Below are 1,153,433 nucleotides of genomic sequence, written 5' to 3' on the forward strand. Positions count from 1 at the left end.
TGGCTGTTTGGTGTCAGGATGCACACAGCATCTCTTTGGCTTGGTTTCGCGGACTAAGATTTATGGAGGGGTATGTCCACATCTGCTTTAGGCTCGTTGGTGACTGACAAGTCTGATGCGGGAGAGGTTGCAGCGGTTGCAAGGGAAAATTGGTGGGTTGGGGTTGGGTGTTGGGTTTTTCCTCTTTTGTCTTTTGTCAGTGAGGTGGGCTCTGCGGTCTTCTTCAAAGGAGGTTGCTGCCCGCCGAACTGTGAGGGGCCAAGATGCACGGTTGGAGGCACTATCAGCCCACTGGCGGTGGTCAATGTGGCAGGCGCCAAGAAATTTCTTTAAGCAGTCCTTGTACCTCTTCTTTGGTGCACCTCTGTCTCGGTGGCCAGTGGAGAGCTTGCCATAGAACACGATCTTGGGAAGGTGATGGTCCTCCATTCTGGAGACATGACCCACCCAGTGCAGCTGGGTTTTCAGCAGCGTGGATTTGATGCTTGCGGTCTCTGCCAGCTCGAGTACTTCGATGTTGGTGATGAAGTCATTCCAATGAATGTTGAGGATGGAGCGGAGACAGCGCTGATGGAAGCGTTCTAGGAGCCGTAGGTGATGCCGGTAGAGGACCCATGATTCGGAGCCGAACAGGAGGGTGGGTATGACAACAGCTCTGTACATGATGATCTTTGTGTGTTTCCTCAGGTGGTTGTTTTTCCAGACTCTTTTGTGTAGTCTTTCAAAGGCACTATTTGCCTTGGCAAGTCTGTTGTCTATCTCTTTGTCGATCCTTGCATCAGATGAAATGGTGCAGCCAAGATAGGTAAACTGGTTGACCATTTTGAGTTCAGTGTGCCTGATGGAGATGTGGGGGGGCTGGTGGTCATGGTGGGGAGCTGGCTGATGGAGGACCTCCGTTTTTTTCAGGCTGACTTCCAGGCCAAACATTCTGGCAGTTTCCGTAAAACAGGATGTCGTGTGCTGGAGAGCTGGCTCTGAATGGGCAACTAAAGCGGCATCATCTGCAAAGAGTAGTTCACGGACAAGTTACTCTTGTGTCTTGCTGTGAGCTTGCAGGCGCCTCAGATTGAAGAGACTGCCATCCATGCGGTACCGGATGTAAACACCGTCTTCATTGTTGAGGTCTTTATTGGCTTGTTTCAGCATCATGCTGAAGAAGATAGTAAAGAGTGTTGGTGCGAGGACGCAGCCTTGCTTCACACCGTTGTCAATGGAGAAGGGTTCGGAGAGCTCATTGCTGTATCTGACCCGACCTTGTAGGTTTTCGTGCAGTTGGATAACCATGTTGAGGAACTTTGGGGGGCATCCGAGGCACTCTAGTATTTGCCAAAGCCCTTTCCTGCTCATGGTGTCAAAGGCTTTGGTGAGGTCAACAAAGGTGATGTAGAGTCCTTTGTTTTGTTCTCTGCACTTTTCTTGGAGCTGTCTGAGGGCAAAGACCACGTCAGTAGTTCCTCTGTTTGCGTGAAAGCCACACTGTGATTCTGGGAGGACATTTTCGGCGACACTAGGTATTAGTCTATTAAGGAGAATCCTAGCGAAGATTTTGCCTGCAATGGAGAGCAGCGTGATTCCCCTGTAGTTTGAGCAGTCTGATTTCTCGCCTTTGTTTTTGTGCAGGGTGATGATGATGGCATCACGAAGGTCATAACATATCTTTATTTGGTCTAGCTGATGAGCAGTAAATAGATGAGAAATAGAAATGGGGTGTTAAGTGCTACAGACCTAAAAGCAGGAAGAGAACCTATTGTCAATAATTTCCTGGATTTGGTCATGAACAAGGCCAAGAGAGATCACCAGTTAGGCAATGGAGGAGAAGCATTGTAAGATGATGCTTTGGGTTGGGGTAACAGGCAGATTGAGAACATCAAGAAGAAAAAGGAATAACAGAGGGATCTGGGAATACAGATTCATAATTCCCTGAAGGTGGAATCACAGGTGGATAGGGTTGTAAAAAGAACTTTTGGCATATTGACCTTTATAAATCAAAGTACTGAGTATAGAAGATGAGTTGTACAAGACATTGGTGAGGCCAGCCCACCAACAATTTTCAAAAACAATTGCAAGCTTAATCCTGAGCTTCAGTCATTTGTCACTTTAACCCTCCATCCTGTTCACTGCAGGTTAGGCAGGGTCTGTGGAAAGGGAAACAATTAGTATTTACGGTCTGGGCCAATTCATCAGAAATGGGAAAGATTTTCCTTTGGGTACCAGGGTGGGAAGAAAAAAGGGAATAACTCTCATCAGGTGAGAATGGATGGCCAATATCACAGCTAGTTGCAATTTAAAATGAATTAAATGTCCTCATCTATCTAATGTGTTGCCAATGGTTAGGCTGTGAGACTTGTCCTACAGGATAGACTAAGGATGATAGAAATTATCATTTCAGAAACATCTAGAAAGAAAGCAGTTATCTAAAGTCAAAGAATTTAATATTGTGTCCAGAAGGTTGCCATGTGCCAAGACAGAAAACGATCTGAGGAGTTGTTCTTCAAGCTATTGTTGGCCCTAATTTCAAGTCAAGTCAAGTTTATTGTCATCTCTTTGGACAAAAACAACTCAGTCTCCGGTCCTCTGTGCAAAGCATGGAGACATACAAGCAGACAAAACTCACAGGAGTTATGCAGGAGTAAGAGTGGAAGTCACAGACAGAAAGGTCAAGAAAAGAAGTGGAATGGTGATTTAGAGTGGCAGGCATTCTGAAACTCAGAGTCACACTTACAGACTTAATGCTTGTGTTCTGCAAAGCAATCATCTAATTAGCATTTGATTTCTTCAATGCAGTAGAAACCATGTAATGAACAACAGATATTGTATATTAGATTTGAAGATGTACTAGTGAATGGCTGCTTTACCTGAAAAGACTGCTGGGTTCCTGGATGGAGGGAAGTAAAGAAGGGAAAGGACAGGTGTTGGATCACCTGAGGTCGTAGAAGTGGCATAAGATAGAATGGCAGAGAGGGAGAACAGGGAGTCACAATGGCAGCAATCCCTTTGAAATGTTCACAGAGAGAGGAGGGAAGGAGAAAAACATGTTGAGTTGGCAGAAATTGTAAAGGATGATCCATTGAATGTAGAGGATGGGCAGTGAGAACTAGAGGAATTATGCTCTTGCTCCTTGAGAAGGGCCGAGAGAAAAGGTGAAGGAGGTGAAGGACAGTCCACTCTGGTAGAGGAGAGGCTACAGTTTGGTAAGAAATTTATATTTTGGAGGTACCCGTACAGAAAACCTTACCATCATTGGAACAGTACAACAATGATAGAAGAATTTGGAGAATGGATGTCCTTATAGGATACAAGGAGACATGAAAAAAAAATCAGGATAGCTGTGGGATATCCACATTCTTAATGTCAAATACTTGTTTCCACGGACATACTGTAGTGTTTGCATTGGTTGCAATCTTCCATAGCCCTGTAAATTCTATAAAGCTCCTGGCAAATGGAGAAACACAAACATAATTCTTATACTCAAGAAAGGATGGTGATGAAAAGCAGGAAACTGTAGACCAGTTAGTCTAACATCCCTCATTGAGAAAATGGTAGAAGTAGTATTAAGAAAAAAAAATACAATCAGGTAGCATCAGGTGTGAATTTATAAAGTGATATTGTGTTTTTTGGCAAATTCATTAGATTTCTTTGAGGTTGTGACAAGCAGAGAAATAAAAGGGAACTAGCAGATGTAATGCATTGGGATTTTCAGAAGGCATTTGACTCAAGGTTGTTGCAATGACAACTCCTATCATTGGGTGTAGTTACCATAGATAGTGGAACAGACAGAAAATAGAATGTGGAGACAAATAGATCATCATAAGAACTGCTGAGGCCAGTGGCATAGCTAGGGGGCTTTTAAAATGGCACCTTTTCCTCTGCTCTGGTCCAATGCTGCTGTCACCTCCCCTCCACGCCACTCCAGTCTGATGCTGCTGTCACCCACCACCCCCCCATCCCTCCCCCTGCTCAGTGAGGCCCACCATTCAACCATTGACTCAGCATTTAGTATGTGTCATGGTGCCTTTTTTATGTCCTTGTTCCCCTAACCTTGGTGGGTGAATCAAGGACAAGAGGGGACAGTCTTAAAATTAGTTATCCATTTAAAACAGGGATGAGAAAAAGCTTCTTTAGTCAGAGGGTCATGGATTTGGGGAACTCATTGCCACATACAGGCCCGATCACTGGGAGAGTTTAAGCAGGAGATTGATAAGTATCTAATTGGCCATCAGGGAATATGGGGAAAAGGCTGGCAATTGCAACTAGGTGTGAGTATAGTTCAGCTTAGGGTAGAGAAGCGGAATAGACTCGATCAGTCAAGTGGCCTTCATCTTGTGATCTTGTGGACTTTAGAACCTGGCTACGCCCCTGGCTGGGCATCAGGTATTTACCAACAATATTATTGACCAATTACATTGTAAATTCAGACTTGCAGCCAAAATTACTGGAATTACAAGGTAGCTACCAAAGCAAGTTGTGAGGATACAGAGTTTGCAAAGGGATATAGAAAGGTGGTGAGAGGCAAACAAATTGGCAGACGGAGTGTAATATTGAGCAATATCTGAGGTTTTGCACATTTGTAGGAAGAACAGAGATGTAGAACAAAATGCTACTGTAAAGGTAATCTTGTCCTTGCACATGAAGCATAGACAGTTAACATGTAAGCAGAGCAACTAATTAGGAATATAACTGAAATTTTTGGCCTTTGTCGAAGGAGAAGCAGAATATAAAAATAGGGAAGTCTTGTTACAACTTTAAAGATCATTGGTGAATCTATATTTGGAGTGCTGTGCATAATTTTCATCTTATTAATTATGTACGATGTACATACAGTTCTGAGAAAGTTGAGTAGGTTAATTCCTGGGATGAAAAGATTGTTTTGTAAGGAGAGGCTAAGCATGTTGGGACAATATACATTGGATTTTAGAAGAGTGACAGATGATCATTTTGAAACAGATAAGATTGTAAGGAAGCTTGGCAAGGATGTTTCCTTTCAATGAGAACTCTAAAACTAGGGAACACAGTTTTAGAATAAGTATTGCCCATTTAAGATGGTGATGAAAAGTATTTTCTTTTCCCAGAGACTCGTGAATCTATGAAATTTTCTATCTCAGCCAGACATGGAGACCAAGTTATTCCACATGTTCAAGGCTGAGATAGATAATATTTGAGAAGTTATTATGCTGGCGAAGGTTAGGTCAGCCACAGTCTATGCAAATTGCAGAGAAGATTCAAGGGACAAAATGGGTGAAGAACCATCTGAAGGGCAGGAAAACAATAAATATTTATTTGAAGCTCACTGTTTGGATTGTAACTGTTTCTAATGTATATAAATTATTTTAATTCTGAAACTCAGCACAAAACAGAAAAAAAATGCAGGTGATTCCAAATCACCAGAAAGAATGGAACAAAAATAAACAGTTCAGAAATTCAAGTCAATTTAAAAAAATGTAGACATACAGCACAGTGTTACAGAGTCCAGAGGACCCCAAACACCAGCAGCCATAGATATGCACCACAACACAGGGTTACTTCAACAAAAGTAGTTTTTAATTATATTTGAACAAGAAAACAGAATTAAACTTTAACTTATTACTTAACCTACTTACTTAACCTACCTAATTTACTTAATCCCCCTCTAATACTAAGCACAGGTGTGTGTAATGTATATGTAAGATTAGAAAAATTCTTTGGATCACAGTCCAATCTCACTGGTTGCAGGCAATTCTTGTTCTGTGCACAGAAGTTAGCATTAACAAAGTTCACCAGTCTTTGGAGCTTAACAAGAAAATGGTTACCACTCAGGAAGGTTCTTGCTGGTTTTCAGAGAGAGATTCCTTTTGTTCCTGGACATCCACACCTGATTCCTTTCCAATTAGTCTTTCTGTCAAAACTTGCCCCCTCAGGTTTCTCCAGATGATCCTCTTTCTTTTGGATGACCTCAGACAGCTAGTCTTCTCCTTTGACCAGACAGCCTTCCAAAGGTTTGCCAGCTTTGTCCTTCTGGAACTGATTTCTGTGTCTCTCCTCTCCATTTCACTCCCTCCCTCTCTGAGAGCAAAGCTGTTCTGTCCCTGCCTGCAAAGATCACATGCTCTCCCAGGCCAGCTGGATTCTGCACCTTCATTGCTCTTTCTGCAAAAAGCACTCTATAAAAATCCTGCAAAAATTCTGTGTTTTGAAATATGTGTGTGCAAGCTGCTCTTGCAATTCCTTCCAAGCCACCTCAAAATACTGTCACAACAGTAACAGGCCTTTCCAGCCCAAATACCCCAATTAACTTATAACCCTTGAATTTTTTCTTTGAAGGCTGGCATGAAACTAAAGGGCCTATCTTATTGGCCTGGAGACTAGATGGCGACCTGGTGGCAACTTGAGTCTCCGCAACGTCTCAGAGACCTGCTGGAGACCAAGAAGACTGAGGAGACGTTGCGGCAACAATGCGGCGACATCTCCGCGACGCTGCTTGACTTCGAGATCACATGACTGAGCACATGCTGGCATCATGGAGACTCCTGGTCCAAGTCACAGGTACTTCCTGGTCAAGGTCTTCATTATCTAGTACTTGTTCCTGCTGCTGCTGCTCCTTGTACTGCCTTGGAAGAGGCCCCACCATCTTGACTTGCCAGGGGACAGCTCCATCTCCAGAGTAGTACTGGGTCAGGTACTCTCTCTGGTTCTTGGCAACAGATGGCATGTTATTTCCTCTTCTCTGCATCCCCTCCAACTGGTTGGGATGCTGTCTCCACTCTCCAGGGGCAACTTCATGGGTGTGTGGGTCCTCTCTGTCAGCTGAGAGTTTGATGTCTGTCATCATGTTGTGGAGTGTACAGGCAGCAAGGACCACCTTTTCAACCGTCTGTGGGTGCCTCATCATCATGGTGTGGAAGCATCTGGAAAGAAAAAAATAGAAGTAAAATTAAAGTCATTGTATTTTGCTGTGTTTACAATCTGGCAAATATGACTGTCTGTGTGGCAGGAAAAAAATAATAATAAAGTGCTGCACCCCTGTTTGCCAAGATGCCAAAGCTGTTCTCCACAATAAGCCTGGACCTGGACAGCCTGTAGTTGAGGATTCTCTCTGCATGGGTCATCTGGCGCTTGGAGTAGGGCTTCATCATCCATGTCCTCAGGGCAAATGCATTGTCACCAACCATGAAGTAGGGGACATCTTGATCTCCACCAGGAAAGGGTTCAGGAAGTGGCAGGTTGGCTTGACCTTCATCCAGTGCCTTGAACAAACTGCAGTCCCTGAAGATGTCAGCATCTGAGTCAGCCCCAGGAGTTCCCACGTTGAGGTATATGAACTTATAGTCAGCATCTACCAACGCCAGCATGATGATGGAAAAGTAGCCTTTGTAGTTGTGGTTGACACTGCCTGACCCTGGAGGTTCAAGAGTTCTGACATGCTTCCCATCCAGTGCACCACAGACATGATGGAAGTTCCACTTCTCAGAAAAAACCTTGGGCACTTCCTTCTGCTCCTCTGGTGTAGATGGACACTTGATGGCCTCCTCATGATACTCATCATAGATGGCTTGGCACACCTCTGGGACAATACTGACAATGGTGTTTGGAGCCACACGAAAGCCATAAGACAGGCTCTTGTAGGAGTTTCCTGTAGCAAGGAACCTCAGAGTGATGGCAACCTTCAAACAAGGGGGCAGGGCCTTCATGAAGTTAGTATCTTGCTTCTGGATCCTGGAAGTAAAGTGAGTCACCAGCTTCCTGAACATCTCTGGATCCATCCTCAGGAAATTCTTGAAGGACTTCACATCCCCTTCTTCCAGGTGTTTCATCAGCTTCTCGTACCAGCCATGGTGTTGCCGCTGTAGGAGTCACTCACGTACCCACACTGTCTTTGCCTTCCTGACACCCTTTTTGGCCCTATCCCTAGCCCTGGCCTTTGCCTTGTTCAAGGCCAGAGCTATCAGCACGAGGGCCAAGGCCTCCTTCTGCTCATCCTCCAGGTAGGGATCCTGCTCCAACAGCATAACAGCCTCATTGCAGATGTCCACGGTGAAAACTTTGACTGTCTGACATCTGAAAAGCGAATGATAGATAAGGTTGTAGATCTAGGTATATATAGACAGGGAGAAGTCACACATCATCACTGCAACCTTACAGAGACCCATGCGACCTATCGGAGACCTCGCGGAGACATTGCAGCAACTGCCAGAGATGTCGCGGCGATGTCCCCATGACTTCCAGGTGAATTGGTTGCCACCTTGTCTGGAGACGATGCGGAGACATCTCGGAGATGTCTCAGACATTGCCCTGGCATCACCTTGGCAAGAGCTCTAGCCATTTTTTTGTCTCCCAATTCGCCCGAGTTGCCGCGACTGATGAGTCGCGGCAGTCATGGCGACATCTTTGCCAATGAGATAGGCCATTAATCAACTGGATGAAACCCACGCAGACACAGAGAGGACATATAAACACCTTACAGACAGCGCTGTAATAGTGATGCGCTAACTGCTCAAGTTCAAGATTATTCTCACATGTGAAGGTTGAGCTTACAGCAAACAAGCCGGTGGTCAGTGTGGCATTCCACGCTGGGCATGACCCTGGTGTGGAGCACATCTCGTTTGTCTCTTTCTCGCACCAGGACGTAGTCCAGGAGGTGCCAATGTTTGGATTGGGGATGCATCCAGGTAGTCTTCAGGCTGTCCCTCTGCTAAAAAAGGGTGTTTGTAATGACAAGCTGCTGTTCTGCGCAGAGCTCCAACAGGAGGCGTCCGTTGTCGTTGCACTTGCCAACACCATGCTTGCCCAGGATTCCTGGCCAGGTTTCTGAGTCTTTGCCGACGCAAGCATTGAAGACGCCAAGGATGACAACCTTGTCGGCTGTAGGGGTGCGTTGAATGAGGTTGCGCAGATCAGTATAGAACTTGTCCTTTTCTGCTGGTTCCACCTGGAGGGTTGGAGCATAGACATTGATGAGGGTGATACGACGCTTGTTTTGAAGGACATTTTTGATGGACATGATCCGGTCCCAGTGGCCTGTCGGGAGGTTTTCGAGTTTGGAGGCAATGGAGTTCTTGACCATGAAGCCTACACCAGATAGGCGTCGTTCATCCATAGGCTTGCCAGACCAGTAGAGTGTGTAGCCCGCACCGTGTTCTTGGAGGCTGCCTACATCTGCAAGGCGGACTTCACTGAGAGCGGCTATGTCGAAGTCAAGTCTGAGGAGTTCATGTGTGATGAGGGCAGACCGACGTTCAGGTCGGTGGCTGTCAGCCTTGTCTAGCATGGTTCTAATGTTCCAGCATGCTAGCTTGAGTTTATGAGTATCTTTTGAGGGGGAGGACGTGGAGGGGGAAGACGTGGACATGTCCTCGGGCCTGCGCAAAGGAGCTTTTAGGTGGAGTGCAGTGTGCGCAGTACTGGTCCCACCCTTTACACCCATGGTTCGTGTGCTGTGGCCAAGCAAGCTGGGACGTGGCAGCGAGGTCCTTGTGTCGTAGGTTTTATATCAGAGTGGCCTTCTCCTATGCAGGTTTCTTACCCAGGCTGGAGGAGCCTGCCTCCCCTCCTAGATCGGACCATACCTGGTCGCAATCCAACCTGTTGGCCTCCGCCTGCTTGATGCAATGAGGAGTTAAGCAAAATCTGTGTGAGCATAGAACAACACTGGATGAGATTTAACACTAATAACTAAATCTAATTCCTTTATTCAAGGAAGCAGGGATCATCAAGCCAGTTAGCTTATCACATGCCCAAGGGAAAATGTGCCAGCTATTATTAAAGAAGTTATAACTATGCATTGAGAAAAAAAATCAAGGTGTTCAGACAAAATCAGCAATGTTTTGTGAAAAGGAATCACACATGATCAATTTATTGAAGTTCTTTGAAAAGTAACCTCCTGTGGATAACAGAGAACTGATGAATGGACTACACTTAGATTTCTTAAAAGCTTTTGGCACATTGCTGCATCATGAACTATTGAAGAAAGAAGTTCATGGCATAGAAGGTAGCATTTTTTAATTTTAATGATACAACATGGTAGAAAGCTTTTCTGACACATGAAACCCATGCTGCCCAATTACATCCAATTAACCTACTAACTGTACATTTTAGAGAGTGGGAAGAAACCGGAGCACCCAGAGAAAACCCATATAGGTCAGGGAAAACAAACTCCTTGCAGCGTGGATAGAAAATTGAATGGCTAAAAGGAAACAGAGAGTTGGCATAAATAGGCCTTTATCTAGTTAGATAAATGTGAACACTTAGGGTTTTTAGACCGCAGGTATGTAATGTAATGGCCAAAATGTTTGGCCTGGAAGTCAGCCTGAAGAAAACTGAGGTCCTCCATCAGCCAGCTCCCCACCATGACTACCAGCCCCCCCACATCTCCATCGGGCACACAAAACTCAAAACGGTCAACCAGTTTACCTATCTCGGCTGCACCATTTCATCAGATGCAAGGATCGACAATGAGATAGACAACAGACTCGCCAAGGCAAATAGCGCCTTTGGAAGACTACACAAAAGAGTCTGGAAAAACAACCAACTGAAAAACCTCACAAAGATAAGCGTATACAGAGCCGTTGTCATACCCACACTCCTGTTCGGCTCCGAATCATGGGTCCTCTACCGGCACCACCTACGGCTCCTAGAACGCTTCCACCAGCGTTGTCTCCGCTCCATCCTCAACATCCATTGGAGCGCTTTCATCCCTAACGTCGAAGTACTCGAGATGGCAGAGGTCGACAGCATCGAGTCCACGCTGCTGAAGATCAAGCTGCGCTGGGTGGGTCACGTCTCCAGAATGGAGGACCATCGCCTTCCCAAGATCGTGTTATATGGCGAGCTCTCCACTGGCCACCGTGACAGAGGTGCACCAAAGAAAAGGTACAAGGACTGCCTAAAGAAATCTCTTGGTGCCTGCCACATTGACCACCGCCAGTGGGCTGATAACGCCTCAAACCGTGCATCTTGGCGCCTCACAGTTTGGCGGGCAGCAACCTCCTTTGAAGAAGACCGCAGAGCCCACCTCACTGACAAAAGGCAAAGGAGGAAAAACCCAACACCCAACCCCAACCAACCAATTTTCCCCTGCAACCATGTCTGCCTGTCCCGCATCGGACTTGTCAGCCACAAACGAGCCTGCAGCTGACGTGGACTTTTTACCCCCTCCATAAATCTTCGTCCGCGAAGCCAAGCCAAAGAAAGAAGAAGGAGAATGTAATGGCACAATCAAGGAATTTTGCTGCTACGCAGGCAGTCAAAAAAGGAATGTGAAGGAATTTTGAGTCAATTCCTGCACCACAATTTATCCTGCAGGACCCCTACAACTTTTGGAGGAAGCCTGCACTATATATCGTACTGGAAAAATGTGTTGATGTCATCCAATCTACTGCATGTCCAACCACCGGGATGGTTGCCCTCAGGTACTAAAAAGACGCCCAGTGTGAACGAGCATACGGGTAGTAATTATGTTCATTTCTTTCCGTGATTTTCCCAACATTGCAGTCTAAAAAAAACCATAAATGACATGCCATATAAATCAGTGTTGAATACTGATCATGTTGCAGTTATGTAGGGCTTCGAAGAGACCATAACTGTAATACAATGTACAGCATTAGTCTCTTTATTTAAAGAAATATGTTAATGCATTGGATTCAGTTCAGAGAAGATTCACTGGACCTACATCTGAAATGTCAGGTTCTTTTATGAGGATATATGAGACAGTTAGGGACAAATCTGTTGGAGATTAGAAGAGTGAGAGGGGACCTGACTGAAATATTTTCAATCGTGCGTGATCTTGGCTGTAAAGAGGATGTTTCCTCTTGTGGGACAAACTAGAATTAGGATTAGTCTTTAAAAATAGAGTAAGGTTGTGAATCCTGGGAACTCTATTATACGAAGGCCAAGAAGCAAAGGCTTTGATTATTTTTAGGGCAAGGAAGATAGCTACTTCTTAAGCAAGGTGGTGAAAGGTTGCTGTGGCTTGGTTGGACTATGAAATTGAATACCATAATATTAATCAAATTCTTATTAGGTGATGGAGCATTCATGTTCATCCTCAATAGTGAAGTCCCACAAGCCTGTGTCTTCTGCTCCCTGCTGTACTTCCTGTAAATGCACAGCCAAACACAGCTCCAACTCCATCCATAAATTTGTGAATGACACAAGTCATAACAATGTCAAGAAAGGTTTCCCTCAAGGAGCTGTTTATAGACTTCTGGAAGAAAGGATAGAGCTCACTTCCCTGTCCTAAATGATAATGTTGAGGTGGAGATAATGATAATGAGTTTATTGTACATTGTACAATGTTAATATGCACCACATTTCTACTTGCTGCAGCTGAACAATTACTTCATAAGAAAAAAAAAATACGACAATAGCATACCTTAAATTAAATTTGTAAAAATCGTAAATGCAAAAGATAGGTCATAAATATTCTTAGTTATCATTGTGGAAGAAAAAACATAATTGTACTGTGAGCACTGCTGTGTGAATGATTCTGACGCAAAGTTCACAGACTGTACAACAGGCTTGGTATCTTTGCTGGCTCCACGTGTCTGACTGTCCCCCTAAGGGGCTAGCTCGAGTCTTTATACGGGCCAGTGATTGACAGGTGGCAGATGGGGCCAGCCTCCCAGGTTGTCTACCTGCAGGTACAGTGGTTGGCCCCTGCAGTAGGCTGGTAGGAGTGTGGCCAATGTAGTGGTTGTATCACCATATGTATAAGAGAGTAGACAGGTTTGAGTGCTAGATGTAAACATCTCCAGTGACTTATTAAGGTCCACCCTCATCCACATTATGGCCAAGAGACTGCATCAGTGCCTCTATCCCTCAGAAGCCTGAGAGAAGATTTGCCTTTCACCTTCATTCCTTAGTAATGTCTACAGATGCACCATTGACAGATTCCTATCCGAGTGCATCCTCCATGGTGTGGAGCTGCTCCATCCTAGACCTCAAGAAACTGCAGAGGATTGTTAACGTGCCTCTGGCCATCACACATAACCCTCTCCCTTCCATTGACTCTATCTATAACTCCAGCTTCCTTAGAAAAGCAGACAACATATTAAAAGACTCATCCAATCACGACCACTTTATGCCCCGCCCCATACCCATATGGAAGAAGATTCATGAGGATAATGCCATGTAAGTACTGTTTCTTTCCCACCATTAACAGACTCCTGAATGAATCTCAAAATAATAAAATTTATGTTGCCCTTGCTCCTTGCCAACTGATCTTTCTTGTAACTCTGCACTTTTGTACCATTTCCTACTTGTTGTGCAATGTATGAGATATCTAACTGGTCTCCTCTACATGTGACAATAAACTTGAGCTTGAAGTACTCTTAAGGGGTCAAGAGGCTTGCACCTGCTCCCAATTAATTTGTAACCATAAAAGGTAGACAAGAATTTCACAAATAGATTGTATTATATATTTCTGAAACCAAATCAAAGGAACAGAATCAGAATCAGAATTTATCAGAATCTGAATCAGAAATTATTTTCATGAACATGTGTCATGAAATTTGTGACAGCATTACGGATGCAAAAATTGCTATAAATTAGCTATAAAATTGCAATTTAAAAAAATGCAAAACAAGAGAAAAAGTGAGGTAATGTCTGTGGATCATTGCCCATTCAGAAATCTCATGGCAGAGGGGAGGAAGCTGTTTGTGTTCCATTGGGTGTTCACCTTCAGGCTCCTGTACCTCCTTCCTATTGGTAGCAGTGAGAAGAGGACATGGCCTGGATGGTGGGGTTCCATGATGATAGAAGCTGCTTTCTTGAGAAATCACCTCTTGTAGATGTCCTTAACAGAGTGAAGACTAATGCCCAAGTTCACAATTCTTTATAGCTTCTTCCTGTCCTGTTCATTGGCATCTCCATACTAGACAGTGATGCAAACAGTCAAAATGCTCACCACTGTACACCTTTAGAAATTTGCAAATATTTGGTGACAAACCAAGTCTCCTCAAACTCCTAATGAAGTATGGCTGCTGGTGTGCCTTCTTCACGATTGCATCGATAACATGACCTCAGTATAGATCTTCAGAGATGTTGACACCCACAAATTTAAATTTATTTATCCTTTCAACTGAAGCCCTCAATGAGGACTAGTTTACATTGTTCTGGTTTCCTGGTTTCTCCTTCTTTAAATCTACAATTAGTTCCTTAGTTTTGCTAAATTTGAGTGCAAGGTTGTGATACCACTCAACTAGCTGATTTATCTCATTCCTGTACACTTCCTCATTGCCATCTGTGATTATACCAGTGACCATGGTATCATCGGGAAATTTGTAGATGACATTTGAATTGTGCCTGGCCACTCAGTCATGGGTATAGAGTAGAGCAGTGGGCTAAGCAAGCATCCTTGAGAGGTGCTTGCATTGATTGCTGGCAAGGAGAAGACGTCACCAATTTACACTTACTATGGTATTCCAATGAGGAAGTCAAGGATCCAGTTGCAGATGGAGGTGCAGAGATCCATGTATTGAGGCTTGCTGAGGAGATGATGTTGTTGAAAGCTGAGATATAATCAACGTAAAGCAACCTGATTTACATGTTGCTGTTGTCTAGGTGATCCAGGGTTGAGTGGAGAGCCAGTGAGATTGCACCTTCGCAAGTCAAGTCACCTTTATTTATCGTTCATATCAAGCTTGCATGATAAAGACGAGATAGCGATTCTTCAGGACCACAGAGGATATTTACATAAATATGTTAGAATGGAACATTAAAATATTAAGACATATACAATAGAAATTAACAGTACACTATTTGTATATGTTCTGGGAATTCAGGAGCCTGATGGCCTGGGAGAAAAAAACTGTTGCCCAATATGGACATAAGGGCCTGAGTGCTACAGTGCCTCCTTCCAGATGGCAGAAGAGAGATCAGCCTATGTGAGGGGTGTATGGAGTCCTTCACAGTGTTTATTGCTCTTCACCTGCATCGAGTGTTGTAGATGTCCTTCTTGGTAGGACATCTTTTCCTCTGATTTTACTATCCTCTGCAGTGTCTTATTGTCCGAGCTGGTACAGCTTCCAAACCAGGAGGTGATGTAGTTGCATAGGATGCTCTCGATACATCCTCTGAGGAATGCAGTGAAGATGGAAGATGGGAGATGAACTTACCTCAGCCTTTGCAGGAAGTAGAGGTACTGCTGAGCTTTCTTGGCTATGGAGCTGGTATTAAGGGACCAGGTGAGATTCTCCACCAAGTGCACACTGAGGAATTTGATACTCTTGACGACCTCAATGTTCAAGCCGTCAATGGTCAGAGGAGCATGGCCCACCATGTCCCTCCTGAAGTCAACAACCATCTCTTTTGTTTTATTAATTTTCAGATACAGGTTATTGGCTCTGCACCAACCTGTTAACGACTGCACCTCATCTCTGTACGCTGACTCCTCATTCTTACTGATAAGGCCCACCATGGTCATGTCGTCAGTGAACTTGATGATGTGGTTTGAGCTGTGTTTAGCCCTGGGGGGCCCCCATGCTCAGTGTAATAGTCTTGGAAGAGCTGTTACTGATCTGGACTGTTTGAGGTCTCCCTGACAGGAACTGAGGTATGATTTTATTGAATGGACGAACAGCAGTCGTACGAGCCCTTATTCTCCAGGTGGGTGAGAGCTAGATGGAGGGCAGTGGCGATGGATCATCCGTAGAGAGGTTGGATTTGTATGGAAACTGAGAAATTATTATGGTGATAGGTGAATTGCAATTGGTTCAGGTCTTTGATTTGGAATGAGTTAATTCTAGCATGACCAACCTCTCAAAGCAATTCATCACAGTAGATGTGAATGCTACTGGGTGCAAGTCATTGACGCAGCTCACTCTGATCTTCTTGGGCACCACTATAATTAATGCCCATTTGAAGCAGATGGGAAACTCTTACTGCAGCAATGAGAGATTGAAGATGACTGTGAACATTCTGGCTAGCTGATTGGAGCAACTTTTCATTTCTCTGCCAGGTACGCCATCAGGGCCTGATGCCTCGTGAAGGTTCACCCTCTTGAATGATGTTCTGGCATTAGCCTCAGAGACAGATATTACAGGGTCATAAGCTTCTGCAGGTATTCTCATTGGTACCGTTGAATTCTCCTTTTCAAAATGAGCATAAAAGCTGTTCAGCTCATCGGGGAGCGAAGCATCACAGCCATTTATGAGGTTAGTCTTCGACTTTCCAGATATAATGGCCTTCAAGTCCTGCCATAGCTGGACATGGTGGTCTCACTCTTCCACCTCTCCCTCGGCCAATTCATAAACCAGCGCGTGATTTGGGGAAACATGTGACTCTTTTGGTGATGTCCCTCTGATGACATCACCCACAGCGTCTGATGCCGCTACTGCTGGGGCACTTGTAAAATGCTAGCAGGGTATTTCTGTAAGACGATCTGGTTGGGCTCATCAGTCCCGAGGTCATCTATGGCTAAAGGTTATCTTTCACAGCTAGCACTTACTTCAGCATCATGGCTGCTGCTTGTAGAAGGTCTTCCAAATACAATGTTACTTACAGGGGTTTCTGTGGCTGTGGGTTTAAGCCTCTGGCTTAAAGGTGGTCATGCTGGGTGTTGGAGGAGCTGTAGGAGGCCTTGAAGAAGCAGATGCATCCAGCAATCTTCTTGTATCCATTTCCCTTGATTTCTGTTGTGTATGTTTCTTTAACAATCAATTTGAAGAGAAGAACAGTAAACAGACTTTCTTCAGGTTTAAATGTGGGGCTGTGGTGTGATGTTACGTGTGTATGCGCATTGCATTCTTCACAGTGCAACTTCCCTTCTGTCTGCATGAGTGTAATTATTTTTCCTTTTTGTTTGTGTTTCAGTTAAATTAATTTAGAGAACTGGCAAGTTTTAATATTAAAAATATTTTTAAATGAAAATTTTGTTTTGTACTAAAGGCTTGGCCTGCGGGAGTGAGTGGGTGTGTCACCACGCATGGTTGAGGGTGGGCACAAGACCTTGGTTAGGGGGCAATGCCCACGGATGTTCTCCCCTGGCAACGACGCTGTGTAGTTTTCAGTCTCTGCTTGCATGCCAGGAGTAGAAGTGCAGCCAGGTGATCAGTCTTGACAAAGTGCAGGCATGGGGTTACTCACAGTACATGTTCTTAATGGTGATGTAGCAGTGATCCAGTATGTTGGCTCCTCTAATATGTGGTGATAGTTTGACAGAGACTTCTTCAGGTTGGCCTGGTTGAAGTCCCCTACAATTATGAGCAAGACATTAGGGTGTGCTATCTCACGCCTGCTCAGCTCCTCCAGTGCCAGCCTGATGTTAACCTGGGATGGAATGTACACAGTGACCAGGATGCTGATGGAAAACTCCCTTGGCAGAGAGAATGGATGATACTTGATCACCAGCTGTTCCTGGCTGGGGAAGCAGGACTGGGACACATACATCACCTTTGTTCACATCAATGATGAAACAAACGCAGAACAAATATTAGTGGGGGCCATTAGCATTTGGGGGGGGGGGTGCGGTGCAATGCTCAAAAACTCACTCAGTGGGGGGGGGGTGGTGCTGTTAACATCTTCTGCCCTTCCAATGCAGATGCCAAGAGCAACGCTTTTATGGCATCTCATGCCATTAGACACTAGTGAAGCTTGATGCGTCAAAATAGATGCTAGTGATGCTTCATGCACGCTAGTGACATCAGAGAGGGTGGAGGGGCGGGTCTGACGGTGAGCCGTGACCGTATTGGGGGACACAGCACCTCACTTGGGTGACAATGCCCGCAGATACCCCCCCTTTGCACCAACCCTGCGCTGCCGTCTCTGCCTTTACCTGACTGCAGTGTTTGATCCGTGCCGTTGGGCTGTCACACTGTGTCTGGAATGCTCTCATTCAGTCATGTCTCAGTGAAGCTTATCACACTGCAATCCTGACGTCCTTCTGTTGCTGTAATCTGGCTCTGAGTTCAGTTTATTTTCTAAAGATTGTATGTTGGCCAGGAAGATGGTAGGGTTTCTTAGTTTAACCTGTAGCTTCCTGTGTGCGTCAGTGTGGTAAGGTCTTCTTTAAAGGGCCTGTGCACCGGCTATTGGAATTACCCATGGTCCACTGGAGTTTACCATCCCTAACAATCACTAGGTCTTCCAAATACAATGTTACTTACAGGGGTTTCTGTGGCTGTGGGTTTGAGCTGTAGAAGTTCTATGCAAGAAAATCTGATGATCCCCATTGGAGCTGCCTGCAAAGAGTTGCTGCTGTACGGTGCCATCTTTTTCAACAATCAACAAATACCATCACCAAAAACAATAGTTTGTTGGTCCCAAACCTTATAGTTCTCTGGTCAGATGATGCCCCTAAATACTAAATCCAATACTGGGTGCAGATAAGAAAAGATACTTTCAGTTGTTGGGTGCAGTGCAAAGAAGCAGGAAGATGATTTCAGATTCTGGAATCTCGGGAACAACAAGGAAAATTTAGGTTGTCAGAAGCTTTCAGAATGTTAAGCTAATAAGCTAATAGAGTAGAGCAGGAAATAGGTTTAAATCAACAAAAAATTATGCTCAGTCTACAATCACAATATTTTCCTTTTTTGCACAAAGTGATCAGCCTGTTGTAGAGCCAAACTTTTTGGATCATTTCCAGAAGTAACTGGATAATGCCAGGACTGGAGCATTAGGGTATCTTGAAATGCATACATTAAAACGAGAAAACATCACAACTTATCATTGTTGTAATCTTGTATAACAGCTACTGCATATCGTATTCTAAATTGTAAGGTTTAAAAACTAAGGATAAGTTTTAATAAAAGATTACGTCAAAGACACTGCGCAAGGACATTGTCTTTTAATGTCATTATTAAGCTAATTTGACATTTTAAAGCAAACTGATGGTGAAGGTGTTTATTTCCCATCCACCTTATTTCCCCTCTGCTCTCAGATTTCTAAATGGACAATAAACCACAGACACTATCTCACTTTCTCTTATTTTTGCACTAATTTATTTATTTTTAAATGTAATTTTATAGCAATATTTGCACCTGTGCTGTTGCTACAAAACAAATCTTGTGACATGTTCCTGATAATGATGAAGGGGGCACCACGGTTGGCGTAGCAGTTAGCGCCACACTGTTAAGGTGCGAGCGATCGGGACCAGGGTTTGAATCCTGCGCTGTCTGTAAGTAGTTTGCACGTTCCCCCATGTCTACTTGGGTTTTCCCTGAAGGCTCTGGTTTCCTCCCACTGTTCAAAAAGTACCGGGGTTGTAGGTTAATTGGGTGTAATTTGGCGGCACGGGCTCATGGGCTGGAAGGACCTGTTACCGTGCTGTCTGTCTAAATTTTAAAAATTCCGATATTGATTCTGACTCTCTGAATGAATGTTTCCTTTCTTCTTTTACTAGCTCCACGTATGCACTATTTCATCTTGCTCACAAATAGTCTCTCAACAATCTGATGGAATAATATTTAGTTCTGATCCAAAAGATGATCCATCCCAGTGTTTAAGTGTTACCTAATCTCGATCCCAGGAAAGATCTGTCCCATATTTTAGCTGCTATCGTGTAAAAAAAAACTTATGACTTCTCATCTGAAATCCTGATTATGTTCGTTGTTGAATCCAAGTCCCAATCCTGTAAGGTATCTATTTCACATTTTGTTTGCATTCCTGGAGAAAGTCCACTTAAATGCATCTAGATTACTGGTTTGTCCACTGCAGGTACTAGTTTAGTCAAAATCAGAGTTTCCTTTCCTCAGCCCAGTCCTCCCACCCCCCCCCCCCCCCCCCCCCCCATTTAAACTATAGGCACATGCAATTTGAGTTTTGCTAAAAGACTGTATGAGTGAGACTATAAAGAGGGAGCAAGACAGAGAAAGGAGCTTTTGTTATGGGGAGCAGCTTCATTATCATGAGAACGACGAGGCTGCTGAGATACCAATACTGGCTTCACACGACCTGAGTGTTTACAGTGGGAAAAGCTCTGCTATGTGAGTGACATGAAAACCAAGTCTGACGAGGTAAGTTTTATTTAAGTTGATCTCATGGGATATCTCAGCAACAATCTCATCAATTTGGCAATTCGAACACCAACATTAGGATCCATACTCTCATGTCCTCATTCCGGGGAATGCTTCAGAACACTGTTTAATTGCCAGTCTCATCCCATGTGTTAATGTAAATACTCCCAAACAACAGTGGGAAGGACGGAGAACGAAATCAAACTCTTTACAGAGTTCGAATCGTCCTGTCACCACTCTGAGACTCGAAAGAAAGAACCGATTCGTTTGGGACAAACGTAAAATGTCCATTTCACGTTTCCCTGCCCAGTCACCAATTTAGGCAGCAAATTATATATTTTGTCCATTGAGGTTTTATTTCGAGTTCTGGTGAGAAGAGAACTCTCACAATTTACTCCTGAGGGAGAGGAAGTCGCCATACTCCGGTCTGTAGTTTAATCCTCATTGATGCAGCCACTATTTTGCTCCCCCATCCCACTATTTTGCTCCCCCATCCCACTATTTTGCTCCCCCATCCCACTATTTTGCTCCCCCATCCCACTATTTTGCTCCCCATCCCACTATTTTGCTCCCCCATCCCACTATTTTGCTCCCCCATCCCACTATTTTGCTCCCCCATCCCACTATTTTGCTCCCCCATCCCACTATTTTGCTCCCCCATCCCACTATTTTGCTCCCCCATCCCACTATTTTGCTCCCCCATCCCACTATTTTGCTCCCCCATCCCACTATTTTGCTCCCCATCCCACTATTTTGCTCCCCCATCCCACTATTTTGCTCCCCCATCCCACTATTTTGCTCCCCCATCCCACTATTTTGCTCCCCCATCCCACTATTTTGCTCCCCATCCCACTATTTTGCTCCCCCATCCCACTATTTTGCTCCCCCATCCCACTATTTTGCTCCCCCATCCCACTATTTTGCTCCCCCATTCCACTATTTTGCTCCCCATCCCACTATTTTGCCCCCATCCCACTATTTTGCTCCCCCATCCCACTATTTTGCTCCCCCATCCCACTATTTTGCTCCCCCATCCCACTATTTTGCTCCCCCATCCCACTATTTTGCCCCATCCCACTATTTTGCCCCCATCCCACTATTTTGCCCCCATCCCACTATTTTGCCCCATCCCACTATTTTGCCCCATCCCACTATTTTGCCCCATCCCACTATTTTGCCCCCATCCCACTATTTTGCCCCATCCCACTATTTTGCCCCCATCCCACTATTTTGCCCCCATCCCACTATTTTGCCCCCATCCCGCTATTTTGCCCCATCCCGCTATTTTGCCCCCATCCCGCTATTTTGCCCCCCATCCCGCTATTTTGCCCCCCATCCCGCTATTTTGCCCCCCATCCCGCTATTTTGCCCCCCATCCCGCTATTTTGCCCCCCATCCCGCTATTTTGCCCCCCATCCCGCTATTTTGCCCCCATCCCGCTATTTTGCCCCCATCCCGCTATTTTGCCCCCATCCCGCTATTTTGCCCCCCATCCCGCTATTTTGCCCCCATCCCGCTATTTTGCCCCCATCCCGCTATTTTGCCCCCCATCCCACTATTTTGCCCCCATCCCACTATTTTGCCCCCATCCCACTATTTTGCCCCCATCCCACTATTTTGCCCCCATCCCACTATTTTGACCCCCATCCCACTATTTTGACCCCCATCCCACTATTTTGCCGAGCAGCTGCCCACTTATTGATTGGAGGCTCATCCACTTCACGTCCTCGCACACTTCACTGCAGTTTTATTGTGGACCAGCCTGCGACCAGGCATCTGGATCTGACGCGGATCTGGACCATGTTTTAGCCACGATCATGGAGCGGATCCGTCACGATCCCGCGGCCATACCGTTTCGTAGTCCCAATCCACAAAAAATTCCATCGCAGGTTTTGATTGCAATCTCCAACCTGCTCCCGTCTCTGCACTCTACGATGTCGTCTCCATCCTACCAACCAACCAACCCTCCAGCACCAAACGGCATCCACTCTTTCCGCTCTGCTTCATTAAGGTGTCCAGTCTTGTTTTATCGCCAACGCAACCATCTCCAATTAAGCTTATGCTATGATGGGGGGGGGAAAGCACGAGTTTAAAGTTTTTTGGTGTGTGGGTGGGGCGGGGTGAGGGGGTTGGAGAAAGTAGCGGTCGCACATTTTTTGGTCTTGATTCCGAAGAAGAGGTTGAAATAATCTTTTAATATTGGATGTAACAAATTTTACTTTCTCACTCTTCATTTCAATCCGGTCATTTTCCCCCAAGGTGTCATTGCCCCCAAGGTGTCATTGCCCCCAAGGTGTCATTGCCCCCAAGGTGTCATTGCCCCCAAGGTGTCATTGCCCCCAAGGTGTCATTGCCCCCAAGGTGTCATTGCCCCCAATCCTGTATTTGAGTTGTTTTGTTTTGTCTCCACCTAATTGCAATCTTGACTGGTCTTTTGTTCTGTAAGTGTAGATATTTATATGTTCAAGTACTTGGAGCTGGTCCACATTTCTCCCCTAGATTTCCTTCCCTGCATGTGCTTCGTCCTGTGTTTTTTACTGGACTCCCTCCTGGGTCAGTTGTTAGTCCACATCCTTTGAATGTGCTTGTCATATTGTTCAGAGCATGCTCACATTTCCAATGATCATCATTGTGTTTTAAATACAATTGATTAGTTTGAAGTAATGTGAATGGACTTGTATAAAGATTTGCTGATTAAGGTGCATTCCTGCCCTGGAATCCAGTGCCAGTAGAAATACAATGATATAGCAAACCTGTTCGCTTTCAGGAGGTGTTCAAGCCAATATTTTAGGCCCTATCGTGTTCAGCTTGTCATGTGCTAATTCTAAAAGTAAAACAACATTAAGAGGTTGCCTGTTAGGTAGAAAGGCAGGAAAGCGATTGGCTTCTTTTCAAGAAGTGATAAAGGATCTTCTATTTGGATGTAATTTTAGTTAATGTTTCATCTGGGGCACTGAAAATTTAGGCTTTGGACCCTGGACGCTTTATTTGGTCCTGTGTGGGTTTTCTACTTGCGATTTTCAGAATCTGAAAAATAACCCTAAATAACAACTATTACTGAGTCAAGAAGACAAATTGTCAATCCATTTCACTTAGAATTGCTCCACCCCTGGTTTTAGTTTGGATCCAACGAATTGAATAGCTAAGGACTCAGGTAAAGGAAAAAAATCCTTGGCCACAAGAGGCCATAGAAGAGGCCACAAACTTTCACACCCCACCCCTTCTCAGCTCTACCCCTTCTCAACTCCACCCCTTCTCCCCTTCAACACAAACACAGATACTTAAAGTTTTGGCTATTGAAGTTATCTCTGTGTACATTTGGAATTAGATGCACGAAGCTCCGGGCTTTACTACATACCAGGCTTGCAAAATTACTGTAAGCTACAGAACACGAAAAACCAAATTTGATAGAGATCTGGAAAAAAAAAATTAAAAATGCTTGTAACATACAGCAGATCAGGCAGCATCTATTGAAAGAGAAGAGTTCATTATGATTTTTACACAGACTTTGCGGGATTCTACCGTATGAAAAGTCTCCGATATCCTGGCATTGGCTGTTCATCACCAAATCTACAAATCTCCATTTCAGTCCACCATTTTATACACCATTCCAACATTCGGCAAACAAAAGGGCAAGATGTGTAACTCAACACCATTGGCGTCTGCATCCAATGCGGGTCACTGGTATAATCCTGGTAGGACAGTGGGCCATGGGAGAAAGTAGGCTGCAGACAGTCGGGGCAGCACGGGAGAGCAGGCCATGGGAAAGAGCAGACGGTACTAAAAGAATTACAAATATACTATTCCAGTTCCAAGCTTTTTGCACAGCATGTATTCCGAGAAAATGGGAATAATTTCAAGGAATGCATCTAATGTTAGACCCACTTGTTTTTCCCAAAAAATGGTTCAGAAATATTCCCCTGGTTTTATATGCCAGGTTGAAATTATGGCGATAATGGTGAATAACCCTGACAGTAACTCTGTTATGTTGAGAAAGTGTCAGGTCCATGAGAGATGAGTCTGGACACAAGGGTTTGCTATCAAATGTTACTTTTATTAAAACACAACAATTAATAGAAGTGCATGGGAATAAAGCACAATATGGAAGAGCATAGGAAAATACTCTAAATTCGATAAAACATACACGCACGATATATAAAAGAGTGTGGGAAAATACATGGACAATTTAATAAAACATGCACACCATTTATAAAAGATTGTGGGAAAATCTACTGCAAGTATTGATCAAAAGAAGTGGATTTTAAACTTTTTCTTTTCACTCACATACCACCTTAAGTAATCCCTTACTAATCACCGTTACTATTACTGGAGGCTGGTGGCAGATTGTGGGTGGGGGGCTTCAGGCTCCTCAAAGAGGACTAACCCACAGTCCAATTTGCTCACAATCTGGCAGACCTAGTGTCAAATCTAGGGTTAGGATTAATGTTTAAATTAGTTTGTCAATATGCAGGCAACAGGATAATCATCCCTCCTTGTGTTCACTGATCTCTCTCAGAGGTCCTATCTCACTATAAACTGCCACTTTTGGTTGGCTCATGCTTTCATTATCCTGTTTCTCGCTCTTAGTGGGATCAGTGGTGCATTTTGATTTGTCTGGGATATGTTTATTGTGGGTGACCTTATATTTACATCTTCAGGATAGGGTTAGGTGTGGGATTTGGGATAGGGTTAGGGTTATGGCTATGGTTGGGGTTCTGGTTAGGGATAGGGTTAGTGTTAGGATTAGGCTTAGCAGCCTACAGCAACAGAGAGCAGGCAGAGGACCACCAGGGGGAAAGTGGGGTGTGGGAAAGAGCAGGCAGTGGACCGCTGAGACTGAGTGGGATAGCGGGCCTCAGGAGAGAGTAGGCAGTGGAGTGCCAGGACAGAACCGGACAGCGGGCCATGGGAGAGCATAGGCAGTGGACCACTGGGACAGAGCGGGACAGCGGGCCACAGGAGAGAGTAGGCAGTGGAGTGCCAGGGCAAAGAGGGACAGCGGGCCGCAGGATAAAGTAGGCAGTGGAGTGCCAGGGCAGAGTGGGACAGCGAGCCGCAGGAGAAAGTAGGCAGTGGAGTGCCAGGGCAAAGAGGGTCAACGGGCCATGGGAGAAAGTAGGCTGCAGACAGTCGGGGCAGCACGGGAGAGCAGGCCATGGGAAAGAGCAGACGGTACTAAAAGAATTACAAATATACTATTCCTGTTCCAAGCTTTTTACACAGCATGTATTCCGAGAAAATGGGAATAATTTCAAGGAATGCAGTGGCTGTGTGAATAAAAAACATTAATGTTTCACACTGGAAGCACTTTGTTAGAACCCAAAAGACAAAGCAAAGCCAGAGGAAAGGTCTGCAGTTGTCCTAACATGTAAAATAGCTGTTCAACCTGGGTACAGGTGCAAGAGACCCATCAACCCAATTACTGGCTTATTCCCTTTGAAATTTCCTTCGGAATAGCTGATACTCATTCCACACATAGTTTTTTTTTTACCTGATGAAACACATGATTTGAGACTTTGGGGGAAAATGATTTTGCCTTATGTTATAGTGGAGTGACTGACTTTTTTTGTACAACTTCACTGCATTGGTAAAACTTGTTTTAATGAAACTGAGTTTGTAATATGTATCACTTTGAGGGTGGACAATTCATATCAGATTCAGTTGACTTTTTTTTTGTTATTATTTTGTCTCCCTGTCCTATGATTGTGAGAAATTCATGCAAAAAAATTATATTTTTTCCTTCAGCCTACTTTATAGTTCATGCCATTAAAATCATCAGACCTGTACAAATTACATTTACAGTTTCAGTTCTAATTTAGTTAATTTATTCAGTGCAATTTTTGTGTTTGGTTGTGATTTTGGTCCAGCATCAGATGGATTGTGTGTTTTCCTCAGGCTTAACCCATTCTAATGTAATCATATATCTGGGCTCAGCCATAACTAGTTGGGTATTCATATTCATTCCAGACCCAGGAAGAAAATCATGCACTGCTTTGGGCTTTAATGGACTGCAGCAGTGCAACCTCCAGACCTTTTTGTTTGATCATTATCCTTCAATATGAAAGTACCAACCCAGAAGTTCTAATGACTAATTTTCATTCCTTTTTTTTGTACAGAATCTTCTGAGAATTACACCATTCACAATAATTGCGATGAATTTGGTTGCACCGTTTATCACATAAAATGCACATCAAGTGTAAATCTAATTTTTAAAATTTTTGTCCCTCATGATGAAACCCTTGGAAAAACCTGTTCCTGGTGTGTCCTGTGTTTTATTTTCTTGCAGAGTGCTCCAAGCTGTCCTGTAATTGCAATGGCATAAAGTTTAGGTTTAGTCAGATTGATCCTGATCTTTCTGCAGTCGCTGGCTCAAATTGCTCAGAAATTGAGCCATTTTTCTTGTGTTTATTTTTAAACTTCATTTTCAGATTTTGGCATCACTATCTATTATCCCAAATAGTCCCTGCCTGAGATGTTATATAACCATTTACAGCACAGAAACAGGCCAGTTTGGCCCTACTATTCCGTGCTGAACATTATCTCCCACTTAGTCCTACTGACTTCCATTTGGCCCATAACCCTCCACACCTCTCCTATCCATAAACCTATCCAACCTATTCTTGAATATTAACATCAATCTCACTTCAACCACTGGAAGTTCATTTCACACCCCAACCATCCTCTGCGTGAAGAAATTTCCCTTTATTTTTCCTTTAAACTTTTCCCTTTTTACCCTCAATCCATGCCCTCTTGTTTGAAGTTCCCTCTCAATGGGAAAAGCCTATCCAGATTGTCTCTATCTGTCCCCCTTATAATCTTGAATACCTCTATCAAATCACTCCTCAACCTTCTACTCTCCAGAGAATAAAATCCCAGCCTGCTCAACTGTTCCCTGTAACTCAAACCCTGAAACTCCAGCAACATTCTTGTAAATCTCCTCTGCATTCTCTCTATACTGTTTATATCCTTCCTGTAATGGTAATTGTAAGATGCCAAATTGAACCCAGTGTTAAGTCGAGGCCTGGGATTTAGACTGAGCAACAATGAAGGGCAAATTAAATCTTTCTGGACTAGGGTGTCGTGTGACTTATTTACAACACAGTAGAAGCCAATTTCGGCCATTAAAACCTGTGCTTCTCAATTACACCCTGTTAACTTACAACCTGTATATTTTGGAAAGTGGGAAGAAACTAAGCACCTGGCGAAAACCAAGCCAGGTCAAGGGGAGAATGTACAAACTCAGACAGCGTCGGATTCGAACCTGGATCATGGGCTCTTTATTAGCATTGTGCTAACAGTTATACTAATTGTGGAGGTATAATGCAGGAGGTAGTGTACCCCTGTGCCTGCTGTCCTTGATCTTCCTGCTGGTGGGGTTGAAAGGTACTAACAGAAGCCTTACTGAGTAGCCACAGTGCATTTTGTGCCCTTGGTGGAGGGAGTGCATCTCAAGCATTGCCCATTGCATCAATTATGTACCAGCGATGAAGGGAATGAAGATTTAGGAAGGTTCAGGGGACACCAACTAAGAAAGCTGCTTTTTCCTGAGTGGTGTCAAATTCTTTGGCTTGGCTTCGCGGACGAAGATTTATGGAGGGGGTAAATGTCCACGTCAGCTGCAGGCTCGTTTGTGGCTGACAAGTCCAATGTGGGACAGGCAGACACGGTTGCAGGGGAAAATTGGTTGGTTGGGGTTGGGTGTTGGGTTTTTCCTCCTTTGCCTTTTGTCAGTGAGGTGGGCTCTGCGGTCTTCTTCAAAGGAGGTTGCTGCCCGCCGAACTGTGAGGCGCCAAGATGCACGGTTTGAGGCGATATCAGCCCACTGGCGGTGGTCAATGTGGCAGGCACCAAGAGATTTCTTTAGGCAGTCCTTGTACCTTTTCTTTGGTGCACCTCTGTCACGGTGGCCAGTGGAGAACTCGCCATATAATACGATCTTGGGAAGGCGATGGTCCTCCATTCTGGAGACGTGACCCAACCAGCACAGCTGGATCTTCAGCAGCGTGGACTCAATGCTGTCGACCTCTGCCATCTCGAGTACTTCGACGTTAGGGATGAAAGCGCTCCAATGAATGTTGAGGATGGAGCGGAGACAACGCTGGTGGAAGCGTTCTAGGAGCCGTAGGTGATGCCGGTAGAGGACCCATGATTCGGAGCCGAACAGGAGTGTGGGTATGACAACGGCTCCGTATACGCTTATCTTTGTGAGGTTTTTCAGTTGGTTGTTTTTCCAGACTCTTTTGTGTAGTCTTCCAAAGGCGCTATTTGCCTTGGCGAGTCTGTTGTCTATCTCGTTGTCGATCCTTGCATCTGATGAAATGGTGCAGCCGAGATAGGTAAACTGGTTGACCGTTTTGAGTTTTGTGTGCCCGATGGAGATGTGGGGGGGCTGGTAGTCATGGTGGGGAGCTGGCTGATGGAGGACCTCAGTTTTCTTCAGGCTGACTTCCAGGCCAAACATTTTGGCAGTTTCCGCAAAACAGGACGTCAAGCGCTGAAGAGCTGGCTGTCAAATTACTTCAGAGTTAAATGGCAACATAGTCATCCAGACAAGTCGAGAGTATTTCATTTCACTCTAACTTGTGCTTTGCTGATGGTGGAGAGACCTAGAGGTGTCAGGAAGTGAGTTAAACAAGGAAGACTGCAAATACTGGAAAAGGACATGATTTACTCACTTTTGTACCCAATGCACTTGCATAGGTGGACCAGTTCATTTACTTGTCAATAGTGACTCCAGGATACTAGATGATGGTAATGCCATTCATTGCCAAGATTAGGTGGTTAGTCTCCATTGTGTTGGAGATGCTCATTGCCTGCCTCATTCATGGTGTGCCATGTTATAAGTTGTTTAACAGCTCATGACTCAGTGTTCTCTTTTGTTTGCTGCATGCAGTTGTATGCTGCTTTGTATGGCTTGTCATACCATTTCCTGTTTTACTCTCAATCTGTACTCTAATTTTATTCACCAACGTTTAGGCAGAATAATTTTTCATGGCTTGCCAACTAAGTATTTTGGTAACTATCTTACAATTACAAACTTTGTTCTTCCATTTCGACCCAAACATGTATCATTTATGAATTTTCTGTAGTGCTAAATAGTGTAAAGATATTTTCCTCACAATCTTGAAGTTAAGGCCAAATCTTGCAAGGCCTTATACTACAGAGTTCATTGCTTGTCCTTTATTTATCTCATAGCTCTGATTGTACTCACCAATCCTCACCCCCTCCCCCACCTTTCTCTTTACCTTTCCTAACTTCATTCACAATGGCATGCAGTTCATGACTTTATCTGAATGACTCTCAATCATCTTGATGGTAGCATTGGTGGGGATATGGATTTTGATGCAAGATTAGTTATGGAAGCAACAAACCACAAAAGATCCTCAATCAATAATTACGATCAACATTTAGTGACTTCAGCCTGTAAAGCCCACAAATGAAGTGTGTTTAAACTAAATGCAAAAAAGATATTAACTGCTAGATGGTGCACCAATTTTCTAAACTACTTGAATATTTATTAATGCTCTGCAATATAGGACCTGTAGAATGGAACATCGTTGCAGCAATCACCATTGAATTTATAAGTACTCCTGTTTTAAAATTAAATTTTAAGATAACAGGCGCTCTGATCCCCATCACTTTGAACATCAGAACATTAACTTTAACAAGGAGTGATTTTAAAGTGGCTATGGCTGATATTACAGGCATCAACACACTTCAATGAAATAAAACAAGTTTTGAGTGGAATAACTTGTCATTTCAGTTTAGAGATCCTGTGAAGAGTATGATAAAGATTTACCAGGGATTAAGGTTAGACTGAAGGCTGTATTGGCTCTCCTTGGAGCAAAAATTGAGAGATGATTGAAAGATTTGTTGGAGATCATGACCAATTTAAATAAAGAACAGTTGTTTCCATTAGTAGAAGGTTCAAAGACCAGGCGGGCAGAGATGTGAGGTTCTGGCCAAAAGATGCAAGGGGCATTTCTAGAAAAGCTCTTTACTTGGAGAAGAGTTGTTATCGAGAGCTTGCTGCCTGTAAGAACATTGGAAAGGAAGTTTTGAAAGGAAAGTTAAAACAGAAAATGTGCAAGTACCCATCGTGTTAGGCAGAATATGTGGAGAGTTTAGGATTTATGCCTAAATCAATGAAAGCATGTCAACCTAAAAATGTTAGTTCTTCTGTTCTTAGTCCAAGTTTTCCTGCTGAATATTTCCAAGTTTTATTTGGATTCCATTGTTTTACAGAGCAGGGAAATAGAACTGACAGGACCTTTTTTATTGGGAGCTGATATGACCTTTCTTTACCATTATGATTCTAACATATTATGATTATAATGGTCAAATACAGGCCCACATGAATCAGTTAAATCTACCCTACATGTTTACAAGACAGAAAGAAATAGGATAAGATTTATCATTTACTTCTATGACTGGACATCATCTTTGTTTAAAAGTTCCAAAACCTTGTTTTGCACTTATTCTCCATAAATCTTCTCCCCCTCACGACATAACTATTTTCTTTCTTTAATATTTTCATTTGTACTGACCAACAATAATCCCTCATTCATCAACAGATTTGACATGTAATAATATAAAATTTGTTAAAAGGAAAGTCACAAAACTCAAATAAAATAGTCAACAGTATCATATCTTGACCTTCCTGGATTTCTTTTCTTCAGATTTCAAATATCTCTTTTTCTTCTTTGATGCTAAACATGTTTTCCCAAGGCTCTGCCTTGAATCTTCTGCAGTGGAATTTGAATTGTGTTTTTTTTATATATATATATATATAATCTTTGAATCGTAGGAATATATCTTCTGACATTGGTGAAGGAGAAAAGAAAGTCTCACTCTAACCTGAGCTCAGCTTGCTGCTCATCAAAGTGTACAACTTATTCGAGTCAATGCATCCATGAGTATTAAATGTGTTGTATTAAACTATCTCTCAGGAACTTTTCTGTCTTTTAAAATTTTCTGTTTAAGTGTAGACATACTGCAGAGTAACAGGCCATTTTGGCCTACAAGCCTGTGCCACCCAATTAACCTACACCCCCGGTACGCTTCAAAAGGTGGGAGGAAACCAGAGCCCCTTGGAGGAAACCCACACAGACACAGGGAGAATGTACAAACTCCTTACAGATAGCATGGGATTCAAACCCCGGTCTGGTCCCGATGGCTGGTGCTGTAACAGTGTTGCGCTAATAGCTACACCATCCGTGCCATCCCAAAGTATAAGAGGAGTGGACTCCTCTAAATACTTCTGGTTCACTGAAGATAGCTCAACTGAGAGAATTAGTGAAGTGCCCAAATACAGTTATACACCCGGTGAAAAAGGCAAGTAGATCATTAAGGTATAACAATTAAAATAACCCATCTGTTGGAAGACCCAGAATTTTTCAGTTGTAACTTGCCTCTGTTCCTCAAGATGCTCAATGTGTCATCCCACATAAAACCAGAATGATTGAATCCTAATGATGATATTGATTGTAAAGAGCTAATATTTTTGTCTTCTATACATAAGAGTCAGAATTGTACATTGTGTTCTCTATTTCTCAAGTTAATTACTGCACACTGCTTTTACTGGAAGTATTTCTCTACCCTCAGAGGAAATGAAATTGCATGTAGTTTCATGAGCTCTATATACACACACCAACCAGGCAACTCGGGAAACATAAAACATGTACAAAACTGGAGTATCTGTCAGATGCAATAAAGAAATCAGTGGAGCATTTCAAATTCTTCCCAAGGAAGAACCCTGTGACAATGTTCCAGCATTGTGGTACAGTAAGAATAAGAACTTAGCTTTGCACAAAACACTCTCTGCTTGAGGAATTCAGCAAGTCAAGCAACACCAGTGGGAGGAAAAGAATGATCAACATTTTGGGCTGAAACCATAGGTGTATCCAGGCTATGGCAGCCATGGCACATGTCCTGGGTTCCACTTGAAGGGGGGACATCACTGTCCAAGCCTCGCTCACCCAATATCGAACTCCCGAGCCCAACAAAGAATCTCCACCTGACGAAAGGACTTCGAGGTATGGGTCTGTTGTTCTTTAATAGCACTGTCACATTTTGCTTTCTGATGGAAATCAAGCAAGTGTCTGTGTCAACAAATTGAATTGATTTGTAAATTGGCGATTAAGAGACTAGTCTCATTGTAAAGTTAATTCTAGCTCATGTTAATGTTAGATCACAAATCGTTATCACCGAGCTAAGTCAAACTCCCAATCAAAATTTCATACCAGGAAGTCGCACCACAGTCTTGTGTTTGCATGAATTTATACTCTGTGGTGCTCGGGACGTGGAGCTCTTTGCACAGAGAAGCTGTCCATCCAATAGCTAATCTCCGGAGCCTCTGGCCTCTCCCAAGCCCCGGAAAGGTGGTTCGCCAAGGAGCAGAGCAGCACCAGGAGAAGCAGCAACATCGCCACGGCCAGGCCAACTTCAGCACCACTTCCAAGAGAGCTGCAGCCTAATACTCCATCTGCCCCACTGATTCTGACGTCCAGTAAGTTAACTTGAAAAATTCCTTATAAAGTCGCTGAGCACCACGGTTTGGAAGGTAGGTAGGATATGTCAGGTGTCATGGTTGGTGTAGCTGTTAGCGCTACCCCAATTGTGTGTGAAAATTGCCCAACCATCAACTTATTGAGCGATTTTTTTTTATATATATAATAGGAGGGCCTTGCCATAGGCACTATTTTACCTAGATATGCCACTGGCTGAAACCCTTCCTCGAGACTGGTGAAATGGAAAAGAGAAGCTTGTGTAAAGAGTGGAAGAGATGGGCCAAGGACCCCATGTGGGATTCGTAACCAGGGAGAGGTGAAACATGATTGACAGAGGCAGTAGATTGGCAGGTACCAGACAAAGGGAGAAAGAGGCAAGAAAAACAAAGGGCTCAGGTGGAGGAAAGTGAATCATAGAGAGATGGAAAGTAAAAAGCTGACAGTGCTGGAATCTGATAAGGAAAGGTGAGCATGATGCTATAAAGAGAGACCTGATGGAACAGAACGGAAGGAAGAGGAAGTAGAATCCAGTGGAGTGATTATGGGGCTGGTAGAGGAGTTTATGGGAAAGAGGGCTGGGAAAGAGCAGATGTGTAACAAGAAGAGAGAGGGGACTCGTGACCTGACATTAGAAAATTCTGTGTTCATACCATTGGGTTGGAGACTGCCCATGCAGAATATCTCTGTTTTATGTGGGCCTCTCCCTGGCAGTGGAAAAGGCCCAAGTCAGCTCCTGGCTGCTTGCTATTTCAACTCGCCTTCCCATTCCCACATTGAATCAAGACATCTGCAGTCTCTTGTGTGGATGCAGCCTACCTAATCTTTTCATTGGGCCACAGAATAACTCTGTGATCTTGTATAAGTCAATCTCCATTTTACATCCATCAATTGATCTTTTTTCTTGTTTGCCCAGCTGAGCATATCAATTTGCAACCTTCACACAGTTTTTTAATGGCATCTGTTTCTAGGTGTTTGAAATTCAATTGAAAAACCTCTGCTTTATCTCACCATTGAAAACCAAATCCTGGGGCAGACGAACAGGAGCAGTCAACTAGCAGTCTGTTCAATAATTAAGGATTTAACCTAATTACTGACTCTACAATAAGGTTATCATCTCTAAAAAAGATTGTGATCACATGCAGGGCACATATAACAGAAGAAATTCAAGGGTTGAATATTAAGTCATATTTCATTAATAGGGCAATCTCTCTCCACCAATATTAGGTGTGTTCTCTGTATCTAGTATTTCTTTCATGGTTCTGACATCAGCTTGGAATCTTTTGACCCTCATGTATCACTCCATATGTATTCAAAGAAACATGTTATATTTGTTCCATGAAGTGAGAAAGGTGCAATACATGCAATTGAAATTTTCATAATCTTGTAAGACATTGAGGACTTAGTAACTCAAATATAATATGAAGTCTTCTTCTGGAGTTAATGACCATGCCTTCTCATATGGTTCATATCAGTGCTTTGCAAGCTGGTATCTTGAAGAGCATGTTTTCCCAGCTGGAGATGGGTCAAACACAATGAAAGGACAGCTGTTTTCTACCAGAATGTATAAGGAAGGACTGGATTGTCAGCAATGAAACCAGATAATTTGCTAATTCTTAATTAACCTATTTTCAGATCCAGATTAATGCCTTGTTTATGATGTAGGTATATGTTGGATCATGAGCAAATGGCCCAGGGTCATGTGCCTGATGGAGAGAGATGGAGCATGGCATCAGTGAGCCTAAATAGTTTGAGTAATTTTGCTTTTATAACAAAGCTTGACATCTCCAAGTGAATGCCTCTGTGATTGAATTGTGTTAATATCAATCTTTAGTTATAAAATAATTATTTTTGTGGGTTTGGACACAGGAATACATAGACACACAATTACACTCAGAGAGTGAAGCCATTTTCAGTGTCTCAAAGACTGATAGGCCACCCCAATAAAACTAGAAGCATTTGTCCATTGGAATATCTAGGACAAAGGAGTTGGTCAAGGAGGTCATCTGTTAAATAAAAGATTCTGCTTCTTTACCTATGTTGTTAGAATGGAAATTCAGAAGTATCTATTCAAACAAGCTGGACTTTTGATTAAATGGCCAGTAGTCCAGTCGGAGTCCATTGGCTCATGCTTCATACTTTTGAAGAAGGCATTATGAACTTCAAAGACAGAAATTATGTCACGTGTCATGCGATGAGGTATTTTGAGAAACATTACTGAACCAGGGGTGTTTTGAAACAAGAAGTTGACCATTCTTTGGAGAAGGCAGAATTGAAGATACAGTAGCCAGAAATGGTACTGTTACATGTTACTGCTGGTCAAAGGAGAACACAGAATAAGAGACCTTTGAAGGAAGAAGTCCACTTCTGACAGCCTCTTCAAGATAAAGCCTCATTGTGTTCATGGAAATAGTCACTTTTGATTAAGAAAGCAAATGTAATTTTGCATTTGAAACATAACCACTTTTGATGGTTACTTCGTTCAGCCCTTGCCTGGGTTTATGAAATCATCGTGGAAGAAAATAGTCAAATGACTATTTTCATGTGGAACACAGATTCTGAAAATTTCATGCAAAAGAGGGGAGTTTGTGGAAGATCAGTCATAGGGAGTTGGGTGGAAAGGTAGAAAGTTAAAAGATAGGACCTTGAGGGTGGTAATCTCCAGATCACTGCCTGTGCCACACGCTGGACAGGGTACAAATAGCTGATGAATGCGTGGCTAAGGAGTTGGTGCAGGGGGCAGGGCTTCAGATTCCTAGATCATTGGGATTGCTTCTGGGGAAGGCCAGACCTCTGTAACAAGGATGGGCTGCACCTAAACTGGAAGGGGACTAATATCCTGGCAGGAGGGTTTGCTAGAGCTGTTGGGGAGGGTTTAAACTAGTTTGGCAGGGGGAGGGAATTCAAAATGAGAGTGCAGAGAATAGGACAGTAGGGAGACAGGGAATTACAACAGGTAGAGTGAAGAGTTAATCAATCACAACAGAAAGAAAAGGCAGGTGAGCAGGCAGGAGAAAGTGCTGTTCAAAAAGAATACGGAACAAACAATATCAGTATTGGGTTTAAGGGAACTACATTTAAATCCACGTAGCATTAGAAACATAGGGGATGACCTGGTTGCTCAGATTCAGTTGAAAAAGAATGACGTTGTAGCCATTACTGAAACTTGGCTCAATGAGGGCTGTGATTGGGAGCTCGATATCCAAGGTCACACAGTCTATCGGAAAGATAGGCAGGTGGGTAGAGGAGGGGAGGCTCTAATGATAAGTAATGACATTAAATCAATAGAAAGAAGAGACATGGGGTCAAAAGAGATAGAATCATTATGGGTTTAATTAAGAAATGTCAAGGGTAAAAAGACCACATTAGCAGTTGTATACAGGCACCCAAACAATAGCCAGGAAGTGGATAATGAGCTATAGCAGGAAATACAGAGGGCATGCCACAAGGATAATAACAAAATAATTAACGTGGCAGGGGATTGGGAATGATAGGAAAAATACTGGAAGCCAGGAGAGAGAGTTTGTAGAAAACCTAAGAGATGGCTTTTTTGAACAGCTTGTTGAGAAGCCCACCAGCGGATCTGCAGTTCTGGATTGGGTCATGTGCAATGAACCCTAGGTCGTTAGGGAGTTAAAGATCATAGAACCTCTAGGAAGCAGTGATCATAACATGGTTTAATTTAATTTAAAATTTGGAAAGGAAAAAAAATATCAGATGTATCAATTTTTCAGTGAAATAAAGGAAATTACAGTGGTATGAGAAAGGAATTGGCTCAAGTAAACTGGGAAAACAAACTAACTGGAGGATCAAAGCAGGACTGGAAGATATTTTTGCAAGAAATAAAAGGCATGCAGGCTAGATTTATTCCAAGGAAAAGGAAATTTGTCCAAGGAAAGATGGTACCATTGTGGCTAACAAAAGAGGTGAAGGCTAAAATAAAAACAAAGGAGAGGGAATACAAGGAAGCTAAAATTAGTGGGAATCAGAGGACTGGGTTTCCTTTCGACACTTACAGAAAGAGACAAAGAAAGTCATTCGGAAACAAAAGATGAGCTATGAAAGGAGATTAGCTAACAATATTAAAAATGATACGGAGTTTTTTCAAATATATAAGGAATAAAAGAGAGACACATGTTGACATAGGTGTGATAGAAAACGATGCTGGGGAAATTGTAATGGGTTATAAAGAGATGGCAGAGGAACTTAATCAATATTTTACGTCTGTCTTAACCGTGTAAGGCATTAGTGATATCCCGGACAGTCAGAGGGTTCACGGAGTAGAGTTAGATTCAGTTAGGGTTACTAGAGAAATTGTGCTAGGCAAACTAAATAGATTAAAGATTGATAAATCTCCCGGGCCGGATGAGGTGCATCCGCGGGTTTTGAAAGAGGTGGCTTTGGAGATTGTGGATCCATTAGTGATGATATTCCAGAAATTCATAGTCTCTGGACAGATTTCAGAGGATTGGAAGGTCGCAAATGTGGTTCCACTGTTTAAGAAAGGTGGGAGACAGAATAAAGGAAACTATAGGCCTATTAGTCTGACGTTGGTGGTTGGGAAGATATTAGAGTCGATCGTCAAGGATGAGGTTATGAAATACCTCGGGATGTATGACAGGATAGGTCCAAGTCAGCATGGTTTCTTAAAGGGTAGATCCTGCCTCACCAACCTATTAGAGTTTTTTTGAAGAAACCTCAAGTAGGATAGACAAAGGAGAGTCTGTGGATGTTATCTATTTAGATTTTCAAAAAGCTTTTGAGAAGGTGCCACTTATTAGGCTGCTAAATAAGATGAGGGCCCATGGAATTACAGGGAAGTTATTAAACTGGATGGAAAATTGGCTGATAGGCAGGAAGCAAAGGGTTGAAATTAAGGGATCCCATTCTGGATGGCTGCCTTTAACTAGTGGTGTTCCACAGGGGTCGGTATTGGGGCCGCTGCTGTTTACAATTTATATTAATGATTTGGATTGTGGCATGAATGGTTCTGTGGCCCAATTTGCAGATGACACCAAGATAGGTGGCGGAGCAGGAAGTGTAGTTGAAACTGTAAAGCTGCAGAAGGATATAGACAGATTAGGAGATTGGGCAAAATTATGGCAGATGAGATTTAACATGGAGAAATGTACAGTTGTACATTTTGGCAGTGGAATTAAACAGGCAGAATACTATTTGGATGGGGTGAAAATTCAGACCTCGGATGTGCAAAGGGACCTAGGTGTCCTTGTGCAGGGAAACCTAAAAGTTAATGACAAGGTGAAATTGGTAGTGAAGAAAGCGAATGCTATTTTGGCATTCATTTCAAGAGGAATAGTGTACAAGAGTAAAGAGGTGCTGATGAGGCTCTATGGGGCACTGGTGAGACCTCATTTGGAGGACTGTGTGCAGTTTTGGGCCCCCTATCTTAGAAAGGATGTGATGTTGTTGGAGAGGGTGCAGAGGAGATTTATTAAGATGATTCCCGGAATGCAAGGGCTAACGTACGAGGAGTGTTTGGCATCTCTTGGGTTGTATTCATTGGAGTATAGGAGAATGAGAGGAGATCTCATAGAGGCATTTCATATTTTGAAAGGTTTAGATAGGGTGGATGCTGATAAGATGTTTCCCTTGGTGGGTGAATCGAGGACACATAGTCTGAAAATTAGAAGTTATCCATATAAAACAGAGATTAGGCAGAACTTTTTTAGCCAGAGGGTCGTGAATCTGTGGAACTCGCTGCCACATACAGCAGTGGAAGCCAGATCACTGGGAGTATTTAAACAAGAAATAGATAAATATTCCATTAGTGAGGGCGTCAAGGGATATGGGGAAGGCTAGAAATTGGAACTAGTGTAGAGTAGTTTAGTGTAGATTTACGGAACAGACTGGATGGGCCTAGTGGCCTGCTTCTGTTCCTTTGTGTTGTGAATCTTATGAATATGAAGAAACAATTCTCAGAAAATCACTCAACGAGAAATCTGAGACTGTAATGGTTTGGGTTTTAACGCGCACATGCACACACACTTGTGTGTAGTGGGGTTAATTTAGAGTTAAGTAAGAAGTGGTATGTTATTAATAATTAATAATAAAAATTATTGTTTTAAAAATACCATTGTCTTTTGTGAATTCCCATTGCTGCTGGTTTAGTGCATAACAGGTTCACTCTTGGTTGTAATTCCGGTTGACCAATCAACTGCCTGAATGTGGCCTGAGCACCACCAAGAACCAACTGCTCTTGTAATGTTGGCTTAGAAATTCTTGAAGGGAATTTCCTGATTTTGGCAAGATGCAGTTTAGTTTAATTAATATTAACTTTAATCTTCTTGCTCTTGGTTCTGAAACAGAACCTCTATAAACGGTACTGAAATAGATTTGAATTATAACCATATAACAATTACAATAAGGAAACAGGCCATCCTGGCCCCTCTCGTCCATGCCGATTTAAGTGATCTACTTTAGTCCAACTTACCTGCACCCTGCCCATAACCCTCCAATCCCCTCACATACATACCCATCCAACTTTTTCTTAAATGACAAAATTGTCCTTGCTGCAACCACCTCTTCTGGAAGGTCATTCCACTCAGCCACCACTCTTGTGAAGAAGCTCCCTCTCATGTTATTCTAAACTTTTGCCCCCAAACCCTTAATTCATGATCCATCATTCCAATCTCACTTACCCTTAAGGGGAAGAGCCTATTCACATCTACTCTATCTATCCCCCTCATAATTTTAAATGCCTCTATCAAATCCAATGAATAAAGACCCAGTCTACTCAATTTTTCTATGTATTCTAGATACTGCAATCCAGACAACATTTTAGTAAATCTTCTCTGCACCCTCTCTACCTTATTGATACCCTTCCTATAATTTGGGGCAAGCACTGCACGCAGTATTCCAAATTTGGCCTCACCAATGCCTTGAATAGTCTCAACATCACTTCCCAACTCCTATATTCTATGCTTTGATTTATAAAGGCCAGCATACCAAAAACTTTCTTTACCATTCTATTCACATGAGATTCCACTTTAAAAGAACCGTTATTCCAAGATCTCTGTTCCTCTGCATTCCTCAATGCCCTCCCCTTTACCCCATATGTCCTGTTTTGATTATTTTCTCCAAAATGAAGCACTTCACACTTATCTACATTAAACTCCATCTGCCACCTTTCAGCCCACTCTTCTAAGCAGTCCAAATCCTTCTGCAGTCTATGAAAACCATCTTCACTATCCACAACTCCCCCTATTTTTGTATCATTTGCATACTTACTAACCCAATTTACCACTCCATCATCCAAATCACTGATCCCTGAGGCACACCGCTCGTCACTGGCCTCCATCCTGACAATAATATATATACCGATGTTTATTGCTGATTATGGAGGAAGAAGCATTTGTTCAGCCTCTTCAGATCCTTCATTTATTTCTGTGGCTAATTCTGTTAAAGTTAAAGGAAGCTTTCTGACCTCAGTGGAATAATAGGCTTACTCCCTGTGAAGGACATCAATTTCTATTTGTTCATTCTTTTGTAGGTTTTTCAGCACCTGAGCAAACATTTATTGCCCATTTCTAATAGTTCTCAAAAAGGAGGTGGTGGACACATCCTCTTGAACAGATACAATTGGTTTTGTGAAGATGCTCCCCTAGTTCTCTTGGGTAGGGAATACCAGAATTTAAACCCAGAAGCAATGAAGGACCGGCAATATATTTACAAGTCAGGATAATATGCAGCTTTGGAAGGGAATTTGCAGGAGTTGCCATGTGTCTGTTGCCCTAGTCTTTTGTGGTCATAAGAAGCTGAGGGTTTGGGAGGTGCCTTCAGAGTAGCCTGGACAATAACTGTACTATGTGAAACTCGAAAGTCTGTAGGCACTGTGATTGCAGTGAAAACACATCGAAATTCTGGAGGAACTCAGCTGGTCTTTTCAGCATCCATAGAAGACAAGGACATATTGCTAACGTTTTGGGCCTAAGCCCTTCTTCAAGGAATAATCCAGAAGCAGTAAATCTCAGAAATTCAGACCAAGGTCGGCATCAGAACCAGTCTTATTTGGGGTTGTGGGGGGGGGGGGAAGAGCGGGCATGTTTGAAAACTTACTCAGTAGAAGGGTGGGGGGTATTGTTACTTACCTATATACCACCACCATCACACTTCCCCCTCCCTTCAACATAACAGACACACACTGCTTATATTGCTTGGAGACTAGTGACGCTAGTGACACTAGTTCTGTGGGTGGGGGTCACAATACCTCATTTAGGGGACAATGCCTGTGAATGCCCACCAACCCCCATTGGTCCTGGCCTGATTCAGACAATGCTGGCTGGGGGAGGAATCCAGACCAACAAAAGGGTGTTAATTGGATATGATAAGCGGCGGGGTAAGAATTTATCATATTTATACAAAAGGAGATGGAATGGAGAGACAGAGATGGAGAAAGCGATGGGAGAAGAAGGTGGGGGGTGGGTTAGTGAAAGCCAGACAAGTTGATATTAATGCCGTCAGGTTGGAGTGTGCCCATTCAGAAGATGAGATGTTCATCCAATTTGTGGGTGGTCTCAGTCTCAATGAGACCATTGAAAGACATGTCAGCAAGTGAATTGGATGGAGAATTGAAAAAGGGTCCACTGAGAGATCTATGCTATTGTGACGGACAAAGCCAAGGTATATTTGGTAGATGGAGACACTGTGCACCAGTGATGGATGGAATGATTGTCAAGGGTAGTTTCTCTCATGTCTTTGGTATTCATCCCTTTGGTCCACATTTGGAACAAATTGTCCTGCCAGACAGTGAGAAGCTTATTTGTGAGAAGGTCTTGATAACACTGTTGTCTGCTTTCCATCACTTTGCTTGAGAGTAGATTGATTGGGTAGTAACTGGCTGGATTGGAATTTTTCTTGCTTTTTTGAACAGGATGTATCTGGGCAATTTTCCTTGTTGCCAGATAGAAGCCAAGGTTGTAAGTGATCTGGAAAACTTAACTGGAGGCCAGCTAGTTCCAGAGTGAAATTCTTTATCATCAGGGCTGGGAATTTGTCTGAGCCTTTGACGTATCCAGTGCTCTCAACTATTTCTGGATATCACAGGGGTTGAACTTTGCTGAAAAATAGATTTCATGTCCTCAGTGACTTTACAGAAACTTTGAAGAGTGCCTGTGGAGGCTTCACAAATAGGTGTTAATTGGACTGATGCTGCAGAGTTAAAGCAACAGATGTCCAGGCAGAAACTAATTCTGGTGCCAGCAATTCTGGTGTCTGGTTGCAGTTTCCTGTTCTAAGAGGGGTCATGAGGTTTTGCAAATAGAGAGAGAGAGAGAGAGAGAGAGAGAGAGAGAAAACTGAATATTACAGTTCTGCAGTAGCTTTTTGGAGGCTGCAACATGGCAGGCTGGTTGAAAACCCCATTTTGAAGATGGGTTGTGAGTTCTGAGTTCAGCGTGTTCAAAACCCTTGTAGTCCTTACAAGAGAAAATGACTGGCTAGACTGTTTCTCCTGAAATAAGGGAAACAAGAGGAACTCTGTGGTGACCTGGAAGAAGAGGTTATCAATTGGAAAATTCATGATGGGGAAAGTTTCTTCAGCAAGACACTGAAGTGGCTGATTGGAGGAAATCAGTTTGTGTCTGTGTCCAACGAGCAACAGATCTCTCTCTGAAACCAACAAGAACCTTCCTGAGCAATAACCATTTATGTTTAAGCACCAGAGCCTGGTGAAAATACATGAATGTTTAATTATATGCACAATATAAGAATTGCCTGAAAACCAGTGAACTTGGAGAAGTGAGAAGTGAAACTGGACTATTAAAGCAAAGAACTTTCCTGAACATATATACATCACACACATGTGTGCTTAGAATTAGAAGGGGGTTAAGTTAATAGTAATAAGTTAAAATTTGATCCTTTTTTATGTTTAAATAAAATTAAAAGCAACTTTTGTTTGAGTAACCATTTGTCTTGGTGAATTTCTATTGCTGCTGGGTTTTGGGGTCCTCTGGATTCATAACACACCCAACGAGACATTACACGCATAACGCAAATGATACATATGCAGGGCAAGTATTTCGTCGATAAAAATAAATAAATAAGTTTTGTTTTGTGCAAATGGAAGCCTCAAATGGTTAGTGTGAGCAATTCGTTTGGTTGTTCAGCCTTCTCACTGCCCTTGGGAAGAAGCTGCTCCTCAGCCTGGTGGTTCTGGATCTGATACATCTGTATCTCTTCCCCAATAGGAGCAGCTGAAAAATGTGTGTGCAGGGTGGATGGGGTCCTCAATGTTTTTGTGCACCCTCTTAAGAGAACGATCCGGGTAGATTACATCGATTGGGGGGGAAGGGAGATTCCCATGATCTTCTCTGTCACTCTTATGGTCCAAAAGAAACTATGCCACACTGTAATGCAGTGGGCCAGGTTGATCTTGATCGAGGTCTGATAGAAAGTTTACATAACAGTGGCAGGTAGCCTTGCCCTCTTCAGTCTTCTCATGAAGTGAGGTCACTGTTGCACCTTCCTATCAAGTGAGGAGATGTTGAATGTCCATGATAGATCACTATTTAAGTGAACTCCAAGGAACTTAGTACTTATATTGGGAAGGATTGTAGCTGTCATGTGACAGCACTGCCCCCTACCTAGTCAGAGGACATACCAGCTGCCAATCAAGGTTTGGTTCTGCCCCACCCATTAGTGCACACCTTGCTGTTGGACTCTTGTAAATTACCTGGACTGCACTCTCCAGCCTGCCTGTACTTGGGCTTGGGCCATTGGCTGTTGTAATTGGATTAACCCTCCTGGCACCAAGCCATTGGCACCCTGTCAATGATCTGGGCTGGAACTTCCAGCACTATAAAGGTGCCATGTGTTCTTTGTTCTCTCTCTTTGCCAGCTTGGGGCCACCCTGCTTCACTCCAGGCCTAGAAATGTGGAAGGATGCTGGAGAAACTGTTGGTAAGATGTGCACTGTTAAAAGGGTTGCGAGCTTTTAATTAGTGTCCCTTGTAGCATCGAGCCATGCCTGCACTGAGTCAAGGGGTGGTGGGGCATCGTACTGATTTTTCTTTTTTTGTGTGCGCGCGCAAGGTGCATCAGTTACAATTTTCCCATACATTTTGTAGTAAATAAAATCCTTCACTACAAAAAAAAACTGTGTTCAGAGTCCTTGCCTTTGAGACCTACCAAACCTGTTACCTCACTCACAACAGAACTTTCTATTCTCTCCACTCCAGAGTTGATATGTAGTGGAGGGTGGTCATTCTGGTCCTCCTGAAGACCACAATTATTTCCTACATCTTGTCCACGTTGAGACTCAGGTTGTAGCTCCCGCAACATGTCATGAGATTTTCCACCTCTTCTCTGAACTGCGACTCATTGTTGTTGCTGATGAGGTCAACTATGTTGTGTCCCCTGCAAACTTAATGACATTGTTGGAGCTGGATCTAAGGATGCATTTTCTTTGGTCTTGAGCCTTCAGAGCTCAGAATTGCATTTTTGAGTACAGTTCTGTTTTGATTTATTTCTCTTGGCTTCTTTTGTCCTAATCCTGTAAAGTTTGTGATCCTCCATGTCATGCTCTACCCTGGATTAATCCTGATCTATACTTATTTGATCTTGTGCCATTTTTGTTCAAGTCCTGCAGATCCACATTATCCTGGGTGTTCATTATATTCCTCTTCAGCTGATCAATCTCATTTTATCTCAATCCTATCTTGTAAAATCAACTTTATTTGATATTTGTGTCGTCATGCTCTGCTGTGCCTGTGTATTAGAGCCTCTGTGTGGTTTGTCCTGTACTTGCAAGAATTAAGATATTCATTATGGTCATGAGCTTGTTAGAAATTTCCTGTTATCTATTCCATCCTCATTTTGGAGATGGTCCTATTGGTGTGTTTCCTCTAGTATAGTGATTGCTTGGTTAATTTTTGAAGTGTTCAAGTAATTAGCTACTTTATTCTATATTCCTGTCCAATCCTGATCATATCTTTGACATACTGTACTATTATGTAGAAATATTTGATTGTGATCAAGTGGGGAAATGTAATTACAACTTATTTTTAACTTTTGCCGAAGTTCAGATCAGTTATTTTAGCCTTGGTGAGTGATCCGGCTTCTAACCTTTTGTTGCCATGCCACCAAATCACATCCATGATATGATTCGCCTCTTTTGATTTTTATGCACTCTCCAATCTCATCTTATTCTACTTTCTTCCCCTTCAACCTCAACTACATTCCCACCAAGTCACCCATTTCCCTTCCTGGGGCTGATCTAGTTGACACCTTCGTTAATTTCCCCCCTCACCTTCAGAACATGATGATGTTTAATTTATAGGTGGGGTGCATGCGTGCGTCTATGCTTTTCCTCTGGAACTAGGTATATAACATGAGATGTGACTTTTAATGTGTTATTGTAGTAGACTGCAGCTAGATGAGTGTTCTTTGTCATCAATCAAGAATGTTTGATTCAAAGCTCTTTTTTTTAACTTATTTAAATAGATCAATGGTACTCGACCTTTTTATCACGTGCAGACCACCTTGGTTATTCCTTTACTTACATGGACGAACTATCACAGACCTTCTGATTCATGGGGAGGAGGTGTGCGTAAGGCTGATAAGCTTAAATCTCTTCCCAGATTACTGACAAGGTTTTTGTTTAGATGGGAAATGTTTTGAACTTTTTTTTGTTTTAAGTTTATGACATTAATTTTGCATATGACTTGTTTATTACACAAGTAATATTTGTGTTTGCGGCCTCGCCTGTTGACCATGTGTAACAAATCGGTTGAGAGATACTGATGTAGGAAAACCAACAGATGCTACATTGGTAGTGAGATTGCAGTAGTGTTGTTGAAGAAAGCAAGAAGCAATGATCAAAAGTAAGTGAAATAAAATAGGGTTCTCCAGATAGAGTAGTAATAATGGCAAAGACAGATGTGTTGGTGAACTGGAAAAGTATAAGTTGTCATAGTCGTTTGCTCTGTAAATGGAACAGATGGAAATGTACCTGAAAGCAGATGTGGAGATCCTAGCTGGTAGTCCCTGTGTGCCTTTGATGCGAGGGGACATGTAAAAATGTTACGCATGGAATCCGAGTGAAAGTTATGCACAGTAAATGGGATTTACTTTCCACTTGCAAAGGGAGCTATCATCAATAAATTAGTGGTCTCCTGATCAATTGAAGACATCATGACCAAGATGCTGATTGACATTCCACAAACCGGTTAGTAGCAGGTCAAGACGTGAACGCAGCTCGGACTATCACACAAACCTCCCTCCCTTCCGTCGGCTCTTTCTACACATACTAGTGGCTTGGAAAAGCAGCTAACCTATTAAAACACTCCTCCCACCCCAGCCGTACTCTCTTCACTCCCCTCCCGTCAGGAAGTAGATTCATGAGTGAGATCATCCACCACCATATTCGAGGACTGCTTCTTTTCTGCAGTTAAGACTCAGTGGAACTTTCATAATTTAAAAAAAATGTTGTCTTTTACACATGGTTTGACAAGCTACGCTGCTCACTAAACAAACATTCTCACTATACTTCAGTACATATGGCAATAAACATCGATGTGAAATTTGAAGGTGTGCAATGTAAAGTGTCTTGAGCATTTATGCTGAGCTAGAATAAACTCAAATAAGGAGGAACTCTCCATTCATTGCCAATGGACATAGATAGGCCAGAACCAAGTGGCTACAATCACAATAGGATTGTGTCTCAGATTTAGATTTGGTTGGTGTGAACACTATGGAGCCTCTAGTATTGTGGGGTGCACTGGCCCTACCTGGAGACCTTTTCTCAGGTGAGGCCAACTTCAACAAGGTGACCACAGGAAATGGGAAATCAGCAGCCACTCGTTCACCATCTGGGAAGGCAAGAGAAGATGTGCTTGGAGAACTGAAGACTCTTCCTATAGACACTGCAGTGGTGATTGTGGAACAGGCAGTGATGTCCTGTTACTGGTACAGAGTGTCAGGTTAGCCCAGTGGAAGAGGAACTGTTGGCTTGGGCAATATGGTAAGAGAAATGAACAAATGCAAAATCTCCTCCAGTGGAGGAAAGAAGTTGAGTCAATGCATTTAATGGTTGTGTACTCCAGAGATTGCAAGACGATCATTGCATTCAACAGTATTATTCCCTTAGTGCTGGTCAACAAGCTCCAAACCCTGGGCCTCTGCACCCCCCTCAGCAACTGGATGCTTGACTTCCTTTTCGTAAGATCACAGTCAGTATGAATTGGAAACAATGTCTCCTCCTCACTGATTATCAACACAAGCACACCTCCAGAATGTGTGCTTAGCCCACTGCTCTACTCACTCTACATCCATGACTACATTGCTAGGCACAATTCAAACGCTAATTGCTAATTTGTTGGTGGTACCACAGTTGTCGAAAGAATCACATATAGCAATGAGGAAGTGTATAGGAGGAAGATAGATCAACTAGTTTCATGGTGTCACCACAACAACATTCAAGTCAAGTCAAGTTTGTCATCTGATTGTACAAGTATAACCCAATGAAATGGTGTCCTCTGGTCCTCGGTGCAAAACATACAGACACACAACCAGACATAACACACGTACAAACAATACAGATTTCTGATTTATTGTCACGGCATAATTACCACTCATTGATAGTGCCAAAAAAAAAACTATACACAGCTGTATACATGTAAACAAATAAAGAACTTTGAGCAGATAATGAACATAAACAAATTGTGCAATACAGAGAGATTTTAAAAAATCAATGAAGTGCACAAATCAGAGTCCTTAATTGAATCCATGATTGAGTTTGTTGTTGAGGAGTCTGATGGTGGAGGGGTTTCAGCTGTTCCTGAACCTGGTGTTGTGAGTCTTGTAGCACCTGTACCTCTTTCCTGATGGCAACAGCGAGAACAGAGTGTGTATTGGGTGGTGTGAATCCTTGATGATTGCTGCTGCTCTCCGACGGCAGCGTTCCCAGTTGTCTTGCTCGAAAGTGGAGAGTGTTTTATATATGATGTCCTGGGCTGTGTGCACTCCTTGAGGAGGGCTTTACGCTCAGAGGCATTGTTGTCCCCCATATCGGTCAGCACACTTTCCACCACACATCTGTAGAAATTTACCAGTATTTTTTCATTACCAAACCTCCGCAAACTCCTGAGGAAGTAGAGGTGCTGATGTGATTTCTTCACGATGCCATTTGCTCATCCTCTCCACTTCTGATTCTCCCAATGATCACTGGATTGCATTCCTCTGGCTTTCCCTTCCTGAAGTCAACAATCAGCTCCTTGGTTTTGGTGACATTGAGTGCAAGGTTGTTGTTGGTGCACCATTCTGCCAAGTTTTCAATCTCCCTCCTGTATGCTGATTCATCAACCCACTACCATGCTATGATTGGCAAATTTGTAAATAGTGTTATTGTCATACTGAGCCACAGAGTCGTAGGTGTAAAGTGAGTAGCGCAGGGGGCTAATGACACAACGCTGTGGTGCTCCGGTACTGATGGAGATTGTGGAGGAGATGTTGTTACCAATATAATGTGTATTTTTTTTTAAAAATATACATGCAGGACACATTTCATTTATACAAATAATTAAATATTGTTTTGAATAAATGAAAGTCTTGGGTGGTTAGTGTGAGCAGTTCCTTTGGTTGTTCAGCATTCTCACTGCCCATGGGAAGAAGCCATTCCTCAGCCTGGTGGTGCTAGCTCTGATACTCCTGTATCTCTTTCCTGATGGGAGCAGCTGAAATTTGCCATGTGGAGGATGGAAGGGTTCCTCAATTATTTTGTATGCCCTCTTCAGACGATAATCGCAGTAGATCACGTCGATTGGGAGGGAGGGAGGGAGGGAGGGAGGGAGACTCCAGTGATCCTCTCTACCACTCTTATGTTCCTGTGGATTGACCTCTGATCCATTTCTCTGAAGAAACTATACTGCACTGTGATGCAGCCGGCAAGGGCGATCTCGATCGAGTTCTGAAAGAAGGCTTTTAAAAATATTTTATTTTAATTTTCATACACTTGTCAAACATAGTCTTTTTTAACATTCATGTAACATAGTCTGTATTTATGCCCCCACCCGCCCCCCCCAACTATTGTCCAACTGAAAGTACAGTCAATTAAATTACATCGGTACAAATTCCAGTGAGAAATAAGACCCCTACAAAAACCTAGGAAAAAAAACCTAGAAGTAAAACAATCAGAAAGGCTAAGTAACAAAGGATTTTTTTTTAAGTTAAAAATATCTTAAATTAAAAAGAAATGAAAACATTCAAAACAAAACTAAAAATCATGTCTCCTGCACCATGTCCCACTTCTTTGATCACATTCATTTCCCTGCTGGGATGGATTGCTATAGAATCTCTATATCGAAGGTGGGGGCATTCCGGTTGCCACACTCTAATGAGTGTGTCATGTTTCTTCCTTCGATTGTATGTGATTTTTCTCCAGGGGAATGCAACTCCAAATTCCATCCTGTGGCATTTAATGGGAGTCTGACTGCCACAAAACTGTTAATATTGGCTGGTAGCCTTGCCCGCTTCTGATTCTCCCAATGATCACTGGATTGCATTCCTCTGGCTTTCCCTTCCTGAAGTCAGGAAGTGAGGTCACTGTTCCACCTTCCTGACAAGGAGGAGAAGTTGAATGTCCACTTTACAAGATTTTCCACCTCTTTTCGGAAGTGCAACTCATTATTGTTGCTACAAGGCCAATTACTATTGTGTCATCTGCAAACTTGATGACACTGTTGGAGCTGGATCTGGCAATGCCGTTGTGGGTCAGTAGCGTGACCAGGAGTGTGCGCCAGTACTCAGCATGACAGAGCTTGATATTCTGCTACCGATCCGGACAGACAGGAGTTTTACCATTATGAAGGCCTGAGTTACTTTGAGTTTATTATTGTGGGGAGGAGTCACGTGATGGATTAGTGGCCGGTAGGAGAATACCAGCCCTCTCCAGAAAAGAAGAAATAAAGTAAAGAAAATACAAAATTCAAGAAACACAAAACATAAAAAATAAAAGATTAAGTTGTAGAGAAAAGAAAGAAAATAGCACCCAAGAAGGAAAAAGTAAAAACAATGGGGAAAAAAAGAAGAAAAGATGCCAGAAGAGAAAAGAGAAGGCTTTACCTGCATGAAGAAACAGGGAGCCATCGTGGAGAAGAGAGCCCATTCCCCAACGTTGGTGACAACCCACAGAGTCACGACCTCCCGACCGCAAAAATGGCTCTCTGAGCCAAACAAAAGCGTGCAGTGTGCCCACTAGGGAAAAAGAGAACATCGATGGGCGAGGGGCCCAGCTGAGGAGCGAGCAAACACAGTGCGACCAGCTGAGGGATGCCCTACACTAAGGCTCTCAGCTGGAAGAAGAGGAAAGCGACAGGAAAGGGAGTGATAGGAAAAAGGAACAGCAACAGGAGGCCCAACAGATGACTAGCCCAGAAGAAGAGGACCAACAGCAAAAAGCCAAGCAAGAAGAATCCCGTCAAAGTGAGGCAAGCAACTCAACAGGAAAGTCAGAAGAGACACAGATACAAGGAAGAGAAGTAGAAGACACAAACACAGGTGCCGACATTTTTTTACCAAGACATAAGTTTTGAACTCTTAAAGAAGAGGAAGGAGTTTAATACAGCAAAATCGATCCTATGGAAAAAAGGTTATAAATTTATGGTAAGATATCCAACTGTGCTTAAAATATTTATCCCAGGGGAACAAAACAGACTGTTCTCGGATCCGGAGGAAGCACGAAAATTTGCAGAACACCTGCAGGACAGAAGGGGAGATGAAGAGATGTAACAAGAATGAAGAATGACAATAAAATACATATAAAGATGTAAAAATAATGTATAAGTAAGAACTAAAGAAGGGAAAGAAAAGGGAAGAAAGGAAGTAAGGGGGAAAAAATAGAGATTTTAAACAGAATCATACAAGGTAAAGACTGAACAACAGGCTTTAATCCACAAAAACTTCCACAGAGCCAGGCTGACTGTGGCTGCAGCAAATCAGTGTGAGGCCTCAGGAGGCCGGCGCAGGCTTATATCCCGGAGGGCGATTGACACCCGACCGGGTGGAGCTTGATCCATTCAGGCCGACTGATTGGCAGCCGGCCAGGTGTTGTCCTGTCGCCTTATACTCCTGCAGGTACAAAGGTTTCCCCCTGCAGTAGGCCGGCGCTATACCACCACAACAATTGATGATTAAATAGATTGTTGTTGACTTTTTATTTGTAAATATTTAGCCACAAATTCACATTGTATATGCAGATAGTTATTGATGTGAAGAGTTTGTTATTCTCGAAAAGTGGGAAAAAACTGGTTTACTGGCAATCTAAAGATCTTCCAAAAACCACGTGTATCATGTGCAATGATTTCTGATGGTAGTGCAGAGTCTAGAGTCATGTGACCTCTCCGTCTGGAACCTAATCGGAAGTCACCTCACCTGCCAATCAAGGTCAAGCCTTACCCTCAGGTCAGCACACACTTAGTTATTGGCCCCTTTAATTGTTTCATCGATACCTGGGCCAGACTCTCCAGCTGATGACACTATAAAGCATGTGAGCCATCTGTCTCTTTCTCTTCTGGACAAACCCAAGCTCCGCTCCACGTTGGTAATTGTGGGCAACTCTGGAAAGTTGTTGGTAAGGTGTGCACAGACAAAGGGTTGGGAGCTGTAGTATTGTTTGACGAGAAATGACTGTCCCGAGATAAAAGTTTAGATAAGAGCTGTGCCTGCTAGAGATATCAAGGGGTGACAGGTATCATATGTTGTAACTTGATTGTATAGCTTTCTATCCGAAAATGATTGTATTTAACTGTGTGTGTGTGTGTGTGTGTGTGTGTGTGTGTTTTACCCCTGTTATGATGTCTCTATGCATGTAATTTAAAAAAAAACTACTATTCAAGCATCTATGTTCAGATTTTTTGCCCTTGGGACCTATTGAACTGGTTTCACACACATAACAATTGGCGCTGCAAGCAGTGTCCTTAGAGTTTTGACTGAACATAGCTGCAGGGGAGATGTTTTGGAATCAAGACAGGAGACCTAGTGCAGGCAGTGAGGATAGTGCAAGGTTTGGGAGCTTGGCAAGCATGCTGGTGCACCACAGCCAATTAGCAGACTGGTCCAACCCCTTGGATCCATGTGGTGAGAAAATGGGTCACCACGTCCTGTTCTTTCTCAAGAAGTCGGGGTTCCCAAAAACTAAGGGGAGTCAGAGGGGTGCCTTTTAGCTGCTAGCATCTCTCCTGAGAAACCAATGTGAGATCATAGAAAGAAAAGATGGGGAGAGTGACCAGAAAAATAAGGAAATGGAGGTGCTCCAACAGCACTGCTGTGCACTGCAGGAGGTGGCAAAGGCTGCCCAAGCCTGAGCCACTGATCTCGAGGTGAGAGGGACAGAGGTAGCCTGAAGCCTGCTTAAAATTCAGCTGATGCGTTCAGCACACCAGTCCAGCTGGCAGATAGACCCTGTTAAGGTTCGGGCCATTGTCTGGCGAGGGGACTGCCTCGACACATGGTTGGGGGAGGAGGTGTGTGGATGGCCAGTTACAAGAGTGAGGAGGATGAATCCTGCTCCATGTGTCCTTCACCAGCCACCCCCCCCCCCCCCCCCACCAGCTTTGCCCTCGAAACCCTGCAGGCTAGACCAGCGACCATGTGGTCGTGCATCCGACTCGAGGACACCCCACTGTCCCTACAGAACAGGGAAGCAGCAGAGAATTGGAGGGAGGAACCTTGAATGGACAAACCTGTGGCTGCTGTGAAACCACAGTGACACAGGAATATTCAGCAAAAGAGCAGATCGCGCTGGGAGACAGATATCACCAGTGCCCAGGAAGAAAGTACGTACCTCAGGCACCTTAATGGACCAGCAGACAATCAATAATGCCCTATGGGTACCTCTTGTAGGATCGGGTGGTGAGGCCAGTGTAAGCCCAATATCCAACTCTGTTGCAATTGGACCTACACTGCCGGCCACAGTGGAACACAATTAGCAAGGGGACAAGGATCATCAGGGAATGGGCTCTAACTATGAGCATAGGTGGGGGAGCCCCCAAATGCCATTTCTCTGAGAACATGAAGATGACTGATGCCCTAGCAGGCTATGTAGTCACCACAACGTGCCCTGACCTACAATCAGTGATCCTGCCTCTCATGAGACCTGCAACTGAGAAGACTGTCAGGAAACCCATCAGATTATTAGAAAGACCTGAACACATGGAGGGGGGGGGGCACTCAGTCAAGTCCACAAGGCCAAGGAGGGGGTAGGTGATGAGGACTTGGGGTTTACCTGCAAAGAGTTATTTATGTATTGGTGCACACTGGCGTGGAGTGTGCTCGCATTTATGGGATCCACATCTCCACTTTGTATGTTCTCTGGAAGGAACACTGCAGGGAAGACTCTGATGTCCCCACCCATGACTCAGAACAACCCTCCCTTAGCTCCTCCCCACTCACATTGGCCCCTGACTCCATTAGGGCAGAGCTGAGAACCCTGATGTGAGAGGAAGTTGCCCATATCCAGCAGCAGGAAACGTCATCCATAGGGTGGCAAACATCTGTGCCCCTCAGATAGGATAGAGGCCAGGGAACCCAAGGATATGCTCAGCTGTCCTCTCTTGGCCAGCAACCTGAGGCCATACATCCTATTAGCTGTACACAAAGAACAAAGGGAATGCAGAGTATTGAATGGCCCTAGTAGACACTGGGATCGATCACACTGTCATCCCCGGATATCCTGCGGGCCTCCATAGAGAGTTTAGGAGGCTCATAATCCTGGCCAGAAAAATTACCCTCTGCCTATCTATAGGCAATGGTACACTGCGCTCTGTCCCCATTTTGGCTGCTGACTCTTCCGAGTGTATCTTGGACATGAATTTGCTGAAGGGGCAATCCCTACACAAAAGAGGGACAGCCAAATGGGAACCCCCACCCTCCAAGGTAGTCAGCAATTGACAATACTGGGTGCCTGGGGGGCACCAAGGAGATCACAGAATCCATTGACACATTATTGCATGAAGGAGTCATCCAGCCTGCCATCTGTCCCCGTGCGAAAGATGTGTCACGTGGCACACGACCATTGATTACAGACAACTAAAATAATGTCGTACCCCCTCCTCACCGCTGGTGTCCCCGATTATAGTCACACTGGTGAAGGACTTTGGGGGATGGGAGAATAAACATTGCGAAGTCGAGAATGGGCTACCAAACACTTTCTTTTCCATCCCCCTTAGTCCCCTCTCCCAGGATCAATTTGCCTACACCTGGGGTGGGGGGGGCAGACAGTACACATTTTGCCATCTGCCCGAAGGCTACATGCACACCCCTACAATGTGCCACGGGTTAATTGCCCGGGATTTTAAAAATATCAACCTCCTCCCAGATATCTCAGTTACACACTACACTGATGATGTCCACCTCCAGGGCCCCTCAGAGGAACCAATAGCACAAACCTCTGACATGTTAGTCACCTGGCTATTGGCATGAGGATGGGCCATTAACCTGGAAGAGGTACGAGCTCCAGTCAAACAATCCTCCTATTGAGCATCCAATGACACTCCAGCAGCAGAGAAATTCCCGGAACTGCTAAAAGCAAAACCCTCAATGTGGTGGTCCCCACCAACAAAGTTGAAATGCTAATTTTCATGGGTTACTAGCACCAACATTGCTCAATTCACCATGTTCCTCCGACTCTGGCAAAAGAGGCAAGAGTCTGTTCGTAGAGTCCCACCCAGCTTCTGAACCAAGTCCCTCCCCGGAGATTCCTCCCGCTACTCTCCATTCGAGCATCAGCTGCTTGCCTGCTACCTCACACGGCTAGCCACAGAGCAGCAGATGTCTGCAGAGACAGTCACACTCCGGCTGCACCTCCTCATCATGCAATTGGTTAAATCCGCAGATGCCACCCACAAGGAGGGCCATGACCAGAGGACCTCCATAGTTAAGAAGACCGCGCAGAGACCAGTATCAAAGGGGTGAGCCACTTACATGAACAGATCATGTCCCTGACTGAAAGTGACTGTCACCCCCCCCCCACCTGAAATATCCACAGTACAGCCTTTCCCCACAGCCTGGGGCCAACTGTTCAACACCCTAGACCCCAGACAGCAGCAAGAGGCTTGGTTTATTGATGGCTTCAGTCCGTGGAAGCAGTCCACCCTGCCACGTGTAAAATACTTACACAAGAGGGGGGCAGGAGGTCCAGTACACTGGCCTAGCTGGCGGCTGTGGTGTTCAGCCTTAAAGAGACTATTGGGCCAGTCCTCATCTACATGGATTCCTGGGCTGTGACAAACAGTATGGCAGTATGGATGGCCCGGTGGAAGGAGACAGGGTGGTAGATCCATGGCCGCCGATCTGGGGATGACTCTGACAGTTCACAAGAAAGGTGGGCGCGCACATCTCCAGGGAAACCACCGAAATAGCCCACAATACAGCAGTGGACCCAACAGCACAAATGTGCTCTACCACCGTTGGCCCTGAGCAGAGTGACCTGGCCCCTTGGCATCATGGACGCATGGTAAAAGTGGGCATAAAAGGGCCAACGGGACATGTTGATGGGCAGAGGGTCCATGGGTCTCACTCTCCCATGATAAAGTCCCATTAATCGATGAGTAAAACCAAGAGAGTAGTCAACTGAGCCCCCTGGGCCAGATTCACCAGGGCACGGAAGCAGGCAAGGTAAGACAGATTAACCATATGAGGCCTCTCCCACCCCAAAATAAAAAGCAATATGTGCTCACAATGATTGACACATACTCAGGTGACCTGGTGGCAGTTGCCTGCCAGTGAGCCAAACAAGACAGCACCATTAAAAGGCTACAGTACCCCTCCACCATTTATGGAGGACTGTGAGAGGTATAGTCCGACCAGGCCTCACACTTCACGGGGGCAAAAGTACAGGAATGAACGGTGGTGCCTGGTAACTTATGGCTGCTGCAAACCCCCTACTGCCCACAGGAATCCGGGCTCACCGAATGAATGAATGGCCTGCTCAAGGATCAGATAAGCACACTGACACCCACCAAGGGTGGCTGAATGTGCCGCAGCAGGCGGTGGACAACCTCAATTCTTGTCCAACTGGCCACGGGGTCCCACTCTCATGCCATCCTGTGGTCTCCGACATTGCCAAGTCGGAGGAGATGGAAGTTCAGAACCCCGAGGAATCGGGGTAGAGTATGGGTGCAGCACCCACAAGGTCTGCCTAAAAAAAGGGGAAATTATAGAGCGCAGGCCTGGAGATGCGCAATAGATCGTAATACCAGGCAAACTTGATTTGTCATGTGTTCACATCCGAAAACTAACCAGATGAGAGTAAGTTTTGCAATTCCACCTCACCCCCCATCCCCACAGGAGAATGCTGCCGTGGAAAACACTACTGATCATTGCTGCATCACTCAGTGTTGTGCAAGCCTACAACATGTTCCTCAGGGTGGTCTGCAAACATGGCAACAGATCGAATTTCTGGGTCTGCATCTGAACTCTGGCACACACTGCTGAAGGAATTCCACTTGGGTCTATCCTAATCGATAACACAGAAATGAACTGTTTGCATGAACTGGTTAATTTCATAGGCTTCAGTTTTTTTCCCCACAATCTGGGAAACACTGAAGCCCTGACTCTGAGTAACTCCCCAACTGGTGAACAGGACTGGGGAATGTTGCTGCAGATGTTGTGATGAGCACTAGTCATACCTATCAATAGGGCACAGTGAGCATGAGCGAGAATGGTACCCAGGTACACCTGTGTTCACAGCCGAGGGCGCTGCAAGGCTGGATGCTCAATGGCACACACTGGATGTGTGGACACTGCGCCTACTCCTGGCTCCCCATGGGATGGTACGACTATTGCTTTCCAGGATATGTTGTGTCTTGTATCCACCACCTTACAACCTGGGGGAGCACCCAGCCTACCATAAACACCAGGACAGTAGGATAATAACTGAGGCAGAAAGGTTCTAGATGATCATTTTCCCCCAGCATGGCACTGCCCACCAGTCTCGTGCAGTTATCCGCATGACCAGTGTGCTGGAGACGCTGACCAATGAGGTGGCTGTGGTTCTGTGGCATTCGGAGAATTTTCTGACTCGAGTAGCAGCAGAGCTGACAGCTGTCTGCATGGTTACCTTGCAGAAGCAGATGGCCCTGGATTACCTCCTCACCCTTGTGAAGGTGGTATCTGTGCAGTGATTGGTAAAGAATGCTGCACTTACATCCCCAATGAATCGGGGAACTTCACTCATCTGGCTGAACATATCTGAGAGTTGGTGGATAAAATTGAAAATTTAAGGGTCCAGGACCTGCACCACCTCTCCTCCTGGGGCAGCTGGTGGCCCCTTGGGGCTCTGGGGAGTTGGTGGACAATTGGCATTCATTGGATCACTACTAGCACTCTTATGGTGGTAGGGTTTAGTCTTTTCTGTTCTCTTTGGAAATTTATCCAGAAGGCTCCTAGTCTTTATTGATGCATGTAATGATTGACAAGAGTCGTGACTTCCAAGGGATTGAATGTAATGTGTATGCTGGAGGGTCACCTGACCCCCTCTATTTGGAAACTGGTGGGAGTGTGTATTGCAGAAGGGCATGTGGCCTCTCTGTCTGGAACCTAATCTGAAGTCACCTCACCTGCCAATCAAAGTCAAGCCTTGCCCACAGGTCAGTGCACACCTGGTCATTGGTCCCTTTAATTGCCTCAGCGATACCTGGGCCGGATGCTTTAGCTAATGGCACTATAAAGCCCACTGCATGTGAGCCATCTGTCTCTTTCTCTTCTGGGATGAATCTGAGCTTTACTTCAGATTGGGAACTGTGGGTAATGCTAGAAAGTTGTTGGTAAGGTGTACACAGACAAAGGGTTGGGAGCTGTAGTATTGTGAATCTAGAAATTACTGTCCCTAGATAAGAGTTTAGATAAAAGCCGTGCCTGCTAGAGATATCAGGAGGTGGCGGGTATCGTATGTTGTAACTTGATTGTAGTGTGTGTGTGTGTGTGTGTGTGTGTGTGTGTGTGTGTGTGTGTGTGTGTGTGTGTGTGTGTGTGTGTGTGTGTGTGTGTGTGTGTGTGTGTGCGCGCGCGTGCGTGCACATGTATGGTGTAAATTTTTTTTAAAACTACTGTTCTAGCAGCCGTGTTCAGATTTGTTGCCCTTGCTTTCAGACACATAACACTCATACATAGTTATTTCAGCCACTTCTGTTAGTTGAATTTTGATAATTATTGCTAAAGATCTTTGAGTAGAAACTGTATCTTTATTCCTTGCATTGTTAAAGGATATCTGTAGAAAATCCACAGATGCTACAACAATTAATGAATATTTCCTATACTCTTTCTCAAAGTATTGAATTGGGTACTTTTAAAGAAAATGGACCAAATAGTAATCAGGACTTTGTGCTATTTTAAAAACCAGGGGTTCTTTCCACATTTAGCTCATCCCCCATATTTATTCAGTTTCCTAATCCTGCCCTCTGAACTCCATCCCACATTTTAATACCTATCTTTGTAAATTTATTTTCTCAAGTGCATTCATCCTAATACAGATTGGTGGCCCTGTTTTATTCCCTGCTCTGTGTTTAGTTCTAATATTGCATGTCGGGTTAAATATAGGTTTCAGACCTACATTTTGGCCTGCTGATTGCTCATCTTTCATTTATACTAGCTGTTTAGGGTATTGAGCATTTGTTGTCCATGTTTTTAGTGAATACAGTCTGTAGCCTTTTAGTCATATTTGGTATTTTCTTCCTGTTGTCTGGAATATCAGCATTTTCCCTCTGATCTCCCTAATGATTAATGCAACCTCACTTATCCTGATATCCTTTAACCCTGTCTTTGCGCTTAACTCTTGTCAATTTTTTTTTGTCTTCCTCTGCTGTGTTACACTGAAGATTCTTTTTGATTCATTGTTGTACCCTTTGGTAACACTCCTGGGCTTGTTTCAGTTTACATGTATCCATGGTATATTCTGATTTCCTAATCCCCTCCCTGCTGCATGCTCTACTTTCCCTTTGATCGTTTTGATGTAGATTGAAATCCATCCCAAGTTTTTAATCTGCCAACTATTCCCACAATATAGCAGCAACAACTAGTATTTATTTACTTATCCCTTTTAACACAGTAAAATTACATCAATCAAACAACATTTTGACATGGAGCCAAATAAGAACAGGTGAGATTTTTTTTAAATGCTTTGTGAAAGAGGAGAGTTTTAGGGAGACACTTGGAGGTTTCAGGAGGGAATTCTGGTGTCTTGGGCACAAGTACTGATGACACAACAGCCTGTGTTGGACCAATACAAATCAGGGGTGTGAAAGAGGTCAGAATCTTGTATCAGTGGACTATGTGGAGGAGGTTAAAAGAATGGGAGGTGGGGAGGAAGAACAACATGCAAACAAGGAAATGTTAAAAATCGAGAAATTGTGGTACTAGAGATCAATGAATGTTATTAAAGATATACGAATGTGACTTAGAGCAAGGTAGAATATGAGCCACTGAGTTTAGGAGAAGAACAAGTAGAAGGGTAATCTCATTTACAAATTGTGTTGCAGATACGGCTTCTTATTTGTCCCTAATATTCGCAATAACTCTCACCCTGCATGTGTATAATATTGCAGAAGAAGATGTATGGGGTACAAGATAATCATGAACTTTGCTACCTGAATGACCATGTGTATGAAACCCATGATAATGTGACAATTAGAAGCTTGGGTTGGATACCACAAATTTAATACTATTGAAGGCAGAGTTAAATACAGAAAATATGAAACTAAAAGGGTAATTAGGAAAGCAAACTGAAGGCATAGGAAATATTGGCAAGTCAAATCAAAGAAAGTCCCAAGGTATTTTATGTACATTAAGACCAAGGGGGAAGAGATAGAACATGAGAAATAAAAATAATATCTTATTCAAAAAACTTTTAATTAGGAAATATTTTTAAAAAGTGACTTAAGTATATTTGTTAGATACTATATCAAAAGACATTAAACATCCATCTATAAAAAGATCTGAAAAATAGACAGTTACTTTGCTTTTCCAGAAAGAAAATCTTGATCCATGAGACAGTGGGGGGAAAAAATAGTTGAGATAAATAATACTAGATAAACTAAAAAAATTTAAATCAAAAAATTTGCAAAATTGAAACCAAATTTATAATGTGTGGCTACGCACTACTCAAAAGAAAGACACACTCACTAGTGTAGCCAGGTTAAGCTCTCTGATTTTATTGGGGCTCAAGCCCAACTTTTATACCTCTCGCGTTCTCACCATTTGCCCCAATTGCTGATGTAACAACCTGCATAATAAAAGCGAGTTTCCCGCTCGCGGGTATCTTCTTGCATGACAATACCTTCTTCCCCGTGTGCTGTCCCTGTCTGTTGACTGCAGCGGAGGCCAGCACTATTTTGGGGTTGCTAGACCTTAAGCTGCCTTTGCCATTCGTCCACTGGTTTGCTTGTTAGGGCCAGTGCTACTGTGCGGTCTGCTGGCTTTTAGGTGAACTTGCCGCCCAGAGCACAGGTTTGAACGCTGCTGTGGCAGGCTGCCCCAGATGTATATATAAGTATTGGGTTAAAGGTATGCCTACTAATCTTAGAAATTGTAAAAGGAAGAGCAGCTCCCAATAAGGAAGCTAATGAATTCCTCTGTACAGATTTCAATTCCAAATCTGTCCAGTGAGGGCATTCAGGTTTGTCAGAATAATATACTCAGAAAATAATATATCGAATATTAACTCTCCAATAATAAAATCTAAGATTAGGTAAAGCCATACCACCATCTTTCTTTAATTTCTGCAAATGAAATTTATTCAACTTAACATTTTTATTATTCCATATATAAGAAGAACTTTCAATATTGTCAAAAATGATTTATGAATAAAAACTGGAATTGCTTGAAATACGTACAAAAATTTGGGTAAAATTATCACCTTGATAGTATTTACATGACCTATTTAAATTGGGGCAAATGGAGACCATCTAGAAAGTGCTTGTTTCACTTAGTCAATCAAAGGAAGAAAATTAAATTTGTATAAATCTTTAATTTTTTTTTGAATCCCATAAAGGTTTAATGGGTAATATTTACAATAATTTATTAAAATTGCAATTGATATCTAATGATAAAATTAGAGGAGCTTGGGAATTGGATCTTCAGTCACTTCTCCAAGAGGAACTTTGGGAAAAGATTTTTGGAATGGTTAATACCTCTTCATTATGTGCCCGACACACATTGATTCAGTTTATAGTTGTATATCGGGTTCATATGTCAAAAGATAAATTGGCCTGTATCTTTTCTATGATAGATGTAAATCACAAGTGGCCACACTAATGCGTATGTTTTGGTCTTGCTCTGCATTGGAGAATTATTGGTCAAATATTTTCAAGACTTTGTCAATTATAGTAGGTATTAGATTGCAACCTAATCCATTGACTGCTATTTTTGGAATTATAGTTCCAGAGGTGGGTCAAGTTCTCACTTCTGTACATCGGGTTGTAGCCTTTACTACATGGTTGGCCAGAAGAGCCATTTTACTGAAATGGAAAGATCCTAATTCACCTACTTTGATGCAATGGTTCTCTCAAGTTATGTCGTGTTTAAGTTTAGAAAAAATTAGAAGTTGCACTTTAGATACCTCTGTTAAGTTTGAAGAGATTTGGCATCCTTCAATAAATTATTTTTGTACGAGTTCATTTGTATTTTGACTTTACCTTCCAGACTGTTCTAGATTTCTGTCTTTTTTTTTGGCAAGGACAAGATAGTTTGTACTGATCTGTTCTAGTGAACTCTCAGTTTAAGCTGCCCAGCCTCTTTTTTTTGTTGCTGCTTTTTAAGTTTATTTTGGTAGGTTAGATGGGGTTTTAACAATATTTTGTTTTCTCTTTTATGAATATTCCAAATTGAGGAGAAAGGGTCAATATTGTTCAGTATGTTGTAATGTTATACATTGTATTATATATTGATGTTTCTGTCTTTACTATTCTGTTTTCTATTCTCCACATGTATTGTTTACTATAATGTGTTTAATAACAAGATTGAAAAAGAAAGAGAAATAAAAGTGGATTAGACCATTCAACCCCTGCTCAGCCCTTCATAGATGATGGTGATAATTCACCTCAGCATGACTTTACCATGTTATGCCAATATCTAGGGTGGCCATTCCAGAAGGAGGACATGGCTATACAGTGTGTTTTACAAGATTTAAATGGTATTACAAAAACAACAAATGCAAACACACTGGACATATATGGGAACCTATGACCATGTCCTCCTTTTGGAATGGCCACCCTATCCCTTGTTGCCCTTAATATCCACAAAGTTGAAGATTCAACACCAGTCTCCTGTGGTAGTTAATACACAAGATTAATTGCCCACTGGATGAAAATATTTCTTCTTTCTGTGCCCTGATTGACTCTGATCCCCTATTTATAGGCCTCAGCCAGGGAAACATCCACTCCTTTTCAAGGTACATAAAGAAATTTGGCCAACCCTTTTTAACCCTCTGATTCTTGGTTCCATATCTCCGCTGGGGGAAACATCCTTGCCACATAAAGCTCCTTAAGAAACTTGGGTGCTTCAATGACATAAACTCTTATCACAATAAATTTCAAGATGGTACAGTATCACAGACCAGGCATCCCAAATATCACTTTGGTGAAATCCCTCTACAGCTAGTATAGCCCCATGAAGATGGAGGCAGAATATGTAAACAGTACTTGTAAATGGGATTTTAAGTACTTGGAATAAGATGTCTCTACTCTTGTACTTGAACAGTCTTGCAATAAAGACCAGTGCACAGCATATCTTTCAATTATGAACTGCACGTTTAGCATAGCATTTAGTGCAACACTGTTACAGTGCCAGAGACCAGGACCGGGGATCGAGCCCCGTACTGTCTGTAAGGAGTTTGTTCATTCTCCCTGTGTCTGTGTGGGTTTCCTCCAGGTGCTTGGGTTTCCTTCCAGCCATCAAAAACTTAGGTCAATTGGGTTGTATTAAGAAGCACGGACTTGTGGGCCGAAAGGGCCTGTTAACGTGCTGTATGTTTAAATTTACAATTTAAATTAAATGTATTTACTAAATTGTAAAAATTAATATAAATCAAATTATTAAATTAATTAAATACATTAAAAAATTAATTACATTAAAATTATTCACAGAAAGTGCACATTGATTTTGAGAAGTTTGTATACAAAAAAAACCACCCAGGTACATCCGATTAATTTTACCTTTCAATTTCTCACCATTTAAAAGTACCTTGGCTATCTATATTTTAATTCCAAAGCTAATCATCTCATTTTTCTTCTTGCAATATTTCATCTGCCAATGCTTGCTCATTCATTTAGCCTGTCAATATCCCACTGGGTGCTCTGGTTTGCTCCCACATTTCAAAAGATGTGCAGGTTAGTAGGTTAATTGGTCACAGGGGTGCAATTGGGTGGCGTGGGCCCATGTGCCTGAAGGGCTTGTTACCTGGCTATATAACTGAATTTAAATTTAATTTAAAGCCTCGCTGCATCCTCCTCATGGCTCTAGCTTTTCATCATTATCAAATGTAGGCACATTACACTTTTCTTGTAGATCATGGGCAAGTTTCAGATCTGATTCCTAAAGCATCCCATGGGGATACAGCCTTTATCTTAAAAATGACCCCTTTATTGCAATTGTTTTTTGAGCTTGAACCAATCCTTAATTCAATGCTGGAAAAACTCAGCCTGATCTGCTGGAGTTTTCCAGGTTTTGTTTAAGGTTTCCAGCATGTGCAGTTTTTTGATTTTTCATTAATTGCTATGGGCGATGCCATAGCCTTGTCTCTTCACTCCATCCTGATCCACCTGAAGAACAATGTCTCATATGCCAAGGCACTGTTCATTGACTCAGCTTCACGTTTAAAATGATCATTCCCCAAAGGCTGGTGAAGAAGCTGCCCTTGCTGGGAACATCCCTCTCTGTTATTAGATTCTGGACTTGCTAATGGAAAGACCACAATCAGTTCAGGTTGGTAACATAACACCGAGGACTGTCATGCTGAGTGTTGGCTCACCTCAGGGTTATGCTCCTGTTCATGCTAATGACCCACGACTGCAATGCCAGATTCATCTCCAACAGCGTCATCAAGTTTGCAGATGACACAATAGTTGTTGACCTCATCAGCAACAACGATGAGCCATACTACAGAGAAGTGGTGGAAAATCTCATGAAATGGTGCGAGAATAGCAACCAAGTCTCAACGCTGATAAGACAAAGGAGATGATTATGGTCTTCAGAAGGACCAGGAATGACCACCCTCTACTACACATCAACAACTCTGTAGTATAGAGAGCGGAGAGCACCAAGTTCCTTGGAGATCACTTAATTAGTGAACTATCATGGTCACACAACATCTCCCCAGTTGCCAGGAAGGCACAACAAGAACTACACTTCCAGAGAAGAATGAAGCAGGCAAAGCTATTGGCCACCATTATCTTAACCTTCTGTCGAGAGCATCCTGGCCGGCTGCATCACCATGTCCTATGATTGCTTCAGGGAAATGGATCAGAGGTAAATCCATAGGACCATAAAAGTGACAGAGAGGATCACTGGAGTCTCCCTCCCCTCCATCAATGTGATCTACTGGATCGTTGTCTAAAGAGGTTGAGGAAAAAAAATTGAGGACCCCTTCCATCCTGTACATAGCATCTTTCAGCTGCTCCCAATGGGAAAGAGATACAGGAGTATCAGAGCTAGCACCACCAGGCTGAGGAACAGCTTCTTCCCATGGGCAGTGAGAATGCTGAACGACCAAAGGAACTACTCACACTAACCATCTGAGACATTAACTCATTCCTGGGATGGGGGGGATTTTATTTATTTATTTACATGAAATTCTTGTCCTATATATGTAATATTTGTTTGTATGTTGTTTATCAGATTGTGTGTCTGTGTATTTTGTACCGAGGACTGGCGAACACTGTTTCATCAGGTTGTACTTGTACAATCAGATTGACAATAAATTTGACTTGATTCATTCCAGTATATTTTCCCCAAATAACATGCCCTTTACTTTCACTTAATCATTTATTTTTAATTACTTGTTGATGTGCTTCTATATGTTTTGAACATAACAAAACATTTAACAAGTGTATCCCTCTCGTATATCTGCCCCACCCTATTTATCATTCTCCTAAGTGCATTGTTCCACTTTTTAATAATAAATTCCTTCACTTTCCCTAGTATTGATCAATAAATCCATATTTCCCTCTCCTTCCTCTCGAATTATGGGATTGCATTTCTACTTTTCAATCTTTGGGAACTTATCTAGAATTTATGAAAAGTTGGTAGATAACAACTGTTTTTTCTGCACCTGTCATTTTCAAAACTGCATTAAGTTGCATTTTTATTCATACTTGTGGAGGCACAGAAGTGCATAAGATTCTTAATGGATCTTTCACAGTTTCGGGCCAATGGCAATACTCTGGTTAAGGAGAAAGACCGTGAAACATTGGATGAGATAAACATAGAAAGGGAGGAAGTTCGAAAAGGTTCAGTATTTCTGGAAAAATAAAGGAAAAACTTCATTGTGCCCCTCACCAGTTTTCAGTCTATCATGGCTGCAGGAGTGATGATGACCATTGTTTAAGCTTTCGTGGCTGTGGGAATAGTTCTAGAGGATTGGAGGACCGCTAACATTGTGGCATTATTTCAAAAAGGAAGGAAACAGTTAAACAGGTGATTAAGGACCATTTTGTTTAACCAGAGGTGACAAATTATAGGAGACCTTTCTGAGGACAGTATAAAGCTTCCTTTAGAAAGGCAGAAATGAATAGAACAATTTGCATGGATTTGTTAAAGGTGTACTGACAATAACCACACCAGCAGTGCGAGTATAAGACAGCTTTAATAAACTAATATGTACACTAAGAGGTCTTGTCTCTCTGCAAGACGAACCTGGAAGGCTAGACTGTAGCTCTGGACTGCTTTATAAACAAGATAACCGGGATGACCCCTGGTGACCTAGTGATGTAATTACATCTCACCACAAAAGGATAGTTATATCTGATTAACAAATTGATTTTCTTTTGAGGTGACAAAAAGCTTTGTGGACTTGTAAAGTAACAAGATGTTTAACTAGGATTCACATGGCAGGCAGATCAAAACTGTAAAACCCCATGGAATCCAAGGGAGAATGGAGAATGGAAAGCAAGATCTAAAATAGACCTAATGGCAGGAAGCAAAGGATTATGGGTGATAGGATTCCACTGTGCTAAGTTATAGGATCCATTGTGTTTTGTTATATAATAATGATTTTGACTATATTATGCTCATATTTCAGACATACAGCATGGAAACAAGCCCATCCAGTCTATGAGTCCATGCCACTCAAATATCCCAATTAAACTACAACCCCTGCAACTTTTGAAAGGTGGAAGGAAACCGGAGCACCCAGAGGAAACTTATGCAGATGTGGGGAGAGCATACAAACTCTTTACAGACAGTGCCGGAGTTAAATCCAGGTTGCTGGCACCATAATAGCATTGCACTTACTGCTAGGCTAACCGTAGAAATTGGTATGTGGCTGACAAGCACAGAGGCAAGGTCTGCACTGCAGGAAGGTAGAGAATTTCAATCTAGAAAAGTCCGAGGAAAGCACAACAAAGTGATGGAATACTCAATACTAGCAGCATAGGGAGAAATGTGGAGGAGGAGAGAGAGAGATACTTTGGAGTGTACATTCATCAATTCTTAAAGGTGGCATGATGGGAGAATGTTTCCACTTATTGGCCAAGGCATATAATGTTCAAAACATGAGTTTCCCACTACTCTAGACACTTTGAATGCATTAGCTCAGTGGTTCTCAATGTTTTTTCTTTCCACTCATATACCACTTTAAGTAATCCCTATGCCATCGGTGCTCTGTGGGCTCTAAGGGACTGCTTATGGTGGTATGTGAGTGGGTGGGGAAGGTTGCTCTAGACCCAATTGTTACTGAAATATCTTGCTTTAGAAAAATTGTCATTGGCCCATTTCCTTTGGAGTTATGGAACTGTGCACATAACAAGTCAATTAGGTACGATTAAAACAGTGGTTTTTCAAACCTTTTCTTTCCACCCACATCCCACTTTAAGCAATCCCTTACTAATCACAGAGCACCCATGGCATAGGGAATACTTAAAGTGGGATGTGAGTGGAAAGAAGGTTGAGAACCACTGCTAGCTTTTTAGTTCGATGCTTTTTTTAAATTTCCGTAGTTATCCATGGCTGGCTACCCCTATCTTTACTAGCTTTGTTTTTAACTGGAATATATTTTTGTTGAGCATTGTGGAAACTATTTTTGAAAGTCTTCCATTGTTCCTCAACTGTTCCACCATATAGCCTGTGTTCCCACATCCCATTTTAGTTTCCTTTGTTTAGGTGTAGCACAATAATTTGGGATTTTCCTTTCTCACCCTTCATCTGTACTAACCATTCATCCATATTATGATTACTCTTTCAGAGATGATCTCCAACGAAGAGATCAATAATTTTACCTGGACCCAATATAAATAGCATTCTCCTTGTAGGTTTCATAACACACTGTTCAAGAAAACTAACCTGGATGCATTCTGTAAACTCTTCAAGGCTGCCACTATCAATTTGATTAATCAAAATATAGGTTAAAATTCCGCATGACAAATGCCATTCCATTCTTAGATTCCTTGGTTATTTCTTTATTTATTGCTTGTGTAATGTTATTCTTTGGTGGCTTGTTGAGTACTTCCACCAATGATATTTCCTCCTCACGATTCCTAATCTCTGCCCAGATTGATTCAAGATGATTTGTTTTTCCCCGAGAGGAGTGGGAGGGTTGAGGACTCGCGAGAAGAGGCAGAAACCTTCATTGTGTTTTTAAAAGTACTTGTGCGTGTACTTGAAAAGCCATTCCCTGAAGGGCTATTGACAAAGTGCTGGAATATGGGATGGTATTTGGTTACTCTTTATCTGCTCTTGTTTAAGTACCGGGCCAAATGTCCTCATTCAGTGTTGAAATCAAATAAAAATTCTGATCCTATGTCACCTCTCTTTCCTTTTATTAATAGGGCTCAGGGGCTTCTTCCTCTGTTTTATCCCTTGTATACTCTGCCACAGCATTTTAACTTGCCTTTCCATTAGGTTACTATGATCTGTTCCAGATTTTCAATCTGCCCTGAAGATTTGGAATAATTTTAATTCATCTCTGCTTTCTCTTGGAATTTCTGCCTGCCTCCTGCGGTAAGGGCACATCACATGTACCCATCTATTCTTGAATATCCATGTTTTCCCACTGGTCATCCCTTTTCCATACCTGTGGTGCACAGCAGAGATTCCCTCTGCTTTTATTATCTAATTAATCCTAATCCTTGCAGTTATCTCTGTCCCAGTGTTTGCCTTTGCTTTTGCATTGTTTTCTTACTGTTCATTCTATTTGCCTGAGCAAGGAGAGTTGATCTCTGCCCCTCATTGGGTAAACTAGTCCTGATGCTGTTTCTTTACACTGCCCCCCCAGCTTCCCTCTGATCAATGTTACTTCTTTTTGTACTCTAGTGCAGCTTTCTTCTTTTTCTTGCTAGATGAGTACTGATCCTGATTTTTGCTCATGGTTCTCTTTTATTTCACTGCCCCTAGTTCTATTTTCCATTGTTTGCTGAGGGGACAGAAGGAAAATCTTGAAAAAGCTCTGATTCCATACATAGAGTCTGTCACAGGGTTTTTATCTAACATTGCCTTACTACTGGAATCTGAAGGCCATTATCTATACTCTGTCTGGTGTTCCTGTCAATTTCTCCTGCAGTTATCCTGAGTGCAGTTGTACTCTGCACTCGTTTTGGGGGGGGGGGGGGTTTAATTACTTTATGATACCATATTCTGTTTCCTGGAACCAGGAAATTTTCTGTTTGACCCTGTGTTGATCTAATAGTCCTGTTTCTATATCATCTCTATCCCTGGGCTTCTCTCCGCCCCTTGATTTTTAACGACTCCCGATTTTCCTTAGAAAATCTATGCCAGAATTTCATCCCTCCCCTCGATTTAGTCCGTGGTTCAGATGCAGCCTTAAAATTCTGTCCCTGGATTTCTTATTGAATGTATTAGTCTTGTCTACAAATCATGAGCTCCATGCCTGGTTTTCTCTGTGATTTTGTGCTATTTGCATGAGTTGTGATTGTAGGATTTCAGAATCGATCTGTATCATTCTTCTGACCCGGAGTTTCTCTCTAACGGTGTTTTTTTTGGCACCATTCTTGATTTTTGCCTCCATCTCGTTGTTCTTTTTACCGTTCGGGTGCATTAGTCCCCCCCCCCCCATCTGAACTCTGTCCCGTTTTTTAAAAAAAATGTTGCCTCCTCTCCGCCCCCTTGTTTAAGTCCAGATCCGAAGTTGAGCGCGACTCCGTGGCGCGTGTTGCGTGCTGCCCCTGGGTCTGCTCACGGCCTCTGGCTGATGTTTACTGTGTGATTGTCCCAGATCAATGCGCTGGCATGGTGGAGGTGATGGTGGTGGCGGCGGTGGCAGGAGCAAGCAGCTGCTCGCCGTTCCGTCCGACTTTCGCGATCCCGTTGAGGGTGTTCTCCCCCATGTAAAGCGCCAGCATTTTAAGCATGAATGCCGCGGGACGTCTTCAAACGTAGATCCGCTTCTTCAAACACAGGGCAAATGTAAACAGCTTTAAAAAAAACTTTCTTTTAAAAAAACCCCAAAAAGAGAAAAGCTTGTTGCAATGATGAACGCTCATAGTCGGATCTTTCAGTGGAGTTGATGAAGAAACAGTGGAATATATATGAGAAAAAGAACGATCGCTTTACGCAGCTTAATACTGCTGAACTCTGGAAGGCGCCGGGTTGCAATGAGTTAGTTATCACCACCTTATTTCTTGTTTGTTTTTTGTTTTATTTATTTCCGAAAGCAATTGCTTGGGGGTCCTGTGCAATTTGGCTCGCCCGTGTGCGTTTCTCTTTTGCCGGCTGTTGGGTAGATCTCACATGCACTCTCGCACACCTCCAGATAAAGTTGTCCTGGATCATTGTTTTTGCAAAAGGATGGGAGATTTCGTGGCCCCCGCGGCTGCAAACGGCAGCAGCCCTGCGCTCGCCGGTAACACTGCCAGCGGTATCCCCAAGCACAGCACCGTGGTGCAGAGACTCCGGCAGCGGATCGAGGGCTTCAGGAAGCACCACAACAACTGCGAGGTGAGGCGCCAGCAAGCCCAGGCTCAACAGATTGAACTGGATCGCCAGGAGACCTTGACGCTTCACCAAAGGTGCCTGGAGCTCAAGGCGAAGAAGACGGGGAAGAACAAGCAGGACGGCGGATACAGGAGCAAACTCTGCGAGCCCGAGCCTCCGTCCACTCTGGCCGCCTTGCCGGCGGTCGCGGATCAGAGGACCAATACTCTGATCGCGGTAAGACGAAACTTTCCCCAAGTCTGCCCGCCTGTGTCTCAGCGTTTAAAGGTCCAGACAGCCTCTCTGCTGCCATTGGTCATTAGTAAGGGGGGGGGGGGGGGATTGTTGGCTGCAAAACGCCGTGGGGGGTGGGGGGTATATGGGGAAGACCTCTCTACCTGTTAGCAGGAGAAATTGTCGTTTTTTCCCCCCCAAAATGTATCTATAACATGCTGGAGCGCTAAAGTCCCAAACTTGGTTTAATGTTGCGAAAATGGTAACTTGTTGGAACGTTTGCCGTGGGCTGGAGTCAAAATCCTTCAGTCACCTGACTCTTGATTGAGGGCTACCTGACGTGGCCCTTTTATGAGAGATCGTGCAAGTCTGGCTCGGCTCTCGATTTCAGTGTAACGAAGCCACGAGATTGCCTTTCGCTTTCACCATTAAATGGTTTTACTGAGATCGCATCTCTTACAACATTGCACTGCTCTTTCAGACAGGAAACCCGAACGCATCGGCTTGTGAGGCTACAAAGTACAAAACTTCGCCCCCCCCCCCCCCCCCCGCCGGTCCTCTGCTTCACCCCATCCCTATTTTATTCCCCCCCCACAAAGAAAGCCCCTAATTCCTTGCTGCCTCCCCAGTAGAGCAATCTGTCCGAGATGTTTTTGAACGCTCCAATCTACTATAATTTCCTGCCTCAGTGAAGGGGGAGTTGATCTGCGATTTGTATTTAAAGAGGTGGGTGGGACTTGACTGATGGATGGAGGAAGCGCTGAAAGATTCATGTGTGTTGAGAGAGAATTTCAGTTGAGCGTTCACTGCTTAGAAAATATGGTTAATATTTACTTGGTCTATGTAATTTTTTAAGAAACCTATCGCAGTTTGTCTTGTTTTCGTACATTTATTAAATAAGGAGACCGGGGAGGGAAAGGACATGCACATTCGTTGTGGAGAGGCTTAAGGAAAGAATCCCAGAAAAGGAGTCGCCATATACTGAGTGAATGGAAATGTGTGTTGCGAGAATCGGGCATAAGGTGGATCCGGGAGACGACTCCAGTGCGGTGCTGGGCGACGTAGTGGTGGGGTGCAAGGAATAGATGTTGGAGCATGCCGTTTGGCAAGGACTTGAGTGATCTGAGGGCTTGAGTGACGAGGTTGGTGTTGGGCAGGATCCTGATGGCACAGAATGGCGGGGATCAGGCTGGATTGTGCCTTTCGCGTTATCAGGCAGTGGTGGCAAAGCATTTCACAACGAATGCTTTACTTTTGGAGTAGAGTTGATATTTTAAGGACAAATGTGGCAGTTAATAGTGTGGTCTTACAAACAGCAATGAGATAAATGACTTGGTAATTTGCTCTGTTGGTGCTGTTTAAAAGATAAGTGCAGAGCAAGCCACCAGAATATATCCCAGAATAGATCTATTGAGCAGGCAGACAAAATATGATTAAAATCTTGTTAAAACAATGGTAACTTTTTGACAACCTTGCTCTTAGTCCTGCATTAATTTGTTTGTCTATATTTTAGAACCCCCACCCCGTCCCCTACTCAGTGCCGGTGTGTTAAGATATGAAGGACTGTTTCAGCAATTTAGCTGATTAGGATAGAGATCGTGGTATTAAGGAAGGCTTTTGCAGAGAGATCAAGCTGGAAAATAAGGGATAATTCTTTGCAATTGTAGAGATTAACATTTAGTTTTTTTTAGATCGTCTTCTTGGAGTTGTGAGAATAAGAATCCTTAATGGAGTGCAGATGAACCGAAGGTGGGGGGGGACACAGATCTAGCAGCTGTGAACCCATTTCCAATATCTTGGTTAGGAAAGAAATATTGGAGATAGAATTTGGAGGTTTATTGAGGAAGTGATGGTCCTGGTGGGTGTGGAAGGAAGGTCAGTAGCTGATGAGAATGATCCCTTTTTGATCAAATTAAGATGGAAGGCAGAAAGTGGGCCTTGGAGATCCTGGAAAGTTGCTGCGGAAACCAGAAGTGTGGATGCGGCGTGTTTGGAGTAAATTATTAAGTGACCAATGTTTAGAACTGTTGTGTAGATGGGTCTAATGGCAAGTTTCTCTTCATAACGTAGTGCGAGCTCAACTATGAACTCTTTTATGAAAGAGCAACTCGTGGTGCTTCTTGCACTTGTTGGTAGAGGTGAAAGCGAGAGATAGGATAGGAGGTTTGTATGACTAGAGTAAAAAGAACCTATTCCTATCCCGGAGTGAGCCTTTTTTAGCTAAGGAATATTGAACATGGTAGAACTTAATGTGGCCTGATGGATGACAGCCATTTTTTTTAAGTGCCATACAAGAGGTTAATAACAGAGATGAACATTTGCTGCAATATGTGCTTCCAAGCTGGAGCTAACTAAACAAAAAGTTAAATAAAGAGTTGGAAGTTTAGAGGATGTACAATCATAGGCAATTTGAGATGGTTTTTGACCATTGAAGTGGGAAATTCATAATACCTACTGAATGCAAATAAATGCTGAAAACCTGAAACCAAGCAACTCTCATTCAAAATGCATTGTAGGTCAACAGTAAGGGACAGCAAGTTCTAGATTGAAATAGAAGTGGTGCAAGTATATTCAGTAATATGTTTCCAATTGGTCAGGTTCTACTTTCCCTTGGTTGTGAAATCAGATTTTGAATAATTTTTGTTAATTGGGTTCATTCCAGCACTAAGTTCATGATGCATGGATTTCAATTAACTTTATGGTCTTGCAGAGGATTTTCACCTTTGCAACTTTTCACACTTTGCGTGTGCTCCTCATATCGCCCACCAAGGTCTGGGTCTAGGCACTGATTTTCCCACTTTCAGTGCACATTGCCTCTCTGAATTTCATAAGGTTTGGTTAGTCAAAGATGGACACAGGAAGGGTTGCCTACTTCCATCAATATCATATTGAAAAATGTACATCCTTAAGCAAATTCCAATGTTAAATAGTTTTAACTGGACAAAAATTGGGGAGGGCAGGCAATTCTGTGGTCATATCTGATTTCCCAGCTTTATGCATCAGCTAAGTGTGTTGTTTGACCTGTGTTTCTTCCTTAGCATGACTAAGAATTGAAGGAAATAATATGATTGTTTCACTCTCCAGTGTATGTGGGATCATCAAATATTTGCAGTGGAATGGATAAGAGAAAGGATGTAAACACTAAACAAACAAAATGTATTTGGGATCATTCATGTTGATGGGATAAAAATAGAAAATGCACAAGGTGCTTGCACCTTTTTATCTTGATGTAAACCAGTTGAAGAATTGAATGTTACTTGCTGTCTTATGGAATTTGCTGACTTGGCCACAGTACATGCAATGTCCTGGAGACTGTGTGCCTAGTATGAGGGGTCTGGGAGCGGGGGAGAGAAGAAGAAAAAGGCTTTAAATAAAAAATCCATGTATGTATTTCAGTATTCTGTCCAGGTTCTGAGGAAGATTGCAGTGTTTGTCTACTGGAGGGAAGCCTCAGAATTAGCAGTGACCAGGCATTTAATTTCCACAATCTTCCACATCTGAAATAAAAGACAAATCTGCAGAATTCTTTGCTTTAAATCTTGTCCCACTGTACTTTAGATCTGTGTTTGGAGCCTCCTGCTGATTAAAAGAAGACCCAACCTCCAGCTCCTGTTCCTCTACTCTTGACGTATTACATTGGAATTTTCACCCTTGAACCTTTGTAAATGTTGTATAATCATACAGTCAGGCTTGTGGAGCTCATCTCACAAATAAGAGCCTTCTGTCATTTATCTGTTGATGTCACGTGAATATATAATCCCTCCATTGTGTGCCTGAGTGCAGGATAACTTTCAAGAGGGAATATTAAGAGTAATGGCTTCTGGCGCAGTAATCAAATCAACTCTCCTCCCAAAACCTACTGTGAGTGGCCGACCACTCTCAATAACAAGACTGCAGATGCTGGAACTGCTCCAGGAACTCTGCAGGTCAAGCAGCATCTGTGGAGGTAAAGGGACTCAACATTTCTGATCAGGTCTACAGTCTGCAAGAGGTCGTTCCTAAGCACTCCTGTTTGAGATTCTCAAGATACATCAAACATGCTGACCTACTGTGTGCCCCCGCAGCAGCACCACGTCCAGAAGCCTCTCGACCTGAGTGATGATATGCTCTTAATTGTCCTGGTGGGCTTTTTTGAGTTTGCTTGAATACTTTACATATTCAGTTCCCACATAGAGAGCCACTACTGACGTAGAAGATGCATTTGGAGGTTTCTCAGAAATGCTTTCCTAACCAAAGGGCTGAGTTTTGAGAGGAGATCCATAGAATGCTTGAATCTTCATGATCCAGCAACAGCAAGAAGCTTTTAAGATAATACTCAAATGTTCTTTTAGATCAGTGGTTTTCAAACATTTTCTTTTCACTCACATTCCACCTTAATTAATCCCTATGCCATCGGTGCTCTGTGATCAGTAAGGGATTGCTTAAGGTGGTATGTGGGTGGGAAGGGAAGGTTGAGATCTACTGCTCTAGACCCAATTGTTAGTGAAATATTTTGCTTGAGGAAAAATTGTCATTGGCACATTTCCTTTGGAGTTAGAAACCGTGCACATAACGAGTCAATTAGGTACGATTAAATTGGTGGTTTTCAAACTTTTTCTTTACACCCACATACCGCCTTAAATAATCTCTTACTAATCACAGAGTACCCATGGAATGTGAGTAGAAAGAAAAAGTTTGAAAAACCACTGTTTTAGATCATGGCTGATCTTGTTTCACAGCACATAATCCTTGTCCAAGCAATAGTTATGGATGCAGTCTGGAAGATCTTCAAGGGAAACTTCAGTTATGATTACCCACTGCTAAGTGTGGTAAGGACTTGGGTGAAATATAATGATGCAATTATAATCTTACTTTGGAACGTAAACCTCCTGGCAGCCAGAATTTAAATTGATTGCTTTTCTTTCACTGGCAATGTAAATGTTCTGACATGCTACATTTGAAAGTACTGCACAAGAAACCTTTGAATTGTCTTGGGCTATGTGTAACAGGGTACACTCTTATTATTCTATCCGCAGGGTGTGCTATGTGCAAAGAAGGCATCATTGAGAAAGGAGCTTCCTTGTCAGGAGCATGTTGTAAGGACAATTCCTGTGGCCCCATTGTGACTGGCTTTCTTTTGTATTAGTTTTATTTTTAATGTTTGTGTTTACTCCCTTTCTTTGAATATACTGGGAGTGTCCCATGAGTGAAGGAAGGAAATTAGAGTAGGAGTAGGCTATTTGCCACAAGTCTGCCCTGTCACTTAATTTGATCATTGTTGATCTGCCTTGGGCCTCAACTCCTGTACCAATTCCCTATAACCCTACATTCCCCAATCCATCACAAAATTACCAAACTCTGCTTTAAAAATGATCTAGCCTCCACAAAAAGAATTCCAGGAAGTTCTTTGGATACGAGTCTAAATAATTGGTCTTTGCAGGGCATTTAGTCGTGAAAGGCAATCTCAGTAAGCCTCACCTGATGGAAAAAGAAAATGGTTCATGTTGCAGCCCAAAACATTGGTTATATCCCTTTGCTATGTGATTTGCTGAGCTTCTCCAGCACTTTGTGTATTGCACTACAATCATAGTGTCTGCAGATTTCCAGTTTAACTTCATGCTTCAGCTTAATGCCCTGTCTCTGAAATATTGCCTTGCTCTCTCTATAGATGCGGCCTCACCTACTGAATATTTCTTGCAAATGTGGTTTTCAGTTCAGATCCAGCATTTGTAACATATTTGCTTTTGACTATTTTTTAATGTACAATTTTGGACAGTATTGCCAGGCTTGGGGTGGGCAGAGAGAAATGGAGACAGAATTACCTGCCTTGCCTGATTTTTTTTGTATGGTGTGCATGTTGTGGAATTGACACTTGCCGAGAAAGCAGGGTTTAACTGCCTGATTTGCTGGCTTCACAGGTCATCATAAAGCTACAGTTGCAATTAGAGCAAGAGATCAAGTGAATCCCTTCGGGAATTTCATATGTCATTGTTTCAAGGAAATGTAACAAAACCCAAAATTACTTTAAACTGTTGGATATGCAGTAGTCAGTGAAAACATTGTGCATGTCCAAAACTCAGGTGTTAAACAGAATAATTTAGGCCCTCCTCCTTCCTCATAAGAACATAAGAAATAGGAGCAGGTTGGTTATTTTGCCCATCCTTACTAAACAGTTGCAGAATCTCCCTGCTCTTAAATTCAATCCGTCGACCAGAGAAGGCCAACATTCCATTAGCCTTCTTGATCACCTTTTCAAGCTAACTTTGTCTGACTCGTGAACAATCATACCCAAGCCCCTCTTCATAGCATCACGCTGCAATGTTTCAGCATCTAAATGATAACCCCATCTATTTTCACTTTGCTTAAAGATGTCATGCTGCAGTTGCCCATAACGCTGGTTAGGCTGCATTTGGACTATTGTGTGCAGTTGTGGATCCTGGACTACATGAAGATGTGACGAAGCAAGAGCGGGGGCAAAAAAGATTCACAAGGATCTTGTCTATACTGGAAAGTGTTTTTTTTTTAAAGAAACATTGGATAGGTTGGGTCTCTTCCCTGGAGTAAAGGTGGCTGAGAGGAAATATGATGGGGAAATGTGACAGAAAATTATGAGAGACATGGGTGTGGTAGCAAACAAGAAAATTGGCAGATCCTGGGATCTCGTGCAGTACAGGAAAGTGCTGGAGAAATTCAGCAGGTCACACAGCATCCATAGCAACTAAAAGGCAATCAACTTCTTGATCTGTTTCTCTTTGTAGGGATGTCTAAAATTAGAGTGTGTGGGCTTAAAGTGAGAGGGAGGAGGTTTAAAGAAGATTTGAGGGATAATTTGTTCTTGCAGGGACTAGTTGGTAACTGAAATAATTTACAAGAACAGTGACCACATTTAGAAGGCATCTGGACAGGTACTTTACTGAGTAATGATTAGAGGGATAGAGAATTAATGTAAGGGTGTGGCATTAATATAGATATGTATGATGGCTGACATAGATATTGTGGGCTGAATGACCTGGTTCTCTCCTGTCCAAGTATTTATCAACTACGTGGATTCTTTATATTGGAATGAACTGATTGTGCTAATGTGGGAGGTGCTGTTTTAAGATTTTACTCCTTTAAGCTACTTTTAGTCAGCAATGGGATTTCATTCCCACTGTTTACAAGTTATTCTAACATTGCTTTACACAGGTGAGAACCATGGTTGAAGTCTGATAGCATTGGTTTCCCTTCAGTTTATTATCAATTAAGTTTTTTAAAGGAATAAAAAATGAAAATGCAAGAGTCACAGCTCCTGATTGGTTTCGAAAGCGTATGTTAATTATTGACGAAACTTGTATCTTTAAGAGATCTAAACACTATCTAAAATATTACAGCAACATTACTTTTCAAGTGCCTGTTTCATTAAAAGCAATTATTCAGTTAATTAATACCAAAAGATCAGTACTCCCTAGGGCCTGCTATTGGGTGGAGTTTTCACATGTGCTCAGAACAGAGGATACTGACCCTGCACTAATGCTATCCTTGTTCAGATTTTTTTCATATCTGGAGAGGCGGGAATTTCTTGTGATTATTTTGTTTTAGGAAGGGGGCACATGCTGTACTGGAGAAGAGAAGTGCGCAACAAAGTACGAATTTGTGACTCTCAGCTTTCCCCCAACCCACCTCGAGTCTTTATTTAACATGCGACTAATTGCAATAGGAAGCCTTTAATCTGCCCTGTTTTTAGTGCTTTCTGTTGTGATGAGTGGGTGGGGTGTAGCTGAGAGGATGGCTGGTCGGGGTGGGGAGTTTAGTTGGTGAACTATTTCAACCAGCACAAACAGGAGGTTGTTTTTGTTAATTTAGTCAACAGTTCCTGTTGCATGGAATGCTTTGGAATGTGGCTGGAGTGACCATGTTGCTCCCACCCCCACTTCCCTCACTGAATTTCAGTTGACAGTCTTTTGCTGGAACTTTTGTTGCAGACAAGTTCTGTTGTCATAGGCAATAAAAATGTGATTTTCCTTCCTTGCATTAACTGCAACTTTAAATATTTATTTATCTATCTATCCTTTTATATTTATTAGTTATTACTGATTTTCCATCTTGGAATATTGTGGTAATGTACTCTGTGTAGTTGGTGGATCCTGTGTACCTGTTTGGCTGCAGCAAGAACCTTGGTGTCTCTGTCCATGGCAATAAACTCTCATTCCTCATTAATTACTGGAAATAAAGAGTTGCAAATTTATGATCTTGAGCATATGACACAAGATCAAAAAAATAACTTGGCAAGCAAGAAATCCTATTTTAGTCACTAACCTGAGGAATTTTGGGAAGATGGACAAGATACATAATGAAAAGGGATGAGTTGCGTTCTATTCACCATACTTGGGTTATGTGTTATTCATTGTATGTTATGAAGAGCTTTGCCCTAAAGTGGGAGAACAATGATTAAATTAAAGGTGAAATTTCTTGGTTCTGTATAGGAGATTTCTGGTGACCCACAGTCACTAATCTGGATGGGACATTTCTGTTCAGGAGTATTCACTTTAGAGATTTACACATAGATATTTAGAGATAGGTGTGCGACACTGTAACAGGCTCTTCGCCCCACAAGCCCATGCAGCCCAAATATCCCAATTAAACTACAGCCCCCATACATTTTGCAAGGTGGAAGGAAACCCATGCAGACATGGGGAGAACGTACAAACTCCTTACAGACAGTGCTGGATTTGAACCCGGGGCATTGGCACCATAATAGGGTTGTGCTAACTGCAATGCTAACAGTCCCAAGTTTGCACCACTCCAAATCTGGAAACTTGTCCATAACAATCTTGCGACGTCACAGGCACCAGACTTCACTCCATCGAGGACCTCTACATGATTCAGTGTCTTAAAGAAAGCAGCCTCTATCCTCAAAGACCCCCACCACCTCCCATATAGTTGCCCTCGCCTCCCTTATTGCTTGAAGGGCAATTCTAATGAGATGAAAAGATGTTGTCCCTCCCACTCATAATCAATGGTTGTCTGATATGATGGCATGTCTGACTTTGGAGAAAATTAGATGTTCCACTATTGAAATGAATCTTAACTTGCCCTCTTCACTCTGCTACCATTGGGGGAAGAAGGTACAGGAGCCTAAAGATGAGCACTCAATGACAAGGACAGTTTCTTCCCCGCTGCCATTAGATTCCTGAATAATCAATTAACTAAAGATACTGCCGTACTTTTTATGCACTGTTGTTTTTATTATTTTTTTATATATAGAAATGTCATAAGATGGTTATAATATGTATGTTTGAACTTCGATGCTGCTGCCAAACACCAAATTTCATGACTTGTTCATGACAATAAATTCTGATTCTGATAATCTGTTCAGGTTATGAATCCAGGAATACTCCAAGCTCCTGCACCTAGTTTGGCATGAAGAGGCAGAATACTCCTACCTCTCTTCCTTTAAAAATAAACAGTAAAATCTGCCACATTAGCCAAGCTATGCCTGACTATGCTAATTGTCTTGATGTCTCATCTTACAGTATAATATCAGGTTTTGATAAGTAATGCTCCTTTAAAATGCTATGAAACAATTTATAACTGTAACTTTTACATGAATGAAAGTTGTAGTTATGTGACTGAACATAGCATTGGCAAGAGAACCACGTTAGACATTTCAAGTGCAGATGTAAGCAAAATATTTTAAACCTAAATTAACTTTCATCCAATACAATTTAAAGTACTTAATTTAGCATTGTGTTTGGTAGTAGTTGACGATATTGTGGATGATTTAATTGGGATATTGCAAACTCCTCTGATCCTGGATTCATTGCTCAGATTGAAAAGTTGCTGTTCTTCCCAGATGGAAGGAAAAGAATGGTGGTGGGAGATGTTGGAAATTTGCCTACTGCACTTGGATTGAAAATGTGCAGTATCGCTGGAGTAGGAGAATTCATTTTCAGATACTCTGTAGGGTCGTTTTTATAGAATGATTTAAGTGACCTACAGCTTGCCAAAATGTCCTGGCAATTGAAAGCTCTCTTTTAAGTCTCTCACTGCATGCTTATGGATTGTTCTTTTTAGACTATGCAATCCTACTCCATGTTATCCTATGCTCACACCCCATATTGTTTGGTTTGCCTGTTGTTCAAAGTGGGGCATTACAAAACGTTGTTGTTGCCATCTTCTTGCTAATGGAGAGTCAATGAAGTGGACTGTGATTCTGAATCCTGAAAATTGTTGCAGTTTTCCTTTGGAGATGCTTAAAGCCCTAAATGTACTCTACCCATCACATGGTTTAAAAATGTGAGAAAATAATCTCAAGAAGCAGTTAACATAGTTTTATTGTTAAAAGCTTGAATTGGAATCATAATATGCAGATGTGGGGATCAGGTGGTAAAATGGTTCTGTTTCTTTTAGATCCTGGGAAGAGTTAAACTTTGAGCTGGATGCCAGACAATGAGTCTTCATTTCTGCACTGTTGGGTGTAGTCAGTGCACTGAAGCAACAAGGCAAGATATTTCTGAGGTGTAAAGATCATATGGCATGAAGAATGATGAGAAAACTTGCAGTAATTAAACGCAAGGCAATTTGACATTTTAATTAGTGGTCCTTTCAAAAGAAGGTTACTTCCTTTTATTTTTCAATATTTTTATTGGTTCTATCAAATAGATATTCCATAGGTATACAACAACCAAAGTATCAACAAATCTTGTGTAGCAATACAAATAGCACTGAGACCTATGGCACATCAAAAAGAAAGATAAAAAGGAAAATACTATACTATCCCTTCGGAGGCTACTGACTAACACAAGCAGTCCATTACTACTAATTAAAAAAAAAGGTCAACGTTGTGTTCAAAATCCAAAAACTAGTTAATCTTACAAATTTTGAAAATAATTAAGAAAAGAACCTCATAAAGAAACAAAGTTAAGATTCATTTCAGTAGTGAAACATCTAATTTTTTCCAAAGCCAGTCATGCCATCACATCAGACAGCCATTGATTATGAGTGGGAGGGACAGCATCTTACCATCTCATTAAAATTGCTCTTCTAGCAATAAGGGAGGCGAGGGCAACTACATGGGATTGTGAAGAAGTCAGAATTAAACCAGACGGCCCACTTATTCCAAAGAGAGCAAGAAAAGGATTTGGAGTCAAATTAATATTAAGTATTAAAGACAAGGTACGAAATGCCCCTTCCCAAAAATTGAAAAGAGAAGAACATAACCAGAACATATGATACAATGTATCTTTTAGATAAGAAGTTCAGGGCATTACTTGCCCTGCAATGCCTGTAATGCCAGAGCATTACTTCTTCACATTAAGAAGAGAGATTAGAATTTAGCCAATTGGACTTTGGAATAGTGGGCCCGATGTACTACCTTAAATTGTAATAATGTCCAGCACAAAGAGAGGATGAATGCACTAGTTTCAGAATAGAATTCCATGTAGTTTCAGACATTAACTGCTGAAAATCTTGTTCCCATAGTTATTTAAATCTGTCCAGAGAACTATCCCTAGAATTTAAAAGTAATTCATACAGGCCAGATACCACCCCTTTACAATCAGGTTGAAAATTATAAATCATCCCTATCATATTAGGTTCTAAGTCTTTGGGGAGCTTCATAATTAAAGAATTTAAAAAGATCCTAACCTGTAAAAAGCAGGAAAAAAAAAACTGATGTCTAAGTATTTTAAATTTGGTGGATAATTGTTCAAAAGAAGCAAGATTTTGGTCAGGTTAAACTCTGAGTTTTAAAAGAAGCAATCATCTGAAAATGATTGGATATCTAATTGATGATAACTGCTATCTTGATCCAAAGGTTTTTTAAAAAAAAAAGTAATTACCTAAAATAAAAATCTGTGATACCCAAAATGTTTCCTCAATATGTCTTGTGGCAGGCCGCGGTGGTAAATTGAGCCAGCGCTCTGGGCGGTGACCACAACCAAAGGCCAGCAGCCCATGCAGCGGCACTGGCCCCATCAAGCGAACCGGTGGGTGAATGTTAAGGTCAGCTTAAAGGCCAGCGACCCCAAAATAGTGCAGGTCTTACTGCGCACCCAACAGAGAGGGACAGCGCGCGGGGAAGAAGATCATTGATATGAAGGAAAGTACCCGTGCTCGGGAAACCTGCTTTTGTTATGCATGTTGTGACATCAGCCAAGGGGGGCCACGGCGAGAACAGTGCAAGTATAAAAGTCAGGCCTGAGCCCTAATAAAACTCAGAGTTTAACCTGACTACACTACATGTGTGTGCCTTCTTTCAAGTAACAGGCGGCTATAATCTAACAATAAAATTATTTGTTAATTTGGAATCCAAAAAAGGTAAAGATATTCTAAGTATTGAAAGAAGAGAGTACTTTTTGGTAGATTTAATTTCTCAATTAATCCAACTTGATGCTCTTAAATTTACCTTGAGATGAATCCAAAAAATAATGTATCTAATATTAGCTCCCCGGTAATTAAATCTAAAGTTAGGTTTAAGCCCCCATTCTTATTAATATTTTGAAGGAAGACAGGGGCTTTTATTTTAAAAGGTTATTTCCAATTCACTTCAAATTGGATTTTGCCTGTTTGCACTTTTTGTGACCAAGGCTCATTCCTCGTGGCAACATTCAACAGTTGCACCACTTAAATAACCTTACCTACTGTAATGCTTGCATGCATGGTGTATTACCCAGTCTGCTCTATCCTATATTATGTTGTTGTAAGCCTCATCATTGAACTGATGTATGGTACTCCTTTTTTTGATTGAACCTATTTGCACTTGATGCTCCCAGCAATGGTGTTATTGGGAAAAGTGTCCCTCCTTGAACCTGCTCCACAATTAAGTAGTTTTTTTATGTAACTGAAACCATTCTTATCTAACAAAACTCAACATTTAAACTTCAGTGATCATCCATAACCTTATTGTGTGTTATCTTGTACTTTGGTAACGCAGTGTCATCGAGCCCATGATCCTTTGTGCAGGAAAGTTGAATGGGTGTAAAACATCACTTCGAAGAGCAGCACAAGTTGATAGCAGCAAAGGTATGGCCCAAGAGACCATGCACTGGTGCCATGAACAAGTCACTAATCCCTGGAAGTGATAGATGGAACATTTTGGAGAGTGGCAGACTCTGTTATGATACATTTCTGCCATTGCTGGGGTTTTCTGACCTGCTTTGTAAAAAGTGGAATCAGAAGGTACCTATTGCAGTTGCTGGTTGGAATGAAATAGGAAATTCAATTATTTTTGGATTCGCCACAATCAAAATTCTTTGCCTGTATTAAATGGGTATAAAGTAATGTAGTAATTGAGTTAACCTGGGAATTTCGAGCAAGATCAATATTTTTGGCCCCAAGCTCTGTGTGGGAGAGTGTATTAGTGAACTGCATGTATCTGTGTGAAGTTGGTGGTAACTTATAGTACTGCCAGGCAGCAGGTAACAGGAATTGACCTCTTAAGTAACGGTGGTCTACTTCTATGTGGTTGAGAGGGGAGAAATAAATGTTTAAAATGTGCATGGTCTGCCAGCTAAGTGAACTGCTTTTTTTCTTGATGTTGAAATACTTTAATGTTGTTCCATCTGCACTGATGCAGACAATTGAGAGGAATGGATCATTGTTTGATAAATCTTGCAGGTGGTGGAAAAGGTTTTTGTTCACTACTGGCTACACAATCCTGCTCTTATAGCCACAGTATTAAAGTAGCTTGTCCATTTGAACATAAAGACTGGATGTTGTGCCACATATAAAAGTAATATGTCAGAGAGATGGTGCTTAGAAACTGGCCCTATTGAATGAGGAAGCATACAGGAGGTATTCAACATTAGAAAAACCAAGGAGGTGATTGTGGCTTTCAGGAGGAAATCAGGAGAACACGAATCAGTCCTCATTGAGGGGTTAGCAGTGGAGAGGGTCAAGAACTTCAAATTCCTGGATGTCAATATCTCTGAGGAACGGTCCTGGGGCCTCCCACGTCACTGAAATCACAAAGAAGGCTCCCCAGCGGCTATACTTTGTGAGGAGATTTGGTGTGTCATTAAAAGCTAAACTACAACTGCACAGAGGCCAAGTTTAAAGGAGATGATCACTTTTGGCATTTATAATTCCTACAGGTGTACCAAGGAGTGCATTGTGGTTGGTTGCATCATTGTCTAGTATGAAGGTGCCAATGCACAGGACAGGAAAAATCTCCGAAGAGTTGTTAACTCTTCGTGTGGCATCACGTGCGTCAGTCTTCATTCCATTGAGGACCTTGACAAGAGGGTGGTGTCTTAAGAAAGCAGCCTCTATCCTCAAGAACCCCCAGCACCCAGGCCATGGCCTCTTCATACTCTTGCTCTCAGGAAAGGCTACAGGACCCTGAAGACGAAAATCCAGCGACACATGACAGCTTTATCCCCTCTGCCATCAGATTTCTGAATGGAGAATGATCAACAGTCACTACCTCACTTTCTCCTGTTTTCTTGTACTATTTATTTATTTTTGAAATGTAATTTATAGCAATATTTGCACAGTGCTGCTGCCGCAGAACAACAAATTTTTGTGACGTGTTCATGACGATAAATTCATATTCTGTAGTTTGTTGTATCTCAGATGCTGTCCTTGGGAATTTGTCTGGGGTGAGGTGAGGAGTCTCCAGAAACTACAGTCATTCTCCATTACAGGGATCTTGTCTGTTTGCAATAGCCTTGATGTCACATTTTATTGAATGCAGGGCTGAAGCCAAGGGAAGCATATCTCACCTCACCTCTGGAATTCATTCCTCAATTTGATGTGTTTTTAGCTTTGGGAAATTTGCCGGAGAAGAACCTTTTGAATGTGAGCAATCTTGAGGACCAGGAAAGGGGGGGATTTCATTGGTCAGCAGTTAGCAGGGATGAGATTAAGTGAGCTGGAGATGGGTTTCGTTTTTGAAGTAAACTTTCAGGGCATGCTATTGATGTGAAGAATAGAATAACATGAAAATAATATATTTTTTTTAACGAGTTTTTAAAAAAAATCTCTGGGAGCTCAATTTGGCTAGAGTCCAAACTGGTAGATGAAGGTCTTGAGTTTCTGATAGCTGTACAATTATCTGAATAAAGGTCTTGTTATGTACACTGCTCTGATTTGGCAACATTTTTTATGTGAAAGTTCAATTGTGTAATTAGAGCACCCTTGACTGTTGATCTGTAGCATCTTGTTGATGCAGATGAGAAAGGATGGTATTGTACTGCCATGGGAGTGCACAAAAATGAACAAGTTTCCAACTTCCCAATGATAACTCCCGTCACTTAAATGAGTACAACAACATTTTGGAAACAAAATAATAATGATTCAGTGCAGTGCATTATTTGTTGTGGGGAAGTGATACTACTGCTGTTTCTCCGATCACAACTATTCCCCTTCAATCAACCTTCATTCAAAATTATAAATGCCACAAGTGATCATCTCCCTTAAACTTGACCTCCATGCAGTTGTAGTTTAGGTTTTAAATTGCCCCTGGAATTTCCAATCAGTTTCTCTTGGCCCTTAGTATTTAAAAATTTGTACTTCTGAGCTTCTCACTTTTTTTTCTTTCTGGGCAGTCATATTTGGCCAAAACTTTGTTTAGTGGGAAGAATGACTTGGCAGTTCAGTTTACACCTTTGCTTTGTGATAATGACATTCCAAGTGTCTCTTGCTCTAGTGCAATGCACAGAAGTCCTGGAGAAACTCAGCTGGATAGCAGGCAGACTTTCTTGATTCTGGAATATTTAATGGTTCAAAGTCTTCTGAGCCCACAGTAATTCAAGTTCTGCTGCAACTAAAATAACATTTTTATCTATTAAACACTTACATTTTACTTAAATCCCAATTAAGCCCAAAAATGCAAATCATTCTGGATCTTTGAATTGGGTCCTCTCTCTGTATGATTCAGGTGAACTAGAAAGCCATTGGACAAGGGCTGTGATATTGGTTGCTGTAAGAGACAAATTAACACGACTTTTGTGAATGATGCAGCTATCAAATTCAGAACAGATTTTTTAACTTTTGTGTTGAAGCATGTTGGGTAATCCACGGTATTACCCTTTTACAGCTTTCTGTCAGTAGTGACAGTTTCCAACATTTTCATCCTCTTGACCTATAAGGTTTTTCCATGACATGTCTCCCTCCTTCAATGCCACCCTTATTCACTTCCATAACACCTTCCCCACCCCCCACCTACCCTAAAATCATGATACCATCCCATCATTGTTGTCCTAAATGACCTTGTGCAATCTCCTTTCTCTGTGAGAATGGGGGATAGCAGGAGAATGATTTTTTTGCCTGACTGAGTAAGGCCTATTTTACCACACAGAATATCCTGGACGTCAGGGGTGGTAGAACCCTGGCACCTCTGGCCTTTACGTGAAAACACATGTTGAAGAATTTGTAGCCTGCTGTCGTTCTATGGAACAGGGTTTCACTGTATGTCATCCACAAGCTGCAAACCTGCCTTTAAAAAAGAAGCCTTAAACCACATAGTTACACTTGCTGTACAAAGGAAATATTACCTGCTAACGAGAGTCAATGTAAATCATTCTTCAGAGCTAAAGAAGGAATCCAAATAGTGGAAGACCACATGCAATCTACAGCCATTCTAAGTGTTGTTCAATTTGATATCTTAACTTTTATCTCTCCAGAGAGGCTGAATGTTTCTAGCATATTTTGTTTGTTTTTTATTTCAGATTTCCAGCATCTGCAGTTTTTAAATTTCTGTTCAATATTAATCTGGCCTATCAGATAGAAGCTGCACAGATGGGCCTTTTAAAAATCCACAGCTTTACCATGATGTACTTCTTTACCTGCAGTTTTGCAAGTGCTTGAGAGCATGCCATCCTAAAGCAGACTTGTACATTTTTACATTTCTGTTTGGTCAATGGGGCTCTGAGTCAATTTTAACTGGACCTGACCAGAGAACCACAGAAGGAATGCCCATCAGATAAATGAGTTTGCGTGACAGGGCAGCCGGAATGCACTGTGGGGCAAGTCACGCCTCTCATCACCTTGTCAATGTGGCTGTAATCCCTCGAATGGCAGCAGGGGCATTCAATTGGGACCATGTGACCTTTGAAGATTGTGATCATGTGAGCATCTCTGTGTAGACTCACCTGCGTGGTAAGTCAGTGCCATAACATCAGTTTCAATAGAGGAGTAGTACCATTAGTTGCATCAGTGTGCACTCCTTTCATGAATTTCTCAGCAGCTGAATGCTGAAAATGCCATACTGAACCTTGAAAAGTGTTTGAGCTACCCATTTGAATTTCCCAATTGTGATTTTTTTTAAAAATTGAAATAAAGAAAAGGGTTATATTAAAACAACTATACTTTATTAGCTGAAGAACACACTCAGGACTGTGTAGAGGCATCCAACTTGAATCCAACCAAGAGCTGCAATCAGCTAGTCTCCAACTCCCTCTAGTGGTCAGGAGGATCACTTACACTCTATTACTACATCTCCCTTTCCTTGAGATGTTTAATCTAACAAGACACACTAATAAAGTATTCATTTAAATTTAAAGTTCCACACAAACTTAAATACAACGTCAACAGCACAAACTTTTTAAGTGTGCGGTTCTTTTTTTTTAGAGATTCAGCCTGTCAGGTGCTTTGATAATATGTGTGGATCTTCTAAATGCAGCTGTTTGTGTCATCTCTGCTCATCCATTACTGTCTAGAATTGGTAGTCTTTCCTCTGTTGCTGTGCAGGCTGGATCTTCTGCATTTGTTTGTTCCTGCGGTGTCTCTTGCATTTTCAGCAGGCTCTTTCGATTCCTTCTGAGTATTTGATCCTCTGCTTTGACAGTGTAGGATATTGGATTGCTTCTTCCTGAACAGTAGCCTTTTGTCTCAAATGTTGGAATCTCACTGGGTGGTGATGTGCCAGTGGTCCTAAACTTCTTGTTGACTTGTCATGGTTTGCTTTTTGTCTCCCTTGCAGACGCTTTTGTTTCAATTTAACATCTTCATCATCTCTATTCTTGTTTTGGCTGCAGAGTAGTGAGGTGTGGTCCATACTCTATGTCCTATTGGAAGCTCAGTGGATGACACTCCATGTTCAAGTGGCGAAGCTCTGTACCTCAGTAGAGGTAGATATGGATCTGAGCCACTGTTTAGTGCTTTCTTGAGCCACTGTTTAACTATATGAACTCCTTACTCTGCTTTATCATTTGACTGTGGATGCAAAGGACTTGAAGTCACATGTTGAAAAACATATTCTTCTGCAAAGTTCTGGAATTCTTTACTGCTGTAGCATGGTCCTTTGTTACTGTAGACAATTTGAGGAATTCCATGTCTTGCAAAGATCAATTTCATATATTTTTGATCACACAAGGAGCAGACGTGAAGAAGCAGCACAATCTCCGGATAGTTTGATAGATAATCAATAACCAGCAATTATTTTCATCCATGTGGAACAGATTAGTCCCAACTTTCTGCTACAGTTCCGCTGGTATGTCAGTTATGACCATGGGTTCCTTTGTCTGCTTTGCGTATCACAGCTTAAAACCATTCTGTCATTGTCAGATTTTTTAATCTCTGGCCCTCCTCTTGCATTTTTCCATTCCAAGTTGCCGATCGTGCACCCTTGAGGAATGATAATTCTGCTCTGTCTGAGTATAAGTCCAATGACAACGCTCAGCTTAGCTCTGATATTGTAGTATAGCTGAGATTCACTTCTAGGCCATCCTTCATTCAGATTCTTGATGACCTTTTGTAGAACTGTGTCCTTTTCTGTTTCATCTGCGATCTGCTTGGATTTAATATCAGTTACGGGAAGATGTTCAGTGATCAGATTCACTTGGAGATTCACATTTGTCTCTGTGGAATTCTCATTGTGTGCTTCACTCTGCGTCATTGCCCAGGATAACACATCAGATAACACAATAGTTTTCTTGGTGTGTAAACCCTCTTGACTAGGCTTAAGTTTTCACATGCTTTGAAATCGCCGAGCAGTGATTCATGTCCATCTGGGACTACTGTGAACCTGAGGTGGTGCTCTTTATCTTTAACTTTCGCCTTGAGTTTACATGTATCTTTTGTGTCGATGCTCTGCCCATTCTAGGCTTGAGCTGTAGAGGAATTGTATGGTTTTATCTTAATTGCCCTGATGTCACACACAGGTCAAATTGACCTTTGCTCCTGTGTCCAGCTTGAAAGGAATATTTGTTTCATTTGTATGTAATGACGCAGTCCACTTATCCTGCACGACTATGTTCACATTTGGCTGTTCAGTGTCTGTTGGATAATAATCTTTCTGCACTATCATGCCCTTGAAGTGTATATCACTGAGAGCAGTTTCTTCTATAGTGTGTACAGTTTCACTTTGGTTTTGTTTCCCTTTGGAAAAACATTGCTTTGCATAATGATTCTGCCCACTGCACTTATTACCGACTTTTCCATAAGATGGGCAATGTTTTGATGCATGTTCAGTGCCGCATCATTTACAATTGATTGTCTCTCCTTTTTGTTATTTCCTTTATCTCATTTTTTAAGCATATGGACACACACTGTGATTAAGGCTGTGCCTTCATTTCCACTGATTTTTGCAATCTCACCAAGCTTTCTCACGTGCTGCAGAGCAAATTCACTGGTGTGGCATATCTTCACAGCTCCAGCTAAGGTAAGTTCTGTCTCTCGCAGAACCTCCATCTCACTTTTTTAAAAATCGATGATCCCAACCACAATTTGATCACGGATCATTGAATCTTGCAGCGATCCAAAATTGCATGTTCGTGCTGCGTGTGCAAGTGAAACACATACCTCTCAAATGTTTCATTTTTCGTTGGTGAGCAATGTTCAGAAAATATCTCGATAACCTTGTTGAACTTGCCCTGGTTTTCTGTCTCAGCAAAAACAAATAAATTGGAAACCTCTTGTGCTTCAAATCCCGCCACAGTAAATAGCAGGTCAATCTTCTGTGCATCAGATTTGCAATGGACACCAATGGGTTCAGGGTCAGCATGAACCTTTTTTGAGCAACCTTCACTCGTGGCTGACATTTCCAGCCCAATTTACAGCATCAGGAACTTTTACTCTTTCAATTTCTCTGCTGCTATATTGACTGATTCTCAATCCTGGTACCATGTGATATTTCTTTTATTGTAGTAACAACATTTGAATTCTTTTAAAACAACTATACTTTATTAGCTAAAGAACTCACTAAGGACTGTGTGGAGGCATCCATCTTGAATCCAACCAAGAGGGGAAACCAACTGGGCTCCAACTCCATCTAGTGGTCAGGAGGATCACTAGAACTCTATCATTATACCAATGTCTTTAAATAGCCTTAAAAACAACAAAGCAGCACCATGAGCTCCAGGTTCGAATGTGACTGTTCAACAATGGTTGTAGGTTGAATGCTAAAGCTCCAATTTATTCTGTTAAGAGCAGATATGAGGGTTATGATGTCATTTGGTATGTCTGTGATGTATGAAAGTGCCAAGTCCAATTTTGTAACAGCTGTAGTTCTTCTGCTAGTCTCTGTATAGTTGCCTCTGTGTCTTTGCACATTTTTTAAAAAGGTGAGAATAAATCCAGTTTTTAAGTTAGTTTTTGTGTGCATTTTTCAACAGTTGGATTTACCTGCAATACAATGCTGATGAAGTTTTGTGGAGCATTAACCTTGCATTATTTCAGTCCCTAGCTCCTCAGTTTCAATTTCATCTAAACAATCTGTAATATCATTCAACTGTTCATACATGCCTGACAAGGCTTAGGGAGGAAAAACCTACCAGCTACTGATCGGGATATATTACTGTTGACTGTGATTTGTTTTCCTTTCATAAATTACCACTGGATGGACTGCTCAGAGAGTGCTTGAACTAGAAATTTTGTTTTTTGTTTTACTGTTCATGTATGCAGTATGCATACTAGCTGTTTCCAAATTTACTGTCACTTTGGAAATTTGGACATTTCCCACATGGTGTCTCTTGTAATAATTTCTGTGGAACTTTATTTTTTTGCAGTGGTGCCAAGTGAAATTCATTCACATTTTTCCAATGCTCCCCAGTCATGGGTCATTCAAAAGCCAGTCACATTTTATAATACTGTTTTCAATGCTGTTTCTATCATTCAAAAAAAAATCAGGATTAAAAGCTGACAAGTCCTTTGAACCTGCATTCTTGAGTCCTTAAGGAAGTGGTTGCAAATGTGGTGGATGTATTGGTGGTAATGTATCAAAATTATTTGAATTCTAGAGATTTTAATTTAGATATACAGCACAGTAACAGGCCATTTCAGCCCATAAGCCCAATGCCGCCAAATTTACCTACAATCCCCTGTAAGTTTTGAAAAGTGGGAGGAAACCGGAGCCGCTGAGGGAAACCCATGCAGATATAGGGAGAACGTACAAACAACACAGGATTTGAATCCAAGTCCCGATCGCTGGTGCTGTAACAGCATTGCACTAACTGCTACACTAATCATTGCAGCCCTTTATTCAAATGATTGGGTGGGGGAGGGGGTGGGGGGAGTATAGAATAACTATTTGAGAAAAGAGATGGAAAGAGAAAGCAGGAAACTATTGGGGAAAATGACGGGATCCATAATTAACGTGATTTGAAAATCATAAGTCAAATCCCTATCCTAGAGAGCTATGGAAGCTAGGTCATTGAATATATTTAATGACATGATGGACAGACAGTTCAACTCCAAGAGAGTTGGGCACAGGTATGGAGAGATGGTATGAATGTACTATCAAGACCAAGGTTGGATCAGCCATGAATTTATTGAATGGTAATGCAGAATGAAAGGGCTGAGTAGCCTCCTACCATTCCTGCTTCTTATAATATTTCATGTTGGGTAGAAGACTTGGACATGGATCATAGGGCATCAAAGGAGCCACGGGGTGGATGGGTTCTAGAGTGAAGCATTGGGGTAAGTGTGATGCAGAATGCCCAATAGTTTCAGCCACAGATCCTTCATTCTGAGTCCTCTTCAACTTGGACCAGGGATGGATGGAGGAATGGGGACCCCCCCCCATGGTGAACCAAGAAAGAAATTATGGTAGTACCATAGGCATTGTTGGCCCCTGTGTGGAAAGCATTATTGCACAAGGAGAGTGTATCTTGAGGAAGAGGAACAGAGATTTTGAGCCAAATGCACAAAATCTGGGCTTGGACATTGGCTTGTGCAATATCCAGTGAAGGAGGAAGCATTCATCAAGTCTTGAGTGCGTCTGAGCCTGAAATTGCTGTCTTCCCTGTCTGGAGCGACAGATGATCATCCCTTTTATTATTTATCCATGACCTAAGGGCCATACTTGAAAATGTGAGTCAACATTTGGTTAGGACAACACCTCTTGTATGTGCAGAGTGTATGGATCGAGCTTGTGAGAGCATGCTGTTACTCCCAATGTTGCTCCATGTTTTAGGATGCGTTGTTCCTGTCAACTCTTGCCAGGCATGTCCAACCTTTAGCTTGGATGATGAGCTCCACTTACTTGAGTAGGTTTCATCCATGGAAATTTCTTTCTTTCTTTTTAAAATACTTGTTTTTAACTAGTTTAACATATAAGCATAAATACAGAATTGACAGATAATAATTCATTTGTATACAAGTCTTTCTTTGGCTTGGCTTCGCGGACGAAGATTTATGGAGGGGTAATGTCCACGTCAGCTGCAGGCTCGTTCGTGGCTGACAAGTCCGATGCGGGACAGGCAGACAGGTATACAAGTAAGCACGCACAAAAAAAGCCAATGGAAAAAGAGTAGATAAAACTACATCAATAATTGCTTGTAATACCTCAAAAACATTTAATTGAAATGATCCATGTGACCATGTTAAACCCATTTGTTGAAATAACTTGTATTTAAAAAAAAGCAAAAAAACCTTAAAAACTAAATCTAATTATCCCCTCCCTCTAATCAAGGTTACCTTATAAATTTATTTTAAATAAAAAATGTGGAACCACTGGCAACCTGGAACAGAAAAAGAAAGCACCTGAATATAATAATTGTTAATTCTTCCGATTTAAAAAAAATTCTAAAAATGGGCCCCACAATTTCATAAATTGAAACTTTCTATCTTTAATATTATATCTAATTTTCTCCAAACTTAAATAGGACTTTACGTCATATAATCACTTTGTATGACTAGGGGATGAATCATCTTTCCAGTTCAATAAAATTGTTTGTCTGGCCATCAATGTGGTAAAAGCAAAAAAAAATTTTCCTGAGATTCCGAATATAAGTTTATCTGAATCATGAGAAAAACCAAACAGAGCAATTAACGGGCAAGGTTCAAAATTAATCTTAAGAATCGTTGATAAAGTTTGGAAAATGTCTTTCCATAATCTCTCTAAATTTGGGCACTCCTAAAACATGTGGACCAGAGAAGTTTCAAAAATGTTACAATTCTCACATAGTGGATCCTTATTTGCATAAAAATGAGATAATTTAAGTTTGGACATACGAGTTCTGTGTATCACCTTAAATTATAATATGCAGTGCCTTTCACAAAATGAGGAATCATTAATCAAGCTGAGAGTAGAGAATCAATCTTCATCTGAAAAAGTAATGTTCAAATCTTGTTCCCAATCGCTCTTGATCCCAGCCATGGAAACGGAATTTAAATCCAATAAATTATATAAATACATGATGTTAATCCACCATTAAAGTAAAACTTAAGTTTAAAAAAAAATCACGAATATTAGTGTTGCAAAATCATAATGCTTAGACTGGACAAAATGTTTAATTTGTAAATATATAAATAAGTGTCTATTGGAAAGATTAAATTTAGCTGATAATTGAAAGAGGCAAAATTATCTCAAATAAAGAGATCATTAAAACTTTGAATACATGTGACAGAGTATTTAGAGGTGGCTTGGGAGGAATTGTTAGAGCAACTTGCACACACCCATTTTAAAACAGAATATTTGCAGGACTTTTACAGAGTGCTTTTGCAAGAGGCAACTAAGTACCGACAGCCGCTTGCCTGGGAGAAGACTTTTGCTCTCAGAGAGGGAGAGTGTGAAACAGAGAGAGGAGTCACAGAAATTATTTCCAGAAGGACAAAGCTGGCCAACTGGCTGCCAGGTCAAAGGAGAAGACTGGAGGTGTGAAAGATGACCTAAAAGAAAGCGGATAATCTGGAGAAACCTGAAGGGGGCAAGTTTCGTCAGCAAGACTGATTGAGAAGGAATCAGTTGCGGATGTCCTGGAAAAGGAATCTCTCTCTGAAAACCAGCAAGAACCCTCTTGAGTGGTAACAATTTGCCTGTTAAGCACCAAAGACTGGTGAACTTTGTTAATGATAACTTGTGTGCACAAATTGCCTGCAACCAGTGAGATTGGACTGTGATCCAAAGAACTTTTCTAATCTTAAATATACATTACACACACCTGTGCTTAGTGTTAGAGGGGGATTAAGTAGTAAGGTAAGTTAATTAAGTCGGTTAAATAATAAGTTAAAGTTCAATTTTGTTTTCTTGTTCAAATATCATTAAAAACTACTTTTGTTTAAGTAACCCTGTGTTGTGGGGCATATCCATTGCTGCTGGTTTTGGGGGTCCTCTGGACGCCGTAACATTCTATTCTATGCCATTCCTTGAAACCTGAGCCTAACGAAGACGGTTGAAAAAATATAGTTATCTCTACTAGGACTAACCGGTGAAAAACCATTAATTCCAAAGGATTTCCAAAATTTAGCCCAAATTCTCAACCTATTTCTCATTAACAGATTATGTGTTAATTTGGAAAAGGAAAATGGTAAAAAAGATCCTAAAATTGCCAACATAGAAGTTTCTTTGGAGAACTGCAATTCCATTTCTACCCAAATTCCACTGAAATTTCAAGATCCCCATCTGTGAATCTGGGCGAACACTTTTCCCCTCTCTGGTTCCTTGTCCATTTTTCTTTTGTTGAAGTAATTGGTGTGGTTTGCTTGGGCTGTGTTAAGGAATGGAGTTGCAAGGGTTGAGTGATGGCAAAACTGTGGCTCAGAATTGTAGTGGATGTTTTGGTAAGGGGGCATATGTCTCTGTAGGAAACAGTGTGTGTGGAAAAATATCGTGCTTGCACAAAGATTGTGAACTTTTGCCAACTTTTAAAATAAGTTCTTAGTGTCACTCATTGAACATTAACAGAGGGCTGATTTTGTAGTAAATTAATTTCTTGGGCCTTTTGTATTGTATTTTACCAGATCCCTTTTATAATGCATTTGAGATCTGCTGGGAAAGAAATGAAGATTGAGCTGTGTTTGGAAAAGGAGATGATGTGTTGGGCCTGGGGCTCTTGCACTGGCTGGGCTCAACTATCACAATGAAACAATATTTTGTCCTAATTTTATCCTTTATTTGGACCTTAAGGATGACAATTGAAGTGTCTCTTCTTCCATTGGGACCTACCTTGCTGTTTTCGTAAATAAAATGCTGCTCTCCCATAAATCCTGCATTTGGAATAAATAAGATAACTTGAATTTATTGCACACAGTTCAGTGCAGTCACGGACTGTAGTAAAGCATCACAGTAACAGATTTTATCGGACCAGACTTGGGTTGTGCCTGCAGAGAACATTTAATGTAAAGGTAGGGCTAAGTACTGGTAGTTACAGGCCTGTTACTGGTGGTGGTAGTGGTGGAACAATCTGGTATTGAAACAAGCATGTTCACAACACGAAAGTGCAGATGCCTTATTGTTTTTTCAGTTTGTCTGTTAAAATATATCTATATCTGGGTAACAAGACTGTTTGCATGCTAGAAAATACTGTGCATGTACAGGTACACTGTGAATGTTGAGAAGATCTGTAACCTCCTCCCTTTCCTTTGGAATAAGTTTCATGTTATATATATTTTTAGCAAAGGTGGGCTAAGCAGTATGTGGGGAATCCCAGGAAGCAAACATTGCTTTACTCTAGAACATTTCCTGAGCTGTTAAGACTACAGCAGGGAGCACTTAGCTGTTCAGAACACCAGGTGGGCAAGACTGCAGGCTTACAATCTTTGTAACGATTTTTTTGTGGTGTTTAAACTGTCAATCTCAGACCTGACAATCTAAAATAGCCTCATAACAGATAGTTTAAGTCTGTTCCTTTGGGAATCATGGCCATGGTAATTGTGTGAAGGGAATGCAGTACTGCGAACTAGCCCAAACACCATAGTTGTATAAATTAGGCAGAAAGGGACAACGGATAAAAGCTTTAATGGTTTCAATATACAGCACTATCTTCTGGGAAGTTGTGCCATCAAGTCAGATGCTTTAAAAAATAAAGAATGACTTGTCAGTCTGATGATAAATGAAGTGAGAGTTTCGAAGCACGTGTTTTCTATGTGGCCGTTGACCCTATGAGAATGTTCATCCGCCCTTTGACAGGTCATTTTTTTTTTTATCCTGCAGGGTGTCTAACCACCCTCCGCACCAGGCAAGCTAGTGGGGGAGCCGGTTTAGTCGCCGACCACCTGACCATGCGACAGGTAGTACTGTATTACATAGTACCAGTAGCACTCAGACCAGTGAACCGGTGTGGACTTGAAGGGCTGACGTGGCCTGTTTCCGCACTGTAAACGGTTATATGGTTAAGTTACTTGTTTATTTCTGGGTTTCCTCACACTATAGGCAAAGTGCTGGATTTGTGCAATGCAGAGAACACCCGCACATACTGTAGCAGGGTAACAAATGCTGGGAGTTTGAATTATTTGGCCTGCCAGGCTTGTCTTCAATGTGAAGGTGGATTGGTTGCTCAGAAGAATGTAGTAGCTGTTTAATCAGAGTTACAGATTGAAAACTTCTTGTGCCATTATCAGGAGATTGAGCTAGAAATATTGTGGATGGGAGAGTTTTGCCTGTGATGCACTGAGGCTGTGTCCAATACCTTTTGCAGTGCCTTCTGTTTAAAGGTATTTCTCATCCTTATCTATGTGAGTGTTGGAACCAAGGAGTGATCTGTTGACAGTTTCCAAACAGTGAATCTCAAAATTCGGTGGACTCTAATTATGCTCTGGGATTTGTTGGCTTAAAATCAAGGCTAAAACAGTGGCGCAAAATTGAGGAAGCTCTTCATTGGTGGAAATGATGTTTTTTTAAGACAATCCACTGTCGGTTGACTCAAAGGGATGTTGAAATTTTGTGGATAATAATGCACTGTACAAAGCAGAACTTGAAATTCACCATGTGTTTTGTTTAACAATCCCCCTCCAGTTAGTAGTATTAAGATTTGGACAATTTTTATTAATCATTCGTTGTAATTGTGTATATTACATTATGCTTGACAAACTGAATAATGAATAACATCAATAATTCCTCTGGAAATTGACGCTAGACTTATTTGAGATTTCCAAAGGATAGAACAAGGGCACACCAATTTCTCAAGTGAAAAACCCTGCAAATGGTAGTGGACACAGTCCAAGTCATCACAGGCAAAATCTTCCCCACATTCAAGAACATCTACAGGGAACGCTGCCATTGGAGAGCAGCAGCAATCATCAAGGATCCACATCACCCAGCGACAGGTAGTACTGTATTACATAGTACCAGTAGCACTCAGACCAGTGAACCGGTGTGGACTTGAAGGGCCCTGTTCTTGCTGCTACCATCAGGAAAGAGGCATAGGTGCAACTCACACCACTAGGTTCAGGAACAACTGTTACCCTTCCACCATTAGACTCGTAAAGAACAAACTCAATCAATTAACGGTGTTTACTTGTGCACTTTAGTGATTTTTTTTCTTTCTCTGTATTGCACAGCCAATTTGTTTACATGTTCACATATCTTCTTGAGTACAGTTTTTTTGCACTGCCTCGCTTGTAGGAAAAAGAATCTCAGGGTCGTATGTGATCTCGTGTATATTCTCTGACAATAGATCTGAACTTTGAAGTTGTTAACACAAGATTCGTTGTTATCCTATGCATGTCCAGTCCATCTTGGGAGCTAGTGGAAGGTGAAGGGATGGAGCATTTTCACTATTGGCAGTGAGAATTGGTTCAAGCCCAGTGTTTGACATATTTTTGAGAAAATGCAGAATCAAATGGTTAAGTAATCAATTTGTTCTGGTGTCTTTATTGGAGCTTTTTATGCCTGTTTCCTTTCCCTGTGAACTTTTTGTAATTTGAAGATTCCTATTGCAGGCTAGGATACATCTGAACATTACTGGCAGAAGTCTTTAAGAAATCTTTGTGCGATTTGGCTGAGAGCAATATTGAATTGGAGACCAGGCAGTAAAACGTTTGAAGAGTTTGTTTCCTACACTAAATTTCAACAGCTTGTGGTAAGCTTCTGAATCTGGCAGCAGTTGTTGTGTCATGTGACAGGATAAGGGGTAGAGCTGCAGCTTTGTTGCATATCCCAAACCAGAAAGTCTAATGAGAATGAATTTATTTTTTAAATGCTCTGTTTTCATTTAGGATGAAATACTACGTCAGTGTTTTCAGCCTTTTATCATCTAGGCATTCATGCAACAAGGAAGCATATAGTGTAAAGCTCCTGCTCCACCTACAGAATACAGCTGAACCACAAAATCTGATGTTATTGTACCTTTCCATTTCCCACATCTGTCTTGTAAATCTATCGCCAGTTGCTTTCAAATATGGAAGTACTGTCTTTTGCATCTTTGCCCTTTATTAAGTAGCCTTAAAATAATGCATGAATATTTTTAGTGTGAATTAACCTCCCTTTTCTATACCTATCTATTTTAGATGTCATCTGAGAATTGCTAAAGAGAAGTACCCCTGAAAACTGTGGGATAAACTCCTAAAAATTCTTGTCAGTTGGCCTGAAATGTTAACTATATTTCCCCATCAACATCAGCTGGCTTGTCTGCTTGCACCCCCCCCCCCCCACCCAATGTTGCTTGCACCTCCCCCCCCCCACCCAATGTTTAACTTTTATTCTGAATTTATTTGCCTTTCTATCTGGAACAAGGATCCCGAGGAACAGAGTGACTTGCTGAAGGTTCACAAAAGTTTTCTGGTAGGATTTTGGCACTTTTTGGCTCCTCTTTAGCACTTTTCAAAACTTTTGAGGAAGATATATTTGGAGGAAGGTTCTGCAGCTGAGAAAGTAATGGGAGCTCTGTGTACTTTATGCATTTATGCATTGCACTAGACCTGAGAGAGCAGGTGTCAGTGTGTACTTGAACATTGTATCCAGAGCAGATTCAGTGATCAAAAGTAGTGTGTGGAATGTTAATGGCACTATGGTGTGGGCTTTCAGAGCCTTAATAACCCAATTTAAATATAAGAATTAATTTGACATATCTATTAGTGCACCTGTTACATTGAATGTTTTAGCATATATTATCAGTGTAAGAATGGACTTGACACAGTGCTTGACAGCTGTTCATTTTTGACAGTGAATGGTAATTTCACCAATTTGGCCATCACCAGATGTGAATATTTTTCCAGATGGCACATCTGGGACCCTGAGCACATTTCTACTTCCCCAAACCACCACCACTAATTGTAATACCTATTTGCCCACCTAAGTTCAGGTCTGCTCACTGAACTCATGCTGAGAACTGAATAGGGGATCTTGTAACCTACCTAGACAGTCCAGCATTACCTGCTTCCTTACACTGTCTCAAAGTATGTGGAATCATTCATCGGAACACACTTTGTGTCTTAATTAAAAATATTGTTCCATGGCACAGTTAGTCAACGTGGTGTTTGCCCTGTGAAGTTGTGTTTTAATATTGATTTTTCCTTAAGACTCCATTGTCGCTATTAGCTGCTGTTAGAAAATGCTAAAGACATGATGTCTCATTAATTTTCAAGTTAATTTATAGCTTTGGTTTTGTGGCTGACCGTACAGACGTGGAGATCCAGGGTCTTCGACATGTCTGTGTTTGGTTTGCCAGAGCAATGGATTTCTTTTCCTGATCACTCTTCAGCATGGATATCTGCTGAGATCTGGCCCGCTATGATTTGCCTCTTGGCTAAAGAAGAATGGATTCATGAGCAGAGAGCCAAAGTGCAAGGTTCCCTATCAGTTAACAAATAATTGGCTGGAGGAAGGAAAAGAAGAAATGAGTGAACAAAGATGAAACGATGTATAATTTCGTTCATTTCTCTTTCTATTTAGGATTCTAGAGCTGAGCCAGCAACCTTGGTTTCAGAGGGCAGTGTGGCAAATTGGAGCAATGAGGCATGATCATTTAATGAAAATGAATTGTTCCAATTGAACTGATCGTTTCATTTAGAAAGCTTGCCCAATTGAGAATAATGCCAGATAGATATGTCTTATGTGTCTAATGTCAACATTCAAATTGTGAATATGATTGTGCAGTATCTTTCTAAAATGGTATGCATACATTGGATGTGTGGGTGGGTTTCATTCCCTTTCAAAGGAAAGGGACATATAGAATGAATGCAAGTTCTCATGACTGTAATAACCAAGAACCTTTATGTTTGGTACTGAGCAGAAAGATGTGAGATCGATTTGGGGAAAATTCTGGCCTGCTTTCTTGATCCAATCTAATGCAATGGTCCTGATAGACCATGTGCCATGACTGACCAGCCTGTCAATGCTCATTATCTGGATTGGAATAAAGCATGGTAACGTGGATGAGATGCAGACAGCAATAAAGTTCATCGAAAATCTTGCTGGTTAATGATGCCTCCCAATTTACTTTTTTTTTCCTCCTTCACATAAAATGTATTATTTCTCTTCGTGAACTGTATTTATCCATTCTGCACTTGATCTAATTGTGTCATCATCACAGTATCTCTTTTAATCATATCCTGATTGTTAACAACATGGATCCCCTAAAATCAGTATTCCTCAGAGCGACTGAGGAAGTAAGTGGATATTCAAAGGTATTTATTGACTCTAGGTGGGGCTGTCCAAATTGCCCATTCACAGAGCTTGTGAGTTCTACCTAACCTAATCTGCCAGCTTTCAAAACAGTTGTCACGTCCTTTTTGACCTTTGATACTTTTCACCAACTCCAAGTTTCCCCTTCCCTGTCCAATGTTCAGGGCTCATTTTCTTGGCCACAATTCCATGCTATACCTGTCCTCCCACTGACAACTGTTACCGTTCCCTCCTCTCTTTAATGACTCTTAAGCTTCTCCACTCTTGAGCTTCTGCTTTATGTGCACCAACCCCAGATCACACCTGATTAAATGAAGCTGCTGCAAAGATAGGAGCCACAGATCTGGGAAAAGTTGGTAATTAATGCTCATCTTCTAAGTGTCCTAGGGAGATGAGATGGTGATGAATTGCTGCAGTCAGAAATGCATGGCTTTGGCTCCAGAATTTTGATCCTGGGACAATGAAGGATGGCATGACAGTTTTAGGTCAGATTGGCTAAAATATGTCCAGAATTCTAAGGTGTTCTCCTTCTTGACATTCCATAGGGATGAGGCTATGACATTGGATTGTACTGTTGAAGAGGTCCTTGATGGTAACTGCAGCTTGTAGTGCCTCAGTGGACCAACAGTGACAGAGTGCCTGCTTCAATTGGTGAATGACCCACTGATCGAGTGGGCTGCTTTGCTCTGGTTGGCATTGAGCTTCTTGACTGTGATTAGAGTTGGCACATCCACACTTGTGTCAAGTGTTTCATTAAAGTTTCTGACTGATATCATGTGGATGGCAGAAGGCTTTGAATAGTTGGGAGGTGCAGAATTTGCCACCGAGTTTCAAGTCTCTGACCTGCTTTTAAAGCCCACAGTAGTCGTGTGACTGTTTCAGTTAAGCCTCCAGTCATTGACTTCTCCCAGTGGTGAACTTGGGATATATGGTGATAAATAGAAGCTGGCACTTGATGTTCGTGTAATCATTCAGTATGCTCACTGTACTACCACCAGCACTTCGCACTATTTCAGACATGTCCTCACGATTCCACTACCCCATTCTATTGATGCCTGCTCTCATAGTATGATTGCTAATATCGAACTCTTTGTATTGATGCAGGACTATACTTGCTGTACTGTTGCTGGCAATAAGCATCAAGTATTGGGAGCTGTTCCATGTGCGTGCTTAAGGTAGAACAAGTTCCAAAAAGAGATGCTGAACACAGGCCATTATTTAGACACCTTGGACCTTTTTTATCCAGCTTCATATCCATCACTCATCCCAATTACTGGGCAGGTTTGTGTATTAGATGTAGGATAGCATAAGTAAGTAACTTCAGGAGATGATGAGACGTAAAATTTTGGGTTGGGTTCACTGGGAGAAGGTCAGGAGATTTCACTTAATTCAGTGTAGTTTTCCTGCAGTAGCTCAACTTAATGGGCATTTGCTAATTTTCATAAATACACAGAAGAAAGTTTTGCAAATGAAACCTTTCCTAATGCATCTCGTGCCTGTAGAGACTTTAGATACTTAATAGTTAGCATCTGCCATTCCACCTGACTTTTTTTCACTCTTGCTTCTCTCTCCCTTTGTCTGGCACATGCCAATCAACTGCTCCTGTCTGTCATCTTTCACCCACTGGCCCCAGTCCAACACTTCACACCCTGTCGTCCTCATATAGTTATCTCCTCTCTGCATCTTCAGTCTTGATGAAGGGTCCCAGCCTGAAACATTAACCACTGTTGCTCCTCAATTCACGGAATTCATCCAGCAGATTGTTTATTGCTACTAAATAGTTATCCTGTTAAAAGTGGGAAAGACGTCTATGAGCTGATGTTGATAATTTATCTGTTCAATATTCAATCTTTTTCTGTGGGGGGCGGGGAGAAACTTTCTCAGTATCGTATACTTGTGCGGTTTGGATGAGCAAAACACATTTTGGAAAGTCTGTGACTTAACGTTTTAAGGCGTCTATGGAGATTGGTATTCTATTAATGGTATTTTAATCCTTGGCTCTGGTTGTGAATCTGCAAAGTTATGTGCAATCTTTTTGTGCCTCTTAATCTGTGAGACCTTGAGAATAACATTTATGTCAACATTCAAAATTTGTTTGTGACTGGTAATTTAGATGTTTCTTTTTAACGTTAGCTTATTTTGGTTGCCATCGTTCTCTCCTTTCCCTGTGGACTTGGATATGCTGGGGAACACCATGCTGGCATGGCAATTACTCCCAGAAATTATTGTTCACATGTCAGCTTCAACAACACAGACATCAGTTTCATGTTCACCTTCGAGAGGATTTGCAGAATAGTAAATTAAGCTGAAACACCTCCCGATATCACTGCACAAACTGGCCACTGGGCAGATGCACACAACTTGTCTGCGTGAGCTAAATAAAGCTGCTGAGCTCCAAAACTTGCATAGCAATTTATTTCTCCTCGTGTTACATTCTGCTGTTTCTTTATTTAACCTTTCAGCTTCCCTACCTTCTTCCAGAAATTGGCTCATGACCTGCTCCCTTGGTGTCTTACCTCGTTCTTTGTAGATCAATGCCCAGAGCTGTGCATGATCACTCCGGGGTTACACACGCATCTTGCCGTCGACATTGCCATGAAGCTATTTTGACTGAGTGTTATAAATTAACCCTGTGGTGTCCTTGCATATTTACTTAGTTTGTGGTTCTGTGGGATTCTTGAGAGTTCTGGACTTGTTTGGAGTGAGCTTATCTTGGCAAGCTGAAAGAATAGAAACACCACCACAGTATTGTTTGTCAGAGAAAACTTGCATCCAATGCAATTGGATCCAAACTGTCTTTCATAGGTTTTTTTTACATATCTAAATGGTATTGTCTTTTTTTCCCATGACAATCAGGCAAACAATGGACACTGACCAAAGGTTGTGTAGCATGTATTTCAGTACGATAAAATTTTTCCAATGATTGCAATAGTTGAATAAAATGTAATTGTCATGTAGTTGGCATTGAACTCTTTATGCCATTTGATTCTCCAGATGGTGTTAATGCTTTAAAGAGAACAGATAAAAAGGAATACTATTTAGAATTCTGTTTTGCATTAATAGTGCAACTCGGGGTGAAAAAGGTCCCTTTGTGTTATTACTGCTGCAAAACAAACATAATTGATTTGAAAACTGAAATGCTGGAAATGCTTAGCAGGTCTGGTAGTAGATGCTGAAAGAGAAACTCTTCATCAGACTAAAGTTGCAGAGAAAGTGAGGGAGGAATGTTTGGGACAAGGGGAATAATTCTTGTAGGGTGAGGGTTGGATTTGCACTTTTTCAATTTTAAGTGGTGTCTGGGAACAGATGAACTCTGCAAATTCCTTGACTTGTGAATGAGTCTATTTTCATTTACAAAAATACAATGTACAGTTGCAATAAAAGTCTTGCTACAGCTTCTCATTACATAAAACACAATAATACTAAATAAGTATTGTTATGATGCCACAAAGAGGACAAAATAGAGCTCGTTTTATCGGTCAGCATAGACCAGAAGCGTCGAATAATCTGTTTTTCTGTGCTGTAACTTTCTATGGTTCTTTGATTCTAAAGGCAGATTTGGTTGGTGGAAATCAGTAATACAGATAGCTCTTTGGTGGTCTTGCATTAGTGTTATAGTTCAGGAAATATGAGGAGATTCAAAAGCCTGACCATATTTGGGGCAAATAAAAACTTCTTCTTGAACCCACTTACTGCTTTCAATTAAAAGAACCCATTTGCATTGCACACCCCAATGATCTGAGCTTCTGAACTGCTTCTCTTGAAGAATAGAATACAAATTGCCAAAGTACAAAGTTATCAGGTCTGACCATGCTTTGTGTGTGTGTTTCAGTTCAGGCCACTGCAATACAACAAGATATTTCAGAGATGTTTGACCAAAACTAGCCCTTAACTTCAGAGAAGTGACTTCAGAACATAGGGCATTTCCATCATAAAACTAAGTAGCTGAGTGAAGAGATGGACTAATTTAGATCTTCCCTAATATTCAATCCTCCAACCAGAAAGAGAGGAGTAACTTTCTGGAGTTGGCAGCTCTCTTCTCTATTTCGTTGCTACCTTTGACCTTAATCATGACTAGGAGTCAGATTCAAAGTACACTCAATTCAAATGCAATGCACATTCTGGCTGAAAATGACTCCAAGACAGTTACCATAGTTAAATTAATTCTGTTCTCTACCGAGAACCAATCAGGCAGAGGTCACATAACTAATAGACCTACTTGTATCTTCCCTCAGGTTTAAAACATGTAGGCTGCCTTGGAGTTGAGATCTATGAACTGGGTATAGATCAGGATCAACCCTGGGTTATCACCTGAAATAAAAACAGGGCTCAGAAGGGTCTGGTTCTGAGGCAGTTTCCTCGACGTGAAATTTTGACTAGTTTCTCTTTCTACATATTGTTTTCCATCAATTTGTTTTTTGTTGATATTCCAGCGTCTGCATTTTTTTTTCTTGGTGTTCATCCTTGATTGAGATCTGCACTTGCCCACACACATCTCTGAATCCAAAATTGGCGATGTTGTACGTCTGAAATAGAACACACTGCAATCGATACTCTACAGGCCAGGCAGCATCGGTGAAGGGAAACAATGGAGCTGCTTCAAGGTGAGAGGCAAGCATAAATCCTATGACAGATGCTGCCTGACCTGGTCACTATTTTTAGTAATTCATGTTTTAATTTAAAACTCTCTCAGAAAGTGGATTACCTGACTAGTTTTCCTGATCCACAGATCCTGTGTGTGATGATTACCACCAAAACGGTGTCCAATTAGGAAAAGGAGAGATGCAACAAGACCTGGGTGTCGCCGTGCTCCAGTCATTGAAAGTGGGCATGTGGGTATAGTAGGCAGTGAGGAAAGCGAATGGTATGTTGGCATTCATAGCAAAAAGATTCAAGTACAGGAGCAGAGAGGTTCTACTGCAGCTGGCTTTGGTGAGACCACACCTAGAGTACTGTGTACAGTGTTGGTTTCCTTATTGGAGGAAAAGACTTCCTGGCCATGACAAAGGTTCACTAGATTGATACCAGGGATGGCAGGACTTGCATATGAAGAAAGGCTGGATATACTAGGCTTGTACTCATTGGAATTTAGAAGATTGAGGGGGGATCTTATAGGAACGTATAAAATTCTTAAGGGATTGGACAGGCTAGATGCAGGAAGGTTGTTCCCGATGTTGGGGAAAACCAGAACCAGGGGTCACAGTTTAAGGATAAGGGGGGTAAGACTTTTAGGACTGAGATGAGGAAAAAAAAATTTCTCTCTGGTGAATCTGTGGAATTCTTTGCCACAGGAAGTAGTTGAAGCTGGTTCCTTACTGTGTACTGAGTAAATGATCCCCCATGATCAAAGTGAATGGTGGTGTAGGCTTGAAGGGCCAAAAGGCCTACTGCTACATCTATTTTCTATTTCTATGTTTCTGAGTGTGATCTCCTAATTTAGCACAGTAGGGAATGAGTCTAGGAATTATTCATTCTTAGTGGTGAGTAATGCTTCTTTGTGCATTAACTGTAGTTCCACTTAAAGTTTTAATACCAGCACATTGAAGAGGCAGTGTACACTGGGAAAGATACTAGTTAATTAATCACTTTTGGTGGAGAGTAAGCTCAAGAGAGGGAATCTTTAGGGTTGTGTTTTAATCTTGAGGTATACTGTCTTGATACTGGTATTCATTTTGATGTGAGGAGTTTGATACAGTCTCAGATTTTGCTTTGTGGACATGTCATTACATGCAGGTATAGCTAACAGGCTATAATTTTAGATGGAGAATATACTTTACAGGAACAAGTTTGTGAGTGTTGACCTTCCAAGGTGAATAATGAATGTTGGTGTATTAATTAGCTGCAGTAAAATAATAATGATATAATGCTCCATTTGTCAGAGGCAAATGTTTAAGTTTTAAACAGTGAATATGTCCATACTTAAGTTGTGTAGTGGGCATTTTTTTTTTAAAAAAGCTACGGAAATGAGTCAAATCATGGAGATCAGGTTCCATAGCTATACAATAAAATTGGATTACCATGATAAATATTCTTTGAAACTCCTAAATTTAAAGGAATCCCATCAAGATTTTTGCAACATATTTTCATTACCAGATACTTTAAGCCCCATTATGATCCTGTATACAGAATCAGTACCAATATTTCTTGTGAAGTCTCGTAAATTGAACACAGATTCCAAATGGAGTCCATCCATAACTGAAAGATCAGTTCCTTTTTTTTAATTGTATTTCAACCATTGTAAGATAACATATAATTTCATAATTATTTTTAAATTCTTTGTGAACCTACCTAGTTTTAATACTTTTTGTATGTGGACATACTGTATAAATCCTCTCAACATTAAGAAAATATTTGTTTTTGTAATAAAATGCCAGGTTTTTACTCAGTGTCGTGGAGAATTTGATTTGGTACAGATATGCCTCTTCATTTAATCTGTTCTATTATAACTTCCTGTTCCTCTCTGCACAAATTTCTGTGCCTCAAACTTAACACCATTCTTAAAATTGGGCACTCAACTGTCCATGGTTCATGGCAAAAAGGTTAATGCTTCAGTCAGATACTTGGGCTCCTCCATAGTCTCATCTTACCAATCAATGTACATTCCCTTTCTGTTAACTCTCTGCTTCCTACCTTTTTAATTAATTACCTATCTTCTGCATGATTTTTAAGCCATTTTTGCTTGGTTGGAAGCAAGCAAGTAAGTTGTTTACTGTTGTTTGATTGTACAAGTACAACCTGACGAAACAGCGTTCTCGGGTACAAGACATACAGACACAACACACATACAGACAAACATACCAATGCAGGACAAGTATTTTATCCATTCAAATAAATATTGTTTCATGACTATGAGCGTCTCAGATGGTTAGTGGAGCAGTTCCTTTGGTTGTTCAGCATTCTCACTGCCCATGGGAAGAAGCTGCTCCTCAGCCTGGTGGCGCTGCTGAAAGATGCTGTGTGCAGGGTCCTCAATGATCCTGGTAGATCACGTTGATGGGAGGGAGACTCTAGTGATCCTCTCTGCCACTCTTCTGGTCCTGTGGATTGACCTCCAATCCATTTCTCTGCAGCAACTGTACCACACTGTGATGCAGCTGGGCAGGACACTCTTGATAGAGCTCCTATAGAAGTTTGACATTATAGTGGCTGGTAGCCTTGTCCACTTCAGTCTTTTCAGGAAGCGCCATCACTGTGGCACCTTTCTGACAAGTGAGGAGATGCTGAGTATCCACGATAGGTCACTAGTTAAGTGAACTCCAAGGAACTTATTGGTGTTTTCCACTTTCTCTACTACAGAGTTTCAAACTTTTTCTTTTCACCCACATACCACCTTAAGCAAACCATTAGTAATTCAGAGCACCTATGGCATACGGAATACTTAAAGTGGTATGTGAGTGGAAAGAAAAAGGTTGAGAATCACTGGTTTAAATGATTGTGGTACACTGGCTCACACATGTAGTCCAGATTGACACTGTTTAGTTGGGTTGTGTATATATATATATATACATATATATACAATCAAATGATAATAAACTTGAACTTGAAAAACAGGAACACAGACAGTTCAGAACCTCACTGAGAATCAGAAATTGTCATTGGGTGATTTTGCCTGCTTTAGTTGTGCATGTTTTGGGTTCAGGAGCATCTTTCAAAGGTGATCATGTTTGTTCCTATTTTCAATGTGAAGTTGATGATAAACATCAAACCTTTTAACTAAAAATCATTAAAGAATGAAAAGGAACTGTCAGGGTTCTTTAATTAAGGAAGGGGAGGAAAGTTTACATTCATGGTGGCTGTCTAAATACCATTAATGCAGACAATCTCCAGAAAAATTGTAAGAGATAAATATTAGGGGCAAGAAGGTACGATTTTAACCCAACCCTCCTGTGGGCAGTTGACAAGATTGAATTAAAAATGGTTTAACACCTTGTCCTATTTAATTGTTAATTGAAGTCATTAGTGTGATATGTTGGGGTTATGTCGACCCCAACATATTCATGAATATCTTCAACATCTCATTCCAGCAGGGTATTTCCACCTGTTTCAAACAGGTGCCAATCATACTGGTGCCCAAAAAGATTGTGGTAACCTGGCTCAATGAATATCGAACAGTGGCACTCACATCAACAGTGATGAAGTGCCTTGAAAGGCTGATGTGAAGCATATCAGCTCCTGTCCAATTTTACTATCGTAACAACAGGTCTACAGTGGATGCCATCTCACTGGCTTTACACAAAGCCATGGAATACCTGGATAGCAAAGGTGCATACATCAGGATGCTCTTTATTGACTGCAGTTCAGTATTTAACACTATCATCCTCTCAAAACTGATCAGCAAACTCCAAGGCCTGGGAATCAACACCCCACTGTGTAAGTGGATACTGGATTTCCTCGCCTACAGATCACAATCTCCTCCACAATCTCCATTAGTACTGGACGGAGCACCACAGGGCTGTGTTCGTAGCCCCTGTTCTACTCACTTTGCACCTACGACTCAATACGACAATAACACTATCTACAGATTTGCCGATGATACCACGGTAGTGGGTCTTATAAAGAAAGGTGATGAGTCAGCAAACAGCAGGGAGCTTGTAAACTTGGCTGAATAGTATACAAACAATAACCTCACACTCTGTGTCCTCAAAACCAAGGAGCTAATTCATTGTTGACATCAGGAAGGGAAAACTAGAGATGTACGATCCAGTGATCATTGTGGGATCAGAGGTGGAGAGAGTGAGCAAATTTAAGTTTTTGGGAATCACTATCTCGGACAATCTTGCACACCATCAGACATCTCAATAATAAACTCAATCATGAGCCCCTTTTCCACTGGCATCCCAGTTAATTGGCTGTGCAGTGTCCTGGGTTAGGAAGCCCTTTGAGCTGTTTTCACCCTTAACTGGGACACTAATTGGTTTTCCACTGAACACACTCATCCCCGGGGATTGGAGAGTTCTACCTTCAACTGGAAACAGGTGACTTTCTGCTGTCCCTTTTCCACTGATTTTATAAGCACGCTGGCCGGCGTCAGCAAACATCGGGGATGCGAGTAGGGGTAGAGGTGGTGGCAAACACCGGGGATGTGAGTAGGGGTGGAGGTGGCGTGAAATAATGTCATTTGACGTCGACTTTTGGATAATGTTCCTTTTCCACTGGATCCTGTCCCAGTAAATTCCCAGTTAATTCCTGGCACAGGGTGCCAGTGGAAAAAGGGCTATGGACTTATTTAAGGACTCTTATTTTTGCACTTTATTGTTGGTGTTTTTCTTCCTCTCTGTTTTGCACAGTTAGTTGTTTACATTTCTTTATTTGTTTACATGTATACAATTTTTTTTGCACTACCAATAAGTGATAATTCTGCCTTGCTCACAGGAAAAAGAATCTCAGGGTTGAATGTAATGTCATGTATGTACTCTGACAATCAATCTGAAATCTGGATCGCATGTAGTGGAAGGCAGAAGGCAATTATGTGGCTTCCCGCCTATTAAGTTACATGAACAATTAATGTCTGGAGTTAAGGTAGGAATGACTTGCAGGACGACAAACATATTCCTATGCTCAATCAATTACACGAAGACTGAAGTTGCCGAAACTGAAGGGTTTTGTTTGCAAGTGATGGACAGCATCCCTGTGTTGATCACTCACACTGACCCGGACTCAAACTGGGGGCAGGCTTGTGACATGATAGTCAGAGCAGGGTCAACCAGGAAAGGTCATGTGATTTACATATGACAAATATGTATAGTAGTGCTTTCACCACATTTACCTCCTCTTTTAAAAAGAAAGTCCTGGGGGATGGTCAGCTGCCCCTCATAAGTTTAGTCTGTCTGGCATTGAGACCGACGAGTCTCCATCTGGTTGTCATCGAAGGTGGCTGCCCCCGCTTGCATTCAGCACTTCTGCAATTCAGGATTGGTTTGGACTTGCACACTTTCGTGAAGTGTCCTTTCTTCTTGCAGTTGGAGCAGGCGGCACCCTTGGCAGGGCAGCGTTGCCTCGGGTGCTTAGCCTGCCCGCAGAAGTAGCACGTCGGGTGGTCGCTAACAGCAGTGCGGTTCCCGCCTCCCAAGATGGTGGCCCCCGTGTTCCCCACAAGGCGACCGCATGCTCACTGGAGAACGATTCGGTGTCGTGATGGGTACCTCTCAAGTGTTCGCCAGTTCGATGGTTTGAGGTAGGCTCAGATGTCTCTGTTCGAGTACCCTCTGCCTCATAATCGAAGCAGACACCTGTGTAACAGGCATCTCTGATCAGCAGCTGTGTGTGCTGTTCTGCACTCGCAGCCTGGCCGTTGCAGTCCCTTGCAAGCTCCTGCAGGGCCCTGACAAAGTCGTTGAAGTTTCTGCCGGGTGCTGCCTGCATGAGTGGAATATGTACCGCGCATGAACTTTATACTACTGGTCCTTCAGGATGCCCATTGCAGCTCTGTATGTCTGGCAGTCCCGGACCATCCAGTAGACCCGACGCACGAGTATAGCAGATGGAGCTTGTCCTCATCGTCCTGGGTATCTGTGGAGGCTGTGAGGAACTTTTCGAAGCACCGGAGCGCGAACTTGTCAGCTGCCTCGGGTTCTCTTGGGTCGATTTCCAGGTAATCCAACTTCATTTACTTGTCCATGTTCTGAAAAAAAATCTTGCAAATGAAATTGATGCACAATCAATCACATAAAGACTGAAGTTGCTGAAACTGAAGGTTTTTATTTGCAAGAGATGGACCTCATCCCTGTGTTGATAGCTCACACTGACCTGGACTCAAACTGAGGCCAGGCTTGTGGCAAGATAGCCTATATAGGGAAGAAAGGGGAGGAGTCATGAGCCAGACAGTGTGAGCAGGGTCACCCAGGAAAGGTCATGACATTTACATATGACAAATATGTACAATAGTGGTTTCTCCCCAAATTGTCTTTAGGTATGTTGAGCATAACCATTTTCATTAAAATGGCTTGGATGTTTGCACAGAGCAACAGTTTTCAAGACTACTTGTGTCTCTCTCCTCCCCAAAAGGCTGGACTTCTATAAGTAGCTATCAAAGTCAAGAAAAAGTCAGTAAAACATGAAAGCCTCCAGGGACAGAAGAAACAACTATGATATTTCCAATGAGAGTTCACACATTCCTTTCAACTCTCCTGTTTACTTCTTTGCAAACAAAACCTGATGCATGACTTCAAAGTGACCTGTTTGCTTTCATTGAAGTTGAACGCTCCACACTTATTTAAAGCAGCCATTAGAACAAAGGTAAAGGTGCGATAATCTCGGACCTGAACCCCAAGAAGCTAGCCAAATGTTGCAGTGCATTTCCTAGAGGTTAATTTGTGAAAGTATGTCCTTGCTGACCAAGCATGTTAGCAGAAACATTTAAAAATAATACCGAAGCAACCCCCTCAAGAAGCCTGATAAAATAATCCTATTGTGAGAGTGAGTGGAGACGTGGTTTGTTATTTAAATTAGATGTACACCAACATCACTTGTGTTGAAGTAAAGAACAAGATCTTGGGGGAAATTATGTTAATGGAGCATAAATGATGGAGTATTTTGTAGAAGAGATCCAGGACTTGCACCCTTGGGAGAGAGAATGAACATGAGAAATTACCAATTATTCTTAAAACATTTCTGATTTAACAGTTAATGTACTTGCAATATTAAATTAAGTTAATTTGCAACATGAGAAGCTATTCTGGCGATTGAAACCCTTGCCCTTGTTTACACCTGATTAACCTACCATCTCCGTGTGTGTTTGGATAGTGGGAGGAAACCAGAGCACCTGGGAGAAACCTGTGCATATCACAGAGAGAACCTACTAACTACTTACTCACGGCATCTGGATTTGAATCTAGGTTTCTGGCGCTGTTAGAGTCGATGCTAACCACTACACTAACCGTGAATATTTGTCAGAGCAATGTGTAATCTTACAGGATGGGGAAAAAAAATCAGGAAGTCCCTTGCATCCTGTGAGTGGCCATAACCATTTTTGGTGTAAATAGAAAACTGTCCTGTGACTCACCTGGCACTGCACTAATCATCAATAGCTGGATCTGGTGAACATGTAATAATATTTCAGTAAATTTACCTTATTTTCTCAACTTTTTTCTTTTTCCTAGTAAAGATTTCTGTCATGAAATTCACCCCATTTTGTGGCAATTTAGCTGTCACACTGTAATGTTAGCATGTTGCACTGAATTTATTCCAGTGAAGTCGATGACCATATTGGATGTTTCACACTGCTGACTCAGGATGAATCTTGGTGCTATTGACCCCAGCTTGATCATCTCTCAACGCCTCAACCAAATAATAATTCTTCAACTCTAGGCTTTAAAATGATAAATGCAGCTATTGCTGCCACCATCTTGCTCCAACCTCACCATTATTTTTTGACTCGTACTATAATGGTTTAATCTAGACATGCTGGTGTGTGATTATTCATTTGAGTTTCCTCTTTTGGTTCTGCAAGATGTGGTGCTAGCTCCCACATTTTAATAGTGATATTAATGTGGAAAGAGTGAGACTCACCACTTCCTATGTCCTCAAAGTCAATGGGACATAGAACAATTTGATGGCTCGAATGACATAATTGTGCTCCTATATGCCTTTTGGTCTTGTCCAGAGGGTGGTGAATCTAGGAAATTAATTGCCACGAATGGCTGTGGAGACCCAGTCATTGGGCCTTTTTAAGACTGAGATAGATAGGTTCTTGATTAGGAAGCAAATCATGGGTTACAACAGGGAGAAGGCAAGATAATGGGATTGAAAAAGATAGTAAATCAGCATGATGGAATGGTAGAGTAGATCTGATGGGCCAAATGGCCTAATTCTGCACCTCTGACTCCTGTGTTCTTAACTTGGAAGCCATTACACTTGGTTTGATGATACACATCAATCATTCATCAACACTGGAGGAAAAGTAAATGTATTGTCATCTCTGTTCCAAGTCACTGTTTTTCCAGGGCTGGATGGAATGGATTAGATGCTGCATGTAGACTAATGGTTAGCAGATGTGAATTGCTTGTTGCATAGACTTGAATTGGGTCTATTTATATCGGGAGAATTTTCACACTCTCGTGGACTCGGGTTCCAGAGGTTGCCAGTGAACACGAGGCCGATGCAATTGCTGAGAGCAGATCTTTTGACAAGTATAGTCTAAGTGTAAACTCGCTACATGGTCCATGATGTTACAACCAATAGTTACAATTGCAACCCCAACCAATCTTACTCTTACTCAGCTGTTCTTGCATACCCTTCTGCACCATTGACCATAAACAGCTTTGTGTGGGGACAGAGGTTCCTTTATCTCCATGTGTAAACATGCTTAAGCATGCCTTGCTTCACTACATCAGTGAGCAGCTTTCTCTGTAGAGACCAGGAAATTAACATATATTTATCTGGTCTGTGACATTTGTATCTTTATTTATAATACAATCACTGATAACTTTGTTTTATGTTAAAATAATATCCTAAAAGATCTGATAGACGCTATTACTTTCTAATTTGTAGTACAACTTCCATTCACATTGCACATGCGATGCAGTGTAAATATTTCATGGTGCTGTACAAGAAGGCGATCACACAAAGGAAAACTACCCAGACAGTGAGCCAGCAAGAGTTCAGCAGTTATTTTGCAGGACTGGCCATCGCATAATCTTCACCATCCAAAGATTGTAAAAAATGTACTGCAAATTCTTATCTTCGTATTTGCCTGTTACATTCAAACAGTATCACACCCTATGTACTCCAGCACTTGGATTTAATGTCATTCGCACATGTGCCTGCAGTTCACAAATGTGCTGGAAAACTCAGCGGGTCACGCAGCATCTACAGGAAGTAAAGGATAAACATTTGCCATTTTTACACAGAAACTTTGGAATTATTCGGGAAAAAAAATAAGCATACTTACTGCTGGTACGTCCCAATATGGTCGTTTACACTGGGGCACTTTTAGGGCACTTTTACACCGCCTTCCTGTGTTGCGGAGTTTGTCGGAGGGGGAACGTCGTAGTCATTAGGCCTGTTTCTTACGGATTGGCTGTGGTCAATTTACACTGCAGCCGCTCCGTAAAAATGTGTAGGGGTACGAGTGGAAGAATTACTAGATGGAGTGTACATAAATAATTCCGTCCCAATATTTTTACATTGCCACCAGAGCAGATTTTTCATGAAATTTTCTGCTGTTCAGTGGCTGTGTAAAAGTGCTTAATGATTCAGGCCTGGGACCTTTGTCAGGATAAGCAAAAACAGGCAGGTTCCTCAGCCCCAGCATCTACAGACTTTGTTTGACAGCAAATGTATCTGTTTGGCTTACCAAGTTCTTGTGCATTTTATTATCGTCTGCCATCCTGATACTCCTGTCAATCGCTTTGAATTACCATGCAAAGTGCCAGGACTGCACAGTAATGTTATTTTCATGAATGCCAATTGTCAGCATTTCACACCAACATCAGCATCTTCTATATACTTGCAGACAGAATTTAAAAAAGTGCAGATGGTGTTCTTCTCAGTCTCGGCTTTACAAAATTGCTGCTGGGTGTACTTTGAATGGAGCGGCATCAGATTTGGAGTTGCCTTTGTGGCACTGAGGAAGGTGTGGTTTAAATATATTTTAAGTTGTGGCTTTGGCATTCATTAAATATCTCAAAGACCTCTTTTAGCCCAAGGCATTATTTTTATGCATTCTCAGTGCTTGTGCACAGCAAGATTCTGCTAATAAAGGAGATAAGACCAATTAATATCTTTTACTGATAATTCGTGGAGGGATAAATGTTGACTGAATGAACATGAAAAGGACTTTGATTTGAGAGATTGAAATATAAGATGACTAATAAAAACAGCAGATGCCAGAAACACAATAGACAGCAGGCCCTGGGAAATTCAAATTATTTACCTCTCCACAGATGCTGTCTGACATGCTGTGTATTTCCAGTGACTTTTCGGTTTTTAATAATTTTCTCCCACACAAGTTCCTGGAAATCATACCTGGGAGGATTATTCCAGGATATATTGTTCATAGCTGCTAATAAAATCTTTAATCTGAAGGGTGACTATAAGACAAATTGTGTCCTTAAATTATTCAGGGACTAATCTGGGACTTGATCTTTGTTGATTGCATGTCCTATGTTCAGATTATTTTTCATCCCTATCCAGTACAGCATATCGGCAATTACTTGGGAATAGAGTGGGAGATAGGTGAGAAATCTAGGGGGAGGCGGCAGAGGAATAGAAAGTGGGGATGTGAAAAATGGAGGAGCCATGAAAGGTGAGGAGAATGGGAAATGGAGAAAAAAAAGAAACATGGAAGAAGGTGAAAACTGAGGTGGGAAGGGAGATCAGTGGTAAAAGAACAAAAATGCATTTTTCTATCATTTAACCTTATGAATCATGCCAGGGGATTCTCAAAATTTGCATCAAGCAAGGTTTAATGGATTATGTAAAAGATGAAAAAGCTGGTTGAGAAGGAAAATAGTTTTTTTTTTAAAAAGAATGTTGATTGGAATTTGCAATTGTTTGTTTTTGCTAATATTGAAGATCCAATTTTTTTTAAATGGCTTCTTTGTTTCTCTTACTGGATTTAAATCTATATTCTTTGATCATGGCATGAGACCTTAACTGTTGGTTAGACTTTGCCATCTCCTAAAATTGCCACTTTAAACAAGTCTGCTATGCTTATTGACTCGTTCTGTGGCATTACAGACACTAGGAATTTTTTTTTTCATTTTTCTAACATTTAACATTGCAAATCATACCAGGGCATTTTGTAAAAGCATTCTCAAAAATTGCAACCGAGCAAACCTCTCCATCAGTATTTTCACCTTTTAGATCAGCGGTTTTTCAACCTTTTTCTTTCCACGTATATCACCTTAAGTTATTGCTATGTGTGATTAATAAGGGATTACTTAAGGTGGTATGTGAGTGGAAGAAAAAGTTTGAAACAAAGGTGAAAAGGCTGGTTGAGAGGGTAAAGAGTTTTTTTTAAAAGAATGTAGATTGGAATTTGTCAGTTTACGATACCAGCTACAGGAATGTGGGACAGTTATGCTCGGCAAATATCAAGGGTTGGAGCAGTGCAGGCAGCTCAAAAGTTATTGGTCTAAGGAAGATTATTGAGGAACAATGCCTTGGAGGGATTTCAAACAAGACTGAGAATTTTTAAGTTGTCTTAATGGATCAGAGTGAATTTAAGCCAATGTGTACAGGTTTATGAATGAACAGGAAAGGTGAGGCGATGGCAGCAGAGTTTTGAATATTGAGATATATGGAAGGTAGAATGAGGAACACCAGCCAGGAATATGTTGGAATGATCTGTAGGTCTCCAAGGGTATTGGTGAAGAATATGGCAACAGGTGGAAGAGATGGGTGAGAGACTGGCAAAGTTCCACAGGTGGAAACAAGCAGGTATCTAAACTAAAGTGAATGTTGGACTTCACAATAGGTGCTTTCAGACTGAGATCCCACTAAATTGGTGTGTCAGCGACCCATGTTTAAAGCCAGGTCGGGTCAGATTGGAGCGTTCACACTGTACCAAGAAAAGCCAGGTCAGTGCAACCTCTTGCATAGGGACCAGGTATTCTGGTTCAAAAGGAGTCAGGATCTGCAGTATTACAACGTTGGAGTCCCAGGAAGGCGACTAAGCTTTTTATACTGGAGCCGATGTGAAATGCATTTGTTCTGATACTACCTACCTTGGTGGGTAAGTACTGGGATGAAAATGACCCCCCCGCCCCATCCATCATTGGTTGTGTTTGCACAGGTAAGTGAAACAGTAAAAAGGTGGTTAAATACCTGCTTTTAGGGACAGTGTGATAAAATGGATGCAAACTGTATTGTTCAATTTTATACAGATAGCTGGGAGAGTGTGGAATCCATGTCCAAGGACTGGAATATCATAGAAACCCAAAACTATGGCTTTGATCTTTGCAAAATTTAGCTGGGAGGAAATGTCTGCACTTTAGTAGTGGATATCCGACAACTTAGTGGAAAGGTCAGAGGTGGTGGTGAGTTGGAACTAACTAGTTGTTGTCCGTCTTTGTGTGGAAACAGGCAGAGCATTTTACCAATGTTGTTGCCGAGCAACAGAATTCCGATTAAAAAGAGAAATGAACCAATCAAAGCTCCTTGGGGACGCTACTGGGGAAAAAAGCTATTGCTTGTGATTTTATGGCTTTTAATGACAGAAAAGACTGGAATGAGATGAATGTGATCCATTCCAGCTGAACATTGGAGGAGTACGATTATAGAAAAATGCTTGAAAAACTCAGCAGCTTCATCGAGAGAAAGCAAATGGTAAAGAAGTTCGCCTCTTGCGATCACAGTGCCAGCAGTCTGCAGACTTTCCTGCTTAACTCCATTCAACGTCGGAAGACGATAGTTTGTTGAAACTTGCTTTCAGGTGGAAAATGACATTCTCTTTTTTTATATTGATATGGGGCTTTTTTAGAGATGTTGATTGTAATCAAGTTGATACCACAGCTATATGGAAACAATGAACAAAGGATTTAGAAGAAAAGGGCTGTACATAACAATGATAGAAAAGTGGTAGAAGTTGGGTCTGTTATTTATATTTTTAATTTGGAAATAAATACGGCACAGTAACAGACCCTTCCAGTTCACGAGCCCATGCAACCCAAGTGCACCCATGTAACCAAACCACTTACTAATCCCATACATCTTTGGACCATGGGAGGAAACTGCAGCATCTGGAGGAAACTCAGGTGAGAGCGAATAATTTCCTTACAGACAACTCCGGATTTGAACCCGGGTTGCTGGTGCTGCACCGGATTAAACGCAATGCTAACCGTGCCACCCCCAAATTTGAGGGATATGAAGATGAAGGACGAAGCTGTTGGTGGCATTTTCATTGAGGGAATAAAAGAGATGACAAGATGTTAAGCGAACAGGGAAAGTAGCAGAGGAATAATGAAGACAACGTAGAGGAATGGCTTCATTTCTAAATGTAAAATCCAGTGTAAAAAGAGTTGAGAAGAGAAAAGGTCAGTTTGTTTTTTAGGACAGTTGAAGCATAGGAAGTAATGACCCTGATAAGGCTAGAATATCTGATTTCATTAGGCTATTGGACAAAATAAAGATTTTATGGAGTGACTCTGGAAAAGAAGCAGTTTGCCCTGAGGCATCAAGTAATTGACATGGCCCAAATTGTATCCTAGATGCAATATTTTGTTTTGTTAGGTGGGGTGGAGGGAGTAGAAAAATGCAACCAAATCATAATTGAAGCTCTTCAAGTAGTGCAAGAAACCTGGAACACTATTTTGTTTATTTAACCCAATTCCAAGATTTCATATAATTTATGCAAAATATTCTTGCTTGTGAACAATAAACAACCTCTTGCATTTGATGCAATGTAATTACACTGAACAATGAAGATTTTGGTTCCTGAACACTTTTGGGTATTTTTTTTGATTTGGGCTGATGCTCATGAAAATCACCTTAAAAATGTGGTATCATTTTACTTTTTTTAAGATATAGCCTATTTTTATAATTTCCTGACATTTTAAATCTACTTAAAGCATGCAAAACCGTGAAGTACAACATGTCATTGAAAATAAATTTTTCGGCTGATCTTGGTGCAGTCAGCATGGTGAAAGGTTTCGCCAGGATATTGCAACCATGGAAAAACGGTATCAGGGTAACTAGAATCCATCAATGCTGGCCGACTATTGTTGGATACAGACACGAGAGACATCAGATGCTGAGCACAGATGAAAATCAGCGGCAAAATGGTTTTTTTTAGTTGTACCAACACAATGTATCAGCATCATTTTGCAATTAAACAGGCTACATTCAATAAAGGTTATTATGTGATGAAGCAAATCTGAAATTATTTCTGTGTTCATCTTGAAGTTGTCTGTCATAATCTCCAATTTTTTTTCAGGAAAAAAACCAATAATGGGAACTTCCAATTGAAAGGATTTTGGTGGTCTGTCATTTATCTCCAAAAGTAAATTTAAAAATTGGGAGAGTGATAAAACATGTAGCTGATATTCTATCAACTGTTTTATACTATCACACAAAGTCGAATTTTAGCTCACGGAATCAGAAATGTACTCCATTAACTCTTGTCTATCAGCATAAGTTTCATGGCAGGCTATTCTGAATTTTTACAAATGACCACTCACTTACTCAGACTACCAATAATGCAAACTTGCACATATATGGAGGAATTGCCTCCCTGAAAAAAAGATTTGATGAAAAATAGTTTTTAAAAAAATGTAACAATGGAGTGACTTTGAAGTTTTTTTTCCAAATATGAATTTTGGAGCACACACATGGAAAAAATAAAAGCTCCTTTAAAAACAGAGATTGCAATTCAAAAAGCAGCTTTTGCTATAAAGGGTAAAGCAATTTTAAATTTGGTTTCAGGCCATTCTCAGGCCTGAAGTAGGTTGTAAACTGGGCCTGATGCTCACTTTAATAATGCCTCCTGAGGCACTACATCTGATGTGAAGATTCAATTAGAGCATGGAACTTTACTCCTGGTGGCAGTAGTGCTGAGTGTGGGGGATGGAGCTCTGGGTGACCACAAAACTGTGGAGATTCAAAATACAGAATATCTTTCCAAGACTTAGAGTGGGCAGTTCAGTGGAACTTTGCATTTTTCCAGTGTAATGGTTAGAGTGGCGACAAATAGTTCTGAACACCATTTCCCAAAAGTGAAGAACACAAAGTTCAGCAAACTTCGCCGCCAATTTATCTTGTACCTGGCAACAATTTTCTATTTTTCACCTCCTTGTTTGCTTCCCACACTGCAATTGCCTTAAAAGAGTTTCTTAAATTATAATTACAGCATGTATGTAGACTCTCTTAGTTAATGTGTCAGAAAGCTGGTGAAGTGTTGATTTTCTTTTTAATAATTCAAATATCCCAAAGGTTTTATTTTTCCAAATATTGTGCGACGTGTTCTGGAGATCTGAAAATGCCGTACTCCCATTTTCAGATAGCAAGGCATTGAGCCTTGTTGTATGCAGGACCTTTAGAATATTACGGTGAAGACAAAAAACACTTGTGGGAATGGATCACCCACAAGGAAGATAAGTGCATTTGCCTGTCTTTTTCAACTTCCCCACCACCATCCACAACACAAATAAACCAACTTTCCCACAATGTGTGTAAATATGTAACAAAAACCCCCAACTACTCCACTAATTTTCGAATGCATGTGATATTTTATATTTTGCAACTAGGACATAGACCATTTATGATTGCTCCAGTCCATTTCTCCCAGGCCATATTTGTAAATGGTTGGTTATTTTCAATCCAAAATCCAAACTGGATCACCCATTGCTTGCTTACATTGGAGTACCTGTTCCAGTTTAGACATGAGACCTCAAATATTCATGAGGAGAGCATTGCTGATTCCAAGTTTGGTACCAAAATCAATGCTGAATGATGCTGCTGGTTCCATTCAATATGGCAACTAATTCAGATGAATGACTTGTTAGACTATTATCTCGAGCAAATTGCCATAGGTCTGGAGTCATAGCCCAGATGTGCAAGGGAAGTTTACTTCTTTGTCCAAAAGACATGAGAAAACTATAATGGGTCATTGTGATAGTGTTGATGCCTACTGAGAGTTCCCCCCCCCCCCCCAAGATTATTTATCAAACTCATTATTAAAATCTCCAGCTGGCATTGTGGGATTTCAATGATGGTTCAATCTAGGTCGCAGGTTATTTAACTGTTCCAATGCTGTGTGCTCAGCATGCCATATCTGCCTGCATACTCATCCATGTGCCAGCTCTTCCTGGCTGGATAGTCCCAAAAACCTTTATATATTTCTTTATTAACCCAGTCTGAGAGCAGTAAGATTAATATTAGTGCTGATGTCCAAGTTGTATCAAGTAAGAGGATTGAACCTGACCTAAATGCCTTAGTTCTAACTGAGCATTTAATCGCTTAAGATATTCATAGGAGCTCTAGAATAAGTGGACTGACATTGCATCCTCTGCATCATCCTGTTCTTTGCCTTTTTCCAGCTGTACATTGACCATTGATCAGTGCATCTGTCCACAGCATCTTTTATTGTTTCACACCAAAATATGAGCCAAATTTGAAAACACTTTTCTGGCACAGCTTAGGCAAGTTGAGACAATTTGCTGACCCTGTTTGCCTGAAATTTCCTGACTAGGCAAGCTCCTTTTGTTTTGCGTCAAGCCTTCCTGCATTTGACCATAACTCAGAGGTGAGCTTGAGAACAGCTTGTGGCCATGCTCAAAGAATGAGAACAGAGTTCTTAACACCACTAGAAGCAGTAATTATCTTCATGAAGCAATCTACTGCTGTATTGAATGTAACTGCACTATCACGCTTGTAAATAAACACAAAGCTGTGACAGGGTGAAATCTCTGTAGTTGTCGGTCATCTCGTTATGTTGTGATAATTGATCAATATTTGACTGAAAGGTTGACTTCATTTTATAAACTTTGGACTGGACCCAGTGCTTCATCTGGGTTCTGTATCCAGACTGAGAATTCCTTTGTTTTGATCTTTTTAAAATTAGTCTCTTTTGGTGAAGATGAATTTTAGTTATTGCTATCTCTGTCTGAAGTATTTGTTATTTTAACAGCTGCCACTCGTAAATAGATTTCATATTTCATATATATTGTCAGAATACATGCATGATATCACATACAACCTTGAGATTCCTTTTTCCTGTGGGTGCGGCAGAATTACCATTAATTGGTAGTGCAAAAAATAAATGACATAGCTTAAACATGTAAACAAATAAAAGAACAAATAATGGATAATGAATGTAAACAAATTGTGCAATACAAAGAGAACAAAATAAAATCAATGAAGTGCACAAGTAAGAATCCTTAAATGATCTCTGAAGCCCCTTTCATACTTGAAAGTGATCCCAGCCATTCGACCTTTAAAGGGGCAAGTGTGAAAGCAAAATCAGCTCAACACCGGCGTCAAATGACATTACTTCATGCAGGGGATTGATGGCTTTGATGCCTGTACAATCCCTGGCATCTGTAGATGCTGGTGTTGCAATCAGGCAAGTGTGAAATGGGTAATTGCATTGTGGGATTGAAATGTCCCAAGTTTTTGCTTGAGTGCAGGAAGAAAAGATTAAAGTGAAGGTATAAACTTTGTCTTGGGAAAGTCTCAGTGGGGAGAGAAAGAGAGGAAATAAACAGCAATAGCGGACAATTTTTAAACAGCACAATTTATAAAGACTGGGGAAAACGCAATGGCGGACCTTACTTCCCAGAATGCTGTGCAGCAGAGAAACCCCTCTATGAATGCTCCATGTATGCAGCCGGGCATACAGTCCTTTCTCTGCTGCATGGAATTCTGAGAGGTCAGGTCCGCCATCGCTTTTTCCCCACAGTATTTATAAATTATACACGATAGCGCTACCAACTTTCCCACACTGTTTAAATATTGTCTGCTATTGCTATTTATTGCTCACACTTTCCCATGGTCCCTTATAATACATCTTTCATAATACATTGATCAAGATTTAGGGCAGGACCACCATCACTTGATGTGTCATGACATCACTGGTAGAACAGCCCTAACCCTGGGGATGGCTCCTTGCAAGTGTGAAAGTATTCAATGTCCCAGTTAGGAGTGGTCAAGTGTGAAAAACGAAACCACCATTCTATCCTAGGACACTGAACAGCCAATTTAGTGGGATGCAGGTGTGAAAGGGGCTTGAGTTTGTTGTCTAAGAGTCTGAGAGTGGAGGTGTAGCAGCTGTTCCTGAACCTGGTGGTGCGAGTCCTGTGGCACCTATACCTCTTTCCTGATGGCAGCAGTGAGAACAGAGCATATGCTGGGTGGCAAGGATCTTTGATGATTGCTGCTTCCCTCTGATGGCAGAATTCCTGGTAGATGTACTCAAAGGTAAGGTGAATTTTGCCTGTAATGTCCTGGGTTGTGTCCACTACCTTTTGTAAGGCTTTAGTATTGGTATTCCCATACCAAACTTGATGCAGCCGGTCAACACATTTTCTACCACACCTGTGTAGAAATTTACCAGGCTTTCTAGTGTCGTACCAAACATCCGCAATCTCCTAGGGAAGAAGAGGTGCCGATGTGCTTTCTTCATGATGTCATTGGTGTGTTGGGTCCAGGAAAGATCTTCTGAGATAGTGACTCCCCCTCTCCACCTCTGATCCCCAATGATCACTGGATTGTAAACTCCTGACTTTCCTGAAGGGAATAATCAGCTCCTTAGTTTTGGTGACATTGAGTGCACCATTCAGTCAAGTTTTCCATCTGCCTCCTGTATGCTGATTCATCCCCATCCTGCCTCTCACTTTCTCCTCCAAATGCTAATTTAATGCCAAGTTTTCATTTTCTTGTGAAAGTCTGAAAGAGCAACAGTTCATTGCTTTATCCTGAGTTGTTAGGTTAGTTGCCTTCTGTAAGTTTCCCAAGTGTGGGGGTGAGTGGTAGAGTCTGCAGGAGACTGATGGGAGTATGGAAAGAATAGAATGGGATTGATTTAATTGGATGCTTGATGATCAATGTGGACTCTTTGAGCCTAAGTGTCTGCTTCCAAGCTATAGGACTTTACACAAACATCATAGTTGTGTCCTGTCCCTCTCTCAATCTTCAGTCATAAAGTATTTGCAGCAAGGCTTGAAGGATGGAATTGTGGCTGGTTTTTATTTTATCCTCTCTTGGTTTCAGCCATATTTTATAGGCTAGTATTCCAATCTCATAAGGTTGTAGGTTTGCATCCTATTCCAGTACCTTGTGCATAAAAATAAGTAACCCCACTACTGAGCAAGTTCCTCATTGTTGGAGGAACTTTCTTTTGGACGAGATGATAGATCGTCTGATCTCTTAGGTAGATGTAAAAAGATCCCATGGCACCAATTGAGAAGATGAGTTATCATCTGTCCAGACCAATATTTATCTTTCAGCCAGCTGGCAATCATATTGTGTGTAGGAGCAGGCCGTGTGGAAAATAGACTGGCATGTTTCCTTCATCACACTGCTGAATGCACATTGGAACTACTTCATTAGATGTGCTGAGGTCACAAGATGCAACTCTCTTCCTCTATTGCTTCAAAACTAAAGAGCACAAGGACAGGACCTATCTCAGCACAGATAGATCAGCCAAGAGAAGGTATATAGGAGCTTTAGAGATATCACCTGAATGCATTGAAGAAACAACAGTAAATGCCATTTATTTAAAAAGTCACTGGGCTTCACCAAGTATTTTCCCAGGCATATAAAGAAAATTATGCATATCATTTGCACATTTAAAATACTCCGAATAGATGGCAGAGTTCTCCAGATGTATAAAAACAAATAAAGAAACTCGAAGACTGCAGATGCAGAGTTGTGAGCAAACAAAGAATTGCTGAAGGAGCCACGATTAAGACTTGATAAGGGGACGAAGACTTATTGGATTCAATAAATCCATTGGATTTTCACCGGGATCACAACTTTGTTCAACATCTTGTCCACAGCAGAACCCACATTTGCAATGCACATTCATTCCTTAAGTGTTTGACTTAAGTATCATCCTGAATTAAAGACATCAGTTTCAAAGTGGGCTTTAGACACAACGTGCTGATTCCAGGGCCTGGGTGCTACCTTATGAAACCATCTGATAATTGGTTTTAACATGGGAGTGGATCAAATTGAAATGAGGCCTGTGAGAAAGGAGATTGTTCTTTGCTTCATCTCTACAAATTATTACTGGACTTAACCAATAAGACACTTATGCTCGTGTCCTTTATTCTGCAAATAACACTTCTACACAATATTTTTAATTGACCGTTTGAAACTTCTTAATCGTTCCTGGATAATGAGCTTCGGTGTGAGATGGTGTGGCCAATGAATTCCGAATGATAGATGAGTGCAACAAACATTTGCTAACCAACCAGAGTAAATAGAGGCAGAGTCTGATTTCATTCATGTGCTCAGAAATGGGAAATTGTTATTTTTGGTGCTAGTTGTGCAAAATGTCATTTTACCAACCTTTGATTGCACTCAGTTATTTCTGGTTGAAATTAGATCAATGGCAAAATTGGACTTCCAATTCACATTGTTGTGCCTCAGCTTTGAACTTGATTTTTTGCATAATGTTCATTTTCACCTGCACCAACTTGAACTGAAGCTTGAAACTCATGTTCATAATGGAAATATCCCAGCAGCATTTGTTCATTGCTTTTAAAGGGTCAAGCTGCTGATATTGGAAGACTTGACTGGGCTGTTGCAGAACAGACTGCAGGCGCTAAAACAAAAAGATGAACTAAGATTCTGTATATAAATAACAGATTTTAATCCTGTTATTATGTCATTAATTAATTGAAAAGAAGCTGATCCTGCTTCACCTTCTGCAGGACAGGATCCTTCAGTTTTGATATTGTATTGATTTTTTGCTGTACCCTTTGCAACGCACTACCTGACAATTTGCACTTAAATAGACTCACTGATAATCAGATGTTCTCTTTCTTGCCCACTCACCCACCCACAGATTAACTCATAATCACTTGATCACGAATAGATGACACAATCTCAGCCCAAAACTGAGAATGTTCAACTGAGTGCTTCATGATGGTAAGGATGTCAGTCTTAGCCAGTCATATCTTGAATTTGCTCAAGGAATAAGTCAGTTGAGCAAGCATACATATGTTTATCTGTTTCTTCGCCCTCATTCACAACTTTCTAAAGCACTTATTTCCTCCTTTACTGTTCGCTTTTGCCTTTTTTAAAAAAAAGCAAATACCATATGTTTCTGTGTATAAGTTGAGTCTTGAAACCCTCAAAAAGCACTCAAAAATCAGGGGTCAACTTGTACACCAGATACAAAAATGAGACCTTAAATTCAACACAAAAAAACAACCACTCGACATAGATTCAGCGCTTAAGATGAGCCAAAGCACCTCCCCACCTCTGGCGCCACCGCTCCCCGCCACCTTCCCAACATTGCCTAACCCACTCAGACATTTTACTGTAGTAGAGCCCGAGGTCCCTGCTCCTGCCCAGGAGCCCGAGGCAACTTCTTAGAAGCAGACAGCGGCACACCTGTTGGGAATGGAGTCGCTGTCACCAACTCGATGCTGTCACCACCCGATGCAAGCCAGCTCCGTTTGGCATTCTTTTATTTGCTTCCTTAATTTACAGATTTATTACTTGGCGATTTGGGGTGTTGTAACAAAGTTTGGTTGTTGCTGGGAGGCCCAGGCACCATGCAGAATATCTGATAAAACCATGAAAATGAGGCTGAAAATGGGGACCCAACTTATCTGAAGGTCGACTTGTACATTAAATTATATGGTAATAAAAAACATTGATGAGAACTTTACAATGTTGGGTCTTAACTGGTGAGCTTTTTAACCAATTAAATAGCTTTGAAAGCAGTTATTGTTGCAGTGTAAGAGGTGCTGGAGTCATTTGTGGACTATGAAGTAACCCTATCTTATGCTGTTTTTTTCTTAGTTATTGGAATTGCTGGATAAACATTAGTATACCAATATTATATCCATCCATGTGTTAGGTAAGCCCTTGGCCATGATTTAATGCCGTATCTGAAAGACAACATCTCTGGCAGTTCAAAGTATTTGCTCCATGCTGCGCTGAAGGGGCAGGGAAAATCTAGTTCATGACTGGGAGCTCGAACCAAGAACATTCAAATGTTTTCCAAAGATGGGAAAATTCAATGAAGGAATTCACCGACTAATTGCTGTCCTGTGACCACGAGAAAGACCAGTACAGATCAAAAAAAGGTGCTCTCTTGCAATGGTTATGGCTGAATGGTCTGCTCACATTCACAGTGGTTGTTTCATTTCTTTCTTCTGAAATTTCTTCAGAAGGTGGCAGTTTGGCCCATTAGATGCTTGCTAGCTTCCAGCAGAGCAAATCTCATTATCTCTCTCCTTGTTTCCCCATGCCCAGACACCTTCCTTTGATTTTCTTTTTGTAATTGATTCGCCGAGTAGACATCCTTATGATGTGGGAGGAAACCCAGTTGGTATGGGAGACCAGGCAAAAAGCAGGCAGCACCGGAAATCAAAATGAAGCCCACAGCTCTAGAGCTGTGATGCAGCAATGCTAAATGCAACACCACCATGTCATCAAACATTTGCCTGAGGTATCCAAGGGAAGTTGGTTCTTATGAACTTTGAGAAACACTAAAACAGCAGATGTTGGGATTTTGAGCAAACACTGAGATCACAGAAGGACTCCGTGGGTCAGGCGGCATCCATAGGTAGAAGAGGTCTGTCAGTATTTTAAAGTAGGAAGGTGATATTAAGGAAAACACACACAGAAGACACAGAAAAGCTGGAGGAAATCAGATGGTCTTGCAGCATCCATAGAAGGTAAAGGTATATTACCGACATTTTGGATCTGTGCCTTTCTTCTTGGAATAAGAATAAATACAGAAGACTATCAGGGGGAGGAGTCCAGACCAACAAAAGGTGATAATTGGATATGATAAGAGGAGTGGTGAGAATTGATTTTGGTTCTGAGAAAGGAGAAAGAGTGCTGGTGGAAGACGACAGGGGAAGAAGTGGGGGGTTATTTTAACAGAAACTGTAGAAGTTAGTGTTAATGCCATCTGGTTGGAGGGTGTCCAGACAGAAGATAAGGTGTCTACAAGATTATGAGAGCCATAGAAAGGGTGGACAGCCAGCGTCTGTTTCCCAGGGCAGGAATAACAGAGGATGTGTGTAAAGTGAAGGGAGAAAACGCTTGGGGGAGACATCAGGGGTAAGTTTTTTTATGCAGAGAGTTGTGGGTGCCTGGAATGCCTTGCCAGGGTTAATGGTGGATGCTGAAACATTAGGGCATTTAAGAGACAGGCACAGAGATGGAAGAAAAATAGAGGGTTACTGGGTAAGGGAGGGTTTAGTACTTTTATTTTAAGAATTATACAGATATGGGTTGGCATGACATTGAGGCTTGAAGGGCTTGTACTGTGTTGTAGTATTCTATGTGTTGTTCCTCGAATTAGTGGGTGGTCTCAGTTTGGCAGTGCATGAGACCATGATTAGACATGTTAGCAAGGGAATGGAGCGGCTTAATTGAAATGGCTGGTCATTGAGAAATCTCCACTATTGCTGCCTGTGTACAGTCTCTCTGATGTAGAGATGGCCACAACAGGAACTCCAGATACAGAGGATGACCCCTGCAGATTCACAAGTGAAGCGTTGCTTCGTTTGGAAAGACTGTTTGGAGCCCTGAATAATGGTGAGGGAAGAGATGTGGCAGAAGTGTAGCACTTACTGTGATCACAGGGGCATGTACCAAGGGGCGATTAGTGGGAAAGGGTGAGTGGAAAAGGGAATCATGGAGGGAGCAGTCTCTGTGGAAAGCAGAGAGGGGAATGTGTGTCTGGTGAAGGGATCTCATAGTAGGTGGTGGAAATGGTGGAGGATGATAGATGAGATGTTTAGATGAGAGTGTAGGATGTAGGTATTTTTGAAAAAAGTCTGACTTAATGTAAATATCTAAGGACGAAGGTGATTAGAGAGCAAAGCACTTGCAATTCCCCATTTCCACACTGCAGATTATTATATTCCTACTCTTCCAGTTCTGTGAAGTAATCGCCAGTTGAAAACCCAAGAGAATTATAATTCATTAGAAATACTGATTCTGCTGTTATAACATCAGTCATTGTGAATCTCACATTGCATGTCTTATGGTGGCCATTAGTTAATGTTCCATTTAACAGAAAATAGCCCTGCTTGTTTTATGAGCACCTGTGTTCCAATCACCAGTAGCAAGGAAAACCGCTTCCTGTAAATCTCTGTACATTTGCTCTGTGTAGGCAAAGGCCATTATGTTTAGACATTATCCACAATCATACCTTTCACTTTCATTTTACCATCTTTTGAAATAATGAATTTCAAGTTTGATTTCTGCTGTTATGTGGTTGAACATGGTCACTGTTTGCAAATGAAATTGTATCGTACTCACAGTCATAAAATGCACACCTAATTAATCTGTTGAAAACCTGGTTGAGTGAGAGCACCAGGGTAGCCATAATGGTTCACGTGCAAATGATGCTCTCCTTCACTGTTTCTTGAACATCACTTTAGATTAAATGCAGAAGTACTGGAAAGGAAGTTGAACGCACAGTTTTAGAACTCCGAAGTGAGGGTGCAGTAGAGTAAGCGAAGCTCAGATTGTGGTGAAGAACATTGTTTGGTGCTACATAGAATCCAAATATGTAATGTAAACAAAGAAGGTTGTAAACAAAAATTTCCCCAGCTGCTTTAATGCCATTTTATTAAAATTACCAGCCCTGAATGTGTTTCATTACTTGTGTGGATTGTGATCATGCACTGAAAATAAAAAAAAAGTACCTTATTGTATCTCAATCACATTCCTGTAAAATTATTTTCAGCTATTTGGGATGGTCTTCTTGTTATGTGAGTTTAATTTGATTTTTAGTTTCTGTTTCTTGTTTTAGAAGGTCTACGTTTCAAGATTATAGTTGCCTTTCAAAATCTAAGGCACTAGTTTTGGAAACCTCCTGTATTCATTTGTAGGTTACTAACCCAGTATGGCATTTATAGATCCACAGGCAGAACTCACCTGGTCAGCCCATTTCTTTTTGCCTGCTCACACTTTGACTCAATCCTGTCTCCCTTTGTCCAGCCCCTTCCCACTGGGCACATCACACGGCCTCCAGTATTTTGACAACTTCCAATTCTGAGCCCCCATCACCTCATTTTCACCATGAGTGTCCAGACTGTATACACCCCCATCCCTATAAGGAAGGTCACTGTTATCTGGAACAAAGATCCAAGCAGCTCCAGTCATCTGCCTGGTAGAACTTGTTCTTAACTTGAACCACTTCTCTTTTGATTCTCCTCATTTAATACAAATCAAAACTGTATCTACAGGCACTTGCATGAAGACTAATTATGCCTGCCTTGTCGCTGCCTTGACGCTGATCATGTGTTATGGTCCTATTCCAAACCTTTTCTTGCAGAAATCCCTCTTTCTCCCCCACCCCCCCAACCTCCAGTACTTGGGCTGAACCCTCCCACCCCGTTTCAACCGCAAAATAATTCCTATTTCAGAGACAAGGACATGCTCCTCTTGCCGAATGTAGGTAGTCAGGGAAGCCAAGCATATCCTGGTGACTGCATCTGTGTGGATTGCAGTTCCTTACAAAGAATGTTAGGGAATTGGAGCTGGAGGGGACATCATGTGATAATGTAGGACCAGGACGGAGAATCTGGGTCCTCCGACAAAAAGTTTTTTAAAAGTGGAAAAAACTGTGAAGAGAAAAGCTTGAAATTCAACTGAATAAATTATAAATAGTCAAAGAAAAAAATGCAATGCTGCCAAAGAAAGACAAGGAAGCAGAAGAAATTGTAGAGAAGATGGAAGAAAAACAATCGGAGGAAAAAGAAAGGCCTACCTTTGAGAAGAAGCCAGGACCTGTAGTGAAGCCTACTCTTCTGACAAAGAGGGCCTCCCAGCAAGCTGCAGCATCCCTGCAACAACAGGGACGCCCGGACGAATCAGGGAGGGGAGTGGCTCGAATAAACATGTGCAAGGAGCCGTGTATGAGCAGTCGGCAACATCGAGAGGCCCTGTCAGAGTGGCTTACTAAACCCTTTAGACAAGCTCTCCGGCAGTCCGCTGAGAAGGGAAAATTATTGGAGGAGGAAGAGGAAGAAGAAGAAGCAGAACAAGGCTCAAGGAAATTGTTGGAAGAAAAGAAGGGGTAAGGAAGAAAACTAAAGTTATCCCTGTCTCAAGACCCAGTGGTTATGATTATGGAAGAGTTAAGGTTAATGAAATGTGATATTAAGAGATCAGAGGTTAAAGTTAATAAAGTATGTGAATTTGTTAAAGAGATGCAGAACAAGCTCCAGGAAGTGGAAGAAAAAATTCAAAGCATTAATTTGGAAAATCAATTTCTTCAAGAGAGAAAAAAAGTAGATAATGTGGATAAAGGATTAGAACAAGTGTTGATGATGAATAAGCAATTGTCTGAAAAAGTGGATTCATTATAAATTTTTAGTCGAAGAAATAATATTAAGATTATTGGCCTGAAAGAAGGAGAGGAAGGAGAAGATATTATTCAAATTTTTTACAGCACTGGATTCCTCAGACTTTTGGGCAAGAGCATTTTAAAAGCGAGATTGAATTGAGCAAGCTTATAGAGCCCTTAGACCTAAACCTCAGCTGGATCAAAAGTCGAGGCTTATTTTGTCAATTTCTTCATTATCAATCAATCTTTGGAACTAGCAGACAAACAAGCTAAAGAAAGAAAAGCACCATTAGATTTTGGAGGGAACAAGAGTTTCTTTTATCCCAATATAAGCTTTGAATTATTGAAGAAAAAGAAGAGTTTCAATCCAGTTAAAAATATACTGTGGAGGAAGGGCTATACTTTTATTATACGTTATCCCACAACTTTGTAAGTATTTGTTCAAGTAGGTCCAAGTAGATTTTTTTATGAATTGGGAACATGCTCAAGAATATGCAGAAAGTTTGCCAGACATGCATCAAGAATTGACCCAAAGAGTGGACACTTGAAGATGGAAAGTTATTATTGTGGTGAATGGAATCTGGAAGCAGTTTGAAATATGGCAGAGATGAGGAGGAGGAGCCAGAGATATGCTAACTGGTTCCTGCTGAACCGCGGATATTATTTTGTGATTCTAGTCGCAGCCTGAAAAATGGAGGGTGGTAGCATTGTCAGGGGTTTATGACAATGCTTGAGGAGGGCTTCAAAACCCCATAAAGAGAAAGACAGTTCTGTCATGTTTTAAAAAATGAAAGAAGATATTGCTTTTCTACAAGAAACACATTTAATTGAAATGGAAGATCAAAAATTAAAAAGGGATTGGGTTGGAATTGTAGTAGTATCACATTTTAATATAAAAGCTAGCGGAGTACCAAATTTGATAAATAAAAATCTTCTCTTCTTTTCTTTCTTTCTTCTTCTTCTTCTTTGGCTTGGCTTCGCGGACGAAGATTTATGGAGGGGGTAAAAAAGTCCACGTCAGCTGCAGGCTCGTTTGTGGCTGACCAGTCCGATGCGGGACAGGCAGACACGATTGCAGCGGTTGCAAGGGAAAATTGGTTGGTTGGGGTTGGGTGTTGGGTTTTTCCTCCTTTGCCTTTTGTCAGTGAGGTGGGCTCTGCGGTCTTCTTCAAAGGAGGCTGCTGCCCGCCAAACTGTGAGGCGCCAAGATGCACGGTTTGAGGCGTTATCAGCCCACTGGCGGTGGTCAATGTGGCAGGCACCAAGAGATTTCTTTAGGCAGTCCTTGTACCTTTTCTTTGGTGCACCTCTGTCACGGTGGCCAGTGGAGAGCTCGCCATATAATACGATCTTGGGAAGGCGATGGTCCTCCATTCTGGAGACGTGACCCATCCAGCGCAGCTGGATCTTCAGCAGCGTGGACTCGATGCTGTCGACCTCTGCCATCTCGAGTACCTCGACGTTAGGGGTGTGAGCGCTCCAATGGATGTTGAGGATGGAGCGGAGACAACGCTGGTGGAAGCGTTCTAGGAGCCGTAGGTGGTGCCGGTAGAGGACCCATGATTCGGAGCCGAACAGGAGTGTGGGTATGACAACGGCTCTGTATACGCTTATCTTTGTGAGGTTTTTCAGTTGGTTGTTTTTCCAGACTCTTTTGTGTAGTCTTCCAAAGGCGCTATTTGCCTTGGCGAGTCTGTTGTCTATCTCATTGTCGATCCTTGCATCTGATGAAATGGTGCAGCCGAGATAGGTAAACTGGTTGACCGTTTTGAGTTTTGTGTGCCCGATGGAGATGTCGGGGGGCTGGTAGTCATGGTGGGGAGCTGGCTGATGGAGGACCTCAGTTTTCTTCAGGCTGACTTCCAGGCCAAACATTTTGGCAGTTTCCGCAAAGCAGGATGTCAAGCGCTGAAGAGCTGGCTCTGAATGGGCAACTAAAGCGGCATCATCTGCAAAGAGTAGTTCACGGACAAGTTTCTCTTGTGTCTTGGTGTGAGCTTGCAGGCGCCTCAGATTGAAGAGACTGCCATCCGTGCGGTACCGGATGTAAACAGCGTCTTCATTGTTGGGGTCTTTCATGGCTTGGTTCAGCATCATGCTGAAGAAGATTGAAAAGAGGGTTGGTGCGAGAACACAGCCTTGCTTCACGCCATTGTTAATGGAGAAGGGTTCAGAGAGCTCATTGCTGTATCTGACCCGACCTTGTTGGTTTTCGTGCAGTTGGATAATCATGTTGAGGAACTTTGGGGGACATCCGATGCGCTCTAGTATTTGCCAAAGCCCTTTCCTGCTCACGGTGTCGAAGGCTTTGGTGAGGTCAACAAAGGTGATGTAAAGTCCTTTGTTTTGTTCTCTGCACTTTTCTTGAAGCTGTCTGAGGGCAAAGACCATGTCAGTGGTTCCTCTGTTTGCGCGAAAGCCGCACTGTGATTCTGGGAGAATATTCTCAGCGACACTAGGTATTATTCTATTTAGTAGAATCCTAGCGAAGATTTTGCCTGCAATGGAGAGCAACGTGATTCCCCTGTAGTTTGAGCAGTCTGATTTCTCGCCTTTGTTTTTGTACAGGGTGATGATGGTGGCATCACGAAGATCCTGAGGCAGTTTACCTTGGTCCCAACAAAGCTTGAAAAACTCATGCAGTTTGGCATGCAGAGTTTTGCCGCCAGCCTTCCAGACTTCTGGGGGGATTCCATCCATACCTGCTGCTTTGCCACTTTTCAGTTGTTCGATTGCCTTATATGTCTCATCCAGGGTGGGAACCTCATCCAGCTCTAGCCTTAGGGGCTGTTGAGGGAGCTGGAGCAGGGCGGAATCTTGGACTGAGCGGTTGGTACTGAAAAGAGATTGGAAGTGTTCTGACCATCGGTTGAGGATGGAGATCTTGTCGCTGAGGAGGACTTTGCCGTCTGAGCTGCGCAGCGGGCTTTGGACTTGGGGTGAGGGGCCGTACACAGCCTTTAGAGCCTCGTAGAAACCCCTGAAGTCGCCAATGTCCGCGCTGAGCTGTGTTCGTTTGGCGAGGCTAGTCCACCACTCATTTTGGATCTCCCGGAGTTTGCGCTGAAGATGGCTGCATGCGCGACGGAAGGCTTGTTTCTTCTCTGGACAGGACGGCTTTGTAAGGTGAGCCTGGTGGGCAGCTCGCTTCTTTGCCAGCAGCTCCTGGATTTCCTGGCTGTTTTCGTCAAACCAGTCCTTGTTTTTCCTGGAGGAGAAGCCCAGTACCTCTTCAGTGGATTGCAGTATGGTAGCCTTCAACTGATCCCAGAGGGTTTCAGGGGACGGGTCCGTGAGGCGGGTTGCAACGTCGAGCTTTGCTTTGAGGTTTGCCTGGAAGTTTCCTCTCGCTTCGTCTGACTGCAGTCTTCTAATTATCTAAAAATTATTCTAAAATTATTCTAAAAATCTTCTAATTAAAATACAAAATACAGTTTTAGACCCATTTGGTAGGTTTGTATTGATAAATTGTCAATTTTTTTCTGAACAATGGATATTAATGAATATTTATGCACCAAATGTAGATGATGGTAAATTTATACAAGAAACCTTTTTAAACATGGGGGAAGCTAATGAAAATATTTCAGTAAATGGAGATTTTAATTTTCGTCTTCACCCCTTATTGGATAGATCTACGAAGAGTGTGTTGAAATCTAATGCAGCCAAAATAACTTTGTCATTAATGCAAGACTTGAATTTGGTTGATATTTGGAGAAGAATATATCCCAGAGAAAGGGACTATTCATTTTATTCTAATAGACATGATTTATATTCTGGAATTGATATGTTTCTATTGTCATTAAGACTTCAAGGTAGGGTACAACAGGTTCAATATAAGGCAAGGCTCATATCTGATCATTCTCCTTTGTTCTTAGCATTATATTGAGACTCGAGCAGGATATGAATTTTAGATGGAGGATTAATAGCATGTTGTTGAAAAAGAAAGATATTTGTCAGTTTATTAGGAATCAGATAAAGGAATTCTTGGACATTAATGGTGATTCTATTGATAATTTGTTTTATGGGATGCAATGAAAGTGTATATACGTGGACAGATAATATGTTTTTCTTCTAAAGTTAGAGAGGAGTATATGTGTAAAATCAATAATTTAGAGGGAGAAATATTAAATCTAGAAAAGGAATTACAAAAACAGGGAAAAAAAGAATCCTTAAGAATAAAAAGTTACAGTATAATACATTACAATCTTATAGAACAGAAAAAAATGATTATGAGAACTAAGCAGAGATATTATGAATTAGGGGAACAAGCACATAAGGTTTTAGTGTGGCAATTGAAAACAGAACACGAATCAAAAATTATTATTGCAGCTTGAGATGAGACAGATCACATATCCAAAAACTCCAAGATATAAATAATTGTTTTAAGCAATTTTATATGAAATTATATAAATCAGAGTCTACTTTTAACTCAAGTAAATTTGCCTAAATTAAGTATAGAAGAACACAAAATATTTGGAACCTCTTTTACAGTTGAAGAGGTTGGAAGAGTTATAACTTCTTTACAAAATAATAAATCATCTGGTGAAGATGGATTTACATCAGAATTTTATAAAAAATTTAAAGATGTGCTGATTCCTGTATTTATGAAAGTTTTAACACAATTGGAGGAAAATGGAAATTTACCTGATGCTTTTAAGACAGCAATTATAATGGTAATTCCAAAAAAAGTTAAAGATCCATTAATGACATCATCCTATAGATTGATATCTTTATTGAATGTGGATTACAAGATAGTGGCTAAATTATTGGCAAATAGGCTGGAAATTTTTAAACCAAAATTAATTAACAAGGACCAAACAGGATTTATTAAAAAAAGATAATTGGCGGACAAAGTAACTATGGAATTGAAGCTGGAGTTGGTTGAACTCTGGATCTTTTGGGAGGCTTAGAGGGTGATAGACAGGAGTTACAGGGACATAATCACACCAAGGAGACAGGAGAGAGGAAGGGAGTAGGCAGTTAGGTACTCCTGTGGTTGTTTCCTCAATATCATGTATACTCTTTTGGATACAATTGAGCGGGACAACCTACTAAGGAAAGCCACATCAGACAGGTCTCTGGCACAGAGTCTGTCTCTGGCACAGAGTCTGACTCTGTGGCTAAGAAAGGGAGGGAGGACAAGAGTTATTCTGTAGTGATTAATGGGTTCAATAGTGAGGGGAACAGAGGTTCTGGTGCAAGAAATGGAGAATGTTCTCTCCCAGGTGCCAGGATCTGGGATATCACAGATTGAGTTTAAGGTATTCTTAAGAGGGAGGATGAGAAACCAGATGTTATGGTCTATGCAGGGACCATTGATGTGGGTAATAAAGGTGATGAGATCATGCAAAAAGAGTTCAGGGAGTTGGATGTGAAGATGAAAGCCAGGACTTCCAGAGTTGTGATCTAAGTATTGCTACCTGTGCCCCATGCTGGTGAGGTTAGAAAAAAGGAAGATAATGCATCTTAACATGTGGCTAAAGAGATGGTGGTGGAGGGAGGACTTCAGGTTTTTGGATCATTGGGCTCCCTTCCAGGGAAGGTGGGACCAGTTCTGCTGGGACAGTTTGTACCTGAACTGGAGGGGGACTAACATCATTGGGGGAAGGTTTGCTAATGCTACTCTGGAGGGTTTTAAACTAGATTTGCGGGGGATGGGAACCAGAGTGCCAGAGCACATAGTGGAATGGAGGAGGAAAAAGATGATAAGACTGCATACAAAGACATAAATCAAATGTTCGTGTATAGTGGAAATAATGTTCTCTAGTGCATCTAATGCAAGGAGAATTGCAGGAAAGGTGGAAGAGCTTAATGTGGCATTAGTGAAACTTGGTTGCAGGAAAAGCAGGGTTAGCAGCTTAGTGTTCCGTGGTTCCATTGTTTTAGATGCAGTGGAGTGGGAGGGATGAAAGGGGGAGGAGTGGCATTGTTCATCAGAGAAAATATCACATCTGTGCTCAGACAGGACAGATTAGATCTACTGAGATCTACTGAGGCTATATGGGTGGAACTGAGGAATGGGAAAGGTATAACTGCATCAATGAGATTGTATTATAGTCAGTGAGAATTAGAGGAGCAAATCAGCAGCGAGATAGCAGATAGCTGTTGGTAGATTTTAACTTTCCACATATTGACTGTGACTCTCATAATGTAAAAAGACTGGATGGCTTGGAATTTGTCAAATGCATTCAGGTATATTTTCTAACTCAATATATAGAAATACTAACGAAAGAGTGCAATACTTGATCTCCTAATAGGGAACAAGACAGTTACAGAAGTACGTGTAGGGACCACTTTGGGTCCAGTGATTATAATGCCATTAGTTTCATGATAATTATAGTTAAAGATAGGTCTGGTCCTTGGGTTCAGATTCTAAATAGGAGTAATGTCAAATTTGAGGAAATAAGAAAGGATCTTGAAAGCGTTGATTGGGTTAACCTGTTTTCTGGCAAAGATGTGCTTGTTAAGTGGAAGGCCTTCAAAGGTAAAATTTTGAGAGCACATATTTGACTGTTTCTGTCAGGATTAAAGGCATAAGGAAGATTGGTTTTTGAGGGACATTTGAGATTTGGTTAAGAGGAATAGAGAGGTGTATAGCAACAAGAAGCTAGTGAAGTACTTGAGGATTATAAAAAAAGCAGGAGAAAAACTAAAGAGGGATATCAGGAGGGCTAAAAGAAGACATGAGGTTGCTTTAGCAGACAAGGTGAAGGAAAATCCTCAGGGCAACTTCAGGTATATTAATAGGATAGTAAGGGACACAATTGGTCCCCTTGAACACCAGAGTGGTCGACTATGTATGGAGCTAGAAGAGATGAGGGAGATGTTGCATTTTTTTTTGCATCAGTATTTACTCAGGAAACTGGCACAGAGTTTATGGAAATGAAATAAGCAGTGAGGTCATAGAGACAAATACAGATTAAAGAGGAGGAGGTGCTTGCTATGTTAAAACAAATAAATGTGAATCAATCCCCAGGAACTGACAAGGTATTCTCCCAGACCTTGAACTAGGGTAGTGTAGAAAATGCAGGGGCCCTGGGAAATGTCCTTTGCTACAGATGAGGTGCTGGAGGAGCTCATGTTGTTCCATTGTTTAAAAAAAGCTCCAAAAATAACCCAGGAAATGATAGGCCTGTGAGACTGATATCAGTAGTAGGTAAGTAATTGGAAAGAGTTCCTAGAGATCAGATTTACAAGTATTTGGATAGTCATAGACTGATTAGGCAGACTCAATGTGGCTTTGTGTGTGGTAAGAGTTTTTTTGAGGAGGTTACCAGGAAAGTTGAGGAAGGAAAGACTGTGGATGTTGTCTACATGGTGTTTAATAAAGCCTTTGACAGGTCTGACTTGGGAGATTAGTCAGGAAAGTTCTGTTGCTCGATATTCATGGTGAGATAATAAACTGGATTTGATGGAATAAAATCTAAAAGTCTGCAGACACTATGGTTGAACTAAAAACACAATGCTGGAGAAACTCAGCAAGTCAAATAATGTACTTTACATAGCAAAGATAAAGATACATAATCAACATTTCAGCCTTAAGCCCTCCATCAAGGTTTTTCACATTGGCTTTGTAGAAGAAGCCAGAGATGGGTAGTGAATGATTGCCTCTCTAACTGGAGGCCTGTGACTAGTGGTGCACCCAAAGGGTCAGTGTTGGGTCCATTGTTGTTTGTCACCTATATCCATGAAATAGATGACGTGGTAAATTGAATCAGCAAGTTTGCAGATGACAAAAAGATTGGAGATACTATTGCAAAGTTGTATAAGACATTGATAAAGCCAAATTTGGAGTATTATGTGCAGAATCAGGTTTATTGTCATGAATGTATCACATTTGTTGTTTTACGGCAGCAGAATTATGCATTACAGGTGCAAGAATTGCTATAAATTATAATTTTGTAAATACAATATTTAAAAATAAATAATGCAAAAAGAGAAAAAAGTGAGGTACTGCCTATTGGTTCATTATCTGATGGCAGAGGGAACAAGCTGTTTTTGTAACATTGTGTGTGCGTCTCCTGTAACCTCCTTCCTGAGAACAGGGCATGGCCTGGGTGATGATAGAGGCCTCAGGAAAGATATCATTAAATTGAAAGAGTACAGAGATTTACTAGGATGTTGCCAAGTCTCGAGAAACTGGTTACAGTGAAAGATTAAACAGGTTAGGACTTTGTTCCCTAGAAAGTAGAAGAATGGGGGAATTTGACAGAGGCATACAAAGTTATGATGGGTATATATAGAGTAAATCTAAGTAGGCCTTTTCCACTGAGGTTAGGTGAGGTGCAAAGCAGAGGACAAGGGTTCAAGGTGAAAGGGGAGAGGTTTAACGGAACATTAGGTGGAATTTCTTCACACAGAGAGTGGTGGGTGTATCGAATGAGTTGCCAGCTGAAGTGGTAAATTTTACCATTTTAAGAACATTTTGGACAGGTGCATGGATGGGATGGGAGGGGTATGGAGGGATATGAGTTGGGTGCATGTCAGTGGGAGTAGGCAGAATAATAGTTCAACACAGGCTAGAAGGGATGAATGGATAGTATTTTGTACTATGATGTTCTATGGTTCTAATCCCCAAGTCTTTTCCCATCATGTTGACACTCCATTGGATCAGCTTCCAGCAGTTGTGTGAAACTCATCACTCTCAACAGTTCTGCTGCAAAATTCCACCGCACTTTACATTTACTTGGACCCTTTCTGACACCTCTTCCCCTTTTTTTGGATTTCTCTGTGTCCACCTATTTACTGACATTTACTGTGAACCCATTGACTCCCACAGCCATGCGGAATACAGCTGCTCCCACCCAGCCATGTGTAACATTGCTATCCCTTCCTCTCAGATTCTTGGTCTCTACCACATCTGTTCTCAAGATAAAACTTCCAACTCTTGGATCTCTGAAATGCCCTCCTTTCTCAGGAGACCTGGCTTCCCCTCCGCTGTGGTTGATGGAGCCTTTACTCACATTTCCTCCATCTCCCAGACTCTGTTTTCACCCCTCCTTCATCCAGATAGCAGGGAGATAGAGAAATACAAAAGCTGCAGATTCTGGAATCTTGAGCAAGCAAGGAATTGGTTGGGGAGCTCAGCAAGAGACAGTATTCATGGGTCAGTAATAGTCAGTTTACGTTTTGGGTGAAAACCTTTATCAAGACTAAAATAGAATAGTTGATATGTAACGGGGAAGTGAACTGGAAAAGGAGCCCAAAAGTGATAGAACAGGAAGTGTAGGTGCTGGCGAGACAGTCATGAACCGTGATTTTTCTAATTTTGGGTATCTCTACCCCCATGTGAATCTGCTATTCCCTTCTGTTCTTTATCTTACCTTGTACTTTTTCCCTTTCTCAAACTTTTCTTTTCCCCTGCCCCCCCCCCCAAACGATTTGCCTTTCAACTTGTCTCTCCAGCTCCAATGCCTCCTGAAGTTTCTTGCAATTTCACCTGTGTTTTTTTAACTTAGTCTTGATAAAGGGCTTCGACTTGAAATGTTGACTGACCATCTCTACCCACGCACATTGTCTGATTCTCCAGCAACATTGTTTGAGCAGGGTGATAGAGCACCTATCATGTCTGTGCCTTTCATTCTACCTGCCTTGGCATCCAGCACGTCATCCCTTGTAGTTTCTGCCATTTCCAGCAGGATCCCACCACCAGCCACATCATCTCTCCCCCTTTTTCTGCTTTCATAGGCACCACATTCTCTGTGTGTCCCTTGTCCATTCATCCCACCCCTCCCCATCTGCCCTGTTCCACGCAACCATAGGAGTGCAACACTTGCCTTTACAACACCAAACAGCCCTTCCAGATTAGCAATAGGTTCAAGTGCACTTGCTCCAACCTCATCTACTCATTTAGCATTCTCAATGTGGCCTCCTCTATGTTGGCAAGAAAGACTGATCTGCAGAACACTTGCACTCAGTCCACAATGGCCCATTTCAACTTCCCTTCCCATGTCCTTATTGATCTCTCTGACCTCTGCCCTCTTCTGGGTGGGGCCAAGCACAAACTAGAAGAACAGCAAGCACCTTGTATCCCTCCTGGGTAGTTTACAATTTAATGGTATGAACACTAAATTTTCTGATATCAGGTGTCCTACATTCCCTGTGGTCCATTCTCTCCTTCTGGTTCCCCACTCTTCCCTGCCCATTCACCCACTTACATTCTCCTCCTTCATTTGATTCCATCTGCCCCCTTTTTCCTCTCTTCTTATCTGACTCTATCTATCACACATGAGGCAATGAATCCCAACTTCACCCTTCTCCCTCCCCCATCTGACTTTCCCCTCCTCACCTGGATCACCTGCCAGTCTTGCCTCATCTGCCCTTTAACCATAGAAAGACTATACCTAGGGTGATGATGATCCTTCATGATGTTGGCTCTCTCCCTTCTCTGCTCTATCCTGATGCAGGGTTTCAATCCAAAATGCCAACTCTCCTTTTCCCATCACAGATGCTGCTTGACCTGCTGAATTCCATCAGCAGATTTGTTTTTGCATTGTGCCTTTATTACGTAGGCATTCAACGCCTTCTGGAAGAAACATGGAGAGACGTGAAGGGATGTAGCTTCTCATAAATCCTAGCTCCAGTTACCTGTGATTCTTAATGGATCTTTCTTGTAGCAACAGGTATAAAATATGAGAATTCATTTTACATAGGTATGTGCACAGATGTACCAAAATTCTTGCATATTGCAGCCACACAGTAAGATATACCAATTGTAATAAAATAAATTAAATTACCACAATATGCCAAAACTGAGAAAGGATAGTTAGGGTCATAAAAGGAGGTTCAAGAGACTGATAGCTGATGGGGAAAAAGTGTTCCTGAACCCAGAGGTTCTAGACTTCGGGCTTTTGTACCTTCTGCTTGAAGGGAGCAGTAAGAAGAGGTTGTGACCAGGGTAATGGGGATCCTTAATGATGTTTAGACATGACATACATACAGCATGGTAACAATCCCTTTCGGCCGACGAGCCCGTCCCACTCAATTATACTCAATTGACCTACAAACCCCAGTACATTTTTGAATGATGCAAGGATACTGCAGCCCCTGAGGAAAACCCATACAGACACGGAAAACGTTCAAACTCCTTACAGACAGCGTGGGATTCAAATCCCGGCCCTGACTGGTGGTGCTGTAATGGTGTTGCGCTACAGCTGCCTTTTTCAAGCCGTGTCTTCAATGAACAGAAGGTGGATGTGCGTGATGGATCTGGCCCAGTTTGTGCAGCCTTCGCATTCTTGGGCACTCGAGTTTCCAAATCAGACCGTAATGCAACCAGTCAGTATACAATGATAAAACAATACTATAAAACAAAAGATGGTCCAAGCATTGGCAAATATAATATGGATTCTGTATTCCTAAATGAATAGTTGCTTCTTCCTAAATCAGTTGCTGTCTTGTCAGTCTCGTCTAGTTGTAAGCAACTTGATTTTCTTCCACTAGTGTAGTGAGTTTTTAATCCCACTATTTTTTTTCCCTCACCTTTCTTTGTTGTTAGCCATGAAGAGCAGATGTGAAGGAAATTGTCAGGGATGTAGGGTCAGAGTTCAGATACAACAATTAATTTTTGGAACTGGCCTCTGAGGCAAAAGGGCCATGTTTGATGCAATGAATGAATGAAAACAATAGAGGACTGAAGCTAGAATTGTAATTTAAAATCCAGCAGGTTCTGCTGAGGAATGTCAGACTGCTAGTGACACGAGTAAGGTTTCAGTTGTTCCCCAGCAAAGGACTTGGTTTACTGTGTGTAGATACTTACAGTCCTTTGAAAGGAATAGACAATTCAATAGGCAGATGTCTAGAACAGGAAGATAATGATCAATTGTTTCTGTCTTTTTTTCCTTTTGGTTTGTGTAACTTTTGCTGATACAGCCATTATTTATTTTCCCTCTTTAATTAGCCTTGCAAATGAGCCCCTTGGAACAGTCACTGTCCCTTTTCTAGGGTTCTTCCTCAATTCTGTTGCAGAGGAAATTCCAAGATTTAGATCTGGCAGCAATGATTATATGGGATGTGGCTTAGAGGGGACTCTGCAGGTGGTGATGCTCTCATGTCCTTGTCTTTCCTGATGGCATGAGTTTTGGTGGTGCTGTGGGAGTAGTCTAGGGACTAACTGTAGTGCATCTCTGGAGTGTTGGTGATGAAAGAAAGGACTGCAGAGGATGAGGATGAACTACAGGAAAGATACCAATAAGAGTGCAGAAAAGATTTACATGGATGTTCCCCGAACTTCAGGAACTGAGCTACAGGGAAAGGTTAAACAGATTATGAGTTCATTCCCTGGAGTGTAGAAGAATGAGGGGAGATTTGATAGAGGTATTTAAAATTATGGGGGAGATAGACAGAGTAAATACAGATAGGGTTTTTCCACTGATGGTAGGCAAGATACAAATCAGAGCACATGGGTTAAGAGTGAAATGGGAAAAGTTTAGTGGGAACATGAGGGGGAACTTCTTCACACAGAGAGTGGTGGGAGAGTGGAACGAGCTGCCAGCTGAAGTGGTGAATGCGGGCTCAATTTTAACATTTAAGAAGAATTTGGACAGGTACATGGATGGGAGGGGTATGCAGGGCTATGGACTGGATGCAGGTTAGTGGGACTAGACAAAACAAAATGGTTCAGCACAGACTAGAAGGGCTGAAGCAGCCTGCTTCTGTGCTGTAGTGTTGTGTGGTTCTATTGAGTGTTGTTGAAGCTGCATTCATCTGCAAACATCATACCCTTGACTTGTCAAGTGCAGCTGGTGGATAGGATTTATCGAGTCAGAAAGCAAGTCACTGGCCCTGGCATACTCAGCATCTGATCTGTTCTGGTAGCCACAATATTGGCATGGCTGTCCCTACGCAGCTTTTAGTCACTAATGACAACAGGATATTAATTGTGAAAAACTCAGTGATTGAATAGGTGATCAATATTAGAATTCCAAGGGATAGGTAAGAATTCAGAACACGGGCCAGATGGTATCAGTTAATTCAGCAATTGTAATCAGATTTGACCCATTACCAGTATTTAGCCCCTTTCTCTGTTTGGCTGCTGCGACACCTATTTCAGCCAGACCATCGCACCTGGGGCAGTAATGTGCAAGGCTGTGATTCGTCAGTTTATAGATTGTTTATTGGAGGTTATGTGTAACATTGTCACTTCCTCATGGTCACAGCCTCATATTGGAGAGGTTCCCATTGTTTCATCGTCTGATGGTTTGTTCTAGTGGGAATTAGAGCCAGGCATAGCTCATGTTGACATTGAAGTCCTAGTAACCCAGACAGAATGAAACCATGGTAGAACCTGGTGGATTGATCAACTGTAGCAGTTGTTTTCCAACCTGCCCCCAAGCTCACATACCACCTTAAACAATCCCAATGCCATAAGTGCACTGTGATTGGTAAGGGATTGCTTAAGGTGGTAAGTGAGTGGGAAGAAAAAGTTTGAAAACCACTGTTTTAATCGTACCTAATTAACCTGTTAGGTGCATTGTTTCTTAACTCCAAAGGGAATGGGCCAATGACAATTTTTCTCAAGCAAAATATTTCAGTAACAATTGGGTCTAGAGCAGTGATTCTCAACCTTCACCACTATGATTAGTAAGGGATTGCTTAAGGTGGAATGTGAGTTTAGGGAGGCAGTTTGAAAACCACTGTATTCCAGGGAAGTGAGTGCAGACTCAAATCCCTGCCCCTGGGTGTGTTACAAATGATATTTTGTTTTGTAGCAGTGGTAAACATTAAGCACTGTGGCTGGGATCTAACCGCATAAAAGTTCTGTTATATCCTGTGGTTTAGACTGAAGACAAGAGTGAGAGAGCAAAAAAAGGGGCATGAATAGGTCACGTGGCTTCTCAAATTGGCTTTACAGTTTATTAAGATATAGCTAAATCCTCTCCCTTCAATTCACTTTTCCATCCAGTTTGTAGTTTCTAAAAATCTTTGTATTAGCCTTGTATACAGCAGCTCTTTGGGATAAATTACTCCAAAGGTTCATAACCCTTCGAGTGAAAACATTTTTCCTCATCATCCTAAATTACATTGTTCCATTACTCTCCATTTGCAGACCTCCAGCTGAGGAAACTGTCTGTCAGTATGCACTGTCGAGATGTTTTTCACGTCAGTGACATCATGCTACTCTTTTTGCAATAAAGGCCGATGTACTATTTCTCATGTTGATTGTATTTTTCTATCCACCTATTAACTTAGTGCATCTCTTGAATAACCTCATTAGGATCTCAGTGTAGACTATATTTACTTGTCACTTATTGCGATAAAAATATATTCCTCCGAGAAGAAGAATCATCTTCAGTTTCCCTCCATTATACCCATGACCTCTTGCCTCTCATTTGAAATGTCTGTTTTATATTGCAGGCTCTTGTAGTTCATGAGCCAGCACATCCAAAAATGCATGAGTGCATACAATATGAAGATTTTTTGAGGAAGATTCCTTTTGGAAGCACAGATAATCCACAGCTTCTGGCTCCCCCTTCACAATGCAGAATTTTCACATCAACTAATATCAGACGATAGGCCTCTATCTTCTGGTACTCTCTCTTGCCTTTCTCCTTTGCTATCTTCCAACTACCATTGCTTTCATAGAGTTAGCTCGTTATGCCTGGTTTATTCATGGCTTCCTCAATCTCTTAATTTTTCCCTGTGATTATATTTTAGAACATAGAACGTTGAAATCTATAGCATAGTGCAGGCCCTTTGGTTCACCATGTTGAGCCAACCTAATAACCTACTCTCACAACTGCCTAGAATTTCCCTACTGCACAAAGCTGTTCCATGTAGTTTCTTTAAAGATCCTATTGCACCTGCCTTTACCACTGCTGCTGGCAGCACATTCCATGCACCCACTCCTCTCTGTGTGGAAAAAGCTGTTTCATACACTCTCCCAAGCTGCTTAAATCTCTGCCCCCTGTTGGCCATTTCCACCCTGCTAAAAAATGCCTCTGGCCATCCACATGATCAGTGCCCCTCCTCATCTTGTACTCCTCCATCAGGTCACCCCTCATCCTCCGTCACTCTAAGGAGAAAAGATCACGTTCCCTCAACTTGTGACATTTTTCAGAGGAATGTCTATTTGTTGGGATTCATAAAATGCCACTTTAATGTTTGCTTTTTTTTTCCTCTCTGATCATATATTTTACTCTAATTCCACATTGTAGTTTGTTCATACAAATCTAATTGGCTTTATTTCATTTAAGAACTTGGTATACAACTTAAATATGTCACTCAACTTTAATTTAAAATTCTTTCACACCCTGATCACTCTTGCCTTGAAGATGAATTGTGATGAGAGTATTAATTAAACCTGTCTCATTACCTAACACTAAATCTAAAATAGTCTGTCTCTGAATTGCTTCAGGAAGCAACTATTCAGTCTAGGTGTCCATTACTTAGAAATATTAGTCATGGAGTTGTGCAGCAGGAAACAGGCTCTTGGGTCCATCCAGCAAGCACCCATCTCACATTCACACCAATTCTCCCTGGATTCCTGTACTCACCTACAAACTGAGGTCAATTTTACAGTCGGCCATTAATATGCTGACTTGCACTTTGGGATGGAGGAAACTAAAATACCTGGAGGAAACCCACAAGTTCTCAGGAAGAATGTGCAAACTCCACACAGGTGGCCCCAGAGGTCAGGACTGAACCTGGGTTTCTAGAGCTATGAGGCCCCATTATTATTGCCACTATGTAATTGTAATACATTTGCTTTACATTTCTTTTATTTCTTCATTAATATGTTAGGGTAACTTTCTCTTACAAATAGTAAACTTCTCTCTTTAGCGATTTTTGTCCCATTATAAATCCTTTTATTCACCCATTCTGATTTTTACTTCCTAATCTTTTTTCACTAGATTTCTTTTACATTATTCTGTCCCTATTCCATTTTGTGAGGGGCGCTGGACAAAGTGTTGACTCCCTGTCTGCAAAAGTTAAAGGATTTCATAGATGTTGCATTCTAAATGTAGTATTACATGGCAATAATGGAACCTTTACCTTTGTCTGTCATTTTCTAAATCTCAAGTTATCTGTGGAACTATATCTGTTGTAGCTTGTAACAAGAACACAAGAAGGAGAAATCAGCCTTTCACTCCCTCACACCAGTTCTGAAAAATGAAAGAGATCCATTTGACTTGTCTAATTAATTTGTTTGTTGTGATATAACCTCCACTTCTTTCCTAAGCAGCATTTAATTCTTGGTTCAGCCTGCTTGTGGGTCCTGCCAGGGGCACAGCTGTTCTCTACTTTCCAAGCTCTCTTTGCTCTCCTTGCCTACAGTAGGCAACACAGGCTTCAGATCTCTTGGTCATGCCCTTCCCCTCAGTATTACTTTTCCTTATCATGATCACATTCCATTTGTTTTATGTTTTATCATTTTTCTTGATTTGACCTTGTTCACTGGTGCAATTTTATCGTTAAACTTGCTGAAGTATACATTTTTCTATTGGTGACGCGCTAAACTTGTGATTTGCTACTGTTTGTATATTGTAGACTGCTTCCAAAATTTGAGTCCATTGAATTCAGTGGAGCAAGTTACAAGTGAGCCCTTGGGACTGGCTTTGCACCATTGTTGTTTCCTTTAGCAATCTGCTTATCTTTACACAATTTGTTACACTTCTGTATTGCTTAGAATTTGTATTTAAAAATTATTTTTTTCCCCTTACCTGAGCCTTAGTTGAAAACACTCTTTACATCCCGAGTTATCTGATTTCCTGGCCTTTTTTAATTGGAATTAGTCCCAACAGAACAGCTCCTTCATTTGCTTATGGTGCAAGCTTCAGTGTCTCATGAATTAAAAAAGTTAGAGAAGACCACCAAGAAGGTGATTAGAAAGGAAAAGATAAATTACGAAAGGAGGTTAGCAAGTAATATCAAAGAGGGTACTAAAAGCTTTCTTAAATATATAAAGAGTGACCAAAATAGACATAGAACCAATAGAAAATGATGCTGGAAAAATTATAATGGAGATAATGATACAGCAGAGGAACTGAATGAATATTTTGGAATATTGTGACATTCCATAATCTCTTCATGGTGGAAGACATTAGTAGCATACCTGACTCTCATGGTTCTCTCAGAAGAGAAGTAAGTATGGTCAAGATCGCAAGAGAGAAGATACTTGGGAAGTTTACTGGTCAAAGGATAGATAAATCTCCCAGACCAAATGGAATGCACCCTCTGATTCTGAGGGAGGTAGCTGTTGAGAATGTAGAAGTATTGGTAATGATCTTCCAGGAATCAATGGATTATGACATCTTTCCAGTGGACTGGACGATTGTAAATGTCACTCCGCTGTTTAAGGGAGCGAGGCAGCAAAAAGGAAATTATAGACCTATTAGCCTGATGTTAGTGGTTGGGAAGCTGTTAGAGTCAATTGTCAAAGATGATACTACAGATACCTGGATATGCATCTAGATAGGCCCAAGTCAGCATGGTTTCCTCAAAGGAAAGCCATGCCTGACAAACCTATTGGAATTTTTTGAAGAGATCACAAGTAGGATGGACAGGGGAGATGCAGTGGATGTTGTGTATTTGTACTTTCAAAAGGCCTTCGACAAGGTGTCACACATAAGGCTGCTAAACAAGACGAGAGTCCATGGAATCCCAGGAAGGATGGGTAGAGCATTGGCTGATCAACTGGAAACAGAGAGTAGGAATAAAAGGGATCCTATTCTGGTTGGCTACCGGTTACCAGTGGTGTTTCGCAGGGGTGGGTGTTGGTTGGGGCTGCTTCTTTTTATGTTGTTGTATAAATAATTTGAATTATTGGTTAGTTGGCTTTTTAGCTAAATTTGCAGATAATACCAAATCTGATGGAAGGAGAGGTGGTGCTGAGGATACGAAAAGGGTGCAGAGAGAATTGAATAGATTAGGAGAATGGGCAAATAGGTGGCAGATGAAATACAATGTTGGAAAATGTACGGTCATGCACTTTGGTAGAAGAAATAGTTGGGCAGACTATAATTTAGATGGGGAGAAAATTCAAAATTCCAAGGTGCAAAAGGACTTGGGAATCCTCATGCAGGTTAGCCTAAAGGTTAACCTACAGGTTGAGTCAGTGTTGAAGAAGGTGAATACAATATTGACATTCATTTGGAAATGAATGTCATTCACATTCACGGGTAAAAGGAACAAGAACTTAAAGATGAACATTCAGCGGCACAATGACAGCTTCTTCCCCGCTTTGAGAAAAGAGAGTTCAGGAAAGATTTACTAGAATGATATCACGAAGGAAAGATTAGCATATGAGGACAGAAGTACAGAAGGTTGAGGGGAACCTCATAGAGGCAATTAGAATGCTGAAAGGCCTGGACAGAGTGGATGTGACATGGATGTTTTTCATGGTGGGGGATTCTAAGACAAGAGGGCATAATTTAAGGATAAAAGGCCGTCAATTTAAAACAGAAATACAGAAAAAAATTATTTAGTCAGGGATGCGAGTCTGTGAAACTGGTTCCTGCAGGTGACTGTGGAAGTGAGGTCTTTGAGTGTATTTAAGGCAGAGATTGACAGGTATTTGATAAGTCAGGGATCAAAGGTTACGGGGAGAAAACCAGGGAGTGGGTGGATGAATTAGAATGGTGGAGCAGACCAGATGGGCTTACTTCTGCTCCTATATTTTGTGGTCTTATGATGAATTGAATCCTCTTCATTTTACGAATATTTCTAGGGTCACCTATCTTTTATCTGTTCAGCATTTTGAAGCTTTGTATATTACCTTTTGAACCCAACTTTACAAACTCAGTAAATTTTCATTTGCAATTTAATCAGTGCTGTTTGTTCCTAACTGAATCCTCCCTTTCTATTCAATTTCTTCTCATTAATCTTGGCACCAAGGTGGGAAACTTAGTATTAAGGATCATTGCTCAGATCGCCTGGTTCTACCATGTTCTTTTTCTTTACTGCTTCCTTCACCTGTACCAGTGTGGTGAAATTCCTTGGCCCTGTGGTCTTTGTTCTTGTCTGTTGAGGTAGCAAGCTCCTCATACCTGTTGAACAAGACCCAAGGCTGAGGCTTTCGTATTATTACATTCTTAGCCCCCGACACCTGCCTGACATTGTAATCTCCGGATTACTTCCTGTGCCACACATTAGTGAGGGTAAAAATTCAGTCAGGTGGAGACTGAATGTGTGGCTGAAGAGGTGGAGTAAAAGACAGGGTTTTAAGTTCTTGGACCACTGGGACCATTTTTGGGGGAGATGTCTGTTTTATATTGCAGGCTCTTGTAGTTCATGAGCCAGCACATCCAAAAATGCATGAGCGCATACAATATGAAGATGGATTACATCTAGATCACAGAGGTACCAGTCTCCTGGCAGGGGCATTTGCTAGGGCTTTAAACTAGTAAGGTTGGGGACAACGGTTCATGTCAGGGAGGATAACAAGAACAGTGTCTTTAGGCAAAGAAAAAAGGATCTTTCACACAATCTGGAGGTGGAACAGCAGCAGGTAATAAATAGTGGCCATAGTAACAATTGTAGAGAGGGTGAGAGGCAGAAAGTTAAAATGTGTAAGATCTCTGAGATGCATTTATTTCAATGCAAGGAGTGTGGTAAAGAAAGTGGATGAACTAATGGTGTGGACTGAAACGTGGTGTTATGATGTATAGCAATTAGTGAGACATGGTTGAAGGAAGGTTGTGATTGGCAGCTGAATATTCCAGGATTTCGCTGCTTTAGACATGACAGAGTTGGCGGGGTACGAGGGGGAGGTGTGGCGTTGCTTGTCAGGGAAGATATTGCTGAGGCAAGATAGACTGGAGGACTCATCGCGCGAGGCTCTGTGGGTTGAACTAAAAAATAAGAAAGGTGAGGCTACAAATATAGGGGTATATTGTAAGCCACCAAAAGAGGATAGGGAGCTGGAAGAGCAAATGTTCAGGGAAATAGCTGAGATGTGTAGTAGAAATAAGGTTGTGATAGTTGGGGATTTCAATTTTCCTAACGTTGATTTGGAAACACAATCAGTGAGAGGGCAGGATGGCTTAGTCTTTGTGCAATGTGTTCAGGATTGCTTTTTACAGCAGTATGTTGAAGTGCCTACTAGAGGGGAGGCAGTGTTAGATCTGTTGTTAGGGAACGGAATAGGGCAGGTGATGGAGGTATGTGTTGGTGAGAACTTTGGATCCAGTGATCATGGGTCCATTAGCTTCATCTTAAATATGTAAAGGGATAGATCATGTCTGAGGTTGAAGGTCTTCAAGTGGGGGAAGGCTAGATTTGAAGAAATGAGAAGGGATTTGCAGAAAATTATATGGACTGATCTTTTTTCTGGAAAGAATGTTGAGGAGATTTGGAGGGTATTTAAAGAAGGGATATTGAGAGTACAGGATCTTTACGTGCCAGTCAGATCGAAAGGCAAGGCTAAAAGCCTAAGGAACCGTGGTTTTCTGGAAAAATAATGAAGTTGGTTTGGGATAAGAGGGGGGCATTTACTAAATTTAAGAAGAAAAAATGGAAAAGATGTATGTTTATTACATAGATTGCAGAAAAAAACCTGAAGAAGGAAATTAGAAAGGCAAAAAGAAGGTATGAGGTGTCAATAACTGTTAAAGGTATAAGTGAATCCTAAGGGATTTTACAGATATCTGAATACTAAAAGGAGGGTCAAGGATAGAATAGGACCGCTGGAAAATGAGAGCAATGAACTATGTGAGGAACTGTATCAGATGGGAGAGATATTTTTCTCATCTGTGCTCATGAAGTAAAAGGACATTGGACTATGTGAGATAAGTGAGGCAATTGGTTTAGTTATGGAAAAGATAGGGATAAGTAAAGAGAGGGTTTTGGAGCTTCTACAGTCAGTAAAAGTGGATAAGATTCCTGGTCCTGATGGGATTTTCCCCAGGACATTAAGGGAGGTCAGGGAACAATAGCGGAGGCACTGTCAGTGATTTTTCAATGATCACTGGAGGAGGGTGTGGTGCCGTGAGATTGGAGGGTTGATAATGTAGTTCCTTTGTTTAAAAAAGGCACGAGGTGTCAGCCAACTAATTATAGGCCTGTAAGCTTGACTTTGGTGCTAGTGAAAGTTACGGAGGGTATTCTTAGAGATGGTGTGTATAAATATCTAGATAGGCAGGGATTGATCAGGAGCACCCAGCATGGGTTTGTGAAGGGGAAGTCATGTTTGACAAACCTGTTGAGTTTTTCGAAGAAATGATGAGAAAGGTGGATGAAGGTAGGGCAGTTGATGTAGTCTATCTGGATTTTAGCAAAGCTTTTGATAAGGTTCCACATGAAAGATTAGTAAGGAAGGTTCAGTCACTAGGGATTAATAGAGAAATAATAAGATGGGTTCTGAGGTGGCTGGATGAGAGACAGCAGAGGGTCATGGTGGACAAATGTCTGTCAGGATGGAAGCCTGTGATGAGCAGAGTACCTCAAGGATTGGTGCTAGGTCCCCTGTTGTTCATAATTTATGTTAATGATTTGGATGATGGGGTTGTTAACTGGGTAAGAAAATACGCAGACAATACAAAACTAGGGGGAGTGGTGGATAGTGAGGAATGTTTTCAGGGATTACAGAGGGATTTGGTTTGTCTGGAGAGTTGGGCTGAAAGATGGCAGATGGAATTTAATGTAGAAAAGTATGAGGTGCTTGATTTTAGTAAAAATAATCAAAACAGGGCATATGTAGTAAAGGAGAGGACATTGGGGAATGCACAAAAACAAAGAGATCTTGGAGTTATGGTGCAGCATTCCTTGAAGGTGGATTCCCATGTTGACAGGGTGGTTAAGAAGGCATTTGGTATGCTAGCTTTCATAAATCATAGCATAGAGTATAGGAGCTGGGAAGTGATGCTGCGACTGTTTAAAGCATTGGTGAGGCCAGGTTTAGAGTATTGTGTTCAGTTCTGGTCTCCAAATTATAGGAAGGATATAGATAAGGTGGAGAAAGTGCAGAAAAGATTTACAAGGATGTTGCCTGGCTTAAAATACATAGAGAACAGAGAAAGATTGAAAAGGTTAGGACCGTTCCCAGCCTGCTGCTCAATGATGTTACTCTGGATTATTATTTGCAGCTTGTGTCTGCTCCTTGTATCCCTATCTCTGTCAGGCAGCTTCATCTCCCGTTCTCTCTCTCATTCTTTGTCACATCCCACACATTATCTCTTTACTCTTCTTATTGTCCCATGTTGCTCTTTCTCTGCCTCTTCTTGCTTTACCACTGCCCTTAATCGCTCCTGCTCACGCACTGTCTCCTGCTGTTCCTTGTATCCCTCACAGCTTTAGATCCCTCTCATTGGTACTTGTACTCCCACTGTTCTCGACTGCAGCTGCATACTCTCACTGTTCGTTGTGTCTCCACCGGATAGGTAGATGATTCTTAACTCCTTTGACCTTTTACAATAACTCTGTCCTCTCAGATTGCTGTATGTTTTGATATTGTTCCTTTCAAAATACTAGATTCCACTATTAAATTGCTATGCATCTGTGATTTAATCGAGGTGCACAAGATCAGTGTAATTGTAATCAATAGAGTTTTGGAAAGTATTTGATTAGTGCCACATAAGAGACTTGTTGCAAACATGAAGGCATGTAGCAGTGATGGCAAAGTAGCCATGCAATAGAGATGGCTAGGTGGCAGATAACCCCTATTACAAATTAAGTCAGATGGGTTGAAATTCAAAAATATAAAAGAAAATAGGGAAAAGGCAGGAGAATGAGATTCGAATGCACAGCTATGATTTACATCAGCACAGATTTGATCAACTACTCTTAAGTTGTCATTTGCAGGATTTGATGTTCTGTGAAGCCATCAGCTTCAATGTCATTATGGAAAGAGATAAGTCAGGGCCAAGGATTGAGGTTTTTGATTGGGGAAAAGCTAGATTTGAGTAGATGTGAAGGACTTACAGGGTGTGCATTGGGACAATTTGTTTTATAGGCAGGATGTAGTAGAGAGATGAAAGTCTTTTAAAGATCAGATTTTGAGAGTGCAAAAGCTTTATGTTCCTGTTAGGTTAAAAGGAGGGGCAAAAGGTTTGAGAGAGCCGTGGTTTTCAAGGAATATTGGAAACTTGGTTTGAAGAAAAATGGAGGCGTACATTAGGTATAAGAAGCATGGAATTAAGGAGATGTTTGAAAAATACATTGAATGTAAGAGGAATCTTAAGAGAGGAATTAGGAAAGCTAAAAGAAGGAACGAGGAGACTATAGCAAGCAGGGTGAAAATTAATCCAAAAGGGTTCTACAAATATGTTAATGGTAAAAGGAAAGCGAGAGACAAAATTGGTCCCTTAGAGAATCAGAGCGGAAAACTGTGTGTGGAGCCTAGAGAAATGGGCGAGATATTGAACAGTTTCTTTTCTTCGGTATTCACCAAGGAGAAGGATATTGGGATATGTGAGATAAAAAAAGCAAATTGGGTAAATATGGAGAATATAGTGATTACGAAAGATGTAGTGTTAGGGCTTTTGAGGAATATAAAGGTGGATAAGTCTCTGGGACCAGACGGAATCTTCCCCAGGACATTGAGAGAAGTAAAGGAGGAAATAGCAGAGGCTCAAACGGTAATTTTCCAAATGTCATTAGATGTGGGGATAGTGCAGGAGAATTGGCGTATTGCGCATGTGGTTCCGTTATTTAAAAAGGGTTCAAGGAGGAAGCCTGGCAATTATCGGCCTGTAAGTTTGACGTCTGTGGTAGGTAAATTAATGGAGAAAGTTCTTAGAGATAGTACTTATAAATATCTGGATAGACAGGGTCTGATCAGGAGCACTCAACACGGATTTGTGGGCGGAAGGTCCTGTTTGACCAATCTGATTGAATTTTTTGAAGAGGTGACTAGGAATGTGGATAGGGTAGCGCGGTGGATGTTGTCTATATGGACTTCAGTAAGGCCTTCGATAAGGTACCACATGGAAGGTTAGTTAGGAAGGTTCAGTCTTTAGGTATAAATTTTGAGATAGTCAAATGGAATGAACATTGGGCTGAAGGGGAGAGGCCAGAGAGTGGTAGTGGATAATTGTCTGTCAGGTTGGAGGCCGGTGACCAGTGGTGTGCCTCAGGGATCTGTATTGGGCCCATTGTTGTTCGTTATATACATTAATGATCTAGATGATGAGGTGGTGAATTGGATTAGTAAATATGTAAACGATACTAAGATAGGTGGAATAGTGGATAATGAAGAAGGTTTTCAAGGATTGCAGAGGGATTTGGGCTGCTTAGAAAAGTGGGCTGAAAAATGGCAGATGGAATTTAATGCTGATAAGTGTGAGGTGCTTCATTTTGGTAAGAAGAATCAGAACAGGACATACATAGTAAATGGGAGAGCATTGATGAATACAGAAGAGCAGAAAGATTTAGGAGTAACGGTACATCGTTCCCTGAAGGTAGAAACTCACGTGAATAGGGTGGTGAAGAAGGATTTTAGTATGCTGGCCTTTATCAATCATTGCATGGAACATAGGAGTTGGGAAGTGATGTTGAGATTGTATAAGGCGTTGGTGCGGCCTAATTTAGAGTTCTGTGTGCAGTTCTGGTCGCATAATTATAGGAAGGATATAAACAGAGTGGAGAGAGTGCAGAGAAGATTTACCAGAATGTTACCTGGTTTTAAGCATCTAGAGTACAGGGAGAGATTGGGCAGATTAGGTCTTTATTCTTTGGAGCGTAGAAGGTTGAGAGGGGATTTGATAGAGGTATTTAAGATTATGAAAGGGATAGACAGAGTGGATGTGGATAGACTATTTACGTTAAGAGTAGGAGAGATTGAAACAAGAGGACATGAGTTAAGGAGCAGAGGTTTAGAGGTAACATGAGGGGGAACTTCTTTACTCAGAGAGTGGTAGCTGTGTGGAATGAGCTTCCGGGAGAAATAGTGGCGGCAGAGTCAATTTTATTATTTAAGAAAAAGTTAGACAGGTATATGGATGAGAAGAAGGTGGAGGGTTATGGTCATTGTGCAGGTAGGTGGGACTAGAGAGGAGTGTTTGGTTCGGTGCGGACTAGAAGGGCCTAATGGCCTGTTTCCGTGCTGTAATTCTTATATATGTTATATTATATATGTTATATTGTTTCCTTCATATAGAATTAATTTTTGATACTGTAGTCCTCTACATTCCAATACTGACTTTGGATTCAATTCATCGTAAGTTCACAAGACATAGGTGCAGAAGTAGGGATCTATAATTCAAAGCTTGTGTTTACAATACAATATAAAAATAAGCTTTGTCCAGCCCATACTGGTAGTATAGCCAATCTACAGCATATTTAAATTATATGAAGAACTCATTGGGATAAATAAGTTTGAGGCCATTAATTCAGTTATCACTGTATTTCTCAACTTATCCCTTCTCACAAACCCATCACCCCTGAGCTTTGTGTTCATGCCTTTGACTAATACCTCTCCTACCTATTTTCATGTCCTCCTGAATCTTACTTGCTCTGTCAACCATTTTCCTGCCAACTTTCCTTCCCTTGTGATGCTTGATACTGTCAATTGTTACCTATCTCCACTCACAGACTCCAAACTCTTATGGTCCTGTGGATTGACCTCTGATCCATTTCTCTGCAGCAACCAAACCATACTGTTATCTAGCCAGCCAGGTTACTCTTGATAGTGCTCCTCTTCAAGGTTGATATAATGGTAGCCGGTAGCCTTTCGCACTTCAGTATTCTCAGGAAATGCAGTCACTGTTACGCCTTCCTGACAAGTGAGGAGATGTTGCGTTTCCATGATAGGTAACTAGTTAAATGAACTCCAAGGAACTTGGTGCTTTCCACTCTCTCAGCTCAGAGTTGTTGATGTGGAATGGTGTTGGTCATTCCTGGTCCTCCTGAAGTCCATGATCATCTCCTTCGTCTTATCCATATTGAGACTCGGGTTGTTACTCTTACACCTCTTTATGACTTTTTCTACCTCTTCTGTTGCGACTCATCGTTGTTGCTGATGAAGCCAACTACTGTTGTGTCATCTGCAAACTTGATGACACTGTTGGAACTGAATCTGGCAATACAGTCGTAGGTCAATAGCGTGAAAAGGAGTGAGTGGGCTGAGCACACAGCCCTAAGGGACTCCAATGCTTAGAGTGATGGTGCTCGACGTTCTGCTACCGATCCAGCCAGACGGTGGTCTTTCTGTAAGGAAGTCCAGGATCCAGTTACAGAGAGGGGTGTTGAGTCCCAGCGAGGGCAGCTTCTCCACTAGTCTCTGGGAAATGATTGTATTAAATACGGAGTCTGAATTGGTGAAAATGCTCAGCAGTTCAGGCTGTAACAAAACTCTTCACATTTCACATCAATATCCTTTCATGACAGAAGATTTAATCAACCTGAAATGTTGATACTCTCTCACAGAATATGCTGACTAACCTGATGTTTATTTTGTCAGTTTTCTCTGTCTTAAATTATCCTTTAGTCCATGCCTTCGTTCATGTCTTTTGAAATTACTTGCTAAAAGTTCCATAAGAGCAGGTTTGTCCAATTATATCATCAGGAAAGTTTTCCTTTTTGGGAAGGTGAATTTATATCAGTGCATCCAACTTTGTGATTGAGTAGGATGCTGCATTGCTTGGCGATTTACTGATGAAATTGGGATGGCAGAAGTTCCAAACAATCATTTTGTTCAAAACAGTGAAGATTAAAATTAGAGTGACCAGTAGGGTAAATTATATTCAACAATAGTTATACAGTAAAAAATCAATAAGCTGCTTCACTCATGCAAATACTTTCCCAGCACTTCTGTTGTTAGGTCTTGACCCGAAGGATTAATAATTTCTCCCCCGCTCGCCATCCACTTGTATTTGCTGCTCGATCTGCTGAGTTCGTCCAGCAGTTTGTTTTTGCTTCTGCTGTTATCCTAGGTTCATCATTTTAAGTTCAGGAGGAAGTACAATTTTTTTTCCCACATTCTCCTGCTATATGATATTTGGCCGTCAGTTTCTTGACCATGTCTCTAGGCTGGAACATTATTCTTCACGTGGATCTTCATTCCTTACCCAGGATCATCCAGGTCAGTTCTGCACCTTTGACTCTTCAGGGCTTCTATGATCTGCCTGCAGTTCTCAGGTTAATCATCTTCTGGAAACTTCCTTGCTCTTCAAGTACAGACTGGCCAAGATTCACTCATTTGAGGTAATAACCCCAAAGTTTAGTTGACAAATGTGAAATATTTTGATGATTCTGCCCACGTAAAACAAAAATACTTTATGCTTTGGGTAGAATTTGATTGGTGATAGTATGAATGATGTGGTTACGAATTTTGTTCAGTTTTACATGTCTCTGATTTTGCAGTGATTTGAAGAGAAATAGAAACTGGAAGAGACTAAAACTTGTTGATCTTTTCATCGAAGCCTTTACCAAACTTACTTTTAGCCCAGACTTACAATGAGGCAGCAGTTTTGCTTCTCTTTCTCTGACTGCAAGGGGCACTGGCAGTTTATGCTAATGGTAAATCTTTATCTGCCTTATGGCAGACTAAAGGCAATTGTGTGTAATATTACATCTGTTTTATTTCATGCCAATAACAGAATCTTGAGTTGGAAATAAAAAGAAAATTGCAGCTGTTAGAATCCTAAAACAGGAACAGAAAATACTGGAAACGCTCAACAGATCAGTCAGCATCTGTAGAGAGAGAGAGAGATGGATGCTGCCTGACCTTCAGGTGATTGAACCTTCATCAAAGCTAGCAAAGTAAAAACAAATCAGCATGCTTTAAGTTGCTAAAGGGAGGAGGTGTGAAGAAGAAGGTACAGATTGGTTTAAAGCGAGTACAGGTAAGTGCTAGAAGATGTGGTGTTTTTTCTTCGACAGAGGCAGTCTGATAAATCAGGGAGAATCAACAAACCTGAGAAAGGGAGAAACTATAGTATTTCTATTGAAGTCAAAATCTAAGGAATGTAAGATTGAATAGAATTGGCAAAAGAAAAATAGACATGACGAATTTATATTTTACATAGCAAATGACTAGTCCTGGAATGGATTGCCAACAATGGCAATGGAAGCAGATTCAGTTAAAAAGGATATGATTAAATCAGAAAGAAAAGAAATTTTAAGGCATTGGAATGAGGGCAGGGAAGTGGGTCTTGGTAGATTGCTTTGTCTTAGAGCTGGAGCAAGATCAAATGGTCTTCCTTGTGTGCTGCAACCATTGTATCATGGGGAAAATAGCTCTTTCCTGTACTTTAATGTTCAATTACACTATACCAATATCAATAAAATAGGAAAGAGTTATTCATACTGGCTTTAATCTAACCCCCCTCACTACTTATGACAGGAATATGAATTCCCCTTCAATACAACTAAATTGTCGCATAGTTTGTCTTGTATCCAAAACTGATCAAGCAGAAATTGCTTCCAAATACACATTGAAATGATTGAAGCAATTGCCCATCATCACAAACTCCCCTAAGAACTTTGAAACTGGATCAGTCTATTTGCAAAGAGCTTGAGATGACTCTTGGGACATACATTCATCCACACCTTTGTTTTGAAGGCTAGATTGCAGCTGTATAACATTTCTTGATTCTGAGCCTGCCTTGGCATGCTATTCCTTGACAACTTCTCCAGTCCTGTCTCTCATTCGGGTCTCTGCAAATGTGGAATCACCCAAGACTCTGCTACCATCTCCAAACTCACATTGCCATGTTGATTTTCACTTTCTTTTTCATCCTTCCATGGTCCCTGTTTCTCACCCCCACCCCCTCCCCACCATGATCTCTTCCAGCCCCTTCATCCTCTAAGAAATCTATGTTCTCTAATTATAACCTCTTGCTCTTGCCTGGTAGATTGCTCCTCTATTTCATAGGCTGGCCTTCACCTAGTCAGTGGAATTTCCTCCCTATGTGTCTCAACCTTGACCTCTCTTTCCTTTCCAAAGATGATGCTCAAAACCCACCTCTTCTACAAGTTTTATTCCTTTGCACCTGTAACTTTTCATGTTGCTCCTCATGGACTACCTTTTGGCTACATTAAAGAGGAGATACAAATGTATGTTATTGAATCACCAGCTTTGGATTTGTGCATAGCATTTATGCCAAATACTATTTTCTGAATGAGATGTTAATTATGGCCCAATTAGCTAATTCTATGACATAGACTTGCTGCCTGGGCCCAACATTCCTTTCTGAACCAATACAGTAAACTCTGATAAATTGGCACCCTCAGAACTTTGGTGGCACACCAGCAAATTTTCTGGATAGTTGCATGCAATGCTGATTGATTTCATTTTATCTCACCTTTTTGCCATGTTGCATGGAGTATAGTACATTTTTCAAGTGACCTTAGTCAACTTAAAGAGGATAGGAAAAAGAACCTGGTGAGTTTAAAGAGGACAAGAAACTGGACCCTGTTGAGATTAAAAGGAGCATGGGAATCCGAACCTGTTGAGTTTAAAAGTGTACATAGGAAATGGATCCTGCTGAGTTTCTGAGGGAAGTAAGATGAAATTACAGTATAAAATAAAGGATGCCGAAGATTTGCATTCTGTGATGCAGCAAGTGGCAGTATGGACTAGAATAGGCCCATTGGATTACTGATACTAATGAGTGAGCCAAATTCCAAACTATAGGAATTCCTGAACAACTGTTGAGCAGATTCATAGGACTAAGATTGGGAAAAGTCCTGTATTGAATAGATGTTAGCAGTATCAATAAATAGTGGGTTTCCCATGTATTAGTTAGGATTTTGAAATGACGTTGGCTGAGGTGTATTGTTATCTGACAATTTTTTTCAATGAACATTGGAATCTCTTAATAAAGTCCTTGACGGGATGAATGTGTGCAAATGTATCTTTTTTGAATATAATAATCATGAACAAGCCAGCACTTTAAGTCATGATGATGTACCATACAAAGGAACCTTACTTTTCTTTCTTTAAATATTACATTGTAGTGAATTGTAGATGATGTATTAATACTTGTCGCGTGAGTAATATGGATTGATTTTCCTGCTGTCTCTTTTCTTCATCCAACTCAGTGAAGATCAGGAACTCACTGCAGAGTCCTCAATATCCTTTGCATGTGCACATCGAGGAACCAATCATTGTCTACATAAATGGGGGGGTGATCAGTTTCCACATATATGCCAAGTGGAGTTCAAAACAGACTACATCTTATTAGTGAATAAAAGCATTGACTAATAATTAATTCATACAATTTCCTTTTAGGTAATTAAACATGTTAATAGGTTTATTTATGCATGTTAATACTTTAGACTATTATATCATTTGTTTATTTGAGAGGGTGTACTGAACATAAAGAAGGCGGCTTTAATGGTATCTGTTTTTTTGTAATTTGAGGGAAGTCTGTGCCTTATCCTTGCTTGGTGTAAACAAGGAGGGGTAAAGATAGGCACAAATGTAAACCTGCATTGAACAGGCATGGGACAGACATGTCTACAAATTTGATTTTTGTTTTTTGAGGAGGAAATGGAAATGGTTAAAGGCTAGTGCAGTGGATGATGTCTTCATAGATTGTAAAGTTATAAGGGATGTGATGAGATCCCTCGTGGTCAGGCGGATACAGAAGATACAGATTGGCAATTTGAATTGGGAATTGATTGGCTTGCTCATAGGCAGAGATAATTATCCTGGCTGGAGGACCGTGAATGGTGGTGTTCCATTGAGATCAGTGTTGGGACCTCTGTTGTTTGTGGTGTATATAAATGACGGAGGAAAAATTAGGTGGGTGGGTATGTAAGTTAACAGATGACATAAAGAAGACATCAACATCTAGAGCGAGGGAGGATGAGAGGCAATTTAATGGAGGTGTTTAAGATTATGAGAGGCATAAATTGGGTGGGCACTCAGCTTTTTCCCAGGGCAGCAAAGATTGATACCAGAGGATATACATCAAGGTGATTGGAGGAAAGTTTAGGGGAAACATCAGCGGCTTTTTTTATAGAGAATGAAGGGTATTTGGAAGGCACTGCTGGGTTGGTGGTGGAGACTGGTACAATAAGGATACTTAAAAGACACAGGCACATAGAAGTAAGAAAAATGGAGGGTTATGGGTGTGAAGTTGGGAAGATTGATGGTAGAATAGGTTGTATAGGTCAGCATAGAGACTTTGCTGTGCTGTTCTATTAGAGGGAAAGGAATAATTAATAATAGTCTGTCTAGGATAACCTATTTAACAAATTGGTTTCAAAAAATCATCATGTGCGCATTCTAGGAATTCCTCCTTCACAGTAATAATTGCTAATTTGTTTTGATCAATCTCTATGTAGATTAAAGTTTTAAAGATTAAGGTCACCCATGATTCAAATTTCCTGATTAATTCATTTCTGTACATCACCATGACTGCTTGGGATCTTGCAGATAATCCTATTATGCTTCTCAGTGTTTCTTGACTGACTCCACCCATATATTTCCACATTATAATTTTATGACCATTGATTTCCTCTTTTACTGACACAACCGCTTGACCTCCTTTCACTTTCCTAGTATTGAAAGCCCCGGAGGTTCACTTCTCACTCCTGGAGCCATGTCTCTGTAATATGAACAGATAGATATAAATGGTTAACTCGCATACCTTCGTGTGAATGCTCTGTGTATTAAGGCACAATATCATTACATGTATCAGTGTCAATAGCCTTTTGCTTTTTCCACACTTGTTTATCATTTTATCCTTCTTTTCACTGGCTTCCACGTTCCCTTCTTCCTTTAATACCTCTCATTGTTTCTCCCCTTCCTATCTCTTTGCTATTCCACTTGAGCCCTTCCAGACAGCACTGGCATCACACAATAACCACATGCTCTTTACTCCAATCACTTCTTTGGAATGGGAATACCAAGATTTTTATCATTCCCAGACTCTGAGGCTAATTATAATGTTATTACTGTCACCTCAGCCGAGATCATCTAAACCTGTTCAGTTCATTGGTCAAATCTGGGGCCTCCTCAGTCTTCACGGCTCTGCAACACACCATGCAATATTTCTGCAAAACAATTGCTGGGGAGAACCTCCTGTTTCAATGGGCGGTTGAGTCACTTTGTCATCTCGTGCTGTACATTCTCTTTAGTCAGACCACAGCCAAAGAACAACTCCAAACTGAAATAGCCTTGTTCTGTGAAGGAAATCAAACCATTTATTTTCTGAAATGGTGCAAAAATGCCCCTTTAGCTCTTAAATAATTAATAAATTGTAGTTAATTAAAAATCCCTGTAAGATATTTTGAAATCAAGAATGGATCATTATAGCCTTTCTTTTGAGCAAATATCCTTTCTCTTGGGAGTGAACGCCAATGCAAAGTATTTATAAATCCTAATGAAAACACATTGCTTCGGTGGATTTGTAATCTACAGTATTTTGTTATGAACCAAAGCTGGATTCTTACCCCTTCACACAAGTTAAACTCTTATATCTGTTTAGTGGATGGGGATAAATTAGAGTGAGGTAAACCTTTTGTAGTTTTACGAGGAAAGCATTATAAATTGATTTTTTAAGATGTATATGCAATTTTGTGATGACTGTATTGTTTTTTTTACAAGGAGTGGAAGATCCAATGCATGCACCTTAAACAAGAACATAAGTGCTTCACGTGAGAGAGGGTTTTGACAAGGAAGAATGTAATTACTCTTTTCCCATTAGAACCAGTAGTCCTGGGCAGATAAGCTGTCCTGTTACGTGTGACCAAGGTCTGGGATCATGGATTGTCTTACATGGTTGTCATGGTGACAGTGATGCAGACGGCCCATAACAGCCTGACTTGTCAGATTGCATACATCAAAGCAGTACTAACGAGAGATATGCGAGTTGGACAGTGTGTTGTATCATTTGGTGATTTAGGTTAAAGATGAGCAGATTAAATGTTGTGTTAATCTAGCCTTTTTGTTAACATTGTTCAATAATCTAAGACGTTTGTGTTTTATTTGTGTCTTTTTATGAAAGGAAGGTTTGACTGTGAAACATCCTTGTCTAGCTGACAGCATTGATAAATGAGAAGCTGCCAAATTGGAAAGAAGTCTATAGTCAAATAACATTTCAGCATTTTTTTAAGGAAACGAGTTTTAACCCTATATATACTGAGCTTTCTTTTGTGTATGTTAAAATGCATCATCTTTTTGTTTTCCATCCCTGTTGTTCCCGTTCCTCCGTTTCACCATAACCACAAAAGGGAATTTTGAGCATTGTCAGATCGATTGAGTCGGTCATTAGTTACTTCAAATTCATAAGCTCAGTGAACATTTGGGTGAGGTTTTCATTTCCAGATGTGCATTTGGAACCCGAGGTTGTGGGGCGAGGTTTGAAATGGGGAAAGTGGGAAGTGCATTTAGTATCTTCGAGGCCTTTCAAACAACACATTTTATTACTATATTGTTTCCAGGTTTTCCCAGCTAGCTTGGAAAGGTGATGTCCCCCGCATGCGATAATTTCATTAATTTAAAGTGACACTGCAAACGCACAATTAAAATGGATTTTGTGGTCAGGAATATGACAGTGAGAATTAGCAGAATGGAGATGTGCTTTCAAAGGCTTTGTCTTGTTTTACTGATGCTACCTGTTGAACCCACAGGAATTTGTCTTGCCCAAAAATGAGGGGAAGACTGTTGCAAGTGAACCAAGGGTGGTGTGACTAAATTAGCAACAAGGTCATCAGCAGGAGCCATTGCCATAGAACTTAAAGCATAGAAAAATACAGCACTGTACCACCCTTCAGCCCTCAATGTTGTACTGACCCATATATTCCTTCCTTTAAAAATAGCACTAAATCCTCCCTACCTCGTAACCTTCTACTTTTCTTTCATCCATGTATCTGTCAAAGAGTCTCTTAAATGCCTCCAATGTCTCAGCCTTTACCACCATCCCCAGCAAGGCTTCCAGGAACCCACAACTCTCTGTATACCCCTGATATACCCCTGATATCTCTTCTAAACTTCACTTTGTACATATGTCCTCTGGTGTTTGCTGACCTTGCTCTGGGAAGCAGGTGCTGGCTGTCCGCCCTATCTATGCCTCTCATAACCTTGTAGACCTCTATCAAGTCTCCTCACATCCTTCTATGCTCTAAAGAGAAAAGTCCCAGCTCTGCTAACCTTGCCTCATAAGATTTGTTTTCCAATCCAGGCAACATCCAGGTAAATCTCCTCTGCACCCTCTCCATAGCTTCCACATCCTTCCTATAATGAGGTGACCAGAACTGAACACAATACTCTAAGTGTGGTCTCACCAGAGATTTGTAGAATTGTAACATGGTCTCTCTACTCCCAAATTCAATGCCTATGAGCATCTCATAGGCCTTCTTAACTATCCTGTCAACCTGTGCGGTGACCTTGAGGGATGTATGGATTTGAAATCAAAGGTCCCTCTATTTATCCACACTCTTAAGTAACTGGCTATTAACCCTGTACTAAGCCTTCTGGTTTGTCCTTCCAAAATGCCTCACCTCACACCTATCCATATTGAAATCTATCTGCCATTTTCTGCCCAACTTTGCATCCTGTCAACATCCTCTTGTAACCTTCGACAACCTTCAGCTCCATATACAGCTCTTCTAACCTTCGTGTCATCCACAAACTTACTGATCCGTCTTTCTGCCTCTTCATCCAGGTTATTTATAAAAATCACAAAGAGCAGATGTTCCCAGAACAGATCCTTGCTGCACTCTACTAGTCACTGACCTCCAGGCAGAATTGTTGTTTACATGTATTAGTTTAAATGGATCAAGAGCAATGATCACATACAAAACAATCTGCCTGTCACCCCAACCTCCCACTTTTGCCTCTCTTGGAGGATAACATCGACTCCTCAGAGGATTACCCTCTGTCTCCCAGCTACATTGTCGTAAACCGCATGCAGTCCACTGATCAACTCAGGTACCCACACTTATTTGGCAGATAAGGAGTTAGTTGCCTTCACTTGGCGATTGCCAACTACTTTGCTCACTTGTGATTTGTCAAAGTGATCACAGTGGAGAGTGCAAAATGCTCCAAGCTTTGGTTAGCTGGATGCAAACGCTGTTCTCAGGGAAAGTCAACAAACAGATAGTTTTGGAAGAATGACAACACTGTACCAGCAGGACTTAAACTCCAACATGCTTGGTTTTGGAGGGCAGTAAAACATGAAAGTCAGCACACGTTGTTAAAAACGCAATGCTGGAGAAACTCAGCAGGTCAAACGTTGTACTTTATATAGTGAAGATAAAGATACATGACCGACCTTTCGGGCTTGAGCCCTTCGTCAAGCTGAGGACAAAATGTGGGCAGGAGTCTAAAAATGGTAGGGTAGGAGGGACAGGGGGACGAACATGATCCCACAGACAGGAGGCAATAGATGGATAAGGGAAGGAGGGCACAGTAAACAAGGAGATGGGGGGATGGCTCTGTTAATGGGGTGGAGAACTAGCGGAAAGAAGAGGGATAGAGAAGGCCAGCAGAACACAGAGAAGTCGACATTAATACCATCTGAATGGTGAGTGCCCAGAGAGAAAATTAGGTGTTGCTCCTCCAGTTTATGGGTGGCCTTGGTTTGGCAGTACATGAGGCCATAGACAGACATGTCGGCAAAGGTGTGAGCTGCTAAATTGAAATGGTTGGCCACTGAGATCCGTGTCACTGAGGTGGACAGACCAAAGGGGCTCAGTGAAGCGACCTCCCAGTCTGTGTCCAGTCTCTCTGATGTAGGTTTTAGAGGGATTGGCTTGTTGCTGGATACAACTTGTTGAATTTTATCCTCTGGGTTTCATTGCATAGGTTTCTCATCACATCTTAAAGCAAACTATATTGACTTTCTTATTTGGTCATCTGCTGATATTTAGCATCCTTGATGAGGCACTTAAACTTGAAACTGACTTTATTGCTTTCCATGGATGCTATATGACTATCTGAATTCCACTAGTGTGTTGTTCCAGTTCTCCAACATCTGCAGACTGCTTGTTGAAAACGTTTTAAAAGGGGTGTTCTTTGTGTTTGTCCAGCTAGCTAATAATGAATTCCTAAAGATGCAAAGAGATCAGAGGGAAATTTAATCCCCATAATTCTCTCTCCTCCCCCCCACCCATCACTGGAATCATTCTGGTGAACTTGAAAAGATGGTGGATTTCTGCAGGATGCCATCAGTTTGCTTTTTTTTTGCAATCCCTTGAGGATTGGAAGTCATTGCAGTCTGGGTGATTCAGGGTTGTCTTAGGTGCCATATGGACACAGTCATTCATGCCTTGCTCTCAGAACTGCAGACTTTGATTTGTTTCCTCAAATTCTACCTATTTGCTGCACCCATTTTTCAGAGAACTGACAGTTAGTAATTTGCTGCTGTCTGTTATCTTGGGCTTTATCTGATGCTCAGGTAACACAACACAAGCGACAACCATGTTAAAACACGAGCATATAGAAGTAGGATTAGGCCATCTGATCCATTGAGCATATCCTGCCATTCAGTAAGATCATGGCATAATTTGGCTGTGGACTCAGCGCCTCTTACTTGCACTTCCCCCATGAGCCTTAATTTCCTCCATTGTGCAAAAAAATTTATCTCATTTAAATACATTCACTGGGGCAGCCTCCACTGCTTCCTTGGGTAGAGAAGTCCATAGGTTTTCTACTCTTCTGGAAAAGCAGATCCTCCTCATGTTCATCACAAATCTACTCCTCAAAATCTTGAGGCTGTGATCCCTAGTTCAAGTCTCACCTGTGGAAACAACTTTCCTGTCTCCACCTTGTCTGTTCCTTTCATAATGTTATATGTTTCTGGAAGATCCCTCTTGTTCTTCTAAATTCCAATTAGTATTGTCTCAAGTCAACTCCATCATAGACTAATCCTCTCATCTCCAGAATCAACTGGGTCAACCTCCTCTCCACTGCCTCCAAAGCTAGTATATCCTTCCTTGAGTAGTACTCCAGTTCAACCTCACCAGAACCCGGTACATTGGCAGCAGAACCTCCTGTTCTTCAATTCAATTTCTCTAGCAATGGAAGCCAACATTTCATTCATGATTACCTGATGTATCAAAAAAGCGACCTATTTGCAATTCATGTAATAGCACTCCCAAGTCTCCCTGCAAAACATGCTGCAATCTTTCACTATTTAATAATTTGTCTTCCCAAGTCAAAGACCTTGCATTTATTGCCATTGTACTCCATTTGCCAGACCTTTGTCTACTCATTTAATCTATCTATCTCATTTTCACTGTACATTGCAATGTTTATGGTATGAACGACAAATAAATATGACTTGACTATATCTCTCTGCAGTCTCTCTGCATCCTCTGATCTTACATATTGCTTTTTCTTGCTATTTAGTGTCATCAACAAACATGGTCCCCCTCTTCCAAATTGTTCATGCATATAATGGACCTAGCATCAATCCTTGTGGTATTTCGCTCACCGCCAATTGGCATCCAGAAAGACAGCCCTGTAACCCAACTTTCTGCCTCTCTATTGGTTAACAAATCCTCTATCCATGCTAATACACCACCCCCAACTCCATGCGTCCTTATCTTAGTGAATATCTTTTATGTAGACAGCATCTTATCAAAGGCCTTCTGGAATCAAAGTACCCAGCATCCACGTGTTCCCTTCTAAAAAAAAATTGCACCTATTACATCTTGAAAGAACCAGTAAAGTTATCAGTCATGACCTGCCCTTCCTGCTTTATCTGCCTGATGGAACAATTTCTATCCAGATGTCTTGTTATGTCATCCTTAACGTTGTGGTTCTGGAAGCTCTGCACTTCAAAGTACAGATGAGACATACACGGCTCCAAAATTGCCAAGTTGACTTCCTGATGGAAGAAGTGTGAACCAGCCTTTCCCAGAAGTCAAGAAGAAAGCAGCTGTGAGGTGTCGGGAGCCACTGGCACTATTCCCTGTCATGTACTCAGTCCCCAGCTGTTGCAATTGCACTGCTTTCAGTGGCAAGTTTATGAAGTCTAGGAAAGCTGTGGACCCAATGCTATATTGTGAAAGATTTAGATTTAGACAAATACAGCACAGTAACAGGCCATTTTGGCCCATGAGTCCGTGCCACCCAATTTACACCCAATTAACTATAACCCCAGTACATTTTGTACAGTGGGAGGAAAACCAAACCCCCCCCCCCTGGGAAAACCCATGCAGACACAGGGACAACATACAAACTCCTTAAAAGACAGCAGGATTTGAACCCCACTCCGATTGCTGGCACTGTAAAAGCGTGTACTAACTGTTATGCCAACCATGCCGCCCCTGTGCTAAGCCATGTTAATATTGGTGTAATTGAGCAATTCACCAATTGAAATTGACAAACCCATCTCCCAAAGGGATTCCTGCATTCATCCAGTGTGCTACATTCAAATGGGGAAATCAATTTTGGTGGGGGGGGGGGGGCGTGGAGGGAGGCAGCTTTACTATATCCTCTCAGCTTTGTCAATTTTAACTCTCATTGCCTTGCAATCTCACATTCAAATTAAGCTCCAAATCTATGAAGCATTTTAAAAATGAATATGTTGTTTTATTTCCAGGATTGTTAGTGTTACCTAATGGGAGAAAAGACCCTCTCTCTAACTTTGCAGTGGTGGTAATGGGTAGCTGGTTCAAGACTCGCTGCCAGGAATCATCTCAATTTTCTTGCTGAGAAGGTAGATTTTTAAAAGTTGAACCCTTTTTATAATTTATTGATACACTAGATACAATTTTGGGCATGGTTTAAAATGTTTGTGCCCATTTCCTAACCATCAGGAATTAGAGGAGCTACTCTCCAATGCAAATTACTTTTGCCAATGTCATTGGCCTATCCTAGTACATGCAGGTGATGATGTCATCAACTTTGCAACATCCATTAATGACTTGAGGAGAAATTGAATTTAAAAAGTTGCAATTCATGATCATTATAATCATCTGGCAGTTTATTGTGCTAGAAATGGTGAATCATGCACGATTTAGTGTCCCTCTGTAATTATTATGCAAGGATTAGTTGTGATGGTTTTCACTAGGTTTCTGAGAATATCTTACTGCAGTTCACTGTCCCTCAATCAGTGAGATGATGAATACTGTTGATCACAGGAACCTGGGGACGAGCAACCAGGCACAATTGGCCTGCTCCTTTTTCATGAGGTGGAAAGACTAGAAGATTTGAGCATTATTACCCAACTCTCCAATTTGTACCTCACAACCACATTTTTTTCAATTCCCTCCCATCACATTTGATCTCATGCCATTGGCAGAATGCATAGCAAGCTGCAGTATCGGTGAAGTTTTAGGGGAGGGTTCAAAAGCTACATTAAAGGAGCCATCGACAATAAAGTAGGAACGTTTGCATTTTGCAATGTTTTAATGACTTTGGATTTGGCTTTTGAGTTAAACCCAGGGTATATTTGGTACAAGAAATATGAAGGAGCTTCAATTTCTAGACATCAGAATCCTCTCTCTTTAGAACCAATTAAAAACTTTTTGGAGGCTTCTCTGAATACCTCACTTTCTCCTTCCACATCTGTGAAGCATATTGGCATGCTTAATGATGTTAATTATTTTTAATTTTTTCTCTATTACTTCTGCTAAATAAAGATAATTTCAGTAAGCATGTAGCAAAACCCTGGTAACATTCGGGTGTGGGCTAATAAGTGTTAAAAAGATATTTGTGCCACTGAAATATCAGGCAGTGATGAGTCTGACATTCAATGGCAATGCCAGCACTGAGTACACCAGAATTAGTATCCTGGTGCCATCATTAACTGGCATCTCAATTGGACCAGATACCTAATAGCCTGCTATTAGTGACCTGCTTCTTGACACCACAAAGCCTTTCCACTATCTGTAAGGCAAGAGTTAGGTGGGATACTCTTTCCACTGATCTGCTTGCATCAGACTGAACAAAGCTCGACGCTCTTCAGGCTTAACCAGCTCTCCATATACTACCCCACTGTACCCTCTCCACCAAACTATTCATTTCCTTCACCACCTGTGTACAGTGGTTATAGTGTACACAACTTGAGCCCCTTTCACACTTGCATCCCAGTAAATCGACCATTCGGTGTCGTGGGATAGGAATGGGGATTTGGCCTTTCACATTAGACCACTCCTAACTGGGACACTGAATACTTTCACACTTGCAAGGGTTTATCCCCAGCATTTTAGTCTGTTCTCCTTTAATAGGAAGTGCCTGCAATGCATTTGCCCTTTTCACACTTGCCTGATCTCAACACCGGCATCTGCCAGATGCCAGGGATTGTACTAGGGGTCGAGGCCGGCAATCCCCAGCATGTCATCTGATGCCAGCGTTGAGTAGATTTTGCTTTCACCCTTGCAACTTTTAAGGCCGATTGGCGTTTGATTCCTGGGATCATTGTCAAGTGTGAAAGGGTCTTTACAAACACACTGCGCTATTGTTTGAGTCTACACCAACACCTCCCAAATCTGCATTCTCAGCAACCCATGCAGCTTATGTAGGTTACACCCTGAATCCTACTGCCTTCAATGGACGCAGCCTGACAAGCTGAGTTCCTCCAGTATTGTGTGTATTGCACCAGTGCAGCTGGTCGATGGAAATGCCACCACCTGCAAGTTTCCTTCCAAGTCGCACACCTTGGAAAAGCGTCTCTGCTTGGAAACTTGATGATTGTGGGGTTTAAATCTTGGAATGTACCACACAACAGCACAGTGGCTGCAGCTATTCAAGGAGGGGTCAGCTTCATCTTCTCAGGGGCAATTATGCATGGGCTTGCCAGTTGCATCCAGATTGTGAAAAATTAATAAATAATGGATCCTGTGAAGTTGCATTTTGTTGGTTCATGTGGCCACAGGTTGTTTCCAACCCAAGTAGAAGTGATGCAGTTAGCAGCATGTCAAACAAAAATGAGTGTTGAATATACAGATATCCCTGTAATCTTGACATTATTTCATTGTTTTCAGTATGCAATTTAAAATTCCAAGATGACCAGTTGTCATCTCTGAGGCTGATTGAAGGTGGCTGATAACTGTAAGAGTCCTACAGATCGCTGTGTTGCGGTCTCTAGACAGTTCAGAGGTACATTCTCATGTGTAATATATCTGATGTGGACTTAGCTGTTAATTTGGAATTAACCTACAAGTCGTCTTGAATCAGCATTTAATTAAGTCAACCCCTAAATAAAACCACATCGAATTTTTATAAAATTAAATGAGATGGACATATTCACTAGTATTGTTTCTGGAACAATACTGTTATTCTTAATATTATTCTTAATATTATTATTCTGCAGAACAGAATAATGTAAAACATATTACAGGTAAAACATATTACTGCAGTCAAGGTCAGTACTTGCAGTGACCAAAACATATCTGTCAACATTTGTCAGCAGGACTAATCTTATAATATGAGATCAACAAGAGCTTTTTGACTCTAGTCCACGCTGTTGACATGTAGGAAAAAGAAATCGAGTTTGATTTGCTCTCTTAAGCACTGCTCTGCTCTCATATGCAAGATGTCATCCCTTTTCCTCACCTCTGCCACTCTGTTGTCCTGAAATATCCTCTCTATTTTTGCAAGCATGAAGGCTTTCTTTTGCTTCGCCATGTTAGCATTCATGAAAAATAAGCAATTGCCTGTTTTTTTTTAATCAGATTTTTTGAATTTTTGAATAATGTAATAAATCATCTGCTGGTGATTTTGAAAAGCAAGACCATTAGATCTGATTCCAGTGGAAGTATTGTTGCAAAAAAGACTTTAATCCAATTCCATAAAGTATAACATTATTGCTGAAACAGTTTCAACAATTGCATTTAGGTAATCTCACAGTGACATTACCTGGATAATGACCTTTGCATGAACAAAATAAGTTTATTTGCATGTAGTTTGCTAAAACTTGCTCAAATGTATGCATAGCTTCTATGGGTCCAGAATTTGTGCTTAGATTCTAATTGTTGTTTCCATCTTTTGGAAATTTTGAAGGAGATGCAAACTTGGAGCCCTTCAGGTTTTGAAACATTCCAAAATGTATAGGAATCTTCATGTTGCTAAACCAGATGCCATTTCCAGCCTCCATCAGAAATTTTACCCATTACCATTCTGATGCATCCAGTGGGAAGTGCATTTGTCACCAATTTGAGATTGATCTTAAAAAGCAATATTCCAGCAGTGATTATTAACATTGGGGTTTTTTTGGCCTGAGAAGTGAAAGAGGTAGCACACATGCAAAGCAAATAGCTTTTCCTTGAGGTCAGCTGTCCACTTCTAATAAAGTGCTAATATGCTAATTTGTCATCATTTGGGTTTCAAAGGTGGGGCTGTGGTATCTAGTGCTAAAGCCTGCCTTGCTATTTACTTTATCTGCCTCCTGGGATATGAAGCCATGATGACCACAAATAACCAGGAGGATATTTCATATTTCCACCTTTTGATTTTGTTGCATAAATTTTCAGTAGTAATTTGGTGAAATCGAGTGGTCTAGATGATTAACACTCTATCTACTGTTTTAACCATCCACTCATTTCTTTGTGGTTACAGTGCATTTTGTCTGCAGAAAACAGCACAGCAACTAGCCAGGGTTTCTGCAGTTTTCAAATATTTTCAGCAATTTTCACATTTCTGCAGCTCTCAAATGCACAATTTTTGCATTGCCATTGACAAGAACCAACACCTTCAAATTCCCATCGCATGCCTGATTGACTTGATCATTTATCTCTCTTGCTTTATGGTGGCTCTGTCAAAATCCTGGAAATCCTTATCTGAAAGTACTGTAGCTCTACATTTGTCGGAGGGACTCCAGTTTTTAAGGGGAAAGGCTTCACCATTTCTCTAGGTCATCTGGGGATGTGCAAAATATTGGCTCTGCCCTGAACCTGAGAATGTTTTTAAGGTGGTCTATCTTCTTTTACCAGCTTGAAGAAGCATAGGAGATAGTGTCACATTTCAGTGAAATGGAGGATCCTCTGCCAGCCATGATGCACAGCATACAGTGGGAGGTCATGTAACATTGGACGGTCTGGGTCTGGCAGAGAAGAACCAATTACTTCTTTGTTTAAGAGATTGAATACTCAGTAGCTAAGTGCATAATTCTCCGAACACAAAACCTTTTTACACATATCAGCATTCTTTTATGTTGCCTTCAAGTTTTGAAAGATAAGAATTTGCAAGGAAGATGGTTAACTGGTCATAGCTACTGATGAATCAAATCATTAACAACATTAAAGTGTTAGTTTTAACTAAATAGCATTTCACAAAGCATTATATACATGCATGTCTGATTTTTTAAATATATATATCTATATGTATAAAACTGATATTGTGATGTTAGCTACTTTATTTGTTGATGATTTTGGTGAGGGAAATGCCCTTTGATAATCACTTCTTTTGCGAAAGAACGGTTTCGTGGAAATTTGGACCAAAATATATATTTGGTATACATGGTGTTATTCGGAACAGTGAGAGTATATGGCAAATGGCTTGTTAAAGCAATATTTTGCTTTATTTATTTTACATCACTCCATTTTGGAGAAATTGCCTTATAAAATAGGTTTCAAATTCAAGTTCTGCCAGACCTGTGAAAATCCATCCATTTTTAACATTTGCAGAGAAAAATAGAAGTTATTAATTCTGTTCAGAATTCATGTGTATTTCATCTCTTTTAGCTGAAGCTGAACAGTCCAATAAGTCTTTTCTCTGTATAGAGCCTGGCACAGTGAGTCTCGAGGTTTTCATGGAATTCAGATTTTTTTTAAAAGCAGTTGAGAGAGAAGTGAACAGGAATCTTGTCTGTAGCTAAAAAGCAAATACTGCAGATGTTCGAACCTTGAGGAAGCAATGAACCTGCTGGAGGAGCTCAGCAGGTGAAGTCGGATCAATGGGTAGAAATGGTCAGTCAGTGTTTCTAATCAGGACCCTTCATTGATACTCCAAGGATGCTGCCTGACCCACTGAGTTCCTCCAGCAGCTCATTGTTTGCTCAGGGATCTTGTCTATGCGAAGTTAACTGACCTCAGCAGGGTTAGTCGATCCATATCTGTAAGAGCTGTCAGAATACCTGCTTCTGATCCATGCAAAAGAGCACTGGTGCACTAATGTTGAGTGAGAACATGCCCCTCTGGGAATTACTATGCTGTTAGCATTCAGTGTGTAGGGTCACACAGGAAGAGCACTCACAGGGGTCAGAGATAGTGGTACTTCAGGAATATTTGTTTTCGTGTGAGTCAAGAACTTCATTGAAAAAGCAAATATTGCCTATAATCTTTTTTCTCAGCTTGAACTAGTTTTGGCTTTTAAGTCTTGACTTTAAATGGATAGGCAATCTTATGAATAAAGACCTATGTGACCAAGAAACCCTGGCAATGTGTGCCCTTAGGTTTTAATTTCAGTACTCATCAGCACCTTCTTGGCTCAAACACTCTCCTGAACCCAGTGGCAGGGTGGGGTGTGTGGGTGGTGGGGGAAGGAGGCTTGTTGGTGGTAGCAGGAGGAACCATCCTCCAGCACTTGGGAAAGATGAGTCGGAAGCAGCTCAAGAACGTCAGAAGGCAGTGGCAAAGGGGTTGGGGTGGTGTGGATCAGGGGAGGCCCAATCTTTCATTGTGGGGCCTTGACTGGCACGCTGATTCCTCTGCCCAGTAGGTTGGCAGCAATGGCAACATCCTCCATTGGGCCACCGCTTAAAACTCCAGTGATAAGTGATAGAACACAGCCTGGGTCAATTTTAACAACCTGCCCCACCATTTTCCTCCAGGTGACTAGAGTCAGAAGTTGTTGCTTAGTAATAGTTAATCGAGGATTTTGTTTTGGTTCTGAGGTAAATCCATATTGTTTATGTGTCATTCATATGAAGATTAAATAGAGGCCACTCTTGCTCTATTTCACCACTGCTGAAATTGGATTGTTCTATTCTGCCAGTGAAATGGGGCAGACAAAAGAATCCCTCTGTTCAGATGGTTCAGTCCAAGGCCACCTCCTGTTGTCCATGTTTTTGTGTGAACAGAACAAGGGTGTTGCGGACAGTAGTAGCCTGTCCTGAGAAGGAGTCATTGGAACTGCTGTCTTCATGTGAGGAATAGTGAATGGGATGATGATTAACATGCTCCACTTGGTTCTTCAGAGATGATTACTGTTTTGAGAAATTTGGTAGTGACTTTGGTCCCCTTTACAGGGCTATCAGTTAGTCTTCACCTGCTCCTTTATCTGGAATGTGGCATGCCAGAAACCAAGGACTCTCAGGGCACCCTGATTCCATGTAAGGTCCTAATATGGGGGCACAATCAAGTGAGGGGCTAATGCCAGTTCACTTGCTCGCTCTGGAAACCCGATGCTTCAGCCTTTATTTATAGGACAGCAGTTCCATTGAAAGGAGCTTGTGCGGGGAAGCATTCCATCTGATTAGATTCTCGGCTGTCCAGTTTATGTCTGCAAATTTCAACGCTTTGTATGTTTCTCAGACTGCCCTGGCCTTGCAAAGAAATGTTTTCAGAGTGAGTTTAAAAACTGATTTTTCAACGGATGCTGACCAACCTCCAGCGTTTTGAGTGGTATCTTTTGGTGACTTGCCATTTACTTTGTTGGCATTTTTAAGCCATGACCTAACATTCCCCAGTGACTTGTTATTCTATTGTTAAGAGTCTGCCTGTGATCATAAAAACAAGTACTGTCTCCCTTAATTAGCTCCATACTTCCCTCAGTATTTTGTGTCCACTCCTGTTTCCTGAATAATGCATTGTCTTCTGCTGGAATGTTTCAACTGTAATGAAAAGCAGTGGGGATCTATGAATTTAAAATATTGGATTAATTTTACTGTGTTAATTAAAAGCTTATTTACAGATACAGGTTGAACCTCTATTATCCAGCAACTCCTGTGGTCTGGCACGTTTTGAATCTGCCGCCGTTAGTAACAAAGTCCTTACAGGCAGCGCGGGATTCAAACCCCAGTTCTGATCGCTGGCACTGTAAAGGTGTTGCGCTAACCGGGATTTGAATTCTGCTACATTTGATCCTTTTAGCTCAGAAAATGGGTCTGATCGAGGGGCACCATCCACACCTTTGATGGCTATTTTCTGTGCATTTTCTATTTTAAGGCATTTTCTGTGGTCCGGCAATGGCCAGGTCCTAACGTTTCCAGATTAAAGAGGATCAATCTGTATTCCACGTTTCCAATCATCTGTGATTTGAGGCTACAACATGGAAGTAGGTCTTTTGCCAGTTAAGCCAGCTTTGTTGCTCACCTTTCAAACAATCAGATAGACCTTGTTCACATTTGCTCACCCAGTTCTTGTACCCCCTTTTTTTCCATTTCATCACTCTGTCCCATCAATTCTCTGCTTCAGCCAGTCTAATGCTGTTGTTTACCCAAGAGATTGCTGGCATTAGCTTTGTTTTTGAACTTTGATATTGTAGAATCTAGAGTCTCATCTTAAATCAAGGCTTAAATATTGCATACTCCTTAATTTGTTCTATAGGTTGTATTTTTGCTCAGCTTGAATTCACGGTGGGGCAGTAGTTGTAAACAGGGAGGCAAGTTCCATCACAGAGATGGATACATTAAGAAGCTTTCAATTAAAGTGTACAGTGCATTCATCCTTATGGAGCCAATCTTGTTAGCTGTTTTGATGACATTGACTGACCAATGAATGCTGTCTGACCCACTGAGACGCTGTAGTTTCTTGCTGTTTGCTCAAGGTTCCAGCATCTGCAGTTTTTGTTTCTGTATCAGATGTCATATTTATTTATGTTTTATTTTTCAATTGCAATTGGGTAATTCTTGAAATTAGACCCATTAACCTCTATAATTTTTTAGAATCAGAATCAGGATTTATTGTCATGAACAAGTCATGAAATTCGGTGTTTTGTGGCAGCATCAAACTGCAAACATTCATATTATAACAATATTACGACATTACTATAAAAAATTAAAATAATAATAACAATTATAGTGGCAGCGGGGAAGAAGCTGTCCTTGTGCTGTTGAATGCTCGTCTTTAGGTTCCTGTACCTTTTCCCATTGGTAGCAGAGTGAAGAGGGCATGGCCTGGGTAGTGGGGGTCTTTGAAGATAGAGGCCAATTTTTTTATGACACTGCCTCATGTAGATGTCCACAATGAAGTGAAGTCTGGTCCCCGTGATGTCGCAAACTGAGGTAACAACCCTCTGAAATTTATTCTTGTCCTGAGAGTTGGAGCCTCCATACCAGGCAATGATGCAACCATCCAGAATACGCCTGTAGAAGTTTCCAAGAGTCTTTGGTGACATACTGAATCTCTTTAGACACCTCACAAAATAGAGCCGCTGGCGAGCCATCTTTATGAATACATCAACATGGAGGCTCCAGGACAGATCCTCGGAGATGTTGACACCCAAGAATTTGAAGTTCTTGATCCTCTCCACTACTGAGCCCTTAATGAGGACTGGGTCGAGTTCCCCTGATTTCCTCCTGACTATTTACTATACAAATACTGCATACACGTCATTTTTCCATTGGTAAACATCCCCATGTTATAATGTTCTGATGAAATCTCATCCATTGGTAAATTTGCACAATTCACCTTATTTTCAAGCATAAAACATTACAGCACATTACAGCCCACAATGTTGTGTCAACCTTTATATACCTACCACCCAAAAAATTTAAAACTCCCTACCTCACAACACTCTTTTTATTTCATCCATATTGCCTGTCTAACAATCTCTTAAATGCTCCTATATTTCCGGTCTCCATCATCACCCCGGCAATGCATTCCAGGCACCCACTATGTGTGTGTGTAAAAAAAAACACTTACACCTGATGAATCCCCAAAACATTCTTCCTTTCACTTTGTAGATATGTCCTCTGGTGTTTCCTACTCCCGCCCTTGGAAAAAGGTGCTGGCTATCTACCTTATCTATGCCACTCATAATCTTGTAGACATCTATTAAGTCACCTCTCATCATTCGCTCCAAAGAGCCCTAGCTCTGCTAACCTTGCCTGATAAGAGATACTTTCCAATCCAGGTAACATCCTGGTAAATCTCCTCTGCATCATCTCCATATTTCTTCCTGTCATAATGTGACCAGAACTGAACACAATATTCTAAGTGTTGTCTTACCAGAGATTTATAGAGCTGCAACATTACCTCATGACTCCTGAACTCAGAATCGTGACTAATGAAGCCCAACATCCCAAAGGCCTTCTTATCTTTCCTATTAACCTGTTGTTCAGCAACTTGAGATAACAATGAATTTGGATCTCAAGGTCCTCCATTCCTTCCACACTCTTAGGCATTCTACATTAACCATATACTCAGCCTTCAGATTTGACCTTCCAAAATGCATCTCCTCACATTTGTCCAGATTGAGTTCCATCTGGCACTTTTCGGCCCAACTTTGTATCCTTATCTCTATCCTGTTGTAACCTTCGACAACCTTCAACCTATCCACAGCACCTCCAACCTTATTGACCCATACCTCTGCTTCTTCCAAGTCATTTATAAAAATCACAAAGAGCAGGGGTCCCAAAGCAGATCCCTGTGGAACTCCACTAGTGACTGATTTCCAGGCAGAATGGTTTCTGTCCACTACTATTTACTTTCCACAATCAAGCCAATCCTGGATCCACATGGCCAAGGTTCCTTGAATCTCACACCTCATGACTTTCTCAATGAGTCTCCCATAGGGGACCTTATCAAATGCCTTACTAAAATCCAAATACATCACATCTACTGCTCTACCTTCATCATTTTATTTTGTTACCTCTTCAAAAAACTCAATTAGGTACGTAAGGCATGACATTTCCCTCACAAAGCCATGCTGATTGTCACTGAGAAGACAGTACTTCAATAAATGCTTGTAAATTCTGTCCTTAAAGAATCCTCTCCAGTAGTTTGCTCACTGATCTATGACTCACTTGTTTATAATTCCCAGGATTCTCCCTTTTATCTGATCTAAACAAGGAGACTATATTTTCCATTCTCCTATCCTCCAGCACCTCCCCTGTGGCCAAGGAGGGTGCAAAGACCATCAACATCCCACCAATTTGTTCCCTCCCTTCCCACAGCAGCCTGGGGTACAGAATATCTCATCTGATCCTGGGGACTTATCAATCCTATATTATTATGGTCAACAAAGTCCCAACGTTATCATGTAGCCAGTGACTTCTCAGTTCGTGTACCAGCGGAAACCGGAGTTTTTGAGGATAACATATGCTGACTGCTCACAGGTAAACTGAAAGCACTTTTCACAGGGATTGGTAATGAAATATCAGTGAAAGGACCTGCACTGGCATGTCAACATGTACGCATCATCTAACAGGGCACTCAGTGGTCAGGATAATGGAGCCTGCATCACTATTTGTCCCTTCATTAATTGCCTTTTTATAGATGTTTTGTATGTTGTGATTAGTGTCATCATTTCTGGGCATGTGACATGGGATTTGACCAGAGAACACCATGGTGTGAGGAGTATCCCACCATGAGTCTGATGTATCCATCTTCCTTTGCATTTCCCGTCACCCTGTGGTAAGTTGTTAAAGTAGCCATTCTGTGGCTGGTGGGGGAGAACAGTGCGAGTGCTGATCCATTCTCCAATAATCAGTGTAGCGATTGGGCACTTTCACGCAGTTGCTGATGGGAATGACATGGGTTCCTTTTTCTTGCGTGAGATTGGGTACAATCCACCAGAGCCTTTCTTTTGATATTTTTCTGACCAGTTTCATGAATTTTTACAGGAAATCTGATTGTGCATTACGGCTATTGCTTACATATTTAGTGCACCAGTGGAAAGTGAGATCTCATTTCTAGACATAAAAGTTTTGCATTTCCCTTTGTGTATTAAATGTGTGAAGCTAATTGTGTGTTGCCTAGTATTAACACTTTGCAATCTTCATTAATCATTGATGTACACATTATCCCAAGTACCTTGGCATGTTTTGCTCAAAGGATTACTTGCACTGTTGGCTCAGTATATGGAAATCAACAGGCAGTCGACACCTCAGGCCTGAGCCCTTCTTTAGGTGTGCCAAAAGTCAGGCAAACACTGGAATATGAAGGTAGGGGGAGGAGGCAGGAAGGAGGGGGAGGAGGCAGGAAGGAGGGGGAGGAGAGGAGTGTAGGCTAGTAGGTGATGGGTGGAGAGATATGTCTACTGCCTTTTGCTTTCTATGGCTGCTGCATGACCTGCTGAGTTTCTCCAGCACCTGTGTGCAGTGCACTAGAGCCCAGCACCTGCAGACTCTCGCCCCCCCCCCCCCCCCCATTCAATATTTGTGTAAACACAATCAGGACTGTTCAGACATGAATTTAAAACCAGAACTGACCAAGTCCAATGAGAAGCTGACCAAAATCTGATATTCTTATCCTACTAAATCATTGCTGAAGGCACTATTGTTTCAGAAAATTCTGACCAACGTTACAGGCAAGGACGGTGCTTGTTGAAATGTGGTCAGCGCATTTCAGCACTGGAAAGGAGAACTCCAGCCCAGTTCAACACAACCGCAGTTGAGGACTATATAATGCCTGGACTGGTCTCAACCCATTTCACATAAGTCGTCATCAGGTTTGCATTGGGTAGCCAAACTCCAAACACAACATCTCAAGGATCATATAAGAGTCAGTGTTCCATAGTAACGCTGCTGGCTCACAGTTTAATCCTGACATCTGATAAGTCTATGTGGAGGGTAGGGGGGAAATTGGTGAGAATGTGGCTCTCATAAAATGGGTTGCAGAAGATTAATGTAAAAATAATAGGTGTTTGATGTACAGCACAGACTCGATAGGCCACAAGGACTGTTTCTGTGCCATATCTCCTAGATCAGCCATTCTCAACCTTTTTTTTGGCTCTGGCCCCCTTAGGGCTCTGGTCAAATTTTAAGGGCCCCTTCCTCTGTGAAGTAGCCAAGTTGCTTTCTTCTATACTTCTCCCCTACTATCTACATAAAAAGTATGTTATGGTTTCAGGCCGTTGTTCCCTTTAAGTGTGCTCTGGCCCCTGTTGAGAATGGCTGTCCTCAACTATGACTGAGTGTAAATTGTGTGCACAGCATTACTAAATTTTATCCAAAATGTGATTGCTAGATTAAATGATATATAGTATGCAGAAGCCTCTGAGGTTGCTTGGTGATTACCGACTACTTGCAATAGCTGCTTGAATGTCACTTGAGCAAGATTCTTTTGTATATTGAGGCTTGTTGGATGACATTGAAGTTGGCCTTAGCTGGGGAATAGAGGCCAGCTTTGGGTCTGGTCTACTTGGCTGCTACTACTGAGTTCAGGATAGTTGTCATCACCTTGTATGTAGCTTCCTTGTTACTTGGTTCCATCTATCTGCCATCCCCATCCAAATCTTGCTATTATCCTCTGATCCCCTGAGTAAATCTGCTTCAAAACTCATCATCCAGTCACATATCTGTCCCCAGTCACTGCTCACTCAGTTAAACTACCATCTCCTTTTCACCACCTCTTCCTGCTCCTTCTGAACAGGAGTTGCTCACTTTTTCTGTCCTTTCCCAACACTGGACTATGCACTTCTTTCATTGATGCCTTCCCAATATCGGAACTCCAGGGGTGAAACTCCCAACCGCTTTGGTGCCTCTGGTTGTATATGGTTGAAGGCCTTGCACGAAGTGGCTCTTGCTTTAACATGTTTTCCTGTGGGCTGGAGAAATAGCGGTCAAAATCTTCAGTAGTGAGAAGCTTTATATTTCACTATATGCTGGTGACACATGACAATGGGAAAGGAAGTGACATTACATTCCTTGGTACTAAGTGAATACAAGAAAGTTCTGAAAACCATGATGCAGAAGGGTAGATGTAAACACCAGAAATTCTGATTATTGCCTATGTTACTTCATCCAGTTTGAAGCTTACCCGATGAATGGCAGTCTTGGTCCCACTGGAGACTCCTTTGTTTGAAGTTCCCTTTGTAGCTGGATCTTTTGTTGTGTTGTTAACTTGATTCTTGAATCTGTCTAGCTTGAAGCTATGCAATTCAGACTCTGTAGATGTTGTTGACGGCTGTTCCATATCATTGAAAGGATTAACCATACATTCTCAGGAATGGTATTTCACTTTATTGCCTGAATGTTGTGTGATCCCTGATGCACTGAGAACTCTTCTGCAAACAATGCAGTAAGGTATTCTATGGTAACTTCTCAGCTCCCAGTGTGTAATGCGTCTCCCTAATATGCCCTGAGAACAAAAATCAAAAGCTTTGCGCTTAATAGGTGTAAACATGGCTTGTGAGATATGATGAAATAAGTGATTAGCGGTGATCACATTTGTCTTTCCAAATTATTTCAATTGATTTAAGCAGGCCAGCTCGCATTCATATGTTGAATATTGCTGCATATGGGGAACTCTATCACATAGCCAATAAAGTTTAATCTCTTTTATCTTCACCACTTCAGTCATGCATTATATGGCAGTGTGACATAGAAGCCAATTTGTTCATATGATACATTTATCTTTTTGTTTTATTCATAGAGGATTCCTCCAGTACAAAATTTCCCACCGCCCACACTAACCAGCCTTTTTCAGTTTCTCTGATTATTGCTGGCTAACTGTGCATTGGGTCACAGTTTAGGTCCCTGGCAGTCTGATTTTTAATAGCTGAGTTTAATTTGAGATGTGTAGTACTGGATTAGATTCTGCTTGACTTGTGAAGTTCCCAAGAGCAATGATAACTGGAATTTTACCCCTTCTGATGCCGCAAAGGAAAGGAAATGAGGAAAGGAGTAGATAAGGCATGCTTTTGGACAGATAGGAACAGGAGTTAACTTCCACTCAACCATTAGTAGGTGGCAGATTTGTTTCCTCTTCCAAGAAATGACTAGGACATAAGAAAGGGGAACAACAATGGCCATCTGTCCCGTCGACCCTGCCCCGCTATTCAGCAAGACCTTGGCTGATCTGGCCACGGACCTAGCTTCATTAACCCGCCTTTTTCTCGTAACCCTTAATCCCCAACCATGCAAAAATCTACCTGTGTAGTAAGTGCTCTTAATGAAGCAGCCTCGACTGCTACATTGGGCAGAGAATTCCAGATATTCACTATTCTCTGAAAGAAGTAGTTCCTCCTCATCTGTGTCATAAATCTACTTCACTGAATCTTGAGGCTCTGATCCCTAGTTCTACCCACCAGTGTCAACAACCAGTGAAAACAACTATCATGTTTCTAACTATCTTATCTATCCCTTTCATGATGTTTCTGTAAGATCCTCTCCTATTGTGGTTCGTACCGAGAACGAAGGAAAGAGCTGTTGACAAATGGTTTAGTTGGCCATCCGTGGTCCCGACTGGTTTGTTTCTGCTCACACCCACACCACTGACTCCACTGTGACTTTGCCTTTACTTGGCCATGGATACATCTCACAATCGCTTTTGCTGACCCCAGATGGAAACCGTCTCAACTGAAGAAATAACAAGCTATTAATTCCCTTTGCTTTCAGAATAGTTATGTTAGTAATAGCTTGTTATTTCTTCAGTTGAGACGGTTTCCATCTGGGGTCACCAAAAGTGATTGTGAGATGTATCCATGGCTTTTTCACCGAAAGTGGTTTCAGCACCTCAAATAATTGGACTGGCTGTGATTTAATCATTACAGTAGGTCCCGATAATTGACCTTTAGATCAGTATGGTAATATCAAAATAAAGCAATGCCTTTAACCTCTGTGGCACTTCAGGAGCACCTTTTAATCTGTCTGACATATTCTCACAGAATTGGGACACAACGACACAGCCATGGGGGTAATCTAGATTTAAATTTAAGCAAAAAACGTTTTTACTTCCGGGATCTCAAAACTATTTGTGTATTTCTGTCAAATAAATAGTTTTGTTTGTAAAGAGAGTAGCAGCGTAGATCTTGCTGGACAGGCTCGTGAGTAATGTTGGAATTTTGTAGCCCCCAGGTACTGTTACTGAGAGGAAGACAATGGAGCCTAATTAAAGCTCCCAGACAGATGAACCCCTCTGCTGCACAGCCAGTTAAACGTAGTGTCCTGGACAGCAGTAGATCCATTCCTCCATGATTCGTGGAATGTTATAGTGTTGAAAGAGGACTTTTGGCCTATATTGGCTCTGCCACCTCTTTGAAAGACCTCTCTAATTATTCTGTCTTTCCCCTTAGCCCTGGAACCTTTCCCTTTTGAAGTGTGTGTCCAGTTCCCCTTTGAAGGTTACTACTGAATCTGTTTTCACCACCCCTTTAAGTGTGCATTACTCCTCATAGTCCATCACTGCACAAAGGCTGTTCTTCTCATCTCCCGTTTTGGTTTGGTGGACAATGATCTTTAATTAGTGCATTATTACACCTGATCCATTTGATGGAACCAGGTTCTTCGTGGTGGAATAAGGGAGGGGATTCCTCCAAATTGTAGATCAGTCTGTTCAGTGCTCCAAGCAGGCTTGGAAATAGTTCAAAGGCTCTGTGAATTCCTTGTTCGTAAAACAGCTCACTCCTTTACATAAGGAAAGATGTCCCTTGAACCATTTCAAACACTTAGCTGGAGGGTTGGTCTTGAACTGACTGTTTGGACATCAGTCAGTGGTGTGGCTTTCTCTGGTGCACCTCTGCTCTCTGTCATAAGTGGCCCAGAGGAAATTTTGCCTGGTACAAGCACAGGCTGGCTGATAGGAAAAAAGATAGATTTAACTTTGCCACAGTTTCTGAGTCTGCTGGAGATCACTAAACGTCTTCAGCTTGGCAGTAAAGAGAATTGACTACAGCTGTTTGAATGAGGGCAGCACTTGGATGCTTGTAATAGGAGCGGATGAGATGCAAGGCTGGTTCTGCCACGCAAAGCACTTGAGCTATCTATGTACATCTCTAAACATGCATCACCCCTCCATTGCCCAAAGTTTCATATAAATTGATGCTTGGGGATGTATTAGCAATGCAACATCAATATTTTTTAAATATTTTAAAAATGCGCTTGCTTTGATGTTGCACCTTTTTGGAACGTATAATCCAAAGCAATTCACAGCCAATTATATTATTAAAGTGTTGATGTATTAATATTCTTAACATGGTTTCAGAACTTGAAACAGGCAGGCGAAGTAACACCTGAAAATGCCAAATACTAGGAGGTGGGAAAGCAAGATTTTAATGTTCTGATATGGGCAGACCAGATGGTATTCATTTGAGGGGTGGAGGAGGCAGTAGAGAAGGGTCATTGTAGAAAGAAGAAACTTGGTTCCAGACCCAAGAAGTCAATCAGTGCCTTAAATATTCCCTCCACCCACTATGCATTGCAGACTGACTATTAGATTCACAGATGCATGTCACTGAGTCTTTTTCAATAGCATCTCCCAAACCATGTCCTGGACATTTGGACAAGGAGGTGCACGAGAATATCCCACCATCCTAGATGGCTCCTCCTCTCTCGTGATTAGGTCAATCATGGGTGGCACGGTTAGGATAACAGAACATTGCTATTAGAGTGCCAATGACTTAGGTTGGAATCAGATGCTGTCTGTAAGGAGTTCCTGACTTGTGTGTGTTTTCCCTGAGTACTCTGGTTTTCTTTCACCCTACAAAAACGTCTGGGGCTGATATGTTAATTGAGTTTAGTTGGACGACATGGGTTTCAATGGTTAGAATCTGCTTCTACTGTGTTATATTTACATATTTTTAAAATTAAAATTCCTGCAATGCCCTAATTCTATCACTGTGCATTTTATTATACAAACTATATTGATTCAAGAAGGATCAACATCACTTTCGGATGTTTTAGGAAAGAACCATTGACACAAGTTTTGTGAGCGAACCTACATCCCATGAATGAATGATTGAATAAAGACTGACTGGAAACTAGCCACGTCACACTAAATACTTTAGCACCAGGAAACATGGGACTCAGTCAAAGTGAAGCATAAGTTAAAGGGTAAAGATTGAAATGGAAAGTCTGGCTGCTGAGCAAACCTAAGAATCAGGAATGAAGAAATGGACCCTGCTACTCGCTGTTGGGGGGGGGGGGTGGGGAGAATGTCTTCTATGTTTTCCAACTCCAGGACATTGAATAAATTACTACAATATGGAATATAGAAAGGGAGAGTGTGTATCACCAAAGTGAAGAACCTTTGTGAGCCCTAATCACTCACAGGAGAGAAGCAACAATAAAGAGAGAGAGTGTCAGAGAACTATGCAGCACGAAAGCTGATATTTCAGCTCACCAAACTACCAAGAACCTATTCATACCAATTCTGTAATAATCACCATTTTTAATTTTTCCATCAACTGATCCCAGATCCAACCACTCAGCTACAGACCAGTGATAATTCACAACAGTCAATTAACTTATTATATCCCCTGAGTGGTTGGAGCTGCATGTCTATGGTATGTGGGATGAAACCAGAACACTTGGAGAAAACTCGTATGGTAACTAAGAGAACATGCAAATTCCACACAGCCAGCACCAAAGGTCATGGTTGAACCAGAGTCACTCAAACTTTAAATGTCTGAAAATAGAACATCCCAAATTTGGTGTAATTTAACTTAAATGCAAAGTAAAGCCACTTGATCTGTGGGCAAAGCTGGTAGTTATGATTGATAATCAGGCTTCAGTGCCATGCAGAAGAGAAGAATTGTCCATTGTTTGGTGTGACTGCCATGGTTAGTGCAGGCTGATTCTGTTTAACTGTGCTTTGCCTCTCTGTCTTGGGCTGCATGCTGAAAGTGGGATTACTTGCATGTGCAAGAATTTAAATTTGACAGTTTTTGTGGGATGTTGTAAATGGATGCTTGTCATACACAGATGTGTGTGCAAAATTATTACTGAGGGGGTGGAGGTGATGCTTGTTGCTAGCAACCCCCCACCCCATCCTGCATGCTGCTCTGAAACTAAGCAATCAGAACTTACCAATGCTACAAGCCAGAGCTGAGAAACTACCATCACCTCTAATAACACAGGATTTCCTTATGTCTGCACTAAAGTGTCAGCCTAGATTATGGGCTCAAGTCTCTGGAGTGGGATTTGAATCCACAACCTCATGAGTTCAAATCCTTCTCCAAAGTGATGCGGAGAGTGAACTACAAAACCAATAATGGCAGCAGCTCTACTTCACTCTATATGAAGCCAAAATCCATGAACATGCATCAGAACACAAGATTAAATATAAGAAGGAAACAAATGCAGCACTTTACCTGTAACCAGTATCATCCACCAATGCTTTAGTGGGAACTCTACTGAAAAAAAATGAAAGGAATGAATGGGAAAATGTATACAGAGACTCAAGATTGGAGAACTGCGACTGGTGAATCAAGAGTGAACCAAATAGGTGCGGCATTTTCAGTGAGCGAAGAAAGCTGGAAATGGTTATAAGCAAGGTGCAGTGAAAGTGGTGTGAGAGCTAAATAATGTTGTGTAGCCATGGATGAACTGCAGTGAGAGAGTTCCAGTTAAGGATTAATTCCATCAATGGAACTCAGAGTGACCACTGGGACACACTCCCTGAACGTTTGCTGGAACTTGAGTTGCTAGGATACAAAGCAGTGCTGAGTTGTTTTTGGCAATGTGATTTTACTTCTGTCTATCCCATCTTATTTTTAATGAATGGCTCCATTTAAATCTATCTAGTGGTGTTAAAAGGGGGTCACCCATGGCTTAGGTTATGCTCTGATAGGTATTTGCACTTGCCAAGAATTTTGACTTTGTCAGTTAATTCCATCTTAATGTGTTAAGAAATACTAAAAGACCAGGTTGAAGTGAATTTTCCCATTTTCTCTGAGACCTGCCATCCACAAATCAATCTGTACCACTGATTTTGTATATTATTGTTCATCTTTTTTTTCCATTTTCTGAGGCCCTGACTAGTGTTAGAGAAGCCAGATACCTCTTCTCTTGCATGCCTTGGTGTTGGTTGCTGGTTGGCAGATCTCTGCCAAATTGAAGAGGGAGCAGATAAGGAAGAGCAAGCATTTGGTTTGCTCTTCCTCACCTAGAGGGGAGGGAATTTGATGCACCCCTGACTTACATGGCTGAAGGTCCTCGCAATTTGTATAACTGCCAACTTGAATAATGAGAGTTTATTGTCATATATACATAAGTAAAATGTACAGCTGCAGCAAAATTCTTTCTTGCTACAACTCAACAGGTACATAAGATATGACTCTTAAGAACAAAAAGATTGAGAATGGAAATGGCTCACTTGACCCCTCAAGCCTACCCTGTCATTCAATGAGATCATGGCTGGTTTGAGTATAACATTGACTCCATATCTTTACCTTCCCTAGGTATCTTTTCACAATCTCTTATCATCTACCTTCGTCTTTAAAACATTTCTGTGATACCGTGTCCCCTGAGCAGTGTGAGTTGCCTCAATGACTATCACCCAGTAGCACTAACATGAAATGCTTTGAGAGTTTGGTCATGGCCAGAATGAACACGTACCTAAGTAAAGATCTGGTTCCGCTGCAATTCACCTATCGTCACAATTGCTCCAAAGCAGATGCAATATCACTGGCTCCACTCAGCTTTGAATCACCTTGAAAACAGCAACGTACATACAGCTGCTCTTCATCAACTACAACTCAGCCATCAATACCATTATTCCTTCAATGCTGGTCAAGAAGAAACAAACTCTAGGCCTCTTTACCCCATTTTGCAACTGGATTTCCTCATCTGGAAGACAACAGTCAGTACAATGTTTCTTCCTCACTGATTAACAACAAGGCACACCCCAAGGATGTGTGCTTAGCCCACTGCACTACTCATTATACACACATGACTTCATGACCAGGCACAATCCCAATGCTATCTACAAGTTTTCCAATGGCTCCACAGTTGTTGGCAGAATTACAAACGGCAATGAGGATGCCTACAGGAGGAAGATAGAACAGCTCATTGAGTGGTGTCACATCAACAAAACCAAGGAGATAATTGTGAACTTCAGGAGGAAGTCAGAGGACCTCATCTCGGGCTCAGTAATGGAGATGGTCAAGAACTTCAAATTCCTGGGTGTCAACATCTCGAAGGATCTGTCCTGGAGCCTCCATGTTAATGTAATCACGAAGAAGGCTCTCCAGCCACAATATTTTTTGAGGTGCTTGAGGAGTGTCACCAAAGACACTCATAAACTTCTACAGGTGTACCACGGAGAGCATTCTGGCTGGTTGCATCATTGTCTGATATGGAGGCACCAACTCTCAGGACAAGAAAAAACTCCAGAGGGTTGTTAACTCGGCCTGTGACATCACAGGCAGGACATCTACATGAGGCGATGTCTTAAAAAACCAGCCTCTATTCTCAAAGACCCCCATCATCCAGGCCATGCCTATTCACTCTGCTACCATCAGGGAAAAGGTATAGGAGCTTAAAGATGAGCACTCAATGACACATGGACAAGCCTGCTGCCATCAGATTCCTGAATGATCAATGAACCCACGACACTGCCTTACTTTTCGTGCACTGTTATTTTTATTTAAATTTTTTCGTAGTGTTGTAAGATGGTCCATAGTATGAATGTTTGGACTGTAATGCTGCCGGAAAACTCTGAATTTGGTGACTTGTGCATGACAATAAATTCTGATTCTGATCTTTAGCTAAGATAGTTCCAAAATCTTATATGAGACAGAATTTCATCTTATTGCCATCTTTAAAGGATGTTCCCTTATTTTATTTTTAACAATAACTTCTCAATGAGAAAGAATGAAGAATTTGCATTGTTGGAGATGGCAGAGTAAGTGTGGAAGTAAAGGTTTGGGAGAAGTTATGATAAATATTTCCAAATGTTTTGCCGTGTGTTCCAGTGGAAAGTTTCCATGTACCCGGTGGCAAATGCAACCATGCCATCTCAATGTGTTGTGCAATCAAGATATCACTCTTAGTCCAGCAAAATGGAATCCAGAACACTCACACATCACATTCACCTAAATCATATATGAGGGGCGAGAGATTTGAGGACTGCCTAAGTTGAGTTGGGTGATCACAAAATTTGGAATGAAGAGTTAATTTTGTAATTCTACTAAATGTTCCTGGTTTAATTCCATTAGTGTTTGCATTTTACTACATTTAATTTTAATTAAGGAGGTTGTTTGCTATAAATTATTCAGGTTGCAAATTCCCCAATCCTTTTGTTTAGGAAAGATCGAATTTACTCATCTTTTGTTACTGTAACAACCCACACCATGCAGCATCATGTTTAGACTTGGCTTCCCAAGTGTGCTTGGACCCCAGCCCCTATGTTGAATATCTCATCCTTAACCCTTAGTCTTCAGAACAAAGCTGGATCTCACACTATAACTGGCTCTGTCAGAGTTCAGTGCTTTTGCCTGAAGCTCCTTGATTATATACTGAATCTGGTTTCACTGGGAAGAAATGTATTTAACGGTTATTCCCTTTATAAAAGCTACTGAATTTAGATTGCAAGCTTAAAACTTATCAGAAATCACAAAGCTGACATTTGCTGGCTCCATCCATGATATTCCTCAGTGCTTAAGAGTTCAGAGCTACTGCTGATGCCATGCAGATGCCATTACCATGGCAACGGTTTTCTCTGGCTTGCAGTTCTTATCCACATAGTGCTAACCCCCCCCTCCTCCCACTACTACCCACCACCCCACCCCCCCCCCCCCCGCACCCGCTCACCCACCCTCGCTCACCACAAAGCTTACTGGCACAGGCGAATCGGACATGATGTCTGGTTTAAACAAAGAAATACGATTCAACGTTGTCGAACAGCAGATAGCTGATAAAATTAAACCAATACACTTACTGCAGTGTGTGCCAGAAAACAAGAGGGAAGGGAAAAAAAACCTCAGTCTTATATAACTGTAGCAGCTGATATCACAATGTTTATTTGTGCACAGATGGTTTCTCAAACGTGTTGTTTTGTTCCTGAGTTGGAGGACACCACAGCCAGAGGCCATTTACAAGCTCTGTCAATGAATAGAATTATGGGGGTAGACCTTCAATTGCACAGTAGAAGGAGAATGAGTCAAGAAGAGTATTAATATCTTATGATTAGACCAGAGCTGCTGTTGGCTTGGTTAATGTGGGCAAGCAGATCTGATGGAATGTATTATTTACCCAAGTCTGTGAGTTGATGGAAGGGAGCAGGTCCTTTTCTCTTTATTTCACCGTATAATTAAATTCCCACTTAAACAAGCTGGGTGCCCATACTGTGCCTTTGCCCACATTCTCCCACCAGCACTCGACTGAGATACTGCCTGGCTGGTGAGCTTCAAGTAAGGGCTTTCTCAGAGCTGAAGCCTGCTTCCCTTTATGTGATAGCTACTCAAGTAGTTTCATTGTCTCTTCAGTTTGTTTTAATCGCATTTACTTTTCATAATCCCTCTCATCAGTCTGGCTTAGGTTGTTTTCATTCTGAATTGAAGAATTCTTTCGCATGTCTCCTCATCACACCTCCTTCCCTGGATCTACCCCCACAAAAAAGCAAGCTACTTAGTTATTTGAGGCTGTCAATACTCTCTGAAGAAATTATATTATCAAAATCTTTTATGTAAAATTGCATACTTCAATTGGATGTGTGGATGATGTCTAAAAATGTAGACCAAGTCATGTAGAAATGCAATGCATTCCATATCCAGCAGCTTGTATTGGAGTGCAACACACAAAAGGGCAGAAGAAATTTAGCAGGTCATGAAGCATCCATAGGAAGTAAAGGGTAGTTTTCAGAGGTTTGATACGACACCAGGAACCCTGGCAAATTTCTAAAAGATGTGCGGCTGACCAGCTGCGTCACGGTCTGGTATGGGGACATCAATACCCCTGAACATAAAGCCCTCCAAAAGGTAGAGGACATTAGCCCAGGATATCACAGACAAAGCCCTCCCCACTCTCGAGGACATCTACAGGGAACGCTGCTGTCAGAGAGCAGCAGCAATCAGGGATCCACACCACCCAACACATGCTCTGTTCTTGCTGCTGCCATCAGGAAAGAGATATAGATGCCACAAGACTCGCACCATCGGGTTCAGGAACAGCTACTAATCTTCCACCATCAGAGTCTTCAACAACAAACTCAATCAGGGACTCATTTAAGGATTCTTACTTTTTTTTTGTTCTCTCTGTATTGCAAAGTCAGGTTATTTACATTTGTTTTCTGTTTACAGTTCTTTTGACTGTTTACATGTATACGCAGTATACAGTTTTTTTTTGTGCTACCAATAAGAGGTAATTCTGCCACCCCTGCAGAAAAAAGAATCTCAGGGTTGTATGTGATGTATCTGACAATAAATCTTCAATTGGAAACCAGAAATTGGAACAAATATCAAAATGTGGGAAAGGAAGGTTTCAAAGTTTGTAGAATGTATTAAACTGTGTATAGTTTCCAAACTTTTCTTACTTTTAAAACATTTTTTCCTGCTGAGTTCATGTGAAATATGAGTATTGTCATATGATATACAACCTGGTGCTCATTTATGTCAAGGCCAAAGAATTTTCAAATATAAGCCTACTTTGAAATTACGTGGCCATTGAGCAACAGGGTAAAAGGAATTTACTTAGGACAACAGTATATTTAATAATTCTACACAGAACTTTAAATAGTTCCCTTACATCAAATATTGCAAGTATAGTTTATATATCAGTGCTGTCATAATATTAAGTGCTGAATTGGTCTTCTACTATTTTTCTGTACTTCTCTCAAGCATCTGTGACTGAAGCCCAGGTTTTGGATCTTGCTGGCTGGTGACCACCCCATTGGTTACCCTGCAGAAGACTAACTGGCCAATCATATTGCCATTCTTAAGAGAAAGACTGAATTTGACATCAAAAGCAACGCCTTCCCTGGAGTCCACTGCACGGCTCCTGGCCCAGAAAGCTCTTATTGGATCCCAGGTTGCTAAGAGTTGGATGGTTCTAACTAGAGAGTACAAATACAAAGGTATTTTTTAAAGGAGATGAGAAATCAGCTCCAACTATAATGTGGAGATGTGATCTTTTCTCTTAAAGCTACTTTGGTGAGACAGAAACAAGAACACCTTCAACTTGAAAGAAAATCCCACAGTATGCCACCATATATTGTTGTTATGGAGATTTTATTTATTTAGTTTTATTGACTGCAATCTTTCTGCATTATTTAAAAATTCATGTGACATTTGATCCCTGTCTTGGATGTTGGATGAACAAACAATGTAGATGGGCAACATACCTGAGCCATTTCTAGCATTTGTGCCTGTCGATAGTGTTATGAATTATGTGCTGCATGAAATGAATGCAGGGCTGCTTGTGCCTCTGGCCTGGACCCAAGTTGAAAAACCTGTCTTTGGATGTCGGCTGTCGTCCTGCAGTGTGCAGTAAGGTTCTGTCGTGCGTTGCTAAGGCTCAGAAGGCCAGAGGGCTACCAGCAGCCTCTTCTACCAGCAGGGCAGCTTGATTCTAGAGACCAGAGGAGGAGGAGGAGGACAGGAAGGAGGAGCAGAAGTAACATGTGCTAACCTGAAGGCTCTTTGCACATTTTGTTTCAAACTGAAAATTAGAAATCTGAAACTAAATCAAAATTCCCAGCTGTACACTTGTCATCATCTGGAAGGAGAGAAGACAAGATAATATGTTTGGCTTTACAACAATAAGGAGGAATAAAGATTGATCCAAATAGGGGAAGGATGTGAATTTAAAATAGAATAAATCCTCAGGATTTATCATCAGAAAAAAGCATCAGGAAAGCTGACCCGTATTTCAGAGAGCAGCTTTTTTGGGAGTTGGTGGGTGTACAGAAATTCCTTCTAGCCACATTCATAACTGGAAAGATTGTGTGGGAGCATTAGTAGCCCTTGATGAGTCATCTCCTGAGGCAAAAACACCATGCCACACCAAGGAGTCTGTTTAAAAGGTATCAGCATGGATGATTGTGGTGAAATGGTCAAGCTCACTTTGAGATTGTTGCTCTTTAAGTGAAGTTCTGGAGCTGACTTCGCAGACCCAAATTAAAAGCAGGAAGACAGATATCGCAATGGTATACATTGATGGGAAAAGAGGCAGGAAAACGGGAACATTAGGTAAGGTCTTTTGAAGTATAAAGGCCAATCACCATTCAAATCGAAGTAGAGACCCAGAAAGTTGTGTTCTCTTCTGGAGGTTACATTGGTTTAATTACTTCTAATACAGGTACATAATCCTTTATCCGGACATCTAAAATCCGGAAAGCTCCAAAATCCAGCAAGCGGGGAGGGAGATGGCAGCACGAGTCAGGCAGGTGAGGGGGGGTAGATCGGCAGCGCGAGTCAGGCCGGCGAGAGTGGGGGAGAGATGGCAGTGCGACTGGAAGGGGGTGGGGGTCGATACGGCAGCACAATTCGGGTGGGCTTAAATCTGGCTTTCTGAATTCCCGAAAAATCCGAAATTCGGAACACACTGTCCCCCAAGGGTTCCGGATAAAGGATTGTGTACCTGTATCATGAGTTGTGTTGCATGAATTTCCAATATTTATTTCCAGCATGTAAGGCACCTTGCTGGATTTTCCAAGGTTGCGAAATTGCTCCTGAGGTTTGTGATGGTTGAGTGAGAATGGGAAGGAATTTGATTTGGAGGTTGTTAAGTGGACATGCTCAAATTGCATTTGATCTTTCCAATTTATAAATTTATAAAAACTCTTTCCAATACTTAAAAATAATCTCTTCATAATATACCAAATTGAATTGCTGAATAATTAGGTGGATGCAGAAATGTTTAGTTTTAAATATTTCTGAATAAATTCACTTTGCTACATTTAATGGTCCCCCCTCACTGGCACTAAACTTTTCTGGGCTCCTGTGTGGTAGTCATTCCACTCACCATTACTGTAGTTCCAAGCCCTAATTGATATCTTCCATCTTCTTTGGATAGAAGGTCTCTACCCAAAATATTTAAATCCTCCTATTGATGATTTGTGTTTCCAGCATTGTAATTTTTTCCTATGTTTTTATCTTGATCTTGTACTGTGTGCCATCATAACTGGAATGCAATAGATCCTTTTTTCTCTTGTAAACTGTTCAAATAATACATAAGTTGAATTGATGATCGGTTAACTAAACCTTGTCCTTTTTGCATTACACCATCTACTCCCACAGCTGGTTCTGACCAGGAGATAAGGGACAGCCTGAATGCTTCTCTCGCCGTTCCCTCGCCTCTATGCGCAGATACAAGTGGATCCTTGCTCTCTTGCTAGCACAACTCCTACCTAGAATGGCCTGAATGCAAAATTTCAGCCATTTTAAGATCACCTCTAATATAGCACCCTGAGAATATCGAACCAATCTCAAAACAGATTGCATGATGGGAAGACGTCTTGAGCTTAATGGGTCTGTTAGCTTTATTATAAGCACAAAGTTTCCATCACATGATTTTTCCATAACACTTCAGCATCTTTTCTACCTTGCACTTCTCTAATCTAATCCTGAATGTTGATGTGGTTTCTGCTATTACCTCCAACATCCCACATGGGGTCTGGTGTCTTGCAACACTCTGAAAATGTTTTTTTTTCTGTAGTGTCTTCTAAATAGAATCATAGCGTTGTGCAGCAGAGAAAATCCCTTTGGTCCACCACCCTTCATACCTATCTATTACCATCCCACTTATCTGCATTAATTTCTTATCCCTCTATCCATTGTTCATTCAAATACCTGTCCAGCTGGCCCTTTAATGTACTTATTGTTCTTTCTTCCACCACCTCCTTTGGCATCTCATTCCAGATACCAGTTACTCTTTGTGATTTGCCCCTCAGATTTCCTTAAGACCCTCCCTATCACCTTAAACCAATACAAGCTAGTTTTACTCACCCAATCCATGGGAAGCGAACGGTGATTATCCATGCCTCTCTTAATTGTTCACACTTCTCTCATTTCATTCTAGTTCCCGAGACTCCAGCGAAAACAGACCCTACATATCCACTCTCTCTTTATAACTCAAGCCTCCAATCCCTCAACTCCAACAACATCCTTGTGAATCTTTTCTGCACTCTCTCAAGGTAATTCACATCGTTCTGCAATATGGTGGGCAGAATTGCACACAGTAATCCAAGTGCAATCTAGCCAACGTGATGTATTCTTGAAATATGACAACTCAACTCTTGTAGTCAGTGCCCCATCTGATGAAAGCACCTTCCTTACCACCCTCTGCCACCTACCACCAAGCTAATTTTGTCTACAGTTGGTTCACTCGCCTTGGACTACATAAATGACAAATTAAAATGAAACATTCAATTTCATAGTGAAATCTGTGCATATTCTCTGCTTTTCCGCTTTATAATCTTAGCACTGTCTTGCGTTTTAAAAAATTGTTTAAATGATTGTTCAGAACACCAGACAAAATCTCAAAGGGCATTGCTCTTATTCAGATTTGGAAGAAATTCTGAATAGAATATTGCCATTGACACGCTTACCCTGTTTAAAATTAAAAAAACTTCGACCAGAGGTTCTCCTTAAATATTGAATATTAGTAGTAAGATTCAACATTAAACTCATCAGGCAGAAGATAAATAACTTGTGAAACCTCAGAGGGAAGAAGACATGTTCTGATTTATATTTTTGATGAGGATATCAAGATAAATATCCCAATTGCTCTTTTTTAAAAGCTCTAAAGGTCTATTTTGTTGATCCACTAGGTCTGATGTCTTCAACCATTTTAACTTCTTCCCATGGAGTCAGTAGCTCTTTCAGCTTGTCACCAGGAGGCATGAAACTATTATCCAAGCATGGCTCTTTCCTCTAGTTCTCCCCACAGGGAGATCTTACAGCTTTCATGCAAAGCCCATCTGCTCAAGTCTCATATAGAGGTGGGAAATAAATGTAAAGAAACAAATACAAGTTATGCCATTTCTTAGAAAAGATCATTGCAGTACAGGAGTGAAATGCAAAAATGGCAATATTGGCAGCAGTGTAGAATTTATAAAGTGCTATTGTATTGCTCTTTTTGTATTTCATGGCATAATTCAGTGAGTAGCTTGAACAAATGCTCACTGTCTCCTGCAGTTACTGTTAAACACATTCACCCAGGTTCACTGTCAATTTCCAAAGGTTCAAGGACAAGACTAGAAAATCTGCCCGCTCCACTTGTTCCTCTGCTCTGACAAAGATGGCATGGTTTTCGAAGGTTTGAGTGAGATGATCTGAGAGATATCAGAGACGAAGACACTTTTTTTTCACCTTCAGATGTATAGGGATCTCCATTTAGAGCTGAACAGAGACTGGTAGAATGGACCTTCAATTATCATCTTGCTTTAGGAAGAAGCTCGTTACAGAGAAGCATGTCTGATCAGGTTATTTTTGAAAGGAAAATAATGCTAAAGAATTTGATTGGTACCAGTCTAGGTAGCAAGGTTACTATTTTATTCTAGTTGCTCATTGTTGGGCATGCCTATTGGTACAATTCTAATGATATTAGATGCAGTAGGAGCAGAATTGCCTGTGGAACCCCCACTGAAAGACTCCAAATATGCTCAGGAATTAATGCAGAATGGAACACAATGGGCACAATGATTGAACATATCTACTGGAATCGATTGCCAGTAAAAATGACTGAATCGTGGAACCGGACAAAAAGATGCCAAATGCTATTTAAGAGCATCTTGTATGTCTGGTATTCTCAAAACTTAAATTGGTTGAAAGATCATCTTCCATCTGAAGATAAGCAAGAAAACATACTGGGGGTGTAGGTTAATTGGGTTTAAATTGGATGCCACGAACCTGTGGGCCAAAGAGGCCTGTAACCGTGTTGGATGTCTAAATCTAAATTTAATTTAAAACCTACAGGCACCGTGGTTGTAGTTTACACAAAAATGCAGGAGAATTCCAACAAGTCATGCATAGTTCTTTAGGTAGCAAAGATAAAGATACATAACCAATCTTTTGTGCCTGAACCCTTCATCAGGGTATTAGAAAAAAGCAGGCAAGCATCTGAATAAAATGGTGGAGGGAGGGGAAGGGAAGGACCACAGGGCCACAGGCAAGAGGTGCGTGGTGGAAATGAGTGGGAGGGCACAAGAGAAAAAAGATGAGGTGATAGAGGAGGGGATAGCTCTGTGGATGGAGAGAGAAGAGCTGGGGAAAGGAGACAGAAGGATAGGGAAGAAAGATTTTCCATCCGAAACCTATCATATCTTTATTGGTTGAGCCTGAAGTGCATTTGTATAAAAATATAAACAGCTTTGAAGCAAACCAGAACAAAGCCTGCTAGGAATTAAACAGTGAAAATGTTGAGCAAGTCAGAGAGCATTTGTGGAGAGAGTTATAACTAAGATTTCAGGGTGATGAACTTAGATCAGAACTGGAAAAGTTAGAAATTCAACATTTTAAGTGCAGGGAAAGAAGGAAAGTGTGGAAAGAACAAAGGGACTGTCTGAGATGGAGTGGCGATCAAGAGAGACAGTGTCAGTGGTACAGGTACACAATCCATTATCCAGAACCCTTGGGGAGTGGGGGGGGGGGACAGTGTCTTCCGAATTTCAGATTTTTCTGGATCTCGGAAAGCCCACCAAAATTGTGCTGCTGTATCCACCCCCAAGACCTACCAGTTGCCCGGCCGTCTTCCCCCAACCGCGATCCCTCGGCTGCCTCCCCCAACTGCCGGCCACCCGGCCACTTCCCCCAACTGCAGTCCCTCAGCTGTCTCACCAACCGTTGGTCCCTCAGCTGTCTCCCCTGACCGCCCAGCATCCTCCCCCGGCCACCGGTTCCTCGGACGCCTCCCCCGACCACCAGTCCCTCGGCCACATCCCCCGAACGCCGGTCCCCACTTGCCGGATTTTGGAGCTTTCTGGATTTTAGATGTCTGGATAAAGGATCATGTACCTGTACCAACTGAGGGACTGTGCAGAGGTTGGTTGGTCACAACTAATCTGTCTGGAGGAGACAGAAGTCAGAGGGAGTGAATTAGAATAGATGAGAGTTGAAATCTGACTATGTCTAGTCAGAGGACAAGATCCTGTCTCATGGCCTGGTGTCAGTATAACAAACTCTTTCTCAATGTCAGCAAAACGAAGGAGCTGGTTACTGATTTCAGGAATGTGGAAGAGCACGTATTGCAGAACATAGGAAACATAGGAAGTAGGAACAGGAGTAGGCCAAAAATGGCCCATCGAGCCTGCTCCGCCATTCAATAAGATCATGGCAGATCTAATTTATGACCTAATTCCACCTACCTGGCTTCTCCCCATATCCCCTAATTCCTCTATCATGTAAAAATTTATCTAACCTAATTTTAAATATGTTTAATGAAGCAGCCTCAACCACTTCCCTGGATAGAGAATTCCAAACATTCACTACTCTCTGGGAAAAATTGTTTTTCCTCATCTCTGTCCTAAATCTACTCCCCCGAATCTTGAGACTGTGTCCTCTCATTTTAGTTTCCCCGGCCAGCTCAAAAAACCTTCCTACATCTATCCTATCCATACCCTTCATAATCCTATATGTTTCTATAAGATTTCCTCTCATTCTTCTGAACTCGAGCGAATACAATCCTAGACGATTTAATCTTTCTTCATAAGTCAACCCCTTCATCCCAGGGATCAACCTAGTAAACCTCCTCTGGACTGTTTCCAAAGCCAGTATATCCTTCCTCAAATATGGAGACCAGAACTGGACAGAGTACTCCAGGTGCGGTCTCTCCAGTACCTTATACAATTGCATCATTACCTCCCTACTCCTGAATTCAATTCCTCTAGCGATGAGGGCCAACATTCCATTTGCCTTCTTAATAACCTGCTGCACCTGCAACCTTGAACATTGAACATATCAATGATGCTTTAGGTTTTTAGGAGAACTTTACAACAACAGCCTGTCTTGGAATAATAACATTGTTACAACCAGAAAAGCACCCCAAAGACTTGAGCGTCTTAGAAGCTTGTTACAGATGCACAATAAAAAATGTCCTGAACAGATGCCATCACAATCTGGTATGGAAACTGTTCTGCCTAAGTCCACAAGAAACTGTTGGGTGTGGTAAATGTAGTTTTGGCCATCATGGTGGTGTTGATGGAAGCTGGTGCAACAGGGACGTTTAAAAGACTCGAAGATAGGCTCCTTTCCCAGATGACTTTCCCAGATGTTCCCTTTGTTCTTTGCCCCCTCTCCCTTTTCTGCAAATTAAACCATGTTTGATTTCTATCTTTACCCTGAAACGTTAACTGTGTCTCTCTCAACATGTCTCTCTCAACAGATCCAACTGAACCTGTTGACAAGCTCTAGCAATTTTTGGTTTTGTTTTAGATTTCTAGCATTTGCACATTTTGATTTCTTTCCTATAATGTAGAATTATTGGCCTGTGCTTTCGGAACTAGATTTGTGCTAAATTCAGAAGCATTTTACTGTACAAATAGATGCTGAATAATCCAAAATGAATTAGAGCTCCCTCATCTTAAATTGTACGCAGGTGTTGTCAAATTACATCTTATTACAAGTCTTGATACGTTGTGTAAAATAACAGTCTGGATCTGGCAGCCCTGATAGATCTCAATCCACTTTGGAACTAGTAATTGACTGCATATGGGAGGCATTGTTTCCTTCTTGATTTATTCTATATTTTAAAGTATCGTGTTTGTTTCATCAGTTCCTCACCATCAATCCACCCATGTAAAAAACTATCAGATATTACTCCCCCCCCCCCCACCCCAACCCCCATACAGGAATTCTGATGGTTTAGAATTTACCAGGTAGTTCGCTGCACTCCAGGTCCATTCACCAGTGCGCAGTTCCAGCCCTTCCCTGTTTCTCCACTTCCTTTGAACTTACCTGATTTTGGTGGCCGCGCTTTCTTGAAACGCACCAGGTTCACTAGAATGTTATGATTTTGACAAAACACTTTAAAAGTGTGTGGTAGTATTAACAACCTAACATTCAATAGGCTGAAATATCTGCCAGCCCAGCATGCTGGATCAACTGAGTTGTGCTGTCTCCACCCAACTAACAATGCTATTAAAATGAGTTTATTGTTATACAGGTACATGATCCTTTATCCGGACACCTAAAATCCGGAAAGTTCCAAAATCCGGCAAGTGGGGGAGGTGGCCGGGCGGCCGAAGGACCGTGGTCGGGGGAGGCAGCCAAGGGACCGGTGATCAGGGGAGGCGGCCGAGGGACCGGCGGTCGGGGGAGGCGTTCAGGAGGCCGAGGGATCACGGTCAGGGTGGCGGCCGAGGGACCGGCGGTAGGAGGAGGCGTCCAGGCGGCCGAGGGACTGGCAGGCGGCCGAGGGACCGGCGGTCGGGAGGCCGAGGGATCACGGTCAGGGGAGGCGGCCGAGGGACCGGCGGTCGTAGGAGGCGTCCAGGCGGCCGAGGGACTGGCAGGCGGCTGAGGGACCGGCGGTCGGGGGAGACAGATGTTGGGGGAGACTGGAAGGGGGTGGGGGTGGATAGGCAGCACAATTCGGGTCGGCTTTCCGAAATCTGGAAAAATCCAAAATTCAGAACACACTGTCCCCCAAGGGTTCTGTCCAGATAAAGGATCGTGTACAATGTGCATATGGCTGAAATTCTTACTTGCTGCAGCTGAATAGCATTTATAAAGAAAAACTGTAACAGTAAATGAACTCAATTAAATTAGAGACAATTAACATCTAAAATATAGCCTAAACTTGTTTTGCTATAGTGCAGACAGTCCACGATTAGTGTAACAAGGGAAGTTCAAGAGTCTGACAGCTGTTGGAAAGAAACTGTTCTTGAACTTCAAAGTGTTGGTTTTCAATCTTCTGTCCCATCTTCCTAAAGATATCACTGAGAAGAGGTTGTGACCAGGGTTGTGGGGGGTCCTTTTATGATGTTAACTTATTTATTGAGGCAGTGCCTCACATAGATGTATGTAGTAGAACCAAAGAACACTGCAGCACATAAAACTGGCCATTCGTCCCTTCTAGTCTGTACCAAAATATCATTCCACTAGTCCTACTGAACTGCACCCATTCCATAACCCTCCAGACCTCTCCCATCCATGTATCTATCCAATATATTCTTAAAACCTAAGAGTAAGCCCACATTTACCACATCATTTGGCAGCTCGTTCCACACCCCCATCACTCACCGAATTAAGAAGTTCCCCATAATGTCCCCCTAAACCTTTCCCCTTTCACCCTAAAGTCATGTCCTTTTGTATTTATCTTTCCTAATCTTAGTGGAAAGAGCTTACTTGCATTTATTCTGACTATACCTCTCATGTAAATCTCTATCAAATTCCCCCTCATTCTTCTATGCTCCAAGGAATAGTGTCCTAACCTGTTTAATCTTTCCATGTAAAGACCCGGCAATATCCTAGTAAATCTTCTCTCCACTCTTTCAATCTTACTGATATCCTTCCTGTAGTTTGGCGATCAGAACTGCAAACAATACTCCACATTTGGCCTCACTAATGTCTTATACAACCTCACCATAACCTCCTAATTCCAATGATCAATACTGTGATTTATGAAGACCAAGATGCCAAAAGTTTTCTTGACAACCCCATCTACCTGTGACACCAGTTTCAGGGAATTGTATATCTGTATTCTCAGATCCCTTCATTCCTCCTCAGTGTCCTACCATTTACTGTGTATGTCCTACCTTGGTTTGTCCTTCCAAAATGCAATACCTCATACTTGTCTGCAATAAATTCCATCTGCCATTTTCTGGCCCATTTTTCTAGTTAGTCCAGATCCCTCTCTAAGGTTTGAAAGCCTTCCTCGCTGTGCACATTGCCTCCAATCTTAGTGTCATCAGCAAACTTGCTGATCCAATTTCCAACATTATCATCCAGAACATTAATATCGATGACAAACAATGGTCCCAGCACATCATTAGTCACAGGCCTCAAGTCTGAGAGCAATCATCCTCTACCAACTTCTGTCTTCTCCCATTCAACCATTTTCAAATCCTACAACTTCTCCTTGAACATCTAGTGTCTGAACCTTCTGAACTAACCTCCCAAAAACCTTTCTAAAGTCAACATCAATATCCTTTCATAACATAACAATTACAGCACGGAAACAGGCCATTAGGCCCTTCTAGTCCGCACCGAACCAAACACCCCTTTCTAATCCCACCTCCCTGCACAATGCCCATAACCCTCCATCTTCCTCTCATCCATATACCTGTCCAACCTTTTCTTAAATAATACAATTGACTCCGCCGCCACTATTTCTCCCGGAAGATCATTCCACACAGCTACCACTCTCTGAGTAAAGAAGTTCCCCCTCATGTTACCTCTAAACCTCTGCCCCTTAATTCTTAACTCATGTCCTCTTGTTTTAATCTTTCCTCCTCTTAACGGAAATAGTCTATCCACATCCACTCTGTCTATCCCTTTCATAATCTTAAATACTTCTATCAAATCCCCTCTCAACCTTCTACGCTCCAAAGAATAAAGACCCAATCTGTCCAATCTCTCCCCATACTCCAGATGCTTAAACCCAGGCAACATTCTAGTAAACCTTCTCTGCACTCTCTCCACTCTGTTTATATCCTTCCTATAATTATGCGACCAGAACTGCACACAGAACTCCAAATTAGGCCGCACCAACGTCTTATACAATCTCAACATCACCTCCCAACTCCTATATTCCATGCAATGATTGATAAAGGCCAGCATACTAAAAGCCTTCTTCACCACCCTATTCACGTGAGTTTCTACCTTCAGGGAACGATGTACCGTCACTCCTAAATCTTTCTGCTCTTCTGTATTCCTCAATGCTCTCCCATTTACCACATATGTCCTATTCTGATTCTTCTTACCAAAATGAAGCACCTCACACTTATCAGCATTAAATTCCATCTGCCATTTTTCATCCCACTTTTCTAAGCAGCCCAAATCCCTCTGCAATCCTAGAAAACCTTCTTCATTATCCACTATTCCATCTATCTTAGTATCGTCTGCATATTTACTAATCCAATTCACCACCCCATCATCTAGATCATTAATGAATATAACGAACAACAATGGGCCCAGTACAGATCCTTGAGGCACACCACTGGTCACCGGCCTCCAACCTGACAGACAATTATCCACTACCACTCTCTGGCCTCTCCCTTTCAGCCAATGTTCAATCCATTTGACTATCTCAAAATTTATACCTAAAGACTGCACCTTCCTAACTAACCTTCCATGTGGTACCTTATCGAAGGCCTTACTGAAGTCCATATAGACAACATCCACTGTGCTACCCTCATCCACATTCCTAGTCACCTCTTCAAAAAATTCAATCAGATTGGTCAAACATGACCTTCCTCCCACAAATCCATGTTGAGTGCTCCTGATCAGACCCTGTCTATCCAGATGTTTATAAGTACTATCTCTAAGAATTTTCTCCATTAATTTACCTACCACAGACGTCAAACTTACAGGCCGATAGTTGCCAGGCTTCCTCCTTGAACCCTTTTTAAATAACGGAACCACATGCGCAATGCGCCAATCCTTCGGCACTATCCCCATATCTAATGACATTTGAAAAATTACCTACTTAAATTATCTACTTTCAGTAGATGGGAGGTTAAAGCCTGTGATGGACCTGGTTTATTATATTGTACAGCCTTCTGCATTCCTGGGCACATATCACCAAATCAGGTTGTGATTTAACCAGTCCGTATATACTACATGCACCTGTAGAGGTTGGACAGAGTATCAGATAACATGCAAAATCGCCTTAGACTCCTTGGAATGTAGAGGTGTCGACATGCCTTCTTCATGTTGGCTCAATGTGCTGGCTAGAGGAAAGATCTTCTGAAATGTGGACCCCCAGGAGCTTAAAGGTTATGACTCTCCACCTCCTTCCCATCAATGCAGACAGCTGTCCCTTGGCCAACTAGGTTCTCCATTCAGTTTTCCAACATTATTTCCATTTATTGGCTAACAAGTGATGACATCAGTGAATTTGTCCATTATCTTGTCTACGCAGTCATTGCTATTCCCGTAACCTTGCTACTAGCCAGAAAATAACTTGGGATTCAGAGAATCCCAATGGGTGGACATTTTTGTGGTTTTGACTGGCGGACACAGGTTGAAAAGAAGCTGCCAAACTGGGTGTCAAGGATAATAGCTACATTGAAGAACTGGCCAGCAAAATTAGTTTGATAGGGTCTGTTGTTGCAAATGCTAGTTACTGGTTCAATTTTAGGGTATCTATTGCCTTTCTATTTTTTCCTCTTCTTCCTATTGTGTGCTACCATTTGGGTGTCTGTGGAAATGTGTTGGATGTGCTTCCTAGTCAGGTTCCCGTGTATGTTGATTGTCACATTATACCAGTTACATTGAGAAAGGTTCATTGTGCCAGCAGTTTCAGTGAGTCAACTCTCACATTCATACCAAAGTACAAAGTAGAAGAGCAAAATTTCATTACATGTGTAGGGTTTCAGTGAAAGGATTAAGTACGAAATGAATTCACTATTGTGAGGTTCATTCAAGGAGGTTGAAGGCCGTGGGGAAGAAAATCTGTTCAAACCTGTTGGTGTGCGCTTTCATACACCCTGAACTTTCTCCCTGATGGGAGGCGGGAGAAAAGAGCGTATCTTTTTTTTTTTAAATTTTTTATTTTTCACACCATAAATCACATTAGCCATGATATACACTATTTCTTTTTCACACATATACAGTGACTTTTTCTCCCCCCCCCCCTTCCTCCCAAGAAAAGAGCGTATCTGATATGTGATGGATTCCTAGGCTGCATTTCCAAGCCAATGGGAAGTGTGGATGGAGGACAGGGAGGTTTGTGCAATGTTCTCCGCTGCATCCACTGCATGCTGCAGCTTCTCCCAATATTGAGCAGAGCTGAGATGGATCACCAGCAGAAGTAGCTAAGGGATTGGGGTGGGGGTTGCTGAATGCAACCTTCTAATGAAGTGTTAGTGAGCTTTCTTGACCCTTGCTATAATGTTTAATTTCTATCTCAGATGCTACCCACCACCAACGTTTTAGACATGGATCTTGTGATCATTACTGGCAGGAGGTGACTACCAATGAACAGGCCCCATCCTTTTTAGAGGTGCAAAGCTCACTTAGAACAGCACACATTAATAAAGTTGTTCTAGCTGAGAATGGACTGCGGTGCAGAATCCTTGGCAGCTCTCTTGCACTCCTCCTCCCATCATTATAGTGTCTTTTTATTTAGTGGGGACATTGCCCAGTAGCTGGAAGAGTGTTGCTCATAATATAGTGTGTCTCTGAGTATGATACCCAAGAGACTCGATGCAGGCAGCCGGGAGAACTTGCAGCATGTTAATACAGAACATAGAGCAGAATCCCACACTGTCAATGGTGCGAACTACCTGTGCTCGGGAGATCCATAATGCGATTAATGTCATTTATTTAAAGGTGGTAAATCAATTCCTAATCTGGATCTGCAGATGCTCAGCAAGTCAAAAAACTCTGATTTTAATTCCTCTTCTTGATCCTTGTACAAAATCTAGACTGGCTAATGCAACGCAAAGATGAGGGAGTGTGATGTTGTTTATAAATTTTAAATGAAACTTAGCCATTACAGCACAGTAAACAAGCCCTTCCGGCCCATGACCCCGTGCCGCCCAAGTACACCCAATTAACCTACAATCCTGGTGTGTTTTGAAGGGTGGAAGGAAACAGGAGCACCTGGAGGAAACCCACACAGACACAGAGAGAATGTACAAACACCTTACAGGCACTGCCAGATTCCAACCTGGATCGCTGGTGCTGTAATAGTGTTGTGCTAACTGCCACACTAACCATGCCGTACTGGCATGTAACACATTTTGCACTATTCCAAAGCTCTTTATTCTCTTGGGTGGGTATAGAACAAATTCCATCAACAAATTTCTTCATGAGAGCAAGAGCTTTGGCCTTAATGTCCCAGTGAATTATTATCCTTCAATGAAGAACACTGAGAAATTAGTTATTTTCACACTGCTGTTTGTGGTTCTTTCAGTATGCAAATGGGCTGCTTGCTGTATGTGGTGATCACAGTTCCAGTATTGCTGCAGTGATGTTTTTGACCATGCCATTGTTGAGAAATTTAGAATACAAAGTCTATCTTTACTCCAGCCATTCTCAAACTTTATTTGACTATGGCTCCCCCTCAGGACTCTGTTCAAAATTTATGGGCCCCTTCCCTGTGAAGAAGTGAAGGTTTGGTTTCTTCCGTACTTCTCTCCGACCGATTATATTAACTATTTATGTTGCATGAGGTGAAACTAAAACCATGCTTTTACTTATGTGTACCCCCCCCCCCCCACCCCGGTGAGAACAGCTGCTTTACATGCAAGGGGGTTGCAGAATTAACATTGACCTTGGCGTTCTCTTGTTGGCATGTTTTCTCAAATGGGCGAAGGAGGGTAGTGCACTTTTTCCAATGGAAGAGGGAAGAAATTTGAAAATGCCATTTCGGCATTTTGTCACTTTGCTTAACCACTGTTGAAGGAGCATGGGGCACACTTTCTTCTCCCTGTTATTTCCCAGCGATTGGGGGAAGTACAAGGGAATATACAAGCTCCTGAAAAAAGACATTGCACTTTTTAAAATCTCAGGACAAGGCAAGTTCTAGACCGCCAATCAATTGCTTCTGAGGAATGGTCAGTGTTGGAATTTAGGCGGCATGGCAGTCTGGTTTGGTTATTTGGGAACCCACAAACAGCATTGTACCACTGACCAGATACTCTCTTTTTAATGATGAAGGTTTTGGGACAAATGTTGAACATGACTGTGTGGACTCCTCTCTCTGTTCTTTGAAAAGTTCTATGAAATCTGTCATCCCCATGAGAAGATGGACAGAATTTCTAGTTTAATGCTACATGGGAAAGCTAGAGCCAGATTCTCTCAGTACTCCATTAGAATAGCCACCTCTATTTTGTCCTCGACTCTCTGGAGTAGGAAATGAATCTACTATCTTCTGACTCCATAATGAACAGAACATCCATGGATTTTATTCAGTTCGAAGAGCTCTGTGGTCATCATCCACAGAGCTATGCTCTGTCTGAATTCTTTTGTAAACATTTAAGGGATTGTTCCAGTAGTATATTTAATTGACCAACTTGAGCAAGCCTAGGACAGCCAAACGTTAAATTTTAGGTTATAGCTGACATCAGCATTTCAATTAAAAGGTTAGCAGTAGTCTTTGACAACTATCAGTCTTGCCAGGATTAGTTTCTTGTGTGATTTTATAGGAACTTTGCACTTTGTCTACACGCTGTCCTTGTTCATGAGATGATGACTGTTTACACATTTGTGCTGTGCTACATTGTGCTGTGACAAGCTCTTCCGTATTACTATGCCACACTGGTTGTCAAGCAGGCCACATGCGGCCCAATCAACACACTATTGCTGCCCATATGGCATCCTGTTAATTTTAACAGTTAACGTCCTTATACTTAGTTTGCTCATTTAAAATGTATGCTTGGCAGTGTAGACATGAGAGATATTACAGACTTTTCTTCTGTACTGTATTCCTGTCAGATGAGAAGTACAAAATGTTTTTAAATGGGTGCACCGGAAATAAGTTGTGTGATTTATTGAAGGTGCCACTTTGGCCCACAATTTTGCAGACTAGTATCTTAAGCAGTCCCTTTTATCAAGGATGATTTACTTCCACTTTCAGTTTGAGGGCTGTGGTGGCAAATAAGGCCAAGTGGGAATACAATCTCTTCCACAAATGGGACACTGGCTGGGTGGGAAGGAAGGTAGTCCACACCATTCTGCATTTGCTTAGGGCTTCTCTCTGATCCTGGTCCATGGCTTTGAGGTTCTCAATATCATCCCAAAGGCTCTTTCATTAATCTATGTAGTCCGCAGCCAGAGATTTCCCAGGAGAGCAGATGTTTCATTTCTTTGAAGAAGCTTTGAATACACCGTTGAATCTTTTCCTTGGGTTTGGGACATCTTATCTGACTTGAAGAAGAATTTGCAGTGGGAGGGGAAAAATCCATGTCATAGGTACTAATAACGTAGGTAGAACAAGGAAAGAGGTTCTGCCAGAGTAACTAGGGACCAAATCAAAAAGCCAAAACAAAAAAGGTGGTAATCTCTGGATTACTCTCTGAGCCATGTGCAAATTGGCTCAGGGCCCAGAAGATTAGAGAGTTAATTGCCTGGCTCAAGGATTGGTGTGGGAGAAGTGGGTTCTAATTCATGGGAAATTCACACCTATAGTGGGAAGGAAGATTACTGCTTCCATCTGAACCTGGATCCTGGTGTATTGCATAGCTTGGATTATGGATAGGGCTTCAAACTAAATAGGAGGAGGGTGGGTTCAACAGTTTGATGAATGAAGTAAAAAGAGAAGAGTGTGGAAAAAGTAAAAACAAAAGTTTAAAAAGATAAAAGTAACAGTAGAAGGGATAAAAGTAGTGCACAATGGGTAAAATAGCACTTTACCTGAATCCCCTTAGCAAGGTAAATTAACAAGGTTAATGAACCTGTGGCACAAATCAGTACAAAGGGGTATGATTCGCTAGCCATTATAGAAATGCGGTTGCAAGGTGGAGAGGATTGGGAATTAAATTTCCAAGGATTATCAGGTGATAAGGAAGGGCAGACAGGAAAGTAAATGTAAAGTTTCCATTATTGAAATGTAATACTACATTTAGAGTGTTTCTCTTTGGCTTGGCTTCGTGGACGAAGATTTATGGAGGGGTAATGTCCACATCAGCTGCAGGCTCATTTGTGGCTGACAAGTTTGATGCAGGACAGGCAGACACGGTTGCAACGGTTGCAAGGGAAAATTGGTTGGTTGGGGTTGGGTGTTGGGTTTTTCCTCCTTTGCCTTTTGTCAGTGAGGTGGGCTCTGTGGTCTTCTTCAAAGGAGGTTGCTGCCCGCCGAACTGTGAGGCGCCAAGATGCACGGTTTGAGGCGATATCAGCCCCATGGCAGTGGTCAATGTGGCAGGCACCAAGAGATTTCTTTAGGCAATCCTTGTACCTCTTCTTTGGTGCACCTCTGTCTCGGTAGCCAGTGGAGAGCTCGCCATATAACACGATCTTGGGAAGGCGATGGTCCTCCATTCTGGAGACGTGACGTACCCAGTGCAGTTGTATCTTCAGCAAGGTGGATTCAATGCTGTCGGCCTCTGCCACCTCGAGTACTTCAATGTTGGAGATGAAGTCGCTCCAATGAATGTTGAGGATGGAGCGGAGACAACGCTGGTGGAAGCATTTTAGGAGCCGTAGGTGATGCCGGTAGAGGACCCATGATTCGGAGCCGAACAGGAGTGTGGGTATGACAACAGCTCTGTATACGCTAATCTTTGTGAGGTTTTTCAGTTGGTTGTTTTTCCAGACTCTCTTGTGTAGTCTTCCAAAGGCACTATTTGCCTTGGCGAGTGTTGTCTATCTCGTTGTCGATCCTTGCATCCGATGAAATGGTGCAGCCAAGATAGGTAAACTGGTTGACCGTTTTGAGTTTTGTGTGCCCGATGGAGATGCAGTGGGGGGGGGGGGGGCTGATGGAGGACCTCAGTTTTCTTCATACATGTAACGAAGACAGAGAGTTTCCACTTTGTCCAGTGCTCCTCACAAAAATAAGGGAGGCGGGGTAGCGCTCTTAGTTAAGCATGAGTAATGGCCATAGTGAGAAAGATAATTTAAGGTCGAATGAGCATAATTTGAGTAGAGATTAGGAACAGTAAAGGGAAAAAATTCTTTTGTGGAAGTTGTCAAAGGGCCACCCAATAACATAACAATGGCACAGGCAATAAACCAAGAAATATTGGAGGGAGTTAAGGATAGAACAGCAGTTATTGTGTGGGTCATTAACATGCACATAGACTGGGTGAATCAGGTTAGTCTAGGCAACAGAATGGCTTTCTTGAATGGCATGTTACTGAACCTACAAGGGAACGTGCTATCTGGGAAGTGGTCCTGTGAAATGAAGTAGGTAAAATTAGCGATCCTCTTGGAAAGAGTGATCACAGTATGATCGAGTTTATCATACAAATGGAGAATGCAATAGTTCAGTCTAAATGAAAGTGTGTTTGCCTGAACAAGGGATGAGGGAGGAGTTGGCTACAGTGTATAGAGTGATAGTTGAGGAATAGTGGAGGAGTGTCAAAGATATTTTTCACAGTGCTCAACAAAAGTAGATTCCAGTTAAAAGCAAGGACAGTATGAATGGAGGCAGCCAGCCTTGGATATCTTCAGTTATTCAGGTTTCTGAATCATTGGCTGTCTTCCTGGGGAGATGGGACCATTTCCTCTGGGTGGATTTAGATATGAATTGGAGGGGGACTAATATACTTGCAGGAAGGATTGATAGTGCTGCTCCAGAGGGGTTAAACAAAATTTGTACATGGATGGGAAACAGAGTGCCAGGCCAGATAGGGGAGCGGAGGAGAGAAAAGATTATGTGAAAATTGCATTTAACGGGTTGAATGTAGTGGAAATGTTCACAGGTGCATCTGTTTCATTGCAAGGAGTATTGTAGGGAAGGCAGACAAGCTTAGAGCGTGGATTGCCAAGTGGAATTATGACATTGATGTCATTAGTGAGACTTGGTTGCAGGAGGGGCAGGACTGGCAGCTCAATGTTCTGGGCTTCCGTTCTTTCAAATGCAATAGAGCGGTGAAGATGTAAGGGGGAAGAGTAGCATTGCTCCTCAGGGAAAATATCACAGCTGCGTTCAGGCAGGATAGGCCAGAGAGCTTGGCTACTGAAGCTGTATGGGTGGAGGAGGAATGGAAAAGGTATGACTACCCTCATGCCATTGTAATATAGACCAGCCAATATTCAACGAGAATTGGAGGGGCAAATCTATAGAGAGATATAAGGAGATTTTAACTTCCCACAAATTAACTGGGACTCCCATACTTTCATGGGGTTGGAAGACTTAGAATTTGTCAAATGTGTTCAGGAATATTTTCTAAATCAATATATAGAGGTACCAACTAGAGAGAGTGCAATACTGGATCTCCTATTAGGGAACGAAACAGGACAGGTAACAAACTATGTGCAGGAGAACATTTTGAGTTCAGTGATCATAATGCCATTAGTTTCAAGTTAATTATGGAGAAGGATAGGTCTGGGTCTCAGGTTCAGATTCTAAATTGGAGAAAGGCCAAATTTGAGGAAATGAGAAAGGATCTAGAATGCGTGCATTGGGATAAGTTGTTTTGGGGCATGGATGTATGAGGTAAATGGAAGACCTTCAAAGGTGAAGTTTTGGGTGTACAGAGATTGTATATTCCTGTGAGAATTAATGGGAAGTTGGCAGACATAGGGAACCTTTGTTTTCGAGGGATATTGAAGATTGGTTTGGAAGAAGGCCAAAGTGTACAGCAGGTATAGGCAAACTGGGTCAAATGAGGTACTTGAGGAGTATTAAAAAAAATGAAAGAAAATCTTCAAAAAAGAAAACAGGAAGATTAAAAGAAGACATGAGGTTGCTTTGGCAGACACTGTGAATGAAAATCTTAAGAGTTTCTACAGGTATATTAAATGCAAAAGGATAGTAAGGGACAAAATTCTCTCCTTGAAGATCAGACAAAAGAGATGGGGGGGGATCTTAAATGGTTTTCTTGCATCCATATTCACTCAGAAAACTGGCACAAGGATTTAGGGAAGTAAGGAAAACAAGCAGTGAGGTCATGGAACCCATATTAATTAAGGAGGAGGAGGATGTGCTTGCTGTCATAAAGGTGGATCATCAGGGCCTGACAAGATATATTCCCTCGGACCTTGATGGAGGTTAGTGTCCAAATTAAATTGCAGGAACTCTGGTAGAAATATGTAAAATGTCCTTTACCACATGTGTGGTGCTGAATGATTGGAAGGTAGCTCATATTGTTCCGTTGTTTAAAAAAAAACACTCCAAAAGTAACCCTGGAAATTATAGAATGGTGAGTCTGATGTCAACAATCGGTAAATTATTGGAAGGTGTTCTAAGAGATCGGATCTTGAAGAATTTGGATAGCCATGGACTGATTGGGGATAGTCAACATGGCTTTGTGTGTGATTGGTTGTGTTTAGTCAATCTGATAAAGTTTTTCGAGATTGTTACCAGGATAGTTGATGAAGGAGAGGCTGTGGATGATGTCTACACGGGCCTTAGTAAGGCCATTGACAAGGTCCCACATGGGAGGTTAGTCAGGAAGGTTCAGAAGCTCAATATTCATGGTGAGATAGTTAACTGGATTTGACATTGGCTATACAGGAGAAGCCAGAAAGTGGTAGTGGATGATGCTACTCAGATTTGAGGCCTGTGACTAGTGGTCCTGGCTTCAGTGTTGGAACCATTGTTTGTCATCTATATCAGTGAACTGAATGATAAAATGGTCAATTGAATCAGTAAGTTTGCAGATGGCACAAAAATTGGAGCCGTTGTGGAAAGCGAGGAAGGCTTTCAAAGCTTCCAGAGGGATCTGGACCAGCTGAAAAATGGCAGTGGGAATTTAATGCAGACAAGTGTGAGGTGTCACATTTTGGAAGGACAAACCAAGAAAAGTCATACATGGTAAATGGTAGGGCACTGAGAACAGAGGGGTCTGGAATACAAATACATAATTCCATGAAAGTGGTGAATAGGTTGGTAAAGAGAGCTTTTAGCATATTGGCCTTCATAATTCAAATTATTGAGTATAGGCTTGGGATGTTATGGTAAAGTTGTACAAGATATTGGAGAGGTCAAATTTGGAGCATTGTGTGCAGTTTTGGTCACCTAACTCCAGGAAAGATATCGATAAAAAAGAGAGTTCAGAGAAGATTTACTAGGATGTTGATGGGACTTCAGGATCTGAATTGGAGGGAAAGATTAAACAGGTTAAGGCTTTATTCCCTGGAGTATAGAAGAATGAGGGGAGATTTGATAGAGGTATTTAAAATTATGAGGGGGCATAGACAGAGTAAATATAGATAGGCTTTTTCCACTGAGGGTAGATGAGATACAAACCGGAAGACGTGTTAAGGGTGAAAGGTGAAAAATTTCGGGAGAACATTAGGGGGAAATTCTTTGCACAGTGAGTGGTGAGAGTGTGCTACAAGCTACCAGCTGAAGAAGTAAATGCAGACTTAATTTTATAATTTCAAAAGAATTTGGACAGGTACATGGATAGGAGAGGTATTCAGGACTATGAATTGGATGCAGGTCAGTGGGACGGCAGAAAAATTGTTCAGCACAGACTAGAAGAGCTGAAGGGGCCTGTTTCTGTGCTGTAATGTTCTATGGTTCTATCTAAGGAGTTCAAGGAAGGCATCCAACTAAAAGCTCATGCGTTCAAAGTCACTGTGGGAAACCAGAAGTTTGGGAAACTTTTAAGAAGCAAAAAGAACCATGAAGCAAGCAATAAAGAGACTATGAGACAAGATTAGCACAAAATATAAAAATGAACAGTAAAAGTTCCTATAATTTTATTAAACTCAAAAGGGTAACTCAGGTGAAGGTTGGACCCTTGGAAGATGGAAATGGCTGAGGTTTTCAATTATTCTCTTGTGTCAGTATTCACAGTGGAGGATGCATTGAACATAACAAAGACAGATGATATGGATATGATGGGAGGTGAGAACATCAATGTAATAGCTATAACTAAAGATATAGTACCGGGAGTCCTTGGCTTACAAACAAGATCCATTCCTACATCTGTCATTGTTGAATTTGTAGATAAGTCAGAACAGGCACATATGGTTCTTATTTAGCATCAGTTAGTCAAATGTTTGTCTTAGTACTGTTTTTAAAAAAATTAAAGAAACAGTTCTTAAAGCAGTTCAGATGGAAAAAATATCATGATTAAAAGTTAACACCTACTCTTGATCCATCGATGTCTTGCATACATGGGACATTTGTGAGGTAACATTATGTGCATGCGCAAATTGGAGGCCCAATTTTTCATAAGCATGAGTTGTCCATAAGTCAGATGTTTGTAACCCGGGGACTCTCTGTACTCAGAAAACTTAAGGGTCTAAAAGTAGGTAAATCCCTTGGTCCTGATGGAATACACCCCAAGGTACTGAAAGAAATGCCAAAGTTATAGTCGAGGCTTTAGTGGTGATAATTTAACAAAATTCTCTGAACTCTGGACAGGACCTGGTGGATTGGAAGAAGGCAAATATCACACCACTATTCAAAAAAAAAGATGTTGGCAAAAGGCAGGAAACTAGAGGCCAGTTAGTTTAACATCAGTAGTTGAGAAAATGCATGAAGCCATCATTAATGAAATAGCGAGGCATCCAGAGCAAAATGGATTGTGCTGGACCCACAACTGTTCACTGTATGGGGGGGGGGGGACAGAGTGAGTCTAAGTTTGCTGATGAAACTAAATTGAGTGGAAAGCAAATTGAGCAGAGGATACAGAGAGTTTGCAGAGAGATATAGATGCATTAATTGAGTGGGCAAAGGTCTGGTAGATGGAGAACAATGTTGGAAAATGTGAGGTTATCTACTCTGGGAGGAAGAATGGAAGATCACAATATTATTTAAATGGCAAGCAATTGCAGCATAATGACGTGCATGACTTGAGAGTGTGCTTATACATGAATCGCAAAAGGTTGCTTTGCAGGTGCAGCAGGCTATTGAGAAGGCAATTGGAATTTTGGCCTTCTTTGCTAGAATGATTGACTTTAAGAGCAGGGAGGTTATGCTGCAACTGTACACAGTACTGGTGAGAATGCATCTGGAAGATTGCCAACAGTTTTGATCTTCCTTTTGTTTTTGTAATATTTTATTTATCATTTTAAATATATTTAACAAATACAAAACACTAAGAGAACACCTCACTCCACACCCTCCCCTCTATGCAAGTCCTATTAAACAGAGAAAGGGCGAAGAAAAAGAAACACAAAAAAAAGAGCACCCCCATTGTCAGTGCATACGGTAAAACATATGGAGACACGATAACACCACAGTGTTAAAATCTTTACAGAGGTCTATTGGCTAGCCAGTTGCAATCGTAATCCTATATTGGCACCAGTGAGATACCTATAGGCTGTCATTTTTTAAAATATTTTTTTAATTTTTCACACTATGAACCACATCAACCAAAATATGTACAAACATTTCTCATTAAATTTACACAGTAGTCTTTTCTCCCCATTTTCCCCCCTTTCCCTCCCTCCCCTCTACCCACCCCCCTCCAAAGCCCATAAATATTCAACATATACAATACAATAAAACCATAAAACAATATTTTCACACAAACGAAAATAAACAAGAAAAATGCATCATCTGTTTATTACACACTGAATCTAGTCGTTTTGTCTTCTTCTCATTTTCATTTTCATTTTAGGGGATGGAGGTCATAGGCAAGCTCTCTCTGATATGTTCCATGTATGGTTCCCAAATTTGTTCAAACATGACTTTATTTTTTAAATTTTTTGTTATTTTTTCCAGTGGAATATTTATTCATTTCCATGTATCATTGCTGTATACTCATGCTCTCTTCCATTTTCCAAGTTGACATTATACATTTTTTTGCTATCGCTAAGGCTATCATAATGAAATTTTTTTCTGCACTTTATTCAATTTGAGGCCTAATTCTCTACTTCTTATATTACTTAAAAGAAATATCTCTGGTTTTTTTGGTTTGTTAATTTGTAATTTTATTTTGTATCTGATTTAATTCTTCCCAAAACGTATTTACATTCGTACATGCCCAAGTTGCATGTAATGTTGTTCCCATTTCCTTCTTACAGCAAAAACATCTATCTGATAATGTTGGATCCCATTTTTTTAATTTTAGAGGAGTGATATATAACCTGTGTAACAAATTATATTGTATCATGTGTAACCTTGTGTTTATTGTATTCTTCATAGTTCCAGAACATAAAGATAAAAAATGAAGTATGGGAAATTTATGTTTAGATCCTTGATCTCCCTCCTTGAGGACGGATGTCCTGGCTTTGGAGGTGGCGCAGAAGAGTTTTAGCAAGTTGATTCCAGGGATGAAGGGGTTGGTCTATGAGGAGAGATTGAGTCATCTGGGAATGTACTTGCTGGAATTTAGAATGACAGGGGATCTTATCGAAACAATAAAATTATGAAAGGCATAGATAAGATTGCAGTAGGTAAGTTGTTTCTATTGCTAGGGAAGACCAGAACTAGGGGACATAGTATCAAGATTCAGGGTAGTAAATTTAGGACAGAGATGAGGAGGAACTGGTCTTCCCAGAGGGTGGTGAATCTGCAGAATTTACTGCCCACTGAAGCAGTGGAGGTGACTTCAATAAATATATTTAAGACAAGGTTGGATAGATTTCTACATAATAGGGGAATTAGGGGATATGGGGAAAAGGTAGGAAGGTGGAAATAAGCCATCAGATCAGCCATGATCACATTGAATGGCGGAGCAGGCTCGATGAGCCAGATGGCCGACCCCTGCTCCTATTTCTTATTTTCTTATGTTCTTCTGTCTGCCAATCCTTCAAATTCACTGGAAGGGTAAGTGAACCAATTCTCAGGTCAACAATCTTCATGTCCAATTCCAGACTGTGGTCAATAATTTTGGAACCACTGCTATATTATTTGACAACTAACATGTCGCACCAGCAGTTTAAGTAAGTCAAATATAGAGTGATTAAGCTAAGTTTAATTGCACAGTGCCTGATAATTTATGCTGCTTTGAGTCCTAACCAAGCCAGTGCAGCAAAACACTGTATAGGCCAGCAATCATTACTGAGGCCAATGCCAACCAATTTACTTTTGTAATGGAATAGTCCATCAATAATTGAAACCATCACGGAATTAGTAAGACCTGAGGCTTGTTTAGCGTGACAGTGGAACATTGTTAGATATTAACTCAATTAATTAGGTGTACAAATGAATCTAGCCATTTTCTGTTGTCCTTGTTGTCGATGGCTACTGATCCAAAACTTATTTATAGGTTCTTCTCTGGGTATTAAAACAAGAATTCAACGCAGAACTTAAAATTGGTCATTTGTTTTTTCAGGTTCCAGAAAAATGGAAACTAATTTGTATTCTACAATTTGAACTATGTTTCATTTTTTGATCCAACATTTTAATTTCATTACGATGGGTCAATAATTAAAGGAAATGGAAACTTGGAAAAATTCTGGCAAAACATTGAGACTAGAGAGATAATGGGTAATCGGTGTAAACCCGTCAGCCAGAATGTAACATTGAGACTGGAGGAGATGGTTTTGTAAACCAGTCAGCCAGACTGTTTAAACCAAACTACTTTCAAGGGTTGATAGGTCTGCACCAAAGGAACATTGCAATACCTTTACCTGTCAGAAAATTGGACAGACAACACAGATATTTTCTCCATGATGGACTTGTGGGATTCTCATCTTAATCTTGTTCCTTGTGATTAAGGATGGGTTGCTTCCAATTCAATTCTGAGATAGAAGGTGATATTTGTATGGAACTGTATGACTCTGTCACAGGTGGGCAGGAGGGTGGATATGTCGGTTGTTTGGGGATTGGTGTGCTCCTTCTGTCACTTCCACTTTGATTGTATGTATGAATGGATGAGGTTCTCCTTCTCTATACTGAGCACCCATGGGCAAGGGATTTCCAAGAACCACCGGGTCTCTTACTCCTTTTCAAAGAAGCTATCAGAATATCCTTGAATAATTTATTTTCCACCTTGTAATAATCTCTTACTGTGAAGGAGCTCTGAATAAGCCCTTGTTGTTTCAGGATTCTTGTGTCATTTATGTGTCTTGTATTGCTGCTGACTATTGAGTTTAATTAGGGCCTTAGCGATGGGCAAGTTGGCCTGGGAGAGGATGGTAATACTGATTTGCATATCTGCTAACTGAGTTGGAGTATTTGTATTAGTATTTTCCTGCCATGAATTTTTGTTGGGTTTTAAGGCACAGTCTTCAAACATTCTTTTTCTCAGAAGTCCTGGTAAATTTTCTCTGCACCCTGACCATAGCTTCCACATTCTTCCTGCAATGAGGTGACCAGAACTGAATACTATTGTAATAGTGGTCTCACCAGAGATATTGGAACTCATTCCCCAAACTAATGAAGCCTGGTATACCATGGTCTTTCTTAACTACTGACCAACCTATGCAGCAACCTTGAGAGATCTATGGATTTGGACCCCAAGGTCCTTCTATTCTTCTACACTGTTAAGTACCCTACATTTAACAATGTACTCAGTCTTCAGGTTTGACCTTCCAAATTGCATCATATTGCACTTGCCTGGATTTAGCTCCATCTGCTACTTTTCCACCCAACTCTGCATCATGTCTATATCCTATTATAACCTGCAACAACTTGCAACTCTATCCACAACACCTCCAACCTTGATGTCATCTGCAAACTTACTGACCTATCCCTTTACTTCTTACTCCAGGTCATTAATAAAGTACCAGAACAGACCCCTGTAGACCTTCAATAGTAACTGACATCCAGGCAGAATACTTTCTGTCCACTACTACTCTCTGCTTTCCAAAGGCGAGCCAGTTCTGAATCCACACGGCAAAGGATCCATGGATCCCATGTGTCATTACTTTCTAATAAGTCTCCCTTGGTAGACCTTTTTTTTAATAGTTTATTTAAAATTTTTGATCATATATGCTGTAAATTACAAAATTACAAGTTATAAGTACAAATGTAAATCCAGTATTTACTCCATGATGATTATGCCCCAACCCCCACCCACCCAAGAAAAAAACCCAAAGAAAAGAATAGATATAAAGAAAAAGCAAGAAAAGGATAAAAATATTTTTTAAAAAAGAAGGAAAAGAAAGCAGAATGGGTTTCTGAAAACTGTTGCACACTCCATGGATCATAAATTGATGTTTTATTTAATTTTCTTTGGAGAAGATCAATGCAGGTCTCGAGGGTTGGGCAGAACACAATTAAAGATTTACATCTGAAAATTGTAAATATGGACACTAAACTTGTAAAAATATGTCGTACTTATTTTTTAAGTAACAGGTTATTTTCTCAAGGGGAATACAGCTATGCATTTCTGCATTCCAACATGCCATAGCTAGATGTGAACAAAACTTCCATGCAACTGCTATATATTTTTTAGCCACTTCCAATGCAATTTTAACAAATTTTATTTGATATTTATATAGTTTCAATTTAGGTTTTATCCCTGTAATATTACCCAGTAAGAATAATTCTAGGTTTTGTGGAAATTTAATTCCTGTAATCTGCTCTAAGAAATTTCCTAGATCGACCCAAACAGGTTTCACTTTAAAATAACCAGGTTGAATATAAAAAAAGTTCCTATCTCTTCACCACATCTAAAACATCGGTCTGATAAGTCTGAATTTAATTTATTTAATTTCTGTGGTGTGAGATATAATTGATGCAAAAAATTATATTGTACTTATCTATATCTTACATTAATCATGTTAGTCATACTATCCTGACAAAGTTAAGGCCAGATTCCCTCGTCTATTCTTACATTTAAGTCTGATTCTCATCTCTGCCTGGACTTATGAACACCTTATTTGGGGGGGCGGGGTTCCCATTTGAAGTAAGAGATACATTGCTGAAGTAAATTTCTTTGTATTTCCCTTTCTAATCAGAGTCTCAACATAACTATAATTTGGTAAAAACATTGTTGGGCCCAACTTATCCCCTATTTGAAAATAGCAGAAGATTGTGTTGTTAAGAATTCCATACCTATTTTTTAATTGTTCAAATGACATCAATTGTCCCCATTCATTACAATCTTCAATATATCTGATTCCTTTATGAGATGAAATTTCCAAAGTTTGACTACCCATTGTACAAGGTTTAAGCCTATTATGAGTCAGGGGAGTTTTGGGAGATTGCCGCCCACCCCCTCCCCCCCACCCCGTTCCAATATCACTATTTATACCAAATATTGATTCGTGTTTTACCAAAGGGGTTTCTCTCTCACCTGTTAATAATTTCACATCCCATTTATATATAAAGTCCTCTGCCACTCCTTCTGTTTTATCCAATTCTATTTTCACCTTTTTTCATCATGCAGGTTTACCCCATGGGAGACCTTATACATTTAGGTCCTCCCCAACCTCCTCTGCCTCCAAGTGGATATTGGCTCCTTTAACCTTTAGCAGCTCCTTTAACCTTTAGCTGCTCCACCTTCATTCTCATCATCCTTCTATTCTTCACAAATGCATAGAACCCATTGGGGTTCTCCTTAATCCTACCTGCCAAGGCCTTCTCATGCCTCCTTCGAGCTCTCCTAAGTCCTTTCTTAAGCTCCTTCCTGGCTACCATATCATTTCCATGAGTTTTTCCTGTTTTTTTTTGCTTTCTTCTTCCTTGTCAATCACAGTTCCCTTTTCCTTTCATCTTTTCCCTGTCTCAGCAGAACAAATCCATACAGAAATCTGTGCATGTGGTCCTTAAACATCGTCCACGTTAATTATCTGCTTTTTCCCGTGAACATCAGTTCCCAGTTTACTCTCCCTAGTTCTTCCCTTATCCACTATAATTAGGCTTTCCCCAATTAAACAATTTCCAACATTGTCCATAGCTATGTTAAAGCTCAGGGAGTTGTGGTCACTTTCACTGAAATGCACCCTCACTGAGAGGTCTGTCACCTGACCAGGTTACCCAATACTAGATGTAGTATGGCCTTTCTTCTAGTCATCTGGTCCACATACTTTGTCATACTCCTGACAAATTCTGCCCCATCCATCCCTCTCGCAGTAAGGAGGTGCCAGTTGATATTTGGGAAGTTGAAGTGTGCCATAACAACAACCCTATTATTTCAGCACCATTCCAAAATGTGTCTACTTACCTGTTCCTCCAAAGATTATTAGGGGGCCGATAGATTATTGGCAATACAGTTATTGCTCCCTTCCTATTTCTGACTTCCACCCACACCAACTCAGTAGACACTCCCTCCTCAACAACTTACATTTCTGAATCTCAATACTCTCCTTGGCCAGTAATGCTACTCCCCCACCTCATTTACCCCCCCTCTCCTATCCCTTTTAAATCATCAAAACCCCAGCACCAGCACCAGCCAATCCTGTCCTTGTGTCAGCCATGTATGTAACGGCCACAACATCATAATTCCACGTACTGGTCCATGTTCTAAGTTCATCTCCTTTATTCCTAATAGACACATTGAAATAGACACATTTCAAACCTCCAACTGACTACATTTATGCTTCCTCCCCTGTCTGTCTTTACTCTTAAACCCACATTTCCACCTTCTGTTCAGTTCTCTGCCCTCACATTCTGGTTACCAACTCCTTGCCATATTAGTTGTAAACTCTCCCCAACAGCCCATCCTTTTTGTACAGGTCAGGCCTTCCTCAGAAGCGATCCCAATGATCCACAAATCCGAACCCCTGCCCCCTGCACCAACTTAAATGAAAAAGTAAAGAAATGGAAATCAGAATAAAAGCCATCAGTACGAGCTTAGCCTCTGAGGGGTTGCTTTACTGTAATGATCTGGAGGCAAGATGTTGTGGGGATTTTCCTGGTGGCCATAATCGCCAGATGGGGGTGAATATTGGTAGAGCTGAAGATGTGGCATCCTCGCTCAGAAACTTGACTTTGGGTCAATAAAGAGGCCAGTTGGAAATTCCATGATGATTACACAAAATTTTTCTTTGATAATGAAGTAGGGTTTTCATTGTGTTGGTGCCTAATGAAGTTTGCTCAGCTTCTGATTGTGTGTTCATTTATCTTTCTATGGACCCATCCATTCCCCAGCCATTCTTCATTTTATCAACCTCTTCCAGCCCTACGCACCTTGTGTGCTCTGTATTTGGACTCTCAAACTCTCTTTTGATTTTTGTTTGTTCCGTCAGTTGCAGCTCTGCCTTCTGTTGCTTAGATTCGGAGGTCTAGAATTCCTATACTTATCTTGCTACTTTAAAATTTTTTCTTAAAGCCTACCTGTTTTGCTGAGCTTTTGGTTACCTGTTGAAAGTGTCCTCTTTGTGTCAAATGTTATCAAATATTTGCTGATTAATGGTTCTGTTCAATGTTTAGCTGGTTCATTATATTACAAGTCTTCTATGAAGACAAGTTATTGCTATATATTGAATCTTGCAATTTGAAGTAGATCTTTCTTTTGACCGATGATGATTGTGCACTTTTCTATTTAGTACACATCCCACTTGAGCTCAGACAAGCTCGTGTGGTGGTTAGGTTATGGAACTCAGCATGTGGAGAAGTGTGAATGTGATAACCATGCTGTGTTACTTTTTAATGCAGTGCTATTAAAGGAATAACATGTAACTCTCAACAACATCAAGAGAATGACTGAAGTCGCATTAATATATCTAAAGTAAAGATATTTTAATGTTTGGTAACTTTTTTTGCTAGAAAAAGGACTAATTGCCTTAACAAGAACTGAATAGGTCCTCTAGCCCCTCCTCCAATGCATGGAAATAAACACCAAGGACAAACACACACACATGAAGAGAAATTACTGTTTAAAAGAAGTACACCAAATATTAATGTACAATAAGCTGTGTGTTGTAACATTGCAATATTGGTACTGACAAGAACTATTGCAGTTTTGATCTTGCACTGAGGCAGAATTTTTTTCATGTAGTTCACCCTGAAAAAACTTGAAACAGTTCGACATTACAAAAATATAATGGTAATCCTGTCAGATTAAGCAGTCCATCTTTACTACTTAGTAACAAGGGGATCAGGGGCCAGTTGACAATTTGTGGTGGGTTCTTCAGTTTTGGCACAGAGTACTGCAACCCTGAACCTGATCTGTGCCATAGGTACACATATCCCAGTCTTTTTCCTCTTGCTTCTCCTCTGCCTAGCATCAGCTCCCTGTTGAATTGAAGAAACTTGGTTCTGTGGGAATTTGAATTCAGTTTCGCCAGCACTTCCATTCATGTCTTGTCTCTAGATCAGGATGTGTGCAAGACAGACAGGATCAAATTACCTGTCCACTGGAGGCTCTGCATTGTCAGCCAGAAGCAGAGACCAGTGGGGATTGCTCTCTGGCTGTCAGCAACACCTCTTGTCTGTTTGATTTGAGGATACTGTTAACTGTTTGAATTCTAAACACCTTTTCCACTTGTCAAACACCACTGGGTTCCTCGCATCTTTCAGGATATTCAAATATCTCTCAGGAGAGATCTAGACTTAATGTTTTAGTGATGTGTGTTTAACAAGACCCAAGGAACTCCTAAACTACCGATTCCCAATCCCTCCCCCTTCCCTGTTCTGGTGCGCAGTTTGAAAACAAAACTTCATTTAATCTATCATTTGTTACATGTATTGAGTTTTCTGGCACCTGTTAATATATATGATGCATTGCTCACTTCAGAAATCATTATTCCAGAAATGTGAACACTTCAAATACTCTACTATAAACACAAGTTGTGTGAGGACACTTGGCAGTATATATACAGTGTGTATACAGTATCTGGTATGCATTGTATTGGGACTAGGGTAGGAAGAGATGGTTATTATGTAAGGAGCTGGTGGTGTTTCTTATTTCTCTGTATGAGAGATGAAGTGAGAATGGAGAGCTGAGTCGCAGAGTGACTTACACATAGTCTGGTCACCATGAGTTTTAACTTGCTTTCCAACTTTCCATCCAGCTTGGGTCGGGTTGGAGATATGCACCCATTCCCCCTCTCTACTTGTGGTTAGTTTCAAGAGCTGAAGGACTGTGTGATCATTTCTTCCCTCGCCATTTGCACCCACAGCTGCTAGCTGCTAGTTGCACTTGGTGGAGTTCATCAAGTGAGGCTGCTTTTTGTGTTCATCATGGCTTTGTTCCATGCTCAATGTCATTCTTTGCAATTGTAGTTTGTGACCAATTTTCCACATTTTGTTTGTCATTATTAAGAGTGTATACCTATTTACATAATAAAGACACTGTTTGTTCATTTGTTTCACTGTCAAAGCCAAATGAAAAAGTTGTGGCCATAAAACCCTGTACCACTGAGTGCATTGTCTGTGCTGATATGGCAAGTTAATAGCGAAGGAGTGGACTCTCTCAGGTGGGATTTTCGTCACAGATCCTGTTTCCTGTTTAAGTGTAAAACACAAAAGTCTGCAGACACTGTGATTTAAGTAAAAAAAAACAATGAGAAACTCAGATGGTCAAACAGCATACTTTATATAACCAAAGGCACTTTAACAGAGCTGCTGAGAAGCAGAAAAATTACACAATTTTCTGCTCCGCCAATAGTGTAAAAATGTCCTGACAGAATTCATTTGTTAAATTCCATCCCTAATTTCTTTCACCAAGATCCCTACACACTTTCATGAGTGGCTTCAGTATAAATTGACCACAGGCACTCTGTAAGAAACAGGGCCAATGAATACGACGTTCACCCTCGGACAAATTCCACAACACAGGTAGGCAGTGTAAAAGTGCTTAGTGTGTAAATGACCACTCCGGAGGTAAATATACACATTTATTTTTACTGAATTTTTCCTTTATTTCTGTGTAAAAATCACTAAAAGATAAAAAAAAATACATAACCAATGTTTTGGGCCTGAGCCCTTCACAAAGGAGCAAAATGTAGACATGCAGCTGAATAAAATGGTGAGGGGGAGGAGCACAGCCCCACAGGCAGGAGCTAATAGGTGGATAGGGAGGGAGGGCGCTGTGATTAGAAAGAGGATGGGGTGGAGAGCTGGAAGAAAGGCGAGCAACTTAAATATCACATCAGGGTTTGAAAAAGAGTTGTGCATTCCCCCATAATTACAGCTAGCATTTTTCTCCGAAGTAACACCGCTGGGATCAGATTAAGCATTGATTTATTTCATGACTGTTCACTAAGTTATAAAATAGCCAAAGCATTTACCTCCGTAAGAACAGTGGTTTCATGAGAAAGTGTCTTGTTCCATGTGAAGGTCTTGGTGTCATGCAGTAAAGAGCATATTGTGCCTGAAAGAAGTGAGAAACAGAGACGTGGACTTCCAATCTAATTCTACCGATACGGATTTTTGCAAATTGACTCCACTTTGCCCTTGAGTGCACCAGGTCTTGCTGGGTTACAGCTCCATTGGACTTGGCAGCACTCATGCCTGTCTGTCAGATAGCCTTGACTGTCTGAAATTCTCAGTCTGAGCTTAGGCCATGTTTGAGAAGGTTACTTGTGAGTAAAGACATTGTAATGCAGATATAAGTTGAAATCTTTGACATTTAATGACCTTGCACTTTTTTGGACATTACCCTGTTGCACAGATGTTACCCCACAGCAACCCAATTTATGACAGCGCAGCAGCAAAACATCCAAGGATATTCAGGACCTTGACATCATACCAGGCGGAGACTGGATCCTTGGGTAGTGATACATACCTTCTGATTTGCTCACTGATTCCTTCAGCACAGAACCTATTTTAATTATTGACTAGCAAGGCGCAGAACATTAACTGCTTTCTGAGCTGTGAATAGACTAACAATTCGGGACTTCTGCCCTGTCATAGAAACCACACTCGTTATGCTCCTGGAAACAGAAATATAAATAAAAGGTGAAATGAGCCTTCCTTTGATATGGCAAGCTCATTAGGTTCACAGTAGGTGAAAAATGGTGGAAAGGTGGCAAAAGGTGTGGAACCAGTTAGTTCAGGAAGCCCTGAATTTGCTTTCAAGTAGCTGTAGATTGCACAGATTAGAACTTACAGCAGCTGCATAAATGATCCGTCAGTCGTAACTCATCGGCCTCCTGACTGTAGCAGATGACAGAAGCTAGTGGGTGAATTACACACAACTTGAAGTTCTGCTGTGATAAACCAAATCGTCCTCCCACGGTGGCCAACCAGTCAGCAGGCACTTGGGGATTGTATTCACCAGGCAGCTAGTAATGTGATAAAAATGCCTGCTGAATATTCAGCAAACTAGGGAATCAAGAAGTACTGTTCAGGCCAGCAGTCTCTGACACAAATGGGAGATCTGGTTTTTTTAAAAATCTAGGGAACTGCCCCGTTTGTACCCCAGCTCTAATCTTTTCAAATAATGAAATAATTTGTGCAGTGGTTAGAAAATATTTGAAATTAAACATGCAAAGGCATAAATAAATATTCATTGTTCTTTCCAGTTGTCTGCTCTCTATAGATTACAAATTATTCCTTCTAATTGTATCTTGATATGCAGGAATTAACATAAGTTAACACTATCATAACATTTGGGGGTTTAATAGACAATTTCCCTGTAAATTTTAGAAATTTAAAAAATAATGGTGTATTATACAACAGGCATCTCAACATCTGCCTGAGGGTCTCTGCACACATATTTATATTATTTTCAGCTGATATCAGAATATTTCTGTTTTCCCAGTGTTTTCTGTTTTTGTGGGAATCTACTCATGTGCTTATTAATGCTGTCAGGGAAAGTACTTCTGAAAACATGCATCCTCCATTTTTTAGTTTCCCCACCCCCCTGACCATGTGACCCTGATGCCTGTGTTGGATGGCAGGATGTTCTTCATCCTCATCCCAGCTGCTTTTCTCCCACCTACTGCAAAGCAACAAAATGGAGCAGTCCACTTTGTCATCCCATTTTTGTGAGAAGGTGCATGGCCCAAGGGTTGCTGTTTTATCACTTCTTGAGTCATAAGGTTGTACATCCAAGCCCTACTAATACAGGATCTTATCATCTGGGCTCATAAACAAGAGCGTCACTGCATTTGTTGCCTGGCTCTGGTAAACCTGGGGAGTTGATGGCCAACTGTCAGGAACTACTGCATTTCACATCCTCTACTCAATTGCTGGATGGTGTGCCTTTTGACATGTCAGAAAGTTGGGTGTTCAAGACTCCATCCAGGGCCCTGAGTACAGAATTTAGCTTCTGTGTTGCACTGTTTCAAATGTGGTATTTTGGATGAGATGCCAAACCATGGAATCATCTGCACTCATAGGTTGAGACATAGAAGACAAGGATTACTCCCTGAAGTCCAAAACAATATTCATATCACAATCTCAGTGGAGATGCAAAGTGGTGTAGTGGTTAAGTTACTGAAAAGGAACTGAAGTAACTTCTTTCATTTTCCAGGCTAGCTATGTATTTCCAGAATTTTCTGGTTTTATGTTACAATTCCAGCATCTCCAGCCATTTTGCTGTGTGATTTTTAGAAAATTGAGTTTCTGACTATTGACAGAGGCATGTTGAATTTGTTGAAAGCCAAGGTATTTAAAGTCAAATAATTAAAAATAAAATCTGATTTTCTTTTCAAGAAAGTTGGGCCCAGTGTTAGTCATTAGAATGTGGTGAGACCTGATTCTCTTGTGGAAGGAATTGTGCCATTCTTGCCCAGTCTGGTCTCCATGTGACTTAAGGGCCTCATTGTGGTTGACTCTGAATTGTCTTTCAATTCAAGTGTAATTAGGGTTGGACTATAGTGAGGGGTGGCAGCATCAAGTCAACAAATGAAATAAAAGGAAGTGGATTTAGTGGTCATCTCGCTGCAGTTTGTGTGCTCAAACTGCATTTGAGTGTATAAATTCTTCATATTACCTTTATTTTAATACTTAATACTTCAGATGCTATGAAGTGTCATGAGGTTGTGAAGGGTGGCTAAAAGTCTTCTTTTCTCTCCCTCGTGTGGTTGGGTATGAAGCAGACTAGAAGAAGGTTTTTACACAGTGGGGAAATCCAAAGTGGAATAAAGGCCAAAGGTTTTATGGAAGGTGAAGCTGTCCCTAAAGGCTTTGGACTCTTCCTGCTCCTATTTGACCTGGATGTGTGCAGCTGTGTGAGTCTAGCCATAATTATTAAGAATTAGAAAATTGTACAGCATGAAATCAGGCTATTCGGTCCAACTCATCCAAACTGACTTGTCAACACCCATGGTTTTAAGCACGTCGTTCAGCACTTGGTCTTTAGCCCTCTATGACTAAGCTGTTCAAGTGTTCATCTTGACACTTAATAAATACTGTCAGCGACCCAGTTTCACCACACTATCGGAAAGTGCATTCCAGTTACTTACCACTCTCTCCCTCATGTTTCCTTCTGAATCTCTTCCACCTCAGCTAACCCTGTGTCCTCTAATTTTATCTTCCTCTGATATGGGGCAAAGCTTCCTTCAAGTTCAAATTCATTATTATCATTCAATTGTATAGGTACAACTGGACAAAATAGTGTTCTTTGGTCCTCGATATAATACTGTATATGTAGCACATCTATTTACAAATGATTTGCATGCAGTACATATATAAAGTAAATATTGTTAAATAAATAGCAGACTCTCAGAGGGTTTTTTATGAGTAGTTCATCAGTAATTCAACAGTCTCACTGCCCGTGGGAAGAAGCTTTTTCTCAGCCTGGTGGTCCTGGCTCTGATACTTCTATATCTCTTTCTCGATGGAAAGTCTTTCCTGTATTTCTTTTCTGCAGTCAATAGCCTTCTTGATTGTATATACCTCAACGGTCTGCCCTTTTACTCTTCCAGGAAGCAAAAGGCCGAGTATCTTTCCAAGCTCCATCCCACTGAAACTATTCTCCACCACAATCACAATCTTCATATAGCATAGTGACTGGAACTAGACATGGGATTCCAACTGACTCCATATGATGAAGGTTTTATAAGGTGGGACCATAACCTTCCTTAGACTTTATTCAGTGTCCTTACTAATGAAGGTCAGTTTCCCGTCTGCTTACTAACAACATAAATGCCTGGGTTCTCACCTTCAAGGATCTCCAGACTTGTACTCTGAGGTCCCCTGTTCCTCAGTACTCGTAGTCTCATTCACCCTTCCAAAATGGATCAACTCCGATTTGTCTAGATTAAACTCCATCTGCCAATTTTAGTGCATCATCAATATCTGTAGCGTTAGACTGGCTATCTTGCCTCCCACATCCATATCCATGTCATTTATGTGTATATAATGTATGACAAGAGTCTCAGCACTGATCCTTGTTGGACACCAGTAGGCACAATCATCCTATGGCACAAACAATCCTTTGACATCACCCTTTAACCCCTATTGCAAAACTAATTCTGGATCCCATGGGCTCGCACCTTTAAAACAGTCTTGTCAAAGGCTTTACTAAAATCCATGTAAGTCACATTTCATGCTCTCCTCTCATCAAAACTCTTCGTTCCCTATTCAAAGAATTCAATCATATTGATCAGACAAGCCATGTTTGCTTCATCTCCCCTGAGAATATTTTCCAGTACCTTTTCTGCTGCTTATGTTTGACCCGAAGGTCTATAGTTGCCAGGCTTTTACCCGCCTGCCTCTGTTGAACAGCATTTTTTGTATCTTCTAGTCGTTGGAACCTCACTTGTGTCCAACAAACTTTTAAAAAAACTCAGCCAGAGCTTTATATTTCCTTGCCTCCCAAGGCAGCAGTCTGGGATTTATCCATCATTAAGACTGCCTGAGCATCAAATACCATCTCTTTATTTATAGGAGATTTGCATTATACTTTCACCTACCCCTTACTGAATTCTCCAATGGCAAAATCCATTTCCTTTTTGAATGCTGACAAAAATAATCCATTGGGGATCTCACCTCGCCCTTCATGTTGCATGCACAGGTTGCTCCTGTTGTCCTGGGTTGACTTTTCCTTGTTATTCTTTTGACCTTAATATATATATATAGATCACCTTGCAATAGACAATAGACAATAGGAGCTGGAGTAGGCCCTTCAGCCTGTCGAGCCAGCACCGCCATTTTACAGATCAAAGGAAAGGCTGGAAGTCATAGGGAGGCTTGGTTTTCGAGGAATATTGGAAATTTGGTTAGGAGAAAAAGGGAGGTGTACAAGAGGTATAAAGAGCAGGGAGCTGAGAAGTTGAAGGAGGACTTCAAGGAGTGTAGAAGGAATCTTAAGAAAGAAATTAGAAAGGCCAAAAAAAGGCATGAAGAGGCTTTGGCTGACAGAGTAGAAATAAATCCAAAGGGTTTCTATAAGTACATTAAAAGTAAAAGATTAGTGAGAGATAAAATTGGACCCCTTGTAGATAGCGAGGGTAGGCTGAGTGAGAAGTCTGAGGAAATGGGGGAAATTTTGAATGATTTCTTTGCCTCGGTATTCACTAGGGAATCCAAATTTGGCCTCACCAATGCCAGTTGAAGTAAAGAAAAATAGTGGGGAGGTCATGAAGCATATAAGGATAACCGAGGAGGTAGTGATGGCTGTGTTAAAAAAGATAAAGGTGGATAAATCTCCCGGACTGGACAAAATATTCCCTAGGACACTCAGGGAGGCTAGTGGACAGTTAGTGGGGCCATTAACAGAGATATTTAGGATGTCACTGGCCACGGGGGTGGTACCAAAGGATTGGAGGGTGGCGCATGTAGTTCCTCTGTTTAAGAAAGGGTCCAAATGCAAACCTGGGAATTATAAGCCTGTAAGTCTGACATCTGTGGTGGGCAAGTTGATGGAAAATTTTTGGAGGTACAAGGATTGATAGGGAGTAATCAGCATGGTTTTGTCAGGGGTAGATCATGCTTGACAAACCTGATTGAGTTCTTCGAGGGGGTTACAAAAAAGGTTGATGAAGGGAAAGCTGTGGATGTTGTCTATTTGGACTTTAGTAAAGCTTTTGACAAAGTTCCCCACAGGAGGTTAGGAAAAAAGGTGGAGGCATTAGGTATAAATAAGGAGGTAGTGAAATGGATTCAGCAATGGTTAGATGGAAGGTGTCAGAGAGTAGTGGTAGAAAATTGTTTGTCCAATTGGAGGCCGGTGACTAGTGGAGTTCCTCAGGGTTCGGTCCTGGGTCCACTATTATTTGTTATATATATTAACGATCTGGATGTAGGGGTAGAGAATTGGATAAGCAAGTTTGCGGATGACACAAAGATTGGTGGTGTTGTGGACAGTGAGGTAGATTACCGTAGATTAAAAGGTGATTTAGGAAGGCTGGAGGTGTGGGCTGAGAAATGGCTGATGGAATTTAATACAGATAAATGTGAGGTGCTACATTTTGGAAAGGCAAATTTAAATAGGTCATATACATTGAATGGTAGACAATTGAGGAGTGCAGAGCAACAAAGGGATTTAGGAGTTATGGTAAATAGTACCCTCAAGGCTGATACTCAGGTAGATGGTGTGGTGAAGAAGGCATTTGGAATGTTGGCCTTCATAAATCGGAGTATTGAATTCAAGAGTAGGGAGGTTATGATGAAATTGTACAAGGCATTGGTGAGGCCAAATTTGGAGTACTGTGTACAGTTTTGGTCACCAAATTATAGGAAAGATATAAACAAAATAGAGAGAGTGCAGAGAAGGTTCACGAGAATGTTGACAGGATTTCAGGGTCTGAGTTACAGGGAAAGTTTTTGCTGGGGCTTTTTTCTCTGGAGCGTAGAAGATTGAGAGGGGACTTGATAGAGGTGTTTAAGATTTTAAAAGGGACAGACAGAGTAAATGTGGATAGGCTTTTTCAGTTAAGAAAGGGGGAAATTCAAACTAGAGGACATGGTTTAAGATTGAAGGGGGAAAATTATAAGGGGAACGTGAGGGGAAATTTCTTTACGCAGAGGGTAGTGGGGATGTGGAATGAGCTTCCGGCAGACGTGGTCGAGGCGGGATCATTGGTTACATTTAAGGAAAGACTGGATCGTTACATGGATAGGAGGGGACTAGAGGGGTATGGACCGGGTGCTGGTCAGTGGGACTAGGAGGGTGGGGATTTGCTATGGCATGGACTAGTATTTATTCTTTTACCAAGAACTCTTATGCAAACATCTGCATAAAATATTTAAAAGATGTATAAAACTGAAAAATGACAAATAAGTGAACATTGGCAATAAGTGAACATTGTTTATTTAAGAAAATATTTGTCTCATGTAGAGTAGTTTGCGTTTCTTCAGTTCCAGCTCCCCCACCGGTCTTTGTCAAAGTCACCCCGCAATGCTCATCGTGTCAGGTTAGGAGGGGTTAGGGGTGAAGCTGGTCTCGGGGTTGCAGAGACGTAGAGTCAAGTGATTGTCAGATGCCTGCTCAGGATGGTGACTGCCTGCTTGGGACGGTGACCGCCTGGGACGGGGACTGCCCACTCGGGACAGGGACTGCCCGCTCAGGATGATGACTGCCTGGGGTGGGGATCGACTGCACGGGATGGGGACCAACCACATTATATCAAAACTCGCGCTATTCAAAATCATGTTATACAAGGTATGCCTGTACCCTACCAAAATAAATCAGATTTAAATGTCACCGGACACACCTGCCTCTTACGCCCTTGAATCAAGATTCCATTTATTGTATGTTCACAAATTACACAAAAAGTTGTTAATTTGTTTGTCCTGTAATATTATTTGAAGAGACATCACCAGTTCAGCACTCCTATCAAAACAAGAAAGAGAACAAAAGAGAGTCCCTTCAGTCGGTGTGTCATAGAGTTAGGAAAGATTTGAAGATAATAGTGTTGTGATGGTCCTTCTGCTCTCTTCCTCCATGGTAATTGTCACAGCACTGGTAGATCCTGTTAAAAGTGATGATTCATTGACTTTGAGGGTTTTACAGGTAGGTTTTTGTTTGGGTTGGGAAAAGTGTGGCAAAGGATGCACGTTGATTTTCCTCTCATAGACTGAAAATGAAACACCTTTATATCCATTGATTTAAAACAATATGCCATTTATTGGTATCAAGGACAAAAATGAAAATGGTTCTTTGATAGAATGTGGCCATGAGTTTGTTGTGGTAATGTTGCTTATTGGTTCTAAAAGATTGTGCTTTTAAAATTGAAAGGAGCAGTGAAACTTGTCCAATGGATTACAGACTAAAAGATTATAAAGTTTAAGGGGACTTGGGGAAAATTTCAGCTAAGGTGGAAGACCGTCAGTCACATTGTGGTGCTGCAGTAAACAATAACCTCTCTCTCAGCTGGTTGAACATGGAGTGATGAGGTTGAAACCTGTTTTGCAGATCATTCTTCATTTACACTTGGAATTTACAATTTGTGCTGTTGCAACATCTGCACGTGGCAAGTCATTTGGAGTTTGGAAGTTCTTGAACTGAAGGGGAACATGCAAACCATTGTTGCGTTAACTCAAATTGAAACTCAGAGAGTCTGTTAATGATGTAGCTTCTGTGGTTTTTTTTGTATCCGTAAATTTGTTTACCCATTAATTTATTGACTGTTATTATAAAATCGTACGAATTGGTTGAACTGATCTCAAGGTTGAAATGTGTGCAAGCTTAAGATGAACACCAGAAATTTGGAGCAAGAGAAGACCCCTAGACTCTCAACTCTACCCTACCATTCATTATCATCAGGACTGGCCTGCCCCAAGCCTCTTCTGTGCTTTTCTCCAGAGCTTTGCATTCCTCCATCATGCAGACAGACATACACATACAGCACGATAACAGACCCTTAAGGCCCACGAGCCCGTGCTCTCCAAAATTTTATCTAGCTCTGCTTTAAATAACTCCAATGATCCAGCTTCCACATCCATCTGAGGTCGAGAATTCCAGAGGTTTATTATCCTCTATGATAACATGTTCCTACACAACTTTATTTTAAACGACTGTATCTTTATATTGTAACAATATGAACCCTTAGATCTTTTGCATTTTCAATACAATCACCCCACATTCTTCTCGACTCTCAATAAACAAGACCAACTTTTAAAATGCTCATCTCAGGAATTTGCCTTCTAATGAACCGCCTCCCATGCTAGTGCACCCATTTTTAAAGAAGTGGACCAAAACTATGACCAATTCTACAAGTGTGGCTTCGCGAGCATTCTCTGAAGTTGTAACAGATCTCTCCACATTCTAAATTCCAAAGCCCGTGCAATAAAGGCTAATGTGTCGTTTACCTTCCTAACCACTTGCTGCATCTCACTTTGTTCATTCCTTGCAGGAAGATGGTTTTGCCATTGTAGCAGTGCTATAGATTGACTACAACTCCCAGAAGTCTAGCGAACCGGCATGGGACATCATAATGTCATGATGTGACCTGTGTTGTTCAGTGTTTTAAAAGAATACGCTTGTGATTCGAGTAAACGAGTTCTGATTTACCTGCAACCGTGTGTGACGTTATCTCGCGTTCATCAGCCACCACTGTGTTTTCAGTGGCTACAATTGGTGATCCTGGAGCTTTTGGACCATATGGATACTGCAGCTGTTGCTGTTAAGCTACTGCCTTCCTGTTTCGACAGGCTGATGCACAATTTCACCTCAGGAAGATCTAGGTAGACGTGACATGCTATTATTACCTCATCAGTGCCTTGGACCAAGCCATGGCCAAGCGAGTCGGTGACATCCCGCCCGATCTACCAGAGCCTGGAGAGTGCAAGTATGACACTCTAAAAGCGCTTCTGCTGTGAATTTACGGCATGCCCCACAGAGAGAGGACCGCCAGACTGTTACACATGGAGGAGTTGTCTGAACTAATGGATGACATGCTGTGCCTGGCATCCGGCCAATGGCCAGATGTGTTATTCCAACAGCTCTTCCTGGAAAGGAAGCCAGAAGACATTAGACTCTTATTATTGCAGAGTTCTTTCCAAGACCCAAGGGCAGTAGCTGCAGAAACAGACGTCCTGTGGCTGGCAAAAGAACACACCAAAAGGTCTTTGGACAATGTCACTGCGTCACAGCTGTCCACACCCATCACCTCCATTGTTGACATAACTACCTAAGCCAACGCTCTCTACACACCAACTTGTATAATGAGGCAATGTCTCAAGTCAGGCAGACAGCCTGTCAACGCTTCATTGGGGAGTAAATGCTCGTAGGTGCCTGCCACTCTGTGTTCTCAGGAAATCCCTCATTAATGGCTGCAGTGGTTGGCCAAAAATCTTCGAACCTTCTATGTGTTGGGGATCAGCTATCCCAATGTAAATTTTTGGTGGACATAGGATCGGAGGTTAGTGATTTTCCACCAACCGGTTTCGATACATGTTATCCTACCCCTAACCTCCAACTCACAGGAGTCAATAGTTTCAACATACCCATGTATGACACCCAAAAAAATATGGATGATCAGTTTGAGGGGAACATTTACACATGGCCTTTTATTATAATGGCAGTGTCACAACCACTACTCGGGGCCAATTTCCTTTGAGCTCATTTGTTCATGGTGGATTTAAAAGGGCATCAGCTGGTGGATAGTACCACCTTTCAAACTATTCGTCTGGCAGAATCGCGTGTTCCTGCACTATGCCTTAAGCCCTGCGTAAAACTGTTGATAAGTTCTCCGGATTTGTAGAAGAGTTTCCTGAAATTACAACTCTGCAGTTTTTGACCCCCACCACGAAACATGGAGTAACTTTCCATATTTCTACCAAGGGTCCTCCCATTCATATTAAGGCATGTTGCTTGCCTCTGTAGAAACTGTAATTAGCTAAACAAGAATTCCATGAAATGGAAGAGCTGGGGATAATTCACAGGTCTGACAGCCTATGGGTGTCTCCATTACATTTAGTCCAAAAACGCACCGGAGGGTGAAGACCTTGTGGAGATTATAGATGGCTCAATGATGCCACTAAGCCAATCACTACCCTATTCCCCATATTCAAGATTTTTCAGTGAATCTGCATGGGGCGAAAATCTTTTCAAAAGTTGACTTGCCAGTGGAACCTTTCGACATTTTGAAAATGGCAATAATTACCCCATTCAAACTGTTTGAATTTTTACGTATGCCTTTTGAGTTTACAAAATGCAGCTCAGACCCTTCAGCGAGTATGGACGCAATAGGGTGTGGCAAGGCCAACGTCTTCATTTATCTAGATGACATATTAATCGCTAGAAAAACTAAAGAAGAGACGTGGAACATCTGTGTACACTCTTTAGACTGACCATCAATCCAGGTAAATGTGTTTTCGGACAACAGTCCACAGAATTCCTGGGGCATACAATCACCGACAAAGGCATGGTTCTGTTGCTTTCTAAGATCAATGCTATTACTGAATATTTCAGATGAACCAAGGACAAAGGTCTGCATGAGTTCTTGGGCATGGTTAATTTTTATTGTCGATTCCTTCCAACAGCAGCTCACGTTATGAAGCCTCTGTTCACTCTGCTGTCTGGTAATGCCAAATCTATTCAGAGGACAGATCAAAGTTGAAATGCTTTCATAAAGACAAAGGAACTATTAGCTCAAGCAACCATGCTCTGTTATCCAGTCCCAAACGCAGCCACCACCCTTTCAACAGACGCATCTGAGGTGGCCATAGGGGACGCTCCACAGTAGTATGTCAATGGACAATGGAAGCCATTGGTATTCTTTAGCCTCCACATCCGTGAGGCCAAGACAAAATACAGCAGCTTTGATAAAGAGCTCCTAGCCATATATTTGTCCATCCGTCACTTCCGTTACATTTTGGAAGGCTGACACTTCACCATGTTCACAGACCATAAACCCTTGACCTTTGCGTTTTTGAAGGTGTCAGAGCCCTGATCAGCTCAACAACAGTGGCAGTTATCCTTCATTTTTGGAATTCTCTACCAGAATAATGCACATTTCTAGAAAAGACAATGTAGTGGCTGATGCACTTTCCTGCTCAGTTGTGCTCGAGGTATCAGCTATGGACCACGGTATTAACTACGTGGCTCTCGTCGCTGCCCAAGCATAAGGCAATGAGATAATCTTATCACACCTCGATAACCAACCTGCAATGGAAGGATGTGCAAATCAATGCTGATGGCAAGCTGCTCTTTTGTGATGCGTCAACAGGACATCCACGGCCAGTGGTTCCAATTTCGTGGAGACATTGCAGTTTTGATTCTGTCTGTGGTCTTTCTCATCCATCCATCAGATCGACCGTTCGTCTGATTTCAAACAGATTTGCTTGGCAAGGTCTGAAGAAAGATGTCATGCAAATGGCCAGATCTTGTATAATTTGTTAGAAAGTCAAAATCCATTGGCATACGAAAGTATGACAGAGTATTTAGAGGTGGTTTGGGAGGATTGTAGAGCAGGTTGCACACAAACATTTTAAAACACAGAATTTTTGCAGGACTTTTGCAGAGTGCTATTTTGCAAAAGGCAACAAAGTAGCAACATACAGAAGCAGCTTGCCTGGAAGAGCATATGATCTTTGCAGGCAAAAGCAGAACAACTTTGCTCTCAGAGAAGGAGGGAGTGAGAGAGAGGAGAGACAGAGACAGAGGCTTTGGTTCCAGAGGGACAAGCTGGCAAACTTTGGAAGACTGCCTGGTCAAAGGAGAAGACTGGCTGTCGGAAAGGAACTTTGTGGTGACCTGAAAGAAAGAGGATCATCTGGAGAACCCTGAAGGGGGCAAATTTCATCAGCAAGACTGATTAAAAAGGAATCAGTTGCATATGTTCTGGAACAAAAGGAATCTCTCTCTGAAAACCAACAAGAAGCCTCCTCAGTGGTAAACATTTGCTTGTTAAGAACCAAAGCCTGGTGAATTTTATTAATGCTAACTTCTGTGCACAGTACAAGAATTGCCTGCAACCTGTGAGATTGGACTGTGAGCCAAAGAACTTATCTACACTTATATACACATTACACACATGTGCGCTTAGAATTAGAGGGGGGTTAAGTAGGTTAATAAGTTGATAGTAATAAGTTAAAGTTTGATTCTGTTTTCATGTGCAAAGATAATTAAAAGCAACTTTTGTTTAAGTAACCCTTTGTCGTGGTGAATATCTATTGCTGCTGGGTTTTGGGATCCTCTGAACTCTGTAACAAAAGCACCGTTACAGCCCTTCCCACTGGTAACTCACTGCTCCGACCATGTCCATGTAGACATTGTTTGACCAATTTCAGTTTCGCGAGGCTACTGCTATCTCTTCATGGCGATCGATAGGTTTACGAGATGGCCTGAGGCAGGCCCCATGGTGGATGCTTCTACGGACTCTTGTGCATGAGCATACCTTTATTCCTGGGTGGTTCGCTTCGGCCTAGCGGCACACACCACTTCAGACAGAGGACCTCAATTCACATCTTCGTTATGGGCGGCCTTATCTTGGCTGCTCGGCTCTAGGCTTCATCATACAAGTGCCTATCACCCGCAGCCTTAAATCAGCACACGAACGGAAGGACTGTGAATACAAGTTCCTACATAGAGGGACACATGGACTGTCCATGCAGGCACCATACGAGGGACCATACAGGGTGATAAGATGAATGAGGTCAACCTGCATCTTGGAGATTGCCAGATAGCCTCTGTCATTCACAATTGAAAGGCTCAAACCTGCCCATGTGGACAAAACTGCCCCTATTCAACAGCCAGACACAGGGGTCGACCTCCCAAAAAACTACCAGGGGATAGTGCTGGTTCTGGGGGGGCACCATATAGCGGCACTAGAGATAGACTACAACTCCCAGAAGTCTTGCAAACTGGCACGGCATGAAGCCGTGACGTGGCACTCGTGGTTCTGTGTTTTGAAAGAATACGCGCGTGACTCGAGTAAATGACTTCTGATTTAACTATCGTTATTTTGTATTCAGTAGCCACCACTGCGTTTTCAGTGGCTACACCACTTTATTTTACCAGTGGTATGCACATCTTGGTCAATTTTAACACTGGTTATCTAGTTCATAGAATCAGGCTCCATCTGTACAGACCTGACAGTGTTGATGCCACCAATCTCATGCAGTGCACCATTTGACCACTTCCTTTACATCATTCAGTCACTTCGAAGTGAGGTTGAGAGTGTGGTGTGTCAAGTTCGCTCTAGCTTTCTAATATGGGCTTGTTTATGTTAGGAACCGCCATTATATGCTATTTAGGTTTCTACAGTGAAGTCCGTTGTTCAGTCTTATCTTCACACAGGCTTTTTATTGTTTCAAGACCTGCAGGTTGACATAAAAGCTGAGCCAACCAAAGCGTATCAACTGGCACTCCATACTCACTGTTAAACTAACAGTGTAAGTTGCCAAGAAAACTTTTTTTCTGGGAGTAGATTTCTGTGTCATTAGACTCTCTGTTAATGGTGTGATACAAGTAGAATATTGTTTGCTTGGATCAGAAATTCTGCTATACGTAGAGTATTGAGACGCTCCATTGCATTTTCTTTAGTCAATTCAGACTTTGGCTGCTTTGCATTGCATTGTGTGGTGTTCTGCAAGTATCAGGGGAGGGATTGCTAATATCAATTTAAAATAACTTTACAATGAAAAGTAATACATTTATTTTACTTTAAAGTTGTCAGTAGACAGACAGAACAGCTTGCATTTATATAGCATTTCGACCAAAATGCTTTATAATATATTTGATGTGTTGTTACTAATTTTAATTTTAAATTTAATCAGTGGCCTAAGGTTACATTAAACCACATGGGCCAAAATCTATGGCTGTGATTTTGGTGCCATTGTTGTCTCTTGAGCATTTATAACCAATATAATGTGTGATTTTAAATGGGATGTGTAAGGTAAAACATCATGAGATGGGAATGTGTAGGGAGTTACCCTGTACAGGGCAGTAACAAGAAGGGGAGGTGTCCTTGTACTCCTGTTAGGTAAAACATCATGAGATGGGACCGGAGAAGGAGTCACCCAGTACTAAGGAGTAACAGAATGCATCCTTGTACTTACAAGATAAGAGAGACATTGATGGATTGAGAGGCAGGAAGCTAGCAGGGAAAGGATAGCAACAGTTTTAGTCATTGGACAAGTAATGATATGATGATGTTCTAAGCATGTATCCAAGGGTATAAAAAATCACCATTTTGCTGATAACGGCAGAATGCATTCTCCGACTAACTTGGTTGGTCGCAAGTGTTACAATCCGGTAATAAAGAACAAAGAACCCTGATTTCGACTCAGCCTGGTGTTTGTCTCACTCATTCATGAACAAAGCAGACCTAACAGATGCCAATTGGACATTTGGCTTCAAGGACTGAAATTCAAACTGGTGTTGTTGGCCTACTCGTAGTCCAATGACCCCCTTTGGAATATATGAGAGCATTCAACAGTCGAAAACATGATCTGGCGGGATTGCGCCCACAATCAACACGTTCACCAACACTCACCGTCTAGACATGCGAAATGAAAACTACCCACTATGCCAAGCTTCTGGATGGATGCCAGAGGCACAGTCCAATTATTAGATTCTCGACCTCAGGAGGATGAAATTCTTGGATCACCAGGAGGACCTGGGTGGTGTCCTTTCACCCCAGGGTGGTAAGTATGTGAGTTTCCTCATATTAGTGACACACTGCAGGGACCCCTTCAGCTCATTTGGGGCTGCGCCAGAAATACTTGAGTCTCAAGGCGAAAAATAGTTTGAGTATCATCTGTTCAGCTATATTGAGCATTGTGTGTAAATACAATACAGGTGCTGAATTAAATATGAATTGGGTACAAGCATTCTTTAATTTATTAAAACGTAAAAAATTGATTACAAATGGGCAGGGTACACTTTTATTATATCACCAAACACATCATGACTTGGGTGGCCATGCTCAGCACAATGAAGGACCAGGCACCAGCAGGAAGAGGAATTAAGAAAGGGGAGGAGAGAGTAGAAAACTATTTTAAGTGGGACAGTGGTAAACTGGTGATGGTCTATTTCCTGGTCCCCAACCAGCAGTGTGGCGATAACAGCTGGGGTGACTGGTTCTGTGTTTGAGCCTCTATAAAAATTTCTTTAATATTAGGGATTGGTGGGTATTACACCTCCAACAGCGGCTCCCACATTTTTTAGTGACGCACCACCTGCCTCGCTGGCAAAACCTAGAAAGAAAGCAGTGGGATCAAAGCAAAAGTGTGGAAGAAGAGATGGTAAGGACTGAAGATAGTGAAGCATCTCTGCTCCACTCTCAGTGGGATCACATAAGCTGCTTGTTAACATTAGCCTGGAATCTGCTCTGCCTAAACAAGACATATTTCTTTGTAGGCTCCAAACACATTCAACCCACAAGTCTGTCTTAGGCAGTATTTGGGGCACCTGTCTTCAAAATGCAGCTTCTCCCACAATGGAGAATAGTGTCTGCCTCTCTATCTCTCACAGACAGATAGGACCAGTTTTTAACTCAATGATCTCAGTTGCTAATATATAAAATATAATACTGTGTTCATCTGATGAGTTTACCAACCCGTTTGTTAAATCACAACAAGCTTTTTTCAAATTGGTAAAAATACAGAGGAGGAGGAATTCCTTGAATGTTTACGGGACAGTTATCTAGACCAATATGTCGAGGAACCAACTCGGGAGCAGGCCATTTTAGATTGGGAATTATGCAATGATAAGGGGCTAATCAGCAATCTTGTTGTGCGAGGCCCTTTGGGTAGGAGCGATCACAATATGATCGAATTCTCACTCGACATGGAGAGTGATGAAATTAAAACTGAGACTAAGGTCCTGAATTTAAATAAAGAGAATTATGATGGTATGAGATGGGAGTTGAGTAAGATTGATTGGGTGGTGTTTATGGGGGAGTTGACTGTGGATAGACAATGGAAAGCATTCACAGATCTAATGGAGAAATTGCAAAAATCGTTTATACCGGTTTGGCATAAAAATAAACCAAAAAAGGTGACTCAACCGTGGATAACAAGGTAAATTAGACACAGCTTTGGGTCCAAAGAGAGAGCATATCAATTGGCCAAAAAAATTACTGCAACCGAAGACTGGGAGCAGTTCAAGAAGCAGCAAAGGAGGACAAAGGGATTAATCAAGAGAGCAAAAATAAATTACGAAAGTAAGCTTGCGGCAAATATAAAAACTGACTGCAAAAGCTTTTATAAATATGTCAAGAGGAAAAGATTGGTGAAATCCAGAGTAGGTCCTTTGCAGTCGGAATCAAGGGAATATATAATGGGGAATAAGGAAATGGCAGACCAATTTAATTCTTACTTTAGTTCTGTTTTTACAAGAGAGGATACAAATAACCTTCCAAGGATGTTGGGAAACATAGAGACTAATGCAAGGGAGGAACTGAAAGAAATCAGTATCTCAAAGGACATGGTCTTGGGGAAATTGATGAGATTGAAGGCAGATAAATCCCAAGGGCCTGATAATCTACATCCTTGGGTATTGAAGGAAGTGGCCATTCAGATAGCAGATGCTTTAAGAATTATTTTCCAGAACTCGGTAGACTCAGGATCAGTACCCATGGATTGGAGGGTAGCTAATGTTACCCCACTATTTAAAAAGGGGGGTAGAGAAAAAGCGGGGAATTATCGGCCGGTGAGCCTTACATCAGTAGTGGGCAAAATGATGGAATCCATTATTAAGGATGTAATAGCGGAGCATATGACTAGCAGAGAAGGGATCGGACAGAGTCAACATGGATTTACAAAAGGTAAATTGTGCTTGACAAATCTATTGGAATTCTTTGAGTTGGTAACAGATAAAATAGATGGGGGAGAGCCAGTGGATGTGGTGTACCTGGACTTCCAAAAGGCCTTCGATAAGGTCCCGCATAAATGACTGGCTTCCAAAATCAAGGCTCATGGGATTGGGGGCAAAGTATTGATGTGGATTGAGAACTGGCTGGCAGGTAGAAGATAGAGAGTTGGGATAAATGGCTCATTTTCTGAGTGGCAGGCGGTGACCAGTGGGGTGCCACAGGGATCTGTACTGGGACCCCAGCTGTTCACAATTTACATTAATGATCTGGATGAGGGGATTGGATGTAATATCTCCAAATTTGCAGATGACACTAAGCTAGGAGGGGTTGTATGCACGGAAGAGGGGGTCAGGAAGCTCCAGTGTGATTTGGATAAATTGAGGGACTGGGCAGATACATGGCAAATGCACTAATATGTGGATAAATGTGAGGTTATCCACTTTGGTAATACAAACCGGAGGGCAGATTACTATTTGAATGGAAATAGATTAAGAGATGGGGAAGTGCAGAGAGACCTAGGGGTACTTGTACATCAGTCTCTGAAGGCGAGCATGCAGGTACAGCAGGCAGTTAAAAAGGCAAATGGTATGTTGGCCTTCATATCAAGAGGGTTTGAGTATAGGAACAAGGATACCTTACTGCAGCTGTACAGGGCCTTGGTGAGACCCCACCTGGAGTATTGTGTGCAGTTTTGGTCACCTTATATAAGGAAGAATGTTCTTGCAATGGAGGGAGTGCAGAGGCGATTCACCAGGCTGATACCTGGAATGGCAGGAATGGCTTATGAGGAAAGATTGCGCAAATTGGGATTGTACTCGCTGGAGTTTAGATGATTGAGAGGGGATCTCATAGAGACATATAAAATTCTGGCAGGACTGGACAGAATGGATGCAGATGGGATGCTTCCAATGATGGGAAAATCCAGAACCCGGGGCCATGGTTTGAGGATAATAGGTAAACCATTTAGGACCGAGATGAGGAGGAATTTCTTTACCCAGAGGGTGGTGAATCTGTGGAATTCATTGCCACAGAGGGCAGTAGAGGCAGGTTCATTAAATATATTTAAGAGGGAATTAGATATATTTCTTCAGTATAAAGGTATTAAAGGTTACGGAGAGAAGGCGTGGACGGGGTACTGAACTTTAAGATCAGCCATGATCTCGTTGAATGGCGGAGCAGGCTCGAAGGGTCGAATGACCTACTCCTGCTCCTATCTTCTATGTTTCTATGTTTCTATGTTTTTTTTTGTTGACAAAAAAACGTTTTGAGTTTGGTCCAAGTTTAAAGCAAGCACATGAGGTGATTAATTATTTAGGAAACCAAGCAGATCATTATTGATGCTACTTTTGATTATAGAGTCACAGAAAGGGTACAACACATTATGGAGGTATTTGGTCCGTCATGTTAGAACCCAACCTAATCCTGCATTCCAACACCAGGTTGCCAACCCTGCAGGTCAGGGTTGTTCAAATGCACACCCCAGTACTTTCTCAAAGTGATGGGGCGGTTCTGCCTCTACTGCTCATTCAGTTTTTCAATGAAAAAGTCTTGTTTTTCCTTTAATCCAATTATCAATGAGTTTAATGATCCTATTTACAACATCTGTGCTTTTCACAATTCTATATACCTCAATTAAGCCTCCCTTGACCTCCAATCGTTTGGAGAGAATAACCTAAGCCTATCTGATTTTTCCTCATGTCTGAGGTATTTGTCTTGTTCTCATCCTTGTAGATCTGTTCTGCAATCCATTCACATTTTTCCTCTGTAATATGAGGCATCCAATACATTAGCTAAAATCTAACTCGTGCTCTATACATAACTCCTCCTCTCTTGTATACTGTGCATTGTCTCATAAAAGAAAACATTTCTATACCCCTTTAATCACCTTTAACAACAGACATTTCAAGATCCCACTTGGGAGGTGTGGATCCTTGATAATTGCTGATGGGAGTGTTCCATGTAGATTTTCTAAATGGTGGGGAGAGTTTTTCTGGTGATGTACTGGGCTGTGTCCACTTTCTTTTGCAGGGCTTTCCTCTCAGAGGTTTTGATGCATCACACTTTCCACTACTTGTCTGTAGAAGTTTGCCAAAGTATCCAATGTCGTACTGAACCTCTGCAAACTCCTGAGCAAGTAGAGGCGCTGACATGTTTTCTTCACAATGACATTCTTGTTTTGGTTCCAGGAAATGTTCTTCAAGTAACTCCTGCAGGGATCCATTGAAAGCCTCCTCCTATAGGCCTATATAATTGAATATAGATTATAAAATTAAAGCAAAAACATTGGTAATAGGTTGGCAAAACGTTTGCCGAAATTAACAAACCCGGATCAGGCTAGGATTGTTCAAAAGAGGCAATCAGCAGATAACGTAGCCAGATTGCTCAATATAATACACCTGGCACAGTCGGGGGAGGACCTGGGAGTGACCGTATCCTTGGAAGTGGAGAAGGCCTTTAGTAGATTGCAGTGGTTTTTCTGTTTAAGACACTGGAGAAATTTGGACTGGAACAAACATTTATCAATTGGGAAGGACATTGTATTATAATCCCCAAGCTAAAATCATCACAAAGGGTAGATGTCTCCAGTGTTTCCACTGAGTAGATCTAGCAGGCAGGGCTGCCCACTGTCCCAAGCACTGTTCATACTAGCTATTGAACCGCTGGCGGAAACATTCACCAGGATCCAGACATAAGGGGGTAAAAGGTGTGCCAGGTGGAACTCAAAATCAACCTGTTTACTGATGACGTGTTAGTGTATTTGAGAGAACGTGGGAGGTCGTTGACCAGACTGATGACCATACTGGAGGATTACGGGAAAATCTTCAGGTACAAGGTTAATATGGATAAAAGCAAAATCATTCCTTCGGAAGGCATTAAATACCTAGTGAGAAGAATGGATAAAGACCTACGCAATATATATAAATTAAATTATCTCCCTTTTCTCCCGAAGATCGAGGAGGACCTGGCTAGATGGGAAACTCTGCCCATAATGTTGGTAGGCAGAGTTAACTTTAAAAATGAAGATGATGCCATGATTACAATACCTTTTTCAGACATTGCCCATTTCATTGCCCCAGTGTTTCTTCAAAATGCTCAATTGATGTGTCAGAAACTTTTTGTGGAATAATAAAGTGCCTAGAGTCTCCATTGAAAAGTTGACATAGGAATATAAATTAGCCTTAAAACTGCCAGATTTTAAAAAATATTGGACGTCTCAGGCGAGATTCGTTGCCTCACTTTTGAGGGAGGGATCACCCCTCTTGGGCACAAATTTGAGCTAAGATAGCAGGAGAATTTATATACAAATGAGATACCAAATTAGGTTAGAAAAAATGCATAATCCCATAATAAGACATGTGCCAGACATGGCAAAGAATAAATTGATGTATTGGATTGAAGGTGGGGATATCTCCTAAAATGCCCTGTACTCAATACCCATGTCTCTGGGCAATAAGATCTTGGGCACCTGGTGCCGGAAGGGGATCAGATGTATCAAGGATTGTTACCATCAAGGATAGCTCATGCCATTTGAGCAGTTGAGGTTTAAATATGAGTTATCAAATGGAACATTCTTCTGCTTTCTGCAATTAAGGTCTTTCCTAAGGAACAAACTGGGACCAACAATGAATCTGCCTGTCTGTAGAGACATATTCGAAAGGAGATTGTGTGTAAATTTATCTCTAGGATGTATTCCATAATCCAAAATGAAGATCTGAAGCCGGTCCAGGGAAAGGGGGGAGTTGGACATGGGCATAACAATTGATGAACAATGGTGGGAAGATTTGTGTTTGAATAGCCTGGTGGGAATTGTCAATGCCAGACACGTGCTGGTGCAATATAATTTCTTGGATCAGTTATACCTCACACTGCAAAAATTACACAAGTCAAAGCCAGAAATTTTGGAAATGTGCTTCAGGTGCAGTGTGGAGGTTGGAACCTTTGTAGCCTCCACCTGGCTGTGTAAAAGGGTGAGATCCTTCTGGGAAGACCTGGGAGACACTCTGGAAAAAAAATTACAAAGGTGCATTTTCCACAAGATCTGGAGTTGTACCTTCTAGGGAACACTGGGGAAGTTTAGTTTAGCCTGTCCAAACACCAAATTCAGTTTGTGAAGGCCACCTTGTCAGTAGCCAGGAAGTGTATAGCAGTTAGGTAGAAGTCCAACTCCCAGCTAAGTATCGTTCGATGGAATATGGAAATATAGCGTTGCATTCCCCTGGAGAAAATCACCTACAATTTATGGAAGAGATAGGACACATTTGTTGAAGTGTGGCAGCTGTATCTGAGGCACATAGGAGCACAGATATAATTCACACCCCCCCCCCTCCCCAAATAAGAGAAAAGAAACAAGGACTAAGAGTATATAATGGGGAATGTGGTGCAGATGACGTGTGATTTTGCCAGTACCTGTTTTTATTAACTTCCGAGGTCCTCCAGCCTCAAGGAGGATCGTTGTCTTTGTCGGTGTTTAGGTGGTTTTTGTATGTCTGTATTTTAGTATTTTGGTATTTGTATAATTTAAGTGAGAGGCAGGGGAGGGTGAAAGGAGGGAGAAATAAGGACTCTGTAAATCCTATTATATGGAAAGAATGTAATATATTGTTTATTGGATTTACATGAGTCTTTGGAAAATCAAAAAATAAAATATTCCAAAAAAAGATAGTGATTCCCAGGAACTTAAATTTGCTCACCTTCTCCACCTCTGCTCTCCCAGTAATCACTGGATCATATACCTCTGGTTTTCCCTTCTTAAAATCCACAATCAGCACCTTGGATTTCTTAACATTGAGTGCGAGGTTGTTATTAGTACACCATTCAGCCAAGTTTTCAATCTCTCTCCTATATGCTGACTCATTGTCTCTTTTTATACAGCCCATTACTTGCAGATGGTGTTATTGTCATATCGAGCCATGCAGTTGTATGTGTAAAGCGAATAGAGCAGGGGACTAAGTACGTAGTCCTGTGGTGCTCCAATTCTGATGGAAATTGTGGAGGAGATGTTCTTGCCAATCCTCACTGATTGTGTTCTGGAGGTGAGGAAATTCACAATCCAATTACACAGTGGGATATTGAGGCCCAGATCTTGGAGTTTGTTAATCAATTTTGAGGGGACATTGGTGATTAATGCCAAACTGTAGTCAATGTGGATGTGAGTGCCACTAGTTGGTAGTCATTTAGGCAGATTACCACATTTTTCTTGGACACCAGTCTGATTGAATCCTGTTTGAAACAGATGGGTGTCTCAAGATCTTGGAGACCAGATGCTTTCCTCAGATTCATTCTTCTGGAGGCAGCCCATGTGTAATCCTCAGATATGGACAGGAGAGGATCATCAGCGGACGTGGGGGAACGCTTTGGTGGTCTTCCTTGTTCTTGTGGTCAAATTGGGTGTAGAGGCTTTGAGTTCATCTGAGAGTGAAGCTATGCTGTCTCCTACTGCATTGGATTTGGTTTTGTAGCAAGTTATATCTCTTAGGCCCTGCCACAGCTGTCCTAATTGCACCTCTAATTTCACCCTTACACTTTCTGCATTCAGCATTCTCCAATTTCTTTTGTATTGTGGTCTTAATATCTATTATGCTTCCCTCCCCCACCCCCCCTTACCTTCTCTTTACCTTCTATGCATCACACCAACCTGGCAGCTGTAGATTTGACACTCATCCTTTTCCTGTTTGAGAACTAGTTTGAGAACTTTCTTGAAAGCCTCTCATTGCTCCCACACTGATCTACCTTCAAGTAGCTGTTTCCAGTCAAGTTTTGATACATGATTGTAAGCCCTGTCAAATTGACCTTTCCCAATTTAGAACCATAATTTCTCTTATATATTTATCCTTTCGCCTGAACAATGCTAAAGTTAACTGAACTGTGATCACTATCTGGAGATTGCTCTCTCACTGGCACTGCATCCACCTACTCAGCTGTCTTCTTAAAGCCGAATCCAAAACTGCAGCCTTTCCAAACTCAAGGACACACAACTCAGATTTAAAAGGTTCCTTTGAATGCACTTCAGGGATTTTGTTGTATCTGTACCTATAACAGGGATGGTATAACTGCTAATCTCAGTTATTTAAGCCCCCCTATAATTTCTGCACTTGTCATGAACTTATCATTAGAGGGTTCCAGCAGGGTGATCATCCTGATTTTGTTTTGGAGTTTACTGTGTAGTCTCATTTTGTGTTCCTTCCGTCGTATCATCCCTTCTCTGAGCTGTAAATGTTTCTTTAACCAACATTGCAATTTCCTCTCAACCCCCTCGTTATTATGTCTAAAAAATAATAAGTTGCCATTCCTGACTCACTTTGGGCCATACTTCTATAATAGCTAAGTCATCATACCTCCAAGTGTCTCTTGTCTGTCTCTGAGTACATCTGCTTTATTCATTTCCTTCCATTTAGGTTGATGCCATTAAGCACAGCTTAGAATCACTTTTTTTGTGTATTTTCTAACCATTGTTTGCTCTACCTTCAAACCCTCAGACTAGCTTTCTTCTTTTTAATTCCATTTCTGCTGAATCAATGTCCAACTTTCCATCCACGAGTCAAGTCTGTGTCAGCCCTCTCAACAGCCTTCGCAAACTTGCCTGCGAGGGACTTGGTTCCAGTTGCTCAGACTGTACTTACATAGAACATGAATTAAAACAGTCCTTGTGTATTGACAAAATATTTTGTGAATAGGCTGTTTTTATTCTGTCTGTGTGACAGCTATGAAGGATCAAGAGAAGTCTTGTTACAGGGTATTGCCATTTTGTGATAAATGTTTTTGTTTTGTCCTTTAGAAGTTTACACAAGTTTAAAATAAAATCAGTTGAGTATAATGGAAGATTTGATTGCAAATTTTACTACCCTCATTCACGCACACCTCTCTACCCAAATGTAGGCACGTGCACAAATCTTTTGGCATTATTTTCCTGACGAATAAGGAGTCTATTGTTTTACTTTGCACCGCCTCAGCTCACCAGTGAGCTATTCCATCAAAGTCGTAAAGCAACACATAGGCCACAGCTAGAGTACTACCTTCATTTCAAGTGAACAGCAAGGATGTGTGAGCACTAGGAAGGGTACTGAAGAGATGTGAAACACAATGGTCTACAGACGCTGTAATTGTAGTAAAAACACAAAAATGCTGGAAGACCTCAGCAATTCTCATACTGTTCGTAGGAGGTAAAGATATATAACCAACATTTTGGGCCTGAACCATTCTTCATATTATGTATTCAGGAGAGTGAATCCGAGGAAAGCATCCAGCCCAGATGGGGTACCTGGCCAAGAATTAAAGATCTGCGCTGACCAACAGACCAATGTATTCATGAATATCTTCAACATCTCACTCCAGCAGGGTCTAGTACCCACCTGATTCAAACAGGTGTCAATCGTACTGATGCCCAAGAAGATCGTGGTAACCTGCCTAAATGATTATCGAGCAGTGGGACTCACATCATCGGTGATGAAGTATTTGCAAAGTCTGGTGTTGAAGCATATCAGCTTCTGTCCAAATTTCCTATCGTAACAGCAGGTCTACAGTGGATGCCATCTCACTGGCTTTACACAAATCCATGGAACACCTGAATAGCAAAGAGCATCAGGATGCTCTTTATTGGCTACAGTTCAGCACTTAATACCATCAACCCTTCAAAACTGATCAACAAACTCCAAGACCTGGGGCTTAACACTCCACTGTGTAAATTGATCATGGAATTCCTCACATCCAGAACATAATCAGTGAGGGTTGGCAAGAACATCTCTTCCACAATCTCCATTAGTACCGAAGCATCACAGGGCTGTGTTCTTAGCCCCCTGCTTTACTCATTTTACACCTACGACTGTGTAGTCCAGTTTGACAATAACACCATCTACAAATTTGCTGATACCATGTTAGTGGGTTGTATAAAGAGCATACAGGAGAGAGATTGAAAACATGGCAGAATGGTGTAACAACAACCACCTTGCACTCAATGTCACCAAAATGAAGGAGCTAATTGTTGACTTCAGGAAGGGAAAGCCAGAAGTATACAATCCAGTGATCGCTGGGGGATCAGAGGTGAGCATTTAAGTTCTTGGGAGTTACTATCTCGGAGGATCTTTCTTGGACCCAGCACACTAATGGTATAGTGAAGAAAGCACATCAGCACCTCGACGTCCTGAGGAATTTGCAGAAGTTTAGTGCAACACCTGAAAACCTGGTAAGTTACTACAGATGTATAAGGGAAAATGTGCTGACCGGCTCCATCATGATCTGGTATGGGGAGTCCATTCTAGATCATAATGCCCCTGAAAGTAAAGCCCTGCAAAAGGTAGTGGACACAGCCCATAACATCACAGGAAAAACTCTCCCCACTAGTCAAGTCAACTTTATTTATCGTTCATACCACGCTTGCACAATAGGACAAGATAATGTTTCTCCAGGATCACAGAGCGTACTTACATAGATACAAATTAGGAAAGAAGTTAACACATTAAAATATTAAGGTATTAAAACATATACACTGAAAGTCCATGTCGCACTATGAACATCTGTACTGGGAGTTCAGGAATGTGATGGCTTGGGGGAAAAGTTGTTTCCCACTCTGGATGTAATGGTCTGAGTGCTTTGGTACCTCCTGCCAGATGGCAGCAGGGAGAACAGTTTACATGTGGGATGCGTGGAGTCTTTCACAATGCTTATTGCTTTCTGCCTACATCGTGTGTAGATGTCCTTCATGTTAGGAAAAGGTTCTCCAATGGTCTTTTCTGCTGATTTCAAATCCTCTGCAAGGTCTTGCAGTCTGAGGAGGTACAGCTTCCAAACCAGGCGGTGATGCAGTTGCAGAGGATGCTCTCGATACATCCTCTGTAGAATTTGGTGAGGATGGAGGGTGGGAGATGGACTTTCCTCAGCCTTCATAGGAAGTAGAGGCGCTGCTGGGATTTCTTGGCGATGGAGCTGGTGTTAATGGATCAGGTGAGATTCTCCACTAGGTGTTCACTGAGGAACTTGATACTCTTGATGACCTCAGCAGTAGAACGGTCAATGGTCAGGGGAGTGTGATCTCCCCAGGCCCTCCTGAAGTTGACAATCATTTCTTTTGTTTTATTAATGTTCAGATACAGGTTGTTTGCTCTGCACCAGCCCGTTAGTGTCTGCAGTTTGTCTCTGTATCTTGACTCCTCATTCTTACTAATCAGGCCCACCACAGTCATATTGTCAGCGAATTTGATGATGTGGTTCCAGCTGTGTTTGGCTGCACAATTGTGGTTCAGCAGAGAGAACAGCAGTGGACTCAGCACACAGCCTTGGGTGGGGCGGTGGGGGGGGGCTAGGGGGCGTACTCAGTGTGATGGTCTTGGAAGTGCTGTTACTGATCCGAACTGCTTGAGGTCTCCCCGTCAGGAAGTTGAAAATCCAATTGCAGAGGAAGGTGTTTAGTCCCAGCAGGTCCATCTTCCTTCTCAGGTACTGAGGTATGATTGTATTGATTGTTGAACTGAAGTTAATAAACAGCATTCGAACATACAAGTCTTTATTTTCCAGGTGGGTGAGGGCTACATGGATGGCAGTGGCAATAGCATCATCCGTGGAGCAGTTGGATTATATGTGAACTGCAGGGGGTCCAGTGACGGGGGTAGCAGGAGCTTGATGTGCCCCATGATGAATCTCATTGAAGTGCCAGTTGATGAAGTATACAAAGACGATGTGGTCAAACAATAATCATGGCTTTTTTTGAAAGGGCTAATGCTACAGTCTGGAAGACTGTTAATCTTGCTTTAAAAACATATGGTTACCCTGTTACCCAGTGGCAGGAGGTGCTGCCTGATACACTACATTCTATTCGGTCTTTATTGTGTACTGCACCAAATCAGACACCTCATGAACGTATGTTTGCCTTTCCTAGCAAATCAGGAACTGTGATGGACTGGCCAGCCTGTTTATCTGAAGATTCCCCCTTTTCACAGTTGTCTTCCATTCCTGCAGCTCCAGGATGCATTTTCTTGGTGCTTCTCTTCTTCCTCTTCTTTTTATCAGTGGGAGTACTTTTCCCCTTACACGCTTTAGCTAAGTGGCCGAGTTTCCCACAATAGCTGCAGGTAGCAAATCAAGCCGGGCACTTCTGTCTGGGGTGCCAGCTCTTATCACAGAAGTAGCATTTTTCAGGAGTTCGACCTTTTCTTTCCTTCAGGGTTCCAGCACTCCTGGATGTTTCCTTTTCGGTTTCTAGCATTTCACTGGACCGCATGGCACTTCTCAGTGTTTTGGCTAGAATGACTGCCCGCTCTTAGGTTAAGGGCTCCATCTCCAGCAGCCTCTGCCAGATGTAACTGGATTCAATCCCGTTGACTAAAGCATCCAGCTTCAAGGCATTGCGGTGTTGTTGCACATTGACATCACATTCATTTGCCAGTGAGTCGAGAACCAGTGTATAGGCAGCATCACTTTCCCTGGGTTTCTGGCGTCTAGTCAGCAACTGGTGTCGATCAAGCACCACATTCCGTGGCACTGCATAGTGAGCAGTCAGACGTTCCCAGGCTATAACCAGAGTGGTAGCTCCTTGCGTTATGGCGAAAGGGACCTCACCCAGCAGAGAGTTCAGGTGGCCCCACTGTATCGCCTCATCGACCACGTTGTTTCGAGCCATGTAGTAACTGAAACAAGCAATCCAGTGGTTGAAAATTTCTCTGGCCCTCGGGGCAGACGGATCGATCATCAGCCACTCTGGCTTGAGTGCTGCATCCATTTCTGCTAATAAAATTGAAGTGCCAGTTGATGAAGTAGACAAAGACGATGTGGTCAAACAATAATCATGGCTTTTATTAGCAGAAATTCATGGTACAATAATGAAAGACAATAGGTGCATATACAATTATATCCAAGGGGAGTGTCCTTAACAGTAGAGATAATGCACAGCCAATGTTAGTACAGCAAGGCTCCCCAGAGGGGAGACAGGTAGCTTGGCAGACATTCACCACACTCTCAAAGCACTTCATGATGATGGATGTGAGTGCAACTGGGCAGTAATCATTGAGGCAGGGCACAGACGACTTCTTTGGCACAGGGACAATGGTGGCGGCTTTGAAGCACGTTGGTACCACAGCGCTACTCGAGGAGATGTTAAAGATGTCGGTGAGCATATCTACTAGAGAACTGCACAACCCCTGAGCTGGAAATTTTATCTGACTCAGCAGCTTTCCTTGGGTTGACTTTGCCTAGTTCTCTTTTAACATCAGCCATTATAAGACACAGCACCTGATCGTTTGGAGGAGGGGTGGTCTTCTCTGCTGCCACATCGTTTCTCACCTCAAACCGCACGTAGAAGTTGTTCAGTTCATCTGGGAGGGAGGCACCACCAGCACAGGCAAATGGAGTAGACTTGTGGTTAGTGATATCTTGGATCCCCTTCCACATGCGTCGCGTGTCCTTGCTGTCCAGGAAATGATTATGAATGCACTGGGTATGCGCACGCTTAGCCTCCCTGACGGGCTTAGACAGCTTGACTCTTGCCATCGCTAGGGCTGCCTTGTCGTCCACTCTGAAGGCCACGTCTCGGTTCCTGAGCAGCACACACACCTCTGCAGTCATCCATGGCTTCTGATTAGAGCTAGTAGTGATGGACTTGGGCACAGTGACGTCATCAGTACACTTAATAATATAGGTGGTCACCAGGTTGCTGCTTCCTTGAACAGTCAGTATGCTCAAAGCAATCTTGAAGTTCATGAATGGCCCCCGCTGGCCAGGTTTTAACCTGCTTCAGGACTGATCTGGTGCGTCTAGCGCAGGGGTTCCCAACCTTTTTGTTCCTCTTGGGCATTTTTATAGGTTCCCGTGTACCCCTAAAAATTAAGGATTAAAAAAAAAATGACATTGTGCAATCTGACTGCAGATTACAACACATGTATTGTACAGTAGTGGTTATTCTCTCAGACCCAATGTACCCCCTGAAAAATGCAACTGTACCACTGCGGGTACATGTACCCCAGCTTGGGAACCCCTGGTCTGGCTAGAGGTCTGTATGCTGGGATTAGCATTACAGAAATGTGGTCTAAGTATCCAAGGTGGGGTCAGGGCTCTGCCTGATACGTGTTGGGGATGTTCTTGTACACTTTAGAGAACATCTACAGGGTTCGCTGCTGTTGGATAGCAGCAGCAATCATCAAAGACCCACACCACCTAGCACAAGCTCTGTTCTCGCTGCTGCAATTCCTGCAGCAGCGTGTGTGCCACAAGACACACACCACCAAGTTCAGGAACAGCTGCTACCCCTCCACCGTCAAACTCCTCAACAACAAACTCAATCAGAGGCTCATTTAAGGACTCTTGTTCACTTTATTGATTTTCTTTTGTTCTCTCTGTATTGCACAGTCAGTTTGTTTATATTCGTTATCTGTTTACAGTTCTTTATTTTTTACATGTATACGCTGTGGACTTTTTTTTGCACTACAAATTAGTGGTAATTCTGCCTCACCTGCAGAAAATGAATCTCAGGGTTATATATGATGTCATGTATGTACTCTTACAAGAAATCTGAAATCTAAATTCTTGAGCAAAATGCATACAGGATGGCTCAAGGATGAGGGAAGAAAGGCGGAGAAGGAGCACAGGCCAACAGGCAAAGGGCTATAATTGGACATTGGTGAGAGGAAAGGTGAGTAGTATTGGGGAGGGGTTACTTTGTGAATACAGAGCTGGAGGAAAGGAGACAGGGAAAGGGAAAGAAAGGGACAGAGCTTGGAGAAAGGAGACATAGGGATAAGGGAAAGATGGGGTGGTCTAACAAAATCAGTGAAGTGGATGTTAATGGATTCTGGTTGGAGGGTGCCCAGACGGGATATGAGGTGTTTTTACTCCATTTTACGGGTGTCCACAATCCGGCAGTACATGAGACCATGGACAGACAAGTCGGCATGTGAATAGGATGGGGAATTGAAATGGATTGCCACTGGGGGATTCTGCTATTGAGATGTATGAGGATGTTAGTTAGGTCTGGAGAATTATAGTTATGAAGAGACTATCTAAAATGGGTTTGTTTCTTTAAAATACCCAATTGAGGGGAATTCTAATAGAGGAGTTTAAATAGTCTATGTATAGCAAAGAGGTTGACATAGATGTAAAGGAGGGTGGATGTTTGGGAATTTTTCGACAAAAATTAGTTGGATCTGGAACTCACTGCCGGAAAGGATGAAGAATGCAGAAACTCTTGCAAAGTACTGATGGAGCTTTAACTGCAAGATACTAGTCTGAAAGCTGGGGGTAACCTAAATAGTTTTGCTTTTCAGTAACAAGGACAGGATGGACCCTAAGACCACTTTTTTGGAGCCATTAATTTTTGTCATTCTACAATTTCTTGTTGGTTGTATTCCTGGATATTTCATATTTCAGAGTTATTGTTGGAGAACATGCATGACATCACATGCAACCCTGAGATTCTTTTTTTACCTAAAGAAATGTAAGCAATCTGTGCAATACAGAGAGGAAAAAAAATAAAGCGCAAAAGTAAAAGTCCTTAAATGAGTCCTTAAGTTACAGGGGTACTTTATTGTTAAGGAGTCTGATGGTGGAGGAGTAGCAACTGTTCCTGAACATGATGGTACCAATGTTGTGACACCTATACCACTTTCCTGATGGTAGCTGTGAGAACAGAGCATATGCTGGGTGGTGTGGGTCATTCGCACCTGATTTTGGCACCCGATTTTCCATTCAAACCACCTCATTCAGGAAAAGATTTTTTCACCCCAACTTCAGTCTTGAAATAATTAATAAACAAAACAAAGTGGAGAAGAGAACAACTTACAAAATATTTCCCCAGGGCTGCTCATTGCAATAGCCAGGATGTTAATTTGTGAGTGACTTGAGAACAATGTTGAAGATTGGCATCCGCTTTGCTCACTTACTGTGGAAGAAAATAGAGTGAGTGTCTTGCAAATCTAACAAACAAATGGAAGGCTTTCATTGTTTTTAATACGAAAACTAATTTCAACTCAATTTTTGGAGTTTCATTTGGAAATTCTGAAGTCTTTTGTTTCTGAGATGTGTGTTAAATTCACAGTTTCACAGACTGCATTAAAGCCTGTTTGTATACATGGCCAGCCTGGAGTCTGTCCTATCACAGAGCAACATCTCGCTGCTCAGCACTCGCCTGACCTTTGTCCGGCAGCTGTAAAACCAGGAGGTCTAACAGGTTTTAATCCTCCACACTGATTCATCCAACAACAGGAATGCACCCAGAGAAATGACTGGCTGAGCAAACTGGATCAAACAAGTTTTGGGCAGTGTTGTAGCTTGCGCGGATGACCGGGATTTGTGGTGCTTGGAATCTGCCAACTTGAAACCACTCCTGTAGCTGCTTCCTGAGCCAGGGTTTAACCAAAAATGCAAGTTCACTGTTCTACAAGGAAACTTTGGCCAAAAATTGTCTGACCGATCACGTGCTACAGCGCATAACCAATCATGCAAAATCTTGGCAGTGGACTCAGTACAGCGTTAATAATCATACGCCACTTAACATTTGCAAACCAGGGCAGCCTTTGGACTGTGAAGAGCTCATTGCCTGTATAAAACCCAGTATAATTGCAGCACATTGTGGCTATGTAGTTTCACGCTTTGTGCCAGAATGTTTGTAGAAAAAGAGCATTTGGACGTCTGATCAGATGAGCCCCATAAAAAGAAATTAAATATAGTAATGCATTACGCAGTTCAATTCAAGTGCTTTAGGTACAGGAAAGTAAAATTTCAATGGCTGTACATGATCTCATAGGTAGGCATGTTTCAAGATCCAAGATTCTTTTATTGTCATGTAATAAAGACTACAATATTACACAGAATTTGCTTTCGTCTGCCGTAATGCAGACAGATTCGCAATTGCCAGAAATATCTGAAGCAAAAGAGAGTCCTTTCAGAGTTCCTGCGTGTTCGTGGATTCATGTCCAATTACTTCCACGGCCACACAGAGTCCAGTCCAAATAATCAGCAATCCGAGCTCGAGATCCGAATTTCCGCCATGATCAGGAAAACTTCAACTCCCTTGGTACCCTCTTGCATCCCCATTCCAATACCTGGTACCTCTTCAGCCAGTCTCCAGCTGTCCGCTGCCTGGTGTGAATCCCTCGGCCCTAGTCGCCTGCCACCCACACTGTCAGTATGTTCTTCAACTGCAAAACCCCTCACTGGTGTGCAGCTATGGTCATCTCCTCTGCTTCTCCTTCTCAAATGGGGTGGGGGGGGGTATTCTCCCTATCTTCAGGTGCCCTGCTCCAGTCCTCTGCTCCCCCGGATTCAGCAACCCTTTGTGGATCAAAGGCATCGCCATCTTGGGCGCAGATCCCATGGTCACAGAATTTTTAAATAAAACCATGTCGGCTCCATTATCAGGCCATTTCAAGTCTGTACAGAGCTGAAGGCAATCTGACTGGACGCTGTGTCTCTGCTCCATGCTCAACACTGGTCCACACCAGCTGCAGCGCAGCCATAACAGCAGCTCCAGCAGCGTTGCCTTTTTCTCCATTTTATTCGATGCATCAAAATAAGCATGTTACTATTCTGGAAGACAGGGAATCTTTGAAATCTCTAGGCATAGATGGAAGGAAATATTATTAACAGAATCAAGGGAGAGGAGAGGGAGGCTGAAGTAAATGAGAGCATAGATTTAAGGTGAGAGGTAAAAGTTGTAAAAATGACCTGCAAGCATTTTTTCATACAGTTTATGGTGGGTATGTAGGTCAAGCTGCCAGAGGAAGTGGTGGAGGCAAGTACAACTGTATCAATTAAAAGGTACTTAAATAGGTACATGGATGGGAAAGGAAAGATATTGGCTGAATAGGTAAATAGGACTTACTTTAGCCCCTTGTGTCCCCACTAAATTGGCTGTTCGTTGTCCTGGGATAGGAATGGCGCTTTTGCTGTTCACATTTGACCACTCTTAACTGGACACTGCACGCGTTGACACTTGCAAGGAGCCATCCCTGGGGTTAGGACTGTTCTACCTTCTACCGTTGACATCATGACGCATTGAGCGATGGTGGACCTGCCATAAATCCTGATCAATGTATTATGATCTTACACTTGAACAAAGTTAATCATGCCAAATTGTAACATAATTAAGCTTTATGTACAGCACATTATGAGCCCTTCAGCCCCTGTTGTTATGCTGACCTACATAAACCTTTATAAGGGACCCTGGGAAACTGCTAGGAATAAATAGCGAAAGCAGATAATTTTTAAACAGTGTGGGAAAGTTGGTAGCGCTATCGCGCACAATTTATAAAGACTGTGGGAAAAAGCAATGGCAGACCTGACCTCCTAGAATTGCATGCGGCATAGAAAGAGCTTCTATTCACCCGTCACGTCCTTTCATAATTTCAAGTGTTACTGCTACGCCATCTTATAACTGGTATTACACTGATGAATGGGATGGGGGTGCAGTGGTGGGGGGGGAGAGGGCGAGACAAGACAAGGAGATGCACGAGGGAGAGAGGGAACTTACAAAAGGAGAACGGCTGGTGATAAAAGGGGCACGCTGTGCTGAGTTAATAAAGACAACATTATTACAAGGGAAACATGTTGTTGAGGTAAGAGGAAAAATTGAAGCACATGGAAAAAATAATTAGTTACTATAGTTGTCAGTGGATGCACGGAGCACTCATGGAGGGGTTTTTCTGCTGCATGGAATTCTGGGAGGGCAGGTCTGCCATCGCTTTTTCCCTCTGTTTATAAATTGTCCGCTATTGCTATTTATTACTAGCACTGCTCTCTCTCTCTCTCCACCACCCCGCCCCCCCCACCCCCACTGCAATTTTCCCACAGCAAAGTTTATACCGTTATTTTAATCTTCCTTCATGTTCCTGCACTCATGCAAAAACTTGGGTAGTTTTGTCCTAGAATCCATTTGCCTGTTCTACACTTGCTTGATGCAACGCCGGCAACTGCAGTCATCGGGGATTGCCCTAGGGGATGAGGCAGTCTATCCCCGGCTTGAGATGGTGCCATCCCACACCAGTTTTGAGACAATTTTCATTCCACACTAGATCCTTTTTAGGCTGACTGGCTGTTAATTCTGGGACCGCTTGCAAGTGTTAAAGTGGCTTTTGATAGACAACTTGGTCAGCATGGACAAGTTAGGTCAGATGGCTTGCCTGCATGTTGTAAATCTCGATGACCCTTTCCATCTCAAGAAAAGTGGAGTTATCTTAGTTACTGGTTGTAACACAACACTGTAGCTGTTAGGACAAACGGGGAGAGGCCCAGGTAAAGTTTAGTGGCCTCCAAAAGTAACACTCTTGAAACTCAAACGTGAATATGCAGCAACTTGCTAGAGAAAGTCACAACGTTATCCTTTTTTTTTCACACCATAAATCACAATAGCCATGATATACACTTTTTCTTTTTCACACATTTACAGTGACTTTTTCTCCCCCCCCCTCCCTCCTCCCAAGCCACCCCCCCCCCCCCCTCTCATCCATTTTAGGTATACAATCTAGGTTGCATTAAGCCAGTCAGACAATGTTGTCATTCAACAAAAATACACCAGAAATTCTACTGAGTCCATTCTTTTCTTTCCTTCTCCTTCCATCAACTTAGGTAATGTTTGTCCCCGGTAGGTTTTCGCTATTGTGTTTAATGTAAGGCTCCCATACTTGTTTGAATATTTCAATATTATTTCTTAAACTATATGTACAATATAACTGGAGATACAGCGCTGGCATATTACCAACTGAGATCCTACTTGAAGGATAAATTAGGAAGCAATCTGAGTTTACCAGAGGGAAGTAACCTTGAATATGTGATTACAGATACAATGTTAATCAAAAGATTGATAACAAATATGTATATTAAACTGCAAGAAAAGGAGAATGAGGAAACAAATGGTAAAACTAAACAAAAATGGGAACAAGATTTAAATATAAAGATAAAAAAGGAAACATGGGAGAAATTATGTTCTGGAACGATGAGAAATACAATAAATACGAGGCTACGTATGATACAATATAATTGGTTACACAGGCTATACATTACACCGCAAAAGTTAAATAAATGGGACCCAACAGTATCTGATAGATGTTTTCGATGTAAAAAAGAAATGGGAACAACAATTCATGCAATCTGGACATGTGAGAGAGTAGAAAAATTTTGGGATGATCTCAATCAGATATTAAATAAAATAACAGAAAACAATATACCAAAGAATCCAGAGATCTTTCTCCTAAGTAACATAAAAAACAAAGAATTTGGAATTGATTTGGAGGATGCACAAAAAAGATTTGTTAAGATAGCCCTAGCCGTAGCAAAAAAATGTATTATGTCAACCTGGAAATTGGAAGATAATTTGAAAATACAACAATGGTATATAGAAATGAATAAATGTATTCCATTAGAAAAAATAACATATAGTTTAAGAAACAACGTTATCCTTGAGAACAATAAAACATGGGCATTGTGGGAAGATCTGATCAGGTAATAAACTGTACTGGTGCTTATAGATCATAAAGTTTGTTGTTGAGGTTTAAAAGAAAGAAATTGGGCAATTACCATTTGTTTCCTGAACACTAACTGATAATTTTCCTGGCTGCAGTGGCCTCTCACACACAGTTGTTACTTCTCTCTTAAAGTCTTATGAATCTACAAATTATCAACCAAAGGATGGAGCGAGTTTTCCATTTTTCAGAATTTTTTTCATCATTAGAAGGTTTGGATCAACTCCAGAGAATATAATGTAGTTCCAACAGTGAGTTCTCTCTCTCTCTCTCTCTCTCTCTCTCTCTCTCTCTCTCTCTTCCCCCCCCTTCTTTCTCCCCCCCCATTTTGGAGTCATAGACAGCCCACCATGCCCTTTTTGACTCTCACAGTCCATAGTAGTCCATGTGCTGCCAATTCAAGGGCTTCTCTAGATATTTCTCCAGCATCACACAAGCATTCCACTGGGTGAAAAAAATTAATCCTCAGCTCCTCTCTGCTCATCTTGGCTTATAACTATATACTCTAGATTTAGATACCTTATCATCTCCATCTCAGTCACCGCAGTTAATGTTTGCACATAGTTGTAGATATTTGTCCTTCTAGGTGGCAGAGTTTTGCTGTGCTCCATCTTGCCTTTCTTGATCAACCGTTTGCTTTACAGTAGCATAAACATCTTAACCAGTTACCATCAGGAAATTATGAGAAAAGAACAATCAGGGAATCACCATTCTCAAAATCAAGGTGGCCGACCTGACCACTTGTTTGCGGTCCATGGCATTAGTAGAAGCTTACAGATAGTTTTCAAGATTATAAATGGATCTACTGTTGATTGACAGGATATGCTGCCCTGTAACTTGAGCCCATTAATCCCTGGTAATAATAAGCCTTTTCCTGTACCGGTGGACCATGGATATTGGTTCCACAGAGGTTTTCTTTCCTTCTTTATGGCCATCATCTCAGACAACTATAGTAACTAATTATTTTTCCATGTGCTTCAATTTTTCCTCTTACCTCAACAACATGTTTCCCTTGTAATAATGTTGTCTTTATTAACTCAGCAACAGCGTGCCCCCTTTTATCACCAGCCGTTCTCCTTTTGTGAGTTCCCTCTCTCCCTCATGTATCTCATTGTCTCGTCTCGCCCTCTCCCCCTCTTTCACCCACCACCGCACCCCCATCCCATTCATAAGTGTAATACCAGTTATAAGATGGTGTAGCAGTAACATTTGAAATGATGAAAGGATGTGACGGGTGAATAGAAGCAGATCCTTTCCATTAGTTGTTGGGACGCTGGATGCAGTTAACAATGAAATGGAAATAATTTGAAGCTCCAGAAACATCAATGCACAGGATTTGCAGGTAAAGAGTTAATTTTCAGTTAACATTTGAGGCACCAATTCCACAACCATTCAACAATTGACAAGATGTGCTCAAACAAAAGGAATTGGAGCTGGGTTAGTGTCATAAATTTTACAGCAAGAACTGGGCCCTTTGGCCCAACTTGTCCCTGCTGACCACATGGTCTACCCAAGTTCGCTCCATTTGCCTGGTTTTGGCTCCTTTCTCTAAACCATTTCTATCCATCTACCAATCTAAATGTCTTATAAAGATTGTCATCTTACTCATTGTTAACACTTCCTCTGGTGGCTCGTTCCACATACTTACCACCCTCAATGTGGAGAAAGGTGTCCCTCTCACCTTTAATCTAGTTTTAGGAAAAACATGGCATCTATTCCTCTCGTGATTGAATAAACCTTTATAAATTTAACAGTTGAAGACAAAGGGATTGAAAAGGAAAGACTCAGCAAATGCAGCTGATTGAATCGAGTTCAACAGTTGAAGGGCAATCAAGGTCAGGGATCCCAAACGTCATGATAAAATTGAGGGACTGTGCGGAGAACATTTTGGGTTCAGTGATTATAATGCTATTTGTTTCAAGTTAATTTTGAAAAAGGATAGGCCTGGGCCTCAGGTTGAGATTATAAATTGGAGAAAGACTAATTTTGAGGAAATGAGAAAGGATCGAGAATAGTTTGGGATAAGTTGTTTTCAGGCAAGGATGTGCAAGGTAAGTGGAAGACCTTCAAAGGTGAAATTTTGGGAGTACAGAGATTGTATTTTCCTGCCAGGATTAAAGATAAAGTTGGCAGGCATAGGGAACCTTGGTTTTCGAGGGATATTGGGGATCAGGTTTGGAAGGTGTATTGCAGGTATAGGCAACACAGAGGAAATGAGGTACTGGTGAAGTATAAAAAATGCAAGAAACATCTCAAGAAGGAAATCAGGGAGGAGTCACGTGATGGAGTAGTGGCCGGTCGGGTAAAACCAGCCCTCTCCAGAAAAAAAAGAAAAAAAGTCAGGAAAAGTCAAAGCTCAACAAATATAAAATACAAGAAATAGAAGATAAAGTTACAGAGAAGAGAAAGAAGATGGCACCCAAGAAGGAGAAAGTAAGAACAACCAGAAAAAAAGAAGAAAAGTCATCGGAGAAGAAAGAAGAGGCCTTACGTGCACGAAGGAACAGGGCGAGGAGCACCCGATCCCCGAGGTTGGTGCCTGTCCTGCGAAGGTGCGACCTCCTGACCAGTGGACTTCAAAAATGGCTCTCGGAGCCAAAGAAATGTACGCAACTGCGCAATCAAAGGAAAAAGAAAACACCGACAGGAGGGGGCTCAGCAGAGGAGCGAGCATCCACAGCGCAACCACCTGAGGGACGCCCGACACCAGGGCGCTCAGCTGGAGGATGAGGATGGTGGCAGGGGAGGGAGTGAGGAAACAGACGAGGGAGAAAGACGACGGGGATCAACGGCAGGAGGCCCGACAGACAGGCCGCCCAGAAGGGGAGGACCAACAGCAAGAGGCCCAGCAAGAGGAGACCTGACAAAGAGATATAAGCAACTCAACAGGGAAAACAGAAGAGACACAGACACAAAGAAGAGAAGAAGACACAAACACAGGTGCAGACACAGAAGAAGAGGAAGAAGAAGAAGACCAAGACATTCACAGAGAAATAGAAGGTAAAACAGATGGACAGAATATAGATAAAGCCTTTTTTGAAGAACAAATGAGATAATTAAAAGAACGGTTATCATTAGAATTTAGTGCAATTAAAAGAAAAATGAAAAGAGTAGAAGATAAAATACAAAGTTTAGAACTGGTCATGACAGAAATAGGGAAAAGAGTAGAGAATGTGGAAGAGTGGGAAATGGCTGTAGAAATGGAAGGAAATTACAAGAGAAAAATTGGAAGAAAGTGACAAAAAAAATTAAAGAGACACAAGAGTTGTTATCTCAGAAAATTGATATGTTGGAAAATTATAGTAGGTGAAACAACATAAAAATAGTGGGCCTGAAGGAGGCTGAAGAAGGCACAGACATGAATGAATTTTTAAAAGGATGGATCCCGAAGGTCCTGGGAATGACAGAAATGTAGGAAGAAATGGAAATAGGAAGGGCACAGAGCACTAGCTCCGAAACCACAGACACATCAAAAACAAAGATCCATCTTAGTAAAATTTTTGAGATATACGGCAAGGGAAAATATACTGGAGCGGGCAAGGAATAAAGTTAAAGATAATAAGCCATTGGAATACAAGGGTCAAAAAATATTGTTTTACACAGACATAAGTTTTGAACTCTTAAAGAGGATGAAGGAGTTTAATACAGCGAAAATGATTTTATGGAAAAAAGGTTATAAATTCATGTTAAGACATCCAGCCGTGCTTAAAATATTTATACCTGGGGAGCAAAACAGACTGCTCTCAGATCCGGAGGAAGCACAAGAATTCGCAGAACGTTTGCAGAGCAGAAGGAGAAATGAAGAGATGTAACAAGAATGAAGAATGGCGATAAAGTATATATAAAGATGCAAAAACAATGTATATGTAAAGAACTAAAGAGGGAAAAGAGAAGGGAAGGAAGGAAGTAAGGGGGGAAAAAAAAGAGCTTTGTTATATGTGTAAAAAAAAGTGTTTTATGGGGGGGTTGGGGGGGAGAGGGAATAACCATCACTGCAAAATCAGTTGACACTTGCGAGCAAGATCACAATCCAAATGGAAAGGGGAGTTGTGGTTGCCCGGCAAGGGATAAGAGGCAACTCAGAGAGGGGGGTAGCATTTGGGATTAAGGTTTTATTGGGTGTGGGAATTGTTGGAGTATTTTATGTTTTAAATGTGTTGTCGTACATTGAGTTTAAAAAGGGAAAACTAAGAGATGAAAATGGGAAAAATGGGGATGGAGATGGCGAGAAAGCAGAAAAGAGGTGTAAGCAAGATATAAGATGGCCACATTGAACTATATGACTATAAATATTAATGGAATACATAACCAAATTAAAAGGAGAAGGCTACTAAATTTACTGAAGAAAGAAAAAATAGATATTTTGTGCAGGAAATGCATCTAACTGAAGTGGAACATAACTAATTATAGAGAGTCTGGGTAGGACACATAGTGGCAGCATCCTATAATTCAAAAGCTAGAGGTGTAGCCATATCAGTTAACAAAAATGTACCAATCAAAATAGAGGAGGAAATAATAGATCCAGCAGGGAGGAATGTAATGATAAAGTGTCAAATATACTCAGAATTTTGGAATTTGCTCAATATATATGCACCTAACGTGAAGGATCCAAAGTTTATGCAGGATATTTTTTTGAAGATTGCGGACACACAAGTAAATGTATTGACAGGAGAGGATTTTAACTTTAATTTGGATCCAATGTTGGATAAAACTGGACAAAAGACTAGCAAAAAGAATTAAGTAGCCAAATTTATGGTTAAATCAATGCAGGAAATGAAACTTATGGCTATATGGAGGAGGCAACACCCAAGAGAGAAGGAATCTTCATATTATTCGAGTAGGCATAAAACATTCTCAAGGATTGATATGTTTTTGTTGTCAGCCCATATTCAAGAGAGAGTTAGGAAAACTGAGTATAAAGCAAGACTACTATCAGATCATTCACCCCTGTTATTAGCAATAGAACTTGAGGACATCCCACCAAGAACATATAGATGGAGGTTAAACTCTATGCAGGAATTCAGAGAGTTTATTGAATGCCAAATTAAAACATATTTTGAAATAAACGCAGGATCAGTGAATGACAAATTTATATTATGGGGAGCAATGAAAGCCTTCATTGGAGGACAGATAATAAGTTATGTAATTAAGATGAAAAAGGATTACAATCGGGAAATAGAGCAGTTGGAAAGGGAGATATTAAGTACAGAAAAGGAACTAGTAAAAAGGGATGATATTACGAAAAAGAGAGAATTGGCGGACAAAAAAATAAAATGCGAAACATTACAAACGTATCAGAGAGGGGGGTAGCATTTGGGATTAAGGTATTATTGGGTGTGGGAATTGTTGGAGTATTTTATGTTTTAAATGTGTTGTCGTACATTGAGTTTAAAAAGGGAAAACTAAGAGATGAAAATGGGAAGAATACAATGAAAACAAAGCAGAAGTATTAAGAACTGGGAGAAAAAACACATAAAATATTAGCCTGGCAACTTAAAACAGAGCAAGCTAAAAGAACTGTATTGGCATCAAGGAAAAAGGACAAACAAACCACATATAACCCAGCAGAGATTAATGAAAACTTTAAGGAATTTTATGAACAATTATACCAATCTGCACATGAGGGGAAAGATGATAAAATAGAGGAGTTTTTAGCTAAAATTGAACTGGTGAAATTGCAAGAAGAGGAACAAAACAAACTAATAAAACCATTTGAAATAGAGGTAGAACAGATATTAAAAAAGCTGCCAAACAATAAAACACCAGAGAGGATGGATTTCCAATAGAATTTTATAAAACATTTAAAGAGTTATTAATTTCTCCTCTCCTGGAAGTAATGAACCAGATAGAAGAAACACAAAATTTGCCAGATTCATGTAAGACAGCAATAATTACAGTATACCAAAGACAGGAAAGGACCCATTAACACCAGCATCATATAGACCAATATCTCTACTGAACTCAGATTACAAGATAATAGCGAAATTATTAGCAAACAGATTGGCTGATTGTGTACCAACAATAGTAAAATGAGATCAAACTGGATTTATTAAGAAAAGACGAACAGCGGATAATGTCTGTAAACTTATTAATCTAATTCATGCAGTTCATGGAAATAAGAAACCAACAGTGGCTGTTGCTTTAGACGCAGAAAAAGCCTTTGACAGAGTAGAGTGGAACTACTTCTTTAAAGTATTACAGAAGTTCAATCTACCAGAAAAATATATAAATTGGATTAAAGCATTGTATAATGGACCATTGGTGAAGGTAGCAGTAAATGGATATGTATCAAACCAATTTAAATTAAGTAGGTCAACTAGACAGGGATGTCCATTATCCCTCTCATTGTTCGCCTTAGCAATAGAACCTTTGGCAGAACTGATAAGAGTAGAAAATAAAATAAAAGAGATTAAAAATAAAGGAGAAGGAGTATAAAATCAGCTCTTTGCAGATGACATCATGGTATACCTAACAGAACCAGAGATATCAATAAAAGAATTACATAAGAAATTGAAGGAATATGGAGAAATATCGGGGTACAAGATCAAAGCAAAGAAAAGTGAAGTGATGCCAATGAGTAACGCAGACTATACAGATTTTGAAAAAGAATGGCCATTTAAATGGCAAGCGCAAGCAATCCGATACTTAGGAATCAGGTTAGATAATAACTTAAGCCACTTGTACAAACTAAATTATCAGCCACTAATAAAGAAATTGCAGGAAGACTTAGAACATTGGAAAGAATTACCACTAACGTTGATAAGGAGGGTAAACTGCATTAAAATGAATGTGTTCCCAAGGATACAATACTTATTTCAAACATTACCAATTCCCTTAACAGAGAAATTCTTTAAGGAACTAAAGAGAATAATAAGGAAATTCTTGTGGAAAGGACGGAAACCGAGGCTAGCATTAGATAAATTAACAGAGAGGTATAACCAAGGTGGTTTACAGTTACCAAACTTTAGAAATTATTATAGAGCTGCAAAATTAAGGTATTTATCAGATTTTTACCAGACAAGGGAAAAACCAGACTGGACTAAGATAGAACTAGATAAAATAGGGGAGAAGGTACCGGAACATATACTTTATCAGTGGGATGAAAGTTGGTGCAATATAAAAGCTCACCAGTATTGCATCATTTACTTAATATATGGAAGAAGATCCACTTAGAAAGGAAAAAAACGAATTACCAAATACCAAAATTATTATTGACGCAAAATCCACTAATCCCTTTTACAATAGATAACCTTTCCTTTAGAGAATGGGAGAGAGAAGGAATCAAAAGAATAGAAAATTGTTTTTTGGGAAATAATTTATTAACATTTGAACAGTTGAAGTACAAATATGGAATAACTCAGGGTACAATGTTTGCATATCATCAATTGAAAGCTTATTTGAAGGATAAATTGGGAAACAGATTGAGATTACCGGAAGCAGCTTTGAATATGTGACTACAGACACAATGATAATTAAAAGATTTATAACGAACATGTACATTAAGCTTCAAGATAAGGAAAACGATGAAATAAGCTATAAATCTAAACAAAAGTGGGAAAAGGATTCAAACAAAGATAAAAAATGAAGCACGGGAAAAGTTATGTTCTGGAACTATGAAGAATACAATAAACACAAGGTTACGCATGATACAGTATAATTGGTTACACAGGTTATATATCACTCCTCAAAAATTAAAAGAATGGGATCCAACATTTTCAGACAGATTTGCTGTAAGAAGGAAATGGGAACAACAGTACATGCAATTTGGGCATATACGAAAGTGAATACGTTGTGGGAAGAACTAAATCAGATATTAAATAAAATCATAAAATATAACATACCAAAAAATACAGAGATCCCTCTTCTAAGTAATATAAGAAGTCACATTGTTTGAACAAATTTGGGAACAATACATGGAGCATAACAGAGAGAGCTTGCCACGGACCTCCATCACCTAAAATGATAAGAAGACTAAATGACTTGATTCAGTGTGTAACAAATAGATGACGCATTTTTCTTGTTTATTTTCCTTTGTGTGAATATATTGTTTTATGTTTGTATTGTATATGTTGAATATTTACGGGTTTTGGAGGGGGGTGGGAAGAGGGGAGGGAGGGAAAGGGGAAAAAAGGGAGAAAATGCCACTGTGTATATTTAATGAGAAATGTTTGTACATATTTTGGTTGATATGGTTCACAGTGTGAAAAATTAAAGAATATATCAAAAAAAAGAAGGAAATCAGGAAGGCTACAAGAAGACATGGAATTGCTTTGGAAGACAATGTGAAGGCAAATCCAAAGGGTTTGTACAGGTATATTCAGAGCAAAAGGATAATGAGGGACAATATTGGTCCCCTTGAAGAGCAGAGTGGTTGGCTATGGATGGAGCCAAAAGAGATGGGGAATATCTTAAATGGTTTATTTTTATCAGTATTCATGCAGGAAACTGGAACAGAGTCAAGGAAAGAAAAGAAACAGTGAGGTAATGGAATCTATACAGATTAAAGAGGTGGAGGTGCTTGCTGTCTTAGAGCAAATAAGGGTGGATAAATTCCCAGGGCTTGACAAGATATTCCATCGGGCCTTTGCAATTTCTACACTAGTTTCCATCAAGGCCCGATGGAATATCTGGCAGAAATATTTAAATGTCATTAGCCACGTGTGTGGTGCTGGAAGATTGAAGGGTAGGTCAAGTTGTTCCATTGTTTAAAAAAGGCTCCAAAAATAATCCTGGAAATTATGGTCTGATGAGCCTGACGTCAGTAATAGGTAAATTATTGGAAGATGTTCTAAGAGATCAGATCTACAAGTATTTGGATAGCCAGGGCCTGATTAGGGATAGTCAACATAGCTTTGTGTGTGATTGGTCCTGTTTAATTAATCTTATAGAGTTTTTTGAGGAGGTTACCAAGAACGTTGATGAAGGAAAGGCTATGTATGTTGCCTTTATAGACTTTAATAATGCTTTTGACAAGGCCCCACATGGGAGGATATTCAGGAAGATTCAGATGCTCAGTATTCATTATGAAATAGTAATCTGGATTCGACAATGGCTGGATGGGAGAAAGTAGAGAATAGTGGTTGGTGGATGCTTGTTTCTCTGACTGGAGGCCTGGGACTAGTGGTGTGCCTCAGGAATCAGTGCTGGGACCATTGTTGTTTATCATCTATATCATCGATAATGTGGTAAATTGGATCAGCAAGTTTGCAGATGACACTAAGATCAGAGGCGTCATGGACAGCAAAGAAAGTTTTCAAAATTTGCAGAGAGATCTGGACTAGCTGGAAAAATGGGCTGAAATATGGCAGATGGAATTTAATGCATACAAATGTGAGGTGTTGCATTTTGAGGGGACAAACCAAGAAAGGACCTACATGGTAAATAGTAGGGCTCTGAGAATTGTAATTGAACAGAAGGATCTGGCAATACAGATACATAATTCCCTGAAAGAGGCGTCACAGGTGGATAAGAGTTGTAAAGAGTTTTTGGCATATTGGCCTTCGTAATCAGAGTATTGAGTATTGGAGTTGAGATGTTATGTTAAAGTTGTATAAGACATTGGTGAGGCCAAATTTGGAGTATTATGTGTAATTTTGGTCACCTATCTACAGAAAAGATGTTAATAAGATAGAAAGAGTGCAGAGAAGGGTTACTAGGATGTTGTCTGGACTTCAGGAATTGAGTTACAGGGAAAGGTTAAACAGGTTAGGACTTAATTCCCTGGAGCGAAGAAGAATGAGGGGAGGTTTGATGGAGGTATTTACATAGATTAAATGTAGGTGACTTCTTTCCATTGAGGGTAGGTGAGATACAAACCAGAGAACATGTGTTAAGGATGAAAGCGGAAGAGTTTAGGGGGAACTTCTTCACACAGAGAGTGGTGGGAGTGTGGAACGAGCTGCCAGCTGAAGTGGTGAATGTAGGCTGAATTTTACATTTAAGAAGTATTTGGACAGGTACATTGATGAGAAAGGTATGGAGGGCTATAGTCTGGGTGCTGGTCAGTGGGACTAGGCAAAAAGATGGTTTGGCACAGACTAGAGGGCCAAAGGGGCCTGTTTCTGTGCTGTAATGATGTCCGGTTCTAAGGTCCATCCTCAGCCTCCTACCCTCCAGGGAGAGACGTCCCAGCCTATTTATCCAGAGTAGCTCTGATTAGGCCATTTTATTTGAGTGGATTGAAATGCAGGTTCTGCTTCTTCATGTCACTTTTTTATTTCTGAGGTTCCATTTTCTTTCGGCAACAGTTCATCCACTTTGCAGTCAACCCTCACCCACCTGAACCATTCTATCGAGCCACATTTGTTTATCAATCTGCTTCTTTGCTTATATTTTTCAATATCTTGTTCTACTAACCACTTTTTCTGTATTCATGTCTAAACCCTGTATCTTCCTACCATTCTTACAACCTGAAAATGGCTCAACATTGTCTTGACTGCTATCCCTGGCTTTGTTGTTTCTTCTGGCTGCACCAATGCTTTCCTTTCTGTTCTTGACTTTATCAGATATATTTCTATTGCCAATGTATCTGACTGACTCCATGCCTTGAAATTTTGTCACATGATAAAACATTTTTAAGCAGCGTGTAATTAATCTTTAATCTACAATCTGACATTGGATTCATGTCACATGCTTCAGAGCACTCCATCCCAATCCAATTCGCTGATAACATGCTTTCACATGGAAACCACTTGGATCTAGGCATTGGACTGCTTTCATGATTACGACTTGTACAACAGTGTTGAAAATGGCACTAAATCAGACTGCAGGAGCAGTTTGTATCCAGAGGATAAAGGTCCCAAAAGATTGAATTGTTCCCACATTAACTCTTTCATTGCACTACACTTGCAATGTTCACCCTCATTCTCATGCCACGATGATCTTCTAATCATCTTGATCTCTTACTCTTGAACCTCAGCATCGTTCTGCTCCCTGGTGTTATCTTCCCTTATGGCTCACTTCCCATCTCCTCCCATTACCCTCTTCTCCAACTCTCTGTTCTGCCACAGTGGAAAATGGCAGAAGTGAGACTTGCTACAATTTGTATGCTTAAACAAAACAGGCTTGGGTCCTCCATATGTCACCTCAGTGGATTTTTTTTGCACCCAGAATAACTTCTAGATTCCTGTCTTCTGTGAAACATGATGTCATCCAGCTTCTCATCAGAAAGGACAAACCTGTCATCCTCAGCCCTGTCTGGACACTGATCTCTTGCTTTAAACTCATCTTGTTTTTCATTCAAACCAGACTATTATCTCAGTTTCCTGTTTGAGCACTGGTAAGCCAATAAACCTCACATCTGTCTACTTCAAGACCAGATCTTCAGATGCAGAGCATTACTTCCCATGCCTTAACTCATTCCATCTGCTCCTGAAGTCATTGTTCAAAGCTTTGTCACATTCAGGCTTGACTATTCCAACATCTGTTTGCTGATCTTTGATTTTTCAATCTTGATAAGCTATATCTTGTTAACAGCTACACATATCCTGTCAAGGACCAAGCCCCATTTGCACATCAGCACATTTACTCCTTCACTATTATCTGTACATTCAATGCAACAATAGCTTTTATTTGCTTAATGCATTCAGCATACTTAAATATATCAAGGCAATTCACAGTGGGAATTATCAAGCAATATTTTTCCATGTCACGTTAAGATATAACTGGGCTGCTGGTCAAAATCTTGGCTTCTAAGAAGGGGAAAAGGTTTAAGGCAGGAAATCCAGAGCATGTGGTCTAGGTAGATGATATTGAATCAGTGTAGATTAATGAATGCAGGGAGAGGGTGAACAGGAATTTTAGGTGAGATTAAGTTTGTGGAAAAGCTGCGCTGGGTGGGTCACGTCTCCAGAATGGAGGACCATCGCCTTCCCAAGATCGTGTTCTATGGCGAGCTCTCCACTGGCCACCGTGACAGAGGTGCACCAAAGAAAAGGTACAAGGACTGCCTAAAGAAATCTCTTGGTGCCTGCCACATTGACCACCGCCAGTGGGCTGATATCACCTCAATCCGGGCATCTTGGCGCCTCACAGTTCGGCGGGCAGCAACCTCCTTTGAAGAAGACCGCAGAGCCCACCTCACTGACAAAAGGCAAAGGAGGAAAAACCCAACACCCAACCCCAACCAACCAATTTTCCCCTGCAACCGCTGCAACCGTGTCTGCCTGTCCCGCATCGGACTTGTCAGCCACAAACGAGCCTGCAGCTGACGTGTACATTTGCCCCCTCCATAAATCTTCGTCCGCGAAGCCAAGCCAAAGAAGAAGATATTTGAACACCTACCCTAGACGTTACCATTCAGTTATCAAAGACCTAGATGAGGAGTTCATGAAGGGATGAGCTGAGGTGATGATTGAGATGGTTCATGTTTCAGAGTTGAAAGTGGTCTTTGTGGTGAGCAGAATGGGGACATCAGAGCTCCTCTGATTTAAAACAAACTATTGGAAAAAGTGAAAAGCTCAAACACCAATCTATGCAGAAAAAGAAGATACTTAGCCTATGGTGAAATTAAAAATGAATAAGCTTACTGAATGGTCATGACTCGTATTCACAAGACTTAGAAGTCAATTCATTACAGCCTGATGCATTAATAATGTAATTTTGTGGGTAGGTCACTGATGTTGTTTTTGTGTGTTTTAAATTGCGTATGCACCACATTTATTCCACCTAGCACCACTGCGGTCCATGTCTCTATTTCACAGAGTTGCCACATTCAAGATTTGCTGTTGGGTTTGAAGGAAGTGTAGGTGGTGATGTGCATTGGCACATTTTTGGAAGAGGAGGGAAAGAACTGAGGGAACATCATTGGATCGCAGGCAATTACAATGCTGCCCTTGTACTCCAACTGCCAAATGCAAGCATGGCAGCAACTTCGTGGGAAATGGAACAAAGAGGGAATTAAGTGGTGAAGAATCATGTATGGCAGGAAAAGACACAACTGACTAGCTTTTATATATAAAAGTATCTAGTCAGCAATTAGTGTTAGTTGCAAGTTGAAGCGTTCTCAGTGTTGTTGAATTCCATTTAATAATTCTGGTACTTGTTTGGTGTCTGGGGCACTTTCCATGTCAATACATTATTAGTTTTGGCTAAATGAGCAATTACTCTGGGATACATAATATTCTTGAATAGTAATTTGTTAATTTGATTCTGGGATAACAAATCTGTGACATGAAGGTCCAAGCCAGGTCTTTAACATTCTGCAGAGAGGATCACTCTGCTCATTTCTCTGCCCAATTCCTAGAAAAAATATAGTGAACTTGGATGATAGGAGGATGTTGTTTGACTTTGTATTTTTCATTCAACATCTTCCTGCCACAAAAGTCACAACACATTCTAAAGCTCCCAATATTGCTGATGCTGGGTTTATCAGCCATTGTCAATGGGGGTCATAAATTCCCCCCTCCCCCCGAGGGCCACAGCACATATAAAGTGGGGCATGGACTGAAAATAAAGTTAATCGCTTCTCTTTGGATCTCATCAATTCTTTGACTGGAGCTATAACAGATTTGCTGACACCTTTTCCCTGGCATCCACTGCATTCCCAGTGACACCACTGAATTACAGGATCCAGGAGTTGCGTTGGTAATTTGGTCTGTCAGCATTAGCGCAGCTCCAAAAATGTATTGCTTATCTGTTGGTGCTTGGAGAACAAGGTCGGTTATATTTTAGATCATAACTAAATCCATGTAACTGCCATTATCTTCAGATGTGCCTTTCCATTGTAAATTTTCACTTTCAATAGACAGTGGAGCTGAAATGAACAAATTGTCAAAAGACTCTATCCAAGAGTTTAGGCAATCTGCATCAGATTGTTTTAGGGACGTTAGGGAAAGATTTCCATTGATGCATATTATGTAAACATTATGTTTGCTGCCCTCGTGAACTGCCCATAATTTAAGGAAAATGTTTAAGAATTCAGCTCCAATCAGTGGGACCATATAATTGGATTGGTACATTATACACTGGCTCCTTAATTTATTCAATTGAAGTTGAGGGAATGAATTTAAGGATTGAAGAGCTCTATCGACTCGAGGCAAATTTTTAGGCAACAGTGGTTCTAAACGTCTCTGAGAATTAAATGAACCAACTGCCATAATTCCATTTATGCTCTCTCTCTGGGGGCTCTATCAGTCTCCAGCCTGAATAATGGCAGAATTTCAGGATCTTTGTCAAACAGTTGGGGAATGTTCAATGTTCATTGTGTTCTATGCAACCTGTTTAAGGTAAATGGCTTGTTAACAAGTTCAAACACAATCTGCTGAAGGAACTCAGTCCACCAAGCAGCATCAGTAGTTTTTTTTAGACAGCAATGTTGGAAAAATCTGTGAAAAGTTTAACATAAATTAACATAATTACGCACCTTGTGATCGTCTACACTGCACACCTTAAGTTCCTGTGTGTGTTAGTCCTGGTGCTTTCACATAGAGCAAAGTGGACTGAGTCATCAGCTGGACATCAAATTCATGAGGTGAGTTTTGCGGTGGGATTTAAATTGCAGGCTTTCCCTGAAAAGTAGTAGGGGTTCTGCAGGATAAATCGCGGTGCAGGAATTGACTAAAAATTCCTGCCCTTTCCTTTTTAGACTGCCCATGTAATGGCAAATTTTGTTGATTGTGCCGTTACATGCCTGCAGTCGAAAAACCCTAAGTGGATTCTTCTGCTGTATTCTTTCTCTCCCCTCTACATCGTCAGTTCCATCTGCTCTTTCTTCATAGCACCAGTCTCACGTTCTCTTCTTATTAGATGCTAGCACTGTCTGCTTTTGTCTTCTAATCGCAAACTCCGCCCTGTATGACACATTCCCCCACACATGACAACTTTACCCTTCTTGCCTCCATCTCCCTTTCTCTGACATCTGCCATTCTACTGACTCTGCCTGTCTTGTTTCACTTCCCACTTCACTAATCACCCCTCCCTCCTTACGCTAATTAATTCAACCAATGTCAATAAAGGGTGTTGGCTTGAAACTTGAACGTTGTTTTTCTCCAGCTGATGTTGCTTGACCACTGAGTTCCTCCAGTGGGTTGTGTTTGCCTTCAGATTCCAGCATCTGTGCGTCTCCTGTGTATCCACTTTTAGCAAGTTCACCTGAATTTTGCCTGGTCCTTGGGTGAGGCTCAAGAAATAATCACTTGGATAAGTTTAGCTTCACAGTGGAAGATGCGCCTGGATTTGCTATATTCCATCTTAAAACTCTACTAATCTTTGCTCTTTGGGGTTGTTATCAATCAAAGTAAATACCTTCCCATTGTGGTGATTAGGTGCACCATTCTTTTCTTTTTCTTTGGCTTGGCTTCACGGACGAAGATTTATGGAGGGGTATGTCCACGTCTGCTGCAGGCTTGTTGGTGACTGACAAGTTCGATGCGGGACAGGCAGGCACAGTTGCAGCGGTTTCAAGGGAAAATTGGTTGGTTGGGGTTGGGTGTTGGTTTTTTCCTCCTTTGTCTTTTGTCAGTGAGGTGGGCTCTGCGGTCTTCTTCAAAGGAGGTTGCTGCCCGCCGAACTGTGAGGCGCCAAGATGCACGGTTGGAGGCGATATCAGCCCACTGGCGGTGGTCAATGTGGCAGGCACCAAGAGATTTCTTTAAGCAGTCTCTGTACCTCTTCTTTGGTGCACCTCTGTCTCAGTGGCCAGTGGAGAGCTTGCCATATAACACGATCTTGGGAAGGCGATGGTCCTCCATTCTGGAGACGTGACCCACCCAGCGCAGTTGGGTCTTCAGCAGCGTGGATTCGATGCTTGCAGACTCTGCCAGCTCAAGTACTTCGATGTTGGTGATGAAGTCATTCCAATGAATGTTGAGGATGGAGCGGAGACAGCGCTGATGGAAGCGTTCTAGGAGCCGTAGGTGATGCCGGTAGAGGACCCATGATTCGGAGCCAAACAGGAGCGTGGGTATGACAACGGCTCTGTAAACGCTGATCTTTGTGTGTTTTTTCCAGACTCTTTTGTGTAGTCTTCCAAAGGCGCTATTTGCCTTGGCGAGTCTGTTGTCTATCTCTTTGTCGATCCTTGCATCAGATGAAATGGTGCAGCCGAGGTAGGTAAACTGGTTGACTGTTTTGAGTTCTGTGTGCCCGATGGAGATGTCGGGGGGCTGGTAGTCATGGTGGGGAGCTGGCTGATGGAGGACCTCAGTTTTCTTCAGGCTGACTTCCAGGCCAAACATTTTGGCAGTTTCCGCAAAACAGGATGTCATGCGCTGGAGAGCTGGCACTGAATGGGCAACTAAAGCGGCATCATCTGCTCTTTGCATTATTTATCATCCAAACCAGTCATTATCAACCTTTGTTTTTGATTATGGCCCCCTTAGGACTCTGCTAAAGTTTATGGGACCCCTTACTGACGATGTAAAAAAAGCCACCAAAAAAATGATGATATTAGTCCGTGCCCCCACCTTAAACGTTCTGTGGCCCTCAGGGATATATGGCTCACATTGAGAATGGCTGATAAACCCAGCCTCAGCCATATTGGGAACTTTAGAAAGTGTTGTGACTTTTGTTGCAGGAAGATGTCAAGCAACAACTGCTACTCTGGTTTGCTAATTAATTGTCTATAATGTAAAGCAAAAGATAAATTTTCAGTGACTTCATTGCCCAGCCTACTGTATTCTCTATGTCCTCTGCCTGTTCGGTATAAAACAAAAGGTACATTGATGCAGTTGAGGGGAGGGAAAGGAGACAGTATCTGAACTACCAGTGCTGAAAATCTGATGAGTAAGGAAGGTGATCTTGGGACAAATAGGAAAAGGGTAAGAGGTAGATGGAGCACAGATGGGGAGGGGATACAGTGGGTGAAATGTGGGGGTAGTGGCAGGATGGTACCAAGAGAGGATGAAAATGGGTGATAAGGGAACTGAATAAGGGGTATCAAGAAAGGGACAAAAATGGGAGGATGGGTAATGGATCAGAAGAAGACAGAGGGGATATTATACATGGAGAGTGGTACCTAGAATACATTGCCAGAGCAGTGGTTGAAGCTGATACATGAGGGACATTTAAAGGAATCAAAAATGGGTGTGTGAATTTAAGAAAATATAGGGTGTTACAGATTGTAAGGAAGGGAAGGGTTAGATTGTAGAATAGGTGTACAGGTAGGCATGACATTGTGGGTCAAAGGGCTTGACCTGTTCTATTTTCTAACCCAAACGGGCAAATAGTCTGCTGATATGTATGGTTTACCCTTGCCATTGAACAGTGACCATTTGGCAAGGTAAGTACCCTCAAGGCTCAGCAGAAAATGGGAGGAAAATATTTAAGAATTGGTGCACTGTCTCTTGTGAAGGTTAAAGAAACGTTTGTAAACACTTTGAAGTAGATGCTTGCTGAGCAAGTACTCAAGACAGTAGAAACAATTACAGCACCCAGAACCTTTCTTTCCAGAGGTTGGAAAAGCAGCCAGCAATTGTGCAGAAAATGTAGTTTTTATCTAACCATCAGCCTTTGGATAATCCACTCCTCCCTTTCTTGCTCTCTTGAAGTATCAAGTATAATAAAAGCTCAAGTTCTGCCAGTCCTATCATTGATGCTGAAGTGTTTATTAATCAGTTAATTTTTGACCTGTTTGATGATTTTCATTGATTTTACTGATTCAAAATTAAATAGAATTTTTCAGAATTTTCTTTGAATTTTTCTTACACTTCCTGTCTGCCTCCATTGCTCTCATCATTTCACTTTCTTATGGTTAGTGTTTGTGTCATTTTATTTGCTCCTTTTGTTATTCCTTTATTTCTTTGTTTTAAACGACTTCAAATTGTTGGGTGAAGAAGTAAATACAACTGTTTGAGCACGGAGCAAGGTACTCCATTCCTGCAATTTCTGGTCTAATATATATTTTGTCAAATTGGTCATTTTGTATAGGTAGCAAGTGTGCTTAACACAATAATTTTTCACTTAAAAACACACGAGGTTGTCGACATCCACCTGAGAGAATAGAGAAGACCTCAGATTAATGAATCACCTAAACGGTATTACATATCTTCAGTTTGAGACTACCAGCCCAGATTTTGCTTTGTGTTCCAGTTCCTGGATGGAGTCTTGGGCACATAATCTTTTGTCTTTGAAACAAGTGCAGCGTTAATGGCCACAGAAATATTTCCATCTGTTTCCATATGATGTGATTCATGTGTAATCTGATCAAACAGATCAGAATTCTTTCATGTAAGTTAGATTTGCAGAAGGTAGAATTTTCAAAGTTGTAATTATAAATGTATGGCAAACACACAGGGTGTACTTCCTCACAGAGAGGAACAATCGACTTTGAGATACATTGAACATAGAATAACATCAATGGAAAAATGTGTTGGTTCCAAGAAGTGGAATTATTTAGTGTCAATCTTCTTCCATTAACTTTCAACCCTGCCCCACCCCTTCCACTTCTCACTCCTCAGCACTTTTCTTTCTGCCTTTAAGTTCAAACTGTTATTAGTTTACAACAAAGAGGCATTCCTGCACGCAGAAATCAAAATCACAGATTCAGACAGAGGGGGAAGTTTTGAATAATAGAGCCATTTTCCATTGATGTTGTCGATTAATTAGCACACTGGCCTTTCCAATTTGAGATCTCGTCCAGTTCTGGTTGAGCGTTACGGATTGAAAGAGATTCCTCAGTTATTTTCTTCGATAACTCGGCATAGAAATTCTTTAGGAATCTATGTACAATACATCCATCTGTTCCAGCTACTACTCCTCTCTGTGATTAGCAAGCACATATTTTTTCTACTGGACTCTATAATTCTTCCCAGGCACTATGGAAGATTTGGCAGCAGAATGATAGAATTGTGCACCAGAACTTTCAACTGATAATTTGATGGATACCATCGTTATCCCACCTCAGTGGTAGATACACCAGATGGATAATTGATAGGATTCCCAGGTGGAAAGGATGTACGTATCAAGCCAAGTTTTGATTAGACAGCACCCATCCCTCTGCCCCCATCCCAGATGTGAATGCTCATACAAATATAATGGCAGCTATGCATAATCTATGATTATAATCTATGCACAGAATAGGAAAAGGAACATTTCAGGAATGATTTTCCATCTTGTTGCTATATTTGCTGATTCATTGATGCACCGTAAGTAGCAATCCTGATGTTACAGTACATATAGTGCTATTAAGTTGGTTGTTTTTCCAGACTCTTTTGTGTAGTCTTCCAAAGGCGCTATTTGCCTTGGCGAGTCTGTTGTCTATCTCATTGTCGATCCTTGCATCTGATGAAATGGTGCAGCCGAGATAGGTAAACTGGTTGACCGTTTTGAGTTTTGTGTGCCCGATGGAGATGTGGGGGGGCTGGTAGTCATGGTGGGGAGCTGGCTGATGGAGGACCTCAGTTTTCTTCAGGCTGACTTCCAGGCCAAACATTTTGGCAGTTTCCGCAAAGCAGGACGTCAAGCGCTGAAGAGCTGGCTCTGAATGGGCAACTAAAGCGGCATCATCTGCAAAGAGTAGTTCACGGACAAGTTTCTCTTGTGTCTTGGTGTGAGCTTGCAGGCGCCTCAGATTGAAGAGACTGCCATCCGTGCGGTACCGGATGTAAACAGCGTCTTCATTGTTGGGGTCTTTCATGGCTTGGTTCAGCATCATGCTGAAGAAGATTGAAAAGAGGGTTGGTGCGAGAACACAGCCTTGCTTCACGCCATTGTTAATGGAGAAGGGTTCAGAGAGCTCATTGCTGTATCTGACCCGACCTTGTTGGTTTTCGTGCAGTTGGATAATCATGTTGAGGAACTTTGGGGGACATCCGATGCGCTCTAGTATTTGCCAAAGCCCTTTCCTGCTCACGGTGTCGTATACACGGTAAGCGTATACAGAGCCGTTGTCATACCCACACTCCTGTTCGGCTCCGAATCATGGGTCCTCTACCGGCACCACCTACGGCTCCTAGAACGCTTCCACCAGCGTTGTCTCCGCTCCATCCTCAACATCCATTGGAGCGCTCACACCCCTAACGTCGAGGTACTCGAGATGGCAGAGGTCGACAGCATCGAGTCCACGCTGCTGAAGATCCAGCTGCGCTGGATGGGTCACGTCTCCAGAATGGAGGACCATCGCCTTCCCAAGATCGTATTATATGGCGAGCTCTCCACTGGCCACCGTGACAGAGGTGCACCAAAGAAAAGGTACAAGGACTGCCTAAAGAAATCTCTTGGTGCCTGCCACATTGACCACCGCCAGTGGGCTGATAACGCCTCAAACCGTGCATCTTGGCGCCTCACGGTTTGGCGGGCAGCAGCCTCCTTTGAAGAAGACCGCAGAGCCTACCTCACTGACAAAAGGCAAAGGAGGAAAAACCCAACACCCAACCCCAACCAACCAATTTTCCCTTGCAACCGCTGCAATCGTGTCTGCCTGTCCCGCATCGGACTGGTCAGCCACAAACGAGCCTGCAGCTGACGTGGACTTTTTACCCCCTCCATAAATCTTCGTCCGCGAAGCCAAGCCAAAGAAAGAGAGTGCTATTAACATAAATTTACAAAAGCTAGCAGAGGCCTAAGATTGTACTGAAGGGCTAATAGTATTATACAACTTGTAATTGAACGGATTCATTTATTTTCAGTCAAGTTAAAATTTCATTTATGGCACTCATTCAGATGGGACTTATGAAATACTAGTGGGTAAGATCAGTATCATGAAACTAGATTTACAATTATTCAGAAAAAAAGATAGTAAGATGAAGTTTACATTCCTTTCTGGTGCACATAGATATTTTGTGCATATTTCAAAACAGCACTGGTAATAAATCCTTTGGGCTTCAAATTAATTTGGACCATATTGCAATAGATGCAAGAGCAACATAGGGAGAAAAGAAATGCCTTGTTGTATCCGGTAAAGGTTATCCAAGTCCTTGAATTAAGCACTTTATCATCAGGACCCTCCATGAGTGACAGAACATTGGTGAAACTAACAGTTACTGCTAGGAGACTGAACAGGACACTTGCTGAAGGATAGACTCTACATATGAAATGAAATCAATAGCCTGGGATGAAGAGGAAAAGATGACGCTGGAAACATAAATGAGAAAGATAACCATCTTTTACTTCAACAAATAGAAAAATATTACAGGTAAATTAAACGTCATGTTCAATTTTACATTAGATTTTTAAAAAATATTTTTAGTTATCTCCTATGTAATTGTGGATATGGCATCACTAGATAAGTATAAAATATATGAATTGTCTTCCAAACAGACAAATTCTGAGCAAATAATAGAAAAATGTATTAAAGATCATCACTGGCTTAAAATTAATATTATCGATTCTAATAAGTCGCATGATCAAAGTATTAATATCTGATTGTGACTTTCTGTTTCCAGATTTTAGAACAACTGGGTATCAAACTTCGTGGATCTGTCAGTCCAAGAATCCTCCATCAGATCAATACTGTGGACAGGGAGCACCTGAGCGACTGAAGAAGATGTTTTCCTCAGAATCCTTGCTCAAAAAGGTTCTGTGGCTTTAAGCAAACCGAATAGCTTCATCTCATAGTTGAATGGAAAGAGGATTTGTTAGTTTTTCACTGGGGCGGTGAGCAGATTTGCAGGAATTAAGCACCTTGCCAATTATATAACATCTTGCAATGTGACTATGCATTGTCAATGAGCTACTTAATAGCCACCAACACTCCTTTGGTGGGGTGTAAAATTGTTTGTATCTGCTTGTAATGACTCATGTGTCCCCTCAAATTCTTGTTTCGATACTCATGAATGTTGTGGGTACGTGAAGAAGGTCTATGAAGAATCCAGCATCAGGAGATGGTTCTATTGTCAAGTCGCAGCTCATAGCAGATGCCTTTTCTCTTGCTGGCCATCAAGAACTTCATATTACTGCAGATTCTCTAGTTTTCAATGACTCATTTCTCTCTTCCTAAGTTGCTGAGATCCTCAGGACCAAAACAAAAGAGTTTGTTGAAAATTACTCATCGGTGAAAGCAAGAAGGATATCCTACAATTATTAATGATGTGTCATGAAAATACACAGCACCAGAAATTAAGAAAGACTATCAAAGTGCCAGAGAGGCACTGAATGGTATCTCCAGATCAGTCAATGCTGATTTATTTACAGAGGGCTTAAATCTTTCAAAATTGAGTCACGACAAATGTTAATATAAATGTAGCTTTAAACTATTAAATAAAATTTAAAAAGAGACTAAAGTTAGTCATTGCAGTTTTCTTTACGATACATCTTGACTGCTACTACCTTCACTCTGCATGACTTGCCAGGTTTGCTGGAAAATGATCTTCATAATATTAGTGTTGCAGTAGTCAAAAATTAAAGTTGTCTTGCTTGATTGGTGACATTTCTATATTACATATTAATATAGATTATTAACTTATGCAATGTATCCTCGAAATATCGCTATTTCTGATATATTAATCAGCTTAGCAAACTGGCCCTATAAAATATGGCAGCACACAATATCAAAAGAGCTATTTCATCAAGCTGTGCCCCAGCAACGCAGAAGCATCGGAAGGACAGCAAAAGAAATAGTACAGAGGATGAGAATAAAAGGTGCAGAAAGATGACAAACTCTCATCCGATATTATTACTAGAGAACTTAAAATATGCATGTAGCCAATGCAACCTCGATATATTGTGGCTGTCAGCGTATTATCTTGTCCCAATTACAGTGCAGGAAGCAAACCCTGTAATCTGCTCCATGTACATATTGTATGCTGTTGGATTCTCTATTTTGTTAACATTAGTAGATTTACCATAGATGGCTGTGATGCTTCATTACCTGATGAGCCGAATACCTTCTATGCCCACTTTGAGAAGAGAATTGAACAGTGCCTGAGAATCCCTAAAAAGGCTGAGAACCCTGTGATATCTGTGTCTGACACCAACCTCAGAGCATTATTCAAGAGGATGAACCTCTTGCAAGGCATCAGGTCCTGATGGCATACCTGGCAAGGTGCTGAAAATCTGTGCCAATCAACTAGCCAGAGTGTTCATGGACATTTTTAATCTCTCATGGCTCCAGTCAGAGGTTCTAACCTGCTTCAAAATGGCATCAATTATCCCGGTACCCAGAAAGAGTAGTGTGAGTTGCCTTAATGACTATCGCCCAGTAGCACTAACTTCTACTGCGATGAAAGGCTTTGAGAGACTGGTCATGGTCAGCATTACCACGTACCTAAACAAAGGACGACCCACTGCAATTTGCCTATCATTACAATCGTTCCATGGCAGACACAATATCGCTGGCTTTCCACTCACCTCTGGATCACCTAGAAAACAGCAACTCATACATACGGCTGCTCTTCATCGACTGCAGCTCAGCCTTCAACACCAATATTCTCACATTGCTGGTCAACAAGCTCCAAACCCTGGGACTTTGTAACCCACGGATCCTCATCAGGAGACCACAGTCAGTACAAATTGGAAACAGCATCTCCTCCTCACTGTCTATCAACACAGGTGCACCACAAGAATGAGTGCTTAGCCCACTGCTCTACTCACGATACACCCAGGTCCATGTGAGCAGGCACAATTCCAATGCTATCACAAATGGCAATGAGAAAGCACACAGTAGGGACATAGATCAGTTTGTTGAGTGGTGTCACAAGGTTATTATAATAACCTTGCACTCAACATTAGCAAAACCAAGGAGATAATTATGGACTTCAGGAGGAAGTCAGGAGGACACAAACCAGTCCCCATCAAGGGCTCAGCAGTGAGGAGGGTCCAGAACATCAAATTCCTGAGTGTCAGCATCTCCAAGGATCTGTTCTGGAGCCTCCATGTCAAAGCAATTATAAAGAAGAATTGCCAGTGGATATACTTGGTGAGGAGTTTGAGGAGATTTAGTATGTCACTGAAGACTCGTGAAAACTTCTACGGGTGTACCATGGAGATCATTCTGGCTGGTTGCATCACTATCTGGTATGGAGACACCAATGCTCAGGACAAGTAAACACTCCAGAGGGTTGTTAACTCAGCCTGCAACATCACAGGCACCATACCAGACTTCATTCCAGCAAGGACATCTACAAGATGCAGTGCCTTAAGAAACCAGCCTCATCCTCTAGAACCCTCACCACCCAGACCATGCCCTCTTCACTCTGCTACCATTGGGGAAAAGGTACAGGTGTCTGAAGAAGAGCCCTCAGTGGCACAAGGAGAGCTTTTTTCCCTCTGCCATCAGATTCCTGAATGAACAATGAACCAAAGACACTGCCTCACTTTGACTTTTTTTTTGCACAATTAAAAAAATTATTTTGTAAGGTAGTTTATCTAAATGTTTGCACTGTGTGATGCTCCCTCAAAATAACAAATTTTGTGACATTTTTTTTTTAAATTTTTTATTTTTCACACCATAAATCACATTAGCCAAATACACACTTTTTCCTTTTCACACATATACAGTGACATTTTCTCCCCCCACCCCCCCATCCATTTAAGGTATACAATCTAGGATACATTAAACCAGTCAGACAATGTTGTCACTCAACAAAAATACACCAGAAATTCTACTGAGTCCATTCTTTTCTTTCCTTCTCCTTCCATCAACTTAGGTAATGATTGTCCCCGGTAGGTTTTTGCTATTGTATTTAATGTAAGGCTCCCATATTTGTTCGAATATTTCAATATTATTTCTTAAACTATACGTTATTTTTTCTAATGGAATACATTTATTCATTTCTATATACCATTGTTGTATTTTCAAATTATCTTCCAATTTCCAGGTTGACATAAAACATTTTTTTGCTACGGCTAGAGCTATCTTAACAAATCTTTTTTGTGCATCCTCCAAATCAATTCCAAATTCTTTGTTTTTTATGTTACTTAGGAGAAAGATCTCTGGATTCTTTGGTATATTGTTTTCTGTTATTTTATTTAATATCTGACTGAGATCTTCCCAAAATTTTTCTACTTTCTCACATGTCCAAATTGCATGAATTGTTGTTCCCATTTCTTTTTTACATCGAAAACATCTATCAGATACTGTTGGGTCCCATTTATTTAACTTTTGAGGTGTAATGTATAGTCTGTGTATCCAGTTATATTGTATCATACGTAGCCTCGTATTTATTGTATTTCTCATCGTTCCAGAACATAATTTCTCCCATGTTTCCTTTTTTATCTTTATATTTAAATCTTGTTCCCATTTTTGTTTAGTTTTACCATTTGTTTCCTCATTCTCCTTTTCTTGCAGTTTAATATACATATTTGTTATAAATCTTTTGATTATCATTGTATCTGTAATCACATATTCAAGGTTACTTGCCTCTGGCAAACTCAAACTGCTTCCTAATTTATCCTTCAAGTAGGATCTCAATTGGTAATATGCCAGCGCTGTATCTTGAGTTATATTGTACTTATCTTTCATTTGTTCAAAGGATAAGAATCCATTTCCTGAAAAACAATTTTCTATTCTTTTAATCCCTTTTTTTTCCCATTCTCTAAAGGAAAGGTTATCTATTGTAAAAGGGAGTAACTTGTTTTGTGTCAATATTAGTTTTGGTAATTGATAATTTGTTTTATTTCTTTCTACATGAATCTTCTTCCAAATATTGAGGAGATGATGTAATACTGGAGAACTTCTATGTTGTACCAATTTTTCATCCCATTTATATAATATGTGTTCAGGTATCTTTTCCCCTATTTTATCTAATTCTAATCTCGTCGAGTCTGGTTTTTCCCTTGTTTGATAAAAATCTGATAGGTATCTTAATTGTGCGGCTCTATAATAATTTTTAAAGTTTGGCAGTTGTAAGCCTCCTTGTTTATACCATTCTGTTAATTTATCTAGTGCTATCCTCGGTTTCCCCCCTCTCCATAAAAATTTCCTTATTATTTTCTTTAGCTCCTTGAAGAATTTTTCTGTCAGTTGTATTGGCAATGCCTGAAATAAGTATAATATCCTTGGAAAAATGTTCATTTTAATACAGTTTATCCTTCCTATTAGTGTTAGTGGTAAATCTTTCCAATGCTCTAAATCGTCCTGTAATTTTTTCATTAGTGGATAATAATTGAGTTTATATAGTTGGCCGAGATTTTTGTTTATTTGTACCCCTAGGTATCTTATTGCTTGCATTTGCCATCTAAATGGAGATTCCTTCTTAAATTTTGTGAAATCCGCATTATTCATAGGCATTGCTTCACTTTTATTTACGTTTATCTTGTAACCCGACACTTCTCCATATTCCTTCAATTTCATATATAATTATTTTATTGATAGTTCTGGTTCTGTTAGGTACACTATAACATCATCCGCAAATAGACTGATTTTATATTCCTTGTCTTTTATTTTTATTCCTTTTATATTATTATCTATTCTTATCAATTCTGCTAGTGGTTCTATAGCTAACGCAAACAATAAAGGTGATAGTGGGCATCCCTGTCGTGTTGACCTGCTTAAGTTAAATTGCTTTGATACATGTCCATTTACTGTCACTTTCGCTAACGGTCCCTTATATAATGCTTTAATCCAATTAATATACTTCTCCGGTAAACTGAATTTTTGCAATACTTTGAACAAATAATTCCATTCTACTCTGTCAAAGGCCTTCTCTGCGTCTAAAGCAACTGCTACTGTAGGTGCTTTATTTCCTTCTACTGCATGAATTAAGTTAATAAATTTACAAATATTGTCTGTTGTGCGTCTTTTTTTGATAAATCCAGTTTGGTCTAAATTTACCATTTTCGGTACATGCTCTGCTAATCTGTTTGCTAATAGTTTAGCTATTATCTTATAATCTGTGTTAAGTAAAGATATTGGTCTATATGACGCTGGTGAGAGTGGATCTTTCCCTTGCTTTAGTATTACTGTAATTATTGCTGTTTTACATGAATCTGGTAAGCTTTGTGTTTCATCAATCTGGTTGATTACATCCAGGATGGGCGGAATTAATAAGTCTTTAAATGTTTTGTAGAATTCTATTGGGAATCCATCCTCTCCTGGTGTCTTATTATTTGGTAATTTTTTTATTATCTCTTGTATTTCTACTATTCCAAATGGCTCTGTTAATTTATTTTGTTCCTCTATTTGTAGTTTTGGTAGTTCAATTTTAGTCAGAAATTCATCTATTTTCCCTTCTTTCCCTTCGTTTTCAGTTCGGTATAATTGTTCATAGAATTCTCTAACGTTTTCCTTAATTTCTTTTGGATTATATGTAATTTGTTTGTCTTTTTTCCTTGATGCCAATGCCATTTTCTTAGCTTGTTCTGTCTTAAGCTGCCATGCTAGGATTTTGTGCGTTTTTTCACCCAGTTCATAATATTTCTGTTTTGTCTTTATTATATTCTTCTCCACCTTATATGTTTGTAGTGTTTCATATGTTATTTTTTTTATCCGCCAATTCTCTTCTTTTAGATGTATCTTCCTTCATTGCTAATTTTTTTTCTATATTTACTATTTCCCTTTCCTACTGCTCTGTTTCCTGATTATAGTCCTTCTTCATCTTGGTTACATAACTTATTATTTGCCCTCTAATGAATGCTTTCATTGCATCCCATAGTATAAGCTTATCTTCCACTGATTCCGTATTTATTTCAAAATATATTTTTATTTGTTTTTCAATAAATTCTCTAAAATCCTGCCTTTTAAGTAACATGGGGTTTAATCTCCATCTATACATTCTTGGAGGGATGTCCTCTAGCTTTACTGTCAATATTAAGGGTGAATGGTCGGTTAGTGTTCTAGCTTTATATTCTGTTTTTCTTACTCTATCTTGCATACTAGCTGATAACAAAAATAGGTCTATTCTTGAGTATGTTTTATGTCTAGCCGAGTAATATGAATATTCCTTTTCTTTTGGGTGTTGTTTCCTCCATATATCCAAAAGTTGCATTTCTTCCATTGATTTAATTATAAATTTAGTTACTTTGTTCTTTCTGTTAATTTTTTTCCCAGTTTTATCCATATTTGAATCCAAATTCAGGTTGAAATCCCCTCCTATTAATATGATCCCTTGCGTATTTGCTACCTTCAAAAAGATAATCTTGCATAAACTTTTGATCTTCTTCGTTAGGTGAATATACATTGAGTAGATTCCAAAACTCCGAATATATCTGACATTTTATCATTACATATCTCCCTGCTGGATCTATTATTTCCTCTTATATTTTAAATGGCACATTTTTACTAATTAATATAGCCACTCCTCTTGCTTTTGAATTATACGATGCTGCTGTTACATGTCCTGCCCAATCTCTCTTTAATTTCTTGTGCTCCAATTCAGTTAAATGTGTTTCTTGCACAAATGCTATATCAATTTTTTTCTTTTTTCAGTAAATTTAGCAGTTTCTTCCTTTTAATTTGGTTATGTATTCCATTAATATTTAAAGTCATATAGTTCAACGTAGCCACTTTATACTTTGTTTATCTTCCCTTTCCGTTTTTCCATCATTACCTTTCCTCCTTTTCCATTACTGTTTTCTTATTTTAAACCCTTTATAAGACAACATTCCTAAAACATCAAACATTTTCCTTATTCTCCTATTTAAAACTTCTTTAGCCCCAATCTCCCCTTCCCCTCCTGAGTTGTCCTTTATCCCTTGTCGGACAACCACATCTCCCCTCGCCATTTGGATTTGCGAATTCACTCGCAAGTGTCAGCTGATTTTGCAGTGACCGCAACTCCTCCCCACCCAGCCCCCCCAGAAAAGATTTCACTTTTCATATGTAACAAAGCTCACTCTTTTAGTTCCCTCCTTATTCCATCTATTCCATTTCCTTCCCTTATTAATTCTTGTCTATACTATCTATATTTTCCTCTAAATACGGATACATTCACGTATGCACATTATACATATACACACATATACCTCTTTACCCACATACATATAAATCGTGGTCATTTTTACTCTCATTACACGTCTTCATCCCTCAGTCTATTTTGTAATTGTTCTGCAAATTTTCGTGGTTCTTCTGGATCCGAGAATGGTCTGTTCTGTTGTCCTGGAATAAATATTTTCAATACCGCTGGATGCTTTAGTATAAATTTATACCCTTTCTTCCATAAAATCACCTTTGCTGTATTGAACTCCTTTCTCTTCTTCAGGAGTTTAAAACTTATATCTGGATAAATAAAGATTTTTTGCCCTTTGTACTCCAGTGGCTTGTTGCCCACTCTTACTTTTTCCATTGTCTTCTCCAGTACCTTTTCTCTTGTAGTATATCTTAGGAATTTTACTAAAATAGATCTTGGTTTTTGTTGTGGTTGTGGTTTAAAGGCCAATGTTCTATGTGCCCTTTCTATTTCCATTTTTTGCTGTAGTTCTGGACATCCTAGGATCCTAGGGATCCAATCTTTTATAAACTCTCTCATATTCTTGCCTTCTTCATCTTCCTTAAGGCCCACTATCTTTATGTTATTTCTTCTTTTATAATTTTCCATTATATCTATTTTCTGAGCTAACAGTTCTTGTGTCTCTATAACTTTTTTATTAGATTCCTCTAATTTCTTTTTTAAGTCCTCTACCTCCATTTCTACTGCTGCTTCCCGCTCTTCCATCTTGTCCATTTTCTTTCCCATTTCTGTTAAGGTCATATCTATTTTATTCATTTTCTCTTCTGTGTTGTTTATTCTTCTTCTTAAATCATTAAATTCCTGTGTTTGCCATTCTTTAAATGGCTCCATGTATTCTTTAATAAGAGAAAGTATATCCTTTATCTTGCCTTTCCCTTCTTCTTCTATTTCACTGTAGTCTTCCTCTTCCTCTTCTTCTTCCTCTGGGTTGGCCATCTGTTGTTTCTTTGTTGCCCTTTTCTTCTCTTCTTTCTTGTTTTCATTGTCTTCTGTGTTCTCTTCTTGCTGCAGGTGTTCTGCAGCTGTCGTTGCCGGCTGTGGAGATCGACTCCCCAGCTGATCACCCCTCCCGTCGGTGTGTTTTTTTTCATGCGCGGTTGCACACTTTTACTCGGCTCAACGAGCCATTTTTGTAGTCCACTTTCTACCGACCTGAGGGAGCGGGTTTCTCTCTCCACCGCGGGCCTCTTCAAACAGGAAAGGCCTTCTCCTTCTTCCTCCGTTGTCTTCTCTTCCCCTCTTCTTACCGTTGATTTCGATTTTTCTTTTTTTGTCGCCATCTTTTTTCCAACTTTATACTCACTTTTCTTTAATTGTTATTTCTGTGCCTTTGTGTTTTCCTTTGTTTTTTCTGACTTTTCTGGAGAGGGCTGGAGTTCACCGTCCGGCCACTACTCCATCACGTGACTTCCCTTAAATTTTGTGACATGTTCACGGCAATAGATTCTGATTCTGATTACAAAGACAAATTAATGGATTAAGTGTCTGGGCAGAGTTATAGCAAATTATACTAGTATAGCCAAAGATGGAGCCACGAGAATTGGTGTCTCTTGGACTCATCTCCCAGGGAGAGTTTGTGTGTAAGGGTCCCATTTCCTAAGAGAGTCTGTATGCATGGGACTGGACACCCAGGGAAAATTAGTCTGCAAGGACCCATCTCTATGGGAGGATTGGTGTGAATGGGACTCATCACTGTGGGAGAATTAATGTGCATGGGACTCATCACTATGGGAGAATTGGTGTATATAGATTCGTCACCATTGGAGAATTAGTGTGGACCCATCACCGTAGGAAAATTATTGTGCATAGGACTGGTTGGCTTGGGAGTGTAAGTGTATATGGACCGGTCACTAATGGAGAGTCAATGTGCATCCTGTTCTTGTTTAGAAGACAGAATATTACAACACAGGACAAGTCCTTCAGCCTCTGATGTTGTGTCAACCTATGTTAACCTACTCCACAACAATTTAATCTTTTCCTGCCTTACGCTATAACCCTCTATTTTTTTTATATCCATGCGCCTAAGAGTTTTAAATATTTCTATCGTGCCTGCTTCCATCACCACCTCTGGCAATGCAATCCACGCACCCATCAATCCCTAAGTAAAAAAAAACATACCCCTGGCATCTCCCATAATTTTCTTCCATTCACCTTAAACTGATGTCCTCTGGTATTTGCTACCATTGTCCATGGAAAAGGTGATGGCTGTCCACTCTATCTCTGCCCTTCACCACTTATCCTTTGTCACCCCATGTTTAGATACCTGTAACTTTATGACTCCATTGTTCTTAGTGTGTACTATATATACTATTATCAACATATGGTGTTAAAAGACGTCCCTGACACCATGATATATCATAGTTGCCCTCAGTCTGTATTTTAAATTCTCTTGTAATGATATTAGACAAGAACTTCACCCTTTCTGCCCCTTTTATTCTCATTCTGTATTCAATTGCCAATTCTGGCCCATAGGTGCTTTGTGCTGCTGGGTTTCTTTGTTTCACAGTTTGGTGAAATTACCCTTATGTACTACTGTTGTTTATAGGGCCAGTTTGTTGAGCTGCCTAGTATTTGATCATTTTGACTTGTTAAATCAGTTCCTCTCTCAGGAAAGGGTAGTTTCAGCACTGATACCAGCACTGTTGGAAACTATGGGAGATTGAATCAGTGTCTAAGAGGAAGGATGGAGGAGAGTTTTCAGAAGCAGACACTAGGAAGAAACAGGAAGAATGGAACTTGAGTAGTGAATGACTTGAGTTTCTTAGGTTTATTGAATGTTGCTGTAATTTATAATAGAGCTTTCCTCTGATTGTTGTTTTCATTACTAATCTGTTTGTATTTGTTTCAAATTTATTTATCTGAGAATTTTTAATGATCACCATTTCTTTCAATGAACCTCCCTCTCCTGACATCAGTTTCCCTCTTTGAGAGGACATGATTAACTGATGCAAGCTCCTCACTTGACAGTGTCTATATAATGATCCATGGGCAGCTTGTGGAATCTGCAATTCATTTGAGCAGGTTAATACTGCATTCTACCTACTTGGTGGATTGGCATTCAGAACTGATGAGTTGAAATGACAGGCAGGACTAGGTTTGGCAATTTATTATACTAATTCTGAGTCCATTCCACTCCCAGTATTGTTTGCAATTCCTTCAGAATTTTATGAAACTCCACTTGTATTAAAGTTTAGTTAAAATAGCTTAATTGCTGACATTCTCCTCTATTACTATGACTAAAACAAAATTTTCTCCCAATTGCAAGACATGGGTACATGGCATGTTAAGAGGCCAACAATTGATAGGCTCTGTGCTTTGCTGAAAATTTACTGTAACATGATATATGTCCATAATCCTGGAAGATCCAACAATTGGCAGTCTTATCTCTTGTGCCTGACAAACTGAGTGCTGTATGTTCACTCTTCAGAGTCCTTCAAGATATCTTGCTGATATTGCAGTACTTAAGATCTATTTCCATGACAAGCAGTAGCAATGAAGAGCTGCATGACCAATGCTGGCTAGTTAAATGCACGCTCACAGTTATCGTAATCGACTGAGGATCATTCTGCGGTATAGTTTTAGACATTATGTGGATAATGCATGACATCACAAACGACCATTTAGTTGCTTGACTTAGATTTGTAAATAGACCAGTAATGGATCCGAAAAGAAGTGTTTTTGCTGCATTTTTACTTTTCATGAAGTGGCATTTTTCCGCCACCCCCCACTCCTCCTCTTTCCCTTACAGATCTCTCCTGATTCCCTGCACTTCTGAAATTGTGGCTGTTGGCGTCAAATATTGACAATGTTATATTTTTGACAGCTGTCACCAGGTTTGGGGCATTGCTTCTCTGCAGATTTTCCCTCTAAATCCAATGCATCACAGGAAGAGGAACCTGTTGTATTCTGATCCATAATGCTTTGGTACAGCAGCATGTCCTGGAAGAGTTAGAATTACATTTGACAATCTGAGCTCTATAATAGAGTGCATAAAGCATGACTTATGAATCCCTGCACGATGTACGCGATGTAACTGGGGCAGGCAGGTCGTAATTAATTTGGCCCAAAATTCAGATTGGAAAAGTAGACATCAAAACAGAACTGGCAACGGTGACAAGTCAAAGTTCAAAATTAGCAAAAGGTCACAGGAATGTGGGTTGACCTCAGACGTGTTGATGGAGTGATAGTTCTGTGGGGTGTACAAGGATACTCTGTCGCAAAGTGTTACTCCTGAACATCTTGCTTATTTTCATATGACACAAAGTTCTAAAGGAATGTCCCATTAATATTTAGCTGTAAACAAACAATAGCTCAGAGTGTGTCAAGTACTATTGTTCCTCCTGTAATTAATGGAAGTGTGAGTGCTACAGTAGCCGACAAAGGTCAGCCCACAGGCCATAATGTTGCCACAGAAGCTACAGTGAAATAACGAAGGCATACTGGGACATATTTGTGAGACAAGCAGCTTATTAGTTCATTAGACAATGCAGCTGCCGCCAGGCCTATCTCCTACTGATATGTAAACCTTGTTCATAAAATGGAATGCAATCACTCAGCCTGATTTCAGGTGTCTATCGACACCCCAGGAGGCTCTCACTTGTGCTGCACTGAAATCCACAATAATCTAATTATACAGGCTTTCACTGAAACCTGTGCAGTGGCATTCTTCATTGACTAGTGACCTGCTGTAGGAATGGTTATTGCCAAGTTCACTCAAGCCATACTGAATTCACTTATCTTTTCTCCCCATCCACTCATACTGAAATATTTCCGCGGAGAGCTTGGTCTCAGTACACAACACCATGCGGAACAAACAGCCGCAAGCACAAGAGCAGAAACAGAACCATGTAATACTGCAATATAAGTAGTAAATCACAAAAATATGCAGACACCATGGATAAAGTAAAAGCGCAAAATGCTGGGGAAACTCAGCTGGTCAAACAGTGTCCTTTATATTAGTAAAGTTTAAAATACATAGCTGACGTTTTGGGGTTAAGCCCTTCATCAAGGTATGAGAGAGAATGTCGGCAGACATCCAAACCAAAAGATAGGAGGGGGTGGGTGGAAAAGACAGGAGATGAGAGGTGAAGAAGGGAGGGAGGGAACAGCACCACTCAGGGGGGAGGAGGGATGAATGGGTGGATGGAGGGGGAAGAGAGGGGAGAACTAGAAAGGGGGAAGGGAAGGAAAAGGTGACCAAGTTGGCAGAAAGTAGAGAAGTCAATGTTAATGCCATCTGGCCTGAGAGTGCCCAGACAGAAAATAAGGTGTTGTTCCTTCAGTCTGCAGGGGGTCAGGGTGGGATAGTGAATATGGGAGTGTGACTCAGAACAGAAATGGTTGGATATTGGGAAGTCTCTGTTGTGGCGGACTACATACTGCAATATAAAAGGATACCATTTCACTAACCATATCAGGTGAAAGAGCTATAAAAACACCAATCTTATTCCCTTTCCATTTCCCCATGCTCTTTAAATGTTTTCAAGTATATTTTTAAGAATATATATTATTTAGAGCAGTTGATTCTTATAAAGTTGCAGAAATCCTTCCAATCTTTCTTTTAAGAATTTTATTTTTTATCTCAAAATTGATGAGAATTTATTGCTATACACAGGAGTAGAATGCACAGATGCACCAAAAATCTTGCTTGATGCAGCCACACAGATTCTTAAGATACAACAATAATATATAATATACTAAAAAAAAGTATTTATATATAGCACTGGGTGCGGAAGGCTTTCTCATTGTGTTGGAGGTTTTGATGAGGACTCTGGTTGCCGATGTTTTGAACTGAACTGGAGTCTTGTGCAGGTGCGAGGCTGCTGGAACACTGGAGATGAAGCCATGGACACTCGGTGACATTGGGGAATCTCTCTTTTGCCTCTGATGTCGACTGTAAGGGGTGCAGGACCATGCTAATGTTGAATCTTTGTCTGCCTTATGGCAGACTAAAGGCAATTTTGTGTAATATGACATTTCTGTTTTATTACAAGACAATAAATAAATACTCTCTTATTACCATAATACTGTATGCCTTGAGACATAAAAACAATAAATATAAAAGAATAGATAAATAAAGATTCACATTTGCTGTTGAATGCACAAAAAGTGATGTTTCAGTAGTACAGATTGATTTTTGATGGTCCTCAAGTAATTTATGGTTAGGGTAGCTGATAGCTGTTTTTCTTTAAATTAGACAATACAGCACTATAACAGGCCAATTCTACCCTACAATTCCGTACCTTCCATTTTACACCTCATTAATTTACAAAAATGGTATGCTGTTGAAGGGTGGGAGGAAACTGGAGCCCCCAGAAAAACCTCACGCAGACACAGGGAGAACGTATATACTCCTTACAGACAGCATGGGATTCGAACCAAGGTTCAGTCCCAGTTGCTGGTGCTGTAAAGGCATTGGACTTCACCAATTGTGCTGCCCATACCTTGTTGGGGTAAAAAAATGTTCTTGAATCTAGAGGTGTTGAACTTCAGACTTCTGCACCTTCTGCCTGAAGGAAGCAGTGAGAAAAGATTGTAACTAACATGAGAGATGTCCTTTAAAATGTTGGCTGCCTTCTTAAGTCTGCACCTCAAATAGGTATCTTCAGTGGATGGAAGTTCTGTGCCTGTGATGGGCCTGGCTAGTTTTTGCACTGCCTGCAGCCTTCTGTGTACTTGGTCATTGGAGTTTTCAAACCAGTCTGTGATGCAGCCAGTCACTGTATTTCCCACTGTGCAGGTGTTGATGTTTGATAAAATACTTGACGATCTGCTGAATCTCAAAATCAGAATTTATTGTCATAAACAAGCCATGAAATTTGGTGTTTTGTGGCAGCATTACAGAGCAAACATTCATATTATAACCATCTTATGACATCACTGTCAAAAAATTAAAATAATAGTGCACAAAAAGTAAGACAGTGTCTTTGGTTCATTCAGGAATCTGATGGCAGTGGTGAAGAAGCTGTCCATGTGCCATTGAGAACTCGTCTTTAGGTTCCTGTACCTTTTTCCCGGTGGTAGTAAAGTGAAGAGGGCAGGGCGTGGGTGGTGGGGTCTTTGAGGATAGAGGCTGCTTTTTTAAGACATTGCCTCATGTAGATGTCCTCGATGGAATTAAGTCTGGTGCCTGTGATGTCACACACCAAGTTAACAACCCTTAATTCTTGTTAATTCTTGTCCTGAGAGTTGGCGCCTCCATATCAGGCAGTGATGCAACCAGCCAGAATGCTCTGTCCAGTACACTGTTTGGCCTTCTGAGAAAGTAGAGATGTTAGTTGACTCAGTGGAATGGCTTCAGGAAAGGATCTCTACTATGTGAACCCCCAGAAACCTAAAGGTGCTTTTCACTGCCGTCCCGGCAATGAGGACAGATGCCTCAGCCTCCCCTTCCTAAAGTACACAATGCACTCCCTGGTCCTAATAGACACTGAGAGCAAGATTGTTGTTCTTGCACCAGCCAAACAGAACTCAACTGGCTAGTGTTATTCAGCACTTTGATAAACTTACCATCTTGATAAATTTGATGTAATATTGATCACCCAGTAAGATTTCTTCATATCTGCCCTGCAACAATAGAAAGTTCTGCTTTTAAAAATCTAACAACTAGAGCCCTTAATCCCTAATATAATCTTTGTGAACCTTTTCCTTCCTAAAATTTAGTGGCACAGTAAATTAGGGTTAAATTTCTTTGGAAGAAAGGAAGTACAGTAAAACCCCTGTTATCCAGTATCTAGGTGGATTGGTAGAGATGCCGGATAAGTGAATTTTCTGGTTGTTTGAAGGTTGCATGTTACATGATTGTCGAACTAATGGGGAGGTGTGCCAATTTTATACCCATATTTTTTACCTATTTATTTTCCGCTTTTTTTTTCCGGTTGCTCGCATTCCGGTTAAGAGGGAGGTTTACTGTATATATTCAGATGAATGTAAATCTTCAATTTTCATACATCCTCTACTAGTGTTGAATACTCCCAGGCCAGAGCTTGAATTAAGTTCCCTCCATTTTGTTCCAAACTTAGAAGAAAATAAGTTTGATTTCAAGAGCCATGTATATTTCATTTCCTGCTTTTCTCAGAGCCCAGTTTACCTCACCCATGCTTGATGGGACCTGACTGTATTTCCAGTTTGTTTTGACTCTGGTGTGGGGAATCTCCGTGTTACAGCAGTTTTGGCAATGAAAATTCACCCGTACAGAATTCACAAATCGCGACCCACAAAACTCTAAGAAACTCAATAAAAATTTGCTCTCATTGCATTCATAAGCACAGACAAAGAAAGATTTCTTTTCTTGACGCTTACACAGATGATGTGACGTATACATGTCAGGAAGCTGCAATACTGGAGCTTTTTTGAGGAAAACAATCTGCCATAATATGGGGGTTGCCTGTAATCTTGTAAAACTTTAGGGTTTTGAGTGAAGGTGTGGTCACGGTGATGTGCTTGCATGTGTGCTCTGTTCTGATCAATATTTGGCGTTTCACTCTCAAACATATCAATGGCATGTTTGTGGTTGGAAAATTAAGTCATGGGCACAAGTTCTGTCAGGTATAGAATACATTATAATGGGTCTGGTACATTCTGATGATGGCCAGGTTAAGTTTGTATTAAGTTAATTTTATGCCTGACCTCTTAGTCTGAATAAGACCAACATTCATTGCTGTGGTATGAATAGTTTGTGCTGTCTCCTCGGGCTTGTGCATCCTAAATTGAGCCTAAACCTGTACCATTACAGTAGCAGGAAACCTTGAGTCCCACACAGGCAGCCATTAAATTCCATTCATCCTCCTTCTCACCCCTTAGTCCCTCCTTAAAAATAGTCATGTGACTGGACAGTGCAGTGGGTTATAAAAAAAAATTGACCATTTTTTTTTCAAACTAGCTCTATTTTAAGATCTGCTCCCTCTGGTGGTAGTAAGTCCCAGCGAGATCTCACATGGATTTAAATTTTTAAATAAAATTTAGACATACATCACACGTTAAGAGTAGGAGAGATTGAAACAAGAGGACATGAGTTAAGGAGCAGGGGTAACATGAGGGGGAACTTCTTTACTCAGAGAGTGGTAGAGGTGTGGGAGAAATAGTGGCGGCAGAGTCCATTTTATTATTTAAGAAAAAGTTAGACAGGTATATGGATGAGAAGAAGGTGGAAGGTTATGGTCATTGTGCAGAGAGGTGGGACTAGAGAGGAGTGTTTGGTTCGGTGCGGACTAGAAGGGCCTAATGGCCTGTTTCCGTGCTGTAATTGTTATATATGTTATATTACAATAACAGGCCATTTCGGCCCATGAGTCTGTGCCGCCCAATTTACACTCAGTTAGCCCCTGGTACGTTTTGAACGGTGGGTGGAAACCGGAGTCCCCGGGGTAAGCCCACGCAGACATGGGGAAAAAGTACAAACTGCTTACAGGCAGCGCAGGATTCAAACCCCAGTCCCGATCGCTGGCACTGTAAAGGCGTAGTACTAACCACTACACGTCAGCCGTGCCACCCCCTTATGCCACCCAGATCCAAGCATAGATTGCAAAATCATCAGCAAGTTTCAGTCAAGACGGAACTCGGGACCATGTCACGTACATTATGGGAAACCTACAATTCCAGGGCAAGGATTGGAAACAGCGGTAAAAGCATGTTGGCTCTGGAAATTGCAAGTCAAAGTATCTTGTGACCAAATGACTTTCCATTACTGATCTAGACAACAGGACATTCTGCAAATCGAATATGTTCCATGAGCTGGATTCATTCCTTTATCTTTTTTTCCCATTGGAGCCGAGAAATCAACATTCAACCTTCCTCTGGATTCCCTTCTGATAACTCAGCTCAATATTCGATTCCAGAGCCCAGACAAGATGCGAAGCTCAGCTAAGGCGCCAAGTCTCATCAGCCCACGCCTTTCGTTTCAAAGTGACCCCCAAAGCAGAAGAATTCAGTCATCAGAACCCATCATGTTCCGACATTTTTTTATGTGCTAGCCCTACAAGTCAAACGTGAGGGGTCAGGAAACATGAGGAAAATAACTGGCTAAGTTAGCTGCAGATTTTCAGGAAATCTTAGGGCCAGGATAGGCAGATCCTGGTTGGTGTTGTAGTTCATCCAGCCCACTTTAAAGTCCTCATTAGGTGGCCAAGATCCTCATCAGAAGCGTTGACTCAACAGCCAATTAGGTAAGTGGAAAATGGAATAAACATCAGATCTAACCTGTATAAATGTTAGGAACGTGATCTCAAGTAGAGGAACAAAACAATTCTAAAACAGGAGAGTTTCCTGATAAAGTCCCAGACACCAGATTCCCCAGAGCAAGACTTGGTCAGAGGAGTCTCCATAGTCAGTCCGAGATATTGAACTGCTTGGAGAAGCTCCCAGACGCAGACTTCCCCAGAGCAAGACTTGGTCAGAAGAATCTCCATAGTCAGGCCGAGATATTGAACTGCTTGGAGAAGCTCCCAGACAGCAGACTTCCCCAGAGGAACTCCTAGACAGCTGACTTCACAAGGAATCTCCTAAAGAATAGAACCCATTAATTTAGATATATTGTCAGAGAACATACAACCCTGAGATTCTTTTTCCTACCGGTCAGGCACAATTTCTACATCATGGAAGTGGGGAAAAAAACTACTCACGAAAAATGTGTATTAAAAAAGAAATGGAAACAAAGTGACAATGATAGTAGGCTTCCTAGAGAAGCCTGCAGACTCAACAAAGAAATTTGTAGACAGCAGAGCCAGATAAATAACTTGCCAAAAGCAGAATCCCAGACAGGAAAGTCCCAGACGGTAGGCATCCCAGAGTAACTCTCAAAGGATAGGTTCTCCAAATTAATTCATGGGTAGTAGAATATCTGGACAGAGTATTGGAGTTCAGGGTGTAACTTACATCGATCGACATACAAATTCTACATCCTTAGCTCTGGCACAGATAGTGGTATAATTCCCAAACTGAATTTAAAGTAAAGTAGCTGCAGTGAAATTGCATGGTTTGAGTTTATTGCTAAGTTGTTGGCTGTCATCCTGATACTTTCCTCAGCTTCATACTCACCATCGCTCCTTCCCTCCTTGGATGACATCATTAGTTGAATCATTAGACCAACAATGATAAACGCTGACGTACGATCAAGACACATTCCATTTACTTTAATGCTAGGAGTATTGTAAGGAAGGTGGACGAGCTGAAGGTGTGGATAGACACTTGGCAGTATGACGTGGTGACGATTAGTGGTTGCAGGAGGGATGTGACTGGCAGCTAAATATTCTGTGATTTCGCTGCTTTAGGTGTGATAGAATTAGAGGAGTAAGAGGGGTGGTGTGGCATTGCTTGTCAGAAAATATTACAGCGGTGCTGATGCGAGATAGATTGGAGGTCTCGTCAAGAGAGGCGGTGTGAGTGGAATTTAAAAATGGAAAGGGAGAAACTACAATTATAGGGGTGTATTATAGACCACCTCGGGGAGAGTGAGAAATAGAGGAGCAAATGTGTAAGGAAATAGCAGAGATTTGTAATAAGCACAGGGTTGTGTTAGTGGGGGATTTTAATTTTCCCAATATAGATTGGGAAGCACATTCTGTGAAGGGGCTGGATGGATTAGAATTTGTAAAATGTGTGCAGGATAGTTTTTTGCAGCAATACGTTGAGGTATCCACTAGAAGAGGGGCAATGCTGGTTCCACTGTTGGGGAATGAGATAGGGCGGGTGACTGAGGTGTGTGTTGGTGAGCACTTCTGATCCAGTGATCATGGCTTCAATATAATTATGGAAAGAGATAGGTCTGGTCCAAAGATTAAGGTTTTTGAGTGGGGAAAATTGTTATGAACAGGGACTATTTATTAAATTTGATCAAATTAGGAATAAAAAGGGAGTTTTAAATACATCTTTTTTTCTGCTATCTTCAGTTAAGATCTTATTGAAGGGACAAATTAGGTTGAGCACTAACCTTTCTGCAATGTAAGCGAAATAGAGACTCTGGTTTAAAAGGGGACACAAAAAAATTATTTCAAAAAATGTTTTCTTTACTTCAGGTGGGAACCCCTAAACGAGGGCTTGATAAATCAGGACAAAGGTGGGAATCAGATCTGGGTGTAGAAATTGGTCCATTTTGCTGGTCTGACTTATATCGGGACAGCTTGATTAATACGATTAATATAAGGTAGCAGCTGGTGCAGTATAACTTCTTGCATCAGCTATACCTTACTCCACAAGTTACATAAATTCAGATCAGAAATATCAGACCAATATTTTCAATGTGGTCAAGAAATAGTTATTTTCTTGGATTCAACCTGGTCATGCCCTAAAGTAAGGCCTTTCTGGGAAGATTTGGGTAATCTCCTGGGAAAAGAAATACTGGAGTTCAATACCCTCAGGTACCTGTATTATTTTTATTTGGAATTTAGAAGATGCAAGACCTAAAATGAGGCTTTCAAAATAGTAATTAAAATTTGTTAAGATTGCTTTAGAGTGGCCAGGAAATGCATGGCAGTTACTTGGAAATCTGATTCCCAACTAGGTTTAGTCCGCTGGAAGATAGAAATGCATAATTGTCTTCTCCTTCAGAAGATGCCCTATAATCCCAGAAACAAGTACGATGTATTTTCAAGAATATGGACTTCATACCTAAAGTACATTGGGGTAAATCTTTAACGATTCCCCCTCCTGACTCTTTTCCCCCCTGGTGCTCACAGCTCTGAGGACCCTGGATAAGTCAGGTTATTTGTCCCTTGATGGGAGTGGGGTTTATCCGAAGTGAAGCCAATCTTTTCTTTTTCTTATTCTTTCTCTTTTCTTACTTTTTCTTCCTTCTTCTTGTTTCTTGGGGGGAGAGGGTTCCTCTTATTTTGTTCTTCTTTCTTTTATCTTTTTTCTCCCTTTGGTTCAACATGGACATGGAATTTGCATTTTTGTAGTATTATTGTAATTTATCTTTATAATTGAATCATATGTTGACTCTTCTTTTTTCTCCCTTTCTTTAATATCGACATGTGGATCGATAATTGTATTATTTTGTTAATATTATGGATATGTTTTACTTCTTGATTATTATTTGTTTTGACTGCAGGTTGATTGAAAATAATCCAAATAAAATATTCAAAAAATAAGTGTTGATTTTTGATGAACTTTTCTATTTCCAGTGCTAATTTGCCCTGTAAATTGTCTGCATTTACATTTTAATTGTGCCCCTTGAAACAGTCCAGTAAAATTTATTCTAAAAACCATAAACAATCCTTCTGGCACATTTCTCAGTTGCTTCTACCTGTCTTGAATAAGCACACCTAGGCTCACAATAAGGTGTATAGTATGCAAAATGGAACAGAATGTAAAAGTTGGAATGTCACGTTACAACTTTATGTAACATTAGATCAGCCGTACCTGGAATACTGAATGTGGTTCAGGTGGCCACATTAGAGGAAGGATATGAGGGTGCAAAGGAGATACACCAGGATATTGTCTGAACTGGAACATTTCGGTTACAAGGAGAGATTGCTTAGGCTGGATTTGTTTTTCCTGGAATGAAGCTGACATTCACAAAATTATGAGGGAGATAGAAATGTTGACAGTAAGAATCTTTTTTCCTTGGTGAGGGTGTCATCTATAGTATAGGTGACAAGTGGAAATTCAGAAGGGATCTGAGAGGGATTTTTTTTTCCTTTTTTTCACACGGAGAGGACGGTTGGAATCTGGAATGCACAGCTGAGGAGTTCGTGGAAACAGGCACTCTGATAACATTCAAGGGCATCTGGGCAAGAAAACTTCAAATGGATGCAGCAGTCAATATGAACATGGGTCTGTTTCAGTACTGTGTAACTCTGTAAACCAATATTCTCTCTCATGCTCCTTACTAAGGGCATATGCATGCCTCTCTGCCCTTTCCAAGCCACTAACTTCCAATGTATTTTCTGGACTGTGGCACAAACTGAGCTCCTTTGATTAATACCTTTGAGAAGGCAGTGGTCAGTGGCAGAAAAGTTCACTTGCTTCCAAAATCCATAACTTTCTTAGAAAAATAACTTGTTATTTACAAATGCTGCAGTGATAGCTTGTGATATCATGGGAATTTGAAGAAGAAATTGCAGGAGTCCTGCCATGGATAGCTGGAGGTCAGGTATCAGAAGACTAGAGGATATTAAAATGTTTTGTCTTTATTTAAAGGGCAGCAAGGAGAAGTCTTCTCTTCCATCATCTCACCTCCAAGTCTTAGCCATACCACTTCACATGGTCCAACCTTCATGACCCCCAATTGTGCTGTTGAGGAATTTTATTTCATCAGTTACCAACACCTCCCCCACCCTTCACCCTGCTTCCTGCCACCTCCCTATGTACGTGACCTCTCTCTTGGCCACTTACCTACTCCTTGCCCCACCCTCATGTGCTCCCAGCTTCACTCCCTTTCACCTGCAACTAATCTCCTACCTTCTCTCAGACCCAGCTCCTGGCCACACCCCACTCCATCCCTGCCCCAATTCCAGATCATACTCCTGCCCCCACTCCCAGCCACACTCGAACAACAACAACATTCACAGGAGATGCTTAAACATGAAGTTAAAATGAATGTGAAAAATTATTGGGTATTTCAAAGGGCTAACCAAATCAGTGCTGCCCAGCAGATTGATCACTGGACATGTGAGACAAATTGGGAATGCCGCTGTGTCCAATTGTGTTTCTGAGTCTTGGATAATGGTAGTAGCGAGCACCATTGTTTGTGGGTGACCCCTGAGTTCATTCGCACAGTTGGTGGACTTGTCCTTTCATCTGATGTGCATTTGTTGTTAAAATGCTGTACTGCTTTGATTACTGAATGGTGGTAGATCTTAATTAAATATAAACATGTTAAATATATTTATCAATGATCTGTGAGTGTGTGTAAGTAATTAGTAGAAAATAGTGTTGCCATATAACCGCACCTGTGGTTCATCAGTAATTTCTAGTGGACCACTCTGAATTAAATTTTGGCTGTTCTCTTGGTTGATGTTAAGTGATGGGCATGGGCAAATCACAATTTTATACACATTTCTGCTCTGCATCATGAAGAGAGCCTCTGCTTCCTCAGGAATTTGCGGAGGAGCTAGTGGAGTTGTTCAAGTGAACCGGTATGGACTTGAAGGGCCGACATGGCCTGTTTCCGTGCTGTAAACGGTTATATGGTTATATGTCTATCGCCGCCCTCACAGAGGCAGTCCTGTCCTTCACTGTCCACCACATAATTCACAGAAGCATTTTGCCATTCTGAAATTCACAGTGGCAATCTCCCCTTTTTCATTTTTGCTCCCAATTCTATGTCAATCCTAGAACATCCTTGAATATTGTTGCTCTTCTGGTCAAGTTCTTTGTCCTTAAAGACCTGTAACCTCTACCTGATGTGCTGGCTCTCCCTGAACTGCAAGTACAGCAGGGAGTGAAACAGCAGGTTTAGATGTGAACCACTGTCAGTGGACCATCGCCAGTGGACAAACATCAGTGAGGATAACAGCACCAATATCATCCTCCCCTGACTCTCTGATCATCATAGCTGTAGTTCCCTGAGATTCACTCTCACTGCTCACAGCTCCTTGATTGATCTTCCTGATCCACCACTGGCCACTGGAGAAACTGGAGGTTATTTCCTTCGAAATCCAAGATCCGCTTTTCTGACTGATGGATGACACTTCACATCTAACTTACTTTCCAAATTCACTTGACACTCTTCTGAATCACAGTTAATGCCCTCACTCTGCCTGCATCTTATACACCAGATTCCAAACTTGGATGTTGGCTTTGTGCTTTGATTGCTGAGGTCAACACCAACTGACCTCACACTGTCTACCTATATCTTCAATTTGAAAGTAACATTTTCACCTCCTTGACCTCCTTGTATCTTTCCTATCCGTGAATTCTCCAAGAGCTTGAATTCCCTTGTGCTTATTTGCATGTGCATTTTGGCAGTCATTTCAGACTTGACCCCATTACTTTCACTTGCTTTTTTCTTTCCCTTTGCTGCCTCAGGGGACATTTGATATCTGGAAACACCATATCAGCTGCTGTAGTCAATTGGCTGATGCGTTATCAGAAAAGATTAAAAATTGTTCAGATCTGCATACATTACCTAAGCCGGAACCCACCCCAGATACAAAGGTGTAAGGGAGCATCTATAAATCTTTGTGTCGCTGAAGATACATTTCCAAAGTGTTAGTATTGTACATAAAGATCAGTTTTTGTGCCATCTTGCCCATTTCTTTCCTGGCAGCCTGATGCACTTCATACTTTCAAAGAATCATACTTTGAAGTACGTCAATGAGTGTAAAGTGCCATGTATGGTTCTGAAGAGAACTACACAAATGCAAGCCCTTATTTCATTCTCTTATTGCCAGGTCTTATTGAAGTAAGTGCTCTGTTATCCTGCATTAAAAGACAATTAGAAAGAAATATGTATTGAAATACCACTTCTCACAAACTGAGGATGTTCTAAAGCATGTTACGCTCTAAGAAATAATGTGTTGATAAGTTCCCAGCTGTATGATAATGACCAAATAGCAGTGGTGCAGGTTGAAGGATGTGGGTTGGCCAGGATCTGTGCTACAAGGCCTTTGTGCTTCTGAAGACCAGTGCCAATAAAAAAATTTTTTGGTCACCGAAAGGGCATTTGGAGACTTCTGTTGCATGCTACTTCTGTAGGATAGCACCTGATCCTGTATTGTAATGGAGAACCCACTGAACTAGACCTACAGTTCAGGGTCTCTACCTCAGAAGCCACTATCTGCTACCCATGTGCACAAAACCATGGCTCACAAAACCAATTATTAACCAACGCTGACTGGAATCACATTTAAAAAAAACATTTGAAAGTCTGCAAATACTATGATTGAAGTAAAAACACAATGCTGGAGAAACTCAGCTGGTCAAACAGAGCACTTTATATACCAAAGTTAAAGATCCATAACCAATGTTTTGGGCTTGATCCCTTCATCAAAGTATGGAAAAATGTCAGCAGGCGTCCATTCAAATGGTGGGGAGAGAGGACAGGGTGAGGAGCATGGTCCCAAAGGCAGGAGGCACACCAGAAAGAAGAGATGGCTCTGTGAATGGAGGTGGAAGGGGGTGGAAGCTGGAGGAAAGAAGACATAGGGAAGGGAGGAAGAATGGAGAGTGGGCTAGGAGAAACGGGAGAAGTCGATATTAATGTCATCCAGTTGAAGTTGCCCAGATGGAAAATCAAGTGCTGTTCCTCCAATTTATGGGTGGTCTTGGTGGGACATTTTGGCATATCTTGTTAACTTGGTCTTCCTGGAGGGGATTGGATTGTTGACTTTTAATGGCACTGGATCTTTATTTTCAGATGATTTTATAAACTGCATTTAAATTCTCTACTTTTTTGCATGACTTTTGAATTTGCATACTCATATCCCTCTGTGATATACAAATGACAAAAGTTAAAATAATAGCAGGAATGAGAAAACAAATAAAACAAAAATACACAAAGTGTGTCTGAGGTCTTCCCTTGACCTCTTTCATTTTTCATATAATTTCAAGTCCATTGCAAGTACCTTCATTGATTTTTTTTTGATTGCTGATAAATTTTTTAAAATATTCCTTCATTTCACTTTGCCTGCATCCAATCTATCTCCAAAACAGAAGGAGACTTTATTCAGAGATTTACAAAATGATGTCAGCGTGTCTATCAAAGGATACTTTTCTTTAGTTCCTTTTAAAAATATAATTGTTTTTTAAAACCCAAATAATCACTAAAATGTAGACCCTTCCAAACACTTATGTATGATATGGTGCTGTTTCCCAGCTGCCGCTTGTACTGGTTGGCCAAAATAGTGAATCAATGCGAATGAACTGAACACTGCAGATGGAAAAGAGGCCAAATCAGTAATGCTAATTTTCATGCTGATTTATGGTAAATCAGAACATTATGAATAATATTAACAAATCACTTTGCTGGAAGATTTCAATGAACTTCAGGAAATAGAAAACGGCTAATCTTTTATTTATGCAGTTTTATCCCCTTTATCGTGTTTTCTGCTCCTACAGTGAGAGGCGAGTCTGTTTTAAAGAATTTAATGTTCCTAGAATCACAACAGGGGCTTCATATGTTTAATATTATCCTCTTATAGTAGATTTTTTGTTATTTCAGTTTCTGGCTCCATTTCTCTGTTGTTTCTCCTCAATCTCACCCCCATTCTGGGAAGGTATTTGATCTTAACTCGAGCATGCTGGCCGTGATTTAGCTGCCCAATGCTGTCAGTTTCAACATTATGCAATTAAAAATTAACTTTACCCAGACTGAAACATTCTAAGCATTTTCGAATCATTTTGCAACACTCTGGACTGGATACTTGCTGACGTAATACATTCTGCTTCACCAAGCTATTTGAGAGTCAGACACAGATTTTAAAAAATGACCACAATTCCCAATTTAGTGGTCCTTTTGGTGTATTAAAGGAGAAGTTAGCCCAGACTGTCCTGTGAGCAACCATTAGTGGGCACAACAGGAACTGCTTGGCTTTATTAATGCAATCCTCTGTAGCAACCTACGGAGCCCAAACCAACATAATTCTCCAATATCCCAAATCTTTTGTTCCATCAAGGCTGTTGGGCCCTATCCCTCCCAACCACATGAATTTTGCTTTCCTTTCATCCTCCACCCTCATCAGATCTCACCGATTCCCCAAGCCCTCAGTTGTCAACCCATGACTTACCCTGTTTGAAGATCTCAATTCCCCATCCTCTCCTGGCAGTATCCTCCAATGGTTTGAGGGTAGAGGTGGCTAAACTGGATGGGGGAAAATAGATTAGAGAGTAAAATGGCTGATCAACAGTGACAAACATTGAAGGAAATGTATCACAAATCTCATCAGAGATATATTCCAGAGAGAAAGAGAGGCTTTAAGTGAAGGAGGCACCATTTATTGTTAACTGCAGAAGGTTAAAAATGATATCAAGTTGAAAGACACAGTGTTGCAAAGATTAGTGGTAGATTAGACAATTGTGAAATTTTTAGAAACTAGCAAAGAAGGGAAAGATAAGAGTGTGAAAGTAAATGAGTTTTGTATGCAGGTGACCTATTAGTTTATATTTCAGACCTCGAAAGATCTATCCCAGCTATGTATCTGTGTTTTATCAGTTCATCTCTGTGCCTGGATATAAATTAAACCTTCATAAAAGTGAACTTTTTTTCTAATTAATATGCAGGTCCCTATCTACACTCAAGATCCATTAAAGATCGTCAGAGATAATTTCACATACTCAGGAGTTAAAATTACTAAACGATTTAAAGATTTATATAAACTAAATTTTTCTCCTATATTCGAGTATGTGAGATTGTCTTTTTCTAGATGGTCTCCTTTATCATTATCTTTAATAGGTCATATTAATGCAGTTAAAATGACAATATTACTTAAGTTTTTTATATCTATTTCAGGTGATTCCAGTTTTCATCCCAAAGTCTTTTATTGATAATATTGACTCAAAAGTTTATTGCGTTATTGGAAAAACAAAAGCTCTAGAATTAGTAAATTTCATTTACAAAACTTGAAAAAAGATGGAGGTATGGACCTACCTAATTTTAGATGTTATTACTGGGCTGTTAATATTCATTATCTAACTTTTTGGATTTTTTTTATTCTGACAAATTGGATCGTCCATTATGGACAGGTTTAGAATTGAAATCTATTCACCAGTATTCAGTGGCCTCTTTTTTGGGTACCTCTCTTCCATTTAGTTTTTCCCAAGATCAATAAGGATATATCTAATCCAGTACTCAAGACATATATTGCAAACCTGGTTCCAATTTAGGATTTTTTTTTAAATTCAAAAAACTTTGTTTTATCTCGTGCTATCTCTCATAATAATTTTTTTCAACCATCAATAATTGATCAATCCTTTTCTGTATGGAAAATCAAAGGTATTATTTATTTTGGAAATTTATTTAAGGAAGATTGTTTAATGTCTTTTGAACGAACAGCTGGCAATAAATATGACTTACCAAATATTCATTTTTTTTAGATATTTACAGATTAGATATTTCTTAAATACCGTATTACTGGACTTTCCATTTGTCTATCCATCAGATCTAGTCGATAATATTTTTCAATTGAATCCTTTGCAGAAAAGATTAATTAGAATTATATATGATAGGTTATTGAAGTTACATCCAGTACTTCATGATAAGATTTAAAAGGCTTGGGAATTGGAACTTGCAAGACCCTTATCAGAGGATCTATGGGACAAGATTCTTAAATTGGTAAATACATCTTCAATATGTGCCCAACATTCATTAATCCAATTCAAATGTTCACATGTCCAAAAATAAGTTGGCTTGTACCTTTTCTAATATTAACACTACTTGTGACAGATACAATTCTGATTTTGTTACATTGACACATCTATTTTGGTCTTGTCCATTCTTAGAAATCTATTGGAAAGAAATTTTTAGTATCTTTTCAACTTTATTTCAGGTGGAGCTACGACCCAATCTAATAACTGTTCTTTTTAGGGTTATTGAACCAGACATAGGAAGTTTTTCTGTACCTATGCAATGGATTGTGGCCTTTTCTGCATTGTTGGCTAGAAGAGCCATTTTATTCAGATGGAAAGACTCTAGACCTTCAACAATGTTTCAATGGTTTTCTCATATTATGTCCTGTTTAAGTTTTGAAGAAAATAGATATCATGTATTTGATTCGTCGATGAAATTTGAAGAAACACGGTGATCTTTTATGTCTCATTTTCATTTGATGTAAATGTTTTTAATGTGATTAGATATTCTCACTCTTACAAATGAGATATAATCTTACCTTTGTTTTTTGATTCACGGTATGAATAAAAAGCTACAAAATATATGTAACCTTTAAATGTATTCCATTGGAAAAAATAACATATAATTTAAAAAATAAAGTCACATTATTTGAACAAATTTGGGAACCGTACATGGAACACAACAGAGAGGGCCTACCGCGGATCTCCACCCCCTAAAATGATAAAATGAGAAGAAGACAAAATGACCTGATCCAGTGTGTAAAAGTAGATGACACAATTTTCTTGTTTATTTTCATTGTGTGATGACATTGTTTAATGGTTTTATTGTATTGTATATGTTGAACTTTTAATGGGTTTGAAGGGGGGTGGGAAGGAGGGATGGAAAGTAGGGGGAAAAAAGGGGAGAAAATGCCACTGTGTATATTTAAGAAGGAAATGTTTGTGTGTATTTTGATTGATATGGTTCATAGTGTGAAAAATTTAAAAAAATTTAAAAAAATATATGTAACCCTCAGGATAAGATGCTCAGATTTTGTTTGTTTAGTTTTTTTCAATAGAGTAGGTTAGATGGGACTGAATTTATAACATAACAATTACAGCACGGAAACAGGCCATTAGGCCCTTCTAGTCCGCACCGAACCAAACACCCCTTTCTAGTCCCACCTCCCTGCACAATGCCCATAACCCTCCATCTTCTTCTCATCCATATACCTGTCCAACCTTTTCTTAAATAATACAATTGACTCCGCCGCCACTATTTCTCCCGGAAGATCACTCCACACGGCTACCACTCTCTGAGTAAAGAAGTTCCCCCTCATGTTACCTCTAAATCTCTGCCCCTTAATTCTTAACTCATGTCCTCTTGTTTTAATCTTTCCTCCTCTTAACGGAAATAGTCTATCCACATCCACTCTGTCTATCCCTTTCATAATCTTAAATACTTCTATCAAATCCCCTCTCAACCTTCTACGCTCCAAAGAATAAAGACCTAATCTGTCCAATCTCTCCCTATATTCCAGATGCTTAAACCCAGGCAACATTCTGGTAAACCTTCTCTGCACTCTCTCCACTCTGTTTATATCCTTCCTATAATTAGGCGACCAGAACTGCACACAGAACTCCAAATTAGGCCGCACCAACGTCTTATACAATCTCAACATCACCTCCCAACTCCTATATTCCATGCAATGATTGATAAAGGCCAGCATACTAAAAGCCTTCTTCACCACCCTATTCACGTGAGTTTCTACCTTCAGGGAACGATGTACCGTTACTCCTAAATCTTTCTGCTCTTCTGTATTCCTCAATGCTCTCCCATTTACCACATATGTCCTATTCTGATTCTTCTTACCAAAATAAAGCACCTCACACTTATCAGCATTAAATTCCATCTGCCATTTTTCAGCCCACTTTTCTAAGCAGCCCAAATCCCTCTGCAATCCTTGAAAACCTTCTTCATTATCCACTATTCCACCTATCTTAGTATCGTCTGCATATTTACTAATCCAATTCACCACCCCATCATCTAGATCATTAATGTATATAACGAACAACAATGGGCCCAATGCAGATCCTTGAGGCACACCACTGGTCACCGGCCTCCAACCTGACAGACAATTATCCACTACCACTCTCTGGCCTCTCCCTTTCAGCCAATGTTCAATCCATTTGACTATCTTAAAATTTATACCTAAAGACTGCACCTTCCTAACTAACCTTCCATGTGGTACCTTATCGAAGGCCTTACTGAAGTCCATATAGACAACATCCACTGCGCTACCCTCATCCACATTCCTAGTCACCTCTTCAAAAAATTCAATCAGATTGGTCAAACATGACCTTCCTCCCACAAATCCATGTTGAGTGCTCCTGATCAGACCCTGTCTATCCTGATGTTTATAAGTACTATCTCTAAGAATTTTCTCCATTAATTTACCTACCACAGACGTCAAACTTACAGGCCGATAGTTGCCAGGCTTCCTCCTTGAACCCTTTTTAAATAACGGAACCACATGCGCAATGTGCCAATCCTCCGGCACTATCCCCATATCTAATGACATTTGGAAAATTACCGCCAGGGCCTCTGCTATTTCCTCCTTCACTTCTCCCAATGTCCTGGGGAAGATCCCGTGTGGTCCCGGAGACTTATCCACCTTTATATTCTTCAAAAGCCTTAAAACTACACCTTTTGTAATCTCTATATTCCCCATATTTACCCAATTTGCTTTTTTTATCTCACATCTCCCAATATCCTTCTCCTTAGTGAATACCGAAGAAAAGAAACTGTTCAATATCTCCCCCATTTCTCTAGGCTCCACACACAGTTTTCTGCTCTGATTTCCTAAGGGACCAATTTTGTCTCTAGCTTTCCTCTTACCATTAACATATTTGTAGAACTCTTTTGGATTAGTTTTCACCCTGCTTGCCATAGTTTTCTCGTACCTTCTTTTAGCTTTCCTAATTCCTCTCTTAAGATTCCTCCTACATTCAATGTATCTTTCAAACATCTCCTTAACTCCATGCTTCTTATATCTAATGTACGCCTCCCTTTTTCTTCGAACCAAGTTTCCAATATTCCTTGAAATCCACGGCTCTCTCAAACCTTTTGCCCCTCCTTTTAACCTAACAGGAACATAAAGCTTTTGCACTCTCAAAATCTGATCTTTAAAAGACTTCCATCTCTCTACTACATCCTGCCCATAAAACAAATTGTCCCAATGCACACCCTGCAAGTCCTTTCGCATCTCCTCAAATCTAGCTTTTCCCCAATCAAAAACCTCAATCCTTGGCCCTGATTTCTCTCTTTCCATAATGACATTGAAGCTGATGGCATTATGATCACTGGACCCGAAGTGCTCGCCAACACTAACCTCCGTCACTTGACCCATCCCATTTGCCAACAGTAGATCTAACACTGCTCCTTCTCTGGTCGGCACCTCTACATATTGTTGTAAAAAACTATCTTGCACACATTTCACAAACTCTAACCCATCCAGTCCTTTCACAGAATGTGTTTCCCAATCTATATGTGGAAAATTAAAATCTCCCATAATTACAACCCTGTGCTTATCACAAATATCTACTATCTCCCTACAGATTTGCTCCTCTAGGTCTCGGTCCCCTCCGGGTGGTCTATAATACACCCTTACAAGTGTAACCTCTCCTTTCCTACTCCTCAGTTCCACCCAAATAGCCTCCGTGGATGTGCCCTCTAATCTATCCTTCCTAGGCACCGCTGTAATATTTTCCATGACAAGCAATGCAACCCCACCTCCTCTTGCCCCTCCGACTCTGTACACCTAAAACAACGAAACCCAGGGATATTCAGTTGCCAATCACATCCCTCCTGCAACCATGTCTCACTAATCGCTACCACATCATACTTCCAAGTATCAATCCACACCTTCAGCTCATCCACCTTTTTTACAATACTCCTGGCATTAAAATATATGAATTTCAGAGATTTCCCAATTTTTAATCCCTGTTTTCCCTCATCTTTAATAACAACATTATTTACTTTTCCTGCCAATTGCCCTTCATCTTCTTCCAGAGCATTTCCCTTCTCTATCACCTGCCCATCCATATTCAAATACTTACTACAAACTTTCTTTGTTTGCATTCTAACCTTCTCCTTACTGCTCTGTACTATTTTGTTCCCTCCCCCCAACCATTCTAGTTTAAAGGATCCTGAGTAGCCCTAGCAAATACCTCTGCCAGGATTCTGGTCCCCCTGGGATTTAAGTGTAACCCGTCCTTACTGTACAGGTCACATCTCCCCCAAAAAAGGTCCCAGTTATCCAGAAACTTAAAACCCTGCCCCTTACTCCACCCCTTCAGCCACGTGTTAATCCTCCACCTCATTCTATTTCTATTCACACTGTCACGTGGCACAGGGAGTAATCCAGAGATTACCTCCTTTGTGGTCCTTCTTTTTAACTCCCTACCTAACTGCCTGTATTCACATTTTAGGACCTCTTCTCTAATTCTCCCTATGTCATTGGTACCTACATGTACCATGACCTCTGGCTCCTGTCCCTCCCACTTTAGGATATCTGGGACACGAGCACCAGGGAGGCAAACCACCATCCGGTTCGAAGTTTGAAGTTTTATCTTGATATGTATACATATGTGATATTGTATTTTCATTTTTGTCCCTTCTTTATTGTTCTGTATTTATTATAAAAACCAATAAAAAAGAATGAAAAAGAAAGTAAATTAGGGAATAATCTAAAAACAGACAGTAAGAGCTTTTATGGATATGGAAATGGAAGAGAGTAACTAAAGTAAAAAATGGTCCCATTAAGAATGAGGCAGAGTAATTAGTATAGGGAAATACAGAAATTGTAGAGATTCTAAATACAGTAAAACCCTCAATTTACTCTCCAACTATTTGGAAACCCAGTGGTTGGTATCCGAATGAACAGAAGTTTGCTGCAATTTAAGCTAATGGGGTGGCAGTTCCCATGTTCCCTTTCTGATCACCAGAGGCATGGATTTTGAAATAGTACATCGACTTTTGAAATAGTACATCAACTTTCTTGAATGCTCTCAGACTCACTGAGTTCCACCAGCAGTTTGTTTTTTGCTCCAGATTCCAGCAAGTGCAGTCTCATAACTGGTTCACAGGAAGATTTATTACAATACTGTGCAACATCTAACAAAAAGTGTTTTGGGGTGTTCATAGAAATATCGTCCAATAGTCTGGAAAATCTGTAAGAACAGCACCACCATTGTCCTAAATGTAGCAGATTATCAAAACCTTACTGCAAAGGGAAAAAATTATTGGTGGGTCTTATCTATCGTCCACCAAATAACAATAGTTTAGTGGCACAGGAAATAAATAGAGACATAAGTGAGGCATGTAATAATGATATGGCAGTAGTCATGGGGGACTTTAACTTCCACATAGATTGGGAAAATCAAGTTGGTCGTGGGAGTCTGGAAGAGGACTTCATAGAATGCATCCGCGATAACTTTCTTGAGCAGCATGTTAAGGAACCAACAAGATAAAATGTTCTCCTGGATCTAGTGTTGTGCAATGAGATAGGTAGAGTAAATGATGTAATAGTCAGAGACCATCTGGGAAATAGCGATCATAGTATGATTGAATTTCTCATTCAGATGGAAGGGGAAATAGTTAGATCGAAAACTAATATATTATGCTTAAACAGGGGTGATTACCATAGGATGAGGGAGGAATTGGGCAAAGTGGACTGGGAGTACAGGCTAATTGATGAAACAGTTGAGGAACAGTGGAAGATTTTCAAAGAAATATTTTGTAATGGTCAACAAAAATATATTCCGGTCAGGAAAAAGGGCAGCAAGGGAGGGAAAAATCAACCCTGGTTAACAAAGGAAATAAAGGAGAGTATAAAATTGAAGGTGCAGATGTACAAAGCTGCAAAGAGCAGTGGGAAACTAGAAGATTGGGAAAACTTTAAGAGACAACAAGGGGTTACAAAGCGGGTAATAAGAAATGGGAAAAAGGATTATGAAAGTAAATTGGCACAAAATATAAAAACAGAAAGCAAAAAATTTTATAAATATATAAAACGGAAGAGGGTGGCCAGAGTTAACATAGGACCCTTGGAGGATGAGAAAGGAAAACTGGTAGCAAAAAATGAGGAAATGGCCGAGGCATTAAACAAATATTTTGTGTCAGTCTTCATGGTGGAAGACATGTCCAGCATGCCCAAGTGCGAAGTTAAGGAAGCGAATGTTTGGGAGGGCCTTGATAAAATAGTTGTTACAAAGGAAGTAGTGATGGAGAAACTAATGGGACTAAAGCCAGACAAATAACCTGGTGCTGATGATGCATCCAAGGGTTCTGAAGGAAATGGCAGAAGTTATAGTTGATGCATTGGTGGTCATATACCAAAATTCCTTGGATTCTGGGCAGGTCCCAGCAGACTGGAAGACAGCAAATGTCACGCCACTTTTTAAGAAGGGATGTAGGCAGAAGACTGGAAGTTATCGGCCAATTAGTTTGGCGTCTGTAGTTGGAAAAATGCTTGAAACCATAATTAAAGATGAAATAGTGAAACTTTTGGAATGTAAGGGTTCAATCAGGCAGACGCAGCATGGTTTTAGAAAGGGAAGATCTTGATTGACAAACTTGTTAGGATTCTTTGAGGATATAATGAGTGCGGTGGATAGAGGAGAACAGGTTGATGTTGTATATTTGGATTTCCAGAAAGCGTTTGATAAGGTGCCGCACAAGAGACTTATCAGTAAGTTACAGGAAAGTGGAGTCCGGGGAAGTATATTGGCCTGGATTGAAAATTGGTTGTCTGACAGGAGGCAGAGAGTCGGGATAAATGGGAGTTTTTCAGGTTGGCAGAGAGTGGTAAGTGGGGTGCCGCAGGGGTCAGTGTTAGGCCTACAACTGTTCATCATTTACATTGACGACTTGGAGGAGGGGACAAAATGTGGTGTAGCCAAGTTTGCGGATGACACTAAATTGAGTGGAAGAGCAAATTGTAATGAGGATGTGGAGAGTCTGCAGAGGGATACAGTTAAGCTGGATGAGTGGGCAAAGGTCTGGCAGATGGAGTACAATGTTAGTAAGTGTGAGGTTATCCACTTTGGCAAGAAAAAATAAAAGAGCTGAATATTATTTAAAGGGTGAAAAACTACAGCATGCTGTTGTGCAGAGGGACTTGGGAGTGCTTGTGCATGAATCGCAAAAAGTTAGGTTGCAGGTGCAGCAGGTTATTAAGAAGGCAAATGGAATGTTGGCCTTTATCACTAGAGGAATTGAATTCAGGAGTAGGGAGGTAATGTTGCAACTGTATAAGGTACTAGTGAGACCGCACCTGGAGTACTGTGTCCAGTTCTGGTCTCCATATTTACTGGCTTTGGAGACGGTCCAGAGGAGGTTTACTAGGTTGATCCCTGGGATGAAGGGGTTGACTTATGATGAAAGATTAAATCGTCTAAGATTGTATTCACTCGAGTTCAGAAGAATGAGAGGAGATCTTAGAAACATATAGGATTATGAAGGGTATGGATAGGATAGATGTAGGAAGATTTTTTGAGCTGGCTGGGGAAACTAAAACGAGAGGACACAGTCTCAAGATTCGGGGGAGTAGATTTAAGACAGAGATGAGGAAAAATAGTTTTTCCCAGAGAGTAGTGAATGTTTGGAATTCTCTGACCAGGGAAGTGGTTGAGGCTGCCTCATTAAACATATTTAAAATTCAGTTAGATAAATTTTTACATGATAGAGGAATTGGGGGATATGGGAGAAGGCAAGTAGGTGGAGTTAGGTCATAAATTAGATCAGCCATGATCGTATTGAATGGCGGAGCAGGCTCGATGGGCCATTTTTGGCCTACTCCTTTTCCTACTTCCTATGTTCCTAATTATTTTGGATCAGTCCTTACAACAGAACACATTGAAAACATTCCAAATAGTGATAGATAATTCAGGAGCTGTAAGGAAGGCAGAATTTTCAACAATCTCCAACTCGAGAGAGAGAGAGAAAATCAAACAGAGGAACTCATAGGTTCAAGGCAACAAGTACCCATGATTTGATAATCCTAGTCCTTGGGTCTTAAAGGACATGGCTGCACTAATAGTGCTTGTAAACTACAAACAAGGCCCAGATGCTCGGGACAAAAGGGAGAGAGATAAAAAGCAGAGGACTTTGTTAGCCTAACATATGACATTGGGAAATGTTGAGATCCATTATTGAGGAGGTAAGATGAAGACATCTAGAAAATCATAAGAAATCATATAGAGTTAACCTGGTTTTATGAAACACAAAAGTGTGCAGATGCTGTGATTGTAGTAAACTCTCAAAAATGCTGGAGGAACTCAGCAGGTCTCACAGTGTCCGTAGGAGGTAAAGATATATAACCAACATTTCAGGTCTGAGCCCTTCTTCAAGGTATGAGCAAAAAGCAGGCAGGTGTCTGAGTAAAAAGGCTGGGGAAGGAAGGAAGAAGGGACAGGGGAAGTGCACAGGCCACAGGAAAAGGCAATAATTGTACTTTGCTAGGACAGGAGAGGAAAGGTGCGAATTGATTGGGGGAGGGGTGGCTCTGTGAATGCAGAGCTGGGTGAAAGGAGACATAGGGATGGGGAAGGCGAGAGACATGAGAGGGGTGGGGGGTCTAATAGAAACTGGAGAACTCAATGTTAATGCCATCTGGTTGGAGGATACCCAGATGGAATACGAGGTGTTGTCCTTCCAATTTGGGGGCATGGTCTCAGGCTTGCAGTGCATGAGGCCATAGACAGGCATGTCGGTGTAGGAATGGGGAGGGGAATTGAAATGTTTTTTCATTTTTAAAAAATTTTATTGTTGTAAGATGGTTCATAATATAAATGTCTGCATTCTGACACTGCTGTAAAACACTGAATTTGGTGACTTGTTCATGATAATAAATTATGATTCTAGTATTCCATATTTTTATCTGCCATTCAATAAAAGGCCAATATTTCCTTCATAGTTACCTGTTGTACCTGCATGCACTTGAATCCCCAGACCCATTCAACTACAACATCTTCAGATTCCCTCCATCTAAATAACATTCTTACTTTCAAATATGATGATCTTTCATTTTCCTTCATGAACTGCTAATTTCTTGCCCACTCACTTAACCTTAACTTAAAATATACTTGATAATCTGCTACATTAGGACATTGGTGGTGCTGTTTTTACAGATTTTCCAGACATAGGGGTAGAGTATTTGTATTTTCAGGTGGTATTTAATAAGATGCCATATAAAATGTATTTTCACAACTGAATTGGGGTAATATATTGGCATCTGTAGGGTATTGGATAGCAGACAGGAAACAGAAAGTTGAGATAAATCAGTATCTAGTGGGATTCCAAAGGTATCAGTACTGGGGCTTCGTCTATTTACAAGGATGAAGAGACTTAGTGCCTGGAGACAAATATATTGATGTTAAAAATAGTGAGTTTTAACAACTAATGGACAGAAAATACTCCAAAAGGTCATATATAGATTAAGTGAGTGGGCAAGAAATTAGCAGTTCATGAAGGAAAATGAAAGATCATCATATTTGAAAGTAAGAATGTTATTTAGATGGAGGGAATCTGAAGATGTTGTAGTTGAATGGGTCTGGGGATTCAAGTGCATGCAGGTACAACAGGTAACTATGAAGGAAATATTGGCCTTTTATTGAATGGCAGATAAAAATATGGAATACTAGAATCATAATTTATTATCATGAACAAGTCACCAAATTCAGTGTTTTACAGCAGTGTCATAATGCAGACATTCATATTATGAACCATCTTATAACAATAAAATTAAAAAATTAAAATTATAGTGCACAAAAGTAAGGCAGTGTCTTTGGTTCATTGGTTATTCAGGAATCCTATGGCAGCGGGGAAGAAGCTGTCCTTGTGCCACTGAGGGCTCGTCTTTGTGCTCCTGTACTTTTTTCCCTGATGGTAGCAGAGTGAAGAGGGCATGGCCTGGGAGGTGGGAGTCTTTGAGGATGGAGGCTGCTTTGATAAGACCTGCCTCATGTAGATGTCCTTGATGGAGTGAAGTCTAGTGCCTATGATGTCGCAGGCTGAGTTAACAATCCTCTGGAGTTTTTCCTTATCCTGAGATATCTTTTTTTTTCTTTGGCTTGGCTTCGCGGACGAAGATTTATGGAGGGGGTAAATGTCCACGTCAGCTGCAGGCTCGTTTGTGGCTGACAAGTCCGATGCGGGACAGGCAGACACGGTTGCAGCGGTTGCAGGGGAACATTGGTTGGTTGGGGTTGGGTGTTGGGTTTTTCCTCCTTTGCCTTTTGTCAGTGAGGTGGGCTCTGCGGTCTTCTTCCAAGGAGGTTGCTGCCCGCCAAACTGTGAGGCGCCAAGATGCACGGTTTGAGGCGATATCAGCCCACGGGCGGTGGTCAATGTGGCAGGCACCAAGAGATTTCTTTAGGCAGTCCTTGTACCTTTTCTTTGGTGCACCTCTGTCACGGTGGCCAGTGGAGAGCTCGCCATAGAACACGATCTTGGGAAGGCGATGGTCCTCCATTCTGGAGACGTGACCCACCCAGCGCAGCTGGATCTTCAGCAGCGTGGACTCGATCCTGAGATATATGGTGCCACCATACCATACAGAGTTGCAACTAGCAGTATGTACCTGTAGAAGTATCCACAGTGTACCTGTAGAAGTTTTCCTGAGTCTCGATACAGCTACACTGGTGCTTGTAAGACCATATTGCATCGTTTTGCATCTATGTTTAAGGAACAATATACTTGGACTAGGGGCAGCCCAGTGAAAGTTAGTGAGGTTGATTCCTTTGATTAAACTAGTTGACGTGAAAAGAGGCTGGGCCTCGACACTTTGGCATGTAAAAAATGAGAGCATGTTGTGAGGAGGATTGACAGATGTATTTTCGGTAATTGAACTATCTAGAACAAGGTATATAGTGACATAATAAAGGGTCACCAATTTCAAATGCAGATGAGGAGGCATATCTTCTCTCAGCAAGTCCACCAAACGTCTGGTGGTGGAGCCATTCAATGCTGATATTGATCGATGTTTGAGCTGTAAAATATTGAAGGGCTTGGGTAGAGAGAGTTCACATTTCAGATTTATTGACAGAGTACATACATGACATCATGTACAACCCTGAGATTCTTTTTCCTTCAGGCCAGGCAGAATTTCTCCTTATTAGTACTGCACAAAAAAAATTATGCTCAAGAAAAGAGATGTAAACAAGAGAGAAATATTAACAAGAAGGAAGTGCAAACTGATTGCAAAACAGAAAATAAATATTTAATAATAAATTATATGTCAAATAAGGGTCCTTAAATGAATCTCTGATTGAGTTTGCTGTTTAGGAGTCTGATGGTGGAGGAGTGGCAACTTTTCCTTAACCCATACCTCTTTCCTAATGGCAGCAGCAAGAACAGAGCATGTCCTGGGAGGTGGGGTCCTTAATGATTGCCGCTGTTCTCTGATGTAGATTTTCTCAATGGTGGGGAGAGTTTTGCCTGTGATGTACTGGACTGCGTTTACCACCTTTTGCAAGGCTTTCACCATCCGTGCCACTGTGCCACTGTGAATCTTCCATTTATGGCTGGAAGTGGCCTGAAGAATTTCGGGTCAGGGGATCTACAACAAGCAAGATTGAGTTTTATGGGCAGCAAACCGGCAATCAAATGTACAAGCTATTCATTGTATAATATAGACCATAGAAATGGCTTAAAATAGCCTTTCTAAAAATGGCCACCCATTGTTTTAACCTCCCCTCATGATGGAGAAAATTTGCCTATAGTGCTTCATGTTTCTTCATTGAATTAAGAAGTGGAGTCATCATTTTTGGGTAGGCAATACCAACTCATATTTAAGAAAGGGCAGGCAGCAATGCTGTCAATTATTTCAATATTGTTGGCCAAGACATCAAAACAACTTGTCTTTCACGGTGGTGTCGTAGAAAGATTACCTGAGTGGGCAGAAATGAAGAACTTTTTATTATCCCACCCAAACTGCAGCAATTCTGCCATGCGGTGCTATACTAGTTCTGCACTGAAATGGAATTTTGGGGATGAATCCACTCTAATAGTTACTTTTGCATCCACTGGCAAGTCATCTCCATGATAGTTCTGCACTTCAGATTCTGGCCAGTGAGAATTGACTGTGAATTTGTTGAAGGGCCAGGCTTGACTGCAGCTCTTGTCAGCCATCCATGCATGCTTTCCAACAGCTATCACTGGGCAGCAATCAGACACACAAAATCAAACTGTCCTTCTTTACCCAAGGGCCACTTACAACATTCTTTACAGCAGATCAGACTTGGGGTGAGTCCGTATGGCTTTGCTATATCTCACCACTGCCAATTCGACCATTGATTTGGCTTACAGTACCTTTTAATTCAACTTACAAAGCAATTCCAAAGGATTATTGATACCAGTTGGCAATGTCTTAAGCATTAAAATCTCAAATCATACAAAATGCCTCAGGCAATGTGTTCTATTTAAACCTAAGCCAAATCCAAAGCAATTCACAGTGCGTGTGTCTAAACTGGACGACTAACCAATAAATGATGCTTAGCAGTGAGCACCTTCAATATTCCAATGACATGATGTGTTGGAAAAATTAAAATGGGACAAACCAGAAAAGCGCTGTCCTTTTAAAGTGTGACAGATTCATTTGTAATTCATTTGCACAGCAAGGGCCTTCCTTTCCCTATTCACCCAGCTATTACTCGCGACTGCAAATTTACAAAGCCCTGTCATTACTGAAATCAATCACTAAGGGGCCCACAGAGCGATCCTGCAGCCTTGCATTCACTGTGTTAAGGAGCTCATGACAACTATTGTCTTTCACTCTGTCTTTTGGTGTCTGCCTCTCACTCTGCTTCTCTTTCCTTTTCTCTCATGTACCACGCTTTCTCCCTGACTCATTCATTTCCGATTGATCTTTAATTCCCCACGTGCAGGTTTTTACTCGCTTCCTCCTTTGGGTGTATGCCTCAGCCCATCTCTCTTCTCTTCCTGGAGGGGCACTGATGCCTTTGAAAAAGGTTTACTTCACCCTGCACCAAACTCTCAGCTGTGCAAGTGTTTAAATCATAGCTGTTAAATCATAGCATTAAAATGTTTCCTGTAAATGATAAGTTACACGAGGAATATGAAAGTATAAGAATATGGAGCATTTATTTCCAGCACCCACAACATTGTAATGGTAGTAAATTCTTCAAGGTGTTCTCATTTTGCTGCAAGGTGTGAATGATTCTAGATAAATGCCTGTACTTTATTAAAGTAAACACAAGTTTATACAATACTCCATAGACGAAGCAAAATTTTCAATGCATCAGCTTCAAAATCTCTCTTGAGATGGAAAGGAAGAGCAAAAGTGATGTAAACCATTACCTCAAATGAGCAGACAGTGGTTTTGGGGGGGAGGGGGAAAGCTCTGAGAGGCAGTGCAGAATGGTGACAACGACCCAAATCACCCACTCCTCTTGATGCATTCAGGTGGAGTTGCTCAGATTCAACAGTTTAATATGCCCCTTTTATATTTGAAAATTGCTTTCCAATTGTCATGTCTGTGGCCACAATTTCTGAGTTCCCCATCTGTCACTGGACTTCCCCTTTATGTTCAGTCTTTTGGAATTTTTTTAATGAGACTTCTGAGTGAACCAGCTCTATCTAGCTTTACAATTGGAGGCCTATATATATAAAACAATCACAATTTGTCTTCTGAAGTGGTGCCAGGCAGTGGCATAGTTGAACACCAACAATTCATGTAATAAATATTTTCAGTCATGGTCCCATCTTACAATATCTTAATGCCTGGTACACACCTTGAATTAGTAGAAACCAAAGCCCTTATTTTAACTTGGTAGAAGTGCCACAGCAGAGTTGTCAAGGAGGTGCAGCTAAGGAAGGGGTCTGGGGTTCCAATACTCCAGAAATCCCTTACATGTTGGTGTCTTGAAGCGGATTGGAGTGAGGAGAGACACGTAGTCAGTGGAAGAACTTAAGAGAATCAAGAAACGAAAAACCTCAAGGTTTCCTGATGTGGCAACTGCATGAGAATAGCTGAAACAAAATTTAAAATAAGATGTGCTCTGATGTCTTCCTGTCAGGCTACAAATTATACCACTGGACAAAGTTTTGAATATTGTTTGGGAACCCATTGACCTGCAGTGGGCTCCTTCTTTATGATCTGATTAAAGACTCACCACACCTGGAAACTTACAGCATGGAGACTGTTCTTCAGCCACCTTCAGTGTGCAACTAGTTTAAGGCTGCACCTGGAGAACTGCATGCAGTTGCTATTTCCTTACCTGAGAAAGGAGGTATAGGTTTTAAAAGTAGTGCAGATGAGGTTCACCAATTTGATTCCAGAGATGAAGGCCTATAGGTGAGTTTGAGTCACCTGGGACTATACTTAACTGGAATTCAGAATCATGAGAGGGAGCTTCCTAAAATATAAAATTATGGAAGTGATAGATAAGATAGAAGCAGGAACATTGTTTCCACTGATAGGTGAGACTATAACTATGGGGATATAGCCTCAAGATAAGTGAGCATAGATTTTGGACAGAGCTGAGAGGAACTGTTTTTTTGCAGAGTAGTGAATCTGTGGAATTGTCTGCCCAAGGAAGCAGTAGATGCTGATTCATTGAATATATTTAAGGTACAGATAGATCTTTCAATAATGGAGGAATTAATGGCAATTATAGTGCCGTTAATATTTTTCCTTTCTAACAGGAAGACTGCAGAGTAGTGGGAAAAGGAGGTAAGGGAATATGAGTCCAAGGCCAGGTCAGCCATGATCTTATTAAATGGCGGAACAGTCTTGATGGGCCAGATGCCCAACTCCTGATCCAGTTACTGATGTTCTCATGCAACCATCAAACACCCATTTATAATGATCCCATATTATCCTCCCTACATCTCTATCAACTCCAGATTGTACTATTTGCTTACAGCAAGCAGAATTTACAGTGACCATTTAAGTTACCCACCCGCACGTTGATGGGATGTGGCAGGAAACTGAGCACCCAGGGGAGCCAACACAGCTGCAGAGAAAATGTACAAATTCTTCACAAACAGCACTGGAGCTCACCATTCATTCCATGGCAATGGTGTAGTTATACTGGCTGTGATAATTGTGACATTTATACCTTGTCGGCTAAGCACATGGTGTTAGAATGGGGTTTGAGTCTGAAGGAACAAACATTTTTAGAAAAATTTGTAATGTGTACAGGAATGTAGTGTTTAACAAATCAAATCTAGTTAACCCTCTCCCTGTGGCATTGTAAATTTGACCCTTTGACTCTTGTATGTGTTAAATAAAACTCAAACTCAGGGATTTCTACTTACCTGCAGCTGCCAAGAACTGCTGAGTACCACACTGGTGCAGGTGGTAGAGCTGCTGAGTACTGCACTGATGTAGGTGATAGAGCTGCTGAGTATCGCACTAGTGCAGGAGATACAACTGCTGAGTATTGCACTAGTGCAGGAGGGCCAACTGCTGAGACCACACTGGAGCACGTGTTAGTGCTACTGAGACCACACTGGAGCAGGTGTTAGAGCTACTGAGACCACACTGCTGCAGGTGGTAGAGTTGCTGAATACTGCATTTGTGCAGGAGGTAGAGCTGCTGAGATCACACTGGTGAAGGAGGTAGAACTGCTGAGACCACACTTGTGCAGGAGGTAGACCTGCTGAGTACCAGATTGGTGCAGAAGGTAGAGTTGCTGTCTCCCATCTCTGTTGACCTACGTTCAATCCTGGGTAAACTTGCACATTCTCCCTGTGAGCACATGGATTCTCTCCAAATGCTTTAGTTTCCTCCCATGTTGTAAAGATTGAAAGACATATTTGTTGCTGTAAGTGATCACTAACATATGTGGGCATTGGAAAAAATGGGTGGACTTGATGAGGGAATGGGGTTGATGGAATCCCTCAGAGAGCTGGCATGGACTTGATGGGCCAAATGTCTCCCGTGTTGTAAAGAGATGTGACAAAAATGAAATCACACACAGTCACCCCTCAGTATTGAGCCTGTAGCAGATTAAAACAAGTGTTTTTGTAGAACTCCCACAAGCCAAATTCAAACTGCTGACCAAAAGCCCACGCCACTTAACTTTGTGGAGTTAACATCTCAGAATATTCCTCACAGCCTGATGTCCATTCTGCCAATATACTCTTGTTAATTACTGATACCTTCGTTCCCTCTTTTTGACTGCAGGTCATCCCTGGAAAATGAATGAATTCCATTTTTACAGACATCCACAAGTCGATTTTTTCTGTAAGCTGGAAAATACTCAAAACTCACTCAATACAGTCACCATACCTCCACTTATTGGAGAAAAATTGAAAATAGGAGCAGGCCATTCAGTCACACTTGCCTCCTTTAGTATTCATTACAATCAAGATGTCAGTACCTTCTTTTTGCTTTCTCTCCATATCCCTTGATCCCTTTAGCCATAAGGGCAACATCTAACCCCCTTTTGAATATGTCTAATTAAATAGCCTCAACAACTTTCTGTGGTGGGGAGTTCCACAAGTTCACAACTCTGAAAGTAAGGTTCCTCTTATTTCAGTACAAAAACTCTTACCTCTTATCCTTAGACTGTGACCCCCTTGTCCTGGAGTTCCCCAACACCAGGAATATTCTTCCTACATCTAACCTACCTGGTCCTGTCAGAAGGTTATGTGTTTCAATGAGATATTCTCTCGTTCTTCTAAATGCCAGTGAGTATATCCGTATCATATCCAAACTTTCTTCATACATCACCTCAGCCTTCCCAGGAATCTGTCTGGTGAACCAACGCTGCACTCCCTCAATGGCAAGAATGTCCCTCCTCAGAACAGGAGACCACTTATGCACACAATACTCATGCTGCGGCCTCACCAAGGCCCGATGTAACTGCAATAATACCTCCCTGCATCTATAGTCAAAACCTCTCACTATAACAATAAATGTGCTTTTTTTACTACCCACTGTACCTGCATTCCAGACTTCAATGATTGATGCACCATGATACATGTCTCGTTGCACCTTCCCTTTTCCCAAGTTCTCACCATTCAGATGATTATCTGCCTTTCTATTATTGCCAAAGTGGATAGCCTCACATTTATCTACCTTATACTCCATCTGCAAAACATTTGCCCATTCTCCTGATCTATCAATGTCATCCTGCAACTACTCGGAATCTTCCTCACAGCTCACACTGCCATCTATCTTAGTGTAATCTGCAAAATTAGGGTTATTCCATTCAATTCTTTCATCTAGATCAGCCATTCTTAAATGGGGCTCTGGGGGACACAGCACATTTAATTTCAAGTTTATTTGTTATCTGCTTGTACCAGTGAAACAGCGTTCTTCGGTCCACAGTGCAAAATTCTATAGTGCAAAAACACATACAGACATAGCACACATTCTTTTTTTCTTGGCTTCGCGGACGAAGATTTATGGAGGGGTAATGTCCACGCCAGCTGCAGGCTCGTTTATGGCTGACAAGTCCGATGCGGGACAGGCAGACACGGTTGCAGCGGTTGCAGGGGAAAATTGGTTGGTTGGGATTGGGTGTTGGGTTTTTCCTCCTTTGTCTTTTGTCAGTGAGGTGGGCTCTGCGGTTTTCTTCAAAGGAGGTTGCTGCCCGCCGAACTGTGAGGCGCCAAGATGCACGGTTTGAGGCGATATCAGCCCACTGGCGGTGGTCAATGTGGCAGGCACCAAGAGATTTCTTTAGGCAGTCCTTGTACCTCTTCTTTGTGCACCTCTGTCACGGTGGCCAGTGGAGAGCTCGCCATATAACATGATCTTGGGAAGGCGATGGTTCTCCATTCTGGAGACGTGACCTACCCAGCGCAGTACCATAAGCATATATTAAATAAATAGTGGAGTATCGAAGAATTATTTTAGCAGTTCATCCATCATTCAGCAGTCTCACTGCCCGTGGGAAGAAACTGTTTCTCAGCTTCTGGCTCTGATACTTCTGTATTTTTTTCTCGATGGGAGTAGCTGGATGATGCCTTGTGCAGGTGGTAAGGGTCCTCACTGATTTTATGAGCCCATTTTTGCGCAACGATCCTGGTAAGTCATATTGATTGGGCAAAGAGAGACCTCAGTGATCCTCTCTGCTGCTTTTATCGTCCTGTGGATCAACCTCCAATCCAATTCTCTACAGCAAACGCATCACACTGTGATTCAGCTGGCCTAGACATTCTCGATGGAGCTCTTGTAGAAAGTTGATAGAATGGTGGCTGGCCTCAGCCTTCTAAGGAAATGCAGTCGCTGTTGCACCTTTCTAACAAATGAGGAGATGTGTGACCAGGATAGGTCAGTTCTTAAGTAGACTTTATGTCCCCTACTCTCTGCACTAGTGAGGTAGAGCCATTAATGTGTAGTGGAGCGAGTTCATCCCTAGTCTTCCTGAAGTTCACAGTCATCTCCTTTGTTTTAACCACATTGAAGTTATATTCACACACAATTTCACAATATTTTCCATCTCTTCTGTAGTCTGACTCTTTATTGTTGCTGATTAGGCCAACCACTGTCATTTCATCTGCAAATCTGATGACACTATTGGAGCTGGACCTGGCATTGCAGTCTGGATCAGTAGTGTGCACAGGAGCAGGTTGAGCACATAGCCCTGAGGTGTGCCAGTGCTCAGTCTGACGGTGCTCAACATTCTGCTGCCAACCTGGATAGATTATGGTCCTTCCATTAGAAAGTTCAGAATCCAGTAACAGAGAGGGGTGTTGAGTCCCAGTGAGGACAGCTTCTCCACCAGCCTCTGGGGTATGACTGCAATAAACATTGAGCTGAACTGCAGCCTGGTGTATGGGGCATCATTCTCAAGGTGGGTCAGGATGAAGTGGAGGGACAAGCCTATACCATTGTCAGTGGAACAGTTCCTTGTTTAGACGAATTGAAATGCGTCCAGTATCTCTGCGAGGTGCACTTTAATACGCTCAAAGCATTTCATAATGGTAGAGGTCAATACCGTGATCCAGTAGTCATTGAGAGCTATTATTGTCGCCTTCTTTGGTACTTTGGTGGTTGCTATGAAACCTGCTGGGTCAATGGACTGCTGTAATGAGGTGTTGAAGATCTTCGTCAGTTGATCTGCACAGTCCTTCAGTATCTGATTCCACTGCCATGTGGGGGTTCACCTTAGATAGGATTCTTCTCACCTCAGCCATGGCTATGCAAAGGGCCTGTTCTTCAGGAAGAGATGGAGTTTTCTTTGGCATCAGCCTATTCTTCTCAATGAACATGCATAGAAGATGTTCAGTCTGTCCAGAAGGCAGGCACCATTATAGGTGACTCACAAGGTTGTCTTGTGATCTGTTGTTGTTTTGATACCTTGCCACATGTGCCTTGTGTTGCTGCTGTTGCCTAGCTGTCTATGGATCTTCTGTGGGTATCCTCGCTTTGACTCTGGATTGCATAGGAGAGTTTAACCTTGGCTGATCTTTTTTTTTCCCAGTTTATACAAGTCTTTATTACTAAATCTAAAGCTGAATTCACACTACAACATGCAAGCCCTTCCCAATTATTCTCAAAAATAGGGTGACAAAGCGAGGAGACGACTGCTGACTTGTAGTAGGTTGTCTGGGCGCTGGTAGCAGCTTCTCCACCTCCCCGGACCGGGACGTCAGTTTGGAATCTTGAAGTTCTTCTTGCTGAGATTTGTTGCCACCTCTTGGAGAGGCTCAACCTTGGCTGATCTTACTGCCATCTTGTCCCCTGTCCTGAAGGCTGCATCCCGAGGTCTGAGATGTGCACTGATCTCTGCATCCAACCAATGGTTTCTGGTCAGCCCTGGTTGTGTGGCATTTGATCTCCATGGCATCCTCGATGCAGTTATTGATGTAGCCAGTGTATTCATTAATGTTTTCTTGGCCATTTTAAGTAACCATTGCCCTGAAACAGCTCCAGTCCGTGGTCTCAGAGCAATCTTGTAGTGCTGTTGTATCCCCTTCTTCCCACCCACCACCACCACCACCTCACTCTCCCAGCCCCCAGTCATGTCCTAATCTCCCAATGAGCTGGCTTAGTTTGTTTTGCAAGCAGTCTTTATGCCGGAGTTAGCAGGATGGATATGTGTTCAAAGTATCCAAGGTGGGGATGAGGGGAAGACATGTTCGCACCAAGGATGTTGGTGTACACTCACTCGATCTATCCTGATCTCTCCTCTAGTTCCAAAGTTGACATGCTGTTGAAACCGTAGAAGAACAGTTTTCAGGTTGGCATGGTTGAAGTCGTCAGTTACAATCATGATCCTGTTTGGGCTTCACAAATGACACAAAAATAAACTCCTTCATTGCTTCACCCTCATTTGACAAAGGCAGAACATAAACTGTGACCATGAATTTCACTGGGCAGGTAGAAGGATTTGCATTTCACTATCAGAAACTCCATCTCTGCAGAGTAGAAGGTCGTTACAACAGAGACATTTGTGCACCAGTTCTCACTGATGTAAATGCCCAGCCCCCTCCCCTTTCCTTGAGTCTTGTCAGAAGTAGTGCATCTCTGTCTGCCCTGAAGGGGATAATGCAGGGGGACCATGGACTGAAACATTACAATATTTTTAATTTTTTTAAATGTAATTGTTGGAGAGATGTACAGAAGAAACGAACTAAACCTGATTGCTTCACAGGGAAGGGGCCCATAAACTTTGAACAGAGTCCTAAGGGAGCCATAGCCAAAATAAAGGTTGAGAATGGCTGATTTAGATCATTAACATATATATTTAAATAGCTAGAGTCCCAGCACTTAACCTTGTGATACTTCACTAATAAATGCCTGCCAATCTGAAAGGACCCATTTATTACCACTCTCTGTTTCCTTCCTACCAACCAGTTTTTATCCACATCAGTGCATTATCTCCTGTGCCATGTCCTCTAACTTTGCAGACTAATCACTTGGGACCTTATCAAAAACCTTTTGTAAAGTTCAAATACACCACATCAACTGGTTGACCATTGTCCATTCTACTGGTTACATCCTCAAAAAAATCTGGAAGATTTGTCAAACATGATTTCTCTTCCATAAATTCATGTTGACTTGGATAAATCCTGTCACTCCTCTCCAAATTCATGGCATTGACATTTTTAATCATTGACACTAGCATTTTCCCCGCTATTGAAGTCAGGTTAGTGGTTCAAAATTTCCCTGATTTCTCTCTCTCTCCTTTGTGATGTCATATTAGTAAGCTTCTAAACCAGTGGTTCTCAACCTTTTTCTTTCCATTCACCTACCATTTTAAGTATTCCCTATGCCATAGGTGCTCTGTGATTAGTAAGGGATTGCTTAAGGTGCTATGTGAGTGGAAAGAAAAAAAGTTTGAAAACCTCTGTTTTAATCCTACCTCATTGACTTGTTATGTGCATAGTTTCATAACTCCAAAGGAAATGGGCCAATGACAATTTTTCTAAAGCAAAATATTTCAGTAAAAATTGGGTCTAGAGCAGTGGTTCTTAACCTTCCCTTCCCACTCACATACCACCTTAAGCAATCCCTGACTAATCACAGAGCACCTATGGCATAGGGATTACTTAAAGTGGTATGTGAGTAGAAAGAAAAAGGTTGAGAACTACTGCTCTAAAGCAAAGGAACTGATCCAGAGTGTAGAGAATGTAGAGAATATGTGGTGGATAATGGGTGGCATGTCTGTTGTAGGTTCTAGCTACCAGCTAGACCGTCAGGGTTAACAATGTGGCAGATGATGTTTGTGCTCATATGCCATCATGTTAAAATAACAAGACCACACCTGAAGTTGTCAGCCAGTGAAAAGAAAAGCATTTATTAGTGTTATCAGGCTTGATATAGGCACACAACATGTGACCTGGCGTCATGACATGTGAAGTGCTTACAACCTCATGACAAAGCTACATTGAGTAGGCCAGGACTTCTCAGTAGACCGACAAATGCTGCTGAGTCACTGTGCCTCGTGCCTGTAGTGGCTATTTGCCAGTAGATAGGAGACTGTTGTCTAGCTATCACAAGACAGGAGCTGGTAGTGCTGGTTCTGCCCACTCCCTCCAAGCGTACCGCTACTAAAGCATCACTGCCTCCTTAAACATTCTGGGATGCAGCTTTCAGGTCCTGGGGATTTATTGATTTTCAACATCTAATACAAGTTCATGACTTATAGCAATGTTCATCAATTCCTCCTCTATTCTAATCCTTTGGACACCTTGTATGGACGGAATACTACATGTATCTTCCTTACTGAAGACAAAGCCAACTGATTTGCCATTTCCTTGTTCTTCATTGATTGCAGGGAACCTACATTTGTTTTAATTACTCTCGTTCTCCTTGTATACCTCGTCGGTTTTGCAATTAGTTTTGATCTTCCCTGCAAGTTTCTTCTTGAATTCTAATATCCCTCTTCTAATTAGGCCTTTTGGCTCACTCTGCAAAATTCTAAATGTCTCCCAATCCTCAGTTTTCTGCTTTTCCAAGCCAATTTTTATGCCCCTTCTTTGGTTTTATTTCCCTTAGTCATAACTGAGTTGCCTTCCCCATTTTATTTTTACATTTAATAGTGATTTACAAATTTTGAAATTTCCCCCAGGCAATCTTTAAATACCTGCCATGATCTATCTTCCATCGACCTATCAAGTGTACCTTGCCAGTCTGTTCTACCCACTTCATTCCTCATTTCATCATAGTTATCCTTCTTAAAGTTCTGGATGCATGTCTCTGAATTAATGGTGTCATTTTCCATCCAAATGGAAAATTGCACCATATTCTGATCAGTCTTCCCCCTAGGGGCCTTGCACAACAAGGTTATTAATTAATCCTGACTCATAGCACAACATCCAGTCTAAGATTGCCTGCTCTCCTGTTGGTTCCTTGAGATATTGCTCAAGGAAACTCCAGGTTATCACCCTCTATTATCAGTTTGGTTCTTCCAATCTACACACATATTAAAATTTCTTATGATAGCTGCAGTGCCTATATTGCATGCTCTCTTATTTCTAGCTCGATATACTGAATGAGATGCAGCGGATAGTGGACAGAAAAAAAAACATTTAACACAGATAAGGAATGAGCAATGACTAAAAGTAGAGAGAGAGAGAGAGAGAGAGAGAGGAAACTCATGCTTTCATTCATTGGAATTGGACTTCTGAATGTAACAATAGAAGCAAAGAACACTTCAGCATAGAAACTGGCCTCTTTGGCCCTTCTATTCTATGCCAAAACTTATTTTTTGTCTAGTTCCACTGATCTGCTCCCAGTCTATAGCCCTCCATACCTCTTCCATTCATGCACCCATCCAAATTCTCTTGTGTTAAAATTGAGTCCGCACTCACTACCTCAGCTGGGCAGCTCATTCCACATTCACATCACTCTTTGTGTGTAGAAATTCCCCCTCATTGTTCCCCTAAACTTGTACCCTTTCACCCTTAACCCATGTCCTCTGGTTTATATCTTACGTACCCTTGGATGAAAAAGCCGATCTACATTTACTCTGTCTATTCTCCTCATAATTTTAAATAACTATCAAATCACCCCTCATTCTTCTATAGTCCAGGGAATAAAGTCTCAATCTGTTTAACCTTCCCTTGTAACTCAGTTCTGAACTCTGGACAACATGCTCATAAATCCTCTCTCACTCTTTCTATCTTATCGATATCTCTCTTGCAGTTAGGTGACCAAAACTGCACACAATACTCCAGATTTGGCCTCACCAATGTCTTATACAATTTTACCATAACATCCCAAATCCAAACTCATTACTTTGATTTATGAAGGGAATATGCCAAAAGCTCTCTTTACAACCCTATCCACCTGTGATGCGACTTTCAGGGAATTATGTATCTGTATCCCCAGATCCCTCTGTTCTATCACACTCCTCAGTTCCCCACCATCTACCATGTATATCCTTTCTTGGTTTGTCCTTCCAAAATTCAACACCTCACACTTGCCTGCATTAAATTCCATCTACCTTTTTTCAGCCCATTTTTCCAGCTGGTCCAGTTCCCTCTGCAAGCTTTGAAAACCTTCTTTGCTGTCCACAAACACCTCCAATCTTAGTGTCATCTGCAAACTTGCTGATCCAATTTACCATGTTACCATTTTATAAATGACAAACAAATGACCAGCACAGATTCCTGAGGCACATCACTAGTCACAGGACTCCAATCTGAGAAGGAATCATCCAATACTGCTTAGGCTTCTCCAGTCCACCTATGATCGGATCCAGTTCACTACTTCACCATGAATACCTAGTGTCTGAACCTTCCTGACTAACCTCCCATGTGGACCTTGTCAAAGGCCTTACTAAAGTCCATGTAGACAACATCCACAGCCTCTCCTTTGTCAACTATCCTGGTAACCACCTCAAAAATCTCTATAAAATGGGTTAAGCACAACTTACCACGCATAAACCCATGTTAATTATCTCTAATCAGTTTCTGGCTATCTAAATAATTGTACTGTATATGCGATCTCATAGAACACCTTCCAATAATTTTCCAACTACTGACATCAGGCTGACCAGCCTATAGTTTCCAAGGTTACTTTTGGAGCCTTTTTTAAACAACGGAACAATGTGAACTACCTTTCAATCCTCCGACACTACACCCGTGGCTAAGGACATTTTAAATATTTCTGCAAGAGCCCTTGCAATTTATACTCTAGACTCCCTCAAGGTCTGAGGAAATACCTTGACAGACCCTGGGGATTTATCCACCCTTATTTGCTTTAAGACAGCAAGCACTTCCTTCTATTAATCTGTATCAGTTTCATAACCTCACTGTTTGGTTTCCTTACTTCCCACGACTCTGTGCTCATTTCCTGAGTGAATACTGATGAAAAAAAAGCATTTAAAATCTACCCCATCTTTTTGGCTTCATACAAGACTTACCACTTTGATCTTCAGGGGGACTAATTTAGTCCTTTTACTCTTAATAAATCATATATTTTGATGTATAAGTTGAGTCTTGACATCCTCAAAAAACACTCCAAAATCAGGGGTTGACATCTGATACAAAAATGAGTCCTTAAATTCAACTTTAAAAAAAACACTCAACGTAGATTTGGCATATAGAACAACCCTTGAAACACTATAAAAGGGCCCAATCTACAATGGTTTTTCCTGCAGCAGCAGTTGCTGGATGTCATGGCCACTTTTAGTACTTTAAACTTGTTTCATACCTTCATCGATTTGCTGGAGAGGCTCCATGATAACAACCATCCTTTGGTAATGCCCACAGCTCAGTCAACACATTTTTTGGTGGGGGTTGACGTATATCACTGATATATGATAAAACCATGAAAACGAGGCTTATCTGATGGTCGACTTATATGCCAAAATATACAATGCATGTAGAAACCCTTTGGATTTTCCTTGACATTGCCTGCCAAGCAATCGCGTGTCTTCTTTTAGACTTCCCGATTAGTTTCTTGAGGTTTTTCTTGGATTTTTTAAAATATTCCTCAAACACCTCATTTGGTCCATTCTGCCTATACCTGCTGTACACCTCTCTCTTCTTCCAAACCAGATCCCCAATATCCCTCAAAAACCAAGGACTCCTATGCCTGCTAACCTTGCCTTTAATCCTGACAGGAAAATACAAACTCTGTACTCTCAGAATTGCACCTTTGAAGGTCCTTCACTTACCTCACACATGCTTGTCCAAAAACAACTTATCCCAATCCATGCATTCTAGATCCTTTCTCATTTCCTCAAAGTTGTTCTTTCTCCAATTTAGAATCTGAACCCGAGGCCCAGACCTATCCTTCTCCATAATTATCGAAACTAATGGCATTATGATCACTGGACCCAAAATGTTCCCCTACACATACTTCTGTCACCTATCCTGTCTTGTTCCCTAAAAGGGGATCCAGTATTGAATTATCTCTAGTTGGTACCTCTAGTTATTGACATAGAAAACTTTCCTTAACATATTTGACAAACTCCAAGCCACCTAGCCCTTTTACAGTATGAGAGTTGCAGTCAATATGTGGAAAATTAAAATCTCCTAATATCACAACCTTATGTTTCCTGCAGCTGTCTGCTATCTCTCTATGGATTTTCTCCTCCAATTCTCATTGACTATTGTGCAATCTATAACACAACCCTATGAATGTGGTCATACCTTTCCATTTCTTGAGTTCCATTCATATAGCCTCAGTACATGAGCCCTTTGCTCTGTCTTGCCTGAGCACAGCTGTGATATTTTCCCTGACGAGCAGTGCCATTCTTCTCCCTTTCATTTCCCCCCCATCTCCCGTTCAATCATGTCTAAAGCTATGGGAGACCGGAACGTTGAGCTGCCAGTCCTGCCCTCCTGCAATCAATTTTCACTAATGACCACAATGTCATAATTCCACATGCCAATCCATGCTTTAAGCTTGTCTGTCTTTCCTATAATACTCTTTTGCATTGTAATAGATGCAACTGAGAACATTTCCACCATGTACAACCTGTTGACTTCTAATGGTACATGCAATTTTCATATCATCTTTTCCCTCCTTCACTCCTCTATCTGCTCTGGCATTCTGGTTCCCTTCCCCCTGCAAATCTAGTTTAAACCCACTGAAGCAGCACTAGCAAACCATCCCACCAGGATATTAGTCCCCTTCCAGTTCAGTTGCATACCCTCTCATCTGAACAGGTCCCACGCACCCTGAGCCCAATGATCCAGAAGCCTGAACCCTCCCTCCTGCATCATGCCTTTAGCCACATGTTAAGCTGCATTATCTTCCTATTTCTAACCTCACTAACATATGGCATGGGTTGCAATTCTGAGATCACAACCCTGGAGGTCCTGTCCTTCAACCTAGCACCTAACTCCCTGAACTCTCCTTGCAGGACCTCCTCGACCTTTCTATCCATGTCATTGGTCCTTACATGGCCCACAACTTCTGGCTGCTCACCCTGTCTCCTGAGAATGCCGAGTGCTCGATCTGAGATATATCACACCCTGGCAGCAGGGAGGATACATACCCTCCAGGATTTTCGATCTCTTCTACCGAGTCTCTTATCTGTCCTCCTAACTATGGAATCCCCTATCACTACAGTTTGCCTCCTCCTCCATTCCTTTCTTAGCTACAAGTCCAGACTGTAGAGACCTGAATGCCTTGACTTGTAAATAAGTTCCAACCTTCCCACCCCCCGCCCTCAACATAATCAAAAATTGTATAGTTGTTTTTGAAGGGAATGGCCTCTGCACTGCCTGCCTGTTCACTTCCCTCTCCTGAATTTCACTCATCTCCTGCCTCCTAGGTGTGATAGTGTCCCTGTAATCCTGTCTATCATCCCCTCTGCCTCCTGAATGATCCGGACTTCATCCAATTTCAGCTCTAATTCCTTAACGGCTTATCAGGAGCTGCAGCTGGATGTACTTATCGCAGATGAAGTCGTCAGCAATACTGCTGGCTTTCCTAACGTCCCACCGAATTTCATATCTTGTTCATGACAATAAATCTTGATTCTGATTCTGAAAATTCCCCTGCCTTGGCTTCCCACTGTTTATAACTTCAGGAACAAAATATATGATATCTAAAACCTGACCATTTCTGTGCCTACCTGCTGAATCCTTTTTATTCCTTGAATAGGGTGGCCCTTTCATACTTCAACTCCTACTATCCCTTGCCTTTTACCTGTTATTGCTGAAGCCTCTTGAGCCAAACCCTTACCACTCTGACTCAGCCCACTCTGACCATGACTGCTCCCTCCCATTAATATGTAGCAAATGTTTTATTTGTGTGTTGGGATATCTAAAGGGTCAGGCATTTGTAACCCAGAGATGGCATGCACACCCTAGAAGGAGCCATATGATTTCCTTTTGCTCACAGCACGGCTGGCGTAGCGGTTCACGCAATTCCTTTACAATGCCAACGACCGGGTCTAGACTGGGGTTCGATTCTGGCTCTGTCTGTAAGGAGTTTGTACATTCTTCCCGTGTCTGCATGGGTTTTCTCTGGGGCCTCCAATTTCCTCCCACCTTTTGAAATGTACCGGGGCTGTAGGTTAATGTGGTGTAAATTGGGCGGTACGGACTCGTGGGACAAAATGGAGTGGCCATGCTGAATGTCTAAATTAAATTAAATTTAAAAATGAATCATTGCGCTGCCTGTAGTGCCCATTGAGTACTGGAAAGTTGACAATCATAATGTTAAGATCCAGGTGTGAGAATAATGTGAGCCATGATTTGTCTTGAATGTTCTTGATGTTATTAAATCCACACCTTTCAGGTTGTGCCTGTTCCTAGATTTTTTTTAAATGAGCTACCATTCATTTCGAACCACATTGTTGCCAGCTGAAAGTGATTGATTAAAGTGAAGCTGACTGACGGCAGAATGTAAATCACAATCCGCAGCCAGTACGTCATCTCATAGGCCACCTCCCTCTTTGCCTCTAATGTAATAAATCTTTTTGAATTCTGGAAACAGTTGATAATGAAAAGTGAAAAATTGCTTTAGATAGCCTGATGTTCCTGTTCCTGGTGTTAAAAGTCTACGGCATCAAAGTAGGAAGGAGGGAATTAATTGAAAGCTTAATACAGATTTGCGTTAACAAAAACAAGAATATTGCTTTTAGAATATAATCTCTGATGGAATGACCCAGCCACCTGTGCGCTCACTTTACTGAAGAAAAGCAAGACATTTTACTGGCTTTAATAGGTAACCTGCCTGCTTTCAACTGAATAATTATACACTGTGCACGTGTGTTCAAAGCCATCGACAATTGGTTCAAAAGCCAGACCATTTATTTCAGACTGTCCAGTTTGTGCAAACGCTGTGATGTGAATTCTAAATTCAAATCTTTGTTCAAAGGAAAAGGGGGAGACCCTTCACCTCCAATGAGAATTGAATCCTAATGTTTGTGTGTTTGCAATGGACCTAATTCAAACTAAATTCCTCCCTCGACCAATTGGAATTGAGCATATCGCTCAGCAACATGCATTCAAAAATAAAATATATCCATTTGAATAATATAAACATACATTAAAATTGTAAAATTATCGTGCTGTATTTTCCACAGTAAAATCTCCCTTTGTTTCTGTGGTTTAGTTGAATATCTCTGAAGATTGTGCTTTACAGCATTGGGAGGCAACAGCTGCAGGCTTTACTGCGCTGCTGGAGACCACATAGGAATGAATCATTTGAAGGAGCAGTATCCCTATACAGCAATTGTCTTGTCAGTTTATCAAACTCAACCTCAGCCAATGAGCAAGTGTGTGTGAGAAAATGTGTAAAGGTCTGTGTATTGCAGTTGTTTCATGAACAGGAACGTGCTTATAAACGTCTAAGTATTGCTGCATTAACAACGTGTAAAACTGATGCAGTTGTGGTCAAGTCATTTCAAAAGTTAAACCAGGGACAGTTGTGAGAGAAATGAAGGTTCTCCATTAAAGGTGAGATTGAGGGAAGGCTACCAGAGTTCCTTCAGGTGAATGTTTCAATTATGATGGGTGAGATTACATCTCCTTTGGAATTTGATGTTTAAAGGATTCCATCCTGTTTAATTGTAGAGTAGATGAGAGATTCAAAATGCAGAAAAATCCCCATTATCTGGAATTCAATCAACCAGAAACTCATACAACTGTCAAAATAAGTGAGGAAATAAATAAGTAAATAAATTTTCAGATAAATAAGACTGGGGGAATATGACACTTTGTTGGACATATGCAGGTTTGCCCCGATTAACTGGCAATGCCTCTCTTTTAAAAAAATATTTTTATTAAGTTTAATATATAAACTTACATACAAAATTTTAAGGAAAGCACATAACAAGTCATCTCATATACATACAAGCACAAAAAAATGAATGGAACAACATTCGACAGTTCCTTAATCCACATGAGAAACAAGTTATTAAATTAATCTATGATAACCATGTTAAAACCCATACTTGACAAATTAATCCAAATAAAAATTTATAAAAAGGAAAAAACAGACAAAAAAAAGCCCTAAAAACTAAATCTAATCTACCCCCTCCCTCTAATCAAGGTAGCCTTTGTAGAAGAAAAGGGAAATTGTGAATCTGTTGATGACAGAGAATCTCCAAACATTCAAAATTCTTAATTCTTCCAATCATGATTGCATTCTATGAATGAGCCCCACATCTTTATAAATTGAAGCTGTCTATCTTTAATGTTGTATCTAATTTTCTCCAAGCTTAAATAGGACATTACATCATATAACCACTGTGTATGGGAAGGTGAAGATTCATCTTTCCATTTCAATAAAATTGCTCATCTGGCTATCAACATGGTAAAGGCTAAAACTTGCTCCTGAGTTGCAGATAAAGGAATATCTGGCTCATGTGAAAAACAAAACAAAGCAATTATTGCACATGGTTCTATTTTTATCTTAAAAATTGTTGATAAAATGTGGAAAAGGTTTTTCCAAAATCTCTCTAAATTTGGGCACTCCCAAAGCATATGGATCAGTGAAACTTCAAAAAATTTACACCTCTTACGTAATGGATCAATATCAGCATAAAAACAAGATAATTTAGTATGGACATATGAGTTCTGTGTACCACCTTAAATTATAATCAGCAATGGCTTGCACAAAATGAAGAATCATGAACCAAGCTGAGAGCAGCGTACCAATCTTCATCTGAAAATGTTATGTTCAAGTCTCGTTCCCAATTGTTCTTAATCCCAGCCATAGAAACTGATCTTAAATCCAATAAATCATTATAAATATATATTAATCCACCATGAAAAAAATTACGTAAATTAAAAATTAAATCAAGGATACTAGTATTTCAAATTCAAGGAAAATCAGAAAGGATGGACTGAACAAAATATTTAACTTGTAAATGTCTAAGAAAATGTCTGCTAGAAAGATTAAATTTGGCTGATAATTGTTTAAAAGAGCCAAAGTTATCTCAAATAAAATGATCCTTATAAATTTGGATACCTAATCTATACCATCCCTTGAATGCCCCTCAATTCTTTTTGATGTTGCCACTTGCCTGGAGGCTATACGGGTTGTCAGCGCGAGGAAGGTGTGCCAAGGGCCTGATCGGAACACTTACATGAAGGTGATTTGGGTTTTGCCAAGGGTCTGACCGGGATACCAGGATGAAGAGCTAATCAATGCAGCTCGCCGCTGGGGTGACCCCCCAGAATATCTCCCTATTGCTGCTTAGTAACAGTCTTTATTTTTATTAGTATAGGAATATTAGTAAGGGTTCATCTGTAAACTTGGGGGAGGGGTTAATTATGCCAACGACCGGGGTTCAAATTTAAATTTAAATTTTCTAAGTTATGGGAATTACTCGTGTAATTGTCTGTACTGTGTAATAGTTGACCTCCCCACTTTTGGCCTCAACTGCTCACCCATCCAAGCTCCCGACGCCCTGACAGCGGAGCCTCATCCTGTCCGCCGTCCCATCAGAGCTCCAAATGCCCCAGCCACACGCCATCTGAGCTCCTCACTGCAGATCCTTGCCATGGGCTCCCACCCTTCCGAGCTCTGGATGCCCCGAATGCAGACGTATCACCTGGTCCCACCCATCCGAGCTGCCGAAGCCTTGAAAAACCACGCAGATTCTTAACGCGGTGAAAGGTTTGACCCATGTAAAAGTCCCCCACTCCCTTTATTTTGGCTAAAAAAATGGTCCGAAAAATATGATTGCACGAGTAAATACAGTACTTGATTAAAGTGAACTTTACATAAAGAAAGACTACAATGCTGATTTCTTTTCAAATTACTTTAGATTTTGTATTGTCTTTTGTCTTTTAAATAGTATATTCACAATGCAAGTATATTAGTTAGGCATTGGAAGAGTAGTTCTTAATCAAATGGAAAATTTGCATTTATCCACTGTCCCCGTAGGTTCCGGATAATGGGAATTTTACTGTCCTAGCAAACGTGAAAATAACTAACGGAAGTTGCAAATATCTTGTCTGATCCTTCCATTTTTGTGTGAGGACTGAGTGCATGATACAACCAATGCACAAGATTTTCCCAATGTGTACTTTAAATGTGAATATACAATGTGTGAATATGGGGTGGGTTGTCCTTCACTTACAGTGGAGAATTTACCATTGAAGAAATAAGCATGGAGAGCCGACCTTTGTGACTGACCCAGGCATGCACCCACCATATGTACTTTCAATGTCTCCTCCACGCAGCACTGAAGGTAGTCTAGACATTCATACCTACTGGAGACGATGAGACTTGCTTACACTATGTTATTGCCATAGTCCCACATGTCCCAGTCACTGCCACTATCACATCTCGCTTGCAATTTCTGAGCAACTTTGCCACAGCATGGCATCTCTGAGTAAAGATGTTATTTGTCTTAGAAGTTATAATCCAAACAAATCATTTTTTAGGATCCTGTTGCATAGATATAGGATTGAAGGCTTTGGCTAGCAATCTGTGAAAGAAACGTTGTCCCTGGCTAAGCACATGAGCTAGAGGGGCCCCCGAGCTTAAAGTGCGTAGGGTGTGAACATCTGCATGTAATGCACTAAAAAGCCCATTGAGATGGTGTTGCCCTAAAAAGGGAGAAGATGATTTTGAAGTGCAATTAATCTATCGTGGTTGAGGGGAATCCAGCTATCATATAAACAGTAATGATTTCTGTATGCAGCCCTGTCTCCAGCTGCTTATCCGCTGTACACATCAGCAGGAGGCACCATCTCCTCACTGCACCTGCATTGCTTAATGCTCTACTGCATCCATCCCTTAAAAGGGTTGGGTATCAGAGCAAGTGCTGGGAGTCATTCTGCTTCACTCTGGCCAAGGAAAGAGGTAGATTGGCTGTCAATATGAGAGAGTAGGTTGTTAACTTTCAAAAACAACACTAGAGTGATTGACAGAGGAAATGCAAAGAAGGAGGGGGATTTGGTGTTTACAGTGGGGCAGGAATCCTGATACTCAGTGGCAAGGTAGCAGGAAAAGAAATGATGGAGGTATTGCAAAGTGTGTAGCTCTTCTTGGTAATATGGTTCTTCTTGGTAATTGGTTATCACTCACAGAAAAGGGAGCCCTCTGTGACATCCGTTATTGAGCAATTCACTGAAAGCAGCATGTTGCCAAGATCTCCAGTGGAAACTTAAAGAGCCAATGACAGATAATGTCATAGTCACTTGGTCCTTCACAGTCATTGACAATTTGGTCTTTGCCCTCCTCTGCAGTTAATGTTGTGGCTGCAGCACTTGGGTGATGATCTCCTTTGGAGACCACATAATTGAACCTCAATTAGAAGAATCAGTCACGGAGCATCTTGGCCAAATGTGGCCTCCTGTGGAGAACTCTTCAATCACCCTCACTTTGGACTCTTCCTTTTAACTGCCTGTCCTTGTTTGCAGCCTTTGCTTCTTCTCCACTCCTTCATCTTTCTTCCCAGTGCAGCCCCATCCGTAAAGAAAAACAAAGAACTTACTTAACTGGCGATCAGATCACTTGCTATAATTGTTCACTTCCAATTTAAATAATTACAGTAGGTGCCCAAATTAAAAATGCAACAATGGATAGAAGAAACAAGCCAGCAGATAAGCTACTATGTCAGTAAATCTTTAAATACTCTGGCAAGAGTGATCTTCCTCAAACCACTTCATTTTGTGTTCCCCTGCTGCATGTTTCCTATGGACGTTTGATAAGGATGGGCGAATCCCTTTCAGATATTTCAGACTAGAATTGTGGCCATGGGCCATGATGTCATTTTGGGCCTTCAAGGGCCCTGGCAGTATCAGAAAAAAAGCATGATCCAGCAGAGTCTCACTACTTCTGAATCCAAATTAACATGGACTTTAAGCACAATGAACAACGAGGTCATGTTGGAATTATTTTGCCACACCTTATGAAATTTGTTTCGTGAGTATATTTAAATGACGCAAAGAAATAGTAGTTAAAATGAGGGCTGACGGCAATGCTTCTGTGTTATTGGCTGTTGGTTGTGACAGCTCTGACTTAGGACCAGCTCAAGTGTGGCATATCTGACTTTTCAAAGGAAATGGTAATACTTCAAAAGGCATTTGCAGTAAATAACATTCCTGTTGGATAGGCAAGGCTGCCTTTTTCTCTGCTTTAAAGAAGACAAATGAGTGAGTCATATAGCACTCTGAAGCTGTTGTTCAGATAAGCATATTGTTTCTTCCCAGAGGCAATTCAGAAGCTCAGGGTACAAATGAGCAGCTTCCTTGTGCTTTATATCGGTAGTAGATACAAGTGTCATAATGGGTTCAGCAATTATTTGAATACCCCACACATAATCAGTAATAATATCAGTGACATCATCAACAAATTAAAGGGTTGCGTCCCACTACTATTGCATCCTTTGTTCCTTGTGCTCAAGGGTTCCAGATGCTTTCCATGTGCTGGTGATGTCACCCACTCAGTAACTGAAGACGACTCAAAACAAATTTGTCTTTTACCTTTAAATTGACAAACTACATAAGTAGTAACACTGCTTCCCAATTTAAATGGGAGCCTCATTTCACATTTTGCAGGCTGAGTATTTTTTAAACATAACACAATTGAAATTCATTCAAGGTATATAGTTGGGAATTTCTGGATCAAAGGGATGAATTCCAAGCTGTCAACCAATTGTAGTTGCAGCTTTTGTTTTCTGATTTTTGGATTTCTACTTTCATTGTGTTTCCTGTATTGTGGATAAAGGTAAATCCCATTTAGGAATCATTAAAGTCCCTGCGAATAAATGGACAATGAGGCTTTGGAACATTCCACAGAGAAATAAAAATAAAAACAGTCGATAAAATTACACTGCTTGAATATTGACACTTGGCTTGCCTTCACAAAACTTTCCTCAGTCTGCATCTATCAGGTCCATTGCAGACATCAGTTGCTTTAAAAAAAAAGCTGGAGGTGGTGGTGGTGATGGTTGGGACAATAGGGACATTTAAAAGACTCTTGGGCATATGGATACAAGAAAAATAGAGATGTATGACTGTTAAGGTATGGAAGGGTTAGGTTGTTGCAGAGTAGGTTCATATAAGGCGGCATAACCTTGTGGGCCGATCTATGTGAACCTGTGTTGTGTTGTTCTATGTCTACCACCTGAATTCCTTGAAGTAAAGGCTTTTTTTAAAATCGCCTTAAAAACTCCTCTCTATCTTCCTTTAAAGAGAAAAACTGACATTTACACAGTACCTTGCACATCCTTTCAGAACATACCAAAGTAATGAAGTAGAGAGCAGAAAAGTACTTTTGGAATGTAGTCACGCTCCATCCTCAACATTAATTGGAATGACTTCATCACCAACATCGAAGTACTCGAGCTGGCAGAGTCCGCAAGCATCGAATCCATGCTGCTGAAGAACCAACTGCACTGGGTGGGTCACGTCTCCAGAATGGAGGACCATCGCCTTCCCAAGATCGTGTTCTATGGCGAGCTCTCCACTAGCAACCGAGACAGCGGTGCACCAAAGAAGAGGTACAAGGACTGCTTAAAGAAATCTCTTGGCATTGACCACTGCCAGTGGGCTGATATTGCCTCCAACCGTGCATCTTGGCGCCTCACAGTTCGGCAGGCAGCAACCTCCTTTGAAGAAGACCGCAGAGCCCACCTCACTGACAAAAGACAAAGGAGGAAAAACCTAACACCCAACCCCAACCAACCAATTTTCCCTTGCAACCGCTGCAACCGTGCCTGCCTGTCCCGCATCGGACTTGTCAGTCACCAACGAGCCTGCAGCAGACGTGGACATACCCCTCCATAAATCTTCGTCCGCGAAGCCAAGCCAAAGAAAGAAAAAGATATAAGAAACACTACAGAAAACTTGTGTACTGCAAGCTCCTGCAAGCCGTAAAATTAATGGTAAAATTATCAATTTAATCATCTTGGTTGAGGGACAAAATCAGCCCCGAACGCCATGGATAACTTAACTGTTTTTCTTGAAGTTTGTACAGGTGCTTGGTTTCATCAGCTCACCCTTAGCCATTCACTTGCAGTGGCTGTACATTTATGAAGCAAAGTGGAGCACTCCACTCCACTGCAGGGCCTTCCCTCTGGAAGGATCAGAATCGGCATCTTGGAGCCGCTACTGGAGCATTTATGAAGATAGAGTCAGCGATATGAGGGCGGAGAAGGGCTTATTTCCAAACACAGTAGAGTATTACTATGTTGCACTTGAGTCACTGAAGTTAAATTGGAACATGCCAGAGGCAAAGGTCATCTGAGCCAAATTCTGCTCTTTTGAATTTCTCTGGCACTTAATTTTCAATGGTCACTGGTGGAATTTCTGAGGGAGTGTTATTGATTATAACATCTGACTATATCTGTGAATGTTACTACACATGCTTAGCATCTAACCAATCACAGATAATATATATCAGCATGCTGCCAGCTTGAGGAAGTAAATCCACAGGATAAATGTCTCTAGACCTTTGGTTTGTGTAAACTTTCCCATTATTGCAATGAAGATTCTATTCACTGAAGATCATTTTTGCTTATTGTATGTGATTTTAGTTTATTTGGGTACAGCAAAAACTCGAGTCTGAGACACAGTAGGGTGCCGTAAAACACGCACTTTATTAGTCACGAAATGAGATAAACTCCGGGACAGTCCTGGACTACACAGTTATTAAAATAATGGTTTAAACAAGTTAACGAGATGCAGCAGTGAAACACAGTCACACGTATACACACACACACACACACACACACACACACACACACACACACACATAGAGTTAACTTGTACAGTACCACAACACTCGCAAATGGCTCGCACCCAACCTAGGGATCCCAACTGGGGGAAGGGGCTCAGTGGCATTAGAGTATGCATGGGGACTTACTATGCTCATGAGTAACGACCCGCAGGAAAGGTTCTGACTCCGGGTGAGGTGCCGTACAGGTGGTTTGGTTTAAAGGGGGGAAAAGACAGCCTCCCGGTTAGTGGAGTTCTGTGGCTGCTCTGCCGGTGACTACCCAATTGATGGTGACACCCTGGTCAGCATGGGAGAACTTACATCCCTTGCCTACATTTCCCTCCGGATGGCATCCAGCAGTTGATCACATGCAGGAGTTGATCACAAGGCAGAGAGAGTGGACAATAGGGGCTGTGGTTTAAATAACCCGCTCTGAGGAGCAGGGGATCCCATTGTACAGGGCCTGCCCAATGCTGGTGCGTGCTCTAGCTGGTGGGTGTGCATGCACTTGGTTGGCCAGGTGGAGGCTGGGTGGTGCCTGACAGTGACTGACAGATCTGTGTGGCTTCAGAACTCAGGCAGACTGCTAATGCCAGCATAACACTTATTAATGATCTCCCCATCTCTGCTCTAGGATTCTTGCATCCAAAAAATAAAGATTTTGAATTTTTTGAATTGTAATAGAAAGTCTTGGTATCTATATTTTAATTAATTGGCTTCTTCGAACTTCCCCTCTACTAGCCTTTTTTAAATGTTGGAATATTTGAATCCATTCCCATGCTGATTTTTGATGGACTGCAGGCCATCACATTGATAATTTCAAAATCTGAATTTATTGTCATGAACAAATCACATTTTTAGCTATATTTATATAAATAGCGCAAGAATATAGGATAAAGTGAAGTAGTGTCTGTGGTTAATTGTCCATTCAGAAATCTGATGGCAGAGGGGAAGATGTTGTCATGCTGCTGGGTGTTCATCTTAAGCTCCTGAACCACCATCCTGTAGCTGTGTGAAGAGGGCATGGCCTGGGGAGTGGGGGTCCTTGAGGATAGAGGCTGATTTCTTAAAATACTGCCTCTTGTAGATGTCCTGGATGAAGTGAAGACTAATGCCCATGTTGTTGCAGGGCGGGTTAACAACCCTCTGGAGTTTTTTCCTGTTCTGTTCATTGGCATCTCCACAGTGATGCAATCAGTTAGAATGCTCTCCATGGTACACCTGTAGAAGTTTTCGAGCTTTTGGTGACATACCAAATTTCATCAAACACCTCATGAAATAGAGCTGCTGGCGCAGCCATAGGGCACAATGCACAAGGATGCCTCCCTCCTCTGAGTTGGTGAGACGCACAGTGACTCTTCTTTCAAGGAGAATGAGAAGCTCATTGGAGAGTGCGCTGATTCAATACTCTGGAAGCAGACTCAAGGCAAGTCACTTGTTTGTCCCAGGAAATTAGTGGCTTTGAGGGGGGTGGAAAACAGTTATGTATATGTGTGTGCCTGTTCTTGTGCTGGGTGGGAATATAACCAAATAGTGTTGGTATTTCTTGTTTTAAGATCCACATTACTAGCAACTAAAACCTCTCCTCCCCCCCTCCCCCCCCCCCACCATCTGTGAAGAAGTGATGTATTCAATGCCAACTATGGCCCTTTGAAGCCTTGTTTGCTAATATCTTTGGAGGCCTAATTGACGATCCAGGCCACCATAGATGCTCTGCTGCAAAATCAATTACCACACAAACACAACAAGAAGCAAGGCTTGTGAAAATGGGCGGAATTTTCATGAGAAAGATTGCCATGGTATCTCCAAACTTTGAAGCCTTTGAAGTAGCAGAGGCCCACTGCTGAAGTCTAACCACACAAGAGAAATCATTGTGTTTTAGGGTGGCCATTCCAAAGGAGGACTTGGTCATAGGTTATCATATATTACCAAAGATCTACATGCACACACACAGTGTGTTTAAAAATATATTTTTTGATATAGGATTTAAATGGTATTGCAAAGACAACAAATGCAACACACACTGTATACATATATGGTAACCTATGACCATGTCCTTCTTTGGAATGGCCATAATGTGTTTTCCTTATTCAGATTCAATACAAATATCATATCTCCCTGGCCCAAGTCAACTAAGCTCCAACGCTTCAAACCTTAAATAACCTTTAATAATATCTCACTGGAGTAATGCAGAGTCTTCATTCATTGCTGCCAAAAATGTTCAGATCCTTTATTTCTTACACTTTTAGTTCAAGTTTATTATGATCTAATTGTACCAGTATCAGCGTCATGTTTGGGGGGCATTTGCGGCCGAAGCCCCCCCACCACCCCCAAAATGAGTTATTGTGCCCCTCCAACCCCCTGTCAGATGCTGCCACTACCCTCCCACTCTCAGGTCCGATGCCGCCACCATCCCCCCGCCCCTACATCCCCAGATCTGATGTTGCCATCGCCACCTTCCCCTACCCCATCCAATGGAGCTGAAAAGTAAGTGCCCTAGGGCAGTTACCCTAATGCCCCTCGATTAGATTTGTTCTGACACCGAAGCATGTTTCCAGATCATGGTGCACGCAGAGTGCACGGTATACCATTTAACTATATGTTTCTCCTAACAGTATACCCTGCACTTGTCTTTTGTGGCACTGTAGCCTGTACTTTTGTTTCATTGTAACATTATGCTTTTACTCTTGCAGTGTTTGCTGTAATATGCAGAGGTTGTCTTGCCTCAGAGGTTTTTCACTGTATGTCGATTCATTTAACAACGAACAATTCAATTCAGTTGTTGTGCTTCACCGTCCCTTAACATATCAGCAGTAAGTAATTTTAGGCCGGCTCATTGACTGAGGGACCCACCACAGCCAATCTCAGCCTCCCATACAATTCCTTCTGTTTGGTGTTGCTTTCATTCCCTTCAGCGAGGGCTGCGGGATCTGTTGCAGTACATTTGCTTCTGTTTGCCAACATCAGTTAGCTCAGCACAGACCAGAATTCAAACGTGGAGATATGTTGGTCAAGTTTTTGCCAATGTGTTTGTTTCATGAACTTTTAAAGTCTTTTCAAAAAACTGCTTCCGCACTGGTTGTGTTCCTCAGATTCTCATCCTCAGTCATCTCAACATTTCAGTAGTCTCGCTCAAGTGGAGAGAAATTCAAGTTTTCATGCATAAATATAGGTTATTTATTCCTGTTTTCAACATAGGAATGAATCTTTTTGAAAATTTGATTGGTGAGGGTATTTGACACCTTTGACATGCTGTGCTACTGGAGGATTGCATAGGGAGTGAAGCATACAAATCTGCAGTCAGTTTAGGAATTGATCCAACCCTGTTCTCAGTCAATCCAGTAACAGTTAAGCCTTGGGGCTTCTGTGACACTCAGCTGGGATCAGATTTTTGGTTTTGTCTTTTTAACCGGAATTATTTTTTCCCCTCTTTCCTTTCCCCCTTCAGCTATTAGTGCACGCATGGGACTTTGCAGTAATTGCCTCCTTACGTTGAACTGCTGTTACCTTTATTGGATTGGAGTTCAATTTCAGCAATTGTGTTTACCATGCAGCCAGCGAGACCATTGCAAATGCTGTGTGTTTAAACAACCTCCAATTAGCAAAGGAAACAAGACCAATCTGACTCAGATTAATGTAAGCAACATCTTTTGCACGCAGCCCATTCATAAACATTTGGATGAACGAGACCGAGCCCGCAGCAAGCAGCTCCTGAAACAGGCTCGACCCACTGCCTTGCCCTCAATAATGGAAGGGGAGGCTTGCATTGTCATTGAGCTTGGACACATACAGAGCTCATTATATCTCATTACATTAGTATTACAAGGACTCAGACTGATTCCTGAGGCGTGTGCTCCTACCAGGTCCTTTCTAACCCTTTGTGTGCTGCATAAATTGCATTACTATTGAACAGAATGGCAAAAACAAATGATCATAAGTAGTTCTTTGATTTTTCTATTGGTCAGTATTTTATTTAATCATTTTTGATTGCATTTTAGGAAAAAAAAATGTTTCACAAAGAGCATGTTTGAGTCTGCTGCATACAAAAACATTCCAATTTCCTTTTTCAATCACAAGGCTTAATTTTAAACATACTCGCCATGCAGTCATTTTAGGATCATTTGTTGTTATTTCCTCCCTGCGTCTTTTCTCCCTTCTGGGAGTGGAAGAAACGTCTATGTTCTTTTGTCCCTGTTCTTTCTCTCTACCTGCTCCCATTCATTCATTGACAAGATACCTTGTTTACATCTATCCCCGGTTTTAGCATGAGATACCCTCTCCACCCCCAGCCACGACAAGCTTTTTATCTCTTTGATACTTCTGAGAAAAACTTTCTTTCTCTTCCCATAGATACGACCTGACTTGCTGAAGATTTCCAGCATTTTTTGTTGCTGTTTCAAATTTCCAACATCTGCAATTTTTGTTTTTGATGTTCACATTTTTTCCTTGTATTGAGGCAGGTAACCTACTTTGACATTTCAATGGCAAAATACATTTTTTTCCATAATCTGTGTGCCAACTCCTTCCTTCTCCTCACTCTTACCCCTTTTGCACAGAAGATCGAAGCCGGGTGTTATCTGCTTTTCAAACACTTCACCTACCTGTGTGAATGTGTCGAAGATGGATTGGGGGGGGGGGGGGGGGGTCCAAATTTATCTGGTTTTTATCCGCCAAAATAGGTCATGTCAGAGGCGAAGCAGGGATGTACTAAACAACCCGCCTCTTTTGCTTTGGGAAGCCGGCTTGGTGTGTAAAAGGACTTACCAACCCTGCTTTTCTTCTGTCCTATGTGAACAAGCAAGCCAGCTTCCAGAGATGGGTCGTGTAATAGTACAGCTTTTTAGTGTAAAAAGGGTAACTATCTGTTCTCTCATCTTCTCATAAACTGCTATGTTCGATTAGCTTATCTATTTGGAACTGAAGGTGGATATTTCCATAATTTGATTTTGACGCTAGTTACAAATTTTCGGAAGAAAAATTGCCCATTATTTAACATGGAAAATTCTTCTAAGAAAGCCAAGCTCCATTTCCACATTCTTAATGTCTTATGGTATTAATTCTTATCTGCTAATTGGTGTCTTGTGGTACCAGTGGCCCCCATGAGAAATACTTTAATTTGTTTGAACAAATAACCATATTTTTTTTGTTGAATGAAAAGGATTTGAATGCTGAGCACCCCGACAGCTAAGTTTTCTTTTACTTTGTGGTCAGAGGAAGGGGATGTAGTTTTGGTTATACTTTACCTGGAAGCCCTCTATTATATCCTACCTACTCCATTGGTATTAATTAACACCAATATTAACTTCAATCAATGGGCATTATCTTTTGGTATAAAGTAGCATCAACTGTTAGTTGGCTAACAACCCTTGGGACATAGCATGGTGATAACTGTTTCCTGGACCCAGACCTGCTGGAATAGATAATTACTGACAGTCTGCATTGCAAGACACTCTTGTATGAAGTAGACTATGTTACTATGGACATGAGCTTCATTGCCTACTAGATCAGGGGTGGGCAAACATGCTTAACATAAGAGCCACATACCATAAACTTCAGATATTTGAGAGCTGTAGCAATCATGCGATCGCAAGCCACACCCACTAACACTATTGTTAGCCTCTTTCAGGTGGCCATAATACCCAAATGTAAAGCCGCCTAAAATACCAGAATGCGGCTGTCAGGAGGCCACCTGAAACCGGAGAAGCCGTCCCCGAGGTGTACTTACTCAACTTATTCTTCGCTTCCAAGCGCTCCCCCTAGGCACCTGAAAGCAGCAGCCTGAAAGCGGCAAGCTGCTTTCAGATGCCTATCAGGGGGCAGGCTGAAGACAATCAGCCAGTGACCCAACTCCCTGCACCTGACAGCCCCCCTCCCCGCTGCCTGGCGACCCAACTCCCCGCTACCTGACAGTCCCCCGGCGCGGGACATCAGGGCTGGGGCAGCCGGCGCGGGAGGTTGTTGGGGAAAGCTTTTTCCAATCCTTGTCTTGCAAATCGTCCATTTGCAAAATTCTGATAGTGAAGAATCACTGTTTCAAAGGGAGCAATTTTGCAAAAGATTTTTTTTTAATCAAGTCTACACACCAAACGCTCCCCCTACGCACCTGAAAGCAGCAAGGCAAAGTGGCTAGCAGTTTTCAGGTGCCTGGCAGAGGGCAGGCTGTGGACAGTCAGTTGGCAACCCGCTGACAGCCACCCTCCCCGCTGCCGACACCTACCCTCCCTGCACATTACATGTCAACGAGCCGTGATTTGGCCACCCCTGAACTAGATCATGAGACAAGTGTTCAATAGCAACAAATGAAAAACCCAAATCTTTTCCACAGTCTACTCAACAAAGGGCCCTGAAGCTGACTCTCTACTGTGAGTTATCAAGCCTGCTCAAGCATTGACTAAAGGAGTGTGAAGTATTTCTGCAGTATGTGACATTGCTAATAATTGGAGACACACAAGAGAATGCCAGATTCTGGAATAAATCAGACTGCTGTGGAACTCAAAGGATCATGCAGCATCAGAGGGAGAGAAAGAAAGGTCATAATTTTAGGCCAGAACCCTTCATCAAGAGTCAGAATCTTGGTGAAGAGTTCCAATCCAAAATGTCAATCATTCTTTGTTCCTCACTGATGCTACTCAACCTGCTGAATTGTTCTAGCAGTTTGTTTTTTTGTTCCTAATAACTGGACTGAATGGAATGTTTTCTCCTGCATTTGATCTGACAGCACTTTGGACATTATGAGAGAGGCACTACGTTTGTTCACAGTCACTGGGTCATACAATAGCAAGTCCAAAGTCTATAATAACACTTCATTCGGCTTTTGTAATTATGGGAATTAAACATCACCTGGTTAAAACAAGGCAACTTTTTTTTTAATGACTGTGGACCAAGCTGTCTTGTTGTGACAGTGTGTGAAATTGATTGTTTCACCTGGTGACAGTACCAGTCTGGTATAGCATGGTGGTCTGCCAGAACTCCTCAACTCAATGTATTGTAGTTTCCAGGTTAAGTTTTTTGTTCAGATTGGGATTAGTTAATTGGAAATCAATTTTGGTATAGAGCCCAGAGGTTACTGCAGTTTACAAGATACAAATGAAAATAGGTCTCTAGCACTCAGTCAATCGAGCTCAGCTGGAATAACTGTGAGATGAATTAACTCAATTCAGTTTACTGCTCTTTGTGTTTGTTTAGCAGTTGGCTGGAAGGGTGTGGGGGAGGGGCTGTAAAGATTTTGATTTGGTTCAAACATTGACATGTACACAGCACAGAGCGTGTGTGTGAGAGAGAAAAAAAGAGAGAGAGGATGACGCTGAGTGCGGCTGCTGCTTTATGTGAGCACATCTATCATCTTGAATGCCAAGTGCAAGGAACTGTGGGAGATGCTCTGTGCATTTTTTTTGCTGGAGGGTAAAAGCTGGCATGGTTCAGTCAGCAAGATGACCCAGTGTTGTCTGAGAGCCACATTTTTGCAGCAAACCTTCAGTTTTTGTGGTCCATTCGTGGAATATGTGAGTGCAGTTACCAATGCAACAGGAATGCAGGGCGCTGCTGTCAAACTATGGCAGTGGATGGCAAAACTCTGTACTTGGTAGACAAAACCAACTTCTCATTTCCTCTTGCCATCCACCAATTCAGGAGAAAAAAAACTGCTGAGAGGGAAGCAAAAGATCTTACACTTAATAAAATGTCTGGAAATGCATGTGGTTAGCAAAACAAATAATGGTATCCTTTAGTGGAATTGTGTCAAGGTGGAGTTTGCGGGCATATATTACACCTGGTTTAAAGAAGCAACTGCTTCTTGAATGATTACTGAGCCATCCATCATGTGACTGCATTGTGAAATCAAATGTTTCAGTCCCCGTCACTCAGATATTGTCAGATATTGTCTGACATCCAGTCAGTCGAGAAGCTGAAGGCCCCTACCATAAATCAGCTTGAGTTGACGCCAAGGTGCTCATGAACCCTTGCAGCAAACTGGGCACGTGCTTAAGTTAAGTGTCAAAGGTTCAAAGGTGAAGTAACATGAGTGTTTGTTCATAAAGCTGGAGTCGCTTCTTTGTAACTAAAGGAGAACAACTGTTTGAAGAGCAGGAGTCAAGCTGTTTCCCCCTCAGCTTGGTACTGTAAACCAGGCTCATTCTCGAACAAGTGTCACTTTGTTTGAGTTTTGTAGACTTCAACACAAAAAAAACAAATGTTTTGTGATGATGCAGTACTTCCATATTTCTGCTGTGATGAATGAAATCCTTTCTTTTTAAACTTTATTTATTCGTTCAAAATACAGATAATAAGTAACATATATAACAATAAACTAAACATGAACGATATATTTTATATATAAAAGAAAAAAGAAAAAAAAGAAAAAGAGAGAAAAAAGGAGAACCCCCCTTTCAGCCAACTCTCCTAAGAAGAGCCACAAAGAGAAAAAAAATAAAGAAAAATTAAGCTACATATTAAGATTTAATCAATGTAAATCAAAATGTAAATATTCTGAATATAACAACGACTTATTAATAAAAAAACTATAGTTATCATGCGAAACATATGTGATTTTTTCTATTATTAAACAATATTTCATCTCTTTATGCCATCTATTAATATCAAATCATATTTGTATCTTTCCACGTACTAGCAGTACATTTTTTCGCTTCAGATAAAGCTAAATATACAAAAGCAAGTTGAAATTTATCTAATCCCAGACCTTTCAGAGGTTGCAAACTACCCAATAAAAATACTGTCAGATCTAAAGGTATTTTAATCTTATACAGGTATTCCAGAAACAATTGTACTTCCAACAGCGTTACCACGTCTAAAATACAAATCTGATTCATGAAAACCATATTTTTTTTAGCTTTTCAGGTGTTAAGTATAATTGATGTAAAAAATTATAATTAATCATTGCATAATGTGCATTTATCAGTCTAGTTACACTATCATAACAAATATCTGACCAATCATCCTCGGAAAAAATAAAACCAATTTCCGCTTCCCATTTACCTTTAGATTTATCCCAACCCTTTTTATCCATACCATCCTGTAATATTTGATACATAACTGAAATATAACCCTTCTCTGGTACCTTCATAAGAAAAGTCTCAAATTTAGTCATTTCAAGTAAAATCATATCTCTACCAAACACATGCTTTACCAAGGATCGAATTTGATAATAAAGAAACAAAGAATTCTTATCAATACCATAACTGTCCCCCATCTGATCAAAAGATAAAAATTTACCTTCTTTAAAACAATCTCCCAAATTTTCCACACCCTTAAATCTCCAATATAATAAACTTCGATAATGTATTGAGAAAGAAATAAGTTGATTATTATACAATGGAGTCAAGGCCGACAATTCACCACTAGAACCTATCATTTTCTTTTTCTTTGTCCATAACTTCATTAAATGTTTTAATATAGGCACATTATGTTGCTGTAACAAATTTATATTCCATCTAAACAAAAATTGATGTATTTCAAATTCAAAAATATTTGCCATCTCAATTTTGGCCCAAATAGGGGGCCATTCCAAATCCATCAATGAACTAATAAATTTAAGTTGGGCTGCTTCATAATAATTTTGGAAATGTGGTAAATGTAGTCCCCCTAGGTCATATTTCCAAGTTAATTTATTCAAGGCTACTTGAAAATTTACCGCTCCATAAAAACTCCCTAACCATTTTATTCAAATCTCGAAAAAAAATATTATCAAGTAAATACGGAATAGATTGAAATAAATATTGTATACATGGAAAAATATTCATCTTAATTGTATTTATTCTACCCAATAAATTAATAGGTAAATCTTTCCATTTAATCAAATCAGTTTTAATTTTTTTTATTAACGGAACATAATTTAATTTATATAAAGATTGATAATTAACCTCCATGATTATACCCAAATACTTAATTTGATCTGTCCATTTCAAATTAAGAATGTTTTTATAAGCTGAATAATCTCCTTCACTCACCGGTAATATTTTGCTTTTTTCCCCAATTAACTTTATATCCAGAATGACATCCATATTGCATCAAACACTCCTTCAAATGCAAAAGTAATTGAGCTGGACTTGTTAGATACACCAATACATCATCAGCAAATAAATTAATTTTATATTCCTCATCTAAAACTTTCATACCCTGTATCTGTGTATTCTGTCTTATCAACTGTGTCAAAGGTTCGATCACTAAGGCAACCAAAGCTGGTGATAAAGGACAACCTTGACAAGTAGATCGGGTCAGTTTAAACGGTTCCGAAATCAAACCATTCATCAGTACTCTAGCTACCGGTTTACTATATAAAGCCTTAATCCAATGAATAAAAAAAGGACCAAACTTAAATTTCTCCAAAACTTTGAACAGAAAATTCCACTCAACTCTATCAAATGCTTTTTCGGCATCTAAAGATATCACCATCGGATGGTCTAAAGATTGTCGAAATCTATTAATCAAACTAATCACATGTAAAATATTATCCGAGGCATATCTATTCTTTATGAAACCTGTTTGATCCATATGAATCAGCTTAGGTAAAAACTTAGCCAATCTATTCGCTAAAATTTTAGCTATAATTTTATAATCTACATTCAACAACGAAATCGGTCGAATGAAGATACTTTCAAAGGATCTCTATCTTTCTTTGGAATTACAGTAATTAAAGCACTAGAACAAGACTCAGGCAATTCATAATGTTCTGCAACCTGACGTAGTACATCTCCAAACACTGTAGAGAGGTCATTGTAAAAAATTTTATAAAATTCAACCAAAAATCCATCATCACCAGGCGATTTACCGTTCGGCATTTCCATCATCACCATTTTAATTTCCGAGTCAGTAAATGGTGCTTCCAACTCCTGTATATCTACATCCTCTAACGTTGGTAAGTTCAACTGTGATTAAAAAAAAAGATCAATCGATCCATTTTCTTGTTTTCCATCAGATGTATATAACTTTTTATAAAATGAACAAAATTTATCATTAATCTCACGAGGTTTATACGTAATAAGCGAATTCCGTCTAACAGCATTAATAGTCCACGAAATCTGTGCCTTCTTTAATTGCCATGCCAATACCTTATGTGCTTTCTCTCCCCATTCATAATATCATTGTTTAGTCCTGTTAATCATATACTCAAATTGATAAGATTGCGAAGTATTTTATTCCAGTTTCAACCTAGACAATTCTATTTTCTGATCTTCTGTAGTGTCTCTCTGAAACTCCTTTTCTAATGAATGAAATCCTTGATCACTGATGTAGGTGACTATTGAGAGAAGTGAAATATCAGTTTGAGGAGAGTTGGAAAGATACAAAGATGGGCTCAAACCTTGACGGATGGTCATTCGGCCAACCAGAGATTGTGGCCAGGTTGTTATGGATGCTTTTGTTACTTTACATGTACTAACCCCTCCATTATTGGTGGTGTGCACATCCTGCATCTGGTTTAATTGGAATGGCTTGCATTTGAATTGAAGACTACACTTCCTCAATCTTTCTGGAATACCAATCTAGGATTTGACATTAGTCTAGGAATTTCTGATATATGACCAATTGATAATAACGTCTCAAGTCGAGTTGTATTTATTTGTCATTCATACCTTTACCATTGCAATGTACAGTGAAAATGAGATAGCATTTCTCCAGATCGTGGAGCTGGTTATTTACATGGATAAATTACATCAGAAACATTTTTATAAATAATGTATCACTTATAACATATCATGTTTATGCTAGCCCTGTGTCCCCAGAATTCAGAAGCTTCATGCCTTGGGAGAAAAAGCTGTCATGGCATTAACATCAACATCTCCAGTGTCTGTTAAACCCCTTCCCTCACCGCCATTCCCTTCTTATCCCCCCTGTGCTTTTCCCCCAGGGCTGTTACATCTCTCTCTCTCTCTCTCTCTCTGTCCTTTTCCCTCTGTCTCCTTTCACAGAGCCAAAATCAATTCTCACCTTTTTTCTTATCATATCCATTTAACAGATTTTGGTCTGGACTCTTCCCCTGCTATTCTTCCCCCTTTCTCTCTCCAGTCTTCAGTCAGATGCCTTCCTGTTTTTTCAGCTCAGGCCTGAAACGATGGCAATATATCTTTACCTCATATGGACGCTATGAGATGAGCTAAGTTCCTCTAGCTTTTCTACAATCATATCATCTTCTGACATTTGTGTTTCACCACATTACATTGTCAAAATGGGGAAAAACTCTTTTATGTGTAGTATGAAGTCTTCAAAAAAGAGATACAATGAGTTTGAAAACCACGCCAATAGAGGAAAAGCATAAAGGTGTTAGCTGTAGAGAAGGGAAAGAAGATTTGTCTAATGGCATTGGACAACAAAGATTTGCATCCTGAATATTTTTGCCTGTATTTCATGGATTTTGGCTGCTGATCATGAAAATCACCTTAAACTTTTCTTATCGCATACTTTTATTTAAGATATAACCTTTTTTTTGTGATTTGCTGTCATATTTTATCTACTAGTATACTGAGCACAAAGTAAGCTATTTTGGCCAGTCCAAGCACACCTGGGCATGCACACAGTGCAGGTGCTACGCAAATGTTATCTTAGGCCTGGGCATGCATGGAAGGCATTTAAAGATGAGGTTGAATTTTCTTGGCAACTACAGGACAACAAACTACATCCAGCTAACTGACATGCTTCAAGCATACTAAAACCATGAAGTGCAATATGTCACTGAAATTTCATTTTTGCATTTGCCTTTGGACTTCTTCCCTGCTGATCTTGGTGCAGTCAGTGATAAACATGGTGAAAGGTTTCACCAGGACATTGCGACCATGGAAACGTGATATAAGGACAACTGGAATCCATTGATGATAACCGACTTGTTGCACACTGATGCGAGTGGCATCAGAAATTGAGTACAAATGAAAATCAACAGCAAAACATTTTTAGGTCGACATCTTTGGCTTGGCTTCGCGGACGAAGATTTATGGAGAGGGTAAATGTCCACGTCAGCTGCAGGCTCGTTGGTGGCTGACAAGTCCGATGCGGGACAGGCAGACACGGTTGCAGCGGCTGCAGGGGAAAATTGGTTGGTTGGGGTTGGGTGTTGGGTTTTTCCTCCTTTGCCTTTTGTCAGTGAGGTGGGCTCTGCGGTCTTCTTCAAAGGCCAAACTGTGAGGTGCCAAGATGCACGGTTTGAGGCGATATCAGCCCACTGGCGGTGGTCAATGTGGCAGGCACCAAGAGATTTCTTTAGGCAGTCCTTTAATCGCATCATGATGCGATTAAACATACTAACTTCAATAAAAGTTGATTTAACGTTTCTTCAACTACGCACGTGTTATTAGCATATCTTAAAATTATTTTTGCATTCAGCTTGAAGTTGTTCATCATAATCCCCACTTTTTTGTTCAGGAGGCAAACCTTCTGAAAAACTTCTCAGTCCAGTGTTACTGCTTTTTTTATGACTGCTGAAGCATAATGGTGCTCAGCTTCTGAGCACAGTTAACTTTAGTCATGATATTTGAGTAATGAATCATCATTCATTCTGGCCAATATATTTGTACTTACTTTATTGTTTTAGAAATCCTACTATAGAGTATTGCCGCAGTATCATTGGGGGGAAAATTCTGGGATTTTGACCCATGGATAGCAGAAACAAACTTCTTTCAGTAATTGATGGAAGTCGAGTGGAAGGTACAAGATTAAATATGTTGAATTTAGGAGAGATTTTTTTTTATCCCTTTGAGCAGCTTCAATCCATTTGCCAATAAGGGGAGGCCCACAAGAGAACACTGCTTATTATTTAGTAACTTGGTGTAGGAATTAGAAAAAAAAATCCCTTCCCAGATGTTTAATAGTTGAGCGAGAGTTAATGAACTTTACTGTGCATTGTTCATTTCATGCTAAAGCCCCTGTGAATCACCAAACTAAAACTTCATTCAGCATGAGGGAAATCTTTGTTTTGCCATATGGCGTAGGTGCAGAACAAAACAGCGGAGCAAATTAAAGTTAAAAAGTTTAAGTTAGTCTTAAGCTATGTTGTCAAGTGGTGAGCAGCTCGGTCAGTTATTCTGGGTATTCATAAATGATAAAGAGAATGGTTTACATTCCACCATACCCAATAAGGAGACCTTGTGGTCTTCTAGGTGCATTTTTGTCCTATTCAGATTCGATTGAGCAACGTCCATTTCTTTCTGTTTTGGTTGTAACATCTGTGAGGATATATTTGTTTGGGACAGCTATTTCATTCCAGCTTCTTCCTCAAAAATCTAATATCCTTGCTAACATTTACTCCTTAAACAACATCGTTGATTAGGCCAAGAGCTTGAAGATGAACATCCAGCTGTTCAAAAACAGCTTCTCCCCATCTGCCATCAGATTTCTGAATGGACATTCAAAGACAGACACCTCACCTTTTCATTTATTTTTGCACTAATTTATTTATTTTTTCAAGATATAATACATAGCCATTTTTCCACTTGTAACGCTGTCGCAAAACAACAAATTTCGTGTCACATGCTCATGGTAATAAATTCCAATTCTGATTAAAATAGTTTAGTTTGTTATTTCCACATTTCTGTTTCAAGACCCCCATTGCATTTAAATGGGTTTCAATGTTTCCAAAGCTACACCTGTGCCCACTCTTCAGATTGTACTTAAATGGCCATGATGTTGACAGAATGAAAATGTTCTTATTTTCCTGTAAAAGTTAAACTCACTGGACACCTAGCTGCAATAAAAATTTTCATTTATTTAGCACATCTAGGGGGGAAAATATTGCAATCAACAAACTAAATTTAACAGGATGCCACATTTTAACTTTCTTAATTTAGATCTACAGGGTGGTAACAGGCCCTTCTAGTTCACGAGTCATGCTGCTCAGTTACATCCATGTGACCAATTAACCTGTTAACCATTTGAAGCAAGGTTGACCAAGCTAGGGCTTTTTTATTTGGAACGATGAAGGATGAGAGGTGACTTATTGGAGATATGTAAAATTATGAGGGGCTTTGGTAGCATTGACAGCCAGCACCCTTTCCCTGGGGTGACAAAATCAAATACCAGAGGACGCCTGTTTAAAAGTGAGTTGAGGAAAGTTATGGGGAGATATCAGAGGCAAGTTTTTTTATACAGAGGATGGTGGGTATCTCAAATACATTGCTGGATTGGTGGTGGAGGCTGGTACAATAGGGAAATTCAGATTGCTCTTAGGTATATGAATTCAAGAAAAAAATAAAGGTTATGTGTGTGAGGTATTGAAAAAATTAGATTGTAGTGGAGTAGGTTTATGTGGGCCGGCACTTTATCGTGGGCTGTAGGGCCTGGACTATGCTGTAATAGTCTCTGTTCTTCATCAATGGAGTATAGTAGAAAACTGGATCACCCTGAGGAAACACATGTGGTCATGAGAAGAATGTACAAACTCCCTACAGAGTGGGTCGGATTGGAACCTGGATCACTGGCACTGTTTTAGTGTTGTGCTAACCGCTACGCTATCTGTCCTGCCTTAACTGGAGATAGTAAGCTTAGACAGAGTGATACGCTGAGAAATTCGATCACACTGTGCTGCTTATTCCTGCATTGTGCAATGGAAAATCAATTCAATCCAGAATAAAATGAGTTTGCAACTATTTCTGTGTTGAATCATTCCACTGTGCACTCCATGTCATGGTCACCTCTGCTCTCAATGAGATTTTCATGTGGAGTTGTCCATGGATCCAATAGGAACAGTGCTCCTATTGCAGTGCAATAGTGCAGTCGGAATGGAGGGCCCAAAAAAATATACAATGTTTATCTTCTTGTGCACTGGAATTTTGAAACAGTAGACTTAAATGAGCATCTTAAAGGGGAAATGAGATGGAAAGGTTTGGAAGGAAACTCTGTAGCTCTGGTCTTTGCTAGAAGAAGGCATGATTACTATTTACATCCAAAGATGGTTTAAGAGACCTGAACTGGAGTAGCACCAGGTATGTTGGTGGGTTATAGAACCTGAGGCAACTATAGAGAAAAGCAAGTTTTTGAGGATTTGAGAGCAAGGAAGAGAGTTTTAAAAGTCTGGTGTGGTTTAACTGGGAGTCAGCGCAGATCAGAAAATACAAGAATATGGATGAAGGGGACTTGTCCTGAGTTAGAACAAGGTAACTAAGTTCTGAGGTGATGAGCATGCAGAGATTAGAGTGTTAGCACCCAGATAGGCGTTAATAATCAAGTGTTGAAAGAACAAAAGCATTGACAAGTGTTTTGGCAACTACTCAACTGAGCCAAAATGGTGGCCTTTGATTCTTCTTTGGCTTGGCTTCGCGGACGAAGATTTATGGAGGGGGTAAAAAAGTCCACGTCAGCTGCAGGCTCGTTTGTGGCTGACCAGTCCGATGCGGGACAGGCAGACACGATTGCAGCGGTTGCAAGGGAAAATTGGTTGGTTGGGGTTGGGTGTTGGGTTTTTCCTCCTTTGCCTTTTGTCAGTGAGGTGGGCTCTGCGGTCTTCTTCAAAGGAGGCTGCTGCCCGCCAAACTGTGAGGCGCCAAGATGCACGGTTTGAGGCGTTATCAGCCCAATGGCGGTGGTCAATGTGGCAGGCACCAAGAGATTTCTTTAGGCAGTCCTTGTACCTTTTCTTTGGTGCACCTCTGTCACGGTGGCCAGTGGAGAGCTCGCCATATAATACGATCTTGGGAAGGCGATGCTCCTCCATTCTGGAGACGTGACCCATCCAGCGCAGCTGGATCTTCAGCAGCGTGGACTCGATGCTGTCGACCTCTGCCATCTCGAGTACCTCGACGTTAGGGGTGTGAGCGCTCCAATGGATGTTGAGGATGGAGCGGAGACAACGCTGGTGGAAGCGTTCTAGGAGCCGTAGGTGGTGCCGGTAGAGGACCCATGATTCGGAGCCGAACAGGAGTGTGGGTATGACAACGGCTCTGTATACGCTTATCTTTGTGAGGTTTTTCAGTTGGTTGTTTTTCCAGACTCTTTTGTGTAGTCTTCCAAAGGCGCTATTTGCCTTGGCGAGTCTGTTGTCTATCTCATTGTCGATCCTTGCATCTGATGAAATGGTGCAGCCGAGATAGGTAAACTGGTTGACCGTTTTGAGTTTTGTGTGCCCGATGGAGATGTGGGGGGGCTGGTAATCATGGTGGGGAGCTGGCTGATGGAGGACCTCAGTTTTCTTCAGGCTGACTTCCAGGCCAAACATTTTGGCAGTTTCCGCAAAGCAGGACGTCAAGCGCTGAAGAGCTGGCTCTGAATGGGCAACTAAAGCGGCATCGTCTGCAAAGAGTAGTTCACGGACAAGTTTCTCTTGTGTCTTGGTGTGAGCTTGCAGGCGCCTCAGATTGAAGAGACTGCCATCCGTGCGGTACCGGATGTAAACAGCGTCTTCATTGTTGGGGTCTTTCATGGCTTGGTTCAGCATCATGCTGAAGAAGATTGAAAAGAGGGTTGGTGCGAGAACACAGCCTTGCTTCACGCCATTGTTAATGGAGAAGGGTTCAGAGAGCTCATTGCTGTATCTGACCCGACCTTGTTGGTTTTCGTGCAGTTGGATAATCATGTTGAGGAACTTTGGGGGACATCCGATGCGCTCTAGTATTTGCCAAAGCCCTTTCCTGCTCACGGTGTCGAAGGCTTTGGTGAGGTCAACAAAGGTGATGTAGAGTCCTTTGTTTTGTTCTCTGCACTTTTCTTGGAGCTGTCTGAGGGCAAAGACCATGTCAGTGGTTCCTCTGTTTGCGCGAAAGCCGCACTGTGATTCTGGGAGAATATTCTCAGCGACACTAGGTATTATTCTATTTAGTAGAATCCTAGCGAAGATTTTGCCTGCAATGGAGAGCAACGTGATTCCCCTGTAGTTTGAGCAGTCTGATTTCTCGCCTTTGTTTTTGTACAGGGTGATGATGGTGGCATCACGAAGATCCTGAGGCAGTTTACCTTGGTCCCAACAAAGCTTGAAAAACTCATGCAGTTTGGCATGCAGAGTTTTGCCGCCAGCCTTCCAGACTTCTGGGGGGATTCCATCCATACCTGCTGCTTTGCCACTTTTCAGTTGTTCGATTGCCTTATATGTCTCATCCAGGGTGGGAACCTCATCCAGCTCTAGCCTTAGGGGCTGTTGAGGGAGCTGGAGCAGATAATGCACAGAAATAAGACTAGGTCTCACCTCAAGTTGGCACCAAGGATATAAAATAGTTTATGTCAGATCTAGTGACTCCCTAGGACTGTGACTATATGGCGAAAGGAGTTTGTGAGGGGGACATCTTGTCAATGGTTCTATCCTTCCCAATGTTGATCTGGTGGAGGATTCTGCTTATCCAGTTGAACAATTTTGACACAGTAAAGGAGTTGGAATTGATATAAACTTGGCTGTCATCATCCTGGATGTGTAAACTGACAATATATTTTCAGATGACACTGGTGAGGGACAGGATGTAGAGGAGGTTAAACAGGAAGTCTGCAAATGCTGGAGAACTGGGACTGTACACAAGCGTGACAAAGGAACTCAGTGGGTCATTGTGATAGTACAGGAAACTATCACCAATGTATATATTTGTATATATTTACATATTTATATATTTACATATATACACCCGGCTTCACAGTTTGGCGGGCAGCAACCTCCTTTGAAGAAGACCGCAGAGCCCACCTCACTGACAAAAGGCAAAGGAGGAAAAACCCAACACCCAACCCCAACCAACCAATTTTCCCCTGCAACCGCTGCAATCGTGTCTGCCTGTCCCGCATCGGACTTGTCAGCCACAAACGAGCCTGAAGCTGACGTGGACTTTTTACCCCCTCCATAAATCTTCGTCCGCGAAGCCAAGCCAAAGAATAGTAGTAGTGATTGGCTGAGAGCCGTAGCCACACCTACTGGCAGGTCATAGAGGGCTTCTCCTAACCAGACCCAAGTCAGTCTGGACTAGTCGACCTCGATGTAATATGCTCCAGCCTTTTTGCTAATAAAAGCCATGATTTGAATCAACAAGTCTTTGAGTCATTCGACGCGCTACAATCATGCAGCTTCTATGGAAGTTATAGGCAGTCAACATTTCAGACCTGAGCCCTTCATCGGTAATGCCAAAAATCAGACAAATGCCCAAGTAAGAGGGTGGTAGGGGAAGGAGGCAGGAACACAGACCTACAGATAATAGGCGAATGCAGGTGCGAGAGGGAAGAAAAGAAAGGAGTTAAGAGATGATGAGAAGGGGGAGAGGGCTGAGAAAGATACACTCTGATAGGATGAGGCAATGGAAAGGAGTGGGGAGCTGGAAGAAAGAAGGTGTGGGCAAAGGGCAGGAGAAAGACAAGGTTGGGGTGGAAGATATGAGAGCGAGAAGGCCAGTGCTTTATCTTTGCAAACTCAAAAGGTGCTGAAAGAGAAGGCATTATTGCTGATTCACTGGATCACTAAAAAGTTGAACCCAGGGAGAGTTAGGCTCATGTAGTAGTCTTCAGTGGAGAGGTGTCAGAACTGCTTTGCTTGTGAATTGAATTTTTTCCATCTAGAATTTGCTGCCATTATTCATTTACATTTTATTAGAAGCTTAATTGACCCTAGATCAGTCCCTTTTGAACAACTAGTTTGTAGCCAAACTAAAACAGCCATCCATAGCCATTAGTTAGCAATTCAGGCAATAGAACTTCAGCAGGTTATAGGGTGGGTGGAGGACAGAGGTGGGGAGGTTTGAAAAGAGGGGAATATCGCCTTATTGTGATTACTCCACAGATGTTGACCCAGGAGAGAGAGGAGTTTATGAGCAACTCTTCTGCTTTCTCTTCATATATCCCAGAGACATTTCATGGAGTTTGTAGGGAATCTGGACCTCTCTACCAATTCTGATGTTCAACTCACTTTCACCCAGCTGATTTAATTACAATAATAAGCAGGGTTCATTTCTAATGTTTGCTCTCACAGTGTTGACCAATGCTCTCTGTTGGCACTTGAACGTGCGTTTTAATATTCATCTTTCAAATATACTATTAATGCTCTTCAAAGAAATCTACCTTCCAGTTATACTTTATCTGGAGAGTTGATCAAGAATTTTTGTGTTTGATCTGGTGATACTTAGAGAAAAGTAGGATCCATGCCAAGTCCTGCTAATGGAGTCAGCCCCTTTTCACATTTGGCTAACTGCTAAATTGGCGGTTCAATGAACTGTTTCAAAATACCAGTAGAGCCGTTAAGACTGGACCAATGTTAACTGGTTCTCTGTGCCCTTTCACATTCACCACCCGGCACCACAGAGCAAAGGGGCGCCTATTCTCCAGCAGTGACATCCTGCATACACCCTGTCCCATTCAAACTGTGCGAAACGGTACGCCGATACAAAACGAATCGGCAATGATACTACCTCCCTAGGCAGTTCATCACCAGGGTGATTTGACCCTGCGTGCTGGTTCGTGAGCATTCACATTGGCATGTGAATTGGTAGATTAGCAATTAATTACAGGGTTAAAGTGCCAGTGTGAATGGGGCTGCTAATGGGTAAATTGACAGTTCAACAAACCGGTTAAAAAGAGCGTTTTTGCCATTCACACTGGACTAATGTTAACTGGTTAAAGTGCCAATGTGAATGGGGCTAATATGAGGCAGGAGGGGAAATCATCTGTATTTCTCAGCCCCAAATGCTATCCAGTGTTCCCTGCTGACAAAGTTCATTTGTGCATGAAAGCAGCCTCATGTTTGGCTACAATGCAGCTCCCCACATTAAAGTCCTGCAGCAGTTGAATAGTTTGTGGAGCTTGCCCAGACATGAAGAATAGCCCACTTGGATGAGATAGTAAAGGATGTTGGCACCTGTGAAGCCTTCTTTCAGCATGAGTCATTGACTTCAGGGAGAGAAAAAATAAGGGAGAAAGAGAAAAGAAGTGTGATTGACAAGATAATATGTTAAGCATCTCTCAGTCAATTATATTGCCAGCAGCGGGTCTGAATGTTAAGTGCATTGCTGCTCCCCCTCCCCTCACTAACTAGATAGAGAACTGCTGTGTTCCTTTGTATTCTGAATCGTCATTGAGTTCTGATATTTTAAAGTTATGTCTTTAAAGCACATTGAGGCAAGGTGTACGTTCATATCCTAGTCAGCCTTATCCAGCATGGCCATTACACATGACAATGTCGCTTACCCAGTCAGTGTCATATTAGCATGCTGACTGATCCAAGTAGCATCTCAATAAAACAGCCACAAATCAGTTTAAATAGTTAGAGAACAATCTACAGCCAGCGCCTTAAAAGCAATTCCATGTCATTAACCTCAGAACATCCCTAACAGAAATTAAAATGTGTCATCGCAATAGCGACTGAGAATTCTAAACATTGCAACCTAAGAATTCAATAATACATTATGTTCAGAAGCTTTGTGTGATATTTTCTCTGGCTTACTGTGAACAATATCACAGGAAATCCACTTGTAAGGTGTAAACCTTTTCCTTCAGAAACTCCACTGGCTATAAGAGAGAGCTTATGATGAAACCATATGTACACATGGCAAATGCATGATCCCAGAGGACAGTCAGAAACACTGAGATACTGATTCGCGTCAAAGTGGGAAGCAGTCGTAAGACTGTTTAATGTTTAATTCCTCTCTTAAGATTATGAAAGAATTTTTTTAAAAACACAGGGATTTTAAATGGCCTGATTATGTAAGCCCTGCTGTTTTGTTTAGTCTTGAAGAGACATTTAAAATGACAGTAATTTTAGTCATTTACCTGTTTAAATACAATAGTGGAAGCTTTTCCAGCTTTCATGTAGATATGATTGTTTCTACATTTATGTGAATATTTTAACATTTACCCAGGAGACAAAATGATTTCTGATAAAATTTTGGTTGTGATCAGAGTCAGTATTATGAATTGGTCATATTCAACATGAGAACTTACTTACTTCTCCTTTATTGTATGAATTGACCTGCTAGCTTCCAAATATTTCTGAGAATAAAGATCTTCCCATTTTTTTTTATACTGGGGCCCCAGTAGGTAGTTTCTGAAAGAGAGCCAGGGATGACTTAGGAATTAACTACTACTCAAAGGAATGCCTAAAAAACTGTGGACTTTTTTGAGAATATAGTTACCCTTTTATAATTCTTTCAAAGTTTTATAATGGTAAGGAACAAAGCACTGCTGCAAAACAGTAATTTCACTGTGTGTAACATAACAAGTAGAGGCAAAAAAAATCGACAAGAATAGAGCATAACCGGTCACTTCCTCTGCATAGCTGAAATAACTGTCCTCTGAAGTCATGGTGGCAAACATTGATGGTGGGGGAGGTGCGCCATTCAGAGCTTAGTCTGCTGCCATAGTAACATCTTTTTTTGTTCTGGGGAAGGAAATGGATTGGGATCTGTGGGGCACTGAGCAGAGCAGTTTCTGTAGCCATTAGCTGATGAAAACTCTCTTGACTGCATTGCATCCTTCCCTGTCTTATGTTAGCTTCTTAAACATTATCTATATTTTTAAGGGGGGGGGGTTCCTGTTAATGGATTTCTGTGAGTGTCCTGGCTCACAGGAAAAATCATGAGATCACATGAAATAAAGATTCTTCTCAGAACTTTCATCATTTCGTGTTTGTGGGCAGTTAAATTTTTAGAAATTTACTCAGGACTGCTTCCTTGTCTGTGAATTAACTCCAGGTTAAAACACAATATTAGTTTCAGTTGTTTGATTATTATGAAAAAATGGCTTGGACAAGCTTGCAGTGAAGATCAGATTCAGATTTCAGATTGGTTGTCAGAGTACATACAATGCATCACGTACAACCCTGAGATTCTTTTTTCCTGCAGGCGCGGCAGAATTACCATTAACTGGGAGTGCCCCCTCCTGGATGTAATCAACCAGATTGATGAGACACAAAACTTACCAGATTCATGTAAAACAGCAATAATTACAGTGATACTAAAACAAGGGAAAGATCCACTCTCACCAGCGTCATATAGACCAATATCTCTGCTAAACACAGATTATAAGATAATAGCTAAACTATTAGCAAACAGATTAGCAGAACAGGTACCGAAAATGGTAAACTTAGACCAAACTGAATTTATCAAAAAAAGACGCACAACAGACAATATTTGTAAATTTATTAACTTAATTCATGCAGTAGAAGGAAATAAAGCACCGGCAGTAGCAGTTGCTTTAGACGCAGAGAAGGCCTTCGACAGAGTAGAATGGAATTACTTGTTCAAAGTATTGCAAAAATTCAGTTTACCGGAGAAGTATATTAATTGGATTAAAGCATTATATAAGGGACCGTTAGCGAAAGTAACAGTAAATGGACATGTATCAAAGCAATTTAACTTAAGCAGGTCAACGCGGCAGGGATGCCCACTATCACCATTATTGTTTGCGCTAGCTATAGAACCACTAGCAGAATCGATAAGAATAGATAATAATATAAAAGGAATAAAAATAAAAGACAGGGAATATAAAATCAGTCTATTTGCGGATGATGTGATAGTGTACTTAACAGAACCAGAACTATCAATAAAAGAACTATATAAGAAATTGAAGGAATATGGAGAAGTGTCGGGATACAAGATAAACGTAAATAAAAGTGAAGCAATGCCTATGAATAACGCGGATTTCTCAAAATTTAAGGAGGAATCCCCATTCAGATGGCAAATGCAGGCAATAAGATACCTAGGTGTGCAAATAAACAAAAATCTAGGCCAATTATATAAACTCAATTACAATCCACTAATGAAAAAATTACAGGACGATTTAGAGCATTGGAAAGAGCTACCACTAACACTGATAGGAAGGATAAACTGTATTAAAATGAACATTTTTCCAAGGATACTATACTTATTTCAGGCATTGCCAATACAACTGACAGAAAAATTCTTCAAAGAGTTAAAGAAAATAATAAGGAGATTTTTATGGAGAGGGGGGAAACCGAGGATAGCACTAGATAAATTAACAGAATGGTATAAACAAGGAGGCTTACAATTGCCAAACTTCAAAAATTATTATAGAGCCGCACAATTAAGGTACCTATCAGATTTTTATCAAACAAGGGAAAAACCAGACTGGACGAGACTAGAATTAGATAAAATAGGGGAAAAGATACCTGAACACATATTATATAAATGGGACGAAAAATTGGTACAACATAGAACTTCTCCAGTATTACACCATCTCCTCAATATATGGAAGAAGATTCATGTAGAAAGAAATAAAACAAATTATCAAATACCAAAACTAATATTGACGCAAAATAAGCTACTCCCTTTTACAATAGACAACCTTTCCTTTAGAAAATGGGAAAAAAAAAGGGATTAAAAGAATAGAAAATTGTTTTTCAGGAAGTAGATTCTTATCCTTTGAACAAATGAGAGATAAGTACAATATAACTGGAGATACAGCGCTGGCATATTACCAACTGAGATCCTACTTGAAAGATAAATTAGGAAGCAATTTGAGTTTACCAGAGGGAGGTAACCTTGAATATGTGATTACAGATACAATGTTAATCAAAAGATTTATAACAAATATGTATATTAAACTGCAAGAAAAGGAGAATGAGGAAACAAATGGTAAAACTAAACAAAAATGGGAACAAGATTTAAATATAAAGATAAAAAAGGAAACATGGGAGAAATTATGTTCTGGAACGATGAGAAATACAATAAATACGAGACTGCGTATGATACAATATAATTGGTTACACAGACTATACATTACACTGCAAAAGTTAAATAAATGGGACCCAACAGTATCTGATAGATGTTTTCGATGTAAAAAAGAAAGGGGAACAACAATTCATGCAATCTGGACATGTGAGAGAGTAGAAAAATTTTGGGATGATCTCAATCAGATATTAAATAAAATAACAGAAAACAATATACCAAAGAATCCAGAGATCTTTCTCCTAAGTAACATAAAAAATAAAGAATTTGGAATTGACTTGGAAGATGCACAAAAAAGATTTGTTAAGATAGCCCTAGCTGTAGCAAAAAAATGTATTATGTCAACCTGGAAATTGGAAGATAATTTGAAAATACAACAATGGTATATAGAAATGAATAAATGTATTCTATTAGAAAAAATAACATATAGTTTAAGAAATAATATTGAAATATTCGAACAAGTATGGGAGCCTTACATTAAATACAATAGCGAAAACCTCCCGGGAACAAACATTACCTAAGTTGATGGAAGGAGAAGAAAAGAATGGACTCAGTAGAATTTCTGGTGTATTTTTGTTGAATGACAACATTGTCTGACTGAATTAATGCAACCTAGATTGTATACCTAAAATGGATGAGAGGGGGGGGTGGGGGGGTGGCTTGGGAGGAGGGAGGGAGGGGGAGAAAAAGTCACTGTAAATGTGTGAAAAAGAAAAAGTGTATATCATGGCTATTGTGATTTATGGTGTGAAAAATAAAAAATTTTAAAAAAACTGGGAGTGCAAAAAAAACTGCACAGCATAAATTTGTAAACAAAGAACTGTGAGCAGATAACAAATTTAAACAAACTACAAAACAGAGAGAACAAAAAGAAAATCAATAAAGTGCACAAGAGTCCTTAAATGAGTCTCTGATTGAGTTTGTCGTTGAGGAGACTGATGGTAGAGGGGTAGCAGCTGTTCCTGAACCTAGTGGTTCTTGTGGCACTTATACCTCTTTCCTGATGGCAGCAGAGAGAACAGAGCATGTGCTGGGTGTTGTGGGTCTTCAATGATTGCTCTCCATCGGCAGTGTTCCCTGTAGATGTACCCAATAGTGGGTAGGGTTTTGTGATGTCCTGGGCTTGTCCACTACCTTTTGGAAGGCTTTATGCTCAGGGGTATTGGTGTTTCCATACCAGTCCACGATGCAGCCGAACAGCACACTTTCCACCACACATCTGTAGAAATTTTCCAGGGCTTCCAATTTCATAACCAAACCTCTGCAAGCTCCTGAGGAAGTAGAGGCACTGACATCCTTTCTTCACTAATCATAGACAACATAACCTAGAAACAAGTCGGAGGAGGTCTACATCTATTTTTGTTGTTGATTTGCCATTAAATTAATTGAAATAGTGGCGCTTTCTTTGAGACATCCTTTCCTTTTAATGCAAGGTGTCACTTTTATGAAACTTGGTAAAGCATTTAAATGCTTTGGCATCCTTGTACATGTTTACAAATCAATTAATTGAAAGTTTAATTGAAAACTTTTACTCAAAGTCAGTCCCCTTTTAAGATCGCTAACATAATTTGCAGGAGAACTAAACCACTAACAGGAACCATCACAAATCTCGTGAATTGAATGAAACCTAGTTCAAGTGCAATGACGAATGAATGATGGTCTAAGTTAGAGGAAGCCATGAGGCTTGCATGATTACACCAGTGGCATGACAGAGATGTGCACAGTCCCCGGAGAGCTTTCATAATTCAGTGGTCATGAGTAATGCTGTTTTGGTCCTCGAGAAATGCACATATACGCTCTGATTCTGCCAATATCCTCGGCTAGTTTATAGAATTTTCATGACAGATAACATAAAAGTAATTTTTCCTGTTGCTTGCTTTTGTTCCCCTTGAAGGTTGCAGCAGTTCTCAAATCAGTACAGTCAATCGTTCTGCTTCAGTAAAGCCGATTTATATTATAGGTTTTACTGCCTCCACCCCCTCCCCATGTGAATCTAAATAAATTTAACCAGCTGTAATGTTCCCAATGTGTATTACATCTCCAGTTTCATTATGGATAGTGCACAAGTTTATTTGTCAACCACTTGAAATATAGAGAGACAAGTCTATATACTTCCTCTGATTGAACCAAGTTTCTCGCAGCACAGATTGTAATGGTCTGGATCTTGTTGGTAAATGAAGGCATGTTCGGGACTTTGCCTCATGCACTATCAACAGTGGAAGTTCCAAACTTCCTGATAGATTCGGAACTCCTACACATCCTGCTGCTTTGCACCACAAAAGATCAGTGGCAGAGCTGAATCTTAATGAAGAATCTTCAGAGCTTGATCTAGTTACTCCAATTAATAGCAATGATAATTTAAGACCATGGCTATAAAACAAAGGGGAATGTAAACTTCATTTTAAAAATTATTTTAATTTAAATGCGTTCGACAGTTTTTAAATATTTTAAATCAATAATGTATAAAATATTGAACATATTTTTAGCAGATTATTTAGTTTTAATGCTCCTGAAGGTCAAATATTTATAAACTTAATAGCCACTCATAATTCTGATAGCTTAATAATTCTGACTGGCTGCAGGTCATGGGAGACTGCAGATTCTGAAATATGGAGCATGAACCAATCTGCTGGAGGAACTCAGCAGGTCAAGTAGCATCAATAAGAGATAAGAGGATTCAACATTTTGGGTCAGCACCCTTTTTGATGTCAAGTCTAGATGAAAGGTGCAGACCTGAAGCAGTGACAGTTCTTTTCCTTCTTTTCCCCCTACTGATGCTGCTTGACCTGGTGAGCTCCTCCATCAGATTTTTTTTTGTTGGATGGATGGGACTTACACAGTCAGCCGTGTCTTCAGTATACCGTGGGAGGGTTTGCCATTGGTCAGACCATGTAGCTGGTGTCAGAGGTGTTTCAGTGTAGCAAGGTCGGTGATTCCAGGCTCTTGGGCCCAGTCAGTAATTTTAAGTTACCATTTTAAAAAAGGTACAAAACATCTTTTAGCTTCAAAAAAAAATCTAATTAGGAGCCAACATAGAATTCTTCTTATCTTCCTCTACAAGGCACAATGTAGAGAAGAAGTTGTGCCTTTTGTGCCCACTTGAAACAACACAAATTTGCACTTTGGGAACCAGCATATTATAGCCGATATCCAAATCAGATATTTATATTTTGATCAAATGCCTAGAGTAGATATTGGGTTCCTTATTTAAATAAAAGTTATCCACATCTCTGGGCAATTTCATATAGGACCACCAAGAAAGATCCATACTGAGGAAAGATAGTTTAGACATTGACATTCAGATATGAGGAGGTGAAGTGTTCTTCCTGATCTCTCACTTCCTAGCCCTTTCCCTCTGTTCTCTTTCTCTGCCTTTCTTCACTCAGTATTTGCGACTGGCTGTTGCAGACAAGACAAGAGGTCTATTATTCACTTCCCTTGAGGTATTCCCTGTATGGCTGTTTTAATTAATTAACCATATTCCAACAATTGGCCTTCCAGTTAGACTAAAAGTGAGGTCAGAAGAATTTTGGCCTCTTTTTGTCAAAAGTGGTTTGCAAACTTTTTTGCTCTAGCCAATCACATTTCTAGATGATAACCATGTTTGTCTTTTGCCTCTGTTCACTGCACCGATCTTTGACTCGAGGAAGGAATTGTAACATGTGGGCGTGGATGGATGGGACAGAGATGCAGATGGTAGTAAAACACTCAAGACCCAGTTAAATATTTATGCCCATGCTGCTGCCACATCTTGGTGCTGATGTGTTACTGGGGGGCTGTGGAAAGTAATGGCAAATAGTTCTACAGTATCTTTGTGAAAAGAAAGACAAATAATTACCTCTTTTAGTTTCTGAAACTTTTAAGGTACCATCAGTATAAACAAACATTGAGACACCACCCCCACCCCCCCACTCATATTTCAAGATTCCAAGATTACTTTATTGTCATGTAATAGTACAGAAGAAGTAATATTACGCAAAATTTCTTCTGCCTGCTGTAAGGCAGGCAAAGAGTCACCATTAGTATTGCCTGGCTCCCCTTAGAGTAAGATAGAAAGAATAGCAAAAGTGAGTTCTTTCATGGACGCTAAGTGTCTTTCATGGATGCTGATTTTCCTCCAGTGCTCCCGCAGCCTGTGCAAATTCATTGATCCTTTGGCAACACGAGGACCCGATCCAAAGCTCCAATACAATCAGGAAGTCTTCAACTCCTGAGGCCCTTCAAGAACCCTTCTTGCCCTCAGCATCCTCACGAATCCTGGTTCCATGAATGCCTCAACCGCAGATTACTGACCTATGGGGTCCTTCAGCCGCTGAGCACCTCAATGGTCCGCTGCTGTGGTCACTGTTCTGTTGGGTCCTTAAGCTGCTGAGTCTCCTTCTGGTCATGTGTTTGAGAAAAAAAATCAGTTTTATTCACCTTGCTCTCCCAATCAAATGCATTATAAAATCAGTGCTGCATTAGATCACTTTGCACTTTGCCAACCGCTGAGTTTGGTTAACCATCCCACCTCAATTTTTGAATGCTGTGATCTCATCTGTGTCCTCTGTTGGGATATCCTAACACCATCTTCCTTTCATTACTAAGATAATTTGCTAAAGACTGCCTTTTATTGGAATTCTTCTCATCCAATCAACATTTTTCATGAGTCAAGATATATAGAAAGGCAAAAAGATGTCCCAATGCACTGAAAATTCATCCTGAGGACAGGGCTAACTCCACTATCCCTTGTCAGATGTCTATGTGAGTAAGGGATGCAAAATAAAATTAACAACAGATTGCATCCTAATTGCCAGAATTTTGCAACTTAGAGGAACAACTGAACTTCACTGTACATGACTGTATTGTGGAGAATTGTGTTTTCAATGGTCCATCAGAAAATAACCGATTCTCTTTATGTTTCATTTAAAGCTTCAAGAAACCGTAAAGAGAAAACTTGAAGGTGCCCGTTCGCCACTTAATGGAGATCTGCAAAATGGAGTTTCTGACAGCAGTTTCTCCCCTACCAGCAAACGAGTCCGAAAAGAGGGATCTGGGGTAGACCAGAGCAACAGCCTGTCCAACAATGTCCCCATACCTTCAGTCTCTCCCCTGCATCAAATTGACCTGAAGCAATCACTTCCAATATCTACAGGTGGAAATAATTCAACTGGGTTTGACGACATTAACAAAGAGGCCAGGCATCCAAGAGTGAGTTTACAGGCCAATGGCAGCAGAGAGGATGATGATTTCAACCTAATATTAGCCAAGGAGCTCAAACAAGAACCAATTGATGATCCAAGTTGTATAGACTCTTCGGATGCTTCCCTCCTCCATCAAAATAAACTGTTCTCAGATATTAACCTTAATGAGCAAGAGTGGCAGGAGTTGATTGATGAACTAACAAGCACAGTTCCAGAAGATGATATGCATGACCTATTTAATGAAGACTTTGATGAAAAGAAGGAGATGGAGGTTATCAGGCCCACATCTCAGACTCCAGTCCCACCAGATGGCACAAGCATAAAAAGTGAGATGTGCCAATCTCCTTTCAATCAGTTGTCGATGGGATCCCCACAAGTCAGACCATCTTCATCAGGCCCTCAGTTTTCCAATGTCTCTACGGTCTCCAGTGTGTCCTCTGTGTCAAGTATTTCATCGCTTTCTGCACCTGCCACTTCTCCAGTGACGTCTGCAAGCCAGCCCTCCCAGCAGGCCCCAAGTCAAAGTCAAGCACATGCAAGGTCGGGAAATGGCTTTTTAATGACTACGTCCTCTGGGTCAGGATCAGGGCAGGGTCCGGGCTCTGGGCCCGTTCCTGGACCTGGGCCGGGACCAGGATCCAGCACAGGAGCTCTACCTACCACCAGTTCTGACCTTTCTCGAGCAGAACAATTAAAGCAAATGGCTGCCCAGCAACAGCAACGGGCCATGCTGCTGCAGCAAAAGCAGCAACACCCGCAGCCGCACCAGCAGAATCAAACGCCCAGTTGGTCACCTGCAGCTCCGTCACATAGTCCCTTTGGAGGCACCTTTATTCCAGACAAACCAAATAGCCCAATGATGTACCCACAGGCCTTTAATAATCAAAAGCCTATGTTGCCTACTCTGACAAGCAACCCTCAGAAGGCCATGAATAACTACCTCTCACAAAACCACATGAACATAATGAATCAACAGCCAAATACTATGGGGCAAACCTCTGGGAACAAACAGCCTATGCTTTCATACGCTAACACTAAGCCACTGTCTCATTATAATATTGAGCCCGTGAGCCAGAGAATGACCCCGCCAATGGCTAATCAGAACAAAGGTCCCATGATGCCCTACCTGCAGCAAGAGCAGCCGCAAGTTCAACCTCAGGCTCCTCACATTAGTGAGGAACAAAAGCGCATGCTGTTAATGAAGCAGAAAGGACTCCTTCCCCAGACAATACAATTTGGAGCACTGCCAAGCCACGGTCCGGTAAGTGAGAGGAGAACATTGAACTTAGAGTGTTTACAATTAATTATTTTATTTCACTTCCACATTCTGTGGTGTGTGAGTAAGTTTGAACCTGTGGCATTCTCCCTTATTCTAATTAGCTTAACATGAAATGATATGCATATATTCTTTTAGGATTCATTGATTGGATCATCAGGAGTGCTGATAAAAACTGAATCTGTGAGCTGCACTAAGTAATTTGTTGCTTCAGGCTTTTTGCTTTGGTGGGCATTTTGTGTATGTTATGTTAAATAAGTAAATAGGCTGAGAACAATTTGCCTTTACAAACTCTCAGAGATTAAGAAGTGTAACCAGGGAACAGAATATGATTAAAGGTTTGTGGCAAAGCAAATTTGATGTTTGAACGGCTCACTTGTACTGTGCCTTCTTATTTCTCTTATGTAGTAGCTGACTATTTAATCTGCTTGTATTCTATCAATAATCGTATGTTGTTGGTTCTGTTAACTTCCTCTGTTCAAATTTAAAGCCCTTTTAGTTATTGATAACCACTGTTGTAGACTCTTGTTATAAAGGGTCAACACAAATAATGCAATGGTTGTTTATAATTCTTGTAATAAACAATATCAGGAAATTCCCTGAACCGAGAAATATCTGATGACCTTACAAGACTTTTAAAATATCTCACATATTGGGGGAACTCTTTGATAAAGCAGCAGAAAGTAAAAGACTATAGTATTCTAATTTAAAGGTCATTGTAATGAGGTCCAAGGGTGCCAGGGAAGGGAATTGAATGTAGTTACTATTTCAAGGGAGAAGGTGCTCAGAAAACTGAATGGTCTAAAGGTGGATAAGTCTACTGGCCCAGATGGATGGCACCCTCGGTTTCTGAAAGAAGTAGTGGTAGAGATTACGGAGGCATCAGTAATGATCTTTCAGAAATAATTTGATTCTGGAATGGTCCCAAAGGACTGGAAAATCACAAAAATCACACTATTCAAGAAGGGAGGGAGGAAGCAGAAATGAAATTATAGGCCGATTAGATGGACTTCAGAGGTTGGGAAGATTCTGAAATCATTTGTCATGGATGAGGTTATGGAGGACTTGGAGGCACGTGACAAAATAGGGCAAAGTCAGCATGGTTTTCTTCAGGGAGAATCTTGCTTGACAACCCTATTGGAATTTTTTGAAGTGACAAGCAGACTAGATAAAGGAAATGCCGTAAATGTTTTGTATTTGAATTTTCGGAAGGCCTTTGACAAGGTGCATGATAAGAGCCCATGGTATAAAAAGAAACATACAATGTGGGTAGAGCTTTGACTGATTGGCAGGAAGCAGAGATGTGGATTACACTGATCATATTCTACTTGGCTGCCAGATGCTAGTGGTGTTCCACAAGGGTCGCTGTTAGAGCTACTTCTTTTTATGTTGTATATCAATGATTTAGCTTTTGGAATCAATGGGATTGTGGCCAAGTTTGCAGATGATACAAAGGTAGATGGAAGAGCAGGTATTGTTGATGAAACAGGGAAGTTGCAGAAGGACTTAGACAGATTAGGAGAATCTGCAGAGAAGTGACCAATAAAATACAATATGGAAAAGATTACGGCCATGCACTTTGGTATAAAAATAAAACGTGCAGACTATTTTCAAAATGGGGAGGAAATTAAAAATTCCGAGATGCAAAGAGACCTTGGAATGCAGGATACCCTGAAAATACACTTGCAAGCTGAGTCAGTGGTTAAAAACGAAGACTGCAATGCTGGGATTAATTTCAAGAGGAATAGAATATAAGGCACTGATGAGATCTCACGGAGTATTGTGAGCAATTTTGAGCTCCTCATTTAAGAAACATTAGGGAAGGCTCAGAAGAGGTTCACAAGGATGATTCTGGAAATTAAAGGTTTATCATATGAGGAACATTTGGCAGTTCTTGGCCTGTACTTGGTGAAATTGAGGAGAATGAGGGAGATCTCACTGAAACATTTTGAATGTTCAAAGGCATGACAGAATCGATGTTGTTTCTCATGGTGGGAGAGTCTAAGACAAGAGGGCCCAAATTCTGGATTGAAGTATGTCCACATAGAACAGAGAAACGGAGGATTTTCCTCAACCAGAGGGTGGTGAATTTTGAAGTTGTTGTCACAGACTGTTGTGGAAACCACATCATTGGGTGTATTTAAGGCAGAGATTGATAGATTCTTGATTAGCCAATGCATCAAAAGGTTATGGGGAAAAGCCTGAGCAAAGAACCTAAAAGGGAAAATGGATCAGCTCATGATTAAAAGCCAGGGCACATTCGATGGCTATTATTCTGTATCTCCTCCTATGTCTTATGGTTCCATTGATAACAAATTCTCCTTTGATTCCTGATGTTAAACCCACAATAGACTAGTTACTGTGTTTTACTTTGAAGATGTTGAACTGAAGTCAATAATACCAAAGAGAATGGAGCACAGCCTCAGCTCCATTGTGTATCATTGCAGCCCACTGAGGACAGATTTCTGAGTGCATTTCTCTGCAGAAATGAATCTTAACCATCAGGAGCTCAGGGCAATGCATACAAAAGTTGGGGGCTGAGGGGGTGAAGGGGGATATTGGCGACCATTGCAGTAGATCATCACCCAAGAGCTTTCAAACCAATCCCATTTCCACACTGTCCCTCAATAGATAAATGTTCTCTTTATCTGATATTTATCTTCTCCAAAAGTCTGCACTTCAGTCACTCCCTAAAGTTGGTGACAGCAAATGAATTGTCAGAGATGCCAGGTATATAGGTGACAGAGATAGGTACATAAAGTTGAATCATGTTTGGTTTGTTGTAGCTTGAATATGGCAGGTCTTCTCCTTCCCTCAAAATCTATATGAAGACTCCAGGACAAAAGAAAGTTAAGAGAACTACCACGATGTGAACAGATCAGTTTGTATTTCTTAGAACTAGCTGTAATGCTACAATTAAAAACTTTTGAATTAAATTGATTTTCAGCCTTAAGCTTCAGCAAATGTGGTTGAGAAATCTAATGGGTACACATTCATTTTATTGATCATCATCTCTTTTTCTATTGGAAATGCCTGTCCCAAATGAAGAGAATAATGAATTGATATCTTTCTTTTTTTTACATTTTTAAAAATTTTTCACACTATGAACCATATTAACCAAAATACACACAAACATTTCCCTCTTGAATATACACAGTGTCATTTTCTCCCCTTTTTCCCCCCTCCCTACCCACTAAACGTTCAACATATACAATACAATAAACCCATTAAACAATGTCATCACACTATGAAAATAAACAAGAAAATTGTGTCATCTACTTTTACACACTGGGTCAGTTCATTTCATCTTCTCATTCTATCATTTTACGGGGTGGAGATCCGCGGTAGGCCCTCTCTGTTGTGTTCCATGTACGGTTCCCAAATTTGTTTGAATACTGTGACTTTATTTTTTAAATTATATGTTATTTTTTCCGATGGAATACATTTATTCATTTCTATGTACCATTGCTGTATTCTCAGGCTCTCTTCTGATTTCCAGGTTGACTTTATACATTTTTTTGCTACAGCTAAGGCTATCATCATAAATCTTTTTTGTGCTTCATCCAATTTGAGGCCCAATTCTTTCCTTCTTATATTACTTAGAAGAAAGATCTCTGGAATTTTTTTGGTATGTTGCTTTCTTTTATTTTATTTAATACCTGATTTAGATCTTCCCAAAATTTTCCACTTTCTCACATGCCCAAATTGCAAGTACTGTTGTTCCCGTTTCCTTCTTACAGCAAAAACATCTATCTGATACTGTTGGGTCCCATTTATTTAGCATTTGGGGCGTGGTATATAGCCTGTGTAACCATTTATATTGTATCATGCGTAACCTCATTTTTATTGTATTTCTCATAGTTCCAGAGCATAGCTTTTCCCATTTTTAATTTTTTATCTTTATGTTTAGATCTTGTTCCCACTTTTGTTTGGGTTTACAGCTTATTTCATCATTCTCTGTCTCTTGCAGCTTGATGTTTGTTATAAATCTTTTAATTATCATTATGTCTGTAATCACATATTCAAAGCTGCTTCCTTCTGGTAACCTCAGCCTGCTTCCCAATTTGTCCTTTAAGTAGGTTTTCAGTTGGTGGTATGCAAACATTGTACCGTGAGTTACACCATATTTGTACTTAATTTGTTCAAAAGATAATAAATTATTTCCCAAAAAATAATTTTCTATTCTTTTGATCCCTTTTCTCTCCAATTCTCTAAAGAAAAGGTTATCTATTGTGAAAGGGATTAGTTGATTTTGCGTCAATAATAATTTTGGTAGTTGGTAATTTGTTCTTTTTTCCTTTCTACGTGAATCTTCTTCCAAATGTTGAGCAGATGGTGCAGTACTGGTGAACTTCTATGTTGCACCAGTTTTTTCATCCCACTTAAAAAGTATATGTTCTGGTACCTTCTCCCCTGTTTTATCTAGCTCTATCCTGGTCCAATCTGGTTTTTCCCTTGTTTGATAAAAATCTGATAGATATCTCAATTGTGCTGCTCTATAATAATTCTTAAAGTTTGGTAGTTGTTTATACCATTCTGTTAATTTATCTAGCGCTATCCTCGGTTTCCCCCCTTTCCATAAGAATTTCCTTATTGTTTTCTTTAGCTCATTGAAGAATTTCTCTGTTAAGGGAATTGGTAATGATTGAAATAGGTATTGTATCCTTGGGAAGATATTCATTTTAATACAATTTACCCTTCCTGTCAGTGTTAGTGGTAAATCTTTCCAATGTTCTAAGTCATCTTGTAATTTCTTCATTAATGGCTGATAATTTAATTTGTATAGATGGCCTAGATTATTATCTAGTTGAATACCTAGGTATTGGATTGCTTGTGTTTGCCATTTAAATGGTGATTCTTTCTTAAACTTTGTGAAATCCGCATTATTCATTGGCATCGCTTCACTTTTATTTCCATTAATCTTGTACCCCGATATTTCTCCATATTCCTTCAATTTCTTATGTAATTCTTTTATTGATAATTCTGGTTCTGTTAAGTATACTATGATGTCATCTGCAAATAGACTGATTTTATATTCCTTCTCTTTTATTTTTATCCCTTTTATTTTCTGTTCTTATCAGTTGTGCCAAGGGTTCTATAGCTAAAGTGAACAGTGAGGGAGATAGTGGACATCCCTGCCTAGTTGACCTGCTTAATTTAAATTGGTTCGATATATATCCATTTACTGTCACCTTCGCCAATGGTCCCTTATATAATGCTTTAATCCAATTAATATATTTCTCTGGTAGGTTTAACCTCTGTAGTACTTTGAATAAATGATTCCATTCTACCCTGTCAAAAGCTTTCTCTGCGTCTAAAGCAACAGCCACTGTTGGCATCTTATTTCCTTGTACTGCATGGATTAAGTTCATGAACTTACAGACATTGTCCGTTGTTCGTCTTTTCTTAATAAATCCAGTTTGATCTAGTTTTACTATTTTTGGTACACAGTCGGCCAATCTGTTTGCTAATAGTTTTGCTATTATCTTATAATCTGAGTTAAGTAGAGATATTTGTCTATACAATGCTGGTGTTAGTGGATCTTTCCCTGTCTTTGGTATTACTGTAATTATTGCTGTTTTACATGAATCTGGCATGTTTTGTGTTTCTTCAATCTGGTTCATTACTTCCAAGAGAGGAGGAATTAATAAGTCTTTAAATGTTTTATAGAACTCAATTGGGAGTCCGTCCTCTCCAGGCGTTTTATTGTTCGATAGCTTTTTTAATATATCCTGTATTTCCTCTATTTCAAATGGTTTTATCAATTTGTTTTGCTCCTCTTCTTGCAATTTCAGTAGTTCAATTTTAGCTAGAAACTCATCTATTTTGTCTTCTTTCCCTTCGTTCTCAGTTCAGTATAATTGCTCATAGAATTCCTTGAAGTTTTCATTGATCTCTGTTGGGTTATATGTAATTTGTTTGTCCTTTTTCCTTGATGCCAATACTGTTCTTTTAGTTTGTTCTATTTTAAGCTGCCAAGCTAGTATTTTGTGCGTTTTTCCTCCGAGCTCGTAGTACTTCTGCTTGATCTTCATTATGTTCTTCTCCACCTTGTACATTTGTAGTGTTTCATATTTTGTTTTGGTTTTTTTTGTCCGCCAATTCTCTTCTTTTTGTTGTATCTTCCCTTGTTGCTAGTTCTTTTAATTGATATCTTTCTTCATTAACATATTGGTTTCCTAGAGAGAGTCAACATGTAGATGGTATCCAGCATTGCTAGGGCCTGCTCAGATATTTTAAAATTTAATAGCTCCATGGAGGAGTAGAGTGAATTGGTGGTGGTAGAGAGGCTGAGCTGTTGAGGCTTGGTGGTTCAGTCCATTATAACATTGCCGCTCAATGCAAGACCATGCAGAGACCGGCCACATTTTATTGGCTTGAACAAACAACCGTTTACACCAGCTATATCATTGATTTTCCACCTTTCTGCTCCAGGCATCTAACAATGGTTACTGTCTATGGTTGCTAGTTAATGATATTTTATATCCAGTTGTACCCGTTGAGACAGTTTGTGATTGCACCCCGTGTTGCCATATATATTATAACAGAAGGCTTTTTTCCTTCCAGGCCAGTAATTGATAAATTCTCAGCATCAAGGTTTTATCTAGTGTAGCAACAATGTACTTCAGACTATTGGCTTTGCCTAAGACAAGAAGTTCATCAACTCCATTGTTCTGACTTTGGATTTCTCTGTGGAACATTGGTACAATGGAAAAAGAACATTTAAACTTGCATCAGGATTATGATTATAAGTCACCAGCTGAGAATTGTGCTGGTTGTTGTCTACTTTATCAGAGACCTCTCAATGCAGTAATTCCAAAGAAAGTGTTAATTCATTCATACTTGAAAAAGAATGAAGAATAACCAAGCACAGGTTCAGAGAAGCCAAAAGAACAACCAGAATTATTATAACACATAATAACAGTAGCTTGAAGCACTCCTGAATATGTGCAGGTCTTTGCTGATCAGAATAATTACACTGTGCGGTGTGGTCCCTTATTTTTTTTCCAACAGGAAGTCTCAGAATGCACCTGGTTAGTCAGGGTGTTTAAATCCTGGAAGAGTAAGAGGCTGAAAATACCAACTAAGACCAACTGGGTAGGATGGAAGATTTGTGCACAGGGCATGATTTCTGACTTTTACAAATGTGGTACCACAATTCCATTTCTCAATGTAGTATCCAATATTTACAAGGTATCTGCTCCCAAGCCATCTTGTTCTCAAATGAATCATATGGCACTGGCTTTTATTCAAATTATATTCTCCAGTTCCTCTGAAAATATTTGCCACGAGGAAACTTGTCCACATTTGTCATTTTGAATCCTAGATTAGGTGTGCACAACTAATGCATAGACTTCCCTAGATCTAGGCAGTAGCATCCAATATGTCACAATGCATGTGTGGATTGGACTCATTCGCTCTGCAAGGGCCCAGGCATGAAACATTGGTTACCCTTGGATACCATGTGAGAACACAAGACAAATCCATTCATTCTTCACCATTTAGACATGGCTTAGTTGCTTCCATTCTCGTCAGAAGGTTTTATGAATTTCAACTCCAAATACTTGATCACAAATCCAGCCTGGTATTTGATTGCAGGATCAGAGAGGACAACATTGTTCAAGATGTTTTCCTCTCAGTGTACTCTCATGTCTCTCAGGAGGCCGGGTGCATCATGGCCTAGTATAGGGCCACCAATACATCTGAGGGAAATGTCCTGCAAAAGGGAGTGGACACAGCCCAGTACATCACAGCCAAAATTCTTCCCACCATAGAGAAAATCTGCATGGAATGCTGCTGTTGGAGAACAGCAGCAGTCATCAGGATCCACACCACCCAGGACTATTCTCTCTGCTGCCATCAGGAAAAGGGCATGGGTGCCACAAGACTCTTACCACCAGGCTCAGGAACAGTTGATACCCCTCGATCATCAGACTCCTAAACAACAAGTTCAATCAGAGACTTATTTGAGGGCCCTTACCTTGCACATAATTTATTACTGAATATATTTTTCCATATTTGCACAGTCAGTTTGTTTACAGTTACTTTGTTTACATTTCTCTCTTTTGTATATATATATATCTGCTTCATGAGTACAGTTTGCACTACCAGTAAACAGAAATTCTGCCTGGCCCACAAGAAAAAGGATCTCAGGGTTGTATGTGATGTCATGCATATACTCCGACTATAAACAAACATTGAGTGTAAAAGATCCCATGTCACTATTGTGAAGAAAAGAGGAATTACTCCTGTTGTCCCAGTCAATAAGTTGCTCTTAATTTACGTCATAAAATAGGTGTTTGTGGGAGCTTGCTGTGTATAAAATTAGCTGCCATGTTTCCTACAATGTGGCAATAACTACACAAATTCATTGACTGTATTGTGCACCAGGAAATCCTGAAAGGGATACAACAGGTACAGTTTCTATTTATTTCTAATTGCACTTCTTCTTATCATCTTTGGTACCATCAGCGAATAAAAAACTGTCTAACATAGTACTGAAACTCACCATCAACACAATGTTTAGTTATTTTTGGGGAGCAAGATCTGTATTCCAATTCCCCACTGTGTGGAAAAGTGCTTGTAACTTCATTCCTTTCAAGATATCTTTTGATCTCTGAACTTCTCACCAGAGAAAAGTTTCTTGATTTCCTGGCAAATTTGTTTATTTCTTTCCTATCTTGACTACAATCACTTTCAGCTAAATGTAAACAAAATTGAGTACAAGCCAAATTTTTCCAACCTGTCTCTAAACAAAACACTTTACATTGTGATATTACTTGTTGAATCTACCTTAGCTACAGTGCATCCAAAATTGAACATTACACTGATCTCTCATTAAGGTCTGATTGACATTTCATCCTCTCTTTTACATTAAAGCTCCTCTGGAGTAAAGGCCAAAATTCCATTTGGCTTATGGGTTGGTATTGCACCCAGGGATTAGATTTTAGTGAACTACACACATCCAAATCTTTTCATTCCCTCAGACTGACTATTTTTTCTCCATTCAGAAAATATTTATTTGGGAGCTTCCTAAGATATTAATCGGTGCCCTCACACTTAAACATATTAAACTTATCATCCCATGGTTTTGTCCACTACATTTAATTTTCTCTTCTTCCTATTCAGTAACAGAATTATTACGATTCATGCACCTTTATTCAATGGCAAAGCTGGGTAGTCCTTTATTCTGCACATTTCCATGCTTGGTTCAGAGCTAAAGTTTAATTCCAGATCTTTGAGGAACTACTTTTCACATCCCACTAAATAGAGCATGTTCTTTTTGTCCCCTATTTACCAACTATTTATCACAAGGCTACTTCCAAGTCTGCTTTGGCTCACGGAAAGCAATGCAAGTTCTTGTCGATGGAATCTAGTGTTCATCCCACTAACCTCTTCAATGCCCATTACTAATTCTTCCTTTGAGGGTTCAACGCACTTAATCAGATATGATCTGCCCTTCATAAACCCACATTAATTCTCTGCTGATATAGCACCTGATCATCTGATACTCAGTTAGTTTTTCAGACACATTGCTTTTGATAATAGTTCCGCAATAAACCCCAAAAACTGAGGTGAAAGAAACAGCTCTGCCTCTCAGTGGACAATGATCCAATCACAAAATTCACAGTGGATAACAATCCAATTCACAAAATTTACATCAATGCTTCTCAATACTTCAAGTTAGCATCTTATGGCTCATTAAATTTGTTCAGCAAGATCATGGTGGCTCATCCCCATTCTCTCCTGTATTTTTGTAAAGAAATAAGGTACCCACTTTTTCTACGATATCAGAGGGGCTGTAAACTTTAGTGAAATATTGTGAGGTTATAAATTCAAGATTGTTTCATTTTTACCTTAATGCTGTTCAATTTCCTGAAGTTCCCATGTTTTATTCTGGCATGAATTGCTTATTTCATTTTTTTTGGATGCAGCATTTTTTTATTCGAGGTTTAACGGAATTGTCCAACCTGCGTGAATCATTTTTGCTCTATTTTATTTGCAGGTTCACAAAGATATGAGGCAGTGGCAGGTCATGAGTTAATCAAGGGGATGGTGTTGGATCAGGAAAAAAACATGAACTCCACCCTTCATTGCATTTCACCTGATTAGGTCATGCATCAGACACTTTTGAAAGCTGCTGAGTTAAATTTAAATAATTCACAGATATGTTACTGCATTTGTAATGCAACAGAGGGGATCTGAATATGTCTGAAAAACCGGGGTTTCTTTTGATTGTTAAATAGCTTTCTTTGTATTGTCTAATTGAAGTAATGTGTTTATCTCTACAAGGTAATACATTGCATTACATTCTCACCCCTGCTTCCTAGCTCATCCCATGGAATCCACAATTCCCGATTTCGATTTGATTTACTTTGGCTATCTAATAATCAGCTAAAATCAGAATTTTATGAACATTCTGAGGTTAGACCTGCCTTGGCTCAAGATTCAGCTTTGCATTGAAAAATAGCCCTCTCTCTCACCTACTCTTGGATGCTTCTTATATTGTAACTGTTATAATCTGCACATCAACTTGGTCAGACGCTCGTGATATAAACATGTTACTCATCCCCATTTGTTGCATATGCAAGCTGTGCTGAAGCTGATCACACATGTCGAGGCTTGTGGAGCTGATCTATTGGCTTTTTGCATCATGATTTTGGTTGAGATTCTCCAAGGGAGCACTTTAAGGCAGCACACTTCTGTACTGCTAAATCTTTGGCTGCATTATGGGCCCAGCAACATGCAGAGCATCAGAAGCCCTCACGCTAGATTTCACATTGACATGTAAATAAGGGCGGATGATGCACCAGGAGGCTTGCTGCAGAGCCTAACGAGCACTAATAATAATGTCAGGAAGGGGAATCAATCAAACTGACATGGAATGCAATGGATAGCAACTGGATATTGAAGCAAGGTGATGCACAGGCTTAATATTCCAGGATAGAGCTTTACAATTCACACCATTTACTTCATCTCTTTCACTGTCGATATCCTGACCATTATTTTTTCTTCTATTTGGCCCCCTGAAAAAAGAATGACAGTTTTAAAGGCTTATAGATTTTATGACTCTGGATAGTTTAATTCCAGCATTTCATGGCTCTCTCTCCTTGAAGGGCGGAAAAAAGCAATTTCAATATCCATTTTGATGAATTTCTCATAACTTTTTCCTAACGGCACATTTTATTTTCATTACTTTAGAAGGTGTTGGATGTGGTCATTGTGGCGGGGGGGGGTGGGGGGGGGGAGATGGAAAGAAGCACGTGATTATTGCCACTGCACTAATGCAAAGGCTCTTGCAAATAAACAGGTCTCTTCTCAATGAAAATCACAGCCTTAAAAGAGTTGGCACCTCGCAAGTTTGATAGAAGCCACAGTTCTGCAGAAGTTACCTGTCAGCTCAATAATTCACATTTTTAGGAATTATTGCAGAAATACAGTATTAATTTAATTACATAGGTCCAAGTATCAACAAAATATATTTTCCAGGAATGAGTAATTTAAGGGCTGGTTCTACAGGTGAAAATACAACTCAAGATTGTCATGTGTGGGTTTCAGGTGAGATCTGGATCAGGTGAGTTTATGATGATACTTAAGATGGAAAAGGGTTCAAGTATTTCTGTTGTGCTCACTGTACTCATCAAAAATGGTGAGTGAGGCAACATGTCCCTGGAAGGAATGTGTGCCTTCAGCAGAAAAATAAAGCAAAGTAAGAAAGTAATCAAGAGAATGGGAGGAACAAAAAAAGTATATACTAGCTTGGAGGCCAGGAGTGTTGATATAAATGTACAGTGATAAGTTTAATGAGTATACTCAGTTTTCACTTTAGATGACTTCAGACATTAAACCTGTACCATTCATCCCACTTTTTATTCTTTTCTGCAACAAAAACCTTGAAACTCCAATCTTTTTATCAAATTTTGTCTCTTATGGATGTGGGGTCAAGACGGATGGCGAGCATATTTTCCTGCATTTAGATGCAGACCAGCAAGGGGCTCAGCGGCTGAAGGACCCACACAGACTGCAGACAGTCAGCAACTTGCAATCGAGTGGCTCAGAGATCTGGGATTTGTGAGGGTGCTGAGGGAAAGAAGGGCTCCCATAGGTCCTCGGACACTAAAGGCTTCCTGATCATGTCGAAGCTTTGGAACACAAGCTTGGGTTGCCGATGGATCGAACAGGGATCTTGGCCATTGCAGAGGCTGCAGGAGGCACTGGAGGCAAATACACAGACACTCAGTGTCTCTGAAGGGACTTTCTTTTGCATTCTTACTGTAAGAGGCAGCAGGCCATACCAGTGGCAACTCTTTGTCCTTACTGCAGACAGAAGGAAATTTCATGTAGTATTACATTTTCTATATTAAATAAGGTAAAAGAAGCTCATTAAGAGCTGCACACACATCTGCTTTCTGCTCCACCAAATCTGAAGAAAGAAAGTCGTGACAAGTGATTTTTAAAATCTGAAGATTTTCAACACCAGTTGAATTCAAGACGTGCCATGGTTTGCAGCTCACTGGCATGGTGACTTCAAATGTCATGGGTGAATATGGTTTCAGAATTAATTCTGCCATATAGTTAGAACTTTTTGGTATTGTTTTTTGGTGTACATTCTCACTGGGTTGGACTAACTTGTAAGCCTGTTTGAGATCTGGATCCCTATAATTTATAGATGTACTGCTTGCCCTCTGAATACCTATGTGCCTGGAATTTTATGTATTTTCTATACATATCGACCTCCCTACTTTTTGCTTAATTTAGATAGAAATTTGTGAATTTATGGAGCTGTCCACAGTGTTACTACTGCATATTTTGCCTAAAAATGATTAGATCTGTGCAATGTCACCCAATATTCACATTCCATTGATGCCCTATCAGTGCCACCTTAATGATCTTTGCTTTTCTCTGTTTTGTCCTTGACTTTATTTCTATCTTTTTTTGGTGCATGTCTTCTCTTCCAGTCCAGAGGCAGCAGGAACCACTGAATACACGGCCTCAATTTGTGGCCCCTGGTGATTCGAGGTGGGTGAGAAAAAATGAAGGAAGCTGGTTAGAGAGGCATGGATAGATTCAATTTATTGTCATATAATAAAAACAGTATCATAGTACACAAAATTACTTTTGTCTGCGGTAAGGCAGATAAATTCGCCGTCGGCAGAAATTGCCTGAAGCATCTCTTACAGTCAGAAAGAGAAGCAAAAGAGAATTTCCCCAGAGTCACTGAGTGTCCATGAATTCGCCACAGCACTCTCTAAGCATTTGCAGCCACATTTTCAGTCAAAACCATTGGAAAACAAGATCCAGATCCAAACCTCCAATACGATCAGGAATGCTTCACCACCCTCAGCCCTATCTTGCATCTCAGTTCCAATACCTGGTACCCCATCAGCCAATTTCGAGCCAATTTCCAGCAGTCTGTCGCCTGCTGCGAGTCCTTTGACCACAATCTCCAGCAGCCTGCGTCTTCGTCTCGAGTCTCCAACAGCCCACCTCCTGTGTGGTACCTTCAACCACAGAGCCTCTCACTGGTCCGCCACCGAGGTCACCGTCCTGTGGATTGTCTCCTCTGCTTCTCCTTCTCAAAAAGGGGAGTGTTCTCCCCATTTTCTGGTGCTCTGCGCCAGTCCTCCGCTTCCCCAGTGACTGCAACCCCTCATGGCTGCTGCCATTCCTGGACGCTGCCATCTTGGGCCCGACCCTGCGGTCGCAGGATTTTAACTAAAACTGCCGTTGATTCCTTTAACAGACGAGTCTGTACTGAGATAACAACAGTTGGACTGGGTGGTTGGACCCTTGTGTCTCCACTCCCCACTCTCTCTGGATCTGCACCAGCAGCAGGGCTGCCGTTACAGCAGCGCCGGCATTTTGTTTCAATAGCTGGAGATCAAATGAAAAGAAACAAAAGACAGTTACTAGAGCCAGAGAGAGCAAGGTGTGTAAGGAATAACAAGGAAATAATAATGAAGGAGGCACTTGAGTAGATGGGCATTGAAAGGTTGAGGCCTTTATCCAGACAATTCCAGTGGAGACCTACATTCTTCTTATCCATTTAAATTTGTTACCTTTTATACTCTTTTATTCTTGGCTTTTAGTAACCTATATGGACCTGCAGATGTTTCTTCATTCTTTCTATTTTTGCTGAACACTTATTAAGTTGCAGTATAGGATTTTTATTCCAGATCCTCTAAACGGAAGTAGAGTGCTCTATAAAATTTTAATTTGGATGCCCTTTTTGTAATAGCATTTTACTTCTACTGCATTTCTCTGGGATATCTTGTGATTTTGATTTTTCCGCCAGGCTTATCTCCGATTTTCTTTCTTTGCCACTTTACCAGGAAGTACCAGCTAGCTCTGGGGTTTAATTTCAGAGGGTTTAGATAAGTTTTCATTAACGTCTTAGAAGGGATGTCTTTCAAGAGTGATCTTGTGCAGTGAATGTCAGTTTGCTGACCAACTATGATGGCAGATGGAGAGAGCATTTTACACAGACGCGAAATCACACTGTCAATCAATGTGCATGTATGTGGGGCTTTACTTCATTTTTCAATGCTCAAGACCCCTGGCTCATTTTTCCATCCAAAACACACACACACACACACACACACACACACGCGTGCATACACAACACATGCATACATATGTACATGCACACACATACATGCACACACATGCATACATACTTACAAGTACACACACCATACACACAAAGGCACACATACATATGTGTACACACACACACACACACACACACACACACACACACACACACACACACACACACACACACACACACACACAGATTCCCCACTTTCACTCTCGCTGAGCTCTACTAACCCAGCAGAGATCAGGGATAAAGCCAGGAACATTTTGTTATCAGAGTTTACTTAGAATCCCTCTGAGCAGCTTCTTTTCAAAATTCCTCTTCATTTTAAATGTTGTACCATTCCCAGTCATGAGTGCAAATGGCACACACACTTTGTACACACATATCCACACAGCTGATGATGTTAGGAAATCTTAACTCAAACCCTGACCAGAGGTACAGTTTACAATTTACACCATTTTCCAAGTGAATGAATTGAGTGCACTCAGAATTGAATCAGTTCATCTTGTGTCCCAAAGGATATTCTGCTGCTGCAGTCAAAATTGCCAGCCACAAGGCAAGAAAGCTCCAAGTGTGAATAATGACAAAAAAATAATGCCGTCTATCAAATGCCTTAATCTCATTGGCATAATATTACTACCTGGTTGGGTTTGACTCACATTGAAGCTGTTTGTCAGTTTGAAATGTTTAATCAGCATTGCTGCAGCTATTCTTTTAAGGAGTAGGGAACTATGCAAGCCTACATGCCTCTCAATAAAACCATTAAAATGTCATAACCACATTGTTCTCCACACAAAAAGAGATACGAATTCCACCTTAAAGCAGATAGCGAGGAGCTGTGATGTTGCAGAGTGAGTGGCGAGGTAACATTACTGTAATGGTGTTTTGTAGAGGTGAAGAAAAATTGCACAAATGCAAGCGTGGGTCAAAGAGATTTACTGCTGTACCACAGTCATTGTAAAAGCAGGGTCTGGAATCAGGTATTGACCTACATGTCAAAAGGGCAGAAATTCATATTTCATAACCATCTGCGTAAGAAGTCTGCTCTTGATAAGTGTATTGGGTGGGTTTGGAAGGAAGATGGCAAGGCAGAAAAGATAAATTCAATCATACTGTTTTTCAATCTGTCAATATTTTAGTCAACCTGCACCTTCCTTTAAAATTCTGTTTTTTAACTGCAATCTTACACCACCCAGAGGTTAACAAGACTTAATATGTATTCCTTTGTAATTTTTTGAAGAATAAAAATACTCTAGCAAAACCACTCCCTCAAAGAATGTTTAAAATGGAACTGGTGTACTGGCCATGGCAATTGAATTCCCAAATTACTGTATATCATGAGCTGCTGGAAGACTTGGGTCTCCTAGTCTGCACAAGCTTATTTGGGACAAGATTTTACAATCCCCTTGTTCCTCTGAGCTGCTTACAGATATTTAGGCAGGACAGTCTGGTAATCAGTTAAGATCACTGTGTATAGGGCAACATATACAAGTAGCATATAGAATATGGCTCAATCACTTACACCAGGAGGCAAAAGAAAATACTGATTAAAATCATGTACTGTCACAGTTCTGCTTTTCATTGTGGTACAAGCTGACCTAAGTTTGTGTTAGTTCCAGATCAGATCTTAACCATAAAATCAGAGTTAACAACAGAATCAGAATTTATTGTCATGAACGTCACAAAATTCAGTGTTTTGCAGCAGTACCATATTGTAAACATTCATATACATCACCTTATGACAATAAATAAAAATAACAGTGCTCGAAAAGTAAGGCAGTGTCTTTGGTTCATTGATTATTCAGGAATCTGATGACAGCAGGGAAGCAGCTCTCCTTGTGCCGCTGAGTGCTTGTCTTTAGGTTCCTGTATCTGTTCCCCAATGGTAACAGAGTGAATAGACATGGCCTGGGTGGTGGGGGTCTTTGAGGATGGAGGCTGTTTTTTTTTAAGACACCGCCTCATGTAGATGTCCTCAATGGAGTGGAGTCTGGTGCCTGTAGTGTCACAGGCTGAGTTAACAACCCTCTGCAGTTTTTTTTCTTGTCCTGAGAGTTGACACCTCCATACCAGACAGTGATGTGACCAGCGAGAATACTGTACACCTGTAGAGGCTTTTGGGAGTCTTCAGTGACATACTGAATCTTTTCAAATGCCTCACAAAGTATAGCCACTGGTGAGCCTTCTTCATGATTGCATTAACGTGGAGGCTCCAAGACAGATCCTCCAAGATGTTGACACCCAGAAATTTGAAGTTCTTGACCCTCTCCACTACTGAGTCCTCGATGAGGACTGGATTGTGTTCCCCTGACTTCCTTCTGAAGTCCACAATCATCTCCTTGGTTTTGTTAACATTGAACGCAAGGTTGTTGGCATGACACTATTCAACAAGATAGTCTATCTCTCTCCTGTACCCTTCCTCTTTGCCATTTGTGATTCTGCCGACCACTGTGGTGTCATCGGCAAACTTGTAGATAGCATTGGAATTGTGCCTGGCCACACAGTCGTGGGTGTTTAATGAGTAGAGGAGTGGGCTAAGTACTCATCCTTGAGGTGCACCTGTGTTTATAATCAATGAGGAGAAGATGTTGTTTCCAATTTGTACTGTGGTCTTTCCGAGAGGAAGTCAAGGATCCAGTTGCAGCAGGGGGGAAGGGTGGGGGGGGGGAGCTGTCCCAAGGTCTAGAGTTTGTGACTTCTTGACCAGGAATAATGGTGTTGAAGGCTGAGCTGGAGTCGATAAAGAGCAGCCACACGTTTGAGTTGCTGTTTTCAAGGTGTTCCAGAACTGAGTGGAGACCCAGCGATACTGTGTCTGCTGTGGAGCGATTGTAACAATAGGTGAATTGCAGTGGCTCCAGATCTTTGCTTAGGTAGATGTTAATTCTGACCATCACTAGCCTCTCAAAGCATTTAATCGCAGAAGATGTTAGCAGATCTTCTGTTACTTCTGGCTGTGTTTAGGGAATATGAGAGACAATTAATAACAAAACTCAATTCATATTGCAGATCCAAATGGTACATTTCTTCTGACCTTTGTGGAGGAGTTGCATGTACACTCAATTGTGCAGCCTCAAAATCTTTTGCCAATGACATGTGCCTTGTAATAGCACCATATTATGCCAAAAGATGTCAAAATAATGAGCGAGTTAAGTAGATAATGGGTGAAAGCACCTATTAAACCTTCTCTCCTTTAAGTTCTTTTTTTTTGTACTCTATACTTTTATACTTATACTTGCCTGCAGTATACCTGCATGTAAATGGTGCCTTATATTTTTCAGTGCATGATTTTTTTTTACATTTCCTGAATCCTGGTTCCAATAGAACAAATTGCTTTTTCAAGAACGTTGAAAACTTTGAGAGGAACTTTTGTTTTGAGAGAATAGCAAAAGAGGGCCACTGGTGGGTGGGTCGGAGTGAAATTTTGTAATTTACCCTGATTGATGTAAAATGAGTAGAGCTGTTGGTGCTAAACAACCCCTGACACATGACCCTCTGAACTTGGACCAGGAATCTAAGGTAGAGGGCATCTCCGTCAGCTGCAGTGGACTTGTAAACAGATGCATTGGCAGTGAAAAGGAGAAGTGAATAACAGTGGCATGGAAGACCTTTACAGCAGCTATGACTGGCTCTCAACCTGTACAATCGGTAGTTGATGGCTGGGATTGAGGAACTGAGATGAGCTTTAAGAATCAATACAGAAATGGCAACTTCGCAACTTCACCTTAACCCGCCCCATTTATCCTTAATTGGTCTTTCAAATGAGGGGACCCCAACAATTTTGGTGGCAGCTGTTTCTGCTCAAGTTGACATTTGCTCAAAGATTGGAACTGATGGGTAACCTTCAATACTCCATTCAGTTTTGGTGTGTAGCAAGACGTAAATCATGTATCAGGAGTAAAAATTAAATCTTTCCTGGTTATCCAAAATTCTTTATTGTATGTTAGCAGACTGGAAACAGATTTCATTGGTATAAGTGTTCCTTCCCTAGTAAACCTCAGGTTGCATTAACAATGCAGTTGAACAGGACTTTGGGATTCAAGGCCCACCTACACCAAAACCTTGAGCTTATAACCTAGATAGCAGTAATGTCAGGTCCCATTCAAAGAAGTTCAAAGGTTTCTTTTTACTCTGGCCAAAGTTTATTTCTCATTCATATCACTAACTTGGATTGTTAATTAAATTTGATTTTTTTAAAATTTAAATTTAGACATACAGTGCAGTAATTGGCTCTTCCAGCCCAGGAGCCTATGTCACCCAATTACACCCAATTAACCAACAACCCTGATATGTTTTGAAGGGTGGGAAGAAACCGCAGCACCCAGAGGAAACCCATGCAGACGTGGGGAGGATGTACAAACTCTTTACAGACAGCACTGGATTTGAACCCGGGTTGCTGGTGTTGTAACATTCGTTGCACCATCTGCTATGTGACCCCCATATTTGAATTATTTCACCACTCACCACCATCGGGTGACACAAACAGCCCTTCCAATTGAGGCAGTGATTCACGAGTGCCACTTCAACCTTATCTATCCCATCCCCCTCCCCATTCTGAACCACCTCAACCCCACCCCCCTCCTCATTCTGAATCACCTCAGTCATCCAATTTTTGTTTCCTTTCCTATAGCCATCTCCAGCTGCTCCATCCCATTAACACCATCCTTACTTATTAGATTTCAACATTTGTAGCCTTTTGAGTCACTGTAACTGAGGAAGGGCTCAAGCCCAGCACATCAGTAATATAGCTTTACCTCCTATGCACTCTGTGAGACCAGCTGAGTTCCTCCAGCATTTCTGTTTTCTCTGTTTATACCAGTTCAGCTGACTTTAGCTCCATCCCCCACCCCTTCCTCCAACCTCACTCCACCTGGCTCCACCTGCCTTTTGTTTCTCTTGTCTCCTTCTACCTATCACACACCAGCTTCAGCCTTTCAACTCGACCCCTCCCCTACCTGCCCTTTATGCAGTCCACATGTCTCACCCCTCCCCCTTTCTTTATAAAGGGCTGCCTTCTGTTGGCACTCTTGGCCCTGACAAAGGAACTGGACTCAAAATAGTGGCCACGCCTCCTTTCCCCTGCACCCCCATAGATGAGTTCCTCCTGCGGCTTCTTGTTTTTGCTCCAGATTACTCCATCTGCATTCTCTTAAGTCTTTCTCACTAAGTGGCTGGCATGTTTATATCTCAGTTTGTATGGGACTCTGGTGTCTGCAAATTGGCTTCCCCACACTTCAAAAATATTTTATTGACTGAAAGCACTTTGGGACCTAGGGTTATGAAAGATGCCAAATAAATACAAGATTCCGTTGTATGCTCTAATGCATTTAGTATTACCATGTAGCTGGACAATCTGGTTATTTTAATCCCGTTTTTCTTTTGTTAAGTAAAGATGAAAGTTGGCAAACATCATGATTGAAATAAAAACACAACACTGGAGAAACTCAACCTATATATAGCAAAGATAATGAAACATAACCAACGTTTTGGGCTTGATCCCTTCATCAAGGTGTTTTTTCCTTTTTTTTAAAATTCAAAGTTCAGATTTATTGTCAGAGGACAGGAAAAACCCTGGTATCTGGCACCTGCAGGGATTGCTAGAGGCTGGATAAATGAGTTTTCTTGTTGCTTGAGACTCACTTTTGCAATGCCTAACTAAAATGTCTGCATTAAGCATAAACATTTCAAAAGACAAAAATACTATTCTGTACTTACACTGAACAAACTTCACTTCAATGAATATATAAACCTTAAAGCATTTTACTTTATTTTCAGTCACATGCTTTGAAATCATTTAACCATCACTGGATGTGCAGGTTCTTCCCCCTGCACGGAGCCACCCGAAAGATGAACAATAATATCATAATTAAATCTGCATGCACCCCCCCACCCCAAGATTACAGATAAAGCCTTATTAATATACAGTAAAATCCCCAGTATCCAGCATCTACGGGGATTGCGGATGACGGATATGCGAATTTTCCAGTTGCCTGAGACACACTCTTAAAATGCCTAATACACCCTCATTAAGAATAAAATGTTTAAAAGATAAAAGACAGTGCAAAATGTAAAGTAATTTTTAAAAATTAATATTGTAGTCCTTAATTATGTAAAGTTTACTTTAAACAGATAATTCCCGTAACTTACAAAAATGTAAATACAAACCCCAGTCGCTGGCACTGTAACAGCATTGTGCTAACCGCTGCACTAATGGTGCCAGCATAATTAACCCCCAATAAAGATAAAGACTCTTACTGGGGAGGGATAGGGAGACACCTTGGGAGAGTCACCCCAGCAGCGAGCACATTGGCTGACTCTTCATCTTGGATGCTGCCATTTTATTCAAATACAACTTTATTCAAACAGTTGCTGCTGGCAGGGCATGACCAGGGTGCTCCTCTGGCTAAATGTTTGCTCCCATCTTCACCAAAAGGTTGTGTGTTACTTCAGAGAACATTTACTTTAACAATTTTAATCTTTTATTTAAAGATTTTTTGCTGGTTGCTTGAGATTTCTGGTTTCTTGAATTCCACATAACAGGAGTTTTACTGTACATACATGTGTTACGGGCCCAGAGGACCCCAAAACCCACCAGCAATAGATATTCACCAAGACAAATGGTTACTTAAGCAAAAGTTGCTTTTAATTATCTTTAAATATGAAAACAGGATCAAACTTTAACATTACTATTATCTTAACTAAATTAACCCCCTTCTAATTCTAAGCACACATGTATGTAAGTTCAGAAAAGTTCTTTGATTTACAGTCCAATGTCATTTTTCATTCCTCCAAGTTTACTGGTTGCAGGCAATTCTTATACTGTACATAGAATTGAACATTTATGAAGTTCATCAGGCTTTGGTGCTTGAAAGATAAATGGTTACCAGTCAGGAAGGTTCTTGTCAATTTTCAGAGAGAGATTTGTTGTTCGCTGGACACCCACAACTGATTCCTTTTAATCAATCACTTCAGTGTCTCCTTTTGCATGAACCACAAGGGCTTTGACCAGGCTGAACTAAGCAGTCACAACCCGTCTTCCAAATGGGGTTTTCCACAAGGTTCCCAGCTTGTCCTGTTCCAGTCCCAGCTGCTGCTGCTAACTGCAAAAAACTGAATTTCCCCTTTCTCTCTCTCTCTCTCTCTCTCTCTCTCTCTCTCTCCTCTCTCTCTCTCTCCCTCCCTCCCTCTCTCTCTCTCTCTCTCTCTCTCTCTCTCTCTCTCTCTCTCTCTCTCTCTCTCTCTCTCTCTCTCTCTCTCTCTCTCTCTCTCTCTCTCTCTCTCTCTCTCTCTCTCTCCAAATGACTCATTTAGAACAGCAAGTTCTATTCCAGACAGCCTGCGGCTCTGGTGAGTTCTTTCATCTGTTGCCTTTTTGTAAATAACAACCCATTAGCGAAATCTCTTGGGCCCTCTCAAAATATTTTGCAAAGGCTCTTGGCTCTGGCCTATCTAGCATGAGCAGAGCTCCAGTATTTTAAATAAGATATGTTTTAAAGTGTTTTATGTGACCTACACTATAAAACCTGCCCCGATTTATCTCCCAAAAACATACCTATAATCTTTCACACGCGACATATGACATATAGCCCTGAGATTCTTTTTCATACAGACCAGACAGAATTTCTTATTGATTGTGTAAATTTTACTCATGACAAAGATACATATACAAAAGAGAGAAATTTAAGCAAAGAAAGAAATGTAAACAAACTGACTGCAGTACAGGAAACAAATAAATATTTCGTAATAAATATTGTGCAAAGTAAGAATCCTTAAATGAGTCTCTGATTGAGTCTGTTGTTTAAGAGTCTGATGATGGAGGGGAAGCAACTGTTCCTGAAACTGGTGGTCGGAGTCTTGTGGCACCTGTACCACCTCCCTGAAAATACATCTTCTTTGATTCCGTACAACTACAACATACATTTGATGGACACTACTTGATGGTATGGTTACGGAGAACATTTACTTTAACAATTTTAATCTTTTATTTAAAGATTTTTTGCTGGTTGCTTGAGATTTCTGGTTTCTTGAATTCCACATAACAGGAGTTTTACTGTACATACATGTGTTACGGGCCCAGAGGACCCCAAAACCCACCAGCAATAGATATACATTGTATATTTAAGTGCATTAGAGCATACAATGGAATTCATTTCATGAATTTATCCATTGGTAATGGCCAGCAGGACATCATCCTATCTTGGAAAGTGTTTGAAATTGAAATTTGAAATCCACTACTCAACTAGTTATCATGGAAATTGAGTAATTTAAGACAGCAGTCCCTTTAAGATGCTCTCATTAATACCACTAGAATGTAAACGCTGTCAACTGTTGTTTTCTGTGACCTACTAAAGAGGTTACAGACTCAAAGAATTATACAGCATGGAAACAGGTCCTTTGATCTATCTTGTCTGTGCTGAACAAGTTATCTATCTGAATTATGATTTTCCTGTCTTAAGTCCATTTTCATCTAAACTTTTCTTTTTGCAGCTACCTGTCTAAACGTCATTTAAATTTTGGAAGTGTACCTGCTTCTACAACTTCCTGTGGCAACTCATTGCATATACCCACCGCCCTCTGAGTGAACACATTTTCCTTCATACTTTAAAGTATTGATCCTGATGTTTTATTTAGGCTTCTGTATCCTGGGGAAAAGGCCTTGTCCATTCACCTTATTTATGCCCTTCATTGTTTTGTACACCTCTATAAGGCCACCCCTCAGTCTCCTATACTCCAGGGTAAGCAGTCACAGCCTATCTAGCCTCTTCTTATGACTTCCAGTAACATCCTTATTCATCTTTTTTACACTCTTTGCAGTTCAATGAAGTCCTTTCTATACTCAGGCAACTGGAACTGCAGATAATACTCCAGGTGTGCTCTCATTAACATCTTGTACAACTGTAATAAGATGTCCTAATTCCAATACTCATTGCACTGCCCAATGAAGACAAGCTTGCTTTCTTTATCATCCTGTCTAACCTGTGTCGATGGTTGCAGAGATCTATGTACCTGTACCTCTTGAACATCCTGTTCTACAATACTCTCCAGGCCCCTGCCACTCACCGTGCAAGTCCTTCCCTGATTTAACCTAATAAAATGCAGCATATTGCACTTGTCCAAGTTAAATTCCATCTGTATTGGCCCATTTGCCAGTTCATTTAGATCCCATTGTATTCTTAGTTAGTGTTCTTCACTGTCCACTCTACCATGAGTCATTCACATATCTACTAACCACGCTAACTGTATTGTCATCCAAATTGTTGATATAAATGTATTTTTTTCAATTTAGATGTACAGCACAGTAACAGGCCCTTTCAGTCCATGATCCTATGATGCCAAAATATCCCAATTAATGAACAACCACTGACAATTTTTGAAAGCTGGGAGGAAACCCATACAGACATGGGGAGAACATCCTTACAGGCAGTGCTGGTGTGGTAATAGTGTTGCACTATCTGCAACTGTAACCGTGTTGGCCAGTTGACAAATAAGAGTGGACCCAGTACCAATCCTTGTGGCACATCTCTGGTCACAGACCTGAAATTTGAAAAACTACCCTACGTGACTTTTCTCCAACTCTTTCCACCAAGCCAATAATGAATGTAATTGGCAAGCTAACCCTGCTCCCCATGTAATTTAACCTTCTGGAACGGTGTACCATCAAGGAATTGTCAAAGGTTTTGCTGAAGTTCATGTAGACCACATCTACCACCCTGCTCCTATCAATCTTCTTGGTCACCTTTTCAAAAAATTCAATCAAATTTGTTTATGAAATATGATTTTCCACACATAAAATCACTTTGAATGTCCCTAATCAGTCCTTGCTAGTCTGAGATACCTCAAGTTGCGAGGTAGGGAAGATTGTTGAGTTGGTTTATATAGGTTGACTCAGCATCATGGGCCAAAGGGCCTGTAGTGTGCTGTAATGTTCTCATTTTAATTTTAATTGAAATCCTGGTAGATCCTGTCCCTGAGACTTTCCTCCAGTAACTTTCCACTAGCTATGTTAAGCTCATTGGTCTGTAGTTTCTTGGCTTGCAACTCTTAAATAAAGGCACAACATTAGATACCCTCCAGTCTTCCAGTGCCTCATCATGGCTAAAGATTATGCAAATATTTTGGCAGGGTTTCAGCAATTTCTTCCCAGCTTCCCACAAAGTCCAAAAATGCACTCAGGGAATTAGTCTCCTTACTAAGTTTTAACAATAGCGGCACCTCCTCTTTTGTAACCTGGAAATGTTCCAATACATCATTATTCATTTTATTGAATTCCTTAGCTTCCACAGGCATCTCCGTGCTAAATACTAATGAGAAATGTTTAAGGCCTCTCCATCTCCTGTTTCTCCACACTTAGACAACCACATTGATTCTTGTGACCTATTCTCTCCCCAATTTACCCTTAATATACTTGTAGAATCTATTAAGATACTTCTTTTCCTTATCTGCCAAAGCAATATTATGTACTACTTTTGCCATCCTGATTCCTCCCATTCAAAGGAATTGCTTGACCCCAGCCACATATCCCTAACATATGTTTCCATTTTCTTTCCTGACCAGAGCCTCAATATCCCTCATCATCCAGGGTTCCCTAATCTTGCCAGCCTTTCCCTTCACTGCTGCACCTGAACTCTCCCTACCTCTCTTTTAAAAGCCTCACATCTGACGGACATACCTTTACTTGCAGAGGCCTCTATCAATCAACCATTGCAAGTTCCTGTCCAATGCCCTCAGAATTACCTTGCCCCAAAATTAGGACTTTAACTGGTTGACTAGTCCAATCAGAAAAAAGAGTAAAAAAAAAACATCGTAGAAGCTAATTCTGACTGTTGAGACCTCAGCCGCCCAATGATACCCAATGAACCTACCGATACTATATGTTTTTGGAACATGGGAGGAAACTGAAGCCCACAGAGGAAACCCACGCAAGTTAAGGGGAGAACGTACAAACTCCTTACAGATAGCACCACATTCGAACCTGAGTTGCTAGCTACTCTAAGCTAACTACTCTGTAAACAATGATGCTCTTTTTTATAACCATTTTAAAACTAATGATTGCTGGTCCCCTAAATGTGCCCCCACTGACACTTCAATCATTTGACCTGTCTCATTTCCCAATAGGAGGTCCAGTGTTGCACCCTCTCTAGAGAGCCATCCACACATAGCTTGAGAAAACCTTTCTGGACACAGTTGACAAATTCTGCCCCATCCAAGCACTTTGTACAATGACAGTCCCAGTCAATATGAGAAAGTTAAAGTCACCTGCTATTACAACTTATTATTCCTACACCTGTCTGTGACTTCCTCTACATATTTGATCCTCAAATTCCTGCTGAGTATTGCAGAGGGTCCTATTAAAGTGATAATCTGCTTCTTCTTTCTAAGTTCCACACATGTAGCTTCACTGGATAATTTTCCAAAGAGTATCTTCTGTAAATATTGACATAATGTCCACTCTAATCAAATATGCAGCACCTCTCCTCTTTTACTTCCACCTCTATTTCACATATGCAGTATATATGTACTGGAACATCGAGCTACCAGTCCTGCCTCTCCCTCAACTATGTTTCTATTATGACTGTAATATTTCACTTCCATTCAATGCCTTGTCAAGCTTCTTGCACTAAAATAAATGCAGTTTATTCAATCAGACTTACCTTGCTCCCTGATATGCCTCTGTCCATTCTGTCTAACAAACTTGCTCATTTTAACATTGATATCAGGCTGAACTTTTCCAACTTTGAATCTCACCTCCTGACAGGTGAGTTTAAACTCTCCTGAGTGCCATTTGCAAACCTCCCCACCAGGATATTGGGTACCAGTTCAGGTGCAACCCTTGTACAGGTCTCACCCGCCCTGGAAGAGAGCCCAATGATCCATATACCTAAAGCACTTCCTCCTGCATCAGTTCCTTAGCCACACATTTAACTGCATTCTCTTTTCTGATATCTTGCCTTGTGAGCTCATTGCATTGGAAGTAATCCTGAGATTACAATCCTAGATGTCCTGCTTTTTAACTTACTGCCTAACTCCCTAAATTCTCTTTGGAGGATATCATCTCTCTTCCTCCCAATGTCTTTGGTGCCAATGTGGACCATGACTTCTGGCTGCTCACCACCCTTCTCAAAATGTCCTGTGCAGGAATAATGGGTAAAGGAAAATGATGACATGAGCAGTAACATAACTTACATTATTTTATTTGTGATTACCTTAGATTTGGACTTCTAGTTCAAGTAGCTGCCTCCTGGGCATGACTGATAACCAAATTGAAAATGAAAACATTGAATATCGTTCATTTGAAAGTGACGGCTTTTTCAACTGTGACTCATTCAAGTCCCTGACGAAGTCCTTTGGTGAACTCCAAGATGAAATTTTTATTTCATCAAACTAATTAAAAGAATAACTTAAATTCATTAAGATAGCTAAGGATGAGCCAAAACTTTCTAATGTTTGACACTATTTAAATTATGATATTTATTGCAAATAATATTTTTCAAATATTTGGAAAGTCAAGCTCATTTGGTGCAATCTATCTTTTGTTAAATTGCATTTAATCTTCAGTGTGACATTGATGCGAGTGATTTATTCCCTTAAAGCAAATTATAATTGAACCTTTACAGTGTAGCATGTACATAAAAATTACATTACATGTTTAATAAAAATGTTGCAATTATTTCAATCTTATAATGAACTTTTTCTAAAAATTCCTCAGTCATTATCTATAGCATGAAGAGTAGATTATATTTTCGGCTTGATATTGTAATTGCTTGTTGCTAGTGCGGTCTCAGCTCAAGAAGGTATCTGATGAAAAGTATTTCTTGTGCTTCTGGAGGCTGAAGAGATGCACTGGGATTAAATAATCAATCGGGTTGGGCCAGCATTCTTTTATTTATGCCATTTATGTTTCATGAGAAATTATTTGCCTGAAAGTTAGATTGTATAGCTTCCTTCCTTTAGTACTCAACATTCCCACTTAATTATTAGTTAATAACATAAAATTTTGTGCATTACATTAGTAAAGTGAATTGTACAACTCTCTACATGCAAAGTGCATGCTAGAAACATGCAAAGTAAGCAGTTGGTAGTATTAGTCCTCGAACAGATGTAGTTTGAGAGAATATGATTAAAAACAAACCAGAATTTGCATACAATAGAGTTACTTCTGTACTCCTGTCACTGATCATGTCATTGTCCAATTGAACGTTCTGTGAGTAAAATAGCTCACCAAATCAATGTGCCAAACATACATATGCATATTTAATTGATACACAACCAAATAATCATTGACTGAACATTCTGTGTAACCGCTTCATGCCTGTCTTCAGTTGCCCATTTACTTTTGCCCAGATCTCCTTCAGATTTTTTATTAATTTAGATATACAGCACGGTAACAAGCCCTTGTGGCCCATGAGTCGAAGCTGCCCAATTCTAGCAGATTCCAGCATTTGCAGTCTCTTGTGTCAACATCTAAGTGACTCTCGTTTGCACCCACTCTAGTGCAGTTGCATCCTTCCTGAGTTTCCACTGCACCTTTCAGATACAAGTGGCTTGCATTGCGCTGAGTATCCTAGATAGTGGCTTACAGTGGGAACAGTGACATTAGCCATCAAGAGCAGCACATAATGGTTGTGTGTAAATTTCCTTTAATGTTATGTGGCTGTCAAGTGGTCTTAATACAGCACGATCTTAGTCCAGTGTTATTGGAGACACAGTGCGTATACTCACTCACACACACACACACACACACACACACACACACACACACACACACACACACACACACACACACACACACACACACACACACACACACACACACACACACACACACACACACACACACACTCAGGTGCACTCTGACCACTGACGGACTCCATCAGTTGATCTTGTACATTTTTGCTGACGACCATTCTCTTTGCATCTTCACTTGTCAACTGCAAGGACATCCCTGTGGCCAGCCTTTTCAATTCCACACCCCACTGGCACACTAATTCCTATCACAGAACACCATTCTCAGCCTTCTTCCCCACACCTAAATCACCTCAGCTCCTTTCTCTTCTTCCCCGTCCACCTGTATCCATCTATCACCTGCCAGTCTGTGCTCCTCTTACATCCCCTTTCTCCCACCTCTATATTTGGACGCTCTACTGATTTTTGGCACACCTGACGGAAGGGCTCATGCTCGAAAAGTCGACTGCCTATTGCTTTCCATGGGTGCTGCATGACCTGCTGAGTTCCTCCAGTATTTTTGTGTATTGTACAAGTTAGTCTGCACGTACAGTCTTGTTTATCTTCATGTACCTCTGTAAATGTCTTTTAAACATTGTAATTGTAGCCGTTTCTACTGTTTTCTCTAGCAGTTACCTCCCACCTACAGTGTGAAAAGATTACCTTTTAGGTCCCTTTTAAATCTTTTCCCTCTCAGTCTTTATCCTCCAGTTTTGGCTCTCCTATACTTGGAAAGAACCTGTGACTGTTTACTATGCCTTTCATGACCGTACACACCTCTGTAAAGTGACCCTCAGCCTCTTCAACTCTAGGAAGAAATGTCCCAGCCGATCCAGCCTCTTCTTAAATCACAAGTCCTCCACTCCTGGTAACATCCTTGAGAATCTTTTCTGCTTCTTGACCAGTTTAATGGCATCCTTCACATAACTTGACTGTCCACGTCCAATACAAAGCTTCAAGTGTGGTCTCATTGATGTCTCGTACAGATGTAACATGATATTCCCAATGAAGGCAAGAGTGCCAAACACATCTTTCATCATCCTGTCTACCTGTGTGGTGACCTTCAAGAAGCTATGGTCTCTCTGTTCTACAACACTCTCCTGGGCCCTGCAATTTACTGTGAAGTACTGCCCTAGTTATCCTACCAAAAGACAACACCTTGCACTTGTCTAAGGTCAATTCTGACTGGCATCCCTTGGCCCACTTTCCCATTTGATCTAGATTTTGTTGTGTTCTGAGATGACCTTATTCACTTTTCATGACACCACGAACTTGGCACCATCCATGAACTTATTAACCATCCAAGTTGATGTGTAGATAATAAGCAATAGTGCACCCAGAACAGATCCCTGCTGCACATCACTGCAAGCCACCAATCTGAAAAACAACCCTCCACTCCGACCCTCAGACTTCGACAAACAAGAAAATTCTGTGTCATCAGTCGGTAGCGGACCCCAAATATGATGCAGCTAGCCTGCATTGGACTCGTAAGCCATACGGGATCTTATCAAAACCATAATTGAAGGCTATGTAAACATGTCCACCCTCCTGCCTTCATCAAACATGTTGGGGACCTCAATTTGTGAGGCATGATTTCCTACACACAAAGGCATGTACCTCATCAGACTTTAACTTTCTAAATGCTGATATATTGTCTCATCCAGTAGCCTTCCCTGCTCGCTGACCTGTCATTTCATAGGAACATGGGAAGTAGGAACAGGAGTAGGCCAAAAATGGCCCATCGAGCCTGCTCCGCCATTCAATATGATCACGGCTGAATTTCCCAGCTTGTCCTTGCAGACCTTCTTAAATAAAACCACAATATTAACCATCCTCCAGTCTTTTGGCACCTCATTCATGGCTAAATGTGCAATGTCCTGCCAGGGTTCCTGCAACTTCTTCTTGAGCTTTGTACATTATCTCAGGATATTTCATCTACCATGATGTGCTTTAAGACCAACAGTACTTCCTCTTTTGTAATATGGATGTACATACCCACTATTATATAATCAGGATAATGTGAACTATTTTGTAACCACATAAGAATACACCCTTCTCACTGTAGTAATTGTAGTGCACCACTGTGTGGTGTATGTATATGTATATGACTGTGTGTGAACCATTACCTGAGATGGTGGAAGGCATCAGTAAGTAAACTCTCTTCTGTTATTTCAATCTTGCATCTCTAAGTTATTTAAAAAGCCTTCCAAGTAACACAGAGACATAACACCCATTTCCCTCTTGGCCCATTGCTCTTCCAATCTGACTGTAGTCCTCTCAGTCTGTCACCATCTCTGGCCTCCACTTGTTCCCTAGTTGAGGAAACAAAACCACTGTCCACTGCCCTGTGCTCTCTTCACAACCACTCTATATACTGCTCACTGTCCCACCTGATATGCCAGCCGAAGTCTGTGGCTTCGCCTGGAATCTGGACCACTCCTAGTCAATGAGAGCCACTTAATGAGGTCAATACCAATGAAAAGTCCAATAGGTTTCCCTGCTCAACTTTGAAGGCAAGTGACTTGTGTGGACACAGTTTATCCCAGATAGGGCCGAGCAATGCATTTTATCCCTTCTGTCACTCAGGAAAACACATTCATCTTTCTGCTCCTGTACCTAAAGATCTTCAGGAAGCCTGTGCAGTAAATCTAGTTGACAGTCCAGTTCATAGCTGTGGGTGTGCTGCAAAGTTGGTGGTGCATTTTTTTTGGATGAAGCTTTTAACTAAGCCATTTTAGACCCAAATAATAGAAAGGAAGATTTACATTTATATACCTTTCATAACTTCAGATTTATTGTCAAAGAGTACATATGACATCACAGACAACTCTGAGATTCCTTTTTCCTGTGGGTACGGTAGAATTACCCTAATTGATAGTGCAAAAATAAACTGTAATACAGCATAAACATGTAAACAATCAAAAGAACTGTAAACAGATAACAAATGAAAACAGACTGTGCAATACAGAGAGAGCAAAAAAAAATCAATAAAATGCACAAATAAGAGTTCTTAAATGAGTCCCTGATCAAGTTTATCCTTGAGGAGTCTGATGGTAGAGGGGCAGCAGCTGTTCCTGAACCTGGTGGTGTAAGTCTTGTGGCACCTATACCTCTTTCCTGATGGCAAAAATGAGAACAGAGTGTGTGCTGGTGGTATGGATCTTTGATGATTGCTGCTGCTCTCCAATGACAGTGTTCCCTAAGGATGTACTCAGTAGTGGGGAGAGTTTTGCCTGTGATGTCCACTATCTTTTGAAGGGCTTTACGCTCAGGGGTATTGATGTTCCGATACCAGACTGTGATGCAGCTGGAGAGCACTCTTTCCACCACACCTCTGTAGAAATTTGTCAGGGTTTCTGGTTTCCTCCGCAAACACCTGAGGAAGTAGAAGCACCGATGTGCTTTCTTCATGATGTCATTGGTGTGTTGGGTCCAGGAAATATCCTCTGAAATAGTGGTTCCCAAGAACCTAAATGTGCTTACCTTCTCCACCTTTGATCCCCCAATGATCACTGGATTATATACCTCTGGCTTCCTCTTCCTGAAGTCAACAATCAGCTCCTTAGTTTTGGTGGTCGATCTTGGTTGCCTGTTTCCCCAAGGTGTTCTTCTAAGATCAGGAGAATTCCACTCTGGGTTAAATTGTTGGTAATGTTCCATTTTATTTCTCATTTGCAATTGCCATAGTTCATTATTGAATGTGGAAATGAATTTCCTTATCTTTTTGAGCTAATCCACACTAATTTACAGGATAAAAATCTATCTATATGTTAATGATGTGATATGTCAGTTTGTATGCATTTAGATTACACATTTGAACCATACCGTGAAGTGATTTGTTGGAAAATATGGTAGCATTCTTCAAAATTATATTGCTGATGGTCTGTACCAGGTTTCATGATATCAAAGGGAAGGCAATTGTGAGGTTCATCTTTTGCTTTGACAAACAATCCATGGCTATTTCACGTCTAAACGAAACTGCAGAGAACATGAAGATAAAATGTTGGAGTAAGGTTGGATTCAAAGGGTAAGTAGAGAGAAAGAGAGGCCCAAATAGGCTCTCATGGGTAAGGTTGACAATGAAGATAGGTTCTGGAGGGGTGGGTGGAACTGTTTGATTGTCAGAGGTTTGCAGGTGGGGGTTGTTGTTAGTGATTGGAATGGAAGCTTGAGGTGGTAAGATAAGATCAGGGTAAGGGATGGGGGGGGGGGTTATGGGTTAGGCTGGCAGTCAGGATATGGGTCAACTAGACTTTTGTTAGGATTTTCAGAATAATTCACATGTTTATTTTTAAAGGTTTACTAGTTGGCAGCTCCTGCCTAGTTTAGGGTATGACTCATTTTTTTCTCATTTAATGGGCAGCATAATAAAGTCCAAGCACAAAATGCAAAAAGCCCTTCAGTTGTACAGGTCCTTGCTATGGGGGCTACTTCCTGTGGTTAGTGCAATGTCTGCAAGGAGGACAGCTCAAGAACATAAGACCTGAAGACAGAGGTGCAGAAATTCAGCCATTGAGTCTGCCTCACCATTTAATCATGAGCTGATCCATATTCCCACTCATCCTCACTGTCCACCTTCTCCCCATAACCTTTGATGTCTTAGCTAAACAAGAACACATCAATTTCTGTCTTAAATGCACCTAATGACCTGGCCTTCACAAATGTCCTATGGCAATAGACTCCACTCCACAGATTTACCACCCTCTGGCTGCAGAAATTCCTATGCATCTCTGTTCTAAGTGGACGCCTTTTAAACCTGAAGTTGTGCCCTCCGTCCTGGACTCCCCAACGTTTCAACATCCGAAATGTTTCAAAGAGATCACTCTTCATTCTCTTAGATTCCAATGAATAAAGGCCAAGAATTGTCAAAAGCTCATTCTATGATAATCTTTTTATTCCCGGAATCATCCTAGTGAACCTCCTTTGAATCCCTTACAATGTCAACACATCCTTTCTTAAATGAGGAGCCCAGAACTACTGACAATATTACATGAGGTCTCACCAAATGCACAATAAAGTCTCAACATCACATCAATGATTTTACATTCTATTCCTCTTGAAATGAACGCCAGCGTTGCATTTGCCTTCTTCACCGCCATCTCAACATGCAAGTTTACCTTAAGGCTATCCTGCACTCTCATGTCCCTTAGCATTTGGGTATTTTCAATATGGCATTTTATAGCTTGAAGTATGTTTATATTTATTATCAAGGTCATTGCTCACTCAACAGTGCAGACCACTGACCGCAAGATATGTCAGTTTATCGGCGGTGAAGCCAAAGAGAGCTATGTATGCTTGTGATTCAAGCTTGATCCTCCTGATCAGGACTGCGACATTCAGACATTTTGTAGATAAATTCAAATTCTTTGGAATAAATACCTCAGATTTTAGATTTAAGATTTATTGTCAGAGTAATTTTTTTTCCTGAGTTTTTTTTTCCTGCGGGCGAGGCAAAATTACCACTTATTGACAGTGCAAAGAAAAATTGTACAAAATGTACACATGTAAACAAATAAATGTAAACAAACTGTGTGCAATGAAGAGAGGAAAATGACCTGTCCTGGGACAAGCACATTAACATAACAGTCAAGAAAGTGCACCAATATCTCTACTTTCTTAGAAGACGAAGGAAGTTCAACAGGTCTCCCTTATCCCTCAGCAACTTCTGCAGGTGTACCATCAGATGCATACTTGGTGCATTTTCTGGATGCATTATAGTTATGGTTTGGGAGCTGCTCTGCTCAAAATATGAAAAAGCCAAAAAAGGTAGTGAATCTGGTTCAGTACATAAATAAAAACTTCCTTCCCCTCCGTGGACTCCACCTACATCTCCCGCTGACTTGGAAAGGCAGCTAATATACTGAAAGATTCATCTCACCCCAGACAAACTCTTTTCTCTTCCTTCCCGTTGGAGAGAGTCCAAAGGTGTGAAAGCATGCACCAACAAGCTGAAAGATTTAAAGACAGTTTCTTCCCTGCAGCCATCAGGCTTCTAAATGAACCCCACAATGGAGCTATCATCATAGTTATTTTCATTGAAAATCTGTATTCCCTAAATTGTGATCTTTGCACAGCAATGTGTATGTTAGAGATAGCCTGTTGGACTGTTCGCAGAAGAACCCTTCTCACTTATAGTAGGTATGATGTGACAAATAAACTTCAACATGTTCAGAATCTTTTTTAACCTCATTTATGAAAAGTAGCAATGGGTTAGGCATGGGGATATATAAAATTGTCTTGCCTAGAAACCAGATTGCCTGTGCTGTTTACAGTATTTGAGCCCGATATGATCCAGAATCAAAATAATATAAACTGATTCATGTTAGCCATCATTTCTGGGTAAAATCAAGCCAATCTCAAAATTGATGGTGATCCATATTGGTATAGTTGCGGCAAGAACTCAGTGATATCAGCCATGATCTTATCGCACAATCAAGCAGGCACAATCTGGCAGAATGGCCACTTTGCTTCTATTTCTTTGGTTCTATTTCTTATGTGAAGGTGATACTATCACGTGACTTAAATTTGACCCTAAAGCATTTTCGAGATCAAGGTCTCAAGACAGCATATTGTATTCTTCCTTCCCTCGCAATTCAAAGGCATACTCAGCTGACATCCGCAGCCCTGACTAGGAGGATTTAGAACTGACTGCTCGGTGTTCAAACACCACCCACGTTCCTTAGTGTGTGCCAAATCTAACATTGGCTTTTGAGCCACCTGTTCATGAAACGGGAAGATTGCTTGAGACACTCAGGTCAGGCAGCATCTGTGGAGAGAGAAACGCTGCTAATGTCTCAAGTCGATGATCTTTAGTCAAAACAGGTTAAGAGAAAAAAAGAAAGGTGTTTTAATTTACAGAGGAGGGAAGAGGAAAGAGAACAAAGGAACTCTATTCCTTCAATAAAAGGGTACCTCAGTGACAGGATATTATATGATACGATATGATAGAACATAAGAGTTTATTGTCATATATGTGTTCAATGTAAAGATACACTGAAATTCTTACTTGTTGCTGTCACACATATATGTAAGATACGCCAACCTCCATGGTATAAATTAAATTGCCATCATGCACTGAGACAAAGAAAGCTGCAAAAAAATGTAAAATGTATAAAAGGTGACTGCTATTAGTGTTACATTACTTCAAGCTCTTGCAAAGTTGTAGCAGTCCACTCTGGGTGGAATTGTCCATCTGTTAACCAGAATTTCTTTAGAAGCACTTGATCCTAGCTCCATCACTCCAGAAATTCAAAAAGATGTTTTATGACGTGAGCTATTTCTGCTTTATCCCCTGCACCACCATCCTGCTAGATCATTGCAGGGTAACACACCAAGTCATTCTGGTGGAACTCGTGGTCGAGCCTTTCCTGGGCAATAAACTGTTGATAATGATATAATAATGAGTTTATTGTCATACACATTGTACATTGTACATACACCAGAAATTATTACACACTGCAGCCAAAGAGGTACTTTTAAAGAAAACTATGAGTAAACAAATTAAAGAAAATTAAGAGAAATATATAAGATCGATAATAAATATTCACAGTAATCCTAGTGCAAAACATGTGACTTGCTATAGTGAGGACAGACCTTTAGTCCTATTAGGGCAGTCCATAATTATTGTAACAAAGGAAGTACAAGAGTCTGATAGCTGTTAGAAAGAAACTGTTCTTGAAACTCGAGGTGCTGATTTTCAGACTTCTGTACCTTCTACCCGAAGGCGGCAGTGAGAAGAGGTGATTAAGGTGACTGGGGGCTCCTTTCTAATGCTGGCTGCCCCCATGCATTGTCTGGCCAAGACACCTTCCAGGTAAGTAGGTTTCTTAACTATTTTGGATCCCAAACTACAACTTCACTCCTTGCCTTCATTCAGTCACCATTCCCCAATCTCCTGCCCCTTGTCCCTGTGATACTCATCATGAATTCCATGAAACCCGGCCTCTCTAAGCAGTATGGAACATCGCCTTCACAGTTATTAAGGTTCTTGAGAATTTTGAGGTTCCAGTGCCATAAATGCAAATATATCATATTAGAACAGGAATTATTCAGGCTTTTTTAAAGTGAATTGTGGAAATTTAGTTCCATATTAAAGGGTATCCATGTGAAGTTATAAACGATAACGTGGCTAAGTGTTTGAAAATAAAAAATATATAAATGCTGGGAATACTCAGATCAGATTTTTAGATTAGATTCAACTTTATTGTCATTGAGCCAAGTATAGTATCAGACCACATCTGGGAAAGGAGAAACTGAGCTAGTGTTTCAAGGTTAGGTATTTCAATGATTAACTAAAATAAAATGTTCAGGGTTTTGTTTTCCCATTTTGAGGGAGGCATCATTGATATTGGTGATTGAGATTTTTTTTTGATGCTGTTTAATTTGTTTTATGATGAGCATGTTCTTCATATTTCCTCTCCCACAATATCTTTCCCCAACTATGAGTAGATTTCGGGGTTGACTTATTTCTAGTTCCCCAATAATCTGCTCTTGGTTTTGGAACATATTTACATATAACATTCAGGAAGTTTCAATTTCTGCCACTTGCCAACTTTGACATTTGGCAGCATCAAGGGCGCATGCCTTTGTGGCATATGTCTTTATTCCAATGTATCAACGTTTCATATTTGAGGAAACTTTGTTATCGCACCCACCACCACACAACAGGTAGGCTACTTCATGAACACTCAGTTAGGGCAACCTCCCCTCTGGGAATTCTCACATCATTTACACACACACACACGCACACACACACACACACGCACACACACACACACACACACACACACACACACACACACACACACACACACACACACACACACACACACACACACACACACACACACACACACACACACACACTCTGGAATTGCTGTAACTTCTTGCATTCACCTAACCACCAGACAGGGTCTCTGGTGATATTATCACTTTACCAAGGACTTCTTATTCTGATCCTCCCCAGTACATTTTTCCATTGTGCGGGATAAGGTCTAGGATCTGGTCCCACTGCCCACCGTGAAACTCCAACATACAGGAATTTCCAGTGAGGCATTTTTCACTGCCTTCTACAAACATTACTCAAAATATTAACCCCATAAAATACTACACTAAAAATAAAATCATTATCCAGACAAAAAATTCAAAAATGATGATTTTTCAACAAACCACTGTAAGTCGTAAAAGCAAAGGCAATCACATAAGGAACCCACAAATATTCCATTATTCAGCCACAGTAACTCCCACTCCCATTCCACAACCAGAATCCAACTTATCCAGCCTTTGAATACCCTGGATTCAGGGGATTTTATCTGTGACCAAGTACACTTTCAAATCCACAGCCACAATTAGTAAATAACCAATTAACACTTTGATTAACTTTGTTTACATCAATAAAGCTGCTTAAATTATAAAAGCACTTGTTTCCTCTGTGTTGTTCTTCTCAAGATCTTAGAAATGGGGTTATGAGGGCAAATAATTACCTGTAGGGGCATTCTACCCAGGAAATACAAGAAAACAAGGACAAAAGTAGGCCCCTCAAGTCTGCCCTGCCATTTAATATAATCATGGCTCATCTGCCCCAGCCTTGAACTCCTTTCTGTCCCTCAATTCCTTATAATTTAGAAATGCATCTACCTCTTCTTCAAATACTTCCCTCTTCTACTCCCCACAACCTCTGAAACCAGTGAAGATCAGAACAGCACCCTGATATTTTAAAGAATTGGTAAAACATAATTTTCACTGGGTGTTTTCTCAAGCATCCAGAGGAAGTGATGCAAAACTCTGGGTGAAGAGGTTAAAACTAAGGCAAATGCTCTGAAAACCACAGCAAAAATGGATTCCTTGTATACTTATCCTGATTGTTTGAGATCAAGTGGATTCAAGACCCTGTCCCACACACTCCAGTTTTTGACATCATTTACAGAAACACTGGAGTGCTCTCGGGCCAGTATTCTTCTCTCAGATAACAGCCATGCAAAGAACTTTAACTGTGCACATTCATCCGATTTCCTGTTTGTGGCAATCTGCTCTATTAAAAACAAATGCCTCCCTCCTTGACTACACAGCAATAGTGTATTTCATCTTCTGTGGAACACTTTGGAACTTTTGAAAAAGATGTGATAAAGTGCTCATAAAAATGCAAGTCTCTTGTTTCCTTTGGCACCCAAGCACAGTGGCAGAAGGATATTTTAGAGCTGCCACCCATTTCCTGTTGAACTGCTTGTTGTTGAATCAGTTGGCCATAATTTACTTCTGCAAGATGGTCTCTTTCAGGAGGTAAATACTAGAAGATGCAGTGATAATTATTACCAATTTCAATTAATAATCCTTCTTTCCCCACCCTCCCCCCACCTCTCCTAACTCCTCTGCTTTAAATATCTTGCCATATGTTAGCATATGGTAAGATCTGTCCTTCCTGGGCAATACAATTTGTAAATGGCTACATAATGAAATAACAGGAATCCTGAATTTCCCTTAGCATGGGAGCTTCAGTCAGACATGCAGTCTGATTTCAGTAAATGAGTAAATTGGTCACCATCACTGTGTCTTTAATCCTTTTCATGTTACATACGGAAACAAGCAATAAAATGATGACCAATGCTATGCTTTCTGTACATTGGTTATATACTGTACATTGGAAGCAGGGAGTTGTCAGTTCACGTGAAAACTCTACTGATGTATGCTTCTTCCAACAACTTTGAATCAATTTTCAGAATAGCCTTCCAATTTGAATAAAAGCCTCCATTGTTTCTCCTTTACTCGCTCACTTTCTTGTTCTTGTACTGTAGTTTGTTTCTTGACATAACAGTACTGTTCTCAGTAATCTAAATGTTGCTCAGCTGGATCTATTGTAAGGAACTGTCTGGGCCAGTGGCAAAGAAATGTAGATTATGCTAATTTATAACTGTACTGAAAAAAACCCAGGACATGGTTTTCATGCAGCTGCCCTTTAAGATCATGTCAATTGTGAACTTGTCTGTTTTTCTATCTGTTTCATCACTTTTTCATTGTGCATACGTTTTGGGCAACAACAACCCTACACAGAGGCCAAGCTCTACAGGAACACAGTGGCACAGCTAGTTGAGTCACTGCCTTACAGCACCCGACACTTGAGTTGAGACCTGAACTCGGGGGCTGTTCCTTGTGCTCATTCTCCCTGTGACCACATGCGTTTCCTCCAGGTGCTTCCGTTTCCTCCCATATTCCAGAGGGTTGGTAAGTTAATTGGCCCATGTAATTGACCAATGTAAATTGCCTCTGGAATATAGAATCTGGGAGGAACTGAACAAAAAAATGTGGAGATAGTAAAACAATGGATTTCATGTTGAAATCAGTGTAAGTGGGAGATGATGGCAGGTTGAAGTGCCTCTTTCTGTGCTGTGCTTAACTGTAACTCCATAACCACAAAGCACCTATGGTATCTTTTTTCTTTTTTCTTTGGCTTGGCTTCGCAGACAAAGATTTATGGAGGGGTATGTCCACGTCTGCTGCAGGCTCGTTGGTGACTGACAAGTCCGATGCGGGACAGGCTGGCACGGTTGCAGCGGTTGCAAGGGAAAATTGGTGGGTTGGGGTTGGGTGTTGGGTTTTTCCTCCTTTGTCTTTTGTCAGTGAGGTGGGCTCTGCGGTCTTCTTCAAAGGAGGTTGCTGCCCGCTGAACTGTGAGGCGCCAAGATGCACAGTTGGAGGCGATATCAATCCACTGGCGGTGGTATAACGTATAAGTAACTCTAACGTATCCCACAGGTCTTCAAAAGGAGTAATAGCAAAGTGAAAGCTAGCTCTGAGCCATGTAGGGAGATATTAGGGCAAAACACCAAAAGGTTAGTCAAGATATTAGGGCAGAAGACTTAAGTTGTATGGAATGTCTGAATGGAGGAAAATAAGGGAGAAAAGACATAGAGGATGGATGGGTGTATTTCAAATTTCTTGACAACTCAAGGCCCACTGCCAAAGTGGAGCGATTAAAATGGGGAATGTTTGAGACCAGAGTTGGAGGAGCACTAGTATTATTAAGAGGAGGCAGGAAGGGCAATAATAACAATTTGACAAAGTACCATGTAATGGATGACACTTTCCTGGCTAGTGCCTAGTCTCCCTGTAAGGGGAAGGATAAATCTGTGGCTTGGCATCCTGTTAAAAGTAATCATGTTAAAGTCCCTGTGCCCACCCAATACGGTGTGGAGAAGCCATGGATGGATTTGGAAACAAAGATTACGTTTTTAAAATTTAAGTATTGGTTAACCTGATCTATGTTTGAAAGATCAGGGGATATTCAGAAGAGATGTCGTTGCAGTGGAGCTGAGTCTCATTGAAACTCATGCAGAAAATAAGATGTCAAATCAAGGGGCAGGAAGATGGAAAAATTAACATGTGGATAAAGTGTCATTCAATGATTGCAGCCTATTGTGTAGCTGTAGAGCAGTTTCAACATCAGTGGGGGTGGAAAATTAGCAGCGGCAGATTAGTCAGCCATTCTACATGCTACCAAATTTCCCACTCCTATAAAGTCATTTGGAGGGAAAGAAAAACAGGTGTCCAATCCACTAGCAATAGCTTTAATTCCATATGGGATAATTATCAATGATCCATGACAAAGGGATAGAAGCCCAGTCTAAACTTGTTATAACACATTTGAAGGCTCCTACCAGCTTTGGGGATGTGGTGCAGATTTCTCCTGGAAAGGTACAATTGATAAATTTAAACAGGCACTGTCTCCATGTAGTCTGCAATAATACCATGAACAATGAAGGAGATTGGGACTTCACCCAAGGAACAGTAGAGGGGATGGAATGGAACATGGAAAAAAGGAGTGGAAATTGCTGTGTACAGCTTGGGAGTGGGGTGGCATTGGGTGGTGATTCTCAATGGAAAAACAATAGAGAAGGCACATACCTTTAGGGGTGAGGTTAGAGGACGTGGGTAATCTGGGCAATGAAAATGAGCTGCTCCAGCAAGAAAGACTCATCTGGTGAGCAGCATCTTGATGAAGTGAGAAATGGACAAGGAATGGTAGATGAAACAGGGGGCTAGAGGTACATTAAATTGTGAGGGGCATGTATAAAGTGAATGGTCACAGCCTTTTTCCCAGGGTAGGAGAGTCTAAAACATGAGGGCATAGGTTTTAGGTGAGAGGGGAAAGATTTAAAACCTCCTTCCATGCTGTATCTCTCAAACAGGAATAATTAGTATTGCTTTGAGTATTGTTTTCTGTTTGAATTAATCCCGATGTATGTATAGTTGGATTTGCACAGAATGCAATTAAGACATTTATTTTACATATCCTGGTAAGTATATTCAACAGGGCATGCATTGCAAACCAATCTATAGTAATCAGTGGATTGTCCCGTCCACCCCCATATAACAAGGTTGATGACCACAGTAGAAAATGGATGAACTATTTACCTCTGTGGCAAGTGTTAAATGTCAATCAATCATTTTTGTACGGAACATTGAAGTGCAGAAAGCATCCATTCATCTTGTCAAATCTTTACTCGGGCTCTGAAAGAGAAATCCTGCAAGTACTAATCCCCATTTGTCGCCCATGCCTGGCAAATTCTTTTCTTTCTGATATGTACTCATTTCACTTTTGGATACTTCAGGTGAACTACCACTCCTGATGAGTACTCCAGGCAGTATAATTTTTTTTTGCCTCATATACTTTGTGTTTGTTTTGCCAATCACTTCATTCTTTGTCCTCCAGCTTTTGATTCTGCCAATGGGAATAATCTTTCTCTCTTCACAACTGCCTCTGACCCAAAAATCACCTATGCTTCTCAAGTCTTATCAACATAGCTAAAGTCCCACAGATCATTTTGGTTAATCTCATCTGAGCAGTTTCCAAAGCCTTGATGTCTTTTTCGAAGTGTGGCACCTGGACAAGGACATAAAGTTAAACAAGAAAGTCTTCAGATTCTGCAGTTGAGCACAATACACAATCGTGCTGGAGAAACTCAGCAGGTCTCGAAGCATTCGTAAGAAATAAAGGGTAACCAACATTTCAGGCTGGGCTCAGTCCCTAAATATTGGTGACCCATTACTTCCTTTGGATAATGTGACATGCTGAATTTCTCCAGCATATTTGTGTATCAGACGGTTCTCCAATTCAAGTCAAGTCACCTTTATTTATCATTCATACCATGCTCACACGGTAAAGATGAGATAGCGTTTCTTCAGGACCACGGAGCATATTCACATAAATATAAGTTAGAAATTAAACACATTGAAATATTAAAATATTAAGACATATACAGTAAAAGTCCATAGTACACTATCTACATACGTTCTGAGAATTCAAGAACTTGATGGCTTTGGGCAAAATAAAATGTTGCCCAATCTGGACGTTACAACCCAAGTGCTACGGTATCTCCTAACTGATGGCAGAAGAGACAACAGTTTACATGAGGGGTGTGTGGAGTCCTTCACAATATTTATTGCTTTTCACTTGCATTGAGTATTGTAGATGTCCTTCATGATAGGAAGAGAGTCCCCAATGATCTTTTCCACTGATTTCATTATCCTCTGCAGGGTCTTGCAGTTCAAGGAGATACAGTTTCCAAACCAGGAGGAGATGTAGTTGCACAGGATATTCCCAATACCTCCTCTGTAGAATTTAGTGAGGATGGAGGGTGGGAGATGAACTTTCCTCAGCCTTTACAGGAAATAGAGGTGCTGATGAGCTGTCTTGGCTATGGAGCTGGTTGCTACTTGGTTCGGCTGGGAGTCGGAGGAGGAGCTTGGAGAGAGTTGGGCTGTGAATCAGAGGAGGAGGAGCTTGCTGAAAGTGAGGAGAAGGTAAGCTATTAAAGTCGGGGGCTTACCGGGGCTTGGGCCTACTTGGTTCGGCTGGGAGTCAGAGGAGGTGCTTGGAGAGAGTCGGGCTGTGAATCAGAGGAGGAGGAGCTTGCTGAAAGTGACAGGGTCAATTGGTCAAGGGGCCAATAAAAGGAGTGAAAGGGGAGGGAGCGGCCAGCAAGGAATGGCTCAGTGAGTGAGTGGGGCAGTGAAGGAGTGATACTTCCTGGCTTTGGCTTATCAGGCTTCGGCGAAAGCAGGCAAGGAGACAAGGTAAGCTGAGTTATTTGCCTTCGTATTCAGAGATATGCCAATAGGGTTAGTGCTCTGTACTGGGTGTCAGATGTGGGAACAATGGGTGACCTCCACCCTCCCAAATGGCCACATCTGCACCAGGTGTACCGAGATGCAGTTACTAAGGGAGCGAATTAGGGATATGGAGTTGCAGATTGATGACCTGCGGCTTGTAAGGGAGAGTGAGGAGTTAATCAACTCAACTTTCAGGCCGATAAATAGTCCAGAACCCGTGTCAGGTCAGTGGGAAACCGTCAGGGGGGAAAAGAAAAAAGCGAGAAAAACGGAGAGCACACCAGTGACTATCCCACTCAGCAACAGTTATGTTGTGTTGGATTCTGTTGAGGGAGATGACCGGTCAGAAGATGGCCACGGGCACCAGGTCAATGGCAATGAGCCTGGCAGAGTGGTGCAAAAGAAAAGGAAAAGGAGAAATGCAGTAGTTATTGGGGACTCCATTGTCAGAGGTACAGACAGGAGGTTCTGTGAGCCAGATAAGTATACCCGCATGGTATGCTGCCTCCCTGGTGCAAGGGTACGAGATATCACAAATCGGGTCCAAAATACTCTGAGAGGAGAGGGAGAGCAGCCTGATGTCTTGGTACATGTGGGTACAAATGACATTGACAAGAAAAGGGAGGAGGTAATGAAAAGGGATTACAATGAGCTGGGACGAAAGCTGAAAGACAGGAATGCTAGGGTGGTGATCTCGGGATTACTACCTGTTCCAAATGCAAGTGATGAAAAGAATGTAAGGATAAGGAAAATGAACGTGTGGCGGAGGTGCTGGTGTACAAGGCAAGGATTTGGCTTCTTGGATCATTGGGATCTCTTTTGGGGAAGGCTTGATCTTTACAAGAGGGACAGGTTGCACCTAAATCCAAAAGGTGTCAACATTTTGGCAAGTATGTTTGGTACAGCAGTGGGGCAAGGTTTAAACTAATTTGGCAGGGGTATGGGAACCAGAGTGATAGGGAAAAGGGTAGGGAAGATAAAGTAATGGCCAGGAAAAGTAAAATAGGAAAAGTAATGTTGGGAGGAGAAAGTAAAAAATCAGATGGTGCAGTGAGTTTTCGGGTCAATGATAGTGTTAAGAAAATTACAAAGAAAAATAGTGGGCAGAAAAATCGAAAGAAAAGGTTACAGAAGTCACTAGATATTAAAAGGACAAAGAGCATAAGGGCACTTTATCTGAATGCCCGCAGTATTAGAAATAAGGTTAGTGAACTTGAGGCGCAAATCGGTACCCATGCCTATGATTTGGTAGCCATCACGGAAACATGGCTACAAGGTGACCCTAAATGGGAATTAAACTTTCAAGGGTATCAGGTGGTGCAATGAGATAGACAGGATGGTAAGGGAGGTGGAGTTGCACTCTTAATCAAAGATGAGCTCCAGGCAGTAGTGAGGAAGGATATAAGATCTAAAGAGCATAATGTTGAGTCCATTTGGGTAGAGATAAAGAATAACAAAGGGAAAAAAATTATTGGTGGGTGTTATCTATCGCCCACCAAATAACAATAGTTTAGTGGCACAGGAAATAAATAGAGAGATAAGTGAGGCATGTAATAATGATACGGCAGTCGTCATAGGGAACTTTAACTTCCACATAGATTGGGAAAATCAAGTTGGTCGTGGGAGTCTGGAAGAGAACTTCATAGAATGCATCCGCGATAGCTTTCTTGAGCAGCATGTTAAGGAACCCAGAAGAGAAAATGCTCTCCTGGATCTAGTGTTGTGCAATGAGATAAGTAGAGTAAATGATGTAATAGTTAGAGACCATCTGGGAAATAGCGATCATAGTATGATTGAATTTCTCATTCAGATGGAAGGGGAAATAGTTAGATCTAAAACTAATATATTATGCTTAAACAGGGGTGACTACCATAGGATAAGGGAGGAATTGGCAGAGTGGACTGGGAGTACAGACTAATTGATGAAACAGTTGAGGAACAGTGGAAGATTTTCAAAGAAATATTTTGTAATGCTCAACAAAAATATATTCCGGTCAGGAAAAAGGGCAGGAAGGGAGGGAAAAATCAACTGTGGTTAACAAAGGAAATAAAAGAGAGTATAAGATTGAAGGCGCAGGTGTACAAAGCTGCAAAGAACAGTGGGAAACTGGGAGATTGGGAAAACTTTAAGAGACAACAAGGGGTTAGAAAGTGGGTAATAAGAAATGGGAAAAAGGATTATTTAAATTGGCACAAAATATAAAAACAGAAAGTAAAAAATTTTATAAAGATATAAAATGGAAGAGGGTGGCCAGAGTTAACATAGGACCCTTGGAGGATGAGAAAGAAAAACTGGTAGCAAAAAAATGAGGAAATGGCCGAGGCATTAAACAAATATTTTGTGTCAGTCTTCACGGTGGAAGACATGTCCAGCATGCCCAAGTGCGGAGTAAAGGATGCTAATGTTGGGGAGGGCCTTGATAAAATAGTTGTTACAAAGGAAGTAGTGATGGAGAAACTAATGGGACTAAAGCCAGACAAATCACCTGGTCCTGATGATATGCATCCAAGGGTTCTGAAGGAAATGGCAGAAGTTAAAGTTGATGCATTGGTGGTCATATACAAAAATTCTTTGGATTCTGGGCAGGTCCCGGCAGACTGGAAGACAGAAAATGTCACGCCACTTTTTAAGAAGGGATGTAGGCAGAAGACTGGAAATTATCGGCCAATTAGCTTGATGTCTGTGGTTGGAAAAATGCTTGAAGCCATCATTAAAGATGAAATAGTGAAACTTTTGGAACGTAAGGGTTCAATCAGGCAGACGCAGCATGGTTTTAGAAGGGGAAGATCTTGTTTGACAAACTTGTTAGGATTCTTTGAGGATATAATGGGTGCGGTGGATAAAGGGGAACAGGTTGATGTATATTTGGATTTCCAGAAAGTGTTTGATAAGGTGCCACACAGGAGATTTCTCAGTAAGTTACAGGAAAGTGGAGTCCGGGGAAATATATTGGCCTGGATTGAAAATTGGTTGTCTGACAGGAGGCAGAGAGTCGGGATAAATGGGAGTTTTTCAGGTTGGCAGAGAGTGGTAAGTAGAGTGCCGCAGGGGTCAGTGTTAGGCCCACAACTGTTCATCATTTACATTGATGACTTGGAGGAGGGGACAAAATGTGATGTAGCCAAGTTTGCGGATGACACCAAATTGAGTGGAAGAGCAAATTGTAATGAGGATGTGGAGAGTCTGCAGAGGGATATAGTTAGTTAAGCTGGATGAGTGGGCAAAGGTCTGGCATATGGAGTACAATGTTAGTAAGTGTGAGGTTATCCACTTTGGCAAGAAAAATAAAAGAGATGAATATTATTTAAAGGATGAAAAACTACAGCATGCTGTTGTGCAGAGGGACTTGGGAGTGCTTGTGCATGAATCGCAAAAAGTTAGGTTGCGGGTGCAGCAGGTTATTAAGAAGGCAAATGGAATGTTGGCCTTCATCACTAGAGGAATTGAATTCAGGAGTAGGGAGGTAATGTTGCAACTGTATAAGGTACTGGTGAGACCGCACCTGGAGTACTGTGTCTCCATATTTGAGGAAGGATATACTGGCTTTGGAGACGGTCCAGAGGAGGTTTACTAGGTTGATCCCTGGGATGAAGGGGTTGACTTATGATGAAAGATTAAATCGTCTAGGATTATATTCGCTCGAATTCAGAAGAATGAGAGGAGATCTTATAGAAACATATAGGATTATGAAGGGTTTGGATAGGATAGATGTAGGAAGGTTTTTTGAGCTGGCTGGGGAAACTAAAACGAGAGGACACAGTCTCAAGATTCGGGGGAGTAGATTTAGGACAGAGATAAGGAAAAATATTTTTTCCCAGAGAGTAGTGAATGTTTGGAAGTGGTTGAGGCTGCCTCATTAAACATATTTAAAATTCGGTTAGATAAATTTTTACATGATAGAGGAATTAGGGGATATGGGGAGAAGGCAAATAGGTGTAGTTAGGTCATAAATTAGATCAGCCATGATCGTATTGAATGGCGATTTTGGCCTACTCCTGTTCCTACTTCCTATGTTCCTATGTTAGCGACCCAGTGAGATTCTCCATCAAATGCACTCCAAGGAATTTGATGCTCTTGACAACCTCAGCGGTCAAGACATCAATGGTCAGTGGAGCGTGGTCCCCCTAGGCCCTTCAGAAGTCAGATACAAATTGTTGGATCTGCACCAGTCTGTTAGCGACTCTTTTTTATATGCTGACTCCTCATTCTTACTAATCAAGTCCACCGTGGTCATGTCATCAGTGAACTTGATGATGTGGTCCGAGCTGTGTTTTGGTTCAGCAGAGTGAACAGCAGTGGATTAAGCACACAGCTCTGGAGAGGCCCCTGTGCTCAGTGTGATGGTCTTGGAAGTGTTGCTACTGATCCAGACTGCTTTTTTTTAATTTTTAAAAATTTTTTATTTTTCACACCATACATCACATTAACCATGATACACACTTTTTCCTTTTCAAACATATACAGTGCCATTTTCTCTCCCCCCCCCTCCCTCCTCCCATCCCACCCTCCCTACCTCCCCCCTCCCGTCCATTTAAAGTAAAAAATCTAGGATTCATTAAACCGGTCAAACAATGTTGTCATTTCAATAAAAATAAACAAGAAATTCCACTGAGTCAATTCTTTTCATTTCCTTCTCCTTTCGTTAATTTAAGTAGTGAATGTCCCCGGTAGGTTTTCACTATTGTGTTTCATGTAAGGCTCCCATATTTGTTCAAATATTTCAATATTATTTCTTAAACTATATGTTATTTTTTCTAATGGAATACATTTATTCATTTCTATATACCATTGTTGTATTTTCAAATTATCTTCCAATTTCCAGGTTGACATAATACATTTTTTTGCTACGGCTAGAGCTATCTTAACAAATCTTTTTTGTGCATCCTCCAAATCAATTCCAAATTCTTTGTTTTTTATGTTACTTAGGAGGAAGATCTCTGGATTCTTTGGTATATTGTTTTCTGTAATTTTATTTAATATCTGATTTAGATCTTCCCAAAATTTTTCTACTTTCTCACATGTCAAGATTGCATGAATTGTTGTTCCCATTTCTTTTTTACATCGAAAACATCTATCAGATACTGTTGGGTCCCATTTATTTAACTTTTGAGGTGTAATGTATAGCCTGCGTATCCAGTTATATTGTATCATACGTAACCTCGTATTTATTGTATTTCTCATTGTTCCAGAACATAACTTCTCCCATGTTTCCTTTTTTATCTTTATATTTAAATCTTGTTCCCATTTTTGTTTAGTTTTACCATTTGTTTCCTCATTCTCCTTTTCTTGCAGTTTAATATACATATTTGTTATAAATCTTTTGATTATCATTGTATCTGGTTGACCCTTTTGAGTTTTGTGTGCCCGATGGAGATGTGGGGGGGCTGGTAATCATGGTGGGGAGCTGGCTGATGGAGGACTTCAGTTTTCTTCAGGCTGACTTCCAGGCCAACAGGACGTCAAGCGCTGAAGAGCTGGCTCTGAATGGGCAACTAAAGCGGCATCGTCTGCAAAGAGTAGTTCACGGACAAGTTTCTCTTGTGTCTTGGTGTGAGCTTGCAGGCGCCTCAGATTGAAGAGACTGCCATCCGTGCGGTACCGGATGTAAACAGCGTCTTCATTGTTGGGGTCTTTCATGGCTTGGTTCAGCATCATGCTGAAGAAGATTGAAAAGAGGGTTGGTGCCAGAACACAGCCTTGCTTCACCCCATTGTTAATGGAGAAGGGTTCAAAGAGCTCATTGCTATATCTGACCCGACCTTGTTGGTTTTCGTGCAGTTGGATAATATGATTATGGATAATCATAATCCAATCATAATCATTGGATAATCATAGGTCAACCAGTTTACCTATCTCGGCTGCACCATTTCATCAGATGCAAGGATCGACAATGAGATAGACAACAGACTCGCCAAGGCAAATAGCGCCTTTGGAAGACTACACAAAAGAGTCTGGAAAAACAACCAACTGAAAAACCTCACAAAGATAAGCGTATACAGAGCCGTTGTCATACCCACACTCCTGTTCGGCTCCGAATCATGTGTCCTCTACCGGCACCACCTACGGCTCCTAGAACGCTTCCACCAGCGTTGTCTCCGCTCCATCCTCAACATCCATTGGAGCGCTTACATCCCTAACGTTGAAGTACTCGAGATGGCAGAGGTTGACAGCATCGAGTCCACGCTGCTGAAGATCCAGCTGCGCTGGATGGGTCACGTCTCCAGAATGGAGGACCATCGCCTTCCCAAGATCGTGTTATATGGCGAGCTCTGCACTGGCCACCGTGACAGAGGTGCACCAAAGAAAAGGTACAAGGACTGCCTAAAGAAATCTCTTGGTGCCTGCCACATTGACCACCGCCAGTGGGCTGATATCGCCTCAAACCGTGCATCTTGGCGCCTCACAGTTTGGCGGGCAGCAACCTCCTTTGAAGAAGACCGCAGAGCCTACCTCACTGACAAAAGGCAAAGGAGGAAAAACCCAACACCCAACCCCAACCAACCAATTTTCCCCTGCAACCGCTGCAATCGTGTCTGCCTGTCCCGCATCGGACTTGTCAGCCACAAACGAGCCTGCAGCTGACGTGGACTTTTTACCCCCTCCATAAATCTTCGTCCGCGAAGCCAAGCCAAAGAAAGATCATTGTATCTGTAATCACATATTCAAAGTTACTTCCCTCTGGTAAACTCAGACTGCTTACTAATTTGTCCTTCAAGTAGGATCTCAATTGGTAATATGCCAGCGCTGTATCTTGAGTTATATTGTATTTATCTTTCATTTGTTCAAAGGATAATAATTTATTTCCTGAAAAACAATTTTCTATTCTTTTAATCCCTTTTTTCTCCCATTCTCTAAAGGAAAGGTTATCTATTGTAAAAGGGAGTAACTTGTTTTGCGTCAATATTAGTTTTGGTAATTGATAATTTGTTTTATTTCTTTCTACATGAATCTTCTTCCAAATATTGAGTGGATGATGTAATACTGGAGAACTTCTTTGTTGTACCAATTTTTCATCCCATTTATATAATATGTATTCAGGTATCTTTTCCCCTATTTTATCTAATTCTAATCTGGTCCAATCTGTTTTTTCCCTTGTTTGATAAAAATCTGATAGGTATCTTAATTGTGCGGCTCTATAATAATTTTTAAAGTTTGGCAGTTGTAAGCCTCCTTGTTTATACCATTCTGTTAATTTATACCATTCTGTTAATTTCATCTTCTATTGGGAATCCATCCTCTCCTGGTGTCTTATTATTTGGTAATTTTTTTATTATCTCTTGTATTTCTACTATTCTGAATGCTTCTGTTAATTTATTTTGTTCCTCTATTTGTAGTTTTGGTAGTTCAATTTTAGTTAGAAATTCATCTATTTTCCCTCTTTCCCTTCGTTTTCAGTTTGGCATAATTGTTCATAGAATTCTCTAAAGTTTTCCTTGATCTCTTTTGGATTATATGTAATTTGTTTGTCTTTTTTCCTTGATGCCAAAACCATTTTCTTAGCTTGTTCTGTCTTAAGCTGCCATGCTAGAATTTTGTGCATTTTTTCACCTAGTTCATAATATTTCTGTTTTGTCTTCATTGTATTCTTCTCCACCTTATATGTTTGTAGTGTTTCATATTTTATTTTTTTTATCTGCCAATTCTCTTCTTTTAGTTGTATCTTCCTTCATTGCTAATTCTTTTTCTATATTTACTATTTCCCTTTCCAACTGCTCTGTTTCCTGTTTCATCTTGGTTACATAACTTATTATTTGCCCTCTAATGAATGCTTTCATTGCATCCCATAGTATAAACTTATCTTTCACTGATTTCGTATTTATTTCAAAATACATTTTAATTTGTCTTTCAATAAATTCTCTAAAATCCTGCCTTTCAAGTAACATGGGGTTTAATCTCCATCTATACATTCTTGGAGGGATGTCCTCTAACTTTATTGTCAATATTAAGGGTGAATGGTCCGATAATATTCTAGCTTTATATTCTGTTTTTCTTACTCTATCTTGCATACGAGCTAATAACAAAAATAGGTCTATTCTTGAGTATGTTTTATGTCTACCCGAGTAATATGAATATTCCTTTTCCTTTGGGTGTTGTTTCCTCCATATATCCAAAAGTTGCATTTCTTCCATCGATTTAATTATAAATTTGGTTACTTTGTTCTTTCTGTTAATTTTTTTCCCAGTTTTGTCCATATTTGAATCCAAATTCAGGTTGAAATCCCCTCCTATTAATATGTTCCCTTGCGTATCTTCTATCTTCAAAAAAATATCTTGCATAAACTTTTGATCTTCTTCGTTAGGTGAATATACATTGAGTAGATTCCAAAACTCTGAATATATCTGACATTTTATCATTACATATCTCCCTGCTGGATCTATTATTTCCTCTTCTATTTTAAATGGCACATTTTTACTAATTAATATAGCTACTCCTCTTGCTTTTGAATTATACGATGCTGCTGTTACGTGTCCTACCCAATCTTTCTTTAATTTCTTGTGCTCCAATTCAGTTAAATGTGTTTCTTGCACAAATGCTATATCAATTTTTTTCTTTTTTCAGTAAATTTAGCAGTTTCTTCCTTTTAATTTGGTTATGTATTCCATTAATATTTAAAGTCATATAGTTCAGCGTAGCCATTTTATACTTTGTTTATCTTCTCTTTCCGTTTCTCCATCATTACCTTTCCTTCTTATCCATTTCTGCTTTCTTGTCCTGGAATAAATATTTTCAATATTGCTGGATGCTTTAGTATAAATTTATACCCTTTCTTCCATAAAATCGCCTTTGCTATATTGAACTCCTTTCTCTTCTTCAGGAGTTCAAAACTTATATCTGGATAAATAAAGATTTTTCGCCCTTTGTACTCCAGTGGCTTGTTGTCCTTTCTTACTTTCTCCATTGTTTTCTCCAGTACCTTTTCTCTTGTAGTATATCTTAGGAATTTTACTAAAATAGATCTTGGCTTTTGTTGTGGTTGTGGTTTAAAGGCTAATGCTCTATGTGCTCTTTCTATTTCCATTTCTTGCTGTAGTTCTGGACATCCTAAGATCCTGGGGATCCAATCTTTTATAAACTCTCTCATATTCTTGCCTTCTTCATCTTCCTTAAGTCCCACTATCTTTATGTTATTTCTTCTGTTATAATTTTCCATTATATCTATTTTCTGAGCTAACAGCTCTTGTGTCTCTTTAACTTTTTTATTAGATTCCTCTAATTTCTTTTTTAAGTCCTCTACCTCCATTTCTACTGCTGCTTCTCGTTCTTCCATCTTGTCCATTCTTTTTCCTATTTCTGATAAGGTCATATCTATTTTATTCACTTTCTCTTCTGTACTGTTTATTCTTCTTCTTAAATCACTAAATTCTTGTGCTTGCCATTCTTTAAATGAATCCATGTATTCTTTAATAAGAGAAAGTATATCCATTGTCTTGCCTTTCCCTTCTTCTTCCATTTCACTGTACTCTTCCTCTTCCTCTTCTTCTTTCTCTGGGTTGGCCATCTGTTGTTTCTTTGTTGTCTTTTTCTTCTCTTCTTTCTTGTTTTCAATGTCTTCTATGTTCTCCTCTTGCTGCAGGTGTTCTGCAGCTGTCATTGCCAGCTGTGGAGATCGACTCCCCAGCTGGTCGCCCCTCCCGTCGGTGTGTTTTTTTGCATGCGCATCGCGTATGCGCGAGGAGTCGCGCATGCGCGATTGCGCACTTTTACTCGGCTCAGCGAGCCATTTTTGTAGTCCACTTTCTACCGACCTGAGGGAGCAGGTTTCTCTCTCCACCGTGGGCCTCTTCGAACAGGTAAGGCCTTCTCCTTCTTCTTCCGTTGTCTTCTCTTCCTCTCTTCTTACCGTTGGTTTCGATTTTGCTTTTTTCGTCGCCATCTTCTTTCCACATTTATATTCACTTTAGTTTAATTTTTATTTTTGTGCCTTTGTGCTTTCCTTTATTTTTTTCGACTTTTCTGGAGAGGGCTGGAGTTCACCGTCCGGCCACTACTCCATCACGTGACCAATGCCTGATCCAGACTGCTTGAGGTTTCCCCAACAGGAAGTCAAGAATCCAATTACAGAGGGAGGTATTTAGTCCATGCAGGCTCAACTTCCTTATCAGATACTGAGGTATGATTGTGTTGAGTGCCAAACTGAAGTCAATAAACAGCATTCCAAAATGCTATTTCTATATGGGTGAGGGCTAGATGGAGGGCAGTGGTGATCGTATCATCCATAGAGTGGTTGGATCTGTACACGAACTGCAAGGGGTCCAGTGATGGGCGCAGCAGGAGCTTAATGTGCCCCATGACAAGCCTCTCGAAGCACTTCATGATGATGGACGTGAGTCCAACAGGACGGTAATCATTGAGGCAGGACACAGATGACTTCTTTAGCACGGGGACAATGGTGGCACTTTGAAGCATGTTGGGACCACGGTGCTTCTCAGGGAGATGTTAAAGATGTCAGTGAGAACATCCGCCAGCTGAGCCGCACATCCCCTGAGCACTCTGCCGGTATCCAGTCCAGAGCTTTCCATAGACTGACCTTACCTGGCTCTCTCTTCACATCGGCCCCAGCACCTGATCATTTGGAAGAGAGGTGGTCTTCTTCACCGCCACATCATTTAGCACCTCAAAACGCGCATTGAAGTTGTTCAGTGCATCTGAGAGGGAGGCATCACCAATACAGGCAGATGGTGTAGTCTTGTGGTTGATGATATCTTGGATGCCCTTCCACATGTGTCGCGTGTCTGTACTGAATGAGGGAGTTATAACCTGTGTGCTAAAATTTATGTCAATAGTCTGTTCATTGGTGTCCACGGTCCAAAAGAGGAAACGTGAGTTGATATAAATGAGTTTCAGTCTCATGTTGGTCAATAGAGGTCTGTAAACAACTTGGTTTTCCAATTCTATTTATGAACTTGAAGAACAAGAGATATTTCACAACCTAATCAACATAGTGAGCTGAAGGACAGTGTTCGCTGCCAAAGGTATTGCTTGTGTAGTCTGTCATCATGTTTGGGAATTGTGGTAACAGGGCTATTCTCCTTGAATATCCATTTCCATACTCATCCCAATGATGTGCATTAGAGTCACTCATACAGTGTTTAACCAGGCTCATGGCCAACCATCAAACGCCTTTTTACGCTAATGGAGTTAAACAAAAAAGTCTGCAGATGCTAAGGTTGACTGCATACATAAAGGTGCTAGGGAGTTTCTCCAGCATGTTTGTGTATTGCCCGTTTACACTAAACCCACTTTTATTCTCTCCTCAGTCCTGTCAATTCCACCCAGATTTTAGCACTCACCTGCACATCAGAGTCAATTTACAACAGTGATTTAACCTAGGATCCTACATATCTTTAGGCTGAAGGAGGAAACCAGAGCAAATAGAGGAAACCCCTGCAGTCTCGGGGAGAAACTGCATATTCTACAGGTTCAAGCTGGAAGTCACATTTGAACCCAGATCCCTGGAGCAACAAACAACAACTCAGAAATTCTGTTACTTGTACTACCTCCTGAGACATACCTTCATATAAAATCTTTGCTGTTCAGTAGCCAAGATGTTAGTTTTAGACCAGCTGGTATAAGGTGTCGCAGCTTGTCTTCCATCTGTGAGAACAGATCTTCCTTTCCTGGAAGAGGCAGCAAACCTGAGGACCTTGGCCAGTCATAAAACAAGAAAGGGAACAAGTAATATTTGCTTTCTGCTTCAGGTTATGGCTAACCCAGTGAGAGCAAACACACTCCAGTGTTTTGAGGAAGAATGATTCTCCTTGATTTCAGCAGCTAATGTGGAGAAGTAGTACACCATCTCTTGATTATTATTTGATCATTACTCTATCATTACTTAATAGAAATCCCAAGCTTCATGTCATGTTGTGAAATTTACTTCAGTAAATATGTTTAATGGGCTGGCAGCCAAAAATAAAACAACGGAGCTGCAGCTTGTTTGCAAAATCACAGTTCATTCATTGCCAGGTGGATGGTGGTGGGGATGGGGGGGGGGGGGGGGGGTGCTGTCTCTTCTTATTACCCAGTTTAACAGATAGGGCTCGACTTCCACACCAAATGGCTTAGGCTTCATGCCCCTTAAAGTGCAAGTTACTTGCACTGGTAAAACAGTTATTACAAAATAGAAGGCAGTGGCTGATCACCTTTTGCTGAGCAGATGGTGCACTGGCAGGGAGAGTTAGGTAGCTGGCAACCACAGGCTGTGAGCACAGAGAAGGAGCGGTGGGGGAGAAAGGCATCAGATCCCACACAGGTGGTTGGGGAAATCTGGTGGTTGGCTGGGAATGGAAAGGACTCAGGGAGACTCTGGCACTGATGGGAGGGGGACAATGCAGTACTGTGGACCTGCAGTAATATTTGAGATCAGTGTCCAGGACTCGAAATTGTGAGAGGTAGGATTTAAGTCCTGGAATGGTTTGGCAGGATTGAGAGAGGCTGCTGTGGGATAAGTGAGAGCTTAGGGAATCTGTACAATGCCAGGAAAAGGATAGGCAGGAATGAAGAAAAGTGAATGGATTTCCGACAGATGATCTGCTATTGCCCTGGGAAGATCAGGTTGTTCTAGAGTTCTCAATGATGATGGTCAGACCAAAGATTATAATGAAGCTGTGTACTGGAGCTTGTCATATGTACTGAAGTACAGTGAGAAAGTTTATTTATGAACAGTTCGCCTTGTCAACCCATACATAGTACAACAGTTAAAAACACAGTGCAGATCAGTTAGAACAGAGCAAAAGTAACATGATTTACCAGTATAAGGTTTGTCCAGGATCTGTTAGCATCAGGAAAGAACTGTCCTTGGATCTGATGGTGCATGATCATATTCCTAATGGGAGGAGAGAGAAAAGAATGTGCTAGGGGGGGGGTGGGTGGAAACAAGTATTTCAATATGTTGGCTGCTTTCCCGAGTGGGTGGGTATTATAAATGGAATTGATGGAGGGGAAGGGTATTTATGTGATGGTCTGAGCTGAGTTCACAACTTTCTGCCATTTCTCGCGGTGTTGGGGAGAGCAGTTCCTGTACCAGACTATGATGCACCCTGACAGGATGGTGCATGTGTAGAAATTTGTTGAGAGTTGCAGGTGACGTTCCAAATTTCTTCAGGCTCCTGAAGGAGTAGAGGCGCTGGTCTCCTTTCTTGGTCTTCATGTCAAAGTGGTTGGACTAGGACTTGTTGTTAAAGATGTTTACCCCAGAGAACTTAAATCTGTCTACTGTCAGCACCTCAGTGCTGTTGATGCAGACAAAGGTGTGAGCTCCATACCTCTTGCAGAAGTCGATGGCCAAGTTCTGGGTCTTACTGACATACTGCAGAGCGAAGGTTTGCTCAAGGAACCTTGGTCAGCTGCAAGAACCTGGGTTCAGTCCTGAGCTCTGGTGTTGCATAAGTTTAACAGCAATGAGACACACCTTTGGTCCTTAAAAAGGAACTTTTCATTCAGTGCCCTGTGAAATAGATATCGTGTCAAAGCCACAGAGAGTGTCTGGTCAAATAGAAATGGTCACTGTTAACTTTCACTGTGGGGAAAGGTCAAATTTCATTTGTATAATGCTGATAGAAACAGCATTATGCAGTTGAATTTTTAGACTAAGAGGTAGATAGTGATTGAGGAAGAGCGATACTGAGAATTCTGTGGAGGGGCAATGGGTAAATTCCTGTAAAATACTTCAACAACACGGTATTCATGTATGCTAGCAAATGAGTACAACAGTCATTGTTGAAAAGGCCCATGGAAAATCTCTAGGTTTCTCATGATTGAAGGAGGTCACTTGGCCTATCAAATCTACATTGGCCTCCATTGTTTTGCCCTATAATTAATTCCACTCAAATTCCCATCAATTCTTCACTCCCTCTAGATTCTATTGCTAACCTACACACGGTGGTAATTGGTCATTTACAGTGTCCAATTAGCCCACCAGCCAGGATGTTTTTTCAATGCTGAAGGTAAGCAGTGCACCCATAGAACACCACATGGTCACAGAAGCATTGTCCACAAAGAGGTTAGGATCAAACCATGACCTAGCAGTCTACTGGCTGTGACACTGTGCTACCTAAGTCCAAAGATCTGATGCCAACCTGAAGGGCAAGTTTAACAACTGTGCATTCCCTGGACAATTCCAAGGGAGTCAATTGCAAGAGAAAGGGGACAACACTCTCAAGCTGCTCTTTCTTTGAATGACATTCTACTTAGGGAAGATGGAATTATACATTTATGACTGCCTGGCTGTGGAACAGAAGTCTCTGTCAATCCGATGCCAGCAGTAATGATGTCTGTAACAGTTGATTGCCCCTTCCACTCTCCTTCCCATTCCCTTGGGAGAAATCTTCACATATAATGCAAGACAAGCAACTTTCCATTGCTCTTATGCCTATAAAACAGTTAGTCCTGGTCAATTTCCAGAGGAAAAGAGGAGAATGTAGCATTCGCGCTAAGCGAGTGTAGAGAAGGCACGCACTCCAAAGCCTTGGAAATGAGACTGGATTATTGCTCTTATATGGGCCCCAGGTGCTGATGTCAGGGCTCTGCTTCATCGGAGTGCTGGCCTGGGATTGGCCAGCATTCGTGCCAGAGTTTCCCATCTTCCTGTTGTGCGGGAGGGAATCCCCAGATCCACGCGGTCGCTGTGTTTGTCGACCATTTTGTGGGCCTATCCACCTCTCTGTGCACAGGCCGCTACATGATCCCCTCCACCCCTGCCCCCAAGAAATGGCGATCAGGCCTTTGTCTGTTGCTTTGGATGCTATGCCCTGCGTCGCAGGGAGGAATGGAGATCGGCTCATTACAGTCCAGATCTTCCAGTTTCAGGTGGTCGACGGTAAAAGTCTCCTCCTTTCCACTGAAGTTGAGGATGAAGGTGGAGCTGTTGTTCCTGATTACCCTGTAGGGCCCCATATGATAGTTGTAGGGGCGGTCAGTGTGTGCCCCTTCTCACAAATATGTACTGACAAGTCTTTAAGTCCTTGGGGATATCATGTTTGGTTTGGTCGTGTGGTGGGGGTTGCCACGGGACCAGGGATCACAGTTTTCACTGCATGTTCTTGAGGATCACCACAAGGTCTTCTGGGCTTTGGTTGGGGGGCCAGGAACTCCCCGAGAATAATTAAGGCCGCCCCGTAGGCCACCTCTGCTGCCGAGACATTGAAGTCCTCCTTCGGCATGGTACAAATCCCCAGCAGGATGCAAGGAAGTTTTTCCATCCAGTTGGGGACCCTTGAGCCAGGCCATCAAGGCTGCCTTCAGGTACCTGTGGAACCGCTCCACCAACCCATTGGCCTAAGGGTAATACACTGTGATGTGGTGGAGCAAGCACTGCCCAAAGTTAAATTGTGCCTCCCGTCCAAGGTCAGGTGCTCTGGGACCCCGAATCTGAACACCCACGAGTCGATGAGTGCCCTGGCACAGGTTTCTGTGGTGGTATCAGCCAGCAGGACCGCCTCAGGACACATCATGGAGTGGTCAATCGTGGTCAAGAGATAACTTGCCACCATGGGACACTGGTAACAGCCCCACTATGTCGATGTGTACATGGCTGAACTTGTGCCGCGTTGGTTCAAAGGTCTCTGTGGGTGCCCTCATGTGAACCTGCACTTTGGACAACTGGCAGTTCGTACAGGTTTTGACCTACTGGCTGACCTGCTTCCGGAGGCTGTGCCAGACAAACTTGCTAGCCACTATCTTGATCGTGGCTCGGATTGCAGGATGCGCCAGGTTGTGGATGGCATTGAAAATTTGGCAGCTCCACAATGCCGGAACGATGGGGCGGGGGCTGCCAGTAGAGACATCGCACAGCAGTGTCAGGTTACCTGGGCCGATGAGGACGTCTTCTACCCTGAGGCTGGAGATGGCTGTCCTATATGTGGGGATCTCAAGGTCCTGTTGCTGTGCTTTTGTGAGGGCCACGTAGTCAACCACTTGGGACAGGGCGTGTTCTGACTCTATGGCAGGGTGTGACAGAGCGTCGGCTACGTTGCTTTTCCCCACGATATGTTGCATGTCCGTGGTAAATTAGGACACATAGAACAAGTCTACCTGTTGTTGGGCTGACCACGGGTTCGATACCTTATGGAAGGCAAAAGTCAGTGGCTTGTGATCAGTGAAGACCTTGAATTGCCGACCCTCCAAAAAGTAACAGAAATATCTTACCGCCAGGTACCAGGCACCAATAGCTCTTGGTCGAAAGCACTGTATATGAGATTTGGGGGGTGGAGGTGCCTGCTGGAAAAGGCCAGGGGTTGCCTCTGACCCTCGATAAGTTGTTCTAGAATTCCCCCAATCACTGTGCTGGAGGCATCAATTGTCAGGGCAGGTGACTTCGCTCTTAGATGGACCAGAAGGGTGGCATTGGCCAGCACATCTTTGGCATTCTGGAACACCCTTGAAGACTCATCGTCCCAAGTAATATCCTTTGACTTGCCTGCCATCAGCACAAAGAGGTAGCACATGATGCAGACCACTGCCAGTATGAACCTATGGTAAAAGTTTATTATACCGGCAAATTCCTCTAGTCCTTTTACAGTTCATGGCTTGGCAAAGTGCTGGACCACCTCAACCTTCTCAGGGAGGGGTGTAGCCCCATGTCTGTTAATCCTGTGCCCCAGGAGTCCAGGTCCAATTGGCACTTTGCTGGGTTGATCGTCAGTCAAACTCACTCAACCGGGTGCACAGTTTTCTCAGGTGGGCGGTGAGGTCTTTGTGGCTGCGGCTAGCAATAAGGATATCATCCAAATAGATGAATGCAAATGGGAGGTCCCGGCCCCCTGTGTCCATCAGTCGCTGGAAAGTTTATGTCATGTTCTTTAGACTGAAGGGCATGCAGAGAAGTAATGTTCTTGAGAAACATTACACAAGCCAAAAGGAGTTATAATTGTGGTCTTGGGGGTGAACTAGGATTTGGTGGTACCCTGGATGAGGTCCACCTTGGAAAATACCCATGCCTCATGCAGGTTGGCAGAGAAGTCTTGGATGTGGGGCATGGGATATCTGTCAGGCATGGTGGTCTCATTGAGGTGGCAGTAGTCACTGTATGGTCTCCAACCCCCCCACCACCCGGTGATTTGGGCACCATGTGGAGGGGAGGCCCAGGGACTGTTGGAATGCTGTACAATCCCCAGATCCTCCATTTTCTTAAGAGCTTTTTGGGAGGGAGTCATTGCGCCCTGGCATACAGCGGGGGGCCCTCGGTCAAAATGTGGTGCTTTATCCTGTGCCATGGAGAACTGCAGCACCACTATTGAGCGGAACTCCACCAGGATGCAGGCAAATTCATTGTCCGAAAGCATTATAGAGTCCAGATGGGGGGCAGGTAGTGTAGCTTCCCCCAGAAGCAGAGTCTGAAAAGTTCAGGCATGCACCAAGTGCCATCCCTTGAGGAAGTTGGCCTCCAGGTGCAGTTGTGCCACTGTCGCAGGGGTGAAGGTCCATGTAAAGTGGCCGTTGCAAAACTGAAGGAGAATGTGGGACCCAAAAGTCCTAATGGAGGAGCTGTTGGCTGCCCTCAGTGCTGGGCCCTGCTTGCCGTTGTGGGTGACAATGCCTGCTGGGGTGGGGAGGGTAGGATGCTTACCTTGGAGCCAGTGTTTACCAGGAGTCCCAATCGTAGAGGAGGCTATCATTTGGGCCAACCACCTCAGCCATCAATGACAGTTAGCCAGGGCGTTTCCTGGAAACCCACAGGGTGGGCAGCATCAACACCCTATCGCTGATGATGATAGCAGAATTGTCCCAGGGTTTTAACTTACCTTTCTGCTGGTCTTGGTCTCGCAGTCAGCTGTTCATAGGGCTTGCTGATGTGATCTACGACGGCACTGGTGTCCTTCACTCTCTAGGGCATGAGTGCGAGAATCACTAAAGTCCTCGTCTGTGAGCAAGAGACGAATATCCTTGGGCAGCTGCTCCAGAAAGATCTCCTCAAAGAGCAGGAAACGTTTGTGGCCCTTGGTTAGAGCAAGCATTTTGCTCATTAGTCCCCCAATCCATCCATATGCAGCAATCAGGTGGCGCATTTGCACTGGGAAAGTCCGAAAGTGTGAATTAACAGGTCTTTGAGGGCTGCGTATTTGCCTTGCTCCGGAGACTACTGTAGAAAATCTATGACCCTTGCCTCTGTGTCCTGATCGAGTGTGCTCACGACGTAGAAGTACCGGGTGTTGACGGCGATGTGTTAAAGCTGGAACTGAGCCTCAGCCTGCTCGAACCACATGTGTGACTGTGACACACAAAACGTTGGGAACCTGAGTGAGACCGTGTAGATGGTCACTGGCTCCGCTTGATCCGTCATCTTCGGGTCCAACTGGTAGTTGGATCTGTCAGGGTCAGCAATGTAGCATTCATGCTACGTGAGTGTGGAGAGGAACAACACACACACCCGTCCAAGGTCTGGTTTATTGCTCTGGCCTTCGGCCCAGGTGCTGACGTCAGGGCCCTGCGTCATTGAAGTTTGGTTTATTGCTCTGGCCATTGCCCCAGGTGCTGACGTCAGGGCCCTGCGTCATTGAAGCGCCGGCATGGGATTGGCCAGCGCTCGTGCCAGAATTCCCCATCTTCCCACCATGTGGGAGGTCACCTGGGACGACAGCCAGTGTCACTGCGTTCGTCGGCCATTCATGGGAGCCGGACTGCATTTCCATGCGCGGGCCGCTACAAGAAATTAATTTGAGATTGGAGAGAGACAGGGAATCATGGGGTCATGTTGCACAGGGGTCCTCTGATTTCTCACACTGTTATAAAATAGTCTCTGTTTAGTTCTGAGGAATGACTAATAGAAGTGTATTTTTAAATTATTATTTAAGATATTAATAGTAGTATAAAGTCAGATCAAAACTGTTAAATACTGTGTAAATTATTCACATTAACTCACTCCAATGAACGGTCTAACAACATTGTGAACTTCTAGAGCACACATGTCAAACTCAGGCCCGCGGGCCAAATTTGGCCCGTGATATAATTATATTTGGCCTGGAAGATCATATCAAATATGTATTAGAGCTGGCCCGCTGGCCGCCGAGCCAGTATAGCGCATGCACAGCTAATACTACAAACCCCAGAATGCTTTGCAAATGCATTGCAAATGCATTGTCAGCCCGCTAATCGCCCCCACCTCCTCTCTTTACTTTCATTAGTATCTGCCACCTGTCGCCCAACTTACATGTAATAAACCCCTCACGAAAAATGGCCAAATGAAAGACAGAAAACAGGACCTTTCAAGACAGGTGGGAGGCAAACTCTGACCCCAGAGTTTGATGAACTTGCATCTAAGAAGAGATGCCAAGTATCTGCTTTAGACCCAGGTGCATCAGAGTAAATCACAGTGTCGCAAGATAAGCTTGGATTAATATTTTCTTTGGTTAACTTTGGACTGTTCATAGTTGAAAGATTGGATTTACATTGAAGCAAGTTGTTATTTTTTGGACTTGTTGTCTTATGAAAAAAAATACATTTAAAAGGAGCTTAAAGGCTATAGAGAAATGTTATTTATCGAATATTTTATTTCTCATTTGTGAATGCTTCTTCTGGAAAGAGTTTAACCAAAACTATTATTAAACATTTATTTTAATAAGAAAAAGTTTAACATTACATATGTTGAAAGAAGAGAAAACATGCAGATGTTGTTGAAAATTTTCAATAAATATTTAGTTTGGCCCACGACTTAGTCCAAGTTTTTAATTTTGGCCCTCTGTGAATTTGAGTTTGACACCCCTGTTCTAGAGAAATGTCCCAATCATGTTGGTGCAGGCTTAATAAAAAATCTGCAGAGGAAGTTGCTACAAGTACTTGCACTGGAGCCTTGTTAGCTCAATTACAAGAAAGCTTTCGGGATTCGTTTCATTCATGCTTCATTTGGCACAACTTCTTCCTTTTGCAAGCACAAAATGGGGAAGCAGCGACTGACCTTAGAAGTATTTGAAGCACATTAATTCTTAGAACTATTTGCAAGTGTTTGAAGCCATCTGTAAACTGGGAGACTTACAATGGTGACTCAATAATACTTATTTTGCATTGGTTATTGGAGAGAAATTCGTCGCACATTCATCTGCTGAGGTGTTTCTCCTTTCATCTGCTTCTGTTGTGACATACACTGCAGTCTTTCCTAGCATGACTTCATTGCACCTTGTGATGGGGCAGAACTGCAGATGTAGTAGTTCACTTTCCTTTGTGAAGCTAATTTGTGAAGAAGATTGCGCAAATTGGGATTGTACTCGCTGGAGTTTAGAAGATTGAGAGGGGATCTCATAGAGACCTATAAAATTCTGGCAGGACTGGACAGAATGGATGCAGATGGGATGTTTCCAATGATGGGAAAATCCAGAACCCGGGGACATGGTTTGAGGATAATAGGCAAACCATTTAGGACCGAGATGAGGAGGAATTTCTTGACCCAGAGGGTGGTGAATCTGTGGAATTCATTGCCACAGAGGGCAGTAGAGGCAGGTTCATTAAATATATTTAAGAGGGAATTAGATATATTTCTTCAGTATAAGGGTATTTAAAGGTTACGGAGAGAAGGCGGGGACGAGGTACTGAACTTTAAGATCAGCCATGATCTCGTTGAATGGCGGTGCAGGCTCGAAGGGTCGAATGACCTACTCCTGCTCCTATCTTCTATGTTTCTATGTTTCTATGCACTGCTTGCTCCCCAGATGTTGGTGATAAGGGTGCTCACATTTGCCAATTTAAGCTGGAGAAACCAGGCATATGAGTCAGATACCAAACAAATTCCTTTTTCTCTGACACTGGGGAGCAGTTCCCATACCACCCTGCCCCATTGGTAACACAATTACCCTGTTTGGTCGGAGGTGGGGGGGCTGGTGAGGTGTTGTCATTTAATTTGACTGTGCCTTGTCCAGCATTCAGAAGGCACTAGTGTATATATTGACCCGCTTCATTAGTATGTTTTTTTAAAACATTTATTTTGTTTTTACTTATAAAATATACATAGAGTCATTGATTGTCTCATGATTGTTGAATGATGTAACCTCTGAGGGATGGATTGCATTGGGAAGGGTTGTAGCTGTCAAGTGACAGCACTGCCCCCCACCTCGTCGGAGGACACACCAGCTGCCAATCAAGGATTTGGTTCGCCCCACCCATTAGTGCACACCTTGATGTTGGTTACATGTAAATTACCTGGACTGGACTCTCCAGCCTGCCTGTACTTGGCCTTTGGCCATTGGCTGTTGTATTTGGATTAATCTTCCTGGCACTGAACCATTTTTTTCCCTGCTAATGACCTGGTCTGGAACCTCTTTGTTCTCTCTCAGTTTGGGACCACCCTGCTTCACTCCAGGCCTAAAATGTGGAAGGGCACTGAAGAAACTCGGTAAGATGTGCACTGTTAAAAGGGTTGGGAGCATTTAATTAGTGTCCCTTGTAACATAAAGTCGTGCCTGCACTGAGTCGAGGGGCATCATAATAATTTTTCCTTGTTCATTGTATGTGTGTGTTTTTGTATATTTTGTTCCCACACTATTCTCCCCACGTTCATTATTAATTGTCTAATATTTTTTTTCCCACAGCTGCTATAAAGTAAGTGTGTGTGTGTGTGTGTGTGTGTGTGTGTGTGTGTGTGTGTGTGTGTGTGTGTGTGTGTGTGTGTGCTGCATCAGTTATCATTTCCCACACGCCTTCTGTAAATAAAATCCTTCCCTACCAAAACTATGTTCAGAGTTCTTGCCTTTGAGACCTACCAAAACTGTTTCCTCATCACAATACACTCCCACCACTCTCTGTGTGAAGAAATTCCCACTCATGTTCCCCCTCAACTTTTGCCTTTTCACTCTTAACCCATGTCCTCTGGTTTGTATCTCATCGACTCTCAGATGAAAAAGCCTATCTACATTTACTCTGTCTATCCCCCTAATAATTTTAAATCCCTCAATTAAATATCCCCTCATTTTCCCATGCTAGAGGGAATAAAGTCCTAACCTATTTAACCTTTCCCTGTAGCTCAGTTCCTGATGTCCAGGCATCATCCTAGTAAATCTTCTCTGCACTCTTGCTATCTTATTGATATGTTTCCTGTAGTTTGTGACCAAAACTGCACACAATACTCCAAATTTGGCCTCACCAATGTCTTATACAACTTTAACATGACATCCCAATTCCTGTACTCAGTACTTAGATTGATGAAGGCCAATATGCCAAAAGTCTCTTTACAACCTTATCCACCTGTGACACCACTTTCAGGAATTATGTATCTGTATTCCCAGATCCCTGTGTTCTACCACACTCCTCAGTGTCCTACCATTTACTGTGTATGTCCCTTCTTGGTGTGTCTTTCCAAAATACAACAGCTCATTCTTATCTGCATTAAGTTCCATCTGCCCACTTTTCCAGCTGGTCCAGATCCCTCTGCAAGCTTTGAAAACCTTTACTGTCCACAATGCCTCCAATCTTAGTATCATCTGCATACATGCTGATCCAATTCACCACATTAGCATCCAGATAATTGATATAGATAACAAACAACAATTGTCCCAGCATTGATGCTTGAGGCACACCAATAGTCACAGGCCTCCAGTCTGAGAAGCAATCATCCACCACTACTCCCTGACTTCTCCCTTCCAGCCATTGTCAAATCCAGTTTACTACTTCATCATGAACTCCTAGTGTGTGAACCTACGTGGCTAACCTTGTCAAAGGCTTGTCATGTAGACAACATCCACAGCCTTTCCTTTGTCAATTTTCCTGGTAACCTCCTCGAAAAACTCTTTAAGATTGGTTAAACACACAAAGCCATGTTGACTATCCCTAATCAGTCCTTGGCTATCCAAATAATTGTGCATCCATCTCTTAGAAAATCTTCCAATCATTTACCTTCTACTGACATCAAGCTCACCAGCCGATAATTTCTATTATCTTTTAAACAATTTGAGCTAACCGCCAATCCTCCGGAACCACACCCGTGGCTGAGGACATTTTAAATATATTTGCCAGAGTCTGAGGGAATATCTTGACAGGCTCTGGGGATTTATCCACCCTTATTTACTTTAAGACAACAAGCACCTCCTCCTCTTTAATCTGTATAGGTTTCATGACCTCACTGCTTCTTACTTCACACGGTTCTCTATCTGTTTCCTGAATGAATACTGAAGAAAAAGAAATATTTAAAACCTGCCCCATCTCTTTTGGCTCCATACAAAGCCAGCTATTCTGATCTTCAAGAGGACCAATTTTGCTCTTAATATACCTGTAGAAACCCATAGGATTTTCCATCACATTGTCTGCCAAAGCAATCTCATGTATTCTTGTAGTCTTCTTAATTTCTTTCTTGAGGTTTCTCTTGCATATTTTATATTCCTCAAGTACCTTATTTTGTCCATGTTGCCTATACCTGCTATATATCTTACTTCTGAACCAGATCCCCAATATCCCTTGAAAACCTGCTATATATCTCGCTTCTTCTGAACCAGATCCCCAATATCCCTTGAAAACCAAGGTTCCTTATGCCTGCTAACCTTCCCTTTAATCCTGACAGGGACATACAAACTCTGTACTCTTAAAATTTCACTTTTGAAGATTCTCAATTTACCTCGCACATCCTTGCCCAAAATAAATTTATCCTAATCTACGCATTCTAGATCCTTTCTCATTTCCTCAAAATTGGCATTTCTCCAATTTAGAATCTCAACCCGAGGCCCATACCTATAATTAACTTGAAACTAATGGCATTATGATCATTGGATCCAAAATGTTCCCCTACACATACTTCTGTCACCTGTCCTGTCTCATTTCCTAATAGGAGATCCAGTATTGCTCTCTCTCTAGATAATACTTCTATATATTGATTGAGAAAATTTTCCTTTTGTTTTTGAATATTTTATTCTTGTTTTTTTCCATAAATATACATAACAACATTTTTAATTTTCAAGATATATATGACTTTTTCTTACAAAACAAAACAAAAAATTCCCACCCCCATCACACTATAAATCCATACACCATCAGGGCTTACAGTTGGTTTAAAAAAATCTTCATTGGGGAGATCACTTATATATTTATTATAATAGCATCTTTTTTATTATATTTGGACCCCTATATAACCCAAATATGGTTGCCTTATTTTTATAAATACATCATATTTGTTATTTAGATTAAAAGTGTTATTTTTTCATAGGTATACAACTGTTCATCTCTGTCTTCCTTCAGAGGGGAGTCAGATTTTTTTTTTTTAATTTTTATTTTTCACACTATGAACCATATTAACCAAAATACACACAAACATTTCCCTCTTGAATATACACAGTCTTTTCTCCCCTTTTTCCCCCTTCCCTTCCCTCCCTCCTTCCCAGCCCCCTCCCTACCCACTAAACTTTCAACATATACTTTACAATAAACCCATTAAACAATGTCATCACACAATGAAAATAAATAGTATCATCTACTTTTACACACTGGGTCAGTTCATTTCGTCTTCTTCTCATTCTATCATTTTAGGGGGTGTAGGCCCTCTCTGTTGTGTTCCATGTACGGTTCCCAAATTTGTTCGAATACTGTGATTTTATTTTTTAAATTATATGTTATTTTTTCCAATGAGAGGGGAGTCAGATTTTCAAGTAATCACAATACATTTCTTAGTCACGGCTAAAGCTATTTTAACAAAGGAAATTTGGAATTTAGTTAGTTTGTTACTTATTTCAATCAAGTTGCCCAAAGGATAAAGCTCCAGGTCATCACAAAGGCCACTCCTTTTATCCTTGTTAATATTTCAGTAATATCCTTCCAAAAAGGTCTCACCTTCACACACAACCATGTAGCATGTACAATCGTTCCTATTTCTATTCCAAATCTAAAGCATATCTCCGATATTTATGATTTTGATATATGTAACTTTTGTGGTGTGAGGTATAATTAGTGTAGGAAATTATATTGCACTAATCCATATCTTGCACTTATATTTGACATCATGCTATCCAAACATCAATCAGACCAACATTTTTCCATTATTGCAACACCTAGATCCAACTCCCATCTTTCTCTCTCTCTCTCTCTCTCTCTCTCTCTCTCTCTCTCTCTCTCTATCCCTGAAAAACTAGTTTTCCACTTTCATTTTGGAGACTAAAGTACATTTTAGATATAAATTTAAGTGTGTTCCCCAGCCAGATCATTTCACTAATTTCAGGTGGGGCCAAGTATGGTCTTGAGAAGATGTTCCTGAACACATTTGACAAACTCCCAGACTTTTACAGTATGCGAGTCCCAGTCAATATGTGGAAATTTAAAATTTCCTATCACAACTTTATGTTTCATACATAGAACATTGAACTGTGCAGCAGAATAAAGGCCCTTCAGCCCACAATGTTGTGCTGTCTTTTAGACCCTTCCTCGTACATAACCCTCCACTTTAATTCCTCCATATGCTTGTTTTAGTAGTTTCTTGACATTCACCAAGATACCTGCCTCTACTACTGACCGAGGTAGTGCATTCTACTCACCAACCATTCTCTGGGTAAAAATCCTTCCTCTAATATCTCCCCTGAACTTCCCACCCATTACCTTAAAATCATGCCCTCTTATGTTTAGCAGTGGTGCCCTGGAAGGAGGCACAGGCTGTCCACTCTATCTATTCTTTTTAGTATCTTGTATGCCTCTATCATGTTGCTTCTCATCCTCATTCTCTCCCTTAATATCTGCTCATAATGCATAATCTCTAAACCAGGTATCATCCTGGTAAATCTTCTCTGCACCCTTTCCAATGTTTCCATGTCTTTCCTATAATGAAACGACCAGAACTGGACATAGTATTCCAAGTGTGGTGTAACCAAAGTTTTACAGAGCTACATCATAACCTCACGGCTCTTAAACTCAATCTCTCGATTTATGAAAGATAACACCCCATAATATTTCTTAACTTCCCTGTATACCTGTAAGCTAACTTTCAGGGAACTGGGGACATGGACCCCCAGGTCCCTCTGCTCTTCCACACTGCCGAGAATCCAATTGTTACTGAAATATTTTGCTTGAGAAAAATTGTCCTTGGCCCATTCCTTTGGAGTTATGAAACCATGCACATAACGAGTCAATTAGGTACAATTAAAACAGTGGTTTTCAAACTTTCTCTTTCCACCCACATACCACCTTAAGCAATCCCTTACTAATCACAGAGCACCTATGGCATAGGGAATACTTAAAGTGGTATGTGAGTGGAAAGAAAAAGGTTGAGAACCACTGGTCTACACTATCCAAAACACCACCAACCTTTGTGTCATCTGCAAACTTGCCAACCCACCCTTCTACCCCCTCATCCAAGTCATTAATAAAAATCATGAAAAGCAAAGTTCCCAGAACCGCTGAGGGACTCCACTAGACACAACCCTCCAACCTCCTCTACATCCCTCTGCTTTCTACAGGCAAGCCAATTCTGAATCCACATGACCAAGCTTTCCTATATCCCATGCCTTCTGACTTTCTGAATAAACCTACCATGTGGAACCTTGTCAAATGTCTTACTAAAATCCATGAAGACCCCATCCTCCACACTACCCTCATCAATATGTCTGGTCACCTCCTTAAAGAACACTATCAGGCTTGTGAGACATGATCTTCCCTTCACAAAGCCATGTTGGCATCCCTGATCAGACCATAATTCTCTAAATGCACATAGATCCTATCACTAAGAATCCTTCCCAACAGCTTGCCCACCACAGACGTAAGGCTCACTGGTCTATAATTACCTGGACTTTTCCTACTACCTTTTTTGAACAAGGGGACAACATTTGCCACCCTCCAATCCTCTGGAACCATTCCCATGGATAATGAGGACACAAAGATCCAAGCCAGAGGCTCAGCAATCTTCTCCCTCACCTCGTGGAGCAGGTTGGGGAATATTCTGTCAGGCCCCGGGGACTTATCTATTCTAATGCAATTGTCTGCTATCTCTCTACAGATTTGCTCCTCCAATTCTCACTGACTATTGGGAAGTCTATAATACAACCCCATGAGTGTGGTCATGCATTTTCTGTTCATCAGCTCCAGCCATATAGCCTCAGTAGATGAGCCATCTGATCTGTCCTACCTGAGCACAGCTGTGATATTTTCCCTGACGAGCAATGCCACTCCTCCCCTTTCATCCCTCCCGCCCTATCACGTCTGAAACAATGGAAGCCCGGAACATTAAGCTACTGCTAGTCCTGCCCCTCCTGCAACCAAGATTTAGTAATGGCCACAATGTCATAATTCCACGTGCCAATCTGAGCTCTAAACTCATCTGCCTCTAAGCTCATCTGCATTGAAATAAATGCACCTGAGAACATTTCCACCACGTACAACCCATTGATTTCTAACAGCGTATGCAATTTTAACCATCTATTCCCTCCATTACTCCTCTATCTGCTCTGGCACTCTGGTTCCCCTCCCCTGCAAACCTAGTTTCAACCCACTGGAACAGCACTAGCAAACCTTCCCGCAAGGATATTAGTTCCCCTCCAGTTCAGATGCCAACTGTCCCATCGGAACAGGTCCCACCTTCCCTGGAAGAGAGGCCAATGATCCTGAAACCTGAAGCCCTCCCTCTTGCACCATGTCTTTTAGCCATGTGTTAAGCTGCATTGTCCTCCTATTTCTAACCTCACTAACACATGGCATGGGTAGAAATCCTGAGATCACTATCCTGGAGGTTCTGTCCTTCAATGTAGCACCTAACTTCCTGAACTCTCCTTGCAGGACCTCCTCACCTTTCCTACTCTCATCGTTGGTCACTATATGGACTATGACATCTGACTGTTCACCCTCCCTCCTGAGAATGCCGTGAAATCGATCTGCGATGTCTCGGACCCTGGCACCAGGGAGACAACAGAACATCTGGGATACCCAATCTCTTTCACAGAACCTCTTATCTGTACCCCTAACTATTGAATTCCCTATCACTACAGCTCGCCTCTTCTCCTCTCTTATCTTCTTACCCACAGGAGTATAGCTATACCTCGACTTACACCCGATCGAGTAACGTCTGATCACAGATCATCTGAGGTTATCATTAGGGCTTAATAAAAACTTATATGTTTACACCGGGACTGATGTTGGCAGTTGCTAGCGGACGTTAAGTCACTCATCATACATTCGACTCGTGGACTCAAAAGCCAAAACAAGGCGATCAACCTACCAGCCTCGAAATCTATATATAGTTATAAACCTATAACATGTATGTACTTTTTATTGTGTTATTACGTTAATGTGTGCTCTCTCTATTTACTATGATAAAAGCTCACTACTATATAACATTTTTCTCGTCTCGATAGAATAAGAGACACCAACATCTGACATCAAATCATGTTCCGCTCAGTCTCTTGTTTGCGTGTTGTCTTGTTGGCTAAATTTTATCTGAAAATATACGATGTATCTTGGCCCCTCAGCACCCCCCAAAGCAAGCCTCTGGCAGAATCAAAGAAGAAAAGGCGTGCCATCAATTTGGAAGAGAAGCTAAAGGTGATAAAGCAATATGAAAGTGGTAAAACTGTAAATGTTACAGCTCTTGACTTGGGATGGTCTCACTCAACCGTAATCACAATCTTGGACATGTGTTTGTACAATATAGCGGTTTAGGTAAATATGTACATGTGTCATTGTATCTTATGTTGTACAGTATATTTCACTATAATGATCAACAAACAAATCGATTTGCGTCCCCACTTCTAGAACATAACCCAGACGCAAGTTGATGCAAGGCTATTGAAAGATGCTGTTTAGGGGGTCCTCAACAATTTTGCACACCCTCTTCAGGTAATGATCCCTGTAGATCACATCGATTGTTGTGAGGGAGACTCCAGTGATCCTCTCTGCCACTCTTATAGTCCTTTGGATTAACCTCAATCCAATTCTCTACAGCAATCGTACCACACTGTAATGCAAGTGGCCAGGACATTCTCGACAGAGCTCGTGTAGAAGGTTGACATTGATAAATAATGTCAAAAGTAAGAATCCTTAAATGAGTCTCTGAATAAGTCTGTTTTTTAGCAGTCTGATGGTGAAGGGGTAGCAATTGTTACTGAACCTGGTACTACTAGTTTTTTTTTAATTTAAATTTAGACATATGGGCCATTTTGGCCCACAAGCCCATACAGCCCAATTTACGCCAAATTAACCTACACCCCCAGTATGGTTCGAAAGGTGGGAGGAAACTGGAGCCTCCGGGGCAAACCTCATGCAGACATGGGGAGAACTACAAACTCCTTTACAGAAAGCGCAAGATTCGAATCCTGATCCAATTGCTGGTGCTGTCAAGGCATTGCACTAACCACTATGCCAGCTGTGGCACCTATACCTCTTTTCTGATGGCAGCAGCAAGAACAGAGAATGTCCTGGGTGGTGTGGATCCTTGATGATTGCTGCTGCTCTCTGACAGCAGTGTTCCATGTAGATTTTCCTGATGGTAGGAGCATTTTACATGATGTTCTGGGCTGTGCCCCCCTACCTTTGCAGAAATTTTCACTCAGATGTATTGGTGCCCCCCATTACCAGGCCATGATGTAGCTGCACTTTCCAGCGCACACCAATTTTGCCAAGTTTTCTGATGTCATACCAAACTTCCGCAAACTCTTGAGGAAGTGGAGGTGCTCTTGTGCGTTCTTCACGATATCATTAGTATGTTGGGTCCAGGAAGGATCGTCTGAAATAGTGACTTCCAGGTATTTTAATTTGCTCTTCCTCTCCTCCTCTGATCCACCATTGATCGCTGGATTGTACATCTCTGATTTTCTCATCCTAAAGTCTACATGGTTTTTGTGACATTGAGTGAGTGGTTGTTGTTAGTACACTATTCAGCAAAGTTTTTAAACTCCTTTCTGTATACTGACTCTATACCAGAATGAGGAAAGGAGGGAAATAAATTTTAACATGTGTAGAAAAGTTCCAGCAATACCAGTTTTGAAGTACTGTAGTTTATTTTTTGAATGCGCATTTTTATCATTGGGGATCATCTGATGACTATTCGAATCATGTAAGTCTAAACACTGGAATATCCTTAATTATTATGAAACAATGCATGTACATAAACAGACACATATGCACATATGGACTGCAACACACCCAAAAAGCCACAATAATTTAAATACACGTGCATGTACAATCACACACACTAGCAACGCCCTTATTAATTTTACCCACCAATGCTTGAGGGCAGCTACAACCCAGGCTGAAAGCGCTTAGTCCATCCTAGTGGATCAATGTCATATTTACTGGAGCTTTTACCCATTCAGGGACAGTGGATCAAAAGTATTCAAATTTTAATCTTATTACTAATTGAGGTTGGTTTACAACTGGCATTCAGCTCCATAAAAGCATTGAGCATATTGATGATCGTGTTCGATATGTCTGTGCATATTAGGTGCTGACTGCTTCTCCATCAGCAGTCTGCTCTAGCAGTCAGCTTGGACTGTGCTGTGCTATAAAGTTTCTTCTGATGTGAAGTGAAGCAATCTGGCTGCCCACTCCCTGCTGATTTGCAATACTAAAGGGCTTTGTTCCAGTACCATTTTGGGCCTAGTGTCAGAAGTATTGGACCATTTTTTTGCTGTTCTGTAATTTGTGTTATGGTAATCATCATAGAAACCTAGAAAACATAACAACCATCTCAAAAATATTTCATAATAATGAAGAGTCTGCATTTTGCCATGACTATCACCCACCTCCACATTTCACGACAACAGCTGAGGTGTCCACTTATGTGCCTGTGAAAATAAATGTGATCAGTCGTGAAGTAGAACTTGTTATTGACTTAAAGATTGAATATGAGCGGGGGAGGGTAAATCTGGTCTCTGTTTAATGGGCAGCTTGTGGCAAAGCATCTCACTGCTAATAAATAGCCTTCTCCTTTCTGGCTCCAGGCAGGGAAACATTACAAGTGTGCTGACTGCAGCTCACCCTCTCCATTTGGCTTTGAAGAAATAATGTTGGATGTGGTTCAGGTTGCAGGGTTTGTGATTCAGTTAAGGGAATAACAAACGGGAACTGGTCTGATTTTCTATTTTGCTTCAAGAGAGGAATTTGCCATGTATTGAGAGACAGGCAAGCTAAATGTGTTGTTCGCAGGTCAACTGTGAGCTGAATTCCTGGCATGTGAACATGAGCCTGTAGCAGAGGTAAATGTTCCAGTTCTTGGCTGGAATTTGGGAAGAGGTTGTGAGCAAAGCTCTGAAGGGACTGCAAGTGGTTGTTTACTCTTCAAGTAAACAGCTTCCAGCTGGCAGAACAGAAGTCCAGTCCTATTACCTCAGACAATCTTTGATTGAACCCTGTTTCTCGCTGAATCAGATTTCAGATTTATTGTCAGAGTACATACATGACATCACATACAACCCTGAGATTCATTTTTCCTGCAGGTGCAGAATTAACACTAATTGGGAATAAACTGCACACAGCATAAATATGTAAACAAATAAAGAACTATAAACAGATGACGAATGTAAACAAACTGACTGTGCAATACAGAGAGAACAAAACAAAATCAATAAAGTGCACAAGTAAGAGTCCTTAAATGAGTCTCTGATTGAGTTTGTGGGTTGAGGATTCTGTTGGTAGAGGGGTAACAGCTATTCTTAAACGCCCTGACCTATCCATAAGATTATGTTCCATATCACTTTTTCCTACTTCCACTGTGAAGCTCTGTCGATTAGTCACATTTGTGTATAAGGCATCAGCTGTTTTACAGTTATTGTTATCAAAAAGCTTGTAGGTTTCTTTGGTGCAAATATCGGATTTTGGAAGTCTGAGAAAACATGGTATATGGATGTAAGGAAAACTGAAGATTATAGGTATGATGTAGGGAAAAATTAGATGGTTGTGAAGTAGGTTTACATAGGTTGGGATAACATCGTGGACTCAAGAGCCAGTATTGTGCTCTAACGTTCTATGTTTTATGTTCTAAAACATACCTTATGTGTTCCATATGTAACAAATATCACCCCTATACCTGGGGGAAACAACTGCCTGAAATTCTGCTATTATTTGAACAGAATTTGTCCCCCACAACCTAAGAAACATCATTTGATCTAGCAGAAGTGGCAGCTTTGTACATGGAGTGATTTAAAATTTAGTGGTGTCAGATCATTCTACCTCTGAGAACAGGAGAATTAGAAACAGGCGTTCGCCTTTCAGCCCCATTACACTGGCTTTGTTGCTTACGATATCACAGCTGATCTTATACAAAGTTGCCACTTCTGTGGATTAACCCCTTATTCCTTGATTCCCTTCACATTCAAAAATCTATTGATCTCAGTCTTGAACGTTCTCAACCACCAAGCTTCTGCAGCCAAGTTCCAAAGACTCACTACCCCCAATTAAAAAGAGTTCTTCTCATTTAGAACCTGTGATTTTAAACAACCCAGCACAATTACAAAGACGGAGCTGCCTTTATATCTGCACGGTCGCTGGTGCTGACCCACGGAGAGTGGGGAAGCACAGCGCTCCCACAGGACAACCGCCCAGTCCGAGCAGGCTTTAAACGGCCTGTTAATGGAACCGATGGTGGTTTTATTTGAAAATTCTGCAACTGCGGGGATGGCACCCAAGATAGAAGCACCTACGATTGGCAGCAGCCATGAGGGGTTGCACACTCTGAGAAAGCAGAGGTCTGGCGCAGGGCAGCAGAAAATGAGGAGAACACTCTCCATTTAAGGAGAAGCAGAGGAGATGACCCACGGGACGGTGACCATGGCGGCAGACCAGTGAGGGGTTCTGCAGCTGAACGAACCACACAGGCGGTGGGCTATTGGTGACTTAGGTGAAGAACCCACAGAGGCAGTGAGCTGCTGTAGACTCCGGTCAAGGGACTCCCAACAGGCTGCGGACTGTTGGAGACTGGCTTGAAATTGACTGAAGGGATACCAGGTATCAAAACTAGGACGCGAGAGGACGCCAATGGAGCTGAAACTTTCCTGATCACGTCGAAGTTCCCAATCTAGAGCTTGGGCTGTTAATGTTTTAGACTGGATTCTGTGGCTGAAAAGGCGCTTCAGGCAGTTTCTGCGAATCTGTTTGCCTTACAGTAAACTAAAGCAAATTCCGTATAATATTGGACTGTTTATATTACATGACAATAAAGGAACCTTGAACAGATGAAACATCTTGTTCCTTCATCTAATCTTTCAAGTGCCTAAGTATGTTTCACTGAGGTTGCTGCCCATTCTTCTAAATGCTGGAGAGTACTGACACAGCCTGTATAATCTTTCCACATAAGCAATTCCTGATATCAATTTAGTGAAACCTCTACTACAATTAGGGAGACCAGACCTGTACAGTGCATTTCTGCCTCAACAGGTCCCCATATAATTGCAATAAGGCCTTTTTTAACTCCTTTACTTACATCTTAGAACAAATGTCATTCCCAATTCTTGCTGTGCCTGCTTATTAACTTCCTGGGGTTTGAGTACAAAAAGATCTAGGTCCTTCCAAACCCCCCCACCCCCCACTCTTCAGTCTCGTCATTTAAAAATATTCTGTTTTTCTGTTTCTTTCAACTAGGTGGCCAACCTTGCATTTCTTCACACCACATTCCATCTGCCTTGACCTCATCCATTCTCTTCACCTGCCCATACATATCCCCTTCATCCACCTCACACTGCCACCTTGGATTATCTGATTGTCCAAGCTTTCATTGTGCCTTAAGGCAGACAAACGTTGAAGTATGCCATGTATATTACATCTTTAATGTATTATTATTTGACAATAAAAGGAACCTTTGAACCAAATCCCGTAAAGTGTTGATTTGTTCAGGTAGCCACTTCCCTTCCAGCTACACTTTACATAAAAATACAAGAATGTAAGCACTCATCATGAGTTGGAACTTCCTCCACACAATGCAACAATAATATTCATCACAGGAATGAATTTAATTCTTGATGAATCAGTGATATGTTTCCCAGAATTCATTCTGGATCCTCCATGAGTACAATGCATTTGTGCATGACAGCCACTGGTCTAGCCTGCACATGATGGCATCGCTCATCCAAAATATATCTGACATCTTCATTGGCATCAACCACAGCTTTACAAATGAGCTGAGGCCCGCTTCTGCATTAGTTCAAAGGGACTGACCTTAGTCCATGATTAGGGAGTTCATAGGTCATGTTTCCAAATCTCCTTTCCAGAACGCTGAAAATATTTATGGCCCTCAGTGCCCTGTCTGCCCCAGCAGAGCCCCCAAAATTATCATTCTCCAGCCCGCAGGTTAGTGTCACTGGATCTGCTCCCTTTGAGACATGAAAGTTCCATCCCCTTCAAAATAAATTTCACACTTAACGAATCATATGAAAAGCACAAGGCAGAAGGATTTCTAAGAATTAAAACAGTCAACTGGAAATTAAAAACACAAAGTACAAGTTGAGTCAGGCAGAGGATAGACGGTCAAACATTTTGTCAGAACAGACTTCCTCTGTGTGTGTCCATCACAGGGACCACAGCCTCTTGTGAAACAGGAAGGGTTTTGGGGGTAAAGGGAAAGGAGGCTGAAGTGAACAGATGCATGGAGCAAAGGCCTCTCTTCCTCCCCTTCCCTCCCAGTCGTTGAAGAGACCCTGCTGCAGGTGGAGGAGTTTGGGATGGTGGTTCAGTGATCAGCCTTTGGCATTGATGACATCACTTCAGATCGAATGAGCAGGGAGGATTGCTGGCAGGAGCACAGCTTGCACTGATGAGGGCTAATTTTCCCAACAGAATGAGCAATTTTCCTGGGTTTAGGTTGGGGTCTGTTTTCAGAGACAGTGCTTGAATCATCCATCACTGTCTCATTTTTAAAAGCTTTCGAGAGAATCCTTGGGCTAATGAGTGACAACAGTCTGAAGGAAATGATAACAGAATGTATACCCTGTCTAATTTGCCTATTCATTGCACTTGTGGATAGTAAGTATGGAACCTAAGTTCCTATCAGAGCCAGCAGGCAAAACCTATCAAAAGGCTATTGTTTCTTTACCAAACAGATTAAAGAAAAGGTTCTAAAAATAAGTATGATATTGGGGTTTATCAGCGAAGTGCACAGTGTTTGGATAAACTGCAGCAGACTTGAGAAAAACAACTTGACATATGGCTGAAAATGACACATCTGACTTCATGAGCTGTAAACAGGGTCTGATTAATGGAATATAAGGAGAGTTGCAGAAATACTTTTGTCCAAGCAGATGTTGACGAACTAGCTGCTAGAGAAGAAAAAAAGAGGACTTTTGTTACATAGGGTTTTAAGAACAAAGCAACAAGTGCAGTCCCCTGAGGAGGCAGGTGATTAAAATGGCATCGAGTGGTTGATGGCTTCACTTGAATGCCGATTGCAAATGAACAGCTAATTGGGAATCGCGTCGTAGTGCAGCAGCAACTGGGTAAACCTGCCAGTCGGATCCAATAGACAATCCACTGCTGCAGGCCCAAACAAGGCCCCGGCTCCTTTCTTCTAATTGTCTTTGTTTGCAATGAACCTTCCCAACCCTCATTAACACCCCACCACCCTTTTATATTGCACACCAAAGAGTGTGTTGGAATGGAATAAATTACCATCTAGGATTTTGAGTCCTTGCATCAAAATTCATTTGGCATGGTTGGAAGAGACCAGGGCCAATGGGATAAGGTTTTATTAGCAATAGTGTAGTTGTATTGCATTTGGTGAGTGGGAGCTTAGACTGCAGTGGGGAATTGTTGTAGGGGAAAGAATTATGAGGGCTATACTAGTAAAGAGGGATGAAAATTGTGCTCATTTGGTGTCAGGGTACTGACGATGGGCCCAAGAGTGGAGCCATGATATAAAGCAGTGATGGGTGGGGGGCATGGCAAGATGGCGTAAGGATCAGACATGCCTTCCAGTCCTCTCCTGACTCTATCTTATTGTTTTGTCTAGAAATGCCCGTTAAAATTCTTTAAAAGTTTAGATAATTTCAGTGCTGTTAATTTAACTTATGATGGTACAATTGGTGGAAAAGAGCAAAAAAAAAATGACAACAGATCATCAAAAAACTACATTTTTTCCAAAAGTTCAAGTTTTGGAGCCTACCTACAGGAAAGACACCGGGACTCAGCGTGAAATGGATCCCAGGAGAGAGGTACAGTGTTCGGATGTAGAGCTCTATGTTACATCGGTAGAGCCTCCTAAAGAGGGCGCCAAACAGCCTTTAGAACAAAGAGTTACTCAAAGGCATTTGTCAGCTGCAGAGGTGGCGCTGCAAACTGCATCTCTTGAGATACAAGAACCTATACAACTTGATGTACTGGGAGAATTTAATACATTATGGACTGGGGAAAACCCCGGCCAGCGTCCTCCAGTCATTGCTGGAGAGGCTGTGACTGGGGTTTCCACACGCAGTCATACTACAAGGAAGGCAACCAGAATGAAGGAAGGAATAGAAGATCCTTTGGAGAAGAAGCAGGAATCTGTTGAGCCAAAATCTCTTCCAATTGAAAAGATTTTTGTGAATCTTGAATCTAAATTATCTTATACAATGCAGGTATTATTCAAGATTATGACTGAACTTGGTACTAGGTTTAATACTTTGGTGAAAATACATTCTCAACAGATGGCTGAGTTTGGAGCTTTTAAGCTTGAAGTGAGAGATAAATTTAACTTGTGTAAAGAATATATAGACGAAATACGGGATCAAGTTTTTGATGTGACCAAAATGGTCGAAGACTTACAAACTCAAAATAAAAATTTGGTGAAAAAGATTGATTATTTGGAAAACCAATCCAGACGGAACAATATAAAGATTATTGGTTTGCCGGAAGGTATGGAGGGACCAGACCCAAGAAAATTTTTTACTGAATGGATTCCACAGGTGTTGGGTCAAGAACATTTCCCGGAAGGTATAATACTGGAACGTGCTCACAGAGCCTTGCGTAGAAGACCTATTTCAGGTCAAAGTCCAAGACCTGTTTTGGTTCATTGCTTGAATTATTACGACAGAGAAATAATTTTACGAGTGGCTATTAGAAATGCACAACTGAGAAAATCACCCTTGATGATTCAAAATAATCGAGTTTTCTTCTATACGGATTTGAGTCAACGACGGGAATTCAATTCTGCTAAAGAGTTGTTGTGGAAGAAAAGTTATAAGGCAGCCTTTAGATATCCAGCTGTTTTGAAGGTTTTTTCAAGATGGTTGCCAACCAAAGTTCTTTGATTCTCCGAAGGAAGCTATAGCATTTGCTCAAGAGCTGCCAATTACTCAGTTTCAACAGAGACATAGTCCGCCGTGATCTCTAAGGAGACAAGAGATGGAAGAAAAGAGCCGTGCTCCAAGAAGGAATGGTTGTAATGGTGACTCGGCAGTTGGAGCTGATTAAAAGAAGAGTTGTCCTTTTTTTTCTAATGTTTTTTTTAAAAAAGGGATATTAAATAATGATAATGTTAGTTTAAGATGAAGTGAGAGTTGGGGGAGAGAACTGGATAGGCACTATTTCCTGAAAGTCATCTGCTATGTGTGAGTTATCTCACACCCATTTTTTTTGGGAGTTACCGCATTGCGCGGTTTAGACGGCAGGGGGTATTTTTAACCTCCTACCTGTTTTTTTTTCCCTTTTTTTTGTATTATTAGATTAAAGAGTGAAGGGGTTTTTTTTTTTTGTTTAAATATAAAAAAAAGCATAAGAAAGTATTTGATTGTTTAAAAATCTAAAAATTGATGTGGTTTTTTTTTGTAAAGTTTATTCAGTAGATAAGGAATATCTGAAATTTAAATGTGAATGGGATGGATAAGTTTTTTTTCATATATTTTTTCTTTAACTTTAAGGTGAAAGGAGTGGTAATTCTGGTGTATATTATTTTGCTATTTTAGTTATAGAATGAAGGGAATACTGGTGAAAGTTATAAATTGAATTGTACAATTTTTCATGAGACTTGAATTTTGTTTGTGGTTTATGCTCCATTTGTTGAAGATATAGATTTCGTTGTAGATGTGTTTTTATTATTCGGATATCTGAATTTTAACGTAATGATTGGGGATATTTAAATGTGGTATTGGAGCTTTTATTGGATAACTATTTAAGAGTAAAAGGGTAAAATGGTGGAAGAGTACTAAAATTGAATTGTACAATGCTTAATGAGGTTTGAATTTTGTTTTAAGATGGTGGTTTATGTGACTAATATGATGATAGATGTGAAGTTAGTTGATATTTCTCTATAGAGAAAGTTTTTTTTTCATCTTTTTTTTCATGCTACATTTTTTTTTAAGAATTGATTATTGTTTAAGAATTTTTGATAGATAATGTTACTAACTTTACTAATTTTTTATATTAAGTTTGAGTTAAATATATGTTTCATCTTAACTCCGTTTGTTAAATATATGCATTTAAGTTTGATTTAAATATGTTTTTTAAGTCTGATATTTTAGTATTAATTACTTTTCTTTTTGTTAGTATTTTAATCGGTTATGTTTTTGTTTTTTTTGTAACTGGGTTTTTTTTCTCACATATATTATTAACTTTATTAATGAGTTGGGTTATTAATGTGTAATAATTATTGGGGAGGGTATAGTTTATTTAGATTACTGATATTGTATTGTAATTTTATTATATTATTCTTAATTTTTTTTAAATGTAATCCTATATGTTATTCATGTTATAAAATCTTAAATAAAGTTTTAAAAAAAAAGCAGTGATGGCACCAGAAGTTTCAGGAACATTGTTAGTTTTGTTATAACATGCACCCTTTGCTGTAATAGGAAATTATGGTTAGGTAAGTTACAGTCATAACATGCACCATTATTGTAAACAGAAACTTAACCCATTGTTAGCTAAGTTAAACTTGTATTAAAAAATAAACATCCTATTCTGTAATCAGCCTTTATTTTGTCAGTAACTAGATCTTTATAACTCCCATTCTGTAATCCAAAGAGTAAATCTGAGCTAATCGAGTTTCTGTAATTGTGTCTATTGAGAGTATAAAACCTGTACCAAAGTCATGCTTTGCTGGTCTCCTGATGTACATCATTTTTAATAAATCATCCATTGTTTTGAACATCAGCTCTGCGTGGTGTTTCTATTTTGCTTTTATAGGAATTGTGATTGGATAAGCAGTGAGTCAGGCATTCTGGTTGATGGATTGGAGGGAAGGGAGACTAGCCGTTGCTTGGGGGTGGCTGAAGACAGTGAGGTGGTGAATGTTTGTTGACAAAGTGCCTGGGGTGGAGAACCCAAAGACGATGTGAAGTATTTATCTTGCTGCTCTCCCAGCATGTCCAAGAACAGGTGCCCCCTGGACAAAATGGTCAGAACTCTCCTGCAGTTCTCTAAAGGCATTGGGACAGGAAACAGCATCATTGCGTAGCCTCTGTCACAATGTTCCATGCGACACAAAACAAGCAGAAGCGATGCATCCGCCACATTGCTGTAGATAGTTTCTTGGTCTTCCAGCAGAAGCCTCCAGCTGCCGAAACATGCTCCTCCGGAGGCAACAATTCCTGCTGGGGCTGAGGGGACCTGTGATAGTTTGCAGTGAAGCAATATAATACAAACATGTTGGAGAAACTCAGCAAGTCATGAGCATCCATAAGAAGTAAAAGGATTTAGGCCTGAGCCCTTCATCAGGAGGTTTCTCCAGCAGATTTTTATATTACACTCGATTGCAGCAACTGCTGATTTCCTTGTTTAAGTCTCAGTGAAGCAGTTTTTTGAATTTAAAATTTTTGTCAGTGTTTTTAAATGGCCTTCTCCCCTGCAGTCTTCTCCAGCCCTGCATTCTTCTTCTTCTGCCCTCCTAAGCATACAAAGATTTGATTGCCCCATTAATTGTGGCCATGCTTTCAGCAATGTTGGCCAAAATCCAAACCTCAACCTATACTCTTCTTTTTGTAATTCAGATGGCTCCCTAAATCCTGTCACCCTTTGACCATCTGAACTAGTGTTTTCTCATGGGGCTTATCATCCATTTTTGTGTGATGTTTTGAACAGCTTACTCCCTCAAAAACATTGCTCCAACACAGGATGTTACTAATCTTTGTCCCTTCTATGAGGTGGGAGAGGTAAAATCTCACAAAGGCACATCCCCCAGGAATCTTCTGTGTGCAGTGCACACAAACCTCACAAATTAATCCCATTAAAATCAGACTTGTATTTATTTTATTATATTCCAATATAAACATGAAAATCAGAGTTTTATATTTGTTCAGTGTATTTTTGTCTCAAGTACATTCTTGGATTGTGGGTAATGCTGGAAAGATCACATCCATTCCGATTGAGGTGGACCATTCAATGACAGATTTGAGAGAGCATTACCCTGGAAATGTCCTGTTTATCCCACAGTTAGAATTTCTTGGATATGGAAGAGGGAGTCCAAATCTGAACACATTCTATTTCCCACTCTTACTTCCAGGGGAAAGCCAGAAACAGAGCAGTGACTGCCAGCCCTTCTGCTCCCAGTTTGCACAAAATGCAGGTAGACACATACAAGTTTCTGAAAATGCTTGAAACTGGCTCGTAATGACTAATCTGCTATTGTGTGAGGGGGAGGAGGTAGCGGAGGAAGGGTTGATGCAACATCAACAGCGGCTGTTAATTGAACAACACATTCTTTGTTCAAAAAATATTTAAACAAAGATTAGCAGACAGAGAGAAATAAATGAAAGGATGTTAAAGTAAATGATGGTGGTTTATTTTTAATTAACTGCACTGAATGTGAAATTCTTCTTTAATCAGGTACCTTCTCGACTCAATGTCAAGTACAAGTGCTGGTATTTTTTTAACCACATGGTACATTTTTATTTGCAAGCAATACTTGATGTTATCATAGTTTATCTTGAATAAGTGACGGTGAGATTTATATTTAGGAAAATTTATCCCAGACTACTTTTTTTTCCTTTGGCTTGGCTTCGAGGGGTAATGTCCACGTCAGCTGAAGGCTCGTTGGTGGCTGACAAGTCCGATGTGGGACAGGCAGACACGGTTGCAAGGGAAAATTGGTGGGTTGGGGTTGGGTGTTGGGTTTTTCCTCCTTTGTCTTTTGTCAGTGAGGTGGGCTCTGCGGTCTTCTTCAAAGGAGGTTGCTGCCCACTGAACTGTGAGGCGCCAAGATGCATGGTTCAAGGCGATATCAGCCCACTGGCGGTGGTCAATGGGGCAGGCACCAAGAGATTTCTTTAGGCAGTCCTTGTACCTCTTCTTTGGTGTACCTCTGTCACGGTGGCCAGTGGAGAGCTCGCCATATAACACGATCTTGGGAAGGCGATGGTCCTCCATTCTGGAGACGTGACCTACCCAGACTACTTACTGACCGAATAACCAACTTGCTTTTTTTCTTCAATTGCTACATCAATATAAAGGACAGCAGTGAGGCAAGGGGTTAAATGCACTGAATTGAATTTGCATTGATGTTTCTTAAAGGCAAAATAGTGGGAGGCAAGAAGAATTATCTTCAAAACCAACAAAGTGTAAAGATCTTCCATAGAATAAACCTGGGGATTGCTGTCACCAATATGCATTGCTAGTGAGGATGTTAGGCCATGAACTTGCCCTTGCATTACTTGCTGTGTTGTGTTGTTAGGTATTGGCTCATTGCCCAATGCATATTTCTGAGTTTAGTCCCACAGCTCTGACATTGAAAGTTAGTTAGTTACTCAGAGCCCTTTAATTGCTTGATGCAATTGACCCTCCAGTAACCTCCCCCTCCTCCATTTGATATTTTGGATTCCATCCCATTCAACAGTCAGATACCATTTATGTACAATAGGTTTGACCCAATTAAAGTGTTATTTTGAAATATGTTGCATAATGTTTTTGGGAGCTGAGGTGGTCATGAGAAACTACAACGTCGACATTTTAAGAAGAAAAGAAACGAGTCGGCCATGAAGAACCTCAAGCCATTCGCACTGTGGCTAGTCTGATCATTGGTCTGAACTCTATATCCTCCCTTGATCATTGGTCTGAACTCCACTTCCTCCCCTGATCATTGGTCTGAACTCCACTTCCTCCCCTGATCATTGGTCTGAACTCTACATCCTCCCTTGATCATTGGTCTGAACTCCACTTCCTCCCCTGATCATTGGTCTGAACTCTACATCCTCCCTTGATCATTGGTCTGAACTCTACATCCTCCCTTGATCATTGGTCTGAACTCCACTTCCTCCCCTGATCATTGGTCTGAACTCTACATCCTCCCTTGATCATTGGTCTGAACTCCACTTCCTCCCCTGATCATTGGTCTGAACTCTACATCCTCCCTTGATCATTGGTCTGAACTCCACTTCCTCCCCTGATCATTGGTCTGAACTCTACATCCTCCCTTGATCATTGGTCTGAACTCCACTTTCTCCCCTGATTATTGGTCTGAACTCTATTTCCTTCCCTAATCCCTGTCATCACTTTCTTGCCTACCTCACAGTTTTTTGAAGTAGAAAATTCCTAGGATTCTCAATCCTCTGAGAGAAGGAATTCCTTCTCCTCTTACTGAATAGCTGAACCTGTTTAGTGAGACTTTATCCTTAAATTCTAAATTTACCCATCAGGAGAAATATTCTTGCAGTGTCACTATATAAACAATTTATTTATAATAACCTTATTTATTTCAGTTAGATCACCTCTCAGTCTTCTTAGCACCAACAGGCATAGGGCCAATTGAGACAATACTTTTGCATAATGCAACATTTTCATCATGGGAATCAATCTATTGAATGTCCTCTGCACTGCAGCCGTTAAATGTGCTCTTTATTAAAGGTTTAGGGTGAGGGCTAAGAGATCTAGAGATGTTTTTCACCCAGAGAGTGGTGAGTACTTGGACCTGACCTGCTTGAGAGTGTGCTGAAACCAGAGTAATTGACAGCATTTAAGAAGTATCTGGATGAGCATTTGGATTACCGAGGCTTAGAAGGCTACGGGCCAAATGTTAGGAGATGGGATTCATGTGGGTGCATGCCCACTGGTTTTTGTGGACAAAATGGGCCAAATGGCTTGATTCCATTCTTTAAGACTAAAACTATCTGAAGTTGGATACACATAAAACCCTTCCTTGTGCCCATACTGCATCCACAGCCAACAGTCGATTGTATTCTTAATTACTTCTAATACTTGCAAAATAAATTTCTGTTTCATGCATGAAATAACCCATATTTCTGTCAACACCAGCATTCATTAGCCTCACACCATTTAAAGAAGAATCTTTTGTACTTATCCCACCAAGTTTAATAACTTCACACTTACTGACATTGTACATGATGTCTAGTAGATTTTGGAATTGAAATGAATTCTTATGTGATAAAACAGCATGGTGGTCACTATGAAAGCCAGTTAAGGGCCATATTTTTAATCATGTGATTCACATGATAGCACTCTAAAGTTTATTTGGGTAATGCAGATCAGGGCACATTTGGGGGCGGAACTGTTAGCTTAATGGTTGTGGCAATGCTGTTACAGCATCAGTGACCAGGTTTTGAATTCAGCGCTGTCTGTAAGGAATTTGAACATTCTCCCCTTGTTAACGTGGGTTTCCTCCGGGTGCTCTGGCTTCCTCCCACCATTCAAGACCATACCATGTTGTCGGTTAATTGGGTGTACTTGGGCAGCATGGGCTCATGGGCTAAAAGTGCATGTTACTGTGCTGTATGTCTAAACTATGCACGGCACAGTTAACGTAGAAGTTAGGGCAATGTTGTTATGTCACCAGCGAACCGGGTTGAGATCCCCACACTATCTGTAAGGAGTTTGTATGTTCTCTCCATGTCTACGTGGGTTTCCTCCCACTTTACAAAAGTGTACAGGATTTGTAAGTCAATTGGGTATAATTAGGCAGTACAGGCTCAAGGGCCAGAAAGGCCATTTACTGCGCTATGTCTAAAAAAATAATTTAAAATGTACAAATTTAATTTAAAATCGTTAAATAAAATTTTTAAAATTAAAATATAAAATTTAATATTTAAATGTCTCACTGACGCTAACAGTTCTTGCAGCTACCTACACTTTGAGACAAAAGTGGGATGCCCACCCTCAGAAAGTGAACAACATTCTGCCATCTACAGAGGAGAGTGGCTACTGAATGAATTGGCCTTGCAATAAAAGTAGAGAGATGGGTGAGTGCTCTCAGGGGACCAGAGGGATAGTGTTAGGCTGGTAAAGAATATTAGGTGTCTCCTTTGCACTTTGGGTCAGTGAAGACTTAGTGCAACAATGGTGCTAATAACTCCAGTAGTCTAGGTTCACTCTTGACCATCACTGCTGCCTCTGTGGAATTAGCATGTTCTCCTTGGGAGCTCCTGATTCTGTTCACATTTCAAAGAACAAAGGTAGGTTAATTGACCACTGGAAATTTCCCCTAGTGTGCAGGTGAGGGTTAGAATTAGGGACAATTTGATGAAAATAAAATGGGTTTAGTGTAAAATTAGTGTATCTGGGTGCTTGATGCACTGCAAGGACTTGGTGAGCCAAATGATCTATTTCTATGCAATATGACTGACTCTAAACACTCTCCAAGACAACAATGAAATGCTATGGTCATAGATTTCCAGGAAAGAATCTATAAGTATTTAAGGGCAGTCTATGAATACCTACTCTTTGGAAGAACTCGCAATGCAGGCAAATGCCTGTTGCTGGTCTCTCTGCACTTGTGGCTTGACGGAACAGTAGCTGAATTCTCCTGGAATATAGAGTTCGGATGATCTAATGTTAAGAAAATGAAAGTGACTGTGAACTTGCTACCCATGGTGAAAGCCATTCAGACACAGATGGGGGTCTGTATTTGAGCTTGCAGAATGCCACAGATCTAGTGAGGAATACAGCTTACGCATTGGGCCTTCAGTGGAGTAAGTTTAGCAATATTTGGTTATTCTGTGTTCCAATGGTCAATTAACTTACCTTTATTCTTTGAAATATGATCCATCATTTTTCAGATCAATGTGGTTCATATCTCCCTGCAGAGGAATTTTGCATATTTACACCACTGGATAATCTGGAGGAGTTCAGTACCTGAGAAGAAATGTCAGATACATTAAAATACTGCTAAATAACCAAGAAATACAAAGACTCAGAAATGTGTTGCTGTGTCTATTTTCAAAGACAATGCACAATTTTCTGGAGTTATGTGAATGAATTTAACTTAACTTCACCTAAAAACAATGCTTCATGTGCAGGGGGATCTTTTGACTTCTTAAGGAAGCAATAACAAGATAATATAAGAATGCTTACAATGGAAGGAAATTACACTGAGGTCTTTCAGTGATGCCATTGAAAAGAAGCAAAGGTTTTCATGGTCAATGATAAGAGCAAATAGGGGTTCTCACTTGGTCAGCATGGATGTGTTGGGCTCAAGGCCTATTTTATGCTGTTGGACTCTATGATTAAATAAATCACCACTTAAGCCTTGTGAGACAGAATGCCAACACTTCAGAATCAGGATTTATTGTCATGAACTAGTCATGAAATTCATTGTCTTGCAGCAGCATCAGAGTGTAAACGTTCATATTATTAACCATCTTACAACATTACTATATATAAAAAAAACTAAAATAGTAGTGCACGTTTTGGTTCATTGATTATTCAGGAATCTGTGCCATTGAGTGCTCGACCTTAGGCCCCTGTACCTTTTTCTCGATGGTAGCAGAGTGAAGAGGGTATGGCCTGGGTGGTGGGGGTCCTTGAGGATAGAGTATCTTGAAGATTGCAAGAATTAAAATAAATCTCTTGGAGATTGCACCATGCAAGCAAGAGTTCAGCATTGAGGCAATGAAGAAATAAGCTTTTCTTTTCACATTTTTACGTGGACTATTTAATATCTATTAGTTAAAATTCTCACTGATGGATAAGTGGCCTTTTATTGATGGAGCAGTTGGAGACAGCTACTCCTGTAACAAAGCTTTGTCCAATCAGAGTTAAAAATATGAATCCTTGCTCAGATTCCTTTAGTCTCAGTTTCATTCATTTGTAAGGTTAGAAAGGAACATAGATTTTAATCTCATTCGAATAACAGTGCTTCCACCAATATAACACCTGAGGCATCAGCACAGATATCACACTAAAATCGTAGAGTTTTACATAACCATTTATCTGTGATAGGTTATCAACAAACACTGAAAACTATTTTCAAATAACACTATTGGCATTATTCTTATGTAGAGCGCCCATGAGTTTCTTTGTGATGGTGGAAGTATAAGCATATAGGTATGGAGTTATAAATATAATATTCTTTATTGAAGGTAGTAATTCACACTGAACTACAGTGGGTGCCACAGCAACATATAAAGGTCATATCAAATAATATACTCAATTCTTAAAATTATTGTCACTCAGACACTATCCTGCTTCCCCTTTACAAAGGAAACAAACCTTTAGAATATATTTGCACACTAAAGTTTTTTATTGATTAATTGAAGAGGTGTGGCCAATGTTGGTAATGCCAAGAATTCTTGTGCATCTTGAATTGCCCTTGATAAAATAGCTTGTGGATCCTTTTGTGGGTCTAGAACCATATCATGGACAGATTAGGTAAGGACGGCAGATTTCTTGCCTGCAGCACATTAAGTGAACAAGATGGATTTCTGTGACAACCTGAGGGTTTTTGCGGTTATTGAACAAGAGATTAACCTTGTTTAAAAAAAATTCCAAGTTCATTCAATAACTTGGTTTAAAATATAATTAATCCTTCTATTCTTTTAGTGATTTCTGAGATTTCCTCAACAGCAAAGGTGAATTTGTCAAGGTTTCGTGATGGATCCCTTGCGCCTGTAGACTGTGTCATCCACTCAGTTTCAGGTCTCCTTACCCCTACTTTCTGCACCAGCAGGATCATCTGTAACTCAGATGTAACTCATGTACCACGACTCTATTTGTGCATCCACAAAATTATCAATGTGAACCTTTCAGTTTCTGTCCATAGTTGAAATACTATTACCTAAACTTCTCACCAGTCTGCACACCATTTTAGCAATACCCAGTCTACCAAGATCTGGAAATTGCGCCATTATGCTGTGCTTTTAGGCTGAGTGTGTATTTACCAACCACTTCTCCTGGTCGTGATTGAACTCACCGAATTTGTGGCTCTCAAGAATATCGAATGATGTCAGATTTCCAATGTCCTCTCAGGATTTTCATCACACTCACATAATTGTTTATCCATAGCTGGTGGTGCTAGCAGATTTATCCATCTTTCATATACCTTTAGTTCTATCATGAGCCACAATAATGTCTTCCTCCTTGGATAAATCAGCTTTGTACTGTGTCTTCCCTAGGACCTCAGTAATACCTATATTGCACTTTATTGGAACATTGCCTTCCATAGACAGAAAGATTGACAAAGTCCCCTCCACCTGCTGAACCCCTTAAAGTGGTTGGACACATGAACATTGAACCCCATTCTCTATTTTCCTCTCACGAGGCTACTATTCTGCTACTTCCACACCATTGTAGTTTCTGTGCAGTTCTCTGTGTTGCAGCAAGAATAAGTAGACAGAATGACCTTTATTGAAGGTGGTAACGCCTCACTAAATATCAGTGTCTGGTACAACATCAATGTATCAACGTCATACTATATGTTCCATTAGGTTCTTAGAGATTCATATCCACTACACCAACAACAATTTACTTTTTTTCTTAAAGGAGCAGGCTCAGGTTTCAGAATCATATTTCATGTCATGGCCACACTTACTTATTCAGCCCTTCCTTTTACTGATGTACCTGTCAACTGAAATCCTGAAGTATATTATTAGCAACTCCAGACAAACTATCTAACTGGAGGTTCAAGCTCCATATCAATCAGTTCTTAAGTTGTAAGAAGAACTATTGCCTAGAATTTAATTATGCAACATTGTCACTTCAACGTGACTTGAAGTTGTGTCCATGAGAGCAGTATGATTATGCTGCTTTGTGAGCGTAGAGTGACAGAAATTTAACCAAGACACTTGACTATTGCAAATCATGATAACACTAATGAGTAATTGGATAGATACACAAGGATAATTGGTCCGAGAATTAAAAACAGTTCTGGGCAACATTAGTTCATTATCTTGTCAGGCCCTGGGAATTTATCCACACATATTTGCTTTAAAACAGGAAGTACCTCCTCCTCTAATATGTTTGGGTTCTATGATCTCATTGCTTGTTTACTTACTTCCCTAGACTCTGTGCCGTTTTTCTGAATAAATACTGATGCTAAAAACCATTTAAGATGTCCCCCATCTCTTCTGGCACCATACATAGTCGAGCACTCTGATCTTCAAGGGGACCAATGTTGTCCCTTACTATCCTTTTGCTCTTTAGAATCCTTAGGATTTTCCTCACATTGACTGCCAAAGCAGCCTCATATCTTCTTTTTGAGCTCCTGATTTCCTTCTTAATTTTTTTCTTACAGTTTTACATTCCACAAGTACCTCATTTGCTCCTTGTTGCCTATAACCTGCTATATACACTTCTCCCTTCAGCTCAGCCTTCAACCCTATTATTCCCTCAGTGCTGGTCAACAAGCTCCAAATTCTGGGCCTCTGCAACCCCTCTTCTGTAACTTCATCCTTGCCTTCCTCATCGGAAGACCACAGTCAGTACGAATTGGAAACAATGTCTCCTCCTCACTGACTACCATACAGGTGCACCTCAAGGATGCGTGCTTAGCCCACTGCTCTACTGTGTGGCCAGGCATAATTCCAATGCTATTTACAAATTTGTCGATGACACCACGGTTGTCGGCAGAATCAGAAACGTCAGTGAAGAAGTGTGCAGGAGGGAGATAGATCAGCCCTTTGAGTGGTGTCACACCAACAATCTTGGACTCGACGTTAGCAAAACCAAGAAGATTATTGTGGATTTCAGTAGGAAGTCAGCAGAACACAAACCACTCACCATCGAGGGATCAGTGGAGGAGGGTCAAGAACTTCAAATTCCTGGGTGTCAACATCTCCGAGGATCTGTCCTGGAGTCTCCACGTCAACGCAATCACAAAGAAGACTCGCCAATGGCTATACATTGTGAGGTGCTTGAGGAGATTCAGTATTTCTCAAAATCTTCTGCAGGTGTACTAAGGAGATCATTCTGGCTGATTTCATCACTGTCTGGTACAGAGGTGCCAACTCTCAGGACAAGAAAAAACTCCAGAGGGTTGCAACCTCATGGGCACCAGGCTTCACTCCACCGAGGACATCCACAAGAGGTAGTGTTTTAAGGTGGTTTATATAAATGTTTACACTGTGACGCTGCTGCAAAACATCAAATCTCATAACTTGTTTATGACAATAAATTATGATTCATCTTCTTAACCAGATCCCCAAATCCTTTGAAAACCAAGGTTCCCTATGCCTGCTAACCCTGCCTTTAATCCTGACAGGAACATACAAACTCTGTACTTGCAAAATTTTATCTTTGAAGGTCTTCCACTTACCTCACACATCCTTGCCCAAAAACAACTTATCCCAATCCACACAATCTAAATCCTTCATCATTTCCTCAAAATTGGCCTTTCTCCCGTTTAGAATCTCAAACCGAGGCCTAGACCTATCCTTCTCCACTATTAATTTGAAACTAATGCCATAATGATTACTGGACCCAAAATATTCTCTACACCTACTTCTGTCACCTGTCCTTCTTGTTCCCTATTAGGAGATCCAGTATTGTGCTCTCTCTATATATTGATTTAGAAAACTTTACTGAACATATTTGACAAACTCCAAGTCATTCAGCCCTTTTACAGTTTGGGAGTCCCAGTCAATATGTGGAGAATTAAAATCTTTTATTATCACAACCTTGTTTCCTGCAGTGGTCTGCTATCTCTATAGATTTGCTCCTCCAATTCTCCTTGATTATTGGGTGGTCTATAATCCAACCCCATGAGTGTGGACATACCTTTCGTGTTCCTCAGCTCCACCAATATAGCCTCAGTAGATGAGTCCTCTGGTCTGCTCTGCCTGAGTGCAGTTGTTATATTTTCCCTGACGAGCAATGCTACTCCTCCCGCTTTCATCCCTCCTATTCTATCACATCTGAAACAATGGAATCCCAGAACATTGAGCTGCCAGTCCTCCCCCTCCTGCAACCAAGTTTCACTGATGGCCACAATGTCATAATTCCATGTGCCAATCCATGCATTAAGCTCACCTGCCTTTCCTACAATACTCCTCGCATTGAAATAGATGCACTTGAGAACATTTCCACCACGTACCACACTTTGATTTTTGACTTTACATGCAGTCTTCACATCACCTTTTCCCTCCTCTACCACTACCTGCTCTGGTTCCCCTCCCCCTGCAAATCTAGTTTAAACCCACTGGAGCAGCACTAGCAAACCTTCCCTCAAGAATATTAGTCCCCGTCCAGTTGTGATGCAAGCCGTCCTGTTGGAACAGGTTCCATTTGTAGAAGTTTGCCACAGTTTCTGATGTCATACGAGAGGCATTGATGCTTTCTTCCATGATGACATTAGTGTGTTGGGTCCAGGAAAGATACCCTAGGGATCACTGAATTTCTGGTATTCACTTCCTAAAGTCTGTGCACAACCCTGTAGTTTTGCTGACATTGCAAGAGAGGTTGTTGTCAGTATACCATTCAGCCAAGTTTTCAGTCTCACTCCTGTATGCTGACTCGTCACCAAGCCACGCAGTCGTAGGTGTAAAGCGAGTAGAGCAGAAGGCCCTTTGTGGTGCCCTGGTGCTGATGGGGATTGTATAGGCGATGTTCTTACTAAGCCACACTGATTGGGGTCTGGAAATCCAGGATTAAATTGCAAGGTGGAGTATTGAGGCCCAGGTCTTAGAGTTTGTTGATCAGATTTGAGGGGATGATGGTGTTGAATGCTGAACTCGAGTCAATAAAGAGCATCCTGATGTATGGATCTTTGATGTCTAGGTGTTCTAGGGTTTTGTGTAGAGCCAGTGGGATGCCGTAGACCTACTGCTATGGTAGGCAAATTGGAATGGATCCATTTCACTGCTCAAACAGGGACTGATGTGCTTCAAACCAGCCTCTCAAAATACTTCATTACTGTGGGCGTGAGTGACACTTATCAGCAGATTATCACACTCTTCTTGATTGAGCCCTGTTTGAACAGGTGGGTACCACACCCTGATGGAGTGAGAGGTTGAGAGTCATCAGAATTTACAGCTAGTTGTGGAAAAGTGATTAAAATGCCAACTTTCTGAAAAAATTGTGCCATTACAAATATTGAAAGATTGTCTGATGAAATAGAATAGGACTATACTCAGTTGGGTTTGGAATGGTTTCTAAGAGCTCCTATCAGACAAGATGATAGATAGCCTCATTTATATCTGTTGCACATCCTCTGGTCAAGAGTTCAGCCATGTCTTTGATTGGTAACTGAGTTTCATGATGAAATGCCTTCCGGTAATATTGTGGCAGATGAGTGGCTGTAATTATCAGCTGACCTTGTTCAACACTCCTGATTGGCTGATAATGATGACCTGAGGTAAAATTAGTGAAGGTGGACTTGATGAGAGGTTAAACTGAACTGCAAAATAATTTTTAAACCATATGCATAATTATACTGTTAATAATTTCTTTGTAATTCATATGCCTTATCCCATACCAAGCAATTATATGTTTATATTTCAATACTGAATTAATTGAATACATAAAGACACTCAAATCCCTGGTATTAGATCAGGAAACATATAATTGATGAAGGTGTGATGTGAAACTTTGAAAGCTGTGGTCAGTCTGATAGTAGGTTGTTCTACAAGGAGGGAGTGTGGAAAGACAATAGCTGGGGAAAGGATAAATGATAAGTGCTTCAGCCAGCTCTTTATTTTTCAAGTACCATCTTATATTATTTACCTTCCCCCACCCGCCCCTCCATTTATGACACCATGGCAGATGAATGCCTTTCTCAGACTTGCTTGCTCTTTCCACTTAGTTCTGTGGCAAATTGGCTCCCGTTTCATCATCCCTGGCTTTTCTGGACTGCACTGCAAACATAATTGTCATGTGCTCCCTCCTTGCTTTCGATCGAGCATGTTAGGATTTTATGGTTCACTGGAGAATAAATGGTTGTCATTTCACAGACGGGCCAGGATGTAATTAGCCACAATGCTTTTAAGTAATGGAACAGATGTCTCTTTGTAAACCAAGTTTGCCGTTCCACACTCTATGTGTATGACCTGTCGAATGCTGCAGGCTATTCATCGCTCTTAGAGCCCAGCTCGTTTAATGTTTTCCGGTGCAGAAGCTGTTTCTGTTGCAGTGTTGAGACACTAAACCAGCATTTATCTGAAGAGCCAAGGCAAAGAAAGACATTCTCGGTTATTGTATCAACAGAAGGTAATTAATTATTGATAATATACAGAACTGTCAAGATTGCAGCTCCTGCAATATTTTTCCACGTTCTGTTTTTACCCTGCCAAAAAGTGATGATGTGCAAGAGGTTGGTGGTCTCCTGTTGCCTGCTAACTAACCCAGGTAGCCACTCACTTTGCAGCTGAACAGTATGGGTATACCCCACTTTACGAAACTAGAGCGTTCCTATGAAACCTTTCACAAGCCGAAATGGTGTAAAGCAAAGACCGATTCACTACTATTGGAGGCTATTTTCGTAGAAGCAAAAACACATACAAAACCCATTCAAATCCTTTTGTAAAAGCGAATACACCTTTCTTCATAAAAGCGAATTTTCGGAATTCAAGTATTCGTAAAGCAGGGTATACCTGTAACTGGGTCCAGACAGTTCGAGCACGGAAAGCCACAGAGCCCCCACATCTTCAGTTATGATTCAGATATGCACACGATCCAGTGTGGAACATTCAAACAGGTTGGGATATTTGGCTGATTACAGTGCCCATGTCATCCCCAATGACTTGGACACTTAGACTCATCCTTCACAAGTGTACACAACCCCACCCCACCTTCCCATGCCCTCCACCCACTTCAACCAGCCATCCTGGAATTGGATCAAAGTTGAAATAAAATGCTGTAGAAACTCAGCAGGTCAAACAGTGTATTTTATATAACAAAGATACAGCCCTTCATCAAGGTATGAACAAAATGTAAACAGACACCCAGACAAAATGGTGGGGAGGGGAGAGGAGGGGCCAGGGGTGGAGTATAGTCCTACAGACACACCAGCAAACCAAAGTTGGGGGAGGACGGGGACGTCTCTGTGAACGGAGAGGGAAGGGAGCGTAGAGCTGGAGGAAAGAAGACAGGGATGGAGAAGAAAGGGAGAGCGGGGAGTAGGTTAGGAGAAATGGGAGATCGATGGAGAGTGCCCAGATGGAAAATTAGGAATTGCTCCTCCAATTTACAGGTGGCCTTGGTTTAGCAGTACGTGAGACCAAGGACCAACGTGGGTGTGGTGGGCAGAATTGAAATGGTTGGTCAAACTCCAGTAACCAAGCCTGGATACCTATCCTCTGTCATTGATCCAATTAACCCAGCAAGCCTCCTGATAACTTTTTATTCCTGTTTTTAAAGTTATTAAGAAGGGCTAATTAATCTTGTTTTGATTATTGCTGGTCTGTATTACTTTGTAAGTGTGCTTACTCAATGATTAAGCTAATAGAAGCCTGGGTAGTTTTATTAAGAGAACAAGACTGAGCAGCAATACTTTAATTATTCTGGTTTGCTGTGGTGAGTTTTGTCAGATGTAAGCAAGCCAGGAGACAGAGCCCTCGAAGAAGATAATTAGCATATGTATCACTTTTATGCTTCAGGACACTTCACGGCTGTTACCTCATCTGGCATTTTAATTTTTCAGTCTATCTCTGCTCATCTATTTCTGAAGCAAACCTGAATATGATTGTCCAACCATTTTGTTATCAAAGCCCCAAAGTCTAAGTGTTTCCATTCTATCACCACTGCTCCACACAACCCCACCAAGCCTCTCTGACTCCCTACAAGCCTTTCTTAAAACCTGCCCTCTCAGTCAAATTATTGACCTTTTGATGTAACTGCAGTATCAGGACAGATAACCTTAAGCCCTGAGCACCAAAGGAAGATGAAGACCTTAGGGGTGTATCTCCTTGACTTAGGTCCTTGGCAATTGAAGTTAGAGTCAACACTGGCAAGGTGTTTGAATTGAAGGATGATCAAGTAGCCAGAATTGGAGGAATGTAGAGTTGTACAGCTGGGTGAATGAAATTATAGTCATGGGGATAAGCAACGTTACAGGGGATCTAGAAACCAGAAAGAGAAATCTATAATTGAGGTAATGCTGATGCAGAACCAGTGTAGGCCAACTAACGCAGTGTTGATAGGGGTCTGTAATGTTGTATGAGTTAGGGAATTGCTACCAAAGATTGGGATTTGACCTCATTGAAGTTAGAAGGGCAGTGTGCAAAATCAATCAAAATAGTCAAGATTAGAGTTACATTCAGACAGCTACCCTGGAACAGAATGGAAATTATGGAGACAAATACTGATAGATTTTGATGGACATCATTAGTTCTCTTCGGGAGTAAACATTTGGGAGGGTTAATCATGCCCTGCTTGAATTCCTATCGACCATTTGTTTCATGTTGTAAAGACTTTACAGTTTCTCTGATAATTTTCAATAATTTCTGCAAAGGTACCTTCACAGTAATGTTTGCAAGACATTTTTGTTGATTATGATAATTATTCATTAATTTGAAAATGTATATAAATTCAAGCGAAGATACCTGAGCAACTTTTGAACATTGTGGAATTCAATACCAGTTGCTCTGATATTATTTGGCAATTTATAAAGTAGATCATTTTGCCACAATTTGCACATTGTTATGCAACAAAGAGGCCACAAGCGCTTTGCAATGATGTCCAGCACAGCAAGTCCTCTGTGACATAAGTTTATTAAAAAAATGGCTGTGCTGCCAGAAGTGAGGACCTGAGAGAGTAGGAACAGAGGCACAGCACTGCCTATAGGGTCCTACTGTCTGATCCTGATGTCTCTTTACAGGCTTTAAGAAGCCCGTTAAAGGAGCCGACGGTGGTTTTTGTTTTAACATCCTGCAACCATGGAGGTCTCTGCCCAAGATGGTGTCGTCTGTGCTGGGTAGCGTACCACAAAAGGTTGCAGACTCCAGGGGGAAGTGGACTGGTGCAGTGCACCAGAAATGGGATGAACAACTCCACCCCCCACCCCGTAACAAGGAAAAGCATGGGAGATAAAGCTACAGGGAAGGTGAGCACAGCAAGGGGCTCAACCCCTAAATGACCCACATGGTCTGTGGGCAGTGGTCAACATGCAATCGAAAGACTTTCGCAGGCTGCTGGCAACCTGCAGTTGAAGTACCCTCGCAGGCTGGAAGCTGCTGGAGATTGCCTCATGGGAACCAGATATCAGAACTGGGAGCCTCCAGTGCTGAAGGCTTCCTGGATCATGTCAGAGGTTTGGACCTGCAGTTCAGGCTGCCAGTAGATTGAACAGAGTCTGATCTGAGGCTGCAGGAGCACTTGAGGCGAATTCATGGACACTCAGTGTCTCTGAAGGGACTTTCTTTTGCTTCTCTTTCTCTTATTGTTAGGGGTGGCGGGCAATGCTTATGGTGACTCTTTGTGGGCCTTATAGCATACAGAAGTTGAAGTATATCATGTATATTACATTTGTAGGTATTATCACATGACAGTAAAACTAACCTTGAACCTTAATAATGTTACTATCATGCCTCTCACATGACATTGCATTAAGAATACTGAATATCTATGTATTCATTGGTGCATCTTTAATACAAATCAAGTAATGAACCCTATTTGTTACCATTTTGAAATGTGTACAGAGTATGCTCTGACAGGACCTGATAACTTTGATGACAGGAGCGATACAGCATCTCTCCATCAGATTGCATGTTTCAAAAATTCCTTGTCATTTTCAGGTTAAGGTGATGTGCTTAAGACTGGAGCCTGCTGAAGTATTGCATTGCATCATGACTAACAGAGAGGAATATGTGAAGTGTGGTAGCACCAGGGCTTGGCCTGGTTTGGAGGGAAGAGATGCCCTTCCTGTCAGATCTTTCCTGCACCACTGGAGTATCGTCCCCAATACTCGTTGCCCTCGAGATGGCTGTGATGGGATGGAGGCAATCACCTTTCTCTACAGATTTGCTGAAAGTGTGTGGAGGAGGAAGGAATGATCCTTGTCACAGTTCATCCCCAGCAGCAGCGTAACAGATGGCTCTCTGATTTATGGGTTGCTTATAGGGACACATGCAGAGATAGACATCTAGAGCTTAGTGAAAAGTCCTCTTTGATCTGACGGAACCTTGTTGGTCCCGACTGGCACATTCCAGGCTGCAGAGAACATGCTGAGGGATGCACTAAGCTTGGTGTAGCCAACTCGAGAACTGTGGGGGGGAAGGACTGCAGTGTAGGATTCTTTTTCTACTGAACATTGTTCGGTAATGTTGGTGAGACAACCTCTTAAGCAGCCAGAGGAAGAACTCTGGGAGAGGCCACATTAGTGGCAATGGTGCAATAAATAGTTAATGCTGCAAGGTACAAAAGTAGAATGTACAAACGGATATGATATTATGAATGTCAGTCGACTGTTTTCCTTTGTGTATATGAACAGGACATTATGAATTTGAAAAGACGCACACTGTGGTTATTAAATTTCTGGTCCTATGGCCAGAGTTTTGTCACCACTGACCCAGAGACACAAATGAAATCGCCCAACTGAAAATGGGATATTTAAATTAAAACATTTAAAGAAATTTGGAATGAAGACAAACCTGGTTTCTGGAACAACATCCATAAATTCGATTCAATTAGATTGTTGTAAAAATACATCTGGTTCCTTAATGTCCTTTAGAAAAAAAGATCTGCTGTTCCTACAGGGCATCTGGCAATTAAGTAAAGCCTTAAGGACCTTATCATGAGGTGACATAACCACCAGGGTTTCCACATCAGATTCCCACTTCTGAACAAGCTGAAGCTACATTGCATCTGAAGCCATGACCAGTGCAAGGGCAAATTCATTCCAATGATTTTGCTGCTAGCATGTGCTTTGTGTGTGATAACATATAGAAGGGTCAGGACATGCATGTCATAACTTTCTCCTGTGCTTGTATGCCAGAAAATCATCAGGTTAGGGTATTTCTTATTTATGCATTGAAGATTTTCTAAAACACAAAGTGAAAACCTGGAAAACATAAGCATAAATCTCCCCTGTACCCTGTAGAGTGCAGACCAGAAGTGCGGCTTTACAGATGTTTTAGATAGTTCTAATATGACCTCTTTGCTCATAATTTTTTGAGTCTGTAAATATCTTAACCATCTTATATGCCTATTCTTTTAACTTCAGGAGTCTGTTGTGTGCACCCTCAGGATCCATCTGGTCCTTCATTCTACTTTTCATCCCCTCATGATCATTTAATTTCTGGACTTGCTCAGTTTTTCCAGAATGAATTTTATTTGCTGCCTTTGTATCCATCTGGTATGTCCATTGATAAATTCCTGCAGCTAAGGAATCATTAACCATTCTGTTAATTTGGTAATTGACAAACAATTTAATTAAACCATCTACATATTGCTGCGTCATTAATATAGACCAAGGAAAGTAAAAGACCTTGTACTGTGACCTGCAGGACCACACCATGCACAGCCCTCCAGTCGCTCAAATTCCTATCGACCATTTTCCTTTGTGTTCTCCCAGTTAGGCAATTTTTAATTTAATTTGTCACCTTCGCTTGGTTCCCTCGAGCTTTTACTTTCCTGATTTAAATGCCAGTCGGATTTTGTTAAATACCTTGCTAAAAATTCATTTGGGCTGCACAGAAAATACTCTCCTCTTTGGAATTAACTCTTGAAATGTCATTTACAATGCAACAGATATTGCAGCTTTAGAACTTTTCTGTTCCCAGCTAGTTATTTTTAGTCCATTTAAATGCCTGTTAAGTAATGCATCAAGAATAAGTTATCTTGCATGTAATTTAATTTGGTGGAAAAATAATGTGCAAGTGCTAGGAAATGCTCTTGGGATGCAACATTCATCAGATAAATAATGGGGAGAAATAAAAGACCAGTCAGAGGAACTACACCTCATGAAACATCACATTGAAGAGCTAATACAAAAAACTTTTCAGCTTCTGAAAACTTCAGACTCTAAAATTGAAATATTGAACATTGAGATCACTAAGCCAAACACAGCCATTGAAATCATGCATAAATTCCCAGAGTCTTGTTCCAACCTTGTAACAACAACTAGACTTTAAAAGTACTTAATTGGTAGTCAAGCAGCTAAAGACATCTTGTGGTTGCAAAATGCTTGTGTCTATTACCAGACCTGTTCTCCCTCTACAGTGAAAACATCAGGAGAACCATACATGACCTACCTGGAATAAGTATAGGAGGACACAATATTAACAACCTCTGGTATGCAAATGATACAGTACTGATAGCAAACAGTGAAGTAATTTTACAGGAATTAGTATCTACCATCAACCCAGAGAGCAAAAGACTTGGCCTAAATTTAAACAAAAAGAAAATTGAAGTAATGGTAATACCAAAGAAACCTTATATTCCAAATTGTAGGATCGTATTGGGAAATGAAATCCTGAAACAAGCTAGTTGGATCATGGGTAACATTTGATAGCAAATGCAAAACAGACAAAAGACATAAAAGCAAGAATAGCAATGGCAAGAACAGTGTTTATAGAAATGAGAAACATCCTAACGAACAAGAAAATAGCAATTGACATTCACCTTAGAACTCTACATTCTTCCTATATTGATGTACGACTGTGAGTCATCACAAATGCAATGGAAAAAAAAGAATCAATGCAGCAGAGAGATGGTTTCTCAGAAGAATGCTGTGCACATCACATACAAACAAGATAACGAACAAAGAACTTCTACAAAGAATGAAAACAAAACGTATATTACTTAAAAGAATCACAAAACAGCAATCAAAATTCTTTGGACACATCATGCGAAGAGATACAGTAGAGCATTTAGCTACAACTAGAAAGCTGGAAGGAAAAAGAAGCAGAGGCAGACAGAGAAAGAAAATGACAGATGGATTAACATCATGGTTAGAAACGCGAGGCAACAGTTACAATATGGAGGGTCAGAGACCATGATGGATGTAGAAACATGATCGCCCACGCCGAACATCAAGGCACCTGAACGATGACTATTTGCCACAGCATATTTTTGCTGACTTGTGTGAATTTGAAGAATATATAGTTTAAAACTCTTTCTCCATCCCCTTTTGATGGTGGTCATTTGCATTTGGATACAATTCAATATAACACCTTTTGGTACCTCATTAATTAGCCATTCTTTGTGGTTGGACTTTGGCAATGAGTGTTGAGAAGCTGTTATCTATTGGAGGATGTTAGCCAACTGTAGAGCAGATGAGAGACATTTTCATTAAAACGTGCAAAATTCTTTCAGTGCTTGACAGAGTTAATGCAGGGATGTTTCACGTAGCTGAAGTGTCTAAAACCAAGTGTCAGGAGTCTCAGAACAAGGGTCAATAATTCATGACTGAGTTGAAAAGAAATTTCTTTGCCCAGAGTGTGGCCACTGTTTGGAATTCTGTACCTCAGAGGACTGGATGCACCTAGCTGAAGGTATTTGAGATGGATCAATAGATTTCTGGACGTTAAGAGAACCAAGAGGCATGAGCTTGTTCAGGAATGTGGCACTGAGGTAGAAATCAATTACGATTTAAATGAATGGCAGAGCAGGTGTGATAATCATAGATGTTACTGCATAGAAACAGGTCCTTTAGCCTGCTGCATCTATGCAGACCATCACGCATATTTACACTAATCCCATTCACCTCCACTAATTCCATATCCTTCTTTGCACTACTCATTAATGTATGCTACCTGTCAAGATGCCTATTAAATGTTGATACTGTTCCTACCTCCATTCCCTCTACCAACAACTCATTCCATACACCAATTACTCTTTGTGTGAAAAATGTATCCCTCTTTAAATTTCCTCCCTCTCACTTTAAAATTATGCCCTTTAGTTTTAGACACTCTGGAAATGGGAACCAAGCTCTGGTTATCTACCCAATTTATGCCTTTTATAATTTTTACATACCTCTAGCACTTTGCCTGTTTCATGCCAGGGAAAACAGATCTTGTCCATCCAATTCCTTCTGATAACTCGAGCAGCATCCTCGTGCATCTTTTCTGCAGCCTCTCGAGTTTAAATCCGCTGTCATAGAACAAAAGACCTTCTGCTTCCAGTTTAGTTCCTTAAAATGTATTCTGATTAGTAGCACCTCCCTACATGGTAGAATTATGCCTGGGCCCTGATTTATTATAATCCCAACTTCTCTTCAGTCTGAAGTTAAAAGCTAAGATCTAACCTGACTTTCCTGAAGGAAACTTTCCCACCAGCTAAAATCAAGTTAGAAGAGTATCAGCAGTACACACGACTTTCCGAAGCAGATTTTTTCTTTCTTTCATTGGGTGCAGAGAAGCACGTTAACAAAGCCTGTCAAGAATCCTAATGCCTGTAGCAGGAAGCTCCATAGAACAATAATCCTTCATCTATCTGACTTCATTTAAGCAAACAGGGGCTCTGGAGACAGGCCGATATATTTTACGTGACCCGCGTTACTGCCAAATTTTCAATGATTTAATTGAATGCTTAGTATTGTCTTTCTATATGCATGTGTGTGCTTGTATGTTTGTGTGTATTTGTATGTGGACATGTTTGTGTGAGTGTGTGTGAAATGATGGCACTTTAGAAATGCAACTTGTGAATATAAATGCACCCTTGTCATATGAGGATTCAGTTGTAAAATCCACTTAGGCAGAGATTCTTGAGTAATCATTAATCACTGTCTTGTCAACAATCAATCAAGCATCGCTTAAAAACTCATAATGAGTTCGTAGTGACACTGGCTGCTTTTTGTTTGCTTTTTTGCTCCATTAACATTTCTTTCTCTATCATTCACTGAGAGTTTGTATGGATCTGTTGACATGACCAGATGTTGAACTCAGAGAAGTGATGGCTATCTTCTAATAAGTCCCTGACCGTGCTTATTGGCCACCAGTCAAGATGCCAGGTATTCCTCCACCAGCTCCCAATTATTAATCCTAATCCATCAAAATAGAGATCTCTATTTCTGTTAAATACAACAGAAGCTTGAGAGAATGCTTGATAAATGATTGGCCCCTTTGAGTGTGTGAAATTACAGCATACAGATCCTATTCCCATGCTTCTGTAGGGAGGATTGCAGCAAAACTGATAACAGTCAATAGTTTTTCAATCTTCCAAAAACGTAGCTTCCCCTCCACCACCATTAACTCAGCCCTTACCCACATCTGCTCCATTTCCCGCTTATCAGCTCTAGCTCCTCTGCACCCAGATGCAACAAATTCCTCTTGTCCTCACCTACCACCCCACCAGTCTCCACATTCAACACATTATCCTCTGTAATTTCTGCCAACTTCAACATGATCCCATCCCCAGGCACATCTTCCCCTCTCCGCCTTTCGTAGAAGCTGCTCCCTCCATAACTCCCTCGTCCACTAATCCCTTCCTATTAATCGCCCCCTTGGCACCTTCCCCTGTGACCATAGGAAGTGCCACACTTGTATCCAGACCTTTCCCCTCACCACCATTCGGGGCCCAAACATTCCTTTCAAGTTAAGCAACATTTCACTTGTGTGTCCATGGAAGTCATCTGCTACATTCATTGCACCCATTGTGGCCTTCTCTACATTGGAGACACTGGATGCAGACTGGGAAATTGTTTCACTGAGCACCTTCGCTCAGTCCGCATCAAGACCAACCATAAATTGGAAGAGCAGCACAATTTTTTGTTTTGGCACTCTCCAACTGGATGGCATTAGCATCAACTTTTCCAGTTTCTGCTAGCTTACTCCCCATTCTCCGTCCATTCCCAGCTTTCTCCCCCTTACCTATCCATTCACAGACCCTTGTCCCCCATCCCCCTCCCCCTGCTTGCTGGTGTGCCCCCCCTCCCTTATCCATCTATTACCTTCTGCCTGTGGGACTGTGCTCCTCCCCCTGCCCCTCCACCCCATCATTTTGTTTGGGCAACTGCCCAGATTTTGACCATACCTTAAAGAAGGGCTCAAGCCGAAACTTTGGTTATGTATCTTTATCTTTACTACATAAAGTGCACTGTTTGACCTGCTGAATTTCTCCAGCATTGTATTTTTATTTCAATCACTGTGTCGGCAGACTTTCATGTTTTACAACAGTTAATGGAACAGTTTTACTCACTACCTGCTTTCTATTCCCATTGATTGCAAAACCAACCAATTTCCTATCACACGATAAGCTGTTATAGATCTATTTCACTTCCTTCATGTTCCCAGATTTTTTAAGTGAGTTAATTAGGGCTTTTAGATGAATTAAAATGTGCTCTGTGAGCTGAACTGATCCATCAAATTATCCATAGCTCATTTGAAGGCATGCAAGTGTAACATAAGTTGTAACTGCCTCATTAGATTTTAAGTTAGCTGGAGAGTTTGACAAAACTCCCATCTCTACCATTGCAATTCAATGAGGAGCTGAGACTAAGTTGTTGTATTTTCCCCAGTTCCTATGCCGCTTCACTTGTTGGCTGTTGCCCTGCACCCTACAATTCAAAGTAGTGACCACAGAGCAAGGTTTTCAAGCCACATTTATTTGTCATAACCATTTCAGTGTAGAGTGAAAATGAGATAGCATTTCTCTGGATCATGGAGCTGGTTATTTACATGGATAAATTACAATAGAAACTTTTTTTATAAATAACATATCACTTATAAATATCATGTAACATGTGCTAACCCTGTGCCCCCAGAGTTCAAAAGCCTCACAGCTTGGGGGAAAAAATCTATCTCGTAATCTGGTCGTGAGGGCCCAAACGCTTCGGTATCTCTTCCCGAATGGCAGGAGGGAGAACAGATTGTGGGAGGGGTATGTGGAGTCCTTCACAATATTTATGGCTTTCCACAAACAACAACCATTATAAATGTCCATCGTGGCAGGGAGAGACACTCCATTAATACCCTCAGCAGTCTTTACTATCCGCTACAAGGACCTGCGTTCTGGGATGGTACAATTCTCAAAATAAAACAAGAATATTGAGCTTCTCCTTCAGAATTTTGAACTTTGATAAGTTTTCTGTTTAAATGAAAGCAAAGTTTAAAATCTCAGGACATGGAATGATTTGCTTATCTGTTTTCATTTCTGGCTTTTGTCTCGTTTGAGCAGAAAATAACAAACATTGTTCTTACCCAGAGATCAAGGTTAGGTTCTAATTACTTGCCCAGTTTGCTTCTTGCCTATAGTGACAGGTATCATGAAAATTACAGCAAATGAGAAATTGCTGCAGCATCTCAGTCCCAACATTCTGTCATCAATTTGGCTTCGGGGCACATTGGTGAATGTGTGATGCTGTCGATCCCATGGTCCCGAAGTGGAGTATTCCCTTCATATTCAGAATAATGTTAAAGCATTGCTGTACCGGGGGTTTCAATAGAATATCAAATTCTGGCCGTAATGAGCATCTGTAGACTTATTACTTGCTTAACTTACAGAAAATATAAACATTGGATCATATTATTGGGTCCTTGGTCAACCATCAGTGCAAGGTTATATCAAAGATTTGTATGCCATCTCACTCTTCTCTCCATTTTATTGATGTGCAATTCTATTTGGTGATAAGATCATCCATGTCATATGAACTCTTCCTATCTGAACATTGACCCAAATATTCCAAAGAAAGATCAACTTCTGCAGTCATGAGCCAGAGATTCCCAGAAAAAAAATACATCATTCCCATTCTCAGTGAGAATATCACATAGTTTCAAGGAGGCTTTGAGCACATCCTTGAATCTCTTCCTCTATCTGCCTGATAATCACAACTTGTGACAGAACTTGACACCACACTGTGGAACTTGGGAGAGGTATGACTAGGTTATTCATTTTCTGTGGGGATTTTCTATGTGGCTGAGGAATTGCAGGTTTTAGAAACACGTGGCCATCTGCTGCATCTGCACCTCAGAATTGGTATCTGTCCAAAAATCTTCACTACGTGACAGCACACCAAAGCTAATATAAACCTTATCATCGTCAGCTATTCTGATCCATGTCCTGACAGTTAAAAAATAGAGGAAGTCAACCTTCACTCTCTGAATGGAGCATGTAGTAAGCTATCAGTTACTGGTTTATTGGAACCTAGTATAAATTCTGCCAGAAAACTGCAGTCAGTAACTAATAGCATCAAATTTGAGACACATCCTGTCACTTTGACCTGTGACTGCATTAAAAAATACAGTCTTTCCAGTTGTTACTACGCACAATGCATGCTAAAGGCAATCCTGATCTGTTTCAAGAAACTTTATGTGACCAAGCTCCACACACTATTTCCTGTTGTCTCACTTTCATTTGTGGCCGCAACGACTGTCAGCATCTGGATCAGACTTGATCTGCAGGTGTTGTTTGTCCAAGCCATACAGCAGTAACAGCAATTGTAGTTTGGTCACCTTGACTCACATCTAAATGTTTAAAAATTATTCTTGCATGACTGAAATATATATTTCTAGCCATCATTCTATGAGGAGTGGTGGCAGAATTTATTCAAGTAGATACACCTTACACAATTACAAAATGTTGCTTTAAACGATTTAAATTAAAGCTACGAGCAGATCAATACCATTCTGCGTCGACTGATGCCGGGGTGGGGGGTTGGGGGGGGGGGGGGGCTGATGTAGCAAAACCAGGCTTTTAAATTCAAATCATTTTGGCATACTACTAAAGGTGAAAAATTGCTGGTCCGTAAAGCAAATAATAATGTGCAAGAAATTTTTTTTCACTTTGAAATGGATTATTTTTGCAAACCCAAATAGGCCCAATGTATTACTACTAGCTAAGATCTGTGATTTGTCTTTGGAATTTATACATTGATTACTTATCAATGCCAATCTCAAATAATCGTTCTCGGATTGTTTTACTTTAACATTCTGTAGTTCTCATTGAAAGCATCTAATGCCTGTGTTCCCCCAATTTGCAGCACTTTTGAACCTGCTAATTGTTCTCAAAGGGAGAAAAAAAAATAGCAATGGCATTTCTATATTATGACCTTCCTAAAAGATACACTGCCTTGGAACACTGGTTTAATATGTGTAGCTTGCTGGCTGCATAAATATGGGAACTTTATAGTAACTTTGAGACACCACATTTTCAGCAGGTGTCCTGCCAGTCTAATGTATACCTATGATCAGTGTCAGCTCCTGTATCTTGAAATCCCTTTCTTGGCAGGAACAGAATAGTGCTGAAGCTAGTAGGACCCCCTGCCTCACAGCTCCAGAGAAATGAATTCAATCCTGACCTCAGGTGTTCTCCCCCTGTGACCATGTGGACTTTCTCCAGATATTCCAATTTCATTCCACATCAGTTGCAGATCAGTTGGTGAACTGGCCACTGTAAATTATCCCTTGTGTGTGGGTGAGTGGTAGAATCTGAGAGAAGTTGATGAGAATGTAGGGAGAATTAAATGTGGGATTAATATAGGACCAGTGTGAATGGTCCATGATTGGTTCAGTGTTAGTGGTTAAAGTGTCTGTTTACATGTTGTATCAATGACTCATGGAAAAATTTCAATCTTGTATATTCAAGGAGGTCAGATGCTTTACAATTATTACATTATGGCCTCATTGTCATTTAATCCTCGGTATTAGATTTATAGTTTTAAAATTATTGGTGAGAACATTAGCAACAGGTAATGCTTTTATAAGACAATTCTCTGAGTGCAGTTGTTGAGGCTTGTTTAAACTCAAATAAAATGGAGAACAGGAAGACAAATAATTAATGGGAGAGTAATCTGCTGTCGTCATCAACGTACAGGTTCATGAAGGCTGGTAGTTGATGGGACTTCTAACCTCCTAACCAGGAAAACGGATCAGACAGAGATGGGCTTACACTGGGAGTGCGCCCTGACCATGCACATTTGAAATACCCTTCAGCAGTACTGAGTCTTTATCTTCAGTGCATAGTCTCACAGCTATGGTTTTGGTATTCAAAGGGACTTGCACGAATGAAGCTCTCCAATATTCTGTTGTCCAACAGATTACTAGGATTACTAAAACTCAGTCCTTGGTGGGTGGCAGTGGCTGCATGGAGTTCAAACTTGCTGCCCACTCTCAGGAAGACAGTGTTTGACCTACGACCTCTGTCACTCCACCTGTGTCCTTGCTATTGCCTGTCAGGTACTTAGCCCCAACTGTAATTGAGATAGTGCAATTTGCACCCATGATGTCTGGCCTAAGGTCATGTAACATTTTAAGCACTGAAAGTTATTAACTGGTCAGCAGCCTTGCTGCAAAACTGAGGCCAACATTGCATTGCAGGCAAAATGCACACACTGGATAAGAAATGGGTTAGTGATTGGTTAACCTTTTATGGACAAATTATTTCATTTGTAAGTTATGATTCAAATATATAATTTGGGGAGGCTTTAATATTTATATTGTGGTCATTGGCATGATATACATTACCCAATGTGCCAAATCTTGCAGCACTTATCCAAACCTATCCAGTCAGTGGTCATGTTGCCACAGAGGGCTATTCCACTTGATGGCATGGCCTGGCTTATGTTGTATGCATGTTGCTCCTGGTGCAAAACATTCACTTACGTTTGCCTTTTAGTGCCACAGTCCCTACAGTGTGTCATAGTGGTTCCATTGCAAATTGCACTGCACCTTGTCAGAGTGAAGGCACCATGACTGCAGCCTGGGTTGACCTGTATGATTTGCTGCCTCTAAACAAATCCTAATGTGGAACTATATCATTTTTATTTTCACTTACATGCAGCATCCGCAAAGCAATGTGTATGTAGCCAATTGCATATTTAAAATGGCAGAGCCTGCCATCACAGCAAGGTTACCTGCTTTCTCTCCCTGCTGGTCTCTGGAAAAGAGAATAAAATGAATATGAAGCTTGTCAGAAATCAACAATAAACCTTAATGTTTCAAATGTATCTATTTCCATTTTGATTGGATCTAAGTACAATAATGTTCATTGTCACGCTATCTTTACACCTACAGGCACAATGCAATCTTTGCCCAACACCGTGGTATAGTTGCAATAGCTGACTGGTTTCAATGAGGGCATTCTTAGTGAAGCGCAGGTGCATCATCTACTGTTTGGCCTGATGGTTCAGATGTAAGCATCCGCATGAAGGCCTAGGAGCCCCTTTCCACTCCGTCCTCTCAATGTTTGTGCAGCCTTTGCTTGCGCTCCCATTAATGCTTTAGTCCAGTTAGAATAATTACTAGTTCAACCATGCTTGGGAGCACTCAATTTACAGAAAGGCCATGAAGTCAACAAAATGTTCTTCAGCATCCATTTCCCTTGCAACTTGAGATCATTAGGAAAAAAGGACCAACTAGCAAAAGAAAGAAATGAGTGGCTCACCTATGGTTTCTTCTCTCTTTGAGTTTGTTCCTGCTGCACAATACCCAATCAGAGGTGTAAGGTTGGCAAAGGTAATAACTGGACCATTGAGCACCTAAATAGCAGCACTTGTGTCAAATCCGTAGTATTGGTGATGAACAGACTTTTTTTTTGCTCGAGCAATGATAATGAAATGGCTTCTGGTATTCACACGCACCATTGTTTCCATTTTGGAGGCTGAAGTGCACTAACCTTTCGAGTTTCTCCATAGAGAAATATAAAAGTGTAAATTGTTTCGGCCCTTTTTATTATGCCTTTGTGAATGACTTCTTACCACTTTTACTGATTGAACCAACCGGCATCACTTCAGTCCATTGTGATGAAATGCTTTGAGAGGTTAGTTATGCAATAAATCGCTCATGACTCAGGAGGGACCTGAACCCACTTCAATTTGCCTACTGCATCAAAGGACAACAATCTTGCTTTCTACATCAGCAAAACCAAGGAATTCACTGCGGACATTAGGAAGGGAATCAAGGGGCCAGTGACCTACCGGACAGCAATGGAGTGGGTTGATTGCATCCACATATCAGTGGACCTCTCCTAGGGATAGCAACCATATCGAAGGCACCCCAATGCCTCTAATTTTGAAAAAAATCTGAGGAGGTTTGACATGTCGTCAAATAGAATACCTACTTCTACAGGTGTGAAGTGCCAATTGATGAAATAGACAAAGATGATGTAGTCAAACAATAATCATGGCTTTTATTAGCAGAAACTTATGGTACAATAATGAAGGACAATGGGTGCATACACAGTTATACCCAAGGGGAGTATCTTTAATGGTAGAGATAATGCACAGCCAATGTTAGTAAGGCAAGGCTCGCCGAAGGGAAGACTGACAGCTCTGCAGAGATTAACCACAAGGTGCACTGTGGAAAGAATACTGACTGACTACATTACAGCCTAGTTTGGAAACCCCAGGAATGCAGAGGTGGAGAGAGTGAGCAAATATAAGTTCTTGGGAGTAACTATCTTGTAGGATCTTTCCTGGACCCAACACACTAATGCCATGTCAGCTCCTCAACTTCCTCCAGAATTTGCAGAGGTTTGGCATAACGTCAGCAAACCCTGACAAATTTCTACAGATGTGTGGTTGAAAGTGTGCTTTAGGTTGCATCACAGTCTGGCATGAGGATGCCCATACCCCTGAGCATAAAACCCTGCCAAAGATAGTAGATGCAGCCCTGGACATCACAGGCAGAACCCCTTCCTACCATCGAGAACATCTACAGGGAACACTGCCATCAGAGAGCTGCAGCAGTCATCAAGGATCCACACCACCCAGCACACACTCTGTTCTCACAGCTATCGTCAGGAAAGAGGTGTAGGTGTCACAAGACTCGCACCACCAGGTTCAGGAACAGCTGCTACCCCTCCACCATCAGACTCCTCAATGACAAACTCAATCAGGGACTCATTCCTTTTGCACTTTATTGTTTATTTTTTATCCTCTCTGTATGGCACAGTCAGTTGTTATTATTTGTTTACATGTGTACATTGAGTATATCTTTTTTTTGCACTACCAATAAGTGGTAATTCTGCTGGGCCCACAGGAAAAAGAATCTCAGGGTTGTATGTGATGTTATGTCTGTATTCTGGCAATAAATCGGAAATCTGAAGGTAACAAACACAGCCAGATCTATCACAAGGTCTGACCTCCCATCCTTTGCAGACATATGTGTGAGGATATAGAGAAGCATGGTCACAATCACTTCTTCAGGCACAATGTTCAAAATCAAAGTCAAAAATTCAAATTTATTTGCAAAGTGCATACATGACATCACACACAACACTGAGATTGTTTATTTCTGCGGGCCAAGCAGAATTTCTAATTATTGGTCATTATAAACTGTACTCAAGCGCAAAGAAATTAACACAGAAGAAAGAAATGTAAACAACTGACTTTGCAAATACAGAAAAATAAATATTTTGCAATAAATAATGATCAAAGTGAGAGTCCTTAAATGAGTCTCTGAATGAGTCCGTTGTTCAGGAGTCTGATGGTTGAGGGGCAGCGACTGACTCAGAATCAGAATGTGTTGTTTTGGAGCAGTTTTATAGCAAATAGTGCTATAAATTATGTTTTCAAAATAAATAAATTAGTGCAAAAAGAAAAGAAAGTGAGATAGCTTCTGTGACCATTCAAAAATCTGATGGCAGAGGGGAAGAAGTTGTTTTTGTACTGTTATGTGTTCATCTTCAGGCTCCAATACCTCCTTCTTGACGGAAGCAGTGCGAAGAGAGCATGACCTAGTTGGCGAGGGTCCTTGAGGACAGAGGCTGCTTTTTTGAGATACCGCATCTTATAGATGTCCTCATCAAGTGAAGACTGATGCCGATGATGTCACTGGCTGAGTTCACAACTTTCTGTCGTGTTTTCCTGTCCTGTGCATTGGCATCTCCATACCAGACAGTGAGGCAACCAGTCAGAATGCTCTCCATGGTACACCTGTAGAAATTTGCAAGAGTCTTTGCTGTATAGCCACTGGTGAGCCTTCTTTGTGAATGCATTGACATGGAGGCCCCTGGATGTTTACACCCAGGAATTTGGTTCTTAACCATTTCCACTGCTGACTCCTTGATGACGACTGGTGTGTGGTCTCCTGATTTCCCTCTCCAGAAATCCACAATAATTTCCTTACTTTTGTTAACATCGAGTGCAAGATGTTTTTTTAAATATTTTAGATTTTCAAAAATCCAAGTAACAATACATTTTTTCCAACAATGGTGAATATCATACAGGTTCTATTTTATCCCTTACCCCTCTCCCCTCCCTCCAGTATCCTAATACAAAAAGGAAAAGATTACATAAATTGAACAAATACAAAGAACAGACTAAAGTCAAAAACCTTTAAGGGAACAAGAAGAACCCAAAGAAACCTAAAATAAAAGGACAAGGACCAAAATACAAGAGCACATCGCCTATGTCATGACTCACTTCACTGATTTTGAGCATTCCACTACTGACATGGTTGGTTGTCTTCTTCTTCTTTGGCTTGGCTTCGCGGACGAAGATTTATGGAGAGGGTAAAAGTCCACGTCAGCTGCAGGCTCGTTTGTGGCTGACAAGTCCGATGCGGGACAGGCAGACACGGTTGCAGCGGCTGCAGGGGAAAATTGGTTGGTTGGGGTTGGGTGTTGGGTTTTTCCTCCTTTGCCTTTTGTCAGTGAGGTGGGCTCTGCGGTCTTCTTCAAAGGAGGTTGCTGCCCGCCAAACTGTGAGGCGCCAAGATGCACGGTTTGAGGCGATATCAGCCCACTGGCGGTGGTCAATGTGGCAGGCACCAAGAGATTTCTTTAGGCAGTCCTTGTACCTTTTCTTTGGTGCACCTCTGTCACGGTGGCCAGTGGAGAGCTCGCCATATAACACGATCTTGGGAAGGCGATGGTCCTCCATTCTGGAGACGTGACCCACCCAGCGCAGCTGGATCTTCAGCAGCGTGGATTCGATGCTGTCGACCTCTGCCATCTCGAGTACTTCGACGTTAGGGATGAAAGCGCTCCAATGGATGTTGAGGATGGAGCGGAGACAACGCTGGTGGAAGCGTTCTAGGAGCCGTAGGTGATGCCGGTAGAGGACCCATGATTCGGAGCCGAACAGGAGTGTAGGTATGACAACGGCTCTGTATACGCTTACCTTTGTGAGGTTTTTCAGTTGGTTGTTTTTCCAGACTCTTTTGTGTAGTCTTCCAAAGGCGCTATTTGCCTTGGCGAGTCTGTTGTCTATCTCATTGTCGATCCTTGCATCTGATGAAATGGTGCAGCCGAGATAGGTAAACTGGTTGACCGTTTTGAGTTTTGTGTGCCCGATGGAGATGTGGGGGAGCTGGTAGTCATGGTGGGGAGCTGGCTGATGGAGGACCTCAGTTTTCTTCAGGCTGACTTCCAGGCCAAACATTTTGACAGTTTCCGCAAAGCAGGACGTCAAGTGCTGAAGAGCTGGCTCTGAATGGGCAACTAAAGCGGCATCGTCTGCAAAGAGTAGTTCACGGACAAGTTTCTCTTGTGTCTTGGTGTGAGCTTGCAGGCGCCTCAGATTGAAGAGACTGCCATCCGTGCGGTACCGGATGTAAACAGCGTCTTCATTGTTGGGGTCTTTCATGGCTTGGTTCAGCATCATGCTGAAGAAGATTGAAAAGAGGGTTGGTGCGAGAACACAGCCTTGCTTCACTCCATTGTTAATGGAGAAGGGTTAAGAGAGCTCATTTCTGTATCTGACCCGACCTTGTTGGTTTTCGTGCAGTTGGATAATCATGTTGAGGAACTTTGGGGGACATCCGATGCGCTCTAGTATTTGCCAAAGCCCTTTCCTGCTCACGGTGTCGAAGGCTTTGGTGAGGTCAACAAAGGTGATGTAGAGTCCTTTGTTTTGTTCTCTGCACTTTTCTTGGAGCTGTCTGAGGGCAAAGACCATGTCAGTAGTTCCTCTGTTTGCGCGAAAGCCGCACTGTGATTCTGGGAGAATATTCTCGGCGACACTAGGTATTATTCTATTTAGTAGAATCCTAGCGAAGATTTTGCCTGCAATGGAGAGCAGCGTGATTCACTATCTAAAAGGAGTATAATTACATCTGCTGCAGATAGGGCTGCCACACCTAACGAATGTGCCAAATTTCTTCCTCAAATTGTGCGTGATTTTCTCGAGGGGAATAAAACTCTGCATTTCCGTATTCCATCGTGTAATATTTAATTGGGAGTCAGACTTGCGTGTGACCGCTATACATTTCCTGGCTACTGCCATGGCGACCTTTACAAACTAAATTTGGTATCTGGACAGTTTAAAACTCACATTTATAAAGTTTCCAAGAAGGTACATTCCAGATTATGTGTAAAATCCACTTTGTAATTTTTTTTCAGAATGTCCACCCTGGTCCTCTCAGAGGATCTCACAGCCAGGTTGGAGTGCAAAATTGTTGTTGTGACATCACTCAGTGAGCTAATCTATCTCACTCCTGTATGCAGTGATCGATGACCATAATATCATTGTCAAATTTGTAGATGGCATTTAAATTGTACCTATCCACAAAATCATGGGTAGAGAGAAAGCAGAACAGTGGGCGTTAACAATGAGGAGGAGACGTTGTTTCCAATTTGTACTTACAGTGGTCTTCTGATGAGGAAGTCAAGGATCCAGTTGCAAAGTGAGGTGTAGAGGCCCAGGTTTTGATACTTGTGGACCAGTACTGAGGGTATAATGGTGTTGAACGCTGGGCTATGATCGATGAAAAGTAGCCTAATATACATGTTGCTGTTGTCTAGGTGATTCAGGATTGAGTGGAGAGTCAGTGAGATTGTGCTGTAGAGCTATTCCTGAACCTAGAGCTATGATTCAGTCATAAATAATGTGCAAAGTAAATTAGTCTCTCATTGAGTTTTTTTGTTCGATGGAGTCTGATGGTGGAGGGGTAGCAACTGTTCCCAAACCTGGTGGTGCGAGTCTTGTGGCACTTATACCTCTTTCCTGATGGCAGAATGGGTCCTGGATGGTATGAACCCTTGATGATTACTGCTGCTCTCCAACAGCAGCGTTCCATGGAGATGTTCTCGATTACAGGGAGAATTTGCCTGTGATGTATTGGGCTGTGTCCACTATCTTTTGCAGGGCTTTCTGCTCAAAGGTATCAGTACACCCATACCTGAAGGTACAGAAGCCTGAAGTTTGGCACCTTAAAGTTCAAGAATAGCTTTTCTCCCACAGTTATCAGGCTCTCCATACTATTGTAACCAGAGCATCTCTTCAAAAGCACCAAAGATTTGTTGCACTGTCAGTGAATCATGAATATTTATTATTTATTTATTTCTCTTTCTTTGATTACCATTTTTTCTCTCACACGTTTATCGTACTTAAATTGTTAGAGTGTTTTATATACCTGGGAAGCAGCAACACCAAGACTTTTATTGCATCTGTATATTGCACTAAAGATGTGACAGTAAACTCTCATTCATTCATATGTCATCTAAGAAGTGATATTTTTCTAGTTTAGTCCTTTGGCAATTCTGAGGTCTTTCAAACTGATCATCCTGCGAGCTTCATTCATTGTAGAAGGCTAGAATGCCTTTGGCTGATCTACAATTAGCCATTGGACAATCATGAGAGATTTGAATCGTGAGCATCTGAACTGGACCTTTGTGCATATGTTGTCATAATATGTATTGTTCTCAGTGTGATCATCTTTCTGAGTCAAACTGATTAAAATGATTTTAGTTTTCTATATGGTGTCCTTGATGTTTATCTATCAGATACATACAACAAATATGTTATAACTATTGCTACTTTAATGCCCCTTTTACCTCAATACTTGTTATGGAGTCTGACACAAGTGCTATTGCTTGTAAGCATCACTTCACATTACCCAATGCATGTCAGGTGCTGCAGACAAAGTGTGCCTTCCATTGCTGTTACTAGGTGGCATATGTCTGGTTTATGTTCCGAAACTCAGTTATGGTCAGACACTTAGTTTACTTCAAAGTCACACAAAAAGCATATTTCAAGAAAATAGACATAGTAGCTGGGATGAGCTGGCAGCCAACTAATCTCAGTGGCAACCAAAACCTTCATCTTGTTCTCAAAGGTAAATAAAGATAACTGGCAAAGAAAATTTAGGAAACAGGTTGCTTTCCCGCATGGAAACAACTGATAACTCTGTAGAGCAGGGGTGTCAAACTCAAATTCACAGAGGGCCAAAATTAAAAACTTGGACTAAGTCGTGGGCCAAACTAAATATTTATTGAAAATTTTCAAAAACATCTGCATGTTTTCTCTTCTTTCAACATATGTAATGTTAAACTTTAGGATATAACTTTAGGAGGATAATGTTACAGGTCAGGAGTAGGTAGCTCAAGTTCACCCTTTGCTTGACCTGAGGGAAACATTTTTGGTCCCTGTGGAGATGTAGTCAGCATTCACAGGCTGTGTCCATTTTGGCCTGCATCAGGACTCAGCATTTCCTGCTCACTCCTCAGGCTCTAGGCCTCTATTCACCCTCGACTCACCTTCCCTCTACCTGACCAGTCCTTTACCCAACCTCTACTCACCCCTCACTCCACTCGCTCTGCCTCTACCCACCCCATCCTATACACGCCCCTCTACTGCCTCTCCTCTCAACCTGTTCCTCCCTCTACCCGTCTCTCACCCTCTAATCACTCCTCCCCTACTTGCCCTGCCCCTCCCCTTTTACCTCTTCCCTATCCACCCCTCCTTCTACTCATCCCTCCCTCTAACTGCCCCTCGCACTACCATAACTTCCCCTGCCCATTACTCCTCACCTACACCCTCTGCCTACCCCTGCTTACCCACCCACTCAGGCCCAGCGCGCTGCCGATCAGCCTTTGCGGACAGCCACCATCTCTCTCTTCACGTGCAGGGCCGACCAGCCGTCCCTGGGGTCCGTGCGGGTGCAAGCGCTGAAGGCCGTGGCGACCGGGAGAAGTGCGCTCGCGCTGTGGAAGGGCCGTCCGGTACCAGTCACGCAGGGCTCACGCTGCCCGGGGGCCGTGCGCAGCCTGCCATGCCCGTCGCGCCGACAGGAAATCACAGGCGCTCGCCAATCTGCCGCACCGCTCGACAGGTGGGAGAAGTGACTGGTTGTGCGGGGAGCCTTCCAACCGGCTTGCCGGCTGATGACATCGACAGACTTCTCATGTTACAATTTCTCGGGTTACAATGGGGAAGGATGTGCAATGAAGGGGGAGGATGGAGGGGGTGACATTACCAAAAAACAGCATCGGCTCTCGCTGCAGGGCGGGTCACCTCTAATACATTTTTGAAATGATCTTGCGGGCCAAATATAATTATATCGCGGGCCAAATTTGGCCCGCGGGCCAGAGTTTGACATGTGTGCTGTAGAGAAATCAATGGGTTGTACCTCTTTAATCCGGCGATGTTGCGACCTGGCCATTGCCGGACCAAAGAAAATGCCAGAAAACAGAAATTTACCCCGAAGGGAATGCTTATTAGTACTAGCACCATCTTGTACACCTCTTGGATGGGCTGAAAATACAGCTGAATATGAGAAATTAACAGGACTGTATCACCAAAACATTTGGCTGCAGTGTAAACACCGCCGCCCTGGTGGCAGATGAACAAACTAACGGCGGCAGATTCAAATCGTGCTGGACCACGAGAGCTGTCGGACCACAGAGCACCAGATTAGAAAGGTACAACCTGTACTGAGTTACTTCCGTATCCCTCAATGAACCATTATAAGCATCATCATCAAGCTGAGTGATCATCGCCAATACGTATTCTATGCAATACTCCACAGTTAGACTGCTATACAACTTCTTCAGACTGATAGTGATGCCTGATATTTTTCAAATGTGCTCCAAGAAATAACTCATGTGTCAAATGGCAATCTGGGCTCAATTTGGATGTTCCTGACTATGCTATTCAGTGGTCTTGGTTCTTCATTCTGCTATCCATCTGAAGGCAGTACCGTTTCCTTGATCCAAATTCCTGCAGGCAAAGGGTGGACATAGAAATAACCAGCCACTGAAAAAAGTGGGACTTGGGTGACATTTCTATTTGACCAACAGAGTCAGAGAGGTATTTCTGTGCCTCCATTTCCAGGTCTTCCATGCCTCATATTATCATCTATTTTTCAGATTAACTTTGTAATACAACCAGATGCAGCCAGTGTGGTTTTATTGAAGGGCGTTGTGAGATCCACAAAGGTTCAATTTTTGATCTGAATGTTCTCTAAATATTGTGTGGTAGTGAGGATCATTGCAGTTCTGCCATTTCTAAATCTACATTAGTTGTCAGACAAGTTTTTTTTGGGCACATGTTCACTGAGTTAGCAAAGCAGGGAAATTATTCCTGCCCTTGCATTTAGATAGATGGATTACTGGTACACCCCTCTACTCTTGTGGCATGATTTCATTTGTCATATGCTCAAAAAGCTCATCAAAGTTTGACAGATGGTATTTGCCAGCCTACATCTCAGTCATTATAATAAATCTGGTGCCTTGTCACCATAGATAAATTTGACAGCATAATGATTTCAGTCAATGAAAATTCTCAGGCAGTGACTGTTGTCCATAAGAGATACTGAACTTCTAAGTTGTTGGTCTATGATTTGATCTCCTCTGGTGGTCTTCCAATTTAGTACCGTCTTAAACCATTTTTTGGCAGTTTTCTTAAATTTGGATCCTTTCAAAGAGAGCCATCAAAACTGGTCAGAAACTCATCTCCAGATAGTTCATGGTCTCCATTGAAACCATTTTGTAATGTGCAAATTGGGATTCATCAAGATTTTTCTACCTTCATCAATTTTCCCCACCTAGCTGCTAATGTTATTAGAAATTTTCTGGAATGAGTAATTAAGCAATAAAGTCTGCAGATGCTGGGATCAAGGATGATTGAAAATTATCGTGATCAGAGAAAGCTCCTTGTTGCAGAGTGCAATACACAAATGCAATGGAGAAACTCAGCAGGTCACACAGCATCCTGAGGAGGGCTGGCAACAAAGGGCCTAGGCCTGAATTGTTGATTACCCTTACTTCTTTCTTATGGATACTGTGTGACCTGCTGAAGTTCTGCAGCATGTTTGTGTATTGCACTCTGGAATAAGGAGCTTTCTTTGATTGCTTTGCTTTTCAACCATACTTGGTAACATTGGTCTCTTTAGCAGAGCAGGAGCCATTCTTAATGTTTACTGAGTTTTGGTTTCTGTTCTATTTCGGAGTTTTCCAAAGCTGTGCTGTGCATCCTGCTGCTACTCTACATTAGACAATGTACAAATTGTCTTTTTGGTTCTCATTATTGCAACAATTTGCATGTGTTTCCTAACATCTTCCACATTCAACAAAGGTAAATAATGCAGTCTGAAAATGAATCGCTTAGTCCCTCAGCTCCAGTGAATGCACTGGTCCAGCGGGGAACAATCTCATACCTGAATTTCAAGATTCAGATCGATAACCATGAGTTCCAGTGACTCCTTCCCTGCTGCACAGCTCCTGACCCATTATTACTAATAATTCCAGTGTGTGAATGGGATTTGAGTCAAGGGAATTTGGTAAGGATTCTTCCCCACTCTCTTGGGTCTCTTCATCCTGGCTAGTTGAATGTTAAGGTGGCAGGAGAAGAGATTGGTTGAGATGGTTGGCTGGTAATCCTCACTCCAGCCATACCAATGACTTTAGTTATTGACGTAGATCTTCCATGGCACTCATTAAAATGGAGAAATAGTCACATCTACCACCCTCTATCCACAGTTGGCTTTGTACATTGAACATGGAGATGGCTGTTCCCCTCTCAGTGAGGATCATTCATTCAGCCAAGAGCTATGCTCTACCTATGCTGCCATCAGGACAGCTCATCCAGATTTTGATTACCACCTTGGATAAATGTTTTGTGCACCTTTGGAGATCAGACAGGTGGGACCATCTACAGAGTAGAATAAGCCAAGTTCTAAGCCTGTAATTAAACTCAGCATAATGTGTAAGTTTCAAGATGTTTATAGAGGAATCAGAGTCATGAATTCTGACTGTCCCTTAACATTTTTAAATTTATATTTGCATACTTTAAAGATGTATGTGCAGTCCAAGTGACATAAAAGATGGAGATGTGTCAAAAAACTTGGCTGAATGGTGCACCAACAACAACCTTGCACTCAATATCACCAAAACTAAGAAGCTGATTGCTGACTTCAGGATAGGAAAGGCAGAGGTGTACGATCCAGTGATCATTGGGGGATCAGAGGTGGAGAGGGTAAGCTCATTTAGGTTCTTGGGAGTCACTATTTCGGAGGATCCTTGTTGGACCCAACACACTAATGGCATCATGAAGAAAGCATGTCAGGAGTTTGCAGGGGTTTGGTATGACATCAGAAACACTGGCAGATTTCTACAGAGGTGTAGTGGAAAATGTGCTGACCAGCTGTATGACGATCTGGTATGGGAGCACCAATGCCTTTGAGTGTAAAGCCCTCCAGAAGGTAGTGGACATTACAGGCAAAACCCTCCTTATTATTGAGTACATCTATAGGGAACGCTGCCTGCGGAGGGTAACAGCAGTCATCAAAGAGCCTCACCGAGCCCAGGACATTACAGGCAAAACCTTCCTCACTATTGAGTACATCTACAGGGAACACTGCCAGCGGAGGGTAACAGCAGTCATCAAAGAGCCTCACCACCCAGCACATGCTTTTCTCGCTGCTGCCAGCAGAAAGGAGGTACAGGTGCCCCAAGACTCACACCACCAGGTTTAGGAACAGCTGCTACCCCTCCACCATCAGACTCCTCAATGACAAACTCGGGAGAGAAGTCACGTGATGGAGTAGTGGCCGGTCGGGGAACTCCAGCCCTCTTCGGAAAAGTTTAAAAAAACACAGAAAACACAAAGGCACAAACACGAAAATTAAAATAAAGTGAAAGTAAAGGTGGGAAGAAAATGGCAGCAAAGAAAGAAAAGTCGAAAGCAACGGGAAGAAGAGAAGAAGAAAAGACATCAGAAGAAGAAGGTGAAGGCCTTACCTGTCCGAGGAGAGAGAAGCCCGCTCCCTAAGGTCAGTCGAAGTTCCGAGCTTGGGACTACTAAAATGGCTCGCGGAGCCAAGCAAAAGTGCGCAACCGCGCATGAAAAAAAAAACACTGACAGGAGGGGGGACCAGCTGAGGAGTCGATCTCCACAGCTGAGAATGACAGCTGCAACACAACAACAGGAAGAGAACATAGAAAATATAGAGAACAAGAAAGAAGAGGATAAAAAGAAAACAAGGAAACAACAGATGACCAACCCAGAGGAAGAAGAATAAGAAGAACATAGAGAAATGGAAGAAGAAGGGAAAGGCAAGACAATGGATTTTTTTTTAAACAATATATAGAATCAGTAAAAGAATGGCAATTACAAGAATTTAGTGAAATAAAAAGAAGAATTAAAAGTGCAGAAGAAAAAATGAATAGATTAGAGATGGTCATGTCAGATATAGGAAAAAGAGTGGACAAGGTGGAAGAACGAGAAACAGCCATAGAAATGGAAGTAGAGGACTTAAAAAAGAAATTAGAAGAATCTGATAAAAAAGTTAAAGAGACACAAGAGCTGTTAGCTCAGAAGATAGATATAATGGAAAATTATTATAGAAGAAATAATATAAATTTAATGGGCCTTAAGGAAGATGAAGAAGGCAAGAATATGAGAGAATTTATAAAAGATTGGATCGCCAAGGTCCTAGGAAGACCAGAATTACAGGAAGAAATGGAAATAGAAAGGGCACATAGAACATTAGCCCCTAAACCACAGCCACAACAAAAACCAAGATCCATTTTAGTAAAATTCCTAAGATATACAGCAAGAGAAAATATATTGGAGAAAGCAATGAAGAAAATAAGAGAAGACAAAAAGCCACTGGAATACAAAGGTCAAAAAAATTTTTTCTATCCAGACATAAGTTTTGAACTCCTGAAGAAGAGAAAGGAGTTCAATACAGCAAAAGCAAATCTATGGAAAAAAGGATATAAATTTATGCTAAAGTACCCAGCGGTACTTAAAATAGTTATTCCAGGGCAGCAAAACAGACTATTCTCGGAACAGGAGGAAGCACGAAAATTTGCAGAACAACTACAAAACAGACAGAGAGATGAAGACATGTAAGGAGAGCAAAAATGACCACGAACTATATGTATGTGTATGTGTGTATATGGGTATATATATATATATATATATATATATATATTTGTGTGTGTGTGTGTGTGTGTATGTATATATGTGTGTACATGAGTGTATTCGTATTTAAAAGAAAATATATAGAGTATAGATAAGAATTAATAAGGGAAAGAAAGGGAAGAGAGGAAGTAAGGAGGGAATTAAGAGAGTGACCTTTGTTATATATGAAAATTAAAATCTTTTCTGGGGGGGCTGGGTGGGGAGGAGTTACGGTCACTGCGAAATCAGTTGATGCTTGCGAGTGAATTCGCAAATCCAAATGGAGAGGGGAGATGTGGTTGCCCGACAAGGGATAAAGGGCAACTCAGGAAGGGGAGGGGATAGTGGGGTTAAAGAAATTTTAGATAGGAGAATAAGGGAAATGTTTGATGTTTTAGAAATGTTGTCTTATAAAGTGTTCAAAACAAGAAAGCAGAAATGGATAAGAAGGAAAGGTGATGATGAGGAAGCGGAAAGGAAAGATAAACAAAGTATGAAATGGCTACGTTGAACTATATGACTTTAAATATTAACGGAATACATAACCAAATCAAAAGGAAGAAACTGCTAAATTTACTGAAAAAATAAAAAATTGATATAGCATTTGTGCAAGAAACACACTTAACTGAAATGGAGCACAAGAAATTAAAGAGAGATTGGATAGGACACGTAACAGCAGCGTCGTATAATTCAAAAGCCAGAGGAGTAGCTATATTAATCAGTAAAAATGTACCAATTAAAATAGAAGAGGAAATAATAGATCCAGCAGGGAGATATGTAATGATAAAATGTCAGATATATTTGGAGTTTTGGAATTTACTCAATGTATATTCACCTAACGAAGAAGATCAAAAATTTATGCAAGATTTTTTTTGAAGATAGCAGACACGCAAGGGAACATACTAATAGGAGGGGATTTCAACCTTAATTTGGATTCAAACATGGATAAAACTGGGAAAAAAAATTAACAGAAAGAACAAAGTAACCAAATTTATAATTAAATCGATGCAAGAAATGCAACTTTTGGATATATGGAGGAAACAACACCCAAAGGAAAAGGAATATTCATATTATTTGGGTAGACATAAAACATACTCAAGAATAGACCTATTCCTGTTATCAGCTCGCTTGCAAGACAGAGTTAGAAAAACAGAATATAAAGCTTGAATATTATCGGACCACTCACCCCTGATATTGACAATAGAGTTAGAGGACATCCCTCCAAGAATGTATAGATGGAGATTAAACTCCATGATACTTTAAAGGCAGGATTTTAGAGAATTAATTGAAAGACAAATTAAAATGTACTTTGAAATAAATACGGAATCAGTGAAAGATAAGTTTATACTATGGGACGCAATGAAAGCGTTCATCAGAGGGCAAATAATAAGTTATGTAACCAAGATGAAGAAGGACTACAATCAGGAAAAAGAGATAATAAAAAAGCTACCGAATAATAAAACACCAGGAGAGGATGGATTCCCAATAGAATTCTATGAAACATTTAAAGATTTATTAATTCCTCCCCTCCTGGAAATAATCAACCAGATTGATAAAGCTTAACAGATTCATGTAAAACAGCAATAATTACAATAATACCAAAGACAGGGAAAGATCCACTCGCACCAGCGTCATATAGACCAATATCTTTACTTAACACAGATTATAAGATAATAGCTAAACTATTAGCAAACAGATTAGCCGACTATGTACCAAAAATAGTAAACCTAGACCAAACTGGATTTATTAAAAAAAAGACGAACAACAGACAATATTTGTAAATTTATTAACTTAATTCATGCAGTAGAAGGAAATAAAGCTCCAACAGTAGCGGTTGCTTTAGACGCAGAGAAGGCCTTTGACAGAGTAGAATGGAATTATTTATTCAAAGTACTACAAAAATTCAGTTTACCAGAGAAATATATTAATTGGATTAAAGCATTATATAAGGGGCCATTGGTGAAAGGGACAGTAAATGGATATATATCAAAACAATTTAACTTAAGCAGATCAACAAGGCAGGGATGCCCACTATCGCCCTTATTGTTCGCGTTAGCCATAGAACCACTAGCAGAACTGATAAGACAGAAAATAAAATAAAAGGGATAAAAATAAAAGACAAGGAATATAAAATCAGTTTATTTGCAGATGACATTATAGTATACTTAACAGAACCAGAAATATCAATAAAAGAATTACATAAGAAATTTAAGAAATATGGAGAAGTGTCGGGATACAAGATTAACTCAAATAAAAGTGAAGCAATGCCAATGAATAATGCGGATTTCTCAAAATTTAAGAAAGAATCACCATTCAGATGGCAAATGCAAGCAATACGATACCTAGGTATACAAATAAATAAAAACCTCGGCCATCTATATAAACGCAATTATTATCCACTAATGAAAAAATTACAGGACGACTTAGAGCATTGGAAAGACTTGCCACTAACACTAATAGGAAGGATAAACTGTATTAAAATGAACATTTTCCCAAGGATACAATATCTATTTCAGGCATTGCCAATACACTTGACGGAGAAATTCTTCAAGGAGTTAAAGAAAATAATAAGGAAATTTTTATGGAAAGGGGGGAAATCGAGGATAGCACTAGATAAATTAACAGAATGGTATAAACAAGGAGGCTTACAACTGCCAAATTTTAAAAATTATTATAGAGCCGCACAATTAAGGTACCTATCAGATTTTTATCAAACAAGGGAAAAGCCAGATTGGACTAGATGAGAACTAGATAAAATAGGGGAGAAGATACCCGAACATATATTATATAAATGGGATGAAAAATTGGTACAACGTAGGAATTCTCCAGTATTACATCATCTGCTCAATATTTGGAAGAAGATACATGTAGAAAGGAATAAAACAAATTACCAACTACCAAAACAAATGCTGACGCAAAATCATCTAATCCCTTTTACAATAGATAACCTTTCCTTTAGAGAATGGGAGAAAAAAGGGATTAAAAGAATAGAAAATTGCTTTTCTGGAAATAAATTATTATCCTTTGAACAAATGAAGGATAAATATAATATAACTCACGATACAGTGTTGGCATACTACCAACTGAAATCCTACTTGAAGGACAAATTGGGAAGCAGTCTGAGGTTACCAGAGGGAAGTAATTTTGAATATGTGATTACAGACACAATGATAATCAAAAAATTTATAACAAACATGTATATTAAACTACAAAAAAAGGAGAACGAGGAAACAAATGGTAAAACCAAACAAAAATGGGAACAAGATCTAAGCATAAAGATAAAGAAGGAAACATGGGAGAAGCTATGCTCCGGAACCATGAGAAATACAATAAACATGAGGTTACGTATGATACAATATAACTGGATACACAGGCTATATATTACACCTCAAAAGTTAAATAAATGGGACCCAAACAGTAACTGACAGATGTTTTCACTGTAAAAAGGAAATGGGAACAACAATTCATGCAATCTGGACATGTGAGAAAGTGAAAAAATTTTGGGAAGATCTAAACCAGATATTAATTAAAATCACAAAAAGCAATATACCATAAAACCCAGAGATCTTCCTCCTAAGTATTATAAAAAACAAAGAATTTGGACTTGATTTGGATGGTGCACAAAAAAGATTTGTTAGGATACCCTAGCTGTAGCAAAAAAATGTATTATGTCAGCCTGGAAATTAGAAGATAATTTGAGAATACAACAATGGTATATTGAAATGAATAAATGTATTCCATTAGAAAAAATAACATATAATTTAAGAAATAATATTACAATATTTGAACAAATATGGGAGCCATAAATGAAACACAATAGAGAAAACCTACCGGGGACATCTACCACCTAAAATGACAGAAGGAGAAGGGAATGAAAAGAATTGACTCAGTGGAATTTCTTGTTTGTTTTTATTGAGTGACAGCATTGTTTGACGGGTTTGATGTGTCTTGGATTCTGAACTTTGAATGAATGGGAGGGGAGGTGAGGAGGGTGGGTTGGGAAGAGGGGGGGGGGAGAAAACGACACTGTATATATTTGAAAAGGAAAATATATGTATCTTGATCAATGTGTGTGAAAAATAAATTTTTTTTTAAAAATGACAAACTCGATCAGGGACTCATTTAAGGATTCTTATTTGTGGCGTTTTTTTTTTATTTTCTTTGCTCTCCCTGTATTGCACAGTCGGTCTGTTTTTATTCGTTATCTATTTACAATTCTTTTGATTGTTTACATGTTCACGCTGTGTGCAGTTAATTTTTGCTCTACCAATTAGTGCTAATTCTGCCGCACTCACAGGAAATGGGAATCTCAGAGTTGTATGTGATGTTATGTATGTACTCTGACAATAAATCTGAAATATAGTGAGAGTCAGAATGTTCAAGGACAGGTTGTTCCTCTGCTTCAGGAATATGTCTGGAATAGGCCTACACTTTTGTACTGTTCAGAGGTACATTTGATAGACTTACAGCCACTACTTTTATTGCAAAAGCTCATCACACCTGCTTGGTGAGGGGACCACTGCTGCTACATGGACTACTGATACCTTCTCTTGGCAATCCCTAGAATGGAAACAACCTGTTGCTCCAATAGTAATTGGCAGCAGGAAGAGAAGGAGCATTTGGGATTTGCAATCTGGATTGAGAGAGGTTGGAGAAGCCCCAAGAGGAACATCAAGGTCTGTGGAGGAGTAAGGTGGTGGGCCTGCCACTGGAGTGGCAACCCCAGAGACAGGATCTGAATGGTCTTGCTTCTGTGCCTTTTCACTCAGGCGATGTAGACTGACCTCTGTAGACCTCTGCAGAAATGTGAACACATCTTGACTGTGGCTTACTGAGGAGTCAAGCATTAATTACAGAATTTGTCGAAGGAGTTCCATTAATTGTGCCCAGTTTGCGGAAAATAGTTCCTGCTCCCTTTGCAGTCATTTTTGCCTGAGTCTAACTGTGTTAACACAGTAATTATTGGTCCATGCTGTGGGCTAGTTTGATTTTGTGTCTCTGTCCTCACCACCCCAATGCAGATAATATATATATTAAGCACTATTTTTAAACTATTTTTCTGTTACTTCCTCAGTGTGATAAATAAGATGAGCCCGTTTGTTCTACTGACTAATTCACGAAACCATACATCTATGCAAGCGAATTAACAATATTTTTCATCGAGTCATCACAGGGAGTAGAGATTTGCACAGTCTCAAGTGGTATTATTGTTTACAAGGATGATGTTGGTACAAGGGAAGGGGAAGGTTCTTGTGCCCCAGATACATCAAACACATATCCTCCACCATGTGCTTTTGATTTTTCCCCATGGTGATATCAGCTTCAAAATGATGCCTCTCTTAAAAAAAATGATGCCCCTTGCTCACCATGGCAACCACTATATTTTCCACCAGAGTGAACATTTTTTATATACAACCTGATCTTTTTTTTTATCCTGCTGGGATAACAATTGTAAATGTGGTTCATGAAGGGACACTAGGAATGACTGATAATTTGTATCTCTTGAGGCATTGAATTTAGCTGCACTTTGGTTTGGTTTAAATAGATCACAAGCAGGAACATATACTTTTTGTCACTGCTCATTAGCTGCTTCCTGAGAAGATGCAGTGCAGTTTTACAGTCATCTCGTATGTAAAGGAAATCATTAGTCTGTCTGTTGGAACTTTCTTGTCTTGTCAGTGGCACCATTTGCATCTGTTCTGGTGCTGTACACCCCAGGGACTTGTTTCCTGTTGTGGTTCTTAATGTTTACTCCAGATAGTTGATTTCTGTTAGTCACAGGATGTCATCTTGCTCACAGCCTGTACGGTACTGGATTACTCAATGTACGTACGGTTGTGTGTGTGGTTCAGGGATGTACTTACCAGTCAGTGCTGCCTCTATAATAGGCTTGCCCAAAGTACCTGATAACAGGGTGAGAATGCCATAATGGTCCAACGTGTGTCAGAGACATGTTGTCCTGCACATTCAATCATTTCTCAACATTATGTCCATTTAGCGCTTGAGAGAAAGGCCGATGTTAAAAAACAGATCAGATTATGCTTGTTGGTGGGGATTAAAGTTTGCAGAAGATGGGAAAGAGCAATGAATATTGCAGACACTGTAGAACAGTAGAATTAGGCAATTGAAACTAATGTCAAAGCAATGCAAGAAATGTGGGTATTATTTGCTGTTATTTGACATGAGGACTCCACAGTCAAGTTTATACAGACTAAAACAAGAAAAAATTATATCTGATATTCCGTGTTCAATTATAAAACCAATTTTTTTTTTACCAGCGGCACTACCATCAGGATGATTTTAGTAACATTTTACTTGCAGCTATTGAAAATATCTGACAATCTTCAAGCATGATTTAGGAGGGAAAGTGTGGAAGAAAGATCCCCATGAAATGGAAGGAGAGAGAAAAAAAACAGGGTGACATCCTTTGAGAAATGGGGAATATAGAGAGAGAGAGAGAGAGAGAGAGAGAGAGATGCTCTTGGCAGACGGATGTCAGAGAAAGACAAAATGGAAATCTTGTTAGAATGCGAGCAGTGTAGTGTTAGTAGGCTCATTGGGAAAGGGAATGATGAGCCATGAGTAGATCTGCACTTTAAACTGATGACTTCACAGTACCACAGGTGTGTGTTGGTGATCAAAAGTTGTTTGTACATTAAGGAATGGGAAATATTTCAGATTCTGTTATTGCCTCCAAACAAATAAAAATGTACTCATTCTATAGGTAACACCTGACTTGGCACGAACAACATAGACCTTAGATATTTCCAGGGTTCAATCCCTAGTGTGTGAACAGACAGCAGTACCTAACTAACTGTGATGAATTCAGGATGCTTTAGTTGGTGTTAGCATTTGTGACTGAAAAAACGTCCCATGATTCCAATTCTTGATCGCTGCTCAGGGAACCTGTGCTGTTTGTCAATGTCACCTGAGCATAGGATAAAGCTCAGCTGTAATCTCCCCTGGGGAGAATAGAAGTATCTAGCAGTCATTGCTTCTGATTTCATGCATTGTTTGTGATATTTGCATTATAATGAACACTATGCTGGATCTGGTGATTTAGTTGGCATTTATCAACATGACCTTGCAGGCGCCTCAGATTGAAGAGACTGCCATCCGTGCGGTACCGGATGTAAACAGCGTCTTCATTGTTGGGGTCTTTCATGGCTTGGTTCAGCATCATGCTGAAAGCCTGCAAGCTCACACCAAGACACAAGAGAAACTTGTCCGTGAACTACTCTTTGCAGACGATGCCGCTTTAGTTGCCCATTCAGAGCCAGCTCTTCAGCGCTTGACATCCTGCTTTGCGGAAACTGCCAAAATGTTTGACCTGGAAGTCAGCCTGAAGAAAACTGAGGTCCTCCATCAGCCAGCTCCCCACCATGACTACCAGCCCCCCCACATCCCCATCGGGCACACAAAACTCAAAACGGTCAACCAGTTTACCTATCTCGGCTGCACCATTTCATCAGATGCAAGGATCGACAATGAGATAGACAACAGACTCGCCAAGGCAAATAGTGCCTTTGGAAGACTACACAAAAGAGTCTGGAAAAACAACCAACTGAAAAACCTCACAAAGATAAGCGTATACAGAGCCGTTGTCATAACCACACTCCTGTTCGGCTCCGAATCATGGGTCCTCTACCGGCATCACCTACGGCTCCTAGAACGCTTCCACCAGCGTTGTCTCCGCTCCATCCTCAACATCCATTGGAGCGCTTTCATCCCTAACGTCGAAGTACTCGAGATGGCAGAGGTCGACAGCATCGAGTCCACGCTGCTGAAGATCCAGCTGCGCTGGATGGGTCACGTCTCCAGAATGGAGGACCATCGCCTTCCCAAGATCGTGTTATATGGCGAGCTCTCCACTGGCCACCGTGACAGAGGTGCACCAAAGAAAAGGTACAAGGACAGCCTAAAGAAATCTCTTGGTGCCTGCCACATTGACCACCGCCAGTGGGCTGATATCGCCTCAAACCGTGCATCTTGGCGCCTCACAGTTTGGCGGGCAGCAACCTCCTTTGAAGAAGACCGCAGAGCCCACCTCACTGACAAAAGGCAAAGGAGGAAAAACCCAACACCCAACCCCAACCAACCAATTTTCCCCTGCAGCCGCTGCAACCGTGTCTGCCTGTCCCGCATCGGACTTGTCAGCCACAAACGAGCCTGCAGCTGACGTGGACTTTCCCCCCTCCATAAATCTTCGTCGGCGAAGCCAAGCCAAAGATCAACATGACCTAAAAGTGAGATTCCAGGTTTCAATCCATGGTCTGTGCTGAAGTAACTGATCCAAGAGATTGGAACTGTTAGGAAGAAAATTACCTCTATTCAGTTCTACAGCCATCGATGGTACTGAATATACAAAGCAGAGAGTATAGCCAGCACCAAAACTCCTTCACATGTTTAACTAACGTTGGTGGCAGGCAATGAATTTCTCTCTATCTCTAGCCTAGGGAGAGAAATAGAATTAAGGAATTTTCACACAAAGAAGCCATTTTTCCCATCTTGTCTTGATTTTTTGATCTTGATTGTACTCCAATAACACAGAGCACATCGATGTCAGGAGAGAGAGCAGGATTAATTACAGTTATAGTGGACCCAAACTGAATTGATTTTACAAAGAGTGTGAAGTGATCAAGCTCTAATGACCACTGGGCTGTGTTGTTGGTAGGTTAGGACTGTAATGTTCATATGGTTCGAGAGCTTTCACACTACTGAACTATATTCAGCATGTTGTGGGTGTCTGTCTGAGTTGGCATCTTGCTTGGTGTTATACTATCTAATATAATCTGTGAGGTGGTGTTCTAAAGATCAGGTGCCCTTTGCTGAAGCAATTTGGTTTTCAGGCTCCTCCAAATACGTGTCTCAAATATGGGAACAGAAGGAAAGTTAGACTTTAAACTAAATTCTGTGACAAGAATTATTTTATTATTTCTATACCTTGATGACACAAGGTGCTGAAGCCATCATGAGTATGTCAAAGGTTTAGGTGCTGGATAAAAAGCAACCCTGCTGTAACAGCAAAGTTGCCACTAGTGCAAAAACGCAGAGACAGTGCTCCCCCTCAGGGGCCCATCCGCCCAGTCCGACTGGATTCTGGTCCGTACAAGCTTTAAACGGTTAAAGGAGCCGATGGTGGTTTATTTTAAAATCCTGCAACCACAGGAACTGGGCCCAAGATGGCGGCACCTATGATCAGCAGTGACCACAAAGGGTTGTGGACCAGGGAAGCAGAGGACTGGCGCAGGGTGCCAGAAATGGGAAGAACACCCCCCCCCCCCCCCCCCCCACCGTTTGAGAAGAGAAGCTGAGGAGATGACCCCGACAGGATGGTGACCACGGTGGTGGACCAGCAAAAGAAGACACAGGTGGCCAGTTGCTGATGACTTGAGGCAAGGAACCCTTGCAGGCTGCAAACTGCTGAAGACTGGCTCGAGACTAGCTGAAAGGGTACCAGGTATTGGAACCAAGATGCAAGAGGGTGCCAAGGGAGCTGTGGATTTCTTGATCATGTCAGAGATTTGGGTCTGGAACTCAGGTTAACAATGGTTAAGACTGAAGGTTGTGGGATTGCGAAAGTGCTGGTGGTGAATCCATGGACACTCAGTGACTCTAGGGGAACTATCTTTTGCTTTTCTTTCTTTGATTGTCAGGAGCACTGGACTATTTCTGCTGATGGTGAATCTTTGTCTGCCTTTAAAGGAAATTTTGTGTAATATTACATTTTCTATTTTATTACATGACGGCAAAAGAATCTTGAATCTTGAACTCAGCAGGTCATGCAGCATCCAAAGGATTGAAAGGTAGTCACTAGACCCCAGCATCTGCAGGCTTTCTAGTTCCAACAGACGAAGTGATTTTTCTTGTTATGTTTCTGGTCTAGATCATGCAGTTGTTAGAATTGCATGATTAACTCTGAAGATGGGTTGAGGATGGCCTGAGTTGATGAGCAGCTTGCATGGTGATAAAAAACCGTTCTTTAAAGCAGACTTGACTAGCATTTGTTTCTTTCCTGAGTACAAATCCATATGAATGGATCTGGAGTATGACGCGTGCAACTAAATTCAATGATTTATTGCCTGCCTGTTCTGGACCCTGTTTACCACAATGTTGTGCAGCATTCTAAACAGCAGGGACACTGGGTCCCTTCCTAGTTCGGGGACCCAGAGATCGATCATAATATCTCTGATGCTTGAACAGATGTCAGTGAAAAAAGCACAGTGAAATATTTTTATAAAATGTTTGAAGAGGCTCACGAGGTTATAAATAGGGATGTGAAAAAGATAGCTAAATCATTGTCGCTCCTGCATCCACACATATTCTTTATTTTCCCTGGAGCCTCCCAATACCGATGACTGCTGCAGAGTTTTGGTGAGCTGCCACCCAGGAGGAGCAATAAGAATGCTTGTGTAGCAGGCCGAGCGACCGAGAAGGAGCCTGCGCCTAGCACCACGTGCAGGCTAAGGAGTCCTCCACTTCCGTGCAGCATCACACCAGGCTGAGATGACGCAATGACATAATTTTCGGAAGCCGGTGGGTATGTCACCGGAAGTGGGCACTGGGCGGATGTCTCTTTATTCGGTAGCGCTCACACGAGAATGCAGCAACTGGCTGAATCCACAGTCGCAGCGCCTGCGACCAACGCAGTGGGCATATATCTCCCACCTTTCTGGGAAAGCCAGCCCAGGAAATGGCTACAGCTGCTGAGTCCCAGTTCCACATCAGGAATTTCAGAGGACACCAAGTTCTAGCACCAAGTTCTAGCACGTCATCAACGTCATGGACGCCGCCACAGCTGCCAAAGTAAGTGCCTTCATAGAAAACCCACGAGCATTTTCAATGTTTCCTCCTCGACACCCTAGAGCTCAGCCAGCATGAGCGGGCCAGCAGAATCCTCAACATGCAGGACCTGGGTGACAGAAACCCCTTCGAGCTGAAGCACGAGATGGTGGCGCTCTTTCCTGAAACTGGGAATCCATGCCCTGGACTAAGACAAGTACTCCTCCCTACTGGCCAAATACCTAGCTTTATTGGCACCGAACTTCCATGGCTCCAACCCGCCACATGGCATGGAGCACCACATAGATACTGCCACCACCCCCCTTTCCTCCTCCCCCCCCCCCCCCCCCGGCATGAGCCTGGCGCCTCCCGCCAGACAAACTCCAACAAGCCAAGGGCAGGTTCACCGCTATTGAGGAGTTGGGGATTGTCTGCCTTTCCAACGGCCCATGGGCCTCGCCGCTCCACATGGTGCAGAAGAGCTCTGGCGGTTGGCGTGCCTGCGGTGACTACCAACATCTAAACAAGGTGATGATCCTGGACAGGTACCCAATCCCACACATTCAGGATTTTGCCATGAGGCTACAGGGCTGTAGGGTATTCTCCGAGGTGGACCTCGTAAAGGGGTACCTCCAAATTCCAGTACACCCCAGCAACGTCCAGAAGACAGCCATTATCATGCCTTACAGACTCACAAACGCAGCCCAGACATTCCAGCGGCTAATGGGCGTGCTTGGACGTGCAGGGTTGCTTTTTATCCAGCACCTAAACCTTTACTTCCTTTTTGTCTATCTAGACAATATCCTCATCGCCAGCTCCCGCACCTCACCTGCCTGCTCGACAGACTGCAGCAGTTCGGGCTCACAATGAACCTGGCCAAGTGCCAGTTCGGCCTGCAAAAACAGTTGACTTCCTGGGGCACCGCATCACCCCGAGGCCATGCCGCTACCCGACAAGGTGGAGGCCATCCAGAATTTCCCTAAGCCGAACACGACCAAAGGACTACAGGAGTTCTTGGAGATGTTCAACTTCTACCATTGCGTCGTCCCAGGAGCAGCAACCCACACACTTCCTTCACTACACAGTACTGAGAAACAACCTGTGAAAGGTGCAAGCAATGGCATATTTTTCTTATTTTATGAAGTGACCTGAAGTTGCACAATCAATATGAAAGCACAGTTACTTTATAAGATGCTAACTCCCCATTTAATCTTTAGATTACTTGGATATTATGCTCTGGTCTGCAATAATTACTAATGTATTCCCTTTTGAAATACAGCATCCACAGATTATTTTTGAAAAGCAACTGCTTTATATCTTTTCATCTGTGTGCCTCTCTTTAATATGCTTAAATAATTCTCCAACAATCTACTAATATTTCTTTTCTTGTCCTTTATATAAAAAAATACACTTGCACGTATTCTTGGTTTTCACAATGTAACCCATGCATCTGAGAAAAGTGTTTCATTCAAGTCAATTGATCTGATCGCCTCAGTGTCATCAGAGTGGGTTAAAATATTTCCCCTAAAGTTCAGGACGAATAAAAATGCAGGCATTAATAAATTAGACATCTTCCACAGAAATGAAAAAATCAGCTCTTTCTGAGGAGTTGATACTGCTATCAGTGAAATCACTGACAGAACATCTTTATATGCTAAGGGACTTCTATTCAAGTGTTGGGGGCAGAAGAAGAGGCACAGGTTACTCGCCTGAGATGGAAAATTACAGAAAATAAAAATAAAAATAAGAGACCACTTAACCCATATTGCTGCTATGAGCTCTGCAGTAAATCATAGCTTGAATAGCTTCGAGATTGAGCTCCAAGCAAAGGTTGATGTTCATTGAAGCATGGAAGAGACAAAGGTCCTCTACCAAGCCAACTCCACTAGAAGCACTGCTCACAACAGCAAACTGTGAAAGATATAGACCAGAGGTTCTCAACCTTTTTCTTTCCACTCACATACCACATACCCTATGCCCTAGGTGGTCTGGAATTAGTAAGGGATTGCTTACGGTGGTATGTGGGTGGAAAGAAAAAGGTTGAAAACCACTGTTTTAATTGTACCTAATTGAGTTGTAATGTGCACAGTTTCATAACTCCAAAGGAAATGGGCTAATGGCAATTTTTCTCAAGCAAAATATTTCAGTAACAATTGGGTCTAGAGCAGTGATTCTCAACCTTCCCCTCCCACTCACATACTACATTAAGCAATCCTTTTCTAATCACAGAGCACCATACAAGGTGTAAAGGTTAAAACCTTGTGTTTTTGATTCTTAGTTAATTCTGTGCTTGTCTTCTTTAAGAAAAGTATTGTTTGTAGTGTTACCATAGTGACTATGACATAATATCCATGCAGACAAAGAGCTTGCATCTCATTCTTCGATGAACTATGGAGGAGTCATGAGCTCAAGATAATTTTCTTTGAATTTGTCTTATTTTGTCGTATTTCTTCTTGTATATCTCTTTGAAGTTAATTATCATTATATTTTTAAATACAAGATATACTTTGTTTATTCATCATTATGAAAATCTTAATGCAAAGTTCAGCTGCAAAATGTTTTTCAGTTTTATCAACGAATTAAAGCTACATAAACCTGCATCTACAAAGTTTGGTTTATTGGATTAATAAGATAGTAATTCAGAATATCATTCCCATGCTTTCTTGAAGATGACATGTTTTGAAATTAGGAAATGCTAGAACCTGAAAAGTGTTGTCTGTACAAAGGACCATATGAATGATTGCTGTGCACATTTCTGTCAGAATATGTATCCCTCAACACAGAAACAACCCAAATAAGCGAGAGCTGCTGCATTTTGGAATGTCAAACTTAAAGGTAGAGTACATGGTTAATGGCAGGATTCTTAACAGTGTGGAAGAGCAGAGGGAAGATCTATAGATCTCTCAAAGTTGCTATATAGGTTGATAGGGTAAGAACATATGAAATAGGAGCAGGAGTCGGCCATCTGGCCCGTTGAGCCTGCTCCACCATTCAATTAGATCATGGCTGATCTGAAGATGGGCTCTTCTCCACTTCCCCATACCCCTTAATTCCCCAAGTATGTAAAAATAGTCAAGAAGGCTTATTAAGTTCAAGCATCATGAGGTAATGTTGCAGCTATATAACATTCTGGAATATTGTGTTCAATTCTGGTCACCTCATTACAAAAAGAATGTGGAAGCTATGGAGAGGGTGTAGAGGAGATTTATCAGGATGTTGCCTGGATTGGAGACCAGTTCTTATGAGGCAAGTTTAACAGATCTGAGGCTTTTCTCCTTGGAGCGAAAAAGGATAAGAGATGACTTAATAGAGGTCTTTATATGAGAGGCCTGGCCAGCACCTGTTTTCCAGGGCAAGAGTAGCAATCAGCAGAGAACATCTGTACAAAGTGAGGAGAGGAAAGTTTAGGAGAGACAGCAGTGGTCAGCGTTTTACACCGAGAGTAGTGGGTGCCTGGAATGCATTGCTAGCATGGTGGTGGAGACTGGAATAATAGGGACATTTAAAAGACTCTTCAGCACATGCATGAAAAAAAATAGAGGGTTATAACGTAGAGAAAGTTTAGCTTTTTTAAGGTATATGTAAGTCAGCACAACATCATGGGGTGAAAGGCTTGAACTGTGCAGTAGTATTCTATTTATTGCATGTATGGTATGATTGAAAAGTCAACATCCATCAAAAAATGTACAACTTCAATTGTAATAAACAGAAGGAGAGCTAGGTGGGATACTACCTGAATAACTTTCCAGAAAAAAATATCTCTGGCCTGGTAGGGCTGTAGAAAAGATAGAGAATCTGCCTGGCAGAGAAGATTGAGACAACAAAGCACATGAGCCACTTATTTCCTTGAGGCAAAGCTCTGAGTGATGCCATTCTGCCCAAGCTCACCTGTAGTATTTCTTTGAACTTCTCAGACTCTGCTGGAGACTGCAGCCCAGGATTTGGGAAGGCAAGACTTCGTTAGAACAAGAGAGCGAGCAACAATTGTAACAACTTCCGAGGTACTGTACTTCCTGCTGAGAAATCTGAGGGAATTATTTGCCAAAGGAGCTCAGACTGGCATTCACATTCACATCTTAGTCAAACTCATTTACACAGTTAACATGATATTCTGGCTAAAGCATTGGCCAGAAATATCAACTTTTATTTCTCACCCCAAGTACTACTTAGTGTGCTGAATATTTCCAATACCCTCTGCTTTTTTGTTCCACTATTATAATATTGGACCTATAAGTACTTGAATGGGTATAACTTGCTTTGGAATGCCCTTGGGTCAAGGGAGGTTATAAAAGTGGAAGATGTTTCTTTCCCTTTATTTCTCTCATGGCTAAACAGAAGAATTCAACTGAAAATGTATGCTAATTATGTGAAATGTTGGCCACTGTCAGTAATGAGTGTGTACTTGGGTTATCCAGATCATAATTTAGAGAGGAGAAGGAATAATTTATGCAGCCATTTGCTTTGTTCATTTTTTGCTGGAAAATTCACTCTGAATTTCCTTATATTTATAGCTCTAGCGTTCTTCCACTTCTAGCGCTCCTTTTTTTTGTGCTAGTGATATCAGGTATTGACACCACTGCTTTTGCAAGATAAATGAGTGAAGGCACATATTCCACTGAATGTGTATTCCACTGAATGTGTGCGCCACTGTGTGTCCTTAATGTCTGCTATTCTTTCTGTACTTGGCTGCAGCCAGCTATCTGTAAAACTGCTACTGTTACAGGAGATGTATATGCATCAGTCAAATCAAACAAGGGTGTGCAGCCAGATGCCAAGATCAAAGTTATGTTTATGGAATTGTCAAAGTAAATTCTGGACTAATTGTGACCAAATAATTTCCCCTTTGATTTAGTGGGTACCTGCAAGTACCCATAAATCTCTGGAACTAATTTCCTAATATTTAAAAATAGTCTACTTATTATTTTGATTTATCAACCACCTTTAGGCGTATTCCATAATGCTGTGTGTGCATGTGTGTGTGTGTGTGTGTGTGTGTGTGTGTGTGGGGGGGGGGGTGTTGTCTGTTCTGGGGTGTTCTGTAAGTAAATATTATTTATCTTCCTCTCTGCCACCAATCTTTCCCATGCAGAACACAAGAGAAAAATGTAACTCCCCTGTCTCAGTGGGAACAAGATAGAACTAAAACTAAAATTGGATTGGGGAACTTGCTGCTTCATTCCAATTTGATATTGAACCATCATCAGATCATTCTGTTTTGGGGACTGGAGGGAGTAAATATATGTAAACCAGAGTCTTTTGACATCATTAATATACTTATTCAATTTTAACACATCAGAACAGAGATCTGAACCAACAGTGAAACCATTAGTAGATTGGTTTCTAAAGGCATTTGGCAGCAGTGTTTACCAAGGCTTTCACCTTCAACCATTTGGGTCTTAGCTGTGGCATTTTATTTTGATTTGAACAGGTCAATTTATTCCAGTCATCACATTTTAATGTCTAAATAAGCAGAGTGTTTAATGGGTGCCATTTCTCATATTTTTCCCACACTTTCTTATGTCTTTGAATAATGCCTTCAATTATCAAGCCGATACTGATTCTCAGAGCAATTGTTTTGGTCCATTTCCCCAACTTTTTCTCTGTAACCTATTCTCTCTTACATGCCCATCAACTGCCCCCCAATTCTCCTGCCATCCAGCCACACGAGGTGTAATTTACAGTAGCTAATAGCCTCCCAGCACATCTTTAAGAAGTACAGGTTCACACAGCTCCACATGGACAGCCATTGAAGGTCTGGATCTGTGAGGCGACAGCACTAACTCCTGCACCGTTAAAAGTAGCAGCCGAGAACAAAATGCCCTGTAACAAAAAGTTTGTGTGTGGTGGATGACAGAAGATGAAGGAGCAGAGGAGGGACAGGGGAGCCACTATTTAAGCAGAACATAACTTGCCCATTGGAGTCTCCCAGCATTCCTGGATTTTTTTTTATACCTGCAGAGTATGTCGCCTCAGGAAGCTTCTTAAAATGCCCTAAACCAAGACCTGCTCTCCCAGGTGTAATGCATATACTTCAGTGGTGAAAGTAATCAGAGCCCGGAACCTCTTTGCTTCTATATCTCTCTAGGATATCGCAGGGTCACATCTCTCAGTCAAGAACTACTTTACATGAAAAGGCTACATTTATTTCCCCATGAACATGTATAATCTAGATTCAAGGTTCCTTTGTTGTCATGCAATAAATACATAAAAATTGTCAACTTTTTCTTGCATATAGGTACACAAAGAGGCACCACTAGCCTAACCTGGAATCCCAGCAATAAGAGAAAGAGAAGCAAAAGAGGGTCCCTTCAGAGACGTGGGGTGTCTGTAGATTTGCCTCTTCCACTACCACATTCTCTGCAACTACAGAAAGGTTTCTGAAATAGGCTGGGCTCTGTGCGTGTACATGCTGATAAGTGATTACACACCATAGGACTAAGCATGTCTGTGCCCATTTTCCAAAAAGCTGCCATGATTCCTTCTTTGTACCCCTATCAAACTGTGCACTCCATTTTCATCCTCTAAGCATGTGAATGACATCCAAATATAACCCCAGTTTTCATGCATGGCCGCAGTAAGAGCTGGTAGTTTGTATGCTGCCAGTCACAATCTTGCACTTGACAGTGGCCACAATAAGAGATAAGAGGATGGTTAGTTTGGAGTACTTCATCATATAACCATATAACCGTTTACAGCACGGAAACAGGCCATGTCGGCCCTTCAAGTCCGTACCGGTTCACTTGAACAACTCCACTAGTTCCTCCGCAAATTCCTGAGGAAGTAGAGGCTCTCTTCATGATGCAGAGCAGAAATGTGTATAAAATTGTGATTTGCCCATGCCCATCACATCTGTGGATGCTCAACAGGAAATTGCCAAGAACTTCTCCATGCCATGAGATATGTCAATATCACCATATTCAAATGGTACACTATTGCAACTTAGACCTGATTCTTCAGTATCAATGAATCAGTATCAATGAATCAAGTACCAAAATTACTTGACTAAATATTCAGGTGTGCGCTTTCCAGTCAAATTACTTTATTTTCACTGGCTTGCTGCAGGGTTTGTTGTTAAAGAATGCATTGTCTGGTGTTGACAGCAGCAGTCACCATCTTGAATACAATCTGCAAAGTGATACTGAAATGAATCCTTTGCATGGGTGGGGTCACGGTTAAGGCAAGTTAGAGCCAGCTATTTCTTGGCTTGAGGAATAGTTATTGTTAAAATAAATGTTTCTATATATTCTTCACCGGCTCATCTAGAGAAGAGAATCAATAACAATACTGAATCCATTGAAACTGGTGAAAATGTTGAACCAAATTTCCCTTTCTCATTTTGTCTTTTTCATATTTTGTCTTTTCATATTTACTCTCTCTTTCCAGTTGTGTAATGATTGTGGTTTGAGAGGGAAGTCATCAGTGATCTCTCCTTCTCCGATAGATGTCTATACTTCCATATTGCAGTTGCAGTAGCAATTGTTTCAAGTTGCTATCCATATTTTTCACTCCATATCTCATGGCATGGAGGAGTTCTTGGCAATTTCCTGATGTGCATCCACAGATGATGGTGAAGTACTCCAAACTAACCATCCTCTTATCTCTTATTGTGGCCACTGTCGAATGCAAGATTGTGACTGGCAGCATATAAACCACCAGCTCTTACTGCGGCCATGCATGAAAACTGGGGTTATATTTGGATGTCATTCACATGCTTAGAGGATGGAAATGGAGTGCACAGTTTGATAGGGGTACAAAGAAGGAATCACGGCAGCTTTTGTGTACAGCTGTACACAATAGCTATAGTGTACAGCTATTGCAGTGCACTAATTTAAGGGTATCTTTAGTCTGACAAAAATGGTAACTGTATCAACAATGGGATTTGTACAGTGGCTTTAACATTGCAAAATAAATTCTCAGGCACTTCTAAAAAGTGTTACGAAACTAAATTTGATACCATCCTGCCTGAGGAAATATTAAGGCAGGTGACCAAAAGCTTGTCCAAAGAACAAAATTTAAAGAAGGGTCTTCAAAGGAAAAAGAATAATCAGAGTCAATGAGAAATGGAGATGTGAAGAGATGGGAGCTCCAGAGCTTACGGGTGGGACCACCAATTGTGGGGAAGTGAACCTGGGTCAAGAACCTAGAATGTGAAAAGCTGGAATGTTGTAGGGTTGAATGAAATTAAGGAAATACAGAGATTGAGATGATGGAGGGATTTGTAAATAAAGTCAAGAAAGTTGCATTCAATTGGAGACACTGAAGGTCATCAAGCCTAATGTGATGGTGAATGGAAATGATTGCCAATGAGAAAGCAGGTTGTAGATTATTGGATAACATTTTTTACAGAAAGCAGGAGACCAGACATGAGTGTTTCCAAAGAGTCAAAGTTAGAGGCAAGTCAGCAGCAGATGAGCTAAAGCAAGACAACGGATGAGACTCAAAATCATTCTTATTGAAAGGGATTGAAGACAATTTACTTCCACCTCATTCCAAGATGGTGAGGGGGCCACAGGGCAGGAGGTGTGTCACAGGGCAGGTGGGTGAATTGTTTCTAAGGTGGTGGTTCATTCCACCATTTGCATGGACTTGAACTTCTCAATGCCATTCTGAATTATCCATCTCCAGTTGGACTGATTGTGTTGGAGAGGCTCTCAGGAGCCAGTAAGTATTTTTGTTTTAAGGAGGATCTAAACACATCCTTGAAACTTCTCCTCTGTTTGGTAATCTCTTCCCCTGGTAGAGAAATGATGAGAGAGGCCATTTGGGGAGTCTGCTGTTGAACATGCAAATGGCACAATATCCCAACATATCCTACTTTAGTGAGTGTGGACCATTTCACTTGCTCCCTGCCAGTTGTTTAAACCAAATGTGTCATTTTTCCATTTTTTGCTGAGTCATTTTACTTTAGGCACAGTGGTCTATATTCTCCTTTTATTATGGCAGCATGGTTAGTGTGATGGTCAGCGCAAGACTGTTACAGTGCCAGCAATCCAAATCTAGTATTGTCTGTAATGAGTTTGTACAATCTCCCTTTGTCTGCATGGGTGTAACTGGACAGCACGGACTCGTGGGCCGCAAGGCCCTGTTTCTGTGTTTTATGTACAGTCCCCTCCATAATATTTGGAACAAAGACACAATTTTTCCTTTATTTGCCCCTGTGCTCCACAGTTTTAAATTAGTAATCAAACAATTCACATGTTAGTAAAATGCACATTCCAGATTTTATTAAAGGATATTTGTCTACATTTTGGTTTGACCATGTAGAAATTACAACACTTTTTAAACATAGTCCCTTAATTTCAGGGCATATCGCAATAGTATCTATATTAAAGTAGTAATGTTTAGTTCTTTGTTGCATGTCCCTTGCATGCAAGGACTGCTTGAAGGCTGTGATTCATTGAGATCACCAGGTGGTGATTATCTTCGCTGGTGATGCTCTGCCAGGCCTCTTCTGCAGCCATCTTCAGCTCCTGCTTGTTTCAGGTGGATGTCCCCTGAGGTTTTCTTGGACATTCAAGAATTTTCCAGTTTTTAGCTTTGAAAAGCTGATTTGTTCATTATCTTACTGTAGCATAAAGAGCCGTCCGTTGAGTTTGGAGGCATTTGCTTGAACTTGAGCAGATAAGATGTTTCTATATGCATCAGAATTAATTTTGCAGCTGCCTTCAACAGTTACATCATCAATGAAGATAAGTGCGCCAGTACCTGTGGCAGCCATAACACCCCTCCACCATGTTTCACAGATGAGGTTGTATGCTTTGGGAAGTTCCTTTATGCCTCCACATTTTGCTCTTGCCATCACTCTGATACAGGTTAATCTTGGTCTCATCTGTCCTCAAGACCCTTTTCCAGAATTCTGCAGGCTCTTTTAAATACTACTTGGCTAACTGTAATCTGGCCATCCTGTTTCTGTGGCTAACTAGTGATTTGCATCTTGCCCTGTAATCTCTGTATTTCTATTCTTTAAGTCTTCTGCAGCCAATAGTTATTAAGACATCCACATCTGCCTCCTGAAGAGTGTCTCTGATCTGTTGGATTTGGGGATTTTTCTTCATTATGATGAGAATTCTTCTCTCATCAACAGTGGAGGTCTTCCTTGGCCTACCATTCCCTTTGCTATTACTGAGCTCACCAGTACAGTATTTCTTCTTAATGATGTTCCAAACAGTTGATTTTGGAAATTCAAATGTTTGGGTAATGTCTCTTACTGTTTTATTCTTGTTTTTCAGCCTCATAATAGCTTCTTTAACTTTCATTGGCCCAACTCTGGTCCTCATGTTGAACAATGGCACTATAGACTATAGATCAAAAGCTTAGAAGCAGGCCTAGCTCTCTTATACCTGTACCAATGAAGCAATTAAACATACCTGAGTCCTCACAAACACCTATAAAGCCAAATGTCCCAAACATTATGGTGCCCTGAAATGAGGGGACTCTGTATAAAATGCACTGTAATTGCTACATGGTCCAAGCAAAATAAATACAAATACCTTTTAATAAAATCTGGAATGTGCAATTTAATCATGTGAATAGTTTGATTACAATTGTAATACTATGGAGCACGGGCAAATGAAGGAAGAAATGTGTCTTTTGTCAAAAACATGGAGGGCACTGTATGTCACAATTTTAAAATGTTTTAAAAATTGAAATTATCCTACAGGTTACTGGTGCCACTGGTCAAGCCCAGGGAAGCAGAGCTGGAAGTAATGGCAGGGTCCACCTGAAAACATAAAGTATGTCCTCACCAGATATGTTCCAGATTCATTGCCTCATTAGACCTGCATGATTCCACTGGCATTGGTGCTGAAGTGTCATTCACCAGCTTCTCTTCTGAAACAATCTGACATTGTAATGGCCTGTCACTGAGCTTATGTGGCATAGTGTATCTCAGTGATGCCAGAACTGAGTGCATTGTATAGAATGAGAAAAGGCTGGGGTGGAATGTGATTATTGCACATTTGCATTGCTCTTGCTTTGATTATCAGTGTCATTTTCAAGTGTGATCAAATGTGCCCTTATTTCAAACTATTCACATGATTAAATTGCACATTCCAGATTTTATTAAAGGGTATTTGTATTCATTTTGCTTGGATCATGTAGCAATTACAGTGCATTTTATACACAGTCCCCTCATTTCAGGGCACCATAATGTTTGGGACATTTGGCTTCATAGGTGTTTGTGAGCACTCAGGTATGTTTAATTGCTTCATTGGTGCAGGTATAAGAGAGCTAGGCCTGCTTCTAAGCTTTTGATCTGTAGTCTATAGTGCCATTGTTCAACATGAGGACCAGAGTTGGGCCAACTCTGTTGGGACATTACCCAAACCTTCGAATTTCCAGTGAAAGTCTTCCAAGTACATGAATGAGTGACAATCCATCTTTCTTGCTATTTCTGTATGTTTGGGTTTACCTTTTCTGACTACTAAGAACTTCCAGTTAGCCTGCAACTTACATCAGAATTTCTGGACAGACTTGGTTATATTTTCCCAGAATGGAAAGTGCAGGGTCTGGTTATTTCAGGTGTGTATTGAAGGTGGAATGGAGGATTGTTGATGCACTCACCTGGGAGATCTTCCCAAACAATTGTTTGTCAAAAAACAATCTGTACTAAAAAACAGAACTACCAATTGGAAACTATGCAACCAGTGTTAAAGAAAAGAAATAGTGAAAGGAGGAAAATAGGAGAAACCATAGAGAAATGGGAATGAAGAGAAAAAGCAGAAGCAAAGAGAGTTGAAGCAAAGCCAAGATGAGAGAGATATATACATAGTCATCAATGCAGGGAAGTTACTTTGTATAAAATATTTGGTGAAGGGTTCACACCATCCATTTCAAAGAATGACATGATGGTTGGTGATGATGGTGCTTTAGATGGTTAAGCAAAATACGATTTTAATACACATGTGATATCTTTGAAAAGATCTCAATAGTTTGTTGCCTGTAATCTATCATGGAATTGAACATTTTGCATGAAAACAGTTGGTGTATAAATATTTGCCTTTTTGTCATTTGTACCAATTGCATCCTCTTTCTGGAGACAATATCAATCCAACCAATATTAATCAATCTTCTTAAGAATTCACTTTAGATATGCTTCTAATTCCAACACCATGTCAGTAGAGGAGAATCAACAACTCATATGACACCATGCCCCTTCAAAACATCAATTTTCCCACGACCTTTAAGGAAAAAATAATAACTTTATGTAATGTATTGAAGAAAGCTAGTGGAGGAGCCCCTCAACTTAGAAATATATTAAATGGACACCTGCCTAAAAAAAAATGATGTGCACTAAAGATGTTGTGCTGGACTGTTGCAGTAGAATGCTAAGGAGAGAGACATGGCCCCTCAGCACTTGACGGCTGGCTTCGGTTGTATTTAAGGCAACTGATTGAGAGTTGTGCATTATAAATTCCATGAGGTGTTTTGAGGTACTCAGGAGGATTAAAGGGGAGTATGATGAACCACTCATACAACAGTGGTAATACAACAGAAACCGGGTTCTGGTGAGCAACCAATTAGTATACATTGATTCACTGCAACTGATTTGAAAAGCTTGATATTTATCGGTCACTACACACTTATATAAGACCACGTTAAGAATATTCTTAACACTAAGTCACTCCAGGCCTGAGTTTTGATAGTATTTTTTCAACAATGACGCCCACTGGATTAATCCATTTTGCTGCCATTGTTCACTTTAGAATTCATTGGTGAGTAACAAATAAAAGAGCCAAACAATTAAGATTATTAGATCTTATCGACATTAAAACATTTTACACAACAAAAAAGCAAGTAAATTTAATATTAGGTTGTCATCATAGCCAGTCTAGGGCACTGAACTTCAATAAACACGGCTGGTTGGATAGAATTTCCAGCAGTGGATAACCAACTAAGTTTCAAAATATCTAATGACATTACTGAAAAAAAAGGAAAGCCTAGAATTCCATGGTTAGTGCTACAGATTAAAATTGAATTGGGTTCAGTTGCTGACCCTCAGGAGTGAATTGGCAGCACCCATTTGCATGGCCTTTATTGGTCACCGCTCCATTAAAAAAAAACAGAATTGTAGTCAAGGTTCAGATTTTAAAATGTTACGATTGGATCTCAACCAAACTCACCTGTTCCTCTTTGCCAATATTCAGCTCTGTGCTTCCATTGATTTCAGATCAACATGCAACACCTATGCAATTTTACCAGTTGCACATGGGATGTTGTTATCTTCCAAGAAACCTTCTTTGTGGAGTGTTGTGAGGGAGCTTAAGTCTAAGTTAATTCTGAGAGCAACCACTTTTCATGGCCCAAGAACAACATGCTGGATTCTATATCGATATAAGTTGACTACCTCCAATCTTTCAGCAATAACCCATACTCCACCAATGTTGACAGAGGTGCCTCATCCCAATTCTCCCCTCACTCAGCCTTGCCTCCCCTATGTCTTTAGACATTTCTGATCCTCCTGACTATCCCAAAACATGTAATGGAACACATAATGTACAACTCTTGTTCAGATGCCTCAAGTACCACTGAAGCTGGAACCTGATGACAGCCACTAATGGAGCTGCTGACTTCCTGCTTGGCCCTGAGCCACAGTGGCCTCATGCCCCTCTACCAGGCGGAGATGGGTTCCCAACACTTCAGTGTGGCCCAGTGCACCATAGGGACTGTCTCAGCACAGACAATTGGCTGCACTCAGCTTACATTTTTTCATGATAATGACAGTGCGTTTATTGTCATACACATTGTACAATGTACATATGCTATAGTGACACAGGTACTTATAAAGAAAAACTGTTATAGTAAACAAATTGAATTAAATTAAAAGAGAAAATAAATCCTTAAGATAGATAATAAAAATTGACAGTGGTCCAAGAGCAAAAAAAAGGTGATTTGCAATAGTTCAGACAGTCCATGATCAGTGTACCAAGGGAAGGTTCAAGGGTCTGATAGCTGTTGGAAAGAAATGACCTTGAAACTTGAGTGGTGGCTTTCAGGCTTCTGAACCTGCTGCATGAAGGTAGCAGGGAGAAGAGGTTGTGACCAGATGAGGGTTCTTATAACGTTGGCTGCATTCTTGAGGCAGCACCTCACATAGATATCTGCAATGGATCAGAGGCCAGAGCCTGTGATGGACTTAGCTATGTTTTCTGTCTACCTTCTACACCCTTCTGGATTTCTGGGCACCTGTCTTACCAAACCAAGCTGCAAAGCAACTTGTCAGTCTACTTTCCACAGAAGTTTGATAGAGTATCCGATGACATGCCAATCCTCCTCAGAAATAGAGGCATTGGAGAGCTTTCTTCACAATTGTGGTCACATATGTCTATCTGGGTGGTGCAGGCTTAAGGGCTGGAAAAGCCTGTTACCGTGCTTTTTTCTCTAATTTAAATCAATAAAATAAATCCGGTCTTCAGTGGTTTGCAGATCTCTCGGTCCATCCATGGTTTCTGATGACCTTTGTAGGAACACATTCATCCACACCTTTCCTGATAAAATGAGTGACCACTCTAGCATGTACATTCAGATCTGCCTTGTAGGAACACATTCATCCACACCTTTCCTGATAAAGTGAGTGACCACTTTGTGACCGCTGACCACTGATAAAATGAGTGACCAGCATGTACATTCAGATCTACCACCAAGTCCCTGAATGTCACCTAGATCTGATTCTTGCTGTGGTTGGCAAACAATTCTACTTGGGGCCTTAATAAAATTTTTAAAAATTGATAAGAACATTTTGTTTTTAACATTTAAAATACTAGAACATAGCAAAAGCATTGACTTCAACTTAAGTAAATTTTAAAAGATACTCATTTTTCCAGTAGTCAGTTTCTCGCATTCACATGGGATGTGGAACCCTGCACGTTGGGCCAAATTTAACCCTCTGTAACATGGATATTTGCACTGCCCCTCCACAAGTGCATTACAAGGGCAGAATTGAAGATGACACATCAGTTTATGTCAACACTTGCATTAGAAACCAGGACTTTTCCAGGAGCACCTGCCAATATCCCAGTAAAAATGCTGGCATGAGCAGAATATCCACCTGTTGACATGACTGGAATGAACTCTGTGTTTCTGATAAGCATCCAAGACAATGCCTTTCTTAGTGGAAGGGTATGCAAAGCAAATAACTTTTTCTTGGGTATGCTTGCTAGTGGCACAAAGGAAATGTTAGAAGGAAACAAACACTTATTTCCCTCTGAACTTCAGCTCTGCAATTGTTGGCTTCGTGCTTGAAGTAGTCATCGAATAGTCACATCTTTGAGCCTTTGAAGACCATTTATTTTACTATTCATATTTTTTAATGCAACATAACAATAAGTCCTGAATATCTCCTGAGATTGAGTGCTTTTGTTTGTTTAAGAAAAGAGACAGAAGTTTCCAAACCAGACATAAATAAAACTCCTGGAGAGGGGCACTTCACTGAGCGCATAAATCAATTGTCGTAATTGTTCAGAATCTATGCATTTTATCTCAGCATCTTGCTTTGACTATGTCACTCCAGGTAGCCCATATGGTTCAGGTCATTAGCCAGCAATCCCATGAGACACCTGCACTGGGTCGAGTGTTTTGAACTGGATGAAAGAGCACAGCACATAGCAAAATAATGGATTATTATATCATCATCCTTTGTGCTACTGGTGATCAAATTGCTCTTCAGGGATTACAAGGCAGAGAGGAGGAATTGTTGAAGACAGTGTTTTGAGCATTGGTGTAAAGGTTTCAGTTGGCTAATCGCTATTTTATTGCTCCGTAAAATTATGTGTTATTGATTCCACAGCGTAGCATTTTGGAGATTGGGCAAGTTCAGTTTGGAATTTGTAAGTGTTTCAGGAAAACCTGCCCCACAGAGAGCCTAGGTGCTAAAAGGCTAGTAACTCTATTAAAGGAAAGAACTGGATCAGCAACAATAAGATAAAGAAATCAGTTTGTTTCCTCAGCCATAACACTTTGTACCTCACTACGGAGACCACAAATTCTTTGGCCTTCAATTGTTCAGTAATTATTTCCTAAAATAACGTGGTTGTTAGCCAACCACTCATTTGCTTTCAACTCCTTTTTAAAAGAAATAAAGCATCGCTCTCATCTATGTGAAGTTCTTGTTGGGCACTATTAAGGAAATAAACAACTTGCCCTTTTATGATCAGGATACCTCAAAGTGCTTCCAAATCAACAATATTGCAGTTATTGCTCTAAGGTAAGAAACCTGGCACCTAATTTGTTCATATCATGGAGCTACATGTAGGAATGAGATAAATATCTGATCAATTGTATTAGCAATGACATTAGCACCAGATATTTCTAGAATTCCAGTCATCTTTCAGATGCTGTCATAGAATATTCCATCTCCAACTACAAGGTCGGATGAGACGTTAGTTTAATGTGCCATCCAAAGGAATGGCATCTCCACCAGTGCAGTCTCTCCCTCAGTTCTGCATTGTAGTATTCACAGATTGTTGTGTTTGGGTTTCTGGATTGGACTCAAATTTACAACTTACTGAGAGGCAAGAGTCAAAAGATGAATAGTCTTATTAATATGCAAGTTTCTTTTGCCAAACAACAAGCTGCTCTGTCTTAAGAAGAAAATGCAACATAAATGTTTACTCCAGCAGTGTCTTTGAAAATTATTCTCTTGGTTTCTTCAATTTAAAAAAAATGTTCCTGAGCAGCAAAATGTTTCTTGTAAGTACACTGTATTCTTTGGCTTGGCTTCGCGGACGAAGATTTATGGAGGGGGTAAAAAGTCCACGTCAGCTGCAGGCTCGTTTGTGGCTGACAAGTCCGATGCGGGACAGGCAGACACGATTGCAGCGGTTGCAGGGGAAAATTGGTTGGTTGGGGTTGGGTGTTGGGTTTTTCCTCCTTTGCCTTTTGTCAGTGAGGTGGGCTCTGCGGTCTTCTTCAAAGGAGGTTGCTGCCCGCCGAACTGTGAGGCGCCAAGATGCACGGTTGGAGGCGAGATCAGCCCACTGGCGGTGGTCAATGGGGCAGGCACCAAGAGCTTTCTTTAGGCAGTCCTTGTACCTCTTCTTTGGTGCACCTCTGTCTCGGTGGCCAGTGGAGAGCTCGCCATAGAACACGATCTTGGGAAGGCGATGGTCCTCCATTCTGGAGACGTGACCCACCCAGCGCAGTTGGATCTTCAGCAGCGTGGATTCGATGCTGTCGGCCTCTGCCATCTCGAGTACTTCGATGTTGGTGATGAAGTCGCTCCAATGAATGTTGAGGATGGAGCGGAGACAACGCTGGTGGAAGCGTTCTAGGAGCCGTAGGTGATGCCGGTAGAGGACCCATGATTCGGAGCCGAACAGGAGTGTGGGTATGACAACGGCTCTGTATACGCTTATCTTTGTGAGGTTTTTCAGTTGGTTGTTTTTCCAGACTCTTTTGTGTAGTCTTCCAAAGGCGCTATTTGCCTTGGCGAGTCTGTTGTCTATCTCATTGTCGATCCTTGCATCTGATGAAATGGTGCAGCCGAGATAGGTAAACTGGTTGACCGTTTTGAGTTTTGTGTGCCCGATGGAGATGTGGGGGAGCTGGTAGTCATGGTGGGGAGCTGGCTGATGGAGGACCTCAGTTTTCTTCAGGCTGACTTCCAGGCCAAACATTTTGGCAGTTTCCGCAAAGCAGGACGTCAAGCGCTGAAGAGCTGGCTCTGAATGGGCAACTAAAGCGGCATCGTCTGCAAAGAGTAGTTCACGGACAAGTTTCTCTTGTGTCTTGGTGTGAGCTTGCAGGCGCCTCAGATTGAAGAGACTGCCATCCGTGCGGTACCGGATGTAAACAGCGTCTTCATTGTTGGGGTCTTTCATGGCTTGGTTCAGCATCATGCTGAAGAAGATTGAAAAGAGGGTTGGTGCCAGAACACAGCCTTGCTTCACGCCATTGTTAATGGAGAAGGGTTCAGAGAGCTCATTACTGTATCTGACCTGACCTTGTTGGTTTTCGTGCAGTTGGATAATCATGTTGAGGAACTTTGGGGGACATCCGATGCGCTCTAGTATTTGCCAAAGCCCTTTCCTGCTCACGGTGTCGAAGGCTTTGGTGAGGTCAACAAAGGTGATGTAGAGTCCTTTGTTTTGTTCTCTGCACTTTTCTTGGAGCTGTCTGAGGGCAAAGACCATGTCAGTGGTTCCTCTGTTTGCGCGAAAGCCGCACTGTGATTCTGGGAGAATATTCTCGGCGACACTAGGTATTATTCTATTTAGTAGAATCCTAGCGAAGATTTTGCCTGCAATGGAGAGCAACGTGATTCCCCTGTAGTTTGAGCAGTCTGATTTCTCACCTTTGTTTTTGTACAGGGTGATGATGGTGGCATCACGAAGATCCTGAGGCAGTTTACCTTGGTCCCAACAAAGCTTGAAAAACTCATGCAGTTTGGCATGCAGAGTTTTGCCGCCAGCCTTCCAGACTTCTGGGGGGATTCCATCCATACCTGCTGCTTTGCCACTTTTCAGTTGTTCGATTGCCTTATATGTCTCATCCAGGGTGGGAACCTCATCCAGCTCTAGCCTTAGGGGCTGTTGAGGGAGCTGGAGCAGGGCGGAATCTTGGACTGAGCGGTTGGCACTGAAAAGAGATTGGAAGTGTTCTGACCATCGGTTGAGGATGGAGATCTTGTCGCTGAGGAGGACTTTGCCATCTGAGCTGCATTACACTATGTCTTGTAATACACACATTGAACAGAGCACCAGCATCCTGGAAAAATGAACAGAGGGGGTGTACTTGATTGGCATGGTCCAATTCAGCTCAAGATCTGTAATTTTTTTTCAGACTGTGTGCCTCAGTGGAATCTAGATTTGAATCCACACCAAAGCGATGAGAAAAGAAGCCAACCTATGCAAAATGACTTGCGATATCAGCCTAGTTTTGGCTTTGCATGAATCCACAGTCAAAAACTAAATGCAAACTCCAGGCCATAAGCAGAAATGCTGCAAGAGTAGATAGTGGGAGGATCAACTTCAGTGCAGTAGGGGAGGCTTCAGATCATTGGTGTCAGAAGCACACCGAAGTATTTATGATGTCCAGAAAAAATACTTGTCACGTTCAGCACCATTGGAAACAAATCTGAACACATTAAACCATAGCTAGTAAAGAAGAGTTTAAATGGTATCATTCAGACTTTTAGGTTGGAAACTACACAATTCCTTAAAGATTCCTGCAGATTTTGATTGAACAAAACTTGATCTAAAATCTTTATTTGTTTATAAAAAAGCCATATTTTGAGGATTAATATAATAATTATATTACCATCATTAATTTTGAATAAATAAAAGTATATGTATGCTTTGCAGTGAAAATGATTGAGAAATTCCTGTTGCATTATAGGAGCTGTTGCATTGTTGATATGATTTAACTGGGAGAATCATCGATATTTGTGTATTCGACCGACAGATAGGGTATATTCCAATTTCAGATTCCAAATCAGGTTACTATTTTGAGTGAATGCAAAAATTTAAACTCCTACTACATTGAAATCTTGTTTTTAAGAAATGTGCGCTCAATCCTTCTGAGCGTGTGTGTGTGTGTGTGTGTGTGTGTGTATGTGTGTGTGTGTGTGTGTGTGTGTGTGTGTGTGTGTGTGTGTGTGTGTGTGTGTGTGTGTGTGTGACTTTTCTCACTGTTACACATCCAAAAACTGATTATTTTGTTCCCAAGAGTGAAATGCAATTATCACCATTCGCAGATCAAATCACACCTCTTCATAAGTTTGACCACAAAGCTCTGATCTTGTGTACATCTGTTGCAGTTTACTCATCAGTCATGCATCGGATCGCATCATTCTCCATGCAAGTCACCAGGACAGACAAGGGGAGTAATCAAACAGTACAGAGTTCTCCTGTCTCCTATAGCTATTCTCCTTGCTAACAGGTTTACTTCTTTAGATACTGTTTCTGGAAAATAAGCTCTCCGGGGCGAGCAGCATCAGTCAGGTCAATGGCTCTGTGCTCGTTCTGAGGGTCAAAAGGTAAGGGTGCAGGCATGTAGGACAATAGTGTCGGAAGACTTGATAGTGAGGAGAACAGACAGGAGATTCTCCGGCTGTAGGTGTATGGACAGGAGATTCTGTGGCCATGGAAGTGAAGCTAGGATCGTGTGTTGCTTCCCAGATGCCAGGGTCAAGGGTATCACTGAGCAGTTGGAGAACATTCTCAAGGGGAAAGATGAACAACCAGTCACTGTATTTGTTGGTACAAATAGCATAGATAAAAGATGAGATCCTCCAAAATGTCTTAAGTAGACTTTAAGACATAGGAGCATAAGTAGACTAATCAGCTCATCAAGTCTGTCCCACCATTCTATCATGATCCATTTTCCCAGAGATTGAGAAGCAAGGCATCAAGAACAGTGACCTTTGGAGTACTACTGGTGCCACATGCTAATGAGTTCAGAAATTGGAAGATAGGTCAGATTAATTTGTGGCTGAGGAGCTGATGCAGGGGGCAAGGATTCAGGTTTTTGAATTATTGGGATCTCTTATGGGACAGAGGCGACCAATTCTTGAGTGACGGGTTTCACTTGAACCAGAGAGGGACCAATATCCTGACAGGCAAATTCACTAGTGCTACACAGATGGGTTTCAACGAGATTAGCAGGGTGTGGGATCCTAGGATGGGCAGAGGCATGCAGAAGGTTAGAAGTTGGTATGGATACTGATGAGAGAAAGTTTAAAGGGCAGAAGAAAGTCTGGGAACGAGGAACAACCATTGAATGAAACTGTGCCTGTTTTAATGCTAGTAGCTTTACAGGAAAGGCAGGTGAATTCAGGGCATGGATAAACGCATACAGTAATGACTGGGATGTGGTAGCCATTACAGAAATCTGGATAAGGGAGGGCCAGGACTGGTACCTTAACATTGCAGGGTACAGATGCTTCTGGAAAGTCAGAGGCAGGGTAAAAGAGGAGGCAGTGTGGCATTATTGGTTAGGGAGGATATTTCAGCAGTTGTCAGAGGTGACATTACACATTCTAGTTTATTGTCATCTGATTATACAAGTACAACCCAACAAAACTGCATTCTCTGATCCTCGGGGGACAACATGCAGACACACAGCCAGACATAACACACCTACAGACAAACAATGCCTATGCAGGACAAGTGTTTCATTAATACAAATAAATAATTAAATATTGCTTTGTACAAATGAGAGTCTCAGATGGTTAGTGTGAGCAGTTTCTTTGGTCGTTCAGCCTTCTCACTGCCTGAGCCTGGTATCAGAGCCTGGTGGTGCTGGCTCTGATACACCTGTATCTCTTCCCCAATGGGAGCAGCTAAACGATGTTGTGTGCAGGGTGGAAGCAGCCCTCAATAATTTTGAACTCTCTCTTCAAAGAATAATCCCAGTAGATCACATAGATGTGGGGGATGGAGACTTCATTGATCCTCTCTGCCACTTTTCTGGTGCTGTGGATTGACCTCCAATCCATTTCTCTGCAGTAACCATATCACACTGTGATGCAGCCAGCCAGGATGCTTCATAGAGAGCTCCTCTAGAAGAATGACATAATGGTGCCCAATAGCCTTGCCCCCTTCAGTCTTCTCAGGAAGTGCAATCATTGTTGCCCCTTCCTGTCAAGTGAGGTAATGATGAGTGTCCACGACAGGTCACTGGTTAAGTAATCTCCAAGAAATTTGGTGTTTTCCACTTTTGCAACTACAAAGTTGTGATGCGTAGAGGAGGGTGGTCGTTCCTGGACCTCCTGAAGTTCACAATCATCTCCTTCATCTTGTCCACTTTGACCCTTAGGATGTTACTATCACACCATTTCACAAGATTATCCACCTCTTCCTTGTTTTGGTTGGCAAAATTGGTTGGGTAGTGAGTCTATGTGGGTGCAATTGAAGAACATGAAAGGTATGATCATCTTGAGAGAGTGTACAACAGGCCCCCAAATAGTCAACAGGAACTAGAGGAGCAAATATGCCAGGAGATTGCTGCCAGCTGTGGGTCAAATAAGGTTTTAACTTTCCAAATGCAGTAAAATTTCCATTATCCGGCACTGACAGAGATCACAGATGCCGGAAATGCAAATTTTCTGGTTGACTGGGACTCACTTTTACAATGTGTAACTAATACACCTTCATTAAAAATAGGCCATTTAAAGACAAAGGACAATTAATGACAAAAGACAGAGAAAACTGTTAAGTAATTTTTAAAAAGGATCATTATTGTAGTCTTTAATTATATAAAGTTCACTTTAATCAAGTAATTCCCATAACTTACAAAATTTAAATTCGAACCCCAGTTACTGGTGCTGTAACAGTGTTGCTCTAGCCACTACACTAATCATGCCACCGTCATAATTAAGCCCCCCTCCCCCAAGTTTACAGATCAAGCCTTTCTAATATACCCTAATACTCATATAGATATAGGCTCTTACTGGGCAGGTTTATGAAGACACCTTAAAGAGTTGCCCAATGGGCCAGCAGGATCAACTGGCTCTTCATCCTGGTGTCCAAGTCAGACTCTCGGTGCAACCTGTATCACATCCAAACAAGTATCCCGGTCAGATGCTCGGCACACCTTCATTTAAATTTGAACCTTGGTCTCTCACACTGTAACAGCGTTGCACTAGCCACTATCACACTAACCTTCCTGTCATCAAAATTAACTCCTCCCTACCCCCAAATTTACAGATAAACCCTTTCTAATATACCTAATACTAATAAAGATAAAGAGTCTTACTCGACAGCAATAGGGAGACACTTTGGAAGAGTCACGTCAGTGGCGAACAACACTGGCTGGCACTTCATCTTGGGCACCATCATTTTATATAAACACAACTTTATTAAAACTTTATTGAAACAGTTGCTGTGGACAGAGCACCAAAGAGGTTTGCTCCCAAGCAATGTTCCCTCTAATTTTTAGAAGTCAGTGTGAGCAAAATTCTTACGTTGTGCAAATATTTTTTCCTGTGACAAAAATATTAGTGCACTGAATGCTTGTGCAAATGTAAACTTGAAATTGTATTTCTCATGGCTAATAAAACTGTATTGGCATGTTTCAATATGATACAAGAATGATTGCATTGTACAATGTAATGTATTATAGTATTTCTTGCTACATTATTTTAAGTTACGCACCTTTTGTGCGCACATTAATTTTGTTTGTGTGCTGGTTACAAAATGTGTGCATGCGCACAGCTGAGAGGGAACAGTGCTCCCAAGATGTCTTGCTTCGGAGAACATTACTTTCACAATTTTAATTTTTTATTTAAACTTTCATTTAAAACTTGATGGATTTATTCTATTTATTTTTTTTAATTATTTATTTCCTCGTAATTTTTGCCGGTTGTTTGAGTTTCCAGTTGATTGAGAACCAGATAATGGTGATTTTACGATATTTACTGAGAAAGTCATTGTGCAAAAATGCTTAGATGGGGTGGAATTTGTCAAATGCGTTCAGGAAATTTTCCTCTGGCAATATGTAGCAGATCGCACGAGGGAGAGGGCAATGTATGATCTCGTCTTGGGAATTTGGGAAGGACAGATGGATGAAGTGTTTGTGAATGAGCCTTTGGGGACCAGCGACTATTGTTCTATTACGTTTAAGATAGTTATAGAGTGAGACTGGGCAGGACCATGAGTTACAATTCAGTATTGGGGCAAGGCTGACTTTGAAGGACAAAACCAGAATTAGCTCAGATTAATTGAAACAGGTTGTTTGAAGTAAGAGGAAAATGGGATGTTTTTAAAAGTGTGTGGATAAGAGTCAAGGACTTGCATGTTAATGTTAGAGTGAAGGGTCAGATATGCAAGTGCTAGGAAATTTGGATGAAGAGGGAATTCAGGCTCTAGTCAAGAGCAAGAAGGAGCCATGGGATCAAGTGTGTACCTGGAGGAGTTTCAGGTACTGAGGAGCAAGCTAAATAAAGGAAACCATGAAGGAACAGGAGATATGTCTGGCAGATAACACTGAGAATAATCCCAAGCGATTTTATAAGTACATAAATGGGAAAATGGTAGCCAGAGAAAAAATGGGATCCTTCAGGAATCTATGCAGTCAACTCTGTGTGATGACAGGAGATGGGCAGGTCTTGAATGAATACTTCTGGATCATTGCATCTTGAGTACTTTTGTTTCAACTGCGAAGAAAAACATAAGGAGTGTGAAATTTGGAATAGTCAATGGTATTGTCTTGAGAACAATCAGTGTGATTTGTTTTATTAAATATTTAGTGAATTTTGAGGTCATTTTGAAGGTCCTGATGCATATGAAGGCAGACAATTTTCCTTAGCCTAATCAACAACACTCTGGGAAGCAAGAGAAGAAATTGCATAGCTGAGACTTATGAGTTGTCATTAAGTACAGGGGGGTGCTGGAAGACTGGAGGACAGCAAATATTGTGCCTCTATTCAATGCTGCAGGAAAAAGCCTAGGAACTACAGGCCAATAAGCCAAACATTTGTGGTCAGTAAGTACTAGAGAGAATTCATTAACAATAGAAGATCTGAGAAACCACCATTTGGGACAGATGGTCCAGTACTTTTAGATCTGTCAGTGTTCTGCAGCTGCCAACATACTGTGCATCTGTTTGGGTGCACCAGTTTCAAGGGCAGGCTGTTCAACAGCAGAATAAAATATTTCCCCTTTTCCATTCATCTTGGCTTTTGATTCCTTACTCAAATTATGATGAGGAGAGTAAGTGTGAGCTATCAAACTCTCGCCATTTATTTGATCACAAGTAAACTCTTGTATGTATGTGTGTGTGTATATATATATATACACTCATATATATATATATATATATATATATATATATATGCTCAAACTACAGGGGAATCACGTTGCTCTCCATTGCAGGCAAAATCTTCGCTAGGATTCTACTAAATAGAATAATACCTAGTGTCGCCGAGAATATTCTCCCAGAATCACAGTGCGGCTTTCGCGCAAACAGAGGAACTACTGACATGGTCTTTGCCCTCAGGCAGCTCCAAGAAAAATGCAGAGAACAAAACAAAGGACTCTACATCACCTTTGTTGACCTCACCAAAGCCTTCGACACCGTGAGCAGGAAAGGGCTTTGGCAAATACTAGAGCGCATCGGATGTCCCCCAAAGTTCCACAACATGATTATCCAACTGCACGAAAACCAACAAGGTCGGGTCAGATACAGCAATGAGCTCTCTGAACCCTTCTCCATTAACAATGGCGTGAAGCAAGGCTGTGTTCTGGCACCAACCCTCTTTTCAATCTTCTTCAGCATGATGCTGAACCAAGCCATGAAAGACCCCAACAATGAAGACGCTGTTTACATCCGGTACCGCACGGATGGCAGTCTCTTCAATCTGAGGCGCCTGCAAGCTCACACCAAGACACAAGAGAAACTTGTCCGTGAACTACTCTTTGCAGACGATGCTGCTTTAGTTGCCCATTCAGAGCCAGCTCTTCAGCGCTTGACGTCCTGCTTTGCGGAAACTGCCAAAATGTTTGGCCTGGAAGTCAGCCTGAAGAAAACTGAGGTCCTCCATCAGCCAGCTCCCCACCATGATTACCAGCCCCCCCAAATCTCCATCGGGCACACAAAACTCAAAACGGTCAACCAGTTTACCTATCTCGGCTGCACCATTTCATCAGATGCAAGGATCGACAATGAGATAGACAACAGACTCGCCAAGGCAAATAGCGCCTTTGGAAGACTACACAAAAGAGTCTGGAAAAACAACCAACTGAAAAACCTCACAAAGATAAGCGTATACAGAGCCGTTGTCATACCCACACTCCTTTTCGGCTCCGAATCATGGGTTCTCTACCGGCACCACCTACGGCTCCTAGAACGCTTCCACCAGCGTTGTCTCCGCTCCATCCTCAACATCCATTGGAGCGCTTACATCCTTAACGTCGAAGTACTCGAGGTGGCAGAGGTCGACAGCATCGAGTCCACGCTGCTGAAGATCCAGCTGCGCTGGATGGGTCACGTCTCCAGAATGGAGGACCATCGCCTTCCCAAGATCGTGTTATATGGCGAGCTCTCCACTGGCCACCGTGACAGAGGTGCACCAAAGAAAAGGTACAAGGACTGCCTAAAGAAATCTCTTGGTGCCTGCCACATTGACCACCGCCAGTGGGCTGATAACGCCTCAAACCGTGCATCTTGGCGCCTCACAGTTTGGCGGGCAGCAACCTCCTTTGAAGAAGACCGCAGAGCCCACCTCACTGACAAAAGGCAAAGGAGGAAAAACCCAACACCCAACCCCAACCAACCAATTTTCCCCTGCAACCGCTGCAATCGTGTCTGCCTGTCCCGCATCGGACTTGTCAGCCACAAACGAGCCTGCAGCTGACGTGGACTTTTTACCCCCTCCATAAATCTTCGTCCACGAAGCCAAGCCAAAGAAGAAGATATATATATATATATATATATCATAGATTTAGCTGGCTGCATCACAGTGTGGTACGGTTGCTGTGGAGCATTGGATTGGAGGTCAATCCACAGGACCATAAGAGCAGCAGAGTGAATCACTGGGGTGTCCCCCCACCACCACCACTTCCCTCCCATATTGCTATTATCAACCGGGATTGTCGTATGAAGAGAAAATGTAAAATTGTTGAGGATCCCTATCATCCCGCAAACAGTATCTTTCAGCTGCTTCCATCGGGAAGAGATACAGCAGTATCACAGCTACAACCACCAGGTGGAGAAACAGATTCTTCCTACGGGTAGTGAGAATGCTGACTGGCTGAATGAAATGCTCATACTAACCTTCTGAGATTCTACTATTTATTAAATAATATTTATTTATTTTGATATATACATGTACTGTATGAAATGCATATGATTCATTTGTCTGTTTATGTGTTTTGTTTGGTTGTGTGTCTGCATGTTTTTGCACCGAGGATCGGAAAATGCTATTTCATCCTATTAAGGAACAAGACAGGTCAGATGACAGATATAACCATATATGTGTAGATGAACATTTTAGGTCCAGTGGCCATAAAGTCATTAGCTTCAAGTTAATTATGGAAAAGGATAAGTCTGGTCATCATGTTGCGATTCTAAATTGGAAGAAGGCAAATTTTGTGGAAATGAGAGAGGATCTAGGAAGAGTGGATTGGGATATATTGTTTTCTGGCAACTGTGTGTTCAGTAAGTGGATGGCCTTCAAAGGCAAAATCTTGAGAGTGCAGAATTTGCATGTTCCTGTTAGGATTAAAAGCAAAATTAACAGGCATAGGGAACCCTTGTTTTCAAGGGATATTGGCGATCTGGTTAAGATGAAGAGAGAGGTGTATAGCAGGTGTAGGCAACAAGGCACTGATGAGGTACTTGAACAGTACAGAAAATGCAAGAAAATACTCTAGAAAGGAAGGCAAAAAAGAAGACTTCCATTGCACTCACAGGAATATCTTGTAATCCACTTTGTCAACTTAGAAAATACTATAAAAATTGTTTTGAATATTATGTTACATATAACAGAAGAATCTCAAATTAGAACCAACTTGTCACAAGCATCTATTAGTAAAGAAACACGAACTGAAGAAGGACAACGTAAAAGGGAAACTTATAATGTTGTCCAGCAGCCACAAGGTGTGTACCAATCTGAACAAATTGTGGTAAGATATTGCACTGATCATTTACAAACAGCATTGTTGATCGCAGGTATAAGTGAAAGTCGTTCTCCTTACAGTGAGTACTTGACATTACAGTCAATCAGGAATACAGGTGAAAGAAAGGAAAGACCATTCCCAACAACATTTCCTGCAATGGCAAAGTGATGTACGCACAAGCTTGACAAGGCAACAAGAATTGGTTTCATCGGTAACACAGTTACACTGTTTTCTTTCCCTAAAATAGTTCAAGTATTTAGTGGTGATTTATTACAGTTTCAAATATTCATGAGATCCATTAGAGGTAAGTTCTTCACTCAGAGAGTGGTGGGAGTGTGGAATGAGCTACCATCTAATGTGGTGAATGCAGGTTAAATTTTGAGTTTAAGAATAAATTAGATACATGGATGGAAGAGGTCTGGAGAATTAGGGAATGGAAGCAGGTCAGTGGGTCTAGCGAAATAATGGTCATCATAGACTACAAGGGCCCCATGGCTTGTTTTCTGTGCTGAAGTGTTCAATGGTTCTATCAGGTTGTACTTGATAATAAACTTGAACTTGAATTGTTGAACACATGCACACTGTCTTCATGACTGCTGATCACCTTCCTTCCTTCCTTATCAGGTTCCATTCACTGCAATCCTTTGTTGTTTCACTCACCATTTCCCAACCTCTGTTGTTGTCTCCACTGTTCCTTCCTCTATCTGGCTCCATTTGCCTTGTGGTGAATATCTGCCAAGCTGCCTGTCTCCCCTCTGGCGAGCCTAGCTGTACTAACATTGGCTGTGCATTATCTCTACTGTTAAGGACACTCCCCTTGGGTATAACTGTGTATGCACCTATGTCTTTCATTATTGTACCATGAGTTTCTGCTAATAAAAGCCATGACTATTGTTTGACCACATCGTCTTTGTCTATTTCATCAACTGGCACTTCATGCCTATAAACCCCTGCTCATCCTGCATCCATGTTGCTTGCTGGCCCCTGCCTCATCCCTCCCCCTCACCTGTCTCCCGTTTACACTCTAAGCTGATGCAGGATCTTGACTCGAGACATCGGTAATCTATTTCCCATCATAGATGCTGCCTCACCCACTGAGATCTTCCAACATTTTAGAGGATTTTTTTTGCTAGTTTTGAACATCTGCAGTCTGCAGTTAAACAAGAAAGTCTTAAGATGCTGGGCTTGAGTGCAAAGCACAAATGTGCTGGAGAAACTCAGTGCAGACACGCAGCATTCACAGGGGGTACTGAATAACCAATGCTTCGGGCCCGGGCCCTTCGATGGTTACACTTTACTTCCTATGGAACTTGCATGATCTGCTGAGTTTCTCCAGCCCTTTAGTGTGTGGTATCTGCAGTCTCTTGTATATGCATCCTCAGTGAATGATTATCCAATTACATTTTCAAGTCCAAGTTTATTATCACCTGACTGTGCATATACAACCCAACAAAACAGTGCTTCTCCAGACCACAGTGCACACACAAATACACACAGTGCAAAGTGCATAATAATTACATTTATGGATAAAGGTATACCTGTAATTTAAAATAAATATATAAATGATGATTTACTTAGTTACAGGATGCTGTTCATCAATCTCACAGCCTGTGTGAAGTAACTATTTCCAAACATGGCAGTCCTGCTTTCGATGCTCTTGATGGTCGTGGGTCAAAGATACTGTGTGCTGGCTGGAAAAGGTCTATAATTCTTTGAACCCTATGTAAGTTGGTTGTTTTTCCAGACTCTTTTGTGTAGTCTTCCAAAGGTGCTATTTGCCTTGGCGAGTCTGTTCTCTATCTCGTTGTCGATCCTTGCATCCGATGAAATGGTGCAGCCGAGATAGATAAACTGGTTGACCGTTTTGAGTTCAGTGGGGGGGCTGGTAGTCATGGTGGGGAGCTGGCTGATGGAGGACCTCAGTTTTCTTCAGGCTGACTTCCAGGCCAAACATTTTGGCAGTTTCCGCAAAACAGGACGTCAAACGCTGAAGAGCTGGCTCTGAATGGGCAACTAAAGCGGCATCGTCTGCAAAGAGTAGTTCACGGACAAGTTGCTCTTGTGTCTTGGTGTGAGTTTGCAGGCGCCTCAGATTGAAGAGACTGCCATCTGTGCAGTACCGGATGTAAACAGCATCTTCATTGTTGAGGTCTTTCATGGCTTGTTTCAGCATCATGCTGAAGAAGATTGAAAAGAGGGTTGGTGCGAGAACGCAGCCTTGCTTCATGCCATTGTTAATGGAGAAGGGTTCAGAGAAATAGCGCCTTTGGAAGATGACACAAAAGAGTCTGGAAAAACAACCAACTGAAAAACCTTACAAAGATTAGCGTATACAGAGCCGTTGTCATACCCACACTCCTGTTCGGCTCCGAATCATGGGTCCTCTACCGGCATCACCTACGGCTCCTAGAACGCTTCCACCAGCGTTGTCTCCGCTCCATCCTCAACATTCATTGGAGCGACTTCATCACCAACATCGAAGTACTCGAGATGGCAGAGGCCGACAGCATCGAATCCACGCTGCTGAAGATCCAACTGCGCTGGGTGGGTCACGTCTCCAGAATGGAGGACCATCGCCTTCCCAAGATCGTGTTCTATGGCGAGCTCTCCACTGGCCACCGAGACAGAGGTGCACCAAAGAAGAGGTACAAGGACTGCCTAAAGAAAGCTCTTGGTGCCTTCCCCATTGACCACCGCCAGTGGGCTGATCTCGCCTCCAACCGTGCATCTTGGCGCCTCACAGTTCGGCGGGCAGCAACCTCCTTTGAAGAAGACCGCAGAGCCCACCTCACTGACAAAAGGCAAAGGAGGAAAAACCCAACACCCAACCCCAACCCACCAATTTTCCCTTGCAACCGCTGCAACCGTGTCTGCCTGTCCCGCATCGGACTTGTCAGCCACAAACGAGCCTCCATAAATCTTCGTCCAAGAAGCCAAGCCAAAGATATAAGTAACATTCCCAGTAAATGTCATCAACAGAGGAAAGGAAAGGGAGACCCAGATATACACTCTGCCATTTTGATGATTTTCTGTATTGACTTCCAGTCCATTGCTTTGCAGCGACCCTACCACGTAATGATGCAGCCAGACAGGATTCTCTCAATTATGCTCTTGTAAAAAGTTGTCAAGATGTGGGCTAGTAGTCTTTTCCTCCTCAATCTGCTTAGGAAGTGTAGGTGCTGCTGGGCATTCCTGACGAATGAGGAGGTGTTGAGGGGCTGGGAGAGGTTGTCCATTATATGTACACTAAGGAATTTTATGCTCTCCACGATAGAACCATTGATGTGTAGTGGACAATGGTCAACAACCTTCATCCTCCTGAAGTCCACAATCATCTCCTTTGTCTTGTCCACATTGAGGCTCAGGTTGTTGCATTATATTATGAGCCTTTCAACCTCCTCCCTATAAGCTGACTCATCACTGTTGTCAAACTTCAGATTTATCCTCAGAGTGCGTACATGACATCACATACAACGCTGAGATTCTATTTTCCTGTGGGCCGGACAAAATTTCTACAATATAAAATTTCTACATTCACAAATTTGATAGTTCTGTTAGAACTGAATCTGCCATAAGTCAGCAGCATGAACAGTAGTGGACTGAACACACAGCCCTAAGGTGCGCCAATGTTCCACATGATAGGATGATGTTTTGCTACCAACCTGGACAGACTGTGATCTTTCAGTCAAGAAGTCCAGAATTTAGTTTCAGAGTTGAGTCCCAGTGAGGACAATTTCCTCACCAGCCTCTGAGGAATGAACACCAAGCTGAAGTCAATGAACAACAGCCTGGTGTATGAGGTGGAGTGGAGTGGAGGGGCAAGGCTATAGAATAATCTGTGAACCAGTTTAGATGGTAGGCAAACTGGAACAGGCCCAGTGTCACTGAAAAGGTGTGATTTGATGCGTTCTCTCACCAATCGCTCAAAGCATTTCATGATCATAGAGCTCAGTGCCACTGGACGGTAGTCATTTTGTCCAGTTACTTGGGCACCGGGATGACTGCCTTGAATCCTGCAGTGGCTCAGTGGATTTAAAGTGATATTTACAATTGCTGTAAATCTGAAATGGCAGGAAATCAGACAACAAGAGCAGAGATTGACATTGTGGCTAAGCCAATTCACTGAAGCATTGCCACATTCATTGTGCACGAGATATTTTTGCTCTGGTGCCATTTTTATGATGGAGAATGAGATTCGGATCTAGATTACAGGATCATTTGGATCTTTAAAGCACAGGTTGTCTTTACCCAATCTTAATATAGCAAATACTTGTGAATTTGTAACTTTTTTTTTGCCCAACAGATATATTTGCATATCAATTTCCATTTTTTGATTTCGTGATCTATAAATAATGGCCTTTTTACTGTGGCCCAATGGACTTATTTTAACTCTGCACTTGCAAATAAAAATTGATAAAAATCTTGACTTATTTATAACTTCTATTAGACTGGAGGTCCATAATGAGTTTTCAAGCATGTGGAAGGAATGGCCATGGATAGGGGAGAGAGAAATTATTATAATTTTAAAATGATATTTCTTTCAGAGTGGTAGATGTACAGGAGAGATAGCTGGTGATTGCTACAATTCTAAGGTGGCCTTGTATTTGGGAGAAATGCTGTTCCTGCCCCTGTAATCTTGGCGTGCCACCTTAAATAGGGCCAGTCTCCACAGAACCAGAAGAAAAGTGCTTGCAGCAAACACGTACAAACCCATGACAGAATAAAAGTGAAACAAAATGCAGCTGCTGTAAATCTAAGTAGAAAGCACTCAGTATCTGAGGAATGAGAAACAGCTAATTTTTCAGTTGAAAGAACCTTAGTCAGAACAGACACCAGAAGGGTTTTGACCTGAAATATTAACTCTGATATATTGAGTGTTTCCAGGATTCTGTTTCTATCTCTTGCCACAGTACTCTGATGAAGATTATCCTTTAGCGTCCTCCGGACGATCCGTGGGATCATTCCACTAATGTGGGTTAGGATTGTGACATTTTTTATTTGCACTCACAATGGAGGTTTGCTTGACTCAAGAGCAGAATATCCTAGCCCCAAGCAGGAATACTGAAGTGCAGGTATTGTAGAGCTCGTCGAAAGAACCAAAGACTTGTTGATCCAAACCAAGGTTTTTATTAGCAAAAGACCGGAGCTCTTCACAGGTGGCCGACCAGTCCGGAATGATCCGACCTGGCTAGGGACACAACCCTTTAAGGCCCAAACAATAGGTGTGGCTTAGCTCTCAGCCAATCGCTGTAAGCACAGTCTAGATACAGTAACTATATACACTATGTACATTGGTGATAGATCTGTACTATCACATTCACCCCTTCTTGGAGAATTGACCCTGGAAAAAAAAAACAAAAACGAGGGAGAGAATGAAAAGGAAGGGGTAGGTCAAGGACTGTAGCGGTCAGGGGGTCTGACCATCCGGCGTGACCGCCGTGGTGCCGGGATTGGGGTCGCTGGAGTGGTGTCGCCAGCGGGCTCATCGGGTGCGACTGCTCCGTCGCTCAATTCCCCAGTCGTTTTGTCGGCAGGGTGGCCCGAGTCATTGGGGTGCTGTTGGTCCTTCTGTTGCAGCACGGGGCCTGGAGCATAAGGAGTTGGGGGGTTTGCTGGGTCTACCGCGTCCTGAGCTAGGTCCCGCACCGAAACAGTGTCCTCCCGCCCGTCTGGGAACTCCACGTATGCGTAATGTGGGTTCGCGTGGAGTAGAGTCACTCGGTCGACCAAGGGGTCGTTCTTTGAGTGCCGGACGTGGCGTCGCAAAAGGACAGGGCCAGGGACGGTGAGCCATGCTGGTACAGTGGTTCCCGATTCGGATTTCCTCGGGAAAAGGAACATCCTTTCGTGGGGGGTGGCATTTGTTGCAGTACATAGGAGGGAGCGGATGGAGTGTAAGGCACTAGTGAGAACCTCCTGCCAGTGAGAGGTGGGGAGACCTTTAGACCGGAGAGCCAGTGTAACCGCTCTCCATATGGTGGCATTCTCCCTCTCGACCTGGCCATTACCGCGTGGGTTATAGCTCGTGGTCCTGCTTGAAGCAATACCACACACCAGAAGGTACTGTTGCAGCTCTGCACTCATGAATGAGGACCCCCTATCACTGTGGATGGAATTGGGGTACCCGAAGATGGTGAAAATACTGTGAAGGGCCTGTATCACTGAGGTGGCAGTGGTGTCTGGGCAGGCCATAGCGAATGGGAAGCGGGAGTATTCGTCGATGGCCGTAAGGATGTAGGTATTACGGTTGGTCGACGGTAGGGGTCCCTTAAAGTCTACGCTAAGACACTCGAAGGGGCGGGTGGCTTTGATGACGTGGGAGTTATCCGGACGGAAGAAGTGGGGCTTGCATTCGGCGCACACCGAACAGGCTCGGGTCATGGAGCGGATCTCCTCAACTGTGTAGGGTAAGTTGCGCGCCTTGACAAAGTGAGCAAACCTAGTGACCCCTGGATGACAGAGCGCCTCATGGAGTTTCCGTAGTCTGTCCATCTGTATGCTGGCGCACGTCCCCCTGGAGAGCGCGTCAGGCGGGTCGTTGAGCTTACCAGGCCGGTACAGGATGTCATAGTTAAAGGTGGAGAGTTCGATTCTCCATCTGGCGATTTTGTCGTTTTTTATCTTACCACGCTGGGTGTTGCTGAACATGAAGGAGACCGCGCGTTGATCAGTCAACAGTGTAAAGCGCCTCCCAGCGAGGTAATGTCTCCAACGACGTACCGCTTCAACTATGGCCTGGGCCTCCTTCTCGATCGAGGAGTGTCTACTCTCCGGACCCTGGAGGGTTCTGGAGAAGAAGGCTACAGGCCGACCGGCCTGGTTCAAGGTGGCTGCCAGGGCGAAGTCGGATGCATCGCTCTCGACTTGAAACGGGACAGACTCATCGATCGCGTGCAGCGTCGCAGCAGCGATGTCAGATTTGATTCGATCGAAAGCCGCTGTGGCTTCGGTCGAGAGGGGAAAAGAGGTGGTCTTGATAAGAGGACGTGCCTTGTCGGCGTAGTTTGGAACCCATTGGGCATAATACGAGAAAAGGCCCAGGCAGCGTTTGAGAGCTTTCTGGGTATGTGGGGGGGGGGGTAAGTCCATTAAGGGACGCATGCGGTCAGGATCTGGCATGACTATCCCGTTTTCCACCACACAACCTAGAATAGCGAGTCGTGTGGTCCGGAAAACACACTTGTCCAAATTGTAAGTCAGGTTTAGCTGACGGGCAGTTTGAAGAAATTTGTCTAGGTTGGCGTCATGGTCCTGCATGTCGTGGCCGCAGATGGTGATATTGTCCAGATACGGGAAGGTAGCGGTTAGCCCGTTCTGGTCCACCATCCTGTCCATTTCCCGCTGGAAGACCGCGACACCATTTGTGACCCCGAATGGTACCCTGAGAAATTGATATAGCCGCCCATTCGCTTCAAAGGCCGTGAATGGTCGGTCCTCGCAGCGGATCGGGAGCTGGTGGTAGGCCGAACGTAGGTCAATAGTGGAGAAAATGCGGTACTGGGCGATCTGGTTCACCACATCCGTGATGCGTGGCAGGGGGTACGCATCCAGGAGTGTGAAGCGGTTAATGGTCTGGCTATAGTCGACCACCATCCGTAGTTTTTCCCCATTCTTGACAACCACCACCTGGGCTCTCCAGGGGCTTGAACTGGGTTCGATGATGCCCTCATCCAGCAATCTACGCACCTCACTCCTAATGAATTGCCTGTTTTCGTAACTATATTGCCGACTTTTGGTGGCCACAGGCTTCCAGCCAGGGGTGAGGTTTGCGAAGAGTGCTGGCGGGGCAATCCGGAGTGTGGAAAGGCCGCAGGATTGGCCCCGGGGCACGGGGGCGGGTTGCTCGGGTGCTTCGGGAGTGGGGCGATGGCAGACCGAGAGGGGGGCGTGGGGTCCCCCAAAGTGTAGGGACACCGTTTGGAACTGACACTGGAAGTCTAATCCCAGCAACACTGGGGCGCACAATTGGGGAAGGACGAATAATTTAAAGTGGGTGACCGTCACGCCCTGTACTTCCAGCGTGGCGATGCAATACCCCTTTATCCCAATCGAGTGCGACCTCGTCGCTAATGAGATCCTCTGGGTAGTGGGGATAATGTCAAGTCCCCAACGGAGGGCCAGATCTGGCTGGATAAAACTGTCAGTTGACCCAGAGTCAAATAAGCAATTGGTGTAGTGTCCATGCACTTTAATAAGTTCCATTGCTCTGGTGAGGGGATGAGAGCATTGCTGGTTTAATGTTATTGAAGCAGTTGACAGGCGAGTTTTGCGCGATGACGTCACGCAACGGGATGACGTCACGCAACGGGATGACGTAGTCAACGCTCGAGGAGCAGGTTGGAGAACCTCCCGGAAGTGCTGTTGTGGCGGGTGAATGGTAAGTAGTGGGGTTTGTAGTTGCTCGCGATCGGCGGTCGGGCCCTGGCGGTCGTCAGCGATGGACGCTAGGGTGAGCACCTGGTTGGCCGCGGGGGTGGCTGCGGCGGCGGTAGCGTCGGCCCCGGGGGTGTCTGTGGCGGCGGCAGCAGCGGCGGTAGCGTCGGCCCCGGGGGTGTCCGTGGCGGCGGCAGCAGCGGCTGTAGCGTCGGCCCCGGAGGTGTCCGTGGCAGCGGCAGCAGCGGCGGTAGCGTCGGCCCCGGGGGTGTCCGTGGCGGCGGCGGCAGCAGCGGCGGTAGCGTCGGCCCCGGGGGTGGCTGTGGCGGCGGCAGCAGTGGCGGTAGCGTCGGCCCCGGGGGTGTCCGTGGCGGCGGCAGCAGCGGCGGTAGCGTCGGCCCCGGGGGTGGCTGTGGCGGCAGCAGCAGCGGCGGTAGTGTCAAGTGTTCCGCACGGGGGCGAGAGGCAGGCCATCACCATGGTTGCGACGGTGGGTTGCCCCTTCCGGGTTCGGCGTCTCCGTGACGTCAGGCGTTGCCGTGCAGGGGAGCCCTCGCTCTCATTGGACGAGAGCTCTGGGGAAGAAGAGTTTGAATGGGATAGTGGCGGTTGAGCTTCACACGAGGCACTGTGTTTGCTGGCGGCCATTTTAGACCTACAGACTGCAGCAAAGTGGCCCTTTTTAAGGCACTTCTGGCACCTGGCTTTTCTTGCTGGGCACTGGGATCTGCTGTGCTTGTCCCTCCCGCAGAAATAACATTTCGGGTTCGCACGGGGCAGGGTAGCAGCAGCCGACAGGCCGTCAGGGGTAGGGTAGAAGGGCACTCTACTCACATCAGAACGAGGGGTCCAGTCCCTAGAGAGCTCGGTGGATTTTAAGGCTGCATCCTCCATTGTGATTGCAATCCGGGCCACGTCCTCTAGTTTTTCTACCCCTTGCTCGAGCAAACACAGCCTCACTTCGTTCGACCGGAGCCCGGCCACATAGGCATCCCGGACGAGGTCGCTAGTGATCTCGGCAGCAGTTTTGTCCACACAGTTACAGTCCTTGCCCAATGCCTTTAAAACTTGTAAATATGCCCTGCTGGACTCGCCGGGCTGTTGCTTCCTCGACGCAAGCATGAGCCGGGCATGAACTCTGTTCACCGGTTGATCATACAGTTCCTTCAGTACCTTTATGGCTGCGGTGTAAGTGGTCTCATCCTGGATGTTCTCGTAGACTCTCAAGGACACCATAGACAGCAATGCTGTTAGACGCTGGTTATCCTCCTCTACCTGAATGAATCTCAGGAAGTTTTCAAAGTTCAGCAGCCAGAACTTAAAGGCTTTGAAGGCTGTAGCTGACTGTGGGTCGATATCAAGTTTTTCTGGCCGAGTTAAACGCTCCATCCCTTTCAAAAAAAATTCTTTTTGCTAATAAAATTGTAGAGCTCGTCGAAAGAACCAAAGACTTGTTGATCCAAACCAAGGCTTTTATTAGCAAAAGACCGGAGCTCTTCACAGGTGGCCGACCAGTCCGGAATGATCCGACCTGGCTAGGGACACAACCCTTTAAGGCCCAAACAATAGGTGTGGCTTAGCTCTCAGCCAATCGCTGTAAGCACAGTCTAGATACAGTAACTATATACACTATGTACATTGGTGATAGATCTGTACTATCACACAGGTGTCTCTGAGTTAGCTTTCATTTCTCCTCAGCATAATAATCCAGTGAATCCTAGATCTCTCCCAGCATTGTGCAGGCCACCTGTGTTTAGAATCATCACATGGGCACAAGTAGTATACACCGTAATTGATTTCTGAAGTACTTACTTCATTGCGGCTCAAATTATTGATAGGGATGTTGGAACAACCAATACTTCACATGTACATTAACAGAGAAGAAGGAAAGGGATTTGCGTAGCATTTTCTTCAATGACTGCAACACTGGGTAAATTTCTTGCTAATAACATTTGTATTGATCAGTGAAGGCAGATTTCAAACAGTAGACTGGAGCTCTGGTGAAATTATTAAGGCACATTTGTTCCATACTCTGTACATTCAACAGTAAAATTCCCTCTGCAGTCCTCACAAACATCATTTGTCAGAGAGTACAGAACCAGATCCATTAGGCCCATCATGTCTGTACTAACTGTTGAGCGCCTGCCCACATTCGTCCCATTTTGCCTTTTGCATTCTCATCAATATCCCGTCCTTCCCCCACCCAGATCATCGGGCCCCCCAATTTACAGTCGGCTACTAACCCAGGAGCAAAAGTCAGGATTGAACACAAGTATCTGGAGTTTGAGACAACGGCACTAACTGCTGGACCTTCGTGCTGTAATGGTGCTGTGCCTGGACTTTTAAAACTTATCCCGCAAGTTGTTGCTGCACCTAGAGTTACTCTGGTGTCTCCTCATTGCAGGGCCAGCATATTCCTCCTTCACATGTATGTTATTTCTTGAAGAAGCCCTTACTACTGATCTTAAATCCAATTAAAATGATGATTTCTTTGGTATTATCCATGCAGTAAAAATACACTGCAGAATCAATAGTTTTTTTTAATTGAGGTGAGTGGAATATCAAACCAAATAACGACCAACATTGGAAATGGGTAAAAGGGATGGAATGATATCAGTGACTGCCAAGTAAGTTAAATACACTCCCTGGGAGAGAACAAGGGAATTACAGCTTTGAAAAAGATTGGGGCGAGACTTAGCTTCAATATGGCGATGATATAGGGAGGAGAAAGAGATGGGAGGCTCCATGGAATTATCTTGAGCTTATTCACTCTTGAAACTTGCATCCTTCCCTGTTTAAAAATCTATGGCTTTCACTTATTCACTCTCTTGAACAGTTGACACTAGCTGTAAACTGCGTGAAATGTTGCAACCGCTGTTCAGACTTTATCTGGCATAAGATAACTCAGAGCTGCTGCTTCATTTTGTGCGGTTGTGATTTTAATATAATTTGATGTTGCTATTTTCACACACATGTGTTAGCAGCTAGTAAAACTAGTCCATGCAACACACACTTTACTGATGATCCTTGACTCTGGACAAGTGCTATTGAGAGCATCAATATTGCCTAATCAGATGCTGGTTAATGGTCATTGAGCTGTTTTGGATAGTTTTCACATCACTGCCACTAGTTCTGCCATCTTCATGGTATCTGGACTACAAAGAACCTGGATTAGATCTGGGTTCTTTTTGCCTGCTAATCAAAAGCATTCCAGAGAATTACTTTTTCTCTCATACTTTGAAGAATATAAGAAAAAAGGAGCAGGAGTGAACCACCGAGCTCCTTAAAACAACACCCCCATGATTTATGCTGGCGACAACACCTCTTCTCTGCTTGGTTCCTCATAACTTCTGACCTTTCAAAAAGGTAGTGTTATCTGCCCCCCACCGTCCTTCGGGTCAGAGAATGAGAGAGATTACTGCCTTCTGAGCAGAAGATATTTATGCACCCTTTAGTTTTAAATGACTGGTCCTTCATCACTATCTCCCACCAGTAAAGTTAACACACACTCTCTCTCTATCTCTCACTTCCCCTCTACCTCTCTCTCTCATTCTTTCTCCCTCTTGCTCTCTGTGGTGCGCTGTTAGCCAGAATCAGACACACACAAGGTAAAGATTGTACAACAGACTTAATCCACAAAGACTTCCACAGAGCCAGGCTGGCTGTAGCCACAGCAACTCTGAGTGAGGCCTCAGGAGGCCGGCACAGGCTTATATCCTGGAGGGTGATTGACACCCGACTGGGTGGGGCTTGATCCCTTCAGGCTGACTGATTGACAGCCGGCTAGGTGTTGTTCATCCTCTTACACTCTGCAGGTACAGAGGTTGCCCTTTGTAGTAGGCCGGTGGTGTACCACCACACTCTCTTTCTGTATGTATTATATGTTAAAGTATTTGGGTAGCATATCTAGCCTGAATTGCCTCAAACTCATCTTATTCCCTCAGAATTGTGGCTTTTTAAAAATAACCATAGGTTCACTATAGCCATAAGTGGAAACAATGAAAAGTCCAGATGAGTGGATCGTATTCCAATGGGAATGAAACTAGCCCAGTGATCATGCATCGTAGGCAGTGGAAAACCACACCACACGGAATCTAATCAGACATCCCCACAATTCCAGGAAAATCCCAGGGTCTTGTTTTTGTTAATGAAGGTCTGCTAGGGTAGGAATAACAATATCTTAGTACACGATAGTGGTGATGTACATTCATTTCACAATCTTAAGGAATGAAGGTTATTTGTGTTCAAGACTACTGCCATTTTTCAATAGCTGTATTGGAAGGAAACAACCTGCCATTTGGAAGGTTGAAATGCCAAGGTATTTGTGTCTTGCTGGATAATGTTTCAGATGAAAACCCTGTCTGTTTGCTCAACTTTCACGTGTCTGCTGCAGGTCATGTTATCATGGTGCACAGCAGTGGCTGTCCATCTGCAACTTATTCCTGGTTCAAAGGAAGCAGACTGACCTGGTCCGGGACCCACCACTGACCTAGAACAGTTTCACTTGATTAGACTGTGTGCAGCATCACAGATTTTGGGAGAGGTTTAATTGAGAAGTTCTCACCTGGCCTCACAGCCTCCATAGGAGGTAAAGATATATTACTGATGTTTCAGGACTGAGCCCTTCCTCTTGATAAGGAGGTAGTAGAGGTGGTAGTTTATTTATATAGCTTATTTAACACAGCACATGTTGATCCAAAGCTTTGAACATTCAATTATGAATATATTGGTTACCATCTAACCGACGTCGGGCATCTTTTTACATAGAGTAAAAAACTTAGAACATTAATTACTTAAACCCTAACCCATTCCTCCCAATCGCAACAATGAACAGCTTCCCAATTTCAAATGAACAACAGTGCTACATACACCAGTCTTCAAAGAACAAGCAGTGAACACAAATAAGCCCGGTCGCAATTCCGTTTGGATGTTAAAAAGTCCAACCGCAGCCGTCTTACTGCGAGACTGGCTTGAGTTCCTCCAGCGTCTCCAAGTTTTGACTACAATCACGGCGTTGGCAGCCTTGAGTTTCACTTCATTGAGAACTTTGCCAGGATTAATTGTTTTGCCATGCTTTCAGCCGGTCTGCGAGCTGAATCTGCTCACTTCGTTACCTTCATTCTAACAGGCAGGTAATGGGGAAGATTTGCTTCCTGAATAATTAAAATATTACTGGTCTTGATGCGCCAATTTGATAGTTTGCTGCAGAATACTCAGTCATTTCATTTAAACGCGTACATATTCTTTAGTTATATGTGTTGTAACAGTAGTTAGTATTGATGGTACTCTGCAATATAAGCTGGTTATGATAATATGTATCCCTCATGTAGAGTATCGATGTGTTTCACCTGTACTTTATTTTACAGGTAGTATGGAGCTACAGATTCTGATATAAAAATCCATCTGAGTATTGTGAAGGATGTAATTGGCTCAGGATGTCAGATTTCACCTGTCAGCTGCTGATCTTGTCATCTTTATGAAGCAAGAGCTCTCTTACCTTCCTGTATATTCTCAGATGAAATGAGTTAAGCTGTAAGGGTGGGTGATGTTGGTTGCAATAGTTCAGTATTAATCTACTTGTTTGTTCTGACTGACTGTCTTAGCACCTTATTTTCACATTTAAAGTTACAATGTGTTCTGCGCATGTAGTAGAAGATTTCTTGAATTCCTTTTTCGTGCACATTTCCAATGATCATTTATTTCAATTTCTTTTCCTATGATTATGCCATGACTCAAAGTACAAGCAAACTAGGCAAAGTTCTGGCCAAGCTGATTTGAAGCGCTGGTGCTGAGCATCGCTGCCACTATTTATGAGAACATTTTGTACAATTAAGGCAGATGAAGTTTTAATTTTTTTAGACGTTCATCATGGTAACAGACCCTTTTGGCCCATGAGCCCATGCCACCCAATTACACCTAATTGACCTACAACCCCGGTATGTTTTGAAACCTGGCGGAAACTCACACAGTCACAGGAAGAACATACAAACTCCTTATAAACAGTGCTGGATTCGAACATGGGTCTCTGGCGCTGTAACAGCATTGCGCTAACCATTATGTTAACCGTGCTGTTCCTTGATGGAGGAAACACCCTTTACACCCACCTCCTCATCCCCCCCCCCCCACCAATTTCCCAGAGTTGGGCATTATGACACAGCGTGATCTTGCAATTACTTGTACATTTTTGAAAGGACAGGGGAATTGAGGGCTGTGGGAAACTGGCCCAGAGCACCGTTGGCGGGACCCGACTGCAGTTAAAATCCCACGCTGTCTGTCAGGAGTTTATATGTTCTCCCTGTGTTTGCGTGGGTTTTCCTCCCATTCTTCAAAAAAACATACCAGGGTGTTTTGGGCAGCATGGACTCATGGGGCTGAATTGGCCTGTTATGGGGCTGTATGACTAAATTACATTTTTTAAAAACTGAGACCTGGAACAGACATAATGAATAGCAAAGCAGTCTCGAGGGGCTTTGTGGCCAACTCCTGCTCATTGTTTCTTCTGTTCATGCGCATATATTCACAGCACACCTCATGGTGAACCTTGCCCCTTTGGTGAATTATGTCAGCGTTTTTCCTCCTAGGCAGTCAAAACCTTGTCTCCTTCTAGGTTACCTGCAGCAAACTTTAGGCCTTTTTATGGTGAAACCCGGCATTAAAGCCAGCTTAAGTTAAAAAAAAAAACAATTTTACATTTTATGGTGACGACCATGTTGCCTTTATGGAGAGCAGTTGGGAGCCGTCTTCCAGAGTTGAAGGAGGCAGGGCGAGTGGTGCCCACCACCATATCCTGATTCTCATATTGCCATAACAATGATTTCCACTGAATATTATTCTTAACTTAATTCACAGATGGGCCCAGCATTGTGCGTTTTCACTTTAAAAATCACGCTTGGGTCACGGGCAGACGGCGTCATCGCGATTTCACCAGTCTTCCCCTTTGGAGCCGCATTTAGCAGCATTCCTTTTGCAAAGGAGGTGGAGTGACTACACTCCACAATTAAGTGAACCCCACCCCAGGCAGATGGAAGCTAGAGCGTATTCCAGCAGTCCATTTGCCTTTGGTCCTTTTATGGAGGAAAGTACAGCAATGTAAAGATGGAGAATCTCTGTCTTTATATTAATCTTTTTTCCTCTATAAAAAAAAACCTTTTTGGCTGCGGAATAAGAAGTGGAGGAAAAAGTGACTGCATTCTTCAAGTCAGTACAGGAAGAAGCATCCAAAGAATTTACTGTTGTCCATGGTATTGAAGTTAAAGTGAGAGATAACAACAGGAAGCAATTGGGTTTTTGCAACCTTGAACTCTCCTCTCCCCCATCCCCACAACTCCAGTCTCCCCCTTCATGGAAAGAGGGATTGGCCCAGCTGTTTTATGTCAGATGTGTATACTCTGCACATGTGGGTTTTATCCCACCAAGCTTTAGCTAATCCCATCAGCATATCCTATCCCCCATGCACTTATCTAGCATCTCCTTAAATGCTGTCGACTGTTGATGCTGTGTCTTGGTCCCAAAGGACCATTAACCCAAAATCGACTTGAGAATAAAAATAAAATCAAAAATTTCAGGAGGGCCAAAAAAAATCAATATTAAGTAAATACAGCTAACAATGTGCAGACAAAGAATTGAAGTATCTGGTGCAACTCTAACCAGTCAAGACAAAGGAAATGTTGAAAAAGCATGAAATGATATCTTGCCCAAAACCAAAATCCCATTTGATGTCATTATATGGCTTGTCATGGCACGATGGTTAGCACTTTACTTGGATAGATGGAACACTTAATAATAAAAAAAATTAAACTTCAAAAGAATTAGTTATCATAATAAACTTTAAAAGAATCAAAAAAGATATTGCATCTAAAAGTGGAACCTGCAGTTCTTACCAATATTTTTGCAGCCCGTTCCTTTCAAATCAGGGCAAGCAATTGATGACTGAATCTGTCACATTTTACAGTTTTATTATGATATCCTGATTCTCATATTGCCATAACAATGATTTCCACTGAATATTATTCTTAACTTAATTAGCTTTTAATGAAGACCTAGAAAAAAATGGGAATGAATTGCAGTAAATTGAGGTTTCTATTTTTCTCTCTTGCTTTTTCCCCCACCATTCTCTCTTTATTTCCCCCCTTTTTCCCTCTCCCCCTCTGCATCACTTTCTCTCTCCCCTCCTCCCTTTCCTCTCCCGTTCCTTCTTCCCTCCTACCTCTCTCCCCTACCCCCCTGCTTCTCTCTCTCTCTCTCTCCCCTCACTCCTCTCTCTCTCCCCTCACTCCTTCTCTCCATCTCTGTCCCACTTCCTCTCTCCCACTCCCTCTCCCCTCCCCTCCTTCTCTCGTTCTCCCTCCCTTTCTCTCTCCGCCCCCTCCAGCTCCCTCTCCTTCTTCTCCCTCTTCCCCTTTCCCCTCTCTTCTTCCTCTCACTCTCTCCACTCCACCTTTCCTTTCTTTCTCTCCCCACCCTCTTCTTCCCCTCTCTTTCTCTCCTCTCTACCCTTTCCCCATCTCTCTCCTCCCTCCTTCTGCCTCTCTCACATGTTTGTAGATTGGAAAGGCTCAGCCAGCTCTGTCCTGGGGATGTTGAGAGGAGGCAGGAGCAAGGGAGACGGCAGCTGAAGTGTGCTCATTCAGAATGGGCCTCAAAGGCTCCAGGGAATTCTTAGTTTGTCTCAGGATACAGCGTTCAGTGTCCATCATGCTGTACAAACACCATCTGTTCAGCATTATGCTCCCAGTTGCCAGGCTACCTACTACACGCTGTCACAGCTCACTGGAATTGGCTGTGCATTAGCCACATTATCTAGAAGGTAAAAGCAACATGGTCATGATTAAGCCATCTGCTGGAAGGGCCCAGAGATGCCAGAGCAGCACTCTAAGCAGCTAGCCCCCCACACTGGAAAAAGCGCTTCATGTCAACACTCACTGTGCTATACCTGACTGGCTGCAGACATCTGATATCCTGTTAGCACTACGGGGCAAGTTACATCAAAACATAGAAAAACATGTTTGCAAGTTTGTACCCCTGTGTGGGCAGTCATTATATGCAACAAACCTTTTTCATAGAAATCCTGTTTACTTTTTTGTTTCTTTTCAGTTATTAACGATCATAAATAGATATAGAGAATGCCATAAAATTATGCCCAATGTTAAAAGCTGTTGAAATTCTAAAATGAAGGACTCACGACAGTGTCAAGTGGACGTGGTAAAAATGTTTCCAGCATTGAGAGAGCACAGAACCAGAGAGCACAGCCTCAGAATAAAAAGATGCCTCTTTCGAACTGATGAAAAATTTCTTCAGCCCCCAGAGGCCATTGAATCTGAGGGATTTGTTGCTGCTGACGGCAGTGGAGACCAATTCATGGTGTAGATTTAAATCAGAGGTTGATAGGTTCTTGATTAGTAAGGGTGTCAAGGGTTATGGGGAGAAGGCAGGGGAATGGGGTTGAGAAGAATATATCAGCTGAGATTTGATGGCAGAGCAGACTTGATGGGCTGACTGGCCTAATTCTGTGCGTACATTTTATGCTTTTATGGCCTCAGTCAGATGGGACATCCTTACGACTCTCAAGTGAATTACTTGTGAAATTTTGTGAGGACCACAGTGCCTTGCGTTGCCTGTTGGTTAAGGTGAGTGATTTAGTAACCTCATTTAGGTCGGTGTCCTCACTCTGATGTTGATAGCCTTGTGCACTTTGTTTTTACAAAACATCTGCAAAGTCAACAAAATGTTCTTTAAATATTAAAATTTTATATTTTATTTACAACTCATTAGAAGCTGATTCCAGCTATTGAATCCCATGCCCAATTGCACCCAATTAACCTACAATCTCATACATTTTGGAGGATGGGAGGAAACCAGAGCACCCGGGGAAAACCCATGCAGGTCTTACAAACTCTTTACGGACTGCTCCAGATTCAAACCTGCGTCGCTATCACTAACCACAATGTTTATTTTCTTCCTTCTGCAAAGGTTATCCACTCTTGCTGGTTTTTGGTAACTTCACAGTGTGGCGGGAGGGGGGGAGGGGGGGAGAATGTATGTCATTCCTGAGCCCAGCCAATGTGTGCATTGGAGGAAGGAATCATTGCAACAAGGCCTACCATAATCTGGCATCCTCGTAGCTTATCCTAGAGACTGGCAAGAAATAGGGATCTTAACTGAGATTCATTCTTTGCTTTTGTGTTAAGGAGCCAGATCTAGTTTTCTCACCTTCATTCTGAATAAGTTCTGCTAACACAGCAGAACCAAGGCTATCTGGGCAATGTTTATCAGCTGTATTTATCTAAATAAACAAGCAGATATTTTTAGAATGATCAGATAGCCAGGAAAGAACTTAAGAATGAACATAGGAGAGCTAGGACTTGAGAAGGACTTGGCAAGTAGGAATTTTTAAAAAACCCAAGCTATTCCACGCATACGTGAAGAACAGGGAGATGGCTAAAGTGAGGGTAGGATCACTCACGGACAATACTTTTTCAATCAGCACTTTGCCCAGATAGCCTTGGTTCTGCTGTGATTAAGAAAACATGGTGTGCTGGTTCAAGAGCTGTGTGGTAATGATACAGCTCTTCATAAGTTACAAGGCCAACTTATTTTAGGAAGGATCATGAGAGGAAATTTTGAAAAAGGTGCAGAGGAGATCTACCAGGATGCTGCCTAGATTAGAGAACACGAGTTATGAAGAAAGGTTGAGGGATCCAGGCCTTTTTGGAGCAGCAGAGGATGAGATGCAACTTAAACATAGAACAGAACATTAGCGCACACTACAGGCCTAAAGAAAACAAAACCCTCCCTCCCTTATTACTCTCTATTTTTCTTTCATCCATGTGCCTGCCTAAGAGTCCCTTAAATGCCCCTATTGTTCCAGCCTCCACCGCCACCACTGGCAAAGCAATTCCAGGCACTCACAACTCTCTGTGCAATAAACTTACCTCTGATGTCTCCCCTAAACTTTCCTTCTTTCATTTTGTACAGATGTTTTCAGGTGTTTGCCATTCCCACTGTAGGAAAAGTTGCTGGCTATCATCTTTGTTCCACAGAGAAAAGCCCTAGCTCTGCTAACCTTGCCTCATAAGACACATTTTCCAATCCAAGCAACATCCTGTTAAATCTCCACTGCACTTTATCCATAGCTTCAACATCGTTCCTGTAATTAGGTGACAATATTCCAAAAGAGTTGTCTCACCTGAGATTTATAGAGCTGCAACATTATCTCACGACTCCTGAACTCAACCCCCCAATAATGACTAATGTAGCCCAGCATACCTAACTATCTTAACAACCTGTGCAGCAACCTTAAGAGATCCGAGGTCCCTCTGTTTTTCCACATTGTTAAGTATCCTACATTTAACCATGTACACTGCCTTCAAGTTTCAAAATGCATCACCTCACACTTATCCAGATTGAACTCCATCTGCCACTTTTCCGCTCAACTCTGCATCATGTCTATATCCTGCTGTAGCCTATGACTACCTTTAACACTATCCAAAACAGGTCCAACCTTTGTTGCATCCGCAAACTTACTGACCCATCCCTCTACTTCTTCGTTAAAGTCATTTATAAACAAATGACAAAGAGAGGGGTGCCAGTACAGATCCACAGCACTCCACTAGTCACTGACCTCCAAGCAGAATACTTTCCTTCCACTACTACTCTGCTTTCTACCAGCAGGGCAATTTTGAATCCACACAACCAAGTTTCCTTGGATCCCATGCCTCATGACTCTATGAACGAGTCTCCCATGGGGGACCTTGTCAAATGCCATTAACACCACATTTACCACCCTAGCTTCATCAATTTCTTTTGTTACCTCCTGAAAAAACTCAATTAGGGTTGTAAGGTAAGAACTTCCCTTCACAAATCCTTGCTGACTATCCCTAAGAAGATTGTACTTATCTAAATGTTCATAAATCCTGTCCTTAAGAATCCTCTCCAGTAGTTTGCCCACTCGCTTATTTATAATTCTCAGGATTCTCCCTTTTTATCTTTTTAAACAGGGGGGTATATTTGCCATTCTCCAATCCTCCAGCACCTCCCCTGTGGCTAAAGAGGGCTCAAAGATCATTGCCAATGCCCCAGCAATCTCTTTCCTCTCTTCCCTTAGCAACCTGGGGTATATCTCGTCCGGTTCCACGGATTTATCAATCCTTTTTTTAATGTTTTATTTAATTCTTTTTCCATACATGTAGTTAATAAATGATTTATATATAACAATAGAATTTTCTTTAAAAGTTACAATCACTACATGATGGTTATAATCCCTCCACCCCCCCCCCCCACACCCTCCCTCTTAACGACCCCCACCGTCAAATAAATTAATAGAGACTTAATGATCCTAATGTTTTCAAGGAGATCCAGCACTTCTCTTTCTTAATCTCAACATGGTCCAGCACATAAGCTTGTTCTATTCTGACCTCATCTTGACCACATTTCTTTTCTCTGGTAAATACTAAAGCAGAGTATTCACTTAGTACCTCCCCAATCTCGTCCTCCTCCAGGCACATTGCCTTCTTTATCCTTAAGCAGCCCCACCTTCACTCTCATCACCCTTCTGTACTTCACGTACGCATAGAATGCAGTGAAGGGATTTCCTTCATTCTACTTGCCAAGGCCTTCTCGTGCCCCCTTCAAGCTCTCCTAAGTTATTTCTTAAGTTCCTTCCTGGCTACCATAGAATTCTCATGAGACCTTCCTGCTTTTTGCTTCTTCAATCTAATGTATGTTTCCTTCTTCCTGTTAAGTAGCTGGCTCATCAGTTTTGTTAACCACTGTTCCTTTCTCCTATCTTTTTCCTGACCCAGTGGGACAAACCTATCCTGAATCCCACACAAATGGTCCCTAAACATTCTCCACATTACTTCAGTGCTTTCTCCCAAGAACACCTATACCCAATTTGCTATGCCTAGTTCCTGCCTCATCACATCCTATTTAGCCCTTCCCAGTTAAGTACTTTACCACTTTGTCTGCTTTTATCCTTGTGCTATGCTAAAGGTCAGGGAGTTGTGGTCACTGTCACTGAAATGCTCCCCCACTGTGAGGTCTGTCACCTGACCAGATCAATTATCCAGTATAAGATCCAATATTGCTCTCTCCTAGTCGATTCATCCACATAGTGTCAGGAATCCTTCTTGGACACCCCTTTCTTTCTAACTTTCTTTCTTTTTTAAAATATTTTTTATTAAGTTTAACATATTAGCATAAATACAAAATTGACTATTACATAATAATACATTTGTATACAAGTAAGCCCACTCAAAAGAATGAAAGAAAGTATATAAAACTACATCAATAATTGCTTGTAATACCTCAAAAATATTTAATTGAAATAGTCTATGTGACCATGTTAAACCCTTTTATTAAAATAACGTATAAAATAAAGGAAAAAAATTAAAAATCACTAAAAGCCAAAGCTAAATCTAATCTAACCCTTCCCTTTAATTAAAGATACCTTTTGAATTAATAAAAGAAAAATCAATAATGTGGAACCGCTAGTGACCCCCGGAGAACAGGCAATGAACCACCAGGACTTACAATAATTGTTAATTCTTACAATTATATAAAAGAAATTCTAAGAATAGACCCCACATTTTTATAAATTGAAACTTTCTGTCTTTAATATTATATCTAATTTTCTCCAAACTTAAATAGGACATTAAATCATGTAACCACTGTGTATGAGTAGGGGAAGAGTTATCTTTCCATTTCAATAAAATTGCTCGCCTGGTCTTCACCGTGATAAAAGATAAAAACCTTTTTCCTGAGACGCCAATCTAAGTTTATCTGAATCACAAGATAAACCAAACAAAGCAGTTGATGGGCAAGGTTCCAAATTAATCTTAAAAATCATTGATAAAGTTTTTTTTTGTTGTTATTTCTTTGTTTTATGTGTTTTATCATTTATTGATTTTTGATGAGGGGTGGGGAAGGGGAGAGAGAGGAAGGGGGAAAGAAAAAATGTCATATGTATATATTGATGATGATCATTTGCGGATGTTGTTATTGATACGATTCATAGTGCAAAAAATTAAAATTAAAACAAAGTAACATTTTACCATTTACTTGAAATTGATTTCCTGATTTTTTATGTATAATATTATACTGTAATATATTAAAAATGTTGACATAAAGTTTAAAAAAATTGATAAAGTTTTGAAAATGTCTTTCCAGAATCTTGGATACAACAAACATATTCTGACGCATCTTTCCCTCTTGCAGTAACAGGGTCAGCGCCAGAACGAGTGTTAGAGGACATTAGTGTAACCTGGGTGGGGCACAGTCCGACAGACGTAAACTGGCTCAGCGGGGATAGGGGAGGTGCTGATGGCAGCCTACCTGCTCGAGTGGGGCATAGTCTGGCGGTTGTAGACTTGATCAGCAGGGTTGGAGGGTGGAGTGGGGAGGAGGGAGAGTGGTGTCCTGGTGCTGGCATAGTCTACCTGCTGAGCAGATGTACACCTCGTCCATCCCTCTAACGTAGCAGCCGAAAGTGTTGCCTTTATTGCGTGGAGTCAATGACATGCGTCAAGCTAGGTGCTAGTGACATGGGCGGGTGCAGGTCTGACGGCAAGCGATGGCCATGAGCATATGGGGAAGCAGCACCTCACGGGGGGGCCATGCCGAGCGAGCATATGTGGAAACAGCACCTCGCAACAAAGGGCCACGCCCACGAATGCTCCTCCTTGGTGCCGACCATTTGCAGTAAGGAGGTGCCAGTCAATATTTGGGAAGTCTTCCCACAACAACAACACTGTTATTTCTGCACCACTCCAAAATCTGCTTCCTTTTGGTTCCTCGTCCTGAGGACTATTTGGGGGCCTATAGACTACTCCCAGTACAGTGATAGCTCACTTCCTATTTCTGATTTCAACCCACATCAACTCAGTCCCTATCCGTAGCTGTGATACTATCCCTGACCAGTAATACTACTTCCAACACACCCCTCCCCTCTCTTTTTACCTCCCATCCATATCTCATCTAAACTTGCATCCCGCCAATCCTGTCCTTGCGTCAGCCAAGACTCTGTAATGGCCACAACATTGTAATTCCACATACTGATCCATGCTCTTAGTTCATCTTCTTTATTCCTAATACTCCTTGCATTGAAATAGACACATTTCAAACCCTGCAACTGACTGCATTTACATTTCCTTCCCTGCCTGTCCTTTCTCACAAACCCACAACACATCGCATCATCTTTTCCACCTTCTGCTGTATTCTCTGTCCTCACATTCTGGTTCCCATTCCCCTGCCAAACTAGTTTAAACTCACCCCAACTTCTCTAGCAAAGCTGCCTGCCAGGATATTTGTCCTCTCCAGTTAAGGTGCAGCCCGTCCTTTTTGTACAGGTCAGACCTTCCCCAGAAGAGATCCCAATGATCTACAAATCTGAACCCCTGCCCCATGCACCAACTCTTCAGCCACGCATTCATCTACCACAACTTCCTATTCCTACCCTCTCTGGCTCTTGGCATAGGTAACAATCCCAAAATCACCACCCTTGATTTCCTGCTTTTCAACTTCCTTCCAAACTCCCTATTTTCCCTCTTCAGGACCTCATCACTACTCCTATCTTTGTCATTGGTACCCTCCTGCTTCAGAATGCAGTATACTCGATCTGAGACGTCCTTGATCCTGGCATCTTGGCAATCTTGTTTTCAGAACCTTCTATCTATTTGCCTAACTATCAAATCTCCAATTACTATAGCTCTCCTCTTACCCCACCCCCCCCCCAACCCTTCCCTTCTGAACTGAATTGCCAGACTCTATACCAGAGACCTGACCACTATGACTTGTCGCAGGTAGATCAACCCCCTCCAAAGTATCCATACATCTATTAAGTATATGAGTACGGAAGGTATAGCCATAGGGAGGTGGACAGTCAGCACCTTTCTCCCAGGTGACAGTGGCCAATGTGAGAGGACATCTGTGTAAGGTGAGTTGAGGAACATTAAGGGGAGATGTCAGAAAAAGGGTTTGGACAGAGAATGGTGGTTTCCTGAAATGGATTGCCTGGGATTGATGGACTGTGAAAGAGGAAAGCATTATATTGATCAGTGAGTGCTTTTATACAAGTCAGCACTACATTGTGGGCTGGAAGGCCTGTGCTATACTGTTCTATGTTCCAAATCATGTCCATCAATGCTTATGACAATAAGGGCAAGGGCATGATTAGTTGCTCTGCATTCATTGACTCAACAGTTGAGCCCTCAAAAACCATGAAACCAATCCAGAAATGCCACACCTCCCTGGAGGATGTTCTTGGGCTGGTACACCACAATAGAATGAGTAATCATTTGCTTCTCATTCTCACTACTTTACCTACTCACTTTGGGGCCAACCGTGGTTAGACTCCCTGAGAACTCTCCACAGAGTAGGAGATTGAAAAGCCACTTTGGAAAAATCAAAGGCTTTCATTGCATGTCTATGGGGATGATTCTTCTTGTGAGGAATCCAAAGTTCGGGGTGCTGACAATAGTACTGTCAATTATCCAGTGAAGATTTCAGGAGAAATACCTAAATTTTGAATGTCTATGATGAGGAACCTGTTACCATGTAGACTGGTTGAAAGAAGTAGTACAGATTTACTTTAATGAGCAGCTTTGTACATAATACTAGCCCCTTTTTCATTGGCACCTTGTCCCAGGAATTGATGGCCAATTTACTGGTTAAGGGTCCAGAAGGAAGGGAAATCAATCAGCACACTGGTGTCAAATCACCCCAGGGGATTGACAGCCTCGACCCCTACTCACATCCTCAGTGTCAGCTGGTACTGGCGGGCCGATTAACCCAGTGCACGAAAGGACAAGTCACACGGGGACGTTTCCAGTTGAAGGTAGACTCTCCTATCCCCGGGGATGACTTATGGTCAATGTGAAAGCATGGAGTGTCCCGGTTAAAAGTGGCCCAGTGGGAACAGCAAAAATGGCTTCCTTAACAGGGTCACTGAGTGGCCAATTAACTGGGATGCCAGTGAAAAAGGGGCTATAGAGGATAGAGATGGAAGGTTATCATCACAGGATTGGGTGAAGCACTCCCAATGGATTGGGGAGATATTTTCCATTCAGACCATTATGATGTTAAGATCATTGAGGATATTAAAGAGGAAGATTAATTTTTGAAAGATTAGGGAATTGAAGGCTATGAGGGATTTAACACAGAGGAGAAGAGGCCTGGTCAGATCAGTGATGAGATTGAATGGTAGAGCAGTTTAGAAGCTTACTCCTGCTCCTCTTTCTGATGGTCTGTGTTCTTAAGTAAGGTAAGAGAATACCTTGTGTAGAGAACAAACACTGTTTGAAACTAGGCCTAGTGAAATTCATTCTCAGTGCTCAAATGTTGTGAACTTATACACACAGAGTGTAGCTCCATCTTGCTGGAGCAGCAGATTAGCAGTGAACACCATGTCTCCTCCCAAAGTTGATTGTGGTCAAAGTCCAAAATGTTTTTATTTCCATGCTTTCAGCAGTATATAGAAGCACTGGACAAGAAGTTTACTCAGTATCTGCTCAAAGGATGGAAAGTTGTGTAAAAAAATTAGAAAAGACAAGGTAAACTGTTTTGGTGAACACAGATTTATGCCGTTTAAAGAGCCACGTGCTCACTTCAACCCTGGCATGGACCCAACACACCAGCCACCTGTCTTGAGTAGACCTGCTCTGCACCTGGTGCTGGTGTTGCCGCAGGAGATTGGACATCAATGGCAGCACAGTAGTGCAGTGGTTAGGACTGCTGCCCCACAGCTCCAGAGACCTGGGTTCAAACAGCACATCCTCCCTGTGACTGCATGCCTGCAGCTTGTCCTGGGTACTGGTGTCTTTCCACATGGCAAAGTTAGGTGAATTGAACACTGTACATTGCCCCAAAATGGATAAGTTGCAGAAGCACAAGGTAAAAGTGATGGGGGTGTAACAGAGAAAACAGAAAGTAGGTGCCTGATGTCACATTGACCACCGCCAGTGGGCTGATATCGCCTCAAACCGTGCATCTTGGCACCTCACAGTTCGGCGGGCAGCAACCTCCTTTGAAGAAGACTGCAGAGCCCAGCTCACTGACAAAAGACAAAGGAGGAAAAACCCAACACCCAACCCCAACCCACCAATTTTCCCTTGCAACCGCTGCAACCGTGTCTGCCTGTCCCGCATCGGACTTGTCAGCCACAAACGAGCCTGCAGCTGACGTGGACATTTACCCCTCCATAAATCTTCGTCTGCGAAGCCAAGCCAAAGAAAGAAGTCTGTGGGATGAAAGGGTTGTCTCCTTGCTCTGTGGCTCTGATTGACTTTTTAAGAGTGACAGAGATTTGGAGTTAATGCGAAAAAAAAGAAGTTGAAATGGGTGCCTTCCTGGATTATGAAAAGTTTGCCTTCTGGACCTCAGGATTTTCCACAGTATGCCGTTGCAAAATGCAGAATACTGTTTAACGTGGTGTGACTTCCTGACATCAGTGGAAAAGTAAATGTGGAGGATAAACCTTTCCCTAGAGCTATAGAAAGAGACATTGGAATCCAGCTTTCTCTCTCTCTCTCTCTCTCTCTCTCTCTCTCTCTCTCTCTCTCTCACGCACTCTCCCTCTCTCTCAGGTCCAGAAGACAACATATCAAGAGTATGAAGCTGCATTCTCACTCACTCTCTGATTGAGACCAGAAGTGTTTTTTTTCCTTCTTTATAAACCAATGTTCTTTGCAAGACATCACCAGAGTTGAAAAGGCAACAAAATGTAATCCCTCACATCTCTTCCAGGCAGTAAGGGGCTAAGTGAGTGTGCAATGTAATCACCAAACCCTTCAGTGCTGATTCCATTTGAATTTATTAGCCCACATGGATGCACTTCATTGAACCGGACACTGTTGGAATACCTACTGTACCTCTTCCATGTTGTACAAATCCCTAGCCATATTGGGTGAGAAAGAATGGATCCTAATTAGGATTTCATTTCCATAAACATAAAATCTTGCTCTGATTTGCCTGGTCAAACAATACATGAGCTGATCCATATTTGTTCAAGGAAATATCTTAATTTCAGTCATCCGAGTAGCTTCCAAGGGCCGAATCCTCCAATACAGCCTAATTTCAAAGGATGTTTTGATCATTTCATTAGGACGGCTTGACGCATCTCCTCTTCTGTAAGTTAAAAAAAAAATGGAAATACCCAGGTGGCCTGGCAACACACAAATCTGAATGATAAGAAGGGGCATGGTATTGCTCTATTGACATAGTGGACAGGTAGTGGACACAGCCCAGTACATCACATGCAAAATTCTCCCCACTATCGAGAACATCTACAGGGAACGCTGCCATAGAGAGCAGCAGCAATCATCAAGGAACCACACCACCCAGCACGTGCTCTATTCTCGCTGCAGCCATCAGGAAAGGTCTAGGTGCCATAAAACTCGTACCATCAGGTTCAGGAATAGTTGTTACCCCTCCACCATCAACCACAAACTCAATGAAAAACTCGCTTAAGGATTCTTACTTTGCACATTTGTTTATATTTCTTTCTTAGTAAAAAATTGTCTCTTTTGTATTCGTATTTTTTTAGTCCAGTTTTTTTTGCACTGCATCGATAAGTGGACATTCTGCCTGGTCTGCAGGAAAAAAGAACCTCAAGGTTATAGTGCGGTGTCATGTACTCTGACAATAAAGCTGAAATTTGACTATGTGAGCTTGTGTGTTCAATTTTCAGTTTGCTCATGAACAACAGGGTGGCACAGTGACAAGGCGGTCGGTTAGTGCTGCTACCTCGCCAGCTCCAGAGACCCAAGTTCAATCCTAACCTCCAGCGCTATTAGTGTTGAATTTGCATAATCCATCTGTAACTGCATGCGGCTCCTCCAGATGTTTCAGTTTCCTCCCACATGCCAACGGCCTGCTAGTTGATAATTTAATTGCCCAAGTGCAGGTGCATGGGAGGAAAATCATCTTGCTGAAGGGAGTTGATGGGGATGTTAGAGGAAGCATAGAATTGGTGTGGATGGGTACTTGATCCTTGGTTGAGGAGCAATAAGCAAAGAGATTCACAACACGTCGCTTAGAAAGATAGCATAAGCTTGGTCAAAGAAAAAGTTTGTTTTAAGAAAATCTTAAAGCAAAAAACATGTAGGTGGGTCGAAATTTAGCAAATGAATTTCCAAACCTTGGCATCCAAAGATATGGCCACCAATGGTGGACTGATCTGAATTGGGGATAATTAAGGGTACTGAATTGAGCAAGATTTGAAGGAAGTTCTTCAGGTTCTTCTTAGACAGTTTGTCAGGATTAAGGATGACTTGTTTCCACTTAGGTTTTGTGGGTTTTATGGTGGTTGATGAATTCAGTGAGACTCTTCAGCAGGTGAGGCCTACAGGACGGATCAGTGGGTAGTTGTAAATTGGGGCACTCCTATCGTTTATGAAGACATTCTGTTAACTCAAGTTTCTGAATGCTTAATCCCCACTTTTTAAAAAATTTTTTTTATTTTTCACACTATGAACCATACTGACCAAAATACATACAGACATTTTTCTCTTGAATATATACAGTGTCATTTTCTCCCCTTTTTGCCTCCTCCCTTCCCTCCCTACCTCACCCCCCCTTCCCATTTATTCAAAGTTCAATCTATAAGATACATTAAACCCGTTAAACAATGTCGTCACTTAATAAAAATAAACAAGAAATTTTTGTCTTTTACTTTTATATACTGAGTCAGTTCATTTCGTTGTCTTCTCCTTCTGTCATTTTAGGTGGTGGAGGTTCATGGTAGGATTTCTCTATTGTATTTCATGTATGGTTCCATATTTGTTTGAATATTGTGATGTTATTTCTTAAATTATATGTTATTTTTTCTAATGGAATACAATCTATGTACCATTGTTGTATTCTCAAGTTGTCTTCTAATTTCCAGGATGACATAATACATTTTTTTGCTACAGCTAGGGCTATCATAATAAATCTTTTTTGTGCTCCATCTAAATTGAGTCCAAATTCTTTATTTCTTCTATTACTTAGAAGGAAGATCTCTGGGTTTTTTGGTATATTTTTGTGATTTTATTTAATATCTGGTTTAGATCTTACCAAATTTTTTTCACTTTCTCACATGGCCAAATTGCATGTATTGTTGTTCCTGTTTCCTTTTTACAATGAAAACATCTGTCTGATACTGTTGGGTCCCATTTATTTAAATTTTGGGGTGTGATATATAGCCTGGTTAACCAATTATATTGTATCATGCGTAACCTCGTGCTTATTGTATTTCTCATAGTTCTGGAGCATAGCTTTTCCCATGTTTCATTCTTTATCTTTATGTTTAGATCTTGTTCCCATTTTTGTTTAGGTTTACAGTTTGTTTCCTCGTTCTCCTTTTCTTGTAGTTTGATGTACAGGTTTGTTATAAATTTTTAAATTCTCATTGTGTCTGTAATCACATATTCAAAATTGCTTACTTCTAGTAACCTCAGACTGTTTCCCAATTTGTCCTTCAAGTAGGTTTTCAGTTGGTGGTATGCAAACCTTGTATCGTGAGTTATATTATATTTGTCCTTCATTTGTTCAAAAGATAATAATTTATTTCCCGAAAAACAATTTTCTATTCTTTTGATTTCTTTTCTCTCCAATTCACTGAAGGAAAGGTTATTTATTGTGAAAGAGATTAGTTGATTTTGTGTCAATATTAATTTTGGTAGTTGATAATTTATTTTATTCCTTTCTACGTGAATCTTCTTCCAAATGTTGAACAGATGGTGTAATACTGGTGAATTCCTACGTTGCACCAATTTTTCATCCCACTTATATAATATATGTTCAGGTATCTTCTCCCCTATTTTATCTAGCTCTAATCTGGTCCAATCTGGTTTTTCCCTTGTTTGATAAAAATCTGATAGGTATCTTAATTGTGCTGCTCTAATAATTCTTAAAGTTTGGTAGTTGTAAGCCTCCTTGTTTGTACCATTCTGTTAATTTATCTAGTGCTATCCTCGGTTTCCCCCCTTTCCATAAGAATTTCCTTATTATTTTCTTTAGCTCCTTGAAGAATTTCTTTGTGAGGTGAATTGGTAATGATTGAAATAGGTATTATATCCTTGGGAAGATGTTCATTTTAATACAGTTTATCCTTCCTATCAGTGTTAGTGGTAAGTCTTTCCAGTGCTCTAAGTCATCTTGTAATTTTTTCATTAATGCCTGATAATTTAGTTTATATAAATGGCCGAGATTATTATTTAGTTGTATACCTAGGTATTGAATTGCTTGTGTTTACCATCTAAATGGTGATTCTTTCTTAAACTTTGTGAAATCCACATTATTCATTGGCATTGTTTCATTTTTATTTGCGTTGATCTTGTACCCCGATACTTCTCCATATTCCTTCAATTTCTTATGTAATTCTTTTATTGATATTTCTGGTTCTGTTAAGTATATTATAACGTCATCTGCAAATAGACTGATTTTATATTCCTCCTCTTTTATTTTTATCCCTCTTATTTTATTTTCTGTTCTTATCAGTTCTGCTAGTGGTTCTATAGTTAACGCGAACAGTGAGGGAGATAGTGGACATCCTTGCCTTGTTGATCTGCTTAATTTAAATTGGTTTGATATATATCCATTTACTGTCACTTTCGCCAATGGTCCCTTATATAATGCTTTAATCCAATTAATATATTTCTCTGGAATGTTGAATTTTTGTAGTACTTTGAATAAATAATTCCATTCTACTCTGTCAAAGGCTTTCTCTGCGTCTAAAGCCACCACAACTGTTGGAGTATTGTTTCCTTGTACTGCATGGATTAAGTTAATAAATTTACAGATATTGTCCGTTGTTCATCTTTTTTTAATAAATCCAGTTTGGTCTAGTTTTACTATTTTTGGTACACAGTCGGCCAATCTGTTTGCTAATAGTTTAGCTACTATCTTATAATCTGTGTTAAGTAGAGATATTGGTCTATACGATGCTGGTGTTAATGGATCTTTCCCCATCTTTGGTATTACTGTAATTATTGCTGTTTTGCATGAATCTGGTATGTTTTGTGTTTTTTTAATCTGGTTCATTGCTTCCAGGAGAGGAGGAATTAATAAGTCTTTAAATGTTTTATAGAATTCTATTGGGAGTCCATCCTCTCCCGGTGTTTTATTGTTCCGTAGTTTTTTTAATATCTCCTGTATTTCTTCTATTTCAAATTGTTTTATTAATTTATTTTGCTCCTCTATTTGCAATTTCAGTAGTTCAATTTTAGTTAGAAATTCATCTATTTAGTTTGATATAGTTGTTCGTAGAATTCCCTGAAGTTTTCGTTGATCTCCGTTGGGTTATATGTAATTTGTTTGTCCTTTTTTCTTGATGCCAATACCGTTATTTTAGTTTGTTCCGTCTTAAGCTGCCAAGCTAGTATTTTGTGCGTTTTTTCTCCTAGCTCATAATACTTCTGTTTTGTCTTCATTATGTTCTTCTCCACCTTATATGTTTGTAGTGTTTCATAGTTTTTTTTCTTGTCTGTCAATTCTCTTCTTTTAGTTGTATCTTCCTTTATTGCTAATTCTTTTTCTGTATTTGTTATTTCCCTTTCCAACTGTTCTATTTCTCGATTGTAGTCCTTTTTCATCTTAGTTACATAACATTATCTGTCCCCTGTTGAATGCTTTCATTGCGTCCCATAGTATAAATTTATTTTTCACTGATTCCGTATTTATTTCAAAGTACATTTTAATTTGTCGCTCAATGAATTCTCTAAAATCCTGTCTTTTAAGTAGCATGGAGTTTAATCTCCATCTATACATTCTTGGTGGGATGTCCTCCAGCTCTATTGCCAATAACAGGGGTGAGTGATCCGATAACAATCTAGCTTTATATTCCGTTTTCTTAACTCTTCCTTGAATGTGGGCTGATAACAGGAATAGGTCTATCCTTGAATAATATGAATATTCCTTTTCCTTTGGGTGTTGTTTCCTCCATATATCCAAAAGTTTCATTTCCTGCATCGATTTAATTATAAATTTGGTTACTTTGTTCTTTCTGTTAGTCCTTTTCCAGTTTTATCCATGTTTGAGTCCAAATTAAGGTTAAAATCCCCTCCTATTAGTATATTCCCTTGTGTATCTGCGATCTTCAAAAAGATATCTTGCATAAATTTTTGATCTTCTTCATTAGGTGCATATACATTGAGTAAATTCCAAAATTCTGAATATATCTGACATTTTATCATTACATACCTCCCTGCTGGATCTATTATTTCCTCTTCTATTTTGATTGGTACATTTTTATTGATTAATATAGCTACTCCTCTGGCTTTTGAATTATATGATGTTGCTGTTACATGTCCTATCCAATCTCTCTTTAATTTCTTGTGTTCCACTTCAGTTAGATGTGTTTCTTGTATGAATGCTATATCATTTTTTTCTTTCTTCAGTAAATTTAACAGCTTCTTCCTTTTGATTTGGTTATGCATTCCATTAATATTTAGTCATATAGTTCAACATGGCCATTTCATACTTTGTTTATCTTTCCTTTCCATTTCTTCGTCACCACCTTCCCTTCTTATTCATTTCTGTTTTCTTTTTTTGAACACATTGTAAGACAACATTTCTGAAACATAAAATATTTCCACTATTCCCATATCTAAAATTCCTTTAACCCCAATAGTCCCTCCCCTCTCTGAGTTGCTCTTTGTCCCTTGTCGGGCAAACACATCTCCCCTCTCCATTTGGATTGCGAATCCGCTCGCAAGCGTCAACTGATTTCACAATGACTGTTATTCTTCCCCACGCAGCCCTCTCAGAAAAGATTTTAATCTTCACATGTAACAAAGCTCACTCTCTTAATTCCCTCCTTACTTCCTTTCTTCCCTTTCTTTCCCTTCTTAGTTCTTACTTATACTTTATTCTTCTTCTTTATATATAGTTTGTTGTCATTTTTGTTCTTGTTACATCTCTTCATCTCTCTGTTTCTTTTGTAGGTGCTCTGCAAATTTTCATGCTTTTTCCGGATCCGAGAGCAGTCTGCTTTGCTGCCCCGGGATAACTATTTTAAGCACCGCTGGATATTTTAACATAAATTTATAACCTTGTTTCCATAGGGTCATTTTTGCTGCGTTAAACTTCTTCTTCTTCAGGAGTTCAAAACTTATGTCTGGGTAGAAAAATGTTTTTTGACCTTTGTATTCCAGTGGTTTTTTTTGTCTTCTCTTATTTTTTTCCATTACCTTCTCCAATATATTTTCTCTTGTCGTATATCTTAGGAATTTTACTAGAATGGATCTTGGTTTTTGTTGTGGTTGTGGTTTAGGGGCTAATGTTCTGTGTGCCCTTTCTATTTCCATTCCTTCCTGTAATTCTGGTCTTCCTAGGACCCTGGGGATCCATTCTTTTATAAATTCTTTCATATTTTTGCCTTCTTCATCTTCCTTAAGGCCCACTATCTTTATATTGTTTCTCCTATTATAGTTTTCTATTATATCTATCTTCTGAGCTAACAGCTCCTGTGTTTCTTTAACTTTTTTATCAGATTCTTCCAATTTCTTTTTTAAGTCATCTACCTCCATTTCTATGGCTGTTTCTCATTCTTCCACCTTGTCTACTCTTTTTCCTATTTCTGTCATGACCATCTCTAATCTATTCACTTTTTATTCTGTACCATTTATTCTTCTTTTTATTTCACTGAATTCTTGTGTCAGCCATTCTTTTAATGTTCCCATATATTCTTGAATTTTTTTTAAAATCCATGTATTGTCCCTTCCCTTCATCTTCCATTTCTCTGTGTAGAGTTTGATGTTCTCCCTCCTCTTCTTCTGAGTCCACTCCAGGATCTGTGTCCTTTACCTCTGTCTCTTCTGATCTTCTTGTTGGGTTGTTTATTTTATTTGTTGGGTATTTTTGTTTTTATTATTTTTATTAAAGGTGTCTTGGTGTTGGTCGTCTTCCTCTGGGTTGGTCATCTGTTGTTTCTCTGATTTCCTATTTTTATTCTCTTCCTTCTTGTTCCCGTTATTTTCTATGTTTTCCTGTTGAGAGTCTTGCTGTTGTGTTATTCTTGTCTGTTTCAGCTGTGGAGATTTACTCCTCAGCTGGTCTCCCCTCCCGTCAGTGTTGTTTTTCTCATGCGCGGTTGCACACTTTTGTTTGGCTCCGTGAGCCATCTTTGTAGTCCTGAGTTCGGGGTTTCCACTGACCTCAGGGAGTGGGCTTCTCTCTCCACGGCGGGCCTCCTCGTACAAGTAAGGCCTTCACCTTTCTCTTCCGACGTCTTTCCTTCTTCTTTTCTTCCCGTGGTTTTTGGTTTTTCTTTCTTTGCTGCCATTTTCTCCACACTTTTATTTTTAATTGTTATGGTTTCTGTGTTTGTGGCTTTGCTTTTTCTTTACTTTTTTTTAACTTTTCTGGAGAGGGATGGTATTTTCTACTCCATCCCATGACTTCCCAGTCACTTTAAGTGATCATAGCTCAAAGATTCCCAGATGTTTCATTTCTTCAAGATGGCTTTCAAGCCCATCCCAAAAACTTTTCTCTGTCTCTCTGGCAATCTTTTCCTGTGACACAACTAGGAATGGAGCTTCTGCTAAGGGAATCTGATCTCAAGCATGTGAACAATGTAGCCCACTCAAGCCTTTACACTGGGACTTTGTCTGGGAGGGCACCCTGATGTTGGTTCACTTTTCCTTCCAGTGAATTTGAAGGCTTCTGCAGAGACAGCGCTGGAGATATATTTTCATTGCTGTCTATATTGGCAGTTGTTCAGGTCTCAGAAGGATATAAGAGGGCAAGGATTGCAGAAGATCAGGGAAAACAAAAAAAAGAAAATACTAGAAATTAATGTCAGAATTAGAAAATAAAGGTATCATTTTCAGGATAAGAATCACTCGAGAATGTTGACCGATTTTTAAAAAATTCATATGCTGCTTAGGTTTATGTGCTTCCAAGATGACTGTGCTATAACTTCAAATTTCCACCATTGTTAGTCCCTTATGGCCTCGGTCATTATCTAAATCTTGGTATTTGATAAAATTCCAACACTTAAAAAGGAAACATGCTATCTGTACAAGGTTGAGTTTAAAGAGGTTTTTTTTAAATTTTAAGTTTCGTCATGTAGCATGGTAACAGACCATTTCGGCTCATGTGTCTGTGCCTCCCAGTTTACACCCCATTATCCTACACCCCCTATACGTTTTGAACAGTGGGAGGAAACTGGAGCCCCCAGAGAAAACCCACACAGACATGGGGAGAATGTACAAATTCCCCCCAGACAGCGCAGGTTTCGAACCCCGGTCCAGTCCCGATCGATGACACTGTGAAAGTGTTGCCCTAACTGCTATGTCAACCTTGCTGCCCGTGTGGCTGTGATGAACTCCACTTTGCATCAGTTCTGTAAATTGTTTATCACCCATGTTCCTTAAACTATTTTTCATCCTTTGTAAAGTCACTGACTTACAAGTGAGATAAAAAAAATTAATAACATTTATCCCTTGTAGTAAAATTGCTACTGAAATCTGCTGTTGATTAAGACGAGTCTTGTGGAACTCTGCAGATACTATCCCTCCATGTTTTCGAAAGATTAGTAAAATCATCATTCAGTATATTTGGTGTATTTAGCTTTCAATGAACATTAGGTGAGGTAGTGGTTATTTAGTTTAGTTATTTCTCAGCTTGAGAAGGTGGGAGAGGAAAAGAGCAATTCTGCCTTTATAGGTAATATTAAGTGCAGACCGATGATGAAACATAGCCTTCTGTTTGGCTCAAGTCTTTACTGTAGTGAGGCCTGTTATTTATCAAGAGGTCTTACATTTGTGAACCTAGGGACTGGCTGTAAGCCAGTAATCAAGTGATGGTGAAAATCAGTCATTGCCACAAACATCTCATGTTTTGAGGTGAAACCTTGTGCTTCTTTTTCTAAAAAAAAGTCTGTTTTTTCATTGTACATTGTTTTTTCATTCCACTCCCCGATGTCAATGGAGGAGATTTACTGATCATGCTCCTCTCACCTCCGACGATCTCAATCTGTCAGAAATATAGGTGTGTGTCACAACCTATCAAGCTTTTAAAATGATGACATTAATATCAAAGCTGATGTAAGCAGTAATTCTGATAAGATACATCTGGCAGGTGAGGACTACAACTGCAAATGACCACATTCAAACTGACTTGGTCTAATTCTTCAGTTTTAAAATCACCAACAAGCATCCTGATCACTCTTGTTTTCCTTTTCTGATTTTGACTCCTTATGCAAGAATGTGGTTTGGGAACCTTGATCAATGGCCAAGTGATTGACTGCAGGCTGTTGAATACTGAGAGACATATACCAAACCTGACCCTCACCCCTCCAAATGAATTTATACCTGCAACCTTTTAGCAGCAGCTGGAGACATGCCAGTCAAAAGCTGCCCTAGATTTTATTTCATTCATGGGGTGTGGAAACTATGTCAAGCTCAGCATTTGTTGCTCATCCCAGTTGCCATGGCTTCCTGGTCCTTATCGTAGGGTATTTAAGGATCAACCAAGTTGGTGGGTCTGGATTCACACTCAATGATACTGAGGATACTTTATGTATCAGTGACCAATTATACCATTATTGGTGATAGTACTTTTTTTACTCCAGTTTTATTTAATTGAATTTAAATTCAACATCTGTCATGATGTGATTTGAACTTGTGTCTCCGGACAAATAGACCACTCTCCTAGATGGTAATGTAATGGTGCCTTTAAAGCAAATCTTGTAACTCTGACCTCTTACTTAAAGTCCTGATCATGCTTACAACCTGAACTCTCCGATAACCTGACATTAATGATATGGAAGTCAAAAGAATAGAGAGCTTCAAGTTCTGAGAAATAAGTGTCTCCAATGACCTGACCTAGGACAAAAAAGCGCAATGGTCAAGAAAGTGCAATGCCTCTACTTTCTTAGAAGACAAAGAAGGTTCGGCATGTGCCCCTTGACCCTCAACAACCTCTACAGGTGAACCATTGAAAGAAAACATGCTTACTGATGCATCACAGGGCGCTCCTCTCATCAAGATCAGAAACTACAGAAGAGAGAGACTGGAGTTCACAATGCAATGCAAACTTCCTCCCTTCCCACGATCCCATTTACATCTTCTGCTGCCTCATCTTCACTCCCCAAATACCTCTACCCTCCCATCAGAGAGAAGGTGTAAGAGTGTGATCACGCATCTCAAGTCTTAAAGACAGTTTCTTCCCTGCAGCCATCAAGCTCTTGAATGAACCCCATAAAGGGGCAATCATGCTGCTCTTGCTTGGTGCTAATCTTTTTCATTGTAATCCTATACTCTGCAAATTGTTCCCAGCTGTATGAATGTTAGAGATGATCTGTTAATCTATTTGCAGATGAACACTCCTCACAGTACTAGGTATTTTCTTACAAATAAACTTAGAATTAAAACTTTAAAATCTCTGCCCAATGCTCCAATTGTAATCTAGCACCCCACCCTCTGTCCTTGAACCTGTCCTGTTCACAGAACATCTGTCCTCGACTTGACTGCCTAGCATATCAATATCTGTCCTCGACCTGACTGCCTAGCTCACCGATAGCTGTCCATTATCCTGGGGAATTTCAACTACGTAGAATAATTAAACCAAAGAGCACACAGGTATCTTTAAGGAGAAAGTAGAAATACATCAATAAAAGGGCCAGTTCACTATGTAGGATAGAGTGAAATGCAAGGTGGTTCATGGAGCATAACATGAAGCAGTCTCCAAAAGAGTCTGAATCATCCATTGTCTGTAAGGAGTTTGTACATGTGGGTTTCCGCCAGGTGCTCCGGTTTCCACCCACCCTTCAACAACGCACCAGGGGGTTGTGGGTTAATTGTATTTGGGCCACACAGGCTCGTGAACCAGAGGATCTGTTAACATACACCATGTCTAAATAACAATCACACCTTCTAAGATGAAAATTAATATTTAATGAAATCCTTGGTATTCCATTATCCAGAGGATATTATTAATTGTAATCACTGTACTGTACTAAAGAGTTATTTTAATAAGGTTCATTGGCAAAACTAACTCTATTTAGTTCCGTAAGTTTTTGCAAGACCACAACCAAATGCCTTGCAACCTGGCAGATCATATGTGACCACTCATTTCCCCGAGGGCAAAAACTCATTTAACTTGCAAGAGGTGGGAAGTGAAATGAAGACAGCACTGTGGAATTGAAGGCCTGCACTGAGAACCAGTACCAACATGCTACAGGGAATGTCAATAATACTGTGACTTAACTGAAACACAGATCCATGATCGGATGTACCATGCCAGCTTTTAAAGGAGAAGCTCATGTATGAGATTTTTTATATTATTCCAAGCTGCCCTTAAAGAACAAATTCTGGCAGAATCAAATTTCTACCCCATTTTTACAATTGTGAAGATCCATATGAAATTGGCTGCATCAATTTTCTGTTGGAAAGTTGAGTAAAAAAAGATCCAAAGGGCCAGCCATCCATGCCCAGATGGAGATAAACAGATTCCAGATTGCCTCTGGCAATGCTGACAGGCACGACTCGCTATATGAGGCTCACATTCATCCCACCCTGTGTGCTAATGAGGTGCATTGTGCCAGTCTTGGATGGCCCTGATTAAGGCAAGTACGTTGCATCTACAGCATTCAGGACTACCTGTGTTATTCCAACTCCTGAACAAGTGATCCCTGGAAGCTGACCCCAATATGTGCTGGCCACTCCCACCCATACTCCCTTCTCCCACTCCCATCCCCGAGACATCCCTCTTGGCCTGAATCCCAGGCATCCACACTTGGCAGGTTGCCTCCGAGTTAGCAGCTGACACCCACATCTCACTCGTGACAAATGAATGAGAACAGGCCACCAAATTTGCTGTGGTGTAGCAATCCACCTCTTCCATTATGTTACACGTGGAGGTAGGAGTTGTGGAATCAAATATCTAGGCTTCCACGTAGATCTCTCTTGGATGCCACTCATCCCCTCTCCTTATTCATGATGTCACGAGAACAGAACTTTACAATATCAGAGCAGCAAGAAGTGCAGTCTAAATATCTGCTCTCAGCCTGCCTCCAGTATGCAATTTGAAAGTGGGGAATCAGAGGTCATTGAGGGAACTTGTTAAGTGTACAGATACAGTATTGCTTTTTCAAACATTTAAGGATAAAGCATTTATTCAGTAGACTGTACTTCATCCTTAAGCTGTTTAGTCTGGTGTAGCATAGAAGGTGAAATTCTAGATTTGGCTCCCTGCCTGAAACTCTGGGATTTCTCTGTGAGACCGTCTGCAAGCCAGTTGGTCTGAGTAGTGAATGCAGTAAAACTTGGTATGGATGTCTACACTTGTTGCCTATTTTAAGCCTGCCATGCAGAGAGAGCTGATTTATCTGCCAGTGTCATTTTACATTAACATAGTTTAAAGTTGCAGGGATGACGGGTCAGATGAAGAGCTGTGACATTGAGGCTCCAATTTGCTCCCTGTGTGCATGGTTGTTTCCCTGCTGGGAAATGTGGGAACACAGAATTTCCTTTTGCAGTCAATTTTTTTTTAAGTATTCTGCTCTGAGTTATTCCATGCTCTTTATTTTTCAGATATACTCTTGAGTTGTCATGTCTGCTTTAGTTTTCAGATGTTGTTTTGTATGGTTTAGGTGATGTACACTCCAAGTAAACAGGGAATGAGTCAGTATGACTGACTGGAACCAACTGGGAATGGTCACATAACGAGGATTAACTTTCTCCTGTAGGCCGACTTGAAGAAATTGTGCCTGACTAAATCTGCAAGAGAAACAAAGCTAAAGGTCATGAATATATAGTCAGACAAATGCAATAATGGATTCAGGAGAAACCTTTACCTTGAGGGAGGCTGGCTTGTGGAATTCACTACTAGAGGAGTGGTTAAGGGAAGTGTTTTGATGGAATAATTTAAGCACCTTAACCACAATAATTCATTATTGATGCGATAATAATGATTTAAGTAGAAGCTATAAATAAGCAAGAGAATAAGGAATAAAGGGATATGCCACAGATGTTAGCTGAAGAAGGTCAGGAAGAAGTTCTGTAAAGCATTACTTCTAACATGGAGTGATTGAGCAGAAAGGATGAGGCCATCCAATGAATATAATTCTGTTTTAGTCATTGAAAACTCTTGATAGTTCAAAGGCTGTAAGCTGGTCTCTAGAATAAAGTTTCTGATACCCATAGATCATGAGCTTATGTGTGCAGTGCCTAATATTGAGATCATATTACAGCCAGACACTTCCATTTGATGTAATCCTCTGACCCTGGTGACTGATACCTTTGGATGTACCTACTTTATAAAATGGGACTGAATCCATGACAGAGGAAGCAGGAGGATTGCAATCATACATTTCAAACTCCATTGACCACTTTATGCATCTGTCCCATGAAACAGTGGCCAAACAAGGAGAATGTTGGTCATCAAGTATATAACCTGCTTATAGTTTCTACTGTGGTTAGCTTGGAGAGCTGTGGCCTCAGGTGATGTGAGAGCAAGCCTCTGCTCCTCCAGGGTCTGTAAAATGTGTTCTCAGCCAGTACTTTAAGGTTACTGCAGCAAAGAAATGCATGGACCAGATAAATTTCCTAAGCATCATAGGGATGAGAGGTAGATGGGTGTGGCTCGATGCATTTGACATTATGATGTTAGATATTACAGTCACACAGTTCTTCATGTGATCATCACACTTGTCCATAGTAGTGCACCAGCTTCCTCAGTGGTATAGCTGTAATCATCTGTAAGCTAAAACTACTGTTCTGCATCCAGTCACATAAAATTAGCTCTTCTTAATGAGATTTTCTACTGGGCATGTGAAGGAAATAAAGGACAGGTCTTTTTAGGTGTGGTGGAAACAGAGAGGGAAAATCTAAAACAGTTGACACTTAATATTTTGTGTTTTTGAGAAGCATTTTAATTAGCCTTCAATATTTTCTTCTTTTGAGTCTCATTGCTCGTCATGGTAAGGCTTACTGGTCTTTAGGCTCTCAATAAAGTATTGCCATTGTAAAATTCTCAACTCATGTTTTCAAGTCCTTTCATGGCTCTTCACTCATATTACAGCCAGACCACTTCCATTTGATGTAATCCTCTTCACTCTCCTCTATTCCCACCACCTTCTTCACCACAGGAACCTCTACCACCTTCAGCTGCCAAGAGACCTAATCTCTGAAATTTGCTCCATAAACCACAGTGTTTCTTAACCCTCCTTTCTTCTTTTACAATGCACCTTAAAACCTCTTCCTTGACCAGGCTTTTGACCATCTAATGCCCCATTTTGTGGCTCAGCAGTAATGTTTGTCAGAAGTCCAATGAAGCACCTTGGAAATGTCCTTGATATTAAAAGTCTTATTAGACCATAAGATATGAGGATGAGAAGAACGCCGTTCACCCCATGAGTCTGCTCTGCCATCCCAACATGAGCTTATACATTTTCCCACACAGACCTGTAACAGTTAAAACCTTGTGTTTTTACTTCTTATTTAATTTTATGCCTATCCCTTTAAATAATTGTTGTTTGTAGTGTTACCATAGTTACTATGGCATCATAGGTCGTAATATCTGGGCATAAAGAGAGCTTGCAGTTCATTCTTCAAAGAATTATGGAGGAGACGTAAGCTCAAGATACTTTCCTTTGAATGCAACTTAATTTCATCTTAATTTGTCTTACTTTGTCTATTTCTTTTTATATATGTTTAAAGTTGAATATCGTTATGAAAATCTCAATGCAAAGTTATGCAAAATGTTTATTCATTTTATCAATGAATTAAAGCTATTTAAAGCTGCAACTACGAAGTCCGATTTATTGTATTAATAAGATAGTAATTCAGAATATCATTGCTCACGTTTCCTAGAAGATGACACGTTTTGAAATGGGTAAATATTAGAACTTGGAAAGTGCATCTACTTTTTTATTCAAAGAAAAGTATGATTGTGAAATTTGTTTGGAGGAAAGGCTCATAAAATTTGTCTGAAAGAACTCAATTTGCTTGAAGCATTTAAGCTTTAAGAAGAAGTTCCATTTTCTATGTTGTCTGTAATTGTGCAGTTTAAAATTGAAAGTACGCCTGTGACCTTGAAAAAGATAAGCTACTGCTACCAGCCAGAACCAGGCAGGAAGCCCAGAAAAATATTTTGAAAAGTTATACAAACACTTGATAAAAAAGTTTGTGTGCAGAACCTAGTAGGAAGCACAGATCCAAGACAATTCAGCCAGAGAAATCCTTTTAAAAGGACCACGCACGATACAAATATGTTTATAGTTCCCAGGAGCCAGGAGAAGAGGAGTAGACAGGCTGCACTGTGAAGAATCCAAGATGGAGAAGATGAAGTCTCATCGGGCTAAAGACCACAAGCAAACAGCTCCTCTCAAATAATTATTTGGTCATGAGTTAACCCAGCAAGATGGACTGACAATGCTTGGCAGGAGATTGGAGTCAACCACTTTTGAAGTAAGACAATCATCGACATAGAAATGATTTCTAATGATGCTTATAGCTTGAGAATTAAATTGCTTTTACTGAGAGCAAAATTTGCACAATTCAGTGACGAAGTTGCTTCAAATAAATAAACTATAATTCTGTATTCAATCATATCTTTACTGTAATCGCAATTAGACCACCATAACAATCATAGAAAATCACAATCTTCTGATGGTACTTTCCTCAATGAAACATTGTTTCACTATCTGTAGCAATTACAATAGGCTCTTTACAAAATCTTATCAGAACACCTATTAAAGTACTGGTTAAGTCTGGACGTTGGCTTATTTCCTTAGACGCTTCTTGAATATCTTTGAGACATTCAAGGAAATCAACTTTAAACTGTTGTTCCCATAGATCATTAAGTTTGACAACTGAAATTTGGTTGATATTAACATTCGGCAACTCCAGATCATTATTCATTTTTTCTACTAATGGTCCATTAATTGTCCATCCAAGCAACATTCTTATAGCATAAGATCTGTCATTTTGACTCCTTATTACCTCTAGAGGTTCGAGAGCTTTTGGTACATCTAATCCAATTAACATCTCTATCTTAGGATCAATCTTGGGTAAATAAACGTCTTTTAGATAATCCCACTGTTTGATATCATCCTGATAGGAAATATTCTCCTTATTCACAGGCATAATCTTCTAAGTATATTCATTTGGAAGATCTCAAAATTCATTGCTATTCAATCCAGCAATCTGTAAACCTGAAACTGTATTAGTTTCAATGTTCCTTTCATCATTCATTGTCTTCATCAAGATTTGTAATCTTTTACCATGAAGATTAAGATTATTAATCAATTCACCATTACAAAATGATGTGGTACTTCCTGGATCAAGAAATGTATAGGTCTTCAATATGAAGCTTCCTTTTTTAGCTTTAACCTGCACAGGAACTATTGAGAGAGCTTTGTCACCAGTCCCGTAAGACTGCTTGTCTGAACCGAAGCTGAGGCATTGCATTCTCTTTGACTGTGCCTTTAGTCTTGGATTCAGATTGTTTGACTTCTTTCTCCACTTTACTTCGTTGAGTATGCAGTAACTTGGGATGTTTTAAACTGCATATCTCACAACTGAGTCGCTTATTACAAGTTTTGCTGATGTGTCCTTTACACAGAAAACTAAAGCATTTTCCATTCTTTTTTTTAAAGTTTAATTTCTTGTCATATAACTTTTTCTCCAATTGTGAACATTTTTCTAAAGCTGCTTATTTTTGCAATACTAACAGCTTCCCTGAACAGTCTGATCTTCCTTTTCCTTTGTTTCCTTGTTCTTTCCTGAGCTTGTATCTGACACAGCAGTAACAAAGGTACTTCCCTTTGTTTCTGTTGAGACAATGACTTAGACTTTACATCTTTAGGAAATATCCTTAATATTTCCAAATACTGGTACAGTGTTAACATATACATGCCATTCCAAAAATTGTACAACATCCTCAAAAGTGGCGTACCTTCCCGAAAGCATCTTAAGCTCTGCAACTTTGGTTCTCCATAATTCCCTCATCTTATAAGGTCATTTATTGACAATAATCAACAAATTAGCAAGAAAATTCAGCTCTTGCAAATATACACTACTTCCCATTGTGTTACAACAGAAAGAGTACATATGTTTGTAAAGCTTTTGTGTCCTCTGATTTTATTGCTGACCAAGAAAGAATCTTGTCCACGTGGGCCCTTGCGATTTTATGTTCATTGTGATAATGATGATGCAATAATTATTTTTCTCCTTTTAAAACCTTGTTCTGGATCCATATATTGGCAACTTTTGACTAACTCTTTCACCTGTCCTCCAGTATACTGTTCCAGGTAATACAGACAATCTTTAGCGTTTTTAGTATTACTTTCAATGTGATGTTCTAAGAATTTCATGAATGTCAGATATTGTTATGGATCACCATTAAAAACAGGAATTTCCTTCTTAGGTCAACCATATGAACCTTGTTGCTGCGCTAACATAGCAGAAATTTCATTTTGTTTTGCTATGAGTGATATATTGTCTTGCCCACCATGGCTTGCGACTGGTTGCCTTGTTGTGAATGGAATATTTGTAACTTGAACTGGCGCCATAAGTGTAGGGCCTTGAGTTGTAAGTGATGGGCATTGATGGGGATCCTTGACTTGTCATTGGTTCTTCAGCAACACAGAGACATCAATTGTTGAATATGATCAACTCGCATGGTTGTTCCTTTTTGAAATACTCTCCTTTTGGGAAGATTCATAAATAGTGTGCTCGGAAGTGATTGAATGTCGCTAGCTCTTTCCACAGGGTTGGTCATTGACATTCAAGCACCAGCCTCGTCACCTGTAGCTCCTTGCTCGAGTAGACTAGTTTCTTGTGGCTGCAGTACCCATTGATCTGCTGGAATGTTAGGTGCTAGCCCTTCGGGGTAGCAATAGATAGATCTTGCTGAAGCCTTAGCTAATGCTTCTACTTTAGTCATATTCATAGCACCGTTGTTCCTCAAGATCTAGTTTTTATATTTTCTCTCTCCAATAATCTTTTTTGTTCTTCTTGCTGGAATTATTGTTTCTTGATTTCAGCTTCTTGCTTTAGTTGCTGATTATTCATTTTGGCTTCCATATATTCTAAAGCCTGTCTTTTCTCCAACCACTCATATTGTGTATCAATAGTAGCCAAGTCTGCTTGCGCCTTAGCATGTGTAGCTGATATACTTGAAGCACGCGAAGCTGTACTTCGCTACTATCAATACGCAACGTGAGTGGTCGGAGATGTTGACAACCAGGAATTTGAAGTTCTTGGCCATTTCCACAACTGAGCCCTCGATAAGGACTGGTTCATGTTCCCCTGACTTCTTCCTGAAGTCCACAATCATCTCCTTGGTTTTGCTGATGTTGAGTGCAACATTCTTCTAAATTCCCAGGAGTACAGTCCAAGAGCCATCAAACATTCCTTGTGTTCTAATCCCATCATTCCAGCAATAATTCTTGTAAATCTTCTCTGAACTCTCTCCAATGCCAGCACATCCTTTCTTAAATAAGGAGCCAACAACTGTACCCCGTACTCCAAGTGAGGACTTGCTATTGTTGTTGATCCAACAACAAAAAAAAATAGATTAATTTCATATTTTAGATTTTGTTATGACATAGGAGAGTTAGCTCAGACACAGTTATGGCCTCTTTCTATGTCATAACAAAATCTAAAATATGAGATTAATCTATATTTTGTTATTTTTGTTATGTGAAAACATAAGAAAAAGGCACATAATCTTGACTGATCTTCATCCTTACATTCCCCATATCATTTGATGCAAATTGATCCAGAAATCTATCAATATTTCATTTGAATCTGCTCCTCCATGACAGGGAATTATAAAGATTTACTGCCTTCTGTGTCTAGAAATTTCTCCTCCTCTCAGGCCTAAATGCCCTGAGACTGTGATCCCTATGATATGATACGGTATAGCCTTGTCGCTTCATTCTGTCCAGGCCCACATGAGGAGTGACGTCTCTTATGCCAGGCTGCTATGCATTGATGTTTAATACAGTCATTCCCCAGAGGCTGGTGGAGAAGCTGTCTTTGCTGGGACTCAACACCCCTCTCTGTCATTGGCTCCTGGACTTCCTAATGGAAAGACCACAGTCTGTCCGAGTTGGTAGCAGAATGTTGAGCATCATCATTGAGCACTAGTGCACCTCAGAGCAGGGTGCTCAGCCAACTCCTGTTCACCTGACTGACCCATGACAGCATCACCAGATCCAACTCCAACCGTGTCATCAAGTTTCCAGATGACGCAACAGTAGTTGGCCTTATCAGCAACAACGATGAGTCGCACTGCAGAGAAGAGGTGGAAAATTTTGTAAAATCGTGCAAGAGTAAGAACCTGAGTCTCAATGTGAACAAGATGAAGCATATGTTTGTGGACTTCAGGAGGATAAGAAATGACCACCCTCCACTGGACTTTGACAACGCTGAAGTAGAGAAAGTGGAGAGCACCAAATTCCTTGGAGTTCACTTAACTAGTGACCTATCGTGGACACTCAACATCTCCTCACTTGTTAGGAAGGCACAACAGCAACTGCACTTCCTGAGAAGAATGAAGCAGACAAGACTACTGGCCACCATTATGTTAACCTTATAGAGGAACTCCTTCGAGAGCGTCCTGGCCGGCTGCATCACAGTGTGGTAAGGCCACTGCAGAGAAATAGAATGGAGGTCAATCCACAGGACTATAAGAGTGGCAGAGATGATCACTGGAGTTTCCCTCCAACCTCCCCCACCACACATCGATGTGATCTATCGGGATCATTGTCTGACAAGGGTGCGCAAAATCATTGAAGACCCCTTCCACCCTGCACTCAGCATCTTTCAGCTGCTGCCATCGGGGAAGAGATACAGGAGAATCAGAGCCAGCACCACCAGGCTGAGAAACAGCTTCTTCGCACGGGCAGTGAGACTGCTGGAGGAGCAAAGGAACTGCTCAGACTAACCATCCGAGACTCTCATTTGTTTCCGAACAATATTTATTTATTTGTTAGTATAGATAAAATACTTCTCCTGCATATGTATTATTTGTCTGTATGTGTGTTGTCTGGTTGTATGTCTGCAGGTGTTGCACCGCCGAGAACTGGAGAATGCTGTTTCATCGGGTTGTACTTATACAATCAGATGACAATAAACTTGACTTGATTTAGACTTCCACTGGCTAGAGTCTAGTTATTTTTCTGAGACTCTTCAGTCAGGGGAAACCTCCTCCTTGATCCAGCTTTTCAGGATCAGGAGGGACTCTATCAAATCCAAATATCTCCTCTCATTATCCATAAAGGAATATAAGAGGCATAAGGAAGGAGCTCTACTAGCTGCACCACTATTCCTTACATCCTTTTTTTCAATAAGGAGACTAAAACTGTATGCAATAGTTCAGATGTAATCTCAGCAAGGCCTAAATATTTGGTTTCTTTATACTAATCAGATATAGAGACAAGTTGGCAGCAGTTAACTGAGATTCCACCATTCGACAATCCTGTGTTTCAATATTCTGTTCCTCAAAACAAACCGAACAGTACAATTGCCCATCAGCTTTGCAACAACCTTTGGTTGAAGAGAATGCAAAGTGATGACAACATACAAACTCAATATGAACTGCAAAAGCAGCCACGACATTAACCTGAACCAAGGTTTCATGTGAAGCTTGAAGAAATATTTGTATCTCCATTGTTATTGGGATGTTCTTCAGAGTCTTACAGTGAAGAATCTCTGCCATTCTTCTATTTTCCCCTTTGATTCTCCAGTTTCCTCCAAGGAGCCACCATTTCCTTTATCCACTCCCCTTTTCATAGATCTGTAGAACTCTTTCTGTTGATTTTTATATAATCTGTTAGTTTACTTACAGATTCTATCTTCTTTGTAATTTTTTTCAGTCATCTTTTATTGGTTTCTAAAAATTTCTCCGTCCTCTGGCCAATCACTAACCTCAGCAGTTTTCTATGACTCTTTCAAGGGAGGCATGGTTCGCACCATGCTATTACAGTGGCAGCAACCTGGGTTCAAATCCATTGCTTTCTATTTGGAGTTTGCACATTTTCCTGTGTCTGTTTGTGTTTCTCCAGATGCTCCAGTTTCCTCCCACTTACAAAGATGTATGGAGTTGGTAGGTTAATGGGCCACATGTATGTAATTGGACAGTACATCAGCCAGAAGTTGTCTGTTACCAAGCTGTATCACTAAATTTAAAATGAACCTCCTTGGCCAACAACGGATGGTGCATTCTTCTCTTTGAGCGTTCTTTCTGACCAGAATTTGTATTTGCTGAGATATATGAACTGTCTTCTTAACTGCTCTATGAAATTACTCTTTAACCTATTTTATCACTCCCTTTTAATCAATATTGTCTTTACAAGATTCTAATTGGCTTTATTTAAGTTTTAATTTAAATTTCTCACCCTCACTCAAAATGTTAAATTCTAACAACCTAGGAAACCTTTTACTATTTATTCTATGTCCTACTGTTAGGTAGCACATTTACTATTACTCCCTTTGATATCTTAGCCTTAATATTTCTTATCTTCAACTAAATTGATTTTATATCTTGAACTTCTGAGTTAATAATCTTTCCATACCTCTCTAGCAGCCTCATCGTTTGTTGACAGAATCATCCCCTTTCTGGAAATCAAAGAGCTGCAGATGCAGGAAATATCCAGCAGGTCAACAGCATCTGTGGAAAGAGAAACAGTTTCAGAACTGGGCTCCTTCATCTGAACTGTTTCTCTTTCTCACAGATGCTGACCTGACCTGCTGGGTGTTTTAGTATTTTCTGTTTTTATTCCTTTCTGTCTATCTCCCTTGAAATCCAGTTCCCATCTGTTTTGTTGAGAAAGTATCAGGTTCGGTGGGTTCACAGAGAGACGAGTCTGGACACAAAGGTTTTCAATCACACATAGCTTTTATTATCACACAACAATTTATAGGAGAGTGTGGGGAAAGTTTTTTTAAATTTTTTTAAATTTTTCACACTATGAACCATATCAATCAAACTACACACAAACATTTCCCTCTTGAATATACACTGTGGCATTTTCTCCCCTTTTTTTCCCCCTACCTTCCCTCCCTCCTTCCCACCCCCTTCCAAACCCATTAAATGTTCAACATATACAATACAATAAAACCATTAAACAATGTCGTCACAAAATGAAAATAAACAAGAAAATTGAGTCATCTACTTTTACACAATGGATCAAGTCATTTTGTCTTCTTCTCATTTTATCATTTTAGGGGGTGGAGGTCCACGGTAGGCCCTCTCTGTTGTATTCCATGTACAGTTCGAGTGTGGGGAATGTTGAGGGAATAAAACACACATGCACAATTTATAAAGGGGCGTGGGAAAATGCTACACAGTTCACAATTTACATTCACATACTATAGCATGGGTAAATACACATCCTTCCAGGTCCCCTGATCGTCAGGAGGCAGCCCTGGTACAAACAGTACCCTCAGGGTATACACACTCTCTCAGACCCCTGATCACACCCTGAGGTGTGGTTCTACTGCAAGTATCGATCTATAGCAGTTTAAGCTATAGGCCATTTCAGATAGCCCAAAAGTTGAAATGTAAAGTAGGAGAAACTCGGCCAAAACACATAATCACCTACCTTTCTGAATGTGTGGAGGCGGTCTCCGAGCCACATATTCCAACCCCTCTCTGAGGGGGTAATCTCCGCAGCGCAGCCCTCCACCGATCAATCCGAATGTACAGCTGCATTAAGCTGCTGTTCAGTGGCGGGCTGATGATGCCGTCAGCCCGCGACCCATCTCCACACTCACCCCTCTCCCTCCAAGTCAAGGACGGCAGAGAGCCCTAGGGACAGCCAGGGCAGTGGAAGCTGTCAGTGGGGACTGTCGGAGCTGTCAGAACAGTGGGGACAGTCGGGGCAGTGGGGACCGTTGGGGCTGCGGAGGTTTCGGACTTCGGGGCTGCTCTCTGCGGCTCAAAATGCGGCAGAGCAATGATCGTCTTCCCTATCCATAATCCCCCGTGCAGCTGGAATTGTTCTGGGAAACATAGAGCAGATTCAGCTATGTGGGGGGATTATTGGTAGGGAAGACAGCCTTTGCTCTGCCACACATTGATGACGGGTGATGCTACAACACCAGTCGCCCCACCTCTGTTGGATCCGGAGGGCGCTACGAGGCGCCTCTGGATATGAATGGGACGCTGGAGCAGCCTTTTAGGGCTGTTGTCTGAAAAGTAAGCTCCCGTTTTTCTATCCACTCCGTAACTGGTCTCAAGATGGAGCCCCGACATGAAATGGCCTTATAGTAATACTACAGCTCAGCTTCAGTGCAGTGCACAACTTACCCGAGACCATCCCAGTGTCATCCACAGCAGCGACCATGGCATGGAGCTGTGTCCAGGGCTATAAACTCGAGCATAGAGAGAGCAATGTTCTCTGTCCTGGTGCTAAATAGAGGGTTCTAGCCAATATTAATGCTGAGTGATTTGAATTAGCCAACAGCAAGGTGTGCAGTAATTAGTGGCTGGAGGCCAACTTTGATTGGCAGATGATGTGACTTCTGAATACATTCCAGACAAGGAGGGGACATTTAACCACCCACAATACACACGTTCCATACCGTCAGAGAGGCCACATTTCCTCCACACACACATCACCGTCCTTGCAACTGTATCTCTGCAATGATCATACCCATTATTTCTGTTTGTGATGTCGTCAACTACTTTTCTGAGTACTGTTTGCATTTAGATAAATATTACTATATTTTGTCATTTTCATCACTCTTGCCTCATTCGCGGGTGCATTCTTCTATCTCTCTGATCTGCCTCTCCCTGATACATTCAGTCTATCATTACTCCATGCACTAATGCCTTCTGCTTTCACCTGAAATCCTACTTTTTATTTCCAGTTTAGCAATTTTCCCTTCTGATGATCCTATTACTTTTCCAAGACAGCGCACATAAATGCAACAAAATAGGGTCATTTATAATTTCACAAACTTGAAGAGGCGACCCGGGTGTGTATTGATGTATGTTTATGTCATTTCTTTTAAGTGTGGTGATGGATGTATAAAATTTGCTTACTGTATCTGTCTGGACGATAGGATGTTTTCAGATCTGCCATCAATAGTGACAATGGTCAAGTGAGTCACATGCATTAAATGACATTCAGAAAGCGTACTAGCGCAATTTTAAACATATTGAATTGCATGCAAATTTCCCTGTAGTGGATTGATACCAAAGTGCTAATGGGTTGGCGTCAATGGTGTTTATTACTTGTACCATCACTGTGTTGATAGATAGCAGATGTAGACATAAGTGATAAATACAGTGTAGAGTAGAAGCACATTATTTATGTACATCATAGAGAAGGCAAACTAGGGTTACATTCCCTAGCATTTAGAGGCGATGTCTTAAAAAAGCAGTCTCTATCCTCAAAGACCCCCACCACCCAGGACATGCCCTCTTCACTCTGCTAAAAGGTACAGAAGCCTAAAGATGAGCACTCAAGTCATCACCTTTATTTGTCGTTCGTACCATGCTCACACGGTAAAGACAAGATAGTGTTTCTCTTGGACCATGGAGCATATTTATCTAAATATAAGTTAGAATAGAATAGAATAGAATAGAAGTTATTAAATTATTAAGATGCATACAGTAAACGTCCATGGTACACTATCAACATATGTTCTGGGAATTCAGGAATCTGATGGCTTGGGAGAAAAAACTTGCCCAATCTTGACGTAAGGGCCCGAGGACTATGGTACCTCCTACCAGATGGCAGAAAGGAGAACAGTTTACATGAGGGGTGTATGGAGTCCTTCCTCCTACCAGATGGCAGAAAGGAAAACAGTTTACATGAGGGGTGTATGGAGTCCTTCACAATGTTTATTACCTTTCACCTGCATCGTTTGTTGTAGATGTCCTTCATGGTAGGAAGAGAGCCCCCAATGATCATTTCTGCTGACTTCACTATCCTCTGCAGGATCTTGCGGTCCGAGGAAGTACGGCTTCCAAACCAGACAGTGATGCAGTTGCACAGGATGCTCTCAATACATCCTCTGTAGTGAGGATGGAGGGTGGGAGATGAACTTTCTTCAGCCTTCACAGGAAGTAAAGACGCTGCTGGGCTTTCTTGGCTATGGAGCTGGTGTTAAGGGACCAGGTGAGATTTTCTGCCAAGTGCAGTCCAAGGAACTTAGTACACTTGGCAATCTCAATGGTCAAGCCATCAATGGTCAGCGGAACATGGTCCCTCCAGGCCCGCATGAAGTCGACAACCATTTCTTTTGTTTTATTAATGTTAAAATACAGGTTGTTGGCTCTGCACCAGTCCGTTAGAGGCACAAGGACAGCTTCTTCCCCACTGCCATCAGATTCCTGAATAATCAATGATCTAAAGGCATCTCCTTACTTTTGGTGCACTATTCTTTTTATTTTTTTATGTATTTATTGTTGGAAGGTGGTTCATAATATGAATGTTTACACTGTGATGCTGCCGTAAAACACCGAATTTCATGACTTGTTCACAACAATAATTTCTGATTCTGATTCTGAATGTTGAGTGATTTGATTGAAGAGTCAAGAACTGACAGAGCTAAGGAGTCACGTGATGGAGTAGTGGCTGGTCGGGAAAACCAGCTCTCTCCAGGAAAATAGGAAAAAGCAAAGCATAACAAAAATAGAATATAAGAAATAGGAGATAAAGATACAGAGAAGAGAAAGAAGATGGCTTCCAAGAAGGAGAAAGTAAGAACAACTGGAAAAAAAAGTAAAAAAGTTGGCAGAGAAGAAAGAAGAAGGCCTTAACTGCATGAAGGAACAGGACACTGTGGTGACGAGGAGCGCCCGACCCTCAAGGTCAGTGCCTGCTCTGCGGAGTCGCGACCCACCAGCCAGTGCACTACAAAGATGGCTCTCGAGGCCAAACAAAAGTGCACAGTGTGAAATCAAAGGAGAAAGAGGACACCGGCGGGAGGGGGGCTCAGCAGAGGAGCGGGCTGTCACAGAGAGAGCAGCTGAGGGACGCCCGACACCATGGCTCTCAGCTGGAGGGCAAGGAACAACAGACGAGCAGCACAGGAGGGGAGGACCAGCAACAAGAGGCCCAGCAAGAAGGGACCCGACAAAGAGATACAAGCAGCTCATCAGGAAAAACAGAAGAGACATAGACACAGAAGAAGAAGACACAAACAGAGATACAGACACAGAAGAAGACCAAGATCTTCACAGAGAAATAGAAGGTAAAACTAATGGACAAAGAGAAATAAAAGGTAAAACTGATGAACAGAATATAGATAAAGTCTTTTTTGAAGAACAAATGAGATCACTAAAAGAATGGTTATCATTCGAGTTTAACGCAATTAAAAGGAAAAGAACAGAAGATAAAATGCAACAGTTAGAACTGGTAATGACAGAAATAGGGAAAAGAGTAGAGAATGTGGAAGAGCGGGAAATGGCTGTAGAAATGGAAGTAAATGACTTAAGAGAAAAATTGGAAGCAAGTGACAAAAACATTAAAGAGACACAAGACACAGAAAATTGATATGTTGGAAAATTATAGTAGGTGAAACTACATAAAAATAGTGGGCCTGAAGGAGGGTGAAGAAGGCACAGACATGAAGGAATTTATAAAAGGATGGATCCCGAAGGTCCTGGGAATAACAGAAATGCAGGAAGAAATTGAAATAGAAAGGGCACACAGAGCATTAGCTCCAAAACCACAGACACATCAAAAACCAAGATCCATCTTAGTAAAATTTTTGAGATACACGACAAGAGAAAATATACTGGAACGGGCAAGGAATAAAATTAGAGAAGATAATAAACCATTGGGGAGGTTATATTTTTCCTATTCTTAACATTTTGTTTTAACTTCAGCTGGTTGAGTGCTGGATAGAATTAGTCTCTAAATATAATTATAATCATCCTAGCACAAGGAAAATTCAGTTAGGAGTTACACCTTTGACGAATATCCAATAATCCTCTCTCGATGATTATGAAAAGTGATGGGTTTCCACATCAATATAAAAAATATTTTTTTACCCAGACATAAGTTTTGAACTCTTAAAGAGGAGGAAGGAATTTAATACAGCGAAATCAACTTTATGGAAAAAAGGTTACAAATTCATATTAAGACATCCAGCAGTGTTTAAAATATTTATACCCGGGGAGCAAAACAGGCTGTTCTCGGATCCAGAGAAAGCGTAAGAATTCGCAGAATGTTTGAAGAACAGGAGAAGAGATGAAGAGATGTAACAAGAATGAAGAATGGCAATAAAGTATATATAAAGATGTAAAAACAATGTATGTGTAAAGAACTAAAGAGGGAAAAGAGAAGGGAAGGAAGGGAGTAAGGGTGAGGGAAGAAGAGAGAAAGCTTTGTTATAAGTGTTAAAAAAAAGTGTTTTCTGGAGAGGGCTGGGTGGAGGGGGAATAACTGTCACTGCAAAATCAGTTGACTCTGCAAACAAGATCACAATCCAAATGAAAAGGGGAGTTGTGGTTCCCCGTCAAGGGATATGGGGCAACTCAGAGAGGGGTGGGGGAACTTTTGGGGTTAAGGTATTAATGGAAGTGGGAACTGCGGGGGTACTTTATGTCTTAAATGTGTTGTCGTATTTTAAGTGTAATAAGAGAAAACTAAGAGATGAAAATGGGGAAAAGGAGGTGGTGAAGAGGTGGAAAAGAGGTGTATGCAAGATATAAGATGGCCATGTTGAACTATATGACTATAAACATTAATGGAATACATAACCAAATTAAAAGGAAGAGGCTACTAAATTTATTGAAGAAGGAAAAAATAGATATAGCATTTGTGCAGGAAACACATCTAACTGAAGCGGAACATAACAAACTAAAGAGAGACTGGGTAGGAGACGTGACGGCAATATCCTATAACTCAAAGCTAGAGGTGTAGCCATACTAGTTAACAAAAATGTACCAATCAAAATAGAGGAGGAAATAATAGATCCAGCAGGCAGGTATGCAATGATAAAGTGTCAGATATATTCCGAATTTTGGAATTTGCTCAATATATATGCGTCCAATGAGGAGGATCAAAAGTTTATTAAGGATATTTTTTTTGAAGATTGCAGACACACAAGGAAATATATTAATAGGAGGGGATTTTAACCTTAATTTGGACCCAATGTTGGATAAAACTGGACAAAAGACAAGTAAAATGAATAAAGTAGCCAAATTTATGGTTAAGTCAATGCAAGAAATGAAAATGAATAAATGTATTCCATTGGAAAAAATAACATATAATTAAAAAAATAAAGTCACAATGTTTTTTTTAAACTTTATTTAAGATTTTATAACATGAATAACATATAGGATTACATTTAAAAAAAATTAAGAATAAAATAATAAAATTAAAATACAGTATCAGTAATCTAAATAAACTATACCCTCCCCAATAATTATTACACATTAATAACCCAACTCAAATTAGTCCAAGCCCCCCTTTCCCCCCCCCCCCAAAATAAAGAGTGAAGAATTAATAAAGTTAATAATAAGTCACAATGTTTGAGAAAATTTGGGAACCTTACATGGAACATATCAGAGATATGTTGCCTACAACAAAACTCTTCATTTGCCTGCAACCTCCATCCCCTAAAATGAGAATGAAAATGATAAGAAAACAAAGTGACAAGATTCAGTGTGCAATAAATAGATGAAGCATTTTTCTTGCTTATTTTCCTTTGTGTGAAAATATTGTTTTATAGTTTTATTGTATTGTATATGTTGAATATTTATGGGTTTTGGAGGGGGGTGGGTAGATGGGAGGGATGAAAAGGGGGGAAAAAAGTGGAGAAAAGAACACTGTAATTTTTTTTATTTTTCACACTATGAACCATATTAACCAAAATACACACAAACATTTCCCTCTTGAATATACACAGTGTCATTTTCTCCCCTTTTCCCCCCTCCCTCCTTCCCACCCCCCTCCAAACCCATTAAACATTCAACATATACAATACAATAAACCCATTAAACAATGTCATCACACAATGAAAATAAACAAGAAAATTGTGTCATCTACTTTTACACACTGGGTCAGTTCATTTCGTCTTCTTCTCATTCTATCATTTTAGGGGGTGGAGGTCCGTGGTAGGCCCTCTCTGTTGTGTTCCATGTACGGTTCCCAAATTTGTTCAAATAATGTGACTTTATTTTTTAAATTATATGTTATTTTTCCCAATGGAATGCATTTATTCATTTCTATGTACCATTGCTGTACTCTCAGGCTCTCTTCTGATTTCCAAGTTGACATTATACATTTTTTTGCTACAGCTAAGGCTATCATAATAAATCTTTTTTGTGCTTCATCCAAATAGAGGTCAAATTCTTTACTTCTTATATTACTTAGAAGAAAGATCTCTGGATTTTTTGGTATGTTGCTTTTTGTGATTTAGATCTTCCCAAAACTTTTTCACTTTCTCACATGCCCAAATTGCTGTACTGTTGTTCCCGTTTCCTCCTTACAGTGAAAACATTTATCTGATAATGTTGGATCCCATTTATTTAACTTTTGGGGCGCGATATATAGCCTGTGTAACCAATTATATGGTATTATGCGTAACCTCGTGTTTATTATATTTCTCATAGTACCAGAGCATAGCTTTTCCCATATTTCATTTTTAATCTTTATGTTTAGATCTTGTTCCCACTTTTGTTTGGGTTTACAGCTTATTTCGTCATTCTCTTTCTCTTGCAGCTTGACTTACATATTCGTTATAAATCTTTTAATTATAATTGTGTCTGTAATCACATATTCAAAGCTGCTTCCTTCTGGTAACCTCAGCCTGCTTCCCAATTTGTCCTTTAAGTAGGTTTTCAGTTGGTGATATGCAAACATTGTACCGTGAGTTATTCCATATTTGTACTTCATTTGTTCAAATGATAATAAATTATTTCCCAAAAAGAAATTTTCTATTCTTTTGATCCCTTTTCTCTCCCAATCGCTAAAGAAAATGTTATCTATTGTGAAAAGGATTAGTTGATTTTGCATCAATAATAATTTTGGTAGTTGGTAACTTGTTTTTTTCCTTTCTACGTGAATCTTCTTCCAAATGTTGAGCAGATGGTGCAGTACTGGTGAACTTCTAATTTGCACTAGTTTTTCATGCCACTTATAAAGTATATGTTCTGGTACCTTCTCCCCTATTTTATCTAGCTCTATCCTGGTCCAATCTGGTTTTTACCTTGTTTGATAAAAATCTGATAGGTATCTTAATTGTGCTGCTCTAATAATTCTTAAAGTTTTGTAGCTGCAAACCACCTTGTTTGTACCATTCTGTTAATTTATCTAGTGCTATCCTCGGTTTCCCCCCTTTCCATAAGAATTTCCTTATTGTTTTCTTTAGCTCATTGAAGAATTTCTCTGTTAAGGGAATTGGTAATAATTGAAATAGGTATTGTATCCTTGGGAAGATATTCATTTTAATGCAATTTATCCTTCCTATCAGTGTTAGTGGTAAATCTTTTCTAAGTCATCTTGTAATTTCTTCATTAATGCCTGATAATTTGTATAGATGGCCTAGATTATTATCTAGTCTAATACCTAGGTATCGGATTGCTTGTGTTTGCCATTTAAATAGTGATTCTTTGTTAAACTTTGTGAATTCCGCCTTATTCATTGGCATTGCTTCACTTTTATTTGCATTGATCTTGTACCCCAATATTTCTCCATATTCCTTCAATTTCTTATGTAATTCTTTTATTGATAATTCTGGTTCTGTTGTATACTATGATGTCATCTGCAAATAGACTGATTTTATATTCCTTCTCTTTTATTTTTATCCCTTTTATTTTATTTTCTGTTCTTATCAGTTCTGCCAATGGTTCTATTGCTAAAGCGAACAGTGAGGGAGATTGTGGACATCCCTGTCTAGTTGACCTGCTTAATTTAAATTGGTTCAATATATATCCATTTACTGTCACCTTCGCCATTGGACCCTTTTATAATGCTTTAATCCAATTAATATATTTCTCTGGTAGGTTGAACCTGTGTAATACTATGAATAAATAATTCCATTCTACCCTGTCAAAGGCTTTCTCTGCGTCTAAAGCAACAGCCACTGTTGGCATCTTATTTCCTTGTACTGCATGGATTAAGTTAATGAACTTACAGACATTGTCCGTTGTTCGTCTTTTCTTAATAAATCCAGTTTGTTCTAATTTTACTATTTTTGGTACACAGTCGGCCAATCTGTTTGCTAATAGTTTTGTTATTATCTTATAATCTGAGTTAAGTAGAGATATTGGTCTATACGATGCTGGTATTAATGGATCCTTCCCTGTCTTTGGTATTACTGTAATTATTGCTGTTTTACATATGAATCTGGCATGTTTTGTGTTTCTTCTATCTGGTTCATTACTTCCAGGAGAGGAGGAATTAGTAACTCTTTAAATGTTTTATAGAATTCTATTGGGAGTCCGTCCTCCCCAGGCGTTTTATTGTTCGGTAGCTTTTTTAATATATCTCTTATCTCTGGGGTTATATGTAATTTGTTTGTCCTTTTTCCTTGATACCAATACTGTTCTTTTAGCTTGTTCTGTTTTAAGCTGCCAAGCCAGTATTTTGTGTGTTTTTCTCCTAGTTCGTAATACTTCACCTTTATTTTTATTATGTTCTTCTCCACCTTGTAGGTTTGTAATGTTTCGTATTTTATTTTTTTTGTCCGCCAATTTTCTTCTTTTTGTTGTATCTTCCCTTGTTGCTAGTTCTTTTTCTGTACTTACCCTTTCCAGCTGTTCTATTTCCCGATTGTAGTCCTTTTTCATCTTAGTTACATTACTTATTATCTGCCCTCTGATGAAGGCTTTCATTGCATCCCATAATATAAATTTGTCTTTCACTGATTCCGTATTTATTTCAAAGTACATTTTAATTTGGCGCTCAATAAATTCTCTAAAATCCTGTCTTTTAAGTAGCATGGAGTTTAATGTTCATATGTTCTTGGTAGGATGTCCTCCAGTTCTATTGCTAATAACAGGGGTGAGTGATCAGATAACAATCTAGCTTTATATTCTGTTTTCCTAACTCTCCCTTGGATATGGGCTGACAACAGGAACAGGTCAATCCTTGAGTATGTTTTATGTCTACTCGAATAACATGAGAATTTCTTCTCCTTTGGGTGTTGCCTCCTCCATATATCCAAAAGTTGCTTTTCCTGCAATGATTTACCATAAATTTGGCTACTTTGTTCTTTCTGCTAGTCTTTCGTCCCGTTTTATCCATCTTTGAATCCAAATTAAGGTTAAAGTCCCCTCCTATCAATATATTCCCCTGCGTATCTACAATCTTCAAAAAGATATCTTGCATAAACTTTTGATCCTCTTCATTAGGTGCATATTAGGTGAATTGACCAAATTCCAGAGTTCTGAATATATCTGACATTTTAACATTACGTATCTCCCTGCTGGATCTATTATTGATTGGTACATTTTTATTGATTAATATAGCTACACCTCTGGCTTTTGAGTTATATGATGCTGCTGTTACGTGCCCTACCCAGTATCTCCTTAATTTCTTGTGTTCCACTTCAGTTAGATGCATTTCCTGCACAAATGCTGTATCTATTTTTTCTTTTTTCAGTAAATTTAATAGCCTCTTCCTTTTGATTTGGTTATGTATTCCGTTAATATTTATAGTCATATAGTTCACATGGCCATTTCATACTTTGTTTACATCTCATTTCCACTTCCTCACCACCACCCTTCCCCTTTTCCCCATTTCCAATTCTCAGTTTTTTTTTGAACGAACTGTATGACAACACTTCTAAAACATAAAATACTTCAACCACTCCCACATCTAAGATTCCCTTAACTCCAAGTGTTCCCCCCCCTCACCACTGTGTAAATTTAATGAGAAATGTTTGTACATATTTTGGTTGATATGGTTCATAGTGTGAAAAATTTAAAAATTATTTAAAAAAAAAGAAATGACAGAGCTGATAAGGTGAAAAGTTATTTCTGTTGATAGAGGAGGGGTGAACTAGCTTGGGTAGAGAACTTGGTGAGCATAGGCATTGTTCCAGTTCCCCACTGCTCTCAAATTTTTTGATCCTTCAAACATTTATCCATGTTAAATGATAAAGCTTCCCCAATAAGGAATTCCAGAAATATATTAATGAACTGGTGCATATTAAGTACTGGACTGCAATTATCATGTATGTTACTTGCGTATAATTTGTGTTGTTTTTATGAGCATGCCATTGATATCCACTTTCGATATATTTTACATAAACTTAGCAATTGCACTTCATCCACCATCTACAGAGTTATGTTCCTGTCAATCACAACTTCTGTTGAGTAACTCTACAAATTTTTCCTCCTCCCAAGGCATATTTATACCTAACATTGGCCTTAAATATGCAACATCAAGCTCCCCTCCCTCACCTCCAGGCCATCCAATTAGCTAACCATTCTGGAGATAGGCGAATAATGTTCATTTAATTTTTACATGTGGGCAACTCACTGGTATCTTATCTATCTGGTCATTCTTCATGAGCATAGTACATGAGTAAAAGTGTATTATTCAATCAGTGATCACTCAATCTGGCCACTGTTTCCAATGATTTATTCAGATTCCTTCAGAGGTATTGAACAGGCGCTCCACAGCCTGAAGGGCTTAGGCCTGAAATGTCGACTGTCTATTTTTTTCCATTGATGATGTCTGACCTGCTGAGTTCCTCCAGCACCTTGTGTATACAAGGACAATATGACTTTTTTGGTGGGTAGGAACTGATGGTATGACCATATTACCTGATGGATGTGGAAACCCATCACTTTTCATATAATTGAGAGAGGATTATTGGATATTCGTCAAAGGTGTAACTCCTAACTGAATTTTCCTTGTGCTAGGATGATTGTAATTATATTTAGAGACTAATTCTATCCAGCACTCAACCAGCTGAAGTTAAAACAAAATGTTAAGAAAAGGAAGTATATGTCAAAGCAGTGGACAAAAGGACATGAGAAATTGAAGCAGGAATCAGTCATTTGACCCTTTGTGCCTGCTCCACTTTTTGATAAGATCCTGGCTGATTATTTACCTCAGTGCCACTTTCCTGCATTAATGCCACATCCAAGAAAAATCTATTACTCTCTACCTTCAATTTAAACGAGGGGTAGGGAATTTCAAAGGTTTGTTACCTTCACATGGGAGAAATTTCTCCTTACTCAGAACCAAATACCTGAGTTGTGAACTCAGTTCAAGCCATTGCTCAAACCAACCTCCCCTCCATCGACATAGTCTGCACTATCTGCTGCCTCGAGAAAACACCCAACATATTAAAAGGTGGTTACACCTTCTTTTTACCCCTCCTGTCAAGCAGAAGGTACTTGAGTTTGAAAACACACACTGTCACATTGTTGTCAGACTATTGAACGAACCTTTAATGTGTACTGTTTTGACTGAACTGTTTCTTTGTCACATTTTTCGTTTATTTTGCACTGCCAGTCGTATTTGTGTGTGGGTTGATTTGCCTGAATAGAATGTAAAACAATGTTTTTCATTGTTTCTCGGTACACATGACGATGAAAAATTTAATTTAATTCAGTTCAAACTGACTTCTTATTTTGAGACTGACCCATTTTCTAGATACGACAGCCATCTCTCCATCTACCCTGTCAGGCTGTGTAAAAATACAATCAGATCACCTCTCATTCTTCTAGACATGGCAGAATTTATAGGCTCAGTTTGCTTAATCTTACTTCATAAAACAAATCTGCATTTAAAGAATCAAACTAGTTTACCTTTGCTTTAGGTTGGGTGATCAGATTCCTCTTGCTTGCCTTGAGTATTAAAGTCAGGAGTATTACTTGGTGCATTGAGTATTAAAGTCAGGAAGTCATGTTGCAGCTGTATAAAACTTTGGTTAACCCAGTGGTTCTCAACCTTTTTCTTTCCACTCACGTACCATTGTAAGTATTGCCTATGCCATCGGTGCTCTGTGATTAGTAAGGGATTGCTTATGGTGATATGTGGGTGGAAAGAAAATGTTTGAAAACCACTGTTCTAATCATACTTAAATTGACTCGTTAAGTAGACGGTTTCATAATTTCAAAGGAAATGGGCCAATTACAATTTTTCTCAAGCAAAATAGTTCAATAACAATTGGTTCTAGAGCAGTGATTCTCAACCTTCCCTTCCCACCCACATCCCACCTTAAGCAATCCCTTACTAATCACAGAGCACCTATGGCATAGGGATTACTTATAGTGGTATGTGAGTGGAAAGAAAAAGGTTGAGAACCACTGTTAGTCCATATTGGAGTATTGTATGCAGTTCTGGTCTCCAAGTTGCAGGAAGAATTGGGAGTCTTTAGAGAGATGCAGAAGAGGTTTACCAGGATGTTCAAGTCAAGTTTATTGTCATCTGATTGCACAAGTACAACCTGACGAAACAGCGTTTTCCAATCCTCAGTGTAAAACAGGCAGATATAATTCACATACATGCAAACAATACATATGCAGGACAAGTAGTCATATATGCAAATGAATAAATAAATATTGTGTCAAATATGAAAATCTTGGATGGTTAGTATGAGAAGTTCTTTTGGTTGCTCAGCATTCTCACTGCCCATGAGAAGAAACGGTTTCTCAGCATGGTGGTCTGGCTCTGATACTCCTGTATCTCTTTCCTCTTTTCTCTGAATTGGAGAGGATTAGCTATAATGAGAGCTTTCCACAAACTTGGATTGTTTTCTCTGGAGCATTGGAGGCTGAGGAGGGTCCTGATGGATGTTTATAAAATTCTGAGCAACATAGATAGCTAATTGGAGTATTTTCCCAGGGTAGAATTATCAAATACTAGAGGGCATAGCTGCAGGGTGAGAGACTAAAGTTTAAAGGAGTTAAATAGTGATGCCCATGAGACATTTACATGCAGGGAATGGAAGGATATGGACCATGTGCAGGTGGATGGCATCAGTGGAATTTGTCATCATAGTTGACAGAGACATTGCAGGCCAAAGGATCTGTACCCATGTTCTCCCTCTACTTCCAAGTGTTTCCAGTTGGGGGTGATTTTTTTTTAAACTCTCCAGTGCTCGGCAGGGGTTTTTAGATTTTAAAACTAAATTACAGGATCTTTTTTCTGATTTTTGCGACCCAATTCAAAATTTGGCACGAGTGCCAATGCTCACACCCTTGTCCGACGAGGCATTGGTGGCTGAGGGAGTTAGGAGGTAAACTTGATTATTAAATGGTTCAAGTGCGCCTCCTATTGGCCAAGCGCCAGTACAGAAGGTTAGGGCTATAGTGCAGCAGTGACTCATTTTCTCCTTGAACTTGAATAAAAATCTTCAGAAATCTTACAGTTCTGCTCCAAATGGTAACAAAAAAAATCCATTCTATCTGTATATATTTTTCAAGTGACTGCAATGAAATAATTTTAATGCTCTTTCCCCATCCCCCTCCCGTCACCTACACTACACAGACAGAATCTGAACAGCTAGTTAGAAACTGCTGGCAACCCTTGCATGGAGGAAAGCCATCACACCTGATCTTCTGTGAAGCTATCCAGTAGCCATTAGGATAATATGATGTTGCCATGGTAATTATATGGTTTCTGAGTGAATGGCTGATATCACTGATACAGTTACATCAGTGATATCCCTGCATATAGTGTTAGGGGGGGCTGGTGGTGGTGGTGAGGGGGGTGGGGGAAATAAGGTTGAGAATGAAAAGGTGTTAAAAGAGGATGATAATGTTCGAATTGACTGCAGAGCCGTTGCCAATCATTAGCTTTTTGCAGTTATTCTTCTGTTTCCAGGAGTCGCATACCTGAGCTACATGGAACTTAGAACAGCTTGAAGAATATGCCTGTTAGTATCTTGAGGCCATAACCTTCTTGCTATTGAACACCTTTACCAGCCTCTGAAGATCAGACTGCTTCTGCCTTCAGATCATAATCTCCTCATAGATCAGGTCATCTTTTTGTAATTTTCTAATAAATTTGTGCCGTTCTTTCTTTGGCTTGGCTTCGCGGACGAAGATTTATGGAGGGGGTAAATGTCCACGTCAGCTGCAGGCTCGTTTGTGGCTGACAAGTCCGATGCGGGACAGGCAGACACGGTTGCAGCGGTTGCAGGGGAAAATTGGTTGGTTGGGGTTGGGTGTTGGGTTTTTCCTCCTTTGTCTTTTGTCAGTGAGGTGGGCTCTGCGGTCTTCTTCAAAGGAGGTTGCTGCCCGCCGAACTGTGAGGCGCAAAGATGTACGGTTTGAGGCGATATCAGCCCACTGGCGGTGGTCAATGTGGCAGGCACCAAGAGATTTCTTTAGGCAGTCCTTGTACCTCTTCTTTGGTGCACCTCTGTCACGGTGGCCAGTGGAGAGCTCGCCATATAACACGATCTTGGGAAGGCGATGGTCCTCCATTCTGGAGACGTGACCCACCCAGCGCAGCTGGATCTTCAGCAGCGGGGACTCGATGCTGTTGACCTCTGCCATCTCGAGTACTTCGATGTTAGGGATGAAGTCGCAGACCTCAACAATGTTCTGTTCTTTACATAAGCTGAAAATCTGACGGTAGAAATGATACATCATACAATGAAGGAATTTTCAGGGTCCAACAAACATCCTGAGTCCTGTGGGATATCTAAAAGTCACATGGACAGTTGCACATATTCATTGAGGGAGGAGGGTGGTGATCTAATGTGTGTTGTGAGCTAGTTCTGCTAAATACATAGTAGAGCAGGAGTTATGTCTGCTCAGGAACCTTAAGCGATTGCTCCAATCTAAGCAGAACTATTTTTTTCTAAAATGAAACTTTATTCATAATAAAAAAATATGTATATATACACAAAGGAAAAATAGTAACAATTTTTTTTATTCTTGGTGCCATTTTGCCATTTATTCTGGACATTGTGTTTCTGTACCTTGCAGTGTTGGCCACCAATGTGGCCCCCTGTAGTTACATGGACTTCACTTGTTTAAGGGACTTCCATACCAGCCTCCAGCCCTCATTTCCCAGTAGTGGAATGTCCCCAGACTGTAGTTCTTCTTCACAAAGTCTTTGCGTTGGCTGTGTCAAACCTTAGTGGGCTCCCTCAGCGCATACCCCTGCAGCCTGGAATGTGCCAATCAGCATCATTTCCTCTCTGGCATCTCACTAAAGTGGAAGACCTTTTGAGCATATCTTTCACTGGGTTGATTGATGACCTTTTAGCAGTCCTGGATGTTTGCAAGGACCCTTGCATCCTTCCCCATGCATTCCATGGTTCTGCAAAGAAGTGAGCAACTGTTTCCTCTCGATCACAGTCATCTCAAGGGCATTGTGCATTGGGGATGATATTCTGGTCATACAGAAATGATCAGGTAGGCTCCTCTCACTGCCAGCCAAAGCTAGGTCTTGGTGCGTAGTGAGTTCTGACAATGAAGTATTCTGCCAGATGATCTGGACAGTCTGCTCAGGAAACCACCCCACAAAATCCATCATGTCCCTGACCTCAGCATGATGTTCCATTCTGGCCACTGACCTTTCGACTGCAGTTATAAATATCTGTCATGATAAACATTTCTACAAAGAATAGATGATGTGACAATGTCCAGGTGACTGGGACATTGAGTGGTCCCAACCTGGGACAGGTAGAACCTCAGCACATAGTGGCACCTGATGCCATTTTATTTTCATTCCTCACACAGCCTAATGCAGCCACTCAAGAAAGTGATCTTCAAAATGAGAGCCATTACTCCCATTGTCAAGAGATTTGTATATTGCCACCCATCCAACATGTTTCATCCTGGATCCCCATATGAACCAGAAAATGGTTCAAGTACCAGCAGTGCTGAGAACACCTCACATCCGATGACCAGGTCCTTTCCTGTTATTGATAAAATGAACCATTCCCACAGTCCCAATCAATCTCTGGTGGGCTTTCTCTATCCCCTCTAACCAGATTTTATGTATGAGCAGTGTGTGACCAATGATACCCAAACCTCTCACCTCACCTCTCCTGGATAAAGGGATAAAGTGACCTTTTTTTTGATAATAAAATAGGGGAACCAAAAAGCATCCACTCCTGTTTGTATTGTGATCTGCGGAAAGCATTTAGATATTATCCATTGCAGGGCATGTTCATTGTAGCCATGTTTTGTATGATATCGCATGATGAACATAGCTGCTGTGCATATAAAAAAAAGCCAAATTTACTTTGTTTACCATCAAATTGTCTGCACCTGTCATAATCAATTAACAGGAAAGTTCAGTACATGAAGAATTAACAGGTTATTGCCAAAGTGGTTGGTAAGGCGCTCACATGTGATCCAAGGTTCCAGAGACCAGGGCCTCTGTCCTTCATTACTGGGTAATTAGCCTTAAATTAAAATCCTACCTGCAGGTCCAATACTGGTTCTGCTACTTTGCAAGCTGGAGAAGACCCCTATAATTCTGAATCTATTGGAAGACTTCAGTACAAATGATGTCCGAAAATCATTCAACCGAGACAGGTCTGCTCCATGTAGAAAGGACCTAAGTTGATCAATTTTGAAGGCAAGGCTGGCCAACAGTGTAAGATAGGAAGTCTGCCTGTGGAGGATCACCACACCAGAAAGTAACAACCTATGTGATCCAGACCTTGCACCCAATTTCAGAAAGTCCTACCTTTACCCTTCCATTTGAGGCTGATGCAACTGACTTCAATTTGGCTCTGATGTGTTTATTCCCCTTACAAGCGCGCGCGCAAACACACAAGCACACACGCATGCATGCAATTCTGCCATGTGTTTTTATAGCTCCTTTCGCACTTGCAAGTGATCCCAGGAATTAACTGCCAATCAGCCTTTAAAATATCTACTGTGAAAGCAAAATCAGATCACCACCGGTTTCAGATGACGTCATCTCAATCCAGGGATTGACCCCTAGTACAATCCCTGGCATCTGTTGATGCCAGCATTGCAATCAGGCAAGTGTGAAACGGGTAATTGCATTGTGGGATTGAAATGACCCAAGTTTTTGCATGAGTGCTAGAACATAAAGGAAAAAAAGATTAAAATGAAGGTATAAACTTTGCTGTGGGAAAGGAGAGAAAATAAATAGCAATAGCAGAAAATTTTTAAATAGCGGGGGAATATTGGTAGTGCTATAGTTAACCATGGGAAAAAACCAAGTTAGGAGTGGTCAAGTGTGGCCTTCCCAGAATGCCATGAGGCAGAGAAACCCCCTGCAAGAATGCTCTATGCATGCAGCTGGGCATACAGCCCCTTCTCTGCTGCATGGAGGAGGGCAGGTCCACCATCATTGGTTCCCAGAGTATTTACAAATTATATGCGATAGTGCTACCAACTTTCCCACTCTGTTTAAAAATTGTCCACTATTGGCATTTGTTGCTAGCATTTTCCCACAATCCCTTATAAAGGCTTATATAAGTCGGCACAACAACCACAGGAGCTGAAGGACTCATACTGTGCTGTACATAAAGCTTAATTTTGTTCTAGGTAGGCATGATTAATTTTGTTCAAATATAAGATCATAATACATTGATCAGGATTTATGGCAGGTCCACCATCGCTCGATGCGTCATGATGTCAACGGAAGAAGGTAGAACAGTCCTGACCCCTGGGATGGCTCCTTGCAAGTGTGAAAGCGTTCAGTGTCCAAGTGGTCAAGTGTGAAAAGCCAAAGTTCCCATTCCCATCCCAGGTCACTGAATGGCCAATTTAGTGATGCAATTGGGAAAAGGGCTTAGGAAACATAACCAGGAATGTATGGCTAGAAATTGAATTGCATGGTGTTTTTGTTTACAGTGCCTCATGGGTGATAATTGGTTGCAGAATGCAGTCAAATCACACCCCTCCAGAAATTGACTTGGGCACTTCTGGCTGTAAAATGTACTTGCGCCAATAACATGGTTTCCTCAACAATACACACAGAATGGAGCAGTTCCCACATAACACTTGTATGGAATGTTGCCAGGAAAATTAAGTCATCTTGTGTTGCATTGTAGAAGCTGTTGGTGATTTTCAGAACAATCAAGTTCTAGTGGCACTGTCACCTGTTCAGTGGCAGGATTTGAAGAGGGTGTTGTTGGGAGTTTGATTCAAGGAGATCTCCTTTAATGTAATTCCATACTGGTGCTCTCCACCTTTCCCTGATGATGATGATGGGCAGTCTCTGTACCCCACTGGCAATCACCTAGTCCAAATATTTCCCCCTTGCTCCCAACTGATCTCATCTCAGATGCCCCTCACCAACCCCTGGCCGTATCAACCATGTCATTACACCACTGTTCATCCATCCTGTGCCCCAGGTGGACTTTGGACCACCCCCTCATTCCACTCCACAGGCTCCAACGGAATTCCAATGAAGTGGTGTGAAGCAAAAAAAGTCCCCTAGCCAAGACTCCCTATCTCTAGTGCAAGTTGCCCATGTGGTTTCCTATTCACAAATGCTCTCATCCACAGGGCCATGGTCTCTTCAACATTTTATCTGGTCTCCTCCATATAATACAGGTCTCAGTTGTTCATTAATCTGTCACTTCTCAAGTCTATCACTTCTCAGGTCTATCATAATTCTGCAATGCTACTATCTGCTATTTTGCACCACAACATAGCACAATCCAGTGGGCAAGAACAATAATAATATTTGATATTCTGTGTATACATTAAACCAACTTTATCATTGGTTTGATACATTTTTTCTCAACTATCCAAATGAAACACTTATCTCAACATTTATGGGTAAATCATGCACTCAACGTCACAGGAGATCAACTTACAGTATGTATAACACCACTTCCTCCCAACAATATTGTATAAGAGCCTAAACATTGTCTGCTGGAAGAACTCAGTGTGTCAAGAAGCATCAGTGGGAGAAAAAAAAAAATGGTTAATGTTTCAAGCTGAAATCTTCATCAAGACTGTGGATGTAGATTTGTTAAGATAGCCCTAGCTGTAGCAAAAAAATGTATTATGTCAACCTGGAAATTGGAAGATAATTTGAAAATACAACAATGGTATATAGAAATGAATAAATGTATTCCATTAGAAAAAATAACATATAGTTTAAGAAATAATATCGAAATATTCGAACAAGTATGGGAGCCTTACATTAAATACAATAGCGAAAACCTACCGGGAACAAACATTACCTAAGTTGATGGAAGGAGAAGAGAAGAAAAAAATGGACTCAGTAGAATTTCTGGTGTATTTTTGTTGAATGACAACATTGTCTAACTGAATTAATGCAACCTAGATTGTATAACTAAAATGGATGAGAGGGGGGAGGGATGGGGGGGTGGCTTGGGAGGAGGGAGGGGGGAGGGAGAAAAAGTCACTGTAAATGTGTGGAAAAGAAAAAGTGTATATCATGGCTATTGTGATTTATGGTGTGAAAAATAAAAAATTTAAAAAAAAATTTAAAAAAAAAAAAAAAAAAAAAAAAAAAAAAAAAAAGACTGTGGATGTGGAGAAGAGAAGCTAGTGAAAAGAGGACAGGGTGGGAGGTGAGAGTTAGGGGCCCCATGTGGGGAAAGGTTAAGTAAGTAGGCAAAGGTCTGGCAGATGGAGTACAATGTTGGCATATGTGAGGTTATCCACTTTGGAAGGAAGAATAAAAGATTAGAATATTTAAATGGAAAACAATTGCAGCATTCTGATGAGAAGGAAGGACTTGGGAGTGCATGTGCATGAATTGCAAAAGGTTGGCTTGCAGGTGCAGCAGGCTATGAAGAAGGCAAATGAAATATTGGCCTTCATTGCAAGAGAGATTGAATTTAAGAGCAGGGAGGTTATGCTGCAACTCTACAAGGTACTGGTGAGGCCACATCTGAAGAATTGTGTGCTGTTCTGGTCCCATTACTTGAGCAAGCATTTGCTGGCTTTGGAGGTGGTACAGAGGAGGTTCACCAGGTTAATTCCAAGGTTGAAGGGGTTGACCAGGTTAATGTCAAGATTGAAGGGGTTGACCTATGAGGAGAGATTGTGTTGTCTGGGACGGTATTCACTGGAATTTAGAGGAATGAGAGGAGATTGTAAAATTATGAAAGGCATAGATAAGATTGAGGTAGATAAGTTGTTTTCATTGGTAGGGAAGCCTAGAACTAAGGGACTACCTTCAAGATTTAGGACAGAGATGAGGAGGGTGATAAACCTGTAGAATTCGCTCCCCATTGAAGTGTGAAGGTGACCTCAGTAAATAGATTTAAGGCAAGGTTTGATAGATTTCACCATAGTATGGGAAATAAGGGATATGGGGAAAAGCCAGGTAGGTGGAGATGAGCCTATCATCAGTTCAGCCATGATCCCATTGAATGACAGAGCAGGTTCGATCGGCCAAATAGCCTACTCTTATGTTTTTGTTCTTTTGGCCCTCCAAGTTTCTTCCTTGTGTTTTCATACATTTCTTGTACTCCTCAAGTACCTTGTTTGTTCCTTGCTGTGTACACCTGCAATGTATCTCCCCCTTCTTCTTACTCAATACATTTTGAAAATCAAGTGTATTTATTCTGTAAATATTAACAACTACCTATCAGTTTTTTTTTAATAAACTCAGCTTCTAGGAGAAATTAAACAATTAAATTGAAATGGGCTTGTACAATTTGTTGAATTTTCTCTTTGTTTAAAAGCCTCATTTAGCCATGTGTGGTTTGCAATATATTTCACCATATGTTTTTTTGAATATTTTGTTTATAGCTTCTCAGGTTTAGACACGGTAAATTACAGTTTGTCAGCAATAATCATTACAAGTCAACATCAATTACCCTTGTCCATGTCATTTCTATACAAATTTACAAACAAGTCCAAACCTAATACCCCTTATCCTCTCTTCACCCCCCCCCACCCCCACCCCATTCCCTAAACCTCAAACACTCAACACACAGATGAGTGGGTAACCAAAAAAGACATTTAAAAAAACAAAACACCCAAAACATAGGGATAAAGCATATCAGGGAGTAGGTGTCGCAGCAGCCAGTCAAACAGAGAAAAGGGCTAAATATTGGTAATGGGTCAAATCTGATTACAATTGCTGAATTAACTGATAGCATCTGGCCTGTGTTCTGAATTCTTTCCTACCCCTTGACATTCTAATATTGGATCACCTTTACTTATTGTTCAATCACTGAGTTTCTCACAATTAATATCCTGTTGTCATCAGTGACTAAAAGCTGCATAGGGACAGCCATGCCAATATTGTGGCTACCAGAACAGATCAGATGCTGGGTATGCCAAGGCCAATGACTTGCTTTTTGGCACCATAAATCCTATCCACCAGCTGCACTTGACAAGTCAAGGGTATGATGGAGCACTCTCCATGTTTGCAGATGAATGCAGCTTTGACAACACTCAATAGAACCGCAGAACACTACAGCACAAAAACAGGCCCCTTCAGCTCTTCTAGTGTGCGCTGAACCATTTTGTTTTTGCCTAGTCCCACTAAAGACATCTATTTTCACCATGTAACTTAACTGGCAGTCAATGTTGCGTCTTCATCAGGGAAGGTATTGGGGTTACTCTGCCATACATTCATTACTGGGAATTGAGACTTAACTAAGAATTGAATTTGCATGTTTTGTTTTAGTACCTCAAACTCACAGTTAAAAACTGTTGCGCATTATTGTGAACTACTGGCTGACAGAAAATAATTTTGATTTGTAGAACCTATTATTTCTCTGTTTTCTGTGATTATTTATTAGATTATCCAAGAAATTATTATCAGTTTTTGTTAGTTGGCAATTCAATGGAATTCAAAAAATATCTTATCTGAATTACATTTCCTTGCTACTCAGGAAGAGACCATTTGACTGATCAATTCTTTGATGGTTTTCTGAGCATTCACACAAATCCCACTCTCCCATTTATCTCATTGTAACTCATTCTCTTGAATATGCCCATCCACGCTACTCCGCCATCCACCTACACCCAGTGTAATTTACATCACCCAGATAATGTACTGGCAAATAAGCAAATCTTGAAGTAGGGGCTCCACCTTAAAGCTCAACCTACATTATTTGCCTCCACGATGGCTGTTTGACCCACTGACTCCAAAGTAGAGGAAAGAAACAAGAACACTTGGGGGAAACAAAACTACATAGTCCCCTAGTAAGAGTCAGTGAGTTTTATGGCAAGGAACCAGGCCTTGGGCCTAACTTGTTCATGCCAATCAAGTTGTCCAGCTAAGTCAACTGATTTGCCTGTATTTGGCCCATTATCCTTCAAAGTCTTTCTTAGGGCAGAATGGTTAGCGTTGCAGTTAACAAAATGCTATTTCAGCTGGGTTCAAATTCAGCAATGTCTGTAAGGTCTGCATTCTTCCCACGCCTGCATTGGTTTCATCCAGGTACTCTGGTTTCCTCCCATATTCCAAAGGCATATGGAGTTGGTAGGTTAATTGGTCACAAGTGTATTTGGGTGGCACGTGTTTGTAGGCCGGAGGCCTACTTCAGTGTGCAAATTCATGTGCCTGGCCAGATCTGAGGTCCTGTAACTTCTGTAATTACCAATTGTTGTGAGTCTCCTTCAGGAGGTCCACCAAAGATCAGCCCAATCTTAATCCCAATCCACGCATCCGTCAAATTACTGATAACAATCTCAGTATAAAAACCTGTTTAGGAATAAACTAGTGAGATGTTAAGATTAGCTCCAGCTGACAAGATATGACGTTTGGTAACACATCAGAAATTAAATTGTTCATTAATATCTTAAGAAGAAAATAATTTGCAAAGCAATTCTCTCTCTCTCTCTCTCTTCCCCCCCAACCCCCCCTCCCCCACCATGCTCTCCCTCCTTGTCTCTCTCCTTCACCCCCCCTCCCATTCCTTCTGACGTGGGGCCTATAAGTTCAGTTTGTAACCAAACCCCCAGCACCAGCTTCTCGGGGCAATTAAGGAATAAGCAATAAGAGCAGCCTTACTAATGATGTGCACATCCCCAGAATAAAATAACCTGAGCATGCACAGAGTCAAATAGCCTGCCACTTATTATTGCCTGGACTCTCAAAGCATTGACATCTGGGCACAGTACTGTAGGGTTTTTTTTTGTCTCCATGGACCTGAGCTGAAATATGATTATGAACCGTCAGCCTCAGGAGAAGAATAATGGGAGAAAATTAGGAGTGCTGAAATAAATGTAAAAATAAATCTTTTTTTTTTAAATGTGATTTTTCCCTCCAACTGAGCTGTAGCCCTCAGAATGTTTAAAACAAATAGCTCTACGGGCTGCTGTGTGACACATGTAAATATTATTATTTGCAATACTGCTTTTGTAAATTTATGCATGCAATTGTCAAAAGTGAAGGTTGTAATTATCCTTTGAAACAAGTGCATGCTTTCTTCTGATAAAGAAATGTTCTTTGTGCTGTGTATATTTTTCAATGCTGCAACTCTTAGAATGTCAACCTTTTAATTTACCGAATAATGTCTTAATATTTAAGTGTAATAAACAAGCCAGTAAGGCTGTGGTATATTGGAAACCTGCCTGCCAATCGGTGGCACTGTACTAGTGGCAGGGGAGACATAACATTTTACTGTAACAATGCCAGGCAAAATTAATCTTCAGTTGAGAATGCAGCATCATAGTGCTTTATGTGAAGCCACTGGTTGTTTAAAAGGCTGAAATAGAACTACAACTGCTAATCCATCTGAGTTTCATCATCTATAGGAAGTCACTTGGTACACAGGTGAAATATGTGAGCCAGGTTATATAGTTTAATCTGGTTGGAGTTTGTATTACACAGTGAATACCAGCTGTTTCACATTGCTAATGAGCTACGGCATATTTCATATATTCTGGTCTCCCACTTCCCATATACTTTATTTCTCCACTTTAGTCTGGTCAGATGGAAAGTTATTGTATGAAGATGAATCTTTCTAATGAGCTGAATAACTATTTCCAGAGGCTTTGGAACCAGCTATCTCTCTCTCTTTATCATTTTAGAATTGTGCATGAGCACATCACAAATTGCTGGGTAGGGATTTTTGTTTGTCTAATTGTTAGTATGGGTTTCTTCTGTGCGTGGCATCTTGTTTGTGGCTGCGTTATGTTCTGTCTGTTCTTTGGCCACTAAGTCAGTTCTTTTGTCCACACAGGATCATAATCCGGTGGGAGCTTCTCGTCCAGCAGGATCCATACAGCCCCCTGTTCCAGGTCCTGGTACTGGGGCCCCAGTGCCAGGCTCCGTGACCGGTAACCCTGGAGGCCCTGGTTACCTTGGAAACCAGCAGCAGGCAGTCATGATGAAACAGTTGTTGATGGAGCAAGAGAGACAGAGAATGCATCAGATTCACATGATGGAGCAGCAAAAGCAGCAGCTATTCAGGGAGCAGCAGTTTCTGGCAGAGCAGGTAAATGTTTATTATTAAGCAGGATGGGCTGGATCCCTCTCAATCTTCACATCTTCAAAGGGACATTGCCATTTGGAATTCCTCAATGAAATCCAGAACCAGTCTAAAATACTGCTGAAAATTGAGAAAACTGTGATTTTGCCCTGTTCATTAATTTCTCATTACAGTTTCACATGCACTCTGTCTATACACATTTACTGAATTTTTTTTTTAAATTTGTCTCTCCTTCTTTGCACCCCTGTTTCACAGCAACATTAAAAAAAGAGCAACAGGAATTGGCCATTCAGCCCTTTGAGCCTACTCTGCCACTCAATACTATCACAGTTAATTCTCTTATCTCAATACCATATTCATGTTCTCACCAAGTCTGGAAACCTTTTGCGACGAGAAATTTAACTATCTTCTGAAATACGTGCTGCAACTTGTCCTCTGTGGTATATTCCACAGGTTCTACACCCTCTGAGTGAAAAACATTTCTCCTCATATTGGTCCTTATCCAAGATAACCCTTGTTATCGATCCATCAGCTAGGACAGACATCGTCCTTGCATACAACCAACTTTATGCTTCCTCATGCTTTCCGTCCTCTTTGGTTTTTCAAACTTAGTTACAATGGAATCCCTTTCCCTCTCCCACTCTCCTGTTCCCCATTTGTCCTGAGCAGTCATTCAGTGTTGAAGGTCTGAAATGAATCACATCCTGATGTCAGTTGCTTCCACAACCCTCACCTTGGTTCAATGTTTGATGCCGTTCCATCACATAAATTCTGTAAGTTTTTCAAGGTTTGACTTAACTGCCCTGTTGTGGATTCAGTGGGACCCTACCAGAACCAGGGAGAGGCAGTGAAATGGCCTTTCTCAGCCACATAATCAAGTCTTTCAGTTCCGTCATTTACCCTTGCCATTTGATTGAAACTTCCCTTTTCTCTCCTGCCCTTCTCTCTTCGAAGCTAGGAATTGTGCTGAGTTGTGGTTCTGTAGATGAAGGTTGCTTAGGCAGTCATTCACATGGGAATCTAGACAGTGAATGTCAATCAACCAGTTCACTTGGGAAGGATAATGGTACCTCACCCAGTCTGGGCCTAATCTCACATCATCATGCACATTTATTGGCAGGGATAACTAGTTAAAATCATGGATCTGGATTAATAGATATTTAAACCCAACTCAGGCCAAAGTCGCTTCGCACAGCCAAGGTTTGAACTTGCTCTACTCTCATACCAGCTGTACGCTGGGTCAAAGCAGCCTGATTTTTTTCCCCACAAACTGTGATCCCAAACTAATGCCAAGTGCACAGTACCGTTGTAGTGACATTAGGAGCCTTCGTACTGTGCATTTTGCAGGACCACTGAATATGAGCAGGATAGAGAACTCAACCGTGAAATCAATTGATTTCTTCCTATTTTTCTGGTAGAGCACAGTACTGGAACTTGTTTGATAGCTTTTGTTCAACTACTTTGTTCCCTGTCATGCAAATATATTTATAAACTTTTGTTCCTTCCAAAAATAAGAAGGGCACAACATCATGTGTCTCTGGGGCAGATACTGAACCATCATCATTTGCGTAGTTATGGAATCTGTCCAATGCCTTGGAGTACCCCCACTGCGCCAGAATGAAGCAGGGATTTCCGATTTTACCTGACAATCTGTAGTAGCCAACGATGTGGACAAGGACACATCCAAGATCAATTCTAAGTGAATGCAAATGTTGTTGGACTACTGAGCCTGAGTTGAAATTGTTACGAGCCCAGAGGACCCCAAAACCCAGCAGCAATAGATATTCATCAAGACAAATGGTTACTTAAACAAAAGTTGCTTTTAATTATCTTTAAACATGAAAACAGAATCACACTTTAACTTATCACTATTGACTTAAATAACATAACTTAACCCCCTTCTAATTCTAAGTTCACGTGTATGTAATGTGTGTCTAAGTTCAGAAAAGTTCTTTGATTCACAGTCCAATCTCACTTCTCATTCCTCCAAGTTCACTGGCTGCAAGCAATTCTTATACTGTGCACAGAATTTAACATTTATAAAGTTCACCAGGCTTTGGTACTTGAAAGGTAAATGGTTCTTGTCGGTTTTCAGAGAGAGATTTGTTGTACACTGGACACCCACAATTGATTCCTTTTTAATCAGCCACTTCAGTGTCTTGCTGACGAAACTTGCCCCCTCAGGGTTCTCCAGATGATAACCTCTTTCTTTCAGGTCACCACAGAGTTCCTTTTTTTTTTGTTTCTGTTATTTCAAGTGAAACATTAGACAGCCAGTTCTCTCCTCTTGCATGAACCACAAGGGCTTTGACCAGGCAGAACCAAGCACTCACAGCCCATCTGCCAAATGGGGCTTTCCACAAGCTTGCCAGCTTGTCCTGTTCCAGTCCCAGCTTCTGCTGGTGACTGTAAAACTGTAGAACTGATCTCTCTCTCCCTCTCTCAGAGAAAAACCTGTTTTACTCTCTTTGCTTTCTAAACCACATGACCCACTTAGAACTGCAAGTTCCACTGCAGACAGTCTGCAGCTCCAACAAGTTCTTTCATCTGTTGCCTTTTTGTAAACAACAATCCATTAGTGAAGTCTCTTGGCACTCTCCAAAACTCTTGCAAAGGCTGTGGGGCCAATATGTCTAGCATTAGCAGAGCTCCAGTATTTTAAATAAGATCTGTTTTAAAGTGTTTGTATGTGTCCTACTCTAAAAAACCTGCCCCAATTTATCTCCCAAAAACATATCTATATACTGTGACAAAATGTAGCAAGTGCCCATTGTCCACAATCAGCTACGTGTGCATCAGGGTTTCTGACAACCTCACATAACCCAGAAGCAGGGAAGCTGAAAGTTTCATGAGATGTGAATGGCTGCAAAGGTGATGGTCCAGTAGAAAAGTGGACGGTAGCAACCAGTTCATCTAGAAGTCACTGAACTTGCTCTTGTTGTTGGTTAGAAATCAGACTCTTATCTCCTGAGTCATTATTTCAAAAGTTCCCACCAACAATAGTAAACACAAAAGTTTGCAGTTGATGAGATTGTAGTAAAAAACACATAGAAATGCTAAAGGAACCAAGACACTCTCGCAGCATTCATACAAGGAAAGGATATACTGTTTTACTGACGTTTTGGGTCTGAGCCCTTCTTCAAGGAGTAAGTAAAGAAGAGGAAGGCACCAGAATAAAGACTGAAGACTGGCAGGGGGAGGAGTCCAGACCAACAAAAAGCCAACAATTAAGGCCTATGAATGCTGTGAGACCGGCAGAGTTCCTCCAGCATTTCTGTGTGTTTTTCCCAACTACATGGGAGAAATAGGAGATATCAGTTCAGAAGTAATGAAAATTCAGCATTTTAGTTGAAATCTGTTTAGATCAATCACTTATACTAACTAGGACACATGTTCCATATGTTCAATCAGGACCATCTTTGCACAATGATATTTAAACTATTATCAGTTCTAATGTCCAGAATTTTGCTGTGAAAACTTAAAAAAAAAACAATTTTTTTCAGGCAAAAAGAAAAGCGTTCAAAAGCATGGGTTTGACTGATCTTCGATAGGGGCGACCAAGTTTCACCATGTGTCATTTACACTAATTTTGCTTTTGATAACACCTGCTCACACTACCTCACTACTGTGGAGTTTTGATCCACTGACAGTGTTCTAACTGGCCAAGATTAAAACCCATTTGTACTGCATCGAATATGCACGTATCCAACTAAATATTTGATGGCTTCCTTGATGGCAAAACCATCTCTTTATGTGGCTAAAAGGAAATATGCCATTTAAAAATATATCTAACTGAAGCAGAGGCCATGGGGTTTGACAGCACAGGATGCCCTGTTGTTATTACAAAAGGGACTAAACTGACTCCAGAAAGTAAATTGTGGTCAACACTAATTTATTTCTGCAAATAAAAGTTTGTTTACCCCCCTCCTCAAACTGTACTGGAGCTGTTGTTTAAATTGGATAGAGAGCCACAACAACTCTTCTGATCGAATAGAGATGGGCAATCATTCTATTTCCCATGCCCAGGCTAAAGTTAATATTCTCATTATTTATTTAAGTGGCGTCCAGAATCTTTACATTGTTGTTGGTTACACTTATAACCTTATAACAGTGCTGCTTCATTTTGCTTGCATGTAAACTCAGTAACATGAATAGCCTCAGGTTCACCGCAGTGATAACAAATTGGATTTTATGAAGCACCATTCCCACAGGCAAGCATCCAAAGATCTGCAACCTGGAAAAACACTCAAAAAATTCTTGCTGAAATAAGGAAGAAATGTTCTGGCCCAACTGTTAATGGAGGAGCAAAAGAAGGAAGCATGGACAATGGGCCTTAGTTCCTGGGCATTCTGCCAGATCCCCTCAAAAGTTACAGTGGATGATTGTGTTTTCGGGGAGATTACATTGAAAAAGAAACAGAACCGTGGAGGGATGCAAAATGAAAGGAATGAAATGTTAAATTTGAAGTATGGAGAAACGGCCTGAGAAATCTGCTGGGTGAAGACGGGAAGATGCAGGATAAGCCATGTGAAAAACTTATGGATCAGAATTTATGAACAAGTCACAAAATTTGTTGTTTTGCAGCGGCATCACAGGGCAAACATTCATATAAAACACCTTGCAAGAATAAATAAAAATGTTGTACGAAAAGTCAAAGTAAGGCAGTGTCTTTGGTTCATTGATTATTCAAGAGTCTAATGGCAGCAGAGAAGAAGCTCTCCTTGTGTCGCAGTGCGCTCTTCTTTAGGCTCCTGTATCTTTTTTCCTGATGGTAGCAGAGTGAAGAGGGCATGGCCTTGGTGGTGGGGGTCTTTGAGGATAGAGGCTGCTTTCTTAAGACACCACCTCTTTTTTTTTATTAAGAGACCTGGTCTCACTGTATTGAGCAGGCTGCACTGTGAGGTCTATTCACGGGCGCGATTCGACTACTGATGGGCACGGGGGCTTTGACCTGCTCCGTTTCTGACCTGGGCTGATTCACCTCTCTTCACACAACCTAGTGACGCCCGATTCCTCAGGAGACACCATATCGATGCCCAACTTAGTGAGGACACCCGCTCAACACAGGCCCCAGCAGCCCAGAACTCCTGATCTCAAGCGATCCGACAGCCTCAGCCTCCGAGTAGCCGGATTGCAAGCACGCGCCACCGCACCCGGCTACACCACCTCTTTTTGATGTCCTCGATGGAATGAAGTTTGGAGGCCATGATGTCACAGACCGAGAAACAACTTGTCCTGAGCACTGGCACCTCCATACCAGACAGTGATGCAACCAGCCAGAATGCTCTCCATGGTACACCTGCAGAAATTTTCAAGTCTTCGGCGACATACCACATTTCCTCAAACACCTCATGAGGTTTAGCCCCTGGTGAGCCTTCTTCATGATTGCATCAACATGGAGGCTTCAGGACAGATTCTCAGAGATGTTAACACCCAGGAATTTGAAGTACTTGACCCTCTCTATTAGAACCCTCAATAAGGATTGGTTCGTGTTCTCTTGACTTCCTCCTGAAGTCCACAATCACCGTAGTTTAGTGATTCCTTTGAAGTGATCTGGTCTGGTGGCGGCAAAGCCATGAATGAAGGTTCCAGGAGGCTCATTAGAAAAAGAAGCAAATAATACTGTTGCAGAAGAGGCAAAGTGAAAATTCACCCCATTGTTATGGTGGAGATTCCAAAGTCTCTTATTAATCAAAATGTATGTCTGTTCACATCAATATATTTATTAATGTGGGGGCGACTTTTACAATGATCTGCACAATTGCCCAAATCATTTTTGAGCATGAATATAGAAAGTTGGTGATTGAATGCAGCTCAAAAAAAGGTTTTGGTGTATTTATAGTAAATTAAGCTGTGGATGCGCAATAAGCTGTGGGGAATCTCGAAGACACTGCGTTCAATCCTCAATGTGGCCTCTCTCAGCAGCTGTCAGCAAAAGAGGTTGAGTGTGATTTTAAATATGTATGTAAAGTTGTGAGAGACATTCACAGCTCAATGTTCAAAATTCAGATTTATTGTCAGGATACATACATGACATCACATGCAACCCTGAGGCAGAATGTCTACTTATTGTAGTTGAAAAAACTGTGCTCAAGAAAAGATATATATAAAAAAGTGAAAAATGTAAACCAAGAAATAAATGTAGACAAACTAACCATGCAATACAGAAAATCAATATTCAGTAATAATTACTGTGCAAAAGAAGAGTCCTTCATTGAGACTCTGATTGAGTCTGTTGTTTTAGAGTCTGATGGTGGAGGGGTAGAAATTGTTCCTAAACCAGGTGATATGAGTCTTGTGGCACCTATACCTCTGTCTTCATGGCAGGCGAGAACAGAGCATGTCCTGGGTGGTGTGGATTCTTGATGTTTGCTGCCGCTCTTCGACGGCAGCGTTCCACGTAGACTTTCCTGTGATGTATAGGGCTGTGACCTCTACTTCTGCACGGCTTTCCCCTCAGGGGTATTGGTGCCCCCATACCAGGCCTAGGTGCAGTTGATCACTGCACTTTCCACTACACATCTGTAGAAGTGTGCCAAGGTTTTCGATGTCATCCCAAACCTCCGCAAACTCCTGAGAAAGTAAAGGCGCTGACGTACTTAATTCATGATGACATTCGTGTGCTGTGTCCAGGAAAGGTCCTCCGAGATAGATTCCTAGGAATTTAAATTTTTTCTCTCTCCACCTCTGATTCCCCCAATAATTACTGGATCATACACCTCTGGTTTTCCCCTCCTAAAGTTCACAATCAGCTCCTTGGTTTTGGTGACATTGAGTGAGAGGTTGTTGTTGGTGCATCATTCAGCCAAGTTTTCAATCTCCCTCCTGCATCCTGACTCATTGCTATTTTTTATACAACCCACTCACTACGGTGGTGTCATCAGCAAATTTGTAGATGGTGCTGTTGTCCGAGCCACACAGTCACAGGTGCATAGCAGGTTGAGAAGGGGCTAAGGACACAGCCTTGTGGTGCTCCATTACTGACGGAGATTGTGGAGGAGATGCTCTTACCAATCCTCACTGATTGTGGTCTGGAGGTGATGAAATCCAGGATCCAATTACATAGTGGGGGTCCCAGGTCTTGGATCAGTTTTGAGGGGAAGATTGTGTTGAATGCTGAACTGTGGTCGATATATAAAGTGCATGATTACATGTTTTTTTTTACCCTGAGTAGAGCAATCTAAAATTAAAGGGCATAGATTATAGGTGAGAGGAAAATTTTAAAAAGGATCTGAGGGGCAACTTTTTTATGCTGAGGGCAGTGAGTATATGGAATAAGCTGCCGGAGGAAGTAGTTTAGGTTGGTACAATTACAATAATTAAAAGACATTTAGACAAGTGCATAGATAGGAAAGGTTTTGAAGGATATGATTGAAAAAATGAGATTACCTGATGTAGATAACTTGGTCGGTATGGATGAGTTGGGCTGAAGGGCTGTTTCTATGCTATATAACTCTATAATTGTGACTCGTGAAATCTACAAATATCTGAGGCACTTTGTGGTTGTGAAGAGAAAACATCTGTGAAAACTTATTGGCCTGCATTTCACAGGTGTCGTTCTGGTCTCCAGATGCAACTTGGTTCCAGTAGTCAGGAACTCTCCAAGAGGGAAGACACTTTCTGCAGGGACAATGATTACTTTAGTGCATTTCAATGCACTTTAAATTATCTGCAATAATCTACAGTTGGTAAAGATTATATGAAGTTAATTTTACTGCAAATTACTATAAATTAAGACATTTGAGGGGGTAAGTTGGTGTTAGTTTCGAGTCACACGTTCTAAAACACTGCTCTGAAAACCACCACGGTAGGAGGATACACTCAGCTTTCACAAGTAGGGCAGGTTGTACAGTAAGAACATGACTCAGAAGATTTTGGTTGACCTTTAACACTGTGGGTTAATTTCCTACATCAAAGATCTAACACTTATGTTCTCTGGCCATTATTTCAGTTGGGTCAAATGTGCAAATGATTTGGAGAAATCCAAAAAGAAGGGAAGAAAAATAAAGGTGACTTTAAATTTTAGTGGCTGATGGGAAAAGATTGTGTTTTTTTTTAAATTAAGAAAATGTATTGGAGAAGGTAGACTGAAGTTGTGCTACAACTTTTCCGGAGACTGTCAGGACTGCTCTGGCTGTTGCAGTACAGTTGTTTACCCAGAATCAATGGGTTTGCTTTCCTTCCATCAGCAGCATGAACAGATGCAACGCCATCTCCCCAGACCACATCCACAGTGCAAGGACCAGCAGAGGAATCCGTATCCTGTTCAACAGGTCAACCAGTTCCAAGGTAAGCCTGTGAAACATGCAGACTGATTTGTAGAGCTGAAAGTGTGATATTAAATATGCTTTTAAGGCTATAGATTGGTTATTCTTTTTGAGTGGCCACAGTTCATTGGCTGGCGGGACTAGTACGGGTGGGCCATTTTGGTGGATATGGCAAGATAGGCTGAAGAGCCTGTTTCTATGTTATATGACTTTTTCATTCATAAATAGAGAGAAACAGGCCCTTCATCCTATTGTATTCTCAGTAACAATTAACCACCCATTTACACTGATCATACATTATTCTCTTCAACTATCATTAATTGCCCACAGATTCTTTCAATCGGGCAATTTACGGTTGCAGCAAATTAACCTACCACCATTCAGCATTCAGGGCTTGCATTTTTTTCTGTAATTTTCTACTCTGAGAATACAATTGCCCTTTACCTCTGAATGAAAATATATCCATTCATGCACTCCCAGTGACCAGCCAACACACTGTAATAGGCATTGTGTGGTGCCTAATACTTGGGGTGTTGCATCAGTGTGACTTCACATGCAGTGAGTGATTTATTTGAACCTGGACCTCCTTTTCTACAAGTTTGTTTTATTGTTAATGGGCATGTAGAGAAAATCGTAAGGAAAGAAACCTGTAATTTTCCAATATACCATGTGTTGCATGAAAGAGTCAGCTGGTGGTTTGGGATTGAACGTTCCATCTGGTCAGTGCTTTGCATTGAGGCATTGATTCAGGGAATTTTTTACCATACTAATTTCATGCAATTTGCTGATAGGAAATTGTACTGCATTGCAATGATGTTGAATGTTGCTTGGGAGCAACTGAAATGTAACCTGGTTTGGAGCAAAAAAGAAGATTTGAGCATTATTAATGAAAACTCTGCATTCCACTAATTCAATGAAATAGGGAGTGGCAAGACTTTGCAGTGTGATATTGTATTCTCAAATCTGACCTTGGAAACCTTATGAAGGTGCTGCATCTTAGATTAGGAGTGAAGGAGTCCATATAGAGTATATGAGCTTTAAATTTCAGTCAGAATTTCCACAAGGAAAACATTGCTCCTGGTGAGGCAAACATTGTAATGTATTATTACAATGAACATGCATCACAAGTAATGGACATAGTTGGGCAATGTGTTATCCTAGTGATAAAGTGGCTTTTAATTTGTTTTATTTCATCCAATTAATTTTCTGTGAAAGATGCATACTGACACCATAAAGTAAGTAGAATAATTAAACACATTTCTCAACTGATCAATCTCCAGATTGAAATCAAACATGCCAATGTACAATTGGCCCTTTCCCCTCTCCCCTTTCCTATCCTACCAGAGAGAGAGACGAGGGTCAATTTTGTGTGATACCTACTCATAAAGAGCAATTTTAGCAACAATTTCAGAATTAAGGTTGGGGCACATGCTTTTCCTGGATCTTGAATGTAAATTCATGCCTAAACTACAGTGGTGTGTATGGGGCTAAGGAGATGATCTGACACTAAACATTTAGTTCCAGCCCTTCTTTCTTGGGTAATGTAGTGGGAGGAGCTGCATTTTGTTTTTCCCTTACTGAACATCTGAGATTTCTGTTACCTTGGTGAAATGCCAGCACTTTGTGATAATCCACCTTGGTCATCAAACATTGCTTCTCCCTCTCTGGGAATGCAGGGACACAGACTACAGTGGACAACCATGAGATCAATCAGTCTGTAAAGCAAAGGCTGCTCGCTAACACCACAGGAGAGATTTTATGACTTGGTAGGGTTCGATTTGTAGGGTTCAATTCCCTACACATTAGCCCTACAAGAACAGTTTCCTTCCAAGGGATATCAGATTCTTGAACCTCCCCTTTATCCATCAATCATGGACTTCTCCAACACCACAGAAGGACTACCTGCACTATTGCAAAGGCACTTCTTTTCTTGCCCTAGGATCTTTGAATATTTATTATCTACCTTTGGTATTTATTGTCTTTTTTACTGTACGCTATTGTAGTCTTTTTTTGTGAAGTCCCTGTTCGACAACAAGAAGTAAGAATTTTGGTGCACATATACATTGTACAATATATATGGCAATGCACTCATTATCATTACAGGTATGGGAGCAATTTTCTTGACATGTTAGATCATTAATGTTTCAGGAAGCTCAGGCTATCATGGCAGATGCTAGATGATCTTCGCAACATAAAAGAAGATCTGCTGTCTAATGGGCCTGCTTGATATTCTCCACAACTGGTTGTAAAAAATAAACATTTATGCCTGGGTTTATTTTACAGGGCTAGACAGAAGACAACTGGCATGTTTTTGAAGGTTAGACATTATAGTAACCTGGCTACCATGCAGGCAGCCGGAAAGACTGAGTTTGCAGCTCCAATTGGTATTCCATTGATGTAGACTGGAACACATTTATCAAGACTCCCAGGTTACTCAGGAATGTTTATTAATTGGAAGGCCTTGACAATCAATTGGCATGTAAGCAGAAGATCTTCCACTCTTAGACCTCCAGGCAGTTGCTATGACTCATTCACCCTCTGATAAGCGATCTTCCTTCATGAATTCAAACTCATTTATGGCATATCTGCCTGAAGAATTTGGTTCTTGATCCTCAAGAAAACTCAAGTGCTGACCACAAGGAAAGGCCCAAGAAACAACATCCCAGAATACTATTACCGACAGTTACCTTTAGACTTAATTATTAACCTCAAATAAAACTCCACCAGATTTATCAAACATGTTGTTTTCATAAATCTGTATCACCTGTGCCCAATCCTATCACTATTTTCCAAATGGCATTTTACCATTTCCCTAATAGCATTTCCTCTATTACAAGGCCCTTTCAAACTGCCATATAAAATGGGGTTAACCGGGCAATTTGCACATGGCAATTTGAAAAAGTCTAATCGGGTCAACCCAGATAGAACCCATTAAAACTTATCTTGGCGTCCTGGTCTGATGGTTTGAAAAGGGAAATAACCGACCCAGCTACTCCGATGTCAGTGCTTGCATGTATGTGTCACAGGGAAACCCCTGGCTGAGGTGCTGCTGCCATGATTGGGGAGCGGGGGGAAGATTGGGGGTGCTTTCACGGGGAGAGTGGTCGCTGCCGTGATTGGGGGAGAGAGTGGGGGACTCCGATGTGCTGTGCTGCGAACGCCACTTCGGTTTGTGGAAGCAATTCAATATGGGAGTGTGGGAGCAATGGCTGTCTTCCTTGCCCATAATTCCCCCAATCCGCTGGAACCGCTCTGCCAGCATCATCGTGGGGGCAGGATTCTGCTTAAATTGCCGGATTGACAATTTAACAGGTGGGTTCGTCTTCAATTTGAAAGATGCATCCTGCACCCTAAACCCAGTAAATGCACCCGAGTCCCAGGAGGGCTACCTGGGTGCTGCAGTTTAAAAGGGCCTACTGATGTCAAACGAACTTGTCTGTAATTCCCTGTTTTCCGTCTTCCTTTCATAAGCAGTGATATTATATTTCCAAACTCTGTTCTGTGCGAATGATTCGAGAAACTGAAGTTCTGCAAGATAGCTTTTTTCCTCATCTACAAAAGTTTTAAAAATGTCTTTTTTATGTTTCTTGCGACATTACTCTTGTATTCTACTTTGCTTTCTTAATTTGCTGAATTTTGAAATATACCCAAATCCTCACACTCACTGCTCAGTTTGATCTAAAAACCTCTTCAACATTTCTTGTTAGTTATGGCTGGTCCACATTTCCTGATAAATTTTTTTGTGCCAAAAAGGGATTATATATATTTGCCAGACACCAAGTTTAAACATTAGCCCATTGCTTGTTAACTTTCAATCTAATTTCCTAATCCCCATAGCTATCTTATACAGTACCACTTACCTTTATGGTTTGCTTTGATTATATTTAAGATGCTGGTTTTAGATTAAACTCAATCACTTTCAAACTTTATATAAAATCTTGCCATTCCTAATTGCACCTGAAGTCCAAAAGTATCATTTAACCCTTTGTTGTTGCACAATAACTGATCTTCATGTTGGTTTACAACGTACTAATCTGGAAAACCATCTCTTGAAGCTCTATGAATTAATCCTCCACACTATTACTGATATTTGGTTTACCCTGTCTATGTAAATTGAAGTCCCCATGATTATTACCCTGGATCAAATAGTACCTAATTTTCTGATTTCTATACACCTTTCTTTACCACAATTGAGTACAGATCTTTCATCTACAACAGGGCTGTTGTCTGGTCCATTAGTCTTTAATATATTGAGTGTTCCCATCCATTTCTGGATGTCATGTGGAATGAATCAGGTTGCATGAAGACTGGCTTCTGTAACATTGAGGACTCAGGTGGAACATTCACCTGTCGTAGCTGATGAAAACAGATTTAAATGTTTCAACCTCACCTTAGTGGACAGATTAACTGAACTCCCCCTCTGATGAGAAGCAAATGCACAGAGACTTCCTTCTCTGTTAGGTGTGTAATAATCCCACAAAAATCATGAATAAATGTGCTAGGAATGCAAAATTTTGATCTGACCCATTGGCTAAGGGATTTCATAGCTCTCTATTTGTACATTTTGCTGTTTAGTGCACATGCAGTTCTGTTTTGCCATTTAATCGGGTGAAACTTCATTATTATATCTGAACCTATGCACTCTTTATTAACCAGTATTCACAGGAACAGAAGAGTGAAAGATTTGCCACTGCTGATGGTTCCCCAAAGTGCTTCATTACTGTCCAAATTTAAGCTTCTCAGCCTATTGTGTATGGACCATTTATTTTATCATCATATTAGTTCCACACAACATGATGGAGAGTCCCCTAGAGCAGCCATTCTCAGCGGGGGCCTTAGGACCCATTTCCCCCACCTTGAGGGACACAGCACATTGAAGGGGGCCACAGGTTGAAATCATAAAATATTTTTATCTTGTTGGTAGGAGAGAAGTATAGAAGAAACTGACTAAACTTGACGACTTCACTCGGAATGGGGCCCATGAACTCTGATCAGAGTCCTGGAGGGTGGTGGGGGGCACATACGAAGAAACTGATTTAGAACAACCCCATGCAACCTTGCCATCTATGCAGATGGCCCTTGGCTCTTTGTAATTTCACATCAGCTGCAGGCTACTTGTAACCAGTACCTCACCACATATGGTCCCCACATTGAACCGACTCTCAGTGAGCACCAGATCAAATAATGGGATACTTCTTCACTCTGCAGTGGCGGGGACCTGACTTGGATGTCAGCTCTTGGAGTAAGGGAAGAGGCTAATTAAGAGCTGCTTAGACCTCGAATAAATGTGAATAGATTTTGAAATGAGGAGAAACTGCAAGGTATGGGGAGGAATTAAGTATGTATATGACATAATCTTCACTGAACTCCCTGATGGTGGCACAACACTGCAATTACTCTGCCTTCCAGGCCACTGATCTGAAAGACACAGCATTGTTCACTGCCAGTCTATTATTGCTGGTGCCAAGTGTGCAAGATTCAGCTGCAGGGGGAAAGGTATTGTCTGAGAATGTGGTGGAGCCCATGTGTGAAACAGTCATGGTAGTAGTGTGTAAGAATGTGGTAATGCCCATGTTCAGAATGTGGTGGAGCCCATGTGTTAGAATGTGGTGGGCCCGTGTGTAATAATGTGGTAATGCCCACGTGTTAGAATGTGCTGGGGCCTGTGTGAGAGAATGTGGTGGGCCCATGTCTGAGAAAGTGGTGGGGCCGATGTGTTATAATGTGGTAATGCCCGTGTATGAGAATGTGGTGGGGCCTGTGTGTGAGAATGTGGTGGGACCCATGTATGAGAATGTGGTGGGGTCCGTGTGTGAGAATGTGGTGGGCCCATGTGTGAGTATGTGGTGGGCCCATGTGTGAGTATGTGGTGGGCCCATGTGTTAGAATGTGGTGATGCCCATGTATGAGAAGGTGGTGCATTTGTGTGTGAGAATGTGGTGGGACCCATGTATGAGAATGTGGTGGGGTCCGTGCGTGAGAATGTGGTGGGCCCATGTGTGAGTATGTGGTGGGCCCATGTGTTAGAATATGGTGATGCCCATGTATGAGAAGGTGGTGCATTTGTGTGTGAGAATGTGGTGGGGCCTGTGTGTTAGAATGTGTTGATGCCCATGTGTGAGAATGTGGTGGGCCCATGAGTGAGAATGTGGTGATGCACGTGTGTTAGAATGTGGTGAGGCCCCTGTGTAAAAATGTGTTGGGGTCCGTGTGTTGGAATGTGCTAGGGCCCGTGTGTTAGAATTTGGTGGGGCCAGCATGTTAGAATGTGGTGGGGCCCATATGTTGGAATGTTTTGAGGTCCATGTGTTATAATGTGCTGGAGCCTGTGTGTTAGAATTTCATGGGGCCCATGTGTTAGAATTTGGTCAGGTCGTGTGTGAGAATGTGATGTGGCCTGTGTGTGAGAATGTGGTGGGTCTCGTGTGTTAGAATGTGGTGGGCGCTCGTGTTAGAATGAGGTGATGCCCATGTGTGAGAATGTGGTGGGCCCGTGAGTGAGAATGTGGTGATGCCCATGTGTTAGAATGTACTGGGACCTGTGTTTGAGAATGTGGTGGGGCCCATGTGTGAGAATGTGGTGAGTCCCGTGTGTTAGAATGTGGTGGGTCCCGTGTGTTAGAATGTAGTGATGCCCGTGTATTAGACTGTTGTGGACCCATGTGTGAGAATTAGGTGGGGCCCGTGTGTTAGAATGTGGTGGGGCCCATATGTGAGAATGTGTGGGGCCCGTGTCTTAGAATGTGGTGGGCCCATGAGTGAGAATGTGGTGATGCCCGTGTGTTAGAAGGTGGTGGGGCACGTGTGCTAGAATTTGGTGGGCCCCGTGTGTTAGAATGTGGTGGGGCCCATGTGTGAGAATGAGTTAGGCCAGTGTGTGAGAATGTGGTGATGCCCGTATGTTAGAATTTCGTGGAGCCCATGTGTGAGATTATGGTGGGCCCATCTGTGAGAATGTGGTGATGCCTGTGTGTGAGAATGTGGTGGGTCCCATGTATTAGAATGTGGTGGACCCATGTGTTAGAAGGTGATGGGGCCCGTATGTGAGAATGTATGGGGCCCATGACTTAGAATTTGGTGGGACGCATGTGGTGATGATGCCCGTGTATTAGAATGTGGTGATGCCTGTGTGTGAGAATGTGGTGGGGCCAGTGTATGAGAATGTGTAGCGGCCCATGCGTGAGATTGTGTTGGGACAAGTGTTTAAATTGTGATGAAGTCCGTGTGTTAGAATATGGTGGTGTCCGTGTGAGGGAATGTGGTAGGGCCCGTGTGTTAGAATGTGGCGGGGGCCGTGTGTTAGAATGTGGTGGGGCACATGTGTGAGAATGTGGTGCGGCCCATGTGTGAGAATGTGTAGCGACCCATGCACGAGACTGTGTTGGGACAAGTGTTTAAATTGTGGTGAAGCCCGTGTGTTAGAATATGGTGGTGTCCATGTGAGGGAATGTGGTAGAGCCCATGTGTTAGAATGTGGTGATGCCTGTGTTTTAGAATGTAGTTGGGACTGTGTGTATGAATGTGGTTGGGCTCCTATATGAGAATGTTGTGGGGCCCGTGTATGGAAATGTGGTGGGTCCCGTGTGTGAGAATGTGATGGGGCCCGTGTATGTGTTTGTGAGATGCCTGTGTTTTAGAATGTGGTGGGCTCGTTTGTTAGAATGTGGTGGGGCCCATGTGTGAAAATGTGGTGGGGCTCGTGAGTTAGAATTTGGTGGGGCCCGTGGGTGTCAGTATTTGAGAAAGAGGTGGGGACCGTGTGTGAGAATGTGGTGGTGCCAGTGTTTGAGAAAGTGGTGGGGACCATGTGTTAGAATGCGGTGGGTCGTATGTGTGCAAATGTAGTGGGGCCTGTTTGTGAGAATGTGGTGCCGCCCGTTTGTTAGAGTCTTGTGGGGCCCATGTGTTACAATGTGGTGGGGCTCCTGTGTTAGAATGTGTGTTAGAATGTGGTGGGCCTGTGTGTTAGAAAGTGGGGGACCCGTGTGCTAGAAAGTGGTGGGGCCCGTATGTTATAATGTGGTGGGGCCCGTGTGTAGAATGTGGTGGTGCTCATGTGTTAAAAATGTTACAGGGTCCAGAGGACCCCTAAAACCAGCAGAAATAGATATGCACCACAACACAGGGTTATTTAAACAAAAGTAGTCTTTAATTATAATTGAACAAGAAAACAGAATTAAACTTTAACTTATTACTTAACCTACTTACTTAACCTACCTAACCTACTTAATCCCCCCTCCAATACTAAGCGCAGGTTTGTGTAATGTATATTTAAGATTAGAAAAGTTCTTTGGATCACAGTCCAATCTTACTGGTTGCAGGCAATTCTTGTACTGTGCACAGAAGTTAGCATTAACAAAGTTCACCTGGCTTTGGTGCTTAACAGGTAAATAGTTACCACTCAGGAGGGTTCTTGCTGGTTTTCAGAGTGAGATGCCTTTTCCAGGACATCCACAACTGATTCCTTCTCACTCAGTCTTGCTGATGAAACTTGCCCCCTTCAGGGTTCTCCAGATGATCCTCTTTCTTTCAGGTCACCTTTCTGACTGCCAGTGTTTTCCTTTGACCAGTCAGCCTTCCAAAGTTTGCCAGCTTGTCCCTCTGGAACTGATTTCTGTGTCCTCTTTCTCTGCTTTCACACTCTCCCTCTCTGAGAACAAAACTGTCCTTCCCCTGCCTGCAAAGATCACATGCTCTCCCAGGCAAGCTGCTGAATGTTGCTACTTTGTTGCTCATCTGCAAAAAGCACTCTGCAAAAGTCCTGCAAAAATTCTGTGTTTTAAAATGTGTTTGTGCAAACTACTCTAACAATTCCTCCCAAACCACCTCTCAATACTCTGTCACACCTTCCCCCAATAAAGGGAATTTTAACTCTTGAGTTAAAATTCAATTATAACTAAACTGTCTTAAAAATCACTAAAGATATAACAATACATAATATATAACATGTTATAATACAGTAATTCAATTTTGAAATTATTTTTATACTCGATCAATTTTAACATCTTGACAAACAATCTACAATCACATTATTACACCTCTGATATGGTTAATTTGCAGATCATATTCTTGTAATATCAAACTCCAGTTTAACAATCTTCTGTTTTTATTCTTCATTTTATTCAAAAACACCAGAGGATTGTGGTCAGTAAATATCACAATTGGTTCATGAGAGTTACCAAGATGTACGTCAAAATTCTGCAGAGCAAATATCATAGCTAACAGTTCTTTTTCAATAGTTGAATAGTTCATTTGATGAACATTGAATTTTTTTGAAAAGTAGGCAACTGGATGGTCAATTTCGTTATGTTTTTGCAATAAAACTGCACCTGCTGTTCCCTCATTGGCATCCACTGCTAAAGAAAATGGTCTGTCAAAATCAGGAGATTTTAACACAGGGCAATGGCATAGCATCTCCCTTAAATTTTCTAAAGCTGCCTGACAATCTTTCATCCACACAAATTTCTCCCCTTTCTTCAAAAGATTTGTTAAAGGAAGAGCAACCTCAACAAAATTTCTGCAAAACTTCCTAGAATATCCTGCATTCCTAAAAACCTTCTCACTGCTTTCTTGCCATTGGGAGTAGGAAACTCAGAAATTGCATTCACCTTAACTTGAATAGGTGCAACTTTGCCATGGCCAACTACAAAACCCAAGTATGTTACCATGGCATTTGCAAATTGACTTTTTGCTAAATTAACAGTTAAGTTTTCTTTGGATAATCTTGCAAACAATTTGTCCAGTTGCCTTAGATATTCTTCCCATGTGTTACTTTTTGTGACCAAGTCATCAATATAAGCATCTGAATGGGTTAACCCTTGGATTACAAAATTAATCATCCTCTGGAATGTTGCAGGGGCATTTTTCATCCCAAAAGGTAGAGATTATGCTCATATAAACCGGATGGAGTTACAAAAGCTGAAATATTCGTTCCTCTCTCAGTTAAAGGCACATACCAGCAACCCTTCAGCAAATCCAACTTAGAAAGAAATTTAGCTTTGCCAATTTTATCAATACAGTCATCTATTCTCAGAATAGGATAAGCATCTGTTTTAGTTACTGAATTAACCTTCCTATAATCTGTACAAAACCTGACAGTTCTATCTGGTTTAGGTACCAGAATACAAGGAGAAGAGCAATCCATGTTTGAAGGTCTAATAATGTCATTCCTCAACATATATTCCACCTCCTGATCCATGATTTTACTCTTTTGAATGTTTATTCTATATGGGTGCTGTTTTATGAGATTTGCCACTCCTATATCTACATCATGGTAAATCACTGATGTCTTTTTTGGAACATCAGGGAACAAATTTGTGTATTTCAGAAGTAATTATTTGAACTGCATCTGCTCTTGTAACTTAAGATGGCTTAACTTTTCTTCCAAATTTTCCAAAATTGTTGAGTTAGAGAGGCACACAGGAACTATCGTTTCTTTAAGGTAAGCAATCTCTTGAGATTCCACCTGCATTGAATTTGCCCATCGTTATTGAATGAAGATCTACCGGGACCAATGCCTGAAGAGGGCGCACAAAATCAGTGAACCGGTACGGACTCGAAAGGCCAACATGGCCTGTTTCCGCTTCGTAAATGGTTATATGGTTATCCTCACAAGATTCTGTTTCCATAATCTTATGATCCACCACTTCTTCCACTCTGTCAACAGCCAACACCTCTGATACAGATTGTTTCCCACTACCCTTATTCTCATAATAAGATTTCAACAACAATTCACCCTCCAAGTAATATCCACAAACCATTTCTTTAATCTCCTGTTCAGTTACTGCTTTCTCCCTTAAGAGAGCAAGATCTGCATCTATTTTCTGTTGCTGAATTAACTCTTTCCTTGACAAAGAGAAATCCTCACCCTCACAATGACTCTGCTCTTTCAAAAGTACTTCAGAAGTACCGGGCAAATCTCTATCAACTGGATTTTCTTCAGCTGTCATCATTTCCTTAGTCACAGACCTAGTTACCACACATGCAGGATATATCTCACCATCCTCTCTTTCCATATCCTTACTAGGCCGATTTGTCAATCTTAAAACTGATCCAACTTTATATCCTCTGCTAAATCATTCCCCAACAAAAATGAGACATCCTGCTTTGGAATTACTCCTACTACAACAGGTCCTTTGACTAATTCTGAATTCAGCACAACCTTGTGAAGCGATATTGACTCTACCTCACCTCCAACACCTTTAATCAAAGTTACCTCCCCTGTATTAGTCCTTTTATCCACAGTTAAAATACTTTCCAACAACAATGACTGAGCAGCCCCAGTATCTCTAAGAATTTTAACTTGAACCTGCGGTTCTCCCTCCTTTATTGAGACAAAGCCCTCAGACACAAAAGGCTTCAAAATATCCATGACCTCCGTACCAGGTTTGGCACCTCTGCTCTCCTTAAATTCCACTGTTTGAATACATGCTTCTGGTAAAATCTCTTTTTCTCTTCTCTTTTTCAGGACTAGGCAATTTGCAATCACATGACCAGGTTTCTTTAAAAAATGACATACAAATGAGAAGTTCTGTCCTTTCCAACCTTTCCTTCATCTTTTCTTTTAACATTTTCTCCAGACTTTATTTCAGGACAACTATCCTGCTCCAAACTAACCAAATGAACTTTTGTGAATCAGAGCTAAATGTGTGTGTGCAAGCTGCTCTAACAATTCCTCCCAAACCACCTCAAAATACTCTGTCACAGAATGTGGTGGGGCCCATGTTTTAGAATGTGGTGGGACCCATGTGTGAGAATGTGTGGTGGGGCCTGTGTGTTAGAATGTGGTGGGGCCTGTCTATGAGAATGTGCTGGGGCCCATTTATTAGAAAGTGGAGGGACCCATGTGTTAGAATGTGGTGGGGCCCATGTGTGAGAATGTGGTGGAGCCCATGTGTGAGAATGTGGCGGGTCCTGTGTGTTAGAATGTGGTGGGGTCTATATCTGAGAATGTGCTGGGCCCGTGTGTCAGAATGAGCTGGGCCCGTGTGTCAGAAAGAGGTGGAGCTTGTGTGTGAGAATGAAGTGGGACTCGCGTGTGAGGATGTGGTGGGGCTTGTGTGTTAGAATGTGGTGGAGCCCATGTGTTAGAATGTGGTGGGGCCTGTGTGTTAGAATGTGGTGGAGCCTGTGTGTTAGAATGTGGTGGGTTCTATGTGTGAGAATGTGGTGGGCCCGTGTGTGAGAATGAGGTGGGACCCGTGTGTGAGGATGTGGTGGTGCCCATGTGTTAGAATGTGGTGGAGCCCGTGTGTGTGAATGAGGTGGGGCTCGAGTGTGGAATGTGGTGGTGCCCATGTGTTAGAATGTGGTGAGGTCTGTGTGTGAGAAAGTGGTGGTGTCTGAGTGTGAGGATGTGGTGGGGCCCGTGTGTTAGAATGAGGTGGGTCCCATGTGTTAGAATGTGTTGGGGCCGCATGTGAGAATGTGGTGGGGCCGTGTGTGAGAAAGTGGTGGGGCTGTATGTGAGAATGTGATGGACCCGTGTGTGAGAATGTGGTGGGCCCATGTGTAAGAATGAGGTGGGGCTGTATGTGAGAATGTGGTGGGGCCGTGTGTGAGAATGTGGTGATAAAATAAATGTAATTGAATCACGGTGAGTGGATAATACTGGTGCGTTAGTGATGGGCTGTTTTCCATTGAGTTCTGCCTGTAGCGAACAGCATATTGATGCCTTTGGTCGCCTAGGCCATTCTTGTTACATCATTCTTTGCAGCACCCCACCCTGAGGCCATTTACTCCTGCCAATGTCCTCAGGCATTGCAGTCCACTCTATCACCAAAGTTTTGTTTCTTGGAACCCATTTTCCCTTTCCTCGTCTTCAACTCATTCACAAGGAAGCAAGACCATGTTGCAGATTTAGAGTGATATCTTCTCTGTTTTAACATGACTTACTGCAAGCTTCCCAAACAGTGGGAATAAATTGCCTCTTGATTTTCAGGCTACATTCATCTCCCCTTTCACAGATGCAGGCAAAGCATTAGTTAGCTCCAGCTATTTTCAACTGGTGCTCACTGCTCACAATTCAGCACCTTGTGGATCTGTCTAAGATTGTTAGTAGCATGACCAGCACTGCAGTAATACAAGGGACATCAATGAGGTTCTCAATGCATTCAGCACCAGGTTATCTATCCTTCAGGCAAGTTCATTGCCAGCACTGTTTTTCCAACACTATCCAATTTCTACCTAAAACTGATGGTGGCATGTGCATTGCCATTATTCCAGTGAGCTGTTTGTAATGATGTTCTGTTAATGCTTTCCTGACAATTAATTGTTTCAAATCAAATGCCAATGTTACATTGAGGGAAAGTAGTGAATGGCTGAGAGTAAGTTTTCTCTGTGAAATTCAATGTAACAGTGGGGGGTACCTGCCGTGAGCTTGCTTCTTAACTCTGACACATGTTTTACCAAAACAAGTTTCTGCCATTGAGCCACCTGGAGCATTATCGAGGATTCAGCCATGTACTTCCTTTGATCTTTGTTATTTGTGAAATCGCCTCTTTGCTCAATGAATCATTTTCACATATGGGATTTGCCAAAGCATTCAGATGGATTTGCAGAGAACTGTGAAACTAAATGTTAACACTAACAGGATGACTCACTCATCAGTGAAATCACAGCAACTCAAAACAGCTCGTACTCTGTTCCCACCAAGGGCCTTTTTGGAAAGACACTTTGCATGCCATATTTATAATTTTTTAAGTGTGCTTTACATATGTTAAGAGAAAACCCCTCCTTTAAACTGAAACACAAAATTGTAACGCAATACGATTTTACATGTAATTATCCCCAATCTTAAATTGCCTTGTAAGGTTTCAATAATTAAAGCACTGTCAATACAGGAGTAATGTCATTATAAGTATGGGCCTGAGCTAAGTAGATCAGTAAAGGCTCAAGTTCATTCCAAATAATTACAACAGACAGGTATTAGATTTGTTCCAATTATATTGCTCGAAGGAGAGAATGCTAACTCCCTGATCAGTCAGATCAGAAGTTAATGAAGGTATGAGAGGATAGTATGAAATCTCTCCCTTACAATCTAACCTCCCAATAAAATATCCCAGTAAAATATGATGTTATCATTGGTTATTTAGGCTCTCACAAGAAGAAATGCTACTTGTATAGTGTACAGATTAACCCTAACCCTAATATTAATGAAATAAATCACTCCCAGTCTTCATGGAAGCCATTATTAAACAAACTGTCTTGGACCTGAAACATTAACTGTTTCTTTCTCCTTAGATTTTATGCGACACGTTGAGTCCTCCAGCATTTTGTTTTTATTTTGGATTTCCAGCATCCGTAGTTTTTTTTTAAATTTTAACCAAAAAATAGTTGCTGTCTGTAGAATTACATGACACCATTAGCCACTATTTTAATGAGATGGAAACAGTGTTATCTTGCCATCTGCTTAAATGTCTGCAAGATAGGATAAAGAAATCCTGCTTCATTCCATTATTTAAACATATACCCCAGTTATGGGAATGGCCTCATTCTAAGGGCCCTAGCTCATATATGAGCTGAAGGATATCAGCATATTAAATGCTTCTGGAATTTATTTATCTGAACCTCTTTCTCAGCTATTTTAGCAGAGATATATATATATTTATATTATATTATACCTCAGTTTAAATAGCCAGGAGTGGAATTTTAGGCAGAAGAGATTATCATTCATAGGGTTATGCACTGTGGTACAATTTTAGGCCACTTTGAAACTATTTAACATCCAGCGAGCATTTCATTTTTACATTTACACAAAAGAGCAACTTATCCTTTCCTATTTTAATTTTTGTTTCACACTGAAGTTCTGGCAAGCACATCCATGAAGATTAGCTACCACAAAAATTTACCATTGCTTCTTATTATTTTCTGCTGTCTTCCAACAGTGATCCCATATTCAACTCTTCTCCTTACCATGACTTTGGTTTCATAGTTTTATAAATAATTAATGGGTGAAATTATTCTTTCTTATATTTACTATATTTTTTGATGAGAAAATTTATATTTTGTTTCTTTCATCCATTGGCTTTCCCTCCTCTTCAAATATCCTGATGCATGAGGCTGCGACAATATTTCTCAGCAATGAATCAAGACATTAAATCCAGGTCCAGTGATATTCTTGAGAATGCTGACTAACATTTTCTGACAGGGACTGCTGGATAGAGAATCTCCGCAGGGCTTCTCCTGATATCCCACTGCAACTTCAGTGGAGACCTCCAGGAAATGGGGTGAATTCCTGCTTATGCCTTCTCCCCAGCATTTCCACTTAGATTATAACAGGATGTCAACCAAAAGATCATCACAATTTCAATCTCAGACCTTTTGAGTGGAACTTTACTGATTTTGTTTCTATTTTTCAACTGAGTACAATATTATGAACTGACGATGTAAGATTGCATTATAACCATATAACCACTTATAGTACAGAACAGGCCAGTTCGGCCCTACTAGTCCATGCCATAACAAATGAAAAGCATAAGATGGTGGTAAGTTGTTTCCTTTAGTGGGTGATACCAGATCTAGGGGACATGGTCTCAAGATTCAGGGTAGTAGACTTAGGAAAGAGATGAAGAGGAACTGCTTTTCCAAGAGGATAGTGAATCTGTGGAATTTTCTGCCATTGAAGCAATGGAAACAACCTAAGTAAATATATCTAAGACAAGGTTAGGTACATTTTTACATAGAAGGGGAATTAAGGGAAATGGGGAAAAGGCAGGTAGGAGAAGATTAGCCTATCTTCAGATCAGCCATGATCATATTGAATGGCGGAGTAGGCTTGATGAGCCAGATGACCTACTCCTGCTCCTTTATCTTATGTTCACACATCAAGAATGGAAACCCATGATTTTCACAAATATACTGAAAGAAACAGGATGGCCAGGAGTAATGTAGATCTTACTAGAATAGGCAAGGGTTGTTCCACTTGAAAGAAATGGCAGGCAAACTAGCTAGTCAGATCTTCATAGTAGAGTATGAGAATAAAATCCAAAAAAGGAACAAACTGAATTCACATACAAAAAATAGCAATAAAAAATAAGCTTAAGGGTAAATATGCAAGATGCAGTGTTTTCCATCCAAGGTCTAAAACAAGTTGGGTAAGAAACTTGTTGATGCGTTAGCCATAAACTTCCAAACTTTTTTAACATTCTGAAGTTGCAGATGTCACCAAGGTGCCACAGTTAAGCATATACATCAGTACGTGATCAACAGAATTTAAAGTAGGAAAATACAAGCTCACCTATTTGGATCAAAGAACAAGTAAAAATTTATAAAGCCTGGAACTTCGATGAATAGAAGCCCAGGTGCAGAAATCACTAAAACCTCACAGACTTGTACAGTAGCTAATTAAAAATACAGATGGGATTTTGACCTTGATCTCAAGTGAGTTGGAATTTGCAGGTATTTAGAGTTCCAGTTAGATTCCAACTGGAGCATCCCACTTAGATGGTTCACAGACTGGTACTGAAATTAATTTTTTTAATTGCGTGAAAAGATTTGTCTCCCCTTTAATATAGAAAATCAAATATTGTTTTAGGTATGGTAATAGGATTGAAGAGAAATAACTGTTTCCTCTGGTGAGGGAGTCCAAGAGGGGACTTGACTTGTGTACCATGGATTACTGGCACTATCGATATTTTTTGAAGGGGCTGCTAGTTCATGTCTCAAATAGGGTTGGAACACCCCTATTTTCTACAGATTTGCCTTTCTTCCAGCAGAACCATCGGCAAACTGCAATACCTGGGTCAGCTCATCTGTAACTTCTGTACCTGCACATTGAAACACAAACTTCAGGCTGGAGGTCAGATGGAGGCAGGGGTCTCAACCTAAATGACCAGATGCAGTTAATGTCCAACCCCTTTGTTGTACACTTGGAATGGCTGGCAGACATAGTATTAGGATAAAATCAAAAGTGCATTTTTTAAAAGTTATTTTTACAGCTTTAATTTCTTGTTATTTAAACTTTTTGAGTACATTTATAGTCATATATTTTTAATTAATTCAAATAATTTGGCCTCTTTTTATGTGTCTGATGATCAGATCATTAAAAACAGTTCCAAGGGCTTTGTGAGCAGTGAACTGTCAAAAACCATTGAGGCGATCTTGGGGCAGGGCTTCAGGATTTGGAACCTGAGGATTCATCACTTGCAGATTTTTTGTCTACAGCCAAAATATCCAAATATCTGGATTGAATTATCCTATAGAAGTGAAAAATGATAGTATAACTGTGGAGGAAACAGATTGTTTGGAGTTGGGGATGGTAGAGGATGCTGTAGAAATTTGAGTTCTGACCCGACAGGACATTGACCATGCCAGCAGACCAGCGAGGGTTTCAGTGGCTGAAGGACCCACACTGGCTGCTAACTGCTGGCGACTTGCGGTCGAAGGCTACTGAAGTCTGGCTCATGGAAACCAGGTATCGAACCTGGATTCATGAGGGTCCTGAGGGCAAGAAGGGGTCCCAAAGAGGATTCTTGATCGTGTCAGAGGTTTGGATCTGGAGCTCAGGTTGCAGATGGTTTGGACTGGAGTCTGTTCGGTTGCAAAGGCTACGTGAACATGAGACAAATCCACGGACACACAGTGTCTTTGAAAGAACCTCTTTTGGTTCTCATTGTTAGAGGCGCTGAGCAATGCTCTTTGTTTGCCTTATGGCAGACAACAGTTGAAATATGTCATGTATATTACATTTTTAATGCATTATTACATGACAATAAAAGGAACCCTTGAACAGTATATAGGATCAATCACATTGACACACAGGGCACAGAATAACTCGAAAACCATTAACTTCTCACCGTCAACATACTAAGTTTAAATGACGACCTCAAGAATCACCCTGCAATCTTCTCCCATACTGTATACTGAACAATGCCCTGGAACTGAAGGGTGCAATTAGAATGGCGGCAGGTTCAAAGATCCAAGGAAGCAGTGAATGGTAGAATTCTGTAGATTGCTAAACATATTTTATTAATCTGCCCTACTTCTTTATAAAAGCTTATGATCCATTACAGGTTTCAAGAATTTTTCTGCTTAACGTGCCACCAGAAGAGTTGAGCCTGATCATTCCTGTGAGGGCTAAACTAAACTTAGCCCCAAGCCCCCAATTGTCAAATGGATGGAGACCAGATACAGCATATCAGCGAAGGTTTAAGTTCTTGATTGATATCCAGAAACTCAGGCTGGCAAGTGCATGCGGGTTTGTGAGCAGTGATGTTAGCATCAGGTTTGGTGATATACCCCTTTTAAAAGAAGCTTACATGTTCACACACGGAAAATGGTCACACAGGAAAAAGAGTAGATTTCTGGCATTACCTGCTGAATGATAACCCAGCTCAGACGAGCATCTTTGGGAATCGGGGGAAGAATATCAGAGGAGGAAATAGACCTCATATCGAATGTTGTTTATCTTCTTCTGAACATGAATTCCTCACATATTTGTAATGCTGCTGAGCTGATTTCTGTGTGGTTGCCTTTGAATAGAATGTATTAGCATTATCGCAGTAAGTTGGGTCTTTTTATATGGAAGTGAGTGAATCCGCACTAAATGAACAGGCTTTCTTTTATTTATTGTACAGTATTACTGTTAGTGACTAGTGCATTAGTAGCAAGCGTCCTGCAATCCAGCAGACTGGAGACTCCTCATTTTTAATGTTGTGATGCACTGCAAAACAAAAGCCGGGTTATGTGTGAACATTGTGCACTCTCCCAGAATATGGCAAATGTGTGGTCAGTACTACAAGTACCTGCTGTATTTTTGAACAATAAATAGGAAATCCTGCTAGATTTCTAACACTCAGTGGCCTAAGTTGTAAGAGAGCAAGTTGGATCAGTGGTGAATAGGATTGTGATCAGTTTTAATATTTGAATCACATAATCATATGTTAAGAGCTACAGACCCGGTTCCACAGGGAGAATCATACTTGGTCAATGGCAAGAGGGGCAAAATGTGATGCTGCTTGTTGAAATGCTGCCTTGGTCGAATCCTGACCTCCAATGCTGTCGGTTTTCCCTGTGTCCAAGTAGGTTTCCTCCAACATCCCAATGGTGTGCACAGCATTAATGAGCCACTGTAAAGTGCTAAAAATATCCATTTTCACCACATCTACTGCCCTACCTACATCATTTTTGTTCTTATTTCCTTAAAAAACTCAATTAAGCTCCTGAGGCACAATCTACCCCCAAAAAAGCCATACTGACCATCCCTTTAGACTATACTTCTCTAAATTCTCACAAATCCTGTCCCTAAGAATCCTCTCCAATAATTTGCCCACCACTGATGTTAGATTCACTGCCCTGAGTGGTCCTGTCCTGGCCAGTCACCTTCCAGGGCAGTCACTGTCCTGGCCATCTCCATCCCAGGTAGTCACCATCCCAGCCATCAATGTCCCGGCTGTCACCATACCGGGCAGTCACCATCAAGGCCGTCACCCCACCCCCTCCTCTCCTGACTGATAGCATATAATGAGCGTTATGGGCTAAGTTTGCTGGAAACATTCAGACCTCCCCTTTTTCTTCATTGCTCCCTTGGACCTTTCCACCGCCCCCAATGGAGCAGACGGACAGAAAAGTGGTAGATTGAGTTCAGTCTGCATAAGTGTGAGGTGATACATTTTGGAAAGTCAAATTTGAAGGCAGAATATATGGTTAATAGCAGCATTTTTAACCATGTGGAAGAACAGGGACTCCAAATCCATAGATCTCATTATTGCTGCACAGGTTGATATGGTAGCTAAGAAGGCTTATGATATGCTGGCCTTCATTAGTCTGGGGATTGTTCAAGAGTCAGGAGGAAATGGGGGGTGTGGCCATGCGACGAGACTGAGCAGACATCCTTTGGCCGAGCTCTCTGTGAAGATTTTTAAAAGACGGCTGAAAAGTACTTTTTTGTCTTTTTCTTTTACAAAAAGTTTACTAAATATTGATAATTAACAAAGATGACTGGAAAAAAAAAAACAAACCAAAGCCGGAAGAAGCTCCGAGTTCAACTGCGACATCAACTGATAGCCCAAAGAGAGCTGCCTCAACTTCAGGAACCTCTCCCCAGGAATCACAGGGAATCCTATCAGAGGTGGAAGCCTTTGGAACCGATTTGTAAAAGTTGAAGGAGTGATGAAAGACTTAACGGACTCGATCAAAAACATGGGTGAATCAATCACCAACAATGGAATGAATGAACAGTGGTGAAAGAGAGTTAGGAAAACACAATAAGAAATTGGAAGAACTGCATGACCAAGCAAAACATGAGTAATTGAAAAACAAAAGCTCCATGATAAGATTGACCATATAGAGAACCTTACTAGACAAAATAATATATGTATACAGTACAACTCTAATTATGTGAAATTGGATTCTCTGAAATCCTCATTTGATATCTGATATCTGAAATCTTCATTTATCCAAAATATTTTTGGAGCCAAACTGACCGGGGTCATCGGGCTCTTGACGCTGACAGCATCAAGCCTCGGGCCCCTAGTGCTGGCAGCAGCAGACCTTGGGCCCTGGCAGCAGCAGGGACCTCAAGCTCCTGGGAGGGAACGGGTCCTTCGGGCTCCTGGCATGAACCAGGCCTCAGTGGGGAAGTGTCGATGATCGGCGGTGGCCAGCATTTTATTTGGTGAGAATTAAACAATTTTAATGCTTGAAAAGCCTTACCTTATTTGTTGTTGTATAAACACTGTTACAAGTGATTTGCTGTTACTACTGGGCTGTTTTTTTTTAAATTACCTGTTCTCCGAAAAAAAAATGTTTATCTGAAATGGGCCTAGTCCTGACCATTTTGGATAATCAGAATTGTACTGTAATTGGTTTAAAAGGTACTGAAGGAAGAGATGCAGTTAAATTCTTTGAATCTTGTATTCCCGATGTACTTCATGCTGAGTCACTTGGTGGACAAGTATGGATTGAGAGAGCCCATCAAACCTTTGGACCTGGAAGAAATGAGTATACACGACCTCAACCGCTCCTTGTGAGGCTGTTGAGCTTCAGGAATTTGGAAGCAGTCTGAAGAGCAACATTTGAATACTCCAGAATGAATAATGCCCTTCTGAAATGGGATGGACGAGGGTCATGTTTTTCCAAGATTTCAGCCCAGCGGTTGTGCAGAAAATAAAATAATTTGACAAAGTCAAGCGGCAACTCCGGGCGAAGAATCTCAGGTACTCCATGGTTTACCCAGCAATTTTATGGGTGGAGGTGTCAGAAGGCCACCGGTGGTTTTTCAAGACAAAACAAACGGCAGAAGAATTTGTTCGTGGACTTTAAGAAGAAAATGACTTTGGAAGAGAACTTTATGAAGATTGTATTATTGTGGACTAAATAAAGATATATTTTTCTTGAGTCATCTGATATTTATTAGGTAAAGTTAACTTTCCTTATTGATACTTTGCAGAGCGTTTGGGGAAATGTTGAATGTTGGAAAGAGTAACAGCAGAGTGTAGACTCCGGTCAAAGGAGGGTAATTGTATCAGGAGGGAAGTTTGTTTTAATGATGACACTTTAGGGTGTGGTTCTTCTTTTTCATCCCTGGAGGATTCCGTGCATTTTTTCGCAGGCTTCCGGAGTTTCTTGTTTACGTCACGGTCAGAGCAGGGGCTTTGCATTTGTTTTCAGAAGGAAAGAGATCACGATATTGTTTAACCATTTACTGTGAGTGTATTATTATGTGATATCTGTTGGTAAATCAATATGGATAAGACATTAAAGTTTGTAAGTTTTAACATTATCAGTTTAAACGAGATGATCAAAAAGAAGGTTTCAGCCCCTTGAAAAAGTTAAAGGCAGATATGGTCTTTTTACAGGAAACACACCTTGCTATGGTGGAAAATTACAAGTTAAAAAGAGGACGGGTGGGGCAGGTCTTCTCTACGTCATTCAATTCTAAGGCAAGAGGGATTGTGATTTTAATAAATAAAAATATTCTGGTCAGTGTAGAGAATTTATCAAAAATCAAGTGGGTAGTTATGTGATGGTAAATTATAAGATTTATTCAGGATCATAGATGTGTATGAGCATTTATTTGCCAAACTACAATGACAAAGCCTTTGTGAAGGATATATTTTTGAAACCTGCTGAGAGGAGATTTTAAATTTCTGTCTGGATGTGATATTGGATAAATCTGCAAGTACAGTAACTAGGGCTAAGGCTGCTAAAATGACATCTTATCTGAAGGATCTAAACTTGATTGATATTTGGAGGCATCTTAACCCAACTGAGAGAGAATATTCTTTCTACTCAAGGGTACATGATTCACATGCAAGAATTGATTTATTGAAGGTGTTGGCTGGACTAAAAGGTAGGGTCATGAAGTCAGAATTTTTATCAAGGTTACTTTTTGATCACTGACCGCTTGTGCTGGCCATTTCAATAGCGGAGAAACAGGAAGGTGTTACAGATGGCATTTGAACCCCATAATGTTAAAGCGGAAGGATTTTCAGCAATTTATTAGGCAACAAATAGAGATCTTTTTTGGTACAGGAAGGGGATTCATTAATTGTATTAAGGTGTTATATCACAGTCCACAGGCAAAGATAGTTATGAATAGTCAAATGTTGACAGTATTCCCCTTGAGTAAATCAAGCAGGCAAGGATGTCCTCTGTCTCTAGCATTGTTCATAATGGCAATTTAACCTCTGGCTGAAATTATTAGAAGTGATCCTGAGAGTGAGGGCTTGGTGGTCGGACAAGATGAGCATAAAATAAGTTTATTTGTGGATGATGTACTATAATATTTGTCAGATCCAGAAGGGTCCTTGAAAAAGTTACAGAAGACTCTCAGAAAATATGGTAAAGTTTCTGGTTACAAGATTAATATGGACAAAAGTGAAATAGTCCCCTTAATGAACCATGGTTATGAAAGATATAAAAGAGGCAGTTGGTTTAAATGGAAATCAGATGGGATTAAATATTTGGGAGTAGTAACAGAAAACAATTTACAAAATCTGTATAAGCTTAATTGTGTTCTTGGTTTAATAAAATGGAGAATGACCTACAAAAATGGAAGGATCTGCCAATAAAACTAATAGGAAGAGTGAGTTGTGTAAAAATGAAAATGATGCTGAGATTTCAATACTTGTTCTAATCACTACCTTTAGCTTTACCTAAGTATTTTTTTTTTCAAATTGTTAAACAATCAAGTAAGACAATTCCTATGGAATAAGAAAGTTCCTAGAATTGCATTGGAAAAAGTAACTTGGGATTATAAATTAGGAGAACTGAGACTTCCAGATTTTAAAAAAATATATATGAATGAAGTAACCATTAAAGACTTTATTTATAAATGGAGCACTAAATCAATAAAAAAAAAGGAAGACAAGTAACCCTATCTTGGTACATATGGTTAAAATATGGCAGGAAATTAATGAATGTATCAGAAAAAAATGAGAACCCTAAGAACTCTGTTATGTAATAATGTATTGTTACATATGAATATGTGCAACAGAATTCTAAACATGGTTACAAAAGAGTATACATTGTATAGCAGACAGTTATAAAGATGGTGTTTTAATGTCATTTGAAGAAATGAGCCAGACTTAAAGTGTACCTAATGGAACATTTCTATGTTTTCTTCAACTGAGAGTTTTCTTGAGGGAGTGATGGGGACAGGCATTGACACCTCCAGGAGTGGGTGAAATGGAATGAATGCTTTGGATGTGTAATATGCCCAAATTTATTACCAGAATGTATTTTACTCTTCAGTTACAAGATGCTAAACCTGGTCTGCAGAGATCAAGGAAAAGGTGGGAATCTTGACTTAGGTGTGGCAATACAAGAACAATCCCGTTTTGAATGGTGTGTGGATAGTGTAACTTCAACTATTAATGTGAGATATGGGTTGGTTCAATATAATTTTTTACTCCAGCTGTATCTCACTCCACAGAAGTTGCACAAATCTAAGCCAGAAATACCAGAACTGTGTTTTAGGTGAGAAATAGAGGAAGCAACATTCCTTCATTCAACTTGATCAACTTAGACCTTTTTGGTGAGAAATTTCTGAAGTATTAAAACGAATTACAAGGGTGACATTCCCAGGTAATCCAGAACTATATTTGTTTGGCAACTTTATAGACATAAGCAACGATCTTACAGAGTTTCAAATTTTGTATGTTAAAATTGCACTAGCAGTGGCCAAAAAGTGTATTACAATCTCTTGGAAGTCGGACTCTCCAGTTACCTTGACGAGGTGGATAGCTGTATCCCACTGGGGGGGGAACATATAATTTAAGGAACAAATATGATACATTTCTTAAAATATGGTGACTATATTTGAACTATGTTTGTGCCCATCTCTAATAATGCCTGTTAAATTCAAAAGTGATCTCTCCTTGAATCTTGAGGTTAATCTAAACTGTGAGCTCCAACAGTGTACGAAAAAGTATTTAATAAAAGGGGGGGATAGAAAGGAGTAGAGTTAGGGTTTTTCTATGTTTTTCGTTTGTTTTATACAAAATTATATATTTTTTAATTGAAATGTTATTATTGTTAATGTTCATATGAAAATTAAAAATAAAGTTTTTTTTAATAAAGAGTTGGGAGGAAATGTTGCAGCTCTTTAAAACTCTCATTAGACCACATAGAGTATTGTGTTCAGTTCTGGTCACCTCATTATAGGATGGATGTGGAAGCTATGGAAAGGTTACAGAGGAGATTTACCAGGATGTTGCCTGGATTGGAGAGTGTGCCTTATGAAGCAAGTTTAACAGAGCTGGGGCTTTTCTCTCTGGAGTAGAAAATCATGAGGTGACAAAAGAGGTCTACCAGATTATGAGAGGCATTGAAAGAGTGGCCAACCGGCACCTTTTTCCCAAAGCAAGAGTAGCAAACACCAGTGTACAAGGTGAGGGGAAGAATGTTTAGGGGAGACATCAGGGGTAAGTTTTTTTTAATGCAGAGAAGTGGGTACCTTGAATGCATTGCCAGGGCTGGTACAATGGGGATATTTTAAAAAAATCCTTAGACAGGCACATGGATGCAAGAAAAATAAGGTTATAGGTGTGAGTTAGGAAAGATTTAGTTTGTTGAGTAGGCATATTTATGTTGGCACAACATTGTGGGTCGAATAGCCTGTACCTCTCATGTTCTATACTTATCATTATTGTCCGTATGCATTTCCAAACCTGGTGTCTGTATGCTTTGTTTAGAAAGGGTTAATGACTGCAAGGATACAATTCTGTGCATATTTGAGAAGGAGGCCATGCTGTTTTGCCATTTGATAATAAATTTCAAGGATGTTTTGTCTGGTGCTTGAACGACAAGGAGGAAATTTTCCAGGTTGAAAGGCTTGGCTCCTCAAGTGTTCCCTCATAAGTCACTCTCTTGACATATGGAATCAGCCTTATATTTGCTCTCTGTATTGCTTCATTTTTTTTCCCCCTTGAGTCTCAGCAATCAAAATTGGATGCATTATTCAAAGAGCAGATGCTGCACTGTTTGGTCTGAGTCTTTTTAACCCCTTTGCCTCAGTAGTTATGAACATCTCACTTGGTAATTTGGACATCTGCCTTAATGGAAAAGTTGAAGACCCACAGTTCTCTTTCAGCAACATATTTGGCCATTATTGGAGAATGCATGCTTTTATATTCCCAGCAGTATGACATTCTTTACACTTTTCTGCAATAAATTTCAGGTGCCATCTTCTGCATATTATTATACAAAGCAGGCCCCTCTTTGCTAGAATGTTGTTCCACTTTGGCCATTGTTTTAAAATTTAACCAATGTTCTTTCTGATTCTGGTTCTAGGCCAGTTCTACAAACTAACAGTGGTACTGGTCCTAATATCAATGTCAAACCCTAATGCACCTAACAAATACATTGCTTTCCACCCTCCAGCCAATATATAATTCACATTCAATGTTTACCCTTGATGCCAAACACTGTTGCAAAATTGTTGAAAGTGTGTTGCCTGTAATACAAGGGTGAAGTGACTGTTTTGTAGATGGAAACTGAACATTGAGCAATGCCTTGTGTGACTCATTTACAAAAGGGCGGGCTAGCAGAGCCTATATGTATGAATGATTGAGCAAGAAACCACAAAACCAAATGCTCAGATTTGCTATCTGTCAAAGCTGTCAAGTTCTTTGAATCTTCCTAAATGTTGCTAGCATTCAGAAGCATTTAAAAGCTATTGAAAATCAATAAACATGAATTATTAAACATGTAAAAATAAGTTTTTAAGATAAACTTTTAATCTGGTAGAATCTTTGAAGGAAACACAAGTATATTTTCTTCATGGCCTTAAAATGTTCATTGATATGAATGAGGTTGGGGACAATGTGCCAGATCTGTCCTGGCACAAGTTTGTTACATATTCTACAGCATGAGTGTAGGTTTATGTCTTGTCATTGGATTCCATGTCGACTACATCAGCAGATGACCAACAACTCTGGGCTTTTATGTGGAAGTTACAATCTTGTTTAGATTGGCATGAAACTGTCAGCATTTTCCCACAGGTGGCAGCCCCTAGAGTTAAATTATTAGACTTTCAATTGGCACTTTGGGTTGACATCAAAGAGGCAGTTCAGGGAGGATCCTTGCTTGCTCAATCCACACTCACAGGTGAAAAGATAGAGCATTGCTTTACCAGTTTGTCCACAGAATTCTTCCTGAAAATCAGTTCTGTGCTTTGTTTGGTGTCACATTAACTCATTCTTTGTAATTAAAAATTAATAAGCAAGTGCATAATTTATCTTTCCAAGATCATGGATGTAAAAAAATTTTTTTGGGGGTGGCCTGGTTAGCGATCGGTACTAGGGTTCAAATCCCACACTGTCTGTCAGGAGTTTGCACTTTCTCCCTGTGTCTCTGTGAGTTTTCCCCGGGAGCTCTGGTTTCCTTCCACCCTTTAAAAACGTACCCGGGTGTAGGTCGACTGGGAGTAATTGGATGGACAGGTGCATGGGCCAGAAGGGCTGTATGTCTAATTTTTTTTAATTCAAATTTTAAAATAAATGATTTCTGCTTATCATAATACAATCTATGATTCCCTCTAGAATTGAACTGTGCAATGGCATTACCATGTACAATAAAATCTCCATGCCTGGAATTCAAGAAACTGGCAACCTCAAGCAACCGGCAAAAGAAAATTGTGGAAAATAAATTGGTTAAAAATACAAAAGTTTAAAAATGGTGCCACCTAGTGGTTAATTTGCTAATCACTCAACACACAATGTCAGGCAACCAGCAAATACACTTATTAGGCATCCACCTATTCCCATAGATGCCAGATACCAGGGATTTACCGTATAAAATAGGACCAATGATATTCAACTTTCTTCCTTAATCTGAAGACATTGAACCATCCTGAGATAAGGTTACCAGAAAATGGAGCTGCCTCAAATGGCTTTTATTTACTTCTTTGTTCAGAGTGCAGATGCTGCTGACTAGGCCAGTTTTTATTACTTATCACTGTGTGCCTTAGATATGATTAGTAGTGAGACACCTTTTTGAACTGCTGCAGGTTTTCTGGTGAAGCCATTCTCATTTTGTAGGGAATTCCAGGATTTAGGCTGCAGTGAAGCAATGATGATATATTTAAGTGCCAGGTTGATGTATTGCTTGGAGGAGATTCTACAAGTTATAGTGGTTTGTAGGTGCATGCTTTCCAGGTCCTCCTTGATAGTAGGGATCTGAAGTTTAGAGTGTGTTTTTTTGGAAGTAGGTAACAGTAATGCACTTTGGGAATAGCACACACTGTAACACGAGTAAAACACAGAAGTCTGCAGACACCGTGATTGAAGTTAAAACACAACGCTGAAGAAACTCAGCAAGTCAAACTGAGTATTTTATATAGCAAAGGTAAGCAGACATAACCAACGTTTTGGCATTGAGTCCTTCACCAAGGTATGAGCAAAATGTAGACAGGTTCCTGAAATTCAGGCACCTGGTTGGATTTTCTCAGTGGAGCTGGTCACGGCTTTAGCACTTTTATGGTGTGAATGTTACACCACTTAACAGTCCATGGCTGAATGTTGTTTGTGATGTCTTATTCTATATGTGGCTCTAAACTATAAGTGTCAGTTTGACAGTCAGATGCAATACAACTGGGTTTTATTTTATTTCCAATCAATACCTGAATCTGTAAACATTTTGGTGCAAGTTTTTGGAGAGTAAGAAATGTCCTTGAATATACCCCTTACATAGGAATATAAAATTCTATTATAGCAGTGATACAACCTCTGAACTGACTGAACACCGTTTCAGCATTGAGCTTGGGAGTTTTGGTGACTGGTATATGTATGTGGCTTGGCTCCGAATCATGGGTCCTCTACCGGCACCACCTACGGCTCCTAGAACGCTTCCACCAGCGTTGTCTCCGCTCCATCCTCAACATCCATTGGAGCGCTCACACCCCTAACGTCGAGGTACTCGAGATGGCAGAGGTCGACAGCATCGAGTCCACGCTGCTGAAGATCCAGCTGCGCTGGATGGGTCACGTCTCCAGAATGGAGGACCATCGCCTTCCCAAGATCGTATTATATGGCGAGCTCTCCACTGGCCACCGTGACAGAGGTGCACCAAAGAAAAGGTACAAGGACTGCCTAAAGAAATCTCTTGGTGCCTGCCAAATTGACCACCGCCAGTGGGCTGATAACGCCTCAAACCGTGCATCTTGGCGCCTCACAGTTTGGCGGGCAGCAGCCTCCTTTGAAGTAGACCGCAGAGCCCACCTCACTGACAAAAGGCAAAGGAGGAAAAACCCAACACCCAACCCCAACCAACCAATTTTCCCTTGCAACCGCTGCAATCGTGTCTGCCTGTCCCGCATCGGACTGGTCAGCCACAAACGAGCCTGCAGCTGACGTGGACTTTTTACCCCCTCCATAAATCTTCGTCCGCGAAGCCAAGCCAAAGAAAAAAAGATATGTATGTCCAAGAAGCAAACAAATCGTGGACATAGGACATGATCATATCACCGTGTCTGTATGCATGGTACATACACCACTTGTTCTTCTTACCTTGCTTCTAGGCCAGAACAAGATATCTACACATGTCCTGAACCTCCTAGTGTTCTACAGATCTTAGTTCAAACATACCTACACTCATAATGTTGTTTATGGTTTACCCTTGAATGCATGACAGATGGTGACAAAGATAGTTATCAGTCCTGCTGTTGATCAGTGCCTGAAGCAAAGGTCAGGAGAAGCATTGTTGTTCCACTTCCAAAGGATTTGCTTCGATCACTGTCACTGAAGCCTAAGAGTAATGGTAGCCTCCAGTTAAAAAGCAGCCACCGAGACTGGTCCTGGAACATGATCCACACCACATGACTGTATGTGTCACGAGTGTGAGTTACTATTGTTCTGACCGTCATTTCTCACCGTCATTGTTCCTTTAAAGAGACTAAATGTCATGCCAGAACAAAGAGCACATTACTGCAGCATGCAAGTCAAAATGGAAGGCAACTGCTGATTGTAGCAACGTTTCTAAAGCAACATCAGCACAGAGTGAAATGTTCTCTCATAGGAAGCCACAAAGAGAGTATCTGTACTTTATTATAACCAGTCAGGCAATGTAGACTTTGATCTGCATCAATGCTCCTGATGATCATAATGTTACAACAGTATTTTAAGATCATAATCCTAAATGACATCAATTCACTAGTAATACACCCTGATATAACAGCAGATTGTTCCATAACAGTCAAGGACATAAATGAAAAAGTTCATTCAGGTGCCTTTTGCAAGGACCACAGACAGTCTGCAAATTTGTTTAGAAGTTGAAAATTAGGAGGTCATGTTGTATGTAATAAAATAATAAAATATCTACCTGACCAATGGTTGTAACTGACCATATTGTGCTTCCCATTCTATTGGGCAAAGATTGGCTCAGAAGGTTGACATTCATAATGGTACAATCAGTTTGCAATCCGATACTCTAAGATCACATTTAGAGCCACTGTTGCCTGGGTAAGGTGAGTTCTTTGAAGATGCCTTCCTAGTAATTAGCAGATACGAGGCATGATTATAGATTAAAACTGATGTCAAACCGGACTACTGCAAACAAAAAAATGTTTATTTATTCTTTCAAGAGCCAAGAAGAGGAGTTTGGTGGAAGTAATTTGTAATAAGTAGTCATAACTAAAAGCTGGATAAATGTGTGGCATCGACAAAGTAATTTAAAATCTGACTGTCACTGCAACCTGCCTTCACAGTTGGCAGGAGCTAAGTTTCTCAGTTGAACGTAGATGAGAACAGTCAGAAATTCTTCATTATTAATATAAAGGGCTGTACATGGGAGCGGATCATCGATGCAGCCTTTTAGCTTCAGAGACATCAACTTTCATCCTGCCGTTGAGTGTTGTCTGCGTTCTCCCTTTGACTGTACTTTTCCCCAGATGCTCCAGTTTCTTCTCACGTGCCAAGGATGTGTTGAGTGGTAAGTTCATTAGTTCTGGTGAGTTGCACCTGAGTTGGTGTCAGGAGATGGGGTTGCAAGAGGAGACATGAAATATATGTACGATTTATGTGAATGGGTACTTGATGGTCAGCTAGAAACAATGGCTGAAGTCTGTTTTGTGCTAAATGACTCCATGATCTACACTTTAGCTGCTGTCCTGAGTCCTATCTCACCGTGGATCATTCAGTCCTTAGGGGGAAAAGTTATGCTAGGCATGGATAACTGTCTATGCAACCAAGACAATCTACTTTTTGCTGCTTCAATTCAGAAGACAATCTATGTACTTTCCAAGAAGTCCGAGTAGTTTTGGCATGTTTTCAGACACTCTTATCAAACTTCTACAGGTTCACTGTGGAAAGTATATGGGTTGCATCGCAGCCTGGTTTGGGAATTTGAGTACCCAGGAATACAGAGGGCTGCAGAAAGTAACATAGCCAGATCCATCACAGGCTCTGACATCCCATCTATTGAAGACATATATGTGAGGCGCTACCTCAAGAAAACAGCCAACATCATATAAGACTCCCATATCCTCGTCACAACTTCTTCTCACTGCTACCTTCGGGAAGAAGGTACAGAAGCCTCAAGTCCAGCACCTCCAGGTCCAATAATTATCTGCTTGACTAATAATCTACTCCGACAACACTAAATGGCCTGTCTGCATTACTGCAAAGCGTGTTCTTTTTGCTTGCACTATGGGAACTGTGAATATTTATTATCCATCTTTTTTTATATTTATTATTCCTATTTAATTTAATATTTACTTTTTTTAAACAAAATATTTGTTCAGTTGGTGCAAATAATGCCCAAGTAGATTTATTGTACAATGTACAGTAAAATCCCCATTATCTGACACCTATGGGGATCGTGGATGTCGGATCTGTGAATTTTCCAGTTGACTGAGACTCACTCTTCCAATGCCTAAGACACCTGCATTAAGAATACACCATTTAAAAAATAAAAGACAGTGCAAAATGTAATGTGATGTTCTCTTTAATCAGCGAATTCCCGTAACCTACCAAATTTAAATTCAAACCCTGGTTGCTGGCGCTATATCGGCATTATACTAACTGCGGTGCTTTCTGTGCTGCCGTCATAATTAACCCCCTCCCCCAAGTTTGCAAATAAAGCCTTACTAATGTACTTATAATATAGTAATAAAGATAAAGACTCTTAACAGGCAAGGACAGGGAGATATTTTGGGAGAATTGCCCCAGCGATGAGCTGGGAGAAAGTATATGGGTTGTTTTATTCAAAAACAACTTTATTCAAATAGCTGCCATGGACAGGCACAACTGGAGGGCTCCTCCGCTGGCTGAATGTTTGCTCCTAAGGGGCTGTGTGTTGTTTTGGAGAACATTTACTTCTCCAATTTTAAACTTTTATTTATTCTTATTTAATTTTAAATTGATATATTAATTTATTTCCTTTTTTTTTTGCTGGTTATTTTAAGTTTCTGGTTGACTGAGAGCCAAATAATGGGGATTTGACAATAAATTTATTATCATCGAACATTTTTACCATCAAAGAGTGAAACTGGAACAATTGAAATGCAATTTTGTACAGTAACATAGGGGACAGAGGACCAAAAGCCTATGAAAAAACAATTTAGACAAAGTGAAAGAATTAAAGTGACAGTGCCCAACAGCACATATAACACTGTTAAATCGTTCCAGTACAAAATTGTTTTTGATAATCACTGTATATATGATGAGAAATGTCTGCGTCCCTGATGATTATATGGTCACAGCAAGATACATATCCAGAGTTACCGAAGAGTCACCTGATGACAAATTAATTCCAGTGATGGTGATTGGGTGGTGCAGTTTGTCACTAAGCATAAGGCAGGTCACAATAACTTTCAATGCAAAAGCAATTCACAGATGCATTTACCAGCAAGGATTCAATTGAACGGTACCAGTAATGATTGAACAAAGAAACTTCTTCAAGTATTGGTAAAATGGAGCAGAAAAGGCTTTGAACAAGTTTAATACATGCTGTTTTTTGAATATTTTATTGATAGTTTTTCAGGTTTAGACAGTAATTTACAGCTTGGCAGCAATAATCGTTACAAGTCCACAATGATTACCACTTATCCATATCATAACTGTACAAATTTACAAACAGGTCCAAACCCAATATCCCTTATCCCCTCTTCCCTCCCCCCACCATATTCCCTAAACCGCGAACACTCACCACCCAGACAAGTGGGTAACCTAAAAAGACATTCAAATAACAAAACACCTAGCTAATGCTTTTTTCATGATGAACTGTTTTGAGGGGGTAAGTAAGGACCACTGCAATAATGAAGGAGGTTCTCAATTGAAGGTTGTCACCGAAAATGAGGAGAACAAATAAGAGAAACTTCTGAAATGACATTTTTAGATTACTGAAAGGATTGTTAGAGTAAAGGATTAAAGGGAGAGTCAATAGGGCACTGGGGTTGACGAAGAGATAACAATGTTTAATGTTGTCCAGTTTGATGTGTGGATCAGATTTTGTGTTGTTGACACCTAAGATTGTGGGAGGTATTGATGGCAGATGAAGGAGTTGTTTTGCATGTTCCTTCATGAAGTCTTTTTAACTATCTAGATTTTTGTTTCAGTTATTGAGCCCTTACCCTTTGGCTTCTTTGTAATTCTCAGTGGAATAATTCAGTTCCTTTTCTTAATCTCATTTGATTAAGATCTCAAGATTAGAAAGAACATCCTTAAGCAAAATGGTTCAACATTTAAAAAAATCATTTTTTGGACCTGTTTTCAACATATTTTGGTCAGAATATTACTGTAGGAATGAATCTGGGTGGAGCATTGAGTTCAATAATTGTAAAACAGTGTTTACATCAAAAACCACTATCGCAGAGGTTGAAGCAGTGCACCAAACAGGCTTAGAGAGGGAGCTTACCAGTATGAATTTCCATTCATAGCTGGAACGGAGAAGAGGACAGCAGCGGATTGTGAAACATTGAGCAAGTTTTTGTGATAGAATAACCAATGAAGGATGCCAGTCTTAGAAGGCAAATTCCATGTATTTATTATGCTTTGAATGTGGTGTAATGGAGTGAAGGCATGTTATCTTTGACCTGTCTGAAAAGGGAAGAGGTAACAAGAGTCTAGAGTGGCAAAACTGGCAATTAGGCCTTTCTCCCAACAGAAATGCAGGAAATATTAATAGCTTGTGTTAAATGCAGTATCTTTGCCATTTCTAAACCCCTCTTGCAAAGGGGCTGTGGTCCTTGGGTTTGAGAGGGTATGTTTGACACACATTCCCAATGTCAAATTATGTGTCAGTACTCACATTCTCACATTTTTCGAGGAATTCCCACTTAACCAGTATTTTTTTCTCTCTCTGTATTGCACAGTCTGTTTGTTTGCATTTCTTTATTTGTTTACATGTGTACATCAAGTATAGTTTTTTTGCACCGCCAATCAGTGGTAATTCTGCATCGCCCATAGGTAAAAAGAATCTCATGGTTGTATGTGATGTCATGTATGTACTCTGACAATAAATATGAAAAAAATTCTGATATCATGACATAAATTATTGGTCTTGACTTTAATAGAACTAATACTGCAAAATATCAAAAACATTTAATACCATATAACTTGTAAGTCAACAAAGTCATAATCCGAATGAATATAATTTAATAGTGTTGACATCATGCAGTAAAATCAAATGTTCTTTACTTTACAGGTACAGCCCAGGAATTGGCAACAGCAAGGAGTCAAGCTCTCCAGAATGTGAGAAGCCCCAGAATTATGGCACAGAATCAGGGCATGATGCAGATGACAGCTGTCCAGAATTCTGGTGCGATACCTGCCACCACTGGCCAGTCGGAGATTGGAATGGTACCATACAATAATGCCCAGGGCACCCAACAAGGAATGTATAGTATGAGTCCAGGCATGAACCAAATTCTTCAGCATTCAAACCAAAGTAATGCAAATGTGGCACGTAATGTTGGCCAGATGCAGAAACAGCCTGTTGCAGGACAAGGGGTTGGAATGGTAGCTGGTTATGGACAAAACTTACTTGGAAACCCTGTGTTGGCCCAACAGCAACATGTAAAAGGACCAGTAGGGCAGCAGATGTCAAAGGCCCAACTTCAAAGACTACAACTAATTGCAAATTCTGGTACACCAGCTCAGAGTTGGCAGCAACATAGTTTACAGACCTTGCCCAACAGAACTCAAGCTAACACTGAGCTAAGTCCATTCAACAACAAATCAGCTTATCCAATGCAACCAGGTCAAACCAAGATGGGCAAGCAACATTTTTCCCAGGCATTGGGTCAGCCAATTCTTGAGTCTGCTGGTGCAGTTGGAGGACAAATGATGCCTCATTTTGGAGGACAGCCAAGGACCAACCAGACGAGACAAATAGTTATGTCTGGCATGACCCAGACAGTCCACAATATGACTGGTTTTAACCAGGCCACAGGCCAACAGTTGGCAGGAGGCTGCTATGCACAAAGTAACCCAGGTCAAGGTTATCATACAAGAACCACAAGTCAGGACTTGTCCTTCAATTATTCAGGCCAATCAGGGCCTGGCTCCTTCTCTAATTTATCAGACAGTGTAGATCTGATGGATTCTCTAATGAAAAGTGGATCAACAGAAGGCTGGATGCAAGAGTTTGATGAAATATTCGGTAGCCAGCAGTAGATGCGTTTTGAATTATTAAAAAAGCTGTTACATTTCGGCTTCCTCTAAATAAAAGTGTTTAGGGACCAAGTAAAGTAGACCTAGTTTTGTAGTTGCACTGCTGTTGCATTACGGTGCTGATGTACATGTAGATGTGATACAAACTGTAATGGTTTCATGTAAATAGTTTTTATATAAGTCCAAAAATAAGGCTTACCAATGGGTCTACTTCCTGTAAAGAATGGCTTTTTGTTTAACAAAATATTGAAGTATTTTTATTTCATTTTACAGTTTTCAATTCATCAACAAAGCGATGATATTGCACCAGAAAAATATCTTACTAATTATTTGTACTGTAAACTCTTCGACAGATGTGTTCATTGGATACAATTCTTTTCTAGATTTCATTTTTACTCTGTACCTTAAGCAGTGCTTGGAACCTGAGCTCCATTCTTTTTAAATCTGTACAGAATCCTCTACTGTGTAAAAGTGTGATGTTGAATAATTTTTTTTTTGAGTGGGGGTCGGTTGAGGTGGAAAATGTTATGTCAATGAATCATGAGATCTTATTAAAAAAGAATTTTAATGTGACCCATCACTAGTGGAGGTTTTGTTTCTCCCAAGAAGATTTCAAGTACACAATAAAACTAAAATTCAGGAGAATAAGATCTTAGTTATATAAGAAAATCCTTCTCTATTACTGAGAGAATAAAAAAACATTGAGCTTTTAACAAAATTGGAAGTGTGCAGATTTATAGTTAGACTCGTCAAAATGCTCACTATTTGAATTTTATGTTCTTGCATGATCCTGTCTCCAAATTCACTTTACCCTCCAAGTCTTTGAGCGTATTCTTCCCAAATATCTGCCCAAAATTCTCAACTTCATGCTTGAAATCTTTCAATTTGATTTTCCCCACTGCCTCAGCAATGAATGGCCCTGACAGGTATGAACGTGACTGTGACATTAGTAAGCTTGCTCATCCTTCTCCGATTGTCTGCAACCTTTGACATAGCCAACGTTCTCCAGTAGATCTTCTCTGTTGTCCAAATGGATAAACTGTTCTCAACAGTCCACTCTTATCCAACCAATCAAAAATAGTAAAGCACCCACAAAGGCTTTTCAATTCTCTTTTCACCTCAGAATCTATCCTATCTTATCTATCTGTTGTTCTTTTGCAATATTATTAATAAATGTATCATAGGGTTCCATATGTGTATAAGTAACATCCATATGTTTTTGCTGTGCTTGTTCAACATTCAGTAATGGTTACAAAGATCTTCCAACTAAATATTGAGAAGACTGAAGATATTATCTTTGATGAAGTTGGATGCTCGAAAATGTGCAAACTCCTTTGATTGGAAATGCAGGCTACCACATTCAAGGACATCTTCCTCCCAGCCAATACCACTCACTTACATAGACCACTAATTAGTAACATATTATGGCCCTTCCATGGCTTCGTTCCTCTATATCACTGCGATCTCTTCCAGCTTTGGAAACCTTTGGGTTTTCTACACTCTTCTAATTTTGGCCACTCATACATACCATCTTGATCAATGGTACTGTCCGTCATCCGTGAATGCCTCAAATCCTGAAAATTCACTGAAAAACTTCCGCTTCTTTGTTGCCTTGTGACACTCTTGAAACATGCCTATTTTAGCAGCCTTTAGTGCATCTATTCAAATACTATAATACCATTGTGAAATTTTCTAAAGCACCTTGAAATGTTTTACTTTGTTGAAGAAGCTATCAGTATGCAAATTGCTGCAATGATTTTATGTGATTTTGTTTGCCAATTCCAATGTATTGAGTTTTGACCATTTATTTATTTTGAGTGTTCAGGTTTGATCTTTTCTATGTGCTGAAATTTATGCAACTGATTCTTCACAAATGTATTCAAAGGCTGCATCTGGCTTCCTCAAACATGTTAGAAGTGCACTTTGTGATATAAAAAAAAATATTTTTATTGTCAGCAGTAACATCGCTGAAGAATGGTGTTGCACACTGTGTTTGGAGAGTATATATATTTTAAATTTTTTTAACTTCCAAGGTCAAGGTCATCTAAGTATCAAGTTCTATGTATTTCATTTCTTGAAACTATGAAAGTAGAAATAAGTCGGTACAAAGACAATTCATTTCATTGCCACATTGAAATTACAGTTTGCAGATAATGGAGTTTGGTTAAATTGATTTGTCAGAAAAGTGATGGCAGTAAAAATGAAGAGTATTTTTGAAAAGTTAGAATTTGAGTAGATTATTGTAATTGTGTAACAACTAATGGGATGTTGATGATTGTGACTCTGAGCTGGTCTCATCTTAGCAGTGGCAACAACAACCGAATCGGCAAATGGGTCATGAAGAAAATTAACAGCTGGTCTATTTGAATTCACATGGCGATGGTGGTAAACAGCCCTGCTGTGTATATCTTCAGGAAAAGAAAGGAAGTATTTAAATGGAAAAAAAAACTAGTTTTCATAAGGAAACATGGTTTTGCCAAACTTTGCCATTGACAGTTGAAAACAGTGAAGTGCGGTTATAGGTCAGTGAACTAAACAGTACTGCAGAAAGGAGCAGATCTTCAATTAGAAATGCCCAGTAGATCAGACAATATCTGTGGGGTAAGGAAAATTGAGCAAATATTACAGACAGATACCTTACACTGGAATTGGTTAATTTGGCATCATTACTTGGGCAGAACAGTTAGTGTAGCGGTTAGCGCAATGCCTTTACTTGGGTTCAAATCCAATGCGGTCTGTAATGAGTTTGTATGTTCTCCCTGTGTCCACGTGGGTTTTCTCTGGGGGCTTCGGTTTTCTCCCACTGTTCAAAAAGTACGGGGAATATGGTGTAAACTGGACAGCACGGACTCGTGGGCCGAAATGGCCTGCTACCATGCTGTATGTCAAATTAAAACTAAATTAAAATTGTTGAGTTCCAAAGTCTGCATTGTGCCCACACTGAAGAGGAGTGACTTTGTTTTTCTCTCCACAGGTGCGCTCTGATCTGTTGCTTTTCCAGCAATTTTGTTATTGCCAGTGCCAGGCATAGACCTGGTGCAGGATCATCCCAGCAACTCTCAGCAATCCTGAAGACAGAGGTTTTGTCCCAGAGAGATACCAACTGGAGACCAGTCATCTCTCCCTCTGCAGGAGAGAATAAAACCACAAAGATTCCCCTAAATTCCCTAATGGTCACAATGGTGGAGATGTGACACACAGGGCTCGAACTTGAAACAGATGCTGAATCCACCTAATCTCCCCCAGATATAAGATGTCCAAAATCCGAAGAGATAAAGAGAACCTTCTACTTTATTGACCTTCTGTGGAGGTGAAGCAAATTATCTTTTGGCATTCAGGAGGCTCCAATTGCTCAATTGTTAGAGCATAGGTCTTGTAAACCAGGGTTCACAACTTCGTTCCTTGCTGGGGTCTCATTTCTGTGATGGGTGCTTGAAAAAGTGGTAACTCTCTGTCTTCCTTACGGTACACAAAGTTAAAGAATTTCATGTATGTTACATTCTAAATGTAGTATTACATAGTATGGGGTACATTAGGTATCTCTTGGGTTTTACTCATTGGAGTATAGGAGAGTGAGGGAGGGAATCTCACAGAGACATTTCGAACATTGAAAGGTTTTGACAGAGTAAATGTGGATAAGATGTTTCCCTTGATGGGCGAGTCGATGACAAGGGGTCATAGTCTTAAAATTAGAAGTTAACCAATCAAAACAGAGAACTTCTATAGTCAGAGGGTCGTGGATCTATAGAACTCATTGCCTCACAAAGCAGTGGAGGTCAGATCTCTGGAAATGTTAGTAAGGTTATCAAGGGATATGGGGAAAAGGTTGGTAATTGGAACTAAGTGTAAGTTTAGGTTAGCTCAGTGCATAGTCATGAAACAGTCCTGATGGGCCTAGTGGCCTTCTGTTCCTTTGTCTTGTGATCTTGTGAATAATGCAACCTTTATCTTTTTCTGCTCAGTGTGTCATCATTAGACTAAAGCCTGATTTATCTCTCAATCTTGGTTTTAGAAACACCCTCGAAAAGACTCACTTCTAAAGGTCCGTTATCTACAAGAGGGCCAGTTGCCTATGATACTCAAACTTTGCATTGTTACACTGTTGGACATGTTACTTGGAAATCAAGTAGATATATGGAATAATGAGTAATGGTGCAAGCAGAAATATACAGAAGAATGAATGTTAACATTTTTTAAAAATCTACAGATGCTAGACATCTTTGTTTTTCTTCCTTTCCATCTGGGAGTGGAGATGATGTTCTGCATTTTGCAGGTATCACATTCTTCTGCCAATTATCTTTTGTCCATGCTCTCATTCTCTAACAATTGCTATTTACTCAATGTACAGTTTATTGCCGTGGTCACCCTGGTTTTACTGCATTGGAGACATCTTCCCCACCCTCCTTACAATTTGACGAGATTCATTTGTCTCCTCCCCAGTTCTGTCGAAGGGCTTCCAATCTCAAACTTCCACCTTCTTCTCTTCCTACAAATGCTGCCTGACCTGTTAGTGTTTCCAGCATTTTCTGTTTTTAATATAGATCAAAAAATTGTCATGCAAGTTAATAATGCCTCAATAGATCAACCCAAGTATTAGCTTCTATTTCCAGAGGGAATGATTTGATGAAAAATATTTAAAATACTATTTATACTTTTGTTAGCAATGCTACAGAAAGGATATGCGGTTGTGATCCTGATAAGGCAATCATTGTAATTGGAGGAACAAGGTAAAAGAGCTTGAGAGAACCTACTAAACTACTCTTAAGAAATACTCTCTAAGGGTAAAAACAGTCATATATTGCATGCCAACTGATGCCTGAGCCTAGTAGCCAAGTGGCCCATGATTGATATGCTTCATGCGGTAACTGATTGGATTATCAATCAAATACAATTGTGAATCCCGTAAAACATATGTAATGTATTGGAACTTCTTGCTAGATTATTTCCTTGAATGCAGGAGTAGAATTAGACTCCATTTCCATAAGGAAATCAGTGTATACATCAGCACGGGTTCTAAGATCTAGCGGTAACAGGTCATTCTGGGCCATGAGCCGTGCTGTCCAAATACTCCAATTAACCGACAAACCCCGTGCATTTTTGGAGGATGGGAGAAAACTGGAGTACCCAGAGGAAATGCATGCAGACACAGGGAGAACATACAAACTCCTTACAGACAGCACCGGATTCAAACATGGGACTATCTGTTATGCTAATCATCCTGCCTATCAGCAATTGTGTCGCCCTAATGGTAACTGTGCCTTCTCTAGTAATAGAATGTGCAGATTGAGACAGGAAATATGGAGAACTGTAGAAGGTGCAGATTTAATTAAGATGCTGCTCAAACTGCATACATTGCATCGTGAAACTTATTTATAATCATTATACTGCTTCCCCTTTTGAAAAAAGTCTGAAACAAGCAACATTTACAAATTGCATTGGACAAAAGTGCTGGAGAAACTCAGCAGGTTACACAGCATATATAGAAACCAAAGGGATATAACCAATATTCAAGCCTGAGCCCTTCATCACGGACATAAATCAGGACAAGTGCGAGCTATTGCATTTTCATAGGTCAAATGACAGGATCCTTAGAAGCCTTGAAATACAGGGGGATCTTGGGGTGCAAGTCCACAGCTCCCTGAAAGCAGCAACTTGGAGAAACTTGGATTGTTTTCATAGAACATAGAATAATACATCACAGTACAGGGCCTTTGGTCCATGATGTGTCGACCTATCTATCCCTTCCAAAAAAAACTAAACCCTCCCATAACTCTCTATTTTCCTTTCATCCATGTGTCTGTCTAAGAATCTCTTAAATGCCCCTAATGTTTCAGCCTCCACCACCATCCCCAGCAGGGCATTCCAGGCACCCACAACTCTTGTGTGTAAAAAAACTTACCCCTGATGTCTACCCCAAACTTCCCTCACTTCACTTTGTACAGATGTCTTCTAGTGTTTGCTGATCCTGCCCTAGGAAACAGGTGCTGGCTGTCCACCCTATCTATGCCTCTCATAATCTCGTAGACCTCTATCAAGTCTCCTCTCATCCTTCTATGCTCCAAAGTGAAAAGTCCCAGCCCTGCTACCCTTGCCTCATAAGACTTGTTTCCCAATCCAGGCAGCACCCTGGTAAATCTCCTCTGCAGACCCTCCATAGCTTCCACATCCTTCCTATAATGAGGTGACCAGAACTGAGCATAATGCTCTAAGTGTGGCCTTACTAAAGATTTGTAGAGTTTTAACATGGTCTCTCCTGAATTAATTCCCCCCATTAATGAATCCTAGAATCCCATAGGCCTTCTTAATTATCCTGTCAACCTGTGTGGTGACCTTGAGGGATGTATGGATTTGGACCGCAAGGTCCCTCTGTTCATCCACACTCTTAAGTAACTGACCATTCACCCTCACTTCCCACAGCGGCCTGGGGTATTTCACGTCTGGTCCCGGGACTTATTGATTTTGACGTTTTTAAGAAGATCCAACATTTCCGCTCCTTAATCTCCACATTGTCCAGCACACAGGCCTGTTCATATTCCACCTCATCATGATCCTTTTTTCTTGTGAATAGTGAAACAAAGTTTTATGCTGCCTCCCTTATCCTTGAGCAGCCCCACCTTCACCTTGGGGTTCTCCTTAATTCTACCTGCCAAGGGTTTGTCAAGTTCTCATTGAGCTCTCCTAACTCCTTTCTTAAGCTCCTTCCTGGCTACCATTTGCTTCTCATGAGCCCTTCCTGTTTCCTAATATATGCTTCCTTTTTCCTCTTGTCTAGTTGCCTGACCTGTTTCATCAGCCAGGGTTCCCTTTTCCTTGTCCCAGTGGGACAAACCTATCTTGAACCCTGCACAGGTTGTCCCTAAACTTCCTCCACATTACTTCTGTACTTTCACCCTTAAACATATGTTTCAACTTTATTCTCACTAGTTCCTGCCTCATCTCTTCATAATTATCCCTTCCTCAGTTATGCAGTTTCCTAGCTTGAATGTTTATATCCTTTTCCATAGATGTGGGAAGTGAGAGAAGAGATAGGTGGGGCAGTAGCTACGATCTTTGAATCTTCTTTGGACACAGGGAATGTGTCGGAGGATTGGAGAATGGCAGATGTAGTTCCCTTGTTTAAAAAAGTAATAGCGAGTTATAGACTGTTGAGTCTAATGCCAGTAGTGTGCAAACTTATGGAGAGGATTCTTAAGGATAGGATCTATTGAGCATTTGGAGAAGTACAGTCTACTCAATGGCTTTGTGAAGGGAAGGACATGCCTCATGAGTCTAACTCAGTTTTTTAAGGAGGTAACAAAAGAAATTGATGAGGGTAGGGTGGTGGATGTGGCCTGCAAGGATTTTAGCAAGGAATTTGACAAGGTCTCCCACAAGAGACTCATCCAGAAAATCATGAGACACGGGATCAGTGGAACCTTGGCTGTGTGGATACACAATTGACTTGGAGTAAGAAAGCAGAGTAGTAGTGGAAGGAAAGTATTCTGCCTGGAAGTCAGTGACTAATGGAGTGCCGCAAGGATCTGTTCTGGGACCTCTGCTCTATGTGATTTTTATAAATGACCTGGATGAAGAGGTGGAAGAATGGGTTAATAAGTTTGTGGATGACACCAAGGTTGGAGGAGTTGTGGATGGAACTGAAGGTTGTCGAAGGTTACAAGAGGATATAGACAGGATGCAGAGTTGGGCAGAAAAGTGGCAGATGGATTTCAATCCTGATAGGTGTGAGGTGATGCATTTTGGAAGGACAAGCCAGAAGGATGAGTACAGGGTTAATGGTCGGTTACTTAAGAGTCTGGATGAACAGAGGGACCTTGGGGTTCCAATCCATACATCCCTCAAGGTCGCCACACAGGTTGACAGGATAGCTATAAGGCCTATGGAAAGCTAACTAATAAAGGGATTGAATTCAGGAGTAGAGAAGTTATATTGCAACTCTAAAAATCTTTGGTAAGAACGCATTTAGGATATTGTGTTCAGTTCTGGTCACCTAATTATAGGAAGGATGTGGAAGCTATGGAGAGGGTGCAGAGGAGATTTATTAGGATGTTACTTGGATTGAGAAACAAGTCTTATGAGGCAAGGTTAGCAGAGCTGGGACTTTTCTCTTTGGAACGTAGAAGGATAAGAGGAGGCTTGATAGAGGTCCATGAGGTTATGAGAGGTATAGATAGGGTGTACAGCCAGCATTTGTTTCTCAGGGCAGGATCAGCAAACGTCAGAGGACATATGTACAAAGTTAGTAGAAGGAAATTTAGGGGAGACATCAGGGTTAAGTTTTTGCACGGAGAGTTGTGGGTGCCTAGAATGCCCTGTCGGGGGTAGTAATGGAGGCTGAAACATTAGGGGATTTAAGAGATGCTTAGTCAGACACATGGATGAAAGAAAAATAGAGGGTTACGGAGAGTGCTGGAGAAGCTGAGCAGGTCAAACAGTGTCTTTTATGTAGCAAAGATAAAGATACAGAACCGACATTTTGGCCTTGAGTGATTTGGATGTTTCAGATTATGGGGTAGTGAGGTTTTACAGGTACACAATCCTTTATCCGGAACCCTTGGGGGACAGTGTGTTCTGAATTTCGGATTTTTCTGGATTTCGGAAAACCAAATTTAAGCCCCCCCCCCGACTTGCGCTGCCGGTCTCCCTCCTCCTCATCCGCCCTCCTTGCACTGCCAGTCTCCCCCTCGCCCGCCCGACTTACAGTGTGGTCTCCCGCCCGCCTGTCTCACGCTGCCAGTCTCCCGCCTGCCTGACTCGGGCTGCCAGTCTCTCCCCCTCGCCTGCCCGATTCGCGCTGCTGTCTCTGTCCCCACTTGCCAGTTTTTGGAGCTTTCCGGATTTTAATGTCCGGATAAAGGATTGTGCACCTATACTGCCGTTTTTTTTTAAAAAGGGATATATGGGGCAGCACAACATCAAGGGCTGAAGTGACTGAACTCTGCTGTATTGTTCGATTTTCTATGATGAAGCTAAGGGAGATGTGGTCAATATCACAAAAATGCTCCCACTGAGATGACCACCACCTGACCAGGTTCATTACCCAGAACCAGATCCATATTGGCCTTTCATCTTGTCAGTTGGTCCAAATACTGTGTAAGGAATCCTTCTTGAGTACACTTGACAATTCAGCCCTATCTATCCCTCTTGAAGTCAGTAGGTGCAAGTCAATATTAGGGAAGTTAAAATCACCCATAACTATAACCCTGTATTTCCAGCACCCTTTCAAAATCTGCCTGCTTATCTGCTCCTCAGTGTCCCGAGCTCTATTTCGGGGCATATAGACTACTCCCAGCACAGTAATAGCTCCCTTCCTACTTCTGACTTCCACCCTATACTTTTTAAAACACCTAAACCCAGGTACCTGCATCACCCAATCGTGTCCTCCTTCCAGCCAAGTTTCAGTCATGGTAGTTCCACGTACAGATCCATTCCTAATACTCCTAGCGTTGGCCCCTCTAACTGGATGTGAAATAATAATTGAAGGTACATTATTTTACAAACACTTCATTTTTAAATGAGAGTTGCAGACCATTCTCCATACAATTTCCTTGGGAAGACAATGATCGAGCTAAGTACTTTTGCAATGCATTGGGTGGCAAATTTTTTACCCTACAAACTTGCCCTCAATCCATTCTGATTAGAAGCCCACCAACACGACGGAATTGCCTGTAGCTGGTCTGTCACTTTTACTTTTGGACTTTCCTTTCAGTGACACAGGCCTGTTGTTCTGGAAGATTGTGCACTTACTGGCTAGTTCATCAAGAGCAATTGATAAGCTCCCAGCTTCTGCATGCATATTAATAATAAAAAATGCTCTGAGTGAAGATTTCCATTGTTTTACCCTTTGGGTATAACAACTCAGTCCTCCTATTTGACACAACTCTGCTCTGGGGGGAATTCATAATGAATATGAAGGTAAAACGACATACTCTTGTCCAAACGTGTCTGAATCTACTCAGGTACTCAAAATATCATCATATACATCCTTTATTCCTGGATTCTGTATTAATATTGCTATTTCCATTACCATTGCAGGAAAATCACCATTTACTGCTTGTAGAGTGAATGTTACAGTTCTTTACTCATACCAGAAACTCGGTATGGCAATTTCCATTATGTTTCTGCTCACGCCTTCCGTTTGGATATTCAATATGCAACATCATTATCATACTTTGAAATGAGGAATGCATAATATTGTGGTCTTAAGGTCATTGTTATAGGAATCACAGAATGCGGGTTACAGAATGTTTAACAAATGCTCTCGGTCAGTTAGTAATATAATCTCTTCTTTCTTTCTTCTTTGGCTTGGCTTCGTGGATGAAGATTTATGGAGGGGTATGTCCACGTCTGCTGCAGGCTCGTTGGTGACTGACATGTCTGATGCAGGACAGGCAGGCACGGTTGCAGCGGTTGCAAGGGAAAATTGGTTGGTTGGGGTTGGGTGTTGGGTTTTTCCTCCTTTGTCTTTTGTCAGTGAAGTGGGCTCTGCGATCTTCTTCAAAGGAGGTTGCTGCCTGCCGAACTGTAACGTGCCAAGATGCACGGTTGGAGGCGATATCAGCTCACTGGCGGTGGTCAATGTGGCAGGCACCAAGAGATTTCTTTAAGCAGTCCTTGTACCTCTTCTTTGGTGCACCTCTGTCTCGGTGGCCAGTGGAGAGCTCGCCATAGAACACGATCTTGGGAAGGCGATGGTCCTCCATTCTGGAGACGTGACCCATCCAGCGCAGTTGGGTCTTCAGCCAAAATGTTTGGCCTGGAAGTCAGCCTGAAGAAAACTGAGGTCCTCCATCAGCCAGCTCCCCACCATGACCACCAGCCCCCCCACATCTCCATCGGGCACACAAAACTCAAAACGGTCAACCAGTTTACCTACCTCGGCTGCACCATTTCATCTGATGCAAGGATCGACAAAGAGATAGACAACAGACTCGCCAAGGCAAATAGCGCCTTTGGAACACTACACAAAAGAGTCTGGAAAAACAACCACCTGAAGAAACACACAAAGATCAGCGTGTACAGAGCCGTTGTCATACCCACTGTCTTGGGTAAACTTATACCTCTCATTTTGTTCGTTTTAGATTGGTCACAGTGTTTGAGCTACCGAAAGAAAATAGACACACACTCCGAGAGCAGTTCAGTTTATACAAATGTTTATTACAAATTCAAAAGCTGATTTCACACTACAATATGCAAGCCCTTCCCAACTATACTTATCAACGCTTGGACTGGTCCCAACTGCCGAAGCGAGGCAACGACTGCACACTTGTAGTAGGTTGTCAGGGCGCAGGTAGTAGCTTCTCCACCTCCCCTGACCGGGACGTTGGCTGGACTCCAGAAGTTCTTCTTCATGCTGAGAGATGTTGCCACCTCTCGGAGAGTCTCAAACTTCAGCAGCGGGACCATGACTTATATTACCCAAAAACTGCTTACCCAAGCACCTATTCCCAGCACAGCAAGAAAGATAAGCAAGCAAGCTAGGCTTCTAACGAATAACATAATTTTCAGCTTATCACTTTGAATACAATGGTTTATTTTGCATCAAGGCTAGGCCTCTGACAGTCTGTTACCAAAACAAGCAGGAAGATTAAATGTTCTTGGTACACAGATGTCCTTTCATTAGATAACAGCATCTCTGGCCCCTTGGTGGAATTTAGCTTATGTCTGCTGAATCTAAAACACAAGCAGGTTCTCAGCCTTGCAGAACCCAGAGCTGCAAGTTTAAAAAAACAGGTTAGAATCTTCTATTACACCCACACTCCTGTTCGGCTCTGAATCATGGGTCCTCTACCGGCATCACCTACAGCTCCTAGAATGGTTCCATCAGTGCTGTCTCCGCTCCATCCTCAACATTCATTCATTGGAATGACTTCATCACCAACATCGAAGTACTCGAGCTGGCAGAGTCTGCAAGCATCGAATCCACGCTGCTGAAGACCCAGCTGCTGAATATAATCTACCTAACAAATATAGGTGAAACATTCTAATCCCAAGCATTTCCTTTTGCTAATGTCTCCTACTTTCTCTGATTTGTTTTCCTTGCTAAATTTTAGTGGACACCAACATACAAAGTTATTGGGTGGCTGCTGTCCATATTGTGAAAATGATTGTCCCAACTCCATAAATGGAAACTTTACAAGTGAGCGAGTGGTGCATCAAGGAGTACTTACCTCTGACGCTTCTATGATAGACCTCCTGTTGATCCTTCCCAACTGATCTCTCTTCTCCAACACTGATGCAGCAATGCCAATATCTTTGCCAAGTGCAGCATGAACCAACCATAGTATGCCTGGGAAATATCAAAGTTCAGTAACAATACAGTTTTCATAATGGCTTCAACTTTTCCATTTCTGTTCATGCACTGGGCATTTGTTTGATCTTCCCCCTCTGAAATATTCAATTTAAATCACATGCATATCTCTGTCACTATTTATGTTATCGTATCAGCAATTTCATGCAAACAGATTGCATGATACCATTGCTCTGTAGTAGAGTAGAAACTAGGAACAAATTGGAGAGCAACCATATTATTCCTTGTTCTAATCCAGATATTTATTATGACAGCCATTTTGGGGCCATGACTAATAGCGGGAGTAATCAATGAAGAGGATAATATCCTCACACCTAATCATCTGCTCCTCATCCCACAATGTCTTACAAGCTGCAAATGATTTCACCCCTCCCTCCCCATCTCCCTCCCACACACCTTCCTACTTTCAGTTGCCCTTGAACTGCCATGCAGCAGGTTCAAGGGCAAGAGGTGCAAGACAATTAAAACACATAATTAAACCCCGTAGTGCCCATTTTAGGCACTTACAATGGACATAATTTGGAGGATGTAACAGGGACTAGACAATATGAAACCGGATAGGTCTGTTCTACAACCAGAGCAGTGGACAAGGAGAGCACGTGTGCTTGCTCTTCAGACAGTGAGGGCTCGTGCAAGTTCTTCTGCAGAGCACTCAGCTGAAGAATCAGTTGAGCCAAACTATGGAAGAAAGCCACTGAGGTATATGTGCTGAAATAATAGGTGAATTCTAAGCCTGTATTCAATATGTAGGATGTGGTAAACCACTGTCGCATATAATTGTCTGACCAGGCACATCTATTGGTCGATTGTACCTATGGCCCCTCCCCACAGGCTCCTGTATAAAGGTAACTGGTCCACAGCCCCCTCCTCAATGCAGGACAGTCAAACATTATGGATGTGCCATTATTCTTAAGTGAATAAACAATGGTCTTTTGAGTGATTGATGATGCATCAATTTTATTCATTTAAGGTTTCTTTTACAATGGAGCAGATCCTGAAGCCAGAAAAGCTGGAGATCGACCCTCAATCACCTGAGGCATCCACCAAATTTGAACTCTGGCTGCATTGTTCTGAAACATTTCTACAGTTTTCCTCTACCATTGTGCGATCAGAGACCGATAAGCTACAAGTACTGCACTTCCGGGTCGCCACCCTGGTGTATTCCACGGTCAGGGACATTACGTCTTACCAGGAAACTGTGGACACACTCAAAGGACAGCATCTGCATAAGATCAATGTTGTCTACACCAGACACCACCTAGCGACCTACAAACAACAACCCAGTGAGTCCAATGCCAAATATCTTGGGGCCCTGTGAGCACTCGGCAGGGCCTGTGAATGCAAGGCCGTATCCACCATCGTGTACACAGAGGGCCTGATCTGGGACACCTATGTCATGGTGATTAGGTCGAATTAGATCTGACGAAGACTCTTGGACCAAGCAGAGCTCAGTCTGGACCAAGGAGATCAGTCGAGCTGGCAGGTACACTGGAGGTGGCTCTCCATAACATGGAGGCCTACTCAACCAACAACATGGATGCTTTGTGGCTACTCCAGGTACCACTATCTTTGTACATGCCACCACCCCTTCATTCAACTAATGACTCGACCACGGCAGCAGTGCTCCGCAACCACCTCCCGTCACTTTCGTCCAGCTCCAGTGGCAACCTGACAACGGCCACAGTGCTATGGGAGCACCCAAACTGCAACTTCGATGTCCTGGGCAAACATCAGAGGAAACTCTGCCCAACTGCGGGAAGAAGGGCCACTATGCCAAAATGTGTAAGTCGAAACCTCTTCCTAGCAGCACCAAGTGCGGATTCTGGGGGCCACCATCCTGGACATGATCATCACCAGGGGCCAGGAGCGCCATGCGCGATCCATGGGCATCATCTTGTGTGCCATTTTCAGGACCCAGCAGTGCCACTTGCGGGCCCTGGGGGTCGTCATGTTGGACACCACCATCTTCCACACCAGCGACGTGCAGCGATCTGACACTGGCTTTCATCACACTCATTTAGGACAGCCCACATCAACTCGCCGGGTCGATAATGAATATTCAGGTAAACAGCCACGAGATAAGTTGCCTATTTGATAGTGGGAGCACAGAGAGCTTCATACACCCAGACACAGTGCGGTGCCTTTCCCTTAGGGTATTGCCGATGAATCAGAAGTTCTCCTTGGCATCCAAGTCCTACACAGCGGTTCGAGGCTTCTGCATAGTGACTAATGGTGCAGGGTACTGAACATAAAGACTTTATACTGATGGTAATGTGGCAGCTCTGTGCTGCTGAGCTATTGCGGCTGGATTTTCAGTGTCACCTTAAAAGCATGACGATGGAATTTGATGAGCTCCATCCACCCCTCACTGTGTATAACTGGCAATTTTCAAACCAACCACTGTGCACCACCTGCCCCCCACAACCCACCACTGTACACAGCCAATAACCCAACCGCTCACCATGCATGACCTGTGGGCTCTCAACACTTAAAATCATTCCCCCCCCCATTGTTATTCACCAACCTCATTCATGACTGCAAATCCATCGCCACTAAAAGTAGGCAGTTCAGTGCTGGGACAGAGGTACAGTGCTTATTCAAGGAGGGGATTATTGAAGCCAGCACCAGACCTTGGAGAGTGCAGGTAATGGTAGCACAGAACGGGGAAAAGAGTAGGATGGTCATCAACTACAGTCAGACCATCAACAGATACATACTGTGGAGGCATAACCCCTTCCACATATCACCAACATGATCAACCAAATTGCCCAGTATCGAGTCTTTTCAACCATTGACCTGAAGTCAGAATACCACCAGATCCCTAACTGCTCAGACAACTGCCAGTATCTGGCATTCAAGGTGGATGGCTGCCTCTACCACTTCTTGTGGGTCCCCTTTGGTGTCCAAATGGCATCTCAGTCTTCCAGCGGGAGATGGACTGCATTGTGGATCAGTACGAGTTGTGGGTCACTTGCCCATACCTTGATAACGTCACCATCTGTCACCATCTGATGCCAATCTCCAGGCAGGCCAGTCACATTTTTTTCACATACCCTGCAGGCCCCCAAGATTCGACGTTCTTCAGTCAAAAACAGAAGTCCAAGCCATTGTCGAGGCAGTGAGACACTGGCGCTATTACCTGGCCAGTAAGGGGTTCACCCTGTTGATTGATCAACATGAGTTGCGTTCATGTTTTAACAATCAGCAGCGGGATAAAATCAAAAATGACAAAATACTGAGGTGGAGGATTGAATTGTCCACTTACAATTACGACATCTTGAACCGGTCAGGGAAACTTAAAGAGCCTCCAGCTGCCCTGTCCCGTGGGACCTGTGCCAGCACACAGATCGACCGGCTGCAAAACCTCCACCCTGGAGTTATCAGAATTTTTCATTTTATCAAGCCATGCAATCTGCCAAACTCCATCGACGAGATCAGGTCCCATAAAGAACTGCCAGGCCTGTGCTGAATGCAAGCTGCACTTCTACTGGTCAGACATGGCACAATTAATTAAAGCCACCCGTCCCTTTAAGCGACTCAGTGTTGATTTTTAAGGATCCCTGCCGTCCGCTGACCGCAATGTGTATTTTCTTAAAATCACTGATTAATACTCCCATTTCCCATTTGCCATCCCCTACTCAGACATGACTGCTGCCAGCCATCAAGGCCTTATGCAGCCTTTTCACTCTGTTTGGCTTCCCCAATTTTATATCCACAGTAACCAGGGGCCTTCCTTTATGAGTGATGAGCTGTGCCAGTACCCGTTGACCAGAGGCATTGCCACGAGCAGGTTCACTAGTTACAACCTCTGGGGTAACAGGCAAGTGGAGAGGGAGAATGATACGGTTTGGAAGGCAGTCCTCCTAGCCTTGCAGTTTAAAAGCATCCCAGTCTCCCTTTGGCAAGAGGTCCTCCCAGAGCCATTCCAATCTTTCATGTCCCTGCTATGTACTGCCACAAATGTCACACTGTATGTTTTCCTTTCTCTGGAAATCTGCGACAGAGACCGCACTTCCAGCATGGCTGACTTCTCCAGGGCCTGTCCTACTCTGGAATCATGTGAGGAGCCATAAGTCTGACCCCCTGGTTGAAAGGGTTCACCTCCTCCATGCCAATCCCCAATTTTCCTATGTCAGGAACTTGGCTCCCTCAGGGGTCCTGGAGACCACTGCTGATCACACCACACCCCTTTCTCCATTGAACACAGATGATAAACCTGACCCCTGGTACCCAGGGAGGATACACTAGACTCATCAGTGCCTACCCACCAGCATAACACTGATGAGTGTATACAGGTACCCAAGACCATTCAGGGCCCTGCCTCTGCTCCATAGCCACAACCAGTACTACAACGGTGCCAGTGAACGACAAGACCACCTGAAAGACTAAACTTTTGATTTTGAATTGTAACCTTATAAATTACACTTCACCCTGCTGAACTCTTTTTAAAAACAAGGGGTGAATGTGGTAAACCACTGTTGCATAAAATTGTCTGCTTAGGCACACCTATTGGCTGATTTTATCTGTGGTCCCTCCCCATAGGCTCCTGTATAAAGGTGACTGGTCCATGTCATGAAAATGAATATGCATGATATGTATTAACCTGACCGGAAGTCAGATGGTATGCACTGGAGGTGGAAGGTGCAGGATGATGAAATAAGGGAAGCAGGAAAATAAAGACACGGAGATGTTCAACTGGTAAAGCATGTGGTGATGGTGTTATTAATTTCACATTTAGGGCCACAAACATTTTGGATTTTAAATGTGATAAACATTTTGGATTTTGAATCGGTGGCTTTGAGCTGGAAGGTTTTCTTCATGGCAGTCACAGGAGCTGAATTTCTAGCACTTCGAGGTGTTCCTCATTTTGACCCGACGGGTAATGCAAGCACTGTGAGTGTGAAGTGGAAGGCATGGCTGGAAGAATTTGAAGCCTATGCCAACAGTCGTGGCCTATTTCTCGATAGCAGTACGGAGGAACAGAAAGCGCAGCGGACGGCTTTACTTTTCTTCACCGCAGGACCCGCAGTTCGGGAAACTTTTAAGATGCTTTCGAATACTGGAAGGAAGGAGGAATACCAGAAAGCCGTAGATGCATTGAATGTGGTGACACCGAATGCTACATTTCAACGCCATTTGTTTTGCAAAACAAAACAAGAAGATGGAGAAACGGTTGCCCAGTACGTGACGAGATTGCGACAACTGGCTGTGGGATGAAATTATGTGGTAGCTGATTTGGACAACCAGTTATTGGATCAAGTTGTGCAGCACTGCAGATCAGACAAACTCAGAAGGCAACTGCTGGAAAAAGGGGGTGAGTTTAAACTTACCAATGCTTTAACAATGGCTGCTGCATTAGAGGCAGTTGAGGGGCAATTTCATACCATGAAACTGAAAGACAACTCAAGCCAGCCCAGTAAAGACAAAGTTGGTCAATAAGTAAATAGGCTCTCGCATAGCCATAGCCAGCCAAGAAATATGCCGACACATGACTTGGAGTGTTACAGATGTGGAATCAGAGGTCATTTTGGAAAAGACCCATGCTGCCCAGCAAAAGGCAAAGTTTGTAGAAAGTGTGGAGGTAAGGACCACTTTGCAAATAAGTGCAAAAGCAAGTCAAATGCAAACCAGAATGGGAAGAGTACAGCTTCTAAGGGCAAAGCTTGGGGGAAAGTATCCTGGAAAGAAAGAAAGGCACTATTTGCCATATAGAAGGTGACCCAGAAAGTGACGATGATGATGACAACCAGGATGGGCAGAAATACTATCAGTTTACATTGAATGATGTACATCATGAGAAGGTCCCAGTGATAATTGGTGGTGTGACAGTAATGTAATTGACCGACATTTATGGGAGAAATTGAAAAGAAAAAAGATCATTTGTACATCAAAGAAGTGTTCAAAGAAACTGTATCCATACACAGCAACCAAGCCATTGCAGACCATTGGATGTTTCACTGCGACTGTTGAAGCTGGTGACAAGTACACCGAAGCAGAGTTTGTTGTCATAGACAAGAGGGGAGAACCATTGCTGAGTAGACGCCAGGCGCAAGACCTGGCCATACTTCATATTGGAGCTCATGTCAATTCAGTTCAGTCATACGAGGATATGAAGCAAGAATTCCCCACAGTTTTCCAGGGAGTAGGAAAGCTGAAAGGTCGACAACTAAAGCTAGAAGTGGACACAACGGTCAAACCCAAGGCGCAACCAGTGCGCAGAACTCTATTTGGACTTTGTGGGAAAGTTGAGGCCAAAATCAAAGAGTTGATCAAGCAAGACATTATTGAACCTGTAGAACATTCAACACAATGGGTCAGCCCAGTAGTGACCGTGCCCAAACCAAATGGTGACATAAGACTGTGTGTTGATATGGGGATGGCCAATGAAGCTATAATTTGAGAACGACACCCCATACCAACAGTGGAGGAAGTACTTCAGGAGTTAACTACCAGTCAGGTGTTCTCAAAAATTGATTTAAAATGGGGCTATTATCAATTAGTGCTGGACCCAGAATCCAGGGACGTGACAACATTTGTGACTCACTGTGGATTGTACTGGTATAAGAGACTATCGTTCGGCACCAATGCAGCTCCTGAGATCTACCAGTACGAAATCCATCGAGTGATTCAAGGCATTCCTGGAGTTTCCAACATTTCTGATGACATCATAGTCCATGCAGCTACAAAGGAAGAGCATGACAGATGGTTGAGGCGCGTGCTATCCAGACTACAGGGGGCAGGCCTTACCGTGAATGGAGACAAGTGCCAGTTTGGTGTCTCAGAGATGGACTTCATGGGACACAGGCTTACGCGGGAAGGACTGAACCCAGCTGATGCCAAGGTGAAAGCTGTTGCAGATGCACGTGAACCCCAGAATACAACGGAGATGAGGAGCTTCTTGGGATTGGTTAATTATTGCGCAAAGTTCATCCCTAACTTTGCTACACTGGCAGAACCACTGAGGAAACTAACCAGGAAAGGTGTACCATTCCATTTTGGCCCTGAGCAGAAGGAAGCATTCACAGTTCTGAAACAAAGGCTGACGAATGCCGATACTCTTGGGTATTATGATCCGGCTGCACCAACCAAAGTCATAGCGGATGCTAGTCCTGCTAGTTTAGGAGCCGTGTTGGTCCAGATGCGTGATGTGTGACCAAGAATCATTGCCTATGCCAGCAGATCTTTGACAGATGTGGAAAGGAGATATTCTCAGACAGAGAAAGAAGCACTCGGACTTGTATGGGCCTGCAAGAGATTCCATGCATATTTGTATGGCGTTGAATTTGAACTCATCACGGACCATAAACCATTGGAGGTGATCTATGCCGCCAGGTCCAAACCGTGTGCCAGGATAGAACGATGGGTGCTCAGACTCCATCTGTACAAGTACAGAGTAGTTCACATTGCCGGGAAAGCAAACATTGCTGATCCACTGTCCAGATTGTTGAAAGGTGGATGCCCACAATCCAAGTCAGAATTGGGGACAGAAGCAGAGAGTTTTGTACGCTTCGTAGCTATTCAGTCGACACTGGAAGCTGTGACAATGAGGGAAGTCGAGAGAGAGTCCGAACATGACTCAGAACTCATGGAAGTTAGAGAATGTATCCAAAGTGGACAATGGGACAAGTGCATTCACAAGGCATATATTCCCATTAGAGACGAACTGTGTTGCATCGGGCACTGTGTATTGAGGGGGTGTAGATTGGTGATACCACAGAGGTTGAGACCGAAGATTGTATCATTAGCTCATGAAAGACACCTAGGTATTGTTGGTACCAAGCAAAACCTCAGGAGTAAAGTATGGTGGCCAGGTTGTAATAAAGACGCAGAGAAATTCGTCAAAACTTGCCATGGGTGTCAACTCACAAGTAGGAGTAATCCTCCAGAGCCGATTCGAAGTACGCAACTCCCGACAGGACCGTGGATCAACGTAGCTGTTGATTATCTCGGACCTTTACCAACTGGTGAGACAATCATGGTAGTGGTAGATTACTACAGCAGATACTATGAGTACTCTGTGATGAGGTCAACGATCACTGAAAAAACAATACAAGCAATGGCAGAGATCTTCGCGAGATATGGATTGCCTGTTACGCTATACTCTGAAAATGGTCCACAGTTCATTTCAGAGACGTTTGCTGAATACATGAGGACCATAGGTATCCACCATCATAAAGTAACTCCTAAATGGCCGCAAGCCAACGGGGAAGTAGAGAGACAAAATCAGTCCATTGAAAAACTATTACGGATTGCTCATGCAGAAGGACAGAACTGGAGAGAAGCATTGCTAGCTATCCTATGCAGCTGTCTATTGGGCAACGCCTCATGCAACCACAGGAAAAAGTCCAGCAGAAGTACTTTTTGGGAGGAAAATCCACACAAAAATGCCCGAAATAAAGGAAATCAGGGATGACCAGGAGATGAGGGACCACGATGCTGAAAAGAAGGGAGCAGCAAAGCTGTATGCAGACTCGAGGCATGGGGCCAGGTACTCAGACATCATGCCTGGAGATAATGTTCTTGTGAGGCAAGAGAATGGTGGTAAGCTAGACACACCTTATTACCATCAACCCTACACGGTTGTATCCAGAAGCGGCAGTATGGTGAGAGTCAAGTCTCCAGCTGGAGTCCTGTACAAAAGAAACGTGTCTCGTGTCAAAAAGTACCAATCCAGAGCGACACCAAGTGAAGTGGTTGGAAGTCTAATATGAGATGCTGAACCTGAGGGACCAGATGATGTTCCAGAGGTAGTTACCAGCATTCCTGATGAAGTGGCGAGTACCAGAAACACCAGAGGCCGCAGCGAGCAGTGTTTCCGGTGCTGAGAGTGACAACCAAGTTGCGACAGTAGCATTGCAGGAAGGCCGAGACAGGACAGGAAACCACCTAAGCGATATGAAGATTTTGTGCCATATTTCTAATCGTGCCCGCATTATCACAAAAGTGAAAGTTTGTGATAGTTGGAATGAGTTTCGATGAAACGCAGTAATGTTACTCACCAAGGAAGAGAAATGATAATGGGAACATTTGGACAGTGTACATCATAAAGTACATGTATGAGTGCTGTATGAATTGCATTTTTGTTTAGTCGACTATTTGGTATTAAATGAAAAAAAAACGAAAGTATTGGAATTTAAACATGGGAGGTGTATAAATTTAAATGTTTACATTTTGCATATGAGGTGAGCATTGTATTAGTATAATTACAGAAGAACAGTTGAGCTATTATATTACATTGGGTTATAACATGTTTATGTTACATTTTGTGAAGAAGGAATTTGAAGTTGTTTTTGTTTTGAATTTGAAGTTGTTTTGTTGGTTCAGAAGGCAGAAAAATGTTATTGATAGTGTTAAAGTGTTTACATTTAAACATAAAGATATAAAGTTTATTTCTGGTGAAAGGAGGGATGTCATGATAATGAATATGCATGATATGTATTAACCTGACCGGAAGTCAGATGGTATGCACTGGAGGTGGAAGGTGCAGGATGATGAAATAAGGGAAGCAGGAAAATAAAGACACGGAGATGTTCAACTGGTAAAGCATGTGGTGATGGTGTTATTAATTTCACATTTAGGGCCACAAATGTGACAGTCCATAGCCCCCTCCTCAATGCAAGACAGTCAAACAGTATGGATGTGCCATTGTTCTTAACTGAATAAATGCCTAATGCTTTCTCAACAATAGTCTTTCAAGTAATTGAGGGTGCATCAGAGGTTCTTGAGGAAATCTGGCACCAATGTGGCAGGTTCTGTGTAGCTGGGAACAGGCAACCTGCTTCATTTGCAAATTGAAATTCAAAACAACATGCAACGTCTGATAAACAATGTCTTAAAATCCATTGTAGGACAAGCAACTGTCTAAATGCAAAATTGAAGGTCAGACTACTGTAACACAAGGCGGATTATGGTGTTTAAAGTATCATGCAAGTGTAATTGAAGCCAGCAGTCTATCTTTCAACTGCTTACTGGGTTTGGTGAAGCATTATCCTCATGGACAATGGCTTCATTGACACAAAGGTACCATACTTTCATCTTCTGGTTCCTGCACTCCCCTATTACCCTTTCACAATTTACTCTCAGCCATCCAGCCCAGTCTGTTGTTGCCTATGTCAGGATGGTTGAGATGGGCTTCCTAAACCCAGATCTGCTCAAGGTTATCTTGCTAAGCTGCTTATAGTTTCCTTAAGTGGAGGTCATAAGCCATGTTATAGACAAGGGTGGGGTAGCACAATGATAGAACATAATGGCTCTAAAACAAGACCAGGACCATGAAACGGCTGATCAACTCCTGCTCAGTAACACCATGTTTGTTCCTTTTTTACACCTAAATTCCCACCTTGATTCCTTTAGTGGCTAAAATTCTATCAAACTCAAATTCAAGTTTATTATCATCTGACTGCATATACATCTCAATGAAACAGTGTTTCTCTGGACAACGTGCACAAACATATAGTATACACACAATAATGATGGTAAAGTTACCATATTAAATAAATAAATAAACAGATAGATATTTTGGAATCATTTATTTGGTTACAGGATACTGTTCATCAATCTCATAGCGAGATAGATGATCTCATAGATAAAAAGGAGCTATTTCCCAGCCCTGCACTCCTGATTTTGATGCATCTGCACCTCCTTCCTAATGGTAGTAGATTAAAGATACTGTGTGATGGATGGAAAGGGTCCTCAATAATTCTTTGAGTCCTATTTAAGTAGTGCCCCTTTGAATGTCAGCAATAAAGGAAAGGGAGACCCCAGCGATCTTCTCAGCCATTTTCATGATCCTCTGTATTGCCTTCCAGTCCAATGCTTTGCTGCTACTGTATTACACAATGAAGCAGTCAGGCTGGACACCCTCACTTGTGTTCCTGTAAAATATTGTTAAGATAAAGACATGTAGTCTTGCCCTCCTCAACCTCCTTAGAAAATGTAGGCGCTGTTGTGCCTTCGTGTCTAATGTGGAGGTGGTGTGGGTACAGGATAGGTCATCATTTATATGCACAGCAAGGAACTTTATACTCTCCACTCTCTCCATAGGAGTCATTGATATGTAGTGGCGAGAGAGCATCCATACCCTTCTGAGGCACAGAGAATTCTAAAGATTCACAACACCCGGGGAGGTCACATAATGGCATAGAGAACTCAGCACACCCTCGTGTCTCCTGGAGGAATTACCAAAAAAAGTGCTAATTAAATAAAGTTTAACTCATCAAAACTATTTTAAAGTTAATCTTAAGTTAATGTTGACAAGAAAACAATGCCACTGTGCAGAGAAAGATACTTGAAGATCACATCAAAAGAAAAATGTGAAGGAAGAAAGGAAAAGGACTTGGGCTTACCTCTTCAACGAAGCCAGCCGCTGAAGTATCTCCTGAGACCGCTGGAGACAGCCCCGGTGAGGGTCCATCTCACGGAGCCACCTCTGCGTCTCCTCACACATGCACACTAGGGATACCAAAAAACAAGCAAAAAAACTCCAATACTTTTAAAGGGCCAGTCCAGCATCCCAACTATGGAACAAGAAGAACATTTTCTAGATATAGAAGAGGATTCTAACAATTCTACAAGTGAAGATGAAGATGTGAGTATAGAAGAGGAAGAATTTAAAGGCAAGGCCAAGTTCTTTAAGAAAAAAATGGAATTACTTTGAAAATAAAATTGGCACACTTATAAGTGCAATGGAAAAGAATTTCAAATTTCTAACTGGGGAATTACAACAAGTTAAAATAGATTTGACTAAATCAATAAATAATGTTTCACAAAGGGTCGATAAGTTAGAAGATAGAATGCAAGATAATTGTGAAGAAATTCAGCATATTATAGAAAGAGTGAACGTCAATGAAGATTCAATTACTGCTTTGGTCTCTATGAATGAAAAGTTACTATAGAAAGTTGATATCTTGGAGAATTATAGCAGAAGAAATAACCTTAACATTGTAGGGATGTCCGAAGATAAAGAACGTCAGGATGTAATTCATTTTTTTCAGAATTGGATACCTGAAATGTTCAGGGAAGACAATTTTGAAGAGAAGATTTTGATTGAAAGAGCACATAAGGCTCTCTGACCAAAGCAGGGACAGAATCAAAGAAATCGGTCTATATAGATTAGATTTCTTAACTATCAAGATAGGGAGAAGATACATGGAATGGCAATGAAAAGAGCTAGAGAACATGGCCCTTTGAATTATGAAAGTGATAAGATCTTCTTTTATCTGGATTTGAGTCAAGCTCTTTTGAAGAAAAGGAAAGAGTTTAACCCAGTTAAGAAGCCTCTATATGTTAAAGGCTATAGATTTGTGCTTTGTTATCCAGCTATGTTGAAAGTATTCATTCCAGATAACAGAGTGTTTTCTTCACCAGTTATATTCAAGATGAAGATTATGTTAAAGATTTGCTCAGCATTCAGAGGACTGACTGAAATGACTTGTTGATGAAATAGGGGAAGGAATCTTTCCTTTTCTTTCTGTTAGTCTTGATATTTTGATGATAGTGTGGCAGGTTAAGCTCATTCACTTTATTAAGGCTGGAAAGGCTGCTTTTATACTGTTCAAGTTTTTACTGATTGACTGAGTCATCCATATGAATAACAATAGCGGGTGGGAACGTCCATGCATATGAATGTCTTTCTTCCCCAGCTTATTTCTACTGAGTTAGCTGGGCAGCTTGACCAATGCCATTTTAGGGCTGTTGGTCTGATGCTGCCCCAGCATCTACCCCCGCCGGTTCGTTGTCCTGGGAGTCGCTTTAGCGATCTCTGTCCGTGTCTGCTGCCGTGCGATGTGCCAGCCCGATCTCTGCAATTGCGGGCCGCCACATGATTTCAGTTTTAAATGAAACTACTGTTAATGGATTGCAGACGATGATGCCGGGACCTATTTTGATTTTTAGGAATTCTTCCTGGATAAGAGATATTTATTTATTTGTTGGACTATATATACAAAACCCATTTAGTCCATGTTTATTAAATCAGGAAGATATTCATTAATTCTATTCACTAATACTTTTGCTACAATTTTATAATCTACATTCAATAAAGATATAGGTCAAAAGAAGTCAGTTTTAATGGATCTCTATCTTTTTTTAAAATAACAGTAATAATCACTGTGGATATATACAACAATCGATATTAATTTACTTGTTGGACTATATATACAACAATGATGGGTAAAGCAGTCAAAATATTTTTTATTATAAACAGGATTAATGGCCCCATAAAAAGGAAAAAGGTTTTGTCATATATTAATAAATTAGGAGGGATATTGCTTTGTTACAAGAGACCCATTTGATGGACAGTGAACATTTAAAATTGAAAAGGGATTGGGTAGGTCAAGTAGTTTTTTTCTACATTTAACTCAAAAGCTAGGGGAGTGGCAATTTTTATAACAAAAATTAACCCATTAAAATCCAGGATGTAATGACAGACCCAGCTGGAAGATATCTTATAATTAATTGCCAAATATTTTCTGAAGAATGGACCTTATTGAATGTTTATGCACCAAATTTGGATGATCAGAAATTTATTCAGGATGGTTTTTTTAAAATTGGGGAATGTACATGAAAATATTTTGGCAGGTGGTAAACTTCATCTTTTGTTTGGAACCTGTTTTGGATAAATCTTCAAAAACTCTAGTGAAGTCAAAGGCAGCTAAAACATTATGCTGGGTCATAATCTTTAATCTTTGATTAAAGATTTTAATTTAATTGATATATGGCCAAAAAAATGCATCCTAAGGACAGGGACTATTCTTTTAATTCTAGCAGGTTTGATACATTATCTAGAATTTATTTATTTTTGCTTTCTGCCCATAATTAATCAGGAGTGATTGGTGTGGATTATAAATCTAGATTAATATCTGACCATTCTCCTCTTTTGATTGAGTTGGAGTTTTCAGAAAAACAACCTTCACTTCAGTTTATAAATGGAGATTGAATTCTTTATTATTGAAAAGTCCAGATTTTTATTTATTTATATGACAACAAATTCAATTGATTTGTGATACTAACTTACATTCAACTGAAGATATGTTTCTTATTTGAGATGCATTGAAATCTGATTTAAGAAGAGAATTATAGTTATTCTTCAAAGTTTAAAAAGGAATACATGAAAGATATAGATAAATTGGAAAAAGATATAACTTTATTGGAAAAAGAAATTCAAAAGGCATCTTCTGAAGACTTTAGTTAATAAAAAATTACATTATAATACAATGTTAACATACAGAACAGAGAAAATGATATTACGTTCTAAACAGAAAAATTATGAATTGGGGGGAATGATTATACAAGGTTTTGGCCTGGCAATTAAAAGCAGAACAATCCTCAAGAACAACCAATGCAATACAACAGGATAATGATCAAGTGACCTATAAACCACAAGAAATTAATGATGTATTTAGGAAATTTTATGAAAAGCTCTATACCTCTGAATCATTACATGATGAAGAGGCTATAAATGATTACTTGTCACAGCTGTCATTACCGAGTTTAACTCAAGAAGGTAAGGATGAATTAGATAGTTCTTTTACTGAACAGGAGGTATTCGATGCACTTTCTAGTTTATAAAATAATAAATCTCCAGGTGAAGATGGGTTCCCAGTTGAATTTTATAAAGCATTTAAAGATTTATTGATTCCCTTATTCATGAAGGTAATAGCACAAGCTTTTGAACAACATTGTCTTCCAGAAACTTTTTCCACAGCGATTATTACTGTTATTTTTTTAAAAATAGAGATCCATTAAAACTGACTTCTTTTGACCTATATCTTTATTGAATGTAGATTATAAAATTGTAGCAAAAGTATTAGTGAATAGAATTAATGAATATCTTCCTGATTTAATAAATATGGACTAGATGGGTTTTGTTAGAAATAGACAAACTTAGTAAGGTTATTAAGTATAATTCATTTAGCTCAGATAAAAGATTTTGTATTGTAGCTTTAGATGCAGAAAAGGGTTTTGATAGGTTAGAATGGGTCTTTTGTTTAAGGTGATGAGTAAATTTGGTTTTGGTGTAAACTTTATAAATTGGGTTAAGGCTTTAAATAGAAGTCATAAAGTTAAAATGACCACAAATGGACAGGTGTCCCAATTTGTCAATTTGAATAGATCTAGTAGACCGGGATGTCCATATCACCTATTCTGTTTGTTTTAGCTATAGAACCACTGGCGCAAAAAATTATGAATGATCAACAATTAAGGGGATTTGAGATAGACCAGACCCAGCATAATGCTAGTTCATTTGCGGATGATGTACTAGTTTATTTAACTCTACCACAAATGTCGTTACTAAGACTTTATCAACAATTATTAGACTAAGGAAAACTTTCAGGATATAAAATAAATTGAGATAAAGGTGAAGTGATAGAATTAGTTAAAGGAGACTATTCACATTGTAGAGAAGCCGTTCATTTTAGATGGACTGATAAGATTAAACATTCGGGTATAATATTGATACTAATTTGAAAAAATCATATAAATTAAATTACATATCAATATTTTTAAAAATAGAGAAAGACTTGAAGATATGAGTCAATTTACCAATTATGTTAATATGGAGAGTCAATTGCATTAAGATGAATGTCTTTCCAAGAATTCAATATTTATTTCAAACTTCGCCTATAGTTTTACCTCAAAACTTTTTCCAAGATTAAAATAAACATCTTAGGAAATTTCTTTGGAAAGGGAAAATGGTAAGAAAGTCTTAGAGAAATTAGCATGTAAATATGAAAAAGGAGGGTTGTAACTTCTTATTTTAAGAATTTTTATAGAGCAGCTCAATTAAGGTTTTTAGCTTATATGTTTGTTAAATCTAGACCATCATGGTAGACATTGAGTTAAGTAAGACAGGAAAAGTTATGTCAGATGAATTGATTTATAAGAGGGAACCTAAATCTCATGTAATAGATAAGGAAGTTCCAATATTAAGATACTTGTTGAATATTGAGAATAAAATTAAATTAGAAATTGATAGAAACATTTTTTTCGTTAAAAACACAATCCTCTGCTAATTTTTTCAAAGGATAATCCTTTTTTAAAAATATGGTGTCATAAGGGATTTCCAAATTGGGAGACTGTTATGATAATAATAGATTGATGTCTTTTGATTAGTCAATGCTTAAATATTCCTCGTAATACATTATTTGGTTATTTTCAGTTGAGGGCTTATCCAAGAGAGAAATTAGGGCCAGAAATTATTTTAAAAGACTTATCAAATTTGGAAAAAATTATAGTTGATGGAATGATTAAAAAGTTTATTTCAATTGCATATATATTATTACAAAAACAGATGCCTAAAGTAGATTTGTTCAATTCAAAAGAAAAATGGGAACAGGATTTAGATATTATCATACAACAAGAAGATTGGCAAAATTTGTGTGAAGAAGTTATGACAAATACTATTAGATTACTTAATTACAATTTTTTTTTACATCAATTGCATATTACTCCTAAGAAATTAAATAGATGGAATCCGAATTTATTGGATCGATGTTTTAGATGTGGAATAGGAATTGGTACTTTTTTTCATTCTACATGGTCTTGTACAAAGGCTAATACTTTTTGGGTTTCTATTCATAAACTTTTACAACAGATAAAGGGGGTGAATTTTCCTTTAAATCCTGAATTATTTTGAAAATGTCACCCCTGAATTATCGTTGTCAGATTCTGAAATGAAATTTGTTAAGTTTGCTTTAGTAATAGTAAGGAATGTGTTGCTATAAAATGGAAATCTGATGGACTCACTAACTTTAGAGAGGTGCAATGCTGAAATTCAAAGTTGTATTCTATTAGAGAAAAATTACATATAATTTGAGGAATAAATACTCATTTTGTTTTCAAATTTGGGGTCAGTACATAAAATTTATGAGGTTAAAATTATAAAATTTATATTTACTATTATATTTTCCCTGTTTCACAAACTTTTCCCAAAAGGAATAAAATAATGACTTTGTGAAGACTCTGAGTGTCACCTGATGCAAGCTGAAATAATTAATGAATCAAATGTGATTGTTTTTTATAAAATATTTTGTATTTTAGTTCTGGGACCATTATATTGGGGTGGAAGAGGGTGGGAGAGGTTTTAGTTTGAGGGTTTTTTTCTATATATAGTTTCAGCATATATTTGTTAACATTCCATTATGTAACTTGGTATATTATTCTTAATTATTTGATCTTGTATCTGCTGATTAAATAAAATATTCAGAACACCCTTAGTTCCTTCCCTCTATCCTAAAATGCTAATTTGTTTATCCCAAGATCTCACCTCCTTTTAGATTCTCTGAAATGAGTATACAGTCTCTCAGTATCGACCTTGTTATTTTCTCTCTGGACCTTACATTTTAATGCATCACCCTCATCCTTCTGATCTCCAATGAGTATTGATCAATCTTCCTCAATGTTTCTCCATCTCAGCAATCCGTCGAGTGAATCTTTGCTGCACTAATTCCAAGTACATCAAACAGTGCTATTACCAGAGCAGAATACAATTTCAACAAGACTTCCTCACTCATGTACTTCAATCCTCTTACAATATAACTTCTTAATTGCCTACTATGCCAGCAGGATAATCCTTTGACTTTCATGTGCTAACAGCACTAGATCATCTCCGACACCAAAATTTATCTGTTTCTATTTGTCTATTATACCTAATACAAATAATATTTTCTCACTTTATATTTCTTTGAACTCTTCTTGTCTTCTCACAACCTATTTCTTGTTGCAAATGAATTGCTGATCCTTACAGATATTTTTTTCATATCAGCTTTATATCATTTGTAAATTTGGACACTATGCACTCAGTCCTTTCAACTCAGTCATCAGTAGGAATTGCAAAAGAGATGAGACTCTAACCCCAATCTTTGTCACCCTGCTGGTATCAGTTTACCAGTCTGAAAGTGGTCTCGATTTCTTCCTCTTTCAAGCAAGTCTTTACATTAATAAAAAATACTCAATTCTGCAAATTCTCTTTGCAATAACCTTTCGTATGACACCTTAAATTTCAGATTTATTGTCGGAGTACATACATCACAAACAACTCTGCGATTCTTTTTCCTGTGAACCAGGCAGAATTACCACTTATTGGGAGTGCAAAAAAAAACTGTACTCAAAGTAGACATATAAACAAATAAAGAAATGCAAGAAAACTGTGTGCATCCAGAGAGAAAAATAATCAATAAAGGGTAAAAGTAAGAGTTCTTAAATGAGTCCCAGATTGAGTTTGTTGTTGAGGAGTCTGATGGTGGAGGGGTAGCAGCTGGTCCTGAATCTGGTGGTGCAGTTCTTGTGGCACCTGTACTGTACCTCCTTCCAGTGGAAGTGAGATCAAATGCCTGTTGAAAATAAATTGACTGCAGATAGATGAGACCATAAAACATAGGAGCAAAATTAGGCTATTTGGCCCGTGAGTCTGCCCCGCCATTCCATCATGGCTGATTTACTATCCTTTTTAACCCCATTCTCCTCCCTTCTTCCCATAACCCTTGATCTCCTCCCTGATAAGACCATACACCTTCCTAATATGTTAAAATGGATTGGATGAATTATGGCAATGTATAAAAATGATCAGTTTGATGTTGTGTATAAGAAAATACAGCATCAATTTGGTTTGCTATGCATATGTTGCAGTAAATTTTAATTCTGCATTGTGTCCATTATCAAGGGGCAAGTGGTATGGGACTGTGATGAAGATGTAGTTACTGGTACAGAACTCAGATTAGTTCTTCATAGACAGTCATGAAGAAAATGGATGTCTGAATGGCAGCCTTACTCTTCCTCATACGTTTTCCTTCACCTTGAGGGCTGAGGGGAAGAAAGGTACACAGAAAGACTGTTTTATATGGATAACCTTTAATTTTCAGACTATGACCCTTTGTCCTCAATTGACCCACCAAGGGAAACATCTTACCAGCATCCACCCTGTCAAAACCTTTCAAAATACCTCTATGAGATCTCCCCTAATTCTCCTATACTCCAATTAATACAACCCAAGAGCTGTCATTTGTGGGCTTTGAAGAGAAAGTGACCAAGGATGGCTCTCTAGTTAATGGCCTCCCATGGTGGGATCAGGATCATTGCAATCAATCAAGTTTTAATATAACTCTTCACAGATGCTTTATGACCAGCTGGGCTTTCCCTATATTCTCCTGTTTCAGATTTCCAGTAATTGCTCTCTCTTTATCTCATTGTTCCAGCAAAACTTTGGATTTCCTTCTTACACCTCCCTGCCATTAATAAGCTTCCATCTCCCTTTGCTCGGACACCACTATTCTGTGTGCAGTGAACTGGAATTCACGGTCTGTGTGTAGACGGTTTACCCCCTCCTCTTGGTTCCACCCCTTTGCTCCCGATATAAACCCTGTTTTCCTGCCTTTCCTCAGATTTACCCTAAGACCTCTGTAAATACTGGCCGTTGGATGTAAACCAATAAAAGTGAGTTTGTGCTCCACACAAGTCTCCAAGTACTATCGATCATGTTACAATTTTATTAGCTTACTTTTGAAGACAAGATGGATGCCCCCTTGAAGCCAGACATTCTCCAGGACAATCCTCTGTAATGATAGAGATCATGGCTGCAATGCAATTAGCAATGCCTTACTGTTTGATTAGACTTGGCTGCCACCAGGGGGCTGACACACAGTATGCAGATCTGTAATGGAGACTTACAGCCTCATGTGCTGTAAGTAAAGAACCCTTTCCTTCATCCATGTTGTAATGATATGGTTTATTGTATGTACTGGCCAGTACAGGCACGGGCTGGCCCACCCTCCTGATGACATCCTCTCCGAGACTCCTCCTTGGACTCCTCCCCTGTGACCCATGCTATAAAGGTCAAATCACCTCTTCCTTTCCTGCACTTCCCTAGCTTGGATTCAGGCCAGCAAGTCTTGTGTGAAATAAAGCCTAACATTCCCCTCAGTCTTTATCTTTTGTGATTATTGGGGCAACTGGTAGTGCCCAACATATGTGCTGTCTAAGAACTCACAAATATTAATACAAGAATAAACACCCTCTGTCCCCAGAGACCCCAGAGAAATGTGCCTACCGGTTGGAGTGCTTCCAGTCCTACATAGTGGCTACTCCAACGGGCTCTGGAGATTGGCCCTCCTCTCTCGAGTCGGCCCCAAGGGATACATGGTCATCTGGGACAGTGCCACATATGAGATGGCCATCTAAGGCTTGAACGCCCACTACATGAGGCCCCAGAACGATGTGCTGGCAAGACACCAATTCTCACAATATCAGCAATGGCCGGGTGAATCTTCTGGACGACTACATCCTGGAACTATGGATGCAAACGAGAAAGTGCCACTACAAGGCGGTCACAGCCCGGTTGAGAGAAGAGCAAGTCTGGGACACTCTCCACTCTCGTGGCTGGAGTGAGTTCAAGGTATGTGAGGCAGTGATTATTGGAGTTGGGGGGGAAGGTCCATACCAGTACCCTCGATCTAGCAAAATCCCTTGAACAGGCCCATCTGGGAGCAGACCACCTCCCTAACGAAAGCGATGCCTTCTCGGAAAGCCAGGCCTGCGGAGCACAGTTGTCCCAGGTACCAACTACCATGGGCACATGCGACTGAGAGTGCTACTTCTGTGGACAGGCCAAACACCCCCATACCAGATGCCCTGTGAGAGACCATGTGCTCAGGATGCAGTAAAAGCACTGGGTGAAAGTCTGTTGGGCAAAGGGAAACCATAGGAAGGCTACCGCATGCCTAACCCTAACCCCAACAGTTGTACACCCAGTGCCTAACCCCAGAAATGCAGGCCCCACGTCTCCATGTTGCTCGCCACTGCCAGCTTGCAGCACTTTGTGGTGGAAACCATTACTGGAAGAGAAGCAACGGCGACCACCTCCACTACTGGTAGACAAGCAACGGCAGGAACATCAGCCATCTTGCCGCTCCTCCTGGTCAATGCCACCTCTCTGGCCTTCAGATCAAGATGACGGCAGCAGAGGGAGTGATGCAGCCTCAGGAGTGCTGGCATCAGTCGTTCTCAACCAAGCAAAACTCCACAAGCTGAGTAACTCGATGATAAGAGGTGAGGGTGAATGGATATCTGACAGACTATTTAATAGACACTGGCTTGACAGAGAGCTTTATAAACTCCATGACCACTCAGCGGTACAAATTAAAAGTTTACCCCATGGACTAATGTATCTATCTAGCATCGCAATTGTATTCAGCGACTATTCATGGTATTGTACTGTACACTCAACTGTAAAAAGTGGGGAGGGGGGGGATTTGCAAGTTCCGACTGTATGTATTGAAAGGTTTGTGTACTTTTGTGTTGCTGGGCCTAGACTTCCTGTGTCACCTTAAAAGTTTGACCATGGAGTACTCAGGCCCACTTCCCCCGATCACTGTGTGGAACGGAAGGTCCTAAAATCCAGACACTACATGCGGACTCTCCACACTGAATATCGAACCCCCCCCCCACCAACTGTAAGCCAGTAGCCACAAAGAGCAAGTGATACAGTGCAGGGGACTGAGAATTTATTGGAGCCGAAACACAGCGGCTGCTTAAGGAAAAAAAATAATTGAACCCAACACCAGTCCGTGGAGACCCCAGATAGTAGTTGTGCAAGGGGGAGAAAATCTCAGGTTAGTGATTGATTATAGCAAACTATTAATCGCTTCACACTCCTGGACACATACCCCCTCCCCAGAATCTCGGACATGGTGAAAGAAATTGCGGCACCGGATCTATTTGACCATCAACCTGAAAGCTGCATATCACCAGTTGCCAATCCTTTCAGAGGACTGTCCCTACACTGCATTAGGGGCCAATGGATGATTTTATCAGTTCCTGAGGGTCCCTTTCAGCATTACAAATGGGGTTTCAATCTATCAGAATCAGATGGAGGAAGTGGAAGACAAGTACGGGCTAAGGGCTACCTTCCCCTATCTCAACAACATTACCATTTGCAGACATAACCTGGAGGACCATGACACCAATCTCCAGAAGTTTCTCCACACCCAAATCCAAGAACCTCGCGTACAATGCCAGTAAGTGTGTATTCAGGACCAAATACCTAGCTGTCCTGGGCTATGTGGTGGAGAACGACGTCATTGGACCAGACCCTGAGTGTATGAGCCCCCTCCAGACCTTCCTATCCCAAGGTCCATGAAAGCACTAAGGAGGTGCCTGGGGTTCTTCTCATACTACACCCAGTGGGTACCTCATTACACCAACAAGGTCCGCCCCTTTTAAAATCCATCTCCTTCCCATTGTCGGCCAAAGCCCAGGCAGCTTTTAACTACATCAGGAGCTACATCACAAAAGCCACCATGCATGCTGTGGACAAAAACGTACCATTCCAGGTAGAGAGCGATGCCTCTGGCTGTGACCTTTAACCAGATGGGCAGGTCAGTAGCTTTATTTTCCTGCACCTTGCAAGGCCATAAGCTCCAAAACCCATCTGTGGGGAAGGAGGCTCAAGCATTGTGGAGGCCATCACAGCAGGAAATTCATTCTGTTCACTGATCATTTGTAGCATTCATGTTCAATAATACAAATAGGAGTAAAATACAAAATCGTGAGGTAGAGGATTGAACTCTCCACTTATAGCTATGAGATAGTGTATAGGCCAGATACACTCAATGAACCTCCAGATGCCCTATCCCGAGGCTGCACACACCAGCCAGTTGCGGTCACTTTGCAATGAGCTCTGCCACCCAGGCATTATCCACATGGCCCACTTCGTCAAGAAACACAACTTGCCCCTCTCTATTGAAGGCATCAGGGAGATGACCAGGTCATGCCAGGTCTGCGTTGAGTGCAAACCATACTTCTACCACCCCAACAAAGTGCACCTGATAAAATCTTTCCGCCCCTTCAAATGACTCAGCGTCGATTTCAAGGGGCCCCTTTCTTCCACCAACGGAAATATATACTTTCTTAATGTTATCGATGAGTACTCGCTTTTTCTCTTTGCTATTCCCTGTCCAGACACCACCACCATTACAGTTATCAGAGCTCTGAACCCCATTTTCACCATGTTTGGATATCCAAGCTATATTCACAGTGACTGGGGCTCATCATTTATGAGCAAAGAGCTACACCAGTACCTGCTGGCAAGAGGCATCGCCTCAAGCAGGACGACTAGCTACAACCCCCGCGGGAATGGACAAGTTGAAAAGGAGAATACAACAGTCTGGAAGGCTGTAAAACTGGCCCTCCGGTCTAAGGGCCTTCCAGACTTGCACTGGCAAGAGTTTCTGCCCACCGTGGTCCACTCCATAAGGTCACTTCTCTGCACCATGACCAATGCAACTCTTCGCGAACTAATGTCTGCATTCCTGAGGAAATCCACGTCGGGGATCACTCTTCCATCATGGCTAACGATACTTGGACTGGTTCTGCTGAAAAAGCACGTGAGGAGAAGCAAAACCGACCTACTGGTCGGGAAAGTGCACCCACTGCATGCAAATCCGACGTATGACTATATGGCAAACCCGGATGGCAGGGAGGACATGGTCTCAATCAGAGATCTGGCACCTTCAGGAACTGAGGTCCCAATGCCCACCATAGGCCTGGAACCTCCAAATACCCCATGCAGCGTTCTGGAAGATGTGGTTCCAATTGAGCTACCATCAGATCTGGGACCCCAGAGTTCCCCTACCCAAGAACCGCAGGAGGTACAGGAAATCCTGGAAGAGCCTGAATAACCAGGCGCCCTGACAGACTCAACCTGTAAATAATTGTAAATAGTCCTAGCTGAACATGGTCTCTGTATTCACCCGCAGGTTCTTTTCTGAAGGAAGTAACCCCCAACTCCAATGAACTGGAATTCACTGTCTGTGTGTAGATTAGACAGCCGATCCCTCTTGCCTCTGCCCCGTTGCTCCCAATATAAATCCTGTTTTCCCACCTTACCACAGATTTACCTGAAGACCTCTAAATACTGGCCATTAGTTGCAAGCCAATAAAAGTGTGTTTGTACTCCACACAAGGCTCCGACTATGATTGATCACATTACAATGTGCCATCCATCTTTTCTTAGTTTCCATCCTGCCATAGATGTCTTTTTTTTTGTTCTCTCCATTTCAATGAATTTAACCACATCTGCTTTCTAAATTTATACAACTCTGAAGATCATTAACCTGAGGTGTTAACTTAGTTTTATTCTCCACAGGTACTACAGTCTCAAATGGGAATGCTACACTCTTGGATAAAGATTCAATCAACAACAATTTTATTTCAGATTTCCACCACCTGTGCTTCTTCCCTACTTTTCTAATTCATCATTGCTACAACCCAGAATCTGAGCTATTTAAACTTTTTGAGCAAAGTAAATATAAATTTCAGATGGAGGTAAATGTGTGTTTCAGCTACATTCCAGAATCTATAGAAGTAATGGAAGATTCGAGCACATAATACTGTCTGACATTTCAGTACAACAGAAAGAAATGTTACATTATTAGAGGTGAGTTGTTAAATAAATCATGTTTTGACTGTTCAAGTGGATGTAAAGAATTCCATGGCACCATTTGATGAGAAAAATAAAGCATTGTCTTTCCTCCACTAAACACCAGTGGGAAAAACCAAATAAGCCAAATGCATCCATCGTCATTTATAAGGTTTTGCTCTGAGCAAAAGTTCTGTGCAGCTGCGTCAATGGTTCAAAAGAGAATTATTTTTTTTAAAATGTAGACATACAGCACAGCCCCATCGTGCTGCCCAATTACACAAAATTGACACATTTTGAAGCAGGACCAAAGGAAACCGAACCTATGCAGACATAGGGGAGAACGTACCAACTCCTTACAGACAGTGCCGGATTTGAACCTCAGTAACAGTGTTGCATTAACCATTATGCTAACAGAACTACCCTTTATTTATATTTATTTTACTAATTTGTCTCAAAGCACTTTGAGATTTCTGTAAAAACTTCAAAAGGAGAGTTAGTTTTTTTTTAAACCTTCCTCTCACCCAGATTTACTATCAGTTGATTGAGAGTAGCACTCCTATTTGGAACAGTAAAGGAGTCCACTCAATGGACACTAGAATATGGTCTCCAAGGAGTCACATTGAGCTCCGTAGTTGTAGTGGGTTGAGTAAGCACTGGAACAACAGGAACATCACTCCCCCCTTGAAGCCTTCTGTCTCTCAGAGAACACAAGAGAAACACAGGGAAATATGAGCAGGTATAGCCATCAGGCCTTTTAAGGATGCCCCTCTATTTAATGTGATCATGACCATTCAATGCCAGCCACAACTCTCTTCTATGTCACTTCCCCCAGAGTGCAAGCTCTGCCCCTAGCAAACTGAGTGGTGGTCAGTTCAAAAATTGACATTGATAATGTTTCAATTTGTTGCAGTCCCTCTTGGATCAAGAGCAAAACCACCAGGCAACCAACAATGTCTCAGCTACCCCATCCTTCTTCTGATTCATCCCACTTGTGAGATTTGATTTATGAAGAGCATTCAGAAAGTGTTAAAGATGCCAGAGATTCCAACTGGCACCTCGATCAATGTGAGCATGCAAAATATTTTGTCTAAAATATTGCAGCAAGGTCAAGAGATAATTACTTGAGGTTAGTGTTTTGGGGGTATTTAATGTATCCACAGTGCCAGTCAGACACAACCTATGGACCAAGTATTTTTATGTTGCGAAATTAATGCTAATTTACTCCAACTTGTTCCACCACAACAAATTATAGAAACAGCCAAATAAAGCCAGGTATCTTTCATGCCTTGTGTTGCAATGAGTTTTATATGAAAAAACACAATAAATGAATACATACCTGAGGCTACTTTAAGTTTTATTTTGCATTTTGAAATCATACATGAATTACAGATTTTCACAAAAGCGTGGTCCATTGTGTAATATTTAAAGAATAAAATACACAATATTCAGTCTTTTTGGATCAATTACCAAATTACAGAAACAATTTTCTGATCATTTTAGCTAGATTAAAATCAAAATATTTATCAGACATGGAATTTAAAATCCCACCAATACTCAAAATCGTTAGTATCAGTAACATCGCTATCCCAATTCTGAACCCAGGAAGCCTGAAAACAGAAATAACTGTATGAGGGAAAAAGTCACACAATTCTCTGATCACAATTTATTTTTAAATATACTTGATGTTTTCACAGTCCATATTTTTCTATTCTTAGCTCACCATGCGTTAGTGTGCAGGTGTTTTATCGATTGTGGTCAAATCATTAGCTGAATACAGCCAACCAAATCTTTCCAGTGTTACCAGTAAGGAAAGAGCAGAACAAAACAACATTTCAGTTTCCCTAAACCTTACTGATACCTGCAGCAATGTTTATGAAATAGCCATTTGGTTAGAATATCGTGTTGGAAAAATCAGCAGAATGCCTCTGGTCACAAAAAGGAATAGGATATCCTATTCATGTCCCAGAGACATGTTCATTAATTGAAAATGTCAGCCTTAGCAATTGAGAAAAATTTGCACTTCAGTCAGAAGGTTGTGGGTTTTGAGACCCTCCAGAGCCCTGCAGTCTGAAACTAGACTGGCATTCTGGGGCATTATAGAACAAGTTTCACACTGAAGGAGGTGCCAGATATCTGATGAAAGGCTAAGGCCCCAACCAACCTCCAAGTTTGACCCTGAACTATCCCAGCATGCTTTCAACCAATTTAAAAAAACATGGTTATTGATTTCATAACACTTTGAACTGCCTAGCCCAGGCCAATTTGTTCCTTAATTTCTGACATTATTATAGCTGTCACAAGTCAGGAGAGTGATGGGATATTCCCTGCCTGTCTGAGGAAGTTTAATCAAGAAATTCAAACCCATAAAGGACAAAGCACTCTGCTTGGTTGGCACCTCACCAACCACCTTGAGCATTCACTCCCTCCAGCACTGGCTCACATGGTATATTGCAATCATTTCCCAAAGTTTTCCCAAAAGCGGCTATCCATGGTCATTTCTAGCCAGGAAAACATGCGTAATAGGGAAACACCATTATCTCCAAATGCCCCAGGTCACACCCCATCTTGACTTGGAAATATAATTGCATTTAAATCCAAAGAGTTCTGTAGGAGCATTTTCTCCACATAAACTGCTGCAGTTCAAAAGCATGGCTCATGCCATTTTCCAAGAACTCCATGAGATGAGAAACAGCACTGACTTTTGCAGTGATACCCTTACCTCATAGGTGAATAAAAATAATACCCATCCTCAATTGATAAGTTGGTATATAACATGGTCAGATCATTAAGAGATGAGTGGGAAACTTAGCATAAACTTGTGCTCATACCTTCTCTTCGATGATTCGGCATATCCATTAAAGTACAGGCATCGGCTAAACAGGTAGGCAAGACCAATGATGGAGGCAATTTCTGAATGAAGACAAAACATCATTTTATTTTACCGTCAAACATAACCTGATGCATTTGATCAATAAAGTTGCTGGAATCCAAGAACCAAACTTCTGTTTTACATTTTTGGGATAGATTTCATAATTGTGAAGATAAATCAATTCATTGAAATACTCGGAGGATGTTTGGCAAATATATAAAATGGAAAATTGAAATAATTATGAATTTCTACATAAGTACTGTATTTGGATGTAGTGTTACGAGCCAAGAGGACCCCAAAACCCAGCAGCAATAGATATTCACCAAAACAAATGGTTACTTCAACAAAGTACATTCATCATCTTTAAACAAGAAAATAGAATTACAGGTACACGATCCTTTATCCGGAACCCTTGGGGGACAGTGTGTTCCGAATTTCAGAAAGCCAAATTTAAGGCCACCTGAATTGTGCTGCTGTATCCACCCCCACCTCCTTCCAGTCACCTTGCTGTTTCCCTCCAGCCCCCCTCGCCCACCCGACTCACGCTGCCCATCTCCCTCTCGCCTGCCCGACTTGCGCTGCCGGTCTCTCGGCTGCCCGACTCGCACTGCCGGTCTCTCGGCTGTCCAACTCGCACTCCCGGTCTCGCACTGCTTTTAATTATCTTTAAACATGAAAGCAGAATCACACTTTCTTATCACTATTGACTTAAATAACCTAACTTAACCCCCTTCTAATTCTAAGTTCACATGTATGTAATGTGTGTCAAAGTTCAGAAGAGTTCTTTGATTCACAGTCCAATCTCACCTCTCTTTCCTCCAAGTTCATTGGTTGTGGCAATTCTTATACTGTGCATAGAATTTTACATTTATAAAGTTCACCAGGTTTTGGTGCTTGAAAGGTAAATGGTTAGTGCTCAGGAAGGTTCTTGTCAGTTTTCAGAGAGCAATGTGTTGTTCCAGGACATTCACAACTAATGTACTTCCATCTGCAACTTCAGTGTCTTGCTGATGAAACTTGCCCCTTCAGGGTTCTCCAGAAGATAACCTATTTTTTTCAGGTCACCACAGTTCCTTTTTGTTTCTCTTATTCCAAGTGAAACATTAGACAGCCAGTCCTCTCCTCTTGCATGAACCACAAGGACTTTGACCAGGCCATCTTCCCAAAATGGGGCTTTCCACAAGCTTGTCAGCTTGTCCTGATCCAGTCCCAGCTGCTGTTGATGGCTGTAACACTGTAGAAGATGTGTGTGTGTCTCCCTCTCTCTGAGAAAAAGCCTGTTTGACTCTCTCTGCTTGCAAACCCACATGACCCTCTTAGAACATCTCCAGACAATCTGTGGCTCCAACAAGATCTTTCACCTGTTGCCTTTTGTAAACAACAATCCATTAGTGAAGTCTCTTGAGCACTCTCCAAAGGTTTTGCAAAAGCTGTGGAGCTGATATGTCTAACATTAGTAGAACTCCAGTATTTCACATAAGATCTGTTTTAAAGAGTTTGTATGTAACCTACTCTAACAAACCTTTCCCAATTTATCTCCCAAAAACATATCTATATACTCTGTCAGAGTAGCAACTCATTTTAATATCTTCTGACACATAACAGGCTTTTAGTGAAGAGAAATCTTACTCAGAGACCAATGGAACTGTGATGCAGTTGAGCATGAACACAAAATGGTCTCTGCAGATTGCAGTTCAGGAGTCATGCTGTAATGTTGCAGCTCTATAAATCTCTGGTGAGACCACAATTAGAGTATCATGTTCCGTCTTGGTCACCTCATTTGAAAAAGGCTGTGAAAGCTATGGAGAAGGTGCTGAAGAGATTTACCAAGAATTTGCAAGGATTGGAAGTTGGTCTTATGAGGCAAGAATGAGAGGAGACTTGGAGGTCTACAAGATTGTGAGAGGCATAGATAAAGTAGGCAGCCAACACCTTTTTCCAGGGCAGGGGTAGCAAACAGAAGAGTTCACTGTACAAAGTGAAGGGTGGAAAATTTAGGGGAGACATCAGGCTAATTTTTAAAAAAATATACATAGAGTTCTAGGTGCCAGGATTGCCAGGGATGGTGATGGAGGCTGGAACAATAAGGGAATTGGGACACTTGGAAGAAATAAAAATAGAGGGTTATGAGGTAGGAAGGATTTCAATTTTTTAAATATATACATCAGAACCCAATTATTAACACGATAGTTCAGATCGAAAGGTAGACGGGGGGTGAGGGGGGGGGGGGAAGAGGGAGGGTGGAAAGAAACAAAAAAAAGATTGTATTAAAAGCAGGGTCGTGCTAAAACAGGGTCATGAAAAACGGCGTTTTCAAAAAATAAAATAAACCACACATGCATTTGCAATCATCTTTTTTATTTATTGCAATCATCATTTTATTTCTTGAAAAAGCGATCGAGTGTTCTTTGCCTGAACACAGCATGTTGTTGGCAGTGAGTGAAATCCAAAATCCCCCAGCTGGAGGATTTTTATGTGGTCCCCATCCTGGGTCTCCAGCCAGCGTAGGCTAGCCTCCAGGAACGCAATGGCTTCAGACACTTTCGGGGTTGGCGATGGAGGCTCCTCATTGTCATGTTCCTGTGGTTTGGGAACCGATGCTACAGTAACGTTACGGATGATCTCTGAGTCCATCAGATGCTCACATGTTGGGTATCCATCAGCAGAGCACCACTGGTGAAAATCCTCTGCTAATTTCAAACAACCTCTGCTCCTCACCCTCCTCTTCATCTGTGAACCATAGAATTCTTGCTCTTCATCATCTTCATCTTCCTTGGTGGATTTTCGTGATGAAAAGGCTGGAGCCAGACCCTTCTCCCGGCATTTTTTCCCACACACGAGGATCTGACTGCTGCTCAGCCCTCCCCACCTAAGTGGCAAACTTTAATGTTCATGCTTTTCAGATGGTCTTCCAGCATGGTTGATTCATCTTCAATTCTATGGATAAATTCATGCCTGTAATTCTGCTTGAAGACAGATGATCCCCTGATCTCGGGGCTGGATCTTAGATGCAGTCTTCTTTGGGAGGTGACTAACTCGGATCTTTCCATCGTGGCTTAATAAGTTGGCAGCTGGCGGGTATGGGGGGGGGGGGGGGAGGACAGTTGTCAAGCAAAAGAAGAGCTTTGAGTTCTAGCTTTTGCTTGCATAAATGAACACACACACAGGGGAAAATGTTATGCAAAACCAATCCTCAAAGATGACACAAGTATTTCTGATATGTGTGTACTCGAATGGTAATGACTTCATGTTGACGTGGTGGAAACAGCGGGGCAAGAGAAATTTGCTAATCATGAGCAGTTTTAACTTGCGTTCCAGTCTTGTTAACACAAAACAACAAGGTCACATGATCTTTGCGTTGTTTGAACCCCTCATGTTGATGGACATCATCTTTGCTAGACAATGTGTGGTCTGGGATCATCTTGTAGCAGAGACCAGTTTTGTCACAGTTGTACACTTATTCTTCGTCGTAGTCACCTTCTAAGAGAGTTTTTCGTTCTGCCGGGTATTCGCTGGCAGTAGCACTGTCGGCTGAGCAAATTTCTCCTGACACTAACACTTGAGAAATCCCATGACGGCATTTAAACTGGACTAGCCATCCATTGCTAGCTTTGAACTGTGAGATTTCTCCATTGATCAGCTGGTCAAAATTCTCGGCTTGAGCTTTGAGAATAGACCTAGAGGTTGGAAGGCCTTCTGTGTGCACTTGAACGAACCACTCGTACAGAGTCATTGAGGCTAACATCTTTGGCTGTCTTCATGCATTTGGCCTTTTGTCCTGCCTCTTCCTCAACTTTCCAAAGTGGCATCCGTAACTTATCTTCATGAGATTTCTAGCCACGAAGTGTTGATTCAGGTATGCCAAGGTCGCGTGTAATTTAGGTTTGACTTTTATTCTTGATTGTGTCAAGTGTGTGAAGCTCATCTTTCACTGAAAGATTTTTGTTTTACAACAGTGCATCCAATTTTGATCTGAAAACAGTTTCAATTCCAGAAAGAAGAAAAATAAGGGGTCCGGTGCCTGATCGTGTTATTTCTCGGTTTGTTTTAAATGAGGTCACGTTAAAAATCGGGGTTCCACTGTATAAGTATATAAAGGTCAGCACAACACTGGGCCAATGGGCCTGTTCTAATCATAGGGTCACATACTGAATGGCGATGCAGATGAGGGGCAGGTGACTTATATTACAACAGCCCAACTAATGTAAAAAATTTATTGAAATATGCATGTCAAGGAAGATTTGAGCATAAATCCATGAAAGTAATAGAGTACCTACAGTTCTAAATATACCACCTGGCTAAAGTGAAATGATCCAACAGACTGTCTTTGTAACAAATTAGTAAAAATACTTTCTCAACACAAATTATTCATGATCGACCAGACTCACCTTAATCTCTGCAGGTCTAGACAATATCCCATCTCTGAAACAAAATATTAAATCCCTCTGTTCATTCTGCCTGGACTCCCACCAAACAGAATAAATTGAAGACTTTAAACTGAAGTGGGGGGGGGGGGATGATTAAGGAGAGGAAAGCTGGAACCACAGGCACAGGATAAGCTGTATAGCCAAATCTACCCACTTATCTCCATCTCAGTTTCCTTAAAGTGTGTGAGATGAGAGACAGAGGAAAAGAATAGCATTACATTGTGTTGGGCACTATCAGTTGCCCCAATAATTGCAATGACAAAGACTTGAGGGGAACGATAGGCTTTATTGCACAGAAGACTTGAGCTGGCCCAGATCCAAACTAGGGAAGTGCAGGGAAGGGAAAGATGGCCCTACCTTTATGGCCTGGGTCCCAGGGGAGGAGTCCAGGTAAGACCGTCATCAGGAGGCAGGACATCCTGAGCCAATTAGGATATACAATCCATACCATTACACATGGTTCAACTCAGGTGCCAGGATTTTCCCTTCTACACTTATTTGTGATGGCATCTACTTTTACAAGCTAACCTCAAACCAATTTTATATTACCCCATAACAAATGTAATTTTTTTGCCATACAAAAATCTCTCAAAGACTAAAATGTAATAATTACATTCAATTCCTAGGAATTAAATTAATTTGTTTGGATGCAAAGATTTACCTTCAGGTGAATGCCACGTGAAGACAAGTTAAATGGAAACTAGATTTACAAATGTGTTTAGCATTTATTTTTACGCTCCAATGTGGAACTAGCAATCTCGTGTTAGTTTTTTTTTTAATTACCCTCCAGAAGTCTATTTCATCCTGAGTTTTGCACCATGTGATCTGCTGATCAACCCCCTTTCACAATCTGGCCTCAAAAGAAACTTTCTCCTGTTCATCAGCCAAACTGTGGCACTGTCACAAAACATTAATAGGTAAAATATTGCACAATACCTCAATCAAAAGTCCATTATGTGACAATTTATTGACTTTAGTACAAATGCTGTTTAGTGAAAAACTGACTTGTTAAATCTGCTCTATTATTCCTATTAAACCATTACTAAGAATGGAATAGTCATTAATAAACCTCAGATTTTGAGCATTTACCACAAAGATAAATTTTTGTATCAAAATAAATTATTTTGGGCAGGATGCAGTCTTTTTAAGATAGACCTCAAGAGAGAGCAATCATTAATGAGAGGACATCAGCTTGCCATATTAGATGTGCTTCCATAGTTTACTTCAATGTTTATACAAAAGGTTTAATAAAGGTTCAATTGTTTTGGGCAAAATAAAAGTTTCAGAAAAAGTTTTTTTTTTAAAAAAAGATAACGATTTTGTTTCATATTGATCTACACCAAATTCAAAATTCTGTGAAGGCTTGATTGAAAATTGCCCATGTTCAGGACAAGAAAAAAAAATCTCTAGAGGGTTGTTAACTCAGCCTGAAACATCACAGACACCAGATTTCATTCCACTGAGGACATTTACATTAGGCGGGGTCTTAAGAAAGCAGCCTCTATCCTCAAGGACCCTCACTACCCAGGCCATGCTCTGCTACCATTGGAAAAAAGGTACAGCGGCCTGGAGACAAGCACTTGGCGGCACAAGGACAACTTCTTCCCCTCTGCCATCAGATTTTGGAATGATCAATGAATCACAGACACTACCTTACTTTGTATTTTTCTTTTTCTTGCACCATTTTTATTTTGTAATGTGGTTTATTTAAATGTTTGCACTGTGATTCTGCTACAGAACCACAAATTTTGTAATGTCCATGACAATAAATTCCAATTCTGAATTGCTTCACAGAGAGTTGGCCTGTTTTGTATGATCCAGAAAGGTTCCAGGTTCATTTGCCGATTCATGGTGTGATAATCCATGCACCAATGAAGGGCTATGACTGGTGAACATCTCCCACAATGAGACTGTCTGCCCACATGGTGCAGTTTGGCTCAAATACAAGTTCTGAGGCTCCACTAATCCTTAGTAGTTCCTAGGATTCCATTAATCATTGTGCTCATCCAAGCCTTATTTTTCCTTCTAAAATGCATTATCGCACACTTTTGGGGATTAAATTCCATCTGCCTTTTCTCTTCCCACTTTACCCATTTGTTGCCATATTCTGCTACTGAAGATTATCCTCCTCACAATCAACACCAATTTTGAGTTTGCAAGTTTTTAAATTTCATCTTCAAATACACTTTGACCCAGATGATTAATACAAGAGAAAAAAAATGCTTGGTCATCTCCAATACATCACTAATCAGAATCAACACCCACTTTCAGATCTAATTTGATAAATTGTCTGGCTTCTATGAACCATTCCCTATGGACTAATTGCCTATGTGTGACCCTTCCAAAGGCATTACTGAAGAGTATATAGGCTACATCAACTGTATCAGCTTACCAAAAATTCAATCAAATTGTTCAGACAGGATCTCCCCTGTCTCTGCAAAAAGAAACGCTGCAGTCACCCTTGCTGAATCCTTGCTTTGACTAGTGTAGTTTAATCCTGTCCATCAACTTTTTTCCATTGACATTGGACTCAGCCTGTAATTATCTGGCATTTCTCTGCAGCCTTTCTTGAATAATATTTAGCATCCTCCAGTCATCTCTTCTGTGCCCAGACATTTGAAAATTTATGGGATGTGAATGTTGCTGTCAATGCCAATGTTCATTGTCCACCCACAATTGCCCCGGAATCTAGTGATTTGCCATTCAGAGATCTGTTTAGAGGCAACCACTTTGGCAGGTGTAGGGTCAAAGAGAGAGAGAAAGGACCCCCCCAACCATCTGAAAATCATTAATAACCTAGATAAGGATTTAAACCAGAATTTGGCTGAATTTTACATGAACCACATTACTGATGCTAACATGTTACTTAATTGCAACAAATTCAGTTTCCCATTGGCCGTGGTGAGATTTGAACTCTCAATCTGAATCAAGTATCCACTGTGCTGTCACACCCCATTAATAGATCATACTTTAAGATTTTAATTTCAGTCCATCCTAATTTATTTCATTTGAAATGCACGGTGACCAACAATTTTTAAAGATTAATCTCCATTAAGCTCTGTTGGCATTGAAACTTTTGGGGAAAAAAAATTGACAAGTAATTCTGTCTGAGATTAACACTTATTTTGTAGCTTTTTCTTTATCTCACTGATTATATTCTAAGTGCTGATGTCATTTTATGGAGAAATGACAAAAAGAAGCTGCTATGCCTCACAGAATGAGGAGCTAAATAAATTGCACTGTAGAATTCCACTGCTTGGTATTCTATATTAAAGATGGTATCCATTGTTGTTAATTAATGTCTGTCAAGGCTCAGTAATTAGTCAATTCTTCAATTCTTTTAAGGGACATTGTTGGTGTGAGCTATCTGTAAGCTTTTACATGGAGACAAGATTCTCCCTACAGCTAAAAGACAATTCTGTACATTTGTTGTATATATAAATGTTTCTGCAGCAAATCCTCAAAAGATTGATCTCACCACACTCCAGCACAGGCAACACTGACTATCCTTCATGAATGAGCCAAGGCAAGAAATTTTGACAGACTACTTGATAACAAGAGTCATCATAAGCGAGAGCCAATTCTGTGATCATATGATATAGCCTTGGATGCCTCAGAGATAGGGGAAATTCTATCATGTAAAGCAACCTTCACAGAATATTATTAAAATGCAAAATATTCAAGAAGCTTGTCTCAGGAAATCCCGCCAGGTCCACAATAGGATGGGCTGTGTCTTTGAGACACATATCGTCTTTTTCACTATCAGGGCATCCCAACCCCCATTCTATTTGCCTTATTTGATTTCTTGTGAAATCTACCCTCAATGATAATTTTCTTGATCCTGATTGACCTGCAAAGTCCATTTCAAGCTGATCATTGATTCTCACCTTCTTGATCTTCAATGATCTTAAAAACTGTCCTTAGAGTTCCGGATGTCAACTGAAAGCTTCTTGCACAAGGTTTTGTGTATGGATCCCATTCTATTGCACATTTTGAGCCTTCTGCACAAAAGGCTTGGTGTAGCACTTTAGTGGTTAAGTCAATGGACTAGCAGCAGCAGATTAGACCATTAAACTACAGAATCCAGTTCGTGTAGGTGGGGCATTAAATAATTAACTAAGTCTGGAATTAAAATTTTGTGTCAGTTTTGTGTTTCTCATTACAGTCATAAAACTCTTTCTGGTTCATTATTGATTTGCAAGGAAGGATGCTCTTATCTGATTTTACCTATAGTGACCCAATCTTATTGCAATGTAGTTGATTTTTAACCCTTATTCTTCCATCCCTAAATGGAGTGGATTTCCTAGATGGACAATGAAGGCTGACCTCACTCAATAAAGAACAAAAATGCCATTGTTATTATTAATTTTAGTCTGCAAACAGTGATCAAAAAAAAAAATCAGGAGTGAAAATCATGGTCAATATCTCTCTCCATGGGGAGTGACTCACTGTGTGGATGGAAATGAGCAATGTTAGAAAGGGCTGAAAGTTGAAGTGAGGATTTTTCATCACTCTGCAGCTCATTATGACAATGGTCAGTGCATTTATATACCAAGTCATTTTATGAAAGTCAAAAAAACTGCAGATGCTATAAATCTGAAATAATAATAGAATAAGGTGGGAAAAGTCAGCAGGTCAGGCAGCATCTGTGGAAAGAGAAACTGCTAATATTTCAATTCCAATAAATTTGGAATACAGCATGAAACATGTATGGTCATGCACTTTGGTGGAAGGAATAAAGGAATAGATTATTTCTAAATGGAGAGAGAATTCAGAAACTAGAGACCCAAAGGATCATGGGAGTCCTAGTGAAGAATTTCCTGAAGCTCAACTTGTATGTTGAATCAGTAGTAAGGGAGGCAAACACAATGTTAGCACTCATTTTGAAATGACTAGAATGCAAAAGCAAGTTTATACTGAGGTTTTATAAGGCATTGGTTAGACCACATTTGGGATGCATTTGGGTCCCATATCTAAGCATGTACTAGTGTTGGAGAGGGTCAGGAGGAGATTCAAGAGGTTGATCATGGGAAGAGAGGATTAAAGTACGAGGACCTCTCGAAGGCTGTGGGCCTGTACTTGGTGGAGTTTGGAATGATAAGAGGGGATCTCATTGAAACCTACTAAGTATTGAAAGCCCCTTCATGGATAAAATTGGAGTTGCACAAGGTTGGCAAGAGGATAGCAGAAAACCATATATAAAAATGGAATTTTAAATTATTATCTGGCCCTAAAGAAGCCCCCTATTAAAGCTTATAATTACAATATGGAATAAAATTAATGGTCAAATTAGGGACAAGATGGGGGTCTTTCACCTAAAACTCTCCTGGATCAAAATATGTTAACTCCATTAATGATTGATAACAAAATCCTGGACGCTTGGTCTCAAGAAGGGTCAAATGTACTGAGGATTGTTATGAGCAAGGACAATTTATGACAATACGAGCAAATTAGAAATAAATATGGAGTTTTAAATATACATTTTTTCTGCTATCTTCATTTAAGATCTTATTTAAGGGACAAATTAGGTCCAGCACTAACCTTGCTGCAGTGTAGTGAAATAGAGACTCCGGTTCAAAAGAAGAGCACAAAAAAAAATTCTAAAATGTATTCCTTACTTCAGATCTGGGAAATCAGATCTGGGTGTAGAAATTGATCCATTTTGCTTGTCCAACTTATATCAGGACAGCATGATGAATATGATACAACTTCCTGCATCAGCTATACCTTACTCCACAAAAGTTACACAAATTCAAATCGGAAATATCAGACCAATGTTTTTGATGTGGTCAAGAAATAGATACTTTCTTGCATTCAACCTGGTCATGCCCTAAAGTGAGGCCTTTCTGGGAAGATTTGGGTAATCTCCTGGAAAACAAATTACTGGAATTCAGGCACCTGAATTAGTTTTATTGGGGAACTTAGAAGACGCAAGCCCTAAAATGAGGCTGTCGAAATATCAGTTAAGATTTGTTAAACTCACTTTAGCAGTGGCTAGGAAATGTAGAGCAGTTACTTGGAAATCTGATTCCCAACTAGGATTAGCCCTCTAGAAGCTAGAAATGCATAATTGTATTCCCCTGGAGAAGATCACTTATAACCTCAAAAACAGGCATGATGGATTTTCAAGAATATGGAATTCAAACATCAGGGTAAATCTTTAAAGAATGCCCTCTTGTCCCTTCCCCCCTGGTGCTCGCAGCACCAAAGACCCTAGATAAGTCAGGTTATTTGTCCCTTGATGGGAGTGGGGTTTATCCGAGGTGAAGCCAATCTTTTCTTATTCTCTCTCTTTTCTTACTTTTTCTTCTTGTGGGTTGGGAGCGTCCCTCTTATTTTCTTCTTCTTTCTCTCTATTATCTATCATCTTTTTCTCCCTTTGGTTCAATATGGACATTGAATTTGTATTTTTGTAATATTGTTGCAATTTTTCTCTCTTTACAACAATTGAATCACATGTTGACTCTTTTTCCTTACTTTAATATTGACATGTGGAACAATATTTGAATTATTTTGTTAATATTATTATATTTAACTTTTTGGGATTTTGATTAAAAAAAATATTTTATTTTGAGAATTTTCAAAGTATGGAAACCCCTGGAGAGAATGGATGTGGAAAGGATGTTTCCAATAGTGGGAGAGCCTAGATTTCCAGGATCAGAGAGTACAGCCTGAGAATAAAAGAAAGTCCCTTCATAGCAGAGATAAGGAGGTATTTCTTCAGCCAGAAGGTGGTGAATCTATGGAAATTGTTTCCACGGATAGGTGTAGAGGCCAAGTCATTGGGTATATTTAATGCAGAGGTCGATGGATTTTCAGGGGTACAAGAAGGTGGCAGGAGAATGGAGTGGAGAGGAAAAATAAATCGGTTATCATTTGAGTGGTGAAGCAGAATCGATGGGCAGAATGGCCTAATTCTGTTCTGGCATCTTACAGATGGTTCTGCTTGATCAGCATTTTCTGTTTTGAAGTCACTTTGTTAACCATGATTGCATTGCCATGCATTTGTCCCCTTACTTTTAAATATGTGACAAAAATGTGGATTAACAGTTGAGAGTTATTTTACCCTCAACTATTATACATCAGAGTGGAGCTGTTGTCCCACAACTCTAGGAACCTGGGATCAACTCTAGCTGCTGTCTGTGATGTTTGAACCTTCTCTCGGTGACCATGCAGATTTTCCCTGGCTCTTCCAGTTTCCTCCCATATCCCTGCTGATTGTTAGGTTAATTGATGACGGTAAATTATTCTTGCTGCAGGTGGGTGGCAGGAGAACAGGACAGTTTTACGTTTATGTGGGATAAATGGGTTCCAATGAAATAGGTGGAGAATGGGATTGATGGGCTTCTTCTGTGAACTGCCCTGGATTCAGAGGACCAAATGGCTTTCAATGTCGTAAGGAAATACAAGATTACAAAATCAGTATTATAACAACAGAAACAGGAGCTTCAGCCCAACTCATCCAGACTAACCATGTTGTCCTGAGCTAATCCATTTACCTGCATTTGGCAATATACCTCTTAAACTTTTCCTTTCAATGTACCAGTCTAAAAGTCTTTTAAATGTCATAATTGAAACCACATCTATAGCTTTCTCTGGCAGCTCATTCCATATACCCACCAACTGTATGGAAAAGATTTGCCCTCAGGTTCCTTTTAAAATTATTCCCTTTCAATTTAAACCTAGGCCCTTAAGATTTAGATTCCCCTTCCTGTGAAAATTATGTTTTTCACCTCTCATAAGGTCACAAGGAAAAAAATCCTATTTTATTCATCCCCTCCTTTTAATTCAAACCCTCCAGTGCTTGAAACATCCCCGAGCACAAAACAATGCTGACTATTCCCAAACAGTCTTTGTCTTTCTAAATGCTGGTAGATCTTGTCCCTCAGAATCCCATCCAGTAATTTTCCCACTACTGATGTTAGGTTTCCATGATAACTCATCCTTGCTGATCTTCTTAAAACAAAAGGCACAATACTAATCTTCCTCCAGATTTCGGGTAGCTCATCTGTAGCTTATGATGATTCAAACCTCTCTCAGGACTCCTGCAAACTCTCCTTAGCTTCCTATAATGTCCCAATTTTGGGCTTGTTGCTATCAGACCTCTTGCTTAAATATTATATAGCACAGCTATCAGATCTTCCTCACTCCTTGATTTTCCCCTGCCTCTCCAGTCTACATATTTTTCTTCTTTTAACATTTAGATGAGGAACTACCCTTCCACTAAATAGGATCAAATGCTCAACCTCGTGCTCAAGAAATTAATGGTTTAATGTTTCACGACCAAACCAGTCATATACAAGTCCAAGTGATCAAGAAATTCTCATTACTTCTAAATACAGTAGTTACCACTTACCTTGATTGGAAAACAACCCAGAAATCCAAAATACAACCAAGAACACAGGAAAGAATTCCACAGAGTTCTGTCTGTATAGATGCAAACATATAATAACCATTAAATTACAAAATGTTTTCTTTCAACTGGTTAAACAGTTCACTCTATTACACTTCCACCCTTCTGAAGATGACAACTCATTCTCAGAATTTCTTCACTGGTACAATGGGCTCTCTAGTAATCGAAAAAGCGCATAATCAGGCTATCTTAAGGGTAAGAAGTTAGGGTGGAAGTTGATGATGGTGGATGAAGATTAAGATGAAACTGATATTCTTTTAATACAAATGAAGACTTCACCATACATATGGTGAAGAATTTCCTGAATTGCAGTCAGAAAAAGGAATCCTAGCTGATTTGTTTTGGACAGTAAGTAACAGTGAGCCAAATGCAAAACCTAGAATGAAACCTGCAATGTTCTGGTTCCAGAAATGGGGCATCAAGGGGGCTGTTTGGAGGCTTGATATGAAGTGTAATCAAACAATTAGGAGTGGATATTTTTTTAATATAAATTTTAAATCGTACAACATTAATTACAACATATTCATACAGATATTATATAATTAACTAACCCCCCCCCCCCTTAACCTCCCTCATCCACCCCACTAACACCCTCCCTCCTCCCCCTTCCTCCTAAAAGAAAGAAGAAAGATCATTACTTAAAGACAACAATAATCAACTTTTTAAGCTGTGGAAACCTTCATGCCCACCAGAGCAGACTGAGAGATTAAATCTTCATACCGAGTTTTTAAAATATGGGCTCCATATTTTTACAAAAAAAATGATATTAAATGTCAAATTATACACTATTTTTTCTAAAGGAATACAGGATTTCATTTCTATTTGCCATCTTTGCATTCCTAAAACAAAATCAGATTTCCAATAACCAAACATTTTTTAGAAACAGCCTAAACTAAATGTAAAAATTGAATTTGATACATAGTCAGTCTTAGTCCTAAAGCAATCAACAATGTCCCCTAATAAAAATAACATTGGATCAAATGGTAAACTCACTTTTAATACTTGCTCCACAAACAATTAAACTTGTATCCAAAAATTCTTAACATTAGGTCGAAAGAAAGTACCTATCTCTTGTCCATACCTAAAACACAAATCTGAGTAAATTAATTCAAATTTCTTTAATTTCTGAGGGGTTAAATACAATTGATGTAAAAAATATTGTACTAATCTATATCTTACGTTTATAACCTTAGTCATACTATCCTTACACAAATTTCTCCAAACATTTTAGTCTATCTTTCTGTTTAAATTAAGTTCCCATTTCATTTTTGATTTATGAACATCCAACTTAGGCATTAAATTTTGTAATAACTTATACATCTCAGAAATAAACTTATTTGCTTCCTTCTTCCTTAGTAAGCAATCATTCCAAAGCAGATTGTCTAGGTAATTATAAACTACAACCTAATTTTTTCCAATAAATCAAGTTTTAACCTGATAGTCACCAAAAAAAAAAAGTAGTACAGGTACATGATCCTTTAATCGGACATTAAAATCCGGCAAGTGGGGACTGGCAGTCAGGGGAGGCAGCCAAGGGTCTGGTGGCCGGGGGAGGCAGCTAGGCCACTGGAAGGGGGTGGGGGTGGATACAGCAGCACAATTTGGGTGGGCTTTCCGAAATCTGGAAAAATCCGAAATTTGGAACACACTGACCCCAAGGGTTCCGAATAAAGGATCGTGTACCTGTACTAGGAACTTGAAATTTCTCCTTCATTCGATTAAAAGATACAAACTTCCCTGCCTCAAAACAATTTTCACCTTTTTAAATCCCCAACTAATTCCATATCTTTAAAAACTGATTATTTACAGAAAAAGGAAATAGTTTATTTTGATCTTTCCTCTTCCGCCCATCTCATAATCAATTTTATTCCATATTTCAATTAAATGTTTAAAAATTGGTGGATCCTTACCAAATAACAATTTTGAATTCCATTTATAAATAAATTCTGACATAGGCTTCTCATCAATTTTATCCAACTTTGTATTCAACCAAATTGTTCAATGATTGAGATGAATTTAACTTCGTGTAATACTCTCTAAAAGAATCATTTATATCCTGTAGTTTATTGGTAATTTTTGAATTCTTCTTGACACCATTGATGCTTGCTAAGCTAATACCTTATATGCTCATTCTCCTAATTCATAATATTTTTGTTTAGATCTATCTATTAATTTCTCAATCCTATAAGTCTGAAATGAATTATAATGCAATTTTTTATTTATCAATTCTAACCTTTTTTCCCCCAGATGTTTTTTAATTTTTTTCCAAAATTACAATTTCCTTCTCTAATTTATAGACTTCCTTAAGACAATTTTTCTTAATTTTAGTCAAAAAACATTTGGCCTCTTAAATAAGCTTTTAATGCATCCCATAAAACAAAGTTATTATCAACTGAATTAGCATTTGTATCTAAATACATCTGTATTTGACCTCAAAAAAAAAATCACAAAATTCTACATTTTTTTTTAAAATAATGATTAATTAAATCTCCATCTATAAATTTATTCAATTCTATCAGAATTTAAGCATGACATCAATAATAGTGAATGGTCTGATATAATTCTAGGTTTATTTTACATAGTCATCCTTCCTTGTAGATGAGCCAAAATTAAAAAAAAATCTATTCTAGAATAAGAATCAAACCGATAAGATCAAATCAATAATCTCTCTCTTTAGAATTCAAATTCCTCCAAATATCCACCAAATTTAAATCTTCCATTAATTTCAATATTCTGTTAGCCATTTTCATCTTCATTAAATATTTTGTAGATTTATCTAAAATTGGGTCCAAACAGCAATTAAAATCTCCATCAGTTATTATATTTCCATCTACTTGTACCAAATTAAGAAAAATATCTTGAATAAATTTTTCATCGACTCTATTAGGAGCATAGACATTCAAGATTCTGAATAAATTTGACAAATTACCAACATAAATCTACCAACAGGATCAATAACTGTGGATTGCAATTTAAATGGCAAGTTTTTATTAATTAAAATAGCCACTCCTCGTGCTTTTGAATTAAAAGATGAAGCTATAACTTTACCAACCCATTCTCTTCAAGTTTTGATGTTCTTTCTCAGTTAGATGAGTTTCCTGCAAAATAAGCAATATCTATTTGAAAATTCTAAATACAAGCTAAAACTCTTCCTTTCAATTGAATTATTGAGCCCATTCACATTAAGTGCTACAAAATTCAAACCATGTTTAATTTAACTATAATTTATAATTATAATTTCATTCCAAGATGACCAGTCATCCAGTCATGAATTTAACTACAACTATAACTATAATTAACTCTCTTCTCCACCCTGGGTCATTCCAGCTCCACAGCCAACTTTCAAAACACATCATCTCCAAAGATAGAAAGCAACAAAACCCAAATAATAAAATAATAAAAGAAAAAAAAAGTGCTGATTAAGTCAGCACTAACTCCCTTAATTATGAGAAGTGGCTCTCACCACTAGTGGCATGAGGCCTTGTAAGAGGAAAGCAGAAAAAAAATCTGCCTCCCCAGACAGAATATCACAATTTAATTTCAATCAGTCAAGTATGATAAGCTTCTTCAAGGTCTCTTAACTCGATCATCATCAATTTCAACTTGAACCTCAGACACCTGTCTTCCCTTCGATTTTTCTTGATCCCCTTCCATTTGTTGAGACAAATAATATTGCCTTCCATTCTGCTTAATTTCAATATTTTTCATCGACTATATTAGGAGCATACACATTCAAGATTCTGAATAAATTTGACAATTTACCAACATAAATCTACCAACAGGATTGGCAAATTCCAAAGCTTTGGACTCAATAACAAAAAAAAAATTGTACTTGAAATTATCCATAAAAAAAACTAAGAACTGCTACTGCTATATATTTCACAAAACTGACTGCTGGGTTAAATTCTTTTCTTCTTTTGACAATTTCATTACTCAAATCTGCATAGAAGAATACTCTATTATTCTGGATCATTAGAGGGATTTGTTGTTCCTTAGCTTTTTGAACTGCCATTTTCAAAATCATTTCTCTATCTTGGTAACGTAAACATTTGATCAAAATAGAACATGGCAGTTGTCCCGGATATCGTTTTTTCCTTAGAGCTCTCTGTGCTCTATCAAGTTCCAAACCATTTGAAAAATTCTCTGGTCCCAAAATTTCAGGCAGCCAATTTTGAAAAAAAAATATACTAGATTAGTGCCCTCAAAGTCCTCAGGTAGACCAACATTATACTCTTCTACTCTTATTTTCCAACATATCAACTTTTTGCAATAAATATTTTTTCCGAATTTACCGCGCTGTAAAAGAATCTTCTATCTTTTTAACTGTATCTTTACATTCTTCTACCTCCATACAACATTCCTGAAAATCTTCAAATTTTTGAACTTTAATTTTATCACCAGTTACTTTGCCATATCTGTCTTTATTACAGTCATTTCTTCTCTACTAGCTCCCAACTGCATGGTGAAATCTGCTTTCACTTCAGCAAAATTTGCATCCATTTTTTCACTAATTGAATCCATTTTTTTCAAAAATTTTAATCAAAAATCTGTGGATCAAGAGGTTTTGGGGTATCAGAATATAAACCCATTTTAACTTGAATATATTGGTCTCCTCCTCCTTCTGATTCCTCTCCCTGTGATTTTGGCACAAGGCCTCTTCCACTCCTACCTTCTCCTCTTCCTCTGTGGAAGTTGCCAATGGTTGAAATTGCAGACGGGCTTTCCACTTAGCCCTCGTCTGACCTGCAACCATAGAAATCGGGTCCACAGACTCCAACTCGATCACTTCCGCAGTGTGCATGCACAAAGTTCCACGCATGTGCATTGGTTCCGCAGTCAGTTCTGTCCTTTTCTTCCAGGCTCCAGTGCAATCTTCTCCAGCTTCCCGAGAAGGTGGTGCTGGAGTTTGGATTCTTACCAGTAGAGGCTTTGAAGAACGAGGCTGGAGAGGAACCAGGATCGGAGGCAGAGTCTTCAAGGTAGGCCCAGTTTCTTCCATCACAGTAACTTCAGTTTATAGCTGTTGTGTTTTTTTTGCAGTTTGTGTTCTAGATTTTTTGCAGCCATCTTTTAAGACCTCTAGAAGAATTTTTCAATTATTCAATTCTTTTAAAAAATTTAAAAGTCGGATATTAATTAAATTCTGTCAGAAGCATTTTCCACGTCTTCTCCCTATACCATCACACCACTCTCCCAGCAGTGGATGCGTTGACAGCTGTTCTTAGTGTTGAGTAAGTACAGAGTTGTTGAGGTCGTCACTGATAAAAAATTAGACCAAAGTCCACAAAACTTCTCAGTGGGCATAAAAGAGCCCACAGTATCATTTTTGAAAGTTAGACTTAGTATCATGGTGAATATTTATCCCTCTTTCTACTTACCTAAATTAGATTATAAACACATTATTGTTATTGGGAAGAAACAAGCAATATGCACATTAGGTATTACAAAAGAGATATTACAATTTAATCATGGTTTATTGGCCTCAAAGAATTGGGACACAAAAGGCACAACACAAGTCTCATTTTTAATGTGACAAAAGTTTAACTGGGAATGCATTGATTGGCATTTGCATTCAAACATCTTCAGGTCAAGTGTATTGATACAGGTATTCCCTGACACATGGCAATGTTCCATTCTGGATGACTGGTCATCTTGGAACGAACGCATGTTGGAATTGCGTACTGACCTTGTCAGTTGGTCTCCTGGAGTCCATAGACTAAGAAATACAGGTACTAGTGTGGCCATCTTTGTTCCTGTGCGCATACGAGTCTTCAGTAGGCACATGCATAGTGGGTCCATGCACTGAGGTTTGGTCGGCACATGCATGAGAGTTAAGCACCCTAACAATATTGAATTTGTGCCCTTAACTCTCATGCATGTGCCAGCCAAACACCAATACACGTGTTCAAGATGGTCAGACCCAGCCTTCAGACATTGACTAACAAGGCAAGGTCACACAATTTGACTCTTACATGCCCTGTATCCTTGCCATAGTTTGTGAACATAAACCACATAAACGTCATAGTTTTTCTTTTTTAAAAAATTGGTCATATGTGGGGATGGATGCAAGTTGCATAGGTCGCAAGTCGGGGAGTACCTGTAGTACTACAAGGAAGAGAAAGGAGGGGAAAATTGTAGCACTTCCATAATGGTGATGGTTCAGTAATTCACACTGCTACCAGCTGAAGTGGTGATGGGTTCCATTCTGACCTTAAGAAAAATTTGTATAGGCACATGGATAGGAGGGGTAGAGGGCTATGATCTGGGTTCAGATCATTGGGACCAGCCCGACTGATCCCAATGAATAATTCAATATGGATTAGATGGGCTGAAAGATCTGTTTCTATGCTGTAGCCGTTCTATGGTTCTACATTACAGAATGTTCCTTTGTTATTATTTGAAAAAGTTCTAAATATCCAAACTATAAAAATATTCATATCATATTCATCACCTCCACTCCCTAATACTTCCAGCAGATAGTTTTGAGATGGGGCAAAGGAAATAAAACTGCAAGTAAGCTTTAAATTATAACTAGTTTCAGATAAGAACAATATTAAGTCACAGTCAGATGTGACCTTTAAGAATGATAAATTAAATGCATTTCCTTCTGAGAACAGTCCAATCAAAACAGGAATAAAACATGAAAGTGATCCAAGTAAAAACACAACAATGGAGAAACTCAGCAGGTCAAACAGTGTACTTTATGTGGCAAAGATAAAGATAACGCAAGGTATGAGCAAAACAGAGGCAGGTGTCTGAATAAAATGGTGGGGGGTGGGGGTGAGGGAGGGAGGTCACAAATTGAGGTTCGTTCTTGACCTACAGTTATTTTGTGGGACGTTTGTACATTCTCCTTGTGATTGCGCGATAGGTTTTTTCCAGGTACTTTAGTTTCCTCTCACATCCAAAACCCATGTGCTTTGATAGATTAACTGCCCACTATATATTGCCACTTAGAGTGTAAGTGAGTTATGGAATCTGGAGACAATCAATGGAAATGTGGGAATACAAGTTACAAGGAAAGCAAGTGATAGAATGGGATTGTTGTGAGAGCTGGCACAAACTCATTGGGCCAAATGACTTCTAAGGAAAAATGGAAAAACAGCTAGTGGGGAAAGTAGTTCAGCCCGGATACAGCCCCTAACTGCCAACCAATTAGTCTACAACACCAATTGAAATAGTATTGTCCAGAAGTTAGGCAGGATCTAACCAACTACTCTAAATCTTTGTTGCATCTTGCACGATTATCAAAGTTAAATTTCAGATCAATTGTTAGAGTACATACATCACACACACAACCCTGAGATTCTTTTTCTGCAGGCCAGGCAGTACAAGAAACTGTATTCAGTATAAATGATTACATGCTCACACTCTTACAGTTTATTTTATGCATTACCAATTAGTGGCAATTCTGCCATGCCCGCAGGAAAAAGGAATCTCAGGATTGTATGCGAATGTCATGTATATACAATACATCAGAAATCTGAAATCAAGATTCATGCACAAAAGAGAAAAGAAAAATGTAAATAAACTGAATGTGCAATATAGAAAAAAAATTTCAGTAATAAATAATGTGCAAATGAAGAGTTCTTAAATGAGTCTCTGAGTCTGGTTAAGAGTCTGACAGTGGAGGGGTAGCAACTGTTCCCAAGCCTAGTGGTTCAAGTCTTGTAGCACCTATGCCTCTTCCCAATGGCAGCAATGAGAACAGAGCATGTCCTGGGTGGTGTGGATCCTTGATGTTTTCTGCTGCTCTTCGATGGCACTGTTCCATGAAGATTTTCTCATTGATGGGGTAAGTTTTGCCTGTGATGTACTGGGCTGCGTCTACTACCTTTTGCAGGGATTTCCATACCAAGCTGCAATGCAGCCAATCAGCTCCTTTTCCACTGTACATCTGGAAAAGTTTGCCAAGGTTGTCAATGTCATACCTGAGGAAGTAGAAGCACTGACATTCTTTCTTAATGATGACAGGAAAGGTTCTCAGAGATTGCAACTCCCAGGAATTTAAATTTGCTCACCCTGTCCACATCTCATCCCTCAATAATCTCCCTCCTATATGCTGACTCATTGCCCCTTTTTGTACTGTCATGGTCATGTACCCACTTGGATCTGTTGCCATGAGTGTTCATTTGGAGTGACATGCACTGGAGGTGGTGCACATGTGCACCAGCTGCTGTTGGTAACACCCATGGTCAGATTGAGGAGTTGCGATGAAGCGCGTGTGAATAAGCCACGAGGGTGGGGAAGGTGAGTGTGCATGCTGGAACAATAAAGGAGACCACTATAAACAGTTGGAAGAGTGCAATAAAGGAAGGCACACATCAATTTTATGGATGTTAAAACTTAGTCTTTTGTATTGTAGGAATGCAATATTTAAATAAACAACTCACAACAGTGGTATTGTCAGTAAATTTGTAGATGGTGTGGTTATACTGAGGCACACAGTCATTGGTGTAACGTGAGTAGAGCAGGGGGGCCAAGAACACAACCCTGTGGTGTTCTGGTACTGATGGAGATTCCGGAGATGTGCTTACCACTACTTAGAGTATTATCAGTTAAGACAATTCACCCAGGTCCCAAAACACCAAGTTAAATTGAACAAAATTTTATTTGAAGCAGGATCACTGCTACCTTTATTTCTCTCAAAAAATTTGAGTGTTACGCATTTCTCAGCAGCAGTTGTACAAGTACCTTCCGACGGCCATATTATTGCTAAGTCTCTCACCTCTTCCCAAGATGACCAGAGAGCAGCTGTAAGAAAGACTGTCTTGATGGAAAGGGAAGGGAGCTGGGGGAAAGGTGTGTGATCATGCCCCACACAATCATTTACTCTGAAGGAGGTCCCCGTCATGAAGATGCAGGATGATCAGTGAGGAAGAGATCATAGCAGGGCGCACTGACACACTGCACATAAAATTAATAGGCTACAATCATTAATGGAGCAAACAAACAACAAATTTACAAAAATGTGGCTAACAGATGGTGTGAGTATTAAATTGGCCTCAGAATCTGGACCATGTCTTACTGGTGATCTTCTTTTGCTGCTTCTTTGTGACTGTTTGATGGCATTTGTTCTAGCAACATAGGAGGTGCATTTCCAGTTGATAATGGATGAAAGGTTCACTGATATCATTGGTCAGACACGCTACTGCAAATCCAGAACAGCCCTATCAAATTTTCCAATGGTCTTGAATTCACCCAGATCATAATTATCGTTATTTACTTCAGGTAAACAAAAAAAATCAATATTTGCATGCCAAATGCCTGAAAACAGACAAATTGGTCCATTTTTTTGACACGCATGTGTTGAAGAAATTGGCAGAGTGTTAAGCTCAGCTGTGATTGTTCTCCACAGTTAAGCAGCTACATAGAATTTACTGCCGAGACTAATTAATCAAGAATGGACTCAGACAACAGAAAGTTGCCAAGGTTCTGAATACCTTCAAGAGGGAATGCAATAAACATTCATTTATAATTCTGCAATCAAAATTATATCAGAGAGCTCATTCTTAACAGGGAGCAGACGACTTGCGACTTTCCTAGAATGGGTGCAATTTTAGTGGTTTTCTCAAGTGCCAATATCTCCCTATCCTAAAACATACTGTACCCAAGCCAGAGTCATTGGGAACCTAAAGGCTACATGGCTGATTTGGCTACAATTGTGAAATAGTATACTGATTACAAAGATGTAATGCTATCATTCTGACACTTCCCAAGCATTCTCAACATTTTTCTTTTTGGAAGCCTTGATGAAGGGTTCAATCCTAAACGTCAGGTATGTATTTTTATCTTTGCTACATAAAGGACACTGCCTGACCTGCTGAGTTTCTCCCGCATTGCATGTTTTACTTCTCAACTTAAAATCCCTGTTAATTATTCAAATACTCAAAAAAAATTTACAGTTAAAGGTAATCTGATATTAAATTGTGAACAATTGCATCTTGAATTTACAGCTGGGATGCCGGATGGAAACTCAGAAAGAGTGTGATAACAAGGAATGTAATCCCAAACAGTGCAAGGTGATGCCTTTTGAAAAGTCAAATAGAAATCAGATATCTACAGTAAATAGTAGGTTACCATGGATTGTTGATAGGGTCCTTGGGGTTTAAGTTCATAGATCCTCGAGAGATCTAGCAAAGGTAGACAGGGCAAATCACATCGTATGCTTGCCTTCATAGGTCAGAGAATAAAAATTGAGATACAATGTTGCAATTTTTCAGTTAGATACAACTGTGGTCAAGAACAGTTTTGGTTGCTGTTCTATAGAAATTATGTAATTGCACTCGAGATTGCAGAAGAGATTCACCAGGATGATGCCTGTGCTAGAGGACTCTAGTTACGAGGACAGATACGATAGACCCTAATGAAGGAGGCAGAGTTGGGACCTGATAGAAATATATACAATTACAAAAGGCATCAAAACCCAGAGGACATACTTTGCAGGTGCAAGGAAGGAATTTTAAGGGGGATCTGAAGAGAACGTATTTTCTTAGAGTAGTTAATATCTGAAACTTGCTGCCTGAGGACGTGGTGCAATCAAATATGTAGGCAAATGGGATTAATGTAGATAGGGGAAAGAGTCACCATGGACATTCCCTGAAGACACATTTCTGTGCAACTCCATAACTTTTTGCAATTTAGAGAGGATTCGAAAGTCAAGTGACACAAAAAGACTGAATCTCATTTGAGAATAAAATCAAAAAGTTTCATTGGCCAGTTCAGAGCTAATATGATGGAGTAATCCAAACCTTTGAGTTGCTGGTGTTGAAGCATAACAGTTCCTGTCTGTGCGGCGACATGGATACATTCTAGTTCGGCTATCTTAGTAACAGGTCTACAACAGATGTCATCTCACTGGCTCTACACAAAGCCCTGGAACACCTGGACAGCAAAGATACATACATCAGGATGCTCTTTATAGACTACTATTTGACATTTAACACCATCACTCCCTCAAAGCTAATCAGCAAACTCCAGTTCCTGGGACTCAATACCTCACAATGTAATTAAATCCTGGATTTCCTCATCTCCAGGCCACAATCAGGGAGGATTGGCAAGAACATCTCCCACAATCTCTATCGGCACTGGAGCACCACAGGGCTGGGTCCTTCACCTCTTCTTCTACTCACTTTCCACCTACGACTGTGTGGCTCATAGACAATTACACCATCTACAAATTTGCTGGTGATACCACAGCAGTGGGTTATGTTGTCATGTACTTACCTGTGTCAGGAGCGGAGCCTGTCTCTGCTGATATCGTAACCAAAGTAATATCACACATGCACGGGTGAGCTTTGCTGATGGATCTCAGATGCAGGAGGAGAGTGGGAGCATCAGGATCATCCACATGGCAGGAAGTCAAAAAGAAAGATGACTTTATTGTGTGCTAAAGAAACGAGTGAGTGTTATTGTTTGTAAATGGGAGTTAACCAGTGCTGTTACAAATAAATTGTACTTCCTCTTCTGATTTGTCACAGAGGGCAGGAGCCAGGTTGAAGACACATAAGGCGGCTGAAGACATTGGAGCGACGAACAAAGCTCTCTTGCATACAAGAGCTGTGGTCCACAACACAGTGATTGTTCAAATCCATCAACAATGAAAAATGTGACAATAGATCCACTCCTAAAAGGGAATTTGCCACATCTGCAACCATGAAAACCCACCAAAAAGATTTCTAGACCAAAATCCAATGTGAGTGACCTCTGGCCACATGTTTGAATATGAGAATCATTTGACACTGAAAGAGCATGTGTCATAGGAACATAGGAAGTAGGAACAGGAGTAGGCCAAAAATGGCCCATCGAGCCTGCTCCGCCATTCAATACGATCATGGCTGATCTCATTTATGACCTAACTCCACCTACCTGCCTTCTCCCCATATCCCCTAATTCCTCTATCATGTAAAAATTTATCTAACCGAATTTTAAATATGTTTAATGAGGCAGCCTCAACCACTTCCTGGTTAGAGAATTCCAAACATTCACTACTCTCTGGGAAAAACTATTTTTCCTCATCTGTCCTAAATCTACTCCCCCGAATCTTAAAACTGTGTCCTCTCATTTTAGTTTCCCCGGCCAGCTCAAAATACCTTCCTACATCTATCCTATCCATACCCTTCATAATCCTATGTTTCTATAAGATCTCCTCTCATTCTTCTGAACTCGAGCGAATACAATCCGAGATGATTTAATCTTTTATCATAAGTCAACCCCTTCATCCCAGGAATCAACCTAGTAAACCTCCTCTGGACTGTCTCCAAAGCCAGTATATCCTTCCTCAAATATGGAGACCAGAACTGGACACAGTACTCCAGGTGCGGTCTCACCAGTACCTTATACAGTTGCAACATTACCTCCCTACTCCTGAATTCAATTCCTCTAGCAATGAAGGCCAACATTCTATTTGCCTTCTTAATAACCTGCTGCACCTGCAACCTAACTTTTTGCGATTCATGCACAAGCACTCCCAAGTCCCTCTGCACAACAGCATGCTGTAGTTTTACACCCTTTAAATAATATTCAGCTCTTATTTTTCTTGCCAAAGTGGATAACCTCACACTTACTAACATTGTACTCCATCTGCCAGACCTTTGCCCACTCATTCAGCTTAACTATATCCCTCTGCAGACTCTCCACATCCTCATTACAATTTGCTCTTCCACTCAATTTAGTGTCATCCGCAAACTTGGCTACACCACATTTTGTCTCCTCCTCCAAGTCATCAATGTAAATGATGAACAGTTGTGGGCCTAACACTGACCCCTGCGGCACCCCACTTACCACTCTCTGCCAACCTGAAAAACTCCCATTTATCCCAACTCTCTGCCTCCTGTCAGACAACCAATTTTCAATCCAGGCCAATATACTTCCCCAGACTCCACTTTCCTGTAACTTACTGATAAGTCTCTTGTGCGGCACCTTATCAAACGCTTTCTGGAAATCCAAATATACAACATCAACTTGTTCCCCTCTATCTACTGCACCCATTATATCCTCAAAGAATCCTAACAAGTTTGTCAAACAAGATCTTCCCTTTCTAAAACCATGCTGCGTCTGCCTGATTGAACCCTTACATTCCAAAACTTTCACTATTTCATCTTTAATGACGGCTTCAAGCATTTTTCCAACTACAGATGTCAAGCTAATTGGCCGATAATTTCCAGTCTTCTGCCTACATCCCTTAAAAAGTGGCGTGACATTTGCTGTCTTCCAGTCTGCCGGGACCTGCCCAGAATCCAAGGAATTTTGGTACATGACCACCAATGCATCAACTATAACTTCTGCCATTTCCTTCAGAACCCTTGGATGTACATCAGGACCAGGTGATTTGTCTGGTTTTAGTCCCATTAGTTTCTCCATCACTACTTCCTTGGTAACAACTATTTTATCAAGTCCCTCCCCAACATTCGCATCCTTAACTCCGCACTTGGGCATGCTGGACGCGTCTTCCACTGTGAAGACTGACAAAATATTTGTTTAATGCCTCGGCCATTTCCTCATTTTTTGTTACCAGTTTTCCTTTCCATCCTCCAAGGGTCCAATGTTAACTCTGGCCACCCTCTTCTGTTTTATATATTTATAAAATTTTTTTACTTTCTGTTTTTATATTTTGTGCCAATTTACTTTCATAATCCCTTTTCCCATTTCTTATTACCCGCTTTCTAACCCCTTGTTGTCTTAAAGTTTTCCCAATCTTCCAGTTTCCCACTGCTCTTTGCATCTTTGTACACCTGCGCCTTCAATTTTATACTCTCCTTTATTTCCTTTGTTAACCACGGTTGATTTTTCCCTCCCTTCCTGCCCTTTTTCCTGACCAGAATATTTTTTGTTGAGCATCACAAAACATTTCTTTGAAAATCTTCCACTGTTCCTCAACTGTTTCATCAATTAGGTTGTGCTCCCAGTCCACTCTGCCCATTCCTCCCTCATCCTATGGTAATCACCCCTGTTTAAGCATAATATATTAGTTTTAGATCTAACTATTTCCCCTTCCATCTGAATGAGAAATTCAATCATACTATGATCGCTATTTCCCAGATGGTCTCTGACTATTACATCATTTACTCTACCTATCTCATTGCACAACACTAGATCCAGGAGAGCATTTTCTCTTCTGGGTTCCTTAACATGCTGCTCAAGAAAGCTATTGCGAATGCATTCTATGAAGTTCTCTTCCAGACTCCCACGACCAACTTGATTTTCCCAATCTATGTGGAAGTTAAAGTCCCCCATGACTATTGCCGTATCATTATTACATGCCTCACTTGTCTCTCTATTTATTTCCTGTGCCACTAAACTATTGTTATTTGGTGGACGATAGATAACACCCACCAATATTAGGGTGTCTGTCTTCATTCATGGTTGGAGGAACCACACAAATCTCTGCACCAGAATTGACAAGAAATTGAGTACCCAAGAGACAGTCAGCGTACCCATGGTCACCAGTTGCCTCTACTGCCAGGCCTGGTCATTTCCCAGCTGCCATTTGTAAAAGTCACACAGTGGCTGACAGGACCAGGCAACAGCACCAAATCTCCGATGCTTCTGACAAATACGCCACTTTTTGCCTCTACGACGTCCTTGGCCACCATGATTCCACCCAGGTCGATGGAAGGAATTCCATTATGTGCCCAAACCCTGGACTGGTGTCGTCAGTGCCACCTTCAACTGAGCAGGTGCTGGCACTTTACAAGGTGCAGTAAGCAGTAGTTCCGGTTCCATTTTCTCCTGCTGACTGGGGAAATAGCCAGTCCTTCTATCTTCATTGCAGAAGTTGTGTACATAGAGGTCAGCATGATATGCCAACCGATCGAGGGTGGACATTCGAAAAACACTGACCAAACATTCTTGAACGTGACAAGGTAAACATCGAAGCAACTTCAGTTTCCATAAATCACCTTTAACAGGATCTGTTCCAGTTGGCCTGCTCCACCTCCACAACATCTGTGATGGTTGGCCATCGCCTAGGCTGTCAGCAGCTAATAATTGTGCAATAAGAGTCTCCCTAGATAGCTGAATATGCCACAGAATAGCAGCCTTAAGCATGTCATATGGGAGATTGCAGTCCAGATCCACTAAGTCATCCTTCACTTCACAGGCATCTGCTCTGGAAGACGCAGATCTGCAGGAACAGTCAAGGAGGTTAAACTGGAGGATCCCCCTCCTTTTGTTAATAATTCCCCAGTGTGGTTCACGATCCTCAAAGCGCCCTTTTCTACAGAGGCAATCGCTCGGGCTTTCTTGGATTGTTGGATTCCATCTTTTGGTGTTCCGGGCATTATTACAATCCATCAAGGGTCTCAGTTCTGCGAGGCAGAGTATAAGCATCAGTACAAGGGTAATGGATCTCAGATGCAGGAGGAGGAGAGAGAGCGCCAGGATCACCCATGTGGTAGGGAGCCAAAGAAGAAATTTGACTCCATTGTGTGCTAAAGAAACAGGTGAGAGTATTCTTTAATTGTTCATTGACTGGGGAAAATCAGTGCCATACCAGCATAAACAAAGGTGACAAGTCAGCACACAGGAAAGAGATTGAAAACTTGGCTGAATGGTGCACCAACAACAACCTTGCACTCAAAGTCACCAAATCTATGGAGCTGATTGTTAACTTCAGGAAGGAAAAGCCAGGAGGTATACAATATACGATATTGTATCCCCAATGATACATCATTGGGGGATCAGAGGTGGAGAGGGTGAGCACATTCAAGTTCATGGAAGTTAATATTTCAGAGGATCTTTCCTGAACTGAACAAACTAATAGTATGGTGAAGAAAGTACGTCAGTGCCTCTACTTCCTCAGGAGTTTGGCAGAAGTTTGTCATGACATCAGAAACTCCCCCAAATTTCTACAGATGTGTGGTGAGCTGATCAGCTGCATCACGGTCTGGTATGGAAGCACCTATATTCTAGAGCACAAACCCCTCCAAAAGGTAGTAGACGCAGCCCAGGACATCACAGGCAAAACCCTCCCCACCATCAAGAACATCTACAGGGAACGCTGCCATTGGAGAGCAGCAGCAATCATCAAGGATCCACACCACCCAGCACATTATCTGTTCTCGCTTTCTCCATCTTTTAAGAGAAGTAGATGCCACAAGACTCGCATCACATGTTCAGGGACAGCTGCTACCCCTCTCCACGATCAGACTCCTCAACAACAAACTCAATCAGGGACTCATTCAAGGACTCTTACTTGTGCACTTTGATTTTTTTTTCCTCTGTATTACACAGTTTGTTTACAGTTCTTTATTTGTTTCAGTGGTTTTCAAACTGCCCTCCTCAGCTCTCATTCCACCTTAAGTAATCCCTATGCTAATCAGTGTTCTGTGATTAGTAAGGGATTGCTTAAGGTGGTATGTGGGTGGGAAGGTTGAGAACGATTGCTCTGGACCCAATTGTTACTGAAATATTTGGTTTGAGAAAAATTGCCATTGGACCATTTCCTTTGGAGTTATGAAACTATGCACATAACAAGTCAATTAGGTATGATTAAAACAGAGGTTTTCAAATTTTATTTTCTTTCCACTCACATAGCACCTTAAGCAATCCCTTACTAATCACAGAGCACTTACGGCATAGGGATTACCTAAGGTAGAATGAGTTTGCAGGTGCATTTTGAAAACTACTAAGTTACACGTTTACGCTGTGTACAGTTTTATTAATGGTAATTAATAAAATGGTAATTCTGCCTCACCCGCAGAAAAAAGAATCTCAGGGTTGTCTGTGACATCGTACATGTACTCTGACAATAAATCTGAAATCAAAATATACTTACTGTGCACGGAAAATTCTTTCAAAATCAGATGATCCTGTAACTGCTGGTGGCATCACTTTATATTTCATCCTGGCATTTCCTACTTGCTTTGCAAAGTACGCTGCACAGAGAGAAAAAAAAATCAAGAGCATTCAAGAGACTTCTAAAAAAAAATGTGCCTTTGCAACAAGAACTAACAATATTATACTTCCAAGATTTACAATTCTAAATTATACATTGTACCAAAAGTCAAGGTATTTTCATGGTTTACCAACAGATATTACATGACCTATATTTTAAACAGCTCTCGTTTATATGGTGATCCCATACTTAAACACCCATCTCCACCAGTACTGCAGGCAAAAACAGTATCTGAAGGGATTTCAGTAGATGTGGAGCAATGTCTAAAAGATTCACTGTAGTTGTAGGTGGAGTTCACAACTCATGCAGAATACTGATGTGGTGATACTGCAACCCTTCCATTCCAGACATAATCATTCATATTTGCTTTCAAGGTGGCACTCAATTCATGAATTTTTATGGTCCAACATAAGAACTAGACCTCTGCTTAATGACACCTCACCAAGCCAGTATGGCTCTGAACTACAATGAACCCAAGAGAAGAGATTTTCTTTGAAACTGCCTATGAGGGCTACAAGATTCTTCACAAACAGAATCAGATTTTTGTAGATAATGGCTCTACATTGCCAAGCAAACAGAGGTGCTGGAGCGACTCTGCAGGTTGAAGTTCAAACTTATTGTCAGAGAACATGCATGATATCACATACAAGCCTGAGATTCCTTTTCCTGCACACCAGGCAGAATTTCTAATTACCACCAACTGTCAGGGAGCATCCATGGGCAGAAATGGACAGTCAACATCCATAATTCTGAACATAAAATATAATAGAACTAGATACGAGACAGGTCCAAATTGTTGTTATACTTGAATGCATAGCCATAGTTGGGAGATGAGTTGCACTGAAATAAATAGTTATTGGTCTATTGATTGGAGGCAAATGAAAGATAATAAGGTTGGGTCTTTCTGGTCTACTATTCAGTATCACCCAGTATTCACCTCACATACCTTCCTCTCCAAACGAGGCAATTTACCTCATAGCACAGTAAACTGCAGGAATCTAGCACAGCTCTACCCTCTTTTTCACACCACCACCAATTTTGGTAGTGTAGACAATGGAAAGGAGACATAAGCAAGCCTGAACCTGTACTTGCTCTTCCTCATCACCTGTCAAAAAAAAAAGCATACATTCATTCACCAGGTGTCGTCAAATGGCAAACAGAAGCAGGAATCCTGTCGAAACATCTCCCTCCTTCTCCAAGAGTTTATAAACCTCTCAGCTCACTCTTACATCTCTCAAAGATGATTCAGCACAGAGAGGCAATGGCATCAGGTGATTTATCATTGTGGCAAGTGCATAGTTAACTACTGATCCAACCCACAAATAGTCAGGAAAGATAGGGATGCCATTAGTGTGGTCATTGATGTTCTACAGTGGAGCTCACGGTCTTGGCTCCAAGATTGCCACAAAGCAGTCCACATAGGGCATCTAGTGGTTACAGCATCTTACTGCAGCAATTTCTCAACACAAATCCTGAAGAAAACAGCCTGACGCCAAAATCCTAGACACACTCAGTACATTGCATTTCTTGCTTTGGATTTCTTCATGTTTCCAGCAACATTTCATAGAATTCCAGTTGCATAAGAATTCTTAACATAGCGAGAAAGGTGCATCGAAAGGAGAAAGATTATGCTGCCCTGTTGAAAATTTGTAAAAGTTCTTCTGATTTCAACAAAACATTGTCAATATCAGATTTGATGTCAGCTTTTGTAGACAACAATGAAAAATTTGTTAACTTAAAGTCCTTTAGTTACCCATAGCTGCTCTGAAATGTCAAATACAAATTCATACCTGGCTCACACAGCAACAGCCATCTGACTTAATAACATACTTGGCTGCTAGCTATTTCTCTCTGGTTATTTTTTTTTTAAACCCAAATTATTTACTGATTCCATAGTCTGTGAATTAAACAAAAATATTGTTTGGGGTCTATTTTGTTTGAAGCACATCAAATTTCAACATGGTGGATACAACCCATTCATTAGTGGCATAGACTTGTGTAATGGGTACCATCGATTGCATTGATTACTCAAATTTATGCCAATATTGATGCAGCAAAACAACCTCACCGGCTGATCCAAACTAGTACTGCAAAGCCTCACGGACATGGAAGCCCAAGGTTTGAATGCCACATGTTGCTAGTTTTAGACAGCCCTTTGATGTGGCATAGGAGGTTCTTTCATCTGTTGCCTTTTTGTAAGCAACAATCCATTGGTGAAGTCTCTTGGGCACTCTCCAAAGCTTTTGCAAAGACTGTCAGTCCCCCCCATGGGCAAAGCTCCAGTATTTTAAATAAGATCTGTTTTAAAGTGTTTGTATTTGACCCATTCTAACAAATCTTGCCCAATTTATCTGCCAAAACCATATCTATATACTCTGTCACATCTTTCAACATGAAATATTAACCTCCTCCCCCATCCTACTGGGGTCATAGTGTGTCATTACAACAGCTTTTATTATGCAAACCAAACAAGAACCAGACAAGTAACAGAACTACACAGTGAAGTTCATGTGGTCACTCCTTATTCTTCATGTGAGGAATTAATGTATTAATGTTCCCTTAATGAGAGATGGGGTGGGGGGAGGAGGGGGGGGTAAATCAAAGATGATATCACACAAGGCTGTTCTTTGACAGTGTGAAAACCCATCAATTACAAAAATCTGAAAACAAGCCTCTGTTTTGAGATTAAAATCTAGAAATCCAGGACAACAATTAGACGCACCAGCAAAAAACATCATTTATGGTTTTTAGACTGCAATGTCAGGAAAAAAAAAGCAAAAAAATTAACAATTACTGCCCATGTGGTCAATCGCACTGGGCGCCTTTTTAGACTGCGAGCACTGGGCGCCTTTTTAGACTGCGAGCACTGGGCGCCTTTTTAGACTGCGAGCACTGGGCGCCTTTTTAGACTGCGAGCACTGGGCGCCTTTTTAGACTGCGAGCACTGGGCGCCTTTTTAGACTGCGAGCACTGGGCGCCTTTTTAGACTGCGAGCACTGGGCGCCTTTTTAGACTGCGAGCACTGGGCGCCTTTTTAGACTGCGAGCACTGGGCGCCTTTTTAGACTGCGAGCACTGGGCGCCTTTTTAGACTGCGAGCACTGGGCGCCTTTTTAGACTGCGAGCACTGGGCGCCTTTTTAGACTGCGAGCACTGGGCGCCTTTTTAGACTGCGAGCACTGGGCGCCTTTTTAGACTGCGAGCACTGGGCGCCTTTTTAGACTGCGAGCACTGGGCGCCTTTTTAGACTGCGAGCACTGGGCGCCTTTTTAGACTGCGAGCACTGGGCGCCTTTTTAGACTGCGAGCACTGGGCGCCTTTTTAGACTGCGAGCACTGGGCGCCTTTTTAGACTGCGAGCACTGGGCGCCTTTTTAGACTGCGAGCACTGGGCGCCTTTTTAGACTGCGAGCACTGGGCGCCTTTTTAGACTGCGAGCACTGGGCGCCTTTTTAGACTGCGAGCACTGGGCGCCTTTTTAGACTGCGAGCACTGGGCGCCTTTTTAGACTGCGAGCACTGGGCGCCTTTTTAGACTGCGAGCACTGGGCGCCTTTTTAGACTGCGAGCACTGGGCGCCTTTTTAGACTGCGAGCACTGGAATGTAACAATCCCAGTGGTTGGACATGCAGTAGAGTGGATGACAAACAACAAATTTTTCCATTATAATTTACACTGCAGGCTTCTTCCAAAAAGTTGTAAGAGTCCCACAGGATAAATCACAGTACAGGAATTGACTGAAAATTCCTGCACATTCCTTTTTATACTGCCCGTTTAGCAGAAAAATTCCTTGATTGTGCATTACATGCCTGCAGTCTAAAAACCACAATTGTTAACACCTTGATCCATGATGCATTTAATTACCAAACACTGGGAACCATGTTCATGCTCCCTGTGATAGAGAATTTCAAAGATTCAGCATATTGTACATGAACAATATCTCCATTAAATGACTGGTCTGAATCTGACAATGATTTCTCCTCCTGTAACACTCTTCCATTGGTGGAAAGATATCAACATCTACCCTGTCATACCCACTAAAGATCATAAACTGTATATCGGGCCTAAGCCTTTCATCAAGGTATGAGCAAAACGCAGGTAGACCTTAAAAATTAGCAGATAGGTGCCCAGTCTGCATCCATACCTTTTGAAGCTTACATAGTTTGGTTGAACATTAAGGGCTCAAACCCAAAATGCTGATTGCCCTTTACATAATGTGTATGCTACATAACCAGCTGAATTTCTCCAGCACTTTTGTACATTGCACTATAATCACGGCTTCAGCAGATTTTCCTGTTTCACTGAACTAATTTCTTGAGCTGTTTTTTTTTGTTTTTTTATTTATATATATATATATATATATATATATACATACATATACAAAGACAAATTCCCCACTTTAAAAATTGGATTGTGAAAATCTTTTCGATTGTCTTCAATGTCAGCCTGAAGAAAACTGAGGTCCTCCATCAGCCAGCTTCCCACCATGACTAACAGCCTCCCCACATCTCCATCGGGCACACAGAACTCAAAACAGTCAACCAGTTTACCTAATTAATGGCTGCACCATTTCATCGGATGCAAGGATCGACAAAGAGATAGACAACACTCGCCAAGGCAAATGGCGCCTTTGGAAGACTACACAAGAGTCTGGAAAAAACAACCACCTGAAGAAACACACAAAGATCAGCGTGTACAGAGCCGTTGTCATACCCACGCTCCTGTTCGGCTCCGAATCATGGGTCCTCTACCGGCATCACCTATGGCTCCTAGAATGCTTCCATCAGCGCTGTCTCCACTCCATCCTCAACATTCATTGGAGTGACTTCATCACCAACATCGAAGTACACGAGCTGGCAGAGTCTGCAAGCATCGAATCTACGCTGCTGAGGACGCAACTGCGCTGGGTGGGTCACGTCTCCAGAATGGAGGACCATCACCTTCCCAAGATCATGTTATATGGCGAGCTCTCCACTGGCCACCGAGACAGAGGTGCACCAAAGAAAAGGTACAAGGACTGCTTAAAGAAATCTCTTGGTGCCTGCCACATTGACCACTGCCAGTGGGTTGATATCGCCTCCAACCATGCATCTTGGCACCTCACAGTTCGGCGGGCAGCAAACTCCTTTGAGGAAGACCGCAGAGCCCACCTCACTGACAAAAGACAAAGGAGGAAAAACCCAACACCCAACCCCAACCAACCAATTTTCCCTTGCAACCGTGACTGCCTGTCCCGCATCGGACTTGTCAAGTCACCAACAAGCCTGCAGCAGACCTGGACATACCCCTCCATAAGTCTTTGTCCGCGAAGCCAAGCCAAAGAGAAACAGTACATCCTTTCACAAATAAGAGATCCAAAGCTGTATGATACACCAAGCATGGCATCATTAATATCCTGTGCAATTACTATAGCATCATATTCCTAAAGTTTAACCCTCTTGCAATCATGGCCAACTTAATTAACTTTTTGCAATTAATATACAATACCTACAAATCATCTGCAAACTTCTCCATTTAGTTAATAGTCTGCCATTAAGTTCCTCATCAAAATACACTAGCTCTCACTTTCCAACATTAAACTCTATTTGGAAGGTTTTTTTTTTTAAAATAAATAAACACACAATTTCATGTTGTAGTCCGAATATTCCGTTGCAACATACCCTTTCACCCATTTGTGTCACTGGCAAACTCTGACAACCCCCTTCATTAATGACGGAGGCCAAGAAAAAAAAAAAATCCCAAGAGACACTCCACAACCTCCTTCTACCTGAAACAAAAGCTGTTCAGCCCCACTGTCTTTTATGCAATGACAAATCTTCAGTCAATACTAACACACTTGCCCTAATGATTATGAACATCAGCCTTTTATATGGCATCTGATTGGAATTCAAGAGACATCTAAAAGATGATAAAAAAGATCAATCAGAAATTATCACAATCACCTCTTGCCTGACAGAATTCTTAACTGTTAATCATATAATATCAAAAATAAATATTTTGTGTTTTATATCATAATAGGAGAAACATTCTAGATTTGGGGATGCTGAACCCTTGAATCATGATTGTAAAAGAAGGCAAGATTTAGCAATTACACAACTTTTCAGGTATATTAGCACACTGAACAAAACAAAGAAATAAATGAAAGCAAAATCTCAAGAAAGAAAAAAATTAAGACACAAGCAAAGAAGATTTTCTTCGAAGGAAAATACATGATTTTACATCCAAATCAATGAAACCTCTTGGTTAATGGAAGGCACCATTCAAGATTATGGGAGTGAAACTTTTTTTCCCCTCAAAACTTTAAAGTTAAAAAGAGGACAAGTTTTCTTCAAGCACATCCATTTTGGGAGGAGTCACATGATGGAGTAGTGGCCGGTAGGGGAACTCCAGCCCTCTCCAGAAAAGTAAAAGGTAGAGAAAAAAACAAAGTCACTAACACAGAAACCATAACAGATTGAAAGTGAAAGTGTGGAGAAAATGGCAGCAAAGAAAGAAAAAACAAAAATAACGGGAAGAAAAGAAGGAAGGACATCAGAGGTGGAAGGTGAAGGCCTTACCGGTATGAGGAAGCCCGCTCCCTGAGGTCAGTGGAAACCCCGAACTCAAGACTACAAAGATGCTCACTGAGCCAAACAAAAGTGTGCACGATGCACAAGATAAAAACAACACCGACGGGAGGGGGGGACCAGCTGAGGAGTAAATCTCCACAGCTGAAACAGACAAGTATAAACACGACAGCAAGACTCAACAGGAAAACATAGAAAATAACGGGAACAAGAAGAAAGAATAAAAATAGGAAATCAAAGAAACAGATGACCAACCCAGAGGAAGATGACCAACACCACGACACTTTTAATAAAAAATAATAAAAACAAAAATACCCAACGAAATAAAATAAACAACCCAACAAGAAGATCAGAAGAGACAGAGGTAAAGGACACAGATCCTGGAGTGGATTCAGAAGAAGAGGAGGGAGAACACAGAGAAATGGAAGATGAAGGGAAGGGCAAGTACATGGATATATATTTTTTTTATAAAAGAATCTATGGAAACAGTAAAAGAATGGCAGTCACAAGAATTCAGTGAAATAAAAAGAATAAAAAGTACAGAAGAAAAAGTGAATAGATTAGAGATGATCATGACAGAAATAGGAAAAAGTAGACAAGGTGGAAGAACGAGAAACAGCCACAGAAATGGAGGTAGACGACTTAAAAAAGAAATTAGAAGAATCTGATTAAAAAGTTAAAGAAACACAGGAACTGTTAGCTCAGAAGATAGATATAAAGGAAAACTATAATAGAAGAAACAATATAAAGATAGTGGGCCTTAAGGAAGATGAAGGCAAAAATATGAAAGAATTTATAAAAAAATGGATCCCCAGGGTCCTAGGGAGACCAGAATTACAGGAAGAAATGGAAATAGAAAGGGCACACAGAACATTAGCCCCTAAACCACAACCACAACAAAAACCAAGATCCATTCTAGTAAAATTCCTAAGATATACAACAAGAGAAAATATAATGGAGAAGGCAATGAAAAAAATATGAAGACAAAAAACTACTGGAATACAAGGGTCAAAAATTTTTTTTCTATCCAGATACAAGTTTTGAACTCCTGAAGAAGAGGAAGGAGTTTAATGCAGCAAAAACGACCCTATGGAAAAAAGGTTATAAATTTATGTTAAAATACCCAGCTGTATTTAAAATAGTTATCCCGGGGCAGCAAAGCAAACTATTCTCAGGTCTGGAAAAAGCACGAAAATTTGCAGAACACCTACAAAACAGACAGAGAGATGAAGAGATGTAACAAGAACTAAAATGACAACAAACTATATATAAAGAATATATAAGTAAAAACTAAGAAGGGAAAGAAAGGGAAGAAATGAAGTAAGGAGGGAATTAAGAGAGTGACCTTTGTTATATATGAAGATTAAAATCTTTTCTGGGGGGGCTGGGTGGGGAAGATAACAGTCACTGCGAAATCAGTTGACGCTTGTGAGTGGATTCGCAAATCCAAATGGAGAGGGGAGATGTGGTTGCCCGACAAGGGACAAAGGGCAACTCAGAAAAGGGAGGGATTATTGGGGTTAAAGAAATTTCAGATATGAAAATAGTGGAAATATTTTATGTTTTAGAAATGTTGTCTTATAATGTGTTCAAAAAAAGCAGAAATGGATAAGGGAAGGTGGTGATGAGGAAACAGAAAGGAAAGATAAAGTATAAATGACCATGTTGAACTATATGACTTTAAATAGTAATGGAATATATAACCAAATCAAAAGGAAGAAACTTAAATTTACTGAAAAAAGAAAAATTGATATAGCATTCGTACAAGAAACACATCTAACTGAAGTGGAACACAAGAAATTAAAGAGAGATTGGGTAGGATATGTAACAGCAGCATTATATAATTCAAAAGCCAGAGGAGTAGCTATATTAATCAATAAAAATGTACCAATCAAAATAGAAGAGGAAATGATAGATCCAGCACGGAGATATGTAATGATAAGATGTCAGATATATTCAGAATTTTGGAATTTACCTAATGTATACTCACCTAATGAAGAAGATCAAAAATTTATGCAAGATATCTTTTTGAAGATAGCAGATACACAAGGGAACATGCTAATAAGAGGGGATTTTAACCTTAATTTGGACTCAAACATGGATAAAACTGGAAAAAAACTAACAGAAAGAACAAAGTAACCAAATTTATAATTAAATTGATGCAAGAAATGCAACTTTTGGATATATGGAGGAAACAACACCCAAAGGAAAAGGAATATTCATATTATTCGGGGAGACACAAAACATACTCAAGGATAAACCTATTCCTGTTATCAGCCCACATTCAAGGGAGAGTTAGGAAAACCGAATATAAAGCTAAACTATTATCGGATTACTCACCCCTGTTATTGGCAATAGAGCTAGAGGACATCCCACCAAGAATGTATAGATGGAGATTAAACTCCATGCTACTTAAAAGACAGGATTTTAGAGAATTAATTGAACGACAAATTAAAATGTACTTTGAAATAAACACTGAATCAGTGAAAGATAAGTTTATACTATGGGACGCAATGAAAGCATTCATCAGAGGGAAAATAATAAGTTATGTAACTAAGATGAAGAAAGACTACAATCGGGAAACAGAACAATTGGAAAGGGAAATAAATACAGAAGAAATACAGAAAAAAAGAATTAGCAATAAAAGATACAACTAAAAGAGAATTGGCAGACAAAAAAATAAAATATGAAACACTACAAATATATAAGGTGGAGAAGAACATAATGAAGACAAAACAGAAATATTATGAGCTAGGAGAAAAACGCACAAAATTCTAGCGTGGCAGCTTAAGACAGAACAAACTAAAAGAATGGTATTGGCATTAAGGAAAAAGGACAAACAAATTACATATAATCCAACGGAGATCAATGAAAACTTCAGGGAATTCTACGAACAACTATATCAAACTGAAAACGAAGGGAAAGAAGACAAAATAGATGAATTTCTAACTAAAATTGAACTACCGAAATTACAAACAGAGGAGCAAAATAAATTAATAAAACCATTTGAAATAGAAGTACAGGAGATATTAAAAAAACTACCGAACAATAAAACACCAGGAGAGGATGGATTCCCAATAGAATTCTACAAAACATTTAAAGACTTATTAATTCCTCCCCTCCTGAAAGTAATCAACCAGATTGATAAAACAAAACATACCAGATTCATGCAAAACAGCAATAATTACAGTAATACCAAAGACAGGGAAAGATCCACTAGCACCAGTATCATATAGACCAATATCTCTACTTAACACAGATTACAAGATAATAGCTAAACTATTAGCAAACAGATTGGCCGACTATGTACCAAAAATGGTAAATCTAGTCCAAACTGGATTTATTTTAAAAAAAAGACGAACAACGGACAATATCTGCAAATGTATCAACTTAATTCATGCAGTAGAAGGGAATAAAACTCCAACAGTAGCGGTTGCTTTAGATGCAGAGAAGGCCTTTGACAGAGTAGAATGGAATTATTTATTCAGAGTACTACAAAAATTCAGCTTACCAGAGAAATATATTAATTGGATTAAAGCATTATATAAGGGGCAATTGGCAAAAGTTACAGTAAATGGATATATATCAAAACACCAACTTAAGTAGATCAACAAGGCAGGGATGTCCACCATCTCCCTCACTGTTCGCATTATCTATAGAACCACTAGCAGAACTGATAAGAACAGAAAACAAAATAAGAGGGATAAAAATAAAAAAGGAATATAAAATCAGTCTATTTGCAGATGATGTTATAATATACTTAACAGAACCAGAAATATCAAGAATTACATAGGAAATTGAAGGAATATGGAAAAGTATCGGGGTACAAGATCAACGTAAATAAAAGTGAAGCAATGCCAATGAATAATGCGGATTTCACAAAGTTTAAGAAAAAAAAATCACCATTTAGATGGCAAACACAAGCAATGCGATACCTAGGTATACAACTAAATAAAAATCTCGGCCATCTATATAAACTAAATTATCATCCATTAATGAAAAAATTACAAGACAACTTAGAGCATTAGAAAGACTTACCACTAACACTGATAGGAAGGATAAACTGTATTAAAATGAACATTTTCCCAAGGATACAATGCCTATTTCAGTCATTACCAATTCACCTAACAGAGAAATTCTTCAAGGAGCTAAAGAAAATAATAAGGAAATTCTTATGGAAAGGGGGGAAACCGAGGATAGCACTAGATAAATTAACAGAATGGTACAAACAAGGAGGCTTACAACTACCAAACTTTAAAAATTATTATAGAGCCGCACAATTAAGATACCTATCAGATGTTTATCAAACAAGGGAAAAGCCAGATTGGACTAGATTAGAACTAGATAAAATAGGGGAGAAGATACCTGAACATGTATTATATAATTGGGATGAAAAATTGGTACAACGTAGAAATTCTCCAGTATTCCATCATCTGCTCAACATTTGGAAGAAGATTCATGTAGAAAGGAATAAAACAAATTACCAACTACCAAAACTAATACTGACGCAAAATCAGCTAATTCCTTTTACAATAGATAACCTTTCCTTTAGAGAATGGGAGAAAAAAGGATCAAAAGAATAGAAAATTGCTTTTCGGGAAATAAATTATTATCCTTTGAACAAATGAAGGATAATAACTCACGATACAGTGTTGGCATACTACCAACTGAAATCCTACTTGAAGGACAAATTGGGAAGCAGTCTGAGGTTACCAGAGGGAAGTAATTTTGAATATGTGATTACAGACACAATGATAATCAAAAAATTGGTAACAAACATGTATATTAAACTACAAGAAAAGGAGAATGAGGAAACAAATGGTAAAACTAAACAAAAATGGGAACAAGATCTAAACAAAGATAAAGAATGAAACATGGGAAAAGTTATGCTCCGGAACTATGAGAAATACAATAAACATGAGGTTACGTATGATACAATATAACTGGATATACAGGCTATACATCACACCTCAAAAGTTAAATAAATGGGACCCAACAGTGTCAGACAGATGTTTTTGCTGTAAAAAGTAAACAGGAACAACAATTCATGCAATTTGGACATGTGATAAAGTGAAAAAATTTATAAAAAATTAAATAAAAATCACAAAAAGCAATATACCAAAAAACCCAGAGATCTTCCTCCTAAGTAACATAAAAAACAAAGAATTTGGACTCGATTTGGATGGAGCACAAAAAAGATTTGTTATGATAGCCCTAGCTGTAGCAAAAAAATGTATTATGTCAACCTGCAAATTAGAAGACCACTTGAGAATATAACAATGGTACATAGAAATGAATAAATGTATTCCATTAGAAAAAATAACATATAATTTAAGAAATAACATCACAATATTTGAACAAATATGGGAGCCATACATGAAATACAATAGAGGTGAATCAATTATGGTAGTGATAGATTACTACAGCAGATACTATGAGTACGTGGTGTTGAAGTCCACAACCACTGAAAAAACAATACAAGCATTAGCAGAGATATTTGCAAGATATGGATTACCTGTTACATTATACTCTGACAATGGTCCACAATTCATTTCAGAGACATTTGCGGAATACATGAGGACCACAGGTATCCACCATCATAAAGTAACTCCGAAATGGCCGCAAGCCAACGGAGAAGTAGAGAGACAAAATCAGTACATTGAAAAACGATTGAGGATTGCACACGCAGAAGGACAAAATTGGCGAGAAGCATTGCTATCTTATGTGGCTGTCTATCGAGCAACGCCTCATGCAACCACTGGAAAAAGTCCTGCAGAAGCATTTTTTGGAAGAAAAATCCGCACCAAAATGCCAGAAATAAAGGAAATCCGAGACGACCAGGAGATGAGGGACCATGATGCTGAAAAGAAAGGTGCAGCAAAGCTGTACACAGATTCGAAACGTGGAGCCAAGTACTCAGACATCATGCCAGGAGATAATGTTCTAGTGAGGCATGAAACTGGTGGTAAGCTAGACACACCTTATTACCATCAACCCTATACTGTCGTATCCAGAAGTGGCAGTATGGTGACAGTCAAGTCTCCGACTGGAGTCCTGTATAAGAGAAATGTATCAGGTGTAAAAAGGTACCAGTCCAGAGATACATCGAGCGAAGAGGTTGAAAGGCCAATACGAGATGCTGAAACTGAGAGACCTGATGATGTTCCAGAGGCAGTTACCAGCACTCCTGATGAAGTGACTAGAGCGCCAGAAACACCCGAAGCCGTGGCAAGCAGCATTTCCGACGCCGAGAGCGAACAACCGAGAAGCGACGACAATATTGCAGGCAGGCCGAAACAAAACCGGAAAGTGCCCAAATGATACGAAGACTTTGTGCCATAGTTTTAATCAGAACTTTGGGACAGTATTTTAATCTTATATCATAAAGTGCATGTATGAATGCTGTAGGAAGTAAATTTTATGTAGTTGAGTTATAGTATTACCATTAGTTACGATGTTTGTATGTTTCCGAGGGATATTGGTAAGTGAAGGTAAAGTTTATTTCTGATTAAAGGAGGGATGTCATGATAATGAATATGTATGAGATGTACCGGAAGTCACATGGTATGAGAGATAAGAACACAAGCAAGAGAACAAAGGAAATGGGAGAATAAAGCCACAGAGAAGTTTACCTGATAAAACTTGTGTTTAATGTTTTATTAACTTCACATTTCGGGCCACAAATGTGACAGGAGGGTGCAGGAAAGGTCTGTGAGAATGAAGTCAGATGTGGAGAATTGTAGTCATGAGCAGAGGACAGCCAACTTTTCTTCTTTGGGGAAAAAAAGATGGAAGAAAGATTCAATTGAAAGGTATAATATTATGAGAAGCCTACTCAGGACCTATTCCACTTAGCAAAGAAATCAACATCAGGAGAAATGATGATGACTCAAGATTCAATAATTGAAAGGAAATGGCAGATATTTTTTCTATCTCAAAACAGAGCTGTCTCCTAGAGTTCATGTAGCATAAACAGAACATCGCTGTATGTGATCTTCAGGTTTCTTGTCAGAGTACATACAACCCTGAGATTCCTTTATCCTGCAGGTGTGGCAGAATTACCATTAATTGGTAAGTGCAAAAAATATAAACCATACAGCGTAAGTATGTCATCAAATAAACGAATGTAAGCCAACTGTGCAATACAGAGAGAACAAAGAAAATCAATCAAGTGCACAAGTCATTAGTCTCTGATTTGACCTGTAACCATTCTTCAGTTTCCTGCAACCTTCAATGCATTTATACGAGCATCTATTTTAGTAAAATGGGATTATCACTGCAAGGGATAGTAATAGACAGGAAGGACTGAATGGTGGAAAAACTGAGGGAAGGTTTGTCACAGTCTGTTCCAGATTCAATACATTTGCAAAGACATTGTGATTTTGCAAGGGAGAACCATACTGACGGCTGGAGAGAAACACCTCTTTGAAGCAGCTCTTGTGACCAGTCATTTTTGTGGAATTCAGAGCAAAACATGGTATGTGAATGATCGAACCATTTCAGTGGTTTGACCTGCGCCAGGAGGGTCTTTCAGGAAGTAAAGTGGATCATTATGATTGTGACCAACAGTGGAGGTCACTTGGAAAGACTGGTGCTAGGGCTTTGGAAGCTTCACAGAGGCTGCCCAGTTTGAGCCTGGTCTACAAGGACCAGGAGTGTTGTGACCACAGCTCGTGTGGATGGACACATCTTCAAAGACAACACAAGGATTTGAGAGTTTGTAGCAGTCACAACTCATCTTCTCATCAGTTCTACATTAATTCTGGGCATTAAATTTCAAAGGCCGACACTTCAACACTGGACTGGACGGTCATGGTTTGGGTATATCACACACACAAACAAAAAAAAACACCTGCACATAGCTGGGGATAGATTTGGTGTTAAGGGTAGTTTAAAAGTTAAGACTATAGTTTGAGTTAGAAATAAAATTAGGGTTTTAAAATTAAACATTGTCTGGTTCATTGTCTATTGCTGCGCATTACATGCAGTTCATAACAACACAATGTTGTGTCAACCTATAAAGACATTTTTCAGCTTCAGTCCAACCCTTCTCAACTTAAGAGCCCATAACTTTTTTTTTATTTTAAAAACATCCATGTTCCTTCCTAAGAGTTTTTAAAACTCTCTATTGAATCAGCTTCCACCAACATTCCTAGCAATGTATGCCAGGCAACCACCACTCTCAGTTCTTTACATCTGATGTTTCCTCTAAACTTTCCTCCACTCAATGTCCTCTGATATTGGCCACTCCTACCTTGGGAACAATGTAATGGCTGTCCTTGTGCTTCTCCTAATCTTGTACACCTCCAGGTTACCTCTCATCCTCCATCACTCTTTTAAAATAAAAGTCCGAGCATGGTCAATCTTTCTTCACAAGACAAATTCTTTAATCTAGGCAGCATCTTTTTTTTCTTTTTAAACTTTATTTATAAGATTTTATAACATGAACATATAGGATTACATTTAAAAAAAATTAATAAAATAATAAAATTACAATACAGTATCAGTAATCTAAACAAACTATACCCTCCCCAAGAATTATTACACATTAATAACCCAACTCAAATTAGTCCAACCCCCCTTTCCCCCCAAAATAGAGTGAAGAATTAATAAAGTTAATATATGTGAGAAAAAAACCCACTTACAAAAAAAAAACATAACCGATTAAAATACTAACAAAAAGAAAATTAATACTAAGATATCAGAATTAAAAAACATTTAAATCAAATCTTAAATGCATATATTTAACAAACAGAGTTAAGATTAAACATATATTTAACTCAAACTTAATATAAAAAATTAGTAAAGTTAGTAACATTATCTATCAAAAATTCTTAAACAATAATCAATTCTTAAAAAAACTTGTAGCATAAAAAAACTTTCTCTATAGAGATAAACCTTCACCAAATATCAACTAACTTCACATCTATCATCATATTAGTCATCTAGGCAGCATCTTTATAAATCTCCACACCCTCTCTAAAGCTCCATTGTTCATTACTTGAAATAGTCAGACAGAAAGAACCCTTAGTACCTGGATTAGGATGTGGAGTGAGGAATTTACTCATGTGCTCATTGTACAACATCATCAAAATTCTTACTTGTTGCAGTCAAACAGGGACTTGTAGGGGGGGGGGAAACTATGAGAGTAAACTAATTGAATCAAGCGGCAATAAATAGACATTCACATTAATCCTAGAACAAAAGGTAACATAATGGTGTAGACAGTCCTTTTGTGCAGTGAATGATTAGTGTACCAAGGGGGGGGGGGGGGGGGGGTTCAAGAGCCTGATAACTGTCGGAAAGAAAAGGCCCTTGATTCTAAACCTCAGGCATCTGTGCATTCTACCCAAAGGCAGCAGTGAGAAGAGATGTGGCTATGGCGTTGAGGGCCCTTTAAGAGGTTGGCTGCCTTCCTGAAGAAGCATCTCACATGTCTGTATTCCTGGGCACTTGAATGGCCAGACCAGGCTGTAATGGAGCCTAGACTACAGATTATACAAGACGACAGAGATTTGGAAGGTAGCCCAAGTCTGACCTTTGTTTGGTCAGTTCAGACACAATGACCCCCAAAAGCCTCCCTTCAGTGCTAATAATACAAGAGATGGAAACCGTTTCCAGTCTTTTTGTTAAATATACAAGTGGAATTTCTGCTTTGAAATGATCTTCTTTGTAGCAACCGAACAGAGAATCCAGAAGCGTGTAATAGTTTTGGCTTTTAAAGTACATTTGCAACTCGTTGTCAAAAGTTACTCTTTAATCATTTTAACAGCTCGCCTGGTAGCGACGTTTTACCACGGCCTTGGAAGTTTTGAGGTTCAGCTTCGCAAACCTTCCACCCAACTAATTAAAGCCGTCAATTCTAAACAACCGTCCGGTTCCTCGGTCCAAGGAAGAACGATCGCAGTTCTTCATTCTCCGCACAGGAACCGACCCCTTCCGTCGGTCCGCACAGCCGCTTTCAATCGGTATCCCTCCGATCTCGTTCAGTTGAAACCTGGCCAAGTCTGGCTTGGCCAATATGACGAGTGGCACCATTCAGGTGAACTCTGTTCCCAATCCCGTTGCTAAAGTTTAACTAATCATTTGGCAAATGTCCTTCACCGGCCCTTTTTTTTAAAAAAAAACCCATCTACCCAAAGTCCAAAATCTCTCTGTCCAGCCTTTAAAATTCAAGCCCTGGGGAACGGGAAGGCGAATCAAATCAACGCAGTGTTCATTGGGTCAGCCTCCCAACCTGGGTTGTTTGCGGGACGTCCCATTCAACGCGAGGGTGGCCTAAATTAGACACTAGCGCTGTCTAGTCCCGAGAAACGGTGCCTGCGAACAAGCGTCTTACCTTGCTGAATGGCAGACAGCAGTGAAACAGCAGCCAACAAGGCACAGTCTTCCAGCATGACCCCCCCACCCAAGCAGCGGTGCAGCCGGAACAGACAGGCGGGGAGTCGCGCAGCACCGCCCGCAGTCAGTGTCTGGAGGCAAGGCTTTCCGCCCTGTCCTTATTTGCATTGTGTCCTGTGTCCCCTCCCCATCTCAACATATCCAACGTGATGCGTGTTTTGACTGCAACACGAAAACCTCGCCTGCCTTTGGGGATTGCCTTGTTAAGGAAGTCCACGCTTGCTTAACATTTTCGTCAAATTTGGTATCGAACCAGCAAGTGAATGGTTCGCTTTTCTTTTGTTTCACCCCATCACTTGTTCGCCGGCACACTGTGTCAAAAGAAGGCTTACTCTCCCATCCTATTCAACGCTTCACTGATCTTTTCGCCCTCTGAAGTGAGCTTGGCTGGAGATATCCTGTATGATTTTTGCTGGAGGGGAAGGAGGAGTGAGATAAACTGTCAATAAGCAAACAAATCAGCCAACAAACCAAACTCCCTTCTGCAAAAAATAAGGCACTCGACAGCAGCATCTGGTGGTTTTTCAGGGGAACTGTGCATCAAGAATAACCAACCAAAATATTAAGTAAGAAAACCATTTAAAATGTCTGCAAACTTTAGGTTATTATGAATGATCCCCGTGAGAATATAAAGTGAAATTAATTAAGCCTTAAACTGTTGTCTTAAAGTCAGAAATAAACCATTTGTGTTTACATATATCCATCCCTTTAAATGCAAACATTAAATGCAAATAGAAAACGTATTTTAAAATATGTACCAATTAATTAAAATTTAATCTTTTCTATGATCACTCTACTTCTGTTTCACTTTTTTGTTATGCTGCCTTTTAAAGCATTTGTTTTAATTTTATGATTTTGTTCCCTACTGTATCTCTTTAAAAAAAAATCCCTTTGTGATGTTACAACCAAGAATCTGGATCACAATTGCTGTTCATTCGATCTGAACAATCAAGAATGAATTTTCTTTAAAATTTATAGGACTTAGCAGAAACTCGTCAATTGCTACATGCAGTCAATTAATCAGTTGAGAAGTATGATGGATAGTCGAAGATTTTAATTAATAAAAGGTAAGCAAAAACATGAAGGCTGCTGTGCAAGTTTCAAAGCGGGAAGAATAGATAATGGAGAAAAAAAACGTTTATCTCCTCTCTGAATCAAATAACTTGGTCCTGGTGTCCAAGCTCATGAGCAAAAATATTCCCCTACCCACATGCCAATAGATAATTTGTAGCCACTGAAAACAGTGGTAGGTGATGAACGCGAAATAATGTCACAAGCAGTTGCAGGTAAATCAGAACTTGTTTACTTGAGTCGTGCGCGTACTCTTTTAAAACACTGAAACACGCATGCAACGTCACAACTTTATGATGTCCTCTGCCAGTTCGGTAGACTTCTGGGAATTGTGGTCTTTCAATAGCACTGTATAGCAGTCAATAGCACTGAGACACATTGATATTTTGTGTGCCCTAGGTCTGATATAACTGATGATGGGTCACAGTTATTAACTCAATCATATATTGGATCAGAGGATACCTTTTATGTGGTTTGATGGGGAAATAATACAATGTGACACCAAGGAAAGCACCCTCTCCTCCTGAAGAACAGGCACCCAACATAGATGGGGCTGAGGTGAAGAAGATCCTATCCAGGATGAACCCATGCAAAGCAGTGAGACACAACAGTTGTGTGTTGAAGGACTGTGCAGTCCAGCTGACAGAGGTCCTAGACAGCATCTCATTGCAGCAGTCCAGTCCTGTAGGATTTAAGGAAAAAAGAGCAATGGTAACTAGACTAAATGACTCCCGCCCAGAGGCACTGAGCTCTATGATCATAAAGTGCCACCTTCCAGCGATATTTAACCCATTCCAGTTTGCCTACTGTTCAAACCAGTCCACAGATAATGATATAGCCTTGACCTGATCATATCTCTTGGTGGATAAACTGTTCTCTCTGGGGCTCTCTACATCCGGTTCTCAGAATTCTTGACTGAAAGACCTCAGTGTGTTCAGTTTGGCAGCAGTGAGTTCAGTTTGGCAGCAAAATTTCAAGTCCCATCCTGCTGAGGATTGTTACACCTCACACTGCTGACTTGTGACTGCACGGCGCCAGATTCATTTCAAACAGAATCATCAAGTTTGCAGATAATAAGTTTGCAGATGATGCCACAGTAGTTGGCTTTATTGGCAACAACAGTGAGTCAGATTAGAGAGAGGAGGTTGGGAGGCTCATCAAATGGTGTGAGAACAACAACCTGAGTCTCAACATGGACAAGATAAAGGGGATGATTGTGAACTTTAGGAGATTGAAGGTCAATCATTCTCCACCACACATCAATGGCTCCATTGTGGAGAAAATGGAGAGCACAAAGATCCTTGGTGTGCACATAAAGGATTTATCCTGTATCCACAATTTCTTATCAGGCAGGAAGGCGGAGCCTTGAAGATTGAGGAGGGCCAGGCTACTGAATCCCATCTTGACAACATTTTACAGGCACAAATTAAGAATGTCCTGTTCGCCTGTATCATGGTGTGGTACAGTAATTGTAAAGCATCAGACTGAAAGTCAATACAGAGAATCATCAAAATGGCTGAGAAGGTCTCTGGGGTCTCCCTTTCCTCGAATGACAACATTCACCAGGAGCTTTGCTTAAATAGGGCTCAAAGAACTATTGGGAATTCCTACCATCCAACACACAGTAGTTCTGACCTACTCTCATCATGAAGGAGATGCAAAAGCATGAAAATCAACACTACCATACTGGGAAATAACTTATTCCTGCGGACTGTGAGATTGATGGATAGTATCCAGTAGCATTGTTTCTCTTATGAATGAAACAAGTAAATTAATCCAAATATTTAAGCATTCTTATATATATATGTGATGATTATGTGCTGCGTATTTTGTGTGTCTGTGTGTATCGTGGTCCAGAGAAATGCTGTTTCCTGTATTTGTACGGTCAGATGCTAATAAACTTGAACTTGATAACTATGAATAAAAAAAATTTCAATTATCTACATTTATCTATCAAGAATAATTTTACAATACCTGTTGGAACATTAATTTTTTGAAATTTTCTTCTTATGAATTTTATTTTGAATACACTAATTTTTTGAAATTTTCTTTCTATACATTTTGTTTTGAATACACCAGGTGGAAGCTTATTCAATGTGTTTAATTAACATTGTGAGAAGAATTTCCTATCATATGTCCATAAAGATGACTTTCTGTCTTTAACTGGAGCCTGCGTTCAGCTTCACAGCTTTGTTCACCATTCTATTTCAAGGTATTTTTGGCTGTACTCTGTTAGACATACCTAAGCAATGCAAAGCTTTGATCAATCATTAAAAAAGGCTCAATTTCTTGACTAGTGAAAGCAGTTGAATATTATCAGTACAAGAAAGTTAATTAATCAAAGAGAGTATGAATTATATGGGATAGTATATAGTTGAAGGCTACAGGAGAATTATCTACAGGATCATGGAGAATGGAGGACCATCGCCTTCCCAAGATCGTGTTATATGGCGAGCTCTCCACTGGCCACCGAGACAGAGGTGCACCAAAGAAGAGGTACAAGGACTGCTTAAAGAAATCTCTTGGTGCCTGCCACATTAACCACCACCAGTGGGCTGATATCGCCTCAAACCGTGCATTTTGGCGCCTCACAGTTCGGCAGGCAGCAACCTCCTTTGAAGAAGACTGCAGAGTCCACCTCACTGACAAAAGACAAAGGAGAAAAAACCCAACACCCAACCCCAACCAACCAATTTTCCCCTGCAACCGCTGCAACCGTGTCTGCCTGTCCCGCATCGGACTTGTCAGCCACAAACGAGCCTACAGCTGACGTGGACATTACCCCTCCATAAATCTTCGTCCGCGAAGCCAAGCCAAAGAGAGAAGAGAGAAGAGACAGGAGCACACATAAGCACAAAGTGGTGAAAGGAGGACAGTGCACAAGCTACCAATCAGTCCATCAGTTGCTACCTACCACATCTGTAGAAGTCTTTATTTCCCAGACTGGACTCATTACCCACCTCAGAATCCATAAAACTGAAGTGGAAGCAAGTAAGCCTTCAGCACAAGGTCTCATAAGAAGAAAATAAGGATGGAGGAGAAAAGTATTGAGCTTTAAAGAACAGATCACCCCAAATGTAATGAAAGTGGAATGTTTCAAGGAGCTGTCAGAATAACTCCTGCTCCTAGTTCTTGTGGTCTGAACTGTTGCCCATGAATAGAAGAATTCTCCTGTTTCCATACTCATTGTTCATGATAACAAATCCACGGACATTATCGTTTGGTGCTTCTATACTCTCTTTTAATAATGGTAAGAAACACTCATATACAGTAAAAATCCCCTTTATCTGGAATTCAAGCATCCGGCAGCCTCAAGCACCCAGGGGAAAAAAAATCACAGAAAATAAATAGGTAAGTTTAAAATTGGCTCCCCAGCGGTTAGATCACCAATTATGCAACATGCAATCTCAAGCAACCAGCAATTTCACTTATCCAGCATCTACCCAATTTTCATGGGTGTCAGATACTGAGTATTTTACTGTACTTAACTCTCACCTGATGTATCTTTCATGCCATCTTATTGAATATCTTGAGCTGTAAACTAAAAACAAGCAGTGAAAATTTAATAAGATAATATATATCTCAATAACAAGGTCATTGATATTGTTTTCATAGAGTATAAACAGTTATAAAATTGAATCTCTATAAAAATAGATCAAGATTAATATAATAAAAACAGATTTTTACTTATGCGTTCACTTTAAATCAGTGGCCAAGTTAACTTGTGGCATTAATACCCAATATAAATAGCTTATCCTCAAATGCTCAGGGAAAATTCCATAAAAGATGAGATAACAAAAAAATTAAAATATATTTTATCTTTCTTTGGCTTGAATAATATTCACTTCCTCTCCTAAGGGAGAATGTTTATGATTGACCTGTCCTCGTGGGCTTGGATAATAGTGGTACATTTCACCAAATCCATATTTGATCACTTTAGTTGTCACGAACATCATAGGGAACAAAAGGATATGTTAGAAGCTATGAGAAAGTTGGATATTGGAGTCTGCAAAAGAGGGAATGGTCAAGGAGTGTGGTTTTCAAAAGGCTTTTAACAACCCCATGGAACAAATCATCGTGAGAGAAATAGCATAGGGTCAGACAAATGAGCATTGATGGATCAGTCCCTTCTGATGATGTAGATTGTAGAAACAGGAGTAAGCTATTCAGCCCCTAATAACACCTGCTTGGCCACTCAATAATTTTCAGCAATCTTGTACATTCATACCACTTTATTACACTACATCCCTTGAATCCAAAATATGCAAAGTTCCATCAACTTCTGTTTCAAATATAGTCTGCAAACTGAGATTCAAGCACAGTAATTGGAGGAGAAAGGGTGACAGAAGTGAAGGATATTGGTGCTTTAACATTAGATACCATTGTAAGAACATATGGAATATAAGTAGGAATTTCCCTATCATCTCATTGAGCAACACCATTTCAGAATATCATGGTTGTTTTTTTTTAATCTCCAGGCCATTTTCATGGTTTAAACTAGTTTGGCAGGGGGGTGGGGAACAAAGTGTGAGAGCAGTGTCCAGGGAGTATGGCCACCTAGCTAGGAATAAAAAAGATAACAAAGGTAGGATAGAGATTAGGGTAGAAGGTAAAAAAGAGAATATATGTGAGGGTCATTCTCTGAGATGCATACATTTTAATGCAAGAAGCATAGTGAACAAGGTAGATGAGCTGAGAGCATGGATAGATACTTGGGGTCACGATATTGTGGCAATTAGTGAGACCTGGCAGGACTGGCAACTTAATATTCCAGGATACATTTGTTTTAGATGTGATAGATCAGGGGGTAAAAAAGGAGGAGGAGTTGCTTTGCTTGTTAAGGAGGACATTACTGCCTTGAGGTGGCAGGATGGTATGGAGGGATCGACCAGTGAGGCTGTTTGGGTGGAATTGAGGGGTAGAGGAGGCAAGAGGGTGCTAATAGGGGTGTATTACAGACCACCAAATGGGCCAAGAAAATTAGAGGAACAAATTTGTAGGGAGATAACGTATATGTGTGAAAATCATAAGGTAGTGATCATGGGAGATTTTAACTTCCCACGCATTGATTGGGATACCCATACGGTTAGAGGGCTGGATGGGCTGGAGTTCGTTAAATGTGTTCAGGATTGTTTTCTAAATCAGTTAGTAGAAGAACCGACTCGGGATGGTGTAATACTGGATCTCCTGTTAGAGAACGAGCTAGGTCAGGTAGCGGACATTAATGTTGGAGAACCAATTGGGTCTAGTGATCATTTACCTATCTCGGCTGCACCATTTCATCAGATGCAAGGATCGACAACGAGATAGACAACAGACTCTCCAAGGCAAATAGCGCCTTTGGAAGACTACACAAGAGTCTGGAAAAACAACCAACTGAAAAACCTCACAAAGATTAGCATATACAGAGCCGTTGTCATACCCACACTCCTGTTCGGCTCCGAATCATGGGTCCTCTACCGGCATCACCTACGGCTCCTAGAACGCTTCCAGTAGCGTTGTCTCCGCTCCATCCTCAACATTCATCGGAGCGACTTCATCCCTAACATCGAAATACTCGAGATGGCAGAGGCCGACAGCATCGAGTCCACGCTGCTGAAGATCCAGCTGCGCTGGGTGGGTCACGTCTCCAGAATGGAGGACCATCGCCTTCCCAAGATTGTGTTATATGGCGAGCTCTCCACTGGCCACCGTGACAGAGGTGCACCAAAGAAGAGGTACAAGGACTGCCTAAAGAAATCTCTTGGTGCCTGCCACATTGACCACCGCCAGTGGGCTGATATCGCCTCAAACCGTGTATCTTGGCGCCTCACAGTTCGGCGGGCAGCAACCTCCTTTGAAGAAGACCGCAGAGCCCACCTCACTGACAAAAGACAAAGGAGGAAAAACCCAACACCCAACCCCAACCAACCAATTTTCCCCTGCAACCGCTGCAACCGTGTCTGCCTGTCCCGCATCGGACTTGTCAGCCACAATCGAGCCTGCAGCTGACGTGGACTTTTACCCCCTCCATAAATCTTCGTCCGCGAAGCCAAGCCAAAGGAGAAGTGATCATAATTCTGTTAGTTTTAGGGTAGTTTTAGGGAAGAGCAAGGAGAGGCCTAAAGTTGAGGTTCTGGATTGGAAAAGAGCAAATTTCGAAGGAATAAGAAGGGATTTGGGGAGTATTGAGTGGGACTGGATATTTTCAGGTAAGGATGTTAATGAAAAATGGAGGATATTCAAAAAAGAAATTTGAGGGTACAGAGTAGTTATGTCCCAGTGTGGATCAAAGGAAAGGCTGGAAGTCATAGGGAGGTTTGGTTTTCGAGAAATATTGGAAATTTGGTTAGGAGAAAAAGGGAGGTGTATCTTTCTTTGGCTTGGCTTCGCGGACGAAGATTTATGGAGGGGGTAAAAGTCCACGTCAGCTGCAGGCTCGTTTGTGGCTGACAAGTCCGATGTGGGACAGGCAGACATGGTTGCAGCGGCTGCAGGGGAAAATTGGTTGGTTGGGGTTGGGTGTTGGGTTTTTCCTCCTTTGCCTTTTGTCAGGGAGGTGTACAAGAGGTATAAAGAGCAGGGAGCTGAGAAGTTGAAGGAGGACTACAAGGAGTGTAGAAGGAATCTTAAGAAAGAAATTAGAAAGGCCAAAAAAAGGCATGAAGAGGCTTTGGCTGACAGAGTAAAAATAAATCCAAAGGGTTTCTATAAGTACCTTAAAAGTAAAAGCTTAGTGAGAGATAAAATTGGACCCCTTGTAGATAGCGAGGGTAGGCTGAGTGAGAAGTCTGAGGAAATGGGGGAAATTTTGAATGATTTCTTTGCCTCGGTATTCACTAGGGAAAAAAATGTTGAACCAGTTGAAGTAAAGAAAAATAGTGGGGAGGTCATGAAGCATATAAGGATAACTGAGGAGGTAGTGATGGCTGTGTTAAAAAAGATAAAGGTGGATAAATCTCCCGGACCGGACAAAATATTCCCTAGGACACTCAGGGAGGCTAGTGGACAGTTAGTGGGGCCATTAACAGAAATATTTAGGATGTCACTGGCCACAGGGGTGGTACCAAAGGATTGGAGGGTGGCGCATGTGGTTCCTCTGTTTAAGAAAGGGTCCAAATGCAAACCTGGGAATTATAGGCCTGTAAGTCTGACGTCTGTGGTGGGCAAGTTGATGAAAAGTGTTCTGAGGGATGCTATTTACAAATTTTTGGAGGTACAGGGATTGATAGGGAGTAATCAACATGGTTTTGTCAGGGGTAGATCATGCTTGACAAACCTGATTGAGTTCTTCGAGGGGGTTACAAAAAGGTTGATGAAGGGAAGGCTGTGGATGTTGTCTATTTGGACTTTAGTAAAGCTTTTGACAAAGTTCCCCACAGGAGGTTAGGAAAAAAGGTGGAGACATTAGGTATAAATAAGGAGGTAGTGAAATGGATTCAGCAGTGGTTGGATGGGAGGTGTCAGAGAGTAGTGGTAGAAAATTGTTTGTCCAATTGGAGGCCGGTGACTAGTGGAGTTCCTCAGGGTTCGGTCCTGGGTCCACTATTATTTGTTATATATATTAACGATCTGGATGTAGGGGTGGAGAACTGGATAAGAAAGTTTGCGGATGATACAAAGATTGGTGGTGTTGTGGACAGTGAGGTAGATTACCGTAGATTAAAAGGTGATTTAGGAAGGCTGGAGGTGTGGGCTGAGAAATCGCTGATGGAATTTAATACAGATAAATGTGAGGTGCTACATTTTGGAAAGGCAAATTTAAATAGGTCATATACATTGAATGGTAGACAATTGAGGAGTGAAGAGCAACAAAGGGATTTAGAAGTTATGGTAAATAGTACCCTCAAGGCTGATACTCAGGTAGATGGTGTGGTGAAGAAGGCATTTGGAATGTTGCCTTCATAAATCGGAGTATTGAATTCAAGAGTAGGGAGGTTATGATGAAATTGTACAAGGCATTGGTGAGGCCAAATTTGGAGTACTGTGTACAGTTTTGGTCACCAAATTATAGGAAAGATATAAACAAAATAGAGAGAGTGCAGAGAAGGTTCACGAGAATGTTGACAGGATTTCAGGGTCTGAGTTACAGGGAAAGGTTGTGCAGACTGGGGCTTTTTTCTCTGGAGCGTAGAAGATTGAGTGGGGACTTGATAGAGGTGTTTAAGATTTTAAAAGGGACAGACAGAGTAAATGTAGATAGGCTTTTTCAATTAAGAAAGGGGGAGATTCAAACTAGAGGACATGGTTTAAGATTGAAGGGGGAAAATTATAAGGGGAACATGAGGGGAAATTTCTTTACGCAGAGGGTGGTGGGGATGTGGAATGAGCTTCTGGCAGACGTGGTCGAGGCGGGATCATTGGTTACATTTAAGGAAAGACTGGATCGTTACATGGATAGGAGGGGACTAGAGGGGTATGGACCGGATGCTGGTCAGTGGGACTAGGAGGGTGAGGATTTGCTACAGCATGGACTAGTAGGGCCGAACTGGCCTGTTCTGTGCTGTAAGTGGTTATATGTTTATATGGTTATTTGGTTATATGCTCTAACCCCCAAATTCCTTGATATGTCTCAAGTCCAAAAACCTATAAATCTATTATCAGAATATGCACAACAAATGAGTATCCAGAACCCTCTTGGGCAGAGAATTAGGAAGATTCACTCCACTTAGTGAAATAATTCCATTTGAACTCATTTCCGAATGATCAGTGCCTTACTTTGAGAGAGTTATCTGTTGTTTCTGGAGTTGGCAGCCACCTCGAAAGAGTATATGCAGAGAAATGTGCACTGTGTGTTGAGGGAAGGCTGGAATAATCTATCCAGGAGACCACACTGATTATGCAGCAGGGAAGGTAGTGGTGGATGTTGAGAGGAAGAGGTATGATGGCCGGTGTGACCAGAGAAAGTCTGACAATGGGGAGAGCAGGGATTGGAACCAAGACAGTCACAGGACTATGAATGGAGTGACAGTCAAGCTGGATTCTCATTGGTAAGCCACTGTAACTTTTTGTTTAGCCTTTAAATGTGATTTGCCTGTTAAAGTTAATACTAAATTATACCATTATCATGATTAATATTGTTACTGATTTCTGTGAATACTCATCGTGGATCCAAAATGGCAGCACAGAGTACTTTTCAAAGAGCTACCAGTGTGACACACAAAACTAAGCTTTTCTTTATATTTCTGTTCATAGGACAATAAACTATTCAATTAAAACATCACCTGTGCATTTGCTGGAGGAACTCAGCAGGTCTCGCAGTGTCCATAGGAGAAAAAAGATATATTATTGATGTTTCAGGCCTGAGCCCTTAGAGATACAGGAGTATCAGAGCCAGTTTTTTCCCATGGGAAGTGAGGATGTTGAACAACCAAAAGAACTGCTCACTCTCATATTTACAGAAACTTTCTATTTATCTATTTATTTGTAAATATGAATACTTGGCATGCATTTGCATTGTTTTTTCTATAGGTGCGTTTTGTCTGATTGTGTGTCTGCATCTTTTGAACTGAAGATTGGAGAATGCTATTTTATTGTGTTGTACTTGTTGTTACAAGCCCGGAGGACCTTAAAACCCAGCAACAATTAGAAATTCACCAAGACAATAGTTACTTAAACAAAAGTTTCTTTTACTTTTCTTTAAACATAAAAACAGGATCAAACTTTAACTTAACCCCCTTCTAATTCTAAGTGCATGTATATGTAATGTGTAAATACTCAGGAAAGTTCTTTGTTTCACTTTTCATTCTTCCAAGTTCACCGGTATTAGGCTATTCTTATACTGTGCACAGAATTTAACTTTTATGAATTTTCACCAGGCTCTGGTGCTTAAAGTTAAATGGTTACCACTCAGAAAAGTTCTTGTTGGTTTCAGAGAGAGATTTGTTGTTCGTTGGACACACACAAACTGATTTCCTCTGATCAGCCACTTCAGTGTCTTGACAAAGAAAATTGTTCCATCAGGGTTTTCCAAATGATAACCTCTTGCAGGTCACCACAGAGTTCCCTTGTTTCCCTTATTTCAGGAGAAATACTCTAACCAGCCATTTACTCTTGTAAGGACCATAAGGGTTTTCAACAGCCTAAACTCAGAATTCACAACCCGTCTTCAAAATGGGGTTTTCAACAAGCCTTCCAGCTTGCAATTTTGCTGCCTCAATTCCTACTATAGAGCTGACATCTCTCTTTCTCTCTCTCTCTGAGAGAAAGATCCCATTTGTTTTTTTTCCTCTCTCTCTCTCTCTGAGAGAAAGATCCCATTTGTTTTTTTTCCTCTCTCTCTCTCTCTCTCTCTCTACTTGTAAAATCCTCCAAGCCTCCAAACCTAATCTTTGAAAGATCTTATCAGTACTTGAGCCTAGACTCTGTTCCATTTGCACCTACTTCTGAAGTTCTTCCCAAAGCAGTTCCATTGTGTCTGTAAAATCAACCGAAGCCTCAATGTCCAGCTTCAGCAAAGCTCTTGCATTTTAAATAAGATGTCTTTTGTGAAGTGTTACTCTGTTTGTGAAGTGACCTACACTAAATCCCCACAATCTATCTCTTTTAAAGACATATTTATCCACAACCATAATATAAACCGAAAATTGTGCAATTATATTTTTCAGATTTATTTATTGTCAGAGTTGTTCTTCATCCATCGTAGTCGAAGATGACCATGACTTCTGGGTTTAAGTCATGACTTGTGCTTAACTTGGATTAAAGTGAGGGAGAGCTGCACAGGTCGTCAGCCTTACTCTTTTGTCCTGGCCTATTTGGACCCAGTGGCAAGACATAGTCGAGACAGCTGGAGACAGGTCAGGATGCAGTGGATGGTCAGCAGTGTTCTGTATGTGTCTCACTTTGTCCTCTTAGCACTTCACGACGCATTGCTGAGAATCATCTTTCTGCACCACTGGCCTACTGCCAGTACTGAGGCAACCTCAGTACCTGTAGAAGAGCATGGGGACAAGACAACACCTGGCCAGCTGTCAATCAGCCGACCTGAATGGACCAAGCCCCACCCGGTCGGGTGTCAATCACCCTCCGAGATATAAGCCTGAGCCAGCCCTTTGAAGACATTCTCAGAGTTTACAGCAGCTCTCCTCACAGCTGGTTCTGTGGAAGTTTATGTCGAATAAAACCTGTTGTACAGTCTTTTGGTTTTGTGTGTTTGCTTCTGACTGAGAGCGCACCACAGCCAGTTGAACCAGTGATGTACTGTCAGAGTAGGACATCACATACAACCCTGAGATTCCTTTTTCATGTGGGCAAGGCAGAATTACCACTAATTTGTAATGCAAAAAATAAACTGTGCACAGCGTAAACATGTAAACAAATAAAAGAATTGTAAACAGATAACAAATGTAAACAAACGGTACAATAAACCTGAGTTTATCCAGTATTTTCTGTCTTATTTCTGATTTCATGCATCCGTATTTGTGATTTTCTATTGCTACTTTAAGATTCTATACAAGTGCAAGTGCGTCATCTCTCAATGCTCAGCTACTTTCTACTTTAGTACATTTTACTCAGCAAAACAAGATAATAGCTAAGTGATATAACAATTATGTTGCAACTGTAAATGAAATAATAGATAAATGTTATCAAATTTATCAAATTTTCAGCAGAAATGTAACAAATGTCATGTAACTGTGTTATTTAAGAGTAAATAATATGATACATTGAATAAGACTGTCTATCATTATAAATGCATTAGTTTAATTTGCATGTACATCATGTTTTGAATTGTCTGTGTCTTTTCCATTGTTTGATGACTATTGCAGAAAGATGAACAAGATGGTGGCTGGTAAAATACATACTACCTGTCAACATCCTGCAGTTTCTTTCTTTCCAGGACTACAGAATGGCTTCTTGATTTGCCCGCAGTATTTGAATCTCTCTCTTGTTCCTTGCTGACTAAAACCAGGCACAGTATTCAAGCTGCAGCCTTAACTATTATCTGGGGTGCAATCTCAATTCTCAATCCTCCTCATCTCAGTTTTGCATCTTCTTTTTTTTAAAAAATTTTTATTTTTCACACCATAAATCACATTAGCCATGATATACACTTTTTCTTTTTCACACATATACAGTGACTTTTTCTGCCCCCCCCCTCCCTCCTCCCAGGCCACCCCCCCCACCCCCCCTCTCATCCATTTTAGGTATACAATCTAGGTTGCATTAAACCAGTCAGACAATGTTGTCATTCAACAAAAATACACCAGAAATTCTACTGAGTCCATTCTTTTCTTTCCTTCTCCTTCCATCAACTTAGGTAATGTTTGTCCCCGGTAGGTTTTCGCTATTGTATTTAATGTAAGGCTCCCATATTTGTTCGAATATTTCAATATTATTTCTTAAACTATATGTTATTTTTTCTAATGGAATACATTTATTCATTTCTATATACCATTGTTGTATTTTCAAATTATCTTCCAATTTCCAGGTTGACATAATACATTTTTTTGCTACGGCTAGGGCTATCTTAACAAATCTTTTTTGTGCATCCTCCAAATCAATTCCAAATTCTTTGTTTGTTATGTTACTTAGGAGAAAGATCTCTGGATTCTTTGGTATATTGTTTTCTGTTATTTTATTTAATATCTGATTGAGATCATCCCAAAATTTTTCTACTCTCTCACATGTCCAGATTGCATGAATTGTTGTTTCAGTTTTGCATCTTCATCGCACCACAGAATGTGACCTAAATGTTAGTAGTGTTAGTTTGTAGTGGATTCCTGAGGTCTTCTTCAGAATAAATCTGGTGATTCTTGAGTCATTGGTTTATTAATTACTACGATCTCTGTGCAACTTTTGGGGGAGAGGAAATGGAGTAAGTGAAGTTATGGAAAGGAGTCTTGTCTGGGAAATTTGCTATGGGTGAACAGAGTGCTTATCTATTCAAATTGACAGGGCATGACCCCAAGTTACACTAAACTGGTCCCTCAGTGTTCACTGTATTTACGAGTGACTTGATAGCGAGATAAATAGCTGGACTCTCTAAATACTCTAAGAATCAAAGTAAATAGTACAATCATTTGCAAAGGGACTTCAGTAGGTGAGATGAATAAAAAAATGGTGACAGATTAATTTCCACATGAAAAAGAAAGAGGTAATTCACTTTAGATCTAAGAAGCGGTGGAGAAGCAGAGAGTGTTAGGGGAAATCACCAAAAGCTACAAAAAAAACCCAATTCATCCTGTAATGTTAATTAACAAAGTGGGTTGTAACATAGCTTGTTGACTTTGATGTTGCAGTAGTACAAATCTCTGATTAAAGCCATCTGGAGTACTACACATTGCAGTGAAAAAAGGATATACAGGTACCTGTATTGATCTTGAAGCAAGTGCATTTCATGAACTCCAGGGGATTAAGTTATTAGGATGTGCTCCAGGGGATTAAAATATGAGGAGAAGTTGCATAACCTGGGTTTGTATTTCCTTAAGTACATGGAATTTAAGATGTGGAGGATGATGCAATTATCAATGGGTCAGGTAGATTAAGAGATGCAACCTCCTTTGGTGGGAGAGTCCTGACAAGGGAGCATAAGCCTCAAAGTGGAGTCAAGAGAACACACAAAAACTATGGATGCTGCCATCTTGAGCAAGCAATGAAAAGCTGGAAGAACTCAACAGGTCAGGCAGGATCCACAATTCAGGTTGGGATTCTTTATATACTCGCTATGTTCTATTTATTTATCTATTTATTTAGTTATATCTTGCAATACAATTTAATTTTAAAGAGTTATTCTATATAGTTCACTGACCTTTTGTTTATTAAACAGACATTTTATTTATTAAAGGCTGACACACAGGAAGAAGCACTAGCCTCATGTTTGCGTAAATGTCCACAGGCATCCTGTGCAAATATTCGATTTCACTAAAATTTGGCATTCTGCCATGAATTTATCACTGTCTTAGACAGCTATTTTTTTTGCCCAACAATTTGTTAGCAGTGCATCAGTGTGATTGCTAGGCGTGTTGAGCTGCACAACAAAGCACGTTAGACCCATCCCCCACCTCCAATCCTGCTCTCCTCAGCTGGAATGTACATGGGTGTCACCTGCCCTGTACTATGATGTGTCTGGGTGGAGCTACTTGTAATTGGTTGGGCTCCCTCTCCACCATGCTCACAGCCTCAGGTCTATTTCAGTCATTGATGCTCATGTTTCTATGGTGTTGAATTACAGCATGTTCACAAATGTAATGTACCATTTAGCAGGTAACCAATTGCCAAGGAACAGGAAAGTAAAACACAGTGGTCAAAACCTTTGCACTTTTTTATATATTTAAATGTACTGTAACCTATTTATTTAATTGTCAGTTGAAATAATGAAAATAATTAGTCACAGATAGCTAGTGACTAATATACTGATTGCTTGAGCCTGTTAAATATGGATTAATGCACATATCATGGATCTTATATGAAAGCATGAGGAAAATTATCAATTTTTGCATTAAAATATATTTTAATTTATAGAATACAATATGTGATCCATTAATAGTTAAAAGCATTGAAGAATATTGAAACCATAAAATTTGAAAAATAACATCAATGATGAATTTCATTTTTATCTTTGGCTGGAACTCTCCAACATCCCCCCCCCCCCAACCGATCCTTTCTCCTGCCTAAAGATCTTTTCCTCCTCCTGGACACCCCCTCCTGGCCAGCTGCCTACTCTGGACCTTTTTTTTTTATCTCCAACTGCTGCTGGGACATCAACCATCTCAACTTCACTATCCACCTCACCTCCTCAGAAAGCTTCACCCTCCACTCTCTCCACCCTAACCTCACTATCAAACCCTCAGACAAAGGTTGTGCTGTTGTAGTCTGGCGCACTGACTAACTTGCTGAGGCTAGTAGACAGCGTTCAGACATCTCCTATCAACCCCTCCCACAGGACCCCACCATTACCCATCAAGTCACCGTCTCCAATACCTTCTCTCACCTCATCAACTCTGGGCACCTCCCCCCCACGGCCACCAACCTCATTGTCTCCCATCCTCGCACCACCCGTTTCTACCTTCAACCCAAGATACATAAACCTACCCATCCGGGAAGATCCATTGTCTCTGCTTGCTCTTGCCCCACAGAACTAGTTTCATTCTACCTTGACTCCATCCTTTCTCCCCCTAGTTCAATCCCTCCCCACCTAGATCTGTGACACCTCACACACCCTCCACCTCCTCTAAGACTTCAGATTTCCCGAATTGGACCCCCTCATTGTCACGATGGATGTCTAATCCCTTTACACCTCCATTCCCCACACATAAGGTCTAAAAGCACTTCATTTTATCCTGGACCTCAGACCTGAGCAGTCACCTTCCATCACCACCCTTCTCCAGTTAGCATAACTTGTCCTCACCCTTAACAATTTTTCATTCAACTTATCCCACTTCCTCCAGATTAAAGGAGTAGCCATGGGTACCCACATGGGTCCCAGCTATGCTTGGCTGTTTGTGGGTTTTGTGGAGCAAAACATGCTACAAGCCTACACAGGCAAGACCTCCCAACTCTTCCTCCGATACATCGACGACTACATCAGGACAGCCTCATGCACCCACGATGAGCTTGTCAATTTCATCAATTTTGCAGCCAATTTCCATCCTGACCTCAAACTCACCTGGTCCATCTCTGATAACTCTCTCCCTTTTCTGGATCCCTCTGTCTTCATCTCAGGAGACAGAATCTCCACTAACATTTATTACAAACCCTGTAACTCCCACAACTACCTGGACTGCCCATTCTCACACTCTGTCCCCTGCAAGGACTCCATCCTTTTCTCTCAATTTCTCTGTCTCTGCCACATCTGCTCCCTCGATGAGGTCTTACAATCCAGAGCTTCTGAAATGTCTGCCTTCTTCCACAAACATGGGTTCCCCTCCACCACTATTAACTTGGCCCTCACCCACATCTCCTCCATTCCCTGCTCATCTGCCCTAGCACCCCCTACCCCTAGAAACAATAAACACAGAATCCCCCTCATCCTCACCTACCACCCCACCAGCCTCCGCATCCAACACATTATCTTCTGGAATTTCCGGCACTTACTACAGGACCCCACCACCAGACAAATTTTTCCTTCTCCTCCCCTCTCAGCCTTCCATAGAGTCCGCTCCCTCCGTGACTCCCTTGAACACTCTTCCCTCCCCACCCATCACCTCCTCCCCAGCACCTTCCATTGTGGTCGTAGGAGGTGTAATACTTGCACCCACACCTCCTCCCTCACCATGGTCTGAAGTCCCAAACAGATCTTTCAAGTGAAGCAACACTTCACCTGTACCTCCAAAGAACTCATTTACTGCATTCGGTGCATCGTCTGTGGCTTTCTCTACATCGGAGAGACCGGTCGCTTCGCCCAGCACGTCCTCTCCATCCGCAATAAAAGTGACCTCCCTGTTGCCAACCATTTCAATTCTGAGTCACACTCTAAAGCTCACATGTCTATCCATGGCCTTTCACACTACCCCACTCTGACCACCCACAGATTGGAAGAACAATACCTCATTTTTCGTCTGGACACCCTCCAACCCCAGGGCATGAACAGTGAGTTCGCTGCATTCCTCTAATCAGCTTGCCTTTTCCACCCTCCCCCCCCCCCCCCCCTTAACTAGTTATTCCTGTTCCTACTTCCTTTCTCTCTCCACCTAGCCTAAGGCCATTTCATGTTGGGCCTCCACCTTGAGATGAGCGGATAGAAAAATGGGAACTTATTTTTCAGACAGCAGCCGATGGCCATCTTCCCTTCCCTTCCCTGTTTGTTTCAGCTACATGGGGGATTATGGGTAGGGGAGACGGCCATTGCTCTGCCGTGTTTTGAGCTGCAGAGAGTGGCCCCAAAGGCCTAGGCCTGATGTGGCTGTCCCAGCCCACACTGGCTGCCCCCTGACGGTACCCACTGCCCTGATGGCCCCCGCTGCCCCGCCAGTCCCCGCTGCCCTGACATTCCCCGCTGACAACTCCCACTGTCCCGCCTGTCCCCGCTGACAGCCCCCACTGCCCTGAGGTCTCCCCGCTGCCCCTAACTTGGAGAGAGATGGGTGAGTGGAGAGGTGGGTCATGGGCTGACGGCATAATCAGCCCACCCCTAAACAGCTGCTTAGCGCAACTGTACATTCAGATCGATCAGTGGAGGGCTGCGCTGTGGAGATGATCCCTCTCAGTGAGGGGTTGGAATATGCGGCTCAGAGTCTGCCTCCGCACATTCAGAAAGATAGGTGATTATGTGTTTTGGCAGAGTTTCTCCACCTTTCCATCTCAACTTTTGGGCTCTCTGAAATGGCCTCTGGACTCCTCCCCTCCTCTCCTACAGTCTTCCCCTCCCTCTCCACCTATCATCTCCCACCCTCACCAAACCCCCTCCCCCCTTTTGTTCAGACATCTCTCATGTTCCCCCACATCTTGATGAAGGGCTCTAGCCTGAAACGTTGGTGATGTATCTTTACCATTGCTACATAAAGGCCCTGTTTAACCTGATCTTGTTTCTCCAGCATTTGGGTGTTTTATTTCACTTAACCACCAGTATCAACAGAATCCTGTGTTTTACCCCTTCATTTTTATCAAAGGTGCATTTGGGGTATTGCAAAACAATGGCACAATCATACTAATTAAATCTAAAGTGAAAAATAAAGTTTTTAAAAGTATTTTAAATTTAGACTTCACCTTTCCATTTAAGCTGCATGAAAAGTAGGGCATGATGAATGATGTTATTTTATCATTCTAACATTTTGATGTGGCAACTTCATGAAAGACAGACAATTTCTCAATTTGTCATCATGCAGAATTTCCTCAGCAGTTGGAGGCTGAACAAAGGTCACCTTCATTTTCAGATCGATACTCTATGTACATATTTTTAAATGTCCGTATCGAAAGGCAGGTTTCTAATAAGTCAAAGGTAACAAATTGCTAGAATAGAAAAATGAGAGGAAATGGGTGAAATGAATGAATTTATTGGTCATGATTTTTAAAATGACCAAAACTTCAAAATTAAATAAGTAAAACACAAATATCCGTAGGCACCATGGTTGAAGTAAAAACACACAATGCTGGAGAAACTCAGCAGGCCAAGTAGTATATATAATTGATGTTTGGGCTTGAGCCCTTCATCAAGGAATGGGGAAAATGTCTGCAGGTGTCCAAGGAAGAGTAGGGGGGTGGAGGTGTGATTGCAAAGGTAGGAGAAAGGAGGGAGGGGACAGCAGCGATCAAGGGGAGGAGGGATGGCTAGGTGAAGGGAGGGAGAACTGGAAAGGGGAATGGAAGGAGGGAGGGAGAGAGGAGAGCAGGTTAGCAGAAACCAGAAAAGTCAATGTTAATGCCATCTGGTGGAGAGTGCCCAGACGGAATATCAGGTGTTGTTCCTCCAATTTACCGGCGGTCTTGGTGGGATAGTACATAAAGCCATGTACAAACATGTGAGTGTGGGAGTGTGACACAGAACTGAAATGGTTAGCTACTGGGAAGTCTCTGTCACTGTTGCGGACAGAGCAAAGGTGCTCAGCGCAGCGATCTCCCAATCTGCGCCCAGTCTCTCTAATGTCAGAAAGGCCACAAAGGGAGCACCAGATGCAGTAAATCGGACCTGCGGATACACAAGTGAAGTGTCGCTACACTTGAAAGATCTGTTTAGGTCCCCAGACCATGGTTGGGGGGTGGGGGGAGATCTTGGCACAAGTTTTGCACCTCCAACAGCCACAGAAGAAGGTGCAGGAGGGATTCTGATAGGGAAGGATGAGAGTCACAGAGGGAGTGATCCCTATGAAGGTAGAGAGGGGAGGGGAGGATGTGTCTGGTAGTGGGATTCTGTTGTAAATGTAAATTCCAGAGGATAATGTGTTGGTTGTGGAGGTTGGTAGGGTGTTAGGTGAGAATGATGGAGATTCTATGTTTGTTGTGTCTGGGGGCAGAAGGGGCCAGGGCAGATGAGGAGGAAATGGAGGAGATGCGAGTGAGGGCTGAGTTGATGGTGGTGGAGGGAAAGCCATGTTTGTGGAAGAAGGCAGACATTTCAGAAAATCTGGACTGGGAGACCGCATCTTGGGAACAGATGTGGCGGAGACGGAGAAATTGAGAGAAGGGGATGGAATCCTTGCAGGGGGACAGGGTGTGAGGAAGTGCAGTCAAGGTAGTTGTGGGAATTGGTGGGATTGTAATATATGTCAGTGGAAAGCTTGTCTCCTGAGATGGAGACAGAGAGATCCAGGAAGGGGAAGGAGTTGTTGGATATGGATCAGGTGAATTTGAGCTCAGGGAGGAAGTTGGCCACAAAGTTGAAGAAGTTGACAAGCTCATCGCGGGTGCAGCCCCGATGTAGTCATTGATATACAGGAGGAAGAGCTGAGGAGCCTTTACACAGGTAGATTTGCAGCATGGATTTCTGCACAAAACCCAAAAACGTGCAGGCATAGCTGGGACCCATGCAGGTACCCATAGCTACTCCTTTGATTTGGAGGAAGTGAGAAGAGTTAAAGGAGAAATTTTTTAAAGTGAGGACAAGTTCTCCCAGGTGGAGGTAGGTGGTGGTAGAGGGTCGGGTCTCTAGTCCATAAAGAAGTGAAGTATTTTATAGGGATTTTAACATGACAGGGGATTGGGAATGCTGGAAGTCAGGAGAGAGTTTGTAGAAAACCTAAGATACAGCTTTTTTGAACAGCTTGTTGTGAAGCCCACCAGGGGATCCAGAGTTCTGGATTGGGTTGTGATTGTTAGAGATAGAGAGGGGTTGAGGTATGTAGTGCGTGTCGAAAGAACCAAAGACTTGTTGATACAAACCAAGGCTTTTATTAACTAAAAGACTGAAGCATATCACAAGTAGGTCAACCAGTCCAGAATGACCTGGTCTGGCTAGGAGCAATCCTTTAAGACCTGCCAGTAGGTGTGGCTACATTCTCAGCTAATCACAGTCATCCTACACGACCATCTGTACATATGTTCATATACACATTGGTGATAGAATCTGTACTATCACATTCACCCCTTCTTTGAGAACAGGGTGGATGGAGGTTAGGGGATGTACCGGACAGGGGGCCTGACCATCCAGCGTGTCCGCCAAGGTGCCAGGATTGGGGTCGCTGGAGTCGTGTCGCCGGCAGGCACGTAGGGTGCAGCCACTGCTTTGCTCAATTCCCCAATGGGGTTGTCGACAATCTGGCCTGAGCTGGTGGGATGGTGCTGGCCCCTCTGTTCAAGCACATGAGCTGGGGGAGAAGGAATAGGGGGAGGTTGGGTTAAAGGCACTGCTGTGCCTGATCCGGCTTGGGCCAGGTCCCTTACCGAGACTGTGTCCTCCCGCCCGTCTGGATACTCAACATAGGCATAATGCGGGTTTGCATGAAGCAGAGTCACTCGGTAGGAGTCACGTGATGGAGTAGTGGCCGGTAGGGGAACTCCAGCCCTCTCCAGAAAAGTTTAAAAAAGATAGAGAAAAAACAAAGGCACAAACTTAAAAACCAAAACAAAGTAAAAGTGTGAAGAAAATGGCAGCGAAGAAAGAAAAACCAAAAACAACGGGAAGAAAAGAAGAAGGAAAGACGTCGGAAGAAGAAGGTGAAGGCCTTACCTGTCCGAAGAGGCCCGCCGCGGAGAGAGAGGCCCGCTCCCACAGGTCAGTGGAGGTCCCGGGCTCGGGACTACAAAAATGGCTCGCAGAGCCGAGTAAAAGTGCGCAACCGCGCATGAAAAAAAACACACTTACGGGAGGGGGGGAACAGCTGCGGAGTCGATCTCCACAGCTGAGAGAGACACCTGTAGCACAGCAGCAGGTGCAGAACACAGACAATAACGACAACAAGAAAGAAGAGAGTAAAAAGAAAACTAGGAAACAACAGATGGTCAACCCAGAGGAAGAAGAAGAAGAAGAACAGAAAGAAGTGGAAGAAGAAGAGAAAAGCAAGACAATGGATGTATCTTTTTTTAAAGAATATATGGAATCAGTGAAAGAATGGCAATTACAAGAATTTGATGAGATAAAAAGAAGAATTAAGAATGCAGAAGAAAGAATGAATAAAATGGAAGTGGCCATATCAGAATTGGCAAAATGAGTGGAAAATATGGAAAAACGAGAAACATTTGTAGATATGGAAGTAAAAGACTTTAAAAAAAAATTAGAAGAATCTAATAAAAAAGCTAAAGAAGCACAGGAGCTGTTAGCTCAGAAGATAGATATGATAGAAAACTATAACAGAAGAAATAATATAAAGATAGTGGGCCTTAAGGAAGATGAAGAAGGCAAGAATATGAGAGAATTTATAAAAGATTGGATCCCCAGGGTCCTGGGAAGACCAGAATTACAGGAAGAAATGGAAATAGAGAGGGCACATAAAACTTTAGCCCCGAAACCACAACCGCAGCAAAAACCAAGATCCATTTTAGTAAAATTCTTAAGATATACAACAAGAGAAAATATATTAGAGAAAGAAGAAAGTAAGAGAGGACAAAAAGCCACTGGAATATAAAGGTCAAAAAAATTTTTTCTATCCAGACATAAATTTTGAACTCCTGAAGAAGAGGAAGGTGTTCAATACAGCGAAAACGATCTTATGGAAAAAAGGATATAAATTTATGTTAAGGTACCCAGCGGTACTTAAAATAATTATTCCAGGGCAACAAAACAGACTATTCTCGGATCCAGAGGAAGCAAGGAAATTTGCAGAACAACTACAAAACAAGCAGAGAGATGAAGAGTAAAAATGACCACGATCTATATGTATGTGTGTAAAGGGGTACATGTGTGTACATATATAGTGTGCATACATGAATTTATCCGTATTTAGAGGAAAATATATAGAGTATAGACAAGAATTAATAAGGGAGGGAAATGGAATAGAGGGAATAAGGAGGGAATTAAAAGAGTGACCTTTGTTACATATGAAAATTGAAATCTTTTCTGGGGGGGGCTGGGTGGGGAGGAGTTACGGTCACTGCAAAATCAGCTGACGTTTGCGAGTGAATTCGCAAATCCAAATGGAGAGGGGAGATGTGGTTGTCCGACAAGGGATAAAGGACAACTCAGGAGGGAGAGGGGAGATTGGGGTTAAAGAAGTTTTAAATAGGAGAATAGGGAAAATGTTTGATGTTTTAGAAATGTTGTCTTATAAAGTGTTCAAAACAAGAAAGCAGAAATGGATAAGAAGGAAAGGTGATGATGGAGAAACGGAAAGGGAAGATAAACAAAGTATAAAATGGCTACGCTGAACTATATGACTTTAAATATTAACGGAATACATAACCAAATTAAAAGGAAGAAACTGCTAAATTTACTGAAAAAAGAAAAAATTGATTTAGCATTTGTGCAAGAAACACATTTAACTGAATTGGAGCACAAGAAATTAAAGAGAGATTGGGTAGGACACATAATAGCAGCGTCGTATAATTCAAAAGCAAGAGGAGTAGCTATATTAATTAGTAAAAATGTGCCAATTAAAATAGAAGAGGGAGTAATAGATCCAGCAGGGAGATATGTAATGATAAAATGTCAGATATATTCGGAGTTTTGGAATCTACTCAATGTATATTCACCTAACGAAGAAGATCAAAAGTTTATGCAAGATATTTTTTTGAAGATAGCAGATACGCAAGGGAACATATTAATAGGAGGGGATTTCAACCTGGACAAACTGGGAAAAAAATTAACAGAAAGAACAAAGTAACCAAATTTATAATTAAATCGATGGAAGAAATGCAACTTTTGGATATATGGAGGAAACAACACCCAAAGGAAAAGGAATATTCATATTACTCGGCTAGACATAAAACATACTCAAGAATAGACCTATTTTTCTTATCAGCTCGTATGCAAGATAGAGTAAGAAAAACAGAATATAAAGCTAGAATATTATCGGACCATTCACCCTTAATATTGACAGTAAAGTTAGAGAACATCCCTCCAAGAATGTATAGATGGAGATTAAACTCCATGTTACTCAAAAGGCAGGATTTTAGAGAATTCATTGAAAGACAAATTAAAATGTATTTTGAAATAAACATGGAATCAGTGAAAGATAAGTTTATACTATGGGATGCAATGAAAGCGTTCATTAGAGGGCAAATAATAAGTTATGTAACCAAGATGAAGAAGGACTATAATCAGGAAACAGAGCAGTTGGAAAGGGAAATAGTAAATATAGAAAAAGAATTAGCAATGAAGGAAGATACAACTAAAAGAAGAGAATTGGCAGATAAAAAAATAAAATATGAAACACTACAAACATATAAGGTGGAGAAGAATATAATAAAGACAAAACAGAAGTATAATGAACTAGGGGAAAAAAAACACAAAATTCTAGCATGGCAGCTTAAGACAGAACAAGCTAAGAAAATGGTATTGGCATCAAGGAAAAAAGACAAACAAATCACATATAATCCAAAGGAGATCAAGGAAAACTTTAGAGAATTCTATGAACAATTATACCAAACTGAAAACGAAGGGAAAGAAGTGAAAATAGATGAATTTCTAACTAAAATTGAACTACCAAAACTACAAATAGAGGAACAAAATAAATTAACAGAACCATTTGGAATAGTAGAAATACAAGAGATAATAAAAAAATTACCAAATAATAAGACACCAGGAGAGGATGGATTCCCAATAGAATTCTATAAAACATTTAAAGATTTATTAATTCCTCCCCTCCTGGAAGTAATCAACCAGATTGATAAAACACAACGCTTACCAGATTCATGTAAAACAGCAATAATTACAGTAATACTAAAGCAAGGGAAAGATCCACTCGCACCAGCGTCATATAGACCAATGTCTTTACTTAACACAGATTATAAGATAATAGCTAAACTATTAGCAAACAGATTAGCAGAGTATGTACCGAAAATGGTAAATCTAGACCAAACTGGATTTATTAAAAAAAGACGCACAACAGACAATATTTGTAAATTTATTAACTTAATTCATGCAGTAGAAGGGAGTAAAGCACCAACAGTAGCAGTTGCTTTAGACGCAGAGAAGGCCTTTGACAGAGTAGAATGGAATTATTTATTCAAAGTATTGCAAAAATTCAGTTTACCAGAGAAGTATATTAATTGGATTAAAGCATTATATAAGGGACCATTGGCGAAAGTGACAGTAAATGGATATATATCGAAGCAATTTAACTTAAGCAGGTCAACATGGCAGGGATGCCCACTATCACCTTTATTGTTCGCGTTAGCTATAGAACTACTAGCAGAATTGATAAGAACAGAAAATAATATAAAAGGGATAAAAATAAAAGACAAGGAATATAAAATCAGTTTATTTGTGGATGATGTTATAGTATACTTAACAGAACCAGAACTATCAATAAAAGAATTATATAAGAAATTGAAGGAATATGGAGAAGTGTCGGGTTACAAGATTAACGTAAATAAAAGTGAAGCAATGCCTATGAATAATGCGGATTTCTCAAAATTTAAGAAGGAATCACCATTCAGATGGCAAATGCAAGCAATAAGATACTTAGGTATACAAATAAATAAAAATCTCGGCCAACTATATAAACTCAATTATTATCCACTAATGAAAAAATTACAGGACGATTTAGAGCATTGGAAAGATTTACCACTAACACTAATAGGAAGGATAAACTGTATTAAAATGAAAATTTTTCCAAGGATATTATACCTATTTCAGGCATTGCCAATACACCTGACAGAGAAATTCTTCAAGGAGTTAAAGAAAATAATACGGAAATTTTTATGGAAAGGGGGGAAACCGAGGATAGCACTAGATAAATTAACAGAATGGTATAAACAAGGAGGCTTACAACTGCCAAACTTTAAAAATTATTATAGAGCCACACAATTAAGATACCTATCAGATTTTTATCAAACAAGGGAAAAGCCAGATTGGACTAGATTAAAATTAGATAAAATAGGGGAAAAGATACCTGAACACATATTATATAAATGGGATGAAAAATTGGTACAACATAGAAGTTCTCCAGTATTACATCATCTCCTTAATATTTGGAAGAAGATTCATGTAGAAAGAAATAAAACAAATTATCAATTACCAAAACTAATATTGACGCAAAACAAGTTACTCCCTTTTACAATAGATAACCTTTCCTTTAAAGAATGTGAGAGAAAAGGGATCAAAAGAATAGAAAATTGTTTTTCAGGAAATAGATTATTATCCTTTGAACAAATGAAAGATAAATACAATATAACTCAAGATACAGTGCTGGCATATTACCAATTGAGATCCTACTTGAAGGACAAATTAGGAAGCAGTCTGAGTTTACCAGAGGGAAGTAACTTTGAATATGTGATTACTGATACAATGATAATCAAAAGATTTATAACAAATATGTATATTAAACTGCAAGAAAAGGAGAATGAGGAAACAAATGGTAAAACTAAACAAAAATGGGAACAAGATTTAAATATAAAGATAAAAAAGGAAACATGGGAGAAGTTATGTTCTGGAACGATGAGAAATACAATAAATACGAGGTTACGTATGATACAATATAACTGGATCCACAGGCTATACATTACACCTCAAAAGTTAAATAAATGGGACCCAACAGTATCTGATGGATGTTTTCGATGTAAAAAAGAAATGGGAACAACAATTCATGCAATCTGGACATGTGAGAAAGTAGAAACATTTTGGGAAGATCTAAACCAAATATTAAATAAAATTACAGAAAACAATATACCAAAGAATCCAGAGATCTTCCTCCGAAGTAACATAAAAAACAAAGAATTTGGAATTGATTTGGAGGATGCACAAAAAAGATTTGTTAAGATAGCTCTAGCCGTAGCAAAAAAATGTATTATGTCAACCTGGAAATTGGAAGATAATTTGAAAATACAACAATGGTATATAGAAATGAATAAATGTATTCCATTAGAAAAAATAACATATAGTTTAAGAAATAATATTGAAATATTTGAACAAATATGGGAGCCTTACATGAAACACAATAGCGAAAACCTACTGGGGACATTCTCTACCTAAATTAACGAAAGGAGAAGGAAATGAAAAGAATTGACTCAGTGGAATTTCTTGTTTATTTTTATTGAATGACAACATTGTTTGACTGGTTTAATGTATCCTAGATTTTGTACTTTAAATGGACGGGAGGGGGGAGGTAGGGAGGGTGGGATGGGAGGAGGGGGGGGGAGAAAATGGCACTGTATATATTTGAAAAGGAAAAAGTATGTATCATGGTTAATGTGGTTTATGGTGTGAAAAATAAAAAAATTTAAAAAAAAGCAGAGTCACTCGGTCAACTAAGGGGTAGTTCTTTGAGTACCGGATGTGGCGTCTTAAGAGGACTGGACTGGGAACCGTGAGCCACGCCGGAATGGTTCTACCCAACTCAGAATTCCTCGGGAAAGAGAACATCCTTCCATGGGTGGTGGCATTGGTCGTGGTGCATAGGAGGAAGCGTATGGAATGTAGGGCACTAGTGAGCATGTCCTGCTAGCGAGAGGTGGGGAGACCTTTAGACCGGAGGACAAGCTTAACCGCTTTCCAGACGGTGACGTTCTCTCTTTCAACTTGCCCATTACCACGTGGGTTATAGCTGGTGGTCCTGCTTGAAGCAATACCATGCTCCAGAAGGTACTGCCACAGCTCTGCAGGACCCCCTGTCACTGTGGATGTAACTGGGGTACCCGAAGATGGCGACGATGCTGTGCAGGGCCTCTATAACTGAGGAGGCAGTCATGTCTGAGCAGGGCACAGCGAACGGGAAGCGGGAGTACTTGTCAATAGCCATAAGGATGTAGGTGTTACAGTTGGTCGATGGTAGGGGTCCCTTGAAGTCTACGCTGAGACGCTCAAAGGGGTGGGTGGCTTTGATGACATGGGTGTTCTCTGGACGGAAGAAGTGGGGCTTGCATTCAGCGCACACCGGGTAGGCTCGGGTCATGGAGCGAATCTTCATGACCGTGTAGGGCAGGTTGCGAGCTTTGACAAAGTGCGCAAACCTAGTGACCTCTGGATGACAGAGCTCCTCGTGGAGTCTCTGCAGCCTGTCCAGTTGTATGTTGGCGCAAGTCCCCCTGGAGAGCGCATCTGCTGGGTCATTGAGTTTACCTGGCCGATACAATATGTCATAATTAAAGGTGGAGAGCTCGATTCTCCACCTGGCGATTTTGTCATTCTTGATCTTACCTCGCTGGGTATTCCTAAACATGAAGGAGACCGTGCGTTGGTTGGTCAGCAGCGTAAAGCGCCTGTCAGTGAGGTACTGTCTCCAATGATGTACTGCCTCAACTATGGCCTGGGCCTCCTTCTTGACAGAGGAGTGTCGGCTCTCAGGACCCTGGAGGGTTCTGAAGAAGAAGGCTACCAGCCAGCTGGCCTGGTTCAAGGTGAATAGCCAATCCACAATGGTGGGCCAGGTCCGGGCGAATAAAACTGTCAGTTGATCCCGAGTCAAATAACCAATTGGTATAGTGTCCATGCACTTTAATCAGTTCCATTGCTTTTGTGAGGGGATGGGGGAAGTCCTGGTCAAGGGTTACTGATGCAGAGACTTGTAATGGTGACAGTGGAGTCCTGCGTGATGACGTCACACAAACTGTTGGGCCTGAAAAGACAGTGTCGAGGAGTTGGTGTTGCTGCCTGCAGCCAACGGTAAGTGTTGGGGGCCGCTGCTTGCCGTCAGCGGTGGGGCGGTCAGCGGTAGCGGGTACCTGGTCGGCAGCGTCAGGTCCCCGGTCGGCACCGTTGGTGGGTACCGGGTCGGCAGTGTTGGTTGCGGCAGCGTGTCCCCGGTCGGCACCAGTGGTGGGTCCCTGGTGGGCAGTGGTGGTGGGTCCCTGGTCGACAGTGGTGGCGGGTACCTTGTCAGCTGCCTTGGTGGCGGCGGGTCCCCGGTCGGCAGCGGCAGCGGGTCCCTGGTCGGCAGAGGTGGCAGGTACCTTGTCAGCTGCCTTGGTGGCGGCGGGTCCCCGGTCGGCAGTGGTGGCGTGTCCCCAGTTAGCAGCGGTGGCGGGTACCTGATCTGCTGTCTCGGTGGTGGCGGGTCCCTGGTTGGCAGCAGTGGCGGCTGTTGAGGTCGGGGCTGGGGCCTGATTGGACGTTGCTTCGTGAGGTAGGGTGAACGTCATTGCAGCGAGGGTGGGTTGTACCTTGCGCGCTCAGCATCTGCCCCGTGATGTCAGGCATTGCCGCGCAGTGGAGTCTTCGCTCTCATTGGACGAGAGCTCTGAGGAAGAAGTGTTTGAAATGGAAAATGGCGATTGGGCTTCACACGAGGCACTGTGTTTGACGGTGGCCATTTTGGAGCGACAGACTACAGCAAAGTTGCCATTTTTAAGGCACTTCTGGCACTTGACTTTTCTCGCTGGGCACTGGGATCTGCTGTGCTTGTTCCTCCCACAGAAATAACACTTTGGGGTTGCATTGGGCAGCGTAGCGGCAGTAGTAGAGTAGAGGGAGGGCTTCCTACTCACATCAGAGTGTGGGGTCCAGCCCCAAGAGTACATGTCCATACTTAAGACCGCAGCCTCCATCATCTCTGTGATCCAGATCACGTCCTCTAGGTTTTCTCCCCCGTGCTCTAGCAGGCGCTGCCTCACCTCATTCGATTGGACCCCAGCCACGTAGGCATCCCGAATCAGATTATCTGTGGTCTCCACAGCAGTTCTGTCTGTGCAGGCACAGGCCCTGCCCATTGCCCTTAGTGCCTGAATATAAGCTCCACAGGACTCCCCAGGCTGTTGCCTCCTTGTAGCAAGTTTGTACCGAGCATAGACCCTGTTCACCGGTCGTTCGTAGAGCCCTTTCAGCACCTTCATGTCTGCAGCGTAAGTGGTCGCGTCCTGGACACTCTAGTAGACTCTCGGGGACACCCTAGTCATCAATATTAGAAGTTGATGGTTGTCCTCCATCACGACAGGGTCAGAGAGCTGCAAGTATGTTTCGAAGCATCTCACCCAGTGCTTAAAAGTTATTCGAGGCTGTAGCTGACTGTGGGTCGATGTTGAGGCGTCCCAGCCGTAGCTTACGCTCCATCCCTTCAAAATTTTTTTTTAGTTAATTAAATCAAAATGCGTGTCGAAAAAACCAAAGGCTTGTGATCTAAACCAAGGGTTTTATTAACTAAAAGACTGGAGCATATCACAAGTAGGTCGACCAGTCCAGAATGACCTAGTCTGGCTAGGAGCAATCCTTTAAGACCTGCCAGTAGGTGTGGCTATGCTCTCAGTCAATCACAGTCATCCTACACTACAATCTGTACATATAGACATTGGTGATAGAATCTATACTATCACAAGGCATTGTGTATTTAACTCTTGCACTCCCAATTGGGAGATGAGAATGTTTAGCAGCAATTTATTTTCACCCGATGTTAGTTATTTGTGTAATATTCCGGGTTGGTCTGTGTGAGCCTGTGCCCTTTTGTGAATTCTCTGTGCATAAATAAAACCACCATTTGCTAATCAAACCATGTAGAGCTCGTCGAAATAATCAAAGACTTGTTGGTCCAAACCAAGGCTTTTATTAGCAAAAGACAGGAGCTCTTCACAGGTGGCCGACCAGTCCGGAATGATCCGACCTGGCTAGGGACACAACCCTTTAAGGCCCAGACAATAGGCGTGGCTTAGCTCTCAGCCAATCGCTGTAAGCACAGTCTAGATACTGTAACTATATACACATGTACATTGGTGATAGATATATTAACCATTGTATGGACTCTCGTGTGTGTGTGTGTGTGTGTGTGTGTGTGCGTGTGTGTGTGCGCGTGTACGTGTGTGTGTGTGTGTGTGTGTGTGTGTGTGTGTGTGTGTGACAGTCTCCTGGCCAGCTAAAGGGCACTGAGAAGGGGGGTAGGTTAGTAGTGCATGGACTGGGAAAACCATTGTGCGTGTGTGTGTCCCTGTGGTGCACACTTAGAGGTGGTCAGTGCAGAGCAACCTGTGGTCAGGTGGAAAGTTGAGTCTCTTAGCTGTGAAAGGGACACTGAGAAGGGGAGAGGTTAGTAGCACAAGGACTGGGACAATGGGTGGTGTTACTGGGATAAACTCACACTCACTAATGAGAGAGTGAGTTTCCCTCATTAACGGGATGACTCATCTGCGGGCACTGGAAGCGGAGTTTGGACATGTGGCTGATGAATACACTGACAGAGCCAACAACTTAAATGCAACTGAAGGACTGCTGCAAACACTGATCCCTGCTGACACTAAAAAGTGAGACTTTGGGGAGAGAAACTGTCTGGTTCTGCAAGTTTTGATATTCCTGTGTTGGGGAGGTTATGATTGCCACAAAGTCCCAACTATCAGAGCGAGTCCCCAAATGGTGAGCAGGTCTTGGGAATGTTTGTGCAGATGGTACAACCAGCACTGGTAGGAGCAATTGGTGGGAGTGCGACCAGGAACAGTATCCAGGTACGAGAGGGTCCATAGCTGATGACCTGGTGAAGGTGGGTGCTCCCTGAGGGGTAAATGATATGACCTGGATGGGTGGCTGCCAGTCCGACCCTCTGGTTACCCTTGGGACAGTACAGTGGCTGCTATCTGGGATGTGTACCACCATCTGCCTTGTAAATATGAAGGAGCACGTAGACGAATAGCCACCATGGTGGCTGGCCAATGAGGTGGCTGTAGCACTTTACCATAAGAAGGGGTCAGGATGGCCTTGGACTACCTGCTCACAGACAGAGGTGGTACCAATGCTGTTTAGAAGTGCTGCACTTACATTTTGAGCCAGTTGGGGAATACCACTCACTTGCCACATGAGAGTCAGTGAACAAATTAAACAAGCCAGGGACCAGTCCCCTGAACACAACACCCTGTGGGTAAGCTGGTAAACCTGTTGTGCTGGGGTAAGTTGGCAGGCCATTAGTAGGTATGGGCTGTGTATATGGTAAATGCATCTGCAGGGCACCAGCCTGTAAATGGATTGGCATGATGTGGTGACTTCTGAGGGGTGGAATATAGTATGGATTGTGGAGGGTCATGCAACCTCTCCGGCTGGAACCTAGTTGGAAGACACCTCACCTTCCAATCATAGAACCATAGAATACTACAGCACAGAAATAGGCCCCTTTGGTGTTTCTAGTCAATGCCAAACCATTTTTTTTTGCCTAGTCCCACTATCCTGCACCCAATCCATATCCCTCCATACCTCTCCCACTCATGTACCTGTCCAAATTCTTCTTAAATGTTAACATTGAACCTGCATTCACCTCCTCAGCTAGCAGCTCATTCCACTCTTCCATCACTCTTGTGTGAAGAAGTTCCCCTTCATGTTCCCCCTAAACTTTTCCTTTTTCAGTCTTAACCCATGTCCTCTGGTTTATATCTTACCTGCCCTCAGTGGAAAAAGCCTACCTATATTTACTCTGTCTATCCCCCTCATAATTTTAAATACCTTTATCAAATCTCCCCTCATTCTTCTATGCTCCTGGGAATAAAGTTCTAACCTGTTTCACCTTTCCCTATAACCCAGTTCCAGGCAACATCCTAATAAATCTTCCCTGCACTCTTTCTATCTTATTGATATCTTTCCTGTAGTTAGATGCCCAAAACTGCAAACAATAATCCAAATTTGGCCTCACCAATGTCTTGTACAACTTTACCATACTCAATACTTTAATTTATGATGGCCAATATGTCCTCTTTACAACCCAACCACCTGTGAAGTAACTTTCAGGGAATTATGTATCTATATTCCCAGATCTCTCTGTTCTACTGCACTCTTCAGTTCTCCACCACTTACCATGTATGTCCTTTTTTGGTTTGTCTTTCCAAAATGCAACACCTCAAATTCCATCTGCCATTTTTCTAGATCCCTCTGCAAGTTTTGAAAACTTTCTTTGCTGTCCACAATATCTCCAATCATAGTGCCATCTGCACACTCAAGAGCTAGGTCTTTGCACCTGTGAGTCTGATGCATGTTGGCCCTTGCAGCTGATCTGTGATTAGTTCCCCAGGTACCAATCAATGGTTAGATCTGGCCACAGGTGAGGCTGACATGTGATTGATCCCTGCAGTTCATGTGGACAGGCCCTTCATTGAAAAAGCAGGCCATGAAATTTTTCTGTGTTTTTGCACCTGTCTCGAGAATATCATTGAATTCCAGGCTGCAGGCCATGGACAGTACTGGACAGCCAACTGTGATGGGCCCATCCTGGATCTCAATCCATGGGTGATGCTGGAGACCAGGATCACTTGATATACTTGTTGGTTGTAATTAATTTACTGTTTATTAGTATGCTGTGATTGTGTAGCGTGCATAAAAGCTCTCATGACCAGAGGGAGAACAAATGCTTTTATTGGCTTATAACTATGTGTAGCGTTTCACAGTAGTCCTCAGAAGGGTTCTGCGTTTAGGCAGGAAACCAGGGTTATATGTGAGCAGATGGGGGTGGAGTCGGGAGGTGGGGCCAGCCATCCACACAACATACTACCAGTGAATCCCAGTTCATTGTATTCACCCCTTCCTGTAGAATTTAGGGTCTGTGAATGAAGACAGAGAACATGGGCTCAGAAAAAATTGTTGAAAAACATACAGTTATTTACAAATTTATAGATTTAAATGGTCCAGGGTTCTGGAGTGGAGCGCCTTAGCACCAGGGGACCTTAGACTCCTTGGGTCTCCTGGTCCCCTTGTGAGGGAGGAGATGCAGGCTGGGTTTCCAGCTCAAAGGTGAAGGGGAATGCACTTTCCTCCTGAACCAGATCCCCCGAGGCCCTGACTGGGGATGGCAAGAATGAGCTCCGTGGCTTGCAGGGCACTTGAGGCAATGGACCCTCTTTTCTGACAGGTGCCTGGTCCCTGATGGAGATGGTGTCCTCCCTGCCATCTGGGTACTTCACATTGGAGTATGTGGGATTGGCATGGAGAAGTTTCAACTCGGTCTTGCTTCTCCTCACGTGCTTCCTGAGAACTGGACCAGGAGTGGTGAGCCAGGTTGGGAGTGTAGTTCCCGATGCCGACCTTCTTTCATAAGTAAATAAGAGCTTGTGAGGAGTAGCGATGGTCATGGTACATAATAGCAACCCGATGGTATGGAGCACCATATGGAGGACTTCCTGCCAGCATGAGTCTGGAAGGCCTTTTGACTTCAGGGCCAGTTTGATAGCCTTCCAGACCGTGGTGTTCTCCTTTTCAACCTACAACCTGGGGTTGTAGCTAGTAGTCCTGCTGGATGCAATGCCCCTCACCAGCAGGTACTGATGTAGCTCATCACTCATAAAGGATAAGCCCCAGTTGCTATGAATATAGCTAAGATACCCGAACAGAGCGAAAATGGAGTCTAGGCCATCATGCCTGAGAAGTGAATGTGTCTGGGCATGGAATGGCGAATGGTAAGCGGGCGTACTTGTCATTGATAGAGAAGAAGAAGGTGTTCTCGTTCGTGGAGGTGGGAGGTCCCTTAAAATCAACACTAAGCCTGGATGACTTCATCAGGTGTGCCTTTGTAGGGCAGTAGAAGTGCGGCTTGTACTCCAGGCAAACCTGGCAAGACCTGGTCATTTCCCTGACATCTTCCATGGAGTAGAGCAGATTACATGCCTTGACAAACTGAGCCATGTGGGTGACCCCTGGATGGCAGAGCTCATTATGCAGAGACCGCAGTTGGCTGGTGTGTGCAGAGGCACAGCTTCCTCTGGATAAGCCAATTGGAGGGTCATTAAGGGGTCCTGGCCGATAGGCAATGTCATAATTGGAGGTGGAGAGCTCGATCCTCCACCTAGAAATCTTGTCATTCTTGATTTTGCTCCTCTTGACATTATTAAACATGAATACGATAGATCACTGGTCAGTGAAGAGCATAAATTTCCTACCAGCCAGTGCCTCACGGCTTCTACAATGGCTGGAGCTTCCTTTTCCACAGATGGGTTCTGGAGCTCGTGGCCTTGTAATGACTGCGAAAAAATACAACCGGATTGCCCGCCTGGTTGAGGGTGGCAGCCAGTGCTATGTCCGAAATGTAGTTTTCCATTTGGAAAGGTACATACTGTTAGGTCTGCTTTGTTCATGAATGAGTGAGACAAACACCAGACTGAGTCGAAATCAAGGTTCTTTGTTCTTTATTGCCGGATTGTAACACTTGCAACTAACAGTGTTAGTTGGAGAAGGCGCATTCTGCCGTTATCAGCAAGTGGTGTTTTTTTATACCTTAGGATACGTACTTAGTAAATTATCATACCATGACATTGTCCAATGAATAAACTGTTGCTATCCTTCTCTGCTAGCTTCCTGCACATCAATTTGTCATCCCCACTCTTATCTTGAGAGTACAAGGTCACAACTGCATCTTGTTACGGCCCAGCACTGGGTGACTCCTTCTACATTCCCAGCTCATGATGTTTTTACCTAACAATACTCATCCACCGCTTGCATAGTGGCTTTCGCAATGTGGTTCCGAGATAGTTAAAATCCATTTGGGCTTCAGCCAAGAGGGGGAAAATAGTGGCTTTTGAGAGATGGTGAACCTTATCAGTGTATTGAGGGATCCACTGGGCATAATATGAGAAAAACCCCAGACATCTCCTCATAGTCTTTGTGGACCTAGGAATGGGGAGCTCTAATAGGTGGCACATCCTATAGGATCGGGGTCAATGATGCCATTCTCCACCACGTAGCCAAGGATTGCCAGATGGTTAGTCCTGAACATGCACTTGTCATATTTATGTGAGGTTTGAGGCTTTTGCCACGTGGAGAAAACTCTGGAGGTTGGCATCATGGTCTTTCACGGTATAGTCACAGATGATGATGTTATCAAGGTAGGGGAAGTTAGCCTTCTACCCATACTCATCCACCATTCTGTCCATCTGCCTCTGAAAGATAGAAACCCTGTTAGCAAAGGGACCCTCCGGAATTGATAGAGACGGTATATGGACGGTGATCAGAATGGATTGGCAGCTGGTGATAAGCAGCTTTCAGGTCAATGGTCAAATATACCCGATACTGCACAATATCATTCACCATGTCTGAAATTTGAGGGAGAGGGTATGCGTCCAGAAGTGTATATCGATTAATAGTTTGGCTATAGTCAATTACTAGCCTGGACTTGTTTTCTCCTTTTACCGCTACCACTTGCGCTCTCCACGGGCTAGTGCTCGGCTCGATGATACCTTTGTCGAGCAAACGTTGAGTCTAAGACGTTATAAAATCTCGGTCTGCTGTACTGTACCTCCTGCTCTTGGTCACAATGTGTTTGCAGTCAGAGGACAGATTCAGGAGGGGGGGGGGTCGATATTTAGTGTGGAGAGGCTGCCTGTGGGTTCTGATTTTAGGGGCCCTCCCTACCGAACTGTTATGGGGGAGGGTAGCAGAATACTCCAAGGTCACGCTTTTAAGGTGATACAGGAAGTCCAGACCCAATAACAATGGAGCACAGAATTCATCAAGAATATACAAGCGAAATTTACAGAATTCCCCCCCTTCAAACGACAGATGTACTATATAATGTTGAATATACGTAGAATGTGAATGAAACGCAAGGAATATGCGATAATTGGAAGGATAAGTCTTTTGGTTATATTCTTGCATAGTCTGTGAGTCTATGAAGCTTTCAGTAGAGCCTGTGTCAATTAAGCATTTAGTGGAATGTCTGTTTACCTTCACAATCACTGTAGAGCTGGTGAGGTCTGTCCTGATCTCGGACCATTGAGGCTAGGACCCTGGAGACTCCATACTCCTTACTTGAGTGGCTTCCACAATGATGGTGCCAAATTTGTATTTGAGTTGTGGCAAGATGGTCGCCGAGCCTTTTTGTGCTGTTTCCTCACTGCCACCCTTCGTCAGCGTGTAGCGCAGCAAGTGGGTTTGTGTGAATTCGGGGCAGAGGGCTTGGGGCTGGAATCGGATCCAAGAGCAGTGCAAGCCACGGACTTCCCGTCGCACAACAAATCCTCTTCCAATACCCTTTCTTGCCACAGCTGGAACACACTGAGTCTTTAGCCGGGCAACGAAATCGGGGATGCTGGTTCTTGCCGCAGAAAAAGCACTCCCTAGCAAGGGAAGTGGCAGCCATTAGGGCAGGGGTAGCAGGAGCAGCTGGTCCTTGGAAGGGATCACCTGGGTGAGCAGATGGGGGCGGAGCCAGAAGGCGGGGTCAGCCATCAGCATAACACACTACTAGTGATTCCCATTTCACTGCTAGCAATAGAGATGGATGGAGGGTACTGTGTTTAAACCTTGCATTCCCAATATAAAGTTGAGAATATTTAACAGTGATTTATTTTAGATTTCAGATTTATTGTCAGAGTACATACATGACATCACATACAACCTTGAGATTCTTTTTTTCTACATTTTTTTAAAATTTGCACCCAATGTGTAGTTATTTGTGTATTTTTCCAGGTTGGTCTCTGTGAGTGTGTGCCCTTTTGTGGATTCTCCTGTGTGTAAATAAAGACCACAGTTTGTTAATAACACATGTTCAGATTCTCTGAACCTGTCGAGCCTATTGTGAACACAACAGGCAATGGCAGTAATTAACCATCCTTGCAACACTGACGTAATTTCTCCATCAGGAATACAAGTGACAAAGCATGTGAAAATTCGACCATATTGTCTCAGAGATACCCATTCATTGACATTCCCAGAACAACATGGTCTTAAGACTACAATGCTGCCCTTGTATCTAGTTTTATTTAATTACACCTCATACCTTTTTAACACTGCTAAGGTTATCCTCTCCCCCTTCTAACTTGGAGCGGCACAGTTGGCGAATTGGTTAGCTCAATGTCTTTTCAGCATCAACGATCAGGACCAGACCAGGGTTCGAATCCAGCACTGACTGTAAGGAGTTTTTAAATTCATCCCATGTCTGCAGGGTCTCCAGTTCCTCCCACTGTTCACAAACATACAGGGGGTGTAGGTTATTTGGGGGTAAAATTGGGTGGCATGGACTTGTGGGCTGAAATAGCCTGTTTCTGTGATGTATGTCTAAATAAATAAGTAAACACACCTATCAACCCACTGGTCTTTCCTAAAACCTCATCTACTAGTAATTATCCCAGAGGCACAGAGATCCCAAACAGCTGTTGAGCTGATTTGAGTTAAAGACCATGTTTGTAGTTTAGATGCATTAGTTAGTCTATCAGGACAGGTACATCTCTGCATCAACCATTACTCACACAGCTTTCTTGCAGGAGATTATGCATAACCGATGACCGGATGCTGCCATTAATATTGGCCAGTGGTTCTCAACCTTTTTCTTTCCACTCACATACCACTTTAAGTAATCCCTATGCCATCAGTGCTCTGTGAGGGATTGCTTAAGGTGATATGTGAGTGGAAAGGGAAGGTTGACAACCAGTGCTCTAGACCCAATTGTTACTGAAATATTTTGCTTGAGAAAAATTGTCATTAGCCCATTTCCTTTGGAGTTATGAAACCACGCACATAACCAGGTACGATTAAAACACTGGTTTTCAAACTTTTTCTTTCCACCCACATTCCACCTTAAGCAATCCATTACTAATGACAGAGCACCTATGGCATAGGGATTACGTAATTTAGGATGTGAGTGGAAAGAAAAACCACTGGTTTAGGCCAACTCCACATATGCGGTCCTTACGTGAGAGATAAGGCAATTGTGGAAAGTGGTCACCTCAGTGGAAACAGCTATTTTCCTAATTTGTTTTTCCATTTGCTCCTTGATTGCCTCATATACAACACATGACAAACTCTGCTGTTTTCACCAATTACTTCTTTGCTCTTCTCGTAAACATTGTTAAAAAAAACATATATGTGCATCATTATAAAATGCAGAAGATATCAAGTTACCAATGTTACTGTTTTTCCACAACATTGATCACATATCAATAGTACTTCAATGTTAGGATATCCTTGGGTCATAAATAGTAATTTAGAAGTGTAGTACTTTTTAAGGGCACGTTGGATACTTCAGTGCTAGTTTCATCCTTGGGAAAATGGTTGCAATGATATTACAGTTCCGGATCATCGCCTATTTTCTGTTCCACGAAAAAAACCTGTACATCCTCTCATATTTCAAGCCTTTTGTTTGAATGTAACGCTTGACCATATATTACAGAGACCTATCAGTCAGTGAGGAGACCATGATCAAGATTATTATGTTACTCAAACACTGAAGAAGCTACAAAACTGAAAATAAAAACAAAAAAAAATGTCAAAAATACTCAGAGGTTAACAGCAGATGTGGAGGGAGAAACAGAGTTGACGGTCATCAGAAGGCTTTGTTGGGGGGGGGGTGGGGATGTCACGTGATGACGTGAGGTTAGGACATTAAATCCTGACCCTCCTGAAAATTTGATTTAAAAAGTACGTGAAAAGTAATGCAATTTATATAAAAACTTCTTTAAGCAGGCTTTGAATATATCCACTTGCTCACAACCATGGGGAAAAAGAAGGAAAAAAAAACACTGCTGACTTTCCTGTGAAAGGTAAAGGAGAAAAAACAGACGATGACTCCAAAGCTGAAGACAAGCCCTCCAGTTGCCTTGGAGATGGGTGAGCAGCCTCCGCTGCCGCAACGAAGTACGCCCCCTCCCCCCACCCGGTGAAACAGGATGATGAAGAAACCAGAAGTCGAGCGGGTCCATCCAAATCTGCGTTGGTGTTGGATAGTTCCTCTTCTGACAGGGATCAAGGGGAAGACAAAGACAAAGAAGATATAGAATTGACCATACCTGGAGAAGTGAGTAATGTGGATATATTTAAGGAGCATAAAAGTATGTTGGGTGTTGGGAAACCAATTTTCCCTTGCAACCGCTGCAACCGTGCCTGCCTGTCCCGCATCGGACTTGTCAGTTACCAACGAGCCTGCAGCAGATGTGGACATAGCCCTCCATAAATCTTCGTCCGCGAAGCCAAGCCAAAGATGGAAGTATGAAAGTAGAAATGAAAGCAGAAATAAGTAAAATAACTGAAGTTGTGAATACTATGAAGCAACATATTGATCAAAACAAACATGAGGTTAATAAATTAAAAAAGAATATGGTGCTAGTTAAGGATAGAATGTCTCATATCGAGAACAATGAGACTGCATGACTGTTTTACATCGAAAACTTTACCAAAAAGTAGATGTTCTGGGTTTGAAAGAAGGGGTGGAACAACAAGATATGCCACAATTTTTATCAAAAAAGGATTGCAGAAGTACTGGGCCAAGAGAACTTTGTGGGAGAAATTGAAATTGAAAGAGCTCTTAGTGCCCTCCGACGTAAACCTCCACCCCTCCACCCTGAACAAAATCCGTGTTCAGTACTGATAAAATTCCTGCGTTATCAGGACAGAGAAAAAGTGCTGAGAATAGCTGCTCAGAAAGTTCGTCAAAGACGAGGGCCACTTGAATACCAAGGGAGTCAATTTTTATTCTACCCAGATATTAGTGATGACCTTTTAAAGCAAAGAAAATTATTCAGTCCTGTGAACAAGACTTTATGGGAGAAAGGACATCGTTCTTTTCTACGACACCTGGCCCCCTTGAAAATATTTCTTCCAAATGGACAAAACAGGTTCTTTCTAAACCATCATGAGGCAGAAGAATTTGTTGAAAACTTACCAAGTCAACAATCAGGCTGAGGACCTTGAGGACAAAGAGCAATGTGTTTTTTTTCTGTCAACTCTTTATAATTGAGTTAGAGTTAAACTATGATTATGAAGTTTTTTTATATAAAAGAAATGTATGAAGAATCTCAGGGGAGTGGGGAGAGATGGAGGAGGGTGCAAAACACCGCTGATTCATGTGTGATTCTGTGACTTTGGTCATGGCCTGCACAAGGGAGGGTGATAGTGTTGCTATGGTTAGCAACCCGACAAGGAGTTTTTCTTTTCTGTCAAATAGTTTTGTAGCATATTCATTACAATGAGTGTGGAAGGAAGACACACACACGAGGAGTCGAAATTGAAGGCTGATTTATTGCACTGGCAGCTCGGCTTATATGGGGCCTGACATCAGGGCTCTGCATCATTGGAATGCCAACCTTGGGTCGGCCAGTGTTCCCGCCATAGTTCCCAGTCTTCCCACCGTGATGAGGTCACCTTGGACGACGGTTGGTGTCACCCCCAGATCCACGTGGTCGCCGCATTTGTTGGTCATTTTCCGGGCCACTGCAGTATTATACTTATCTTATTTTCTATTTATATTTTTCTTTTTTTTCATTCTTGGATTGTCAGGTGGGCTGAGGGCAAACACAAAGGATGCTGAATTACATAACATGAGTTGCCTGTGGAAGTGCTCCTTCAACCCGTTGGCCTGCGGGTGATAAACCATGGTATAGTGGAGCTGTATTCCCAGAAAGTTAGCCAGTGCTACCCAGAGCCTAAAGGTGAATTGTGCCCCCATCCGAGGTGAGGTGCTCTGGGACCCCAAATCAGGACACCTATGTGCCAATGAGTGCCCTGACGCAGGTTTCTGTGGTGGTATCAGCCAGAGGGACCACCTCAGGCCACCTCGTGGAACAGTCCACCATGGTCAAGAGGTATCTCTCCCCACGGAAAACCAGTAACAGCCCCACTAAGTCAATGTGCACGTGGCTGAATCTGCGCTGCACCAGCTCAAAAGTCTGTGTGGGCGCTCTGGGGTGAACTTGCACATTGCAGGACTGACAATTCATGCAGGTCTTGTCTCACTGGCTGACCTGTTTAAGGAGGCCATGCCAGACAAACCTGTTGGCCTTCATTTTGACCGTGTCGTGGATGGCAGGGTGCGCCAGGTTGTATTATTATTATTATAACTAAGGGTAGGGTTTCACAGTAGTCTTCAGAAGGGTTCTGGGTTTTGGCAGGAAATCAGGATTATATGTGAGCACCCTGGGAGGTGGGGCCAGCCATCAGCACAACACACTACCAGTGAATCCCAGTTCACTGCATTCACCCCCTCCTGTAGAATTTAGGGTCTGTGAATGAAGACAGAGAACATGGGCTCAGAAAAAAATGGTTGAAAAACATACAGTTATTTACAAATGTACAGATTTAGGTGGTCTGGGGGTCTGAAAATCCTGGTGGAGCACCTTACCACTGGGGAACAGACTCCTTGGGTCTCCTGGTCCTCTTGTGAGGGAGGAGAGGTGGGCTGGGTCTTTGGCTCAAAGGTGGAGGGGGATGCACTTTCCTCCATAACAGGATCCCCTGAGGCCCTGACTAGGGGTGGAGAGAATGAGCTCCATGGCTCGGAGGGCACTTGAGGCAACAATCCGTCTGTTCCGGCAGGTGTCAGGTCCCTAATGTAGATAGTGTCCTACCTGCCATCCGGGTACTCCACATAAGCTTATGTGGGAGCAGTTTCACCCTCTCCACCAGAGTGGGGGCCGGTCTTGCCTTTCCTCACGTGCTTCCTGAGAAGGACTGGACCAGGAGTGGTGAGCCAGGTTGAGAGTGCATTTTCTGATGTCGACCTTCTTTCAAAATTGAATTGGAGTTCGTGAGGAGTAGCGTTGGTCACGGTACATAGGAGCAACTGGATGGAATGGAGCACCATGGGGAGGACTTCCTGCCAGCATGAGTCTGAAAGGCCTTTTCAACCTGCAGGATGCAATGCCCTTCACCAGTAGGTACTGACATAGCTTGTCACTCATAAAGGATGAGCCCCAGTCGCTATGAATATAGCTGGGATACCCGAACAGGGCGAAAATGGAATCTAAGGCCTTTATGACTGACGAAGTGGACGTGTCTGGACACGGAATGGCGAATGGGAAGTGAGAGTACTCATCAATGATAGAGAGAAAGAAAGTGTTCCCGTTCGTGGAGGGGAGAGGTCCCTTAAAATCAACATTGAGCCATTCAAATGGCCTGGATAACTTGATCAGGTGTGCCTTTGTGGGGCGGTAGAAGTGCGGATTGCACTCTGCACAGACCTGACAAGACTTGGTCATTTCCCTGAAGTAGGGCAGATTGCGTGCCTTGAAAGAATGAACCATGCAGGTAACCCCTGAGGAGCTTAAATTTGCTACCAGCCAGGTAGTGTCTCCAGTGCTTCACGGCTTCTACAATGGCTTGAGCCCCCTTATCCACAGAGGGCTTTTGGAGCTCATGGCCTTGCAATGTCTGAGAGAAAAATGCAACTGGTCTGCCCGCCTGGTTGAGGGCAGCGGCCAGGGCTACATCCAAAGTGTCGCTTTCCACTTGGAAAAATGCATTCTTGTACACTACGTGCATGGCAATGTGGTTTTGGAAGTAGTGAAAAGCCGTTTGGGCTTCAGCCAAGCGGAGGAAAGTAATGACTTTTAAGAGAGGGCGAACCTTATCAGCGTATTGATGGATCCACTGGGTGTAATATGAGAAAAACCCCAGGCATCTCCTCAAAGCCTTTGTGGTCCTGGGAATGGGAAGCTCTAACAGGAGATGCATCCTATTGGGATTGAGGCCAATGATGCCATTCTCCACCGTGAGGCCAAGGATAGCCAGACTTTTAGTCCTGAACACACAGGGCTTTCACCACATGGAGAAAATTCTGGAGGTTGGCGTCATGGTCTTTCACAATGTCACCATAGCCTTCAACCCATATTCATCCACCAATCTGTCCACCTGCCTCTGGAAGATAGAAACCCTATTAGTAATACTGAAAGGGTCCTTCCAGAATTGATAGAGACAACCGTTAGTCTCAAATGCCGTATATGGATGGTCTTCGGAACAGATTGGCAGCTGGTGATAAGCAGGTCGATGGTCGAATAGACCTGATATTGTGTAATATGATTCACCATGTCCAAAATTCAAAGGAGGGGGTATACGTCCAGGAGTTTGAAATTATTAATAGCTCAGCTACAGTCAATTACTAGCCTGGACTTGCTAGCCACTACCACTTACGGTCTCCACGGGCTGATGGTAGGTTCAATTATATCTTTGTCGAGCAGACGTTGAGTCTCAGACTTCATAAAATCTTGGTCTGCTGTGCTGTACCTCCTGCTCTTGGTAGCAATAGGTTTGTAGTCTGGGGACAGACTCGGGAAGAAAGGTTAGGGGTCGATATTAAGTGTGGAGAGGCTGCATGTGGGTTCTGATTTTAGAGGCCCTCCATTTCGAACAGTTACAGGGGGGAGGGGACCAGAATACTCCAAGGTCACGTTTTTAAGGTGACACAGGAAGTCCAGACCCAACAGCACAGGAGTGCACTATTCATACAGGCATATTTTACAAAATTCCCCCCCCTTCAAACAATAAATGCACTTTACAATCCCATTTCACTGCACCCAGGGACTGTTGGAGCATCGCACAATCCCAAGCTTCTCCATCTTTTTGAACTCCTCCTTCATTAGGTTGAACTTTTCAGGAGGGAATTGGCACGCCCTGGCGTGGAGCGGGTGGGGGCCCTTGGTCAGTATGTGATGCCTTACCCTGTGCTTTGGCTCAGCCGTGGAGAACTGTGGTGCCACTATCGAGGAGAACTCTGCCAGGATGAAGGGTTTGAAGAGTTATAGAGTCCAGGTAGGGGGTGGGTGGCTTGGTTTCCCCCAGAGGCAGAGTCTGAAAGGTTTTGGCATGCATCAAGCACCGTCCTTTGAGGTTGACCACCAATCAATGGGCCTAAAGGAAGTCAGCCCCCAGGAGCAGTTGTGCCACTGCCACAATGGTAAAGGTCTATGTAAACCAATTGTTGCTGACCCAAAGGGGAATGGTGCAGGACCCAAAAGTTCGAATGCAGGAGATGTTGGCTCCCCTCTTGCCATTGTGGGTGTCGAGGCCTGCAGGGATTGGACGCTTATCTCGGTGCCAATATTGAGCAGGAAACACATGCTTTTTTTTAAAAATTTTAAAAAAAAAAATTTTTATTTTTCACACCATAAATCACATTAGCCATGATATACACTTTTTCTTTTTCACACATATACAGTGACTTTTTCTCCCCCCCCTCCCTCCTCCCAAGCCACCCCCCCACAACCCCCCTCTCATCCATTTTAGGTATACAATCTAGGTTGCATTAAACCAGTCAGACAATGTTGTCATTCAACAAAAATACACCAGAAATTCGACTGAGTCCATTCTTTTCTTTCCTTCTCCTTCCATCAACTTAGGTAATGTTTGTCCCCGGTAGGTCTTCGCTATTGTATTTAATGTAAGGCTCCCATATTTGTTCGAATATTTCAATATTATTTCTTAAACTATATGTTATTTTTTCTAATGGTATACATTTATTCATTTCTATATACCATTGTTGTATTTTCAAATTATCTTCCAATTTCCAGGTTGACATAATAAATTTTTTTGCTACGGCTAGGGCTATCTTAACAAATCTTTTTCGTGCATCCTCCAAATCAATTCCAAATTCTTTGTTTTTTATGTTACTTAGGAGAAAGATCTCTGGATTCTTTGGTATATTGTTTTCTGTTATTTTATTTAATATCTGATTGAGATCATCCCAAAATTTTTCTACTCTCTCACATGTCCAGATTGCATGAATTGTTGTTCCCATTTCTTTTTTACATCGAAAACATCTATCAGATACTGTTGGGTCCCATTTATTTAACTTTTGCGGTGTAATGTATAGTCTGTGTAACCAATTATATTGTATCATACGTAGCCTCGTATTTATTATATTTCTCATCGTTCCAGAACATAATTTCTCCCATGTTTCCTTTTTTATCTTTATATTTAAATCTTGTTCCCATTTTTGTTTAGTTTTACCATTTGTTTCCTCATTCTCCTTTTCTTGCAGTTTAATATACATATTTGTTATAAATCTTTTGATTAACATTGTATCTGTAATCACATATTCAAGGTTACTTCCCTCTGGTAAACTCAAATTGCTTCCTAATTTATCCTTCAAGTAGGATCTCAGTTGGTAATATGCCAGCGCTGTATCTCCAGTTATATTGTACTTAACTCTCATTTGTTCAAAGGATAAGAATCTACTTCCTGAAAAACAATTTTCTATTCTTTTAATCCCTTTTTTTTCCCGTTCTCTAAAGGAAAGGTTATCTATTGTAAAAGGGAGTAGCTTATTTTGCGTCAATATTAGTTTTGGTAATTGATAATTTGTTTTATTTCTTTCTACATGAATCTTCTTCCAAATATTGAGGAGATGATGTAATACTGGAGAAGTTCTATGTTGTACCAATTTTTCGTCCCATTTATATAATATGTGTTCAGGTATCTTTTCCCCTATTTTATCTAATTCTAATCTCGTCCAGTCTGGTTTTTCCCTTGTTTGATAAAAATCTGATAGGTATCTTAATTGTGCGGCTCTATAATAATTTTTAAAGTTTGGCAATTGTAAGCCTCCTTGTTTATACCATTCTGTTAATTTATCTAGTGCTATCCTCGGTTTCCCCCCTCTCCATAAAAATTTCCTTATTATTTTCTTTAACTCTTTGAAGAATTTTTCTGTCAGTTGTATTGGCAATGCCTGAAATAAGTATAATATCCTTGGAAAAATGTTCATTTTAATACAGTTTATCCTTCCTATCAGTGTTAGTGGTAGCTCTTTCCAATGCTCTAAATCGTCCTGTAATTTTTTCATTAGTGGATTATAATTGAGTTTATATAATTGGCCTAGATTTTTGTTTATTTGTACACCTAGGTATCTTATTGCCTGCATTTGCCATCTGAATGGAGATTCCTTCTTAAATTTTGAGAAATCCGCATTATTCATAGGCATTGCTTCACTTTTATTTACGTTTATCTTGTAACCCGACACTTCTCCATATTCCTTCAATTTCTTATATAATTCTTTTATTGATAGTTCTGGTTCTGTTAAGTATACTATAACATCATCCGCAAATAGACTGATTTTATATTCCCTGTCTTTTATTTTTATTCCTTTTATATTATTATCTATTCTTATCAATTCTGCTAGTGGTTCTATAGCTAGCGCAAACAATAAAGGTGACAGTGGGCATCCCTGCCGCGTTGACCTGCTTAAGTTAAATTGCTTTGATACATGTCCATTTACTGTCACTTTCGCTAACGGTCCCTTATATAATGCTTTAATCCAATTAATATACTTCTCCGGTAAACTGAATTTTTGCAATACTTTGAACAAATAATTCCATTCTACTCTGTCGAAGGCCTTCTCTGCGTCTAAAGCAACTGCTACTGCAGGTGCTTTATTTCCTTCTACTGCATGAATTAAGTTAATAAATTTACAAATATTGTCTGTTGTGCGTCTTTTTTTGATAAATCCAGTTTGGTCTAAATTTACCATTTTCGGTACCTGTTCTGCTAATCTGTTTGCTAATAGTTTAGCTATTATCTTATAATCTGTGTTTAGCAAAGATATTGGTCTATATGACGCTGGTGAGAGTGGATCTTTCCCTTGTTTTAGTATTACTGTAATTATTGCTGTTTTACATGAAGCTGTTAAGCTTTGTGTTTCATCAATCTGGTTGATTACATCCAGGAGGATGAAGTCTTTAAATGTTTTGTAGAATTCTATTGGAAATCCATCCTCTCCTGGTGTCTTATTATTTGGTAATTTTTTTATTATCTCTTGTATTTCTACTATTCCAAATGGTTCTGTTAATTTATTTTGTTCCTCTATTTGTAGTTTTGGTAGTTCAATTTTAGTCAAAAATTCATCTATTTTCCCTTCTTTCCCTTCGTTTTCAGTTCGGTATAATTGTTCATAGAATTCTCTAAAGTTTTCCTTAATTTCTTTTGGATTATATGTAATTTGTTTGTCTTTTTTCCTTGATGCCAATACCATTTTCTTAGCTTGTTCTGTCTTAAGCTGCCATGCTAGGATTTTGTGCGTTTTTTCACCTAGTTCATAATATTTCTGTTTTGTCTTCATTATATTCTTCTCTACCTTATATGTTTGTAATGTTTCATATTTTATTTTTTTATCCGCCAATTCTCTTCTTTTAGTTGTATCTTCCTTCATTGCTAATTTTTTTTCTATGTTTACTATTTCCCTTTCCAACTGCTCTGTTTCCTGATTATAGTCCTTCTTCATCTTGGTTACATAACTTATTATTTGCCCTCTAATGAATGCTTTCATTGCATCCCATAGTATAAACTTATCTTCCACTGATTCCGTATTTACTTCAAAATACATTTTTAATTGTTTTTCAATAAATTCTCTAAAATCCTGTCTTTTAAGTAGCATGGGGTTTAATCTCCATCTATACATTCTTGGAGGGATGTCCTCTAGCTTTACTGTCAATATTAAGGGTGAATGGTCTGATAGTATTCTCGCTTTATATTCTGTTTTTCTTACTCTATCCTGCATACTAGCTGATAAGAAAAATAGGTCTATTCTTGAGTATGTTTTATGTCTAGCCGAGTAGTATGAGTATTCCTTTTCTTTTGGGTTTTGTTTCCTCCATATATCCAAAAGTTTCATTTCTTGCATTGATTTAATTATAAATTTGGTTACTTTGTTCTTTCTGTTAATTTTTTTCCCCGTTTTATCCATATTTGGATCCAAATTCAGGTTGAAATCCCCTCCTATTAGTATGTTCCCTTGCGTATTAGCTACCTTCAAAAAGATATCTTGCATAAACTTTTGATCTTCTTCATTAGGTGAATATACATTAAGTAGATTCCAAAACTCTGAATATATCTGAATTTTTATCATAACATATCTCCCTGCTGGATCTATTATTTCCTCTTCTATATTAAATGGCACATTTTTACTAATTAATATAGCCACTCCTCTTGCTTTTGAATTATACGATGCTGCTGTTACATGTCCTACCCAATCTCTCTTTAATTTCTTGTGCTCCAATTCAGTTAAGTGTGTTTCTTGGACAAATGCTATATCAATTTTTTCCTTTTTCAGTAAATTTAGTAGTTTCTTCCTTTTAATTTGGTTATGTATTCCATTAATATTTAAAGTCATATAGTTCAGCGTAGCCATTTTATACTTTGTTTATCTTCTCTTTCCGTTTTTCCATCATTACCTTTCCTCCTTTTCCAATTCTGTTTTCTTATTTTCAACTCTTTATAAGACAACATTCCTACAACATCCAACATTTTCCTTATTCTCCTATTTATATCTTCTTTATCCCCAATCTCCCCTTCCCCTCCTGAGTTGTCCTTTATCCCTTGTCGGACAACCACATCTCCCCTCTCCATTTGGGTTTGCGAATCCACTCGCAAGCGTCAACTGATTTTGCAGTGACCGCTATTTCCCCCCACCAGCCCCCCCCAGAAAAGATTTCACTTTTCATATGTAACAAAGGTCACTCTTTTAATTCCCTCCTTATTCTCTCTATTCCATTACCTTCCCTTATTAATTCTTGTCTATACTATCTATATTTTCCTCTAAGTACAGATACATTCACGTATGCACATTGTATCTATTCACTCTTATACCTCTTTACCCACATACATATCAATCGTGATCATTTTTACTCTCATTACCCGTCTTCATCCCTCAGTCTATTTTTGTAATTGTTCTGCAAATTTTCGTGCTTCCTCTGGGTCCGAGAATAGTCTGTTTTGTTGTCCTGGAATAAATATTTTCAATACCGCTGGATGCTTTAGTATAAATTTATACCCTTTCTTCCATAAAATCCCCTTTGCTGTATTGAACTCCTTTCTCTTCTTTAGGAGTTCAAAACTTATATCTGGATAAATGAAGATTTTTTGCCCTTTATACTCCAGTGGTTTGTTGCCCTCTCTTACTTTTTCCATTGTCTTCTCCAGTACCTTTTCTCTTGTAGTATATCTTAGGAATTTTACTACAATAGATCTTGGTTTTTGTTGTGGTTGTGGTTTAGAGCCCAATGCTCTATGTGCCCTTTCTATTTCCATTTCTTGCTGTAGTTCTGGACATCCTAGGGTCTTAGGGATCCAATCTTTTATAAACTCCCTCATATTCTTGCCTTCTTCATCTTCCTTAAGGCCCACTATCTTTATGTTATTTCTTCTGTTATAATTTTCCATTATATCTATTTTTTGAGCTAACAGTTCTTGTGTCTCTGTCGCTTTTTTATTAGATTCCTCCAATTTCTTTTTTAAGTCTTCTACCTCCATTTCTGCTGCTACTGCCCGCTCTTCCATCTTGTCCATTTTCTTTCCCATTTCTGTTAAGGTCATATCTATTTTATTCATTTTCTCTTCTGTGTTGTTTATTCTTTTTCTTAAATCATTAAATTCCTGTGTTTGCCATTCTTTAAATGACTCCATGTATCCTTTAATAAGAGAAAGTACCACCTTTATCTTGCCTTTCTCTTCTTCTTCTATTTCACTGTACTCTTCCTCTTCCTCTTCTTCTTCCTCTGGGTTAGCCATCTGTTGTTTCTTTGTTGCCCTTTTCTTCTCTTCTTTCTTGTTTCCATTGTCTTCTGTGTTCTCTTCTTGCTGCAGGTGTTCTGCAGCTGTCGTTGCCGGCTGTGGAGATCGACTCCCCAGCTGGTCCCCCCTCCCGTCGGTGTGTTTTTTTTCATGCGCGGTTGCGCACTTTTACTCGGCTCAGCGAGCCATTTTTGTAGTCCACTATCTACCGACCTGAGGTAGCGGGTTTCTCTCTCCACCATGGGCCTCTTCGAACAGGTAAGGCCTTCACCTTCTTCCTCCGTTGTCTTCTCTTCCTCTCTTCTTACCGTTGCTTTCGATTTTTCTTTTTTTGTCGCCAACTTCTTTCCACCTTTATACTCACTTTTCTTTAACTTTTATTTCTGTGCCTTTGTGTTTTCCCTTGTTTTTCCCGACTTTTCTGGGTAGGGCTGGAGTTCACCGTCCGGCCACTACTCCATCACATGACTCCTCCGGTCAGCCAGGAAACACATGCTTGACAGTGAGTCCCAGATGTGGAAGAGGCTACACGTGAGCCAACTGCTGCAGCCATCAACAACAATTGGCCAGGATGTTTCCCAAAAACCCGCAGAGCGGGTGGCATCGAAGGGCCTCTGCACTCCATCACTGGTGGTAATAGAATAGCTGGCCTGGGCTATTCACTTGCCTCTTCGCTGGTCTTGGTCTCGCAGGGGACTGGCTGATGTGGTCTATGATGGCGCTGGTGTCCTTTTACACTCTCCAGAGCATTTCTGCCTGGGTGGCGACCCTCTGAAGCTTGCTGAAGACTTGTGACTACCGAGGCTACCAAGCTCGTCGTCAAGCTGACGCCATCTTGCGGAGGCAGGATCGGCGCCAGCGTCATACTCAGCCAGTCTGTGCCTTGGAAATTCCTGAAGTCGATTCCGTAGCTTCAGTTAAGCTGGTAGGCCTAAATTCTTCAGCACTCTTAAAAGGTAGTTTCTTCTGCAATTGAGTTTTTTTTTTACTTTAGTAGCCATTATAACCCACTAATGTGCCAAAAAGTAAAAATACAATTTTTAATTACTTTTATGAACTTTAAAAACGGGTACTTAAAAAACTAGCTGAGGAAGGGTGGGATCGCACGTCTGTCCTCTATACCATCTTGCCACGCCCCCTTCTGCATGTATATTTTATTACAGAGAGCAACATGTAAACCAGGACTCTATAAATCTAAACAGAAATGGGAACAGGATCTGAATATTACAATTGATGAGCTATTATGGATGTATTTGTGTAGAGACTGCATGCCAAACACAATTAATGTGTGATACTGAGAAGGACAGTATAATTTTTTACATGAATTGTATATCACACTGTGTAAGTTGCATAAAATAAAATAAGATTTATCAAATAAGTGTTTTAGGTGTTGTACAGAAAATGGTATCTTCCTGCATTCCACTGGTTGTGTCCAAAAGTAAGACGGTTTTGGGTAAAAGTAGGGGAATTGTAGCAACAATTTACTAACATTTCATAACCAAAAAATCCCAATTAATTTTTGTTAGGGAAAGTGAAGGGAACCAATCCTAAACTGGTTCTTTTACCAACTAAACAAAAGTTTGTGAAAATAGAACTGGTAGTGGTAAGAAAATGTATTGCAGTCACCTGGAAGTCGGATTCTTATCTGGGCATAGACAGATTGCATGCAGAAATAAAGGTCCATTCCATTGGAAAAAAATTACATATAATTTGGCAAATAAATGTAATACATACTTTAAATGCCCATATATACTTAAGATAGGTATTGTGGGTTAGTTTTATTATTTTCTAATCCCTATTCCCTAAGGCCTCACCAGATAGCACAGATAATATTTGATAGTTAAGTCCTTTGTGTCCCCTGGCCTGGCTTAGTCCAATCTAGTAATCTTATTATTCTTTTCCTTTTTTCTTCTAATATGTTACTATATACTTTTAACATGTATAACTAATGTTTGATTTTCTTTCTGGGGGTTGGGGTTAGGGAGAGTTTTAGTTTTAAAGGGAAGGGGGGTTTACATTTTTTTGTAGTCAGTATTAATCTGTATTAAAATGATGGATGTATATACATGTATGAAAACTTCAAAATAAAGTATATATAAAAAAAAGGCTTTGTCCCTGTTCATCTACAGGGACTATCTAACTTACTATTTCCAACACAACCTATATTTCTGACTCTGTCATCAATTCAATGTTCATCACAGCAAAGGAAGATAGAAAAAAATATTTATAGGCTGTCTCATAACCTCAAGGTATCTGAAACTAATTGCACACATTTAAAGTATGAACATTGTTCTCACGGAGGGAATTGTTTGACCAGACAGAATGTTTTTTTTGTTGTGATGTTGATTGAAAGAATAATGTTGGACAAGACATTAGGGAGAAACCCTCTAAAATTTATCAGATGTTTTGCATCTATTTGTGAGGGCAGCTGATCTCAATCTAATATACTATCAAATCAAATTTCCAGATAGGAAGGGGAAAGCAAAACTAATTTTCCTACAAACTCCTAAGAAAAGTTCTGATATCTTTCAACATTGTAGACTTCAGATTGGGTTGGAACTGTGCTGAACCTTACTTGAACCTATAACTTACTGATTCAGCTGAATCGTCTGGCTACTTAAGCATCGTCGTTCCCAAATGTTGCCTGAAAAATGCTATCAGGTGTGAACAGATGCCATGATTTGATTTAAAGCTTAATTAAACAGTAAGCAAATAATTGAAAACTATCCATCATGGAAAATAAACATTTGACCCTTGTAGGTCATTCTTCTTTATTATTGGAATTGACAGACCACAATACTGCAACAACCAGGACTTGATTTCAAACCTCATTGTTGTGAGTTTCGTTTCTGCTTTAAGTGTTTCTTTTAAAGTTTAGAGAGTTCTTAATTGCTCTTTTGGAATATGGATTTTGGAATACTTAGATGAGATTCATAATCATCCATTTTTTTAAAAAAATGCAACTTCTTAATAGCTTGGTTGCATTAAGGAAGTGAATAAATGACTGGCATTCTGTAAAATCAGTTGACATTTGACTTCAATGTGTCTCACAGAGTAGCAAATGGATACATAAGCCAGTTGTCCATGACTCTTTGAGTATGGTCTAGTGCAATTGTGGATATTAGACAATGTCAGAATCAGGTTTGACTAGGATTATCATATCTCTGTTATTAATTATGTTCAGGGTCTCACATAAAAAATGTACTCATAAATTACAGCTTAAGTAATGGCTTTGTGGTACCAGATTCGCCTCTGAGCCAAAAAGCTATTGATTTATGTCTTACTTCATGCACTTAGCCACAAAATCCAGGGTTATAATTCAGTGCAGTAATATGGGAGATGGGCACTGTCAAAGGAACTGTTATTGGGATAACCTGTTGACCTAAGACCTCAGCTGTCTTAACAAGAACATTTAAAATAAATTCTTAAGAACATGGGAATTCTCCTGCCATATTAGTAAATGTAAATCTTTCAAATCAATAAAGTTGATCATCCAATCATTTAACCCTTTGTACTTTGTGAAAACTTGCTTTGTGCCCTGTCTTTTTTTCAAGTTGCAGTTTCATAGAGAGATGAGAGAAACTGACAATGTTCTCCTGAGAGATGAAGAAGTTAAAGGAAGATATATTAGAGATGCTCAAAAACCACAAAATTTTGATTAATTGAATAAACTCCAAAAAAAATCAGGGGTTGTTGGTCAATTGGGTATTTTGGGCAGCGTGGGCTCATGGGCCAGAAGAGCCTGTTACTGTCCTGTATCTGCACATTTAAAATTTTAAAAACTGTTCCTCACTGGCAGATAACTGACCTCAAAAACAGAGGTAATATGGATGCAATCCATGAGATGGTGATAACTTTGACAATATTCTGGAAGAATATTACTGGATTACTGGACATACATTGAAAAGGAAATATGTGTAAGGACAATGTGTCATGAACAGTGGCATGAAAGTCATTAAAAAGCTCTTTCAAGGAGCTGGAATAGGCACAAAAGGTCAAATGGACATCACTAGTGATGGGCATTTTTATATTCCCATAGTGTAAAGATTTAAATTAATTTATTAGCTGCAAAATACTTTGGCCATCATGAGAGAATTGTAATGCAACAGGTAGACCTGTGGCCTCACAATTTCTTTAACCCAGGTTCAACCCAATCTTTCATGTTGACTGTAAAAATGTTTACAGCATCCCTGTCAATGTGAAAGTTTCCTCCAAGTGATCCAATTTCCTCCTATATCTCACAGATATGCTAATTAATGAATTTATTGTCATCTACAATATACAGATGCATAGAAATTCTTATTTGCTGCAGCCAAACAGATACTTGCAAAAAAAAAGTAACTTATTGGAATTAAAAAGACAATAAATACATAAGATAGATAATAAATATTCACAGTAATCCTAATGCAAAAAGTGCAATAGTGCAGACAGCCCTTGATAATTGAATGTTGGTTGATTAATTGACGTCTGTAGATTTCCCCAAGTACTGTATGTAGGTGAGTGCTTGAATGTGGGAAGAGTTGATGAGAATGTGGGGAAAATAAAAATGGATTAGTGTAGGGTTGGTGTAAGTGGATGCTTGATGGTGGACATGGAAACGATGGGCCAGAGAACCTGTTTCCATGTTTTAAGACTCATTAATTCTATGACTCTATGTCATAAAAGGTGCAAAGGAAAAAAAAATGTGGATCTCCTTTCCTTGGGCGAGATACAAACTCCCACACAATACTCTTACCAGAAAAACAAGGAGAAGGTGTAAATGCATAATAATGCAGTAATTATTGTCACTTTATTAAAATCCACAAGATGTTTCCAACATTAAATTATAACCATTTAGTTTTCAAAACTTTGAAACAAAAACATAAATTACTGCAGATGCTAGATATCAGAAACAAATTAGGAAATGCTAGAAAATACTCGACAAGCTGATCAGCATCTGTGGGATGTGCAAAGAAGAGGTAACAATTCAGAACTTCTGATCAGAACCAACCATGGTTGGTATTAAATGTACATAACGAATAAATTATTCTACCAGTTGTCCAAGATCAAATGCCTTTTCACCTATTCAAACAGGTTAAAATGGTGTCGGCCGGTAAACCTCAAGTCATGTTTATTGTCATCTGATTGTACAAGTACAACCCGACAAAACAGCGTTGTCTGGTCCTTGGTGCAAAATACACAGACACACCTGGCCAATACCAACTCTCCACTGGTTGTAGATCATGAATAGAATTGCTCTAATTCTTCTTGGATTCTTCTCATCCATTAGACACCAAGTTTAGCTGCTATTTTTGTGATTGATGTGTGGCTTATGGGCATTTCTTGAAAGACTATCATTTATTGCTAATCCCTACATTTTACTGAAAAGGTCTTGGTGAGTGGAGGAATGTTATCATTATTTCGCCATTGGTTCAGACATCATTGTATCTGTGATTAAATATTCATAGCTGCTACTTTCTGGTAATCTCAAGCTATTTTCCAATTTATCATTTAAATAAGTTTTCAACTGGTAATATACAAACATTGTACCTTGTGCTATTTCCATATTTATTTTTTAATTGCTCAAATGTTAATAAATTATTTCCCAAAAAGCAATTTTCTATTTTCTTGATTCCTTTTCTAGCCCATTCCTTGACAAATAAATTATCTATTGTAAAAGGGATTAATGGGTTTTGTGTCAATAACATTTTTGGTATTTGATCATTTATCCTTTTTCCTTCCAGGTGTATTCTCTTCCATATTTTAAGTATGCGATGCAATACTAGTGAATTGTTGTATTGCATGAGCTTTTCATCCCATTTGTGAAGTACATGTTCCAGGACATTTTCTCCTAATTTATCTAATTCTATCTTAGTCCAGTCCGGTTTTTCTCCTCTCTGATAAAAATCTGATAAGTACCTTAACTGCACTGCCCTGTAGTAATTTTTGAAGTTTGGTAGCTGCAGCTCTCCTTGTTTGTAACTCCATGTTAATTTTTCTAGCACTATTCTTGATTTCTTACCCTTCCATAAAAATTTCCTTACTATTTTATTCAGTACTGTAAAAAAAAAAATTCTTTCAGGGGAATTGGTAACTTTTGGAATAGATATTGCATCCGTGGAAACACATTCATCTTAATACAATTTACTCTCTCTATTAAAGTTAACGGAGGCTCTTTCCAATTCTCTAAATCTTCCTGTATTTTTTTATTAATGGCTCATAGTTTAATTTGTATAAATGTTTTATTATCTAATCTGATACCAAGGTAACGTATTGCCTGTGATTGCCATTTAAAAGGGGTTTCTTTCTTAAATTCTGTATAATCAACTTTGTTCATTGGCATCACTTCACTTTTGTTAATATTAACCTTGTACCCTGATATCTCTCCATACTCTTTCAGTTTCGTATGTAGTTTTTTATTGATCTATCTGGGTCTATTAAATACATTATGATGTCATCTACAAATAGGCTATTCTTTCTCTTTTATTTTTATTCCTTTTATCATAGTTTCCTTCCTTATCAACTCTGCCAATGGTTCTATAACCAAAGCGAACAGTGAAGGGGACTACGGGCATCCCTGTCTTGTTGACCTGCTCAATTTGAAGTGATCTGACACATATCCGTTTACTATTACCTTTGCTAATGGTCTGTGGCGGCCCGCAATTACGGAGATTGAGCCGGATCATCACACAGCAGCAGATGCGGACAGAGATCGCTAAAACAACTCTCAGGTCAAGGAACCGACAGGTGTAGAAGCTGGGACAGCATCAGACCAACAGTCCTAAAATGGCATTGGTCAAGCTGCCCAGCTAACTCAGCAGAAACAGGCTAGGAAGAAGGGCATTCATATGCATGGATGTTCCCGCCCGCTATTGTTATTCATATGGATGACTCAGTCAATCATCTAAAATGGTGGGAACTTGAACAGTATAAAAGCAGCCTTTCCAACCCTAATAAAGAAGTAAGCTTAACCTGCCACACTGTGTGTGTGTGTGTTTCTTTGTATCGGTTGGCTACAGGTCCATTCTATAGTGCTCTAATCCAGTTAACAAATTTTTCTGGTAGTTTAAATTTCTATAGCACTTTAAACAAATAATTCCACTCTACCCTGTCAAAGGCTTTCTCTGCATCTAGCGTAACAGCCACCGTTGGCGTTTTATTCATTTGTGCTGCGTGGATTAAATTAATAAGTTTAAAAATATTATCAGCTGCCTGTATTTTTTTTAACAAATCCAGATTGATCCTGCCTTACCAATTTTGGTACATAGTCAGTCAGCCTGTTTGCTAGTAATTTTGCTATTAATTTCTAATCTGCATTTAATAAAGATATTGGTCTGTATGACACTGGCAACAGCGGGTCCTTTCCCATTTTCAGAATTACAGTTTTACATGATTCTGGTAAGTTTTGGGTCTCTTCTACCTGTTTCATTACTTCTAGGAGGGGAGGAATTAATAGATTCTTAAATACTTTATAAAACTCTATAGGGAATCCATCTTCTCCTGGTGTTTTATTGTTTGGTTGTTTCCTTAATATATCTTGTACTTCAATCTTAAAGGGTTTTGTCAGTTTATTTTGATCTTCTACTGTAGCTGTGGTAGTTCAATATTAGATAAAAACTCATCAATTTTATCGTTCTTTCCTATATTTTCAGTTTGGTACAATTGTTTATAGAATTTTTAAAAATTTTCATTAATCTCCATCTGTTTATCATCTTTTCTTGTCACTAGTATGGTTCTTTTAGCTTGCTCTGTTTTAAGTTGTCAGGCCAATAGTTTGTGGGTTTTCTCTCCCAATTCATAATATCTTTGATTTGTTTTTATTATATTTTTCTCTACTTTATATGTTTGTCGTGTTTTGTATTTTAATTTTTTCTCTGCCAATTCTCTCTTTTTCTCTATATCCTCTCTTTTGCTAATTCCTTTTCTATAATTGCTATCTCTTTTTCCAACTGTTCTACTTCCCGATTATATTCCTTTTTTAATTTTAGTCGTATAGCTAATTATTTGTCCTCTAATAAAGGCCTTCATTGCATCCCGTAAAATGAATTTATCTTTTACTGACTCCGTATTTATCTCAAAATATGTTTTAATTTGCTGTTCAATATATTCCCTGAAATATTGCCTTTTTAACAGTACAGGGTTTAGCCTCCATTTACTCCTTTCTGAGTAAATCTGGCACTTCACTATTACATACCTGCCCGCTGGATCTGTTATTATTTCCTTTATATTAATTGGTAAATTTTTGTCAACTAGTATAGCTACTCCCCTGTCTTTTGAATTGTATGATGATGCCATTACATGACCTACCCAGACTCTCTTCAATTTACTATGTTCTATCTCAGTTAAATGTGTTTCTTGCACAAATGCAATGTTCACTCTCTCCTTTTTGAGTAATGTCAGTAACCTCTCCATTTTAATTTGGTTGGGTATTCCATTAATATTTAAGGTCATGTAATTCGATGTACCCACCTTATATCTCCGATTTCAGTTCTCTCTCACCTCCTCCATCTCTCTTTTTCCAGTATTACTCTTGAAATTATTCTTGCTTATCTTAATGCACAATAACACGACTGAAAAACGAAATGCTCCAGAAACCCCCACAAAAACTAACATATAATATTCTCATAACCAAAATAACATTAACCCCTCCCCCATTTGGGTTTTCTTTGACTCCTTGCCAGATAACCACAACTCCTTTATCCACTTGGGTTGCAAGCAAGCGTCAACAGCTTTTGCAGTAGCAGTTCTTCCCCCCTCCCCAACCCCCCAGAGTAACACTGTACATTTTTCCATAATATAACAAAGCTCCTTTTTTCCCCCTTCTTATCTTTTTCCCTTCTCTTTTTCAACCTTAAACTTCTATATTCGCATATTATCTTTACAACTTTTTTCTATACATTGTCTTGGCAGTCTTTCTTAATACTCCTTGTCTCGTTGTCTGTTCAGCAATCGTTTGGCAAAGTATTGGGCTTCTTTCGGATCTGAGAACAGTCTATTCCTCTCCCCAGGGATGAATACTTTTAATACTGCTGAATATCGTAGCATGAAATTATAGCTTTTCTTCCACAATACCTCTTTTGTCAAGTTGAACTCTTTCCGTTTCTTTAAGAGCTCAAAACTAATGTCCAGGTAGAAAAATATTTTTTGTCCCTTGTATTTCCAGTAGCTGTTTATTTTCTTTCAATTTATCCTTCGCCCGCTTCAATATTTTCTCACTCGTCGTGTGTCTTAGTAATTTTATTAATATGGAGCACGGTTTTTGGTTTGGCTGTGGCTTTGGTGCCAATGCTCTGTGTGCTCTTTCAATTTCTATTTCCTCTTGTAATTCTTCCACTCCCAAGACTTGTGGGATCTATCTTTTTATAAATCCCTTTATGTCTGTCCCTTCTTCTCCTTCTTTCATGTCTATTATTTTTATATTGTTGCATCTGCTATAATTCTCCAACACATTAATTTTTTGAATTAACAAATCTTGCATCTCTTTAATTTCCTTGTCTCTATCGTTAAGCCTTTCTTTTAATTCATTCATCTCTAATTCATCAGTTGCCTGACTTTCTTCCACTTCATCTGTTCTTTTTTCTATCTCTGCTATGGCCAGCTCCATTCTCTACATTCTCTCTTCTGCCTTTTCCATTTTTTAAAATTGTATTAATTTCTGTTGTTAAAATGTCTTTTAATGTCCTCATTTGCTCATCAAAATAGTCTCTATCTATTAGCTGCTTATCTTTTTTAGCTGCTTATCTTTTTTTACCTTCTTCTTTCCCGTGTGGGTCTTCTTTTTCTTCCATCTCTTGTCTCCTCTTCCCTCAATTTCACTTGCCTGACTCCCTCTGCCGCTTCAGCCACGTCCCGCTGATGGGCCCCTCTCCCGCTGGCGTCTTCTTTGTTATGCACATGGCATTTCTTTTTCTGGCTCAGCGAGCCATTTTCGCAGTCTGCTCTGGGAGAGATCGCCACTCTGCTTGACGCCTGCCAGCTTCGGGGGTCGGACAATCTTCCTCACGGGTGCTCCCTGCTCCCATGTACAGGTAAGGCCTATCTCTTTTCTTTCTGGTGTTTCCCTTTCTTCTTCTTTGTCTGTCGCTCTGATCTTTTTTGGTGCCTTCTCCTGGGCCTTCTTGTTTTCTTTATCTTTCAGCTCCTCTATGTTTTCTCTGTTCAGCTTCATTTTTTCTTCTTCTTTTTTCCTTTTCTCTGTGGAGGGCTGGTTTTCCCTGACCAGCCACTACTCCATCACGTGATTTCACCCTCTTCATAGGTGATTCTTGATTACAAACTTGGCTTCAAATTTCAGATTTATTGTCAGAGTACATACATGACATCACATACAACTCTGAGATTCTTTTTGTGTGGGTGAGACAGAATGTGTGGGCAATACAGAGAGGATAAAAAACAATAAAGTGCACAAGTAAAAGTCCTGTTTGAGTTTGTCATTGATGGTGGAAGGGTAGCAGCTGTTCGTCAACCTGGAGGTACAAGCCTTGTAGCACCTGTACCTTTTTCCTGATGGGAACAGCGAGAACAGAGCGTGTGCTGGGTGGTGTGGATCCTTGATTATTGCTGCTGCTCTCCAACAGCAGCATTCCCTGTAGATGTACTTGATAGTGGAAAGGGTTTTGTCCTGGGCTGTGTCCACTACCTTTTGCAGGGATATTGATGTCCCTATACCAGACTGTGATGCAGCCAGTCAGCACACTTTCCATCACACCTCTGTAGAAATTTGCCAGGTTTTCTGGTGTCATACCAAACTTCTGCAAACTCCATCAAAAATTCAAGTTTTCCTTTTGGACTTTGTTTTTAGTCCATGCTTTTAGCAAAGATGTTGACATGCAAAACATTCTAATAGTCAATGAATATTTTAAATAAAATTAAAAACATCCAAAATCATAAACATTCTTTCAAAGTTTCCTTGAAAAACAGTAACATCTGCCCCAACTATTGAGAATTCCTAACTCTACATTTATTCAGGACTTCCTAAACCTCTTCAGGCACCTTCTCCCCCACCTGTGGCAGAGTTGGTAAGTTGCAATGACCAAGTCTGATCAATCAGAACCCACAAGATTGGAGCACAAGCAAGCCATTGTTTTCCACAAGAGACTGTCTAAGACAGGGGTGTCAAACTCAAATTCACGGAGGGCCAAAATTAAAAACTTGGACTAAGTCGAGGGCCGAACTAAATATTTATTGAAAATTTTCAACAACATCTGCATGTTTTCTCTTCTTTCAACACATGTAATGTTAAACTTTAGGATATAACTTTAGGAGGATAATGTTACAGGTCAGGAGTAGGTAGCTCAAGTTCACCCTTTTCTTGACCTGAGGGAAACATATTTGGTCCCTGTGGAGATGTAGTCAGCATTCACAGGCTGTGTCCATTTTGGCCTGCATCAGGACTCAGCATTTCCTGCTCACTCCTCAGGCTCTAGGCCTCTATTCACCCTCGACCCACCATCCCTCTACCTGACCAGTCCTTTACCCAACCTCTACTCACCCCTCACTCCACTCGCTCTGCCTCTACCCACCCCATCCTATACACGCCCCTCTACTGCTTCTCCCCTCAACCTGTTCCTCCCTCTACCCGTCTCTCACCCTCTAATCACCCCTCCCTTACTCCCCCTGCCCCTCCCCTTTTACCTCTTCCCTATCCACCCCTCCTTCTACTCATCCCTCCCTCTAACTGCCCCTCGCACCACCATAACTTCCCCTGCCCATTACTCCTCACCTACACCCTCTGCCCACCCCTGCTTACCCACCCACTCAGGCCCAGCGCGCTGCCGATCAGCCTTTGCGGACAGCCACCATCTCTCTCTTCACGTGCAGGGCCGAACCAGCCGTCCCTGGGGTCCGCACGGGTACAAGCGCTGAAGGCCGTGGCGACCGGGAGAAGTGCGCTCGCGCTGTGGAAGGGCCGTCCGGTGCCAGTCGCGCGGGGCTCGCGCTGCCCGGGGGCCGTGCACAGCCTGCCATGCCCGTCACACCGACAGGAAATCCGCCGCACCGCTCGACAGGTGGGAGAAGTGACTGGTTGTGCGGGGAGCCTTCCAACCGGCTTGCCGGCTGATGACATCAACAGACTTCTCGTGTTACAATTTCTCGTGTTACAAGGGGAAGGATGTGCAATGAAGGGGGAGGATGGTGGGGGTGACATTACAAAAAAACAGCATCGGCTCTCGCTGCAGGGCGAGCCACCTCTAATACATTTTTGAAATGATCTTGCGGGCCAAATATAATTATATCGCGGGCCAGAGTTTGACATGTGTGGTCTAAGAGAAGAGAGAAAGAAGAGTTATACCTGTGTTAGATGTCAGTTTCTGACATGAATTGTGGTATCAGCCTGACAAAACAGCATCTCTCCAGACCACAGCACATGCACAGAAAACATACATTACATAGTACATAAAGATCACATAAATAATCAAAAATAAATATATATAAATATTTGGGATGACTATCACAGTTACAGGACAGTTCATGAGTCTCATAGCTATTCCCAGCTTGGTAGTACTGATTTTGATGCTGCTGTACCTTATTCTTGATGGTAGTGCATTGAAGATAGTGTGGACTTGATGGAAGGCTGTTCTACAATTTCTTGAGCCCCATTTAGCCAATGGTCCAGTAAATGTTATTTATAGAGGAAAGGGAGATCCCAATGTTCCTCTTGGTTATTTTAATGATCTTCTGTGTTGATTGCTGGTCTGAGGCTTTGCAGCTACCATACCACTCAATGATGCATCCAGAGACAGCACTCTCAATTGGGCTCCTATAAAAGGTTGTCAAGATATGGCCCATAGCTTTCCCTCCTCAGTCTCCTTAGGAAGTGTAGGCACTGCTGTGCCTTTCTGACTAATGAGATATTGTGTATCCAGGATAGGTTGTCCTTTGTATGCACACCAAGGAACTTTGTGCTCTCCACTCTCTCCACACCTGAACTGATGATGTGTAGTGAAGAAGGACCGTGCTTCAACTTCCTGAAGTCCACAATAGTTTCCTTTGTCTTGTCCATGTTGAGACTCAGGTTGTTGTTCTCACACCATTTTATGAGCCTTTCAACTTTCTCTCTGCAATGTGACTCATTATTGTTGTTGATGAGGTCAACTACTGTTGTATCATCCACAAATTTGATGATTCTGTTGGAAATGAATCTGGCAGTTTAGTCGTGAGTCATCATCGTGAACAGTAGTGGGCTGAATAGTGGTGTGCCAGAGCTCAACGTGATAGGGCTTGAGGTTTTGCTGCCAACCTGGAGGAGACTTTTAGTCAAGAATTCCAGAATCCAGTTGCAGAGAGGTGTTGAGTCCCAGCAAGGAAAATTTATCCACCAGTCTCTGAGGTATGATCATGTTGAATGCCAAGCTGAAGTCAATAAGAACAACAGTCTGGTGTATGAGGTATCTTTCTCTAGTTGGATCAGAATAGAGTGTAGGGTTAAGGCTATTACATCACCTGTGGACATTTTTGGATGGGAGTCAAAATGGAACAGGTCCAATGTCACTGGAAGGTGTGCTTTGATGCATCCTATCATCAACTGCTCAAAGCATTTCATGCTCATAGATGTTTGTTCTCTGGGTGGTAGTCATTTAGTCCAGTTGCCATCGCTTTCTTGAGCATTGTTCCTTTTGCCAGTCCAGGAACAAAGTTGAGAGGGAGGATACTGAAGAAGGGAAGTGTCTGTGATAAGTCTGCTGAGGAAGGGAGGGGAATCAGCTGGAGACTGTGAGGGTAGAAAAGGGGGGAAAAGTGAGGGCAATATTGTGTGTTTGTGTCCTTGTGCATTTGTGTGCTGCAATTGTGATGAAGATGGCAATAGAGGCTGGTTTCCTTTTATATCAGGCCACCTTTCTATTGGACCAAGGTTACTTTGCAGGACTACATGGTAGCTGATATACAGCAATCAGTTACATTTAAAGAATCTTTGAACTGGAGTGCAAACAAGTCACTCTTGATCCTAAACAAAATGCCTAAGAAGGAGAGACACAGTTTCCAATTAACATTGATGCTGCCTCAATAGGTAGGCCTGATTTTACTAAGATAACATTGCTGTACAGTTCATGCTTGGAGAAGTCCTCAACATTGAAAGAAATTATGGCCAATCTTGATGCTACCTCAATAGGTAGGCCTGATTTACTAAGATAACGCTGCTGTACAGTTTATGGTTGGAGAAGTCCTCAACATTGAAAGAAATTATGGCCAATCTTGATGCTGCCTCAATAGTAGGCCTGTTTTACTAAGATAATGCTGCTGTACAGTTCATGCTTGGAGAAGTCCTCAACATTGAAAGAAATTATGGCCAATCTTGATGCTACCTCAATAGGTAGGCCTGATTTTACTAAGATAACACTGCTCTACCGTTCATGCTTGGAGAAGTTCTCAACATTGTAAGAAATTATGGCCAAAAACACTGCTGTACAGTTCATGCTTGGAGAAGTCCTCAACATTGAAAGAAATTATGGCCAATCTTGATGCTACCTCAATAGGTAGGCCTGATTTTACTAAGATAACACTGCACTACCGTTCATGCTTGGAGAAGTTCTCTACATTGAAAGAAATTATGGTCAAAAACACTGCTGTACAGTTCATGCTTGGAGAAGTCCTCAACATTGAAAGAAATTATGGCCAATCTTGATGCTACCTCAATAGGTAGGCCTGATTTTACTAAGATAACACTGCTGTACAGTTCATGCTTGGAGAAGACCTCAACATTGAAAGAAATTATGGCCAATCTTGGCCCTGAGATCAGCCCACTTTTGTGGAGACTTTGGTTTCAGTTTTCCTGTTTAGTCATGATCTGTTTTTGAAAGCTTACTTGAAGAATTGATAGTCCTAAATTCACACACGATAGTGCTAACCATTAAGTACCCATTTATACCAGTTCCCTTGGATCCATAGTCTCCTACACCATGGCAACTTGTGTACTTGTTAAGATATAACTAAACTGTGTGTGTGCGCGTGCGCGAGCGTGCGTGTGTGTGCGCGTGTGTCTCTATGTCTCCACCACTCCCTCAGCTATGTTCAGTTGTTGAAGGTTTACTTGGAGAATCAGGAGTGTGGGGTTAATCAGTCAAAAAATACTGTTTCTATGTAATCTATGTAAAATGTTCATTAAAAAGATTACCCGAAGAGTCTAATGCATTTGACTTAAGATTTATTAAAAAGTTGTGTGTGTTTGCCTGAACATATTTTCTATTCAAATACACTGTACTTTGAAATAAAGAATCCTTTTGCCAAAAACAAGAATCTTTAGGGACCACTTTGTTCCTGATTGTTGCACAGTATGTGTGAATAATCTGCAGTTTAGTGAAGGGCAGCAGACGCAGTGGCAGGACGCAGACTGGGGTGGTGGAATTGATGGGGAGGCTCATGTTTAAAAAGATAGCGCAGGGTGTCAAAAACATTGTACCAGCGTGATGGTCCTAGAAGATGCAGATGCTGCTACCATGTTCTCATTAATAGGTGTTGACCCCGATTCGCCGGCTTTGAGTGAGCGGGTTGGGAATGGCAGATGATTTATTTGTTGCCCAGTTTTCCGAGGGGAGGCTGCAGCTGTCAGTCAGAGATGGAGCCGCGGATGATGTCAGAGAAAAGAAAGACTGCGGCTGTCAATCAAAGGAGTAGCGCGGGGGGGGGCGGGGGATGATGTGAGCGGCTGTCAATCAAAGGAGCAGGGGGAATGATGTCAGCGGCTGTCAATCAAAGGAGTAGCGGGGGATGATGTGAGCGGCTGTCAATCAAAGGAGTAGCGGGGGGATGATGTCAGCGGCTGTCAATCAAAGGAGTAGCGGGGGGATGATGTCAGCGGCTGTCAATCAAAGGAGTAGCAAGGGGATGATGTCAGCGGCTGATTTTTGTTTCGGCAGCAGCGCCAGTGAGGACTCGCAGAATCGCAGGGCAGAGTTAGAGGGCAGCTCACACCCGGGGAGCAGTGTTCGTGGCCGAGCCGCCGGCAGCTCCACTCACTGCAATGGACAGTGACGACGATAACGTGGAAGAGACGGTGGAAGGTGAGCTGCCAGCGTGCACCCTTCGTGGATGTAATGGTGTGGGAGGGAGAGAAGGCAAGGCAGCGGCCCGGCCGTGCGCTGAACCCTCCCGTGCGGAAGGGAGGGGCAGTGCGGTGCAGAGGCGCAACATCGCGCCGGGAGAAAGAAAAGCAACTTCAATTTTGGCCGTTTATCTTTTTTAAAATCGCAAACGCGTTTTAGCGAGAGGGAGAGAGAGAGAAAAAATAAATGCTATGCCCACTCGGTCAATGAATGCGTTTGTACTTTTCTGCAAAATGTTGCAAAGTTTCCTTAATCGGCGAGTTTATTTAAATGGATGAAAGGGAGGACGTGGAATTTGACGCCCATGCTGGGACATCCCCGAAAAAAAAACATCCGCATCAGAAACCCCGAGGATTGTTTGGAGGCGCGATCCCTTATTTAAGGAAAGTAGGGCTGTTATGAGAGTTATGTAACCTGTGATCCAACATGAAGGCCCCAGTGTTGTGCTCGGGAATGTGTTGCACGTTCATTGTCCCAGCGAAGCGAGAGCAGAGAAACTTCGGCGTCTTCAACAATGTCATTTATTTTTTTTCCTAATTAGATGGCCTTTTGAGGGAAGAGAGGAGATTGTCCACATTTTGGCACACTATTCCTTCCCTTGACAATGGGGAAGAATTGATTATGAGAAGATGCAAGCGTCGTTTCCCCCCCATCCCCATCCCCCCCATCCCCATCCCCCCTCATCCCCATTCCCCCCTCATCCCCATTCCTCCCCTCGTCCCCATTCCCCCCCTCGTCCCCATTCCCCCCCTCGTCCCCATTCCCCCCCTCGTCCCCATTCCCCCCCTCGTCCCCATTCCCCCCCTCGTCCCCATTCCCCCCCTCGTCCCCATTCCCCCCCTCGTCCCCATTCCCCCCCTCGTCCCCATTCCCCCCCTCGTCCCCATTCCCCCCCTCGTCCCCATTCCCCCCCTCGTCCCCATTCCCCCCCTCGTCCCCATTCCCCCCCTCGTCCCCATTCCCCCCCTCGTCCCCATTCCCCCCTCGTCCCCATTCCCCCCCTCGTCCCCATTCCCCCCCTCGTCCCCATTCCCCCCCTCGTCCCCATTCCCCCCCTCGTCCCCATTCCCCCCCTCGTCCCCATTCCCCCCCTCGTCCCCATTCCCCCCCTCGTCCCCATTCCCCCCCTCGTCCCCATTCCCCCCCTCGTCCCCATTCCCCCCCTCGTCCCCATTCCCCCCCTCGTCCCCATTTCCCCCCTCGTCCCCATTCCCCCCCTCGTCCCCATTCCCCCCCTCGTCCCCATTCCCCCCCTCGTCCCCATTCCCCCCCTCGTCCCCATTCCCCCCCTCGTCCCCATTCCCCCCCTCGTCCCCATTCCCCCCCTCGTCCCCATTCCCCCCCTCGTCCCCATTCCCCCCCTCGTCCCCATTCCCCCCCTCGTCCCCATTCCCCCCCTCGTCCCCATTCCCCCCCTCGTCCCCATTCCCCCCCTCGTCCCCATTCCCCCCCTCGTCCCCATTCCCCCCCTCTTCCCCATTCCCCCCCTCGTCCCCATTCCCCCCTCGTCCCCATTCCCCCCCTCGTCCCCATTCCCCCCCTCGTCCCCATTCCCCCCCTCGTCCCCATTCCCCCCCTCGTCCCCATTCCCCCCCTCGTCCCCATTCCCCCCCTCGTCCCCATTCCCCCCCTCGTCCCCATTCCCCCCCTCGTCCCCATTCCCCCCCTCGTCCCCATTCCCCCCCTCGTCCCCATTCCCCCCCTCGTCCCCATTCCCCCCCTCGTCCCCATTCCCCCCTCGTCCCCATTCCCCCTCGTCCCCATTCCCCCCTCGTCCCCATTCCCCCCTCGTCCCCATTCCCCCCTCGTCCCCATTCCCCCCTCGTCCCCATTCCCCCCTCGTCCCATTCCCCCCTCGTCCCCATTCCCCCCTCGTCCCCATTCCCCCCTCGTCCCCATTCCCCCCCTCGTCCCCATTCCCCCCTCGTCCCCATTCCCCCCTCGTCCCCATTCCCCCCCTCGTCCCCATTCCCCCCCTCGTCCCCATTCCCCCCTCGTCCCCATTCCCCCCTCGTCCCATTCCCCCCTCGTCCCCATTCCCCCCCTCGTCCCCATTCCCCCCTCGTCCCCATTCCCCCCTCGTCCCCATTCCCCCCCTCGTCCCCATTCCCCCCTCGTCCCCATTCCCCCCCTCGTCCCCATTCCCCCCCTCGTCCCCATTCCCCCCCTCGTCCCCATTCCCCCCTCGTCCCCATTCCCCCCTCGTCCCCATTCCCCCCTCGTCCCCATTCCCCCCCCTCGTCCCCATTCCCCCCCCTCGTCCCCATTCCCCCCCTCGTCCCCATTCCCCCCCTCGTCCCCATTCCCCCCCTCGTCCCCATTCCCCCCCTCGTCCCCATTCCCCCCCTCGTCCCCATTCCCCCCCTCGTCCCCATTCCCCCCCTCGTCCCCATTCCCCCCCTCGTCCCCATTCCCCCCTCGTCCCCATTCCCCCCTCGTCCCCATTCCCCCCTCGTCCCCATTCCCCCCTCGTCCCCATTCCCCCCTCGTCCCCATTCCCCCCTCGTCCCCATTCCCCCCTCGTCCCCATTCCCCCCCTCGTCCCCATTCCCCCCTCGTCCCCATTCCCCCCTCGTCCCCATTCCCCCCTCGTCCCCATTCCCCCCTCGTCCCCATTCCCCCCCCTCGTCCCCATTCCCCCCCTCGTCCCCATTCCCCCCCTCGTCCCCATTCCCCCCCTCGTCCCCATTCCCCCCCTCGTCCCCATTCCCCCCCTCGTCCCCATTCCCCCCCTCGTCCCCATTCCCCCCCTCGTCCCCATTCCCCCCCTCGTCCCCATTCCCCCCCTCGTCCCCATTCCCCCCTCGTCCCCATTCCCCCCTCGTCCCCATTCCCCCCTCGTCCCCATTCCCCCCTCGTCCCCATTCCCCCCTCGTCCCCATTCCCCCCTCGTCCCCATTCCCCCCTCGTCCCCATTCCCCCCTCGTCCCCACCCCCCCTCGTCCCCACCCCCCCTCGTCCCCACCCCCCCTCGTCCCCACCCCCCTCGTCCCCACCCCCCCTCGTCCCCACCCCCTCTCGTCCCCACCACCCCTCGTCCCCATCCCCCCTCGTCCCCATCCCCCCCTCGTCCCCATCCCCCCTCGTCCCCATCCCCCCTCGTCCCCATCCCCCCCTCGTCCCCATCCCCCCCTCGTCCCCATCCCCCCCTCGTCCCCATCCCCCCCTCGTCCCCATCCCCCCCTCGTCCCCATCCCCCCCTCGTCCCCATCCCCCCTCGTCCCCATCCCCCCTCGTCCCCATCCCCCCCTCGTCCTCATCCCATTGAAATGCTGCCGTGGGACTTGCAACAAAGGGGGGGGGAGGGGGGAGATGAAATCTGCCCCCGCTGTAGCATTGAACACGCAGCTGCTGTTTTCACCCGTGATAAATAATCCACTCAGAAAAATCTCCTCCCTCCTTCCAACCGGGTGAGAAATAGACCGCGCCTTTCATAACCAAAATGAGTGTCTTTCTCACAATGAATATTACTCTTGATGTTTAGTTATTGAGTCAAATGCAATGATGGATTTAAAAGGATGAACTTGACTTTTGTAGAGGTTCAGTAAGTTTAAAATGTTCCTATTGTAGGTCCCCTGGATGAAGATAACCAGCCACATGGGTTCTGTAAAGTTACCTATTCCTCTAGTGACAGATTTGAAGGGCATTTTATACATGGTGAGAAGAATGGTCCTGGAAGTTCTATTTTTTTGATGGCAGGTAAAACACGAGACCATCAGTTTTAAACTTATCACTTTTGGTTTTTTTTGTTTACTCCATTAGCGAGATTTTGTTTTCATCCTGAGAGAAAGTTCTTTGCCATCTATTTTGGGAACGTTTACAATGGTTTGAACTGTGTAAGTAGGAAAGGGATGCTTTTCAACTGTTGACACCAAATCTGATGGCAAAGATGTTGGATCCATGCTGATGTTTAATTATAGTTAAATTTGGCTGTATTGTGCCCCTCCAAATTCTTCTATTATAACGATGCATATTACCTATCATGAAACAGCTCATTATGATGCTGTTTCATGATTATTTTATTATAAATATTGTTGACGATGATCTTCTGTTCTCCCTTATTTGTTTTCATATAATCTGTAAAAAATCTTTTTTCCAGAGTAGGTTTCAATACTGATTTCCCAACTGTGTATTGTGAAGGCTCTATTGGGGTTACAAGTGTCTGTATCATGAAGTGAAGTTTTATGCTTTTTTTCTTGTAAATATAATGTCTGTCCATAATTAAAACTCTGATGTTTGGGGAAAGGTGAGTCTTTAAAATGGTGAAGAAAAATGCATGACATGTGGTACTAAAGCAGTATTTTACAGTTGTACAATGTGGAAATGGGCTTTTAAGTCCAACTCTTTCTATGTTGAGCAAGTTCCGTTTCGTAGCTCATTCCATTTGCCAGCTTGTGGTCCATCTCCCTCTAAACTTTTCCTATCCGTGCTCTTGTCTAAATGTCTTTTAAATGTTGCAATTGTGTTTATCTCTACCACATCCTCAGGATGTTCATTCTACCTATCCTCTGTCGAACCTTTAAAAACACAGAGGACCTTGTCCTTTTTTAAATCTTTTCCTTTCATCTTAAATTTACACCCTCTAGATTCCCCTAACTGAGTAAAAAACTGTGACCAAACACTTTATCTCTGCCCTCAAGATTTTATATACTTCTGTAAGTAAGGCCACCTATCAGGCTCCTGTGCTGTCAAGAACAAAAAATGCCTCAGCTTAGCCAAATATCTCCTTACAACTTGAGCCCTCCAATAAAAACCTGCTGAGTATTTTCTGTAACCTTTCCAGCTTAATAGCATCCTTCCTGTAGCAAGAAAATCAGAGCTGTATATAATACTCCCATGTATAGGCTTACCAACATCTTTTATGGCTATAACATGATGTTCCATCTCTTGTACTCGATGCCCTGACCACTGAAGGCATGTGTGGCAAATAACTCCTTCACCACCTGTATACCACTGGAAATTGTGTACCTGTACTCCCAGATTTCTCAGTTCTATATCCACTGCAGAATGTTGCCATTTACCATCTAAGTCCTGCCCTGGTTTAACTTGCCAAATTTCATCATGTTGCATTTGGTGATTTATTTTCAAATGCATTTCTGAAGTAAACCACTCATTCTGCATGTATCATTCCCATTGCTTTGCCTTGATCTTTTCCAACTAAAATATTTCACTGTAAATTAATACTTGAAATGAAAAAATCATAGAAATACAGATGTCACAATACTGTAACATGATTATATTCAGCCCTTGATATCTGAATAAATTCATTTAAAAATCAGCATTTCTAAATTATTTGGACTTGAATCTTTGATAAAATCTATACCTCCAATGGAATTTGGCTGTGCTTACCAAACATTTCTAAGTTATCATCAATGCATTCATTCAGTTGCACTGATCGAGAATTTTTCTATAATTTTTTGGACTCTGAAGTAATTCTGAAAAAAAAATGGACACATTTCTGAAGCTTTACTTAAAAATGTATCCTGGTCCAGAATTTCTTGAGCTTGATAAGCTGCCCTTGCTTTCTACTTGACTACCAGATAAATCTGTTGTGACTTGATTGTAACCACAAGGCCCTTTCATACATCAAAAAGCCCAAGTGTAAAGGTACAGATTCTCTGCCCTTGCGTTGAAAGACTTACCATGGCTGACTCCAAGGTGCTGACTGCAATCCCTCTTGCGGGAAAGGTCATTGGCAGAGAAGAGCGCTCCGCCACCCTGCATGAATGTAATGTCGCTGCGTGGCTGGCTAAGGGCGGGCTGATGATGTCACAGTGATGTCGTCAGCCCGCACCCCAATTCAGTCATCCCTATCCCTCCATGACCCCCTCAGGTGCCAGTGGGGGCTGTCAGGGCGAGGGAGGAGTCTGGTAGGGACCGTCAGGTTGGGGAGGCCATCAGGAGTTGTCATGGCAGAGAGGCAGTCAGGGCTGGGGACGGCTGGTGGGGGCCGTCATGGCAGAGGGTGGCTGGTTTGGGCTGTGACAACCCCGTTGGCTGCTGCAACACCTCACCGGGCCACCTTGGCCTTCAGGGTCACTTGTCAGCTCAAAACACAGCAGAGCAATGTCCATCTTCTCTGCCCATAATCTCCCACGCAGCTGGAACTGTTCTGGGAAACACTGAGTGGTTCCAGCTGTGTGGGGGATTATGGGTAGGGAAGTCAGCCATGGCTCTGCCACGTATTTATGACAGGCGGGGCCATGGCAGCAGTTGCCCCGTCTAAAGCGGCTCCGGTCAATGACTGCATGAAATCTGTGCTGGAGCAGCCTTTTAGTTCCGCTAAATTTAAAATGTTTATTCACCTTTGTAAGCCAGCCTCGAAGCAGAGGCCCAGCATGAAAACACCTACCATAACTGAATTCCTGAAGCCAGCTCTAAACTGATCAACAAAGCCTTGAGCAGTACAGGGTGTACCAGTTGTAAGTTCCACAACCTGGTTTTGGAACTGTCAAATATCATGAAATTGTGTACATTAGTAAACTTTTAAAAAATTAAACGCCCAAGCATTTTAAATTCAAAATTAAAAACAAAACTTAAAATCACTAGAAAACAACAGAATTAAATACATAATTTAAATGACTTCAAATTTTTCCTCTTTGTAATGAAACATAGAAACATAGAAGATAGGAGCAGGAGTAGGTCATTCAACCCTTCGAGCCTGCTCCGCCATTCAACGAGATCATGGCTGATCTTAAAGTTCAGTACCCCGTCCCCGCCTTCTCTCTGTAACCTTTAATACCCTTATACTGAAGAAATAGATCTAATTCCCTCTTAAATAGATTTAATGAACCTGCCTCTACTGCCCTCTGTGGCAATGAATTCCACAGATTCACCACCCTCTGGGTAAAGAAATTCCTCCTCATCTCGGTCCTAAATGGTTTGCTATTATCCTCAAACCATGGCCCCGGGTTCTGGATTTTCCCATCATTGAAAACATCCCATCTGCATCCATTCTGTCCAGTCCTGCCAGAATTTTATAGGTCTCTATGAGATCCCCTCTCAATCTTCTAAACTCCAGCGAGTACAATCCCAATTTGCGCAATCTTTCCTCATAAGTCATTCCTGCCATTCCAGGTATCAGCCTGGTGAATCGCCTCTGCACTCCCTCCATGAACGAAGTTGTTGACTTGGCCAGTGTGAGTCGGCAGCTTTTCATGCTTGACGGTGATGAATAACTGTAAGGGACTTGGTTTTCAAGTAGTCTTGAAGGTGATAATTCCTTTGGGTGTGAAAATTTCAGAACATTTTGTGTATGTTTACAAGTGAGACAAATCACAGCACCTCATTTCTTCATCTGCAGTAGTATTTTTTATTCTAAAATCTTCAAAAAAACACCAGCTGATGTCATTGGGCAGGATTAGAAGAAAACAAGCTGGGAAAAGCAAGGCCCCTGCTTTGTGTTGGGAGTTGTTGCACACTATAAGTCATAGTGGTCAGGTCTCTGGCACTGTCTGTCCCTTCAGCTCAGAAGAGGAGGGGGGAGAAGAGGAAAGCAAGTTGTATTTGGGGATACTAAATCCACAGACAGGAGGCTCTATGAACAAAATCAAGAATCCTAGATGGTATGTTGACCCCCACCCCCAGGTCCCAATACACTGTGTATCCACACATATTTAGTTCCCAGCTGTGGCCTTCTTTCAGCCACAACTCAGTAATAGCCACAATGTTGTGTTGGCCACAATGTCATTCCTACCAACTTCCAGATGTGCTACTAGATCGTCAATCTTATTTCTTCTACTGCAGGCATTTAAATAGATTCCATGCTGTATTTATCAACCTTTTCAATTTGGTTTCCAAAGAAGCCCTGTTAAATCCTAATCTTATCAATTTTGCCCTATTGACTGTCCATCCCTCCTCAGAATTTTTTTTAGACGTACCACATAGTTACAGGCCATTTCGGCCCACAAGTTCATGCTGCCCAATTAACCTACACCCCCGGTACATTTCAAACAGTGGGAGAAAACTGGAGCCCCTGAGGAAAACCCATGTAGACATGAGTACATACAAACTCCATACAGCGCAAGATTCGAGTCCTGGCACTGTAAAGATGTTGTGCTAACTGCTACACCAACTGTGTTGGCCAATCTTGCTACCTCTTGTGTATTTTCTGCCCTATCATTCTGGTTCCCACCTCCTTGGCAAACAAGTATAAACCCTCCCCAACCTACACTCCGGGATATTAGTCTCCTTCTCATTCAGGAGCAAGCTGTCCTTTTTGTATAGTACATAGCTTCCCCGGAAAAGATCCCAATAATCCACAAATCTGAACTCCTGCCCCCTGCACCAACTCTTCAGCCATGTATTTATCTGCCACAGCTTCCTATTCTTACCCTCATTGGCGTGTGACACAAACGGTAATCCACAGATTGCTGCCCGAGACGTCCTTTTTAGTTTCCTTCCTAATTCCCTATATTCCCTCTTCAGTACCTCATCCCTTTTTCTATCTATATCATTAGTACCAACACTATTCTGCTTATGGATGTTGTGGAGTTGATCTGAGAGGTTCTTGAAAACTGAGTTAGGGAACTGGACCTCGAGCTGGATGAACTCTGGATCATTCATGAGGCAGAGGCAGTGATGGGCAGAAGCTTCAGCGAGACAGTCACCCCCAAAAGTCAGGAGGCAGGTAGCTGGGTGACAGTTGGGAAAGGTATGGGGAAGAGGCAGACAGTGCAGAGGCCATTCCCCTCAACAATAAGTATACGATTTTGGATACATTTCGGGAGGAGTGATCTACCAGGGACAAGTTGTAACAGAATTTGGCCCCTCGGCTCAGAAGGGAGGAGGAGAGAAGAGGAGAGCTATGTTGATTGGGGATTTGTTGGTTAGGCGAACAGATAGGAGGTTCTGAAAACGAGATCAAGTCTCCCAGATGCCTGAGTCAGGGATGTCTCTGATCAAGTTCACAGCATTCTGGAGGGTGAGGGTGAGCAGCCAGATGTCATGGTCCATGTGGGGAACAATGATATAGACAGAAAGGATGAGGTCCTGAAGAGGGAATACAGTAAGTTAGGAAAGAAGTTCAAAAGCAGGACTTCAAGGGTGGTCATCTCATGATTGCTGCCTGTGCCAAGTGCCAGTGAAGGTAGGAATGGGAAGATGACTGTGTGGTTGAAGAGTTGGGGCAGGGGTTCAGATTTGTGGATCATTGGGATCTCTTCTGGGGAAGGACTGACCTGTACAAAAACGACGGGCTGCATCTGAACTGTAAATGGACCAATTTCCTGGCAGGCAGCTTTTGCTACAGCTATTGGAGAGGGTTTGAACTAGTTTGGCAGGGGGATGGGAACCAGAATGTGAGTGCAGAGAATCGGGCAGAAGGTCAAAAGCATGATGCAATGTGTTCTGAGTTTATGGGGAAGAACTTGCAGGGAAGGAAACATAAATTTTGTCAGTTAGACAGTTTGACGTGTGTCTATTTCATCGTTAGGAGTATTAGGAATAAAGGAAATGAACTTAGAGATGGATCAGGACGTGGAACTACTATGATGTGACTGTTACAGAGATGGCTGGAGGAAGGGCAAGATTGGCTGATGCAGGTACCAGTTAGCCTTTTCAAACTGGGGTTAACTGGGCAATTTGCAAGGCCAAATTACATGGCGATTTGAAAGGGTCTAACCGGGTCCCTGATCTACCTCAGAGAACCCAGTAAAACTTACCTGGGCGTCTCGGTCAGGCAGTTTGAAAGGGGAAATGGCTGACCTGGTCACTCTGGTGACATCAGCGCTTGCATCACAGGGAAACCCCTGGCTGAGGTGCCACTGCTGTGAATGCTGCACCAATTTGCGGCAATAGCTCAATGTGGGAGTGCGGGAGCAATTGCTGTCTTCCTTACCCATAATCCCCTGCATCACTCTGGCGCTGAAAGAGTGGGTGACTGACGGGAGGGATGGCAACTGATTGGGGAGGGGGTAATGATGGCGGGTTTGGGGAGGGGGGGAGATTGACACCTGATAGTTCCCATGAGTGCATGACGCGTCACTCACCATCTCATCGCGGGGGCATGATCACCCTTAAGTCACCGGGTTGGTGATTTCCTGCATTCATAACCAAGTAATTGCACCAAGGTTCCAGGAAGGCTACCCGGGTGCTGCAATTTGAAAGTGTTTAGGTGTTTTAAAAAGAATAGGATAGAAGGTAAGGGAGGTGGATTAGCATTACTAATCAGCGATAGTATCATGGCTATAGAAGGGAGGACGCTGCAGAGGGAGTGTCTACTGAGTCAGTATGGCTGGAAACCAGAAATAGGAAGGGAACAATCACTCTACAGGATGTAGTTTATAGGTCCCCAAATAGCCCTTGAGACACCGAGAAGCAGATAAGCAGGCAGATCTTAGAATGGTGCAGGAGTTACAGGGTTGTTGTTATGGGAGACTTAAACCTCCCTAATATTGACTGGCACTTCCTGACAGGGAGGGATAGATGGGGCTGAATTTTTCGGGGGCATCCACGAAATAGTCCTGACACAGTATGTGCACCAGCCGACAAGAGGAGAGGCCACACTGGATCTAATTCTGGGTAATTAACTTGGTTAAGTGGCGGACCTCTTGGTGGGGGAGCATTTTGGTGAGTGACCATAACCCCCTGAGCTTTAGCATATCTATGGATAAGGATAAAGGCAGACAAAATGGGAAAGTGTTTAATTGGGGAAGGGATGAGCCAGGAACTCGCGAAAGTAAATGGCAAATAGATGTTCAAAGGTGAAAGCACAAAACTAATGTGGAGGGTTTAGGGACCACTTTTGCTGGGTTCAAGGTCGGTTTGTCCCACTGGGACAGGGAAAAGATGGTAGGAAGAGGGAACTGTGGTTGATAAAATGGGTGAGGCAGCTCATCAAGAAAAAGAAGGAAGCATACATTAGATACAGGAAATAGTAAGGGCTCATGAGAAGTATATGGTGGCCAGAAAGGAGCTTAAGAAAGGACTTTTGAGAACTTAAAGGGGGCATGAGAAAGCTTTATCATATATGATTAAAGAGAGTAAGGCTGCTAAAAGATAAAGGAGGCAACATGTACCCGGTGGCGGAGGTTGGGAGGTCTGAAATGAATACTTGGCTTCAGAATTGTACAGTCTACTCAAGGATAATCATCACGCTTCAAGCACCTAACTGAGTTTTTTGAGGAGGTAATGAAGGAAATTGATGAGGTGGTAGATGTGGTCCATATGGATTTTAGTAAGCCATTTGACAAGGTCCCCAATGAGAAACTCATTCAGAAAGTCATGAGGCATGGGATTATTGGAACCTTGGCTGTGTGGATAAAAGAAATCAGCTTGCATGTCGAAAGCAGAGAGCAGTAGTAGTGGAAGGAAAATATTCTGCCTGCAGGTCAATGATTAGTGGTGTTCTGTTCTGGGATCACTGCTCTTTGTGATTTTTATAAATGACCGAGATCAGGGGTCTCTGAACTTTTTAGACCATCTACCCCATAATGATCCCTCACGGAGCCCCAAGGGATGGAATCCTTGGGGTGGTGGTGGCGCTGGTTTTGGGGTGGGGGGGGTTGTGGGTGGCAGCAGCATTGGACACACACACCTCCTCCTTCTCTGCTCTTTCAGTCCTTCACTATCTATTAAGAGACCGAAGCCAAATACAACATGGCAACCACCAAGGCCAGCTCTCATGGGAGGTTGGCCACCCCCACCATAGGTGCTATTTTATGTAGACACTCCCCTGTTTACGACCACAAAAGTTCAATAGACCACAGCCGTTTATCCAATCCCCTATCAAATTGACCCTTTGGATTGTCCCCACCTCGGGGTCAATTTCGACCACTTTGGACACCCCTGATCTAGATGAAGAAGCATAGGTAAGTTTGTTGATGATATGAAGGTTGGAGGGTCTGTGGATGGTGCTGAAGGTGGTCGTAGGTTACAAAAGATTATAGATAGGATGCAGAGTTGGGCAGAAAAGTGGCAGATGGAGTTTGATCCGGTTAAGTGTGAGGTGAGATGCATTTTGGAAGGACAAACCAGAAGGTTGAGTACAAGGTTAATGATCGGTTAGTTAAGAGTATTGTTACGAGCCCAAAGGTCTCCAAAACAAGCAGCAACAGAATTTCACCAAGACACCGGCTACTTAAACAAAACTGGTTTTATTTTCTTAATACATAATACTTTTTTTTTTCTTTGGCTTGGCTTCGCGGACGAAGATTTATGGAGGGGTAATGTCCACGTCAGCTGCAGGCTCGTTTGTGGCTGACAAGTCCGATGCGGGTCAGGCAGACACAGTTGCAGCGGTTGCAAGGGAAAATTGGTTGGTTGGGGTTGGGTGTTGGGTTTTTCCTCCTTTGTCTTTTGACAGTGAGGTGGGCTCTGCGGTCTTCTTCAAAGGAGGTTGCTGTCCGCCGAACTGTGAGGCGCCAAGATGCACGGTTTGAGGCGATATCAGCCCACTGGCGATGGTCAATATGGCAGGCACCAAGAGCTTTCTTTAGTCATTAGATCAATACTTAACTCATTATAATTAACTTAACCACTTCTAATTCTAAGTGGACGTGTATGTAATATTTATGTGTTCAGGTAAGTTCTTTGTTGCTGTCCAATCATTTGCTTTTCACTTCTCCAACTTCATTGGTATCAAGCAATCTTCCATACTGTGCACAGAATTGAACAGATATTATATTCACCAGGCTCTGGTGCTTTAACTTAAGTTGCTACTGCTCAGGAAGGTCTTTGTTGGTTTCAGAGAGATGTTCATTGCACACACAAACTGATCTCTTTCAATCAGCAACTGAAGTGTCTTACCAAAGAAACTTCCCCCTCTTGGGTTTTTCCAAAAGATATCTGGGTTACCACAAGGAGTTCTTTTTTTCCCTATTCCAGGAGAGACACAATAACCAGTCACAACCTCTGCAACTGACTACAGAGATTTAGAATAGGCTGAACTCAGAACTCAAAAACCATCTTGATATGGGCTCGTGTAGCAGGTCTGCCAACTTGCAGCCTTCACCACAAACTGCTGCAGAATACCTTAACAAACAATGGATGTTTTCTCTCTGTTTGCAAAACCACATGGCCCTCTTAAGGACAACAAATGTCAACCAAAATAGCAGCAAAAAATGTCTCAGTTCTTGAGCCTGGATACTGTTCAAACATACTGGTCTATTAACACCTACTTGTGAAACTGTCACAAGCACTTCCATTGTATCTGCAAAGCCATCTATGGACACAAAGTCTACCCTTGCATAGTTCTTGTATGGCAAATGAGATGCTTGTTTGGGAAATGTGACCTAACAAATAAACCTCACAATCTTACCCTTTTAAGATATATTTTATCATAATTTTGTTAACCGTATGGATGAACAGAGGGGCCTTGGGCTCCAAATCCATGCATCTCTTAAGATCGCTTTGCAGATTGATAGGATAGTTGAGGCCTATTGGATGTTGGGCTTCATTAATAGGGGGATTGAGTTCAAGAGTCAAGAGATCATGTTGTAATTCTGGTGAGACCACAGTTAAGTATTATGATCAGATTTTTTTAAGACTACCATACAGTAAAAGGCCATTTTAGCCCATGGGTCTGTGCTGCCCAATTTACACCCAATTAACCTACACCCCCAACAAACAGTGGGAGGAAACCAGAGTCCCCAGGGGAAACCCTTGCAGACATGGGGAGAACATACAAACTCCTTAGAGACAGCATGGGATTCGAACCCTGGTCCTGATCATTGGTACTGTAAAAGCGTTGTGCAGACCGCTATCTGAACTGTGTCAACCAGTTCTGGTCACTTCATTATAGGAAGGACGTAGAAGCTATGGAGATGGTGCAAAGGAGATGTATGTATCAGGATGATGCCTGAATTGGAAAATGTTTTGAGGCAAGATTAGCAGAGTTGACACTTTTCACTTTGAAGCACAGAATGATCAGAGGAGACTTACTCGAGGTCTATACACCAGAGGACATATGTACAAAGTGAAGGAGGGGATGTTTAAGGGAGACATCCAGGGTAAGTTTTTTTAAAACATAGAGAGTTGTGGGTGCCTGGAATGCCTTGCCAGGGCTGAAACGTTAGTGACATTTAAGAGACTCTTACACAGGCACATGGATGGAAGAAAAATAGAGGGTTATGGGGTAGAGAGGGTTTGGTACAGTGGTTCTCAACCTTTTTCTTTCCACTCACCATTTTAAGTATTCCCTATGCCATAGATGGTCTGTGATTTGTAAAGGATTGCTTAAGGTGGTATGTGGGTAGAAAGAAAAAGTTTGAAAACCACTGTTTTAATCATTCCAAATTGATTCGTTATGTGTAGTTTCATAACTCCAAAGAAAATGGGCCAATGACAATTGGCAAAATATCAAGCAAAATATTTCAGTAACAATTGGGTCTAGAGCAGTGATTCTCAACCTTCCCTTCCCACTCACATACCACCTTAAGCAATCCCTTGCTAGTCACAGAGCACTGATGGCATAGGGATTACTTAAAGTGGTATGTGAGTGGAAAGAAAAAGTTAGAAAACTACTGATCTCTATAAATATCTTGCATTTCTATCATGCCATTTGTAAGCCTGGGACATCCCAAAGTGCTTTAAAGCTAATTAATTAATTCTGAAGTGAACTGAAGACCAAACTACCTGCACATAATGATATTGAATTATAAATTGTTAAATCTAGACATCAACAACACGACAGGTGCCGACGTGGCTTCACTTTAACATTGAATGTGGCACATTCAGCACAAGGACATTCACTTGGATTGTTGGCCTTCATGTCTCTGGAGTGGGATTTAAATCCACCAAAATGGATAAGAATTCCAACTGAGCAATGGAAGGGATTAATAAACATAGCTGGTGTGCAAGATTTTTAGAAGTAAGCAGTGCTGGTTGCAAGTTGCATTATTTGATTTGCTAATTTGGAATTGTTTCTAAATTCCATATTGGGCACAAGTTTCCCATGACACAACTAGAATGGGGAATGTGTAAGTCTTAATGACTAGTAGGTTAAGAGAGCATGAGAGTGTAGCAGAAGGAAATTGGGTTGCTATCAGAGTTCTGGCCATGCTGAGAGAGTCTTTCCCTTGCTCTATCCCACTTGCCTTAATTGTAGAAATATTGGCAATTGAAGAAATGTAAGATTTTGCACTGAGAGAAGGATTCACGAAAGAGCTTCATATTGGATTGCTTGATTAGTGGCAGAAAGCTCTTCAATAGCTAGGATCACGTGTTCATAGGGCTTAAAATGATCCGGGTAACTGTGAGATCAGATGCCCCTCTTGGTTGAGCAGCAAGCCATCTATGCAATCTGCCTGAGTAAGGCTGGAGGTAAGCATCCAAGCATTCTCTGACAAGGAAGACTGCATTGAAACTAATGCTTATCTTTTGGTGATCCTGAGAACCATATTAACTACAGGAAATAAGGTTGCCTATTGTTGTGAGGTATAAGTAGTAGGTGGCGGCGGCCCCGGTCCGGGCAGAGGGTAGGCGGCACCTGCCCCGGTCCGGGCAGAGGGTAGGCGGCGGCGGCCCCGGTCCGGGCAGAGGGTAGGCGGCGGCGGCCCCGGTCCGGGCAGAGGGTAGGCTGCGGCGGACCCGTTCCGGGCAGAGGGTAGGCTGCGGCGGCCCCGGTCCGGGCAGAGGGTGGTCGGCAGCGGCCCTGGTTCGGGCAGAGGGTAGGCGGCGGCGGCCCAGGTCCGGGCAGAGGGTAGGCTGCGGCGGACCCGGTCTGGGCAGAGGGTAGGCTGCGGTGGCCCCAGCCCTGGTCCGGGCAGAGGGTAGGTGGTGGCAGCCCCGGCCCCAGTCCGGGCAGAGGGTAGGCGGCGGTGGCCCTGGTCCGGGCAGAGGGTAGGCGGTGGTGGCGGTGGCCCCGGTCCGGACAGAGGGTAGGCAGTGGCGGTCCCGGTCTGGGCAGAGGGTAGGCGATGGCGGCCCCGGTTCGGGCAGAGGGTAGACGGCGGCGGCCCCGGTCCGGGCAGAGGGTAGGCGGTGGTGGCCCCAGCCCCGGTCCGGGCAGAGGGTAGGTGGTGGTGGACCCAGTCTGGGCAAAGGTTAGGCTGCGCTGGCCCCGGCCCCGGTCGGGGCAGAGGGTAGGCGGCGGCGGCCCCGGCCCCGGTCGGGGCAGAGGGTAGGCAGCGGCAGCCCCGGTCCGGGCAGAGGGTAGGCGGCGGCGGCCCCGGTCCGGGCAGAGGGTAGGCTGCGGCGGCCCCGGTCCGGGCAGAGGGTAGGTGGCGGCGGCCCCGGCCCTGGTCCGGGCAGAGGGTAGGCGGCGACGGCTCCGGCCCTGGTCCGGGCAGAGGGTAGGCGGCGACGGCCCCGGCCCCGGTCCGGGCAGAGGGTAGGCGGCGGCGGCCCCGGTCCGGGCAGAGGGTAGGCGGCGGCGGCCCCGGTCCGGGCAGAGGGTAGGCTGCGGCGGCCCCAGCCCCGGTCCGGGCAGAGGGTAGGTGGCGGCGGCCCCGGTCCGGGCAGAGGGTAGGTGGCGGCGGCCCCGGCCCTGGCGGCCCCGGCCCTGGTCTGGGCAGAGGGTAGGCGGCGACGGCTCCGGCCCTGGTCTGGGCAGAGGGTAGGCGGCGACGGCCCCGGCCCCGGTCCGGGCAGAGGGTAGGCGGCGGCGGCCCTGGCCCCGGTCCGGGCAGTGGGTAGGCTGCAGCGTCAAAGCAAAGCTCGAGGATGCAATCCACCTCACGGACTCGTCCCCTGAAACCCTCTGGGATCAGCTGAAGACTGCCATACTGCAATCCACTGAAGAGATACTGGGCTTCTCCTCCAGGAAAAACAAGGACTGGTTCGACGAAAACACCAGGAAATCCAGGAGCTGCTGGCAAAGAAGCGAGCTGCCCACCAGGCTCACCTTGCAAAGCCTTCCTGGCCAGAGAAAAAACGAGCCTTCTGTCTCGCATCCAGCCACCTTCAGCGCAAACTCCGGGAGATCCAAAATGAATGGTGGACTAGCTTCGCCAAACAAACGAATAAGTAGTAAGGCTGTAAATCCTTGCCTTGGATGGAAAAGATAAAATGAAATCAGTAGATTGATAATTTGCCATTTTTATCACTGATTTTCAGTGGAACCTTCTTTATATTCAAATTTATGATACTTATGCCCTGCTGGTATTATAAACAAACAGTATAAACAAACAGTATAAACAAACAGTACTGTTCCATTTAGTGTTTGGAACTGGGTCTGCAATGCTTGTTTGTTTCCAAGGGAATTGCATAATCAAATACAGACTTAAAAGGGTCCGTACTTGCATATTTGAGGTCAATTTAATTATTTTTTTTATCTTCATCTCCATCTAATGTCCTGAATAATCAATGAACCAGACAGTGCCTTACTTTTTGTGTACTATTATTTTTGTTTTTTTAGTTATGTTGTAAGATGGTTATTTAATATGAAAGTTAGCAATACGACGCTGCCTCAAAACACCGAATATAAATACTGATTCTAATGCTGCTGTTGTTCATCCCTTTCATTAGTCTTTTCCATGGTGTTTGTAAATCTTTACTTTTATCTAATCTGATTCTTGGAGTAAGATGTCTAGTTTTTAAGTGTGTGATGGCTTCTTGCAGATAGCTTTGGTAATCGCTCCCCTCCCATAGAGTGAGCATTCAGTATAAGGGTATTAAAGGTTACGGAGAGAAGGCGGGGACGGGGTACTGAACTTTAAGATCAGCCATGATCTCTTTGAATGGCGGAGCAGGCTCGAAGGGCCGAATGACCTACTCCTGCTCCTATCTTCTATGTTTCTATGAGCAAACTAATTGCTGATCCTCACATTTGAGGATCCATTCATCAGTGTTATTACACAAATGGCTAGTATCATTCTAGTTTGTAAAGTAAGAATGTACTTTTGAATTGAATAATATTATGGGAGCTCGTTCATATGTAGGGGTGATCATAGGCTACTACCTTTTGGAAGGCTTTACACTCAGGGGTATTGGTGTTCCCATTACCAGACTGTGATACAGCCGGTCAGCACACTTTTCCAACACACATCTGTAGAAATTCGTCAGGGTTTCTGATTTCATGCCAAACCTCCGCAAACTCCTGAGGAAGTAGAGGCGTTGAAGTACTTTCTTCACAATGCTATTGGTTTGTTGGGTCCAGGAAAGATCCTCCGACATAGTGACTCCCAAGAACCTAAATGTGCTCACCCTCTCCACCTCTGATCCCCAAATGATCACAAGATTGTATCCCTCTGGCTTTCCTGCCCTGAAGTCAACCATCAGCTCCTTGGTTTTGGTGACATTGAGTGCAAGGTTGTTGGTGGTGCATCATTCAGCCAAGTTTTCAATCTCCATCCTGTATGCTGACTCATCACCTTCCTTTATTGATTTTCTTTTTCATTCTCTCTGTATTGCACTGTTTGTTTACATTTGTTATCTGTTTACAGTTCTTTGTTTACATGTTTACCCTGTGTACATTTTTTTTGCACTTCCAATTAGTGGTAATTCTGCTGTACCTATGGGAAAAATAATCTTGGGTAGTACGTGATGTCATGGCAATAAATCTGAAACCTAAGATTATTTTTCCAATGGGCCAGGCAGAATTTTTACTTAGCAGTAATGCAAAAGAAAAGCTACTTTACAAAAGAGAAAATTGTAAACAAAAAAAATGCAAACAAATTGTGCAATACAGAAATTAAATATTCAATAATAAATCATGTGCAAAGCAAGAGTCTTTAAATAAATCTCTGAGTTTGTTGTTCAGGAGTCTTATGGTTGAGGGGTAGTAACTGTTCCTGAACCTGGCGATACAAGGCTTGTGGCTCCTCTACCTCTTTCCTGATGGCAATAGTAAGAACAGAGCATGTCCTGGGTGGTGTAGATCCTTGCTTCTGCTCTCCAATGACAGGGTTACATGTAAATTTTCTTGATGGTGGGGAGAGTTTTGCTTGTGATCTTCTGGGCTGGTAACTAACAAAATGTTAACTACTCAATGGTTATCAACTTAATTTAAACTACTTGCCTCCTTTCCTCTGGTTTCCTCTAATATTGTTCATGGCACATTTCTGTCTTGTTTTCATGCTACCAACTGACAATTATCTGAAAAAAAGTCAGTTTTCATGTGTACACTTGAAGGAACCAGCTGTATCTCACTTCCAAGTTATTTCACCCTCCAATTGTAATCTTTCTGGATTCCAGTACTGGAGGGGCAGAAGTTTCCACCATCCAAACTTTGGGAAGTCAAAAGCTTGGGTTGCCAACTCAAATTCTGGTCATCTCTGAAATGGAAGCACCTACTTTTAACAGAATTGATGCATCAGTCATATTTCAGTTCAGATTTCTGTTAGTTCACTTTGCCAAAGTGAAGAACAGTAGGATTAAATAGCTTGTTTCTGAGCAGTAAATTCTATGTAACCTTTTTCCCAGTGGATGAGGATGATCTTTATTGATATAATGTAGATCAGTTAAGAGGATCAAGTGATGAAAATGCATGCAAAATGAACTATAAAGTACAGGCACTTGCTCAGGGTGCAGGATATTCCTTGTGACTCCATTGTCTTCCTTTAAAACTGTCCACGAGAACCTTTACATCCATCTGAGGTTATAACTAGAGCATGAGTGTATTATCCCATGTGAAATTGGTCTTGGGAACCATTCCTTTAGCACTCTATTGGAATTTCAGTCCAGATTGTTTGCTCTTGTGGAGTGGGACTTGAACATAAAATGTCCTAATGCATCACAGCTGTCGTTAGAAAATGGAAGTGTTCCTCACTCCTTTCCCTTTCTAATACAGGTCGTGGATTTTGGAATTTTGTCCAATTTTTGTATCTGCTAGCAGATTTCAAGTTTAGAACAATTTTGTTCCTAACTGATTTCAACTTGGGGCAGCACAATTAGTGTAACAGTTAGGGCAACAATATTACAGCGCCAGTGATTGGGACCGGGGTTCATTTCCTGTGCTGTCTGTAAGGAGTTTGTATGTTCTCCACGTGTCTGCATGGGTTTCTTCTGGGGGCCCTGGTTACCTCCCACCATTTGAAATGTACTGGGGGTTGTAGGTCAGTTGGGTGTAATTGGGTGGCACAGGCTCGTGGGCTGAAATGGCCTGTTACCTGAAATGGCCTGTTAAATGTCAGTAGTCACCCCTAGTGAAGATGGCACATAGAGCCATACAGCACAGTACAGGACCTTTGGCCCACAGTGTTGTGCTGACCTATGTAAATCTGCTCCTCAACAACCTGATCCTTTCCTACTTTACACCCATAACTGTCTATTCTTCTTGCATCCATGTACCTACCCAAGTGTCTTTTACATGTCCCTATTGTACCAGCCTCTACTGCCACACCCAGCAATCCATTCCAGGTACTCACCACACTCTGTATAACCCTTATCTCTGATATCTCCCTTAAACATTCCTCCCCTCAGCTTAAACAATGTCCACTGGTATTTGCTATTTTCACCCTGGGGGAAAAAGATGCTGGCTGTCCACCCTCTCGTTATTAATTATTTATTCAAAAATTCTGTGTATCTAGAACTGATAAGTTTTTCATAATCTGGATCAACCTCCTAGTTGGACCAAGATAGAGATATCATGTCTACCTAGAATGGAGATGCATGTATTTATATTATGTTGGAGTTTGATTTTATTACAGGAATATGATATGCCAATACTGAAACATTTATTAAAGATTTGGATTAAAAAAAAATTTAGGGTCGAAAGATAAATTACCAATTTTAATTCCATTATACAATAATCAGCTTATTCTTTTTTCAGTATTTAATAGTTATTTAAAGATTTGGAATTCTAAAGGTATAAAGACAATACAGGACTGTTTTGTAGAGGGACAATTTCTTTCTTTTATCCATTTGAGAGAACGATTTGAAATACCTTTAAGTTCTTTATTTGTGTATTATCAGCTTAGGGCTTTGGTAAAAGATAATTAGGGTAGAGAGACGTATTTACCTACTTTGTCAAAATTTGAATCTTTGACTTCTACTATACCAAAGAAGGGTTATGTTTCAGTTATGCATAATTTATTATAGGACAATAAGGATTAACCAGATTGGGTAAAATCTAAACTTAAATGGGAGACTGATTTAGTTTTTACTTTTCCTGAAGATGATTAGGCAAACATGAGTCAGGACAATGTAATTAAATAGACTAACGTAAGATATGGTATGGTCAATTATAATTTTTTACATCAATTGTATTTGACCCCAGAAAAGTTTTTAAAAAAAATGGGTTTAATAATTCAGATTCTTGCTTTAGATGTGGTTTATGTATTGGTATGTTTTTACATGCTGTTTGGACTTGTGTGAAAGTCCAACCATTTTGGCAAGAAATTAAAATAGTTTTGGAAAAATTGTATAATTTTAAATTACCTTTGGATCCAATGATTTTTTTGTTGGGAGATTTGTATTCATTAACGGGAATGGGTTTGGATAAAGTTCAAATTGCTTTTGTACATTTGGTGTTGTCAGTAGTGCGTAAATGTGTTGCTAGTACTTGGAAAGATGATATAGAAATTAATATAATACTCGGGCATAATGAATTGAAAGCTTGTATCATTATGGAAAAATTCACTTATAATTTACAATGACAATTATTTTTTTTGTTGATAAATGGTCTCCGTATTTGAAATATATGCAATTGGATGTATTTTGAACTGTTATTAACATTTATAAATGTTATATAAAAATATAAATATTATATATGTATATATTTATAAATGTTATATATATAATTTATATTTTTGGTTCCCCTTAAGGGAGCTAGCTGAAGGGGTGGGTGGGGGGGGAAAGGGTTTTGTTTTTATTTTAAAAAAATTTTTATGTTGTGTTTTGTTTTTCCTTGTATATAAATCTTTGTAAAATTATTACTTTGAATATTTAGATTGAATGTTATTCTTTTTACTTATCTTTTAAATAAAGTTTTAAAAAAAAAATAGTTTTTCATAATCCAGTTGAATATTTGATATGAATTGTTCTTGTCAAAATCAGTGTATCGGAGAGGTATGACTCATTGTACATTTTTATTATTTAGCACACTAGAAGGGAACTGTGTTGATGATGCTTTACAAGGACAAGCTGTATACACTTATGAGGATGGGAGTAGCCTCCATGGAACCTACATTGATGGAGAATTAAATGGCATTGCTCAGGAATATGACCCAGAGGGACAGTTGACCTTCAGGGGTCAGTACAGGGACAATGTTCGATGGGGTGTTTGCTGGATGTATTTTTCGGTAAGTTTTTGTTGGATGGCCAATGTGCTTTAAACCCCACATTTGATTTTCCTCCTTGTTGAATTATCAAAGGAGTGCATTAGTTGTCAAGTTCAAGTTTACTGTATTATCATCTGACTGTCCAGATGAAACAGTGCTTCCCCAAACCATGGTGCACATGCCCACACAGAAATCCAGAGTACATAATAATCACCAATATATATATAAAGACATAAAATAAATCTATACCTGAATAAATATGTTAGGATTATTTACTGGGTTACAGGATACTGTTTTATCAATCTCAACTTGGCCATAGAAGGTATTTTACAGCCTGGCAGACCTGATTTTGATGCTCCTGTACTTCCTCTGTGATGCCAGTGATCAAAAGTGCTGTGTGCTAAATGGATTCAAGATTATTTTATTGTCAATTATCTTCAGTCTCTCATAAGGCAGACAAAGAGTCGCTATTTGCATCGCCTGGTGCCTCTTACAGTAAGAGAGAAAGAGAAGTGCAAGAGAGAAAGTGAAGCTTAAGAGAGTCCCTTCAGAGTCATTGTGTGTCGGTGGATTCACCTCCAGCACTCTCTCAGCCACACAGACCCCTGTTCCATTCATCGGCAACTTGAGCTCCAGATCCAAACTCTGTCTCGATCAGGAAGACTTCAGCAGCCGAGGCCCTTCGGGAGCCCTTCTTGCCATAATTCTCTTGAAACCTGGCTTCCAGTCTTGATTCTCATGAGCCAGTTTCCAGCAGCCAGCCGCCCATGTGGATCCCTCTGCCACTGAGCCCCTCACTACTTTTCTGCCATGGTCAGCTTCCCTGCAGGGTCCTCTGCTCTGCTTCCCTTCTCAAAGTGGGGAGTGGTGGGGATGTTCTTCGCATTTCTGGTGCCCTGCACCAGTTCACTGCTCTGAGTTTGCAGTCCCTCACGTTGGCTGCCGAGCACGGATTTCGTTAACTTTGGCACAGACACCACAGTCGCAAGATTTTACTTGCAAACACCGTTGGCTTCTTTAACAGGCCTGTCGGCATTTGGAAATTGGTGTTTGGACCCTTCGGAGCAGGTCTGTGTCTTCTCTCCCCTGGGTCTGCACCAGCAGCAGTGCCGTCACAGAGTCCTCACCAATTCTTTGAGCCTGTTTAGGCTCTGCTCTCGGAGAATGCCATCAATAGAGGAAAGGGAGACTTCGGTATTCTCTGCCATTTTGATGATCCTCTGCGTGACTTCTGGTCTTGTGCTTTGCAGCTTCCGTAGCACACGATGGAATAGTGAGGACATTCTCAATTGTGCTCCTTGTCTACTGTTGTCAAGATAGGAGCCGGTAGGCCTTGCCCTCTTTAGCAAGTCTAGGCATTGCTACATCCTTTTAGGGTCTTAACATTTTTAATTAAGAGAAAGCATTATCTAATTCTTGCTTTAATGCCTTTAGTGTTACTCCTACTCCAGTGTTTGAATATACTGAGTAAGAACCCCAATGGTAGTTGCCTACCTGTGCTCATTATTTGTGTTTACATGTTGAGTGATCCTTTAGGCAGAGTTCTGGATGTCTAGTAGACATTGTCTCCCTGGGGTGGGGGGGTGGGTAGTTTTCAATTCAAATTTTCATGGTCACAGATCCTTTTAAAGGCTCCTCACACTGGCTAAGGACTTCAGCCGCTGCTTCGAGTTAAACACTGAAGTGTGTAGTTTCTGGGATCGAGTGTAATACACAAGCAAGCTGGTCATGCTGCTGAGTTTCTCCAGCACAGTTGTCATCTGCTGTTTCCATAACTCTGCCAGAAATGAGTCAGTTAAATATCAAAAACAAGCTTTGGTGGGATTTCAGTAAAATGACGGTGAGAAATTCTGCTAGTTAGAACCTTACAGGGCCTTCCGCCTACGATATTGTGCCAACTAGTATGTGCCTAAAAAAAAGACCCTCCGTACCTCATAACCCTCAATTTTTCTTTCATCCATGTGCCTGTCTAAGGCTCTCTTAAATGCCCCTTTTGTTCCAGCCTCCACCAACACCCTTAGCAATGCATTTCCTGGCACCCACAACTTGGTGTTTTTTTTAAAAAATCTTGCCCCTAATCATTACTCCCTTCACTTTGTGCAGATGTCCTTGGGTGTTTACCCTTGGAAAAGGTTGCTGAATGCTCCCAAATGCTGTCACGCAATGATCTGCTATCTTGTTTGATAGGATGGAGGCTGCCTTGTAGGTGAGGTGAATGAAGATGGCGAGATGACTGGTGATAAAATAGCGTATGTTTATCCTGATGGCAGGATGGCACTGCTTGGAAAATTTGTTGATGGGGAGATTATCGAAGGACACCTGGCATCTCTGAAATGTGTAACTGAAGGGAAACCTCAGTTTGAACTGGTACCAGATGGTAAGACTTGACTGATTTATGGTTTTTTTTTCTCTAATAATGCCAGCTATGAACTCCATTAACATCATATTTTTGGAAAATTCCAAGTGCTGACAGAAAGGTGTGACATTGATTGCATCAAAGTCCAGAATGTGACATTAAAATCTAAAATGTTTTCAAGCAAAGCTCATATTTGACAATTTTAATAGATGTGGAAATTTTTCTATTCCTGTTTTTTTTTTGTGTATAATCAGTACAGGTGTTGGTAAGCATTGAGGGAAGAAAGGGGAAATTTGTTGATGCCAAATCTAATAATTAAGGAGAGAAGGATCATGCTGTGATTCTCTACTTCCAAGTAATATAGTTACTAGCTTTTCATAAGGACCATTTTCCCCACAATACAGTCATAAGATCAAAAACCAGCTCAAGGCCTCCTTTTTCCATTATTGCCATCTTCAGAATTTATTGCCATAAACATGTCACAAAATTTGTTGTTTTGCAGCACCTTATAAGGGCATATATTGGTATAAATTACATTTCAAAATAAATGGTGCAAGAAAATACGATAAAGTGAGGTGGTGTCTGTGGTTCATGATTCATCATCCATTCAGAAATCTGATGGCAGAGGGGAAGTATATGTCCTTGTGTCACTGGGTGCTTGTCTTTAGGCTCCTGTTCCCATCTGATGTTGAACAATCTTTTACCCTGAGCCATTTGTTGACAACTGCAGCTCCCAGTGAACCTCCATTGTTAATTCACACTTGGCCCGTAACCTTTGGCAATAGATTGAAGGTCTATTGCTCCAGTTCATCAGCCAAAGAATTACCCAGTTTAACCTGTGAGCTAAGGAGGTTGTTCAACATGTGAGCTGTTTCCACTGAGAGTTAAAAATGAGTTTTGTCACTAATATTGGAGATAAGAAATGGGAATTATTTTAAAGGGGTAAAGCTGACTTCTTAGCCAAAGGGTTCTAATGCAGAAAAGGAGGAAGTCCTGTTGCCACTGTATGTAATAGAATAGTAATTTCTCTTCAACATAAACTTAGGCAGATTACCATTGGTTAACAGTATTATTTCTTTTTTTAAAATTACCGTTTAGAAGGAAATTTGTAACCATGGGGTTTTGTGTAGAGAAGGAAGACATAGCTTATCCTGTTGATGATGGCCAAAAATAGATTCCTGGTTAATCCCACTCCCAACTTGTGAACGGTAGTAGTCTTGATTAGGGGTTTTCAAGTAATCATGTTGGAAGGCAGGAATTGTGAAACTCCACACAATTGCTCTAGTCTAGTGATCACTATAAGGAACCAGTCAACATTTATTTTTTGATCCACTGCCATATCATTCATATAGACCAATTAATGCAATTGCATGATTGGTTGTGTGCTCTTGTGGTGATGTGTAAGGACATTTAAATGATATTGGGGCAGGAATTTTTAAAAAAATATTCTTCCTGATGTCAAACTGATTTATCATTACACCTCTCAAAACTAGGCATGGGAAAAGCAGAGGCAGATTTCAAAGAAGCCATGCATCGCTTGAAATACAAAAAAAAATACAGTTTCTTGTATGCCAATTAACACTGAAAATGGGTGGTACTTTTAAAAAAAAAAGAAATTATTTTAATAGGACTAGTTATAAAATAATTACAGCAGCGTAAGTTGACCTGATCGCCAGTGGTATATCAAAGAAATTCAGCTGGAAAATCTGGCAGTAAACGAAATCATCCTGATACGCCTGTGTCTGTAGAATTGCCTGAGTTGCTCCAGTTATTACCGGGATCTGTCAGAATAAAGCACAGATTATGGCAGAATCTGTTATGAAAACATACATGGGGTTTTACAAAAGTCAAGGAAGTTAGAACCATAGATCATTGCAGCACAGAAGCATGCCCCTTGGCCCCTTTAGTCTGTGCTGAACCATTATTTTTGCCTAGACCCACTGACCTGCACTCAGTCCATAGCCCTCCATGCCTCTCCCATCCATATACCTATCCAAATTCTTCTTAAATATTAAAATTGAGCCCACATTCACCACCTCAGCTGGCAGCTTGTTCCATACTCCCACCACCGTGTAAAGAAGTTTCCCTCTCATGTTCCCTCTAAATGTTTCCCCTTTCACTCTTAATGCATGTCCTCTGCCCTCAGTGGAAAAAGCCTATCTACATTTATTCTTATCAAATCTCCCCTCATTCTTCCACGCTCCAGGGAATAAAGTCTTAACCTTTCCCTGTAACTCCGTTCATGACTGTGCAGCAAAACACAGTTCGAACCGCATCATCAAATTAGCTGACGATATGACCGTGGTAGGCCTTATCAACAAGAGTGATGAGTCAGCATATAAAGATGAGGTGCAGATGTAAATGGACTGGTGCACAGCCAACAATCTGTATCTGAATGTCAATAAAACAAAAGAGACGGTTGTCGACTTCAGGAGGGCACGAGGGGAACCACGCTCCGCTGATCATTAATGGCTCTACTGTTGAGGTCGTCAAAAGTACAATGTTTCTTGGTGTGCACTTGACAGAGAATCTCACCCGGTCCCTTAACACCAGCTCAATGACCAAGAAATCCCAGCAGTTCTTCTACTTCCTGCGAAGGCTGAGGAAGGTTCATCTCCCACCCTCCATCCACACTACATTCTACACGGGATGTATAGAGAGCATTCTGAGCAATTGCATCATTGCCTGATTTGGAAACTGTACCACCTCAGACCATAAGACCCTGCAGAACATAGGGGACTCAGCGGAGAAGATCATTGGGGGTCTCTCTTTCTACCATGATGGACATCTAAAACACACGATGCATGTGGATGACAAATAACATTGAAGGACTTTTTACACCGCTCTTGTAAACTCTTCTCCCTTTTGCCATCGGGAAGGAGGTACCGTAGAATTCAGGCCCACAAGTCCAGATTGTGCAACAGTTTTCTCTCCCCCCCCCACCCCCAAGTCATCAGGCTCCTAAATTCCTAGAATATGTGTACTAGTATATCATGGTTTTTTTTATTATTGTATGATGACTTCATGTCTAACTCCGATTTGTGTAAATCTGCTCCATGGTCCTGAGAAACCCTATCTCGTCTATACTCTGTATTAGTAGTTGTGATATGAACAACAAAGGTGACGACTTGAAGTTCGGTCAACATCCTGGTAAATCTTCTCTGCACTCTGTGACCAAAACGGCACACAGTACACCAAATTTGCCTCACCAATGTCTTATACAATATTACCATAACATTCCAGCTCCTATACTCTATACTTTGAGTTTGTGAAGGCCAATATGCCAAAAGCTCTCTTTACAACCCTGTCCACCTGTGACACCACTTTCAGGGAATTATGTATCCCTCTGTTCTACCGTACTCCTTAGTGCCCTACTATTTACCATGTATGTCCTTTTCTGGTTTGTCCTTCCAAAATGCTACACCTCACATTTATCTGTATTAAATTTTATCTCCCATTTTTGAGCCCATTTTTCCAGCTGGTCCAGATCCCTCTACAAGCTTTGAAAACCTTCCTTGCTGTCCACAATATCTCCAATCTTAGTATCATCTGCAAACTTGTTGATCCATTTTACCAGATCATTGATATAGATGACAAACAACAATGGTCCCAGCACCAACCCCAAAGGCACACCACTAGTCACAGGCCTCCAGTTAGGTTTTAGATGGAAATATTGTGTTCCATTTGGAGTCTCACAGTTTGGAAAAGATCCATGAAGGTGCAAATTAGCATGAATGGAGCAAAGGATGATGGATGGTCTGTGGAACAAATGTTCATTTCTAGATGTTATTTGATTTTAAACTTTTGACAGTGAATTTGGTAAAACTGCTTTTTCTGTGTGCACTTTTTTGTGACTTTATTTTAAATTATCTCGTGTATTGTTTCTTAAATTTAATTAAGTTTATATTATGGGTTTTTTTTTTACAAGTACCTGTTTGGCTGCTGTAAGTAAGAATTTTGGTGCATATGTACATCATACAAGGGATAAGACCATAAACTCATTATCAGTGGAAGAAGAATTGGGAAATGCTTTAAGGGTGATAGATTTACAAAAGAACAAAATTAAGTGAGACAAAATAATATTTAAGCAATAGTCTTTATATCACTGGCTGTAAGGATAAAGGAGGCAGATTCAAGACACCTTTCACATTGGAAGGCTGCCTGCAGGTAGAAAATTATACAGAAAAAAAGTGCAGAGAAAATAGTTCAAAGAATCAACATGTACACAATGGGCTGAAATATCTCATTTTGTAATGTTAATCAGTGATGGCAGGACAACATTCAGTGATGGCAGGACAACGTTCAGTGATCTGATTAGTCTCAAGGACAATTTTGGAAGATTTTCAACTTTTTTCGAATGATCCGTATTGATGTATAGAATCATTGAAATTTGTTTAGAATATCTTGATGAGCATTTTTACATACAATCTTTCCATATTAACTTGAAAAGAAAACTAAAAGAAAGTACAGAGGGAAAAATTATAAACGATTATCTTTAGAATTCATTCGCTATGGCAGATTGTTCTCAACATCAGCACCTTGAGGGCAACGATTGATTCCAGTGTAGATTAATATGTTCTGTGTAGTTTGCCAAATATTTTATGTCTGCCTGTCCCGCATCGGACTTGTCAGCCACAATCGAGACTGCAGCTGACGTGGACATTTACCCCCTCCATAAATCTTCGTCTGCGAAGCCAAGCCAAAGAAGAAGAAGGAAATATAATAAATACATCGACTCCTAAATAAAAGTCCATTTGTTATCAACATGCATTTTGTCACATTAATAGATGCTAAGTAAATACTACCATGAAGAGAAGTGGCCTGAAACTGGATCTTAATGAGAATCTTGAGGAAGGCAAGGAAAGAACATCACAACTTTGGACCAAGGCCTGTAAAGTGATAATTTCAAATAGTGGACCATTTTGAAACTGGACAATTAAATGACCAGACTTTACTGACATTGTAGAGATCTTGAGGACTGTGAAGCTTGATGTACAGGGATGGATAGGAATATGCCATTTGAAGGATTTACAACAATAATGAGAATTTGCTGGATGCCAGTTTGGATTAGCGGTATGGATGAATGAGAGCTGGAGCTCGTCAGGAGATGGAAAGCAGTGTTCTGCATGAATTAAGTGCATGGAGGTTATTGGGTGGGAGGTACTTAATGAGAGCATTAAAAATAAGTACCAGAGAATAAAATCGGATGACAATGAAATGAGTTAGGTGACCAAGGCTCGAATCGATGTTGACTGTAAAGAGTTTGTATAATCTCCCCATATCTGTGTGGGTTTCCCCAGGTGCTGTGAAATCCTCCCACCCTTCAAAACATTCGAGGATTGTCGTTTGATTGGTGTATTTGGGCAGCAGAGTTAATGGGCCAGAAGGGCCTGCTACCATTACTGTTGATACCTATTAAAAATGTAAGACCTGTAACCATCAAACTTGATCAGCTGTCAAATTTAATGCTTTCTTTTTTTCTAACAGGCCCAGTTTACACCTTGGACAAGTCCACATCATTTTGCATTTCCACCCAATGTCTCCTGCCTGACCCATATGAAAATGAGAGGTTATTCAAATTTCTTTTAAATTTTTATCTTTTTAAATCAAGAACCGCTTTCAAACTGGAAGTGTGCATGCAGGAAAAGAGCAGAAAAAACCGTTCAAAGAATCAACATGTACACAATGAGCTGAATTGTGTCATTTCGTAATGTTAATCAGAGACAGTAGGACAGCGTTCAGTGATCTGATAAGTCTCAAGGACAATCGTGGAAGATTTTCAACTTTGGTGTATAGAATCATTGAAATTTGTTTCTGAACAGTTTTAAATTCTTGTAATTCATTTGTTGAGAATGATTTTATGAACATTTTTAAATTATATTTATTCTTGAGGAAAATACAAATTTTCCATTTAATTCTAGTGAATGATATCGCATTCAATGGAGATTATGAGCAACACATTTGCCCACAAATATTGTAAATTCAATATGTTCAACAACCTCAAAAAAAAAATACCAGGCAGCTCTAAACCCAATATAATTACAGTATCTGGTTCTCATTTACTCTGCAGATATATGAAAGAATGTTCTGCATATTTCAGGATGTTCTCAGAACTTCAGAATTCATTTGTTTGTTTTTCTGATGCACACTTTTTGGAACTGTACCTCTAGTCTTTCTTTCTTTTGGGTCAGTCTTGTTTTCCATTCATTTCAGGGAGAAAAGTCATTCCTTTGTCCCAATTTCCTTTTGGGAAGAGACTAAGGGAATGTTTTTATTTTTTTCTGCAATTTTCATCAAATAATTATTCCTGTTACATAAAAACTCTTATCTGTTCAGCTCCACTTTACACTTCAGTTTTTACTAAATATATTGAATTCCCAATACTTTTTAATGACAAACGCTGTGTTTAATAAAAGATAAGAGTTTATCTTTATATTTCAGTTAATGATTTTGAATTGTGCCCACTACTTTTAGATGAAATGTGGTTTGCTACTTTTTAGTAGCTAATACTCATTTAATTCAATGTTTTAAATGTATTTCTCCATTTTAAAAAAATTGTTTATCAATTTTATTGATCAAAACTGCTTTGCAGTTATTAATTGACAAAAGGGAGACTAAATTTATTATAAAAATTTCTTGTTGTATTCTGAAAAGGGATATCAATGATTGGTGATTCACTTTATTGTCATTGTACCAGTAAACCAGCCAATGAAATACAACCAGTATCGACCAGAGGTTAAAAAAATTGCAATAGAACGTGTGATTAGAACCAACAAACTATTCTAGAACCAACTGTTTAAAAAGTACTGATTTTACAATATGAGTGCAGTACCACTCAGTGCCATGATTCAGTGTTCAAAGTAGTCACACCTTCATACAAAAAACTCTTCTTGAACCTACTGGTGCATGATCGAAGGTTCTTGTAGTGTCGGCCCGATGGGAGAAGAGTGAATAGTCCCCGATTCGGGTGTGTCTCATCCTGCCCTTTAGATGTTTTTGATTAATTGGATTCAAATAATCCATTGGGCATTCTTCACTACCTGCTGGAGTGCCTTCCAATCTTGTGCAATACAATTCCCATACTACACTGAAATATGTTAGCTCGCTCTCAATTATGCATTTATAGAAATCCAACAGTATCCTGGGGCAGAGGTGGATCCTCCTCGTGCCCCTCAAATAAAGACGCTGATGTGCCTTTTTAATCAGAATTGAAGAATTCGAGGACCAAATGAGATCTTAAAAGACATGGACAGCAAGGAATTTAAAGCTTGATTTATTTAGCAAATCTTTGGAGTCTCTTTCTTGCCTTGTGAAGTGATTGAGGTGGGTCCATGCCTTATGAGCAGAATGCAATACCAGAACTACTCTTGCTTCACAAAAGTTATTTTCCTTCCATTCAATTAAGGAGAAAGGAGGACAGACAGAATCTGTGGAAGAATGACAAGATTGCTGACCCACATTCCCCTCAATGTTGGTGTAAAGCTTAGTGACCAAAATCTATGCTGAAATCAACTATTTGCTAATCCATTTTAAAATGTAAGATGGTGTGATGGTACACCATCAGCCTACTGCAGGGGGCAACCTCTGTACCAGCAGGAGTGTAAGGGGACAGGGGACAACACCTGGCCGGCTGCCAATCAGTCGGCCTGAATGGATCAAGCCCCACCCAATTGGGTGTCAATCACCCTCCGGGATATAAGCCTGTGCCGTTCCTCCTGAGGCCTCACACTGAGTTGCTGCAGGCACAGCCTGCCAGGCTCTGTGGAGGTTTTTGTGGATTAAATTGTGGTGCACTGTTAGACAGAATCAGACACACATAAGGTAAAAACTGAACAACAGGCTTTATGACGCCTTGCCTGAGGCACTCCATGCCATTCGGTCACTGCTGTACACGGCTACCAATGAGACCCCTCTCGAACTTCTGTTCTCATTCCCCAGGAGGTCGGCGACTGGAATGTCACTCCCAGCATGGCTCACATCCCCGGAACCAGTGCTTCTGCGTAAGCATGTAAGGACACACAAGGCCGAAGCCCTGGTGGAGCAGGTTTTCCTCCTTCATGCAAACCATAACTACTCTTACGTTAGGTTCGGCATTGGCAGGGAGGACACCGTCTCAACCAGGGACCTGGCACCAGCAGGAGCACACATCACGCCACTCTCCAATCCAGGACGACGCTGACCGGGCATACACCCCTGTCCCCATGTAGCGATGGGGCATGCAGGGCCTCCTTGACCACCAGGGGCCAACTTTAGCCTTAGGAGACGAACCGGCCCCCCCACCCATCCAATACGACCCGCCTACGTCGACCCTGGCCACCCGTCCGCACGACACCGCTCCAGCCACACACACCTCTGCCGCCAGCACCCCCACTTCCCCTCTGATCAGTGACCAGGTGCCAGTCCTACGACGGTCACAGAGACCCCGGCGGCCGCCGAATTGTCTCAACCTGTAAATATTGTGTGTATGTAGTTGGTGTGATTCCTTGTTATTGCCCCTCCCCACTCCGGGACAATTTTAAAGAAGGGGGTGAATGTGGTGGTACACCACCGGCCTACTGCAGGGGGCAACCTCTGTACCTGCAGGAGAGAAAGGGGACAGGACAACACCTGACTGGCTGCCAATCAGTTGGCATAAATGGATCAAGCCCCACCTGGTTGGGTGTCAATCACCCTCCGGGATATAAGCCTACGCTGGCCTCCCGAGGCCTCACACTGAATTGCTGCAGCCACAGCCAGCCTGGCTCTGTGGAGGTTTTTGTGGATTAAAGCCTGTTGTTCAGTCTTTACCTTGTGTGTGTCTGATTCTGTCTTAACTGCACCACAGATGGGTTCAAGATCTGGAGGGAAGTTTTACCAGCACCTACCCTAACCAATGAATAATGTTCTGCACTATTTTCTTTGAGAAGAGGGAATTGTGAAAAAATGGTATTGAGAATATTATCTTTCACTGTTCATTATAACATTGGATCACTGATTTTTTTAAAAATCATCTTTTGAACAATTCATCAACAGTGTGTACATAGACTAAGATGGAAATGATCCATAAAACAGAAGTTTGTCAGTATTGCCATCTACCAACTTGCCCAGCTACCTTTTTGAGATGTAGATGATTTGGTTATAATTGCAAAAAATGAAACTTGTGTAACTGAATGGTTACATGGCTGGAGCCTCATCCTGTGTTGGTAGTGCTAAATACAGATTAATGCCAAATACTAGAATCCTGATACACTGTGAAGAATCTGTAGTATTGCACTTTCAACAAAGCAGATTAAAAATTCATTCTCAGCAACATTCATTCATCCATCCATCCACCAACCCACGTATTTCTTTTTAAAAGTATGCAGTTTGTGACCAAATAATTGTTAGTCATTATCATTTCAATATTGGAAAGATTATATAACACTATTGACAAAAAAAATTAATGTAAATATTTCTTGTTTCTTCCAAATTAGGGTGTATGTTGCTGAATCTCTTATCCCTGATGCTGGGGAAGGTTTGTTTGCAAAAATAGCAGCAGAACCTGACACCGTCATGTCTTTCTATAATGGAATCAGAATTACACATGAAGAGGTAAGAGGCAGACCGAGTGATGGTAAAATACATTGCTTGAAAAGAATAGAAGCAGGCCCATTTGAACAAAATAAATTCTACAAACTCTGTTTTCTTATCAGGTGGATTCTAGAGACTGGTCACTGAATGGCAATACCATATCATTAGATGATGATACTGTGATTGATGTTCCAGAGCCTTATAATAAAACAAAACAATACTGTGCATCACTGGGGCACAAAGCAAATCACTCCTTTACTCCAAATTGTATTTATGCCATGTAAGTAGTTATTTATGAGCTACAATTGATTTTTATTAACACTTGGTTAATTTATCATCTCAAGGAAAGAAGGTAATGATATTGTGCCTGAGTCTTGATTTGTTAGAGGTAAATGCATAATATATAGATTGTAATGGATTTTAGAATGGGCCATGATGAGCATCCAAAATGCGTAGCACTTACCAAACTGACTTTATAATCTCTCCAGTCCCAAATCTGATATCATTATTAGGTGCAGGTATTTAAAGGCAGATGTTCTAACTATAAATTGAATGAAATCAACCGTCAGCAACAGTCATGAATGCTCAGACTCTTCTTGCAGACTCCACCACCACCCCCCACCCTGTCCCTACCACCTCTCTTTCTCCTAGACAGACCATGTTTTGGCTGAGGTCAGGGCCTGTAAAAGTTCTGCTGATAGCTGCAGTCAAAAGTTTAAAGAATTTTCAGCAAATTCTCAAATGGCATGTCTACACTTGGATATTCTGGATAAATAGATCTTTACTGCACAGTACAAGCCCTTCGGCCTGTGATGCTGTGCCAACCTGTATAAATCTACTCAGCAATCTAAACCTTCCTTACCCACATCCATAACCCTCTATTTTTCTTGTATCCATGTACCTGTCTAGCAATCTTTTTAAATGTCACTGTTGTACCAGCCTCCACCACCATTGCAAGCAATGCATTCCAGTACCCAATACTGTGTGTGGGGGGTGGGGGGGTGGTTAAATTGCCCCTGCTGTCTCCCTTAAACTTTCCTCCCCTCACCTTGTGCAGGTGTCCTCAGGTATTTGCTACTGTTGCCGTGGGAAATCATTCTGGCTGTCCATCCTATCTATTTCTCTCATAATCTTATACACCTCTTTTAAGTCACCTCTCATCCTTCTTTGCTCCAATGAGAAAACCTTTTCTCATAAGACACATTCTCCAATCCAGGCAACATCCTGGTAACTCTCTGTACCCTCTCCATAGCTTTCACATCCATCCTATAATGAGGTGACCAGAAATGAACATAATGCTCTTAGTGTGGTCTTGCCAGAGTTTTAAAGAACTGCAACATTCCTTCATGACTCTTGAATTCACTGAAGGCCACCATGGACAATAAGCCTTCTTAACTACCCTATCAAACTGTGCAGCAACCTTGAAAGATCCATGGATTTGGACCTCAAGGTCCCTCAGTTTTTCTACACTATTAAGGATCCTGCCATTAATCATGTACTCCACTATCAAGTTTGACCTTGCAAAAAGCATCTCTTCACACTTATTTAGATTGAATCCATTTGTTACTTATCTGCACAACATTTCATCCTGTCTATATCCTATTGTAGCTTACACCACCCTTTTACACTATCCACAATATTTCCAACCTTTGTGACATCTGCAAACTTACTGACCCATTCTTCTAATTCTTCATCCAAGTCATTTAGAAAAATCACATAGAGTAGGGGTCCCAGAACAGGTCCCTGTGAAACCCCATATGTCACTGACCTCCAGGCAGAATACGTTCCATTGCTTTCTGTGGTCAAGCCAGTCCAGAATCTACAAAGCCAAGGTTCCATGGATCCCATGCGTCATGACTTTCTGAAAGTGTCTACCATGGCAGACCTTTCATATACCTCACTGAAATCCAAACACACTACATCAATTGCTCTACCTTCATCAATTTAGTTTGTTACTTCCTCAAAAATCTCAATTAGGCTCATGAGGTATGGCCTGCCCTCCACAAAGCTATGTTAACTATTCCTGAACAGACTAAATGCTCATAAATCCTATCCCTAAGAAACCTCTCCTATAGTTGGCCATCACTGACAAGACTTGCTGGATTATAATTCCCAGGATTTTCCTTATTACGTTTTTAAATAAGGGGAGCACATTTTCCATTCTCCAATCCTCCAGTACATTCCCTGTGGCCAGAGAGGACACGAAGATAATCACCAAAGCCCCAGCAATCTCTTCCCTTGCTTCCTGGGGTACATCTCATCTGGTGCTGGGGTACTTGTTTTTTTAAAAAAGATCTTGTATGTTCTCTTTCTTAACCTCAACTTGCTCCAGCACATAATCTTGTTCTATAATAATCTCACATTGTCAAAGGTCCCTCTTTCTGGTCAACACTGAAGCCAAGCATTCATCTAGGACCTCCCCAACCTCCTCTGTCTGCAGGCATATGTTACCTCCTTGATCCTTAAGCGCACTACCTTCACTTTAGTCATCCTTCTGTTCTCTGCGCAAGCATAGACTGCCTTAGGTTAATCGTACTTGCCAAAGCCTTCTCTTGCCCCCATCAAGCTCTCTTAAGTGCTTTCTTCAGTTCTCATGAGCCCTTCCGGACCGTTACTTCCTAGTCCTCGTAATTCCTTCTTCCTCTTAACTAATTATCTCCCCTCTTTTGGAAGTTGAAGTCTCCCATAACAACACCTGTTATTTTTGCATCATTCTACAACGTGCCTACTTATCTGCTCCTCAGTATCCCGAGGGCTATTTGCGAGCCTATAGGTTACTCCCAATGCAGTGATTGCTCCTTTCCGAGTTCCTGTTTCCACTCACACTGACCCAGTAGACATCCTTCACAGCGTCCTCCCTTTCTGCAGCTGTAATACTATCCCTGTCTAGTCATGCTACACCCATTCTGCTCTTTCTCTCCCCCCCCCCCCACCTTCACCCCCCAACCTATCCTTTTTAAAACATCTAAACGCTGTTACCCACATCAGATAATTCTGCCCTTGCGTCACCCTGTAAATACCAGCAATGGCCATAACATCGTAATTCCACATGCTGATCAATGCTCTAAGTTAATCTCCCATATTCCTAATAATTCTAGCATTGAAATAAACACATTTCAAATCCTATGATTGCATTTGCACTTTCTGTCCCTTCTCACCATCTCACTACACATTGCAACAACCTTTCCACCATCTGCTCTTTTGTCTACCCTATCAATTTGATTCCCACCCCCAAGCAAAACTATTCAAACCATCTCCAGCAGCTCTAACAAACCTCTCTGCCAGGATATTTGTCTCCTTCCAGTTCAGTTGTAATCCATCCTTTACATACAGATAGTACCTTCCCATGAAGAGATCCCAATGATCCAGAAATCTGAACACCTGTCCCCTGCACCAGTTCTTCAGTCACACATTCATCTGCCATATCATCCTATTCTGTATTACCTTCACTGGCTCCCAAGATTACTTCTCCTAAGATCCTGTCTTACAGCTTCCTACCTCATCTCTTTTCCTACCTATGTCATTGATACCAATGCGTACCATGACTTCTGGCTGCTCGCCCTCCCTTTTCAGGATACTGTGGACCTAATCTGAGATGTCCCTGACCCTGGCTCCTAAAAGGCAACAAACCATCTGGGTGCCTCTTTCATAAAATCACCTGTCTGTTCCTCTAACTATTGAATCCCATATCACTGCTGCTGTCCTGTTCTCCCTTCTGAACCACACGGCCAGGATAACTGGAGAAAAAACTGTAGCTTTGACATGAAGGGAAAAAAGTGATTATTTCCAGTTTAGCCCAATGGTTTCGTCACCTTCATTCATAGACTACTTTAAATATTCCTTTACTTATCACGGACTTCCAAAGAGCTCAAACCCTCTTCCCAGACCACCAGAGGATTTTTGTTTTGATGGGAAACGTTCAAGACTTTTAGTTAAAATTTAATGAGTAATCTTGTATTACATTGTGCTTGTTGTGGCATCAGTAATATTTGCCTATGACTACCTATAACAAATTGATTGGTCCCCAGTGGTTTGCAGGCCACAGGTTGAGAAATACTGGTCTAGAGAGATGGCAGCATTCATAAGAAAATGCTTGGATTTTAAAAAAAACAGGACTCTGGTAATTCATTGTAAACTTTTCTATTAAGGTTTATTCATCCTCGGTTTGGACCTGTGAAATGCATCCGCACTATTCGGGCAGTGCAGAGAGATGAAGAACTGACGCTAGACTATGGATACGATCACTATTCTGCAGGAAAGGGTGGTCCAGAAGCTCCTGACTGGTACAAGATTGATCTGCAGGCCTTCCAACATGATCAGCGGAAGTGAAGTTTATGCAGCTTTCTCATTAAGCAAGAATCAAAAGCAGCTATGCACTAGAGCTACATGGAACTGCCAGATTAGAATCTTTTAAATCCTCTGTTCTGTGAAGTATTATTCAACTTAAATTTAAATTATTAAACTGAAATTTTTGTGAAATACAAAGCTCTTGAGCATGCAGATATACATTTCACATAAGCACATGAAAGTTTGCTATGTAGCAGTAAAAACTAATTAATTACTCTAATAAATACTGTAAGGCTTGCCTTGGCAGTCTTATGGGCAGCAAGTACTTTTCTAAATTTGTTAATGGACAGCTTTGGCCATTCTTACTGTTTCAGATTGATATGATTTGTCCTACTCTGGCAATTCTAACTCTTCATAATCTGTTTATGGATTAATAGTATTCAGCTCCTATCAATTTCAGCTATTACATTTTTTGGCTAATCTATTGATCATGTAAATTGACATTGTGTTCCCAATGGGTTGAGTGAAGCTTAACACATGCCAGTGTAAATTTTGTATCCTGTCCACTGTAATTGTGAACAAATTATTTTAGCACAATTACCGGTAGTTAAAAATTGAGAGATTGTGTTTTGAGAAAGCACTTTGAGTTGCATATCAGTAATACTGGAATGAAGTGCAGGTATTTATTGGTCTTTTACTGGTGGTGAAAAAGAGTTGAGAATTTTTGGAATTATAGTGGAATGCATTAGCTTGAGGGTATTTTTTCTGCCTTTTACAATATTTAGTACAGATATTTACAATACTTGCTCTCTGATATTATCAATACAGCATCTTAATATAATTAAAGTGACTAGGTTAAGGTGTGAATGTCATCTTTCCATTTCCTGGTGTTCACTACACTGAGTGAACAATGCTCGCAACTAGAGGAAAATAATGTTATCCAAACAACCGTATTTGTCTGCCTTGTGGCAGTATCACTTCAAATAATAGTTCTCTTGCTTCAAGTGTAAAGCTATAATCTTGGCCATGTGCAAGTACATTTTTCGAAGAAGGGTAGCACAATCTACACATTTGTCTTTAATACAATGATGTTTCCTGGAAAGGTGACTAGTTGAGCTATTATTTTTTCACTGCCATAGCAACTGTACTGGGAATTATGATTCTGTTAATGAAACTGAAGAACGGGTAAAATTATGAGAGAACGGAGTTATGCCAAAAGTTTACAGATTCACTTTGTCTTTTGATGTGTGTATGCACTTTCAGAGTGGTAAATGAAAATATGTGTGTGTTTTATAAGAATGTATGGGTAAGATTGAAAATTGTCTTGGTTATTGGGGATAGAAAGCATTTATATTTTGATTTTGCCAAACTGAATTATGATATTGTCAATTTATGAAGTTACTTAGCATGGGGGGGGGGGGGGGGAATCTGTTTTCTAATGGTCCTTTAAATACATGGGAAATTGTGAATATAATGGATTTTTACCATAAAGACAGATACATGGAGAAGAATAATTATGGATCTGATTGATTTAAATTATGTAATATATTAATATCTTAGTGAATCTGTGCGGTGTACTCTCAGAAATGAAATACCTGTTCATTTTTTAACTCCCTGTTATTCTTCTGTCTGCTATCACTCATTTTAATTTGATTGCAAATGAAAATGAGGAAAGGGTTATGGCATTTAGGAATAGTATAAATGTACATTTTGATCTTTCTACAGCATTGTAGTACTTTATACATCACTAATGGCCTTTGTGAACTTGTCAACTTATTGAATATAAAACCTAGTGCAGAAGTTCTGCACAATTGAGTAAATTCATATTATAGCAGTAGGTTGTCAATGGCAATAAATGCTTAAAGGTAACCACTGACTGGATTATTCGCTATTTTCATTATTAAAAACTTTGAATCCAATGTTTTTGCATTTATAGTAGGATGTTGCCCTTGTCAGCTTTTTTATTATTTTAGTTCCTTGTTACATTTTTAAAGATGTAAGATTGAGTTCTGGAAAAACAGCCAGTATTTGGTTTCTGCTGTGTTAGTTGATCTTGAATCACAAAGCAGCAAAGCAGTTTCCTTTTAATCTCTATTAACAGATTAAGAGGAGGCAATAATGTGTAAAATTGAAAGTTAAATAAAACCAGAGACATTTAAAGTAAAAAAAAAGATGAGATCTGAAAGGAACCATTGATAAATTCTTGGAATACACTGCCTGAGCAAGTAGTGGAAGCAGAGGTTTTAATAACATTTGAAAGGTGGTTTTATACAAGTACTTGCATTGCTTAGCCATAGAAAGCTATTGGCCAGTTACTGGAAGATGGGATTAACACAATTGGGTGCCTGTGGTTGGCATAGACGTGTTGGGCAGAATGATCTGTTTTCTAGCTGGATGACCCTGAGGAAAGATGAAACAAACAATTGAGTGCAAACGAGCTGGAGAAGCTCAACAGGTCACGCAGCATCCATAGAAAGTAAGGGAAGCCAATGTTTCGGGCTTGGGCCATTTGTCAAGTATCAGCAAAAATGGGCAGGTGCCTGAACAAAAAGGTTGAATACACTTGATAATCCTTGTGGCTGGTGTATGACCTGCTGAGTTTTCCCACTATGCATGTGTATTGCATTCAATCCCAGCGGCTGCAGACTTTCTTGTTTAACTATAGAAGCTATTGAATGGAGTTTTTTGTTTGCATTTCTGAAAACATTTACCATTTTTGTTTTAATGGGAACTTCTTATTTCAACGTTATTGCCTATAATTGCTTTTTTGCGTCTTGGTTTTGGGATCTCTTAGTTCCTGGGACTCTGGTCTGGCAAAAGCCCACGTGTTTGGCTGGCATTTCTTCAATTATATACCGTGTCCTTGTCAAGATGTATACAAATTACAGTTTTCATTACTTTACAAAATAGTAATGGAATTATTCCAATTCTAATCCAGTTATCCACTGATGGGCTTGCAAGCATTGCTTTATTTGACAATTACATATTGTTGTGAATTGGTTCTGTGACAGGAACCAATAAACAAACAGCAGATGGGGCAACCAGAAGAATAGCAATCATTTACTGATTACAAGTAAATGGTTGTCAGTGGACCATCTCCGGCTTGGTCATCGTTGTAGAATGACTCGAGGGAAGACGTGTATGATTTACCGAGCCAGGCTGTCTCGGATTTGAGTGCAGCAAGGAACTTGCCACAGAAAATGGTATAATAACCAAATCATCTGTTTTGTGTGTTAATTAAGCAATGGATTCTATCCTGGAGAACTCCCTCCCCTTGTTAGAATGATACTGTGGAATCTTTTGAGTTCAATTGAGAAACTAGATAGGCCATTAAATTGAAGCTCTATCTGAAAGATCTCACCTCTTACTGTATGCAAAGGCCATCTTGGATTGTATTTAAGTAAACCAGAACAAGAAATGAGTCCAAATTAATATTCAGTAAACCCAGGATTTAATTAATCAAATACACCAATAAAAAAAAATATTTCAATAACATCAAGTTGATGAAAGTTGTGCAAACTTTGTACTGCTAGGATATTGAATAGTTTCAACTCCAAATGTACATGTAAATTTCATCAATAAGAGTTGAAAGCTGTGATGGGAATAAGTAATTTGGCTCAGCCACCAATAATCACATTTGCATATAGGATCTCAGTTACTTTAATCGAACAATGGAACTGTAGTCTGAACCCAATTTAAAATCACAGTTCATGTAAGTAGTAGCTGTAAGTTTCTACTTTGGCTAAGTGCTGCAACAAACTACAATAAATCGCATTCGGCAATGAGGAAGTGGACAGGAGGGAGAGAGATAACCTCGTTGAATGGTGTAATGACAACAACCTTGCACTCAACGTCAGCAAAACCAAGATGACTGTGGATTTCAAGAGGAAGTCAGGGGACACGACTAAATCCTCATCGAGGGCTCAATAGTGGAGAGGGTTAAGAACTTCAAATTTCTAAGTGTCCGATGATCTGTCTTGATGCAGTCACAAAAAAGGCTCACCAGCGCCTATACTTTGTGAGGCGTCTGAGGAGATTTGGTATGTCACCGAAGACTTGTAAACTTCTACAGGTACACCGTGGAGAGCATTCTGGCTGGCTGCATCACTGTCTTATATGGAGGCACCGACTCTCAGGGCAAGAATAAACTCCAGAGGGTTGTTAACTCGGCCTGCACATCACAGGCACCAGACTTCACTCCATGGAGGACATCTACTTGAGGTGGTGTCTTGAAAAGTACCCTAAGAGGCATGTCCTCTTCACTTTGCTACCATCGGTGGGGGGAGGTACAGGAGCCTAAAGATAAGCACTCAACGGCACAAGGACAGTTTCTTCCTCACTGCCATCAGATTCCTTACTTTCTGTGGACTATTATTTTTACTTCTTTTGTACTAATGTAAGATGGTTATAATATGAATGTTTGCTGTACGATGCTGCCACAAAACACTGAATTTCATGACTATAAATTCTGATTCTGATGAATTCTCTAATATCTAATAGTAAAATGACGATATAGCTTCCAAATTAGAAACTTGCCATGGAATAAACCTTCATTTCCAGGAAATTCTTTCCATTTTGCAGCCTTTCAACATTTGTTCTATCATTCATTCCTTTCACTTCAATTATGGTAATCAATTCAACAACTTTTTCAGGACTATTTTCTTGTTCATCTGAAGAAAATGCATTCCCGTAGATATTAAAAACAGAAAATGCTGGAAATTGTCCACCTTAGACAATTGTGCTTAGAATTGGGCTATTCAGCCCATTGAGTCTACTTGGCCATTAAAAAAATTGGCCACGCTGCTCCTTGTGTGGGGAATGGGAAGAGAAGACATAGCACACCTCTGCAGGGTCCAAGTAACCACCCCAACGACCGACAGCTCCCTACAGCCCGTTAAAAGAGCCAACAGTGGTTTATTTTAAAATGCTGCATGCAGGGTCTGGGCCCAAGGTGGTGGTGCCTGTGTTTGGCAACAGCCTCCAGGGATTGCAAACTGAGGGGAAGCAGAGGGCACCAGAAAATGGATGTTACCACCTTTCCATTTGGGAAGAAGCAGAGAAGATAACCTACAGGACAGTGTCCACAGCAGCAGACCAGTGAGGGTCTGTGAGGCTGAAGAACACACAGGTGGGCTGTTGTGAACAGACTTAAAAGCTGGAGACGGGTTCAAGACTGGCTGAAGGGGTACCAAGTATCAGTGAGAGGGTGCATCTGGTTGCCTGTGGTTTGGATTGGAGGCAGGCTGCAGAGGCTGAAGGATCAGAGACTGGGGGGGCAGAGAAGAGATGAAGGACTCCTCTTGGACTGTTAAGGGTGCCAGACAATTTCTACTCATGGTGAACATGGCCTGACAGTAGGAAATTTCGTGCCACATTACATTTTCAGCTTTATTACATGACAATCAAAGAATCTTGAAAATCGTAGCTAATCCTTTCACCCACATCCTCCCCACAATCTTTGACGCCTTGATGATTGAAAAGCTCTGCCTTGAATAAACCCAATGGCGTTGCCCAACTGCTGCAACGAATGGCACAACCTTTGGTTGGCTCCTCATTCCCTTTATTCTGGCCTCTGGTCCCGGGCTCTCCCACGGCTGGAAACATCCTTCAGCAAATTCGCTTCACCAAACCCAATCCCACCGAATGAAGTGACGAAATCAGTCGAAGTGATGTTTTAATTGATCATGCGTTGCCCAATGGGTGAAGTCATGACCGTGCAGCTTGAGAGATTTTCTAATTGCCAACCCTGCAGACGATCAGAGGGAATGTGGGCAGGTCCACGGAGCAGAATGGAATAGACTCAAATTTCATCCACTACTGAAGGAAGTAAGTTAGTGACCGAGTCTGATGAACTGGAAAGCAGAGGGTTAAAAAGCAGGGCGGATGCGGCGGTGCCTTTGGGTGGGTTGGACAGGGTGAAGGAAGGTGTTCCTGCTGCGTTCCAGGAAGGGCACGAACAGGAGACTCTGGGTTGGTGGAGAGACAGAGGGGGAGGCTGTGCATGAGGAACGGGGGGCACCAACTCCAGAGGTAGGTAATGAAAGGCGGGGCGGAACCTGCTCCCCGTCCGCCTTCCCTCTGAGTGGTGGCCGCGACTGGACTTTTGCCGCTGGGCTGTTCACTCTGGGACGGACGGCCCGGGGACGGCGATGGGGGAGAACGTTAAAGAGATACTGATACTTTAAAAAAAAACATTTGCAATGTTGATACTTTAAAAAAAAACATTTGCAATGTGAATCGAGGCGACGATTCGTTTCTGCACCATTTGCAAATGTGCTTATTTCCAGATCCTGGCCCCCTGAAGTATTTGGGGGGTTGAGTGTTTTACCCCACAGCCAGCAATGGAGTGACTGCACAGCAAGCTTCATGTAACTCACTGAACTCGAGCACAGCTTCAACAGTGGCAAACCATTGAAAAATCATAACGTACAGATATTTGGCCTAATTAGATGTTCCTCATTTCAGTAATTCAATCAAAATGTGCCCCCTTCTATCTTGAATATTTTAATATGAACGTGCGATTTAGGAGAATTTCATCAAGCCTGTTCACTGATTGTAATATCTGCTCCATCTTCAACTCCGACCACTGTATCTCTTAAGATATTCCACCTAGGTATCAATGCATCTCTACCTTAAAAGATTCTACTTCCAATACTCTTTGAGGGAAAGAGTTTCAGAGATTAACAGCCTTCTGAGAGAATTTTGGCCTTAAATTGGCATTTTAATGACTTTGTCACACAGGAGAGGAATGTCCTAGTTAAACCCTTTTGTTCCCATTCCCTCTTCATTCTTCTGAACACTAGCTGGTACAAGCACAATTTATCCGACCCTTCCTCACAAAAACCTTCACTAACTGCTTTCAATAAAGAGATAAATGTTATACACGTACTGCAAATGTGGCCCTTTAATTGAGTGATAACCACCTATTTTTGCACTCAGTTTTCCTAGTAAAGAATGACAAATTTCAGTTAGTTTCTCGACCTGCTTACTATACCTATATAATAGCCTTTTGTGAATCATGCAATGGAAAACCTGGATCCTTCTACATTTCAGAGATAATCTCTCACCACTAACAAAACATTTGTTCTCATTTATCCTGCCAAAATAGTGTTCCATATTTTCTCATGTTACATTCCATTTGTTTTATCTTTGTTGGTAACGTTGGTAAATATGAGGTTATCCGCTTTGGAAGGTAAAAAATGGAAGATCAGATTATTATTTAAATAGAAAGTGATTGGAGCATGCTGCCGTGCAAAAGGACTTGGGGGTGCTTGTAGATGAATCACAAAAGGTTGGTTTGCAGGTGCAGCAAGGGATCAAGAAGGCAAATGGAATGTTAGCCTTCATTGATCGAAGGATTGAATTTAGGGGCAGGGAGGTTATGTGAGGCCACATCTGGAATACTGCGTGTAGTTCTGTTTTCCTTAGTTAGGAGGGATCTACAGTACTGCGCTCGGAGGCAGTACAGAAAAGGTTCACCGAGATGAGGGGGTTAATAACATGAGATTATTAATAATGTGGGACTGTTCTTGCTGGAATTCAGAAGAATGAGAGGGGATCTTAAAGAAACATAAAATTATGAAAGGTGTGGATAAGATAGAGGTAGGTAAATTGCTTTCACTTGTAGGTGAGACTAGAGCAGCCTTAAGATTTAGGGGAGTAGATTTAAGACAGAGATGATTAGGAACTGCTTTTCCCAGAGAGTGATGACTCTGGATTTCCCTGCCCAGTGAAGCAGTATAGCCTTTAAGACAAGTATTTAAGACAAGGTTGGACAGATTTTTACATAGTGGGGGAAATTAGGTGGAGGTGAGCCTATCATCAGATCAGCCGTGATCTCATTGAAAGTTGAAGCAGGTTTGACAGGCCGGATGGCCGACTCATGCTCTTATTTCTTATGTTTATTCATTTTATGTATCTATATCATTTGTAACTTTTTTATGCCCTCTTCCAAAAGTATTTTCCCACCTATTTAGCAACCTTTGGTGCCTTCACCTGTCAGTTATAGAAATGTAAAACATTTGAGGTTCAGCACTGCCCCCTTGCTAGTCAGAGAAAAAGGCCCATCCATGCCTACTTGTTCTGTTTCCTGTTCATGATACTACAGGTTCAACCATGGGAGGGCTGGGACATGAGATACAAATTCTTAACTTTCAGATTTTGTTGTAGCTCGACTATTTGTTTTTGCTGTGGTCACCAATGCAGCAAGATAAATTGATCATTGCTACAGTCCAGTGGGTGACAGGATGAGTTTGGTTATATATATGTAAACAGTATTTTAATCTGTTTCAATGTGCAAAGAATATATTAATACATTTTTAAAATGTATTTCTCACTATCTGTGTGTTATAGACAATGAACATTTGGTACAATTATTACTAAATAAAGCAAGTGCTAGATGATATGGGAGGTTAATATCGGTCCTGCACAGTGCATTTGGTTGCAAATCATAATGTAGCAAAGAGGTATACAGTCCTCACACCAGAACCTTGTGTTTACAGTTTTCCAGAGAAGATGATGGTTTAATATCCCTTCTGACTTCAAACAATACTGCAGGCATTTAACATCATCATCCCTTCAAATTTGATCAGCAAACTCCAAGACCCAGGCCTCAATTCCTCACTGTGTAATTGGATTGGGGATCCTCACCTCCAGACCACAACCAATGGTCTCCTCCACAATCTCCATGGGTACCAGAGCATGTTCTTAGCCCCCTGTGCTACTCGATGTACACCTATGACTGTGCGGCAACAACAGTATAACAACACTATCTATACATTTGCTGATGATGACACAGAAGGGGGTGGCGTAAAAAGAGGCATCGAGTTAGCATACAGGAAGGAGGGAGATTGAAAACTTGGCTGAATAGTGCACCCACAATAACCTCATACTCAATGTCACTAAAACCAAGGAGCTGATTGTTGACTTCAGGGAAAGAAAGTCAGTGGTATACAATCCAGTGATCATTGTGGGATCAGAGGGAAGAGGGCAAGCACATTTAGGTGCTTGGGAATCACTATCACAGAGAATCCTGAACCCAACACACCAATAGCATTATGGAGAAAGCACGTCAGCACCTCTACTTCTTCAGGAGTTTGCGGAGGTTTGATAATGACATCAGAAACCCTGGCAAATTTCTAAGGTGTGTGGCAGAAAGCCCTGGACGCAGCCCAGGATAAGCAAAACTCTCCCTACCATCAAGAACATCTACAGGAAATGCTGCTGACGGGAAGCAGCAGGAATCATCAAGGGTCCACACCACCCAGCAAATGCTCTGTTCTCACTGCTTCTATCAGGAAAGAGGAGGTATGAGTGCCATAAGATTCGCACCACCAGATTCAGGAACAGGGTGCTACCCCTCCACCTCAACAACAAACTCAATCAGGGACTCATTTAAGGACTCTTACTTTTGCCCTTTATGGATATTTTTCTCTTTGTATTGCACAGTCTTTTTGCTTCCATTTCTTTATTTGTTTACATAGGTAGGTTAGGAAGTTTTTTGCACTACCAATAAGTGGTAATTCTGTCTTGTCTGCAGGATAAAGAATCTCAGGGTTGTATGTGATGTTATGTATGTACTCTGACAAAAAATCTGAAATCTGAGGTCGTCAATGCTAAAGTGAAGCTTGAATCCTCAAGCTGGGGAGGTTTGGAACTCAAGCAAAGCAAAGCAGGGAATAGTGCACCTTTTTCAACAGTTTAAAGGCAGTTTGGTTTTTAATGTTTCTTTCAGGAAATCCTTCTAAATAATCTCTAATATTGAAAAGTTTATGGTTTTGGTGTGTAGAGTTGCACATTGAACATGAAAGTTCAAGTATTTGATTTCAAGTAAAATAGAGGATTCTGAGCTGTCAGGTTGTGAAGGATTAGATTGATATAGAAGAGGTTTACACAGGTCAGACAACATTGTGGGCCAAAGTGTTCTATTTTAGATGGGCACATGGATATACAAGAAGTTAAGCTTTGCTGTGTGGAAGATGTAAGTTCCAGACTGTGCTTCTTAAATTGATTGTCCAATTACTTAGCTTTTTTTTTTAGCCAAGAACTGCCTGGATCATCAATTAGTTCACACCTATAAATCACTTCTATGTTCCATGACTGCAAATACCTTTGGAAATTAGACCTGGGTTTCAAAAATGTGAAGTAAAGCTTTTAAAATCTATTGTTTTAAAATCTAAATGGAATAAATTTTAGTTGATTTCTTTCCTCCATTTTAAACCTTGCAAAATGAACAATCTCCACTTTTAAAAACATTTTTAAAGCATGTTAGTAAAATGTGTATTTTCCACCTGTGGCCACCAGATTTCACGGTTTAAACAGTTTTCAAAAATACAAATTGTGTGAGAAGGTATAATAAGAAGCTTAGTTACGCTCAGAAAAGATTTGATCTGAACTGATTTAAAATCATGTATTTGATCGTGTAAATAAAGAGAACATGCTTTGTGTGTTTGAATGGTGGATTAAGAGCAAAGCTTTGAGTTGATTGTCAAAAGAACACAAAGTGAAGCGATGAAATATTTTTTTCATTAACTGGTTGGATTTGAAATTCACTGCCTTCTTGAATGATAGGAACAGATTCAGTGATAGCTTTCCAGAAGGAACTCCTGATGTATTTGAAGAAGTAATTGCAAGGGTATGGGAGCTAGCCAGGAGAAGAAAAACATTGGATTGTTATTTAAGAGTACCAGCATTGACTGGATGGAATGGAAATTATATTTTGTTGGTATACACCAATTTCACATTGAGATCTACTTCTTGTTCAGTTCTGCAGAGGTACCAGGTTGAATGGCTGGTACATGATTGAGGACACTTTTCTGTAGGCGACTTTTGACTTGCATTTCTGTGAACTGTTTCCATGTTAAATTATTGCACTTATGACTATGTTCCAAATGGCAACAGAAGAATTTAACATGCAACAATGTATAACCCTTTCTTTTTTTCCCTCCTAGGCTCTGAGTTGAAGACTATTTTGCTTTCAACTTCCAGATATTATTGTCTTTTAGTGAGATTGTGGATCATTGTCCCATCTTCATGTCTTCTAAAACATCACGTTACAGATACTTCATATTTAATCAACCAGGTATGATTCCACTGGGAATCTTGCAGATAGCTTGTTCTACAGTCTGCGTAATATGTGGATTCATGGATGGATTTTTTAGGAAGGATTCAGTGCTTCGTAGGACTAGAATACCCATCTGGACAGGCATGGTAAGCCAATTAATTTAAATACAGTAATTTAATGTGATTTTATATTTAATTCATGAAGCAAATGAATTATTTGCTTGCTTTTTCAGGTACTGGCATTTCCAGGAGTTCTAGCATTATTTTCCTCTCAGAAAAAGAATCCTATTCTTGTAAGTCTCATGCATTGAGAGAAAGAAAATTCACGTGTTTCCATTGTGCAAGAAAAGATAACCTAAGTGGTTGATTAACTGAAAGAATGTGTCCAACTTGACCTATTTATTTTGACTGATATAATCAAATGACCTAAGTTTTAAAAATATTTTATTATCAAACAAGTTTCAAGAATTAATCATTGCAAATACATAAAATGAAATGAAAAGAAAATCAAATCAATGATACAGGTTGTCCTTATTCCAAACAGCCCCATCCCTCCACTCCCCCTCCACCCAAAAAGCAAAAGTCCAAGATAAAAAATAGGAAAGAAAGAAAGAGGAACTATCGGGATCCGAGATCCATTTCAGAAGTATAATTCTTTTCTTGCCTGGATCTAAAATAAGGGAAAGAACATGGACGTAAAACTCAGGAACAGAATAAGTATCTTAAATATTCAACCCTGCATTATGCAAATATGGATGCCATACCTGCAAAAATATATTTCTTGCTTAAATTGTAAGTAATTTTCTCCAAAGGAACACTGTTTCATCTTGTGAGTTCTTAGACAACATATGGATGAAGGAAAAGGTTCTTTAAAGTTGATGAAAACAGCCCATGAGGCTGCAAGCATCTATTGCTGATCTCTTATACAGCAGTCTCCCCTTCTGTGTCAGCCCTTGCTGACAGCCAAGTATAATCAAACCTTGCTAGTTGCATTGCAAACATGTTCACAATCATTACATCTCCCTTTCTTAAACAAAAGTTACTTACTTTTAACTAACATGTTTTCTTTGTATAACTCTGCAATTTTAACTTTAACACCTGGAATTTACATTTTCATTATTATCAACATTGTTAACATTTCTTAAACTTGGTTTTTGTGTTCACATTTACATGCACTAAAACTTGAAGAGCAGATAAGATAGCACTACTTCATTCTATAACAGGAGTCTTTAAATTTGCTCTATGAGTCTCTTAGGAGGCTTCACATCTCTTGACAATCTCCTGATTGATTGTCCTTGAATCTGAGCTGTTCCCTCAGATGATGTCTTCTCAGCTGTATATTCAGGTTGTTCAACAGTATCAGTCATTCCATCTACTGTGGCTGGTTCCATTTGAAGGTCTCAACGATTTCTTCGCAGAACAGCACTTTCATCTGTCTGAATGGTGTACGATTTTGGTTGGACTTCATATAAGGACAGTTCCCTTCTAAGTCCATAAGTTCATTTTGTCTTTTAGCCTTACTTGGTCACCAATGTCCATGACTTTTCATGGTCATGATCCCACTCCCATTCAATGTTCTTTTCTGTTCGTTTTCTCAATGGAGCCGTCTTTTCTGAGAGGTTGGATATTAATTTACCCATATAGTTGACCGTTCCATTAAACCTCTGTACGTCCTTTTTTGCATTGTGGCCTTGGCATGTTCCCAATGGTGGACACTTTTCTGGGATCTGGTCTGATGCCCTCACTGTCAATAATATCTCCTACAAATGTTAGTTCTGTCACCCCAAACTGGCATTTCTCTCTATTCAGCTTCAGGTTTGCTTTCCTTGTTGCTTCCAGCACTTTCCTTAGTCTCTCATCATGCTCCATTCTCGTGGTTCCCCAGACTATGACATCCATTGAGGTATCAACTCCATCCAGGTGCTCATAGACCATATGGATAGTTTTGTGATACACTTCAGGAACTGAGAAAATTCCGAATGGTAACCATAGGAATCTGTCTCAGCCAAATTGACTATTGAATGTGCACAGTCTTGAACTTGATTTATCCAATTTCAATTGCCAAAATCCTGACGATACATCTAACTTGCTGAAGAACTTTGCATTTGCAAACTGTGACATGATATCTTCATGCATCAGTAGCTTAAAGTGCTCTTTATTGCTCTGTTTAGATCTCTTGGATCCAGGCAAATTCTAAGCTTTCCATTCTTTTTGTCCACAATGACGAGTGAACTTATTCACTCCATTGGCTCATCTGTCTTTTGAATTAGGTTTAGTCTTTCTATCCTGACCAACTCTGTCTTTAGTTGTTTTTGAAGCACAAATGGAACTTTCTGCATGGATGTATTATCAGTGGCACATATTTAGCCACTTTGATCGTGTGTTCTGGAAGGCAGCCTGGATGCTGAAATAGGTCATTGTACTCTTTCAGAAGTTCATCATAGACTGTCTCTCCTCCACTTTCCACCACAAGGACTCTTTTTACCAGGTTCATTTTCTGTTCAGGCTGTTAAACCTAGTGTGGCCTTTACATCCTTTAATACCATGATGAATGCAAGCATGTGCTCTTTGTCCTTGTGTTTCACCTTGACCATGCCTTCTCCTTGCACTGGTATATTGGTACCTGAATAACCTGTCACCATCACTTTTGTTCCATACATCTTTGGTTTGGGTCTAAGCTTCTTAAAATCAGTCTCTGATATTAGATTAATTTGTGGTCCAGTATCCAATTTAACTGAAATGTAAATGTCATTCACTTTTAATCTCAACATCTAATCTCTGTTTTCTTTGTTGTTTTCAGTCACAATGTCTACATAGAATTCCTCCAACTCTCTTTCACCTACTGCATGAACCTTGCTTTGTTGCACTTGGTTCCAACAACAATGGGCATAATGGTTGCTTTTGTTGCACATATTGTATGTTTTACCATATACTGGACACTTTTTTGGTAGGTGTGTACTGCATCGACAACATGGCTTTCAATTGTTCCTTTCATTATTGTTTGTTGGCCATATCTCTCTTTCCACTTTGGTGCTGTTTTTGTTAAATGGTTTCTGTCTGTTCTTGCTCACTGCATCTACACTGCAGCTAGTATCACTGAACAGCTCTTTTGCCTGCAGTTTTACAGTTTCTGTAGCCCTACAGAGTGCTATGGCTTTTTCCGGGACTAGATTTTGCTCTTTTAGCAGTCTTTCCCTTAGACTATTATCTGGAATACCATGCTCAAGTCTGTCTTTTATCAGCAAGTCAGTCAGTCCACCAAATTCACATGCTTTGCTTCTGTTTCTCAATTCATTCACATACTGATCAATACTTTCTTCCATTTTCTGTACATATGTTAAAAATCTGTGCCTCTCATTACATTTAGGTGTGCAGTATGCCTCAAAATGTTCCATTATTTTTTCCAGTTTCATTTTGTCTCCTTCAGCCAAAAATGTGAAGTTATTGTACACCTCCAGGGCTTCATCTCCCATGACATGTAAGAAAACTGATGCTTTTACTTTATCCCTTTTCTCATCAGCTCCAACTGCCACTACATACAATCCAAAATACTGTTTAAATCTGTTCCAAATTTAAGCCACATTACCTGTCAACTGAAGTTTCACTGGTGGATGTAATCCTTCCATTTTTCACTGTTAGCTTCTCTCCACTGATCAGTTGCTGACTTTAGATTTTCCTTTTTAAGTATTTCCTTCTAATTTCCTTCATTGCACTTCTGACACCATGTTTCATCTTGTATTCATATGTTTGAGTTCTTATGCAACATTTCTTCTTTGGCTTGGCTTCGCGGACGAAGATTTATGGAGGGGGTAAATGTCCACGTCAGCTGCAGGCTCGTTTGTGGCTGACAAGTCCGATGTGGGACAGGCAGGCACGGTTGCAGCGGTTGCAGGGGAAAATTGGTTGGTTGGGGTTGGGTGTTGGGTTTTTCCTCCTTTGCCTTTTGTCAGTGAGGTGGGCTCTGCGGTCTTCTTCAAAGGAGGTTGCTGTCTGCTGAACTGTGAGGCGCCAAGATGCACGGTTTGAGGCGATATCAGCCCACTGGCGGTGGTCAATGTGGCAGGCACCAAGAGATTTCTCTAGGCAGTCCTTGTACCTTTTCTTTGGTGCACCTCTGTCACGGTGGCCAGTGGAGAGCTCGCCATATAACACGATCTTGGGAAGGCGATGGTCCTCCATTCTGGAGACGTGACCCACCCAGTGCAGCTGGATCTTCAGCAGCGTGGACTCAATGCTGTCGACCTCTGCCATCTAGATGAAGGAAAAGGTTCTTTACTTTAAAGTTTATGTAATCAGCCCATGAGTCATGCCATGAGACTGCAAGCCTCCAATACAGATCTCTCATACAGCAGTCTCTCCTTCTGTGTCAGCCTCCTGCTGGCAGCCAAGTATAATGAAACAGGAGCTATAGTCCTTAAGGCATTGCTAGTTGCATTGCAAACCTGATCACTATCATTACAAACACAACTATGCATTTCTACATTCCATCGGGCTACGTCCAGAAGGGAATCAGACTTCCAAGTAACCACAATACATTTCCTGGCCACTGTCAATGCAATCTTAAGAAATTCTAAATGGAACTTAGACAGCCTCATTTTAGGTCTTATGCCCACAATATTTCCTAGGAGAAACAATTCTGGACTTTGTGGCAATTGTTTCCCAATAATCTGGTCTAATAAAATTCTTAAATTTTCCCAAAAATGGTTTCAATTTAGAGTATGACAAGGTGGAATGTGAAAAAAGATTCCTGTTTCTTCCCCATATCTAAAATATATATCAGATATAGTAAAATTTAATTTATGCAATGTCTGCGGGGTAAGATTTAGCTGATGCAAAAACCTGTCTTGCACCAATCTATATCTTACATTAATTGTATTGATTGTGCAATCCTGAGAAAAGTCAGACCCATTCTTGTCACCAATGTTAATATTCAAGTCTGATTCCCATCTTTGTTTTGATTTATATAACTCCTGCTTAGGAGTACCCAATTGAAGTAAAGGATACATTATTGATGTAAACTTCCTTGCGTTCCCCTTTCAAATCAGAATCTGCATTTCACTGCACTCTTGTAAAATCATGGTTGGTCCTAATTCATCTCTAAAACTAAAAGATCTTAATTGAAAGTAGCAGAATATTGTATTAATAAGAATATTATATTTTTTAACTGTTTGAATGACATTAGTTGCCCTTGCATATAGCCATCTTCCACATATCTAATCCCTTTACGGGACCATTTATGTAGAATTTTATTATCCATTGTTAAAGGAATTAATCTATTTTGAGTCAAAGGTATTTTTGGAGATATTTTTCCTTTTGATCCAATTAAGTTATTAAATTTATACCAGATATTCAAAATATTCTCTATTAATGGTGCTTCCTTTCCACCCAAAGTAAATTTAGTATCCCATTTATATATAAAATCTTGTACTACTCTCTCTGACTTTGTGCAGTTCAATTTTCACCCATGAAGGTTTGTCTCTTCTGTGAAAGAGAGAAGTGACAAATTTCATCTAGGCTGCCCAATAATAATATTTAAAATTTGGGAATTGGAAACCTCCCATATGATATTTTCGAGTTAATACCTCCATGAAGACTCTGGCTAACTTATCTTTCCAGAGAAACTTCTTAATTAACTTATTCAAATTTTTTTAAAAAACTTCAGTGGTAATGGTATTAGAAGAATCTGATAAAGGTATTGTATACATGGAAATATATTCATTTTAATACAGTTAACTTTTCCGATCAAACTTGTCAGAAGAGTTATCCATTTATTTAGTTTTCCTCAACTTTTTTAAGCAATGGGAAGTAATTCATTTTATACAAAATTTTCAGGTCATTATTCTGTTTTGATCCCCAAATACTTAATCCCATTCTTCAGCCATCTAAATCGCATATTATTTTGACAATTTGTATAATCTCCATCAGTTAATGGCATAATCTCACTCTTATCCCAATTTACTTTGTACCAGAAACCCTCCCATAATCTTCCAGTTGTAAATGCAATCCTTGCAAAGAAATCTCAGGTTCTGTAAGATATATTAATACTAAATCTGCAAACAGACTAATCTTATGTTCATCTTGATCAACCCTGAACCCCTTAATGTCTGGATCCTGTTGAATAATTTCCACCAGAAGTTTTATAGCCAATATGAAAAGAGCTGGAGATAGTGGACATCCTTGTCTGCTAGATCTGGATAGTTGGATTGTTGGAAATACTTGGCCATTTGTCACAACTCTGGCCTTAGGTTCGTAATCCAGTTTATAAAATTTTGACCTAATCCAAATTTATCCAATACTTTAAATAGAAAATCCCACTCCAGTCTATCAAAGGGTTTTTCCATATCCAAGGTGACTACCACACTTAATTCAGCTCTTTTCTGGGCCAAATAATGTCTGCTGATTGCCTTCTCTTAACATATCCCATTTGATCCTTATTTATCAATTTGGGTAAAAATTTCATCAGTTTATTTGCCAAAGCTGTGGCTAGTATTTTATAATCTGTATTCAACAAGGAAATCAGTCTATATGATGATGGTTTCAATGGATCCCTATCTTTCTTAGGAATTACCGTCATTATTGCTGTTGTAAAGGAATCTGGCAAAGTATGTGATCCAACAGCTTGATTATATATCTCCATAAAGAGAGTCATTAATTCTTTATAAAATTCTGGTGGAAAACCATCCTCGCTGGGAGATCTATTAACATGCAATGAATTCAATGCCTCCTCTATCTCCAATTGAGTAAAGGGTGCATTTAATTCCATCTGTTCAACCAAATCCAAATTTGGAAAAGCTAATTGTGGCAAATAATCATTTATTATATTAATCTCCTTGAAATCCTGATTTATATAATTTAGAATAAAATTATTTTAAGCCTCATTAATTTCCTGTGGCTTCTAAGAAATTCCATTGGCTTCTGTTTCAATTGCATTAATTGTTCGAGAGACTGTTCTGTTTTCAATGGGCAAGATAGGGCCTTATGAGCTCTTTCCCCCAGCTTGTAGAATCTTTGTCTTGTTCTCATTATTGCTTTCTCTATCTTATAAGTTTGTAATGTATTATACTCGAGCTTTTTATTAATAAGTACTCTTCGCTTCTGCTCTGAGCTCCTCAACTTCAGGTCCTTCTCCAAAATATATATATCTCTTGTTCTAGTTTGTCTACCTCACTTTTTAAATTCTCGAGGCATAACTAATTATTTGACCCCATAAATAAGCTTTTAAAGTATCCCATATAGTAAATTTATTGGCAATAGAATGGCAATTAGTCTCACAGAAGATTCCAATATGCCTTCTAATAAAGTCACAAAATGCAGATCTTCTCAACAACAATGGATGGAAATGCCATCTATATACCATGTCCTATTTATTGGGCATAACAATGGATAGTAATCGAGTTGAACGGTCTGGCAGGACTCTTGCCTTATATTCGAATGACCCAAGTTAAATCTTTGTGCATCAAGCTGTATGAGTTTCATCTTTTCTTCCAGCCTAAACCATACAAAGCCCATGAACTCAGCATATTTAGAATATTTTCCAATATTTTTTACCAAGAACATTATTTCTTAAGTTAGCTTAAAAGCAGAGTTTAATGTTGTTTCTAAAGTTGTTTTTTTCAGTATCTCAACCAGAAACTTAGGCAATTAATTTACTGAAAATAAAAGAGCTTTATGACTCTGTGACATGAAAACAATAATTCATTCAGACTTTATTTTGGGGAACTACAGGTTATCATGCAAGGATGTACTTGTGGTCTCAATGTAATTTTCACCCGAATTACAAAAAAAAACCGGCTGCATTACACCAGCAGTCTGTTCACTCAGAAAGATCCATATCATTATTTGACAGCATCTAAAACTTGGGGTCCTGTACAGCAGCAATTCCCTCTGAAAAGAGAGAGAGAAAGGGGAGGGAGGAATATGTAGTTGATGTTGGCAGGGAGATGCTATGGAAAATTGTTTAAGGGAAGTGAGGAGGAAGCAGTGAAAAATTGTCTTCACAAGCCCCAATCTTACAAGGATGTTTAGTATATGAAACCGAGTGTTTGATTAGCTCAATGTCAAACTTCAGAAAATTCTGTAGATGCTTCAGCAGAGTATAATAACATCTGGCATTGAATTAAATCATGCATCTTTACTGAAGCACTAAGGTCCAACTTGGATATATAATGGCCTCCAGAATAACTTTCTCCTCCTGAAGTTTGGAATGAGGATTTAACAGCATTAAACATATTTATGGTCAGAAAAGCCATCTTGTATTTAACAAATCTGTGCATCCGTGATGTGGTCAAGATAAGAACATAACTTTGGAATAAGGTTGATAAAGAGATTGGAGACAGTGGTTTAATGTCGACCCTTATTTCAAAATAGATTTATTCCATTTTCTATGGGAAATCAATTTTTAAAGATGTGGAAATGTATTAAGGCGATTGAGGATTGTTTTGAAGCAGTGAAATTTATTACCTTTGATAGAATGAAAGAAAAGTTTGAGTTATCCAAAAATCCAAGGCTTTGTTATTATCAAGTTATGAAGTTTTTGCATGAAAATTTTGGTCAAGATCCATTATTGCCAGTAGAGACAGAGGTGGAGTTATTATTGTGTATTGGAGATATAAAGAAATTTATTTCATTAATGTATAAGTTATTACAAAAGAAAGGTCAAAAAATAGGTGTACATAAATCAAGACAAAGATGGGAAAAAGATTTGAATAAACAAATAAATAAGCATAATTGGATGGAATTTCAAAGAGAAAATATGAAAAGTACAATAAATGTGAGATATATTTATATTTATATTTTTTTCATATAATTTTATTCATCAGATATATTTGACATTGCAAAAGTTAAATAAATTGAACCATACTTTTTCAGATTTATGTTTTAGATGTGAATAGGAAGTTTGTACTTCATAAATTAGATCAGCCATGATCGTATTGAATGGCGGAGCAGGCTCGATGGGCCATTTTTGGCCTACTCCTGTTCCTACTTCCTATGTTCCTATTCTACTTGGCAGTGACCTAAGATTAAATCTTTTTGGTTGGAAATTAGTAATTTATTAGAAAGAATAATTGGAGTTAAATTCCACAGGATCCAATGTTTTCATTGGGTAATATTAAGGGGTTAAACCCAAATTAAAATTGAATATATTCCAAGCAAAATTTGTAAAAATTGCTTTGGCAATAGCTACAAAATAAATTGCAGTAACTTGGAAGTCGGATATAAATTTGGGAATGGATAGATGGGATGCAAAAGTTTGGAGTTGTATACCACTTGAAAAAAATACTTATAATTTAAGAGATAAATATCATATATTTTGCAAAATATAGAGGCCATATTTATAAAGTGTTGGTATGAATATTTAAATGAAGCTCTGACATTCTGTTTCTCCTAATATAGGTTTCCATATACTATAAGAAGTTTTACAATATGGGATGCTTCTTTGAAGGTGTCTTGTCCTATATCTTTTCTCTTTTTTCTTCCTTTTCTTTTGTAGGGGCTTAGAGGGGGAGAGAGGGAAGGGGACCAATGGGGGTCATTTTTTCTTTTTCTACACTTTTCTTTTTATATATATATACCACATGTATTTGTAATGGATTTGCAATGTTATAAAATAATTTAAATTTTTTGTAGTTTAAATATTTATAAATAATTTAAAAAAAGAGACAAGAACATAAAAGCACAAGAAATAAGAGCAGTAGGAGGCCATCAATATGATCATGGGTGATCTGATGATAGGCTCATCTGCACCTACCTGCCTTTTCCCCATATCCCTTAATTCCTTTACCATGTAGAAATCTATCTAACCTTGTTGTAAATATATTTACTGAAGTTGCATCCACTGCTTCAATGGGCAGTGAATTCCACAGATTCATCACACTCTGGGAAAAGCAGTTCCTCCTCATCTCTGTCCTAAAACTACCACCCTGAATCTTGAGGCTATATCTCCTAGTTCTGGTCTCCACTACCAATGTAGACAACTTGCCTACCTCAATCTTATTCCTTTCATAATTTTATATGTTTCTATAAGATCCCCTCTCATTCTTGTAAATTCCAGTGAGTACAGTCCCAGACAACTCGATCTCTCCTGATAGGGCAACACCTTCATTCCTAGAATCAACCTGGTGAACCTCCTCACTGCCTGTATAGCCATTGCATCACTTCTCAAGTAAGGAGGGCAGAACTACACGCAGTACTTCAGATTTAGTCTCACCAGCACTTTGTACACTTGTAGCATAACCTCGCTGCTCCCTCTGGCAATGAAGGTCAATATTCCATTTGCCTTCTTGATTGCCTGAAAATCAATCTTTTGCAATTCATGCACAACGCTCTCAAGTCGTTCTGCGTGTCAGCATGCTGCAGTCATTTGCCATTTAAATAATATTCTGATATCCTTGGACATTTCTCAAAGCTCTCCACCATGTTTTTGCAGTAGCCACTATATACACCCTTTTGTAATGATTTGTGCCATAAGTTCACTGATTTTGTTTTGAATACTATGCACATTCAGATAGTGCCCTTATACTCATTGTTCTTTTAAAATCCGGTAATCTTTGCCTCTTTTGCATTTGATGTTTATCTCTCCGCTCTTCGTTTTCTCTTTTTTAACTTGTTTCACTTTTTTCACACTTCTCTGTTACTTCATCCATCCCTCTCCTATCTGTTGAACCCACCACTCTACGATTTAGTTTAAAGCCATTTCCACAGTCCCATTTATGCGATTCACTAGGATCAAATGGAGCCCGTCCTCTTTGAACAGTTCCTTCCTTTCCCAATACTGGTCGCAATTTCCCATGAATTGGAACCCACTTCTCCCACACCAATCCTTGGCCATGTATTTAACTCTCTAATCTTCTGAACCCTGTGCCAATTTGCATATGGCTCAGGTAGTGATCACGAGATTAACATCCTTTGGTTCTGCCTTTTCATTTCATCCCTAGCTCCTCAAACTCCTTTAGCAGAACATCTTTCTTAGTTCTACCCACACCGTTGGTACCCATATGGCCCATGACAACTGGATCTTTCCCCTCCCAGGCCAGAAAAGACATCCTGAACCCAGGCACCAGGCAGGCAATGCAGGTTTCAGTGCTCTCTATCCCTGCGACAGAGAACTTAGTCTATTCCCCTATCTATACTATCCCCATTTACCACTGTATTTCTCTTATCTCTCTCTTGAATGGCTTCCTGAACCATGGTTGCTCATTCTTACTACAGCCCCCACTCTTATCTACACAAGAAGCAACAATCTTGGACTTGTGAGATAAGATCAAGGTCTAAGGCTCCTCCAGCACTGTCTCTTGAATCTCACTACCTGCCTCACTCGCAGTTGCACCCTCTTGTCCCTGACCACAGGCCAAATTTGAGGCAGCTATTCTAATGCATGTAATTGCCTCCTGAAACACTTCTCCCCCTCCCTAATGGGTCATAGTGTTTGAAGCTCAGATTCCAGGTCATCAATTTTGAGCTTGAATTCTCTGAGCAACCAATACTTGTTGCAGATGCGGTCATCAGGAACCACAACAGGGTCTATCTGCCTCAAGATCTCACAAGATTGGTTAAAAAAAAATGAAACAATTCAAGATTGTAGAGAAGAGTTTTCAGTCACCTTACTCTGCTCCTTCAAGTTTTGTAACAAATGTGTGAAATATTCTGCACACTTCCATGTTTTGCAGGAGTCCAAGTAATTCTACTTTTTATTTGGGGAAAAAAGTTAATATGCCAAACAGCACAAAATGATACTTAGGTATCATATGTAGAAACGACTCTCTTTACAAATACTTCTGAATCACAAACAAATGGGGTCAATTTTGAAAGGGTTGCATTCAAATAACATTCTTGTAGGCTGCGAATCAAGTCCCTGGCCTACCATATTTGTGTGTGCCCCTCTGAAAGCAAAGAAGGCATGAAAGGCCAAGTTAATACTTGATGGAAAGATCAGTAAAATACCAGCTGTTCGTTACCCCTTGCAATACTGTTTTGTTTATTGCATCAATACTAATACAATTTCGCAGTGTTTAAACTTGTTTAGCTGCTTATATCCTTTTTCTTTAAAGAAGTTCCATTTTTTTTTCTTTACATATCCTTTAGGTAAGTGCCATGGTTGGATCAGCTGTACTTTCTTGGATTACCTCAACTATTTTGATAATATATGCAGCACTGACATTAAGTTTTGGTGAGAATGATGATGAAGTTTTCCAACATGAACCTAGTGATGTCATTCATATGGTAAGCTTTTTTGAAATCAGCATTTTTTGGCTTGCACCATGTTCTTTTTCTGAAAAATCACAGCTTCAGGACTTGATATAAATTATGAAGTGAATTACTCTGTCATCAGTTTTTCTCTGCATATTTGTCCTCCCACTTGTGTGGGGGAGATAAGTTGTCTTTGAAACTGTGAATCTCGAACAAAATCCTCACTCAGTGTATGGAACTTGTCAGCCGGAGCGCTGAAGAATGAAGATGATTCCAGGAATTGGATTAATGAAGATGTTCGAACCTGTGAGGACATAACTAATCTAGAAGAAATTATTGAGGACTTCGTCTGCGACGCTAAGCCAAAGAAGAAGAAAGAAAAAAGAAGTGAACCGGTGTGGACTCGAAAGGCCAATATGGCCTGTTTCCGCTCCGTAAATGGTTATGTGGTTAAAAATGACTGAGGGCCTTTAGGTTTCTTTGCGATGCGAAACACCTGCTTTGTTATGTAAAGAGTTTCCACGTTGCATTACAATGCTAATGTGCCTGCCATGTTTGGAACAAAGACACTTTTTTCCTTTAGTTGCTCCTGTTTTAAATTTGTAATCATACAATTCACATACAGTATAATTAAAGCACACTTTCCAGATTTTATTCAGGGAAATTTGTATACATTTTGGGTTGATCATGTTGAAATGACAATTTTATACATAGTCCCCTCATTTCAGGGCAGCATAATGTTTGGGACATTTGTGAGTACCCATGTATGTTTAATTGCTTCACTGATGCAGGTATAAGAGAGCTAGGCCTGCTTCTAATCTTTTGGTTCCCTTCGGAGTCTGTAGTTGCCATTTTTCATCATGAGGACTAGAGTTGTGCCAATGAAAGTCAAAGAACAAGAATAAAATAGTAAGAGACATCGCCCAAACCTTGGGATTACCAAAATCAATAGTCTGGAATATAATTACGAAGGAAGAGCATCCTGGTGAGCCCAGGAATGGGAAAGGGACTGGAATTCCAAGGAAGATCTCCACTGCTGATGACAGAAGAATTCTCATCATAATGAAGAAAAATCCCCCAAGAATGTCCAACAGATCAGAAACACTCTTCAGGAGACAGGTGTATATATGTCAATGACGACTGTCTGCAGAAGACTTCATGAACAAAAATACAGATGCTGCATTGCAAACCATGGCAAAGGTGGAATGCTTTGGTTCTTGAGCAGTTCCTTTCTGCCTCCATACAGCCCTCTTGCCATCACTCTGATACAGGTTCATCTTGGTCTCATCGGTCCACATACCTCTTTCAGAATTCTGCAGGCTCTTTTTAAAAACTTTGTGGCAAACTGTAATCTGGCCATCCTGTTTCTGTGGCTAACTAGTGGTTTGCATCTTGCGGTGTGACCTTTGTACTTCTGTTCAGGAAGTCTTCTGTGGACAGTAGTCATTGACATAACCACACCTGCCTCCTGAAGAGTGTTTCTGATGAAGAGTGTGCTTGGGGATTTTTCTTCATTATGATGAGAATTCTTCTGTCATCAGCATTGTGGTCTTCCTTGGCCTACCATTCCCTTTGTGATGACTGAGCCTACCGGTACGCTTTCTTCTTAATGATGTTCCAAATAGTTGATGTTGGTAATCCTGAGGTTTGGGTGCTATCTCTTGCTGTTTTCTTCTTGTTTTCCAGGCTCATAATGGCTTCTTTCACTTTCATTGGTACAACTCTGGTCCTCATGTTGAAAAATAGGAACTACAGTCTCCAAAGGTGAGAGCAATAGCTTAGAAGCAAGCTTAGCTCTCTTATAGTATACCTGCACCAATGAAGCAATAAACATACCTGAGTACCCAGAAACGCCTGTGAAGCCAAATGTCCCAAAGGGGTGGGGGGGGGGGTGGGTGGGGGGGGGGTGGGTGGGTGGGGGACTATGTATAAAAAGTGCTGTAATTTCTACATGGTCAAATCAAAATGTATACAACCTTGAATAAAATCTGGAATGTGCACTTTAATCACATGAATTATTTGATTACAATTTTAAAATTGTGGAGCAGAGGGGAAAATAAAGGGAAAAAAAAAGTGCCTTTGTCCCAAACACTATGGAGGATACTGTAGATATGTAGCAGTGGATCTATACAAAATACTCATATTGCAAAAACTGGAAGGTAAAATAGAAAAACATAATTTCAGGAGAAATGTTCATATTTTCTATTTTTGATATTTTCTTACAACACACAAGGATGACATTTGGCCCATCATGTCACTGCTGCCTCCCAGAATGTCAGTCCCATTCCCCTATTTATTTCTCTGTAATCTATTATTTTTTTCACATTCCCATCAATTGGCCTCCATTGATTCTCCTGCCAACCGCATTCACCAACCACAATTAACAGTGGCTATTTAATGTACCAGCACATCTTCGGATGTAAACAGCGTCTTCATTGTTGGGGTCTTTCATGGCTTGGTTCAGCATCATGCTGAAGAAGATTGAAAAGAGGGTTGGTGCCAGAACATAGCCTTGCTTCACGCCATTGTTAATGGAGAAGGGTTCAGAGAGCTCATTGCTGTATCTGACCCGACCTTGTTGGTTTTCGTGCAGTTGGATAATCATGTTGAGGAACTTTGGGGGACATCCGATGCGCTCTAGTATTTGCCAAAGCCCTTTCCTGCTCACGGTGTCGAAGGCTTTGGTGAGGTCAACAAAGGTGATGTAGAGTCCTTTGTTTTGTTCTCTGCATTTTTGCGCTGGATGGGTCACGTCTCCAGAATGGAGGACCATCGCCTTCCCAAGATCGTGTTATATGGCGAGCTCTCCACTGGCCACCGTGACAGAGGTGCACCAAAGAAAAGGTACAAGGACTGCCTAAAGAAATCTCTTGGTGCCTGCCACATTGACCACCGCCAGTGGGCTGATATCGCCTCAAACCGTGCATCTTGACGCCTCACAGTTTGGCGGGCAGCAACCTCCTTTGAAGAAGACCGCAGAGCCTACCTCACTGACAAAAGGCAAAGGAGGAAAAACCCAACACCCATCCCCAACCAACCAATTTTCCCCTGCAACCGCTGCAATCGTGTCTGCCTGTCCCGCATCGGACTTGTCAGCCACAAACGAGTCTGCAGCTGACGTGGACTTTTTACCCCCTCCATAAATCTTCGTCCGCGAAGCCAAGCCAAAGAAAGAAGAAAAAAAACATCTTCGGAGGAAACTGGAATACCACAGGGGTAACCACATGAACACAGGTGTTATATGTAACCTCCATGCAGACAACTCCTTTTTAATGCTTTTGGATGGGATTGAAGAGAATTTAATTGACTGTTTTATTTGAAAGAAGATTTATGCCTTTTATTTGATTGATCACTTACAGTGAGAGAAGTGACCAGGGTGGAATTTAAAAAGTTAAATTCACAGAAAAATGAATATGAATGAAAAATGAATAATCATATACGATTGCTACAACAAAAGCAATTATTCATTTTTTTTGAAAATGTATCTATGCATTAAATGCATCTGTGTACTGTATTTGACTCCCCATATATGAAATCATTGATTTTATACCAACTTTAATGCTAATGCATTGAATCACCTGCTAACTGTGGGTAAAAAGGAATGGAAATATACATTTATGTATTTAGTTCACCAATTTTAATTAATAAGCATTCTGAAATTATTACATCCCTTCAGGTTTTTAATGAGCAAATGTGTGCCCAATATGTCCTTCCAGATAGTTAACCAAGGTAAAATTAATGACTTTGGTATAAATTAGGTAGAAGTCTTGAGGCTTTCAAAGCTTAATAATTTACAATAGATGGAAGGAATTTCAGAGAAGCAAAGCAGAAGATTTGCAAGTCTGTCAGAATTAGTACCCCAAGATGTACCACCAAATTGGAAGTAAATTAATACGCCTATTGTCATTATGTGACAAAGTGGATACCTTGAGACTTGTTTCAGTTTTTCATTGTCGGGGCTAACTTTGAAGATGTTACATACAATAATAACATGGACATCAATAATGAGAATAATCACTGATTTGAATGATGATATTCTGGGTAACAAACTACTTTAATTTTTGCCGGGGGTGGGTGGAGTTATATGATAACTCTAGTGAATTCTGCAGAAACTTTGTGACATGCTGTATCTAGAATATAGAATTGCTTGGTGTCTTGGGGTAAAAAGGACAAGTGCAATACACAAACGTGCTGGAGAAACTCAGCAGGTCACGTAGCATCCATCGGAATCCATCGAAGGGCCCAGGCCCAAAACATTAGTTATCCTTTACTTCCTCTGGGTTTCTTCAGCATTTTTGCATACTGTTCATATTATCATACTCACATTTGACTATAAAATTTTGTGTACTTGCGTCATTCTCTGCTGTTGGTCTTGAAAGTTGTTCTGAAGGATTTCAGGATTTATTTTTCACTAAATATTGATATTCACTGAAATAATTCCTGGCATTACAATTCTGATTTACATATTTTGAGCAATCTCCTCCATCCTCATAGTTTCTGTCATCCAGTTGCATAATTCAGGAGCACGTGCTTTCAGCACTGGGACATTTTATTATGTGAAAGACAGTAGGTAGATCAAATTATTATTGTTGTAAGTATATTTTTAAAGAATACATTTTAGATTTAGTTATTCAAATATAATTTGATCAAATCTGGCTGTCTGTGTTTATTTATGATCCAAGTCTGTAGAAATGCAGATGGTGTGTGAATATAATATTGCTGGATCTTGATTGCTTCGAGATTTGTATTTAAAACAAATGCACTTTTGGCAGGTAAAGCATTATTCACTGTTTGAAGGAGCCAGAATGATTTACAACCGGATTTATCACAATATAGTGTGGGCTAAATTGCTTTTTATTCCATTTCATTATTCCTTTCCTTAACTGTGCTACTTCCTGCATTTTCTAAATTCCATAATCTGTGCATTATTTGCTTCATGATTCTTTCATTCTCATTTAACAAAACAGAAAAAGTAAATATGACACAATTTCCTTTAATCTATTGTAAGGCAGATTTGCCATCAGCAGAAATTTCCCAGGGCCCCCTTTACAGTCAGAGATGGAGAAGCGAGTTGCCCCTGGAGTTACTAAGTGATTGTGGATTCACCTCCAGCACTTCCGCAGCTACACAGCCTTCAGTCCAAATCATCAGTAACTCGAGCTCCAGATCTAAACCTCTGATACAACCAAGAAGCTCTCAGCGCCCTTGGCACCCTCTCCTGTCTCAGTTCCGATACCGGATACCCTTCCAGTCAGTCTCCGGCAGTGCACAGCTTGGTGTGAGTCCCTTCACTGTAGTCATCTGCAGATTGCATGGGTTCCTCGCCTCGAGTCACCTTTGTGCTCTTCAGCCACAGAGCCCTTCACTGGTCTGCCACCATGGTCACTGTCCCATAGGGTCATCTTCTTTGCTTCTCCTTCTCAAACGGGGTGGTGTCCCCGTTTTCTGGTGTACTGCTCTATCCCCTATTTCCCTGGAGACTGCAACCCTTCGTGGCTGCTGCTGAGCCCAGGCCCTGCAGTCGTAGGATTTTATAAACCACAGTCGGCTCTTTTAGCAGGCCATTGAAAACCTGTACAGAGCCGATGGACTGGTTGGTTGGACACTGCAACGAAGTGCTCTGTCTCCAACTCCTGTGGATCCACATCAGCGGCAGTGCTACCATTATTATGATGCTTCACTAATGTGTTGTAGAAATGAAATATAGTAAAACCCCTGGTATCCAGAATTCAAGCAATTGGGATAAAAGAGGAAAATACATTTATAAAAAAAAAGAGAATCAAATAATAAGTAAAAAAAAAATGCAAGTATAAAATTGTAAAAGTACATTTTCTCTGATGAAGAATGGAGCAATATGCAGCCGGTGGAGGGCCTTGGTTATGCTTTGCTCGAAGCATCTATTTGAATAAAATGATGTAAGACCTCAATGGTGTCGCCCAGAATGAAGAGCTGTTTGATGGCACTTGCCATTGGGGTGACTTTCTTAAAGTGTCTCCATAGTAAGAATCGCAGGTCAGAGACTTTATATGTCAACTTGGGGGAGGAAGGGATGGTTAATTGTCTATAATGCTATGGTTTGTATTTTAGGCGGCTCCATAGAGGGGGGAGGAACCTGCAGATGCAGCGGCGGTAAAACATTTTCAAAGAATGTGACTTAAAATGTTTTACGGCTTATATATTCATGCAAGTAAAATTTGTTTCATGTAAGTACAGTATACTGTAATATTTTTGTCTTTTAAACTGTTTATTCTTAATACAGGTGTATTAGTTAGACAATGTAAGAGCAAGTCTCAAGCAACTGGGAAATACACTTACCTGACATCTACCAATTCCCATAGGTGCTAGATACCAGGGGTTTCACTGTATGGTTAACAGGAGTTAAAATATTGATAGTCCAGACTTCATTCCTCAATTAAAAAGAAAAAAAACCATTTATAATGAAGTTGTACTTTGTGTGAGAGATTTGAGTACATTTTATGTTAGTCTCACTAACCATCAGAGGTTCTCTGCTCATCACTCCAGGAACAACCAATTAACAATAATCACAACAAACTCCATTGATGTAATTATTGTTTTTAGCTGGTAATGACTAATTATTCATCATCATTAATTTTTCCCAAAGTGGACAGAAGATTCAGTGAAGGCCATGGCAATTTAGCCTGTATCTTCCTAGTCTGAAGCCTTATAAAATAATTACAAAAAGCCTCCTGAACAATGAGTAGGTTCAGGGTCGGTTTATTTAACCAGCAGCCATTTACCAAACAACGTAGAACAAGTGCTTCAGTCTAAGATTTTTTTTAACCAGAATCTCGATCTTTGACCAAAATTGGGTGTAAAATACAGATTTCTTTCCTTTCAGGAGTACATACTTAGTAAATTTGTCCAAGGAGCCAATATGACCATATTAATTGCATCTGCACTTGGTATTTTGATGGCAACCATCATAGCATATCTTGGTTGTCGGAGCCTGCCCATCTGTGGCTGCTATGACAGTACAACTGGAATGGTAAGTTTGGTGACTAAAGTCATGGTTCTTAGAATTACTTGTCCATTCATTAAGAATTGCATGTTGAGCCCAGAGTATTTAATGTGATGATGCAAAATTTTGCTAACATTTTAAAAATCAACTTTACAAATACAGTAATTTACAAAATTCTTTTTTGTTATACAACTGAAGGACATCAAACTAGGGTTCTGTTTTGTTGTCCCTGTCCAGTATCTGTACCTGCACATTCCCTGCCATGAACCGCGGAGGCAACACTGACAGACTTTCACAGATCTAGTTCACGGAAGTCAAAGTTTTCTTTTCATTGGTTTATCTAATAAAATTCTGAGGGTCGTGTTGATCAACAATTTTAAGTGTCTTTAAAGTACTTATTTTGATTTTATGCTGTTTCTCTTCCTAAAAATGAAAATTTTAACTTAAAAAGCTAAATGTTTTCATACCATGTCAAACTTCAAAGATCGGTAGTTTACTGCTAAATCTTAAAGCAAACATGTTTAATATCTCTTACTCATTTGTGCAATGGTGATTAAAATTAATTTCTGGAAGGACACAGTGAAGTTTGGGTAATAATCAATAGTCTGGTTTTATGGCAAGAAATGGAATGATTGGATGTTGTGCTATAAAGAGCTGACAGGGGCAGAAAAAGTTAAGTAACGACCTCTGTGTTGTAAAATTTCATGATTTCCTCAGGGTTAAAACTGATAAAGTAGATCTGAATCCCGTCCTGGTCTGTGTATTAAAATTCCTTTTTATTCCCTTTTACCTCCCTCCCCTCCCCCTGAGAAAAGTAAGAAAAATAGAATAAAGAATAGAGAGCAAGAAAACAAGATATTTCAAGTCTAAACTAAAAAGAGAAAAAAAAATGAGAGGTTTTCAGGTATGCACTGTCCACCTTCTGGGCCTTCAATTATCTAGCTTTTCTAGATCCACGGGAGGGGTACAGATGGGGCACTCTGAAGATTTACAGCAATTTTCTGTAAATATGACTGCCATGTTGATAAAAACATCATATTTGTTCCTCAAACTGTAAAGGAGCGACTTCTACTTGTAGTGTGATGATTTTCACTCCCTCAGCTAACGGCACCAAAACCAGTATTCTGGTGATTGATTTATTTTAGTTTTGGAACTCTTAGTGTGGCATTTATCACATTATGTGATGTAATGTGATCTTATATTATGATATGACTTTACAACTATTTTTCATAAGAACACAAGAAATAGTAGGCCCATCGAGTCTGTTCTGACATTTAATAGGATCATGGGTGATTCAGCTCCATCTACCTGCCTCTTCCCCTCTACCCTTAATTTCCATACTTCACATCTTCTATATATTTGTTGAGGCAGCCACTACTACTACATTGGGCACAGAATTCTTCAGAGTCTCAATTCTGGGAAAAGTAGTTCCTCCTCTTTCCCACCCTCTAAAGCTACTCCCCCAAATCCTGAGACTATGTCCCCTAGTTATAATCTCACCAATCAGTGGAAACAACTTTCCTGCCTCTATCTATTGCTTTCACAATTTAATGTTTCTAAGAGAACCCCTCTCATTCTTCTAATCCAAGTGCCTAAAGTCCCAGGGACTCTATTCTTCCTCATAGGCTAACCCCCTGATTTCTGGAATCAACTGGTGAACCTCCCCCTCCCCTTTGTACCACTTTCAAAGCCAGAGCATCGTTTCTCAAAGAAGACCAGAACTGCATGCAGTTCTCCAGGTGTGGTCTCATCAGCATGCTGTACAGTTCCAGCAGAACCTCCCTGCTCTCAATTTCAATCCCTTCAGCGATGAAGGCCGGCATTCCATTTGCTTTCAGAATTACATGCTGCTTCTGCATGCTAACTTTTTGTGATTCACACACAAGCACTCCCTACTTCCTCATTGCATGCTGCACTCTTTCACCATCTTTGTAATAATCTGATCTAGTCTTTCTTCCATTTACCAATATTGTACTCCAGACCCTTGCCCACACACTTAACCTATATACTCTCTTCAGACTCTCCACACCCTTGGCTTTTCCACACCATTTAGTGTCATCACTCAGTCCCTTCTTCCAAATCATTAATATATTAGCAAACTGTTTCAGGCCAAGCAATGATCCCTGCATCACTCTACTAACCATTGATTATCAACCAAAGAAACACCCAACTCTCTATCTTCTATTGGTTTACCAATCTAATATCCATGCTAAAGGATTTCCCTCAAATCCATGCAGTTTTATCTTATAGACAAGTTATTTTATGTGACATCAAAGGCCTTCAAAGTACACAACATCCATCCATTTCCCTCTTTAAAAAATATGCTCATTTTATCCTCAAAGAACTCCAGTAGATTTGCATGTGCCTAATTTCCATTTAGATGTCTTGCTGTTTCTTCCTTCATTATAGTTTTACTACCAATCAACCATAATCAGACAGAGTTGTGATTAATAGGTTTAATCACCTTAAAGTATCAGCACAGCTTGTATGTTGCTGGCCCAGTTCAAAGGCAGGTACTGAGGGAGGGGATGGGGCTTGAGAGCCTTTATGGGGATATCTGAGATGGAGGAGTCACAGGTTCAGGGGGTGGGCCAGCCCATACAGCACATATATACGTAGTGATAGCACCACATTCACCCCTCCTTTTTAAATGAAGTCTGGCAGGATGGTGTGGTTTTCATTGCAGTTCCCAAGTCCCTTACAGGTTCAGTGTGTCTGGTGGTCATGTCTGTCACTGGGACCGTCACAGTGTCTGGTTTGGCACAGCTATTGTTTCCCAGGCAGTGTCTTATGTAACAGGCGGTGCCTCCGGTGGCTGAGGGGATGTTGGTACAGTGGTGCTATTCGGGTCGGTTGGAGTTTGGGGTACGAAATCAGGTGGGGCCGGTGGAGGGGATTGGCTGGTCGGTGGGGGGTGGGGGGATGCCCCAGCCCCAGCCCCAGCCCCAGCCCCAGCCCCAGCCCCAGCCCATACAGCACATATATACATCTATACCAGTGGTTCTCAACCTTTTTCTTTCCACCCACATCCCACCTTAATCAATTCCTTACTAATCACTGAGCACCTATAGCATAGGGAATACTTAAAGTGGTATGTTAGTAGGAAGCAAAAGATTGAGAACCTCTGATCTATACACATAGTGGTAACATCATAATAATTTCAAGAATTTTCCTGCTGTAGACATTAAAAGTAACTGGCCTAAAGTTGCCTGCTTTTTCCCTACATCCTTTTTAAATAATAGTGTAATATTTCCTGTCTTCCAATCTGACAGTACCAGCCCAGAGTCCAAGGAATTTTGGTAAATTACCACAAATGCATAGATTTCAACATCCAACATTTCTTATGGTGCTTTCTCTCTTTCATTGGGACAAATCAAACTGAACTATAGGATATTTTCTTTGCAGCAGGCACTGATGACAGAAGACCATCAGCCTCAGATGATCGAGTTAGTAAGCAGCTGGCAAGGTAAGTTTATATATCAATTTATGGATTGAAGGTCTAATACTGATACTAACAAGAGATCATTTGGCAAATGAAAGAAGTTCAGGCCTCACTTAAGCATTTATTTAACCTCTGATCCATTATGAACTGCTTTCATAAATTCTTGTGATGAAAGTACTCTCAACCATTCTAGATAAAGCCTAATTGGCCCTTGATTCACCAACTTAAAGATTTACCTTTCCAGCGGCAATAAGTTCACTGTGGCTGCAATATGTATAGGATCATTGTGACAACTAACCAAGACCTATCCAGCAGCTGTAAACGTGCATCCTCTATCCAGAAAGTCAAGATCAATTAGTGATTGGGAATGCACATGCTCTCCGTCCATAATGCTCATCATTCAGAACTGGATATGCATTTTACCATCTAATCACAGAGTACCAAGATCCCAGGATCTCCTTTCTAACAATGCTGAGCTAATGGAATTTGCACAAATTTAACTTGATAAATATTCAGTTTTAATTTAAATTTAATTCCTTTAACATCTCCTGGTAGAAATAACAATGGATCATGTGGGAATTTAATCCCAGTTATTTGTTCTAAAAAATTACCTATTTTCAACCAAAAAGGTCAAACTTTAGGACATTTCCAAGTAGAATGCAGGAAAGTACCACCTTCTTGTTCATATTTAAAACATAAATCTGAATCAATTTATTTATCTTTTGAGGTGTCAGATATAACAGGTGAATAAAATTGTATTGAACTACTCTGTATCTCACGTTTATTGTACTTTTCATAACTTCATTACATACGTCCATTCTCCTCCCCTCCCCTCCCCCCCAAGGAGGAGGAGAATACCTGCTCCACCCAGTTCCTTTTAAGTTTATCATGTTCCCTTTTCATCCAAGTGCCTTTCCTGTAAGAATATTATATCTGCTTTCAGTTTTTTAAAGTGAACCATTCACATTCATACTAATAGATTTGATAGTCTTATTCATTTATGTTTATATATCTTTCACCTTCACAGTACCCTCATTTGTTTGTCTTGAATGGCACCCTCATCACACCCTTCCATCGTTCATGGTCTCTCCATGCCTACGTCCACACCAGCCAAAAAGAGAGAAAGAAGAATAAAGATAAACATGAAAAAAGCAAAATCCCCTCCTCTCCCCGTAAACAAGCCTAGATGAAATAAAATAAACCTAAAAAAAACCCCCAGTATATGAAAGTTAACAAGCAAAGCATTCAAAATATTCTTTCCTCCTGCGCCAGTCTCCTCGTGCACCATCTTCTCTCTCACCTGGTCTGCACTGAAGCCTTGCATAGATTCTTCTTACTTGAGATCCCATTATTTTCCCCATTACACATTTTTAAGGAAAAAAAAGTCAAGGAAAAGTATATAACCATTCCCTCCAGTCATTGTAGAATTTTGTCAAAACCCCACCTACTTTGTCGAACAATATCTTCAATCGCCTTAGTTGTTTTCATAAATCAATAGCCACTTTCAGGTATATCCTCTGTCTAGAGGGCAGGAGCAGATCCCACCATGGAGACTCACCTTTCAGGTGGCAGCCCTAAAAGGCTGCTACAGCCCACTTGAAAGGACCAGTTTTTCCATAGGTGCTTCGTAGTGCCTCCGCATCTTCTCTACCCATAATCCCCCAAGCAGGTGGAACCGCTATGTGCTTCCCACACAGATCCAGCTGCGTGGGGATTTATGGGTAGGTAAGGCTGCCATTACCATGCCGCATTTTGAGCAGCAGAGAGCGGCCCCGGTGCAGGAGCAGCCCGCACTGGTCGCCACTGCCCGACATCTCCCACCGGCCACCCCCACCCCACTGCCCGAAGAACCCCTCCCCGCTGCCCGAAAGCCGCCTCCCGCCCCACTACCCAACAGCCCCCCTTCCCTGCTGCCTGAAGCCCCCTGCCCTGCAGCCTGACAGACCCTGCCTTAATGGGGAGGGGAGGTCAGTGATACGTCGGGGCAGGGGTGGCCGGCAGGGGACATTGGGTCAGGGGCAGTAGGGAGGGGGCGGTCGGGCAGCGGGGAGTTGGGTCGTCGACTGATAGTGTCATCAGCCCTTCCCTGAGCAGTCACTTTCAGGTAGCTGCAATCAGGTGCGTCGGGTGTCTTCGCCGATCTGCAGACTATCCCTCCCGGAGGAGGGTTGGTGAGTCTGCCTCGGAGGTGCGTCAGGCTCTTTCAGGTGGGTACTGACAGCTGTATAGGGGTAGAATATGTGGCTTTACATTGGGGTATTCTGGCCACCTGAAAGAGTCTAATAAATGTAGAACTGTAATGACCCACCCCCTTTGTCCCATAGTTTCTCAGGCATTCCATCCATGGCTCCTTCAGGGGGTTCAATTCAGCCTGTATTTTTGCAGGCTTATATACTTTCCGGTAGCTCCCGGGTGCATAACATAGCATCCCATGTTTCGTCTCCCCTCCAGGTAGCATGATTTTTAGGGTGGCTGGGTATAGCATCGCATACTCAACTTTTTTGTCTCTCAGTATTTTCTTTTCTTTTAGCAGCACAGGACTTGGGTTGGGGAAGAACATCAATTTTCCCCCCCAGGATTTCCATCGACTCCCCTGTCTCCCTTGATCGGGTCATCGCTGCCCTTAGCACGTTTCCTAGTCCCGGCTACTAATAAACCGGATCTGAACCAGCCTCGGTCGTTGATTTCAATGGCGAGGGGGCCTCTGAATTGCTCCCTTCCCAACACTTTCAAAAAACTCCACTGAGTCCTTCTCTTCCTCCCCCTCTTTCAGGCCCAGTAGTCTAATGTTATTGCGCCAATTGTGATTTTCCAGATATTCCAACTTGTCTATCAGCTGTTTTTTTTTTTTTGATGACCCATGCGTCAGCTGTATTTTCCAATCTTTCTTGTCTTCTAGGACTCGGCACGATTTGTCAGAGTCCCAATTGAAGTTCATAAGTTGAGCATTCCCTCTGGGACCTCTTTTAGTCTGGCATCCTGTCGTTGTTCCCTACCTCCGATCTGGGTCACCAGCGACCGCACCACTGCCAGAACATATTGGTCGGGCGAGCCTGACGTTGCAGGCTTCATATTTGCGCCTTCTGTGCTAGGCCCTGCTGGTAGCATGGGAACCTGCAGGTCCTCAGCGTTGAGTGAGCTTTCACTCAATGTATCTGCTGCTTCTAGCTGGTCTCGATTTTTTTTTTGTCGCCTGCTTCTTGCTCTTCCAGCCCACCTTGCTTCAACATGGGTAAGTTTAATTTCTTTTTATAGATGATATTTTCCTTGTTTTAGAGGCTATTAGATAGGAGCTCTCTGGGCATGTCTTTTCAACCTCTCAGCAATTTGAATATTACTGAAATAAATTTCTTTATATTCCTTTTACATAACAATGTTTCTACCTGTTTCTGGTGACAATTTCAAACCTTGACCAAACGTTTCTCATTTAAAAAAAATGAAGTTGATAATAACATAACCTCGTATTTTCAGATATATTAAATTTTTCCTCCATTCTATTAAATGTAATAAATTTACCTCCCTCAAAACAAAACAATCCTCAATCTTATTAATACCATGCTGTTGCCAAATCTTTAGATAGCGATTTCCCCATAGAAAAAGGAATAAATCTATTTTGAAATAGCGGTGTTTTCCTGGACATCCGACCAGATCCTCCTATTTCCTTATCATCTTTATTCCATAATACCAATAAGTGTTTTGAAGTAGAGGTTTCCTTATTTGCTATTAACATTCTCCCATTCCATTTATAAATAAAATCTTGAGGGTTTGTTTCTCTTATTTCACTAAGTTCTATATTTAACCAAGCTGGAATTCTTTCTGAGTCATAACATTGCATTAACTGCAGTTGAGCAGCTTTATAATAATTCTTAAAATTGGGGAGCTGCAAACCTCCCAGATTATATTTCCATGTTAATTTTTTGAACGATACTCTAGTCCATAGCTCTCCATATCCCTCCCATCCATGTATCTGTTCAAATTTTTATTAAATGTTAAAATTGAGCCCACATTCACCACTTCAGTTGGCAACTCATTCCACACACTCTGTGTGAAGAAATTCCCCCTAATGTTTCCCCTAAACCTTTCCCTTTTCACCCATATCCCATGTCCTCTGGTTGGTATCTTATAAGACCTCAGTGGAAAAGTCTACTCGCATTTACTCCATCTATACCAATCATAATTTTGTATACTTCCCTCATTCTTCTACGCTCTAGGGAATAACCTGTTTAACCTTTCCCTGTAACTCATTTTATGAAGTCTGGTAAATCTCTGCACTCTTTCAATTTTATTGATCTTTCCTGTAATAAGGTGACCATAACTCCATACCATACTCCAAATTTGGCCATACCAATGTCTTATATAACTTTACCATAATATCCCAACTCCTACACTCAATACTTGGATATATGAAGGCCAAGGTGCCAAAAGCTCTTACAACCCTGTCTACCTATGATGCCACTTTCAGGGAATTATGTACATCTTCCCAGATCCCTCTGTTCTACCACTCTCCTCAGTGACCTACCATTTACCATATATATCCCACCTTGGTTTGTCCTTCCAACACCTCACAATGGTCTGTATTAAATTCCGTCTGCCATTTTTCAGTCCATTTTTCCAGCTGGTCCAGATACCTCTGCAAGCTTTGAAAGCCTTCCTCACTGTTCACTACACCTCCAATCTTTGTGTCATATGCAAACTTGTTGATCCAATTTACCACATTATCATCCAGATTATTGATATAGATGACGAACAACAATGGTCCCAGTACTCTCTGGCTTCACCAATAAAGCCAATGTCAAATCCAGTTTACATCCTCACCATAAATAACGAGTGTCTGAACCTTTCTGACTAACCTCTTATGTGGAAGACATCCACAGCCTTTCCTTCATCAACTTTCCTGGTAATCTCCTTGAATAACTCTAAAAAATTTGTTAAACATGACATACCATGCACAAAGCCATGATGACTATCCCTCATCAGTCCAAGATTATCCAATCTCTGAGAATACCCTACATAATTTACCCAAGACTGATGCCAGGCTCATTGGCCTATAATTTCATGGGTTATTTTTAGAACCTTTTTAAGCAATGAAACAATACAGCTACCCTCCAATCCTCAGCACCTCACTGGTGCTAAGGACATTTTAAATACATTTGCCAGGGCCCCTGCAATTTCTGCACTAGCTTCCTTCAAGGTCAGAGGAAAAACCTTATCAGGCCCTAGGGATTTATCCACAGCAAACACCTCCTTCTCTTTAATCTTTACAAGTTCCATGACCTTACTGCTTGTTTGCCTCACCTTCCTAGATTGTGCCAGTTTCCTGAGTAAATACAGATGCAAGAACCCCATTTAAAATTGCATCTGAATCCAGACATAGCTGACCATTCTGATCTTCAAGAGGCCCAATTTTGTCCATTACAATCCTTTTGCTCTTACTAAACCTATAGAAGGCTTTAGAGATTTTCCTTCACCTTGTCTGCCAAAGCAAGCTCATGTCTTCTTTTGGCTCTCCTGATTTCGCTCTCAAGAATTTTCCTGCATTGTTTATACTCCAGTATTTCATTTGCTTCTTGTTGCCTATACCTGCTTTACACCTCTCAGTTCTTCTTAACCAGATCTTTGCCTTTAATACAAGAATGTGTTGGCATTGAGTTGTAGTTGGACCTTGTATTTTCTGTAGGTCCATAGGGAACTGTTGTTTGTGGCTATCAAGGTGGGTCCACGCTGTCTGGTCCTTGTCTCTAGTGCAGTGAGTGGGGTGATGCTGATTTCTGCCCATGTGTCCACGAGGAAACGGTGCCTGGACCTTTTGTGCCACATGTGCAGCAGGCTGACTGGGTGGCCAACTGCCAAGCCATCAGTAGCAGCTGGCCCTTCTCTGAAATGTGCATGGTGGTCAGAGCAGCTGGCTTCTGTACCCCATCTCTGATGGTAGAAGCACCATGGGTCCTCTGTCTTCCATCGGGGTTGCTGGTGCTTCTATGTTTCACTGGGCTTGGCTAGCTGCGGGGTCCTTGTTCTGGATAGCTGGTTGACGGCAGCTTCATTCTCCCTCCTGGTTTTCCAGAGGATATCTGCTCTGGTTGCTACATTCCAGGGGTCACTGAAGTCTGCGTCTGCCAGCATCAGCTGGATGACGTTGGGTAGTTGCTCAAGGAATGCCTGTTCGAACATGAGACAGGGCTTGTGTCCCTCTGCCAGGACTAACATTTCGTCCATTGAAGCTGATGGGGTTCTGTTGCCTAGACCGCCGAGGTTCATCAGCCTGGCTGCTCTTTCACATCTGGAGAGTCTGAAGGAGCTGAGCAGCCAGGCTCTCAGTGCTGCATATTTGCCTTCCTCTGGTGGGGCATGGATGAAGTCATCGACCCGGGTGACAGTTACTTCGTCCAAGGAGCTCACCATGTGGAAGTACTTTGTGGAGTCTGATGTTATTTGTCTGATCTGGAACTGTGTCTCCACTTGACTGAGAGGTTGCAGCATCCAGAAGGTAGGAAGTTTTAATGCAACAGTGTTCACCGCTGCTGTATCCATGATGTTGGGTCCAAAATATCTTTTGGACAGTCAGGGTCACCAATGTAGCATTCACGCTCTGGAGCAAATAACCAGAACAGCAGATGACAGGTTCGTTCCAAAATTCGCTGATTTACCGTTTGCTCGCTGAGCGTTTTAAAGGCGCTCCCTGTTCTTGCTGGGAACCGCAAGTTGTGTAGCTGACTGGCGGCTATTCATACTTCACGCATGCAGATTCTTGAGGGGAAGGGGCAGATGCCCAGCGCCATCTTGGTGTAGACTGCTCCGACCATATGTGCGTTACAATCGGAGCCGGTTCGCCTGAACTCCAGACGCATTGATTGCCACAATTAGCAGCTTTTCAAAATTTAATTTATCTTTGGGCCCCTTAGTAGTCCAAATATGGTTGCCATATTTTTATAAATACATCATATTTGTTTTTTAGATTGTGATTTATTTTTTCCATTGGTATACAACTATTCATCTCTGTCTTCCATCGTGTTATTTGTAGAGGGGAGTTGAATTTCCGACTAATCGCAATACATTTCTTAGCCACAGAAAAGGCTATTTTAACAAATGAAATTTGGAATTTAGTTAGTTTATTACATTTCAATAAAGTTTCCCAAAATATAAAGCTCTGGGTCATCCATGAAGGCCATTCCTGTCATTCTTGTTAGTATTTCAGTAATGTCCTGTCAGAAAGGTCTCACTTTCACACCAACCACGTAGCATGTACATATGTTCCTATTTCTATTCCATATCTAAAACACATCTCTAATATTTCTGATTTTGATTTATGTAATTTCTGTGGTATGGTTTAGAAAATTATATTGCACTATTCTGTATCTTGCATTTATAATTGACGTCATGCTATCCAAACACCAATCAGACCAGCATCCTTCCATTATTGCAACTCCTACATCCGGTTCCCATCTCTCTCTCTCTCTTTCGATGTCTGTAAATCTGGTTTTGCACTTTCATTTTGGAGAGCAAAGTACATCTTAGATATAAATTTAGGTGTGTTCCCCAGCCAAATTTTTTGTTCCATCTCACTAATATCAGATAGGGCCAAATTTGGTCCCCATCTTTCTCTTAAGAATGATCTTAACTGTAGAAAACAAAAGGATGTTTCCTTAGATACTCCATACTTTTTCTTATTGTTCAAAAGATGTAAGAGATCCTTCCATATAAAAATAATCAACGTATCTTATTCCTTTGTCACACCATGAATTCAATATTTTCTTACCTAGATTCACAGGCAGTAGTACATTTGTACATAATGGTGTCCTCACTGATATACCTGCTTTTTTCCTGATACATTAATTTATTTCTTGGCATATTCTAATCAAGTGTATTAATATATATTATTATTAACCATTTTTTAATTGACTTAACATTCCATTTATAAATAAAGTCCTTCTTTGTCTCCACTTTTTTTTAAATTCAGTCCCATTCAAATCAATGAAGGGGGACTGTTTTCTTCAAAGAAATATGATAGAAATCTTGCTTATGCTAATAGATAATACTTCTTAAAATCTGGAAGTCTAAATCCTCCCAATTTATAGAACCATGTTAATTTTTCCAGTGTAATTCCTGGTACTTTGCTATTCCATAGGAATTTTCTTATACAATTACGTAATAATTTAAATAATTTTTTAGTTTGTACAAATAGGCAAAGAGATACTACAGTCTTGGTATTACCTTCATTTTTATATAATTTACTCTTCCTACTAATGTAATTAGTAGATCTTTTCATTTCTGAAAAAATCTTTTTCTAGTAGAGGGATATAATTAAGCTTATATAAATTCTGTAAATTATTATCGGTCATTATTCCTAAGTATTTAATTCCATCTTTCTTCCATTTAAATCTGCTGGGTTTTTTTGGTATCTTTCATAATCAAAGTTTTGCAATGACATTATCTCACTTTTATCCATATTTATTTTGTATCCTGATATTCTTCCATATTTTTCTAATATTGTTTGTAATTTTATCAATGATTCCGCTGAGTCAGATGATATAATAACATATCATCAGCAAATAAACATTTTATGTTCTTCTTGTCCAACTTTGAGGCCCTTAATATCTGGATCCCTTCTTATAATGTCTGCCAGAGGTTCAATAGCTAGGATGAAGAGTGCTGGGACACCCCCGTCTACTCAATCTACTCAAAGAAAAAATAGATGACATTTGGTTATTAGTTATAATTTTAGCTGTGGCTTATGATTTATAACTTTTCTGCCTATACCAAATCTTTTCAATGTTTTAAATAAGAAAGACCATTCTAATAAATTGAATACCTTTTTTTGCATCTAGCGAAAGGCGGATTCAATGTTGATTTTGCCAAATATATTGAATAATCTATTTAGACTATTTAAAGAATGTCTTCCTTTAACAAATGCCACCTGATCTGGATGTATTAATTTTGGTAAATATTCACCCAGTCTGTTGGTTAGTACCTTTGGTAGAATTTTATAGTCTGCATTCAGACGAGGTTTTTAATGGACCGCTACCTTTTTTCGGTAGCACTGTAATTATAGCAGTTGAAAAGGTTTCCGGGAGGATTTGAGTCTCCACCGCCTGATCTAACACATCCATCAAAAGGACATCAACAAATCTTTACATTGTCTATCGAACTCAGGAAGGAACCCATCTTCCCTCAGGGACTTAGTAGCTTGCAAAGTACCCAGAGCTTTCTCTATTTCTTCGCTTGTAAAAGGAGCATCAAAATATATTTTTTTCTCTCTCTCTTCTTGTTTAGGAAGTTCAACATTTGTTAAAAATTCTTCCATCTTGTTTTCATCTCCTACTAATTCTGATTTATATAGTTTCATATAGCATTGCCTAAATACATTATTTATTTCTTTTTGATTATGTTATAGTATCAGCTTCTGTTTCTATTGCATTTATCATTCTGGATAATTCCTCTGCTTTAACCTATTATGATAACACTTTATGTGCCCATTCTCCTAATTCATAATAATTTTTGTTTAGTTTTTAATACCATTTTCTCCATTTTTTATGTTTGTAGTGTATATTGTGATTTTTTTTGTTCTCTAATATTCTATATTTTTCTTGTGTTCCTGATATCTGATATTCTTTTTCCAATTTTCTTATATCCTTCTCTAGACCTTCTATATATCTCTCTCATATTCTCTCTTAATATCTTTAGTGTAAGAAATAATTTGTCCTCTTAAAATAAACTTTAAGCGTATTCCATATTAGAAAACTATTGTCAGTGGAAGGAAGATTGTTTTCACAAAATATTTCTATCTGTCTCTTAATAAATTAACAAAAATCCTTCATTTTTAATAATGTAGCATTAAGGTGCCATCTGTACATCCTTTCTTGCTTTTCCATTATCATGATAGTTAATGTTAATGGCGAGAGGTTTGATAAGTCTTGATAAAGTCTTGCCAAATACTCAATTTTTACCACTCTACTTTGTAACTGGGCAGACATTAAAATAAGCCAATTCTTGTATGTGAATCATGTATCCTTGAGTAGAATGAATAGTCTCTAAGGGGCTAAGTGGTGAGCATGCAGGTACAGCAGGCGGTTAAAAAGGCAAATGGTATGTTGGCCTTCATATTGAGAGGGTTTGAGTATAGGAACAAGGATACCTTACTGCAGCTGTACAGGGCCTTGGTGAGACCCCACCTGGAGTATTGTGTGCAGTTTTGGTCACCTTATCTAAGGAAGGATGTTCTTGCAATGGAGGGAGTGCAGAGGCGATTCACCAGGCTGATACCTGGAATGGCAGGAATGACTTATGAGGAAAGATGCGCAAATTGGGATTGTACTCCCTGGAGTTTAGAAGATTGAGAGGGGATCTCATAGAGACATATAAAATTCTGGCAGGACTGGGGAGAATGGATGCAAATGGGATGTTTCCAATGATGGGAAAATCCAGAACCCGGGGCCATGGTTTGAGGATAATAGGCAAACCATTTAGGACCGAGATGAGGAGGAATTTCTTTACCCAGAGGGTGGTGAATCTGTTGAATTCATTGCCACAGCGGGCAGTAGAGGCAGGTTCATTAAATCTATTTAAGAGGGAATTAGATCTATTTCTTCAGTATAAGGGTATTAAAGGTTACGGAGAGAAGGCGGGGACGGGGTACTGAATTTTAAGATCAGCCATGATCTCGTTGAATGGCGGAGCAGGCTCGAAGGGTCGAATGACCTACTCCTGCTCCTATCTTCTATGTTTCTATTAGATTTGTCCTTCATAGATGATAGTGCTGTTTTTGTAGCTTTTGCCCTTGTTACTTTTCTCACTGATTTGTCCAATATTGGTTCTAAAGAGAAATTGAAATCTCCAATCAATATATTTTGCTTTTCCCTTGCAGTTTTTAAAAAGATATCCTTCATAAAGACTTCATCATTATAATCTGGGGTGTAAATATTCATAAATGTCCATGATTCTGCATACATTTTTACAGTGTGCCATTACAAATCTTCTGGCTTGATCAGTTAATGTCTCTTCTATGATTATTGGTATATTTCTATTAATTAAAATTGCTACATCTCTTGCTTTTGATTCAAATGAAGATGATATTACCCTTCCTCTTTTTGAATTTTGCATGCTCCAATTTGGTAAGATGTGTTTCTTGTAAAAAGACTATATATGCCTTTAGGAATGCCAAGACCTATTTTCTCTTCACCGTTCCATTAATTCCATTAACATTAAAACTAATACATTTTAATGTTCTATCCATATTATTCTTTAAAACAATATCTTTTTAAACAGTCAAATCTCTTTGACTCTTTAAATAATAAAGTCATCCTTTCCCTTTAAGAAAAACACACAATGTCCATGCCCTGACGGTGACATATACATAGAGCTCCAAAAGCCTGCAAAAATGCCTGCAGAATCTCTCGAGGAAGAAGAACCCCTCCCTTTAGTGCCATTTCTTTTGTCACTCCTTTCCAGGTCCCACTCTCCCCCTCAGACTGGAGTCTCCACCCTGCTACCACTTTTCCCAGATTTTCTTTTTCTTTTCTGAGCTCTCTGTATTACTACACACTTTACTTTTAAACAATAAATACAATACAATTTAACAATAAAAAAATACAACTTTTACTTCAATCCAATATAAATATTTTCATAATTTTATCCCTCGGTAGCCTTAATCTTTTCATTTTACAAACCTCACAGAACGTCTTCTACCTTGTTCCTGGTCTTGAAAAATCACCGGTTCCCTCTGGTACTTCAACCCTCAAAGTCGCAGGATATATCATTGAGTATTTCAAGTTTTTAGCACGTAGTTATCTTTTCATGTCCTTAAATTCTTTTCTTTATCAAGGTTGGGCTAAATGCTTGGAGAAAAAAAAAGGTACCTTTTCATGATCAACCTTGAGTGGGCCATTATTCTACTTAATCATATGCTGCTCCCAGAATTGTTTCCTGCTCTTGGTAGCTTAAAAGTCTCACCAGAACTGGTCTTGGTCTCTGATCACCGGCTCTTCTGGGTCCAAGTATTCGGTGAGCTCTTTCAATATGTAGATTTTATCCAAATTTGTCTTCTCTCAACACTTGTGGAATCTAATTTTGAAAAAAGTTCACCGGGTCTCTTCCCTCGATTCCTTCCTTCAGTCCAATAACTCGGACCTTATTCTGTCGACTAATGTTCTCCATATGGTCAATTTTGTCAAGCACTCCTTGTTTATCCAACTCCCATTTTTAGCTTTTTTTTCCAAAGCATCATCACCATCTCAACACTTATGAATTGGTTACTCAAATTCTCCATTTTTCCAGGATAATGCTCAATTCTTGACCTGACTCCTGAGTTTTATCTGATTCTGCTGCTCCCTTTCAGACTTCCACCCGATGTTCCCGGTTTTATAGGAGCTTATTGAGTCTTTGTTCTTGGCTGCCTTGGCTTCTTCATACTAGTTAATCTCACTGAAATTTAACAAGTATTGAAAGGGATGGTTACAGTGGACAAGGTGAAGAAGTTTCCAGTAGTGAGGCATATAGAACCAGAGACTACTGCTTCGTAATTAAAGGATGTCCCTTTAGAACAGAGATGAAGAACTAATTCATTAGCTTGAGGCTGATGAAACTCTGGAATTTGTTGTAGATAAGTGTGAGGTACTTCATTTTGGGAAGAATAACCAAAATAGGACGTATGCAATGAAGGGGAGGGCATTGAGAAATGCATAGGACCAGAGGGATCTTGGAATAATGGTTCAGTATTCCTTGAAGGTGGATTCCCATGTAGATAGGGTGGTGAAGAAGGCTTTTGGTATGCTGGCCTTTATAAATCATAGCATAGAATATTGGAGCTGGGAGGTGATGTTGAGACTGTTTAAGGCATTGGAAAGGCCAAGTTTGGAGTATTGTGTGCAATTCTGGTCTCCAAATTATAGGAAGGATATAAATAAGGAAGAGAGGGTGCAAAGAAGGTTTACAAAAATGTTGCCTGGATTGCAGTATCTTGTATACGGAGAAAGATTGAGTAGACTAGGACTTTATTCATTGAAGGTTGAGAGGTATTTAAAATTATGAAGGGAATAGGTAGAGTACATGTGAATAGGCCCTTTCCCCTGAGGGTAGGGGAGATTGAAACAAGGGGTCATAAGGATTAGGGGGCAAAACTTTAGGAGTAATATAAGAGGATGCTTCTTCACTCAGAGAGTGATGGCTGAGTGGAATGATCTTCTGGAAGAGGTAGTTGCGGCACGGTCAATTCTGTCATTTAAGAGGAAGTTAGATGAGTTCATGGATGTGAGGGGATTGGAGGGTTATGGGCAAGGGGAGAGGGTAGGTGGAACTAGTGGAGTTTCACGTAAATCGGTGCAGACTAAAAGGGTCAACGTGGCCTGTTTACGTACTGTAAATTGTTATATGATAAAATCTTGATTTTTTTGTTTTAACTGTCTATTTAGTACTCTTCATGGAGAACTCAACCAAAACACATCTATCTAGGTCCTTTGCATGACCAACCCCCACCCTGGGTGTTCCTGTGGCTCCTGTCTATCAACCCCTAAGCTTCCCAAATGATCTGGAGTTTATACAATTTCAACTCCAATTCCTTAACACAGTTTGCATGGAGCTGTAGTTAGATGGACTTCTTACCGAAGTTATCCTTGACATTCTGGTGGAGGAGCCTGGCTGCCATTCCCACTGTTTATGAATTAGAAAAAAAGTTAGATATCCTTATCCTTACCTGTGCCTCCTTGCTGAATCCTTTTGTTCACAACTAACAATTGATCCTCTATCTTGTTGACTGGATTGAAGAGTGTATCCTATGAAGCAAGTTAAACATGAAAGTCTGCAAATGCTGTGATTGTAGTTTGCACAAAAATGCTGGAGAACCCAGAACAAAAATTCAGAGTCGTGCAGCGTTCCTTTATAGAGTAAAGATAAAGATAACCAATGTATCGGGCCTGAGGCCTTCCTCAAAGTGTGAAGCAAGGTTGGCCGAGCTAGGGCCTTGACTCTTCAGAGCATCCAAGGATGAGAGGTGACTTAAAAGGCGTACATAAAATTATTAGGGGCATCGATAGGGTAGACAGCCAGCACCTTTTTTTTTCTGGAGCGACAATAATAAAACCAGAGGACATCTGTTTAAAGTGAATCAGAGGCAAGTTTTTTTTAAAAATCAGGGTGGTGGTGATTTTGCAATTTTGCAAATCTGGCAATTTAAAATAATCTTAGATAGGCACCAAAATATGAGAAAAATAGAGGGTTATGGATGTGAGGTAGGGATGGGTTAGGTTGTTGTGGAGTAGGTTAATATAGGTCGGCATAACTGTGGCCCAAAGGTAATGTAATGTTCTTAATCACACCTTCATTTACTCATGCACAAGAAGAGCAGCACAGCCCCAGCCACATAATTATAAAATAACGCAGATAGTTATTTTATATAAGCTTTCCCCCAATAAGAACTTAATATGTACAATTTATTTTGCATAGCAGGTCGCCAATCATGATACAACTTGAAGACATGAAGAACCAACAATAATTGCAAGCTATCCCTTATTTGCATGCTATCTGATCAAAGTGACCAATCACACCTTAGTTTTTTTTGTAGCACACATGAATTGGTTTGTCTTGTTACTCTAGAGTTCATGTCAAGTTATTACAATGGATCTTCTTTATGTGTAACAATCACAGTAAATCTTTTGCTACCAACATGTGTTACTGTGTGGGTAGCACCCTCTCATGACCATGTTTCTGTCTCTCTTAGCTCATAAGCAAGTTTATCTGTAGCAAGTTGATCTGGGGACTCCAGTTTGCACATTTTTCACAGTTGCTTTAGAGGATTTAACCCTTAATGTATGTAACTTCCACAACCCTGAAGTGGCCTCACCCACTGAACATTTCCAGGATTTTCTGTTTATTTATTTGAGAGTCCTCACAGGCAAAATTCTTTTGTCTTGTGAGATAAAGAAAGGAATTTATCTCTAGCATGGTTTTATTCTGCATTTATTCATTGGCACTAGAGAGTGAATACTATATTATAGGAATTATCTTCTTTACCCTAGTGTTATTTTTGTTTTATAAACCCAATGTCAGAGTTGGATGAGTTTCCAACTCTACCAGGCAATTTTACTGAAAGACCAGTATTAATGATTGCTGCTCAACCTGTTGAGTTACTCCAGATGATTGTTGCTCGAGATCAATAGTTTTCTAACTTTTTCTTTCCACTCATAGACCACTTTAAGTAATCCCTATGCCATAGGTGCTCTGTGATTATTAAGGGATATGTGAGTGGGAGGGGAAGGTTGAGAATAAGTGATCTAGACTAAATTGTTACTGAAATATTTTGCTTGAGAAAAATTGTCATTGGCCCATTTCCTTTGGAGTTATGAAATTGTATACATAACAAGTTAATTAGGTACGATTAAAACAGTGGTTTTCAAACTTTTTCTTTCCACCCACATACCACCTTAAGCAATCCCTTAGTAATCACAGAGCACTTGTGGCATAGGGATTACTTAAAGTGGTACGTGAGTGGAAAGAAAAAAATTGAGAACCACTGATCAAACCAACCACTTTTTTCATTTTGAAGATCTCAACTGAATTTCCCATCAACTTTAATAGTAATGGAAAGCATGTTTATGTGTTGTGTCCTCATTAATCAAAGTGTGAGTGAGTGAAAATGGGACTAGCCCAGAATGCCAGCTTTGGTGGCATGGACAAATTAGGCCGAGGGGCCTTTTCTGTGCAGTATGGCTGGATGACTCCAGCTTGCTGAAGTAAAGACCAAATTCTATTTGCATTTTTGATTATTTTAACCTGTGCAACATTTTTATTTTTTGGTGATGTGCATACAGTAGTAAATCTGTAGACACCATGGTTGAAGTAAAAACACAAAATGTTAGAGAAACTCAGCAGGTCAGTGTCCTTTATGTAGCAAAGGTAAAGATACATAACCAATGTTTTGGGCTAGAGCCCTTCATCAAGGTATGAGAAAATGTAGGCTTCCGAACAAAAGTGGGGAGGTGGAAAGGGGGGTAGCAAAGGCAGGAGATGATAGGTGGCTGAAGGAGGGAGGGGGGGGCATACAATAAGTTAGTGGTTTATGTTATTGTTCCACATGAATGAATCCAATCCCTTCACCTGGGGAATTTAAACCTATTAAATACATTCTCAGGTTAGTAATGGTGAATATGAAGCAAATGGAATGATACAAAAACTCTTTTGTTGGGTTCATTATATCTGCTGGGTAAAGAAATCTGCTACCAAATGACCTACATTGTGACTTCAGAACTAGTGTTGTTGCCTGTTAATTGCTTTCAGAAATAATTCAGCAATTTAAAATGCATATTCATGAGGAGAGTAAATATGCTGCAAATGGCAACTTCTGCCAGTGATGTGGACATTTTCCTGGGTCTAAAGAAAAGTTCCTTTTCTGTTTCATCTTGTCTCTTGTAATTAGGACTTTTTTTCTGTCTTGGATGCAAAGTGGCTGACCTACTTTGCCACATTTATTCTGGAGATTTTCTTCTTTTACATTGCTTGCTGGGGATAACCAAAATAATTGAATAAATCTATGAATAGGCACCAGAACAGTCATTTAAACTTAGTTGAAATTCTTAATTGGTTTCAACAAATTAATGATTTTTTTTCCCCCAAACAAGGTGGCAATGCTGAACGAATTCTCAATGATCCTATGCAATATGATGGGAATGAAGACATAGAAGAGGCAGAACTGACATCAAAGATAGCACCTTATGTGCAACTTGCTTAAAATAGACTGGTTTTATTTGCTAAATGGTGAATGTTTTCTTTTATTGGATTATATTAACATTAAATTTAATCTGAGGAAAATTTATTAATAAGTTTACCAAGTTATCCGCAGTTTGGAACAGTTTTCATACACATTGATGGCAGTTGTTATTGCAACTTAACTTTTAGTGCTCAGTATATTACTTGAGGCAATTGAGAAAAAATTCAAAACAAATAACCATCTTTTTTATATAATTGTATTGTGAAAAGTAATGATTTCTGGTGTATACTGTGTCACTATAGAACTTGTTTAACTCATTGAGAGCAACAAGTACTTTATTTTGATGTATAATGACATTATATTTAATTGATTCCTCTCCATGGCATGTTAATGTGTTGCGGCAGGCTATCATCTAGATAATGGTCTATATTCTCCCGTTTTCCTTTGTTCTCCTGCTTATGCTCTTATCTCTCTCTCATACCACTGTGACTTCCGGTACATCTCATACATATTCATTATCATGACAGACACCTCTTGAAGAAGTTGATTGGGTGTTAATTTCAGGGAATTTAACTATGGCAGATACTGGCATGTGCTTTGTCTCATTGTTTCCCCCCTCATTTAAATGCAAATTGATTTTGTCAGCCAGAATTTAGAATATTACACCTGCAGTTTATTCATGTGCGCATTATACGAGTGAAAATACAGTAATTGTCAACCATTTTGAAAGATGTTCGTTTTTTTGTCTGAAGTGTTGATGTTATTTTTTTAAAATAAATGATCAATGATGCATTTCTTGAGAGTGCACATCTGTATTTTAGGAATCTAGTCCACAAAATATTTCATCATGGTTTATTCCACACTACGTCTTGATGCATCACCAATTGTTTAAAAATCTCTCAAAACTCACCATGAAACTGCCATTCTTGCAAGAAAAGTTCGTTGTAGGGGGTCATTTGCAAAGTGGCCCAGAAAGCAGTTTATCTGTCTATCTCAGTGTAGATTCCAACCCCTCCCCACTTCTCCAGCAAATTCACGTGAAGTTCTTTTCCGTATTTATTCATTTAGTGGCTTGAAATCAAATGAACCATGTTTGATGACAACTATCAATAACTTTGCAGTATTTTCAGATGAGGTCAGACATTCCTGTTTGTTCTAGCAATACTTTTGTTTCAAAAAGTGTCCTGACCAGAAACACTGACCATTGCTTGCCATGCATGCTGCTGGACTTGTTGAATTCCTTCAACTTAAAGTCAGAGCAGGGAAACATAAACAGTCCCCTCAGCCTAACTTGCCCATTCTGACCAAATGTCTCACCCACACTAGTTCCACCTGCCTGCATTTGACCCATAATCACTCTAAACGTACTCATGTATCAGTCCAAATTTTTCTTAAACCTTGTAAAAGTATCTGCCTCAACCACCCCATCCACTCACCACCCTGTCTCTGACTGTAGTATTCCATGCAGATGTTCTCAATGGTGGGGAGAGTTTTACCTGTAAAGTAATGAGTTGTGCCACTACCTTTGGCAAGGCATTGGTGCCCCCATACCAGGCCGTGATGCAGGTGGTCAGCACTCTTTCCACTACACATCTATAAATGTTTGCCAAGGTTTCTAATGACATGCCGGGCCTCCGCAAACTCCCAAGGAAGTAGAGGCGTTGACATGGTTCCTTCACAATGGCAATAGTATGATGGGTCCAGAAAAGGTCCTCCAAGATGGTGACTCCTAAGAATTTAAATTTGATTACCCTCTCTACCTCTGATTTCCCCAATGATACTGGATCATACATCTCTAATTTTCCTTTCCTAAAGTCCACAATCAGCTCCTTGGTCTTGGTGATGAGTGTGGGGTTGTTGTTAGTACACCATTTTGCCAAGTTTTCAATCTCCCTCCTGTATCTTGACTCATTACTCCTTTTTGTACAGCCTACTTCAGTGGTATTGTCAGCAAATTGGGATGTGTTGTTGTACGAAGCCACACAGTCCTAGGTGTAAAGTGCATAGTGCAGGGGGTCAAGTGCTGGTGGAGATTGTAGAGATCTTCCTGCCAATCTGCACTAATTGTGGTCTGGGGTGAGCAAATTCAGTATTCAAATGCATACTGGCGTATTGAAGCCCAGGTAGATTGGGCTAACAAAACTGGGATACAGGGAATATTAGGATTAGCTGAACTTTGTTGGAGTTGAAATGAAGCAGAATTCTAAATATTTTGAAAGGTGGTATTTTGATTGGGTGAGTATTAACTCAAACAAGCAACATTTGTGTCAGTGGCACATTTTGGTGCTGATTCCAAATGCAGCACCATTTAGTCGGGGATAGCAGCAAGCTTCCAGAGACCACTATTGTAATACAGGCAGTTCACTAATGAATGAGAGCAGAACCAAATGAGGACAATTCCATGTAGTTTAATAACAGAGAGATGGTGGCGGATATAATCAGCAAAAAACACTGCAGATTAAATTTCAAGATGGCATCAGAGTAAGACAACAAGTTTCATGCCCTGGACCTCCCCCACACACCGCAACTGGATCTTTGACTTCCTCTTCAGAAGACCACAGTCAGTACGAATTAGAAACAATGTCTCCTCCTCAATGATTATCAACACAGGTACCCTTCAAGGAAGCATGCTTAGCCCACTGTTCTATTTGCTATACACCCACGACTGTGGGGCCAAACACAATTCAAATGCTATCTACAAATTTGCTGATGACACCACGGTTGTCGGCAGAATCACAAACTGCAACGAGGAAGCGTACAGGAGGGAGATAGATCAGCTCACACCATTAACCTTGCACTCAATGTTAGCAAAACCAAGGAGATGATTGTGGACTTCAGGAGGAAGTTAATACGAATCAATCCTCATTGAGGGCTCAGTAGTGGAGAGGGTCAAGAACTTCAAATTCCTAAGTGTGAACATCTCGGAGGATCCATCCTGGAACCTCCACGTTGTGAGGTGTTTGAGGAGATCATCTGGGAAAAGATAGAGTTCAAATATGGTGTAAGAGGTATCAGAATTATTTTATCAGAGGAGGCAACTTGTGTCCAGTGCAGTGCTTTAAACCTGCCTTTCTCAAAGCACCCCCCCCCCCCCACAACCCAGGGGAAACAGCATTTTAAAGTTAAAGTTTTGTTTTGTTTTCACATTGTGGAATATAAATAGGTTTTTTTCTAAATGTAGTCGGTAAGACAGTATAGAAGAAACCAAACATGTCTGCTTCACAGGGAAGGGGGCCCAAAAAACTTGAGCAGAGAATGGCTGATTTAAACAATCCCCCTCTGGCCCAACAAGTCATTTCCAGCAAGTCCTTAGTTTCCTTTTGAAATAGAGTTCAAACTGGAGAAAACACATTCATGGGTCTATGATAATTAATGTACAATTAAAATTTTGAGACACCCAGGCAGTGGGAGGAGTCAGAATAATTTACAACAGCCACTACTTTCACTGCATTTGCTAGGGCTACTAAGGGGGCTTTTAAACTAATACAGTTGGGGGGAAGAGGGCCACAAAGGAGAACAGCAAAGAGAAGGTTTGTCCGCAAATAGAGTTAGCTTGTAGACAAAGTTTTGGGGTGGAAAGACAGGTGATCGAGAATGAAAAGGGATCAGTGCCATGATGGGGGGGGGGATGATGGTAGCTGTCTGTAAAGATGGGGACAAGCAGAAGGTAAGATATGGAAGATCGCTAAAATACATTTACTTTAATGCTAGGAGTATTGCAAGGAAGGTGGAAGAGCTGAAGGTGTGGATAGACACTTGGCATTATGACATGGTGGCGATTAGTGAGACGTGGTTGCAGGAGGGATGTGACTGGCAGCTAAATATTCCGGGATTTCGCTGCTTTAGGTGTGATAGAATTGGAGGGGTAAGAGGGGGTGGTGTGGCATTGCTTGTCGATAAATATTATAGCGGTGCTGATGTGAATAGATTGGAGGGCTGGTCAAGGGAGGCGGAAGGGTGAAATTTTAAAAAATGGAAAAGGAGATGTTACAATTATAGGGGCGTATTATAAACCACCTAGTGGGGAGAAAGAGGAGCAAATGTGTAAGGAAATATTAGAGATTTGTAATAAGCCCAGGGTTGTGTTAGTAGGGGATTTTAATTTTCCTACTATAGATTGGGATCCACATTCTGTGAAGGGGCTGGATGGATTAGAATTTGTAAAATGTGTGCAGGGTAGTTTTTTTTCAACAATACGTTGAGGTACCCACTTGAGAAGGGGCAGTGCTGGATCTACTGTTGGGGAATGAGATAAGGCAGGTGACTGAGGTGTGTGTTGGGAAGCTCTTTGCATCCAGTGATCATGGTACCATTAGTTTTAATATAATTATGGAAAGGGATAGGACTGGTCCAAAGATTAAGGCGTTTGAGTGGGGGAAAAGCCAGATTTGATGAAATGAGAAGGGATTTGCAAGGAGTGGTTTGGGCTGATTTGTTTTATGGGAAGGAGGTAGAGGAGAATTGGAGGTCATTTAAAGGTAAGACTTTGAGGGTGCAGAATCTTTATGTTCCAGTTAGGATAAAAGGCAGGGCCAAATGTTCAAGAGAGCCATGGTTTTCAAGGGAGATTAGGAAGTTGGTTTGAGATAAAAGGGAGGCCTACATTAAATACAAGAAACAAAGCATAGATGAGATACTTGGAAAATAAAGATTGTAAAAAGCTTAAGAAAGAAATTAGCATAGCGAAAAGAAGGTATGAGGTGGCTATAGTGAACAGGGTGAAAGTAAATCCAAAGGCTTTTTACAAATATGTAAATAGCGAAAGGAGAGTGTAGAATAACACTGGTCCCTTAGAGAATCAGAACGGACAAATATGTGCAGAGCTGAATGAGATGGGGGAAGACATTGAATGCGTTCTTCTCTTTGGTAAAAGGATATGGAATAGTGTAGGATAAGAGAAGCAAAAGGGGTGATTATGGAAAATTTAGGAATTAGAAAAGGGGGTATTGGAACTTTTGAGGCATATAAAGATGGATAAGTCCCCAGTCCCAATGGGATTGAGGGAAGCCAGGGAGGAAATAGCGGAGGCTCTGATAGTGATTTTTCAACAGTCACTAGAGGGGGGCATGGTGCTGCAGGATTGGTGTGTTGCAAATGTGGTTCCTCAGTTTAAAAATGACTCCAGGTGTAGGCCCAGCAATTATAAGCCAGTAAGTTTGACGTCTGTGGTCGGTAAACTAATGGAAAGTATTCTTAGAGATAATATGTATAAGTATCTGGAGAGGAAGATCAGGGACACCCAACTCGGGTTTGTGCGGGGAAGGTCATGTTTGAAAAATCTTGTTGAATTTTTTTGAGGTGGTGACTAGGGAAGAGGGTAGAGCAGCAGATGTCGTCTATATGGATTTCAGTAAGGCCTTCAATAAGGTTCCACATGGAAGGTTGGTATTAATGTGGAGATATTCAGATGTGTTCAGCGGTGGCTAGAAGATAGATGCTAGAGTCATGGAACAATGGTTTATCGTTCTTTGAAAGTGGATTCTCATGTGGATAGAGTGGTAAAGGCAGCTTTTGGTATGCTGGCCTTTATAAATCAAAGCACAGAATATAGGAGCTGGGAGATGATGTTGAGACTGTTCAAGGCATTGGTGAGGCCGAATTTGGAATACTGTGTGCAGTTCTGTCCCCAAATTATAGGAAGGATATCAATAAGGTAGAGAGCGTACAGAGAAGATTTACTAAAATGTTGCCTGGATTGCAGTATCTAGAATACAAAGATTGAGTAGACTGGGTCTTTATTTATTGGAGCATAGAAGGTTGAGGGGGGGATTTGATAGAGGTATTTAAAATTATGAGGGGGATAGATAGAGTAGATGTGAATTGTCTCTTCCCCTTGAGGGGAGGTGAGATTGAAACAAGAGATCATGAATTAAGGGTTAGGGGACAAATGTTTAGAAGTAACATGAGAGGGAACTTCTTCACTCAGAGAGTGGTGGCTGAGTGGAATGACCTTCCGAAAGAGATGGTTGAAGCAAAGTCAATTTTGTCATTTAAGGAAAAGTTGGATAGGTGCATGGATGTGAGGGGATTGGAGGGTTATGGACAGGGTGCAGGTAGGTGGGACTAGAGGGGCAAAGATGGCCTGTTTCCGTACTGTAATTGTTATATAGTTATATATGAATGAATTCTACTTTTTGGAAGTTGGTGCAGACTTTGACAAGAACTTGAAAATTAAAAAAATGTAGAGAAAGGAAATCTGAAAGATTGGAACTGCTACCAGAAATGAAGTTCAAATTTTATTGTATTAGAAGTGCAAAATATAAAATGAAGTTATTCCTGGCAGTGGATTAACTATGACAATTAGCAATTTATTTTCAACTCACTATAATAGTGAAATGTGAGAAGTCCAATCATAATCCAGCAATTGTGAGTAGATTATATGTTAATTCTCTCATCATCCCTCATTAAGTGGTTACTGCCAATCCAGCATTTTTAGTCAAATAATTATGAATAAATAGCTTGACAATTCAGTGTAGTCAGTAAATATCTTTGTATTAACATACAAAAATGTACAAAATGAGGCTGAATGACAAATTTGATCATTTCCAGAACATAGGAGGTGTTAATCATTTAATGGCCTTTCCTCTATGGTGTTTCCCTTTCTTCTAATCAAAGGCAAGGTTTGATGAAAATGTATTTTATCATATCCACATAGATCATTCCTTTTGCAATAGTCAGCTATTGTGTCCACTGCCAGGAGCTTCTTCCTTATTTTAAGCAAATAGTCGTTAAGGCTTTAATGATCTTCTAAGTCAGGTGGCCTTTAGTTAAATTTAACAAGTTCTCTTAAATGCATCGCTTTTCATTTCAGAAGCTACATCAAAAGTTGGTGGTTTTTAAAAAAAAAACACAAGTTACACTTCAGCCATACTTTTCTGTTTAGCAGAAAGAATAAAAATGTCATATTAGTGCATTAATACTTTAAAAATATTTCCTTTTTTGTCATCACCTACATTTTTTCATTCCCTCAATCAAGTTACCATTCATTTAAGAAGTCCAGAGTGTTCACCTCATGAACAAGAGAAGGAATCATAGTACTGCCAAACAGGTGTGCCTGATAACCAGGCTGGAAATAATAATGACCCATTGCTGAATTGGTCAGCATTTGCAACTCAGCACAAAACAGCAATCAAATTGGAGCATCTCCGGCTCTGTGATACTGTGTCAACCAACTAAACAGCAGAGGGATCTCCAATACTAAAATACTTCAGTTTTGGATGGAAAAATCAAGGATGAAGTATAAATGAATCTGTTAACGGAATAAGTAATTAGATTAATTCTTCTCTTGTATGCGGATGTATAAAATGTCATAACTGACACCTAATACCCGAAAATATACGCTTTTCAATTCTGGATTTCCACTGGCTTGACTCTCAGTCAGTATCGAGCAGAGTACTGCTAATTTTTGTCCAACTGTTTCTTCATGTGGACAGTGACAGGATTTGCCAGATTCATCACATAACTTACCATGCCCATTTCTGCATTTTAAACAATAGTAGGAAAGCACTTTTCATCTTGCTTCAAATGGAAAATTAATCATATTAGACTTTAACAGTAACATTCCACATCTGGTTTGGGTTCAGATTTCAGATCAACTTTGAACTGATCTACTTGGAGTCGGCTTAGCATCATGGGCTTGTGGTTCTTCAGTTTGTGAGCCAAAGTCATAAAAATGGCTTCCACGTGATCACTGTCATTTGGATTCTTAGCCGAGGTCTCAAACAATGGCATGTTTTGTGTATCAGCAAACTTCTGAGCTTGGTCAGTGTTAACTTTAGTGGCGTCTATCAGGTCACACTTATTCCCCACCAGGATGCGTGGAATTTCTCCACCAAGCGAGTGGTGTTTGCATTCTTCTATCCAGGCTGGGAGGCTCTGGAAACTGACTGGGTTGGTGATGTCATACACGAAAACAACAGCATGGACATTCCTGTAGTAGTGCTGAACCATGCTCTTCCGAAAACGTTCCTGGCCAGCTGTGTCCCAAAGCTGAATCTAAAAAAGTAACAAAAGTTCTTAAAACAACTTGATCATCTTTTAACTGATATGTTAAGGTACAAATCAACAGAAAGATTTAAAAAATGGCAGTTGTGGATATCTTGAGTGAACAAAGAGAAGCTTGAAGGACTCAGTGGGTCAAGCAGTGTCAATGGGTTAGTCCAAGTTTCCAGTCAGAACTCTTTGTTGAAACTTCACTGGGAAGGATGGTGTCCAGAAGTGATAGGAAATTGGGATAAATGAAGTTGAGAGAGGTGGGGAGACAGGCAAGGGAGAAGACAGCTGGCGGGGTGGGGGCAGGTGGCTTGAGGGGGGAAAAAAAGAACTGGAGCAGATGTACGGAAACTGTGGATCTGGATTGGGCTGGAGTGGCCAAAACTTGATAACATTCACGCCAGCAAACAATCAATACGGCTGGGTTGGGGAGTTGTCACATCCATTTTTGTTCCTGTTGTACATCATTTCCAGTTGAAGTGGAAATACAAACTGTGAAAGTTTAAACCAAGTCACAAAGAGTGTGATCTCCCAGTTCAAATTACCAGGAATTTACCCATTTATAGTTAAACTCTTAATCCACCACATTGTCATTCTGGAAAATTAAACGGACTACTGACTATTTTGCTAATTAATACTCCAACACCCCTTTAATTCACTCTTTTTTTTAAAAAAATGTTCATAATACAGATAGTATAATAAAATTTCCAGTAAACCCAGTAGATTTCAAGGGAGTGCAAGAATCTGGGTCCTGGTGAGCCAGACTTTATACGATTGGAGTTCTACTATACAGTAAAATCCCTAGTACCTAGCACCTATGGGATTTGGAAGTTTTCCAGTTGCTTGAGACTCGGACTTACCAAATACACCACCATTAAGAATAAACAGTTTAAAAGACAGTGCAAAATGTTAAGTACTTTGAGAAGAATCTATACTGTAGTCCTTAATTATGTAAAGTTCAGTTTAAACAGGTAATTTGCAAAATTTAAATTCAAACTCCAGTCACTGGCGCTGCAAAAGCGTTGCACTAAACTGTGCTGCTGTCATAATTAACCCACCTTCCCCCCCCCAAGTTTACATACTTATAAAGACAAAGACTTACTAAGCAGGGATAAAGAGACACTTTAAGAGAGTCACCCCAACCAGCTCTTCATCCTGGGTGACTTCATTTTCTTAAAACACAACTTTATTCAAACAGCTGCTACGAGCAAAGGACAACCAAGGCACTCCGCTGGCTGAATATTTGCTCCCATTTACAAAGGTTTCTGTGTTACTTCAGCGAACACTTACAATTTTAAATGTTTATTTAATTTTTTTATTTAACCTCATTTGTATTTATTTATTTTCCTCAATTTTTTTCACGATTGCTGGAGGTTGCCAGTTGCTTGAATTCTGGATAACAGGAGTTTTACTGTTTTTAGCTAATTCCCCTGACTGGGAATAGTTTTACCCAATTTTGCCCCACTCTGCTTAAAGAGACATGAGATCCAACTGCAACACCTCTTCCACTAATCCTGATCAAGATTAATTTAGTCCTAGTCATGCTAGTGATCTCAACCTATGACTTTTGACTAACTGAGGGAAAATAGGCCAAACAGGATTATTGCAAATACAGAAACCATGAAATTAAAAATGCGACGACCAGCAATATTGGCACACACCACACAAACTAAGATGTTATCCCTCACCCCACCCAAAATGGGAGGTACAGCATAGTACTATTCTCCAAATGAGTTTATGTGTCTTTCAATGGTTATAAAGTGATTTGGATGTTGAGACAATTTAACACTTGGCAAAAGACGAGAAGTGTTTTGGCTAGTTATAGGCTGTGGGATAATGTAAACATCATGATAACGTGAATAGAAATATAAAGCAATGCAATTCAACAGCACCTTTTAGAAACATGGAAATAAATATTTGCATGATTCTTTTTTTGAATTTGTATATGGTTCCTTTGTTTTTCTTTTAAATCCAAAAGCCATTTCGGGAAAAAAAGCCAGAGGATTCAGTTATGAAAGGATGAAAAGTAAGATCTGTTCTCCTCAGAAAAGAAAATGTCCTCAGGATTTATAAAGTATTCCACAACCATGAACCACTTTCAAAGTGATCACAGTTGTAATGGGGAGGGAGGGGGGGGGGAAGCAGATTTATGCATGGCAAGCTTCTAGAGAGAGCTATAAACAATGACCCAAAAACTTACTGAAGCTGGAAAAACTCTCTTTTTTCACTTTTGCTACCTAATCTGCAGAAAGAGTTAACACTTTAGGTTGGAGAGTCCACAACAGAAAACTGAGCACGTCTCTCTCTTGAAACATTACGGCTGTTTCTCATTCCAGAGATGCTGCCTTATTTGTGGAGTTACCTGTTTGTAATGATCAGCTTATGTTTTTGTGCTTCTTTTATAGAATGCCATGGAATCTTTTAGTATTCATCCAAGAGGGTAGATGTGCATTTTTATTTAATGTCTCAAAAATCAAGAGATTACCAAAATGAGGCATTTTGGTGAGCAAATCAAAGGATCCAAAACAATCACAGACAAAAATTATATTAAAAAATGAAGAGAACTTCCCCCCCGCCCATGAAAAATTGTCAGGAAATCAATATTCTATCCAAGTAATTGAAAGATTTTAATTCCATAAATAATTATTTATTTACAGTTCAGAGTCGAGGATGAGCAATTTACAAGAATTTGGGCAACAATGGGGCTAACTGAACAGTTCCAGCAGTCAGTGCTTGTGTCAAAGCAGACACAAACACTGCCTTTCTACTCATTTTTACAATTCTGAGGTTTGAAGGTTCATCTCCTTTGTTCCCAGTCAATTATTTCTGCTGATCCAAAATAAACCCAATCTAAACTAGTTATCAGTTTGGTTTTTAGGTACCTTTTGTTGGCTGAAGAATTTGGGTAATTGATAACTAACTTTATTCAATGACAGTAATGAATAATTCCCATGATTATACTACTCAAAATTAGTTAACTCAGATAGAAATGGATAAGTTTCCAAATACTTGAGCCTGAAAGTGTTAAATAACTTGTTCCCATCCCCAAAATACACAATTAACTTGCTATTTTGGTGACCACTGAGTTAGAGGCAGGTCCCCAAACATAGCAACAAAAAATGTACTTCCGGCAGGACAGTTTCAATATAACTTTTCTACAGTTATGTTGATACTACTGATGTGAAAATGGACTATAGAGCTAAAACAATTTCATAAAGAGAACAGTCTTTGCCAAACAGCTCATTTATAAAATAGCAAAGTACAATGCCAAATCATGGGACTACAACTGGCCATGACACACAATGGAGATTAGAAGATAAGGGGATAAAGAAAGAGAAGTAGGGGCACGTTGATAATCAAAAAGTGCAAAAATTAAAATAGCAAAGTAACCTCAAGACATGGCTCCATTTATATTCAGTAAAATATGATGTTAACCTCTGAACAGAAGTTAGTCGTTCATCCTAACCTTCTCCTGCAATGTAATTATATCACGGCTATCTCTAGATACATTTTCATTACTGATCGATGATCTGGATATCATTATTTCACAAAAAAAACTACAATATTTGTTTAAAATATTTCAATTGGTACAGCACTGCAAGTGATATTTTCACAAATTATATTTTAAAAACGGAATACCCAAGATCCCATCCAAATATAGTAAAATGACTTTGTTTAGAAATCCTGATAGCTCATCGGTTTCCCTTTGCGGTGATCCTTTTCTGTTCATTGGGATTCTAAAACTAGAGGACACAGCTAAAGGGGAGAAATTTAAGATGTCCCCAAGGATAAACTTTTCCACTCAGACAGTGGCTGTCTGTGATAGAATGAATTGCCATGAACAGCTATAGAAGTAGGTACAATTACAATGTTCAACGTATGGTCAGATATACATATAGGAAACATTGGGAAGATATGGACCAAATGCAGGCAAATGGGACCTACTGAGAATGCCAATTGGTCACCATAAACAAGTTGAGCTGGAGGGACTGTTCTGTAATACATGACTATAATTTCAGGGTCCTGGTTCCTGTGCTCTCAGTCCTCTCACTAGGGCTCTGATTCTTGCATTCCCTTTTCATTCACATTGTTCACTGAAAAAAAATCATTATATACCACGTAACATATACAAAAAGTGAATTGAAATGTAAAACATGCAATTTTCCAGGAAACCTGCCAGTCCCAGGTAAGCCAGAATACCAGTCTCAATATGGTCTTGTTTGAATCAGTGCAATATTCCTACCCATTGAGAAAACATATTTTGATAAAATAAGGCTCTTTGGCCCAACCTGTCCATGCCAACACATTGTCCAAGTTAGTTCCAATTGCCTGCATTTGGCCCAAATTCCTCTAAAGCATTCATATCCACATACCCGTCAAAATGTCTTTTACACATTACAACTGTTCTAAAGAGGAAAAGCAAAACCATTAGTGGAAAAGTTCTTGACATCCAATCACTATAAAGACTTTCAAATACAAAATTCCCAATATCAAAATGCTTGACTGAGTGTTCTTTTGTCACTGTTCAGGGAAAAATGGTGGGAGATCTGCCATAAAGAAAATATTGCGACTCTGAAGTCTTCTGGATAAAAAGCAGGACTTGAGTTGTAATCTCAGAATTATTTTATCTCATTAGCATATGGCATAGAAGAAGCAGGAAGACAATACTAAATGCATAGCTAAGGAGCTGGTGTCAGAAAACATAGCAAAAATATTATGCTAATATTCTAGGGCAGTGGTTCTCAACCTTTTTCTTTCCACTCACATACCACTAAGTAATCCCAATGCCATCGGTGCTCTGTGATTAGTAAAGGATTGCTTAAGGTGGTATGTGAGTGAGAAAGGAAGGTTGAGAATCACTGCTCTAGATCCGATTGTTACTGAAATATTTTGCTTGAGAAAAATTGTCCTTGGCCCATTTCCTTTGGAGTTATGAAACTGTGCACATAACGAGTCATTTAGATAATTAAAACAGTGGTTTTCAACCTTTTTCTTTCCACCCAGAAACCATCTTAAGCAATCCTTTATTAATCACAGAGCACCTATGGCATAGGGAATACTTAAAATTGTATGTGGTGGAAAGAAAAAGGTTGGGAACCACTGTTCTAGGGTATATTAATATCAACAAGGAAGAGGTGTTAGGCTCTTGAAGAACATTATGGTGGACAACCCCCCTATAATCTGATGGGATCTATCCTAGATTATGGAGAGTGACAGAAAAGAGATTGCTAGGACCTTTACAGAGATCCAATATAGGTAGGCTTTTTTTTAGTTGAGATACAAACTAGAAGTCAAGGATGAAAGGGGTAAAATTTAGATGAAACACAAGGGGGAACTTCTTCACACAAAGAGTGGTGGGAGTGTGGAAAGAGCTGCCAGCTGAAGTGGTGAATGAGGGCTCAATTTTAACATTTACGAAAAATTTGGACAGGTCCATGGATGGGAGAGAAATGGAGGGCATTGGACTGCGTGCAGGTCAGTGGGACTCGGCAGAAAAATGGTTTAGCTCAGACTTGAAGGGCCAAAGAGGCCTGTTTCTGTGCTGTAAATTCCTATGGTTCTTTGTCCTGGCTACAGGATAGTGGTGGCAGGTGTTTAGTTCAACTGGAGGTCTATGACCAGTGGTGTTCTACAAAGATCAGTGCTGGAACCTGTCTAATATACAAATGATGTGGATGAAATATATATATATATATATATCTCTCTCTATTTATTTATTTATTTATTTATTTATTTCATCCACATCATTTGTGTGTAAATATATATATACACACACATACACACATATATATATATACACACACACATATAGATATATATATATGTGTGTGTGTGTGTGTGTGTGTGTATATAGGCCAATTAGCAAGTTTGCAGACAACATCAACATTGGTAGATTGTTGATAGTAAATGTGGATATCAAAGGATTTTTTTTTCTTTTTCTTCTTTTTTCTTTGCTTTGGCTTCGCGGACGAAGATTTATGGAGGGGGTAAAAAAGTCCACGTCAGCTGCAGGCTCGTTTGTGGCTGACCAGTCCGATGCGGGACAGGCAGACACGATTGCAGCGGTTGCAAGGGAAAATTGGTTGGTTGGGGTTGGGTGTTGGGTTTTTCCTCCTTTGCCTTTTGTCAGTGAGGTGGGCTCTGCGGTCTTCTTCAAAGGAGGCTGCTGCCCGCCAAACTGTGAGGCGCCAAGATGCACGGTTTGAGGCGTTATCAGCCCACTGGCGGTGGTCAATGTGGCAGGCACCAAGAGATTTCTTTAGGCAGTCCTTGTACCTTTTCTTTGGTGCACCTCTGTCACGGTGGCCAGTGGAGAGCTCGCCATATAATACGATCTTGGGAAGGCGATGGTCCTCCATTCTGGAGACGTGACCCATCCAGCGCAGCTGGATCTTCAGCAGCGTGGACTCGATGCTGTCGACCTCTGCCATCTCGAGTACCTCGACGTTAGGGGTGTGAGCGCTCCAATGGATGTTGAGGATGGAGCGGAGACAACGCTGGTGGAAGCGTTCTAGGAGCCGTAGGTGGTGCCGGTAGAGGACCCATGATTCGGAGCCGAACAGGAGTGTGGGTATGACAACGGCTCTGTATACGCTTATCTTTGTGAGGTTTTTCAGTTGGTTGTTTTTCCAGACTCTTTTGTGTAGTCTTCCAAAGGCGCTATTTGCCTTGGCGAGTCTGTTGTCTATCTCATTGTCGATCCTTGCATCTGATGAAATGGTGCAGCCGAGATAGGTAAACTGGTTGACCGTTTTGAGTTTTGTGTGCCCGATGGAGATGTGGGGGGGCTGGTAGTCATGGTGGGGAGCTGGCTGATGGAGGACCTCAGTTTTCTTCAGGCTGACAGGAAAATATAAACCTTTAGGAGCAGTAATGGACGGGGGGGGGTTTCAGGGTGCAATTCCATAGCTCCTTGAAAGTGCCAACAGAAGTAGAGAGAGTGGTGAAGAGGGCAAAAAGCATACTCGCCTTCATCTGTTGATATGTTGACTATCAAAAATCAGGAAATTATTTTGCAGGTGCATAAAACTTTGGTGAGGCTACAATCAGAGTATCGTGTCCAGTTTTGGTTGCTGCGTTACAGGAAGAAAGCAGAGGAAAGTGACAAGAAAAGCTTTGGAGAGGCTCACCAGAATGTTGCCTGAATTAGAAGAGTATTAGCTATAAAGAAGAAGTTGAACAAACTTGGATGGTTCTCTTTGGATGAAAAGTTAAGGAGGCCATCTGATAGTACAGTGTATAAAATTTTGAGAGGCATTGATAGGGTAGATAGTCTTTTTCTTAGGATGGAAATCTCAAATATTAGAGACAGCATGTTTATGGTGAGAAATCTCTTAAAATTTAAGAGATTGACAAGGCAATTTTAAAAAAAACGAGGGAATGGCAGGAATACACATGGCAATAGAGGCAGTGGAAGCAGGCACAAACATTTAAAAGGCACATGTTCAGGCTGGGAATGGCGGTATAGATCACGTACAGGCAAATGGAGTGAGTTAAAGTTAGCATCGGTTATGATGGCCCAGTAGGACTGTACCTACTTTTTTTGTTGCCTTATCTGCATTCTTCACTTTAGTCATCAGCTTGCTGCTGATCTGTTTCCCCAATTATGAAGCACGCAACTAAAAGTAGTGTCAGACAGCAGATGCACGCTCTGAAGTGTGATCTGAACAGAGAACTGTACATTTTACATGACGTTTATCCCCTTTAAAGCTCACTTAATTTTTACTCGCGTATGGCACCAAACCATCTACAAGGATTGCCCCCATCGTGACCTAAATCCGCACGGTTCACCCATCAGACCGACACATCTCTAACCCTGCGGTTTCTCTTGTCCTGAGATGTTGGAGCATGGTATTTCAAAGAATTAAATTATTTCAGGAAACCTTTAAAAACAGCATCTCCCTGGGGGAGGGGGGGCGACTTTGCAAATAGTGACACGTGGAAAACGTGCAACCGTGTTGTGTCTGAGCAGTTCGACCTCATGCCACACTTGTGCATAGAGGCAAGAGTGAAATGCACCGAGGGGATCTGCCTTGGCGACCATCGGTTCGCCCGCCACCGAAAATGCAGCATTTTCCCTTTCCGACAGTGGTGGGGACGATGCAGACGTTACCTTAATTGTTTCTCCATCGATCTCCACCGTCTTCTCTCGGAAATCCACCCCGATCGTGGCTTCAGTCTTGTCGGGGAACTTGCCGGCGCAGAAGCGGTAGGTCAGGCACGTCTTGCCCACGCCCGAGTCGCCGATGACGATGATCTTAAAGATCCTGGAACGGGGCGGCGCGCGCGAGGCCACAGGGGCAGCGCCGGGCGACCCCGACGTCCCCCCCTCGCCTCCCCTGAAGGACATCACGCCGCGCGCGGAGAGGGGAGAGCGGCCAGAGGGGACGTGCCCGCGAGCGGCGCCCGCCGGGGTCCTGTCTCGCGCCGGCCAGCTCAATCACTGGCTGCCCTCCAGCCCTATCACGTCACCCCAACCACTCGGTTCTCTTCGTGCATCCATGCGAGGAGGAAGGGAAGAGGCGATTGGAGCAGAGCAACTCTCGCGAGAGCGTCTCCGACAGGACTCCCCGCTGAGGGTCAGGCAGCCTCTCCTTTCCTCGGCATTACTTATTAAAATAGGTGATGTCACAAGAGTTTTATTGAAATCGGGTTAGAGTATTTTCTTGCGTGGGTGTTTGCCTTTTGTAGAAGTTGGGTTACCTGGGAATTGATGGGAAGCGAGGAGCCCGGGGCTCCCCCTCTGCTGGAGAGAGAATGGATGACTTCTGTCGCGGTACATGTTGCAAATCTCTCAAGCTGTTGCCATGTGCATATAGTTAAGCCGGGTGGTCCTGAAGCGCTTCCAACCAGTGAAATGTTTTTGAAGTGTCGTCGGTTATAAAAATGCTGTTTTAGATGGACGTATTGAACTCGAATGTGCATACAGGGGTCATTTCACCTTATCAGAGTTATTCTCTTTGTTCTATCCATCCCTCCTAACTCTCAGTTCTGTCAAATATTTTCTACTTTTGTTTCAGAGAACAGCAGCAATCATCAAGGATCCACACCACCCAGCACACACACTGTTAACACTGCTACCATCAAGAAAGAGGTACAAGTACCACAAGATTCACACCACCAAGTTCAGGAATAGTTGCTACCCCCTCCACCATCAGACTCCTCGACAACAAACTCAATCAGGGACTCTTTTAAAGACTCTTACCACTTTACTTTAAAAAAAAATCTCTGTATTGGAATCAGTTGGCTTACATTTTAAAAACATGTTGACACGTGTACTTTTGTGTACGTTTTTTTGGTTCCATTATCAATAAAAGTGGTAATTCTGCCTTGCCCACAGGAAAAAGAAATTCATGGTTGTATATGATGTCATGTGTATACTCTGACAATAAATCTGAAAAAAAAAATCAAATCAACATCCCAACTCCATGCCAGCAACATGCACAGCTTTTCATCAACTTTCCTGGTAACTGCTTCAAAAAACTCTATGAGATTGATTAAACACAACCTACCACACACAAAGCCATGCTGATATCCCTTTTATCCAAGTACTCCTCTTATATAATCTCTTCCCGTATCTTACGATCCTACTGATGTCAGGCTCACTGGTCTATGATTATTCTAAGAGCCTTCCTTAAACAATGGGACAACATTAGCTTTCCTCCAAAACAGTGGTTCTCAACCTTTTTCTTTCCACTCACATACCACTTGATTCCCTATGCCATCGGTGCTCTGATTAGTAACGTGGTATGTGGGTGGAAAGAAAAAGGTTGAAAACCATTGTTTTAATCGTACCTAATTGACTCGTTATGTGCATGGTTTCATAGGAAACGGGCCAATGACAATTTTTCTCAAGCAAAATATTTCAGTAATTATTGGGTCTAGAACAGTGATTCTCAACCTTCCCTTCCCACTCACATAGCACCTTAAGCCATCCTTTACTAATCACAGAGCACTTATGGCACAGGAATTATTTAAAGTGGTATGTGAGTGGAAAGAAAAAGGTTGAGATTTACTGATTAGATAAATTCAATTCCATTAGCACTACTAGTAAACATTTGTCATCTGACCACACAGCTCCAGGGCATAATTATTGGTTGAGCACCAATAGTTTCCCAAGAAAACCACAGGCCACAGTACCTGGCCAATAACAAATTGAAAGTTGCCCACTAAATCTGGTCAGGTGGCAGACCTCTCAGTGGGGGAGGGGTGATAGTGACCACAACTTGCTGAGCTTTAGCGTAGCTATGGACAGGAATAGGAGGAGTCAAAATTGTCCCAGACTCCAATTTCTGTGAGTATCTGTAGTGACAGGGAGGGAGACCACTTGGATTTGGGCTTGTCATCCAATGTTCCAGCTGCTTACGGTTAATATGTTTGGATCAATTCACTGGAAGTCAGTGGTAACTGTTCTTCATGGCTCTGCATGGTGTGTTTTCACCTGTTGACTGCATGTACATGGACATGTATTGTTGCTGCCCTTGGCAATGCTGTTGTCTTTATCGAATAGTGTTTGTGATTGACAGTGACTTTTCTTCCTGGGAAGCTGTCGTTTGATTTGTAATGTGGGGTAAATTGGGATGTGAGCAAATTAGGTCTTTATTCCTTAGAACGTAGAAGGCTGAGAGGGGATTTGATAGAGGTGTTTAAGATAATGAGAGGGATAGAGTTGATGTGGAAAGGCTTTTTCCATTGAGAGTAGGAGAGATGAATACAAGAGGTCATGGGTTGTGAGTTGACAGGCAAAGGTTTAGGAGTAGCATGAGGGGGATCTTCTTTACTCAGAGAGTGGTTACTGTGTGGAATGGGTTTCCGGGTAAGGTGGTGGAGGCAGGGTCAATGTTGTCATTTAAGAAAGAGTTGGATAAGTATATGGATGGGAGGGGGATGGAGAGATATGGGCAGAGTGCTGGTAGGTGGGATTAGAGGAGGGTACTTGGATCAGTGTGGACTAGAAGGGCCAAATTGGCCTGTTTCCATGCTGTAATTGTTATATGGTTATATGGTTAAAATGGGAAAAGGTTTAATTGTGGACAGGCTAATTACGATGCGATGAGGCAGAAACTAAAGAGATTAAATTGGGAACAGAGGTACATGGGAGAAATAATAGAAATAATGTGGAGGATGTTTAGGGACCACTTGCGCAGGGCTCTGTATAGGTTTGATGTATTGATGGAAAAGATGGTAGGAAAAGGGAACTGTGGTTGACAAAACAGGTAAGGCAGTTAGTTAAGAGGAAGAAAGCATACATTAGATTTAGGAAGCAAAAAACAGGAAAGAGCTCATGAGATTTGTATCATAGCCAGGAAGGAAAAGAAAGGGGGCATGAGAAGGCCTTGACAAGTAGGATTAAGGAGAATCTCAAGGTGTTCTATGCATATGTGAAGAACAAAATGATGATGAGAGTGAAGGTAGGCCATAAAGGATAAAGGAGGAGTGAGCATGAGGTTGAGGAGTCCTAAATGAATATTTTGCTTCAGTATTCACCAGAGAAAAGGACCTTGGTCAAGGTGGTCAGAATTAAAAAAAACATGTCCTGGGCCATGTTTAGATTAGGAAAGAGGAAATGCTGGATCTTCTTAAAACTATTAAGATTCAAGTTTCAATTTATTGTCATTGTAATAAAACAATGTCATATTACATGAAATTGCTTTTGCCTGCTGTAAGTTAAACAGATTTGCCATTGGCAGAAAGAGAAAGAGAAGCAAAAGAGAGTCACAGATATCTGTAAATTCACCTCCCACAGACACACAGGGTCCAGTCCAAATCATCTGCAACCCGGGCTCCAGATCCGACGGCCAAGCACCTTTGGCACCCCCTTGTATTCTGCTTCTGATACATAATACCCGTTCGGCCAGTTTTGAGCCAGTCTCCAGCAGTCCACAGTCTGGCTCAAGTCTCCTGACAACAGTCTCGAGCAGCCCCCAGGCTCCATGGGTTCCTTGCCTAGAGTTGCCAACAACCCGCTGCATGCGTGGCATGGTCAGCATCCCGTGAGTCCTCTGCTTCTTTTAAGACAGGGGATGCTCTCACCATTTTCTGGCCCTGTGCCAGTCCACTGCTCCTCTGGTGGCTCCTGCCGATCATAGATACTGCTATCTTGGACACAGACTCCATAGTCGCGGGATTTTAAATGAAACTTTTGTCGGCTCCATTCAAAGCCTGTGTCAAGCTGATGGCAGTTGACTGGGAGGTTGGACCCCGGGGGAGCGCTGTATCTTCGCTGCTCGCTCCCTGCGGGTCTGCACCAACGGCAGTGCTGCTGTTACAGCAGCTCCAGCAGTGCCGCCATTTTTATTGATAAGTCCCCAGGGCCAGATAAGATATACCCCAGGTCCCTGTAGGACAGGAGGAATGAATTAGCTGGGGTGTTAGTGAGGAATTCTGGATCCTCCTTGGCTAGAGGGAATGTGTTGGAGGATTGGAGATGGCAAATGTGTTTAACCCTTTGGACTTTGTGCCCCTGTTTTCAGGGACTACCAACAAGTGCATATACTCTGTGTTGCTGTTTTCAGGGACTACCACAAGCACAGAGACTCCGTGTCTACATTTTCTGGTACTGGTTTCATACCTAACCACCAGATGGTTCTTACTGGTGTCCAAAGTATATATAATAAATGCTTAAAAAATGGCTGGAGTCCAGAGAGTGATAAAAGGTAATAGGGAGAATCCTGAGAATTATAGACCGTTGAATCTTACATCAGTGGTGTGCAAACTATTGGAGAGGATACTTAAAGACAGCATTTAAAAGCATTTGGAGAAGTACTGTCTTCTCATGGTTTTGTGAGGGGAAGGCCATGCCTCACTATCCTAATTGAATTTTTTTGAGATAGTAACAAAAGAAATTGATGAAGGTCGGGTGGTAGATGTGGTGTATATGGATTTTAGTAAGACTTTTGACAAGGTTCCCCATGAGAGACTCATTCAAAAAGTCATGAGGCATGGGATTCATGGAATCTTGGCTGTGTGGATTCGGATTTGGCTTGCCTGTAGAAAAAGAGAGTAGCAGTGGACGGAAAGTGTTCTACCTGTGATCAGTGCAGTTCCACATGGATCTGTTCTGGATCCCCTGCTCTAGGTGAAGAAGCAGAAGGATGAGTGAGTAGGTTTGTGGATGGTACAAAAGTTGGAGGAGTTGGGCATAGCATTGAAGGTTGTCATAGGTTAGAAAAGGATATAGACAGGATGAAGAGTTAGGTGGAAAAGTGGCAGATGGAGTTCAATTTGGATAATGGTAAGTTGGTACATTTTGAAAGGTCAAATGAAAGCTGAGTACAGGGTTAATGGTCGGATACTTAACGGTGAAGAAAAGCAGAGGTTGCCACGCAGATTGATAGTATAGTTAAGAAGGCTTATGGGATGCTGGGCTTTATTAGTCAGGTGATTGAGTTCAAGAATCAAGAGATCATATTGCAACTCTACAAATCTCTGGTGAGACTACACTTAGAATATTGTGTTCAGTTCTGATCACCTCATTTTCGGAAGGATGTAGAAGCTATGGAAAGGGTGCAGAAGAGATTTATCAGGATGTTTCTAGATTGGAAAATAAATTTCATGAGGCAAGATTAGCAGAGCTAGAACTTTTCTCTTTGGAGTGAAGAAAGATGAGAGGTGACTTGATAGAGGCCTACAATATTCTGAGAGGCATAGTTAAGGTAGACAGCCAAAGCCTTTTTTCTAGGGTATGAATAACAAAACACGAGAGGACATCTGTACAAAGTAAAGGGAGGGAAGTTTTTTTCACAGAGAGTTGTGGGTATCTGGAATGCCTTGCCAGGAGTGGTGGTGGAGCCTGAAATATTAGGGGCATTAAGGAGACACTGAGAGTGACCCATGGATGAAAGAAATATAGAGGGTTATGAGGTAGGAAGAGCTTTTTTTAAAAAAATAGGAATATATAGGTCAGCACAACATAGGACCTGTACTGTGCTGTAGTGTTTGTTCCTCTAAATACCTCTGCTAGGGTCCCTGCAATTTGCGTGCAAGCTTCTCTCAAGGCCTGAGGAAACATTTTGTCAGGCTTTGTGGAATTATCCACCTTTATTTGCCTCAAGACAGTAGGCACCACCTCCTCTGTAATCTCTTTAGTGTGCATGACCTCATTGTTGTTTTGCCTCACATTACAGACTCAGTGTCTGTCTCCTGAGTAAATACAGATGCATAAAATCCATTTAAGATCTCCCCCATCTTTAGTCTCCATGCATAGATGGCCATCTTGTCTTCAAGAGGACCAATTTTGTCCCTTGCTCTCCTTTTGCTGTTAATATATTTATACAAGCCCTTGGGAATTTCCCTCTCCTTGTCTGACAGGGTCATTAAGGGCCTATATAATTTCAGTGAGATGTTTATATACTGACATCATTTTGCAATAAAGGCCAACAATCAGTTTGTCTTTCTAACTGCTTGCTGGACTCACGGTGATTTGTGAAGAAGGGTATAATTCTCCCTCCCAACACCAACAATTTTCAATTTCATTTTCCCATAAGAAAGATGGGTTGTGAAAGCTGAAGTTACATGAATGTATTTATATTGTTTTGTCTGATAGGATGCAAGCTCAAATATTCCAAGAGAAAGTCAAATGGAATATTAGAAAATATTGAGAGGAAAAATAAATTTAGAGCAACTATAAAGAGTAATGAAAAATGACTGGCACATTATGTATAAGGGAAATTGGACTAAATTTTAAAATCAATATGAAGTTATTTAAAGACAGGAAGGAATTTGAAAGTTTATAACTTGAATCTATTCCTGGTCCAATTCATCTTCCAATCTGATAGTACTCACACTCCCATCAGGCAATGGTGCAATAAAAATATTTAACATTAGCTTCATCAAATTAATCTGTAATCTGTGGGCACAACTGTATCTATAACATTGAATGCTCTGGCTAAATAAATGGATTTTTTTTGGCAGTAGCAAATAGGATAAAAATTAAAACTTGCTATATTTTAATTAAAGCATACATAGATCCTTCCTTCAAATCCCCAGGCCTGACAAAACATTCCCTCAGGCCTTGTGGGAAGCTAGAATAGAAATTACAGGGACCTTAATAGAGGAATTGTTACTTAGCAAGTGAGAAAACTATTTAAATTCATAAGGTTCTTCATTTTGGTTTCTAGTTGTGCTGTAATTGGCTGCAAAATATGTGGTAATATATTGAATGAAGATTGAAGGTCATTGAGCTTAGAGTACAGCAGGTCAAATATAAAGGCCAAATGTAAACGCTCAACTTCAAAACTCAACCGCAGTAAATATGGCAACAACAGTACAACCAATTACTGTAAGTATGAACTCATTTGATTCAAATTAAAGGAGTTATAAGGATTGTGGAGCTACAGGCTAATGGTAATTAACACCAGCAAAAGACACTAATTTGTAAGGCTGTTATTCTATAAACCTTGTGCAATAGGAGTGCTGTACCCATTGAACTTTAGTTTTATATCATCAGCTGTAAATGTTAACTTTTTGGGGAAACTATTTACTGCTAAACATAGTAAAATATTTTAACTCAAGACAAGTTTCAAAAATAGTCTGTTTCAAACCAGAATTTTCATTCTATCTTGAGATTAATTTAGTTACAACAGTTAACATACAGCTACATTAATTATGACAAGCTATGACAATTTATAAATGCTAATTACTGGATTGTGGAATACTGTTTTGAAATATGTTTTATTGATGCTGCTGTACCATGTTTTAAAGAGGACAACTTAAGAATTCTCATACAATGAAAAGAATTACTTGTGTAAAAATTTGCTTAACATTGAGGTGGAGTTTGCTGGAAGTTTCTTGCACTAAATTTGTTATTTTTCAGCCTGTTACAAGTGTGGAACTTGAGCCACCTCCTGCAACTCTGAAAGTAGAATTCCAAACCCTTTTGACACCAGAAGCAATCCAGTTTCTGGCAGAATTGGTTTCTATGTTTGATGCAGACATCGAAGAGGTATGTTTATTTTTGGAGCGTGGGAGTAACAAGAGAATTCAAATAATTTTCTGTCTAATAGTAATAATCATCACACATTAGATTGTTTGAGGCAAATTTAGCTTTACTTCCCCACTGGTAAGGATTCAACTCTTTTGTCGTAAACAGCCGTATGTAACATTAAACATATTTTAATTTCTGTAGAACAATGCAGAAAGGTGACATTTGCCTCTTCCAATCCTTAGTCCTTTTATTTCACTGAACAGTAAGTTTCATTCTTTATTTAACTGTCTTTAAATCTTCTGCCTCGTTATTTTGTTACCGTAATGTTAGAAGGACACAAGTAATTGAGCACATATACATTAAATTTGGAGATTGTGATGTAAGAGTGCAATAGTTTAAAAATTATACATAGAAAAGTGAACTTTTTTGGAATTATATATTAACTGGTATGTAATGAATCTTATTAGCTTTTGGTAACAGATTAACTCAACGGGAATGCAGTGCAGCAACCAACAGCTTTACTTGAATGTACCCTGTTGTCTGTACATTGCAAGAATGTGAAAACACTTCAACATAATGACAAGAAATGAATGTATTAAAGGACCAGAAAGGAAGAGTTTAGATTAGGATCTGGTATCGAGCAATCCATGGCATGGACAAAGGGTTGGTCTGAAAGATGAACCATTTATTGCAACTCTTCATTATTTCAGATCATTTATCACATTCTTCCTAATATAGTGAAAAGGGTTCTTCTGCGAACAGATTGTCTCTAACATTAAAACAGTCGTGTAAACAGAATATAAAATGAAAAGAAAAATCTATTGTATCAAGCAAGAGGAGCACAAGATCACTGTTGTGGTGTGGGAAAAGAGTCCGAGCTGTGAAGGGGCCTTCTGTATGTTGGCTGACTTTCCTCGACAGAGGGAGGTGTAGATGGAGTCCACAGAGAGGAGAGGTTTGCGTTATGTTATGAGCAGCATTCACTGCTTTCTGTAAATGCTTCTGATCTGAAATAGAGCAACTCCTGTACTACGCTGTGATGCATCCAGCATGCATGCTTTTGATGTATCTTGGCATAATTATATTCAGCTGATTTTTTTAAATGATAATCTTTAAGATCTATAATGCTGTGAATTTATTACCTTTTAAGTCCTTCATGATTCTCCCTTGCAGGCACATCAATAATAAGTTTTGTCTTCAGGTGAAATAGGTTGAGAAGGATTATTAATTGGAACAAGGGATCAAAAACTGATTATCTTGTAAGGCCACACATTTGTCCTTTGATTTTATTTGGTGAATTGTATGGAAGTAGGGCAGCAGACAACTGAGGAATGTAGGTGTCTTGACGACAGATCTGTTTTGCTGACTTTGTTCAGAAAGTGGTTTCCTGTACTGTTCCAACACATGTCAGGATTGATATGCTTGTAGGCAGTATGCATGCTGACAATGGCATCCTAGGAAAACCTTGTGAAGTCTCTATCCACCAACTTCTGCCAAAGGAGTGGAGGAAGTATGTTTAACTCTCTTTCACTAGAGAGTCTTGATCCCTTATGCAAGAAATTCACTAGGTCATCTCTCTCCTAGCAACATTGTCACTTCATAAAAGTGACCTTTGAGTGCAGGACATTTGGTGTGAATTTGCACTGATGGCTATGCCAGTTCTAGTTTTGATTATTTGTATTCCATGGATTTACATATACAGTGGCATTGGCCAGCATTTTTAAATTGGGATAAAATGTAAATATGCATCCAGGCTGAATTGGAATAAATAAGTGGTGGATTAGAACTCTAGTTCAGGAACAAAGGAATTTCTACTCACCAGTCCATTAAAACCTAGTTCACATCTTCCCATGTTCTTCATTTATGATCTCCCACTAACCCCATTTTCCACATTCCTCCACATAAAAAATTGAATAATGCTTGGACATCCTTAGGAAATATGTTATCATGTATCAATATACATTAAAGGCCTTGGCAAAAATATCAAGTCCTCTCCCAGGATCCTTCGTGAGATCTTCAAGAGAGCGTTCTTAATAAAGGTATGAAAAGCATGGGTCAATTCAACAGCAGCTGTAATCATATGATTCCAAAATGCTCGGGTAGAAAATTGTAATGATTCCATAAATGAAGAGAGTGTAGTGGGGTCACTACGGTTATAGTTTGAGGTAGGAAAAAGACCCGCACACCAAGGGAGTGTAAACAACACTGACTTCATAGGCAGCCAGCCTTGTCACCACCGGGGCATGTCCCAGATGTGCAGGCCAGGATTGGACCCCCTGCGATCCGCTGGCTGTGATTGGCTGATTCAACTGCTGTACCTGCGGCCTATGGGAGCGGGCGTCTCATCCTGCATGCTGTCTGCCCGATCACTGTGTTTGATGACTGTTTGCTGTGTCAGCCCATGGAGTGGGCCGCAGGCCACTACATGACTCCCCCCCCCCACCCCCTACCTCCCCCCCCCACCCAGAGCCAGTGATAGGGACACTGTCTTTTAGTGGCTGATCTCTGTGCCGGTTAATGTCCAAATGGGCCAATTTCAGCTGGGTGAGCTTGAAGGTCTCCCTGCCACCAATGTCCAACATGCAGGTGGAGTCATTGTGTCTGACGACTCAGTGTGGCCCTTCATAAGGCTGTTGAAATGATGGTCACTGGGCCCTCTTAAGATTGAAGGGGGAAAATTATAAGGGGAACATGAGGGGAAATTTCTTTACGCAGAGGGTGGTGGGGATGTGGAATGAGCTTCCGGCAGACATGGTCGAGGTGGGATCATTGGTTACATTTAAGGAAAGACTGGAGCGTTACATGGATAGGAGGGGACTAGAGGGGTATGGACCGGGTGCTGGTCAGTGGGACTAGGAGGGTGGGGATTTGTTACGGCATGGACTAGTAGGGCCGAACTGGCCTGTTCTGTGCTGTAAGTGGTTATATGGTTATACACGAATATTTACGGTAAGTTTTAGGAGCAGAGAGAATATTTTAGTGAGAACAGTTTTTACCCAATAGATCTATGTAAAATAGAAATGAATTGATCATTGTACGTTTAGTAGATTTGAGGCATAAGATATAGTATAATTTTGGGGGAGTTAGGTGGGTGTATGAGCCTGGCCTCTGTGGAATCTAGTGGGCAGGTGTGGTTTTTTAATCACAACTCCTATAGATTAGGGGTATAAAGACGCACAGTTAATGAACACCTGGGGGGGGAGGGGTTTCTGTTCTTTGTATTATGAAATATTTAGTTAGTATTCTGGATGTAGGAGGAGTGGAGATGGAAAGTTGGATGGTTATTGGATTTTAATAGAGTTTAGATGGCTGATAAATTGAATTTTATTAGTATTAATATTAATGGGATTCAGAATCAAATAAAGCAGAAAAAATATTAGTTTATATGAAAAAATTAAAACGGACATTGCTTTTTTACAGGAAACACATTTGATGGAAAAAGAACATCAAATATTAAAAAGAGATTGGGTAGGAACTGTAATGGCATCATCTTTTAATTCTAAGGCTAGAAGAACAGCAATATTAATTTATTAAAATTTACCAGTTAAAATATTGGATATTAATATAGATGTAGCAGGGAGATACGTTATGGTGAATTGTCAGATTTATTTGGAACAATGGACCTTAATGAATGTATATGCACCAAATTTAGATGATGGCAAATTTATGCAAGATTTCTTCATGAATTTATCAAATGCCAACAGAATAGTTATATTGGGAGGGGATTTTAAATTTGCTTTAGACCCTAAATTATATAGATCGGGAGATAGAATGATGAAAAATAAGTTAGTAAAAATTATAACTGATTAGATGAAAGATATAGATATAATGGATATATGGAGAAAAATCCACCCAAATGAAAGAGATTATTCTTATTATTCTTTTCGATTGTTAAACATATTCACAGGTAGATATGTTTTTAATTTCTGCACAACTTCATTACTGAGTACAAAGAGTGGAATATCAAGCGCGGGTTTTATCAGATCATTCACCTTTAATTTTGTCTATTTAATTGGAAGAAGAACAAAAGGTAGGTCATGGATGGAGGTTAAATACTACTTTGTTGAAGAAAACGGAATTTTGTGATTTTATGAGGCAACAGATAAATTTTTTTCTAGATACTAATAAGGATTCAATTGCGAGTAAGTTTGTATAATGAGATTCAATGAAGGCATATTTGAAAGGTCAAATAATGTTATACTTCAAAAATAAAGAAAAAATATATGAAAGAAGTAACTCAATTAGATAAAGAAATAATGAAATTGGAGAAGGAAATTCAAGAACATAAAGATGAGGATAAGAGAAAATTGTTAGAGTTGAAGAAATTAAAATTTAATGCTGTGCAAACTTATAGTGGAAAGAGATATAATGAGAACACAACAAAAATATTACGAGTTGGGTGAAAGGGCCCTTAAAGGCCATGGCAATTAAAAATGGGACAGATTTCTAGAACAATAATTGCTACAAAGTAATTATCAGGACAGATAAGATAAAATGCAGGAAATAAATGATAATTTAAAAGACCTTTTATGCTAAACTTTACCATTCAGAGTCTAAGAGAGGTGATAATAAAATAAAATATTTGAGACAAATTAAATTACTGGTGTTAAAGGAGGACGAAAAGATAAGACTGTGTGAGAATTTTTCAGGAAAAGATGTTTGAGACTCTAATGTCTCTACAGAATAATAAGGCACCAGGTGACGGTTTCCCACCAGAATTTTATAGAGTTTAAGGAGCTATTAATACCTGTATTGATGGAAGCCACAAACGAGCCTGCAGCTGACGTGGACTTTTACCCCCTCCATAAATCTTCGTCCGCGAAGCCAAGCCAAGGAAAAAAGAAAGATGGAAGTATTAGGTCAAATAAAAGAGGTTTATGATCTACATAAAACAGCATTCCAGGTACACAATCCTTTATCCGGCACCCTTGGGGGACAGTATGTTCCAAATTTCAGATTTTTCTGGATTTCAGAACAAAAGCCAATGTCCTCAGATTTAAGCCCATACGAATTGTGCTGCCATACCCACCCTTTCCAGTTGTGCTGGCATCTCTCTCCTCCCTCGCCCACCCAAGTCGCACTGCCATCTCTCTCCCCCGCCCACCCAAGTTGTGCTGCTGTCTCACTCTCCTCTCCCTGCCCACCCGAGTCGTGCTGCCATTTCTCTCTCCCCCTCACCCACCCGAGTTGCACTGCCGTCTCTCTCCCCCCGCCCACCTGAGTCGTGCTGGCGTCTCCCTCTCCTCCCTCCCACCCAGCCAAGTCACGTTGCCATCTCTCTCCCCCACTCGAGTCATGCTTCCATCTCTTCCCCCTCCACCCAACCTAGTCACGCTGCTATCTCTCTCTCTCTCTCATACACTCTCTCTCTAGCTCTCTCTCTCTCTCTCTCTCTCTCTCTCTCTCTCTCTCTCTCTCTCTCTCTCTCTCTCTCTCTCTCCCTCCCACCCTCCGCTGTACCAGCACCAGGAAAAAAATGCCAGTTTTTGGAGAATTCTGGATTTTAGATGTTCGGATAAAAGATTGTGTACCTGTCATTCCAAAAAAGAGAAAGATTGTTTACAGGCTTCTTCAAATAGACTATATCATTATTGAATACAGACTATAAAATTATATTGAAATTATTAGCTAATAGGCTAGATGAATTTTTGCCGAAGTTAATAAATTTAGATCTAACTGGTTTTATTAAAAATAGAAAAATAGCAGATATATTGGAACAATGGACCTTAATGAATGGATATGCACCAAATGTAGATGATGGCAAATTTATGCAAGATTTCTTCATGAATTTATCAAATGCCAACAGTAAAATTTTAAAGTTTGGTAAGTATAGCACAAAATAGGAAGATTCCTGTGGTAGCAGCAGCATTAGATGCAGAGGAAGCATTTGATTGATTGGAATGGGATTTTTTATTTGAGACACTTAATGCTTTTGAGATTCCAAATACTTTTATAAACTCGATAAAGGCATTGTATGATCAACCAAAAGCAAAAGTAATTATGAATAAACAAACCTTTCAACCCTTTTTGCTTGAAAGGTCTTCTAGACAAGGTTGTCCATTATCACCCTTTTGAACCATTGGCAGAAGTAATTAGAACTGATAATGAAATTAAAGGATTTGAAGAAGGTAATAAAGAACATAAAATTAGTTTATTTGCTGATGATGTTATAGTAAGTTTAACGAGACCAGAAATATCTTTAAATAGGTTGAATGGGAGATTAATAGAGTATGGGTTAGTATCGGGTTATAAAGTGAATGTTGATAAAAGTGAAGTAATGCCTATGGTGGAAATGGATTACAAATGGAAATGGCAAAATGAAGCAATTAAGTACTTAGGAATTAAAATTAGTAGAAATATAAGTAATTTGTTTAAATTTTTTGCCATTGTTAAAAACATTGGAAGAGGATTTGAAAAGATGGAAAGATTTACCAATAACATTACTAGGATGAGTGAATTGTATTAAAATGAATTTTTTTCCAAGAATACAATATTTTTTTCAATCATTGCCCATTCAAGTACCAGAATTTTTTTCAAAATTTGAATAAAATAATTCGTGAATTTCTTTGGAAAGGTAAGATGTCAAGAATTGGTTTAGAAAAATTAATGTGGAAATTTGATCAGGGTGGACTAAGACTACTAAATTTTAAGAATTATTTTAAAGCAGCTGAATTGATGTTTTTGTCCTCCTGTTATCAATGGGATGAAAAACCAGCCTGGATTCAAATGGAAATGAATAAAATTGGTGAAACTATTCTGAAGTTAATTTTGTATAAATAGAATAATGAGTCATTTGAAGGAACTAAAGATTTTTCCGTATTGAAACATATTTTAAACATATGGAATAGAATTCATATTGAGAGAGGAATTAAAAATTATCATTGACAAAAAATGTTGTTAAAACAAAATCAACTTCTTCCCTTTTACTTTGAATAATTCTTTATCTGATAATTGGTAGAGTAAAGATTTACAGAGAATAAAATATTGTTTCTTAGGATCTTTTTTCTTAGCTTTTGATCAATTAAAAGATAAGTACAATATACATAATAATACAATTTTTGTATATTATCAATTAAAAATGTATTTGAAAGAGACTGGGAGCAGATTTGAGACTCCCTAAACAAAGTCAATTTGAAGATATAATAACAGATACATTTGTTGTTAAGAAATTTATAACTATGTTTATCAAATTACAAGAGACTGTAAAGAAAAAAGATTTGTATAAATCAAAAATCTGATGGGATAAAGATTTAAATATACAAATTTAGGAGGAGATTTGGACAAAATTATATTATGACAGTGTTATGAATACAGTAAATGTTAGGTATCAAATGGTTCAATATAACTTTCTTCATCAATTGTATTCTACTCCACATCAGTTAAATGGAGTTAATCCTAATTATTCAAATAAGTGTTTTCGAAATAGGGACTTTTTTTCATTCAGTGTGGTCTTGTGAAAAGTGGAAAGGTTTTGGAATTAACTGAGTTCATTATTAGGGCAAATTATGAAGATAAAGATACCAAAGGATCCAAGAATAGTTTTACTTGGAGATATTTATGAAAAGGATATAAAATTAAAATTGGACAAATACCAAGAAAATTTTTTAAATATTACAATAGCAACTGCAAAGAAATGTATAGCGATATCATGGAAAGATGATAGAGAAGTGTTATTAAGTAGATGGTGTAGCTGACCACTACAAAGAAACACATACATACTGTGTGGCAGGTTAACCTCACTCATTTATTAGGGCTGGAAAGGCTGCTTTTATATTGTTCAAGTTCCTGCCGTTTTTGCTGATTGACTGAGTCATCCATAGGGCATATGAATGCCCTTCTTCCCCAGACTGGTTCTGCTGAGTTAGCTGGGCAGCTTGACCTAGTGCCATTTTAGGACTGTTGGTTTGATGCTGTCCCAGCTTCTACCCCTGCTGGTTCGTTGTCCTGGGAGTTGCTTTAGCAATCTCTGTCCGCATCTGCTGCCGCGCAATGTGACGGCCCGATCTCCACAATTGCAGGCCACCACAATGGTATAATGAGAAATTGTATCTTTATAAAAAATTGTGTATAGTTTAAGGAAACAAGTTGAAAATTTTTATGGTATTTGGAAACCATATATGGATTTTATTGATCATTTTCCGTCCACCTCTTCTATCTTATCCACTCCTCTTAATTAGTAATTTTTAATCGCAATTAATGATTATCTATGCTAATATTATTGTATATTAATTGGTAGGTGTTTCTTTTCTTTCCTTACTTTTGAGTGGGAGGTGGGATGGGGAAAAATGAAAGAGACGCCAGTGCGACTCGGGCAGGCGAGGGGAAGAGGGTTGTATTATACACGGGGGTAAAATTTTTCTCCCTTTTTCCCCTCAGATGTTTTTTTGTATCATTGGCAATGGGTATTTGATTAATGTTTTATTCATTTTTTTCCCTGTAATGATGCAAACATTTAAATATTTTTTAAAAAATCAAGCCTGGCCTGAGAACCCCTCGGCAGAGGGATGATACAGTTGGCTATTCAGCCCAGGAAGAATTCCATTGACCTGTGGAGTTTGAGAGCACTGTGCTTCTTCAAGATGTTAGCAAGTTTTCTCCCTCATCACTTCTCCATCCCTTCATGGTGAGATACTCTATCAGAAGTCAGTCCTTCCAGAGAGAGCTCATCATGGTCATCCATCCCAGACAGTGACAAGGAGCAGCATTTCATCAGTCTGGTAGCAGCTGCACTATGTGTTTGTGGAGTGAGGGAGATTGAGTAGGAAGAGGTGTGGGGCAGAAACATTGTGGGCTAAGTCAGTTGAGGTAGAGGGTATTTACCATGTAAGCTCATGCGTGTGTTGTTATTAATGTTTCAGTTTGATTTATAATTTGATGTTGCATTCATTTAAAATCTTTCTTTAAAATAATTCAAGCAGTATAAATCAAATGATGTGTAACTGGGATGAATATGAAATGTCATGAGAGATAGATCAATATATTCTACAGTAATCTCTCCCTCATTATTCCCTTATTTGTTCCTCAAAGCCTAAACTCCATGGATGGATGGCACCATTAAATCACTGAGAGCCAGTAGCTAAAGCACACAGAATCTAGAGCAAAGAACAGGAAAGCACAGTAACAGGTCCTTTAGCCCACAATGTCTGCTCTGAACACTATCCAAATTAAACTAAATCTTTTATGCCTGTACATGATCCATATCCCTCCATTTCCTAAATATCCAGAAGCTTCTTTCAGGCTACTTTTTTGTCTGGTTCCACCACTACTTCTGGTAGCCCATTCCAGGCACTTCTGTGTAAAATAAAAAATTGCCTTGCACATCCCCTTTAAAGTTTGCCCCATCTCACCTGAAATGCATGTCTGGAAGTAACATTCCATTCCCATCAGTTCTTTGTTTCTTTGTTAGTCCATCAAATGGCATGCAGTAATTTGCGTTATTCAAGCATGTTTCATTCTGCAGATATTACAGCTGAGAATTGTTAAAAAGCTGGATTTGAATCGCCAAGGTGGTCTCCCTGGTTTCTTGCCCCATACTTCACATATCCGAGAAGATCAATCCTGGAAAGTTCAGCCTGTCCCACAGAGATTGCAGAACAGGCACATAGACCTTGGGGATGTGTCTCCAGCCAACACTGAACACTTCACCAGGGCCTTGCGTTCTACTGCTCAGGGCATTCAGGTAAGATCTTCTACCATTAGATAAGTTACTTCAAAGGATTTGAAAGCAGAAGAGTAAATGGACACACATCTGATCTTTTAAGTTGCTGATGTTTGAACTTGGGTGAACAAGAAGATAATGATGATATTGAGTTTATTGTCATGCACACATATACAATGTACAAAGGCTCCAAAATTCTTACTTGTTGCAACCAAACAGGTACATTGTTTTAAACTAGCATTCTAGCCTGCCGCTATAAAATAAATATTTAGTTGCAATGGCGCTGTTTACATCCGGAACCGCACGGATGGCAGTCTCTTCAATCTGAGGCGCCTGCAAGCTCACACCAAGACACAAGAGAAACTTGTCCGTGAACTACTCTTTGCAGATGATGCCGCTTTAGTTGCCCATTCAGAGCCAGCTCTTCAGCGCTTGACGTCCTGCTTTGCGGAAACTGCCAAAATGTTTGGCCTGGAAGTCAGCCTGAAGAAAACTGAGGTCCTCCATCAGCCAGCTCCCCACCATGACTACCAGCCCCCCCACATCTCCATCGGGCACACAAAACTCAAAACGGTCAACCAGTTTACCTATCTCGGCTGCACCATTTCATCAGATGCAAGGATCGACAATGAGATAGACAACAGACTCGCCAAGGCAAATAGCGCCTTTGGAAGACTACACAAAAGAGTCTGGAAAAACAACCAACTGAAAAACCTCACAAAGATAAGCGTATACAGAGCCGTTGTCATACCCACACTCCTGTTCGGCTCCGAATCATGGGTCCTCTACCGGCACCACCTACGGCTCCTAGAACGCTTCCACCAGCGTTGTCTCCGCTCCATCCTCAACATCCATTGGAGCGCTTACACCCCTAACGTCGAAGTACTCGAGATGGCAGAGGTCGACAGCATCGAGTCCACGCTGCTGAAGATCCAGCTGAGCTGGATGGGTCACGTCTCCAGAACGGAGGACCATCGCCTTCCCAAGATCGTGTTATATGGCGAGCTCTCCACTGGTCACCGTGACAGAGGGGCACCAAAGAAAAGGTACAAGGACTGCCTAAAGAAATCTCTTGGTGCCTGCCACATTGACCACCGCCAGTGGGCTGATAACGCCTCAAACCGTGCATCTTGGCGCCTCACAGTTTGGCGGGCAGCAACCTCCTTTGAAGAAGACCGCAGAGCCCACCTCACTGACAAAAGGCAAAGGAGGAAAAACCCAACACCCAACCCCAACCAACCAATTTTCCCTTGCAACCGCTGCAATCGTGTCTGCCTGTCCCGCATTGGACTTGTCAGCCACAAACGAGCCTGCAGCTGACGTGGACATTTTACCCCCTCCATAAATCTTCGCCCGCGAAGCCAAGCCAAAGAAGAAGTTGCAATGGTGCAAGAAAAAGGGTGGTGTTTTACTCGTGCAGAGTGGTCTTTTTGTGGTGCTGGAGTAGTTTATGATTAGAGTAGTAAGAGAGGTTTCATGACCCTGATAGATATTTGGGGGTGAAAAAAAAACTGTTCTTGAACCTGGAGGTGCTAGATTTCAGGCTCTGTTCCTTCATTCAAAAGGCAGCAGCAAGGAGAGGTTGTGACCAGGGTGATGACCATATAACTATATAATAATTACAGGACAGAAACAGGCCACTTCAGCCCTTCAAGTCCATGCCGAGTACCTTCTCTCACCTAGTCCTAGTGAGCCACACCCATCCATAACCTTCAATACCCCACTCACCCATCCAACCTTTCCTTAAATATTAAAATTGAGCTCACATCTACCACTTTGGCTGGAAGCTCATCCCACACTGTGGGAAGAAATGACCCCTCATGTTTCCCCTAAACTTTTCCACCTTCAATCTCAATCCATGTCCTCTTGTTTGAATCTCCCCACTCTCAATGGAAAAAAAACCTATCCACATTTACTCTATCTGTCCCCCTTCATAATTTTAAATAATTCTATCAAATCACCCCTCAATCTTCTATGCTCTAGGGAGTAAAGTCCTAGCTTGTTCAACCTTGCTCTGTAGGTCAAACCCTGAAACCCAGGTAGCATTCTTGTAAATCTTCTCTGCACTCTCTCCATTTTGTTGATATCCTTTCTATAATTCAGCAACCAAAACTGCACACAATATTCCAAATTTGGCCTTACCAATGCCTTATACAACTTTAACATGACATCCCAACTCCTGTACTCAATACTCTGATTTATGAAGGCCAACATACAAAAAGCTTTCTTTACCACCCTATCTACATGCGACTCCACTTTCAGGGAATTATGTACCAGAATTCCTAAATCCTTTAGTTCTACTGCACTCCTCAATTGTTTACCATTTAATGTGTTTGACCTTTGCTGATTAGTCCTACCAAAATGTAGCACCTTGCACTTATCAGTATTAAACTCCATCTGCCATCTTTCAGCCCACTCTTTTAACCAGTCTATATTCCACTGCGTTTTGAAAACCATCCTCACTGTCCACAACACCACCCATCTGAGTATCATCTGCATACTTACTAATCCAATTTACCACCCTATCATCTAGATCATTAATATATATTACAAACAACAATGGACTCAGTACCAATCCCTGAGGCACTCCATTATTCATCAGCCTCCAAGTTGACAAACAATTTTCCACCACTACTCTCTAGAATCTTCCATCCAACTATTGTTGAATCCATTTCACTACTTCAACATTAATTTCTAATGACTGAACCTTCTTAACTAACCTCTTGTCAAAGGCCTTCTTAAGGTCCATATAGACAACATCCACAGCCTTCCCTTCATCAACCTTCTTTGTAACCTCCTCAAAAAATTCGGTGAGATTTGTTAAATATGATCTACCATGCACAAAGTCAAGTTGACTACTCCTAATCAATCCCTGGTTATCCAAATTATTGTATATCCCCTCCCTAAGAATGCTCTCCTTTAATTTATCTATCTCTGACATCAGACTCACAGGCCTATAATTACCCAGTTACTTTTAGATAGTGGAGCAACATGAGCTACCTTCCAATCCTCCAGCACCTCCCCCGTGGCTAATTACATTTTAAATAATTCTGTCAGAGCCCCTGATATTTCTAACTATCTTCCCTCAAGGTCCTAGGAAATATCTTGTCAGGACCTGGAGATGTATCCACTTATTCTCTTATCATGGAGATATTTTCACCAGTGGGCAAGTCACTTCAAACCGAGGTGTCAAAATTTCATCCATTGTATGTTTCATCATTTCCTTCATGGATATTTTCCTGTTTAATTTCCATGTGTGTCTTTTCTCTGCAGCTCCTGTATTCTCAGTTGCATTGGTTGCTTTGACTCGAATCTTTTTTTTCTTTATCTGCCAGCTGTAGCCCATCACTTTCCTACTGTTACCGCTGGCTCATTCTGAATCAATGCAGACCAATGGGAGCCATCATATTTGTAACTTAGATAGCAGTATGGAGCAACAGCCTTTGTTTATTGGTCTAGATTTTTATCAAAGTGTGAGTGGTTGCTGCTGACCTGGTAGGAAATTGCAAATAAAAATGCTTTGATCTCTGAAGCAACATACAATTTGCTGGAGGAACAGAGCAGATCAGGCAGCATCCATGGAAAGCAATAGGCAGTCAATGTTTCAGGCTGAAACCCTGTTAAAAGTTAAATAATCACAAAAAACTTATTTTAAAAAAAGTAATAATTTTCGTTATTTTGCCAATCTGGGTGCCAAACCATTTGGGATTTCTGACTGGTCAACAATTATCAGTTTTACTGTATCTGAATGAATGACAGTGGATTCATATACAATTAGATTATTGAGGTGAGAGAAATTGTTAAGCAAGAAGTATGACTCAATTTGGCATGACAAACTTGTCTCCATTGTTAAATAGATCTGTAGACACAAAATCTTCAAAGGTATTCAGACAGTGGATCAGACATGAATGGTGGAGCTGGCTTGACCGGCTGATTGGCTCTCCTCCCATTCTTTATGTTTCTATTCAACATTTACACTGAGAATAGTGGACAAATGATATCAGGTATTGAAGATTTTACTGCAGAAGAGAGAGAGCATACAGTTTTTGGATTTTTGCAGTAAGCAATGTCTGTATATCCTTCAGAAGTGTTTTCAGATTCACATTCCCGAAAGTACACTCAAATGACAAAATCTAGTCTTTTTTCTTAAAATGTCTATCATTGCCCCATCTTATGGATACTGAGGTAATTGCTAACCCTTAGATTAGACTAGAGTTATAGACGCCTGCAATATTGAAACGGGCCTTTGGCCCGCTGATTTTGTTCTGGTCATCAACACCCATCTGCACAAACCTGACATGAATCCCATTGTATTCTTCCCATTCACTGCTCAGAGATTCTATCATCCACCTTTACAATAGAAGTAATTTACTGTAGCCAATTAATCTACCAACCTGCACTTGTTTTGGATATGGAAGAACACCAGAACATCCAGAGGAAACCCATGCAGGCACTGAAGAACATGCAGTCTCCACCTAGAAAACAGTGGAAGTCAGGGCAGTGTCCAGGTTGTTGGAGTAGTGAGGCAGCAACTCTTCTAGCTGGGCCATTCTGCTTCCAAAATTACGCTAACCAGATTGGCTGACTCACTGTAGATCAGAAAATTAATTCTGTGTTTCTTAGTGATGTATCAGGCACATCTAAGCTCTCAAACCTTTTGGAGATCACTGAAAGAAAGATGAAAGAGAAATATGATCTACCATTTATTCTACAATACTAAATGTTATCAAAGAAAGGTGTGGGCATTAAGCAAATGTCTATAATTCCTTCTGGGATCTGATTTACACTGAAGAACAGCTGGTTTGTAACAACCTTTCACTGCTGTGATATCACATAACTTTGCCTTAGTATAGGGAGAAAGTACACAAGTTCCCTTCATCATTTCTATCACAGTAGATTTGGCTCCACATCACCAGTGTTTTAAGGGGGGGGATAATGTGTCAGAAATCAAACCACTGCTTTTTCACTCTCATCTCTTCAAGTGCATGTTTAAATAATTGATACATTTTGATTTGCGTTTACAGACAGATTTTGATGATGGTCACTGTCCAAACTATTTTAATCAAATCCAAGGACTTTTCAATGTTTACAAAGCAGTTCATAGCCAGTTTCCAGGTAAGAATCCAGCCTCTGTTTAGTGCTTGGCCAAGCAACAGCTTACATTTTAGGACCCAGAAAAGGCTTGTTTGCTTTTTACGATTGGCATGATTGTGGAAGCCAGGTATTTCAGGGCTCCCATTAAAATTACTCCAGGAGAATACATGCGGTCAGTTAGCAGAAAGAATGGAACTGGATACTGAGGATCTGGGTAGAGCTGTGGTTCTCAACCTTTTTCTTTCCATCCACATACCACATACGAGCATGAACCACAGAAGCAGGAGTAGGCCAGCTGGTCTCTTGCAACCGCTGCAACCGTGTCTGCCTGTCCCGCATCGGACTTGTCAGCCACAAACGAGCCTGCAGCTGACGTGGACATTACCCCTCCGTAAATCTTCGTCCGCGAAGCCAAGCCAAAGAATAGATCCAGACTTGACCTAAATTCCTGCTCTCTCCCCATACCCCTTGAGACTCTTGTAGTCTGTCAGTCTCCACTTTGAATATATTAAATGATTCTGCTTTCACATTTCTCTGGAGAAGAGCATTTTAAAGATTCTTCAGCCTTTGACCTATGCCTGGTCCCACTTTTTTGTGTTATTATTTATGGAATCCACTATTTGTGACAGTAAGAGTCTACTTTAGTCCATATCATATTAGAAGACCTGAAAAATTTGCTACATTAAAATAACATATTGTAGCCTTCTGAGTGATTAGTCTAAAATAATGCAACATACATTTCATACTTTGTATTTATCTTCTGAAATTCCATTTTGGTGAAGCCAATGAAATTGAATTTCAACAAAGAAGTGCAGTTTGTATATTTAGTGCCTGGAACCATGAATTATCTCTTAGCCGAATTATGTCTAAGTGGTAGAATTATTTTCAGGCAAATATAATAGTGTTCCTAGGATATTATAATTCCAGTAAGACTTCTGCATTCCAAATATTAAGGGTGATTTTTCTACTTGCGTGGTTAAATCATGGATGTACCCAGGGCCGGATTAAGGCCAATTGATACCCTCAGCACAGCCAAACAAGGGTTCCCCTTCAACCCTTCCATTGTCTAACTGACAATAAGTGCTGAATGTGAAATAATAGATTAAAAATTCAATTTTCTTCCAGGCCAGACCCCACAACTATATTAAATATAATCTGTATACATACATTTTTTTTTTCATTTATTGAAGGGGTCCCAGTTTTGTGGTCAGCTGCACCATGGAGAATTCGGCACTTGAAAAATCTTTGGAGGGCCCCCTTCCCTTGGTGGGCTAAATATGCTTATTTTGCTTAATGATTAATCCAGGCCTGAATTTACTGGCTGCAGCAGACTCATTGTCCCACATTAACTTGAGGTCCAGGATATTATTACTTCATCCCATCAGTGATTCCCCAAGCAGTAGGAATGATGACTTCCTTGGAATTGGTCATTGAGAAAGGAAAAAACTGTGTACAAGGGATTTGCAATGGCCTAAAGAGCATCATATGTGGTGAGAAAGGAACTTTGGCAAAGGAAGGGGCCCCAAAGGGTGTTCGTCTGGACTTTTTAAAGGGATTGGTAAAATGGAGGATGTATTTTGAGTATGCTGGAGTATTTAGAGTTTGAATGATTAGAAATGTGTCTTTAAATACAGACTCAGATGATACAGCTCTTGGTTAATCCAGAATTAAAAATACCATCAGGATTTAATGTTGTTATTAGTGTCTTGCTTATCTGGGGTGGATGATTTTCACATGACAGTGTGAGGCAATTTAAAGTGCTGGGTGTGAGTAAAGCCCTTCCTTAGCCAGTATATTCAGATGTTGAGAATTACTAGTGACCTTTATTAATCTGCTGGCTAATTGAGTTTTACCATATCACCATACTTAGGATTCAATAATCTTCAAATGAGGAAATCATACCAAGGACAATATTTCTTAGCATATACAATGGCTATAGTTAAATGTTTACAGTGTTGTTGTATTATGTGTCTAGATATCCCACATATCTCAAAGATTCCCATTCTCATGCTAAGACCAAGAGCATGGAACATGGTTGAACACAACATGCTGGTATGTTGTTCTTTGATTTGAAAAGCTATTTACTTATTACAAAAATCAATTATGTTGATGCTGGCAGTTCTAACATTTCATATGAAATGTATATTAATTACAATTACTAGGTTAATGGAAAGGAAGTCCCAGGTCCTGTGTTTGATTTTGGGCTACTGATGTACCACTGTGGACGAATTTTGTTTGAAAATGAATGCGGTCCTTTCTTTTATCTCTCAAAGGTACGTTGAATGATTTTTTTGCAGTCTTGTATCACTGTTTTTATTATGAGTTGTTTTTCTGGCATCTTAATTCGGTCCAGATTCAAATCACTCCCATTCCCTCTCTAGGTAAAGTGTACTGGATCTGGAATCAGGAGGTATCCAATTAGGAAGCAACCTATTTGTGTTCTAAAATTGTTTGGGATCGTGTTTCCAGATTTTTATCAACAGACTACCTCAATAGTAGCAGTATTCAATGAATGCCAAGTCACAGAGAATATTACTTAATGGAATTTCATTGCTCCACATCAAAAAAGTGAGCTCTTTACTGTTAGGTCTGCTTTGTTCATGAATGAGTGAGTCAAACACCAGACTGAGTCGAAATCAAGGTTCTTTGTTCTTTATTGCCGGATTATAACACTTGCAACTAACAGTGTTAGTTGGAGAAGGCGCATTCTGCCGTTATCAGCAAGTGGTGTTTTTTATATACCTTAGGATACGTACTTAGTAAATTATCATACCATGACATTGTCCAATGAATAAACTGTTGCTATCCTTCTCTGCTAGTTTCCTGCACATCAATTTGTCATCCCCACTCTTATCTTGAGAGTACAAGGTCACAACTGCATCTTGTTACGGCCCAGCACTGGGTGACTCCTTCTACATTTCCAGCTCATGATGTTTTTACCTAACATTACCCAAAACCTCCAACATATTTTTTTATTATTTGTTAAAAGTAATGATGAAAAGGCTGCTTACTATAGTTTATGAGCTAGAGTGTGATACATGGGAGTTGCTGGAGAGCAAACCAGAGAAAAGGCAGTACCAGTGCTCCTCTGTCAGTGTGTCTGAGAGCAGATAGCATCTCGGGTCAGAGACTGTACCTGGGACCTTCCTAATTGTTGCTTTACCAGGCAATGCATGTACACACTTATCTACCTAGGAACTTCATGTGTTTTAGGGGCTATTTGTCAGATCTGATGCTCTGTATTGAGGTTAACTTCCATGTTTTAATTTGAAGAGTCACATGCTGGAGATAATTATGTTCAAGTAAAAATCTTGCAACGTTCCTTCCTCTCTCAAATTACAGGATTACCACCCCCTGGCCCCCCAATATTCGGGGAGGTTAAATTGAAACAATTCCTTGAATCTTGGATGGAAGTAAAGATCTCATGACACCATTCAAAGAACAATGATCTTATGGCTAGTGTCATAAAAACAGAAGGCTGGTCAAGGCAGTTTGTGCACTCTTGTGGGCTAGTTGGCTGCCATGACTCAACATTAGAGCAGTGCCTCATAGTTTAATAAAAATAGCACTGTGCTTTTACCTTGTAAATGTTGTTTGATTGCTGTATTTGCATATTAATTGTCTCTGAAATTCATAACTAAATTTTTTATTTTTGTTTTTTCCATAAATATACATAGAAAAACTCTCCAATATTAAAAAAAATATATAAAACTTTCTCTTTACAAAAACAAACAAAAAAAAACCCCTCCCCCCTCCCTTTCACAGTATAAATCCACGCACCATCAGGGCTCACTTTATTTTGATCATCAAAAATTCTATATGGGGAAGTCACTTGCATTTATACTACAGCAGAATTTACTATTATCCTTTTTATTATTGTATTTATAATTACAATTGGGTCCCTATATGGTCCCAATATGGCTGCCATATCTTAATAAATATGTTATATTTGTTCTTTAATTTGTATGTGATTGTTTTTTCCATAGTTATGCGACTGTTATGCAATAGTTATCCATCATGCTATATTTAGTGGAGAGGCAGATTTCCAAGTAATTGCAATATATTTCTTAGCCACTGTTAAGGTTATTTTAACAAATGAAATTTGGAATTTAGTTAATTCATTACTTATTTCAATGAAGTTACCCAAAAGGTAAAGCTCCAGGTTTCCTGTGGCCACCCTATTACCCTTGTTAATATTTCAGTAATATCCTGCCAGAAAGGACTCACCTTCACAAATGACCATGTAGCATGTAAAAACTTTCCTATTTCTATCCCATACCTAAAACACATTTCCAATATTTTAGATTTTCATTTATTCATCTTCTGTGGTGAAGGAAATTAGATTGCACTAATCTGTATCATACTATCCAAACAGCAATCAGACCAACATCTTTCCATTATTGCAACGCCTAGATCCGACTCCATCTCTCTCTCGATCTCTGTAAATCTAGTTTCACACTTTCATTCTGGAGAGCATCATACATCTTCGTTATAAATGTAGGTGCATTCCTCAACCAAATTGTTCATTCCATTTCACTAATTTCAAGTAGGGCCAGACCTGGCCCCCATTTTTTTTAGCAACCATCTTAGCTGGAGAAAACAAAAGAAAATCCCATTCGGCACTCTGTATTTATTTCTTAATTGTTCAAAAGACATAAGAGATCTCTCCATATAACGATCATCAACATATCCATGAATTCAATATTTTGTTACCCAGATTCATAGGCAGAAATACATATTTACATAATGGTATTCCTAATGATATATCTGTTTTTTTCCCCCAATACACTAATTTATTTCTTGCCATATTCTAATCATATGTATTAATATAGGGTTATCCGTCTTTTTTGTTATTAACTTGACATTCCACTTATAATTAAAGTCCTGCGCTGTTTCTTCTTCTACTCAATTCAATCTCATTCGGATCCAAGAAGGGGGACTGTCTTCTTCAAAAAAGAATGATAAAAATCTTTCTTGTACTGATAATTATTATTTCTTAAAGTCCAGAAGACTAAGACCTCCAAATTTATAGTCCCATGTTAGCTTTTCCAATGAAATTTTCGGTACTTTGTTATTCCACAGGAATTGCTTTTTATAATTATTCAATAATTTAAAGAAATTTTTAGGTAGTTCAATAGGCAGTGATTGGAAAAAGATACTGTAATCTTGGCATCACCTTCATTTTAATATATTTTACTCTTCCCGCTAAGGTTGTTATTGTTGTTGTTCGTCTTTCATAGTCAAAGATGACCGTGCTTCAAAGTCAAATGGAAGAGTGGCTATGGGTCTGGAGGTGACTGGTGAGGCCATTCCAGGCCCTGAAGGCTCACCCACATGTGGAACACAAGTGGGTGGGTGCTGTCGTGGCAGTGGATGTTGCTCAGGCCTTGCGCACAGCACGCTTTAGTTGCGCCTCAATGATGCGCCTGACTTCAGCTGCACAGGCTCCTGTGGTGATCTTGCTGTGCCAAACTGGACGGTCGAGGGCAAGCGTCTCCCACGTGTTGATCTCGACAGCCAAGCCTTTGCAGGATGCTTTGAGGCAGTCTTTGTAACGTTTCTTCTGCCCCCCCCCCCCCCCCACCCCACCCCCCCCTGACTGAGCGCTTGCCCTGACACAATTCTCTGTACAGCAGCTGCTTAGGCATTCGGCTGTCTGGCATTCTGACCACATGTCCAGCCCACCTGGCTTGAGCTTTCAACAAGAGGGTGTAGACGCTGCTGAGCCCAGCTCGTTCCAGGATTTCCGTGTCGGGGACTTTGTCCTGCCATGTGATATGGAGGAGTCTGTGGAGACAGCTTAGGTGAAAGTGGTTGAGCTGTTTGGAAAGTGTGCTGTAGATAGTCCAGGTTTCGCTAGTGTAAAGGAGGGTTGTAAAGACCACTAGACAGTAGGCCTCCAGCTTGGTGATAAAGCTTTGTCCTCTCTGCTCCCAGACGTTCTCACGGAGTCTCCCAAAGGCAGCGCTGGCTTTGGCAATTCTAGTGTTGACCTCAGCGTCTATGTTCACTACGCATGAGGGTATGCTGTCCAGGTAGGTGAAGTTGTCAGATGCCTGGAGGTTCTGGCCCTTCACCGTGATGCGCGGCTCCTCGTATAGCTTTCCTGGGGCAGGCTAGTACATAACTTCAGTCTTTTTGGTGCTGATAGTGAGACCGAAGTTGTCTCAGGTTTGTGAGAAGTTGTCCATTTCACGCTGCAGCTTCTGCTCTGTGCTGGCGTTGATGTGCTGTCATTATTCCTAAATATTTGATTCCATCTAAATTCCATTTAAATCTGCCTTTTTGATAGCTTTCATTATCAAAAAATTTCAATGGCATTATCTCACTCTTGTCCATATTTATTTTATAACCTTGAGTCGCCAACAGCCCGTCGCACGCACTGGTCCCTCAGCTGCAGAACCCCTTCACTGGTTTGCCACCATGGTCACAGTCCCCACGGGTTGTCTCCTCTGCTTTTCCCTATCAGATGCGGGATGGTCTCCCCATTTTCTGGTGCCCTGCTCCAGTCCTCCGCTTACCCAGAGTCTGCAGCCCCTTATGGCTACTACCGATTAATCGGTGCCACCATCTTGGAGCAGACCCGTGGTCATGGGATTTCAACTAAAACCACCGTCAGCTCCTTTAATGGGCTGTTCAAAGCCTGTGCAAAGACAATGGCAGTCAACTGAGTGGCTGAGCATCTCCACTCCCTCACTCTCCGTGTTGTAAGCCTGGAGAAAATAACTTACAATCTGATAAACAAGTACAGTACCTTTTGGAAGATTTGGCTGCCATACATACACTACATAGGTGCATGGAAGTGATTCTTCTACCATTCCCTGCTGCGGCTCTCTCTCTCTCGCACTGATCCCGATCAAGGAAAGTCAAGAATGAGCACTGACCCGGAAGCCGTCCATGGAGCCGTGATAGTCCCTGTTTCCTTTTTATTGTATCTTTTTTATTATTTGTGCTCTTATTCATTTCCTTAATGTTAATGTGTGTTATTTTAGTATAAATGAATCATTTAGTTTTATAGGTGGGGGGAGGGGGTGGGTAATGACATGGGCTTGTATATGCAGTCATAGAGAAAAGAAGTGCATATACATGTATACGTGATGGTGAACTGCCATCGTTGGTAGGACGTGGTATATGTCTGTACAGGCCTGTGTGAAAAATTATAAATAAAATACTCCAAAAAAAAGATAAAAACCTCTGACATTATAATTTTGGAGTTCTTATCCAGTTTATAAATGTTCCGCTTATACCAAATTTTTATTTATAATTGAATCTTGAAGTAAATAGTAAATACCTTGTTATTCTGAAACATTAATGACTTTTTTTTTAACCTCACTTCCAAGGGAATAAACTGCTATGGGGATAGAATCATGTTCTCTGATGTAATGGATGTCTAAGAAGATTTAAAGAGTGATCTTTGAAATTTGTAATTGTTTACTTTTCCTTTCCTTATTCTCCCTCATCTTCGATGCTAATCTGTCTTTCTTTATCTTTATTTCTCTTTCAGCACCCGATTACTGTTGTTTACCCTTTTATGACAGATTATGTTATATTTAATTATGTTATATTTTACATTGTATATAGATATGTTCTAAAGGAGATAAATTGTGGCATTTTTTTTTAGTGTAGATTACAAATAAACACTTCACAACACAGGACTTATTTAAAATGCCAGAGCTTTGCTCAAGCCAGACAGTTCAGGGTCCAAGTGCCTTTGCAAAAACTTTGAAGAATGCCTATAAGGACTTCACAAGTAGGTGTTAATTGGATATGCTGTGCAGTAATGGATTATTGTTTTGGAAAGCAACAGATTAATGGACTCAGAAGATTGGATCCAGTGCTGCATTCTGTCTGAATGCAGTTTGCAGTTCTAAGAGGGTCATGTGGTTTTCTCTGAGAGGGAGAGGGAGAGAATTAAATTCTACAGTTCAGCAGCAGGGGCTGGAACATGACGAGCTGCCAAGCTTGTGGAAGAACCCCATTTTGAAGACGGGTTGTGAGTTCTTAGTACAGCCTATTCAAAGCCCTTGTGGTCCAGGCAAGAAGAGATGGCTGGTTCTATAATGTTTCACTTGAAATAAGGGAGACAAAAAGGAACTCTGGTGACCTGAAAGAAAGAGGTTATCATCTGGAAAACACTGATTGGACACGTTCCTTTGGCAAGACACTAAAGTGGCTGATTGGAAGGAATCAGTTTGTGTCCAATGAGCAACAAATTTCTCTTTGAAAACTGATAAGAACCTTCCTGAGTGGTAACCATTTACCTTTCAAGCACCAAAGCCTGGTGAAGATTCATAAATGTTAAATTCTATGCACAGTATAAGAATTGCCTGATAGTGGTGAACTTGGAGGAGTGAGGTGAGATTGGACTGAATCAAAAAACTTTCCTGAACTTACACACACATTACATACATGTGCGCTTAGAATTAGAAGGGGGTTAATTTAGGTTAAGTTAATAGTAATGTTAAAGTTTGATCCTGTTTTCATGTTTAAAGAAAATTAAAAGTAACTTTTGTTCAAGTAACCATTTGTTTAGGTGAATTTCTATTGCTGCTGGGTTTTGGGGTCCTCTGGGCTCGTAACACTTTCTACTTTACCTTTTTCATTGTTCTCTGTTTATTGACCGTTATTAAATCTCACAGTTAAGGTTCAACAAAATCAAGCGTACTTGGTCACAAAAAAACTTGCTTGCTGCCATCTTTCACTTCCCACAATTTATGGGAAAAATGATCTTAAAACATAAGAATAGTTGAATGTATGACTGATGGGTTCCAGCTCCACCAAAGTCTGTCCCACTGTTCATTTTCTCAGGAATCTGAAGACTCACCTCCAATCTGTTATGAAACCAAAGTAACTGTGAACTGCTCCCAGTACCGAAGAGTGTCCATCTCAAAGCCATTTGGGAAGTAGGAGGGTTAATTGTCACAAAGCTCACTATTAAGGAAATTTATCTAAATTATCAGCATTGCCTAGTTAATCATTAATCACTCACTGTACTTGGCTGGTGCCATGGAATGTGAGGAGGATCCAAATGAATGAAATATATTTTTATTTGCAAATTAGAAAAGGAAAATAAGTTTGAAGTGTTAACTGTAAGCATGCATTGATATAAAGCAACAAAAGCTGCTACCAGAGAGCAACAAAATAAAATTTAATCCTTGTCAGAAAAAGACAAGAACAGCACAGTGAAACATGATAGGCTACAGACATTGTGATTGTCATAAAAGCATTGACCTGCTGGAGGAACTCAGCTAGTCTTTTCAGTTTTGTGTTAGGACCACGTTTCAGGATAACGGGTCCTGACCCAAAATGTTAACTGACCATTTCTCTCCATGGATGCTGCTGACCCAATGAGCCCCTCCTACTTCTCATCATTTATACATTCTATTCTTCCACAATGTTAGATACATTACAATTTTTGTAAAATGACACGGCATGATAGAAGCCCATTCCGCTATTGAAGCACACATCGCCCAATTACACACAATTAACCTACCAACACTGTTTGGAGGATAGGAGGAAACCGGAGCTCATGGGGAAAACCCGCATGGGCCACCAGGAGAACGTACAAACTCCTTACAGCTCCGGATTCGAGCCCGGTTTGCTGATGCAGTAATAGTGTTGCGCTAACTATGCCACAAAATGAGGTTTTGTTTTCCAATCTGTGCCATTTGATGAACCAGCAATTTGTCCGCAGTCTTTGCGATTTCAACTTTCTAACCTACATTTCTTTTGAGCATATGACTCTTTAATATTTTAACGTATGATATGATTTATATGTTCTTCAAATATATATCCTGAAGCATATTAGCAAAGTTTACAGAATTATTCTTTTATCTGTTCCGCCAAATTGCAGGTCGAAAGTCATGGGGAGGCCAGATTGTGGAATAAGATATTTATTTGGGCTCAAATAAAGGTATGGTTTCAAAGGACGTGAGATATAATGCTGAAATCAAGCTGCAGATGATTAATAAAAGAAAATGTATCTGTATTCTTTATTACATTTTAAGCTTTCCTCTTCTTGTACCTCACCCGTGGCTAATGAAGATGCAAAAATCTGGGTCAGCTCCCCAGCAATCTCCTCCCTTGCTTCCCATAACATTTTAGGATAAGTGTCCAAACCTTTCCCCCTGGTGAATGCTAATAATAAGTATTCATTTAGGGTCCCACTTGTATCCCCTGGCTCCACACATGTTCCCTCTTTAGACGAGATGGAACCTACACTTTCTCAGCTACACGATTGCTTCTAATACACTTAAAAGATAATAGGATTTTCCTTTGTCCTGCTCGCCATTTCATGTCCTTCCTAAATTCACCCCAACGCTCCCTATAAACCTCGAAGGACTCACTCAAAACCAAATGCAGATACCTAGCAGATGCTCTCTTCTTATTTCTGATCAAATTTTCAATTTAATTTGGTTCCCTTAACTTCCCATCTTTGCTTCTTGCCCTTAAGGGAACATGATAACTCTGAGCTCTTTCTCTCTCACCTTTAAACTCCCCCTCTGCACTTTTCAGATCTTGTTTATCCCTGCAGCAGCTACTACCTTTCACGCTGCTGAAATCAGCCCTCCCTCAATTTAAGACCCGACCTCTAGGATCAAACATGTTTTTCCACCAGTACTTTGAAACTTATTGAACTTTTGTCGCTGTTGCCAAACGGTTCGTCCACAGACACTTCCATCTTGTGCCCATCTTAATTTCCTACGAGAATTTTGGGTACTGCTGGACACGATATACTGCTTTAAAACCACTTCTTGAATGCATTTTATAAATTCTGCCCGTCTAAGCCCCTGAGTCCAAGGCAATCCCAGTCAATACTGAGCAAATTAAAATCCCCTGCTATCACAACAGTATTTTATATCCTCAAAATTCTGTTCAATATAATGAACACAGAAACACAAAAATAGTTTTCCTTTGTTTGTCCTATAAAAGTACACAAAAGATGCTGCTGGACTTTCCTATGTATCTGTAATAGATGATCAGTGCAGAGGCATGAAACTAATTGAAGGTTAGGGTCAATATATGAGGGTCTGTTTATCAATGTTCACCCTGAGTACAATAACAAAAGTCCATTGGAGTCTGAATAATCCCGGGAGAGGATCTGACCCTGTGACAGAGAAACAACATTAATCTTATTGTATTACTGGTTTCAGTTGGGTTTACCCATTGGATCCATCAAAGCCACAGTCTTAATAGAAAATATCTTTGCTGCATTTGAGATGGAGGAGATTCTGTACGAGCTGCGAGACCATTCTGCTGGCCTGAACTGTGGGATCTGGGATTATTCAGCCTCTATTGTAAGCAAATTGGGTGAGCAAGTCTATCTCAATTTATGTTAAAATTTGGAAGAATTATTACCTGATTTGTTTTAAATTGCAATATTTGTAGCGTTAACCAATGATTTAATGTGGTTTGAAGCTGAATAAATGTAAGTTCTTTCTTAATTTTCCTCTGGTTTTTCATAAAATTCACTGCAACATTTGGAAAGATGGTTAAAATTGACAGAATATTGGGAATAAAGGGGAAGACAAAATATGTTAAAAAAAATCTGAAGAATGTTCCAAAGTTGTAAACTGGGGTTATCACTCTAAAGAACTCACAGTTAATCCAAAAATGAATTCAGTAGAAAATTCTGTTGAGATTGCTTTGGAAATCGACTTTCTCTTGGAGCAGTTTAGGCAAAAGGAAGTCTGGAAACCTACATAAAGGATAAAGGAGTGGAGATAATAGCGAGAAAGTGTGGTGGAGGGGTCCTGTGTGGAACATAAATATCAGCAAAGAGCAGTTTGATCCCGTTTCTGAGGAGTATGTGACGAAACTGTATTCCTGTGATACATCTAGCCAATGGTTATTTTTGCTGGGGCTGGTTGAATTCTTAGAATTCTCCTGGTTTGCTTTAGTTGAAAACACCTCCATTTGGCAGAAACGGTCTCATTCAAGAGCCAGCACGGTTGATATAGGAGTTGCTCAAGACCTTTACAGGACCAGCGACTGGGACTAGGGTTCAAATCGCACACTGTTTGTAAGGAGTTTGTACATTCTCCCTGTGTTTTCATGGGTTTTCCCCAGGGGCTGCAGTTTCCTCCCACTGTTCAAAACATACTGGAGGCGTGTAGGTCAATTGGGTATAAATTCGGCAGCATGGACTCGTGGGCCAAGATGGCCTGTCATTGTGCTGTATGTCTGTGGCGATACCACTGCATTTACTATTGGTTACCATCTCTGTATGTATGGCTGGCCCGCCTCCATGCTGACTGTACCAGTGAATCCTCCCCTTGGAATCACCTAATAAAGGCTGTTACACGCATACCCCTCCCCCAGTACGAGCTCCGGACTCTGGCCAAGCAATATGAGTGTACATGCAGTTTTAAGCAATTAAGAGCCTATCATTCTGGGAGCTTTTAGTCTTTGAAGTTAATAGATAGTGTGTGATAGCAAGTAAACTGGCTCCCAAAATGGTGGACCTGCTGTGGAAAATGCGGGAAATTGGCCTGCATCCAGGTTTTTATATGAGCTGATGACATCACTGATGATGTCACTTCCTGTCTATGTGACAGAAACTGTGTCAGAAATACCCTGGAGGTCTCAGTCTTGCACTAGACTCCACAGTGTGTACGTCAATTTGACAAAGTGTATAGAGATGTCTATAGTAGCTCAGTACAGAATACTTCACTACATTGGTGACCCCGACGTTTCAAACAATATTTGGACCCCAACATGGAAATTTTTTCTTCAATGCATGCAGTAGCTCTGAAAGTGCCACTGTTTTGAACCTTGCAACCATGTGTATGGCTTGACCAAGCAGAAGCACAATTCCAGTTGGGGCAGAAAACATCTGATTCCACGTGGTACTACTATGTAGTAAGTGCCCTGAATCAAAAGACAGCATGTTGAGTTTCCGATTTTCTACAGCAGCTTCCAGAGGAGGGCAAGTATATGGCATTCAAGAGTATGCTCATCCATACTTTTGGCCTCTCACGAAGAGAGCAAGCGACCCATTTACTTCACTTGGATGGCTTGGGAGACAGGAACCTTTCCGCATTCATGAATGAAATGCTGGCACTAGCAGAAGGGGATGGGTCCTGTCTCGTGTTTGAGCAGGCTTTCTTGGAGCTGTTGCTAGAAGATAGCCACATGCTGCTGGCCGGTTAGGATTTCAGTGACCCACAGAGAGTCGCAGCCTGTGCTGAGATTCTATGGTGGGCTAAGCAAGAAAGCGTGACATCCGTAGGACAAGTCACCAGATCCCGCTCACAGCATCAGAACCGTGCAACTCCAACATTAGACTGACAGCAGGATCAATCAAACCAGTCGGCCAGGAGACAACAGGATGAGGATAGCACCCATTGGTGTTTCTACCATCAACGATAGGGCGCAGAAGCTCGCCACTGCCAACCTCCCTGTGTGTTTCAGGAAAAATGCTGGGGCCAGCTGTTGCTAATGGCTCTGCCGGCTGGACATCGAGACAGCCTTTTATATATCTGGTATAAACATTCCAGCCAGAAATTTTTGGTGGATAAGGGGCTGAGATCAGCGCACTTTCCTCTTCGGGATTTGACACACGTAACAGAAAACCTGGGCCATCACTGAAAGCTGCAAACTGCAGTACTATCCAGACAATTGATATGCGTAGGCTACTCCTTCAGTTCGGCAATACTAAGTTCAGGTGGACATTCACATTCGCCGCAGTCACACAACCGCTACCAGGAGCTGATTTTCTCAGAGCACATGGCCTGCTAGAGAGACAAAGGCTCGTTTATGCCAACACTTTCCAGACCTTCACCCTAGGTGAGGCCAAGCTGCCAGCCCCACATTTAGACTCAGTTACTCTTTCAGAGAATGAATTTGCCAGATTGTTGGTGGAATTCCCCACAATAATTATGCCACAATTCACCTCGGCGATGCCGATCCTACTTGCCAACCGAAGGACCACTGCTGTATGCCCAATCTTGGAGGCTCCCTCCAGATAAACTTCATTTGGCCAAAGAGGTGTTTGAAGGGATGGAGGACATGGGTATTATACAATGGTCTGATAGTTCCTGGGCATTCCTGCTCCACATGGTACCCAAGGCCACAGGTGGATTGAGACCCTGTGGTCATTACTGCAGGTTGAACGAGGTTACCGCACCGGATTACTACCCTGTACCACATTTACAGGACTTCACATCCAACCTGCAAGGAACCCATATCTTTTCCAAGGTGGACCTGGTCTGGGGGTATCATCAGATCCTGGTCCACCAAGATGACATTCCAAAAATGGCTATTATTACACCTTTTAGCTCTTTTGAATTCAGAAGTATGCCTTTTGGGCTCAAGAATGCCACACAGCGTTTACAAAGTTCGATGGAGAGAGTGGGATGCGATCTTGACTTTACCTTCATATATCTAGACGACGTACTTATAGCCAGCCGCAGTCGTCAGGAACATCTGTCCCACCTGCACAATATTTTCACTCATTTGAATGAGTTTGGGCTGACCATCAACCCGGCAAAGTGTCAATTCGAGTTAGCGCCCATCAATTTTCTGGGCCATAGAATCGACAAACACGAAGCAAAGCCACTACTGGCAAAGGTCGAGGTGATCCAGGCATTCGCTAAGCTCAGCACAGTTAAAGGCCTCCAGGAGTTCATTGGAATGGTGAACTTTATTTCGTTTGTTTCTACCATCAGCGACTTCCATGGTCCCCCCCCCCCCCCCCCCCTTTGCCCTGGTGTCAGGCAAGGCAAGGGGACATCACTTGGGGAGAAGAATCATTGACAGTATTAAAAAATGCCAAGGAAGCTCTGGCTAATGTTGTATTGCTGGTCCATTCAAGAATGGACGTCCCAACAGCCTTGACAGTGGATGCGTCCAGTACGCCAGTAGCAACGGGCATTGGAAACTATTTGCTTTCTTTAGCAAGCACCTAAGACCATCAGAACTCAAATGCATTTAATCGAGAATTTCAGGTACTTCCTCAAAGGGAGGCATTTCGTGGCTCTTACGGACCACAAGCCGCTCACTAAGGTATCAGATCCACGATCAGCTCATCGAACGCATCTCTGGAAAGGCCAACATAGTGGCAGATGCGCCGTCTCGCCTGGCCATACAATCCATGCGGACTTTAGCCTAAGGGGTGAATTATGTTGCACTCATGAAAGCACAACAGGCAGATGAAGACAGCCCATACTATGGAATAGGAGACTCGAACCTGCAGCTGGATGAAATTTCAGTAGGCTCGGGGGACCTCAAACTCCTGTGTGACGTATCTACAGATCATCCTCGCCCAATCATTCAGTTTGCCTGGAGGCAGTAGGCAGTTGACATGATACACGGGTTGGTACATCCATCGATTAGAATGACTGTCTGGATGGGAGCCAACAGATTTCTGTGGCATGGCCTTCAAAAACAGTTCAGCAATTGGGTGAAGTCATGCACTCATTGCCAGACATCCAAAGTCCAACAACACATGAAAGCCCCACTACAATCTTTTGAGCCGACACAACAGAAATTTGACAATGTACACGTGGACATTGTAGGCCTCCTGCCAGTGTCACATGTTTCCCATTTTCTTCGCACTATAGTGGGTCGGGCCTTGCAGTGGCTAGAGGTGGATCTACTGGCAGACATAACTACCGACACCTGCGCCAGGGCCCTCATTTCCGCTGGATAGCACGTTTCAGTCTGCCACCACACATCATGTCCGACAGGGGTGCCCAATTCACATCAAGCCTGTGGTCAGCAATGGCCACCCTGCTTGGAACCAAGTTACACCACACAACTGCATACTATCCACAATCCAACGGATTAGTAGAAAAGTTCCACAAGCATTTGAAATCGGACCTTATGGTGTGTCTGCAGGGACATAACTGGGTTGATGAATTGCTGAGGGTACTCTTGGGCATACAAATGGCACCTAAGGTGCCTCATCATCAGAATTGGTCTACGATGGGCCCCTGATGCCAGGAAAATTTGTATCAGACTCACGATGATGAGAGGAGATGCCTGCAGTGGTCCTAAGCAAGCTCCACAAGAAGCTCGGTTCTTTAGTACCCATACTGACATTTCAACATGGTCAGGCCAGGTCCCATATACCCCAGAACTTGCAAGTCTGCAAGTATGTTTTTGTACAGAATGGAGCACACCGAGCACCATTCCAATGTCCGTATGAGGGTCCCTTCGAGGTACTAAGATGCAATGGTTTGACATACATTTTGGATATCAGAGGTAAAAAGGAAGCTTTTGCAATTGACCACCTCAAACCTGCCCATCTGGATCTGTATGGACCAGATGAGGTTCAGGTGCATTAGCGGAGAGGAAGGCCGCCCAAACAAAAAAAAACCAGACTTTGAGAGTCTGCAGCGGGATTTCTGTTGCAGGGGGGAGGGGGCAGGGGATGACCCATTTACTAGCAAGCGAACCTGCTCCCAAAATGGGGGACCTGCTGTGGAAAATGCAGGAAATTTACCTGCATGCAACACAGATTTTTATCTGAGCTTATGATATCACTGATGATGTCACTTCCTGTCCATGTGACAGAAGCAGTGATGTATATAAGCCCAGCATGCAAGCCTGGAGGTGTCAGTCTTGCTCTAGACTCCACAGTGTGTACGTTGACTTCCCTGCATATACATCATTTTGACAATGTGTACAGCAATGTCTATAGTAGCTCAGTATAGAATACTTTGCTACATGTGCACCAATGTCTAAGTTTAAAAAGATTTAAAAAGCAACCATCTGAACCAGAATGATCAGCCTTTAGGTTTGCTGGTGGCTATAGTGATGCAGCAAACTGCAGAGTTACTAGTGCAATACATGAATGTAGTTTAATTATTAGAACGTATTAAGATAACTTTATTAGTCATGCTACGTTATTATTTATTCCTATCCCTTCTATTTTGTAACTTTCACTTATGTAAAATGGATTTGCCATTTCTTTGGGACTGGTAGTCACTCTGGCCTTCCCCTATGAAAGTTAAGGGTATACCAAAGAATAAAGGAAGCTAAGCTGAATATGATTAGCTCCTGACTTTGCCCAATTACCAGATCCAAGCAACTTGAATCAAGGGGAAGTAAGGTGCAAGGTATGATTAATTCAATAATGCACTTTTCTAGGACAACGACGGGAATTCCTGTTACCAGATCGCAGTAAATATGTTAATATGGAGGAAATGTTCCTGAAGAGCTACATGGATCTTCTGGTAAAGACTTGCCATAAGCGAGGTGCTTTGGCCACTGGAGGAATGGCAGCTCTGTTACTGCCCCAGGATCCGGAAAGCTCAGAGTACCAGAGAGTCTTGGCCATTGGCAAACGGTAGGTACAGCTAAATTTACAATTAATAAACAGTAGCAGGGGAAGGAAGGTTCATATCCAAAATACAGTCTGGTTTTGAATGTCTTATAAAATCACTTTACATTTTAAGTAATTCTAATTAAATATCACTTAATCCAGCTCCTGTCCAGGCTAAAAGTTAATAGTTAACAATGCTTCTAAATTGCAGTCTGATATGCAATTTGCCTCCACATTTCCTTTGATTTTGTTTGACATTGCAGTGTCATCTGGAAATTTTCAACTGGCACAGTCTCCAGTCTGGGTCTTCTGATGGCGATTCTGGCAGGTTTACTGGATGTCCAAGTGCACGTAGACTCCTTCCTGGCAGACATTTCACTGACCAGGGCTTTCAGTAAATCTTGGACCTCTCTCCTTCTTACCCTTAGATCCTCTACTCCATGCAATGTTCCTTCCGTCAGAATGCCACGGGGAGTGTGCCTTTAAGGGGTGATGTCCTTCTGTGATTGCTGCACTGCAAATGTCAGCAGTTGTGCAGCACTGAGTGTGGTTCACTGGGACCTGTGGATGTTCAATTTCAAATGTTCTCAAGTGTAAACTACCCAAATATAGTTTTTGACTCATTGTATTCCTTTTGGCAGTGAACTCAACTTATTTCTGGCACCTAAATGCAATGACACTTCAGTGCATCAAACATAGTGAAACCCAATTTCTTAGCATTTATATCAGTCCAATATCTTTTCATCTTCTGCTGGATACTTTAAAATATCTGAGTCTTCATTTGTTATGCAAATCACTGACCATTCCATTAATAGGAATTTTCTTGAACCTTTCTGAACTTGAATATTTCAACTAGTTGTTGTACATGGTTTCTATTTTTATAGATTCTTGTATTAGCTTAAAAACTTAATAACGTGTACAAGTGTACTTTTAATTGAATTGTTCACCTAGAATCTAACAGTGTTTCATTAATATTTTAGTTTTAAATTGCTGGAAATCAATGCTGGACTCGATGGATTCATGGTGTTTGATCTGGACCTGATTGAACCAATGACAAAGGTATTTTGCCATGATTCTTGGTATTCTGCATAACATATCCCATTCTGAATAATCTATTCCTCTGCTTACATTCTTGTTTGAAGTTGTGGAATTGTTATATCGGACTTTAGTGTCAATTTCATTAAGTAATGACACTTTAGGCATCTGAAGGTATCTACAAGTTTGCCGATGACACCACAGTTGTTGGCAGAATCACAAATGGCAATGGGGAAGCGCACAGGAGGGAGATAGATTAGCTCTTTGAATGGTGTCACATCAACAACCTTGTGCTCAATATCAGCAAAACCAAAGAGATGATTATGGACTTCAGGAGGCAGTCACAGGAGCCCGACCCAATCCTCATCGAGGGCTCAGTAGTGGAGAGGGTCAAGACTTCATATTCCTGGGTGTCAGCATCTCAGAGGATCTGTCCTGGACCCTCCACATTGATGCAATCACAAAGAAGGCTCGCCAGCGCCTATACTTTGTGAAGTGTCTGAGGAGATTCAGCATGACACTGAAGACTCTCATAAACTTCTACAAATGTACCTTGGAGAGCATTCTGGTTGATTGCATCACTGACTGGTATGGACGTGCCAACTCTCAGGACAAGAATAAACTCCAGAGAGTTGTTAACTGGCCTGCAACATCACAGGCACCAGACTTCACTATATTGAGGACATCTACAAGAGGTTCCTTATAAAGCAGTCAAAGACTCCCACCGACTTGACCATGCCCTCTTCACTCTGCTACTATCAGGAAAAAGGAACAGAAGCCTAAAGATGAGCCCGACGCCATCAGACTTCTGAATAATCAATGAACCAAAGACACTGCCTTACTTTTCATGTACTATTATTTTTATAGTAATGTTGTAAGATGGTTATAATATGAACGCTTAAACTGTGATGCTGCCACAAAACACCAAATTTCTTGACTTGTTCATGACAATAAATCCTGATTCTGATTCTGAAGTTGTACATTGTAGGTTAAAATGCATTGAATTGTTTATTATCACCTGTACTGAGATACAGGCAACTCGCAAAATGATTCTCAATGCTCTGGCCCCATTTTATATCTTCAGCGAGTCCTCAACTTTAGACTTACGCAAGCACATAAAACCAAATTTTTTTAAGATAATACTGTACATATGCTGAGATTTTTCATTAAAGGTTTATTTGTTGAAAATTATTTTGAAAAATTGCTTTAATACCTCGTTAAGACATGCAAATCCAACTTAACCAATCCTTCAGTCGTAGTTACAGTCCTAAATTGAGGACTACTGTACAAATAAAAATCTGAAACAAGATTTATCTTGATAATATTAGTAATTAACTTTAACAAACATTAACGTATAAAGTGAGTCAAATTTAAAATTTAAATAAAAAATAACAGCAACTTTCTGATCAGAATCCCTCACTCCAGTTATAGTCCTGTAACTATCCTGGCTCTGGTCTGGTCGCCTCTTGCTCCTTGTCGTTGGGCTCTCCCTGCTCACAACAGCCTCTGCCACCAAAGCTGCTCCTCCTTTTTCTCAGCAACTGTCGCCACCTTCCCCACATTGCTCTCGGTGTGCTTCCCTGAATTGACTTGGAAGGAGGCAGCAACGCCAAGCTGTGCCATAGGCCTGATTCCGATGCTGATCCATGGCACTGCCACCATGTGTTGCCAATTGTTCTGTGCTCCCTCAGGATCCAATCCCATGCTAATTCAAATGGGATTGATGCCACGCCACCATGGAGAGCTGAGCTGAGCTGAGGCAGCAATATACTCATTCAGTCCACTGCCACTTTCCTCTAGGGCACACATGTCAAACTCAGGCCCGCGGGCCAAATTTGGCCCGTGATATAATTATATTTGGCCCGCAAGATCATATTAAATATATATTAGAGCTGGCCCGCTGGCCGCCGCGCCAGTATAGCGCATGCACAGCTAATACTACAAATCCCAGAATGCTTTGCAAATGCGTTGGCGCCAGCCCGTCAGCCCGCTAATCGCCCCCACCTCCTCTCTTTACTTTCATTAGCATCTGTGACCTGTCGCCCAACTCACATGTAATAAACCCCTTACGAAAAATGGCCAAACGAAAGACAGAAAACAGGACCTTTCAAGACAGGTGGGAGGCAGACTATATGTTCATCATTTTAAAAGACAAACTTGTTTGTCATTGAAGCAAGTTGTTATTTTTTTGACTTGTTGGCTTGTGAAAAAAAAAAACATTTAAAAGGAGCTTAAAGGCTACTATTAGTCTCGCCGAGAATGTTCTCCCAGAATCACAGTGCGGCTTTCGCGCAAACAGAGGAACTACTGACATGGTCTTTGCCCTCAGACAGCTCCAAGAAAAGTGCAGAGAACAAAACAAAGGACTCTACATCACCTTTGTTGACCTCACCAAAGCCTTCGACACCGTGAGCAGCAAAGGGCTTTGGCAAATACTAGAGCGCCTCGGATGCCCCCCAAAGTTCCTCAATATGGTTATCCAACTGCATGAAAACCAACAAGGTCAGGTCAGATACAGCAATGAGCTCTCTGAACCCTTCTCCATTAACAATGGCGTGAAGCAAGCCTGCGTTCTCGCACCAACCCTCTTTTCAATCTTCTTCAGCATGATGCTGAAACAAGCCATGAAAGACCTCAACAATGAAGACACTGTTTACATCCGGTACCGCATGGATGGCAGTCTCTTCAATCTGAGGCACCTGCAAGCTCACACCAAGACACAAGAGCAACTTGTCCGTGAACTACTCTTTTCAGACGATGCCGCTTTAGTTGCCCATTCAGAGCCAGCTGTTCAGCGCTTGACATCCTGTTTTGCGGAAACTGCCAAAATGTTTGGCCTGGAAGTCAGCCTGAAGAAAACTGAGGTCCTCCATCAGCTAGCTCTCCACCATGACTACCAGCCCCCCCCACATCTCATTCGGGCACACAAAACTCAAAACGGTCAACCAGTTTACCTATCTTGGCTGCACCATTTCATCGGATGCAAGGATCGACAACGAGATAGACAACAAACTCGCCAAGGCAAATAGCGCCTTTGGAAGACTACACAAAAGAGTCTGGAAAAACAACCAACTGAAAATACTCACAAAGATTAGCGTATACAGAGCCGTTGTCATACCCACACTCCTGTTCGGCTCTGAATCATGAGTCCTCTACCGGCATCACCTACGGTTCCTAGAACGCTTCCACCAGTGTTGTCTCCGCTCCATCCTCAACATTCATTGGAGCGAGTTCATCACCAACATCGAAGTACTCGAGATGACAGAGGCCGACAGCATCGAATCCATGCTGCCCAACTGCGCTGGGCAGGTCACGTCTCCAGAATGGAGGTCCATCGCCTTCCCAAAATCGTGTTATATGGCGAGCTCTCCACTGGCCACCGTGACAGAGGTGCACCAAAGAAGAGGTACAAGGACTGCCTAAAGAAATCTCTTGGTGCCTGCCACATTGACCACTGCCAGTGGGCTGATATCGCCTCAAACCGTGCATCTTGGCGCCTCACAGTTCAGCGGGCAGCAACCTCCTTTGAAGAAGACCGCAGAGCCCACCTCACTGACAAAAGACAAAGGAGGAAAAACCTAACACCCAACCCCAACCAACCAATTTTCCCTTGCAACCGCTGCAACCGTGTCTGCCTGTCCCGCATCGGACTTGTCAGCCACAAACGAGCCTGCAGCTGACCTGGACATTACCCCTCCATAAGTCTTCGTCCGCGAAGACAAGCCAAAGAGAAAGGCTATAGAGAAATATTATTTATTGAATATTATATTTCTCATTTGTTAATGCTTCTTCTGGAAAGAGTTTAACCAAAACTATTATTAAACATTTATTTTAATAAGAAAAAGTTTAACATTACATATGTTGAAAGAAGAGAAAACATGCAGATGTTGTTGAAAATTTTCAATAAATATTTAGTTTGGCCCATGACTTAGTCCAAGTTTTTAATTTTGGCCCTCTGTGAATTTGAGTTTGACAACCCTGCTCTAGGGGATGAACATTTGATCGCAGCTAACATTTTTTTTGCCACCTTTTCAATTGACGATAATGAGAGTTGTCATATACACAAGTACAATGTACAGGTGCACTGTAATTCTTCCCAGCTGCAGCCAGACAGGTACATAAAATACACCAACTACAATAGTATAAATTAAATTACCACAATGTAGCAAGACAGAAAATTAAATAAATATCAAAGGATATATAATCAATATTTTTTTTAGTGTAAGTATAAAAAGCAACATTTTGGTAGTGCAAATAGGTGCTTTCTGGTCCTGGAGTAGTTTATAGTTAGGATTAGGGTAATATGGGGAGTTTAAAGAGCCTGTCAGCTGTTGGATAAAAACTGTTCTTGAATTTTGAGATGCTGTGCCTTCTGTCTGAAGGTTGCAGTTTGTGACATCAGCTGCCTTCTTAAAGCTGATTCTCGCGTGGATGGAAGGTCAGTGCCTATAATGGTCTTGGGTCAGTTTACTTCTTCCTGCAACCTTCTGAGTTCCTGGCCGCTTAACTTTCTAAACCAGGCCATTCTGCACCTGCAGAAGTTTGATAGAGTATTTAACAACACGCCAAAGTAAGCAGGAATGTATCAATTTAGGGATTCACGGGAGAATTCATTAGTGAGAAAAACTCCTTTAGTGGTTCTGTTCAATGAGCTCACTTTGCTGGTTCTCTCTCTTTGGGAAAATGACCATTTTTCAGTTGAATTTCTTGTTTCAGTCCATTGACATTCTTAATGCTGGTTGCTCGTTTATTCACTCTCAGCTATTCCTGGAACATACAAATGGACCCAACCAGCTGCATATCTTAAGACAAGATGTGAATGTGACTCCAAAAGATCTGCTCACCTTGCCTTCTGTAAGTGTTTTCTTGAATGCTGATAAATTTGTGAGAATCAGATTACTCAACGAATAGTACGTCAGTAAAAGAGTGAAAACTGGGAGCAGAGATTATACACAGCTACAGCATTTGTAAGAAAATTCATTCATATATTTCTGTTGCAATGAAAATAGGTTTGGAGGCAAAGTGAGTAAATGGTCTGTGGTGGTGGTCAGAATATCATTTTTTTTTGCCATATGCAATGATAATGTATATTTGATCCATAAACCTATTAGTTAAACATAACTAATAGATGTTCTTGAAGCAAGACATTTTGACTGACTGAAAGTATCTCTTTCAAAATTCTGGAGAATTTATTTCACATAAAAGTTGGAAATTGTGGCAATAAAATATTTAACATGCTCTTAGATAGTGGAATTCAGCAGATGGGACACTAGTTTAACATTTGCTCTAGGATTGTGGTTTTGTCATAATCTTTCATCATTGAAGATTAGTGTGTAATCATAAATATATCCTCACACTGAGAGATAGCATTACCAGCTTACTGTGTATAAATGCATGTCCATGTAGTGCCTGTTATTTTTTTTCACAAATGAATTGTGACTGGCTTACCGGGGCCAGTGCACTGTGACTTGATCACCCAGAGCCATGGCAGGGTGACTGGATCACCCAGGGCCAGACTGGATCACCTGGGGCCAGAGCAGTGTGATTGGATTACCATGGGCCAGTACATTATGACTAGATTACCTGGGGCCAGTGCACAATGGCTGGATTACCTGGGCCATTTCACTGTGGTTGGATGACGCAGGGCCATTGCAGTGTGAAGCCCATCCAGTCATGAGCAAGGGTCTCCCTGTGTGGGCTTACCTTTAGGAAGTAGCAGTGGAAAAGATCTCCTTGTTGCAGATGTTGCCTTCTCCCTCGTGGTTCTGCTGCTCCACAATGATGTGCTGCAGCTGCTCATTGTCAAAGCTGGCCTGAATTCACCATGCAGAACAAATGTGTGTTGTGGACACAGGGAGCATGTCTGATCACCTGCAAGCCAGCCAACAGTTTCTCTATCTTGAACTCTTTCGTATCACTGGCTGCTGTCGAAACTTCCATTCTCCACTGTCCAAGAAGCTGAAAGGGTTGAAGATCTGTCCCCAGCCCGATCCTATCTCCAGCCCAGCCCTGTCCCTAGCATCAGCCTTGACACAATCTCAATGCTGGGTCAGAGCTCAATGGGATCTCTGATTCCAGCAGGAGCATCCCAACTCAGAAACAAAGTCATCGGATGTCATTCCCAGACAGTTCCAGCTCCAAGTCAGAAAAACTGGGTTGGGATGGCATTCCCGGCACTGAGTCCAAACCCTCGGGACCTAAGGTTCAATAAGAGGCACCTTTTTCCTGGAGCAACAATCACCAATACCATTTCTATAAGGTGAGGGGAGGAACATTTAGGAAAGATAACAGGGGTAATTTCTTTTTCCCCACAGAGAGTTGTGGGTGCCTGGAATGCATTGCCAGGGGTGGTGGTGGAGGCTGGTACAATAGGGACATTTAAAAAATTCTTGGACAGGCCCACGGATGCAAGAAAACTAGAGAGTTTTGGGTGTGAGGTAGGGAAGGTTTAGATTGTTGAGTAGGGTTCGTAGAGGTCGTCACAACATTGTGGGCCAAAGGATCAATACTGTGTAGTAATGTTCTATATAATTAGGAATTATATTACCATTCTTGGCCCATTAGGCCACAAGAATGGCTGATGTAGAGATTTTTAAAAAATTGTAGACAGGCCCTTTAGGCCCATGAGCCCATGCCACCCAATTAACCTACAACTCAGTTTGTTTTAAACAGTGGGACGAAACCCATTCAGACACAGGGAGAACAGACAAACCCCTTACAGACAGTGCTGTATTCGAACCACGGTGACTGGCAACTGTGACAGTGTTGCGCTAACCATGTTGCCCCAAAACCATTTGGGAATTGGGTAGACTGTGTGCCTGGTAGAGTGAGCTTTCATATAGTTATTTCCTAATTTGATGCCATCATTAAAGTATAAATCAAGACAAACTTTTGTTTTTAAATGTCTATTCATGCATTGTATCTTGTGTCATTTTCAATAAACAGGGTGGTGTAACTTTGCATGGACTAAAATACAACATTGGTGTTGGAATTCTCTTCATAGCAGCATGGCTAAGAGGTATGGATGGTTTTACAAAAGAACATTAATGATCACTTTGATACATTTAGAAATTGAATGGCTACTTTGCTAGTTCAATCAATAGTAGAAGTCAAACAAGCTGCTCACGACCGTCAAGCTGATTTGAGAGAAATATGTGGATGGACCCAGAGGCAGCCTTTCAAACAATGACTTTTCCTAACTAGAAAAATGAACTGGTTTGAGAGTTTGTGCCAGATACCAATTCTCCTTGTATTGCTTGGTGTCTTAACTCACAAAATGGAGGTACGATGATGTTTCAGGTTTTCAGGGCAATGGAGAGATGTAGTGATTTACCTGCACCATTAGTAAAAGTCCTACCCTACACACGAGTCCCATAAACATCTATAACTGTAATGGAAAGTGGTTTGTTAATCTTGTAAATGAAGATGCGATGTCAGAAATATCCCAGAATATTTATCCATATTTATTATATTTTTATGTGTGGTTTGTCTGTGCAACATGGTCCAGAGAAACACTGCTTTGTCTGGTTCTCAGATTATAATCTTGAATTTGAAACATAACTCCATCTAGTGGGTTGATAGGCTGGTTCCCATTACAGATCTTTTATGGGACTAATTTAAATTAATTTTCTTTAAGGGACCAGGCATGGAACAGATTTCCAATTAGTGATGGTGATTTTCAGTGAACCATGTTATCTGATGAAAAAGTACAATGGGAACTGTTGATGTTTCAGGTTGAAATCTGTCAGCAAGACAGGTTCGACTCAAAACATCAACATTTCTTTTTCCCTCATTCCACCACCCCCATCACCCCCCGATGCTGCTCTAGATTCCAGTAGCTTGTGTCTTTTGTGATAAAAGTTTTTAAATAAAAGTCACTGGCCTGAAAAATGAGACTGTTTCCCTATTGCATGGATGCTGAGTACCTTGGAGATTTTCCAGTATTTTCTGCTTTTATTTAATGCATCTGTGATATTTTTTCACTGTTTCAACATTTTATGCTGGCAGACGTTTGCATACAAATATCAGTTTCCCCGAGCTAAACTTTACGAAGTTCAGATACCAATTCACATGAGATTTCTTAAAAGTAGTAAACATCACCTATTTCCCTTATAATTTTATCATCTTGCCACTCTTCGTCTTCCCAACAACTCATACTTGGATCTGTATACATTAGTCAATCTTGGTGCCTTTCCCATACACTATCATTCATTAGTGATCCTCAACAAGGAGATATCACAGTTGAGCCAACCATTTCCTCTCACCTGAACACCAATGACACAAATCTATAAAAACGTCAACTGGTGAAATTCCTCATTAACTCAGCAGAGATGAGTGATCTTGTTTGATGGAATAAAGGTATTTGTATCCTTGTTATTTTTAGTTTAAAAAAGGAAGAAGTTGCATTGGTCCGAAAGGTCAGATTGCAGGGGATTAAAGGTGAGGTGGCCAATTGGAAACCTAATCGGCTTGAGAGTAAGAGTCAGGGAATGGTACTGGAGAGGTGTTACTCAGATTGGAAGGCCTGTGACAAGTGATGTGCTGCAGGGATCGGTGCTGTTTCCACTATTACTTGGACAGCAATGTAATTGGCAAGATAGGCAAGTTTGTGATGACACTACAATAGGTGTGGAATGGACAGTGAAAATTCTTTAATTTTTAAATTTAGTTTGGAGATATAGCAGAGTAACAGGCCCTTCCAGCATATGACATCTTGCTGCCAAAGTACACACATGACCAATTAATCTAAGCCTGTATATCTTTAGAGCATGGGAGGAAACTGGAGCTCTAGGATGAAACCCATGTGGACATGAGGATGACACACAAACTCCTTTCAGCTGCAATTGAACCAAGATAACTAGCACTGTAATTGTATTGCACAAAATACTCCGCTAACCTTGCAGTCCTTAGATTTCATCTGGATCTAAATGAATCAGGAAAGTGGGCCAAGTAATGGAAGATAAAATGTGAGGTGTGCACATTGCAGGGCACTGCATAATGAATGGTAGGACCTTTGAAAATACTGTAGAACAAAGAAACTTGGGGCTATATGTACATAATTCCATAAAAGTGGTGAAGCAGACAGACAGGGTGATGAAAGCAGCATTTAGCATGCCTGCCTTCATCAGTCAAAGCATTGAGTACAGGTGCAGGGATGTTGATGACATCATACTTGGTGTATTAAGCAGTTTTCCTCACCCATGTCACGTAATAATACATTAAAAATGTAATAGACATGATATTCTTCAACTTTTCATTTGGAAAATAGTCAACATAAGCATTGCCTGTCATTCCACCCCCCCCCCCCCCCCATAGGAGAAAGAGAAGCAAGAGTCCCTTCAGAGACACTGGGTATCTGAATTCACCACCACTGCTCTTGCAGCTTCATAAATGCCAGTTCAAACCATTGGCAATCCAAGCTCCAGATCGAAACCTCTGATACAATCAGGAAGCCTTCAGTACCTGGCGCCCTTCTTGCCCTCAGCACCTTCTCGAATCTTGACTCGATACCTGTTTCTCATGAACCAGTCACCAGCAGCCCACAGCCTGTGTGGGCCACACACCACCAGTCTGCAGCTTGTGTGAGTTCTTTGACTGCAAGCCGCTAATGGCATACAGCCTGTGCGGGTCCTTCGGCCGCTGAGCCCCTCACCACCCTGTAGGGCCGTCTCCTGCACTTCTCCTTAACAGGGGTTGTTCCTGGTGCACTGCTTGGAGTCTGCAATTAATTGTGGTACGCTGGCTAGCCCAGGCACTGCTATCTTGGACACAGACCATGTGGTTGCAGGAATTTTTAAAAAAATACCATCAGCCTGTATGGAATCAGCGCTGTGTCTCCACTCCTTGGGTCCAACCAGCAGCAGCTCTATTGTTACATCATCGCCGCCTTTTTCTGTATGGGAAGGGATGTCTAGGAAAGATATCAAGCTGGAAAGTGCAGAAAGAAGTTCTGAGGAGCAGTCATTCTCCACCTTTTATAGGCTATGGTCCCCTGGGACTGCTCAAAGTTTATGGGCCCTCTTCCTTGTGAAGTGATCCTATCGAGTACATCAAAAATATTTATGTTACATGAGGTGAAAAGAAAACAATGCTTTTACTTAAATGTGCTGACCCCTCTGTTGTGAATGGCTGTTCTAGAATATTACCACAATTGGTAGGCTTGAACTATAAAGAAAGGCAGGATTGGCTGGGACTAGAGTAAAAACGGCACCAGTGACCCATGGCGACTTTTTGTGGACTGTAGAACATCTTACTCCCTTTAAACCAGAATTTTTTTATTCTTGGTGTGTAGGAGGCAAAGGTGGAACCTTTAAAGGTTTATCACTGAGGGGCATAGATAAGGTAATATATTCAAAGCCTTTTCTCCCTAGGATAGGCCATAGATTTAAAGTAAGAGGGAAAAGATTTAAAAGGAACCTGAAATGCACCTTCTTCACACACTGGTGGGTACTTGGAACAAGCTGCCAAAGTAGTAGAAGTGAGAACAATAGTAAAGTTAAAAAAAAATATTTTGACGGAAACATTGGTTTAGAGCAGGGGTTGCCAACCTTTTAATTTGTACATACAGCACGGTAACAGGCCATTTTGGCCCACAAGTCCGTGGGTGCTCAATTAACCTATACCCCCGGTACATACTCATGGCCCAAAATGGCCTGTTACTGTGCTGTATGTACAAATTAAAAGGTTGGCCATTCCTGGTTCAGAGGATACAAGCCAATTGCAGGCAAATGGATGAGCTTGGTTGGCACAGACAAGTTGGGTTGAAGGGCCAGTTTGTGCTGGAGAACTTTTGTGTTGGAGAACTTGATGACCCCATGTGTGTTCCTGCAAAGTGTTTTGTGGAGCAAAACTTAATTAATTTAAAATTTTGTAAAAATTCAAGAGTACACAAGAGAATGCAGATGCTATAGTCTGGAACAAAATAACCATCAGCCAGAGGAACTCAGTAGGTCAAATAGCAACTGTGGGAGAAAGCAATTTTTTACATTTTTATTTTTATTTTTCACACTATGAACCATATTGATCAAAAGAAAATTGTGTCATCTACTTTTACACACTGGGTCAGTTCATTTCATCTTCTTCTCATTCTGTCATTTTAGGGGGTGGAGGTCTGCGGTAGGACTTCTCTGTTGTGTTCCATGTACGGTTCGCAAATTTGTTCGAATACTGTGATGTTATTTCTTAAATTATATGTTATTTTTACCAATGGAATACATTTATTCATTTCTATGTACCATTGCTGTATTCTCAGGCTCTCTTCTGATTTCCAGGTTGACATAATACATTTTTTTGCTACAGCTAAGGCTATCATCATAAATCTTTTTTGTGCTTCATCCAGTTTGAGGCCCAATTCTTTACTTCTTATATTACTTAGAAGAAAGATCTCTGGATTTTTTGGTATGTTGCTTTTTGTGATTTTATTTAATACCTGATTTAGATCTTCCCAAAACTTTTCCACTTTCTCACATGCCCAAATTGCATGTACTGTTGTTCCCGTTTCCTCCTTACAGCAAAAACATCTACCTGATACTGTTGGGTCCCATTTATTTAACTTTTGGGGCATGGTGTATAGCCTGTGTAATCAATTATATTGTATCATGCGTAACCTCGTGTTTATTGTATTTCTCATAGTTCCGGAGCATAGCTTTTCCCATGTTTCATTCTTTATCTTTATGTTTAGATCTTGTTCCCACTTTTGTTTGGGTTTACAGCTTATTTCCTCCATCTCTTTCTCTTGCAGTTTAATGTACATGTTTATTATAAATCTTTTAATTATCATTGTATCTGTAATCACATATTCAAAACTGCTTCCTTCTGGTAACCTCAGCCTGCTTCCCAATTTGTCCTTAAAGTAGGTTTTCAGTTGGTGGTATGCAAACATTGTACAATGAGTTATACCATATTTGTACTTCATTTGTTCAAAAGATAATAATTTATTTCCCAAAAAAACAATTTTCTATTCTTTTGATCCCTTTTCTCTCCCATTCTCTAAAGGAAAGGTTATCTATTGTGAAAGGGATTAGTTGATTTTGTGTCAATATTAATTTTGATAGTTGATCATTTGTTTTTTTCCTTTCTACGTGAATCTTCTTCCAAATGTTGAGCAGATGGTGCAGTACTGGTGAACTTCCCCTGTTGCGCCAGCTTTTCATCCCACTTATATAGTATATGTTCAGATACCTTGTCCCCTATTTTATCTAGCTCTAATCTGGTCAATCTGGTTTTTCCCTTTTTGATAAAAATCTGATAGGTATCTTAATTGTGCTGTTCTATAATAATTCTTAAAGTTTGGTAGCTGTAAGCCCCCTTGTTGGTACTATTCTGTTAATTTATCTAGTGCTATCCTCTGATTCCCCCCTTTCCATAAGAATATCCTTATTATTTTCTTTAGCTCCTTGAAGAATTTCTCTGTTAGGTGAATTGGTAATGATTGAAATAGGTATTGTATCCTTGGGAGGATATTAATTTTAATGCAATTTACCCTTCCTATCAGTGTTAGTGGTAAATCTTTCCAATGTTTTAAGTCATCTTGTAATTTATTCATTAATGGCTGATAATTTAAGTTGTATAGATGGCCTAGATTATTATCTAGTTGAATACCTAGGTATCGGATTGCTTGTGTTTGCTATTTAAATGGTGATTCTTTCTTAAACTTTGCGAAATCCGCATTATTCATTGGCATCGCTTCACTTTTATTTCCGTTGATCTTGTACCCCGATACTTCTCCATATTCCTTCAATTTGTAATTCTTTTATTGATAATTCTGGTTCTGTTAAGTGTACTATGACATCATCTGCAAATAGTCTGATTTTATATTCCTTCTCTTTTATTTTTATCCCTCTTATTTTATTTTCTGTTCTTATCAGTTCTGCCAATGGTTCTATAGCTAACGTGAACAGTGAGGGAGATAGTGGACATCCCTGCCTAGTTGACCTGCTTAATTTAAATTGGTTCGATATATATCCATTTACTGTCACCTTCGCCAATGGTCCCTTATTTAATGCTTTAATCCAATTAATATATTTCTCTGGTAGATTGAACCTCTGTAGTACTTTGAATAAATAATGCCATTCTACCCTGTCAAAGGCTTTCTCTGTGTCTAAGGCAACCGCCACTGTTGGAGTTTTGTTTCCTTGTACTGTATGGATTAAGTTAATGAAGTTACAGATGTTGTCCGTTGTTCATCTTTTCTTAATAAATCCAGTTTGATCTAGTTTTACTATTTTTGGTACAGTCGGCCAATCTGTTTGCTAATAATTTAGCTATTATCTTATAATCTGTGTTGAGTAGAATTTTTTTTGATCTTTGTATTCCAGTGACTTTTTGTTTTCTCTCAATTTTTTCATTGCCTTCTCCAATATATTTTCTCTTGTCGTATATCTCAGGAATTTTACTTAAATGGATCTTGGTTTTTGTTGTGGCTGTGGTTTCGGGGCTAATGTTCTGTGTGCCCTTTCTATTTCCATTCCTTCCTGCATTTCTGGCATTCCCAGGACTACCAAGGCCCACCATCTTTATATTGTTTCTCCTATTATAGTTTTCCATTATATCTATCTTCTGAGCTAACAGCTCCTGTGTTTCTTTAACTTTTTTTTTTATCAGTTTCTTCCAATTTTCTTTTTAAGTCGTCCACTTCCATTTCTACGGCTGTTTCTCGTTCTTCCACCTTGTCTACTCTTTTCCCTATTTCTGTCATGACCAGCTCTAATCTACTCACATTTTCTTCTGTACTTTTTATTCTTCTTTTTATTTCACTAAATTCTAATGACAGCCATTCTTTTAATGCTTCCATATATTCTTGAAATTTTTAAAAATCTTTGTACTGTCCATTCCCTTTATCTTCTATTTCTCTGTGCAGAGCTCGATGTTCTCCTTCTTCTTCTTCTGTGACTGCTCTACGGTTTGTGTCTTCTACTTCTCTTCCTTGTATCTGTGTCTCTTCTGACTTTCTTGTTGGGCTGTTTATCTCAGTTTGTTGGGTATTTTTTTATAATGGTGTTTTGATGTTGGTCCTCTTCTTCTGGGCTGGTTATCTGTTGTGTCTCTGGTTTCCTTTTTTCATTCTCATCCCTCCCATTCCCGTTATTTTCTGTATCTTCCCACTGGGAGCCCTGCTGTCGTGCTATGGAGTTCTACTCCACAGCTGGTTCCCTCCTCCCGTCGGTGTTGTCTTTGTCGTGCGTATTGTGCATGAGTAGTTGCGCACCTCTGTTTGGCTCCTTGAGCCATCTTTGCAGTCCTGCGTTCGGTGGGTGGTGACCCTGCGGGGTTTCCACTGACCTCAGGGAGTGGGCTCCTCTTTCCACGGCGGGTCCCTTCTTCTTCGTACAAGTAAGGTGTTCACCCTTCTCTTCCATCATCTTTCCTTCTTCTTTTCTTCCCATTGTTTTTGGCTTTTCTTTCTTAGGTGCCATTTTCTCCACACCTTTATTTTTTATTTGTTGTGATTTGTGTGTCTGGGGCTTTGCTTTTTCTTCACTTTTTTTCCTTCTTTTCTGGAGAGGGCTGGTATTCTCCTACCAGCCATTACTCCATCATGTGACTCCTGGGAGAAAGCAGTTGATGCAATTGTCTTGAGTCAATAATTCCTTTCCCCTCTCCCCCACAGATGCTGATCAGCCCAGTGAGTACTTCATTAAATTGATTTTTGTATCATGGGTGTTTTGAAACAAAGCAATTCATTTGCACGGGGATAGCATGCCATCCATTTTTGCAAATAACTTCATAGATCAGATGCAAGTTCAGAGGGTCAATGGTGTTAGAGCAAAATTTCATAAATGTTGTGAATCAAGACGTATTATTTTCAACCTATGTGATAAAGAAAGACCAAAAAGTTTGTCTCATGATGATTATTTTCTATTTAGTTGTATTAAGTACAGAATCTCTTATTTTTATTTATAGGAGAAGGCCATTTTTATTTCCGGGGTCAAGTGGAAGATTCAGCTACTGCCGAGATTTCTCGATCCCAGGTAGAGCAAGGTCACAAGTTTTTCCTTTAAATACACAGGATCTGGAGCTCAGGTTGCCAATTTACTACAGTAAATTTCAAGCTTAAGCTTTATAGCTTGCTGTTTGCTTCTTCAAAATAGTATCACGTGCATCTTAATTTTGCTGTACAAAATATTTTGCAATCTTTTTCTGTATTATTCAGTCAAGTACTGAATGGATCAGAATATTAAGAGGTCACCTCTGTGCTGTCCTAAGTGGTGAGTAGGTTTCACTCTCCAGGTCAGATTGCCAATATAAAGCTGGTTTTATGTATCACATATTAAGAACTGTTTCAGACCTCTAGAACTTATTGTTGGCATCTATGGCCAACAGAGAGCTGAAATATTAATCCGTATTAATTCACAGCACTTCCTTTGCTGCATTCTCACTCTAAATGCCCTCACTTTATAAACAAAGGATTGTGTTTTCCCTCCGTACATGCCCCTCTCCCACTGACCAGATGAACTCATTCACCACTAATTACTAGGGCAACACTCGACTCTTCCATGCAGCTTGATAACTTGTTTTCTTTCCTTCACTTCACATATCTGATGAAGCATATTTGACCTAAAACTTCTTAATGCTGCTGGTTTGTACCTCGTGGAAGCAAGCTTGAAGGTCATTTGTCCAAAACCCATCTTAATAGTTACTCTTCTCCCTTTATAAAGAAAATTCTCTTTCCAGTTCTCTCTGATCTTTTCATTTCATATCAACTGAGAAATTGGAATAGAACAAATAAAATGTAAGAGCATAGCACGGGTACACACCCTTCAGGCACACATGATGCCAGATTGAACTAAATCACTTCTTCCTGTGCTTAATGCAGATTCCTATATTGCCTACCTCTTTAATGCTTCCACCACTACTCTGCTAACCTGTTTCAGGTATCCAGCAATGTGTATAAAAAAAAACTTCCCCTACACCTCTCCTTTAAATTTTACCCTCATGTAAAATGCATATTCTTTAGTATTTGACCAAAAAAACCTCACTATCCTATCTTTGCCCCTCAATTTTATAAACCTGTCAGGCCTGCCCTCAGCCTCTGACACTCCAGAGAAAACATTTGTCCAATCTCTCCTTCCAAGTGCTGAACCAGGCAGCATCCTGGTAAACTTCGGTACCCTTTCAAAGCCTCCACTGTAATGGGGTGATCAGAATTGGAGTTTTCCAAATGCAGTCTGACCAATATTTTATATAATTATTTTTTTCCTTACTCTTTTACTCAGGGCCCTGCACAATAAAAGCAAGCATGCCATATGCTTTCTTCTCAAAGCTATTTATTTGTGTGGCCACTTTCAGGAAGCTACGGGCTTGGACTCCCAGATCCCTGCCATTAACTGTACTTCCCGTTTGCATTTGGCCTCTCAAAGTTATTAAACAGCATCTTCCATGGTGGTGCAAATGAACATGAGGAATGACAAATAGATTTTAACTAATCAGGAATGATCCCACTCCTTTTTCATATGCTCGTTTATTAGAGTTGGCTAAGGGAACAAAATGTTATATCTTCAACTTTGCGAGTATGGGAAGGAATGTAAAGAGGTTTCAAGAGGATGAAGACATGCTGAGTGAGCAAGTGATAAAATGTTACATCGTACATAGAACTGGAGAGTGGATTTGTTGAAATGGTGAGAAGCTGAGCCAGTGTTTAGTGCAAACGAGTCACTGAAGACTAACATGCAAGATGAGCAAATGGGACACAAGCCTTTATTACAAGAGATTTGATCACAAGGCTGCCTTCTAGCAATTTAACAGGGCCTTAGCGAGACCACCCGGAATACTGTATACAATTTTGGTTTACATTCCTGAGAATATATTTGCCATGGAGGTAGTAGATTCCATTGATTGGTTCAAGGATAGCAGATTTGTCATACAAAGAGTGAGTGAGTGGATTGGGATTGTATTCTTTATCAACATTTAGGATGTAGAGATTGAACCAAAGCAATGTAAACTAAATGGTGGAAGGTTTTTTTTCCACTTAAGATTAGGACAAGGGCTCAATTTAAGAGGTCAGCCCTATTATAACTCATTGTGGATCTTTGCGATTTTCTACCAAAGACAACTATAGGAATGCAGTCATGAAGCTTTTTCAAAATGAAGACTGACAATTTCTGCACTTTAAGGGAATCAAAGGAAATGGGGTTAGTGTTGGAAAATGGCAGGTGGAAAAAAGGATTTCACAAAGCAGCTTACTTTGATCTTAACTGCCACTTAAATGCCCCATCAATACCCCACTAAATGTCATTCTTTAGGAGGTAATCTTTTGTCCAACCCATCCCTGTTACCCAAACATCTGGTTTTCTGTCAGTTCTAGAGATGCAACCTGGAGTGAAACACTAACAACCACTCTCTTAGCAGTGGTGGAAATATTTCTTGTTTTATCATAGACCCCATGCTTCCTCCAAAATTAATTCTCAGCCATCTCAAATGCCTAAGTTGCAGGATTTTTTTGTCAGCCCCACTTACATTTCAGCACGTCCCATCATATTTTCTTTGCAACTTGAGGTACAAGAGAAGATGAAAACTATAGACATTAAAAATACAATTCAATGATTGAAGATCATTGAATTACTAGTTTCTCTGCTGTAGACTGTGTAAGATACCTGACATCCTGGGAATTTTAAAATCAAAAGGTGGAAGACAATGAACATGTTATAGGAGTTTTCAAAGTCATGCAATCACGGTGATAATGGTGCAGTTTACATTAGTTCAGCCTGTTCCAAAGACAATTCAATGCAAACTGCTATGAAAAGCTATATATATATATGATTAAAAGAGAGCTACAACTTCAAACCCATGGTGAGACAGATGTGGAAAGTGTTTCATGCAGTATTAGGAGTTGTATATTAGTTGTCTCAATATTTCTGTAAACTTGTCTTTCAGGTTTGGCAGTGGATTCGACATAAAGTAAAATTGGAGAATGATAATAGAGTCATCACCAGAAACCTTGTCCAAACTCTTGTAAAGGAGATGGAAGCTGAATTACAGACCGTTTTGCATCATTCCACTGACAGGTAAAATATGCAATAATTAATATCCAACAAGACTTCCAACAAATGGAAGACTGCAGGTTTGCATTCCTTTCTACATGAAGATTTTAGCCAGAATATTCTTTTAAAAGGCTAGAAATCACTTGGAGTACCGAGGCCCGTATACAAGGATTATAATGTGCAGTGAGTTCAAATGTGGTTTACTAAATTGATAGCTGAATTTAGGCACATGATCTTGAGGAAAGATTGGATGTGGGGTCAGCCTCCAGCCAAGGGAGTTTATAAAAATGAAGGAGACTTGACTGAAACACAAAATCATTGGGGTAAATGCAGAGATAACATTTCCACTTAAGGGAGAATCAAAAACAATAGGTTGCTGGTTGAAGGGGATCATACATTTGTAGAGTCTGTACTTTTTTTAAATAAAGGCTCAGTTCATTAATTCCACTATGGAAAAAAAAATTCAAGAGTTTGAACCAAGATATAAATGGTTAATGTGGTGCAAGGTTACTGGAAATAGGCAAGACACGTGGAATTGAGGTTACAATCAAATCAGCAATCATCCTATTGGGCCCATGTGGCAACTCCTACTTTAACTCCTGTGATTTTTTTTTACCCCCATGTAAAGCATTGGCTGATTGGCAGGAAGCAGAGTTGGAGTACTGGGATCATAAGCTGCCAGTTGCTAATGGGATTCCAGTGGCCAAATTTGCAGATGACATGAAGGCAGAGGAGCAGGTTGTATGAAGAAAACAGGGAGGCTGCAGGACTTAAGATTCAGAAAATGGGCAAAATGAAATACTGGAAAGTGTACAGCCATGCACTTTGTTAGAAAAAAATGAAAGGGCAGATTATTTTCTGAATGGGGATAAAATTAAATATTCTGATGCAAAAGGACTTGGAAGTCCTCGTGCAGGATAGCTTGAAGGTAAGCATGCAGGTTGATAGTGAAGGCAGCAAATGCAATGCTGACATTCATTTCAAGAGGCTCTATAAGGCACTGGTGAGACCTCGTGGAGGACTGAGAGCAGTTTTGGGCTCCTCATTTAAGAAAGGATGTGCTGACATTGGAGAGGGTTTAGAGGAGGGTCACTAGGATGATTCCAGGAATGGAAGGATATTCATACGAGGAGCATTTGACAGCTCTTGGCCATTATTCATTGAAATCTTGAATGAGTGGTGATTTCATTGAGACATTTTGAATATTGAAAGGCATGGACAGAGATGTAGAAAAGTTGTTTCCCATGGTGAGAGTCTAGAACAAGAGAGTACTTCATGGTTGAAGGTTGTCCACTGCGTAGAGTTGAGAATTTTTTTTTGCCAGAGGGCAGTAAATCTGTGGAATTTATTATCATAGGCGGTTGTGCAGGTCATGCAATTGGGTGTTTTGAAAGGAGAGATTGATAGGTTCTTGATTAGCCAGGGCATCAGTTATAGGAAGAAACCCAGGCAGTGGGGCCAAGAAGGAAAATGGATCAACTCATAATTAAATAGCAGGACAGACTTGGGTTGAATAGCCTCTTTCTGCTCCTATGTCTTCTGGTCTTAAAGACTTGTGTACAGCTGCACAGTGTGGCACTAATTGGTAGACAAGGTGCTGCATCAACTTCATACATACAGAATGCCTTCCCATCTGAGGCACAATTCAAAAATCAAAGCAACAAGGCAATGAACTTTAAGTGTTGAAAATTATACATAAGTATCCTTAGTTTTAAAAAAAAGTCCCATCTTTAATTGTGATTACTGGGTGCAGCATCATGAAGCTTGTATGTACTTCAGTCCTTTTCCCCACCTTTCTACCTCTGTGAGCTTTATGGTTTTGCTCTATTAGACACACAGTCACATTTCAGGATGTTAGCAAATAGTTAATTTTACTTTTAATTTTTTAAAATCTTTTTACTTTAAAAACATGCTCAATTAATCATTCCTTCAAATGATTGCTGCCACAACTTGTATTAGCAAGATTATTCAGAGGGCTTATGTTCTCACCAGCATTGAGTTATAGACCCAAATCTCTGACTGCAATGAAGAATTAAAATTGTGCCCTTAAATTTAAAAAAAAGTGCTGGGAAAAAGAAAATCAGATCAGACATCTGTAGAAGGAGTAAGTCTACATTTTGGGCTTGCAACCCACCCAACTTGTCTGGTTCCAAAATGGTTGCCAGGCATTCTTTCCACAGATGCTGTCAAAGCTGTTGGTTTTGCCAGCATTTTCTTTTATTCCACATTACCAGCATCTGCAGTTTATTTTTGCCAGCTGCATTCGGTGTGCCATTTTTTCATATTCTTCCAAAATCCTTAGCTAAAATTTATAGGGTCAGAGACTGACCACCAAAGATTCTTATTAGACATGCATATCTTTTTCATGATAAGTCATTTTAGTGGTAGAATATTAATCGTGGTCTAAAGTGGGGGCTTTGCAATTATTGCAACACTAGTCAATGGAGCTGGCTTCTTGGCTCCTACAGAATGCTTTAAATTATTTTGTATAAGTTATGTTGACATGAAACACCTTCAGTGAATTACTCGTGAAATAAACTGACTAACAGAACTATTAAAATTCAATGTACTTCATTGGTTGAATATAGCATTGATAAATTTAAGCTTATTAAGGGCAGTATAGTTAGCTCAACACTGTTGCAGAGCCAGCGATCGGGATATTGGTTCAATATAGCATTGATAAATTTAAGCTTATTAAGGGCAGTATGGTTAGCTCAACACTGTTACAGAGCCAGCGATCGGGATATTGGTTGAATATAGCATTGATAAATTTAAGCTTACTAAGGGCAGTATGGTTAGCTCAACACTGTTACAGAGCCAGTGATCGGGATATTGGTTGAATATAGCATTGATAAATTTAAGCTTATTAAGGGCAGTATGGTTAGCTCAACACTGTTACAGAGCCAGCGATTGGGACTGGGGTTCAAATCCTGTGCTGCCTATAAGAAGTTTGTAATTTCTCACCACATCTGCGCGGGTTGTAGGTCAATTGAGTGTAATTGGGCTTATGGACCAAAAGGGCCTGTGTTACTGTGCCGTATGTCAAAATTAAAAAAAAAGTATTACTCTCTTTCCTCAGCTCTAAATGGCAACTAACAGTGGCTTCTGAAATATTCCTTGAACTTGTACAGAAGCGAGATTTTCCAGAATTCCTCACTACCTACTTGAACTTGGAACATACATTTTTAAGTGCCAACCATTAACTTCAGAGAACAAGGAATCATTACACTGCAAAGACAAAATTAATTTTAATTTTGCATCTAAATGTAAGTGGTAACAAAACACAAATATATTAAAAATTTAGAATGAATTTTGTGGGGTATATTCCTAGCAAGACTAGCAAATCTTGCTCAGTGAACATCGTACACTTGTTTACAGAATCTCTAACACATTTCCACTGCTGCAGAATTCAACCATTTCTAATACTGACTGAGTACCACCTTCAAACTACACTGCAGCAATTCATAAAGACTTTCTGGGCAACATCTACCAAATACATGCCATCTACCAAATACATGCCATCTACCACAGAGGACAAGGTCAGCTTTGTATAACTTGGAAACACTGTCCCAATTTGGAAATATGTTGATCCTTTGTTGTCACTGGGTAAAATCCTTGAATTCCCATTTTCAAAGTTTGTTCTAAACTTCCCAATCTGAAGATTTGCTGCTACAAACATATAGTCAGGCTTTGGCAGTGAAGTCAAAACTAAAACAAATAAAAACTCTTCAGACAGGATTTGCAATCTCAGCATCTACACTATCAAGTCCTATATGAATTAATCATTAAATTAGATTACATTTTAGATATTCATTTCATCATTCTCCAATATTGAACTGCCTTTGAAAAAAGCTGATGCTTATTTTTAACAAATTTGTGATGAATACTGCAGTAGTTACTCTCCACCTGATGTCAGGCCAGCAAGTTTTAAAAATATTTCATGTCCAGCGTATGCAAACATGTGGTTTTTTTTTACCATTTCAATAATTTCTGATCAACAATCCAGGTAAATAGTTTGATCTATTCAGTTCGTTTTTAGTTATATTTTTTAATCAAATGCTTCCTCCAAATTCAAATTCAGCAGCTAACAAAATTCTAATTAGGAATAAATACTGAAAAAGACAGCAAATTTGACAGTATTTTGGCACAAATACATAAAGCTGTATTTTGTTCTTTGAACAACTTTCCATTACAACATTGTACAATTTCAGACCAATTTAGACACTGGTTCAAGTTGCTTTTCTCATCACCCTGAACTGTGGATATCAAAAGCAGAAATAGTGGATTTTGAGTGAGAAAGTTACCACCTGACACTAATGTAAAACAATATACTTCTGAATACAAAATCCAAAGCCTTTATATATTTAGATGAAAATCTGTTGCATTGTTGAAGATTTGTATATTCCTTATGAATGTTTGAAAAAAAAAATCACTTACTTGACATGTATTCTCACATAAATAAATGCAACGGTGATGTTTCTTTTTGGGCACAAAATTCTAATTCTAGTGCATATGAACTTACAGGATTTAATAAACTGGTCTGTTACTCCAGTACATGATTATTGAAAACTTTCAGAAGTGTTCAAAACTCTCACAAGCTTATGCATATTTATAGGGATAATCTTCAATTTGTGCATAATTTTCCTTTGTATTTTTTTAACCAAAATAACCTTTCTTATTAGTTATCAAATCTCCCACTTTTTTCACATTTACTTTGGGGGGAAAAAAACTCATGCTTCAAGAAAAGTTCACATGGCCTTTTTTTTTTAAAATGGCTAAGAGGGGCAGAAAATCCCCAAGCTTAGTTTTCACCACCTTGTTTAAGAAAAATTTGCTCATTGCACTTACCTAACATTTCACTGTTTTCTATGTATCACTCCCATGCTCTATCTACAACTGTCAAACTATTAGACTGTGCTTAACAACTAGTTGAGATTAAGTGTTTTTAAGAAAAGGCATTGAACCATGTTACACAGCAGGTATTTGTGCTTTTTTTCTCTTAAAAAATGACTTTACAGAAAAATGTTTATTCAAAATGTGGAACTGTAAGAAATTTAGATTAATATCAGTTTTGAATTTGGAGATGGTTTAATTAGAAAATAAATACAGGTTTTCAACATTGGTGTTTGATAAAATTACCAGAAGATATCCAACCACAACTTGTTCCCTTCCCACCCAACCCCCTCCCTCCCTCTCAAGGCACCTCATTGACTGTGACCCTTAGGCATATAGTGGAAGCATGGTATTTTGGTTTACTCTTTAATTTGATAATGAAACAACCATTGTGCTACCTTCCCATCAAAAACAGTTGAGAAAATCAACCAAATGGATCAAATAAAATAATGTACCATTTTCTGATGTCTAATACTTGGGCAAATGGAAGTCCTGTTGTGGCAAAATGCTTATAAACATTTAACTGCATGATGAAAATACAAATAATTAGTATCTTCACTTTCCATAAAAATCAAAACCAATCTTTAACTTTCCAAACTAGTAGATTGCCAGTTGCACCAAAGTGAATGCAATTAAATTACACAAAAAAATGGATTCTAGCATTAAGACTGGTGACAAAAATGACACAAACACTACCAGTTTATTAGATGCTGAATACAACCAGTGTGGTTAAAATGGAACTAACCACAGAAACAAATGTAAAATTTACATTTCATATGCTGTATCAGCACCCTGTGTGTTGGATGGATCTCAAAGACAATGAAAAATCAAACCCTGCACAAGGCTCAGTGCTGAAATGGTTTAAGACATGAACACAAAAAACCTCAAGTGATCAAACCAAATTCTAACAAGAGTTTAGGTTCAAAGAAATCATACTGATGTAAACCCACTAGTAATCTGAGCAAGTCCATCATTCATACCATCCTAGGAAGATTTCTCTTGACAGACCCACAGCTCCATTATTTTGATAGATGTACAGAATACCCTCAACTTCCAGCTATAACTGCTTCAAGAGTGATTAGAATTTAAAAAAAACTAAGTTCTGCAACATTAAAATGGAACATTTTTCAGTATTTTTACTTTGTTTCTGTAGCCAAACGTCAAATCAGTAACACAAGATTTCACAACTAAAGATGCAACTGTGCTGAAACGCATGTTGTTTGGATAACCAGTTAGGATTAGGACAGACCAATTATAAACAAGCTGTATACAATTATAATCAAATAAGCAGGGAGCAAATTGCATTTTTTCCCCATAAGTAACAGACTTACTGGTTGATTCAATTGTTGGGGCACTTTTTAAATAAACCTCTAAAAATGAAATCTGCAAAATAAAACCATGTTAATAAATATCCCAGTTAGAATAATTTTCCAAAAAATGTTTATTGCATTGTATATTTGGTACCTTTTGCATTTCAGAACCATGGGAATTAATGGTAACTGCAGAAATAAAGAAGCATTTTCCCCCAAAAAAAAATTATGGGCCCCTTTTAAAAACATACAAAGTCTTGGCCATGAGTAAAACTGCAGAACAAAAAGTATCTTTAGAAATATTGGGCTTCAAGAATTATAATAGACATTGTATAGAGGGATAAACTGGTATCCAAATGATCAATGTATAATTTTTTACATAATCTGTCAGGGCTAGTTACTGATGACGATCTGTAATAGCATTAACAAAACAGTACTGAGTCCAAGATTTGTACATTAGATGAAAAACCAAATTGAATCACATTAATTTACCCATCACTTCCTACTGCAATTGAAGTTTTAGGATATGAAAGGGAAGGAGTAAGTTTGCTGACTGCCAAAATTTGCCACTTTAGATCATAGCAGCAATATGGAAATGATGACTCAGAGCTGTAATGTAATGCAGGTGATCTACAGACATACTAAGTTGATCTTTTTTTTGTTAGAAAATCCCAAGGAATTTAGAAATGATGGTCAGTATACACTTTAATTTTTTGTTTTTCCATTCAGTCTTCAATTCCAAATACCTATTTTTTTTTTTTTTTTAAACACTTGTTTAACTGGGTACATTAATCTGTACATCACAATTTACATAAGGTATTTCCTGTGGTCTGTATGTAGTTTCAATTCATATTCCGTCAGACACTGCTGCCCTGACAAAGTTTGTGCTTAGAGGATCCAGTGCTAGGGCAGCACACCACTGACCATGGCAATTTCAAGACAGTATTTGACTACACTTTTGTGTCACACCCATCTTTTTAAAATAGCTCTCAAAATTCTTTAGAAATTACATTAAAAACCCGGGAAGCCAATTGTAAGAACGGTGTCGAGCGCATTTAAGTGATGTCACCTTCTCACCCACATGGGCTTCAGAAACACAGAACAGAAGTCATCTCCAAAATTTCAGATTTTTTTTTTTAAGTCAAAAAACCTCCAATTCTGAAAGTCTCTGATCTGTGGGCATTAATGAAACCCTGACATATATTTACAAATCCTGTCGACAAGAATGGGAAGCTGACATCAGAGGTGTGTGACAAAAATGTGTTCACTTCAGTCACCATCTTCATTCAGATCTCATTGGTCAGTTCTTCTGGTTCATTAGCACTATCCCCATTTACTGTGATCTTTACATCATCTTCATAACCAGGAGGCATGAATGCAAGAGCATAGGGAAAAATCTTGTGGCACTCTGCTCTGTAGGCCTCAGCCATTTCTTTACATACTCCCAGGCTACCATCCCGCACAGCTTCCAGCACTTTCACGCAAATCTGAATAGAAAATAGAAATGCCAGACTTGTCAGTTTCCACCAATCTATAGCAATGCAGTGTAAATCACAGTTTAAGATCAAGGCTGGAGTTACCTTGATTAAACCAAGACTGCAGTTAACAGCAGCAAGGCACACATCTAATGAGAGTGTACAAATTATTTTCTGCCCCTTTCCTATACATCATTGCTTTAAGGATAACAGCATCAGATGTTGTCTTAACATGTAGCCTTGCCCAGTTGGATTAAAGGATAGGTATCTTTGTAATTGATTTTGGTAAGGAAGAGGTCACAACTCTTTCCATGTTAGCTGAATCCCATGAAAATATTTATGCTGGTCAAGTCAAAGACTCAATTGAGCTTAAATCATTGGATTCAATTACTGACCTTAACTTAGCACAAACATTATTTAATTATTCCTAGTCACAATCAACTTTCAAACACACATTTTCTAAGGTGTACTTAACAAAAAAAAAATCAGTCGTACAATCTTACAGCACAGAAATTAGCCTTTGGGCCCAACTTGTCCATGCCGATCAAGGAGGTGAAGAAAGCATTTGGTATGTTGGCCTTCATAAATCAGAGTATTGAATACAGGAGTTGGGTTGTCACGTTGAAGTTGTATAAGGCATAGGTGAGGGCAAATTTAGAATATTGTGTGCAGTTTTGGTCACCGAATTCTAGGAAGGATATAACAGAAAAGAGTGCAGAGGAGGTTTACAAGAATGTTGCTGGGGTTTTAGAGTTTGAGTTACAGGGAAAAGTTGAGCAGGCTAGGACTTTATTCCCTGGACTGTAGAAGATTGAGGGGTGATTTGATAGAGGTATTTAAAATTATGAGAGGGACAGATAGAGTCAATGTGGACAGGTTTTTTCCATCAAGAGTGGGAGAGATTCAAACAAGAGAACAAGGATTGAGATGGAAGTGGGAAAAATTTAGGGGAAAACAGGAGTTTGGGGAATGTGAAATGAGCTTCTGGCAATGTGGTAGATAGGGGTTTGATTTTAATATTTAAGGAAAAACATTGGATAGGTATATGGTCAAGAGAGGTGTAGAGGGTTATAGGCTGGGTATGGGTCAATGGGACAAGGTGGGAGAAGATGTTCGGCATGGACTAGAAGGGCTGAACTGGCCTGTTTTTGTGCTGTAATTGTTATATGGTTAAAGTGTTCTTATCCATGTATCTGTCTAAATGTCTCCAATTTTATAATTGTCCCAACTTTTACCATTTCCTCTGGAAGCTTATTTATTTTATTTACCTGGTATCTCCTGTGTGAAGATGGCACTATGTCCCTTTTAAAATTTTTCCCCTTCATCTAAATCTATGGCCTTTAGTTTTAGAGTCCCCTACTTGGAAAAAGAACTATGATTATTTACCTCTGCTCCTCATTAATTAGTAATCAAACACTATTATGCAGGGTACAGCAGCACCAATACTGTTCTCTCAGATTGGTTACAATTTTCCCCTTATTTTCTCTCCTTGCTGTTTTCTGTATTCAGATGGTATGGACTTTTTCATGGACTACAGTAGATTAAAAGAACATCTTTTCTCTGTATTAAATGGCAAGTGGCCAACAATGAGTGAAAATGGGAACTTACTGTTGAAATAATCTATCTCACCTGGATACCCCTCTGGTTTAGAAATTCATCAAGTCCCGTAGCTAATTCCACTGCCCTCTTTTGGGTGGAAGGATCATTGTTGAACATCATTTTGGCAGCTGCAAAGAACAACAAAGCAGGCTTATATTTTTCAAAGACAGAAAATGCTGTTGTTTGGAACAGAGGGTGTGATGATGGTTCCTGCTAAAGCCTGTTTAAGTCATGAGAAAACTAAAGTTAATTCTTCTATACACATTCAACTTAATTTGGAAATAACTTGCTGCATATAAAGAAAACTTATGAATTGCTTTGGCACAACAGAACTTTCGAGGTTTCAAATAATTTCCCAGTAATATTACATCAGAATTTGGTGAATCAAACTTTGTCCTTTGACAAATTTTTCCATGAATTCTGAACTCTGCATATTTGAAAAAACCTTCACTGCTAATAATAACCAAGCACAGGTCAGAATATTCAAATACATATAAATAATTCAATTGGGAAATTGAGGGTTGAAAATCACAGGGCCTAATTATTTTGACTCGCAATAAATGTTCCCTTAAAACTCAACTAATATGTATCAATCATTTACTAATTTTTTTTTAAACAATTCGAACATTTTCTAGCATTTTGTTTCTTCGAAGTTCACATAAATGCACAAATTGTTTGTTTTGTCACCCTAATTAACAATTGAACACAACAAAAGTGAGAGATGAAGGATACAATTTGAAAAATGAAAGCTAGATCATTTTTATGATGCCCTCCATAACAGAAACATGTCACCTTTTCCTCACTATCCTGGAATATGATGCCAAAAGTGGAGTTACAGCAATTCCATCACATGGATTGAAGCTACTCAATCCAGCAGCTTACCAACAACTTTATGGTTAACTTGGCACAGGTAATATATAAGTAAAACATGAAAGTCTTCAGACACTGCAAATGAAGTAAAAGCACAATGCTGGAGAAACTCAGTATGTCAAAAACTGTGGTTATGTATCTTTACTATATAAAGTACAATGTTCCAAGCTTGAGCCCCTCATCAAAGAATCAACAAAATGTAGGTAGGCACCCATATAAAATGGCAGGGGGAGGGGCAACACCCAATATTCCATCTGGGCACTCTCCAGCCAGATGGCATTAACATTGACTTTTCCAGTTTCTGCTAACCCACTTGCCATTCTCCCTCTTTTCCCCATCCCTTTGTCTTCTTTCCTCCAGCTCTCCACCCCCTTACCTCTCCATTAAGAGCCATCCTCCCCTCCCCCCAGCCCAGCTTGGTGTTGGGCCCTCCCTCCTTTATCCACCTATTACCTTTTACTTGTGGACCTGTGCTCATCCCCTGCCCCCCCACCACTTGTTCAGGTGCCTGCTGACATTTTGCTCATATGTTGATGAAGGGCTCAATCCCAAAACGTTGGATTTCTATCTTTATCTTTGCTATATAAAGTGCACTGCCTGACCTGCTGAGCTTCTCCAGCATATATATAATTTTTTTTAAACAGGGTAATAAATAGTTGGCTTTTCTGCATTCTCTCATTCCACATATCAAGAAATACCCAAAGACTAACGAATAAAGGAACCAAATGCAATACTCAGCTTGTTATTCCTCCAATTTTTTTCCCTCGAGTCTTCTGGCCATAAAACAACAAGCACCTAATTTTGTTAATTACCTGAGAATTGTAGAAGCTTCACCCAAATTTTGGAAATATAATTCAGAATTTCACAAATTTTTCTGTGAAAATGTTAAACTTTAAAAAAAAACTTGTCAAGAAACAAATCAAAGTTAAAATAAATGCAGCAAAGGAGGGCAATTTTGACCCGAGTCCATGTCAGCTCTGAGCAATCTATTCCCCACTACTTTTTACATTGAACTATTCTCATGATAGTTTTACTATTACTTCAGATACCACAACTCACCAACACATAGGGATAATTTGCAGTTTTCAATTAAACCCACATTTAGCGATGTGGAGGAACCAGAAGTAGCTGAGGAAAGCCATACATTCCCAGAGAATGTGCAAACTCCACTCACATGGCGCTGAGGTCAGGATTGATCCTGCATCACTGTGCCTTCTGCCCTTCCCCCCCTTTCCTCCCAACCCTTCCTCAATTTCAAAGGTAAGCAAAGACAAGTTTAATAAGCCCAATGAAGAGAGATTTGAATCTGTAATCTTTCTGATCTACATTGCTCATTAAAATAAAAAAGCAAAGTGGAAACTTGGAGCACATTTTAATAGCTAAGATTTAAAAATTGTAGCATTGAGCAATTCTTTTAACAATTAACTTGAAAGGAAATTTCTCCCATTGCTTGTATAGAAAGTTTCCATTTTCAGTTGTACATATTTAAATATCTTTAATTCAGGCGTTCTTGAGGTAACGAGACCATGTGTTTTGCTTAATTCATAAAAAAAATTCCCTTTAATACAAAAAGAAAAGTTGCAGTTGAGTAAATAAATTTACACTTAACTATACCATTTCTGAGCATCATGGGATATCAGAGCTGAAACTGACAACAACTTCATTGGATGTTCTTTTTAAAAATCATAACCGTACCATAATGAATCAAGAATAAAATTTCAGTGATGAAAGCTTAAAATAGGACTGAAGAAAAAAATATCATGCCTTAATTTACCTGTCACGAAGGGAAATACAATAAAACACAAGTCAGAACTACAGAAGGGACAAAATAGTTAAAGAGAATTCGCAGTCTGTGCACTATTTCCCCCAAAGTCATGTTTTTAAAAAAAAAATTAGACATATAGCACAGTAACACGCCCTTTCGGCCTACGAGTCCATGCTGCCCCATCACACACAATTGACCTACAACCCACAGTACGTTTGGAGGGTGGGAGGAAACCAGAGCATTTGGGGATAACCCGAGAACGTACAAACTCCTTATAGACAGTGCAGGATTTGAACCCTGGTCCTTGGTGCTGCAACAGCGTTGTGCTAACCGCACTCAACATTTCATTCAAATGCTATTTCTAAGTGTTACGATAAGAGATCCATGTATTTCTAGTATCAGCAAGGCTTTAATTATGAGGAATTCTGGAGTCCTTCAATGGACAAACTGGAAGAATCATTTTCAAATATATCCAGTTTCATTATTTCCAGTTTGTTACCTTTTATAGCTGGCAGTAAATGTGAAGTGCCGACAAGTTTAAACTCCATAAATGGAGCTTTCCTCAAAGAAGCGTTCAGATGAACCACTTTTGCAATAAAATCACTACATGTCTCTTTTTTTGCAGCGAATGACTAATTTTGATTATATTGCCCATTTAGAAGAAGCTGCAAATAGACAAGAAATTAGTTTACAGGTGCGCAAGAGATTTTTTTTAAAAAGACAGAAGGCAGGAACAAGTAATGTTAGACCAAAATGAATGCAGACTTCATGAGTTGCAATAAAATGTCTCAATTACAATTCCAAGTTTGAAAGAGCAAAGTGCACCTTATTTGATCTTGGATACGTGCTGAGCTTGCTAATTGTTGAGATTGTTAAAATTCCCTGCAGTGTTAATGAGTTCCAAAAGTTAAGCAACTGGTGAGCCAAGGAAAGAGGGGAGAAGCAGTGGGGCACTTGGATTCCCATTGGCAAGAACCAGCCGACATTCATGCAAGAACCACCATTTGAAAAATATAGAATAAAATTTCTGGGATCAGTGAAATTACTCACAAGGAGAGATCTTAACCACATGGAGGATTGAAAGCACGAGGATTGTAAGAACTGTAGAGATTTTTGTATTTAGTATAACTGTTAGTGTGAATCTGCTTTCACTTTCCATGTCATTGCCAACTAAGCATACACCACAAGAACATTTGACATTTTCAGTGACTTTCCTTTCTAGTTGAAACTGTTAACCATTATAATTTCTCCTGTTAGTTCCTCACTATACAAATCAAAAAACTAATTTGACTTACCAGCTAACCTGTGTGGGATTGAGTTCAAGTGCTTGTTTAGAAAAGCCTCATTAAAACTCTTTGGATTTGTTTCTCCAAACAGCCTACTCATTTGCTGTGTCAGCACCGTTTGAACAGCATCAGGCACATTTTTACTTTCAGATACTACAATGGTAAAAAAAAAAATCTTTTAGTTCTATAGGCAATCCTCTAGCAACAGTATAATAAAAAACAATTTTGAAGTAACTTTTCAAGACGACAATCAACTTTGTAATAATGCAAAGTATGTTTATATTCGCGAAAAGTTCTTTTTTTTTAAATATCCTGTTTATCCACGTGTAAACATTTGGAAATGAAATTATATTCATCGTGCAATTTTGTTATTTGAAAAACTTAAGGGAAAAAGGTATCACTATTGACAATCACTGTTTTTTTTCCTGCCCATCCCCAATCACTCTTGAGGAGGCATCACCAAGTACTCCAAAAGCAGACTAGGTGACATTCTGCCTCAACTGGAAAGTTTGCTTGTGCCTCTGGATGAAGGTGAGGGGGAAGATGCAGAGAGAAGTTTTGCAATTTCTGCAATTGCAGCAGGAAGCACCCAAGGTGGAAGGGTAGGTGGGGAAACAATTTTTTCCTCCTAATTAGGTAACCACCCCTCCAGCCCAAACCTGGTTTTATCGCTACGTAGTCCCATTCTGACCTTTTTTTTCCCACAAAACGCGCCCACACAGTAATCTCTCCCTGTATCTGCATCTCAATCTCTTGCTCCTTTTGTCCAATATGCCATCATAGCCCCTCCCCAGCTTCAGCTCAACCTCTCCCCTCACACATACTTGATATCACCCTTTTCTAATTTTGTGTCAATGAAGGGTCCTGACTCAAAATATTGACTGACCATTTCTAGCCTACTAGTCTGAATGCACAAGAAATTGTCTGATCTCAGAAGATAAGCTGGCTCAGGCCTGGGCTGTACTTGGAGGGGATTCCGCTGAGGAACAGCAGGTGCTGTAGGTTTCTGTGAGGTGCGCGGACAAAGTGACGACTCTCTGTCTGCCTTACCATTGACAAAAGTCAAAGAATTTCATATATGTTACATTCAGAATCTAGTATTACACAACAAAAATGGAATCTTATATTTTTACCCTGCTGAATCTCTCCAGCTACTCTGCTCAAGATTTCAGCATGCAATGTTTGGACTTCTCTTTTAATGAATTTAATCCATCTAGCATCGTGGTAATTGTTCAATAAATGCACAGTTTCCTAATCAAAGACACATCACAAAAGGGAACTAGTACCTTAAACGAATACTAACTAGCAAGAATGCTTACAACAATAATTTCCTTGAATTCAATATCTTTAATAACATGTTAATTGGCCAACTAATTCCAATAACAATTTGTATCTTTTGTGTGGAAATTAAGCCATCCACCCCAGATTTCAAGACTGATATTTCTCAATTGTTCTTTGAAGAAGGGAGGTGTTTGTTTTATGTATTCCACCATTGCAAATGATGCCAGTTCAGGAAAAGAGGTTAATCACATGGGCACAGACCTGTCAAGTGATGGGGAGTATAGCTGATCAGTGAATTGTTTCATGATCCAATCTACGAGATGCTCCCAATGTCAGACTGGGATCTGCTCAGGAAGGTATCCTTTCAATTTAGCAGCTATGGAGTATGCATAAGTATGAAAACCTATGTGTTGTAACTGCCTAACAGCAGATGCATTTTGAAATAATACAACAGTTTTATTGGCAACACTCAAAATATACCTTGCATTTTGAATGATGTCAATCCATACATAATTCAGCTGAATTTCTGGAATAGCACTCTTCCATCTCACTCTGGCAAACAGATTTTCACACATTCACAATGAAAAAGGTAGAGGTCTAAACCAAATTTCTGGGCAAACATGTTGAATCACATCAATTAACAATTTGCCATACCAGTTTTGAAGAATCGAAACAAACATTCATGGAGCCATGGGTTATCTGGATCTATCGTGAAAGCTCTTTTGACTGACTGCAGCATCAGAAGAAATTTCTCTACAATACAGAAAAACCAAAATATTAAATTTATGCAGTTTTTGATGCTACACTTTAATTATAAATGTTTCTTTCAAAATTGCAATTTAATCCCTCATACGAAAAGGTAACACAGTACAATCAATATGACATTGCCTCAATGTTCCCTTAAATTGTGAGCTTAAGGCTGTAGCAGATTCCATAGCCTTTCATGCTCAAAAAATATGTTTAAACATCTCTCCACGTGGATGGGGGTTGGGAAGGGGGAATAAGAGAATGAGAGCAAACTTTCTTTCACAACCAAGACTTGTGTAAAACTGCAGTTATATCTCCAGAAACCTGTTTTCTCTTGCCAGTGTTTGGACTCAAAATCATAATGTTGTTTGCCATTTTATTTTATTTATATATCCCCATACAGCAGTTCTTCACAATGAACATCAACAGTCTTTTTGGTGGAGGCGTAAGTCAACAAGCAGTATTTACGTGCATGCATGACCCAGTTTAGGGATCTGCATCAACGTAGCAAACAGGAGGTAATTTTATGTGAACAGGAAGAGCAAGAAAAAGGACAGGCAACTAAAGAATCACAGCTACCACTAATCCAAGTCTTAGCAAAGATAAAATAAAATCTGTGATTTTCAACTGCATGGTTCAGCACAGCAGGGATAGTTGCCTTTAGTCATGCAGTCAACCAAATTTTTTTTTATATAAAGTTCATAAGTGACTGATACACAAATATTTTCATTACACACCTTTTCTATAATAGATCTCAAAAGCAAAAAGATGGGTTTCAATTCTGTTTTTTACCAAGGTTTTCAGTGGTGTCAAAAATCTAATGGCTTCTTCAAGCGGACTGTCCACCTATGAGAACCAAAAAAAAGTATAAATTTAAGGCAAACAAATCTTTGAATAGCTGACAACTGCATGAATTAATACAAGCATTACAGCAAGCTGCTTTGTATACTCCAATACCCAATGCAGTGGTTTCAATTTGGCAAGTTTTTTTTTTAAATTGGGCAGTTGGAAACTTCAACCAATCAACCTCAAACACCGACGCCTGGCATCTATACAAGAATACTATCACATAGTATGCAAGAAAGCCCAAGGAATGGAAAGTTTCATTCAAAATAGCTACCGCTCTGGCTCAGAAATGACAGAAACAATGGATTACTTTGGTTGAAAGGCGGCAGAAAAGGGATACATAAGATTTTGTTCAAGACCAAGAGTCCTCTTAAACATCATAATTCCCAAGAGACCTCAACTATCTTTTGAGGGGCAGTGAGGTGATGTAAAGTGTTTGCAAATTCAGTTTAACTGCAAATATATAGAAAATGTCAAATGAAGTACTTACTTTTGCTAATTTTTCAGGTACAAGCTCCTCCTTTTGTGTGCCAATCTCCTCCTCATCCTCTTCCTTCTTCTTCCGTTGATTTTTCAGTTGTTTTTCTTTCTCTGCATTTCTCTTCTCCTCTTCCAGTTGTGCCTTTTTCTGTGCCCGACGCTGTTTGTTCCTTAACTTTTTCAACTCTTTATCTGAAAGATTTGCTGCAGGAACAAAATATACTGCACATAGTTTGGAACTAAATAAGATCAGTGGAATGAGAACTGCACATGTTGTTTAGAATCATTTAATAAACCAATAGGAACGAAGTTTGGTTTCAAACAACTGAAGCTAAAATTGGCAAATACCTGTATCAGCCTCTAATTCTTTGTTTTCATCAGTAAGTGGATGATCATGAAGTTTCAGATAGATCTCAATAGCTACCTTTGCAGCTTTAAAATAGAAAGGATGACACCGAAGCACATCTTCAAGTTTAAGCAAGTCGACATAAGATCTCAATGTCATTTTCCTCATGCAATAGGTATGGAAATCAAATTGGTCATCAGTAATTTCTGCAAAATGCTGGAGAACAAAAACTCAAGTCAGCATGGAATCACACAAATCCAACAGCATAAACAGGGGTGTATCTAGCTTAACAGACTAGTTTCAAACTGATATTTTATACTGGATGAAAATTCTCATTTCCCAGCCAACACTGTTAAGACTGGGCGGATGGACCCTGCGGGAGAGTGCTGCCACTTCGCTGGACATGCACAGGTATGCCCCTCTGAACTAGGAATGCCGGTAATGCACATGCAGTCTTCTCGCTCTCGCCACTTGAGTGGAGGTGAGCCAGGTTGTCAGCATGAGGAAGGTGAGCCGAGGGCCTGACAGGGACACTTGCGTGGAGGTGAGCCGAGTTGTTCACGCATGGAAGAAGTGCTGAGGGCTTCCCTGGGACTTTTGCGTGGAGTTAAGCCAGATTGTCAATGCAAGGAAGGTGCGCAGAGGGCCTGACTGGGACACTTGCATGGTGGTGAGTCAGGTTGTCAGCTTGAGGAAGGTGGTAGTGTGCACCTAAGACCTGACTGGAGTACTTGAGTCAGAGCCGGTGGGATGGGAATAGGATATGGAGGGGGATGGGGTAGTGGTGTAGACACTTCGCTATCAAGGTTTGGATTTTAGACCCAGTGTACAAGACGACTGATTTTGAGGTGGTTAATTATAACAGCGGAATGGTTAGTGTAGCAGCTAGCACAACACTATTATGGCACCAGCGACTGGGGTTCGAAATTAAATTTTGTAAATTCGGGAATTACCTGATTAAAGTGAACTTTACATACTTAAAGACTATAATGCTGATTTTTTTCCCAAATTAATTTACATTTGGCACTGTCTTGTCTTTTAAACAGTGTCTTGTTAATGCAGGTGTATTAGGCATTGGAAGAGTGAGTCTTAGTCAACTGTAAAATTCTTATATCTGACATCTGCAATACCTGGAGGTACCAGATAATGGGGATTCTACAGTTATTTAAGATGAAATCAGATGAACTTTCTTTTTCTGTGACTTTGGGTGGGCAGCAATTAAATGGCTTGACCAAATATTTGACATACAACCTGCAATTCTATTGTTGAGGACCAGTCTCAACTCAAATGAAGAGATGAAAGTATTAAAAATGGATGAGTGACTCATTCCTCATCTTTCATTAAGAGCTGCAAAATGCAAAAGTTTGAAATAAAAAATGCTGTGGTTAAGCAAATGTCACTTGGCCTTTCTTAGTCTGGAATATGTTTGGGCATGAAAACAGAATTTTGGACTTTAAATGGGAGAATTAGCTCTCAGGGTACTATGTGCATCTTTTTGTTTCATTATATTCTCGTAGCCATGTTTGTAAAATGGAACTGAAGCGATATTCAGCACACAGTAGCATCTCTTTTGTTTGACCTCTTAGAGTGGAAAGCAAATATTCCAGTGATTACCTAACAATAATTCAGGATAAACAATTAAGCATTATGTATAGTCTTTTCTTTAAATAAAACAAGCTATGGCTTATGAAGGGCATGGATATCAAGAGAATGGTACAAATGTGACAGAGTATTTAGAGGTGGTTTGGGTGGAATTGTCAGAGCAGCTTGAACACACACATTTTAAAACACAGAATATTTGCAGGAGTTTTGCAGAATGCTTTTTGTAGGACTTTTGCAGAATGCTTTTTTGCAGGAGATAAAGTACCGACAGCAGCTTGCCTGGGAGAGCAGGCAAAAGAGAAAAAGTTTTGCTCTCAGAGAGGGAGGGTGTGAAACAGAAAGGAGAAAGACAGAAATCCATTCCAGAGGGACAAGCTGGCAAACTTTGGAAGGCTGTCTGGTCAAAGGAGAAGACTGGTGGTGTGAAAGGTGACCTGAAAGAACCCTGAAGGGGGCAAGTTTTGTCACCAAGACTGATTGAGAAGGAATCAGTTGCAGGTGTCCTGGAAAAGGAATCTCTTTGAAAACCAGCAAGAACCCTCCTGAGTGGTAACCATTTGCCCGTTAAGCACCAAAGACTGGTGAACTTTGTTAATGCCAACTTCTGTGCACAGTACAAGAATTGCCTGCAACCAGTGAGATTGGACTGTGATCCTAAGAACTTTTCTAATCTTAAATATCCACATACCTGCGCTTAGTGTTAGAGGGAGGATTAAGTAGGTTAGGTAGGTTAAGTCTTTCTTTGGCTTGGCTTCGCGGATGAAGATTTAAGGAGGGGGTAAATGTCCACGTCAGCTGCAGGCTCGTTTGTGGCTGACAAGTCCGATGCGGGACAGGCAGACACCGTTGCAGGGGGAAATTGGTTGGTTGGGGTTGGGTGTTGGGTTTTTCCTCCTTTGTCTTTTGTAGTAATAAGTTAAAGTTTAATTCTGTTTTCTTGTTCAAATATAATTAAAAACTACTTTTGTGTTGTGGTGCGTATCTATTGCTGCTGGTTTTGGGGGTCCTCTGGACTCCGAAACACAAGGAATTAACTGAACAAACATTTCTAAAATTACAAGTGGAGCACAAATCTGATCATTAACAATTTTTCATTTTTTTGGAATTATCTACACTTTTCCTCCCCATTGTTACTTTACCATATCAGAAATAGAAATACATTCATATTTTGCAATGGAATTAATTTGAGGTTTCTTGAACTTACTCTTTCTATCTCATGACACTTCTTCAGAGATTCTCCATACTTGTTCATCGACTGATACGCTAGAGCACATTCTGTCTGGAACCACATACACTGCATCTCATTCAGATTATCTACTGCAGCTGTACCTTCCTAGAAAACAGTCACATTACAAATAAATGTGTAATCTACAAATTCACTAAGATTATACCATCTGAATTAATCCTTACAGCTAAGTAGTTTTGCTAAATAACCAGTTAATAACTAGTACAACTATGTCTTCAGAACAGTCTTCAAGAGGCACAAAACATTCAATTATTAGTGACTTAAAAACCTGTCCAAGCAGCGATTACTTTCGAACAAATACGGTGTACCCATACTAACTGCAATTATCACGCAAATCATATGGCAAAGCATCAAATTCACATTTATAAACTTGTAATTACATTTATATTTTAAATGTATACTGTATTATCATGTAATGAAGATACCAACTCTTGTAAACTTGGAGCACATTTCCTCCGCTTCTTTCACCAGGTTAGCCTTCAGCATGTATTTAGCACATTTGGAATTTATAAACCTATCTGCTGTATCCAAAGCTTGAGCCTCATCCATCCACTTGGCAGCTTCCTTTATGTTTCCAGCATGCTGCAAGAAATATATTACCATATGAGGAAACTAATACAATTTAATAGGATTGAAAATATCACAAACTTAAATCTCACATTTAATCCTATTTTACTTTTAATAATCTAAACCAAATTACAGATTTTGAAACTGTTTTAAATCAATTCATAATTTATAAAACTATATGCTTCTAAATTTCCAGTATTTTTTAAACTTTTAGTAATGTGCATATTAACCAAAATAATTAAGATCACAATTCAAACATTTAACTGTTTAAAAATGACAAGAGCATCAGTGAAGAACAATGTTTTGTAATTTTACCTTGTATATTTTAGCCTTGACAAGGAACAATTCTATGAGAGTTGGGGTACTTTCAATTGCAGCATTGATATAGTCCAAGGCCAAAGATGGTTGCCCAATTCTATCGTAATGTTGGGCTAAAAAGTACTGGACCCATAATCTAGTAGTAGGGGGTTCCAGATTTCCATCATCTGAAATGGGATGAAAACTAAGTTCGAATAAAAGATTAAAGGGTAAGCATGTAAAATTATTGAAAAGGATCTTTGTACTTTTGTGCCGTCCATGAGAGACCACCTAAATAGTTTAGACTTTTAGGAAGTACGTGCATCAGGCCAAAATTTACAAGTAGTCATTGTTAACTTTAACAAATCAAGGAAATTTGACTAGTGAACAATTTATTTACAAATTTGTAGCACGCGCACACACACACACACACACACACACACACACACACACACACACACACACACACACACACACACACACACACACACACAAAGATCTGGACATATAAATGGAAGACAATTGGATAAGCTGAAGCAGCATGTCTGGCTCATATAATCTTAGCACAAGAATCTACCATTTGAACTTGCTGGAACTAATCAAAATAAATGACATTTTTCTCAAAGCTATGAACTTCATTTGTTTCAGTTATTTCAATTCCCTTTATGAGGTGCAAATATCACATTTATTTTCATTTCTCTCCTGTTTGAATTTAAAATTGATCTCCTTTATTGCCAATCTCATAACATAGGAATGGTCTTTAAGCCCAATGTCTAAGATGGCTATCAAAGGCAATATCTTAAATACATTTCTCCCAATTTATTTCCCCGCAACCTTCTAAAATACCTATCAACTCTAGCTGAAATTTCCTACTACCCACCTAAATTAGAGGTAATTTATCATAACCAAATATCGTATCAACCAGCACATCTAAGCAATCCAATACCTAGGTATTAGACTAGATAATAATCTTGGCCATCTATACAAATTAAATGATCAGCCATTAATGAAGAAATTACAAGTTCACAGAACATTGGAAAGATTTACCACTAACACTGATAGGAAGGGTAAATTGTAATATCTTCCTAAGGATACAATACCTATTTCAATCGTTACCAATCCTCTTAACAGAGAAATTCTTCAATGAGCTAAAGAAAATAATAAGGAAATTCTTATGGAAAGGGGGGAATCAGAGGATAGCGCTAGATAAATTAACAGAATGGTACAAACAAGGGGGCTTACAGCTACCAAACTTTAAGAATTATTATAGAGCATATCTATCAGATTTTAATCAAACAAGGGGAAAACCAGATTGGACCAGGTTAGAGGTAGATAAAATAGGGGAGAAGGTACCAGAACATATACTTTATAAGTGGGATGAAAAACTGGTGCAACATGAAAGTTCACCAGTACTGCACCATCTGCTCAACATTTGGAAGAAGATTCACGTAGAAAGGAAAAAAACAAATTACCAACTTCCAAAATTGTTATTGACGCAAAATCAACTAATCCCTTTCACAATAGATACATAGTACAAGAATCTACCTTTAGAGAATGGGAGAGAAAAGGGATCAAAAGAATAGAAAATTGTTTTTTGGGAAATAATTTATTATTTGAACAAATGAAGTACAAATGTGGAATAACTCACAGTACAATGTTTGCATACCAACAACTGAAAACCTACTTAAAGGACAAACTAGGAAGCAGACTGAGATTACCAGAAGGAAGCAGCTTTGAGTATGTGATTACAGACACTAAGATAATTAAAAGATTGATAACAAACATGTACATCAAGCTGCAAGAGAAAGAAAATGATGAAATAAGCTATAAACCCAAACAAAAGTGGGAACAAGATCTTAACAAAGATAAGAAATGAAATATGGGAAAAGCTATGCTCTGGAACTATGAGAAATATAATAAACGAGGTTACGCATGATACAATATAACTGGTTACACAGGCAATATATCACGCCCCAAAAGTTAAATAAATGGGATCCAACATTATCAGATAGATGTTTTCGCTGTAAGAAGGAAACTGGAACAACAGTACATGCAATTTGGGCATGTGAGAAAGTGGAAAAGTTTTGGGAAGATCTAAATCAGGTATTAAATAAAATTAAAAAAAAGCAACATACCAAAATACAAGTTGTAAAGAATTAGGCCTCAAACTGGATGAAGCGCAAAAAAGATTTATTATGATAGCCTTAGCTGTAGCAAAAAAATGTGTAATATCAACTTGGAAATCAGAAGATAGCCTGAGAGTACAGCAATGGTACATAGAAATGAATAAATGTATTCCATTGGAAAAAATAACATAATTAAAAAAATAAAGTCACATTATTTGAACAAATTTGGGAACCGTACATGGAACACAACAGAGAGGGCCTACCGTGGACCTCCACCCCCTAAAATGATAGAATGAGAAGAAGACAAAATGAACTGACCCAGTGTGTAAAAGTAGATGACACAATTTTCTTGTTTATTTTCATTGTGTGATGACATTGTTTAATGGGTTTATTGTATTGTATATGTTGAATGTTTAATGGGTTTGGAGCGGGGTGGGAAAGAGGGAGGGAAGGGAAGGGGGAAAAAGGGGAGAAAATGACACTGTGTATATTCAAGAGGGAAATGTTTGTGTGTATTTTGGTTAATATGGTTCATAGTGTGAAAAATAAAAAATTTTAAAAAAACCCAGCACATCTTAGCAATGTGGAAGGAAATAACAACATCTGGGAAACTTGTGGTGACAAGAAGAATTTTAACAAAAGTTGCAGCAGTAGTACGGCACTAATATTTTAAACTATTGAGTCTCTACTGTGGCATTGTTCTGGGCTTACATGTTAAAAGTGCACATTGAAGATTCAGAGGAAGTAGGTTCTCACTAAAATGGGAAATTTCCCACATCTAATTATCCAGGGATAAGCAGGGTAGGGCAAGAAATAAGAATAAATTGACAAATACCAAGAGCTGAACACTGCAGAAAACCTGGAGTAATATAGACAGTGCAGGCAAGGAATTTGAAGAGGAAGTTACAAATGTCGACATTTAAGGAAAACGCTAATAAACAAAGGGAAAACAAGTTCTATTAGAAAGAAGGCTGGTGTCAGAAGATGTGAATGACTGCAAACTAATATTTTGCATTTGCTTTCCTGAAAGGAAAAAAACAATACATTGGAAATGTAATAAAAAGTCACAACTGAACTTTGAGGATGTAACGAGAATTGTATTCTTTCCTGTGTAGTCAACTTGGACCTTGAGGAAAGTGCACATGCTAGACTAATCAGGAAAGTTTGTAGAATTAAAGGTAAAGCAGCAGATTAAAAAGAAAAGTAATGGTAATGAGGAGTTTCACTAACAGGAGTCATTGTGTAAAGTGGGATTCTGTAAACCTTATTACTTCACCAGTTTTTGGTGAAATTCTAACTATAAGAGTCAGTCAATATACAGGTACTCCTCAACTCACGATGGGGTTGCGTTCCAGCAAACCCATCGTAAGTTGAAAAAGAATGCAGGTATACCGTGTATAACACCAACAGTACTGTATCAGTCCCTACACTGATCCCGCTGCCCGGTTCTCTCCCCACAACATCACTCCCAATACTCATCCTGCTGCCCCACTCTCTCTCGACAGCACTGTATCAGTCCTCACACTTATCCCGCTGCCCCACCCTCTCCCAACAGTGCTGTATCAGTCCCTTCAAGCTTTCCGACTGAATGTGATTGGGCAAGGAGGCTACAAAGAATTCACATTAGAGCAATTATCAATGTTTTTTTGGAAAAATCAATGATGCTCGTGATTACCTTACTTTAATGTATTACATGAAAGTAGATAATGACAATTATTGTACCACTCTAACTTTGGAAAATTGTAAGTCAGACCATTATAAGTGTGTGATGTGCTTTACAGAGAAGTGACTAAACCTGGACATTCCAGACAGAGCATTGCAACCCAAGGGCTACACCCTCCACCGCGCTGTCCAAACGCCAGCGTCTAGAAAAACCAGGGGAGGCAGCTTTTGTGTCATCATCAATTCATTGTTGTGCACAGTTGTGATGATCACATCCCAGTCCTGCTCCCCTGATCTTGAGCATCTGGCGATCAAGTGCCATTCATTCTACCCGGCATTATCCTGGTTGCAGTGTACATTCCGTGGCTAACGTTAGGCTGGCACTGGAAGGACTGAGCAGTATGATGAACAACCATCCCGATGCCTTCCCAATTATTGTAGGAGACTTCAATCAGGCCAACTGAAGAAGTCTGACAAACTACCACCAGAGTGTCACATGCAAGACCAGGGAAACCAACACATTCAACCACTGCTACACCACCATGAAGAATGCATACAAAACTATACCACAACCACAATTCAGCAAGTCTGATTACCTGGCTGTACTTCTATTCCCAGCAAACAAGCAGAGCCTGAAGACCACAGCACCAGTGATGAAGACTACAAAAGTATGGTTATGGGAGGCAGAGGAGTCTCTGCAGGACTGCTTTGAATCGGTGGACTGGAATGTATTCAAGAACTCATCCATAAACTTGAATGAATATTCAACAGGTGTCTCTGACTTCATCAAGACCTGCATGGATAAGTGTGTGCCCACGTGCAAATACCAGGCTTTCCCCAAAAACAGGGTATTCCTCAACCAGAAGCCCTGGATGAATCAGAGAATTTACAACCCACTGAAGGCGAGAACAAAGACATTTAAGACTGGGGGTTCAGGATCTTTACAAGAAATCCTGCGGAAGTCTATATCTCTGAAGCAAAGTGGCAATTCTGGAGGAAGCTAGAAACAGATACACACCAGCTATGGCAGGGAGTGTAGGCCATTACAGCCTACAAAGCAAAGGCAAACACTGTAGATAGCTGTGATGATTCTCTACCCAATGAGCTGAACACCTTCTATGCTTGCTTTGAGAAGAAGAACCAAACAATGCCTACTAGAATCCCTGAAAAGGCTGAGGTCCCTGTGATATCTGTCTCTGAGAGCGACATTAGAACTTCATTCAAGAGTGTGAACCCTCTCAAGGCATCAGGCCCTGGCAGTGTACCTGGCAGGGTACTGAAAATCTGCACCAACCAATGAGCTGGAGTCTTCACAAACATTTTTCAACTTCTCATTGCAGCAGTCAGAGGTTCCCACCTGCTTCAAAAGGGCATCAACCATCCTGGTACTAAGAAGAGAGGTGTGAGCTGCCTCAACAACTACTGCCCAGTAGCTCCAACTTCTGTGATGAAATGCTTTGAGAGGCTGGTTATGACTAGAATTAACATGTATCTAAGCAAAGATCTGGAACCACTGCAATTCACCTCTCATCACAATCACTCCACAGCAGATGCAATATTGCTGGCCCTCCACTCAGCTCTGGATTGCTCAAAAACCGCAATTCATACATGTGGCTGCTCTTCACTAGAGGCCGGCTACAAGCGTGGAGGAATAACTTAAAATTTACCTGTCATAGAACAGCCCTAAAAGGCTGCTCCAGCATCGCATTCATGTTGAGCAGCACCTCAGAGCCCTCCAGATCCGATGGAGGTGGGGCGACTGGTACTGTTGCGCCACCTGTTATAAATACGTGGAAAAGCAATGGCTGACTTCCCTACTCATAATCCCCCATGCAGCTGAAACCGCTGTTTCCCAGAACAGTTCCAGCTGCGTGAGGGATTGTGGGTAGGGAAGAAAGCCATTGCTGGGGGCAGGGGGGGGGGTAGTGTGGCAAGATGGCGTAGAAATAAGACGTGTAGTTCCACCTTTCCCCAGTTGGACTAACTAATACCCAAATTTAAAAGTTGTGAAAGTGGTTAAAAATAGTTTTTATAGACTTCTGAACAGTGGAGATTCAAAATGACTATAAATGTGAAGAAATCCAAGACATATTTACAAAAGAAATTACCTTATAAAAGTGTTGAAGAATTGAGGCATACCTATCAAGCTGAAGCCATGGAGTCATCTGTAGGAGCTCCCAAGCCTCAACATATTCCAGGCCGGCTGAGTATAACCCTGGCGCTGATCTCACATCGCAAGATGGCGCCGGTTCAGTTTTGGGTTCGGCTGGCTCTGATTCGCGCGGGTCAGCCAAGCGGCGACAGTCACGCGTGCCTGCTCCCGGGCATGCGTGGTGCATCGCGTGTTTGGGAACTTCTGGATAAAGTGTGGGGTGTGGGGGAACCCGGACGGCAGTGGGCTGACGAGGTCAGCGTGCTGTTGATGGGGGTGCAGACCCGCAGCCGCACTGGACGAGTGGCAAGTGCGGCGGAATAAGATGAAAGCCCTGCTTTGTTGGAATGAAGGCAGGAGTCTATGGAGGCTGGAATTAAGGAAGATAGGCCTCAAGAGGGAGTAATGGAACCTGGACTGGATTCTGTATTTACTATTTTGGAAGGGATTGCACATCAGATGGAAAATATGTCACTACAGATGTCTACACAGTTAAATCAGGGATTTATGAAAATGAAAATTAAAATGAATAATATCTGTGAAGAAATGACTTCTGTGAAGGATATGAATGTGGTTAAAAGTGATGTTAATAGATGCATAAAGGCAGTGGATTCTGTACTGGATAATTTCAAAAAAATTGAAAAAGCCTTTTATGAATGTAAAGATCAAGTGGAACAAAACGGAAGAAAGCCATTGCTCTGCCATGTTTTGAGCCGCAGAGAGCGGCCCCAAAGGCCGAAGTGGCCCGCTGAGGATGTCAAAGCCCACACTGGCTATCCCGATAGCTCCTGCCGACCCCCTCTGCCCCGACGGTTCCTGTTGGCCTCCACTGCCTTGAGAGGGTCATGGAAGAAGAGGGATGAGTGGGGAGATGGCTCACAGTCATCAGCCTCCCCCTAACCAGCTGCTTGCAGCGGCTGTACAATCAAGTCAGGTGGCGGAGCTCAGTGCTCCGCCGATTATCCTTCCCTGAGAAGGGTTGGATTTGGCACTTCAGAACCAGCTATGGTGCATTCAGAAAGGTAAGTCTCTAGGTGCAAGGGCAGAAAACCTCCGCCTTTAGTCAGGAATTTTCCTTGCTTGAAAGGGCTTATTAACTACAGCTTGGCTTTCAATACCATTATTCCCCTCAGGGTTGGTCAAGAAGTTACAAATTCTAGGCCTCTGTTCCCTAACTCTGCAACTGGATCTTTGATTTTCTCATTGGAAGGCCACAGTCAGTATGAATCGGAAATGACGTCTTCTCCTCACTGATTATCAATACAGGCACACCCCAAGGATGTGTGCTTAACCCATTGCTCAACACATTATACACCCATGACTGTTTTGTGGCCAAGCACAATTCCAAAGCCATCTACAGGTTTCCCCGATGACACCATGGTTGTTGGCAGAATCAAAAACAGCAATGGGGAAATGTTCAGGAGGGAGATAGATCAGCTTGTTGAATGGTATAATGCAACAACCTTGCACTCAACATCAACAAAACCAAGGAGATGATTGTGGACTTCAGGAGGAAGTCAAGGGAACATGACCTAGTCCTCATCGAGGGCTCAGTACCGTAGAGGGTCAAGAACTTCAAATTCCTGGGTGTCAACATCTGAGGATTTATCCTGGAGCCTCCATGTTGATGAAATCACCAAGAAGGCTCACCAGCAGCTATACTTTGAGGTTTCTGAGGAGATTCGGCATGTCACAAAGACTCTCATAAACTTCTACAGGTGTACCTTGGAGAGGATTCTGGTTGATTGCATCAGTGCTTGGTATGGAGACACCAACTCTCAGGACAAGAATAAATTCCAGAGGGTTGTTAACTCGGCCTGCGACATCATAGGCATCAGACTTCACTGTATCGAGGCTACATGAGGCAGTGTCTTAAAAAAGCAGCCTCTTTCTTCAAAGACCCCACCACCCAGGGCAAGCCCTCTTGACTCTGCTACCATCAGGAAAAAGGTACAGGAGCCTGAAGACGAGCACTCAATAGCACAAGGACAGCTTCTTCCCTGCTGCCATCAGATTCCTGAATAATTAATGAACTATACTTTTCGTGCACTATTATTTCACTTTTTTTATAGTGATGTCATAAGATGGTTATAATATGAATGTTTGCTCTATGTTGCTGCCACAAAACACCAAATTTCATAACTCGTTCATGATAATGAATTCTGATTCTGAAGTAGGGGAGAACCTGTAAATGGAAACAGTCATTTGACCCAAATCTGAACCGACCATCCTGCACACACTTACACTAATCCTACATGTTTTATTCCCCTGATATTTCATGCTACTTTCTCCAGATTGTACTACACAGTTACTCAGGATAAATCGGTTTGCATTTTGTTGGCATCTGGAAGAAGACAAGGACACCAGGGAAAATGAGCAGCCCTAATAATGAAGACAGAATTAAGTAGATTATGTTATCAAAATTGGCAGCCTACACCTCAGTGAAGAACAAATTTCCAGACTGTATGAAGATAGATTGGCAATGCAGATGTTAAAGTGGCAAATTAAGATCAGTCTGGAAAAATGTAGGGGCAAAGCATTTGGGCAGCAAGAATGAGGTAAAAAAAAAAAGCATAATAAATGGTAGAACACAAGACAGAGGAACAGAGGCATACATATTCAAAAATAGTTAAGGCATACAAGACTCAATGGGCTAATTGGCCTAATTTTGCTCCTATAATCTTATGATGTCATGAAACTCCTTTATCCTCAAAGAGTAGAATACAAGAGCAGGGAGATGATCTTAGGAATGAGCAAAACACAAGGCAGGCTATAGTGCAGAGCCTAGTCATAAAATACAATTCTGTGATCCATATTCAAGCTTCGTTTTAGGTGCTGACTGGATTTTTTTTAAGCATTCTCTCTGTGACAGCAGCTTCTCCCACTTGTGCATCTTCCACATCCCAAAGACGTGCTGGTTGTAGGTTAATTGACTAATTTAAGTACCCCGGCATTGGCAGATGGCAGGAAATGCAAAATAGAAATAATGGACAAGTACAAAAGGAGTTTCAGAAAAGTTAAGTGATGGGATGCTCTCATGAGGCTTGATAGGCCAAATTGTTTCCTTCTATGTTGTGATAAACAAGACTGGAGATTTAGGTGATGCCCACCTTACAGCTTTTTAGATAATAGAAAAATACCCTTCTAGATGTCACAAGTCACTAACCATACAGCTTCACATTCAGGAAAATTCTGATACCACCAGTTTTCCCAGAATGCATCTCTCCCACCTCACGAACACTGCTGTAACACAGGGGTCACATGTATGAGGAGACCTGACCAGACAGTGGCTACCTTCTTTGGAATAGAAGAAATATTTAATGTAAAATGATGAGAAATCCAGCAAGCAGAACAGAAATGGCAGATTTAAATGAACTGTTAGAATTAGGAGTGACCTTAAAAAACCTTTCTTTCGTCAGTCTGCAATGCACGGCTTCTGATGGAATCAGAAATTCTCACTATTTTTAAAATTTACTCAGTTGCATTTGAAACATGAAAATCTACCAAGCTATTGACCACAAGCTGGAGAATCAGTGTAAAACAAGTTGCTACATTAATGATGGACGCAGACGTGATGTCCTGAATGACTTCTGCGCCTTAAAATTCCTACAATTTTTGATAGTTTTTTCAATTCTTGCCAAAATATTGCCATATTTCTGTATGTGTGTATATATATATATATATATATATATATAGAGGTTTAATTTTCCTTCTAAAGATTCCTGAGAAGGCATGTACCGGTTGTACCAGTGTTCTGTGGTACAGCATGTCTGAACCATTAGTACAAACCATTAGTACACCATTAGTACAAACTCTTTACAGACAGACTAGGACCAAAACCTAGTCCTGATCACTGGCGTTGTAAAGGGGGTGCGCTAACCGTGCCACCCCACATTATTATTTCCTGTTTTAACCTTTGTTCAACCTTTGATACGTTTACATGGGGGGGGGGGGGTTCCATGAGGGGTCAATTTCTATTTTCCAGCATTTTCTGTGGTCCACCAATGGCCAAGTCTCAACGTTGCCAAATTGAAGAGGTACAACCTGTATAATAAGTAGGCGTTTACAAATTGGGGCTGCTCAGGATCCGTGCAGCCCCTTACACACTGGACCTTAAATTGGATGGTCAAACATCGACTGGCCAATTTAAGGGCACTCCTACCCCTTTGATAACACAGTGAGTGACATGTCACGCACTCACTGCATTGCCGGAGGCCCTGCAGGGAATCCCCCATTCCCTGTGTGGGCCTCCAAAAATTAAGTGTCCAGGGTGCGCTCAGAATTGGAGAGGGGGGGGTGAGGCAGAGAGGGTGGGGTACTGTTGGGGCCAGGGAGAGCACGGAGTCAGAACGCTGTTGGAGCTGGGGGGAGGAACGAGGAATCAGGGCGGGGGGTGGTGGAAAATGCTGCCGGGGCTGGTTGGGGGGGGGGGGGGGGGAGAGTGGAGTTGGGGCAGGAGCAATGGCAGACTTTCTTACCCATAATCCCCTACACTACTAGAACCTCTCTGGCATTCCTGCAGTGTGGGGGATTATGGGTAAGGAAGACGGCCATTGCATGCAAGTGCAGATGTAATTTTCTACCCAGGCAGCCATCTATTGCTTACAAATTGACCAGCAGCTACACAGTGTGTGTACATGGGTAGACGATCCACCTCCAAGGTTGTTTGCCTATCTATGCAGTTTTTTTTTAAAACATTCTACCCACTAATTGGACTGTACACAGGTAGATAACCCACTAAATTGGCAGGTTAAACCCATGTTACAATCCAATTTGTAAACCCATAGTATTCTGTGCAAGTCCACTTTTTCTTGTAATCCACACTGCTTACAATAAAAGTCTACCAGCTAGTAACTACCTCTTACTATGCCAGAGTAAGAGGAGGAGTGAGGGACTCAAGAGCAGTGAGTGGAGGAAATCATCTGAGGGGAGTGAGGTTTAAAAAGAACACAGAGACCAAATTGAGCGTTAAACAGAGTGTTGTTTTGTGGGAGGGAAAAATAAAAGGAGGGGAAGCTGAAAGAGGAGCAGCCAGTCTGTGAGTGGTCCAGTGAAGGAATGGAGCTTTGAGGCCTTGGCGAGCTGAGGACGAGCTTGCTTTCAGTGAGGTAAGGCCAGGTGAGGTATTTTAATCCTTTAATTAAATTATGAGTAGATAATGGAGTCAGCTAGGGGAGTGGATTGCTCCAATTGTGGGATGTGGGAAATCTGGGACAGCATAATTGTCCCAGAGGACGACACCTGCAAAAGGTGCAACCAGGTGCAGCTCCTGGCAAACCGAGTTGGGGAACTGGAGCTAGATGAACTCCAGATCACTCAAGAGAATGTTCTGAGAGATCGGATTTACAAGTATATGGGCAGCCAAGCACAGATTAAGAATAGTCAGCGTGTGTAATGGAGGATTAAAACCATGTACCCAGATGCTTTTTTGCTTATGTGGAACTGACGACACTGGGTCCACATGCAGGTCACCTTACTTTCAGAACTAGCAGATGTAATTAAACTCAGCCATGGGGACTTATCTGAAGATACACTTTGAAATGGAATTCCACTGTGAGGCCCAGGGAAAGCAGTTGTCAAATGCAACACTCTGAAATTGACGAATTGGTCACAACCTGTCTTGCTCGAGAAGTTTTAATAAGTCTTTGTATCTACGAGATAAACCAGAAAATCATAACATCCTGGTTCCATAATAATTAATCTTCTAAATTGTAGAATGTAATGTTCAGTTTTGATTTTGACTGACAAATATTAGAAGGAGTAGGCGCATGATTAATTGTTTTTGGGGTATATAAGCCTGTGGTCCTGCTGCTGAAGTTTAGACTCTCCGAGGGGTGGGAACACCCCTTGTCAAGAAGGAAGAACAGCCAGAGTTCGAGCAACGTCCCGGTCGGGGGAGGTGGAGAAGCTGCTACCAGCGCCCTGACAACCTACTACAAGTGTGCAGTTGTTGCCTCGCTTCGGCAGTTGGGACCAGTCCAAGCGTTGATAAGTATAGTTGGGAAGGGCTTGCATATTGTAGTGTGAAATCAGCTTTTGAATTAGTAATAAACATTTGTATAAACTGAACTGCTCTCGGTGTGTGTGTCTATTTTCTTTCGGTAGCTCAAACACTGTGACCAATCTAAAATGAACAAAATGAGAGGTATAAGTTTACCCAAGACAGCGTGGCTTTGTGCATGGAAGGTCTGTTTAACAATTCTTTTAGTTTTTCAAGGAAGTTACCAAGAAAGTAGATGAAGGAAAGGCTGTAGATGTTGTCTACATGGACTTCAGTAAGACTTGACTAGGTTCCACATGGGAGGTTAGGTCAGCAGGTTCAGACACTAGGTATACAGAGAGAGGTCGCAAACTGGATTCGTAATTGGCTGAATGGGAGAAGACAAAATGATAGTGGATGATTGCTTCTCAGACTGGAGGCATGTATTAGCTTTGCACCTCAGGAATCAGTGCTGGGAGCATTGTTATTTGCTGTCTATATCAATGATCTGGATGATAACATGGTAAATTTGGAGGAGTTATGGACAGCTAGGAAGGCTTTCAAAGCTTGCAGTGGGATCTGGACCAACTGGAAAAATGGGACAGAAAATGACAGATGAAATTTCATGCAGACAAGTGTGAAGTGTTGCATTTTGGAAGGTCAAACCAAGGTAGGACAAACACAGTAAATGGTAGAGCACTGAGGACTGCGGAGGAACAAAAGGATCTGGGAATACAGATACATAATTCCCTGAAAGAGACATCACAGGTAGACAGGTTGTAAAGAAAGATTTTAGCATCTTGGCCTTCATAAATCAAAATATTGAGTGTCGAGTTTGTACGTTATGGTGAGTTTGTACAAGACACTGGTGAGACCAAATTTGTAGTATTGTGTGCAGTTCTCGTCACCCAACTATATGAAGAATATCGGTAAGATTGAAAGAGTGCAGAGAAGATTTACTAGGAGGTTGCCAGGTTTTCAGGAGTTGAGTTACAACGAAAGATTAAACAGGTTAGGACTTTATTCCTTGAAGCATAGAATAATGAGGGCAAAATTGATAAGAGGTTTGTAGCGGCCTACACCTCAGGCCGACACAGGAAATCGCCGTTAAACGCGGCAACTGGCAAAACATCGTGCGGGCTGAAACCCCCATTTTCATAGGCCGCCGGCAAAGCGGTGAAACTGGCCAATCACCGCCAGTGGATCGCAGGGGGCCCAATCTGGGCCCTGGCATCTCAAGCCACGCCACATTGGTGTTGGCCGAGCTGACTACGAAAGGCAGAGCTGTAACTGAATAAACTCATGTCAAATACACTCTACTGGTGTATGCGTCTTTCTTCTCCTGTGGATTCGAGCTACAGCCTTAGGGCTATAACTGAGAGCTATAACCTAGCTGTAGCAGTAGCGACTTCACTACAGTGGTGACCCCAACTGGTCCAAAAGGCACTTCGGACCCAAAGATGGAAGAGCAACCTGCGATCAACACTGGTGCGTTGAAGCTCCCTGGCTTCTGGGCATCGCAACCACGGGTGTGGTTCCAGCAAGCCGAGGTGCAGTTCGCCACTTGACGGATCTCCACCGATGACATGCTACTACCACGTGGCCAGCACCCTCAATCAGGACACCGCAGCCCACATCATCAACTTCCTCCAGCAGCACCCAGAACAAGGAAGGCATGTGGCCATCAAAGAGCTGTTAACCCGTACTTTCGAGCTCTCAAAGCGCAAGTGTGCTGCCCGACGGTTTGGGGGACAGGCCTCTTCTGCCCTCATGAGCAACATGCTCGCTGTCAACGTTGGCCACACCTCCTGCCCGCTGTTCCAGCAGATCTTCCTGGAGAGGCTGCCCATTGCGGAGGAAGTCTTCGATGACCCCTGGAAGGTAGCTGCCTGAGAAGATCTGCTATGGACAGTGAAGAGGGACGCCTGCGGGCCAACTCACTCCTGGTGGATATCAAGGGGCTCCGGCTGCCTGGACATTTCAGTCAATCTCACTCAAGAGCACTGAACTCACCAGCCCCCACCTGCACTCAGTGAGTACTGCCGACAACGAAATCACTCGGATCCTAGCAGAATTTCCCTCCCTCATCATGCCTCACTTCCATTCGGCAGAAGTCAAACGTGAGGTGAGACACCAAATCATTACGCAGTGCCCTCCCCACCCACATCAGGGAACGGCATCTCCCTCTTCAGAAACTCAACCTAGCCAGGGAAGAATTCAAAGAGAGGAACGTGGCATTGTGCGGCGCTCCGATAGTCCTTGAGCCTCCTCTCGCCACGTGGTCCCCAAGGCAGTGGGTGGTTGGAGGCCATGCGTAGACTACCACAGCCTCAACGAGGCCACCACACCAGACAGATATCCAGTGCCCCATATCCAAGACTTCACTGCTAACCTGCAAGGGGCATGGATATTCTCAAAGGTGGACTTCATTGGGTCTATCACCAGGTCCCAGTACATCCTGAAGAATCCCAAAAACCACTATCATAGCCCCCCTTCGGATTGTTTGAATTTCTCCGCATGCCCTTCTTGTTAAAAAATGCAGCTCAGAATTTCCAAAGCCTGATGGATGCAGTGGGCCGGGATCTGCATTTTGCCTTCGTCTACCTCGATGACATTTTAATTGCCAGCCACACATGCACTGAGCATGCCACCCACTTAAAACAATTATTCTCCAGGTTGAGTGATTTCGGCCTAACCATCAACCTGGCCAAGTGCCAGTTTGGCTGAGAGACTATCGACTTCCTGGGCCATTGTATCAACCAACATGGAGCCTGACCATTACCCACTAAAGTGGATGCTATTCACTCTTTTCCCACGTCATCAACGGTGAAGGGACTACAAGAGTTTGCAGGTATGGTAACTTTTATCATCACTACATACATGCAGTGGCCCGCATCATGAGCCCACTCTACCCCCTCATGGCAGGGCCCAGTAAAAGCATACAATGGACCCAGGAGGCAACTAACCCTTGCCAATGCCACCCTCCTCGTGCACCCGCCCACAGATGCCTCCAGCACAGCAGTCGGGGATGTACTTGAACAACTGGTGAATGGACAATGGCAACCGCTGACCTTTTTCAGTAAACATCTCAGGCCACCAGAGCTCAAGTACAGTGCCTTTGATAGAGAACGGTTAGCCTTATACCTGGCAATTCTGCACTTTCATTACTTCCTGGAGGGCAGGAAGTTCAAAATTTACACGGACCACAAACCCCCTTACTTCACCTTCAGTAAGGTGTCAGATCTGTGGTCAAACAGGTAACAGCGGCACCTGTCCTACATTTCCAAATTTACAATGAACATTGAACACTTAGCCGGCAAATCCATCATGGTGGACAATGCCCTATCCTGTCTGGCTATGTTGGCACAACCCTACCCCTAGCATTGAATACACGGCCCTGATGTGCAGCAAGCAGACTCTGACATTCTAGCGTACCGGATAGCACTCACTGGCTTACAAATGGAGGATATCCAGATCACCTCCAGCAATCACACGCTGCTCTGCAACATCTCAACTGGTAAACCTTGCCCTGTTATTCCTGCTGCATGGAAGAGGCGGGTTTTCGACTCAGTCCACAACTTGGTTCACCCACCATCAGGACTATCGTCAAAATGGTGGCGAACAGGTATGTCTGGCATAGCCTCTGCAAAGAGGTCGCCCTGTGAGCCAGGACTTGCACTCAGTGCCAGTCATCCAAAATCCAGACTCGTATCAAAGCTCCACCACAGACATTCAAGCCAGCATGTTACTGCTTCAGCCACATGCACATTGACATTGTGGGACCCCTACCCATATCCAGAGGCGCACGTTACCTTCTCGCAATGGTCAACCAGATGGCTAGAGGTGGTGCCACTATCAGAGGGTTCAACAGAACCATGCACACGGGCTTTACTCAACACTTGGGTAACACGTTTCAGGGTACCTGAACATCTTACATCATACGGGGGAGGGGGGGGGGCAATTCACTTCAAGTCTGTGGACCGCCCTAGCCCACACCCTGGGGACCCAACTCCACCACACCACGGCATATCACCCACAGGCCAACAGGTTTGTGGAAAGGTTCCACAGATACCTGAAGACAGCTCTGATGGCCTGACTCACTGGGCAGACGAACTCCCTTGGGTCCTGTTAGGCATCCGCACCACTCTGAAGGAGGATTTTGAGGCATCCTCTGCCGAGTTAGTTTATGGCACACCCCTAGTTAAACCGGAAAAATTCCTGACAGCCCCTGAGGACTTAGGGGAGCCGCTGGCTCACACATTGTCCCAACTACACTAGCGCCTAGGCACCCACTAAATCTAGATCCCACGTCCAACCCTGTACTTACATCCCAAAGAACGTTACTGATAGCAAATACATGTTTGTTCGGCCTTATGGCTATAACCGAGAGCTAGAACCTAGCTGTAGCCAAAGTAACCTCACTACAGGTTTACAAAATTATGAGGGGTATGACAGGGTAAGGCGAGTAGGCTTTCTCCACTTATATTAGGAGAGATAAACATGAGAGGACATGGCTTTAGGGTGAAAGGGGAAAAGTTTAGGAGGAATATTATGGGGAACTGCTTCACTCGAAGAGTGGTGGGAGTGTGGAACGAGCTGTCATCTGACGTGGTAAATTCGGGCTCACTCTTACGTTTTAAGAAATAAATGGATGGGAGAGGTCTGGAGGGTTATGGAATGGTGCAGTTCAGTGGGATTAGAGGAATGATGTTTTGGCACAGACTAGAAAGGCTAAATGGCCTGTTTTTTTCTGCTGTAGTGTTCTATGGTTCTATCTATACGAAATTTCAGTTCAAGTAGAATGAATGATCTTAACACCCCAAGAGACTCTATAGTGTTTTTGAAGGTTACTTTCTATTAATTCAATGATAATTAACTGCATTATCCATTCTCTTCCCTTTATTTAAATTCTGTAAGGAAACCAGGAAAAACAATCCAGACCATTTCGCAACATTGTCGAAGCAAGTTAGATATCAACACTGAAAACTTAACCATATAACATATAACAGTTTATGGCATGGAAACAGGCCATCTTGGCCCTTCAAGTCCACGCCGGTTCACTCAAACAACTCTGCTAGATTCCCCTGCTTATTCTTCGCTCATAACCCTCCAACCCCCTCTTATCCATGTATATATCCAGCCTCCTCTTAAATTAAAGAATTGTCTCTGCCTCGATTATTTCCTCCAGAAGATTATTCCATTCAGCCACCGCTCTCTCTGAGTGAATGTCAGTCAATTTTTGAAAAACTACTGAAACATTAAACGAAATAGCAAGTGGCTTAGATTAAAGATTAATCTCAGAAGAAAATACTCTGGGTTAGCATCAAGTGGATAATGGCCAACTAAACATCAATAAATTTTAATTAAATTCAGAAGAACACATCTGTTAAGCTTAGTCTTAGACTAACTCACGTATAGTATAACTTATTTGTCCAGGAACATTTGTTTAGATCAAATTAACCCTAAATTTGTTTGCAGTTGGAATTAACCACAAAACTTGGTGTATATTTAACATAGTCATTTGGTCATTTGCACTGCAATTCTTTCAATTTAAGATAACTGACAAAAGTCTGTAGAATATGGTCAAGCAGCAGGAGACTATTACAATTTTGCTGGTAGAAAGGACTTTTTTCATTGATGAAATCCATCAGAGCCCTTTGAGGTCTTTTGCTGCAAGATATGGTTAGCATAGCTGTTAATCCAACACCAGGGCAGCACCAGCAACTCAGTTTTGAATCTGCTGCTGTAAGAAATTTTGACCTCTCCCCAAAACCATGTGGGTTTCCTCCAGGTGCTCCAGTTTCCTCCCATGTTCCAAAGACATATGGGTTAATAGATTAATTGGCCACAGGGGTGTAATTGGGGAGTGCAAACTCGTGGGACAGAAGGGCCCGTTATTGTGCTGTATCTCCAAATTAAAATTGTTTGGCCTTGCTTCTTGCCAATCTATTTGCATTCTGTTCCTCGGAGACTGGGCAGCATCCTTGTATGCAAAATACACAACTCTAATTAAATACCATCATCTAGTGGTTTGGTTTGGGAGTATTTAGCAGGGGAATGTTTTTTTTCTAACATCAGACAACTGACACTGGCCTACCTTGCCAAATCAAACATGTAAAGAAAAATTATAACAGATACAGAAATTTTTCAGTTTTAATTCATATCTGACTTAGTGATATTTGATTATTGTGGGTGAAGAAACACAGAAAAATTTAGAACCTAAAAGTTCATCTTAATGAAATCAAATTTCAACACTTTAAACAACAAATTTATAAAAAGGTTTAGTGATCTAATAATAAAAGCAGTGAAAATTTGAGAAGTTTTGGAGCAGAAAACCCCAAAACAATTTGATGTTCAGATGCTTAATGCAAATGACTTATTATACTGTGGATGCCTTTAAAACAAAAGCAGTTCAAAAATATAATAATATATGTGACTTCATCTCAAAATGTGCTTCTGAAAACATAATCCAATTAAAAATCTGACTTTGTTGAAAAGAGCCCGATGTTGTTGAATGGAGAGAATGGAAAGTTTTGGAAAGGTTCAAATCATATTGTGTAGACAATAAAAATTAAACTTACCATTGGGGTTGAACAGGTTGCAACTTTTCAAAGAGGTTTCATATCCAACTACCAATTCTTCTAGAATTGACACCTATATACAAAAAAATCTTTTATTTTTAAAAGTTAAAAGCAAAAACTGAGCTCTGATATTTATAAGAACAAAACTCTTACCTTCTCTTTATCGTTATACAATGATTTCAGGGTAGTAAATACAGGAGGACAACCTTTGCTGAAATTAATCCTTAAATACTTATCCAAAACTTCTTTAAATTTTTCACCTGGTAGAAAGAAAAATTAAGCAGACTTAACTAATCTCATATGTGCAAAATTAATTTAAAAAATACCACGTGGAGACAGGCCACAAGGCACAGGCTTATCCCAAGAATACATTGAATTTATAGTAATGTCAAAATCTCTGAAGTTGATCAAAATCTTTCTTCATATGGTGTCAGATGAGAAACAAACTGGAAGCATTACTTTGATCTGTTATATTTGCATTGACTCAAACAAGTTAAAAAAAACGATCCTCCCCACGTAATACCAGAAGAGAATTTCCAAAGACATTCCCTAGGTTATAAAACATTCTAATTGTTACATACTTAGGGCACCTGAGTATATATCCTTGGAAGGAAGATCACTTGGTATTATTCATAGCAGAATACACTAAAGCTCAAATACCTTGCACCTTGTTAGTATTTTGTGCCAAATTAACACAGATGTAATCTTATCAGCTAGAAAGCAATACATGCAAGAAAGGAATTCAATCCACACTTTCATGTATGGGTTCTGAACCTTTATCAAGGACCAAAAGAATGTTAGCAGGCAAGGTCAGGAGACAGAACTGTGATGGCAACATTACTTGAAAGGAATTATTAATTACTGTTTGTCAAGCCTCAATCCCATTAGAAATTTAGAAACTCTACACATTTTGCTGATGGAGCTACAATTTTGAATCTGTTCCTGCAAGTCTCTACTATCTCAAAAAGCAGCAAAAATGCCCAACACCATTGGCTCTTTGCTTATGACATGGAAGCTGGGTTAGATCAACAACCATTCTTCATTTCGCTTGTGAATAAATACACACTGAAACCCAGCTTGGTCAACATGCCAGATATTAGGTGATGAAGATCAAGTTTAAGGCACATGCATAGAGCATTGAGAGTTTGAGAACTGACCGATTAAAATATTTTCACAAAAAAATCTGTATGAAAAGATTGCGGCAGCAATTTTGGAAAATGTTCATATTTATTTGTACTTGGAGATTACCTCAAATTACTTTTGCAAGGTTCCATTTCCAATTGTACAAATGTAACTGAAAACTAGACAAATAAAGCATTATTTAAATTTACAGTTGCTTTTTTTGAATTTTCCATAATTCATTAATGTGATTGGCAGCTTAATACTGATAGGAATAACAGTGAGCAATAGATATGTGTGAGAAAAAGATGTATCCACTAACCCTGCTCATCTTTGTGGGCTTTTCTCCATGTTAGCACTATCATTTCACTACATTCCCATTTGCTAATTTTGGTTCTGGTCGATTTGAACATTTCTAGTTATTTTTTCCAGTACAGCTGAACACTTGCAGTCATATGATGTTAATTATTTTGTTTAACAAAATTATTTTAAAGACATCAGTATTTTTTAGTTATATACTAAAGAAACTGAAAAGATGAATTCACTCACCAGATAAAAAGTTAAGAGGTAGCCTTCTAGGCACTAGCCCTTTAGGATACTTTGTCCAAGCATTTTCGTAGACAGTAAGTCGCTCCTCTACACCAACTAAAGACACATTTTAAAAGTTAAATAAATTTCACAGATTTTTAAAAAATGCATACGGTTTTAAAAAGTTGCTTTTTCATCTCCTACGTTGTAACATAGTTATGAGCTAAGCCACACAGATGCCATAATACAATTCATTTGTTTAATTGCTATCAGAAACACTTGTGCAACTACATTTTTCCTATTTTCAGAAATAAGTGAGAAATATGGCCAAGGTTCCAGTCCTTGACCACTAATAATCAACATAATTTTTTTAACCATACATGTTGACAACAACCAAGAACTCCTTATTCTAATACCTTTGCCCTTCACTTCAGGTGAAGGGCAATCACATCCATGACTTACAAGGCTGCAAAACTGAAAAGAAGCAAACTCTTCTTTTCTTTATTTTTCACACCGTGAACCATATTAACCAAAATACACACAAACATTCCCCTCTTGAATACACATTTTCTCCCCTTTTGAAGCTAACTCTTCTTAACGCAACATTTTACATGATGATCCACAGTCTTCTCAGCACCTGTTCAAATTATTAAGCTTAGCCACTAATATCTAGTCAATCTTCCCTTCCTATCCTTACCTAATTTCTCAAAAGTCATTCTGTAATATTCTGAGGTTAAGTTTAAACCAGTACCAACTCTAATTTTTCAAAAATAAACTCGACTCAGTTACACTGTTTGTGCATCAATTAAGTGTTTCAGAAAGACTCTGTAAAGCTTGTCACTACCACCACGCCTAGTTTTATTGCAGCATGGATATCACTGCAAAACACCAAAGCATTTCTAAATTTAACTTTGCTTTGTTAAACATCAAATTATTATATTCTGATTGTAAAAATCACATTTATTTCTACAAAGATATTTTTGTTGGCTCAATACTTCAAAGAACAGAAGTTGACCAGATTTTGAATCAGGTTATACATCAGATATTTGCTCATGTATACTTTATGAAATAACATCAAGACTAATAAAGTAGACCTTGTATCATCTCTCCATTTCAAACCCAAGTTTCCCTTCCCTCGTCACCCATTAGCACTTTATCCCAGTCAAGACCCCAAATGTGCTGTGTGGGGACAGAGAATTAAAATCAATGGTAACATACTGAAGGGAGATGTGTTGATCATCATTGCTGTGCAGTTTTGGGGAAATCATTAAAACAAATCTCATTCTAGCTAAAATTCCATACTAAAAACTGTCCCAAAAGGTGCATCCCAGCTTCCAACCATTACTCACCAGGTCTCAGTGCTTTTTCTAATCCTTCGTAATAAGCCCAGTTTTCAGGATTTCTCTCCAACAACCGCCTGTACACTTCTGCGGCCTCTTTTAGTCTGTTCAGTTTTAACATCAGCTCTCCTGATTTCAGACCACATCACATTTTACAATTTTTCTTACATCATTTGTATAATATTAAATTAACATCAAGACAGAATATGACAAATAATCAACTTTGTCCCCCAAATTAAGTTGCTGAGTTTGATTTCGGAAGAAAAGGTACTCAAAGAAGGCCAACATGCATAATTTAAGAAAAATATATTTATAAACTATAACAACATGCACTTTGAATTCTGTTTTTTCTGAAAAGGTTAGGAATTATTACACTTTGTGGTCACATAACTAACAAGAACCAATCAAAAGGCTGTCAAGAGCATCAATTCTAGCTACACACAAACAAAACTGAGATAAAAATCAGTTGACTTTTGCATTTTAAAAAAAAATTCCATATGAAAAGATTACAAAATTTAAAGGATATTGGCTAATGTACTTCCTCAAATGTTATTGTATACATGACACTGATGGAGAGTAGCTGCTTCCTTTTAACTATATTCACCTAGTACTGGTTATTTTAATTTTACAATTTACATGTTGTGATTAAGACTATCGAAAGGCATTTGGATGATCCACATGTTGAAATGTGTGCAGAAATGTATGCAGATTTTTTTTTTTTTACCTTGGCACTCCTCCACAGCTAGTTTGTCACAAATTTGCTTTTCATGATTGTCAAGATGTTCTAAAGCTTCTCTGTACATTCCTCCTTCCCGCAACACTTGGTTCTGATAGAGCAGTAGCTCACTATATTCATAATCAATTTTATCAGGAGAAGCCTTAAAATGATAAAATTCAGAAAGTCATTTGGACAAGGAAATAATATATCAGTGCCTGTTTAAAAGCTACAATAAAAAAAAACTCCTTTCTTCGTGAATATTGTGAAACTGACAACATTAATTTAATTATGACATTTGCAACAAATTCAGTTGTTTTAAAGTTAATGCCTTGCCTTCTCTCTCCTTTAAATTTATCCTTGCAATATTGTCCTTCAAGAACATCAACTACAATTACTCACCATTCCAAAATTTCACCTTTGAACTCTTTAAACTTACTCAAAACTTTGGACACCAAATGTAGATTTCCTTTTACTTCAAGATTAGAGAACATTTGCAATTATACACAAATTCTAAAAAATAGCAGTTGCTTGAATTTTCTAATATAGAATCTTTGCATCAACGATTGTTCAAAGCCACAAGGATTTGAATATTGATTTTCAAAAAGATCAAATAAATGCAGTCTACATTTAAATGCACACCAGAAATGGCCATTCAAAAATCCTGTACCCATTGATTTTCAACACATTAGCCTGAGGTGGAAAAAATGGCTGAAGATGAAAAATCTGGTGGTATTCAGCAGGATGTGAGGACTGAGACCAAGGGTTCCAATGGTCCTTGCACTAATGTCTCTCAGCTGCCTCCTCCAAACCAAAGGATTGTGCATTTCTCACTCATCACAATATTTTAAGACACTCAATTTTGTACAATCTCATGCTCGCTCAACTTTGCTTAAGATTATTCTTGGTACACAAACTGCACTTCCAACATTCTTGTATCCATTCCGATTTCACAGGTTGTCCCAGTATACTATGAACACTGGGATGTAACACTAATCTTATTAACATTCCAACATTACTGGAGCCATGTTTATGTCTCTCCAGGCAAACTATTCCTTCAGTTATGCAAATGTTCCAATTTTGCACCACCGTTAAGATTTGCTGCTTAAATTTAGATTGAAAGTACCTTTTTTTTATATAAAACGCATATAATGTGCATGTTATATGAGTATTTTTTTTAGAAAAACAGGTACACCCCCCTCCCCCCAGCTCGTTGTATATGTGCATACTATATGAGAATATTTTTACATGTTGAAAGACCACACACAATTAATAGCAAGTGTGGAAAGTTATAGTGAGTGTGGGAATGTCATAGCAGCAATGAAAGAATGTGCACAATTTATAGCGGGCATGGGAATTTTTGATCTTGGGAATGTCTCTTTGTACTGAAATGCCATGGTATTCCTATAAACAGGACATTCTGGCTAGGGCACTGCACCGTACCATGTTAATTGCCCAGACCCATCTCTGAGGGAGGAGATTAACATATCAAGTGCCTCTAATTTGAAACAACATTAGAATTAAAATCCTGCTCAACTCTGAAGCCTGTCTTCAATCTATTTAATTGATTCCTCTCCAAATCTTGTTAATGTGTTGCAGCAGGATATCATCTATATAATGGACGATTGACATCTCTGGGGGAAGTTAAATGCAGGAGATTAACTGTGGCAGATAGTGATATGTGCTTTGTCTCATGACCTATTTAAATGCAAATTACTTTTGTCCATCAGAATTTAGAATACTACACCTATGTGGTATATGCACGTGTGCGTTATATGAAAATATTTTTACACAATTTCTGATTTTCTGTGTTATATGGTGCCTGCCACATTGACCACTGCCAGTGGGCTGATATCACCTCAAACCGTGCATCTTGGCGCCTCACAGTTCGGCGGGCAGCAACCTCCTTTGAAGAAGACTGCAGAGCCCACCTCACTGACAAAAGGCAAAGGAGGAAAAACCCAACACCCAACCCCAACCAACCAATTTTCCCCTGCAACCGCTGCAACCGTGTCTGCCTGTCCCGCATCGGTCTTGTCAGCCACAAACGAGCCTGCAGCTGACGTGGACATTTACCCCCACCATAAATCTTTGTCCACGAAGCCAAGCCAAAGATTGTGTAAAAATTAGAAAATCATGCATTGGGTCTTGGATCAATTGTCTTCCAAAAGTGGACTTCAGATGAAAACTTATTTGTCAACTCTTTTCGTGCAAGACGACAGAATGGCCAACATGAAAAAAATGACTAAAAATAAGACCCGTCTTTTTATTTGGAGATAGCAATTTGAATTAAACATTATTTTTTAAATTAAATCCAAATTATAGAGAATAGTAGAGCACAGAAACAGGACCACTTCATCCTCTATGCCCAACTACATGAATTCCATTAGGACTATCACTTTCTTGCTTATCCAACTAAGTCTTGAACATTGTAACTGTATCAGCCTCAACCACCTCCTCTAGCAGCTTTTTAAAAGTATGATTAAAGATGGGGATCAAAACCAATGAGAAGACACATTTTAAGGGTAAATATCTCCAGCGACCTGTACTTGGTCCAACCAGATAGTGATGGCTTTGAAAGACACTGGCACTGAAATTCAATAGATGATGTCCTATTGAAAATGACGGCAAGAAGTAGTAATTGGGAACTAAGAACTGAATGAGCATTTTGAGTCAGATTTCAATGTGGAAGACATGAGCAATGTGCCAGAAATTCGAGAATCAAGAGGCAGAGGTGAGTACAGTCGCTATTACGAAGGAGAATGCTTTTCGTAAGTTGCAAAGTTACTAAGTCACCTGGTCCAGATGCATCATACCCTGGAGTTCTGAAGGAGGTCGATGAAGGCATTGAGGAGGGATTAATAGTGATCTTTCAAAAATGACTAGAATCAGAAATGGTTCCAGAGAACTGGAAAATTGTAAATGTCATTCCACTTTTGAAGAAGGGAGAGACAAAATTTTAGAATCCAAGGTACTTGAAAGCGTGTGATAAAATAGGCTAAAGAGTGCATGATTTCCTTCATGATTGATTGACAAATTGGTTAGAATTATTTGAGAAAGTTAACAAGCAGAATAGACAAAAGGGAGTTAATAAATTATGTTTACTTGGAATTTCAGAAGGCCTTTGACAAGGTGTCAAAATGTGATGCTTTTAAACAAGGCAAGAGCCCACAATGTTACAGGAAAGTACAAACATGGATAGAAGTAGGGCAATTGGCAGAAGGCAAATAATGGGAATATAGGGGGCCTTTTCTGGTTGGCTGTCAGTGACTAGTGTTGTTCTGCAGAGGTCAATGTTGGGTCCACAACTTTTCACACTTTATGTTATTGATCTGGGTAACATAATAATTGGCTTTGTGGCCAAATTTGTGGATGTTAGAAAGATAGGTGGAGGAGCAGGTAGTGTTAAAGAAATAGGGAGTCTGCAGAAGAACTTGGAGCAGGTTGGGAAAATGGACAAAGAAGTGGCAGATGGAATATAATGTTGGTAAGTGTATGGTCATGCACTTTGGGAGAAGGAATAAAGTAGACTACTTCCAAAATTGAGAGACTAGAGGTCCTAAAGGACTTGGGAGACCTGGTGCAGAATTCCATGACATTTAACTTATAAGTTAAGTCAGTAGAAAAGAAGGCAAGCACAACATTAACATTTATTTTGAGAGGATGAGAATAAAAAAACCAAGGATATAATGCTGAGGCTTTCTAAGGCTTTAGTCAATATCAAAGGAAGGATGCGCTGGCATTGGAGAGGATGCAGCAAAGGCATAAAATAATGATCCTGGGGATAAGAGGGGGCAAGGAGCATTTAATGGCTCTGGGCCCATTCTCATTGGAGTTTAGAAGCTGACTGAATATTGAAAGACCTGAATAGAGGAAAGGATGTCTTCAGTTGTTGGAGAATCAAGGATCAGAGGGCCCTTTAGAATAGACATGAGGAAGAATTTCTTCAGCTAAAGAGTGACAAATCTGTGGAATTTTGTTGCCACTGATACCTGTGGAGGACAAGCCATTGGGTAGAATTAAATCAGAGGTAGATTGGCTCTTGATTAATAAGGATATCAAAGGTTATGGGAGAATAGGGTTGAGTTAAAAAAATAAATTAGCCTTGTTCGAACAACAGAGCACTCAATGGGACAAATGGCCTAAATCTGTTCCTATACAACTTTCTTTAAAGAATGTATTTTTTCAATTAGTGGCACAAGTGTTTTAATTGGGTCCTTCTTGATCTGTGTCAATGTAGAGACACCAAGCCACTATTCAAAAGATTTTTTTAAAAACTTTCCTAATGTATATAAACTCTGGTTTAACGTTTGGAGCTGCATTTGCTACATATAATCTTTTCCCTTTCAGTTTTCTTTAAATCTCCTCATGTTCCATCTTTTTCTCTACTAAAACATTTAAAATGAGCTCAACAAAAACACAAATGAACTTAAAATGTAGAATTTGTAGATTAAGTCTTTAAGCCTCTCAGAGAAGAAACAATATGTCAGTTTTAAAGTTGTCATGCAAAGTGAATAGAATAACAGGTTTAATACATCATCAGAGAATTGAACTTTGGAGCCCTAATATTTTTCATTAAGAACAAAGTGAACTCAAGTTGGAAATAGCATACTTGCTGTGTTTTCCTGAATTCTTCTAGAATTTTTGAAGCCATGTCATAATCTTCTAGTAAGTGGTATGCTATGGCATAGCCAATCCACGATGCTCGCTGAGCAGGACGAAGTTGAAGTAACTGGTACCTGGTTTCCTAGTCAAATTAATACGAATACATATTCAATATTAAATATATAATAAAGGAAGATGCAGAACAAGGTGCTTTTTTTTTAGTAATTTATTTTGATCTAGTTTTGTGAATACAATCATCTTCCTAAATAACTGACAGTACCTCTCAATCCATTTGTAAATATAGTATGTTTCTGGTTATCCAAAAAGCTTGGGCCAGATGTTTTTCAGTTAACTGAATTTTTCGGATAACTGAATAATGGTTTTAAGTAGCCCACAAGCATCAGCAGAATACTTATATCGGCCATCACCAATCCCCAACACCTCCCCACCAACCATGCCTGCTCTTGATGAGAGCGCGAGGTACCCGAAACAAGAACAATCTCCCCATGCACGGCTTGGCCCACCGACTTCCTCCAGTTACTGATGCCTCGAGATTCCAGCCTACTTCTCTGAGCCAGCATCATGCTGTTCAGCACGTCTTCCCAGCTGTTTCTGTTACCAAACTGGCACTAACCGTGCATCAGAACCCCACATGAGCATGTCAGGTGAATTTTTTTAAAAAAAACTTGCGACGTTGTGCTGGCATCAAAAAAAGTTCAGATAGTTGAGCTTTTTGGTTAACTGATTTTTTGATCATTGGAAATTTGCTGTATCAATTTTAATTTCTCGGTCTGAAAAGTTTATTTCCCTGCAGATACCTCCCAATTACTTTTCAAACAACTCTATCATCTAAGACTTCCAGCCCCTGCAGTCAGTTTTATGGCAAAAAATAACACAGATTTGACAATGTAAAATTACTTATTATGACAGTACCACAGCTTGCTATATAAAGGTAGTTGCCAAGGAATGTTACAATAAAAATAATATTTGAATAGGATACTCCAAGTCAGAAATTTTTCACCACCCTTAAATTTAGATTAAGCATTAAAACTAATTTATCAGATTAAATTCCAGGTCTTGTAAGGTAAAACATCATGAGATGGGAATGTGTAAGGAGTTACCCTGCCTTGTACAGGGCTGTAACAAGATGTAAATGCATCCTTGTACTTACAAGATAAGAGAGACATTGATGGATTGAGAGGCAGGAAGCTAGCAGGGAAAGGATAGCAACAGTTTTAGTCATTGGACAAGTAATGATATGATGTTCTAAGCACATATCCAAGGGTATAAAAAATCACCATTTTGCTGATAACGGCAGAATGCATTCTCCGACTAACATGTTTAGTCGCAAGTGTTACAATCCGGTAATAAAGAACAAAGAACCCTGATTTCGACTCAGCCTGGTGTTTGTCTCACTCATTCATGAACAAAGCAGACCTAACAGTCTTCATCAACCAATTTTTCTTTAATTGCAGAATTATTCAGAGCAGCTACTCCAAGATACCCTAGTGACTTGTGGTTAGGCTGCCTGATTGAATATGTGGTCCAAATTGGAAAGGTAATCCAAAAGGCCAGAAGAGAAGAGAGACAAAAGATTTATTAAAATCCTTCAAAATTCCAAGGCATCAGTTTGATCAAATGACAAAATATTTAAAAGTGAATATTGAACAATACATTTTAAAACTTCAGTTTGAGGTCTATGATTCAAATGAGTAGTTTCTCATTGTTTATGACTGCTTCCATGATATGCCTTGCAACAGCCATTCTCAAAAGGGGTTATATGCCCCCCACCCCGAGGGGCCACAGCACATTTAAGGGGAGAGAAAAAAACAGAGAGATATCAAAATATTTTTGTAGCTGGTAGAAGGACAGAAGAAACCAACTAAACCACTATTTCACATGGAAGGGGCCTCATAAGAGTCCCAAGTGGGTCATAAGAAACAAGAAATAGAAGCAGGAGTAGGCAAAATTCACCCTGTTCCGCCATTCAATGAGACCATGGCTGATCTGATGATAGGCTCGTCTCCACCTACCTGCCTTTTCCCCATGCCTCTTAATTCCCCTACTATATAAAAATCTAGCCAACCTGGTCGTAAATAATATTCACTGAAGTTGCCTTTGAGGTAAAAAGTGAATTGATAAAAAACTCTGCTTTAAAGTGTGGAATGGGCCAGGACACATTATTGGCAATAATGCCGAATACAAGATTCAAGTGTCAGTTCAAAAGGCTAGTTTACTGCTTCAATGACCAATGAATTCCATAGATTCACCATCTCATCTCCATCCTAAATCCTGAGGCTATGTCCCCTAGTTCTCGTCTTCCCCCACCAATAGAAACAACTCTATCCTATCTATGACTTTCATAATTTTATTGTTTCTACAAGATTCCCTCTAAATTCCAGCAAGCACAATCCCAGGCACTTTAATCTCTCCTCATAGTCTAACCCCCTCGTCTCTGGAATCAATCTGATGAACCTCCTCTAGACTGCCTCCAAAGCCAGTACATCTGTCCTCAAATAAGGAGACTAGAATTGCATATAGTATTCCAGATGTGACCTCACTAGTATTTCATACAGTTACAGCATAACCTCCCAGCTCCCAAATTCAATCTCTCTAGCACTGAAGGCCAACATTCTATTTGCCTTCTTGATAGCCTGCTGCACCTGCAAACCAGTTACTATTCACATAGAAGTCCTTCTGCACAATAGCACGCTGCAATAGCTTGCCATTTAAATAATAATCCTATCTTTGTCATAGCCAAAAAAAAGTTGCAAATTGCTGCCTTACAGATTATCCACTGCAGGTTGAAAAGTTGCATTATATTTTGTTGCCAGCAGGTGGTGCGCATACAACACATCTTTTTAAAAATCAAAGCCTGTAACTAATAGTGTACAATGAAGTCAACAACAGAGCCATCTTGTAATTATGGAGTTCATTCCATGAACTTATAGGAACTTCCTTGTTGACCCCTACTGGGGCACTGTTCCAAATGTCAAGGCACTTCTGATTAATGAGTTGACCAATAAAGAATGGGTGACTGATTGAGAAGGGTTGAGGCTGTCACGTAACAGCACTGCCCACTACTTGTTCGGAAGACACACCACCTGGCAATCAAGATTTGGCCCTGCCCCACCCATTAGTGCACACCTTGCCATTGGCCAATTTAAATTCCTTTGTACTTGGCCATGGGCCTTTGGAATCAGTTTAACCTTGCTGGTCCCAAACCATTGGTTTACTGCGAATTACCTAGGCTGGATTCTCCTGCCTGTACTTGGCTGTTGTAATCAGATTAATCTTGTTATCACTAAGCATTGGATCCCTGTAAACAATCTGGGCTGGACCCACAGCCCTCCAGCACGATAAAGGGCGTCACATGTGTTCAGTTCTCCCTCTTTGCCATCTTGGGACCACCCTGCTTCACTCCAGGCCTAGAACCATGGAATGGTGCTGTAGAAATTATTGGTGATTGTATGGTTGGGAGCATGGTTAATTAGTCTCCCTAATAATAAAGCTCTGTGTGTGTGTGTGTGTGTGTGTGTGTGTGTGTGTGTGTGTGTGTGTGTGTGTGTGTGTGTGTGTGTGTGTGTGTGTGAGAGAGATTTTCCCACGTTTGTTATTAATTGCGTTTTATTGCCGATCCACCTTTTCCCATACTTGCTATATAAATTGTGTGCGTGTGTTTTATTGCCTCTATCATTTTCCCACGTTCGCTATAAATCGTACGCGTGTTTCATTGCCGATCCCATGGCTGTTGCTCCTGTTGCCATTTTCCCACATTTGCCTTCTGTAAATAAAACTCTTGCCTTAAGACCAACCAAATAGGTTTCCTCACTTACAACACTTGGCACTGCAAGCACGGTCTCAGCTGGACACAAGCGTGGGAAAATATTCTGTAACAGGGGCAAAAAAGCCAGTTCAGGCACCAATAGGATTCCCAGGAGGACCAACAAGAGGTAGGGATTTGAGCGCTTGGCCAGAATGCTGGCGGACCATGGTAAACCAGTGGACTGGTCCAAACAGTTGGACCCATGTGGTGAGGACTGAAGCACCACGTGATCTCCCTCCTTAGGAAGTCAGGGTTTCACAAAGCCAAAGGGAGTCAAAGGGGTGCCTTTTGGCTGTTCACATCCCTCCTGAGTCACCAGGTCAGGATGACTGATCAGATCCAGCATTTCTGCAACCAGAAAGACAGAGTTAAAAGAGCTCCATCAGCGCTGCTGCAGGAGGCAGTACAAGCTGTCCAGATTCAAGCCAACTATCTTGCAGTCAGGGGGACTGAAGTAGTCTTCAACCTAATATGGCTGCAGCAGGCCACGGGTTGGTTGGCACATGGACCTGCTAGAAATTCAAGTCCTGGTTCAGCGTGGTAACAAGCTGGATGCGTGGCTATGGGATGGAGATATATGGTTCAGTGACAAGGAGGAGGTGCCCAAGGAGCCTAGGTCCCACAACCACCTTTCCCCCTAAACATCTGAACTCCTGCACGCTCAACCCATCACCATGGGGTCCCAGGACCATCATAGAGAGGAGGGGGATGAGATGATCAAGTCACAGGGAGGTGTGCCTGTGGTCAGTCCGAGACCACAGATACATAGGAACATAGGAAGTAGGAACAGGAGTAGGCCTGCTCCGCCATTCAATACGATCATGGCTGATCTAATTTATGACCTAACTCCACCTACCTGCCTTCTCCTCATATCCCCTAATTCCTCTATCATGTAAAAATTTATCTAACCGAATTTTAAATATGTTTAATGAGGCAGCCTCAACCACTTCCCTGGTTAGAGAATTCCAAACATTCACCACTCTTTGGGAAAAACTATTTTTCCTCATCTCTGTCCTAAATATACTCCCCCGAATCTTGAGACTGTGTCCTCTCATTTTAGTTTCCCCGGCCAGCTCAAAAAACCTTCCTACATCTATCCTATCCATACCCTTCATAATCCTATATGTTTCTATAAGATCTCCTCTCATTCTTCTGAACTCGAGCGAATACAATCCTAGACGATTTAATCTTTCATCATAAGTCAACCCCTTCATCCCAGGGATCAACCGAGTAAACCTCCTCTGGACCGTCTCCAAAGCCAGTATATCCTTCCTCAAATATGGAGACCGGAACTGGACACAGGTGCGGTCTCACCAGTACTGGACACAGGTGCGGTCTCACCAGTACCTTATACAACATTACCTCCCTACTCCTGAATTCAATTCCTCTAGCGATGAAGGCCAACATTCCATTTGCCTGCTGCACCTGCAACCTAACTTTTTGCGATTCATGCACAAGCACTCCCAAGTCCCTCTGCACAACAGCATGCTGTAGTTTTTCACCCTTTAAATAATATTCAGCTCTTTTATTTTTCTTGCCAAAGTGGATAACCTCACACTTACTAACATTGTACTCCATCTGCCAGACCTTTGCCCACTCATCCAGCATAACTATATCCCTCTGCAGACTCTCCACATCCTCATAACAATTTGCTCTTCCACTCAATTTGGTGTCATCCGCAAACTTGGCTACACCACATTTTGTCCCCTCCTCCAAGTCATCAATGTAAATGATGAACAGTTGTGGGCCTAACACTGACCCCTGCGGCACCCCACTTACCACTCTTTACAACATGAAAAACTCCCATTTATCCCGACTCTCTGCCTCCTATCAGACAACCAATTTTCAATCCAGGCCAATATACTTCCCCGGACTCCACTTTCCTGTAACTTACTGATAAGTCTCTTGTGCGGCACCTTATCAAACGCTTTCTGGAAATCCAAATATACAACATCAACCTGTTCCCCTCTATCCACCGAACCCATTATATCCTCAAAGAATTCTAACAAGTTTGTCAAACAAGATCTTCTCTTTCTAAAACCATGCTGCGTCTGCCTGATTGAACCCTACGTTCCAAAAGTTTCACTATTTCATCTTTAATGACGGCTTCAAGCATTTTTCCAACTACAGATGTCAAGCTAATTGGCCGATAATTTCCAGTCTTATGCCTACATCCCTTCTTAAAAAGTGGCGTGACATTTGCTGTCTTCAAGTCTGCCGGGGTTTGCCCAGAATCCAAGGAATTTTAGTATATGACCACCAATGCATCAACTATAACTTCTGCCATTTCCTTCAGAACCCTTGGATGCATATCATCAGGACCAGGTGATTTGTCTGGCTTTAGTCCCATTAGTTTCTCCATCACTACTTCCTTTGTAACAACTATTTTATCAAGGCCCTCCTCAACATTCGCATCCTTAACTCCGCACTTGGGCATGCTGGACGTGTCTTCCACGGTGAAGACTGACACAAAATATTTGTTTAATGCCTCGGCCATTTCCTCATTTTTTGCTACCAGTTTTCTTTTCTCATCCTCCAAGGGTCCTATGTTAACTCTGGCCACCCTCTTCCGTTTTATATATTTATAAAATTTTTTGCTTTCTGTTTTTATATTTTGTGCCAATTTACTTTCATAATCTTTTTTCCCATTTCTTATTACCCGCTTTGTAACCCCTTATTGTCTCTTAAAGTTTTCCCAATCTTCCAGTTTCCCACTGCTCTTTGCAGCCTTGTACACCTGCGCCTTCAATTTTATACTCTCCTTTATTTCCTTTGTTAACCACGGTTGATTTTTCCCTCCCTTGCTGTCCTTTTTCCTGACCGGAATATATTTTTGTTGAGCATTACAAAATATTTCTTTGAAAATCTTCCACTGTTCCTCAACTGTTTCATCAATGAGCCTGTGCTCGCAGTCCACTCTGCCCAATTCCTCCCTCATCCTATGGTAGTCACCCCTGTTTAAGCCTAATATATTAGTTTTAGATCTAACTATTTCCCCTTCCATCTGAATGAGAAATTCAATCATACTATGATCACTATTTCCTAGATGGTCTCTGACTATTACATCATTTACTCTACCTATCTCATTGCACAACACTAGATCCAGGAGAGCATTTTCTCTTGTGGATTCCTTAACATGCTGCTCAAGAAAGCTATCGCGGATGCATTCTATGAGGTCCTCTTCCAGACTCCCATGACCACTTGATTTTCCCAATCGATGTGGAAGTTAAAGTCCCCCATGACTACTGCCATATCATTATTACATGCCTCACTTATCTATTTATTTCCTGTGCCACTAAACTATTGTTATTTGGTGGGCGATAGATAACACCCACCAATAATTTTTTCCCTTTGTTATTCTTTATCTCTACCCAAATGGACTCAACATTATGCTCTTTAGATCTTATATCCTTCCTCACTACTGCCTGGAGCTCATCTTTGATTAAGAGTGCAACTCCACCTCCCTTACCATCCTGTCTATCTCTTTGCACCACCTGATACCCTTGAAAGTTTAATTCCCATTTAGGGTCACCTTGTAGCCATGTTTCCGTGATGGCTACCAAATCATAGGCATGGGTACTGATTTGCGCCTCAAGTTCACTAACCTTATTTCTAATACTGGTGGCATTCAGATAAAGTGCCCTTATGTTCTTTGTCCTTTTAATATCTAGTGACTTCTGTAACCTTTTTTGATTTTTCTGCCCACTATTTTAAATACCCAGGATTTCTCCCCAAAGGAACTGACTCAGCTGGCTGATCGGTACTGCCAATGGCCAGGTAAGTATCTGGCCAGGTGGCTGCTCCAGCTGTGGGATGAGGGGGCCTCCAACAAGCCTCTACCAAAGGCAAGTGGCCTGGGGAGCATCTTTGACCAACTTAGCATCAACAATGTCCTACAGGTGCCACAGCCAGAGATCTGGAAAGGAACTACCCTGTGGGATTGGGTAGTGACCGTGGTGAGGGTCCAAAACCCCACTCTGCTGGAGTTGGATCCACACAGGTGCCCACAATGGGGTACAGTCAGTGAAAGCACTGGGTTGTTAGAGTGTGTGCTGGTCGATGGTATCTACCAGGGAGCCTGCAACCAAAATTTTGTAGAAAATACCTGGGTGACTGGTGCTCTACCAAGATACCTGGTCATCACCGGTCAGTGATCCTGCCCAATGGAAGGACCATGAGGGATGCCATCACCCTCCTGGAAGGACTTGAATATATGCAGCAGAGGGCACCCTCCCAGGTCCATAGCGCAGAGGCAAGGGCTGGAAACACAATCCCTTCCCACTTTACGCGAGTGCAGCTGTACATGGAACTTTGCGGGGAAAAATCTGGCCGGGGAAAACCCAGCACCACTCTGGGATCAAGCCTTGGGCTGCCCCGACCAATACTGATTCTGCTTCTGCCCCTCCCTCACTCGAAACAGTTTCTCCTGCCCTCAAAAACCTGCTGAGACAGGAACTGTCCCATCTCTGCCAGAAGGAACCTTCAACACCTCCCCCCTCCAACAGAATGAAGGCCCTTCGATGCATTTGTTCCAGTGCCCTCTCCCGCCCCAGGGACTGGAGGCCACATATACCCGCTGCTGTCATTACTTTAAAGCGACAGTCCCTTTATACCAATAGGGGAAAAGTCATATTCAAGTCGCACAGGCCACAGTTGTAGTTGGGTCAGCCAAAGGGGAAGCAGTTGTTGTCCCCCCCACCAAGGTTGTCTATGGCTGACAGTACAGGCACCCCAACATGTCTGTCCCCCTCCTGCTACCGCCGTGTCCGACCTAGTCACCCTAGTGGTGGATTTAGCCAATGCCTTGTCGACTCTTCTCCATCCCGACCCCCAAGAATAAATTTACATATACTTGGGACAGGACACAATATACATTCCACAATTTAATTTACCGTGATTTACAAAGCATTCGGCCCAGAGGTGTCATTTGCCCATTACATTGATAACTTCCTCCTATATGGGCTGGAATCACTGTCTCAGAGGCCCTTCTTATCCCAATTGTTTCCCTCAGGAAACAGGGCTGGACCATTAATATTGATAAGATGCAGTGCCCTAGTCAGAACATCCTATTTCTCAGAATACCATAGCATTCAGGCAAAAGATATTTCCAAGATCGCTAAGTTAAAAACTTTGAATTTTGCCATCCCCTCAAATAAAACACACACATGGTCCTGCTAAGTTATAGGTGGCAGCATATACCCCATATTACCATGCTTCTTACACCACTGTATTTGATCTCCCGTAAGAATGCTAAATTCTTATGGGGACCTGAATAACAGGCTGCTTTTGATATAGCAAAGCAAGCTGTTGAACAAGCACTGCCACTTGCTCCCCAGAAGGCAGGTGCTCATGGAGGACCGCAGAGGGCACCATTACAGCGCCCGTTTGAAGGTCCGTATAAAGTCCTCCGGCGATCCGGCAGAACTTTCACTCTGGATGTGTGGGGGAGGAGGAACATTTTACAGTGGACTGCTTGAAGGCAGCCCATTTAGACTTGTTGTAACTGGTACAAATGGCTGTGCCCAAGCACCGAGGCCGCCCACCCAAGCGGCAGGACGCATAGCCGGTTCGGGGGTGGGTTGTGTGGCAGCGCACTATCTCATGGCGAACCGGCCCCGCGTGTAACGCCACATGGTGGGGCAGCCATGGGTAGATGGCACCATCAGGGGTTCTTCCCGACTCAAACCTCCCTCTCAGCGCGCGCCTCGGGCAGCGATTATGACGTCACCACGCACGTGGTGACTGAGCCAGCGCTGCCCTTAAAGGGGCAGGGGTTAAATTCAAATAAACAGTCGTTAACAACCATCAAGTGTCTGTGCTTTCTTCAGTTGCACAGTGCGCCACAGTACATATATTTTGTTTCACAAGATAGCATTAACAGAAAAAGACCTCATGGGGCTGTGACTTTGGGAGTTTATTTAAAAATCACTAAATTGGCTGGCTTTCAGCCCCGACTCCTCCTGGCTATCATTGCAAGGGTCCAGCACAGGCAGTTGTGGCACCCACTGAAAGAGAATGCAAGCAGGAATGGCATCCTGGTGTCAAATGCCAGTCCAGAAAAAAGGGTGCCCTGGGTACACCCTGGATGCATACCTGCTGGTCTGCCCCCTGCCTCACCATAGTGATTGGCATCTGGGATCTGTGCTGAGAGCGCACCCAAGTGAGGCGTGGGATGCACAAGCCAAGAGAGAACTTTTGCACCTGATGGATTACCTTGCACTGCTTGCTTGCAGACTTTGGTGGTAAGTGTGCTCACATTTGCCAGCTAAATTGGAGAAACCAAACACACTGACCAAACAAATTTCTTTTTCTACCCTCCCCTCTCCAACATTGGGGAGCAGCTCCCCCAGCACCCTGCTTCATTGGTAACACAGCGACCCTTTTGGGTGGGCTGGTGAGGCACTGTCATTTAATTTGACTATGTGCCTTGTCCAGCATACAGAAGCCACTTGTGTACATTGACCTGTTTGATTAGTATCAATTTTTTTAAAACATCTTTTTGTTTTGACCTATAACAAAAACATGAGTTATTATCTTCAAAATGATTGGCAAGTGGTGCGACTTCCAAGAGGAGGATTGTATTGTGAAGGGTCGTGGCTGTCAGCTGACAGCAATGCCCACTATTTCTTCATAAGACACACCATCTGCCAATCAAGGTTTGGCCCCGTCCCAACCATTAGTGCACACCTTGCCAATGGCTATTTTAAATTCCTTTGTACATGTCCTTGGGCCATTGGCCTTTATAGTCAGCTTAACCTTACAGGCACCAAGTCAATATTTCCCTATAAGTTATGTGGGCTGGACTCTCCAGCTCACCTGTACTGGGCCATTGGCTCTTGTAACCTTGCTGGCACCGAGCCATTTTCTCCCCGTAAACAACATAGGGAGGACCTCCAAACCCTACAAAGGGTACCACATATGCTCAGTTCTCTCTTTGCTATCTTTGGACCACCCCGCTTCACTCCATTCCTAGAACCATGGAATGGTGCTGGTAATTGTTGGTAATGGGTGCACTCTCATAGGACTGAGAGCATGTTTAATTAGTGTCCCTAGTAGCAAAGAGCCATGCCTGCACTTAGTTAAGGTATCGTATTGGTTTTCCTTAATTATTGTATGTGCCCAGTTCGTTGTGTGTGCACACATGCTTGTAGTTTATTTCCACTGCTATTTTCCCATGTTCATTATCAATTGTCCACATTTTATTGCCATCTGACTTATCCCGTGCTCGCTAAAAATTGTGCACGTATGTTTTATTTCCACTACTACATTCCCACATTCATTATAAATTGTACGTGTTTCACTGCCAATCCAACTTTTCCCATGGTTGCTCTAATTGTGTGCGTTGCCACCTGTTGCCATTTTTGCATGTTTGCCTTCTGTAAATAAAACCCTTTACTACCATAGAAACATAGAAGATAGAAGCAGGAGTAGGTCATTCGACCCTTTGAGCCTGCTCCGCCATTCAACGAGATCATGGATGATCTTAAAGTTCATACCCCGTCACCGCCTTCTCTCCGTAACCTTTAATACCCTTATACTGAAGAAATATATCTAATTCCCTCTTAAATATATTTAATGAACCTGCCTCTACTGCCCTCTGTGGCAATGACCGAGCATACAAGATGACTGAATTTGAGGCTACATTTTTAAGTTGAGGATCATCTATACACCAGCATATACGGTAGGTTAAAAATACGCAAGTTTAAAATTGGCAGGGGTTAATTATGACCTCGGCATGGTTAGAGAGGCGGCTGGCACAACACTTTCAGCACAGGCACCAGGTTTAAATTTAAATTAAAGTTATAGAAATTACCTGATTAAAGTAAACTTTATGTACTGTATATTTCTGTGTATAAGTCAAGTTTTGAAATCCTCAAACACACACACACACACAAAAAATCAGGGGTCGACTTCAACCCTAGGTACAAAAATTAGACCTTAAATTCAACTCACAAAGCCATTTGATGCAGATTTGGAATACAAGATGATACTGGAAGCACCTCCCCACTGCCATAACCTACCCAGACATTTTACAATTGTAGAGGGCACAATTGTGCACTGAGCACACTTGGGCAGCGCGGAGACTTCTTTAATATGGATGGCACCACACCCAATGTTGAGAATGGAGTCACCAACTCCAGCTGCAGCCAATGCTGAAGACTTGGACCTAGCACCATTTGGCATCTTCCTGGCCAGAAGCAAAGGTTTTTTTAAAAACTTTTTTTTAAAAAGACTTGCTTGTTTAATTTGCAGATTTGTTACTTGGCTACTGAGGTGTTGAAACAAAGTTTGGGATGTTGCTAGGAGGCCCAGACACCATGTTCCTTGCAGAAAATTTGGGGGGTGCGGGGGGGGGGTCGACTTCTATGACCGATGTATGTTAAAAACCATGAAAGAGGCTGAAAATGGGGACCCAACTAACTGAAGGTCGACTTATATGCTGAAATATATGGTAATTAAAGACTACAATACTTTTTTTTTCAAATTACTTTCCATTTTGCACTGTATTTTGCCTTTTAAATGGTGTATCCTTAATGTTGGTGTATTAGGCATTAGAAGAGTTGAGTCTCAGTCAAATGGAAAATTCACAGATCTGACGTCCATGATCCGCGTAGGTGCAGGATAATGGGGATTCTATTGCTTCATCTTTGGAGAGAGTGCAGAGACTGTTCAACCCAGGCTAATTCTAGAGATGAGAGGTATAGCCAAAGAAGAGAGATTATGCTGCCTAGAACTATACACACTGAAATTTAGAAGAGGGAGTGTTATAGAAACATTTACAATTATGAATGGCTTTGGTAAGAGAGACAGGAAAGCTGTTCCTACTGGTTGATGAGACTAGAACTAGGGAACATAGCGTCAGAATCAAGGAAGTAAATTTAGAATGGAGATGAGGTGGAATCTTTTCTCAAAGAGTAGTGAATCTGCAATTATCTGCCCAAGGAAGTAGTAGAGGCTGCCTCATTAAATATATTTAAAGACACATGTAGATAGAGAAAATCCACTCAGACACATGGAGAATGTACAAACTCCTTACAGACGTTGCGGGATTCGAACCCAGATTGCTGGTGCTTTAACAGCACTGCGCTAATCGCTAACCTTACTACCACCCTAATCAGCTGTTGGAGCCGTAGTATTTCCTGTTTGAAGATTTTTATCAGAACTGTAGATCTTGGAAACTAATTCTCATTGAGAAATTAAGTTAATTAATTTGGGGTGTGATATATAGCCTGTGTAACCAATTATATTGTATCATGCGTAACCTCATGTTTATTGTATTTCTCATAGTTCTGGAGCATAGCTTTTCCCATTTTTCATTTTTTATCTTTATGACACCACAATGGCATCATGAAGAAAGCCTCCACTTCCTCAGGAGTTTGCGGAGGAGCTAGTGGAGTTGTTCAAGTGAACCAGTACGAACTTGAAGGGCCGACATGGCCTGTTTCCGTGCTGTAAACGGTTAAATGGTTATATGGTTTTTTTGCAGAGTAGGGAATTAAGGGTAATCAGGAAAAGGCATTTAAGTGGAGTTATTTGTTATTGGTTATTTAATATTGATACCCCAATACATTTTGAATTCTCTTATTTAGATATTGTGTAGTATTATAATAAACTACCCAGAGAATAACTTTAAAGAGTGTAAAAACTGGTGCAGAGGCAATTGAGAAGGGAGCAAGGGAAACATTACCTGATGGGCTAGATGTTGAACCATAGGATTTCTAAATGGTCAGATAGTAAATTATGAGTTCAACTGTAATATGCACAATGAAATGTTCAAGAAGGTAGATGTCTTCATTGGTCGGGCCATTATGTTTAAGAGCAAGGATGTCAGATTGCAGTTTACTAAACTAGGGTTAGGCTGCACTTGGTCTATTTTGTGTAATTCTGGTCACTCCATCCAAGGAAGGACACAAGTCTTTAGAAAAGTTACAAAAGAGATTTACCAGAATGCTGCCTGATTTAGAGGGCATGAACTCTAAGGAGAAGTTAGACAAACTTGGGGGGGGGTTTCTTTAGCCTCAGGTGCTGATCAGAGACCTGATAAAAGAATAGAATGAGGCACAGATCAGGACAATCAATCATTTCTGGAGTAAAAATGTCAAATGCTTTTCAGACAAAGAGGGATGCGTAAGGGTGATCTGCAAGGAGTTTTTTCCCCTTAATCATTAATTTTTATTTAATTTTTTTATATTATTGACATTATTCTCATTTGAAAAATCAATGTTAAAAAAGATAAAAACGGGGGGGGGGGGGGGTGCATGGCAAGATGGCATAGAGTCTAGACGTGTAATCTCGACCTCTCTAGCCAGACTTTTAAGTACCTGTTTTTTAACTCTTTGTTTTCAAGTTTAAACTTTTAAAATTTTAGTTTGAAGTATTAAGGAATCATTATGGCCACTAATGGTAAAAAGATTAAACCTCAAGTGCAGAAGTTACATTTTCGAAGTGCTGAAGATTTGAGGCCTAGACGACTTGATACTGCTCCAGGCTCAATCTCTTTATTGTCTAAACCTCAAAGACTGCCTGTGGGGGCTAAAAAAAATGTCTATTGCTCACCAGGTGAAGGATGGCGCTGGAATTACCCGTTCTCCGGAAGATGGTGCGTGTTCCCAAGAAGCGGACCCCGATTTGGAAAGCCTTTTGATTTCAACAGAGGGAGCACGCAGGAAGACGACTCCATTGTTGGAAATGCATCAGGTAGCATTTCAATCTGAAGAAATCGCTTTTCTTCGTGAATTGATGAAAGAACAACAAAATGCGGGGGGAGACCAGCGGCGACACCCTGAGGAAGTCGGGGTGCCGTCGCTGGGAGTCCAGACCCACAGTAAAACTTTCAAAATGCCTTCTGTTGAGTTGCAGCAGGAGCTGCAGTTACCTTGTTCTGCCACTATGTCAGAGAGACCAGAGCTGAGCTTTACTCAATCACAGTGTATGCAATTAAATGCTATTGTTCAAGCTGTTATAAAACCTTTGTTGACATCTAAAATGAATGAAATGGTTCAAATGAATGCTGGTATAAGTTCAGAATTAAATATGGTTAAGACACGTGTGGATGCATCTTATGAAGAATTTTTAAAAATTCAGACTGCTTTTTTGGACTGTAAACAGCAAATGACTTCTAACACAGAAAAAATGTTGAAGGTGGAAAAATCAATCATAGAACTAGGAGAACATGAGAAGGAGCTCGAAAGAAAAATAGATTACTTGGAAATCAAAGCAGAAGGAATAATGTGAAAATTGTTGGTTTGCCAGAAGGTATAGAAGGACAAGATCCTCTTCATTTCTTTAAAGACTGGATCCCGCAAATATTAGGGCAAGAATTTTTCTCTGGGGGATTGGTACTGGAAAGAGCCCATAGAGTTTTAAGAAGAACACCCTCAGCTGGTCAACCACCAAAACCTGTAATAATTCGATGTTTGAGTTATTTGGACAGAGAAGCAATACTTCGACTTGCAGTGCAAAATGCGAGACAATGACAAACCCCATTATTGATTCAGAATAGCAGAGTCTTTTTTTAATCCTGATTTGAGTCAAGAGGTTATTCAACGTCGACATCGATTCAATCCAGTTAAAGAAGTTTTGTGGCGTAAAGGTTATAAGTCTACTTTTCGCTACCCTGCAGTGTTGAAGGTGTTTTATGGAGACTATCAATTTCGGTTTTTTGAAACTGATCGTGAAGCAATGATTTTTGCTGATTCATTGCCAGATACAAGAGGACAAAGACGTAGTCCACCATTATCTCCTAAAGAAAAATCTGGTTGTTCTGGAAATGGAAGAAATGGCAGAAATGGGAAAAACGGGAATGGAAAGAGTCTACCTCCTTCTGAAATGGGATCTCCGAGATTGGAATCTTTTGGATGAAAAGAAGAATTTTCTTATTCTATTTTTTTTTCTTATCATGATATTTTGATGTTATTGATTGTTTGGCTGGGGAGGGAGAGATTTGCTCTAAGTTCTATTAGTCATCAGCCACTGGTGGGTGACCCAAACCCAATTTTTGTTTAGGGGATTACTACCTTTTGGTAGTTTTTTTTTTGGGGGGGGGGGGATTTTCTTTATTTTTTTTATTTTCATTTTAGTTAGTTTTTAATTTGTGATTTTTTTCTATTGGAGGGCCTATATATGTTGATTTAAGTTTTTATATAAAGATATTATTGGTATTTAGTAATAATAGTAGGTATGTCAAAGTTGAAGTTTGCTACTTTTAATGTTTGAAGATTAAATAGTCCGATTAAGCGTAAGCAAGTCTTGGCGTATATTAAGAAAATGAAAATTGATATTGCTTTTTTACAAGAAACACATTTGAATGTGAAGGAAAGCATGAAATTAAAAAGCGATTGGGTTGGGCATGTATATTCTTCTTCATTTAATTCTAGAGTTAAAGGTGTAGCAATTTTGATACATAAAAATTTATCTTTTGAATTACAATCAATGGAGGAAAAGGCAGGATATAATTGAATTGTAAGATTTTTAGTGAATTTTGGACTTTACTTAATATATGCCCCAAATGCAGATGATGAAATATTTATTTCAGATGCATTTCTATGTTTTGGTCAGGCTAATGATAATATTTTAGTTGGTGGTGATTTTAATTGTGTTTTGGAACCTTTATTAGATAAATCTCTGAAGAAAGTTAAAAAATCCAAGATGGCAATTCAGGTCCAAGCGTTGATGAAAGATCTTAATTTAGTAGATATTTGGAGACATCTTAATCCGACAGAGAAAGACTTTTCCTTTTATTCATCTAGACATGAATCATTTTCAAGGATTTACTTCTTTTTAGTATCGACACAATTACAAGGGAAAATACAACAAGCGGAATATAAAAGTAGGGCGATTTCAGATCACTCCTTGTTATATTTTACATATGCAACTTCTGAGAAAATTCAAATGGTTTATCGTTGGAGATTTAATACAATGTTGTTAAAAATATGGAATTTATTGATTTTTTTTGAAAAAAATAATTTTTTTTTAAAGAAAATTCTAATTCTGTTCAAAGTAAGTTTGCATTATGGGATGCTATGAAAGCCTATTTGAGAGGACAAATAATTAGTTATACTTCTAAAATAAAAAAGAATCTATTAAATCGGAGTCTTGAATTAGAGAAACAAATCAATGAGTTAGAAAAGGAATTTCAGAAAGATGAAACAGAAGATCAGAAAATAGAATTATCTAGGCTGAAACTGAAATATAATACTTTGCAATCTTATCAATTTGAATGTGTGATTAATAGGACTAAACAACGGTATTGCGAATGGGGAGAGAAAGCACAAGGTATTGGCATGGCAATTAAAGAAAGAACAGATTTCGAGGACTGCAGTTAGACGGAGTTCTCTTATTACATAAACCTCAGGAGATTAATGATGAATTTTATTAAAAGTTATATACATCTGAAGGAAAACAAGAAACTGGATCGATTGATCTTTTTTTAATCACAGTTGAATTTACCGATATTAGAGGATGGAGATATACAGGAGTTAGAAGAACCATTTACTGATTCGGAAATTAAAATGGCTATGCTGGAAATGCCGAACGGTAAATCGCCTGGTGATGATCTTTCAGTTGAATTTTATAACATTTTTCATGATGATTTATCTACAGTGTTTGGGGATGTATTACGTCAAGTTGGAGAACATTATGAATTACCTGAGTCTTGTTCTAGTGCTTTAACTACAGTAATTCCTAAAAAAGATAGAGATCCTTTGAAAGTATCTTCATATAGACCAATTTCATTGTTAAATGTAGATTATAAAATAGCTAAAATATTAGCGAATAGATTGGCTAAATTTTTACCCAAGTTGATTCATATTGATCAAACAGGTTTTATAAAGAATAGATATGCTTCAGATAACATTTTGCGCGTGATTAGTTTCATTAATAGATTTCGACAATCTTTAGATCACCCGATGGTGATATCCATAGATGCAGAAAAAGCATTTGATAGAGTTGAATGGAAGTTTTTGTTTAAAGTTTTGGAGAAATTTAAGTAAACCGGTAGCTAGAGTATTGACGAATGGTTTGATTTCGGAATCTTTCAAGTGAACTCAATCAACTTGTCAAGGTTGTCCTTTACACCAGCTTTGTTTGCATTAGTGATTGAACTTTTAGCACAGTTGATAAGACAAAATACACAGATACAAGGTATGAAAGTTTTAGATGAGGAGTATAAAATTAATTTATTTGTCGATGATGTATTGGTGTATTTAATAAACCCAGCTCAGTCACTTTTGCATTTGAAGGAATGTTTAATACAATATGGATGTCTTTCTGGATATAAAGTTAATTGGGAAAAAAGTGAAATATTACCAGTAAGTGAAGGAGATTATTCAGTCTATAAGAATATTATTAATTTGAAGTGGACTGATCGAATTAAATATTTGGGTATAATTTTGAATGTTAATTATCATCTTTATATAAATTAAATTATGCTCTGTTAATCAAAAAAATTAAAACTGATTTGATTAAATGGAAAGATTTACCTATTAATTTAATGGGTAGGATAAATACAATTAAGATGAATATCTTTCCGCGTATACAATATTTGTTTCAATCTATTCCCTATTTACTTGATAAAAATTTTTTTCAAGATTTGAATAAAATGGTTAAGGAGTTTTTATGAAGGGGTAAATTTTCAAGAGTAGCTTTGAATAAATTAACTTGGAAATATGAGTTAGGGGGACTACGTTTACCACATTTTCAAAATTATTATGAAGCACCCCAACTTAAATTTATTAGTTCATTGATGGATTTGGTAAGGCCTCCTCGTTGGGCTAAAATTGAGATGGCAAGTATTTCTGAATTTGAAATACATCAATTTTTGTTTAGATGGAATATAAATTTGTTACAACAATATAATGTGCCTATACTAAAACATTTAATGAAGTTATGGATAAAGAAAAATAAAATGACAGGCTCTAGGGGTAAATTATTGGCTTTGACTCCGTTGTATAATAATCAACTTATTTCTTTTTCAATACATAATCAAAGTTTATTGCATTGGAGATTTAAAGGTGTGAAAAATTTGGGAGATTTTAAAGAGGATAAGTTTTTATCTTTTAATCAGATGAGGGAAGGTTTTGGTATTGATAAGAACTCTTTATTTCTTTATTATCAAATTTGATCTTTGGTAAACAAATTCTGTTTGGTAGAGATATGATTTTACCTAAAATGACTAAATTTGAGACTTTTCTTATGAAGGTACCAGAGAAGGGTTATATTTCATCTATGTATCAAATATTACAGGATGGTATGAATAAAAAGGGTTGGGATAGATCTAAAATTAAATGGAAAGCGTATATTGGTTTTATTTTTTCTGAAGATGATTGGTTAGATATCTGTTATGATAGTGTAACTAGATTGGTAAATGCACATTATGCAATGATTAATTACAATTTTTTACATCAATTATATTTGACACATGAAAAATAAAAAAAAATATGGTTTTCATTAATCAGATTTGTGTTTTAGATGTGGTGATGCGGTTGGAACATTTTTTCATGCTGTTTGGTTATGTATACATATACAATCTTTTTGGAAGAAAATTCAATCGTTTTTAGAACACCTGTATAAGATTAAAATAGTTTTAGATCCAATAGTATTTTTATTGGGTAGTTTGCAACCTCTGAAAGGTTTGATATTAGATAAGTTTCAGCTTGCTTTTGTATATTTAGCTTTATCCGTAGCGAAAAAATGTATTGCTAGTACGTGGAAAGATACAAATATGATTGATATTAATAGATGGCATAATGAGATGAAATATTGTTTAATAATGGAAAAAATTACGTATGTTTCACATAATTATAATTTTTTTATTAATAAGTGGCTGTTATACTCAGAATATTTACATTTCAATTTATATTGACCAGATTTTAATATGTATATTTAACTTTTTATTTAATATTCTTTCTTTTTTTCTTTTTTATGGCTCTCCTTAGGAGAGTTGGCTGAAGGGGGGGGAGGGTTCTTTTCTTTTCTTTCTTATATATTAAAAAAATTCATGTTTATGTTTAATTGCTACATATGTCATATATTGTTTTTTGAACAAATAAATAAAGTTTAAAAAAAAGATAAAAACCACAAAAAATTACAGACAGCTGGTTTTGATTGTAAATGTTTGATAGACTGTCATAAGAAACAGGAGCAAGAGAAGATTATTTATTCCTTCGAGACTACCATTCAAAAAGATTACTGTCCATCCTGCTAAATAAATTAAAAGGGTCACTTCTCATTCTTTCAAAGTGCATGAAAGCCTCAACATCTTCAAATGATGGACCTTGCATCCATCTTCATTGCATTCTCTATTGAAATTGTATATTTTGTTAAGGAAAAGAACTAAAATTTCTGCAATTCTCAAGTGCGATTCCACCAAGGCCCAATATAATTGTAGTATGAGCCTGATGGAATTTTCTTTGAGAACACAAAGTACACAACATCTAATGTTCTCTTTTCACATATGTGGACATTGTTAGAAAAAGCTAACTTTATTAACAATCCCTATTTGCATCTTAGAACACAATGGTGGGCCACCTTCTCAACAGCTGAATGATTTTCAATAATAAGGTATGGAAAATTCCAGGATTTGAACTCAACGATGAAGTAGCAAAGTGCAAGACTTGGAAGGGAACAAGCTGGTCCTTCTTGGTAGTAAAACGCACTGATTTGTCAGCTTCTGTCCTAAGCAAACTGCTAACCATTTTGTGAAGGGAATAGTTTAGCTAATGGATGGGGAGTCAATCAAGTAGGTTGCTTTGCAATGAATGATGCTGTGCTTTTTCAGCATTAATTGCACTGTACACATCTTGACAAGGAGGGAATGTTCCATCGTACTTCGAACTTGTGCCCTGTGGATGATGGAAAGGCTTGGGAGTATTGAAAGGCCAGTCAGTCTCTTGATCCACAACCCTCGTCTTTGAGTTATTGTTAAGGCTGGCACCGTTGAGTTTCTGGTCAGTAATAACCCATAATATTGATGGTAGGTGGAGGACTCATTGATAGCGATGTCATGAAATTTTGAGGTAGCTAGATTCTTTCTTCATTAAAATGGTAATTGCCTGCTATTTTTCTATATAAAAAGTGCTGCTTGCCACTTTTCAGACCATTCCAAAATGCTTTCTAGGTCTTGCTACATGCAGGCGCAAACTTGTTAATTTGCCAAGTTGCAAAATTCTGACCTTGAAGGGAACAGACTGCACATGATGTTCTAAACAATACAAATGGAATTTAAAGTGATAAGGATCAGCAAAGTATGGAAACAGAGCCCAAATCTATCAATGGTAAACCATTAGAGACATGGGTTAAAAAGAATCTTCAAGAATATAAAATCAGTAATCCTAATAATATCCACTTGATTTTGTTTATACCTATTGTACATGTCAAAAGCAACTGGAGAAGATAACATTAAAACTTTAGTTGCTATAAATATTTTTATCATAACAATGTCAGCAAGATTAGAATTCTGTTTGAAGACATAGCAAAATCCTTCAAAAGTAGCTCAAAAAAATGGTCACAGACTTGCACTTAAAATGGCCTTCAGCTAGATTAAGGTTTACACAGGAATTAAGATCACTCACATGAATTCACACGCCAAAGTGAACCTTCCACAAAGAGGAAATAAACATCATCAATCACAGTGATTGAAACAAAAAATTGCTGTGTTACCTTCAAACACCAAACGAGATCAACTATCTCAGGCTATCGCTGCCTCTTTGGTCCCTTTGTAAAAATTTACAAAGCAGTGTGAACACTAAATTTAAAAAAAAAGCACTGACAATGCATCACCCTCAAAACCAATCTAATACATAGTTATACAAGACAGGCTTGAAGAAGCACTTACCCTATAGCCTTCAAGGTCACGCATTTGGATTTGGAGAAGAGAAAGGTCTCTTAAAATCTGAAGATTGTCTTTATCCCACTTGAGAGCATTCCGGTAGCATTTGATGGCTTCATCATATTTTTTGTCTGATCTTTGAAGGAGACCATACACATGCCAACCTGGTTCAATGTCAAGAAAAATAACATGCACATTTCCAGAAGTTACTGCTTTGCTATTTGGTTCAATAAGCATTTCAGCCACAGGATCTTTTTTCAAGTTTTAAAACTTAACAGTAAAGACAATACATACATTACAAAATTGCTTAAAAAATTGCACTTAAAGGAGTTGATGTGAACAAATAAAACTGCATCCTATTCTTGAACAGAGACACTGAATAGGACAAAAGGATTGTGACTGGTTTGATAATCTCAATTGAATTCAACAATTTGAAATGATCAAAAACTGAACTGGTCATAATGATTTATATTTATCAGCAGTTACTGCAATCACATGAGCATGTGGCAAGTAAATATTTGGAACAAACCACCAGCTCAGTCCCCTAATTCAAGTTTCCCTGGGTGTAATAGTATGTGAAGAGGCATGATGTTAAAGCAGTCAGAATACGAATGAGAGCAATCATTTTCTTGTCATTAGTGCTTCATATTAATTCCTTAATTATTAAGCACTAATGACAAGAGAATGATTGCTTTGCAATGGTGTTATTTTGGAATTTGTAACATTGTGAGAATACACACCAAACTCATATTCTCAGAACTAAAACTCGAGTGACTTCTAAAAACATATTTTTTTTACAGCCCAAAAGTACTTCAAAGCATAGAAATAGGGGGAGAGGGAGAATGAATTTTCAAGCAATGTCAAGGTTCTCTTGCAATATGGTTGTCAGAATTGGTTTGGGTGGAGGGAGCAATCCTGACAACCATATTGCAAGGAGAACCTTAACTTTCTCATGTGGAATTCATAGGCAGCTCCACCAGAAAAAAAGTCACATAGTTCTTGGGCTGATATACTTAATTTTGCGTGGGTAAACAATATGAATATGTACCCAATCTAAAAGTTATACCATTTCTTGAATAAATTAATTTCAAAAAGGATACAGACATGACTCTTCAGATCATTTCGAAGGCCACGTCGCACATACTCGTATGCTTCTTCTTTCTTTCCCAAACAGTTTAGAGTCAAGCCTTTCATTGCGAGGGTCTCTATAAAACAGTTTTTTTTAACACTTTAATAATACATGTGTACCCAGAACCAGTGAATTATTTTTCCACAACTTGTGTCCAAACAAATTGCAACCTTAGTTGATCCTTCTTAAGCTTTAAAATTCATTCCTACATGATTTTAAAATATGAATATCAATTTTTCATCTGTGTTTCCACCTCATGAAGTCGGGCACGATCAGCGCAGAAATATCAAGGGAACAAAAATACAAGCAGAATACTTGATCAAATCTAATCAGAATTTTAGCCATCCAAAGACAATTAGAATGATTATTAATTTTAATCAGAGTTCATTTTATGTTGAAGAACCTTCCTTCAAGTGGTAATTGCTCACTTCAAACTGTGTAATCTTGTTAAAATCAAATAAACCACGATTAAATAATTAGCTATCATTTAAACATTTTTAAATTATTCACAGCCAGAGGAATATACAATCTCAAAATGGGCAAGTAAAATAAAACTGTAAATTCCATGTGAGCACTTTCATTTTTCTAAGCTCCTTCATTAAATTCAGTGTTGCATAAGACACCAGTGTCTTCATCCATTTGCTTACACTAGATACGATGCTCACCCAACAATGGTCAAAGCAATTACATTTATTTGTACATGATATGATCAATTTACTTCTCTGCATAGCCAAGGATCACCCATGAATACTACATTTGGGCAGGGTGTAAATTCTATGTAGATCACCTGTACAAGGACTATTCAAGTGAAAAAGGGAGAATATTTTGTCTTTTATGATATACAAAATTAATCTGGCTTGTGCGGTTTCACAAACAAATCTTGGTAAATGGCTTGACACAGCAACATTATCTTTAACTACCAATGTGGGCAGTATGGAGAACGTTTAATTCTATATTGCTTGCCACTTTACATGTCAAGTTGTAAGGGAATCCTACACAAAATCTTAAGGCAACTTCTGGATTCCACTTTCTTCTTTGGCTTGGCTTCGCGGACGAAGATTTAAGGAGGGGGTAAAAGTCCACGTCAGCTGCAGGCTCGTTTGTGGCTGACAAGTCCGATGCGGGACAGGCAGACACGGTTGCAGCGGCTGCAGGGGAAAATTGGTTGGTTGGGGTTGGGTGTTGGGTTTTTCCTCCTTTGTCTTTTGTCAGTGAGGTGGGCTCTGCGGTCTTCTTCAAAGGAGGTTGCTGCCCGCCAAACTGTGAGGCGCCAAGATGCACGGTTTGAGGCGATATCAGCCCACTGGCGGTGGTCAATGTGGCAGGCACCAAGAGATTTCTTTAGGCAGTCCTTGTACCTTTTCTTTGGTGCACCTCTGTCACGGTGGCCAGTGGAGAGCTCGCCATATAACACGATCTTGGGAAGGCGATGGTCCTCCATTCTGGAGACGTGACCCATCCAGCGCAGCTGGATCTTCAGCAGCGTGGACTCGATGCTGTCGACCTGTGCCATCTCGAGTACTTCGACGTTAGGGATGAAAGCGCTCCAATGGATGTTGAGGATGGAGCGGAGACAACGCTGGTGGAAGCGTTCTAGGAGCCGTAGGTGATGCCGGTAGAGGACCCATGATTCGGAGCCGAACAGGAGTGTGGGTATGACAACGGCTCTGTATACGCTTATCTTTGTGAGGTTTTTCAGTTGGTTGTTTTTCCAGACTCTTTTGTGTAGTCTTCCAAAGGCGCTATTTGCCTTGGCGAGTCTGTTGTCTATCTCATTGTCGATCCTTGCATCTGATGAAATGGTGCAGCTCAGATAGGTAAACTGGTTGACCGTTTTGAGTTTTGTGTGCCCGATGGAGATGTGGGGGGGCTGGTAGTCATGGTGGGGAGCTGGCTGATGGAGGGGATTCCACTTTAAAAGACTAAGAATTGATGTAGAGTAACAAAACATATTACATTTTGGTACAAATAATGAGGAGAGTCATTATCGTCTATGCTGTTGTATAGGACAACTCTGTATAGGACAACCCTGAGAATTTCGATCTAAAATCTTGGTTTTGAGTGATACCCTTTGTTCAAAACACCCCCCAAAAAAATCTGGCACTTACTGTTGACCAGTGGATGCTGATAAAAAGTAAATCACAATAATTTAATAACAAATTATCATTTAAAGGTTTAAATTTTATTTGGATATTTTAAAATAAACCACTGTCAGCTCCTGTAACAGGCCATTTAAACGGCAGTTGGACCAGATGCATGGACCTTGTAGAGGAGCACTGAGAGTTCACAAATAACTAATGGTATTGAGACCTCATCTTCAAGAATTTTAGACCTTTTGAAAAGGGTAATCCCTGATTTTGAAAAGGGTAATCCCTGATTTTAAGACGAAAATTTAAAGTTTTCAGGATTGTCCTAATCAACAGCATATACAGCACGTAAAAGAGATGCAGGAGCAGAGAGCACACAAAGAAAAAAAGCAAAAATGAATGAAAATGGCAGGGCAAGTTGAGTTGGTCATTCGGACACAGTCCTGGACACAGACACAGTATAAAACTAGAAAACTATGCTGAACCTTCATGAAACATTGGTTTGGCCTTAACCTTCAATTTTGTCACCACATTAAGGGAAGAATATGAAGACATTATAGCCTATCCAGACAAGATTTATGAGCACAATTCCTGGTATGAGGGAAAAGTGAAAACAGAATGCTGGAGAAACTCAGCAGGTCAGTGTATTTTGTGTTGCAAAGTTAAAGATACATAACCAATGTTTCGGGCTTGAGCCCTTCATCAAGGTATGGAAAGATATCAGCAGGCACCCAAAAAAAAATGGGAGGAGGGGAAGGGTGGGGAGAGGAGCATAGTCCCAAAGGCAGGAGGGATGGCTCAGTGAATGGAGAGGGAAAGGGATAGAGAGCTGAGGGAAATAGGTCAAGGGGAAGGGAAGGGAGGGAGAATGGAGAATAGGTTAGCAGAAACCAGAGAAGTCGATGTCAATGGCATCTGGCTGGAGTGTGCCCAGGTGGAAAATCAAGTGTTTTCCCTCCAATTTACAGGTGGTCTTGGTGGAATAGTACACGAAGCCATGGACAGACACATGAGTACGGGAGTGGGATGCAGAATTGAAATGGTGAGATCCCAGTCACTGATGTGGACAGAACAAAGGTGCTCAGTGAAGCGATCTCCCGGGACCAGGTTATGAAGGACTAGAGTTACAGAATGGATGGAGGCTGCAACTGCTTTAAGGTTGAGAAAAGAACTCAGAAAATTGTGAAGGATTTTTACAGTTAATAGTGGAAGGCTGCTCACTTTTATAGAGATCAAGGAGTTCAAATTACAGGAATGATACAGATGAAAAGAGAATCAAGAGAACATGACAAAATGCTTTTATTAAAATGCAGCACGTGATTGAATATGGATTTCATTGCCTACATGTGGTGCCTTCAAGACACAATTGGATAAGTGCATGGTGAAGAAAAGTTTGAAAAGCTACAGAGAATGGAACTTAAAAGTTGCTCCAGTACAGGCACAATAGGCCAGCAAGCTTCTTCTTGTGTTTCAACGATTCTAGGATTTTGAGTTGTAAATAAGGTTAACAGAGCTTAGCATAAAAAAAATCAAAACACTGCATTGCTTCAATCACAAACACCACTGACTTTCTTCCCATACATGTAACTAAATGTTAAAAAGAACAATTTTCACAGAGGTCTGTAATTCAAAAAGATGACAAAAAGCTAAGGAAATTTACCAAACTTCATGGAGATAAGATTATTCAAAATCTAAAACTATGAAACGTACATGTCAACCTTCTCCTCCCAAATCACTCCATGAACACGGCATTATTGACAATTACAATTGTAATTTTGCATCATAACCCAACAACCAAATAACAAACATTAAGTAATATCGACAATGATTAAAAAAAACCTTGCAATAAAGTAGATTAGCAAAAAAGCAAAAGATTAGCAAATAAAGTAGATCTGGGCTAGGATTAGCAAAAAGAAAAAAAAAATCAACGGAAAAGTTATAAATGATAAAGCTAATTTACCTCCATGTTCTGCGTATTTTGGATTGCTAAGGATTTGTTTGCAGAACTTCAACCCATGTCTGTACTGTTTGTGTTCATAGCATTTCTGTGAAGAGGGGATAGAGAGGAAGGAAATATCAATTAGAAAATACAAAAACTAGTAGCATAATATTGATGCAAATCTTTGAGACAACACAGCCACAATATCATCCTCCCCAAAACAATGGTTGTTACACCAAAATTCTTGGAAACCAGTCATCTTTCTCAAGCTACATCTGAAAATTGATATCTACTGCTGAATAATGCTCAAACTGTATGATCCATTTTGAAATAACCATATAACAATTACAGCACGGAAACAGGCCAATTTGGCCCTTCTAGTCCACACTGATAATATGAAATAGCAAACATTGAGCAATCACACAAGGACAAGATGGGAGGGATTGAAAGAAAGAAACCAACCTAGAAGGACACTAACTCGGACGGACTTGTGGAATAAAGAGTTAAATAGAACAAGTTTTATCATCAGAGCCCACATATGATTTCCTGCCCTCTCCTGCAAACCTGAATTTGTGGTTTGGAGTGGACCCAGATTTTTGCAGATTTTGGAACGGTGCAGGAAATACAGGGTTGTAGTTATGGGTGATTTGAACTTTCCTGATATTGACTGGCACCTACTGACTATAAGAGGGATAGATGGGGCTGAATTTGTACTAGGATTCCTGACAATGTGTGGACCGGCCGACTAGAGGAGAGGCCACACTGGATCTGGTTCTGGAGTATGAACCTCATCAGGTAGTGGACCATTTTGGTGAGAGTGATTACAACTCATGTAGCTTCAACATAGCTATGAAAAAGGATAAATATGTCAAAATGGGAAGTGCTTAACTGGGGAAGGGCTAATTATGAAGGGACAAGGCAGGAACTTGCGAGAATAAACTGGAAACAGATGTTTAAGGGTGAAAGCTCAGAAGTAATGTGGAGGAAGTTTAGGGGCCACTTGTGCAGGGTTTAAGATAGCTGTGTTCCACTGGGACAAGGAAAAGATGGTAGGAAAAGGGAACCATGGTTGATGAAACAGGTCAGGCAAGAAGAAGGAAGCGGACATTAAGTTTAAAAAGCAGGAAACAGGAAGGGATCATGAAAAGTATATAGTAGCCAGGAAGGAACTTGAGAAAGGACTTAAGAGAGCTTGAAGGGAAAATTAGAAGGCCTTGGCATGTAGAATTAAGGAGAATACCATGGCATTCTATGCATATGTGAAGAATAGAAAAATGATGAGAATGAAGGTGGAGCAACTAAAGGATAAAGGAGGCAACATGTGCCAAGAGGAGGTTGGGGAGGTCCTAAATGAACATTTTGCAACAGTATTCACAAGAGAAAAAGACCTTTATCTCAGTGAGGTGGAAATTGAACAAGCCTGTGCACTGGGCAATGTGGAAATTGAAGTGGAAGTGTTGGATTGTAGCAGGGTCGCTCCTGGGCTGTAGCTCAAAACTTGCAGAGGAAAGAAAACACGTACGGCAGTAGAGTGTATTCAACACAGTTTATTCAGGGGCAGCTCTGCCTTTTATAGTGAGCTCAGCTGCATCACTGTTCTATAGGCGGGCGATGGAAACCGGCGGCTCAGCCCCCCATGCGAGGTCTTGCCGGTCGCCGCGCTTGACGACATTTCCAGTGTTGGCCTGAGGCATGGGCCACTACAGGGATCTTCTTAAAAACATCAAGATTGATAAGTCCCCGAGGCCACACACAATATACCCCAGGCAACTGTGGAAAGTGAAAAGAGATGGTTGGAGCAGTGGCTATGAACTTAGAATGCTCTTTCGCCGCAGGGGAAGTGCTAGAGGTTTGGAGAATGGCAAATGTTTAAAAAGGTAATAGGGAGAATCATTGGAATTTTAGACTGGTGAGTCTTATGCCAGTGGTGTTCAACTAATGGCGCGGATTCTTAAAGATAAGAACTATGAGCATTTGGAGAAGTACAGTGTACTTAATGATAGTCAGCATGGCTCTGTGAAGGGAAGGCGTGCCTCATAAGTCTAAATGAGTTTTCTGAGGCGATAACAAAAGGAGTTGATGAGGGTAGGGCGGTAGATGTGGTTTGCGTGGATTTTAGAAAGGCATTTGACAAGGACCCCAAGAGAGACTCATCTAGAAAATCATGAGGCTCGGGATCAACAAAACCTTGGCTGTGTGGATAAAAAAATTGGTTTGTAGGAAGAAAGCAGAGAGTAGTAGTGGAAGGAAAGTATCCTGCCTGGAGGTCATAACCAGTGGAGTGCCACAAGGATCTCTTCTGGGACTCCTGCTCTTTGTGATATTTTATAAATGACCTGGATGAAGAGGTAGAATGATGGGTCAGTAAGTTTGCAGATTACACAAAGGTTGGAGGAATTGTGGATGGAGCTGAAGGTTGTCAAAGGTTACAAGAGGATATAGGCAGGATCGGGATACAGAGTTGGGAAGAAAAGTGGCAGATGGATTTTAATCCAGATAAGTGTGAGGTGATACATTTTTGAAGTACAAACCAGAAGGCTGAACATAGGGTTAATGGTAGGTTACTCAAGAGTGTGGATGAGCAGAGAGACCTTGGGTTTCAAATCTATACATCCCTCAAGGTTGCCCCCAGGTTGATAGAATAGTTAACTAGGCCTAAGGGATGCTGGGATTCATTAATAGGGGGAATGAATTCAGGGGAGGCCATGATGCAACTCTACAAATCTCTGGTGAGACCATATTTAGAGTATTGTGTTCAATTCGGAGTCACTTCATTATAGGAAGGATGTGGAAGCTATTGAGGGTGTGCAGAGGAGATTTACCAGGATGATGCCTGGATTGGGAAACAAGTCTTATAAAGCAAAGTTAGCAGAGCTGGGACTTTTCTATTTGGAACATTGAAGGATGAGAGGAGACTTGATAGAGGTCTACAAGTTTATGAGAGGGATAGATAGATAGGGTGGACATCCAGCCCCTTTTTCTTATGACAGGATCAGCAAACATCAGAGGACACATGTACAAAGTTAAGGGAGGGAAGTTTAGGGGAGATATCAGGGGAAATATTTTTTACACAGAGTTGTGGGTGCCTGGAATGCCTTGCCAGGGATGGTGGTGGAGGCTGAAATATTGTGGGGGCATTTAAGAGATTCTTAGTCATGCACATTGATGAAAGAAAAAGAGGGTTATGGGGTAGGGAAGGTTTAGTACTTATTTTAGGAAGGAATATATGGGTTGGCACAACATTGAGGGCCAAAGGGCCTGTACTGTGCTGTATCCTTCTATGTCCTATGACCCAGCATGTCCCCACTGCCCAGTTCCTGCAACACTCAAGCACATGTTGGTTGGGTGCAATGGCAGACACCCTCCCATGCCTAATATCTTTCATTTGGGAGGGAATAAGTCACAGGACCCACTCCTCCTCACTCTGAAACATAGGCCAACTGAACACAGCCAGAGATTGGAAATTGCTTGTGGGCCTCAGCCAGTGACTCACTTTCCACCGGAAGTTGCCACCCCAACTTGAGACCAGATCTGGTCCAGCTCTCAGCAGATAATCTTCATTATTGAGCTGACAGTTCCTTGGGAGAGGCCCAAGAAAGGAAGACACTCTCTATACTAAACTTACCGCTGAAGAGCGAGGCTGGAAAGCTAGGGTACACCCGGTTGCAATCACTTGTAGAGGATTTGTTGCTGAATTCACGACCAAGCTTCTAAGGGAAGTAGGACCTCAGGGCAGGCCCTCAGAAAGGCAATTAAATCCCTATCCAACTCAGCTGAAATGAGCAGTCACTAGCTCTGGCTGAAAAGGAGGGATTACATGAGACACAATGATCAGCCTGCAGTGGGCCTGTCTTGGCAGAGGGTGTCTTGTATTTAAAAGGCTGAAACACCCAATGATACTTGGGAATAGAACTAAAGATATGTCCCGTACCAATTAATATTCCCTAGAGGTCATCTTCCATTATTGTAATTGAGGCAACCTACCGTACTAACTACAAGTGGATTAATCTAACCAATACTAAAATGTCAGGATTGTAACACCTTGTCCTACAGTATACATCAATCTGAAAACTGCTTTTCAATTGGAAACACGTTTCCTCAAATTTGTTTGAACCCCTTGAAAAAAGCCTCGTTCTGCAAATTTTGCTGATTCAGATATTAGCTTCCCAAATCCAGCTAATCACTCATGTTCAAGCCAAATCTTCTGCCCAAGATTGCATCTCATTCACTTTTAAATATCCATCTTTGCAGGTCTAATATCAAAACTGTACAATTGAAATTATGCAAAGGGCATTGGCTCATGATTTTGCCAACATTTTTTTGCTTTGTATTGATCTGAAACTAGTCCAGTGAAAAGAAAACTGCCTTCTGCTTCAATTCCAATATTATAATCTTGAATTCACTCCATCAATAATCCTTTCTTCCAAGGCTACGAATCATTATCCAGTTATATCTTTATTCACTCCACTGCTCTAGATATTTACATGATCTTGACAAAAGATTTTTTTTCATGACTGCAAAATTAAATAAATTTAGACAAAAACCCACCAATTCATCAAGCCTGTCCCACTCCAATATGCTCCAACTCAAATGCACCAAAAATTCTATCCTCCAATTATGCAACACTTTCAAAAAGAAAATTAACATAAAATGCCTGAGGCAAATTTGAGAAAAATTCTGGGAAATCCATCTCTTCAAGTCAATCAAAAATACAGCAAATCATATTTTGCTCTGGTGAAAAAAGAGCTATAGCATTGGCAATGGTGTGCACAAGTTTGTTATTGCTGATTCAGCAGTCACAGTTCCACCCTTCTATAAAAGAACACACTGCCTTAGAATATAGTTGAAAGTGGGTGCTGACAGCATTTACGTAGTGTCTAAATGAACACTTGAATCACTTGGGCATAAAGGGCTATAGAGCAAGTTTTGAGGATAGAGATATTGTGGCAGTGCCTACTGACTAGCACAAACAAACTGGCCCTAATGGCTTTTTTTCCGTGATGTGGAATCAATGGATATAAAAAAATCTACAACTCCAATTATCCGAAATTGGATTCTCCGAAATCCCTATTTATCTGGAATTTATAAAAAAATTTGGATAAATGAGGATATCCGAAACAAATCAGAAATCATCGTTTCCAAAATTTTTTCAGAGCCAAACTGACCTCACAGGTTGGAAAAAAAACGAACTCGACATGAAATTAGAGACACGATTGTCCTCGTTTCAGGTAACTCCCTCCCCTCTCTCTTTCTATTTATTCTTTACCTTCCCCTATTGACTTTTCTCTCAAACTGTGGGCCACCATCTCCCAGCTGCAAGCAGTCAGAAGAACCCCCTGTCCTGGCATCATCGAAGAGAGCAGCCTCTCACGCAGGTTCAGGACCTTGGGCTCAGTGGTGTTCCCTCCCCTTCCCTCTCTCCTCGGCTCATCGAAACTCCTGATGCCGACACCAAACCCTCCTCTTGGTCTACTATCACACATGTGACTCCCTGCTAGGGGAGGATTCTCAGACTCAGGAATCGAGAACTCTGGTGACCAGGGCTTGCCAACTCACCTGTGAGTGTTCCACCAGCCCAGGAAGCCTCCCTGAGGATCAGCGGCAGTGGTGGGATCACATCAGGGATTGGTGGCGGCAGTTGGGAGGTTTCAGTGATCAATGTCAGTGTTGTGGCCAGACTTTTTTTTTGGGTGAGAATTAAACATTTTAATGCTTAAAAAGACTTATTGTCTGTTAGAAACATAGAAAATAGATGCAGGAGTAGGCCATTTGGCCCTTCAAGCCTACACTGCCATTCATTTTGATCATGTCTTCTCCCCATACCCCTTGATCCCTTTAGCCACAAGGGCCAAATCTAATTCCCTCTTAAATATAGATAAGGAACGGGCTTCAACTACTTCCTGTGGCAAAGAATTCTACAGATTCGCCACTCTTAGAGAGTTTTTTTTCTCATCTCAGTCCTAAGACTTCCTTCTTATCCTTAAACTGTGACCCCCTGGTTCTGGTTTTCCCCAACATCTAGCATGTCCAATCCCTTAAGAATTTTACATGTTTCTTTCAGATCCCCCCCTCAATCTTCTAAATTCCAGCGAGTACAAGATGAGTCAATCCAGCCTTTCTTCATATGCAAGTCCTGCCATCCCCGGTATCAATATAGTGAACCATCTTTGCACACCCTTTATGGCCAGGATGTCTTTCCTCAGATAAGGAGACCAAAACTGTACACAATACTCTAGGTGTGGACTCACCAAGGCTCTGTACAGCTTCAGTAGAACCTCTCTGCTCCTGTACTCGAATCTTCTTGCTATGAATGCCAACATACCATTCACTTTCCTCACTTCCAGCTGTATCTATATGCCCACTTTCAATGACTGGTGCATAGCGACACTCAGGTCTCATTGCATCTCTCCTTTTCCTAATAATCTTCTCTCCTGTTCTTGCCTCCGAAGTGGATAACCTCACATTTATCCACATTATATTGCATCTGCCATGCATTGGCCCATTCACCCAACTTGTCCAAGTCACCCTGTATCCTTTTGGCATCCACCACACCCTGCCACCCAGCTTCGTGTCGTCTGAAAACTTGGAGATGCTGTTTTCTATTCCCTCATCTAAGTCATTGATATATATTGAAAATAACTGTGGTCCTAGCACTGAGCCTTGCGGCACCCCACTAGTCATTGGCTGCCATTCTGAAAAGAGCTCATTTATTCCTGTGCAGAACCTTATCAAAAGCCTTTTGAAAGTCCAGATATATCACATCCATTGGTTCTCCCCTATCCATTCTACTAGTTACATCCTTGAAGGATTCTATAAGATTCGTCAGACATGATTTTCCTTTCATAAAATCATGCTGACTCTGTCCGATGATATCACTACTTGCCAAATGTGCCGCAATTGCATCTTTAATAACTGACTCTAGCATTTTCCCCACTACCAATGTCAGGTTAACTGGTCTAGTTTCCTGTTTTCTCTCCCTCCCTTCTTAAAAAGTGGGGTTACGTTTGCCACCCTCTTATTAGGAACTAATTCAGAATCTAAAGAGGTTTGATAAAATATCACTAATGCATCCACTATTTCTTCAGCTACTTCATTAAGCACTCTGGGATGCAGACTATCCGGCCCTGGGGATTTATCTGCCTTTAATCTCTTCAATTTACCTAACACAACCTCTTGACTTTATTTCCTTCAGTCCTTCCCTCACATTAGATCCTCGGTCCCCTAAAATTTCCTGAAAATTATTTGTTTTCCTCAGTGAAGACAGAACTAAAGTAGTAATTCAATTGGTTTGCCATGTCCTTGTTCCCCATGATCAATTCACCTCTTTCTGACTGTAATGGACCCACATTTGTCTTAACTAATCTCTTTCTCTTTACATATTTATAAAAGTTGTTTAAACATTGATACAAGAGATTTGGTGTTGCTACTGGGCCTTTTTTTTGCCTGGTATCGACCATTTCAGATAATCAGAGTTGTACTGTATTTACAAACTATCCCAATAAAACTAATCAGATCTAATTGAATTTTAGAATATACTAATCTTATTTACTAAACTATCTGGCACTGGAAATCTAATTTGATGTATTATAATTTCCCACATTAATATTTCTAAGAAGCCTTAAAATATTTGTAAAAACTGTGATGTTTAAATATATAGCCTAAACAAATGATATGTCTACAGAGAAATCAGATGTCGTTCTTTGGGTATTGTACTAAAATGCTGACCTAGTTGTGCGGATACAAACGGAAAGTTATGACATTGTGGCCATCAACAAAACATGGCTGAATGAGGGATGTGATTAGGAACTGAATGTGCAGGGTTACACCTTGTATAGGAAAGATAGGCAGGTAGGAGGAGGGGGTTGGCGTGGACCTGATGGTAAACAATGTTATTAAATCACTTGAAAGAAGGGACATAGGGACAGAAATTGCAGAATCTTTATTGTTTGAAGTAAGAAATGGCAAGGGTAAAAAGCCCTTACCAGCTGTAATATACAGGCCCCCAAACACCAGTCGGGATGTGGACTGCAAGATGCAGCTGGATTTAGATAAAGTGTGTCAGAAGGAGAATGTCCAGATAATTATGGGAGATTTTAATATGAAAAGGGGTTGGAATGTCAGGAAGGTACAGGGTCTCAGGAGAAAGTTTACAGAATACCTAAAGGATGGCTTTTTGGAACAGCTGGTCAATCAACCCACCAGAGGATCAGGTTTTGGATTGGGTGATGTGTAATGAACCGGTGGTGATTAGGGATTTAAAGGTTGTGGAGCCCTTATAAAGTAGTGATCACAACATGATAGAGTTCAGCTTCCAATGTGAAATGGGAAAAATGATATCAGGTGTCAATATTTTAGTGGAACAAAGGGAATTACAGTGGTATGAGAAAGGAACTGGACCAAGTTGACTGGAAAAGTAAGCTAGATGGGGGAAGATGGCAGAACAGAATTGGTTGATATTTCGACAATAAAGAAAGCACAGGATAGATATATTCCAAGGGAAAGGAAAATTATGAATGGTAAAATGATGCAGATGTGGCTAACAAGAGAGGTTAAAGCTAAAACAAAAGCAAAAGAGACTGGAAAAGCAGAGGGCTGGGAAATTTTTAAAAACTTAGACAAAAAAAGTCATTAGGAAAGAAGAATTATGAAAGGAAATTGGCTAATAACATACAAAAGAGTTCTTCAAATATATAAAAAGTAAAAGAGAGACAAGGTAGATATAGGGCCGATTGGAAATGAAGCTGGAGAAATTATAATGGGTAACAAGGAGATGGCAGAGGAACTAAATGGACATTTTGCATCAGTCTTCACTGTGGACATTAGCAATATACCTGATATTCAAAGGTCTCCATGAATAGAATTAAGTACACTCAGGATTAAAAGAAAGAAAGTGCTTAGTAAGCTGATTGGTCTAAAAGTAGATAAGTCTCTGGGACCGGATGAGGTGGACCCATGGGTTCTGAAGGAGGTGGCCTTGGAGATTATAGAGGCATTGGAATAGATTTTCCAGAAATCAATAGACTCAGGCATGGTTCCCAAGGATTGGAAGGTCGCAAATGTAGTTCTGCTAATATTTAAGAAAGGAGGGAGGCAGAAAAAAAGGAAATTATAGGCCTATTAGTCTGACTTCGGTAGTTGGAAAGATGTTGGAATTGATCCTTGAGGACAAGGTTATGGAATACTTCAAGATGCATGGCATGATCGGTCCAAGCCAGCATGGTTTCATGAGGGAAGATCCTGCCTAACCAACCTAATGGGATTTTTTGAGGAAATCTCAAATAGGGTGGACAAGGGAGAGGCTGTGGATGTCGTGTATTTGGATTTTCAAAAGGCTTTTGATAAGATTCCACATAAGAGGCAGTTTAATAAGATAGAGAACATGGAATTACCGGAAAAATAATACATTGGGGAGAGCATTGGCTGAAGCAAAGGGTGGGAATAAAGGGATCCTATTCTGGTTGGTTGCCTGTTACTAGTGGTGTTCCTCAAGGGTCAGTGTTGGGGCCACTTTTTACAATGTAGATTGATGATTTAGATTGTGGATTAAATGGTTTTGTGGCTAAGTTTGCAGATGACACCAAGATTAGGTGGTAGAGTACGTAATGTAGAAGAAATCGAAAGCTTGCAGAGAGACTTAAACAGCTTAGGAGAATGGGCAAAGAAATGGCAGATGAGATATAATGTTGAGAAATGTACAGTTGTGCATTTTGGTAGAGAAAATAAATGGTCAGATTATTTGAATGGGGAGAAAATTCAAACCTCAGAAGTACAACGGGACTTCGTGCAGGATAACCTGAAAGCTGACCACCAGGTTGGATTGGCAGTAAAGGTGGCAAATGCTAGGTTGGCATTCGTTTCAAAGGGGATTGTGTACAAGAATAAAGGTGTTGATGAGACTTTATGGGGCACTGGTGAGACCTCATTTGGAGTGTACTGTGTGCAGTTTTGGGCCCCTTATCTTAGAAATATAGCAAAGTTGGAAAGGCTACAGAGGCAGTTAAACAGAATGATTCCAGGAATGACAAGGCCAACATATGAGGAACGCCTAATGGCTCTTGGACTCTATTCATTAGAATATGGAAGAATGAGAGGGGATCTCATAAAAACATTTTGAATGATGAATGGATTGGACAGAATAGATGTGAATAAGAGATTTCCCCTGTTGGGTGATTCTAGGACAAGAGGGCAGAGTCTTAGAATTAAAAAGTACCAATTTACAACAGAGATGAGGAGAAATTTCTTTAGCCAGAGGGTAGTGGAATTAGTTGCCACATTCAGCTGGATCATTGGGGGAATTTAAAGGGGAAATTGATAAGTATCTAATTATTGTTTCATGGAATATGGGGACAAGGCTGGAACTTGGAACTAGATGTGAGACCAGTTTAGCTCAGGGAGGTTTCAAGGAGCAGACTCGATGGACCAAATGGCCTGCATCTGTTCCTTCTTCTTGTGATGTCCAGTCTTCATGAACAACACTGCTAAATCTTTAAAAAAACTAATTAAGAGCATTGATTTTGCTTTGTGGAGTGTTGTCTCTGAGGATTCTTTCAGATCACTGGCAGTCAAACCAGTATGATGATATCACAACAGTCATATACTCGGGTCCACGTCAACAGCTGAGTAATTGCAAAACCCAAGCTTTCCTCTCAAAGACCATTGCTTTTGTATGGACCTTTGAGGTTAGCAGCAAGCCAAGTTCCTTTTTCTGTTAATAAAACAATTGAAATAATAGCCACTTTCAGGTGGCCACAAACCCTTACTGTAAAGATGCACAGAATACTCCTGTGTTGTTGTCGGGTGGCCATATGAAACCGGAAAAGCCAGCCAGGAGGGTTACTCACCTAACCCTTCTCAGAGAGGTATAACTAGCTTGCTCAGAGTATCGATTATGGCAGCTGAAAGTGGCCAAGCTGCTAGGGAGTGGGTTGATGATGTCGCAGTGACATCATCAGCCATCGACTCCATGGACAAGGAAGCCAGACTAAAGTAGACTTTTTCAAATTTTATTTCATACCCACTCCCGCTGCTGGTTCCACCCCCACCCCCCCCCAACCCACCGCACCCTCGCCCGCCCGACTCCCGTTGCTGGTTCACCCCCTCCCGCTGCCGGTTTCTCCACCCCCCCCCCACCCTCGCCCACCCTCCATTGCCGCTTCGGGGGTGTGGGGTGGAGGGAGACCGGCAGCGGGAGTTGGGCAGGTGAGGGGGGGTGGGGGTGAACCGGCAGCAGCAATGGGAGTCAGGTGGGTGAGGGGGGGGGTGAAGAGACCGGCAGTGGCAATGGGAGTCAGAAGGGCGGGGGGGGAGGAGACCAGCAGCAGCAACGGGAGTCGGATGGGTGAGGGTAGGAGGGGGAAAGAGGCAGCAGCAATGGGAATCAGGCGGGCGAGGGTGGGAGACCGGCAGCGGGAGTTGTCATGCCTGAGCTGTTTTTCAGGCATGCCTTGATGCGCTGCTATGATGTGAGGTCAGCGCGGGCAGGACTAGACACCTGTCCGGAGTAGCCGGCTTTCGCTGCTAGGCGGCTAGCAGTCAGCTGGCACGTTTAGGTGCCAGAAAGCCATCCATTCCGTGGCCACCTAAACGTGCTAGTTGAACTGCTCTAGCTGCGCCTGCAGGCGCTTAATCTTCTATCAGAACACCTGAAAGCAGCTAATAATTCAGGATTTTTAGGTGCAAATTGTCCAAATGTTTCATTATAATTTAGTAATGTCCAGAATTTAGCAAACTTAAAAATACTCCTCTAATCTGAAGAAATGTATTTTTAAAGTACATTTCACTGAGCATTTTATATTTTCTGCAAAACCTGCCAGTCACAAAGAATGATGCAGGTGAAATTCTAACAAGTTTTAACTCTATGGATTCAAAATGTTCAATCCTGTAGAGCATACATGTAGAGTAATACCTTATTACCTTAATACATTATGAAATGTTGTTAATTAAAACACAAATTAGCAAGAAATTGAAGTATAAATAAGCAGGCACCAGGATTATTTGTTATAATGGTTTATATTTTTATCATGTATGACTGCAATCAGTTATGCCATTATATAGAATTTAACCCAGAATCTGGTTTAGAAAATTTATTTGTGAAGCACACTAATAGAGCGATTCTGCCTTGGAAAAGTTGTTGCTAACAATGGCATTTGATTTAACATTCCATAATTTAAATCCTTGAATTTCATTACATCAGAAAATAATTTTCAACAATGAATGCAAGGAAATTTTTTTGCAATCAAGTTACACAAAATATGCTCTTATCGCTTCCCTCTTTTCCCCCCATCAACTGTCAGCATTCCTCTTAGGTTCCCTGCTGCCTTGTTTCTGAATTTGCACCTTGCTCTTATTTCTCTCCTTCACAAGCCTTCCCGACTACTCCACTTCCCATCTTATGTCCTTCCAATTTCTAGTCTTCTTGTCAAACTCATTTGGTCCATGAGAACCATTTCTTACTCCCATGTGTCTATATTAATTAAATGAATTTTTCCATCTGCATTCCTCCCACATTTCCTATGGTAGCTGATATTGAACATCTCCATTCTTACCTAACAACCCATCTTCATTTACCACCAAAGTCTGCGCTTATTCTCCCTCCCAACCAAAAATATGCCCATCTTTTCAAGTACACCGTTTCTGATCGGACTGTCACATAATGTAAACCAATTCTCTATTGTTTTCAACTAATCCTTGCATCTTTTTGAGTGAGCTAATCATACCACTCTTCTCTGGAGACTACAGAGTCATCTCTTGGGAAGTACAGTAACTAGCACTCAACTTGTTGGTTTAAGTCAAAGGTAGAGTATTAGAGTTATAGAGCAAAGAAGCATCCATTCCAACAATGGCCAACTCCCATTTGCCCACATTGAGCCCATATCCCCCTCAACCTTCCCTATCCAAGTGACTTAAAAGTAACTGCACCTGCCTCCATCACTTTCTCTGGCAACTCATTCCATATACTCACCACCCTGTGTGAAAAAGCTGCACCTTCAGATTCCCTTTCAATCTTCACCTTCTCATCTTAAATCTACACCTTGTTTTAGACTCCCCTACCCTGGGAAACTGTGACCTTTCACCTTATCTATGTCCCTCATGTTTTCATACTGTTTAACAAAGGTCTCCCCTCAGTCTCTTGTGTGTCAAAGAAAAAAAAAGTTCTCATCTATCCAATCTCTCCTTACAACTCAAGCCCTCCAGTCCCAGTAACATCCTCATGAATCATTTATGTTTAATGACATCCTTCCTATGGCAGAACCACACATAATATCCCAAGTGTGGTCTCACTAACACCTTGTCCAGTTGTAATATGATGACCCAATTCTTAGACCCAATACTTTGACCCACAAAGGCAAGCAGACCAAATGCATTCTTCACAAACCACCTCATCCCCACCCTGACCCATCTGTCTCTGTCACTTTCAGGCACCATGTACTTATATCTTTACATTTGTTTCACAATACATGCACTCCCCAAGGTCTTGCCATTTACTGTGCAAGATCTGCACATTTAAACTTCCCAAAATCTAACATCTCACACTTATCCAAGTTAATCCCATCTGCCATTCCTTAGAACACTTCCCCACTTGATGTACATCCTGATTTAGAATCTTCTCTACAATGCTATGATTGTAATAAAAACACAAAAATGCTGGAGGAACTCAGTCAGGCTCAGGCCTGAAATGGTGGTTATTCATCTTAACCTCCTAAAATCACTGTGAGACCTGCTGAGTTCCTCCAGCATTTTTGTTTTTAGAAGAATCTTCACTGTCCACTTTGTACCACCAACTTTGGAGGCATCTACAAACTTACAAGCCATGTCAATGATATTCTCATCCAAATCATTTATGCAAATGACAAATAAGAGCAGATATAGCACACCACTGGTCATAGTCCTCCAATCTAGCAAAACATTCTTTCTTTCCCACCTTTTTTCTGTCAAGATTCCTGACGAAGGGTCGGACGGGAAACATTGCCTTTTACTTCCCATGGATGCTACATGACATGCAGAGTTTCTCCAGCACTAGATTTTGCATTTGACACAAATATCTGGAGATTTTTCTTGTTTAACTTTTTTTTTTAAAAATAGTTAATTTTGCATGGGCACCTGGATTCATAAATTCACTAAAATTTATAATATCAATTTTCATCAGGAATCAGACGCAAGTTTAGTGTAACATTTAACACCACAATATAATAGCACCAGCAACTAGAGTTCGAATCCAGCACTGTACATTCTCTGGTGATCTGCGTGAATTTTCTCCAGGTGCTCCGGTTTCCTCCCACCCTCCAAAAACACACAGGGTTGATAGGCTGATTGGGTGTTATTGGAATGGATGGGTTTCATGGGCCAGAAGGCCCTTTCATGGTGGTGCTGTCAATTAAAAAAAAAATATTTTAAAAATCATGTTAGAGAGTAACCTTTTCATCAAGCAAATAGTGACACCAAAGCACATGCTATCACTGAGTATTTAAAGGGAACAAATTTGTAGTTAAGAAATATTGCGAGCAAGTGTACAAGGGACAGAATGACATGAAATTGGGTCAGATGGCAAAAACAGCTTATGTCAAGGAGAAATACTGGCGCGGACCAATTGGATTAGATGACATTTTGCTGTGGTGCACATTACACTGGACAATAAAGATTTTGATTCCTGAACATTTCTGGGTGTATTTTATGGATTTTAGGCTGCTGATCTCAAAAATCATTTTAATCATCTTCCTATCAGGTATCTTTTTTTAAAGATACAACTTATTTTTGTGATTTCGTGTCATATTTTAAGTCTACGTCAAGCATACAAAACCATAAAGTCATTTTCTGGATTAGCACTTGGACTTCTTCCCTAATTTTAGTATAGTCAGTGAAAATGATAGTGAAAGGTTTCACCAGGACACTGCAACCATGGAAAATCAGTATTAGAGTGACTAGAATCCATCAATGCTGGCCAATTATTGTTGGGACCCTGATAGGAGAGGCATCAGATGGAGTACGAACAAAAATTAGCAACAAAGCATTTTTTTGGTCAGTTGAACTAATGCAATGTATTAGCATCATTATGCAATTAAAAAAGTTAAATTCAAGAAAAGTTCATTTGATTTTTCACCAACTTCCTACATGATATAGCAAATCTGATATTATCTTTGTCTTCAGCTTGAAGTTGTCTATGATCAGGATTTTTTTTCAGGAAACAAACCTTTTGGAAAAAAATTGTCCAGTGATACAATTGTACTATGAATGGATTGCATCTCATGTTTAAAGTACATGGTGTCATGCAAAGAACTACTCAAGTGAAAGAATTGTAGAAGCAAATACAACACATTTGGGGCAGGACAGTTGGTATAGCAGTTAGTGCAACACCATTACAATGTCAGCAATTGAAACCAGGGTTCGAATCCCATGCTGTCTGTAAGTTTATATATTCTCCCTGTGTCTGCTTCCCTCAGGGGTTCCGGTTTCCACCCACCATTCAAAATGTACTGGGGGTGTAGGTTAATTGGGTGTAATTGAGCAGCATGGGCTCATAGGCTGAAATGGCCTGTTATCATGTTTTATGTCCAAAATAAAATTCATGGAGAAGCAGAAAACAAGATTTGAAGACCGAAAGAAAATAAATGTAATGCAAAAACAAGAATGAAAAACTGAAAAGATCCAATGATAAATATATTTAAATGAAGATTTGCAACTTGAACTGTCTGGTTAAAGAATATACAGCCAAGTCTATAATGAAAACTAAAGAGCCTGTAGAAATATTATTATGTGTCTAATCATCACAGATTGATAAATACCCAAGATACAAAGAGATTAAGAATAAATCAAGGGGAGGAACTCTACAACCACAAGATATTTCTAAAATGATAAAACACAATGCAAAAGCCATCGAGACCCAATAGTCCCACCCCAATTGTTAAATTATTTCAATATGACAATGTGCCTCAGGTTTGGAAAACTGCAAAACATCACTCCATTGTTTCAAAAGCATCAAATAACAACAGATAGGTTCATTTAACTAATAAACTACTGGAATTTCATGGACAGTGATTAATCACATAATCTGGTAATGACAGATAATAAAGTTGACTAACTACTGAAACCTGAGATGATTCCCTATACAAAGAGAAGAGGAAAATAATAGAATTCCAAAGATCACCACAGATTAATAAATGGAGAACAGAGTTGGGAGGCAAACAGTTGCTAATGGATTAATAATTGTTTATCTTTGAAACAAAGGAGTTAAAGGGTCTATTCTGATTTCAAGAACATGCCAAATGGTACCATGTAGTAGCCTGCATGTTGTCCAAGCATTAAGGACTGCCTAAAGAAATCTCTTGGTGCCTGCCACATTGACCACCGCCAGTGGGCTGATAACGCCTCAAACCGTGCATCTTGGCGCCTCACAGTTTGGCGGGCAGCAACCTCCTTTGAAGAAGACCGCAGAGCCCACCTCACTGACAAAAGGCAAAGGAGGAAAAACCCAACACACAACCCCAACCAACCAATTTTCCCCTGCAACCGCTGCAACCGTGTCTGCCTGTCCCGCATCAGACTTGTCAGCCACAAACGAGCCTGCAGCTGACGTGGACTTTTTACCCCCTCCATAAATCTTCGTCCGCGAAGCCAAGCCAAAGAAGAAAGACATCATGCAATAATGTGCAAGGAAAAAATTCCTAAAATTAGCCATTCGATGCTATACAGGTTTTCCATTGAATGACTAATTTTATTTGCAAACAGAATTACAATTTCAAAAATGCTCATCACTCATTTTGGATTCGTGAAATATGTACATTTTTTCAAAAAGCAGTCAGAGAGAGCACCAATAAACAAAAACAAATGCAAATGTGCAAAATGAACATTGGCCTTCTATTCAGAGGGTTGAAATGCAAAACTGAGGATGTAATTCTTCTGCCTTATGATTTCTTTTCTAATCCTCTTCAGAAATACTTCAATTACACTGAAATTACTTTTATATAAAGGGTAGTGAAAAACTGGAGTACATTCCATTTTAAAAAAATTATGGATGCTGGTCAAGTTTAAAAAAAATGATTGGAAATAGATTTTCATTTGATAAAACATGACAGGAAAGTAAAAGTTGAAGTTATGGCCTCCATTGCAACCCATTGTCTAAATAGGATTCTTCAAGAACAAATAGCCTTTTCCTACTCTCGTACAAACTTAACAAACAAAACTTGCAGTCTAAAGAATCTTTATTGCATTCCCTCTATGACCAATCATTCCTTTATTAACAGAAACCAAAACTGTACACATGACTTCATGTACAGTCTCATCAATGTACTATATAATCATCACACTTCCTAACTGCTGCATTCAAGCCTTTTGTAACAAAGGTGGCCATATCATTTGCACTAAAATTTGCTTTCATTCATCCACTTCTAAATTTGTTGGAATAGCGATACGATCCAATCTTATCAAGCAACAAATGATCTGTGTTTCTGTTATGTGCACTGGTGGATGAAAATTGTCTACATTAGATTTCACTTGTCATATTCACATTTGCGCAGCATCCACATCTCTGAAGGCAATTTACAATTTCATTATTACAAACCTAATATATTTTTGCATTATCAGCAAACTTGGAATTATGATATTTGGCCCCTTCAGCCACATTATTACCTCCTGAGTATGATCTTAATGAACATCTTCAGAAAACCTAGATAATCCACATCCACAAGTTCTTTCTTTATTATAGCTGTGGAATCCTTAAAGAATTCCAAATTGGTCAAGCATTACTTTCTTATCATAAATTCTGTTGGCTCTGCTCGATCCTATTTTTCTTTTAAGTGTTCTGACAATATAGCCAAATTATTTATACAATTGTTTCTTCTCTCAGTTTCTGCTTTCAGCCATAAAAAATCTTAACTTTTTAAACAGTTATATTTGACATTACAATGTTACTAAATTTCTACTGTCTGGCTACCCATTTCAGGAAGATGAGCAATCACATTCAATGTGAAGGTTTAACCATATCATACATAAATGGTTTCTGCAAATACCCCAAATTTCATTTAAATATTTTTAACAGTGGTACTGGAGTATTCACAAGTTATGTACTAACACTATGTTTAGGCCTATGGGTTATGAGTTCAAGTTCCAACTGCAGAGAATTAAACTTTTTTTGTCAAACTGTAGAAAAGCAGTTCAAAAGAAAGCGAAATTACATTTGCTCTTAAGATGATATATCCCAGATAATATTCTGAAAAACAGAAGTTAATCTTGATGCCATAGCCAAGGTACCCCTCAGCAATTATCACAACCAATATCAGACTCTTATTAATATCCATTAATGTACCTACTTGATTCTCACCTCAGGATCACTGGCATCAACAGTTACCTCAATCACATGAAACACCAATAAAAGTTTGTCACTTTTGGAAGTTTAATAATTTATGGTAGCAAACAATGTGGTAACATTTAAACTCTCACCCCAAACAAGAGACATCCAAATAGTTCCACACAATAAATCACTATGGTAGGGGAAGCTAATGATCAGAATTCTCAGAAACATTATCAAGGCAACACTGCAGAGGGACTGAAAGCAAAATGCTGAATGTATCGATAAATATTTTGAAGAGCAAAAATGCCTTCCAGAAAGGGTTAATCTTGCATCCATATTCATACTATCACAACTTCTTGCATATTTATGTTCACAATTACACATGCCCTACCATTGAATACCCAATAAAAGTAGATTGCAATGTCCTGAGTTTGTTTTTGAATCACAGATTAATCCAGTCTGGCACATTATAAACTGAACACATTTTATTACAAATTCGACTCCAGCATTAATTCTTCTACTTTCCTGGACACAGATTTGATAGAAAATTATTTTATCAACCTACAATCACTCTTAATTGTACTCGCAATTGTAGGACGATGCCTAAATCACTGAATGGTTTCATACAGAGATTGGGAAACCCAATATACACCAGATGACCAGGCCCATCCATCACATTATAGGATTGCACCAAGTTATTTTCATGTTAAAGTAGGGAATCGCCTTCTGTGTAAAACGCGTTTTCCGGTTTCCAGATAATTCATGCAAAACTCAATTTGTAAAACAAACATCAATGACTTTGTAACAAAAGAGATGTTGTGAAGCTTGAACCTCACTAACAAAAAAAAACCAGGGAGTTTACTCTAAACCTCATCCTGGCTCTAATCCAACGCCCAAGCACAGTTCACGTGTTTGGCTTGGCCTGGTGAACCTCCAGGCCCGGTTGAAATGACTGAGACCATGCAGCACGCCCGACTCCCTTGGACATTAATGGCTGAACTCTTCGCGAGGAAACGAGGCGACCCCGTGAGAGATCCCGTCTCGCCAGCGGAGTGGGAGTCGGGGAACGGGAGTTGGTGCACGTGAAAGCGGCCTCCGACCCAGCCGATGGGCAGTTAAGTAAAGAGCCAACACGGAAGGCCGCGGTGTTATGAAGCCAGGGTCGGCAACACACCGACAACATCAGCCGACAGAAATGGAACGAGCGGGAGGATACCATTAAAATGGTGCAAGACTCGCAGTTTCGCTCGAGCAGCGGAGCCGGGGGGCCCCGGGATGGGTGTGAATAACTTATAGCGAGGGGTGGTGAGCACACCGGATCCGATCGCACTCACCAGGATTCGTTTGAAGAGCGCATTCTCCTTGGCTGGCAGCGTTACCGACGGCATGGTTGGCGCTGGGTGCGAGCTCAGCGGCCGGGTCGAATGAGACACGCGTTATCCGGTGTGTGTGTGTGTGTGTTTTTTTCTCTTCCCCCGATCTCCCGGGCCGCCTCGTTCACGCTCCTTCTTACTGTGCTGCCTCCCCACCCTCCCCCCGCCAGCCACTAAGGCCGCAGTGCCTCGGTTCCGCACGCCGACTCGGGCAGACCTCCGCCTTCACGTGCTTTGCTCGCTGCTGCACGAAATTCAAGGAGGAGGAAAGGGGGGAGGGGGTGGGGTGTCGGGGGGGAAAGAGAGAGAGAGGGAAAAAAAAATCAACCAAAATGGCGGGCCGCAGCGAAAGCACAAGCAACGCCGGCTCCCTGTGGGTCATGTATCATGGCGCATGCGCCGCTGCTCCCCTCACGAACCCGCACACCGTCAAGTGACCTCTCGAAGAGACGAGAGTGGAGGATGATGGTATTCAGGAGGATCGTCCCTGGTCATCCGAGATCTCCGACTGGTGAATCTGCAGTGCCAATTTATCTGTTTTGTGTTCAAAAAGCCTTTGTTATTCTGAAATGTTAACCTTTTTCATATTTGAGCTTGGAACTAAATGCAACACGGACACAAATCCAAAACGAAGCAAAAGAGCAGAGAACAATGCAAGAGAAAACTACAAACATTACTCATGAGTGAAAAGTTGACTCCAGGCAGCGTAAAGCATAGCATGAATTCTTCAAAAATAACTTATTCGTTCATCGCAAGATCATTCTCGAGAGCATTAACGCTGAATTGTTTTGTTTGAGAGGGAGGTCGGAATTTAGCTGATCAATGGGGAAGAAGGCATGATGTACCAAGTAGGCGGTCTGCGTTCCACATGTAAACAGCTGAAAAGTCGCTCCGGCTCTCAAAGATATTCTGTTCTTGGCTAATTTAAACACTTTTTAAAAAAATCTTGTGAGTGCTCTGTTTTGTCTCGAACATTAAAAGGGGTTGGCACTTTAATGTATATTTTCGTGTGGCAGTTGTCAGAAATAAAACTTCTCACACATGAGTCTCTTTAAAACTGATGACACGACAAGCTTTATTTACAAGTCTGCTGAGTTGGACTTAACTGGTTTCTCACCAGTTAAGCCCCGATACATACAGTGCATTGATTTTTATACCCTTATTATTTGCCCTTCCCCTTCTTATTAATACTGTTTTAATTGGTTAGTATTACAAAAACATTCTAAGTATAACTGCATTATTAATTATCACGTTGGTTACGTACGCTGTGAACTCTACATTCACTAAATTCTGTTTCTCACACTTCTTATCAATCCTTTGTCTCCTGCATGTCTCTCACTATGACCATGAAAAGATAGGTTTAAAAAAAACATATTCAGCAGATCCTTCTGTCCTTGACTGCTAGTAAACTCTCTGTCCATTCTGGCTTCCCTGTTTATGATTAATCATCACATTTTAACTTAAGTCTTTTTAACCTAAATTCTCTATATAACAGCAGTTACTTAGGACGGACCAGGGAGTCGTCCAGAAAGAACAGAATTAATCCACAAATAGCAAATTAGATAAATATATGGTTAGTTTCCGTAGTTATTCTCAAAGGGGACGAATATCAAAAACGTGGAGAGTTTCCTGCTGAACTTTGTGATAAAATTTACTGTCGTTTGCAAATTATGTTGGCAACCTTTAGACCTATGTCGAATGGGAGGAGAAACACCGGTTCTGAATCGTCTTAAAGTTCTGGAGCATTTTAACCCGACAACATTGCAGTTCTGAAGGGGCACTGCCGCCGAACCAAACTCGTGCAAAGGTTGGAATCAAAACAAAATTGTTTAATTATTCTGGAAAGCGAGATTGAGGATGGTATTTTCAGTGGGCTCTCCCGTAACGTGGGCGAGGACCTTAAAGAAAACCTTGCAAAGACAGCATAATCTAAACTAAATCCTCCACGGATTTTCGACCATGGTGGGACGATTGGGAGAATCTCACAAACATTAGCAAACGAATGAAGAAGTTGCCTTTTTTTAAAAAAAAAGTCTAAGAAGCAGGTACAACCGATTAAAGAAACCTCGTTTCACAAGGTTCTATGGCTGCAATATGTATAACTAAGGTGGCACAATAGAATGCTGCAGATTAACATTCTATTACTGCACACGTCCACTTTCGTTGGATGTGTGTACTGCACAATATGATAGTAAATGTATTATGAAAGGGCGCCTATCGAGTGCTTTGCTAAATGGAAAGGAACTGGAAGCAGTAGGATTGACACAGTGTGGTCATGTCCATTTATCATTAAAATATCACAAACAAATGCAGAAAAATAAATGAATTGAACACGTTTAAAGGCCAGGGGGGGTGACCTTGGTCAAAATTTTCACAATATTAAAGGGAAATGAAAGACGTTGAAGACATGATACATTTTCTAAACTTTATATATCTACCTGAAATAATAAGCACTTCCATATTCCAAATAGTGATAGGACTTTGGATACTAGAACAATTGTTAATTTTAAATCTGATGTCTAAGATTAATCTTTTTTTAACCAAATTATGGATTATGGAACAAAATAGATCGTCGTCAACCTTGTGCATTTTATATGGTGAAACATGCTTGAAATGCTGAAAGCTGTTGATTCTCTTTTCATCCTGCAGTGTATAACAGCAGGAAAGCAGAGCAGAAAATAATTTGTCAAGTAAAGATGGTGGGCTGGAAAATATGTCTTATGTTTTTCTCAAAAGGAACAAAATTAAGATAATGATGAATAATAAGAGTATTAATAATAATGAGTTTATTGACAATTACACTAAAAAAAATTAATTAGACATACTGCATGTTAACAGGCCATTTCGGCCCATGAGTCTGCGCCAACAATTTACACCCAATTATTAACCTACACCCTGGTAGGTTTCGAATGGTGGGAGAAAGCTGGAGCCCTGGGGAAAACCCATGGAGGCACAGTGAGAACATACAAACTCCTTAACAGACAGTGCGGGATTTGAATCCGTCCTGATCAATGGCACTGTAAAGCTGTCGTGTTAACTGCTATCTCAACTGTGCCACCTTATTGTTATAATTAAACAGGTACTTTGAACAAAACTAGAATCATATACTTAGATATTTTATTTAAGACAACTACATTACATATGTAATTATTACGAGACAATATGTACAAAAAAGATTGATAATAAATATTCACCTTTAGCCGTAGAGGAAAAAGTGACTTACCAATAGTTTAGGCAGTCCTCTTGTAGTGTTGGAGCTGGAAGAGACAGAATGAGGGAAGCAGCAGAAGAGTCTGGTAAGAGCAAGAGTAAATAGTGTACCAAGAGAAGAATAAACTGAAGAGACCTTGATGAACCAGAGATTATGCAAGATAAATGTTAAAAGCCTGATGAGAAGAAAGTAAGTTTAATATGAAGGAGAGATCCTCAGGTGGATTTCAATTTCATTGGAAGGGGAAAGATAAAGGATCTTGGCCTTTACTTCTGTGATGTTGAATTATTCCTTATTCTATTTTCTTTTATTTCACATCAAATGATTATAAGAACGAGGAATAAGAGTAGGTATCTTAACCTTTGCCAGTCAACTAAAATATGGTTCATGAGTTTCCTGACACCATCTTTGTCTTGTGATCCTTATTACAATTGATTAACAAAATTCTTTCTTGGTTTTGAAATTAATGGTTAATCAGTATCATTTTCTGGGTTGTATAAGCAATTCCAAACTTCTCCTCACCTGATCATTTTTAATTGCCGACTCCATAAGACTAAGGAGAGAATTAGGCTATATAGACCATCAAGTGTGCTCCGCCATTCAAATCATGGCCGATGTATTTTTCCTTTCAACCCCATTTTCCAGCCTTCTCCCATAACATTTTATGTCCTAACTAATCAGGAACTTACCAACCTCTGCTTTAAATATGCCCAATGACTTGGTCTCCATAGCTGTAGGTGGCAATGAGTTCCACAGATTCATACTATCTGACTGAAGAAATTTCTCATCTCGGTTCTAAAGCGATGTCCTTATGTCTGAGGCTGTGCCCTCTTCAACAACTGGAATTATCTTGCCCTCTTCCACTCTATCTTGCCCTTTCAATATTTGAAATATTTCAATCAAATCTAAATTCCCATGAGTACAGGCCCACAGCCATCAAACATTCATCACATGTTAATCCACTTATCCCTGGGATCATTCTCGCAAACCTCCTCTGGACTCTCCAAAACCAGCACATCTCTCCTTAGATATGGGGCCTAAAACTGCTCACAATACTTTGAATGTGGTGTGACCAACACCTTGTAAAGTCTCAGCATTTCATCCTTGCCTTTAAATTCTAGTCTTGAAAAGAATGCTAGCATTGCATATGCCTTACTTACTACTGACTCAATCTGCAGGTAAAACTTTAAGGCACTGGGACTTCTAAGTGCCCATAGACCTCCACTTTCTGAAATCTCTTCCCATTTAGAAAATAGTCTACTTCTTTATTCCTTTTACCAAGTGCATGACCATACACTTCCCTACAATGTATTCCATCTCCCACTTATTTGCCCATTTTCCCAAGCTATCCAAGTCCCTCTGCAGACTCCCTACCTCATCAACACAACTTTCACCTATCTTCAAAGCCATCAACTTCATCTAAATCAGTGATTTTCAAACTGCTCCCCAAACTTACATTCCATTTTAAGTAATCCCTATCCCATAAGTGCTCTGTGATTGATTAGGAATTGCTTAAGATGGTATGTGAGCGGGAAGGGAAAGTTGAGAACAACTGCTTGAGACCCAATTGTCACTGAAATATCTTGCTTGAAAAAATTGTCATTGGCCTCCATTTATTTTGGAGTTATGAAAACTTACACATAACGAGTCAATTAGGTACGATTAAAACAGTGGTTTTCCAACCTTTTCACTCACATCCCACCTTAAGCAATCCCTTACTAATCACAGAGCTATGGCATAGGGAATACTTAAAGTGGAATGTGAGTTTAGGGGGGCAGTTTGAAAACCACTGATCTAAATAAGTTAATACAGTGTGGAAAGTAGCAGACCCAGTTCCTCTCAGAAGACAAAAAAAAAGCCTGTGCATTAGGAAAACTGATGACCCAATGCTGGAGTCACATTTCCTTTGTTAAAACTGACCAAAATATATGATGAATTTAACCAAGATGAGCTAAAAATGTTGATTCAGCATTTGACACTGTCTAGGTATCACAACAATTTGAAATTGAATTGATGTGTGGAACTGAAAATAATACAAATGCTTTTATTTTATCAGCAAGCTGAAGAAGACTATCAGAATCCAGCTAAAACTGGTGATATGACAGAAGAGGGAAATATGTTCTTATGCAGTGGTTCTCAACCTTTTTCTTTTCACTCACATCCCACCTTAAGCAATCCCTTACTAATCACAGAGCACAGATGGCATAGTGATGTGAATGGAAAGAAGAAGGTTTAGAACCACTGTAAGCATCCAGTGATCAGGTTGAGCATAATCTTTGAATAAAATTTATGATGAAGAATAGAGTTGCTGTAGAGATGAAACTAGTACAAAATTTCCATCAATGCTTTTTCTCTGTCGCTAATAAAGAAGGCCAAAGAATGTAAATCGTGGATGCTCATTCACGAGCGTCACAAAGAAAAATCATTTGGAGTCGGTTTGTCTTTCTTCTGCTGCTAAATTATACCTGAACGTCCCAAGAGAAGAACTTAATGACCATGCGAGAGGTCTTCAGGTCGCACAACAACACTTTTTATTTTGAGATTTTAATTGTTTGCAAATAAAATTGTTGTTTAAAACATTGAATTGTCCTCATCAAACTCTATCTACCTGTGATGCCACTTTCAGGGAATTATGTATCTGTATTCCCAGATCCCTGTGTTCTACTGCACTCCTCACTGCCCTACCATTGACCATGAATGTCCTTTCTTGGTTTGTCCTTCCAAAATGCAATACCTTACATTTGTCTGCATTAAATTCCATCTACTAATTTTCTGCCCATTTTTCCAGCTGGTCCTAATCCCTCTGCAAGCTTTGAAAACCTTCTTTGCTATCCACAATGCCTCCAATCTTTGTGTCATCTGCAAACCTGTTGATCCAGTTTACCCCATTATCATCCAGATCATTGATATGGATGACAAACAACCATGGTCTGCCTATGGCCTCTAATCTGAGAGGACATTATCTACTGGCTTCTCTCATATTGCCAATGTCAAATCCAATTTACTACCTCACCATGAATACCAAGCTTCTAAATGTTCCTGACTAATCTCCCCTGTGGGACCTTGTCAAAGGCCTTACTAAAGTCCATCCAGACAACATCTACAGCCTTTTCTTCATCAACTCTCCTGATATCCTCAAAAAAACTCTGTCAGATTGGTTAAGCACGACGTACCACACACAAAGCCATGTTGACTATCCCTAATCAGTCCCTAGATAGCCAAATTCTTGTATATCTGATCTCTTGGGACATCTTCCAATAATTTACCTTCTATTGATGTCAGGCTCACCAGCCTATAATTTCCAGTGTTACTTTTGGAACCTGTTTTGAAAACAATGGAACAACATGAGCTATCCTCTGGCACCACACCTTTTGCCAGAGTAATTTAAGTTGTGCAGCCAATTTCGTTAGGCAAATACAATTATTTATTCAGGGCCCACAGCTGTTTTATACCTATCTATCTATTTATCTTATTTTACTTTTTTTCTCATCCATTGCTATGTGTTGTGTGGATTATGTACCTGGGATACTGCAGCAAGTAAGACATTCATTGCATTTGCATTCTTTACATTTGCTCATGTATGTGACCATAAATGCTCATTCATTTCCACTACTTGTACTTCTTGCATTATTGCAATGTTAGTTTCAGCATTTCTGAAGACCTGAGGCTCCAATCTGGAGAGGTGATGCCTCGACTCCCTTAAATGGGCTTGTAGCTGGAGTAATGCGATCATCAGCAAAAACAATACCTTGTTATTGGGAGACCCACAGGTGGTTAGTGGAGAGGAGAATGTCATGGGTCATAAGACAATAAGATATAGGAGATGATGGCCATTCAGCCCATTGAGTCTTCTCCACCATTCCATCCTGAGCTGATACATTCTCCCACTCAGCTCCACTTCCCTGTCATCTCTCCATAACCTGTATCAATCTCTGCCTTAAATACACTCAATGATTTGGGTGCCTGCTGTAGTAGCAAATTCCAAAGATTCATCACCCTCTGGATAAAGAAATTCCTCTGCATCCCTGTTTTAAATGGGCACCCTTTAATCCTGAAGATGTGCCCTCTTGTCCTAGACTCCCCTACCATGGGAAACAACTTTGCCACATCTACTCTGTCCAGGCCTTTCAACATTAGAAATGCTTCCATGATGCTCCCCCTTATTGTTCCAAGAGCTATCAAATGTTCCTCACGTTAACACCTTCATTCTTGTGAATCTTCCCTGTACCCTCTCCAATGCCAGCACATCCTTTCTTAAATAAGAGCCCAAAACTGTACCCCTTATTCTAACTGAGGTCTCACCAGTGCCTTATAAAGCCTACTGCTCAAATATCCTATTCTAGAAATGACTGCCAACATTCATCTTCTTCACCACTGACTCATTGTGGAGGTTAATCTTTATGGTATCCTGCATGAGAACTCCCAAGTCCCCTTGCACATCCAAATTTTTAATTTTATCTCCATCCAAATAACAGTCCACCCTTTTGTTCCTTCCACCAAAGTGCATAACCATGCACTTTCCATCATTGTATTTCATTTGCCACTTCTTTGAGCAATCTCCTAATCCATCTCAATCTCTCTAATTCCTCATCATTGCCTGCCCATCCAGCTATCTTTATATCATCTGTAAATTTAGCCACAATGCCATTTATTTTGCAATCCAACTCATTAACATAACAGCGTGAAAAGAAGTGGCCGGAACACCGCTGGTAACCAGTAGCCAACCAGAGTAGAACTTTTTCCTGCCAATTGGCCAATGCTAGTATCTTTCCCGTAATTCCATGGGCTCTAATGTTGTTAAGCAGCCTCATGTGTGCCACCTTGTCAAAGGTTTTTTGAAAATTGAAATATACACCCTCTGCATCTCCTTTGTCCAGCCTGCTTGTGGATTTCTCAGAAAATTCCTCAGGCAAGATTTTCCCTTGAAACCATGCTGACTTTGGACTATCTTGTCATACACCTTCAGGTACTCTGTAACCTTGTGTTTGACAATCGACTCCAATAACTCCTCCACCACTAATGTTTGGCGAACAAGTCTATCATTTCCTTTCTGCTGCTTCCCTCCTTTTCTAAATAGCAGAGTGACCTTTGCAATGTTTCCGTCCTCCAGAATCATCTATTGATTCTTGGAAGATCATTACCAATACCTCTACAATCTCTATAGCTACTTCTTTCAGAACTCAAGAGTTGATTCCATTTGGTCCAGGAGACCATTAAACCTTTAAACCATTCAGCTTCCCAAACATCTTCTCTCTGGTGATCATGTCTGCATTCATCTCTCTTCCCTGACACCCTTGAAAGTCAGGTGGATTGACATGCGTGCAATATTTAGCTGAGTAGGTGCTACTTGTGAAATAAGATACACATTCAAAAATAAAATTTCAAGATTTCTCTGCAAAACTGTACTTTCAGAGACACACCTTGTATGTTAGATGATGGCAGACATCTGAAGACTCCTGGCAGATCTACTCCTGGGTGGATCTGGTAGTTATGCTTTAGTTGTGAGTGTTGAAAATTTATAGACATACCCCTCCATAAATTTTCATCCACGAAGCCAAGCCAAAGAAAAAGAAAAGAAAGAAGACCCACTGCCCAAAACATTTACCTCTTCACAGTTTGATAACAAATACAAAGGATAAATATTTTTTACATATTGATAAAGAAGTTAAGGATTTGGGATTTTCTTTTGTGTAAAGGTTAATATGCAAATACAGCAAGCAATTAGGAAAGCAAACACTATAATGGCCATTATTTTAAGAGGATTTAAATACAAGAAAAGAGGTTCATTTTTTTCAATTTTCCAGTGCCTTTATGAGAAAACATCTGGAATAATGTGTACAGATCTGGTAATCGTACTTTAGAAAGGATACATTTTACAATTGAGGGAGTGCAGTAAAGGTTCACTCACTTGATCAGGTTTGTCACGAAAGGAGAGATTAAATAGATTAGGTATTTCCTGAGTTTCAAAGAATGGGAGGTGATATATTTGAAGCATGCAGATTAGTTGCAAGAACAGCATTTCCTTTGGGGGGGGGGGGGTCCTGGAATGAGGTGTGTGTCAGTTTCAAATTAAGGTATGTTATTTAGAGCAGGAATGGGGAAAATATCACATTGAGGGTAATGATTCATTTTAATTCTCTCCTATTACATATATAGGCAGGGATTGATAGAAAAAGTGAACCAATGGAGAGCAAATAGAGCAGGAAAATGGCACTGAGGTTAAAAAAAATTGAATTGAGAGGCTGAATGGTCCATTCATGCTTTTATTTCTTACATTCTCATGATTAAATTTCCTCCTACCATTCTTTTAAAGGGTAGCTTTTCAAGATTTGTGAGTATCTATATCCCTATTTATTGAATTTTGGAGATCTTGTAAGGATTAATTTGATGGCTACAATTGACCTATTGAATTCTCCTTGTCTATTAATTATGTCAACCTAGAACCATCTTCTTTAATGCTTGAATTAACTCATATTTTACTGTAATTATGCACTGAAGACTCAATTAAAGTTAAGTTTATTGTCATCTGATTCTACAATACAACAGTGTTCTCCGGTCTTTGGTAGAAAAACTCATAGATATACAACCATCATAACACACACAAGCATTCATCAATAAAAATAAATAAATAAATATTTCTTCAGGAATATGAAAGGCTTGGATGGTGAGTGTGAGCATTTCCTTTGGTCGTTCAGCATTTTCACTGTCCATGGGAAGAAGTTGTTCCTCAACCTGGTGATGCTGGATCTGACACTCCTGTATCTTTTCCCCAATGGGAGCAGCTGAAAGCTGCTGTGTGCAGGGTGCAAGGAATCCTCAGTGATTTTGTGAGCCCTCTTCAGACAATGATCCCAATAGATTACATTGATGGAGGGGAGAGAGAGTCCAGTAATCCTCTCTGCACTCTTATGGTCCTGTGGATTGATCTCCAATCTATTTCTCTGCAGGAACCGTACCACCCCTCTCCACCTTCCCCTTGGCATCTTCCCCTGCAACTGCAGGAAGTGCTACACTTGTGCCCACATCTTCTCCCTCACAACCATCCAGGGCCCCAAACGGTCCTTTAGAGTGAAGCAACACTTCATCTACTGCATCCAGTGCTCCCGTTGTGGCCTTCTGTACATCAAACAGACTGGGCAATCACTTTGCTGAGCACATGATGTCCACATTAGTGGCCAACCATTTCAATTCTGCATCCCACTCCCACACTGATATGTCAGCCCATGGCCTCATGTACTGTCAAACCAAGATCACCCATAAATTGAAGGAGCAACACCTAATTTTCAATCTGGGCATTCCAACCAGATAGCATTAACATCGACTTCTCTGCATTCTGCTAGCCTACTCCCCATTATTCCTCTCTTCCCCAACCCTCTGTCTTCTTTCCTCCATCTCCCCATCTCCTTCCCTCTCCATTCACAGAGCCATCCCCCATTCCTTGTTTGCTGCTGTATCTTCCCTCCCTTTTCCACCTATTACCTCCTGACCTTGGGACTGTGCTCCTGCCCTCCCAAACATTTTGTTCGTGTGGTGCCTACATCATGTCCATACTTTGATGAAGGGCTAGAGCCCAAAATGTTTGTTATGTATCTTTATATTTTCCACCAGGTGTGTGTGTGTGTGTGTGTGTGTGTGTGTGTCTTCCTAAGGAGGAAGACTTTTTGTTTTATTCATTTCAATATGATTCTTATTCGAGAATAGATTATTTTTAATATCAGTGCAATTACAAGGTCATGTTATATCTGCTGAATATAAAAATAGAATATTATCAGATCTCTTTTATTGATAACATATAGGTTCAGAAAAGATAGATATTGCATATCGATGGAGATTTAATTCTTTATTGTTAAAATAATGTTGAATTTTGTAATTTTATAAGAAATCAAATACAGCAATTTTTGAAAATAAATACAGAATCAGTTAATAGTAAGTTTGTTTTATGGGATGCTTTGAAGGCATATTTAAGGGTACAAATTATTCGCTTTACATCTAAAATTAAGAAACAGCATTCTTTTAAAGATAATAAATTGGAAAAAGTGAGAAACTTTAGAACAATATTTACAACAGAATTCAACATAGACTAAAAATGTACATTTGATTTACATGAAATTACAATATATTTCACTACAAACTTATAAGTTTGAGAAGTTGTTACAGAGATCTATTATGAATTAAAGGAAAGGGCTCACAAGGTTTTAGCTTGGCAATTAAAGGTGGAACAGGTTTCAGAACAATAAATGCTATTCGAAATGATTCAATTATTACATATAAACCTCAAGAGATAAATGATGTGTTTAGGGAATTTTATGTGAAATTATATATTTCAGAATAAGATAAAGTTAAAATTGATAATTTAATTTTTCCAACCTTCATTTACCTTCCTTGAGTAATGAATTAGAAGCTTCCTTTACTTATAGAGAAATTATAGAAGCACTCCAATCTATGCCTAATGGAAAGTCTCCAGGTGAAGATGGATTTACATCTGAGATTTATAAGAAATTTCAAGATGTATTAATACCTTTATTAATGGAAGTATTGGAACAAGTGACAGAGGTTCATTCTTTTCTGGATTATTTTTCTCAGGCAATTATTATAGTTATTCTTAAAAAAGATAGCAATCCTTTGAAAATTGGATCTTATAGATTTATTTCATTGTTAAATGTTGATTATAAAATTGTAACGAAGGTTCTAGCAAATAGACTGGCAAATATTTACCAGCTTTGGTTCATTTGGATTAGGCTGGATTTATTAAAAATGGTTACTCTGTGGATAATATTGTGAAACTGATTTCTTCAATCCATATTTCTCAGGAAATGGTTATATTATTAGATGCTGAAAAGGCATTTGCTTGAATAGAATGTAGGTTTTTTTATATAAAGAATTGAAAAAAATGTAAGTTTGGACCAATATTTATTGTTTGGATTAAGGCTTTATATAAAAATTCTATTGCTAGAGTTGTGATGAATGGGCAGACATCTTTGCCATTTACATTGGAAAGATCTACTAGACAGTAGCTCTTTTTGCATTAGTTATTGAACCTTTGGCTTAGTTGATAAGGCAATATAATAATATTAAAGGTATTAAAGTGAAATCTGATTAATTTAAAATTAATTTATTTGCAGATGATGTTTTGATATACTTAACAGAACCAAAGAATTCTTTAAAATGGTTACATGATAGGTTGGAACAGTTTTGAAAAATATCTGGTTATAAAATTAATTGGAAAAAAAGTGAGATTATGTCATTGGTTGAAGTGGATTATACTTCTTGTAAAAATATTGTTAAATTTAAATGATCAGACCAAATTAAATATTTAATAAGCAGATAATAATTTTAATAATTTGAATGAATTAAATTATTTATCTTTGTACTGTAAAATTAAAAATGATTTGAATCAATGAAAAGATTTACTGATAACATTAATAGGTAGAGTTAATTGTATTAAGATGAATAATTTTCCTAGAATACTATATCTTTTTCAATCCGTTCCCTGTATTGTTCCTCAAAAAAAAACTTTTAAAGATTTGAATTCTATTGTAAGGAAGTTTTTATAGAAAGGTAAAATGGTAAGTGTATCTTTACAAAAACTGACTTGGAAATATGAATTAGGAGGTTTACTGCTTCTGAATTTTCAAAAGTACTATAAAGTGGCACAATTAAAATTAATTAATAGAATGTTTGATTTGGAAAAATTATTGGTATGGGCAAATATTGAATTATCTCAAATTGGTGAGAAGAAGATGGACCAATTGATTTATAAATGGAATTCTAAGTTATTATGTAATTATAATTCACCTATTTTGATACATTTAAAGGAATTATGGAATATGATGAATCTTCTTTCTTTGGCTTGGCTTCGCAGATAAATGAAGCAATTGGTACAGAAGGGAAAATTTCAATCTTTATATCAGAATAAACTTTTTCCTTTTATCCTTAATAATCAACTTTTGAAATTATGGGATCAAAAGGGAATTAAATTTGTACAAGATTGTTATGAAGCAGGTTATTTTATTTATTTTCAAAGAATGAAAGAAAATATGAAATATCATCAAATATTCTTTTTTGTTATTATCAAGTTAGAGCTTTATTATTGGATAATTTTGGGCATACTTTACAGATACCAAGACAATCTAAATTTGAAATTTTACTTATAGATGGTGGGAAGAAATTATTTATATCTGTAATGTATTTGTTATTATAGAATAAAATGCTTAAATTAGATTTACGTAAATCTAAGTTAATTTAAAAAAAAACAAGTAAATCAGGGTGGACTTTCGATCCCTGCTAAGTTTAATACCTCTCAGCCAGGATTCCAAATCCTGATCACCATACCACATTCTAACAGTGCCAACATATGATCAGTGGAGAAGGACACACCTTGACTCAGCTATGATGACCTTTGCAGTCAGCAAGTTTCCTGGAACATAATATTAAGGTTTGAAGTACCAGTTAATGAAGTAGACGAAGGCAGTGTAGTCAGGCAATAATCATGGTTTTTATTAGCAGAAACTAATGGTACAATAATGAAAGACAATAGGTACATACACAGTTATATCCACGGGGAGCGTCTTAAAGGGTAGAGATAATACACGCCCAATGTCAGTAAAGTGGGGCTAGGCAGCTCAGCATAGATTCACCACAAGGTTCACACATGCTTATTAGCTACTTGACAAGGATATCAGACGGAGATATATCTGTGAAGATGCATCCCAAAGTAGAGGGTAAACAAATACCAGAACAAACACTTAAAAAAGGAAGAAAATTGTGTTAAATATTTTGGAAAGAGATTCAAGAATGATATTGTGAAAGAAGAAAGTCTGTAGATGCTGTGTTTGTAGTAATGTACAACAGTTATGGAGAAACTAAGTCAGACTCTTAGTGTCCATAGGAGATAAAGATATATAACCAAAATTCTGGGCCTGAGCTCTTCACAAAGCAGGCAGGTATCTGAATCAAAAAGAAGAGAGACGAAAAGGCAGGGGAGGAGCACAGGCCAACAGCTGAGTCCATAGGTGGACTTGGATAGGAGGGCAGGAAATAAAAGCTGAAATGGGGGAGGGGTGTAGCTCTGTGATTGCAGAGGTGGAGGAAAAGATTCAGAGGGATAGGGAAAGAGAGAGAGAGAGAGAGAGAGATAGAGGAAAGGAGGCAAGGATAGGGAAAAGAGAGGAGGGGGGAGGAAGTTTGGGTCCTAACAGAAACCAGAGAAGTCGGTTAATGTCACCTGGTTGGAGTGTGCCCAGAAGGAAGAAGAGGTATTGTTCCTCCAATTTATGAGAGGTCTCATTTTTGTAGAGCATGAGACCATGGACAGACGTGATGGCATGGGAATGGGGCGGGGAATTGAAATGGGTTGCCTCTGGAGATCACTGCTATCGCAGCAGACAGAGCAAAGGTGCTCAACGAAGAGATCTCCCAATCTGCGTTCAATCTCTGCATTGTAGAGGAGGCCACAATGGGAGCACCAGATGCAGCAGATGACCCCTGTAGATTCACAAGAAAAGTGCTGCTTCACTTGGAAGGACTGTTTGGGACCCTGAAGGGAAGAGTGGTCAAGGAATAATGTTGTATGTTTACATATATATTTCATTTATTATGAAACAGAAGTCTCTTTCAAGCTGCCATGTAAAATGGGGTAAACCTGGTAATTCGCCCGGTTAGCACCTCACTCACGTGGTAGCTTGAAAGGGTTTGACCAGGTCAGCATAGTCCGAATCCAACTGGGTCCCTGACCTACATCAGAGGTCATCAGGGAACCCGGTTAAACTTACCTAAGTCATGTCCACCGGTGGCTTAAAAACAAAAATGGCTGACCCAGTTGTTCCGGTGACGTCAGTGCTTGCATGCATGCATCACCAGGGTGCATCTACTGAAATGCACAGTGCTTACATCCTGCTGCTCCTCCAATGTCTGCAGCATTCAACTGACAGTGGTGGTCACAACAGTTGCCTGCCATACTGCAGCACAGCAGAGTTGATTAGCCAGCATTTGAAGATCATTACCATTCCCATTCGCCATTTGGACTTCGATTCATCACTTCCAGTAGTACTTCTGTTGAGTTCGTGGTGTATCATTCAATGCGTCATTGCGGGGGCGGGATCCCCCTTCAATCACTGGGTTGGCGATTTAATGGGTCAATCCCCCTGCAGTTTAAAAGGTGCTGGAAGCACTTTTGCCCCAGTAATTGCATCTGGGTCCCAGGAGGGCTACCCAGGTGCTGCAGCTTAAAATTGCCTATTGTGTTTCTCAAATAAAAGTGAACCAGAGAGAAGAAAATAATCACAAATAGCTAAAAATGATGCAGCATAGTACAGTAGCTGTTTTGATGCCTTGGATGTTACTTAAAAAACAATTTAAATTCTGATTGTTTCAGAAGTTATGATATCTCCCTAAGGATTCCCAAATTGCTTACCCCATATTTGAACTAGACAAAAACTATTATTTGAATTTTGTTATGCTTGACTAAGCAGCTCCAGTAGGTATTTAATTAAAATGGTTCAAGTTGGCAAGAGAACCTTCCTGATCGTCAATCATTTTTATTCACCAAAAATAATGAATTGTGTTGAATGTTATTCTAGCAAATATATGGACCACAACCCAATTTACTTTACAGTAGACTATGGCAAAATCTGTCCACATGATACATAATTACTAGGAGTTGCATCCTCCTATTAAGAAATGATTAAGTTTGATATCTTTCACTTGTTTCCTTTGAAGCAAAAACGTAAAAATAGAACAATACAGAGATGACATTTATAATTGGGTAAGAATATAATTCAGAGCCCACCTCACTGACAAAAGGCAAAGGAGGAAAAACCCAACTCAACCAACCAATTTTCCCCTGCAGCCGCTGCAACCGTGTCTGCCTGTCCCACTTCGGACTTGTCAGCCACAAACGAGCCTGCAGCTGACATGGACCTTTACCCCCTCCATAAATCTTCATCCGCGAAGCCAAGCCAAAGAAAGAAAGAAGAAGAATATAATTGCAGGATTTGTGCAACATTATTCCATCAAATGTATTTTTAGCATCACTGCTAGTTTATAAGTTTCAGAAATGTTAAACTGGATTTGTGTCTGCTCTATGTCTAAATTTAAGTGCAGAGGCAAGAGAGGTGGGAGGAGTTACATTACAGGTCAGGGATAGCATCACAGCTGTAGAAAAGGGATGTCTACTGAGTCAGTGTGGGTGGAAGTCAGAAATAGGAAGGGAGCAATCACTATGCTGGAAGTAGTCTTATAGGCTCCCAAAGTGCCCTCAGGACACTGAGGAACAGATAAGTAGGCAGACTTTGGAATGGTGCAGAAATTACAGGGTTGCCATGGGAAACTTCAACTTCCCTAATGTTGACTGGTACCTCCTGATTGCAAGAGGGATAGATGAGGCAGAAAGTTGTCAAGTGTGTTCAAGAAGGATTCTTGACATAGTATGTGGAACACAGCCAACTACAGGAGGGGCCATACTGGATAATGAACCTGGTCTTGGTGGGGGAGCATTTCAGTGACCACATCTCCCTGAGGTTTAGTATAACAATGGACATTGATAAAAGTAGGCAAAATGGGGAAGTGTTCAATTGGGAAGGGCTAATTATGATGGGATGAGGCAGGAGCTAGGGAGAGTACATTGGGAACAGATGTTCACAGGAGAAAGCACAAAAGTAACATAGGATATTTAGGACCACTTGTGCTGGGTTCAGGATAGGTTTGTCCCACTAATACAAGGAAAAGGTGGAAGGAAAATGGAACCGTGGTTGACAAATAGGTGAGACAGCTAGTTAAGAGGAAGGAGGAGGCATGCATTAGATTTAGGAAGCAGGAAACAGGAAGGGCTCATGAGAATTTTATGGTGGCCAAGAAGGAGCTTAAAAGACTTAGGAGAGCTCAAAGGGGGCAAAAGGAGGCCTTGGCAAATAGGATTAAGAAGAACCCCAAGGCATTCTATGAGTATGTGAAGAACAAAAGGAAGATGGGAATGAAGGTGGTACCGCTTAAGAATAAAGGAGGCAACATGTGCCTGGAGGTGAAGATGTTGGGAAGGTCCTAAATGAATACTTTGCCTCAGTATTCAAAAGAGAAAAGGACCTTGGTCAAGATGAGGTCAGAATAGAACTGGCTTGTGTGCTGGATGATGTTGAGATTAAGGAAGAGGAAGTATTTTGGATCTTCTTAAAAACATTAAGATTGATAAGTCCCCAGGACTGGATGCAACATACCCCAGGTTGCTGTAGAAAAGGAGGGAAGAGTTAGCTAGGACAGTGGCTATGATCTTTGGCCACAGAGAAGGTGTCAGATGATTAAAGAATGGCAAATGTGGTCCCTGGTTTTAAACAAGTTAATAGGGAGAATCCTAGGAATTATAGACCGTTAAGTCTTGCATCAGTGGTGTTCAACTATTGGAGAGGATTTATGAGAATTTGGAGAAGTACAGTGATGAAGGCAGTATGGCTTTATGAAGGGAAGGTCATGCTTCACAAGCCAAATTGAGTTTTTTGAGGAGGTAACAAAATAAATTGATGAAGGGAGGGCTGTAAATGTGGTCTATATGGAGAGAGTCATTCAGAAAGTCATGAGGCATGGGGTCAGTGGAACCTTAGCTGTTTGGATTAAAAATAGACTTGCATGTAGAAAGCAGAGTGTAGTATTGGAAGGAAAGTATTCGTCCTGGAGGTCAGTGACTAGTGGAGTGCTGCATGGATGGGACTCCTGTTATTTGTGATTTTTATAAATGACTGAGATGAAGAAGTGGAAGGATGATCAGTAAGTTTCCAGATGATATGATGATTGGAGGAGTTGTGGATGGTGCTGAAGGTTGCTGTAGGTTACAAAAGGATATAGACAGGATGGAGAGTTGGGCAGAAAAGTGCAGATGGAGTTCAATCTGAATAAGTATGAGGTGATGCATTTTTGAAATTCAAACCAGATGGCTGAGTACAGTCGGACACTTAACAATGTAGAGGAACAGAGGGACCTTAGAGTCCAAATCCATACATCTCTCAAGGTTGCCGTGCAGGTTGATAGGATAATTAATAAAGCCTATGGGATGCTGGGCTTCATTAATAGGGGGATTATGTTTAATAGGTCATGTTTCATTTCTACAAATCTCTGGTGAGACCATACTTAGAATATTGTGTTCAGTTCTGGTGATGCAGAATAGAACTTCTGTAGTTTTTCAATGAAATTTTATTGATAATGTCTACATTTAATCACTGACTTTCACTTTTCACAAAATCCAGAATATACTCAGAGCAGAAAGGCACTCATTCCATACCTGGTGCATGAAAGTAAATAGCAGAGGTCAAGGGAGAAGTATTGCTTTAAGCTGCAACATTTTCTGTCGATGCAAACTTGCTTCTCCTTATAATTTTTCTTTCATACATAAAATAAAACATAAAATTTTAAACTGTGGCCAAATTTCAGGCAGCCATCAAATGACAAGAAAAAGCTAATTAAATAACATTATTTTTGAATGTTTGTTTGATTGCTGTCAAACTTCTTTTATGATCCTGCACTGCAGTCAACAACAGAAATTAGGCCCATCTCACTGAGTTCTGGACAACTTCTTCTGCCACCTCCATATCCAAATCAGTTCTTTGTAAAGGAGTGCTCTCCCCCACTGAAGACTCCTTCTTGTATCGCTAGCACTCTCCTTCCTCTTGGATACCTCCTTTGGGTCTTTTACCTTCTCTTGACTTTTTCATTTCCACTTGCTAATGGAACATCAACCATCTTGTCTTCTGCAATCCCCTCACCCATTCTAACTTCATGACCTCCAAATACACAGTACTCCACTCTGTTTGTACCAACTCCAACCTTGTTATCAACACCGCAGACAAAAGGGGTGTCATAGTGGTGTAGCGAACTAACCTCTGCCTCACAGTGGCCAGACGCCAGCTTTCAGACACCTCTTTGTATCTACTCCTGGACCATGACTTCACCAACGAACACCAGGACACTATCTCCCACACCATCATAGATATCATTGCATCAGATCTTCCCTCCACAGCCTCCAACCTGATACTGTTACAACTTTGCAATTCCCAATTTTGTCTTTTATCCAAGATCTAAAAACTGAACTATCCTGGCAGGCCCATTGTTTTTACCTCCTCTTGCCCCACTGAACTTGGCTTGTCATATTTTGAATCTATCCCCTCTCCCCTTGTCCATCTCATCCCACCTATATCTGGATAGTTCCCAAGCCCTTCAGCATCTTGACAACTTCTGATTCCCTGGTATCATATTCACTATGAATGGTCAGTTTCTGTATATTTCCATTTCCCATTGGGCAGATCTCAAAGCACTCAGCTTCCTGGAACTTTGTGACCAGTTTCCCTCCATCAACGCTCACATCTGCTGGGTGGCACTTGTTTTCATGCTTAATTACTTCTCTTTTGATGTCTTGCATTTCTTTCAAATCAAAGGTATTGTCATGGGTATTTGCATTGGTCCCAGCTATGCCCTCCTTTGTTTGTTTGAATGCATGGAATAGTTTTTGTTGGCACCACCCCTCCCCCCTCAAATTTTCCTCTGTTAAATTGATTACTGCATCTCAGCTGTTTCTTGCGCCCTGACAAACGTCCTTTTTTTCCAATGTGCTACTAACCTCCACCCCCTTCAGAAAATCACTCATCCCATTTTAAACACTTCTCTCTTCTTTCAGGATCTCTCCGTACCCATCTCAGGAGACAACCAACATAATGACATTTACTGCAAACCTACTGACTCCCATTTTGGCAACATCTCCTTCAACCCAATAAGAATGCCATTCCCTTTTTCCAGTTTTTTTTTGCTATTGCTGCTCTTAGGATGAGGCCTTCAATTCCAGGACATCTGAAATGTGCTCCTTTTTTCAGGGAACATGGCTTTCTCTGTACTGTGGTCATTGGAACCATCTCACGCATTTCCTTTCAGAGTTCTGTGCTCAGCCCCTTCCTTGCAAACAGAACAGGAATAGGGCTGATCTTGACCTCACCTTTCACCCCATCAGCCTCCACATTCAGTACATCATTCTCTGTCTTTTCTGCTATCTGTAACTAGACCCCACCACTAGCCACATCTACCCCTCCACACCCCTTTCTGCCTTCCTTAGGAATCGTTCTCTCCATGATTACCTTGTCCACTCATCCTGGTTGAACACTGGTATTTTCCCCTACAATCGCAGGAAGTACAAGACTTGTTCTTAAACCTTCTTCCTCACCAGCATCCAGGGACATAAACAGCCCTTCCACGTGATGCAAAGATTCATGTGCACCTCCTCCAACCACATTTATTGCATTTAATGTGGTTGGTGTTGGCTCCTCTACGTTGGCAAAACCAAACACAGACATGTGGACCATTTTGCAGAGCATCGACACTCTATCCATAATGGCTATCCTGAGCTCCTGCTTCATGCTATTTCATCTTCCCTTTCCATCCCACACTGATCAGTCTGCCCTGGGCCTTCTCTATGCCAGAGTGAAACCCAACCAGAGGAACAACACCTTATATAATGCTGGAGCAGTCTTCAGCCTAATGCTATGAACTATGAACATAGAATTTTCTAATCTCAGGTAATCGATCCTCTCTCTCTCTCTCTCTCTCTCCCACCCACCACCACCCTACACCCACTCATTCTCATCCCCTCCTCTACTTTGGTTCAATCTCCCTCCATCCCGATCTCCCCTCTGGATTATTCCATGCTCTTTCTCTCCTTCCTCCCCCCCCCCCCCTTCTCCCTGTTGATTCCATCTGGTCTCTCTTTATACCACCATTAGCATGGGCAGCCTTTGTCTCATCACCCATTCCTCCTGACTTCTTTGTTTTTCATGCCTATCTCTTCCTTTGGCAGCTGCCAATTTACTCCCTCCATTCATCATGTTTCACCTCTTCCTGATTACATAAGCCCACATAGGGCTCCTGCCCCACCCATCCATCCTGTCTGCTTTACACTAGCTTCTCTTATCCAAGTCCCCAGTTTTGATAAAGTGCTTGACCCACTGAGTTCCTCCAGCAGGTTGTGTTTGGATTCAGATTCCAGCATTTGCATCCTCATGTGTGTCAATAACATATAACCATATAACAGTTTATAGCATGGAAACAGGCCATCTCGGCCCTTCAAGTCCATGTCAGTTTACTCAAACAATTTCGCTAGCTCCCCCCACCTATTCTCCGCCTCTAACCCCCTCTTATCCATGTATATATCCAGCCTCCTCTTAAATGAAAGAATTGACTCTGCCTCAACTATTTCCTCTGGAAGATTATTCCATTCAGCCACCACTCTCTGAGTGAAGAAGTATCCTCTAATATTTCTCCTAACATTTTGCCCCCTTACCCTCAACTTGTGTCCACTTGTTTCAACCTCTCCTGCTCTCAGGGAGAAGAGTCTACTTGCACCTAGTCTATCTATTCCCTTCATAATTTTAAATCAAATCCCCTCTCAACCGTCTACATTAGAAATGAGTTTAAATGGTTGACAGGTCATGGCCAATATATGGCTGAACTTGTGGTGTATGCTGTCTAGTGGGCAACTCGATGCAATATCCTGTCTCTAGCCTGGTCTTAATAACAATTTTTACAAAGGTTGCAAAATAATAAATATCCAAAAAAATTATAAAATTCACAACAAAATCAATAAATTTACTTACACATGTTCTTCCTCTGTTTGAAATTCTGTGTCAACATTTCTTTCCATTCAGATCAACAAGCTCAAGCCTTCGACACGTTGACAATGATGAAGAACTCAGGCCTGAAACATCGATAATATACTGTATATATCTTTACCTCCTATGGACACTGCAGGATCATCTGAGTTCCTCCAGCATTTTTGTGTGTTTTAACATTGACAAAACACATCCAGGTAATGAATGGGTACTCCAGGAATGCACAATTGCTCCTGCATGCAAGTACTCTGTGGATCGTTTAATGGTTTCTTTAAAAGACCACAGTTTGGATCAGGGGATGATGTGCATGACTTAAGTTTTATATTTTACTTTAGAGAAAACCAGTAATAGTATAGAGGCACTTACTATTTGAAAATTCTGCTCCTTAATTGAAAGCAGCCACCAATACTAAAAACAAACAGTGCAAAATGACCTGCATCAATTTTTTTTGGATCAGATCAATCATTTTATATCTTGCATCTGTTCTCAATACTAAGAAAAGCTGAGTCCAATGCCAATGCCAATGGTTTCTTGAGGGAGGGTGGGTGCTTGGCCTTAGAATAAAAGATCTCTTTTTTGTTCTGACACCATTTATTTTGACTGTATTTTCAATTTGTTACCCTTCTACCTTTGTGTCGTTGCTTGTGAACCCTGACAATTAAGATAGGGTATAACGAGACTGATATCTGAGTGTAAAACAGCTTGATTAATATCTGATACTGATTTATTTAAAACTTTAAGATCTTCATATATGACATTAAATCTATCCAGATGTTGACTACTCAAAAAGGATAAAATGCCAAATTCAGAATGACAAATAGTTGTGCTTGACCAGAAATCTCTTTTCTCACTCATATCCTTATTTGCCTCAACACCCTCAGGTGAAGATGACTGCAAAATTAACATTTCAATTAAAATTATGTCCTCCTTAGTAGTTTGCATTCCCACATCACAATTGTTCAACAGTGGATGCAATATCATTGGTTCCCCACTCAGCTCTGGATCACCTGAACAACAGACACACGCACCTCAGGCTGCTCTTCATTGACTACAATTCACCTTCTAACACCATCAAACTCTCAGTACTGGTCAACAAGCTCCAAAACCTGGGCATCTGCACCCTCCTCTGCAACTGGATCCTTGAGTTCCCCATTGGAAGATCACAGTCAGGGAGAATCTGAACAACGTCTCCTCCTCACTGACAATCAACACAGGCGCACCTCAAGAATGTGTGCTTAGTCCACTACTCTAGATGTTCTACACCCATGACTGTGCACAATTCAAATACCATCTACAAATTTTCCGATCGCAGACAATAATGAGGAAGTGTACAGGAGGGAGATAAATCAGCTAGTTGACTGATGTCACAACAACAACCTTGCACCCAACGTTATCAAAATTAAGAAGTTGATTGTGGACTTCAGGAGGGTGAAATCAGGAGAACATGAACCAGTCTTCATTGAGGAGGCCATGGGGTTAAAGAGTAAAGAACTTCAAATTCCTGAATGTCAACATCTCTGAAAATCTGTCCTGGGGCCTCCATGAGGATGCAACCACGAAGAAGGCTCACCTGCAGCTATTCTTCTTGAGAAGTTTGAGAAGATCAGGAAGATGAACACCCAGCAGCACAAAAACAGCTTCTTCCCCTCTGCCATCAGATTTCTGAATGGACAGTGAACCACAGATACAACCTCATTTTCTCTTACTTTTGACTAATTTATTTTTAAATGTAATTTATAGCAATATACCTGTAATACTGCCAGAAGACAACAAATTTCGTGACATGTTCACGCCAATAAATTTTGATTCTGAGGTTACAGCCATCTAGCTGGGCTTAATGCATTTTTTGCATGAGGCTCCTGTGGAGACCTTTGTGGGTGTCTTGCTTACCTGGTAGCATCCCTACTTGGATGTGAATGCTCCACAAACATCTTCTTATAACACTGGACCACAATATTTTTGAAAAGGTTTCCTTCCTGAATAAAAATTGTGGATTACGGTAGACAACTTCAAGATAATTTCAGATTTGCTGTATCACATAGGAAGTTGGAGAAACATTGAGATAACTTTTATTGAATTTAGCATATTCAATAGCATAATGATGCATATTTGTGCAGTCAAATTATTAGTTATTCCACAAAGGTAAAAAAAAACAGTATCTGGCAGAAAGTTTGGCGTTGGAGAAATACTGATTTAGAAAAGAAATTTCAGAAGAAGGTTACAGAAGATAAGAAAGCAGCATTAGCTAAGTTGAAATTGCATTATAATACTTTACAAACATATCAGTACGAGGGATTAATTCAAAGATCCAAACAACGTTAATATGAGTTGGGTGAGAGGGCTCATAAGGTATTAGCTTGGCAATTAAAAATGGAACAGGTGTCGAGAATTATTAATGCTGTTAAAAAGAATCCAATAGTTACCTATAAACCTCAGGAAATTAATGACCAATTTTATTCATTTTATCAGAAATTGTATACTTCTGAGGGAAAGCAGGATGATGTTGTTGATGGTGATGGTTGAGGGATCAGTTCTGGGCAAGAAACCAAGATGACCCTTGTGCTTTTCTTTGGATGTAATCTTTTAAAACCATTTCATTGGGCAGATAAACCTCCGTTTAATTTCTTTTTTTTTAAACTTTATTTAAAGATTTTATCACATGAATAAAACAGAAAAAATTACATTTAAAGAAAAATGAAAAATAAAGTAATTATTAAAACACAACATTAATAACCTAACTTAGATTAGTCTACCCCCCCCCATATATATGGCCACTAAAAAAAAAATTATATATAAAAAAACACCCCTCCCCCCAAAATAAAGAGTGAAGAATTAATGAAGTTAATAATATTATATATTATAATATATAAAAAAAGAAAAATAACAAGTAAAAATACTAATAAAAAAAAGTTATCAAATCTAAACTATCACACATAAAACATATTTAAGTCAAACTTAATTACATATACTTAACAAATAGAGTCCACTTCAGCTAAAAGACATCCTATCTTAAATTGAAAAGAATATCTTTTCCATAATTAAACAGGACTTCATCTCTAAATGCCACCTATCTAAGATTAGTATATTTCTATCTTTCCAAATAAGCACTATACATTTCTTGGCCACCACTAAGGCTAAATAAATACAAGAAATCTAATAATCAATTAAACCTAAATCAATTAATGATTGCATTTTCCCTAATAAAAATATATCAGGATCTAATACAACATAGATATTATATAAACTATTAAAAATAGATTGAATACTATTCCAAAACTGTTGCAATCAATCACAAATCCAAACAGTATGTGTAAAAAAAAAACAAGTTAATTATTATATAATGGCTTAATTACTCTTAAATACTTGTCCAATAGAGGCTCCAATACCACATTTAAATCTCCCCCAATCATCACATTAGAATTTACTTATCCAAATAATAAAGACATATCCACAACAAAAGCTGTATCCTCAACATTTGGAGCATAAACATCAAGCAAAGTCCAAGCCTCGTTAAAGATTGTACAATTCAATTTTAATAATCTTCCACCATCTTTCTCTTCATTCTGTAACTGAAATAGTAGATTCTTGTACGTCAAAATTGCCACTCCTTTTGCCTTTGAATTAAATGAAAAAAAAAACTTATCTAATCCATTCACGTTTAAGTTTCACATGTTCCTTATCTGTTAATTAAGTTTCCTGGAAAAAAAACACATCAACTTTTAATTTTTTTAAGTAAACAAATATTTTCTTACACTTAATAAGATTATTTAAACCCTGGACATTAAAAAAAAACAAACTTTAGTTTAGACCTTTCTTACAACACCACAAGAAAAAAAAAGGAAAAAAAAACACCAAAAAAAGAGAAAAAAAGACCCCCTTCCCTTATCCCCTCTTAAAACTAGAACAAAAAAAATCCAAAAATTAATTTAAAAAAAAACAGGTAAGAGGTTGCTACCTCCTCCTGACTAAACCGCACAATGCAGTAACTCCCACAAAATATTGGGTGTGAGATAACTCACACGTAGCTGACGACTTCTGGAAAATAATGCCCACTCTGTTCCCTCTCCTAATTCCCATTTCACATTAAACTATCATCATTATTTAAATCTTCTCGAGAAAAAAAAAATTTTTTTTAATCAGCTTTGTCACTCCGACCACTATTGCTTCCATTTCTTCTTAAAATTCGATTCCCATCTTGTATCTCTACTCTCTTTGGAGACCGTGGAGGACTACGTCGTTCCTGGAATTGCGTGATTGGTAACAGTTGAGCAAAGTCCATAGCTTCTTTAGGGTTATCAAAAAATTTTGGCTGACATCCATCCTGGAAAATCTTCAATACTGCAGGGTATCTAAATGTTGCTTTATATCCTTTTTTCCATAACACTTCTTTCACAAGATTAAATTCACGTCGTTGAGACATAACTTCTTGACTCAAATCCGAATTTAAAAAAAACACGATTGTTCTGGACCATCAAAGGAGATCTACTTTGTTGCGCATTTCTAATAGCCACACGTAAAATTGTCTCTCTATCATAATAGTTTAAACAACAAACCAGAACAGGTCTTGGATTCTGTTCTGGAAAAGGCTTTCTTCTCAAAGCTCTATGAGCATGTTCCAATATCAAACCCTCTGGGAACTTATCTTGTCCTAACACATGTGGAATCCATTCAGTAAAAAATTTTCTTGGATCTGGTCCTTCTATATCTTCTGGCAAACCAACAATTTTTACGTTATTCCGTCTAGACTGATTCTCCAAATAGTCAACCTTTTCCACTAAATTTTTATTCTGGATTTGTAAAGTTTCAATTGTTTTATTTACGTCTTGTATTTGATCTTGTACCTCAACTATACCTTGGTCACAAACATCAAGTCTTTCATTCATTTCAAGCTTAAAAGCTCCATAATCAACCATCTGTTGAGTATTAATATCCACCAAGGTATTAAGCTTAGTATTAACTTGAACCAAAGATTTACCTATCTCTTTAATTGAAGAAGATAACTTAAATTCAAGATTCTTGATAAGCATATCAACTGGAATAGATTCAGACAAAATAAGGTCCTGCTGTTTCTGAATAACCAGAGGGTCTTCTAATCCTTCCTTTAGTTTAACTGCTTTTCTTGCAGTATGACTCCGTGTAGAAACCCCTGCCACAACCTCCTCAGCAATATCAGAAGACTGGTATTCAGGGTTATCCTTAACCCATATTACATTAAAAGCCTTCATTACATCAAGGTCTGTTGAAGTCTTCATAACTGGTGGTGCATTTCGCAGCGCCACCGCTACATCAATCGGTGGACGTCTCTTTAAAGTCAGGTCTTCAGCTGGCGGCGTCCCAGCTGTTTCAAGTGTCAAAAGTTCAGTGACAGCACTCATAGTGGGCGTTGATTGAAATACACGTGTCTGGCTAGCCCTTTGTTCCAAAGGCTGCCGGGCGCCATTTTTAAAGAGCCCTACTGGTACAAAGCGGAGCTCCTTTGCCGAATCCTGCACTTCTCCTCTTGGATCCATTCCACGCTGAGTCCTGGCTTCTTGTAAACAGGTAGGCTCAGATAACTTCGGGAAATGTAATTTTTTAGCGATCTGTTGCCGTTTTCTTTTATTTTTTTTCAACAATTGTACCATTAGAAGCTAATTCAACACCTCTATTTATAAATTTTTTAGAAAGTTTTAACGGGCACTTATAGACAAAACAATAACAAAGAGTCAGGAGAGGACTGGAAGGCACGTCTATTCCTTACACCATCTTGCCACGCCCCCCTCCTCCGTTTAATTTCTGAACCAAAATATGACAAGTACTGTACAACAATTAAGTCTCTAAAAACATTCAGCGAAATATCAACTTAGATTAAATGATGCCGTACTGGAGCAGAGTGTGAATTTACCATCCGCTGACTCAGATGTCGAAGGGCTCCCACTAAGCTCTTGATGAATGGGTGCTTAGTTAGATTTTGAACAAATAAAAGGGACTGCAGATAATGAAGAAAGAAGCTGCTAATGTACAGGTCAGATGTAGAAATCGGAGGGGGGGGGGAAACTTTTTCATACAGAGGATGTAAAAAACAAGCTGCTGGAGTAAGTGGTAGAAGTGGGTGCACGTCCAACATTCTAGAGACACTTAGACATGGATAAGAAGGGTTTGGAAGGATATGGACCAAACGCATGAAAATAGAATTTGTTTAAGTGGACAACTTGTTCAGCATGTCTGGATTGGGCCTGCCTCCATACTAAAACCCAATACATCTAGAATATTCCAGCTTTATCACCTGTGGCTGTTCCAGTCGAATATCCTCCTATCTTTCTTCTGTTGAGAGTTCAATATTAAGACATGTTCATCATGGAATAGGCAATAGATATCTAGGTACTATACCACAATGCTTCAAACCCAAGCTGGCCATAACACAAAGCTCACTCAGGTTGATTTTTATATTTTTATTTAAAATTCATAAATTTGAGGATCCTAAAATCAATACATCATTTGATATCCAAAAGCAAAAAAAAAAGCTGGAAATATTCAACAAGGGAAGGCAGGATCAGTGCAGAGAGACTGAGCTAAAATTCCAGGTTGACATTGTTTCATAAGAATTTGTAGAGTGAGGAAACAAACGTCTCAAGTTATGGAGTGGGAGAAGGTTGGGCAGACAAGGGGAATATCTGTATTAAGGCAAAGATCAAGAAGATCCAGATAACACAAATAATGCTGGTGGTGTCTCAGAGGAGATGGTAAAGTCTTGAAGTCATTGTTGATCTCTCTGGAGTGGTATAAATAAAGGGAGATTAGCAGGGACAGAAGTCAAGATCAACGAACAACAGTATTGCAATAGTGATATGCAGAATACAAGATGTATTAGAAATGCTGGAAATAGCAGGCCAGATTGTATTAAAAAAGCAAACTGCTGGAGGAACTCAGCATGGGGAAAGGAATGATCAGGGTTTCAGGTAAGATCCTGCATCAGAGAGAGGGAAGCTAGCAAGAATAAAGAGACAAGGCGGGGTGAGTCAGGTGATAACTACACTGAGAAGGGGTTATGAATAACAGACAGGTGAAGCCAAGTGGGGGAAGAGGAAAGCATGAAATTTGGTGATGGGGCATGGTGGGGTATGGGAAAGGGGCACAACTGGGAAAACCAGAGGTCGATTGAAAGGAAAGAAAGAGAGGGGAGCTCAGGAGGTAACGGTTACCTGCAATTGGAAAATTTAATGTTCCTAAGAATGGGCACAATTCTGCCACAAATAGGAAAGGTTAGTAATTTGAAATTCATTATTAAGCCTCCTTGGCTGCAAAATACCTTCAAGGAAAATAGGATGTTGATCCTTGAACTCTTTTGTGCTTCATGAGAACTATGGAGACCAGTGGAAGAGGAATGGGCAATTATGTACAGTACTTCTAATCATGGTCTTCTGCAGACAATAGTCATTGACATGTCCACACCTGCCTCCTGAAGTGTGTTTCTCATCTGTGGGACATACATTTGGGGATTTTTCTTCATCATGATGAGAATTCTTCTGTCATCAGCAGTGGAGATTTTCCTTGGAATTAATTCCTTTGCAATTACTAAGCTCACAAGTGCACTCTTTCTTCTTAATGATGTTCCAAACTGTTGATTTTGGTAATCTTAAGGTTTGGGAGATATCTTGTGCTGTTTTATTCTTGTTTTTCAGCCTAATAATGGCTTATTTGACTTTCTTAGGATGGCGCGGTGAGTGTAGTTGTTAGCACAACACAGTTATATCGCCAACAATCCACACTTTCTGTAAGGAGTTGGTACCTTCTCCCCACGTCTGTGTGAGCTTCATCCAGGGGCTTCAGTTTTCTCCCACCATTCGAAACATACCGGGAATTGTAGATTAATTGGCTGTAATTGGGCGTCAAGGGGTCGTGTGCGCAAATGGCCTGTTGCCATGCTGTATGCCTAAATTTTTTTAAAATCTGGTCCTCATGTTGAAAAATGGCAACTACAGACTCCAAAGGGGATCAAAAGCTTAGAAGTGAGCCTAGCTCTCTCATACCTGCACCAATGAAGCAATTAAAAGTACCTGAGCAATCATGAATACCTGTAAAGTCAGATGTCCCAAAACATATGATGCCCTGAAATAAGGGGACTATGTATACAAAATGCTGTCATTTCTCCATGGTCAAACCAAAATGTATACAAATAACCTGGAATAGAATCTGGAATGTGCACTTTAATTACATGTGAATTGTTTGATTACAAATGTAAAACTGGAGGACAGGGGCAAAAGAAGGAAAAAAAAGTGCCGTCTTTGTCCCAAACATTATGGAGGGCACTGTACATGTTCCCAGATCTTGCACACCAGTGTTTCTGAGATCTTTCCTAACTGTCTATCTTAGACAGCTTTCAACCACATCTGCTCTGTTTACTTTGTTTTTGCTTTTACTCATTCTCCATCTACCCAGGAGCTGCTTTTATGATACTGCTTATGCATAGAAAATAAGTACTGTACTTAAAAAGGCTGAATAGTATTAGATACGTTTCATCCACATCCACAGATGCTTCTTTCAGCTGCAAGAAATGTTGCTACATCTGCATTTTTGACTGGATATCTCGCTCTCTAATTAAACTATGAATCTGCAAGGCATAGTTGGGCCATTACCAGCAACATTATTGTATTCATCACAATCTGTAATTATTTGCACTGGAATATTCCTTGTTATTCCAGGACATTCAAAACAGAATGTCAATCACAATTCAAAGATTAATCTAAATGACATTGACAGGGGCAGTATCAGTTATTTCTTCTACTGAGATAGAAACACAAGACACATTCATTCCAAATAGAATCAAAAGTGAAACTCCATTAAATATAATGCTTTTTGTCAATCACACTTTGATGGTGTTCAGGAATGTTTACAAATTAAATTCTAATTGGAGAAATACATTCCATGATATACAGTACAATGTCTGTGTTTCAGATTGTTTATCAGACTGAACATTGAGAATATTTTCCCTTTCATGAATACCTTCATGAAGACTCTGTATATAGTTGATGAGGCAGATGAAAAGCATCTGAGTTATAAATAGAAGCATAACAGATGCAAGTAAGGTCGGTTTGAAGATTCATTCTGAGATTTGGCTGGAAAAGTTAGGACTCCTCCTTGGAACAAGGTGACCCAAGGAAGGTTTTCAAGATGATAAAACACTTTGATAGAGTAGAAAAAAGACATTTTGTGTATTTGTTTATCTAATCATTTACATCAGTCAATATCTAGAAGTCATCAATTATTGGAAAAAGGTCCATAGGAGAAATGATTTATTTTTCTCTCTAAGATTGATCAGGATCTAGAATCATTAACCTGTAAAGATTATATAAACTAATTTCCATAGTAACTTCACAAGAAAGTGGTACAGTTACTTAAAGATGAAAAAAATCTTGCAAGTTATTAAAAAAATAAAGTTACAAGATTAAGAATGATTGTTTTTTCAAAGGGCATATAAATTTACTTGGATCATGAACAGCCGTAACAGATTGAATGGTGCTCTTCTGTACAGTACATTTATAGCTTTCTAATACATTGCTGTAGTGAGATCACACAGCTGTCAGATCAGTTCAAAACTGTACATTCCAGTTATATCCAGTTGCAAATGGTGGTGCTTGAGTAAACAACTTAAGGGCTCCTTGAATATGACCAGCCTCAACGACAGTGTTTCCTAGTGTCAGTGCAAATGTGGAATCATGGACATCTGCTGTTGACCTGTCCACTGCAAATTCAATTTGGTAACGTTCTAACTCTTTTAATTTTGTCAATTTATAGAGTCATAGAGGTCTACAGGGTCATTGGTTCAACTTATCGATGCCTGGCATGATAGTCCATCTGTCTAAAATTGCCCCTGCTTCTGCTATTACCTCTGGCAACTCATTCCATATATTCATCTGAAGAAGGTGCCCATCAGGTCCCCTTTAAATCTTCCTCTTCACACACTAAACCTAAGTCCTCTGATGTTACACTCCCTTGGGAAAAATAATATGATTATTTATCTTATCTATATCCTTCATGGTTTTATAAACCTCCACAAGGTCCCTCACCCCCGGCCCTTAGCCTCCAGGGAGAAAATCCCACCATCTCATTATAATTCAAGCCTACAGATCCTATCAACACTCTTGTGACTCTTTTCTGCACCCTTTCCACCTTAATGATATCTTTCCATAGCTGGGTAACCAAAACGGCTCACAAAAGTGACATGATTGGTGTAGCGGTTAGTGCAACGCCTTTACAGTGCCAGCAATCGGGACCAGACCTGGGTTCGAATCCCATGCTGTCTGTAAGGAATTTGTATGTTCTTCCCATGTCTGCATGGGTTTTCTCCTTGGGCTCCGGTTTCCTTCAAAACATTCCAGAGGTGGAGGTTTATGAAGTGTACATTGGGCGGCACAGACTCGTGGGCCAAATTGGCCCTTTACAGTGCTGTGTGTCTAAATTAAAAATACTCCATGCGAGGTCTCAGGAAAGAATGATACAGTCGTAACATGATGTAGTGCTGAAGTGCTTTTAATGAGAGCTTATGGGGAACATAGATCAAAAAGTTCCTTAATCTTTTATTGTCCTACAATCAAGAACACTTCAGTCTGGAAACATAACAGCACCAAATTAACCGAAGATTCACATATATTCAAATATTGATGAAATGTCAGTTGTCCAGCCTTAAATTTAAATGAAAATAAAATCTGGAACACTCAGCCTTCTTGGTAACTCTTTCTCCAAACTGCCTCCACTCAAAATCAAAATAAGTGGCTCAAAATATGAGGGTACGAGGTAGTTAAGTTTTACTTCATCTGATTTAAACCCGCTTATTTATTTGTGATCAAAATTATTATTCATAATTCTCGCTGCAGTAGCTGGTTGAACTGATGATATTTCCTTTCATTTTAATCACATGGGTTGTTCATTGGATACTTCAGTATCAGCTGCATTTCAGTTCTTGACAATCAGCATTCCTGAGTATAAGCTGTGAATTGCACAGTTGCTGATCACTGGAAACCTACACTGAAAATATTCTCAGTGGGGAATAATGATGACCTCAAAAAAAAATCAGGTTAAGGAGAAGAAATGGGCAGGACCTTTGCCCAGATCCATTTAAATCTGCTGAGAAATATGTTGGCACCTTAGCTATTCATGTTCAGAGAATCTATCGTCTTGTGCCTACTTTTGCAGATATCCCAGCTTTTGGGCTGGGAACTTGCCTGCTGAGCCCATGCCAGGTCCAATTAACGCAAATGGGAGAAATCAGCTGTCAAAACAAAGCCTTTCATTTTATTCAATTAAATTAGTTCAATTGCTTTTAATTTCCTTCAAGTGCATATTTTTAAGTCTTCCATTTGAAAATAAGTAATTTTAATTGTTTTACCACCATATTTTTTTGCAAAACAGGTTCTGAGCAATTAGCCAGGTTCAGAGAGGAGTTTCCTCAGCTGTCAAAGGCACTCTGTCAATGCAACCAGTGACCAGTGCTGATCAGCAATGCAGAAGACTGCACTCAGAGCCATGCTGTTCTCTAGATGTAGGCAGCCTGTATACCAGCTCCTTTGTCTTTGTTAATCACTAACAAAAAAAAAGATTTTATAAGGAAAGATAAGGATAAGAAATAAGGCTGTGCAGTCACAGAAATGAAATTAAAGATAAAATTTACAAAGAAAAGCAATGATTTTTATGCAGGAACAACTATACTTGGATCTTTTAATGTTAAAATAAGTGGAATTACATTACAGTAAGTTATTTAATTATGAATAAAGTTTATGTTCTTCAGGGTAATGTACAGATAAAATGAAAGTCTTATTTGCTGCAGCTTCCCAGGTACAAAAAACATACAACAGAACATAGGAAAAGAAAAAAAACCCCACAATATATAAGGAAGTGAAGGGGGGCAGGTGGTAATAGATCTTCATAGTTGGAAATAAATTGTGGTGCACAAAACTATACAGAGTATGAGTGGCCCTGAGTTATGAGGGGCCTTTCCTGTGACCAATTTCAACCCCTCAGTGACCATGTTCTCATAAAATCGCCACTATCAGTTCATCATCCAATTACACTTTGTCAACATACAATCACCTCACCCTTCATTCACACCACCATCTGTCCCCAAACCAGCCACACGAAAAAAGGTCTTAGAATTACCATCTTGAGCCACCCAGTCCCCTAGCCTTTCTGCCCCAGCAATTGGCTCTTCTTCCTCTCTTCTTTTCTTTGGCTTGGCTTCGCGGACGAAGATTTATGGAGGGGGTAAAAAGTCCACGTCAGCTGCAGGCTCGTTTGTGGCTGACAAGTCCGATGCGGGACAGGCAGACACGGTTGCAGCGGTTGCAGGGGAAAATTGGTTGGTTGGGGTTGGGTGTTGGGTTTTTCCTCCTTTGCCTTTTGTCAGTGAGGTGGGCTCTGCGGTCTTCTTCAAAGGAGGTTGCTGCCCGCCAAACTGTGAGGCGCCAAGATGCACGGTTTGAGGCGTTATCAGCCCACTGGCGGTGGTCAATGTGGCAGGCACCAAGAGATTTCTTTAGGCAATCCTTGTACCTTTTCTTTGGTGCACCTCTGTCACGGTGGCCAGTGGAGAGCTCGCCATATAACACGATCTTGGGAAGGCGATGGTCCTCCATTCTGGAGACGTGACCCATCCAGCGCAGCTGGATCTTCAGCAGCGTGGACTCGATGCTGTCGACCTCTGCCATCTCGAGTACTTCGACGTTAGGGATGAAAGCGCTCCAATGGATGTTGAGGATGGAGCGGAGACAACGCTGGTGGAAGCGTTCTAGGAGCCGTAGGTGGTGCCGGTAGAGGACCCATGATTCGGAGCCGAACAGGAGTGTGGGTATGACAACGGCTCTGTATACGCTTATCTTTGTGAGGTTTTTCAGTTGGTTGTTTTTCCAGACTCTTTTGTGTAGTCTTCCAAAGGCGCAACAGACTCTTCTTCCTCTATTCTGCCTGAAAATCACAAACATATCAATGAGCCTCTACAACCAAACCACACAGTACAACACATACAGAATTTATTCAAGTCACACCAGCAATATTCAGTGGTGGGTAGACAAGTTCACCTCACTAATACTGGGGAATCCCATTCAAGGAACTCAGTCAGAAGGTGCAATATTTTAATTATTTTCTTGCATACAAATTTGATAACATTTCTTTGAACTCATTGTTACAAACCTGAAGAAAACTGAGGTCCTCCATCAGCTAGCTCCCCACCATGACTACCAACCTCCCCACATCTCCATCGGGCACACAGAACTCAAAACGGTCAACCAACTTACCTACCTCGGCTGCACCATTTCATCGGATGCAAGGATCGACAAAGAGATTGACAACAGACTCGCCAAGGCAAATAGCGCCTTTGGAAGACGACACAAAAGAGTCTGGAAAAACAACCACCTGAAGAAACACACAAAGATCAGCATGTACAGAGCCGTTGTCATACCCACGCTCCTGTTCAGCTCCAAATCATGGGTCGTCTACCGGCATCACCTACGGCTCCTAGAACGCTTCCATCAGCGCTGTCTCCGCTCCATACTCAACATTCATTGGAATGACTTCATCACCAACATTGAAGTACTCGAGCTGGCAGAGTCTGCAAGCATCGAATCCATGCTGCTGAAGACCCAACTGCGCTGGGTGGGTCATGTCTCCAGAATGGAGGACCATCACTTTCCCAAGATCGTGTTATATGGCGAACTCTCCACTGGCCACCGAGACAGAGGTGCACCAAAGAAGAGGTACAAGGACTGCTTAAAGAAATCTCTTGGTGCCTGCCACATTGACCACTGCCAGTGGGCTGATATCACCTCCAACCATGCATCTTGGCGCCTCACAGTTCAGCGGGCAGCAACCTCCTTTGAAGAAGACCGCAGAGCCCACCTCACTGACAAAAGACAAAGGAGGAAAAACTCAACACCCAACCCCAACCAACCAATTTTCCCTTGCAACCGCTGCAACCATGTCTGCCTGTCCCGCATCGGACTTGTCAGCCACAAACGAGCCTGCAGCTGACGTGGACATTACCCGTCCATAAATCTTCGTCCAAGAAGCCAAGCCAAAGAAAGAAGAAAGAGAAAAGAAAGAAGTTTGATAACATTTCTTTGAACTCATTGTTACAAGCTTATATTTTACATCTTGCATATCTCCTTTCTAAAGACAGGGAAATGGTTTGACGTCAATTATTTATTCGCATTTACAAGTCATAATTAAGAGATGTGGTGTCTGCTGCACCACTGAATCAATGCACCAGTCACAGTAGTTAGTCAGGAAGAACGTTTATTCAAGCTTTCCTCTCTTTTTAAGTCACTTCCAGTCCAGCCACCCGGGACAAGAAGTGGTGTTATCACAACCCTGCAACGCACGCAAAGAGCGCGAAGCTTTAAGTTGAGATGACAGGAGCCCTGCACCATCTTATGGGTAAGTCCCTAACTGCTCTGTGCACTGCAATTCGTGTGAATTCATGTTAACGTTGGTTATGAGAGTCTGCATGAGGAAGCCCACCTCCTTAGGTCCGTGGCTCTCGTTGATCTCCAGGGTAATATGAGTGGAAAGTAAGCCCGATTATCACCAGAGATGGTAAGGTACCTTAACTATTAGCGCTTCGAAGGGGGAGTCACGTGATGGAGTAGTGGCCGGTCGGGGAACTCCAGCCCTCTCCGGAAAAGTTTAAAAAAAAATAGAGAAAACACAAAGGCACAAACACGAAAATTAAAATAAAATGAAAGTAAAGGTGGGAAGAAAATGGCATCGAAAAAAGAAAAGTCAAAATCAACGGGAAGAAGAGAAGAAGAAAAGACGTTGGAAGAAGAAGGTGTGGAAAGGTATTCAATCTATTTTTAACAGTTTATATAATATCCATCTTGTATTAGATCCCGATATATTTTTATTAGGGGACATGCAATCATTAATTGATTTGGGTTTAGAGGATTATCAGATTTCCTTTATCTATTTAGCTTTAGTCGTGGCTAAGAAATGTATAGCACTTACTTGGAAAGATAAAAATATACTAACTTTAGATAAGTGGTATTTGGAGATGAAATTTTGTTTGACTATGGAAAGGATATCTTTTTCAATTCAGGATAGGATGTCTTTTTATAAGTTAAAGTGGACTCTGTTTGCTAATTATATCCATTTAAGTTTGATTTAAATATATGTTTAAGCGTGATATTTTAGTATTGATAAAAATTTTTTTGTTGTTAGAATTTTTTTTTAGGTTAAGTTTTATCTCTTTTTTTGTAAGTGGGTATTTTTTTTCCATATATAACAGTGTTAATTTTATTAACTCTTCACTCTTTATTTTGGGGGGAGGGTTGGACTAATTTTAAGTTAGATTACTAATATTGTGTTACAATAAACGGGGGGGGGGGTTATTTTGTGTAGTTTTCCGATGTAATATTGTAATCATACCATTTTAATTTTTTAAATTTTTCTTTAAATGTAATTCTCTATTGTATTCCTGTTATAAAATTTTAAATAAAGTCTTCAAAAAAAAGAAGATGAAGGCCTTACCTGTCCGAGGAGGCCTGCTGTGGAGAGAGAAGCCCGCTCCCTCAGGTCATTTGAAGTCGCAAGCTCGGGACTACAAAAATGGCTCGCGGAGCCAAGCAAAAGTGCACAACCACGCATGACAAAAAAAAACACTAACGGGAGGGGGGACCAGCTGAGGAGTCGATCTCCACAGCTGAGAATGACAGCCACAGCACAACAACAAGAAGAGAACATAGAAAACAACGAGAACAAGAAAGAAGAGAGTTAAAAAGAAATCAAAGAAACAACAGATGACCAACCCAGAGGAAGAAGAAGAGGAAGAACACAGAGAAATGGAAGAAAAAGGGAAGGTCAAGACAATGGATATTTTTTTTTAAAGAATATATGGAATCAGTAAAAGAATGGCAATCACAAGAATTTAGTGAAATAAAAAGAAGAATTAAAAGTACAGAAGAAAAAATGAATAGATTAGAGATGGTCATGTCAGATATAGGATAAAGAGTGGACAAGGTGGAAGAACGAGAAACAGCCGTAGAAATGGAAGTAGAGGACTTAAAAAAGAAATTAGAAAAATCTAATAAAAAAGTTAAAGAGACATAAGAGCTATTAGCTCAGAAGATAGATATAATGGAAAATTATAATAGAAGAAATAATATAGAGATAGTGGGCCTTAAGGAAGATGAAGAAGGCAAGAATATGAGAGAATTTATAAAAGATTGGATCCCCAGGGTCCGAGGAAGACCAGAATTACAGGAAGAAATGGAAATAGAAAGGGCACATAGAACATTAGCCCCTAAACCACATGAAGAAGAGGAAGGAGTTTAATACAGCAAAAGCGATCCTATGGAAAAAAGGATATAAATTTATGCTAAAGTACTCAGCGGTACTTAAAATAGTTATTCCAGGGCAGCAAAACAGACTATTATCGGATCCGGAGGAAGCACGAAAATTTGCAGAACAACTACAAAACAGACAGAGAGATGAAAACATGTAACGAGAGCAAAAATGACCACGAAATATATGTATGTGTGTATATGGGTTATATATATATATGTTTGTGTGTGTGTGTATGTATATATGTATGTACACGAGTGTATGCATATTTAAAAGAAAATATATAGAGAATAGATAAGAATTAATAAGGGAAAGAAAGGGAAGAGAGGAAGTAAGGAGAGAATTAAGAGAGTGACCTTTTGTTGTATATGAAAATTAAAATCTTTTCTGGGGGGGCTGGGTGGGGAGGAGTTATGGTCACGGTGAAATCAGTTGACGCTTGCGAGTGAATTCGCAAATCCAAATGGAGAGGGGAGATGTGGTTGCCCGACAAGGGATAAAGGGCAACTCAGGAAGGGGAGGGGATAGTGGGGTTAAAGAAATTTTAGATAGGAGAATAAGGGAAATGTTGTCTTATAAAGTGTTCAAAAAAAGAAAGCAGAAATGGATAAGAAGGAAAGGTGATGATGAGGAAACGGAAAGGAAAGATAAACAAAGTATGAAATGGCTATGTTGAACTATATGACTTTAAATATTAACGGAATACATAACCAAATCAAAAGGAAGAAACTGCTAAATTTACTGAAAAAAGAAAAAATTGATATAGTATTCATACAAGAAACACACTTAACTGAAGTGGAACACAAGAAATTAAAGAGAGATTGGATAGGACATGTAACAGCAGCATCATATAATTCAAAAGCTAGAGGAGTAGCTATATTAATCAGTAAAAATGTACCAATTAAAATAGAAGAGGAAATAATAGAGCCAGCAGGGAGATATGTAATGATAAAATGTCAGATATATTCGGAGTTTTGGAATTTACTCAATGTATATTCACCTAACGAAGAAGATCAAAAATTTATGCAAGATATTTTTTTGAAGATAGCAGACACACAAGGGAACATACTAATAGGAGGGGATTTCAACCTTAATTTGGATTCAAACATGGATAAAACTGGGAAAAAAATTAACAGAAAGAACAAAGTAACCAAATTTATAATTCAATCGATGCAAGAAATGCAACTTTTGGATATATGGAGGAAACAACACCCAAAGGAAAAGGAATATTCATATTATTCGGGTAGACATAAAACACACTCAAGAATAGACCTATTCCTGTTATCAGCTCGCATGCAAGACAGAGTTAGAAAAACAGAATATAAAGCTAGAATATTATCGGACCACTCACCCCTGATATTGACAATAGAGTTAGAGGACATCCCTCCAAGAATGTATAGATGGAGATTAAACTCCATGCTACTTAAAAGGCAGGATTTTAGAGAATTAATTGAAAGACAAATTAAAATGTACTTTGAAATAAATATGGAATCAGTGAAAGATAAGTTTATACTATGGGACGCAATGAAAGCGTTCATCAGAGGGCAAATAATAAGTTATGTAACCAAGATGAAGAAGGACTACAATCAGGAAACAGAGCAGTTGGAAAGGGAAATAGCAAATATAGAAAAAGAATTAGCAATGAAGGAAGACACAACTAAAAGAAGAGAATTGGCAGATAAAAAAATAAAATATGAAACACTGCAAACATATGAGGTGGAGAAGAACATAATGAAGACAAAACAGAAATATTATGAACTAGGAGAAAAAACGCACAAAATTCTAGCATGGCAGCTTAAGACAGAACAAACTAAGAAAATGGTATTGACATCAAGGAAAAAAGACAAACAAATCACATATAATCCAACGGAGATTAATGAAAACTTCAGAGAATTCTATGAACAATTACACCAAACTGAAAACGAAGGGAAAGAAGACAAAATAGATGAATTTTTAAGGAAAATTGAACTACCGAAATTACAAATAGAGGAACAAAATAAATTAACAGAACCATTTGAAATAGTAGAAATACAAGAGATAATAAAAAAAACTACCGAATAATAAAACACCAGGAGAGGATGGATTCCCAATAGAATTCTATAAAACATTTAAAGATTTATTAATTCCTCCCCTCCTGGAAGTAATCAACCAGATTGATAAAACACAAAGCTTACCAGATTCATGCAAAACAGCAATAATTACAGTAATACCAAAGACAGGGAAAGATCCACTCGCACCAGCGACATATAGACCAATATCTTTACTTAACACAGATTATAAGATAATAGCTAAACTATTAGCAAACAGATTAACCGACTATGTACCAAAAATAGTAAATCTAGACCAAACTGGATTTATTAAAAAAAGACGAACAACAGACAATATTTGTAAATTTATTAACTTAATTCATGCAGTAGAAGGAAATAAAGCTCCAACAGTAGCGGTTGCTTTAGACGCAGAGAAGGCCTTTGGCAGAGTAGAATGGAATTATTTATTCAAAGTACTACAAAAATTCAGCTTACCAGAGAAATATATTAATTGGATTAAAGCATTATATAAGGGGCCATTGACGAAAGTGACAGTAAATGGATATGTATCAAAACAATTTAACTTAAGCAGATCAACAAGACAGGGATGTCCACTATCGCCCTTATTGTTCGCGTTAGCCATAGAACCACAAGCAGAATTGATAAGAACAGAAAATAAAATTAAAAGGATAAAAATAAAAGACAAGGAATATAAAATCAGTTTATTTGCAGATGACGTTATAGTATACTTAACAGAATCAGAAATATCAATAAAAGAATTACATAAGAAATTGAAGGAATATGGAGAAGTGTCGGGATACAAGATTAACACAAATAAAAGTGAAGCAATGCCAATGAATAATGCGGATTTCTCAAAATTTAAGAAAGAATCACCATTCAGATGGCAAATGCAAGCAATATGATACCTTGGTATACAAATAAATAAAAATCTCGGCCATCTATATAAACTCAATTATTATCCACTAATGAAAAAATTACAGGACGACTTAGAGAATTGGAAAAACTTACCACTAACACTAATAGGAAGGATAAACTGTATTAAAATGAACATTTTCCCAAGGATACAATACCTATTTCAGGCATTGCCAATACACTTGACAGAGAAATTCTTCAAGGAGTTAAAGAAAATAATAAGGAAATTTTTATGGAAAAGGGGGAAACTGAGGATAGCACTAGATAAATTAACAGAATGGTATAAACAAGGAGGCTTACAACTGCCAAACTTTAAAAACTATTATAGAGCCGCACAATTAAGATACCTATCAGATTTTTATCAAACAAGTGAAAAGCCAGATTGGACTAGATTAGAACTAGATAAAATAGAGGAGAAGATAAATTGGATTAAAAATTGGTACAATGTAGGAATTCTCCAGTATTACATCATCTGCTCAATATTTGGAAGAAGATTCATGTAGAAAGGAATAAAATAAATTACCAACTACCAAAACTAATACTGACACAAAATCAGCTAATCCCTTTTACAATAGATAACCTTTCCTTTAGAGAATGGGAGAAAAAAGGGATCAAAAGAATAGAAAATTGCTTTTCGGGAAATAAATTTTTATCCTTTGAACAAATGAAGGATAAATATAATATAACTCACGATACAGTGTTGGCATACTACCAACTGAAATCCTACTTGAAGGACAAATTGGGAAGCAGTCTGAGGTTACCAGACGGAAGAAATTTTGAATATGTGATTACAGACACAATGATAATCAAAAAATTTATAACAAACATGTATATTAAACTACAAGAAAGGGAGAATGAGGAAATAAATGGTAAAACTAAACAAAAATGGGAACAATATCTAAACATAAAGATAAAGAAGGAAACATGGGAGAAGTTATGCTCAGGAACTATGAGAAATACAATAAATACGAGGTTACGTATGATACAATATAACTGGATACACAGGCTATATATTACACCTCAAAAGTTAAATAAATGGGACCCAACAGTATCTGACAGATGTTTTCGCTGTAAAAAGGAAATGGGAACAACAATTCATGCAATCTGGACATGTGAGAAAGTGAAAAAAATTTGGGAAGATCTAAACCAGATATTAAATAAAATCACAAAAAGCAATATACCAAAAAACCCAGAGATCTTCCTCCTAAGTAACATAAAAAACAAAGAATTTGGACTTGATTTGGATGGTGCACAAAAAAGATTTGTTATGATAGCCCTAGCTGTAGCAAAAAAATGTATTATGTCAGCCTGGAAATTAGAAGATAACTTGAGAATACAACAATGGTATATAGAAATGAATAAATGTATTCCATTAGAAAAAAATAACATATAATTTAAGAAATAATATTACAATATTTGAACAAATAAGGGAGCCATACATGAAACATAATAGAGAAAACCTACCGGGGATATCTACCACCTAAAATGACAGAAGGAGAAGAGAATGAAAAGAATTGACTCAGTGGAATTTCTTGTTTATTTTTATTGAGTGGCAACATTGTTTGACGGGTTTAATGCATCTTAGATTCTGAACTTTTAATGAATGGGAGGGGAGGTAGGGAGGGTGGGAGGGGAGGGTGGTGAGAAAACGACACTGTATATATTTGAAAAGGAAAATGTATGTATCTTGATCAATGTGGTTTATAGTGTGAAAAATAAAAAATTAAAAAACTATTAGCGCTTCCCCTGATGGTCTTGTAATTTTCCACAGAATGTGAACTTCAACTTGGGTGCCCTCAAACCTGTCAAAGTGTTCTTGCTGTTGCATATCCACCCCTGATGAATCATAATAGCACGTAACGTGGGGGTTAGTGATATCGTTAAAAATGGGTAATTGTGAGAAGTCCACTGACCACCATTGTGGTGTTTTTAAGCGTAAAACCATCATTGGGTGTTTAACATGTTCATTTACATGTTTATCCTTTATCTGAGCACATAATTTCAAGTCCAATTCCCATCAGTAGATCTCTCCCTGCTAGGTTGCTTCCCAGCCCATGGGTGATGGAGAAGGGAAAGTAAAGCATTGAATTGCCTGCCATATGTTACAGTGAGGGGGTCAGTGGAATGGTACTGTTTTGTTCTTCAAGTCCTGAAAGGCAGACTGTGTTTTTAGAAATAGAAAATCTGTATTATTCAATTATTACATGGTCCAGAGTGGAGAATGTTGCTCCTGTGTCAATTAAAAATGGGATGGAGAATCTTTGGTCAGTCATTTGCACAATCGATTTATTATTTCCTTTTGCTACTAAGGGAAACATCGGAGAAGATTTTTCAAACTCTAGTCATTGCCTAAAGGGGTTGAAGGAGGTAAAAGGAGTCTGTCTGCCTTGAGAGATATCCATATCCTCAGATGGAGTTGGACAGTACCTCTGCTGGTGCCCTCACCCTCTTCCTCCACATCTGAAGTAGGTAATTCAGGGTCCATAGATGTGGGGTCTCAAGTAATTATCAGGAGCCCTGATGTTTCTATGTATTATAGGCGTTGGGGGGGGGGGGGGGGTGTGGTCTCCAGTCCTGTCATTTATATGCAGGCTGTGAGCTCTCTAGAATAGTATCTGACTGCTGCTTGCAGCTATGCTGTCAGAGACGGTTTCACAATTGTCAGCGAGGGCAGATTCTTGTGGGCTAAGGGGAAATTCATATTTAAGTTTTGGTGTTGCGGAAACCTATAATTCCTTGCCATTGGGCCAGAAAGCAATTACTGCATGTTGCTGTTGCTCTCAGGTGTTATCTGCCCAATCAAGATTAGTCTTTATTAATGAGGCCATTTTGTTAGCTAGGATCTACATTAGGGTGGCATTAAATTGTGGTGAGGCTCCCCCATTGTTATAGGTTTGATCGCCTGCATAGGTTCTGTAGGCTGTAGTGAACCTTTCCCAAAATTCAAGAGCTGACTCTTTGGGTAGTGGTTTACATGCGAGTACTTTACCCATGTCAATCAGAGGCTTCAGAGATTCTGTAACCCCATGAAAGATGCTGTTCCCTTGTCCTTGTTCAGTGTTGTGTGTTTGCACTAATGTATTGGAGGTTGTGATGGGTGCAGCTCCACTGCCCATTGCCTTTTTCCACTTTTCATTTTTCTCAATGTCTAGAATTGCATGTATCAGGGAGAATAGGTCGCGGGGCCATGCTCCATACATGGTCATTGCAGACTCTATGTAATTTACAAATTTTACTGAGTCTGTCTTTCTGTCTGGAGCATTTTGTGAAATGAGCATCATTTCAAGAGGCTTCCAGGGAGTATATAATTCTATGGTGTTGGGCTGATTCCCATGGCCTGCCCTTGGGTTGGGACTGTTGTATTCGGTAGTAGCCTGTGTGGCTTGCTAATGTGTCTCTTTGGATGAGCTCTTACTGTTTCTGTTGTTGAGCTATGCCATACATCATCCCCCCTCTCTTTCTTCATCTGAATCAGACAGAATTGGAGCTGTGGGAGTTATGATCTGTCTTTGAATTGGGTGGTTTGGGATAAGGGGCTGACCTGGTGCATATGGTGCAGGGGTTGTCCCCTGAGAATCTAATAATTCCTCTTCCTTATCGCTATGCCTGACACAGAGGTTTCCAGAAGATCATTTTGTTTCTTTGTTAATTCATTAGTCATTAAGCACTTTTGTTTATTTTTCCTATCCCTCTTCTGTGCTTGTTTATCATGCCAATCGCATTCTGATTGTAATACCTGCCATGTTTTTTTGTGGTCCATTTTGAGTGCTAACTGCAATGCCCCTTCTACTTGCAGTATCCTTCCAATTCTTATTCCTTTCCTCATTCCACTTTTTGTGAGCCTCCTCTTTGCATTCTTTAATTCTTAGAGGTGTCTTTTTGCCATATTACTTGTTCTGCTTTGGCAATGGTACTGGTATTCTAAGTCCCTCCTGTTGGCCATGCTTCGCTTCCTAGTCCCTTAGTTGACACCCCTGACAGGGTGGTATTGTTTACCATGGTTAGGATTGATGCAACACATTGTTTGCTTTTATCGATAGTCTGACAAGTTGGAAAGAGAATTCAAAATTATGCCCTACAGTTTGAGTTTTTCATCCATAACTACTCCTGTGTAACCTTTGAACATGTAGATCAGCAAATACCAAAAAATGTCTTTGCAAAGTTTTGAAATATTTGCTTCTTCTTTTCACCACAGCCCGCACTTCCCAGATTCCCATTTAATATGTGCATTAAAACTGGTTAAATGAAATGAAAGATGAAATCACACATCATCAGTGACTCAGTTGATAATGCCTGTCCAAATAACTTCTTCCATCTGCTGGAAAATAATGGCAGAAAATAATCTGAGCCCTCAAATAAGCACTAAACCTGACCTGCCAAATACTGCTGGAAAACCAGATGGTCGGTGGAAAAATTAGACTGTATTTTCTTTAATCCATATTAAAAAAGTCCAGCAATTTGGCTTTTACTGTTATGTCTCTAGAAGATACAGTAATTTTTCTTGAGTCTGTAATTTTATCTGCAGTTATGCAATTTAGCACACATTTTAAGCAGAAGCAAGAGGGGTAATCATATCCCAAAAGTACTTTGTTCCATTATTATTGCCAAAGTAGCCTATTGAATTGAATTGAATAATCCATTGTTGCATGCACCAAAAAAATTAATTTTGCATGCCATCAAGGTAGATCACAAAAATTTGCCATGCTCTGGCACTCTTTTCAATTTACAAAAAATTAATAGAACCTAAAAATAGGAAACAAGATTAATTAGGAAATTGGTAGCTCTTAACTTTAACAAAACAAGCAAATCAAATTAAAAACTGAAATGATAGGAATCTGACAGGACAGTCACTCCAGTCTTAGTCCTGGTAGGACCAACCTCCTTAGCTTACATAACTGTTCCCTTTCTCTCTGTTGTCAAGTTCTCCCTAGTTGTATTGGTCCCTGCCACCAAAGCCACACCTGTTTTCTTTTTCGATTTAGAGAGATACACAGTAACATGCCCTTCCGGTCCATGAGCCTGCACCACCCAGATACACCCATTTGAAAAATTAACCCATGAACACTGTCCATTTTTTGGAATGCAGAGCATCCGGGTGAACCCCACACAGACATGAGGAGAATATACAAACTCCTTACAGACAGCACCGCATTCAAACCAGGATCACTGGTGCTGTAATAGCATTGCAATAATTGTTATGCTATCCATGCACACCTTGCTCTCCTCCATCACAGCTACCTCAGTTGGCTCCCAATCTCTTATCTCCCTTTTTACAGTCCTGGTTTGGCCCCCTGGATAGATGTGGCAGGAATGCCAAAAGGTGCCATGGGTCCAATCCTCATGCTCATCCTTACAAAAAAGATGGTGGAGCTGCCGGATCCATCGTAACTGCAGTGCTGCCACTGGTGTGGACCTGGGTGAGTGGGGAGCAGAGATATAGTGCTGCTCTTCAGGGTCCTAATACCCAGTGCTCATACTGACAGCTACATACATGCTTTACAAAGGTTTGTAGGAGGAGTTGATTTTTTTTTGTACTGTAACCATGGAGGTCTATGTCCAAGAAGGTGGCACCAGTGGGAGCATGGGAGACAACCCTACAAGGAAGGGGACCATGGCAGTGGACCCGCAAAGGTATCAAATGCTGGAGGATCCATACAGGCTTCCGGCTGCTGGAAAATTTCAGTCAGAAGACCCATACAGGTAGTGGCTGACTTGCTGTCGAAGGGCACACAGGCTGTAAGCTGCTTGAGACTGGCTTGTGGGATTCACATATTGGAACCAGGATTCAAGAGAGTGCTGAGAGAAAGAAAGGCTCCCGAAGGGCCTCAGGAACCAAAGGCTTCCTGATCGTATTGGAGGTTTGGATCTGGAGCTTGGATTACTGATGGGTTGAACTGGAGTTCTTGCAGCTGAAGAGGTTGCAGGAGCACCGGAGATGAATTCATGGGCACCCAGTGTCTCTGAAGGGACTCTCTTTTGCTTCTCTTTCCCCTATTGTTAGAGGCACTGGGCAATCCTCATTGGAGACTTTTTGCTTGCCTTATGACGGACAAAAGCTGAAGTATATTACATTTTTAATGTATTATTATGTGACAATAAAAGGAAGTTTTGAACCTTTAAAAGAGTCAATTTTGCAGTGTCCAGAGATTTAATCAGAAACTTTTGTTTAGTTCACCATCTTAGGCAGTGCATGTACTTATCAAATCAGGGAATCTTGGTAAATTTCCTTAAACAAAGCATTTTCAATTTTTTGAGTTGTTTAATTTCAACAGAAAGGGACTCTAACTTAGTTATTTATTATTTATGCAGCGATGCTTGGAGTCACTAATGTAGGAACATTCTACTGTACGGAGTTGCTATAAACTGCCTTTCAGAGTTATATGAAGGTCATATAATCGTACAGCATGGAAACTCATTCACGATACACACTCCATATTAATCCATCTCTCTGCTCTTAGTCTACAGTTAATTTATTATTGCTATTTCATTGATTAATACAAGCATACCAGCCATATATTCAGAGCAGAGAACAGTTAAACAGTCCCTCAGTGACAGAAAACAGGCACAAAGAAATCTTAGTTGGATGCGGTTAGATATGGAAATAAAAATAATAAAGTTGTAGAGACATTGCCCAAGCTTGTGTGCAAACAAATAAAATAAACTAACACAATAAACAATATATTTATGTAAAATTACTAACAAAGTTTCATTTAAGTGATGATTTTATTCAAATTATGTAAATATGTATGTGATAGAATAAACTAATTCAAAGTTGTGAAGAAGGTAGATTACTACCATTCAACAAAGTTCCAAAGATTAACACAGAACTTAACTCCTGACTATAGTGGTTGTGCTTTACTACCTGTTGAAGCATGTTTGATGATTGTCTTTCAAAACTATTTGGCTGAGTCATCGATACAAAGGCTACAAGGTTGCCAATGGAAAATATCAAAACCAGAAAACAGATCTTGGGTGGGTGGGGGGGGGGGGGGATTAAATATTACAGAAGGTCAGAAATCCCCAGGCCTTAACACAGTATGGAGTGGAGAGTAGAATGGTTGTGGGATGATCAAAGCTACCTGATGTAAGACATCTTGATTTTAGCTGCAGGAGATTAAGTGATGACTACATCTTTGAGGTGGGGGATGTATGGTGCCTGGCCAGATATCTGCACCTTATAATTTTGTGAACCTTGCCTGTTGGAGGGTGGGGGGGGGTGGGTGGGTTGTTATATTGTTGAGTGCTATTAGGGATATAGACTTATGGCTTGGGCTGATCAAGTGGCCAAATTGGTAGGAGTGCATTGTAGTGTTGGTAAGTGGGAGAAGAAGGGAAGAATGTAAGGCCAGAGATCGATAAAACATAGACACACAAATGAAGACACAAATTATTTGAGATGTGCAAGGTGAAGTGCAAAAGATACACAATTTTCTACTGTGAGACAATTTGACCCTGAAATCATTGCAATTATATTCCATTCCTTAACAACTAATTTCCAGATGCATAGTGTTGTAAAAAGACAATTTTACGTGAATTAAGTTTATATTTTTAAAGTAAAACCCACAATATTATAAACTAGGAAATAATTTTTGTGTCCTTTTTCTTATGTGTTCTCTAAAAAAATTGTATACTTTTGATGAGAAAAATAATGCAAACAAATCTTTTAAAATAAATGTTTTAAATTAATTGTTTCTTAAACGTTTTTCTAATCCATTTAGTTACATTGCACTCCATATCAGCTGGTTTAACAAAGTGAACTGTACAAATGTTCACACGGTACTATTCATTACTAGTGCAGAATGCTCACTGTTCATCTGCTTCATTTATTTACTATGACACAGGAGACCATTTGACTCATTGAAACCCAGCTGGCTCACAACAGAACAATCCCACCAGGCCTAAGAGAGACAAAATCATCCAGAAGCTAGAATCTTGAGCTCTGCATCAGGCAGCATTCATGGGTAGAAATGGTCAGTCACGATTTTGGGTTGGTAACCTTTATTGAGACCATTAGTCCTATTCAGGGATGCAGTGCTAAATTTTTATGTGCTGGAACTCACCAAAAATGGTGACAAGGGGGTGCCAGAGCCACCCCATGAGGTGCCCAGATTGGCCCTATGAGATGCTGGAGCTGCCCCATGAGGTGCCAGACCGCCACTCTGGTGAGCTCTGGCAGCACTGCACTCCTGGTCCTATTCATCTCCTTATTTTCACAGCAACCTATTCCCTTTCACTTTCCCAACAACTTCCCTTTGATTAATTTTGCTAAACTGAGATAATTTGCAATAAATAATTAATTTACCACAAGGGTTTGGACATGGGAGGGAACAGAGGTAATATGTAGAAACCTGCACAGTTGGAGAGAATATGCAAACTCCATATAAAGAGAACTTAAGGTTAGGGTCCCTAGAGCTGTGAGGCAGCAACACTAACTCAGCGCCAACATGGGACCTTGCATTTGGCTACATGCAAAGTAACTATCCCATTGGAATTGAAGAATTGTCTTAATACATTTAATGTTGTTTCCCTTCTTCAATATCATTTTGGCCAACAAATAAGCTTTAACATTTTATTACTGCTTGATTATTTATAGATAATTGTCAATTTTAGGCTGTAAAGGCTATCATCCCCATATCTAAATCATGAGGCAAAATCATGACTATTTGAGGCATCATTTTCTGAGTACATTATTGAGTGCAGTGGGGTCATGGATGGTGATAGAACCATGAGCTGGGGATGGAGGAACTATGACTAGGATGAGGAACATCACTGCCTGTACTTCCTCAGGAGTTTGCAGAAGTTCAGTTTGACATTGGAAACCTTGGCAAACCTGCAGATGTGTAATGGAAAGTGTGCTGACTGGCTGCCTCATGGCCTGGTATGGAGGCACCAACACCTCTAAGCGGAAAGCCCTGCAAAAGATAGTGGACACAGCCAAGTACATCACAGGCAAAACTCTCCCCACCGTTGAGAAAATTTATTTGGTATGTTGCCATCGAAGAGCAGCAGCATTCATCAAGGATCCACACCATCTAGGACACAGTGCCACCAGGAAAATGTTATCACAATTTTAAAAAAATTCTTAATGGATATATTCATTCCTTTGATCAGATAAAGTTTCTAGAATTTCCATGGATAAATTGACCTGGGAGGATTAAAATAACTAGATTTTTAAAAATATTATTTAGCTGCATAAATTCATTTTGTTGCTGTTTATTTTAATGAGGCTAATCCTTCCTGGACTATAATAATTGGCTTGCACGTGGTAGGAGAGGAGATGACAGAAGAATTTAGGTATAAATGGAATGTTAATTAAAAGGAAAACAAACATCCCATTTTTAAGACATGTAATTTATATTTGGGATAAAATTAAACAATTTGTGGGATTAAAAGAGGGATTATCCTGAAAGACGGCTCTATCTCAAAGCATTTTAATAGCCATGGCTTTGGGTAATAGAATCTTGGCTACTTGGTACCATCATGGCATCAGGTCCATTGAAGATTGTTATAACCATATAACAATTACAGTACGGAAACAGTCCATATCGTCCCTTCTAGTCCGCACCAATTTAAGTGAACTCCACAAATCGCACAGAATGTGGGAATAAGCTATTTCCCAGCCTGGCTCTCGTGATTTTGATGCTCCTACCTGATGGTAGCAGGTTCTTATGATCAACAGAGGAAATTTATGTCTTTTGAGGGACAAAAATAATTTACTTAGCAACACTGTCTTCTGCTATCTCCATTTGTGATGGCTCAAACATGGAAATTCTTAATTCAAAAGGGGGATCCAACCAAATTTATCTCTAATATATTTTTATCTCCCTCTATTCCCTGCTATCTGTCTCCTTTTCTTTGGAATCTGGGGAGTGGGCACTGGGAGAAGAGGAACTCTCCTTTACTTTTTTTGGACCTAATGAATGTTTTTCTATAATTTTATATTCAATGTATTATTGGTATTATATTAATTGAATCCTATATTCTGTATTTTCTTAAAACTTAAATAAAATATAAAAAAAAGCTTATCAGTGCCATTAGATTCAGGAACAGTTGCTACCCAACCACCATCAGACTCCTAAAAAACAAACTTAATCAGAGACCCATTTAGGGACTTTTATCTTGCACATTATTTAGTTTGTTTACATTTTTTGGTTACATTTCTCTCTTTTCTATACATATCTTTTTCTTGAATACATTTTGTACCACCAATAAATATAAATTCTGCCTGACCACAGGAAAAAGAATCTCGGGGATTTTATGTGATATCATGTTACCTGACAGTAAATTTGTTATTTGTACTTTGGGTATGAAGGCATGCTGGGTTAACCAAAAGTAAAATGACAGACAGCCTACTCTTTTAAAGTGAGGCTGGTTATTATCTGAGTTAGCAAATAACAAGTAAATTATCCCTATTATTTTAAAAATACTTGACTATCAAAATCCCTATTTTCATTGGTAATATCACTTTTATTTAGTTTATACTCTTTCTTGCTTTTTGTCAAGGGTCACTTGCTGTTGGCCATTCTAGATTGGAGTTATGTTGGAGGGTTCAAGGTGTGCATGGTTAAAAACGCAGTCCAAGTTTACCTCTTAGGTTCGGTAACAATGTCCTCTCATCAATGATGATCAACACAGGCATTCCTTAAGGATGTGTGTTAACCTACTGGTCTATTCCCTCTACACCGTTGTCTGTGTGGCTTGGCACAATACAAATTTACTGATGACACCACAGTTGTCGGCAGAATCACAGACGGCAATGAGGAAGCACACAGAATGGATATAAATGAGCTAGTTGATGGTGTCACAACAACCTTGCACTCAACATTAGCAAAACCAAGGTGCTGATTCTGGACTTCAGGAAGAGAAAATCAGAAGAACACAAACCAGTACTCATAGAGGAGTCAGCAATGGAAAAGGTAAAGAACGTCAAATTTCTGGGTGTCAACATCTCTGAAGATCTGTCCAGGGGCCTCCACGTCAATGCAATCATGAAGGCTCGCCAGTGGCCATACTTCGTTTGAGGAGATTTGGCACATCACCAAAGACTATTGCAAATTTCCAATTATACTTGGAGAGCATTCTGGCTGGTTGCATCACTGTTTGGTATGGAGGTGGTAAAGCACAGGACAAGAAAAAAAAATTCCACAGAGGGTTGTTAAAAACCAGACTTCACAGACCCCAGACTTCACTTCATCCAGGACACCTATATGAGGTGGTGTCCTAAAAATGAAGCCTCTATCCTCAATCACTCCCATCAATCACTCCCACCTCCCAGGCCATGACCTCTTCACTCTACTACCAATGGGGAAAAGTTACAGGAGCCTAAAGAGAGCTTCTTCCTCTGTACCATTAGATTTCTTGACAAGGAACCACAGACAGTACCTCATTTCTCTTGCTTCTGCACGAATGTATTTATTTTTAAATGTAATTATAGTAATATTTGCACTATAATGTTGTCGCAAAACAACGCACTTCCTGACGTTCATGACAAATTCTGCTAATGAATATTCCCCAGCTTCGCCATCATTCAAAAACCGACAGGCCCAAAGCATCACTTCTGAACTGTATCTGATGTTTGCTCCGTTCGCCCAGGTCTCAGGAGTAGGTAGACAGGAGAGCTGCTTGCAAGTCCCTGGATTTTGTGCTGCTTCGGGATCTTCACACTTAACTTTCTTTAATCTACCAAAGGTGGTGGTGAACTTCGCTATCAATGTCTGATTGCAGTGAGAGATCGGGGACGTTTCCCAGGGTTTCGCCATGAACATCTGTGGACAAGATCAAATAATACTGCCAGCTAATTGCATCCACTTCAAGCTCTGGTTGTTATTCATACAGACGGCATTAATATTATTGTCATCCATGATTCTGTCAATTCCAACTTTCAGCCCATTGCAGCATCTTGCAAGGGGGCGGGCCTGCGCGCGGGTGAGTGGCGTGCAGAAGCCCCAGCGCTCGGGTCTTTCCGGCCTCTCCCCACTCATGGATCGTCGTTATGCGCCTGCGCGCGGCTGAGTGGCGCACAGAAGCCCCAGCGCTCGGGTCTTTCCGGCCTCTCCCCACTCCTGGATCGGCGTTGTGCGCGTGCGCGCGGCGGAGTGGCGTGCAGAAACCCCAGCACTCGGGTCTTTCCGGCCTCTCGCCACTCATGGATCGGCGTTATGCGCCTGCGCGCGGCTGAGTGGCGTGCAGAAGCCCCAGCGCTCGGGCCTTTCCGGCCTCTCCTCACTCATTGGATCGGCGTTGGGCGCGTGCGCGCGGCGGAGTGGCGTGCAGAAGCCCCAGCGCTCGGGTCTTTCCGGCCTCTCCTCCCTCATTGGATCGGCGTTGGGCACGTGCGCGCTGCGGAGTGGCGTGCAGAAACCCCAGCGCTCGGGTCTTTCCGGCCACTCGCCCCTCATGGATCGGCGTTGGGCGCGTGCGCGCGGCGGAGTGGCGTGCGGAAGCCCCAGCGCTCGGGTCTTTCCGGCCTTGACCCATTCATTGTTCGGCGTTGGGCGCGTGCGCGCGGTGCCCCGGCGGCTAAGGTGTTTGGTTTCGGGTGCGACTGCAAGATGCCCACTCGTCGCGCTCTCCTGAGCTTGTTCGGGGTTCCGCGAGGTGAGGAGTTTGTGACGGGAGCGTGCGTTTCGGCGAAGGAGACAGACAGCAGACCCGGGCCCGAGGTGACGTTGTCATTGCGGCCGCCCGGGCCCACGGATTGGGGGTGGTGGTTGGTGCCCACAGCCCCGAGTATGCCACCTTGATAAAGGGTAAAAATGTTATGTTGTCGCAGGCCAGCTGACCCCTTTTAATCCACGCTGAAGCCCATAGCCCATATTAATGCCACTGATCCTGTTCAATCATTTCTCGACGTTTTTATTGACTCCCTCTTGGTGAAAGAGCTACCAGCTTGGAATTCCCTGATACTGTTTAAATATGACCTTTTCTCCTTGTGATGTTGCAACTTCACTGCAACATTGCCCCTCTTGAATGGTTTCTGCAGAAATTGATTGAACCTTCAGCAGGAATTAACATGTCTTCTCAGTTTGCAGGCTGTGGGCAATTCAGGGATTGGTGTTTTGGACCGTGACTATTCAGAATTTCTATCAATGTTTTGGCTGAGGGACCCTTTTGTAAGATTTCTAAGTTTGCTGGTGATTTAAGACTAAATGGGAATGTGAGTAGATAAGAGGATTCAGGAAGATACGGAATTAACGTTACCAATGGAATTTGATGTAGAAAAATGTGAGGTTGTTCAATTTTAAAAAAAATGCTGATTGTATCTTAAATATAAAAGATTGGGTCCTAATGGCTGCAGAGAAGAAACCGTCCTTAAGTGTTTTGATGTGTGTCTCACCCCACCCCAGATGGAAGGAAGGAAAAGAGACTCTTGGAGATGTGATAGCTCCAACAGGAAGTTGGCTGCCTCTCCAAGGCAGCAGGAGATGTCATTGAAGTCCATGAAGGGAAGAGAAGTTTGCTGCATGTTCCAAACTGTATTCATTACCTTCTGTTGCATCCAGTCTTGAGCTCAGCAGCTTCAATACCACATTGTGATGTATCTGTCAAGTATGACTTTGATGGTGCACCTGTAGAAGTTGTTGAGAGTGAAGGCGGAGATGCTGAACTTTGGTCTTATAACAGATTTGAGGGACTGTTAATGTGTTTATTCCAGATCAGGTTATTGAAGATGTTTATTCCTAAGAATTTGAAGCATTCTTTTGACCTTTGCAGTATTAATATGAACAGAGGTATGGATTCTACCCTCTCTCTTGGTGATCATCTCATTCATCTTATTGCCACTAGACTTTCAATCTCTTTCCTGTATTTCATCTTGTTATTTGATACCCGACTGACTACTGGAAGTGTTGGCAAATTTGAAGATGGTGTTGGAACACCTAGAAACATAGAAGATAGGAGCAGGAGAAGGTCATTCGACCCTTCGAGCCTGCTCCGCCATTCAACGAGATCATGGCTGATTTTAAAGTTCAGTACCCCGTCCCCGCCTTCTCTCCGTAACCTTTAATACCCTTATACTGAAAAAATATATCTAATTCCCTCTTAAATATATTTAATGAACCTGCCTCTACTGCCCTCTGTGGCAATGAATTCCACAGATTCACCACCCTCTGGGTAAAGAAATTCCTCCTCATCTCGGTCCTAAATGGTTTGCCTATTATCCTCAAACCATGGCCCCGGGTTCTGGATTTTCCCATCATTGGAAACATCCCATCTGCATCCATTCTGTCCAGTCCTGCCAGAATTTTATGTCTCTCTGAGATCCCCTCTCAATCTTCTAAACTCCAGCGAGTACAATCCCAATTTGCACAATCTTTCCTCATAAGTCATTCCTGCCATTCCAGGTATCAGCCTGGTGAATCGCCTCTGCACTCCCTCCATTGCAAGAACATCCTTCCTTAGATAAGATGACCAAAACTGCACCAAGGCCCTGTACAGCTGCAGTAAGGTATCCTTGTTCCTATACTCAAACCCTCTTGATATAAAGGCCAACATACCATTTGCCTTTTTAACCGCCTGCTGTACCTGCATGCTCGCCTTCAGAGACTGATGTACAAGTACCCCTAGGTCTCTTTGCACTTCCCCATCTCTTAATCTATTGCCATTCAAATAGTAATCTGCCCTCCGGTTTGTATTACCAAAGTGGATAACCTCACATTTATCCACATTGTAGTGCATTTGCCATGTATCTGCCCAGTCCTTCAATTTATTTAGATTTTAGCTGTAGAGCCAAGGGTGCAGAGGGAGCATAGTATCTTGACTAAGTACTTGACCATTAGGACCAAAAGCTCCGTAATTGATGCTTTTCCAAAAGAGTTCATTTTGTTTTTGCTGCATCTTTATACTTGAAGCACATCTACTAATGCTGTTCCTTTATTTGCAAATTCAGCAGATGTCATGTGACAGACTTCAATGTAAGATTTGAAAGGAGATGACCAGTGTTTAATCAATACTAATCCTTTTGACTGCTGAGCCATTCAATTTTTTTCATCTCTACTGATGTTTGTACTAACTCTCTCTTTTCAATGCCACATTTATTCCAATTCGCCACACCACTGCACGTAAACCTTTTTGCATGATGTGCTAACTATTCAAACATGTTTTTTTTGTTCTGTATTAGTTAACTCTGTACTTGCTGGCCTGGTTTTTAATTTGTGATCAAATTCTAAGGTTGGGGAACATGGAAAAAAGGACCTGCATAATTTAATTCCTTTGCTCAAATTTGGGCTGATTGAAATGGAAAGAAGAAATGTTTGAGAGTGTCACAAATAATTAAAAGTTCATTTTGGTAAAGAGTACAGGTGGCTTCCTTTATGCTCCTTATTTTCACATTTAATTTAGTAGCCATTCAACTTGTAGATCTATAATTAAACCCAAAAAAAAAATGTTTGGCATAAAGAAATAAAAGCTTCACAATGCTCAGTTTCTCCTTCAATTTTGCCATGTCTTGTTATCCTGTGAACTATAAATCAATATGTTGACTAGCAGTGAAGTATTTAAACATTTGAGAAACATTAATATCCTTTGTCGAAGATTGACTTGTGTTTTATTTTCCCTAGATATTTGACTTTTATGAGTGAGCTGAGTCTTGAACCCATGAGGCATTGTAGTTTTGTCTCCAAGTGTATTTCTTACAAAAAAAGTTTCACTGGACAGTAGTGATGTTTGGGAAAACCACTATCTTAATTTTCCCATGTGACAGATTATGTTGTGGCAGGGTTTTTAGTGTAGGTCACAAGCAAATACTTCACAATACAGATCTCATTTAAAATGCCAGAGCTCTGCTCAAGCCAGACAGTTCAGGCTCCCAGTGCCTTTGGAAAGACGTTGGAAACTGCTTTGGTGAAGGACTTCACAAGTAGGTGTGAATTGGACATGCTATGGAATAATGGATTATTGTTTTGGAAAGCAACAGATGAACGGACTCAGAAGATTGGGTCCGGTCCTGTAGGCTGTCTGAGTAAAATTTGCTGTTCTAAGAGGGTCATGTGGTTTTCTCTGTGTGAGAGAGAATTCAGTTCTACAGTTCAGCAGCAGCAGCTGGGACTGGAACATGACAAGCTGGCAAGCTTGTGAAAAAGCCCCATTTTAAAGACTGGTTATGGGTTCTTAGTTCAGCCTGTTCAAAGCCCTTTTGTATGTGGTCCATACAAGGGGAGATGGCTGGCTGTATAATGTTTCCCCTGAGATAAGGGGAAACAGAAAAGGAAATCTGGTGATCTGAAAGAAAAAGGTTATCATCTGGAAAACCCTGATGGGCAAGTTTCTTCGGCAAGACACAGAAGTGGCTGATCAGAAGGAATCAGTTTTGTGTTCAACGAGCAACAAATCCCTGAAAGCTGACAAGAACCTTTCTGAGCGGTAACCATTTACCTTTCAAGCACCAAACCCTGGTGAAATTCAAAAATACTAAATTCTGTGCACAGTTTAAGAATTGCGGATAGCGGTGAACTTGGAGGAGTGAGAAATGAGATTGGACTGTGAATAAAGAACTTTTCTGAATTTACACACACACATTACATGTTTGCTTAGAATTAGAAAGGGGGGTTATTAATAGTAATGAGTTAAAGTTTGATCCTGTTTTCATGTTTAAAGATGATTAAAAGCAACTTTTGTTGAAGTAACCATTGATCTTGGTGAATTTCTATTGATGCTGGGTTTTGGGGTCCTCTGGGCCCATAACATCCTTACTTCAATTGTGCTTTCTCATGGATGAGGTTTGCAGTAACAATGTAAAGTTGATGCATTTTCAAGGAAAAAAGGGATTAAATACCATTTCTGCTTTCAGTATTGACTCGTTCAGCTTTCACCGCAAGAAAACCAGACTACACCAATCCAAAGTGGCTTGGAGTTGGCTTGGCATTTGGAAGTACAATAGCACTGTGGACTCTGGTAAGCAATACTGAAGGAGTAAATGGGAAAAAATAAACAGTCATGTATTATGGCCCAAGTTAAGAGTTAGTCTGAGACAATGGAATTATATTTTGCAGAATTTTGGAAAAAATATTTTCAAAATGAAAGATGAACAACAGATTTTAATTTGAGTAATGAGTCTCAATAAAATGTAAAATTTCATTTCACAGTTTTGATGAATATCATACAATTTTAATCCCATTACGAACCCAATATTTTGTTCATTGTTAGTGCTTTAGTCTGTCGGTATCACACTAAAATTATCACAAGACCTCCGTATACTTGGTCAACCGTTGTTTTACACAATGTAGAAGTGAAATAAAAAACTGCAGATGCTTGGATCCCAAAATAAAAGTGTTGGAAATGCTTAGCAGATTGGACAGTATTTATGGAGAGAAGTAATTAACATTTTGGGGTGATGATCAGATTGATGAAAGATCATTGACATGAGACTTTTAATATTATTTCTCTGTCCTCAGATGGGATCTAATCTCAATATTTTTTTTAAAAATTCACGCTCATAATATGTATTCATTGCAAAAAAAAAGCGATTTTTGTTTTTTGTTTTAAGAAGTACATTCTTTTGTTGGTGGAAAATCAAGGAGTAGGCTATATCATCAATTATCTTTTTAATTTTATATTGTGAAGCTTGAGCTATGTCAGTTTCCCAGGACAGAGTGCAAAAGGGTTATTTGCAATGTACAATAGTACTGAAGAAGCTCAGCAGGTCAGGAAGCATCTATATAGGAAATAAAGGATAACCAATGTTTCAGGTCCGAGCAAAAACAGACAGGCGTCTGAATAAATGTGAGGCACGTTTGCCTGGTTTTTGCTCATATCTTGACGAAGGGCTTAGGCCTGAATACACCATCCGTCTCAGTTCTAGACCTCCTCCACTACTCCATCTCCTCAAACAAACCTTTAGATTTCAGAGGTGCCCTTTCCCCCACAAACTATGCTGTGACCTGCTGAATTTCTACAGCGCTTTTGAATATTGCATGACAATCAGTGTGTCTGCGCAGTTTCCTTTTTAACAAATGTTAAATCTATTTTCCTTGTCTCCTCCACCCTTTCCTTTAGTAATGTGTGGGGATATCATTATCACTGAGTTAACCAGCCGAAACATCTAAAAAAAACTTGTCCCTATCTTGAAAACAACTACCCCAACTCCTGTGACTTATTTCTGTGCAGGCTCCTGCATTTGTTACTTTTTCTATCCATTAAAGTTTTATCTTGGAGGGGATGGGGGTTCACCTTTTTTGCACCTATTTAGTGTCCCTTAATGGTTTCATTTGATAATAGACCATTAGTTTCCATATGTATGCTGCCAATATCTATTTCTATCTCTCTAAGTTATTTGACTGTAGTCCAACAAATAGTAATGGGTGAATAGAATTTTTTCTGATGAACTATTTGGAAGACCAAAGCTGTCGTTTGCCATCTCCCATATGATCACTTTTTGCTCACTAACTCTGTCGCCCTTAACCTGAGCTCTCTCTGAGACAGAACAATCTTGATCTCATCTGTGCTAATCTACCTGATACTAATGTATTTGACTATTGGTGAATCAATAGTTGTAAACAAAACCTCTGTGGAGACCATTTTCTGTCGTCACTCTTCGTCGTATTAAGTAACAACTAACAAGTGAAAGGGGTTCAGCACCATACTGAAATGCCAATAGTGGGTGCCTGTGAGATGTTGTCTCCCAGTGGGGACTGTCATCTGCTGGCATAACTCTCTTTTCCGTAACCATAAAGCCAAGAGATTAACCCTGTTTTAAAAAAAGAATTCCAACATTTAAGATACCTACGTGGTGAAGGTGTGACATAACAATTTCATGCCATCTCTAACAGAACTAAGAAATCCTACAACCAACTCATCAAATTCAACTTCTGAAGTCCTGCTATATCTCGTCGTGAATGGCAGTGAACAATTAAATAATGTCACTGCCAACTTCATGGGTAGTCTGGAACCTTTTCAAGGATGTATTTTAAGAGATGTGGGCAATCAATGATGCCATGCCTGATGAATGAGTGGTGTGACAGTTTCCACATTAGTTTATTCTCTTTGACATCCATCTGTATTCAAATTTAATGAGTTATCTAAGAGTGGAAATATATACAATTGTTTAAAGAGTAAGAAATTTGATTTAGTGCTGTCTTGAAAAAAAAACATCAGTTCAGGAATCAGAATTTATTGTCATTTGTTATTTTGTGGCAGTATTGCAGGTGCAAATGTTGCTATAAATCACTTTAAAAATAAAAGAAGAGAAAGTAAGGTGGTGTCTTTAGTTCATTGTCCACTTAGAAATATGTTGTACAAGTAAATTTTAATATTTAATTTTTTTTATAACCGATAACCATAATATAAGAACTTGGATCAGGAGTAGTCTTTTTGTGCAAGTAATATAGTATGTATTGTATCTTTTGGCATACTGGCCAATGTGGTATTTCTCCAAAAAAGAACTTTGTCTATCTAGTCTAAAATTACAGTTCCCTGATTTAGCACATGAAACATCTGTTTTATCATGCATAAAATTATCATTCTGATACTTCATAGCTACTTTGATATGTACAGATCTGAGATTCAGAGTACAGTGCAAATTATCAAGTAGTCTTTCTTGGGTTGTTTTTCACACACAACCCCAAGCAAGCTCACATTAACGAAAGGTTAATGAACCAGAAATCCTGTCTATGCTCAGCTGTAATAATTTCCTCCAGGCCAAACTGAATTTTTTATTACATTTCTTAAAATGAATTCACAAATGTAATCTGGTAAAGACCACAGGTGTTTTCTGAAAGGTGTCATGGACAAGAAATAACTACAAAATGATAACTTGGGCCCCCACTTGGAGCTAGCCAACGGTGATCATCATTGAAATGAATATTGTATGAGTACTAGTTTATCATTTTAAAATTGCATACGATTAATGGTTTAAGCTTTTTATTGTTAAATAAGAACTTTTACAAAGAATCTTTTCAGTTTGTACCATTTCAATGTTGGTCCATTTTCTGGCCTCCACCAATTTGAATGGTCTTCTTACATTTCATATTTCTTACCTTTTTTCATTTCCATCCCATATAACTGTCACTGTGCTTGGAATCACTGTCATTAGTTCAAAGCAACCCTTCCCAACCAAACCCTGTGAAATGTGAGGATAAAAGTTCCAAAAGCATTTCTAATGCTTTAAATATTGAGAAATGGTGGGAATGTCAGGTAAATAGAGTGTGATATAATCTTGCGTGACCTTGAGTTACTGAACATTAAGTAAGATTCATCTTTAAAATTTGACTTGGTGGTTTTGAAACTGAAATGGAAGTTTTTAAAGTCTGAAACAAGAATGTGAATGTTGAAAATGTTACTTGTCTTGCTAAACTTTCAATGTTTTCAGTTTCGTTATTTTTGTTAGGCTAATTCAAGTGTAAACTCATCTTTTCTTCTGGAAATTTGCAGCATTTCCTGATGAAGTATGGTCCTATAACTAGAAACATGGTCCAGCAGGGACCATAATAATATCATTTGGAAGCAGTCATCTAACTTTAATTTCATCCCTAGTTCTAAGTATTGAAGCAAATGCTCTGGCTGCTACTGTGATTTTGATTAACTTCAATCTCTGATTTGTATTATTTAATGCTTCAGTGTCACGTTACTTGATATATTAAGATCATCAACTCTGCAGGCGTCAAAACAAACAGTTGTGAGTACATGTATATGCTAACAGAAAGTAAATCTTCCAAATGACACTAACAGCTAGATTATTCATTGGGATCTCTGTGTATAATAGGTAAAATAAAATGTTACAGAGATGTATTGTTTATTGTGTGCTCATTCTGTTAAATGTTCAGCTCTTCAAGCAACATGATCAGGATGTTCAAGCGTACAAAGCACACCATGGAATAGAATAATTGACTGCGTATCCATATACAATGAGTAAGAATCATTCAAATTTACGATCACAATAGTACATCAAATCATATATCAAATGTTATGATTGATTTTAAGCTTCTTTGTGGTATCGTGAACTGAGGAAAACATCAAATTGCAACTTGGCTTCCCGGCTGTTGTTATTGTTAAGGTTCATTGTCTCTAATTGTATTATTAGGCCCCTTTATAAAGCAAAAAGATGTGACTGTAAAAGCAGAGATTCTCCGTCTTCACATTGCTGATCCTACTTTCATAAATTTTCTGGGAGAAGATCCAAGATGCAGATTCCGATCCTTCCAGGAGATGGTCCCAGCAATGGGTGGAGTGCTCCACCTCGCTTCATAAATGTGCAGCTGCTGCAAGCGGCTGGCTAGGGGCGGGCTGATGACGTCGTGATAACGGGGTCAGCCAGTGACCTAGGACCCAACCAAGCTGTTTAGAGAATCTGTGCTTAACGGTTTGTGTCAGGCAGTCCTGGGTAATGCCTGCAAACATTTGTCTAATGAGCCTCCCATGGCTGCCTGTGCGAGTTCTTTCCCACTGTGTGCAAAGGGAAGTTCGCTTCCTCACGGGGATGCACAGCTGTACTCCAGTTTTGGGCTGACTTTCTGTTGCGACCCTGGTCTCTAATGATTCCCCTCCCCTATTCTCTCCCTCCCCTATTCTCTCCCTCCCCTATTCTCTCCCTCCCCTATTCTCTCCCTCCCCTATTCTCTCCCTCCCCTATTCTCTCCCTCCCCTATTCTCTCCCTCCCCTATTCTCTCCCTCCCCTATTCTCTCCCTCCCCTATTCTCTCCCTCCCCTATTCTCTCCCTCCCCTATTCTCTCCCTCCCCTATTCTCTCCCTCCCCTATTCTCTCCCTCCCCTATTCTCTCCCTCCCCTATTCTCTCCCTCCCCTATTCTCTCCCTCCCCTATTCTCTCCCTCCCCTATTCTCTCCCTCCCCTATTCTCTCCCTCCCCTATTCTCTCCCTCCCCTATTCTCTCCCTCCCCTATTCTCTCCCTCCCCTATTCTCTCCCTCCCCTATTCTCTCCCTCCCCTATTCTCTCCCTCCCCTATTCTCTCCCTCCCCTATTCTCTCCCTCCCCTATTCTCTCCCTCCCCTATTCTCTCCCTCCCCTATTCTCTCCCTCCCCTATTCTCTCCCTCCCCTATTCTCTCCCTCCCCTATTCTCTCCCTCCCCTATTCTCTCCCTCCCCCATTCTCTCCCTCCCCCATTCTCTCCCTCCCCCATTCTCTCCCTCCCCCATTCTCTCCCTCCCCCATTCTCTCCCTCCCCCATTCTCTCCCTCCCCTATTCTCTCCCTCCCCTATTCTCTCCCTCCCCTATTCTCTCCCTCCCCTATTCTCTCCCTCCCCTATTCTCTCCCTCCCCTATTCTCTCCCTCCCCTATTCTCTCCCTCCCCTATTCTCTCCCTCCCCTATTCTCTCCCTCCCCTATTCTCTCCCTCCCCTATTCTCTCCCTCCCCTATTCTCTCCCTCCCCTATTCTCTCCCTCCCCTATTCTCTCCCTCCCCTATTCTCTCCCTCCCCTATTCTCTCCCTCCCCTATTCTCTCCCTCCCCTATTCTCTCCCTCCCCTATTCTCTCCCTCCCCTATTCTCTCCCTCCCCTATTCTCTCCCTCCCCTATTCTCTCCCTCCCCTATTCTCTCCCTCCCCTATTCTCTCCCTCCCCTATTCTCTCCCTCCCCTATTCTCTCCCTCCCCTATTCTCTCCCTCCCCCACAAATCACCCCAAGAGAGAACTGTGCAGTCGAGGGATAGAGGAGGAAATGGAAGGTAAGCCCAAGGAGGAGCTCCGAGGTGGTGCTGAGGGTGTGCTCAGCACAGGGTAGAGCTGGCATGCATCCCCAGGGACTGTAGGCACTCCGTTCTTCTGCTCTAGCTTGTGGTGGCTGAACCATGAACCTGCACCCCCCCCCTCAAATCAACCAACCTAAATCGTGTGGTCAGGATTCATCACCCCAGCAGCAACATTTCACCTGTCAGCTGGGGTGCAGTAAATGGCCTTCCCTCGTGTTCATGGATGAATCTGCTTTCTCCCTCTCCCTTCCTCCCTCCAACCAATCAACCAGCCTAAATCATGTTGGGGGTGCCTCCTTCCCTCCCCCACCAGTCACCCCATCCCCAAGAGAGAGCTCTGCAATTAGGGGTCAGTGTGCGTTAGTTTGCTAGTTTTCTCCCATGGTCTAGGTTTCCAATAAGAATGATCCATGGCTGACTTTGTTAACCATAACCCCACACAGCTGGAACCGCTCTGCGTTTCCCAGAATGGTTCCAGCTGCATGGAGCATTAAGGGTAACGAAGATGGCCATTGCTCGCCGCGTATTTATGTCGTCATGTTGAAGGGTGGTGCCACAGCAGCAGTCACTCCTCTTAAGTGGCTTTGGAGGACACACACTGCTCTGCATAAAAATGATGCTGGAGCAGCCTTTTAGGGCTGCTCTATAAAAAGGTAAGTTCAGATTTCACTCCGTGGATGCAGCCAGCCTTGAAGCGGAGGACCTCCATAAAAACACCCTAATGTTACTCCTGTCTGTAGAATAAAACTGCCTTTATGCCCTTTGTCCTTTCAAGGCCAGATGACATCGATCATCTTTCTTTCATCTCCAGATTATTTAAATGTACGGTTGGCTGACAAAGCTTGCTTCCCTCTCCTGGAAATTCATATTTAAATTCCCCCAAAGTTATCTCACCTATCCTTAACCAGTCTGCATCTTTTAATGTCGGTAGCTTTCATACCTATCTATTATTATCTGCACATGTGGTTCTCTACTTTTCTTCTGGTGAATCATCTACATCAGCTGTTCTTACTCTTGTTCCTTGGGGATTCCTTTGCCATTCCTGTCTCTCTTCTCTATGCTGCTGTCAGTGAAGTTGTCTGAAAACAAAGTCATTGTCCACATATAGCTTGAGATAGCCACCATTTTTTCAACCCCTCTATTACCTTTAAATTATTGTATCCTACAGCCAGTGATGGTTGAATAGAAGTTACCTCCATTTAAATATTAGGAAAACAATGCATTGGCTTCTGATCCCAGTTAAAACTCTGTTCTTTTGGAACAAAGAAATTGACAATTAACAATAAAACATTTTGGGATGTCATTAATAGTCAATATGCTGCAAAATGCATGTTTTTTCTTGTTGGGTTTCTTGAGATCTCCTCTGTAAAAGAGAGGGATCTTCAATTGCTGGAGAAGATTAATTGTGCTTATTTTATGTAAAAGGAGAGGTTTAAAGTTAATAATGTTAATTCGGGATATAAAAGGGGGGAATTGAGAACATTATAAATTAAATGTTTTGTTAGGGAATGTGGTTTTAAATGTATGAAATGAAACTAAACACCAATTTCAGAATTCTATGGGGACAGAAATTGAAGAATCACATCATAAATAGTAGCTATGAGGTCCAAGTAGTTGTCTTAAACCGAGACATGGTTTATAAATCTCAGCATTCTATTTGAATCTTACCTGGGAGTCTGGATTGATATGATATTTAAATATGCCTACCTTTACCTCTGCATCATCATCTGCTTTCCTTTAACTTTCTATAAATTTGACCTCATCAAAAGATGACTAACCAAATCACTAACCATAAGCCATATTAAACATCTGTTATATTTTGATGTATATACAGTATGTGATTATAGTATGTTGTGTATTATGTGGATATATGTGTGCTCTGTGGTCAGGAGAAACCCTGTTTTATTCTATTGTATATGTTAGATATTAAATTTGAGTATTGTTCCTCTGTTTCAAATTTCTCAATTGTTAAAATGCTCATCTCCATATTGTATAACGAAGAGAGGCCATACAGATTATTGGCCGGATCTGCTATTGAAGTAAATAATTGGAGATCCTTACTTATATTTACCTGCTATGTTCCTGCGTAAATTAAAATAAGGGAAATTGTAACTTGTATATTTTTCATCTTGTACCTGTTGGCCCAATTTTCTCTTTATCTTGATTTGTGTAGCGTGTGCTGTCAAAGGTTTAGCTTGCTAAATACTGAATTGGATGTTGGATTTGTGGCTGGGTGGTAAAATGTCACTAGTAATTAAATTGGTATGATGATGACGAATGGTGAACCATTTGAACGTGGCAACAAGAATTTAATCCCGTCCTTGTGTTTTTAAATTTAGTAACTTCACATTATTGCTCATGGCATTTCAGCTGGATAGAAAGGTTTTCATGTCTTTGTTTTAATGAGAAATAAAATGGAGATTTTTTTAATGCAGAACAGTAATGGGAATGGATCTTAACCACCAAATTGTCATCGACCCGTTGAATCTTTAAATCTTCAAATTAAAAAAAAAATGTAATCTGCATTTCTTTTCCTCGGTAGTTCATGAATTAAGTGAAGCACCAAAGGTGAGATAAATCAGCATTTGAAGAGGCAACAAACTACTCAGCAACTTGAATCTGAATGATGATTTGTTCTGTATTGTGAACGTGTGTTTGATTCTGCTATTCTTCACACATTATCAACATTATAATAATTTATGAAATTTGTGGAGGAAGCCCAGTATTGTGAAATATTCCTGTGGAAAATAAATGCAAAAAGCGATGCAATTTGATGTTGTATCTGATTATTTCCAAAGTTTTTTTTAGTGCAAATTTAATAAACAGCCCTGAGATTCTTTTTCATGCTTGCCAGGCCAAATTTGTAATTATAAGTTAACTATAAACTGTACTCAAAGAAATAAATGTAAACAAAAGAAAAAAGTAAACAAATATTGCAAATACAGAAATAAATATGTAATAAATTAGGAAAAGAAAGAGTTCATAAATGAGTCTGAATGAGTGTTGTTCAAGAGTCTGATGGTTGAGGGGTAGCAACTGTTCCAGAATCTGGAGGTATGAGTCCTATGGCACCTGTATCTCCTTCCTCATGGCAACAGTGAGAATAAAGCAAGTCCTAGTGACTGTGGATCCTTGATGATTAGCAGCAATCCACATAGATGGTGGATTTCAAAGGTGGGGAGAGTTTTGCCTTTGGTGTACAGGGCTGTGCCCAGTACCTTTTGCAAGGCTTTCCACTCTGAGGTATTGGTGCCCCCATACCAGGCTATGATGCAACCAGTCAGCACACTTTGACATCGTGAACCTCTGCAAACTGAGGAAGTACAGGAGGAAGATTGAAACTGTACTAACAATAATTTGCACTCAATGTCACTAAGACAAAGGAGCTGATTGTAGACTTTTGGAAAGGAAAATCAGAGGTGTATGACCCAGTGATCATTGGGGAATCAAAGATGAAGAGGATGAGCAAATTTAAATTTCTGGGAGTCACTATCTTGGAGGATCTTTCCTGGACCCCTACCTATGTTGTTGTGAAAAAAGCTCGTCATTGCCTCTTTTTTTATCCCCCTCGGGAGTTTGTGGAGATTCACAATGTCATCAGAAACCTTGGCAAACTAGTACTGTGCTGACCAGTTGCATCATTGCCTGGAATGGGAGCATTGTTACCTCTGAGTGGAAAGCCCTGTCACTGACCACTTTGTCCACTGACAAAGCCCAGTACATTACAGGCAAAATCTCTCCCTACCATTGAGAAATTCTACATGGAATGCCCCTGTCGGAGAGCAGCAGCAGTCATCAGGGATCCATGTCACCAAGGACATGCTGTGTTCTCACTGCTGCCATCAGGAAAGAGGTATAGGTATCACAGGACATGCCACCAGGTTCAAGAACAGTTGCTACCCTACAACCATCAAATTTCTAAGCAACAGATTCAATCAGAGACTCATTTAAAAATTCTTACTTTGCACATTATCGATTCCTTCCTTGCACAACCAGTTTGTTTACATTTTTCTCTCTCTCTATAAGTAGAAATTTTGCCTGGCCCGCAGGCAAAAGAATCTCAGGGTGGAATGTGATGTTATGCATGTATTCTTGACAAATAAATCTGAACTTTTACTTTAAAAGTAGCTTTATTTGTTGATGCAGATCCTTGGACTTATTTTACTATATATTTTTTCCCCTGACTCATCTTTATGGCCTCTCCTGTATCAAGTATACTGGTACTATTTTTGATATCTTGAGAAGTGCTGATCCACGAATGAGCACTTGGTTGCAGAGAAAAGAATATTTTTCTGAAAAAAAGCTTGCTAGAAAACAAGAAAAAATAAAAGCCTATCATTTTACGAGGTTATCAAATGCAGAAGTACAATTAGCCAAATGCATTCATTTTATTCATGCTCACTTGTCTGATGAGACTACATTACATCTTTCTTGCCCAGCCAATGAGTGTGCAGTACATAAATATCCCCTTGAGAGAGGATTCAAATAGAACCCTCATTCCTGGGAATGCATCCAGCATACATTCTAAAATCTGGCAGGAAAGGTGACCTCTTTTAATTTAGTGGCCATGAGTTTTAATTGCAATAGAAATTCCTTGACTCAAAAGTGGTTGAACACATTTGTTTTTTGAGGTAATTTTATGCGTATTTGTGCTCTCATAAATCTCCAAATGGTAATTTAAAATACACATGAAACATGTTTTATCTAAGACTTCTTCCACTCAAAATTGGTAAGGGAAGTGATGTCACTGTAGGATAGTTGGGCTGAGTCAGCTAATTCGAAATCCATTTGTTGTCATGAAATTTGGTGTTATTCAGCATTACTGTGAAAGATTCTAATTGCTTCAACTTTCAGTTCTGCTGGAAACAGGATTTTAGTTTAGACATTCAGCACAGTAACAGGCCCTTTCAGCCCACGAGCCCGTGCTGCCCCAATTACACCCAATTGACTTGCAGCTCCCACTACGTTTTGAACAGTGGGAGGAAACCTGAGCCTCCAGGAAAAACCCTCGTAGACACAGTGAGAACATACAAACACCTTACAGCGCAGGATTCAAAGTGTGGACCCGATCACTGGAGCTGTAACAGTGTTGTGCTAACTGCTTCACTAACTATGCCACCCTTTGGAGTGAGAAAGTCACCAGTGAGGACAGACTTTCAGAACAAATACTGGGGTTTTATGCACAGATACTGAGCCTGATGAAAGGTTTGTAAATTTCAACTTGCTTGGAATAAATAGTGTATAGATAATTCACTAGTCCAGCTGGCAAAATTTGAATCCCAACATGACAGCTGGGAATTTCAAATGCAAGTAATTAATTGGCTGGCCAGTTTGTAGATTACCCCAAAATTGGCACTTTTGTGAACAGTGACAAATCTAATCGGAGATTTAAAGTGAGAAGGAAATAGTTAAAAGAGTGCTGAGGGGCAACATTTTCATGCCGAAGGCGGGTGGATGTGCGGAACAAACTGCTAGAGGAAAAGTTAACAGTAATTATAATTACAATACTTAAAGGACATTGGACAGGTAAATGGATACAAAATGTTGGTATAAATTTGGGCCAAATGTGGGCAAATGGACAAGCTCAGATGGACAAACTGGTTGGCATGGAGAGTTGGGCCTGTTTCCATGCTAGTTTAATGCTTGAAGAAGAACAAAATATTGACAATTCCCAGTAAGTGCACCACAAATTCTGCTGCATCTAAAAATGCCACACATCAAATATTGTTGAAATGTTACATACAGTTCAATTAAGAAGTAAATATCATTAAGCTAGATGGTTTAAATAAAAAAAATCCCAAAATGTAGATCAAGCAGCATTTGTAGATAAGGAAACTGAATTCACATTCTGGTCAAAGACCGTGATTGAGCTGTTGTGTGTTGCCACTATTTTCTATGTAAGATTTCATTCATCTGCATTTATTGAACTAAAAGTTGAATTGTTTGCATTAAGACACTTTATACAAAGGCAACATTTTTAATAATGTAAAAGAACACAAATAAATGTCATATTTTTCTCAATAGCATAGAAGTCTTAAAATAGTAATACACAGAGCTGGAAAATTAAACTTCAGTCTTCACTGTGTCTGATTATGTTGGTGTGTTTTTAAAATGGTCACACGTCTACAATATGGTCTATATTGATTTCTACATTTTACTTCTCTTACCATATTAATAGGTGGCTGTATGAAAGCATTAGATAAATAGAACTATGTTGATTGTCATGAACATGTGTTGCAAATTTTGTTTTGTGGCAGCAGTATTGTGTGTTACAGGTGCAAAATTGCAATAATGCAGTTCTATAAATATAATATTAAAAATAATTAATGAAAAAAGTGAGGTAGCATCTATAAGTTAGTTGTTCATTCAGAAATCTGATGGCTGAGGGGAAGAAGCTATTTTTGTAATGTTGGATGTTTGTCTTCAGGCTCCTGTAATGGAGTAGATAAATATTGGGAGAATTTGGTAAAATTAGAGTAGGTTACATACACACATTTTAAAACAGATCTTATTTGAAATACTGAAGAATTCATATTCAGTGGACTTTACAGAAACTATGGATAATGCTATGCACATTTCACAAGTAGGTGCTAATTGAAATGATGTCATAAAATGAATAGACTATTCTTTGGACTGGGGCCACTTTGGTTGTTTACAAGGCTTCTGACCTTTCTACAAAGTGCTTACAGAAAGGTCACTCCTGAGTTTTGTTTACTTAAAGGCAACAGCTTGACCAAGAGGATAACTCCTGTGGTTTGTTGAAGAAGGTGGGGGTTTTGTGGCAAGTGAGAGAGTCACATGGGCTTTATAGCAGTGTCAGTTGGAAAGAGAGAGGGGGGGGGGGTGGTGGAAACAAGCTCTCTCACCCAGTGTGTGTGTGAGAGACACTGAGAGCAGCTGAGCAGTGCAAGCCAGGAAGCTTGTTGGGCCTGAGGAAAGCTCCAGAGTGGCAGATAGCTGGAAGTGCTATCTGATGTTTCTCTTGGAAATAGAGGAACAGAAAGGAACTCTGTGATAGCCTGAAAGAAAGAGGTTATCATCTGGAAAACCCTGATGGGGAAAGTTTCATCAGCAAGACATTGAGTTTTGCTAAAGTTGAGTGTAAAGTTGTTGTAATGCCACTCAACTACTGGTCTATCTCCCTCCTCATTGCAGTCTTTGAATCTGCCAACAACCATGGTGTCATTGGCAAATTTGTAGATGGCATTTGAATTGTACCTATCCACATAGCCATGAGTCTAGAGTAAGTAGAGCAGTGGGCTTAGCACACATCCTTGAGGTGCACCTGTGTTGATTGTCAGTGAGGAGGCAATGTTGTTACTGATCCTCACTGGTTGTGGCTTTTCCATGAGTATGTCAGGGATCCAATTGCAGAGGGAGATGCAGAGAGGTTTTGAGGCTTGCTGACCAGTACTGAGTGGATAATGGTGTTGAAAGCTGAACTGTAATACAGGAAAACAGCCTGATGTTTTCCTGATGATCCAAGGCTGAGTGGAAAGCCAGTAAGATTGCATCTTCTGTGGACAGAAGGCAAATTATAGTGGGTCTGTGTCTTAGATGCCATGACCAACCCCTCAAAGCATTTCATTACCGTAGGTGTGAGTGCTGCTGGGCAATAGTCATTGAACAGTTGGTACGAATTGGAAGCAATATCTCCTCTTCATTGATTGTCAACAGGTCGCAGCCAAGGATGTGTGCTTAGCCCACTGCTCTATACACTCAGGACAGTGTGGCCAGGCACAATTCCAAAGCTATCTACAAGTTGGTCAATGACACCTTAATTGTGGGCAGAATCACAGACGGCAATGAGAAAGCGGACAGGAGGGAGATAGCTCAGCTCGTTGAGTGGTGTCACTTCAACAACCTTGCGCTCAGCGTCAGCAAAACCAAGGAGATGATTGTGGACTTCAGGAGGAAGTCAGGGGAAGGCGACCCAGTCCTCCTGGAGGGCTCAGTAATGGAGAGGGTCAACGTCTCCGAGGATCTATCCTGGCGCCTCCACATTGATGCCGTCACAAGAAAGGCTCACCAGCGGCTATACTTTGTGAGGTGTTCGGAGGAGATTTGCTATATCACCGAAGACTCTTGTAAACTTCCACGGTGGAGAGCATTCTGGCTGGTTGCATCACTGATTGGGTATGGCGGCGCCAATTGGCAGGGCTATAATAAACTGCAGAGGGTCATTCACTTGGCCTGCGCCATCGATGCCCCTCGTTTTTGAAGGGTGAGCGAGGAAATGGCCGCGGACACGGGGAAGAATGTACAAACTCCTGACAGAGAGGGCGAGTTCGATCCTGGGGCTGGCGTAACCTTGCCACTGTGGAACAGCAGCCGCTGACTTTCATTAATAATTATTCAGTGTGGGCGGGTTCGCACCGATCCACAGGGCAGGAGTCGGAGTCACCTCGCCGCCAGTGTGTGCGCGTGACGCGGTCAGGCGCTGGGCAACCGAAGAGAGCGCGGGACCCCCGCTGTGGTCTTGCAGGGTCCCCGCAGAAGCGGCCGCGTTTTAATGAGCACACAGGCGTCATGTCCCTCTGCAGGCTCGCCTATCACAAGCTGGCGCCCGTGGCCCAGATCTCCTTCTCTCCACGATTACTTGGGAAAGTGGCCAGAAATGGTGAGTGCAGCGGGTTCAATGGTTTCGGGGGAATATTTGACCCAGAGCCGATACACCGCTTGCGGCTTCTTTACGGTCGGTGAATAAAAGTCGCATAACCCTGCCGCTTTCGGTCAGACGATTTCCGAAAGGAGGAAAAGTGAGTTCAGTGGGGTATTTGTGAACACGAAGGTGCAATGTTACCTCGGCTCTTGAAAGAGAGAGACGCCAAGGTCAACCGCTCCGCTCCGAAAGCGGATCCTTATTCACAGCACGGAGGTGACTCGGGGGGGAATGCGCTCAGTGTGGGCTTGATGGAAGAGAGATTCAAAGGCTATATTCTTTATCGAGCCGGTTCTGGAGGGGCTCCCAGCCTCGGGCTATTTGCGACGTCTTGCTGAAGCGACAACCCCCCCCCCCAGCCGACACTTTCAAAAATCCATGCCCAGCGTTGATCCGAAGTGTTGGGACAATATGATACTTTCCTCCGTGTTATGACTTCCCCCTTATAAATGCTCAAGGAGGAGTGAAAAGGCGAGCGGCGCCTTCACAGGGTCACGCCGTGGTGGGGGTCGCCGATCGAGGAGACCTGCTTCAGCTCAACCTCAACCGATACGTCCCCGCCCAACAAAATCTCAAGACATTCCGTGTTCTGGCATTTCAAAAACAGGTCGATAACTCAAGAGTTTCCTCGTTATCTGCCCATGATACACGTTGTTAAAGGAAAACATTTGGTCATTGTTCTGAGAGTCGAGTTCCAGCAAGTCACCCTCTTCGATCGATCCAGTCTGAATGCAACTCTCCCCAAGTTTATAGCCCCGCCCCAAGTTACATGGTCTTAGGCGTGTTTCACACATTTCCTTCAAATTACTAGTACTGTAGATGGTCAGGCAGTGTAGGGAAAGCAACAATCTTGTTGGCCATTTAGTAGACGGAACAAAAACATTGCCAAAGTGTAGACCAGTGGTTCTCAACCTTTTTCTTTCCACTCACGTACCACTCTACGTATTCCCTGTGCCTCAAGTGCTCTGTGATGAGTTTCTTTTCTTTGGCTTCCGACGAAGACTTATGGAGGGGTATGTCCACGTCTGCGGTGACTGACAAGTCCGTTGAGGGACAGGCAGGCACGGTTGCAAGGGAAAATTGGTGGGTTGGGGTTGGGTGTTGGGTTTTTCCTCTTTTGTCAGTGAGGTGGGCTCTGCGGTCTTCTTCAAAGGAGGTTGCTGCCCGCCGAACTGTGAGGCGCCAAGATGCACGGTTGCAGGCGAGATCAGCCCACTGGCGGTGGTCAATGTGACAGGCACCAAGAGATTTCTTGAAGCAGTCCTTGTACCTCTTCTTTGGTGCACCTCTGTCTCGGTGGCCAGTGGAGAGCTCGCCATAGAACACGATCTTGGGAATGTGATGAGTAAGGGATTGCTTAAAGTGATATGTGGATGGAAAGAAAAAGGTTGAGAGCCTATCTGGTATAAACAGATAATCACCCTTGCTTTTTCAGCTGTGGCCTGTGTAACCGAAAAGAAAAATACTTGATGTGAGTTCAGCGCACTCATGCAGCTAAGACGATTTAAGATTAAAGTATCTCCCCACCCCCACCACCATAGTCCAATTGGCATCTTATGAGAAATTTGGGACTGAGGTTACATCAATAGATTAGGAGCATTTTCAAGTCCTGAAATAACTTGGAGAGGAGTGAGTGAAAGGTTTGCATAAAATTCCATGATAGGTGGAGGAGTCACGTGATGGAGTAGTGGCCGGACGGTGAACTCCAGCCCTCTCCAGAAAAGTCGGGAAAAACAAGAGAAAACACAAAGGCACAGAAATAAAAGTTACAGAAAAGTGAGTATAAAGGTGGAAAGAAGATGGCGACAAAAAAAGAAAAGTCAAAAGCAACGGTAAGAAGAGAGGAAGAGAAGACAAAGGAGGAAAAAGGTGAAGGCCTTACCTGTCCGAAGAGGCCCGCTGCGGAGAGAGAAACCCGCTCCCTCAGGTCGGTAAATAATGGACTACAAAAATGGCTCGCAGAGCCGAACAAAAGTGCGCAACCGCGCATGAAAAAAAACACACCGACGGGAGGGGGGACCAGCTGGGGAGTCGATCTCCACAGCCGGCAACGACAGCTGCAGAACACCTGCAGCAAGAAGAGACCACAGAAGACAATAGAAACAAGATAGAAGAGGAGGAAAGGGCAACAAAGAAACAACAGATGGTCAACCCAGAGGAAGAAGAAGAGGAAGAGTATGGTGAAATAGAAGAAGAAAAGAGAGGCAAGGTAAAGGATATACTTGCTCTTATTAGAGGATACATGGAATCATTTAAAGAATGGCAAACACAGGAATTTAAGGATTTAAGAAAAAGAATAAACAACACAGAGGAGAAAATAATTAAAATGGAGATGACCTTAACAGAAATGGGAAAAAAAATGGACAAGATGGAAGAGCGGGCAGTAGCAGCAGAAATGGAGGTAGAAGACTTAAAAAAGAAATTGGAGAAATCTAATAAAAAAACTAAAGAGACACAAGAACTACTAGCTCAAAAAATAGATACAATGGAAAACCATAACAGAAGAAATAACATAAAGATAGTGGGCCTTAAGGAAGATGAAGAAGGCAAGAATATGAGGGAGTTTATAAAAGAGTGGATCCCTAAGACCCTAGGATGTCCAGAACTACAGCATGAAATGGAAATAGAAAGGGCACATAGAGTATTGGCCTCTAAACCACAACCACAACAAAAACCAAGATCTATTGTAGTAAAATTCCTAAGATATACTACAAGAGAAAAGGTACTGGAGAAGACAATGGAAAAAGTAAAAGAGGGCAACAAACCACTGGAGTATAAAGGGCAAAAAATCTTCATTTATCCAGATATAAGTTTTGAACTCCTAAAGAAGAGAAAAGAGTTCAATACAGCAAAGGCGATTTTATGGAAGAAAGGGTATAAATTTATACTAAAGCATCCAGCGGTATTGAAAATATTTATTCCAGGACAGCAAAACAGACTATTCTCGGATCCAGAAGAAGCACGAAAATTTGCAGAACAATTACAAAAATAGACTGAGGGAGGAAGACGGGTAATGAGAGTTAAAATGATCACGACTGATATGTATGTGGGTAAAGACAAAAATAGACTGAGGGATGAAGACGGGTAATGAGAGTAAAAATGATCACGATTGATATGTATGCAGGTAAAGAGGTATAAGAGTGAATAGAGACAATGAGCATACATGAATGTATCTGTACTTAGAGGAAAATATAGATAGTATAGATAAGAATTAATAAGGGAAGGTAATGGAATAGAGAGAATAAGGAGGGAATTAAAAGAGGGACCTTTGTGACATATGAAAAGTGAAATCTTTTCTGGGGGAGGCGGGGTGGGGGGAAATAGCGGTCACTGCACAATCAGTTGACGCTTGCGAGTGGATTCGCAAATCCAAATGGAGAGGGGAGATGTGGTTGTCCGACAAGGGATAAAGGACAACTCAGGAGGTGAAGGGGAGATTGGGGATAAATAAGATAGAAATAGGAGAATAAGGAAAATGTTAGATGTTGTAGGAATGTTGTCTTATGAAGAGTTGAAAATAAGAAAACAGAAATGGAAAAGGAGGAAAGGTAATGATGGAAAAACGGAAAGAGAAGATAAACAAAATATAAAAGGGCTACGCTGAACTATATGTCTTTAAATATTAATGGAATACATAACCAAATTAAAAGGAAGAAACTACCAAATTTAAATGAATAAATGTATTCCATTAGAAAAAAATAACATATTGGTTAAGAAATAATATTGAAATATTCGAACAAGTATAGGAGCCTTACATTAAATACAATAGCGAAAACCTACCGGGGACAAACATTACCTAAGTTGATGGAAGGAGAAGGAAAGAAAAGAATGGACTCAGTAGAATTTCTGGTGTAATTTTGTTGAATGACAACATTGTCTGACTGGATTAATGCAACCTAGATTGTATACCTAAAATGGATGAGAGGGGGGGGTGGGGGGGTGGTTTGGGAGGAAAGGGGGGGGGGAGAAAAAGTCACTGTATATGTGTGAAAAGAAATAGTGTATATCATGGCTAATGTGATTTATGGTGTGAAAAATAAAAAAATTTAAAAAAAAAATAAAAAAATTCCATGATAGGTTTGGCTTTAAAATTTCATTGCATTGGATTTCTTTTTTTGAAAAAAGAATATCAAGCAATCTTAATTTGTGAAAACCACCCATTTTATTTCCTGTCTTAATAAAACACAGTCTGTCTGCTTCTCTCCGTGATTGCTGCCTGACCTGCTGAGTTGCTCTGGCAGCTGTTGGTCATTTTACATTTCTCATAAATATGAAAAATGTCCTTTAACATGAAAAACAACATCGATTTGCATGTTAAAGAGTCTCCTTTTGAAATACTGTAATGATGCTAATTTCTAATTTTTATAAAAGATGCATAGGCAGAACTATGGAAGGCCACTCCAGCTCACCAGAGTAATTCTTGAGTTCAACTGGCCCTTTATTTGAAGCCTTGCAATTTTTTTCAATCCTATATCTATCCAATTCTTTCTGGAATTTACAATCCATCCTAAATTCCAACTACTTCAGTGTGTGTTTTTAAAAAAAATCTTCCTCAGGTCACACTTAATTATTTTCGCGTTTATGCCCATGATCTCAACCAAAGTGAACAGCCTTCTACTATGTTCAATTCCTTCATTATTTTATAAGACATTTTATTAGATGTGCTGACATTAGAGCAGGTTCAGAGAAGGTTCACAGGGGAATCTCACTGAAACATTTCAAATGTCGAAAGACAGGGACACAGTACATGTAGAAAGGTTGTTTCTCATGGTGGGAGAATCTAGGACAAGAGAGCACAACTTCAGGATGGAAGGGTGTCCACTTAGAACAGAGATGCAGAGAAATATCTTTAGCTAGAGGGTGGTGAATCTGGAATTTGTTGCCACGGGTAGTTGCAGAGGCCAAGTCATTGGGTGTATTAAGGTAGAGTTTGATAGGTTCTTGTTTTGCCAGGCATTAAAGGTTATGGGGAGACAGTCAAGTAGTAGGGCTGAGTGGGAAAGGGGATCAGTTCGTGATTGAAAGGCGAGGCAGACTCACTGGGCTGAATAGCCTTTTTTTTTTTTAACTCCTATGTCTCACAGTCTTATAACATCTTCATCTTCTCTGAGAGAAACAAAAACACTCCCAGCTTCTTGAATATATTTTTGTAACTTCAGTCTCTCACCCCCATACCATTTTCATGATCCTATTGCCTTTGCATCTCTTTATAATATGGTGACATAATTGAGCACAATTTTCCAGTTGAGGCTGGAGCAGTGCTTTATAAAAGTTCAGCATGACTTCCCTGATCTTATTCTTAATGCCTCTAATGCTAAAGCCCAGAATTGTGTATTAAGCACTTTCTTAACCAGCCCTAATCCTTTCAATGACTTAATCATCCATGCCTCCATGTCCCTCTGCCCATGCATCCCTTCATTCTATAATGCTTCGCCACAAACTTCCTACCAAAAGGCATCACTTCACTATACATCTCATTAAACGTGATCTAACACATATCTTTTGCTTCTCTTTCTCTGGCGCTGGGCAATTTCTGCTGATGGCGAATCGTTGTCTTATGGCAGACTAAAGGAAATTTCATGTAATATTACCTAACAATAAAAGAATCTTTTTTGAATATTTTATTTATGATTTTCCAAACTTGTACTCAATTATCAATATCATCAGTGTCAATGTTAAAAGTATCAGTACTGACTACAATTTACAATGATCAATACTATACAAAATTCTCTGCAGAGTTCAAGCTCTTTCCATTCCCCTCCCTCCACACAACATCCTCCCCCCGCCATCCCAGAGCCTCAACATTTAACACTTAACTAACCACAGTTACACACTACATTGAAGACACACTCACCACAAAGGTGTGAAACATATATTGGGGTTTTGTGGGTTTGTCACGGCACACCAGCCAGAGCTCAGGCTGCTCTCTTGACTTTTCCTGGTTGGGATGACCCCCCCCCACACACCAACTGAGGAATAGACAGGGAAGGTAGGGCTGCGAGGCGCAATAAAAGAATCTTGAATCTGCTTATTCCACCATTCCTTTTATATCCTTGCTGCAATTTTTTATGATCCTCTCTGCATTTTACAGCATTACTAAATTTTGTATCAGCTGCAAATTAGATTGCAGCTTGCTTCCCAAGCCTAATGTAGATCAAAAAAGCAATGGACTTCATACTGATCTTTAGGGAATACCACTACTCACCATCCTCTCATCTGGCAAACAATTTTTCACCATGATGCCATTGTCTATTATTGAAATGATCTTGTATCCATGCAAATCAGATTTATGCCATGTGGTTCAATTTTTCTGATAAGGCGATTATATGGCACTTTTTGAAGTCTGTCTGAAAATCCATGGACACAACAATTGCATTACTCTTGCCAATTCCCATCTGGTCCTTTGTTACTCATTTACTTTAGTTTCAGCCACCTGTTCTATTTTTTTTAACATTTTCATTGTCTCAACTATCTACTCCTTCACTGATAATTTGGAAGCACTCTTCACCAATGAGGACAGATTAAAAACTCCCATTTATGAGGAGGAAGCTTGAAAATAACACTTTCTCCATTTGCTCACTTCCCGCATTTACTCTTTACTAGGCACTTTCAGGTGGCCAATTGCCCCGCTTGTAAAGCGCATATTTTGGCAATATGCAGCTGTCGGGAGGCCATGTGGAGGCGCCTGCGAGGCGAACTTTGTAACCCTCCTCCGAGAGGGATCATCGCTTCAGCACGGTGGCCTCCCCAGCCATCTGAATGCAGCCTCCTGAAACTGCTTTGTGTCTATGCCCATGGCAGGATGTACAGGCAAATCATCTACTGAGATTTGCTTAAGATATCAGCATATGTGCCCATGTATCTGCTATTCCAAAGCACTGTCTCCTGTATTCTGGTCAGGATACCAGGTATGAGACATGTGCTGTTCTGTTGCCTGGATTATAAATGGACCCCTTGGATTATGTTAAAATAAACAAGTGTGGCTGGGATGCAAATGACCAACAGTTCTAATGTTGTAGTTTTTAAATGAACTTGTAATAAGTCCATAACTCTGCACCACCTAAACATTTTCTGATCTTTAGTTTATTTATCTTTTGGAGAATAAAGTTAACATCCATTAACCATATAACCACTTACAGCACAGAACAGGCCAGTTCGGCCCTACTAGTCCATGCCGTAACAAATCCCCACCCTCCTAGTCCCATTGACCAGCACCCGGTCCATACCCCTCCAGTCCTCTCCTCTCCATGTAACTATCCAGTCTATCCTTAAATGTAACCAATGATCCCGCCTCAACTACATCTGCCGTAAGCTCATTCCACATCCCTACCACCCTTTGCGTAAAGAAATTTCCCCTCGTGTTCCCTTTATAATTTTCCCCCTTCAATCTTAAACCATGCCCTCTAGTTTGAATCTCCCCCACTCTTAATTGAAAAAGCCTATCCACATTTACTCTGTCTGTCCCTTTTAAAATCTTAAGCACCTCTATCAAGTCCCCCCTCAATCTTCTACGCTCCAGAGAAAAAAGCCCTAGTCTGCACAACATTTCCCTGTAACTCAAACCTTGAAATCCTGTCAACATTCTTGTGAACCTTCTCTGTACTCTCTCTATTTTGTTTATATCTTTCCTATAATTTGGTGACCAAAACTGTACACAGTACTCCAAATTTAGCCTCACCAATGCCTTGTACAATTTCATCATAACCTCCCCACTCTTGAATTCAATACTCCGATTTATGAAGGCCAACATTCCAAATGCCTTCTTCACCACACCATCTACCTGAGTATCAGCCTTGAGGGTACTATTTACCATCACTCCTAAATCCATTTGTTGCTCTGCACATCTAGAACCTCACACTTATCTATATTAAATTCCATCAGCCATTTCTCAGCCCACACCTCCAGCCTTCCTAAATCACCTTTTAATCTACGGTAATCTTCCTCACTGTCCACAACACCACCAATCTTTGTATCATCTGCAAACTTGCTTATCCATTTCTCCACCTCTACTTCCAGATCGTTAATATATATAACAAACAATAATGGACCCAGGACCGATCCCTGAGGAACTCCACTAGTCACTGGCCTCCAATTGGACAAACAATTTTCCACCACTACTCTCTGACACCTCCCATCCAACCATTGCTGAATCCATTGCACTACCTCCTTATTTATACCTAATGCCTCCACCTTTTTTCCTAACCTCCTGTGGGGAACTTTGTCAAAAGCTTTACTAAAGTCCAAATAGACAACATCCACAGCTTTCCCTTCATCAACCATTTTGTCACCTCCTCAAAAAACTCAATCAGGTTTGTCAAGCATGATCTACCTCTGTCAAAACCATGCTGATTACTCCCTATCAATCCCTGTACCTCCAAATATTTGTAAATACCATCCCTCAGAACACTTTACATCAACTTACCCACCACAGACGTCAGACTCACGGGCCTATAATTCCCAGGTTTACATTTGGACCCTTTCTTAAACAGCGGAACCACATGCGCCACCCTCCAATCCTTTGGCACTACCCCCGTGACCAGTAATATCCTAAATATCTCTGTTAATGACCCCACTATCTGTCCACAAGCCTCCCTGAGTGTCCTTGGGAATATTTTGTCCGGTCCCGGAGATTTATCCTCCTTTATCTTTTTCAACACAGCCATCACTACCTCCTTGGTTATCCTTATATGCTTCATGACCTCCCCACTATTTTTCTTTACTTCAACTGGTTCAATATTTTTTTCCCTAGTGAATACCAAGGCAAAGAAATCATTCAAAATTTCCCCCATTTCCTCTGACTTCTCACTCAGCCTACCCTCGCGATCTACAAGGGGTCCAATTTTATCTCTCACTAATCTTTTACTTTTAATGTACCTATAGAAACCCTTTGGATTGATTTTTACTGTCTGCCAAAGCCTCTTCATGCCTTTTTTTGGCCTTTCTAATTTCTTTCTTAAGATTCCTTCTACACTCCTTGTAGTCCTCCTTCAAACTCTCAGTTCCCTGCTCTTTATACCTCTTGTACACCTCCCTTTTTCTCCTAACCAAATTTCCAATATTCCTCAAAAACCAAGCCTCCCTATGACTTCCAGCCTTTCCTTTGATCCTCACTGGGACATATCTACTCTGTACCCGCAAAATTTCTTTTTTGAATATCCTCCATTTTTCATTTACATCATTACCTGAAAATATCCTGTCCCACTCAATACTCCCCAAATCCTTTCTTATTTCTTTGAAATTTGCTCTTCTCCAATCCAGAACCTCAACTTTAGGCCCCTCCTTGCTCTTCCCTAAAACTACCCGAAAATTAACAGAGTTATGATCACTAGACCTAATTTGTTCTCCAACATTAATGTCCAATACCTGACCTAGCTCATTCCCTAACAGGAGATCTAGTATTACACCGTCCCGAGTCGGTTCTTCTACTAATTGATTTAGAAAACAATCTTGAACACATTTAATGAACTCTAGCTCATCCAGCCCTCTAACTGTATGGGTATCCCAATCAATGTGAGGGAAGTTGAAATCTCCCATGATCACTTAGCAGTTAGTGCTTGAAAAGGGAGTGTCATGTTAAATAATCAACCACATACAAGATATCAATCTTTGAGGAACTGAAATCAATGAGATATCCTCTCCACAACTTGCAAGGGTAATTGGATCTCACTAATAATTTAATTTTTTGAACAATACGGCACGGGAGAAGGATATTCTAGCTCACGAAACATGTGCCGTCCAATTACAAATGGTCCCAGCTATACCTGCCTATTTGTGGGCTAGTGGAGCAATCCATGCCTCAAGCCTACACAGGCAAGGCCCCTCAACTCTTCCTCTGCTATATTGTTGACTACATCAGGGCTGCCTCATGCGCATGTGATAAGCTTGTCAACTATATTCACTTCATTGCAAACTTTCACCCCAATCTCAAGTTCATCTGGTCCATCTCCATAATACTCTCCCCTTTCTTAATCTCTGTCTCCCATCTTTGGAGACAAACTATCCACAGGCATATTTTACAAACCCACCAACTCCCACAGCTACCTCGACTATACTTCTCCACACCCTCTCCCCTGCAAGGAGTCTATTCCCTTCTTGTAGCTTCTCCATCTCCACTGCTTCTGTTCCTAAGATGAGGTCTTCCAGTCCAAATCATCTGAAATGTTTGCCGCCTTCTACAAACGTGACTTCCCCATCACCACTATTGACTCAGCCCGCATCTCCTCCATTCCCTGCTCATCTGCCATGGTCCCCTCTGACCTGAAATTCATCAAACACAGGATTTCCCTTGTCCTTACCTACCAATCCACCAGCTTCCCCATCCAACATATTTTTCACCATAATTCTTGCCACCTACACCACTAGGCACATCTTCCCCTCTTCTCCCATCTCTGCTTTTCATAGGGACTACTCCCTCTGTAACTCCCTCGTCCATTCATCCCCACCAATTGCCCCCCCCCCCCCCCCGGCATCTTCCCTTGCAGCTGCAGGAAGTGCTGCATTTGTGCCTATACCTCCTCACTCACCACCATTCGGGGGCCTCAACAATTCTTTCAAGTGAAGTAACACTTCACTTGTGTATCTGCGGGAGTTGTTATTGCATCTGGTGCTCCCTTTGTAGCCTTCTCTACATCGGAGAGACTGGGCGCAGACTGGGAGATTGCTTCACTGAGCACCTTTGCTCTGTCTGCATCAATGACAGAAATCTCCCAGTGGCCAAATATTTAAAATTCCACACCTCACTCCCATGCACACATGTCTGTCCATGGCCTCAAGTGCGATCCCATAAGACCACCTGTAAATTGGAGGAAAAACATTTGATTTTTCATCTGGGCACTCTCCAACTGGATGGCATTCACATTGACTTCTCCAGTTTCTGCTGGCCTACTCTCCATTCTCCTTCCCTTCCCTTTCCCCTTGTCTTCTTTCATCCAGCTCTTCACCCCCTTCCCTCTCCTTCTCTCCTCCCCCTGCTTGTTGGTGTGCCCTCTCTCTCCAGTTTCTGCTGGCCTACTTTTCATGCCTTGATAAAGGGCTCAATCTCAAAATGATGGTTGTGTATCTTTATCTTTGCTACATAAAAAAAATGTTGTTTGACAGTTGTGTTTTTATTTTAAACTGTACATTTTGGAGGGTGGGAGGAAACCGGAGCCCCCGAAAAAATGCACGTAGGTGACGAGGAGAATGTACAGACAGTGGCATATTGGATCCTCGGAGATTGGCGCCATAATGGCATTGCTAATGGAAGCCTTATTTGCATGAAAAGCTGCTGATTCTTTTTTGGAGACTAAAGGAAGCAATTTCATGTCTTAGGTTTGTTAGATCAGTATCTTTGAATGTTCACATTTATTATGTATGAAAATACAGTTGTGGTGAACAAAAATAATTGCTTGGAAAAACATTAAATACATGGAAGAAGCAAAGGTATCAAAAATATAAGCCCGGGAGAACGAAGTACTGTTGCAATTTAATTCTTTATGAGTACTTAAAAATTAAGATGCAAATCTTTGGTATCTTAGTATTTTAAACAAAAGTAATTAATTAGAGCTGAAGGTAGAAACCAGGACTGCCCTGTTCATGGATCTTGGTTAAGAGATAGAAAGTGGGCAGTGCAGGGTTGGGAGGAGGGTGTGGAGGGGTGGGGGGGGATAACCTGCTGCAATGAGATTGTTTGCTGTTGTGTGGAAATAATGGGCCTACCAGGACAGAGATAAGTAAATAATCCATCAATTCACATCCTAAGTAAAAATATCTGGTGCAGAAATGCCATCGCTGTTTCAAAACTGTTTCAATTCCACTGTAGAGTAATTTTTTACAGCCAGTAAAGTGAAATAAGATAATAAGTAAAAGACCTTTACTTTTGTATCAACAGAATTTCATTGGTTCTCAAAAAGGACTCCTTTGTTTCACGCTAATCAAATTTTGAGCAGTAACAGCCTGCTGGATAGGCACCAACAACAAGTAGCTCAGACTGAATTGACAGGAGTGTCCAAAATGGGACACCACTATTTATTCTTTGAGGTGTGACAATTAAATTTCTGTCATTTTTGCGAAGTTCAAACCAGTGTTGCATAAGGAATGGCCTGAGACACTCATGCCCCAATTGCATGGAAATTGAAGTGGCAAGATATTCGTAAATTTGTCCTCCCTGGTTGTAATATTTTTTGGGCTAATTATAATTTCCAATGAGGTATTGCCCAAATTTCCATTCTCTCTCCACTCATATTCAAATCATTGTTCTTTTCCTTCATGGCAATATATAATTCAGTTTGTTTTCTTCCAGCTGATTCCAATGAAGAAAGCTTCATGGCGTCATATAGTTGAGAAATCATAGCAATGATTCTACCAAGTACCCAAAACGAACAGCTAACATATAACTAGGAGGGCAGTGTGCAGATATTCGCATGAGCATCATGTTGGGAGTAGAAGCCTCATGCTTTTTGACATCTTGGTGTGTTGTTAGGTCGATTTGACGATGATGTCAAACCGTGTGACAACAATATCTCAAAGGAGGAGGAATCCTGGGGAAAAGGAATGCAGCAACATGTTCTTTTAGACGCAGGCCATGTAGAATCAGAATCAGAATTTATTGTCAT

At 40.8% G+C, this 1,153,433-nt stretch overlaps 9 protein-coding genes and 5 long non-coding RNA genes across 31 annotated transcripts in view; 8 read left to right on the plus strand and 6 right to left on the minus strand.

Moving 5' to 3' along the window:
- Window positions 1-19,717: 19,717 nt before the first annotated feature.
- Window positions 19,718-659,089, plus strand: maml3 (mastermind-like transcriptional coactivator 3). Of its 4 annotated transcripts, none has more exons than XM_069925342.1 (6): window positions 19,718-19,925; window positions 377,467-378,999; window positions 517,007-517,093; window positions 614,950-615,204; window positions 623,388-623,487; window positions 657,549-659,089. In XM_069925342.1, exons 1-6 carry the CDS (start codon window positions 19,905-19,907, stop codon window positions 658,517-658,519), a joined length of 2,967 nt encoding a protein of 988 aa, XP_069781443.1. In that variant the 5' UTR covers window positions 19,718-19,904; the 3' UTR covers window positions 658,520-659,089. The 4 variants fall into 4 exon arrangements, with proteins under 4 accessions (XP_069781443.1, XP_069781441.1, XP_069781440.1 ...); XM_069925340.1 differs by lacking the exon at window positions 19,718-19,925 and adding an exon at window positions 68,791-69,754 and having other exon boundaries at window positions 623,391-623,487; XM_069925339.1 differs by lacking the exon at window positions 19,718-19,925 and adding an exon at window positions 68,792-69,754.
- Window positions 474,064-489,941, minus strand: LOC138757663 (uncharacterized). The gene is made up of 3 exons (XR_011353796.1): window positions 489,626-489,941; window positions 489,017-489,118; window positions 474,064-474,526 (listed from the first exon to the last, which is right to left on the minus strand). It is a non-coding gene; the product is annotated as an uncharacterized lncRNA (long non-coding RNA).
- On the plus strand, window positions 624,048-626,202 carry LOC138757664 (uncharacterized). Its single transcript, XR_011353797.1, has 2 exons — window positions 624,048-624,184; window positions 625,749-626,202. It is a non-coding gene; the product is annotated as an uncharacterized lncRNA (long non-coding RNA).
- On the plus strand, window positions 646,907-650,586 carry LOC138757661 (uncharacterized). Of its 2 annotated transcripts, XR_011353793.1 has the most exons (3): window positions 646,907-647,252; window positions 647,341-647,492; window positions 650,450-650,586. It is a non-coding gene; the product is annotated as an uncharacterized lncRNA (long non-coding RNA). The 2 variants fall into 2 exon arrangements; XR_011353794.1 differs by lacking the exon at window positions 647,341-647,492 and having other exon boundaries at window positions 646,907-647,200.
- Window positions 659,090-696,575: 37,486 nt separating the features above from the next.
- mgst2 (microsomal glutathione S-transferase 2) lies at window positions 696,576-745,101 on the minus strand. Of its 2 annotated transcripts, none has more exons than XM_069925343.1 (5): window positions 744,747-745,101; window positions 727,725-727,824; window positions 710,891-710,961; window positions 698,067-698,148; window positions 696,576-696,845 (listed from the first exon to the last, which is right to left on the minus strand). In XM_069925343.1, exons 1-5 carry the CDS (start codon window positions 744,802-744,804, stop codon window positions 696,710-696,712), a joined length of 447 nt encoding a protein of 148 aa, XP_069781444.1. In that variant the 5' UTR covers window positions 744,805-745,101; the 3' UTR covers window positions 696,576-696,709. The 2 variants fall into 2 exon arrangements, with proteins under 2 accessions (XP_069781444.1, XP_069781447.1); XM_069925346.1 differs by lacking the exon at window positions 744,747-745,101 and adding an exon at window positions 743,442-743,490.
- On the minus strand, window positions 712,010-721,768 carry LOC138757666 (uncharacterized). The gene is made up of 3 exons (XR_011353798.1): window positions 721,699-721,768; window positions 714,000-714,045; window positions 712,010-712,028 (listed from the first exon to the last, which is right to left on the minus strand). It is a non-coding gene; the product is annotated as an uncharacterized lncRNA (long non-coding RNA).
- Window positions 745,102-810,631: 65,530 nt separating the features above from the next.
- On the plus strand, window positions 810,632-851,145 carry setd7 (SET domain containing 7, histone lysine methyltransferase). The gene is given in 9 exon segments (XM_069925347.1): window positions 810,632-810,892; window positions 814,505-814,609; window positions 814,612-814,633; window positions 832,854-833,055; window positions 835,222-835,411; window positions 840,878-840,959; window positions 844,843-844,960; window positions 845,062-845,219; window positions 849,088-851,145. Coding segments are annotated over 9 exon segments (1,098 nt in total). The 5' UTR covers window positions 810,632-810,852; the 3' UTR covers window positions 849,269-851,145.
- Window positions 851,146-854,638: 3,493 nt separating this feature from the next.
- LOC138757670 (uncharacterized) lies at window positions 854,639-900,372 on the plus strand. Of its 3 annotated transcripts, none has more exons than XM_069925362.1 (7): window positions 854,639-855,052; window positions 860,176-860,434; window positions 860,521-860,580; window positions 872,369-872,506; window positions 879,333-879,479; window positions 882,858-882,918; window positions 899,499-900,372. In XM_069925362.1, the coding sequence occupies exons 2-7, from the start codon at window positions 860,258-860,260 to the stop codon at window positions 899,606-899,608; spliced, it is 693 nt and encodes a 230-aa protein (XP_069781463.1). In that variant the 5' UTR covers window positions 854,639-855,052; window positions 860,176-860,257; the 3' UTR covers window positions 899,609-900,372. The 3 variants fall into 3 exon arrangements, with proteins under 3 accessions (XP_069781463.1, XP_069781464.1, XP_069781462.1); XM_069925363.1 differs by lacking the exon at window positions 854,639-855,052 and adding an exon at window positions 855,095-855,256 and having other exon boundaries at window positions 860,307-860,434; XM_069925361.1 differs by lacking the exon at window positions 854,639-855,052 and adding an exon at window positions 855,096-855,256.
- Window positions 878,795-894,710, minus strand: LOC138757672 (uncharacterized). The gene is made up of 3 exons (XR_011353799.1): window positions 894,558-894,710; window positions 883,914-883,989; window positions 878,795-878,880 (listed from the first exon to the last, which is right to left on the minus strand). It is a non-coding gene; the product is annotated as an uncharacterized lncRNA (long non-coding RNA).
- On the minus strand, window positions 900,142-916,174 carry rab33ba (RAB33B, member RAS oncogene family a). The gene is made up of 2 exons (XM_069925365.1): window positions 915,693-916,174; window positions 900,142-907,582 (listed from the first exon to the last, which is right to left on the minus strand). Exons 1-2 carry the CDS (start codon window positions 915,927-915,929, stop codon window positions 907,136-907,138), a joined length of 684 nt encoding a protein of 227 aa, XP_069781466.1. The 5' UTR covers window positions 915,930-916,174; the 3' UTR covers window positions 900,142-907,135.
- On the plus strand, window positions 915,569-987,757 carry ugl (ureidoglycolate lyase). 11 transcript variants are annotated; one of them, XM_069925352.1, is made up of 18 exons: window positions 915,569-915,788; window positions 916,600-916,673; window positions 922,699-922,859; window positions 923,394-923,522; window positions 926,925-926,972; window positions 932,965-933,183; window positions 938,187-938,277; window positions 940,232-940,308; window positions 940,419-940,529; window positions 948,110-948,169; window positions 949,410-949,566; window positions 955,351-955,549; window positions 956,506-956,584; window positions 961,322-961,414; window positions 963,506-963,578; window positions 971,462-971,529; window positions 974,432-974,562; window positions 977,618-979,092. In XM_069925352.1, exons 3-18 carry the CDS (start codon window positions 922,833-922,835, stop codon window positions 977,739-977,741), a joined length of 1,686 nt encoding a protein of 561 aa, XP_069781453.1. In that variant the 5' UTR covers window positions 915,569-915,788; window positions 916,600-916,673; window positions 922,699-922,832; the 3' UTR covers window positions 977,742-979,092. The 11 variants fall into 11 exon arrangements, with proteins under 11 accessions (XP_069781453.1, XP_069781461.1, XP_069781452.1 ...); XM_069925360.1 differs by lacking the exons at window positions 915,569-915,788; window positions 977,618-979,092 and adding exons at window positions 915,858-916,201; window positions 987,339-987,757; XM_069925351.1 differs by lacking the exon at window positions 915,569-915,788 and adding an exon at window positions 915,860-916,231.
- naa15a (N-alpha-acetyltransferase 15, NatA auxiliary subunit a) lies at window positions 980,094-1,068,823 on the minus strand. The gene is made up of 20 exons (XM_069925348.1): window positions 1,068,382-1,068,823; window positions 1,048,786-1,048,870; window positions 1,044,710-1,044,814; window positions 1,043,616-1,043,773; window positions 1,021,964-1,022,098; window positions 1,017,361-1,017,514; window positions 1,016,646-1,016,765; window positions 1,015,318-1,015,413; window positions 1,013,803-1,013,909; window positions 1,013,650-1,013,722; window positions 995,167-995,336; window positions 994,714-994,866; window positions 994,243-994,371; window positions 991,439-991,652; window positions 991,101-991,294; window positions 990,502-990,610; window positions 989,672-989,770; window positions 987,746-987,889; window positions 983,846-983,943; window positions 980,094-982,228 (listed from the first exon to the last, which is right to left on the minus strand). Exons 1-20 carry the CDS (start codon window positions 1,068,433-1,068,435, stop codon window positions 982,028-982,030), a joined length of 2,598 nt encoding a protein of 865 aa, XP_069781449.1. The 5' UTR covers window positions 1,068,436-1,068,823; the 3' UTR covers window positions 980,094-982,027.
- A 52,846-nt stretch (window positions 1,068,824-1,121,669) lies between these two features.
- ndufc1 (NADH:ubiquinone oxidoreductase subunit C1) lies at window positions 1,121,670-1,134,947 on the plus strand. The gene is made up of 4 exons (XM_069925366.1): window positions 1,121,670-1,122,128; window positions 1,126,318-1,126,421; window positions 1,130,288-1,130,372; window positions 1,134,721-1,134,947. The coding sequence occupies exons 1-3, from the start codon at window positions 1,121,690-1,121,692 to the stop codon at window positions 1,130,345-1,130,347; spliced, it is 603 nt and encodes a 200-aa protein (XP_069781467.1). The 5' UTR covers window positions 1,121,670-1,121,689; the 3' UTR covers window positions 1,130,348-1,130,372; window positions 1,134,721-1,134,947.
- Window positions 1,134,948-1,139,740: 4,793 nt separating this feature from the next.
- Window positions 1,139,741-1,153,433, plus strand: part of mgarpa (mitochondria localized glutamic acid rich protein a) — a 42,716-nt gene continuing 29,023 nt past the window's right edge. Inside the window, exons 1-3 of the mRNA XM_069923107.1 lie at window positions 1,139,741-1,139,770; window positions 1,139,902-1,140,357; window positions 1,140,456-1,140,798. Of these exons, the coding sequence (XP_069779208.1) occupies window positions 1,139,741-1,139,770; window positions 1,139,902-1,140,357; window positions 1,140,456-1,140,798 (829 nt within the window). The remainder of the gene's footprint in view (window positions 1,139,771-1,139,901; window positions 1,140,358-1,140,455; window positions 1,140,799-1,153,433) is intronic.

This window comes from Narcine bancroftii, chromosome 3 (genome assembly GCF_036971445.1).
Source record: "Narcine bancroftii isolate sNarBan1 chromosome 3, sNarBan1.hap1, whole genome shotgun sequence".
Taxonomy (NCBI): Eukaryota; Metazoa; Chordata; class Chondrichthyes; order Torpediniformes; family Narcinidae; genus Narcine; species Narcine bancroftii.

Bases quoted from the DNA above. Each gene is read 5' to 3' on its own strand.
- mgst2 (XM_069925343.1), bottom strand. From the start codon at position 744,804: ATGCTGGAAGACTGTGCCTTGTTGGCTGCTGTTTCACTGCTGTCTGCC. The intron at 727,825-744,746 runs GTAAGACGCTTG...CTCTCTGTGCAG, and splicing joins GCTGTCTGCCATTCAGCAAG to CGTACTTTGCAAAGCAAGTA. The intron at 710,962-727,724 runs GTAAGTATATTT...GCATCTATACAG, and splicing joins GAAAGAATTTTCCGTGCACA to ACAGAACTCTGTGGAATTCT.
- maml3 (XM_069925339.1), top strand. From the start codon at position 69,335: ATGCACTCTCGCACACCTCCAGATAAAGTTGTCCTGGATCATTGTTTT. The intron at 379,000-517,006 runs GTAAGTGAGAGG...TGAACTTCTCAG, and splicing joins CACTGCCAAGCCACGGTCCG to ACTCTGCTGGAGACTGCAGC. The intron at 623,488-657,548 runs GTAAGCCTGTGA...TTTACTTTACAG, and splicing joins ACAGGTCAACCAGTTCCAAG to GTACAGCCCAGGAATTGGCA.
- ndufc1 (XM_069925366.1), top strand. From the start codon at position 1,121,690: ATGCGCCTGCGCGCGGCTGAGTGGCGTGCAGAAGCCCCAGCGCTCGGG. The intron at 1,122,129-1,126,317 runs GTGAGGAGTTTG...TTCTGCTTTCAG, and splicing joins CTTGTTCGGGGTTCCGCGAG to TATTGACTCGTTCAGCTTTC. The intron at 1,126,422-1,130,287 runs GTAAGCAATACT...TTAAATGTTCAG, and splicing joins CAATAGCACTGTGGACTCTG to CTCTTCAAGCAACATGATCA.
- LOC138757670 (XM_069925362.1), top strand. From the start codon at position 860,258: ATGTCTTCTAAAACATCACGTTACAGATACTTCATATTTAATCAACCA. The intron at 860,435-860,520 runs GTAAGCCAATTA...TTGCTTTTTCAG, and splicing joins TACCCATCTGGACAGGCATG to GTACTGGCATTTCCAGGAGT. The intron at 879,480-882,857 runs GTAAGTTTGGTG...TTTTCTTTGCAG, and splicing joins ATGACAGTACAACTGGAATG to CAGGCACTGATGACAGAAGA.
- naa15a (XM_069925348.1), bottom strand. From the start codon at position 1,068,435: ATGCCGTCGGTAACGCTGCCAGCCAAGGAGAATGCGCTCTTCAAACGA. The intron at 1,016,766-1,017,360 runs GTAAAAAAAAAA...GTCTGAAATCAG, and splicing joins AGCTGTGGAGGAGTGCCAAG to GAGAGCTGATGTTAAAACTG. The intron at 1,015,414-1,016,645 runs GTGAGTAATGGT...ATGTGTCTTTAG, and splicing joins AGAAAAAGCACTGAGACCTG to TTGGTGTAGAGGAGCGACTT.
- ugl (XM_069925352.1), top strand. From the start codon at position 922,833: ATGGCAACAACAGTACAACCAATTACT. The intron at 923,523-926,924 runs GTATGTTTATTT...GCTTTTTTACAG, and splicing joins TTGATGCAGACATCGAAGAG to GAAACACATTTGATGGAAAA. The intron at 974,563-977,617 runs GTAAAATATGCA...CTCTTTCCTCAG, and splicing joins TTGCATCATTCCACTGACAG to CTCTAAATGGCAACTAACAG.
- rab33ba (XM_069925365.1), bottom strand. From the start codon at position 915,929: ATGTCCTTCAGGGGAGGCGAGGGGGGGACGTCGGGGTCGCCCGGCGCT. The intron at 907,583-915,692 runs GTAACGTCTGCA...TTACTTTTTTAG, and splicing joins TCGATGGAGAAACAATTAAG to ATTCAGCTTTGGGACACAGC.